The 1,153,433-nt window shown below is 35.7% G+C and overlaps 1 protein-coding gene, 2 long non-coding RNA genes, 1 other non-coding gene and 1 pseudogene across 5 annotated transcripts; 2 read left to right on the forward strand and 3 right to left on the reverse strand.

Annotated features, from left to right (window-relative positions):
- Positions 1-47,094: 47,094 nt before the first annotated feature.
- On the reverse strand, positions 47,095-910,808 carry MDGA2 (MAM domain containing glycosylphosphatidylinositol anchor 2). Its single transcript, XM_032344142.1, has 17 exons — positions 909,296-910,808; positions 558,422-558,561; positions 469,824-469,998; positions 382,371-382,567; positions 365,076-365,208; positions 343,859-344,128; positions 302,403-302,732; positions 276,667-276,960; positions 177,441-177,710; positions 143,952-144,100; positions 96,193-96,370; positions 88,357-88,377; positions 79,908-80,063; positions 79,257-79,415; positions 62,912-63,042; positions 49,936-50,041; positions 47,095-47,499 (listed from the first exon to the last, which is right to left on the reverse strand). Exons 1-17 carry the CDS (start codon positions 909,573-909,575, stop codon positions 47,411-47,413), a joined length of 3,078 nt encoding a protein of 1,025 aa, XP_032200033.1. The 5' UTR covers positions 909,576-910,808; the 3' UTR covers positions 47,095-47,410.
- On the reverse strand, positions 487,432-487,620 carry LOC116592069 (annotated as a pseudogene).
- LOC116592120 lies at positions 572,597-572,702 on the forward strand. Its single transcript, XR_004286312.1, has one exon. It is a non-coding gene; the product is annotated as a U6 spliceosomal RNA (small nuclear RNA).
- Positions 910,809-910,860: 52 nt separating the features above from the next.
- Positions 910,861-957,655, forward strand: LOC116591343. The gene is made up of 6 exons (XR_004285968.1): positions 910,861-911,130; positions 924,137-924,230; positions 948,528-948,607; positions 953,029-953,189; positions 955,378-955,559; positions 957,573-957,655. It is a non-coding gene; the product is annotated as an uncharacterized LOC116591343 (long non-coding RNA).
- A 30,917-nt stretch (positions 957,656-988,572) lies between these two features.
- Positions 988,573-1,050,600, reverse strand: LOC116591342. Of its 2 annotated transcripts, XR_004285967.1 has the most exons (5): positions 1,050,540-1,050,600; positions 1,049,351-1,049,485; positions 1,005,638-1,005,713; positions 1,004,331-1,004,377; positions 988,573-989,370 (listed from the first exon to the last, which is right to left on the reverse strand). It is a non-coding gene; the product is annotated as an uncharacterized LOC116591342 (long non-coding RNA). The 2 variants fall into 2 exon arrangements; XR_004285966.1 differs by lacking the exons at positions 988,573-989,370; positions 1,004,331-1,004,377; positions 1,005,638-1,005,713 and adding an exon at positions 1,046,209-1,046,428.
- Between the last annotated feature and the right edge of the window lie 102,833 nt (positions 1,050,601-1,153,433).

The following is a 1,153,433-nucleotide window of genomic DNA, read 5'->3' on the forward strand; positions in this document are numbered from 1 at the left end:
GAGTTTCACATAAAACAAAAGTTTTCATTGAAACAAGGAAAGCAATATTTGTTCTGCAACCATAAAATGTATGGAACTGTGTTGGAGTTTTACTAGAATTACACTATTTTTATAGCATGTTACCCACAAGTATACATTTCTTGCATTTTGTTTCTCTATGAATCTTAGAGAATCCAAAAGGTATTACACTGCTCTCTAGATACAAAGTTAAAAAAAAAAACTTAATAAATGTCTCTTAGAAACATACCTGTCTTCCACATAAACACCAAGGAGATAAAAAGACCTGGACAGGTAGCTTAATAAACCAAAACTCTACTTGATAAACGTACCCTATAATGTACTTCCTTCACGTTTTTCTAGAAAACTATTCTTCATGAGCCCCTCCCTGATATTCCTAACTTAAAACTGCAACCCTACCACCTTTCCATCTCCTATCAAGATTCCTTCTTCTTCTTCCTCTGTTCTTCTTCTTCTTTTTCCTTTTTTGGGAGCACTTATCACTTTATAAGCTACTAAATAATTTATTTATTTAACATCTTAAGTCTCCATTTTCTCTTACTAAAGTGTAAGCTCCTGTGGACAAGGATTTTTAATTTCTCTTCTTTTTAGTTGATATATACCCTGAAAATAGTGAAAACAATACCAGGTTTTTAGTAGCATTCAATAAACATGAGTGATTGAAGGCATCCAATAAACAGCAGTTAAAACAATTCATGGTAATTCAGTTTTTCGCTTTCTAGTTCTTGATTCTCAGGCTTAGGCATAGATTTGGTATAACTACCAATGTACCTGTTATTAAATGTACAGGTACATTTAGTGGAGGACAGAATGTACCTGTTACTAAAATGATTTGCATGTAAATGAGAGTAATGTCAGAATGGAGTCATTTCTAGAAATCCTACAGACATTAAAAAGATAATAAAAATATTTAGGATCTGTCCATGTTATTAATGAGAAATCTTCAAAAAAAATTGATGGATATGTTGAACAAAGTGTTAAAATCATTGTTTTATGCTTATAATTTACTAAGTAATGATAGCCATGTATATATACTTATATTTAAAAATGGGCCCAGCCTCAAACACTTTCTTTACAAAAAAAGATATTAACTTTCTGGTAGAAATTCAAGAGATGTGCATTAAATAAAACTAAATTTCGAATATTTGATTCTCAAATATTAAAAGGAGTAATAATATCTAGTATTGTAAGGGGTTTTATAAAATGGATACTCTAATAATTTTCTATCAACTAATGCATATTGACATATTCGGGGAGGAAAAACCTAAAATATGTACAAAAATTTTCAATGTGAATATCCTTCTACTGAGCAACTCTACCTGTAAAAATTTATGCAAGAGACCAACAGAATATGAGTACAAAAACACATATTCAAGGGGCGCCTGTGTGGCTCAGGTTGTGATCTCAGGGTTCTGGGATCAAGTCCCACACCTGCTCTCTGCTCAACAGGGAGCCTGTTTCCCTTCCTCTCTCTCTGCCTGCCTCTCTGTCTACTTTTGATCTCTCTGTCATATAAATAAATAAAATATTTTTTAAAAAAACATATATTCAAATATGTAGAGTAAGCATGATTCTTAACAGAGGGACATATTTGTTAAAGATTATTTTAAAAAAATTATATTAGAGTGAAATACTTTCAAGTGTTCAAAAGTCATCAGGATTGTATTTATTATGTGTTATTAAGAGGGAGCAGATTACACATATATACACTATTCTTGGTAAGAAGGGTACTAAGAATCACTGCTTTGCACAGTCCAGAAGCACCATTTACATACAGTATGATGTGAAAGGCATCCCAGGGTACCTCTATTGTCCAGGGTAAAGGGCAACGGCTCTGGGTCCAGACTTCCTGGGTTCATTTATTTCCTATCCCTTGTCTCCACATCTAGGTTGTATAAACTTAAGCAAGTTATTTTTACCTCATGGGGTTGATGTGGAGATTGAGCTAATTCAAGCAAATGCACCTCAAATCTTGTTCTTGACATCCATCTGTGTAACAGTTAACTATTATTTTTATTCTGCATTGCAAGTCTCATGTAAATTCTGTTTTACTCTCTATTGTATCCCTGAATATAATTGGTTCTTAAGAATATTTTTGGGGATGCCTGGGTGGCTCAGTTGGTTAAGCTGCGGCCTTCAACTCAGGTCATGATCCCGGGGTCCTGGGATCGAGTCCCACATCGGGCTCCTTGCTCAGCAGGGAGTCTGCTTCTCCCTCTGCCTCAGCCTGCCAGTCTGTCTGCTTGTGCGCTCCCTCGCTCTCTCTCTCTGACAAATAAATAAATAAATAAAATCTTTTAAAAAGAAAATATTTTTGGATGGTAGTGGCTGGGTGGCTCAGATGGTTATGTATCTGCCTTCAGCTCAGGTCATGGTCCCAGGGTCCTGGAATTGAGCCTCAGGTAGGGTTCCCAGCTCAGCAGGGAGTCCACTTCTCTCTCTGCCTCTCTCTCTCCTGCTCATACACTCTCTCTCTCTCTCTCACAAATGAATAAATAAAATCTTTAAGGGCTCAGTGGGTTAAGCCACTGCCTTCGGCTCAGGTCATGATCTCAGGGTCCTGGGATCGAGTCCCGCATCGGGCTCTCTGCTCAGCAGGGAGCTAGCTTCTTCCTCTCTCTCTCTCTGCCTGCCTCTCTGCCTACTTGTGATCTCTCTCTGTCAAAAAAAAAACCACAAAACTATATATATATATTTATATATATATATATATTTATATATATATCTTTGGATGCTTTTTAATTAAAAAGTTAATCCCAGTATTAATGTTAATATATATTTGGAGAAGAAATTCTGAAAGACATATATCAAAATGTTAACAGTGGTTATCACTATACTCACATTTTATGAAGCTTTTTTTTAAATTTCAACATATATTCTATAAAATGTACCATAAAACAGTGAGGTTATACTAAATATTCTCAGCACATACATACCCTTTAGCCCAGCAATTCCATTCATAGTTGTCTACCCAAAGCTAATGGAAACAAATATTCTAAAAAACCTGCAAAACAATGTTCATAGCAGTCTTGTTCCCAACAGGCAAAAATTGGAGGAAGATCAGTTGCCCATCAATAAGAGAATGAAAAAACACTGTGACACATCATCCATACAATGAAATACTACTCATGATAAAAAGAAATGAACTACTGCTACCTGCAATAACATGGATAAATCTTTTTATCTATTTATCATATCATCTATCTACCTGTCTATCATCATTTACCTATCAGCTGTGCCAAACAAGTTACACACACATGTATTGGTATAATATTCTTTACATCAAGGTTTACAACAAAAGAAAAACAATCAAAATGAAAACAAGGATCCATTTATGGAAAGCAGGGCAGGGTGTTATTAGGCAGCGTTTTAAGAGGGAATTTTCTAGAGCTACAGTGAAGTTCTATCTTGATAAACTTATATATTTTACCAGTGTATGACTTTTTTAATGCATGCTTGCAAAAAAGTACACCCATGATTTCTACTTTTCATTGTATGTACATGTGATCTCCCAAGAAAATATGTAAACAAATATTGACTGCAAATTGCTACGCATGTTGAAGTATTTAGCAAAAAGTATACTAATTAATGGAAGGATGAATGGATATGTGATAGATTTTTGAAAAAGTAAATATAGCAAAGTGTTAATGATAGAAACTAGGTAGTGTTTATGATATTCTCTCTTAAATAATTTCAATCTCATATGTTTGGAAAAATGTCACCATAGTGTAATGTTAGGTATAAATGTACAGTAAATTCATTTAAAAAAGAAAGGTAGATCACTGTTTTTCTTTTTTAAGTAGACTCCATGCTGGCTCTGAGCCTAGTGCAGGCCTTGAACTCACAACCCAGCAATCAAGACCTGAGCTGAGCTAAAAGTCCAAGGCTCCAGGCCCCTGGGTGGCCAGCTGACTAAGTGACCCACTCTTGGTTTTGGCTCTGGTTATAATCTCAGCATTTTGAGATCAACACATGCTTCAGGCTCTGAGCTCACTGTGGAGTCTGCTTGAAATTCTCTGTCTCTCTAACCCTCCCACTTGTCCTCTCTCTCTCTCTCCCAAATAAATAAGTCAATCTTTAACAAACTGAGGGTTGCTGGGGGGAGGGGGTTTGGGAGAAGGGGGTGGGATTATGGACATTGGGGAGGGTATGTGCTTTGGTGAGTGCTGTGAAGTGTGTAAACCTGGTGATTCACAGACCTGTACCCCTGGGGATAAAAATATATGTTTATAAAAAAAATAAAAATATATATATTTAAGGAGGAGTTAAGGCAGTTAATTCTTAAAATTTAATGTATATAAAATTATATACAGTAAAAAAGTATTTTTCTTTGCTTCAAATAAGATTTTATTTGTCTAAATGATTTGGTGCTTGTTTCCCTCAGGCACAAAAATATATTTCTATGATTTATTCATAATCAGGTACTTTGGGTTTGAGGGTTATCTCATTTCTAAATAAATATATGCTTCTTTATTAATACAGAGTGACTGGATTTATGGTCTCCAAGGGCATCGAAGAACTGGCAAGTCAGCTTTGGAGAAAATTGCAATGTTATTTCAAGGGCAACTGACACTTAATAGCAAATATGAATTTGGCCTTCATTAACATTACTTATTTCTGGGGTTATTAATTAGTGAATGGTTCTTTGGATAATAATGTAAACTGACATTGTCATCTCACACCTGCAAAGAGTAAACTAAATGCTGTTTAGCTTTCTATATGAATTAGAATGAAGGAGTATCAGTTTTTCTGAAGTGAATTTCTTCACAGGCAATAGAGGCACATGATCACAGGCCAGGAATATACTTCTGAAGGTGGTTAGACAAGCCAGATCTTATAATCATTTTTAAAAGATTAGTTTTGCATTTGGAATTTAATTAAGTTGACCCTTTTTATTTTTATGACTCACAAAGACGACTTGAGTATTCTCAGCATCAGGTGGTCCTTGCTGGAGGAAAGGAGTAAAAGGGTAATTCACTCTTTCCTCAGGGTTCCCCAGTGTAGAGAAGGGCAAAACTCACTAACACAGCTAGGACACTGTATTATCTCATAAAAGCAGGTTTAGTTGATACCTAATCCCAACCACTTTCTTCCTTGATTGCTTTCACTATAAATGTTGGATAATGAAACACCACTTTGTAGTTAGGCTTGACCATGTGACTAGCCTGGATAAAAAGTGAAAAGTTGATGATATTTGGCATAGTTTATGTAAAAATCTATAAAGGGGTGCTTTTGGAGAAGGTATCCTCTCCTCATATAAAACAGCGTTTCAGTGATCTTTTGTTGTGTAAGGAATGAGCTCTGATAATCCTGTTTGTTTTCCATAGTTAAAAGTCCATTTTTTGTTTTCCTCTTTTTTCTCCCTTATTTTCTTTAAAGATTTTATTTATTTATTTGGTAGAGAGAGAACACAAGCAGGGGGATCAGGAGAGGGAGAAGCAGACTCCCTTCTCAGCTGGGAGCCTGATGTAGACCTTGATCCCAGGACTAGAGATCATGACCTGAGCTGAAAACAGACAGTTAAATGACTGAAATCCTCCTTTGTTCATTTATTTTGTTTCTTAAATTCCACATATGAGTGAAATCATATGATATTTGTCTTTCTCTGACTGACTTATTTTACTTAGCATTATACCTTCTAGGTCCATCCATATTGTTGCAGATGGTAAGATTTCATGCTTTTTTATGGCTGAGTATTATTCCATTGTATACATGCACCACTTTTCTTTATCCATTCACTTACTGATGGACACTTGGGCTCTTTTCACAATTTAGTGATTGTAAATAATGCTTCAATAAACATAGGGGTACATATATCCTTTCAAAGTAGTGTTTTTGTATTCTTTGGGTACATACATAGTAATGTGTTTCCTGGGTCATAGGATAGTTTTATTTTTAATATTTTTAAGGAGCCTCTATACTGTTTTCCACAGTGGCTGTACCAGTTTGTATCTCCACCAGTGCATGAGAGTTTCTTTTTCTCCACATCCTCACCAACACTTCCTTCTTGTGGTTTTTTTTTTAACCATTCTGACAGGTGTGAAATGATATCTTACAGTAGTTTTGATTTGCATTTCTCTGATGATGAGTGACGTTGAGCATCTTTTCATTTGTCTGTTGGCTATCAGTATGTCATTTTTGGGGAAATGTCTGTTTCTGTCTTCTACTTATTTCTTTTCTTTTTTTTTTTTTTTTATTTCCAGCATAACAGTATTCATTATTTTTGCACCACACCCCGTGCTCCATGCAATCCGTGCCCTCTATAATACCCACCACCTGGTACCCCAACCTCCCACCCCCCGTCCCTTCAAAACCCTCAGATTATTTCTTAATTAGGTTATTTGCTTTTGGGGTAATGAGTTGTATAAGTTCTTTATGATTTTGAATTCTAACCCTTTATGGGCTATGTCATTTGCAAATATCAACTTTCATTTAGTAGGTTGTCTTTTAGTTTTGTTAATTGTTTCCTTTGCTGTACAGAATATTTTCATTTTGATATGGTCCCAGTAGTTTATTTTTGCTTTTATTTCCCTTGCCTCAGGAGGCATGTCTAGAAAAATGTTGCTATAGCAGATGTCAAAGAAATTACTGCCTGTGTTCTCTTCTAGGATTTTTATGGTTTCAGGTCTCACATGTAGGCCCTTAATCCATTTTTAGTTTATTTTTGTGTATGGTATAAGAAAGTGGTCCAGTTTCATTCTTTGCATGTAGCTTTCCAGTTTTCCCAAGACCATTTGTTGAAAAGACTTTTTCCCATTGTATATTCTTGCCTCTTTTGTTGAAGATTAATTGACCCTATTTCTATGGGTTTGTTTCTGGGCTTTCTTTCTTGTTTTATTCATCTATGTGTCTATTTCTGTGCCAGTACCATGCTTTTTTGATTACTACAACTTTGTAGTAAATCTTGAAGTTTGGGATTGTGATGCTGCTAGTTTTGTTTTGTTTTGTTTTGTTTTCAAGATTGCTTTGGTTCCATACATATTTTAGGATTATTTTTTCTAGTTCTATAAATAGCTTGATAAATGATTATTAAACATGAAAAGTAAGATAGTATTTGAAATTAATCTTTTAACAAAATAAATGAGACTGTTATTTTTTCCTAAAAATTTATTATTTGGGTCATAGGTATTGTGCAAGCATGCTTGAAAATTTTTCAAGACTTGGAAGTGGGCAAAAGAGTTTTGAGAGACTATGGACTCTGAAAAACAATCTGAGGGTTTTGAAGGGACGGGGGGTGGGAGGTTGGGGTACCAGGTGGTGGGTATTATAGAGGGCACGGATTGCATGGAGCACGGGGTGTGGTGCAAAAATAATGAATACTGTTATGCTGGAAATAAAAAAAAAATAAAAAATAAAAATAAAAAAAAAAAAAAAAAAAAAAAAAAAAAAAAAATGCAGAAGCATGGAAAAAAAAAAAAAAGAGTTTACCAGGTGTAGTTTCAGTGGAAATCTAGGGATTATGTAATTCTATCATGGTATACAGCTTTGCACAGCTTTATATTAACTAGGCTATCTAACTACTCTGTAGGGTCAAGAGTAGAAATTATAGAAAACTAATTAAAAAATACAAATAGACTTTTAGTTACAGAAACAAAAAGACAAAGAGAAAAAAAACTAATTGTAGTACAAACAACTCCTGTCCATAACACTGAAAAAGAATTTATGTGACAAAGAATAAAAAATCTTAAGTCTCATGTGAGCTAAAAAAATCTTTGATGAGTGTTTATTTTATATTTGAGAGTCGTGATCTCATGTTTTAAAAATTATGATTGAGCAATTGAGACAATACTCAGCATTAATTCTAGTCCTATTTATTTTTATAGATGTAAATAAGAACTTAGTCATTTACATAAAATAAAGCTTTGTTATAGCAATTTCTGTTTTTTTAACTCCTTCAGAGTTATGTGATAAATGCATTTATTTTTAAATTTTAAAATAAATTAAATAAAACAAATTTAAATAAATAAAATAAATAATTTTTTAAATTTTAAAACATCTATTTCTATATTAACCTATTTTTATATTTATAAAATTAATAATTTCATTAATTATTAAATTTGCCACAGTAAAATTAAAAATATGGGCTATTTCTTCATTTGACTGTACTTGCTTCAGAGGGATATAAACCCAGGAAATGATATTTATATAATATGAGAACTTGAAAACAAATTCCCTTCCTCTTATAAGAAAAACTTTTCATATATTTAATAATCAGCAAATATCCATCTTTTCCCCAAGGGATAAGGCTCCTACAAAGGACAATTAAAGGTATAAAATTGCTAGGGACATTGGGGTGAGGGGTAGAAGCAACTATGTGATGACTGTTAGATTAGATACACAAAGAAAAAAAATGGTCAATATCCTCAGACCCTGGCTGATAGTTGAGAGTCAACAAGGTGAGTGGGAACATGTAGTAATTCTATGAAAGATTTTCACAAAATATTTAAGGATTTCAACAGGACTAATAATTTCCTCTCAGGAAAATATTGTGGGAAAAAATTCTGTTCTATCCAAATGTGGGACGGTTTTTTTCTTCTTTCACTTTTAGGTACTCTTTGTTGATAATCATATAAAAATATCTTGAAAGATACTAACAGACTAAGCAGAGTGATAAATATTAGGGAAATCTCTGTACTACTTTGGCAATTCTGTATATATAAAATTAGTTCAAAATGAAAAGGTTGTTTTTTTTTTAAGATTTTATTTATTTATTTGACAAACAGAGATTACAAGTAGGCAGAGAGGCAGTCAGAGAGAGGAGGAAGCAGGCTCCCTGCCAAGCAGAGAGCCTGATGCAGGGCTGGATCCCAGGAGCCTGGGAATCATAACCTGAGCTGAAGGCAGAGGCTTTAACCCACTGAGCCACGCAGTCGCCCCAAAATGAAAAATTTTAAATGGTCTTTGTACTCCCAAGTTTGTGTGTAGTTGCTACCAGACCATACATCCAATACATAGTGAGAAATAAGTGAAAATATGATCTTAATATAAGTTCCCACATACCGGAAGTACACAATAAATGTTTTATAATACTAATATTAAATATCTGTAAGTTATTACACAATTTTGTAGTGTGTCATTATTTTATATTTAAAGTTTTTGTCTAATTTGTATTTTGACTCTTGATGTCAAAAATGTGGAGTTTCCTTTTATATCATAGAATTATTTTGAAACAAATGTCTTATATTTACGTATCTTGTTATTAAACTAAATTTTGCAAATATTATTAAAACTTATTAGAATGGCCAGAGTTACATAAAACATAGATTCTTTCTTTTTTTTTAGTACTCATTCTGATTTCAAATTTATTCACCAAAAGAATTATGAGGACAATTAAAGCAAGTACTCAATGTGCTTATTTTATTTTATTTATTTATTTGAGAGAAAGAGAGTGAATGAGAGAGAGCACAAGCAGGCAGAGGGAGAGGGAGAAGCAGACTCCCCACGGAGCAGGGAATCCGACATGGGGCTCAATCCCACAACCCTGAGCTCATGACCTGAGCCGAGGGCAAACAACCAACTAAACCACACAGGTGCCCCCTGTGCAGGGTTTTAAATAGAAACCCATTTATAAGAATAATGCCTTTCATAACAGGATATGGTCCTAGTGGTGTCTGGGAATCCAGAGAATAGTCAGCACTTGTATTTTTAGTCTACAATGTATCAACTCGGTTTGATTTTCTACTTTCATCTGCCTGCAGAGATTTTTCATGCAAAAACTCAATGCTCTTTCCCCCAAAAGGAAAGTCCTGGACTTTTTGACTCTTAACCTTCCAGCCAACAGTATAGGCTGCTTTTCCCAACATTTCCTTTTCTTCTTTGCCTTATTGCCACCCACTTAGCTACTTTCTTTTGCTTTACTGTATGAGATTCTCCATTTCCTAGTGTTCAGGGTTTTCTTTCATCCCTTGAAGTCTGATAAGAATACTCAGGCTCTAGATCCAGCCATGTCATTGCAGATGGCAAGATTTCAGTTTTTTGATGGCTGCGCAGTATTCATGTGTGTGTGTGTGCGTGAGAGAGAGAGAGAGAGAGAGAGAGAGAGATCTTCTTTGTTCATCCGTAGATGGACATTTGGGGGTATTATGCTAAGTGAAATAAGTCAGTCAGAGAAAGACAGTTATCATATGGTCTCTCTGATATAAGGAACTTTGGAGGCAAGGTGGGGGTCATGGGGGGAAGGGAGGGGAAAATGTAACAAAATGGGACCAGGGAAGGAGAAGAACCATACAAAACTGTTAATCTCAGGAAAGAAACTGAGGATTGCTGGAGTGGAGGGGGGTGGGAGGGATAGGGTGGCTGGTTGATGGACACCGGGGAGGGTATGTGCTATGGTGAGTGCTGTGAGTTGTATAAGACTGATGATTCACAGACCTGTACCCCTGAAACAAATAACACATTATATGTTAATTTTAAAAAAAAATGTTTCAAGGAGCTTATGGTTGGCTCAGTTGGTTAAGTGTCCAAATTTGACCTCAGAGTCATGAGTCTAAGCCTCACATTGGGCTCCATGCTAGGCACGGAGGCTACTTAAATAACTAAGTAAATACAAAATTAAAAACAAAACAAAACAAACAAACAAAAACTTGGGCTCCTAGCTTCACTCTCTGGCAATCTAGGCCAACTTCATCCTTTGCTGTTTTGACCCTACCTATGTTTCTTTCCATAAAATGTGTAGTATAGGATAATACTTTGTCTATCCCCTTTTATAGACTCAAGTGCTATCTTTTACATAAAATCTTGCCTGAAAATTCGAGTGCTGACTATCCTCTGTATTCCCAGACTCCTTATAACTAATACAAAAGGATAAATACTTAATTAGTTATCCTTCTGTATTGTTAATGCTGAAATTTCAAAATTTCAGTTGTCTAACTACAGTCTTTGCTCCCATGGCAGTCTTCCATGATGACAGGAGAGTCACATTATGACAACTCATACAAGAAAAAATTAAGAGAAAGGTATTTAACCACCCAATTAAACTCCATTTTGGTTGGTTTACTATTCCTTTTTTTTAATTTTTAATTTTTTATAAATATAATATATTTTTATTCCCAGGAGTATAGGTCTGTGAATCGCCAGGTTTACACACTTCACAGCACTCACCATAGCACATACCCTTCCCAATGTCCATAACCCCACCACCCTTCTCCCAACCCTCCTCCCCTCAGCAACCCTCAGTTTGTTTTGTGAGATTAAGAGTAATTTATGGTTTGTCTCCCTCCCAATCCCATCTTGTTTCATTTATTCTTCTCCTACACCCTTAACCCCCCATGTTGCATCTCCACTTCCTCATATCAGGGAGATCATATGATAGTTGTCTTTCTCTGGTTGACTTATTTCACTAAGCATGATACCCTCTAGTTCCATCCACATCATCGCAAATGGCAAGATTTCATTTCTTTTGATGGCTGTATAGTATTCCATTGTGTTATATATACCACATCTTCTATCCATTCATCTGTTGATGGACATCTAGGTTCTTTCCATAGTTTGGCTATTGTAGACATTGCTGCTATAAACATTTGGGTGCACGTGCCCCTTTGGATCACTATGTTTGTATCTTTAGGGTAAATACCCAGTAGTGCAATTGCTGGGTCATAGGGTAGCTCTATTTTCAACTTTTTGAGGAACCTCCATGCTGTTTTCCAGAGTGGTAGCACCAGCTTGCATTCCCACCAACAGTGTAGGAGGGTTCCCCTTTCTCCCCATCCTCGCCAGCATCTGTCTTTTCCTGACTTGCTAATTTTAGCCATTCTTACTGATGTGAGGTGATATCTCATTGCGGTTTTGATTTGGATTTCCCTGATGCCGAGTGATATGGAGCACTTTTTCATGTGTCTGTTGGACATCTGGATGTCTTCTTTGCAGAAATGTCTGTTCATGTCTTCTGCCTATTTTTTGATTGGATTATTTGTTCTTTGGGTGTTGAGTTTGCTAAGTTCTTTATAGATTTTGGACACTAGCCTTTTATCTTATATGTTGTTTGCAAATATATTCTCTCATTCTGTCAGTTGTCTTTTGGTTTTGTTAACTGTTTTCTTTGCTGTGCAAAAGCTTTTGATCTTGATGAAATCCCAGTAGTTCATTTTTGCCCTTGCTTCCCTTGCCTTTGGCAATGTTCTTAGGAAGATGTTGCTGCAGCTGAGGTCGAAGAGGTTGCTGCCTGTGTTCTCCTCAAGGATTTTGATGGATTCCTTTCTCACATTGAGGTCCTTCATCCATTTTGAGTCTATTTTTGTGTGCGGTATAAGGAAGTGGTCCAATTTCATTTCTCTGCATGTGGCTGTCCAATTTTCCCAACACCATTTATTGAAGAGGCTGTCTTTTTTCCATTGGACATTCTTTCCTGCTTTGTCAAAGATTAGTTGACCATAGAGTTGAGGGTCTATTTCTGGGCTCTCTATTCTGTTCCATTGATCTATGTGTCTATTTTTGTGCCAGTACCATACTGTCTTGATGATGACAGCATTATAATAGAGCTTGAAGTCCGGAATTGTGATGCCACCAACTTTGGCTTTCTTTTTCAATATTCCTTTGGCTATTCAAGATCTTTTCTAATTCCATATAAATTTTAGGATTATTTGTTCCATTTCTTTGAAAAAAATGGATGGTACTTTGATAGGAATTGCATTAAGTGTGTAGATTGCTTTAGGTAGCATAGACATTTTCACAATATTTATTCTTCCTGTATTGGGAGAATAAATATTGTGAAAATGTCTATAAGAAATATAATAATATTTATGAAATATAAATATAAAATATTTTATAAGAAATGTAATAAGACTCACCTTTGCCTCTGGTTGGAGTTATGACTTTTATTGAAGATGTTTTCTCTTACATATATGAGCTGACAAGGTGTTATTTTCAAATTGATGAAAGTTATTACTTTAATACAAAATAATACAAAAATAAAATTAATGTATGTCAAAAATTTTGTCTTTAATTTTTGAGAGAACCAGTATGAGTTCAAATAAAAATTGAACATGTAGATAAATATACATATATATTCTCTATTGAACATAGTATGTTCACATTAGTATATACTAGAAGCAATTGCATTGCCATCTGATTTCTACAACACAAGTCATTTTATCCCTCAGAACATAAAATAGCCTTGTCAAAAAATTGAAAGATGCACAGTCGTATTTAATCAGATATTCCTCAGAAAGATATGCAACCTAACACCTAACACTCCATTGTTAGGATACCAGGTTTTTTATTGCCTTTACCCATTTTTTGACAGAGTGTAATGAAAGTCTTCAGTCTTATTGTTTCTGAGCAGTTCTTTGATAGTTATTAATCACCTTTTAAGTTCCAGCAGGCGCTCAAGTTGTGAAGATTAGAAGAACAGAAAGAGAGGGAACGTAAGAGAGGAGACAGAGTTCTGTCTGTCCATAAGCAGCTCACTGTCAGATACAGTAGAATGACATGTAAAATAAGTGGTAAAGCAATATGACAAGTAAAAGATAAAGTTGTGAGTATAAGGAATGCCCTTTCAACTTTGCATTATATGGTGTTATGGAAAAATTGTTTTTTTTTTTTTTCCTTAGAGCAAGTGGGAGTGGGATGGGAGTGCAGGCAGGGCAGAGGGAGAGAGAGAATCTTAAGCAGGCTCAATGTTCAGTGCAGAGCCTACATAGGGTTCGATCTTACGACCTTGAGATCTTGACCTGAGCCAAAATTAAGAGTCCCATGCTTAACTGACTGAGTCAACCAGGTGGCCCAAATGTTAAGGAAATCTTAAAATATGTTTGGATATAATGAAATATTGTTTTAAAATATATTCATTTAAGTTAAAAAAAAAAAAAGTGAGTCCAGAGAAAATCATTAACGCATGCTGTGACAATAGTAAGGTCAAAGATGGTCTCAAACACAAGACAGCTAAGTTCCTTCCCATCCAATGTTCTAGATGCTATCCTGAAGCAGATACTTGTGCAACAGATTCCAGAGAAAGGCCATCTGCTCCATCAGCAGTGTAGGCTACCAATCATGCTATAGGGATCCTTGCCTGAAGGAGGCAAGATCAGGGTCAGTCTCAAGTGCTTCTGAGTGAGCTCTAACTGTTCACTAGCTTAAAGAGTTCCACAATTTTATAAGGGATGGCTGTCGCTGGTTCCAACAACGACTGCATCTCTAAAGGGCAGTTGGACCCACATCTCTGTGGTACCTGTCACTGCTGGCATTTTTTATCATTTTATTGTTGCACAAATTAACTATGAAGAATGAAAGGATTCAAAGCTCCCACCTAGTGTTCCTCTTCTTATAAACATGGTAAGATACAGGACATGAATATGAATTACTATCTTAACATGAGTGGAAAAGCACATTTTTAAAATCTTATTTCTAGGAAAAATCATTGATAAAATTTAGCCTTGGACAGAGATGGGAATGAGTACTCAAGAACCATAATCTGTGCTAAGGGGGTTAGCCCGGAGAGAGGTTGCAGGTTACAACATAGCTTTTATTTTTTTCTAATGGATTAATGGCTGTTACATATTTTTAATGAAAAAAAAAAAACCTGTAAAGAGCAAAAAGAAATTTGAAAGCCCATCTTTCAAAATACAAACAATTCGTTTTATAGATTTTATAGATCCCTCATACTTAGGATATTCTTCCTCGAGTCTTCCTGCTTTTAGGCTATAAATCCTATGGAACGTGTCCATTCGAGGTCTCTGGCTTCTGCAACTGTTGAGTACCTTCTACTATTCCTACATCATTTTCGTGAGCCTCTTAAAAAGCCTTAGCACCATTTCTTCCTTTGGTTCTGGTTTGTCTTTGCCATCTCTCCCCTCTCATTATTACTTTCACAAAATTATTATCCTTTAATCTGCATTTGCTGCTCCTTGGGGAAAAGAGCTAAAGATTATGTGGACCCCAGTATGTCTAAAATCTTACATAGGATTTTTTTTTTTTAATAGCTCAAGAAAAGCAATCTTAAGTGTTTGATGTTTTTCAGGGTCCAGCCCTTCTCTGTCTTGCCTGCTTCAAGTCAGAAGAAAACAAAATGGAGACTGGCTATCAGTTTGGGGGTCTTTTTCTTCTACAACAATATTAGGTTACATTATTACGGTCAATTGCTGTCATTTTTTTTCGTCCCCCTGCTCTGTCCTTATATAAAACATACTTAGTAATAAAACAGCACGTTGAAATTAGAAGAGGATCGTGAGAAAGAATGAGGTTTGTTTGCAAGTGCAAAGTCTCAACCTAAGCTATTTTTGATGAAAATATGTCAAGGAGATAGTTTATTGGTACACATAAGAAAATTAAAGGAAAAGCACTGGTGATCAGAACGTCAGATTAAAATGTATTCACCACTCTCTCTCCAACCCTCATTTCTGTATCCATCTGTATTCTGGCTTTATTCTCTTCAACTGTATTTCCTCAAAAAGCTACATGCATTTACTTCTGCAACTCTAGGATCACATACTCACAGCTTTGTGATCAGTGATAAAAGGCCTCTTTTCTCCCAGATACCACTGAACAAAACCATGGCAGTAAGCTTCTTTCCCTGGCTTTAGTTACATGTTTGTATTTTGAGCCACTTTGCCTGCTCAAATGATCATAGGAGTATATTCCTTTATTCTATTAATGTGCATAGGATTAATTGATTTCTGAACTAATTGATTTTTAATCCATTACTGCATAACAAATTGTCCTAGACTTAAATTAAGGTTGCTAAAATAAAATAAAAAAAAATCCTTCCTTTTTATTTCTATGGTTCTAGGGGATGACAGCACAGGTGGGTGTTTTTTGCTCACAGCATTTCATAGGTTTGCAGTCAGATAGTGGCCAGGGCTGGAGTCTTAAAGTCTTCTTCATTCACATGCAAGACAGTTGATGTTGGCTATCAGGTGCGATGTTAGCAGAGGCTTCCTGCTAGAACGTCGACTAGCAATTTCTCTATGGGATCTGTGCTGCCCCACACCAGTGACTGAATTCCAAAAATGATAGTTCTGAGACAGAGCTGGGCAGAAACTGGACTGATCTGTAAAATTTGGCCCAAGAAGCCATGCTGCATCAGTTGTACTACCTCCTATTCATTTAAAACAATTAGCTAATTAATTTCTTATTCAAGGGAAGAGAAATTGTTGCAGGACAGTCAAAAAAAATTGTGGACGTTTTTTAAAACTATCATTGTCATTATTATCCTTTGTAGAAGCACCATGGCTTTTGAGAAAGCTATAGATGAGGACTTCTAGGAAAGTGAGGAAAACCTTTTTAAAAATTGAAGGCAAGTGGATACTTGCAATGGGTGAAAGCATCACAAATGATCCTTAATGAACGGAATGATCTAGCTAGGAAAGTTGCTAGCCTACATGATGAACATGCAACCTGGGTGGTATCTTGGTGCTTACAATGAAATGTAAAAGAAACAATGGAGGGATGGTTACACATGAATGATCAGGAGTTTTATCGCATTGAGAATTGTCAGGCTTTCCAGAAGACAAACAATGGTAAGATTAAGCAGAGGCTGCCAAGAAAAGGTCAAATGCAGGAAGGACACTACAAGGAAATCATTGTCTAAATATGAAAGCAAGGATATAAATGCAATTTATTTATTTATTTATTTATTTTTAGGACATCAGAAATACCAGTGGTGGTGCCTCACACAAAAGGCCCACTGAAGAATTTAATAAATCATCTCACAGATTCTGAAACAAATTGTAGGGTTTTAAAGAAGCTTACAGGCATCAAGGAACTTCTGAGATTTGTTCAGATGGATTTCAGAATTAGTATAGATTGGTGATGTTTTTGGTAGTAATCCTATACCTGTCCTACAATTGTCTTTCAAGTGTGGGTAGACAGCCAGCATGTCTCTTGATATCTTAGGTTACACGTTAGTAGCTATATCCAAGAAATTAAATGGAGAGAGAGGCCTAACCATCTGGATTTGATATAGAAAGCAAGATTATGGATTTTTTGATGACTGTTTTTTTTTTAAATATTCTATTCATTTATTTGACAAGAGAGAGATCACAAGTAGGCAGAGAGAGAGTGGGAATAAGGAGCTCCCCGCCTAGCAGAGAGCCCAATGCGGGGCTTGATCCCAGGACCCTGAGACCATGACTTGAGCCGAAGGCAGAGGCTCAACCCACTGAGCCACCCAGGCACCCTTTTGTAAATTTTATTTTATTTTATTAAAAATAAATTGTGTATTATTATATATTAAAATTTTATTTTAAAATGAAAATTTGTGTTTTTCATGTAAATTATAGAATAACCTTGTCAATTTGTACAAAAAAAATCTCACTGGGATTGTGACTGGGATGCATTAAATCTATAGATCAATTTAGGGACTTTTTAAATCCCCCAAATATTGTTTTCCAATCCCTGAAATTATAAATCTTTCCATTTATTTCAGCCTTTTAGACTTCCTTTACCTGTGTTTTGTACTTTTCAGTATCTAGATATCTTCTCTAAGATTTATAGTGAAGTAATTCATATTTTTGGTGCTATTATAAATCTTATTGTTTTTAAATTTCAATTTCCAGTTTTTCGTTGCAATTATATATGCAATTTTGTATATATATTGATCTCATTAAGCTCACTTAACATTTCTAACAACAATTTTTGTAGATTTTTTTGGGTTCTCTATGTAGATAATAATATTGTCTGTGAATAAAATGTGTTTTACCATAAATAAATAAAATCTTTAAAAAAATGTTTTATATATTTCTCTCTAAACTTATAACTTTATTGTTTTTTCTTGTCTTATTGCACAGGCAAGGATCACCAACACAATGCTGGATAAGAGTAGTGAGATTGGACATCTGGATCTTCCTTGTTCACTGCTTTAGAAGATAAAGACTTTTACTGTTATGTATAAGGTTAGCTAAAAAGTTTTTTTTAGATGTCCTTTATCAGGTTGAGGAATTCCCAAATTACTGATAGTCCCTCGACTAAGATGTATCTCATTAGCATACCAAAGTCACTGTTATTACTCAGGAAATTCCAGGAGTTTTAGGAGCTATGTGCCAGGGACAAAGACCAAACACCTATTTTCTATTTTACCTTAGGCATAGATTTTTTTAAAAGAGTGGTTAGAATGGTTTGTCATATATGATAATTGCTAGGAAGGAAATTTTTATTATATCATAGTGTCAAAAATGAGGAAAAGTTTGAATAATGTGCTTGTCTTTAAAAATTGAATCTATCAGTTTAGGGAAGCAATAAATTTTAAAATAATCCAGTGTTTCTTAAAACAAAGCTGACTCAATTCCTCAAATATCTGTTAACTATTATACTCATATATATTGGGAATAGGATAATTTATAAAATTACTATAAAGTGATATTTTAAATTTTTTTCAAAGTTATTTATTTATTTTTTTAAGTAATCTTTCTGCCTAACATGCAGCTTGAACACATAACCCAGATCAGGAGTTGTATGCTCTACAAACGGAGCCAGCCAGACACCCCCTAAAGGGGTATTTTAAGCTATATGACTTCAGCTTGTTTAATTTAACTTATATTTACTAGTTTGAGTGCGTCTTTTTGAAGAATAGACATTTGAGCTTTATTTTTTAACTTCCAGATAACTAATAATTAATAATAAAATATTTGCTATTAGTAACAAAAATTACCATTAGTAATAATTTATATTTGCATATTGCTATAAAATATTTCCATCAATAGTGTGGTAAGTGGTATTGACTCATATATCTGGTTATGATATTTTAAAACTGATAATGTTTGGATTGATATAATATTTTTATACACCCACTTTTCTCCTTGGATATCTGGAACATTGAAATGCATGGGATAATTTAAGATTGATGATTTTAGCTTGGCAGATGTTGAAGGGACAGTATCAATTCTCTTGGGAGTTGTCTCATTCCTCAGCCACTAGGAAAAGGAAAACAAACAACAAAATAAAACATAAACTTAGGTTCTAATTAGACATCTGAGAAATCACTCATTTTGCCTGCTATTTTAGGTGTTTGAGAAAAGCATGGGAAAGAAAATGACTTTATGAATGTCTGGTGATATTAATATTTCTTTGGAAGCAAGGCTTTGAATATGAACAGCTCTTAAGAGTAGGATGTATATTTGGGTACAGTTTCTATTGCAAGTTTTCCATTCTTTGGCATGTTCTTTAGTTTTTCTAAAGAAATTGGTTTGATAACTTTACCAAATATAATCTGAGATGGTTCATAGGGCAGAAGATAAATTCTTATAGATATATTTGTTAAACACAATCAAAGTAATATCCTAATCATGCTTACTAGTCTAGAAGAAACATCACAGATATGCATAAGGATCTAGAATGCCCAATTTGCCTGAAATGAAAGGGAAGGGAGCCATAAATGCGAGAGATTTGAATATGTGCCTTACTGATCATGGGTGTTGTGTTCAGTCCTCTAAGGAGAGATGGAGCCCCATGCAGTATTGGTAGGATGTCAAGATTGATGACTACACACCAAAAGGATATGAAGAGTTTGATTACTAACGTAATGAGGCTCCCACACATGTCTAAAAATGGTTGGAGGTAGCAAGGAGGGGTGATTAGTCTTGGCTTTTATTGGGCTTAAAGGGGGAGCCAAGGTGAAAGTCCCTTTATGTATGCCAGGGATTGATGTGGCTTGAACTACCTTTCCATGCCAAAGGAAGGAGCACCAAGCTTTCTTATTGGTTTGCCCCAATGTATAGTATTTATACTTCTTTTTTTTAAAAAAAGATTTTATTCATTTCTTTGACAGACAGAGATCACAAGTAGGCAGAGAAGTAGGCAGAGAGAGAGGAGGAAGCAGGCTTCCTGCTGAGCAGAGCCCAATGTGGGGCTCGATCCCAAGACCCTGGGATCATGACCTGAGCCGAAGGCAGAGGCTTTAACCCACTGAGCCATGCAGGCACCCCTATACTTCTCTTTCAATAATATGTATAATCTTCTAATATCCTAGATACTTTACTTTTAAAAAGTCTATTTATTGTTTATTCTCAGTAGTTGTACAATTTCATAAATATTCAAGAAAAAAATATTCAAGGATGTCTGGATATTTCTCTGTTGGGTTCACTGATGTTCTTATACTTTTATACTGATAGTTCTATGTGCCAAGAACAGATTCTGATATATAGTAGACACTCAGTATATATTTGTTGCATGAATAAAGCAGCCAATTCATAACAGAAAGAGACACAGATAGATTCCTAGAGAAATAGACACATGGAACAGTTGAGCCACTGTAAGTGGGGAGCACTATCATGTATACCCTTGAAGTCCTGCTGCCAGGGAGCTTGCCAAAGACCTGGATCCAGAAAGAGTCCTAGTTTCTGGTCACACAAAAATTCCTCTTAGATGTATGTGAAATTCAAGATCTTTAATCCCCACGTATGTCTTTAATCTTATCCTTCACTACCTGAAATATCCTGTGTGAGTCCTTATTTCCTCTGATCAACATTGTCTAGCAAAAACACAAGACTATTTCCTACACTATGAAATGAAGCATTTATAAAATCTATTTTGAAATAATTTTGGGCCTCATTTAATGTATGATGAACTTATATAATTATAACTAAGGAATATTCATGCAAGAGACTTGATTATTAAATATATTCATTGACATTCATCAATTATAACCTCATTTTAAAATAGATTCTCATAAGCATAGCTGGTTGCAGGATTCTGTATCAATAATTCTTTTTTTTTTTTTTAAAGACTTATTTATTATAGAGAGAGGTAGAGAGAGTGTGTGCACACGATGGGAGATAGGGAGAGAGAATCTCCAGCAGACATATGCTGATGCTTGGCTTGATCTCATGACCCTAACCTGAGATCGTGAACTGAGTCAAAATAAGAGCTGATTGCTCAACTGACTGAGCCAACCAGGCGTCTCTCTGTATCAATAATTCTTAGAGTAAACTTATTTTCACTTAGAAAAGCAACTCAGGAGAGATGGTATACACTGTTCTCTTTGAAGCTTAAACTGAAATACAAATTAAAACAAACCAAATTAAAAACCTTCTTAAATATTCAGAATGTAGACTGTATTTGCACTCTCATGTTCTGTATATTTTTATAAAAATTAACTGCTAGATTTATAAGGTCAAATGTATTTTTTGCTTGTTAATTGAATGACCTTGAATGTTTAGCCATCTACTTATGAGATGTTGTTTTCTTATTCCTTTGAGTAACTTCACATTCCAGTGTTTATCACTTGCAGATAAGATTTCAAGATAGTTCTTTGAATCTTTATTATTCATAAAGGCATGACTTTGTTGGCTGTAATTTGTCACATCAAGCTTAATAAATTTAATATTCTAAAAAGAAGCCTTTTAAAAGCTCTGACTTCTCAAGAAAATGCAACTCCTGAATTGCTCATGTTATGGTATATTTTTCTTTTTCATTTCTCAATGGTAATTTTTAACTCCCACAATACTGCTCTTCTTGAATATAGAGATGATCCAAATGGAAATAAAGTGATTGAGTGCTTACCCTTGTGGGGTGCATTAGATCTTTCAGGCCACTTGAGTCCATTTAGTAAATTGCTACTCTAGTGCATTAAGTGGGACTCCAATTGCCTAAAATCGTTAATGCACTTAATAATTTGGCACTTGTAATTGCCAGTGATGGTAGTACATTTGCTTTCAGATTCTCATAGTAATGATTATAAAGAAAGAATGTGTGCTCAAAGAATTACATGGTTAGCCATTAGAATTATGTAGGCTCTCTTAAATTTATAATAAACCCCTTTGTCATGCAATATTAAATAATGGATATTTCACAAGGGTTTGCCAAAGACTTTGGTTCTTCTCAAAATGAAAAGTTTATTCTTCCCTGCAATAAAAGAAACCACATACATATAATCTGGTATTTCATTGCTATATTTTCATTTCCTTCTCATATTTAACCAAATTACCACTTTAAAAACCTCATGAAGTCTTCCAGAACATTGGCACAGTAAAGTGTTTAACAATTTTGGTTAGCAAGGGGTTAATGAGTTATGATTCAATCCACAACGTCAAAGTATGCATCAGTTTTTCTAATCGAAAAACAATGCTTGGTTTCTTACCTGAATTGAAGGCATAATCACATAATTCTAATTTTCTACGTTGTACTAAATGAATGCTCTGTTATCATAAGCAACCACTGGTGCCAAGTAATTAGTTTTAGTCAATGGACTGGCTTTATGGCTCATTTAAAGTTACCCATTATCTCTCACTACAGTTGCGATTCACCTTTGTCAATGTAACAATCTGAGAAGCATCTTTAAGACGCACACTTTCCCAAGTATAAGCAAATGTTACACAAGATTCAATCCATCCTCCACATCCCAATGCTAAAAGCTCAGCAGAATTCAGCATGTGTTTTCAGGCATCCTAATTTCCTGGTATTCACTTCTTAATTAGTCAGTGAGAAGTAAACCAGCCTCTATAATCCTGAGGGGAATTGAGGTAAGCGCTGTGTTCATTCGTAGTTTAGAACCCCTTGGAAACTCCTGTTATCCTTAGAGATATGGTGTCTGTCCGCCATGCTGGTGTCATCGAGGGTAGCCTATATGGATCATGAGTCAGCTTTTAAGCCTGATAATGAAATCACTTCATTTATACTCTGCTTCTGTAAAACTTTTGCTGTGCTCTGTTAAGAGTTTCATCCAAGGTATAAACAGAAAATGGTTTTATTTATAATTGTTTACCATTTTGTTCTATTACCTCCATTTTTGCTAGAAATCAAGTTTACTTTTTGATATCACGGCCTAATTCCAGATGTTGCTTTTCACCTTGGGTTATTAAAACAGTTTGATTCAGTTACTGAGAGTCTATCCTACACATAAGAAAAAAAAAAGGTCTCCAGCAGACTTAAAGCTCTTGCTCTTCCCCTTTGCAGGTTCAGTGAGGCCCTGGTAGCTCATATTGTGGGATGGGTGAATTTGGTCTTTCCTATGTCTTTACCTCCAGGGGATGATGGAAAAAGAAGGAAGAGGGAAAGGAGACTGATTTTGAAGAATTGAGCTGATTCCTTGAACTGTAACACAGGCAGCCACACACTGGAGGTGGTGAGGCTGTGGTGTTTTTTATGATGGTCATCATCTCTCATCTGTCTATTACAGAATTAGTAAGAAAGGCAAAATCCTTACCAAGAAAATACTCACTTAGAAATAGTCTCCCAGGGGCATCTGGGTGGCTCAGTGGGTTGGGCCTCTGCCTTTGGCTTGGGTAGTGGTCTCGGGGTCTTGGGATGGAGCCCCACATCGGGCTCTCTGCTCAGTGGGGAGCCTGCATTCCCCTCCCCTTCTCTCTCTGCCTGCCTCTCTGCCTACTTATGAGCACTCTGTCAAGTAAATAAATACAAATCTTAAAAAAAAAGAAAGAAAGAAAGAAAGAAATAGTCTCCCACTGGTGATTATTTTTGGCTTTAGCCACAATTTCCAGCTGACTTCCATCTAAGGGCTTTACGTTGCATTTTACTATGTGGGCACTCTTTGTGCTATTACAGTAGAGTAGGCAAAGCTGCTCTAGAAATCTCCTCTCCTCTCTATGTTCCAAATCTGGTGCTTTTGAAATAGCAGAGATCTATCTTCCCTATCTTCTAGGAATCTAAACCAGAGAGGCAGTCTCGGGCAGTCAGTCTCTCTTAAGTCATCTGAGCTGAACTGGTACCTCACAGCCCAGGGGATGACTTCTTCTCTGCTTGTCTCTCTTTAAAGTAGTGGGCGGTATCTTCGGTAAGAGTTTGCAAACTGTGATATGCATAAGTTTTACCTGGGGAATCTGTTAAATGTAGATTCCTAAGTTCCATTTTCCTAAATATTTGATTCATTCAGCATGGAGTCTCAAATGCATGTCTTATCAAGCGTTCCATGTGATTCTCATGAAGTTATCTTTGAAGATTTTATTTATTTGAGAGGAAGAGAGAGAGTATAGCAGGGGGAGCAGTAGGCAGAGGGAGAAGTAGGCTCCCCGCTGAGCAGGGAGCCCAATATGAGGCTTGATCCCAAGACCCAGGGATCATGACCTGAGCAGAAAGCAGACACTTTACCAACTGAGCCACCCAGGCGTCCCTGATGAAGTTATCTTTGAATCAGACTTTAAGAGATGCTTAAATGAGGAAATCAGCAATAAATAAAACATGGTTTCTGCCCTCAGGTTTATAATAATACAGTCAGTGAAAAGAATCTGTACTAAATAATTTTATTTTTTTAACTTAGGAAATATTTCAAATAAATTCTTCAGTCAAATTATATTTTATTTATTTACTTCGAGTCATATTTGGAGAAAGAGGGTTATAAAAATAGTAAATCAATGGCTCGCTCATTATTTGCTTGAAAAGAACTTATTAATCAATAGCCTATATAACATTGGATACTATATTTTTGAACAGGAAGAAAAAATCATAATTATGGCTTAACAGGCAGGTATGAGAAACACATCATGCATATTACAGCAACCTTCACACAATTTCACACCAATATATAGCACTATTTGTCAAACAATTAAGTGAGCACTTTTTTCAGCTCAGTGGCTGGGAGAAGTTGAAATCCTCTAAAGGTGCCTCAATTAAAGGATGGTTTATTTTAAGGATACGAGCTGTAATAAGGACAATAAAAAATGATGGAGACACAGACACTGCCCCGAAGGCAGGCTTCCTGAGCACGAGTCATGACTTCAGGATAGCTCAGCAGAATCCACAAGGCTCAATCATCTCTCCAAGTATGTTCCTCTCTCTGGGACACTACAGACTACCTTTTCTTTTCCTTGGTTCTCAATCTTTTCCCAGTTTTATAGCCTTTTTTCTCATTTTTTTCCCCATATTTTTTAAGTGACCTGCCCTATAGTTTTTTTTCCCTTCAAAAGGAAACAATGAAATTTAAACTCAGTCCAATTGGTATTAGACAGAAGGACTCAGGGAACTCTGACTCAGGGTTTTGGGGCTTGTTACCAAGTTAACATTCTTGCCAATTAGATCTTTGTGTTTTAATTCGATAGAATTTAGTTCAACAAACAATTAATTGTTAAAGAGTATATGCTTGGCACTGTTTAAGTTTTGGAGGCCAAATTTGAAAAAGACCAAAATTTGAAAAATCAAGAGGGAAAAAGACATCTAAGGAGATATATAAAACAGTTGAGGTGAATACACTTCATAGTTTGGGATCACTAAGGAAGTTGGAACTAAGCTGAGGAGATGCAACATGGAAAAGGGAAACATGAAATGGGTTTGGCAGAGAAGTTAATTTCGACTTGCTATGTTGGATTTCAACCCTTGCAAGAATACCAACCTTCCCCACTGCCCACTCATGTCAGAGGATGTGTAGAATTCTAAGGCCTCATTTTTACACTGTAGTAAGCCATAGCAGGCCAAGAATTTGCCAAGATTGAAGTCAACTAAAAGCAATATCAAGTTAGAACAGGACAAAATATTATAAACTGTGCTTGTGAATGATGTGAGAACATGGCCAAGTGAACATGATTTCAGTGGGCAACACCTAGTGAAGGACAGCTCCTTGAAAAACTAATAGTTAAGACAAATGTTGAGGTAAAAGTATGCATGAGGCCATTTTGTGCCGAAAGAAAAGAAGATAGAAAGGAAAATGTCATGAACAAAATTATAGAGTCAGAAGAACAAAGGGTATAAAAATCAGTAACATGAAAGGGCGAAAAGAACAATGAATTGGTAGATTTGCTCATTGATTATAGAGAGGTAATGAGTCAAAGAAAAATTGGAGTTTAAATCTCACCAAACTTTTGTATGCTTTATCCGGAAGTATAGATTAGAGAAAAAGTTAGACAAGATGTATATATGTACACACACATTTAGAAGTAATAGTTAAAATTATGACCCTTCTTTCTCACATTCATGTGCCTTGGCAGGGGGCTATATCAAAGAACACTAGTCACACTAAATAAATTTAAAATTTAATTTACATTTGAAGACTTTACTAAGATCTTCAATGTGGCTTTTATTTTTTAAAGGTTTATGTATTTATTTTAGAGAGAGAGTGCGAGCAAGTGAAAGAGAGAGAGAGAGAGGACAAGTGGAAGGAAGCGAGGGAGAGAGAATCTGAAGCGGACTCCATGCTGAGAGGGAGCCCAACGCAGGACTCCGTCTCACGACCAGGAGATCACAACCCGAGCCAAGACGAGAAGCAAGAGTCTGACGCTTAACCAACTGTGCCACCCAAGTGCCCCCAAGTGGTGACTTTCAAGCCATAGTTCATTCTCCACACTTTAATAGAATACTATTGCTGCTGTATAATAAAAATTGGCTTCATGAGATAAAGGGACTTAGAGTCAAAACTTCACCCATTTAAGAGGACCCAGATAGAAGCCCTTTGTTACCTATCAAATAAATCTGTGAAACTGTGGAGAGTAGAATTACCTGCCTGTTCCAGGTAAAATTGTCTACCTATCAAATAAATCTGTGAAACTGTGGAGAGTATCTGCCTGTCCAGGTAGACAATTTTCAGATATTACTAGTAAAAAGAGACAATTTAAGAAGTGCAAAAGTCAAAAAACAAATGATGTACTATATGCTGGCTAATTGAACATAATAATACAAAAAAAATTTCTTTTAATGCAGAAGTCTTCAGAAGTGCAACTCCCCTCCTAGGATGGACATTGTACTTTTAGACCACTGTTTTTCTTAAAACTGTGTATATTATCTACTTTTGTCAGCCAGAGCTCAGTAAAGTGAAGGTCAATAAACGTGATCCGGAAGATGCACAAAGAAGGAACTGGCGCTGGCTTGTCAGGGCGTCAGTTTGTGAAAGAGAAGGATGGAAAAGTGGAAAGAGAATTGTGTGTTGTCTCATGTCCCTTTACTCCAGTCATACCCTTTGAAGGTCAGAATGCTTGTCAGTAATGATGAGTTCTTGCTAATATCTTCCTTTAGACATATCCCATCACAAAACAGTGCCCAAAATGAAATCAAATAGAAATACACAATGGAAAGTATGTTTACACTAATATCAAGCCAGTTCTAGGGCCCAGGGTTCATTTCTAATTAATACCAACAAAGAAAATATGTAAGATTAATTTAATGGATAGTGCTACTTTTTGTTTATTTTTTTCTATTAAAATATTACATCCTTGAATCCATTTTATCAAACAATAATGTAATAAAGGCACAAGCAACTTAAACTGATAAAGCCTCAAATAATCATTTCTCAAAAGATGAGAAACATGTCAAGTAAAATTACAGTTTTAAAATAAAGTTTTGATTTTACAGAGCTTCTGATGACACACCTACAACTGAATGTTTTTTTCTACATCCACAACAACTCAACCAAAATGCAATGTATCACATAGAACTTTGGAAAGATACAAGACTTAAAGGTAAAAGACTTGATTTTGTGTCTTTGTTCAACTGCTTTCTAGCTATGCCTTATTAGTTTCTTTAAGCTTCAGGTCTTTACCTGTGACACTAACTACCGCCACTATAGAGTTAACATATCCTGAATGCTTAATATGTGAATACATTGTTTGGAGAATTTTACATGTTTTAACCTATTTAATTCTCATTTTAGTCATGAGATAGGTACTATCATTATCCCCATTTTATGGATGGGGAAATTAAGGTATACGGAAGTGAACAAATGGATCAGACAGCTATGAATAGTGGAGGTGAGATTCATACCCAGGTTGTTTGACTTTCCTTAACATAATAAATCTATTTTAAATTGGACATAGTAATCATATTTAATTCACAGTGTTATTATTTAATAATAATAATTAAATTGCATAGTAAATAAGGTAAAGTGTGTAAAATATTCATTACCTGTAAAATGTTTCTTAAATATTTACTAGCATTTATTAAAAATGTCTGTTAAATCACTCTCTGTCCAAATCAATGTCCTGAATGAAATCTGATTTTAAACATGATTACTGTATTCAAAATGAAAAACTTTTACACATTTGCATAATGTTTGTAAAAGTGGTTGCATACTTAAATGTATATCCCATTTCAACCCATATGTACAATTGTGACATGTGCCCTGCTCATTATAGGATGGTTTAAAGTCATTAAGAAACACAGCTTTGAATTGGTATGTTACACATAGCTAAGGCAACTAGTTGAGCTATATTTGCAAGTGACTAATGCAGATTTATCACGATACAAACATTTTAAATGCAAGCTAGTGATTTAAACATTAAATGTAATGTATAAACTACTTATAACTAGGCAGGAATTTGATTTTTGTTTTGCTTATTTTCTTCTCTCTAAGTGTGTTTAACGCATCATATGGCTTAAATGTATCTCTGAATTTTCTGTGGCCAAAAAGTGAGAGCTTATTTGAAAATGGCCCTTTTATACAGCTCCTAAAACAAGTGACACACAGCAGAAGGAAGACGTGTATAATCATCATAGGTGCATGTGAGATTACATGTCTGAAGTACAAATTACAATATCAAGACTCTATATTTTAAATTTCTATGTATTAAAAATAAATTCTAGCTTTTTAAAATCATTTGAGAGCTATTTAATTCTAACCTATTTTAGATATTTGAAGTTCTTGGTTTTCATTTTTTCTGCTTCCCCTAGTAAGTTTACCACAAAAACAAATTTTCAGGTAATTTTCATTGTTTGGTGATTTGTTACAGAATGGATTATTTTTTCTCTTTGTTGCTTTATCAATTTATTTCTTAAATCATTCTCAAACATATTAAGAACAAATGATATCATAACATCCTAAAATTCCAACTCTTTCTTCTCTTGTGCTGTGTTTACTTTTTCTGTAGCATTTGCACTGTTTAACATGTAATATAATATAGTTATTTTGTTGTTAATATGTTATTTGTGATGACAGGGTTATATTTCTGCTGCACTATAATATAAGCTCCATAAGAATAGGTATTTTTTAAATATTTTATTTATTTATTTGATGGAGAAAGAACTCGTGAGTGGGGGGAAGGACAGAGGGAGAAAGAGAAAGAGAAGGAAGGAGAGAGAAAAATCCCAAGCAGACTCCCCACTGAGCCTGACACAGAACTCAGTCCCACTAGCCTGAGATCATAAACTGAGCAAAATCAAGAGTCAGAGGCTGAACTCCCTGAGCCACCAAGGTGCCCCAAGAGTAAGGTATTTTTTTGTCTGTCATGTTCTTAGTGAATGCTTGGCTCGTAGAAATCACTCATTTTGTTGTTGTTGTGAAACAATTGGATGGTTAGGTGCATATGTGCATCCATCATCCCAAAGAAGCTTCTCATATTATTTGTGACTAGAAACACTTTATTACATTTTAATAACTGACTAAATGGAAATTAAAGAACTGACTATAATGTCACTATGAAATCTATCACTTCACAAAGTCATTGCAACAGATAGCAATTTTTACAGTTTGCAGAAATACTTGAAACAAAATATAGAATGTCCTCCAAACCCAATGATTTAATTTCTAAGTTATTCTTTCTTTATACTTGCAACTCAATTCTGGAAGGTTGACTTGCAATAGCTAATCAGATAAGCATTACTTTACTTAAGGATAAGGAAAGTCAGGCTAGTAATAGCTTCTTTAGAAATGGACATATTTAACTAATGACTCAGGATAGCTTCTTTCTCGATTGACTACACAGCATCGCAGATTTTATTAAGCTCCTGGTAAGTATATCCCCCCTCTTTTTAAAAATTAAATTAAGTTTCAATTCAGAGCTACTTTTACAAAAAGATAGTTCTCTTATGTTACTACATCTTTAGAATTTTTAATATATTTACTTTTTAACTTTTCCTAGTAAGTTTGCAAAAGATAAGGACTGAGAGAAGAGAGGGCTCTCTGAGCAACTGACCACAGAGTCTCCAGCATCCTGTCTTCAGAGCCAAGGCCTTCCTTTCTTTTGTAATCACCCCATTTTGGCCACTATGGCAGTTTCACAAGATAAAAGGATGCTAGGTTAAATGAGCCCAGTCCTTTGAGCTCTTCTAACCTTTGTCTATGGAAATTGAGTGTTATTCTATCTTCCAATGTGATCCCTACAAGTTTTGCAATGCAAAACAACAGTGGAATCAACAGGAAGAAGTACTAGGTGGGTAGGATATATTTAAAAGATGTTTACTGAGAACTGAATACAGCTGAGAACATTCACATCAATTTTTTTACTGAGGTTTAATACTTTTCCCCACCCAGATGATTGAGACTAGATTGCCTTAAAAAAACAAAAAACAAGAAACAAAGCAGGAGTCCATTGAAATTAGTGATAGTAACTTGAGAAGGGGCAGTGTCATCCACGTTGCTCACCTGCATTCCCAGATCTTAATACTAGGTCTGGCTCATAGCAGCATGTTACAGAGATCTGTTGAATTAATGCATGAGAGCACAAGAATGCATTTTTGCACAAGAATGCACAAGAATGCATTGATGCACAAGAATGAATTGCAAGTGAAAAGGAAGCATAAGAATGGTTATGATCTTAGCTGTAAAACTTATACTCTAGCTAGTAAAGATAATCCATCTGCCTTCCCCTCAACAGTAAAGACCCATGCAACTCACATTTTGAAAGAAAAAAAAATCCAGACGTAAAAAAAATTTTTTTTCTGAGAAATTGAACAAATCAAATTATATTATTAAAACTAATTTTAAAAGATTAAAATATTGCCCTTGTCAGCATACATTCCTTAGAACCAAATTTTCCTTTATGAAAGAGGGGATTACATTTCATATAGGGTACTGCTCTTGTCCTCTCAAGTTGCAAAAAATCAGTATTTTTCTAATCTTATTCTTAAAGAAGAAAATACATTCATTTAAAGGAATAGTAGTAGCTATCTTAGAAAACCCTTCAAAAAGACACAGGACATTCTTCTGAGATTATTAATTATAAACATTTATCTTCCCTAAACTTTTGATTTATTTAAATTCTACCCCTATGAAATTGATCTCTTCTCAATTTCAACATAGAATTAACATTCTAGAAATCCCTTTTTGATATAACTAGGTAGAAATAGCTTTGGGACTTCTCAAGTGTTTTGGGGGATAGAAATTAGAAAAATAGACTTCCTTTCTACTAAGTCATGTCATTTCTTCAGCAACATCAGTGCCCTTGCGTGCACTTAAACCTCTTAGTCACACCAGGTTCTCAGTGTGAATGTGTCAGAAAAAAACATTTCATGTATGTTTTGATATCAGAACATTTCATGTTACCAGCATGGCATTTTCGATTCTTCTGTTGAGACTACATTTAGTGCTAAGGATGAGCGAAGATGACTATTAAAGTTTAAAGACTGTGTCATCCTTGTACAATTTCCAATGGAGTCTCGGTCCAAAATTATAGATTCATAAAGGATCTGAATCTGGTTTGCTCATGTTTAGGCAACTGTACACAGGTAACTCGAAAATAGTGGAACTGGTTGCATTATGTGAACCTTAGTTTATGCTGCTCTGTTACAGATAATTTCATCCTAAAATGAATATGATTAAATTTTGATGAGAATAAAAATCTTTCTCAATTTTGTCTATTTGAACTACTGCATGATATAAGATTAAAGGTTTCTTGTCAAGAGATGGGGATGGCTTCTGAGAGACAGTCACTAGAATCTTTATTCTAAAATCATGAGATAATTATGTGCTTAGAAATTTCAATCAGGGGCGCCTGGGTGGCTCAGTGGGTTAAGCCGCTGCCTTCGGCTCAGGTCATGATCTCAGGGTCCTGGGATCGAGTCCCACATCGGGCTCTCTGCTCAGCGGGGAGCCTGCTTCCTTCTCTCTCTCTCTCTGCCTGCCTCTCCATCTACTTGTGATTTCTCTCTGTCAAATAAATAAATAAAATCTTTAAAAAAAAAAAAAAAAAAAAAAGAAATTTCAATCAGATATGATATATGTATATATGCTGATATATACATATATACACTCAATTGTGTGCATGTGTACATAATTGCAAATAATTAATACATTCAAAATATTGACATTCTTTCTTTTTTGTATTGAAGAGTTTTTTTTTAATCATCCTCTCATTTTTCAGAATATCCAGAAGAATGTATTCTATACATATTTCAAGTTCAGGTGCAACAGAACTTGAAACATTAAATTACATTAATATATTAATTCACTTTATATCTGCAGATAAATAATACTGGGATTAGGAGGTAATACATTAGGGTGACAAAGGTGAAAGGACCCTGATTTTAATTCTGGCTGTGTTACCAGTCATGTAATCTTAAAGAGCAGGTTAGTTATAAAATCTCTGTGTAGCAGTTTCCTGATGTATAGAATGAGCATGTGACTATTTGTTCTATCTCACAAAGCATTTGGGAATATCACATTAATTTTTTATTAGGAAATTTGAAGATAATTAAATCATACAAACATAAATAATATTGTTAAATCATAATAAAACAAATGATACAGCAGAAACAATAAATTCTTTATTCTATACATTCTGATGTACAAATTTCAGTGATTTCTTGAATAATATTCTATATATATACATTTTTGTTAGTTTGGTTTCCTACATATTTAGTTTAATTCAACAAATATTAATTGAGCACCTAGTATATGCCAATCTCAGAAATTGGCATTGCAGGGAACATTAAATTAATAAGAAATAATGCCTGCTCTTAAGGAGCTTACAGTCTCTATTAAAAAGACAAGACAAGGACCCAATGGTTATAATATAAAGCAAAATATCTGTCCCATAAGAGGTGTGAAAATGTGTTATGAATTTCAAGAAGGGTAAAAAGGTAGCAGTTGACATGAATGTTCAAGAATGTGTTGGACTCCCTATCTCTCACCCCCATCCCAAGACCATAAGTCACTTCTGTCAAGTGAAAAAGTAAGATAAAACTCAAAGACTTTAGAGAAGGTGAGTATGTTCTAGGAAAGTTTTGCTTTCCAGTGAAATTGCAGTGTACAGTAATCTGGCAAGATATATTAGATATATTTAAGGAAAGTTGTGGGTATTTAGTTAGGCATTTGTATTTCAGTCAAAATGCAAAAGGTAGACACTGAGAATCCTTGAGCAGGGGACCAATATGTTGGAAGCTCCACATTCTTGTAAGAGAGTAGAACTATATGTAGAAGACCAGTTTGACAGAGTTTTGATTAATTTTGGGAACAGGGGGTATAAGGGTAATGACATCAGTCAGGATGCTATGCCATTGTGTACACAGGAGAAAATTCATATTAATGTCTGTGAAGCAGAGTGGAATTTTTTAAAAAAGTTTAAAAATGACAGAAATGAGGCAAAACTGATTACATTTAGGACACACGGGAAATGGAGGTAAAGATGGTTCAGCAGGTTTTAAACATATTTGAAAATAGTTCACTAGAAAAATGGTAGCATAATGGTAGCTAAATTAATAAGATAAAGAATTCAGGGAAGAATTTGGTTTTTAGGGATGAAGAGGAAATTGATTACTGATTTGGACTATAAAGAGTATTCAGCATAAATCTTAAATCTATATAAAAGATGTAGACCTGGAGAATGAGGTCAGTTCAGACATCATCCATGAAAGGGTAGTTCTTGTAGTGGGTAGGATGGAACTAACAAAAATTAACTTAGACCACTGGAAAAGTTAAAGATAGAAGTAGGGTAGGTGGCAAGTGAGGCAATAGATAGTATCCAAAATAATGAGAAAAAAGCTAGCAAATGTGATAACATATGCCAATATTGGTAGTTTCAGGAAGTTAGTAATTTCAAAAAAGTGTGATAAACAGTATCAAAAATAACATATTGACTGAAGAGAATGAATCCTTGGGAAGGTCTTTAGACTCTTCTACAGGATCAGATGGGGGGGGAAATATAATCATTCTTTGTTGCTTAACAAAAGAGTTGACACACTACTCTGAATCTTTTTTTTTAAATGGTGAACAAAATAAGTATGATTCCTCTGGTTTCCTAGACTTTACAGTGCAGTAAGGGAAACTCATAATTATCAAATACACAAGTATTTAATTAAACATCTGAGGAATGTTCTAAAGAAAATTAGAGGGAACATATAATAGAAGACACTGATTTGATCTAAATGATGAAGAAAAGTCTCCCAGAGGAATACCTCTTTAAGTTGAAATGAGAAAGAAATGGGGCTGCAGGGAAGGAGGGCTTAGAGTGTTTGGAAGAAGGAACAGCAGACACGAAGGTCCCAAGCACGGAGGCAGCATTGGAGAAACGGAAGAAAAGCTCTGTCTCTGAAGCAACATGAGCAAGAAGTGAGAGTGGTAGGAGAGTTTTTCATGCTTCATCTTAATTTGGTAAGTGCCACCTATGGTTATGTAATTATGACAGGTACTGGGGAATGTCAGTACCCAGGGAATAAGATAAGGCTGGATTGGTGAGCAGAAGTCAGATCATGAAGATTTTCTTATGCTACTTTAAGGAATTCGGTCTTCACTCGGCAAGCAATGGGAGTCTACTAAAAGGCTTTAAGAAGGAGAGTAAACTTATATTTGTGTAAGCTTTTAAAGATAATTTTATAAGCTACAGGTAGAGAATGAGGATGACAATACGGAAGACAATGTAGAAGTCTACAGTGAGAAACTAATGCAGAATCCTAGTAAGAGCTCATGGTAACTTTTTCTAGGTAGTGACATCAGGGATGGTGGCAAGGACATAGCTTCCAGGTACACTCAAGAGGCAAAAATCAACAAGACATGCTGATGGATTTGATAAGGGATGAAGACTTGGGAGACATCAAGGTTGATTCTAGGTTTCTGGTTTAGGAGTGTTGCTGCCATCAGAGATAGAATGAATACTGGAGAAGCAGCAGCTATTAATGCACTAAATGTAAAAGAAGGTTTTAAATTTTTCGTTCACTTGTGATCATGAAAACCATCAATTTAGCTACACAATTGTAGTCCTATTTCTGACCACTAACAAGCATTCGTCAGATGTTTGGCTGAGACTATCAGTGTGTGTCCATGGAGTGCATCTCTTTATGAGGAGCTAATTAGGATGGAGTTTGAATCTTCAGGACTGGCTTCATTAGCACGGAACCAAATCAACAGAGCTAACCAGGGCAGAAAAGATGAAAAGAAAAGTGCTCATTGTGATGGAGATTATTCTTATGTGTATTATCTTTCAGAACAAATACAGTTGAGAGACCACAGTTGAGATCAACAAATAATTAGTGTACAGGAAGGAAGAGATAAAAATGGAAAAATAGTCTTGAGGAATATGTACATTATATCGTAAAACAGAAATTCTGCTTATTTCTCCTGGCATGTGAACTCTTCATTGTTCTTCATAATTCAGGAATCATTGTCATTTTCATTAACTTACAAGCAAGATTTTTTTTTTACTTTTCTAATTAATATCTCCCATCAGAACTTTGAATCAAGTATGCCTCTCTAAGTAGAGCTTATTTTAACTTCACAACCTTACCTGATTTCCTCTGTCAGTGGGGCACATTAAGTGAGGTTTTGCCCTTGACAATTATCCTGTTTTCACTATCCCAGCACATCTTTGTGAACTCACCAAGCAGACATGGTTCTCCTTGCTGTCTTATACCACTGTATAAAATGGGTACAGCCCCATTTCCTAGGCCATCCAAATGTAGACGAGATCTATTTCTGAACAATTAAATCCTAAAGAACAATCTTCCTTTACACTGGGTCATTTCTTTTCTCTTCCAGGATTTTTTGTTGTTGTTCAGACTACAAAATTTATATATATTTAATGCCAAAAAAATTAAGGATAAAAAAATAAAAGAAAATGAAATTCTGTTAAACCATACCTACCAGACAGGAGAATGTAGAAGTTTGGGGTATACATATTTTTATAAATATATCAGACTACATGTAATATGGTGTGTTTTTAACCTAACAATATGTAGTAGACATATTTGTATGTTAAAGTTCAAGCCCATTTAAAAAAATAGATTCCTGATTCTATCTTCCGTAAATAAACTATTGCCTTAGTTTGGTTCTCCCAGAAGAGAGAACTTTCTCTTTGAGACAAGGTTTTAATACAGTATCTTCTCTGGAAGGTAATTACTGGAGAATTCTAGTAGAGATGAGGAAGTTAAAGAGAAAAGGAAAGGCAACCAATAAAAAAAATTCTTAATTCAAGGACTCCATGGATAATGAACTTCGTCCTATTTGGGGAACTCTGGGAGTCTTTAAAAACAGGTATCTCACAGTTAGTCTCCTTTGGGGCTAGAAACCTGGGACATTATACATTGGTTGAAGGTTGCTAATGGGGGGGGGGCTGGCTGTAATGCTCTTAATTTCTGGCATTTTTGAGCTATAGTGCATGGGTAGTTCCTGAAGAAATCTCTCACACAATTGGCAGTCTTCAGCCTGCACTGTGTTAAAGCTAGAGCAGATATGGGAAGAGTACTTTAATTAACCATTCCTTTACTGATTGGCATTTATAGTTTCCAATTTTTTTTCACCATTATAAAGTGCCATAGTATCCTAATACATGATTATTTGCTTCCTTGTCTGATTTTCCGTGGCAATTCCTATAAATGGAATTAAAGAAGAATTAAAAAATTAAGGGCAGTAATCTTTGAATATGTTTGAGATGAAGAGAGGCAATTTCCTTGTCTTTATATGAAAGTTTTTATGGGATGCCCAAATATCATGTAAGTAACTTTTAAATGTAATATTCTAAATTTAGATTTAACCTCTAAAGAAGCTAAGTTGTTAGCCCTAATTATTACTTTATTTTATACCTTCCATCATTGCTCTGGGAAAACGCCATTTTGTATTTTGAACTAAAATAAGTACCTAACATTATAATAGGACTTAAAATTTGTCCAACTTTCCATCTTAAGATTAAAACATTGATTATAAAAGAATAAGAGTAAGAAAAGTCTTTAGCATCTTGAGCTACACAAAGAGTTCTTTAGACCTGACACCACAATCATAATCCATAAGTGGGAAAAATAATAAATTAGACCTTCCTCATTAATACTAAAAACTTTTGTTCTGCAAAATACCAAGTGAAGAGGATGATAAGACAAAGTACAGACTGAAAGAAGCTACTTAAAAGCCATATACCCAGCAAGTGATTTAAGGTACAAAATATAAAAAGAGCTCTCAAAACTCACAACCAAACCAAAACCAAACAAAGCAAAAGATCCAATTAGAAAATAGGCAAAAGATATGGCTTGACATTTCACAGATGAGGATATTCAGATGGCAAATGAAAAGGCATTCAATGTCATTAGTCATTAGGAATGAAAATTAAAATCATGTGACATTGCACACCTATCAGAATAGTTAAAATAAAAACAAATACCAACAATAATACCAAATGTTGGTGAGAATGCATAGAAATTGGATCATTCATGCATTGTTAGTAGGAGTGAAAAATGGAACACCCACTCCAGAAAACAATTTGGCAGTTTCTTATAATATTGAACATTTATCTCGGAAATGGAAATTCACATTCACACAACAGTATACACATGAACATTCATAGCAGCTTTATTTGTAATGGCCCCACACTGAAACAGCCCAGATGTCCTTTAATGGGTGAATGGTTACACAAAATGTTACACAATACTACACTCTGCAATAAAAGTTTACAAACTATTGGTTACATGCCACAACTTGGATAAATCTCCAGGGAATTATGTTGTCTGTAAAAAGCCAATCCCTAAAATTTATGTAGCGTATGATACCACATTCTTGGAATGACAATATTGTAGAAAAGAGAAGAGTTTATTTGTTTCCAGGAATATGGGATGGGTTGGAAAAGGGGAGGCAGGAGGGAAATGTGTAAAGTAAAAGACAACACTAAAGGAGTTATTACAGTGATTGAACTGTGTATCTTGACTGTGGTGGTGGATACATGAATCTACAGATGTGATCAAAATACACAGAAATAAATACATACACATACATAACTGTAAGATGTAATTAGTGGGGGAAACCTGGTGAAGTGTATGTAGGATTTCCCTATGTTATCTCTGCAAATGCAGGTGAACTTAGAATCATCTCAAAATAAGTTTATTTTTTAAAAAAATGAGCAGCATATCTGTCTAGGATATAAACACATATGTTACTCTCAAAGGTAATTTTTGAAGAATGCCAAACTTGTGCTTACTTACTAGCATTTTTCTAACTTAATTTTCTATACCCTAAAATAAGCATGGTTATTCAAAAAATAATTTACATCATAAAGTAGTATCAGAGAGCTTATTTCATTTGGGGGCTATTACATTTCATGTCAGATAAATAAGAGCATTAAAATATTTAAATCATTTAAATATCATAGAAAATTTTTCCTTGTCTATCTTCAAGATAAAACAAGGACAAGGAAATAAGGGTTAGCTATTAGAAGAGTTTTAAAAGATATATTACTTTATGAAACCAGTGTATTAAAAATGCCATTTCTCTCTTTGCTAAATGCTTAGTTTGCATTGCCTCATTTAATCTTTGTGACATTACGAGGTGAGTACTGTTGTTACCGTGCCATTTTTACAGGTGAGCAACGACTTATGTGGTGCTTGTTATAGGCCATTAATGTTCTAAGTTTTTTACACATATTAGCTGCTTAATTAGATAACCCAACACCCCCTTTTCTAGCTGAGGGAACTGAGGGAGATGATGTCATGCAATGAAGAACCCTGGCTGTCTGACGCCACATTTTTCCATGGTGTCTCCAGGGGCACTAAGGCACGGAGATTTTAAACCATCTGTGCAAGATCACACATCTCCTAGTGGTAGAAATCAGGATTTGAAATCGAGTTGTTTCCAATACCCCAATCTTCAATAGACTGTGGTTATTTTGACCACACAGATCATGTTTGTTTAAGAGGCTTTTAAAAAATCCTATGCCCTCTCCCTTCCCTCAAAATCAACTGAAACAAAACCACTGGATTCTGGAATCTGTGTTTCCAACAACCATTCTAGATTTTGATTCACATAGAATTGGAGTTCAACTGCATTACACCACGTGAAGCAGATTTCCTATGAAGCTGTCAATTGAGATATCTGGTGTAATTATAAATGATGCTGTATTTCATCAGCCTTAAGATTATTATTATTTTGCAATTTAACATCTCTGAAATAGGACTTTGTTACCATCAACTCATGGTGTCTTACAATCACAATAAAAATGTTTTCTTTTTCCTTAGAGGTATGTAAAATAAGGTTTAGATTTGATAAAGAATGGAGGTTCACTGATAATAAAATACAAAAGCATAAAAAGACAACAGACAAAATAAAATACCAAAGACATTGCTTATTAAAAACATGTTCTTTTCAGTCCTGGCTCACACCGTGGAGGGTGGCCATCCACACGCAGTGAGAGACAGGGTGATGGGAAGAAGACGGGAAAGCATCCATCAAACAAAGATTCAAGTAGTACCATGGTGAGTCACTAACCGTCATGGGCTGGAACAGATGAAATGAAAACAGTTTGAAAATGATAAATTATATAAATAGTGTGTATTTATGAGTGTGTGTGTTTGCGTGGGCATTAAGATTATTACAGGAAGTGGAAATAATTTGAAGATGCTCCTTGCCAAACTGGCACACTCAACCTAAACTAACCTACATACTGTGAATCTACACAAGGAAGAAGAAGATAGACCGAGAAGTCGAAGTGTAACTACGGTCACTGCAAGTAAAGAGAAAGCCAGAAGTGTGTGGGGTAAAATATTTGCATATATATTTATTGTGGTACCTTTTCAAATTTACTTCATCTAAATATTTTATTTTCAGTTTTTAGATTAAGTATCTCTACAAAATGTATTTGGTTATGTGATTTTCCTTTCCTCTCCTTTCTGTGAATGTGAAGGCTCCGGTTTGATTAGTTTTGTTTTTCAATGCATTCTCCTTATCTACTCATATTGTCCTCCTCTAGGGGGTCTCATTGTTTATATTTCTCCCTAGAAGCTTTCTCATTCTGTTCTGTAAGCCTTTACATGTAACTAACTAACATTCCTTTCCTTTGTCTATATTTTATGTACTGGATATGTAATTTGGACCTGTCCTCAGGATAATTGCCAAATGAATACAATCTTCGAAATGCCATACCTCACCTCTTTGCATGCCTCTCCTGGTTCCTTAGTCCCCTCCACTAGGTCAGTGTTTTCTCAGCCAATTTTGCTAGATATTTGAGAACTTTTAGCTAATGAAATGTCACCTGCAAATTTTATAGAACTCTAATATGCTTCCTTAACAGGAGTATTTCTAGTCTGAAGAAAGACTACATGGAGAAAGCAATACTAAGCATGGAGGAAAGGACTGCTGGGTGAGGAATGGCCAGTCCTAGTGGAGGATGTTGATTCAGAATGGCTACCCTTCTGGTATCCTCAAATACCCCTGTATTGGAAAGGCTTTTTGAATACATGCAAAATCCCAGGATTGTACATGACACTGTCAGAAACTAAACCAATGAAAAAGGAAGGATGCATGTTTATTTCATTAAACAATTATAACAGACACTGTACTACTTATAGTTTCACTTACTTAACAATTAGTTACTGTGTAGTGACCGTGTACTAACACTGTACCATCTTTTATTTCAGGCACCTTGGCCTGTTGAATGGTCTTAATATTGGAAATTAAAACATATAATTTAAAACAGAAACAAAATAACAAAAATTAGTTCTCTCTTCAACACAATTCTCAATTTTGAAAATTAATTTACCATTTTTGTTCCATATAAGAATTTATGCTACATAAGATATTTCCAGAACTAAATAAATATTTCCCTATTTTTAGAATTGTGTTTTATAATTTGATTATTATAGAATTCATAAAAATATTTGCTTGTTTAAATATACTTCAAGTTTAGTGGATAATTGGATCTCAAAAAATATATACTATAACAAACTCTAGAAAGGAGCTAAGATTGAATTTAGCTAGAGTTCATGATCTCTCTAATATATAATTAAGCATAATACTCTACAATTAGTACATTTTGGTTGAAAGTAGAGATCCTATGCAGTATTAGTCTCATGTATAGCAATGGCATTTGACATAAAACATGCAGAATTAATTTCATTTTCCTTGGTTTAACCACATAGTAATTTTGTTTGCAAAAACATTGACATTTTCCCTTCCATTAAGAAATATAATCACTTTTTATTAAACTAAGAAATGCCAGGAAATCTTGTTGCAAATGCTTACGCTGGTTTCTCAATTGCATTGTCTTCTCATTTTTTCTCACACGCAGGAGACATCTTCTGTCCGTGAAATTTCATTGATTTTATCACTGAAAGTGACATTGCTGCTTATTTCCTAGGTTCAGTGAATAAGTTCTATTCTAAATATAGCTCTAAATCATGGGTTAATTCAATCACCATTAATTCAATAATCTCTATAGAACCTAGATAAGTTGGAAGTACTTAAACTTGTTAAAAGACACAGTCCTTGCCCTGGGGTAGGTTACAATTTCAGCTGGGAGCAGATATTCAGACAATTAAAGAATACTTTGAAGGAATGTAAGTACTAAAGGAAATCAAAAGATGGGTAAGGTCCTTAATTCAGGTATTAAACTAAATAGCTTATAAAGAATAAATAGCATTTTAATACATAGTTAGGAGTTGATTTTTACACACAATTAATGGGTCTATTAATGATAATTGTATTCACTTTCCTAAAATTTTATGGATGTACTTAGAAATATAATACCAAAGACAGAGAGAAAATTAAGCTATGCAAGTTATTCATTAGGATTCCATTTATACTTTGGTTCACTTGAGTCACTGTTAAGCACTGTTACTTGTTTCCCTCAGAAAACCCACGTGTAGCCTATAGTGTCCCCATGAAATATATTACTGAAGCTATCTTCCTGAAGAACATTAGTGCTGTAATATTTAGTCGATATTTCACATATCATGCAGAAGCCCAGAGTTACTAAACTGAGCCATAATTCTTAATTCACAGTTCATTCAGAAAGATTTTTTGGGCCTACTTGTTTAACATAATCTTCTAAACGATCCCTCACAAAGGATGTAAAAATCAACACATATCTTTAATGGGCTAATTGTGCTTCACTGCAGTGTTGAGTCTATAAAAGCTTTTTAATAGTGAAAGAAATGATGGCATTTTCATCTTAATTTGCAAATATAATTGCCAATCTAAATAGCTTTTTGTTTCTAACTTAAGTGCTTATTGACAGCAGAAATCTCCCCAAAACACTAATAGAGTATTTAACATAATTGCATTTATTGAAAGAAAATCCAAGGGAAAATAACATACAGCTATCTGAAACTATTTAGCAGAAGTAAAATATCAAAATGAAAAGTAAGTTAAATCTAAACTTCGAGATCTAAAATGTAACTAATATTCAATATAAATTCAATACAATGTATATTTGATTAAACTTACACATTTAAATATACTGATGAGATTCAAAAAATAAAAATAATATCCTGGAAATCCAGGACAACAATTAAGAGCCATATGAAAACAAACTGAAACTAACAAGCTAATCCTTATTTCATAGAATTTCCCATCATTTTTATTGAAAAATAAGAATATTTTTTATCTCAACTCATGGAAAATTAGAACAATTGAAATTAAATTCAATCAGTTGTAAATATTCTCTTGAGAAAACTATTCCATTTCTATCCAGAGTTTAACTTCTATCCTGCTCAAAATTTTGAATAATGATCCCTTAATTTCAGTGTACTCAATGTGGGTTCAGGGCAGTGAAATCACTACTCATATTTTATTTTTATTCTAATAATGTCAATAAAGAAGTACATATGGAAATATATGGAATGGTTATTGCTCCCTAACTTTCAGTTGTTTCTAAACAGACATGAACATATGATGGATTGATTCTGAATTGACATATTGCCCATTCAAATTTCAAATCTTTGAGTCGTAATTTTTCTATTAGTAACATATATTTGTAGATATTATGAATACTCAGCAAAGAGCTCTTTAATACCAGTTTTGAAAAAAGTTCTTTCGTGGTAGCTTTTCTGCTAAGTTGAAGTAAAAAAATGTCAGAGACTGCTTTTTAAAAATAAGCACTAAGAAATCTAATTAAGCTGGTTAGACACAAAAGGAACGTTGTAAGAAAGGAAATAGCATGGGCTTGAACCCTATGACTTTATTGTTTTCACAGAAAATGCAATAACTCCTCATTGATATCAACTACCCAGTTGCAAGAAGAGTATATACCTTCTGCTTTGTTGAGATGCAGGCAAAGCAATTTTTAAGTAGTCATCAACCAAAAGGAAATGAATCTGAAGTGAATTTTTTTCCAGTTTAAATACTGTTGTGAGGCCCTGATCTTTGAAAGGCACATAAAAAAAAAAAAAAATTTGTTGTTGTTAAAGAAACGCATTCAAAAAGAATCCTTTGAAAATCACATTAGTCTGTCACCATCTTTCAAATCACTAATCAAAACAAACAAAATAGGTCATGAAAAATACCACAGCCAGTTTCATACAGTCTTAAGTATAGAACTGAATTAATTAATTGTTCTTCAAATTACACACTTCGACAGGTAAGTTTATTATAAAGTCTTAAAGTAAAAATGCATGTTTGGTGAAAGTACAGTTGTCATTCATATTTTGTCATATTTTAAAATATAAAAGAGTGGGATTATTTTTACTATTTGTAACATGATGTAACTGACTAGCTGCTTTGTAATTCTGATTATTATAATGATCATAATTCACTGCCATGCCAAAGTCAATTGTGTGGTATATGTGAAATGAAGTACCATTTGTTTTAGCCTGTTGTACGACATTGTAGTGTATGTACCATGCATCTTTCAGATCTCTTTAAGAAAATTTCATGGCAGGCCAAGCTTCTAACTTACTAAGTACTACGAATCACACAAAACAAGAAAACATCTCAAACCAGGGATACATAGCATATTGTAACTCATGATGGGACGAAAATATAGGTAGCAGAAAGAAAAAAAAAAGAGAGAGAAGGGCTAGACATGTATATAACATCTGTAAGAGAAGATTGAGATTTTTTTAAAAGCACAAAATAAAAAGTTGTTATTTTTAAATAATGCATAGGCAATGAGTATTTAATATAAATCCTACAAATATGACAGGGCATCCTTTTCTCACTTTTGAGATTGTTGAAAAGGAATGGTATTGGGCATGATTTGGCTATTCTGGAGACTTTAGTGAATTTGGTGAATTTCAACATATCTAAGATGCCATCAGTTTTAATATGCACTTTTATTTTATGTATCGCTACACAGAAATGTGACCAATTGTAGTTAAAATAGGCCCAGTTGCAGAGATGTTAAAATATGGAGGAACAAGCATCTTTGAACTACTGAAACAGAGTAGGTTCCTAATTAATCGGATCAGTTACTGACACTAGGAAATTACATGGTTTATTCTTTCTCCCAGAGAATTAAAAGCTCCATTGCCTGATGCCTTCCTATAAAGAACAACAATAACAGAAATGGCATCAATTACACTTAAAATGTCATCAAAAAGAAAAAAGGGAAATATGTTGGTGAGTTCAACTCTTAATAAATACAAAAAATATTAGGAAAAGAAAGGCAGTTGATAAACAGGTAAGTGCTTTAAAGTCATCATTCTTATAACTAATGTTAAACAGGAGATTCCTTAACACAGTTTACATTTCGCTTATCCCAACCTTTTAAAATTTCCCACATTTTGATTCATTTTCTTTCAATTAAAGCAACTGAACATTTGATCTGGAGTGCAAAACATTCTACAATTCAAAGATTGTTGGTTTATATAAATGAACCCACTTGAGATATATATTCTAATTTATTACCTTATCAATAAATCTGATTGTTTTGCAGTTCTTCTCATTGCCCTTTGTACTTGGCACTCATTTACAATTTCTCAAAAATTTAATCAAAATTAATTTTTGAAGTACCAGCCAGTTCTCATGACTTCTGAGGCATGTGTATTCTTATTGTGTGAAAGGTTATAAAGGACTTCAGTATTTTATAAGGATTGAAGCTTTCACTTGCAACAATTTCTTTACGCAGTGTTAATAAGGAGAAAAGAAGACTTGATTATTTTCCTGGAAAGGACGAAGGTATATCCAAATATTCTAAACACACATTTTCTTTTAGTTCTTTGCGAAAGTCTCACTCAAATCAAATTCAAGATAAGGGAAGAAGGCTGCAATGAGCTAAGCCTTTCTTTAGATGAAAACAGTTTTATTAGTATTATCAGCAATGAGTGTGCAGAAAATCAGTTAGGAAGGATGATCCACTAATGTGGGACAGTGGAGGGAAATAGTTAGTTGCCATATAAAATGAAAGTCAAGGTGAATGAGAGTTAGTAAATACTAAGTGCCCCAAATATTGTTTAAACTCTTTGGTTTGGATTTGATAAAACAGATGGTTGACTGTAATTCTGAAAATTTTCAATATGCCTGATGTGTTAAAATAAATTACAAAGCTTATTAGTTAATTCTGTTTAATTTAAAGGAATTGGTTTAGCTCTTTTATCACTACCTAGATATTCCAGCTGGTCCCCTCTTTAACTACGAAAATGAGCATTAAATTCCAAGTTCACATCTGTTTCATATTTTACTTTCACAGGTTTGACTTTTGTTGTTTTTGTTGTTGTTACATGTATGAAAAGTATGGAAGAGTGCATCAGGGGTTCCTATTAAATTCTTTCCTGCAGACATTAAGGTGTATGAAGCCCTGAAGATTTATCCCATGGTAACATAACCAATAAATTATATAACTAATCTCATTTTGGTGACAAGTAAACATTGCTCAACAAACACACATACCGCTTTGCATACCTTACCTGGAAAGAGGCTTTATTGAACATAGCTGTAAAATTATCTTTTAAGTTGAATTATTGAATTTGCACAAACATTTCTACAGAATTTTTTTTTCTTTTAAAAATCAAGCTTTGTCATTTTCCACTACATTTTGTTGTGCTTTTTATATTAATATTTGCAAATGTTATAATTTAATACTTATATCCCAATTACTTGCATAATCAGTTTTTTTTAAATCCTGGGGTGTTGAAAGAACATATAATAATAATAATAATATTCTTCTTTAGACAAAAGTCTTTTTAAATGAAGTTAAAAGCTGAGATAATTTAAGGAAAAAGATCTTCAAATTTTCATAACCAACAGGTTTAAGTGAAATTTACAATGCGTTGGAAAACTGGCTGGTTAAAGGTATGATTTGTCCTCAGGTAGCTCAAAATCATTTTTACAGGTTTTCGTTTTTTTGTAAAAGTGTTTTTAATCTTGGTAAAATAATAAAATAATATTTCACAATTTGCACAGAGTCTGACTAAAGGGCAGAGGCATATTACCTTCAGTGTTTAGAATAAAGCCAGATTTTTCAGGCCCAGTTCCGCTGTAGAGTTTGTGCACACTGCAATCACAAACATTTTCTTGCTCCCTCTAAAGCTAGGGCCAATTTCATTTCAAATGGAGGTTAGAGTAAAAAAAAACCACTCTTGTGTTTTACCACCTTCTGCGCTAAGTATTATCTCAACAACCTTTTGCTCTGGTTGACCCATATAATAACCTGGAAGAAAAAAGTGTTGCTCCCATGTCTGGTCTCAATGGAAGTTATTTTCTAATGGACAATAAGCCGAAAGGCCATGGCTGTCTAGGAGGTCAAACAACAAATATCTCGTCTGCATGGGCTTACGCAGCAGCTCCGGTCCTTTCTTCTTCAGAAGCGGCTTTTGTGGTCTTGCCTGTAATTTGCACATTTAGGCTCTGTAGTTTGTTTATAAAATAGTTTTACACAAACCACTCTTAGCAGTGCAAGCTTCTGAGTTGAAAATTATTCAGGCTTGTTTCATTGAAGGCACTTGGTTTCCATGGCAATTTATAAAAGATGGTGGTTTGGTTTCTTCATTGGAACAGATGACTTAGTTTGGGTGTTCAAGTGGCCGCAAGCAAACTCCGATAAGCCTGTGTAATATGTAAGCCCAGGTTTACCATCCTGGATAGTAATGCATGCAAAAAGAGACAGCATACAGTTATCTAGCTTAGCCATGGGAGGAAAACAAATAATAACAATAAAGATGGGATGGGGACAGGTGGGGAGGAGCACGAATGTTTTAAATAATTCTGAGTTCGGGTTATTTTTAAGGAACGGTAACAACCAAAGGTAAAAGGGCCTACATTTATTTAATTCTCTACGTAAAACCTTCTTGAAAGGAAAATAAATGCCAGCTCTTCACGTACCCTGTTTACAGTGAGGTTTTTGTTGGCAGGCCATTAGGTTTCCATGGTAACAAGCAAACTATTCATTTGAAACAAAACCAGCCATGACTTTGTGCTTTGACAAGGATTTCTATAGCTTTTTTTTTTTTTTTTTTTTCCAGAGTTCAACCAGATGACCAGATGATGCTGTAATCTTTTTAGCCACAAAAGCACCTGAAGGTCTCTTCTCTACTCAGGTCAAGATTATCTTTTATATGTAGTTTGGAATAAGTTATACTTCCATGATGTCTTTTTATCCCCAGTGCTTTAAAAAATTCGTTTTTATTATTTTATTTTTGAGTCAGTAGTCAGTGGAGGAATCTTTGGTAGTTTGTTTTTTCAATGTCCATTTACAAAGACTCTTTCTTCATGCCAGTGCCTGGTGAATCTTTTATAGCCTCTGCCAGGATAAGGTCACCTTCGAGGACTTAAGATAGAGATGAGGACGATGACCGGAAAAAGCCATAGATGTACTAAAATTCCAACAGCACCATCAACAGAATCTAAAGACAAGGAAAATAAATGCCAAGAAACAAACAAAAAAAAAGAATAAATATTCTATGTAGCTACCAATACAACTTTGGTGAACTAATAAAACAACAGTAGTATGTGGAAAATATTTTTGGAAAATACTTTTTTGTTTGTTTTATTAGTCTATTTCCAAGACATGTGAAAAGGAAAATAAAGGTGTTGTTAGAAAAGTAGAAATATATTTAAGTTGATATGATACGCTTGAGAACTTGTCCAGAAGGTATTTGTCTAAGTTTTTGGCTGAACTCAACCTCAGAGTCCTTCTAGCCACATGGAAGTATGCACACATAAGAAATTGTTAGAAATCCTAAGAGGTCTTTTTTTCCCCCAAAGCTTCCAAAAATGATTAAGATTAAAGGCTGAGAGAAAAACTACTTTCTATGAAAACTAGGAAGGGATTGTTAGGGGTAGAAAATCAGCCACCATAAACAGTGGATTATATATGCTTAGGTCAGTCCTGTATCTATAAATTGAGTAAATAATTATCTATTCAATGTGAGTTTTAGAATCAGTCCATTTAAAAAAATCTGTTCCACGATTCTGCCTTAAGATTCCTATCATAATTGGTGTTTCAAATAAAGTTTTATGTCCAAGTGATACGTTGTAGAATATATGCGTTGCCCAGGAGGGCTAACATGAGCAAGTTCCATAATTCAGTCATCTGGCTTAAGTTACAAAATGGCTCTCACCTAGGAGAGAGGTAGATTTTGGACACAACAGACAAGCGCAGCTTTTAATAGTGTGGGCTGTGGTACTGCCTGAGAAGGTTTGGGAACCAGAGCACTCAAGAAGAGGCTTTTGACTGCCAGGCTGGTTTGTACTTAGAAATTAACATTAATTTAATATTCACCAAACAATGTTTGTCACAGTGAGCTTAGCAAATGCTAGTTAAGTAGATACAGGTGTAACAGGATACTTTCTCATACCAAAGAAAATGTTTCTGTTTAATAGGGTTGCTTCTTCTGATTTACAAAGGCTGAATAAAAATACCTCCAATATGTACAGATATATCTTATTTAAAAAGCCACACATTTCTCTGACTTTAGAAGAGAAGATACCTGATTTTGAAAGTGTTGTATTTTTGTAACAGTAAAGTCCGTTGGGGTTTGCATCCTCATTTCACTGTTGCTACTCTTACCACTTCTGTTTTCTCCATGAGGGAGAATGTTCTCTCTTGCTTTCCTCATTTGGAAAGTTTAATTCAATGTTTTGAATTTAATTTATAATAACTTTCGGTGATCAAATTATCCAAATGTATCCAAATTATCCATGGATAATACTGAGGTTATCCAAATTATCCAAGTTTCTATGTAAGATAGTAACCACCTTCAGTTACTAGAATGTTACTGTGACTGATAATATGTTATGAAATTCAAAAGAAATCTCATTCTCCTCCAAGGAGAATGCATGCTTTTCTGTGCATTTTGCAAATCTACTTCATTTGGATACTGCTACTGGTTTTCTAAAGCAAAATTAGCCAGACACAGGGAGAAATTTTTACTGAATCTGTTACTCAGAATGCTAAGTGTAATGACAAGGAGGTGAAGACTATGAGCAAAGTGACTCATTGTTATAAACAATCTTAGTTTTTGTCTTTTTACAATGCTTAAAAATGGAGTCAGTTCAGTTTGTATGAGCAATCACTGGGTAGTTGCAGAAATTTAACTTTCAACATCTAGACTAATATAATTTCTCATTAAATACACTCAAACCAACAAAGACTCTGATTTGCTCTAGACTTAACAAAATGGATTTTCATGCTCCTTTTATACATACTAAATAATTGATGAGTTATTTGTGTAAATTTAGCTTGATCGATATCCCTTTATATAAACACAGAAGTAAAGATTCCAGATGGGCCTATGAAAATACTTCAACTGGAGGAAATTTTAAAAGACATGATTTTAGTTTTTCAACTGTACATGAATAATATGGAGATGAAGATTTTAAGAAGGAGCTCAATACATAATTCTGAAGTTTTTGCATTATTTATAATTTTTTAATTTATGTCTCTGATTCAAAACATTTTTGTGGTGACAAAATAAAATCTGAAGATATTATTAAACTATAATATTCAAACCACAGTAAAAAAATGAAACCAAATTACTAAACAAGATTGTGATGCACATAGAAGAATTATACCAGAATACCAGAAAAAAAAAATGGGCTGAATTATTACATAGACCTAAGCCAAAATTACTTTTGTCTTATCTTAGGTCAAATATACATACCATCAAATTTAATACTTTGTTTTAAAAAAATCTTCAAAATTTTAGTGTCTCACATATAAGGAATTTCTAAATTTACAAACCAAATATAAATGAGTTTTAAAAATTAGACCATTTTAGTTTAATAGTTATTATGTTACTTTAATATCACATCAAACCAGTCCAGGAATAGACACTTACTCTTAGTCGTTAGGTCTTGTTTTGCACATTCTCCTTCTGCAATTGACACATCATCAATGGCAATGTCACCTTCTATGCCAGGACCTCGAATACCTTCAAAAATGAGCTATAAATATGAATGAAACAAACCTAAATGTCTATCTTTGATTTGTAGATGGATTTTATTGAGAAATCGAGGAGCCAAACCTAAAACTGACAGCAATTCTGACATTTATTATCAATGGTCTTTAAAAATGTTACTTACAAAAAACATAAATGTTCTTAACAAAACCAGTGACAGGATATTCCTTGCTTACTATTAGTTTTTCACATCAAAAGCTCTGTGTTGATTTTCAAACGAAACAAAAACTACCACTACTACAAACCCCAGCACTTTTTGTTTTCAGGGGTAAGGAAAAAGGTTTATTTGAACAGTACTTCTCTAAAATAGATGTCCTCCAATTTTGTCTAACACGTAACACTGGTTTTCTAGAAATATTTTCTGGAATGAATCAGTTCTGCGTTCTTTACAACAGTATTATGGTTACTGAAGCTCAGAACAAGGGATTACCATCTTTATGAAATTTGTTTACTCTCTTGCAAAAATGTGAATAACTTTCTCACATTCCTATACGTTATATCTATGATTTCACTTTTGACATTCTACCTTTAAGAACTGAAGATATTTATGGGTTTACCTATGTTGAGTATTTAATGACAGACCTTTGAATTTCAACAGTGATTGACATTGAGGTTTAATACATCAAAGTTGAAAGAATAGCTAGCTGAATGAAATCACTCTCCTATTATTACTAAATTCTGAATACAGTGACAAATAAGGACAATTAGCAAATTTTTATTATTTCATTTTTACAGAAATAAGACTGTTTTAAAATTTTCTCTCTAACCCCACAATTATTCCTTGCTTCTAGCAAAACCTTTTAATCTTTTTGATATGAAAAAGCAACTATGCATTTAGTGATTATATTCACAAACATTTCTACATGCCAAAATGAAATATCTAGTTTGATCTTTCCAAGGAAAAATTAGCTTAATGAAAAGGTGTTTCAACATCAAACTGATGTGTGCATTTTTATACAATTTCTAGCCTTGTTTCGTTGCAACAAATTAGAGGGAAAGTCTATTTTTATCGATGCCAAAATCTTTGGTTTTGTTTTTGCCTTTGAAAGTATCTTGATATGGTTCATTAAAGGCAAGTTTGTGGTGATTTTCAGAAAACTTGGGCTACCTTTGAGAAGTTCATCTGTTGTTCTCTGATGTACTATATTAATTTTATCGACTGAGATTTCTAAGTGATAAGCAGAAGCATTAGTTATCAACTTTTGTACTGAGTCCCTTTTCCACACTCGAATATAATCCACATGAGTAAGAATAATTTTCACGATTTGATAGGAGAAAAAGGTTCAGAGAAATTTTTATTTTTATGTTTAACTTGTGTAGAAAGAGTTTCCTCCTTACCTATGTTGAGATAAATAAGTTAATAAAGAATTGTCCAAAGCTATTTCTTTGAAAAACATCCAAAATGTCATGCATCACTGAAGCCAAAACAAAATGGCAGACCAGAATTAAAATATGGTATAGAACCAAGTTAGTGGTATACAGATTCTCAGTCCTCAGAATCAGCAATGAAGCATTACTTTGGCTGCCTGAAAATAATGACTTGCATTTGACATAGGGTGGTGTTTTTGAAAGTTATCTGGAAAGTGGCTAAAAAAATCCTCAGAGGACTGTTTTAATCACAAGGTCCTCAAAGTGAGAATTAAAAATACCAAAATCAATGGTATAAAAATCCAAAAGCACTGACATCAGAAAGGGGGAAGTCACTTTAGTGACTGTGGAATATTACACATTATGGATATCACATAATTTATTTAACTAGCACCCTACTGATATTGGTAGACATTTAAATTATTTTCGCCTATTCTGGACAAGACTGAGATTAATGCATTCTATTTTTTATTTTATTATTTTTAAGTAGGATCCATGCCCAGTGGCGAGTCCAACATGGGGCTCCAACTCACAAACCTGAGATCAAGACGTGAGCTGAGATCGAGAGTCAGATGTTTAACAGACTGAGCCACCCAGGTGTCCCAGGATGAATGCATTTTAAAAACATTAATATACACACTTTTTAAGAACACACAGCTCTTTAAGGTCATCATAAATTGCCCCTATCAGCACTATTGCCTTTTTCCTACCCATGGGTTTTTTAGTCATTGGGTATTTTTGTTTTGTTTTATTTTGATATGTGCTGCTTACCTGGTCGAGAATCAATGTTAGAGTAAATCAATGGTTATTCCCACCCCCTTCTTAGTTTCAGTCATGTGATGCTGAGTCTTCTCTCCTGAAGATAACAACATGAATGGAGTGTTATCTTGGAGAAAGTCAGAAATCACAGATTCATGATGATATGCATCCATAAAATCCAACATGCTCCACGTTGGCCCCATGGCTAATACTTAACTGAATAAAAGTGGAGTGCTAGCATCTCAATTCTTTGTTTTTTGCAGGTACTAAAAGAATCGAATGGAGTAAATCATAGATTTCTGCCTTCCAGTCAGGTTTTAGGTCTGGACTGAAGCAGGAATGGGAATGTACTAAGAGAATTTTGTTTGGTAAAGAGGAAACCTCTTTGGTCATCAAGAGTTTTAATTTTAAAAGATGGTGTGGGAGGGAAAGGTTGTAAGCACTGCTTGTAGAAGGCAGTAAATTTGGGGTGTGCAATGCAGTCACAGCAAAGAAGGGGACTGAATTTCTTTGTGTGGAAAGTGAGGTGTTGGGGAGAAGACTAATAAGGGTAGGTTAGAATGTTCTGCACCTGCTCACACTTGAAATTCAAACAGATGAAACTGAAGTCATAATCTTTTCATTGGGAAGGATGTTGGAAAAACGGGTTAGGAGTACATGGATTTTCCATCTTAGTTATGTAGAGGTGAATAGGTGATAAAATTATCCACCCAAGTATTTTCTTCTAATTTAAAGCTCACAATTATTCTCACTTAGCAAGTTCTAGTCACCTGGAGGTAGGTGGCAATATAAAAAAGATGGGGCTGTTTTAAAAGTGAAAACTAAAATGTATAATTCATCAAAATCATTTCTGAATTTTTCAAAGTTCCTTGCCCTGGAATAATGCTGCTATTGCTCAAAATACTTCAGAATTTCTTTCAATGACTTTAAAGTATTAATCACTCCTACTTTTCCCATTAACTTCCTTCAACCTCCCTTCCTTCCACCTCCCTGTGCAGGTGAGACCTAGGTTTGTGTTTAAACACAGGTCAGACCTGGGTCGGTGCTAAAAACAGAGTCCTGAAGCAGAGAGGTTGTGAAGGACACTGACACCCTTCTTTTGTGGTAGGACTGAGAGGAAGTGCTGGAGAGCCTTCTGTGGTAAGTGTCAGAGTAGACTGATTGATGCAATTTAATGTGTTTGCTTCCTCCCTACAATATGTTGACTGGTGTAGCTGGCGGAACAACAAAAATACAAATCAACGAAAGTCAAATTTTCATGTGTTCAGAGGACTGCCTAGATCTAGAACATTCTCTTATATGAATACTTCATCCCTTGTGGATCCTGAATGAGTTAAGGAGTAGTAATAATACTTGGCTGATTTGTGAGTCTATTATTTACATTTATCAGCGCAACTATGGATAATATAGTTTGTCACTGAGTAAAGCAACTGAATTACTTTCTGTATAAGCATAGCAGGTGTTTTATTTATCATGTGTGGAAATAAATCAGATGTTTTATATATTGTGTGTGGAAATAAATCAGAACTATATTAGTTACTAGTAGGATAATAAAAATAATTTCTGACAATTAGTCTCTTGGGATGGTTATATAATTAGTGTTTTTAATGTTTATTTGTGATTTTGTGATAATAGGGAATCCAATCCAATGGGCCAGAGGAGTATCGTAGTCCTCCTCAGGGTCCTCTTTGAACAGGAAGAAAAAGATCCTGTGTGGGATATTTGTTTCCTTTTAATTTCCATTGCAGTTTTGCTCTTACAAAGATTTTTTTTTTTTTAAATTCCTACCGACTCTCACAAAGAGATCCTTATTGCATTGTTCTTTTTATGTTCTGAACTCCAACTATATCTTTGAATTATTATAACAACATTTTATAGACTCTAATACTCTCATAAGTGGCTTCTGGACTAAGACTTAGAGAGATACCTTTTCCTGTATATTGTTTTTGATTGTAAAGTAGGTAATTAAAATAAAATGCATACATATTCCATTTAAACAATGTACCTTGGCCAAACTTTCCAGTTTTATATATAAACACTATATATATATATATATATATATATATATATATATATATATATAAACTTTCCAGTGTTTATAAAAATACTTGGTGACAACATTGACATACCACCTTACATCAGTTAGAATGGCCAGAATTAGCAAGATAGGAAACAACGTGTGTTGGAGAGGATGTGGAGAAAGGGGAACCCTTTTACACTGTTGGTGGGAATGCAAGTTGGTGCAGCCACTTTGGAGAACAGTGTGGAGATTCCTCAAGAAATTAAAAATAGAGCTTCCCTATGACCCTGCAATTGTACTACTGGGTATTTACCCCAAAGATTCAGATGTAGTGAAAGAAGGGCCATTTGTACCCCACTGTTTATAGTAGCAATGGCCACAGTCGCCAAACTGTGAAAAGAGCCAAGACGCCCTTCAACGGACGATTGGATAAGGAAGATGTGGCCATATACACTATGGAGTATTATGCCTCCATCAGAAAGGATGAATACCCAACTTTTGTAGCAACATGGACGGAACTGGAAGAGATTATGCTGAGTGAAATAAGTCAAGCAGAGAGAGTCAATTATCATATGATTTCACTTATTTGCGGAGCATAACACATAACATGGAGGACATGGGGAGATGGAGAGGAGAAGGGAGTTGAGGGAAATTGGAAGGGGAGGTGAACCATGAGAGTCTATGGACTCTGAAAAACAATCTGAGGGTTTTGAAGGGGCGGGGGGGGGGTGGGAGGTTGGGGGAGCCAGGTGGTGGGTATTAAGGAGGGCATGTATTGCATAGAGCACTGGGTGTGGTGCAAAAACAATGAATACTGTTACACTGAAAAGAAATTAAAAAAAAAAAAAGAAATGTAGTCCATAGAAAATGTCTAACATGAGCACAAAGTAATCTCAATAAGGAAGTTTATTTTATCACTGTTGGCAATAGGAGAGGGTGTAAATATGATACAGTCTACAGCTGAGGGATGGATAAATTATATTTATAAAATGCTACACTGCCTTGTATTTAAAATAAACTATATAGGGGCACCTGGGTGGCTCAGTGGGTTAAAGCCTCTGCCTTCGTCTTAGGTCATGATCCCAGCGCCCTGGGATCAAGCCTGGCATCAGGCTCTCTGCACAGCAGGGAGCCTGCTTCCCTTCCTCTCTCTCTGCCTGCCTTTCTGCCTACTTGTATATCTGTCAAATGAATAAATAAAATCTTAAAAAAAATTTTAAAAAACTATATAAACTATAAAAAAAATACTTGGTGACAAACATCTTTCAGTCATAAAAAGGGGAAACTATAACAGTTTGTTATGATATTTCTAAACTTGGAAGCTGTAGTCTGTATGCAATGAAAAAAAAAACCCCTGAATTTTATTCATTTAGAAAAGAAATGCTCTCTAGTTTAATAGGTTAAGTTTTGTCATAATTTTATGAAGAACTGCCATGATTCTGATTACTATTACATTAAGGGATAAAACTATGTTCCTTTCCTCTGCAGTACTTCTGAAATGCATCTGGTTTAATTGCCATGAAGAAGAAATTAATGGCATCTAGACACTTGGGAAGAAAATGTTAAAGTTTAGGTTTTCTAAAAAGGGGGAAGGAGGCTCAATTTATGGAAAACCTGTTTTTTACACATTATCGCACTGATATTATTTAAGTGTTTTCCCTTAACTAAAATGACAAGTTTAAAATTCTATATGTTTTCACAGTGTGTGCTTGCAATTCCGCAAACTTAGTATGTAGGAAATACTGCATGATCGGAAAATTAACTGTTGGTGGGTATATTCAAATGGGAAGTTAATAAAATGTGTGTGGATTTGTATTAGTACAATGACACTACAGAAAATTAGTTTAACCCATTGACTGGCAATTTCTTACATATGTTATAGTGATTTAAATCTTATAGACGTCAGTATAGAGATAGAGATGATGCTATAAAACCTGTGTTCTGATATAGATTTCTCAGGAAGGAAGGAAGAGCTCCATGCTATACTAATGAGGGAAAGTAGATGGGGGGAGTCAGAGAATACAGTGCACTTCTGATGTGTCTTCAGCATTAATGATGCCTTCTGTAAATGTTCAGAGCATATTTTCTTCAAGATAAGAGAAATATTGCATCTGATTATTACTGTTAAGGCAAGCAGAGTCTAAGGAGGGAATCTGAAAACTGAGAGAGTACATCACTTGGAAAAAGCTCGGATACAGATAAAGTTGAAAATAGCTATTAACATTGGAAAATGTTTCTAATGGTTACTTTAGGAGCCACTGCCAAGTCTATATAATGGCCCTGGAATTTGGCTTAGAATGCCAGATATATATCTACATGAACATGTGGTATCTAGTAAGGAGGACAATATATTCCAGATTATTATTAATATTAGAGAGACAAGCATGAGGGCGGCATAATGCAATAACAGAACTAAAATCTGTTTCCAACCCTTATTTAATGTTAAGGATTTAGGTGATTTAAGATACTGTCTCAACATCATTTTGAAATCTTTAAATGAGGACATTAGAGAAGATTTCCAGAATTTCTTTCACCTAAAACAAAGAAAACATAAAGACTGTATTTGATATCTCAAAATGTCTCTATATTTTTCCCCTAGAAAGCATTTGGAATATACTACAAAAAGAAATAAAGCAGGGCCCCTGGGTGTCTCAGTCAGGTAAGTGCCTGCCTTCAGTCAAGTCATGATCTCGGGATCCTGGGATCCAGGCCAGCATGGGCTCCCTGCTCAGCAGGGAGTCTGCTTCTCCCTCTTCCTCTCCTTCCGCTTCTGCCCCTGACTCGTGCTTTCTCTCCCTCTCTCAAATAAATAAATAAAATCTTAAAAAATAAAAAAAAAGCATTAAAGAGGATGGTTAAATATTTTTCTTGGTGTAAGGTATGTTATAAGTAACATTCTAAAATAACACTCAATTTTGTTTTTTTGGAAATTTTGCTATAATCTTTCCAAATCCTGTAAAAAATATTTGGATCACAAACAACACTGAACACGCTATATTAATTCTTGACAAAGAGCCCCAAAGGGAATTTCAGTAGGATAAAACTTCTATTTACCCTGAGAAGTACTACACAATTTTATTTTCAGCTAAGCAAACTAATTGGACACACTCAAACAAAGGACTTTGCAAGTGGTTGTGTTTTAAAGGGCTTATAAATCAAAATAATTTAAATGCATGCAACCCCAAACAAATAAAACCACCTAAGTGTCAGTGCAGCAGAGGCTCAAAATCACTTATATCTCATTTAAAATTCCAAGAGGTAGGAGATCTCCTTTCCACTTGAAGTAAAGACATTCTACAATGCCACAAAGCTACATTTGAGTAATATTAAAACTTCTCAAAACCTAATTTATATGCTAATATATTCTGTACAGTTTTTACTGTGCTTTCCTGGTATCACATACCAAAGCAAGCATTTTTGAAAAGCTCGACAGTTTACAAATGATTTTTGACTAAAAAATGCTTTGTCAGAAAAAAGTTCAAAACAACAAAAATCTCAAAACTAAAACAAAATAAAAGCAAAATATGGGGTAGGCTGATGTAGTTGTGTTTCATGTTTCCTTAAAAATCAAGACTTAGGAAATAACAGAAAGTCTTTAGATAACAGACCTAGTGTCAAAGAATAAAAGAACATAGGAATCCAAAGTAAAAATATGACTTTATTTATCTTATTTTTGACAGGTAATTTAAATAGCTTAATTTAAATTAAGCTATTTAAATACTTAATACTATTTAATACTAATACTTATTTAATACTAAATTAATATTAATTTAATACTAAATTAAATACTATTTAATACTAATACTATCTAATACTAAATACTTAAGCTATTTACAATACTTCATTAAAAACTGATACTTTTTAAACAATAAAAAAAAAAAACCCAGAAAACAAAAACCCAAACTGCTCCTCTTCGATTTGCTTCCAACCAAGACAGATTGAACAGGAACCAGATCTATCCTTCCATCTGAAACAACCAAATAACTGGACAAAATATATGAAACAATAAACATCAGGTAATGAAGAACAATGATCAATGAGTGATGGGAATCAGAAAGGTGAGCCCCATGGTGCCCTATACAGAATTGATAGATGATGGTGCAAGCAGAAGATAGAGCTTGGTAGAAAATCTCGGAGGAGTTGGAGTGGAGGAGAGTTTAAGGACTCTGAGGCAGCTAGAGTGTGCAGGGTAGAATACAAGCAAGGACAGAGCTGCAGAGATCATCAGAGGGTCTCCCTAAAGTATTTAGCAACTACTGATCAGGACATGAATGTGCAGTAGTTACTACACAAGAACTGGGAAAAAATCAGAGAGATGCACTAAAGTAAAAGTACCCAGCCCACACGAGGGTTGGAAAGCCTCATAATTCATGGGGCATTGGACAGAGTACTCAGAAGACTCTTGCCTTGGTAGTGAGAAATAATTAGCCCTATATGAAACACTGCTTCTGTCTCTCCTAACAAAGCTTAAAAGCAAGACCAAAAAATGATTAAATTGTCTCCAAATAACTACATCCCAAACAAGTTCAAAAATATTTACAGAAATATAAAAATGACCAGCAAATTTTGCATTTTATAAAACCATAAGAATTTTAGCTATCAAAGTAAAATTCCAAGTGTCTGACACCCAATCAGATTACCAGACATGCAGAGAAGCAGAAAAATAACTTGTAATGAGGAGAAAAAAAAAATCAGTCAAAACCAAGCAAGAAGTGACACAGATGTTAGCATTAGTGGGCAGTGATATTAAAACACCTATTACAGGGGCGCCTGGGTGGCTCAGTGGATTAAAGCCTCTGCCTTTGGCTTGGGTTATGATCCCAGAGTCCTGGGATTGAGCCCCATATCTGGCTCTCTGCTCAGCAGGAAGCCTGCTTCCCCCTCTCTCTCTGCCTGCCTCTCCGCCTACTTGTGATCTCTGTCAAATAAATAAATAAAATCTTTAAAAAATATATTTTAATAAAAAAAAACACCTATTATAACCGGGTTTCATATACTCAAAACATTAACTAGAGACGTGGAAAATATTTTTTCAAAAACTCAAGTTGAACGCACAGGGATGAAAAGTACAATGGTTGAGATACAAAATACACTGAATGTGACTGAAGGCAGATTAGGCATTGCAGAAGAAATGATTAGTGAATGTGAAGACAGAATAGAAACTATACAAAATGAAACACAAGTAAAAATAACACTAAAAAAGCATTAATCAGCTATATAACACCTCATATGCATGCACATGAATAAGGGGTCTTACATACATACTAAGGTGTTGGACTGGAGCCTCAAAGGAGAAGAGGAGGAACTAAAAATATTTGAAGAAACATTAACCAGACAATGCTTAAATTTAATAGAAACTATAAACTCACAGATCCAAGATCAATGAACCACAAGCACATGAAAAATGAAGAAAATGACATAAAAGCTTGTCACAGTTAAACTGCTCAAAACCAATGATAAAGAGAAAATCTTAAAAGCAACTGGTCACATTACATATAGAAGGATAAATATGAGTTTCAGCAGATGTATTCTTAGAAATGATGCAAACAAAAGGACAGGAGAACATCTTTAAAGTTTGAAAGGAAAAACCAGAATACTACACTCAGAGAGAGGAAATAACCCAAAAAAATGAAGGTGAGATAGACTTTTTCAGAAGTACAAAAGGTGAAAAGAATTCATGTTTAGCAGACCCATACTACAATAAATGTTAAAAGAAGTCCTTCGAGCAAAATAAAATTGATACCAGATGGAAATATGCATCTACAAAAAGGAACAAAAAGCACTAGAAATGATAACTACTTTGAGCACCAACTATGCAAACCCAGTCTGATTTCTCAGTTGGAATGAGGGGAAGGATTATAGTGAAGAGAGTTCTCCAAGGTTTGGCCTATTATGAAAAAGCTTTATTTATTTAAACACCATTGAACATCTGCTTTAAACATTCTTACAAATTTATTTTTTGTGAGTTTAATATGTAAGTCCCTGAGGCTACAGAAAATTTGTTGTCATTCGTAGTTGTAAAAATGTTCCACTCTGAATTTACACTGACCACATCCTTCCTGGTAACAAAAGACTAATTCAGGTCCTGAAATCCCTTCTTTAAATCAACACTATTGGTATCAAAACACAGGGGAGTAAGATGGGCCAAATAACAAAGAAAAGCAATTCCTTTCTATAAGATTGTAATCTCAAACTTAGAGCTGACCCACTGCCTCTCATTTCTTTCCTCTATGAAACCCCGTCAATGTTCCCCTTCTGGATTCTCTCTGTTGTGACATCCTGAATGCAGAAACATTCCCTTGCAAGAACAAAACGAACAAAATAAAATTAATGCTTTTTCTATGAAAAAATATAGAATAAAATAACTTTACAGAAATATATTAATTTAATATCTGCTTGTAGGTCATTCTATTAATTGAGTAGTGAATCATTTTTTAAAGATTTTATTTATTTATTTATTTATTTGAGAGAGAGAATGAGAGAGCGCATGAGCAGCAGAGAGAGAAGCAGACTCATGGCTGAGTGGGCGGCCTGACATGGGGCTCGATCCCAGGATTCTGGGATCATGACCTGAGCAGAAGGCAGATGCTTAACCGAATGAGCCACCCAGGTGCAGTGTAGTGAATAATTTTAGTTCAGGTGCTGGTTTCCTAATTTCCTTACTACCTTATGCAAATCTCTCAAGAACAGATACTCTCTGCAATGACCAGCCCACTGGACTCAGCTTGCTTTACTATTTGAGTATTATGGTCTTTAAATTCTGTGGGCACCAAACTTTCCTGATCTCCTTCTCTTTAACACTAAAACATACTGAAAAATACTACTTAGGATTGAGCTCTTTTCCCATAGTTCATATTACTGGTTAGTGTTCTGTATGATTCCATCATTTAATCACTGTTCACAAATGTACACTTTCCTTTGGAAATATCAACCACTTCCACATTTCTAGGTAGCACATACACTCCGATGACTCACGAATGTCCGTGTCCCCAAAGCTTCAGATCAACATATACAACAACCTCCACATTTTTAAAAGGATATTCCATAGGCCTCTTATCAACATGTCCAAAACAGAAGTAATCATATTTATCCCTGAAGTTTGTCTCTTTTCCTCTTTGTTATGTAAGGTAATGTGTACCGCAAGCATTACCCCAGATTCCCTAGTTAGAGACTTTTAAGTAATTTATGGCTGCTTCCCAAATTTCTAACATAACAACAACAAAAAATGTTCTGCTGGTTTTTACACCTAAGGGTATCTTGAAATCATCCTTTTTTCTTTATACCACTTCCTTAGTTTGTCCCTTCAACACATTTTATGTGAACTTTACAGGTCCTAACTGGTTTGTCAATCCAGTTTTACCTCTTTGAGCCAGCAGCATGACCACTGTCCCCTGTCATCCCCAGAGCAAAATCTTCCAATGACCTCCCCCATTACCCAAGCACCATGGGTTCCTTAACCTCAGCTCACTCCAGTCTGATTTCTCTTTATGTACCAAATTGCAGATAAAAGTTTTTCTGTTTCTCAGGCAAATCCTATGTACATCAGTGTCTGTTTACTCTAATCTCTGCTCCAGTATTAATATTAGCTCTTTCTCTGCTTTGCAATCCCCCTCCTTGGCTCTAGTTTCACAAGTTTTACTTGACTTTCTTCTATACTCTTTTCATTGGTTGGGTGTGCTCAGAACCTTGTGTACACCTCTATTACTGCAATGTTTACAGTATGCAATGTAAGTGTTTATGTGTATATTTCTACCAATCTGAAGTAAACAATCATTTTTAGATCTTCAACCTAGCAATGTTCCTGGCACACAGGAGTAGCTCAAAAATTTATTGAACTGTTAATTATGGTAATAAGTGATTGTCTTGAAAGTGCTCAATTATTAAATTGATGTCTATGGCAATAAAGGACTATCCTGAACAGAACAGTAATAGAACTATTGTTTTAAGTACTTATTTTGTGTGTGTGTGTGTGTGTGTGTATGTCTTGAAGTACACTGAAGAAATTGATGGTAGAAAAAAACACCCAACCTGAGTATATAAAATACACATACTATATATAGCTAATAAAATCACTAAAATCACATTATTTTCTCTACTGAAATAGTTTTGTGAAATATTGTCTCAAGCCATACTAGCCATTTTTTAGTCATTAAAATTTCTATTATATATTTGTAACTAACTTTCTTAATTCAGTTTACACTTACTTTTCTATATCAAAACAAAGAAAAAGAACTTTGAAGTTCTCTGACTTTGGTCATCAAAGTGATAAATCACTAAAATGACATTACCTCAGGGAGACACATTTTACTAAAGTATGTAAAATTCCATCAAGTAAAATTAAAACAGATTAATTGAGCTTTGACTATCCAGTTTCCATTATTATAAGAACCTATGTTATTTATCTTCAGTAAACAAAATATTATGTGATTTTACAGAAATGGCTTACATTTTCTCCTAGCAAGTCATTTGGATTTTGAAAGACTATTACTCAAACATATTATTTGATAGATTTTAATCAATAAAGAAAAGGGGAATTTTCTCTTCATAAAACAGCTTTTAAAACTAAAGAAAAACTTAATACTGTCATTTTGTGATGCCCATATCACAGAGTTTCTATACCTCCATATTCTTATGTTTGTTAAAGTTCTGCCTTTAACTTTATGCTCATGTGCAGCAATCATTTCACAAAAATGATTGTTCTTTTCTTACCTGAAATGAAGTGATTGGATATATATTCACATGAGCTTCATTCCACCGCTGTCCTTTATTCCCACTCGAAGACCACAGTGGATTCTCTATTGTTGTCTGCCCTTTCAAACGCAGATAAACATTTAGAACACCTAAAAATAACAATGACATTTTATTTTGTATATTCTTTTTTGTTTTACATTCGTTTCTCCTTGACCTAACACTTTCAAACTGTTAAAAATAAAATTTCTCAGAATGCTAATGTCTCTTTTTTCTCCCACTCTTATTTCTAATTTTGCTTTTATGACATTTAGAAGACCTCCAAAGACAATTGTGTCCTAATCCCTAGAATCTGTGAATGTTATTTTATATGATAGAAGCAGCTTTGCAGATGTGACCAAATTAAGTATCTTGAAATGGGGAGAGAGGCAGATTATTCTAGATTATCGTGGTGGGTCTTAAATGTAACTCCATGTATCTTTATAAAATGGAGGCAGGAGATTTATACAGGAGAGAAGAAGGTCATGTGAAAGAAAAAGAAGAGACTTTGTGGATGGTTTTGAAGATGTAGAAAGAAGCCACAAGCCAAATATAGGTAGCCACTAGAAGCTAGGAATGTATTCTCCTCTAGAGCCTTCAGAAGGACCTAGCCCTGCTGACACCTTTTTAGCCCCTGATACTCATTTTGGATTTCTGTCTTCTAGAACTATAACATAATGCATTTGTGTTGTTTTAAGCCACACAGGCTGTGGTAACTTATCTGTTACAGCAGTGACAGGAAACTAATATAGCCTGTGTGTGTATCGAGAGTCTGACTCTAAATGCCCTGTCCTATATTACCAGTTAGCATTTCCTTTTCAATTTACTTTTTAACCAAGTCTCTTTTCTCTTCTAAAAGAATTATTTGAAGATAAAATGAGAATACGTTTGTCTCATGATTTGATATACCTCTTTTCAACAGTTTCAGTTCTGCACATAGTAAAAATATTAGTCATGTTGATGATGTTAATACAACACGATATATGTTGAACACATACTCCAGATCCTATGAAGCTCTATTATAGAGAAAACTTTAAATGGTTAAGTAATTTGCCCAATTCATACAGTAAGTAAATAGCAGAGGCAAAATTTGAACCCACAGTGTTCCAAAGTCTGATATATTGATCACTAAGCAATCAGTATTTTGATACACTTTAAAATTTTTTTATTTTTATTTATTTTTATTATTATTATTTTTTAAGATTTTATTTATTTATCTGACAGACAGAGATCACAAGTAGGCAGAGAGGCAGGCAGAGAGAGAGAGGAGGAAGCAGGCTCCCTGCTAAGCAGAGAGCCCGATGCGGGGCTTGATCCCAGGACTCTGGGATCATGACGGGAGCCGAAGGCAGAGGCTTTAACCCACTGAGCCATCCAGGCGCCCCTAAAAAAATTTTATTGAGATATAATTTACATGCAATAAAATTATCTAATTTTAAATGTATAGGTCAATAAACTTTTGACTGGTATATACTGCAGGGTAAGCACTACTCAGTCAAGATACAGAACATTTCCATCTTCCCAGAAAGCTCCCTAACTTTCCTTTGTAGTTAATCTTCATACCCTTGTTCCTTTGCCACGCAACTGTTGATAAGACTTTCTTGACTAACCGATGATTTTTGCCTTTTCTAGAATTTCCTATTAATGCAATTATGCAGTAAGTATTTTTTGTGTGTCTGGCTACTTTTCCTCAGCATAATTTCTGTTATATTCATTGACGTATTGTTTTTGTCTTTTTAATTTTAGTATTTAAGTCATAGTTACTGTAGTTTTTTATATGTTTGTAATTAAGTGTACTATCTTTTTTGTTCTCTGCTTGTCCCCTCTGCTTTTTATTCCTTTGTGACTCCTTCCCTTCTTTCTTTTCAGCTGATTTTTTTTTAAGGTTTCATTTCTTGTACTGATTTTTGAATGTCTCTTTTTAATTGTGCTTTAGCAGTTGTTTCAGGGTTAACAAGAGGCACTCATAACTTTTCATAGTCTAATTATAGTCAGTATTTCCTTCTTCATGCTCACAAATCATACAGCATACATGTTTTACTATGACCTCCCTCTTTTCTTTTCAAAGCTGATACTTTATATTCGCTATCTTACTTCATACATGTAATAATCTTACAACAGTATAAATAATTTACCTGTCTTCTTTCTATTTTTAGAAGTAATTGTATCTTTTTACCTTTGCCTAAAATATAATCTCACCTTACAGTGAATAGTCAGATGTATTTTATACATTATAAGATGTATTTTATACATTATAAGAACATACAGTTTTTTAAAATTTTCCACTTATTTACCATTTTTTGATGGTATTCATTTCTACCTGTAGTTCTGAGTTACAATCTAGCACCATGTCCCTTTGGCCTGAAGGACATCCTTTAGCACTTTTTGTAGTGGTGATTTGCTGGAGACAAAGTTTCTCAGATTTGTTTATATAAAAATAACTTCATTTCACTCATGTTTTTGTAAGACTTAAAATTCTTCCAATTTTTCCCTAAGCACTTGAATGTTGTTCTATTTCCTTCTCTATATTACGGTTTCTAATGTGAACTCAGCCATCATTTTATCTTTTTCCCTTCTGTATTTTTTTTTTTTCTTTTCTCCTTCAGGCTGCTTTTGAGCATTTTTCCTTATCTTTGGTTTGCAGTAGTTTGATTATAGTGTGCCTAAATATCTTATGTAGGGTTTGCTGAATCTCTTTTAGCTTTCCTTTTATTTCTGCTTCATCTATTTCTTCTACTTTTACAGACTCCAACCATATATATATATATATATATATATATATATATATATATATATATATAATGCAATTTGATATTCTTTTACCAGAGGTAGTGTTCATTTTTCTCCAACATTTTCCCTTCATTTTTCAGGTTGGAAAATTTTGTCTATCTTCAAGTTTATTATCTATTTTTTTTCCTTCTGCAATATGTTAAGTTCCTCCAGTAAATTCTTCATGTCTTGTCTACTACTTAATGGTACAAATCTTATTTGGTTCTTTTGTAAAATTTCTCTTTCTTTGCTAGACTTCACTATCTGTCCAATTATAAAGACTCTATTTCCTATGATTCTTGCAATATATCTACTCTAATGTCATTGAACATATTTAAAATACCTTTTTAAAAAAATTTTTTTATCTGCTAAGTCTAATGTTTGGTCCTCTTCAGTTTCATTTTTATGGGTTGATTTTTTTTACTCTTTCATTGACTGTGGATCACATTTTCTGTTTCTTTGTCTATCTGGTGATTTTCACTAAATAATGGGCATTGTAGACATTACATTATGGAGATTTAGTTTTATAATCATTCTAAGAAGGCAGTTTTGTTCTAACAGACTATTCCATTACTGACTCATCATATTAAACTTGTATAGATAGGCTTGGCTTTATAGTAATAATGCAGACCTGTGAAAAGGCCAAACTGTCACCCGAATCTCGTTAACTTTGTGGGAATCAACCTCCAAATCTGTCTAGACTGTGGATCTTTTTGGGGCTTAGACTTGGGTTTTTAAAGGAAAGGTCTACAGAGATCAGTTCTTTAGGGTGTCACCCTAAGGGAGAGCCTGTTTTATGTTTTGTTTTGTTTGTTTAATGTTGTCAGAGGCTGTTAGGCTATCTCTTCACTCTAAAATGGCTTCAACTTCAATATTGCCTACTGTTCTTCCCCCAGGAGTCTTTGACCTGCCCATCTCTGTTCTGTTGTCAAGTCCACAAAACAATATGTTGCTATATTGTAAACCTTGGGTTTTTTTTTACTATTACATAACTTAGCCTTTAGGCAAAGACATGTGGAACCCTATAGAAGTTTCTAGAGTCAACTCAGCATACCTCCTTTCTTTTACCCTGATTTACAGATTCTAACTACTTTAGTTGCCCAGTACTGCCATCTCTGCTTCCTGAACTCAGTGGCACCTCCATGTTCTGCTTGAATTCAAGAGCTCTGTGTTAGGGCCAGGAATTATTCTCAGGCAGAGGAAGGCTCCTGTAGACATTACCTCATTTTCACAGATCTCAGTCTTGCCCTGCCTCTTCTATTTTCTGAAAACCATTACTTACTGTCTTTAACCCATTTTAATAGTTGTTTATAGCAGAAGGATTTATCTGGAGCCGGTTAACTACTGTGTGGCTTCAAGACAGTCTTATTTTGATAACTTTTACAGATAATCATGTTATTATTAAAATCTATATCTATCTTCCATATAATATATACATTGGTTTACATGAATATTGCACACAAACATTGCAAAACAGGAAAAACAATATAAAAATCACTATTAAATTGGTCTCTCAAAGGTGGCCTCCTTAATATTTTGGTGTATGTTGCTTTAGTCATTTTTTTAAATGTATATCAAGATATGTACAATTATATGGTATAGAGTAGTTCATCCTTCAGATTTTTAGAGAAATTTTATCTGATTCTTTACACATAAGCACACATATTCATATTAGACACAAACACATAAATATGAATACGTACTTTTTTTTCTTTTAAAGATTTCACTTATTTATTTGACAGAGAGCTCACACAAGCAGGCAGGTAGGGGGGGGGGGAAGCAGAGCAGAGAGCCCGATGTGGGGCTTGATCCCAGGACCCCGAGATCATGACCTGAGCCGAAGGCAGAGGCTTAACCCACTGAGCCACCAGGCGCCCCAAATATGTACTTTTTAAAACAACAACAAAACCCCCTGCATTCCTAACATCACCTGTCACTAGCTGGCTGACTTCGGCTTAGTCTCTTAATCTCTCTGCTTCAATTTCCTCATCACACAAGTGATGATGATAATAATAACTGGCATAAGTTTTTGGTGAAAATTAAAATGAGTTAAAGTATGTAAACTGTACATCATGTTTCATCCTAGTCCTCACTGTGTTTTACTATCATATATCAAGATAGTCCAATAATATTTCTCTATTTCTCTGTTGATGCAGTAGATTGTACTAGTACGCTTCTTAATGTGGAACTAGGATTGTATTCCAGGAACCAATTTTACTTGGTATTGGACTAGTACTCTTTTATTATGTTAATTCCATTTGCTAGTATTGTATTTAGGGATAATACATGCATATGTATACATAATGTTTTCCAGCTTGCTTTCTTTCCTTTTTGTTTTGTTTTGTTTTGTTTTATCTTGTTGCTTGTTCACTTTTGCTTCAGAATCTACTTTCTTGTATTTTTTTCCCCTTCAGTATAAGAAAGAATCTCAGGTTTGTCCTCCATAGTACTGATTTTAATTTCTAGAGTATGGATTTTGTTCTCCTGTTTCTAATGTCATCTTTACTTGGCTATTATTTATGATGCTAGATTCCTGTCTGATCTCATAAAGCTCCCCCTTATTTTAATCTTTTATTCAGGTCCTTTTTTTCAATTCATCAGTTGTATCATTCTTATTTTTTGTTGTTTAATAAAGTTCACATTCTTATGAATTTGTTAGAAACTATAAAGCTTATACAGAATAAATTTTACTTTCACCTGAACTGTAAGTTTTTTTTCAGTAGCATGTGCTTCCTTTACTATGTGCATGTTAGCTCTGCTTTTTTCTATGGAATCCTCAGTAGAGCCTTATTATTTCAATCTCTCTTCCTCTCTTATTTAATCCCTTAAATAATGTGAAGTAATCTTCTGACATTTTCCCCCAAACAATTTTATGGGGCTTCTTTTATATCCACAGAATAGGTGTGGATTTTGTTAGCTTCTCCTATAAGCTCTAAAGCTGAAGAACAGGTTAATGTGAGATTCACTACTATATCAAGATTCAGCAATCTGAGAATAGTGGAAAAACATTCATGTCTTTGAGCCATTTAAGAGTTGAACTTTCTGGGACTTTCCCATTGTGCTCAATGATCCACTATGGTAAGAAGTAGCTTTCTGAATCCATCTTTCTATTTTCTTTTTTAAATATTCAGTGTGGTTTAATTTTTTTTGCCCCGTTGGTCCTGGAATCTTGTACATCAGAAAGGCAAACTTGTGCCAAAAGGAAAGGCCACTGCAAGACATATTTCTGTGTGATGTAACTGCATTCTATTTTGAACATAATCCACAACAGGGAGGGATTCAATGAAATCAAACCCAAGTAAATAACAAATTATATTAAACATTAAATAAAGTTATAATACTTTCTGAATCCCTTAGTTGTCATTGGCTCACAAAGTGGTGTAAGCATACATCTTTCTGACATTATTTGAAGAAACAATCTGTATGTGCATTAGATAGAAAAGGACCTTCTCATCTATTCCATAGCCTGTGTCTGCCACAGCCTATGGCTGTATCAGTGGTAACTTATTGGGTTGTGCTGTGACAGTCTCAACTGATTTATCTAACTGAACTGCCTTACAGAAAGGAAAATATCAGTTATCTTTTTTTTTTTAATTTCTTAAATGTAAGACCTAGCTTCTCTTTCTAGTAGAAGTCCTTCGATATCTTGCATGAAAAGAATGAAGGATGCTCTCTCTAAACTATGAAGGGAGTTCACGTTTTTCCATACTTTAAAAGTTACCAGTAGATGCGAGGTAAATTTAACTGTGAGGTAAATGTAACTGTGAGGTGTTGATGTAAACAGATGGCAGGGAATGAATTATCACCAGTTATTTTAATTGAAGTGACAGGAATCAATCCTGTCATTGAATCAATACATGGAAATTTGTGTCTTTTTAGATTAGTTGTAATTGGGCCAAAAAAGTAGCATATATTATGTCTTTCAGAATTTACTTAAAATAGAAAATAGATACTTTAATAAAATACACATTTATACCTATCTATATCTATCTATATGACTTTCCATTATTATATCAATAATGGTAAGTTATTATATCAGGATCAAATATATTTTTTTCTCAGGGAGTATGCTTTCCCTGTGATCATGCTTATATTTTTAATTAATAATTCTTCTTTTTTTTAAGATTTTATTTATTTATTTATTTAACAGGCAGAGAGGCAGGCAGAGAGAGGTGGAAAATATCTCCCTTCTGAGCAGAGAGCCTGATGCAGGGCTCGATTCCAGAACCCTGGGATCATGACCTTGAGCAGAAGGCAGAGGCTTTAACCCACTGAGCTACCCAGGCACCCCTAATATTTCCTTTTAACATATGTAATAAAAATTCAAACTTGAATTATTTGAATTTATGTTTATTGAATATATACTATGTGAAAAATATTTGTCCTAGGTCTAAAGAAGCTAGGTCTGATTATCCTAGATTTGAATTTGTTTTTGAATAGATTATATGAACTATAGTCAAGTGTGACTGGATTTTATTTTAAAAGGCAAGCATAACTTATTTAAAAAGATACTGAAAGTATAACTGATTGAAATGAATTCCTTAAAATATCTTATAATTTAAAAGTCTTATTCTTATGCACCTAGTATTAATTATACTCCATTATCCATGAATCCAAACTATTGATTCACTGACCTATTTTATGCTGAAAGCAATATTAACAGATAAATGACTTTAGAACCTTTTTAAAGCAAGTTCCCAGCTTTTTAAGTTTGTAAGAGAGAATTCAATGACAACAGTTATATAAACTCATGTTCAGGGCTTTAGGTCAATGAAATTAGAGCTTGTGAAACAGAATAAAGCAATGCAAGAGAAGTTAGATTCAGCAAAGCTGATTCAGCAGATTATTATAGTATTATAGTAAGAAAATTCTAGAGTGAGTATGATGGATTGTGTTCATACCCTTTACAAGTAATTTCAAGTCCTTAGAGGCACTGTGTTTATGCTTGAGTAGGCACCAGGTATCAATAGGTAAGAATTTAATCATCCCCAAGGATTTTCAAATGCTACATAGTCCCATGATACAAGTTTGAAGTTGCTAAGCAAAACTTAACTTTTTCTTCCTTTTGGTTTCCTAATTCACATCTTTTGATCATCTTCTTCTAGAGTCAGGTGCAAGACCTCGAGAGAACTGACCTCATGTTAGGGACCATGGTCAGAAAGGCTAAATGACTGAAGTACTATATTATCTCATGGGCAGTGACCAAAGTTTTGGAGTTATTTATGGCATTATAAAATCACATGATTTCACAGAAATTACTCTATAATACAGTTTGCATCAATATTATTTATAATTATTATTACCTAGTTCTCTTCTCTCACTAAGTCATTAACATAATTTTACTTTTAACTATTTACTATAAATATATATTTTATATAAATAACTCACATATATGTCCTAAAATGTGCATACATATTTCTTACAGATTCTTGAAATTATCAGGCTCATAGAAGTTAATTTGTAATTTGGTTTACTGTAAGGCCTAGGGATTACTTGATCATAAATCACATTTTTATTCTAATCAGTAATACAGACATTAATTTGTATTCCACATTTCATGGAAGAAGAGGATGTGCCCAAATTACCTCGCTTCAGGCAAGAGCTATGTATATTGATAGGTAATTGTTAGCATCCTTTGTTTTATACAGACAGACAAAAATGGAAAATTATAAAATCATTTATTTCTGCTTGAACAGAAATGGCTATGTATATCTGCTGTTATTTTTCAATATATAATTGCAATGATACATTAAATAAAAAGTATCAGTTCACTTTCTCTAGTCATTACCATGCCTTGTATCCTGTTGAATCTCAACATTAGTGTCCAGTGAGTTTTCCTAAAACATAGCCTTCATCAGGCTTTCTATTTCCCTGATATATGTCAGATCCCTTACGTAGACTCTGACACTCTTTGATTCCACCACTTCCCTTTCGCTGCTGTAAGAGCACTATTTTCCATCCTAACATGTGGCTCTTCTCACATTTGTAACCTTTGCTTTCTGCTTAAAAAATACTTGTTCAGATGGTTTGTATTTTTTTCACTTCCACAGAAAACTTATTTTAACTTTGCTGTTTTCAGGGTTCTCTCCCTTGTTCACCTATAGCACAGGATTGTCATTCATTTTGATGACTATTACTTTCTGGTTTTTATTTTATTCAGTAATTTATTATCCTAAATGTGATGACAAATTATTTGGTGGATAGAGACCTTTTACCATAATTCTTTCTTATTTTCTATAGAATCCTATATACCACTAAGCCCACAGCATGTGCAGTTCATTCTGTTGAACAGAAATGAGTAAATTCAAGACCTAAGGCCAAAAATAATCACTATAAATCTATACTTTTAGTAAAGTTAGTTCAAAAAGTTTGGTACATTGGGTGAGAAACAAAAGCAAGTCAACCCATTTGGTTACCATTAATTCAACTGATGAAATAACATTCTTTATTTATTACACTAAGAATTAGACTTGTATGGGGCGCCTGGGTGGCTCAGTGGGTTAAGCCGCTGCCTTCGGCTCAGGTCATGATCTCAGGGTCCTGGGATCGAGGCCCGCATCGGGCTCTCTGCTCAGCAGGGAGCCTGCTTCGCTCTCTCTCTCTCTGCCTGCCTCTCCATCTACTTGTGATTTCTCTCTGTCAAATAAATAAATAAAATCTTTAAAAAAAAAAAAAGAATTAGACTTGTATATTTTGAAATACCAGCCTTTCTCCATCATATCACTAATTTCATTTAAATATCTCAGCTTCTACTATTCATTGTTTGAGTAATAAATAAATAGGAGGAGAGTAAACTTAGGGATTGTTGGTGGTTCAAAACACATACTTAAAAGGTAAGTACACTAGATATTGCATATGGTCTTATTAGAGGGTCTGTGACAAGTATGTGTAATAATACATTTCAATAAGTGGTTGTAAATCATGGCTAGGTTCTATCCACCCCCATTTGAAAAAAAAATATATCTTAATTCAACAAAGCTATTTACTCAATGAATGTCTTCCACACCGATGCTGGCATTATCAGTATTAAATACAAACAGGATTTTATTGAAAAAAGCTCAAACTGTCTTTCCTATAATGTCTAACTCCAAGGGAAAATAATGTGAGCAGATTTCCTATTTGAAGAACATATTTGGGATATAAGCAAGAATCTTTCTTTTTTTACTAAACAGAAGAAATACGGTCTTTAACCAAAATGAGAATAAAAAATCAGACTCCTAGAACTATGTAAAAGCTTATCACCATTGCCTTCTCTATAGCTTATAGAAAAGTCTCCATTTTAAAAATTTTGAATGTCGGCACTGAGAAAGTTTTAATTCACTCTTGCTAAAAAGTAACCTGAGATATTTTATTAAGATAAATTTAATTAGAAGTTAATAACAGATTTCTTAAGTTCTATTTCTGTATTCTGTTAGTCAGTCATAAAGTGACATACCTAGACCATGATACTATAGCTCAAGACATGACCTGTAATGTATTATGGTCAGTCAGTATATAAAATTTTTATTTGATCAAGTTTTATATCTTTCAAAAGTACCAAATGAAGACATTTCCCATTATACTACTAAGGGTACTTTGATAAACATAAATTTCTCTTTGAATTAGTCGTTAAAAAATATGTGACATTTTTGCTTTCCTCTAGGCTTTAGTTGCCAGAACACTTAGACTCAAATACAAATTAAGTCAATGATTAACTTCTATTTTTTTCCCCCAATATATTCTATAAAGTCTTTGTGAAATGACCTTCTGTTTCCAATCAGTACTTTTAACCCCCTTGCTTCGTTTTTCTTCTAGCACACTCAGAAGCTTAAATATCTAGTGTAAATTATTATTATTTTTAATATATTGAGTCTTTATTGTTTCAGAGGATCAAACAGAAAGGATTCATGATTGCTGCTCTCAAGAAGCTTAGAGTCTAGCAGAGGTCTGGGGGACAATTATTATGATAGAGATGTGCACCAGGTGTTATGGGAACAAAAGGAGCAAGAGGATGAGGAAAAATCTCAGCGATGTCCCTGAGTTTGTTTCTGAAAGAAGACTATGAGTTATTTAGATGATTTAAGAGGGGAAGAAACACTTATTCTATCATGTGATTTAAAAAATACTCATTTGCTTAATTAGGATTTATGTAGTGGGTAAATAAATGTTTACATTTGCAGAGCACCATGTGATGGGGAGAGAACTTGTTTCATGTAGTTCAGCAGAACAAAGATAAAGTCTTAAAAAAGGCCCCAGATACAAGTCAGCTCAGTTTGAGGGACTTCATGCATGGCTGGTATAGACTATGCAACTGCCCTATGGAGAAGCCAGAGGGGCGTATATCCTTGAAACCCTTATGTTACTGGTTTTAGACAATGATCTCTACCTCAGAAACAATGGGCCCAAGAGACAGCAAAGAAGTCAGTGAGCAGGGAAATTCAGTAAGACACTCAAGAAGTGATTAGCATTAAAACTGAGTATTATATCCTAAAACACATTTCAAGACACTGAGGACTGATATCCTGATCGCCACATGTTTCAATGACCTCTACATCACTGACCAGTCTCTGCTTCCATTTATTGCTCTCCTGAAACTGTCTACTCTTTGAACACATAAGAGCTGCATTTATTTTACAGAAGGAAAGAGATACAGTTCAAAAATCAACTTCCAAGTCTGCTTGCTATTCTTGCATCTAGGAATGCATCAAAAGCCACATTCCTACTCAATTCTTTTCTTCCCAACTCAGTGGAAATGACATTATTCCCTCTTCAAAGCTAATTCGCCTACTAGAATTCTCAATTTCCATCTCTTCAAGAAACTTGCTTTGCTTTGAGTTTTGTATCTAAAAGCTTCCCATTCTATTATTTTTTCCTCTTAAAATAGGTACTTCTATAACCCCACATCTCTCTACTTGGTCACTTCTCCCCCCCCCCCCCCGAGATTCATGAGAACAGAGCCTATTAATGTACTCCTCTTCTTTGCTTCCCATTTGTTCCACAGTGAAATTAGCTTTCTAGAGCCACAACTTTATTAAACCATACTTATCAAGTTCAATGAATGTATTCATAAGTGCTTTTTGTATTTTTATCTTTAATTTCCTGATATGTTATGATGATGCTTATATCGCACATTCTTTCTAGAAATAAATGAAGTACATTTTTTACTGAATTTAATAAGCTTTTGTCATATCAGTGACCTCATATGAAGTTCAATTCCTCTTAAGAACATTAGAAATCCAACTGACTAATCATGAATCAAAATGCCTGCTAGTAGCTACAGGATTGCTGAAATAATCTTATACTATTATCAGATAGCTATATATTATATCATCTACATATAAATCAATCGTTTAAGAGTGACATAGTGTAGTTTTCATTTATTTTTTCTTCAATTCTGATGAAACATTTAACTAGCAAGAAATTGTACCAATGTGGCAAATAAACGCTAAGATGCCTCCCAATGATTTCTACCTCTTAGCATTAGCACTCTTGTGTAATTTCCTCCCATTACGTGTGGGTTGGAATTATCAGCTGTTATAAGAAATAGAATAAGACAGAAGTTAAAAGCCAGAGGCATGTATTTGCTCTCTCTCTTGGATTGCTTGCTTTGGAGGAAGCCTGCTGCCATGCCAGTCCCAGAGACATCCATATGCCGAGGAACTAACTGAGAGCTGAGAGGAATTCAACAGCCAGCAAGAAATCAATGTCCTTAGTCTGATACCATGATGGAGTGAGGCCTGCCAAAAACCAAGTAAGCAGTCTTAAAAATATATTGTCCCTAAGTCAGGTCTTCAAATTTGAGGGCAGTCATGCCCGACAGCTTATAACCTCCTGGGAGACCTTAAGCTACAGGTCTCTCAGCTCAGCCACACCTATATTCCTGACCCACAGACTCTCAGAGGTCAGTGTTTGTTGTTTCAAACCACACAATTCTGGGGGAACTTTTTACATAGCAATCGATAAGTAATACAACATATTTGACTTTATTTCAAAGAGGAATCTCTTTTCTAAGTAATGCATAACTGATTGCCCGTTTTTTTGTATGAAAAAATTAGAACTCTTCTGAATGATCCATTGAGCACTAGTCATAGTTTAAACAGCAGAGATCATGTAGGATTACTCAAGAAGAACAACTGCAATGAGGCTATTAGAAATTCAGAACGAATCACTTTTGAATCTGGACTTCTAAGAGAATCAATCAAACTGAGAATGTGATTTGTAAAACTAGTAACTATAAATGCACCCAGGTTTCCAGATAAATGAGTGTCTTGGAGTAACATCTGCAAAGAGGGAAGGTTTCAGCTATAGGCAACCTCTCCCTAATGAGGGTGGGGGTCCTCATGGATGAGTCAGTGTCTGGAGCAGGCGTTTTTGCCTGGGTTTTAGTAAGCAGCGTGATCATGCCGTGCCGACAGGGACTCAAGTGACATATATGATACCTGCAAACTTCAACCACCTGATGAAACAGAGAAATGACACAGGCGTCAAAGTGGCAGATGTATGAGAACATGGAAGAAAGGGAGATCTGCTTTCTTCCTGAAACAATCCGGATAAAACTAGCAGAGGTCAGAGGCACATTTGCTGACAATAGAGAGGGTAAGAATAACACGTGTGAAGTTAAAAAGTATAGTAAAATTATCTTGGATCTCAACATAAATATGCAGAAGTTTTGAGAAGGGGCTAGCTTCATAAAAACAGAAACTGCATATTTTACTCATTAAAGTAATTCAAAATATTGACCTTGGAATTATTTATTTAAAAACCAATTTAAGGGGTGTCTGGGTGGCTCAGTGGGTTAAAGCCTCTGCCTTCGACTCAGGTCATGATCCCAGGGTCCTGGGATCGAGCCCCACATCGGGCTCTCTGCTCGGCAGGGAGCCTGCTTCTCTGCCTACTTGTGATCTCCCTCTGTCAAAAAACGAAAAACAAAAAACAAAAACCAAACCTTTAAAAACAAGTTTAAAATAAGCCTTCTTCCAAGGTAATCTGGAAGGAGAGAAAGGAAGTCTAAGAAATATATTCCAAATAAAGAATAAATAAAACATACATCAGCAGCTAATGGGAAAAATTAGAGTAGATCTACCTTTGTAATAAAGTTGACATCTCACACTAAATAAGATGGTTTGGCATTGTGAGATTATGATTTCTTTTCATAGGTTAGGCCACAGTGAACCAACCTATGACCACTGTCCTAACTTTCTAACTGCTTTTCCAGTCTATATTCTTTTTTTCAATGATTTTACCTACTCCTAGAAAATCTGTTTTCCCACATCAAAGATCTCATCATGCACGGTCTGCACAAAAGCTGTCATGTTTCCCCTGACCTCGAAATCAGCTAAACTTTTATGGCATTCCAGTAAGTCTCCCCATAGAGTGGAGAAGCGGGCAAACTGTGTGTCCGCTTCCAGACTGGTATTATGTATGGCTCCTCTATTTATTGGCTGTAACATTATGACAAGTACGGTGAAGTAAAATTCTCTGTATCAGTTTCCCTATCTATGAAATAGGATTATGACTTCAAGGAGCACTACTGTTTATTGTGAAAATTGAAAGAAATAATCCATGACGTGTTAGGAATAGTGACCTGGCCCATAAACATTAGCTATTACTTTACTGTTGTTATTATTGCTGCTATTTGAGATTCAAAGTAGCCTAAGATTATGAGTATCTACCATCTGATAGGAGATTTTATATAGGTTACCTCATTTAACTTGAACTACAAATTTCTGAAATAGACATCATTATTCCCATTTTACAGATGAGGAGGCCACCATCCAGACAATTTAAAGGAATTCTCTAAACTCCTACAATGACTGAGGGCTAACAGCCGAGTTCCTGCCCAGATTTCTGACTTCATGTTAAGGGTAATTTTGACTGCACAAATTTGTCCTTCCAGATTTGTCACCTAGTGCTCCACTGTGAAAAACATTGGTTAATAGTGCAGGCCGTGAGTTTACGCCCCAGCATAACTGATCACTTGCAATTCATACACACACTCTGAGGTTCAGTGTTCTCTACTGTAAAAGATGAACAGTGATGCCCATTTTTATGAACTGATCTAGGGGATTACTTCACTTAAACAGTGCAGTAGAACAGATCATTTGTACCATTTTAGGATTTATATAATCATATATTTATATTTTTAGATTTATTCATTTGTATCAAAACACTTAATGTAATCCTAATGGCCCACATTTTACTTCTTAATTATTACTGCCCTAATCTTCCCTGTGTTTATCTCTGTTTATCAAAAATGCACCCGTCTTTCATAAAGAAATGTTTTCCTCTGTCCCTAAGCATTTCCTTATTCTTCAGCTAGATGCAGATCCACAATCCCTGGTCCAAACTCTGTGAGCTTAGAGGCTTCACCATCAGAATTTAGTCTTATTTTGGATAGGTAAAGGAATATGTATCTTGTATATTATACGATAGTCTCTGGAAGGAACTGGAACAGAACCTCATAATTAAACAGTAATGTTTTTGCTGCAAGTGGTATAAAAGTTCACATGTACTTGGATAAATAAAGACTATAAATAAGTTCATACTAGCTCAGGTCATATATTCTGAGGCACAGAGATTAGGCTGGCATGCACTGTCAGATAAGTAAGTGACAAAATTTTGTGTCCAGGTTTTTTTGATTTTAGAATTGTGCATAAAGAACTGTAGACCCATATGATCTCTCCCCACCTCCCGCAGGAGTTTTGATAAGCTCTTTAAAAAAAAAAAAAAAGATTTTATGTATTTGAGAGAGAGAGAGTGAGTGCACAGGAGAGAGAGAGAGAGAGAGAGAGAGCACAAGTGAGAGCATGAGCGGGGGGAAAGGTAAGAGGCAAAGGGAGAAGACAACTCGCTGCGAGCCCCAGGCGGAGCTGCTTCCAGAACCCTGGGATCTGCCGAAGGCAGATGCTTAACCAAATGAACCACCCAGGTGCCCCTGCTGGGCTCTTTCTAAAGATTATGCGGCATTCTATCCGGCATGATTATGTATTTATGCATCTTGGCTTCCATGACTGTACAAGGGTCTCTACAGGCAAGGAATGTATCTTCATCTTTGCATGCTCTTCAGGACCAAGGATGTTCTTACATCTTACTAGTTGTGTTAGGCATATTTTATAAACAAGAAAATATCATATTAATATTCCAAAATATATATTAGTATTCCATATTTTATAAACATGAAAATATCTTATTAGTATTCCAAAGTGCTGAAAGTATTTGTCTTCCAAAGATGGCAACACTCCTTTTCATGGTCATTAATAAAGAAGCAGCCTAAGTTATACTGGTATTAATTTCCCAATAAGATCAGAAACAATTTAACCCATTGATGATTTGCTGGAATTAAGATTCTAGAAGGGGTAGGTAATACTCCAAAAGTTCACATTCTAATATAACATTTGGAAATTAGGACCTGATAGGGGAACATTCTTAGTATCTTATTTTGCAATTTGCAAGTAAGTCATTTAAAAGTCAATGGTGATAGTCTTTGACTAAAACTGATTTCATGCTGTGTGTTTGTGAACCTTTTTCTTCTTAGTTACGATATACTCTAGAAGAAATATAATAATTCTTGCCGTCTTACCTATATGTTGCCCATACATGTGATAAAAGAAGCTGAAACAATATGCAGTGTTCGTGGGGCCGTAAGGGTTTTTAGGGGCTATGCTGAAAACAGGGCTGAGAAGTCGGGCCTTTTCGCCTTCCAGTCTGGGTCGAGATGTCTCAATGTACATGTAAAAACCTTTAAAAAGACAATATAAAATGTTTAAACACATTATTATTAGGTGACATGAAATTTGAAATCATGAAGAAATTTTAGAGTTTTTATATGAAGTAAAATTATAGAGTCACAGAAGACTTTTGATCTAATTTATTAACTATTTATATATATAATATAAAAGAATAAATAAATGATCTACATAATTAAAAAATTGCTTAAATGTATAAAAACTTTGGACAAAATTGGAATTTTACACTTGAATTATTTAAAAAATTCCAATCTCTCAACTACATGTGTCAGTGAGTTCTGAGAGAAGATTCATGTCTACAAACTTTGGAAGTATTTGAATTATTGGTACTGCACATTAAAAATTTAATGTTTTATCCCATAATCTTCAAATCTATAGCTAAGCATTCTGTTGCATGTCATATTAATGGCATTAATAGCATTAATTTCTGAAAGTCTGAGGCTAGAGTGTGATTGTTATAAACACAACATTTCATACCCTCATACCTTCTTTGGAGCCACTACGATCAGCATTAGGTCCCGTGTTTGGAGTATATTTTGTATTTCTTGTCGCAGTACTTTGCTTTGTCCAGTCAAAATTATCTGTATCATCTTGGGTGAACAAACAAATGTTACCATCTTCAAAGCCACAGTGAAATTCTCCTGTTAATGAATTTTAAAGTAATTAATATTAATTAAACTAATATAAGCACTTTAATATCCTTACAAAAATTTTAAAAACATTATACAGCAATAATAATGCAAGACTGAGATAGTGGCACTGGAGCCATAATAGGGCACATGATTATGAATAAACATAAAACTTTCATTTTTAACAAAAAAGAAAAAATAATCTTGATATATAAGCCAGCCCCTTGGTTTAATAACTTAGACCCAAACCACTTGCCTCTGAAATATTCAAATAACTGAAATTAAAGAATATAATTCACTCATGAATTATGGCTGAACACTTTTCCCAACTTTCATTTTTTGAGTATAGAAATAATCCAAAGAAAACTTTCAAATATAAAATGAGCTTTATTCATTTACCTGACAACACATTAAAGCTGTATACCTTGAGGTTATAATTTTTCACACCATGTCTGGAGATTGTTTCTCATATACCCACTTGCAGAAATGGAAGTTTACTTAGGGGAAGATAATGGCAAACTATTTTAAAAAGTAGTTATCTTTACATTTTTTTCTGAATGTGGATTTGGCAGATGGCTGAAATTCACTAGAAATAATGAAAAACCTTTTATGAAGACTGTGGAAAGACTGGCATTTCTTGTATCCCTGCCACATGCTGAGTTCAGACCCAACAAATAGGTCAGTGAGAACTTTCTTCAACTGTCCTTGTACTGAGGGTAAAAATAATGTTTCTAGGTGTCAAAGGGTTTTCTTACTGGGATGTACCCTGCTTGAAATATAGGCATAAATAAAGAAGATAATGTCAACTAGACACAAAGAAGACATGAACAGACATTTTTCCAAAAACATCCAAATGGCCAACAGACATATAAAAAGATGTTCAACATCACTGATCATCAGGGAAATACAAATTAAAAGCACAATGAGCTATCACACAATGAAATGGCAATTAAAAAAAAAAAAAACAAACATTGCCAAGCATGTGGAAAATTGGAGCTCTTATACACTGTCACAGGAATGTAAAATGGTGCAGGTAGTAAAGAAAACAGTGTGGAGTTCCTCAAAAACTAAAAATAAAACTACAGGGGGCACCTGGGTGGTTCAGTTGGTTCAGTGTCCAACTCTCGATCTCAGCATTGTGAGTTCAAACACCACAATAGGCTACACTAGGTGTGGAGCCTCCTTAAAAAAAAAAAAAAAAAAGAACTATTGTGTAATCCAGCAATCTTATTTCTGGGTATCTATCCAAAAAATTTAAAACCATTTTCTCAAGGAGACAGTTGTACTCCTATGTTCATTGTTCACTGCAGCATATTTCACAATAGCCAAAACATGGAGCAACCTAAGTGCCCATCAGTGGAGGAATGGATAAAGAAGACATACATACAATGGAATAGTATTTAGTCTTAGAGAAGAAGAAAATCTTACCATACATGACAACACTGATGAACCTGGAGGACATTATACTAAGGAAATTATTTTAAACTAGTCCTAGAAGAATTATGCTGTATGATTACACTTATGAGGTATCTAAAATATCCAAATATATAGAAGCAGAAAGTAGAATGGTGGTTTTCAGGGCCTGGTGGAAGATGGAAATGGAGACACATTGGTCAAAAGGTATAAACTTTCAGTTCTGTAAGATGAGTCAGTTCTAGAGATCTGCCATAGAACATTATGTGGAGATAACAATGCTGTATTGCATACTTAAATGTTATTAAGAAGGTAGATCTCATATTAATTTTTTAATCTTTAAATTTTTTTAATTATTTAAAAAATTAAAAATTTAAAGTCCTTCAATTTTTTAAATTAAAAAAAAATTAAATACCAGTTTAAAAAAGGAAGAGAGAAGGAAAGAAGATAGGAAGCAAAGTAGGAAGAAAACCATTGACATATACACATAAAAATAAAACAGAAGTCTTTCCCTTTGAATTTCAGGAATATGTTGTTTTGTTTTTGTTTTCAGATTGAAGACTTGCTATACTTGTGTTTATTTATATTTCATATTATGAATAGGAATACTTACAGGGAATATAAGCATTTAGTGAACTCTAAATTGGTAAAGTTTTATATAAACAACATTCCATATAAAATATTTTTCATTACATATTTATGCCATAAATCTTATACTAAAGAAGACAGGACTGCTTGATACTATCAACTGAGATCTAATGTTGGTGACAACAGTATAACTATATGCATGGATACATTTCTTTAAATACCTTTTAGGCACAATAAGAGATACTTTGAGCTGCTACTTTGGAGTCACGATAAAGCAATGCTTGATTTTAAATGTTTTCAGTTGTTTAATTACATATTGTGTATATACAAAGAAAATACCAAAAAACAAATGTAAAAATTTGGGATTTGTTTATGAATCTGCTGCCAAATCTTACTTTTCATGTCATTTAAAAGTATATATAATGTTTTTTATAAAACCACTTAAACATATGTTTTGTATAATTTAGCCTTGTTTGAAAAAAACTTGCCTACAAAAAACAAACAAGTTCTTAAAACCTGAAAACTGAAGCCTCTCATAGTAAAATTAAGCAAAAAGACAGCTTACGAGAACCTAAGACATGTCTATAATTTTAGATAGACCTAAAATTTTTCATAATTTGATTATTTTACAGATTATGTAAGTTGTTTACAATAAATCTGAAGGAGACTTAAGACTCCAATAACCCCCATTGGACATAGATACATAAGTTATCTCCATAGTTCCTCATAACTTCTGTAGACATTCATCTTTGTAGTGAAGTAACTTATTACTGGTAAGATTTTATAAAGAGTAGGAAGATAAAAGTGGGAAAAACTCACTATTCTGGGCCATAATAATCTTATGATTATCCTGTCATTATATGTAGGGTAATTATGTAAAAGTCTATTCATTTAAAATTTTATTGAAATAAGGAATATCTTGAAAATGCATCTGTCTGTAAAAACTTATCAAAAGTCTATGTAATATTAAATATTAAAAGATCTCATAAAAAAAGAAAGTAATATAGTCCGGAATTTTTCACAAAGACATGCAACTGAAGATTGACTTGATATTGAATTTTTCACTGGTTTTCTAACTATAACCCACTCTTGGTAGTTTCAGGAGGTAGTTGGAAATAAAGAAATATATTTGAAATATTCTGTATTACGTGGTCTGCAAAATTGTGCTTTATTTACCACAATTCTTGTCATGATGGTAAAGAATAAAACTTTGGAATAAGCAGCCTGATGCCCGATAGTCCTCTAGCCCAATGACTCCCTCTTGTAGTCACCTATCCTGTTTCTTTATTTTTTTAGCTTTACTGAAATATAATTGAAAAACAAAAGTTATATATACTTAAGATATATACAATTTGATGTTTGATATACATTTTGAAATAATCACAATGAAGCAAATTAATATATTCATCACTTCACATATGGCATAGTTACCATTATCTTCCTTCCTTCCTTCCTCCCTTCCTCCCTTTCTTTTCTTTCTTTTGGAGGTGAGAACACTAAAGAGCTACCCTTTTAGCAAACTTCAAGTATACAATACAGTCATTAAGTACAGTCACCGTGCTGCACATTAGATCTCCAGAACTCATTCATCTAACATAAGTCAAAGTATATAACATTTGACAAACATCTTCCCATTCCCCCCTCCCTCTTGCTCCTAGAAGCCACCATTCTACACTCAGCTTCTGAATTTGAGTATTTTAGATGTCATGGAAATGAGATTATGCAGCCTCTGTCCTTCTGTGTCTGGCTTATTTCACTTAGCATAATAAACCAAATTCACCAATGTTGTCTCAAATGGCAGGACAGCCTTTTTAAAAGCTGACTAATATTCTGCATTTTCTTTATCAATGAATTCACTGATGGATATATGGATTATTTCCATTATCTTGGTTATCGTGAATAATGCTGCAGTGAACTTGCCCTTGCAGGTATTTCATCAAGATTGAGCTTTATTTCTTTTGGGTATTTACCGAGAAGTGAGACTGCTGGATCATTTGGTAATTCTATCTTTAATTTTTAAAGAACCGTCCATACTGTTTTCTCTAATGGATGTAGCAATTTACATTCCGGCCGACAATGTGTAATGGTTGATTAAAGAGACTATCCTTTCCCTACAGTGTGTACTTGTTACTCTTGCCAAAATCAGTTGACTGTAAATTCATGGATTTATTTGTGAGCTTTCTATTCTGTGTCTCAATGACAGTTTTTATGGCAGTACCACACTCCTTTGATTACTATAGATTTGTGATATGTTTTAAAATCAGGGAGTGTGATGCCTCTAGCTTTATTTTTATATTACAGTAGCTATTTGGGATCTTTTATGGTTCTATGTGAATTTTAAGATTGTTTTTTCTACTTGTGTAAAGAATGTCATTGGCATTTTGATAGGGATTGCACTGAATTAGTAGACTGTTCAGGGGAAGTATGAATATTCTAACTGTATTAATTCTTCTAATCCATGAACCCATGTCTTTCCATTTACCTGTCTTCTCTAATTTCCTTCAGCAACGTGTTATAATTTTTAGTGTAGAAATCTTTTACTTCTTTGGTTAGGTTTATTCCTCCATATTCTGTTCTTTTGTTGTTATTTTTAGTGGGACTGTTTTCTTAATTTCCTTTTCAGATAGCACATTGTGAATGCATAGAAATGTCACTGTTTTTGTACTTTGATTTTGGATGACGTCACTTTAGTTAATTTGTTTATTAGTCCCAACTTTGAGATGCTATTTTAGAAGGGGTTAGTATGGTAAACTTTTTCAGTTTTAAGTTATTTCCTAGAGATAGTGAGAATGTCATGCATATGTATTATTTATTATATTATACATATTAATATTGATTATATATGTATTTCATATATGTATAAACTACCTTGTACTTAATCTAAACCAAAAAAGTCCAAAATTTTTTTCAAAAGCTCTGAATTTTAACAATTTGGACTTCAGAACCTAAATCAGACTAAATATACTTTTCAAAAATTTTAAAACATCTTCACAGAAAATTTTGACTCCATTGCTGAGACACTTGAGAGACCTCAGAATTCATTTCAATATGATTTCAATATTTTTGTTTTCTTTTCAATTAATACAGTCCAGTCACAGACTAAACTTCAGGTTTGGTCCAAGGGTAACATTCCTTAGGAAAACAGCAATGGATGAGAAGGACACTGCTCACACTTAGTGGAGCCTGTAGAATATTCTCTTGACAACTAATCATCCTTCCATTCAGTTCAAAGTTTCAATCCAAAGAGTTTTTAAGAAACTATAAACAAAAGTCCTTCCTCTTTTAAATCTAGTAATTGTTTTGAGTCTAATGAAGAATCATACTCTGACAAAATTTCATGGACTTATTCTATACAAATACATTGGAAGTAGATACTTAGTATAAGTCAATTCACTTAAATACCATATAAGTTGTTAAAATGCAAAAGGATTTAAGAGTAGTTTGATTTGGTGCCAATATATGTCTCATTTCACATGTATTATGTTAAATATAATATAAATTCCTTTATTTTCTAGAAAGAAGATGATTTATAACTAAGCCAACATATATTCAAAATATTTTTAAACTTTATTATGTAGAAAATAATCTTTTATGGAGGAAATATGACTAGATGGTGTTATAAGAATTCATTACACATAATTATAAACAACCTAAGAAGTAAGATATTCATTTTAAGAAATCATTTACAAACATCAGAAATACTTAATGTTTTTAATTTTTTCCTCATTGACTTTTTTCTGAACTGCTTAATTTTCACTTTCTCTTCAACTTTGTTAATATCATTACCAGGAAAAATATGTTTTAATGAAATGTGGGAGTAAATAGTAAGCATATTGTAACTAATTGAATTAATATAGCAAAATTGTAGAAACAAAAAACAAATTTGCCTAAGGTTGCGATAAAACAGGTTTAACTACAAGGGAGCAATACAATACAAAAACTTTATAGAGAACGTGGAACTTGTGATGGTTCCATAACTGAATGAATTGGTCAATACTTCTTACAGAAGTATACATACAAAAAAGCGTTAATTTTACCATATATAAATTATGCTTTGATAATCAATGACAAAATTTAAGACATTATACCATTTAAGAAGATCATGGGTCAAAGTTGTCTAGCTGAGGGGAAGAAAAATAACTTTCCATAGCAAAATCTAAAAGAAAACATGACCTTCTTCTACATGTTGTCCTATTTTCCTCTTATTGAATAATATCTGGCTAATTTATTAAGATCTTGAATGTATAATGAATGTGTACACTTCACAAAATATTTTTCTTTTATGTCTTTGGGACCTGGAGGTTCTTTAACAGGTTTAAAGAAATTAATAAGGGGAAAATGTATGTGACTGTCAATAACATAAAAATAATTACTCGGTAACTTAGAAAAATCACTGATGTTTACTAAAAAGTCTTTATTCTAAACATTATAATCTTTTAGCAGATTGAACACTTAGTAAAAAATTTAAGAAGTACAGTCAATGGAAATCGTTAATATAGAGAGTTATAATGGAAAGTATTTTAAAAGTAGAAAGTTCAATTCATTGACTAACAACAACAAAAAATGCTTGTTGGAGAAGTGGGTAACTATGATCCAAAGGATATGAGCTTTTAAAAGAAGCACTCAAATCCTAATTAATATTGTTCATCTTCACGGAACATTTCTGGCTTCTGTAATGTTTGAATATACACTCTATATACTCTAGATGCACTGAGCTTTGCTCAGTTATTATGCGAACAGGACTTTCCTTTCGATGGCAGCAGGCATGCCCTTCCTCACCTTCTTCCCCTAAGGAACCTTTATTAAGCTTTCAGGACCCAGTTCAAATAACATGTCTTCTAAAAACTTCACTTGCCATAAAATTACTGGTACTTTTCATATTGTATAGAATTCATCTGTTAGCAAACAATACCTCTATTATTTCTTTATATATGCATTTTCCCCAGTAAATTGAAGCTACTAAAAATTTTTCCTTGAGTTGAAATATTACTCAACTTTTTTCAGTATCAAGTTTTAATCTTCCCACAACAACTATTTTTAAACATTTCTACTGAAATTATTGTCAGAGAATTTACCTACAAAAGAACTATAATCAATATAGTAATTAAATAGCAATAGTACCCTGGGTAGAAGCCAGGGAGAACCTGATTTGTGCAGTTAATTCAACTTGAAACTGTTGTATATTTTTTCTTTTAACAAATGATCATTGAACACCTGCTAAATATACGATGCTGTGGCAGGCCAAAAGACAGTGCAATATAGAGAGAAATTAGAAACATATTTAGCTCATAAGTATTTTATGACAAAATAAAAAATAGCTTATAACACAGATGAAGACAAACTGTTTTGGGAAATCTAATGGAGAGAATACTAGTCAAGAAAGAAGCATTTATGCTAAATTTTATAAATGAACCTCAAAGGGTTGAAGACATCCACAGGAAAGGTCACTGGTGAGAACAAAATGAACTGTGCATGAAAGCAAAATGAAAACAGTAAAGATCCATAAGTGTATTCAGTATTATAATTTGGATAAGCAGAAATGGAGTAAAGGAATATCTTTAGTAGAAAATTAGGTAACAACAGGTTATGTAGTTTGGTCTTGGCTTATATAATCAGTGAAAGGCCATTACGAGAAAGGAAACATAATAAAATTAAGAAAAAGACCCACACAGTCTCTTTACTAAGTATAAGTGATGGAGAATATTGGATGGATAGGAGAAGAGTGCAAAGGTGCTTCTCCTTTCTCTTATTAGCCAAGAACAATATATTCATAGGCACAAAAGTGGAAGACAAAAATCAATATTTACTCTAATGTGAAATATTCAAGAAGATGGTGAACAAACTATCTTCTTCATTAACAATGGCGATATAGATTAGTGATGTATGAAAAATCTTGATAAAACCATTCAAATATTAATTTTCTAACTGTAGTCTTTTGTAACTGGAGTACAGAAATAAAAAAAAATTAAAGAAACAATAGTAATAAAAATGATAATGCATTGCCACAAAAGAAAAACTTAATCCCATAGTTAAACAAATAACAAATGTTAAGTGGGAGGAAATGTCTCCATATTTATGAAAACTTATAAAAATCAATGATTAATATTAAATAGTTTGTCTTTATAAGCATATCCATTGAAATTTAAAATTCGCAATTCATTTTTAATGCCAGTTTTACTGTTTCTAAGCCATCCCATTTTAAAGCAAATATGAACAGTTGCTAAATAATCTTTATATGCCTCTGAGTTTTCCACTTTTCTTAACTGTGCAATCTGTACCATTATTAAAATAAAAACATACTTACTCAAATGAGGATTAACAGGAGCTACAAGAAAAGCAAAAAATAATGTTAGCATGTCTTGAATGTCTTTTATAAATAAAAGTCTAATCAGTGTCTCATAGTTCCTTATCAAAAATTAATGATCTCCCCACTGCGACCATGAAGAATTATGTCTGCAATCCATTTTGTTCTAGAGGATTGAATAGAATCTACTTTGGAGCTCAGCATTAACAGTCTCAAAGTACCTAAAAGATCAATGCTAAATAGCATGTGGGATTTGTTCATTTTCCAAGGAACAGAGTTGCGGATCTTTTATATCTTAACCAATGCAAAAACTCCCTGAAATCAAAACTCAGGCTGACAGTAGGCCAATCTATAATCTAGATGTTTTAACAATGAAAGCAATTATCCAACAGAGATTAAACTTTAGATTTTTTGGCTGTTATCTATTTCTGGTGAAAATAACATGATGTATATGAAAATAAAGCACTCCTTATATCATGTTATTACATGCACCCTAAAACAAATAACTACACCAATGCTGCTTTGTTTGATTACACACACACACACACACACACACACACACACACACACACACACACACACAGAGTTTTCAAATAACAAGCAGTACAGTTGTGTTTTTCTGCCCTAGAAGACATATTTATCTAAAAGAAACTGTGTTTACAAGTGACAATTGACTTCTACATGAAGAGGAATGAATACTTTCCATTTTACTGAAACAACAACAAAAATATATCTAATCTAACAGACAAAATGATATCTGTGTATAATGATTACTTACTTATCACTTTGAGAGAAAATTTCATTCTGGATGAAGTAAAGATCGTTGAGGTTTCCCAGGATTATAATAGGCAGTTAATCTAACTTGCAGAAGTTTATTTGCTCTGTTGTTAATTCCTAGTGCTTTCTATTAACCACTTTTGTTAAGCTTGGACTTAACAAATGAAGTATGATAGTAAAAAATGCATACACTGCACAAAGGATGTTCACAGTAATTATTATATTAGTACATTGAATTAACTTTAACAAAGTGAGTTAGTTTCTCAATGAAATATTTTTACTATTTCTTACAGAATATAGAAATTCCTATTACTTTGTTTTCTGATTCTGTTTCCCTATTGTCAATTATGAAATACCTAAGTAGAGAAGGGATATATGTATCTACTAGTTTGACTAAAGTGGAGAAAAAAGAATAAATTTTTCTTGTAAGAGATCAATACATTATAATTTGAAAATTATAAATGATATGAAATGATATGAAAATTTAAAACTGTCCATATATTATCTTACAAGAAGTAAGCATCTTTGAATTCTAATTTTTTTCTAAAAAAATATGTCATACCTAGAGTTAACCTCTATCGTTTCTCGGGCTTTATGGCTAAGATCATGTGTACTACTCATTAGATTCACTGTAAGTAGTGGAAACTTCCTTTCTAAATTCTAAATATTTCAGTGAGCCCATTTTTTTTCTTTTTACAATTGAACTTTTGTGTGTAATTTTTCATAAATATCTAGATACCATTTAAGTAAACCTCACTCAAATCCTTATTGTAAAGAAGATTAATTAAATTTTAATTTCATTAAAATTTAATAAATAAATAAAAATTTTATTAAAATTTAATTTTAATTAAACTGTTTAAGATTTTTAAAAGTATGCCTAAGAATGTAAAGATAATTAAAGCTGAAACTACCATAATATCTATTTTCCAGATCTATTTTCATTTTACTCTGCTACCTCAGAGTTTTGAGTAAAACTACTGAGCTTATAAATTTTTTTTTCCTCTATTTCTCTTTGAGGAAAGTCATATAATCTCTAAACATAGGAAAGCAACATGGATCCTCTTGCTATGAAGGGGTCAATCAGCCCTAGTTCTATTCAGAGTCTGTCATTTCATAGATGTATAAATCTACAGGACACTGAAAACTTTCAGGTCCTAATATCTTCTTCTTTTTTTTTTTTTCCAAGGATTGGATATTCATTGTTTCCAATCCTCATTTGAGTTGTCTACATTTTTATAACTTAGGGGCAGGGAGCATGAAACTTAGATAAGAGGACATAATAATTAATATTTTATAAAACATATAAAACTAAAACTTTAGAAAAAAAATATATTGAGATGCTATCTAATTGTGCGCCCAATGGAATCATAGGGGTAATTACAGAATAACAATTGTTACTGTCATTAAATTTTATTCATTGCTATTAAATAGTAATCTTTATATCATTTAAAAAATGATATAAACCACATTCAAGAAAAGGTGTGCAGTGATTCTAATACTTTTACAAGTGAGTATTTTTAAAGGACCATATTCAAGAAAAAGATAGTTATTCTCATGCTTTTATATCCATGATCTGGTATCAATATTCTAGTCTACACTATATATCATATTTTGGGATGAGAAGAAAGTGAAAATAAGTGATTTCATATGAAAAACAACTCTATTGAACGTTATTAATTTCACTATATCTTTTACTTTTGATAGTATTCAGTTTCCCTTTTAAGTAGGAAAAACATGTTAATGTTAAACTGAATGAAGAACTCAAAGAAGGCGCAAGATGGTGGAGGAGTAGGAGACCCTGTTTCAATGGGTCCCCTGAATTGAGCTAAATAATGACCAGAACACTCTGAACATCCATGAAATCAGCCTGAGATGTAAGATTATATACTTATGGATCTCTGCAGGGGCAGAAGATGCACTTTGCCTGGATCATGGTTGATATATTCAGCTATACATCCCCTCAGCCACTTCTCACCAAAATGACTAGGAGGAGGAACACCCAACAGAGGAAAAATTCAGAGACTGTGACCTCTGCCACAGAACTATTGGATATGGACATAAACAATATGTCAGAAATAGAATTCAGGGTAACAATTATCCAGGCAATGGTTAAGGTGGAGAAGACCATTAGGGCAACATAGAATCTCTAAGCGTGGAAGTGAGAGTTGATCTGGCAGAACTTAAAAATGCTATCAGTGAGATCCAATCTAATCTAAATATTCTAACAGCTAGGGTAAATGAGGCAGAAGATCGAATTAGTGATCTAGAAGACAAACTGATAGAAAAGAAGGATTAGTAGGCAGGTTGGAACAAACAGCTCAGAAGCCATGAACACAGAATTAGGGAAATAAATGATGCCACAAAAGGTTCTACTGTCGAATTATTGGGATCCCTGAGGGGGTGGAGGGAGAGAAAAAGAACTAGAAGATATGGCTGAACAAATCTAGATGAAAATCTCCCTAATTTGGGGAATGGATCAAATGTTCATGTTTTAGAGGCAGAAAGAACACCCCCCAAGATCAACAAGGGTAGAAAGATCTCCAGGCACATTATTGTGAAATTCAGAGGTCTTAAATTCAGAGATGTCTTATGGGTAGCTAGGGGGAAGAGATTCCTTATGTTCAGAGGGAGACCATCAGAATAATGTCAGACCTGTCCACAGAAATATGGCAAGGCAGAATGGGCTGGCAAGACATATTCAGGGCACTAAATGAGAAGAACATGCAGCCAAGAATAGTTTAACCAGCAAGGCTGACATTCAGAGTGGATGGAGAGATAAAGAGCTTCCAAGACTGGCAAGGTTTAAAAGATCATGTGACCACCAAGTCAGCACTACAAGAAATATTAAGGGGGGGTTCTATAAAAGAAGAATCTAAGCTTGACATAGAACAGAAATTCACAACGAGAATCTATAGAAACAAGGACTTGAAAGGAAACATGAAGTCAATAAAAACTTATCTTTCAATAATCACTCTCAATGTGAATGGCCTAAATGCTCTCATAAAATGGCAAAGGGTTGCAGGCTATATAAAATGACAGGACCTGTCCATATGCTGTCTATAAGAGACACATTTTGAACCTAAAGATACATCTAGAATGAAAATGAAGGGATGAAGAACCATCTTTCATGCCAAAGGGCCTCAAAAGAAAGCTGGTATAGCGATTCTCATATAAGATAACTTTGATTTTAAGCTAAAGACTGTAGTCAGAGATACAGAAGGACACTATATCATTCTTAAAGGGTCTATTCACCAAGAAGATCTAACAATTATAAATATTTATGCCTCCAACATGGGAGCAGTCAACTGCATAAGTCAATTGTTAATCAAAATAAAGAATCATATTGATAAGAATATACTAATTATAGGGGATCTTAACATGCCACTCTCAGCAACAGACAGATCATCTAAGCAGAAAATCAACAAAGAAACAAGTGCTTTGAATGACACATAGGACCAGATGGACCTCATAGGTATATACAGAACATTCTACCCTAAAACAACACAATAGTCATTCTTCTTGAGCACACATGGAACTTACTCCAGAATATATCACATATGGATCACAAATCAGGTCTCAACCAATACCAAAAGACTGGGATAATATCCTGCATATTCTCAGACCTCAAGGCTTTGAAACTGGAACTCAAACACAAGAAAAAGTTTGGAAGGAATTCAAACACTTGGAAACTAAAGACCATCTTGCTCAAGAATGTTTGGATCAACCAGGAAATCAAAGAATAACTTAAACAATTCATAGAAACTAATGAGAATGAAGACACATTGGTCCAAAACCTATGGGATATGGCAAAGGCGGTGCTAAGGGGAAAATACATAGCCATCCAAGCCCCACTAAAAAAAAACTGGAAAATCCTGAAAACACCAACTCTCTTTACACATTAAAGAACTGGAAAATTCGGGCGCCTGGGCGGCTCAGTGGGTTAGGCTGCTGCCTTCGGCTCAGGTCATGATCTCAGGCCCCTAGGATCGAGTCCCACGTTGGGCTCTCTGCTCAGCAGGGAGCCTGCTTCCCTCTCTCTCTCTCTGCCTGCCTCTCCGTCTACTTGTGATCTCTTTCTGTCAAATAAATAAATAAAATCTTTTAAAAAAATAAAGAAAGAACTGGAAAATTAACAAATTAAGCCAACTCCATGCACAAGAAGGGAAATAATTAAAATTAGAGCAGAGATCAATGAGTTAGAAACCAGAGATACAGTAGAACACATCAGAAACTAGAAGCTGGTTCTTTGAAAGAATTAATAAGATCGAAAAAACACTGGCCAAGCTAACCCAAAAGAAAAGAGAGAGTACCCAAATTAATAAAATTATGAATGAAAGGGGAGAGATCACAACTAACACCAAGGAAACAGAAACAATCATCGGAAGTTTTTATCAACAGTTATATGCCAAAAAGTTAAGCAACGTAGAAGAAATGGATGCATTTCTGGAAATCTATAAACTTCCAAGACTGAAAAAGGAAGAAATTAACAACCTGAATAGACCAATATTTAGTAACAAGATTGAAACCGTGATCAAAAACCTCCCAAAAAAAAAGTCCAGGACCTGATAGATTCCCTGGGGAATTTACCAAACATTCAAAAAAGAATACCTATTCTCCTGAAGCTGTTTCAAAAAATAGAAACAAAAGGAAAACTTCCAGATTCTTTCTATGAAGCCAGCATTACCTTGATCTCCAAACCAGGCAAACAAAAGCAAAAATGAACTTTGGGGACTTCATCAAGATCAAAAGCTTCTGCACAGTGAAGAAAACAGTCAACAAAACAAAGAGGCAGCCCTTGGAATGGGAGAAGATATTTGCAAATGACACTACAGACAAAGGACTGTTACCCAAGATCTATAAAGAACTCCTCAAACTTAACACCCAAAAGACAGATCATCATTCAAAAAGTGTGCAGAAGACATGAACAGACACTTCTCCAAGGAAGACATATAAATGGCTAACAGAACCAAGAAAAAATGATCGTCGTCATTAGCCATCAGGGAAATTCAAATCAAAACTACACTGAGACACCACCTTACACCACTTAGAATGGCAAAGATTAACAAGACAGTAAACGACAAGTGTTGGAGAGGTTGTGGAGAAAGGGGAATCCTCTTACACTGTTGGTGGGAATGCAAGTTGGTGCAGCCACTTTGGAAAACAGTGTGAAAATTCCTTAAGAAATTAAAAATAGAGCTACCCTATGACCCTGCAATTGCACTACTGAGTATTTACCCCAAAGATACAGATGTAGTGATAAGAAGGGCCATATGTTCACAGCAGCAATGTTCACAATCACCAAACTGTGGAAAGAGCCAAGATACCCTTAAACAGACAAATGGATAAAGAAGATGTGGTCCATATATACAACAGAATATTATTCAGCCATCAGAAAGAATGAATACCCAACTTTTGTATCAACATGGGTGGGACTGGAGGAGATTATGCTGAGTGAAATAAGTCAAGCAGAGAAAATCAATTATCATATGGTTTCACTTACTTGTAAAACCTAAGAAATAACATGGAGGACATTAGGAGAAGGAAAGGAAAAGTGAATTGGGGGAAATCGGAGAGGAAGTCAAACCATGAAAGACTGTGGACTCTGAGCAAATTGAGGGTTTTGGGGGGCGGGTAGAGGGTTGGGTGAGCCTGGTGATGGATATTAAAGAGGGTACTTATTTCATGGAGGACAGGGTGTGACAATGAATTTTGGAACACTGAAAAAATATAAATAAATAAATAAATAAACAAACAACTGAATGGAGAACTCCAACTGTAAAAAACCACATTCTATTATTTTTGAAAATCAAGCCCTGGTGATCAATGATAAAGAGAGTAATAATTCACTAAAGTAATGAAATAAATATGAAATATTTTGCCAATTATTCATTCAACCCTGAAAAATATACTGACAATTCTAGAGGTAGTCATGAATATCATAAATTTCTACTGAAATAATTCTCCATTTTCCTATTTGCTCCATTATTTGTATTATACAACATTCTAGAAAAAGCAAAACAACAGACAATTAAAAGATTAGTGATTGTCAGGTTTGGAGGGGACATGGTTGGATGAGTAAGTAAGGGGATCTTTAGGGCAGTGAAGCTATTCTGTATGACACTGTAATGGTGAATAAATAATACCAACTTACCACAATTCATATAACAGTACAACATAATAATAAACAATGTAAACTACCTGCTTTAATAACAGTATGTCAGTATTCTTTATCTTCTAGTAGTTTAATAGTTTTATGTTTCACATGTAGATCTGTGATCCATTTTCAGTTATATGCCATGAAAAGTATAAAGTTTGTATTTAGATTCAATATTTTGCATGGCATTTTTCTAAAGAAAGATGTTAATAATATAGGAAACTGTTGGAAAGGAAATGCATAGAAGCTCTACTTCCTGCTTGTTTTTTTGTAAATCTAAAAATGCTTTAAAAATCAACTCTATCAATTAAAAAGCAAGTTTTGATAACATTTGCTAACTTTTTTTTTAAAGATTTTATTTATTTTTTTGGCAGAGAGAGAGAGATCATAAGGCAGAGAGGCAGGCAGAGAGAGAAGGGGAAACAGGCTCTCCACTGAGCAGAGAGCCCGATATGGGGCTTGATCCCAGGACCCTAAGATCATGACCTGAGCTGAAGGCAGAGGCTTATCTCACTTAGTCACCCAGGCGCTCCCATTTGCTAACTTCTTAATGATGTAAATTTTAAAGACATTAAGAATTTGAAAAATATGCAGAATTATTGTATCATAGCATGGGATAAAGGATCAAGGGACATTGTTGACATTATCACATTGATTCAATGTTAACTAAAACATCATTCTATATTTCTATATTTATATCAAATATAATTTATAATGATTAAGTTCTCTGGGTTTGTTTGCTTGTTTGCTGGGTGTTTTGTTTTGTTTTATTTTTCTGTCACCTGGCTGATGACCCTGAAAATCAATATTCCAAATGTTAGTTTTTTCTAACTTTAATAGATAACTGCAATATACATATTCCAGACAGTTTAATATGCAAATAAATACTTTAAAAGACTACTTACCGCTATATTTAATGACACGAATTGTTGAATCTCCTTCACCAAATTTGGTGAGAGGAGTTAGCCGGACTTCATAAGCCTCTGGTTTAATTAGCTCTGTCAAGTTATATGTAATTAGTTCTCCTTTTTGAATATTTCCATTTATTTTAATCTCCTGTTCCCACCAACGCTGCTGTCCAGCCTGAAATCAAAAGAAGTATGTAGTAACATCCCCAATATTTTCTTCAGAGATACTTACTGTGTTCTAACAAAATGGGTGAGAAAGCATTCTGAAATTTTATTAAATAAGTACATTACATTATGTGGATATATTTTATTAAAGTTCAAGTTTCTATAATAAGCAACAAATTCTGTAGATGTTTCCATGCAGATGTTTGCAGATAACTACCAAATTATCACAGAGTAGTTTGGCTGATTAAACAGATTTAATATGCTATTTTATTAAGAGTCAGAGGATAAAACAATAGTTTCGATTACCGTCTCAAACTGAAGTTTTGAAGAGATATATGTTTTAACTACTATTTTATTCCTTTTTTAAGTTTTTATTTAAATTCCAGTTAGTTAACATAAAATGTAGTATTAGTTTCAGGTGTACAATACAGTGATTCCGGACTTCCATACATCACCTGGTGCTCATCATGCCAAGTGCCCTCTTTAATCCCCATCGCCTATTTAACCCATCCTCCCACCAACCTCCCCAACTGTAACAGTTTGTTCTCCATAGTTAAGGGTCTGTTTCCTGGTTCACCCCTCTCTTTTTGTCCTTGCTTGTTCATTTTGACTCTTAAATTCCACATATGAGTGAAATCATGTGGTATTTGTCTTTCTCTGACTTATTTCACTTAGCATAATACACTCTAGCTCCATCCCTGTCATTGCAAATGGCAAGATTTTCATTCTCTTTTATGGCTGAATTAACATTCTGAAGATATATATACCATATCTTCTTTATAGTCAAATGATCTTTGATAAAAAAGCCAAGATAATACAGTGGCACAAAATAGTATTTTAGCAACCTGCAATGGAACACTGGGCATCTGCATGCAAAATACTGAATCTAAATCCAAACATTGTACTTTTCATGACATTTAGTTGGAGATGATCACAGACTACATATAAAACATAAAACTACAAACCTACCAGAAGATAACATAGGAGAAAAACTAGATGACTGTGGTTTGGCAATAACTTTGAAGATACAATACCAAAAGTACAATCCATGAAAGAAATAGTTGAGAAGCTGGACTTCTTTGAATTAAAAACTTCTAATCTTCTAATAGTATCAAGAGAATTGGAGGAAAAGCAAAGACTGGGAGAATATATTTGTAAAAGACACATCCAAAATATATAAAGATCTCTCAAAATTCAACAATAAGAAAATAAATAACCCAATTAAAAAAAGGAACATGGATCGTAACAGAAAAGATGCTCCATATTGTATGTTATCATAGAAATACAAATTAAAACAATGAGATGCTACTGTACACCTATTAAAATAGTCAAAATCCCTAACACTGGCAACACCAAATGTTGTTGGGTTTGTAGAGCAAAAGTAACTTTCATTCACTGCTAATGGGAATGCAAAAATGGTATAGCCAATTTGGAGGATAGTTTGGGTTTTGCTTTGTTTTGCTTTTATTCACAAAACTAAACACACCTGTACCATATAATCAAGCAATTGTGTCCCTTGGTATTTACTTAAAGCAGCTGAAAACCTAGGTTTGCACAAAAATCTGCCCATGAATGGATGTCTATACTAGCTTTTTCATAATGGGCAAGACCTAGACTTACAAAATCTAAGACAAAGTCTTGTAAGACAAGACTTACAAAGCTGTCCTTTAGTAGACGAAGAGACAAATAAACAATGCTACAACCAGACAATGGGATTTCACATGTGCTAAAGAGAAATGAGTTATTAAGACATGAAAAGACATAGAGCAAACTTAAATGCTTATACTCATTGAAAGAAACCAATCTGAAAAAGTGGTATAATGTATGGTTCCAACTGCATGACATTCTGAAGAAGGTAAAACTATGGAGATAATAAAAAGATAAGTGGTTGCCAGGAGTGGGGGGAGGAAGAGATATAGAAGCTGAGCACAAACAATTCTGGGGACAGTGAAACTACTCCATATGATGATATCATGGTGGATATAGGTAATTATAAAACTATGTAACATACAACATCAAGAATGAACACTAATGTAAATTATGGACTTTGCTTGATAATAATGGATCAGTGCAGGTTCAACAGTTTAACAAATGTACCTTTGTTGGAGGATCTTGTTACTGCTAGAGGCTACGCAAGTGCTGAGGTTGGGCCACTTCATATTTTCTTTTATTTGTATACATTTTCAGTTTTATTCATATAAGTAGTATAAGTATAGTTGCCTTATATTTTTATATCTGAAGTATCCTTGTTTTGGCACCTTTCTCTGTATTTTTTAATTTTTAACATGTGTGTTGATTACATGACTAAAAATACTATTACTGGGGGTTCTCTGTTACCGAGGGCACAGTTATATTCCTTTAGAGATAGACTTTTGTTTCTGACATGTTCCTAAGCACATCAACAATATGGTTCACTTTTACTTTCATTTCACAGATTAAAGTGGAGATGATCCCTTGTTTTAGGCAGACCTTGGGTTTTGATTTCTGTTTGATCACCACTACCAAACTATAAGACTCCAAGTTTGTCTGGGTTGGTGAGCAGCTGAAGGCAAAAGCAATTTGGGTGGGATATTCCAATGAAAATACTTTGTGTTTCCATTTTTGCCTTCCATTTTTACCTGGTAATATATATACACATATATAGTATATAATTAAATGTACATACATATTTTTCATATATTTATATATTTGCTTATTTTCTGAGGGTGAGTAGGTCTTAATTATAAAGCCTAATCTCTTACAATTCTGGATATGTAAATCTCAAATATATGCAATTACCACAGGATTGAGAAATGATAAATAAAATTATAGAATAAGACAGAAACCCATATCCATATTTGTGGGGTTGTTCACATAGAAGACAGAGAAAGATTTATCATCCAAATGGTTATGTATATGGAAAAAACATAGAAAAAGTCTCAGAAAGGGGCACTTGGGTGGCTCAGTTGGTTAAGCATCTGCCTTCAGCTCAGGTCATGATCCCAGGGTCCTGGGATTGAACCCAACATCAGGCTCCCTGCTCAACTGGGAGTCTTCTTCTCCCTCTCCCTCTGCCCCTTTGCGTGCATACTCTCTCCACCTCTCTCAAATGAATGAATACCATATTTTTTTTTAAAAAGAAAAATCTCATGAATATCAAATAAGACTTAAATTTAATAAAAAGCAAAAATCAAACTACTTAGAAAAAATACAGAAGTATGTCATTATGACTTCAAGTAAGATACTGCTTTCTTAAGCAGATTAGAAAAGCACAATTAGTAAAGGAAAAAGACTGATAAAATAGTCAATCTTAAATTTGACATTAATACTAAATTTAAAATTTTGGTAGAAAAACTTCTTCTCATCAGTGCTCCCCACTAAACAGCAAAAATCAAGGCAGATGTTTGAGGAAGATATTTAGAACATGTACAGCTAACTAGATCATATTAATACTCTCCTAACTCAGTAAGAAAAATAATCCAAGAGAAACATCAGACTCATAGGAATAGGTATTTCATAGCTGCAGAAACCCCAATAACTAATTAAAGAAAAGGTGCAGTCTCACCGTGAACCAAGATAATGGAAATTAAAATCATAATACCATTTCCTATCATCAGATAAACAAAAACTTGTAAAATGACAATATTAAAGTTTGACGTAGAGAGACAACAACGAGAAGTTTTATACATGTCAAGAACAGGGAGGGTGAGAGGAGTGGGAGGTTGGGTAAGACTTGACTCCACTTCAGCTAGGGAGTTAGCTTACAACAGTGCTACAGAGACTAGCAGAAGACCAGAGACAGCTAGGTCAAAGAAATGGACTCAGGGCACAGCATACAGCAGAATCTTGACCTTCACATTGGTTTCCCCTTGTCTCCTCAGTCCTGCATGGGGGACACACAAGGGCCCACATGGATTTTGTACATGCCTTGCGTTTGTACCACAGCTGAGGGATGCTGAGCTTAAAAAAAGCTTAGTATTGGGGCGCCTGGGTAGCTCAGAGGGTTAAAGTCTCTGCCTTTCGCTCGTCGTGACCTCGGGGTCCTGGGATCGAGCTCTGCTCGGGTTCTCTGCTCCATGCGGAACCTGCTTCCCACCTTTCTCTCTCCCTGCCTCTCTGCCTACTTGTGATCTCTGTCTGTCAAATAAATAAATAAAATCTTCAAGAAAAGAAAAGAAAAAAAGCTTAGTATCTCTCTCTCTTTCCCCCTTTGCTCATTTGTTTTGTTTCTTAAATTCCACCTATGAGAGGTATGAGAGATAGAGGGTATTTGGGCTTCTCTGACTGACTTATTTCATTTAGCATAATACTCTTCAGCTTCAAACCAAGAAACCGACTCCAAACTCTAGAGAACAAACTGTTGGTTACCAGAAGGGACAGGGAAGGAGTGTGGGGGATGGGCGGGGAGGCGGAGATGGGTTAACAAAATGATAAGGATTAAGGAGGCACTTGTGATGAGCACTGGGGTTGTATGAAAGTGTGGAACCACTATGTTGTATACCTGAAACTCTCATTCTACTGTGTGTTAACTAACTGGAATTTAAATAAAAACTTAAAAAAAAAAGAAATCTTAGTATTTTATGACTGACAGTAACAAAACCTGCTCAGGCATCACTGAAGAGGGAAACATTTATTATACTGGATGTTAAACAGACTTTCCTTGCTCTAAAGGGAAACAATATCTCTGTTTTCTAAGGATGCTTGCGCTACAAATGACCTTGGGAAGATAGGCTGGAATAAAAAGACAGGGCTTCTGTGTACATGATATGCAAAAAAGGAAGACATCCGTGGGAAATTGTCTTCTAAAAATACAGCCTTGATGAGTATGTAAACTGAAGAGCAATTTGGCAATAAAAAACAATATTACAATGAGAACAGATAAACTCTTGCATTTGTACACATGCAAACAGAAATATTCATGGCATAGAAAGTAGAGAAAATGATCTAAGCCTCAATAAGAGATAAAATAATAAAATGTAATACAAAATAGAGCATGAAAAATGAACCTAAACTATATGTATCATCACGGACGAATTTCACAAAAGTGATATTGAGCTAAACTTAATTTTGAAACAGGCATATTATAAAAATTAAATTCAAAGTATGTATTTTGAAGAGGGATGCATAGATATGCATTGGATATAAAAAATGCAAAACTTAGTAAATACTAAGTTCAAAATACCGGTCGGGTGGGTTAAGAGAGCACCAAAAGAAGATGCAGTTGTGAGGGGTAAACAAAGGACTTCACTCTATTTAGAGTTGATGCTTAACCCACTGAGCCACCCAGGTACACCAGGCAATTCACTTTTTATTTTTACATTTTTTTCGAGAGGGAGAGAAGGATGTGTAGGGACAAAGGGAGAGGGAAAGAGAGAATCTTAAGCAGGTTCCACTCCCAGCACAGAGCCCCATGCTCCTGAGCCAAAATCCAGAGTCAGACACTTACCCTACTGAGCCACCCATGTTCCCTACAAGACCATTGAGATGCGGCTGGTCCTTGAGCTACATTTGGTGAGGCCCAGCTCAGTCTTGTTAGACCACCTCACTGATACTAGTAGCTTCTTCTAACACCTCTACATTGATGACTGTCTAACTTGCATCTTTAAGTTAAAAACATAATAAAAACAAAAACAAAAACAAAACCCCACCATATCTGGTAGTCTTTATATGTACCAAGCACTATGTTAACTCTATTATACTTACTATATTTAATCTAGCACAACCCCTAGTAAGTAGGAACTAATACTAGCCTTGTTTTGCAGATAAGGAAAGTGAGGCAGAGAGAAGTTAACATAACTCTTTTAAGGTGATGTAGCCAAAGAGTAGCAACTGTAAAATTTGTTTATACACACAAAATGACTCTTTCACTCATCACTTTTTCCTTGTTTCTCCAGAATTTATGCCTCCCTTATTTTTTTTTAACCAGAGCCTTTATTTAGTTATAATATACTTAAAGTATATTTTTGCATATAGATTATAAGCCAGAAATAATTTCTTAATAATTTTTATACCTGCAGTGTCTGGTCATTAACGTGATAAAGATGTGATCAGATTAAATTCTAGCATGTAGTGTATTTCTAAATGGCCTTCAAGGAGTGAAGCAGGAAATCCAACTTAACTTAGCAATAACCACATACAATCACTGAATTTACATGTAAGGGTAAAAATGGACAAAACCTCTAATTGCTCAGAAAGCATTTTACTCAGGCTTAGTTGGTACTAGAGACTACAAAGTTCCTATTAGTTCTGGAGGCCAAGTATTCTATAAGTTAATAGAATGTAAGTGACAATTTCCTTCATTGCTTTTAGATTTTTAACTAAAGGCAAAGGACTATTATTTCAGAATATAGATAAAAGTAGTTTAAATTCACAAAAATACATACAGAATGATTTGACATTTAACTATTATCTAAGAACAAGCAAGTTTAATCAAGGTGAACTTTTCTGGATGTTAATATAAGTTCAAAACCACCCAATATTTGTAGTGCATCCGCAGGGAGGATTGTAGGTATTCTGTTGTTATAATGAGATGCTCTCCTCAAGTAATTTTAGTTGGCAGATACAATGATGTTGTTACTTACTACAAACTCTAGAGTACATAACTTCATATGTGTATTAGAAAAGTAATAACTTTGGTTCCAAGTCTTTAATTTTAAAGCTGTAATGAAAGTATCTACTTCAGCAGTTGAAGAATAAGCAATTAAATATTTCATATTATATCTCAGCGAGCTGTGCAAAACATAAAAATGTGAAATTAAATGCAGTGTTTGCACATACACAAAAGAAAATGCAACAACAATCCACTGTTTGGAGGTAATACCACAAAACCCTCACAGAATGTGGTACCCTAATCATAAGTGTACCCCATACACATGTTCATATGAAAGCAATGTGTTAAATTCTTATCAAGTTTTTTTTAACTTTCCATTTAACTTTTACTTTTCCTAGGGGATACATTCCTCTCAAATAATTTAGGGGATGGCCCCAGAAACTAGAAATCCCCTACAGTGAAGCATTTTATTAAAAGCTGTGGTTTAATGTTTTTACCACAGAAGATAGCGAAAATACTATTGTTGAAAAGGTTACAGAAGGAAAAAAAAAAACACATTTTTTTTTTAAGTTTTAAAAGGAATAAAATTAGCTCCTTTAAATAGAAATCTGCAATGAATTCTGAAATGTGGCTAAGGAGGGGAAAGCTGCTCTCTCTTCCTTTTTGACATAAAGCTCTTTCAGCATGATAATGAACTCCAGTGAAAGATACTGTGTAAGTGAGAACCTAAAGGAGAAAAGAGAGTATATCAACTGAATATAAGACATATACATATTTATGCCATTTATTTTGAGGTAACCTGTAAAAAAGATATTGATAGGGATGCCTGGATGACTCAGTTGGTTAAGTGGTTAAGTGTCTGCTCTCAGCTCATGTTGTGATCTCAGTGTCCTAGGATTAAGCCAGGCATCAGGGCTCCCTGCTGGGCAGGGAGTCTGCTTCTCTCTCTGCCCCTCCCCCTTCATGTGCCTGTGCTTTCTCTCTCAAATAAATAAACTAAAAATCTTTTAAAGAAAAGAAAGATACTGATGTACCCATTTTATCGGAAACTTCCATTTGTGTTTACCAGCTACATTACTAGTAAAAATAACAGCTGATTTAAAAACCCAGGTATTACAGTCATTAAATCTTATACTGTATGATCATCCCACAGAATCTAAACTAGCTAAGATAATGTTTTGATGGGTTAAAATCCAGATGCCTTATAGCCTCAATAAAGGTGACCTGGGCTTTAAGATACACTATTATTTTAGTAACACCTTAGGGGTAAAAGGGTTAATAAATACTGTGGCAATAAATGTACCTTATTTCTTTTTTCTACTGAGAATAGTAGTATATATTTATCCTTTAATTACATGTCTTTTCTTCCTTCATTAGTACAAATTTGAGTTTTATTCTTTTCACACTCAGTACAAAATCTCCTGAATTAGAGGCACTTTTCAACACCCTTGAAATATTTGGTTTTTCAAACTTTGCTCAAGATATTAATGCCTTTGGAAGTGACAGTACATTCTTTTAGATACACAGGTGTTTAATAGTTTTTGTCTGTCATTCGTCTTTGGAAGCTAGAGTGATTTTTCTTAACTGAATCATGTTTAGTGAAAGTTAGATAGCTGTGCTTGAAAGCTAGCCTGAAGCTTTCAGCTGACTGATTTGTAAGGGGTCCTTCAACAAACTGCATCAGCATCTGCTGACTGAAGATAATGGGTTGTCTTCTGAGATATGTGGGAAACACCTACTGCTTTTCATTGCATTTCCATTGTTACAAATGGAATCGGTCAATGCCAAGTACATAGTTTTGTCTCTCGGTGTATATCACGCTACAATATTAAAGGCTTTTTAGAAAGTGTGTAGGGATCCTGTTTATTATGTATTTTTTTAGTGTTTCATTTAGAGAATTTATTGTGTTTCAAGAGACTTGTAACACTCACCATCCCATAATTATTGTTAACTTTGTAAATATTGTAAAAACCCCAGTATTAGACTCTTTTTTTTCCTTATTACATTATGTTAGAGATCCGTGTTTAAATCAGAACTCTAAGAATTCTAATAATATAACTGTGGTGGCCATCAAATTGACAGAAATCTACACAGAGCAAGGTCTGTATCTGTATAAACAACGTTGTCTGGTAAATAACTTCTATTGGCTAAATGCTGACAAGTTCATCTTAATAACTACCATATAATGGATTCCAAATATGCAACACTAGAAAAGTGGAGCAGGGAAACAGAATTGAGGGGTTAGAGCAGTATTGTCTTTCAGCACAGATGGCCTTGTACTTCATTGTAATCTTATTTGGTAAAATTCGGTAACAGCCATAGTGGCACTAAAATCTTCTGACTTGAAGATATATTCTCATAACTTAACAAAGTGATGCACATATTCATGTATATTTTAATTTCATATTTATCCATAAATAAAATAACAGATGCTACTTAATAGTGATCTCAGTTAGTAACTGGTTAAGAACTTTTTAGGAAAGTGATTTAAGTAACTATTATTTACCAATATGATGAATGTTCTAATTTTGAAGAGGATGGAAAATCATGAAAAATATCTAACATAATGTAAAGTTAAAGTAGCAGAGTGCAAAATATAAACAAAATGATTGTGGTTGTATAAAATACATAAACCTACTGAAAGGTTATTCAAAATAAGAACAGCTGTTGTAGGCAGTGAGATTCTGCATGATTAAAAAAAAAAAAATTCCTGAGGCATCTGGGTGGCTCAGTGGTTGGGCAACTGCCTTTCACTTCATGATCCAAGTCTCCCATTCAACTCCCTGCTCCGTGGAAAACCTGCTTTTCCCTTTCCAACTCCCCCTGCTTGTGTTCCTTCTTTCACTGTGTATGTGTGTGTCTCTCTCTCTCTGTCAAATAAATAAGTAAATAAATAAAGTTTTAAAAAAAGTTCCTTTGATATTATATTAACTGGTAATAGGACAACTAACCACTATACAATATCTGGGAAATCTGATTCCAAAGGGTGGGGTTCAGAATAATGTTACAGCATATAATTGAGGAGGATTAGAAAGCTACATTCACTAGCAATTAGAGAAAGTGCAGATTTCATAATTTGTTCTAGAAATTGAATATTATTTATATTTCTAAAATTGAATTTTGTTTTACCTCATTCCAATGATGAAAAATTCTTTTTTTTTTTTTTGAAAAACTGATTCTTGAAATTCAAGTTAAACTCATATGTTTTAAGATTTGCACTTGATAAACTCAGATTTCAAACCCAATCACTTAGAATACTGAGTACTACCTGGGGAGGTAATTAAACCCACTCCCTAGTGTAAGTGCCCCTGGCATGGTAGCAGAGAGGATGCCTGTTGTTTAGATTATCCCATCTCCTACTGATCTTCTCTCAGACTTAGTCAAGTTGATTTGGTCTTTCTTGTCCTCTACTAGCATATTTTGCTTATATCTTTGAAACTGCCTTGGTCTCTGGGTCAATATTTCTATGCAGCCTGTGTCATTGGCAAATCACAGGTTCTTTGGGTCTAAGCATTTTCTCTGCCCTTCCTCAGAAGTTTGGTAAATCTTGACTGCTTCTCCAGCACCACAATGAAGCAAAAGACTAGCCAGGCCCCGGGGACCTGAAAATCTGACTCAGTCTGGGCTACTGTGCTACTCCAGGACTCACCCTGCCAGGACCCAGAGCTTCCAGGCCATTCTTTGTGGGCTACACACTGGGAGGCAAGCATAGCCTTAACTACTCCCGTGGGTTATAGGTGCCTTTCTCAGGGAAAGTTTAGATGTAATTACTCTATTGCTCTTCCCTTACTTTTATAAAATACTCCTTGTGCCTGGGGATTCTGTGTATTTGCACTGGAATTTCTTCCATTGTTTTCATCCCTGACATAAAGGCTTTGGACTCAACACTTTTTTTTTTTTAAGATTTTATTTATTTATTTGACAGACAGAGATCACAAGTAGGCAGAGAGGCAGGCAGAGAGAGAGGAGGAAGCAGGCTCCCCACAGAGAAGAGAGCCTGATGTGGGGCTCCATCCCAGGACCCTGGGATCATGACCTGAGCAGAAGGCAGAGGCTTTAACCCACTAAGCCACCCCGGAACCCCATGGACTGAACAATTTTCTCTCTCAACCCACCTTCTGCTTACTTCACTACCACAACTTCCATCTGATTTAAAGCTTAGGCTCTCAAGGCTACTCTTTTTACTCTGATTTTTTTTTAATTTTTTATTTTTTATAAACTATGTTTTTATCCCCAGGGGTACAGGTCTGTGAATCACCAGGTTTACACACTTCACAGCACTCACCAAAGCACATACCCTCCCCAATGTCCATAATCCCACCCCCTTCTCCCAAACCCCCTCCCCCCAGCAACCCTCAGTTTGTTTTGTGAGATTAAGAGTCACTTATGGTTTGTCTCCCTCCCAATCCCATCTTGTTTCATTGATTCTTCTCCTACCCACTTAAGCCCCCATGTTGCATCACCACTTCCTCATATCAGGGAGATCATATGATAGTTGTCTTTCTCTGCTTGATTTTTATCTATGATTTTATCTTAGATTTTAAAATCAATTCAAAACTCATTAGCCATTTTTTAAATTTTGTGCTAGTGGGTTTGTCTTCACATTCTTGGAAAGTATCTTCACATTAATGGACCATATCCTCAACATCCTCTCTTGTAATATTAAATAATAATGGATCAATTGATTTAAAAAAGGATTACAATAATTTTAAAAATGCACTTCTTAATATTTCAAAGTCCCAACTGTCCTTTAGCAATCAAAGTTTTTAACTTACATGATAAACTAATGTCAAGGGAGATTAGAAAGACATGGCATTTAGTTTTGAATGTCTTGATTCCCTACAGGTTTTCTAATATATATTCCTTACCATAATAGTTAACCCGATTACAAAACAAAGAAAAGAACAAAATAACTCTCAGGTAAAGAAAGCACTGAATGGGTCCACAGCTTCAGTAAAGTTTAGTCTTTTAGTTTGCTAAATTCTTATTTCCTTGTCTACCTAATGAACCACTGCTCGTGTGGGATGTAAGCTGGAGATTTGGCAGTCTGGAAAATACGCTGGTGTATAAATGAAAGACACTGTAAATGTATTTCAAGGATGATTAAAAAAATGAGAACTAAACATAAGGCACATAGAAAAAAGTCTTCAGTGATAACCAAATGAAACATTCTTGCTCAATGACCATAGAAATGGAAGAAATAGAAGAAGAAAAATCGAGCCAAAAACTTTCTAACTTTATCAAGGGTTTTATGACTTAAAATTAAAAATGTAGTTCCAGAAAAAATAAAACAACTATTAGACTAGAACTTTGAATAAAAGGTCTTTTAGCTCTCTGAAAAAATTTAGTTTCTGGTGAAGGGTTTGAAACAGAGACTAGCATTTTACACAGCCTTAACTATTTAGTATACATCTTTTGTGTGACTTAACTTTACATTTCCAGTGTAACCTTTTAAAATATATTAGAAGAATTACATGAGAATATTATTAAATATCTAATATTTATGAGTGACTACTATCTGTTTTAAACATTATAGTTATTTAATTTAATCCCAAGTAATTCAATGAGTTAAATTAACTTTCAATTTTAATTAAATGTCAAACCATATTATTCTATTTTCACCTATTCTAGTACCTTGTGTAGATTTACTGTTTCAAAAAATAAAAACTCAAAAAGTAAACTAATAAAAGAGGAGAGAAAAAGAATAAATATGGTATCTCAGAAGATACAGAACAGATTGAATGTTCAAATGAATCTTGCTAGCTTTCTTTTCTCACCCCTTGCAAGAACATTTTGGAGCATTTGTAACATACAAGGTATTTGAAAGGTAACTGCTAATACTTTTTTTAGGGAGTGCTCAAGGAAACATCTTTGTTTTTTTAACTTTGCAGAACACATTTATCTTCAGTTGCATGAATAAAGGTGATGAGGGAGCAGGAGGCTGGCTGAGGACAAAGCAAAAGCTGGCACCTTGCACCCCCTCTTCACCCGCTCCCCTCCATATGTGTAGCATTCCTCAGGCACCCCTGACTGCCATAAAACAATAAATAGTTAACTTGCAGGGATCGCAATCCTGCAGAACAGGAATCTCCCTTGCTCTACAGATGTCCTAGAGATCTAAACAGGGAGGTTACCTTATCAATAGCACAAATTTCCAGAGGCAAATAACTCTCAGTTCCTGAAGCCCTAATGTCTCCCTCCCTCCTCACCATAAACTGGAGGAGACTGAGGTAGAAGGGAATGTAAATGGTAGCCGGATCATAACACCCCACCAAGAATCTCCCAACTATCTTGATGTTAGTGCTTGACCTAAAGACGACATTGATCAGGCCATAAGGGCAAGGCCTCCCCCCAACACCTTGTAGGCCCTCCCTAACATGTGAGAACTCTGTTGAAATCTCCCATCCCTTCACCACCTCCCCCCAACCGCAAGGTATATAACGTGCCTACCCTTACAACCCGGGGCAGCCGCATCTCCGCCTGCCCATGGGCCCTGTCCCCGTGCTCTAATAAATCACCTTTTGCACCAACGACGTCTTAAGAATTCTTTCTTTAGTCGTCGGCTCCAAACCTCCGCACCCTACCGAACCTGACTTAGGTTCTGGGACTTCATCAAAGGTAATGTTTTGTTATGCTCCACAAATAAGTGAAACCATATGATAACTGACTCTCTCTGCTTGACTTATTTCACTCAGCATAATCTCTTCCAGTCCCGTCCATGTTGCTACAAAAGTTGGGTATTCATCCTTTCTGATGGAGGCATAATACTCTATCCCCAGGGGTACAGGTCTGTGAATCACCAGGTTTACACACTTCACAGCACTCACCAAAGCACATACCCTCCCCAATGTCCATAATCCCACCCCCTTCTCCCAAACCCCCTCCCCCCAGCAACCCTCAGTTTGTTTTGTGAGATTAAAAGTTGGAAAAAAAAAAAAAATAAAATAAAATGAATTTAGTTTTCCAACTAAAAATATAAAAAACAAAAAAAAAAAAAAAAAAAAAAAAAAAAAAAAAAGGTAATGTTTTTTCTCTAACCCCAAACAGGAATCGACCCACAAATACAGAGAATAAACTGGTGGTTGCCAGAAGTGGGGGAATGGGCAAAATAGGTGAAGGGGATTGAGATGCACAGGCCTCCAGGTATGGAATGAATAAGTCATAGGAAGGAAAGGTACAGCACAGGAAATATAGTCAATGGTGTTGTAAGAGCACTGTATGGTGACAGATGGGAGACACAATTGTGGTAATAGCATACTGTATAGAGCTTTCCAAATACTATGTTGAACACCTGAAACTAATGTAACATGATATGTCAACTAGTCTTCAGTAAGAAAAAAGAAGGGAAGGGGAGGGGAGGAAAGGGAAGGGAGGAAAGCATTATTTTATGTTTTATGGAGTTATTTAGTAACTCAATAAACTTCATAACTTCATACCTTCAATAAATATTGAATAACAGAGTTTAGACTTGTGATTGGTAGAGTTTAAAAGATTTTATGTAAAATGGATAGAGCATATGAAGGTCAAGTTTAGGTAAATCTTAATGCAACAATTAAATGATCTTTCTTCAGTTTATTAAAAAAGAGTTAGTTTGGTTTAAATAATAGAAGTTATGTATAATTCCAATAACCACAATTTTGTCAAAACAATTTCACCCAAAGCTTTCCCTGATCATTGGGCACTTTTTGATAATGAACCTTTTTCTCTTTATAATATAATTATAATAAAATTTTTAAGGTAAAAATGGAACAAAAGGTGAATGTTTGATAAACTTCCTATGTAGGCTTAAACAAGCACATATGTTATTGTGTAGGGGAACTGAATACAGGTGGTTCTGACTCAGAAAAATTGTTAGTTTGGTCACAGTCAGGCTAACATATCTTTAACGGAGGGGAAATGTCCCATGATGAAAAACATGAATTTTCAAGACATAAGCAGCAAATTTTGTTAAAAATGGAGTATAAACTTCATTTAAGGAACATGAAGTAATATTCACTTTCAAATATAAAAAATGTAGTTACAGTACATTCATATTTCAATACTAAATTAAATTTCTAGGAAGAAACCTGACAACCACAGTGTTCTTTATATAGAAATTAAGAAACTAATTGCAAAGATTAAGGTTATTTAAGGATTCTCTAATGTATTTTTCGCACAAATCATATTAAAATAGGATCCCTCCCATTCACTGTGACCTTGGTCAGTAGGGTGCCTACATGGTAACTTCTGCATAGTATATCCCTTAATTCAACCCCCAGGCACCAAGAAAGCTGATCCTTCCAAAGTGCATTTGATTAATTTTCAACCATTTATGCAATTACAGTTTGGGATGACATTTGGGAATACTCAAAATATTTTTGTCTACCGAGAAAAGTTAAAAAAAAAAAAAAAGCTACCAACTTTTTGAGGACTTTTTGAAGACTCACCATTTCCAGGTATTGCACTGAATATTCTACACGTTAGTTTTCATTTAATTTTTATAAAAGTCCAGTGAGGTTAATATTCTTATCCTTATTTCCTTAGTCAAGGAAACTTAAAGAACTGATACTTTCCCAGGACACATAGCTAGTAAGAAGCAAGAGATGATACAGAAATTCAGTATTGTCCAATTTTAAGGCTACTTTGCTAATCCTAATCACTATTCTCCACTTCCTATTATTATATTATTTATTATGTATTATATTAAATGTGTTGCTTTCACAAATTTTTCTGACCAAAGTCCACTTTATTCACATTCCCTTAGAAAAGGGATAAAGGACTTTTACACTAGGGAGGGCTTAATTATGTTGAATTGCATTACGTAACAATGAATGATAGATTTAAGATAATGAATCTATCTTTAGGAGAATGGTTAGTCATACAGAAAGCTTTTGATTTTGTGAGTCCTGGCAGTTTAAGAGAATGCAGGTTCTGCTTTTGAATTTTGTTCCAGGACTCCAGTAAAAGTATGCCTGGTTGGGCTGAGTTCTGTGATCATAACTGTTATATTAAGTGACAGGGGATTTCATATTGCTTCAGGAAGGGATTTGAGTGTATTACGGGCATAGCGCCTCCACCATGAACTTATTACTTTCATGTGTTAAAACAAAACATCAACATTGAGAACCACCCAAAAGACCATATATGACAGTAAAAATAATCATTCTTTAGCAGGTAATGATAAATTACTACAGAAGAAAAACTGGTTTTCTATCAAGTTTGGAAATAACACAGTCTAATTATTTTCTTGCCATGCTTGGATCAGCAGGTGAAAGGACGCCTCAGCCTAAAGATTAATTCCTTATAAATTTCAAACTAAACAAGAATTAAGCAGCTTAGTCAGCATCTTTCTTCATAAGTTACTGTTTCTAGAATGTACAAATACATCAGTATTTAGGGTTTTGATTCTGGCATTTCATTTTGGCATTTCTTTGATATAAGGGGATCATGGTCACTTCCTTCAATTATTTTTGGGGATAACCTGGTGTGCTGGTTTACATCTATAAGATATTTTACTTCTGCTATGTCCTGAGTTTATTACTAATAGTTTTACATTTTGATCCTATAAATGTTACCTGACTTTCCATATCTCATTAACAACTTCTTTTACCTGCATTCCTTGCTTCTAGTAAGTTCTGAATCCCACCCATCCTACATACTGCCACCAAAGTAATTTAATCTTATTTTCCTGCTTAAATGAGCTAAGTGATTACTCTTTTGTAATATTGTTTAAAATAATAGCTAACATTATTGAGCACACAGTATGTGCTTTTAGTAATTATTTGGTTCAGCTTAGTTGAAATCTATAATATCCCTATGAATATATTCTAAGTTTTCTGAGACTATTTTAGCTTGATACAACTTAAATAGATATCCACTTGGGCAATCAATTTGACACTCTAGGAGAAGCCTCAGGTTAATATGTTTTTAATAAACTTTATATAATAGAAAATAATGATATAAAAATTTAAATGTATTGCTGTTACAGTTTTAATTCAATCATTGGCAATGATAAAAAGTCTTAACCATCAAAATATTCTAAAATTAAAGGCTTAGAAGAAAAAACAGTAAGAAAAGCAATGCTTACATAGATGTATAAATAAAGATTAGCATATCTTACTATATTTTGGATTTTTAAAAAGTCAATAATATTCTCTTTTCATGGGAAACATTATGCAACTTCATTGACTGATACATTTATTTATTCAGTCAAACTCATTAGCACAAAAAACAGTAACAATGAGGAACCTAGCGGAGTAATTTCTTTTTATATTATATCAGTGTTAAATTGAGACTGGAAGGGTGAGTGGACAATAATATCGAAGTATCATATAAAACATATTAAAATAGTTTAAATATAATTTGAACTATAAATTACAATATAAAAAATTATATAATATATAATATAAAAATATTTCAAACTGTGTAGTTTTTTTCTGAGTCAGAGAAAATTTAGATTTAAAATTTTCTTACATATAAAGTCTTATTTTCTAGTGATTTTATGGCCAATGAGACACAATACTTTCCCTGACACTGGAAATGCTACTTTCTAACCCATTTCCAGTCCCCTGGCTCTTTAGCAAGGGAACCCAGCTTTTAGGGGGACTATGTTTCTGAGCCTCCCTATAAACAAGATGTGGTCATGTGACTGAATCCTTGCCAATGAGATCAAGGTAGAAATGCCAGTGGGTGGTTCTGGGAAGACTAGTAAAGAAAGCTTAATCAACTAAGAAGAGCTTTTATTCATTTGTTGTTTTTTTAAGGATTTTAATTTTATATCTTTATCTTTACCTCACTATGGTATGTGATTCAGCCGTGATGTCTCAAACTATAGCAGCTACCCTAGATCATTGGGTAACCTCAAGCATGAAAGTCATGTCCTCTGATAGTGAAAAAAAAAGCTACAACTTTTGTCTCTGATGATACTATGGAGCATGCATCAGCACTGGACTGCCTATGTCCAAACTGATTCTTCCTGAGAGAGAACTAAATATATATCTCATTGAGGCTCCTATTTATTTTGGTCTTTTTAGTTGTATACAGCTAAACATAATCTTAATTACTAGAGATAAGAACAATTTATTATCTATATATCTTAAGGAGAAACAAACAAACAAACAAACCAGACTGTTGAGTTTACTCAATGTAAAACTGTAAAAACTGTGGCATAAAATTTTCTGGACATTTTTAATAAATTAGGGAATGCTTTCGTTAGCACTGCTTTCTATCAAAGATTCACTTTGCAGAATTGCAATTTAAGATCTATCAATATATCAACCTCAAAGAAAAAGTAAAAGTATGTTTGTTTTATCTTGTTATTGAAAAACAATTGTGTAACAAATAGCCAGAAATTCTTTGAAACGATAAGCATTTATTCCTTGCTTGTGCATCTATAGGTTGGTTGGGTTTTAGATTATTCAAGCTTGGCCTAACTGGGCTTGCTTCCAGTCATAGGTTGAATTCAGGTCAGCCCCACATGTCTCTTATCCTTTTTGGATCACCAAAGTACCTAAGGCAGGTTTTTTCATTGTTGAAGTCAGATGGTTTTGAGGGTGAGTAGAAGTTTGCAAGGTCTTTTAATGACTGTGCTTAGAACTAACCTCTATCATTTCTACATATATGAGAAAGGGAAACCACATAACCAAGTTCCACATCTGTGAGTATAGGATATACTATTTCCAAAGACCAGAACTGGGGAGAAATAAACTTCCAATGAGCAATAATCTAACATATTGCAATATTTTATTAGAACTTTGTATCATACATTTCCAGTGACAACATTTTCTTTTTTTTTTTTTTTAAAGATTTTATTTATTTATTTGACAGAGAGATCACAAGTAGGCAGAGAGGCAGGCAGAGAGAGAGAGAGAGAGGAGGAAGCAGGCTCCCTGCTGAGCAGAGAGCCCGATGCGGGACTCGATCCCAGGACCCTGAGATCATGACCTGAGCCGAAGGCAGCGGCCTAACCCACTGAGCCACCCAGGCGCCCAACATTTTCTTATTCAAGTATCAAAATATGTAAGTTCTTAGAACTTAAAAACTAAAGAAGTATCATATTGCCATATAATTGCATCTTTACACTTCTTTTTACATATCACACTTAAAAGGAACATTTTTTAAAGCCAACATGTACCTCATTCAAAAAAAAAATCAACTATAAATGGTTATCTAGATATGTGTTTTCCATAACTGATTCCAATTTTAAAGCTGTATTTATTTATTTATATGATTTCATTTATTTGTCAGAGAAAGAGGGATCGTGAGAGTAAGCAGCACAAGCAGGGGGAGTTGCCCGCAGAGGGAGAAGCAGGCTCCCTGCAGAGTAAGGAGCTGATGAGGGACTTCATGCCAGGACTCCAGGATCACAACCTGAGCTGAAGACAAACACTTAACTGACTGAGCTGCTCAGGCATCCCTGCTTCCAATTTTAGAAAAAAGATAATTACTGGTATTATTCTATAACTGTCCTTAGTAAACACTGACAATTTATCAGCAGTCTTTTGTTTAAAGAAATGCTACTTTAGTGCCCCCCAAATAAACTGACAATTAAAACAATGTTTTATTACATAAGTATATTTAAATGATTTTCCAGAAAATCTGTCATATATTTATCCATATGTGAATTCATATTTTGATTATTACTCATTATTTTATTTGAATTTATTAAGCATAAAATCCAATATCGGTGTCTACTGAAGAACGCCTGTACTTAAATATTGTTTACACTTGACATCATCCTCACATCTATGTCTTGTATTCCTGTCAATTTCCAGAAAAATGTCTTAATCATCAAAATGTTCTTAAAATATTACTTTGAAAACAGTCAAACAATATATTATGCAAAGGTGTATACTGAGGCAATTTGACATTTTGAAACTGCATTGTCTTTCTTTTTTTAAGATTTTATTTGTCAGAGAGAGCGCAAGCGTACAAGCAGGGGAACAGGCAGACAGAGAAGCCGACTCCCCCCTGAGCAACCAAAAATGGCATTTTCCATCAGAAATGCCAATTATATTTTATTTTAATGGAAAATGTTGCACAATATCATTGACTGATTGTCATTCAAAGCTACCTATTGAGAGCCTATTACTCATAAAAAAAAAAAAGGGAGAGAGAGACAGAATCCTTGTCCTTCATAGAGCTTAAAACTGACACTAGTAATGGTCTTATTGAGATGTTGGGGGGATTATAAGAGTTAATAGATGTAAAGCACTCAAAACAATGTTTAACACAAATTAAGCATTACATATGTGTTAGCTAATACAAGAATAATTACATCTGCTAGTCCTCCTACTAGCGTTACTGAGAAGCAAGTGGTATGTATGTAGAAAGGATACAGTGAGAGAGAAATTAATTTAATTGTCACTGAAAAATGTGTGATTATAAGTTTGGGAATCATAACATGATTAACATCCGGATCTGGCCTACTTTGGGGACTGTAATTATCTTTATCTGTTTTCTTTAATTGGAAAATTTACCTACCTAAATTACAGCTAGACCTTAATTTTATTTCTTTTTTTTTTTATTATTGGTTTCAAGTTTTTATTTGAATTCCAGTTAGTTAACATACAGTGTAATACTAGTTTCAAATGTAGAATTTAGTGATTCGCCACATATATACAACACCCAGGACTCATCACAAGCGTCCTCCTTAATCCCTATCACCTATTTAGCCCATCGCCCCACTCACCTCCTTCCAGCAGCCCTCAGTTTGTTCTCTATAGTCAAGAGTCTCTTTCATGATTTGCCTTTCTCTTTTATTGTTTTCCCCTATGTTCCAGTGTTTTGTTTATTAATTTGCAATGACGTGGATAGAGCTAGAGAGTGTTCTGCTAAGTGAAATAAATCAGTCAGAGAAAGAAAAATACCATATGATTTCATGCATATGTGGAATTTAGATCCTAATTATAAAGCAAAAACTGAAACCACAAAAGTATTAGAGGTAAACATTTTAGATGATTTTGTTTAGCTCCTTGACTGTGCTAGGCTTTTCCAAGAACACTTCAAATTCAGAAACCATAAGATGGAAAAATTTAGTTGTATAAAAATTTTAAAAATATGCACAGTAAAAACATTTAAATGTGAATATAAGTACATGGAAGAATACTTCCAAAATGTATGACAGAATTCTTAATATATTTGGAAGGCTTTGGATAATCAAAAAGAAAAAATATTAGCAATTAAAAATATATGGTTATCTATGGAAAACAATTTGGAGGAGGCAAGAGTTTATTCAGCAAAAGGCTCTGGTAATTTTGTTAGCAAGAAATCGGACTTGGTAATCATGGAAGAGTTGTATAATGGTAAAAGGATTTGAGGGATATTCAAGAGATAAAATTGGTGGAAACTGGATGACCCTGGATATGGGAAATGAAATAAAGGTAAGAGTCAAGAACTATTCCCAGTTTCTCTCTGGCCTGGGATGAAGGATGAGACTATTCAATGTAATGGGGACACTATAGGAAGACCAGGCTTCAGACAGAATAGGTCAGGATTTAGAGATGTTATGGCTGAGAGGCCAATGAGGCATCTGAATACAGATTTGTCAAGTGAGTAGGTCTAAGTAGGTAAAACCAAAACTCCAGGAACATTATTCATTGACATGTTCTTTGGTACTTGATAAATAAAGTAAGTAATGGCAATCACATATGGTATAGTGGCTCCTTTAGAGAAAATATATGGAGGTTGAGAAAAAATATTATTAAAAGCAATATTCTTGTAAGAGTGAACGGGGAGGGTAGGGGTTAGGCAAGAAAAAGAATGGTTACATCAAAGTAATCCAAGTAATTGATATAAAGAATGCCAATCAGTTTAATTAGTCAGATAGCATCAACAAAAATATTCGAACATGGTATAAATTTTAGGTCAGATTAACCAAAGGTAGCATTTAGTAGTCAATGATGCTATTCTCCATGGAAAGGAAATTTAACAGGATTTTTGCCTCTTTCCAAACCCAACTCTAGAGAAACCATGAAATAAAGAGATTGATTAATGAATCTAAAAAAACTACAGACCCTAAAGGAAAAAAGGTCATGCCACAAAGAGGAGATAGCTTAGCACTTAATTTGTTTTCTCTCCTGCCCTTTATTATTGTTATGGATTGATCACTATTCAGGCTTTTTCTACCAACAATCCAAAAATTAAACACACCAGGTATAACAGGTTGGGAATGGATAGCAACAGTTGCAGGCATATTGGTAACCGGAATATTTTCTTTCCTCCCTATTCTTTCTTCAAAAAAATAATTATATATGACAAAGCATTTCCAGAATAAGAGTAAAAATGGTTTCACTGAGAGGCAAACGAGTGACTGTATTCCTGCTGAATTCATGGATTATATGAATGTCAATTTCTAGGCTTAGACAATATACCCTATTTGTGTGAGTCTATGGCTTGGCAATGGCCTGGAGGAGTGGTTTATGGACCTACCCTATATGTTTCTGTGTAACATCTCATGAATCTATAATTGTTTCAAAATAAAAGTTTTTTTTTCCCTTAATTTAAAATGACTCCATCTTGAAAAGATTTTGAAATCATTGAAGCTATATATAAGGGTGGGAAAAAGACACACACAAACACACTTTAACTAGTTACAGTAAAACTTAAAAATATCAAAGAAAAAATATTGGAAGCCTCTAGCAAGCAAGGATTATTCAATGATAAAAGATGGAAAATCACATTAACATCATGCTTCTCTATAGCACCAATGCATACAAAAGCCAAGGAAAGCAATATTTTTAAGCTGTAAGGAAAGGAAAAAACAAAACAAAACAAAACCTAGAGTTAATGTCCAGCTAAACTATTGCACAACAATTGTATCCATGTACAATAATTTAGTAATGTACTACAACCATGTGCCATAGTTCTAGGCATTGCGGATAATACAGTGAATAAAATAAATCAAAATCTCTTATTCCATCCTTCTCTACCATTGTAAATGCTATTTCAACAATCTGCAATTGTCTCTAGCTTTCTCAGCCACTCAGGGTGTCATGTTTAGGGACACCTGAGTGGCTCAATAGGTTAAGCCGCTGCCTGAGGGCTCGGGTCAAGATCCCAAGATCCTGGAATCTAGCTCCATATCAGGTTCCCTGCTTAGCAGGGAGCCTACTTCTTCCTCTGCCTACTGCTCCCCTGCCTGTTCTCATGTTCTCTCCCACTTCATCCCTCTTTCTCTCAGGGACAAATAAATAAAATCTTTTTTAAAAAGCCATGTTTACACCTTCCCTTTGATGATCCAGGCTCAGTGCTAGAGCTTAAAAAAAGCCTTTCTCAAGAAACAAGAAAGGTCTCAAAACCACAACCTAACCCTACATCAAAAGGAGCTGGAGAAAGAACAGCAAAGAAAGCCTAAACCAGCAGGAGAAGAGAAATCATAAAGATCAGAGTAGAAACCAAAAGAACAGTAGAACAGATCAATGAAATTAGAAGCTTATTCTTTGAAAGAATTAATAAGATTGATAACCCCCTGGCCAGACTTATCAAAAAGAAAAGAGAAAGGACCCAAATTAATACAATCATGAATGGAAGAGGAGAGATCACAACCAACACCAAAGAAATACAAACAATTGTAAGAACATATTATGAGCAACAATATGCCAGCAAATATGACAATCTGGAAGAAATGGATGCATTCCTAGAGAAGTTTAAACTACCAAAACTGAACCAGGAAGAAATAGATAACCTGAACAGACCCACAACCAGTAAGGAGATTGAAGCAGTCATCAAAAATCTCCCAACAAAACAGAGCCCAGGGCCAGATGGCTTCCCAGGGGAATTCTACCAAACACGAAAGAATTAACACCTCTTCTCCTGAAACTGTTCTAAAATATAGAAAAGGAAAGAAAACTTCCAAACTCATTTTATGAGGCCAGCATTACCTTGATCCCAAAACCAGACAAAGACTCCACCAAAATGGAAAATTATAGACCAATATCCTTGATGAACACAGACGCAAAAATTCTCACCAAAATCATAGCAAATAGGATCCAACAGTACATTAAAAGAATTATTCACAATGACCAAGTGGGATTTATTCCTGGGCTGCAAGGTTGTATACACAAATCAATGTGATACAATACCTTAATAAAGGAGAGAACAAGAACCATATGATACTCTCAATGGATGCTGAAAAAGCATTTAACAAAGTACAGCATTCTTTCTTGATCAAAACTCTTGACAGTGTAGGGATAGAGGGTATATACCTCAATATCATCAAAGCCATCTATGAAAAACCCATAGTGAATATCATTCTCATTGGGGAAAAACTGAGAGCTTTTCCCTTAAGGTCAGGAACACAGCAGGGATGTCCATTATCACCAGTGCTATTCAAGATAGTACTAGAAGTCCTAGCCTCAACAATCAGACAACAAAAAGAAATTAAAGGCATCCAAACTGGCAAAGAAGAAGTCAAACTCTGTCTTTGCAGATAACATGATATTTTATGTGGAAAACCCAAAAGAATCCACTGCAAAACTGTGTGAACTCATACAGGAATTCAGTAAAGTGGCAGAATATAAAAATCAATGCACAGAAATCAGTTACATTTCTATACACCAACAGCAAGACAGAAGAAAGAGATTTAAGAAGTCGAGCCTGTTGAAAATTACACCCCAAACCATAAGATACATGGGAATAAACTTAACCAAAGAGGCAAAGAATCAGTACTCAGAAAACTATAAAGTACTCATAAAAGAAATTGAGGAAGACACAAAAGAAATGGAAATGCTCATGGATTGGAAGAATAAATCCTGTGAAAATGTTTATGCTACCTAAAGCAATCTACACATTTAATGCAATCCCTATCAAAATACGATCCATTTTTTTCAAAGAAATAGAACAAATAATCCTAAAATTTATATGTTGAAAAAGAAAGTCATAGTTGGTGGCATCACAATTCCAGACTTCAAGCTCTATTATCTGTCATCATCAAGACAGATGGTACTGGCACAAACACAGACACATATATTAATGGAATAGAACAGAGAGCCTAGAAATGGACCCTCCACTCTGTAGTCAGCTAATCTTTGACAAAGCAGGAAAGAATGTCCAATGAAAAAAAGACAGTCTCTTCAACAAATGGTATTGGGAAAATTGGAGAGCCACATGCAGAAGAATGAAACTGGACCATTACTTTACACGACACACAAAAATAGCCTCAAAATGGATGAAAGACCTCAATGTGAGACAGGAATCCATCAAAATCCTTGAGAAGAACACAGGCAGCAACCTCTCTGGCCTCAGCCACAGCAACTTCTTTCTAGAAACATCACCAAAAGCAAGGGAAGCAAGGACAAAAATGAACTATTGGGACTTCATCAAAATCAAGAGCTTTTGCACAGCAAAGAAGACAGTCAACAAACCAAAAGACAACTGACAGAATGGGAGAAGATATTTGAAAATGACGTATCAGATAAAGGACTAGTATCCAAAATCTATAAAGAACTTATCAAACTCAACACCCAAAGAAGAATCCAATCAAGAAATGGGCAGAAGACATGAACAGACATTTCTGCAAAGAAGATATTCAAATGGGCAACAGTGACATTAAGAAGTGTTCAACATCAGTCGACATCAGGAAAATAGAAATCAAAACCACAGTGAGATACCTAACGTCACAACAGTCAGAATGGCTAAAATTAACCAGTCAGGAAATGACAGATGTTGGTGAGTATGCAGAGAAAGGGGAACCCTCCTACACTGTTGGTGGGAATGCAAGCTGGTACAGGCACTCTGGAAAACAGTATGGATATTGCTCAAAAAGTTGAAAATAGAGCTACCCTATGATCCAGCAATGGCACTAGTGGGCATTTACCTTAAAGATACAAATGTTGTGAACCAAAGGGACACATGCACCCAAATGTTTATAGCAGCAATGTCCACAATGGCCAAACTATGGAAAGAACCTAGATGTTCCTCAACAGATGAATGGATGAAGAAGATGTGGTATGTGTATATATATATATACATACAGAAAGTGGAATACTATGCAGCCAGCAAAAACACTGAAATCTTGCCATTTGAAACAATGTGGATGGAACTAGAGGGTGTTATGCTAAGCAAAATAAGTCAATCAGAGAAAGACAATTATCATATGATTTCTCTGATATGAAGAATTTGAGAGGCAGGATGGGGGTTTGTGAGGGGTAGGGAGGGAAAAAATGAAACAAGATGGGACTGGGGAGGTAGACAAACCATACAAGACTCTTAATCTTAGGAAACAAACTGACGGTTCCTGGTGAGGTGTAGAGGGAATAGGGTGACTGGGTTATGGACGTTGGGGAGGGTATGCGCTATGGTGAGTGCTGTGAATTGTGTAAGACTGATGATTCACAGACCTGTACCCCTGAAGCAAATAATACATTATATGTTACTTTAAAAAAAAAAAAAATGGAGAACTGAGCCTGTAGCCAAGGCTGGAGCTTTCCTGGCCCATTCTGGCATGGCAATCTTAACTGAAGAACTATGGCTAAGCCTGGAAGTCTGGAAGTAGACTTAAAGAGAAATAGCTCTGGCTTTTGTGCAATGATCTTAATCATTCATCTCCATGAACAATGTTGCCTGGGCTTCTGGAGTGTTTAGTAATAACTTCATAAGGCATACAGTTCCTATTCTGGTCCAAATCCAGAGTTACTGATAAACTTCATTCCTTCATTCCCCTTCTCATGGGGTACATAAGCACAACTTATTATTTTCTCTCTTTCCCCTTGCTTTACAAGAGAGGGTTTTATGTAACACATATGCAAATTTATTAGTAATATAATGTCTTCATATAAAAAGACATTTCTATGAGTCTTAGTTCATTTTTTAAACAGGGTCACCCAGATCTTGATTTTGATAAAGTTTTAATGTTTGAATTATTACTTTTTGCTTTTTACTTCTCAATACCCACATGAGTGATAAATAGTGGAATTTTTTATCATGTGCCATCATTAACTTACTAAAAAAATTAATTGAATGCATACTATCTGTCAGGAACGTAACTAGACTGAGATATAGTGTTCCTCATATAGACACTAGGAATGCCCAATTTAAAAAGTTAATAATAACAACAACAGGACTAAGAATAAAAGAAAAATGCCCAGTTTTCACAAAGCTAAAATTTTGGCTGTGGGCAACAATACTAAAGAATAATGAAATCATAACATACCACAGAGCAATAAGTAAGATAAGAAAAAAAATGAGAAAAGTTGAATAATGAACAAGGAACCTCACAAAAATTATAGTGAAAGAAAAACTCTACCTTATTTAGAATACAGTTCGTTAGTGCCATCAGCTGGATTTTGCATTATGACAGTATACTCCTGACCCCACGTGAACCTTCTAAACTTGTGGAAACACAAAGTGGTTTTTTTTTAATAGTTTTTCTTCTATTTCAAGTAGAACTTTTTGTTGCACTTGCTCTTTTTTATAGTTATTTAAAATAGTAGTTTTTGCTGCTCTAAGTGGTTTACACATATTACTAGAATTTTATCATAAAAAAACAAAGGGCATTACTTGACAAGATTTGTTCATCAGAAATTTAGGAGAGAAAAGGCATCCAATGGAGTTGAAATGTCTTAAAAGCGAAACGCTCCAGGATGGTTAAGGATTGAATACTTAAATCTGGTTATTTGGTTTATATTTCTGTTTTTATATGTATTTGCTATTTGTATTTGGACACAAAGAAGAAATTGAAGGCTATAGCTTCCTCTGCAGTAATAAGGATGGTCTTTGTAATACACTGTAGCAGTAAAACTGCTGAGTATTTGAACATTGTGGAATATCTAATTCTGTACATGACATGCACTATTAACACTACATCTTAATCTACTATTAGCTTTTCCATTCTATTAATGATTGAGCGGGCTGATCATTTTCTGAAAGTTCATGAAAGTCATTAATTAGATGGTATGGCAACAAAACCAAACATCTGAACCACAGAAGCATTTAAATTTAAAAACAGGTTTAAAGCTATGAAAAATAAACTGCCAAAACTACACAGAATACATTAAAAAAATACCCATGTAATAACTGATAAAGTAAATAATGTTTTATCATATTATTCTCAGATCTCTTTAAAAAGAGATGAAACTACAGATTTATGGAACTTGACCTTCTACCTCTTTCCAGATACATTTCCTTCCTCCCTCAATCTGCTTGAAAGAACTATATACAGGATGCACTTTTTTTTTTTTAAATCTTTTCCCTGATACGCTTTAACCTTTTTCCAATATATGTTTGAATACATAGAAGTTATACTGGTTTGGGGAAAAAAACAAGTATCTTCCAAAATACTAGCATTTTTGCTATCCTAAAAGGAATTTTTCTACAAATAAGCTTTGTTTTGTTTTCAAAACAACTGCACTGTGTTCATACATAAAATATATAATACGAGAGTTATAACACTATTTGTCTGTCTTTATTGCTTCATATATGGCCATAATATCCTCATACTATCAACTAATAATGACTAAGAATCTGCTTTATGTTCAAGGTAATATTATCTAGCCTTTTATAGGAGAAAAAATATGCATTTTCTCGAGATTTACAGTACTTTGTATGGTAATACTTCATTTGCTGCAATCTCTGAGGCACTAAGAATCCACAGATCTACTTAAATATACAGATTAATTGGTGCTTCTTTATTTGCTTGTACAACCTTATTATCCCTTTGTAATAGATTTTACCAGAAAATGAAAATTATAGTTTTTTTTAATGTTGAGAAATACACTCTTAGTTTTAGTGTTAGGGCAGAGTTAGCCTAGTGTGGCTTTTACAGACAAAACTGACAGTTGGCTATATTCTTTGACTTGTTACTATTCTAAAACAATAAATTTTATTTTCTTACTTCAGAAGTTATATTTTCTAACCTTTACCAAAATGTCCAGTTTTATAGTTGACCTCAGGAATCTTATTTCTGTTTCCAATCAAAGAAAGTATTTTCTGTCCTCACTTCCATTATAGAGCCACTGTGTGAGATAGTCAACATAATTTACTTATTCTCCAACAAAACCTAGTTGAACTTATTGTTAGTCAATACGTTCTTATTACATTACTTGTATTACATGTCATATTGGAGTGCTTTTCTCACTCCGCTATAGAGAAATCCTGCTTTATCTTGGGTTGTGGCTCTGCTCATTAACTGAACAGAACTTGCTCATTTATTACAATGATCTGGTTTCCAAGCAACAATTTTTTGAAGTTGAAATTATATTAAATACCTCTGTACATAGCAATCTCTTGACTACTAGTTTTTGTGTTTATCTAATTAGAAGTGTCAAATATAGAACACATTATAAAATAATTTTATATTAACTTACAAAGAATTTTATGTTAACTTAAAAGGAAGAATAAGATTTTTAACAATGATGAGTCAATTAGAAACACTTCAAAATATACATTTGTTAAAAAACTGGGAAATTTATAAAAACTATAAAATTTCCTTTGAAATATTTAAAATCTCAGCATCACTATTATTATTGACACTGGCATTATTACTAAAAGTGCTAATTTTTAAAACTTGGGTCTAATCTATAAAAGAACAGGCATCCAGAGTGTCAGTAAGGCAGAGTAAGTCCTCTTCTGAGCCCAAAACAATTCTCAGATGAGCAACCCAAAATGGAAGTATTCATAAGTTTTCAAACACACTAAGAATATTTGAGAAAATTCATATCTGAGCCATTTATTTTCATCAAATCTTTTTGATGTCTTGAATACACATGCTAACATGTTTCAATGTTCATATCAGCATGTTTTCTTTTAAAGAAATAGGGGTATATAAATAAAGAATAGCATATATAGGTCTTAAAAAATTCTTAAGCTCACAGCATGAAACGCCTAGAAGCTTTGGACTCAAGTAAGTTCTCCTTTAATACATCCAACTGCAGAGTCTCCACATCCTTGATTCTTAAAAATTTTACCCTTGCACCTTTGGATGACTACATCCTAGTCTTTGAAGTGGTATTACTAGGGTAATCTATGTGGGACCACTGGAAATAAGTGTGGATCTCTGAAGTTATGGGAAGGCAGAAAGAAGTCGCGGTTTTAATAGAACACTATTAATGAAACATGCAGAAACAGCTTTATGCAAAACAATCAGACACACTTTTAATCTCTCAGAAGACTCTACACCTACATGATTATCCTTCATCTCATTTCATTTTTGTAAGACCATTTCCTATTTCATTATTAGAAGTTAAGTCTTTAACGAAGAGGAAAAGTCCAAAATTTCACCTTCTCTGGAGGACTGACTCACTTTATGCAAAAGACTAATAATGACAGAAAAGATTTCAGATATTCCAAGCAATTCCCAGGGGTGCAGTCTCAAGATTTGAGAAAGCTGTTTTTGAGAAAGTGGGATGTCTAAAATTCCATGTCAAAATACTTAGTACTAATATTTGCAGGAAAACAAATTAAAACCATGTTTTATTTTTTCACTTGGCAAATGTACTCATGTTTCTAAATTCCATCTTACACTTTTATTTATATTCTTTTGAGGTTGCAAGCAAGCTATCTCATTCATGATTAATGACACCAGTTTGTATCATTAGGCATATGCACACTAAACCACACATAAATTGGAAATAGAAGCAAGTGAAAGTAAATTGAAATAGAGAAATGTGAAATACTGCTGAAACATTAATATTTATCAAATTATTATCTGGTTATATCAAAAGGTATTAAAATATATTAAAACCACAATTCCTTTGTTGATAGTTCCTTTTAACAATATAACTGATCAGCCAGTGGCCAAAAAAAAAAAAAAAAAAAGGCAGCATTCATAAGCATGTAGTTCAATTCAATTCATCATGACAACAAGTTAAAAAAAAATGTTGAACTCTTTGAAAATCAGAGAACAAGAACAAAATAAAACAAAGCCCCTCTTTAGCCAGAAACCAGAGTTAAGCTTAGTTGGTGATTATAGAAATAACTGAAGTAGATATAAATCCTTGACAGTCAAGAGTTATATAACGGGCACTGAGAGTATGCATAGATACCATAGATATATAAATAAAATTGGTAAAAAGCCTTATGTTACATTATACAATTCATAAAAATTTTCTTATTTTTAAACAATGGCACATTAAGACCTTTCTGTAAAAGGGGAATAAGTTATTGATTAGTATTGGGCATTTAGTATGGCCACCCTGAGCTAGATATTGCACTACAGCATAGCAGGTGAAAATGTAGTTCAGAAAAGAACATTTTTCTTGCCTTTGAGAACATCTCATTTATTTAATCTGCAGGACAATTTGTTCCCCCAAAATGAGTGCTTATATTCACTTATCTTAATATGAGAGGAGTCTTTCTTTAAAATAATAAGAACTAATATTTACTGCTTACTATGTGCCCCTAAATTTATAATTCTCTGGATATTTCCAAAATGAGGTAATAATTGGGACCAAAGTTAGTCTTCCATTTTGTGAGTTAAAGCAAAAGTTTGATAAATGCTAAATGAATCTGGATATTGATAGAAAAGCTGGGCCTTATTGATGTTTAAAAAACAACAGCAACAGCAAAACAAAACAAAAACCAAAAAAACTTACCATCACCCTTTTTTAGTAAAATAGTGAAAAAGATTATTACATTGTGAATATATGTTCTGTGTAGGATCAGTAAGATTTCACTATTCTAGGTTTGATGTAAGTTATAATATCTGTTTACTTGCCATTTGTTAGCTAGAACTTACTGCTCTTTGCAACTGTCTGACAATGGGTTAGTTTATTCTTTAGAATGCAGCTCCATGAAGGGAAAGGCTTTTCTTTTTTTTCTTTCTTTTTTTTTTTTTTTTTTTTTTTGAGTCACTAATGTTTTCACAGTTCAGACTAATATTTATTGAATTCATGCATAAACATTATTGAGCTGGCTACTCAGTGGGAAGATACATCTTACTTTCAGGATCGGAAGTAAGGCATTTTGCCCATCTTGACAAAATGTTGTGCCATTACTTAGATTTACTGACAGATAGCTAATTAAAAACTCAAGCCCAGCACCTAGATTAATTACCAACTGTCTCTCATTGAGTAATACCAATTACAAACAAAGTTTCGTTCTTTGCTTGTCCTAGTTTCTAGCAAATCCACTGTGGGCTCTGCACTGTCCTGTCCCACATAACCAGTATCTTATCAGTACCCTTATCCTTGCAATATGCAAACATCTGCTACTCATACTTTAATTAGCAGAATGCCCAATTCTTTCCTATAGGCCTTTGTATTATTATAATGATCAGAATCACAATAAAAATCTTTAATTTGGATCTCCACTGTTTCTTGCAATAGAGTACTCTATTTGTCAAATAGACATCTGAAGATCTGGCCCACAAAACTAAATGTTTTATATATAGATATATCTCTCTCTCTATATATATATAATTTCTACATGTTTTTATTTTCCTTTAATATACTTATGAGGTGCTTTAATCTCTTAGCTTAATTATTTTGTGGCTCCCATCTCTTGACCTCATTTATGTCTGTACTGAAATGTTAACTCCTAAAACAGGGGCTCCCCGACCACACTATTTCTTACAGCAAGAGGATCACTATTTATGCCATTGTCTTACTGAATTCCACCACTCTTCCCAATTTTTTTCCTACCTGAAATCATAATAGCTGTTTATTTGTGTATGGATTTCTTCCTTAAGAAAAAGGAAAGTTGCACAGGATAAGGAAATTTTCCTGAGTATGTTGTTAGGGCTGTTTCTGACTTCCCATTAGCTCAGGGTGGGAGGCACATCCTTGTTCTCAGCTGAAAAGTACTAAGTACCTATTTAAAGGGAACAGAAAGAGGTCCAGGCAACATCATATTGCCCTGACATAAGATCTCACAAACAACCCCAGCAATCATCATACTACTCTCAGCAATAAACAAAATATGAAATAAAGCTACACATAGCATTATCCGTTTATTAGCAATAAAATCAGAATGATCCTTAACATTACCATTCAAGGCTTTTATTTAAAAAATATGGGCTAGAAATGCAGAGCACTAAAAACATCACATAATTTCAGAAATGAAAGGCTAAAAAACAAACAAAAAAAAACCCATTCTGCAATACAGAGCCATCTGGAAGGGGCAAACAGCTAAGGCTTTAGTTCTTGATTTCTTAGTGGTAAGCATGCTGCCCTGGGCAACTCTTCCCTTCTCAGTTTTATTTTTTGTCACCTATCTCTTATCAGCTTGACAATCTAGTCAGTTTTTTTGTACCTACTTAGGAACATTCTATTCCAGTTTAAAAACTGTGACTAGGGCGCCTGAGTGGCTCAGTGGGTTAAGCCGCTGCCTTCAGCTCAGGTCATGATCTCGGGGTCCCAGGATCGAGTCCCGCATCGGGCTCTCTGCTCAGCAGGGAGCCTGCTTCCTCCTCTCTCTCTGCCTGCCTCTCTGCCTACTTGTAATCTCTCTCTGTCAAATAAATAAATAAAATCTTTAAAAAAAAAACAAAAAACAAAACAAAGAAAAAACAAAAAACAAAAAAAACTGTGACTATTAGAATACAAAATTCAAAATATGTATTTTTTTTTTCTTTTAGTGAGAGAGACAGCATGCATGAGAAGGGGGGGGGTAGGGGAGGGGTAGAGAGAATCTTAAGCAGGATCCATGCCCAATGCAGAGCCTAACCAGGGCTCCATCTCCCGACTCTGAGATCATGACCTGAGCTGAAATCAAGATCTGAAGCTTAACTGACTGAGCCACCTAAGTGTCCCATAAAATACATATTTAAATAAGCAAGAAAATGCAGTTATAATTGAAGCATTGGGATAATCAATGCCTTTAAAAGCAGGACTTCTTGTCCTTATGATAAGGGCTCTTAGAACCTCATATATTCCTCTTAGTTGGCAATTTGTTCTTAGGCAAGTGCCCTATCTTGCAAATTGTCACTGGTTTTTACAGAGTGACCAGTCACAATATGTCTTCAAAATATATAGATTGGGGCGCCTGGGTGGCTCAGTGTGTTAAAACCTCTGCTTTTGGCTCAGGACATGATCCCAGGGTCCTGGGAGGACCCGCATCAGGCTCTTTGCTCAGCAGGGAGCCTGCTTCCTCCTCTCTCTGCCTGCCTCTCTGCCTACTTGTGATCTTTGTCAAATAAATAAACAAAAATTTAAAATATATATATATATAGATATAGATATAGATAGATAGATAGATTTAAGCTATATCCCAACTCAGATTTATTTCACATCCCTGAATATAATTATGAGTATGGACATAGCCACTGAATTTTGGGGTCATTTACCGTACCTTATAATTAATTTTTAAGAAAAACTTAAATGGCAAATGAATGCAGACATCATTATTGCTTCATTTTAGCTAATGTACTTGATTATTCAAATTTAGACTCTTTCTTTCCTCCAGATTGAACTCTTAAGTCCCTTTCCTATGAGCATGATTTAAAAATTGTCTCAAAATAATGTCATGTGGGAAAAGTAACAAAAAGACTTTTGCTACCTTCTCAGATTTTCAGCAGATTCTCTGAATACAGAATGAATTTTAATGATATCAGTTTTTCCTCTATCTCTGCTTTATTTGCTGCACAGCATGAATCACTTTCCAAAATTTTTCTATATATTCAATTATATATATTTTTGTCTGCCCTCTATCAGAATATGAGCCTCTTGAGCTCATAGATATTTTCTGTCTAGTCCACTTTTTATCCCATGTATATATAACAGCATGTAACATCTAATTACAAAAGAAGAATCAAAGAATATTAAGGGTTTGATGAATTATATACAGGAGCATGTTTCAGATTTTGTTGTTCTTTTATACAGATGATATGCATACAGGGGCATTTATTTCAACAAATTTTATTGACTCAGTCATTTGAAAGACATTTATTGAGCCCCTTTGAATTCTTTACACTTTCATTATTTTGAACTAAAGGGTACAATTTCATAATAAAATCTGTATTCATTCTTTTAATATTTTAGAAATAAACTTGAGAAGTAGATCTCTCCGAGGTTGTATTTCCATCAGAAAATCAATTGGTATTATTAATATATTCAATCAAACACTGTTGACTAGAAAGGTAAATCTGGGTAGTAATTCACGCTTTTCACAAATAATTTCTTTTAATTTGCAGGTACATAAGATAGCACTTATTTGTCCTACTAACTTCAGATCAAGTCATAGGGTTTTCTTTAGTCAAAGAAAAATGAACAGAAGTGATGTATGCCCCTTTCAAGAATAAGATCTAGGAGCTGGTACATGCTTTAACATGCTCCCTTCAAAAAACAATTGATACTGTAAAAATCATTTTATGTTAATATATAGAAACACTTAACCTAGTCTACCAATATCTATGGGGCACTAAGATACTTTCTAAAGAAAGGATAACATAAAATTACAGAAGAGACAGTATAAAGTGAAATATATATATATATATAGTTTTAAGTGTAACTATTCTTCAATTTCTTTTTCTTTTTGAAGACCTATTATTGCAACACCTTATACCATAAGCATAAGCATATATATGTTCAAAATTAGCTTCCCAAAGCAGAGGAGCTGCTTATTAAATATAAGAAAACTTCCCATGAATTTTTTATTGTGTCACTTTGCTAAGATATGAGTCTCTGGGAATAAATTTTAGAGCATTTAAAAAAAAAAGAGTTCCAGGGATATACATTAAAGTTATTTTACATTATAACATGAAACTTCCTTTAGGTTTTGTTTTTAAATTGTACCATTTCCATTTCCTTGAAAACATTACATTAAATATGTGCCTGCATTCATCTCAATAGCAGTTCATTTTCTTCTTAATATAAACAAACATATTTAAGAATATTTTCTTAACCTATTGAAATGAAAAACAAATATTCATTTGTTTTAACATAAAATTTTCAAAAGACAACAAGTACATAAGTACATAAGTACATCTTCTTCATCTCTGCCATTTTGCTTCCTTCCTTCCTGAAATCTACGTTTAATCATCAAATCCTCCTGATGTTGCCACAGCAATTTCTCCCCAATCACCAAGGCAGCAGCACTGGTGTGGGTAGTTATATATCACTTGAAATAAAACAACAGCTTTCATTCCCTTCTGTTCCTTCTGGATTTTGTACCACAGTAATGATCATTTGACTCCTCTATTTTGGCTCTCTCTGTGTCTCCCCACTTCTCTCAAGGTAAGTCTAACTTCTTTGGAACCATTCATATGGCCCTTCATGTCCTTGGTCCCTCATATATCCAGCTTGATCTTTTCCTTTTCTCTTGCACTATGGTCCAGATATGTTGCTTTATTTTCAGTTCTCTAAATTTACCATGCTGACTCTATATCCAGGAATGTGTTAATTCCCTCCATCCCTTGATCTGGGTAACTTCTATTCACCCTTCCCATGTAAGTTTGCTATTATTTCTGTCAGCATTCTTCACCTCCCAAAGTTACCTTAGGTTCCCCTCCAATGTTTTCCTACAGTATCTTATATCCACATCTATCATCATATCTATCAAACTGTATTGTAATTGACTGTTATCTATCCCCTGAGGACAAGAACTATCCTCCTACCTACCCATCTTCAACCCTTTGGCAACTCACAGATATTTGGCAGAGTACTTCATATATTATTTCAGCTTAAGTACACACTTGGTTGATTACATAAAAGAATTCTTCTTTCTTATAAGTGACCTCTTTGTAAATTGACATGAGATATAGAATGTAGACTTAACCATTCATTTACAATAAAGCCTAACCCTATTTTGTCTAGTCTCATTTATTTAAGGTACAGCAAAGATGCTATTCTTGTATTTGTATTTTAATTTATAAACTTAACTGTGTGTGTGCATAGAAGGAGCAGTAAGAGGTGAGGAGACATAGATAGCTTATCATAAGGGAGCTCTGGGCCGCCTAGCCAATCTCCTTTCCAATCAAACCCCATCACTTTACATTCTAATGATTCATAGATGCACACAGAGTTTCACAGCAGTAAAGCACAGACGTTGAGAAAAGAGCCTTCAAAATTAGTTAAACAAGGTTAATATTCCAGTTTCCCAAGTCCTCTCTCTCTGCAGAGTATGGTAATATAGCTTAACATTTGTAAGATTATGTCTGTACCTAAACAAGAGTGATGCTAATTTCAAAGGAATTTTGGTGTTTAGTATTATTATTTTGGCATATTTTAAAATTTATATTTCTGTTTATTCTGAAACCAAACAGTTATTTTATTTCTTCCTCATTTACAATTAAAAAAGCAAAAACAGGTATTCATATCATGTCATAATTGAATAAATTATAAAATAACAAACTGAGGAAGAGATTTCCGAAGTCAGAAAGGTTTGCATAAAATATAGACACTGTAAGTGGAAATGTAGATGTATCCTTAAATATGGAAAAGATTAAAGGAATAAAAATATAATATTCAATTATGTGGGCATAGATATATAAACACAGAAGTATATAATTTGAATTAAAATATGTATAACAACTAAAGTTAATAAAAAGAGGTATTAAATTGCAATAAGAAATTATTACAAGAGAAGTTAGAAAACAAGGTGAAAGTCTACCATTTAAAAATGAAGAAGAAGGAGAAGGAAGAGGAAAGAAGAAAAAGATCAAGAAAAAGACACAAGGCTCAGATAATAATAGTCAGCTGAATTACACTTGTCAGATTCCACGCCAAATGGGTTGCGGTCAAATCTCAGTTTCACCTCTGATTTAACTCTCTGACCTTGTGTGAGTTACTTAACCTTACACTTTCTTCATCCTTAACATAGAATAACAGTAATATTTACCTCATTATGTTGATTAAATAATTAAATATGGCAGTATATATAGGGAACCTAGAATATTATCTGACTGTATGGCCTACATACTTCAAGAACAGCTGATGAGAATAAGTAATGACAAAGCTACTCAAACTACTGCCTTCAAATTCCTACTCAATCTCCTGCTCTATCTCTTCAAAAATGGTTTCCAGGTCTTGGAGTCCCCTAAGGCAACTTAAACACTTTATGATATTTTGCATTCCTTGGTTGGATTTTTTGAAATAGAACAGAAAGTTATAAAAAACCAGGCAAGCCATTATCAAGCAACTGTAAAGCAGTAGATATTATGTAATATTTTAAAAATCTGTCAGGTTCAGCACTTGTTATTCAAAGGTAAATATTGTTTGTTCCAGCCACTTAAATTAAAATATTTTAACTGCTGAAAACTAATCAGGCTTTTGTTATGAAAATGGCATAAAAATATGTATGATTCTGTATTTTCAGACAACTTAAGAAACTAAACTGAAAATGATAAAGCTAAAGTGATGGTAATTTATAATTAAAAATGAAAAAAAGTAATAGAAAATGGGTACCAATTCAAGATGATTTTGACAATCACTCATTCTTGAAATTTGAGGAAATGGTCACTTAGGAGTTGTGTCAGTGTTTCAAGGTGGTCACATTTCTTCATGAAGCACTGAGTTAGTCATTAGGAAACTACCAGATGTAAATTTTAGTTCATACATACCATAATCAAGTAACTTAATACCTCATTGATAGGTTTCTTTAAAAAAAAAAAAACAACAAACTTGAAAATATATACAAATATAAACCTAAGGAACTGTCTATATCTTTCCAGGAAGAAGCAAAGAAAACATTTGCATTTGAGTTCTCAGTCTACCAGGTATATCGTCAAGATCAACTGTGGACTAATATTTTTAATAATCACTGGTGTTAGAGACACAGCAAGCCAGGCATAAGAAGAGGATACAGCTCTGATTGAGACCCACTGTACCCATTATAAGTTACCCATTATAAGATGTACATTTCAAATTCATTTATTCCACAAATGGTGTTGAACAGCATATGCCAAGCTCTGTGCTTGAAAGAGCATTTACCCATTCATTTTATATTGAGATCATACAGGAATCTTAATGATAAGAAAATGCTAAAAGATGAAGATGGAATCTTATCTTAGTCTCTTCAATATAGAAGGGCAATATAAAACAGTGGTTCTCAAAGTATGGCTTTGAAACAGCTTTATCAAGATCACACAGGAGGTTGTTAAAAATACAAACACTTGGGCCATACCCCAGACCCACTAAATCAGAAACTGTGGAGGTGGGGTCCAGCAACTGTTTTCCCAAGCACAAGAAGTGATTCTGATGCAAACTCAAATTTGAAAACCACTGCTGTAACACAGAAAATAGTGTGTTCAGTTTATTAATAGATATAGTAAAGAGAGTACAAATATAGAGCATAAATTCACATACAAATCTGAATTCAAACAACTCACATAGTGTTAAAGCATGAAAAAAAGAAAATGAAGCCCAAGTGTTTCTCAATCGATGAATGGATAAAGAAGAAGTGGTATATATAAAAGGAATATTATTCAGCCATAACAAAGACTGGAATCATGCCATTTGTAACAACATGGATGGAGTTAGAATGCTAAGAGTAATGCTAAGTGAAATAAGTCAGAGAAAGACAGATACCCATATGATTTCACTCATATTTGAAATTTAAGAAACAAACAAACAAAATGAGTAAAGGAAAAGGGAGAGACAAACTAAGAAACAGACTCTTAGTTACAGAGAACATACTGATGGTGACTAGAGGGGAGGAGGGTGGGAGATGGGAAAACTGGAGATAGGGATTAAGGAGTCCACTTGCAATGAGCACTCTGTGTTGTATGGAATTGCTGAAACACTACATTGTACACTTGAAACTAACATAACCTTGTATATTAATTACACTAAAATGAAAATAAAAAGCTTAATTTAAAAAAGTCTCTTAATCCAAAGTCCACTCTCCATTTCAAATTCTGGTATTTTTTTTCCCTTAAAAGTAGGTGAAGGGGTGCCTCAGTGATTCAGTCAGTTAAGCATCTGCTGTTTGATTTCGGCTTGGGTCATGATCTCAGGCTCATGAAATTAAGCCCCATATCAGGCTCTACTGCTTGAGATTCTCTCTCTCCCTCTGCCCCTCCCCACCCTGTGTTTTCGCTCTCTTTCTCTAAAATAAATAAATAAACCTTAAAAAAAAAAGTAGAATAAATGACTGCATTCCACTGAACTTTATAATCCTAGTCATTTAAGACTATGAATATATATATATAATAGCACAGAATATATTATATATATATGTTATACATCTATATAGAATCCATAATAACTATATTTACAGACTGTAGGACATGCAATTTAGACATTTAAGGGCGTTCTTTTATCCAAAGAAAGATATCAATCAGGTTTCTCTTCCTAATAAAGTACTAATTCAAATGGACAACCAGGATAGGCTCAGGGTAATTTAATTTGACTTGTAATCAGTTGACCTTGGAGTAACATTAAACCTACTAGATATTTTTTATTCCATCGCCCCCTTAATTAGCTTAAAAAACCAACACTGGTTTGTCAGTATTTTTTAACTCTAGGCCTTTTTAAACTTTTAAAAGGTATTTGAAAGCACAAATACCACCCTCCCATCACAGTCACACATTCTTTCCTTAGTTTCCCTGACACAGCAGATTTTTCTACCTCATAGTTATTTCTTTTTCACTGGAACCTCTTTCCTTGTTGTGTTCATGCGGTAAATTTGTGTTCTCTACATTTCTGCTGCCTTCAGTTCTTGAGTCTAATGCTTCTGACCCATAAGCTAACATATTGGAAGGGAAGTATTCACTCAAATTCTAGTAGCATGTTCCCAACCAGGCTCCCTTTATTTGGATTATGTTCACTATCATTCAAATTTAACAAGTCCAATTTAAAAATCTGATCATTCTTGCAAACTTTGATTCAATATCTTACTTTTGTCAATAATTTAACACTCTTTCACTCCAAAAGTCTTTTTGAGGTTGCTCATTTTTTTTTCCCACTACATTCAGGATCAAGAAAATTCTCCTGAGCAGTATTACTACACAAAATGAAATCTGTACAAAGGGCCACAGACTCAGAAAAACTCTTCAAAAAGTAGCTGGAATTTTCCAAGACAAAGTACTCCTATTTCATAAAGCCTTTCACATCAAAGGCCCATGGCTCATCAGGGTCTCTCAAATTTATTATATTTATTCCTCCTAGCAAATACTTTGTGAATTTAGCATTTATGGGAATACATGAAGAGTAAATGTGTGGTATCCTTGATTTAGAAAATGGAAATAACCACTTCTTATGAAATGGCTTATGGCTTATTTCTTTTCCAGAGCCAAAGAAACCATTAACAAAATGGCTTCTTTAACTTTCTCCCGCCTGCTCTCTTCTTCCTCTATATATTTGATGATTTCCAGAACATTCACTAAAGAGACTGAAGTAAATGGGAGGGAACGAAGGTCACTGTACTTTTAAAAATCATTTCTCAAAAATTAAATCAATATTCAAGTTCTATTTCAATATTTTCTTAATTCAAATTTTCTATCTTTCCCCTTCACGACTCTTATCTAAATCTTACTCGACCTTACTTCAAAAGTGCCTACTGTCCAAAATCTATAAAGAACTTAGCAAACTCAACACCCAAAGAACAAATAATCCAATCAAGAAAAGGGCAGAGGACATGAACAGACATTTCTGCAAAGAAGACATGCAGATGGCCAACAGACACATGAAAAAGTGCTCCATATCATTAGGCATCAGGGAAATACAAATCAAAACCACAATGAGATATCACCTCACACCAGTCAGAATGGCTAAAATCAACAAGTCAGGAAATGACAGATGCTGGCGAGGATGCGGAGAAAGGGGAACCCTCCTACACTGTTGGTGGGAATGCAAGCTGGTGCAGCCACTCTGGAAAACAGCATGCAGGTTCCTCAAAATGTTGAAAATAGAACTGCCCTATGACCCAGCAATTGCACTACTGGGTATTTACCCTAAAGATACAAATGTAGTGATCCAAAGGGGCACGTGCACCCGAATGTTTATAGCAGCAATGTCCACAATAGCCAAACTATGGAAAGAACCTAGATGTCCATCAACAGATGAATGGATCAAGAAGATGTGGTATATATACACAATGGAATACTATGCAGCCATCAAAAGAAATGAAATCTTGCCATTTGCGACAACATGGATGGAACTAGAGCGTATCATGCTTAGTGAAATAAGTCAAGCAGAGAAAGACAACTATCATATGATCTCCCTGATATGAGGAAGTGGTGATGCAACATGGGGGCTTAAGTGGGTAGGAGAAGAATCAATGAAACAAGATGGGATTGGGAGGGAGACAAACCATAAATGACTCTTAATCGCACAAAACAAACTGAGGGTTGCTGGGGGGAGGGGGGCTGAGAGAAGGGGGGGTGGGGTTATGGACATTTGGGAGGGTATGTGCTTTGGTGAGTGCTGTGAAGTGTGTAAACCTGGCGATTCACAGACCTGTACCCCTGGGGATAAAAATACATGTTTATAAAACAAATAAAATAAATAATTAATTAATTAATTAAAAAAAATAAAAAATTTTAAAAAAGTGCCTAACTTTTTTCTGCCTCTATTGTAGTATCATTTAATATACTATATATGATATGATTAGATTAGTCTACAGAAGATACTGTTTTATTCATGATTTAAGACTATGCAATTAATCCAGATTATCAATTCTCCACAGACTTCCCTAGGCTGACATTAAATGCCCTATGTCAAATAGTTCCTCCAAACATCTCTCTCAACAAAATCTGTCCACCTGGCTTCAGTCAATCATGTCCATTGCTCTAATCTCACTTACTTCAGCATCTGTAGACTGCTAGTACTTTTCCTTATTCAAGTTGCTAAAGCATAAAAAGTCATCCCCCATGACCAACCAATTATACTGCTAGTTCCTTAAAATTTTCTGCTTCTATAAACACATTAAACTAGGTACTCAGCAATATTAATAACCACAATGTCACCCATATAGTCATTTGCATATATAATAAATTTATAAATTTCAATTACTATGATCTACTATAAGGCCTTTACTTTAAAAATTATTTAATAAAATAACAAAAAATGTTTTAAGTGAAAGGAAAAATAAGCTATGTCTCAGTCACCACAGTCACATGTATGAAGACCAAACTGAAATTGATAATAAATTTATCTAATAATTATACTGAAAAGTATACTTGCAATTAGTGATTTCTTGATTAGTCATTATTAGTGATTACTATTTATTAAAAGAAATTGAGTATAAACCTATTAAAAACTAATAAACCAGTCTCTACGTTGGTGATCACATCTCTTAACCCCACTACCTGGCAGTACTAACCATTTCTACAGCTGTTCCTGTGGCATTTTGTACCTATTCCTATGATAGCAATTGCTTTAACAAGACTCAAAGGGCAATGCTTCCTTTTTGAACTCCTGGTAATCACTGTAGGATTAATTTACTTCAAGTTTTATTGACTGACTGTGTGATCAAGTGAGATAATTCTAAGCATTTTAATATGTCATAATTCAAAGAGACAGGAACAGTGGCAATTTTATTTTATTCAATAAAACATCCTACTTTCCAAAGGGGACACTCAAAAAGCCACATTCATTGTGCATCTCTTACGGCAGAGCATAAAAATATATAAAACTCTAAAATTCTTTATTATTAGAAACTACACTTGTGTATGTTTCAAATGTCGCCAAATAATGTTTTTGTTGTTCATGTATATTCAGATGAGTCAGAAACAGTTTTCCTTGTTTCTTAATTCCTTAGATACCAAGGGAAACAGACATTCAAATAACCTTTTCTCTTTGCTGTTAAGCAACAAATGAAGCAAGTAATTAGAGGCTAGTAGCTGTCTAAGGAGATTAAACAATTGTTTAGCTGAGCCTAAAAAGTATAAATTAAGGACATTAAGATTTTGAGAAAACTTTTTTCCACACATTAATATTTTTGACTTCACATGATTTATTTCTTCTCTTTTTAAGTTTCTTAAAACAGTGCTTCCAGAATGCCAGTCTTTTTTTTTTTTTCAAATACACTGCAAAAACTCCTAAGAAAAGTATATAAGCCAACACACAAATCTGAAGACAATTTTCCTCATCATATTTAAATATAGACCAAATAGCTTAATTGAAATAATCAACCAATTTCACCAGAAAGCTGCAGAAATGCTGGGTTCAGTCCACCAACTCCATCCAGCTGAAGCTTTAATAACAAAGCAGTGGTTTTATTTAAGAATAATTTAAGAATAGATAAGAATAATTATCTTAATTTAAGAATAGACTAATTTAAGATTAGATAAAGTTTCTAATAGTTTCTCACTTAAAAACAAAATAGGGATCTCTAGAAATGAATCTGTCATTAATTTTTAAAAAATCAAATTTGTTTTTCAGACTTCATCCAATATAAAAATGTATTACATAATCAAAGACATGTAAAATATAAAAAGGGGAGGTGCTCTGCCCTAGCTAACCTACATATTTTGCAGATAGAAGAAATTATTTAGATATATAGGCTCAAAATAAAAATATAGGCTAAAGTAATAAGTCTTTAAAAACAGGAAATATGTGACATTAATTATTAATAATCCCTTGAAGAAAAGTTGATCTCATAATCAAAGGCATAAATATTAATTACTAGGAAAGAACTTCCATTTTCTAAAACTTATGTTGCTGGGGGTACATTCCTAATGTTTATTTAAATATCATCTAAGTTGATTCAAAAGCTCTTGATTCAGGATTCTGAGATAGCTTGGGAAATTAAAAAAAAGCCATTTGTATGTAATATAAAATCTTCATTACAGTGACCATCAGATCAGAATTCAAGAATTTTTTTTTTAAGTGCTGGTATCTGATTATATCTTTAAAAAAGTTGATACCTAAATGTACATGCCTGAGAAAGGAGACATCTAAATTTTCTAAAATATTATAGAAGAAATAACCTTACTTTACATTAATACTTTTGTTTTCTATTATTAAGCAAGGGGATAGTCTTAAAAAAACTGTATCACTTTCATTGTATCTAGGATGCTTTTGCCCTATCATCCTGAGCTTTGGTGTATAAGGAAATTTTCAAAAGAAATGTTGTCTTTGAGGCTATTTTGCATGTAAAGACTTTTTCATGTAAGGGTTAAGTGTAAAGAACATGGTAGTGGCAAAAACAAGTGGATATACACGTTCTTTCTGTTCTACAAACGACATCTTCCTATTCACATTGGCAGATCTACATGAGGCCATTACTCCTTATTGAGATCTCCCCAAAATATGTATGAAACTTTCTCTCCCATGGCAAGACACAGTATCTGAGTAAAATTACCAATTAAAATGGAGCATCATAAAAAAGCACCATAGGAAGAAATAATACTTATTTCTACACATAAAAGAAAATCCTAAGAATAAAGAAACTCAGAAAGAAGCTTGGCAAGGAAAGAGTTAGCCTCACAAATTGTGTGAGAGACAGGAATTGTTTTCCTGACTAAGGCTTATAACACCAGAAGTATGTTTTCCTCTAGTGGAAGTCATGAATCTAACAAACTTGGAAAGAATAGTATTAGCAGCAGCCTTACTGATCTGATCAAGAAGGCTTTAGACTAAGACTCAAGGTGGAAGAGAAAAATGTGAGTCTGTAAAATGGATATTATGGAGGACAACAGGTTTGAAATGAAAATAAGACACAGGGACAAAATGTCCAGAAATTATTTTGTGAAAATCATGGCTTGGAATAATTCTTAGGCCTAGGATATATGGCATACCAAATAAAACTAAAAAATAGTAGCTGTGTTAAGATCTCAAAATGCAGTTTTTTTGTTTTTGGGGTTTTTTTTTTTTTTTAGTCCTTATACAACTCTGGTGGCTGAGCATAAGAATTGTCACAGATGTTCAGGTAAGGAGTGCCCTGCACAGGGGAAGCTGGCCTGTGGGACAAGTGCAGATATATTCCACTACACATGAAATTGCCCAATAGGTATCATTATTTTCAATTTGCGGGGTAGGAACCTAGGCTTAGGTATGTTCAGAAACTGGCTCAAGGGTATCTAGCTAAAAAATGATGAGGCTAGACTGGCTAGAATTTCAAGCCAAGTATGTCTGGAATTCATAATTTATAAAAACATAGGGAAAATTATACACAAATAGGCACACATATGTAATTTATTCTAAAGTAGCGGGGTATGGGGAAATTATCTAATTTGTTCACAAGGAACAACACAGTGACTGGAAAATGTATGTCACTGCATATCAGGGAGTTATATACTAGTTTTACGATTCAGAAACATAAAGATAGGAATTTATAGGAGATGTTAATGTAGAAAAGGAAAATCTGGAAAGAAGAGAAACTGCCATTGGAAAATAATGTAGTAATCGTAGCGAAACATAGTGCAGAAAGTTATTTATAAGTAATAATAACTCATTTACAAGATGTAAATGAGAAGGACGGACTTCAATTAGCCAGGTCTCTATTAGGAGGAAGTCTAATTCTACTAAAAATGTATTTGGGGGGAAGACCCTTATGGTAACTACTTTTCTGCTGAATTTGATGTAGAAGGTGGAGATGTTAGGAATGAAAATTTTGAGGACCGTGAGAACAAAGGAAGGGAACAATGAGCAGAGTTGGGAAAATTGTGCAGACCAAAAACGGGTTTACAGGGAGCAGTGGGCCATTTCCCAGATACTCCAAGAAAATATACCTAAAGAAAGTGAGAAACCAAAGATGAACTCCCGACTTTATCATTGCAAATAAAACTATAACCAGAAAAAAGGAAAAGACACGTAAGGAAAATAATTTAATTTTACAGATAGCAATTTGGTATTTAGTTCTTAGGTATTTCAAAATAGAGATAATACAAGATGAATGTGCATGACCAAATCAAGTGATAAGGACTTAGAAAATGAGTTGATGTGTCTAAAGTCAAGAATGCTTTAAGAAGTTCCAAATATGAAAGATCTAAAAATGTTAGCTGTGTTCAGTTAAAAAAAAAAAAGAGATAGAGAGAGAGAGAGAAAGAAAAGATAAGAAAAGAAAAAGGAAAAGAAAAAAGATAAGTCCACCAGCTGAAGGAGAAAAAACTGCTAAACTTTCTTGTGTATATTTTCTCTATCAGAGAAGATTATCATCAAATTAGAACAAATAGAACAAACAATTTTGATACCGGTTTAAGATTTACTCCGATATCCTTAGGTACTAAAGTAAATGAGGGATAAAAAGAAAGTTTCTCAATGATCCATTGCTGTCTGCTGTGTCTGCGACCTGTGAATACTTAGACAAGAAAGTGATGATTACCAAATACCGGGATACATTCACTAGAAAAGGTTTTTTTTTCTTTTTCTTTTTGCTTATTAGAAAAGAAGGACAAGAATATTCAACTAACAATTTATCCTAATTGGAATGCTGTATCTTACAAGGTAGAAACTTCTTGAACAAGGTAGAACAACACTAGTTTTATGATAATGCAACTGAGTGGGTTATTGGTGGTTGATCAATCTTCCTCCAAGCAAATTTTGTCCTCTTTACTGTAGAAATTCAAAATGCTATTCTGTGATTTCATTAAGGAAGTGGAAAACAACACTTTCTAAATCTGTGGATAATACAAAGTTGTGAGGGGATCAAATAACTCTTGGAAAACATTTTGTTATACAGAAACAGTCACCCCTGATAATACACTATGTAAATAGGAAACAATGTAAAGACCTACATTTAAATTTCAGAAATATCATTTGCATCAACAAAGGATAACAAGGCTTAAGGACAGTTCATTTGAAAAGATCTATTTTCACAAAACCCGTAATCTTCAGCTACCTTAGGAAAACACTGTACTTGATTGTTTGTGCTAAATTATTTCTATTCTTCAGATACATTAAATTCACTCTTAAAATATCCTCTCTCTATACTTTGAAACCCTTCGATTAAAAATAAGTAAGACTTCTAGGAAATAAGGAAATAAGACAAAGAATTATGCAGCACAGGTAAGAGTGAGCACATCCTAAATGTTTCTTTCATAGCAAGAATCCAATGTTATTTCTATAACATATCTCCCTGTGAAGGATTTCAGAAGGCTCAAAGGATGTTACTTTAAAATGTCTGCTGGCACAGTAGAAAACGTAAGTTAATTCCAAACATTTGTGGATAACTCAGAACAATTCTATGTAAAGCATGATTATCTATCATGTGGGAAAATGCATTCTGGAATATGCAAAATGATTAAAAATTTATAGCAACATATCATAATAACAAGGCCTTCACAGAACCACAAACAGAAAAAACAAAAGACACCAATTAAATTTCTCACCTGCCTGATACCCAACCGGTATGCAACAATCCGATCTACTGCATCAGGATTCATTTGTGTCCACTGTAGACTGTAAGAATAAACACGGTGTCTGTTTTGCCACACAGGATTGTAGGTATCGTAATAGAATTCTGGAGCATAGGCCTTTCCTAAAAATAGAAAGAGTGCTTAAATTTGAAAGATGACATATGACAGTCAAACATGCTTGTTCTTTTTTGGCCCTTTTACCTTATTCTACCATGTATCCCAGGAGTAATTCTTCTATTTGAAAAGTCATTATTAACATCTAACCAATTTTCTGGAGAATTTTGGGAATAGATATAAGAAGATTTCCTGGTTGATTAGATGAACAGTGTGAGAGGAATAGAAGAATCAAGCTCGACCACAAGTGTTTTGGTCTAAGGAACTGAAAGAATGGAGTTTCCATCAACTGAAGTGAAAAACTATGGGAAGGTCAAATTCTAGGGGAGAACTTCAGAAGTTATTATTTTTTTAATTTTTTAATTTTTTTATAAACATATAATGTATTATTCGCCCCAGGGGTACAGGTCTGTGAATCACCAGGTTTACACACTTCATGGCACTCACGATAGCACATACACTCCTCCCCAATGTCCATATGCCCACCATATGGACACCCCTCCCCCGGCAACCCTCAGTTTGTTTTGTGAGATTAAGAGTCTCTTGTGTTTGTCTCCCTCCTGATCTGAATGATCTAAACGGAGACATCAAATGGTATATACTAGTCTAGAATTCCGGAGAGGCCAGAATTAGAGCTATAATCTTATTAACCATAAGCATATAGATAGATTTTAAGTTTAAAGCCATGAGACTGAAGAGATCACCAAGGGACTGTGAGTAGATAGAGAAGAAGACTAAGGCCTGGTGCACTTGGGTGGCTCAGTTGGTTGAGCATCTCAGAGTTCTGGGATCATGCCCTGAGTTGTGCTCCCTGCTCAGTGGGGAATCTCCTTCTCCCTTTCTCTCTGCCCTTTCTCCCCCTTGTACACTCTCTCTTTCTCTCTCAAATAAATAAATAAAATCTTAAAAAAAAAAAAAAAAAAGGCTAAAGCTTGACCACTGGGGCAATCCAAGGTTAAGAGAGGTGAGAGCAGATAACAACCTCAACAAAGCCTGAGATGGAACAAATCAGCGAATGGGAGGAAAATAAAACTTGTGGCATCCTAGAAGTCAAAAGTAGTATATCAGCAAGTGAATAATCAATTCTGTCAAAAAAAAAAAAAGTCAGTGAAAATGATAATTTGTGTTTATATTGTGTTTGGTCAATACATTTGAAAATACCAAAGACTTAATAATGACACGAGTATTTGGACCAATATCAAAGAAGACTTTATTCAGATTTTAAGGATATATGAAATGTCTATCATGTATATGACATATACAAATCCTCTGGTTTTTTTTTTTTTCAGTTATCAAATTGGAAAGTGCACAGACCATTTGGAATTATAGATCCAACTTCTTGATATTCTATAATATAGTTATTTTCATACCTTCCATTTTTTACCTATAAGTATTTATTTATTAAGTTAAATTAACAATATCTAAGGAGAACCTATTAAATGCCATATAATATATTGCCAGTGGGGATACAATGAAGTACAGTCTCTGTCCTTATAGAGATTGCTAACATTTCTTAGATTTTTCAAAAGCTTTGTAGTTCTTACTGAATGATGAGTTAATAAGGTGTACATTTATCACTCCTCTCCTTCAACATCTTTTCTGTTTTTCTTTTATAAAATTAGGTTAAATATTAATGTCCTGAAGGGTTTTTCCTTATGGGTTTCTCTTTGCAGGAAATTCTCTTACCCGGTTTTTCATATTTCTTACTTAGTCATTTATCATCTAGTGGTTGCAGGAGAGCTGGCTCATAAAAATTACTAACAGATAATTAAAGGATGGATTTTGCCCACTAAGAATAGAAGTGATAGTCTCTATTATCCCAGAGATGTTCACCGAGAAAAAAAATAATATCAGATGAACCGAATGTGAATTTTGTTAAGTTTATAAGTGAATTTAAATACATGGAATTAAATATCTGAATTTTAGTAACTTTTGAAAAATTCTCCCACATCAACATTATATGCACTGGAAAAAATGTTCTACGGATATTCATTCAGTTGAATTGAAAATGGATTGAAAGGAGATCTTTTGCATAGAAGGAGATCTCTAGAAAAGAGCCATCACAAGCACTTTATTGTTTCTTTTATCTTTTTATGGTATTTTTCTTTATTACTAAGTGATAGCACAAATTCATGCCCACAAATCTTCAGAGCAAAATCTAGATGAGAGGAAAATAATATTCTGAATAAGGAAATCAATACCTAAAACATCATTGATAACTTGTACTTGAGACCAAATGTTATTGAGGATGTGCATTTAATAGTAGCCTAGATAAAGGAGTAGGGGTTTTGATTATAAGTAAGCATCCAGGGACGCCTAGGTGACTCAGCTGGTTAAGTCTCTGACTCTTGATTTCAGCTCAGGTCATGATGTCAGGGTCCTGAGATTGAGTCCTCTCTGGACTCCATCGTCAGCCAGGATTCTGCTTGGGATTCTCTCTCCCTCTGCTTCTGCCCCTCTCCCCACTGGTATGCCTGCGTAGATGCTCATGCTCTCTCAATTTAGTTCTAAGCATCACTTTGTTCATAAAATGAATGAGGCATTCCAATGGAATGAGTAGAGAGAGTAGAGTCATAACCTGCAGTTTGTTTGGCATTGAAAAGAACAAAAAAGTCTCTCAAAAATAGGCAGATGCAGTTTTCTATGACCTGAAATTTTATCAGAGAAAGAGAACCAGTCAAATTTTAACCAATCTGTGAAATAAGTTGACTACCAGTGGGTGGATATTAAAAGGAAACATATTTAAGAAACTCAATCTCAGGAAACAAACTGAGGGTTGGTGGAGGGGAGGGGGTTGGGAGAGATGGGGTGGCTGGGGGATGGGCATTGGGGAGGGCATGTGCTACGGTGAGCACTATGAACTGTGTAAGACTGATGAATCACAGACCTGTACCTCTGTACCTCTGAAATGAATAATACATTGTATGTTAATTTAAAAAAATCTGATGTTGAAATGTTCTACCAATCCTTTCTGACTGTGTAATGAATGACCTACCTCAGAAGACTGTGATTTTCTTTCATCAGGGGGTTTTCGGTCAATACCTACCAGTCATTTAGCAGGGCTGAGGTGGGTGACTTTCCACAAAGTGGCCTTTAAAGCACCTCTGAGTCTCAAGTCTATAGGGTGCCTACTGTTTATTGTACTACTTTAATTGTACTAAGCATACTAATTTATAAATTCCATTTCGTGTTTCTAATACCTGTAATCTAATCCTATTTTCTTTGTTGACTGCCTGGAGAGTAACTGGCTGCCTGTCATAAATGTAAATTGCCATAATTCAGGATGTTATTGTTTACCTAAATAAATACTTTTAAGGTTATTGAAGCAGTTTAACCTTGAAAGTCAAAAAAATCCTCATGACTCCGTGATTAATATGAATTTGTTTATCAAGATTCTTTTCAAGTTCATCTAATGCTTAAGTATTCCAAATAGATCAAATTTCAATGTAAAATTCCATCATCTTTACATTTAATTGCAGATTATTATGAAGGATTTCCAGTATATTTTTATTTTATTTATTTTTTAAGATTTTTTTCATTTAATTTGTCAGAGAGAAAGAGTGAAAGAAAGTTCATAGAGAAAGTTTTATTTTAGTTGAAGATTTTATTTTATTTCTTTGTTAATTTTTAAATTGTAGTTGAATTGCAACACCTCAGAGTTAGTGGTGAAAAAGTTTTTAGATGGTATGTAAGGAATATTGAGTAGTAAAAAATAATGACTGATAAATAATTTTGAGGTGCCTAAGTGGCTCAGTCAGTTAAGTGTCTGAATTTTGATTTGGGCTCAGTTCACGGTCTCAGATCATGAGATCAAGCTCAGCTCAGCATGGAGTCTGCTTTCCCTCTTCCTATGTCCCTCCCCCTGCTTGCTTTCATGTACTCTCTCTAATCTCTCAAATAAATAAATAAAACCTTAAAAAATAAAGACAAAATCTTGACTAGTTACAGTTAAATATAGATATTATTGCTTATGTCTCAGCAAATCTGTACTAAATCTGTTTTGGATTAACCAGCAAAGAAAAGAGCTTTCTAATTTTATTTAAATAATTTTTAGGGCGCCTGGGTGGCTCCGTGTGTTGAGCCGCTGCCTTCGGCTCAGGTCATGATCTCAGGGTCCTGGGATCGGGTCCCGCATCGGGCTCTCTGCTCAGCAGGGAGCCTGCTTCCCTTCCTCTCTCTCTGCCTGCCTCTCTGCCTACTTGTGATCTCTCTCTGTCAAATTGGGATTGGGAGGGAGACAAACCATAAGTGACTTTTAATCTCACAAAACAAACTGAGGGTTGCTGGGGGGAGGGGGTTTGGGAGAAGGGGGTGGGATTATGGACATTGGGGAGGGTATGTGCTTTGGTGAGTGCTGTGAAGTGTGTAAACCTGGTGATTCACAGACCTGTACCCCTGGGGATAGAGTATTATGCCTCCATCAGAAAGGATGAATACCCAACTTTTGTAGCAACATGGACGGGACTGGAAGAGATTATGCTGAGTGAAATAAGTCAAGCAGAGAGAGTCAATTATCATATGGTTTCACTTATTTGTGGAGCATAACAAATAGCATGGAGGACATGGGGACTTAGAGTGGAGAAGGGAGTTGGGGGAAATTGGAAGGGGAGGTGAACCATGAGAGACTATGGACTCTGAAAAACAATCTGAGGGTTTTGAAGGGACGGGGGGTGGGAGGTTGGGGTACCAGGTGGTGGGTATTATAGAGGGCACGGACTGCATGGAGCACGGGGTGTGGTGCAAAAATAATGAATACTGTTATGCTGGAAATAAAAAAAAAAAAAAAAAGAAATAATTTTTAAAAGTAAAAAACAAAACAAAATAAAACAAAAAATACCCCACAAATACACAAATTTTTCTGATTTCAGAACCAGTCATTTAATATTTATACAACCATTTTGTAAGAAGCATACCGTAATACTAAGGAAACACCCTTATAATAATCATAGGCTTTGACAACCAAACATGACATCTGCTGGCTGAACACAGAAAGAATTCATAATATTTTTTTTTTCCTTTTTATCTTCTGGGCATTTTTCCTCCTTCCAGCAGGCATGCCAAGAGATTTTTTTCTCTTTTATATTCTAGTTTAATTTTTATGCAACGTTGTCCCAGTTTAAATCTTTTCAGACTAAATGACCTAGAACTACATATATTATCTAAACTAGCAGATAATTTTTAGATACATTATATATATATGAATCTTGGTTCTTAAAATATTCTTAAAATATACGTAGGTAAATTATTTAATTGTTCAAAATTTTAAATAGAATTTATATAAAAATACATTTACTCTATTTTGCAAATAACTTTTGAAAAGTAAGTTGAGATTTAAATACAATTTTATGCGTCAGCTAAAAGTTCAAGATACAGTAAGAAGCTATGACATGTCACTTTCCTGGTCTAAAATGTTAAAGTAGAACCGAAATTTTTCTTAGATGCTTCTCTAAGCTTGCAAGCATGAAAGAATTATTCATTGAGGGTCAAAAAGCACAGAACTGAAAACACAGCACTGAATAAGAGTATAGAGAAGAAAGGAGTGTTGTTGGTCATTATACCCTTAGGAGTACAATTTAAGGCCCAGAGGATGAGGTTAATGGGCCAGTGCAAGATGAGAAGGTAGAAAAGAGGCCACCACATATAATCAACATCAGTAAAAATAGCTGTCTCAGACAGAGTCTACTAGAAAAAAATTTTCCCCTCACCAGGATAAGAAGATGACAAAAAAATTTACATTAACAAAAAATCAACCTTGTCCAGTGACACCACTGGAGCACTTGAGTAATTCCAATATCAAGTTATTTTTGAAAGACAGGCTCTCAATTTAGACCACAGAGAATTTCTCTTAATTAAGCCTCAATGAATCTGAATTCAGAATACAACATTATTAATACACAAGAAAATGTTCAACTATGAGTGATTAAGAAAGCCAATGAACAGCTGGATTAGTCTATAGACAACAGAAACATAAAATAGAATTTATAAATAAGTATGCCCAAGACCACTGAAGAATTACAACAGAGAATGATAAATACTATGGGACCTTCTTTGGAAGATTAATTAATACTCTCTATTGGGATCAAAGGTAGGCTTCATAGGGGACATACTGACATCTTTGTAGATCTTAAAGAAGAAATTGTTCATAGACAAGAATAGCTTATGGAGGGATAAAGAAGAGAAGAAACAAAGCATGGCCTTTTGTGGAGAAAAATGAATATATTATAGATAATATTTTAGAATTTCCACAGGACTGATACAACTGTAGCATGTGGTGCCCATCTTTCCTACCAAACCCTGCACTTTTGAAGAACAGATCTCATCAGCTGTTACATAACTGCTAACACACTCATGTGCTTGAATAGGACAGGAATATGTGAGTTCTAACTTATGATGTGTTTTGGTATGATAAAATGTTTGCTACTTACCATATAATTCAATTATTCTCCAATTACTTTAACTGGTACTCACTTAAATAGGAGAAAACCTACTGATATTTACTTCCCAGAATGAACTCAGGGATATCAACAAACTGAATGAAAACTAAACTAATAATCAAAATGTTAATAATCAAGGAATTTTATTAAAACATACTTGCAAAGTATCAAAAATAATAAAACAATTTAAAAATTTTCAAATGTGTATTTATTATCACAGTAAGAGTAGCCACAGAGAACTAAGGAACCTTAAAACACTGATGATGCACTGTTGTTTTTTCTTTTTAAGGCTTCTAAAATCACAAGAATCATAGCTCTGTGCCTGTATGCGTTTTTAGCAGAAACTAACAAACAAAGTCGAGTCACATTGTGTTTAGTCAGAATCATAGCCCAGCTAAGGCAGTAGATTACTCATTGTGATCTATTAGACATAATTTATAGCAAAAATCTATGCAACTGTCATTCCTCCACAGGACAGAAGAAATAATTTGCAATCATTGGAACCATAAATATTTTCTCTTCAAATTAATAAATCTTGAGTCATGTTAAAAAGAAAACAAAAGTTGGGTGAATGGGTGGCTCAGTCAGTTAAGAGTCCCCCTTAGTTTTATCTAAATTTTTAAAAAAGATTTTATTTATTTATTTGACAGACAGAGAGCATAAGTAGGCAGAGATGCAGGCAGAGAGAGAGGGGGAAGCAGGCTCCCTGCTGAGCAGAGATCCTGATGCGGAGCTTCATCCCTGGACCCTGGGATCATGACCTGAGCTAAGGCAGAGGCTTTAACCCACTGAGCCACCCAGGCGCCCCAAGTGTCCCTCTTAATTTTAGCTCAGGTCCTGATCTCAGGGTTTTGGGATCAAGCCCCATGTAGGGCTCTGCACTCAAGAGGGAGTCTGCTGGAGATTTGCTTTTTCTCTGTCCCTCTGCCCCGCCCCCAAATAAGTAAATAAATCTTTAAAAAAGAAAAGAAAGAATTACTTCTATGGAAATGGGGGTTTTTCTAAGTTTTTAATCAGGAGTACGATACAAATCTATTTTACAGTTTTTAACTATAACAGGTGGAAAAGAAGAGAGTGGACTGGATGAGTGAGAAGCCCTGGGCAAGAAACCTGTAATAAGATACTCTTAAAACAAAACAGCAAGGGGCGCCTGGGTGGCTCAGTGGGTGCCTTCGGCTCAAGTCATGATCTCAGGGTCCTGGGATCTAGCCCCTGCCCCTCCCCCACATTGGGCTCTCTGCTCATCAGGGAGCCTGCTTTCTCCTCTCTCTCTGCCTGCTTCTCTGCCTACTTGTAATCTGTCAAATTAATAAATATAATCTTAAAAACAAAACAAAACAACAACAAAACATGATTTGAGAAACAATGAAAGGCTGATTAATTAAAAAATCATTGCAGATAAGCACCCAATTCGCACTTGTCCTGATTGGATACTGTGGTAAACTAAGTTTTCAATCTTCAGACACTTGAATGGACACTAGAGTTTCTAACTGAGATGGAGAATGACTGTATGCATCTCATCCTGGATGAGTGAAGAATTGCATTACCTCTTGGTATCCCATTCTTCTGAAAGCTTAGTGTTTTGATTTTGAACTATGTAAAGATTAGTTAGTATCCTTGAAGTGGAGGCATAAGAAGCATTCAGAGGACCAAATAGATTTAATTCTGTGAAGTCAGAGGAAAATTTTTTAAAAAGAATCAGTACACTCACTTGTGTTTCCTTAATTTAATAGTTAATATTAGGCCTTATCTCGTTAAAAGGAAGTAATAAAGGAATCACTGAATTGATGGATTCTGCCTATTCTTATTTGACTAGAAAGATGGTAAATTAAAATGAAGAGGGAATGAAAAAAAAAAGGAAAATATCTAAGTAATATTGACAAAAGAAACTATTGTATCTGATAAAGAACAATTTATCTTAGAATTAAAGTGAATGTTACAGTAGCAATAACTGAATGTCAAGAGATTTTTCAACAGTGATAACTTGTCAATATGTGTGCAGGGGGTTGGGGGGACAAAAACGTAACAACTAAATTATACAGCTGTGAAGTCAGTGACAACATCTCTCACTTAATGATTTGTTTAAAGTGTGTAAAAAAAAAATTGTGAGACATGTAACAATTTATAACCCAAGCAAATCATTTAACTGAAAAGCCTTTGTACTTGAGACAGAGCAATGTTTATCCATACTTTGTCTTCCTGTTTAGAGACAGTCAATGCATTTCAAATGATCAGTCATTGTTATGACATTATTTTTTCTGTAATATTTTTTAGATTTGAAGTAATGAGTAGTCTTTTATTGAAGTGCAGTTGGCATACAATGTTATACTAGTTTCAGGAGTACAATGTAGCAATTGCACAAGTATATACATTATGCTATTCTCACCACAACTACAGCAACCCTTCTGTCACCATACAACCCTATTACAACACTGTTGACTGTATTCCCTATGCTGTGCCTTGTGTCCCTGTGACTTAATTATTCCATAACTGGAAACCTGTATCTGATGCTCCCCATCACTTAATTTGCCCACCCCCCCACCATATAGTAGGATTCTCAGGATATGCTCATGAAATAACTTCATACAATTCATGTCCTTTATTAAAATATATTAGCATAAAGTACAATAGTTATTAAGTAACTTAAATTATGTAGATTCCAATGTTCTTTTCATAATTAAAAAAGCCAGTGAAGGAAAATGCTTAGACTTATGTGCAAACTTTTAACTTAGTGGGTTTTTTTTTTTAATTTTAAGATTTAATTTATTTATTTGTCAGAGAGAAAGAAAGAGTACACAAGCAGGAAGCAGGGGGAGGGGCAGGCAGAGGGAGAAGCAGGCTCCCCACTGAGCCCCATGTGGGACTTGATCCTGGGCCTGGGACCATGACCTGAGCCTAAGGCAGACACTTAACTGATTGAGCCACCAAGGCATCCCTTAATGTAGTTTTTTAATAGTTTGCTTCAATAATGTAAGTTCATTTGAATATAATATTTTACCATATAATTAAATTTTCCTTTACAGATAGATTTTGAATGATTAAATATATAGAGGAAGTGTGTTTATAGAAATACCAACTTAGAAAATTACTTAACTATAGTGCTCGCTTTGGCAGCACATATACTAGAAAATTACTTAACTATAATGAGTTCAAATTGTCTTAAGTATTTTTACTTCAATATCTGTAAGGTGGAATGAATAAAAGACCTGATTTTATAAATTCTTCTAAAATCATCTTCAAGTATTAATAATTTAGCCTTCTTCTTAATCTCTAGGAAGGCAGAGGCCATTAAAATGACAGCCCAAGAAAATGGCTTCCAGGGATGTTTGCTAAATGAAAATGATGATTGGAGGCAAAGATGACAATTTACTAAGAATCCTGTGATTGGTTATTAGGAAAGAAATCACTCATACTGAAACAGGCAACCAGGTAGGGTTTTCAAAAGTAGTATGGTTGGGTAATTACTTCTTGCAAAAAAGGGTCTGTTTTACAGATCCACTAAATGCTCAAGCCACACATATCCACATCAGTATTTAATGTGATATGCTTTCCATTGTAAAAATCTTCCCCCAATTTTTTTTTAAGATTTTTTTTTTTAAGATTTTTAAATTTATTTGTCAGAGAGAGAGAGGGAGCGAGAGCAAGCACAGGCAGACAGAATGGCAGGCAGAGACAGAGGGAGAAGTGGGCTCCCTGCCGAGCAAGGAGCCCAATGTGGGACTCGATCCCAGGACGCTGGGATCATGACCTGAGCCGAAGGCAGCTGCTTAACTAACTGAGCCACCCAGGCATCCCTTTTTTAAATATTTTATTTATTTCTTTGGCAGAGACAGATCACATGTAGGCAGAGAGGCAGGCAGAGAGAGAGGGGGAAGCAGGCTCCCTGCTAGCAGAGAGCCAGATGTGGAGCTTGATCCCAGGACCCCGAGATCATGACCTGAGCTGAAGGCAGAGGCTTTAACCCACTGAGCCACCCAGGCACCCCAAATCTTCCCCCAATTTAAGTCTCTTCTCAGAGGAGTTCATAATTTCATTTGGGCAGGGATCTGCCATACAAAGTCAAAATTCTTTATTAAAATGATAAAAAATTAACAAACATGGTATAATCAGCAAAGATTACTAATAATAGATCCATTTAGTTACTGCCAAGGACACTTTCAATTAGGTTTTTTGGTTCTCAAAACCAGTAATTATTTTATGAAGTTAGCTGGGTTAGAAAGCTATCTCTGGAGATTCAAGTGGATCTACATACGCAATTTATTCTATTTACAGATTTTATATAGTCTGTATAAAATAGTTATAGCACTGGGGAAATAGATTTAAATAAATATTAATTTTTTTACCATATTCCCTCCCACAAAAAAAAAAAAAAGAACGAAAAGAAAAAAAGAAAGTAAGTAGTAATGGTAGAACCATAGGAAACTGAAGCAATTTTAAAACTCGATTAGACAAATTTAAATGAATGCCCATTGGGGCACCTGGGTGGCTCTGTGGGTTAAAGCCTCTGCCTTCCGCTCAGGTCATGATCCCGGGGTCCTGGGATCGAGCCCCACATCGGGCTCTCTCCTTGGCAGGGAGCCTGCTTCCTCCTCTCTCTCTGCCTGCCTCTCTGCCTACTTGTGATCTCTGTCTGTCAAATAAATAAATAAAATCTTAAAAAAAAAATAAATGAATGCCCATTTACTTTCTTTAAACTTTAATGAATCTATATTTCAACACAATTGAATCACCTCTGACCTAGAAAACAAAATATTTATACAAAGTAGTTATTGGCTTACACACCAAATATATACTGTCTAGGGTAATATAAAATAAATATATGTATTTACCAGATAACATTTCAACTTAAATGAATAACTGCTTTAACTCTAAAACTCTGAATGTACTTTGCTAGAAATTATGCAAAATATGAATAATATGATTATTTTTTTCTGAATAGGTTTCGATTAGGGTCTGGTCCAAACATTTTAAAAGATGACTTGGATTTGATGAAACAATTAGCTTTCGCATCTGGCACATAAATAGGAAATTGCTAAGGGGGCAAAGAAAGTTTGGAAATGAAATATATATCCACTGCTATTTTACAAGGAAATATCTAAGTAAATGTTGTATGTATAAAAACCACATGTTTGGGTCATCTGGGTGGCTCAGTTGGTTAAGCATCTGCTTTTGGCTCAGGTCATGATAACAAAGTCCTAGGATCAAGTCTTGCATTGGGCACCTTGCTCAGCAGGAAGCCTGCTTCTCCCTCTGTCTCTGCCGCTCCCCGGGCTCATGCTCTCTCGCTTTCTCTCTCTTTCTCTCTCTCATATAAGTAAATAAAAATCAAGCTAAACAAAATAAAACAAACAAAAACAAAAACAAAATACATGTTCTAAAGAAAAATAACATGGAGAGGTCCTCCCAAAATAAAGATGGCTGATTATTGGTAGAGGAAAGACATGTATGAAGAGAAAAGAGAAAAGGCTCTGTACTTCACTTACTACTTCTGTATACCATACAGCATACCCACCACCCTCTCCAGTATTTGAGACACCTATGAAAATTATACATCTGGGGCTTAAAAGTTATTCTACTATAATTTACCACTACAACCAAGGACTCTTGGAGCAAGAAAAATCTTAAGGGACAAAAATTTTTCTCAAATTTATACAGGAATTTACAGTTTGCAAAGTACTTTCACAAATATTAACTTATTTTAGTCTTCACTGAGTCTGAGAAGGGCAAATATGCAAAGGGATATTACTTGGCTTGAGCTGCAAATCTGAAAGTTAATATGAACATCATAATTACTTAACTAATGCAGACTACTCTCCTCGCCTGGTTTGCAGATCATCCCTCAAAAAGATCCAAACATTTGGTGAGAAGGAAAAGAGGTTACATCATTCACCTAAATACACAAAGAAAGCTGGCCTTCAAACAGAGAATCTGATTGCTACCTTCTTCAATGTATATTATTTTAAGAACAGTAGGATAAAATGAAATTGTTAGAAATCTCTCTTTTTAGAAACATTGCACAAAATATTCCTAAGACAGAGAGAATATAAAACTATTTTTGCTTTTTTTTTTTTTTACATTAAAAAAATTTCATTGATACATAGTACATGTCAATTGTCAGTGGGTGAGAGAAACACAAGGTCAAGGAGGTATCTGGAGTGCTACATTTGGTTGGGCCACAATAATGGATGCAGGGGTTGATTCTGTGCTGCCTTTTTTTTTTTTTTTTTGGGTAGTAAAGGCCTTTAGACTATCCCTTCAAGAGTTATACCACTTCTGGGCGCCTGGGTGGCTCAGTGGGTTAAGCTGCTGCCTTCGGCTCAGGTCATGATCTCAGGGTCCTGGGATCGAGTCCCGCATCGGGCTCTAGGCTCAGCAGGGAGCCTGCTTCCTCCTCCCTCTCTCTGCCTGCCTCTCTGCCTACTTGTAATCTCTCTCTGTCAAATAAATAAATAAATCTTAAAAAAAAAGAGTTATACCACTTCTTTCATATATTACAATGATGCCTACGAATGAACTAATTCTAGAAGAGTTACTATGTATGGTGGCATAGGGAGCAGGAATATAACTGAGAATGTTGAAGAAATTACTTAGGCATCATTAAATTTAACAACATGAAAGCAGATTTAGAAATAGAAAATGTGCATGATTAAATGTGCATGGTGTCCAATATCCAGGATAAACACAAACTTCCTATTTTGTACTGACTGTACCCTTGTTCTCTAACCAGTTTTATTTCCTTGGCTCATCCTGTCATCCTACACCTAAGAAGTCCGGCGGGAGAGTCAAATTAGTGAAGTATCTAGCAACAATTTATTTAGAAAATCAATTGCTTATTCTTATGTAGTCCAGAAAAGAGACAGAAATGCTATCTACATTCCCCTTCAATACAAGAAGGGCATTTATCTTCAAAATGCAAGAAGAACATCTATAAGCCAATATATGGAAAAGCCAAAAATTTCTGTTTATATACTAAACCCATATTTTTATAATGTTCCAAACTTTTCCCTTGCTTTTTCTGGAAATCCCTAAAAGACTTTTTACATATAATACAAAACCCAATCACTTCAGGCTTTGTGCCATTCCTTTCTTATTCCAGCTTCCAGTTCCCTGAAGATTGTGTACACTGTGGGGAAATTTTACAAGAATCAGAATTATGTAACTGAAAGCATGTGAAGCAAATACCAATGTACAAAATTTGCAATGAAGTATGACTAAAAGGGAAAAAAATCCCACGGATGCTGTGATACTAGGGATCAATTTATTTTTGTTCAGTCTTGTAATTTCAGACCCTGAGGGTTTTTTTTTTTTTTATTCTCTTTATATAACACAAATACTTCTGGATAAATGACCTCTCTTCCTACTTGTAACTTCATACACGTGCTTCTAGTGTTCTTCTACCTAGTCACAGAAAATATTCCAATCATAGCTTCTAAAGTGTTAGAAAAAAGCTTAATCTAGAGAATAAAACTGTTCTTTCTTGGGTTAAGGAAGAATTGATGCTTGATCTCTCCTAGATAAAAATAAGAGTTTATGAGGCATTTCTCTTGCTAGGTTTCACTGTTTGTCACTCACTATGCTAATCAACTTGCACACATTATATTTTTAAAAATGCACAATTCCCTGCAGGATGAAAATATTCTTATCATTTTTACAAAAGATTAAAGTGAAGATTAGAGTTCTTAAACAGCTTGTCCTATAGGAAGCAACTATTCAGCAACAGAGCTACGTTCTGAATTCATGCGATCCAAAGTCCCTTTCTTGTTCCAGCATCCTATGGCCCTGGAAATGGTCGCTCACAACCAAGTGTGTCAGGCTGACAGGGTGAAGGGGCTAAAATTCAGGCTCTATTCCTTTTGCAACTGCTTCTGCAGTGACATAGAAGCCAGTCTGTTCGATAAAGGGGACTTTTACCCTAGTTCATACACAAATACTGTACAAGCTGGTGGATTTCCTGGTAAGATGTCACTTCCACTAATCTCAAAAGTATCCCTGCTTTCCTACTCCATCCACTGTGAGTACAGAAAGTGAAGCTACAATTTACCCCTGATACTCAACCATATTTGCCATGATATATTGTTATCTGAGAGTATTCTCAACTCAGGGCTTCATAAAGATAAGGACTGATGCAATCTCTAGAATTGAGAGCTACCTGTATTTTATTAAATATTTAGCTCAGGAATAATGAATATATAATAAGCTGCAAATAAATGTGTCCATTCCTTCCTAAAGCTATACATTCCTTAAAAACTTAATGGTGTCAAATATCTCAAAGCCTTGAGTTCTTTTAAAGGACCATTGGTTGGGGCGTGTGCACAGAAGGGGCACAGATGGATGAATTGACCCAGTGGCTCTCAGGCTGAGACAGCTGAATGTTCAATGGCGTACTTATAGACCACATTAACTTCTTGGCAAGTGCTGTTGCTGCACATGTGGGTGGTCCATTGCTGAATATGAATGTGCTGAATATCATTTAGGCAGGGAGCAAAAGGTGTTCAAGAGAGTTGGAGAGGAGCCCAGGAGGTACGCTGTTTATCTTCTAGGAACATTTATTTTCTCCAAAACATATAACTTGAATTAATAAAGTGGATTTATATGTGAATAAAGGAAACTGGTTATTGAAACTGAATTACCATGCCTCTCTAAGAATAACTAAAAGATCTGTGAATATGACTCCTAGCACACACACACACAAAAAAGATTCTAACACAAATAACTGTTCTTACCATATTGCTAAGAGGCACTGCTCTGGATCTGACTGCAAAGCGGGTATCTCCCTATGGTCAGATTCTGAAGCTTCTAGCAACTGCCATATTGGAGTTCTTTTAAAATAGACAAAGTTCATAAGAATGATGAAAGAAGGGGCTTTCTTAAGTTATTCTTACTTAAGTAATGTAAAACCGTAAGATTTTGGTTTTATCCTCAGGTCTAAAACCTGAAAAGAATTTGTAAAAAGAAAACCTCTACTGACTTTTTCAATTTAAGGCTCTGTCATAGAATCTCTCTTGAAAAAAGACGATGGATCAGGTGGTGAGCCATCATCTGTGGAATCTCTCTCCTGACCACTTTCAGTCTGGTTTTTGGCATGACTTTGGAACAAGTTTTGCACTGTTCTCATCCATTAATCATCCCTTCAGGGTGATAAACAGAGGCCAGGTGCTTAAATAGACACTTGGAAATTTGGGAATTGGCTTTGATTCCATTGAACTAAAAAGCCCTTTGTTTCTTCCAAAGATTGGTTTTATTACCACCCAATAGCTCCTGAAAAATCCAACCGTACTAAGAACTAAAGAGATCCTTTTTTAAGGGCCTATTATTTTCTTAGGGATAGAAATACTAAACAAATAACATTCATATACATATGTGTCATTTCTACATTTGGGCTTCTTTGTTTTATTCTTTTCTAGTTACTGAAATTATGAGAATTCTTATCTCTCAGGGGAAGCTATCTGTGATTTCAGACTGTTTCTTACCCTCTGCAAACTTGATCTAATGCCTTACTGAAATAATATCAGGAATCTGTGAGAAGTAGTTTTGGAATCTGACAGGCTAACGTTGTTAGGTTATCTCTGTCTTCCCTTCATTCTACCCAACAGTCACAGTTTTGCTTTAACCCTTCACAAATCTAAAAATCTGATTTATACCACTCTCACCTAACTTTTATGTATGACCTTTGTTACCAACATATTAGGTCGTTCTGTATTCTTAATGTAACAGCCGCTATCTCTTAAAGTAAGGGACATAACTGAGAAAAGATGATAGTGGTTATCATGGGGAGGGGAAATCTGTGAAGATAACCAGTTCAGTGTCTCCATCTAAAGAAGAGTAATTTAAAGGTTAGTGGAGGGAAAAGGAACAAAGGATTTTTGAAATACAATCAGTTTTTTTTTTTAAATGACCTTAAATATATTAACATGATATGGATTAGGAAAATTGTATCCATAAAAACATTAAATAGAACAAGCACCTTAATGTTATAAAGTACATCCTAGGTACACCCTACCTTAGTTGGTAAATACCACTTATTTATTTGGTAACACTTAACTGAAGTATAAGTTACATAAAATAAAATGCACACATTTTAAGTAGAGATTTTGATGAGTTTGGAAAAATATGTTATTACTAGGTAATCACCATCCCAGTCAAGATATAGGAAATTTCCATCACTGCAGTAAGTTACCTCCTGCCCCTTTGTAATTAATCATTTCTACTCTGTCTCAGCCAAACAAGAACCTAGTTTCTCTTACTAAAGGTAATTTTGCCTATTTAGGAAATTTGTATAAATGGAATCATAAATAATGCACTTTTTGTGTCAGGTTCTGACAGAAACATATTGAGTGAGTTTTTGAAATCCATCCATCCATCCCTATATTGTGTTTACCAGTAATTTTTAACTATTTTTCCATTTTTATGACTGAGTATAATTCCATTCCATGAGTAGATTGCAAGTTGTCTATCCATTCACTTGTAGGTGGTATTTGAATTGTTTCTAGTTAGAGGCAATTACAAGTATAGCTGCTATTAAAATTTGTGCATAGGGGTGTCTAGGTGGCTCAGTTGGTTAGTTGTCTGCCTCTGGTTCAGGTTGTGGTCCCAGGGTCCTGGGATCAAGGCCCAAATCAGGCTCCCTGCTCAACGGGGAGTCAGTCTGCTTCTCCCTCTCCCCGTTTCCTGGTCATGCTCTTCCTCTCTTTCTTAGATAGATAGATAGATAGATAGATAGATAGATGATAGATAAATAAAATCTTTAAGTTTTCTTTTTTTAAAATTAAGTTTGTGCATAATTTTTATATAGGCATGCCTTCATTTCTGTTGGGTAGTCATCTAGGAATTGAATTGCCAGATTATTTGATAAATGCATGTTTAAATTTGAGAGGCAGATGAACTATTTTCAAAAAAGTCATCTCATTTGACATTCCCAGAAGCAGTGTGTGATAATTTCAGTTACTCTACTACCTCATCAACACTTGGTATTGTTAGTCCTTCTAACTTTAGCCATTATAATGTGTGTGTAGTATTATCTCATTGTGGTTTAAATTTCATTTCCCTGGTAACTAATGATAGCAACCAGTTTTTGTACAGTTATTGGTCAACTATATGCTCCTTTGTGCAGTGTCCATTCAAGTTTTCTTTTTGTTAATTTTTAATTGGACTATTTGTTTTATTATTGAGTTTTAAGAATTACTTATATACTCTGAATACAAATCTTTTGTCACATCATTTCTTCTAGCCTGTGCCTTGCCTTTTGATTTCCTAATGACATCTTTTGAAGAGCAGAAAGTTTTAATGACCTCTGATGTATTATTCTTTAATGACTGGTGCCTTTATTTGTTTATTTTCTAAGAAATCTTTGCCAATCCCAAATTTGCATAGATTTTCTTCTATGTTTTCTTCTAGAATTCTACAGTTTTAGTTTCCTATGTTCACATCTACAGTCTACCTTAAAGTAATCTTGTGGACAATGTAAGGTATTGTTTATGACTTATTTTTTCCAATATGGATATCCAGTTCCAGCACAATTTAGCCAGAAAACTATCAATTCTGCAATGGGTTATGCCAGTGATTTTGAAAAGCTCAGTTGACCTTACATGTATCATATATGCAACCACTGAAGCCTATTTCTTCACTCTCTGTCTTGTCTGATTAATCCTTCCTTGTGTTTATACAAAACCCACACTATCTTGATAATTGTGATTTTACAGTAAGCCTTGAAATCATGTACTGTGAGACCTCTAACTTTATTCTTTTTCCCCAAAAGAGATCTAACTATTGTTGGACCTTGGTTTTCCAACTAAAAACTAGAGTGAGATTTTCAATTTCTACAAAAAAAAAAAAAAAGACCAAAAAAAGAAAATGCTGGGAATTTTGTTGGGATTGCATTGAATATATAGATCAATTTGGATCAAATTTGATCAATAAGCATCAAAATAATATTGATTCTTCCATTCCATGAATGTAGTGTATTTCTCCATTTCCTTAGGTCTTGTTTCAGTTCACTGGGAATTTTTCTTTTTTTCAACGTATATCTTGTGCATATTTTATTAAACATTCATATTTTGATGTCATCAGAAATGGTGTTTTCCCCATTTTCATTTCAAATTCTTATAGCTATTATACAAAAATGATTGATTTTACACTTTATTTTTATACAGAAATATGACTGATTTTGCAACCTATGCTATCACTAAATTATCTTATTAATTTAAGTAGGATTATCCACAAAAATAGCCATGTGATTTGAGAATAAAATTATTTTTACTACTTCTTTTCTGGTTTTTATGCATTTTATTTACTTTTCTTGTGTTAATGCAGTGGTAGAGACCTGCAGTGTAATATTTGTGGAGGATAAGAGTATTTTTTTTAAAGATTTTATTTATTTGAGAGAAAGAGAGAGAGAGTAAGCACAAGGAGTCGGATAGGGGCAGAGGGAGAGGGAGAAGCAGACTTTGCGCTGAGCAGGGAGCCCAACATGGAGCTCAATCCCAGGACCCTGGAATCAAAGACCTGAGCTGAAGGCAGATGCTTTACCAACTGAGCCACCCAGCTGCCCCAAGAGTATTTTTGTCTGACTCCCAATCTTGGAAGGAAAATGTTTAGTCAGCATATTATATAGCTTAGTACTCATTCCCTGTGCACATGAAATAATGTATGGTTTACAACTGAGGGTATAATGACCTATAAATGTTAATTAGTTTAATTTTCTTGATAATATAGCTCAGATCTTCTAAAACATCAGTGATTTTTCTGGGTACATAGTCCATCACTTATTCATAAATAGATGTTAAAATCTTCAGCTGTAATTATGGAACAGTCTATTTCTCCTGGCACTTTTGTATTTATTAATTTTGCAGCTCTATTATTAGACACAAACACATATTTAGAACTGTTACATCTTTCTGTAAATTCCTCTTTTATGATTTTTAAATGTCCTTCTTTAACTCACAACTTTTCTATGTCTTTAAGTCTACTTTGTCTGATAATAATACAATACAAGCTTTCTTGTCTGCTGTTTGCATGTTGCTTGTTGTGTTCCACCATTCTTTCCCTTTCCGCTTCTTTGTGTCTTTGTATGTAACCTGTGCTTCTTGTGGACAGCAGGATAGATCTTATAAATAACTTTTTTTTTTTTAAATCCCGTCCTGTGATTTCTGATAACTAACTGGAGTGTTAAATTCATTTACATTTAATGTAATTATTGGTATCATTGGGTTAAAATCTACAATCCTACTCTTCATTTTATTTGTCCTTTCGATATTTCTATTGTTCACATATTGCTCTTTTCCTATAATATTTTGAGTAAAATCAAGTACATTTTAATTCCTTTGATGTATCCTTTTTAAAAAAACATTTTAGAAGTTTCCGTATGACTAAGACTGTGCAACTTTAACTTATTAATTCAGTTTATAGATTCAGTTTACAGATGTAATTAAAAAATTACACCACTTATATATCACATTTCACATTTCATAATTCTCTGAGTTCCCTATTCACTTCTTACTTCACAAATGTTATAAATTTATAACCATATAATTCAAATTATTCCCATCATTTATGCTATTGTTGTGGTATTTTAGTTCTAAATATATTATAAACCTTAATTTAATAATGTGATTACTTTTGCTTCAAATCAAGGATTGACAGACTTTTCCTTAAAGGGCTAGAGTGTAAATACATTTAGGCTTATGACCTATAGGATTGTTGTTACCACCATGCACTCACCTCTCCTACTGTAGCATGAAAGTAGCCATAGTCAGTATGAACAAGTGTGGAAGGCTATATTCCAATTAATCTTTATTTACAAAAAAACAGTTGGCTGGTCTCCAAGCTATAGTTTTCTAACCATTGTTTGTATGGCTGGTTATTATGGAAATTAAAAGAAAAAAAGAAACATAGTCTTTTATCTTTAACTACTTATTTCCTGGATCTGATCCTCCTCATTTCATTTTTTCCCAGCTTTACTGAGATATAATTGGTCTACAAAAAAACTGCACATGATTAATATATGCAGTTTGGTAATTTTGGACACAGTATACCTTGTGTTACCATCACCACAACCCAGGTAATAAACACCCATCACTTTCAAAAGTTTCTTTGTGTGAGCATGTTTCCGTGAGTATGTGTACAGGTGTTTTAGTGTGTGTGTTAAGAGTCCAGAAATGAACTCACTCACATGTGTCAACTGATCTTTGTCAAGAATACATTATAAGAAGATAGTCTCTTCAATAAATGGTGTTGAGAAAACTGGATATCCACATCCTGAAGAATGAAAATTGAACCTTTGTCTATCACCATACATAATGAACTCAAAATGAATTAAAGATTTAAATGTAAGGTCTGAAGACATAAAATTCCTAGAGGAAACAGGAGGAAAGACTCTATTTCTTTTTATAGATTCTGGTATCCACTGATAACCTTTCCCTTTATTAGGAAGAGCATCCTTTGGCATATTTTGTGGTACAGTTTTGCTAACTACTAATTCTCTAGCTTTCATTGTTCAGAAAAATATAGTTGATGCTAATTTTTAAAGTATGTTTTCACTAGGTATAAAATTATAAACTGACAGTATTTTAAAGATTTTGAAGATTTAGAGATGTTTTTTCATTGTCTTCCAGCCCACACTGTTTCTAATGACAAGGTAACTGCCACGCATATCATCAGAGTATCGTTTTTTATTTTGTCTGCTTTGAAAATTTTCTCTGTCTGGTTTTCTGCAGTTCGATTAGCGTGTACCTAGGTGTGGTTTTCTCTTTATTTTTCTTGCTTTCTGTACCGTGATATGCTTGGATCTGTGGCTTTGAAGAATTTATTTTTTTGTCCTATTCTCATCCTCTTTTTTTAGAACTTCAATCACATCCATTTTAAACCATTTTATATCATCCCCCCAAGTTCTTAATCTCTTTTCTTTAGTCTTCATTTCTTTTTCTATCAGATTGTATCAGCTCTTTCAATTTGTCTTCGATTTCTCTGACCCCTCTGACTTTTCCAGTATGCTGTTAAGCCCATCCAGGTAATTTTTTCGTTTCAATTATTGTACAGTTTTAGTTGCAGAATTTGCATTTAGTTCTTTATTAGAGGGTTTTTTCCCTCCTCTGCTGAAATTTCTTATTCATTTGCTCACAAATATAGCATTTATCTTTAAATCTTAGAACATATTTTCCTTGAATACTTTGAAATTATTAGTAATAGCTAGTTTTTGCTATACCCAATATTTAGGCTACCTCAGAGCTCCTTTTTAATAGACCACTGTTATTCTTAACTCAGAGTAACATTTTCCTATTTTCTTTACATGTCAATAATTTTTATTGTTTATTGGGCATTATAGTAATAAATTGTAATTGTTATTACTACACTATTAGTGATAAATATAACATTACATACTATATAACATTAAATATTACAGATAACTGGACTATGTTCTCTTCCTCTGAAGACTGTTGTGTTTATTCTACTGCGTAATTCAGTTACCTGCCAACCACCTGATACTTTTGTATGCTACCTTTTTATATTTTATTGGGGTGAGATCAGTGGAGAACCTAGAGTGTTTCCCAAGTTAGAATCTTCTAACTTGGTGGGATTCGACTTCTAAATTCTGCCTGCCCAGGAATCTTATCAGGGCTTGGTGTTCAACTTTGCCAGGGAGTATCTAGACGAGGCCCTTCTCAAGCATGACCCTTATTTCCTAAGGCTTAATCCTTCTGATATCTCACCAGGATGTCTGGACTTTTAAGGAGGTGTATATTATTTTGCTGAAATCCTAGCTTCCTCTGGCACTGCTTGAATTCTACTACCACTTTTCTGCTCTAAACCCAAATAGAAAATGCTAAGCCTCATATAGTTTCACCTTGCCTCTGTAACCCAATCCTCAGGTAAAGACTATAGTAAACAGTAAAAAGGCTGATCCTACTCATTTTTACCAGGTCACTTTCAAGAGTTTAGCAAAGCTAAATCACAATGCTCAATGACTTAAAAGATGTGTTATATATATACAAGGCAATATCAATCTTCTATAAAACAGATTAAAATGTCACCTCTGCAACAACATGGATGGACCTAGTGGGGATAAATGAAATAAAATAAATAAAATAAATGAAATAAGTCAGAGAAAGACAAATGCCAAATGATTTCCCTCATATGTAGAATTTAAGAAACTAAACAAAAAAAAGGGATAAACAAAAAACCAGACTCTTAAATATGCAGAACAAACTGGCAGTTGCCAGAGAAGAGGTGGGCAGGGGGATAAGTGAAATATATTAAGAATGCAATAATTGTGATGAGCAATGAGAAATGAACAGAATTGTTGAATCATTAACTGTACACCTGCAACTAATATAACACTATATATTAATTATCCTTCATCTTAGAAAAGTAGGAATTTTTAAAGACATGGGTTGTATAGTGTGTGTATTTTAAAGACATGGTTACTGTAAGGCTAAGTATATGATATTGCTTAAATTAGAAATGAAAGAAAATTAGTATAAAGAAAAGAACTGACAAATATTCTAAAACATATAAACAGAGTCAAAAAGTGGCCCAAAACTTTAAAGTCTAATTTAAATAATGTGTTTAATTTAACCTGGATGAAAATTCATATATGAACTTTAAACTTTAAATATTTTTCTTCTCCTATGATTTCATTCAGTCTTTCCTTCCTTCCTTCCTTCCTTCCTTCCTTCCTTCCTTCCCTCCAAAGTGTTCATTAGTAGTATACACTGTTCTAGGAACTCCTCCAGGTGCTGGGGGGAGGACTTCTATTTATACTTTTGCTTCTCTTCTCCCATCTCTTAAAATTTCACTTTATATTTGTATTCTCTATTGCTGTTTTTTTTTTTTTGTTTGTTTGTTTGTTTGTTTTAGTTTGCCATGTTCTCTGGGCTGATCTCATTCTTTTTTTTAAAATATTTTTTTATTTTTTATAAACATTTAATATATTTTTATCCCCAGGGGTACGGGTCTGTGAATCGCCAGGTTTACACACTTCACAGCACTCACCAAAGCACATACCCTCCCCAATGTCCATAACCCCACCCCCCTCTCCCAACCCCCCTCCGCCCAGCAACCCTCAGTTTTTTTGTGAGATTAAGAGTCACTTATGGTTTGTCTCCCTCCCAAACCCATCTTGTTTCATTTATTCTTCTCCTACCCACTTAAGGCCCCATGTTGCATCACCACCTCCTCATATCAGGGAGATAATGAGATATCACCTCACACCAGTCAGAATGGCTAAAATGAACAAGTCAGGAAATGATAGATGCTGGCAAGGATGCGGAGAAAGGGGAACCCTCCTACACTGTTGGTGGGAATGCAAGCTGGTGCAACCACTCTGGAAAACAGCATGGAGGTTCCTCAAAATGTTGAAAATAGAACTGCCCTATGACCCAGCAATTGCACTACTGGGTATTTACCCTAAAGATATAAACGTAGTGATCCGAAGGGGCACGTGCACCCGAATGTTTATAGCAGCAATGTCCACAATAGCCAAACTATGGAAAGAACCTAGATGTCCATCAACAGATGAATGGATCAAGAAGATGTGGTATATATACACAATGGAATACTATGCAGCCATCAAAAGAAATGAAATCTTGCCATTTGCGACAACGTGGATGGAACTAGAGCGTATCATGCTTAGCGAAATAAGTCAAGTTGGAGAAAGACAACTATCATATGATCTATTGCGGCTTTTTGGGAAGGTTTTTAAAGCAGATATTCCAGCTAACCTACTTATTCTTTGACTGTGTCTATTCTGGATATTTAGGCTAGTCATTTACTTATTTATTTTAACAATTACATTTTTTATATCCATAATAACCAAGTAGTTTTTCTTCACTGCTGGCTTCCTTCTATTTCTTATATCATCCCTGCTTTCTCTGAAGATGTTGTTTTGTGGTATTTAGCATTTTTTCTTACACTTATTTTTGGCATTCAGCATTGTTTCTTATTACTCTCATCATTGCAAAATGAATTATTGTTTTTTTTTTCTTTCATAATAATTTTGTTTTTGATTTTGCATTTTTTTTTCCACAGAAGTCCCCTAACTACTTTGTCTGATATCACCTATAAAGGTGAAATAGCCTAGTTGCTTGTTTGTGTGCCTCCTGGGAGAGTGGAGGTGTGCTTCAGGACAGAGAGATTCTGCTTTCAGCATCAGTCCCATAATTCTCTATCTTTCCGTCCTGATCCTCCTCAGGGAATTTATCTCCCCAGTATATCCAGTTTCCAATAATTCAATTCCAGATACTGTCTCTGGGGAGTCCTCTGTTGAAAAGGTCTGGGGAGGGAAAGAGGGGAAAGAAAAGAAGAAATGCAGAAGCCAGCCATCTTGGCTGACTTCACCATTCTACACTGTCTACCCCTGCCAGGCTCCAGTTCTCTTTCTCAATTTTCCCTCTAGTGTTTCAAGTGAGAGTCTGCTTTTTTGCCCTATGATAATGTCAGGTAATAATCCATCTAAAATAATATACGAAGGAAGAAAAAAATAACACCTTCCCCCCCTAAAATACAAAGTCTTCTCTCAGATTAGCTCCAAAATGTCACTGGCTTCTACTCCAGCTTGATTGTCTTATCACTCAACTGTCTCTTGACTGGAGCTCAGGTGTGTATTGATTACCGACAATATTTCCGCAATCAGTCATCCTTCCTCCCCCACTTTTTTGGGTGGTATTGTCATTGTTATGTTACCAAGATAGAAAGCAGTAAGAGTTTGCTTACCTATGGCTAAATCCAAAAATCCATGTATGTTAAACTTGTTATGATCATACTATTTTGCTTTTAATTCACTGTTGCACTGATTAACTTAATTGGTACTCCTAAAATTATGTTTTATGGGAAGCAGATATTCCATTCTACAGATAAAGGAGCCATGGCCACAGTGAGTTCCATGGCCTACACACAGCTGAACTGTTAGACATTGTTAACATCTGTCAGGCAATGAAGAACTATCTTTATATAGTTACCAATAAGGAAAGACAGTCACACTTACAATATATTATCCAGAAATCTTCATGCAGACCATGAGACTTTATTTTCTTTGCTCCTGGCTATAATCTGATACAGTGATTTCTGACACAGTATGGCATTTATGATTACAGCAGGCTGTCTGCACGGACTACCTGCATGGACCCCATAACAAAATACCACAACATAGATGGCTTACACAACCAGCCATTTATTTTCTCACAGTTATGGTGGATGGTAGTCCAAGATTAAGGCACCAGCACAGCCAGTTCCTGGTGATTGCTCTCTTCCTAACTTATAGATGGTCATCTTCTCAGTGTGTTTGCACATGGCATGAAACAGCAAGGGAGCAAGGTCTCTGGAATCTCTTCTTATGGAGGTACTGTAATACCATTATGAGGACTCTACCTTCATGACCTCATCTAAACCTACTGATTTCCCAAAGTCCTCATCTCCAAATACTATCACACTGGGACAGTGTATATATATATGGGGAAAGGGGAGATGCAACATATGAATTTTTGAAGGAAACAATTCAATCTATAGCTCGTCACCCCTAGTTTGGGTCTTATATCCCACTTCTAATTGCATGTAGATGTTTACCTCTTTCTTTTCTGATTCCAAGATGTGATCAACTTACTCTCTCTAGGTCTGTCTCTCAGCTATGCTTTCCTTCTTTTACCCAGGGCCAAATTTTCTGACTTTGATGTTTAACTCTTTCAAATCTACTTTAATTTTACTAAATTCAGTTAATTTCCATCCTTATCAAATTCTTTACACCCTAAAGAAAACAAAACAAAACAAAACAAATTTAGCTTGAACTTTATCTCTTTGGTCTACTAGACCAGATAGTGTGTTATAGTGAATAATGATATGTGTCATTCAGAAATTAGTGCATCAGATGAGAAGCACAGCTTTCTTAGTTTGTCTACATTTTTTTTTAATTAATTTTTTATTTTTTATAAACATATATTTTTATCCCCAGGGGTACAGGTCTGTGAATCACCAGGTTTACACACTTCACAGCACTCACCAAAGCACATACCCTCCCCAATGTCCATAATCCCACCCCCTTCTCCCAAACCCCCTCCCCCCAGCAACCCTCAGTTTGTTTTGTGAGATTAAGAGTCACTTATGGTTTGTCTCCCTCCCAATCCCATCTTTTTTAGTTTGTCTACATTTTAAACTATCTATGATAAATGAAATGTAAGTGCATGAAATCTATCCTAAATTGCTCTGTTACGTTGCCATGTTTTATTTTTGGGTCCAACAATAGGCTTTGAATCTTTCATTGGAGGAATTACATGATTTTATAATGAAGAAAATGAGTAATGAGAAAATTTAAGAAAGCATCAAACTTCTACATCAAATACAGTAAAAATTTTAATTGAAGCTTTTCCTTAAATATAATGTGAAATATAGACTACTCTTGAAGTGTTTACTAGAGGAAAAAAATAAAATGTGTCTAAAATATTGTGTAAATTAGATCTTAGACTAATTTTGGTACAATTTTTGCTTACTGATGGTGTTGACTTCCTTAATTAGTATTCACATTTTTATTTCTACTTTTTCAGATTCATCATAGACTCACCTACATTTTATCTAGCTTAATTATTAAAAAATTCCCTTAGCAACACTAATAAAAGAGTCACTGAGGTGTGTCAAGAAGAGCTTGAATTTACAATTAGAAGACATACATTTTATTTTTGGCTTCCTGAGCCTTTGTCAGCCAAATCTGTCAAAGGAGGGTGATACCATTGCTTTCACACAATTCGCAAAATTGTTCGAGATGAAAAAGATATAAGTGGAATCAATTTACACACTGTAGAATGCTACACATTAGGAGTTGTTAAAATATATGATGCATTTTCTGCTCTTTAAAAAAATAGCTAAATCTCATAATCTGGCAGAAACATTGGGATCTACTAGTTTATCTATTATGATAAATAAAACTTTAATAAATTTAATAAAATTCTGCCCTGAAAAATAATTGATTTTACATGCAAGTTTTTTGCCTTTTAGAGTTATTACAGGAACTTTTTAAAAAGATTTATTTATTTATTTAAGAGAGAAATATATACAGAGAGACAAAGGGTAAGCACACATGGGCGCAGGGGGAGGAGAGGTGCGGGAAGGAGGAGAGAAATTTCAAGCAGACTAGCACCAAGAAGCCAGAGGTGGGGTTTGGTCTCATGACCCTGGGATCATGACCTGAGCCAAAACCAAGTCAGACACTTAAGTGACTGAGCCTTGCAGGTACCCCAGCTTATCATAGGAAATTGTACTAGATATTTTTCCAATTTCATTTGCTCTTACTTCTGATAGTTGTTAATGATTTATCCATAATCTTATGTTGCTCATTTTTAGATATTCATAAGAAATTAAGTATCTGGCTGAATAAAACAAACATATGCATTGCCAGAGAATAAAATATGTTTTCATTTGGATGGTATATAATTCAATCTGACATTAGGAAACAAGAATAAAATATTTTTATATTTTAATTTGGAGTCACATCTGATTTGGTTGTTATTTCCTTCTCTTCATTCTCTAAAACTAAGCAAAGCTAGAGTCATCCGACAGTATTTTCTCCTGTCTCAGGTAACATTATAGCTCCCGGTCAACCTGAATTTCTTTGTGTTCACTGAGTGATAACATGTACTCCCTTTCACAAAACTGTCTCATCTTTGCTTTATTTGTTTTCTAGAATCAAATTTTAGTTCTGTATCTGATCTGCTGTTGCTGAACATGGATAAAATAGTAGTAGTAATACATAAATCTGAACATTGTAATATATCAAAAGGAAAACTATGCATAATCCTAGTACAAATATTTCCAAACTAGAGGTAAAAATAACAATCACAGGCAAATTTTTGCTTGGTAAAACCCTATTTTCCATGTTTATTGAAAGATATTAAATTGAAGAATTTCTTTAAATATTGCCATAGATAAATCAGTTAGTTACCTTTATATGTAGGCTCTTAAAAAAAAAAATATTCCTTGTGGCAGAAAATGCTGATATTTGTGGCAGAGAGACCCTAAACTAACTTCCAGTGATTCCTACCTCTGGTTTTCATGTCTTTGTGTGTAATTCTTTCCTAATGAAAGTGGGAAGAAACTGATGGGATGTCACTTCAGTAATTATGCTACAATATAAGAATTCCATCTTAGCTGAGCTGAGCTAGAGATTCTTCTTGCTAGCCTGATGATGTAGACATCCATGATGGGAAGCCCACATGATCAAGAACTATGAGTGACCTCTAGGACATGTAGGTATCTTCTAGGACATGAAAGTGGCCTCAGCCAACAATGAGTAAAATACTTGGGTCCTCTATCATGCAACCATAAGGAAATTAATTCTTTCAATAACCTTAATAAGTTTGGACATGATTCAACTTTCTGTCTGAAGATGAGCCTCCAGATAAGAACATTCAGCCAACACTTTGATCACAACCTTGTGAGACCCAGAACAGAGGATCTAGCTAAGCCATGTCCAGACTCCTGGCACAGAAATAGTGAGATTATAAATGTATGCTGTTTCAAGATGCTCAGTTTGTAGTAGTGGGTTAGTCAGCAGTAAGTAACACAATACTCTCAATTCCATTGCTCATCAATAGAATATCTTATGAAGTCTCTGATTACACATATTATTCTTGTTTTTCAAATTATTCTAAGACCCCAATGGCCATGGTTCCTGAAAAGCTGCCTATCAGTAATGGTGTTAAATGTTACAGTGATGAAACCTAGATTTTCCTTGAAAATCTCCATTTAATTTCATTGCAATATTTTCAATTAAGGCAATTTAAAATATGTATGGACAAGTGTGATATAACCTTAGAACAAAATCTGTACCCCACAGCCTTTATTGCAGATGCACCAATAGGACTGAGTTGTCTCCAACAAAATGCAAGCAGAAAAGGTATCTAAAAAATAATACTTTTTAAAGAAGTTTCCTTAAAAAGAGGTAATTCAATGAAATATAGAGGTAAAGCTGGGACTTCAGTAGCCAAAAGGGCTATAAGGTGTGCCATCTATTGATGATGACTGAGCAGTAAGATGGAAGAAACCTGAATCCCTGAAGACTTTGTGGAAGAGACATTATGTTAGTTTCCAAAATGAAACTTCAAGGTTTAACTGGAGCGTAATAATTTTCTATCTTGCTCAAATTATGGTTACTTGGAGTTTTACTGAAACTTTCGGATACCTGAATAATAATAACATACATAATTAATTTGTGAATTATAACATACTATTACAATCTACACATCTCTAGTTGGCTGAGGGGCAAGGTCCAAAATGATCCTAGTAAAGTCATACACAAGGGTCACCATAATCTAGTAGAAGAATACACAAAGGGCTAGTATTTGAGAATAAAGTCGTATGTGAACAAAAGCAGAGTTTTGAAAATATGTAATGATTTGGTGGCAGGCATCATGATCTAATTTGACTAGAGTTTGGAATAATTGTTAGGATTGAAGAAGAGATGATTCTATATATTCTATTTGGGATATTAATGAGTGGTTTGAAAACTCATGACAATGAATTTATATGGCACCTAGAGGCCAGGAAGATCAACATTTTCCATTAAGAGTAAGACACACTTTCCAGGAAAATAAAGTCCCACAGTATGAAAGTATGGACAGTATGGATTGAAAGCAAAAGAGGAGGAATACTCAGATATCAGATAAAAGGTTACTATAATATCCCAGATAAGAGAATATAAGGCTTTACAAGTACAGTAGGGGTAAAAATAAAATGATAGCTTCAAAATACCAAACAGATATAAAACTGATAAGACTTAGAAACATATATGATGGTGAAAGATTTCTGGGAGAGAGTATTTATTGTTCTATTTTCAGTATCCTCCCTAGTGCCCAGCAATAGTTGTTACACAGTAAATAATTGTTAAATATTTTCCTGATTGTAAAACTTTCATCAGTAAGGAGATAATATATACAAGTTGTTTTACGTTCAATTATATTTTGTAGTTATGCAATAAAAATTCTTATAGAGCATATATCCACTGTTACCTGTTAAAGAAGACAACATTCCTTTAGTAAGTTTCATTTAAAAGAATCTAAAATTGTCTCCATTGATCAAATTCTTAAATGGTTTATAAGTCTAAATTTTATATAACTCTGTATATATACTTCCTGGAACTTATAAATACTCTCCATAGAAAAATGCAATAAATGGTGTTTGGGTTCCTACCATTGTTCACAAAGCTTAGTTAAACCATAAAACAAACAAACAAAATTATGCTTATCTTTACCATAAGAATATTAGTAAATAAAAGAAATGAAAATACACCATATTTTGTGGTATTATAGTTACTATTTTCTTACACAGACAGTGCGCTACAAGCTAGGCTATTCACTTCCCAAAATATCTTTGCTTACCTTCTTTTTCCTTTATACAAAAATATTCTCACACCCTGACTTCTCAGTAAACACAACCTCACTCACCTATCCCCATACTCCCACACACACACATGCTATAACTGGGAAAAAAAGTGTGAATTTTTTAGCTTTCCTGGGAGATAAAGTAAATATAAATGTGAGGGCTGCCACTGACTTTTAGTTCAATTCTGTACATTTTGATGCATAATGAGATCAAGTTCACTTCTGGGTAACTGTATAACATTCATGACTAGTGGAAAGTGATCTTGAATTTGGTAAAATATTTATAATAATAAAAAATAAAATTTTCTTAATTTGGCTGTCAGGAAGTAAACAGAATTGTCTTCAAAGTTCTGTTTTGTGGATAAAGAATATATGTCATCTTGAATATATCCTATTACTTAGTTCCCTTCAGTATAGCTTTAAAGGGTTTTGAACTGCAGAAGATTCATAGGATTACTAACTGTGATGTGTTTTTAATAGAAGAAATGTGTTTTTGAAGTTTCTTCCAGACCTCTGATTCTATGGAATCATTGATTTCTTCAAACAATGAACCCTTGAACAACAGAGATTTGAACTTCATGGGTCTACTTACAAATGGAGGTTTCTGTTTTTTGTTTTTGTTTTTTTTTTAATTTTTTGTTTTTATTTTACAGCACAGTACTATAAATGTATTTTCTCTTATGATTTTCTTAATAACATTTTCTTTTCTCTAGCTTAGCTTATTATAAAAATATGGTCTATAAAACATCTCTAGCTTACTTTATTGTAGAAATAAGGTATATAATACATATAACATGCAAAATATGTGTTAAGACTATGTCATCAGTAAGCCTTCTGGTCAACAGTAGGCTATTAGTAAAGTTTTGAGGGAGTTAAAAGCTATATGAAAACTTTTGACTATCTGCGGGGTTGATGCTCCAAACTCCTGTATTGTTCAAGGGTCAAATGTATATTTTCCCGGATTATACAATACTTGGAACACAATTATTTTCTCTTTTCTTCAAAACTATATTAGATTATATGTGGAAATATTGAAACGATGAGGCTGACATGAAGACAGAAAAATACACACTAGAAACAAATCAATTCATGGGGCTATTTCCTCTCCCTTTGTGGGGCAACCCCTAACAGGTTTATTCCTTTCTGGAGCTATCAAAATCTACTTACTACACCCCATGGATTTTGAATGGAAATTAGCTTGTCTTCTAGTTCAGAAAATAGGATTTGGGTCACATAACAGAGAACAAATAAAAATCTTACAGAGGCAGCATGACCTAAACTAAAGTTAGAAAACAATGTCAGGAATAACAAAGAAATTAGAATGAATATAAGTCCCAAAAGTTTGAAGGAAGGGATGTAGTTAATTTTATGGAGTATTTTTGTTTTGGGTGTTAATTAAAAAGAAAAAAGAAAGAAAGAAAAGAAAAGGCCAACTGTTTCTACCAACACGTAGAAAACAACAAGTAGTACGGTCTTAGGGACTTCCGGTTTTGTTTGACTAGTTCACTTTAAGAATCAAAGTAGAAATCTTTAAGTCCGACTGAATGCTAAAAAAAGGGATTGCAAAATCAAGAGATGGTAAGATCCAGCGGAGGGGACATCTTCATATTGGTTCATCCATTACATTTTATCTACCTACTATCACATTTCAAGAAGCCAAAATATCTCAAGGTGATTCATGTTTAGAATATTTTCTTACAAGTAAGAACTTATGAATAAAAATATGTATTACTAATGAACAAGTTTTAATTAAATCTGAAACACTTTAATCATAATATTTACAACTGCTTTTCAGATAATATACAATGTCCAGTTTCTTCTTTTACTAGCATGAACATTCCAACTATTAAAATTAACTTTACCAGAACAAAATAATCCTGAAAAGGAATATATCTTTTTAATGTATGTCTAAACCTGAGCTCAAAAATCACACAAATTTACTTTAGTATATAGATTATAAAACAATTTATATAATTACCTAAGATTTAATACAGACTTAATATTTCTTTTAATATACTCTCATATGATGATATCAAAACATATTGATTGATACTTCTTTCTAATTTAATATATGCCAGATACAACTTTATTGCTTTTCCTTTAAATATTTGTTAACCAAAGGTAAGCCAAGGACAAAATGAGTTCCACCACACATACAGAGGTAGTAAATAAATAGGAAGAAGAAAAATACCCTTTCTACTGTTAAGAATACCAAAGCAGGTATTGGTTAACAAGCACTTTTAGACTTGCAGAAGAAAATATGTATTAATATTTGCAATTTGATCTAAAAAAGCTGGTTAAGATTTGTCACTTTATTAAACACTCAAAATAACCAACCTCTTCACCAAATCTTGAATTCACATAAACTTCTAATTTCATAGGCACATAAACTGCAACTGTTAAAATAAATTTGCCTCTGAAAGAAATGAATAGCTCTAACTATAGTAGACACGTTACTCACAGTATGTTCCATGGATTTGCAAAAACACTTTTATTATATTGACTTAGCCTAAGATCCCTTCATCAAAAATATATACAAGGTGAAATATTTAGAATCTTACCTGTAACAAGGAAGCTGCATCTCCCAGCTCCAGCTTCATTTATGATGCTACAATTATAAACCCCATAGTTCTCATTGGAAAGACTCTTCACTGGGTATTCTGTGTACTCTTGAGAGTCAAACTGACCCGTCCGTAATAATTTATTGCCTAAGCGCCACTCATAGGTCAGTACCCGTATTGGATACGCTCTCAGAACCCGGCAGCTCATAGTAATACTTCGATCTTGTCCTTGCCGGATCTCCAGGAATGCTGGCTCCACAGCAGGAGGATCTGTAGAAGACATGTTAAAACAGATGAAACACGCGGTTTGTCATAAGCCAGGAGCTATTATTATTGTGAGAAGCTATTTTTAAGAGCACATCTAGCAACAGGGAAGGAGTTAGAGGTGGGTGGAGAACAAACCAGGAACTTCAGCTTGGAATGGGAAATGGGAAACATCATTTACGGACTGTGGGCAGTGAATGAAATTCATTGCTTTGAAAAAGCATTTGCAGGTGAAAGTAGCAGAGTTCATTTTTCCTTTCTAGCTACTTCCCAGAACAAAATATTATGACTATGTTTGGTTTATATAGTCAGCAACCAGTTGATGTTCTTGCTGTAAAACAAAGAATCTTCAAACTAGCATAAGACTTTGAAACAGATAAAGCCATGGGTTCAAGTTGGTGAATTCTAATTATTCTTAGTTTGGCTTCTGAGTACCTGTTATTTAACAGAATAGGTAGCACAAATATATAATTTTTTAAAAAATATTTTATTTATTTATTTGATAGAGATCACAAGTAGGCAGAGAGGCAGGCAGAGAGAGAGGGAAGAAGCAGGCTCCCTGCCGAGCAGGGTCCTCGATCCCAGGACCCCGAGATCATGACCTGAGCTGAAGGCAGAGGCTTTAACCCACTGAGCCACCCAGGCGCCCCACAAATATATAATTTATTTTCTAAATTATTTTGTCTGAACTGCTTTGACTTAAAGTCATAATATTCATGTGTCTTAAGCAAACTCTGCAAATTATACCACAGGTGGACATGGTTTCTAACTCACTGCAATGATTCACTTACATGTTTTAATTGTGATTGTTTTCCGTATGATAAAAACTTGCTACATCAGGTACCTAACATTTTTTTATTTGATAGAAAGACTTCTATAAAGTGTTACATACTTCTCTCATTATGTAGAATATGCAAAATATAATCCTTTTCTTAATGACTCCCAGTAGATAAATAACAATTACTTCCTTGACACTAGTGTTGGGGTTCATTTAATCAAATAAGATAGGAAATTACTCAGGATTGCATTGCCCAGCATAACTGCATCCTTGACTAGATGTGTATGACATTCTCTTGAGTTGTGCAGTATAAAAACCATACAAATCTACTTGGCTCCCTTCCATCAAGATGCTGAAAGGTTTTAGGACAGCCACACCAAATGTGCCCTCCAATATTCTTTACATGTTATCTCATCTACTTTCTATACTATTGCTGTCCTTTCTCATTGCCTATCTGTTGACTGGCCCTTCTTGCTTCTTTCAATAAAAATGTTTAAACTATCGTACTAAATTTCATTTTACTCATAAATTCAATTTTTGAGCTCTTCCTTTGTAAGTGTTAAGAATTTTTAAAAAATAAATGAGAAAAAAATTCCTCTCTGCATGTAATTTATGAGGCATGTAATATGCCTAATACAATAGGCAGATATTTAAATTGCTGATTTACAAAACTGAAAGACAAAAAACAATTCCTGGGTAGAAAGTAAAGAAGTGAGTAACACTATGAGGACTAACCACTCAAGGCATCTCAAGGAATGTGATACTTGAGCTTTACCTTCCAGCATATATAGGAAATGGTGAGGTGGGTAAGCAATAAGAGAGAACATCCCAGGTAAGGAGATTAATATGCTCAGAGGGAAAAAGAAGATAGAGAGGAGGGGGCTTTCAGAGAAGTATAAATTAATTAGCATAGCTGGTACACAAGAGGTGCATGAGAGCTCAGGAAGAAATAAAGATGGGAAGAAAGAAACTCTATTCAAGGATTCTTGAATATCACGTCATGGAGTGTGCATTTTATTCTGTTGGTATTGACAATCATTAATTTTTTTCTATTGTATCTCATAATCCCCTTCATTTTATTTCATCCATCCCCTACCCCTTTTTCTGTTACCTCTCTGTTTCCTGCATCCATGAGAAGTCTTTTTCTGTTTTGTCAGATTCCACATGTAAATGAAATCATAGGGTATTTGCCTTTGACTTATTTCACTTAGTGTAATACCCTCTAAGTCCATCTATTTTTTTTTTAATGAAAGCTTTATTGACTAAACCAATCTTTTAGAAAGAATATTGTGGCAGATAGGAGGAGTACAGACCTCAAAGGGAAGAGTCTGGTCACAGAGAAATTGAGAACATCATTGTTAAGAGACCAAATTAAGGCAATGTCAATGAAACCACAAATGATATTTTAGATAGTGAGGTAAATAATGGTGTCAGTGATGAAGATGGGGAGAGGAGGAGAGGTAGTTTAGGGTACAGTGGACGTGTTGAACTTGTGCACCTGCTAGTCACACAGTAGGGATACCTAGTTGGCAAGTGTTTCTTCATTTACAAATATACAGGGTATTTTTTATTATCTCTTCTTTCTGATTTTTTAATTTAATCGTGGTTAGAGAAGAAAATAGACCATATGCTTTCAATCATCTGAAATTTGTTGAAACATGATTTATAGTCCAATATATAATTGATTTTTGTCATATGTATGCTTGCAAAGAAGGAATAGTCTGCGATTTAGGGATGTGATGTGGTGTTGGGGGTCAAGTCTGACAAATGAGTTGTCCAAATCATTTATGCAGTTGTTGGGTTTTTACCCCATTTATGGTGGTTAAACACTTCCAAAAGGGTAGGAGTTTAAAAAAAAATTCTTATATCTCTTTCTTGATTTATATATTTTGAGCTTACACTAGTAAGTACATACAAATTTAAAATTTCTTTATTTTATTGGTAAATTGAAGTTATCATTTTGCAACTTATTATTTAAAACTCGATTTTTTCTGAATTAATATAGTTACCCTGACATTCACTTAGTAGTTGCATTTTATGTCTTTTCCAGCCTTTTAAAGTTCTACTATCCTTATACTTTACAAGCATCTCTTTTAAACAGCATGTGGTTATAATCTACTTTTTTCAAGAAAGTCTGGAAATCTTTTTATTTTACTGAAAGCATTTAATACTTTATTTACATTTACTATGACTATTGATATATTTGAGTAGAAATGTACCTTCCTGTTCTGTACTTTTTATTTTGTTTTGTGATCTTTTTTCTTTGTCTACTTTCAGATTTATGGATTGAATGATTATTCCAACTCTTTTCCTGCTACTAATTTTAATTCTCTTTTCTTCTCTTAAAACCTATTGGGCATTACTATAATGTTATACCTGCACAATTTTTTAGAATTGTCCAGATATATGCCGACTCATTTCCCTTTAAATCCTTCTTTCATTACAGACCATACAAATCCACGATCAATTTTCAAATATTATCTAAAGTACATCATTTAGAATTATCTTTAGTGACCTTTCTGATCTTGATTTTCTGAAAATATATATTTTAACCTTATTCTTAAAAGATGATTTCCTTGTACATAGGATTAGAGGTTGGCAGTTATTTTCTTTCAGTATGTTAGGACACCATTCTACCATCTTTAGATGGCCATTACTGCTGTAGAAAAGTAAGCTCAAATTTTCACACTTTGAAGTCACTGTGCTTTTTTTCTACAGCTACTTTCAAATGTTTTTACCTTTGATGTTCTACAGCTTCAATATAATATTTTTAAGTAGAGATTTCTTTTTACTTAACAGTTTGTGATTTGCTGGATTTTAAGACCTGTTGATTTAAGTATGATGTCCTTCATCTAAGAAATTTCTGGAAAATCTCACCATTAACTCTTAAATAATACCTGTGCTCTTTTCTTTCTGTCCTCACTTGAGCATCTTTTGCATTCTCTACTTTATGCCTCTTATACTCTCCCAACTTTTCCATTTTTACTTTTCCTGTATTGCATTATGAACAAATTCTTCTGAACATGCTAAACCCATCCACTGTGTTTTTAATTACAAGAACAAGGCTTTCATTTATAAGTATTCTGTATAGTTCTTTTGTATACCTGTTATGCCATTACTTTCATACTTTCTCATTACCTGCAAACATAGTAAGGTTTGTCTCTTATTTCTTTAAACAAAGTGATTGTTTTATACTGTCGGATATTTCCAATTATGATTTTAAGGATGTTTTTCTGTTGGCCTTCTCTCAGGGTAATTTCTCTCTGTGTATTCTTGGTTAATTTTGATTATGTGCTATTCATTGGTCTTTAAAAATACTTCTGTTCTTTAAAAATATATTTTTAAAAATAAACACTTTAATGTCTAAGATGATTTTTTTTTTTCTCTAGAGAGATTTGTGTCTACAGGCAGCTACTGACATCAATGTCTAGGATCACATTAATCTAAGTTCCTGGCTTAAGGTTTTACTTTAATCAACGAGGTGATATGAATTTGAGTTAAAAATGCAGATAAAAGGGGGCACCTGGGTGGTTCAGTGGGTTAAAGCCTCTGCCTTCAGCTTAGGTCATGATCCCAGGGTCCTGGGATCAAGCCCCGCATCTGGCTCTCTGCGCCGCAGGGAGCCTGCTTCCTCCTCTCTCTCTCTGCCTACCTGCGATCTCTCTGTCAGATAAATAAATAAAATATTTTAAAAAATCCAGATAAGAGGCAGTTTGTGATTATAATGTAAAGTATGTATTCCCATATCATCCCTACTCTGCTCACTTCAAAGGCAAATTTCTTAGAAGTAGGAATGTGTAGACTGGGTTTTATTTGTACTTTACTCTTCTCCTATGGATACAGTCTTTTGAGTTCCCACGCCTATGGGTAGAATTTTCCCCCAGGAAATACTCTGGGTTTGGAATTTTGTACCCCTTGGCCAGAAATGCCAGCACAACTGAAGCTCAAATTCACCCTTGTCAGCAAATGCTCTCAGGGCAAAATCAGCCTCATTGTCCAGCTTTCTTATAAATTTGACATCGTATTTTTAAAATAAACATTTTAATGCTTTTAATAGTATTTTTAGTAACTTCCTAGCACCTTTGGTTGTTTGCATTGGAAAAGTGATGTAGAATATTTTGTCTAACATATGCCCAGAATCACACCCATCTTTGATAACCAAGTGGAAATACAGATATAAAGCTCAAAATGGAGGGCTGACTGCAGGATACGGTTTTGTTAAGACAGCTCAGAGCGAGTATAAACAAAGACACATAAAATACCAAATTTGGATTTACTCCTGAATATAGTCACTTATGGGGTTAGAGGAAAATAAAAGCTACTACAGGAGAATCAATATAAATAAGCAGAGAGATATGTGGATCCAGAGAGTTTTATTACAAAATTAAAAGATTTGAATGCTTTAAAGAAATGAATTAATAAAATGTGCCAAATGTTAACAATACACAACTTTAGATTGAAAAAAATATATGTATAGACAAGTTTAATACCATAAATGATTATATCAAAAGTATTTTCTGTTTAGTATATACAATGTGTGTTGTAGATTTTTTGGCATATGAAGGGATGGCTGAATAGTAGAGATCAGGAATGATACCTCTTTGTTCAATAATATTGTCTATGATCAGAAAAGAAACTTTTCTATTAACTCTATCTTCAAAATATATCAGGAGTTTATACATTTCTCTCAGTCTCCACTGCCACTATTAACTCTCACATGGACTACTTCGAATGTCCTGCAATAGCCTTCTACCAGGCCAATGTGCTTCTTTTTTTGACCTCCTAGTTCTCAGATACTGGCCACATATTCTCTCACAAGAGAAATAAACTCTTGTTATTCTCCTGTTTAGAATACTTTATTGACTCACCTCCGCTTGTTAATCAGGCCTACAAGCTCCGGCATGTTCTGGCTCTGACCATACTCTCGACCATTCTTATCTTAGTTATTCTGTTTCAGAAGCATAGGCTTTCTTCCTATTTCTGTATGAGAAGCCCTTTCTGGATTCTAGACTTTCTTCCCCAAATGTTCTTTCCTTCACTTTTTCCATGGCTGCATTATTCTCATTGTTTGTATTTTACCTCTTCAGAAAGCCTACCCTGGACTAACAATTAGTAATGCATCTCTCCTACTATTAATAATAATTAATTATTGCTTAGCAACATTATTTGTTCATATCTAGTTCATGTAAGTTCCATTATAAAGGGACTTAAAACTCCCTTCATTGCACATCCTCTGTATTCTCTGTATGTGAGCATTATAGCTGGTATCAGATCATTACTGAATGCATAAAAAAAGAAAAGAACAAATGAATGATGTAAAAGAGTAAATATGTCTAAAATATCTTCAATATTCTTTCCTTCAAGACCTGGATTCTATGTCTACTCTATAGATTCTGTGTTTACTTTGACCAATGAAATAGATCAAAACTAATGCTCTATCATTTTCTAGGCTCCGGCCACAGCAGACTGGGAGTTTCACTTTCTATGTCTTAATATACTTATTCTGGGAGCCTAGACCCATGAAATAAGTCCAATTACCTTACTAAAGAAACCATCTCAAGAGGCCCTGAGATTATACTGAGAAGGAAAGGGCAGAGTTAAGGTCAGCCTTCCAGTCATCCCCACCAAGGTTCCAGACATGTGAGGCCATCTTCAACCTTCCAGACCAGACCAGCTGCCTGCAAAACACCACCAAGCAACCCAGATAATATCACATGAAACAGAGAAAGGGCCCAGGCAGGCTCTCTTCAAATTCTTGACTAGTAGGGAGTAGATAATTAGATATAATGAAGTGTGATTATTTTAATGTCCTAGGTATAAAGAGTAGTTTGCTACACAGTAACAGGTAACTGACACAATACTCTGAGCCTACAAAACTCTGCAGTTTAATATTGAATACATACTTGGTGAGTGAGGCAAAATGAGAAATGGACAGGCAATGGGGAGAACACAGTTTCAGCAACAGAGCCTGGGATCCAAGTTGATTCCAGAAGGAAATACACTTAGAAGGAAACTAATGGGGGAAGACAATCAATGGATTGAATTACTAGGACAATTTAAAAATCTGAAAAGCAAGTACACTGAGAACAACGGAGTCAGGAGACCAGAAAGGTGCAGTTGATAAACAGAATTGGTTGGAATTTAATATTTCAGAGGTAGGGAAATTTGGAATGATTATAAGATCAGAGATATATTCACTGGAATGGAAAGCTGAAGTGAAATGGAAATTAATGGTACTAGAGTCAAATGCAAATATGTTAAGTGAATACACATTTACTCTCATTATATTTGTATTTGTCTAACAATGTTTGCAACTGTTTATCTTTCTTCTTATAAGTTTGTTTTTAAATGGCAAAGGTCAAAATATAATTAATTGCACTTACCAGGGAAATATCCTAAAATCTATATTTACTTTTTGTATGAGTGATTTTCTGTGGGAATTCTTTAAATGTATCTGACCTATTAGATTATTCCAAATAAGGGATTTTTTATACCCTCAGTATATGTGAATTTGTCATTCATCCAAACCTAGAAGATTCAGTCCACTCATTTATTAACAGCCTATAAAAACATTTGATAGTGTTAAGTTAAATCTCTTCAAACACAGTGTATTTTCATAAAGTTCAACAGAGTCTGATTTGGAAAGCATCCTTAAATGAAAGTAATCATTAATGTTATTTAATAGAATGCCGAAACTACCTGGATTTGGGGTGATTCCATAATCTCAAAATAAGTGAGAAAATGTGAAACTGAGCACACTCACTGTAATCCAGTCACATTTGCCTATGGAAAACTTCTGTGATATAAGGTTCACTTTAAGCAAGCTAGATATTATTAACCTCAGCATTTCATTCCTTGGAATACCCAGTGAGAAGAGACCTACACAGTTGGATTAAATGGTGTAGTGCGAAGACTTTAAATATGATGAAAGAAAGCTTCAGGTGTGAAAAAAGTTAAGAGTTCACTATTCTGATGAAATAAAAAGCATGAACATTTAATTTTAAGAAACTATAAGTAAAAATATATATATATATATATATATATATATATATATATATATATATATATATGGTGAGAAAAAAATCCACTTAGATAGGAAAGACTCTTCAGGAGAAATAAATAGGTAATTGTGTTCTGCTCAGTTGAACAAATGATTCTAAAATTATACATTATATTCTAAAAATATACCATTATCGTATACTAAATGTGTTCACTTATGTTAGTAACCTCTGGTTCAACCACCATTTTGTTAAACCATCTCCTTGCATATATACTGAAGGGTGACAGTAATAAAAATAATTATATATGTTGATATTAAATATTTACTGAGTTCTAGGGACTGTGTAAATATATTCACATGATTTATCTTTTTACAGCAAAAACTCATTTTCTAAAAGACAGTGAGGCATAGAGACATTAAGCAAAGTTACCAGGCTAAAAAGTAGCAGAATAAGGATTCAAGCAAGCTGATCTGACTCCAGAGAGCAGGCTCCTAACTATAACCTATGCTTCATTCTTCCCAATTACAATCACTATCAGTTTTTCCTGATTTAGTGCTCTCTCACAATATTTCCTTTGGAAACACTGGTTATTAAGGTTATTAATGAAAATATACATTGGTCTATTCACCCTGTCATTTAGAATGTATAAACTTGAATAGGTCAAAAATGGGAATTATGTTTTATGGAAAGCATAAAAGTATTGTAATAAAACTGCTAGGCTAAAGGAAAAAAGTGTTATTAATGATGGATTTCAAACCAGATTCAAAATGTTGTGTATATAACAAAGTACTTCATAAAAATGAATTTCTGTATTACCCATGTATTAATATATATAATGAGTGCATGTAGAAGATTAGCTATCTGGTGGTAAAGGTCTAACATTTTACAGTTATTAAGGATTTTGATTGGAATAAAATTATTGAGTATAAAGTGCACACAATCAGATTTTTGGTATTTATTATTCTTTTATCTACTGGTTCCAGATGTCTAGCAAATGTTCCAAGTAGGGTATGGCTCTAAATCTTTAAATCCATATACAAATGTCTAACTTATTTGGAAAGAGTAACCTATGAAAACATCCAACTATAGAGAAATGTACATTAGTGTTTATTTCTTAATAAGGAGATCAGAGATGAGTTTATGATTTCTTTTAACACTGCGTATGAATAAAATTTTACCTCTATTTCTTAAAAACAATTTCCAGGTTCTCATGAGCACCAGAACTATAAACAAAGCAATACTTTTGATTTACACAAATAATAAAAGACATTTAAGTCTATAATAAACAAACTTTCAAGCTAATTTTTAAAAATGTTAATATAACCCATTTTTAAGTCTTTAAGGGAGTGCAAGACCATTGATGTTAAATAAGTATAGAACAATCTTCAGTTTAATTATAGTTAAAAGAAGAACTAAATAGTCACCTGTTTGGAGAACTTCCATTTATGTGTGATCTTAGTTATTTAATTCTTAGAGAGGTCGCTGCTAAACATGTACACACTAGGGTCATTTTTTCTAAAGCCATTTCTGCTCAAGCCAAATACCTGTCCAATGAAATACTTGTCTATTCTTTGCTGTTGTTTATGGAGATCTGGGGAAATTGTGCTGTTAATAATAATAATTTTAAAAATCCAGTACTTAGGTGGAAAATCCAGGGGTTTGAGTGTTAAGTTAGTGAATTAAATTCTTCTGTTGTCCAATAAAAATAGTGAGGTTGCTACTTTTATTGTAGGACAACCTCTCCTTCTGTGTCTGTGTGTGTACTTCTCTTAAATCTTTTCATGGTCTTGCAGCAGTTATATCCATCTTATTGGTAAGGACACTAAAATTCAGAAATGATTATGAGTAACCTGTTTATGCAGTGAGAAACACCACGCATATATGAACCTAGGCCAATTTACCTTCAAAATGTTAGCAATTTAGAATTTACCATGTGATTTCGCTAAGTATTATGCTACTAGAAGGATATGGATTCAAAAGATCCTCATTTGTATCAATCAAGCACATAAATAGAGAATTTTTAGGTAATGGTGGGTACATGATGATATATTAGGGGATTAAATGCAAATGAATAAAAAAATGACTCCTGTTAACATGCAATTTACAATCTTAGTATAAAGGGAATATCTTAATATGTGTAAGTAAGCACAATTTAATATGAACAAGGAATGTGTGAGTTTGTATGAGGCAATAGCTGATTAACTGCTGTAGTATAATGGGAAATATATGTTTGATCTTTGTTCTTGATTCCTGGCACAGAGTTCCTAAAACTCTTGGAATTTCCTGAGTGATAAGAGTGCGCTTTGTTACTTATGACAAGCCCCTTTCAACCACACAGAAATTTATGCTAATGAAGTGAACCTCAACCAGCCTCTAGCTAAGGATGTGGAATATGGGCTGGTTTCCAGAAAGATAAAGCCAGGATTTGAAGATTAGAACTTTCCACCCCATCCTCTCACCTCCAGGAAGGGAGGAGAGGCTGGAGATTAGAGACTTAGTTCAAGTACTACTGGGTAATGATTTAATCAATTATGCCTACATAATGAGACATCCATTAAAAACACCTCATCAACGGGGTTAGGGGAGTTTCCAGGTTGGTAAACAAACCTGGTAAACACATGCTCTGGAAGAATGGTGCCTTTGCAAAGAGAAAGGAATCTTTCAACTACCCCTCTTCCTCATCCCACACCTTGCTCTAGGCATCTCTTTCACTTGGTTGTTTCCGAGCTACATCCTTTATAATAAACTGGTACATTTAAGGAAAATGTTTTCCTGAGTTCTATGAGGTGTTCAGCAAATTATCAAACTTGGAAGGGGAGGAGGTCTTGGGAACTCTCAAAATTGCTGCTGGATGGTGAGAAGTATGGCTGGCAATTGGGAATTGTATCTGGTCTGACATACAGCTAATGTTGCAGGACTGAGCCCATCATTAACTCCTGGGATCTTCACTAACTCCAGGCAGTTAGCGTTGGCATTGAATTGAATTTTGGACTCCCAGAGGCTTCAAAGAATCAGAGGATTGGTGTTGGGAAACACACTACTTATTTGACTTATAAGAGAATTGCTCGACCAGGTCTTAAAATAAGCCTGAATTAATTCAGCAGAGAAAGATATGAAAAAGGATAGACTTAGAAAAAGGTACTGGTAATTCTGTAGGGTTTGACTAAGTGTATATTTAAAAATGGAGATTAAAACAACACTTTTAGGATTAATCTACTCTGTGCGGCTGTACAAGCACATTTCACATACTTATGACCTCATTTAATCCTTACAACAATTTTATCTGTCTATCTATCTATCTATCTACAATATTTTTAGAGAGTGAGAGCACATGAGCAGGAGGGGCAGAGGAAGAAGGAGAGAATCTTCAGCAGGCTCCCCACTGAGCATGGAGATGACTCAGTTTTGATCTCAAGGCCCAGAGATTAGGATCTAAGCCAAAATCAAGAGTCCAGTGCTTGATGAAGTGAGCCACTCAGGCAACGCTTCATGGCAACCTTCTACAGTTATATTATGATCTCCATCTTACATATAAGGAAGCTAAATCTGGGAAGTTGCATTCTGGAGCATTCTACACAATACAAGTGACACACTTTAGATCCCAAACTGCTTGAATTCGAAGTCCGTGTTCTTTCCAACACAGCAACTAAAGGAAGCAGTATCAAAAGCAAATTATAGGGCGCCTGGGTGGCTCAGTGGGTTAAGCCGCTGCCTTCGGCTCAGGTCATGATCTCAGGGTCCTGGGATCGAGTCCCGCATCGGGCTCTCTGCTCGGCAGGGAGCCTGCTTCCCTCTCTCTCTCTCTCTCTGCCTGCCTCTCCATCTACTTGTGATTTCTTTCTGTCAAATAAATAAAAATAAAATCTTTAAAAAAAAAATTAAAAAAAAAAAAAAAAAAAAAAAAAAAAAAAAAAAAAGCAAATTATAGTGAAGTGTGTAAACTTGGCGATTCATAGACCTGTACCCCTGGGGCTAATAGTACATTATATGTTAATAAAAAATTAAAAAATCAAATTATAAATGAGTCTTTAGCATAATGTTAGTCTACCTCAGAAGTTGGCAATATAGGGGAATGTAGTTTAAAAACAAAATTGTCTATAACATTTGTGAACCATTGGCAGGAAAGCAACACCAAAGATTTGGTGATACACTTTACAAAATTAGTGTTTACTGTTCACACACATTTTGAGATTGTTGGTAACTATTACCTCACATCCTTAACAGTTTTCTCTGCAAGATAGAATTCTGGAATTATGGTGCATAATTATTAAATTGTTATGCTACTAAAAATGTGTGTATATTTGTATTATCGATACAAGGCATATTCTGAATAATCTATAGAACCACTGCAATTGCTTCCTCATAACAAGAGTGATAGTATACTCAGTACTCCCATTTTAGGGAAACTTTGCTTTATAAGATTAATAGATACTATTTACTATTTAGCCACACTGTTTCTAGGCCTAAAAGAAAGTGAAGAATAAACGAATTCTGGATAATCCAAGGAAGTTTCTGTAATAGAACTGATTTCATTTTGGGGGTATTTTTAATTGATTAAATCAGCCCTAAAATCTACTCTGATTTTTCCTTTATGGCCTTTTAGAACTTAACTGTGTGTCCATATAACTGAACAAAGTGATTTGAAAGCTAAAATACTTCCATAAAAGCTGGAAACTTAACTCAGAGCAACAAAGTCAAATAATATTTGAGATGGAGTTTTTAGTGAAGAAGGAGAAGAAATGCTAAAAACTAAGTCCTCGAAAATTCGACCCTTGCATTAATGAATACAAAGGATATTTCAAAAACATAAGCAATAAAGATCATTTTAATATAACTAGCCTTCTAATTAATTCTAAGTCAACCAGGAAGGCCAGTTAAGCAGAACAACCTTCTCAGAAATTGAAACTGCAATCCACAATTTGTGCTGATGTCTGATTTACAATGCATAGTGAATGACAAAAATAAGTGACTGAGTTTGACAGGTTTTGAATCTGGACTATAGAGTATAATGTCATGTAACTGTCCTGGTGATTTAAAAATTAATATATGTTATAACAGTTCAGTTTCACAATCAGTCCAGTTTAAAATAAAACAACACAAATAGAATCATTTCTTCCACTACTACCTCAGAATAAGTTTTATTACTGAACAAACAAAAAACCCATCTAATGTTCACTTTCATTTAATAGAAGAAGAATCTGCATTCAGAAGCTGCAACAGCTTATGAATTATCACAAAGCCAATTCTCAGAACTTTTGGACAGAAGCTTACATTTTATACATAGTTTTAAGTTCAGGAGGTGAAATTCAGTTAATTGTTTTCCGAAAGGATGCACCATTTTTAATGGAATTAAAGGGAAATGAAGAGATCTATAAAGTATTGGTGCTGACAAGAAAATTAAACTTTGAATAAATTAAAATAAAAATCATTGAATATTGTGGTACTGGTATGAAAATAAGATACTGGGAAAAGGGATGTGGATTTATAGATATGACTTGGGGACTCCTCTAGCACATGCACTGGGGATGTTTAGAAAAGAAGACAGGACATTGGAAACAGGAAAGTGAAGTAAGCAGAAAGCAAGGTAAGAGAGCATGGTTTACACAGATTTTTGGCAACAATAAAGGAAACAAAGGAACAGTTATGGTGCTCAATACAGTAGAAGTCCTGCATTTTTAAGGAAGGAGAAATGGTTATATGATAATAGCACCAATTAAGTAAAACATGAATGAGGTTGGTCTAATAAAAATATATTTAAAATGTTGCATTTTCTATCTGGAAGTTCATTTTATGTAGCTATTTCATATGTTGATTGTTCTTGTTGAATCACTGGATTTTACTTAAAAAAATAGATGTCTACTTTGACAAATGAAATGTAAATTCCTTCACCCTTTATAAATCAGATATATAGATAATATAGATCATTAACCTGATAGTGAACTTAGTATATAAGAAATCTTCAGAAATAAAGAGGGGGATTCAATGAAGAATTATCCTGGAAAATCTTGACATGAAATAATGAAGCTTAATCTAGACCAAAAGTAGATGATATGTTCCTTTAGTCTTGGTAGGAAGGAGCTAAAAAAAATGGTCTCCAACACCAAAAATATTAGTGAGTAGAAGTTGCATGGTTTTCGGTTTTTGCTCTTCGCTTCCTTCAGTGTTTTTATATTTAGTAGATACTTTAGTTATCTTATTTTCTATGAAGGTTAAAGACAGGCTGCATGTACATTCATGTATTTATACACAAAATATTTTCAACAAAAACAACAAACAAATAAGAAAACAAAACCAAAATGAGTATAATTCCAGTGGCTACAAAACTATATTATTAAGTATAGCTGTAGTTCTAATATGCAAATAAGATACATTGTTTTAATTTACTTGTCTGCCTTATAATAACAAAGATAAACACTCTCATGAAAAGATTGTTAAGAACAACCACTTACACCCAGAAAATACTTAAATTAATATATCATTCTAATTTGGGCATCAAAATGGCTTCTTCGTTTATTATAATTTGATGAGAACATTTAGTATACAGTAGGCCCCTCTTTTCGTGGTTTGCATGGTCCTGTTTCAATTACCTGCAGTCAACCACTGTCCTGAAGGATATGAGACATAAGGTCAGATAAAAGGTCAATAGGAGCCTAAGGCTACATCACAATGCCTGTGTCATTCACCTCACTTCATCTCAGTATTGACAGTTTATCATCTCACATCATCACAAGAAGGTGGGTGAGTACAGTATAAGAATATATTTTTTTGAGAGGGAGAAATAGAGAGAACAGAGAAGACACAGAAATCACATTCACATATCTTTTACTAACAGTTTATTGTTACAATTGTTTTATTTTATCATTAGCTGTTAATTTTTCTTACAATTTCTAAATTGAACTTTATCATAGATATCTATATATACAAAAAGCATCATAATATAGGTTTTGGTATCATCTACAGTTTCATCCACTGGGGATCTTGGAATGTATCCCCTGTGGATGAGGAAAGGCTACTGTAGATGCTAATAGTCAAGAAGTACCTTAAAAATCATTTGTGTAGAAATAGGAGATATAGGTAGTGATTTAGACAGCCATGTGTTATGCTACTGACATTAATTACAGGGATTTCCAGTGAATGCTTTCAAGATATACTACATACTTCAAAACAGTTAATGACTACCTAAAAAACCCCTGTACTATTTCGCTATATTTTACACAATGGTAAAGACAGAAGAAGCAAAGTGCTTTTTAATATGCTGTAAATTCTTTTACAGCAAGAAACTCTGTATAGGAAGTTTCAGCTTCTGGGATAATTGTTGGTAACAGAGGAAGAAATGCTTTCATTGCTTCTGCCAAGTCATAGTTGTTGCATTTGCAAACATTGGGAAATGTTACAGAAGCCTTATTAAAAAGTGCTAAATCTTTCCTAAAGAATGATTCAGAGATGTAAGACAGTATTTATATCTCCATTCACACATTTTGGAATGTATGGTAATTGTACATTTATATTAAATCCTGAGTTTGCAAAATCGGTCCTTTCCCAGAGTTTCTGTATATAGATGCATTGACTGAAATGTAAACACATTTGGGTTAGTGGGACTTTGTAAAATGTCTGTATTTCAGATTTTGAAAAGTTCTGACCAGCTCTGATTTTAAAAGCCTTTGTTTATCCTTGAAAAAAAACACATATTTATGTCAATGAATAAATATCTATTGAAAAAAGGAATTACGTGAAGCACGATGTATAACACTTTTCTAACTTAAGAAACTTGGAGTCTGAACTAGAAGACAAGAAATGGAAAATACAAGGTATGTGTACCTTTTAATAACACTATATGCAAATCAGTGTATCAGGCACTGTGAGAAATAAAACAAGTCCCTATCCTCACAGAGTTTCTGGTCTAGCTGGGGAAGACCAGGTATAAATAAATGGATATTTAAATAGTGTAATGGATAAGTTTAAAAGAGCTTGAGAAATGTCCAATGGTGAGTGTGAAATGAATGGTATATAGATTTAATGCTTTAAGTTTTTCACTGGAGAAGAGCATCACTGGGGAATGGGGTAATTTAAGCTTTCATAAGGTAGTTGTTAAACAATCTTTGGAGTACACAAAGAGGAAGGAGCCACAAAAACTGCAGGAAAGTAATGCTTATGGTGGAAAGGTGCTGAGACTGAAAATCCGGGCATTGTACTCTTCTTGAACTTTCAATTAAAATATCTGGGTCTCAGTTAACTCAAAGATTTGGACTGACCATGGAAGTGAATGATTCTTTGAACAAAACTAGAGAGGTGCCAAACCAAAAAGCAATCAAAAAGCTTGACAATAGCCATGGATAAGAGGGTATGATATTTAGTGCGGCATGGTGTCAGAAGTTGAGTAGTATTTAATAGATATCAAGCCAGATTTATACATTCAATCATTCATTCAAAAGTGATTGAACATCACTTAAATATTAAATCTTTTGGACACTGTATTCCAGAGGTATGTCAGACACAAGTCCCACTCTCAAGTCCTGCTTGCAATTTTCCTAAGTAGATAAGATACTTATTAGTGACTATTACATAAGATAGTGTCATGCAAATGCTAGCAGGAAGACAAGTGGGATAACCATGTAATCATGCAATTAGTTTTCCAAATCTTGTATAAGAGGTCCCTAAATTATTAAGTTTATATGAGTTTTGAAATATTTAACCATTGGCTTACAAATTAGTTTTAATATATTGATGGAATGAAAAATTAGTTTCTTTAAAAACTGATTAAAATATTTTTAAAAATTTAGCACATATCCATATGCATTCATAAAGAAATATTTTAAAAATTGTATTACAGGAATATTAAAATAAGCAGAATAATTATTTTGAGTATATAACCATGTACCTTATTTAATTTCTTAATTGAATACTTATGTCATTAGTATTTATCTAATAAATGTATTTATCCCTAAGCCCATATTATTTTGAATTTTTCCACAAAGTTTCCTATAATTTACTTCACAGTATATTTTATGATTAATAAATTTGAATTAAGGTAATATTCAATTGACTTTTCTCCATCAACGAGAATTACTATTAAGAAAATTGTCTTCTTACATATGCTTCCAGAGGATCACCATCAAAATATTCCTACTGAAAGCTAAGATATCCCAAAGTGCTATGGAGATTTAAAAATTAAATGTCTTTCATTTGAGCGCTCATTTAATTTGTTCAATCCCCTTGCTGTGTAGGGATGAATTTCAATATTTTCCCGGTTGCAAGCCTTACTTTCAGCACCGTCCTTGTACTGGACGTTTCCAAAGTTGAAGTTTTTGACACTCCGCACATTGAAAAAAATTAGTTTCAGCTGTATGGTACTTTTCACTAGCATTATATTTGTTATTTATGCCATTCAAAACAGAGAAGAGATGATGAGAGTGTTGATTCTTTCCTTCATCCAGCAAAATGCTACCTTCACAATACCCACTGAAGTGTTCAATAAAACTAGTTTGAATATTGATTTATTATTAATATATAATTAATATCACAATATTAGTAAGTATAAAAATAAGGCTATGATATATTAGTGACAGAACATTATTGTAATAAAGACACATCAAAATATTTTCCATGATTCCAGTGAACATCTCAAATCAAATCTCTGACTTCCAACTCCTGGAAGTCTTCCTAACTAATCCCTACATTCTCAGCCTTGATTCTTTACTTATTTTATCAAAAACAACAAACTATACCCAGTATTTAATTTTCCTAGTGTGAAAATAAGTATCTGACATGCATCTCCATTTCCTCAAACATGCCTTCTAATTCTTGGGGAAATAAAAATCAGGAATGACAATCTCTAGGGAAGTGTTAACAGTCGTAATTTTATTTTTAACTTATTTTTGTGAATTTTTATAAATCATTTCACATGGTTTCCTTAAGATTCTTTGCTCACCTTTAACCAACAATGACCTTCCAAAAATAATGCTGGCCCAGGTTTTGAATTACACTATACGAAAAGGTCTCATTGAGGCTTGTCCATGCATTATGGAGTATTTCATCGCTGATTTTACTCACTTTTTTACATATGTGATCCTTCCTTTAAGAATGTTGAGTTAAAGTGCTATTTATCATACAAATATACAAAATATAATCAAATCACCCATAATATTTCTACATAGAAAAGAAATGATTCCTGCTTACAAATCCATAACCAGCTAATCAATGCCATTATATCCAAATCAAGACCATGGTTTCCAATGGATAGTTGTACCCAATGATCCTCATCACATTCTTCAAGAATCTTTACATAGTCCATCAATCCACCAGCTAAAATCTTACACAGCTGATTTATTACACTACAGTTTCTCCTTAAGTATTGAACTGGATCTGCTCCTGCAACCATATCAAAATATTGCAATAGACAAAATGTTGTGATTGTTAACTTGCCAAAGAGCTAAGAATTATTTTCATATTCCAATTTTCTGTTGACATAAGTACACCATTTACACATAACTGAAGTTTCCACTTTGCTTTTTCATCCCAAATACCAAAGTAACTGGCAAAACTTTAGCAGACTTAATAACAGTCATTCTAAATTACAGTTAATACTAAAATCCCTAAGTAGGTATTTGCTGAGCTTCCCTTCAAATTTTATTTTAAGTAGGAATTGTTCTTTAATACTCATTATCGTAATCCCCTTTCATTTCTCATTCATTTCCCTCCCTTTGGGGCCTACTGAGTATAATTACTATGGAATAAGGGAAGAATCCAGAAGAAACTGGCTGCAGACAAAGAACTGGAAGTGTTTTCCTGTTGCTGAGGCTGATGGGTTCAGGGTGACTGGGACAAAGCCACAGACTTTCCATATTTGTTTTCCTACCCTTTACTCTGAATTTTAAGTCAAGACATTTCCTGTCTTTATTAATGAGTTCTCATGAACATTAAATGAATGAAGAAGTGAAAGTGATTGAAAAGAAATAACAAAAAAATAAAATAAAATAATACTATGGCAGGAAATAATTTATCAACATAATTTCTACTGATTATCTGATTTGTTTGAGAAATCCTTGAATACAAAGTGTTTCTCCTAGAAATTTGTTGAAAAGGGTATATGGCCCTAGAAGGGTATATATTTCTATGTAATTATACATTAAAATTTTAAGGTTTTAGATCCCATGGAATGCTAAATTGATACATCAATACCTCGCATTATTCTGTGTAAATTCCTGCTAATGTTTGACTTTGTTTTAATCTTGGTAAGCATGTTACAGGGATTTATAGCATGGATAGGCCAGATAATTTTTTTGAGAAAGGGCAGCTTTCTTGAGGGAACATTCATCCCCTCTCTGACTTAAAGCTACCCAAAATAACACGTGCTGGCAACAAGGATACTATACACTTACAACAAATGAACAATAATTTTCCAAGACAGAACACAGTGAGTAAATCCACTCTCAATGTCAAGCAAAAGAAACATGGCATCTCTCCTGATAATGGAGCAAACTTCTACTTGAATGGTTCACCCTTGAGCTAATAAAGAACTGGACATCAGTAAATCTGCCTTCAATTTTTCTGGGGTGGTACCATATACAGATCATAAAATAGCACAGGATGAAATCAAGGATCACCTCCTTGAACCTTATATAATGTCAATAATCAGGTATTCAAGTGAAACAGGAGACAGATGATATAAGAATCACAGATCTTATCAACTTATCCTACGCATTAACATTGCTATTTCCACCTTATCAAGTAACCACTTGCTATCTGTAAAGGGGACAATTTTCTAGGAGAAACTAAAACTTCAAGCTTTCTTGGGTTTTAATTCGTCAAGAGACAACACTGTGAATACTATCTTTGCCTGACTGAAAAGCATCACTATGTTATGATAGCTTTGACAACCTGAGGAAGCTTGCTGGAATATCAGGTTCCAAGTGAGTATTAGCACACTGCAGTGCTTGCAAACTATTGTCTTTACCTTATGGTGTTGGCACTTGGCAAAGACACAAAATAACAGATGGCACAAAGATATCAATTGTTTTCCATTCAAGAACAGTGTCACATACAGAACTCAATTATGCAAAAATGGATACAGAAGCCTTTTGTACAAGAAGTTTTATCAGCGACCTCTACATCTGTGCCTTTATTATTTGTATCACCAAACCCCTTTAGGGATTCTCTCTGAGGCTAAGCTACTCCCTTTAATTATAAAGCACCGAGGTGCTTTGCTCAACACTAATGACCACATAAACTGGAAGAACAATATTGAAGGCTGACAACCTGAGCATCTGCCGACACTGATCCCAGAATCTCCTAACCATCTTCCCTGAAGATATTGATGTAAGACTTTCTTTCTGATTCTCATCTACAGGCTGATTAAATTTGTGTCTTTAACTTTGCTAGATACTAGAAAATCTTAAACAAGGTACTGAGGAAAGAAAATTAGAGTCTGTGGACATCATTTACCAAAAGACAATAAGATGTTTAGCATGCTATCTCAGTTTTCTTACAAACACATTGGCAAACTGTCCTAAATCATCAACAGTAAATTATATCTGATTGCCTAGAACCAATTTAATTGTTGAAGTCAGTAGAACTGAGTAACTTATTTTATACTTCTGAGCATAACCTGCCAAGAACGTCTGATCATCTATCAGAAAATTATGGTTAAGAATTCTTTCTGATTTCCCAGGAGCATTCTGGAAGAAGGACTTTATGATTTTTTTAAAATATTTTATTTATTTATTTATTTATTTATTTGACAGAGATCATAAGTAGGCAGAGAGGCAGGCAGAGAGAAAGAGAGTGAAAGAGAGAGATAGAGAGAGGAGGAAATAGGCTCCCTCTGGGCAGAAAAACTGATCTAGGGCCGATCCCAGGACCCTAGGATCATGACCTGAGCCGAAGGCAGAGGCTTTAACCCACTGAGCCACCCAGATGCCCACACTTTATGACTCTTAAAGGTAACTGTTTACATTTACTCAAAGTAGCCTTAATTATTTCAAGCCATTACAGTGATGCTCACAATTCTGTTCCTGTTTATCTATCTCTCTATCTGTAATTGTTCATGACAGTGAGATACTAAAATACCTGTCATAGGATAATCATTGATCTCAACTTATTTTAAGAAAGGTATATAGCAAAAACTTAAATGAAGTATCATTCTCAAATGACAGTTCTCTCAACTAATTGATTAAACTATTGATATGCTCAAGGTGAATTTTTAGGAAAAGGCTGGCAAAGCAACCAAGGCTGGGTTTTTCATTGCTAATCTCTAAGTTATGCGATCTGTCTCATTATCACTGCAGCAATGTCACAAATGATTTTTGTGATCTGTCCTGAAGAAATGTAACTGAGAATTTGACATAAAAATGTCTAAGATAGTTTTATGCATTGTGGCCCAACCAGCAAGAACTTCATCTGACCAAACATCCAAATCAGGTGATTAAATTAAGAATTGTGTCAATGATCAGGAAAAGTTATTACCAATTTTATTACAAGAACATCAATATTAAGGGCAGAGGAGCAAGATGGCAGAGTAGCAGACTGAGATGACATCAGGCCGCAGGAGTTCAGCTAGATAGTTATCAAACCATTCTGAAGACCTAGAAACTCAACAGAAGATAGAAGAGAAGAGCAGCAATTCTAGGAACAGAAAAGCAACCACTTTCTGGAAGGTAGGGCATGTGGAGAAGTGAATCCAAAGCCATGGGAACACAGACCAGGGGAGAGGGGCTGGCTCCCTGCAAGCAGTAGAACAGCAGAGCACACAACTGGAACTTTTAGAAGTCCGCTCCACTGAGGAAAGTTGCTCAAGAGGCTAAGTGGTGGGTGAAGCCCTCATGGGAAAGTGTGGTCTAAGAACCTGAAGGGTCACAAAAAGACGGGGGATGCCTGAGTGTGGAGGAGCCCCCAGGTATTGGAGTGAGGAAGCTGGCTACAGAGATGGAGCAGATGAGTGGGCTTTCAGCTCAGGATTACCTTAAACCATGATCTGAGGCAGTCAGGCCACCAATCTTCAAGCAGGGACCCCACAAGTGGCAGATCTGGGGAGACCCTCTCCTTCCTCCTCTGGGATGAGCAGCGTGAAAGCCTACTACAGCAATCTGCTGGGTTTGGAGACTCCAAATGGGACCATGTGCCAGAGATAGAAACACTCGGTCACAGGCATGGTGAGCATGGAGTGCAGCCGGAAACCAGGGAGATGAGAGGGATTGACTGTTTTTCTCTGAGGGCACACTGAGGAGTGGGGCCCTGAGCTCTCAGCTACTATGGGGGTGGAGATTGGAAGGCCGCCATCTTCATTACCATCCTCCAAAATTCCACAGAAAGCATTCAGGGAACTAAAGCTCCTAAAAGCAAATCTGGAGATTACTTAGCCTGGCCACTTGCAAGGGCGGTGCAATTCTGCCTCAAGCAAAGACATCTGAGAAACACTGCAACAGACCCCTCTCCCAGAAGATTAGCATGAATCCAGCCAAGACCAAGTTCAGCAATCAATGAGAACTGTGGTACTCCACACCTAGAGGAATGCAACACATAGAATTCATGGCTTTTTCCCTATGATACTTTACTTTTTCAAAGTTAAATTTTTTAAATTATATTTTTTCTTATTCTATTTTTAAATTTTTCTTTTTTCCTATTTTAAACTTTTTAAACTATTTTATACTATCAATACATTTAAAAAATTTCTTTTTAATTTTCATTGTCATAGTCATATTCTATCCTTCCATTATATTTAAACTTTTTTTTTGCATACACACAGGTTTTTCATTCTTTAAAATTTTGGGATACAGTTTCTTCTAACAGATCAAAATGTACCCTAAATCTAGCACATGGCTTTGTTCTAGTCTCCAGCCTGATCACATTCTTTCCACTTTTTTCCTTTTTTCAAACAACTTATCAATTCTTTTCTTAAAATATTTTAAAAATTATCATCTTTAAAGTCATATTCCATTGCTTCATCGTGTTTACCCTTATTTTTGTATATATGTAAGTTTTACTTTCTTTAAAATTTTGGGAGGCAGTTTCTTCTAAGAGACCAAAAGACACCCAAAATGAAGTAATCAAGTGTGCAACTTTGTACTATTCAACAGCTTAATCATTCATATATATATATATATATATATATATATATATATACACACACACACACACACACACACACGCACACACACACATACCTTCCCCCACACACACACACTCCCCTTTCTTTCCCCCCCGGTTTGGTTGATGTATATTTTTCTGGTGTCGTTGCTGCCCTTTTGGCATCATGTTCTCTCATTCATCTATTTTTATCTTGATAAAGTGACAAGACAGAAAAACTCACCTCAAAAAAGAACGAGAGGCAGTACCAACAGTTAAGGACCTAATAAATATGGACATTAGTAATGTCAGAACTAGAGTTCAGAATGAAGAATAACAAGGTGCTAGTTGGGCTCAAAAAAGCATGGAAGATACTAAAGAATCCCTTTATGGAGAAATAAAATCCCTTTTTGGAGATATCAAAGAACTAAAATCTAACCAAGTTGAAATTTAAAAAGCTATTAATGAGGTGCAATAAAAAAAATAGAGGCTCTTACTGTTAAGATAAATGGGGCAGAAGAGAGAATAGGTGATACAGAAGACCAAATGATGAAGAATAAAGAAGATGAGAAAAAGAGAGATACACAACTACTGGCACTAAATTCATATGTTTCAAAAGTTACCCTGAATGTAAATGGCCTAAATGCCACAATCAAAAGACACAGGATATCAGAATAGAATATGCTGTGTACAAGAAACTCATTTTACATCCAAAGATACCTCCAGATTTAAAGTGAGGTGGTGGAAAGCCATTTACCATGCTAATGGACAACAAAAGAAAGCTGGGGTGGCAATCCTTATATCAGATAAATTAGATTTTAAGCCAAAGACTATACTGAGAGATGAGGAAGGACACTACAGCATACTTAAAGGGTCTGTACAAGAAGAAGCTCTAACAATTTTTTAAAAAGATTTTATTCATTTATTTGAGAGTGAGAGAGAGCATGAGCAGGAAGAAGGTCAGAGGGAGAAGCAGATTCCCCATGGAGCAGGGAGCCTGATGCGGTACTCAATCCTGGGACTCTGGGATCATGACCTGAGCCAAAGGCAGTCACTTAACCAACTGAGTCAAACATGCAACCCAAGATCTAACAATTTTAAGTATCTATGCCCCGAACACAGGAGCAGCCAATTATATAAACCAATTAACAATAAAATCAAAGAAACACAACAGCAATAATAAATTTTGGTAGTGGACTTTAACACCACCTCAATGAAATGGACAGATCATCTATGCAAAAGATCAATAAGAAAATAAATGACACACTGGGCCGGATGGACATCAGAGATATATTCAGAACATAAAACTAAACAAAGAGGCAAAGAATCTATAATCAGAAAACTATAAAGTACTCATGGAAGAAATTGAGGAAATCACAAAGAAATGGAAAAACATCCCATGCTCATGGATAGGAAGAACAAATATTGTGAGAATGTCTATACTACCTAAATTTAATGCATTTACATTTAATGCAATCCCTACCAAAATGCCGTCCATTTTTTGTTCCAGAGAAATAGAACAAATAATCCTAAAACATCTATGAAACCAGAAAAGTCCCTGAATAGCCAAAAGAATGTTGAAAAAGAAAAGCAAAGTTGGTGGCATCACAATTCCAGACTTCAAGCTCTATTATAAAGCTGTAACCATCAAGACAGTATGGTACTGGCACAAAAAAAGACACATAGATCAATGGAACAGAATAGAGTGCCCAGAAAGAGACCCTCACCTCTACAGTCAACTAATCTTTGACAAAGCAGAAAAGAATATCCAATGGAAGAAAGACAGTCTCTTCAACAAATGGTATTGGGAAAATGGACAGCCACATGCAGAAGAATGAAATGGGACCATTTCCTTACACCATACATAAAAATAGACTCAAAATGGATGAAAGACCTCAATGTGAGACAGGAATCCATTGAAATCCTTGAGAAGAACACAGGCAGCAACCTCTTCGACCTCTCTCTTTGCTTAGAGGACCCCTTTCAATATTTCTTGCAGAGCTGGTTTGGTGTTTGCACATTCTTTCAGTTTTGTTTGTCACATTTCTTTCAGTTTCATCTCTCCTTCTATTTTCAATGAAAGCCTAGCTGGATATACTACTCTTGGCTGCATGTTTTTCTTGTTTCATGTTCTGAATATATCATGCCAGTTCTTTCTGGCCTGCCAGGTCTCTGTGGATAAGTCTGCTGCCAATCTAATATTTTTACCATGGTATGTTACAGATTTCTTTTCCTGTGCTGCTTTTAGGATTTTCTCTTTGTCATTAAGACTTGTAAATTTCGCTATTAGGTGACGAGGTGTGGACCTATTCTTATTGATTTTGAGGGGGTTCTCTGCATCTCCTCGATTTTTATGCTTATTTCCTTTGCCATATTAGGGAAATTCTCTACAATAATTCTCTCCAGTATACCTTCTGCTCCCCTCTCTCTTTCTTCTTCTTCTGGAATCCCAATTATTCTAATTTTATTTCATCTTATGGTGTCACTTATCCCTTGAATTATCTCCTCATGGTCCAGTATTTGTTTGTCTCTCTTTTGCTCAGCTTCTTTATTTTCTATCACTTGGTCTTCTATATCACTAATTCTTTCTTCTTTCTTATTTATCCTAGCAGTAAGAGCCTCCATTTTTTATTGCACCTCATTAATAGCTTTTTTGATTTCAACTTTGTTAGATTTTAGTTCTTTTATTTCTCCAGAAAGGGCTTTTATCTCTCCGGAGAGGGTTTCTCTAATATCTTCTATACCTTTTTTGATCCTGGCTAGAACCTTGAGAATCGTCATTCTGAACTCTAGATCTGACATATTACCAATGACCATATTGATTAGGCTAAAATTAACAAGTCAGGAAATGACAGGTGCTGGCAAGGATGCGGAGAAAGGGGAGCCCTCCTACACTGTTGGTGGGAATGCATGCTGGTGCAACCACTCTGGAGAACAGCATGGAGATTCTTCAAAAAGCTGAAAATAGAGCTACCCTATCATCCAGCAATTGCACTACTGGGTATTTACCCTAAAGACACAAACGCAGTGATCCGAAGGGGCACATGCACCCGAATGTTTATAGCAGCAATGTCCACAATAGCCAAATTATGGAAAGAACCTAGATGTCCATCAACAGATGAATGGATAAAGAAGAGGTGGTATATATACACAATGGAATACTATGCAGCCATCAAAAGAAATGAAATCTTGCCATTTGCGATGACGTAGATGGAACTAGAAGGTATTATGCTTAGCAAAATAAGTCAATCGGAGAAAGACAACTATCATATGATCTCCCTGATATGAGGAAGTAGAGATGCAATGTGAGGGGTTTGGGGGGTAGGAAAAGAATAAATGAAAGAAGATGGGATTGGGAGGGAGACAAACCATAGTGACTCTTAATCTCACAAAACAAACTGAGGGTTGCTGGGGGAGAAGGGTCGGGAGAGGGGGGTGGGGTTATGGACATTGGGGAGCGTATGTGCTCTGCTGAGTGCTGTGAAATGTGTAAACCTGGTGATTCACAGACCTGTACCCCTGGGGATAAAAATACATTATATGTTTATAAACAATTTTTTAAAAAATTAATAAAAAAAAATTCTTGAGAACACAGGCAGCAACCTCTTCAATCTCAGCCCAGCAACTTCTTCCTAGAAACATCACCAAAGGCAAGGGAAGAAAGGGAAAATGTGAACTATTGGGACTTCATCAAGATCAAAAGCTTTTGCACAATAAAGGAAACAGTCAACAAAACCAAAAGACAACAGGCAGAGTGAGAGAAGATATTTGCAAATGACGTATCAGATAAAGGGTTAGTATCCAAAATCTACAAATAACTTATCAAACTCAACACCCAAAGAACAAAGAATCCAATCAAGAAAGGGGCAGAGGACATGAACAGACATTTTTGCAAAGACATCCAGATGGCCAACAGACACATGAAAAAGTGCTCAACGTCACTCAGCATCAGGGAAATCCAAATCAAAACCAGTGAGACACCACCTCACAGTAGTCAGAATGGTTAAAATTAACAAGTCAGTAAATGACAGATGTTGAAGAGGATGTTGAGAAAGGGGAACCCTCCTACACTTGGTGGAAATGCAAGCTGGTGCAGCCACTCTGGAAAACAGTATGGAGGTTACTCAAAAAGTTGAAAGTAGAGCAACCCTATGGCCCAGGAATTGCACTACTGGGTATTTACCCTAAAGATACAATTTTAGTGATCTGAAGGGGCAAGTGCACCCAAATGTTTATAGCAGCAATGTCCATTATAGCCAAACTATGGAAAGAACCTAGATATCCCTCAAGAGATGAACGGATGAAGATGTGAGATATATGTATGTAATGTATGTATGTATGTGTGTGTGTGTGTGTGTGTGTGTGTGTGTGTATACACATACATATATATATCATATATATATATGATGGAATACTATGCAGCCATCAAAAAAGTCTTGTCATTTCCAGTGGCATGGATGGAACTAGAAGATATTACACTAAGATAAATAACTCAAGCAGAGAAAGACAATTATCATATGATCTCTCTGATATGAGGAATACGAGAGGCAGGGCCAGGGGTAGTTTTAGGGGGAAGGGAGGGATAAAATGAAACAAGATGGGATCAGGAAAGACACAATCCATAAGAGACTCTTAATCTCGGGAAATAAACTAAGGGTTGCTGGACTGGAGAGGGGTGGGATGGATGCGGTGGCTGGGTTATGGACACTAAGGAGGGTATGTGCTATGGTCAGTGCTGTTAACTGTGTAAGACTGATTATTCATAGACCAGTACCCCTGAAGCAAATAATACATTATATGTTAATTTTTAAAAATGTCTACAGTAAAAAATGTCATTATCCACCATGCAATTGTGATATCCACAAGACCTATTCTTTATCAGGAACCATGGAGCAGTTTAAGAAAATCTCTCCTAACCCTTGGACACTGTTGGTGGGAATGTAAATTGGTGCACTCTCTGTGGAAAACAGTATGGAGGTTCCTCAAAAAATTAACCATAAAAGTACCATGTGATCCATGGGTATTTACCTAAATAAAGCAAAAGTACTAATTTGAAAAGATTATTGCAGTATTATTTACAACAGCCAAGACATGGATGCAGCCCAAGTGTCAACAGAAAAATGAAAGGATAAAGATGTGGTGTATATATACAGTGGACTATTAGTTGGCCATAAAAATGGATGAGATCTTGCCATTTGCAAAAACATGGATGGATGTAGAGAATATTACAATTAGTGAAATAAACCAAATATAAATACCATATGGTTTCATTTATTTGTGGAATCTAAACAAACAAACAAGTAGTAAATAAACAAAAAGCAAAAACACTCAGAAATACAGAGAACAAACTGTTGGTTGTTAGAGGAAGTGGATGGAGGGAGGGGCAATATAGGTGAAGGGGAGTGGGAGGCATGGGCAATATAGGTGAAGGGGAGTGGGAGGCATGGGCTTCCAGTCATGAAATGAATATATCATGGGGAAAAAAGGTACAACATAAGGATACAGTCAATGGTATATAATTACAACTGTATTGTGTATTATAATACACTTGTGGTGAGCACAGCATAACATATAGGCTTGTTGAATCACTATGCTATATGCCTGAAACTAACACAAAATTGTGTTACAACTATACTTCAATAAAAAAAGCATTGTGAATCAGTAATTATTGAGGAATTATTGAATTATGTGAATTAAAGGAATAGAAAATCTTAGGAAAAAAGAGAGAGAGAGAGAGAGATTGATTCTCTCCTCTTTGCAGCTGGGCATAAGACCTATTTGCTGAGCCTTCTAGAGTGAAAATGCAGCAACATGACACTTGCCATATTGATAAACTGAGAATGAATTTACCTTGGTCATCTCAAAAAAAAAATCATTTTAAAGAGTAACACTAGTGTTTGTGAAAGTTTTTGCTTAATCAATCTCCTAAATATGCATAAAATCCACAGAAAATTTAGAATAATACCTCCTAGGTAATCAAGGGAAATGAGTGCCAATGATATTTACCAAGTTCCTACTATGTACTAGGCATATTAACCTGGACTGAATGAAGTCAATTACAGTAATATAACACCATTAGGGCCTCAAAAGCAGGCATCCTCCATACTGAGAAATCATTGTTTCTTGCAAATGTAAGGGAAATATTTATGACAAAGTGTGCTGAGATAGAATGCTCACATCTCTGTGTATATGCATGTGTGTGTCTGTTATAGATTTCTGTGGTGGTATGGTAGCTATGTTATAGCATATGTTGGTGAAAATAAGATTAAATAATAGTAGTTAAATTAGTATCATAATATCATGTCATATATAAAAATAATAATTGGAGAATATCATTGAGAAGAGAAAGAGTAAAGACCAGAGTAGACAGAAACTAGAAAATTTTAACTATGGTATTATGTGGGAGCTGAGGGCAAGTTATGGAGATGGAGATGGATAAGAGAAGCTTATGGTGAAAGTCTCCATTTTAAAAGTAGAAATCATTCTGAATATGTTCAATAAGCCAAATATTGGATAGATTGAAGAATCTCATAACATTCCAGCCAACTAACTGGAAAAAAAAAATATGAGAATGTACTTTATAGGCCTTCGGCAAAATGCTGTCAACCCAGCATTATGGTCAACAAAATGGTAATTATCAAGAGTTTAAAACAGAGAAGAGGAGAGAAGTAAAGAATAACCACAAAAACAGATCATATTTGTCAAAACAAATTTTGGAAAAAAAAACAGATTACTAAAAGTTTCAAATTATTTCTTCAATATTATATAGAATCCAAAAAAAAAAAAAAAGAAAAAGAAAACAAGAATGAATAAACAGATTAAGAAAAAGCAGAATCAGACCTATAAATATGAGAATAAACTGATGGCTGCCAGAGAGAGGGGGTGGGGAGTATGGCCAAATGGGTGAAAAGGAGTGGGAAATACAGGCTTTAAGTTACGGAATGAATAAATCATGGGAATAAAAGGCACAGCAAAGGAAAATAATCAATGTTATTATAGTAGCATTGTATGGAGAGTAATTGTAGCTACACTTGTGGAGAGCATAGCATAATGCAAAAATTTATTAAATCACTATATTATACACCTGAAACTAATGTAACATTGTGTGTCAACTACACTCAAAAAATATTTTTTAAAAAAGAATTCAGGGGAGAGAGGCAAGATGGCGGAGGAGTAGCCAAGTGAAACAACATCAGATCCCAGGAGTTCATCTAGGTTCCAAACACCTACAAACTCAACAGGAGATAGAAAAGAAGAAGAATAGCAATTCAAGGAACAGAAAATTGACCACTATCTGAAAGCTAAGGTATGTGGAGAAGTGAATCCAAAACAACAGGAAGATAGACAGCATGAGGCAGGGCTGGCTACCAGCAAGCAGCAGAGCAGTGGAGCACAAAATCAGAACTTTTAGAAGTCTGCTCCACTGAGGGACATGACTAAGAGGACATGACAGAGGCTAAGCAAGGGTGGAGCCTTCATAGGGACAGTGTGGTCTCAGGTCCCACGGGGTCACAAAAAGATTGGGGGTGTCAGAGTGTGGCAGAGCTGCTAGGTAATGGTACAGGGAAGCTGGCTGTGGAGACAGAGCCAAAGAGTGAGCTTTCAGCTTGCGGTTACCTTAAACTGTGATTCAAGTCACAGTCAGACCACTGCTCTTTGAGCAGGGACGTCACAACTAGCAGATCCAGGGAGATTCACCTTCCTGCTCTGGGAAAAGCAGTGCGGCAGGAAACTGCTAGGTTTGGAGATTCCAAACAGGGCTGTGAGCCAGAGATAGAAATGCTCGGTCACAGGCCAGGTGAGCTGGGAGCGCTGAAGACCAGGGAGATGGGGGTGACTAACAGCTTTCCTCTGAGGGCGTACTGAGAAGCGGGGGCCCAAGCTCTCAGCTCCTCTGGGCTGGACACTGGGAGGCCGCCATTTTCATTCCTATCCTCCAGAGATCTACGGAAACCATTCAGGGAACAAAACTCTGAGAGCAAACCTGAGCAGATTACTTAGCCTGGTCCCTGGCAAGGGCTGTGCAAGTCCACCTCGGGCAAAGATATTTAAGAACCACTGCAATAGGCCCCTCCCCGGGAAGATCAGCAAGTACATCCAGCCAAGACCAAGCTCACGGATCAAGAAAAAAAAAAAAAAAGAACAGCTGAACTCCAGAGCTAGGGGAATGCAACTCATAAAATTCATGGCTTTTTCCCCATGATCCTTTGGTCCTGCATAGCTAAAATTTTAATTTAATTTTTTTCTTATTCTATTTTTTTAACTTTTACTCTTTACTCTTTTAACATTTTTTAACTAGTTTATCGTAACAATAACTTTCTAAAAAAAAAAAAGACACCTTTTAAACCTTCATTGTAGTAGTCATATTTTCTCTCTTCATTGTATTTAAACTTATTTTTTATATAAATACAGTTTTTTTTTCTAGAAAATTTTGGGATACAATTTCTTCTAATAGATCAAAATATACCCTATATCTATCACAGGGCTTTGTTCTGGTCTCCGGCCTGAGCACATTCCCTCTTATTTTTAGATTTTCTTTTCCTTTTTCCAACCAACTTATCTTTTCAATTCCTTTCTTAGAATTTTTTCTTTAAATTTTCATCTTTACAGTCATATTCCATCCCTTCATCCTGTTTACCCTTATTTTTTTATGTATACAAGTTTTTCTTTCTTTAAAATTTTGGGAGGCAATTTTTCTAAAATAACAATACACCCAAAATTAAGTGGGTGGCTCTGAACTACTTATCAGTCTAACATGCATACATATATAGAGAGAGATATATAGATATATATGTAAATAAATAAATTGTGTGTGTGTGTGTGTGTGTGTGTGTGTGTGTGTGTGTGTATATATATATATTTAATATTTACTTTTTCTCCCTTTCTTCTACCCCCAGTTTTGGATCTCTTATGATTTGGTTAGCATATCTTTTTCTGGGGTCTTTGCCATCCTTTTAGTATTTCTATTCTCTTGTTCACATATTCTTAACTGGATAAAATGACAAAGCAGAAAAACACACCATGAAAAAAAGAAGAGGCAGTACTGACAGCTAGGGACCTAATCAATACAGACAATAGAGTTCAGAATGACAATTCTCAAGGTGCTAGCTGGCCTTGAAAAATGCAAGGAATATATTAGAGTAAATCTGTCTGGAGAAATAAAATCTCTTTCTGGTGAAATAAAAGAACCAAATCTAACCAAGTTGAAATAAAGAAGCTATTAATGAGGTACACTAAAAAATGAAAGCTCTTACTGCTAGGATCAATGAGGTGAAAGAGAGAATCAGTGATATAGAAGACCAAATGACAAAATAAAGCAGCTGAGCAAAATAAAGACAAACAACTACTGGACCATGAAGGGAGAATTCAAGAGATAAGTGTTACCATAAGAAGAAACAGTACTAGAATAATTGGGATTCCAGAAAAAGAAAGTGAGGGGGCTAGAAGGTATAGTGGAGAAAATAATAGTAGAGAATTTCCCTAATATGACAAAGGGAACAAACATCAAAATTCAGGAGACACAGAAAATCCCCCTCAAAATCAATAAAAATATGTCCACACCCCATCATCTAATAGTAAAACTTACAAGTCTTAGAGACAAAGAGAAAATCCTGAAAGCAGCTCAGGACAAAACATCTGTAACATACAGTGGTATAACTATCAGACTGGCAGCAGACTTATCCACAGAGACCTGGCAGGCCAGAAAGAACTGGCATGATATATTCAGAGAACGAAATGAGAAAAACATGCAGCCAAGAATACTATATGTAGCTAGGCTATCATTGAAAACAGGAGGAGAGATAGATTCCAGAACAAACAAAAATTAAAAGAATTTGCAAGCACCAAACAAGCCCTGCAGGAAATGGGCTAAATACCCCAATCAAAAGAAACAGGTATCAGAATGGATAAAAAAACAAAACCCATCAATATGCTGCCTACAAGAAACACATTTTAGACCCAAAGTCACCTCCAGATTTACAGTGAGGGGCTGAAAAATAAATCACCATGCTAATGGACATCAGAAGAAAGCTGGGGTGGCAATCCTTATATCAGATAAACTAGATTGTGAGGCAAAAACTATAAAAGGAGATGAAGAGGATACTATTTCATACTCAAAGGGTCTTTCTAACAAGAAGATCTAACAGTTTTAAATATCTATGCCCCTAACATGGGAGCAGCCAACTATATAAACCAATTAATAAAAAAGTCAAAGAAACACATTGGCAATAATACTATAATAGGAGGCAATTTTAACACCACCCCTCACTGAAATGGACAGATCATCCAAATAAAAGATCAACAAGGAAAAAAGGCCTTAAATCACACACTGGGCCAGAAGGACATCACAGATATATTCAGAACATTCAATACCAAAGCAATACTCCATCCAAAAGAAGAACACATATTCTTCTCTAGTGCACATGGAATATTCTCCAGAATAGAGCACATTCTGGGTCACAAATCAGGTCTCATCCCGTACTAAAAGACTGGGATCATTCCCTGCATATTTTCAGACCACAATGCCTGAAGCTACAATCAATCACAAGAGGAAAGCTGGAAAGAACTCAAATACATGGAGGATAAAGAGCATCCTACTAAAGAATGAATGGATCAACCAGTAAATTAAGGAAGAATTGAAAAAAACTCATGGAAACAATGATACTGAAAACACATTGGTTCAAAATCTGTGTAACGCAGCAAAGGCAGTTCTGAGAGGAAAGTAGAGAGCGAAGCAAGCCTTTCTCAAGAACAAGCTTGGTCTCAAATATACAACCTAACCCTATACTGAAAGAGCTGGAGAAAGAACAGCAAGGAAAGCCTTAACTCAGCAGAAGAGAAATCATAAAGATCAGAGCAGAAATCAATGAAATAGAAACCAAAAGAACAGTAGAACAGATCAATGAAACCAGGAGGTGATTCTTTGAAAGAATTAATAAGATTGATAAACCCCTGGCCAGACTTATCAAAAAGAAAAGAGAAAGGATGAAATTAATAAAATCATGAACAAAAGAGAAGAGATCACAACCAACACCAAAGAAATACAAACAATTATAAGAACGTATTATGAGCAACTATATGCCAGCAAATTTGACAATCTGGAAGAAATGGATGCATTCCTAGAGAAGTTTAAACTACTAAACTGAACCAGGAAGAAATAGATCACCTGAACAGACCCATAACCAGTAAGGAGATTGAAGCAATCATCAAAAATCTCCCAACAAAACAGAGCCCAGGGCAAGACAGCTTCCCAGGGGAATTCTACCAAACACCGAAAGAAGAATTAATACCTCTTCTCCTGAAACTGTTCCAAAACATAGAAATGGAAGGAAAACTTCCAAACTCATTTTATGAGGCCAGCATTACCTTGATCCCAAAACCAGACGAAGACCCCACCAAAATGGAGAATTACAGACCAATATTCTTGATGAACACAGACACAAAAATTCTCACCAAAATCCTAGCCAATAGGATACAACAGTACATTAAAAGTACCATTCACCACAACCACGCGGGATATATTACTGGGCTGCAAGTTTGGTTCAACATCCAGAAACCAATCACTCTGATACAATACATTAATAAATGAAAGAACAAGGACCATATGATGCTCTCAAAAGATGCTGAAAAAGCATCTGACAAAGTACAGCATCCTTTCTTGATCAAAATTCTTCAAAGTGTAGGGATAGAGGGTATATACCTCAATTTCATCAAAGCCTCCTATGAAATGCCAACAGCAGATATCATTCTCAATAGGGAAAAACAGAGCTTTTCACCTAAGGTCAGGAACACAGCACGGATGTCCACTATCACCACTGCTATTCAACATAGTAGGAAAAGTCCTACCTTTGGCCATTAAACAACAAAAAGAAATAAAATGAATCCGAATCGGCAAAGAAGAAGTCACACTCTCATTCTTGGTAGATGATATGATACTTTATGTGGAAAACCCAAAAGAATCCACTCCAAATCTGCTAGAACTCATACAGGAATTCAGTAAAGTGGCAGAATATAAAATCAATGCACAGAAATCAGCTGCATTTCTATACACCAACAGCAAGGCAGAAGAAAGAGAAATTAAGGAGTCAGTCACATTTACAATTTTCACCCCAAACTGTAAGATACCTAGGAATAAACCTAACCGATGAGGCAAAGAATCTATAATCAGAAAACTATAAAGTACTCATGAAAGAAATTGCGGAAGACACAAAGAAACAGAAACACGTTCCATGCTCATGGATTGGAAGAATAAATACAGTGAAAATGTCCATGCTACCTAAAGCAATCTACACATTAATGCAATCCCTATCAAAATCCCATCCATTTTTTTGAAAGAAATAGAAAAAATAATCCTAAAATTTATATGGACCAGAATAGACCCTGAGTAGCCAGAGGAAGGTTGAAAACGAAAGCCACAGTTGGTGGCATCACAATTCCAGACTTCAAGCTCTATTACAAAGCTGTCATCATCAAGACAGTATGGTACTGGCACTAAGATAGACACATAGATCAATGGAACAGAACAGAGTGCTCAGAAATGGACCCTGAACTGTATGGTCAACTTATCTTTGACAAAGCAGGAAAGAATATCCAATGGGAAAAAGTCTCTTCAATAAATGGTATTGGGAAAATTGGACCGCCACAAGCAGAAGAATGAAACTGGACCATTTCCTTACACAACACACAAAAATAGACTCAAATTGGATGAAAGACCTCAATGTGAGACAGGAATCCATCAAAATCCTTGAGGAGAGCACAGGCAACAACCTCTTTGACCTCAGCTGCAGCCACTTCGGCCTAGGAATTGACATCAAAGGAATATCAAGCACTCAAGGATGCAAGCTGAAAATCCCAATACTTCAAATCCATAAGCTCATTTATTTAAACACACTCCCTATCTCCTGACTTGTTCTGTCTTTTATATCCCTTCCTCTAATCACAATGTTAAAAATAGAAGGACAGAAAGGTATATGAAAGAGGACAAACTAAAGAGCTCACTCCCCAAAAGGCATTCTGTTCTCTAATGTGGCCACCATACCCTCCCTCATTCATGTCAACCTACCTCTGTCCATCTTTCCACCATCTTGAATTTCTTCATACCTACTCATCCCACTCATATGTTCAGTTGTTCCATGCATATTTCTTCTTTACTCTTTTTTCCCCTCACAAACCTGAAGTCCAATTCCTCAATGAAATTTGCAATTTCATCATAAAGAGTATTAGCATAAGAGGAAAAGGGAATGTGTAAGCACAGTTCCAAATAAGCATAAAGAGAGTAAATATAATTCTTGAAAATGCCATAAGAAAGTTTTTATTTCATTATAAGGTACATATATTTACCACAGCTCCAATAAACTTTCTCTTCAAAAAATGAGTGCATTTCAAATTCTTACAACATAGTCTCACTATTGTCATAGTGAAGATGGCTTTTTAAGATGGTACTAGCTAGGAAAACCATATGATTATGGGAGAAGACTTATTGTTCTCTTTCCAAAGTACGGTTGATAAATGCGTCATCACATTCATAGTGGGAGAGTTGTGATTAGTCCATAATTTTTGAAAAATAGGACTGAGAAACTGGGTCAAATAAAAAGCAGAATAACTGAGGATTTATATTTACTTTACAGGATAAAAAAAGGAGTTGATATAAAAAATCAAGTAAAGTAGCCATAATTCTAACTCTACAGTTCAGACAGCTGTTTTCATAAAGTCTTATTTGAACATAAGCGACTTAATGGAAACTGAGACATCAGGAAAGTAAAGGTTAGATTCTGACATGTTGGCTGATGGAAAGGTTACTGAGGCTATGTGTGGTGACAGTAGTGTTTCAGCTTTCAGACAATGCAGTGTAGCCGTTTGACACAGGAGTAGGCATAGTATGGACAGGAAAAATCTAATGAGTAGCAGAAGAACTCATAGAAAATTGAATACTAGTGAAGAAAATGGGAAGGTACTGCCTTCAAATGTCCTGACAAGGATATCACCTATAAACTGGAAAAGAGGGATGGATGGAGCTGAGCTTTAAGAGTCTGGGAAGATCTGATTTACCTATCTCTTCTTAAAACTGAAATATGCATTCCTTAATAATTTGCCAGTAGGAAGAACATACATTTCATAACAGATCCTTTTAGAAGAATGATTTTCAACTGTTTTTCCACCATGATACTTGGATCACACTCTCATGAATAACACAATCTCTTGTAGTATCAGCTTCAGGGCAAGAACTAAAAAATGCTATATAATACATGCAGTTCCTGGACGGCTTTTCTTTTCTTTTTTTTTTTAATATTTTATTTATTTATTTGGCAGATGGAGATCACACGTAGGCAGAGACGCAAGCAGAGAGAGAGGGGGACACAGGGTCCCTGCAGAGCAGAGAGCCCGATGTGGGACTCGATTCCAGGACCCTGGGATCATGACCTGAGCTGAATGCAGAGGCTTTAACCCACTGAGCCACCCAGGCGACCCTGAACTGCTTTTCTTAACTCTACCGCTCATTCTAAAGAAAGCATATCCAAGGCATACCCTCAAATTTGCTTTAATTTCTTTTAATTTACATTTAAAAAGCAAACCCAGGTCATAAATTTCAGTGCCTTATACTAACAAGAAATTACTCATCACATGCACCTGTAATTCTCTGCCCAGTTTTACTTTTCTTTTTATCTGTCCCTATAGCTCTCTGAATTCCAATGTCATTATAAACCCTCTATGTTCTGTGACTACATGGTTTGCCCCAATTCTACTAGCAGCTCTTAACAGGGCGTTATATCAATACGGGTTAGGAATATTTGTAGGAAAGTGATGGGAAAAGGGAACTTTCCCTGAAATATCAAGATGGGATAGCTACAGTGAAATAAAAGGACACTTGTGAAGAAAGTAGAATAGATGTACTTGGGAAAAATTATTTCTTACTGGAGAATGAACTAAAGATAAATAAAAATACAAGGTGGAAAGTTTATATTTTTAATCTTGGCAGTTGACGGTATGTGACTAATCTTTTTCAACATGGCTAGAATTACATAATGCTAGTACCAATGGGAGAGACTAAATATAACATCAGCTTAAACAGTCTGTTGGAAGTAGCTACTCAAAACACATCCAGTTAACTCCTGAGTGGCTGTGCTAATAAGAGAGTGACAAATGCAGATAATATGAATAAATGGGCAGCTTTCACTTTCAAAGTAGCTTTCACTTAGATACAGACATTTATACATGCTCTACATGATTAGATACCTAAGACCAAACCAGGTAGCAGAGACCACAAAATGTGATGCACCAAGTGGACCATGAATATTTCAAAAAATCACAGAATGCTCAGATCTTGTAAAAACATTAAAGATTAGCAGTTCAACAACCACAGCTCACTTAATGCCCCAATTCCTGCTACTATGTCCTATTACTCAATTTATCCATATTACAAAATGAAAATTATAGCCCCAAATTTCATATATATGAAAAACATTTGCCTATTCATGTTTCATGGAGGGCAGGCTCTTTTTAAGGATTGGTCCTTAATCTAATACAGTGTGGTTAAAAGCTCTCAGGTTTGAATCCAGACTCTAACACCTGCTAGACATATGACCTTAAAATATGTGAACTTAATTTCTCTTTGGCTTCAATTTTCACACCTGTAAAATGAGGATGATGTTTGTGCTTAACTCATAATTGTATTCTAAAAATTAAATGAGATAGCATATATATGGCACTTAATGGAATTCCTTGTTTCTTCTTTGTGAGTTATTGTACAGGTCCTATAGAGCACTAGTCCTGAGAGACTAGTTTACTAGAACATAAACTCCACAAGAGTGGGACTCGTTCAGGTTTATTTGCTATTGTGATTCAAGTACTCATTAAACATTTTTTTAATAAATAAAAATATATCAAAAAGCTTCATAGTAAACTTTGGAAAATGCCAGAGTTTCTATTCTCTTTTTGGAAATCTATGATATGCTTTAACAAATAAGAGTTGTTGAGAATTACTATAAACCAGTATCAATAACAAAACCTCTCTATTTTTGTTAAATATTTTCCAAAACTGTTAACCTCTCCTTTTATTTTTGAGTTTCTGTTAATGTCCAGAATTGCATGCAATGTACCATGGAAAATGGTGCCTTTGAAATATCATATACAAAAAAGTGAGATCAAAGATTTAAAATAATTTCTACTAAGGAAACTAGATACAGATAAATAAATATAAATTTTAGCTGCAAAATACTTCAAATTTTATGTTGTTATATATAGTAGTATGCTTAACAATTTAAGTGCCAGACAAGGTATAGAAAATCAAGATTACAGTTATTGACTTGTCTTTATATATGGCCTCAAAAATACACAAGACAGAGGCAGAAGATACAGAAGGAGAAGGTTGTTGATCACGTCTGTAAAAGACTATGGGATTATGACTACAAGTATCACAGCACACACACTGAATTTGGCTTTATGCTCAGTAATTTTTCTAGCTACCATCTGGTCTTTCAATATGAATAAGTTGTGTTAATATATTTAACTTGTCTTATTGGGGTCATATAGCCAGACTTTTTTTTTAATTATTATAATGAATATACTTCCTATTCTGTCCCTTAACATATCTATTTCACGTTCTGTGGAAATGTCACATACTTCAATAGAAACTTCAGGATACAGAATAATAATGGGGAAGACATCCTCTTCTTTAGAAAGGTCATTTCCCAAGGATAATTTAAACCTTTAATGAAATATAAAGAAGATCTTATAGCTTTCAGAAAGAAAAACATAGTATTCTCATTTTGATACTTAAAAAACAATCATTTTTGTCAAATTTTGACTTGCTTAGACTATTTGTCAAACAGAACACCTGTCAAATGGCAACCAGCAATCACTCAATAATTTACCTTAATAATCCTTAATTCTTCTTTTTTTCTGTGTCTAAGATTTGAAGCAGCAAAATTTAATAATTTATGGCTTTAATATTTAAATTAGTTGACAATTTTATATGTATTATATGGTACAAACAGAAACAGCAATAATATTTTTTCATGAAAAAATTTAATGATGTCTATGGAGGCAATTGCAAACATACAGCTTACATCAATATCTGATCAGTTTTTCTCCTCAGGTATGAATGCTTCTAACAACAACAAAAGTTAACTTCCTTTATTCACCGAACTAAAAGGCAGTTATTTTCCCTTATGACTTCAAGAACAGAATAGTTAATGAAACTCTGTTTTAGAATAAACTTTTAATATTAAAGGTGAATTTCCAAATATCTTTGTCCATTCAGTACATTAACTTTGCTAGATCACTATCTGCCTTACCATAGAGTTCAGTATCAGACTCTCTTAAATCCCATTCAAAGGTTGAAGTACAAAAACACCCTGTTATACATTGGTTTTTAGCAAGGGACTTAAAAAAACCAATTGTGTCATCTAAATAGGATAATAATTGCTTTCAACTCATGATTCCATGACATGGTGAGAAAAACTAGTCCTAAATATATTCTTCCTGTCTAACAAGTGAAACCAACAGTTGCGATCAGCAATTGAAGTATACACTATGATAACAAAACTCTCCTAGTGACAATGATTTAAAAATTCTTAGTTCAAATTCCTGGGGTGAGCATGAGCAAATAATGGAGACTGATATTCCATGGCAAACTTATGGAATTTGAATAGATTGGAATTTCATATTTGGAAGTGGATGAAAGTTACTGAATGTCCTCTGTGAAATTAAAGCTCTATTTTTTATTAAAAAATAGATGGAATACAGATAAATTCTATTAAAATTACTAAAACAAATTCATGACAATTTTCTATTTAAATAATTACCCAAAATTTTTTAACAAAATTTTAAAATCTCACAATTATTTTCTTCCTAGGAGAAGACAACTGCCTATAGTTTCATGTTTGTTATGGTGAAGTGCTACAGAAAAAATTACTAATAATTTGTATAAAATAGTAGCTGGTGGTAATAACTTATGCCTTAAATTTATTACACATTTACAACAGTGAATTACTTTTATTATTTTTATTTGTATAATGATTTTCACTCGAGAATATTCTGTTATATCATTCTGATCACTTATTGGTCCATTTCTCATAGTAGTTAGAGACCTAGGTTTTCCAGAAACTTTATTTATTTATTTATTTATTTATTTATTTATTTATTTATTTATTTAACGTGGGAGAAAGAAGGGGCACCTGGGGGGTTCTGTGGGTTAAGCCTCTGCTTTAGGCTAGGCTCAGGTCATGATCTCAGGGTCCTGGGATCAAGCCCCGCTGCAGGCTCTCTGCTTGGCAGGAAGCCTGCTTCCCACCCCCTGCCTGCCTCTATGCCTACTTGTGATCTTTCTCTCTCTCTGTCAAATAAATAAAATCTAAAAGAAAAAAAAAATAAGAGGGAGAAAGGGAGAGAAGAGGGGCAGAGGGAGAAGGAGTAGGAGAGGGAGAGGGAGAGAATCTTAAGGAGGCTCCAAGCTCAGGGCACAGCACAATGTGGGGCTCAATCTCACAATCCTGAGGTCATGACCTGAGCTGAAATCAAGAGCTTAGCTGACTGAACCAGCTGTGTGCCCACCAGCAATCTTATACTTATTTGTACTTCACTAAAAGCTACTAGGTACTGGGCATAGCTGTGTAAATGTGTCACTTTTATATGTTTTGAACTTAGCCCTAATAAATGAATTGTGAGACACTGATAGCTTCCAGAATTGTCCTGATGATTCCTGAGCCAAGGTATGCATGAAATTTATTAATGACATAGAAATATACCTTGACTAACCTAATCACTCACATATTTAATATTGATATGTGATATGTGATAATAATGATATGAAAATATTTTCAACCAAATATCCTGAAATTATATATCTTTATCCAATAACTGAATTATTTAACCCCCAGTAATATAGATATATATGTGCATACACACCATATTATCTATCTATCTATCTATATATATTTCTTCTCATACACTAGTAAAGTCCCCTCTGATGAAAAAGGATGTTAACTGGTTATTGGAATAGGAATATTATGCATTTTTATGCATATTTCATTTGTTTATTATGCATATTTTTTCAATTTTATCCCAGTTATCCATAAATGAATCTGAAGTATTCAAAAAACACCTGAAAACAAATTTACCTCCTCTATCAACATTTATTGAAGACATTTCCTTCGCTACCTAGTTAGGTTCTTATCTTCAAATACTTCATATTGAATAATCAATTCCAAATCCTGTGCTCTTAAATCACTGTTAATGAACAGTATTTATAAAGAATTTTACACAATTCTTACTTTTTTTCATAAGTTGTTCTTATTTGTTAAGGATGATTATTTCTAATTAATCCAAGCTTTTTATTTTTCTGCTTTAAGAAGCTATATAGCGAAAGTGAAGAATTTAGCTGTGCTCACAGAGAGGGCTAGATTCTCAGCCTCTGAAAGGTAAGCAATACCATACCTGACAGAAATGTCTTTATACAGAGTGGGAAGGGGTGGCACCAGGCAGCATTGGTTTGGTCGCAACAGAAAGACCATGTGATTTAGAGTGAGATCTTTAGAGTCACACAGTATTTTTTGACCTGGAGACTGAGTTGAAACATGTGGTCAATTACTCAATCAACCAATTGTGCTTACCCAGTGTACCTCAATAAAATCTCTCAACACTGAAGCTTGGATAATTACCCTCGTTAACAATATTCCATGAATATTGTCACACATCAATGCTGGGAGGGTAAAATATGCTGGCTACTTGGGAAAGGCAATGTAAGCTTCACATTTGGAGCCCTGTTTGCCCCTTTCTTTGACTGATTTAATCTGTTTTCCATTTAATAAATTATAACACTGAGTATACTAGCTTTCAATCAGTTCTCTGAGTCCTTCTAGCAAATTGTCCAATATAACAGTGGTTTTGGAGACCGCTGAACCAACCACTGCAGGAAGTGTCAGAAACAAAGATGGTCCAGACAGTCTGCAGAGAAACACACACACCACACGCCAAATACACACACCACACACACACACACACACACACACATCATATATACATATTTTTTTTCTTTTACCCCCTTTCTCCCCCCTGAATTTGGGGTCTCTTCTGATATGGTTAGTGTACATTTTTCTGGAGTCTTTGCCACCCTTTTAGTATTTTTATACTCTCCTTCACATATTCTTATCTGGATAAAATGACAAGGCAGAAAAACACACCAAAAACAAAACAAAAAAACAAAACAAAACAAAAAAAAAAAACAAGAGACAATACCTAAGGCTAGGGACTAATTAATACAGATAAGTGCAATGTGTCAGATTTGGAGTTCAGAATGATGATTCTCAAGATGATAGCTGGGCTCAAAAAAGACATGGGAGATATCAGAGACACCATTTCTGGAGTAATGAAGCCCTTTTTGGAGAAATAAAACAACTAAATTCTAACCAAGCTGGAAAAAAACAAAACAAAACAAAAAACTAATGAAGTGCAAGAAAAAATGGAGGTTCTTACTGCCAGGATAAATGAGGAAGAAGAGAGAATCAGTGATATAGAAGATCAAATGACAGAGAATAAAGAAGCTGAGTAAAAGAGAGACAAACAACTACTGAACCATGAGGGAAGAATTTGAGAGATAAGTGCTACCATAAGACAAAACAACATTAAAATAACTGGGATTCCAGAAGAAGAAGAAAGTGAGAGAGCAGCAGAAGGTATATTGGCATGAATCATAGTGGACAATTTCCCTAATATGGCAAAGGAAACAAACATCAAAATCCAGGAGGCACACAGAATCCCCCACAAAATCAATAAAAATAAGTCCACACCCTGTCATCTAATAGTAAAACGTTCAAGTCTTAGTGACAAAGAGAAAATCTTGAAAGCAGCCTGGGAAAAGAAGTCTGTAACATACAGTGGTAGAACTTTTAGATTGGCAACAGCCTTATTCACAGAGACCTGGCAGGCCAGAAAGAACTGGCATGATATACTCAGAGCACAAAATGAGAAAAACATGCAGCCAAGAATACTATATCCAGCTAGGCTATCAATGAAAATAGAAGGAGAGATAAAAAAAGATTACAAGACAAACAAAAAAATAAAAGAATTTGCAAACACCAAAATAACCCTAGGGGAAATATGGAAAGGGTTCCTCTAAGCAAAAAGAGAGCCTAAAAGGGGTATCCCAGAAAGAAACAGAGACAATATATAGTAATAGTCACCTTATATGCAATACAATGGCATAAATTCATATCTCTCAATAGTTACCCAGAAAGTAAATGGACTAAATGCCCCAAATAAAAAGACACAGGGTATAAGAATGGATAAAAATGCAAAACCCATCAATATGCTGTCAAAAAAAAAAAAACCCTCATTTTAGAAACAAGGACAACTCCAGATTTAAAGTGAGGGGGTGGAAAACCATTTATTATACTAATGGACATCAAAAGAAAGCTGTGTGGGAATCCTATATCAGATAAATTAGATTTTAAGCCAAAGACTCTAAGAGGAGATGAGGAAGGACATTATATCATACTCAAAGGGTCTGTGCAATAAGATGATCTACCAGTTTTAAATAACTATGCACCTAACATGGGAGCAGCCAACCATATAAATCAATTAATAAAAAAGTAAAAGAAACACATTGGCAATAACACTATAATAGTAGGGGATTTTAACACCTCCCCTCACTGAAATGGACAGATCATTCAAAAAAAAGATCAACAAGGAAATAAAGGCCTTAAATGACATATTGAGCCAGAAGGACATCACAGATATATTCAGAACATTCAATACCAAAGCAATACTCCATCCAAAAGAAGAACACATATTCTTATCTAGTGCACATGGAACATTCTCTAGAATAGAGCACATTCTGGGTCACAAATCAGGTCTCAACCCATACTAAAAGATTGGGATCATTCCCTGCATATTTTCAGACCACAATGCCTGAAGCTACAATCAATCACAGGAGGAAAGTTGGAAAGAACTCAAATACATGGAGGATAAAGAGCATCCTACTAAAGAATGAATGGAACATGGGGCGCCTGGGTGGCTCAGTGGGTTAAAGCCTCTGCCTTCGGCTCAGGTCATGATCCCAGGGTCCTGGGATCGAGCCCTGCGTCGGGCTCTCTGCTCAGCAGGGAGCCTGCTTCCTCCTCTCTCTCTACCTGCCTCTCTGCCTACTTGTAATCTCTGTCAAATAAATAAATAAAATCTTGAAAAAAAAAAAAAGAATGAATGGATCAACCAGGAAATTAAGGAAGAATTGAAAAAAACTCATGGAAACAATGATACTGAAAACACATTGGTTCAAAATCTGTGGTACGCAGCAAAGGCAGTTCTGAGAGGAAAGTAGAGAGCGAAGCAAGCCTTTCTCAAGAAACAAGCTTGGTCTCAAATATACAACCTAACCCTATACTGAAAGAGCTGGAGAAAGAACAGCAAGGAAAGCCTTAACTCAGCAGAAGAGAAATCATAAAGATCAGAGTAGAAATCAATGAAATAGAAACCAAAAGAACAGTAGAACAGATCAATGAAACCAGGAGGTGATTCTTTGAAAGAATTAATAAGATTGATAAACCCCTGGCCAGACTTATCAAAAAGAAAAGAGAAAGGATGAAATTAATAAAATCATGAACAAAAGAGGAGAGATCACAAACAACACCAAAGAAATACAAACAATTATAAGAACGTATTATGAGCAACTATATGCCAGCAAATTTGACAATCTGGAAGAAATGGATGCATTCCTAGAGAAGTTTAAACTACTAAAACTGAACCAGGAAGAAATAGATCACCTGAACAGATCCATAACCAGTAAGGAGATTGAAGCAATCATCAAAAATCTCCCAACAAAACAGAGCCCAGGGCAAGACAGCTTCCTAGGGGAATTCTACCAAACACCGAAAGAAGAATTAATACCTCTTCTCCTGAAACTGTTCCAAAACATAGAAATGGAAGGAAAACTTCCAAACTCATTTTATGAGGCCAGCATTACCTTGATCCCAAAACCAGACGAAGACCCCACCAAAATGGAGAATTACAGACCAATATTCTTGATGAACACAGACGCAAAAATTCTCACCAAAATCCTAGCCAATAGGATCCAACAGTACATTAAAAGTACCATTCACCACAACCACACGGGATATATTACTGGGCTGCAAGGTTGGTTCAACATCCAGAAACCAATCACTCTGATACAATACATTAATAAATGAAAGAACAAGGACCATATGATGCTCTCAAAAGATGCTGAAAAAGCATCTGACAAAGTACAGCATCCTTTCTTGATCAAAACTCTTCAAAGTGTAGGGATAGAGGGTATATACCTCAATTTCATCAAAGCCTCCTATGAAATGCCAACAGCAGATATCATTCTCAATGGGGAAAAACAGAGCTTTTCACCTAAGGTCAGGAACACAGCACGGATGTCCACTATCACCACTGCTATTCAACATAGTACGAAAAGTCCTACCTTTGGCCATTAAACAACAAAAAGAAATAAAATGAATCCAAATCGGCAAAGAAGAAGTCACACTCTCTTTCTTGGTAGATGATATGATACTTTATGTGGAAAACCCAAAAGAATCCACTCCAAATATGCTAGAACTCATACAGGAATTCAGTAAAGTGGCAGAATATAAAATCAATGCACAGAAATCAGCTGCATTTCTATACACCAACAGCAAGGCAGAAGAAAGAGAAATTAAGGAGTCAGTCACATTTACAATTTCACCCCAAACCATAAGATACCTAGGAATAAACCTTACCGATGAGGCAAAGAATCTATAATCAGAAAACTATAAAGTACTCATGAAAGAAATTGAGGAAGACACAAAAAAACAGAAACACATTCCATGCTCATGGATTGGAAGAATAAATACGGTGAAAATGTCCATGCTACCTAAAGCAATCTACACATTTAATGCAATCCCTATCAAAATCCCATCCATTTTTTTGAAAGAAATAGAAAAATAATCCTAAAATTTATATGGACCAGAATAGACCCTGAGTAGCCAGAGGAAGGTTGAAAACGAAAGCCACAGTTGGTGGCATCACAATTCCAGACTTCAAGCTCTATTACAAAGCTGTCATCATCAAGACAGTATGGTACTGGCACTAAGATAGACACATAGATCAATGGAACAGAACAGAGTGCTCAGAAATGGACCCTGAACTGTATGGTCAACTTACCTTTGACAAAGCAGGAAAGAATATCCAATGGGAAAAAGTCTCTTCAATAAATGGTGTTGGGAAAATTGGACCGCCACAAGCAGAAGAATGAAACTGGACCATTTCCTTACACCACACACAAAAATAGACTCAAATTGGATGAAAGACCTCAATGTGAGACAGGAATCCATCAAAATCCTTGAGGAAAGCACAGGCAACAACATCTTTGATCTTAGCTACAGCCAATTCTACCTAGGAACATCGCCAAAGGCAAGGGAAGCAAGGGCAAAAATGAACTATTGGGACTTCATCAAGACCAAAAGCTTTTGCACAGCAAAGGAAACAGTCAACAAAACCAAAAGACAACCGACAGAATGGGAGAAGATATTCGCAGATGACATATCAGATAAAGGGCTAGAATCCAAAATCTATAAAGAACTTACAAACATGGGCGCCTGGGTGGCTCAGTGGGTTAAGCCTCTGCCTTCGGCTCCGGTCATGATCTCGGGGTCCTGGGATTGAGTCCTGCATGGGCTCTCTGCTTGGCAGGGAGCCTGCTTCCTCCTCTCTCTCTCTGCCTGCCTCTCTGCCTACTTGTGATCTCTCTCTGTCAAATAAATAAATAAAATCTTAAAAAAAAAAAAAAAAAAGAACTTACAAACTCAACACCTAAGGAACAAAGAATCCAGTCAAGAAAGGGGCAGAGACATGAGCAGACATTTTTGCAAAGAAGATATCCAAATGGCTAATGGACACATGAAAAAGTGCTAAGCATCACTCAGCATCAGGGAAATAGAAATCAAAACCACAATGAGATACCACCTCAAACCAGTCAGAATGGCTAAATTAACAAGTCAGGAAATGACAGATGTTGGAAAGGATTCAGAGAAAGGGGAACTCTCCTCACTGTTGCTGGGAATGCAAGCTGGTGCAGCCACTCTGGAAAACATCATGGTTTCTTCAAAAAGTTGAAAAAAGGAGCAACCCTATGACCCAGCTTTGCACTACTGGGGATTTACCCTAAAGATACAAATGTAGTGATCCAAAGGGGCATGTGCACCTGAATGTTTATAACAGCAATGCCTACAACTATGGGAAATTCAAACTATGACAATGTCAAACTATGGAAAAAACCTAGATGTCCATCAATAGATGAATTAATAAAGATTGTGGTATATATATACAATGTAATACAATGCAGCCATCAAGAGAAATGAAATCTTGCCATTTGCATCAACGTGGATGGAACTAGAGGGTGTTATGCTGAGTGAAGTAAGTCATTCAGAGAAAGACAATTATCCTATGGTCTCCAAGATTGAGTAATATGAGAGGCAGAGTTGGTGGGCGGGGTTGAGGTGTAGGGAAGGAAAAAATGAAACAAGATGGGATCAGGAGGGAGACAAACCATAAGAAACTGTTAATCTCACAAAATAAATTGAGGGTTGCGGGGTGGGGGCGGGTATGGAGAGGTTGTTGGGTTATGGACATTGGGGAGGGTATGTGCTATGGTGAGTGCTGTGAATTGTGTAAGCCTGACGATTCACAGACCTGTACCTCCTGGGGCAAATAAGATATATATGTTAATAAAATTTTAAAAATGAATAAAAATAAATAAATCACACACACACACACACACACACACACACAATTTGAAACAGACATAAAACTTTAAAAATAATAAAGATAGGGACGCCTGGGTGGCTCAGTTGGTTAAGCAGCTGCCTTCGGCTCAGGTCATGATCCCAGCATCCTGGGATCGAGTCCCACGTCAGACTCCTTGCTCAGCAGGAAGCCTGCTTCTCCCTCTCCCTCTGCCTCTGCCGGTCTCTCTCTGCCTGTGCTCACTCTCTCTGACAAATAAATAAATAAAATCTTAAAAAATTCATAATAATAAAGATAAAATGTTAAGAGAAAAAGTAACACAAGGGTACTTCTTTTATTCAGTTCTTTTTAAAAAAGATTTTATTTATTTATTTGAGAGAGAGAGAGAGAGATCACAAGTAGGCAGAGAGGCAGGCAGAGAGAAAGGGAGAAGTAGGCTCACTGCTGATCAGAGAGCCCAAAGCGGGACTTGATAGTAGGACCCTGAGATCATGACCTGAGTCAATGGCAGAGGCTTTGATCTGAGCCACCCAGATGCCCCTAATCAGTTATCTTAAGACATTATTTTCAAACCTTGTCTCATTATAGTAGTATTCTTGTAGGTATATCCACACTTGTCAACACTATTATTAAAAGTATTTGGAATTCTTAATTCCAAATTTAGCTTATGTAGTGCAGAGCAAAACAGTATTTCTTAAGTTTCATCAGAGTAGAATAATGCTTCTCTGGTCAAATAGAGATGGTAGACCATTATATACCAATGAAAATCATTTTATAAGAAGAATCTGGAGCAGTGTTAAATGATGAATTATAATTGATGAATTATCACTGAAATTTTAAAGTAAAATTTTAAAAAATCCATTTATTCTGCTTTCATTTATATTCTACTGCATCATCATCTACTACAGTAATTGATCAAGTCAGTGTCCATTAGAACTAAAGACGTAGTTTTTTGGTACCTAGATTCTAACCTAAAATAATCTGAATTGGCAGAATCCGTATGATCGTGGGTTTCTACATTTTAACAAGCTCCCTAAATGACTGAAATTCAAAGTTTAAGAACAATTGATCAACTAAATTAAAACTTTCTTCAGGACTGGACCTAGAACACTGCTTTGCAATAAATAAGTGTTTGTGGAATTTAAATTAGTTGCATCCTATGAGTTAAAAATGTCAATATTATATTACTTAATTAACAAGGATAGTTTAGTTTTTGTGATTTTTGTCAGGTAAAAATGGGTCTAAATTATTTCTGTGGCAATCGTTTTAAAAGCATCTTTTGCTGAATTCATTATCAGATATAAGTCTGGCTAGTCATTCTGAATGCTTCAATGTTTCATTTGACAATCTTGAAATCATTTTTTTTCAGCAGAAATTTCTTTAAAATAATTTTATTAATATGCAAATTTAGTTCTTTATGTATCTTAAAGGAAGATAGAAATATAAAACATTTTTAATGTAACTGAACATTTATATTTGTTTCATTAATATAAAACTATCCCTTACACTATTCATATGATAATATAATAAGAATCTGAAATAAGAATGAAAGATTAGACCAAGTTAAAGAGCAAGTTTGTTGAATTTTAACATATTTCTTATAAAATTAAAGCATTTGATTCAGTTGAATGGCAAAATGGGCTACCATTTCAGTTTTTCACATGAAAAAAAGAAAAGAAAAGAAAAACTGGTGTATGGCCAGCTCTTCTAAACCAGTGGTCAGTGGCTTAACTATATGTGCCATTGGTCAAGGGGGTGGGAAAATAACTTGTAAAATCCTTAAGTGGTATCTTAAGAGTGATGAGACAGTAGTATTATTTTCATAAGTTTCAGTAAAAGCTTTTTATTTTCTCTGTTCTGCCATTACTTTTCAACATCAAATTTCTGCTTATAGAAAATCATTTTCCGGGCACCTGGGTGGCTCAGTGGGTTAAGCCGCTGCCTTCGGCTCAGGTCATGATCTCAGGGTCCTGGGATCGAGTCCCGCATCGGGCTCTCTGCTCAGCAGGGAGCCTGCTTCCCTCTCTCTCTCTCTGCCTGCCTCTCCAACTGCTTGTGATTTCTCTCTGTCAAATAAATAAATAAAATCTTTAAAAAAAAAAAAAAAAAAAGAAAATCATTTTCCATTTTTGGATTATTGCTTTAAATCTCTATGGGCTCAACACTATTCATATTCAAAAGTGCAGAGGGAATTAAAATGCTTGTTTTCACAAGTATTATGTGTGAAATTCCATGATAATGGAAAAAAAGAAACTTCTAGGTGTGACAAATATCGGTATTGTAAAAAATTGACCCTGCTGCAATGCTCCAAATTCAAAGGTCTATGAAAGTAAATATTTTGAGTATATCTCTTTTTTTATCAGAAAAATAATGGTTTTGTTATTTGCAGATTGTGAATAATCCCTATTGAATGTCATGATAACAAAAATAAGAACCAAGAGTGAGAAATTTAGACAAAGAGAAATAATTGACAGAGAAGAAAAAGTTATTTTAAGAGAGGCTTCAAGTGGGGGAGGGGGAGGAAATGAAGTGAAATACATAAGGTTTCGAAAATCATTTCTCTGGTATGAAGAATAAGGAAACAAAGCCACTTGTAAGAAGTGTGGAACTCATGAAGCTATCTTGGAGACCTGGGGTTATATAAACATCGTTATTAGAGAAAGGTTTAGAAATAGATTGCCGGACAGGTTTAATAGAGCTAAGTAATTGAGTAACCTTAAACAAAGGTTACATAAACTCTATCCACTCTTTAAAACTGCAAGATCAAGCTCTTTTGCATTTCTGAATCCAATAAGAGAACCAGAAGGTGGAAACCAATAGCGGTGAATTAAAGTGAGAAAGCCTCGTAGAAGATCTGATGCTTATGTAATATTCCTTGTAGTATTCTCCGCAAAATAAAATAAATTCAAGCAGTCTTTCAAACTTCTAAGAAGAGTTTGAAATTTATTTAATCAATTGTGAGTAGTAAGCAGACACTATCCACTAACCAGCATTACCAATTAAATAGCTGTATGATATTTCCATGATTTTATTTTTATTATTTTTTTAATATTTCAATGGTTTTAAACTAGGGGGTTGACTTTATATTATTTAAAGGCTTATAAAATGGTCAAGGGTTTGACACCTTCTTTTATAAACTTGATATCCTTTGTCCTGTTTTTCCCATAGAATTTTATGTTTCTTCTACTATAAATTTTTCTACCATGGGACATTCCAGGAACCTAACATTCCCAGTAGGAAGAAGTCTACTGTTTACTAAATTACCTACCAATAAAATAATAAATCAGAGTAGAAGTGCATAATGGATGAATTGAATGAAATATATTATCTCAGGCATATGCTAATTAACACTAAAATCCTTGATTTTTTTGCCAAATTTTAAAAACAGCAACTTGAATTATGATTTAAATATCAAATGCAGAATCAGAGGGCCAAAATTATCATTATCACAGCAAGAAAAGAAAAAAAAGCTGCAATGCAGTCCACCTATTTCGCCTGACAGTGCTAATAAAGGTAATAGCCGATATCTTCCATATAATTTTCTTTTGGTAAATGAAAATATAGACATTAATGTACTTATAGGTAGTTACATAACAGGCTGTTTGATTTTTTTTAGTTTACTTTTTATTTTCAGCATAACAGTATTCATTATTTTTGCACCACACCAGTGCTCCATGCAATCCGTGCCCTCTCTAATACCCACCACCTGCTACCCCAACCTCCCAACCCCCAACACTTCAAACCCTCAGATTGTTTTTCAGAGTCCATAGTCTCTCATGGTTCCCCTCCCCTTCCAATTTCCCCCAACTCCCTTCTCTTCTCTAACTCCCCATGTCTTCCATGCTATTTGTTATGCTCCACAAATAAGTGAAACCGTAAGATAATTGACTCTCTCTGCTTGACTTATTTTACTCAGCATAATCTCTTTTTGTCCCATTTATGTTGCTACAAAAGTTGGGTATTCATCCTTTCTGATGGAGGCATAATACTCCATAGTGTATATGGACCACATCTTCCTTATCCATTTGTCCATCGAAAGGCATCTTGGTTCTTTACACAGTTTGGCGACTGTGGCCATTGCTGCTATAAACATTGGGGTACAGATGGCCCTTCTTTTCACTACATCTTTATCTTTGGGGTAAATACCCAGGAATGCAATTGCAGGGTCATAGGGAAGTTCTATTTTTAATTTCTTGAGTAATCTCCACACTGTTCTCCAAAGAGGCTGCACCAACTTGCATTCCCACCAGCAGTGTAAGAGGGTTCCCCTTTCTCCACATCTCCTCCAACACATGTTGTTTTCTGTCTTGCTAATTTTGGCCATTCTAACTGGTGTAAGGTGATATCTCAATATAGTTTTAATTTGAATCTCCCTGAGGGCTAGTGATAATGAACATTTTTTCATGAGTCTGATAGCCATTTGTATGTCTTCATTGGAGAAGTGTCTGTTCATATCTTCTGCTGCTCTCTCTCTCTCTGCTGCAGATGACATGATTCTTTATATAGAAAACCCCAAAGACTCCACCCCCAAACTACTAGAACTCATACAGCAATTCAGCAATGTGGCAGGATACAAAGAGTTAATGTACAGAAATCAGTGGCTTTCTTATACACTAACAATGAAAATGCAGAAAGGGAAATTAGAGAATTGATTCCATTTACTATAGCACCAAGAACCATAAGATACCTGGGAATAAACCTAACCAAAGAGGTGAAGGATCTGTATTCGAGGAACTACAGAACACTCATGAAAGAAATTGAAGAAGACATAAAAATATGGAAGACCATTCCATGCTCTTGGATCAGAAGAATAAACATCGTTAAAATGTCTATACTGCCTAGAGCAATCTATACTTTTAATGTCATTCTGATCAAAATTCCACTGGTATTCTTCAAAGAGCTGGAGCAAATAATCCAAAAATGTGTATGGAATCAGAAGAGACCCCGAATCGCTAAGGAAATGTTGAAAAACAAAAATAAAACTGGGGGCATCACGCTACCTGATTTCAAGCTTTACTACAAAGCTGGGATCACCAAGACAGCATGGTACTGGCATAAAAACAGACACATAGACCAGCGGGACAGAGTAGAGAGCCCAGAAATGGACCCTTAACTCTATGGGAAAATAATCTTCGACAAAACAGGAAAAAATATACAGTAGAAAAAAGACAGTCTCTTCAATAAATGGTGCTGGGAAAACTGGGCAGCTATAAGTAGAAGAATGAAACTCAACCATTCTCTTACACCATACATAAACTCAAAATGGATAAAAGACCTCAATGTGAGACAGGAATCCATCAGAATCCTAGAGGAGAACATAGGCAGTAATCTCTTCAATATCAGCCACAGCAACTTCTTTCAAGATATGTCTCCAAAGGCAAGGGAAACAAAAGCGAAAATAAACTTTTGGGACTTAATCAAAATCAAAAGCTTCTGCACAGCAAAGGATACAGTCAAGAAAACAAAGAGGCAACCCATGGAATGGGAGAAGATATTTGCAAATGACAGTACAGACAAACGGTTGATATCCAGGATCTATAAAGAACTCCTCAAACTCAACACACACAAAACAGACAATCATATCAAAAAATGGGCAGAAGATATGAACAGACACTTCTCCAATGAAGACATACAAATGGCTGATTTTTTTAAAAACAATCATTATAAGCAAGTGTTTAAAAAGTCTTTTCAAAATTACAGATATCAATATCCCAAACAGGCATAAAATTACCTAGTTCTAACAGTTTTTTATTTATTTTAAATATTTATTTATTTATTTGACAGACAGAGATCACAAGTAAGCAGAGAGGCAGGCAGAGAGAGGGGGAAGCAGAGAGCCTGATGCAGGGCTCGATACCAGGACCCTGGGATCATGACCTGAGCCGAAAGCAGAGGCTTTAACCCATTGAGCCACCAGGGTGCCCCAAAATTACCTAGTTCTAAAGCAACATCTTTAGATGCTCAATCTAAAAAAACAATAGTATGTTTTTTACAGCATAATTGGAATGCATAAAAACTTTTTTTCTTGCTATTCCACTTTGTAAACTATTGATAGTTATATTTACAATGTAATTATAATGTAATTTACAATGATGTAAACTTATTCTCATATAAACAATTTATTGTTATTAAGTCTAACATTATTTAAATACTTAAAAGTTAGCTGTGGGAGAAGGGAGAGGGTTTTGAAGGAAATATGGAAAGTCCTATCTTCCCACTTCAGCCAGCCTGTAAACCACAAAAAATGGCAATCCCCTTGCTCCCTCCCACTCAGATTATTGGTAGATATAAAACCCCTCTTCTCAAATTTGAATCACCATGACAATTTAAATTGGTGAAGAGATAGCCTAAAGGGCACATATATCTTAAAAATTAGGACATGCTAAATCATCTATCTACATGCATTACTAGGTAGTTGGGTTTCATAAGAACGCTATATGCTCATTAGACATAATAAATACTTTTAACATGAAGTATCTGGATTGGAATTTTAGCATTGCTCTTTCTTAGCTGTACAGATTTTACAAGTTTATTTATCCGTTGCAACTTTTCATTTTCCTGCCTAAAAGTAACTGCAATTATAAATATAAGAATAGCAAAATTATTATAGCTAAAACATTACACTAATATTAATGGCTGCCATTTATCTCATACTGTATGTCAGGCATATTTAAATCTTGCAACAACACTGAGTTAGATACTGTGACATTCATCTTATTCACAAGAAAGTTGAAGGGTGGAAAGCCGGACATCAAGCACATAACTGCAATTAAGGATAATAATACCATTTTTGCCAACATTCCAGACAGTTGTGAATATGTAATAAAAAATTGTGCAGGATCTTTGCAAATTAAATTGCTAACTGTGAGATGTTAGCTATTACAGCCTGGAATTTAAATATAAGCTTTTCAAAGGAAGAGCAGTTATTCTAATCCCTAAATTTGTGAAGAAATAATATAGAATAACTACAGAGTTTCAGAATCAGAAATAATACAAAAGTTTTCAAGATCATCTAGGTCTCTATATTCTATAAGTTCAAATGCCATACAAAGTAGTTAAATGAGTTGCCTCATATCATGCAGTAGGTAGTGTTAGATCATGAAAGAGAACTGAATTTCTTAGATTCTTAATTACACATTTTCTTAGCATCCCAAAATAATCCAAGCTCTGAATATCTGACTTTTCATGGATAATCTTCTTTCAAGTATCAACAGGTGGAAAAAATAATAACAATTAAATCCTAAATAATCCTTTGACTATTAAAGGAAGTCTCGTTTGGTTTTAAAACAAGGCACAGGGAGGAGGAGCCAAGATGGCAGAAGAGTACCAGACTGAGATGATATCAGCTCACAGGAGTTCAACTAGATAGTTACCAAACCATTTCAAACACCTCCAAACCCATAGAAGACTAGAGGAGCAGCAATTCTAGAAACAGAAAATCTACCACTTTCTGAAAGGTAGGACCTGTAGAGAAGTGAATCGGAAAGGACAGGAAGATGGACTACATGGGGAGGGGCCAACTCTTGGCAAGTGGCCGAGCAGTGGAGCACAAAATTCAAACTTTTAAAAGTCTGTTCTACTCTCCTACACTGTCGGTGGGAATGCAAGCTGGTGCAACCGCTCTGGAAAACAGCATGGAGGTTCCTCAAAAGTTGAAAATAGAGCTACCCTATGACCCAGCAATTGCACTACTGGGTATTTACCCTAAAGACACAAACGTAGTGATCCGAAGGGGCATGTGCACCTGAATGTTTATAGCAGCAATGTCCACAATACCCAAACTATGGAAAGAACCTAGATGTCCATCAATAGATAAATGGATAAAGATTACATACACACACACACACACACACACACACACACACACACACCATAGAATACTATGCAGCCATCAAAAGAAACGAAGTCTTGCCATTTGCAACGACATGGATGGAACTAGAGGGTATTAGGCTTAGCAAAATAAGTCAGTCAGTGAAAGACAACTATCATATGATTTCCCTGATATGAGGAAGTGGAGATGCAACGTGGGAGTTTTGAGGGGTAGGAAAAGAATAAGTGAAAGAAGATGGGATCGGGAGGGAGACAAACCATAAGAGACTCTTAATGTCACAAAACAAACTGAAGGTGGCCGGGGGTAGAGGGGTAGGGAGAGGGTGGTGGGGTATGGACACTGGGGAGGGTATGTGCTATGGTGAGTGCTGTGAGGTGTGTAAACCTGGCGATTCACAGACCTGTACTCCTTGGGCTAATAATACATTATATGTTTATTAAAAAACTAAAAAATTTTTTCTTAAATAAATAAATAATAAAAGTCTGTTCCACTGAGGGACACAGCTCCAGAGGCTAAGCAGGGGTGAAACCTTCACGGGGACAGTGTGATTTCAGGTCCTGTGGGGTCACAGAACGATTGGGGTGTCTGAGTGCAGCAGAACTCACAGGTATCAGAGTTGGGAAGCCGGCTACAGAGATGGAGCCAAGGAGTGAGCTCTCAGCTTGGAGTTATATTAAACTATGATCTGAGGCACAGTCAGACCACTGCTCTTTGAGCAGGGACCTCACAAAGTGGCAGATCCAGGGAGACTCATCTTTCTCCTCTGGGGGCAGGAATCTGCTGGGTTTGGAGACTCAACAGGACTGTGTGCTAGAGACAGAAATGCTAGGTCACAGGCTGGGTGAGCCTGAGTGCAGCCGGAGATCAGGGAGATAGGAGGGATTGAGCACTTTTCTCCAAGAGTGCATTAAGGAGTGGGGCCCCGAACTCTGGGATCCTCTGGGACGGAGATTAGGAGGCCACCATTTTCATTACCGTCCTCCAGAGCTCTATGGAAAGCAGTCAAAGAACAAAAGCTCCCGAGAGTGAATCTGAGCAGATTACTTAGTCCGGCCTGCAAGAGCTGCCCAATTCGGGCAAAGACATTTGAGAATCACTGCAACAGGCCCCTCTCCCAGAAGATCAGCAAGGACAATCAGCCAAGACCAAGCTCACTGACCAAGGAGAAGAATAGAATTCCAGAGGAGGGTAAAGCAAACATGGAATTCACGCCTTTCTCCCCATTATTCTTTAGTCTTGCAAAGTTAATTAAAATTTTTTAATTTTATTTTTTTCTTATTCTGTTTTTTTAACTTTTCCTCTTTCCTCTTTTAATGGTTTTTAACTAGTTTAAATTAACAATACCTTTCTTTAAAAAAAAAATCTTTTTAAACCTTCATTATTATAGCCATATTTTAACCTTCATTGTGTCTAACTTTATTTTTGATATATATAGAGGGTTTTTTTTTTCTAAAAATTATTTGGCATACAATTTCTTCAAAGAGATCAAAATATACCCTAAATCTAGCATAGGTCTTTGTTCTAGTCTCCAGCCTGAGTAAATTGTCTCCAATTTCTTTTTCTTTCTTTTTCCAACTAACTGATCTTATCAAGTCCCTTTGTAGGATTTTTAAAAATTTTCATCGTGACAGTCATATTCCATCCCTTCATGTTTACTCTTATTTTTGTATATATAAAAGTTTTTCTTTCCTTAAAATTTTGGGAGGTAGTTTCCTCTAAGAGACCAAAATACACCCAAAATCAAGTGGGTGGCTCTATTCTGTTCACCAGTCTTATATATATATATGTATATATATACATATATGTATATATACATATACATATATGTATATGTATATATGTATGTATGTATATGTATATATATGTATGTATGTATATGTATATATTTAAAATTTTATAAACTTCTTTTTACCCCTTTCTTCTCCCCCTGATTTGGGGTCTCTTCTGATCTGGTTAGTGTACATTTTTCTGGGGTCTTTGCCACCATTTTAGTATTTTATTCTCTCATTCATATATTCTTAACTGGATAAAATGACAAGGCAGAAAAACTCACCACAAAAAAAAAGAACAAGAGGCAATACTGAAGGCTAGGAACCTAATCAATTAAGACATTGGTACTATGTCAGATCTAGAGTTCAGTATGATATTCTTAAGGTGTTAGCTGGGCTTGTACAAGGTGTGGAAGATACCAGAATACCTTTCTGGAGAAATAAAAGCCCTTTCTGGAAAAATAAAAGAACTAAAATCTAACCAATCTGAAATCAGAAAAGCTATTAATGAAGTGCAATAAAAAATGGAGGCTTTTACTGCTAGGATAAATGAGGCAGAAGAGAGAATTAGTGATATGGAAGATGAAACAATGGCGAATAAAGAAGCTGAGCAAAAGAGAGACAAACAACTACTGAACCATAAGGGAAGAATTCGAGAGATAAGTGACGCCATAAGACGAAACAATATTAGAATAACTGGGATTCCAGAAGAAGAAGAAAGTGAGAGAGGGGTAGAAGGTATATTGGAACAAATTATAGTAGAAAATTTCCCTAATATGGCAAAGGAAACAAACATCAAAATCCAGGAGGCACAGAGAACTCCCCTCAAAATCAATAAAAATAGGTCCACACCCTGTCATCGAATAGTAAAACTTAGTGACAAAGAGAAAATCCTGAAAGCAGCCTGGGAAAAGAAGTCTGTAACATACAGTGGTAGAACTATCAGATTGGCAGCAGACTTATCCACAGAGACCTGGCAGGCCAGAAAGAACTGGCATGATATATTCAGAGCATGAAATGAGAAAAACATGCAGCCAAGAATACTATATCCAGCTAGGCTTTCATTGAAAATAGAAGGAGAGATAAAAAAGATTACAGGAGAAACAAAAACTAAAAGAATTTGTAAACACCAAACCAGCCCTGTGGGAAATATTGAAAGGGATCCTCTAAGCAGAGAGAGCCTAAAAGAGGTAGACCAGAAAGGAACAGAGACAATATACAGTAACAGTCACCTTACAGGCAATACAATGGCACCAATCTCATATCTTTCTATAGTCACCCTGAATGTAAATGGGCTAAATGCCCCAATCAAAAGACTCAGGGTATCAGGATGGATAAAAACGCAAAACCCATCAATATACTGTCTACAAGAAATTCATTTTAGAACCAAGGACACCTCCAGATTTAAAGTGAGGGAGTGGAAAACCATTTACCATGCTAATGGACATCAAAAGAAAGCTGGGGTGGCAATCCTTATATCAGATAAATTATATTTTAAGCCCAAGACTCTAAGAGGAGATGAGGAAGGACACTATATCATACTCAAAGGGTCTGTCCAACAAGAAGATCTAACAATTTTAAATATCTATACCCCTAACTATATAAACCAATTAAAAATGAAAAAGTTAAAAAGAAAGCATTCTGGGAGAAGATATTTACGAATTACATATCCAAAAAAGGTTAGTATCCAAAATATATAAAGAACTCATATAACTTAAACCAAAAAACACCCCAAATAATCCAATTAAAAAAATGGGTAGACAATGACATAAACAGATAGCTTCTCCAAAGTAGACCTACTGACGGCCAACTGACACACGAAAAGATGCTCAACATCACTTGTCATCAGGGAAATGCAAATCAAAATCACAACGAGATATCACCTCATACCTGTCAGAATGGCTAAAATAAAAATCTCAAGCAGCAAGTTAGTGAGGATGTAGACAAACAGGGAGCCTTATGCGCTCTTGGCATGAATGTAAACTGAAACAATGTGAAAGATTGTATAGAGGTTCCTCAAAACATTAAAAGTATAACTACCCTATGATTCAGTAATCACACTACTGTGTATTTACCCAAAGAATACAAAAACAGTAATTCAAAAGGATATATGACCTCCTATGGAGGACAAACTGAGGATTGCTGGAGGGGAAGTGGGTGGGGGGAATGGGCTACGTGGGTGATGGGCATTAAGGAGGGCACTTGTGATGAGCACTGGGTGTTAGGTGTAAGTGATGAATCACTAAATTCTATTCCTGAAACTAATATTACACTATATATTAACTAGAATTTAAATTAAAAAATGGGAAGAAAAAGAATGAAAAGACAAGCCAGGTATAATGAAACATTTGAACATCTTATATTTGATAAAAGATGTATATCCAGAATATGTTAAGAACTTTCAAAACTCAATAATGAGAAAACTTAATAAAAAATTAGATGAGGGGGCACCTGGGTGGCTCAGTGGGTTGAGTCTCTGCCTTCAGCTCAGGTCATGATCTCAGGGTCCTGGGATCGGGCCCCACATCGGGCTCTCTGCTCAGTGGGGAGACTGCTTCCCCTCCCCTCTCTGCCTGCTTTTCTGCCTACTTGTGATCTCTGACTGTCAAATAAATAAATAAAATTTTAAAAAATTAGATGAAATATGAATAGGCTTTTCAACAAAGAAGATGTATGGATGGTAAATAATCACATGAAAAGAAATCAACATATTACATATTGCAAATTAATGATACATTTTGTTCTGATTCTTAGGTAGGGAGCAAAGGGTGGATTGGAGTTTATTTTATAGTGTATGGAAATCCTGTTGTAATGTGAAATTTGCTGAAAAGATTGTCCTTTTCCCACTTAATTGCCTTTACACAATTTGTCAATAAGAAAGTGTCCTATCATATACATGTGGACTTATCTATATTCTTTTCCACCAAACTATTAATCTATTTTTATATGAATAGCCACTCTGTCTTTATGAGAAACCTCAAAATCAGGTAGTGTTATTTCTCAAACTTGGCTCCATCTCAAAGTTGTTCTGGAGATTGTAGTTATTTTGTATTTCCACATAAATTTTAGAATGAGCTTATTGATTTTTACCAAAAAAATTCTAGAGTTTCATATGAGCTTGTTTGAATCTATAGATCAAACTGGGAAAGTCAAAATCTTAATGGTATTTAATTTCTTATCTATGAGTACCATATATCTTTCCATTTATTTAGGTCTTTAATTCCTCTCAGCAATATTTTATAGTGATGATCTTTCACATCTTTTGTCAAATTTTCCTCCATACAATCATATAGTGCCATATTTTAAAATGTTATTGTAAATAAGATTCTTTTCTAATTTCATCTGTTTATTTATTGATCACGTTTAGAAGTACAATTAGTTTTGTAGATTGGCATTTTACTCCATACCCTTAATAAACTCACTTAGTAGTCTAGTATTTGTTGTAGATTCCATCAGATCCTTTACACAGATGACCACATCATCAGGGAAATAAAGACAATTTTATTTCTTTCTTTCCAAAATAGATACCATTTACTTATTTTCCTAGACTTGCTGCCTTGTACTAGCTAGAATTTCCAGTATGATAATGAATAGACCTAGTAAGAAAGACATCCTTATCATTTTCCTGCCTTACAGAGAAATCATTCACTGTTTTCCTTATAAGCATGATGCTAACTTTAGGTTTTTTCAGTAGACAGTTTTAACAGGTTTGGGAAGTTACCTTCCACTGCTAGTTTTCTAAGAGGTTTCTTGTTTGTTTTGAAAAACTGTTGGATTTTAACAATTGCTTTTTCTTCATTTATTGAAAGGAGCATACGAGTTTTCCTCTTTAGTTTGTTAAGGTGGTGAATTATATTGATTGATTTTTGAGTTTTAAGCAATGGTGCATTCTCAAAATAAACCACCCATCATCATAATGTATTATCATTTTTATATATTACTGGATTCAATTACTAAAATTTTACTTATTTCTGTGTTGATGTTCATGAGGGATATTAGTCTGTAGTTGATTTTTTTTTTTAAGATTTTACTTATTTATTTGAGAGAGAGACAGTGAGAGAGAGCATGAGCAAGGAGAAAGTCAGAGGGAGAAGCAGACTCCCCATGGAGCTGGGAGCCCAATGCGGGACTCGATCCCGGGACTCCGGGATCATGACCTGAGCCGAAGGCAGTTGTCCAACCAACTGAGCCACCCAGGCATCCCGATTTTTTTTTTTAATACTGCTATAGTTTGCCTTTTTTTTTTTTTTTGATATCAGAGTAATGTTGGGATTATAAAATGAGTTGGGAATTATTCCCTACTCTTAAGTTTTCTTAAAGAACTTGAACATAATATAATATAATTTTCAAAAAAATATTTGTACACATACATTTATCTCTTTTTCATCTCTCAATATATATACATACATACCAATTTACTGATATTGACACCAATTGCTGGATATTAAGAATTAGAGTGATTTGTTTATATTTTTATATATTTTTGCATTATATATTTTATAAACAGTATGTGGTATTTTTAAAAATTCTAAAATTATATTCTACAATTAAATACATGGATGGTTGTTGGCACTTATGTTGATTGCTCTAAGATCATGTTTTTCAACATGTTTTCTGAGAAATGGACTATCCAAGGTCCTATAAAGTGCTCACCAGTCAATATGATTGTTTCTGGGAAGTAATAGAAAACCAAAATTTGTCACTTATGTTGATAAGTTTGATATGTAAGATTAGTGAATTGTCAAAAAAATATTATATTAATGTTATTTATATCTTTAAGGGTTGAGCATGCATTGAGAGGACTATTCTGATCAGTCAATCTCAGATATATTTCAGCTATCAGGATGCAATTCATTTCAGCCCAAATTATTTTCAGGATATTTGAGTATTACGGTTTACAATAGTTAAATTTGAAATAACTCCCCAATCTCTATTTCTCTCTCTTTCTCTCTCTCTCTCTCTCTCACACACACACACACACACACCCCAAACAGAACAATGGTGTAAAAGTGGCTCATTATGACATATAGTAAAGATTAATAAATGATATAAGTGCTTACAAACATAATATCATTAGTAACATTAATAGTGAGCATCACTCCAATAGGAATACAAAATGTGAATTTCTGAGTATTCAGTCAAATGTTCTACCACTTTAGAGAATTTAAATGATATAAGTATAGAAAAGGAGAATAAAAATGTTTTAAGTACTCTACTGCCAGCGAAGCTGATGATGTCTCATATTTAGCTCTTTTCCAGAAATGACTTGTTGCTAATTTTTCCTTTTTTAAAAAAGGAATATGCAAACTCATCTTTAAGCAGTGTTCCTGTGTCTGAAAAGAAACACCTGGGTGGCTCATTTTAGCTATGTAGATGTAAAGGAGGAAAATATGCAGTATTCTGGGAAAATAGTATCATATACTGTTATTTGGAATGCAGCAGGCTGGAGACTTAGATAAATTTTTTTGAGGCGGGGTAATTCAGGCAGTGTTCGTTCTTTCTTTCTTTCTTTCTTTCTTTCTTTCTTTCTTTTTTAAAGGCTGGTTTTATTTATTTTTTTTAAGATTTTATTTATTTATTTGACAGAGAGAGATCTCTGAGAGATCTCAGAAACAGATCACAAGCAGGCAGAGAGGCAGGCAGAGAGAGAGGAGGAAGCAGGCTCGCTGCTGAACAGAGAGCCCAACGAGGGGCTTGATCCCCAGACCCTGGGATCATGATCCGAGCCAAAGGCAGAGGCTTTAACCCCCTGAGCTACCCAGGTGCCCCAGGCAGTGTTCTTTCTTAATACACCTATCTGCTTCCATAGATTTATACTGATGCCAAGAAATTTTTAGGAGGCAACATTTCCTTTACATTCTTCACTATTTTGGATAAGTGATGCACTCAGATAACATTTGCTAAGGAAATGATTGAAAGACCAGCAAGAACTTCTTATAGGATTTGTATCACAATGTAATGATAAATGTGGTCTTGTGAGTTAAATCCAAGACCTAAATCAAGATTTTTATGGAAAGGATGGACTAATGCACAGAAGTGTCTTATGATAGAGAACAACATATGTTGATCAAGAGGAACTATAAACATCTAACGCAAATGTTTTGAGAAAAAAGATCTAGTCAAAAATTATTGCTGCCCCTACTATTTTTCAGCTCAATTTTTAATTAACTGAAAGTTGAGATTTTCATTATATTGTGTTTTCATTATGTTATGATGTGCTACAGGATTTGGTAAGTAAAGATGGCAAGAATGAATCTGGTGGCTGGAAAGTGCTTGCCATACATCTACACATAAAGGTTCTTTCAATCAACATTAAGATTACATGGTATCTTGTTACGTGAGAACAATATGGATCACTTAATGGAGATACTTACCGTGAACAGCACCTTGCTACTCTGAGGAGTAAAGCATAAAACTACACAGACAGTTCAGAATGTTACATGGGTGGTTCAGAACGTTACCATCATGACCTTAGAAAGTCTATTGTTATCGCCTCTAAGATGAGACAATGAAAGAAAAGAGGGAGAGAAATGGAATACAGAATAAAAGCACTGATACTTTTCAATGATTTCTCCATCTTGCCAATTGCTCCTCAATTATCTTGTTGATTTAAACTTTTACTGTTATAAATATATACCAGATTGTTTTGTCTATTGTATAAATGATGCTGATTTCAACACTATGAGTTGTTTTCTCTGCTGGAATTATATCAAGTTTAAGTGAATCAACTTCTAAAAATATTCAATTATATTCATTTCTAATTATAATCTAAGGAAGTAAAATAAGCACAGGGTGAATTGTAATATGATGAAAATTATTTTGGAAAGCATCCAATTTCCAAATATGTTTGTTTTATTTGGGACCCTTATTTGTGTCTACAATTCAAATTTCAAGTTTACTTAGCATAAAATGGCAAACGTTAAACAACTACTGTATAATCATGCCTCCATAATGAATAAATGTATTGAGGTCTCATTCTAAACGTAAAAAAGGCAGGGGACCTATGTTTTTAGATATGTGTATGTAAGAGGAACAAAAACAATTCAGAGTTACTCTGGATATATATGAAGGAGAGAATGATTATGAGACCTATTCATACAAAAAAACATACTGTAAATAAAAATTTTAAAGCTGAAGGTGGATCAGAAAATTCCTAACAGGTAGTACTAGAGAATTTGCCAATGTCTCAATGCTCTTTTTCTTGTATTTAACTCATGCAAGCAAATAAATAATGATAACTCTTCTCTATTCAGGGCATATGGACTTAAGTTTTTGACATTAAATAGGCCCTACACCACCTTGCCAGTCAGTCTCCAATTCCTAGAACTGATCTGAGTGTACTCATTCTGTCATGTTCTTTGGGCTCTACAGTTAAAAAGCATGGTATCTTTTATACTTATGCCCAGTACAGATTTACATATTTAAATCTTATACAGAATTTGGCAGCATGAAGTTAAAAATGATACTGGACTAGAAATTCTGGCCCCGGTTCTGCCACTAAGCAGGTATGTGATTGAGTTTAGTCACTTAACCTCTCAAGCTACAATGTCATTATCTATAAAATATCTTCTCTGGAAGTGAGGACAAAATAAAATAATGTACTTGAAGGAGTTTTTAAAAATTAAAACACTACATAACTATAATTGTACATCATCCTATCTGATCTCACAGTGCGCTCAATAAAGTGTGTGTATTCTTACCTTCAATAATATTTATATTATTTAAAAACATCTAAGTTCCTAATTAAGTGTTAATTTATAGGTTTATTTCTCCCTCGGCACATTGTAGCTCTTTAATCATTAAATCTTATTCAGAAAATTAAACTAGTATCTACATATTTCTATTTTTAATCTAATAACATAGAACTATAAGAAAATATTCCCATTCACAACTCATAAATCAAACTTCCTAGCATATATCACCAGGTTAAGTTTACTTAATCAGGCAATGCAATTTAAAGTAACATTCCTTTAATAGATAAATAAAATAAAATATTATAGAATACAAATAGCCCTATAGATCAGTTTACATTAACATAAATAGAGTTGCCACTACAACTGTTTTTTAACTTATGTATTAGATTATTCTGTTTTCTTGAATAAGCACTGGAGCAATAACATATTATGGAAATGTTCAAATAAAATTAGATATCCTAATAAAGTTGGTTATTTTAATACGTTATGTTTTTCTTAAGGTCACTGTTAGAAAAAACATAAAGTTTATCTCAGTTTGACCACTCTTTACACATGTGCCTTTTGGATCATATTACTTGAATCTTTTCTGCCTCCCTTGGTAATTATGGAATCTTTGACTTGTTAACTGTCCTCCCTGGCCTGTTAACAGTCAAAGGGAGGTCCCAATCTTTAACATTTAATCAATATATACTTTTCTTCTGCTAAGTACATATGAGCAGACATTTTAAGTTCTATCAGTATTAACAAGTTAAAGAAAAAAAAAGTCTCTGATAAGTAGGATTTCAGAATTGTTTAGCTATGATCAATGTGATATAAATTAATAGCATTATTTATACAAACATTAAATTGTGATTCTATTTTTTCCTGGTAAGCTGCGCACTTAATTTTCCCTATTGGACATACTTACTGAATCTGATCAGGTGTGGGTGAGAATTGGAGCAGTGGGTGTTATATGTAAACAATGAATCTTGGAACACTACATCAAAAACTAATAATGTACTGTATGGTGTCATGACATAATAAAAATAATAGTAATAATTTTAGAAGACTTTATTTATTTATTTGACAGAGAGATCACAAGTAGGCAGAGAGGCAGGCGGATGGGGAGATAGCAGGCCCCTGCTAAGCAGAGGACCCAATTAGGGACTCGATCCCAGAACACTGAGATCATGACCTGAGCCGAAGGAAGAGGCTTAAGCCACTGAGCCATCCCGGAACCCCAACAATAATAATTTTAAAAAGGTATTTACCAAAAGGTAAAAAAAAAAAAGTCAAACCATTATTTCAGACACCTTAAGCTTACACACTGATGAATGTCAATTGTATGTCAATACAACTGGAATAAAATGGAAGAAAAAGAGTTTATTATAAATATGAATTGAACTATATCCAAATAAAAGGAAAGTAAACTCAAAAAGAAAATCTACATAAAGAAATTTGTCCTAAACATCAGCGAAATAGTAAGTAGAGTCTGTCAGAGCTCCCCCTCTCTCTGCCGTGTGGGGACACAGCAAGAAGGAGGCACCTGCGAGTCAGGAGGAGGGCCCTCTCTGGGAAAAAGAATAAGCCAGCACCTTGATCTTGGACTTCCCAGCTTCCAGAACCATGAGAAATAAATTCCTGCTATATAAGCCCCCCCCCCAAAAAAAAACATTCTGAATTCAGTCTCTCAGGGAGAGAGGACAGCAGTAGGAAGGGAAGAGTTAACCATTTAGCTAAGGCACAAGAGGGAGCATACCATGACTTGACCTCTCATATCTCTCTAGCTATGCCTCTTTGGTCTTTAATTTTCACTCTTGCAATACTGAGTCTACTTCCTGTCCCTCTTATGCAGCACACTGTCCAGTTTCCTGAGCCTTGCTCATGCTGATTTCTCTACCCTTTCTACCCTTCCCAAGCAACTAAGTCCTGGACATTCTTCAAAACCCAGCTTACACTTCACTTTAAGGAAGATTTCTGAGTCCCTCCTTCTACTAGGCAAGACTGAATCTCTGTTAAAGTTCTCCACTAATGATCAAGTCCCTGTAGAACCCATCCCTTCACCAATGAGCCCGCAAATGATCCATGCCTGTTTCTGACCACCCACCCAGACAGGAAATTTTTAAGGACAGGAGTTAGACTTCAAAAACCTTCGTATTCTCAGCACTTAGTCCAATTGCTGACATAGCAAATGCTCGAGATAGACTTTTTGAATAGGTCTAAAGAAATAAGTTAATCAAGTAAGCTTTTGAAATCTTCTTAGGAAGGAAATTAAATAAGATATGAAAAATAATGTAAATTTCTAGACAGTAAAGCTAAATGTATACACTCTGAAGTAGAATATTGAAACACCTATTTGGTTAAAATAAGCGCAGAATTCACCTTTCTGACATATTCTAGTAAGCAAATCAATTTTTTCCCTTTAAATCTGCATGTTGTGGAACTAATTACCTCAATTCATAACTATATCTTAATAATCCAGTTTTGTTGTCCACAGCACTTTGAATATTAGGTGAGGATGAGTAGAGGTAAATATTCATTATGACATGAATATAATGTAAAATCTAAATTTTTCGAGTCATTGAATATAAAGAATTAGATAGAATTGCCTTCATTTAACTCATTCAAATCTTAAAAAGTTGAACTTACTTTTGTTCACCACCTAAATATTGTGTTAATTAAGCTTGGTGTTTTGAAATGAAAGCGTTTCATTACATTGATCAATATAAGTCATGGACATACGATTTAATTTAATCAGATTTATTTCTTACTAATGTTCATGTACACTAAGCAAGTTGAGTTTTATTTTGTTAATTTATAATTTTTACATTTTGTTTATTGTGAGAGAGTATTTGAAGTTGGTGATTGGAAATTTATTTTGAAAGAAAAAGGTAGTAGATAATTTTTTTTTTTTGCCTACTATATATATATATTTTAAGATTTTATTTATTTGACAGACAGAGATCACAGGTAGGTAGAGAGGCAGGCAGTGAGAGAGAGAGAGAAGGAAGCAGGCTCCCTGCTGAGCAGAGAGCCCGACGGGGCTCAATCCCAGGACCCTGAGATCATGACCTGAGCCGAAGGCAGAGGGCAGAGGCTTTAAACCACTGAGCCAGCCAGGCGCTCGGTAGTATATAATTTTTTAGCATGAGAAGGAAAAAAGCAATTTGGAGCTAGACAAAGGTAATCAGAAAGAAGGTAGAAACATGCCAAAAAAAAAAAAAAAAAGAAGAAGAAGAAGAAGAAGACGAAGAAAAGCTTAAACTAGTGCAGAACTGGTGCTCAGGGAGAAAAAGAAAGCATTTACTTTCCACATAATACAAAATTAGAACTAGGACTTTGAAATAACATTGCCCTTGCCATGGTTCATGAACACGATATATAGATATAGATATAGATATAGATATAGATATAGATATAGATGATATAGATATAGATATAGATATAGACTGTCTTCATGTACATACCATTCATCACATTATTTCTTTGAGGACATATTTCTGAAATTTAAATATGGCCTTGTAAATGAACTTTTAGAGGGTAACTTAATAAATCTATATTCTGTTTTTATGTTGAGAAGAGAGTAGAAAATTTTGTTAGGTGGTTCTATTGAACCTACATATTATATATATATTAGGTACATATTATGTACATATTATCTGGCCCATGGACTATTTCATCAAAATGTTTCAAAACACTGTATTGGGAGTTCTAGAGATGAATTTTTCCCAGTATCTACTAACTACATATGTAGAGTCCATTAGTTTTTCACTAGCATAATTTTTAAAATTTCTTTAATGTCATGTTGACAATAATTGTTGGTTGGAAAATGCATGATATTTAAAATAAGTTGCCTCTGCTATATGCAAGTATGTTTTAACAGTGTGTTTTTTTTGAAGACTTTTTAGAAGTCTATTTATTTGAGAGAGAGCATGGGCGGAGTGTGGAAACGTAGGGGCAGAAGGAGAGGGAGAAGCAGACTCCTCACTGAGCAGGGAGCCAGGCATGATGCTTGATCCCAGGATCTCAAGATCTTGACCTGAGCCAAAGGCTTAACCAACTGAGCCACCCAGGTACTCCAACAGTATATTTTTAATACTATATAACAATGATAAAAATCGACATAGAGTTCTGAAAAAGAGTAAAGAATATCAACATCACGGGGCGCCTGGGTGGCTCAGTGGGTTAAGCCGCTGCCTTCGGCTCAGGTCATGATCTCAGGGTCCTGGGATCGAGTCCCGCATCGGGCTCTCTGCTCAGCAGGGAGCCTGCTTCCCTCTCTCTCTCTGCCTGCCTCTCCGACTACTTGTGATTTCTCTCTGTCGAATAAATAAATAAAAATCTTAAAAAAAAAAAAAGAATATCAACATCACATAACTGAATTCTGTTAAGATAATAATAACACTTATTAGTTTTAACAATGACAATTTAATCCTAGGGTAAATCGCAATTAATTATAATTTGCTTTTTTTTCTCAATGGAATATATTTTCAGATCATTTAAAAGTAGAAACAATGAAATAACACAAATTTTCTCAGTTCCATCTTTGCCAATTTTCTCAGTTGACTATATGCTATTTCATATATGTATGTAAATATATATGAATATGAATATATATGAATATATATATTTATTTTTTAATATATTTGTCAGAGAGAGTGCATAAGCAGGGAGAGTGGGAGAGGGAGAATCAGGCTTCTTGCTGAGCAGGGAGCCCAACTCAGGACTCAATCCTAGGACCCTGGGATCATGACCTGAGCCAAGCCAGACGCTTAACAGACTGGGCCACCCAGGCATTCTGAATGTATGCTATTTTCATCAGCACTTTCTTGAATTATATTACATCAGCTTTTTAGTCATTTGCAATTTTGTTTGCTTTTAACATTAAGATACTGATGTTTTATTCAATCTCCGTGTGTGTATATGACTGTGTTAAATTGTGTTGGATGGTAAGATCAGAGAAAAAAATATAAAAGTAAAGTGGTGAAAAATTTAAAAATTGATATAAAGAAGAGATTCATTAAAAATGTCCTGAAAATCTCTTCTCAATATGGTGAGTAGAGCTGTTTGTGAGAACAGGGCACTACATAAAATGAATTGACTTGTCATTAAAATGATCAATTGAATCAACATCCACGATGCAAATGATAAATCAGTCCAAACATACATGGAAGAGTCTGAATTCTCAGGGTGGGTGTCGTTCACTGATTTATACATTAATTTAATCATTTTATATATTTTTTTCAAATACCAATTTACTGCTTAACACTGAAAGGTCTATAGCAGAAAGTACAAAGATGAATCAATCATGGCCCTACTTTTAACAAGCTTTGATTAGCTTAAGGTTTCTAGGTTAGAAAATGGACATAATGGGCTCAAATAAACACACAACCAACTATAAAAATACATGATGTACAGTTGGAGGGTGACTTAAAGACTAAGTGAAATAACGCAAAAAGATCATTTACTACAGTATTTGTAAACTGAGTGTTTCACAAATGCTTGTTTTTATTATTACTTATATTGTTTTCATTGTTAACTTGGTTTAGAGTCAGATCATATTTCAGTGAAGAGGATCGGTAACTAACTTGAAGGAGTTGGCATGTACTTTATCAGGTGCTCTGTTAGGTAAAAGAGCAGAGGAGAGATAAAAATCAAACAATATCTAACAAGAGAAATGGGTGGAAGCATGAAAACAAGAGCATGAAAATGGAGTTGTCCACATATGTGTAGAAAAGTAAAAGCTGAGAAGCTTGAGGCAAACAATATGGGACCAAAAATCCAGGCTAAAGGGTTTATAATTAGTTTATGAGAAAATGAGAAACATGGGACCCCAAGAGTTTGAAATCCCAGAAATTGAAGCAGGACTAAAGCAAGGGTAGAAAAGAGGCAAGGAGGGTCTGAACTTAACACCTGAGATGCAAAGAAAAGAATGTAGCATAAGCTTCAGGGATGAGGAGTCTGAGATGATATTCATAAATCTAGACAGGTATAAGAATGAACTCCCAACATTGAGAATTACGGAAACCTAAGAAATCAGAATTTTTTTGAAAATTAAATAGTTTGGAGATGTAAAAAGGAGTCTCACAGACTAACCACTAATGTAGCACTAGTAAAGCATTAAATGGCCCTGTGTGTCAGTTTGTTTGATGGAGATACAACATTGCTGGTAGGATTTTGACAGAAATCTTTTTTTTTTTTTTTAAAGATTTTATTTATTTATTTGACAGAGAGAGAGGACAAGCAGGCAGAGAGGCAGGCACAGAGAGAGGAGGAAGCAGGCTCCCTGCTGAGCAGAGAGCCCGATGCGGGGCTCGATCCCAGGACCCTGAGATCATGACCTGAACTGAAGGCAGCGACTTAACCCACTGAGCCACTCAGGCGCCCCGCCCCGTTGACAGAAATCCTTTTAAAACTTTAAAGAATTTTCCTAACTTTAACTACTTATTTTAAAAGTATATAGTCAACATATAGTGGAAAGAGTCTAAAAATTGTCCATTTCTTTCAACTGCTTACATTTACTAATTCAGTTAAAACATTTACTTTCTCCAGTTCACAATTCCATAGTCATTACAAAAAAAAAAAAAAAAAAGAAAAAAAGTGAGGTGTGTGTTCCTCACAGGATTGCTCTGAAGAACAGTAGAAAGCCTCCTAATAAACACACAGTCCAAATTATGTTGTTAATAATATCTTAAATATTTTCTTAAATAATATAGACTCCATCATTATGTATCATCCTTAAATCTGCCAGATCCTCAGGGTTCACACAGCGTACTAGGTGAGTTAACTTAATTTTTCTATCATTCAAAATTCATTCTTCACATTTCACTTTGTAAAGTCAACATAGGGTATCATTTTATAGAAAAGTTTCCTAAATATGAAATTAAAATATATGCACTAGAGAAGCTGTGATTGTATGCATTTTAGTGACTCACTCTGACTATATTTTAAAATCCCCATTGGAAAAAGAAAGAGCCTGAAACTCTCATTATTACTCTAATAATTCGGAGTTTGCAATGATACAAACTGAACTGGGCTTTTGGAGTCAGAAAAAGCCTTACCACATAAATTCATAGAGACTATTGCAAGCATGAGTACTTTTTAAATGAAATTTTATCATAATTAATTTTCCTTTAATTATATCTTCTAATTAAAAAATTGAAGAAACCAAAGTAAGAATCTAAACTTCTGACATCTTTGTTAATACACCCAGGATAGGTTCAAAATTAATAGTTATTGAAATTTTATAGAACTCACAGATTAAATGTCTCTGAAAGACTTGCTTAAAACATTGTGAACTTTCCCATTTGTAGTAGTGTTTTTTTTTTTTATTCACATTCTATTTTTTTTTTTTTGGTTGCTCTCTTTTTTAATGTTTACATCTTGCAAAACACCTGCATTTTATATCTAATTGCCTTTCTTATTTAGGAGAAGTAGGAGAAACCACATATCTATTTATGTCTCTATTTCTCCTGTTTTCCATTTGTGTTTATCTAGTCTGATTCACTTTTATCAAGGTACTTTATCCTTGAAATTGACTTTTCAAGCTTATCAAAGGAAAACATTTCCAGACTTCATGCTCTTTTGCTGCCCATAGAGACAGGTTCTATTTTAGATCTAGTTAGGGAAACCTAGTTCCATTAAAGAGCTCTACCCAAAGGGTCAAAAAGAATTAATCTACACTTACACAAAGAAAAGGAATAAAATTTAGATCCAGTTATATATAATGAAGTTACATGAATATTTTTGGCACTATTTTTGAATCACTTCTCAGCCTTTTGGCTAAGATCAAGTGCATTGTTTTTGAGTGAGAAATTTAAAATATTCCACTAATCAGTATTTTAAATCATGAAGGAAAAAATATATAATGAGTAGTAAAATATATTCTAATTCTATATTATGTCCAACTATGCATGAAAGAGATACCAACACAAAAAGAGAGTAAGTGAAGAAACCAGACAAAGAAATACGACACAGCCTCAGAATTTAACCAGACCCTAAAATCAGAGCTTAAACATTTATATCTATACATGCAATCTTCCACATGCAAGGGAAAAAAAGAAAAGATGAGAAAATATTCACATGATTTCTTAAGAAAATAGTTTTAAAATTCCACATAACATTGAAAAAGAAAACTATTAAAAATCTTCTTTTGTTCTCACTTATTAGAGAGACAGTCTGTGTCTCCTTGTTCTGGAGTGCGGGAAGAAGAGGCTCTCAAAAGTTTAAGGGAAGGATTCTACACAAGTGAATTAGCATTACCATTTTGTGTTCCTTTAGATCTGAATATATTGCTTCTAATGACTTTCAAAATATGCGCAAAATAGGACCTACCTGATGTCAAACTGTTTAAGAGGCCACCCAAGAAAAATGTCACCTTTGCTTTTGGTATTACCTTTTTTATCACTGTTGAATTTCAGACTCAACACTTAGGGCATTTATTATTCTCTGTTCTTTTCCCAATGTACTTTACCTACTTTATTTTTGATATGCACTTCTGTAGACATACACACACACACATGCAAACACACACCAGTACACACAAAAAAAATATTTACACAACCACACAGAGGAGGAAAGTAAAAAATGTAGTTTTGAAAGCTAGATTTATAGATCCTGAGAAACATCATATATTTTTGTTGGGAAAATTGGCTTTCTTTTCCCTTTAAAAGAAACACTTTTACTAGTCTTTACTAGGACAGTCTAAAAAAGAGATCATTACCATGAAAAGAAGTAAATTACTATACACTATAAGTAAGATATATATGAGTTGTGCTTTCTATCAGAGGCTCAGGGTTAGAATGTGAAGATGTCACCAAATGGGAATTAGGGAAAGATCTAAACCTATCTGAAAGAAATGTTAACAACTGCTATCTGGAAACACTGACAGTTCATTCTCAGTATCTCCATCTCTAATCGGCTCCTTTCTCCAGTTTTTGGAAAGGTTTAGTTGTCTGTTCTGCCTCTCAGCCTTATTCAATTCTGGCTGCTATGGGGAAATTCTAACCACTCAGTGAAATGACATGTGGGGAAAATTAAAATTTGCTAAGGGAGGGAAGACAGTAGAGTAGATATTAAGCACACAGGAAAAATTCAGAGTGAGATTTACAAAAGAATTGAGGCCCCCCTGAAATATTAGGGAGACAGGCTAGAATGTTCTCTTAGTTAATTGTTGGGCTCCAGCCATTTTATAAAGAAGTTTAAGTTGAGGGGCACCTGGGTGTCTCAGGGGGTTAAGCCTCTGCCTTCAGCTCAGGTAATGATCTCAGGGTCCTGGGATTGAGTCCCACTTCAGGCTCTCTGGTCAGCGGGAAGCCTGCTTCCCCCACTCTCTCTGCCTGCCTCTCTGCCTACTTGTGATCTCTGTCTGTCAAATAAATAAATAAAATATTAAAAAAAATAAGTTTAAGTTGAGAGAACAAAATGAAGTGAGAAGATTGGGGAAAATCTTTGTACACATTCATATCCATATCTGTCAATGCTGGTGAACTCGAATGCAAAACTATGTACCAAACATGCACACTCTCAGGGAAAACCATAATTAGCTACCACCACCATTTCTTCTGTGCTCATGTAGTATATGTTGGGTTACTCATGGAGAAGTTTTTGTCTGGTTCCACATTATATCTAGTGTACAGACTTTCTTTCTTTTTTATTTGAATTTTCCTTTTGCTAGCACAAAAATTTGTAGACTATCAGTAGTTATTGACCGAATTAATTAAAGCATTCCCATTTGAATACTCAGAGTGAAAATAAATAAGTAAATGTGGTGTCCCACCGAGCAGACAACAAAAAGCAACAACAAAAAGCAACTGTTAAAGAAAAAAAAAAAAAGAGTTAATTAACACTACCTCTTAACTAGAATTTAAATTAAAAGTTTAAATAAGGGGCGCCTTGATGGCTCAGTTGTTAAACACCCACCTTCAGCTTAGGTCATGATCCCAGGATCCTGGGATCTAGTCCAGCATCAGGCTCCCTGCAGAGCAGGAACATGCTTCTCCCTCTCTCACTCCCTGCTTGTGTTCCCTCTCTTGCTATGTCTTTCTCGTCAAATTAAAAACTTTAAAAAAATAAAAATAAATGAAAAAGAGGAAAAAAGTACTTGCAATGCATAAATCCAGAAAGTCTTATTCAGTATAGTTAAATTTCATGAACAGACCATTATCTCCTAAATTATAATGCTATACCAACTATTCAAACTTTGCCTATGTCTTTTTCTTCAAAAAAGTATGCTAAACATATACACACACATACTTGAAGCAATTATAGACTTAGTGATGCTGCACAGACTAAAATATACTGACACATATAATGTGCTTTCAAAAAAATAAAAGAAAGAGAGAGAAAAAAAAAAGAAAGGCTCTCTAGAACAACTGACTCCTCAGTGATAAAAGGTGGGAAGAAAGGACAAAGGCCCATAGCCAACAAACACTGCAATGTTGGCAAGCAGCAGAGGTGATCACAGCAATGGGAGAAGGTAGGTCAAATTATGGAGATCATTTGGAGCTATAGGTTAACCACCAAGATGATAATGCATAACTGGTGTCCAACAAGGGAATGAAGTAAAGAAAGAAATGTGGAGAAATAAAAGGTATATTATAAGCACTGTTTTCAGGTGGGATGGCCAGATTCGTATGTGAAAGAGAGAGGCAGAGAGATAGTTTCATTACCTTGGAAAAGAATGACGCATTTAACAATAAGTTAAACACAACTATGCCAAGAATCAAAGCAATGCCAATATTTTGAGCTTATAACGCAGGAAAAATGGTCATTATTTTGACCAGATTAGGAAAAAAAAAAAAAAAAAAGGAAGTATACAAAACAATCATGGTGAGACATGAAAAATATCTACAAGTAGATGAACTTTTGTAATTTGGCTTTAGTTTTTAAGTCAGTTCATCATTTGTTATTGTTATGCTGTTAATGTTTTAACAAAGTGGAAAAGCATTTGTAACAATCAACATTTTTATGGAAAAATGAAGTAAAATTATCATCGATATGGTAAAAGAAATTAAACACTTCAGAAAACCTGTATCATACCTAAACTGAATTTATGTTGCATTACTATTGTTAAAAGGGAAATAATATACATTTCTGTTACTATTAATTTTAGTATATACAGATGAATGTAGAAATTTACTTGAATTTTATGGACAGATTGAACCCAAGATTTCAGGCCCCCATTCAACCTGAAACCTGAAATTTCAAGGCACTACCTTGAGATTGAGTGTCAACAAAATAATATGCATATACAGATTGCCAAACTAATTTTTTTTTTCATTTATGGAAACCTCTCTATCTTAAAATCATAAAAATAAGCACAGTAGTGTTAAGCAATTCTATAAATGAATTCACGAAATATCAAAATATTAGATGAGCCTAGGGTTGGATGTTAAAGTCAGATATGATCCTAAAGAAACACTAGCTTATTTAGTCATCAATGTCAAAACCTAAGCCTTACGGTTAAGCTGCAATATGGGATCAAGTGTACTCAATAGCATCGGATGGCATGGTATTCATCCAAAAAAGGGAAAGTTCAAGAATTTCTCATATAGAATTCTAGAGAAAACCAGTCTGATTGCTGAAAACAGACAAGTGATAAGGCATATTCCATTTTCAAAGAAGGAGCAATAGACTCAAATTATAACTCCCTAAACATGTGTTTATGTGTGTGTGTGTGTGTGTGTGTGTGTGTGTGTGTGTGTGTGTGTGTCTAGGAAGGGAGGGAGAGGACAAGAAAGGAGGAGGAAGAGAGATCTTCTGAAGGTAAGATGGTTCAAAAGCTGCCTCAGAAAATAATCATATTTTCCCAAGACTTCTGAAGGGAACCAAAACACAGACTGTAGGGCTGTCACATCATTTATTAAATGCTACTTTTAATATTGTTCAGGGTCAAATGGCCATTTCAATTAAGATCTTTTTCAATTCCAGATAAATACTAATGTGCATGCTGAACAAACTGGGTTTTCTTACCCAAATGAACTCATCTAATATATTTAAACACTGGAAGCAGAACTTTTTAACAGATTGCTCTGAAGATAAAAAGGCTCAGAAACTTTTTTGAAAAAGCTTCTTGCTAAAGCAAACAGGCAGTCTAATTTTTAAATTAGGCATTTAAGATGAAATGGTGTATGAGAGGAAAGTCCTAATTTCCAAGCTACCATATCTTTCCATTGCTTTGTAAAATTTATTTCCTTTACAGATAAGCTGCAAAGGATATCTACATAGAAACAGACATACAAACAAAAATAAAATAATTTAAGTTGCTTGAACAAGTATTCTTATGGGGTATGTGTGTGCGTGTGTATGTGTGTGTGTGTGTTTTAAGGAAGGAACCAAATAGCAGTATCCTTAATAAGACGGTGGATCCACAGCCTTTAAAAATAAGTAACTGCAGAATAACACATAATTGTATGCATGATATTTGGACCAGTATATGGATTCCGTATTGTACCTACTGATCATTGCTATTTTTTTTTAAAGTGAAGTTCATCAGAAACCAAACAAAGGAAAGATTCAGGTAAAATTCACAAGGACAATCTGTTTAACAAACTTCAAAAATTTTAATTTACAGCACAAAAATCTTGTCATTATCTATACTAAGAATGCTTTTTCCATGATTTCAAATGTATTTTCTCTAGATGGAACAGATATAAAGCAGATATAATTAATGTGTTATTTGTCTTCAGGTTATCTTTTTTTATTTCTTACTCATTTTTCACCTAAAACAGACATTTTAACACTGAGAACTTGTTGCTATGAAATGGCATCAGGCATCTTTTTAATTTAAACAAGCAGTTTCTAGGAGATTCCTGAAATGGCTAATAAAATATGTATTCTCTGTGATATGTGAATTAATTATAAATCAGACACTTGTTGGTAATAGTTTGAAACTGGATGATTAGTTAGAGATCATGGTACTAAATTCTTCACTTGCATAAGGAAATTGGTGGTAGGGACAGAGTTAGCCACATATTAAAAACAGCTAGAATTAGAACCAGTGACAGAATCAGAACCTATCTTACAATTTACAGTCTATTTCTCCCCTAGAGGTGTACCCATATTCATACTTATGGTGAAAACTGTGATGTGGTGTTATATCTTCATTAACAAAACAGCAACTTAAAAACATGTCCAAAGTCAGAAGTACATATTTCAAATAATTCATTAGTTTATGCACTTACTGACCTAGGTCCTTTTGGAAGATGCAATTATGACTCACGAAAGGCAAAGCTTATATTCTTTTATGAGAGAGAGATAAAATAGAGAAAAGAAAACATATCTATATCTCTATATTTAGAAAGATAAAGAGATATATAGATATCTCATATATATAATTTAGGAGTAGAATGCTGAAATTGCTAAGTTCAGAAAAAAGATGTCAATTTAGAGGATAAAAAAATTAAACATAGTTAGAGTTTTTAGAGAGAAATGGTACTTAACTGTTGCCTTAAAAATGGTAAATATTAGGTTTAAGACAGGTGGCTTCAAGCATATTCATGGAGGAAAAATGAAATTATGAACAGCACCAAATTCAAAATACATAGATAATGAATTGTTCACCTTGAGTGGAATATGGTATATTATCTCAGAGATGGGTGGAGGGTCCTGTTTCCAATCTAGGAGTCTGAACTTTGAATTTTGGGTAATGAGTAGCTATGTAGAATTTCTAAACAAAGAGGAAATAATGAATGCTTACAGTCATGCCTTTGCTTTAGAGAATGGTTACCTAAGCCAAGTGAATCGTATCCCACTGGAGTTAATCCTTGGATGACAGGCAAAAAAGAGCACCTTCCCCCCCCCCGCCCCCAACTCAGGTATACCTAGAAATAATGAGAACCACTAATATAAAGCAGACAATGAGAAACTCAAGCTGATGGTTGAGAAGATGTTAATATTTAAGTTCCTGGAACCTACTACAGTTTCTTGTTTGTAGCAGTCAGATAAGGATTTTCTGTCACTTGCAACTGAAAGTGTTCCTGCTCATAAGGGAATGCTCTTCTGACACCAGTATTCTGAGGGGGAAAGGGAGGATCAGCGGTGGGAAAAATAGTAGGAATTTCTTGCAGGACATGAAAGGGTCTAGCTTTGAAAACAACAGTGGAACGGGAGAGGCAGGAATGGATTCTGAGGTTTTGATAAGAGCTAATGATTAGAAAGTACTATCTACGAGTCGAACACTACGTTAAACACCTTTTGGCATCATTTATTTCAGTTCTCAGAAATATGTGTAAGATAATGGATGAAAATAATTCTCAATCATGGGAGATATGGAAAATGAACACTGAGAGAAATTATAGTTTAAGTAGCAAAGCTGGAATTTAAACCAGGTTTCTAATAGAATCCAATATCATGATTTTCAGATGCATGTTGGGGGTAAAAAAAAAGATAGAATGAGGACTTTCCTAACAGAAAGGGGAGAGATCTTTTTAGGTGGGGCAGGGAATTCAAGAGAAGAAAAAAATAATTAAGGAACACTACAAATTTAATTTTGGTTACATTAGATTTTATAAATCAGGAAACAAAGTTGAAATTCACAGAAGCTGGCTGAATTCCTCAGATACAAATGCAGGGAAGATCTGTACAGAGTCATGTTTTAAGACCTTATATTACCAAGCAAGGGAGTGCAGATTAAGAGAACAATGGAACAATGGGAACAAAACCTGATTTGGAGAAAGGAAGAATAAATAGAAATAAAGACATGAGTGGTGGGGTGCCTGGGTGACTCAGTCAGTTAAGCAGTGGACTCTTGATTTCAGCTCAGATCATGATCTCAGGGTTTTGAGATAAGAATTTTATATGGGACTCCGTGCTGAGTATGGAGCCTGCTTAAAATTCTCTCTCCCCCTCTCCTTCTGCTCTCCCCCCTGCTCATGTGCTCTCTCTCTCTAAAACAAACAAACAAAAAAGACATGAGTGGAAAATAAAAACAGAACTAGCACATATGGCACCTTAAAAGGCAAAGAATATATTAATGAGTGTTCCCTCAATAAACATGTAGCTTGCATGAAGTCAACATTGAGACAGACAGATGGATTGATGGAGGGATGGATAGAAAGGAAGATAGGCAGACAGACATGCATCATACACATTTGTATCCCTTATATATATATGCATACATTTGTGCCTTAGGGTTTGAAGTCAGTATTTACAGTGAAAACTTCACATACTCAGATTACTTAAATCTTTTAACTCAGCAATATTATATTTATCATTCTGTGTTGTACACAAAGCATTTAGCTTGTGCTTAAGAACATTTTTCTTCAAATTCTAGAATCACTGGAGAAAATCTTGACACTGACTGACAGTACAACTAAGAATTACTGAAGGAATATCGGAATAATTCGGTCATCTCGTAATTTATTTTAAAGATTTATTTATTTGAGAATGAGAGAGAGTGTGCCTGAGTGGGGGGAGGGGGAGCACGGGAAGAGGGGGAGAAATTCTCAGGCAGACAAGCGGATTTCCTGCTTAGCACAGAGCTCCAAGGTGGGGGAGGGGGCTCAATCCCAGGACCTTGAGATCATAACCTGAGTCAAGTCGGCTGCTTAACTGAAGGAGTCACCCAGGCACCCCTGCCATTTCATACATTTCAATGCAAATAGTTAAAATGCTATGAAATTGCACTTCACTTTTCTTAAGTATTTTTCAATTCCTGCTTAATTTTTAATATGTCCCATGCTTGGTTAATTTTTTTAAAATTTAAACCCTTCTTTGATTGAAAAAAAAAAAAACCCTGCTACTCAAGCTACATAATAATCTTTCTCAAGGAAAATATTTTATTCCATTCAATGAGAAACAGTATTAAAGAACAAAATCCACATATTCACTAATTTTCAAGAAATGTACTCGACTTCTTTCTCTTTGAAAATTGTTTGGAATTAAGAAGAAAGTCATTTCCACATTTAAAGTAAGTCTAATAAGTGTGAAATCAAGAGAGAATTTCTTTCAATTTCTCAATGCATGGTCAACTTAAGTCTCAAAGTTTCCTTTTGAAGAACTTTTGTTTTTTCCTACTAGAATCTTTATGACTTCAAGGAAATACTCATTTGCCAGAAGAAAGGAATTCATAAGAGATCAAATGTCTTGATGGAACAGCATGAAATACAGCTACTTCTTCCCAAACCCAGAGACAAGCCAAAAAACTTACAAAGAAAGAATATAGGCACAGCAGTTCACAGAAGATGAGTCCAAAAAAAAAAAAAAAAGTAAGGTATGTTGGAAACATACTTGCTCAGTACACACAACGGTAATCATGATCAAATGAAGGAAAGTACTAGAGCAAAAGAATGACTAAGAAAGATAAACATGGCAGATGGAGAGTAGATGCATATGAAAGGATGACCTTCTTTTAAAGTTCTGCTCTGCTTTCCTGGTAACTTAACAAGGGAAGAACATCAACTATGATTTTAGGCAATATTTCTGTATTAAATTGAACTTGGATCGAAAGGAATAGGAATAGAGGAATCCTATCTAATAGTATGCCACAGCTTTGAGCTTAGTGTGGTGACTGTAACTTCAGGTACTAGAGGTTGTGTCTATAGGTTTGTTACAAGAGATGTTGGTTTCTGTGGGGCTAGAGGATTCTGCCAGACTCTCCATCCCCAAATATACAGCTCCTTGCTTCTTATATATGAACCATGTAGGTAGTGAGACTTAACCTTGGGTAATTTTGCCCATGAGGGGACATCTGGCAATATTTGAAGACTTCTTGTTGTGGTTGTTGTTGAGAAAAGATGTGTTGGTGGCATCTCAAGATTACAGACCAGGAATGTCTCCCAAAGCCCTAAAATTAATAGGATAACCCCCACTTACAACAAATTATTACATTTTGGGCAGAATACTTCCTTGTTGGGAGTTTGTTCTATGTCTTAGGACATTTAGCAGCATTCCTGGCCTCTATACACCAGATGCCAGGAGCATCCCACCTTCTCCAATCATGACAATCAAACATGCTTTCAGATACTCAAGTGTCCCCAGGAGTGGGGAGTGAGAAGACATGCTGGCAAGCTGTGGTTCCAATCTTATATCTGTAAAGTCCTTTCAATGTCCTATGTGCCTATGTGAGTTTGAATATAATTGAACCTAAGAAGGCCCTCCAGTAGGTTATACAGGAAAGGAGTTTATTTCGGTTAAAAGTTATTAACAGGGGCGCCTGGGTGGCTCAGTGGGTTAAAGCCTCTGCCTTCAGCTCAGGTCATAGTCTCAGGGTCCTGAGATCGAGCCCCGCATCAGGCTCTCTTCTCAGTGGGGAGCCTGCTTCCTCCTCTCTCTCTACCTGCCTCTCTGCCTACTTGTGATCTGTCTGTCAAATAAATAAATAAAATCTTTAAAAAAAAAGTTATTAACACAAGAGAATAGAACCCCAAATAACCTAATGCATGCCAAGACAAAAAAATCTGGGGTGGCATTAAATATCAAACTCTGATACTGGATCAAACAAGTGATAATTACTAAAGATAAAAATTGCTAACAATATATAATATGAATTTCTATATGAATTCTATTTGTTTGCAGGTGGATTGAGTACTGGTTAAATGTAGGTTTTCTGCTGAAGGGACAGGAAGTCTTGCTGTTCTTTCACAATACTAGCCTATGATTTCACACTTCCTGATTGGTTTTATGTATGAAGAATGAAATGCCTTTTGCCATTCAATTTCTAACATTGTTATCTAACTTCTGAAATGCTTAAGCATATTTTTTCTTTTTAAAGATTTTATTTATTTGACAGGCAGAGATCACTAGTAGGCTGAGAGACAGGCAGAGAGAGAGAAGGAGGAAGCAGGCTCCCTGCTGAGCAGAGAGCTCAATGCGGGGCTCGATCCCAGGACCCTGAGATCATGACCTGAGCTGAAGGCAGAGGCTTTAACCCACTGAGCCATCCAGGCGCCCCAGCATATTTTTTCTTAATCAGAGACCCATGTCTTCTGCCTACTTTATATTTTCCTTTGCACTAAGCATTTTATTGGTCATATATTATTTAAAATGAATTGATAAAATCACAGGCATGTTCATGGGTATATTATTGTAAACTTCAATGCATTATTTATTTTAATGGATTATTATTATTATCTTTTTGTTTTCATGGGAGAAGAGCATGGTATTTAGAAAATGTCTAAATTCTGTATTTGGGAAGAATACACTTACTTTTGGATGAGAGGTAAATCTGTTTTTATCTGAGAAAGAGAAAAGAGTCACAGAATTTTTATTGTCACACACACATATTTAAATATGTGTTTATGTTCACTTCTCTTGGATAATATACTTTCATAAAATGAGAAAGGGAGGAGGTGAGGACAAGATCCTAGGAAAAGAGACAGCATAAACTTCCTTCATTCAAAATGCATTTAATTTAATCACAGATCTAAAGATTTTCAACGAAAAAGGTCTTTTCAGATTATGGAAATGCTGTAATCATTCACTTAAATCTATTTCTACAGAGGTGGGAATAAGTACTTAACTGACAACATCAATTAACACGAGATTGGCTGAGTTAAAGTTGGACTACTTTTAATCATTCTACTAAAATTGGCTGGTCCCCATCCTGCTTCTTTGTATAGATACTAAAAACAAAACTTTTAATGGGTAAGTTTTTCTAAATAGTAAACTATGCTTGTATCTACATTAGGATAGCACCAGAGATACAACAAGGAAAATTATGAATTTATTTTCTTTACATGATCTATGTACTGGATAAACCTATTTTCTCTCCAGATAATCTGTACTCGATTACTCAATAAAGACATCACATCTGTGTTGTACACAGAGAAGCTTCTTAGAAAGAGAGTTTCAGTTTTCTCTGACAATTTCCTTCGATGGTTATCTACACTCCTATCTTCTCTGGAAGGGCGGGGAAACAGGGAGCAAGAAGATTGCCTGGGATGGCAGGAGCAGTTCAGTTAAAGTAAATTCATTTTAAAAAAAGGCTTTCTGGGGGCACCTGGGTGGCTCAGTGGGTTAAAGCCTCTGCCTTCAGCTCAGGTCATGATCCTAGGGTCTGGGGATCGAGCCCCGCATGGGGCTCTCTGCTCAGCAAGGAGCCTGCTTCCCCCACTCTCCCTCTGTCTGCCTCTCTGCCTTCTTGTGATCTCTGTCAAATAAAAATTTAAAATCTTAAAAATAAATAAATAAATAAATAATAAAAAGGCTTTCTGCAGAAAAACATACCCATTTGGAAAGTTCAATTTTCAAATATTCAGAAGTAATACAAAAATAACATGTTTAAACAAATCTGTTTTCAAGGTGGTACCATTAAAATTCCTCATTAAATCCACTGGGAAATGAGGTAAGATATATTTATATGACATGCTGACTTGAAGTAGGAATTCGAGAGTTTTATTTTATACAGTTTAAATTGTACACAACCTTGTAAAACTATTGTTTTTTCTTTCCAAAGAAGAGATCTTAACTACCTTGGGGAGAGGAAAGGTAGGATGTGAGAAAATAAAATAAATATTAATGTTTTCATAATATTAACATTACCTTAGGGTTCAGTTGATTAATATTTCTAATAACGGTTGCAAACAACAAAAAGAAGCATAGCCACTTAATTCAAATAAAGGAACACTGTATAATAAATGCTAAGTTCTACTCAAGAATAATTGTTAAAATATGAAAAATAGATGTTTAAATATTATATTCTTTCCCAGTAAGATGATGATAATAATAAGAGTCAATAGACATTTAGTGTTACCAAGTAGAGCTTTAGTGTTAAACTTTTCCCAAGGAAAGAGACACTAGAAATGGATCAGTAATCAAGAATCTACCAATTCGACAAGTGAGTTTTGAGGAAGGCGATGATGAAATAATAGCTAATGCTTTTGAAAAAAGTATATCATCTAACGTATATGTTCAAAACAATGTTTTACTTTGAAGTTCTAAGTTGTCTTGAGCAGACTAAATACATATTCAAAAAACTATCAAGGAGGGCCTTTCTAATGTACCAGGAGACTTTCTAAAGAGGTGAGGCTTAGTCAGGACTTGAATAGTGAAAAGAAGTTGAGGAATTGGTGGGAACAGGAGAAGGGAGGAGTAGGAGCCTAGCTAAAGACTCAAAACAAAATTATCTTGTCTATAAGGCTGAGAAAGTATAAACTGGATAAATATGGAAAACAGGAAATGCACCTGGGTAAGTAGGTTACTAAGCTGGAAACCCCTTTTATTGTTCTTCTAATATGTTAAAATTCTTGTGCATTCACTTATAAATTCCTCTGGATAGCCTTTAATATCTTCTTATGTGAAGGCAATTTGCTCCTTTGTTTCTTTTTTTTTAATCAATAGTTACTTTCCCTTGTATTAGCTTTAATCTCCAGTCACAGTTATTTTCAGAGTAATTTTGCTGTTTAAAAAAATCCAAAAAGTAGTTATAGTCACTGAACATAGTCATTCTATATATCTCAACATTACAGAAAACTACTCAGTAAGTTGTCTAACAATAATAAGCATAGATATTCGAGTATATTCTGATCTGTATTTAACTTTCTTTATAAGGTCCATGATCTTGTAGCTGCCAAGGGCAGGCTAGACCAAGACAGGCTACTTTGGCATGAAGATTGTTTTGAGTTCTTAAAACATAATCCAAACCTAGCAGATTCAGGATAAACTCTTTACCTCCCCCATCAATTGCCTACACAGAATTAGATAGAGAACCTGTTCCAGGAAGAGAGTTATCACCATAAATAACTACATTACGCTATAAAGTAGGCTAGGATAGACAGGGAAGAACCTAGTGAGGCCTGTTTGATGGAAGTCCCCTATGTCCCATTGTTTCCCGGTTACCTAACAAATTTTGGCTTACCAAATATTTACTCTTTCATCTTCCTGTGAATTGCATTCCTTCTCTTTGAAGCCCCAGATCCCTACCCATTTCTTAGTTCCAAATGACAAAGATACCTTATTTTGCCTGACCTTCTCTAGAATTTCCGAGTCTGTGTGGATTCCCTGTATACATGAAATTACATTTGATTTTCTCCAATTAATCTGTATTGTAGGTACAACAAATGTGCAGATATATAATGAAGATTTAATAATAAAAGTGACATTCAGTGCAGTATATATCTTCCCCAACTTATTTCCAAGAAAATGTATTTGAAAATATACATGTTTTACCAAAAGATGTTTAAATATCATACATATACGTAAAAAAGTATACTTATAGGGGCACCTGGGTGGCTCAGTGGGTTAAGTAAGCCTCTGCCTTTAGCTCACGTCATCATCTCAGGGTCCTGGGATCTAGCCCTGAGTCCCGCATCCAGCTCTCTGCTCAGCAGGGAGCCTGCTTCCTCCTCTCTCTCTATCTCTGCCTGTCTCTCTGTCTGTCAAAAAAATTAAAATCTTTTTTAAAAAAGTATACTTACATAATACAAATATAAGAATACACCAAAACATACAAATGGCCAACAGACACATGAAAAAGTGCTCAACATCACTCGGCATCTGGGAAATACAATTCAAAACCATAGTGAGATATCATCTCACACCAGTCAGAATTAACAAGTCAGAAAACAACAGATGTTTGCAAGGATTTGGAGAAAGGGGAACCCTCCTACACTGTTGGTGGGAATGCACGCTGGTGAAGCCACTCTGGAAAACAGCATGGAGGTTCCTCAAAAAGTTGAAAATAGAGCTACCCTATGACCCAGGAGTTGCATTCCTGGGTATTTACCCCAAAGATACAAATGTAGTGATCTGAAGGGGCACGTGCACCTGAATGTTTATAGCAGCAATGTCCACAATAGCCAAACTATGGAAAGAGCCTAAATGTCCATCAACAGATGAATGGATAAAGAAGAGGTGGTATATATACACAATGGAATACTATGCAGCCATCAAAAGAAATGAAATCTTGCCATTTGCAATGTTGTGGATAGAACTAGAGGGTATTATGCTAAACAAAATAAGTCAATCAGAAAAAGACTGTAAAAAAAATATATAACAATAAAGCTTATGTACTTAAAAAAAAGAAAAACAATAATTTCCTTTAGGAAGACAATAGGCATATCTTAGTTCCTTCTTTTAATATATATATTTGAGTATATTCATTGAGTATTTTCTCATTGCGTATTTTCATTTAATCAATATTCAATATTTTCAGTATTCTAATGAATAAATTATGCATTATTTAATTTTTATTACTCTACTACTGTTACTTTGTAGGAAATTGTTCTGGTGTTGCTAAATAAGCTCCATACATACTATGATTTTTAAATGATATGAATTAATTGACATATATAACTATTTTATTCTCAAAGAATCGACTGTAATAGAATAAATCTGCTTCAAATAAAAATGAGCTGGAAAGTTACAAAAAGAACTATTATACAGCTCCAAAAATATGAAGATGAAATTAAGTAATGGCTGAAAGTTTGAAGATCTGTTATAAAAACTTTACATTACACTTTGTAGTTTCATCTGGCAATTTTAAAAAATTTTAGATTAATTAATTAATTTTAGATTAGATTAATTTTAAATCACTATTTTTCAAACTTTTAGAATTATATTTGCAACTACCTGTCCTGGCCCATGTCATTTGCAATAACTGACAATTGTTGAAATTAAAAATAGTATAATTTTGTTTGTTTGTTTGTTTCCAGGAATGAGCACTATGCACAAGAACTTAATAATTTAAACTACTTTATTTTGGTGCTTTAGCTACTCTTAACAGGACATAGAATGGTGTAAAATACTTTGAGTCTTCTGTCACTTGTTAAATCATTCTTTATCTACAGCTATTAAGAAGAAGCACATTAGGGGGAGGAGTTAAGATGGCAGAGAAGTAGCAGGCTGAGACTACTTCAGGTAGCAGGAGATCAGCTAGTTAGCTTATCTAAACATTGCAAACACCTACAAATCCAACGGGAGATTGAAGAGAAGAACAGCAATTCTAGAAACAGAAAATCAAGCACTTTCTGAAAGGTAGGACTGGCAGAGAAGTGAATCCAAAGTGATGGGAAGATAGACCACGGTGGGAGGGGCCGGCAAGTGGCTGAGCAACTGAGCACAAAATCAGGATTTTTAAAAGTCTGTTCCGCTGAGGGACATAGCTCGAGGCTAAACCGGGGTGAAGCCCACGTGGGGTCAGCGTGGCCTCAGGTGCCGCAGGGTCACAGAAGGATCGGGGGTGTCTGAGTGTTGCAGACCTTGCAGGTATTAGAACAGGGAAGCCGGCTACAGAGACAGAGCCGAGGAGTGAGTCCTCAGCTCGGGGTTACCTTGAACCAGTCACAGGCTGGGTGAGCTCCAAGCGCAGCCGGAGGCCAAGGAGATGGGAGTGATTGGGCGCTATTCTCTTAGGACGCACTGAGGAGTGGGGCCCCAAGTCCTCGACTCCTCTGGGCTGGAGACTGGGAGCCGCCATTTTCATTGCCGTCCTCTGGAACTCTACAGAGAGCGTTCAGGGAACAAAGACTCCTGAAAGCAAACCTGAGCGGATTACTCAGCCCCGCCACTGGTAAGGGCGGTACAATTCCACCTGGGGCAAAGGCACTTGAGAATCACTACACCAGGCCCCTCCCCCAGAAGATCAACAAGAAATCCAGCCAGGACCAAGTTCACCTACCAAGGAGTGCAGGTTCAATACCAAGGAGAGCAACGGAATTCCAGAGGAGGAGAAAGCAAAAAGCACAGAACACATGGCTTTCTCCCCACGATTCTTTAGTCTTGCAGTTAATTTAATTTTTTTTTCATTTTTTTTTTCTGCTGCTAAATTATTTTTTAACTCTTACCCTTTTCTTTTTTAATGTTTTTTAACTAGTTTATCTAATATATATATTTTTTCTTTTTTATATTTTTTCTTTGTTTTCCTTTTTTAATTGTTTCTTTTTTTTTTTTTTTCTAAACCTCATTTTATCCCCTTTTCCCCCCATGATTTGGGGACTCTTCTGATTTGGTTAAAGTGTATTTTCCTGGGTCTTTGACACCTTTTTAGTATTTGACTTGCTCCTTCATATACTCTTATCTGGACAAATGCCAAGGCAGAAAAATTCACCACAAAAAAAGAACAAGAGGCAGTACCAAAGGCTAGGGACCTAATCAATACAGACATTGGTAATATGTCAGATCTAGAGTTCAGAATGACGATTCTCGAGGTTCTAGCTGGGCTCGAAACAGGCATCGAAGATATTAGAGAAACCCTCTCGGGAGATATAAAAGCCCTCTCTGGAGGAATAAAAGAACTAAAACCTAACCAAGTTGAAATGAAAAAGCTATTAATGAGGTTCAATCAAAAATGGAGGCTCTCACTGCTAGGATAAATGAGGTAGAAGAAAGAATTAGTGATATAGAAGACCAAATGACAGAGAATAAAGAAACTGAGCAAAAGAGGGACAAACAGCTACTGGTCCATGAGGGGAGAATTCGAGAGATAAGTGACACCATAAGACGAAACAACATTAGAATAATTGGGATTCCAGAAGAAAAAGAAAGAGAGAGCGGGACAGAAGGTATATTGGAGAGAATTATTGGAGAGAATTTCCCCAACATGGCAAAGGGAACAAGCATCAAAATCCAGGAGGTGCAGAGAACCCCCCTCAAAATCAACAAGAATAGGTCTGCACCCCGTCACCTAATAGTAAAATTTACAAGCCTTAGTGATAAAGAGAAAATCCTGAAAGCAGCCCAGGAAAAGAAGTCTGTAACATACCATGGTAAACATATTAGATTGGCAGCAGACTTATCCACAGAGACCTGGCAGGCCAGAAAGAACTGGCATGATATATTCAGAGCATGAAACAAGGAAAACATGCAGCCAGGAATACTATATCCAGCTAGGCTATCATTGAAAATAGAAGGAGAGATAAGAAGCGTCCAGGACAAACAAAAACTGAAAGAATGTGCAAACACCAAACCAGCTCTACAGGAAATATTGAAAGGGGCCCTCTGAGCAAAGAGAGAGCCCAAAAGTAGTAGATCAGAAAAAAACAGAGACAATATACAGTAGCAGTCACCTTACAGGCAATACAATGGCACTAAATTCATATCTCTTAACAGTTACCCTGAATGTTAATGGGCTATATGCCCCAATCAAAAGACACAAGGTATCAGAATGGATAAAAAAACAAAACCCATCAATATGTTGCCTACAAGAAACTCATTTTAGACTGGAAGACACCTCCAGATTTAAAGTGAGGGGGTGGAAAACAATTTACTATGCTAATGGACATCAGAAGAAAGCTGGGGTGGCAATCCTTATATCAGATCAATTAGATTTTAAGCCAAAGACTATAATAAAAGATGAGGAAAGACACTATATCATACTCAAAGGGTCTGTCCAACAAAAAGATCTAACAATTTTAAATATCTATGCCCCTAACGTGGGAGCAGCCAACTATATAAACCAATACCAGTTAATAACAAAAGCAAAGAAACACATCAACAATAATACAATAATAGTAGGGGACTTTAACACTCCCCTCACTGAAATGGACAGATCATCCAAGCAAAAGATCAACAAGGAAATAAAGGCCTTAAATTACACACTGGGCAAAAAGGACATCACAGATATTTTTAGAACATTTCATCCCAAAGTAACAGAATACACATTCTTCTCTAGTGCACATGGAACATTCTCCAGAATAGATCACATCCTCGGTCCTAAATCAGGTCTCAACCGGTATCCAAAGATTGGGATCATTCCCTGCATATTTTCAGACCACAATGCTCTGAAGCTAGAGGAAATCTGGAAAAAACCCAAATACATGGAGACTAAACAGCATCCTTCTAAAGAATGAATGGGTCAACCATGAAATTAAAGAAGAATTGAAAAAATTCATGGAAACAAATGATAATGAAAACACAACAGTTCAAAATCTGGGACACAACAAAGGCAGTCCTGAGAGGAAAATATATAGTGGTACAAGCCTTTCTCAAGAAACAAGGAAGGTCTCAGGTACACAACCTAACCCTACACCTAAAGGAGCTGGAGAAAGAACAAGAAAGAAACCCTAAACCCAGCAGGACAAGAGAATTCATAAAGATCAGAGAAGAAATCAATGAAATAGAAACAAACAAACAAAAAAACAATAGAACAAATCAACGAAACTATGAGCTGGTTCTTTGAAAGAATTAATAAGATTGAGAAACCCCTGACTAGAATTATCAAAAAGAACAGAGAAAAGTCCCAAATAAATAATATCATGAATGAAAGAGGAGAGATCACAACTAACACCAAAGAAATACAGACAATTATAAGAACATACTATGAGTAACTCTACGCCATCAAATTTGACAATCTCGAAGAAATGGATGCGTTCCCAGAGACATATAAACTACCAAAACTGAACCAGGAAGAAATAGAAAACCTGAACAGACCCAGAACCAGTAAGGAGATTGAAATAGTCATCAAAAATCTCCAAACAAACAAAAGCCCAGGGCCAGATGGCTTCCCAGGGGAATTCTACCAAACACTTAAAGAAGAACTAATTCCTATTCTCCTGAAACTGTTCCAAAAAATAGAGATGGAAGGAAAACTTCCAAACTCATTTTATGAGGTCAGTATCACCTTGATCCCAAAACCAGACAAGGATCCCATCAAATAAGAGAACTACAGACCAATATCCTTGAGGAACACAGATGCAGAAATTCTCACCAAAATACTAGCCAATAGGATTCAACAGTACATTAAAAGGATTATTCACCATGACCAAGTGGGTTTTATTCCAGGGCTGCAAGTTTGGTTCAACATCTGCAAATCAATCAATGTGATACAACACATTAACAAAAGAAAGAACAAGAACCATATGATACTCTCAATAGATGCTGAAAAGCATTTGACAAAGTACAGCATCCCTTCCTGATCCAAACTCTTCAAAGTGTAGGGATAGAGGGCACATACCTCAATATCATCAAAGCCATCTAGGAAAAACCCAATGCAAATATTCTCAATGGAGAAAAACTGAAAGCTTTTCCGTTAAGTTCAGGAACACGGCAGGGATGTCCATTATCACCACTGCTATTCAACATAGTACTAGAAGTCCTAGCCTCAGCAATAAGACAACAAAAGGAAACTAAAGGCATCCAAATCCGCTAAGAAGAAGTCAAACTATCACTCTTCACAGATGATATGATACTATATGTGGAAAACCCAAAAGACTCCACTCCAAAACTGCTAGAACTTGTACAGGAATTTAGTAAAGTGTCAGGATATAAAATCAATGCACAGAAATCAGTTGCATTTCTTTACACCAACAACAAGACAGAAGAGAAATTAGAGTCAATCTCACTTACAATTGCACCCAAAACTATAAGATACCTAGGAATAAACCTAAACAAAGAGGCTAAGAATCTATACTCAGAAAACTATAAAGTACTCATGAAAGAAATTGAGGAAGACACAAAGAAATGGAAAAATGTTTCATGCTCCTGGATTGGAAGAAAAAATATTGTGAAAATGTTTATGCTACCTAAAGCAATCTACACATTTAATGCAATTCCTATCAAAATACCATCCATTTTTTTCAAAGAAATGGAACAAATAATCCTAAAATTTATATGGAACCAGAAAAGACCTCAAATAGACAAAAGAATATTGAAAAAGAAAGCCAAAGTTGGTGGCATCACAATTCTGGACTTCAAGCTCTATTACAAAGCTGTCATCATCAAGATAGCATGGTACTGGGACAAAAACTGACACATAGATCAACGGAACAGAATAGAGAGCCCAGAAATAGACCCTCAACTCTATGGTCAACTAATCTTTGACAAAGCAGGAAAGAATGTTCAATGGAAAAAAGACAGCCTCTTCAATAAATAGTGTTGGGAATATTGAACAGCCACATGCAGAAAAATGAAATTGGACCATTTCCTTATTCCACACACAAAAATATACTCAAAATGGATGAAGGACTTCCATTTGAGAAAGGAATCCATCAAAATCCTTGAGAAGAACACAGGCAGCAACCTCTTCGACCTCAACCACAGCAACTTCTTCCTAGGCACATTGCCAAAGCAAGGGAAGCAAGGGCAAAAATGAACTATTGGAATTTCATCAAGATCAAAAGCTTTTGCACAGCAAAGGAAACAGTTAACAAAACTAAAAGACAACTGACAGAATGGGAGAAGATATTTGCAAACGACATATCAGATAAAGGGCTAGTGTCCAAAATCTATAAAGAACTAATCAAACTCAACACCCAAAGAACAAATAATCCAATCAAGAAATGGGCAGAAGACATGAACAGACATTTCTGCAAAGAAGACATCCAGATGGCCAACAGACACATGAAAAAGTGCTCCACATCACTCAGATTCAGGGAAATACAAATCAAAACCACAGTGAGATATCACCTCACACCAGTCAGAATGGCTAAAATTAACAAGTCAGGAAATGACAGGTGCTGGCGTTTACCACGGAATTTCCACTTTTGAACATGGCTAATGTCTCCGCTTACCTGCGGACCTTTACTCCCTGCTTTCCTGCGGATTACCTCGCACGATTCCTTTATTTAGTTCCCGGGTGCCGGCGCCATTTATCGCCCTCACCCCGCAAGGACGACAAGACGCCCTGGTTCGGATGCATCTTCTCTCTCTTCTCTCTCTTTATTTCCACAAGTCTACACACTTATATACGCTTACATGACCAATCAGCGAGCAGGGTACAGGAGGGAGCGAATCAGGCTGTGCACCTAAACAAACAACTTCGCTAGCAACCAATGCTGTTTACTTCCTCTTTGGGCGTTCCGCTTAGTCTCACGAGGCAATCCTAACCTGGCAACTAGCCAGGCGCCATCTTTTAATGGCGGAGGCCACCCTGGCCAGGGGCCTGCCTCCAACAGTGGAGAAAGGGGAACCCTCCTACACTGTTGGTGGGAATGCACGCTGGTGCAACCACTCTGGAAAACAGCATGGAGGTTCCTCAAAAAGTTGAAAATAGAGCTACCCTATGACCCAGCAATTGCACTACTGTGTATTTACCCTAAAGATACAAACGTAGTGATCCGAAGGGGCACGTGCACCTGAATGTGTATAGCAGCAATGTCTACAATAGCCAAACTATGGAAAGAACCTAGATGTCCATCAACAGATGAATGGATAAATAAGATGTGGTATATATACACAATGGAATGCTATGCAGCCATCAAAAGAAATGAAATCTTGCCATTTGCGACGACATGGATGAAACTAGAGGATATCATGCTTACCAAAATAAGTCAATCGGAGAAAGACAACTATCATATGATCTCCCTGATATGAGGAAGTGGAGATGCAACATGGGGGGTTAAGGGGGTAGGAGAAGAATAATAGAAACAAGATGGGATTGGTAGGGAGGGAAACCATAACTGACTCTTAATCTCACAAAAAAAACTGAGGGTTGCTGGGAGGAGGGGGGTTGGGAGAGGGGGGTGGAGTTATGGACATTGGGGAGGTAATGTGCTATGGTGAGTGCTGCGAAGTGTGTAAACCTGGCGATTCACAGACCTGTACCCCTGGGGATAAAAATACCTTATATGTTTATTAAAAAAAAAAAAAAAAAAAGAAGCACCAGCAGCAAATTAACTGGAGATAGTAAATAATTCAGTATGTTTTAATAAAATGATGGCCTTATAATTTTAATCCAACAGTAGGTAACAATAAATCTCATTTGGCAATTTAGGGCATTAAACTAAATGGAGTATTCCATTATTTATAGACTATGGAGAAATATATACTATTTATATTTAGGCACTAGAATCTCATCAAAGTCCTACATACAACAATTTCTGTGCTCCTTTAGTCCTTTTACCTGGTTATTGTTTAACTGGACACAGTAAAATTGAATAAGGAAAAAGTGTGCCTTAGAGATACCAGATTTTTGTTTATCTCTTATTTACCATGAAGATCTCTTTTTCATTCTTTTACATTTCAAATCATAAAATTAAATATATATATATATGTGTGTGTGTGTGTATTATGTATATAAATTAGACTGTCCCAGAATTTGCCAATGTAAGAAACATTTTAAGAAAGGAAATCATAATAAACTAAAGTGTAGAGTTCATGTCCTGAAAAAGGTGTTTCATAAGTGTTAGAATAATCTGACATCTTCATATACTTAAAACACTTTCAGGCCTCACACTCAATGCATCAAGTCCTCAGATACCTCCAAAACCTAAATAATAACAATCAGTCATGTAAGAAGCAAGGAATAGGAGATATATATATATATATATATATATATATATATATACACACACACACACACATATTTTATTTGTTATCAAACTTAAATTTACTCAGCAGGGTAATGAATAGCTGTAATGCAAAATGTATTGTGCTGAGAATACAAAATATAGATAAGGCAAAGCAAAACTAATTGCTGAAGATAATATAAACACATGCACATATATGTATGTAGATGTGTGTGTGGGTACACGTGTGGGAAATAACTTAGTATTTTATATGGATATTTCTCACACATAACATGACTGCAGGTTAAGCACAAATGCCATATTCTTTTCATGCTTTTAAGATGTCACTATAAAAGTTGGAATGTTTATCATTTAAAAACTTTCAAAATTCCTGCATTGTAAGTTTTGCAGGAATAAGCCTTAGTTAGGCATGCAGGTTGGACTTGCTAGCAGGAATTACGTGCCTAGAAAATCAACATTTGATTCACTCAGGAATAATCTGGAGTTGTTACCAGTTATTTGTACCTGGCAAAAGCTCAGGCACATAATCAGATCCTTCAAAAGAACTGGGAATACATGAAAGGGAGCTTCTTGAAAGACATGATGGCATCCTTACCTGAAATTGGCAAGGCTATCGGAACCCAGCTGGCTTCTTCGTAGGCCAAGGAAGCTTGCCTCTGAGAGGAAGTGCTGTTAGATTATATTCCCTGCTCTGTAAAGTCAGTTGGGGATGCAGATCTTTTTATTTACATTAAATGAACTAGAATTTGCCTATGTCTGTTGCTTTCTTTTAGTCAATTACATCCTGTGACACTAGAGACAACCATGCCAGTATTTATTTTCATCTACTACTGCAAGACTAAATTTTTAAATCCTGTGCTGAACTTAATGTTTCCTATGGGACTTATTAAAAAGCAAAATGAAAAAAAGAAAAGAAAATATTCACACACTCACAGAATTCTGAAGGTTTGAATATTCTGTGGAGTTTGGAGACCCTGGTTCTTAAAATTTAATTCAAAATTCCCTAGAATCTAATGGATTCCCTAACTTTTATTTGTATCAGAGCTTCCCCAGAGAAGCTCACAGAGCTTCACATCACATCACAGACATCACATCATATCACAGAGATATGAGTAGAATAACACCAGTAGCCCAATAGCTTTGCGCCTAACTCCAGAAGAAGCACAGAACTCTGATTAACAACAACAATAAAGTATTTCAAACTGTATCAGTTTCCTCTATGGTCACTGGCAAGGTTTTTGTTTTTGTTTTTGTTTTCGAGAATTAAGGAGAAGTTTCTCTTTTTTAAGTCATTTCTTCTTTTTCTGTCTAGAACCTGTCTTCACATGAACCTCCTACCCATGAGCTTATCATAAGTATAAAGACCAGTGAGGAAGAAACAATACTGAATGGCTGAATAAAACTTGCTTTCTAAAAGCTACATTATTTGGGGATGCCTGAGTGGCTCAATCAGTAAGGCATTTGCCTTCAGCTCAGGTCATGATCCCAGGATGCTGGGATCAAGCCCCACATCAGGCTCCTCGCTTGGTGGGGAATCTGTTTCTCTGCCTGCCACTCCCCATGCTTGTGTGCTCTCTCTCTCTCTCTCTCTCCCTCTCTTATTCTCTGACAAATAAATAAATAAAATCTTTAAAAACATAAAAAAAATAAAAATTGCATTATTTGGAAACAAACACACTCATAACCAATTGGAAATCAGCCAAGGCATTTGTCAAATATGCGTATTTACAGGACAAACAGCAAATAGGAATCTGAGTTTCTCTAGAATGGAGACAGGGAATGGTTATGCAATGCCCAGAACTTTGCTCCTCTCCCCACAACTCACATAACTTATATACAAATGAACTTGTTATCAGGTCCAAACATAATCCTTCCATATCTCAATTATTTTTTCCAATTTAAAGTCAGCTAATCCAATCTGCTAACATCCTTAAATCTAATATAAAAAGAGACATTTTTGGACTAAATTCTATTTTCCATTTTCTGAGTTAGAAAGCCATAGAAAGGAAACAACATCATTGCTTATTGAAGTGTATAGTTTCATCTAATGCATTCATATTCTTAAAGATTTTGCTACCACATATTTAACAAATTGTATATCAATTAAAACTTAGAGCAGTAATACTGGAGTTTGAACAGATTATGTTTAGTTTGCTGCTTTTCTTTTGGCATTATCTGTACCACCTGCCTTCCAAGTTACCAGGGCATCCTCTAATAACCCAATGTCAGGGACATCATTAAATATACCTATTTTTTACACTTAGAAATTTATGTACTTTTAATACTAAAGGCAAATTCAAAGGACACAATATCTACATTTTTGGGGGGCGGTTAGAACTATAACAGTGATTTCAACACAAATAGTTAAAAATCAATCATATTTAACTCTCACAGTTAAATCATTTTCAGTTAAGCAAATCAAACAAAAATTCAGGACCTAATATTTGAATGATCTCAATACTAGTAGGTAATTATGTAATCTACTCTTACAACTTCAGATATGCAAACATAGCATTTCAATGATTAGGTCTCCACAATTTAAGCAAAGGGATGCTTTGAAATAGGTTGATAATTTGGGCAAAGGTGCATGCAATTGCCTGAAGTAGAAACAAGAACTCTGAAAACAAGAGTATGGTAATCTGAATTAGCAATTACTTCCCATCTTTACTTTGCCTCATTGAACATGGCCAGTTTTGAACCATTACATTTGTTGATTCTTTGGCATTAACCAATCACACAATCCTGTCAAAATTATCTCTCTCTCCCCACCCACCCCGCCCCTCCCATACTAATACTAGCTAATACTTTTCTATGAGTATTAGCTCAAATAACAAGCAGATTTAGGGAAAATTATAGTTTCAATTGGCTAGTAACAAAGTAGAAACATTTTATCCTAACCCAATTCCAAAATTCACTTCCTTATACTAGAGGAATAATCACATCCTTTTTTCCCTTGTCTTCCCATGGAACACAAAGAAAAAAGAAACTACTTACACTGCACAATGAGCTGCACCAAAGCTTCTCTTGGCTTCACGTTAAATCCATTGTACTGGCTGGTCTGACATCTGTACATTCCTGACATTTCTCTAGATACATTCACAATCCTCAGTGTTCCATCATAACTCTCCATTTGCATTGACCCATCAGGCATTGCAACTTCTTTATCCGCTCTAGACCAGAGGATGATGGGCTTAGGTTTTCCAGTTACTTGACACTGCAGTTCTATTGTGTCCCCTTCTCTGGTGACCAGAGGTGATTTTTCCTGTGGAACAGTCAGATTGGGTGGAACTTGAAATGGGAAAAAGAAAATTTTTCAAGGTTAGTATAAACTGGTAAAGCATATTCAAACACAGAAAATCATAAGGAAACAATTTCTGCTGGTTGAAGAGGTGTGACAATTCAGATGACAAATACAACAGAGACCCTGGCAGTCAGTGGCACATACTCTTACTTAAAAGAATTCTGAATTGTTTTCCTATAACTCTCTCCAATGAGGTCTTCAAACATTAGCAAAATAAATAGAGCATTAAATTGGAACAGGAATGGTCAACACAAGAACAATCTACTCAATGACTTGTCATTATCAGCCATTAACTGGGTTTTTAACATCGCATTTCACAGAAGAGTGAACCTGCTTGCTGAAAGTAGGATTCAGTTTTTCAGTCTTGTTTCCTATGCTGTTGTCTCTTACCCAGGAATGCTAAAAGAAAGGGATAAGAGACATTATCAACTTAGCTGGCACAGTAAATGATAGTAACAGGAAAAGGAAAAAGAGTTCCTCTGATATAAAATCAGAAGATTTGACTCTGGTACAGAAACTGTTGCCAAACTGCTAAGGTTAGGGTTTTGGTTTTTTTCCCTACCGGAAATGGAAATGCAAGGGGAAAACTGACTTACAATGCCACACTCTGAGAATCCACGCACCATATTCCTCTCCTTGGACTTCTAACAATTTTTTTTTAAAACATTTGCACTTCATATAACTTCCTTTTAAGACATTTTAAGGTTACTGTAAGTAGTTTGCCATAATTTGCCTCTATTTCGGTAGAACTGATTCTAGGTGAACTTTCCAAAACATTTATATATATTTTTTATATATATTTTTTATATCAAATAAGAATTGTAATTTTTCAGGTAATGGTAAAATACCTGATTTTACTGAAGATATTTATGAGAGGTTCATTTGACTGGAAAGTATTTTACTAAGCTGGAGTATATTTATGCTAGGGTTTAGTAAAAAGTATGAACCAGTAAGAAGCAAGTGCTACCCAAATTGTTTTGTTACAAATAGTATCACCTGTCGCACTGAAGACTCTTATTTCTTATACAAATGTACACGAAATCCATTGTGTTTGTGCAATAAAACATCTATCAAGAAAAAAAAAAAGTATGGCTAACTTAGAATGCCAGAATAAGACTAACCAGAACTACTTAAATAATTCTATTCTTCTGATAGATGCCACGTGCTCTGTTTGGAGGCAGTACCACATATATGGATAAAAAACAAAGGTTTTACTCTTCCTTCTAGCATTACTATATTCCAGGGCCCAGGAACAAAAGCAAACATAATTTTAAAATTATTTTTCAACTTACGTTGAAGTGTTATTGCTCTTATTACACATAGAAAAAAATATATTTAAGTCCAAAATGACAGGAGAGTTAATTATCTTGCTATTTAAGTACCTTTATGTCTATTTCTTTTCATTTAATTCCTTCATATACTTCTTATTTTCAAAAACTAGTTAAATAATGCATCTTAGAAATTAAAATATATGAAACACTAACCACCACCTTTTTGAAGTAGATACATGCATTCTGGAATTTGGCATTAAATATATCTTCTAAAATTGTTACATTTTAAAAACCTACACAACTAATTTGATTAAATTATTGACTTCTGTAAATATAAAAAAATTAATGATTTCACTAAATAATTTGTTCTTTCTGAAATGAACCACAAGGGAATGATGCAATTCTAAAAAGCAGGATGGGGAAGGAGCCGTAATATTTACTCACCCTCCATGAGAAAGCACACAGAACGACAGCAATAACCTCTGCATTTAACATTAATTATGCCCTACTATGTGCCAGGCATAATTAGAGATTTTAGATTTTCATTCCCTTGATAATCCTAAGGATCAAATATTTAACATTAAAAATTAACAAATGAGAACACTGAGAATAAGAGAGAATAAATGCTTTGCTCTGAACAAAATTCAAATTGAGACTAATTTACAGCAGGTGGCCAATGTTGAGAAATGACTCCTGTCTCAGTCTCCAGAAAACTTTGGCATCTGGAATAAATAACTGGAGTTAGCACTGGGACCTCTCCCACCGCCCAGCTCATTACTGCTGTGTTCCCAGGGACAAATTGGACGAATCTTCCCTGCTTATCTCTTGGTCACTTTATCAGGGACAATAAAAAAGAGCCAAGGTAAAAATTTGAAGAGGTAAATGACACATACTTTTCAGATCATCTGATCTATTTTATATGTTATACATCTATATTTATCTTAAATACCTTTCTATCTATATTAGGATATTTCTTATATATGTCAAAATTGCTTATAAAATACCCCAGCCCAAATATATATCTGAATTCTGACAAATCTTTGTGAAATAAGTGAAAATAAATGATAAATTTAAAGATTATTTAATGGACGGTTATTATTTGAAATCTCTGTTCCTCATCCCTTCCAAAAACAACCCACATGACCCTGGCCAACCCTAATCACTCTGAGTTTTAATTTCTTCATTTTTGAAACTAAGAATTTGTACTTTATGAGCTACAAGGCTATTAATGTTCTGACCATAAACCAAATAGTGGAATGTGAAGGACAGAAGTGGTACTAAAGGAAAGTGTTTATTTCCAGACTTAAAGATGAATATTCAAAGACTTTAATTCATTAGGAGATTTTAATAAAAAAAAAAAGATGGTGGACTAGCTATATAATTTTTTTTAGTTTATCATGCTACATAGTTCAAAAACTCCCTTTGTACATTTATTTAAGTTATTTATTTAAGTAAACTTCTCATACATAATCAAAATTACAGAAATGTAAGCCTGTTTTGATCTACATTAAAATAAAAATAGATTTTTAAAATAAATTAGCCCAGTTTTTGCTGAACAGCAAAGCCAATTAAAATAGAGTTTATTTTCCATCTCTTCCATGAAATTTTTAAAATCTTGGAATCAGAGTTAATCTTTCTTTGCATCTTTCTTGGTGAAGAAAACCTTATAACTTCTCAAAGTTTTGATAGCTTCTCCTTCTCCATATTTGATTTTCCATTCTCTAGAATCCTACAGGCAACTCTCATTAATTATTATACATTTCCCTGTTAAGAGATCTCATATTTTTTTTTCCTCATGGATTTCTCTCTTTTATATGTTGATAATACAAATTCTAACTCCATCCCAAGGCTCTTCCAGTCTATGATTGCAGCCTAATTCTATATCCCAAAAGTCTTTCAAATCCCTAAACCTCAGTGCTGTTTAATTTCTTGACTTAGTTTGGTAGTTAATTATCAACACACCTCATCTGCTAACTGAAAGCCGTAGAGTTTTCTTTGTTTTACCGTCTCCTCTCGTCTACTACTTCCAATCAGCTGCATTAGTTCCTCATTAAAATATCTCTCATAACTGCCTATTTCTTTTCATGGCTATAGGTAGATTGCTTAGTAGAATTCATCATTTTCTCTTTTTGTGACAATATAATAAGTGCTCTTTCTCACCAGTCTAATTCTTTCAGCCTTCCTGCTACCCTGTCAGCAGCTTTATCATTTTAAATACAATTTTGTTCATGTCACTATGAAAACGACAGTTCTCATGGAGAGTGCTCATCACAATACGGCTTTAATTAAAAAAAAACAAACAAAAAACCTGAAAACAGCCTCACAGATTCATTAAATAAATCGTGGTAGAGTCACACAATAAAATATGATACAGCCTTTTAGATGATGGTGTCATAGACCTACATCTGTTGATAAAGATGCTCATATTGTTAAGAAAAGCATCTTAGTGAACAGAATGAATAGCTATAACCACTATGATTAAGTGAGTAAAAGATGTTGCTGAGCAATCCAAACAGTAGTGTCAAGTTTTTATATAAAAAAAAGACATATGCCAATGAATGTTAGCAAGGAGCTTCTTTAAGGAAAGAAAACATAGACTTTATATTGTTAGTAACCAGCACTCTATTTCACACGTGATAGGAACTCAGTAAAACATGTTAAGCTGAATGTACAAATGAAGACAGGGAGGCAACTGTACATTGATTCAGGGAAGAGCAAGAGGCATATATGGGGAAAATCTAGAGGAAAAGAAAATTCAGAAAGAACTATACCCAAACACTAACAGTAGTTCTCTCTCAGTGTGGGATTATTGATGAATTTTACTCTCTTCATATATTTCCCTTCCTCTTTCACTCTTCTACAACATGTGCAATGTGAATGAGAATATTACAGGTTCTAAGAAGTCTAGAGAAACCCAAGATGTTAATGCAATCTATTTTCCAAAGTTCATCTGATAAAAACTCCACTTCTTAATAACAAAAATGTATCACCTGGACATGGTAATCTGGATGACATAGTCTGAGAAATGCTCCCTTCTAGAACATTCATTCTCTTGCAGTTTCACTGACTGGTGAACCTCAGTGCTCTCGAACAAACCCTTCTTTCTTATGGCCAGAATTCCTGGCCCTTGCTGACTTCTAGGAGGCCCTGCCAGCCTCATGTGCTGAGATTCAGTCCAAATATTACCACTTTTGTGATAACTGCCTACTCCCTAGGCTGGATAGGTTGTTCACTCTTCCTGGCCACGTTATTACGCTGGGTACTTGTTTGACCCATACATTTGGCTTTCCTCTCTCTTTCCTCCCACATCTTTATCCCTGACCAGACAGCTTCTTGAAGGCAGACAGTGCCTTCTCCCTCAGAGTGCAGAGAAGGACTCTACCTCTACAGTGCCTGGCTTTCCTGCTTGGCACAAACCAGGAAGTCATGAAATAACTGAAGAAGGAAGGGAGGGAGAGAGGATGAAAAGAGTAAGAAGGTGAGTTAAAAGGCTGAGTATATAATAGAGATAAATATGAGAGACATCAATCATGAAGATATTAAAACCAAAGCAATAAATATGAAATGTAGCTCTTCTATAATTAGTAGCCCATAAAAGTAGCAGAATCTTCTGAAAAATATATTGTTAGTATAGATTTCAGATGTGGTATATCTTGAGATGTATGTGGGTGTGTGAGAAAGTTGAGAGTCAAACAAGGACTCTTCCAGTTTTTCTTGTTTTTCGCCTTTCATTTAAAAATCTGAATAGATAGAACTGAACATAATTTAAAAAATAAATAAATAAGAAGATGTTATTTCCAAGCTCTTCAAAGAAAAATCCAAATAGATAAGCTGTAAATTAAAGGGAACAAAAGGGAAATAAGTAGCTTGAGGACATGCCATCTATCATTTGTTATGACTTTTTTTATATCCTTTCTTTAATCAGCTAAATTATTTTTTCCTGAAATATTGTCTCAGTGAAAGCATCAAACTAAGTAGAAAATTTTGAAATGTCTGCACCTTGTAAGATCCACATTTATCCACAGTGTACTCAGTAGAAAAAATTTCCTCCTGGTGAAAACACAAAGGTACATTTTATGACATACAGATTATACATGCCCCGATTTTTATTTTTCTTATCTGAAATGCTACTGTAGAAGATGCCATAATCAGAGAAACTTGAAGAGCATGATATGACACCAGACTTTCTCATTCTAAATATAAATACATAGACAAGTTATTTAAACTGGTTTTCTGTCAACATTTCCATTGTATCACAGACTGTGAAATAAAACAAATACAGAAAATTCAAATGTTTTCATTTCTTCATTAGAAAGGAAGCTGAGGAAACTTAATTTTTAGTCATTACTAAAAAATGACTGGTCTATTTTCTTCACTAAAAAGAATGCAAGGGAAAGTTAGCCCATCTGAACTGTATGAGAAAATATCATGCTCTCTGAAACAAAGATATCACAATATGCTTATTATGGACTTACTGGCTTAAAACACGTAACTATTTATAATGTACTTTAATAGTAGATATTGAAACAAAAGATATATTTCTTTTAATGTAAGAATTACAATAAAGTAAGTAATAAGTAGAATTTTCTCCAGAAGGACAACCAGACTCCCATTTTTAAGAATCCTAAACTACATATGGTATTAATTTAATTATACATGAATTTTAAAGAGAAACAGTTATAGCACTTATGTGTGTTTTAAATTAAGACATATAATCTATATTTAAAACACAAATAAAAGACTCAAAAAACACATGTTTATGAAAGTGACCCCCTAGAGGTCAGAATTCAGGAATTCTCAAGCTGACCAGATATCTATATATAAAGAAATGTAAAAAAGTAAGACTTGGGGCGCCTGGGTGGTTCAGTAGGTTAAAGCCTCTGCCTTCGGCTCAGGTCATGGTCCCAGGGTCCTGGGATTAAGCCCGACATCGCGCTCTCTGCTCAGCGTGGAGCCTGCTTCCCTGTCTCTCTCTGCCTACAATAAGTAAGCTTATTGTAACTATGCATTTCTCTTCCACTCCAAAAAAGTATATTCAATATTAAGTGAGAATAGCATCATTACTTTAATCCATATTTTAAAAACTTCATGCACTAATATTGGAAATAGTCTAATCTTCATCTCACAGCTGATATTAACACACAACTAAGAGGAGAAAAACTGTCTTAGGACATGCAACATTTAAGAATGTGATGTTCTGTGGCCATTGGGGAATATCTATACAACTATGAAAGGGGAATTTGAAAATTTCCTTCAACCTAAATAAATCCAATCCAAGCCTAGCAAAACAGTTTTAAAACTAATAAGCTTGACTCATTTTCTTGACTGATATGTGTCAATTAAAATATTTAGTAAGGTGGGGTTAAAAGATTTTCAAGGTGACAAATGAAATCCAGCATGCTAAAGGCCTCTCACTTATGAATAACCTGCCAATATTTGCTTCCTTTTAGGGATCGTGACTGGTAACATAAAATGTCTGATGAAAGGCAGCAACACTCTATAGCTCATTTCTCATCAAAGGAATAAAAATCCCCAAATGGATACTATTGGAAATAATTCCTATTTGGCAAAATCACAGATATAGATAATATGGTGAATTATGTGAGTTGTAGCACATAGAATGTTTTCATAGTTGTTTAAAGTATGCCGAACTTCTCTGAGCTATAGGTTAATTAATGTAATGTAATATAATGCAAATATGTCGAATGCCATGCATCCTTCTGGATTATTTTCCCCGTTACAAATGAATTACTATAACATAACTGATTATGTTATTACTATAACATAATGGATTAGTGTCTCCCCTCCTAAAATGTTCTTCCCCTTTCTGCATTAATCTTTAGTAATATATATTTAATAAAGTCCTGTCATATAGTAATAAAGTAATATAGTCATATAGTAATAAAGTAATAAAGTCATATAGTATTAAAGTCCTGTCATTCCACCATTCAAATATCTTCAGTAGTTTCTGGGTTTTTGGATAGAGGTCTAAATCCCATTGCTTGTTTTCCCTCTTACCTGCCAAACTTTATCAAACTACGATGCTGCTGTGAGAAGTTTTCTATTCAATTTAGGCAGGTCTTTGGGTTCTCTTAACATTTTGGCTCACTCCCTTCCTTCCTTCTATCCAGAAATTACTTTACTCCCTTAAATGCCCATCCAATCATCCCCCATTGTTTTAAGGCCCAATTTAAGTTTCTAGTGTCTTTAAGTCTTTTTGAACTCTGTACCTTTTATTTATTTTCCATGTCTCCGATCACAGCATACCTAATTTATTCTATAGATGCCAAGACAAAATGCCCTCTCCTTTCCTTACAAATGTAGCTCAGATGTCCTGAGGTCAGCACCAGGTTTCATCTACTTCCTTGGTAGTTGCCACAGCACGGGACATTTTAAAGTATTTCAGAGGTGCCTGATAAATTCTTGATTGATGGATGGAGCACCAGTTCAGAAATGGGAGGAACTTATTAAGAAAACAAAGCAAGAAAACCACTGATGAATAATCACCTTTTGATTATCAAAGACTTAATTATAGCGTATATGAATTTCAAGACCATTTTTTTTTCACACATGAACACTTTCTATTTTTTAATTAGAAAAACCACAAAAACCCAATTGGTTTCTTTAAAGTTAGCAATTCTACTAGATTTTAATTTGGTCACAGTAATGATACAGGGAGTAAAATATCAGAAGCTTTTGGTAGTATTGAGTAATTTTCCCACGCTATGGCTTTCCTCTATTAGCAGTAAAGAAGAGGCTATTTGGCTCTACAACAGAATGTCCCCAGAGACCCATATTCTAAGACTGGTATTACTTACAGTCTTGTGGGTAAATCATATATGAAACAGGCACTTATTTTTAAACATTTCCTTACACCAGATGGTTAGCCTACTGTTTCTGTCCATGATATGAATGCACATAAATACTTCTCCTATCACACTCTGTAAATAAAAACTGCCTTCCCCCCGCCCTTTTTTTTTAGTTTTGCACTGACATACAATTTTTTTCTTTTACTGATTCACCTATAATAAGTCAGGAGATGCAAATAAAATAAAATTGACCATGATTTTGCATATCTAGCAATAGAAAAGGAAGAAAACATATTAAAAGCCAACCTGAGATTGAAATACCATGGCACCTGCATTTGCAAATTCTTTGGGGAAATGTACACGCGTACAGATACACATATACATTGCTTATTCTTGAAAGACTTGTAAAAAATCTTATTACAATGGCATTGTTAGTCATTTGAAACATATGGGGAGAGGCAGGATCTTGGCGGATAGCAACTCTGGAGGGTTTAGTATTGCAAGATGGGAGACACGCAGTGCCATTCAATCAGGAAAACAACTTTGGCAGGCAACAGTGTGGCTGTTCCAACTTCCCTCTCCCAGCAGGTGTTGCTATGGCACAAGAATAGTCTCTGAGGGATTCAATAGAACACAAAGTGTAAGATGAAAGAACAAAATAGAAAATCATGCTCTAAGTGGCATTCATATTTTCCCTGCTACACAAGCTACAAGGCCAGTTGCAAAGAAACACAGGTTCCATTCTTGCTGTCTCATAAATACTTAAGTGAATGGGAACTTAAGCGAAGGGCTGCTTATGTAGCATTTGGTTAAATGTAGTTTTCAAGTACCTGGCATTGTTAGGCTCGTCATGTAATTTGCTTTTCTGACTTGGGCTTAGAAGGAAATATCTTCTAGAATTATTAAGATAAGTCTATATCAAAAAGATAATTTTCTACTCACCTCTTTGGAGAAAGACATGAAAGCATACCTTCCCCCCCACACACTGTTTTTAATTTCCCTTCCCTGACTTACTGCATGTGTTTCTCAAGCACTGAAATATAGAAATAACTGGCCACAGGTTAAGTATGTAAAGTTTCTCATGTAGAAAACCTTTAAATAAAAACTAAATTAAGGGGAAAAAACCAGGAGCAAGATAGTTCTGCTTGCTAGTCACCCAAATTATTCTAAAATTTTAGCAAGATAGGAGTCTGGACTAGACTGAGAATGTTAAAGAAATTGGGACTGCAAAAGAAGCACTTACTTTTTTTTCTGTAATAACCAGGGAGGTATTATGAGAGTTAAAACATCAAATAAAGTACTAAGTTCTTTATTAAAATATGAGTAGATTATTTGATAAAGAGATAATCAATCTAAAACCATTTCTGGAAGTAGAGGACTAATTCTTCAACTTGACTTTCTATTATTCAAATTCCCTTTCATTTTTGGTAGGTTTTTTTTTTTTTAAATAATGCAGAGCAAAGCTGGAAAACAAGAGTTATTTGGGTATAAGCAATCGATTAAGAATTTCAACTTTAAAAGTTAAATAGAGCATTCTAAACATTTGTTATAGAAACTAAAAATAACAAGCAGGAGAGAGTGTTATAAAATTAACCCAGAGATCACCAATTTCCTGCAGTTCTTATATTCTGTAACATATTTTTGTCCTTGCCTACTTGCTCTTAAAATGGTTTATCCAAATGCATTTATATGTGTGCATTATCCCTTAAATCAATAGCAAACATTCTGGGAATAACAGAAGCAGCACTGCGTGTCTGAAAACTTATGTGTCATTTTAGAGCTAACACCAATTCATTTTAACACACCTTTCAGATCCCCTTCAACAGATAAATATCTTTAAGACTGAGGGCAAGAGATAAATGAAGCCATTTGCTACCTTCAAAAAATGTACTTATGCATTATGGAAATGGATAAATTGGGAGGGCCCTTTCTAACTGGTAATTGTTCAGAATTATTTTTAAATCAGAAGCCCCTTTTCAGCGGGCATGGAGAGTTTGAAAGAGTTGTGAGTATACAATAACAGAAATTTTACTTGAGTTCAACCCAGCCCACTTTCCAGCTGTGCAATTTTAGGTCATCTTAATCTATTCTCTTAATCTGTATAGAGGCCTGATGAAAAGGAGAATTTAATGATAATTTAAGATACAATGGCATAATGGACATTAGAGTATTCCCTGAATCATGAAGTATTTTGAGTTGTGTAATACTCTCATAAAGAATATTACATATTATAATATTACAATATTACAATATTCTTGTAAAGAATTCCAGGTCTGGAAGCCTACATTCAGATCTAACTCTATCATCTAGCAGGTGTATGACTTTGGGAAAGTTCTCTAACCTGTGTCTCCCAGTTTACTCTAAAGAAAGTGACCATAATAGTAGCAACTTCACATTTTTTAGGACTAAACAGTGTAATATACATAAAACACTGAGCACAAGGTCTAGCATATAGTAAACACTCAATATATGTTAATCATTATGTTTTCCTATCATTGCCCTTTATTGGTGTGATATCAATGACTATATTTTACTGTTGTACATATATTTCTATACCGAAGGCAAAGGTCTTAACTTTATTCATACCCATGATGTCTCAAGTATTGGACATGGGTATACACAGGGCCAAAGAAATATTTTATAAGTATATATTATATTATATATATTTACATACGTATAAATAAACCACATTGCCATTGTCATGTGTTTTGGAGATATATATGCATTTCTTTTCTCTTTTCCTGGAAAAGATCAAGACCATTGGATATATATTCATTTCAGATGAAAACAATATTTGAAAAAGACAACAATTTGGAAAGGACAGGAATGAACTTTTAAAAAATCTGAATAGAGGTCTCCCCCACTGCCATTGAAGGAAAGAAGGTTGCAAATTTCTTTCATTAGACACAATAATTTGATCCATGTGTTTGGATATTAACCTAAAATGGCACATAATACAGATATCCCAGCTCTCATTCTGTTTCTATGAAGTAAAGAGGTTTAGACATTCCTAAACACATCTATTCGTCCCTTATGAGGATGACAAAATGTCAGTGCTGTCCATTTTCACAAAGGTCAGGGTGTTGCCATGAAAACCACAGACTGGTAAGTAAAAAGGAACTGTCTGATCATGTTAATTATGTGACTGCTTTCCTGTGGATGAAGGAATTCTAAATTAAAAGGATGATAAGCTATAAATTATATATCAAATGCATTTTATGAAAGCATAGCAAAAGAAAGATGCTTTAAAGCAATCCACAATTTTTTTTACTTTCTAGAGCAGCAACTGTTGCTCACAGTGGTAAACTCTTCAATGCAGAATGGCTAGAAAAATCAATTTGCTTCTATAATAAAAAGGCTATTTGTCTACTTGTAGAATCCATGTGACATTGTTAGGCCCCTTATAAATGTTCACTCTGGACAATGCTCGTGGTTTACAAATTCCCTAATTACACCACTGATTGTGTATCACTGACTATGCCTTATCCTGTGAAAATAGACACTACTGCCATATTAATAAACATTTTGACATAAAATGAAGCTGGCTCTTTCACGCTTTGTCAAGAGCAAAATGAAATAACCAGTGAACACAATGTTCCATCAACAGATCAAGGCCACATGTTCTTTAGGGCAAATGAGGTTTAATGAACAGATCTGTTAGTAGGTAACTAACTGGTCAATTAAAAAATAGGAGGAGGGTTGTTTTTTTTTTTATAATGCCTGAATACTTTATGAACAAATACTCTACCAATGCATGATCACATTTTATGATCCCTTCTGGCAGTCTGCAGAAGTATGGAATGATACAATAAAAATATGAGCTTAATTTTAAAACCACATAAAAACTCATATAATGCCATTGATTAGAATGATACATAACTCATGCTGAGCTAATATGTGAGTGTAAATAGAGTTTAGTACCATTTTATTAATAGAGTTTTACATTGCATTTTATTCCTAAGCAAGGATATTTCTGCTTAAATGTCAACTAAATATATTTTGTTTACGAGTATTATTTAGACAGACTTGGTGAAAGTGGACTACTTATGTTTCATTTATAGTGGACTGTAATTCATATTAAATGCATTTTAGATGCAGATATTTGAACTGCCTGTCCTTTTATTATTGCTACTTCACATATTTAAATTACCAATATATTTCATGTTGTACATCGAAACTTTCTTTAAAGTGTAATGATATGCTTCACATTTCATGTCTTCTTAATCTAGTTATCATTTAAAGAACAGCTCCAAAATTTTGGAAATACTGACGTATTTGCCTGTCAGGCACTTGAGGGCAGCCTGGTGTCCTTTATTCTGCTGTTTCCCTGCAAATCATGGTCACATCCCCTTTTCTAATGCTTTCAGTCCTGATTCTAAGCTGCTACTTAGGCTGACTTTGAACCAACAGGACTTCTTAAGCCCCATTCACTTAGTCAAAGATGTTTATGAAAGGCAGACACAATATGATTTGAGAATTCTGAGAGGAGTTCATTTATGAAAAATTCCTTTGTGACAGTTTATCTCAGGAGCCTGAAATCTCAGCATTCATTCCATTGATAGGCTGTGTGTTTTCTGTAAAGGATCCGGATTCTACAGCCAGAAATAACCTATATTTACTACCTTCTGCACTTCTTAGAAACTCTGAGACCTAGTACAGTTACTTATGCTTTCTAAAGCTCAGGTTTCTCGTCTGTAAAATGAGTATAATCACAGCAGAACCTACTTCAAATGGTGTTCTGAGGATTCAGTGAAGTTCTCATTTTAAAGTGTTTAGCCACGGGGCACCTGTGTGGCTCGGTTGGTCAAGCATGTGTCTTTGTCTCAGGTTATGATCCCGGTGAGGACCCCCACATCAAGCCCTGTGTGAAGCTCCCTACTCTGCGGGGAGTCTGCTTGTTCCTCTCCCTCTGCCCCTCCTCCTGCTCACGCCTCCCCCCGCCACCAATAAATAAATAAAATATTAAAAAAAATAATAAAGGGTTTAGCCCAGCAATTGGAATATAAAAACACTCCAAACTTCTTAGATTATTGTTTGTTTGTTTTTATAAGTAGGTATTCTGTGTTATATGGTCTATAAATTACTTTAAATCTTCAGCATAGAGTAAAGCTTTGTTTCTTAAATCTTGTGTGGTTATATAACATGTGTTGTCACTCCTAGGCTGCATGCTGACATTCATGCATTTTTCCGGGCTTTTGTCATACTGCAATAAAATTAAAAAAAAAATGCTTCACCATAAACAATGTGATCCATGTTTGTGTGCTGTAAGTTTTAATGTATATTCTAGGGTTACCATTAGTGTTTAAATTATGCCACTCAGATCCCAGATGTGGTTAAGTAAAGTAGTATTTTAAAAACCCAAGCCCTGGGCCCACCCTTTTCCAGAAGATAAGATAAGTATAATTATGTTGAGCTACATGAGAGGATTTTTAACCTAGTATAATATTGAAAGAGGTTTTCTTTGGTGGAATGAATACTCTTCAAGCTATGTGCCTTGGTTGGAATAGCATAAGGTCCCACTTGGCTTTTGTGACTGGAATAAGACTAGTAAACGGCACCTAGCATCCTAACACTCTTTGGAGTGGTGTTCTCAAAGTAGGGGAGACGGTTGTGCTCTGTCATCAACAGATGGCACAGGATCCAACTAGAATGTTACCTGAATGCTTCTGGAATATTTTTAGACCTGTCTTTAGTGATCCTTCCATGCAAAGCCCTTATCAAAGAGGGTAACTGAATTCAGAATCCCTGAGAAAGATCCATTTATGATACATAATATTGTACAGTGTGCTGCAAGCTCTTATACTGGATTTTGAATCTGAGATTGTAAACTTAATTCAGAATGTGGCTATAGGAAGTAAGCAAGTACCTAAGCTTTGGGCCCATTTTCCTCTCTATAAAATGAAAGGTATTAGGTAATCAAGAAATGTCTTCAATATTTAAAATCCATGCCAGTAAATGAGACAGTCAGAAATATTTTAAAAATGTCTTACAAAGTGGTGTCTGACGACCTGCCCCAATAATCTTTTATTTTAAAAATAGATATAATTCGGGGCGCCTGGGTGGCTCAGTGGGTTAAAGCCTCTGCCTTCGGCTCAGGTCATGATCCCAGGGTCCGGGGATCGAGCCCTGCATCCGGCTTTCTGCTCAGCGGGGAGCCTGCTTCCTCCTCTCTCTCTGCCTGCCTTTCTGCCTACTTGTGATCTCTGTTTGTCAAATAAATAAATAAAATCTTTAAAAAAATATATAATTCATACATATCCCAAAATTATATCACCAAAATTCCAGTTGTAATGATTTTCTAAATTTATATAATCTCTTTCTTAACTTCATTGATATGCCATAATAAAGGATGAGAAATTAAGACTATGAAAATTAATGAGGTCCTTTTGCTATTAAAATGTATTCATTTGTAAGCATATTCTTTGGGGAAAGTTCTTTGCACTGTGGTAATTCTAATTTTTTGTTATAGAGCTCTTGAAATAAATAGCTTTCATTTAAGACACTCTAAACTCTAAAATGAAACCCACATACTACAAACAAATTAAATCACTAAAATAATTGTTCTAATGCCAAAAGATCTAGGATTCTAGAGCTTCTGCTCCACAAGCAAAATGGTGAACAAACTATGAAATCTAGGAGCCTAGTCTCCATTTCTAGTTCTAGTCACTTCTCTGTCCCTCAGTTGATAATGGTAAATTGGCAGTGTCATCTGCAAACTTAAAATTCTGAAGTGTGATCATAATTACATAAATAGTACATACACTGTTACTTCCCACAAATCTCTTCTCCTATAGGCAAAAGATCCAGAGTGAAGTTTGGACTATAACTTTAAATAATATAACTTAAGTTATATTCCGTTCTTAAATAAAAATTTGATGGAGACATTTATTGTTCATCAGTTAATGAACATATTGTCAGAAGTGTAGTAATAATTTACTCTAGTAAATTATTGATAGTTATTATAGTTTCAAATGCAAATTATGAAACTAACTAATGGTGTTCAGTCCTCATTAGAGAAACCTGTATTGACTGACTTAAAATTCAAATAGTTCCAATGTCCCCATTGCTTGCATTTTAAAAGGATTAAGAGTACAGGAAGCATAAATTGGGTATTCTTTTGTACTTCTCATTGACCTGTTCTTATCTTAATGTAATCCAGGAATTCCAAAAAAATGTTTAACTCTGCCAAATGAAGAAAATATTCAGCACATAGAAAAGTAATTACACAATAGCTAACTAACCACTGTTAAACTATAACCTGTAAGGTAGAAACTTTGTTTTGATATCTGGGGGAAAGAAGTGCATTTTAAGATGAATAACTAGAGAAAAACTATGAATCCAATGTTAATTTCCATAATTACAGAGATTAAGTTTTAAGTGAGAAAATTCTAATTAAAAACATAATTAATGTTTATTTAACAATTATAGAAAACAGGAAATTAATTTAATGTAGCAAATCTTTGCATTTATGCCCTCTCAAAAAAAGTAAGTAGCAAAAACTATGATAAAATCCATACTTCTCAAAACAATTTATAACTTACTAATAAGGCCAACTAAAAACATTTCAAATATTCCCTATTTAAATGGTCTTATTGCAAAGAGAATTAGTGTCAATGTTACTTTCTATAAATCTCTCCCCCTCCGTCCCCCACCCTTCCTCTCTCCCTCCCTCAATTGACAACACTTTCACTTGAAGGAACATGAGAGCTGCTTCCATTATTAAAATCATGCATCATTATTAAGGTATCAAATGTAATCTATTACATGCCTCTTCATGCTGATGAAGAGGTATTAAAGGCCCTAAAGATGCTGTAAGTACATACATTTCCCCCCAGTTCTACACAAACTGAGGAGCTCTTTTTTTCTGTGATTTCCATTGACCACACTTTCTCTCATTTTCTTCATGGTTTTTGCTTTTTTTTCCCACCATTTCCTTGGATATCTTTTATCTTTGCTTCATAATCTCTTCTTGGGTAAGCTCATCCACTTCCCCTCAACCCTCCAACCTATATATTTTTGCAACTGCTTATGAAATCGTGTTTTATTCATGACCTTTCCCATGGTCATCAAACTTGACTTTTTTTAGTCGGTCACCAGAAACACAAAGATGTCTTACCAACCCCTCAGCTATAAATAATCCCAAATGAATCTGTCCTCTCAAACCTCTCCCAAAACCTGGTATCTCTCACTCAGAATGTGGCATTACCATATTCTAAACAACTGGGGTATAACACTTTGGAATCACAAATGCAAAATATAGTTTGGAAAGGCTGGATGATGAACTTATAGAACCAAACAGTTTTCAACTATGTGTGTTTAAACCATTTGCACATGTATATGCCTGTGAATTTCGGTCAGAATCTTTGTCTTAATAGAATCTTACATAGAAGTCCTAATATAAGAGAGATATATGCTTAGTTCTGAATGGAGTTGGGGAAAAGAGGGGGGTGGGGAGGGGTAAATTATCTATGGTTATCTACTGTTCCTCTGCAGTGCCATAGCCATTGAAAATATTTCCCCAAATCCCTAGTTGTCATTGGAACACCATTTAAAAATCAGTTACCCAGTTGATCCCTTTATTCTACCGATGAAAAATTTTGAGGTCCAGACAGAGCTAAGGTCATAAAGCTATTAAGTGGTAAAAATGGGTCTGGCTCTAAGTTCATAAGCTCTGGACATGCTCATGACATACACTGTCTGATGTCAGTCAGACTCTCTTACACTGACTTGAGACCACTGGCCACTGACTAAACTGCCCTTAACGGGACAGGTTATGAGTGCTCCTCAAGGCCTCATCTGATTCCTATCAATCTCTTCAGCTGAATAAACAGTCCTTCCCCCCCAACCCTCCAGTCTGTATATTTTTTTAATGGTTTTTTTTTTTTTTCCATTCTATTTCCTCAAACTTTTCCTTAAAAATATCCCAAAGCTATAACGGAGAGATAAGGAATCTAAGATGCAAAGAGGTTTACAGACATCTCAGATGACCTTCCTGATTGAAGCTCCTGCTTTTTCTATTATCTAAGGCTTCCGGTTTCTTCTCTCAGGACACATCCATAAAGGACTGCCTATCTCCACTGCCTTATCACCTCCTAATAAAATTTTTCTTTGTGTTAGCTCTCTCTCTCTCTAAAAAAAAAAAAATTTCTCTAAAAAAATTTTTAGAGATAAAAACTATCTTTAAAAAAATCTGTTTTACCTCTCCGCCCTTCTTTCTCTATCTCTTTTTGGATCTCTGAAGTCTCATGCAATGAATAGGCCCCCAAACACCAATCTGATCATACTGCCCCTTTGATAAAATTATTTTGTCATTCTTGATTGAGTGAATGGAATTGAATTATATTCATTTTCTTCTAAGATACAGTGACATCTAATCCTTCTTTTTAATTTTTTTTAATTTTTAAGATTTTATTTACCTATTTGACAGAGAGAGAGACAGGGAGGGAGGGAACACAAACAGGGACAGAGAGGGAGAAGCAGGCTTCCCGCCTAGCAGGGAGCCTAATGTGGGGCTTGATCTCAGGACCCTTGGCTCAGGACCTGAGCTGAAGACAGATGCTTAACGACTGAGCCACTCAGGTGCCCCTTTAATCTTTCATCTAGCTCAGAGGCCACCTGCTCCATCAAACTCTTGCTGACCAGATTAAAACATTTCCTTCGACATGTTTCTATATTTCTCTGATAGTCTGTAAAGCAACACTAGACTTCATCTGTTATTAAAGTTTTTCGAGTGTATTTCTACTAGGATATCAAATCAATTATGAATTAGATCCTACCGATTTTTATTTCTACCAGTATCTCCTTTCCTATTGTGGTTGTCAAATAAAACTTTTTTTGGATTGAATGTACACTATGTTTCATGAATTTATCCCAGAATTGCAGGTGACAGCTATACTTAATTTCTCTTTGCCATATTAGAACACGTGGCTTTATTCTTGCTTGCCCTGTCAGTTGACCTTGCCTTTCAAATTTAAATTGCTAAACCTCCACCTTCCTCCACAAAGGACAGTTTCTTTAAAGCTGAGAAACTGTGAAATAAATGTCAGATATACCAGATGGAAGGAAAAAAACGCTTAAGATGTGAGCCATAAATACTGTGCACATTTCTTGTGGTGGCGTTCCTATCTCCATTAAGAAAACTTCAGAAATTTCAGGTTTTTGTAAAGGTCTTTGCCTCAATTTTGTGTAATTTAACAATTTTTATCTTAGGTCATTCATCACATTTTAATAAGGTACTTGGTAAGCCTTATGAAGGTACCTTTACCTTGAAAATATTCAACTAAGGGTTTTTTGCTATTTGCATGGTTGTTATCAAAGACAACACAGAACTGGACGTTAAGTCCAAAACCTAAAATCTCCATTAATGGTGCCTGAAACAAATGACAATAATAATAAAACGGAATGCGAGTAATAATAATATTTGTTGCGGACAACCGATATTTTCTTAAACTTACTTAAGAGTGAGTATAAATATCTTTAGAAAACTTTGCTATTTATACTACTTCTCTTTTATTAGTTTAAACATACAATCTAAATAAAAGCCATAATAATTATACAAACACAGATTCTAGAAAAGTTCCATAGCCACTCCTAACACTTCTAGATTGTTGCATTTACATGTCTCCATTGTAGAAAACCCGCATCAGCCACTGAACAGTGCGAGATTCACCTAAGTAAGCAGAAGAAATAATTCCAAACTATTAAATAATTTTTAAAATAAAAACATTTAATTTAAAGAGTAAAAGTTACTTTCAAATAGGTAGCGCTTCAAATAGGTAAATAAAATACTCTTCTGGGTAAAATTTACTGTATCTAAATATGAATTCGATAACCGTGCCTACCATACAGGCTACCAGTCAAACCATCCCTTACTGAAAGCACAGATGAAAGGAATTAGGTATCTCTATGAGTATGCATAGCCTGATATTTCCTAAGGAACATTCTGTGTATGTGGCAATTAAAAACAATATGTTACAGTTCAGTGTCTCTCTCAGAAATTCACTAGGTACAACAGCAACTTAAGGCTATATATACCACAGTAAAGATATATGCTAGCCACATTTAGTTTCCATCCCAACACTGGAGGAGAAGAGAACAGTCTCTAAGAAGACTGTAGAAGAGCTAATTCACTGTTTTTTGGAGCAACAGTCTCCCTACTGACACACTGCTCGGAATATAGTTCTTCTTTCTGGCCCAAATCAAGGAGAGATATAATACCCTTTCCAATAAGCACAAGAGTCAACTAAGAGGGGAAGCTTCAGCACTGAAAGTAAATTAAGTCTGTAAGAACCAGTCCTGCCTGAGGCCAGTGTGAAAAGTTGCCAATCAGCCATTCACCCCCATAACCAGGAGATTCTGGATGTCTCATTTTTTAAAGTTGTGTTTTAATCACTGTCTCCTTAACCATTCAAAGAAAAAAAATTTTTTTAATGTAGAAACAGATATAAAATAGGTGGAAGAGGCCACAAGCAGAATAGAATGGAAGCAGAAAATCTTATATATTAGGAATGACACTTGAGCAGTTTCAAGTAATTTCAGGAGACCTTGCTGTATAATTCTAGAACTCCGACCACCCTAGCAGACAAGGGACTCAATAAGATATACAGATGAATGAGGAATAAAGAAAGACTGAGATTCTGCCTCAATCTCTAGAAAATATATAGTGATTGTATAGACAAATAACAGTTATTTGTGGGTTTAACTTAGTTTTTTAATATTTCCACCGAGTTCAGTTCGTTATTTATTTCTTAATAGAGTTCCAAAATCTTGGTTAGAGATGAGCACACCATGGCCTGTGGACAAAATATGGCCCACCACCTGATTTTGTAAATAAAGTTGTATTGGAATACAGCCATGCTCATTCATTTTATTGTCTGTGGCAGCTTTCCCACTGTAACAGCGGAGTAGAATAGTAGCAACAGAAACCACATAGCCCACAAACCTAAAGATGTTTACTATCTGGCCCTTTACAGAAAAAAATTGCTGGCCTCTGTTCTTCACCATTAATTTAGAGGTTATGGATTGAACTTCCTAATTTTGGAGTCAAGGAAGAAAATGATTTTTTCTGGGTCCAGTAACTTAGGAAGCAATTACATAACTTTTGACTGCATGAAAGCTTCCTCTGAGCAAAGTACAGTCAGATCTGACATGTGTGGGTATTACTTATGGCGTCTTGTTACATAAAAGGATCTATCATTCATCTATAGTCATTCTACAGGACTTCAGTTTTAATCAGAATTTCATAAGCTGCTCTTCTTCCTTAACTGGAAAAGGGCAAAGAACCTAATCAGTGAACTGGACTTAGTCATGTTTCTTTTGCCTTCTAGCTCATTGATTTTTCTTATTAGTTGTATACCCTATCCCTACATTATCAAGAACTTTTATTCCACCAATATGAATACTTGTACAGACATTTGTTAACTGTCACGATCATACTAACCAGTCAGGTACTCAGCAGCGAAGCTAAAATTTCAAACTGATTTTTTCAATCGGTCACCTCTGTGCACCTATGTTTCTGTTGCTGCCTCTGGTTTAACCCCCTAAATCTAGTTCAATTTTCTGCTATACAAAATGCTCCTGTATTCTAACATGAGAGGGAAAAAAGAATCATCAAATCCGTACTTAGTCTTCTGCTCTATTTGCCCACCAGATGTCTCACATCAGAATTCTACCCAGTCTCGCAGTTTATATTTTCTAGCATGATGCAGATGCTTCTGAGTTTCCTATAAACCTACAGGTCTGTCAGGTCATGCAGATGAGGGCCTGCAAGCTAACAGGCACCTGAGGGCTTCACCACAGAACCACACTGGAGGAAGCAATGGAATATTTTTCAGCAAGCCTTCTGAAAATTAAATATCTATGATAACAATTATATTTTTTCAAATGAATAACAATCAGGTGAGAACAATTTAAGAATTGATTTTTAACTGTTGCCAGAATTTTTGTCTTACATGCACATGCATTTTTCAGCAAGTATGTGGAAGATTTTCATTTTACGAAATTGAATTGTAATGATGGAAAATTTCAGTATATTTATTTTTAACTGACAAGTTACTGAAAATTAATTAATTAGTTCACTTAATTAATTAAGTGAAACTAAATTACTGTGGTAATTCACAATTAGTACAATGTGGTTTTTAAAGTTATCTGCAGCCTACAGGTATGATGTAAGCTTTAGTAATGATAGCAATGAAATCGAAAGAAACCAATATAATTTGCTTATATTAATATCAATTAATACTAATCCTATGGTAAAAGCAGAACATGAAGAATCACACAATATTTCTGGGACTTTTTTCATCCTGTAGATTTTGCCAACTATCCCCTCCCTCCACTGTCACTATTACAATATTACTTCCATTAAAATCTAACTCAAATGCCATTTTTCTCTGAACCTTTCCCGGGCTATACTGAAGAAAGCATTCACCATTCCTACAGAAGTCTGATCAAATTTAAGTAGAGCTTCCTTCCCAGTATAGATTGTGCCTTATTTCTAAGTCATCTGATAACTAAGTAATTTGAAACCTTAGGTAGTAAGGTCCTTAAGAACAAGGCCCATTTGTCCATCAGCATATGATGTAGGGCCAGAAATAGAGCAATCAGTCAGCTGAAGAATCTACCAGAAACATAGATTTTGAACAGACAAAACAACAAATGCTTACAATAAAATAATTTGAATGTTTACAGAGTTAGGGGGAAAAACAGTTAATGTTGAATTAATGTGGGAATAAGATACAATCTATAATCACATATCATAGTTTCTGTTACTCAAATGTATGAGGCAAACTCCAAACTACATGTAGGTTTCCTTTTCAGTTTTTATAAAATCAAATAATTATTTTTTAAATATTAAAAATTCTGTCAACTAGGATTTACCTTTCTGAGATATTTTATATTTTAATTTTAAAAGTCCTCAAAATTGTATCTAGAGATGTGGCTGTCAATGTAAGAGACTCTTAATCTCAGAAAACAAACTGAAGGCTGCTGGAGAGGAGGAGTTGGGAGGGAGGAGGTGACTGGGGGATAGAAACTGAGGAGGGTATGTGCTATGGTGAGTGCTCTGAATTATGTAAGACTGACGAATCACAGACCTGTAAACCCCTGAAACAAATAATACATTATATGTTAATTTTTTAAAAATAGTTTTCTAACTGTATTAAGCAGAAGTGCCTTATGGGGCCTCACCCTCATCTTAATAAATTTCATGTATGTCTCTTGTACACAGTAGCAACCAGGATACAATGTGAGATTTTGTGTGACAAACACCCTAAATAGATTACATTTAACATATAGAAAATGTCTAACACAAGAAAATCACTGACCACCTGGTCAATTCCAAATTCCCTAAAATAGTAATGATACAACTAGCAAAATCCAGAATCTAAGAGCCCCCCCCCCAACATATTTACTTATATCTTAACAGTAGTTTCCTTCTAATTGACTTAACTGGCCCAATCTGTGGGAATTTCCTCTGAATCTTACTGTGTGGTTCATAGAATTAATGGAGTCCAAGATTTTCCTCCATGTTATGGCTTGTTACTCTCACTGTTCAAACTCTACCCCCCAGAATATCTTCAATATCTCTATTTCATATTAAAGCACCACTTTAAGTGTCATCTTCTACTATGTGAGGATAAAAATAATTTTTTTTGATACCAGTTGAATCACACAATCTTAGATCTATAAATCTTTATACTATAATCTGGTATTCCATTCTACTGTAATCAAAACAGAACACCAAAGCCAGTTTGGGCATAAAAATAGAGTATGGGATTGCCTTCAGTGACTCATCCTTTGGGTTAAACCTCTTCTTCAGTCCTCTCTATCAGAATACAGTCCCCTGCACAGGCCAGCCCCATGACCATGACACCTATGCAGACTAACTTGGAAGGGCCCTGTGCTTAATGTTTTGATGTTGCTACTGTGAAATTTTTAGCAAGTTCTGAGCAAGAGGTCTGCTTCATATTTTCAGTGGACACTACAAATGATGGAGCTCTTCTTGCCCCTAAGAGTGATAACATCTTAAATCACAGTATAAATTAGTATGCTGAACAACTTTCCTTAAAGTCAGTGGGGAACAAGAAGATCAGGAAGAGAGAGACCAAATGCCAATCTTTCAGAGTGAAAAGGAGGAAAGAAAACCTAGAAAGCAAATCTATGTGAACAAATGAGCTCATTTCTTATTATTTTCTGATATCTGCAAAGTGCTGTGTATTGTTCCAGATGCAGAGATTACAACAATGAGCAGTACTGACAAAGGCCCAGCCTTCAGGGAGCTTCCACTCCAACCAGGAGACAGATAATAACCAGTCTGTCTGAGATGGGGTGGGGGGGGCAGCAAAGGGGTATATTTTGAAGGAGGACTTCATATATCTCTTTTGTTTCTGGTATTGCTACTTTTGGTAACCAGACAGAATAATAATCATTTAAGAAACGTTACTTATTACAAGTAAACTTTTATAACTAAGAGGCATTTCTCGAATGTTTTCTGCTTTTCTGGTCATCTTTTCGCATTTTTCTTTTAGGATTTTTAGAAAGTTCATGAGTCAATGCAAGTTATCTTCTCTGTCATTTACAGCACATAGTTTGAAGTGGGTAATGTAAGTTGTATATTTAAAAATGCATGTTAGAATTAATCCTGTAGACATTATATAATGCTCCTCCCTTCTGTTCATTCTATGCTCCCTCCTCCATCTCAGTTTAATGAACCATGCTACCATCAGACAAGTCTGTTTTGAAAGCAGCCTGGATTCTTTGGATCTGGGTTTGTGTCACTGGTTCTGAAAACAACAGCGGTAAGTAAACAAAACAGGCAAACAAGCAAACAGAAAAGCAATGCTCATAATTCTGGAAAATCGTCACTCATAAATAAGGACAGAAAATCCTGGATCTTACAAAACTGTTGTCACTCTGACAGGAAATATCACTGTGGGATGTCACCTAGCACACTGATGTATGCGATCAATGGATATTTGTTGACTGAATGAAAAATTCACCGAATGACGATCATGTATTTCAAGAGCTTCCTATTAGATATCCTGAAATGCATCCATCTCCTAGCGCTAGCACGGATTTGGAAATAAAGGTTAGATAATAGTTACTATTCAAATAGTTATTATTATTATTATTATTATATATTCTAGAAAAGGGTATCTGTCCAAACACAAGTAATTCTCATCACTCTAACCTCCTTTTACATTAAAGGTAGCTGATAAAAATGGGTTATCTCCTAGAAATAATGCAGAATGTGAAAAGCAAGCACATTTGGTCAGCCTGAAGAATGGACCTAAATCCCAACAGGAGTAAAATCAATCTAGCGTGTATTGCAATTTAGATCATGAGAAGACACGAAATCATAGGCCAGTCTGTTACCGAGTGAGAGTCAAAATGCCGCCTGACTGGAAAGGAAAAACTGTTTAAATGTTCTCAAAATGGTAGGTCTGCTGGGTACGTGTGCACTCTACGTTTTCAACACATATTATTCACCCTTGAATTATATAAAAATACTAAATTGAAATTCACTCTGGTAACAAGCTGGCAAAACAAATAAAGCTGCTTTGGTGTTGTTGGAGGCACACTGATTACAGTTCACAGAATCACAGGGCTTTCAAACATCTTAATAGGTGAGCTCATGTCTCCTCCCATACCATAATCCTATAATTTACCTCATCTACAGATGTACATTTAATTGGGAGAAAATGGATCACATTTTTCATTTCTAACCTTAAAAGAAGGAATTTCACTCCAATATATTTTTTCTTTACTCAATCTTATTGTGAAGAGATTCTGTCATAACGTTCTTCAGAAAGTCACATCTGATTACAAGTTTAACACATTTATCATTGGTTTTCATTGGCGAAAAAATGTATTTCTTATAAATCTTATATTTGAGTACTTCTAAATTATTTCTCAGTATTTTCTTCTTGGGATTAAACATTTTGTTTGTTTAATGTTTCCAAAATTGTCTTAGCTCTATAGGCATTCATTTTTTAACTTTATTAATTAATATAACTTTAGAGTCTATAGAGGGTTCTTAGTTAATTAAAAAAAGTTATTATTTAATTAAAAAAACCTGGAAGCCTATACCTATCATAGCCAATGCTATTACTTTTATTTGCAGTATTTCTATAAAATCTCATATAAATCTAAATCAAAATAGAAATAGCAATGTCTTTTACATGATATTTATTGGGCATTCAGAATGTTAGATTTTGGTTTTAGGAAACTTAAAGAATAAGAATGGTTTTAGCTTGGCTGAAGACTTGTCTGCTAAATGTAAAGAATTTATTCTTAATGTAAAGAAATTATTCTCAATATGAACACATTTTGCATCACAAATATGCTTCTTACCTGTGCTGCTGGATATATTAACATCAATACTGATATCAGATATTCCTCCTCCCTTCAGAGATGCTACACATGTGTATGTCCCAAAATCCGTGAATTTTAAATCAATGATGTCCAAGTTTGTCGTTCCCGGGGAGACATCCGGATCAGTCTGGGTAATAACCATCCGCTCAGAACTTCTTAATGGACGGCCATTTTTAAACCAACTAAATGTTAACTCCTCAGAAGGAACAGCTTCTACTTGGCAAGATATTTTCACCTCACGCCCAATCTGGATGTTGTCATCTTTGTGATAAGGATCTGGTGTGATCCAAAATCGTCCTTTTTTTAATGCTACAACATAAAAATTCCATAAGTAGTTAGTGTTACTTCCATAATGTTGCAATTCATTTACTTAGGTAGTCATCTCTGAGCTGAAATAAAGTAAAATAAAATAAAATAAAATAAAATAAATGCATAGATGTTTGTTATTTCCAAGCAGCATGCATGTCAATAAGCCTCATTCAAATAACCTGTAAATATCTGAAGACCTAAGTCAATTAGAGACTCTAAACACTGGTTTTTATAAATTGGGTAATATCTTCCAGTGACATAAAAGATGCTTTAAGTCTCTATCATACTTAAACATTATTGCCATTGAAATTTGAACAAGTGATGCAACTTGTTTATATAACATCATTAATATTAGAATTAAAAATAATAATATGGATCATTAAGCCCAATTTGGTATCTATGTTATCCCTTAATTAAGGCACAATTTCCCAGACAACTCAAATATTGCATAAATGTCAGATTAAAGAAAATTCTTGTATGATTTTATCTACATGCTGACCAAAACTAGTTGGGAAGAATTGAGTCAGTTCACATTCATAATGCATTTTCATGGACTGAAATAATCTGAACTGAAAAAGAAAATTGTTTTCAAAACATTTGCTGTGACTGTCCTATTCCACCACAGAGAGATGTTTCCAGTTGAAACAGTTTGCTGGCTCTCTCGTGCAGATGGCCAGAAGAACCTCTCAGCAGATGGTTTGGAAAACATGCTGTGTCTGTATTCCGACAGTAGTGCTTTCTGGGTGCAAGGTCAGTACTGTTCTCACAGCCTGGGTCAGCAATGAAGATGACCAGAGGCTTCTGAAGGGGCTTCTACTGGTCTCCTAAGGGCACCAGTTTTGAACTTTGAATGATAGATACTACAGGACTCAATGAAGAATAGGGTATGTTCCTTTTTCTGGCAGGGATTCTTATATACATATTCTTCTCTCTACTAACATCCTACCTATTTCCCTTTCCCTTAATATCACTTTCTATCCCTCTACGACAATATGTAGCATATGCATAGCAAGGTAATTATCAGAATAAAATATTGTCCATTCACTTTTACCATCAAACCATATATAAATGACACTGGCAGAAATTACATGAATTTAGAAGATCCTCAAAGAGTGGAGGCCTTTTAACTGCATTCCCAAGTTTAACCTGATTTCCCTTAGTTCATCCCATTAATGCTGGAAGTACCATGGAAATCTGAAGAACTATGTAAGAAGAACTAGAGATAATAAGTTTTAATCTTAAAATTTTTCGCTTTTAATTATTTTTTATTCATCAGCCCCAAATACTTTCACCTTCTTTTTTATTTGCATCTTAGTGAGGAGAGATAAATGAGTATCAAAAATGATGCTTATATCTTTCTTTTTATTCAAGAAAAATTTATAGGGCTCCTGATGAGGTATTAGATGAGGCCCTGATTATACATGATGAACAAAGCAGACATAACCCTTACTCTTATGTATTTGTAGAGCAAATTCTGTACTCATAGATTATGCATCCGATTTTTATCCATCTGATATTTATGATACTCTTGTCTAGAAAAACCACACTCTGCATTGATAGTAAATATTAGAAGTTTGAAGGAATATGAATGTCAAAGAATCCTTTAAAATATTGTTTAGAAGGGGTATCTGGCTGGCCCAGTTGGTGGAGTGTGAGACTCATGATCTCAGAGTTGTGAGCTGGAGTCCCACATTGCATGTAAATATTACTTAAAAATCTTAAAAAGTATTAGAAAAGGCACAAGAATTCAATCTTAATGAAAACACCAAAGACAAATATTTAAATCACATTCTCATATCATTGTTTGTTACATTTTTCCACACTAAAATGACACTTATGAACCTTATTTATTCCTAGCCATATCTTTATCAGTACATGAGAGTTGGATGAAATTAGGAGAAATTATGTCATCCTGTTACCCAGTGCCATACTTTTATATTTTTATTGGGATTGAAATAGGACTTTGTATCTATAAATAGAAAAGTGTTGAAAATGCCTATTGGTTACTGTATTTGGTATATAATATTGTACACATATAAAATTCAATGATATATTCAAATGATAATATTGATATCAAATATGAAAATCCAAATGATATTAAATTTCTGTAACACATTGTGCACATATAATTCAAATGCAATGAAAGTTCTTTTTGTTTAAGGTTTTATTTATTTACTTGAGAGAGAGAGAGCACTTGAGAGTGAGCACTAGCTGGGAGGGGTGCAGAGTAAGAGGGAGAAGCAGGCTCCCCATGAGTAGGGAGCCAGAGGCAGGGCTCCAACCCAGGATCCCAGGATCATGACCTGAGCCAAAAGCAGATGATTAACTGACAGAGCCAACCAGGCACCCCAGCAATTAAAGTTTTTTCACACATAGTAAACCGTATCATACTTTCTTTTTCCTTTTTTTAAAAATAATTCTAAAAAAACAGTATTCCAAGGGTCATTCACTTTTGTTAACACCATAATATTCAAATGATTTTCCTTTATTTGGTAAGAATTTTGCTTTTTCTGTTTCTATAGAAAAATGATATGGCTAAATACAAATTTTAAACAGAAAATTCTTAACTTTAAAAGTTTAAATATATATGTTAATTTATTAATAGTTTCATATGGGATACCTTTAAATAAATTTCATTTCAAAATTATGTTGGTGGCCATATACAAACAAAAATTCTGATGTTTCAGTGACTACCATTTATTTACTAGGTAGTTACTGTTGTCTAGCTCTGCTCCCTGCACAGTGTCATATTAAACTGATATTACAATTAAGAGAACTGAAAACTCTTCAGATTAGTTAGACTTAAACAACAAAAACAATCCAAAAGCCATGGATTAAAAATAATAATAATAAAATAAAATCACAATATATATTTTGTGTTACAAACTGTTTTTTCTTTTTAAGTTTTATTTATTTATTTGACAGACAGGGAGAGATCACAAGTAGGCAGAGAGGCAGGCAGAGGGAGAGGGGGAACCAGGCTCCCTACTGAGCAGGGAGCCCCATTCAGGGCTTGATCTCAGGACCCTGAGACCATGACCTGAGCTGAAGGCAGAGGCTTAACCCACTGAGCCACCCAGGCACCCCACAAACTGTTTTATTAATGGAAAATAATTTTTAAAATCCAAAGTAAAAGAAAATTAATGTTTATAAATCTAATAACCCATAAATAAAATTCAATATGATATACAACTATTTTTAATAATAAGCACCATAAGCAAGTGGGCTTTTAAAATGAGCTCATTGCTACAAATAATTGTTTTTCTCAGTATAAGACCACTTATAACTTGGCCAGTGTCAATCGCATTAGTCTTCCAAATGACAGATTCTAAAAAGGAAAAGAAGGACAAGTCAGTGTAGCAAGTATGCTTAAGTTAAGAAACATCAGAATAAGCAGCATGGATCATTAGACTGGAGACTCATCTCACTGAGTTTGTTTTATGTTACCCCATAACAGAATACCTACTTTTGCATATGGAACAGAAGCATTCTAAGAAAAAAGAAATACTCTGTGTGTGTGTGTGTGTGTGTGTGTGTGTGTGTGTACCCATGCACAAGCGTGCATGTCATCATCTCTAGTAAGTTAAATTTAATGGATTTTCTAACTTTGGCTGCTCAGATACCTAAAAGCATGCTCTGTCAACTAAGCACAAGTACATTAATATCTTGAAACCTAAGTCTAGTTTTTCATTTCTATGTGGTCCAATATAGGCAATCTCATTTTTATGGGTCAAGTGCATCATTTATAAAAATAGGAGGTGATAGTGTTAGGCTCCCTCCGAGACCCATTGTGAGAAACAGCTTATTAGCAATAGTGTAGAGCTTTGGAAATATAAAGTGTTTAATATAGTTAATCAACTGGGAAGCAGGTTCCTTCGTTTATAATTAAACACTCTCTTTTTCAGCGAACAATTTCCAATAGTTCATGCAATGTTAATTTAAAGTCATTTCCTGCTAACCAGTTAAGATTTCAAATGCTTAGAATCAATCTGCGATTAGTACCAGAGTATAACAAGGATCCAATAGACATAACAAGACTCTATAGAACTAAAGAAATTCTTTGGAAAAAGAAAGGAGAAATCCCTTTCCTCAAATGCAATTTCTTAGTCAGACTATTGAAAATCCCACAACACCAGCCTGAAAGAACATTAGATTTAGCTTAATGTATCATAAATTGTGATGGATGAACCTCAAAAGGTACTTGTTTAGTCTGCCAGTTCATGTAAAGAATTGGCATCAAGCTGAGCCTCTGTTCTGGGTAATCAGTTTAGAAGCACTGCCATATAACCCATAGCCCCGGTTTTTTAATATTGTGAGAACTGAATACAAACTTGGCCCACATTCACTTCTGACAAGTTACTCATGAGGATAGTCTAGCTGCACTCAAAGGTGCTCTGTGAACAGAATGAAGCTGGTGAATCAGAGTCAGGCCACTGCAAAGACCTGGGTGGCACTTGCTGTGGACCTTCCCCTAGAGGTGAAAGTGTATTTTTGCCTATAAATGTCTACAATTCTGAAGAAGACTTCCATTACTTAAAACTATATGACTTCTTGAGTTTATCTTCGGAAGAGATACTACTGGTTTTGGAAAGGACTACACCTATGGCTTCCAGGAATATAAGCTCAATGCAGAGGAACACAAAGACAAGGCTATGAGATTGTGTCCTGTTTATAACTATAGACTTAAAATTGTTAAATGCACAGATTGTTTGTCAAATATTCTACAATTATATAGCCCACAGTAGTTCCATAATAAAATATGATTTGTAGATAGAACATAAAGTGAATTTCAATTAAATGACATTGAACATGTTTTAAATTTTAATGAGGAAGCATCTCTTTGCAGATACAAAATATCAGGTGTCAGCTTTTTAACCTCTGCTAAGAAGCTCTTTTAGAGAGAGCGTGACCACTGCCCACTCTTCTAAGTAGTTAAATTAGTTAAAAATCTCCAACCACACCAATTCTTATAATATCAGTAGGATTTTGGATCACATGATGATTGACAAAATTTTGCTGAGAGAAATGGATCTATAAGTCATTAATCACATCATCAGACAAACAAAAAATTGATTTTCTATTTATTTTCTATTAAAGACAACACAAATATTTAAGTGGAAAATGTGTATTTGCCAGTCCCACATGATGCCAAATTGAATAAACAGTTGGAAAGAAATTACATAAGCAAAGCAAATTAAGAAATAGTAAATGACTGTATACATAATTTGTCCTATTATAATTAGATGCCAGTCTTTCTCTTCAAGGAGACTGTGAACACCTAGGGAGTTGGGGCCATGCCTTACTCTTCCTTATTGTCCCCAAATTTAAAACTGGTTCCTTGTTAGAGTTGGTATTCAAGATCTTTTGTCAAATTTAATTAAACTTGACAAATTTAATTAAAGCTGACATTTCAAAGCATTAACTTTACAAATTCCAATCATTTCCATTCAGTCTGATATGTCCATGTTAATTCTTTTTGTTTGGTGGTCCTGTGTTCTGAGATGCCTCAGGACAGGAGGAACAGGATAGAAGAAAGAGAAGAGATTTCGTGTCCTCTAAGGTTCAGGTTTTTTGGTTTGTCTTGTTTGTTTTTTTTTGTGGAAACACAACAATACTTGATGAATAAACTATTAATATAGGAATGTATGTAAGGAAGGGGATTCTGTACAGAAAAACTCAGGAGACCTCATTCCATCATGGCCGCCGACTAGCTAGTTATGTATCCTAGTTATATAATGTGTCAGGGACGTCAGCTGTTGAATGTAATATCTGTTACTCATTTTTCCTTTGGCAGAAGCCTGAATTTCATGCAAAAGGGCTTATATGCCTTAGAGCTCAGTTGATAATCATTTCTAAGGAAAGATGAAAGAATGAAGAAAATTGATATCTAAACACAGTTATATTATCTGAAATAGTGTTTGCCAAAACTTACTTCAGAAAAAGGTCAAGAGGGATCATGTTGTTTTTTTTTTTAAAAGATTTTATTTATTTATTTGACAGAGAGAAATCACAAGTAGATGGAGAGGCAGGCAGAGAGAGAGAGAGGGAAGCAGGCTCCCTGCTGAGCAGAGAGCCCGATGCTGGCCTTGATCCCAGGACCCTGAGATCATGACCTGAGCCGAAGGCAGCGGCTTAACCCACTGAGCCACCCAGGCGCCCAAGAGGGATCATGTTAAAAGAAAGCAGAACAAACAAAGTTTGGCGACTGACTATATGAATAAAATTTGCTTTCTTGCAGAACTTCTCAGAGCTTTGAACATGGTGACATGCACACTGCAATATCTCAGAGAGGCGCAGAGTATCTGTTTAAAAAGCTTTATTTATGGAACATTTTCAGGACCAGTATCTCACAGGATAAAATAAGAGAATCTATCAGTTGATGAGAATCACTAGAAAGATTCTAAAATCAGATTCCATTCTTGACGTTTCAAGAATTTCCATTATGAGCATCACAGAATAATTGACAAGATGAGATTCTTTTGTGAAAATAAAATTTATGACTAGAAAACTAAAGGAAAGGGAAATAAGTTTGAGCTCAGATATATCTAAGGGCACAATGAAGTTACAAAACATACTTCAGAGCCATGTCATAAGCCTATCTGCACCAACAACGGTGTGTCGTCTCTTTTCCTTTCCCAGCCAACCAGCATTTTAAAAAATTTAATATATCAGCATGCTCCTATCTTGGAAATGTACATTTTGGAATATACAAATAGCATTTAAAAGGGATTAAGTGTATTAGCTTCTATACAATTTGCAATTATTGATATAAATTAGTAAGGCTTAATTTACTCAGTTGCTTGAGGAAATAATATTTACTTATTTACACCTTATGTTGTTATAAAAAAAGCACTTAAAGTGTTATAAGAAGCAGTAAAGCTTCTAGAGGATAGATAGGAATGGGGAGGTCTTTTTTTTTGGTATATATTATTAGGAATTCGTATACTCATTTTCCTTTATCTAACAACTTCAATTGCCAATCTGTAGTCTGAATGAGAGTTCATTAATAATGCAAGAACAACAACAATAAAATCATTACACCCGTTTCCTGAAAGTACTTTAAAATAGCACCCCTGATCATATGAATGCAGAATTAGATGCTGGAAGGAAGTTGGGGTTCTATTTAATTATGAAGTATCAAGGATCTATTTATTTTATGAATTTACTCAAAGCTAATTTCTTTTTTTTTTTCATTTGTATAATTTTTATTTTTTTTATAAACATATATTTTTATCCCCAGGGGTACAGGTCTGTGTCACCAGGTTTACACACTTCACAGCACTCACCAAAGCACATACCCTCCCCAATGTCTATAATCCCACCCCCTTCTCCCAAACCCCCTCCCCCCAGCAACCCTCAGTTTGTTTTGTGAGATCAAGAGTCACTTATGGTTTGGCTCTCTCCCAATCCCATCTTGTTTCATTTATTCTTCTCCTACCCACTTAAGCCCCCATGTTGCATCACCACTTCCTCATATTAGGGAGATCATATGATAGTTGTCTTTCTCTGCTTGACTTATTTCGGTAAGCCTGATACGCTCTAGTTCCATCCATATTGTCGCAAATGGCAAGATTTCAAAGCTAATTTCTATAGTTAATCATTCAAATTGTTTAAGCAAAGTATAGTTGAATTTTAATTGTCTTTTAAATATCCTTGCTCAGTAAAATAACGCAGGTAAATATTTTGGGTAGGAATTCTAGTAAGAAAGGATCTTTTAGATAGGCACAAATCATGCTTTTTAGTAAAAACCCTACCTTGAGAAAAAGGAAAAGAAGTGGACTCAGAAAATAATATCATCATTATGATTTTGTCATTTTTAACATTTTACCCCTAAATTATCAATTACCAAAGTACCTATATAATGTTGTAAATAAAAACAAACATTTTCATACTACAACTATGACATAAATGGTATTTGACATAGCATGATGTCTTTGCACCAGTTATATGAATAGGAAAATATTAAACAGCAATAACTTATCTCCCTAGGATGTCACAAATTAGCAGATAGTTCGAGTTCACCTTTCCTATCAAATTTGATAATACTCCTTCACTATGAGAAATAAGAATGCATCCAGGATGAATTATATTTTTTATTGGTTTTTAAAGATCAGGACTAGAAACATCTATAAAATGAAATGCAGCTTTGAAAAGCCTGTGCTAAATATAATTCTTTTGAAGTCCTTTTGAAAACAGTACATCCTTAATATTTATGGAATCGATCACATAGCAGTGAAAACTGGATGAAAATAATGAGGCTAACTGAAACTAGAAATTTTTCTTTACTTTTCTTGTTTTCCTCATTTTCTTTCTCAAAGCTAAGGCCTTTTTCTTTTCTAAACTCATTCTGCCCATCTGTCAGCCTCTCTCACTGAACCCGGAGGCCTGGCATTCTTTTGGATATCCTCTTGCCTTTGAAATTTCAACATTTTCTGTTCCATATGCTCTCTTCTCTAAGAGTAGAAAATTATTTAGGTCGGTCACATCTAAACTTAGAACATTTTTCTTAACACTAATATTCCTTCAAAATCCTTGTGGCATGTTTCTTTAAAAAATAAAGTGAAACAACAGTTATCCTCACTATTACATCTGGAACTCGTTCACCTGGCCAGTTCACACACTGGTTTTTATTGGTGTTATTAAAGCACTGAAGACTCAAAGCTGAGCAATAACCTCTTAACCAATTAACACAATGATTTTTTCCACTCCTTTTCCATTTTTATATATTACTTACCTTTTGTACTTCCTATCATTTTACATTATTGACTCTTTCTTCTTGAAAATCTCTTTTTTACTGGTTTCTACAACTGGTAAAATATGAGATAATATTTATGAAAATAAATGTTTGCTTTGCTTACCAACATCACAATTGTCATGACATGGTCTCGAGTTCCTTTTAGTTCATTTGGATTTTGTTATTCATATATAGGTGTGAAGTCAGTTTTTGTTGAAAAGGAAATAATTTTTATAACTTATTTTGTCATAATTGTAGACCACGGATGTTTCCCTTAATCTTCTACCTTTCATTCAGCTGCTCTTGTTTGATAACATGAGGTCACTGTTTTGCTTCTTGATACACAAAATGTTGCGACCAGATCCATGCACATTCCAATTTAAACTAAAACAATGATTACATCATTTACATATATTATTTCACTTTAACATTAAAAATCAAGAAAAATAACCCAGATATATTAAATGAACAAATAAAAAAATACCTGTATTGCCTAGGAATTTATATAAATTTTATCTTTTTAAAAAAAAATTTATTTATTTAAGAGAGACCATGAGAGAGAGGGAGCAAGAGCAGGGGAGAGGAGCAGACGAAGAGGAAGAAGCAGGCTCCCCACTAAGCAGGGAGCTGGACATGGGCCTTGATCCCAGGACCTGGGATCATGACCCAAGCAGAAGGCAGACACCCAAACCACTGAGCTACTTAGATGCCCATAAATTATCTCTATCTTCTTTTGTCTTGTGAGAATCTGAAGACTCAATACCATGGATGAGACTAACGAAACAATCCCCTCAACATGACCAAATATTAGACAGGTTTCTTCCTAAGTCTAGGCCCCTGACCTCCCTTTTCTTGGAGCTAAATTTACTTTTAGAAAACTTAACAATCGTAAATCTTTCTCTGCCCCTTTGAGATGTAAATCTCCTACAAGCCAAAATATCTTTTATTTTTTTTTTAAGATTTTATTTATTTATTTAACAGAGAGAGACACAGCAAGAGAGGGAACACAAGCAGGAAGAGTGGGAGAGGGAGAAGCAATCTTTCTGCAGAGTAGGGAGCCCAATGTGGGGCTTGATCCCAGAACCCTGGGATCATGACTTGAGGTGAAGGCAGACACTTATCGACTGAGCCACCTAGGTGCCTCCAAGCCAGAATATCTTAAGAAATGTCTTTCTTAAGCATTTGGGAACCATCCCTTTAAAAAGTAATGACTGAAGGAGATAGTGCTTCTATTTCCCAGTCTCTATAGGAGAGTGGGAACTTAACTTTGAAAAATGAAAGGACCATTTAGACACACACGTAGGCACACAGATGACTTAGTCCCATTGACTGTCCTTCCTCCAAATACCCATAAGCTTACTCCACCATGTAAAAATCCTCCCACCTTTTATTTCAGTGGAGTTAAGTTTAATCTGTCTCCTCTATTCCAGTAGTCTTCACCCTGTTTAAGTAGTCTTGAATACAATCTTCCTTGTTTTATAACATGTCAGGTGCAATTTTTCTTTCAGACCAATAGATGTAGTTGCAAGAATTACTGAAACAGATGAAAGTAGGATCAATCTAGAAAATTCACTGTTGCAAAGTTTCAAACACCAAGGAAATAATGCTTATGGTTACAACACACACACAAACACATACACACAGACAGTATGTTGTTCAAAGATGAAATGTCACTTGAGTACGAGTGCATGTGACGGTCACAGGTTAATTTAATCCATTTACGAAAGCGTGTTTCCTCTAAAGTGGTAAACCCTGCTTAATCTATAACACCCTGGAGGTCTAGAGTTTCTAATACTAGACTCCAGGACAAATGTCTGGATTTGTGAGTTAACTAACAGATGATAGGACTGCTAAAAGTGTGAAGAGATGGGCTCTCAAACTAAGTAACTTTAATATATATATTATAAAGAGAAATGCATAACATTCACTTTTAAAAAAGTACCTCCTACTTGGTTTAGAAGTTTTTAAAACAGATTTAAGAAATATGTGTTATAGTTTATTCCCTCTTTTTAATGAGAAAATTGTGGCATATACGCAAGTGGTACACTGTCATTGTGATGGGGTAGAGCAAAGTTTTTATACCTCCATTCAGTTGGTGGTTGGGCCATAAACTGATTTTGATCTATACAGGAACAAAAGTAAAGGGGGGATATTAATTTCATATTTCATAGTTTCTGTGAGTTAAAAATACTCCAACTTCTTAAACAAATAAAAAAATGAAAAAAAATTCCTCCTTCAAGATCTGAATGGAATTTATCTTCTGAACTTGTATAAATAAGACACAAAATAAACAGCACTTTAAACCATACCTGTGATGATAATAATAATGTAATTCATAGGACTATTTGTCAATCTGTCCTTCAAGGTGACTTAATTACAGCAATTTTACATATAGGAACCTGAAAAGTATGGTTTAGATGCACAGGTGTTCAGACTAAAGTCAAAAATAAATGCAAAGATTTGTCTTGGTCACGATTCAGCAGCAGTGACTATAAGGTTATATTCTATGAGAATGACTCAGGGAAGCTGTCACTAATGGCTGTGGTTAGGGTGGTGTTATATGTTCAGAGTTATAGAAAACAGATACTTTAAGTGCTAAGTGACATAGAAGTAAGATTCCCATAATCTTAGAAAGGAGAAAAGCTAAATGAGGAGCTAGAGTCTTTGAAGAGGTAGATAGAGGAATACCTGTGGAGAAGGAAAAGAAAAGGAGGGCTACATGTACCAGCATCCAGTGAAAGTACTTTAAGAAGTGAATCACACTGAGCACTTTAAGAAAAAAAAAAAAAAGGTTTCACAATATATCACCATGTTAAATCAACTGTTGCATTGTTCACCAAGTTGTTGGCTATAAACTAGTTCAGAGTTAGAACATATTTATCAGAAACAATAACTTTTGTGTAGAAAATGATGTTCTGAACTCATTCTCAAAGGAAACGATGAGATGATGAGGCTAGTAATCCATGAAAATTATTACAACGATTGAACAGTGAAACTATGACCTCTGTAGTTTAGAACAGTATTTTTCCAAATGTGAACCCTAGACCAGCAACAATAGTATAACATGAGAACCTGTTGGAAATACAAGTTCTAGGGTATGACCTCACATTGAGGTTATACTTCCAGGGGTAGGCTCCACCCCAAGTTAAGTCTACAATTATTGGCATAGACACAGCCATCTCCATGTTAACAAATCCATCGTGTGATTCTTGATATATGTTCAAGTTTAAGAACTACCATCTTAAAAACAAAACAAAATAAAACAAAACAAAAAACAGTTATCTTTCCACCTTCCAAAAATGAAAAGCCAGAAGAGAACAGGGTCATCAGCTCATCCAAAAGGACTGAGGTACTAAAGGAGATGTTTAAAAGTGGCCACAGTGGGGTTTTGTTTTGTTTTGTTTTGTTTTGCTTGCTTTATAAGACCCTCAAGAGAGCATTTATCCTGATTATAACACCAGAAATATTATTAAGGAATGGCTCCTGTGAGTATTAATATAAAATTTAATAAATTGACCTCACACAAATTTACATGTAACTATTCCTTTCAACATAGCTAAAGCCTAAGTAAAGTTTCACAAAACCAGTGATTTACAGATGTCTTCACAAACTGGTAAAGATATTAAGAGTGATTAATGGGAGAAGATATTTGCAAATAACAGTACAGACAAAAGGTTGATATCCAGGATCTATAAAGAACTTCTCAAACTCAACACACACAAAACAGATAATCATATAAAAAAATGGGCAGAAGATATGAACAGACACTTCTCCAATGAAGACATACAAATGGCTATCAGACACATGAAAAAATATTCATCATCACTAGCCATCAGGGAGATTCAAATTAAAACCACATTGAGAAACCACCTTACACCAGTTAGAATGGCCAAAACTAGCAAGACAGGAAACAACATGTGTTGGAGGGAATGTGGAGAAAGGGGAAACCTCTTAAACTGTTGGTGGGAATGCAAGTTGGTGCAGCCACTTTGGAGAACAGTGTGGAGATTCCTCAAGAAGTTAAAAATAGAACTTCCCTATAACCCTGCAATTGCATGCCTGGGTATTTACCCCAAAGATACAGATGTAGTGAAAAGAAGGGCCATCTGTACTGTAATGTTTATAGCAGCAATGGCCACGGTCGCCAAACTATGGAAAGAACCAAGATGCCCTTAACAGAGGAATGGATAAGGAAGATGTGGTCCATATACACTATGGAGTATTATGCCTCCATCAGAAAGGATGAATACCCAACTTTTGTAGCAACATGGACGGGACTGGAAGAGATTATGCTGAGTGAAATAAGTCAAGCAGAGAGAGTCAATTATCATATGGTTTCACTTATTTGTGGAGCTTAACAAATAGCATGGAGGACAAGGGGAGATGGAGAGAAGGGAGTTGAGGGAAATTGGAAGGGGAGGTGAACCATGAGAAACTATGGACTCTGAAAAACAATCTGAGGGTTTTGAAGAGTCGGGGGGTAGGAGTTTGGGGTAACCAGGTGGTGGGTATTGGAGAAGACATGGATTGCATAGAGCACTGGGTGTGGTGCAAAACCAATGAATGCTGTTACGCTGAAAATAAATTTAAAAAAATATATATCTACCTTAAAAAAAATAAGAACAAACTGATAGTTTTAGAGGGGAGAGAGGTGGAAGGATAGGTAAGCCTGGTAGTGGGTATTAAGGAGGGCACGTATTGCATGGAGCACTGGGTGTGGTGCATAAACAATGGATCTTGGAACACTGAAAAAATAAAAAATTTAAAAAAAAAAGAATGAGGGGAAAAAAAAAGAGTGATTAATATTAAGTACCTTAAGGTCAGCATTCTTTGCCCAAGAAATTCTAACTTTCAAAGTATTATGAATCTAACCCTCATTTAGGGAAAATCTGAAAGAATTAATATGTTCATAATTTGGGATTGAGAAATTCTAACCCATCAAATTTCATCTGAGTGTCAATGACTTTTTGGAGAGTCAAAAAAGGTAACAGTGTAGGGGCACCTGGGTGGTTCAGTCTGTTAAGGGTCTGCCTTTGGCTCAGGTCATGATCCCAAGGTCCTGGAATCTAGCCCCATGTTGGGCTCAGGGAGCCTGCTTCTCCCTCTCATACTCCCCCTGCTTGTTCTAAAAGTCTTAAAAAAAAAAAAAAAAAAAGAAAAGGAAAGAAAAGAAAGGTAACAGTGAAGACTAAGTATTCCAGGGTCAGACTGCTTAGGTTCTAATATGACTTCATCACTTATTAAATGTGACCTTATGCAATTAACTCAGTCTCCCAAATCCTAAAAATGGAGATAATAAAATTGAACCATGATGCTCTGAGTATGCTGATGCCAACACAGAGTCAACAAACAGTAGATGCCAGCTGCTACCTGACTCACAATGTATCTCTAACAAGGCTTGCTGTCAAAGGTACAGAGATGGAAAGCCTAGTGGTGGAGAAAAGCATAGAAATAAATTGTATTTATAGTGCAATAAAAACAAGGGTTTAGAGTACTAGCTATTATGGAAGGGAATACTTTAAAACAAACACACACACATATACAACTAGTTACTGTGGAGAAGGCAGGGAAGTCCTGAGAATTAAGGAAGAAGAAGATAGGCTCGAGGATGATGAAAAGTCATTTCAGATAGTAGATTCCATCATGAGTATGTGGAACTGAGGTTTTCACTGTACCATCAATTGTTTCTAATTCATCTTTCACTGATTCAAGCAAATCCCCTCATGAATCCACAAAATGTACTTCAACCCCTCATTTCCATTCCCCTCCAGTCTCTCAGGGCGCAAATTTGGTCCTCCTTTCAAGGTTAACGTCTTAAATTGTGCTCCTGATCTCAGTTCCAGCTCTGCATGGAGTATCGCACACCTCCCACTTTCTCCTCTGTTTTTCTCTTAAATTCTGTCTCACAAGGAGGTTCTTCCCATGCATCTATAAACATGATCATAATCTCCTCATTAATTAAAACAAAGCAACAACAACTAATACAGAAAGCTTTCCCTCAACTTTATATCCTGGAGCTACTTATTATTGACTTCCTTTCCCTCTCTCATTATCAAAACATTAACATATAAGCCACTCACCCTTACCCACTTTCAAATTAGTTTTGAGTCCCACCAGTACCAGAATTTTAACAATTGCCAACAAAGATATGTTCCAAAGGATTGCAGTTCATCCCACCCTCCCTTCAGCATTGGCTATGTCTAACTTGTCCTGATCTTTTGTTTCTAGCTCTCAGACAGACTTTCTCCCTACTTCTCTGTCCTAAATCTGGGCTCTCGTTTTTCTCTTCTCTGTCTACACTATCACTTCACAGCTCGTTCTTACATCCACTGTTTTTGACTCAGCACTGATGCCACCTTAGTATAACCCTCTGGCCCAAACTCTCTGAGTTACTGTTGTTTATTTCCAGTCACCTGGCTAGGTTTCAATGTGATGCAGCATTTCAGAGCCTAAGTCCCTTTTAAACTACTTGTATTCCTGCTTTAAAGAATATCTGGATTCTGCGCCCTCCCCCCATTAATGACACCTTCTTCTATAGAAACCATCTTTTCCCCTTTGTCTTTTGTTGCTTGCAGGCCCCCACAATCTGCCATTACTACTGCATTCCCCTGGTATGGGCATCTTCTCTATGCTGTGTCCAAGTCCAACCCAGTCAACTAAGCCCTGATCCAATGTACTGCTTTCATAATACTTTCCCTGATTCATGCAATTAGATAGAAAAACTGTCATTTTTCCATATCTGTCAGAAAACCCTCTTCCACATAGTTGTTTTCAGACTATTTTGTATTTTGGGGACTTACAAGCTTCTGGAACACAGAGGTATGTGATATTGCTGTCTTCCTGAGCACTCTGTCTTCTACATGTCTTATACTTATGTTAATAGTAGGGAAGAACAGATCAAATAGACAAAGATGTAACATTTTTCAACCACTGGGGACATATCTGGAGCTCTTTCCAAGCAGTTACCATATTGATTGTTATCAGCTAATACTGACTTGAACAAGTGTATTTAGTTTTACCAATTGTTTTTTTTCTTAAGACCTTTGATAAATGAATTTAAAAAGCAACTGATTTATTGTCATTTATACCCACAATTTTAAAATGGGTAGCTAGGGACAACAATGGAGTTTGTGTTTTACATCTCTGGATGCTTCTTCTCGTATTAAACTAAACAGAATTATTATGACCCTTTGAAAATCATAAAAAACAGAAAAATTATTATCATGACCTGAGTTGAAGGCAGATGCTTAACTGACTGAGCCACCCAGAAGCCCCCGTTTTGTTACTTTCTAACAAAAAATCTTTTATCAAAGATGTGCATGGGCTTTATCATACATGTACAGTTGTGTTCTCTCTTTTCATAGTTACATTTTTGTTATTTTTTTTCATTTTCTTTGGTTCTCATTTTTTTGTCATTTTTGGGAGGGCTCTGTATGATTGCTATACATGAGTGATGTCACTTTGTACTGTTTACGTAATAAGACTTAACATAAGTCAGAGGCTGCTGCTCATTTATTTATATCCTGCCATATTCTCAGAAGGATTTAAGAGATTTTCAATATTTGCTGTTAATATATTGTTTCTTGCAGTAAAAACAACAAGAAACAAAGAAGCCAAGTTAAAGTCAAGTTAGGAAAATAAGAAAGCCAGAAGTGAAGCTGATGGGGAAAATAAATACAATAAACTTCTAAATATTTATTTGATAGAAGGAAGCCAGAGATTAAACACTATAGCAGCCAAAAACAATGAGAAAAATTGGCCAGTTGTAAAATTGATAGTATCTTTATAGTAAAAACAAAATAGCTGTACAGGGGAAGTATAACCACCCCTGAGAATGGTCATCACAAAAAGGGTACGGGTTAGAACAATGAGTAATATCGTTGAGCATTTTCTTGAAACAAACAAGGAATAATTTTAGAAGGATATCTATTTTTAAAAAATGGTTGGTACATACCTAAAACATCAGGTCAAGGGGAATTCAGGGAAGGGGGTTTAATATGTGAGGGATGAGGCAATATATGATACATCATTTCAGGGACAGATTTGAGTGTGTTGAGGCCAGTGGCTCCCTACTGAAGGTAAACATCAGAGTCACAAAATCTGAGCACATCCACTTCTGATTCCAAGTAAGTTATAACTTAGGGGGCAGTTTGGGGATGTGCATATCTAGGTTGCAACAAGGATTCTGATTCATGAGAATCAGATAGATGACTACTAATCTAAATAAATAGTTGAGAAACATTCCTTATGTGAATTCCTCCATATATTTGATATTCTGAATTAAGATTCTGAAAGGGATTGAGCAGCAATAACTTTGAGATCATACTGACATGTAACCACAAGGCAACTTATCTATACTGACAGTTAACCACAAAGTCCTACACTTCAACAGTCAGCCAAACAAGAAAACCTCCCAAGAAAACTGTGCAGGTTAAAGTTCACTGATAAGTACAAGTTTACCCTAAATTAGTTTACAGTATTGAAGACACAAACTCCTTATAATGGCAACATATAAAAGAAGACATCCATATTGAATATTTAAAATACAAATCTAATTTAAATGTTAGGACACCACAGCTCACAACCTACATATCCAGGGAAGTTATTAAAGTAAAACCTTAGAGAAGTTCACTCACATATTTTTCCTGGGGTAATAACATAATCTCTTAAAAGTAAATTTTTGAAAAAAATTATACTGATTACTTAGCATGGCAATTATGTGACATTTGTATCTCTACTTCTTAATACACCTATGGCTATTATCATACATTAGTTTGAACTATCCTTCTTATCCAGTCTGGATAATACCTTAAAATCATTTAGGACATAGTTCTTCAGGCAGTCACTAATATTTGATCACCTTTTGATATCCATGAACAGAACTTTCTGACAGTTACCTAATCTTCACTTGACATAAAACTTCCTTAATGAAGGACCCTCCATAATTTGTAGATTGTTTGGATGATTTTTTTTAGCCACTTAAAGAAGAGACAAATAAACAAAATAAATGATGAAAAATTATGTTGGTAAGATATCACTAATATGGTTGAGAGATGAACAAGCTACTAATTCTCCAAACAACTTAGTTTCTGTTTTTTGAATTGAGAAGAATCCAAGCATTGATGAAATTTCATTACTTACTTTAAACTTTTAGATAGCAGAATATATTAACATGGTATTGTTTTTATTAAGTATATTTTTTTCCAAAAATTACTTGAGATAGAAGCTGGCATAAAATAATATTGGAATGCAGGCAAATGATATATGTAAAATATAGATAATTTCTTATAACATTACTTTAATAGTAAAGTTTCATGACAAAGTCAGTCACGTTATCTGTCTCTTTGCACTCAGTTTTACTATAGAAAATATTTACTGAATCCAAATGTCCATAATAATGCAGTTAGTAAGTAGTTTTAGGCTGTGATGACAAAAAAAAAAAAGAAGAAAGAAAAAAAGAGAAATGAATGCTGTCAAATACTGTACAATTTAGGTCAGTTGTTTTTCCTCATAATTTCTACTTGCAGTTCACCTGGAATTCAATAAAACAGAATAAAGGAATTATAGTAAGGTGAAGGTTAACACGTTGTCTAATTCAATTAAATAGATACTTACTATCATTTGCATAATTTAGTTAATAGAGGGACCTGGTCTGTCATCATATACAGAACCATGATTCTAAAACAAAGCTGAATATGCTACAGACTAACAGTAGTAAAAATAGCTTGATTTATATTGCACTTATGTTTAATTCAATGATTTCAGTTGAAGAGATGTCTGTTCTATTTATATAGCCACTAGTTCATTTGGGGACATGGGACCAGATTATTTTTCTTCCACAGAAACTTTGGAAGAGTTTTACTTCAATGAGAAAACCACTTGCGACTATCAATCTAAAATACTCTTCTTATGTTTCACAAATAAGTGAAACCATATTATAATTGACTTTCTCTGCTTGACTTGTTTCATTTAGTATGGAAGACATTAGGAGAAGGAAGGGAATAATGAAGGGGGCGGAAATCAGAGGGGGAGACAAACCATGAGAGACTATGGACTCTGAGAAACAAACTGTTTTAAGGGGGAGAAAGGTTGCGGGATGGGTGATGGGGATTAAGGAGAGCACAGACTGCATGGAGCACTGGGTGTTATATGCAAACAATGAATCATGGAACACTACATCAAAAACTAATGAGGTACCTATGGTGACTAACATAATTTAAAAAGTAAATAAAAAATACTTTTCTATAAATGTGCATTGGAATCTTGAGGGAGCTGCAGCTTATTTTCATATTATTATTTATTTTCCCTCAAGCCTTACTGAATACATATAATTACAATTTGACTTGATTTTTCTGAAAGAAATAGTACAAAACACATTACTTAAAAGGTAGAGAGACTGATCCACTTGGAATTCTGGTCACCAGGCATATCTTGTTATTATGTTGTAAGAATTACAATAACCAATACTTCGGTTAAATTCAATCATTCTAGAAAAATAAGTAGAAGGGCCCCTGGGTGGCTCAGTCGGTTAAGGCCTCTGCTTTCGGCTCGGGTCATGATCCCAGGATCCTGGGATTGAGCCCCACATCGGGCTCTCTGCTCACTGGGGAGTCTGCTTCCCTTCCTCTCTCTCTGCCTGCCTCTCTGCCTACTTGTAATCTCTGTCAAATAAATCAATTAAATCTTAAAAAAAAAAAAAAAGAAAAATAAGTAGAATCAACAAGTACTGCCATGTTATAATGAATAATTAAGGGTTAGTTTTGGATGATATTGTGATTGTTATTAATGAACAGTAATTAAGAATATGGCATTTCTAAAGAACATTGAAAATGTTACAATCTCTGTTGCTTAGCAATGGCTTACGCTCCCACCCTGTCCCATGCTCTTATCTATTCTCCAAAATCTGTTATTACCCTCAACTCCCATCTGAACCCATCTCCCAATCTCAGCAAAAGCTATGGCCTCTTCACTAAGAAAAAGAAATAGCATTCGGTATAAATGACTGAGATGTCTTCCCAACTGAGACAAAGCTTATCCGTGGTTCTACCTCTTCTTACTCTTTCCCATCCCTCTCAGGATGAGGTTCTGCCCTCACTGTGCCAGGATCTGGGCCTGGATCTCTCTTGCTGCAGTGTGCCCTCTGTCCCTTTCTCTCTTCAATTTTCAACATCCCCCTTGCCACTGATTACCTTAGTCAACCTTTCACAAATGCTCATCTCTGTCATTTTAAAAAGAATCTTTCACTCCTACTTCTCATATTCACTGTCAATTTCAATTGGTCCATCTTCACAACCTTTGTTTCTCAAATCCCAGGTACTCCCATAATCTACTGACATCTGGCTTCTGCTCCCCCTCCTCTGTGTTCCAGTATAGCAGTGGTGTCACTACCCAGTTTCCTTCCTTGCTGACCTTCTCACCTAATGCACTTAAGGCTGTTGACCAGGCCCTCACTTGTGTGGTCTGTTTGTTGTTGTTGTTGTTAACATTGTTGTTTTGCTTTTGGAACAATATTTGTTTCTGGTTTACATTTTACCTCACAACTCTCCCAGTTCTTACAAATTGTTGTATCAATGTTCAGAAAAGAATATATTATTCAAGAATAAATAATCTAATCAAATCTCTAATTTGTGCACTTGGGTTTTTCCTGCAGGGTCAGGAAAATCAGAGAATTTGGACACAAAGTGCTTTTGGGAAAAAAGAAAAACAAAACAAAACCCAAAACATTAGAGTCTATTCAGCACAGGACTATCATCATGAACCTATTTTTGGAAATGAGGTGTTCCTGAAATAAAATGATTGAATTACACATAATGCTATACTATAATAACTGGTAACGATGAATGGTTCTTAAATTGTCACTGGAAAAATACATATCTATTAACATATTATTTTCACGGCACAGTGTCTGCAATTAAGACATATCCAATTAGGAAAGAAAGAACTGTGAATTTATTGCTCAATTTAAGTTTTTCATTATTTGCTGATTGAGCCATTTGTCAATTATTATTTCTGTGTTGTTGATCATTATATTATAAAATTATGCTACTGTTAGCATCTTTATCATGTAAATACATCAGATTGCAAATCTTAGTGTATTCTATTACATTTTTTATAATATGTGTAATTCAACCATTTTATTTCAGGAATACCTACCTCATTTTTGCTCCTTAAAAATAAAAAGGAAACAAAAGCTATCTTTAACAGGAGGAACTTAAAGAGCATCCACTTTATGATGGAAAAATCTAAGCTACTTGGCTATTTTCTATTTTACTTGCTCATAATTTTTGAGTTTTCTGCATTCTATCATTATTTTTCAAATGTTTCTCAAATACAAAGTTAGCCTATATTACTATAAATACATTATTATTAAAAGTATATTTGATCAGCTTTCTGTTTTTGACTTTACTGGGGTCACTGTTGGATGATCATCACTCCCATAGGCAAAAATTAGAAAAGACAGTAAGATTTCTTAAAAGTCCTTTTTGAAAGCATCAGATATCAGCTCCAGTAACCTGAACTTGAGGGTTCAAAATCCCAGAGAAGAGAAAAACAAAGAAGGTGAGCTAACATACTATAGCCACTTTTCTTTCAAGTCACTTATCTGTAGTAGGGGGCTGAAGATCCAAGCAAAAAACCCCAGTGAATATCCTAGAGTACTCAGTTGGAAGCTCTGAAAATCCATGCTCTAGAGTGGGGCAAATAGAGGACAGAGCATTATGAGCCCAGCCTTGAATCTGCTCAGTTTCTGACTGAATTGAGGCAATAAAACTAATTTATTTTTTTAAGGAAGAAATATTTCTGAAGAAACATAAAATAATTTTAAGCCAATTCTTAATATAGAATAATTGGCAACCAATAAGAAAATAAGGTTTGTCAAGAGACAGGACAATGTTAAAAAAAAAAAAAAAAACATATCACAGTTGACTAAGACACTGGAGTTCTTAGATAAAAACATAAAATAGTTATGACTGAAATGATCAACAAAATAAGATAAAACAGTGGGGAAAGCTAAATAAAAAGATGGAAAGTTTCACCAGATAACTGGAATCTATAAAACTAAAAACAACATAAATTTTGCAAATGAAAATACAATAAATGGAATGAAGAGCACATTAAGTATGTTTAATAGTAGAGTCAAAACAACAGAATATAGGACTGGTGAGCTAAAAGATAGGAAAATAAAAATTCTGAAACACAGAGGGAGAGAAGAAAAAAGAACAAAGTATAAAAGATACATGAAACTCAGTGAAAGGTCTAACATTAGGTATAAGTGAAACCAATAAAGGAGAGGAGAAAAGGGAAGGGGTAAAGAAAAAAAAAAACTATAAAACCCACAGATTCAGAAAGCTTAGAAAAATTCAAGCAGGATAAACATAGAAAACCTATATCTAAGCACACAGCAGGAAAACTATTTAAATATCTAAAGATTAAAAAAAACCAAAAACAAAGCAAACAAAGTTTTTAGTAAAATAGCCAGGAAGACAAAACAAAACAAAACCACACAAAGAGATATAGTAAAAAAAACACTACAGATTTAATTAAATTAAAATGACTTTAAAGTTGAGTTAGGGGCGCCTGGGTGGCTCAGTGGGTTAAAGCCTCTGCCTTCAGCTCAGGTCATGATCTCAGGGTCCTGGGATCGATCCCCACATCCGGCTCTCTGCTCAGTGGGGAACCTGCTTCCCACCACCCCCTGCCTGCCTCTCTGCCTACTTGTGATCTCTGTCTGTCAAAAAAATAAATAAAGTCTTAAAAAAAAAAAAGTTGAGTTATAGCTAGTGGAAAGAAGAAGGAAAAGTACATCTACTCCATATTCCAGCAAGTAAGAGTTTCTCATGTTCAAATAACCGACAGGGAGGCAGGAATAAAATAAATTAATAAAAAAGAAAAAAAACAGCAAACAGAAAACAAAAGGTAACTGGCCTACTTAAACTTTTAACATTTCAATAATTGCATTCCATGTAAATGGTATAAATACATTCATTAAAACACAGATTGACACAGTGAATTAAAAAAGTAACTCAACTATTTTTTGTCTATGAGAAACCCATTTAAAAATAATGATATAGGTAGATTAAAAGTAAAAAAAATTATCATGCAAACATCAATCAATGATAAACAGGAGAAAGAATGCCAATATCAGATGAAGTAAACTTCACAGCAAAGAAAATTGCCAAATTCAGAGACAGACATTATGAATAGATCAAGCCACCAAGAAGCTAGAGCAGTTCTAAATGTATATACCAACCCCTCCCCAAAACAAAACAACAACTAACAAGAAAAAGAGCAGCCAAATTAGTGAAGTGAAAACTGAAATAGACAAATCCATAATTATAGTGAGGGACTCTGACACCCCTTCCTTAAAATTGGTAAAACTAGTAGATAGCAGATCATCAAGGACAGTGAAGAACTCCAACAACCAAGAAGATCAAAGTGACATTTATAGCAGAGCGGACATTTTCTCAAATGCCCATGGAACATATCAAGGAAGATATATCCTACTTGTAAAACAAATCTAAATATATTTAAAAGAACTGAAGTCATCCAGAATGAGTTCACAAACCATACAGAATCAAACTAGAAATCAGTAACAGAAAGATAACAGGAAAATCTCCAAGGTCCTGGAAACTGGAAAACGTACTTCTAAATAACTCATGGGTCAAGGAGGAAATACCGAGGGAAATGAAAAATACATTGAACTGAATGAAAATAAAAACAAAACATTTCAAAATGTGGTACACAGTTAGAGAAGTGCTGAAGGGATTTGATTCCACTGAGATACATACAACAGAAAAGATAAAGTTTCAAGTTTCAAGTCTCATACAATCATGTATGCTCCCACCTCAGAAATGCAAAAAAAAAAAGGAGCAGCAGAAATGTTCCACATACTGAATCCTAAAATAAAAATAAAAGTAATTAAGAATATGAACTCTGGGGGCACCTGGGTGGCTCAGTGGGTTAAGCCTCTGGCTTCGACTCAAGTCATGATCTCAGGGTCCTGGGATCTAGCCCCACATTGGGCTCTCTGCTCAGCAGGGAACCTACTTCTGCTCTCTGCTTACTTATGATATTTGTCTCTCTCGGTCAAATAAATTAAAAAAAAAAAACAGATTTTCAGTACAACTGTATTTATCAAAGAAATTCAATCTGTAATTGAAAATCTCTGTACAAAGCAATCTATAAGCCTGAGGGCTTCTTCTGAAAATTTTTTTCTAAATAATGAAGGAGAAAGTAACACAGATTTCACATAAACTTAACATAGCAAAAAAAAAAAAATGTTTGCTGACTTGGCTTTTTTATTACCTTTTTTGGTACTGAAGTGTAGTTTATACCTTTCATTTGTTTAGTATCCATTCATATGTAAATATCTATTCAAATATCTCCCTATTTTTAAATATAAGTTTGTTGTTTTATTATTGAATTTCAGGAGTTATTAATATAATCAGGTTATAAATTATTCATATGCTTATGGGATGAGAGTAATTTCTTCTAATTTCTGGCTTATTTTCTTAATGGTGCCTTTTGATAAATAGAAGTTCTTAATATTTTATGAAACTCAATGTCTTATGGTAAGTTTTGTTTTTATAGATTTATTAAGAATATGTCATCAGAGAATAATGACAGTTTCACTTCATTTAAATCTACTGGGTTTTAGTTCTTTTTCTTGTCTTATTTCCCAATGGAAACTGCAGAAGGTATAATGTTGACTAGATGCAGAGAGAATGAACATCATTCCCTTGTTGCCAGTCTTTAGAAGGCAAGTATTTAGAAGGCAAGTATTGAGTATTTTGTTATTGGGAATTATCTTAGCTGTAGGTTTTTGTAGTTGTGTTTCATTACATTGACCATCCCCTTCTATTTCTAAAATTGATGTTAAATTCTACCAATTTTTTCCATATTAATTGAAATATTATTTTTCATTTAAATTTGTTAATGTAGTAATTGTATCAACTGCTATTTGAATATTAAACAAATATGCATTTCTTGGATACAATCCACTAGATAACTCTGTATTATCCTGTTTATATATTGGTGGAATTGATTTGAAAATACTTTGTTCAGATTTTTATATCTGATTATGAAGGCTACTAGCATTTAATTTTCATTTCTTGTAATATATTACTGCCTTCTTTTACTACTAGGGTTATGGTGGCTTGTAATAGGAGTTGGGAAGTGCTTTCTCTTTTTTGACTTTATGAATTTTGTTTGTGTGTATATAGGATTGACATTATTTATTCCTATATATTTAATAGATTTCACTAGTGAAGTCAATAGGCCATGTTTTCTGTTTTAGATAATTTTAAATGATGAATATCTAAAAGATGAATAATGAATATGAATTTTTAAAAAATTCTCACGTTAATTTTGATGAATTATGCTTTTCAATAAACCCATATTGGAAAAAGTTTTTCATTAAACTTCCTCATTGTCTTTTTAAATTTGTAAACTCTACAGTAATGCCACCTCTTTCATTCCTGATGTTAGTAACTTATATTTTATCTATTGTTTTCTTGATCAGTCCTTTTAAGAATTTATCAACTTGTCATCCAGGAATATATTTTTGGCTTTTTTTAGTTTTGTTGCTTTTTTTTAATATTTCATTGACATATGCCCTTTTAAAATTATTTTCTTTCTTCTCCTTTGGGTCTGATTTCTATGTCTCATATATTCTTTGTTTCGCCATTCCTCTTTTCTTGTGTTTATCAGCATGATTCAATTACTTGACAGCATTTAGCACTCATTAAAAATTCTTAGCTAATTATAAATAGAAGAATATAATTAAAATGCCAGCAGTAAATATTATATTTAATGGTAGAGTACTTAAAACTTTCCCCTGGAGACTGGAGAAAATGAGGATACATGATATTCTACTCCTGTTACACATGTAATTTGTATGGCTTTGGCAATAAACCACATAAGGAAACAAATATAAAATATGTAAGGATTAAAGGAAGAAATACATCTTTCATTATCTGAAGCCAACATGATTCTGTATTTAGAAAATTCAAAAGAATCTAAGATGTCATTATAATCAATAAGTGAATTTAGTAAAGTTGAATAATACAAGGTCATTTGCATTACTGTATACCAACATAAGATAAATAGGAAGTGGAATTTTAAAAATGATACTATTTACATTACCAAGAACAATAAAACTATCAAGTACTAAAAATAAGTCTAACAAATGTTTAAGACCATTCCCTGAAAATCACATACTTTTTTGAAAAAAATTAAAGATGAGAAGTAAATGAAGGGATAGATAATGTTGATAGACTGGAATATTTGCATATTATATTCAATCCAAATAAAATTTTCAGCAGTTTTTTCTTTGGTGGCAGGGTGAACATTAATAAGCTGCCCCGAAAACGTGTGTGGAAACACAAATGGCCAAGAATAGCCAAGGCAATCTTGAAAAAGAAGAAAGAAAAGCCAGATTTTTTAAAGTTTAATATAATGTTATAGTAATTAAGGTACAGTAATATTAGTGTAAGTATAAACAAAAACCAATAGAATCAAAATGGGTCCAGAAACAGGGCCACATGTATTAGATAGTTTTATGCATGACAAGGGTGATATTGCAGTGTAATGGGAAGGAACCGTCAATTCAGTAGGTGGTGATGAGTCAACCAGACATGGAAATTGAAAAAAAATTACCTTATGCCCACCTCAAACTACATATTAAAATCATTTCGAAAGGAATTAAGGGTTAAATATTATAAGTAAACAAACTTATAGCAGAAAACAGATGAGTATATCTTTATTAGCTGGGGTTAGAAAAAGGTTTCTTAAGTGGGATACAAAATGCACTAATTTTAAATTTTTTTGATAGTTTAGACTGCATCAAAATGAAGACTTTGATGCATGATAGGACGACATTGATTATGACAAGCCATAAAGTAGGAGGAAATATTTTTCAATAAATATATTCAGTAAGTGATATTTCAGAATATACAAAGAACTCTACAAATAAAGAAGAAAAAAACATAACCCAAAAGGGGTATATGGGACGGGGGAGTGGGAGGTGAAATCGGCCAAAGACTTGAAAAAGTAATAGTCAAAAAGATAATCAAATGGTCAAAAACCATTTGAAGAGTTGCTCAACTCATCCATCATAAGACAAATGTAATTTAAAACACAGTATGATTCCATAGTACCAATAGAGGGGTTAAAATTAATTAATTAATTAATTAATTAAAAAAATACAGACACTATCAAATGTTGACAAAGACGTAGAACAAAAGGAAAGCTTGTAGAAGTGTACATTGGAAAATTTGATATTAGATAGTAACCTTCTTACCCTATAATTCTTAAGTTTATGTCCAATAGAAATGCATTTGTATATTCACTAAAAGATAGGCACAAAAATATTCTGAGTATAACTATCACATAAAGTTATCAAACTGGAAATAAAAGTTCATAAATAGTCAAATAAAATAATTTTGTTATATGTATCCAGGAGAACATTATATTATAATGAAAATAAAAAGGCTCTGGGTATACACAGCAGCATATGAATCTCACAAATACAATATTGGGACAGAAATCTAGACACAAATTCCACTGTATAGTTCCTTTTATATAAAATTTAAAAGAACAAAAGTAGTCTGAGAAGTTCAAGTCAGAATAGAGGTCACATTTCAGTGAAGCTGTGGAGGAAGGGCAGGAGGAAAGCTTGACCGCTATTCTTTGCTTCTCAGTTTGGGTGCTGATGACACACATATGCTCACTCTTTGAAAGTTCATTAAGCTATATACTTATAATTTCCACAATTTGTTACATTTTATAGGTTAAAATTAATTAAATCTTATACTGCATTTTTAATATAGTGATTTAATATTCTCAAATTATATCATCAGCAAGCAGGGGGCATTATATGATAATCAAGTATTAAAACTGATAACGAAATCATGGGGACACTGAGTCTAGACTTCCAAAACTCTGAGAGAAATAAACTACTGAATAAGAACCTTGCTATCTAAGTGAGTATCATCATTTATGTCTCTGAGCACTCCCACCAAATAAACTTCTATATTAATAGACCAACTGCAATCTGTTACATGCCTCCCTTTTGAGTTTTTCTATTTCTGTTAGAAGAAATTGATAGTCACTGTGAAAGGAAATGAAATGTACTACACTAGAAACAATCCTTCAAAACAATTTTCTGTAAAGAAAGTTAGCATTTGACTTGTACTATACAAAGGAGCTATAATATGACATTTTTCATCTACTTTAGATCACACACACACACACACACACACACACACCAGGATAATTAGGAGAAATTTTAGGAAGGAAATTGATAAAGGCAACATAAATACCTATTATTTCATTTTCCATTATGTTGGTTTCACGTCTTAGATAACCTGATGTCTTCTAGTGCTATGAGAAACATGAAGATTTTATAGGAATCGAGAGCGCCATAAATGACAATATTGTGTTCATTGACTCCATGGGGCTCAATGGATGACATGGGGGAGAGAGCATGTTTTAGAAGCCTAAAACAGAGCTCTTATTGTCATAGCAAAAAAACAGGTTTCAACAAGATGGGATTGGGAGGGAGATAAGCCATAAGAGACTCTTAAACTCACAAAACAAACTAAGGGTTGCTGGGGGTGGAGGGGTCAGGAGAGGGTGGTTGGGTTATGAACATTGGGGATGATAAGTGATATGGTGAGTGCTGTGAAATATGTAAGCCTGATGATTCACAGACCTGTACCCCTGGGACAAATAATAATTATATGTTCATAAAAATAATTATTTAAAAAAAAGAAAATTTTCCCATCTAAAAAAAAAATTGGGTTTCAAAAATTAGAAAACACATTGAAAAACTAACAAATCAGGTGAGAAATGTTACCAAAGCGAGTACAGAGCTTCAGAAGAGTCTTAAGAAATGGATTAGGTGAAAAATTGAAACTGAGAGAGAGAGAGATCATTAAAACCCAGAAGATAGGAGCTGATGAAGATGGGCCACAGAGAAGAGGAAGTCCCCAGTAAAGACGGCCCATGCAGCCTTTTTCCAAGATGACTCACAGAGAGAGTCGAATGTCAGGTTAAGAAGTACTGACATCTGAAACGCTGAGATGAATGTCAAAAATCGTTACACTCTGACATTAATATTGTATCAGAATGTACAGTGCTTTTTTGAATTGTGTTTTTTTTTTGTTTTTATTTTGTTGTGTGTGCATGTGAATAGTTTTATGTACCTTTTAAATTGGTTTTGGGTGCCTGGGTGGCTCAGTGGGTTAAGCCGCTGCCTTCGGCTCAGGTCATGATCTCGGGGTCCTGGAATCGAGTCCCGCATCGAGCTCTCTGCTCGGCAGAGGGCCTGCTTCCCTCTCTCTCTCTCTCTGCCTGCCTCTCTGTCTACTTGTGATCTCTCTCTGTCAAATAAATAAATAAAATCTTTTAAAATAAATAAATAAATAAATAAATAAATAAATAAATAAATAGATTGGTTTTAAAGGAAACTTTTATCTAGGCAGAGTTTGTGAACAGCAGCACTGTTTTTGTTTTGTTTGTGGTGGGGAGGGAGGGAGAGAGAGAGAGAGAGAGAGAGAGAGAGAGAAATGGGACAGAGGGAGAAGGAGAGAGAGAATCCCAAGCAGGCTCCACACCCAGCTTGGAGCCTGATATGGGGCTTGAGGCCACAACTCTGAGATCATGATCTGAGCCAAAATCAAGAGTCAGACACCTAACCAAATGAGCCACCCAGGCATCCTTGAAAGGAACACTATTGACATTTTGTACAAGATAATTATTTTTCTGTGGAAGCTGTCAGTGCTCAGCAGCATTTCTGGCTTCTACCTTTTAGATACCCAAAGGTCACTACCACCTCCAGTCAAAACAATCAAGAATGTCTCAATAAACTGCCAAATATCCCTTAAAAGGAAAAACGGCCTCCTGTTGAGAACCACTGACCTAAGCAGGTAAATAAAATGATACCACTCTCTCTCTCCCTCTTTTTTTTTTTTTTTTTTTTGCAATAGGTTTGCCTCATCCATTCTATCATAGCTGAAACTCAAATGTGAATTGTATTATCTCTATGCATGTTAAGTAAATAAAGTTATATGGGGCATAAGTTATAGAAAACATGGAAAGACTAATCCTAATGTTTATACAACTTAAACCTTCTATAATTAAAAAGTAAATGAAAGGTTTTTAAAGTATTTTCCCAATTTTGTGATTCTGAAAATTAATTAAATAGTTTGGGAATACATTTATTGACTTCTCCATGGATAAATTTTCACTTACTAGTCATTAACACTTGAATTAACAGATGAATTCTGGTTAAGAGGAACTTGAATTTCTGGGTTGATTCATTTACAGGCACACACAATTTTCAGATAAGTATATCTGTTGAAGCAAAAGAGTAAAAAAAGAAGAAGAAGAAAAGATTCTTTGAAAGCTAAAATGAAGATATCTTATGGAGTCTGGAGAGAAATAATTTAAGAACTAGGTTTGATTGATTCTATTTAGAAATTTGCTGAAGCATTTAAAGAGAGCACTGGTTTTGGAAGTATTTAAGACAGAATTCAAAGGGAAACAAAAACAAAGTAAACAAAATTTGGCAGGTTGACCAATTCAATTAAAAATTGCATATACAATCTCATGCAAGTCAAGACTGCAAAAAATTAACTTTTAAGCATCATTTTAAAATCATAAAATAAGATGTATAAATTAGTTTCTGAAAATATTCTATTATAAAAGGGGGAAATTAAATATAGATTTTTCTTTAAAAGTTTATCAACAGTTTCTAACATGTCATGAATAAGAAAATAAGAGTAAATTCAAAAAGCTAGTTAACATCACCATTCTGGGCAGCAAAGAAAAGAGACACTCGTTCTAAATATGTAAAGATTCTCATTTTTCAAAGACCACTTTATATGTCACCTTCTTCTGTGGAATTTTCCTGTTTCTCCCGAATCAGAATCAACTGTTTCTTCATCTGAGGTTCCAACAGTTCATGCCCATGCTTCTATTGTGGTTATGGTCTTTCTTAGGATCTATGCCTGATACTTTTCTCCCTGTAAGTGTAAGACTCTGTGGTTTCAGTGACGACACTCGTTCCTCTTCCTGTCCTTCATAGCAACTGACACAGATACAGGTTAGAGCAGAAATTTTCTAAATACCTATGGAAAGCATCGTTCACATTGATCTAGGTTTAATATCCTGTGGTAAGTAACCAAAAAAATATATAGAAAATAGAATTTTGTTTTAAAGTTTAATGGTTCTTTAATGTTTGTGTTAATATGTGTAAATCTGTAGAGCCATGTATTGGTACTCATGCATTTCTGTGGGTAAGTTTGTAAAGAGAAATAAAGAATGATTAAGACAAGAAATGGGTATAGGTTAAGGTGCATTTTGGCAAAATTGAACCATAGATGGTTAGAGCAAAAGTATCTTAGAGTTAATTTACTGCAATTTCTTGGTTGTAGAGAAAAGTAAGCAGAGGTCTGTTTACATACTCATGATCTGATATCTAATTTAAGGGAAGCCAGAACCATATCACAGATCTCTTTCCTTAAATCTTACTGCCTACAGACCATTTAACCCATATGAACTCAGTGAGGTGAATCAGTAGACTTGAGAAATAATACCTGTCATAACAATAGGACAAAACAAAAGTGAATTATTGGGATTTCATCAGGATAGAAAACCTTTGCACAGCAAAGGAAACAATGAACAAAACTAAAAGAAAATCTATGGAGTGGGAGAAGATATTCACAAATAGCATATCAGATAAAGGGCTAGTATCCAAAATCAATATGGAACATATCAAACTCAACACCCAAAAAACCAAAAAATCCAGTCTAGAAATGGGCAGACAACATGAGCAGACACTTCTCCAAAGAAGACACACAAATGTCCAAAAGGCACATGAAAAGATGCAGACCATCACTCATCATCATGGAAATGCAAATCAAAACCACAATGAGATACCACCTCACACTGCTCAGAATAGCTAACATTAACAACTCAACTTCACTCATATGTGCAATTTAAGAAACAAAACAGATGAACATAGGGGAAGGGAAGGAAAAATAAAATGAGATGAAAACAGAGAGGGAGGCAAACTCGAGGAGACTTTTAACTGTAGAAAACAGTTGCTGGAGAGGAGTGAGGTAGGGAGGATGGGGTAACTGGGTGATGGGCATTAAGGAGGACACTGGATGTAATGGGCATTGGTTGTTACATGCAACCAATGAATCATTAAATTCAACCCCTGAAAGAAATACTAAAGTAAATGTTAACTAAGTTGAATTTAAATTAAAAATTTAATTAAGAAAACCCCAAAAACAATAGGATAAAGAAGACTGAATTAGGAGATTTCAAATTAATATCATTGTTTTAGCCCTATTTTACAACTATAGGGTATACAATATAAAACCAAAAACCAAAAAATAAAAAAAAACATAAAATGCCTTCAAAGAAACTGATTAAATAATTTTTAAAATAATGTTAGTTGAATAAGGCACTTATTTTCTGGATATTAGCAAGTATTGACTTTTACAGCACTACTACCAGTTGGCAGATCTCTTTTCGAGTTGAGTTAAATATGACTTCATCTACCAAGGAGGACAATATAAGCTTTAATAAAATAAAACGTATATAACTTAGCTGTCTGTAGATCTTTATGTAAACATAATAATAAGAGCAGGTGGGGCACCTGAGTCACTCGGTCAGTTAAATCATCTGAACTTGGCTCAGGTCATGACCTCAGGGTCTTAGGGATCCAGCCTGAGTCAGGCTCTGCACTTAGCATGGAGTCAGCTTGTCCCTCTGCCCTTTCCCAGACTCATGTACGTGCATGCACGCTCCCTCTCTCTCAAATAAATAAATAAAATCTTTAAAAATACTAAGAGAGGGCGGTATCTAGATAAACTTCTTTTACTTGAAATTATATTTTATGATAATTCCTCATGTTATTTCAATGAACAAATTTAAGTTAGATATATCCTATTTATGAAAAGAAACTGAGCTATCTGTATTCAGATGAGAATTACTGAATTTGATAATTTTCATATTTTGTATAGCCCAGATTAATTTTTTTAAAAATAATAATGAAACCATTTCAGAGCTATAAAACATAATATAATAAAATTCTCTCTGGTGTTTTGGGGAGAGGTAATTACTACAGAATATTAAATTGGGAAAACAGAAATAGAGCATTTAATCTACATGAATAATTGGGACACCTGCACACAGCCAACAGCTTTGCTTTTGGAGAATGTTAAAGATGGTTTTTTATAATTTCAGGTCTTATCGTTATAGTTTTTATTAATGAAAGATCATGGAAGAAAACTGTTGATAAATGGAAATTTAATTTGATTAAAATGCCTGAGAAGTACAATGACCTTGTTATTGAAAATCCACAAATAACATACTTTTAAAAATATACTGAAAGCTAAATTTAATCAATTATTTCTAGAAAATTGTCAATTAATTCTGACTAACTTTCTTTTTTTTAATTTTTTATTTTTTATAACTTTCTGATCAATGGCTTGAGATAGATCTTTTGACAAAAACAATGAACATACTTTTTAAAGTATAGGTTACTTGTTCTATTCCTTGTTTATATTTTATGCTTTATTCGTGCAGTTATTTTGTATCTTTGTCTTCTGTGATTCAATTGGTCTCTTCTAAGTAATAGAAATTCTTAAAATTCTTAGACATTAATTTGTAAAACAGCCAGTGAAAGTAAAGGAGTCATGCTAAGTCCTTCACAATGCAATATCATTTAGAAAATCATAAACTATAAACACTTTGTTGGTTAGAACTTGGAAGTATGCCCACCATTACCACAGGAGAAAGTGCTGACTAACAAAGACAGAATTTCCTCCAGTTAAAAATGATTATATATTTAAGAAAGAATCCCTAGTAAGTCTCTGGCAAGGCAAAAATCACAGGAAATAATAAAGGACATTGGTCAGCTAAGTTTGGGAACTAGGGAGTGGATTGCATATTTTTTAAAACTTGACTAAATTTTGTGAGGCACTATAGTACCCTGGTTAAGCCAGTGGCCCTGGAACCATATTGTCTGGGTTTTGATTCTCAGCTTTGCTGCTTAGACAAGGCTTGTCTGGGGAAAGTTACTTAACTAGTCCTTCATTAGTTTTACTTTTCTTTAAAATGGGAATCATAATATTTTTTACCTCATAAATATTTTGGAATGATTGAAAAGTTAATGTATACAGTGTGCCTGGTAGTTTCGTACATAGTAAATGTCCCATCAGTATTAACTATTACTATTACCTAAGTGGAACTGATATATTCAACTGTTTATATTTTTTTCTCCTAGAATTTTAGAATTATACTTTTTTTGGTAATAAGCCTAAAGATCCTTTAGTAATGTTAGGAGTGATAATATTTGATGTATTTCCAGTAAGTGAGTTCTGAACAAATACATTTGATACCACAATTCAGATTTTTAGAGAGAATTCAGTCATTTCATGTGGATACACGAGAGTTAGTTAAATCAGTACTTTTCAGTACAGGGGGTTATGATGTTCCTGGAGGTTACAGTATATTACTGCAAAGTTAGAGAAGTGTAAATTCATGCCTCACTGAATACATATTGACTTCCTCCATAAAGGTTAAATTTATTTCAATATTGACAACTTTTTTTCTCTTTCCATATTAGAAATCTGAGATAATAGCCAACAAAACAAATGGTCTGAACTATTTCTAAAATTAAAAAAACAGTTTACAGTGTCACTTAGTAGAGGCTATGGGTTCAAGATAGGGGCTGATGAAATTAAGGAGAAAATGGGAACAAAATAAGAGGCATAAGTGAGCTTGAGGCAACATGGGATTTGACGTGAAGAACATGGTTTGTGGAGTACAACACATATTGTGATGCCTTTTAAAAAACATGTCTGTAGATTATTTGACACGCCTCCCTTTGATCCCCTCTGGGAAATAGGACAGCCTTTACCACTCTTAACTATAGGAAATAAACAGAGTTGCTGCAGAGGAGGGGGATGGGGGATGGGGTAATTGAGTGATGGACATTAAGGAGGGCACTGGATGCAATGGGCACTGGGTGTTATATGCAACTAATGAATCATTAAATTCTACCCCTGAGAGAAATAATACAATATATGTTAACTAAATTGAATTTAAATTAAAAATTTAATTAAGAAAACCCCAAAAATAATAGGATAAAGAAGAGTAAATTAGGAGATTTCAAATCAATATCATTATTCTAGCCCTATTTTACAACTATAGGATATACAAAATAAAACCAAAAACCAAAATCTAAACAAATAAACAAACAAAAACCCAAAATACATAAAATGCCTTAAAAAACTGATTAAATAATTTTTAAAATAATGTTAGTTGAATAAGGGGCTTATTTTCTGGATATTAGCAAGTATGGACTTTAAAGCACTACTACCAGTTGGTGCATCTCTTTTTGAGTGGAGTAAATTTGACTTCATCTACCAAGGAGGACAATATAAGCTTTAATAAAATAAACACATATAACTAAGCTGTTTGTACATCTTTATGTAAACATAATAATAAGAGTAGACCGGGCACATGGGTGACTCAGTCAGTCACCTTGAATAGAATGCAGATATGACATTGCATGACCTCAGAGCCCAGGTTAAAAGAATCCACACAGTTCTTTGGGTCTTTGCCCTGAGATCCAGCAGAAGTCTGGCTACTGTGAGCCTGCCGTTTGGAGAAACAATGTAAAGAGACTATTGAGAGTCAATGACAGAGACAGAGACTAACCTAAAGAATTCAGCTGTTTAAACTTTTTAGTTTAGCAACAGATACCTAAATGAAAAGCCTTGAAGATGATTCCAGCCCTACCTGCTTCCTGAGTACAATCATATGAGAACCTGAATTTTTTAGCTAAGACTCTGAACCCCCAGATTTGTGAGCGAAACAACTGACAGCTTCAGTTTTGAGTTACTGTTTGGGGGTGGTTTATTACACACCAGTAAATAATCAGAACAATATGACCTTTCATATTGTTATATCACACAGAAGTTTAGTATGATTTAATATGTATATAAAGTTTCTTAATTTAGCTTAATATCATTTAGTACATAACTAGGATATCAGAGAGAGATAGATGTCTGGAAGGAATGCTTATTATAAGCCAGTAAAGTTGTTAAAGAGATCCATTTACTCAACATGTATTTATTGAGCATCTACTATATGTTGAGTAATGTTCTAAGTTCTAGGGATACATCACTGAATTACATGGATAAATTCTTCATCCCCACAGTCCCCATGCAAGATTCAGACAATAAATAAAGAAATATGTATAAAAGTTCTAAGCAACTATTTTATAGATATAGAATAACGTGTCTAAAGTATAGTAGATAAAGAATAGAGGGACATGAAATGATCAGGAGAAAATTGACTTCCATTTTAGGTGAGATGGAAGCCATGGGAAGAGTTTTCATCAGGAGGATGAGGTCATTTCCATCTGATTTTCAAAGTGATTAAAATGGCTCCTATATGAATGTAACTGACATGGCTACCTGCTGACAAAATCCATACCCTCTTATTCTTGAGCACACAGTAAGAATATGTTTCCCAACTTTCATGTCATTGGTTATGACTGTGTGCCAATGATGACAATTAGGATGTGAGTAAAACTAACACTTATCTGACCCATAAAAGATCTCCTCCGTGTGCTCATTTAAGCTCCTTCCCACTTCCAGCTGACAGGGATGGATGTAACACTCAGAGAAACCTTAGAACCCACAGATGGAAGATGGCTGAGACACCATCAACCTAGGTGTCTGAATGAGTGCATGGAAAAGACTCTCCATACCCACACACACACTGATCACAACACACTGATCACACACACACACACACACACACACACCAATCACACACACAACGCCATCAACAGCATTATCAACTAGGAAACACCTGAACTTTTTCATGAGAAAAATCTAAAGTGTTCTTATTTCACATAATTATATGTATGGTTCTGTTAGCAGCCTAGTCTACCTCTTCTCATAAGTGGATAAAAGAGGGTCTTCTATAAATGGAGCCAGAGCAGAAAGATGAAGGAAAAGACTATTTCAATCAACTACAGGAGATATACTGATAGTTTACACAAAGGTGGTAATAGTGAACTTGGCAAGACATAACCAGATTCAGAGTACAGTTTGAAGACAGACCCAACGTGGATCAAGATGGCAGGAGGGGAGCCTGTCTATTTCATCTCAGTCCTGCTGGGGAGCTTTCTGTGGGACCAGCTGGAGCTCTGAAATATTTTCTTTGAAAATGTACCTGATCTACCTGGGGAAGCCAAAACCTGTGTGGCAACAGGACAGAGGTGACCACACTGGAATTTGTGCACTCTCACACAGTTTCCCAGTAAGCATTTCCACTAAACAGATTAGAGTCACAAGGAAGGAGAGGCTTGTTGTAGGCTCTGTTTAGTTGGCTGCTTGGAGGAAAGAGAGAAGCCTTCAGCAGAAAGGGGAAAGGACACTGCATGACAGTTTGTACTCAGAGAACGTGGCACTTAAAGGGACTCTCGGGAGATGCCATCACTAGGTCTCAATCCTTAATATACGTGGATGCACACTCATCTAGATAGAGGAATCTCCCAAGAGTCCAAAAAGATGCCACATAAAAAAGAAAAATGTTTTATATAGAGAAGATCTCTCTACTTCACCCTAAGCTAGGGCTGTCAGAACCTGGCGATCAGATTATGGATGGAGAGGGTGGGCAGGACAGTGGAGGATCCACAGACCAAGAGAAAGAAGCCAACCATACCACCAACTCTGCTTTCCCACTGCAGGTCTCTAGCCCAGTGTGGACCCAAGCTGGGCAGGAGAGAAACTTTACATTAAATCAGGTGTGGAGTTTTACTACTATGTTGGATCATGTGTCCAAAAACATTGAACTAAATCCATGCTTGTGATTTGAATGTACTGTAAGACTCTCTATTTCTAATAATGAGCATAAATGTCATGGGCTATGCCTGACTTTTCTTCTTGAAACAGGGAAGATTAAGCCACTGGATAAAATTTAAAGAGACCACAGGAAACTAAAATACAATAAAGTCTTGATCACATTATGAACCATGCTTGTTCAGCACAGTGGTTCAATTCATGACAGATGAGAAATGTGGAAATGACATACTGAACAGGAGTTTGGAAAGCACTGAGTCCAGGCCATGCTACTTTTCTCCTGACTTGGGAGAAATATGGCTCAATCACTACAATTTCTTGAAGAATCCTAAGACAAGGCATTGCAGCTCTATTTCTAAATGCCAAACAAAATATTAAAACATACAAGAGTGCTCTTCAGTTTTGAGCTTGCTTTCTACATGAAGTATTGTCTACATTACTTAAAGTGTTTCCTATTTAAAAATATCAAATGACAAATTCAGAAATGTTTGTCTAGAGTTTTATTCCTGTCTGCCCCCTATGTTCTGATTTTTTCGTCCATGAATATTCTCAAATTGTAATGGGAATTCTATGCACAAAATATCCCTGGAGAGAAAACCTGGTCTATGGCTTTCGATTTAATTACAGATAAGAATGGGGGGGGGATAAACCTAGGGTTCTATTTTTACTATATCCATAACACCACTAATCTGAGACGCTATAGAGGTCTACAAATTCAGAAGACTTGAAAATAATTTCTTTGATATAATAAAAAGAGAACCATTTTCTTTAACTGAATCCCTTGGCCTCTGTGGCAGAAATCAGATGCCTCACTTTATAGCAGCAGTTTCTCTCCCCACATGCAATCTAGGACGCGTTAACCAAGGCTATTTCTATATTCAGTAACATTTTATACAAACTCGATTTTATGAATGATGTGAATGCCACTGCTGAGAGGTCTCACTGGTAATATAATACGGTGATGCAAATGTACGCTTCAGCTAAATTAAAGGCATAAAGATAAATTATAAATTGGGGAAATACATTTTTCAGTTATATGATTTTTTTTTTTTAGGTTATTCCTGTCAAAGTTGGAAACTGTCCTTTATAAGAACACAATGAAAACTGCTAGACAGAATGGGAGAGAGCAGATCGCTTCCTGAGCATGTATGGGCTGTGGTTTGTTAGTCCCATATGGAGGGCGCCTGAGCAACACAAGATATTTTATGCTAGATATTCTGCAGGTTGTATAGGAATTCAATGCAATTGCAGATAATCTTCTGGTCAAACGACATTTAAAGCATCACTTTTCTCTAGTGAATTCCTATTCACTATAAAATAATGGAATGAAAGGTTCTCCATTCCATCCATGAGTCTTTAAAATAGTTTGGCAATACTTTAATCTCAATTTTTGTAGCAAGATTTGGTAGAATTATTTCATGGCTATTTGAGAAAGCGTGTGTTTAGAGGTAAACAAATTAAAAGCAGAAATAATAAACATGGGTGATTTGTATGGTTCTGTTCTTTTTTCTTGAAAACTGAGGTGGCAGAAGAACAGAATCTGGTAACTCACTGAGATAAGGCTTAGAGCAGTCCCATTTCACTGATACTGGTATGGAAGTTAGGAAGGTTAAGATACTTCCATTCAGATACCCTGTCTTTTTATTTATTACTATATATTATCCTTTTGTATTCTTATCTTCCTTACAGAATTGTAAACCCCTTTGAGGGTAGGGATTTAGTCACCGATCTTTGTAGTTACCCCAATATATCCCTTACAGATTTGCTGAGTTGTTAGACTATGGTGGTTGTCCAGTAGAAATTTATAAAATCAACTGAAATAAAGATCACATTCCATTAGTTTTAAAATCCTTATTTATGTTCACATTCAAATATCTCTAAAATCAGAATGTACCTTATGGTCAATACCCTTCTATGACTACTACTAGAAGGGCACAGCTGTGGTGATCTGGCTTGGAAGAAAATCAGAGATAATATTTCTCTATAATTATGAATTATAAACATTCTTAATGAGAAAGACATTGGGTAGAAAACCATAGTCATCAAAGACTGGGATTAAAACAGTTGCATTGGTTCTCAGTGTGAAGTTTTAAGAATAATTTAAGTAAGTTATTTTACTTTATTTTCCTTTTTACATTTACTAATGAGTGGTATATGGTTTAAAAGAAAACCCAAGTATAAACAGATCTGAAAGACTTCTTTCAGCAACATTCTATTTCATAAGAAAACACTGTGGTAGCTTAAGTGGTGTTATGTTTTACTTGGTAGTGATACATAAAATAATGGCATATCCTGCAATTACTAAATATTGTATGGCCCATGATTTTGTAGCAGGCAGCCCATTTTCTAGTGTCTAGATTTGTATCTAACACCCTGCAATATTTTGAATAGAGCATGCTTTTGGTTAAGTAGCATATTTCTAAGAATTTGGAGAGTAACAGGTAACAAAAGCACCATAATTCATGTTCACAAAATCACAAAAGTTAATCTCAATATAATCAATTATGTTTTGCTTCCATTATAATCATCCATCATGAGAAACTTTTATTTGCTGTGAGAAGAGTCCTCTTGGGCATATGGATATCTATTTTAAATTTAGAGCCCTTGGTGTCCATCCTCCATCCCTAACCCAGGACCATGCCAGGTGAAGTGAGACATGCAGAAACACAGTCTCCTTACACCCTAACTTACATCCTCCAAACTGGAGGGATAGCATCTCTTTTACAACTTGCAGCAGCCACACTAAAACATCAATCCTACCATTGATTTAGTGACCACATTTATGTAAATTCCTCAAATACACTTTGTTTTTCATGAGCTCTGACTTTTCCATGTCTTTTCCTAATCTCAGTCTGTTAAAACTCTACTCAGTCTAAAGAACCTGATGTAAATGTCATTAGATATTTCCTAAAACCTCAGCTAGAAGATACTGTAATTTTTTATATGTCTATAGCTTTTGTTTATGCCTCTCAAACACTGTATGATAGGGCTATTAATCAAGGTATTTTATTTTCACTGATAGTATAATCCTTGAGTACAAAGCAATGTTTTATAGATTTCTATATAATCCCACAATTTAGAGCTCTGCTTCTAATAGGGATTCAATAAATGTTTATTAAACATCTAACTGATACATTTGCTAAATTCCTAAACTAATACACAATCTGAATAATAAAGTTTAATGCTCTATGCCACATTTGCATTTTCATGATTTTTTTTTTTACTAAGAACATATAAAAACTATTCAATGGAATAGTTTCATAATATCATTAAGAATATGTTACAAAAACTATCCAATGCAAATATAAATTATGGTTATTAAGATTGAGAAATTTTAGTATCCATTAGATATCATTCATCAATTATAAACAATTTCCTATGTATTTTATACATACATGCAATATTTGAGGAAATGTTTTTATATCAAACATTATCTGTTTTGCAGTAGCCTGGTTGATCCAGAAATCAATGTGGTAACACTCTCTAGGCCAACTCACCTCTCACAATGATGTTGGTGGACTTTTTTGCAGGGTTTCCCACATTATTATTGGCGATGCAGCTGTAAGTACCAGCATCTTCTGAGGTGATGGCGGGTATGGTCAATGTTCCTCCATTCAAAACAGTCTTTTCAGGCAGAGTCCCAAAGGACCTGACCCAGGTGAGAGTGGGCGCAGGTTCTCCTCCTGTTGTAACACATACTAATGTTATGGCCTCTCCAGGATTTACAACTATAGGGTCATCCACCAAGAGTTTAATTGACGGAGATGCTAAAAGACATAAACAAACAAACAAACAAAAAATGCACTATTTAGATCTGTTACAACTGGAATTCCACAGCATGCTTTATATTTATTCAAACAATTAAAAAGACATACTCTTTTCCTTTGCCAAAATCTTATTGTATTAATGAAGTTTAAGCCAGATAAAATAGTTACTATATTAATTACATGGTAAAAACCTGTAGAAGTGTATTAAGAATATTACATATATAGAGAGGCATTATAATTTGTGTATTCTGAGATTATTGTTCCGAAATCAGGATGACGAGGAGGATTAAAGTTTTTAAACAAAAATCCCTTTCCCTTTGAATGCTGACAATCACCATTTGCTTCTTTCCTTCCAGGTATAAGTATTGCAGCTGTTTAGTCCTTGTATTTTCATGGTAGGGATTGTCAATTATTTAATTTTTGGATCACTCTGAGGTGAAATGATACACTTCTGTACCTGAACACAATGGAGTAAGAGATAAAGGCATAGATCATTCTAGTCTTTTATTAAGCTATGGGCCTAGTTTTTGATCTTGAAAGGCATAACAAAACTATCTAATTCCAATGCAGTCTCCATACTTCATCTCTCACCTCTCCATTCACAAAAGATCTAGACAGTGGGTTCTCATCACCACTGCTTTAAAACAAATGAGAGCTCAAACATAGTCACCAAACTGTGCCTCCTAACCACTCGAATGTTTAGTTTAAAATAATCTCCCCAGTAAGAATAGTCATTTGCAATCTTTCAGGTTAAAAAATGCAAAGATAAAATATCCATTCAAAAAAATGCTGTGTTAGACTTTTCATCAAACACTCAAAATAGAAACAACCCAAAAAATATATATGTTCACAGACAGCACTTTTCTGCTTACATTGCAGTGCTGGTCTCCAACAATGCATCCCTAAAGAAAAACAGGGGGATGCTGTATGCTGGTATTTAATCTCACATATTCAGAGATATTTTATGCCAAAGTCAAAACTATATTGTATGAAATAAATCCATATGAGAAACGCTTAACCTGTTCAATTGTATTATGTGATTTTTTTTTTCTATTAACTTCAGCTTAGACTTGGAGAGTGTTTTTCTCAGAATAAAAGGTAAATTCTTGTGTGGCCTGATATTCATCTTCCTTGTTAAAACAAAACAAAACAAAACAAAACAAAACAAAACAAAAAAGGAGAGCAAGAAAACAATCCCCTGTTATTATCATGGTTCTGTGGGACAGGCACGGTTTGTCTGGATGACATTTTTAAATATAATTTTTGCATGTTGGTCCTTCCAACATGATTTTAAGTAATATGGAAGTTTTCAAAGTATCTTAATAGCCCTCGTGAGGTGTTGACTTTAAATTATAAAGATTTATGACTAAAATTAGAAAATGTACATAGTGAAAAGAATATGCAAAAGGCACTCATTTAGTAGAAAAGAGCATTCTCTGAAGAGTTAAGGTTGTTAAGCTGACAAGAGATATTACTATTTAAATATTTTGAAAACAGATATTATATTTATTGATATATTGCCACAAAAAAGTAAAAGATCTCCCTATAGCCTAACTGAACCTTATTTATACTATAAACTCTTACAAATGGATTTAGTTAAAATATAATTCTAAAGATTCCAAATTTTATATCATGTTAACCAAGCTCATTTGTTTTACACCATGTTTTAGTAAAATTAAAAGTCCCAAGGCTTAGGCACCATTAAGAACATATGTTTGGACTATAGAAACATACAATGGTGATATTAACTCATGAAATATTTGTCCCTGAAATTGAATTGTACAAGAAGAATTGTTTTTCTATTAGACAGATAATATTTAAAGGAAAAAGCTCAAGAAAATTCCAAAGCTAAAACAATAATACATACATAACAAAACCATTGTTCTACCTCTAATGTACTATGCAGAACTATATTCACAGTCATATTTTTAAAAATCCTCTTTTCCAAAATGGAACTGAAAAAAGAATATTGTCCAACCTTTTTTATTGAAGATGGCATTCATTTTTCTGATTATCGCTGATATTAAAAATACCCCAGGGGCACCTGGGTGGCTTAGTCACTTAAGTGCCTGACTCTATTTTCGTTCAGCTTATGATATCAGGTTCATGAAATCGAGCCCTACATTGGGCTCTGTGCTGGGTATGGAGACCGCTTGAGATTCTCTCCCTCCCTCTGCCCATCCCCCCAACTTGTTCTCTCTAATTCAACATTCTCATAGGGCTTTTCAAAGCTCATGAGCAAAAATTATTACATCTATTTCATCATATACCTTGCAAATGAATGCTATTTTTTCTCAGTGTCCTTAAACTGTCCAACCATCCTGAGTATGCATTATAAGCTTCCTCTTTAGCACTTACATAGGTGTATAGGAAATGAGAATGAGAAATCTCATTGCATTAAATCATATAGGTAGCTGAGTGTTCAGTAAATGCCTATAACATGTGTTGGTCAGATTATTCTATCACTGTATCAGTATAAACATGTAAGACCACAGAGGTCATCAGTTTCCTTCTTAGTATGAGAAAAACACAGTGTCCTAAAACATACTGCAAGATCTAGACACCCATACATTCTTCACAGCAACATGTACGAGAGAGAGATTACTATTCTAAACTCTTTGTTAAGTGATAAAGAAATTAAACACAAATGTTGAAAAGGGGACAAGAGTAACACTGAATGGAGAGAAAGTCCTTAAAAGAATACTGAATGTGGAACCTGTCAAAAGAAACCGCAGTAAACTCTACAACATGCTAAGAGGAGAAGACAGGGATTTCCCAATGTCTTCTAGGATATCCTTCCATGTATCTGCGATCAATAGCTGGTTATGTGAAAATAATGTGATAAGAAGAAAGAAAGAATAAGGAATGAATGGGTGGTGAATGGAGGCAACATTATCCATCGGGAGATAGGCACAAACTGAAATGAATAAAAACACAGTATGAGTTGAAGGAAGGGGGTAAAAATATACATGATTAACTTCCCACTTCTGTTCTATGGCCCCACAATTTTTAAACTAAAAAATATAAAGATGACAGACCAACCAAGTCAAGCTTCTATGTGGTGAGACATAACTTAAGCTATGCTTATAGACTCAAGGAATAGAAAAAAGTTTCTCTCAAAAGAACTACTCACTTCACTGAGATGCAGAAACCACCATCTTTTCACAAATTTCATTGAAATCCATTTTCAATACACATTTCATTGAAATACAGGTTGCAGTGACCACGTCACATAATAAAAATGAGCATATTTTAGAAGTCGATTTGAAGACTGAAAATAATCTATACATTTAGTTGGGATACCATTCAAATATGATCATTGTTGATATATTGATCGATTCTCATGAAGTCCAGGAATGACATCATTTTGAGGAATTCTGTTTAAACAATGCTCCAGGATATGGCAACATTTGAAACAGTATTCATAAATAATCTCTAATTCAGGAGAGAGGCTTTGCTACAGATATCGAAACCAAAATGCATTTTTCATTATGTTAATACTCACACACTGGATATTTCTGGAAATGATTGAGAACACAGAGTAAGTATGCTCCTTCATGGAAATTTACAGAAACGTCTCCTAGAAGAGACTTAGTTGATAATGCCAAACTGGGTTGGCACAACATTTTTTGTTTTATCATTTTTGTTGTTGTTGCTGCTGCTGCTGTTAAGAAGGAATGTTTTTAGGTGTGTTGCTTATTTCCCGAGCAAAACAAATTTCAACACATTCTTTCATTCAATAAGTATTTATTGACCACCTACTATGTATTTAGTCCCTGTGATAGGCGCTTGAGATGTACTGGTGGAAAAAAAAAAAAAAAACAGTCAAAGAATCCCTGCATTCAGAAGCTCACATCCTAGAAGGAAGAGAATCAGCCCTTTTCCCATGACTCCTTAAGTGATTTCATATATTTATATCACCTGCCTATTCTTTGAAGTCATGTGCATTTATGATCCCTGATCAAGATGCTTATGCCACATGAGCAAAATGAGTATAGAAATTTGCCAAAAGATATTCATTATAAAACGAAACATTACAAAATGGAACAAATGTTATTTACATTTGATTCTAATCATTGAACAAGATAAAATGGAAAAATTAGAAATGAAACTTGTTTTCTTTTTTTAGATTCTTTTAAAAATAATTTTTAATTTATTTATTGACAGAGAGAGTGAGAGAGGGAACACAAGCAGGGGGAGTGGGAGAGGGAGAAGCAGGCTTCCCACTCAGCAGAGAGCCAGATAAGGGGCTTAATCCCAGTACCCCGGGATCATGACCTGAGCGGAAGGTAGATGTTTAATGACTGAGCCACCCGGGTTCCCAGGAACTTGTGTTCTAAGGTGAGCAAAAGACAATGAAGTCAAAAGCTTTATTTTAGTCAATAAGCTATGTCAATAGTTGGGATACTAATACTTAATGGCCTGACATGTCTTCATAAACTTTCGGAAACATGATGAAAAAGAACTTTAAAACCACATATATCTCACCCCTTCAGTCAATAAAACCTAACTAATCTTGCCAAAATGTGAAATATTGGGAAATTTGGTCTCATTCAAGTTTAGAAGAATGAGAGCACTCATCTGCTGCTGCAGCCGAATCCCAGAAGGTCGTCACTCATGGAGAGAAATCCAAGCTTAAAAATACTTCCAAGTAAGAAATTTGCTGTCCAAAGAATTTTCTTGTTCCTTATAGAAGATACGAGGTGCTGAAGAGTACTGCCAGTTTGAAAAGTGTCCTCTTCACGAGATCAGTAGAGCATGAATTCACTATACCTGCTGCCTGGAATTCTCTTCCTGTGCTTATGCACCTGGCAAACCAGTGGTCAAGTGCTTTACCATGCTCAAATGTCAGTATCAATTCCTCACTGGACTCCTAGTTTTCTTGTCTAAGCCAGTTGAGTTATTTCCTCTTTGTATGACCATAGTTGTTTATAGTAACCATCCCTCATGCCCCACTATGACAATTAGAGCTATTACCCCTACCCTTCCACTGTGAGATATTTAGGAATAGGATATGAGGGTGAGAAGGGTGATTTTTTTCATGTTTGTATCAACATCAACCAGAAAAGGATCTCATGAAGAATTAAGTGCTCAAGAATGTCTCATTAAATAAAAGAATGTTAAATGTAAAGTTTAGAGAACAAGATGCTCAACATCACTGATTATCAGGTAGCTGCAAATCAAAACCACAATAAAACATCATATCACAGGGTGGCAAAAAAAAAAAAAAAAGAGAGAGAGAGAAAAGGGATAACAAGTGTTTTGGAGGATCTGGAAGAAATGGAGCTCTCACATTACTGTTGGTGGGATTGCAAATTGGTACAGCTCCTATGGAAAACAGTATGGATGTTCCTCAAAAAACTAAAAATAGAAATACTATATGATCCTGTAATCCCCCTATTGGGTATTAACCCACAAAAAGCAAAAACACTAATTTGAAAATGTATATGCACCCCTATGTTGGTTGCATCATTATTTACAATAGCCAAGATAACCTAAGTGTCTATCGTTAGACAACCAGATAAGGAAGTTGTGATATTAATGGAACATTACACAGCCATAAAAAAGATAAGACTGTACCATTTGGGATAACATAGATGTACCTACAGGGTATTATGTGAAGTAAAATAAGTCAGACTGAGAAAGACAAATACCACATGATTTCACTCCTATGTGGAATTTAAAACCAAAACCAAACCAAATGAATAAACAAACAAAAAGGAGAATCAGACTCAAAATACAGAGGGGAAAAAAGTGACTTTTTTTTCCATACAAAGGGAGGTGGGTAGAAGTATGGGCAAAATGGGTAAAGGGAAGTGGAAGATACAGGCTACCAGTTATGGAATGAATAAGTCACAAGAATAAAAGGCACAGAACAAGAAATATAGCCAGTGATATTGTAATAGTGAGGTACGATAACAGATGGTAGCTACATTTGTGGTAACATATAAATCTGTCAAATCATTATGCTGTATACCTGAAACTATGGTAACATTGTGTGTCAACTATATTCAAATAAAAATTACAATGAAAATTAAGATTAGAGAATAGAAACTTCCCTTAAGTCCCAACTATTCATTATAAAATTAACAACAACAACAAAAATAACAATAACATGAAAGAATGCAACATACGACTCGAAATTTCTGAGTCATTCATCAAAAAATACTAGTTATAAAGACCTGCCAGTACTTTCATTGTTCAATCCATCTAAACTAACCATACTTTATATTACTAACAAGGTGATGACAAGGAATTGCACTATCAAAATTTAGTATACCACTCACATAAAATGAATATAGCATATTATTTATACTTTTTTATACTTAACTCTTTGCGCAGCTATGACACATTCACTACTATTAATAAACTATATGATTAAGCCAAATTATATCCCTGAAACTGAAATAAAGGAAGCGTGACCTTTGTCATAAGAGGACAGTATATAGATAATCCAATATGGGCCTAAAAAATCAGTCAGGCTGTAAGCCTTTACTGTGAGAGTGATACAGTGAAGCAGCAGAACAGATAAAGACGTCTCCTCCTAGACCATCTGGTGTGGATCTCACAGCTATACTGCTGAAGCCTCACCAGAGCAGCAAAGCAAACAAAACAATAATTCTGTTCTGGATACCACAGCTGCTGAGATGGGGGAAGCTGGTATTTCTATAACCAGTAATATAACACAGAGGGATTCATGCAAAGAGGCACTCTCTTACTGGTTATTCTCTTGCTGATCTGATAAAGATTAATTCTTTCCTTTTATTATCCAGCCTGAGGACACCATATTATACTGCTCCATTCTGAATCATTTTATGATTCTATAACTTTATCCTATAGTTACTCTGGCTAAGATTGGCTCCTAGCTAATCTTGAAGAATAATGCTGAATAGATTTAACTCTGCCAGACCTCTGTATGCCCCTCCAAATATCCAGGGGATACTCTTAAATAATTCCTACAGGACTGCCGAGACCAAATTTCTATCTAGATTAGGAAAACACCTGGGCATATAGTCTCCTAACCTTATGATACATCTTATTCAGGTTATTCAAATAACTAAATTGGCTCCAAGATACAGCAAAGATTAGATGGACAGAATTACAACCTTTAATATGCGCCAGACCCTCTTAAAAAACCTTTATATATATGACCTATTTAATTATATGAGGTAGGGGGCACCTGGGTGGCTTAGTGAGCCTTCAGCTTAGGTCATGATCCCAGGGTCCTGGGATCAAGCCCCGCATCCGGCTCTCTGCTCTGCAAGCAGCCTGTTTCCTCCTCTCTCTTTGCCTGCCTCTCTGCCTACTTGTGATCTCTGGTCTGTCAAATAAATAAATAAAATTTTAATTGTACGAGGTAGGTACTACTATTATCCATTTTAGTTATTACCAATCTGGGAAATAGTTTAGATAACTTGCGCAAGGTGACACAGGTAGTGAATTGTGGAGCTGGGGTTCTAATTTAGGCAGTCTGGCTTGAGATGAAGATAAATCATTGTAGATAAACTCCAGAGTGAAATGAACAAAGTTGATAATTTCAAAGTTCTAACTGAATTCTTAATGATATTTATGCCAGAAGATGACTTATAGCAGCCTAACAGAAAGAGGAGGTAATATTAGTATCATCCACTACTACATTATAAAAACAAGGGCTGGGCAAAAACAAACGTGATTTGCTAGTCAGACTACCAGAAGTTGTCTACCATTCAGAATATAAGGCAAAAAGGACTTGTGAACCACCTAAGTCATAATTATAAAGCTTAAATTCTGAAGTGTTTTTGGAAAAGGCTCTTGGGCCATTGCTCAGAGTGTGATTATTCCTAACATGTTTATACATAACTAAAATGGAATCAGCAATTTAAATTCTCAGATTTCAAGAGGTTAGGAGAAGGAAGTTAAACACGGAAAGGCTTCTCAAGATGGGAAAACAACAGTGATAGTTGACAATCTACCAGCAAGAAAAGAGAAAGTTTGAAACAAGTGCATTATTCCATGGCATAGTAAGTATGGTCACAAAGATAAACCACGCCTCCATCTATTTCAACTATTTTTCCAAAAATGCCCAAATAGGAAGGTATAATTTTAAAAAGCAAGAAAAGAAGTAATACATCCATATATTTAGATGTTAGCAAGGCGCAGATAGAGAAATATTTTTGCTGATGCTTCTAAAGTTTGCTATGAAATACTACTTCATGAAAGACAAATGTGGTCATATTTTGGCTGAATACAATAGTCGAACAAAATTCAGTAAAAAAATCAAATCATGCAAATCATACATATATTCATACATAACACACTTAAGCATTAAAACAGGTACTTACTTTGAAGATTTTATTTATCCATTTGACAGAGATCACAAGTAGTCAGAGAGACAGGCAGAGAGAGAGAGAGGAAGGGAAGCAGGCTCCCGGCCAAGCAGAGAGCCCGATGTGGGGCTCGATCCCAGGACCCTGAGGTCAAGACCTGAGCGGAAGGCAGAGGCTTAACCCACTGAGCCACCCAGGGGCCCCCAAGTTAATTACTTTGGATTTTTGAAAGTGGTTTTACAAAACAGACTGTCATATCATGATTGCCTGAATTGGGTGACACCCAGATTAGTAGTCTCATGAGTTCCTCAGCTCCTTAGCACGCATCTGTTTCCAACCTTACAGCTGGAATTTCTTTTCCAGCCTTCAATGGACATGTATGCATTTGAAAATGTTGGAATTAGGCATTTTATGCTAGTAGGTGAGGGTGCCTTAATGAATTGAGACCTGCCCTGGGAAACTCTAGAATTGTGCAGATTTTGTTTTATAAAGGGCTAAGAATGTTTTTAGGAGCCGCTGGCTTTCAAGTGCAGATATATTAAGCATTTTTCTTACTATTACATTTCTATTGATATTCATTTCCCAAAGTTCATTAAGTGAAAAAGGAAAAAGGAAGGCTTAACAAGAATCAGAGCATAATCTGTTAAAAATAAGTGTACTGGAGTAGAGAAATTTGATTTCAAATCTTGTGTGTGATTAGGAACCATTTTATTGGACTGAATTACAAAGCCATACAACTGTGGTTTACACTGGAGGAAATGACAGTTTTAAACTACAGGCCTTGTAGGAGGTGTCACTACGGTATCATGTTGACATACTGTAAATAGTAACTGCTGCTTAACACTGTCATTATAGATCTAATTCCAACGAGAGTCAATTCAAGTCTAACCATTAAACTAGCTACACTTCTTATCTTGGGATTTCAGACACTCAGAGAATATTTAAATATATTGCTGCCATGTTCTAGGACAATGCTGCTACACGATAAGGGAGGTATTTATTTTTTGAATAAGATAATACTGTAATGTAGCATGTGTAGAAGAACTAAATAAGCTGCACAAAATGGAATGTTGCTTAAGGAAAGATTAAAAGCCAATAAAACCTTTTTAATACTATTTTAATACGAGAGATAAAACATTGACTGAATCACCTCTGAATTCAATTCCTCTCTATGTATAAGAAATGTACATAGAAATGTCCTGCCAATATTTTATTTCTCAAAGTTACTAGAAATACAGCTTTTACATTTAGATATTTTCACTATAGATTTCACTAAACCTGCATTTTCCCAATCTACATGATTACTAGGCTACTGAAATTATCTTTTCAGAGAATACAAATACCATTTGTATTTGTATACATTGTATTTGTATACATTGTATTTGTACCATTTGTTTTCAATGTTGAATGATTTTTTGATTTTCTTCAAGTTCTTAATATTGATATGTATTGATTTGCCTATTTAATTCTTCAGCAACTTGAAAATTAAATCCATATTAAATTGACTTTGGATCTGTTTATCTATAATAATATTTTCTATACCTATATTCATATTTAACATTTTGCTCAGACACATAAGACAATGTTTAACATGCTGACTACTGTATATTCAGTGAATTTTCAGCTTCCCTGAAAATTAGAATCATATTTCTGTATGGCCCACAGAGTCATAATACTGTATGGTTATCACACCAGATTGCTTTTTACTTACAATTGCAAAAGGAAAAAGACATGAATATTACAATTTTTTATCAGATTGAGCTAAAGGTTAAGTTGAAAGATAAAGTTGAAAGATATGCAATGAGGCAAGACTAGAGTTTTTAAATATTTCTGATCAACATCAAGAGAATTAGAAAGATACAGAGAATTGGAGTTTATCCTCTTTTCCTCCTTTTTGTTCCCTCTAAGCAAGTGTCTTAGTAGATTTAATCCCAGAGAAATTTAACAAGAATCCATCTTACACTGCTCATTTTCCCAGTAGTTTTGTTCATTTATTTCCTGTGGTGCCTATTTTTTTTTCCTCCTCGCTTATGTGACAATCGTTTTGAAGGAATTTCTTACCTATTGTTACCTGTTAAGTCAAACTATCTGGAACTGCCTGCATTTTACCATGTAAGAACTAAAGACTTCTTAGTAAAACAAAGCAAACTTGGGTCACTGGATTTTGCTGGAGAGACAGAACACTCCCTAGAAGTGCTTTCCTTGGCTAACTTAAAATCCCACATCTTGCTAGGTTGAGCACAATGCTGTAATGCCAAACCAAAGTAAAAACGTAAGGAGCAGCTTCATACAACTGGCACATCTTTTTATGCCAAAAACTTTATACCTGGTTTCTTGAAAGCCCCTGTTCTTGTCATATCAGGATATTGGGTGGCATTAAAAAAACAAGAGGCCAAGACCATCAGCAATAAATTCCTATTATACAATGGGTCTATCAGCAATCAATACTGCTGACTTCACGGCACATTCACTGGATTAGTGTGTGACTGAAAGACGCAGTCAATAAAATGCTTGAGTAGTACAGGGTGTGATGCTTTAGAAATAACTGCTACAATAGCAAACCAAAAGTACATGTTATGTCTGGACTTAGAATCAAAAGATTGATGTTAATGCATTTCTGATACTCTGCTTGTCTATCATTTCCCATTTACCAGTCTTCTCTCTGCTTCCAGTCTCTGCAACAATACACTAGACACCCTACTCCTACCGTATAAACTACTACAGCGTCACCATCTTTCTCTGTCTCTTTCTCTCTTCGTCCCCCTCTCTCTCATGTTTCATTAAAATTCTTCAGGAACCAATGGGAACCTTTTAAGTTATGGCCAGTTGTGGCTTCCATGACCCTATGATGGTAAAAGTGACCACAAGGCTACAACTTTTAGCCACAACACAGAGCCTTAAATCGTATGAGTAATGTGGCTAATCTCATTTAAACTTCCCAAAATGTATAACAAGTTAAAAATGAAATTGATGCTTTTAAATGCCTTGGAGTTTGAGGGAAAAGAGTAGCCAGGGATGCATCCTGTCTTGAGGGGCATTAAAGCCTCCCTGCCAGTGATTTTTTTTGTTTTGTACAAGTAATATTAAAAGCACAATATTTGCAAAGATTCCCTCAAAGAGGTGCATTCGGTTCAGAAATTATTAGTTTCACTTTTTCCTGCAGAGTAATGTAAGCCCCACATATGAAAGGACAACAGCACAATGAAGTATTAATATTCTTAAAGCCTTAACCTTTCTTGCCTGGACCTTAGGGCTCAAGAGTACGTGTGTGTGTGGAGGCTGCATTTACTTCTTTGCAGCTACCTCATTTCATCTAAGTTTTTATTGTTGTTGATGTTATCTTGCTTAATAAAAATGAAATTTTAGAGTGAATGGTGTCTTCTCATCTACCTGAAACCCACCTCAGAGACCACTATCATTATGACTGAGCAAAAATGCAAGTTCAAAGAGTCGTCAGAATTGTTCACAGTGGTGCAGAGTGGGGAGGGAAAGCCAGGATCCACCCAGGTCTTCTCACTGAAGTTTCTCTATATAGAGTCGCTTAAACCTCTGCATGCACCAGCATTAACGACTGTCATGAAGACTAGTATCTTGTACGGAGGAAGGCTGTATGCTGAATTAGATCACTGGTTTGCCTGGGTTTATAGGATTTTCCAGGACTGGGACTTCCACTGAGTCTAGGACAAACAGGGATGATTGACAACCTGAAAGGTGACTACCTGATATAACCAATTCAAGACCAAGGTGAATAAATAATAGGATAAGGTACATGCACTAATGGAAATTATTGCATTTTCATCATGACAGCCAGTAATCTATAAATTCAAATGTTTCAGTAAATGATCATGGAGGTATCTGTATCACAAATTCTGTATCACAAATTATGAGTTGCAAACTCAAAAACCATGTAACAAGTCTAAAATGCATTTCTAGCAATTTAATTAATATTTATAATCATGTACTTTTGGGGGGGTTTCACTAGAACAAAAGAATCTTAAGAAGTCCTAAGCCATGGTCCACAAATCCATAATCTAGAATTAAATCTAGAATTAAAATAAAAAATAAAATTAAAAAATTAATTATTCTCAGAGATTTAGGAATCCTCTTACATCATTTTGGCATATCTTCACTCAATTTTCTGAAAGAAATATTATAAAACACATGATTTGAACTTTTGTGGTCTTATAAGTAATTTTAAAATTGTTCAATTTAATTACAGCTTAACAGCCTATGAAGAATAGTAACTACTTATAGTTAGAACAATTTTACCAATGAATTATTCTAGATGTTCGCTAAAACACAAATTATTTGATATGCTCCAAAGTATTTGTGTTAAGTTGTGAGATAACATGTCAATAATTTACATGTCTTTCAATGAATATGACAGCATTTCCTTTCATTTGATTAAAAGTGTTTTTTATTATTCTTCTATTTTTAGACATCTACTGCATCTGGGTTATGAAAGCTTCTGGGAGAGTTGATAGTTGATGAGGGATATTTTATATAAGAACTCGTAGTCCCAGAATAACTCTGGATATAACTAACCTGAAAAATGCATTGCCAGGACAACAAAATACGCAAGTGTAGGGAGATCTCAGCAACATGCAAACTTCCTGTTATTATGGTAATAGGATTTTGGAAAATCTGGGTCACCTTGTTGCTCTGCAAACAGTCTCAGGAGGACCAAAGTTGAAACCCCATAATGACCACTGCTTCTGTCCCCAGATTCAGTGCTTACTTATCACCCATATTTTCACATTTCTAAAGATACATTAATGAGAATAGGGCATATATGTTTGATTACCTTAGGAAAAGATGAGCTCTTGGATTAAGAATCTGCTGTAAATCAACCCAATTGTAAGCTTTTTCAATTTTCCTTACATACCATTATCAATTTTTATTTCTGTTAAACATTTTTGCTAACAGTTTAGACAGACATATACCAGAATATGTGTTCGTTTCTATAGACTTTTCTGAGAAATGTTATTTAATTTATCCACCAGTAAAAGTAATTTTAAGAAGATTATGAACTTATTTCAAGATTAGTCATCAATGGTTGAAGCTGTACGCAATATCCTATCAAAAGTCTAAGATTCTTGTCATCATCTCATCACATTTACTGATGGTGCCACTTTATTCTTTCTTTGTATTAGCTAGGTTAACAACCCTACATTTTATATAGCTACTATATATTATATTTATCATGTTCCAGACACTTATTTTAAAAGTTTTTCATTTTATAGCATTTATAGTCTAAAAAACCAAATAAAGTGGGACTTTGTGTTATCCCCATTTTTAGGAGGGGAAAAATAAGTTTAGAGAAGCTAAATAAATCTCCAAGTTTAGAAAACCAAAAGTTGTATCTGAGGCTTTTGAATTTCAAAATCCATGCTAAAGAGTTATAGGAAAGGTCTCATTCTCTAATGACAGCCCATCAACAACATGTGTGTTCTGTTGGTGTATCTAGTAGTGAATACTGTCATTTAGAAAATCTGTATTATCTAAGATAAAAAAATCTACTAAGGAATTAATGTTCTCAATATATATTTGTGCATGAAATGATGATTCTTGGCTTTTTTAAATTTTTTTTTCCTTCTGTTTTATCTTCTGTAGCACATACTAACTTCTCCATCACAAAAAAAGAATGAGAAAAAAAAATGCATGGGTTCCATCCATGGATGGAACTAGAGCGTATCATGCTTACCGAAATAAGTCAAGCAGAGAAAGACAACTATCATATGATCTCCCTGATATGAGGAAGTGGTGATGCAACATGGGGGCTTAAGTGGGTAGGAGAAGAATAAATGAAACAAGATGGGATTGGGAGGGAGACAAACCATAAGTGACTCTTAATCTCACAAAACAAACTGAGGGTTGCTGGGGGGAGGGGGTTTGGGAGAAGGGGGTGGGGTTTTGGACATTGGGGAGGGTATGGGCTTTGGTGAGTGCTGTGAAGTGTGTAAACCTAGTGATTCACAGACCTGTACCCCTGGGGATAAAAATATATGTTTATAAAAAATAAAAAATTAATTAAAAAAATGCATGGGTTCACTGATGTATCATTTCTGATCCTATTTCAATATTTTGACCATGCTTTAAAAAATTCATGATAATACTATTACAAAAGTGATTTCTGTCCCTACCTAAAGTTTTATTTAACTTTTACTGTTGCTTCTTTATTATTCCTCCAAAGATAAAAATAACAGGTTGACAAAACAGTCTCATTAGAGTTATCTTTTTGACATACTACTAAAGAAAGTCTTTTCTCTCTAAATGGTAGATTCATTTTCTACCATTTCTACCAATCTATTTCTATATTTAACATAGATTATATATATAACATATATAATATAGATTGTATATATATATAACTTAGATTTTATATATATATAACATAGATTATAAACTAATTTCTACCATTTCTACCAACCTACTTCTACATTTAACACAGATTATAAACTTATACCTGAACTTTTATGTTATTTATTTTTTATTTTTTCAAAGATTTTATTTATTTATTTTGAGAGAGAGAGAGGAAATGAGTGATGGGGAGGGGCAGAGGAAGAGGGGAAGGAGTCTCCATGCCAAGCAGGCACCCTGTCTCTGGCTCTATCCCAGGGACCTGGGATCATGACTTGAGCCAAAGGCTGATGCTTAACTGACTGAGCCACCAAGGCACCCTAATACCTGAAATTTTAAAAGAAAATGAATTCCAAATGCAAAGCCCACTTTTCAGTCATTTAAAAGTATTATGGATTGAGAGGTGTGCCCGTAAGATTCTTATGTTCAACACCTAAACCTCAGTGTCACTGTATTTGGAGTTGGGGCCTTTAGGACATAATTCAGGTTAAAGGAGGTCAAAGGTGGGACTGTAATCTGATAGGGCTTGTGTCCTTATGAGAGGAGAAGAGACACTAGAGCTCTTGTTCATTCACTCTCTTGCTCTGTAAACCACAGATGAAAGATTACAGGGGGAAGACGGCATCTACAAGCCAGGAGAGAGGGGCTCACCAAAAATCAACTCTGACAGCACCTTACTCTTAGACTTCTAGCCTCTAGACTATGAAAACATAAATTTCTGCTGTTGAAGCCACCCAGTCTGTGGTGTTCCGTTATTGTAGGCCAAGCAAACTAGTCCAGGAAGTCACTGTATTTGCACTTTATATTTCTCACAAACTTGGTCTTTTCAAGTTATCACTGTTAGTGAAATACCATATCTACATTCTAATAAATGATGCTATTGATTTGGTAGATACTGGGGAGATCACCTAAAGGCAAGGCACTGCTATATCCATGCAGCTAAGAAAAATGCATGAGGTTAACACCCAGATGTACAGCAAAATGTCTACTGCCCCTTCCTTTGCACTTTAAATGACCATGTGACCAAATGTGTATGACAATGCCACTTTACAAAAGGAAGTTTTTATGTATTTTTATTTCATTATCTACAGCTATTCCTACCGAATTTTTATAACTGCAATATTATTTTATTTCTCATAACACCTAGATACACTAGTTTAATTCCCATAAACATAGGAGAAAACTACCACAAATAAATCACAATGTGCAAAAATTTTATATTGAGGTTTATTGCAACTTCTGGGCATTATTATATTACACTTTCGCTGTGGGTTCTATAAAATAAGAAGAATAGATAACAGTAGATATCTAACATAATAAACAGAGATGTCCCCTAACCCTCTACCTATTTTATGGTAATTTATTAACACAGATATAAGGGGAAAAAAATAGAAGGAAGAGAAAGAGGAAGAGGAGACAGGGACATAGGTTTTCCCTATTTATTTGGCCAGTAATACTTTTGCAATGACTTGGTTATTAAATTTAAGGAAGACATCTTAATCAAATAATTTTTATAAATGCTAAGTGTGAGTAGACTGAATCAAAGGACCTATATAATTAAGTAAAATTAGCCCCACCTGTCCAATTTATTTACAGAATGCATTACTCTCTCTCAAGCAATTATGTAATATCTTTTAATCCTAATATAAGTAAACTACTTAATTCTTATTTGCCTTTGAAATCATGAGACATCAACATATATAAGTACTTGAACTATATTAAAATAAATGAAATTTGTTTTATCATAATTTCTAAATTCCCTCAAGTTAGAAATATACATAATCTGAGAAACTTTAATATTGAATATTCAGTTACCATAATTATGATAATTTAAAATATATACCTATATTTAACAATATTCTAAATTTACAAAATATTTTAAAAATTTCCATCTATTTATTTGTCAGAGAGAGAGAGAAAGAGTATAAGCACAAGCAGGGTGAGAAGCAGGCAGAGGGAGAGCAGGGAGCCCAATGTCGGACTCCATCCCGGGATCCTGGGACCATGACCTGAGCCGAAGGCAGACATTTAACTAACTGAGCCACCCAGGTGTCCCTAAATTTACAAATTTTAAAGGTTTGTTTTAATGAACTAAGAAAAATACAGCTACATTGAGAATTTATCAATCAAGAGCTAACATTCTTTTTCTTCCAAATGTGAGTAGGAAAATAACCAAAACAACTTGGACCCTGCTACAACCTTATGACAATGAAGAAATAAACCTAAAGCTTCATGTATTATAAAATCGTTTCAGTTGTCATGATAAGTGCTAAGACAGCTAGGTTAGGTATGATAAATAATGACACTTCTGTGACATGAGATTTTTCACAGCATAACAAGCAATCAACAGGGGCCACCAAATGATTGGTTATTCCATGGCAGATGCAACTACAAGCTCTACTATAATATCAATCCATAGTAAGAAAGTTAAGAAAACATGTTATTGGTAAATCTACAGATGATACTTCATTTTAAAATGACACTAAACATGGCTTCTCTAAGTAGTTGTAAAAAATAGGCTTTTGTTTTAAAGATTATATTTATTTATTTAAGAGAGCAAGAAAGAGACAGAACAGGAACAGAGGGGAGAGGCAGAGGGAGAGGGAAAAGCAGGCTGCCCGCTGAGCAGGGCGCCTGATGCAGGGCTGGATCTCAGGACCCTGGGATCATGACCTGAGCCTAAGGCAGCCACTTAACGGCCAGGCACTTCCAAAATAGACTTATTTTTAACAAAAGTTCCAATTTACAAAGTAGAATGGGTTCACGGAAAACATTTTGATAATATAGACAGTATCTGTTTTCCAAAGTAATCATTTATGCTTATTTAAAGTGTGTACACTGCAGGTTATTCCCAGAAAGTCTAATTTAGCAGGTACAGAAAGAACCCAGAAAACTGTATTCCGTGATGCAATTGTTCTGCTGCAAAAACTTTTACAAAACTTTATTCACAGCAGACACTGTTTCCATCTTTATATGCCATGTCATTGGGCATTGTTCAAATCAGGTCAATAAACTGATTATATTTAAAAATTTTCCTTCACTCTAGAGTTGTGAAAATAAAATTTTGTTTGTAACAAAAATATATTTAATAGTCAATTATTTCATCTCCATTACAAAAATTATCTCCAAAGTTACCTTAAACATATTAATTAACAGATAAGAGTAATCAAACATATTATACTATTTATAATACATTCAACATTTTGCAACCAAGAGTTAAAAATATGGGAACTTTATGCCATTTAAAGATTCACAAGAGTGAAAACATCAAGAGTACCTGTCTCTGAGGCACCTGAGTGGCTCAGTTGGTTAAGCATCGTCTGCCTTTGGCTCAGGTCATGATCCCAGGGCCTGGGATCGAGCCCCATGTTGGGCTGCCTGCTCAGGGGAGAGTCTGCTTCTCCCTCTCCTCTGCCCACCACCCCTCACTCTACCTCCAGCTCTGTCTCTAATAAATAAATAAAATTATAAAAACAAACAAACAAACAAAAAAAACCTCTCACACCGATTATCCCAATGGTGACTCCTGATCTTTTTCCAGTGTTAGAAAGCAATGAACTAGCCTGTATGCACTTGTGTGTTAATAGGCCTGTTTGCAGGAAGATGAAGATGCTGAAAGTTTAAGTTAATCCCGGTGTAATTTGAGAGCTACCTCAATGACTTCACCTATTTGAAATGCACCAACTCTTTTAACCAGATGGGAAAAATGCTGAAGCAAACCAGGTTTGAATATGTAAAGCACCAGTCACATGACAGATTTGATTATAGTAATCGAAAAGTCAGACAAGGTCCTAAGCTTATTATTTTTAATCCAATTATTTACCATAACTCTAATGATCAATTTGCAGTGAACATGAATCTAAAATTTGCATGAGATAATTTATAAAAGAGAATGATAGTTTATTTTCTTGGTTCAGTCTAGGTACACAATACTTTAGCCTGAAAAATAAAGAACGGGACAGAAAGCTGAAAAGTTAAACAAAACATCTGTATTACAGAGTTCTGGTGCTCTCTCCACAGGACAGGGAGTCAAGTCTTTGTTTTCTGAGCTGGCAATTGTCAAAAATCACCTCAGAAACAAAGTCACCCAACTGTTTCATAAGACCTCAGGAACTGGAAACTCTATGACCTCTCATGGTAATCTCCTCCTTTCAGCTTTAGGTTAAGAAATGCTTATTTATTCCTAATAAAACTCTAGCCAAGATTTAGGTTCATTTTCTCTGGCTTCACAAAAATTTTGTGGATAGTAGCTAGTCAGTCTCCTATTTAAAATAATTCTTCACACTTTGGGATAAATTTTGTCTCCACTCGTTAGAAGCTGTGGGACATTGTGAAATAATAAAATATACATTCCTAGAGCAGAAAAAATGTTAAATATGATTTTATGGTACCTCTTAGTCTTTAAAGAATTTTTGTTTTTATTGATTTAGTTCATTCTCAAAACAATCTAATGAGGATACTTTAATCACCAAGGGTTAGTGGGTTATGTGTCAAATGATAAAGACATGATAAAACAAACAAACAAACAAAGAAAAATCCTCCTGTTTATAGCCCAGTAGTTATAAAGATAAACTGAAATAATAAACATGAAATACTTTTAAAAGTAATAAAGTACTGCTCAAGGGTAAGGTCCATAACATATGTAGTAATATACCAACTCCTTTGTTCTGACTCTTACTGTAATATGTTTACTCAACCCATAGGACTTCCATTTTATTTCTAATTTTTCTCCCTGGATCATGTGTATTGTAAAAATATATTAAAGAAACTAAGAAAAACAAAGATAATTATAATAATTCACCAAGTATTTCATGCCAAGAGCAACATAATCACCCCCAGTTCTTACATGCTAATCTCTGATATTTATTTCTCAACAGCTTTTTTCTTCTTTTTTTTTAAATGAAATGAGATTATTAACTTTTATAAGTCTAAGGTTCACTAAGATTTTATTTTTCTGTTATGTTGTTTCCCTCAAGTCTTTCTCATCCTTCTTGATAGAGTTTATTCTCATATCCCACATTCTTCTTTTACCTTCCACTAATGACTTTTACCTGGTGCTTAATAAAGCATTTCTCTAGTTTAAGGCAATTTACATTTTAGCCAATATTCCTAAGCCTATCAGTGCAGACCCATAGTAGGAACCCAGGAAGTCTCTGACGAATACATGAATGAATACATTTTTTAAATTATCTTTCAAAATTTTAACAACTCAGTGGAACCTGGGATGGTGAATCAACAGTTGAGCACACTTTTTTTTTCACCTTCCAATAAAGTCCTAGGTGAAAAGGACTTTAGGTGAAAAGGACTTTAGGTGAAAAGATGATCTTTTCATCAAATGACTAGCTCTTTGTTGGAAAACTGACAAAGCATGTGCCATGTGCTTTACGTATGTTAACTCACTAATTCTTGCCTACAACATTATGAATTTGTGAGGAAATTGAGGCAGAGTGTGAAGCAATTTGTTCAACCAGATCCAAGAGCTAATAAGTGGCAGAATCAAAATGTACACCCAGGCACATCAAACCCACACTATGCAAGGTTTTTGTTAATGAGAAAATTACTTTTAAAAACTATTTTAATAGCATTATTTGAAAGTAAAAAATTTACATTAATTGCTACTGAAAGTTTCTCAAAACCAGTTCAAATTCTATTTTATTAGAGTGATTATTTCCACACAATCATGCAAAAGACAGTCCATTCCCACGCTCTCTCCGTGCTCTTTCATTTAGCAATTCTTCCTTAATATGCTTGCAGTTATTCTGAGGTCTCTATTACTAAACACAGGCTAACTTAAGTCACAAGCTTACTAATGTTTTGACATTTTCTACAAAAATACTTTCCTAAAAACACCTACCTGAAATTACCAATTAATGTTCTTGACTTGAAACAGAGTAAGAGAGAGATTCTTTTTCTTAGCTTGGGAATCACAAAACACTTTTAGCAATTTAGACCATAAATTTTTATGTGAAGAATCTAATATTTCTCAGAATTTCTTTGAACACGTTATGGGTATGATTGTGATATTTATGAATGCACTATTTTAAGGAACTATAATTTTGTATGACATATAAACAAACATTACATGCGAACATATAGCAATTAAACTTTACAGCATGCAGTTACCAATAACTTTTCAGATATCATAGACTTCTCTGAGGGAAAAAGAAAAGGTGTCTTTTTCCTAGATATACTACAGGAATCATTTGGTGTATAAGAAACTTAACCTTTTTAAATATTATCTATGGATAACAGACATAAAACATTGAGAGAAAGCTCCATACCTGTTTTATTGGAAAGTCTAAATGACACCATCTTATCCGGAATATTACATACATTCCTCACTGAAGCAATGCAGCTATAATTAGCATAGTCTTGAGGTCGAAGATTCTTTAGTTTTAAAATCTTGGTTTCACCCTGAAAATGTAGAAATGGTCATTAGAAAAAGTCAATGATAACAAAAATGAATGAATGAATGAATTATGGCATTATGTTGTATTAGATCATATTATCATCAAAATGGCAGATTGTCTTATTTTTTAAGGAAAAATGTCCTAAAAAACCCAAAAACCAAAACAAAAAAACATGCATTTAAAAATAATACTATAATGTGCCTGGAGATAAAAGCTAACAGACTACAATGAAAATTCACAACATTTTCTTAGCAAACTAGCTTCCTAGGGGGAGAAGTCTATTTCTGGTGGTAGTTATGCAAATTATTGTGTAAGGATCAGAATAGTGTACTTAATAATGGAGTTTATTCAACAAATACTGCAATCTACGCAGACTTCAACATGAAATGTTTCGAAAGGAATGGATTCTGAAGAAGAGCTGATAAATGAAACATTGCTGGTAGAACAAAGTTATTGAAGTCAAGCTAATGACAGGCAATTAAATTTATATACATAAATATTTTGTGTATACATATCAATGACAGATGTAAAATGCCTTAAAGAAGCAATCATGAAAAAAATGAAAAAAAAAGGAAAAAATTATTATTGTTTTGCAATTTTATTTTTCAGGAGTTCAAGATCTAGATCTTCCAGGTAAATCTGCAAAACTGTAGATAGACTCAAACCAGGAAAGTAGCCAGGAATATCTTACAAACTCTTGATGATCCAGGAAAGGCCATGTAAAACACTGAAATTGTTGAAAGGGTAAAAGAAGAAACAAACAAACAACAATAAAAATTAAAGAAAAAACTGCCCAGTTCAAAATGTTTTTTTTAAGATTTCCTTACTTTCTAAGGTGATTAATGTACTTTCTTAAAATAGTTCCTCTCATAAGTAACTTAATTATGGAAATGGTAAACAGTATCCCAGTGAAATCATATTTAGTATAGCAATTATCAAAATGTTAATTTTTTTCCAAATAACATCTATATGCAACCATGTGTAATATCACTCAAATCCTAAATAATGCAATACTTTCATACATTCTTCAGAAGGATTGGAATACTTAGTAACAACACAAAGGATTGCTGCTCATTTGCAAAAAAGCTTGCTCACTCACAGGTGTGGATACCTAGTTTTTCAAATGCATCAAATGAATCTCTCCTTCAGGTTGCAAGGGCACTGTGGCCATAATTCCATTCATGCACTGTCAAAATTTGGTCTTAAATCAGTTACTTTCCCCAGTGGACTAAGAAGGAACAATCTTCTATCTTCCAATTTTTTTTTTTAAGATTTTATTTATTTTGACAGACAGAAATCACAGGGAGGCAGAGAGGCAGAGAGAGAGGAAAGGAAGCAGGCTCCCTGCTGAGCAGAGAGCTCGATGCGGGGCTCGATCCCCGGACCCCGGGATCATGACCTGAGCCGAAGGCAGAGGCTTTAACCCACTGAGCCACCCAGGTGCCCCTATCTTCCAATTTTTCTTTAGGAAAGACACTGTATTTTTTCTATACAAACGAAAGCAAAGGCATCCCACATGAATATACATAAGTCAATATGCGTGTTTCTAGAACTTATATTTAAAACATGCTCTCAGTGTGTTACAGAGTTCCCATTTCTATTAACTAAATACAATGGCTAGAAAAGTGTGTGCTTAGTTAGAAATCATGTTTGAAAGAATTAGCATGGTTGAAAGAAAATGTTATACCAGAAACAGATGACTCAGACAATTTTTGAATGAAATGATATATCTTACCCCTTCTACCTTTGTGACTATCATTGGTTAGATTTCTTCACTCTCCTTTCTCCTCTCAACACTTAACTGTTGGCATTCCTGGAGCTGCCTGTCCCACAATTAATTGTGAGTTATAAAATTCCCCTAGGTGATCTTATTCTTACTATTACAAGCCCCACCTTCCTGCCCTCCTCCTCATGTCTACATCTCTATTCCAGAATGTTCCCTTAAGTTTCAGATACATAGACCAAATTTTTACCTCAATATGTCCATTTTAATGCCTCACAGACACCTAAAACTTAACTAACATATCCTACACTGAACTTCAGATTCAGTCCTCTAAATTTCCTCTTCCTTCTTTAGTAACAAGAATCTTGAACTTTCGATTACTTCTTGTTCATATATTCAGTATCTCCCTCTCAGATCCTTTTATTGACTTTGAAAAATGCTCATTCTTGACCACTCTTTTTATTTATTTTTAAATGTAATGCTCTACATCCTACATTCTTTAAGAAATTCCTGATTACAGTTAGTATAGTTTAAAAACACAAGCAAGCGGGGCATCTGGATGGTTTAGTTGGTTAAGCGTATGCCTCTTGGTTTTGGCTCAGGTCATGATTTCAGGGTCTTGAGATCAGCCCTGCAATGGGGCTCCACTGAGCATGGAGCCTACTTAAGATTCTCTCTCTTCGCCTCTCTCTGTGCATCCTCCCCCCGCCCCCAATAAATAAAATCTTGAAAAAAGCAAAGGCAAGCATAACGATCTGTAACCAGAATTTCTTTTTAATATGAAAATCTGATTATGACATTTCTCTGCTTAAATCCTATCAATGACTTAACTATTGTTCTTAAAGTGAACACAATTGCTGTTAACATGATGGTCAACCCTATATGGTCTATTCTCCTTTCCTCCCTAGTCTCATCTCATTCTCTTAGTTCCTTATCCAGCTTCCTTCTACCATAGAACCTTTGCACGTGCTTGGTTCATCATCTCTATGCCTTATCAAATTCATCTCATTCTTAGATATCAATACTCCCTAGTTCCACAGGTAAACCTTGCCTCACCTTCTGGAAGAGGAGAAATCGCTTTTGGTGAAGTGTGCTCTTATTTCTTCATAATACAGTCTCATTTTTCCATTTATTTCAGGAAAGGATTAATTTTCTGCCAGACTCATCCATCCCCTTGCCAGGAAGAACCTAGAGGCCACTAACTATGTCTGTCCTGCTCTCAGTGCTATGTTCCAAGCATCTAGCACAGGACTTAGCACAGGAGATATACTTTGTAAATGAATTGAAAGTGCTATAACTACCTATATTTCACCATTCAAGCATGTGCACATATTTATTTCTCCAGGATTATTATCTGCTTGGTACCCGATATGAATTCAAAGGATGTTAATGTATGTATAGCTAATATTCTAAAAGCAATCATACAGTAATAATGATTCTCAAATACATACAAAGGAGAAACAGTGTCATTTAGGATGTCTATTTAGTGATAAATTCTCTTTATTCACAGTTAATTATATTCTGCCAGTACTTGTTTCTGTTTCCAATGAAAAATTATTTTTAATCCATATTTTTAAAATAATATTTCAACACTCCACTGAAACTGTACCTACTGTCATTAATGATGTTCTTTTGTTATAATTCAGTAAATCTTTCTTTTTTATGCTTCTATACTTTTCTAATTATTTCTAACACTTAGATTGCCTTTGCTACTTTGACAGCCCGTATGTGTAGGTAATTATTGTATCATAATTTAGTTACTTCTTGGTTGCTTTCCCTTTCATTTTCTATCTATTGTACAAATTTTAGTCCATAATCTTCTACTAATATATTTCCAGTGGAATGTGATCCATTATCATAGTTTTTATTAGCATCAATGTATAGGTTCCTGACAAATCTCTAAGCAAAACAACAACAGAAAAAAACACGCTTTAAAAAAATCACCAATAGTAGTATAATTAATAAAATAGAACTTCTCCAATTTTTTTCCTATCCTTTTAACTGCAGTTGTTAGCAATTATAATCTTGCACTTGTATTTTCCCCCCACTCTGGACCTCTTAAGATAATCTGTTTTGGTTTTCTAATTCTTTTTGATCATTCTTTTTTTATGTATTTTTTATATCATTTATTGACTTCTATTTTTCCTGTATTACCCGCCTCCCTTATAAGAAACCACCTTATACTTTGCCAACGAACAAGTTAGGCTTGCCTCTTCTATTTCTATTTTTTAAAAGATTTTATTTTTTTATTTGACAGAGAGAAAGAGATCACAAGTAGGCAGAAAGGCAGGAAGAGAGAAGGAAGCAGGCTCCCCGCTGAGCAGAGAGTCCAATGTGGGACTCCATCCCAGGACCTTGAGATCACGACCTGAGCTGAAGGCAGAGGCTTAACCCACTGAGTCACCCAGGTGCCCCTATTTTTTTTTTTTAAGATTTTATTTACTTATTTGACAGCAAGAGGGAAAGAGAGAGCACCAGCAGGGTCAGGGGCGGCAGGCGGAGGGAAAGGGAGAAACCCACTCTCTGCAGATCCGAGAGCCCAGCCAACGCAAAGCTGGATCCCAGGGCTCTGGGACCATGACCTGAGCAGAAGGCAGATGCTTAACTGACTGAGCCACCCAGGTGTCCCAACCTCTTCTATTTCTAGACTGTATTTCTTTTCCAGTTGGATGGCCCTGGCCTCTCTGTACATGTCCTCTCCTCTCCTTATCATACCTCTGATTTCCTGCCTCATGTCATGTTCTTTGATAACTGTTTGATGGAGATTTTCATCAGTAGGGCATATGAGGTCATATTAAACTCAGAAAGTTCACTATTACGCTCCATTAGAATGGCTGCATTACCTATTTTCTCTGCTGATGTTCTTTTTAACGCAAGCCTCCATCACTCTCCCATAATCCAGACTCAGAAGACATGGCATCATTCATTTTTTACTGTTTCTCATTACCCCACATTCAATGACATTAAGCTTTAGATTATTCTTAATTTTCTTTTCACGAAATGACCTTTCCTTTCCAATCATATAGGCACAATATTTGCTTTAGACACGTATCATTGATTTAACCAACATTGCTTGAGTGCTCTTTCTGGCTAAGATAATATATGGTCTACTATGAAGAACTGCAGCTCTCTTTTATTATAATCATTCTGATGCTGCCACCAGACATGCCTCGTGCCATGTCCATGCTAGAAAACTCTACCCATGTCCATGCTAGAAAACTCTACCCAGCTTTCTTCTAAGACACCATTTCAAAAACTTTAGTTTGTCATTTGAGATCCTATGCAGTCTAAGCAAAATTACTTTTTCCTTATTCCTCAAACTCCTCATTCCCATCAATTAAGTTTCATCACTATTTTGAACTGTCTTTTTATAATATTCAATTCTGTCATCTTTAAAGAAAACACTCCCAGGGTGCCTGGATGGCACAGTCAGTAAGCATCTGACTCTTGATTTTGGCTCAGGTCATAATCTCAGGATCCTGAGATGGAGCCCTGCATTGGGCTCTCTGCTTGGCGGGAAGTCTTCTTGAAAGTCTCTCTCTCTCTCTCTCCTCCCCCTCTGCTCCTCCCCCACTAAAATAAATAAATAATTATTTAGGAAAAAGAAGAAAGAAAACACTCCCTACCCCCTGATATGCATCTTTTTCTGTTCCCAGCTTAACTGAGGTGCAGTTCAAAAAGATTTGTACATATTCTCCACTCTTTTCTGACCTTCTCAATTAGAAGTAAATTTTTAACTTTCTTTGGAACTTTCATTGCATTTTTATACTAAGACATCTATTAATTAATTAATTAATTAATTTTACATTTTTATTAGCCAACATACAGTACATCATTAGTTTCAGAGGTAGTGTTCAATAATTCATCAGTTGCGTATCACACTCAGTGCTCATCACATCACATGCCCTCTGTTCATAAGTCACTATTTAGTGCTTACTTGTGAGTTACCATTCAGTGGTTGCCTTAAGTTCTTTAAATGAATCGTAAGGCCCCTGGGATAGAGGTATCCTCTTTCTCTCACAATACATAGTAAGAAATTTTCCTATCCATTGCTTAATAAATTATTTGCTGATTAAGAATGCACTAAAATTCAGTCTTTTCCACCCATTATATCCTTCAAGAAGAAATGAAGGCATAATATATAATCAAAATAACTTTTAAAATAAAAGGTAAAAACATAAAATCTATAAAAATTAGACTTTATCCTTCACTAAGCACTTGGTCCTTTGCTTATGTTGCTATATTTCTTGTATTATCCTTATTACTTTCTCATTTCTCTACCCTTTCTATTAAACTTGTCACATTAATAATCAGATACTGATTTTTTCTCTGTAATTTTTCTACATTTGAATATTTTCAAGTGGATTATTAGAATGAACACATGGCCAACTCTCCTGCTCCTCCCTGTTCTTGGTAAAAAATAAAAATTGTATGAGAAACAGCCAAATCCTTTAAATGTTATGTTAGTCATGCACTTCCTGTCTGTTATATATTAAGAAATAGCCAGTTTCTTGACTTAAAATTAACTACAACCATAGAGGGAATGATGTGCTTGGAAATTCTGTTCCTTGACCTTACACTGCTAAGAGAGAGTGATCTTTGATAAACTCATCCTAAGTTGAAAATACTGTAAGTTGAAAATGCATGTAATAAGACAAACCATAAGTGACTCTTAATCTCACAAAACAAACTGAGGGTTGCTGGGGGGAGGGGGGTTGGGAGAAGGGGGGTGGGGTTATGGACATTGGGGAGGGTATGTGCTTTGGTGAGTGCTGTGAAGTGTGTAAACCTGGCGATTCACAGACCTGTACCCCTGGGGATAAAAATATATGTTTATAAAAAATAAAAGAATAAAAAAAAAGAAAATGCATTTAATATAACTAATATACCAAATGTCATAGATTAGCCCAATTACCCTAAACATGCCCAGAACCCTTATATTTCCCTGCAGGTGGGCAAAATCACCTGGCATAAAGACCATTTATAATAAAGTGTTGACTATCTCAGATAATTAATTGAATATGATACTGTAAGTAAAAACAGAATGGCTATATGGGTATTGGTTGTGATCAGTTGGGTATCACTCTTGTTGTGATCACGTGGCTGACTGGGCACTCTGGCTCATTTACGCTGCCCAGCATCACAAGAACAGTATCGAACTGTATATCACTAGCCCTGAGAAGACCAAAATTCAAAATCTGAAGTATGGTTTCTCTTGAATTTGTATCACTTTCACACCATTGTAAAGTCAAAAAAAGCGTAAATTGAACCATCACAAACTGGGGACTATCTGTATATGTTTTCTGTCATTTGCTTTGTATATTTTTTCACTTTTATTTTGCTTTTTTTTTGAATTAGGTATTTGTATCGATCTGGCTTTTCCATTATATGAGATAACTTCACCTGACATTCCACCCCTGTCATTTGTGGAGTGTATGCTGTCAATTCAGTCAAGATTGCTGACTAGAAAAAAATAGATACCCAATCACTGCCTTGCACATAAGCTTTCAGTCAACATTGCTTAACCATATTGACTCAAGTAGTAATAGGAATAAAAAATTCTTAACATTAGGTGAGGCTGAAATGTAGATTTATAAAGCTGAGTTAGGGGCCATCCACAGAATTATAGTCAGTTATGAATTAGAAAATGTAAATGGGAAATAAGTCACAAGGGAAGGAAATATACAAAACAATCAGATACATCTGAACCAACAGCAATGATGCTCTGGCCATTAAAATACAGAGGTCACTACTGTAGTAGATGTATTCCTGAAATGTTTTGTGTACCTATGTTTTTGTGATCAGGAATGTGCCTGGTGTTTATATTACTCAAAAGTAAGAATACATATTGTTAAGCCTTAAAAAGAGGACTCATGTCACCCTTCTAGATAACTCCCACAACAAGTATGGCCCAATAAATATAATGGTTTGCACACAGCATATTCTAGTTAATTCCTATGCAGAATGGAGCAGGAAAATAGGCACATGAGAAGAAAAGACAAAAAAAAAAAAAAAGAATAACTTTTACTGTGAACTCTAGATCCATGATAGTTGGGTTATTCAGCTATCATGGGATTGGAGAATTATTCTGGGTGACCTAAGAAATTTATATCTAGTATTCAGAAAACAAGGTACCAAGATATGTGAACCTACTGGATAGCCATCTAAGTGAATATGTAAGATTAGGCAGCATGCCAAAGAGTGAGAGGGGCTAATACAGACAAAGCCTATTGAAGGAATACAGAAAACAACATGGTGAGTTATGGGAAAATTTGAACCTTACCTACTTAATTAATTTACTACATCCTGGAAATGATGAAGACATTCAGGATTACCTTGTTCCCCTCAATAAACATTTCCCAAAGTTCATTATATTAAAAAGATATATATATAGCATATTGCATAACAAAAGATATCAATATATGTGTGCATACATATATATGCTATCAAATGGCATGTATGTATACATTTGAATATATATTTATACCGATTAGACTTTACTACTTATAACTGGTTTTATCACATAAAATTGATTTTATTCTTTTGCTCATATACATTTAATATTCTGTGATGATAGAAGGCTTTTTCCATGTGAATTTCCATGATTTGTAAAAAGGAATTTTCAGTTGATTATTGTCTAATTGTATAATTAGTCTAATTAGCCTAATTATAACTAATTATGTAATTGATGTAAATATGTTCGGTCTTGTAATTAGATGATATAATTACAATACACAAGATGATGTCATGAAAATCTTTATGAAAGTTCTAGAAAAATAGCAAAAATGTGTGCAGTTTATAAAATTTAAGTACATTTTCTTTAATATTGACCAAATTATTTGCAATACCTATAGTTTTAAGCTCTTAAAACTACTTTTTGTAAATAAAATTTAAAAAGGAAGATATTCTATATATTAGTCAGTAGGCCTTACCACTGTTGACATTGTGTAGTAAAATACTCCTATAGCACTATTTCCAAAATTCTCATAAAACGAATTAGAAATTTATAATTATTTATTTTCCAATATCAGTAAAAAAATTAAAACCTTTTAATTCACAATCATTTTTCTATTTCTAATGACTAATTTATTATTAATTTATAAATTGACACTATATATTAGCTTACATCTTCAGTATGAAGAAGTATAAATGCATAATTATTCCTCTTAAATTTATTACATTATGTTCTTATAAATTCCAGCAGACTTAGGAACTCAGGCCAATTTTACCTCAGAAACATGAGTTATATAAAAAAAAGTATAAGTAAGATTTTCTCACTCAACAGGATGGTAAAATAAATATTTGATTCAAATTGATATGATTAATATGAATGGGGAAATTATCCTTAATATAAAACAAGACATCAGTATTAAAGAACAAAACATAACATCCTTAAGAATTTATTTTCTAATGTTAAAAAATAAGCACACTATGATCTGTAATGTGGATTATTCTACAATAGAGTCCTAGTATACTGTCCCAGCTTATAGTCTACTCTTTCCTGCCTACATCAGTTATTGATCCAGCCAACCAGAGAAACACCAGCCAATCCTGGAAGTATTGTCTTCCTTCTGTATTATTACAGATACTATTATTTTCTACCTTGAATGCTTTCTCCATGGCATTACTGTGTGCCTCTATTTTGACAGTGATTTCTACTTTGTATCATAATCATTATTTACCTTAAGTTCTCCCCATACATATCAACAAAGTTAGCAGAGGAGGAGCCGTACCTAGTAACTTCTATATCTCTGGCAGAGAGTTCCCATATCTTAAACATAGTAGATCTCAGTTATTTTAACTGGATCTTATTTACATTAGGAAGCCACAAGGTCATAGGATCTGTTGGGAATAATTTAAAATATTACTAAAGTGCTCCAAAACAAATGATGTTAATATGGAAAGTTTTTCAATCATGAAGTTTACACAGTAGTTAATAGGAAAGAACTATCCAAGAAATCAATAACGCCTAAGAATTTTATATATTCATAAATACACACATAAAAACACTAGCACAACAAGCAATAAATACCATTCCTATCTCATTATAAATGCCAAAGCCATTATAGGGAGGCAAATATATCTTAGGAAATATTTCAAGGATACAACACAGAATTAATTTCAAATCTAGAGCAAATTTGATATGTAGACTAAACAAATAATGCCTTTAAATCAATAACACAATTCTGGATAGTCGCTTAGAAAAGTGTGGGTTTATATTCCACCGTAGAGAAAAAGAATAGATATGATAACATTTTAAATTAGAATATATATATATATAATTAGAATATATATAATATATATAATATATATATTATATATACATATATATATATATACACACACATATACATATATATATATATATATATACATACATATAACCAGATTAGTCTCAGTGAAAATCTGTATTTGTGTTTCCTGCACAAAAGTAAACTGATTGTGCCCATTGAAAACGAAACCTTGGGATTTCCATGTAGCTGTCTACACCTGTCTGCCTTACCCCTGAGATGCAATTTCTTTATAAGAAACTCTTGAGAATTTCTTAAGTCAATAACCAGGTTCCTATGCACTTATGATAAATATACATATAGACAAAGAGACTCAAAACTTATATCTTAAAAGTTGATGACTCTAAGTAAATTGGCCAGAAAATTTTACATATGCCCTCAGATTGTTCATAAAGCAGTATTATACATGATAAAGCACTAAAATCAAAATGAGGGAGATTGAGTTTTTCTTTGCTTGATTATAATACACTGCCAGTATCCGTCATCTTGGTTCAATAGCAAGCAATCTTCTCAAACTGATCTATAGATTCCACATGACTGTATTCAAAATCTTAACAGAATTTTAGTAGAAACTGGCAAAATGATCCTAAAATTTAGGTGCAAATACAAGGACAAAACATTAAAATAAGTTCTGAAAAGAATGAATATACTTGGAAGATTTACTCTTCTGATTTCAAGACTTATTATAAAGCCACAGTAGTTAAGACAGTGTGGCATATTAGCATAAAGACAGACATATAAATCAATGAAGCAGAATAAATAGTTCAGAAATAGACCCTAATATACAGGGCCAACTGATTTTCAATTTAAGTGCCAAAGAAATTTAGTGGTGAATGATCTTTTTAATAAATGGTGGGAGAACACATGTATATTTATCTCTAAAAAATGAACCTCAACCATTCCTTCACACCATAAACAAAAACTAACTCAAAATGGAAAAAAAAAAAACTTTCTAAATATAAATGAATATTTTTTTAGAGCACAAAATGATATTATCTTGCTGATTTTAAAACAAAGTTAAAACACTAGACAAAAATAACATAAAATACAAAAGGGGTACATATTGTTAACGTATGTTAAGTTCCTATCATTACTGAAGAAGTGATAAAGTAATAATCAAGGAGGCAAGGTGTAATTTTTAAGGTAACCAATAAAATATACTATGATAACTTAAGACTCTTACATAGAGGAGTAAATGGAATAATTAAAAATATTTGCTAAATCCAAAAGAAAGCAAGAATAGACAAGTAAAATAAAATAGGTGGGTCACGTACAAGAAAACAAAACAAAACCAAAGGGTCACATATGCTAAAAACTAAGACCTGTCCCACCAGAATAAAACAACAAAATCTAAATACTGATTAAAAGTGACATATCATAAAGACACCTAAATTTTGAAAGTAAAAGGTGAATATTTTCCATTTTACCCAACCCCCAAAATAAGCCAAAGACTAACCAAAAGAGAGGCTCATCAACAAACGGACTCAACTATAGAGAACATACTCATGGTTACCGGAAGGGTGGTGCGTTGGAGGGATGGGTGCAACAGGTGATGGGGATCAAGGATGTCACTTGTCATGACCACAGGGCATTGTGTGGAAGTGCTGGACCACTACAGTGAACACCTGAAACTAACTGGAATTCAAATAAAAACGTAAAAACCTGTATATCTTCTTAAATTAGTGACCGACAAACAGTCTTTACGGCAAGAAGCATTTTTTCAGAGGTACAAATGGACACTCTTAATGATAATCTACCAGGAAGATAAAATATCTTAGATAATCTATAAGGAAGCATATTATCAAGAAGATAATATGCTTAGGAAGATAACATACTTAGGTAAACTATCAGGAAATTATAATAATTCTATATCCATATGTACTAATAATATGCCTTCAATATATATAAGGCAAGAATTGATAAAAATAAAGATGAAACAAATAGACAGCAATATTAATAGACATTAACTTCTGTAAATAGTTTTTTAAAACAGCAGACACAAAAATCAGAAAATACAAAGGAAATCTGAACAACACAGTAACAAATGTGACCTATCTGACACAAAACAAATGTGAAGCGCACATTCTTGAGGCTGCACATAGACCATATATGAAAACAGATCATAGGCTTAGCATAATGCAAATCTCGACAAATTTCTAAAGATTACAACTGTTCAGAGTGTGCTTTCTGACATAGTGAAATTAGACTAGAAATCAATTAAAAACTAACTAGAAAATCACTAGCAGTTTAGAAACTAAATACATTAAGATGGAACCAATTATAACATCATTCTCATTCACACTTCACTGAGACTTCTTCAGAGAATCAAGAGGGATGGAATTACAGAGAGTGACTCATGAGTTACTAGTAACTTGAACTCAGTTTTATCTGTACCATAGCTCAAAATCCAGACTTCTCCATGGAAGTGCTGGCCTAACATTTAACATATATTTACTGAGAATCTTCCATGTGTTGGGCACTGTTTGAGCTATTGAAAGGATAAAGTCTCTATAATTAGTGAGTTTATGTCCAAACACACAAATGAGATAATTTGATGGATTCAGCGCTATGGGAAAAATAAAATACAACTTCCACATTTACAATGTGGAAAGCAAGGAATATTACTTCAGAGATATGTGTAACGGAAGCCTTTCTAAGGTGATGTCTTCAGTGTTAAGAAGACTCCTGCCAGGTGCTTCGGTGTCTCAGTCTGTTAAAAGTGGCTTTCAGCTCTGCTCATGATCCCAGGGTCCAGGGATTAAGGCAAGTGTTGGGCCCTCTATTCAGCAGGGAGTCTGCTTCTCCCGCTCCCTGCCACTCCCACTGCTTGCACATGTGCTCTCTCTCTATCATGTAAATAAATAAAATTTAAAAAAAAAGAAGAAGAAGAAGAAGAAGAAGAAGAAGGCCCCTGGCATATTATCTAAGCAAACATGAAGAAGAATTAATAACATGGAGACCCCAGGCATAGACATGGTTGGCTACTAGAAATCGTATGAGTGAAGTATGGATTAAGAAAGAGAGAGCAGGGACGCCTGGGTGGCTCAGTTGGTTAAGCAACTGCCTTTGGCTCAGGTCATGATCCCAGCGTCCTGGGATCGAGTCCCACATCGGGCTCCTTGCTCGGCAGGGAGCCTGCTTCTCCCTTTGCCTCTTCCTGCCATTCTATCTGCCTGTGCTCACTCTCTCCCCCACTCTCTCTCTGATAAATAAATAAAATATTAAAAAAAAAAGAAAGAGAGAGCAAGGAAGAGCAAAGTCAAACATGATCTAGGTAGCAATACATTATTTGGATTTATCCTAAATATTTGAAAGCCACTGGAGGGATTAAAGCAGAAAAAAGATTTTATTAGATTTACATTTTTATTTATTTGGGTTTTTGTTTATTTTTTGAGAGAGAAAGATAGCATGCATGTATACTTACATGAGAGTGTGTGGGAGAGGGCAGAGAGAGAGGGGAGAGGGAGACAGAGATTCCCAAGCAGGCTCCATGCTCAGTGGGGAGCCCAGTGCAGGGCTCGACCTCATGACCCTGAGGATCATGACCTGAGCTGAAACCAAGAGTCAGAAGCTTAACACACTGGGCCACCCAAGTACCCCAGATTTTTATTTTTAAATGATCAGACAGATGTTTGGGGTAATAGAGCATGGCAGCCCGTTATTCCACTACTATAAATGTCCATGGAGAGATAATGAAAGTTTTGTGATACAGTTGTACTTGTGTATATCAGGTCTATATGCAGTATATCACCTGTGATATGACGTAAAACCACTGATAGTATTTTATTTATGAGAAAACCAACATTCTCTATGGCTGTAAGAACTAAATTGTTCATGTGCTGCTATTTGAGTTTCTATTAGTTTGGTCTGCAAAACACATTTGATATTAACAAATTAAGTACATTCATGACATAGAATTATGGAAGCATTCCTTGCTGCTACATGAATTTTTAGGACAGATACAAATACAAAGTAGCTATTTCAGGGGGAGAGATAAGCAACACAGGAACTAAAAGCAGGAAAGACATCTTTTAAAAGGAGCTAAACTGCATGTTATTTGGTAATTTTCAACTACAGCAGGTGAATCCAGAACACAGAATTTTGCAAGAAAGTCTGATTGTTCCTTAAATACTTTTTAAGAGAATGGATTCAGATGGTCTAAGCAGCAGAGTTATGAGCCCAACCACCACAGAGAAAGCTTGTCTTATAAAGAACAATAAAGGCTGATATTCTGTTCTGAAATGTTCAAATTAAAAAGTTGTTTTCTCATAAAAGAATGAAGAAAGAAGAGGAAGAAAAAATAAAATTTATTTTTACAAGGCAGAATGTGATACAGCTATTAGTTTGAGAGTTCTCATAAGATGGTTTTTTAGAGAAGCTAACATAGAAACTAGAAACAGATTCAAAAGAATGAATGGGATGTTTCATTGTGCTTGTTTAATAAACAAATGCCTAATAATTTTTACAGTATAATTGTTCTCCCAAATTTAGACAGAGCCCATGTATACATGTCCAAGGGATCAGACCTACCTATAGGTAAGAAATGGCTATACAGTGTTAACTTAGTATCTGTAAAAGTTATAATGTTTCACAAGATTCTAGAGGAAAACACGTTTTCTAAATTTTAACAATATACATGAAATAAGAGAAGATATTTGCAAATGACATATCTGATAAAGGGTTAGTATCAAAAACATATAAAGAACTTATAAAACTCAACATCCAAAAAACAAAAAGTCCAATTTAAAAATGGGCAGAAAACAGACATTTCTCCAAAGAAGACACACAGATCACCAACAGACACATGAAGAGATGCTCATCATCATCTAACATCAGGGAAATGCAAATGAAAACCACAATGTGTTATCATCTCACATCCACCATAATGGCTAAATTAAACAAACAAACAAACAAACAAACAAAAACCAAAGAAAAAACAAGAAACAATAGGTGTTGGAGAGTATGTAGAGAAAAAGGAACACTCATGCACTGTTGGTGGAAATGCAAATGGATGTAGTCAAGGTGGAAAAAAGTCTTATAGAGGTTTCTCAGAAAGTTAAAAACAGAACTACTTTATGACTTGGCAATTGCTCTACTGGCAATTTACCCAAATATAAGAACACTACCACAAAGGGATACATGTACCCCTGTGTTAACTGCAGCATTATTTATGATAGCCAAGATATAGAAGCAGTTCAAGTGTCCATCAACTAATGAATGGATGAATAAGATGTGGTACATATACACAATGGAATATTACTCAGCTATAAAAAAGGATGAAATCTTGCCACTTGCCAAGACATGAAGAGAACTACAGAGTATGCTAAGTGAAATGTCAGTGAGAAAAAGACAAATACTGTATGATTTCATTCATATGTGGAATTTAAGAAAAAAAAACAAATAATAGGGAAAAAAATAAAAGAGAGAAATCAAGAAAGAGACTCTTCATCATAGAGAACAGATGGTTACCAGAAGGAGGAGAGAGAGGTAAGTGGGGGGATGGCTTAAAAAGGTGATGGTCATTAAGGAGGGCACTTGTGATGAGCACCAAATGATATATGAAAGTGTTGAATTACTATATTGTACACCTAAAACTAATATTACACTGTATGTTAACTAACTGGAATTAAATAAAAACTTAGAAGAAACAACATATATATTCTTTAAAAACATTGACAATAGAAAAAAGGGGGTAGGTGATCATTTATCTTATTTCTAAACCTTAGAGGCACTCGTGCAACTAAATACTACTAACAAATATTCTGTTCATTTTCTAAATAAATATTTCTAAATAAATAAATATTAGTAAAAACTAAAGAATGAATTATAGTGTTGCAGAATGTGTGAAACTGTGATCTTCTCTGTTGACAGAAAGCAGCTGATGCTATATTGACCTGAGTCAGGAGAGGGTCAGATCAAAACAGGCTGTCATGGTAGTCTCAGTATCCAAGAATGATTTTTAGAGATTTATATCTTGGTAAGTCCTAGCTGTTCTACACCCTCAAATGGCAGTGTAAGTATATATGATGTGTTCAGATTTTTTTTGTATATCATGCATTCTTCCACAGTAAGTATCTAAACATTGGCAATTATATTAATTGAAAGGGGTGAGGACTCAGACATTATAAGTAAATGGTTTACTACATAAGAAAATATATTTAATGGTACAAAAGGAGATGTGGAGAAATTTTAAAAAATTCACAATGACCTTCTGTTATTACAGAGTTGAGAGTTGAGGAGTAAAACATAATATTTATCTTTAATGTTTTGCAGTAGAATATTCATAATATATAAAATTTAGTTGTAAATTGTCCTATGATAGTCACATATTTCAAAGCTACAGATAATGAGGCCAAATCCCTGTTTATTTTATTATCTATATATTTTTTGTTATTCATGGTCACAATTATTTTGATAATTTTCCATAGACTTTTTTAAAATTAAAATATTTTTCTTTGTTAATAAGGTTTGCTTCCTTTCCAGTCACCAAAAAAGCTTTATAGTAATGGCACTCAAATATTCCCATAAAGTGTCTTTCTTAAGAATTACTAATTCTCCACTCTTGATATATATTACAGAAGAATATTCCATATCACATTCACTCCATGTAAAATTAATTCAATTTTTTATTAAATAAGTTAATGATGCATTAGATAATTTAGTTTTTACATAATTAAGGCTCTATTATTAACCTAAGTGAAAACCCAAAATGAACAAAAGAAATCAGAGACTTTTTCCTAAAACCAAAGCTAAATGGATTTCAAGTAGATTTCTTCATTCCTTTAAAATGTATTTGCCATTGCAAATAGGAAACTCAAAATCTCTCCCTTCAAGAACTATGTACCACAAAAAATAAAGCAGTCAGCGAAAGTTAAATTATGCACTTTATAGTGAAACCTAGGTAAACCTATAAAGAAATACAAGTTAGGATACATTAACTTATTTTTTTTCAAATGTTAACATTTTAAATTTAATGAGCACATAAAAAATTAACAAATTGTCTCTTACTATTTGAGTTATCTTCCAGTCAAGAATATACTGATTTTTAAAAGGTCAGAGCTGGAGAGACTTTTCAAATAGACATAATATTGCATGCTACCTGAATTAGAAACATATTCTAGCAGAATGGGGTGTAAATACCTTAATTCCTACCTGGGTAAAGAAGGGCTCATAAATCTCAACTCCTTTATCAGATCCTTGTAGTAATACCTCCTGACCACGTCTCCAGCTGTACCGAACAGGTGGATTTGAATTGGCCACACACCGGAGGAACACTGTTCTCTCATAGTAAAATTGTTCTTTAGCTTCACCTATACTTTGATGAACAGTTACTACTGGGTCATCCAAATCTAAAAAAAAAAAAAAAAAAAAAAAAAAAAAATTAAAAACAACCAAATTACACTGTTATGCGTTACAACGATATTACACATATAAAATCTAACCAAAGGTGCATTTTCATATTTGATTTTATTGCACTTCACTAGACTCATTTTTTTAAAATTTGGTTTACTGAACATGTTTAGAGAAAGTTCCAATCATAGACAATAAAGATGAACAATAGTTGCTTCCTAAGATCTCTGCTTATTGAGATAGTACAAATGACTGTATATTTCCAACAGAGCTCCACGAGAGAGATCAGAATCCAAGACCCTCCAATTCACAGATGAACCAAAACAATGAAACATAGTGACAGAGAAATAAATACCAAGTAGCTCAACTGACTCCCTTAACATACTTCTTCAAACATTTATAATCGGAATATTTAAAGCAATCAAAGAATTATGTTTATAAATTATTATCTTTATAGGAAGAAAATATGATCTTATACTGGGTTAAGTTTTTCCTTCATCTCAGATTTTATTTCCCAGAATATATTTGCTATTTTGAAATGTGGTACTAGAAGATAGTGTTAAAAGGCATTAATATTTCTACCGCTGGATATGAGGACTAAATTTTTGCCATCTTACATGCATTCTCAAGAAGGGGCATACACCATAGTGTTTAGTAAATATTTCCTGGGGGGGGGGGAACAATACATAAATATCTTGGGGCTTTGTATGAACTTGGGTTCAGAGAGTCTTCCTCTCAACTACCTAAGCCTACCAATATAGTGTAAAAGCAGTCAAAGGCAGTAAGTAAATGAATGGATGCTGAATGTTGCTGAGTCCCAGTAAGACTATTTACAAATGCAGATGCCACAGCCAGATTTGCCTCGTGGGTCATAGTCTGGCATAGATTGCCAATCCCTGATTTACCATATTCCAGATTCTTTCATTACATGGGGACTTAGAGTGGAGAAGGGAGTTGGGGGAAATTGGAAGGGGAGGTGAACCATGAGAGACTATGGACTCTGAAAAACAATCTGAGGGTTTTGAAGGGACGGGGGGTGGGAGGTTGGGGTACCAGGTGGTGGGTATTATAGAGGGCACGGATTGCATGGAGCACGGGGTGTGGTGCAAAAATAATGAATACTGTTATGCTGGAAATAAAAAAAAAAAAAAAAAAAAAAAAAAAAAAAGAGAAAAAGAAATTAAGAAGTGAACTTGCCTTAAAACAACAACTGTATTGTATATTTGAAAGTTGCTAAGAGAGTAAATCTTAAAAGCTGTCAGTACAGGAAAAAGCAAACACACACAAAAAATCAGTACCTATGCATGATGATAGATGTAACTGAACTTATTGTGCTGATCATTTTGCAATATGTACAAATATCAAATCATCATGTTGTACACCTGAAACTAATATAATACAATTATAGCTCAGCAAAAAAAGTGGGAAAAACTAAAACAACAAGCTCTTGGTTCCATGTGCTAATATAAACTTAGTATATAGTTACCAAGTGTGATGTAAACATTTATTGTATTTAAATATTAATGTCACCCCATTTTGCCCCCTTTGGCTTTGTAACTGAAAGATTACATAACTTCAATGGTCTTTAATTTCCTTAACGATAAATTGGGAATATTAACGTACCCTACTATTAAGGCTGTTAGAGAATTAAATGAGCTAGTCCTTAAAGCCTTAGGCACATAGTAAGTGTTAATAAAAGTTAGCTATTATTATTATTACTATTATCATTATTGGGGTTTCATTTAGACTTCCATTAATTCCACATTGTTTTCTTACCTTCATCTCACCAATTCATAAGGCATTCAACTCTCATTTTAAATGGATAAAAGTGTCATTTGTCATCTGTTCAGGCTAGCAGTTTTTTCTATAGGACCAATACTTTTATGTGAACACTGAAGAGAAGCTACAATACTATACAAACGTAAGAATAGTGGGGTGTGTGAGCATATGCTACCCTGAATATTTAAAAGGCACTGTTCTTTTAGAAAAGATTCTTTGTGATGCCTTAAAATAATAAAAAGCCAACAAAAGTTGTGAAGTAATAGCTGCCCTAAGGAATCAAAGAACAGAATCCCAAATGTCCCTGGTTTTAAAAAAGGTTTTTCCAAATGTGAATTGCCTGACAGCCTTGTTTAAATTTCTAGTTTTGCAGCATTCTGAGGTTTTTTTCCCCAACATCAGAATCTTTTCACAGCTACCTCAAAGGCCTCTAATTACAGTAGTATAAATTTGCAGAACTGCTCCTTTTTTGGTAAAGTTTAAGGAAACTTCAGTTTCAATTCATTCTATTAGCTATGCAGGGATATATACTATCTGGTTTTAATAGTCAGTGTACTTAGAGATACCAGTATCATTATCATGAAACATTTAGAGGTCTTTAAAATCTACCAAACATTCGCTTACTTGGTGATTAGTCCTTCACATACAAATCAAATCCTAAAGAAGTTTGATTAACTGAATTCAACCTTAAAGACTTGAGAAAAAAGGTATTGTGAGTTGACGGTATTTTTTTTTTCTTATTCAAAACATAATTTCTTTTAGTCATAGTCTCATTTTTAAAAGATATGAGCTATATTATTTTATAAAAACAAAATTCTGAAGCCAGTTAGTTTAGGAACAAAACAGAATTGGATGATGGTCAACATAACAATGATGATTCTTCTTGGATTCCAAATAGCTAATATTATTGTCCTTAAAACATCCATTTATTGACATATACCTAGCTCTCTCCTTGTTAGGTGGTGGTGTCACCAGGCTCAGTCAGGAACAGACCAAACCTGAACAAACACTTAAACATGCTTTTCTTGGATCTGTGTAAGCTTTGGGTCACTGGCCTTCTGAAAAACCAATCCTGTGACAATGGCTTACTGAAAATTTTATTGGCAGAATTATCTGTTGGATTCACCCATGTTTAGGAATTTCTACTTCACACAGCCCCTAAATGATACTTCTTTGGACTTAAAAACAAACATGACTTTCTCTGCTTGACTTATTTCGCTAAGCATGCAACATGGGGGCTTAAGTGGGTAGGAGAAGAATAAATGAAACAAGATGGGATTGGGAGGGAGACAAACCATAAGTGACTCTTAATCTCACAAAACAAACTGAGGGTTGCTGGGGGGAGGGGGTTTGGGAGAAGGGGGTGGGATTATGAACACTGGGGAGGGTATGTGCTTTGGTGAGTGCTGTGAAGTGTGTAAACCTGGTGATTCACAGACCTGTACCCCTGGGGATAAAAACATATGTTTATATAAAATAAAAAATTAAAAAAAAAAAAACAAAAAACAAAAACAAACATGACAAGGACAAGATATCTTCTAGAAAAGTCAAATAATGGCATGTCTAAAAAATGTATTTTATGTGTGTGGGGGTGTACACACACACACACACACACACACACATATATAGTTCAATATGCATACATATATATCACTTAAAACAGGATATATGTTTAACACAAACTCTATATAGTATTACTGAATGTATTCTGAATATGTGTATTTACCATAGGTCAGGTTTCTTGGAAAAGAGAAACTGTCTTAAAGAGTTATGTGTGCAGGAAGTACACTGGGAAGTACCTTCTAGAACAACACTTCTAGCAAAAGACATGATTGTTGAGGAGGAGAGTTGAGCTGCACCTTAGTTGCAACAAAGGTCTCCTTCACTCTAGAGAAGTGATGGAGCTATAGTATCTCCTCAGAACTGTCTTGCCCTAAGGCAAGAGAACTAAGCCTTAGACACCACCCCAACCTAGGGGCATGACCTTGGGAGAAATAGCTCCATTTGGTTTAGGGTAATTTCTAAAGAAGGATTTAGCTGTTAGCCATGGGTGGCTAAAACACTCACCAGTGGGAGGAATGAGTCCTTCAGTACCCAGGAAGGGATCTGGCTAGTGCTCTATAGCATCAGCTTAAATCCATTTTTTTAGGTATGGTAATTCATTCTATGGGGTAGGGGAGGGGGAGCTACTCCAGGATGCTGGTTAATCACCTTTCCTGGGAGATATTCCTCACCTCTTTCTATTATTACGATTCTAAGTTGCTCTCATCCTGGGCTAGTACATCTATTAGCATAAGTAGTTTACCTAGTAAAGTTGCCATACCTTTGTCACTGAGGATTTTGAGCCCCAAGTCACCAGGTTCTTCTTGAGCCATGACTGATGCACTTAGCTGTTTGCCCCCAAATTGATCAGGAGAATATCAAGAAATGATTCAGTGGATCGTCTGGGTATTAACATATTATATACTGTCTCACTGTGTAACAACAGACCTACCTCCCGCTGATCAGATGCGCCAATTAACCCCCTCCAGGCTGGTGATTCCTCTTATCTCCTATTTCCTAACTCAGGAAGCCTCAAGTAAATGAGTAGCAGCCATGGCTTAAAGATTAATGAGGCTCTTGCAGTATCACTTAAAAGAAGCATTTTCCTCTTCTGAGAACTAGAACTTCTAACCTGGCAGGGCCCAGAGTGGCAGAAAGGGAAACACAGATTCCCCAAGTGGGCCACTGAATGTGATGGTAGAAGTGGGGTCACTCCTTGGTTTCGAACCTATGTATTCTACAGGAAAAAAAAAAAAAAAAAAAGAAAATCATATAATAATGGTCACTGATTTAGAATATACTTTATCTCAGAGCATAGCACTCCTTCCTTCCCAGTCATTACTTGTCTGAGTCTCAGAGAGACACCTTGCTACCAGGGGACTGGCTGGAATTTTGCAGGATGGTACTTTACGTGTCAAGTGTTAGCCTCTGTTGCTGCCAGGTTAGATATTCAGTGGTGGCAGTAGATACAACAATCTTCATCCGAGAGGACCCATGGTTCAAACTCATGCATAACCTCTGGCCCTACCATTATGGCAATTCTATTCATGACCCTGTTGTGCTGTTTATGAGTAGCCAATGACAGAAGCTGGTTGTTATCAACTGATTGTACTACTCTGTCTACTTCATTGTTCTGTGCTTCTATGGAAGGTACTTTCTGGTCCTCAAGAATATGCACTTCCAGGGGTGCCTGGGTGGCTCAGTGGGTTGGGCCTCTGCCTTCAGCTCAGGTCGTGATCCCAGGGTCCTGGGATCGAGCCCCACGTCGGGCTCTCTGCTCAGTGGGGAGCCTGCTTCCTCCCCTCTCTCTGTCTGCCTCTCTGCCTACTCGTGATCTCTCTCCCTCTGTCAAATGAATGGATGGAATCTTTAAAAAAGAAAAAAAAAAAAAAAAAGAGAATATGCACTTCCATTGGTCCATTAACATAGTCAAACAGATCTCTTTTTCCACAAAGTAGTTGACCAGGGATACCACCCAAACCAAAGTTCTGCCCACTGGAAAGACGTTCCCTCATTTTTTTCAGGGACATCCCAGGGCGGTGGGGATCTCTAGTGAAGTAGCAGTCCAGCTTTTGGCTTGCATACATACAGTGAGCTGACCCATCATAAAATAAGCTTCACCTTTTATCTTCACCATCAACTTATAAGTGATCCACTCTGTGGCCAGACATGATCTGAGAAAAAGGAACTGGTAAAACATTCACAGACGTCATGAGGATCTGGGCACCTCCTTGTACAATTTACTTGGGTCCTTGGGCCCTGGCTATACCTTATCCTGAACTTAACACTTCCATTGTATGATGAACTACTGATGGATCTGACCTATTTCATGGCTGGATGTTGTAAATACAAAAAAACCCAACGTCTGATCAGTGGTTCAGACCACATGGTCATTTGATGTTCCATATTCAGATACTTCATCCCTACCAATGCCCAGTAGCATACTAAGAGCTATTTTATGAAAAAGCATAATTCCTGACAGTAGAAAGTATGGTTTTAGTAATAGTCCTAGAAATTTAGTTTGCAAATCTTCTATTAGCATTGCTGTAAACCACACACCTTTCCCAGAACTGATGGGTTATGTGACTGAAGCACCAGGGTCACTTACATCACAGCACAGATATATGAGAAAACCACTTTTTACTTTGAGACACAGTTGAAGTCGATAGTTCAAGCCTTCAGAATCACCAGATTAATGGCTTGACATGGTATTTCTATGTGTGGAATGTGCTCTGGAACCCAAAGAGACTGTGTTGTGGCACTGTGTTTTCCTCTGAAGGATAGGAATTATGAGATACAATAATCTGTGCTTTGCTTTGGAGGGGATATCCTGGTAAGATACATACAATAGAATTTAAAATTTTACTAATACTGTGGGTGCCTAAATCTTCATAGGCTTATTCCAATCCTCTGGATTATACGTGCCTTACCAAGATATCTAGCTCTTGTCTATCTGGACTGATGAACATGATCTCATTGATACAGTGGACCAATAACAAGTTCAACAGAATGTCCAGATGGTCCATATATCTTTGGACTATGTTATGAAAAGGAGTGTGAGAGTTAATTTAGCTTTAAGGCAAGACTTCAAATACATGCTATCACATGTGTCAAGTGAATGCAAATTATTTATGATCTTCTTTCCTAACAGAAATGAAAACGAACACATTAAGTATATTACTGGACCCATAGTATGTATCTGAGGCCATGTTATTCCACTCTAGCAAAAGTAGCTGATCTGGTATAGGATACAATGACAGCACTGCTTGGATGAGTTTGTGATATTCCATTATCTTCCTCTAGGATCTGTCTGGTTTCATCAGGAAACAACACGATCAATAGCTGGAATATAATATGGACTGCCACCAGCATTCTTTTAGGGTTTTAAGGGTGGCATTAATCTCTGCTATTCCCCCTAGGATATAATACTGTATTTAATAAATCTGAAAGTGGGGAAGTTCCAGAAGCTTCAATTTGGCCTTCTCACTAGGATAGCTCTTACCCCAAAAGCCAAGGAATCAATATGAAGGTTCTAACAACTAGCAAATTTGTCCATTCCAATGACATAACTGGAGACAAGATAAATGATGAAAGGGTGGAACTGTGGATTGGTAGATCCAATGTGACCAGCCATAGGTCACGATTCCATTTATTACCTGGCACCTATATGCCCAGCTCTAATAATATAAGGGCATGATAATTTTGGAGACTCTTAGGTATCAAGATCAACTTAAGATTCTTTATACCACAGTCCTCAAAATGTTTCACAAATTTGTTTTTCTGAGAAAATGGTTACTTAAGTGGATATGGGTTCTTTAAACAAAGAATTTGGAGAATCATTACCATATATTCCTGCTGAGGTGTTGCAGGGTTCTTTCTAGTGACTCAGTCTCCCTTTTAAAGAGTTCAAGGTATGAAAATTACCTTAAGTGCAGCAATTGGGTGAGGAATCATGAGTTTTTAACATCATATGACCATATTCAGCCTCCTGATCATCCATTTGATTTCTTTAATAATGTAGACTGGATAATACCTTGTTGACTGTCCACTTATTTTGCCCTGTGGGATGCTATGTTTTATTGTCCATCTTCAGAGCTGTGAGTCTAGAGCCCTGGTTGCTGCTCATTAGGATACCTGTGTGTAACCTTGCTTGTGAAAAGTAAGACTGTCACCTAGATTCTATGATTTTGAGATCTTGGCATTCCCACTCCTATCGGGGACCTCAATTCTGTATTAGCATCTCCTACCATCAATATTTGCCTACAGAGAATAGTCACCTCTGAGCTTCCCACCAAGGCTTGATCTCAGTCATCAGAACATTTTTATTGCTTTAGGGGTGTCCTCAAAACTTTTACAGAGAAGATAATGAATGACTTTTCTGGACTCTAACTGGTATATTCACTTTAACATGTTCACATATCTGAGTCTCTTGACACCTTTTTCTACTGTATGCACAGCAGCTCTGGCATTGGTACTTTTTTTAGTGGAAATATTGTTTTCTTCAAGGTTCCAACAGCTATCTAGTAGCAGCAACTTTCTCCTACTATCCTTGCCAAGATGTTACATTTTGTAACATGGGAGATTACTACCATATCAAAAACCCTTATTCTCTATCCCCATTTGATCTTATTCCCCACCCCATCTTATTCAATCTTATTCTTCATCCCATTGATCCAACAGCCTTAGGATTCAATTCCATACATACTTTTACAACTCCTGCCAGTAAATATTGTTAGCAACTGCCTCTCATTTAAAGCATAGTCCCGTTCCAAAATTAGAGACACAGCATTTCTGTGGCCATCTGATGTCATCTATTGACCCTATATATTGAGCTGGAGGCCAGGAATAGAGGTGAGGGTATATCCTCAGAGGGGTATTACCATAAAAGGAAGAAGTTTCTGAATCACCTTTAGGCAAGATGGACATGACAACTCTTAACTGGGAGGAACAGATCACTTGTGCAGGATGAGAAGGTCTATGGAGAACTAGGTTTCAAGATACCTGAGATTATTAACCCAAATGTACTCCAACCTCTCAAGTCAGAGTTCCATTTATTCTCAACCAAGGTTCAGAAATTGGCTTAGCTGATTTGTCAGGACTAAGGATTCAAATTTCTATAAAGCTCCGCTATGCTTTTAAATAAATCCTAAGCCTTATTATCAGCTTTAATGACCTCTGGCTAAAGAAGATGAGAATTTCTTTATATGCTGTGAAAGAGACCTCCTATTCTCACATTTACCCTTTACCTCATGATTATTCACACTCATCCTTTCATTCTTTTTCTCTACTGCATGAATAGAACCCAGCAAAAACTGATTCAACTGTCCTTATAATTATTGATTTTCCCTGAATTCTTCAAAAGCCGAAGATAATGAACTCACAGTGCACTACCTTCTACTAGTACCTAATTTTGTTCACCATCAGTGAAGGTTTTAACAACATCACCACCACAGCATTTGAGAGGTATCAGTAGTCCACCTACTACTAGAAATGGGGTCCTCTTTCTCAGCCAATTAGTGGACTGATGGGGTGATCTAATTGTAACATTCTGTCTTAGAGCCTATTTCTGAGACCATGTAGAAATATTTCTTGAAAATATGATTCTTTGATGAAGACATGCATTCAGGAAACTTATGGAAGAGTGCCCTCAAGATTAATTCTTGTGTGGTTTGGAAAGAGAAAAAAAAAAAAAAAGTAGAAAAGATCAGGCAGTGGAGGAGTTAAACTGTGATGGTCACTACAAAGTCTCCAGATGATCCAGAAGAAGATCTAGGATTGGGATGGACTTTTAGAGTTGTCCTGCAGAGTTTTTCTATAAAGGACACTGATCAGTCACTGGGCTAGTGCTTCCCTATTGGAAAGGCTTGACCTTGGGTAGTTCTTTCCAGCTGAAGATAATTTCATGAGAGGGATTCACTTGAAAGTCAACATCTTTCAATATGCCCAGAATTTAGACAGAGTACTTGCTACACAGTTTTATCCAAGGACCTTGAGGTTATCATTTCTAATTTTCTTCAGTCTTTATATATATAGTTCAAGTGATATAAGATCTCTCAAATATTTATTTAATATTCAGTTTTCATACTAAATGGCTTTGATAATATTACTGTACTACTTTCTGTTATTGTTGAAACTTATCTCAATTATTTCTTCTCTTTAAAATAAATTTCTTTTAGTTTATAAGCTGAATATATGAAATTCAAATACATAGAGATAATATTAATTGACAAATACAAAATATTCTTTGAAGTAAAAAGAATTATTTTTATTATTTAAGAGAGGATTAAACTATGCATTTATGAAATAAATCACATATATAATTGGATATATAAATATTTGCTTTGAATACATCTTACTGACATAGCATGGTTTTCTACAAAATATATCTATGTGTATATAAGATCCATATCTTAATCATGTTTGTATTCCTACAACCTGATATAATGGACATAAGTACTCAATAATGATCTAATGTGTTAATGAAAAGAAGACTGATCTGTGGCTAATATGATCAATGTCAATTTTCAACAAGGCTACTCACACATACAATAAAGTTATCGAAGGAAAATTAGTTTCTTCCCATATATGGAACCACTACTCCTAACTGAAATAATTTGCTAGAAATTTTCTCTTTGGCTGATTAAACATGTCATGAATTGCCTAATTAAAGTCATATATATTTCTATATTTATGATGATATATACTACCTTTGTTAATCCTAGAAACTTACATGAACTGAACGGGTGACTGATTAGATACAGGGCTGAGTAAAAAGAGGGAGTTTAGGAAGGATGTGGCTTGGGCAGAGGGGTGGACAGTGCATTAATAGAAATATGAAAAGTAAAATAAACCTGTTCTTGACCAGAGGAGGCACAGGAGATTATGAAAGGTGGGTGAGCCTAGTGGTGGGTATTATGGAGGGCACATATTACATGGAGCACTGGTCGTGGCACATAAACAATGAATCCTGGAACACTGAAAAGTAAAATAAAATAAAATAAAATAAATAAAAATTAATAAAATAATAAAATAAAATAAAACAAAGGTGGAGATGTTGTTCTTGTTTAAATCATGCTAAATTTAAATCATGCTAAAACATATTGGGCAGAATAAGAAGTCTGGGCTACAGATACAGTTTTGTGAGTCATCATTATACTGTGTGAGGGAAGACACCATTCAAAAAGTGTGCAGAACTAAGAGATGGAAGGTCCAAGGAGAGAGCCCCGGGTAACACCAAGTGGAAGAAAATAGAAGAGAAACATAAGGAAAAAACTGAAGAAAAAATGATGAGAAAGGTAGAAACAAAACAGATCAATGGGAAACAAAATAAAAAGTATCTCCACTGCCATAGAGGAGTTGAAACCAGAATAAATGGCAAAAAGAAATCAAGGTAAGAATAGAACTGAAAAGTGACTTTAAGTTTGGCAAGAAATAGGTGGTGGCATTCACCATAGTTCTTTCAGAGGAGTAGAAGAACCAAAAGTCATTTTGCTGTACCTTAAAGCAATGAAAGCCAGTAAAAATATGAAGAGATTCATAGATATATCCTTTAGGAAATTTGGCTCTGGCAAGAAAGAGAGAAGAAGCTAGAGAATAGCATGCAGTCATGAGTCCTGCTCTGTTTTCATTGTTTGGTTTTCCTCTAAGCTGAGAGATATATACTTAAATCCAAATAAAGAAGAACCAAGAATTTATAAGGAAAAACATAGGACAATAGGGGACTTTATGAAAATGGTCAATATCTGAACTAGCTATTTTAATAGTATAATTACATGGAATTTTTTTTCATATTACATGGATTTTTTTAAAAAGATTTTATTTATTTATTTATTTGAGATAGGAGAGAGAGAGCAATGAGGGGGGTTAGAAGTAGAGGGAGAGGGAGAAGCAGACTCCCCACTGAGCACAGAGCCCTATGTGGGCCTCAGTCCCAGGACCTTCGGATCATGACCTGAAATGAAGGCAGACGCTTAACCAAGTCATCCAGGTGTCCCTAGTTACATGAATTCTTATAACTCGAATCATTTAAGACTATCAGTAGCATATTCCTGTTTTTTATGAAGTATCCTCCCAAGCTTCCGATCTTTTAGATTAAAAACTTAGAATTATTTTTGCCTCCTCTGTATTTTTTAACCATCTTTAATTTTTTATTTTTTATAAACATATATTTTTATCCCCAGGGGTACAGGTCTGTGAGGGTTGCTAGGGGGAGGGGGGTTGGGAGAAGGGGGGTGGGGTTATGGATATTGGGGAGGGTATGTGCTTTGGTGAGTCCTCTGTATTTTTTAATAAAGGCATAGATTTTCTACCTTAAAAAAATCTAAAAGTAGTGCTTATATATTCGATAGTCCTGTTTGAAATAAGTTACATTAAATCATGGGAGCATTTGTTTAGTCTACTCTGAACTTAAACTGGGACACTCTAGTGACATAAAAGAGTTAAATCCTCTCCCAGCATGCACGGGCACAATTAATCTACGTGCTTATGGTTAATCAGTTATTAACTGCAACTGAAGTCATGGGGTGTACTTACAAGTTAAAGAATCAATTAATCCCAAAAATAATCACAGCAGAAGCATGTTTTCCACAGGGCTTTAGTCTACCATTTGGTCCAATTTTTCTGTCTTTAATCTTTGAATTAAACCAAACGAATCTGAAAACCCAGATGGCAAAGACACACTAAATACCATACTGAATGTCATTTTCCCCTCTGGGAAGTTCTAGAAATCTTAAGAATCCTATGCAAAACAAAACAAAACAAAACAAACAAAAAACCTTACTATGTTTCCTTAAGGAATATAACCACTCAATACTCTTGCAGGCACTAAAGCTAATCAAGTATATTATTTCTCACTTTATGGGTAAGAATTTCTGTTACTATTATAACTACAGGATGAATGTACAGAAAAATAAATAATGTTAACTAACTTGAATAAAATTAAGTTGCCTTGAAGCTATACAAAAAAGAAACTTACTAAATAATTGTTAGACATATCAATAATCAAGAAAAAGTAATTCATTATAAACAAAGCATCAATGTCAATGATTTGCAGCATTTTCTACAGATATCAATACAAAACACCATTTTCTTAGATAAATCTATGAGAAATTTTGTGCAAGTATTGATGACAAGAAAGGTTTCATATCTTTTCCTACATAGCGTTTTCTGTATATCCTTTCTTACATAGTGTTTTCTGTACAATGACTAATTTTATCTGACAACCTATAAAAGAAAACAGACAAAAAACTGAGTACTTGACACCACAGTCTCAAAATGGGACATTTATAAGAGTGAAGATATCTATAATATTTAGCCTCATATTTATTTATTTATTTATTTATTTATTTATTTATTTGACACAGAGAGAGAGAGAGAGAGATCACAAGCAGGCAGACAGGGAGAGAGGGGGAAGCAGGCTCCCCGCCGAGCAGAGAGCCCGATGTGGGGCTCAATCCCAGGATCCTGAGATCATGACCTGAGCCGAAGGCAGAGGCTTAACCCACTGAGCCACCCAGGCGTCCCTAGCCTCATTCTTGTCTGAGATGCTGTTCTTACAGATCTACCTACACAGATTATATTGCTTCTTCTATAATTTTTAAATTTTATTGTTTATAATTTTAATTTCAGTATAGTTAATAAACCGTGCTATATTAGTTTCAGGTGTGCAATGTAATGATTCAGTAATTCTAGACATTGCTCAATGCTCATCATAATTAAGTGTATGCACTCTTTAATCCCCTTAACCTATTCCATCCCATTTCTCCACCCCACTTTCCCTCAATAATCACCAGTTTGTTCCCTACAGTTAAATATCTGTTTCTTGATTTGTCTCTCTTTTTTTTAATTTATTAATTTGTTCTGTTTCTTAAATTCCACATATGAGTGAGACCATATTTGTCTTTCCTTGCCTGACTTATTTCACTTAGCATTATACTGTCTAACTCCACCCATGTTGTTGCAAATGGCACAATTTCATTCTTTTTTATGACTAATATTCCTGTGTGTGTGTGTGTGTGTGTGTGTGTGTGTGTGTGTGTGTGTGTGTAACCTCTTCTTTATCCATTCATCTATGGATGGACACATGTGCTGGCTCCATAATTTGGCTATGTAAATAGTGCTGTAATAAACATAGGGGTGCATGTCTCCTTTTGAATTCGTGTTTTTGGGGTAGTTCTATTTTTATACTTCTGAGGAATCTCCACACTGTTTTTCACAGTGACTGTACCAGTCATGAGGTGCATCAACAGTGCATGAGGGTTCCTTTTTCTCCACAACCCTGCCAACATTTGTTGTAGTTTGTGTTTTGTTTTGTTTTCTTTTTTAATTTTAGCCATTCTAATGGGTATGAGGTGATATCTCATTATAGTTTTAACATTTCTGTGATAAGTGATGGTGAGCATCTTTTCATGCGTCTTTTGGCCATCCATATTTCTTCTTTGAACAAATGTCCACTCATGTCTTCTCGTTCTTAATTGGATTATTTCTTTTTTGGGATGCTGAGTTGTATCACTTCTTTATATATTTGGATACTAACTCTTTATCACATATATCATTTACAAATATCACCTCACAATCAGTAGGCTGCCTTTTAGTTTTGTTGATTGTTTCCTTCACTGTGTAGAAACTTCTCATTTTGATGTAGTCCCAATAGTTTATTTTTGCTTTTCTTTCTCTTGCTTCAGCAGACATATATACAGAAAAATGTTGCTATAGCCAATGTCAGAGAAATTACTGCCTGTCCTTTCTTCTGGGATTTTTATGGTTCCAAATCTCACATTTAGATCTCTAATACATTTTATTTTTTGCATATGTTATATAGAAAGTGGTCCAGTTTCATTCTTTTGCATGTAGCTGTCCAGTTTTCCCAATACCATTTATTGAAGATACAGTTTTTCCAATTGCATATTCTTATCTCTTTTGTCAAAGATTAACTGACCATATAATTGTAGGTTTGCTTCTGGGCTTCCTATCTGTTCCATTGATCTATGTGTCTGTTTTTCTGCCAATACCATATTGTTTTTATTACTACAGCTTTGTATTATAACTTGAAATCTGGAATTTTTATACCTCCAGTTTTCTTTCTTTTTCAAGAATGTTTTGGCTATTTGGGAACTTCTGTGGTTCCACACAAATTTTTGGACTATTTGTTCCAGTTCTGTGAAAAATGATATTGGTATTTTGATAGAGATTGCATTAAATTTGTAGATTACTTTGGCTAGTATAGACATTTTAACAATATTTGTTCTTCCAATTCATGAGCAATGGTTATCTTCCCATAAATTTTTCCATCAATGTTTTATAGTTTTCAGTTTACACGTCTTTCAGTTCCTTGGTTAAGTTTATTCTTGGGTATTTTATTATTTTTTGTGAAATTGTAAATGTCTTTGCTTTCTTAATATCTCTGTTGCTTCATTATTAGTGTATAAAAATGTGGTGGATTTCTGTACACTGATTTTCTTATCCTGTGACCTTACTGAATTCATTTAACAGTTCTGGGGTGTGTGTGTGTGTGTGTGTGTGTGTGTGTGTAGTCTTCAGGGTTTTCTATATATAGTGTTATTTCATCTGCAAATAGTAGAAGTTTTACTTCTTCCTTACCAATCTGGATGTCTTTTATTCCTTTTTCTTATCTAATTGTTGTGGCTAGGACTTACAGTACTATGCTGAATAGAACTGGTAAGAGTGGGCTATCTTGTCTTGTTCCTGATCTCAGGGAGAAAGCATTCAGCTTTTCACCATAGAATATAGTGTTAGCGGTGTATTTTTAAAAAAAAAAAAAAAAAAAAAAAAGAATATAGTGTTAGCTATATGTTTTTCATATATGGCCTTTATTTTATTGACATATGTTCCCTCTAAACCTATTTTGTTGAAGATTTTTATCATTAATGGATGTTGTATCTGTCAAATGTTTTTTTTTTTCCCCCTGCATCTACTGATATGATCAGATGGTTCCTATCCTTTCTCTTTTCAAAGTGATGTATCACTTTGATTAATATGAAAATATTGAACCACCCTTACATCCCAGTTATAAATCCCACTTGATTGTGGCAAATGATTTTTTTCATGTATTTTTGGATTTGGTCTGCTAATATTTTACTGAGGATTTTTGCATCTATGTTCATCAGAGATACTGACCTGTAGTAGTTCTTTTTGTTTTGTCTTTTTTCTGGATTTGGTATCAGGGTAATGCATGCAGTAGATTTTGGAAGTTCTCCTTCCTCTTCTGTTTTTTGTAATAGTTTGAGAAAAACAGGTACCAACTCTTATTTAAATGAGAATGCACCTGTGAAGCCATCTGCTCCTGGACTTCTGATTGTTGGGAGTTTTTGATTACTGATTCAATTTCACTATTGGTAATTGGTTCAATCAAATTTTCTATTTCCTCCTGATTCAATTTTGGGAAGTTATCTGTTTCTAGGAATTTATCCATTTCTTTTAAGTTTTCTAATTTGTTGCCATATAATTTTTCATAATATTCTTTATAATCCTTTATATTTTTGTGGGGCCAATTTTATTTCTTCTCTTTCATTTCTGGCTTTATTTGAGTCCTTTTTTTTTTATGATTTCAGCTAAAGGTTTATCAATTTTGTTGATATTTTCAAAGAACCAGCTCCTGGGTTTACTTTTCTGTTCCTCTGGTTTTGTTTTGTTGTTGTTTTTGCTGGGTTTTCTGGTTTGTTTGTTTGTTTTAGTTTCTATATCATTTATTTCCACTCTAATCTTTATTATTTCCTTTCTTCTACTAGTTTGGGTTTTTTTGCTGTTGTTTATTTCTAGCTCCATTACATGTAAGGTTGCAGAATTTCTTTGAGATTTTTCTTGCTTCTTGAGGTAAGCTTATATTGCTATAAACTTCCCTCTTAGAACAGCTCTTGCAGCATCCCAAAGATTTTCAACAGTTTTGTTTTCATTTTCATTTGTCTCAATCTATTTTTGGACTTCCTCTTTGATTTCTTGGTTGACTCACTCATTGTTCAGTGGTATGTTATTTACTTTCCATGTATTTGTGTTCCCTCCAAATTTTGTGTTTGATTTCTAGTATCATAGTGTTGTAGTGAGAGAAGATGCATGGAATGACTTCAATCTTTTTAAAATTTGTTTTGTTGCCTAATATTTGATCTATTTTGAAGAATGTTCCCTGTGTACCTGTGTTCTGCTGTTTTAGGATGGAATGTTCTGAATATATCTGTTAAATATATCTGGTCCAATGTGTCATTCAAAGCCACTGTTTCCTTGTCAGTTTTCTGTTTGGATGATCTACCTACTGATGTGAGTGGGGTGTTAAAGTCCCCTACAATTATCGTATTATGGATCACTTCCTTTATAATTGTTATTAACTTTCAAGTATTTGGTTACTCTCATGTTGGATGCATAAATATTTATAATTGTTATATTTTCTCATTCAATTGTGCCTTCATGATACATACTGCCTTCTTTGTCTCTTGTTACAGTCTTTCTTTTAAAGTCTACTTTGTCCCATATAAATATTGCTATTGTGGCTTTCTTTTCACATCCATTTGCATGATAAATGCTTTTCTAACCCCTTATTTTCAATCTGCTTGTGTCTTTAGGTCTGAAATGAGTCTCTTGTAAGGAGTATATAGATGGGTCTTATTTTTTTCATCCATTTGTCACCCTGTGTCTTTTGACTGGAGTGTTTAGTCCATTTATATTCAAAGTAATTATTGATAGGTATTATTTATTGCCATTTTGTTATTTGTTTCATGGTTGTTCCTGGTTTCTCTATTCCTTTCTTCTCTTGTTCTCTTCTCTCACAATTCATTGGCTTTCTTTAGTGATATGCATGGATTCCTTTCTCATTATTTTCTGCATATCTATTACCAGTTTTTGGTTTGGGATTACCATTCAATTTCTATGTAAAATCTTCTGTGTACAGTTTATGTGAAATTGATGGTTGCTTAAGTTTTGAACCCATTTGTTACTCCTCTCCCTACATTTTAGATATATGCTGTCATATTTTATATCCTTTTATTTTGTGAGTCTTTTCACTGATTTTTATAGATATACTTAGTTTTATTGTTTTCCTGCTTCCTATGTTCCCTACTCTTGCTTATGGTCTTTTCTTTCCACTCAGTCCTGTTTAACATTTCTTACAGGGCTGGTTTAGTAGTTATGAATTCCCTTAATTTTATCTTGGAAACTATCTATCCTTCTACCCTGAATAATAACCTTGATGGACAGAATATTCTTGGTCACATATTGTTTCCTTTCAGCACTTTGAATTTATCACTCCCCTCCAGCCTGAAAAGTTTCTGCTGAAAAATTAACTGACAGTCTTATGGGGTTTTCCTTGTATGTAAATACTTTTTTTCTCCTTCTGCTTTTAAAATTCTCTATCACTATATCTTGCCATCTTCATTATTATGTGTTTCAATGTAGACCTACTTGTTTTAATTTTTTTTGGAGAATCTCTGTGTCCCCAGATTTGGATTTGTTTCTTCCCTGGATCAAGCAAGTTTACTATTATTTCTTCAAATACATTTTCAACCCCATTGTCTTTCCAAATATTCTAGAACTTTTTCCTAGTCCATAAATACATAATATTTGTATTTTAAGATATTTTCTGTCTTATAATTTATCTGCAAAATTATTTTTTACTTTTTTAAGTTTACATCAATAACTTTATTTTCTTAGAACATTTCCTAGAAACTGAAAACAATAAAATAGCAAACATTCATATTTAGGTCCTAATTTTAACTGAAATTATTTTAGTTTTCTCTTCTTCTCATTTAGGCTAAATTAAAATTGAACATTCTCCATTTGAGTAGTTTCTTTTCTACTTCTTATTTAGAGATTTGCTTTAAAATTTGGAAGGGCTGTAAAAAGGTATTAAATGCTTTTTAAAACACATATTGGTAATATATTTATACATTTGTAGATAATAAGACACCTTTGTAATCCCTTAATAGATGTTTTTTGGTAATATATGTTGCATTTTTATTCTACTGGTTAATTTATTTGTTAGATTTTATCCAAAATTTTTGCATTCACTGCCACAATTATTCATCTATAATTTTTTCTTTTGTTCATTGGAGCAAAAGAAATCTAGATTGGATACCTAATTAATATCATATTATAAAAAAGAAAATCTCTACTTAATGATATGATTTTGTATTCTAAATGTGTTTTTCAATAAGTTGTACTATCTATGCCAACAAAATCATTAATGCTAATATACATCTAATGTCTTTGAAAACAAAATCCTAGTTCACAGAATCATATAATTCTTTTATTTTTCTCCATTATTTAGCTTTTCAAGAATTGAATCTGAAAATGTACACTTTAATAATAAATTAAATTTTAATTATAATTAGTGAATTATGTGGAAAATTTCATAAATATATTTTCCATATCACAATATATTTTGCATAAATTAACAAGATAAATAGGCCAGGTAGCATTCTTGTCCCCAAATACAGGTATTCAGATATTTATAAGAAATATTAATGAAGAAGTACCTTAATTCACTAAGCCTACATAAAGGGGACAAGTGTGTCCTAGTTGGATTTTATACTCTTCTGGTAAAAAAAAGTGTTCACAAATAATAATGAATATTTATGAACTCTTGCTTTGAATACATTTCCCCCCTTAACAGCTATCATACATAATAGAAAAATAAAGAAAAGTACAAGAAAGGAAATAAAAATAAATCCATAAATAAATCCAGTTTTAGTTAATCTGTATATATTTCCTTTCAGTCCAAAAATCATATTGCATATAGCTTATATCATAAGCATTTTCTTATGGTATCATATACTTTTCTTAAACATTCACTCTATCTCTCCCTCATTCATTCATTCATTCAACTGCAATTTAATCAACATCTAATATGTTCCAGGCACTCCTCTAGGCACTCTGAATTTTCAACAGAAGTGAAGGAAGGAAGGAGGGAAGGAGGAAAGGAGGGAAGAAAGAGAGAGGGAGAAAAAGACCAACATTATTCACTTCGCCCTTGGGAAGCTTATATTCTAGTGAAATAAACAAACATTGGCCTAATATAGTTGAACTTCATTCTTTGTAATGAAAACAGAGGCTCTATAAATGACAAATACACAAATATACAAATCCTAACAGGAGGACTGAGTTGAGACTACAAGCAGGACAGAATAGGGCACAATTTTGAGTAGTCAAAGACCTCAGAAATTGGGTTTCTTATATTATGCTCCCCGATTTGGGATCTTTAAATATTTGCAAAAACAGGTAAAGTGTTAGGTCTCATCAAGTATGGGGGCTAACATTTAAACTTACATTTGGTGTATTTCCTATCTCCCACCCAAAAAGAAAAAAAAAAGCAATCCTAGATACTTTCTCTCCCAATCTCCTTGTAGCCAGAGTGTGGGCATATGAGACTGCGTCATCTAACTAGATGCATTCTCCAGAAGCTATGAATTGGGAGTTATTAATGCAAAGATTAGGAACCATGGAAGATCCATTCCAGGGTAGGTGGTAGAGGAAGCAGCAACAAGCTTGGGTTTCCTGGGTGGGAGGGGTAACTGTGCTAATGAAAGCATCCCATGTTGAATGAGCAACAGCAGGACATGTTATAAAATTCATTGATTACAGAAATGGCAGCCCTGTTTTGTGAAGGAATTGGGGGTTGGACTCCTCCATGTCATTTAGCCTTATTGGTCCCTGATTACTTCTTAAATTTCATTCTGGAGACTGAAAACAAATCCACTATTTAATTTTATTAGTTTTTTTAGATAGTTAAAATTAGCCAGAGTTGAACTCTTCTGCTTGTATGCAATGGTTTGTTGAAATAGCAGTGTGTTACAGGAGGCAAGTATAAATCAACTTTGTTCTTTCTTCCACTGGCCCTTAAAGCCTGTGTGATAGTCTACTGCTTTTTCTGCTCCTTAATGAGATTTGGGGCACATTTCACAGTTTTTCCAGTTCTCCGTAGTAATTCACAAGCACAGTCCCATTTCTGTAATTAAAATGTCCAGTTCAATAATTAAAAAAAAAAACAAACTTGTGAATGCTCTAATTTAGACCTTCTCCATTCTCTTCAGTTGTGTAATAGTTCAGGGTTGATATCCTGAAAGCCTGAGGAGTGGGGGGAATAGTGAAGGGCTTACTTAGCCCCCTTTCTCCCTTCACCTACTTTGTGCTTTGCCTCCTCCCTTCTACTCTCATAGTCACAGGGGCTCATCTTTACAGGGTTAAAGACATGATGATGATGACTGAAGGACAAGTGGTAAGAGAAAATGAAGCCCTGTCTTTTGTAGATGGAAAGAATCTGCAGATCTTCAGGCAGAACTACCTAAATCCCCTCACTTGGCTAGAGGAAAGAAAGAAGCATAACCTTCTTAACCACCTGCGGGAACAATGAAGCGCAAGCAATTAAAAAAAAAAATGTCTTCCATCCCTAGCTTCCAATCTCAACTGCTTATACCACTGGGGTGGGGAGTAGTCTCCACTGTCAGCATAGATGGTCTACCAATTCACTTTGCCAGAACTATCTGGCAACATCTAAGTTGTTATCAGCCTTTAGGTCTCTGCCAAAACTGATAGGCAAAGAGACAATGCAAAGCAGCATTCTATTACTTTTGCAACTATGAGCCCTCACACAGAGTTTTTGGCCTTCTAATAAACTTCTTCCTAAACCAAGCCCCTTATTTACTGATAGGCACAATAAAAACACACATTTTTATCCTACTTAATTTTAATCTAAGAGTAGGGTTGGTGGCTAAATATTAAGACGGCTCCATTTTTGTAGGTCAGTATACACCCTCTGCTCTAAGTTTTTATTTCTCCAGTTTTATAAGCAGCCTTATTTACTCTTTTAATCTTTAATCTATCGTTTGAAACTTTTTAGAAAGATGTAATCCCAATGATAGCTAACACATACATAGTATACTTAGCTCATCATTCCAAAACTATGTATTTCTAGATATCTAATTATTCATTTATCCAACTTCTCATAGGAAATACAATGTGCATTTTCCTTTTTTTTTAACACTAGTTTAACACTAGTTATTTCATCTGTAATACAAGCATCAGCATCTTCTGATATTGGGCAAGATAGCTTTAGTAGCACACTGTAAAATAATGGGTCATTAGGACAGAAGAAAGATACCTCAAAATGAGAAACAACTGAGAGAAACCTGTCCTGTTCTAGATGACAAAGCCTGCAGGAAAAACACTTGAAACAAATCATTATTAAAAAAAAAAAAGAAGAAGAAGAAAAATTATGAACAAGCTTGAGAAAAACCTCACCTGAGCCAAAGAATGTTTTAAACACAAGTCCAGTGCTGGCCTGGCAGTACAAAAGATAAATAAATAAATAAACAAACAAACTAACTAACCAGCTTTGTACCTCCCACTGATACCAACTGCTCCTCATTTTAATTATTAATTTAAAAACTAACCAACAGGGGCTCCACATAGGCAGACAAGACAATTTGTGTCTAGAATATATCAGGCAATCAAGCCAGTCTCCAGCATACTTGATTCTGCTTTTAGCTGTCAAATCCTAACGGTCTGGATTTAGCTTTCCAAAAATTGGGAGAAATGAGCATCCTCTCAAATGTAGACCCTGACCCGTGAATACTGGCATGCTCTACTTGTGAGAAGCCACCCACTAGTATTTCTGAAGTTGATACCTGTTTAAAAAGTAACTGAATGAAACCAATTCTAATTAAAGTTGAATAAGAACCAATTTAACTTACTCATCACAAAGAGAACTGGGTAGTCCCCGAGATCTCTGGTCTGGTCTATACTAATATTATTACAGTTTAAGGCAAGTTACTTAACCTTTCCCTGCACCCAAGTCTTCTTTTTATATGTGCTCTGCTGTGGGAACCACCTTTCAGTCAGCTGACTGTGAAAAGCAGGAAGGACTTTTTGGCTGAGAAGGGAAGGAGCAGAGCACTGGAGGTTTACCAGGAGAATATCCATAGCCGTGGGCATTCTTCTCACAAGAGACAAAGTAGTAGAAACCCAAAAGGGGCAATCTCCCAAAAGGTATTTACAAGCGACAGACAGTGCTCTGATTAAGTCACACATCTCTGGGACATCAGATTAGAGGTGTTAAAACATTTTCTAACCACACATCGAAGAATCTCAGAGAGTTATTAGAAATATTTAGGAAGACGTATCCTAGAAATAGATTTAGATTTCCTGCTTAACTAATGAGTGGTATATATGGAAAAAATGGGAGCTTACTCTAAATGCAATTATTTTATTTATATTCAAAATCCATTAAAACCTTATAATCTTGGTAAACAAGTTTTGGAACAATGGGTAACTGCTGGCTTTGTAATGTCTCAAGGGAATGATTTAATTTATTTCCAGTATGGTTGAATCTATTTTTATTGCATTTTTCAAATAGACAAAATATACAATTCCTGTGTGTTGTTTACAAATAAGTACCTCTACTATTTCTCTATTCTCGACTGATCATCCTCAATATATTAGACATCCGTAAGACCTGTGTATTTGTAACTTGCTTGGATGCTATGGGATTAGCTACACATTTCTTTAATTGACATTTGTCTTTCTTTGCCATTTTGGTTTGCTTTTATGGGATTTCTAAAATAATTTTTTTAAAGCCTAAGAGCAACCCCTTGCCACTCAAATAAGAGAGATACAGTAATATCCCTCAAAATTATGCAAATTTCAGCAAGAATATCATAAATATCAGAGATGTAACCAGATTGAATGTGACTTCACAATGCCCATGTCCTGCTTCATGCCATATCCATTGTTTTATCTGTTGTGTAGTTTTCTATGGATCCACCATTCACATTTCCCAAAACATACAAGAAAAGGAAGTCAGATATGTTCTCCTGTTGGAAATGATAAAAGAATCTGCATTTGGTGATCATGAGGGCTCAAATAATTAAATCTGGTCATATTGTTTCTACCAAACTGGAGGTTGTCAATCAAAATGATTGATGGTCACTTATTTATGAATTAGTGAGAAGGGGCTGCATCTCTCCATACTAATTTATAAATAAACCCTAGCAAGAAAATAATAACAAAGTTGGCTACTAGCAGGACTTCGGGTCACTGGAAAAATTCTGAAAATTAAAATTTTCACTTTTAACACCGAGTAATATCATCAGATATAGAAGGATAGCATGAAGTTACCAAAAAATTGAGGGTTTTCTTCTTTATTTGTTTATCTAAGGAAAGCAATCACATTTATTTTTTCCTTTTCTAAAAATATTTCCCAATATTGCTTTGGACTAGAAATCAAAGCCATGATTTTGCTTACAAAGGCAAAGAGGACAAAGGGTGTGAGAATGAAACTGTCAGGCTTGTGTATGCATCCGTGTGTGAGGGATGCTCCAGGTATGTGAAGAAAGTCTTACAGTCTATCCGTTACTTATGTTAGAAAAAAATGTCATTATAAAAGCTTAACATCTTGACCATAATTAAGTTTCCATTTAATGTTTAATAACTTCTCTACTCCATATGCTTTTTCACCCTTTATCATAATTGGAGTGAAATGCTGCCAAATTAATATACAACTTTTTAGATCCTTTTAAGTTGAGAATGCCACTCAACTGGCATGAACCGTGTTTTTCTTTTGCTTGACTTCTTTTCCCAAAACTACATGTATTCTTATTTGGTAATTAATAAAAAATTATTAATTAAAATTTCTACTAAAAGAACTTATAAAATAACATTACATAGTTCTGAATATACTGCAACTAAGGAGCATGTACTGAATTCTAGAAAAGAATATAAGTTTAATAAATGTATGTGCTAAATTTTATAGTCTAGTATTAAGCTATCAACCAAGTTCAATTTTAAGGAACTGCCTCAAACTCAAATTAATTCCCCTTAAATTATATTTATACATTAAATTTAAGAAGGTGGAATTTCACAGTAAAGTAATAAAATGCTAATGAAGCTAATGGAAGAAATTCTGCCTTCAAGACACTAATTCAATGAAAGTTACATGTACCTAAGAACAGTTTCCCTTTGACTGAGAACTGATTCACCTAAAGTATTTCGGTCTGTTAAACCTCAGCAATATTAAGATGTTTATGGATATAAGTAAAATATCATGAGACTTAAACTTATCTTTTACTGTCTTTTTAGTTATAAAATTAATTGGTCTGATTTTTAGCTTATTCAGAGGCATACAAAAGGACAATTACTTGATTTTATGTATTTATTTAATCTGTCTATCCTAGTTATTAAAATTCTCCTTCCAAATGGGCATAGTAGGATGACAGGAAACAATTTAAAAGCTAGTTTCCCAGCTAAATAAATAGATAAAGCTAGTTTGCTTTATTTACATATTTTAAAATAGTCATGCGGAATATTGAAACCTAGCTTACAAATTCAACAATATGACCAAGAATAACTCATAACAACTTAAATTTAACAACTAGTTTCCTTTCAGAACATTTTCTTCCACTTTTTGCTCCTAAAACATCCATAGATTTATATAGTTACAATCAAAGTGCATCTACAATTTTAAAAATGTATTCTGTTGCCTTCATTTGCCCATAAATATTAATGAAAAGATTCACATTCATTGGTAATCAACAGTTTTTGTTAAGGATTTCTAAAGATTACTAACGTTCAGATAAACTATTACCTAGATAAATAAACAAAATGTTTATTACTAAGATGTGAACCCATGTATTTAATTAGGAAAAAATAAGCAATATATGTTTCAAGAACTAATATACCTTATATTTAGTAGTAAAACAAAATGAGTCTTTCACTTGACAGTTAGGATTAAATAGAAATAATTATAATAGACAAGATTTTCTAGTTATTGAATAAAAACATTTCTACAGCTTTGCCCCTCAACTTAAGTAGATTATTTCTTGATTAAAGAACTCTTAAGGGACGCCTGGGTGGCTCAGTTGGTTGGACGACTGCCTTCGGCTCAGGTCATGATCCCGGAGTCCCGGGATCGAGTCCCGCATCGGGCTCCCAGCTCCACGGGGAGTCTGCTTCTCTCTCTGACCTTCTCCTCGCTCATGTTCTCTCTCACTGTCTCTCTCTCAAATAAATAAATAAAATCTTTAAAAAAAAAAAAAAAGAACTCTTAAATGATAATTTTTCCAAAATGTTAATAATTATAAATCAAACATATTAAGTGATAAAGTCATCTAGAAATTAAAAGAAATAAATTATGTACATTACAGAACTCCCCTCCCTTCTTCCCCCCATTCCCAATGTTCCTGTCAGGTCAAGGCAATGTAGTATATTATCAAATAAATATCAAATGGTAGATGAATAAAATAATACTTCAATTATCTTGAATTAATTTGTCTGTATTGCCAAACACCAGAACAAACTCTAGTGTGCATACATAAAGACAAAGTCATTTGACCAAACAAAAAGAAATGCATACCCTTTACTCATGGGGTACAACACCTTTATTTTGTCCTCCAACTCAACTCCCAAGCTTTTAGATAAAATCATAATTGCTTCTTGGCTTATTTGCTAAATCCTCAATTAACCAGAAGTACATTAGAAGAAGAAAAATAACAACAATGGCAGCAAGAAATGGTATTTAAAAAGGCTGACGGTGAAGAAAGAAATCATAAACCATAAAAAATAATACTCAATTATTTGCTATAATTTATCAGAACATACTATGTGCCAAGCGCTGTATAGGCATTTGATATTCACCCAGTTTTTACAAGAGTACTTCAAGGGAGCCACAACCATTGCCAGTTTCTTAGAGATGTTGGGAAACTACCCACTTACAGTTTCTTAGAGATGTTGAGTGACTTGACAAAGATGGCAGAGCAATGATTCAAGAAAAAGTCTACTGAACTTGAAAGTTCTTTTTTGCAAGAACGAAAAATTAGAACACTATGTATACTTTGTTTAGAGGGAAAAACCCTGGATACTTTATACTTCATTAGAATTTCAATGATTATGAATTTGTACAATACTACTGGATACAGTTATCACATTTTTAAGATGGCAGATAGATAAAACATTCTATACAGTTTTTTAAAAAATTTCTGACAAGTCTATATAAAATGCATATTTCTATAGATTAATTTCAAAATAAATTTTTTCTGTTGATTTTTATCCTTCTAGAAGAAAGGTGAATAAAAGGATGTGATTTTTAAATTGTAATGACCCTATAAGTGTTTTACTTTAAGATTCTTCATGTATCTTTAAATTAAAATATCAAAAGAAGTGATGGTTTGACACATTATATATTGGCTTAATATATGTAGCTAAATTTAAATCTTCATATAAGAATCTAAAGTCATATACTACTCATAAGCCATTGGCTCACAACCCCTGAATAGTTAATTAAGGCAATTTCTTAGGCGATCATAACTTATTAGAGAATTTCACATTTTTATAAAAAATACGGTTTTTGTAATTTTAAAACTCATGGTCTCTTAAGAGATTGTGAAAATGTACTAGAGGTTTAAATATGAAATGTGCACTAAAAGACCTCTAAGAGTACAAAAACATTTTTTTCTTGACTTCAGTAATACTATGGCCCAAAGCATAATGACTATGTTATAAATCCTTTTAATTTAATACACTAGAAAAATAAGTGAAAACGAAATAATAAATTACATCAAGTAATATAACATTGCTTTCATTGAAATGATTGAGAAAATCCTTGGGTTTCACAGGAAAAAAATTAAGTGGTTATCTTTTGTTCTCTCTTGGCCTAAGGCAAAGGTCAGTTTACATGGAAGGTATTACTACCTCTCTAGAATTTTCTTTCGGTGTTCATTATTGACAAGTAATACAGAAAAAAGTAGGTGATTTCCTATTGTTTAAAAGGATATAATTTCTTCAGTGACAATATTTATTGCAGATAGGTACTGTGATTATTTCAGAATCTATTTTCCTTCTGAAATGTTATGTCAACTTATGACATATGAACGTATTTTTAAGACTTTTTAAAAAAATTTTATTTATTTATTTGAGAGAGTGAGTGGGAGAGAGAGATGAGCAAGGGTAGGGGTAAAGGGAAAAACAGACTGAGCGGAGAACCTGATGCAGGGCTGGATCCCAGGACTATGGAATCATGACCTGAGCCAAAGCAGACACTTCACTTCACGGACTGAACCACCCCGTGTCCTTTTTAAGACCTTCTTTACTGATTTTCTGTTTGTGAATTGTTATTAAGAAGAGTTAATAGAAATGCTTAGCAGATTAACTATAAAAGTACTTACTAAAATTTATCATAATCAATTCTGTCCCATAGCTAATAGTATCACAAAGAACCTCTTGGAAAGAATCTCGGAGATAAAACACTTAAGAAACATATTGAGGGGAGTGGGTGTTACAGACTCTGTAATCTAAAAACAGCCTTGGGGGCACCTGGGTGGCTCAGGTCCTAATCCCAGAGTCCTGGGATCCAGCCCTGCATTCGGCTCCCTGTTCAGTGGGAGGCCAGATTCCCCCTCTCCCGCTCTCCCTAATTGTGTTCCCTCTTTCTCAGTCTCTCGTCTCTCTGTCAAATAAATAAATAAGGACTTTATAAAAACAATAAAGAAGTAAGTAAGTAAATAAATAAATAAAAGCCCTCTGAATAGCTCCAGTTTGATTGAAGAAATCTTTAAAAAATATATTAAATTGTATTAAAATTCATTACAAAACCGTTATAGTATTTTAAAGTAACAAACAAGACAGTGCCATTTTTGCTCTAACATAGGAAATGCACATTTGGCAACCCATCAAATTTTGAGGTGTTCTTTAGAGCTATTATTTCCTTTCATAAATAAAGACCATTCAAAATAATCTCTACTTGGTTGGGAGCCACAAGACTGACACCAGACTTTTTTCACTATGCACAGTGAATATTTAAACCTGGGACAATGCCAGTAAAGCTTTGACTATATTGTCTTCTATTTCTAACTTTGGGATCTTGGACAATATCTTCTCCCTATTCTCAAAGAAATTTTACAAAATGCACTGTTCAGTTAATTCATTTACTCTATAAAATTGTTTCATGTCTACCATTTGTATACTAGATATTGAGCTCAGTACAGAAATATAAAATAAGAAACATTCTATCTTGGAAGGGCTCACAATTCAGTGAAGCAGAAAATATAGAAAAACAAACATTTTCATGTGGTGAGTGGTACTGAAACTCTTGGGAACAGTTATATTATAAATCTGTAATTACACAACCTACCCAAACTTATGCAGGGACCCAGGTAGAAACAGCAATAAATCCTCCCTGAACAGGGAATACAGAGAAGGAGTTTGAGCTGAGGTTAGAAAAGTGAATAGAAGCTAACCTTTTCCAAGCAGAGTAAACAGCAACCACTTGAAGGTATAAGAGAACATGGTACATTTAGCAAACTACAAGTTCAAAGTTATTAAAGTTACACGTAGGAGTACTGGTCTTGTAAGCAATGAAGATCCACCAATGCCTTGGGTAAATGATGAATACATGTCTATATGTTATAATGTTAACTTGCTTTATAACCAATTTTAATATAGCATCTACTGTGCCTGGATTTTTGCTAGACTGTGGAGAAACAATTATGACCAAGTAGAGTGACTGTTCTCCTGAGGAAGATGAATATTAAACAAATAATTATAAGTAATTAATAATTACAGGTGCACAATGTTATGGGGGAGTAGCCAAATCAACAGGAGGCCTTAAGTTTTAGGCCTTAAAGTTTTCTAATTTGAAACATCAATATTTCCATTTATGGTCCATTTCATGTACTGCCATCACTTGAAATTTTTACTATTTTTCATCCGTTTACATCTGTACTGTAGCTTAACAATATCTGAAGCCAAACATTCTCATTGTTTTCATGAAACTTTCTTTATTATTATTATTATTATTATTATTATGTTATGTTAGCCACCATACAGTACACCATTAGTTTTTGATGTGGTGTTCCATGATTCATTGTTTGCATGTAACACTCAGTGCTCCATGCAATGCATGCCCTCCTTAATACCCATCACTCATTATTCCAAATAAACTACTGTCTATTTATGAAAAGTGGAAATCTCCAAACTATGCAGACATTCAAACCATGTTAATAATACATATCTATATTAATTCAAGTCCCACTTACATATCATTATAGGTTTGGAATTTTCTTTACAAAATCACATGTGTGGGGCACCTAGGTGGCCCATGGGTTTAGCTCAGGTCATGATCTCAGGGTCCTGGGATGGAGCCCGCATTGAGCTCCCTGCTCAGTGGGGAGACTGCTTCTCCCTCTCTCTCTGCCTGCCTCTTTGCCTACTTGTGATCTCTCTCTCTGCCCTCATATGTATTTTTTATTTGATATTCTATCAGGCTACTGTAGATATATAGCATCTTTAAAAGCCAATTAAAGTACAACAATATAGGGGTGCCTGGGAGGCTCAGTGGGTTAAAGCCTCTGCCTTCAGCTCAGGTCATGATTCCAGGATCCTGGGATCAAGCCCTGCATCAGGCTCTCTGCTCAGCAGGGAGCCTACTTCCCTTCCTCTCTCTCTGCCTGCCTCTCTGCCTACCTGTGATCTCTGTCTTTCAAATAAATAAATAAAAATCTTAAAAAAAAAAAGTACAACAATACAGGTTCTATGGGAACACAAAGACAGGTGAAGAATTTTAAACTAATAGTTATGAAAAAAAGTTTAGTGTCCAAAAAATATTTTAAATATTGGGGAGGAGTCAAGATGGCGGAGAATTAGCAGGCTGAGACTGCTTCAGCTAGCCGGAGATCAGCTAGATAGCTTATCTAAAGATTGCAAACACCTGAAAATCCATCGGCAGATCGAAGAGAAGAAGAACAGCAATTCTGGAAACAGAAAAACAACCACTTTCTGAAAGGTAGGACCGGCGGAGAAAGTGAATCCAAAGCGACGGGAAGATAGACCCCGGGGGGAGGGGCCGGCTCCCGGCAAGCGGCGGAGCAACGGCGCACAAAATCAGGACTTTTAAAAGTCTGTTCCGCTGAGGGACATCGCTCCAGAGGCTAAACCGGGGCGAAGCCCACGCGGGTTCAGCGTGGCCTCAGGTCCCGCAGGGTCACAGAAGGATCAGGGGTGTCTGAGTGTCGCAGACCTTGCGGGTATTGGAACGGGAAAGCCGGCTACAGAGGCAGAGCCGACAGTAAGCTCACAGCTCGGTGTTACCTTGAACTGGTCGCAGGCTCGGAGAGCTCGGAGCGCGGCCGGAGGTCAGGCAGACGGGAGTAACTGGGCGCTGTTCTCTGAGGGCGCACTGAGGAGTGCGGCCCTGGGCTCTCGGCTCCTCCGGGCCGGAGACCAGGAGGCCACCATTTGTATTCCCATCCTCCAGAACTCTACGGAAAGCGCTCAGGGAACAAAAGCTCCTGAAAGCAAACCCGAGCGGATTACTCACCCCGGCCCCGGGTAAGGGCGGTGTAATTCCGCCTGGGGCAAAGACACTTGAGAATCACTACACCAGGCCCCTCCCCCAGAAGATCAACAAGAAATCCAGCCAAGACCAAGTTCACCTACCAAGGAGTGCGGTTTCAATACCAAGGAGAGCAGCAGAATTCCAGAGGAGGAGAAAGCCAAGCACGGAACTCATGGCTTTTTCCCTGTGATTTTTTTTTTAGTCTTGCAGTTAATTCAATTTTTTTCTTTTTCATTTTTTTGTTTTTTTCTTTTCTCGCCTTTGGGCAAATTTTTTTTTTTAACTGTTACCTTTTTCTTTTTTAACGATTTTTTACTAGTTTATCTAATATATATATTTTTTCATTTTTACATTTTTCTCAGGTGTTTTCCTTTTTTTTTTTAAATTCTTTTCTTTTCTTTTTTCTTTCTTTTTTCTTTCTTTTTTCTTTTTTTTTTCTTTCTTCCTTTTTGAACCTCTTTTTATCCCCTTTCTCCCCCCTCACGATTTTGGATCTCTTCTAATTTGGTTAAAGCATTTTTTCCTGGGGTTGTTGCCACCCTTTTAGTATTTTACTTGCCCCTTCATATACTCTTATCTGGACAAAATGACAAGACGGAAAAATTCAACACAAAAAAAAGAACAAGAGGCAGTACCGAAGGCTAGGGACCTAATCAATACAGACATTGGTAATATGTCAGATCTAGAGTTCAGAATGACAATTCTCAAGGTTCTAGCCGGGCTTGAAAAAGGCATGGAAGATATTAGAGAAACCCTCTCGAGAGATATAAAAGCCCTTTCTGGAGAAATAAAAGAACTAAAATCTAACCAAGTTGAAATCAAAAAAGCTATTAATGAAGTGCAATCAAAAATGGAGGCTCTCACTGCTAGGATAAATGAGGCAGAAGAAAGAATTAGTGATATAGAAGACCAAATGACAGAGAATAAAGAAGCTGAGCAAAAGAGGGACAAACAGCTACTGGACCACGAGGGGAGAATTCGAGAGATAAGTGACACCATAAGACGAAACAATATTAGAATAATTGGGATTCCAGAAGAAGAAGAAAGAGAGAGGGGAACAGAAGGTATACTGGAGAGAATTATTGGGGAGAATTTCCCCAATATGGCAAAGGGAACGAGCATCAAAATTCAGGAGGTTCAGAGAACGCGCCTCAAAATCAATAGGAATAGGCCCACACCCCGTCACCTAATAGTAAAATTTACAAGTCTCAGTGACAAAGAGAAAATCCTGAAAGCAGCCCGGGAAAAGAAGTCTGTAACATACAATGGTAAAAATATTAGATTGGCAGCTGACTTATCCACAGAGACCTGGCAGGCCAGAAAGAGCTGGCATGATATTTTCAGAGCACTAAACGAGAAAAACATGCAGCCAAGAATACTATATCCAGCTAGGCTATCATTGAAAATAGAAGGAGAGATTAAAAGCTTCCAGGACAAACAAAAACTGAAAGAATTTGCAAATACCAAACCAGCTCTACAGGAAATATTGAAAGGGGTCCTCTAAGCAAAGAGAGAGCCTACAAGTGGTAGATCAGAAAGTAACAGAGACCATATACAGTAACAGTCAACTTACAGGCAATACAATGGCACTAAATTCATATCTCTCAATAGTTACCCTGAATGTTAATGGGCTAAATGCCCCTGTCAAAAGACACAGGCTATCAGAATGGATAAAAAAACAAAACCCATCTATATGTTGCCTCCAAGAAACTCATTTTAAGCCCGAAGACACCTCCAGATTTAAAGTGAGGGGGTGGAAAAGAATTTACCATGCTAATGGACATCAGAAGAAAGCAGGAGTGGCAATCCTTATATCAGATCAATTAGATTTTAAGCCAAAGACTATAATAAGAGATGAGGAAGGACACTATATCATACTCAAAGGGTCTGTCCAACAAGAAGATTTAACAATTTTAAATATCTATGCCCCCAACGTGGGAGCAGCCAACTATATAAACCAATTAATAACAAAATCAAAGAAACACATCAACAATAATACAATAATAGTAGGGGACTTTAACACTCCCCTCACTGAAATGGACAGATCATCCAAGCAAAAGATCAGCAAGGAAATAAAGGCCTTAAACGACACACTGGACCAGATGGACATCACAGATATATTCAGAATATTTCATCCCAAAGCAACAGAATACACATTCTTCTCTAGTGCACATGGAACATTCTCCAGAATAGATCACATCCTCGGTCCTAAATCAGGACTCAACCGGTATCAAAAGATTGGGATCATTCCCTGCATATTTTCAGACCACAATGCTCTAAAGCTAGAACTCAACCACAAAAGGAAGTTTGGAAAGAACCCAAATACATGGAGACTAAACAGCATCCTTCTAAAGAATGAATGGGTCAACCGGGAAATTAAAGAAGAATTGAAAAAAATCATGGAAACAAATGATAATGAAAATACAACGGTTCAAAATCTGTGGGACACAACAAAGGCAGTCCTGAGAGGAAAATATATAGCGGTACAAGCCTTTCTCAAGAAACAAGAAAGGTCTCAGGTACACAACCTAACCCTACACTTAAAGGAGCTGGAGAAAGAACAAGAAAGAAACCCTAAGCCCAGCAGGAGAAGAGAAATCATAAAGATCAGAGCAGAAATCAATGAAATAGAAACCAAAAAAACAATAGAACAAATCAACGAAACTAGGAGCTGGTTCTTTGAAAGAATTAATAAAATTGATAAACCCCTGGCCCGACTCATCAAAAAGAAAAGAGAAAGGACCCAAATAAATAAAATCATGAATGAAAGAGGAGAGATCACAACTAACACCAAAGAAATACAAACTATTATAAGAACATACTATGAGCAACTCTACGCCAATAAATTTGACAATCTGGAAGAAATGGATGCATTCCTAGAAACATATAAACTACCACAACTGAACCAGGAAGAAATAGAAAGCCTGAACAGACCCATAACCAGTAAGGAGATTGAAACAGTCATTAAAAATCTCCAAACAAACAAAAGCCCAGGGCCAGACGGCTTCCCGGGGGAATTCTACCAAACGTTTAAAGAAGAACTAATTCCTATTCTCCTGAAACTGTTCCAAAAAATAGAAATGGAAGGAAAACTTCCAAACTCATTTTATGAGGCCAGCATCACCTTGATCCTAAAACCAGACAAGGATCCCACCAAAAAAGAGAGCTATAGACCGATATCCTTGATGAACACAGATGCGAAAATACTCAACAAAATACTAGCCAATAGGATTCAACAGTACATTAAAAAGATTATTCACCACGACCAAGTGGGATTTATTCCAGGGCTGCAAGGTTGGTTCAACATCCGCAAATCAGTCAATGTGATACAACACATCAATAAAAGAAAGAACAAGAACCATATGATACTCTCAATAGATGCTGAAAAAGCATTTGATAAAGTACAGCATCCCTTCCTGATCAAAACTCTTCAAAGTGTAGGGATAGAGGGCACATACCTCAATATCATCAAAGCCATCTATGAAAAACCCACCGCAAATATCATTCTCAATGGAGAAAACCTGAAAGCTTTTCCGCTAAGGTCAGGAACACGGCAGGGATGTCCATTATCACCACTGCTATTCAACATAGTACTAGAGGTCCTAGCCTCAGCAATCAGACAACAAAAGGAAATTAAAGGCATCCAAATCGGCAAAGAAGAAGTCAAATTATCACTCTTCGCAGATGATATGATACTATATGTGGAAAACCCAAAAGACTCCACTCCAAAACTGCTAGAACTTATACAGGAATTCAGTAAAGTGTCAGGATATAAAATCAATGCACAGAAATCAGTTGCATTTCTCTACACCAACAGCAAGACAGAAGAAAGAGAAATTAAGGAGTCAATCCCGTTTACAATTGCACCCAAAACCATAAGATACCTAGGAATAAACCTAACCAAAGAGACACAGAATCTATACTCAGAAAACTATAAAGTACTCATGAAAGAAATTGAGGAAGACACAAAGAAATGGAAAAATGTTCCATGCTCCTGGATTGGAAGAATAAATATTGTGAAAATGTCTATGCTACCTAAAGCAATCTACACATTTAATGCAATTCCTATCAAAGTACCATCCATCTTTTTCAAAGAAATGGAACAAATAATGCTAAAATTTATATGGAACCAGAAAAGACCTCGAATAGCCAAAGGGATATTGAAAAAGAAAGCCAACGTTGGTGGCATCACAATTCCGGACTTCAAGCTCTATTACAAAGCTGTCGTCATCAAGACAGCATGGTACTGGCACAAAAACAGACACATAGATCAATGGAACAGAATAGAGAGCCCAGAAATAGACCCTCAACACTATGGTCAACTAATCTTCGACAAAGCAGGAAAGAATGTCCAATGGCAAAAAGACAGCCTCTTCAATAAATGGTGCTGGGAAAATTGGACAGCCACATGCAGAAAAATGAAATTGGACCATTTCCTTACACCACACACAAAAATAGACTCAAAATGGATGAAGGACCTCAATGTGCGAAAGGAATCCATCAAAATCCTTGAGGAGAACACGGGCAGCAACCTCTTTGACCTCAACCGCAGCAACATCTTCCTAGGAACAACGCAAAAGGCAAGGGAAACAAGGGCAAAAATGAACTATTGGGATTTCATCAAGATCAAAAGCTTTTGCACAGCAAAGGAAACAGTTAACAAAATCAAAAGACAACTGACAGAATGGGAGAAGATATTTGCAAACGACATATCAGATAAAGGACTAGTGTCCAGAATCTATAAAGAACTTAGCAAACTCAACACCCAAAGAACAAATAATCCAATCAAGAAATGGGCAGAGTTGGGCGCCTGGGTGGCTCAGTGGGTTAAGCCGCTGCCTTCGGCTCAGGTCATGATCTCAGGGTCCTGGGATCGAGTCCCGCATCGGGCTCTCTGCTCAGCAGGGAGCCTGCTTCCTCCTCTCTCTCTCTGCCTGCCTCTCTGCCTACTTGTGATCTCTCTCTGTCAAATAAATAAATAAAATCTTTAAAAAAAAAAAAAAAAAAGAAATGGGCAGAGGACATGAACAGACATTTCTGCAAAGAAGACATCCAGATGGCCAACAGACACATGAAAAAGTGCTCCATATCACTCGGCATCAGGGAAATACAAATCAAAACCACAATGAGATATCACCTCACACCAGTCAGAATGGCTAAAATAAACAAGTCAGGAAATGACAGATGCTGGCGAGGATGCGGAGAAAGGGGAACCCTCCTACACTGTTGGTGGTAATGCAAGCTGGTGCAGCCACTCTGGAAAACAGCATGGAGGTTCCTCAAAATGTTGAAAATAGAACTGCCCTATGACCCAGCAATTGCACTATTGGGTATTTACCCTAAGGATACAAACGTAGTGATCCAAAGGGGCACATGCACCCGAATGTTTATAGCAGCAATGTCCACAATAGCCAAACTATGGAAAGAACCTAGATGTCCATCAACAGATGAATGGATCAAGAAGATGTGGTATATATACACAATGGAATACTATGCAGCCATCAAAAGAAATGAAATCTTGCCATTTGCGACAACATGGATGGAACTAGAGCGTATCATGCTTAGCGAAATAAGTCAAGCAGAGAAAGACAACTATCATATGATCTCCCTGATATGAGGAAGTGGTGATGCAACATGGGGGCTTAAGTGGGTAGGAGAAGAATCAATGAAACAAGATGGGATTGGGAGGGAGACAAACCATAAGTGACTTTTAATCTCACAAAACAAACTGAGGGTTGCTGGGGGGAGGGGGTTTGGGAGAAGGGGGTGGGATTATGGACATTGGGGAGGGTATGTGCTTTGGTGAGTGCTGTGAAGTGTGTAAACCTGGTGATTCACAGACCTGTACCCCTGGGGATAGAGTATTATGCCTCCATCAGAAAGGATGAATACCCAACTTTTGTAGCAACATGGACGGGACTGGAAGAGATTATGCTGAGTGAAATAAGTCAAGCAGAGAGAGTCAACTATCATATGGTTTCACTTATTTGTGGAGCATAACAAATAGCATGGAGGACATGGGGACTTAGAGTGGAGAAGGGAGTTGGGGGAAATTGGAAGGGGAGGTGAACCATGAGAGACTATGGACTCTGAAAAACAATCTGAGGGTTTTGAAGGGACGGGGGGTGGGAGGTTGGGGTACCAGGTGGTGGGTATTATAGAGGGCACGGATTGCATGGAGCACGGGGTGTGGTGCAAAAATAATGAATACTGTTATGCTGGAAATAAAAATAAATAAAATAAAAAAAAATATTTTAAATATTTATTTAAATAAAAACAAACTAGTCATCTCTCTTTATTTATGATATGATTATCTTATTCTATTCATTCCTAAAACTTAGTTCACTTGGTTTTTTATTTAATCATAAATATATAAAGATCATCTTGACTTGTGGTTTTCATAAACGGTAGCTTATTACTTTTTCATTTCAGATTCATTTCAGATTCATGAATAAAAATTCACTTGAGTTGAAACTCTAATTTTGTTTTTTCAATTATTTAATTTTCTTTCTTATTTATTAAGTGAATATCACTTCCCTTTGTCTTTTCTTTCTTTTCTCCCATTTTCTATCTTTATACTTTGCTTTGCAAATCATCTGATACATTCTCATTATATATCATGAATAGGTGTCGATGAAACAAAAATTATAAGGACTAAGTTCCAGACCCATTTTTTTCTCTATTAAATAACTATGATGTAAAAAGCATCTAGCCTGTCTGAATTTTAATTTCACCATATTTGTAATAAAAATTTGCAACTACCTCATTTGTTAGTCCTATTATATAAACTTCTCATTGTCTACATTCCTACATTTATTTTGGGGGGAACTGATCAATGTCACTTTTTCATTCAACATTCCTTCAAAACAATAATTTATCACCTTAATCTATGCCAGGAATTAGACCAAGTATATGTCATGGGGAAGAGGCACTTCTCATAATATTTTGATTCTTCTGTTTATCTGTGACATCAGAATAGTTCTTACATCTTTAGTGTTCTCTTCAAGGAGAGATGATTTTCTTATGATTATTTTTTTTAATTGAAGCTATTTTCATCATACAGCTTATTCAAATTTTCAAGTTATTCTGATACTGTAACTATTATGAACTGAATTGTGTTTCCCCAAAATGCATATGCTGAAGCCCTCATCTTCAATGTGACAGTATTTGGATATAGAGCCTTCAAGGATATTATTAAGGTTAAATTAGGTCATTAATTAAGGTTAAACTAGGTCATTAAAGTAGGTTCCTAATCCAAAAGGACTGTTGCCTTTGTAAGTAGAGGAAAGACTATTTGGGGACACAGTGAGAAAGCGGCCATCTGCAGGACAAGAAGAAAGGCCCCACCAGAAACCAACCTTCCCGGCTGCTTGAGAATTTCAAATTCCAGACTATGAGATGATAAAATTCTATTGTTTAAGTCACCTCGCCTGTGGTATTTTGTTATGACGACCCATATTATGATGACTAAGATATTAACCAAAGATGTACACTTTAACATGAAATTAAGAGAATGGTTTTAATCATAGAAGGTGTTTCCAATTAGTTGAAAATGACACCCATTTTACAAGAACTGGAACTCACACCGGTATTCCTCTTACCTAATGAAATTCAAAGAAAAGTCTGCACTTTCTCAAATAAGTCAGACCACTTTTTGGGGACATTTTTGTGAGCTCTCCTTATTTCATCTGATATTTAAACGTGGGTGGATGTTCCCTAGGTATGTTCTCACCCTTTATAGTATCTCAATTTAATTTAACTCATTCCTTGACTTTGATTTTAACATAAACGTTAATTATTTTTAATGCTTTATCTTCAGCTAATGTATCTCTAGAACTGAAATCCAGTTCAGCAAAACACTTGCTAGACATATGCTTTTTACTGTTCTCTGAGCATCTGCACCTATACATGTACAAAACCAGACTCATTTTCCCCATTCCCATGACCTAGTTCTGTGTTTGTCATTCCTGGGAACAAATCTTTATATATCTAATTTATCACATTTGAGATCTCTTCATCATCCTTGATTCATCTCTCTTCAACTGCTGAATTTAATAAATTTCTAGGCCCAATAAGTTCTAAGTATATTTCAGATTTTATCTTATCAATCTCCACTGCACCTACCATATTTAGGCAAACATCAACTCTAACTTATGTTATAAATGTGTCTCCCTCCAGTTTCACTCCTCATGTCCCTGGTTCCATTCTTCGTATAGCAAGGGAAAGTCTTCTATATTCCAAATTGGACAATTACTTCAATAGCTCCTTTTTGCCCCAAAATAATGCTTAAATATTTTTTTGGTTCTTTTTTAAAGATTTATTTGTCAGAGAGAGAGCACAAGTAGGGGGAGTAGCAGGCAGAGGAAGAAGCAGGTCCCTGCTGATCAGGGAGCCCAATGCAGGGCTGGATCACAGGGCCCTGAGATCATGACCTGAACTGAAGGCAAATGCTTAACCGACTGAGCCACCCAGGCACTCCCATGTTTCAATGTTTTGATGAGGTTCATAAAATGGGTCATAATCTGCCCCAGATTACCTCTTTCCCTTATCCTAATTCTTACTATTCTTTTTAGGCATGCTCAAGTTTGTTTTTTGTTTGTTTGTTTGTTTGTTTTGTTTTGTTTTGTTTTGTTTTTATTTAAATACTTCTAGTGTCTTAAAAATAATAATAATTCTAGGGGTGCCTGGGTGGCTCAGTGGGTTAAGGTCTCTGCCTTTGGCTCAGGTCGTGATCCCAGGGTCCTGGGATCGAGCCCCACATCGGGCTCTCTGCTCAGTGGTGAGCCTGCTTCCTCCTCTCTCTCTGCCTGCCTCTTTGCCTACTTGTGATCTCTGTCTGTCAAATAAATAAATAAAATCTTTAAAAAATAATAATAATAATTCTAATGTCTTAAATGAGCAATGGTAATAGCTATAGAAAACTTTGTAATAATAATGATATAACAATAATAACCGATAGCTTATTTATCGATCACTTACTTTGGGCTAGTAATGCGCAAAAAGCATATGTACATAAGTATATCAAATCTCCAAAACATAATATTGATATAGACAATATTATCATTGGAATTTACCAGAGTCTTTAAACTTAAATAAACTCTCCAAACTAGTTCAGCATTAGAATTCTAATCTAAGCCTACCAGACACTGATGTATGAGGCTATACTGACCGCTATGCATTTTCCTGCCTCTATGCCTTATATGGTTCCCTCTACCCACAAATCTCTATCACCTTTTTGCATCCCTACCTATCACTTGATTTTTTAAGGTCTCAGATATCAACTGCATGAACAAACCTTCCAAGATAATGCCCCTCTCCAAGAAATAATTATTTAAATCCTATTTGATTTAGGGCAAAGACACTATATTTATTACACATTCATTATACATATCCTACAGAAATAAATCTTTAATTATATGCATATATATACAGGTATGTTTTATATATAGACATGCATATATATTTATAAATGTGAAACAGAAACATTAATAGGTTTTAGAATTGCTTACTGTTGAGATTTCACCGTTTTAACATTGTTTATTTTGTTAATTTAAATTCTTCTGCTTCAATATTCCTTAATTAAAATGTATTAGTGGTCAATATTTCCTTGAAAGCTAGTCAAGAAGTCTTTATTCATGCATAATTGCTTTGCAGATAATAGTAGGGAAAAACAATCAAACAGCTGCAAATTAGACCTCTATTGGGATATTTTAGAACATTTTTTGTCCATGTCATTAATTAGAAATCAGCCCATATAATGGTTTAAATTTGGGTTACTTTATTAAATAGCTATGTGGTGCAGATGAAGCTCTTTATTCATTTCCCCCCTCTTTCTCGCTTTCCCTCTGCCTCTGCTTCTGCCCATCCCTCTTTTTCTCTCCCTTCTTTTTTCTCCTTCCCTCCCTCCTTCACAAGTTGGTGCAATTTTTCTTATAAGACTAGCAAAATTTGCGATTTGAAAAGAAGTTTAGTTAATTAATAGCAATATCAGCTTTGCAGAACAAAGATCATTCGATGACAGTATCATCCTACTTCTTTAAAAATACCATTAATTAGACCAGACTCAGGGTAAAAGACATGTTTTATGAAAACTAGAGCATGATGTTCTCTGTTTAATTCTCAGTACTAACAACACTATATAAAAGTTTAAAATTATATCAATGGACTTGTAGCATGTAGATCGAACTGCAGATTTTGAGATATCTAAAACCCATGCATTATGAAAAGAACAGAGATACTGATTAATGTTTAATGTAGAAGGTTAAATATGTATGTCAAAATTTAGGTTTAGCCATTAAAATATAAAAATAGAACTGTGATTTTAAAATACACTAAAAGAATAAGTAAAAATGAGAACAATCAGATATAAATTATGAAAAAATAAAATGAAGCAAACTATAAAACAGAAATTAATGATGTTAGAAATATGTCACATATAAGTTAACCAAACTCATGTAACTTGACAATAAAAGATAAGCATATATCTTTCAAAATACCTAATGACACCCTCTTTACAGAGACATACATAAACACATTAACATAATGCTACAAGGTATTTGAGTAAAAAGATGAAAGAGAGAAGGTAATCATTAACCAGATTATGGCAGCACTATTAATAACAAAAAATTAGGCAAAGACTTCAAAAAAGTGTGTCAGTACTCTATAATACAGGATAATTTTTTCAGGAGAACAATCTAGAATGCTAGTTAGCATTCTTAAACACATTACATTAATTATCCTAACTAATCCACAAAATACTCTATGATTTGGGTATTATTAATATTCCCATTTTGCAGATAATGAAGCTGAAGGAAAGAAAAGTTAAATTATGATTATGCACCACTGCGTGATGGGAGAGTCTCTCTCTCTTCCTCTCTCTCAATATTTATCTAAAAACATTGGGATCAGGATTTCAAAAAGATGTTAGGACTTCCAAGTTCAGTACAGTATTATTCACAATAGCCAAGATATGCATACAACTTAAACTCCATCAGCAGATGAATAAAGAAAATATGGTACATGCATATCATTGAATATCATTCAGCCATAGGAAAAAAAGAAAATCTTGCCATATGCAACAACATGGATGAACACTGAGGATATATGCTAAGTGAAATAAGCCAGTCACAGAAGGACAAATATGCAGAATTTCACTTATGTGGGGGTTTGTAAGATAATCAAGTAGTATCAGAAAGTGGAATGGCAGCGGCCAGGGGCTAAGAGGAAATCATAGTTGCTAATCAAACGGCATAAAGTCTTGGGGTGCATGGGTTGCTCAGTTACTTAAGCATCCAACTCTTTTTTTTTTTTTAAAGATTTTATTTATTTTTGAGAGAGAGAGAAAGAGCACAAGCAGAGAGAGCTGCAAGCAGATGGAGAAGCAGGCTCCTCTGGCTGAGCAAGGAGCCCAACACCAAAATCCATCCCAGGACCCTGGGATCATGACCTGAGCTGAAGGAAGAAGCTTAATGGACTGAGCCACCCAGGCGTCCCAAACATCCAACTCTTGATCTCAGCTCAGGTCTTGATCAGGGTCATGCGTTCAAGCCCCTCACTAAAAAAGGGGGGTGGTTTGAATAAAGTCTCAGGGATAAGCTATACAACATTGTCCTTACAGTTAACAATACTATATTATACACTTAAACATTAAGTGGATAGATCTCATGTGAAGAGCTCTTAGCACAATAAAATAAAATAAATCCTATAATTCTTCTTGAAACACTGTGAACCTGTCCACGTTGTTCAGGATTATGTAAAATGATAATTTTCATCTGGTTTAACTGGTCACACAACTTGACTAAGATACCATGCATGTATCTTGATTGCTGCATAATCTGAAGAAAAGTACATCCTATGCAACCAAGAATTACCTTGGGGAGGGGGCACACCTGACTATTTTCAATCTCTTTATGGTAAGCTGTGCATCTTTATACTATTGTGTCATATTTTCTACAATTATTAAAACACTGTAGAAACTTGTGAATCCCTTTAATTATGTGACTCTTAAGCAATCACTACAAAACTTCACCTGACATCATACAAAATGCAGGTACTTAATATTAAAGCCTTAAGAATAAATTTTTTTTAAAAGATTTTATTTATTTATTTATTTGACAGAGAGAGAGAGATCACAAGTAGGCAGAGAGACAGGCAGAGAGAGAGAGAGGAGGAAGCAGGCTCCCTGCTGAGCAGAGAGCCCGATGCGGGACTCGATCCCGGACGCTGAGATCATGACCTGAGCCGAAGGCAGCGGCTTAACCCACTGAGCCACCCAGATGCCCAAGAATAAAAAAAATTTAAAGCCTTCAGAAAATATACAGAATAATATTTTATAAGGTCAGGGTAGAGGAAAATATCTTTTAAGTGAGTATAAAATTCACAGACTCTAAAAAAATGATGGGTCAAGTTAACTTCATGAAAATATTTTAAATCTATAAATCCAAAGACAGGAGAGTAAAGGTCACAGACTGAGAAAAGATACTTGTAATGTATATAAAATAAGTAAAGTCAAGAGAATAGTAGGTGCTCTTGAACAACAACAACAAACAGCCTGAAAAAATAACTGGGAAATTGTAGGGAAGGCAGACTTACAGAAAAAGTCTGTTTATAAGACTGTTGTTAATAAAGAAAGAATATTTATTTATTTATATAAAGTATTATTTATATAATATAAACTATTATGTAAATATATAATATAATGTAATATATAATATATATTATATTATATTATTATATTATTATTATAAATAAATAATATTTATTATTTAATAATAAAATAAAATAATAAATAATAAATATTTATTATTTAATAATAAAATAAATATTATTTATTTATTTATTACTGAATAAAGACTGGCTGTTAATAAGTATGAAAAAATATGTGTTTTTAAAGTAATTAAAAATACCAAATAAAAATTATAAGTTGCCACTTTGGGTTTTTTAATCTTTTGATTGACAAAAATAAGAAAATTGGCAAAAAAACACAGATTTTTCTGATTGGCAAAAATACCATCTGTTGATAAAGACATGGGAAACAAAAACTCTAATAGACTTCTTATCAGAATAAGATTCGACACAGCCACTGTGAAGAGCATTTTGGCAATACTGAAGCTGAAGAAGGACTTCAAGAGTGAATCCAAGTAATTCTGCTTCCAAATGAATACATTAAGAAAAACATTAGATGTACACACAGACATGTACATATAGATTCCATTATTTCCTAGTAGAAAATTAGGTAAAATGTTCTAGTGTCATTATTCATTCACTAGACTATTATACTGCAGGTCAATGAATGAGCTAAATCTTCATGTATTAACTTGGACAACTTCAAAATGTTTATGTGGAATCAAAAAAAAAGTTGCAAAAAGATATATATAGTTTCATAATATTTCTGTAACTATTAAAATACAAAAATATATATGATTTGTGTGCACAAAAATATGTAACACATGCGTCAAACCACAGATAACAAAAGCAAAAATTTTCTCTCATTGATAGTCTGTCAAATGTCATTTGACTAATGCAATAAATTTTAATAAAATTGTTTAATTATAATTATTAATTAGAAGTTTAATTCTTTTTTTTAAGATTGTATTTATTTATTTGGCAGAGAGAGACACAGCAAGAGAGGGAACACAAGCGGGGGGGGAGTGGGAGAGGGAGAAGCAGGCTTCCAGCTGAGCAGGGAGCCCTGGCTTGATCCCAGGGTCCTCTGATCATGAACCAAGCGGAAGGCAGACGTTTAATGACTGAGCCACCCAGGCACCCCAGAAATTTAATTCTAATATCACTAGATATTGTAGATACATAGGTACTGATATCCAAGATGGGTGGAGTATGGATTTTTACAGAAATAAAACTATTTGCTTTAAAACCAATATATAAACTACTTTCCAGTAATTGGAAAATCTCAGATTCTTGACCTCTAACTAATAATAAAAGCTAACATTTATAGAATACTTACTATTAGCTAATTAATTTTCTGTAGCTTTATAAATACTAACTCACTAAATATTGAAAGAAATACTATGAGGCCTACAAGGACTGTAAGTGAGAGAACAGACCTGGAGAATTTGGGAAATTTCTCCAGATTGCATAACTATTAAGTGACTGAGCTGATTTTCAAATCCAGACAGTCTAGCTCATGTTATTAACCATATACTCTACTGAATCTAATGTGCCTTAAACACAAGTTGACTTTTAATTGTCATTGGGACCTCTAGTCACTCAAATAACTCAGAATTTATAATTCAACAAATAGAAATAAATCCTCTCAAAAAGAAATGTATCTACTGGATAGCTTAGATTTTCTCCGATTATTATGTATTGTTGATTATCATTATTACTGCCTTCTTTGGTTAATTTGTTCTCTTGTTTTGCTATGAGTTTATAATCATTTGTTTTATCCCACTCTGGATGTGGCTCTGTTTCTCTGATGAGGCTGGGCCAATATCCCCACTTATTTTTGCTGCCAATAACGAAGAGTTAGAAAGATCCTATTTACGCGTGTTATTATTTTCAATGTAAATAGTTAGCCACAGCTGCTGCAATTTTCCCAATTGTAAGACAGGAAAATGAGGCTGGGAGAGGAAGGCACAAATACATCCATCAACTCTCTAGGCATTCACAATAAAATCCGAAAAACAACCAAATAAGAATAATTTGCTTCCAGAGCACCAAACTTCAAATTGAATGGACCTACATAACTCCCAACAATACCTAACATATACAATAAGCATCATAAGACAGGCTTGTAATTAGTAATTTTTAAATGTTTACCCTTGCATGTGATTTTTTAGAAATGTTCTGTTTAATTACCCCATATAACCAGTTGGTAGACTAAAGAACATAAGGTATCAGATAACATCATTTATTTAGTCAACTAATAAAAAGCTTCTTTATACACATTTTAAACAAGTAACTTAGAGTAATACTGCATGACTTAAAAATTAGTTGGGAGAAAATATATATGATTAAAAATACTGCATCTTCAACTTAAAACTTGTGAGATGAGTCCATGGTAACGCATGACTTTTGTTCATCCGTTTTCACTGTGTATAACAGTTAATTTTATGACTATACAGCAATTTTTATGTCCCTCCTACTATTGATGAATATATAGGTGCTTCCTTTTCTTTTTTGTTTTGCTGTTATAAATAATGCTCTTTCCAACAACTTTTAACATATGTTCTCAGAAGCATATGAATATACAGAACAGAGGTACTATTTGTAGGAGTTTTTAAAAAAAGCAAAATGATAATATATTATTAAAATGCATATCTATATATAGTAAAAATACAAACACGTATTTTGAAAATTAAAATATCAAAGTGAAAATAAAATATAATAAAACATCAACGTCAGGGCAGCAATTATCTCTAGGAAAGAAACGGTTCAGAGAGGGATTTTGACTATACCGGCCTTGTTTATGTTAGTAAAACAGGATGTAGATAAGTATGTGCTTGTTCTCCTATATCTCTGCATTTTTTTATATTTCTAAATACTCCATCAAATTATAAAAAGTTGATCCCTGATGTGAAAATTTAAAGGTAAAAATAATCTGAAGGACAAAATCATTTTTCCACTTGAGATTTTATAAAAATGACTTAGTAAATGTTCGTTCTTCTTTCATTAAAACCGTGGGTTACATGTCACCCTTTGTGGTAAACGGCTTCTAAAATGAACCCCCACGATTCCCTCCCTTTGAGTGTAAACGTCTCCCTTTAAGTGTGGGCTAGACCTAATGACTCACTTCTAACAAACAGAATGTAGCCTAAATAATAGGATTTCACCTCCAAGATTAGGCTACAAGGATTCTGCAGCTTTCTTTTTGGGTGCTCGCTCTTGTTCTCTTGCTTGCTTGCTCTAAGGGAAGCTGGTTATCATCTTGTGAGCTGCCATGCGGAAGGGACTTCTGTCTCTAGAGACCAGCCAGTGTGTATGTGAAGCCTGCCAGTAACCATGACTAAGCTCTTCAGAGAACTTTCCCCCAGTCATCCCTGGAGATGACTGCAGTCCTGGATGACTACTTGGTGACAGGCAGAGACCCTGAGGCACGATGACCTGGCTGAGCCACGCTGGTATTCCTGACAAACAAAAACTGTGAAATAATAAATGTTATTTTGGATGCCTGGGTATCTCAGTTGGTTAGGCATCTGCCTTCGGCTCAGGTCCTGATCTCAGGGTGCTGGGATGGAGCCCCAGGTCAGGTTCCATGCTCAGCAGGGAGTATGCTTCTCCTGTACTCACCCTGCTCATGCTTGCTGGCTCTCTATCTCTCAAACAAATAAATAAAATCTTTAAAAATAATAATAATAAATAACTGTTATTTTAAGCTTCTGGGTTTGGGGGTAATTTATTATTCAGTAATAAGTAACACCCTATTCTTAGGAAAACATAGACTATGAAATTCAAAAATATTCCTATCAGTAAAGTTAAAAAGAACAAAAATGAAATAAAATGAAATGAAGTAAAGATGATTAGCAGAGATACTTTCTAGCATGACAGAGTAAGGAGATCAACAAGTGCACAACTCCTCTCCCCAGAAAGCAACAAACATTTCAAAATGCCAATTCCAAAACTGATCTAGGTTATAGCACAAACTGAGAAAGATTTATTCACAAAAATTACTGAACTTCAGATAAGAATAGCATAAATCTGTGGTGTTGATGCTTGTGGCTACTCCCCTATCCCAACCAGGTTCCATCTTCATGGAAATCTGCATAAGCCTTAGAAACACACTGTACAGCTGCTGCTAGAGAGAGCTCACTTGCCTGACATGTTTTCAGTTAAAGGCAAGCCCACAGGAGGGCCAGCAGCGCTGAGTTCACACCCCCAAACTTACTCTGTCCTGTGGTACACATTCTCTGTCTCTGTCTTCCTCTGTGTCTCTGTCTCTCTCTTTCTCTCTCTCACACACACACACAAACATACACTCACAAGTACACATTATAATTTATCAATTGATGATCAGGTGTGCTATTATAACCCCACAGGGAACAGGGGCAGTTTAAAGCCATCATATTGCTCCTTTGTAAAAATATTCTCCGTGAAAATGACTGACAAGAAAGCATTGGTTGATATTGTCCCCAGAGTCATGGAATATAGCTGGCTCAACTACCTCTCCATGGCTGTCCAGAATCACGAGAATAGTCAAAAATATTATTTCTGGCAACCACAGCTGCTGACATTGAGTCAGCTGTCATTTCTATTCTTCCTAGTATAACAAAGAGTCTGATACCATCCACTTTTCCTCCTCCCAATCACCTCTTTAACAAAAATGCCATTACTGATTTGCAGGTTTAACCATGACTGAAAACATGCCTGTACCATTGGGCAAACAAGCATCATTTAATTTTAAGCCCAGAATGATTTCCTAAATCACAAAAACAGGTACTGCATTTCAATTTGTATTTAAACCCCTTAATGTGAGAGGCAGAGCTCAGACACATGGTTCTTGAAGAGTTACAGACTTAAGCCTTCAATCATCATGTCAGGTAGGAGATGGACTTAGTGTGTCTGGGATCATTTCTGGTGGTCTTTCTCACTCACACGGTAATAGCTGACACCTAAAACCCACCTCAGTATAGCAAGAAAAAGAAATGATGAGGCTGTGCTCTAACACCCTAGTAAAATGTCACTCTTTCGATGACTTCTCCAGGATTTCCCTTGTCTGCCAACTCCCATTGTTACTCTCATTTATCTGTTGCTTTTGCTCTAGGGTGCTGGCAACATCTAACAGTAGGGCTTGGGTTTTTGGCTTCCGTATTTACTAGGGCCCTGATAAATTCAAATCAGTTTGACCTATCACAACATCCAAAATGAGGCTAGAGTTGATCCTGTGCAAATTGAAATGCACAGCATCTTTCTGTTTCTGTGTAATGTCTGGAAATGACCACTTTGCTGATCTAGAAGTCAGAACCTAATGACCCTTTGCAACACTGCTGTGGCAAAATAGCATGAATGTGTAATGAGTCTCACTGACAGCAGTAGACACAGCTTCCCAGGACAACAAGCCAGGTCCAAATCAATTACATAGGTGGAAAGGCCTGCCTGTCCCTCTGCACTGAAATATTAGGCAGTCAAGACATGTTGTACTCTATTAACACATGTGCTTTCAAGGCATGTGTTCTTTGGAATTTCTCTCATACTCTCTAGTGGAAAAACAAAAATATCAGCAAATTCAATAAACTGCTTTACAGATCAACTTGAATGTAAGGTCAAAGTTCTCGGAAATGACACAGTCCTTAAAATATTATCTTTGGAGATATATATATATATAGATATAGATATGTATATATATAACGCATCTCTACAAGATCTTTACAAGATTGCCATAACTGTATGACATTATGTAACATTTAGTCTTGTAATGTTCAGAAGATCATGATGGCATATAAACTATTGAGTATTTTTTGAGTATTTTTCTTTTCTTCCCCCTTAACGAAAGGCATTTTATCAACAGAAATCTTTCCAGTGGGGGAGGGGGAGGGAATGGTTGAGTACAGAACTATCTAAATCAATTTTCTCTCCACATTCTCAGTAGAATACAGCTATGACGCGCTGGAGTCATATAGTGGAAAATCCAATGTAGGAGACTTGTACGTGCACTGGAGTTTTAAATCTTATTACATTACTTGGTTTGAAACAATATAGTTATGGGGTCAGTTAGTATGGTCATTTTCCCCCCTTTACAACCTCAGCTTTTCAGGAGGTCCTCATTCACACAACTGTTTTAAAATGCCTCAGGTTGAGACCTGCCCTACAAGCTGTTGTATTAGATTTAGGGAAGGTGGATAGTTTTTCCACTGAAATGTTAAAAACTTTTTTTTAAAGTTTAAAATTATTTATAGTATCTGCAACTGAATTATTTGTAGTATTTAGATTTAGTTAATGTATTTAGTTAATTAAAATGTGTGTGTGTGTGTGTGTGTGTGTGTGTGCATGTTCCTCCCCAAGACTTGAATTTTATGTATATTAGCACTTCACAAATTTGAAAACAAAATGAAGACCTTAAAAACCTACCATAAGGGGCCCTGGGTGGCTCAGTGGGTTAAAGCCTCTGCCTTTGGCTCAGGTCATGATCTCAGGGTCCTGGGATCCAGCCCCGCATGGGGCTCTCTGCTCAGCGGGGAGCCTGCTTCCTCCTCTCTCTCTGCCTGCCTCTCTGTCTACTTGTGATCTCTGTCTTTCAAATAAATAAATAAATAAAATCTTAAAAAAAAAAAAACCTACCATAATGTTCCTTCTTATATGTCTCTAATGAAAATATTTTTTTTAAATTTTTTAAAAGATTTTATTTGAGAGAGAGTGTGCACGCGAGTGCATGAGTGGAGTTTGCAGAGTGTGTGTGTTGGGGGGAGGGATGTGCAGGGGTAAGGGGCAGAAGGAGAAGGAGAAGCAGACTTCTCACTGATGAGGGAGCCTGAGGCGGAGCCTGAGGCGAAGCCTGGGGCTTGATCCCAGGATCCTAAAATCATGACCTAAGCCAAAGGCAGGGGCTTAATCCACTCAAACACCCAGGTGCCCCTCTTTTATAAAAGTATTTTAAAGTATCCTTTACAGATCTCTCAAAGGATAAACTAGTACCATTTATTTCACTTTAAGAAGAACAAAAATTGCTTTCTATTCAAATAAAATCATTAGTGTCTGAATCTTAAAAAAAAATATTTTTGAGAAAATACTAGAAACTTTATCCACCAATTCTGATTATAGTATCCATTATTAGAAAAGGCTATCTTAGGGCCATCTCTGTCTTTTCAGAATTTTTGGTTATCATATCTGTAATTTAACATCTTCATTTGATTAAGGTATCTATAAACTGATGCTATTTCATTCAAAACTCTTCATAGAAAATGACTCTATGCCCATGAAAACAATCGATTACCAAATTAAATAATAATGCTTTCTGAATTTTCTCACTGATAATGAGTTGCTACTTCTCTACTTGTTTTCTCATCTACGGGTCAACCTTTGTAATTAATGAATACACTTTGGTTAAATGATAAATCTGATTGATGTATTGCAACTAGAAATGCTTAGCAAGGCCACACACGCAGTTAGCTTTCCTTCTGAAAGTCGGGACACAGTAGAAAACCTACCTGCAGAGCACATGGTGAGTGAACAGGAAAGCAGAGAAACCTAGATTCTAATAAAAGGTGCAGAACACGGGGAGGAATCAAGATGGTGGAGAAGTAGCAGGCTGAGACTACTTCAGCTAGCCGGAGATCAGCTAGATAGCTTATCTAAAGATTGCAAACACCTGAAAATCCATCGGCAGATGGAAGAGAAGAAGAGCAGCAATTCTGGAAACAGAAAAACAACCACTTTCTGAAAGGTAGGACCGGCGGAGAAGTGAATCCAAAGCGACGGGAAGATAGACCCCGGGGGGAGGGGCCGGCTCCCGGCAAGCGGCAAGCGGCGGAGCAACCGCGCACAAACTCAGGACTTTTAAAAGTCTGTTCCGCTGAGGGACATCGCTCCAGAGGCTAAACCGGGGCGAAGCCCACGCGGGGTCAGTGTGGCCTCAGGTCCCGCAGGGTCACAGAAGGATCGGGGGTGTCTGAGTGTCGCAGAGCTTGCGGGTATTGGAACGGGAAAGCCGGCTACAGAGACAGAGCCGACAGTAAGCTCACAGCTCGGTGTTACCTTGAACCGGTCGCAGGCTCGGTGAGCTCGGAGCGTGGCCGGAGGTCAGGCAGATGGGAGTAACTGGGCACTGTTCTCTGAGGGCGCACTGAGGAGTGGGGCCCCGGGCTCTCGGCTCCTCCGGGCCGGAGACCAGGAGGCCGCCATTTGTATTCCCGTCCTCCGGAACTCTACGGAAAGCGCTCAGGGAACAAAGGTCCTGAAAGCAAACCCGAGCGGATTACTCACCCCGGCCCCTGATAAGGGCGGTGCAATTCCCCCTGGGGCAAAAACACTTGAGAATCACTACAACAGGCCCCTCCCCCAGAAGATCATCAAGAAATCCAGCCGAGACCAAGTTCACCTACCAAGGACTGCGGTTTCAATACCAAGGAGAGCAGCAGAATTCCAGAGGAGGAGAAAGCAAAGCACGGAACTCATGGCTTTTTCCCTGTGATTTTTTTTAGTCTTGCAGTTAATTTAATTTTTTTCTTTTTCATTTTTTGTTTTTTTCCTCACCTTCTGGTAAAATTTTTTTTAACTTTTACCTTTTTCTTTTTTAACGTTTTTTAACGAGTTTATCTAATATAAATATTTTTTCTTTTTTATATTTTTCTTATTTTTTTAATTCTTTTCTTTTTTTTTTCTCTCTTTTTTCTTTTTTTTTCTTTCTTCCTTTTTGAACCTCTTTTTATCCCCTTTCTCCCCCCTCACAATTAGGGATCTCTTCTAATTGGGTTAAAGCATATTTTTCTGGGGTTGTTGCCACCCTTTTAGTATTTTCCTTGCTCCTTCATATACTCTTATCTGGACAAAATGACAAGAAGGAAAAATTCAACACAAAAAAAAGAACAAGAGGCAGTACCGAAGGCTAGGGACCTAATCAATACAGACATTGGTAATATGTCAGATCTAGAGTTCAGAATGACAATTCTCAAGGTTCTAGCCGGGCTTGAAAAAGGCATGGAAGATATTAAAGAAACCCTCTCGAGAGATATAAAAGCCCTTTCTGGAGAAATAAAAGAACTAAAATCTAACCAAATTGAAATCAAAAAAGCTATTAATGAGGTACAATCAAAAATGGAGGCACTCACTGCTAGGATAAGTGAGGCAGAAGAAAGAATTAGTGATATAGAAGACCAAATGACAGAGAATAAAGAAGCTGAGCAAAAGAGGGACAAACAGCTACTGGACCACGAGGGGAGAATTCGAGAGATAAGTGACACCATAAGACGAAACAACATTAGAATAATTGGGATTCCAGAAGAAGAAGAAAGAGAGAGGGGAACAGAAGGTATACTGGAGAGAATTATTGGGGAGAATTTCCCCAATATGGCAAAGGGAACGAGCATCAAAATTCAGGAGGTTCAGAGAACGCCCCTCAAAATCAATAAGAATAGGCCCACACCCTGTCACCTAATAGTAAAATTTACAAGTCTCAGTGACAAAGAGAAAATCCTGAAAGCAGCCCGGGAAAAGAAGTCTGTAACATACAATGGTAAAAATATTAGATTGGCAGCTGACTTATCCACAGAGACCTGGCAGGCCAGAAAGAGCTGGCATGATATTTTCAGAGCACTAAACGAGAAAAACATGCAGCCAAGAATACTATATCCAGCCAGGCTATCATTGAAAATAGAAGGAGAGATTAAAAGCTTCCAGGACAAACAAAAACTGAAAGAATTTGCAAACACCAAACCAGCTCTACAGGAAATATTGAAAGGGGTCCTCTAAGCAAAGAGAGAGCCTACAAGTGGTAGATCAGAAAGGAACAGAGACCATATACAGTAACAGTCACCTTACAGGCAATACAATGGCACTAAATACATATCTCTCAATAGTTACCCTGAATGTTAATGGGCTAAATGCCCCTGTCAAAAGACACAGGCTATCAGAATGGATAAAAAAACAAAACCCATCTATATGTTGCCTCCAAGAAACTCATTTCAAGCCCGAAGACACCTCCAGATTTAAAGTGAGGGGGTGGAAAAGAATTTACCATGCTAATGGACATCAGAAGAAAGCAGGAGTGGCAATCCTTATATCAGATCAATTAGATTTTAAGACAAAGTCTATAATAAGAGATAAGGAAGGACACTATATCATACTCAAAGGGTCTGTCCAACAGGAAGATCTAACAATTTTAAATATCTATGCCCCCAACGTGGGAGCAGCCAACTATATAAACCAATTAATAACAAAATCAAAGAAACACATCAACAATAATACAATAATAGTAGGGGACTTTAACACTCCCCTCACTGAAATGGACAGGTCATCCAAGCAAAAGATCAGCAAGGAAATAAAGGCCTTAAACGACACACTGGACCAGATGGACATCACAGATATATTCAGAACATTTCATCCCAAAGCAACAGAATACACATTCTTCTCTAGTGCACATGGAACATTCTCCAGAATAGATCACATCCTTGGTCCTAAATCAGGACTCAACCGGTATCAAAAGATTGGGATCATTCCCTGCATATTTTCAGACCACAATGCTCTAAAGCTAGAACTCAAACACAAAAGGAAGTTTGGAAAGAACCCAAATACATGGAGACTAAACAGCATCCTTCTAAAGAATGAATGGGTCAACCGGGAAATTAAAGAAGAATTGAAAAAAATCATGGAAACAAATGATAATGAAAATACAACGGTTCAAAATCTGTGGGACACAACAAAGGCAGTCCTGAGAGGAAAATATATAGCGGTACAAGCCTTTCTCAAGAAACAAGAAAGGTCTCAGGTACACAACCTAACCCTACACCTAAAGGAGCTGGAGAAAGAACAAGAAAGAAACCCTAAGCCCAGCAGGAGAAGAGAAATCATAAAGATCAGAGCAGAAATCAATGAAATAGAAACCAAAAAAACAATAGAACAAATCAATGAAACTAGGAGCTGGTTCTTTGAAAGAATTAATAAAATTGATAAACCCCTGGCCCGACTTATCAAAAAGAAAAGAGAAAGGACCCATATAATAATTCATGAATGAAAGAGGAGAGATCACAACTAACACCAAAGAAATACAAACTATTATAAGAACATACTATGAGCAACTCTACGCCAATAAATTTGACAATCTGGAAGAAATGGATGCATTCCTAGAAACATATAAACTACCACAACTGAACCAGGAAGAAATAGAAAGCCTGAACAGACCCATAACCAGTAAGGAGATTGAAACAGTCATTAAAAATCTCCAAACAAACAAAAGCCCAGGGTGAGACGGCTTCCCGGGGGAATTCTACCAAACATTTAAAGAAGAACTAATTCCTATTCTCCTGAAACTGTTCCAAAAAATAGAAATGGAAGGAAAACTTCCAAACTCATTTTATGAGGCCAGCATCACCTGGATTCCAAAACCAGACAAGGATCCCATCAAAAAAGAGAGCTATAGACCAATATCCTTGATGAACACAGATGCGAAAATACTCAACAAAATACTAGCCAATAGGATTCAACAGTACATTAAAAGGATTATTCACCACGACCAAGTGGGATTTATTCCAGGGCTGCAAGGTTGGTTCAACATCCGCAAATCAGTCAATGTGATACAACACATCAATAAAAGAAAGAACAAGAACCATATGATCCTCTCAATAGATGCTGAAAAAGCATTTGACAAAGTACAGCATCCCTTCCTGATCAAAACTCTTCAAAGTGTAGGGATAGAGGGCACATACCTCAATATCATCAAAGCCATCTATGAAAAACCCACCGCAAATATCATTCTCAATGGAGAAAAACTGAAAGCTTTTCTGCTAAGGTCACCACTGCTATTCAACATAGTACTAGAGGTCCTAGCCTCAGCAATCAGACAACAAAAGGAAATTAAAGGCATCCAAATCGGCAAAGAAGAAGTCAAATTATCACTCTTCGCAGATGATATGATACTATATGTGGAAAACCCAAAAGACTCCACTCCAAAACTGCTAGAACTTATACAGGAATTCAGTAAAGTGTCAGGATATAAAATCAATGCACAGAAATCAGTTGCATTTCTCTACACCAACAGCAAGACAGAAGAAAGAGAAATTAAGGAGTCAATCCCATTTACAATTGCACCCCAAACCATAAGATACCTGGGAATAAACCTAACCAAAGAGGCACAGAATCTATACTCAGAAAACTATAAAGTACTCATGAAAGAAATTGAGGAAGACACAAAGAAATGGAAAATGTTCCATGCTCCTGGATTGGAAGAATAAATATTGTGAAAATGTCTATGCTACCTAAAGCAATCTACAAATTTAATGCAATTCCTATCAAAGTACCATCCATCTTTTTCAAAGAAATGGAACAAATAATTCTAAAATTTATATGGAACCAGAAAAGACCTCGAATAGCCAAAGGGATATTGAAAAAGAAAGCCAACATTGGTGGCATCACAATTCCGGACTTCAAGCTCTATTACAAAGCTGTCATCATCAAGACAGCATGGTACTGGCACAAAAACAGACCCATAGATCAATGGAACAGAATAGAGAGCCCAGAAATAGACCCTCAACTCTACAGTCAACTAATCTTCGACAAAGCAGGAAAGAATGTCCAATGGAAAAAAGACAGCCTCTTCAATAAATGGTGCTGGGAAAATTGGACAGCCACATGCAGAAAAATGAAATTGGACCATTTCCTTACACCACACACAAAAATAGACTCAAAATGGATAAAGGACCTCAATGTGCGAAAGGAATCCATCAAAATCTTTGAGGAGAACACAGGCAGCAACCTCTTCGACCTCAGTCGCAGCAATATCTTCCTAGGAACAACGCCAAAGGCAAGGGAAGCAAGGGCAAAAATGAACTATTGGGATTTCATCAAGATCAAAAGCTTTTGCACAGCAAAGGAAACAGTGAACAAAATCAAAAGACAACTGACAGAATGGGAGAAGATATTTGCAAATGACATATCAGATAAAGGACTAGTGTCCAGAATCTATAAAGAACTTAGCAAACTCAACACCCAAAGAACAAATAATCCAATCAAGAAATGGGCAGAGGACATGAACAGACATTTCTGCAAAGAAGACATCCAGATGGCCAACAGACACATGAAAAAGTGCTCCATATCACTCGGCATCAGGGAAATACAAATCAAAACCACAATGAGATATCACCTCACACCCTTCAGAATGGCTAAAATCAACAAGTCAGGAAATGATAGATGCTGGCGAGGATGTGGAGAAAGGGGAACTCTCCTACACTGTTGGTGGGAATGCAAGCTGGTGCAGCCACTCTGGAAAACAGCATGGAGGTTCCTCAAAATGTTGAAAATAGAACTGCCCTATGACCCAGCAATTGCACTATTGGGTATTTACCCTAAAGATACAAACGTAGTGATCCAAAGGGGCACGTGCACCCGAATGTTTATAGCAGCAATGTCCACAATAGCCAAACTATGGAAAGAACCTAGATGTCCATCAACAGATGAATGGATCAAGAAGATGTGGTATATATACACAATGGAATACTATGCAGCCATCAAAAGAAATGAAATCTTGCCATTTGCGACAACATGGATGGAACTAGAGCGTATCATGCTTAGCGAAATAAGTCAAGCAGAGAAAGACAACTATCATATGATCTCCCTGATATGAGGAAGTGGTGATTCAACATGGGGGCTTAAGTGGGTAGGAGAAGAATAAATGAAACAAGATGGGATTGGGAGGGAGACAAACCATAAGTGACTCTTAATCTCACAAAACAAACTGAGGGTTGCTGGGGGGAGGGGGTTTGGGAGAAGGGGGTGGGATTATGGACACTGGGGAGGGTATGTGCTTTGGTGAATGCTGTGAAGTGTGTAAACCTGGTGATTCACAGACCTGTACTCCTGGGGATAAAAACATATGTTTATAAAAAATAAAAAATTAAAAAAAATAAAATAAAATAAAACATATTAAAAAAAAGGTGCAGAACACTAAGGTTCAGAGAAATGAAAATTTAAACTCTAGATAATGAGTTACTGACTGCATCTTATTGAGCAGATTAGAGAAAGCAACAACTAGCTCTGCAATAAAGGAGGGGTCTTCATCTAATATTTAAACTGCACAAATGCAGATGTAGAGAACTTCTTGCAAATCATAGTTAATAATAATAAGGCAAGGCAATGGCAATGCCAGTGCAGATAAGTATGAGACAGACTAAGAGAAATTGTGTCAGAACAGAAAAGAAACACTTGCTTTGCTACTTCTTTGGGAAAGGGTATTTTAATATTAGTAGATCTCTGGCATATATTGTTCACAGTTCACTGTATACAACTATTTATTCTATCTGTAACAGCCAAGTGCATACTAATTACTTCAAAAGATATATTCAATTATTTTGTTAGCTACTAACTGTTTCAGTTAAAGAAGCCAACCATGTATTACTGATTTTAAGCAATGGTGTCCTCCAACTAGCCACCTGCAAAAACAGATTGATAATCACTGCTGCAGACAAACACTTTCCCCTGGACTCCCAGCAGTCCCATGGGTTCAAACTCGGGTGCCATCAATATTATTTACATGTAAATCTCCTGTTAGGTCTACCTGAAGCCTATCATCACGTTGCTTAAAGATTCCAACTTTAAGGGGACACCTCGTAACTCAGTCGGTTAAATGTCTGACTCACGGTTTCAGCTCAGGTCATAATCTCAGGGTCATGGGATGGAGCCCCACATTGGGTTCTGTGCTCAACTCAGAATCTGCTTGGGATTTTCTTTCCCCCTCTCCCTCTGCTCCTCCTCCTGCCCTCCTGTGCTCTTTCTTTCTAGCTCTTGCTCTCACTCCCTCAAATAAGTAAGCAAAGTAAAACAAACAAACAAACAAACAAATAAATAAATAAATAAATAAAATCATTGAAAAAATCCCAACTTTAGGGACTATTATTTAGGGACTCTTAAATTATTTGGTGACATTCTTATTCATACTTCAAGACTTAGCTCAAGTATTATCCTTCTTAGAAAGCTCCCGAGGCATCTTGACAGTTAAAATTTCAGCATTAATGTACCCTTGTTTATATTCCATAATAACCAGGACGGTGACAGTAGCCATCATAGTAGTCACAGCAGAAATAGCTAAAATCATTGGACACTGAAGATCACTTTTTATATTATCATACTGATTCTAACTTGTTACCACTCATACCACTAACAATGATTTTAATATCTGAAATCTTAATTATTGTCCCACAGCTAGTTAGGGTGAAATTAAGATTTGGACCCATTTATCTAGAGTCAGAAATCTTAACCATGTGACTGCATCTACTTTCTCATTATTATTATATCCCATCAGCTTTTTGAGGCTAGAGAATTTGTCTCCTTGCTGACCTTTGATTTCTCAATGCGTAAGGTAAAAAGAAAACGTGGTGGTTATCGTAGTACCTTCTTCATAGGTAACTGTATTAAATGAGATAATGCATGTGAAGGGCTTACTTAGGATACTGGATCTCCAATATAAGCATACAAAAACCTACTGGTAAGTGCTATGAAACAAAGAATGACAGAATGATTTAATGTGCCCAGTGTTCACAGAATACCTAGAGCTCAGAGAATGAGAATATAACTGTGTGCCTTCTTTTTGGTGCATCTTGGTTGCTCCTTCAGATAGCCCCTGAAAATGGCATTTTAATACCGTGTCACATTTTTTTTTTTTTTACAAAATCACTTTAGACATACTACAAAAATAGGAGACTACACTAAGAAGATAGGCTTCTAAATAGTAGACTTCCTTTTATTTAGTGTTGGGGTATATTTATCAAATAGTCATTTTAGCTGCAATATCTTGCTCATTAGCCTCTGACATGAAGATCAGAAAAATTTAAGTTTCTTCAGAATAAGTAACTCAACAATCGCTTGCCCAGAACACTGTACTTCAAAGGAATGTACAAGAATTTTTTCCAGATAATTATCATATTTGTGTTTGTATTTACTATATAGTATCCTGGACAAAAAAATCATATTTTGGTAACAGAGCCAAAAATTTTTTTTAAAGATTTTATTTATTTATTTGACAGAGAGAGATCACAAGTAGACAGAGAGGCAGGCAGAGAGAGAGAGGAAAGCAGGCTCCCCACTGAGCAGAAAGCCTGATGCGGGACTCGGTCCCAGGACCCTGAGATCATGACCTGAGCCGAAGGCAGCGGCTTAACCCACTGAGCCACCTAGGTGCCCCAATAGAGCCAAAATTTAACTGAGAGATAATTTCTAGACACAATGCTTTTAAATTTTTGAAGTACAGGCTGATATAATAAAATAATGGATTCGGAAAATCCAGGTTCAAGTTCATTCAGAAGAATGTGGATTATTAATTTTCCATTTTTCTTTGGCTGAATAACCAGAAATAAAAGATCTTACAAAAAGTGTTTTCAAACCCGCCTTCCTTTATATGTATATATTGGATACGTAAAATTTATTCAGTTGTTTTTTGATGCAGAATTTCAGTTAATTTATCCAATTTGGTCTTGTTTTTGCCTTTTTACAGTATTCAGGCATGAAAGTTTCTGTGCCTTTTAAAAATATTCTGGGATCACCCCCTTTTCTAGGAGAGAGTACTAAAGAGTTCTCATTGGACTAGGTTACCTAAAGCCTTCCCTAGGAAGCAGTTTCAAAGATAAGTAGTTGAGTATGAAGAAATAAAGTGATTAGCTCATAATAAAACCAAGAAACTACCCACCCACCCACCCACTCACACACCCCCATGGTACTGGACTGAAGATTCAGATAAAGGGACAACATGTAGATAAAGATGGTTTTAAGTTGCACTAGGATTGCAATTAGGTAATTAGATGAATCTTGGTCTCACTATCTCTATCTCTCTTTGTGAAAACTGTACAAGATTATAACCATTATTCTTTTTATAGCAATAAAAAACCCGAGTTTAGAGACACTCTCCCATAGTCATTTAGCTATTAAACATTGAGACAGGACCAATGAATGCATTGCTTGTGTTTTCTTTTACAAAATAAAACTTTCTTACTTGTTTTATATATTCTGGAATGATTGTGATATGGATGTGTTTGATAGAAGACACAGGCTCTCACTTTTACTCTCCTATGCATTAAAGTACAATTCCTACATTTCAGCACAGACTTCAGTGTATTTGTTAAACAAAGATAGTATGCATTCTATTTAAAACCAGTGGGGTGAAAATTTTCATTCTTTCAATTTCAAAGGGCACTCTTTTCTTACACATATTATTTGTAATTTGAGTTCCAATGATTGTATTTAATTTTTTCTATCAATGTTGGCAATAGTGTTTACATTTATTGAACTACCATGAAAAGCATCTACCTTTGACAAAATTATGGCCTAAGAGTCCAAAGATAATAATATTACCATCTAACTAGGGAAATATTCTTATGTCCCCCTAGGAATATATTTAAAATTTTTTAATTAATTTAAAATACCAGTCTTTGGAAATATCTATTACTGAAACATGAAGACATTAAGGCAGAATCTATACTAGATCTCACTGTGGGGTATGTTTGATAAATGGTTTTATTGTGCCGTGTGCAAATAATTAACAGGAAATTATATTTATACAGATTAACTACCATCATATTAAGGTTTCATTTAATATTCAGATAAGGAAATACACTGCTGACTTAAGAAATCAATAATATTTAAGAATGAGAAGTTCTATATCTCAGATGGGATTTTAAAATGTTCTATATCTTTTGTTCTATATCTCAGATAGGATTTTAAAATGCTATTGCAACAAAGATTTAAAGCTTGCTTTAGTCTGTAACAGACAACTGGGATTCAAGAAGACAGTTAAGGAACTTTTAAGTAAATTGTATATTCTCTTCAGTCTGTGGATGACATCTTAGATGCAGGAGACCTACAGAAATTAGCTATAGACAGTCATCTTAAAATTATGCCTAGCAATGGAAAATAATAAAAACTCCATTTACGATAAACTTAAAACCTATACAAACAGAAAAATCAGCAAATTATGAATTATTGAGCATTCTATATCAAGACTAATATTAATTTAATGACAGTTTTCTTCTTATACATCCTACTTGGGGACATTTCAGATATACATACTTTTTAACTACAACTATTTTATATATAGTTTTATATTTATAGTCATATAATTATATTTGTGATGCAAGTTAAATATTATGCTTATAAGGAAGATTTTAAAATAAGATCTTTATATAACAATTTTGTGAGCTATTTAATTTCTAAGAGTAATGTATTCATAAAAAGAAAATATGTTTTCTGCTTTTCATTAATCCTCTTCAGGGAAGGATTACTAAATTAATTTTCTCCTGAGTTTAGAAATTTATATAAAACACTAAGCACGTCATATGAATCATTCACTATTCATTAAGTATATTACAACAAACATAGTAAATAGTTGTAGTAGTAATAGTATAATAGCAGTATAAGCAGAAACAGCAATAATAGTAGTTTTTTTTTTTTAATCTACTCAGCTCAGAGAGAGATAACTGTGCCTTAGTACTACAGCATAGCATTAAATGATCACCTACTATAGCTTAACACATCAGGTCAAGATTTGGTTTGCATTTTGTTATTTAATGCTCATAACAAACTTGAGATCTAGAAATCATTATTTTAATTTACTATGTAAGAGAACTGGTGTTCAGAGGTTTTAAATATTTAAGATTAAATAGCTTCTAAATGTTGGAGCCAGAATTTCAAAACACATTATCTGTTGCCCAAGTTTATATTTTTTGCTACTACTTTGCTCTGCATAACTTTAGATAGTCTAACATACGAGATACATTATAGGCACAAATAATGTGGCATAACATTAAAAACTAGAGACACTAAATACAGTAGCATTTATAAGACTTTCGCATCTAAAACAATTAAAAATTATGTTTATTACTTAAAAGTATCCTTTCAACTTTGGATTTGTGTATCATAATCCACAACTTGAGGATTTCTACAATACATATTTAAAAGGACTCACGACTGCTATTGACTGAATGTTTATGCTCCATCTCCCAATTCTTTTTTTTTATTTTATTTTTATTTTTTTATTTATTCGACAGACAGAGATCACAAGTAGGCAGAGAGGCAGGCAGAGAGGGAAGGGGAAGCAGGCTCCCCGCTGAGCAGAGAGCCTGATGGGGCTCTATCCCAGCACCCTGGGATCATGACCTGAGCTGAAGACAGAAGCTTTAACCCACTGAGCCATCCAGGCGCCCCTCCATCCCCCAATTCTTAATTTAATTCTGAAATACAAACCCCCAACCTGAGGGTATAGGAGCTGAGGGTCTTTGGAAGGTAATTAGGTAGAGGCCTCATAAAAGGAATTGATGCCCTTATCAGGAAAGACAGCAGAACTTGCTCTCACTCTCCGATCTCTGCCATGTGATGGTAGAAAAAGGTGGATTTGACATAGTGCTGTTCTTTCAATCTGACGAAGCATTATGGCAAAGTTACAGTAAGCATCTCTGGCAGAAATATAATAAGTGCTGTCGAAAATATTCACTTCCTACTTTTTAAAAAAAATTTCAATCATTTGTTGTCTCAAAACTATGCATTTTCACTGGCTGCAATAGCATGCTAGTACTAGATCAGACCTGAGAATATTAGGATATTTCTTTCAATTCTTCATTTCACAGTGACTGCTAATCTAAGGTCACAGAGACAATGACATAGCTGGATGAGGCCTAGCTTCCTGATTCCCAGTAGAGTGCTCTATTGATATCATACAGATTAAAGATGAACAATCATATATTACGCCAAACACATAACAGGCATGCACGTATCTGTTAAATGATTTAAGTAGGGCTATGTAAGAACAGTTTCTTCCTTCACTGCCTTCTCAACTTGCTGATAATGTTTCAGATCCATTTGCTAAAAATAGAGAGATGAATTTGTAATTCAGAAGATTCAGAAGAACAAAATGTATAACAAATTAGTCATAGCAAAATCTGGATTATCAATAATAAAAACATTCTTTGATAAATTTAAAATATAAAACCATATCATGATCTTAGTAGTATAAAAATGCAAATAATATTTATAATATTAAAATTAGCTCTAATATGTAGACCAAATAAAGTGAAGGGTAAAGGAGAGAAAAAATTAGGAAATTAAAAAACAAACAAAAAAGAGTGAAATGTGAAAAGTGGAGAAATAAAAGAGAACAGATGTTTAATATATGTCTATAATATGTAACATGATACCTATACTTATATAAAATATAGAATATAGTTATATCTGTAATACATAACATGATACATATACTTATAAAATATAAAATATAGAATATAAAACAGATTTGGCTTACTGAAAGTTCTTTTTTTTTTTTTAAGATTTTATTTATTTATTTGTCAGAGAGAGAGCGAGAGCGAGCACAGGCAGACAGAGTGGAAGGCAGAGTCAGAGGGAGAAGCAGGCTCCCTGCGGAGCAAGGAGCCCGATGTGGGACTCGATCCCAGGACGCTGGGATCATGACCTGAGCCGAAGGCAGCTGCTTAACCAACTGAGCCACCCAGGCGTCCCAGCTTACTGAAAGTTCTAAAGTAATAATTGAATACCATAATTCATGTACCAAACTGTTTTTCCCTAAGATTTTATTTATTTATTTGACAGATAGATCACAAGTAGGCAGAGAGGCAGACAGAGGGAGAGGGGGAAGCAGGCTCCCCACTGAGCAGAGAGCCCGCTGCTGGGCTCCATCCCAGGACCCTGAGATCATGACCTGAGCCGAAGGCAGAGGCTTAACCTATTGAGCCACCCAGGCACCCCAACTAAACTAGTTTTTAAATACTCATATATGCAGTTTCTCCTCTCTTCTCTGCTTGTTACATCGTCACCTGTCCATTCCATCAACTTCTCGAAGACCTTTTTTTGCACCTAGTAAACAACCTCATCTGCCATCATGACTCCTGCCATCCAACGCATTGTGTTCAATACCCACATCAATACTGAATCCACCTTCACTAGCTCGATATTCAATATTCCCCAATTACCCTCTCCTGAAAGCAGGGTAACTTTCACTTCAGCTCAGGTACCCTCTCACCAGATTCTTACCTAGATCGTCAAATCCCACAAAGGCATTTATCTCTGTTATTGTAAATGCAGATGTTTCCTATTCTTTTCTTTTCCCTGTTGCCTATGCACCTGCAGGTTAAACTAAATGAACCTTTCGTGCTGCTTTACAAGCCTCTCCTCCAAATAAATGAGCTTTCCTGTTCCCCACAACTGCTCCAAAAATGCAGAATTTTCTTCAGACCTCTAACCAAGCCCCTGCCCACATTCTCAGCAAATGTTACCTTGTATTTTAACAGATCAAACAGATAGGCACTCCTTCAGCTTCCCAGCCACTGCCAGCCTACTATATCTGGATCTTTTTCTTTCTCCTTCTTGCCTGCCTTGGGATTACAAAGCAAGAAAGTTGGTTTTAACTCAAATTATCTGAGATTTTTGAATTGACTCCCTCAGAATCTCAATTCCCACAAATAATACTGCTTTCTTGCATCATTTGTCTTTCCTCATACTCAGTTTCAGTGTCTGTGAGATGGAACGTGTGCACCATGTAATGAATGTAACACATGAAGTATTGACCTAGAGAATGGTACCTACAAAGTTCTATGAAATGTTATACTTTATCAGTTAGTTAAGTAGGGATAGCATTAATAGTGATACAATTATTTCTGTATGCCGGATGTAGTCTTTTTAACCTACACATAAATAAAATCAATAGGATACATCCCACTACCTCTTCTTCCCACATTTCTCTTCTAGACATCCTTTACTGAATTCTTGACCCATCAATCACCATTCTAAACTTTGCAGCTGTAAAAATTATATAACAGAATCCCTACCATGGCTTAACACTTTACCAAGTTAAAAGTAGACACTTGATTAAGGTTCGGAAACATAGTTATGATCATTAGGTAATGACAGCACCTATCTGGATTAGATATCTGTTAGATGCCACCATTATTAGTCCTTTAGAAAGGAGCTAAGCAATTGCCCAAGACCATAAAGCCAGTACAGGTGGAGATGGACCCTTGTGATTAGATTAATTCATTGACTCTATTTCACTTAATTCCTACCCTTGAAGGCCATAATGCTAACTTCCTGATTTTTTTTTAATTATCTCCTTTCAGACTTCCATCCATATAAAATTTACAATTTTTTTAAAGATTTTATTTATTCTTTTGAGAGAGAGAGATCACAAGTCAGCAAAGAGACAGGAGGAGAGAGAAAAGGGAAGCAGGCTCCCCACTGAGTAGAGAGCCTGATGTAGGGCTCGATCCGAGGACCCTGAGATCATGACCTGAGCTGAAGGCAGAGGCTTAATCCAATGAGCCACCCAGGCACCCCTAAAATTTACAATTCTGACAATGATGACCATCCTTCTTGAAACTACTCCATATTCCCCCATACCCCTAGCATACTGCCCGTCAGTAGCAGTCAGGAGATGACCTTCCTGAACTCTGACTTGCATCAGCCACTTACCCAGAAACTTTACATGCTTCAGCTAATTTTATCCATACAACCACTGTATAATTCTGGTATTATTATCACCTCCATTTTTTTTTTTTTAAGGAGCAAAATTAGTTGCATGAGGTTCAGAGAGTAAAACTGTACAGATTATATGGTTACAGAAATTATAGAACGACATCCTGGATTGCATGTGTGTACTCATAAGGATGACACTTTGCTGACCTTACTGTCCCGATTAGTGGCACATAACTGATTTCCAATACACAATAGAGGGCGCCTGAGTGGCTGAGTCAGTTAAGTGTCTGCCTTCAGCTCAGGTAAGGATCTCAGGACCCTGAGATGAGTTCTGCATCAGGCTCCTTGCTCAGCAGGGAGTCTGCTAGTCCCTCTCCCTCTGCTCCTCCCCTTCACTCATTCTGGTGTGTGATTTCTCTCAAATAGATAAAACCTTAAAAAAAAAAAAAAAGTTAAGAGAAATCTTTGAAATACTGGAAAACAATTTTCTTTCTCGTTCTGGTTTGTTAAATATCTGAAAAGAGTTTTCAGTTGTCATGTGTGATTTGAAACTGAAACTTTGCCTCTAGAGTCTTAATGCATACCTATACTCATTTAAAAAAAGGTGTAAGCGAACAGACTCAGTCATGGATACTGCCTAGGCACTATGCAGTTACAGATATCCACATACTTCTTATGTAACTATAATAAGGTAGAGACAGTTTATTAATCTAATATCTGAGAATTGTTCCCCAAGAAGATCACTCTTTGAAAACCTCCATTTGTGAGTGTTCAAGGGAAGTGAAACTAGAAGAGGCAGAAGGAGATCCTATTAGGCTTCAGAAGATGGTGATGTTATTTTTCATGATAGAGGACTTGGTGGCATATGGGAGAGACACTGTTGTACTGTTCCTGAAAGGAAGAAGGCGAGAAAGGAATGTAGAAAAGGCACCAGGAATATACAGAACGTCTGGTTGCCCCCAAAGGGGCACAAGAAACTAAGATCAGTAATTCCATTGGGTCCAGGTAAGGCTGGCTGTTTGTATTGCTGTATGCAAATCAGCCTCTCCCACATCTGGACAAGTTTCAATAAGGTCTACTGTGCTCATGGACTGTTGGTGATTGCAGTTTCCCATGAAATCGATAGACTATGCTTCTTAATTAGGTGAAATGGGATTGCACAGCAACAGAGACAGAAAAGGAGAAAAGCCCAGGAGGCAGAGGGCTTTATACACCAAAGCAATTTTCAGAAATCCTGAGAGAGAGCTTTGGACATTGAGGGAGTATGAAAGTGGCATGAAGTTGAGGCATATGCTTCGTTTTGAATTAGGAGTAATGTCTTGGACCAAGGACCTGTAATTTTTTTGGGTGTCCACAAGAGATGACGATATAGGGGCACCTGGGTGGCTCAGTGGGTTAAAGCCTCTGCCTTCGGCTCGGGTCATGATCTCAGGGTCCTGGGATCGAGCCCCGCATCGGGCTTTCTGCTCAGCAGGGAGCCTGCTTCCTCCTCTCTCTCTCCACCTACTTGCGATCTCTGTCTGTCAAATAAATAAATAAAATCTTTAAAAAAAAATAGATGATGATATATAACCACAGATAAGAACCACACTGTTGCTTTAGGGCTGTGAGAAAGAAGTTTCTATATCACTTCTCAAGGATACACTCTGGTTGCAAAGGAGCAGATAAATATATTTGGGGCTTTTAAGCAAGGTTACAGGGAGGGTGAGTCCTGAGAGGTGCCAACAAGAAAAATTAGAGTTGGCACATAGTCTAACACATAGAAAAGAAAAGTATGGGGATATTTAATAAAAAGAGAGAAAATTAGAAATGAGTACATACATAGCAAACATTTTCAAAGGACTATGCAATCTTTATTGAAAACCTTACTAATTAATAACATTTTATGCATATTAAGTGTGTTCATTCCACCTCATTTTTTCTATCACTTGTAGTCAGAATTGCCAATTACAGTGATTCACTCCTGTTTTAGCACAACTCCTCATGCTTACCTTGCAAGAAGAAAGTGTAGAGAAGACAAAGCTAAACGGTTACGAATAAGGAGTGAGAAAATTCAGCAGCAAAGACTGATTAAAATTGACCTTCATTTAGAAGTTATACAGGGGCACCTGGGTGGCTCAGTGGGTTAAAGCCTCTGCCTTCAGCTCAGGTCATGATCCCAGGGTCCTGGGATAGAGGCCCACATTGGGCTCTCTGCTCAGTGGGGAGCCTGCTTCCTCTTCTCTCTCTCTCTGCCTGCCTTTCTGCCTACTTGTGATCTCCGTCTGTCAAATGAATAAATAAAATCTTAAAAAAAAAAAAGTTATACAGAGGATGTGTGGTGTGTGTCTACATGGCCTTCAGTTAAAAGAGGGAAAGGAAACTGAATCAGAAAAAGAAAACAATTAAACTGTATCTTCTCATGTACTCATGCCACACCATGTAATAATGTTACTTCATTTCATGTAGGTTTTGCTTTCTCTTCCAAACTGCACTGAAGATGAAATTTGTCTTCTTTCAGATATACTTTCTCGTTCTTCTTTATAATTTCTATTATTTGCAATACCCTCCCCATATTTAGTATTGTTCCAAAAGGAGAAGGACAAGCTTATTGATAATTGTTCTAACAGCTCAGGCCCACAGTGTTTTGCCGAGTTTATGAAAAATAGCACACTGACGAGGAAAACTTCCCAGTTTCTTTACTACCAGCATTATTTGATTCCAAGACAATTTCATTGTGATACCATGGGCACTCAGTTAAAAGATTTCCTTTCTAATCCCTACTATGCCACCAATACTGTGAAGACTTAAATAAGCTATTTAAAATAAGAGTGATCTAAGTCACAAGGAAAAAAAAAAAAACTTCTGCCTTAATGCTTTCCTTCTTCATTGTTCATATTTCTATCAGCCTTTTTTTTTTTCACATTATAAAGTGTATATATATTTGTTTAGCAATTCTACCACATTCCTCATTGCCCAGACCATGATATATACACTATTTACCTTGGCATTTCAGGACACTGCCTAAATATTCAGAGAACACTTGCCCTGTAACCCTTACCAAAATCAGTCTCTCCTGCTAATGAACTAGAATCCTGCTCCCCTAAGAATATCATACATAATTCCATACCCACACCTAGCCAGTCCCACTCTTCCAATCAGAAATATTCTCCCTCTCTCATCTTGACTGGTCTGAGTCTACTCTTTATTGCTTCAAGCCATTCCTCCAATCATGCCAATCTTTCCAGACTTTTCCCCTAAATATCTATAATACACCTTTGTATTTATGATTTTTGCATCTATTCTTACTTCCAAAAGAGGTTATCATGAAAAGGTTGTTAATGGGTGGATAATGTGCTTTATATATTTTAAATATCCCCAAGCCAATGAGATGTTCAGAAAATGTTTACTGACAGATCATATAATTTTTCAAACCAGTTCTTAGAAAAGTAAGTATCTGTATATTAGAGGTTTTTTTTCCCTTTTCTCTTCCAGGCCCTAGCACACACTCAAAATCTTCACTCCGGATGTGATTTTGTTTCATTTAAAGCATCCTTTCAATAAAAAAGAAATTCAGAATCAAAGAATCTAAATATTTTCATGGTAATTAAGGATGCTTTAGTTCAATCTATTCATTTAGAAAGAAAAAAGAAAATCCAGAAACACTGCCTCTTTACTGAAGTCATAATTTAGCAAGTCTTAGGGATAACATAAGAAGAAACAGAACCATGATGCCTCAATCTTAGCTCAGTATTTCAGCTACCACAGCAAATATCTTAACTCTGCTGCTTTGCTCTGGATCACACTCTCTCTGATGATATGAACTGTGTTGGTTTTGTTTTAACACTCTGTTCTCAACACTGAGTCACACAGAATCTGCCACACAGAAGTCATTTGAGAATTGTTTGTTGAATGAATACTGAATGGTTGACTATATACAACATCATATGAAGTAGAATTTCACTCCCACAGAGGGCACTATTCAAAAGGATTGTTTTCCAGATGTCAGCTTCTCATTGAAAACATTGCTCCATGCACACAGAGATAGAGAGGGGGGAAAAAAAAAGGAAAGAAATAGTAAATTTCTAACTCAGAGTTTTCCAACTATAGCATTCTGCCCTCTCAGGGAGTTGCTGTTAAGAAACTACTCATTTCTCTTTTACCCAGTAGAAATATGGACACATGCCATCATTTCTTTGCCTAAATCTTTGCTTTGAGGAAATTTATAGGCTATTTCTAAGAATGCAGAGGTCGTAAAAGAGAGGCCACAAGTATAAGAAGGATGAATTCAGATACACATTCTGAAAGAATGAAGATCAAGTGGTTTGATTCTACCTCCAGGTATCCTTAAGTAATTAATCTATCCCTCTACAAACACCTGTTTCCTATACCCTACCATAAGTTTGGCACAGAGCTGGTCATTTGAACAGGACCATATTAAATTATGACATAAGGTGATCCCTGCTTTCCTGGAGTTTGCAAGACTTTTAGAAAAACAAAATTTATAGGTATGAATCATTATATAATACCTGTCAACATACACAATAACTATTAGCATAGGTACACAGTGCCTTATATACAATTCCACAATTTCTTATACATTATTTTGAAGTCCATAAAGCTTTCAATAAAGAAAGTTTTCTGTAAGCCATTTGAAAGCAAAAGCTGACATGACCTGAGCTCTTTTGATGACAGACGCTGCCTTCGAATGATTTGAGGCTATTTATAAAGTTCATGTATCCTAGCTCATGATTGACATGACTCAGGATATAGAGAGAACTACAGAATAGTAATGTTTTTCATCATAAAGTGCTCCATGTCTCACTGGTAATGTTACAAAAAATATTTTATGTTCACAATAAACCTTCTAAAATCTGAAAAACTCTGAGTCTTAAAATGGCCTCAAGTCTTCACAACATATGTTGTGGACATGTGAAATAAACAGGTGAATAACCACACTACATTCTTGAGGCATAAAATTAAAAAAAAAAAAAATGTTACAATTCCCAGGAGAGGAGATGAAGCAAGAGCTAAAGCGGTCAGCAAAGAATCTTGAAGGAGGAGCAAGACAGGGTAACTGGACACAACAGAGGAGCTCGGGATGTGGTAGAAGATACAACAGGACAGTATGGAGGTGGAAGTAAGCCAGAGAGGGTCAGGCCAGCTAGAGTACTGGCAGGGGGCGGGGTGAGAGGGCAGGAGGAAGAGGGGAGATGGGATGAGGAAAACTTTGCTTTGAGAGGTGAGGGATTAAATTTCCACAAAATAGAAAAAAAAAAAAAAAGCACAGAAAATTGGATTTTAATTGGTAAAAAAAAGTACACAATGAATGTGAAATTTATTGACAAGAACTGGGAAGAGACCGTATCTCAGATATTGACCTGGAAATGACACGCAGAATAAATTCCAGGAGAGTACTATTACTGAAGAAGAGGTCAGCTGGGAGGCGCTTGGTAGGAGCCAGGTAGGAGGTGAGGAGGGACTGGAATAATAGAGTGGAAGGTGGGCTTACAAAATGGCATCTGTTATTCTAATTTAGCTCAGTCTGAAAACTAGAAAGGATTTCTAGAAGCCTCTCTTTACATGTTCACTCCACATTTTGAGTATGACACTTAGGGATGGACTCCTGAAAATGTTTGAAAAGGAACAAACCCTTCATTTACTTTATTCACAGCCATCTGGATGTCCTTAATGCAGGTCATAGGTATCTCATGACGCATGGATTTTTATATTCCAAGCCTGAAGACAGACTCAAGTGGCCACGAACAAAAAATTTTTAAAACAAATAAACAACAACAACAACTGCACTGTTCTCAATTGGAGTTTAGATGTTTTCACTTCACTTTCAACCCAAGAACTTTAAAGTCTTGAAAGTCGGCTACTTTAAGATACTTCAGTATTTCGCATCTGGTCATGCAAATACAGTTCAGAAGCTAAAGAAATGTTAATTAAATTTTTTTCTCTATTAAAAGAACAGAGCTAAGATTTTGAAAATATAAAGTACCAAGACAAGGCCAGATGTCTTCTCTGATATCCTCTGCCAGACTGACAAGAACCATTTCCTTCAGTTGTCAAGGGGAAAAATAAAAAACTGTTCCTGAAACATGGATGTAGAAATCATTATAATTTTGAAGAGCTTCTCATCTTGTATACGTCTAATGGCTTTCTTTACTCTCTGAGAATCTTTCCACACTGTCCTTATAAAGGTAGTCAAGAACTGATACTTCAAATTATTTCATCTAACTCATGGTACAGACAGAATGGCAGAAGCAAAGTTTACTAAGTTTTCTTGGGCCTGTTATAAATTTCAATTAGAAAGTATGATGCATCCTGAATACATTCAGAGGAAGTATTAGTCACTTGATGGCCTCAAGTGCTAAATATATGTGAGCACTAATTTGCTATTCAAACTTTTACTTTATCCTTTCAGTGAGACTCAGAATTGGCTGGATTTAAAAACATGTGAAATCAATCTAATTAAACATCCTCTTACCTATTTTTAAGATCCAAATCATTTTATTAACTCACTGTATTTGTACAAATTATACCATTCTCCCAACTGTGTTTTTTTTTTTTAATGAAGTATGTATGTAATACAGAGTTGACAATAGGAGACTTTGCTCTTAAAGAAAAAACTAGACTCAGACACTTCATGAACTGACTAGAAATCACAACAGTGAATGCCAACTCCAATTCTCTGGCTGACTCAGCAGAGGCATCTGACTGTCATTAATCTCACAGAGCCAATAAATCTGTTTCTTCAAGGGACTTTTACTTGGTTTAATCAATGGATTTACTACTTTACTATGACAGATAAAAATTTTAAGTAATTTTTATCTCTTTTAAGATTTTATTTACTTATTTGAGAGAGAGAGAGAGAGAGCATGAGCATCCACAAGCAGTGGGGAGGAGCAGAGGGAGGGGGGAAGCAGGCTCCCCATTTGAGCAAGGAGCCCAAAGTGAGACAGGATCGCAGGACTCTGGGATCATGACCTGAGCCGAAGGCAGACGCTTAACCAACTGAGTCACCCAGGTGACCTTGTAAGTAATCTGTAGATATGAGGGATAACGTTTATTGAAATTGGATGCAAACTTTCCTTGCCTAAACAGTCATCAACTTTTGTGAAAAAATGTTACTTTTCAGTTAAGAAGTTTGCTCAAGAATTGATAGTTTTTATAAAATTAACAACCTAGAAATTAAATGCATGTTGATATAGTAGTTATATCTATTTTCTTGACTGCTTTAATATATTTAGTGGGAGTATTTTCTAATTAATGTCATATTTTGATTCACTTTTGTTTTAGTATTTTTAATACTCATACTAATTTTACTCACCAGTTTACTTCTTATTTCTATATCTATTCTTGTTTCTATTTTGATTTCTATTTCTTACGTCTACTTTTAAAAATCTCCAACTAATTATAAACTTCTTTAGGGCAAAGGCCTTGTAATTTTGTTTTATTTCTCAGCATAGTTTCTAGCAGAATCTTTTGCAATAGTGAGTCCTCCAATTAACATTGCAAACTGACAGACTCTAATTGGAAATGGCCTTCTGGGACCTCCAATCCAGAAGGCCAACAGAACATTTGCAATTTTCAGAATCAGACTGAATAAGCACAACAACCTAAAGGCAGTAGGAACAGGTGCAGAGCAACTGAAAGAAAACTGCTGGTAGCTATTCTGATTGTGTGCCTGTGGAATGAGGGAAGGATTCCAGTAGGTCCTCCATGAGTATCTCTTGAAAGGATATGTTCAATCAGTGGCGAATAGTTAATAAGCAGCTCGATAAAGACAGAACTGCATTGATTTAAAACCAACTCTTCCATTATGTTCACTGAACACATCAGTGACCAGATATGAAATAGGTAATGTTTATGGGGAGCTAAGAAAAGCTAAGTCTTCTACAGACCCAAGGACATGCTTCAGAAACTCACTGTGAGAAGAGAATAAAAAATGAATTCAAGACTTGCTCTTCTCCAGAGATGAAATAAAATTTACCTTGAAATTTATGTTGAAATTATTGTTTAAAAGATGCTTTGTGATTATATAGAAAATCATATTAAAAATTAGTAAGTCAGCCAAAATATGTGGTAATCAATATTTTAATACTTACTCAGTGCAAAGTAACTTCTGATAAATGTTCTAAAAATACAAATAAGTCAGAGAGCTGTGTTGCTAAAATCCACCTAAAATCTAAAAGCTAAAATCCACCTGCACATTCTAAAATAATGTATCATTATAACAAGCTAAACACCCTTTCTTTATTGATGTGCTTTCTGACTCTCCCCCAAGGCAAACTCTGAGACAAACACTCAAGTGCAAGCAGTGCATTTGACAGTGTTCCCAGAAACACCAGTAGGTTATTGGAAAAGTGAGGGAAATAAACTTAAGGAGTGCATTATTAAGCTAGTAACAACCACAAGGAATTAGAATTTAATTTTCCTGAGGAATTCTGGGATGGTGAAACAGCCTCTCTGAGTCATCCCATCCAAGGAGCAATAGAGCTGGGGTATTTATATACCAACTATCACGAACAATATACGTGTGTGTATGTGTGTGTGTATTATGTAGTGTATATATATGATAAGTATATATTAAGTATATATGTATATATATAATATATATCAATTATATATCTATATTTATAAGTATATATAATATATAGAGTATATATTCATATATAATATATATAAAGTATATATAAGTGTATATATAATATATAGTATATATTTATCTATGTGTATATATACTACATATAGTATGTATATACTTATATTAATATATATATTAAGTGTGTGTGTGTGTATACATATTTTCTCTCTCTCCCTTTCTCTCTATGCCCCATCCCCACTGCTCACATGGTTACATGCTCTATCTCTATCTCTAAAAAAATACCCACAATTTTTAGGGATAGAGATAGAGCATGCAACCATGTGAGCAGTGGGGGTGGGGCATAGAGAGAAAGGGAGAGAGAGAATATCTAGCAGACTTCTTGCTAAGTGCAGAGACCCTTGTGGGGCTCAATCTCATGACCCTGAGATCATGACCTGAGTGGAAACCAAGAGCCAGACTCAACTGACTGAGCCACTCAGGTGCACTAAACTGGCTTTCTTAAGTAAACAATAACTACTTCTTTATACTCCAGTTGTAGCAACTGTAGACAAATAAAAATTGGATAATTTTTTTTAAGGACCGAATTTGAGTGAGGTACTATAAATACTGAGAATTCATCACAGAAACAAATTAACATCCTAGTGTTATATTCTTCCACTGAGACACAGTCCTACCGCACATTTCACAAAAGAAGGGGAGAACTGAGAAACGAGAAAATGGATCAGCCTCAAAATGCATTAACATAGAGTTCCGGCGGGGAGAGGTCTCAGACCAGGAGTATCTCCTAGACTGGGGGTAGGGATAGTAAAATTAAGATCTAAGAAATCAGTGATTTTCCTACTGTATCCATTTCATGAATATATTCAAAAAATGTATTTCTTCTCTTTCACAACTTTCACAAGTTGAAGTGTACTTACTTCTAAGTCATTCAGATGTGCTGAAAAAAAAATATGGACTGACACATTTTCTGACATGCTCTATAACTTCATAAATACATTGTAGAAATGGAGAATGAATAGAAATAGTAAAAAAGAAGACCGCAATTAGGACAAGTATAACAAATATCCCTAAAACCTCAGTGGCTTAACCCAAAACAAAACAATTTCCTTTCATAAAAATTCCAGTTCAATTGTTCCTACACTAATTGGTCTCCTGGGTAGCCGTCCTCTAAGGTGACCCTGAGATTCAACATTCTTCCATCCTGTGGCTCCAAAAACCACAGGATCCTTAGACACATTACTGGAGCCTGTATATGCAAAGATTCATAAATCAAGACAATGTGTGAAGAACTACATGAGATGTTTCAGGCACTCAGCCTGAATGTGACATATATCACTTCTTCTCTTACACCACTGACCAAAATTAGTCTCATGACCACAACTAGATGAACCAAGACTGAGAAACAGAGTTCATCTGTGTATTAAGGAAACAAACATTGGAAGAAAGAGTCTACTACAGGTCATGATTAATAGCCTGAAATTTAGGGATGTGTTTGTAGTATATTAAAGTGGTTTGATATTGGTGTTGCTCCCAGAGAATATGTTTAGCAATGAATTAAGTGAAAAATAAGAAACAATAATATTTTTAAGTGAAATAGAAAAATACCAAGGAAAAAAAGAAATGAAAAACTAGGAAATGAAGTTCTATAATAAATATATTTTAAAATCTTAAAATATGTATGCACAGATGAAAAAAACTGAAATTAAACAGTAATAAATATATGATTCTACCTTTAGCATTACAATATGATCAGTTGTACAAATAATGTTAACAGAATGTCAATTTTCAAGTATGTTTTAAAAAGATTTAACCACAAGATAGAGTCAAGAGAGTAAAATATTACTGTTTTAAATTTTTTAAGAAACCAAAACTAACAATTTTATTAGTAAAAATTCACATTTCTTGATTATAAGGATAATACCTCCAATTTACACTACATGGATCAGCTCATATCTATAGTAAAACTATGAATCAGCATTACTAAAGTTTTTGGAAAAATACTGACAAAATTTAAAAGCATGTTAAAAGAGTACACTAGAAGATAAAATGTTTGGAAATACCACATGCAAAGGATAATAAATTAAGTGGAAATAATGAATCTGTGAAAAAAAAACAACAACCACCACCTTAGGGCATTAAAATGCCTCAGTTTGAATATTCAAAATGGTCACAAGAAAGACAGAGTAGACCTATGTTTGCATACTAAAAGTTATAAGAGCCAATGCTATTTTGAAAAAAAATCTACAAACAAGTGTTGCAGAAAAAAATTGAAGCACTTTAAAAAGAGCTAAATTCTTGTTAAAATAAATACATTAACATATTAACAATAAGTTAACAATAAAACTAACATATTAGCAATAAATTAACAATAAATCAGACCCTCTCAGCATGATGTTGACATGGTCCTTGCCTTGGTAGGAGTCTCTACATGCTTACCTCTTATTTTTAATGAAGGATATATTTTATAAGTTCTTTTATTAGTAACTCTAACACTGTTCGAAATGTGATTGGTCATGTGCTCCATGAGCATATAACTCTGATAAGTAAGTATTCTTCATCTGCAGCATACACAATGTTGCAAAATTCTGTCTTGAAATTATTAATAGGTAATTATCACGACAGTAACCCATTTTTAATAAGCATTGTAATTACCACATCAAACACTATTAAGACTTTCCAAATCTGAGACTGAGGTTTTGGGAGGAGGGGTGGAAAATAAGAAAGCAATGCTTGATGAGACTGACTTCAGGCATTAGTTTTCTTGCAGGGCTTGCCTTCGTACCAGAATTCATATTTGTTATTCTAGCCCTTTTCTAAACTTTGTTATCCAGAAATCATGCTGATGGGTCTAATAAAAATAAACCGAAACAATTCACTGTCAATAATTTTTAACAGTATAGTTTATAATTTTTCTTTCTAACACAGGTAAATTGTATTTGGGGAATAAATCAGTAACATGTCATCCTAATTTCCCACTAATTTATCAGGTAAAAATGTAATAAGTAAATCTAACAGACAAGGATTAAAAAAAAAAAATCACTGCTTGGTCTGAATGTAATGAAATGCAGCAATCGACTAAGTGAAATTAAAGTAGGGAATATGTTTCAGAAATAAGAAGGCTTACAAAATGTTTAATGGATATTGAAAAAGATTTGTCTCATGTGTGAACAGTGTCTGCACACATGAAAACTTATTAAGCTAATGCCTCTGAATCTAATTTCTTTTTGAATTAAAAATCATCTTTAATCAAACCCTAACCTTTAAAGTTGTATGACCTCTATTACCCTGTGAGCAATATAGTCATGGCTAAGAATAAGTGAAAGAATTAGGAGAACACATTCTCAGAAAACTGTTTAAATGCCCTCAGGAATCTCAAGGTAACAAATATATTTCAGTATGAAAACTTCAAACTTCCATGAGCCTGCTTTATATTTATTTATATATATACATTTATGTATATATTTATATCTATATCATATTTATATATTTATATGTGTAATATTTATATTTTATTTAGATATATAATTTGTATATTTATATTCACATAAATATATATCAAATAATTCATATAATTTTTAAAGGAGTGTAATCCTTTATATAAATTGTGTATATGTACTATATATCATATATATTGCATATCTATTTATACACATATAAATTTCTATAAATATAAATTATTATACTCCTCCAAAAGTGAATCTTGGGGCTCTCAATGAATAGTTGCTGCTTCTTAGGACAAATGAAGCAGTGTAAGTATTAGGAGATTGCTGACTCTCATTAGTGATTCTGAAGTTTTAATTTTTTTAGATCTTAGCATCCATGGCAGAGAATCATTCATTTGGTCTGAAAACGCTGGCAGCAGGATTTCAACACAATCTGGCATGCCATCTTTCAAATTAAGCTCTCATTCCTCCTCTAATCCCCCCATTTTAGTCAGTATCCTTCCCCCCGCCTGACCCCCCACCCTCCGGCCCAGGTCCAAATACAGTTCATTTAATCCTCTTCTATGCCTTTAATCAAAATGCCCACTCACTGTGGATTACCTCTGGCCTTCCCCTCTACTTACGTAAACTGTGTCAAACTCTTTTAAGAATTTGGTATTTTCCCTATTTTCCTGGCTAACATGTTAGCCTGTCACCATTTCATGGATGCTTGCGGAAGACCTGAGACTTCTGGGTCAGAGACAAAGGACGCTATTACTCAGATCTCCAACGGATATATAAGCCTTATGTTTTCATAGGTTCTCCTCCTCCCTCAATTTCGAGGGGGACGATTCGGGGCAGCCCAGATGAATGCTGCACATACAGTTTGTGACACAGCTAAGGAATCCTGAGCCTAGGAAACTTCCAATCTTAAAAGTTCTGCTAGCAAACCTGCCCAGTCTTGGCTCCTGAGATAGACATTACCTTTATTATCCTGGTCAGGAAACAAATTGCTCTCTGCCCTGGAGACAGACACTATCTCTAATATTAGAGGCCGTTTGCTATACAAACACCCTTGAAAAGAGAGTTCAGAACAAAAACTGCCAAAAGACATGTAGAAATGTCATGAGGAATATTCTCTGAAATCTCATCCTTCAAACTACAATGTAAACTCTACTGCTTTTATGGTAAGAGTCCACAGGACCCTCTCATACCCAGCACTATACTTTCTGTGGCATTTGACACATCATTCATGTTGTGTAGTAAAATTTATGTTATTTATCCAATTGCTTAACATTTGTATTCCATTTAAATGAATTATTTATTTCGTGTTGTCTCTTTAAACGGTTTAAACTCAATGAAACTACAAGTTATGTGATAATTCTTTTGTAGCCTCATAAAATTTAAGGGGATTATATTTTGAATAGCCACTTAGATATTTCTTGAATGAATGAAGAGTCAAAACTTATTAAATTTCATCCTAAACAATGTGCAAATAAATGTAGGGGAGAGTAACCTCAGTTTAATCCTGTCATGTTCTGGGGTAAAATTAGTTAGAATGTCCCTTGTTATTGCCTATCTTTTACTTGTAAGATATCTTTTCAGCCAACTTTATTTGGTGTCAGATATCAAGGAATATCAATTCTTACGAAGAATTCAAGAAAAATGTGAATATAAATCTAGTCTTAAGTTTTAGAAGACAATAATCTTCTGATACAATTTGGAGTGAAGTCAGTTTTGACATATTATAAGGGCTTCATAACAAGGTCCTCCAAGGCAAAATCTTCAAATCTATATTTTATGAATTAAAAAAATAACAAATTATACATGCACATAGTTTAGAAAGCCAAATAATTATACAAAACACAACCTCAAGTATTTCCAGTACCCAGAGGCAACCTTTTCTAATTCATTTCTTAATCAGTCTTGGTTTTGCCTTCATATTTCTAACTGCTACTTATAGGCTGTTTTTCTTTTCATTTTCATATTGTCTTATTGATTTTTTCCTGTTCAAGAGTAGCCTTTACAACTATACTAACCATTCTATACCAATCCTCTCTCTCCCATCTTTCTTATATCATATTTTTGGTTAAGTCAAGAGCTCTTGTTATCGATGGCTATGTAAGTATTCTGAACAGTTGAACCTTGTAATATATTTCAATTACATTTCATTTCATACAACTTCTTCTTTGCCTTCTGTCAGTAACATCTGTACTTCAAGTCCTCAATTGTGAATGCTTCTATCATCACCCCATTATTAAGCATTCTGTGAAAAGCATGAAAGTTCCTCTCTAAAACCAGGCAGCTGATCAGATGCATCTGCTTCATGAAAACACCCTTCACAGAGTCTCTTCCAGCTTCAGTGTGTCTCGGTTGTCCTCGAGACTCAATGCACAGCTATTGTCATGGTGTCTTGCTTCAATATCATCCTGGGATTCCCTTCTATATTCTCCTATACACAATCTCCTATTTTATTGTTATTATTATTACATCTCTTCCTCTTTTTTGATTTGATTTCTAGTTTTGGTGCAACATATATAAAAGTAGAGTCCTGAAAAAGGAAACAAGGCAGGAAAAAAATGGAAATTTTATAGGTCTAGAAATGTCTTCTTCTAAAAAGGATCTTCTTTGATATTTGGAAAAAAAGGAAAACACAGTGACTGGCTGTGTGAAAAATTCTAGGTTGGAAATAATTTTCCCTCCAAATTTCGAAAGCTTTACTCAGTTGTTTTCTTCCTGATTCCTATTGAGAAGACCTGTGCGTTTTAATTCCTAATTCATTACATGTGACCATATTGGGAAAAAATGAAAAACTTTTTGGAAATTTTTCAGATCACTTTTTCCTAGTGTTCTGAATTGCATATTGATGTGTTTTGGTGTGTATCTTGTTTATTGCATTATACTAGACACAAAGTTATTGAAAACTCATGTCCCACTATGATAGGAAATTTTCTTAATTATTTAAAAAACAATTCCTCCACCTCTATTTTATCTGTTTGGAATTTTTATTCAAATGTTAGATCAGCTGGGCTAATTATTTCATTTTCTTATCTTCTCTTTCTTGGTCTATCCCTTTTATAAATTTTGCTTTACTCTCTGTAAGATTTCAAAGTTATCTTTCATACTTTCTGTTGATTTTTATCTTATCATTTTTATTATTCCAAGAGTTCTTTTTTGTTTTCTGAAAATTCCTTGTTTTTAGTTTTCCTGTTTTTGTTACATACATGCAATATTTTCTTTTTTTTTCTGAATACTAATTAAAACAATCAATGAATTGTGTTTTATTTCGTATTTTGGCCCCTGAATTATCCTTGTTTCCTGATTTCTTTTTCTTATTTCTTTTTCTGGGTATATTTCTTTTGTTTGAAGACTGTCTCAAATGTGGGGGTATAGGATATATTCATGTTAAATAGTTATTATGAAAGAGCATATTGATAGTTCTGTTGATCAATAGGAGGCTCTATTGTAAGTGTATTAGTTGAATTATTGTCGCCAAGTTCCATACTTGTCAAGATCCGTAGACTTTCCTCCAGTTTATAGGTTTTCCTGGACAGGAATTCTCTAATATTCTGCCAGGAAGGCATTTTCAGAATCAAATGTGAGAAGAGACCATGTTGAATATGTAAAGTTTGACTTAATAACTGATTTATCTACAGTATGTTGCCTCCTGTTTCTGATGAATCCAAGTTTCTTAGTTCAAAATCTCTCCAATTCAACATCTCATATTAAAAAAAAAATTTTAAATAAAAATAAATTTTAAAAATTCTGGTTTTCTGTGGGGATTGACTAGGAAGCTGGCAGGGAAAAGGAGGTGGTTAGGCATAGAACTGTTAGAGATGTGGCCGGAGATCTGGATATGTAACTCTAATATAGACTTTCAGCCACTTCTCCTGTTTTAAAACTAAATTACATCTCACTCAAGAACTTAATGGCGTCTCCAGTTACTGAGCTTTTTAAGGATTCTACAGCATTACAGCATAGGTACGCTAGTTCTGTCCTTTACATTGATGCCTTTGATTCAAGCATTCTTGAGTATGCTAAACAGTGGCCATTGCCTGATCTGATTCTTTTCCTTCAAAATTGTTTTTCCTTCATCTCCTCTCCCATTCTTTCTATCCTGTGTTTGTTATTGTTGTTTTATTCCTTTACTAGTGTTTCAGCATGGGTCTAGGGAGAAGACATGAAGAGTGCATTAAGTAGAACTAATTCTACATGTTTCTGTCAAACATACAACTATTAATTTTCAGACTCTCAGAAACCATATCCCAGCAAATGAAAAGTTGCAATCAATTATCTTTTGATCAGAAATATTGTATAAATGACTAGGTCAGATTTTAGAAAAAAAAAAAGTAAATCACTATGTGGTCATGAAATTTGCCTAGTTATAAAATATGCTTTTACTAAGAAATTATAGCTCATAAAACCCTTGGAATGCTTTTAAAATTCTTTAAAAAGAAATCATAGGTCATACAAGGTAAGGAACATAGTTCTAGTTTTCTCAAAATAGTAACAGAGGAAACAGCATTCTGGATTGAAATAGTAAGCAATAAGTAAAACAACATTTTGTAGTTGTTTTATAAAACCTATATGGTCCGGGGGTCCCTGGGTGGCTCAGTGGGTTACGCCTCTGCCTTCACTCAGGTCATGATCTCAGGGTACTGGGATCGAGCCCCACGTCGGGCTCTCTGCTCAGCAGGGAGCCTGCTTCCCCCTCTCTCTCTATGCCTGTCTCTCTGCCTATCTATGATCTCTGTCTGTCAAATAAATAAATAAAATATTTTAAAAAAAAAAACCTCTATGGTCCAATTCTTCTACTACATAAAATTTTAGAAAATTTTGTGGGAAGAAATTGCTAATTTGAATTAATCTTCCCAAATTCATCAAAATGTTAACATAGTGTCACAAATATTTCAAAATATCTATCTAACAAAAACCACCTCATTCTATATCAGTCAGCATTGTGGCAAGTTTCTCTTGTGAAACAATATTTCCTCATCAAAATAATGATGGCCTATCACTAAATTTTATCTTACGTAGGACTTAGCTCTAAATGATTAGATTAATGAGAGGTCTACTTTTTCACTTTATGAAAACTCTCCATAAAAATGGTGACCTTAAAATTAATACTTCGGGGGCACATTTTAGAGACAGTCTAATACAGGGGTTCAAAGTTAAATTCTGATAATATTTGTTAGAATTTTTGTTAAATTCAAGACATCATCTGCCTCTGTTATTGTTCCAGATATAAGCTTCATCTGCAGATTTTTCTGTTTTTTGTATTCTATGCCCATCTTATCTTTCAAGTTCTACCGATGTTGATGACAGTTCCACTCGGGAACCAGCTATGAAAAGAAATAGAAATCTACAGTTTAGATGATGATTCTAAAACCGTGGCTCCAAACAGGAAAACTGGTGCTATTATTTTAGTGTTTTCTAAAAATAGTTAAAGTACCTGAAATAAAGTTGCTTGTTTATTTATAGTTTATAAAAATTAGTATTTATTCAATCACGTAGTCCAACATTAAATAAAAATCCAAGAACAGATGAATCTTAAGACTATAATCCAACTTTAGACAATGGGGTTGCCAAATTTAAATGCAGCATTTATTTGCTACTCATGTTCTTATTAACAATGACAGAACAAGTTTTAAGTTATAAAGATTCATGTAGAGAACACACACTTGAGCCAGAAAACTATAGTCTTCAATCAAGATTATATGTGGAATGATGGATTCCTCAAGTAAGTATCCATGTCTCTACTATGAAGTATTCTCATTAGTTGAAACATTTAACAATTTACTATCTGGAGGAATTTATTTATCCAAACTTTCAAGAATAGGCATAACCACTTAAAACATATGTCTAGATCCCAATAAGAAATTTCTTTCCTGAAAGTAAGGCATTACATGGAAAATTTAGGTTAGAGAAATCTCACATTTATTCATAGGGTTCATAATTTAATACATGTTATTTTCTCAAATAGTATAATTTAGACAGCTTTCTAATAAATCTTGGATACAAAGAAAAGAACTGAAAATAGCACTTCACTATGATATGTATCACAGTGATATTTCGCTTAAAAATCATAAAATAAGATGTTTGTCAAGTCCTGGTTGTAAGGGGAAAATCCCAAAGGAAGTCAAAGAAGAAGGAAACAAGTTAAGTGCCTTCAGTCCTGGCTGCTTGAAATGTGACCCAAGTCTTAATAGGCTAATCAGGCTTTGAAGCGCTGGAGGGAGGAGTGCTATCATTTCTACCAAAGTGTGCAACATAAACTAAATGAGGTACAACTGTGTCTGGACAGCAAGGACATGAATAGATTGAAAAAGGTGGGCATATGGGGCCCCTGGGTGGTTCAGTGGGTTAAACCTCTGCCTTCAGCTCAGGTCATGATCTCAAGGTCCTGGGATGGAGCCCAGCATCGGGCTCTCTGCTCAGCAAGGAGCCTGCTTCTCCCTCTCTCTCTGCCTGCCTCTCTGCCTACTTGTGATCTCTGTCTGTCAAATAAATAAATAAAATCTTTAAAAAAAAATAAAGAAGAAGAAAAAGGTGGTATAATGCAGACTAGTACTGAAATGGCTTCATAGTAAGAGGAGAAGAAAAAAAGTATTAAGTCCTTAAAAATGTCATTGCCCCCTTTCTATTTGATTTTTAACCCAGTAATATAATTGTTTAATTATTATTATTATTATGTATATAAATTATTATCAAACCTCTTGGGGTGGCAGTGAAAGTCACAATCTCTTATTCAAAACCTTTCGGGAATGTTTTTTAGACTATTTCAGATTTTCAAAAGACAATATAATATATATACCATGCATCACATAACATCCAGCAGGCTCTGTGGCAATACTGTGTAATCAGATACATTATTTCCTGAGCAAAACACATGATTATTCAAACAAAGTAGGGTAAATAAAGAGCATAAAGTCTTTTCTATTTTTCTATTTGAGTAATTTTAAATCAGATGTTGCCACCAAACTAGTTCATATCAGGTTTTGCTGAAAAAAATTACCAATAAAGTCCAACAAAGCAAGTAGCAAATACACTCATTCAATTTTTAGAACTTTTTAGATTTTAGAATTGTGTTGAAGGTACTGAAGTTGTGTGTTTTAAAACTTCATAACCAAGGAGTACCTGGGTGGCTCACTTAACTGTCTGCCTTTGGCTCAGGTCATGATCTAAGGTCCTGGGATTGAGTCCCACATTGGATTCCCCGTTCAGGGGGAATCCTGCTTCTCCCTCTCCCTCCGACCCTCCCCACTGTTTGTGCTCTTTCTCTCTTTAAAAAAAAAAAAAAAAAAAAAAATTCTTTAAGATTTAATGACCAAATCTGTAATAACAAAAAAGTACAAGTATGTATTCTAGAAAGTTATATTATACAAGTGTGTAACTCATTTAAATTAAATTTAGTTTAAAAAAAAAATTATGATATGAACAGCCATACTGTTTCCCAGAGTGACTATTCTCGGAGAAACTTTTAATGAAATCTTGCCATTTGCAATAACATGGCTGAAACTAGAGAGTATTATGCTAATGAAATAAGTCAGTCAGAGAAAGACAAATACCATATGTGGAATTTAAGAAAGAAAACAAATGAGCAAATGGAAAAAGAGAGAGAGAGGTAAACCAAGAAACAGACACTTAACAATAGAGACAAACTGATGGTTACCAGAAAAGAGGCAGATGAGGGGATTAAATTGGCGATGGGGATTAAAGAGGGCATGTATTGCATGGAGCAGTGGGTGTTACACACAAACAAGGACCCATGGAACACTACAACGAAAACTAATGATGTACTGTATGGTGACTAATATAACATTAAAAAAAAAAACCAGGAAAGAAAAAAGAAAAAAAAGAGGGCACTTGTGATGAGCACCTGGTATTGTATGGAAGTGTTGAAATGCTATGTCATATATCTGAAATCAGTATGGCACTGTATGTTAACTAACTGGAATTTAAATAAAAACTTAAAAAAAATTATATATGGGGGCACCTGGGTGGCTCAGGCAGCTAAACACCTGCCTTTGGCTCAGGTCATGATCCCAGGATTCTGGGATCAAGCCCCACATTGGGCTCCCTGCTCAGCTGGGAGTCTGTTTCTCCCTCTCTGTCTGCATTTTCCCCCTTGCTTGTACATACTCTCTGTCAAATAAATAAATAAAATCTTTTTTAAAAAAATAAATAATTAAAATAATTACATATGAACAAAACTAGTAAAAACAGTGTTGTTGTTGTTGTTTAAGTATACGTAACTGGAAATATTTGATCAGGAGAAGGGCCAGTGGCTATACTGTGGTGAGATGGTGTATGGGTGTGACTGACCTGTGTGTGCTGAGAGTAGCACGCAGGATACAGGTGCCTGAGTTACGCCAGGGGATGACTAAGGGGTTAGAAGGTGTTAGAATGAATGGGACAAGTCTTCTCTCTCATTCTTTCCAGGAAGGGAACAAGCATCCAAGTGCATGATAAATCACAAAGGCAGCCCTGCCATTCACTTCCCAGTCACCTGAATAACTGAATGAGATGGTGCAACAAATTGCAACAAATGTTACAGTAAGTAAATCATGTGTAATTCCAGTCACCTTCCTAAATATACAATGCTTGTCCCACACTGCAAAACAAAGAAAAGGGACACAATGAAAGATAAATAGAAAAACAGGAACTAAAACAGGAACTGCTCACTTGTTACTTATGTCTGAATTACTTTGAGAAGAGCAAAAAAAAAAAAAAAATTTATTCTAAAAGTGGAGAGTTAAAAAAAAAAATGCAAGTTCTCATCAAAAGGCAGTGGAACGATGGATTAAACCTGTGCAAAAGAACAAACTGAATGTAGGCCCCTGATTTTTTTTGGTGGGGAAGAAGTTAAGGAGACCAAGAAAATTTTAAGTATATTTGCTAACAGCAAAAAGTGGAAAAATGAGACTAAGGACCAAAATAAATCAACAAACACTTCCCAGGTGGCACAGCATTGCCCAAGGTACTGATTGCCTTCAACACAGGTGGATCAAAAACAGAGTCTACCTAGAGATTTTGGTCATTCACAAGCCAATTCAAATAGTACCTTGTACATGGTGTGCCTTTACAAAAACAAGAACAGCTAAATTCATACAAAGGTAAAGTTAACAAAACAAGTTACAGTATGAATTGTTTATTTTCCTTATGCAGTTATAAAAATGCATTTATATACTTCTATATAAAGGTAGGAAGTATATACATTCAAACCTAATGACCATTGATGGGATCATCAGTAATATTTATTGACTTCTTGTTACTCTGGTTCTTAAATATTCTATAATGAAAATGTATTACTTTCACATAAATATTATGAAAATTCCTAATGGAGACTCTTTCTTCAGTAAGTATATAGTAAATGAGCTTTTGTTATCTTACATACTTTTTATCCTCAACTAAACAGAATCCTATGCTTTGGAATAAATCATAGGTTTTCTCAATAGATAGAAAAAATGGATCTCAAGCTGTAGGACAGAAAGCCATAGTAGACTTAATTATAGTTTTCTGGGAAAGTTACTTACAGTATACATCCACTCTGATTGACTTTATCGCTGGGGACCCCAAGCCATTCTCTGCTTTACAGTAATACCGGCCTCCTTGGTGACGCTGAATATTTGTAATCCTCAAAGTCTCATTGAAGACACTTGAGTCTTGGAATCTGTCAGAGGCACTTCCTGCTGTTTTGGTCCACCTGATCTGAGCAAGCATCAACAGAGATTGTTACTTTAGGTTGGTTTTCTCAAAGAAAAATCAAATAGCCATTACTCATTCGAAGAGTCTGCTTTTGGAGATGCTATATGCCATTCCTGGCAAGTTATTGGGAAAAATTTTAAATTTGTATGCACAATTGAATTAAAAAAATTTGACTGCAAGGTCACTGTTGTATAGCGTATGTAACTCTAATTCAATTGCAAGGAATTCATGAATAACTGAATCAGTGTGAGGGGCAATATAAATACAACATAAAGGGAATTGGAATTAAACATATGTAATATGTTGGAAATATGGATTAGTTTCTCTTTTTGTTGAAAATTTAAATTTTTCTATTTTTCAAACCCTCCTAAGATACTTTTTATTTATTTAGTACAAGTAGATTCTTAATGACTTTTCAGACATGTTATGTTATTCTATTTTAAATTTCCTACTTGATTTGGATAATTTGAGCAGATTAGTCTAATGGCTTATTGAGATTATGTATAATTATATATACCTGGCTGTTACAAGTGGTTCTTTTTTTTTTTAATGGCTTTGGTCTAATAAGTCTACAAATGACTTGTCTGTTCAGATAATTAGTATTCACTTTATATCAATAATTATTTTCAAAAAATGTGTAAACTTTTCCAAAGAGAGAATTTCTATTTAACTGCCAAAACACTTTGAATATCTAAAACATTTCATTATAAACAATAACATTCTCTTAAACACAGCTGTGTACAACAGACTTAGTTTTGGCTAGCAATAAAGACTGGCATTCAACTCCAATTTTATGTATCTTAGTTTATAAAACCTGAACGAAAGCCACATAATGGTACTATAAAGTGATACAAAGTGGTAAGTAAAGAGGATTTGGTTTTACTTCTCTCCTTGTCCCTCCTGGATAAGATATTTATTTTTATTTGTTATTTTTAGGTTGATAAATGGTTGATAGAAATCCTTGGTCAAACATATAAGAAGAAACATTGAGAAATGCATCTAAAGACTGAGTCTTCAAAGGTGAAATCCTATAATACTGCCATTATCTATGCTATTTTCACGTAATGTTAAAATCTATAATCAAATGACATAAAAAGTATCTTTTAAAAGTTCTCCAATCATTAAAACATCAGTATGAATATAATCATGTCTGTCCTTAATTGTGAATGAAATGAAAATTTTACTTATTTATAAAAACTGGGTAATTCATAAAAATAAATATTTATTCAACATCTTCTATGTGTATGGAATACACACAAAAATAAATGGCAAGACTCCTGACTTCAAGCAATTTATAAGCTAGTTACTAATACGGTCATAAAAAGACAACATGTAACAAAGGCACTGATTTTTTGTTCTTCTTTAGACAGATGATAATTCTACAATAATTGTTATTTCTAGGATATAATCTGAGATAAATAAAGCACAATTCCAATTAAGATACCAAGTTTTTTGACTATCATAATATAATATATAATCATATAATATAAAATTGATTTTAAAATAATATATATTTCAGATAATAAAAAGGAAGTTCAAGATAAAAACAATTCTGGAAATGGCCTAGCCCTTCCAGATACTAAAAATGTTATTAAGCTGCAGTGATTAATTAGGGTTATACTGGTACAGTACTAGAAATCATTCAGAAATAGGGGACAGAGAAAGCAAGAGTGAGTGTGTGTGTGTGTGTGTGTGTGTATGTGACAGAAACACAGAGAAGACAGAGGCAGAAACAGAGAGAAAAACAGGGAGAGAAAAAACTATGATGAAAACCAGCAGTTATCAACATTGTTGGTCTTCAAATGCCTTTATATTAAAAAATTATAAGGGATTCTAAATAATTTCCATTTATTTAAAATGATTATATCCATTCACAATTATTGTATTAGAAATTGAAGCTGAGGCAATGTTAAACTATGTATTATTAACTCATTTAAAATTATATTCATAAATCGATGACATCTTAACACAAGGAAGATTTTTAGTCAGAAAACTATTTTCCAAAACAAAAAGTAACTGAGTAAAAAGAACGGAATTGTTTTATAGTTCTGCAAATCTCTTTCATATCTGGTTTAGTGAAAAAGAGCTAACTAGATAATCAGATCAGCTTCTACATGCAATCTGTTGCAACAAATTGCTTTGTTTCAAATATATGAAGAAAATCTGACCTCCCTTTGGAAAGGGAGGAGTATTACAATAGCTTTTTTACATAAACATGGATAGTCCTTCTTTGATACTACACTAAAACTTCTCAATGATAGTTTCCTAATGTTTGTCTGTAAAGTAAACTCTAAAACCATATCAGTGAACTTTCTGTATTCTGTAACATTAAAATTCACTGGTTTATCTTGCACTTTGAATGATCTTTTACTCATACATGATTTTGTAACATTATGCATTAGTCATTTGAAAATATGAATTCACTGAGTTATGTAGATCTTCCAAATATTCACAGATTTCATCACATAATACTAAAAGAAGAGCAAATTTATGAATCTCACTGCTGATCTCTTCAGAAGAGTCTTTACATTTTGGGAAGCCATCACACTTATGTGGGAAGATTTTGCAAAATTCTAATTTTTCTCTTAAAACTGAATTATATCTTTAGCAACAAATATGGCTAAGGTGTTTTCTTTGGAAATGCACATTCACTTCATTGATTTTTTTTTCAATCAATAAATATATATATATTTTTATTTCCAGCATAACAGTATTCATTATTTTTGCACCACACCCCGTGCTCCATGCAATCCGTGCCCTCTATAATACCCACCACCTGGTACCCCAACCTCCCACCCCCCGTCCCTTCAAAACCCTCAGATTGTTTTTCAGAGTCCATAGTCTCTCATGGTTCACCTCCCCTTCCAATTTCCCCCAACTCCCTTCTCCACTCTAAGTCCCCATGTCCTCCATGCTATTTGTTATGCTCCACAAATAAGTGAAACCATATGATAATTGACTCTCTCTGCTTGACTTATACCTGTACCCCTGGGGATAGAGTATTATGCCTCCATCAGAAAGGATGAACACTTCATTGATTTTTAAGAAAAGGTTTGCCAAATACCCAATCTGAATAACCATAATTTGTGAAATAGTCATCCTTTTATGCTCTACGAAAAACAGTGGCAAGTTCATTACAAAACTCAATCACACAAGTCCTTTACCTTGAGACAAACTCTGTACTTTAGGAAGTAGCAGAAATGCTTTACAGGACTTCTTCTTCTTGACCCATGAAATATTAAAAATAGAGTACTCAAGTGTGAAGATGTTCAAATGATGATTTGTACTGGTTTATTAAAGATATTCTTAATGATATTGTTTCTGTTTGTTTTCCACTGTGAGTGCAAGTTAGTGAAGAAAGTAGGGAGAAGTATAGACAGCACAATTCGGTGCCACAGCTTTGTTTTGTGCTAAGGTGTTGCCTGTTTTATCCACCAGTGCTTTGCACGATCACTGCAAATGCAAGAGTGAAAAAAAAAAAATGTTTTCTTCATAAGCTTCCTATAAAGATCACAAGGTCCCATTAGAGATCCAGCAGACACATTTCAAGAAACAGTGATTGTTAATATAGGAAACAGCCCTACCTATGTCTGTATCTATCTCTAGCCATTTACTGTTTAATCAGTGGTGTTGGGGCCACTGACTCTATATCCATAATAATAATAAAAGATAGTAGACTCTCCAACCCACCCTTCAATTAGCAATAATCGTGCCTCGGATAAAACTCATTGGCTACAATACTGCCACTGTGCAAAACTTCCAAACCACCCTTCACATCGAAATAAATTTTTGGTGCAATAGTCACAAATATTGAAACTACCTGTAATGTTGAGATTTCATAGCAGGACTGGAAGGATAAATTGGTAGAAGCTCCCTTTCTAAAAGAAAACTTTGTCAAAAAAAAATGGAAACACATTCACACTTTCACTTAGCAATTATCTGGTTAGTGTTTATCTTACTATCATTTGCAGAAGAATGCAGCAAATGAATGTATAATAGTTTAACAATGAGAACAATATAAATATCAAATGAAAGTAAGTAGTTACACATTAACTGATTCTAAAACTAAATTGAATGTAGCCATTAAAAGAACCGGCGTCCTGGGATCGAGTCCCACATTGGGCTCCTTGCTCCGCAGGGAGCCTGCTTCTCCCTCTGCCTCTGCCTGCCATTCTGTCTACCTGTGCTCACTCTCTCTCCCTCTCTCTCTCTCTGACAAATAAATAAAATCTTTAAAAAAAAAAAAAAAGAACCAAAATACAAAGTATATTATTAAATGAAAAAAGGAAGAGAAGAAAATATTCCCATCTGTATAGAAAGAGTATGTGTGTGTGTGTGTGTCCATATGTACTATGTTAGAATTACACAAAAAAACACACAAAACTTAACATTGATTAACTATGAGTGGGATTGGAAAAAAAGAAGATAGTGAAAATGTATTCTTTTTATAAAATTTTTATTTAAAATTCTTACTTACATAATTTATTTTACCATAAACAAATACTGTTTATCATAAGTTTTTTTTTAAAAAGAAATATAATTCAGTATTGAAATACAGGAAACTAAAAAGAAATAGAGAAAAACAAAAATAACCACATGACAATTTTCTTTCCTTTTTCAAAACTTTAAAAAACTAAATACTAAAAGGAAATATTATTAAGCCATAGAAAGACATGTCTACTCATTGAGAGGGCTGACCACGTTGTCCACCTCACTGATGAGAAAAGAAACCTCCAGATAGACTTTCATTAAAGCTGTGCCTTCAAAGTCTGTAAGCTTCCAGTTAGAAGGAATAAACTGTCATAATTTGTCAGAGCCTGCTCACTTCCTAATGCTGCCTCTCCTTCTTCCATAGTAATTGAACCCCAAATTATTAATCAGGCACACGACTGCCCAGGACAAAAATAACATTTCCCAGCTATCTACATCTACTTTCTTGCCAGTGTGTTTTGAGCAGAAATGTCCTCCTAGAGAAGCAGTCCTGCATTTTGCTAATTTCTGCACGTTCCACTGGCTCCTATCTTGGATGATGAGCTGATCTGAAATGAAAGTGCGGCCCAGAGGAGCAATCAAATGGAAGAAATCTGAATGTCTGACATCATGGAGTTGCATCTACCTGTCCTAAACTATATTTATAGCTCTGAGCTTCTACATGGGAGAGAAATAAAATTTAACTTGTTTCTGTCATTTTGGGGGGTAATTTCTGGAACTAACAGCCAAATTTAGCTCCAACTGATAAGCCTGGGGTGGTACAGAAGGTCAGCTTGTCCTCAGGAATCTCATTTCCAACGCAGACAGCTTGAAAACAGTGAAAGAGCATCAGAATTTACAGAAAAAAGGTGGTGGAAGGGTCTCTATCACTGTATGGAAGAGTCGAGATCTCATTCATCTAGTGTGAACGAAAAATATTCAGTGATATGAAAACATGCAGAACCTCAGGGTTCTAATAATCCCACCTGACAAAAATGCTTGAGACAATCCTATAATCACCCAATGAATAAACTGAATCTGAGGGTTTGGTTTTGGACAAGATGAAGAAAAGCATCTGGTAGTGAGTGGGTTAACCCATGTCCATTTAATGGCTAAGTATCGTTTTTTCTGGGTAATAAACAATTTAAGTATCAAATAAAATTTCTTAAAGCCTAAAGAACATAGGATAAGGGGATTTATAATATCTTAGCAAAATCTTGGAGTTTGAGGTGGGTGTAGGACACAAATGGGAGGTAAAACTTAATGACTTATGGAGATGGAAGGAAAGGAGAGGGGAGAAATAAGTTATACTAAAGTCTTAAATTTTAGGAGAGTTGGAAGGGGAAAGAGCATGCCTTTATGGAAGATAAGTATTTTGTTTACAAATAATAGAATCATAAATGTATGACTAAAATAACAGAAAAATACACAAAAATACACAACCCTATTAATGGTAGGGGAAAAAGGGGAATTGAATGTGAGAATAGAAATTAGATAACATGAGCAAAAAGAGCAAAAGGAAAAGAGAAATATATAATTCTAAGTAAATAAAAAACATAGGGTAAGACGGAAACAATTGCATCAGTCATAGACTAAATATGAACAGACTGAATTTATCCATTAAAAGGATCTGTTAGACTAGATTTAAAGGTAACAAGTTTATATGATATATATGTATCAGTATATACACACACACACACACACATCATATATCCATATATATATATGATATATATTATGCTATATATCAAAGTTTGTGTGTGTATATATAGCATAATATATATCATATATATATGGATATATGATGTGTGTGTGTGTGTGTGTGTGTGTGTATGTACATGCAGATAAACTGACCATAAAAGATTGGTAACCAAGACTGTGGAAACCAAGACTGTAAAAGAAGGACACGGTCTTGGAAAGTGGTAACAAGAATATGTAAACTAAAATCAATCAATCAACCAGTCAATCAAGAGTGACAATATATACTATAAGATTAAATTAATAAGAACAAATTAACACTTTAAAGCACTAACTGGAAAAGAAGGTGATTACCTTCGATAACATTAAAAGTCATAACTGGTGGCAAGAATATATTGTCATGGGGCACCTGGGTGGATCAACTGGTTAAGCATCTGCCTTCAGCTCAGGTCATAATCCCAGGGTCCTGGGATCAAGCACCACATCCAGCTCCCTGTTTGGTGAGGAGTCTGCTTCTCCTTCTCCCTCTGTCCCCCGACTTGTGCTCTCTTTCTTACTCTCTCTCTCAAATGAATAAAACCTTTAGGGTGCCTGGATGCCTCAGTTATGTAAGTGTCTGCCTTTGGCTCAGGTCATGATCCCAGAGTCCTGGGATCCAGCCCGGCCTCAGGGTCCCTCCCTCTCCTTCTGTCCTTCCCCTCACTGCTTGTGCTCTCTCTTTCCAATAAATAGATAAAATCTTAAAAAAAAAAAAAGGAAAAACTTTAAAAAGTGTGTTGTCTTTCATTGATACACAGTAAAGAGTAGCTAAAGATGTAATACAAACAAAATTAGAAGTGGAATTTGAGAAATAGGGAGTGGGCAGTGGGAAATTCCAATACAACTCTCTGAAAACGAGACAGTTCTAGATAATACAATTTTTTCTATTAACGTAAAAAATAACAAAGACAAGGAAGAACTGAAAAATATAATCAACATGTATGATATAACTAATAAAATATTAAAAAATCTTTCATACATAGACTCCATTAAATATTTACAAAAATTGATCATGTAGTTGGAAGCTGAAAAAAATGTTAATTAAAAAAGCAAAGAGTGCAGGCGACATCTTTAGTCTTAATTGAGTATAGTTATAAATAAGTTATCAAAAGATGACTACTACATGGAAATCTCGTCATTGTCAAAGAGAAAATTAAAAGGAAATTTGCTAGCAATCTAGAAGTCAATGAACAGAAATCATCTCACAGTAAAATCTGTGAATGCAGTGAACAGAGTACATAGAGGAAAATATAAACTATAAGCACCTTCTATATTAAGGAATGAATGCATGAGTAGATAAATAATAAATAAAACAAGGATTCATCTAATTTATTTTAATTTAATGTAGGTTGCTGGGCTCTACTCTAACCTACTGCTTGTTAAGCCATACAAGTAGAATGAATTCATCTTCATTTTTAGTTTCTTCTCCCAGAGATTCTCATGAGCTAGCCTAGCACAGATGTGCCGAAAGTCACTGGAGAAACAATAAAATAGGAAGTACCACAGGAAGACTTTCTGGATAATTCAACTCTGCATCCTCAGCAATTAGTTCAATAGATAATCTATACAGATTAGTACTAGTACTATAGTACTACCACTAATACACATATGTTGAATGAAAATATGGAACTTGAGTTTGAACTTGAAAAGTTGGTGGATATGATGGTGAGGATTAGGTTCGGCCATAAGACTGACCAATTAACAGTGATTTATATACGACAGAAGTTAAATTCTATTATGTAAAAGAAATCCGGAATGAGGCAGGCCGGTGCAGATTTAATAGCTCTCTCTGGGACTCAGACTCTTTAGAAGCCCTCCCTCCCATGTGCTGCTTGAGCTCAAGGTCCAAAATCACAGCTATAGATCGAGTTTTCACATCCCATTCCCAGCCCAAGGAAGGAAGAAAAGGACAAGAAGTGCCTGCTAGCTCTCTTTTACAAAAGTTTCCAGGATGCTGCCTAATGACACTTCTGCTAATGCCGTATAGATATATCCCATCCCAAGCTATAGGAAAGGCTGGGAAATGTGTACTCTACCTCACACAGCACCTCTCTCCCAAGGCTCTGCTAAAAAATCTGATGATTCAATAACTCTGGAAAAGAGGAAGAATATTTGAGGCTACTGCTGCTGCCACAGTGGGAATAAAACATGTCTAATTTTCAGATATGTTGCATTATTAAGTATGATGGTATTTAAATCCTGTTACAATAATATTACACAATCCTTTCTGTAAAAAAAAAAAAAATGAATAGAAAGAGAAAGTTACTACAATTTAGGAAATGTCTACCTAATCTGAACAAACAATATGGGGATCCTCTCAGGTTGTAGAACATAACAGTTAGCTTAGGGCTATCCAACTCCCAACAAAGAATTTTCTACTTTGTTTTTCCATAGAATGCTATTTCTGAAACATCATTGCTTTTATGTAGTCTTAAATCAGTGTGAACTGAGATAACTCAAGAAAATGTTAAGAACCTGAAGCACAGGTTGAAGATAGACCTGTATAAACTTTAAAAAGTATATTACATAGATGTTATGAACTCAATAAGGACTTAGTCCTGACAATGCTAAGAATTTTAGCCCCCACCCCCTTTAATTAATGTCTAGTGAATGAGGATTTGTGAACTGAAGCTACTTTCTCTCAGCTGTCAATGAGTTAGGGCATTTATATGTAAGTCATTCTGTAGAGTTCTGAGCTTTGTCCCAGCCTTATTTGTATTCTGACAGATGATCCCTCATCAATAAAAGAAAGTCAAAGAAAAAGTAAGATAAAGATCATCTAGGGGCCCCTGGTTGGCTCAGTTGGTTAAGCATCTGCCTTCAGCTCAGGTCATAATCTCAGGGCCCTGGGATCAAGTTCCACATTGGGCTCTAAGCTTAGCAGGGAGTCTGCTTCTCCCTCCGTCTCTCTCTCTCCTCCTCTCAAATAAATAAGTAAATCTCGAAAAGAAAAAAAAAAAAACTCTAAAGAAAAAAGATCATCTGATCTTCTACAATTATCGGTGACGTGCTTTGGGAGCTAAACAACTAGTTACAGGGTATCAGCCTGAAGGGCTGTATCCCCAAAGGGATATATCTATGGTAGGTGAGTATGAGCAGACAGTGTTCATTACAGTTTTGAAAATAAAGGTTATCCTCTTATCTCACATTAATATCAGGGAAAATTACAGAGGAAACAGTTCTCTTTAAATTACTAAATATAATAAATAGAATTCTGAGAGGCACAGACTCCAGATCATACAGGTTCAATTTTTAATAAGTCATAACCGTCTACTATAAATTAGAGCAAAATGTCACACTTGCTTCTAAATTCAATTTTATAAAAAGAACCACAACTGTCTGACAAAGCAACAAAAATATAACCTGAAAACCTCTATACTCTATGCATAAAACATCACATTTTTCTGTATGCTCAGAATACTGGAGATCACTACTACTACCAACATGACTACTACTACTTTGCTAATAACAACATAATAGACATTTTTACAAGATTTCTATACATTAGAGTTACTGATATCTGTCCAGAGTGAGAAAAGAAAGAATTTCTCAGTGTAAGTATCACAAACATGCTCAGAGAAGCAATAAGGAAATGTGAGTCTGAACATCAATGAGGGATCTTCTCCCCCACAGAGGATAGGATGGTGGGAAGGTAAACATGGTAAACACACTGGGCATGGAGGGAAAGCCACAGATGAAGACACGGGGGTTTCTGAAAACTAGGTATGCCTTAAAGCAGGGAAAACTTAGATTTTCTGATACTCTTTTTCGCTGTGGCTTTTCTTTGGACTTACACCTTCAACAACTTACTCCTAGGTGACTAAACTGTGAGAGAAACTGAATAAATGCAGTGCTAACCCTTGACAATGCCAGGTTTCCTAAACATAATTAGGAGACCACAACAGAGCCTGGAAGCATCATTTCAAACCAAGGGTGATAGAGAGCATAGTATGTCTTGGTGCAAACAAATACATACTTATAAATACAGACAGCTGGGGATTAGTGTAGACTGCTTCACGGAAGGGTTTTATTTTGTAGCATAACCAAACATTAACCATGCACTCCAAAATTTTACTTCTTTAAAATTTATGGGGGCACCTGACTGACTCAGTTGGTAGAGCAGGTGACTCTTGATCTTGGGGTCATATTTTGAGCCCTATGTTGGGTGTACACATTACTTAAAAGTAAAAACTAAAAAAAAAAAAAAAAAAAAAAAAAAGTCACAAAATGCTTTTATATTCCATCATCTGATTTTAATCCCATGACAGGCTCTAAAAGGTAGGTAAATGTTTTCCCCACATTTTACAGCTTCAGCTCTTCTGAGACCATGTGGCTCTGTGCCTTGGTACCCTGGGCTCCTTTTGACCTGAGAGTTCTTTGCCCTGTTCTTATTAATTTCATTAACTCCCTCTGATTATCCCAAAATCATTTTATTAGAGAGCCTTCCCTTTCCCATAAAGCTCTATTATAACTGTTGTCTATGGCCATAGCACCTTGCAATCCCCTCTACAAAAGTACTCATCACAAGCTAAGAAATTAGATATATATATGTTGTCACAGATAACTGTTCTGCCTGATGCTCTCAGAGCCCCTTTATGCTCCTATCTGGGCCTCTCTAGGATTCTCTGGTTTTAATTCAAGAAGGTCCTCGGGCTATGAAGCCACTCTGCTCTTAGAATCTTAGAAATGCTTCAGAGTTTACCTTCACCCCGTGGCTCTAAGCAATGAAACAAAAGAGCAGATATGAAAGCCCAGCACACCCACCTCCAGTTAGGATGGATTCAGAAGCACATTTTGCCCTCCAGAGTTCCTTGGCAGGATCCAGCCAAGCCTAATCTCCTAAAATCACACCTCTGCCTTCCTTTTTCCTTTTCCCTTCCAGCTTTCTTGCCCCATTAGCAGTTAGCCCTAAGACCATTTCCTTAATAAATCACTTGCAAGGAAAGGCTTATCTTAAACCCTGCTTCCAAAAAACCAGATCTAAGACACAATTCTTTTGCCTTTAACAAACTGTAAACCATTGTTCTTGATGTTGATGTCTCCAGCCCAAAGCACAGAGCCTGGGACAAAACAGTCATTAACAAAATTGCTGTTGCTTAAATGAATTCCCAAGCACTCCAATTCTGCTGACAAGGCAAACTTTAATTAGACAAAATCCCACTCCACAATGCACTTAACAGTGTAGTAAGTTTCAGGTGTTGATTTTTTATTATATACTCAAATATAAGTTGAGTTTACTCATCCACTTTCAGTTTGAAATATCACAAAAGGATTTTTATTTAAGTTCTATAATTCTAATGAATTTATATCAATTCATCTAAATATTTTTGCCCATTACTCTTTATAAGCATAGGATTTTCTTTAGAACATGGGTGGCTGAAGTTAGAGGAAAATATTAAATGATACCTTTTTAGTGTCAAATTAGTGTTTGAGCTGTTATTGAATAAGCAATTAGTGATATTAAACAGGGCAAAAATCAACTATGAGAGATGAAAAAGTAGAATTTATAAAGATAAATTTTTTTAAGAAAACCAGCAATATTGGAGCAAAACCACATAAAAATTAAACAACAACAACAAAAAAAACAGATGACATGAGTTATGAAACAGTTTATTATAAAACCACCCCCAAGTTTTAGAATACACAGAGACTACAAGGTGCCTCGTTAGCGCAGTAGGTAGCGTGTCAGTCTCATAGAATACACAGAGACTACAAAGTGGACCAGCAGTATATACAGCTGGTATAATATTGAGCACTTTGCTATATATACTCAAATATGATTGAAATGTAAAGTTTTGACTTCATTTTTTACTATCATCCAAATGTTTAAAGATTATGACATGCCATACAAGCTGTAGAAAAATAGGAAAGAATATAAGATATTCTCCAAGTTCTCCACAAGGTGGATGAAAAGAGATTTGTTTAGCTGCTTCCTCCCTGGCCACTCCTTCTTGGGCTTTTCCAGCAGTTCCTACTCATGTTCCTGACCACTGAATTGCTGCGTGCCTTAAAACATGGTCTTTTTCTATTTGTACTCACTTCTGGGCCATCTTCTCCAACACTTTAAGTATCATGTACATGATGCTAACTCCTAAGCTGGTGTTAGTAGCTCAGCCAGTCTCCTGGCACCACCATCTATCCTCCGTCGACACTGTAATATATCGAAAATGAGCTCTAGCTCTCCCCTCCAAACCAGCCCTCCCAGCCTTTCCCACTTCAGTGAATAGCAAGTTCCTCTTTCCAGTCATTCAGACCCAAACTTTGTAGTTACCTTGATGAAAAGAGAATGTGAATAAAAACACAAAATCGTGGGGCACCTGGGTGGCTCAGTGGGTTAAGCCTCTGCCTTCAGCTCAGGTCGTGATCTCAGGGTCCTTGGATCGAGCCCCACATCGGGCTCTCTGCTCAGCAGGGAGCCTGCTTCCCTCTCTCTCTCTCTGCCTGCCTCTCTGCCTACTTGTGATCTCTCTCTGTCAAATAAATAAATTAAATCTTTAAAAAAAAAAAACACAAAATCATATTATTAACTTTAGTTCAAAAATACCAGATCTGTGATAGTCTTTAAAATATGGTTTATACCTGGAGAAACTGCAAAATAATCACTTACTGAATTCTCATTTTGTCTGGGGTCCCCAAGACCACAATGAGCCTCGATGATTCAAAGGGGACTTACAAGACTCATTACACGGTCACAGTCATGATTATGATACCTTGCAGTAAAAGGATACAAAGCAAAATTAACAAAGGGGAAAGATAGAAGGGGACAAGCTTAGAGAAAAACAGGCACAAGCTTCTAAGAGTCCGCTCTCCATGGAGTCACACAGGAGGCACTTAATTGCCCCAGGATTAAATTATGACAACACATGTGAAATGTCTACCACAAGTTCATTAGAGCCTCAGTTTTTCCTGAAGTTCACCCAGGCACCTCTGCCTAGCATACAACAAAATATAGACTCTGAGAGTAAAGCAGGTGTTGAGCATTCATCATACGATTTGGATAACAATTTAGGCACAGTAAGCCTCTCTAATCAGAGAATGGTGGCACCCTTCTGGAAATCCTAGTTCCCAGATGCCAAGCAAGGTCCAACCTTGCAAGCATGTCTTTCTGAGGATGGTGTTCTCAGGTCTGCTAGGTTAAGTCCTTCCATATACTTATATGCCTTGTGGCAGAAGTGTTGTGTGGGCCTTCTAAAAAAGTTCCTTAAAAGTACAGAACATACGCTCATTTTTTTTTTTCTCCTTTTCTTCCATCTTTCCTCAGATTCCAATATGGTAGCTGGGGATTCATAGGTGGCCACCACCCAGAGAGAAGTCATGGGTGAAGGATGGGTCCCTATGACACCCTGACACCATCCTACCATCTCAGTATTCTCAACATCTAGATTTAGCTTCTAGACAGAACTGATGTTTATCTTACTTAAGCTATTATTTCTGCATTCAGCAATTAGCAGCCAAAGACATTTTGCCATGAAAAAAAATTACATTAAGCAAAATATAAGAAATCCATCTGTAACATCTGCAGACTCTATAAATAAAATATCTCTGTCTTTCAAATGTGAAATAATGAAAGTAATACCCTTGAAGAAACAACTAGAAGTATTCAAATAAATAAACTGCATGCATTGGGAATGCCATATTTAAAGCATAAAGATCTGAGTGACAACTCGTGAGAGAAAGAATATACTATCAGTTAAAAAAATAAGAAAATCATTAAACTGGGCCTTTATAACTTAATCATCCATGCATCATTTTTATGAAGGGGGAGATGCTGTAATGACATACAGTATACTCCAAATACACTTGCTTTTTATAGTAAGTGAATAGTTAAGGTAGTTAAGTTTTTCTGTTTCTTCTAGGACTTTAAAAGTGTTCTCTGATTTAAATTTAGCACATTTATACTTAATAATCAATATTTATTTTACCATAAATTTTCTAATTAAGGATTATTTTAAATTGTTGCCACTGAATAGCTTCGCACCTTCTTCCTTATGGGCTTCTTATGAGAAATTTTTTCACTATCATCCTCAGTCTTATTGAAAGGGAAGCAGTAATTTCCCTAATGATTTTTTATAATAAAATATAATCTAAATTAACAGTATTACAGACACTGCAAAGTATTCGAAGTCTAATAAAAAATAAATTGCTCTGTTCTACTCTCTCCAAGATAGCGCTCTACTGAAGCAGTAGCTAAATTTATTCATAAGATAACCAATTGAACTTTGCCATTTAAAACATTAAAAAAACACCCACACACTTAAAGAAAAATGAAAATGTCTTTGGCATATAGACTTGACACGATGTTTTCAATGATGGTATCCTAGATTCTCCTAACAGATAAATTCAGCCAGATCTGCCAAATAAGAAATTCAGTGTGATTCGATTTCATGTTTTCTAATAATTCATCTAAAATACCCCAAGAAGTTACATTTAATCAGCTCAAGAAAATATTTTCAAGTGAATTATCTGTCCCTCTGCATTTTTCTAGGCACCTGGAACTGGAAAGAGAAATTAACACCTCCAATTCCTATGAGTACATTTTCAATTTTAGGGAAAAATCTTACCTCACACTTTTTCCCTAAAATATTTGAGGAACTTCCAGAAAACAGACAAGAACAAGAACAAGAACACATTTTACGGACACCTTGCAACATTCAGAGGTATGAATGTCCTTTACTCATAGGTGCCTATTTGGAACTTAAACTCAATCAACAGCTAGGTGGTTGAAAGTTATCAACAAAAAGGCACATAGAACTAAACCAAGGCATCAAAAATAATGCCTATGAGAAGGGACTGTTGTAAATGTTCATGCAAGGGCCTAACTGCAGGATTCACAGGTCAGTTAATCTTGTACGCATCTGAAACATTTTAGCCCTCTAGATTATTGTTGGGGTTAAATATCGCAAGAATTTAAATTTAACTTGTTTCAATTTTGAATAAAGATTTGAAAGGGAAGAAATGGAAAGTAATATTGCCTTGGGTTCCGTAAGTAGGCACTTCTGCATTACTGTCTTTCTAACAACCCTACATGTAAATACAGTTATCCTCAATATTCAGATAACTGAGATTCAAAAATGTTAACTAACTTTCCTAAGACCATCCAATTAGTAACGGTAGTCCCAGGATCTTAACAAGCATCTGGATGACTATTTCTACTAAAAATAACTAATATCTCTTAAGGGCTTACTCTGCCAAATGCTTTATTAAGGTATCTCATTTAATCCTTCCAACTATATCAGATGAGAAAATTTACAGTGAACACAGTAAAACGATTTGCCCAAGATCCCCCAGCTAATACTTGGGAGGACCTACGACAGGGGTTCCCCTCTTTCTGAAGGCAGAGTCTGTTTTTAGTCTGACTCTGATATATGAATAGAAAACAGCTCCGGTGGCTTTAGTTCAGTCAAATTGAGAAACTTTTCTCCAAGAACATGTGAAACTAGACAGTTGCTCTAATTCTTAGCAAAGAGAGCACACATTATGTGACTTTACCGACCCACTGTAACATTTTCTGTACATATTTATATTTCTACCAGAATACATTTCCTAATTGAAATGGAGGTGAAGAACAAAGCAGAAAATCACCCTGCATGGTATTACCTGGATTTGGGGGACTGAATGTTCCTGGGACATGAAAAGAAATAAGAAAAGGAACTTGAATCTGCTTGCCGTACAAAGAAGGGGAAAGATTAAGAATTTTAAAGTTAAAAGAGAAAGGTCTACAGAGAAGCCTGTCCTAAAACAGAGTGGTTTCCACAAATAACAGGGAATTGATAGGATATAATCATCAGCATTTTAATAGCTTCAAGGTAGGTCTTCAATAGGAAGTTAGATATTTTGACTTTCATCCAAATATAGTAAAAATCAAATGGGTATGGGAATAGGTGGGTGGGAAACTGCCCCAAATGACTGCCCCATATGACCACAGGATACAGTTCACTGGTCTCCTACCACCTCTTCCAACTTTTGACTTGGATGTGTCCTTACATTTCGGAGGACAGAAAGCTAAAAGATTCTCTTGCACTAAGGTTGTGGACAGAATTGGGGCTTTATCAATAAAAAACTGTGAAAACCAAATGAAGTGGGAAGAGAGCACTCTCACAAAAGAATCAATTTTTGCAGGTGTGAATCACAGTAGACATGGTTATAAAACAGTCAATAGTTCCAGAGTAGATATCTCAATCCCTTGATCATAACTAAGGTATGTGTCTCTTGAAGCTAATGGCTGGGAGAGCTACACTGTGATTCCCACAGAGGAAGCAGGGCTGTTGGTGGACAGACGCCATGGTGTTATTCTACAATTCACTGCTACGGGTCCAGCTTAATGTCCTTCATCTGCAACCCTTATAATTAGTTTTGAAAGGAATTAAATATCTAGATTAATTCATTTATGCTTCAACTAGCTAGAATAGAATCTGTTACCTGCAACTGAACCCTGGCCAATGCACCCCTCTTCTCACTGTCGCCTGCCCTCGATCAGGTTCACAATCCAAGCCAGGCCTAGTGGATTAAAGTACGATGGCAGCACTACATCTCCTCAGGGGCCTCTCTATCCATCAGATGAATTCTCTTCTCCTTAGTATTACCTGGGTAGCATCTGCTAGAGACGTCAACATTTCATAGACCTAATAAGCACCACAGAATCTAAGTACCCAGGGGAATTAATATATTGACACAAACTCTTGGCTGCCCAAGTATTATCCATTTGCAAGCTTAAATGATGTCTCCAATCCTCTAGTTTTAATGAGTGAGAGGGCAGTGAAGGAGAATAGGCGGGTGCTGGTAACTGAAGGGGAAGGTGGCATCTGCAACAGAGCATAAGCAGTCAGAAGTCACATTCTGCTAAACAGAAACCGTCCTAGGGGCTGCATGGAATGTACAGAAGCTACTCTGCATGATTCATGAAGACTTTGGTGTGTCTTCAAGGGAAGGTAAGCACTATTATAAAAGAGCTCCACCATCAGTGTTTAAAGTATCATTGCATTGGCATTTCCATAAATTATTTTAGGAAGTTTAAAAATAAATGTTTGCTGTTTGATAGTAAATCATGTTACAAGTTCATTTACCCATATAAAGTCAACACCAATATCTACACAAAAACAACTCAGGAATGCTTAGTCACATCCTGACATAAATGAAGATTTATTTCACAATATCTGGAATCAGCTGCACATGAAAAGCTAAACTGTATTTTAGGTAAAACGGAAATAGAATACTTAAGACAAAGTTAATACGGCACGACGTTGGTCAAAAATACAATGCCTACAATGAAGGTTTGTTCACCCCTCTCCCCAACAAACTTGGTTTTCAAGCCAGGAAATATATTTAATTCCCATCAGTGTACTGTCCTTAATTTTCAATTAGCAATAATCACGCCTCGGATAAACCTCATTGGTTACGATACTGCCACTGCGCAAAGCTTACTGTCCTTAATTTTAAAGACATAAAGGCAGCCTTCACACTTTCAGGCCTCACTCGCCACTCTGTTAAATCTATGTCAGGGTTTGAATACCGTCCATGTGATACGTGATAGGAGAGTACGTGGGTGTTGGGTGTGAGGGGAGACATTACAGAATCATGGTAGGTGAAGAAAACACATGAAGGACCACTGATCGTCGAAACAAGAAGCTGTTCTACAAAATGTGGTGCAAAGCACCAGAAAACTCTATTTTTTAAAAGTCTATTTAGAAATGATGCAGTGTTCCTTACCTAAAAGACAGAGTACTGACCTAACAGCATACATGACTTTTAATTCAGACTCACATTGAGAAATCTCTGAGAACATTTCACTTCCACCCTGAGGGTCAGGGAGAGCTCGAACCTTCCTGAAGTCATGAAATAGAGTCCCTACTTCCACAGAATGTCACCTGTAGCCCAAACTTTGAATTCGGGTCCTTTAGGAAAATAGGTGATGCAAATGAAACTAGTTCAGCCTATGGTCTCCTGAGTTGTTAAGGATAACCCCTAAAATGTTTTCTTTTCTCCTACCTTGCCAGTTCAAATTAAAACCAGCACACATGGCACTATAAAATATCTTATTTCAATATCTGTTTATTTTTATTAACTTCATTTGTACATTTTTAATTCATTTTATACATCTAGATACAAAACTAAATTCATATAGTAAGTGACAGAGATACAATAACCAGCTTCCCCATAATTAGTAAGTATTGCTGCAATAATACATGGTATAAACATATTCAATATAAACATATGTATTTATATTTCATGTCATATATACACATATATAGGCACACATATATGCATATGTATAAAACTACAATTATAGATCCTCTAGTATAATAGTGAAAATATACAAAATAACATGAGATCAATTACAGACACCATTTATCAACTATCAATTATGGTTTAGATGGTTTTCATATATTGTATTAAGTATATAAAATTAGAAATACCTAAGATCTCGTTATTTAAAGGTACAAATGTACATCTACCAATGTTACATTGGTACATTGGTACTCTGCCTGAAGCCGTGATGCCAGTAGGAATAGAATATTGTTATTCTGGCAATAGTACATGGTAAAGATACAAATCCAAAAGGAGAAAAATGTATGTTGAACTTATCCGGTAACAGAAAATGACATACATTCCAAGATACTACCATGACACTTCATGAAAAAGATTTTTGCCTCTTCTAATACATTTATACATTCACAATTTCAGTTTTACTGCAATCTTGTTAAAAGGCTCACTGAAAAATGAATACAACTCAAATCAAACTTCTAATAAATAAGAAAAGTCCACTGAAAGGTTTTTTCAAAAGCTACATGTTTTCATTTTTCCTTAACATTTTGATAGAAGTATTTATTTGATTTTATCACTCTAGTCGATGACTGTATATTTACATAGTTAGTGTAATTGTCTTTAATTAAGAAATCAGTGTTCATATGTGTAACCATTTGAACATGTAATTATAATATCTAATTAAATAATTACAGAGTATCCTGAAATGATCCAAATCTTTCTTATTGATTTTAAGACTGCACGCTTTTTATTAAATACCTAAAAGAGAAAAGGTTTGAGAATCACCTATAGTACTGTCTTTCCAACCACTTACTTTCCAAAGTTAACAAGATTTAAGAGGGAAATTAAAAGAAGATAATGATATAAATCTCACGTGTATATATAATAGCCACAGAATAATTTTTGTGTTATTACATACTACGACATGCCAAAATGCCTATTAGTGAAATCTCACCATCCTTCGATTCACTCAAGGTCTTCATGTATGACACATTGATCATTTGTATTATAAGTCTGACTAGGGAGAAATTAAAAATAAGAAAATTCTCAGAATAATCCAGGAGGCGGGGGGCAAGGTTTCTATGTCTTCTGAAAGAAAAATTTTTGTTTTTTGTTTGTTTGTTTTACGAACTAATTAGGGAAAGAATAGTTGAACGACAGCAGTTCCAGGAGTCTAAGCAGAAACGGACTTTATAGTCCTTTCTCTTCTCCACAATCTTTGCTCAATGTAGGTGAATAATACCATCTATCTTGACCTGGTTCTTCAAAGATCAGAGCCTTAGATAGGGATTTGGGTGTTGACAGTTTCTTTTCGAGGTTCAAGTCCAGTGAAATGAAGATGAGGGGGAAAAAGGGAGTGGGGTAGCTGAGGCAAGGAGAGACAGGAAGTAATGCAAAGGATTTGTTGCTCGGGATGTGCCGTTTTTCTGCATGGAGGATGATCTGGAAGATCTGCAAAGAGGAAACAGACTTTCACTGCAGTTCTTTAAGGGGAAAAACTAAGAGAAATTTAATCTGTCTTATTACCACCTGTGTCTTGCTTCCTATTTGTCTAGATTCATGCCCAGAAGAACTAACAAGTCTGAGCTTCATTACTTGGCTCCAGGGGCTCTTGAGGAAGCCAGATCTAAAGACCTAGAAATGGCGTTGGGAATCAAGGACTTGGTCACTGCCAATGCCTGGGCCCAAGGGTCAAGAAAAAACAGTGGAGAATCAATGGTGTAGCCAGAGAAAACAGGATCATAAGAGAAGATTCCATTGTGAGGAGACAATGGTTTATTATGAGAAAGGTGTTCCAAAGAACAAAGCTGAAGGATACAATTAACTTTAGTAGAAAAGGTTTAGAAGCAGTAAGTGCTTGAGAAAAGTCATAAGTGGATAATACTGATGAAGGAGATTGAGAGTGGCATGCTCTTTCCGGGATAGAGAAGTGCTAAGTAGTCAGTATGCTTTTCCCCACAGGTTTGTAAAAACGCAGTGACTTTGGTAATGATGTCCTCTCAAATACCTCCCCAGCTGCTGGGTAAGGATTGATGCTGCAATGATGGCTGGCATCTCACAGCACCCCTCAGAGAGAGTTAAATTGAATGAAGGGCCTCTTCAGTGACTTCAGAAAGGGGATAAAGGGAGATGGTGGCTTTTTCCATAGTAGTGGAACCTATCTGTTTTAAAAATAGTTAATACAAGTTAACATGTAATACTGAAAGGAAGGAAGGGAGGAAGAAAGGGAAGAAAGGAGGGAGAAGAAAAGGAGGGAGGAATGGAGAGAGGGAGGGAAGGGGGAAAAAAGCTAGTATTTCAAGAAACTTTTTCCTCAGCCAGGCCATAAAATATAAAGGACAGCCTCCGCGAAAAGGGACTCTTCAACTTTGCTTGCAAAATAAGCCAAGCTGTTAGAAAAACTTACAGGGCACCAATTTAATATTTCTCTCTGACCCACTTCTTAGAAATTTGTTATCAAGTTACCTATTAATATAACTAACTCGTGCAAACACCCTAAAAATGCAGTACTTACAATATTCAGGTTCCTGTAAAAATAGCTATTGCCTCCCCTAGAGTAAGGCAAGCTTTCCCTTTCCCACAACCTAAATCTAATTTAGACACGCTTATTATTAATTCAGAATGCCAGAGAATCTGGTGCATAAAAAGGAGAGCTTTGCAAAGAAAGAAGTCACTTACTCCCTGGATCTGATCCAATAAAGTAAGATCCTTAGATCTAAAACACCTTAGTTCCCTGATAAAGCCACATTAAGGAAATTTAAGAAACCTAATTTCTGACATGATCAATGGATCTGCCACACTTACTGCGTAGGTTTCACACCCAGGTCTCCTAGGCTTTACCTCTAATGTAAGCTCTTCTTTCTACCTCCAAACTCACCTGAGACAAGATAGTAGAAATGATTCTGAATGAAGAGTAGGTCTTATAAACCTGATTTTATAGGTAAAAATTATCTATTTCTCCTCAGTCATTAAAACTGGAGGCGGAACTGTGGGGGTAGGACGCCTGGGGTAGCACAGCTGGTGAAGCTTCCTACTGCTGGTTTCGGCTCAGGTCCTGATCTCAGGGTCCCGAGATTGAGCTCTCTGTGGGGCTCCAAGCTCCGTGGGGAGTCTGCTTGTCCCTCTCCCTCTGCCCCACCCCCTGCCTGCATGCTCGCTCTCTCTCTCTCTCTCTCTCTCTCTAAAATAAATAATAAAATCTTTAAGAATAAAATCTTGGACTGAAATGGACAAAAGACAAAATAATCTTTCTGGAATGAGTCACAGAGTATTACTTTATAAACAGAAGTATTAGAAAACTCAAATTTGCTATGCAAGTATCTCTGTTGATAATGGATATAGATGCCCTTGAAGTTTACTATCAAAAAATTAGTAAATCAAAACTCCTTATCTGTATGTATGGCACTTACCACTCAGACTAAAATTCTTAAATCATCTTTTTTTTTTAAGTTTTTTTTTTTAATTTATTTATTTGACAGAAAGAAATCACAAGTAGGTAGAGAGGCAGGCAGAGAGAGAGGGGGAGGCAGGCTCCCTGCTGAGCAGAGAGCCCAATGCGGGGCTCGATCCCAGGACCCTGAGATCATGACCTGAGCTGAAGGCTTTAACCCACTGAGCCACCCAGGCGCCCCTTAAATCATCTTTGACTGCTCTCCTCTCACTCTCATATCCAATCCTCCACAAAAACCTCTCACAATATATTTGATCTACTACTTTCTGTCACTACCTCCAACATGAACCCCATTGCCAATGTCACCATCATTTCTCTCTGAACAGAGCACCCAGCTTCCACTCTCAATCTCTCTAATCTATTCCCCAAGTTGCTGCCACACTCATCCTGTGAAAACACAAGTCACAAGGTATTAGCTTCTATTAAACCCTTCTCTGGCTTCCCAAAATGGGTGCGAGTAGGTTGGCACCCAATTCTTTTTCATCAGGCCACATACCCTTCTTCATCTCCAACGGCCCCTCTGTCACTGCGCTGCAGTCATTCTGAACTCCCTCCTCAAACACATCCATATTCCTCTTGTTTCAGGGCTTTTGCCTTTGTTTTCCTCTTTCCTCTTACTCAAGACTCTGCTTAAAAGTGCTTTCTTCACTGTAGCCTTCCCTGACCATCCTATATAAAAATAGTGGTTTGTTCCATAAGAGACTCTTAATCTCACAAACAAACTGAGGGTGGCCAAGGGGAGGGAGGTCGGGAGAGGGGGGTGGGGTTATAGACATTGGGGAGGGTATGTGCTATGGGGAGTGCTGTGAAGTGTGTAAACCTGGCGATTCACAGACCTGTACCGCTGGGGCTAATAATACATTGTATGTTAATAAAAAATTTTTTTAAAAATTTTAATTAAAAGAAAATAGTGGTTTGTTATTCTCAGTCATCTTACCTAGTTTAATCTTCTTCGGGATATTAATCAGTACCAGAGATCAGAATACATGCCTTTCTGTTTATTGTCCATTTCCCCCTAGAAACTATAACCTCCATGAAGGCTAGGATTTGGTAGGTTTTGTTCACTGCTATATCGCCAAGCTACAATAGTGCCTCACACTTAGTAGATACTTAATGCCCACCTCCTTCCATAAGGCATCCAGCTGCCTTTCTTTACAACTCCCTGGGTAAGCATTAGAAAGTATAAATGACCTCATTAATGCCTCATGTAATTCTGAGAGAATTGTGCACTCTGTTTAAGAAACTCAACTTTATAAAGGCTCTCAAGAAAAGGGGGTTACCCATTCAGCAATAATAAAAGCATCAACATTATTAATTAAAATGTTTGTGGTTTAAGTTACTCTACAGACCTCTCCAAATAAATGTAGAAACACCGTGTTCCCAGAAGGGTATTTTATTCACAGAAGAAGTTTTATGAAAAGACTTTAAAGCTCAGCAATTTTAGGAAGAAAATGATGTGAAAGCTCAGAAACAAAAAAAAGAAATGTATTCCAGTAACTTCTCCACAAACAATGATGTAAAAACAAAAACAAAAACAAAAAAAAGAAAAGAAAAAAAAAACTGAACAAAACAGCAACAATGACAACAAGTTTTTTAGCCAAATATGATCAGGGGACCCTAAATAATACAGAATAACTTAGAAGAATGGCTTTAAATTAATAAAAAGATGAGTTAAGAGGTAGAAAGTCCAAAATTAATAAGAATATCACATATTTTTATGTAAATTAATCTGACTAGCTCTGCAATTAACTGTTTATTCTTTACCAAACATTCCATTATGAGCATCTATGCAGCAGGGCTGAACTTCTCTCAGAATGCTACCAAAGAATTATCTGCCACATATTTGAGTGTTATTAACTATTGCCATCACTCAAAGTTTTAGTGAAAACCTAATATGAGCGTCACACTGGCTTGGGGAAACAAGCATCTTCTGTGATCCTGAGGACTAACAGCCATAAGAAAGCCTAGATTTATGAGGAAAGGGTTCTGATAAGTGCTCAGTTAAATTACAGACAAGCTGTGACATACAGCATTAGTTTCATGGGCTAGTAATCCTGAGTTAAGGAAAAGTATCATTATTTTATTCATAAATATTTCAGAATAGGCTTCTACCTCAACATGTCCAATGTGAATCGCTTTCATTATATAAAATGATTTATAAAGTGTCGTATGGATGAGAAAATCAGCCTTCTCAAAAAGATGTGTTTGCTTAGAAAAAGGCAGGCAATATGCTTTGATCAATTTGATGTGAAACATAAAAGGCTTCTTTCATATTAAAAAGGTACCAGGCATACAAATTTAATTGAGGACAATTTTTGTTAATTTTTAACATTTCAAGGGAACACATACCAAAAAGAGCCATAATAAGTCAAATGGCTATTTTATTATTACCTTTGCAATATATTGAAATTGTATCTTCTTGGGGCAACTGGGTGCCTCAGTAGGTTAAAGCCTCTGCCTTCTGCTCAGGTCATGATCTCAGGATCCTGGAATCAAGCCCTGCATCAGGCTCTCTGCTCAGAGGGAAGCCTGCTTCACCCGGCCCCACCCCTCTGCCTGCCTCTCTGCCTACTTGTGATCTCTGTCTGTCAAATAAATAAAATCTTTAATAAAAAAAAAAGAAATTGTATCTTCTTTAGGGAAAATAGGCTTCAATTCTTGACAAATCAGATCACTCTAAGTTTAATTATCTGCCTAAAAAGTCACTATTTTAATAGACATTCTTTAGGGTTTTTTTTCCTCCACATATACAATTATACTACATCCTCAGTTTTTTTAACAGTGGGATTTCATATCAAAATTTTATATCACCTTTTTTTTTTGGGGGTGTACAATTTTTTTTTCTGAAGTATAGTAGCAAAATTTTTCTCTAAATATTTCAGTCCTTGAAACATTTTGGGCACATTCAGTTGCCCTAACCTTGTCATTCAAATATCAGATAAAACACAAAGTGATCTCACCAAAAATAATGGGAGCATGGACACTATTCTTAATAAGAAACACTTTTCAAGAGGAGTAATGTGCTGATAATGTTTTGTTTCTCAAATCAGGTTGTAGGAGTATATTCAGTTAGTGAACATTCAATAAAATAACCATCACAATAATCAAGAGTCACTAGATAATTAGAAGGATTTAAGAAGCATAATGCATTGGCAATATAAGGAAAGAAACATCAAATGTGACTGTCTCTGTGGAAATGCCATGTGGAAGGGAGGCACAAATTGAAAATGAGAATGCGCACAGTACTATAATGGGAAAAAAAGGAAATATTTGAAAATAAATTATGGAAATCACAGACAGAAGAATGAACTGTTAATGCTACGGAGGTAGTACATGTTTCGGATGATACACAACTAAGATGTTTTGGATAAAACCACTCTACCCGGAAGGGACAATATAGACAGTGTAGAACACAAGCATCCAGCCCAATCACAGTTGCTCTCTCCTGATTCACCAATTGGTGAGCACTTAGCCACACCTCTTGAAAGCAACTGTCACTAAGGAGGTTGGTGTCAGTTAATTATTCATACTGTACTGCCAATTGCTTTAATCAGATGCTTTCATTAGAACATTCACTGACTTAGCTGATTTTAAGTAATTTTATACAGAGAGAGAGTGTGAAAAGGTGTGTGTATGAGTGTGTGTGTATGTGATTTTGGAAAAATGGGTTATTTGGAGGAAGCCTGGCCTAGCTACATTTGTTGAAATCAATGAGGGTTTTCATATTCTACTTACCTAGTGCTTAGGCATCCGCCCAATCCAGGAGATGGGCATTCAGAGTAATTTGATGTTTTAAGATTAAGCATTTAAAATGCTACTTTAATACTTCCTAAAAACAGGTGTACCTCAACTCTTAGGACCCTAATTGTGTCTTAGAGGTAGGGTAGTGCATGAATTATAATAAAAAACCAAGTACATTGGGCAAAATAGTAAAGATACTGCTCACATTCAGCCTCCCATCTATTTTTTTGATACACACCAAACATCTTCATACTGTCTCAGTCTATCGTCTTGGGGGCACTCCCACCTGGCTTCAGAAAAATCTATCTTCTCCATTAAAATGTCAATTCCTTTTGAGGTTAAAAGAAAGAAAATGATTTTTTCAAGTATTAATTTTTGTTAATGATGGAGGAGGTCTTAGTTGCTTGTCTTTAGCAAGCGTGTTTCCTTTCATTGAAGATCAGTTCTTGATCAGTTTTTGCACTGAAAGACTAGGTCTCCTGTGAATTATTTGTGGCCCAAAGAGTTTGTATGAATTCCCACAAGGAGAAAAATATAAAGATTTGTCCGAACCTTACATCCTCCAACTTCCTTTTCTCTAATTGTCCCACTGTTCAGAATATTTCATTGTATAACACCCTACAGCATACATTCTAAGATTTTTCCATTGGGGTTACAATTGTGTAGTATCCAAATTAACAAAGTTATGTATACCTACAAATGTTTTTTAGGCAAGGGAACAACCAAAACAAAATAAAACATTGCTAATATTGTGACATGCTACATTGAAATCCCTCATCTACCATGAAATTGCTTTGTGATCCTGGGAAAGTTACTCTTTTTTTTTTTAGAATTTCACATTCCATACCAGTAAAATGGAGACAATTATATTTGACTCATAGGGCTACTGTGAAGAAAAAAATTAAATGGGGTATGGAAAATGAGAATAAGGAATATTTTTGTTCATTTTAGTGTCTCTACTGCTTCCCTGGCACTTTGTAAAACCTATGCTTTCTTCTAATAATCTATTACTACTGCTAACATTTCATTTAGAATAATTGTTCATTCCAAATGTAACCCCTTGCCACACATACTTGCCATTGTTTTTCAATAATTATGTAATTATCAAATGGCTTGATAAGATATTGCCTTGCATACAGGATATTAAATTCCTGTAGAGCCAAACATTGCAACCACTGCAAGTGGTGACTGGAGACCACCTCACAGCAGTATCAGAACACACATGAGATTGTTTTGCTTCTGTCTGTAGCTTTATTTTCTGTGGGTTTCATTTCACTGGTCTGTAAAAAATTAGATGACCACAGCAGGCTCTTTATAATTCTATAATTCCATAGGCTAATTCTATAACTTTTATAATTCTAAAACTTAAGGTCCATAAAGAATCCATTCCCATTCTGATAACTTTCCCTCAATGGCATTTACCACAATCTGATCATTGTTTCTTTATTTGTGTCTCCCTTGTAATTCTGCATTTGCTGGAAGAAACTTAACCTCATCCTTAATTATATTTTATCCTTAGCAGCTAGCAAGACTGTCTGAAACACAGTAGGCTCTTAAAAACTACCTGTAGAACCATAATGAAATAGTTCGATGGATGAACAAACATCCAACATATTAGAGAAGATAATACAAGTCCATTAATTTCAATGTTGTTATTTCTTCTACTTGCCCTAATACAATGTATTTTCAGAAGTCATATATCTCCTGGAATAAAATAAGTGAAACTACATATGTGATTTTATACTCTTGTAATTTATATATCATCTTTCTTACTAGACTTTCTTAGCTCTGAGGAGGCCTGTCTCTGGCTGCCAGTGTCTAATATTTAAGTTTTGGCCACACATAATAAAAGTTCAACAAAAAATCGTATTTACATCTTTGCAAATGTAATTACAGTAATTCCTTAAACCATTTTCCTTCTATCCTTTGGACTTGATTCTTGTACCTATATCAATGCTGATTTTCCAAAGCTGCTACAAAATATAGAGTCAAGTCTTTCTGGCCAAAGTGGTGTCTAGTTTGCAGCACAAAGACCAACTGATATTCTTCAATGACATGACATCTTGACTAAAAGTATAGAAGATGCTATTTTGTAAAAAAGTAATTGAAAAGGTGGGCTGTGTCTATATATTTTGATATACACTTCCCAAACAGTCTTTGGTTCCCTTGGTCTCTTAAAAATAATACTGTAAAATAATAAAAACAGACTAAGCACAAATGGTCTCTTCATCATCAAGGGGAAGAATGGGGAACAGAGGAAAAATGACTGCAGGATAAAGATCACTCTTTTGTAAGTAAATTTTATAAAGATTTACCAGTGGCAGTCTCACTTTTAAACATATGCTGGCAGGTAAACTAGTACCACATCGAAGCGGGGTTTCTCCTATGCGTTATAAAAATATATTTGAGTTTCTCAACCTCACTTCCTAAAGAAATTAGTTCTGGGACCAAGAGTGGTGAAGGTGATATAGAATTCTTGCAATTTTTACTTGTGGCATTTTCCTGAACTTCCTGAATAGAACAGCAGAAAATGAAGGCCCTTTTTTATAAGTAAAAACAATTTTTGAAGGATCCTCCCCCTACTTTGTTCTTACAATCTAGTTATGAGGAATCTGCAAGTATTATAAAGTTGAAGAAAGCCAATTACTTCCCCGCTATAATTCTGTGTGTGTGTATATATATATATATATATATGGTATATATATATATATATATATATATATATATATGTGTATGTGTGCGTGTGTGTATGTATGTAATTTAATACCAAATAATTTTTACAATATTTGTTTTTAAAATTGAAATACCATCCAAAACCCTGTAAACTACTTCCTGCTTACCATAGGGAATAACTTCAAACTCTTTCAGCATACTTTTGTGATATTTACTTCCATAAATCTAAATAACATATCTATATTGCCTCTTCTCTGTTCTTCTGTTTGGAGAATTCTGTGTTGGCTTTCCATTACAGACTTTGGGGACTTAGCTCTCCTGGCCAGCCTCACCCACTTGCACCACAAAGATGCACAGATGTACGAACACATAACATACTTCTTACCTGCCCCTCATGTTCCCAAACATAGTTATATCATAATTTTAATCACTACTCGGAATTTGTAGTACTATGACTGGGTGATGATAGTCACTGCTGAGCCATATAGTATATAATGAAATAGTTCCTTTCTTGCACCACTTCTTGTTTTCCCTTGAAGTAATTAACTGTGATTTTTGTCTGATCCTTTTTTTTTAAAAATATAGTCACCATTAATTCACTCTCAACTCTCATCAGAGACCTTATCTGTCTTGGTATATACAACTACATTAAGTATTTCATTCACTTATTTTTGTGAAATAAATCCCTGCCAAGAGATTCTATGTCTGATCTGGACAAGCTGCTTTCTGAATCTGCTTAGCAGCTGTAATCTCAGACATCCCTTCCCCATTATCAGTTTTAGCTCACTTCTTTCCTAGGTTCTCTCCTTATGTTCTGGGAAGGTCTCTTGCTTTTTTACTTTTTTATCATCACTTCTCCATTTTTGTTCTTATCTTTTTTTTTTCCGAGATTCATGTTATTCAAATGAGATGGACCTCTTAAGAAAAATTTTCTAATTTTTTTGTCTCCTAATTTCCATTTCATTATCTGCTCTACTTTCTGAGAGATTTCTTTAATTTCCAAACCTCCTAGTGAGACTTCCCTCGCAACTATTTGATCTTTAATTGCTAAGAACTCATTTATGTTTGATAACTATTTTTAATAGCAAACTGTTCTTGTTTGCATGGATGTGATAGCATGTTTGATCACTCTAAGATTACTAATGAAAAACTTTTGAGGATATCTTCACTCCCTTTTCAGTGTCTTTTTTCCACATGGTTTTCTGGGTTTTACAGTGGTAGAGGGGGCGCGGATTGTGGGTTTTTGGCTTCCACTTCTCATCTCAGATGTCTTCCATAAATATGAGTGATCTATACTTTTCTGCTCAATTAAGAACAGAACACCAAAAGTTGATTGGAAATTTCATGCCCATGAGTGAAACTTAATATGGTCTTCATTATAGGGTGATTTCCTGGGTCACTTGCTTGGGGATCTCTGATATCCTTCAGCATATTTAGGATTCTCTCCCCCACTCAACCCAGACTCCCCATAAAAGTATCTTCCATTTTTAAAAACTGGAGGATATAGACCGCTGGTTGTGAAGTGGCAGGGGGACAGGGTAAGGTACCAGGTATCGCAAATTCATCACCTCAATAGTCACTCACTGCCCCTGTTTTAATTTAGTGCCCCCTGCATTTACCTAGAAAGAGACTTTTACCTTTTCCAGAATAGAATACCTTCATCTTCTGTCAGAGCATGAGAAGAGTGATCACTCAAATAACAGAGTCAAGGAGAGAGAATAAAAGTCCAATTGCTTTTCAAACAGATTTTGGGCCAATTCTCCCAGTTTTGTAGCCTTGCCATCTCCTCCACATCCACGAGTACCTGGTACTGCACGTTCATAAGCTTTTGATGGTATGAAGGAGGGATGTTGTAGTGTAGGCACATTTCTTCTGTTTTAACACTGCTGGCTCAGAATTCAGCTCTGTCGCCCCCTTCCTGCTGACAAGCTGCTATTTATATTCCAATGGTTGGTTTGCTGAAATCTCCCTCCCCAACCTGACTGTCATTTTTACAACCTTATAATGCAACAGTCTTAATGCACGTGTTTAATCCATTACTTTTAACTGGACTTTAAAAGATTATATTGTTCCACATTAACTTTTGCTACTGCTCTGTGTGCAATATTTCAGGTGATTACAAAGGCCTCGGCTTCTTGATCCACTACAAAGAACTCAGGGTATTATGAATAATAACAGCTATTTTCTCTTCTTTGGGAGGGGCTGGGGACTCACTCTAAACAACAACAAAAGAACCATATGCTGACTGTGGCACATTGAATAAAATTGCCAACTGCATATTGCAATGCAAAATCAGAAACACTGCGGTTCCTTCAAGAAGTACAATCAATCCACGATATAGGGAGAGAAGGGTAAAATAAATTATCTCAAAGTTCCTTCCAAACTCTAAACTGCTATGAAAGTAGAGACAATTTTATATGTCTGGACACGGAAAAATGTCGAAGACATATTTTAAGTGGGAAAAAAATAAAACAAGTTGTAAAACTGTAGGTACAGAGGAGTGATATTTTTGGTAAATACATAGGATTTTACATTTATCCTGACTTCCCGTATAAAATACTTCTGTGAAACATTAAAATAGCTCATCACCTAGCCAACAGTTCCCTCAAGTATTCTAATGCCCTGCCCTTACTTGCAATCATTTCCTTAAAGAGAATAATAATGACAGTCACTCATGAAGCTTTGACTCCGGGAGAGAGTGCTTTTTAAGGAGCTTTATACTATTAACTCATCTAGGACTCAGAGCAACACGGTGGAGTGGAGTAGTTGTCATTATGACCTCTATTTTGCAGGTGGCAAACCTGAGGTAAGGGGAGATCAAGTGTCTTGCGGAGTGTCTTATGAATCAAGTGTCCAGTGGAGGTCACGTGGATCTCAACTGAGTGGAGATGGGCTTTAACTGGAGGCAATTTGGCTCTGAGGCCACAGTTCTTCAAGCTCACCCACGACCCCACGATGCTATACAGTCTCTCCAGCCCATTCAGAACATGAATTTGGTGCTTAGGCTGACTGGCAATTTGATTTTATGTTAACACTCTGCACATTTATTTTACAAATATACACTGAGCACAAATTATGTACAAAGCACTGCCTGACATTCTCTGCTTCCAGTAACTGATGAGTCCAGTTTTCAGCTTGCTCCCTTTAAAGCTAGAAAAGTGATTATAAAAAAGAAAGAAAAAAGGCCAAAAAGAAGATTACACTTAAAAAAGATACATGACAAATCCCTAATGTCTTGTTGGCTATACAGTTTTATAGTAACAAAATGAGTCTAGTGGCTAGAAAACGAAATAGTTGGCTTAAGAGCAACACAATATCAGACTTATCAAATAAAAATCTTGTTTTTATTTTTCTAACAGCTAGTAAATAATTTTAACTACTACTCTTAGAATAACCATAATTAACACTGCTACAAGAACTTAGAAAAAAAATGGTAAAAATAGTATATTTGATGTTAATAATCTTGTCTGAAACTCAAGCTAAATTTATGCTTCAATTAATCTTTTCTACCAACATTCTTATGTTCCCTCTACTTTCTTCAGAGTCTGTTGTTAAGAAAAAGATTAATTATAATAGGTGATCTTTTTATTTATTTTTTGAAGAGAAACAGATTCAGATATTCCTGTAAAAACAGGACAGGAATGAGCTCAAGGGCTGAAGAATAAGACATCCACTTATTGAAAAAAAAATTTTTTTAAACTGATCTTTATATTTCCTTTTGTGTAGCAGATTCTGTTCTTGAAGAATTGCTAATGAGACAAGGTACTGCAAGACATTCACCTATAACCTGGCACTTCTCTAGCAGGGAAACAGACTTTCACACTGTGAGAGCTGTAAGAGAACACTCAAAGTCTAATATGGTCATATGAGGAGGGTCTAAGAAGTGTCTTTAAACTTCTCAGGAAAATGTGTCAGAGATACAGGGCTACGAAGGAATATTCTGGGGTGGAAGGGGAGTGTCTCAGTCACTGTGAACTCTATCTGTATCTGTAGTACCCCAATGCTTTATAATATATTTGACAGCAAGTCAATGGGTCCCTACCTAGAATGTAACAAAGAATGCAAAGCTTGTATGGACCTTTCCAAGAGAACATGTTATTGCTGAGGCCAAGACAAGTCTCTAGACTTTTGGGGAGCAGAATAGTCAACATCTGTTACAGATAACATGGGGCACGCCATGAGGGATTCAGGGAGCAGGACTTCTGTTGGTGAATTCTGGAGGACACTGTATTATTATTTACCTACATACCTACTTTTAATAAATTAAAAACCAATCCACACACATATAGGTATACTGTAAAAAAAAATAGGATTTAAGATGTTATGACAATTGTATAACATCATCACAAATTCCTAGGCCTTTCTTCCATTGAAAGATGAGGTCTACATCCTCACCATTTGAATATGGGCAGGCTTGTGATTGCTTTGAATAACAGCAAAAGGGCAAAAGCGATGCCAAGAGACATCCAAAGGTAGGCCACAGAAGGCAATTTAATTTCCACTTTGTCCTCTGAAATACTCATTCTTGGAGTCCTGAGTCATCTTGCAGGGTGGTCATTATGGGAGAGGGTCTGCATCATAAGGACTAGGGGCTATCTTTCCCAGCATGCTCAGCCTTTCAGCTGATGAGGCAACGCCCAAATGAATTAAGCCATACCGGACAATCTAAAATAGCCTAACTTGTAATAAGTACCACCAAGCGACTTCCATCAAAATCACAAAGACAGAAGAAGCACTCAGCTGAGTCCTAACAAAATTCCTGACCCACAAAATCACAAGCTACGACAAAATGATCACTTTAAACCACTACGTTTAGGGCTGGTTTGTTATACTATGACAAACAAAAGGAATACATAAAAGATGGATGATATATGGATATATAAAATATTGTGGGATAAAATAATATAAATCAGAAGCAAGACAGAAAAGAAAAGTAAATGGCATGGGATAGGTCATGCTAAACCTCTCGTGTTCCTTTTCCATGTCATGCCTTCTCTCTACTCTACATTGTTCCACAAGCTCTTCCTTCTGTCTTGAACCACTACTATCACCAAGACCTTTTCATTCTTAAGTTCCTCAACCCTAATGTCTCAGCTTTAATATCATCTCCCAAGAGTGCGTTTCCTGAACCTAGGTCTCCCCTACTCTCTTTACTCTCATTTGTAACATAAACTCTTCAGGATTATTAACGGATATCAAGATCCATGCAGGAGCTACAACTTAACCCTATTTGCAAGCTGATAAGCTGAACTAGTCTGCCACGTTTTAAAAAATGCTGGCAGAAGACAAGGCCTCCTGGATAAGAGACAAAAGACTTTATTACTCTTGGGTGAGAGACAAAGAAATGCATTACCAATATTGCTATTATGGCCTTAGCTGTCATCAGGATGTGCACATTTGCTCCAGTTCCCTGAGTCTCTTTATTCCCACAGGGCAACAGCAAGAGGAGGTCCAGATCAGGCAACCCAGGTTTGGGCATTTTTTTGTTCTTTTTTTCTTTTCAGTTTAGAATGAAATGTTTTTTATTTTCTGTGTTGAGGCAGTGATCCAGCCGGCACAGTGAGGCAAACCACTGGTTTATCCGTCAGTTTAGCCAGTGTTTCTGCTGCTGTCTGTGAGGAGTCCCATGGAGAAGACAGCTGGTGGAGTGGCCACTGGTGGAGAGGCTGCCTCTCAGAGCACTTGTGGTTTGGGCACACATAAATGTTCTCAGGCAAAAACCACATTTCCCCCAGGTTTCACCCAAATGGTGAGGAACAGGTCACTGAGAATTTGGGGAGGAAATTCCCTGATCATCTGCATGATTCCTGCATTAAGGAACCCCGATTTTTTTTTATACTAGATAGTAAGCATGCCTGTCTACTGTTCCAGACAGACGCTATTTCCAATTTTCAAGGCTATTTGCTATACAAAAACCTTTGAAAAAATAGTCTGGAACAAAGCAAGCTTTTTTTTTTTTTTAAAGGTTTATTTACTTATTTGAGAGAGAGAGAGAGAAAGAGAACAAACACTGGGGGTGAGGGGTGGCAGAGATTGAGAGGGAGACAGAATCCTTAAGCAGAATCCCTGCTGAACATGGAGCCTGACCTGGGTATGGATCCCATGACCCTGAGAGCATGACCTGAGCTGAAATCAACAGTCAGCTGCTTAAACATCTGAGCCACCCAGGCATCCCGCCTCTGCTTTTGATACAGGCAAGAACATGAGAAACCCCTGTAGAAATATATCCAAACAATGGTCTGATTCTTCTATTCCTTGATTGACTCCAAGCTCCTTGAGTGTCCTAGTCATGTCCAACTTATTTACTACTATATCCTCAACATTTAATACAATGTCTCCATATAATACCTATTTAATATATACTTTTTGACAGAATGAATGCATTGATTAAAGACAAGTAAGTCCTTAAAAATAGCTTTAAAACGTTTTCTTGGGGCACCTGGGTGGCTCAGTCACTTAAGTATCTGACTCTTGATTTGGCTCAGGTCATGATCTCAGGGTTGTAGATGGAGCCCTCTGAGGGGTTCCACACTTAGTGTCGTGTATGCATGAGATTCTCCCTCTGCTTCTACTCCCTATCCCACTCACAGGCTTTCTCTACCCCTCTCAAAAATAAATAAATATATGGTCAAATAATCTTCAACAAAGCAGGAAAAAATATCCAGTGGAAAAAGACAGTCTCTTCAATAAATCGTACTGGGAAAATTGGACCACTATGTATAGAAGAATGAAACTTGACCATTCTCTTACACCATACACAGAGATAAACACGAAATGCATAAAAGACCTCAACGTAGGGTAAGAATCTATCAAAATCCTAGAGGAGACAATAAGCAGTAACCTCTTTGACATTGGCCACAGCAGCTTCTTTTAAAACATGTCTCCAAAGGCAAAGGAAACAAAAGTGAAAATTAACTTTTGGGACTTCATCAAGATCAAAAGCTTCTGCACAGCAAAGGAAACAGTCAACAAAACAAAGAGGCAACCCACGGAATGGGAGAAGATATTTGCAAATGACAGTACAGACAAAGGGCTGATATCCAAGATCTATAAATAACTTCTCAAACCCAACACTCAAATAACAGATAATCATGTCAAAAAAATGTCTTCTCCAAAGAAGACATATAAATGGCTAACAGACACATGAAATAATGTTCATCATCATTTGCCATCAGGGAAATTCAAATCAGAACCACAATGAGATACCACCTTACACCAGTTAGAATGGCCAAAATTAACAAGTCAGTAAACAACAAGTATTGGAGAGGATGTGGAGAAAAGGGAACCCTCTTACAATGTTGGTAGGAATGCAAGTTGGTGCAGCCACTTTGGAAAACAGTGCAGAGGTTCCTTAAGAAATTAAAAATAAGAGCTACCCTATGACCCTGCAATTGCACTACTGGGTATTTACCCCAAAGATACAGATGTAGTGAAAAGAAGGGCCATCTGTACCCCAATGTTCATAGCAGCAATGGCCACAGTCGCCAAACTGTGGAAAGAGTCGAGATGCCCTTCAACAGATGAATGGATAAAGATGTGGTCCATATATACAACGGAATATTATGCCTCCATCAGAAAGGAAGAATACCCAGCTTTTGTATCAATATAGACAGGACTGGAGGAGATTATGCTGAGTGAAATAAGTCAAGCAGAGAGAGTCAATTATCATACGGTTTCACTTACTTGTGGAACATAAGGAATAACATGGAAGACACTGGGAGATGGAGAAGATAATTGAGTTGGGGGAAATCAGAGAGGGAGACAAACCATGAGAGACTGTGGACTCTGAGAAAGAATCTGAAGGTTTTGGAAGGGGTGAGGGTGGGGGGTAGGTAAGCCTGCTGGTAGGTATTATGGAGGGCACATATTGTATGGAGCACTGGGTGTAGTACATATAAAATGAATCTTGGAACACTGAAAATATTAAATTAAAAATAAATAAATAAAATCTTCAAATTGTTTTTGAGAGGCAGAGGGTACACACAAATGGGTTAGGGGAGCAGGAGAGGGAGAAGCAGGTTTCCCATTGAGCAGGGAGCCTGATGTGGGACTTGATTCCAGGATCCTCAGATCATGACCTGAGCCAAAGGCAAATGTTCAACCAACTGAGCCACCCAATTGCCCATAAATAAATAAAATCTTAGGGGAAAAAAAGTTTTATCGTGCAGCTTTTGATAAATATATTGGATGGTGACAAGGAGCAGTGAATTCAATTTTATTCCCTGTCAAAGGTCCAAGTATACATCTATTTAATGGTGCAAATTTAGTATGATCCTATATGGTTTAATGTATATCCTTCAACATCTACGAGAAGCCAACAGATTGTTTGACATTCTCTAAGGAAAACTATCGAGTATAGCCATGTTTATGTCTCAAAAAAAGCAAACCACCTCTACCAGAAAGTTAACAGAGAACTCTATGGACAGGGCCAAGATTCACCTTCTGAATTTGCTTTAATGCCCAAATGAATAAGTGATTAAAACCCCAAAGTTCTACTTCACTGATAAGATTATAAATTATTTTGGGGCGCCTGGGTGGCTCAGTGGATTAAGCCGCTGCCTTCGGCTCAGGTCATGATCTCAGTGTCCTGGGATCGAGCCCCGCATCGGGCTCTTTGCTCAGCGGGAGCCTGCTTCTCTCTCTCTCTCTGCCTGACTCTCTGCCTACTTGTGATCTCTCTCTCTGTCAAATAAATAAATAAAATCTTTAAAAAAAAAAAAGATTATAAATTATTTTGAGGATCACTGGTAAGATATTCATAAACCACCAGGATCAAAAAGTATTTACATCTTCAACAGAGTTCTCTGATTGGCCTTAGTTGGATGTAAGTCTGTTTTCCAATTGGGCTCTGGATCCAAAAGAATGCACAGAAAGTAAATTGCTTCCTTCAGGTTATAATTCTCAAATGTTTTGGCCATTTTTACTATTTTCTTTCAATTTCTCGGTGGATTAAAAATGATAATGAATTTTGATTAAAATGTTTGACTGCCCACTGTGCAGTTTATCACTGCATTGCTCTGCAATACAAGGTAATAGCCATAACAATAATGATATTATTAATTACAATAAAATTCTTAACACTTAACGTCTGACATATGGAGAGGGCTGAATGTACATGAAAAATTTATTGAGCACCAAATATATACTGTCAACTGTATGTATTTTCACATATATTAGTTCATTTCATCATTATTACAATTCTGTGTACTATCAGTTCCCTCACTTTGTACTTGGGAAAACTAATATTTAAAAAAAGTTAAATGAGGGGTATATGGCTGGCTCAGTAGGTAGAGCATGTCTCTTGAGTTCAAGCCCCACACGTGGTGGGGGGGGAGCAGGGGAGTGGAGGAGGGAACGGGGTTAAATGACTTTTTCAAGGTCACAATAAACAAAGTTGTAATGGCTAGGTTGGAAACTGAGATCTTTTAAAATGCCCAGCCTTGCTGGCAATTTTATTTAATGGGCCAAAACCCACTTAAGTACAAAATCATAGGAATCATTGTTGATGCTTTTCTTGAATCTCTCAGAAATCTTTGTTCATTTGGCTTCCAAAACATATCCCAGTCTCACCATTTTGCAACGTCTCAGTTGATATCTAAGCCATTATTACGATCTTATCTGAAATGGATTAATTGCCTGTCAGCAGGTTGCACTGCTTTAATTCTTTGACCCTATGTCCCATTCTTCACACAAGAAAGAAAAATAACATTTAAACACACATATTGAGATGCATTGATTATAATCCTCCTTACTCCCACCTGTTACGGAGACTTCAAGTGCTTATAGCACCCTTTGTTTTCATACATATTTGCTTTTCTGTTACTAGAATTCTTCATGCTGTTCCCTGCTCACGGCCTTTCTGTCTACTAGTTCATCTACCTAGAAAGTCTCCTTTCAACCTCTTGTCTCACATACTCCACCAAGATCTTCACATAAATCAGCAATTTCTCTTCATTTAGATCTCAGCAAGGTATCACTATCTCTGAAAGCCTTCTCTGGCCATTCCATCCGGAGTAGTATCGCAGTCCAGTACCCAATCTGTCTCTACCTCATTTTCCTGCTTTTTCACTCTATCCCACTTAACACCATTACAAGTTATCATTTATTGTATTTGTTCACTATCCATGGTCTCCTCCACTAAAATATAAGCTTCTGTGCACTATTATATTCCCAAAGGTTAGAACAGCCCCCTTACATTATAGGCAAGTCAATAATATTGATTACGTGAATAAAAGGATATAGGGTTGTGTCTACTACGACTCACTAGCCCTGAAACATACATGCCATACCTTGGGCACTGTTATTCTGAAGATGAATAAACTATCATGTAAATCTCTGTCTGTAAAAACATGGTGACTATAAGTAAACATCACCTGTTCATTGTTTTCACACAAAGCACCCCAAGATGTTTAGGTTACCAAATGAATCATTAAGACTTTCACATTTGCATGGAAACCAGTTTGAAGACGTTTGGAAATAAAGGATACCACTCAAGACAAAGAAACATTTACTTATAAAACAAAACAAAACACAACTTCAGGCTAACAAACACAAAGAACACACAAAAAAGGCTACCTGGGTCATCTCCATTTGTTAGTACAAGGTCCCAAACAAGAACTTTAACCTCTTTTTGAGTTAGTTCTATCTAAAAAAACAGGAAAAATAACAATACTTGACTCATAGAACAGGGTGGTCTCTCTTGTTGCTGTTGTTGTCATTGATGATGATGATAATTATTTTAGTTTGTCGTGGTTGGGAGGGAAGGGGCTAGTGGAAATAAGGGAAATGACAACAGTTCCCCAGAGCCACCCTATATCACCATTACTGCCTTTCCCCCACACCTCATCTATTCTATCTACTTCCTCCATTGCCATGACCACATGACTTCAGTCCCAATCTAGATTTGTAAAATGGTAAAAAAGATATCAGTTTTTACTGAATCAGGCCCTTTCACACACAGAGAGGAAGAGGGGAGGGGAGCATGTGTTGATGAAAAGTAAAGATAAAGATTAGAAAAATCTAGAATCCTAAATATAAGAATCTCATGTAGTACAAAAACACTGTTAAAAATAAAATAGTCTATGGGGTCCCTGAGTGGCTCAGTCTGTTAAAACAGTGCCTGCCTTCGGCTTGGGTCCTGATCCCAGAGTCCTGAGATCAAGCCCCACATAGGGCTCCCTGCTCAGCAAGAAGCCGGCTTCTCCCTCTCCCACTCCCCCTGCTTGTGTTCCCTCTCTTGCCGTCTCTCTCTCTCTCTCTCTGTCAAAAAAATAAATAGAATCTTAAAAAAAAAAATGAGATAGTCTCATAAAAAATAACAAATAAAATTTCAAACTTATTCAGGCAGACCACTTTCAGAACAGAAAAGGTTTGGATATATTTAAATGTGGAAGGCATCCATATTTTCACATAAAATACAATGATGGCACGCATACCCAGGTCCTGTCTCAAAAAGGGACAAAAATATTTAGTCCTAGTTTTGCACATTTCTATTATTATGGGATAGATAGTTATGTTTTCATAATCTAGTAAGCTAGTGATAGCTCTAAAGGTTTAAAATTATTTATGGAAAAAACACATAGAATTAAGAAAATTTAATCTGTTGACATTCTGTGTTTTTGCTGCATATTGAGACACACAGCATTATTCCATTTTGGTGATAAAATCAGAGTGTTAACAGGAGCACAGTTTGGGAGTGACAACTTCAATCAAAAGCTTGATGCCTACCAACACACTAAATACATCTGTCTGTTAGAAAATATCAAAAATTACCAAAAGGGTGGTGAGAAGGACAAGGTGAGAGTGATGTCTCAGTAAAAAAAGAAAACAATATTTATGTGTGACATGCTGCATACAATAATTTTGCAAGAAAACAAAAAGCCACTTTCTAACAGGAATCTCTTATGAAAAATAGAAATGACTGAAACAGGAAATATCAGACATAAGGACAATATGCCAGTTAATACTTCTTTGGCAGCTTTTCTTTATGAAATTGAGAAAATAACTTGCTAGTGAAGCTCAGCCCATGAAAATCAACATTAGGTCTTTCCTACTTACAAACCAATTAATGGAAAGCAAACCCATACTGGCACTTCAGGGTCTGCTGTCCAAGGAACGTGATGTCTGAGTACTGTAAAGTGGTTTCATTGTGTTGTGTCTGGTTCCCCATCCCCCCCCTTTTTTAAAGCTGGGTTGAGGGGCACCTGGGTGGCTCAGTCAGTTAACCATCTGACTCTTGGTTTTGACTCAGGTCATGATCTCAGGGTCCTGGGCTCTGCGCTCTGTAGGCAGGCTGCATGAGACTCTCTCTCCCTCCCCCTTTGCCCTTCTCTCTGCTCTAGTGCGTGCCCTCTTTCTCCAATAAATAAATAAATAAATCTTTAAAAAGAAAATCTGGGTTGAAATTGATGGCAAATGGTTGATGATTCTATTCTTTACTCGTTCACTGAATCATCAAGATATGTCAGGCATGGGTTATGGGTGGAGATGCAAGGGGAAATACGACTTGGATTCTGTCTTCAAGGAGCATACCTTCTTGGGAGAAATACAACAGGTGAAGAGGAAATTATTATTATTATTAGACACTGGGATAGTTGCTAATAAAGATTGGAAGGAATTCTCAAAGGCATTAGGAAAAAGGGTAAGAAGTCTCGATAAAAGAAAAGAAATCAATTTTTTTTCGGTGACTTATTTTTTTAAGACTTTTTAAACCATTTTTAATTATACAGTTCAATGCTGTTAAATATAATCACATTGTTGTGCAACAGATATATAGAATCTTTTCATGTGGCAAAACTAAAGTTGCATACCCATTAAACAACTCCTGGTTCCTCCCTGCTCCTAGCCCCCGGCAACCACCATTCTATTTTATGTTTCTAGGATTCTGATTACACAGAGAAGTGGAATCATACAGTATTCATCTTTTTGTGACTGGTTTATTTCATTTAATAAAATGTCTTGAAGCTTCATTCATATTGTAGCATGTGGCAAGTTTTCCTTCCTTCTATAGGACTGAATAGTATTCCGCTGTATATACATTTTATCTATTCATCTGATGCTGGACACTTGGATTCTTCCATTTCTTGGCCATTGTGAATAATCCTGCTATGAATATGGGTGTACAAATACATATTTGAGATCCTGTCTTCACTATTATGGACATATACTCAGAAGTAGGATTGTTGGATCAGACAGAATTTCATTTTTTTGAGTAATCTCCATACTGTTTTCCATAGAGGCTACATCATTTTATATTTCTATCAACAAGGCACAAGGGTTCCAATTTCTCTATAACCACATTAATGACTATTATTTTCTGCTTTTTAGATAGTAGCCATTCAAAAGATTGTGAGTTTTAATTGTTTGTTTTTATTTTTGTTTTCTTAGTTTCAAGTTTTTAGTTAAATTCAGTTAACTAAGTTAAATTTAGTTAAATTTAGTAAAATAGAGTGTAATATTAGCCAGGTATAGAATTTAGTAATTCATTACTTGTATGTGACACCCAGTGCTCATCCCAACAGGTGCCCTCCTTAATACCCATCACCCATTTAACCTATCCCCTCACCCACTTCCCTCCATCAGCCTTCAGTTTGTTCTCTATAGTTAAGAGTCTGTTTTATGGTTTGCATCTCTCTTTTTTCCTTCCCCTTTCTCGTTTCTTAAATTCCACATATGAGTGAAACCATATGGCATTTGTTTCTCTGATTTATTTTGCCTAGCATTATATTCTAGCCCCACCCATATCATTGCAAGTGGTAAGATTTCATTCTTTTTTAGTAGCTAAGTAATATTCCTGTGCATGTGAGTGTGTATGTGTGTGTGTGTACCACTTCCTCTTTATCCACTCATCAGTCAGTGAACATTTGCATTCTTTCCATAATTTGACTATTGTTGATAATGCTGCTATAAACTTCAGGGTGCATGTGTTCCTTCCAATAAGTATTTTTGTATCCTTTGGGTAAATACCTAGTAGTGCAATTGCTGGGTAAAAGGGTAGTTCTACTTTTAACATTTTGAGGAAGCGCCATACTATTTTCCAGAGTGGTTGCACCAGCTTGCATTCCCACCAACAGTGTAGGAGGGTTCCTCTTTCTCCATACCCTTGCCAACATCTGTTGTTTCCTGAGTTGTTAATTTTAGTCATTTTGACAGGTGTGAGATGATATTTCATTGTGGTTTTGATTTGACTTTCTCTAATCATTGAAGGTATAAGGCATTTTTCATTTATTTGTTGGTCATTCATATGTCATCTTTGAAAAATGGTGATTCGGTAAGTTTAAGAAAACAAACATTTATTTAGTAGGCACTATTTTCTCAGCACTGTTGTAGCTGATCCTCAAATGCATTATCTCATTTAATTATCTCAACATTATATAAAACTAAATTAGCTACTGTGAGATGGATGGGGTGTGATTAGGTAAGCTGAGGGATTCATAGGGTTGAATAACTTGATGTAGGTCTTCAGCTAGGAAGTGGTAGAGGAAAAGTTTAACACAAATATTGTGACCCTTCCAAATTATTAAATTATTGGTTTCCAAATTATGAAACATCCAAAGATTTCAAAATATTGAAATACCTAAAGTATTAAAGATACTAGAGATTAACAAAGAACATGTTCCAAATCTTAGCCAAAATATAGCAGTGCGAAGGAAAACTGTATGTCAGAGAAGAGCCTGACAATGGGTTGATTGGAACGTAGCATACCACAGAATCGTGAGGGATGGAGGAAGTGTTGTCAACAAAAGCCAGAACACGTTTCCACAGGTGATGTTATGCAAGGGGATAACATGAGCAGATTGGTGTTTTTTGAGTGTGGATAGGTGTCTACGTCCAGGTTGTTAGTGTTTAGCTTTGTCCATCTGGCCTATATCTGCATCAGCTACAGGAACTTTTCAAAAATGTATTTGCAGTACCTTCTCCTCGAGGAATTTTTCCAGACTCTACCCCGTTTCTCCTCTTTTCAATGTTCACTTTTGGTTGACTTACTCAATTTTCACAAGAAAAGATGTCACTGAAACTGGACTTTTCTTTCCCTTGTTACTTAAAAATGGCAATTCGGTTTCATAGTTGCACGGCTTTCATTTTGGCATCTGCTAGTTATAGCCTCTTGTACCACATTTCTTGGTCTCATTCAATGTGCTTTTAACAACAGTCAATTTCCCAGTACACTATTCTTCTGTCTGAGCATTACCCTCATGTTAATCCTGCTTGTCCGGTAAACGAAACTGGAGAGTAGGTGTTACTGGAAGCAAGGGCTATTTGTACATGTAGCCTAGATGCTAGCTGAGGTCATTCTGCCCACTGAGAGTTTTCCATAAAATTAAATTGACCCTCCCCCATCTACGTTTAATGGGACATTTGAATCGCACTTCCAGATTTCCACAAATTCAAGGCTTGGGTTATTTCAGTTTTCTGTTTTTGTAAATTCAAATTTCTAGGTTTTTCTGAACCTCTGATCTCACTTATATCACATTCCCATGGCTATTTTTCTTCTCCATGCTCCACATCAACCTATAATACATTCCCTTTCACTTGGTGTTAAGATGATTCATCTAGAGCATGTGTAGGAGACTACTGAATTTTGGAATAACTGGGAGGAGAGGTGGGGGTTACATTGTAGGATTACCAGGAAAACTGCTGAAAATACAATATTAAATACTTGCACCTCCCAAAATCTTTCATCTACTTTCCCTCCCTTCCAATCAGGAGTTTATCAGTAGCTGACACTTTAACAAACAGTCCCCTCCCCTCCCATGACGCTCAGTGACCCTTCTCTCTCTCTAACTTCTTTCTCCTTCTGCCTCACCCTCTAACTCCCCTCCTCCCCTTCTCTGGTTTCCCTTACTAGCAAATTTCAGAGCATTTCTCTAGTAGAACAATTTATATCTATTTGTTTCTTCCTTTCCAACCAAACCAGGCATTCAAGTGCTCATCTTATACACTTAAAGAAGATAATATGCTACCCAAAGATCATTTCTCTAGAAGGAAATTCTGACACTCCATTAAGGGAAGAAGTGATTCTACTTAATCATGATGTTAAATAGCATATATATTTTTTTCTCTATTATATTTGATTAGGTTCAAGGTCATTGGCTGTTTAATTTGGGAGAAAAATGACACAACATTTTTATTAAATGTAATAAATTTAAAAAATATTTAGTTATATATTGACAGAGGTGTGAAAAAGGGAAAGAGAAAAAAAGGGCAGGGGAACAAATAGAAAAATAAAGGAGACAGGAGTGGGATAGAAAGGTATAGACAGGGAGAGAAAAGGATATATGTAGAGATAGTGTCAGGTTAAGAAAGTCCAGGTTTAAAATAAATTTAGTTATAATTTACACTGTGGCTGGCAGCATGTATACTCCTCTGCTCAAAACACTCCAAACAACTTCAGCTGAGAATAAAAAGCAGCGTTCTTTCAACAGTCAACACGACCCTGTGCTTCTGCCCTCCTTGTCTCTCAGATCTCATCTCTTAGGCTCTTATAGCTCACACTAGTCCAGGCACTCTGACCTTTTCCTCATTAACAATTGGTATGATCTCATCTCAGGGATATTGTCCTTGTTATGTCCTCTTCCGAAAATGTTTTGCCATACCCCGATACCTCCTTCAAGTACTTGCTCAAATATCAGCTTTTCACTGAAGCTTTCCCTGAACATTTTATTGAAACTTGAAATAAACCACTTTCAGCTCTCCACAACTCCTACTCTTTTTTTTCAAACGCATTTTTAAATTTTTTTTTTTTTTTTTTACTGCTAATTGAACAACAAACTTTATTTGGATTTCGCTAGTTTTTACATACCCTCATTTTCCTCCCTGTGTTGTTCTATGGAATTTTTTTTTAATTAATTAATTTATTTATTTATTTATTATTATTTTCTTTTATTTCCAGCGTAACAGTATTCATTACTTTTAATCTCATAAATTTTTTTTATTAACATATAACGCATTATTTGTTAAGGGGGTTCAGGTCTGTGATTCATCAGTCTTACACAATTCACAGTGCTCCTACTCTTATATTTTACTTATATAGTCGTGCATTGTCTTTGTCCCCTTATCAGTATATTCTTTTTTTTTTTTTTTTTTTAAGATTTTATTTGTGATTTGACAGAGAGAGACACAGTGAGGAAGGGAACACCAGCAGGGGGAGTGGGAGAGGGAGAAGCAGGCTTTCAGCGGAGCAGAGAGCCCCATGTGGGACTTGATCTGAGTACCCTGTGATCATGACTTGAGCTGAACGCAGACACTTAACAACTGAGACACCCAGGCACCCCAAAAACAGGGACACGTGTCATTTCATTCACTGATAGTTTGTCCAGCACCTAGAATTGTGCCTGATACATAGTGTTGCTCGGTAAGATTTTTGTAATGGTTGAACCCTAAATCTATCACCTATTATCTAAACTGCATAATCAATCCATTTCATAGTTTTTCAGGAGCTCTATCAAGAAACAGCCACTTAGCCTGAAAAAATGGGAAGGACATGGGAAAATAAGAACCAGAACAAGAATCTGGAGTCCGAGATCAATGTTTCCCAAAGAATCTTATGTAGAGTTGTGTCCTTCAAACATTTTTGCCCACATATCTCCTAAAAGACTAACTGCTAAAATCCAAGTATACCTCACATATTTTCAGGTTAGCCTCTAACATTATTCTCTTAACTTTAGTTGCAAAGATGTAAGGTAACTATTGAGATTTGAAAATAATATGATTATATCATTCACTTAATAGGATCCATGGATTGTGAAGATATTAAAACCCCTGAATTGTTACATGTTAAAAGGGTGAATTTTATGGTATGTGGATTATATATTAATTTCAAATTGTTTAACAATAAAAAAAGAACTTTGGCCTGCCTCCAAAGTTAAAATCTGCCAAAGTTCTGACTTTGAGATTAACTAAATCCACCTATAACTAAAAGAGAACATTTATGTTTTCCTTATTTTCCTTTTTAGCAACCACTTTTAACAATAACATCTTTGATGTTGTACATTTAGCAAAACCTATCCTTTCAAAGATGGGATGAAAAAAGTTTTGTCACTTTTTGCTCAATAAACAGCCATAACTTATTGAAAATAAAAGAAGGGGTATGCGCAATATCATCTGTTAAAATATGAAAACATGGTCTTTGTAATAGACATTTTACATCATTTTTTTCCTCCTGGAATCATGTTTCATTTCACTTTTCCCCAGAGTATTTTATCTTGAGGTAATATGTTTATATGCTTGAAAGTCATTTACTGATTAATGTTTCATATTACCTGTGGGAGAAATGGAGTGTATTTTTGAGGTTGAGATTAAAGTACTTTGAGTCACCACTAAAATCATATTAGTACGTAATTGATCTAAAAATATAAATATGTTATATTTTTTGAAAAGTATTTATTGAAAATGTATCTCTTAATCCAATGAATAAAGCTACTTTTTTTTCAAATTAATTCATGTATACTAAACAATCATTATGGCTAGAATGAAACTAAGGGTTCAACATCCTTCTTTTTCTATTTTTCATTCTCCTAATGAAAATCTGAGAGAAGTGCTCATATATATAAGAATAAAAGAATTTTACTTCTTTGAAATTCCAGCTTTGGGAAAAACAACATACAGTGCCATCCCACATCATCGAAAATTATTTCCAGTAACCTATTTAGTAATAACTTCATTAAGAAGTTGTCTTCATTAAGAACTTCATCTTCAATTCTGTTGAAAGCAAAAAGAATTGGAAACTATCTTAGCTGTGGGAAAAATCTGTTACCCAAACAGAAGTCACTTACCTTTTCAACTCCAAAACTAGTTTCCATTTGTTTGGTGTCATGAAGTTTTTTGTTTTTGTTTTTGTTTTCCTCACCCTGAGGTAATACACCAAAAATAAGATTAAGGCTGTTAACTCTAAGTGTTGATGTTGTATTGTTGTTGTATTTTTTTTGTATAAAAGCCTAACAGTGATTATCATGGATGGTGGGGTGACAACTTAAAACCCCCCAAATCCTCTCTAAAGCATATCAATTTTAAAGAAATTGAAAATACTATCGTTAATTCCCTTAAAACTATTCCTCTACTCACAGACACTTGTTTGAAGATTGCTGCTAAGGCATAAAGAAAAAAAAGAGAGAGAGAGAGGAAAGAAAGGAAGGGAGGAAGGAAGGAAGAGAAAGGTAACACAATCTCACAAATAAGCGTTCTAAAACTTTCATGAGGTAGACATGTTTCAGAAATGCTTTTGTTCTTTCCTTCTTAAGAGATTCATAATATTCACTGTTCTCTGGTGGATATTCACTGTTCACGGTTCTCTGTTTGCCTTGTTTAAATTCAGCCCTTCTAAATAATTTTTGAACACAGAACCCTTTTCCCTTGTAAGATTATTTGACAACCCAGAGAATTAATAGTCCATTGGTACATGTTTAACACTATTCTAGATGTAGCTACTGAAAGACTTGGGCGCATACGTGTGTGTGTGTGTGTGTGTGTGTGTGTGTGTGTGTGGTAAAGTAGGAACTTAGAAAAAAATAGAGTTTTAGAAAATAAGGGCTTGCTGTCATTGGAAAGTGAATTCTGGTGAAAAGGAATCTGAGAGAGTAGATGGGAACCCAGGAGCAAAACAGGATATTGCATATTCAGAACAGAAAAGGGGCTAGTTCAAGAAATATGGGGGAAGGGAGAAGACTCAATGTCACCACCAAATTATTATATAAGAGACTGACAAGACTGTCCAACATCTAGGATGCTTCATACATATTCAACAGATAAGCTGCGGCTGATAACAGAGTGTTCTTTCTTCTGGAAGCTGGGGGTGGGAGCCTAGACAGAAAATAACTCTGCATCTCCAGAGATCGAGGGAGAAAATTCATTCAGCCTCAAACTGGTGCTAGGTGGAAAAAAGAAATGCTAATTTCAGGGGTAAAAAAAGGATAGCAGAGCCCAAAATATAATGCTATGTGTGAACTACCTGGAAAGATTACACAGTTAGGATGAGAGTAATGAGTTATTTAAATTAACACAACATAAATTAATACCTAGTCAGCTTGCTCTCAGAGATTGCCTGGAACTATAATAAAATTTCATGTGCTCAATGCAGTGCACATATTTTTGGGAAAAGAGTGACACAAGAGAAGTGAAAGAGGACAGTCAGGCTTGAAGACAGAGGTGAAGTCTGTACAAAGCCCCTAGATAGGAGGAAGAAGGCCCCTAAAACAAGCATAGGTGGTATCTAGCAGTCATCTCTAAAAGGCTTCCTTGAACGTGCCTCTCTCTTCTCAGCATTCAGGCTGTAATTAACCTTTATTATTTTATTACTTTAAAGATTTATTTTTATTTAGAGAGAGAGAGAGAATGTGAGCAGGGCGGCAGGGGTGGGGGTGAACAGAGGGAGAGAGAGTCTTAAGCAGATTCACGCTGAGCGCCGATCCTTTTGTAGGGCTTGATTTCAGGACCCTGAGATCACAACCCTGAGATCATGACCTGAGCTAAAACCGGCTGTGCCATCCAGGCACCCCTTCTCAGAGTTTTAAAAGCAATTTAGGAACATTATAGAAATCATCACACCGGTAAGTAAAAGAGTAAACCTGCACGGAAAATACCCACAGTGAATAGCAACAATGTAGAAAAGTAAAACTTTTGTCTATATAACCCTTGTAATGTTTAGATGAGCATCTTTTTTCGGGGTCTCTGAACATATATCTGACGGAACTGGACTGATCTGAACAAATCATAAACTAAGGGCTGAAAACCAGATGTGACTGAATCAACTCCTACTTCAAACCTAAATGTTCAAGGCCCCCCCTCTGTACAAAGTCCTATCATCAGTCCATCAAGTTCCTAAAGTATGCAAATTCCAGCAACGGTTTAAATGTGAAATCCAAGAGACAGACTTATATTTAGCTTTAATATCAGTTACTATGACAACCAATGGGCTATTTAAAGTTATTAGCATTCTAGCCCACTGAGTTAATAATACGGACAAGAATGGCATAAAAGTTAAGCAAAAGCAAATCACTTCGATGTCATATCACATAGCAATGACAGCGAAAGCCATGGAGGCATAAGAGGGTTTGGAGAAATATAGTTAAAAGGACCAATCAATCATCGGCTCTTGAAACCTGTAGCACATTATTGATGTCTTCTATCTACCATATTCTTCAAGCTCATTAAAATACTAAGTTCAGGATTTAAACAAAACAAAGTGAAACCATCAAATTGGAATGGACAAAATGATACTTAGCTAAAACATTTTACAACGATATGGTCTCTACCTTACTAAATATCCCTTGTTTTCATCTCAACGCAAGGTGGTGAAGAGTGGAATACAGCGTTAGCTCTGGGATATCCACAGGATTTTAACAACGAAAAAGGTGATGCAATAAGGAGGAAAGGATTAAGTTTCATGAACTGTTGTTTGGAAGATTCATCTGCTAAAAGCGGCAAAGAATGATATAAGATGTTAAAAACAGATGGCCTAAGTCACAGTGCTATATCACATAAGTATGGAGAGAACTAAAATAGCCCAAGTAATATTTTTATTAACAAGATGCCAAGTACAGCAGCAAAAATACCTTTAGGAAGAATCTCACTTCAGAAAAAGGTTTTCCCCCCTTACACTTGATGCTATTTTCTGAATTACTCTTGGTCTGTTGCATATGTTCAAGCATCTGGGTACTTGCCATGCTCAGATGAAAGAAACTAACCTCTCTCCTTGAATGAGGCTTCCTTGTCTTATGAGCCTACCTGTGTGATGGAGATAATGAGAGTAAACTAAACACACAACTTATGAGGAAAGTGCTATCCTTCATACTCTTGTGGAGAATTTTTTTTTTCCACATTAAACAAGCTGACTGGAGAATTCTCTGGTATTTGAATTAGTTATGAAGAAAGAAACATTCATTAAATCTGGTGACAGTAAATGTTTTTGGAGTGACCTTGGGATTATTAAAGGTGATGCCAGAAAACCACTTTAAGAACATGGACACCCTTGGGGATGGGTGTGAGCAGTGAGCTGTGATTACCCACAGGCATTTTGCTTATAAGACCGACATACAACAAGCAGATCAGGGCATGGGAGATGCAGAGAGATATGAGAAAAATCTCCCAAACCAGAAAGAAGAGTCTGAGGTTTATAAAATGGTTCACTTGTACGGTACCATCAATAAATAGTATTCGCTAACATATATGGATTCATTCATCTATAAATTATACCTAGGGATTACTTTGGAAAAGTGGTGTGGTGTAATGGTTAAGAGCATAGAATATGAAGCCAGACAACCTGGATTTGAATCTCAGCTCCTCTATTCTGGACAAATCAGGTGACTACTCTGGGCTTTATCCGTATGTCCTCTCACAAAGCTATTCTAAAGATCTAATGAACTAATGAACTTAAAGCCCTTAGAACAGTGACCAATATATACTTTTCACTATATACCATTTATATAATCATTATATATTATGTAAATAATGAAGATAAGCACAAATGGAAATTCTAATATTTTCCTTGCTTGCCCAGTGCATTTGCTGGCACAACCTCACCACTGACCAACAATCTAAGGGAAAGAAGTTGAACAGAGAAACAAAGTATCATCAAAAGATGCAGATGGTCGTCCCTGTTCAAGCAATGACCAGGAAAGATAGGACAAAAAGGTGCTAACATCTGTCCTGACAGTATTTGGTATCTTGGACTTTACTCGCACACATGAACAGAATAGATTTTTTGAAACCTAATGCCATTTTAAGTTAAATGTGGCTTGGTAAAAATTTGGCTTTCCTTAGAGCTTTCTAACCATGTAATAATATTCCAGTCAAAGAATGAAACTACCTCCTTAGCCATTGCATTTCTCATAATAAATAAACATGGAAACCAATAAACTTAAAATTATCGTGGTTTTAGTTGGCATGAGTCAACCTCTCAAGTTCACTGAAAAATTTGATTCTAGAGCCTACCAGGCAGTCTGTGGGGTAACCTTGGATAGAGGCAAATTCGCCAGGGTATTCCCTCCCTGTGTAGCTCTTGCCTGGCCACCATCCAGGCTATATCCTCCTGGTCACATCCCAGCTACTCAGTTCCTTCCCCTGCCTTAAATCTAGGTAAGTAGAATCACAGAGATCTGACTCTCCATAACCTCAAATCTTAGAACTTAAAGAATCGAGATTTGCTTAGTTATGTAGATTCAAATTACAAAGTGTAATTTCCTACCTTCAGTCTTATAATCTCATTTTGGTATGCAATAAAGAAAAATACTAAGGCAGGTATGGTTAAATCGTGGTATGGAACAGCATTTTTCAAGCCCCTCCCAAAACATATTTGATTTATACTTCCTTGTGAGCAGTCATCCTTTGTATTAGAAAGATCTCTGATCTACTATTGGTTTTTCGCGTTTCAGTGAGGTACTCATTTAAAAAACTCCTACAGTAGAATGACTGATGATGTCCTATATTTAGGACTAACATGAATGTCATCACAGGCAAAGGAGCTAGAAAGCTACAACAAATTCACTGCAACGGTATCATACCCTCATAGGCCAACTCCCAGACCTCATGTCATTGCAGGGATCACAACAGCACAGCAAAACCATTCACATTTGCCTTGTGATTGACGGAATATCCACTCACAGCCTATGTTGTAAGCCATCCTTATACTACAACTGACAATGATTCACCTTATCCTAAGTTTTATGATGTCATTGGTCATGATGTCTCTTTTTCTCTTTCACGAGGAAAAATAACAAAATGACCCTGAGTTCAAAAACCCCAATAAGCACTAACTTATGACTAAGCCAGCCTGCCTCTGTGGTGTTACATAAGCTCTCCAAGTCATGTCCCATTTTGTCACAGATTTATCTAAAGTTGTGATACTCAAAGTACTCTTTTATTTCATAGAATTTACCATTTTCACCATTCCCTGAACCCAGGAAGAAAATCAAAAAGCAAGCTCTTTAAGTCAAGATGTCCTTGGAGAATAATTTAATAGCCACAAATGTTTCCAAGGAGCAGAGAGGTCCTATTTCTGAGCCCCTCTCCTATATTTGTACTTCTGAGCCTCATCTCTACAGCACTCACTAAAAACTCATGTCTTGCTGAAAATTACTTGGCGAAGAAATCTTCACTTCTCTGCTTTCAAATCATTGCAGATTTTCATGTCTTTATAGATATCACCATCAAGGTGGTAAACAAAAGGTAGTAAACAAAAACCAATAAACAACTATTATTAAAATTCATAATTCTTTCTTCCAAGTAGGTAAAAAAAATGGCATAACAACTAAGTTTTCTACATTCATAACAACTAAGTTTTCTACATTCCAAGTTTTACCTTCTAAGGAAGCACCAAAGAATTTTTAAATGTTTTCTTCCTGATTAGTGCTTTTCCTTGTTTTGTTCCTTGTCAATATCTTTCAGATTATATCTTCAAGTGGTTACCTTTGTTCAGCAGTGTGCTAGCAAATGTTTAACAACCCATTCTCCAACAAAACACAAAGCCTTGACACTTACCATTTGCCAATTTCTGTGGTGTAAATGCTTCCAGAAGAGCTGATATCAAATTACCAATATAAAGACACTGAATGCAAAGTTAGAAAGAGATATCTCTACCATAGAGATAGAACAGAAATAAATAATAACATCAAGAATATTGATAATAAGGGCGCCTGGGTGGCTCAGTGGGTTAAGCCGCTGCCTTCGGCTCAGGTCATGATCTCAGGGTCCTGGGATCGAGTCCCACATAGGGCTCTCTGCTCAGCAGGGAGCCTGCTTCCTTCTCTCTCTCTCTGCCTGCCTCTCTGCCTACTTGTGATCTCTGTCTGTCAAATAAATAAATAAAATCTTTAAAAAAAAAAGAATATTGATAATAAGACATAGTAAAATAATTAAGAAGTGATTAGTTTTGAAGATTTATTACCTTCGGTTTTAATATATTTATTTAATCATAAGATCATATTTAATGTTTAATAACATGTGTATTTAACAATCACCTTTCACAAGCCATTAAGTGCTGGCTCAAGTATACCACAGCTTCTGTTATGACAGCTAATCAAGATTTAAGCTTATATCTATCTTCAGGATAGTAAAATCCATATTTTAAACATCATCTAAATACACTATATACTTTTTTTTATTGGTTGCTATATTTCTACTCATGGTAGTTGAAATATGTTACTATCTTCTTTTAAGTTCATGGAAAGACTAAATGCAGGGCATGAACTTGATATTACTGTGCCAGTGTTTGCTTTTGTTTGGGGAATTATATCTTCTTTAAACTGGATGATTTATGATATGATAAGTTGTTCAAAAAAAAAAAAAAGAAAAAAATTGCTGGGCAAATCTCTGAAAAGTCCTAGAAAAATTGCAATGCTGGGGTGCTTGGGGGGCTCACTCGGTTAAGCAGCTGCCTTCAGCTCAGGTCGTGATCCAAGGGTCCTGGGATCGAGTCCCCCATCAGGTTCCCTGCTCAGTGGAAAGCCTGCTTCCCCCTTTCCCCTGCCTACTGATCTGCCTACTTGAGCTCTCTCTCTCTCTAGCTCTCTGTCAAATAAATAAATAAATCTTTAAAAAAAAAATCACAATGCTACTGTGAGGATCAGTGGTGTCAGTATAATCTTTTCTCACTTCAGAGGCCTTCCATGTTAATACAGACTATAACTAATGAGCCCAAGTTCCTAACAGCACAGAAGTTCAGTACCTTCTAATCGCATAGTTTCCAAGCCTTTAAAGAGAAAGCCACAAATCCTAATACCTTCCACATAAAGTATACAGAAACCATAATCTTTAGCCTCTAAAAACCTTTACTGATATTATTGCAACTAACCTGATTAGTATCAACCACTATTGCTAAGCACTGATCTGGTTGGCATATATAGTACCTCATATAACCCTCACAATCACATGGGGGAAGTACTTCTGTTATTCTCATTTTATTTATTTATTTGATATAGAGCAAGTAGGGGAGAGAGAATCTCAAGCAGACTCCACACTGAGTGATGAGACAAGGTGGGTCGGACACAGAGCCTGACACAGGGCCCAATCTCTCGTCCCTGATGTCATGATCTGAGCCAAAATCGAGTCTGATGCTCAAGTGACTGAGCCACCCAGGTGCCCCCTATTATCCTCATTTTAAAGGTGAGCACACTGGTGGGGTTTACATAAGACTAAATAACTAGCCCAAATAACGCTGGGGATAAAGCAGAAACCCAAACCCACACCTACCGAACTCATAAGCCTGTTCTTAATTCCACTATGTTTGTTAGACCTGGGATCTCTATCTCACTTGTACTCTATCCACCCAGTGTTTAAACCTGAAGCCCTAAGTGTATTTGATGTTGAGCAGTACACTTACTTGATCACTAAAACTACTAGGTTATACTTCAAAATAGGTTTCAAATTTGTTCATCTCTATTGCCACTATCCTATTCTAGGTTACCATCATCTCTGGCCTAGGAGAATCTCCTGCTTGATTTCCATTCCTTCCATCTCGCCACAATCCCCTGTATCGCCATGCTTAATCATTCTTCACCATGAAGCTAGAATAATCTTTCAAAAATTAAAGTCTGCTTCTGTCAATATCTTCATTAAAATATTTCAGTGAGGACTGGAATGAAGACCAAAGTCCTTAAAAAGGATTTCCCCAAGCTCTTCATGATTTGCTCTTCAGGCTCTGACACTGCCATGTCCCCTTCTATAGTGACCAACTTCTGCTTCTCAGAAGGTGCCATGCTTTTACCCACTGACTTTTGAACAGGCACCTTCTTCTGCCTTAGGGGCTAAGCTTCTGCTCCTACCCTTCCCTGACACTCCCATTCTAATCTGGTTAATTATCCAAATCTCAACTTAAAAATTTCTAGTGCCTAGAACTACATATAGTAGGATTTCATGGACTCTTAGAGGAACATTTTCTCCACGTAGGTTATGTCATGTATTTGTTCTTGTAGGGGAGAAGCTATAGGCCATTTGAAATGATCCATTATCATCATTAACCATAGTCACTAGTATCACCCGGCAAGTAAAGAATACAGAGATAGTTAACTTCCCAGGGGCCAGTTTCCTTATCCAAAAAATGAACAGAATAGACCACATAGTTTTTACGAATGAATGTATAAAGAACACTTCTAAGTTAAAGGACTTTGTATCCTTCATTGAGATAATTTTGGGGTCCAGAATACAAGAAGCATTAGGAATACCTCTAAGCAGCAAGGAGCATTTTTTTTATGAATATCGAAGCAGTTTTTGGAAGAAGTCAGATAACTGCAAGATACAGAATATAAATATTTTATTGATGTCTGTTTCATTAAAATACCAGTTAAATATGTGAGGGACTTGAGAATTAGGAAGGCTCTGGCTCTTGCTCAGAGGACACTTTTCAGGTTTCAACATAAAATTCCCAAATATGTGAGTTTTCATGAGTCCACAGATGGAAAAAAAAAAAAAAAATCACCAGGATTATGCAAGTGATAGAGCTTTATTTGTGTAAGCATTTTGAGGGGCTGTTTTTACCTATAAGCCTAGATTCTTTCAAAAAACAACAAAAAGACAGATGGAATAAGGTCTGGAAAATCAACAATATTTTTTCGCCTTGCAACCTATTACATCAGGAAGCATTTCCCTGTAGTTGTGATTATTACATTATGACTTGATTACTAACTATTACCGCCACAGTTGGAAAAGTAAAAGCCCAGCATGGGGCCATCTCCATTAAAAGAATATGAAATTCCCTAGCAAGCTCTGAGGCTGCATGTCTGCTGTGGGGTCGAACTCAGAAGTACATAAGTATCTACTTAAGATGCTGTTTCAAGGAGCACCCTAAGTTACATCATTATTTCATTTAGTTTGAACCGTACCATGGATTTTTCCATTAAGCAATATTAGACACTTAAACACTATTCTGAGGTTATTCGTGCTCTAAAAAAAGGCAGTGCAATTTTTTTTCTACTCTCTTGCCACAGGATGAGAATTTTCTATCACATGTATATGCAATCCTGATTTTGCCTAATAGAACAGACTAAGTGGTTACATAAACTAGAGAACACCAGTCACGTTAAAGAGACATAACTGAGCAGAGAAGCATTAATATTCATGTTGGTAATATGGGCATATGCCATTTAGGAAACCAGAGGGAAAGGAGCTTTAGTTGCTATAATTTAACAAGCCCAGAAAGTACCAAAAAAAAAAAAAAAAGTCAAATATATTCAAAGCATATAGATTAATGTTAATGGGGAAAGGGAATTATAATACAATTTTATATCTATTCTTCTTTTATGTGTCACTCAAATGACAAGATGGGCCAGGATGAGAAGTGAGATCTGACGAAGTTTTTTGACAGTGTTTTTAGGACAAAACCTAGTGATGGAAAAACACCAAACTACTTAGATATTTTATAGTATATATTTTAAATATATATATATATATATTTATACAGTATATATTTTAAATATATGCATATTTAAAATGACACGTTAATAAATTAGCATATATCTAATTATCTGTGGGACAGATAGCATATATGTGGGTATGTGAGTAGTGTGTGTGTGAATGTACACTCAAAATAATAAGAGATACCTACGGAAGATACGTTACTTGATTAGATTTTCAAAACCATGGAGGTTTGTTTACTCAAGTAACTTCGGCTACCATAATCGTGTGGAGAAAATCTATACTTAGAGGATTAAAGCTTTTCTGAGATAAAGAGGAGGTAATTCCTCCTCCTCTGTAATTCTTGGCCATTTTCTTTCCTGTGTGGGATTCCTCACTTTAGAAGTGAAGGCATATCTCTGACAGGAGCCAGTCCAAGTTTGGATATCCTCACTATCTGAGAGAGGAACTTAAAATGGTTCCAAATCTCAATATGGACAGGACTAACCTCCCTTCCCCCAAAGGTTTGGCTCTGCCTCTCCTTCAATCCTCACTCCACCAATAGCAGCAAAGATATCACCTCTGAATTCCTTCCTTCCTTTTATTTTTAATCTTCTAAATGCACTTAGAAATAACCAATGTAATTCTGTCCTCCCCAGCCTCCTCACCACCAATTTTGAGAAGAAAATCCCTACAAAAGCACAGGAAATTGTGTGAACAAGTCTGTGAGCTCACGATCAAAAAACTTGTGTCATTATAAAAGAAAATAATGGATGAAATTTGAAAGTCTAAAATGTGGTTCTAGGTATTTTGGGAAGGAGTTTCTCTAAAGAAAAGGATGAGAAATGAGTACCCGGAGAACCTGGTAAAATACAGAGCCTGCAATTTGAAAAGACCCTGGGAGCACCGCCCTGTAAACAGGCACCAGGTAGCAGCAGGAATGATAAAGTCAGAATTCCCATCCCCAGCCCCATGACTGGCTCTACAACCTCCTGATTCTGGATAAATCACAGAGGCTGAAGACACCATTACTGTCCCCCTCTAGAAGGAGCAACACCACTAATGTTAGAAGATAATTCTTTGCAACTTATTAAAATTGCAAATCTCTTCTCTATTCCTGAATTTGCCTGCTCTGGACATTTTCTTTAAATGGAACCATACAATTTATGATGCTTTGCGTCTGGCTTCTTTAGCTCAACACTGTATTTCCAAGGTTCATCCATGTGGCACCATGTATCTGCACTTCGTTCCTTTTTCCAAACAAATTTTTCTGTATAGATACACAACATTTCATTTATTTATCAGATGATGGACTTCTATGTTGTTTCTACGTTTTGGTTATTGTGAATAATGCTGCTGTGAACATCCGTGGACAAGTTTTTATGGGGACATATGTTTCAGTTGGTTCAATTGGTGACTTCATGTTTAACCTGCTGCCGATTGTTTCCCAAAGTTGTTGCAACATTCTGTATTCTTACCATCAGTGTATGACACCCCATTTCTCCATGTCTTTGCCAACAATTATCTTTTTATTTTAGCCACTCTAGTGGGTGTGAAGTGGTATCCCATTGTAGTTTTCATTTCCTTGATGCCTAATGATGTGGTGGTTGGCTATTTGTGCATTTTCTTTGAAGAAATGTCTATTCAGATCCTTTGCTCACTTTTTTCTTAAATTGAGCCACTTAGTTTTTTTAAAATTATTGATTTGTAACTGTTTTCATATATTCTAGCTACAAGTCCTTTATCAAATATATCATTTGCAAATATTATCAGAAAAAAAAAAATAAAATAAAATAAAATTGCTCTTCCCTTTTGCCACCATCGCTAAAGTGCGAGCAGCCAAAACAAAGCTCAGTCCCTTTGGGACTTCTGACAGAAACAAGAACTATAAAAGGCATTTCAACGCACCTTCCCACATGTGCAGTAAGATTATGTCTTCCCCTCTTTACAAACAGTGGAGAGAGAGGAAACATTTGATTCATGCCCATCCCAAAGGAGGCTATAGTACAGGTTCTGTGAGGACACTACAAAGGTCAGCAAATTGGCAAGGTCATCCGGGTTCATAGGAAGAAATTGTCCTCTACATGGAACAAAGAGCGTGTGAGCAGGAGGATGGCACCACTGACTATGTGGGCATTCACTCTAGCAAGGGGGGTGGGGGTATCCCTAGACTAAAACTGGACAAAGACCACAAAAAGATCCTTGATTTGTAAAACCCAAATCTCCTCAAGAAGGAAAGGGAAAAGGCAAACATAAGGAAGAAACAATCGAGGAGATGCAGGAATAAAGTAAAATAAAAGCTGTTAAAATGAAAAAAAAAAAAGAAATTATAAATAACATAACTATTAGTAAAATTTTACTTATAAATAACTCCCCCCAAGCAACTATTTGTTCCTTATTTTCCCTTGAATTTCTGAAATAATTTTCTTTCCCCATTAAGAGTGACAGACTCCTACAAACACTGTTTAATCTAGGACCTCACACTTAGTGAGAGTCACAGTATACTGAAAATCACTGTTGGTTAATTTGTGTTGATATTTTGCTACTTTGTGCTCTCCCGGTTTTTATAATCTAGACATTCATGAGTAACGATGTTTTGTTCTTCTTTTATAAATTATGCACACGATTGTGTGTTTTTCTCTTTACAAATAAAAAACCCACCCAAACCAAAACATGGAAAAGTCTAATGAAAATGCCTCACATTCTTTTCTTCAGTAAGTATAAAGTATATAAGAAATATAAGAAATGTTAAAGTGAAATTTAAGGAAGAAAGGGAAGAAAAAAAGAAAGGAAATGGTTTAGTAGAAGCCGAACCTTTACTAGTCAAAGAACCCTAACTACAAGCCATATACTGTGCTAGGTGTTTTCCACAGACTGTATGACATAGCCCTCACACAGCCCCAGGAGGAAGGTGACACGATTATAAATTTCTTAGACAAGAAAACTACAGAAAACTAAAAGTCTTGTTGAAGATTCCATTGTGGGTGAATGGCAGACCTATCCAGATAACCAAATATGTGATCCAGAAGAGAAAAGAGAGAGAGAAAGAGAGACAGAGATATTGGGATGGAGATGAAGTGGTGGATGGACACTGTTCGCTCCCTTCCCTACTCCCAAAGTCATATTCAACTTATAGGCAATTCCCATGACAGCTGTTAACTCTGCTTCTTTCTCTGTCCTCCAGTTAGGGCTTTCAGAGAAGGAAAGCAAAAGGAATAAAAATAACTTTAATAGAAATAACTTTGAATTTTCTTTTTTTTTCAAGTGAACCATTTGCAAAAGTTGGCACTTTAAATATTGCTAGTAACAAATTACATGCAACCCATTTCACAGCTGTTTTCATCACACCAGTGTGTTATCATAGAAGTACCTATTAACATCTTTCTATTAAAAAGTCTATATAAAACAATACACATATGACGTGGGTTCCAGTGTTTGCTAATCAGTTAGCAAAATGCCATTAACTTGGCTTAGTTCAAGGTAATTGGTTACTATAAAAAATATAATTCCCCAGGTGCAGGGAGATGCCTAGACCTACTTTTCAGCTAACTAAGGCAGTGATTTTTACCCTAAGGAGCCATAAGCAATCTTTGGAGGTGCCCTGGGGGACAACTGTGGCTAGAGGTTGGGTCTCTTGACCCTCTTTTTCAACTTCTAATTAGCAGAGCATCTCTATTCTTACATGATTTATATACTGGATTTTGAAAAGATTTTGGCTAAGAATTCAGTTCAGGGGTGCCTGGGTGGCTCAGTGGGTTAAGCCTCTGCCTTCTGCTCAGGTCATGATCCCAGGGTCCTGGCATCAAGCCCTGCGTTGGGCTCTCTGCTCAGCAGGGAACGTGCTTCCCCCCTCTCTCTCTACCTGCCTCTCTGCCTACTTGTGATCTCTGTCTGTCAAAAAAATAAATAAAATCTTAAAAAAAAAAAGAAAAAAATCTTGAAAATCACTGAGATAAAGGATTTTTGTTTTTTCCAAACAGAATTTTGAATATAAAACCAATTAATAATTGTTACTTAAAGCTGTCTTCAAATACCCCATCAAATAATATTCTGGGGTTATTAATGAAACTTGGATGACAATGAAGTCTTTAGTAAAATCATATAATAATATTAGAGTAGCAGAGTTTAGTGGTTCAACCTGTTTTTCATTGAAGTGCAATGAGACAAGGAAAAGTCAGAGCAAATTAACAGCGTTTGAAAAGCTTAATGGTTCTTTAACAAAAGATAAAATAATCATAAGGTTTTTTTAAATTTATAAGGTGTGTATGAGAAGAAAGTAAAATTTATGTAAATTTATGAGAAGAAAGTAAAAATGAGTCTGATCTGATTTGTCCTTCATAAAGTCATTTTAATGGCCCAGTATATGCTGGCTATGAAATAGCCTCAAAAGAATGTAAGAAATAATACAGTTAAGCTCAGTTGTTTGCTTCCTATACATGAAAAACTATGCTAGACACTAGCAACATAACAATAGTAGAAGGAAGAGAAGGAGGGGATGAAGAGGAAGAAGAAGAGAATTCATTTCTAAGGAATTTAGTTCAGTGATAAAGCCAGCCATATGAAGAATTTTAATGCAATATGACTATTAACATAAATATATGCTCCAGAAACACAAAAAAAGATAATGAGCTCAAATTGAGGTTTTGGAAAATCTTTTTCTTTTTTTTTTAAGATTTCAAGTAATTATATTATATATTACATATTATATATTTATGTGTATATTTATTTTATAATATATTATTTATTTTAATTGCATTTTACTTATTTAATTTTATTTATTTTATTATTATATATTTATTTATAATATATATTTATATCTTAATACTATATTTTAAGTAATCTCTATGCCCAATGTGGGGCTTGAACCCACAACCCTGAGATCAAGAGTCCCATGCTTCACTGACCAAGCTAGCCAGGTGCCTCTGAGGAAATCTTTTTCTAGAGGATACCTTTAATTCAGGGGTTTTTGTTTGTTTGTTTGTTTTGTTTAGAGCTGTATTAAGCGTTATTGAGGTATCATTCACATAGTATACCATCCATTCATTTAAAAGTTACAATTCAATGTTTAATGTATTCGCTTGGCTATGTAGCCATCACCAAAATCAAATTTTAGAACATTTTTGTCCCTCTAAAAGAAACCCAATAGCCACTGGCTGACACTGACACGTGTCTTCTTCCCCTGCACCACCACCTTCCACTCCCACCCCACCACCCCTGAGCACCCCACTAATCTGCCTTCAGTCTCTATGGATCTGCTATTGCATGTAAATGAAAGTATACACTATGTGGTCTTTTGTGACTGAGTTCTCTACTTCCCACAGTGTTTTTAAGGTTCATCCTGTTATAGTACGGAGTATTTTATTCCTATTTTATTGCTGAATAACCTTCCATTGTATGGATATACTGTATTTTCTTTAAACATTCATCTGTTAAGGAAATTTGGGGTGTTTCCATTTGGGGGATGTGATAAGTAATGCTTTAAGAACGTCTGTGTCAGCGTGTCTAGGTGGCACAGTCAACTCAGTGGTGTACTCTTGATCTCAGGGTCCTGGGATTGAGCCCCGCATGGGATCATGACCTGAGCCAAAACCAAGAGTCAGACGCTTAACTGACTGAGCCCCCAGGAGCCCCTAGCACCTGTATATACTCTGTATGCAAGTTCCTTATCAGGCATACGATTTGTAAAAATTTTCTCCCACTCCGTGTGTGATTATTTCACTTTCTTGATCTTATTTGCAACACAGATGTTTCTAATTTTGATGTTGTCCCATTTGTCTGTTTTGTTGTTGTTGTTGTTCTTGCCTGTGCTTTTGGTGTCATAGCTAAGAAGACGTCTGAGATTAGGCCTTGCACAATGAGTAAGAAAGAACCAAATTAAGAACAGTAGCTCATTCCAGGCGGAGGTAACAGGACAAGCATTGGCACGGAAGCAGGATACACTGTGAAATCCTCTTCCACGGGTGTATTGCAGGGGAGACTCCCGCAGAACCGTACCTAGCAACTTGGCCACAGAATCCTAGCAATTTTAGGATGGACAGTGTAGTTCCCAGAAGGGTATTACTGACATTACCCTATTGCTAGCTGCAGGTTAAGCTCAATTAAAGGAGTACATGTGCTGAAAGGAGGTCCACATAATGTAAACATTTGAAAAATATCTCTATTCCTTCAAAAAATTAAAAGATTTGTGTCCTCTAATTTGGAGGCCCTGAGGCAAAGTCCAGTTTACATATCCTAGTTTTCATTCTGGATTCTACCTGTATCTGAGAGACTGCTAAGAATACCTTAAAAGCTTTTTAAAAATATTATCATTATATTAAAAAAATGATAGGTAAGAAAAGACACCTGTTCTTCCTCGGAACCCACTATTTATTTGTACTCCTCTCACAGCTTTGATCTCGCTCTTCCTTATCCTAACCTCTGTTTAGACTCTAAGCTCCTTGATATTCCCTAGCAGGTCTATTTTCCTTTCATTTATCTAACAAATATTTACCAGGTTTAGATCACTGTGTGCAGGGAACACAGTTAGACTGGAAGCCACAAGGGCCAGGAAAATGGAGTTTAAACTTACATGCAGAGCTCCCCTTCAGAGTTAGGGTGAAGACACCCACTAAACTGGCTTTGCCTAACATCATGGCTGGTGTTGCTTCCTTCTCTTCCCACCTTTGTTTACCCTTCTTTCCTATCACCACTTTCTTAACAGATCACTTACACACCAAACCTCACCGCAGGAATTCCTTTTAGGGAACCTGAACTAAGAGCCTATGATAGAAGAAAAATAGTGAAAATGATATGCAGTGAGGACACACAATGAACAAGATGGATTTATATTTTTCAAGGAAGCTAGACTTAGATAACTATTTGCACAGTGAGACCATCTTTATCACCTTGCTTTGACTAGCTAGTAGATGCTCCATAAATACATGTGGGGTGAAAAATTATGAACAATTATAAAACACATTATACTCAACAACTAATTCCTGTGCATTTGATTGGGCAATACTGATCAGAGAGGGATTCCAGAGAAGAAATCTATTTAACTTCAGAAAACAGGATTAATATTAATTTGTGGAAATTAAGAGTTGTCAATTATGGCAAAGTATATAGATTACTTGGACCTAATCTTCCAGAACAATGACATGTTTCTTCAATGCGAATGAGAGGAGCAAGAAACACAGTGGGAACCAGACGAAGATGAATTCAAAGCTTAAGAAGGCTGAACTGCTCATGCACCATTCTTGAATGTTTTGTCACCAAGAATTAGATAGCGCTGAGCGTGCTCACAATCTTATCACCCCACTTTTCTTGGAAACACTGATAACTGTAATCCTCAACCTAAGTAATTTCTCTGTATTGGTCCTGCTGCTGTGTGAAAAAATGAGAAGTTGCCCAGGACTGGCCCAAAGATGAAGTGAAGAGGACGTAAAAGAAGCAGGGGGATTGCAGGCAGTAGCTAGCTAAGGGGGCAGCAGAGATGGAGAACACTCAAAGCTATAGAAGGCGGTGAAGGATAGAGAAGGGAAAGAAAACCAGCTCAGGTTTAAAATCTACATAGCTAGAATAATCAACATGGAAAACCAGGGAAGTAGCTACAATAACAGGGAGCGAATTTAATATGCAAAATAATAGTAGTTATAATGAAAATACGACTCTTGGAGGATATTTTCTTTCATGAGGCCAGAACTGACACTGTAAGCCTGGCAGTCGTGTTAGGAAACACTGCCCCCTAGAGGTCCTCTCTCTACTCACAGAGACCACTTTCCCTCACAAATAGACAGAAGCCTAGTGACAGACTCACTTGCCAAGCATCCTGAATCCCCAGTGAAATCTCAAACCAGGCCCCAAATTTTGGTCCAATCATCTAAAGAATGTACTAGGTAGTGAGCTTACTGAATGAGGCCATATTAGAATAATACTTTTTTTCTTTTTCTAATCCCAGCCACCCCCGCTAGGGATACTACCTGTTTTTAAGTCACAATATAGTCAATATATGCATATGTACACAATTCAAAAGAAACAAGAAACAGATACAGTTAAAAATAAAGACTCTTTCCTGCATCCTATGTCTCTCACCTCTCCTGCTTAAGAAACAGTACATATTGTTTTAGTTTTGTCTTTCAGGGCTATCTCATGAATTTTTCAAACGAATGTTAGCACTGTTTTCCCACTCGTCTGACGATCCTCCTCCCCACAACCTATTTAACAATATATCTTGGGACTGTTTGAAATCAAAACATATAGGAGGGTCTTATTCTTTTTAATAACTGCATAGTATTCCATTGTATACTTGTTTGGTGTTGTGGATTTATCTATCTAGGTCTCTACTATTGTACACTAAAGTTGTTTCCATGTTTTTACTACTACAAAAATGTGGCAGTGTAAATTCTTGATAGACATATATATGTAATATGTAACATCAGAAACACATGTGTTTTTCTGTAGATGAATGCACTGAAATGAGGTAACTATCAAAATCTAGGTGTATTATTTTTAATTATACTTCCAAATTGGCCACAAATTTAATAATTTATGCTCTTACCAGCAATATAAGAGACTGTTCACTCCCTTACATAGTACAGATACTGCATTATCAACTGCATTTTACCTTTGTCAACAGATTCGAGTCTCCCTTTTCAATTTTCATCAACCTTTTTATATAAATGTCAGAGTAAGCTAATTTTGGTCTGTTTAAGGGACATTTGTCTTTCTTTTCCTTTTTTTTTTTTTTTTTTGCATATTCACATTCTTTGACTATGCTTGTCTTCATTTGTAGTACTTTTCCTTAAATAAGTTCTGCTTTCTTTTGTTGAAACATTACTTTTATATATATATATAAATTGACATTTGCCTTTAATTTAATTTATGATCGTCCCCCAAACTTACTTTGCTTATTGTTACCATCATCATTTTCATTATTTAGTGTACTCAAATATAATGGTCTCTTATTTATGGCTTCAGGCTTTAATGTTATCAATGTTTAACCTACATGAGATTTAGGGGAAAAAATCCATTTCCTCTACTATTTTTGTTGCATTTTCTAAGTTTAACTTTTAGATACCTCCAGAATACACACAGAGACAGACAGACAGTCAAATACACACACACACACACACACACACACACACACACACTCTCTCTCTCTCTCTCTCTCTCTTTTTTTAAATACAGATGAAATGGTTTATCTTGACCCTAGATATGCTTTACCAGAAAGCTCTTCCTGCTATTTAAAATGGACTAGAGAATAAGTCCAAAGTCCTAATTCCTTTTTATTTTTTTAAAGAGTCTTTTTGTCAGAGAGTGAGAGTACAAAAAGGGCAGTGGAAGGCAGAGGGAGAAGCAAGCTCCCCACTTAGCAAAGAGCCCCATGTGGGACTTGATCCCAGGACGCTGGGATCATGACCTGAGCTGAAGGCAGATGCTTAATAGACTGAACCACTTAGGTGTCCCTTTATTTTTTATTTATTTATTTGCATAAAATAATAGTTGAATGCATTCATATAAGATAGGCAAAAAATAACCTTTGTCAGGCACTCTAGAAAGCTCTTCACATGCCCCTTCCCAATCCCAATCTCCTTCTCCCTAAAAGTAACTACCAACCTTTATGACAATGAATCACAAACTTACACCTCTGAAACAATACATTATATGTTAATTCAAAAATAATAAATAAAGCAAGGAAATCATTGTTCTATTTTCTTTTTAAAAGGTATTTTCAGACATTCACCTATCTAGCTAACAACAACAACAACAAAAAAAACCCACGTCAATTCTTGTGTATGACTTACTAAATACTGTATAATTCATTTTGTGATAAATGTAACAGGAAGTCATCATGTTTAAAGTTATAATTTTTACTGAGATTAAAAATAACATTTTCCAAACAGGATATCAAAAATTATTTCTGCACTCCCATGTTTACTGCAGCATTACTCACCAAAGCCAAGATAGGGAAACCTAAGTGTTTATCAACAGAAGAGTGTGTGTGTTTGTGTGTGTGTGTGTGTGTGTGTGTGTGTGTGTGTGTGTATGTGTGTGTTATTCATCCATGAGAAAGAAGGAAATCCTGCCATTTGGGATATCACAGATGAACCTTGAGGGCATTAAGCTAAGTGAGATAGACTAGACAAAGAAAGAAAGACAAAAACTTTATGGTATCACTAATGGGAGGAATCTAAAAAACAAACTCATGGAAACAGACAGTGGGTAGAGGAACTGGGAAGATATTAGTAAAGGGTACAAACCTGCAACTAGATGATAAATAAGTTCTACAGATCTAATATACAGCATAGTGATTGTAGTTAATAATACCGTATTATATACTTCAGGGTTGCTAAGAAACTAGATCTTTAGTATTCTCACCACAAAAAAATGATAATCACGTGATGTGATAAAGGTGTTGGCTAACACTGTGGATGAAATCATATTACAATACATAAGTGTGTGAAATCAACATGCTCTATGTCTTAAGTATACACAATGTTATATGCCAATTACATCACAATTAAAAAAAAATGTTTTAAATATTATCTGCTTTAAAATGTCTTCCAGGCTAAAACTCTGATTGCCAAGCTCTGAGATACAAGACCGCAGGCTACAATCTGGTCACCTGTGTGCTAGAATGAATCCAATATTACTTTTTATGTTTATCATCATATCCTGGAAAATTTTAAACCTTCAATATAGTAAAGAGAATGATTTAATTAGTATGTACCCATCATGCAGCTTCAACAAGCAATAGTTGCCATTTAGTTTCTCCTATCCTTCCTCTCATTAAAAAAAAAAAAAAAAATCACTTATCTTTATTTTTTTAAAGTGTTTGAGCAAATTCCAGGCCTTGGTTCATATCCTTTGTAAATACATCATATTATCTCTATCAGAGAGCACATTAAAAAATGCAACCATAATACCATTTATTACACCTTGTAATTTTAACAAAAACTCCTTTAAAGAATACAAAATAACCAGGTTGTACTCAGTATTCCTTGACTGACTTAAAACGTCATATTAAATATGTATTTTTTCAGAGTCTGAAAAAAGTCTATCCATTGCATAAGAATGACATGACCTTTAGGTATCTCAATCTGTAACATTTCCTCCTCTCCCTCTACCCCATATTGTCTACTTGAAGATCTGTCCTGTACATTTTCCTACATTCTGTATTTAGGTGACTGTATCCTGGTGTCAATTAGCATTGTTCTCTAACCCTGTTTTCTAGAAATTGCTAGTTAGTTCTAGAAGCTTCCTTATATATAGGTTCATTTGTAATTTATTTGGAAATGGAGCAAGAATAATTAATGCGTGGCACTGTGTATGTCCTAGTGCTTCTCATCAAGAAGCATACAATATCTGGTTGTCCTATTTTTGGTTAGGCTAAGACTGATCAGAGGATCCAGATGATGTCATACTGAGCCATCCACTTTAAATTTCCTCAACATATTTCACCTAATGATTTCAGTCATTATAAATGACTCCTGCCTACGTCATTATTTTTTGAGGGGGTTGCAAATTTAAATTCTGTCAATTTTTTCAGCATGTATATACTGAAATTCATCTCTAAAGAAGATAGTGTCTTCAACAAGTATTTGTTTACTTTGAAATACAGTTTGTATAGAAAAGCAAGATAAATTCTCAACTATTATCAATTTAAAAAAAATGCTTATGTGTCTTAGCAAATTCTAAATATGTTCATTAAGTTTTTGTTGGTTTAATTGTTTCATTTTTTTGTTGATTTGTTTTAGCATGTTATTATTACATACTCAAAGATTTTTTTTTCCTTTGACATTAATACAATCACCCCAAGATTCATATTATTTCTTATTTGACCAGTCGAAGCCCTTTCCGGTTGAGTGTGTTCTTTGGAAGTGACCTCAGTCCTCTTTGATTGTTTCTTTCTTTCTTCCTTTCTTTCTTTTTTTTATGGCTGGAATAAAAACCTAAAGCTCACTTTACATATTCCCTGCCCCAGGACAGAAATTGACCATTTTTCCAAGGAGATCTGGTCCCATTTACTGGAAAATCCTATTTAGAGATAAAAATCCAGGTGCTTGTTACATTATTTCTATAATTTTTCATTAGATTGATCTAGGAACTGCATACGTTTTAAAAATAAAAAATAAATTATGAGTTCATATGGACATTGCCAACTAAAATTAAAACCCCAAAGTTTTCATTTAAATGTCTGGGTATATACTTACATATATCTTTAATTATCTTCTTTAGCCTACTGTATTAGTTTCCTATTGCTGCTATAACAAAATGGTATAAACTTGGAGGCTAAAAAACACACAAATTTATTATCTTACACCACTAGGAGGAAAAAAAAAAAAAAATGAGCTCCCAAAGCTGAATTTCTTTGAAGTTCCCAGAGGAGAATCTGGTGTTTTTGTGTTCATTTTGTTTGTTTTGCTTGTTGCTTTGTCCAGCTTCCTGAAACTGCTTATGTCATTTAAATAGAGGCTACCTTCCTCCATCTTCAAAGCCAGCAGTATACATTTTCTCTTTTTTACTGACCTACTGCTTCTTTCTTTTAAGGACTCTTAGGATCATATGGAGCCCATCCAGATAATCTCCCATCTCAAGACCCTTAACTTAATGACATCTGCAAAGCTCCCTTTGCCATATAAAGTGACATTGACAGGTTCCAGAAATTAGGACATGGATATCCTTAGGAGCTATTATTCAGCATACTATAACTAAGATATAGATATATTTAATATTTAACATATATATTAAATAGATTCAAAGCAATTTTTTTAAAATAACAATAATATTATTACTAAAAGAACAACTACCAAATGCAGCTTAGTCTGTTTTTCAGTTCTCCCTCCCTGCCTCCATTTAGGATATATCCCACTAAGATATAACCAAAAGACCAAATTTTTTTTAAATTTATTTTTTATTTATTTTCAGCATAACAGTATTCATTATTTTTGCACCACACCCAGTGCTCCATGCAATCTGTTCCCTCTATAATAAATCACTTGATATAATTCTTGTGGGCTGATTCTATCAACTTGATATGGACTTGTGTTAGTTTGCTTCCATTTGTATTCAAATTTTAAGAATTTAAAAATAACTTACTTTGTTTGGAGCTATGTAAATATGCATGGCTTTTATATAAAAAATACAACTCAAAAAAACATATAAAATTACTCATTGTGGTTTTGATTTGCATTTCCTTGATGATTAGTGATTTTGAGCTTCTTTTTATGTGTCTGTGGCCATCTGCATACCTTATTTGGAAAAATGTCTATTCATGTGTTCTTTGCATTTTTAATTAGATTATTATTATTTTGGTATTGAGTTGCGTAAGTTCTTTATATATTTTGGATATAAACCCCTTACTTAATAGCTCATTTGCAAATAAATATCCCATTCAGTGGTTTTGGAAGGAAATCATTGATGGTTTCCTTCACTGTCAACATCACACATAGAACATATATTAGAATATATATTAGCCTATTATTCAGTCATAAAAAGCAATGAGATCTTGCCATTTGCAGCTACATGGATAGGTCTAGAGGACAGAATACTATGTGAAGTAAGTCAATCAGAGAAAGACAAATACCATATGAGTTCACTCATTTGTGGAATTTAAGAAACAAAACAAATGAACAAAGGAAAAAAGAGACAAACCAAAATAAACAAGACTCTCGACTATAGAGAACAAACTGTGATTACGAGAGAAAAAGTGGATGGGGGAGATTGAGTGAAATAGATGAAGGGGATTAAGAGTATACTTATTGTGATGAGCACTGAATAATGTACAGAATTTTTAAATTATTGTATTGTAGACCTAAAATTAATACAACACTATGCATTAATTATAGTTGAATTAAATAAGTAAGAATTTAAAAATAAGATAATTCAAAGATATATAGCTTAATCTCTACCCTTTCAATCCTGTTCTCTTCCATTTCCTAAAGGTAACAATCTTCATTAGTTTTTATGTTATTTTTTTCTAAAAATATCAAAAAACTTATATAGACATAAATAAATTCAGAGAGATGATAGATTGATTGATAGCTAGATCTCAACCACAGAGATCATTCTGTTGTAATATATGGAGATCTTCCTTATTTCTTTCACAGATGCCCAGAGTTCCACTGAATGGATGGTCCCTATTTAATCTGATAGTGTGAAATTTGAGGTAAAGATTCAAATGTATTTTGCTTTAGAAAGTTAGCATTTTGTGTCAAAACTACTAATGAAATAATGTAACTTTCCTCTAATGGTATGAAATACTGCCTTTATTTTCCATTGTTAGTGTATAAGGTTCTTTTCCAGCATTTTATAATCTGCTTATCAGTCTGTCTATTCATGCAACAATACTATGTTATTTTATTTATTATTATTATTACGTGGTATTTGCATGGCATTTAATCATTACTATTTACATGGTTTTAAAAAAGTGGTAGGGCAAATCTTCCCAAGTTAACTTTCTTTTTTAGAAGTGTTTAGCTATTGTTGCTTTCTTATTTATTTCTGTACACATTTTAGAATAAACCTGCTTATTAAAAAAAAAACCCTGTTGATATTTTTATTGAGATCATAATAAATGTACCAGAGAATAGCTGCTTGAGGCGACATGACTGGGGACAAGAAGAAAGAAAAAAAAAAAAAATCTCTGTGTTTTAGCTGGAAAAGAAGGCATAGGTGTCCAACACAGCAGTAGTTTCGGGGAGCAATATGCTCTCTGTGTAGTATCAGTAATATTGGCAGTAATGACATTAGCATCTACACTGGTGCCTAACACTTGCTAGTCATTATGCTGAAATCTCCTACACACATTATGTAATTTAATCCTCATATAAACCTTTTAAGAGGCAAAGTAAAAACTAGAACCTCAATCTATCTTTTCTTACAGGCTCTAATGAACCACTACATTCTGAAATGTCCAAGGAAGTAAGTCTGAAACCATCTATTAAGCATCATCCTGCATTGACCATGTTCTGGAAGAGAACTGCCTCTAAAGGACCGATGAGTGTAGTCAGCAGGAGAACCTCTTGAAAGTGTTGGTCTCCAACAGTGGGAGGACTGTCCCTGACTGCTGGAGAACGGCCTGTCTGTGGAAATGAAACCATGCACCCAGTGACTATGCTGTAACTCTTAGAAGGTAAGTAAATATCTAGGATCCACATTCACCTGGAGTCAAGGGATATTCTGGTAACATATATGAGCATCTCTGAGGATATTCTCGAATGCATCACTATATAAATCCACTAAATGAATGACCTTCAACTTTAACGTGCATCAGAATCATTCAAAGACTTATTAAAATATAAACTGCTGAGACAGCTGGGTGGCTCAGTCAGTTAAGCATCTGCCTTCAGTTCAGGATCAAGTGCCGCATCGGGCTTCTTGATCAGCAGGGAGCCTGCTTCTCCATCTGCATGCCGCTGCCCCTGCTTGTGTGCATCCTCTCTCTCTCTCTCTGGCAAATAAAGAAATAAAATCTTTTTAAAAAATAAAATATAATATAAAATAAAATATATATTGCTGTGCCCCACTGCTAGAGTTTCTGATTCAGTAAATCTGGGTGAGGCCCAAGATTGTACTTGTAACAAGTTCCCAGGTGATGTTGATACACTTGTTTCATGGACCACAATTTAAGTTGGATGGGCCATCCCTATAATGCGTAGCAATAATAAAATGTGATCAAAGTAATGATCAAGTAAGATCACGTTCTGGCCACCAGGCTGAAAAATGTGTAATTCCTAAAAAGGGGAGAAATTGGTACAAATGTTTCAAAAACACAGATGAGTAGAAAGGAGTACAAAGTTAGCAGTTTGGGAGCCACCTATTAATCTAGTCCCTGTCCCCAAAGTCTAAGGGGCCTGAGCTTAGTCACTCAACTTCTCTAGCCTAGTGTGAGGAACTGCAGAAGAAAGGATAAGCTGTACTCAAAGTTTCATCAGAGTTTTAGGATTCTAACAAAATATAATAAGGTGCACCCATTCTAAAGAAATTAGAAATATAGGAAATAAGACTGTCCTTGGGGAATGCAATTATAATTAATTAACCACAGCTATTCAGAATAGAGATGTGCAAAGTCAGCATAATGAAGGCAAATTGTTAACACATCTCTAGGAATTGACTATAATGTGACTGAATGTATTAATACTAATAAACCTAAAGAAAGAACGTGCCAATCAAAACAGGAATTGGTCAGCCTTAGGAATGGAAAAATAAGCATTCAGGAGAACAAACTGGCAAGTAGAATCTATTCGGGAACTGTCCAAAAAGGGGAATTCTTTACTAGTGGACTCAAACCTTATGAGTTTCTCCTCCAATAATGGATCTGATGGCCTTCAGCGACCTCAGTTGAATGCCCTCGCTCACCAATATGATTTTTATTGGCTTCTTCATTGGTTTGCCTACTGGGAGAGTGAACCCGGTAGACAAGAGCAATGTCCAATCGATTTGCCATTGCAAGTCTAAAAATGGGCACTCTGATCGTAATTTAGCTCTCTGTAGCTCACCTACACTGATTTATAAGTGGGACAATCTGCTAGGACCTGCAAATGCATTTCTCATTAGAAATGTCTAACCCAATTTTTGCATTGTTTGTACACGTATGAGTCTTTATGAGTTTAGAAAATGCAAAGTCATCCCTAATCTGCTTTGATTATACTAACACAAACAGGCTTATGAACATGCAAAATGAGTATTAGAACCTGAATGACCTTATTTACCAAGGCAAAAATGTGTCTCTTCGGAGGACTACCTAGAAAGCAAGCCAGAATTCCCCAGGTGGTATTCTCTGCACTGTTGTGAGGGCTGGCTGTGGGCAGTTTGCCCATAAACTCTTGTTTTAAAATTTTAAACCTTCATCTGCTCTGCTCTGCATCATTGGGAGGGACTAAACCCTTGCAGACTATGTTTCCCAGACTCTCACTGGTTTAGCTAATGGCTTGAGAGTGGTATGAGACCAAATTACAGAAGAAAAAGGAAAGCCAAGTACGTCTCCCTCTTCTCAGTCTCTTCTATCCCCAGTGTAACCCATTACCTACATTAAATTTCTTCAGTTCTCAACTCAGGGTTTTAAATAATCAGAATGGTTTCTGTTTCCCTTGTCCAAACCTAAGTGATCACCATTTGACATAAGAACCTAGTAGTAACTATAACCATCTGTTCAAGAAGTAATAGGTGTGTGTTCATGGACACGCACAAACACACATACACACAGATCCACTTATAAAATCACATAAGTCAGGGGCACCTGGGTGGCTCAGTCATTAAACATCTGCCTTCGGTTTGGGTCATGATCCCAGAGTTCTGGGATTGAGCACCACATCAGGCTCCTGCTTGACAGGAAGCCTGCTTCTCCCCCTGCTTGTGTCCCCTCTCTCACTGTGTCTCTCTCTGTCAAACAAATAAATAAAAATCTTTAAAAATAAATAAATAAGTACATATCATATAAATCAATAAAAATTCTGGTTTGTAATTTTTGGCAAATATACCAGACAACCACACTAAGTAGTCATAAACCGAGTGTGTGACTCATGGTGATGATCAATGAACAATCAGAGGGAATCAAAATCTCAAGTAGACAAATGGTTGTGGGGGCAGACTTAGATGATGTCTATGTCTAATAACAAATGAAATATTTGTTTACGGTTTAATCTGTAAACATCATATCCTGAGAGAGCTGGTTTAGAATGCTTAGCAATACTCAGACTGATAAACATGGTGTTAGATAAGATGTGATCACAATATTTACCACTTTGGTTAACTATTACATTGGCCAAGGAGCTTACCTGGTTTCCAGGAAGGGGATCCAAAGGTATGTGAGAAAAAATATCTCTAGATCACCCATCTTAATTCATGCACCCAAATTCCCTGTGCTTATGAAGTAACTAACTCTACCATTGGGTTTTCTGTTTAGACTCCAATGAACAACAGAAGCTATGCTCCTTCAAAAGCTTCTGGGGTGCCTGGGTGGCTCAGCTGGTTAAGCATCTTACTCTTGATTTCAGCCCAGACCGTGATCTCAGGGTCATGAGATGGAGTCCCACACTGGGGTCCATGCTAGGTATGGAGCCTACTTGCTTATTTTCTCCTTCCCTCTCCCCTTCTGTGCCCCCCATCATGCAAAAAGCTTCTAGCAAAATTAACTAGGACTAGTTGTAAAAGCAAAGTTGAACATATCTTAGCATACACCTTTTCAAACTCTGTTCTACTTTCTACTGATACTGATTTTCCCCTTTTCTGATAAAAACCAGGATCCATCATCTATATTTTATTTAAAGATAGGGTTTCAACTCTGTAGTTTGGTTTTAAGCAGTGAATTCCAAGCAATGAATTACCAGGCTTTTGTCTGATACTTTGTGCATATGCTCCAGTCATGTGAGATCCCAATGCTGCACTATAACATCTGTAATTAAACATGCACACCACTGTCAAAAGTGGCATGGAGTGTTTAAACTTAGAGTCTTCTCTGACTGAAGGACTTTAATAGCTTCATATTATTGAGTCCCATTTCCCAAGTGTCTTTAAATCCTTGCTTGATAGTAAAGTAAGAACACACATTAAGTCTTCGAGACCACCAAGGGAGTGCTTAATGCATTCCTGCAGGCATTGAGGTATATGGTTTCCAACAGTGTCTACACAAGTCAATCTGAAGGTTTCCTTAAATGACTAATTCTAAGAGGTAAAAGGCATAGGCACAGGCAAACACAATTTCATATTTTTTAAAGAGAAGAGAATTAATTAAAATATTGAACAATTAGCCTAAAGTGATAATGCCTGCCACATTCCCTCATTCGATAAATAATTGAGATCCTCTATGTGTAAAGCTTTTATGTTTATGGTCCCATACATTTTATTCTCCACAAGAGGACATTTTTAGGGATTGTAAGAGGCTGATACAAATAAGTGAATCAGCACAATAGCCATCAACTAGCACCATCCCAGGAAAATCATAACATATGTTCACTCTAAAGTGATAGAAAATGGGAATGCAAGACTCACTCATTCATTTCTAGGAGTCCACAAAGTGATACAGAAAGCAGAAAAACAATACAATTATTCTATTTTATTATTTCTATCATCCTTATCATTATTTAAAATTTTCTGAAGTCTTTCCTTCTGTGATTTTATTTGAAATAGCAAGAAGCTTACTATATCATTACTACTACTGTTGTCATTTTATACATGACAAAAACAAATGAAAGAGGGGCTAACTATTACTTCCATTTACAGGGCTAGAAAGTGGAGAAAGTGGCATTCAAAACCATGCAGTTTTGAGTTCAGAGCCTAAAATCTCGCTCAACCCTCAAAGCAGCATCCTGTGTTGCATTCATCATGTTAAGAAATGGCCAGGTATCTTGGACCAATAGAAATGACATTTAAGCTAGCCTCTTAGACCAAGCGAGGGTTTCAGGAAGAGGTGACAAACAAGTCATTTATTCTATTAGTCAAAAGGCAGGGGTGCAGATAAGTAGAAGAACAACAAATATAAAATCTGTAGGCAAAGCACTACAACTTTCTTTGAGATTAATGGTACACAGCAGTCATCATATATGATAATGTGCCCTTTAAAGGCAACCCCAGAACATGCCCAGTGAAGGTAGGAGCTATCTAATTTAAACGAACAGGGCCTATATCTTATGAATTGAATCATGTGCCCCCAAAAAGATATGTCGAGGTCTTAACACCCAGTAACTCAGAATGTGACCTTATTTGTGAACAGGGTTGTTGAAGATGTAATTACTTAAGATGAGGTCACACTGGAGTGGGTGGGCTTGTAATCCAATATGACTAGTGTCTTTATTAAAAGACAAAGACACACTCACACACACACACACACACACACACACACACACACACACACACACGATGGCAGAGGCACAGACTGGAATGATGCAGGTGATGCACCACCTAAAGCTAGAAGCAAGGAAGGATTCTGTGCAGAATCGCAGAGGGAGTATGGCCTGGAGGACACTTTGATTTTAGAATTCTAGCCTTCAAGCTGTAAGAGAATAAATTTTGGGGGCCTTAAGCCACCAGCTTGTGATAGTCTGTTTGGCAGCCCTAGAAAACTAGTAAGATACACAACACAATCATGAAATTCAGACACTAGTACAATTTTGCAATTAGGGATCGCTTAGGCTAATCTTAGACATTAGCTGATGTAGAATTTATATATCTCATAAAATGTGTTTACATGTGTTTTATACAATAACCCATGTTGTGCTCCTGTGCTCTTTCAGAAAACTCCTTCCAAATGATTGGCTATAATTGATCTTCCTGACAGCACTGTATTCAAAATGGTCAGTTGTTCTAATTATACATGATATCAATGCAAATAATCACTATGCTGCTGACCTGGATGCCTAAAAGTTAATCTTAAAAACCACAGACACCCGACAGAAATGACACTAATTAAATAAGGATTTTGCTCTGCTCAAGCATATCCAACATCATTTAATGATTTCTGCCAAAGGCAAGCAAGAAAACAAGAAGGTGCCAGGTACTACGGGATAATGTCTCCTCATGTACCATGAGAAGCAGAAAAAGGAAGAAATCAATGTTTGCTGATGGAAAAAGATAAAACTGTCAGGAAAATAAATGTTATTTTTAGGTTTTTGTTAAGACTCTGGCACTCAGAGAAAATCAAAATAAAAGATTAATAATTCCTAAAAAAGGAATTGATTGAGTCATTCCTAATAACTGTTTTCTTATTTTTCAGTCCTGGAAATACTCACATTGTACAAGCACTTTCCCTGTGTAGTTTAAGTTAACTTTTTTCAGATCACAGAAAGGTTTTTATTCCTTATTGATTTTTTTGGAGGCGCCTCTGAGCATTTCAGGGAAAGGCAGTGATGAGCCTAATTCAGAACAAATATGTCATGTTTACAACCAGCACTGATATAGATTATTAATTACCGCTGATAAGATATTCTTTAGCATGGAATAGATGGGGGGTAGTGGGGCTTTCTATTATTGTACTGAAATTATTAAATTTAAATTTGAAACCTCAACGTATTAAAATCAATTTAAGGAATGATCCATTAGATTGGAGTTTTAAAATTTAGGTAAATCCAATTCTCTTAATGGGTATCTTTATGTCCTAGCCATAAATGCAGAGAATAAATTTCACTCAGTAGGATTATAAGCAGACAACTGCTATATTTATTGACATGCTGCCTTTTGAAAGTGGTAGGGGTGGATATAACTATAAATGACCATTTACATCATGTTGAACATGCCCAAACGACTCATACTTTGTAAATTTATCTTTGTGCATATATGTACAATGCATATATGTACAATGCAGTAAGTGTGTGTATGGATATATACATATATATCCAAAGTCACAACACATATATAATATACATATATAATATAGACTCAAAAATAGGTCAACTAATTTGACTATCACTCCACCATGAAAAAAAATTCACTTCAGATTATGTTAAGGTTTGTGAATTTAGATTTGTTGACACTCCATAACTACTCGGAAAAAAGATTTTAAAATCTGAGGGGGGGAAAAAAACATGTGTTTTTTTTTGGGATCTCTACCATTTGGCAATCACCCTAGTTAAATAAGACATACCTGAAAACATGCCAATAGGAGTGTTATGCTAATAATGAAAAATACAAAATCCAGTTCATCAATGTCCATATAAGTATTCAAAACTTCTACAATAAAAGAACTGCAACTTTTACCTTAAAATGATACATTTCAACTATAAACAACACAACCAACAGATTCTCAATTATATGTTAATAGGCAGTATTGATTTCCATCTATCTCCTGGAAATGCCCTGATAATTTTAAAGTATTTATTTTATGTCAACTACCATAATAAAATAATGGTTATGATCTTAGCACTCCTATTTGTAATACTTTTCATTAGAATATGTAGATTTCAAAAGAAGATATCTAATTTCACACTTTTTTTAATAAAGATTTTATTTATTTGACACAGAGAAAGAGAGAGAACACAAGCAGGGAGGAGCTGCAGGCAGAAGGAGAGGGAGAAGAAAGCTTCCCACTGAGCAGAGAGCTGGGCTACTGGACTACGTGGGGCTCAATCCCAGGACTCTGGGATCATGACCTGAGGCAAAGTCAGATGTTCAATCAACTGAGCCACCCAAGTGCCCATAATTTCAGACTTCCACATGATTGTATAACTACAATTTTGACTCTGTTTTGAGACCAATTTTCTGATCTGAGGATGAAATTTTGACCATGACAGGTAAAGCTGTCATAATCAAACAAACAAATCCTCAGTCTGTGTGTGTAATCAATCACCATCACATGAAATTCCTTGTGCATGGACTTGCAAACTTTCACTGCTTAGATTTAATCCAAGTACAAGATATATTTTTTTAAAGGTTTAGGAGAATAAATTATGAATATATAGTCTATACCATGCTAATTATGTTAATAAGTGTCCTAAGAAATAAAATTTGATTGAACATCATACCTTTGCTAATGACTTGTAACTTTCTCTTAAAGACTTCAGGAAAAGTAGAAGTATAATAATTCTGAATCACAATGAAGCAACACAAGGTCAGCAGCAAGGATTAAGAATCTAGGGTTAAATGTATAAATGTATTCCTCTTTAGGTTTGAGTCCAGGAAATGGATACTGTCTTATAGAACTGCCCTGGGGAAAGAAAGCCCGAGATAAGAGATTACAAGTAAATAGTTTGTTTTTGTAATTAATCCTGGGGAAACAGAGTAGGGAATTGTGAAGAGTGTTATAGAGAAGGAAGAAAAAAAAAAACCATACAAAAAACTGTTGATGTGCTAGTCTTTGCTGAGAGTGACTGGGGCTCCATTCTACTGCGACTCTCAGAGGAACCATGCAGAATGTGTTTCAGAACGGCCTGATCAAGGGTGCACATATCAACTGGATCCTACTCCCTAGAGACTGAAGAACCACTTTTCAAACAGCAGTCAGTACTCTGCTATAAAAAGTTTAGTCCTGTTCCAGAATCTAAAGTTGTGTGCTGTGACCCTCTTCTTAGGACTTAAGAATCCACAAATCTGCTACCATTGTAGGATTGCCTGAGCCACAAAGGAGTTTACACTAGAACCTGGACTTGCTGCAGAGCTCTCTCTTGTTCTGACACTGATAATTTTTAAAGTCGTGCAATAAAGTCACTTGGAACAATATTTCCAAATGTAATGTATGTAGCCTCTAGAATCCAAAAAAAAAAAAAAAAAAGTCTACCATATGTGGGGCCTCTTTCTTAGAGGTATGGCTGTGAGAAGCAAGATCTTTTTTATAACCTTAAATGGAATGATCCCAGCACGCCTCATTGGGCTCCAAAAAATCTTTACCTATTTGACAGACCAGTAACATCTGGAAGACTTTCTCACCCTCTGGCATGTTTATATCTTACTAGGGCATCCAAAGTACTTGTTACTTCCTTTTCAGAAGGTCAAAATGACATGATGTAATCAATATAATGTTTTGTAGATTACTGAGACAATCGAGCTCCCTGTGCACTGTAACATTACAGAGAGGGAGAGAGTTAATTTGACCAGGGCAGAGTAGTACATATGAACTACTGTCCATCCCACATGAAAGCAAACTTTAAAAATCTTCTGGATGAGAACTGAAAAGCATCCATGTGTCAGATGACTAGCTGCTTACCAGCTAATCTGCTCCATTGAAGATATACCTGACAGAAGCAGCATTGATTTGATTGTTTACCATAGTCTAGCATCATCTGCCATACTCCATCTGGCTTTTTAGGCATCTTACACGTGAAAGAAATTGGAACACAATAGAGATTACCACTCCTTCACTGTCAAAGTTTGGATGGTCGTACCTAACCTCTGAAATTTCTTCTGGGAAGGAGTACTACTTCTTATTTAATGTCTTGGTTTGGGAAGGAAAATTTTACAGGATTTCACTGGTCCTTCCTATAATATTGACTTTGACTTACTTCATGCATCAGATAACCAATGTGGGGACCCTGCCCGTTATTAAAGATGTTCCTTCCAAATATGCATTTGGGAGTCTGGAGAAATAACCATGAACCCACTTCTTGGATCCAGGACTCTGTTTATCATCTGGCTGCTTAAGCCTTCACTCTATGTTAGTATTACAAATCCATTGATTTCAGGGCCAATTGAATCCCTCTCTTGAAAAGCCCTCAAAAAGTCTTGGTATTTCTCTTTCTTCAATGTAAATTACTATGACAAATGGCCACAGGTCCCTTTGGAGACAGATACTATTCTTGGTGTAAGCTTGTAGTGATACTGGTAGATCTTTCCTCAAAGAAACCTGGCTTCCTTTTCAAACAATGAGTGTTTGCTCTGTGAATTAGCTTAGATTTGGAAACCAAATGAGTGATCGTGATTTTTTACTATAGTGGAAAATGTCAACTTCCCTCTTACCTCCTTTTTTTATTAATATGAATCAAGTACCACTATAGTCAGCTACCCGTTTGATCCTGAAAGCCACCATAATCTATCTTCCATCACAAAGCCCTACAGATGAAGGCAACCTGGTTGCTACTCCAACCTTGATGCTCATTACACTATTTATGTTCACATTGAGTCTGTTGGTGAAGTGTTACCACCCAATCACTGCCATTTTAGAATCCTATCATCCTGCTGATTTTAGAGATCCTGCTTCTATGGCAGCATCTCCTACTGGTCTCCCAAGGACAGCCACCCCTGAGCTTCTCTAAGATCCAGCACCCATCTGACCAGATAACAAGAGTATCCCTTGGGAACTCTCTAAAAACAAGTATCATATACTAAATCTGTGCTAACATTCCTACCTTCTCAAGCTTTCATTAAATACATTAACATCTTTTGAGTCCTTATCTGGAATAGATGATAAATGTTTCTTATATGCATAAAGACTGCCCATGGAATTAAACAAAAATGAACTCTGAGATAACTGTAGACAAATTCAGATCGGCTAAGGAGCAAAAAATGACTCTCTGTTTATAATGTAGTCCTCATGTAATGAGGGTTTTCATTAAATTTTTCCGTTAGATTTTTTTAAAAAAATTCTTTGGTTAATGATGATATCCTGGGAATATAAAAGTATAAGCAGTTTTGGAAAGTGTTCAACCAAAAAAGACTTCCCATGTTTTGTATAAAAATCAATGGAAACAAAACTACTCGAAGGTATGACTTCAACCATCAGAAACACTGTAAGCGCTTCCTCCTAAATGAGCTATGGTGAGTACATTTACCCATGTAACCATGAACTTAAAGAAGATACAGATCCCCAGGAGAAAAGAGTAGGTCTGTGCATATGTGTGTGGGAGGACAGACTGGGAAGTAGTTACTGACATGGAATCTGTGATTAATATATGTTTGAATACAATAAATCCTAAAGCCTTTCCCACAACCTATCCAAAGAGGCATTGAAAAAATATTAGATGTTTTAGTTGGAGAATCTATTACATGATGTAGCAGACAGATCCAATCTAGATAGATTCATCATAGATGAAAAAAGTACATTGTATTGAATTCTATAGACCATGAAAAGGAGTAGATGTAATATTTGATGATCTCTGCTTAGATGATTGATTCTAATTCTGCTCATTAATTTGAACATAAATTCAAAAATCAAATACATCACTTTTTCATGTGCATGTGTTAATATTATTGTAAGAAATCTAACAGACTGACTCAAAAAAATATGGAAATATGAACCAAGATGTACAAAATATTTGCAAAGAACAACACACAGATAGTGGTAATGGTTTCAAACTGAAAAACCTGTTAGGAAGGTTTGCAAGGATTTTCATTATGGTAAGTTTATCACTTTAAAATCTGCATATGAAATTAACAAGGATAAAAACATCAATAACTAAGCAACAGGCTTGGCAGTCAAGAATACATTAACATAGCAATCAAATGACTGATATGATCCCATTTTAAAATTGAGAAATGGTCTTAACCCCTTTTTTTTTTTAATTTAAAAAACAAACAATCCCTAAGGATGGGCTGTAATAAACTAGCAGGCAATTTTAATGCTTCTTAGGGTAGTATTTTGGATATACATAATTATTTTTTAAAGAATGGTTTTCAAAAATATTTTAGTGATGAAAAATAATATTCAAAAGAAATCTCATCTAGAAAGCCAGCATATAAAACACATAAATGTAGAGCTATTTTGGTTTGATGATCATTTTCATCTTTGTTTTGTTTTGTCTTTGAAAACAAAAAGAAAGCCTCCCAAATATACATACCCATGTTTGTTATTAAAACAAATTAAAAAACCTTTCCATTATACTGATTACAACAGAACTGTCTTCCTGTTTGAGAAGTTTGAAATATTCAAAGTGTCCTACTGAGAAGTCCTTTGTAAAAGTTTCCCACATGGGAAGTTGACCACATGGCTTCATGGCAAGAGAAATGCAATGTAATTCAAATTTCAACATTTATTTGGGTGGGAGACATGAAAAGCTCATTTTCAACTTCAAAGAAAGGGAAACATGTTTGAGGCCAACCAAAGAAACACTGAAAAACAACAAAGGAGTGAATTGCTTTCCTATATAGCAAAGCATAAAGTAAAACTACAGAAATTAAAATAGCATGGCATGGTATAAGAAGAAGTAACTAGAATGACAGAATAAAATAATACAGTTTTGTTCATGATAAAGATAGCACTTTAAGAACTTTTAAAAATGCTTTAATGTTTAACATTAAACATTATATAATGTTAAAATGTTTTTAAAAGTTCTCATCACAAGAAAAATTTTTATAACCATACATTAATTAGACCATATGTTAACCATCTGTTAATTAGACTTAACTGTGGTGATCATTTCTCAATGCTTACAAATATCAAATCATTACATTTTACATGTGAAACCAATATAATGTTAATATATATGTTATAATGTTGATACAAGGTTAATGTAATGTTAATATAATATAAAATATAATGTTAATATTATAATAATGTGTTAATATGTTATACCTGAAACTAATATAATGTTCTTTGTCAACTGTACCTCAATTTTCTTTAAAAAGAGAAAAAAAAAAAAAAAACAATTTAAAGCTATAGGGTGGAACGTTAACTATCCTGTCTGGATTAGGACAGAGGGAAGAAGAGAGAGAACACTAGACTAATATTCACGCTATGGACAAATTGTTTCCTAATGATTAAATCATTAAGTATATAAGCAGCTATATAAGCTGTTATTTTAAAAGAACACATACAATGTACAAGATACTGATATGAAAGAGATCTACTAAACTAGGGACAAAATTCAGAAACCAAAGATGAAAAGATTTAAATGATTCATCTTTTTAAAAACAAAAATCTCTGGGTAGAAGTAACATAAACAATATTAAAAGAGAAATGTGCCCTGGTAGATAAAATTTGCAATGTATTTTGTAGACACTTAAATTATTTTTATGGTGAATAAAAAGTCCCCAGAGGTCCACCAGAAGACAACCGGCTAACCAATAAAAAAAGAGAAGTAGATAAGAACAATCAATAGATGAGAAAGAGGAAGAAATGATTGATACATGTGTGGGAATATGTTCAAATTGACTAGTAATTAAGAAAATGAAAATTTAAACATCACTGGAGTATAATTTACCCTCTTACATCAAATCGGCAAAAATATTAAAGATCCACTTATGCTAAGGAAACAAGAGTCACCTTTAACTTTAACTGGCTAAATTCCATTTTGAAGAAGGAAACTATCCCACAACGATGTTGGCATACATGTAATAAAGATGTTCATAAATACATACACATTCCAGAAGTGTTCCCTAAATTATTATTTGTAACAGTAAAAAATCTATAAGTAATTCAATTTTGAACAAAATAGCAGCAATTACATGTGTCTAATGCACTCATAGAGAGTACGATTCATCCTTTGTGAAGATAATGCTCTAAGTCAGTGGTTCTCAAATTTTAGTGTACATTAGAATCATCAGAGGGCTTATGACAGTGCAGATCCCTGACCCCCACAAAGGAAAGAGCTCCTGATGTCACAGGCATAAGAACTTTCATTTCTCACCAGTTCTCTCCAGGGATCACCCACTGAGAACCACCGGGCTGGATCTATACTTGCTGATTTGGACACAGGGCCAAGTAAAAAATTCTAGTCACAGGATAATACTTTTCATTGTCTAATTTAAAAAAATGAAAATAAAGCATTAACCTATATAATCCTATTTATGGAGATGCACTAAAAAAGGACTGCAAGACAATACATCCAACTATTTGATGTTAACCTCTGGGAGGTGGGTGGCAGAGAGACAGGGAACACTGAAGTTAAATATCTCATTGTTTAAATCATTTACAATAGAACTATATTCACAGTTCATTTGGTACTGATGTGACAATATTGAGAGACTAGAGAGGAAGCAAAGAAGGAATAGGAGAAGGCAGAATGGGAAGGCAGAAAAAGAAAAGAAGGAAGAGAAAGAGAGTAGGTAGCTGAATCCTGAAATTATGGGCATCTAGAGGTAATATCAGGTTGGTAGGTTGACCAACAAATCTTTACCTTCCTTCTTTCTTAGCTCTCCATCTATCTTTATAATAAATCCTCATTAAATAAAGTAATCTGAACATAGTTCTAGTCCTTGCAAGCTTAAAAAAAAATAATTAGCAAGATGTAAAGTCTCTAAAGAGTATTAAAACACAAAAAGACTGAAATTTATTTAAATGCATCTAATTTAAAGTAGACTATAAGCTAAGAACCATTTTCATACTTACATATTCAATACTAGACCTTAGAGTCTTAGTATAAATTACTTAGAAATTATAAAATTATAAAAATCTCACATATGTTTTATTATGTGTTGGCATAATGCTTATTACATGCCAAGTACATATATACATGTGTGTGTATATACATAATACATGTACCTGTATATTTACAATATACATTTAACTCTCAAAAGGAGTCTACGATTTAGGCATAATGGTTACTGTCACCCCTTTTATATCACTCCTTTTATATAGGTAAGAAACCCGAGGCACAGAGAACAGAGAGGTTGAGGAACTTTCCAAAAGTCACTCCAGCAGGCGCGGTGGATCCTGGGTTCTACCCAGGCAGTCTAAGTCCCACGCCATGCTATGGAACACAGCATAGTACTGTTTTCTCCTTCCTTTGGGTACAACAGTACTCAGGCTATCATGCATTGCCAGATGATATATTTTTGAAGATTTTTTTTTTAATCTAGAAAAAAATGCTGCTTTTGAATACTTCTGGAAATGGAGACCTTTACGATTCTCGTTGCCAACAGAAAAGGCAACAGATTGAGAAATCTCCTGAAGAGTGCAGTGAGGAGCTTCTCCCTCCCCCTGCATTTCCAACTATCATCATATTCAGATTAAACACCACAAGAAGGGCATTCCAGTTTCATGATCCCAGGCAAGAAGAACCATCCTCAGGACCAGCTGCCACCAGCATGCCCTTCAGTGTTTGGCTGGGATGCCAAGGCCCAGCTGTTCTGTCAGCTTTCTTTATACAGTTTGTTGACAAAGAAGAGGCCCAGTTAATTTTTCAAACAGGCAATATAAACTGAAACTGATTCACCTGCAAATACCTGAAATACCTCTGGGAATGAAGAAATAACAATACTGGAGTAAATTTTTCGTAGGGTCAGAACACACTGAAATGGTTCCAGCCATGGAATTACTTAGAAAAAAAAAATAAATAAAGTAATAATCTACTCCTTTGTTCCAGAACTTATTTTGGATTGGCCGGACATCAGAGATTACAGTCCAGATTGTAAATCATTACAGAGAAAATAAGAAATTCCTAGTATTAAGGGAATATAAAGATGGAGATGAGGGAGAGCAGAACAGCGGGGATGACTTTTAAAAAAGATAAGAAGTTTTATTTTTAAGCAAAATTTGTAGTTTAGAAGGTGCTAAATTTGGCCCATTCGGTACAGGAATAATGAAAGCATTAATGACTTTTCTCCTGCCATAAACCAACCTCTTACACGGCAGGTTGTGGGTTCTTTCAGGTTTGTATGGACACTCCTATTTTGACCCCAACTTTTTGATTCTGGAATTTTTATTCTATGTGTATCAATAGAAAAATTAGAACCAAATCCTCACAACACTAAATTTTCTTTGAGATAATATTTTTGAGTTACTGCTATCATTTTTTATTATTTTCACTGGACTCCATTGCTTCCTGTATAAATATTAAAATAAAAATCTTGACATATCAGTTTGTCTATATAAAATTTTAATAACTATTATTTCTTTTTATGTTTAGCTTTAAAATCATTTTTTTTCCTACCAAGTCTAATCATAATGGGCCAAATTTTGTAGAACTCAATTTTATTAAGACAATTTTATTCATCAATCAATTTTCAGTTAAAAGTAAATGTTATAATTTACAATTTAAGCCACTGTGAGTTTTAATTTTTAATATTATTACTAATAATTAATAACTATTGTAACAACTATTTTTCTAAGATTATTTTGCTAACAGCATATCATTAAATTTTATTAAACATATTTTACCATTTTAGTTCTAGTCACGGTCCTATCTATCAACCTATTGTTTCATTCTGTAAAGTTCACATGATTATTTTTATTTGTTTCTCAGGTCAAAATGGTAAGGTTCAACATCTTTGAGTACTATGAGGTAAGGATGGTGGGAGCAAAAGACAAGATTAAAATGATGAACTCATAAAATCTCCACATCGCTCTTTACTTTGTTCTATGTAGTGGTGTTAGCTGGATTTTCTTTTTCTTCCTGCAACACTAATACTTAAAATATATAACTCTACTACCAGATGAGACTTCTTTTCCATTGTAATGTCTTTGTTGACTACCGGTGAATATTTTGAACAAGTCAGGTTAAATATATGACAATAAGAATTGGCAGAAATTCAGGGCGCCTGGGTGGCTCAGTGGGTTAAGCCGCTGCCTTCGGCTCAGGTCATGATCTCAGGGTCCTGGGATCGAGTCCCACATCGGGCTCTCTGCTCAGCAGGAGCCTGCTTCCTCCTCTCTCTCTCTGCCTGCCTCTCTGCCTACTCGTGATCTCTCTTTGTCAAATAAATAAATAAAATCTTTAAAAAAAAAAAAAAGAATTGGCAGAAATTCAGAAATTCATAAATATTCAGAAATCCTGAATATTCTGCATTGTATCATAATTTAATTTTTTCATCATAAAAATCACAGTTCATCCCAGCCTAACTATATTACCTTCTTCCTAGCCCTTTCTTTCATGCCTACAAACTTTTTTTCTGTTCATTATTCATAATTTTAATGTCTTTGAAACTCTCAATTTCTGTTCCTGCTACTAAAATACCTTATGAAAGCTGTAGCAGATGACCCTGAACAACGAAATGCATACACCTGCAAACATTTGTTTTTAAAGTTTTCTATGGATATAATGACTAGGAGTAAGGAAAGTACATGTGACCTCGTGCACCACATTCTTCAGAACAAATGCTTCCTCGGCTGCAATTATGTCATCATGAAATCATGCTCCACATTCTAAAATAAACTCATTGCCATATGAATTGTTATCTGACTGAGATATTTTTGTAGTTGTCTTTTAACAGCTTCCTTAGAAGTGTCTTCCAAATTTCTCACAATACCAAAACAAAAATTTCTTTCTTCCTTCATCTTACCTGAGTATGTCAAGCATGAATGTTCAGCAATCACCCTTGTCCTGCATTCCACACACACAGTTACTTAAATTTCACACACACACACACACACACACACACACACACACAGGGCTGTTTTGTTTTGTTTTTTTCCTAGCTAAATCTTCAAAATACACAGTTTTGACTTCCAAGAAAGATCAAAGATCTTTTTCCTCAATGTCACGGTTCGGGACTCACCTGTGGACGTGGATGTCCTGTGACCAGACAGGTCAGTTCTAGGGTTTCTCCTTCCCGTATGGTGTAGACCCTTTCTGAGTAGCGCTCCTCCTCAATGTTACAGGCCAAGCCTGAATGCACAATACGAACCGTTGGGGGAGCTGTTGAGTCAGGAAGAAGGGAGACAAGATACATTAAAAAAAATAAGTCAACTGTCCTCCCATGAATCATCCTGGTTGTAAGAGCAATTCTTATTAGACTTTAACACAGTCAGATCCATCAGTCTGAACACTTTGAGCAATCCCAAGGGATTAAAGATATTGATGGACAGAAAGCTTCAAATTTATCTAACAGTCACCAAGACATTCTGAAAATGGTAAAGGGGAGCAGGATGATGGGAGAACACCTGTGACTTAGGAAATCACCATCATTATAAGACTACATGATAAAATCTGACTGCTAAAATGTAAGAGATCCCTTCCTTTCTGAAACCCAAAATTTAATATAGTAAAGGATGATGTCCAAAATTCAGGTAGTGCAAACTCAAAAGACCATTAGAAAAAAGACAAACTCAAAAGACATTAAAAAAAAAAAAATGTGAATGAAAGCTACTGGCATTTTTCTATTAATTTAATAAGCCTCATGGTGCAAATAGGGAGCCAACAAATGAGAAGATTTGGTTATGAGGAACTGAAACCAACTTGGTTTTTAATATTTATAGACTCCTCTGTTGATATGAGCAGAAGATGATCCCTGAATTAAGCCACTGACGAAGGCAATGAATCATTAATGCCCAAATATTAAATTCTGATTCAAGAGACATAGTTCTCATGAAGTTATCCAAATTCCTAAGTGTAATTTTCACCTTTTTCAATACCACACAAGTTTTTCAATAAAACCTGACGAGCATTCACTGACTTACAAATCATTGGAAATCCACTATATGCAAAGTGGATTAAATAAGATATGCTTCCTGTCACCAAGGAGATGACTGTCAATCACGTGGATTAAATAAGAGAAACACGTGGATTAAATAAGATATGCTTCCTGTCACCAAGGAGATGACTGTCAATCACTAATTTCAAATTGGAGATCACCCCTTTCGTGAATCCAGGATTTTTGTTTGAAATAAATACATTTGGGAGAGGAAGTGTTTTTTTTTAAATTATTATTATTATGTTCAGCTAGCCAACATACAGTTATTTTAAATAAAGGCAAGTGGGAGGGCTCAATCTACAGGTAAAGGACAATAATCTCTAGAATTTCCTGTAGCAATCTCAACCTACACAACAGTATTGCCGGCAGAGGCTATGGTTTCTTAAAAATTAATCAGGACATACTTGGAATTTTTTATTTAACATTAAAAAGGATCATGAATGTTACAGAATTTGGATAAACTTGGTGATTCTATGGACACAATAAAATGAATATAAGTCTAAATTATGGGAAAATTCCTTCTGGAAATAACCTGTGTTTTGAAAGTAACACAAAAGAAAGTTTCCAATATCTATGCTTTGTTTTATAGAACCATATGTATACAGCACTCTTAGTATTTAACAATTGAAAAGAACATATTAAGGTTCTCAATTTCAAGCAGAAACTGAAGGATAGAAAAGCCTATTTATAGATAATAATGAAACTGGGTATTTCAAGATTTTTCTGGATATCCAAGCCGAGTCCTGTTCTTCAACTTTCAAATTCAGAATTCCATTCTCCAATAATCTGCATCAAATGAAAGGCAAAAATTTCCAAAAGCAGGATAAGAAGATGAGAATTTAGTGGTTCTTATAATCACTATGCAGAAAAAGCTCCCCAGAAACTTTCTTAAAATACAAATTTCAGGGGTGACTGGATAGCTTGGTGGGTAAAGCCTCTGCCTTTGGTTCAGGTGGTGATCTCAGTGTCTCAGGATTGAGCCCAACATCAGGCTCTCTGCTCAGAGCCTGCTTCCCCCTTCTCTCTCTACCTGCCTCTCTGTCGATTTGTGATCTCTCTCTCTATCAAATAAATAAATACAATCTTTAAAAAAAAATACAGATTTCAGAGGTATGGCCAGAAACCTGTTGTGTATGCAGAAAAACCTAGGAATCTGCATTTTTACCAAACACCCAAATGATAGCAATGCCAGTGCTACTTAGACCAGATGACTAGGAATAATTTTCTAAAACTTACTAGTGTGTGCTGACTAAAGGAAAATACTCCAAAGGATAAAATATCCTTCTCCTTTTAATATTTTCAAGTAACTAAACTTCATGCTGTGCATTATTTCACTGGTTTGGAAAATTAAATGATGCTCAAACAAATCAAATGTTTTGTCTGGTCTATAAAACCAATTTATCAAAAAAATTTTAAACCATGTCGTTGGACACTGTCTAGACATTATAATAATTTGTTTAGTTTTATAACATTAGAAATTCTTATCTGCAGTGTTTTTCTGGGTGTTCTGATATATTTCACACAATGTTTCCTATAAATCATTTCCTACGGTGATCAAATTTTAACTTCAATTTAGATAAGTAATACTAGAGAGCTACTTATTTTTAAACATCTATCATACAAAGTATATGCATATTATAGAGGTTGACAAACTGATGACAATCAATAAAAATCGGCAAAATATAAATAGAAAATACAGATTCATTACTTTGAAATATATTTCCATGCCAAATTTAGCTTAAGTGCTAGCACATGTCTACTAGTACATCTACATATAGAGTAGCAGGACATTTTTCCAGCTTAATTTTGTTTTAACTTCAAATCAATGAATAGCATTGTTAATTTTAAGCTATATCTTTCCAAAGCAGCATAATGGAAACAAGTAGCTTTATTTAAACCATTTAAATTATACAGGAAGCACATTGTGTTCATTTACAAGGGTTAATTTTCTGCTATTTTCTTCTATATTTTAACACACTCTTGGAAACGGTAATTGCCTATATGAACCTCCCGTCTCTCTTATGGGAGGGTGGAATACTCTGCCAAATTTTAAGAGTGGAAGATGTATTTTTCCTAGTATGCATTAAAATATGTACAGAGTACTTTTGCTGCTCAATGATAAGATGAATATTTTGAAAGCATCCAAGAAGCTTTGGTCTACAGAAAGCTCAACTGAAAAGGTCTTAGCTCATCCAGGTCACCGCTCTTATTTCCAGATTGAGGACATCCAGTGACCTGCTCACAGGCTTGGAGCTACTTGTGGCCTACATGAGAGCAGAACCAACGGTCCCTTGTTTTTTTCTCTACTTCATGCTATTAAAATGATGTCTGACACAGATAAATTAGGATTCTAAATAAGTCCTTAACTAGATGTACACTAGACTAGGAGAATAAAAAAGAAGAAGAAGAAAAAAAAAAGATTGAGAAACTGCTCATGAAGTTGTTAGAGCACCATAAGCAGATGAGCAATGTGAGTACTATAATTGCTACAAACAACGATTGTAATGTTTCAATTCACCATTCTGCCTCCAGTTACTGCCAAACCCAGGAAATCTCACAACTGCCAAAATAGTATTTTATAATTCCTATTTTCATCATGTGCTCTTCCTGCCTAGGGATTCACGATGCCAATCCATGACCCTTCACAGAGTTCTAATGCCTGCAGGTGCTCTGAAAAGGTCCTCATACTGATTATAAAACCTGAAATCCTACTTCTCTGTAACATCAGCCCAACATCGGTGGGAAGGTAAAAATCACCTACATTTTTTTTTTAAAGATTTTATTTATTTACTTGACAGACAGAGATTACAAGTAGGCAGAGAGGCAGGCAGAGAGAGAAGAGGAAGCAGGCTCCTTGCTGAGCAGAGAGCCCGATGTGGGGCTCGATCCCAGGACCCTGGGATCATGACCTGAGCCAAAAGCAGAGGCTTTAACCCACTGAGCCACCCAGGCGCCCCAAAAATCACCTACATTTTAAGCCTTTGATCTCACACACAGACTTTCAAGCATATATTCTTTGAGCAACTACTATATATCCCATGTGACAGCCTTTGCTCACCATATCCTCCCATCTAGAATTCCCAGACTGATAGATCAACGTTCCTGAAATCTTCTTGAGTTATTTAGCAATGATTCTCTTTTCTTGGCTTCAGGAGAGAGGTACTGTCCAGTGGTTCTCCCTGTTCTTAACATGCTGACTTTATATTAAGCACTTCGTTGCCAAGTACCATTTTAGACATATGCCCCACACCACATGATTCAGAGCACAGACTATGTTTATATTTAATAATTTATTTTATTTTAATAATTAACTTGTAATTTGTTTTAGTAAATACCAATATAATGACACCAACATCCTAGTTTAGCAAAAATATCAACTATTTTGGCACTGAATTTATTTACTCTAAATATAAACGCAATTTGCAGTACTATCAGTGAAGCAAGTCGCCTTTTATCCTCTGCCTTGTTGAAAAAAGCCTCAATTCATCATCCTGAAATTGGACTAAGGGTTATGAGTCCCTTTGCCCTGTAGAGTCAGCAATGAATTAAAATGTTAAAATATTGCCTGAGACTCATATTCATCCAAATTTGTTTGAAGTAAACCAAATCACATTACGTAAAATCTTTCCTAACACTAATCACATCAACTCCCTTAATTCGAGTAAATTGGCCTTGGGTTCAAAAGGTCAGCCTAAAAGGGCAAAAGAGAGACATGCTTTTATCTTGTTAGAGTATACTTTTGAAAGTTAAACCAAATTCTCTCTGTATTCTGTTGGAGAAAGAACACAAATAAATTATTCTCCAATGGCAACAACCAGGAGCATTTGTAAGCTTTCCTTCTCATACACAGGCTTTCAAGCTTGTATTTACTGAACAACGGCTATAGATCAGGCATTAGGCTATGTTCTGGGGATATAAAACGTAATGCCATGAGTTGTATCTTTTAGCAGCTTACAGCCTATTGGGTCCATCCACTTTAGAAGGAAGGAAGGAAGGAGGGAGGGAGGGAAAAGAGGAGGGAAAAGAGGAGGGGAGGAGAGGGGGAAGGAAGGGGGAGGAAAGAACAATTATGGTTGAATAGGATAGGTCCTCTAACAGAAGACAATGAAGAGTAGTGGAAGAGGACAAAGCAGAAGATGCCTAAATCTGCCTTGAGGGTTCCATTGTGTTTTACAGAGTCAATGACATGTAACCTAGGTCTGCAAAAATGCATGTGAAGAGAACAAAGGGAAAGGACATTTCCAGAGATAGGAAGCAGTGTGTTCAAAGACATGTCTGTAAGAGACTGCCTACAGTGTTTAGGAAATAACTCCATTAAAATGTGGTCCACGTAGTTTATAACTTACTTTGAATTTTGACAGTGGCGCCACTCTCTCAAGTTGCCATTATGTGTCCAGACGCAGCAGAGACACTGTATAGCTCTAGGAATGGAAATGAGGCCAGAGACCTACTTCAGAGGTTTTGTTAGACAGAAGCTGAAGATTAACTGAATGTGGAGTGAAAGAGGAGGAGTAAAGATGACACTGGAGTTTATACCTCGATTAACTAGGTAAAAGGTGATTTAAAAAAAAAAATATATATATATATATTTATTTGAGAGAGAGAGAGAGAAGGGGACAGGAGTAGAGGGAGAGAGCTACAAGCAGACTCTGCACTAAACAAGTAGCCTAAGGCAGGGCTCGATCTCACAACTCTGAGATCATGACTCTGAGATCATGACCTGAGCTGAAACCAAGGGTGAGATGCTTAACTGATTGAGCCACCCACGTGCCCTAAAAGATCATGGTTTTAATAGAAAATGCTCCCTTGAGCACCTTCCTAGCTCAGTTGGTAGCGTATGTAACTCTTGATCTCAGGCTCATGGGTTGGAGCCCCATGTTAGGTCTAGACCCAAGAAGGCAGGAAGGAAGGGAGGGAGGGAGGGATGAAGGAAGGAAAGAAGAAAAGAAAGACAGAAGGAGATGAAGGAAGGAAGGAAGGGAAGAAAGAAGGAAATAAATGCTTTCTTGATCGCTAGGGACTCCACATTATTCACTCATGGGAGAGATTTGAGATGAGGAGTTCTGAGCCCAAATCATGGAGGACTTTGTTAGACTAAGGACTTAGCTGCAAAGCGTTTTCGAAAGACACACTTTTGCCCGCAGCTGTCCGGTAGCAGGCACCATTCCTGAAGGACTCATTGTTTTTAGCCAGTAAATAGGTTTGGTATTTGGAGTTTTCTCTCATCTTAAGATCACCAAGTAAGAGCTCTGCACTCTGGTAAATCCCTCAAATCCCTGACGCAACGATTCTCTGGGAATTCAAGTTGCCAATATAATCTTGATGCTTTTCAACACCAGGTCAAGACAGCTTATTTTTGACATAGACCACAGATATTGGAATAGGCAGAGAGGGGGATGCTCAGTGGCCCCCTCTTAGAAGCCCTGGGGAAGACATCAGTGAGCCACCCTGCACCAGCATGCCTCACACTTCTACCAAGAGACAGAGGTCCAGAGACACAGAGACAGAGACAGAGAGAACATCTCACATTACTGCTCTCATACATCAAGAGATAATACAGTTGACACTTATTTAACACCATTCTTAGCAAGCATTCAGTTTTGCTTTTAAAGAAATGTAACAATAACCAAATTTATTTCCATTTTTCTATTAAGTGATTACATTCTTTCGTAAAACACTTCTTAGTCTTCTACAACATCTTGCATTTAGCTAACTGACATTAACAACAATTGGACTCTTCTGCTTATTTCACAATCTCCAATATAGCACATTTGAGTAGTAATTCTAAAAATAAAAATAAAAAATGGTGCCTTCCTTTCTTATTTTCTGTCTTTCCTACCCAAGTCACTAGTTTAAGATAGTAGGTGAGTGTTATTCCCCTTCCTTTTCTTTTTTTAAAGATTTTATTTATTCATTTGACAGACAGAGATCACAAGTAGGCAGAGGGACAGGCAGAGAGAGAGGAGGAAGCAGGATCCCCGCTGAGCAGAGAGCCCGATGCGGGGCTCAATCCCAGGACACTGGGATCATGACCTGAGCCCTCCCCTTCCTTTTTTAACAATGATCTCCCAACTCAAATTCTCAATTAAGTACTGTATCTATAGGCATGGTCCATAATTATCCCTCTTGTTTACAACCTTTTGCCTAATATCTTTCTGCTTAGGGTCACTACATTACATATTCTGGTATCACAGACACAGACAGGGAAGAAGAGAATAGGAAGATCTGGGAAAGGAGATGAAGAACTCAGTTTCAGATGCTGATAATGAGCTGACCAATAGCTGAAAAGTCATAACTGGACACAAAAACCTACTGCTTCTAAATAGTAGTGTGTTGTTGACAAAAGAATAGGTGAAATCTCTGAAACAGAGAATTTTTAGAATGAGAAGTTAGGAGGATAATGACAGAATTGAGTAGAATGAATTCTTAATACAGAGAGGCCAAGGAAAAAGACTTACTATGTTTCTAAAGTCAGAGAAATAGAAGAAAATGTGGTGCTTTAAAAGTGACATAAAGAGATGCTGAAGCATAGAGAACTGTCCAAAACTGTCACTTACAACAGAGTTGTAAATTAGGAGGATCACAGACAAAAGGTCATTGCTTATGACAGCTAGGATGGCATTGGTGAATTTTGAGTGAGATACGGTGGCAGAGTAATGGGGGTCAAAAGCTGAATGAGATAAGGTTTGATTGAGAAGGAGAGGTCTTAGTAGGTCAAACTGAGCTTAGGGCAAAGAGCAAAACTGCAGTTGAGGTTTACCCATGTGTAAAAAAGAACGGTATGTATAAAATGGAATACTTTAACAATATTGTGCCAACATCTCAGGATTGCAGAGACTAATTATTTATGTTACAAGAAACAAACCATAATGTTTTATTTCCAACATAACCATTTTTTTTTTGGCAATACCTGACTATTTTCCACTACTCATCATTCTTTTAAAATTAACTTCTCTAAAATCCCGTCTTTTTTCTTTTCCTTTCTTTTTCTGTTTACTCTTTTCTTTAAAAAGATTTAATTTTTTTATTTGACAGAGAAAGAGAGGGAGCGAGCACAAGCAGGGGGAGAAGTAGAGAGGGAAGGAGGCTCCCTGCTGAACAAGAAGCCTGATATGGGACTCAATCCCAGGATCCTGGAATCATGACCTGAGCCAAAGGCAGACGCTTAACTGACTGAGCCACCCAGGCATCCTTTTATTTACTCTTTTACAAGTTCAACTTTGCCAACCTTTGTACCACATATGCAGAAATCTCTCAAAACTACCTAATCTCTTCTGTAAAAATAAAATCAAAGTTAATCCCCACACCACATAAATATCCTTACATGAATTCATATTTTAAAACCAGAGATAAAACAACAGTATTCATTCTCCCATCAAGGCCTCCTCTTGTGTTTCCATTACATTTTAGTGATTAGAAATAATGGTGCACCTTTAATTTAAGCCATCCTTCTGCCCTGCTTTGCAGTCCTCAGATCACAGCAGCCTGGCTTCTCCCTATTGCTTGTATTTGTAAAAGAATAAGGCAGGAAGGGTCGCCTGGGGTGGCTCAGTGGGTTAAAGCCTCTGCCTTCAGGCTCAGGTCATGATCTCAGGGTCCTGGGATAGAGCCCCACATCAGGCTCTCTGCTCAGCAGGGAGTCTGCTTCCTCCTCTCTCTGCCTGCCTCTCTGCCTACTTGTGATCTCTGTTTGTCAAATAAATAAATAAAATCTTAAAAATTAAAAAAAAAGATAAGGCAGGAAAATAGAAGGTGGTAAGCTGCTAATTTTGTTATTATTTTGATCTTCTACTTCTCCTTCAGTCTTAGTTTATATGCCTTTGCTTCCGTGAAACTATGAAGACCTTTATGAAATCACACCTTACTGTACATTTCAAAACAATACAGACTTATTACATCCTATTCAGTATATAATAGGCATTGGTGAATTTTATATGCCTTTGCTTCCGTGAAACTATGAAGACCTTTATGAAATCACACCTTACTGTACATTTCAAAACAATACAGACTTATTACATCCTATTCAGTATATAATAGGCATTGGTGAATTGAATATAAATTCATGAATATAAACATATCAAACATGCACATAAACAGAACATTCAATTTGTATATGTATTCTAACAATAGTTAAAATCCTTCTGTCATTACCATTTAAGTAATCCTAAATAAAGCAATATTCTGACACAAAAAAGCATACAGTTTATTTTAAATAAGCTTTGAGCTCAATAAAAAATAAATAAATAAGCTTTTAGCTTATTTGAGTTGTCTGATTCATTGATTCATTTAATTACTACTATTTCTGCATATATATGAACTTATTTCCCTACACCTTTCCCATCAACCCTTATATTTTGTTAACACAATATTCCCATTCCACTAGAGAGAAATACTTTTTCATCTTTAATTTGATGACCTATAAAATAAGTGCAAGATCCTATTGATTATTCCAGATTTAATCAAAAGAAGGTCATATATAGGGATGCTTGGGTGGTTGGTTAAGCAGCTGACTTTAGCTCAGGTCATGGTCTCAGGATCCTGGGATCAATCCCAAATCAGGCTCCAAGTGGAGAGTCTGGGATATTCTCTCTCTCTCCCTCTCCCTCTGCCCCTCCCCCTGCTCATGTATGCATGTGTGCTTTCTCTTTCTTTCTCAAATAAATGATTAAAATCTTAAAAAAAAAAAAGATCATATCTACCTCAAATGATTTTGTTGATGGACTCTTAACATGAAAGGTTCTGAATATTTTGCATATTATGTCTCTTCAGTATATCCTGAGAAGCACTGTTATAAATTAATTGAACTTCCCTGAGAGACTCTCCAAAGCCCAAGATAAGGTAAAAAAATTAAGCCCTGAAGCCTCTAGTTTTACAAAGGAGCTATTAATGTTTTCTAAATAACAGATTTTGATATGACTTTTTAGATTAATATTAGCCAAGAATTTAAAGCAGAGTTTAAATTAAAAATTAAAACTTACCTGTTTATATGCAATAAATACTATTTAAGATGGAATAAAATTCATCATCAAAGAAAATAACTTTCAATAACAACTTAATTATGTGCATGAAATATCTCTGATGAACACTGATGAAAAACTCCTCAACAACATCCATTCATGATAAAGAAACAAAGTATGTTTAGAGAAAACATACCTCAACATAATAAAGGTTATCTATGAAAACATAGTTAATATCATACTCAATGGTGAAAAACTTAAGAGTTTTTTCTTCTAATATTGGCAACAAGACAAGAATGGTCACTCTTACCACTTTTGTTCAAAACAGCACTGGAAGTCCTAGCCACAGAAAATGGACAAGGAAAAACAAAAGGCATCTAAATTAGTAAGGAAGACATAAAACTTTCACTATCTGCAGATGACATGATAATCTACATAGAAAACCCTAAAAAATACACCAAAAAACCTACTAGAACTGATAAATGAATTTAGTAAAGTTGCAGAATATAAAATTTATAGAAATCTGTTGCATGTCTATTTATTAACAGTGAAGTAGCAGAAAGAGAAATTAAAAAAACAGTCTCATTTACAAATGCACCAAAAATAATAAAATCACTAGAAATAAACTTAACCAAGGAGGTAAAAGACCTGAATTCTGAAAAATTTTAAAACACTGATGAAAGAAATTGAAGATGACACAAACAAATGGAAAGATATTCCATGTTCTAGATTGGAAAAGCCAATATTGTTAAAATATTCGTACTACACAAAGCAATCTACAGATTTAATGTAATCCCTATAAATACTAACAAAATTTTTCATAGAACTAAAACACATACTACTGAAATTTGTATTGAACCACAAAAGACTCTGCATAGCCAAAGTAATCTTATGAAAGAAGAATAAAGTTAGGGGTGCCTGGAGGGGTCAGCTGGTTAAGTGTCCCAACTCCTGATTTTAGCTCTGATCATAATCAAAGGGTTGTGGGATCAAGCCTCATGTCTAGCTTTGTGCTCAGCAGGAGTCTGCTTGAGATCCACTCTCTCCCTTTCCCTCTCTGCCCCTCACTCCCCAACTCTATAAATAAATAAATAAATAAATAAGTAAATCTTTTTAAAAAGGAAAAATAGAAGAAAGTTGGAGTTATCACAATTTCAGATTTCAAGAATATAGTTCAAAGTTAATCTAAATAGTACCTTAGCACAAAAAAAAGTCACACAGATAAATGGAATAGAATAAAGAACACAAAAATGAACTCGTGTTTTTATGGTCAATTAATCTACAACAAAGGAGGTAAGAATATATAATGGGGAAAAAACAATCTCTTCAACAAATAGTACTGGGAAAACTGGACAGCTACATGTAAAAGAATGAAATGGGGCCACATTTTTATACCAGACACAAAGAGACAATAAATATATGAAAAGATGCTCAATATCACTAGTCATCAGGGAAATGCAGCTCAAAATCACAATAAGATATCAACTTATACCTATCGGAATGGCTAAAATCAAAAGCTCAAGAAATAACATGTGTTGGCAAGGGTATGGAGAAAAAGCAACACTTGTGCTATCCTGAGAGGAATGCAAATAGGTGCAGCCACTATGGAAGACAATATGAAGGTTCCTCAAAAATTTAAAATAAAATTACCATATGATCCACTGACTCCACTACTTGGTACTTACACCCAAGGAAAATAAAAACACTACTTTGAAAAGATATATGTAACCTAACATTAATTGCAGCATTTACAATAGTGAAAAGATGGAAGCAGCCCAAGTGTTCATCTGTAGATAAATGGAATACTACTCAGCCATAAAAAGGAGTAAGATCTTGCCATTTGCAATAACATGAATGGACCTAGAGAGTATTATGCTAAGTAAAATAAGTCAGTCAGAGAAAGACGAATACCATATGATTTCACTCATATGTGGAATTTAAGAAACAAAACAAATGGACAAACAAAAAAAGAAAGACAAAAAACACTCTTAAACACAGAGAACAAATTGCTGCGTACCAGAAGAGGTGTGTGGGAAAACAGTGAAACACAAAAAGAATAGAAAATAATAAATAAAGAATAAAAAGAGAATAGAAAGAATAAAAAATAGAATAAAAAAGAATAGAAAAGGAAATGACGTTCAAAAATAATGTAATTATGTACATGAAATTTTGATGTTAAACATCAAAAGCAATAATGCAATTTAAATTGTAATGTTAAAACAATAAAAGCAATATTTTTCTGGAAAAGAACTATCATGTAATGTCATTCTCCAAGCAGGCTACTAACTTTATGGAAAATTGAACCCATAACTGCAAAATATTAATCTAAAATATTTTCCACAAAATGACATTTTTGAGTCTTATTTTTCTTAAGTGAAACAGTATAAAAATTTTAAATTTTAGGGGCACCTGGGTGGCTCAGTGGGTTAAGCCTCTGCCTTCGGCTCAGGTCATGATCCCGGGGTCCTGGGATCAAGCCCCGCATCGGGCTCTCTGCTCAGCGGGGAGCCTGCTTCCTCCTCTCTCTCTCTGCCTGCCTCTCTGCCTACTGTGATCTCTCTCTGTCAAATAAATAAATAAAATCTTTAAAAAAAATTTTTTTAAATTTTATTACATGAAGGTTTCTACATTTGCAACTTGAGATTTCATCAGAAATATCTTTCTTTGTTTTTACCTAGAAGCATAACCTATTAATATCTATGGCTAAAACTTCAAAGACTCTTCCATGTTTTATAGAAGAAAAAAATACACATTTCACTGAGTCTACGGTTTAAAACATATTTTTCAAATAGAGCATTTGACAAGCTCTAATGTGTGTGCCAGAGAAGAACAAGTCGGAGTCTGGCACCAGTCATGTATGCCCTCCGGTCTCTACATGGACATTCTCACCCCAAGTCCTCATGATGTACTTCCCGGTATTTCTCAAGGGAAAACAGCTGACCTACATCTTGAGGATGTCTGAAAGTCCATCAAATATTTCATTAGTCTCCTATTTTGCTCACAGAGAATTTGCATAAACTAAGCTGGATATCCCAACTTGAAATATTAAGGGAAACTTCACACTCCCTCTCCTCGGTAGGAATGTGATACACTATATGCAAGTTCTTGGTTTTCTATTGGATCCTATAGTGAGTTCTAAATTGTTTCCAACTAAGAATTGAATCATGTCTCTAATTAATAAATTTTAGAAAATTAAAAAATAACTATGCCAGAAACTTTGGGGGCTAGGCCATAGACTTTCAACAACAAAATGCTGAGATAAATCCACTCTTGCTTTGATGGCCCTATTCTCTCTCTTTTTTTTTTCCTTTTTAATTTAAATTCAACTGGTCAACTTAGTACCTCATTAGTTTCAGATGTAGATGGCACTGTTCTTTATGTGCCTTGAGTCAGTGTGGGGGCATAGTGAAGAAGACAGAGAAACGATTAACACACTGCAAGGGAAGGCAGCATTTAATCCTTAAAACCTTTGATTAGGACTTCTCCCTCTAAATCAAACTTATGAAATGGCTTCCTCCTAATAATGTCAGAAGCCATGTGTCATATGGTCAGTGAACCCTCCAAGGTTCTTTGAACCACATCTTCCTTGCTTCTTATGAATTATCACCACATCTTATGAGATCAAGACTCCCCAAACCACAGACACTGATTACATCTTTTTTTTTTTTTTCCTTTTTTTACGCCTACGGACTGAAATGTATACCTAAATACACTCCTCTCTCTGAAATTAAGAGCTTTTTAGCTTTCTTGGAAAGAACTTACAAAGCTACAGCAAATACTAACTAAAATGAAATTAGTCTCATCATTGTGCTGCAACCTTAATCACAAATTGGGTATTTATTTCTTCCAGTCTAGCTCATCAAGAAAACAAATGAGATTTACTACAGAATATGCCAAAAATGAAAACTTCAATTTGCTTCTCCAAGAGCGGCAATGGCAGGCAGGGAAATTTTAAGATCTGGCCTGCCAATTTCCCCATTGTTTCTCTCCAATGAGAAATCCCTGCCGCTGCTTGTGACTAATCCCAAGAAGGGAGAGGTCCTCAGCATGTCAGAAAAATGCCTCTTAGACCCCAGAATACAGGAATCAGTGTGACAATGACCCACACCCAAAGTCCCTTTCTGAACAGAGCAGAAGAGTGATTATCACTAAGCAAGAATGAGTCAGACATCACAGGACAATGCTCTCATGGACTGAGAATTTAGCAAACACCATGTAACACATGTGAGTTTTGGCAATCTCTAATTTTCTCTAAATCCTGATGTATACCTTTAATTTCCATTTAAGAAAATGAGACACACTTGTGCTCGCTTCAGCAGCACAGAACTAAAATTAGAACAATACAGAGAAGATTAGCATGGCCCCTGCGCAAGGATGACACACAAATTCGTGAAGTGTTCCGTATTTTTGACCACTTTCTGGAAGGTAGGATGTGCAGAGACGTGAATCTGAGGCAATAAACGGGAAAACAGACCGGAGAAGGAGAGGCCGGCGCCCAGCAAGTGAGAGAGCAACAGAGCACAAAATCAGAACTTTAGAAGTCGGCTCCACTGAGGGACGTCACTCCAGTAGCCAAGCAGAGGCTGGAACACTCGCTGGGACAGCGTGGCCGCAGGACCCTCCGGGGTCACAGACGGACCTGGGGTCTCTGAGTGTGGCAGAGCAGCCAGGTATCGGAGCGGGGAAGCCGACTACAGAAAGGGAGCTGAGGAGGGGGCTCTCAGGTCGCGGTTACCTTAAACCATGACCGAAGGCACAGTCGGGCAACTACTCTTCGAGCCAGGACACGACAAGTAGCAGATCCAGGGAGATCCTCCACTGGGTGGAGTGGCGGGGAGCACGCTGCAGAAAATCTGCTGGGTTTGGAGACTCCAAATGGGGCCATACACCAGAGATAGAAATGCTTGATCACAGACTGGGTGAGCTCAGAGTGTGACCCAAGACCAGGGAGACAGGAGGGATTGACTGGTTTTCACTAAGGGGGAGGAGTGGGCACCCTGAGCTCCAGCTCCTACAGGCCGGAAACTGGGAGGCCTCTGTTTTCATTCTCCTCCTCTAAAGCTGTACGGAAAGCATTCAGGGAACAAAAGCTACCAAGAGCTTAACCATTTAGATTACTTGGCCTGACCCCTGGCAAGGGCGGTGCATTTCTGCCTCAGGCAAAGACGTCTGAGAATCACTGCAAAAGGCCCCTGCCCCAGAAGATCAGCAAGAACTCATCATCCCACCGAGACCAAGTTTACCAATCAGTGAGGACCACAAAACACCTGTGGTAGGGTAATACAGCACATAGAATTCATGGCTTTTCCCCATGATTCTTTAGTCTAGCAAAGTTAAATTTTTAAAGTTTTCATTACTTTTTCTGTTTTTTTTAAATTTTTTCTCTTTCCTGTTTTAACCTATTTTATCTTACTAATACCATTTGAAAAATCTTTTTTAATTTTCATTTTTTAGTCCTATTCAATCTTTTCACTGTATTTAAACTTATTTTTTGAATAGATGTAAGTTTTTATTTCTTTAAAATTTTGGGATACAGTTTCTTCTAACAGACCAAAATACATCCTAAATCTAGCATATAGCCTTGTTCCAGTCTCCAGCCTGATCACTTTCTCTTTTTTTTTTCTTTTCTCTTTTTCTCAACCAACTGCTTATGTTACCAATTCCTTTCTTAAAATCTTTCGAAATTTTCAGCTTTACAGTCATATTCCATCACTTCATCATGTTTACCCATATTTTTATATATACATAAGTTTTTCTTCCTTTAAAATTTTGGGAGGCTGTTTCTTCTAAAAGACCAAAATATACCCATAATCAAGTGTGTACCTCTGTTCTATTCAGCAGCTCAATTATTCATATATATATATATATATATATGTATATATATATATATATTCCCCCCACCTTTCTTCTCTCCTCCGGTTTTGGGTCTCTTCTGCTTTGGTTAGTGTATATTTTTCTGGGGTCACTGTTACCCTTTTAGCATTGTGTTGTCTCATTCACCTATTTTTCTCTGGACAAAATGACAAGGTAGAAAAACTCACCACAGAAAAAGAACAAGAGTAGAACCAACTGCTCAGGACCTAATCAAAACAGACATAAGTAAGATGTCAGAAATAGAGTTAAGAATGACGATTATAAAGATGCTAGCTGGGCTTCAAAAAAAGCATAGAAGATACTAGAGAATCATTTTCTGGAGAAATAAAAGAACTGAAATCTAACCAAGTTGAAATTTAAAAAAGCCATTAATGAGGTGCAATAAAAAATGGAGGCTCTTACTGCTAGGATAAATGATGCAGAAGAGAGAGTTAGTGATATAGAAGACCAAATGATGGAGAATAAAGAAGCTGAGAAAAAGACAAACAACTACTGGATCACAAGGGGAGAATTTGAGAGATAAGTGATACCGTAAGATGAAACCATATTAGAATAATCGGTGTCCGAGAAGAAGAAGAAAGGGAAAGAGGGGAAGAAGGTATATGGGATCAACTTATACAAGAGAATTTCCTTAATTTGGGGAAGGAAAAAAGCATTAAAATCAAGGAGGTAGAGAAAACCCCCTCTCAAAATCAATAAAAATAAGTCAACACCCAGTCACCTAATAGTAAAACTTACAAGACCCAGAGACAAAGAGAAAATCCTGAAAGCAGCTCAGAACAAGAGGTCTGTACATACAAAGGTAGAAATATTATATTGGCAGCAGAACGATCCACAGAGACATGGCAGGCCAGAAAGGACTGGCATAATATATTCAGACCACTAAATGAGAAAAATATGCAGCAAAGAATACTCTATCCAGCTAGGCTGTCAATGAAAATAGAAGGGGAGATAAAAAGCTTCCACAACAACAACAACAACAACAAAAACTAAAACAATTTGCAAACACCAAACCAGCCCCACAGGAAATATTGAAAGGGGTCCTCTAAGCAAAGAGAGAGGCTTAAAGTAACAGACCAGAAAGGAACAGAGACAATATACAGTAACAGTCACCTTACAGGCAATACAGTAACACTAAATTCATATATTTTAATAGTTATCCTGAATGTAAATGGTCTAAATGCCCCAATCAAAAGACACAGGGTATCAGAATGGATTTTTTTTTAAATATTTTATTTATTTTATTTGACAGATAGAGATCACAAGTAGGCAGAGAGGCAGACAGAGAGAGGGGGAAGAGGAAGCAGGCTCCCTGCTGAGCAGAGAGCCCGATGTAGGGCTCAATCCCAGGACCCTGGGATCATGACCTGAGCCAAAAGCAGAGGCTTTAACCCACTGAGCCACCCAGGCGTCCCTCAGAATGGATTATTTAAAAAAAAAAAAAATCGATATGCTGTCTGCAAGAAACTCATTTTAGATGCAAAGACACCTCCAGATTTAAAGTGAGGGGGTGGAAAACCATTTACCATGCTAATGGACAACAAAAGAAAGCTGGGGTGGCAATCCTTATATCAGATCAATTAGATTTTAAGCCAAAGACTATAATTAGAGATGAGGAAGGACACTATATCATACTCAAAGGGTCTGTCCGACAAGAAGACCTAACAATTTTAAATATCTATGCCCCGAACATGGGAGCAGCCAACTATATAAGCCAATTAATAACAAAATCAAAGAAACACATTGACAATAATATAATAATAGTAGGGGACTTTAACATCCCCCTCACTGAAATGGACAGGTCATCCAAGCAAAAGATCAACAAGGAAATAAAGGCTTTAAATAACACACTGGACCAGATGGACATCACAGATATATTCAGAACATTCCATCCCAAAGCAACAGAATACACATTCTTCTCTAGTGCACATGGAACATTCTCTGGAATAGATCACATCCTGGGTCATCAATCAGGTCTCAACTGGTACCAAAAGATTGGGATCATTCCCTGCATATTTTCAGACCACAATGCTCTGAAGCTAGAACTCAATCATAAGACGAAAGTTGCAAAGAACTCAAATACATGGAGGCTAAATAGCACACTACTAAAAAATAAATGGGTCAACCAGGAAATTAAAGAAGAATTAAAAAAATATTCATGGAAACAAATGAACATGAAAACACAACTATTCAAAATCTTTGGGATACAGCAAAGGTGGTCCTGAGAGGAAAGTATATAGCAATACAGGCCTTTATCAAGAAACAAGAAAGGTCTCAAGTACACAACCTAACACTACACCTAAAAGAGCTGGAGAATGAACAGCAAAGAAAGCGTAAACCCAGCAGGAGAAGAGAAATAAAGATCACAGCAGAAATAAATGAAATAGAAACCAAAAGAACAGTAGAACAGATCAACGAAACTAGGAGGTGGGTCTTTGAAAAAATTAATAAGATTGATAAACCCCTGGCCAGACTTATCAAAAAGAAAAGAGAAAGGACCCAAATAAATAAAATCATGAATGAAAGAGGAGAGATCACCACCAACACCAAACACAAACAATTATAAGAACATTCTATGAGCAAATTTGTATTTGCTCATATGCCACCAAATTTGATAATCTGGAAGAAATGGATGTATTTCTAGGAATGTATAAACTACCAAAACTGAACCAGGAAAAAATAAAAATCCTGAACAGACCCGTAACCAGTAAGGAGATTGAAGCAGTCTTCAAAAATCTCTCAACAAACAAGAGTCTTAGGCCAGAAGGTTTCCCAGAGGAATTCTACCAAACATTTAAAAATGAATTAATACCTATTCTCTTGAAACTGTTCCAAAAAATAGAAAAGGAAGAAAAACTTCCAAACTCATTTTATGAAGCCACCATTACCTTGATCCCCAAACCAGACACCCTCAAATACCCAGAGGAATTTTAAAAAAGAAAACCAAAGTTGTTGGCATCACAATTCCAGACTTTAAGCTCAATTACAAAACTGTAATCATCAAGACAGTATGGTACTGGCACAAAAACAGACACATAGAGCAGCGAAACAAATAAGAGAGCCCAGAAATAGACCCTCAATTCTATGGTCAACTAATCTTCTACAAATCAGGAAAGAATGTCCAGTGGAAAACAGTTTCTTCAACAGATGGTGTTGGGAAAATTGTACATCCACATGCAGAAGAATGAAACTATACCACACACAAAAATAGACTCAAAATGTATGAAAGACCTCAATGTGAGACAGGAATCCATCAAAATCTTGGGAAGAACACGGGCTGCAACATCTTTGACCTCAGCCATAGCTACTTCTTCCTAGAAACATCGCCAAAGACAAGGGAAGCAAGGGCAAAAATGAACTATTGGAACTTCATCAGATAAAAAGCTTTTGTACAGAAAAGGAAACAGTCTACAAATCCAAAAGGAAGCCAACAAAATGGGAGAAGATATTTGCAAACAACATATCAGATAAAGGGCTAGTATCCATAATCTATAAAGACACTGCAAACTCAACACCCAAAGAACAAATAATCCAATCAAGAAACAGGCAGAAGACATGAACAGACATTTTTGCAAAGAAAACATCCAAATGGCCAACAGACACATGAAAATGTGTTGAACCTCACTTGACATCAGAAAAATACAAATCAAAACCACAAGGAGACAAGATTTCACACCAGTCAGAATGGCTAAAATTAACAAGTCAGGAAATGACAGATACTGGGGAGGATGTGGAGAACGGTGAACCCTCCTACATTGTTGGTAGGAATGCAAGCTGGTGCAGCCACTTTGGAAAACAGTATGGAGGTTCCTCAAAAAGTTGAAAATAGAGCTTCTCTACAACCTAGCAATCGCACTACTGGGTATTTATCATAAAGATAGAAATGTAGTGATCTAAAGGGGCACGTGCACCCGAATGTTTATAGTAGCAATGTCCACAATAGCCAAACTACAGAAAGAACCTAGATGTCCATCAACAGATGAATGGATAATGAAGACGTGGGGTGTGTGTGTGTGTGTGTGTGTGTGTGTGTGTGTGTTATATAAAATGGAATACTATGCAAACATTAAAACCCCCAAAATCTTGCCATTTGCAACAATGTGGATGGAACCAGAGGATAATATGCTAAGCAAAATAAATCAATCAGAGAAAGACAATTATCATATGATCTCACTGATATGAGGAATTTGAGAAATAAGACAGGGTTATAGGGGAAGAGAGGAAAAAAATGAAACAAGATGAAACCAGAGAGGGAGACAAACTGTAAGAGACTCAATCTCAGGAAACAAACTGAGGGTTGCTGGAGGAGAGGGTGGTAGGAGGGATGGGGTGGCTGGGGGATGGACACTGGGGAGGGTCTGTACTATGGGGAGTGCTGTGAATTACATAAAACTGATGAATCACAGATATATACCCCTGAAACAAATGATACATTATATGTTAATTAAAAAAGAAAAAAAGAAAAAGAAAGTGAGACACCTTCAGTGAAACTTAGTAAATTTCAAAGTTTAGTTTTAAATACATTTCTGCCTTTACTCTAAAAAACAAATTTTATTGTGTTTCATTTTGCCATGTTGCATCTTCATTTTTAAGAGGTCAGACCTTCCTTTATATCTTTGAAATTTAGGGGTAAAAAACAGAATACAGAAAGAAAATGATCACTTATATACTGATAGGCAAAAAGCATTTTTATTAAATTAGTTCGTGCCATAAGAGCAAGAATAAAAATGTCTGTTTAAGTCATGCAATGTGAAACATAAGCAATTATTAGTAAATATTATCATCCACCTATTTTTTTTTTAATCTTAAGCTTTAGCAATTTCAAATATATGTAAACTTGGCTTCCACTTCACAATTGTACTAATTCTCTTAATCTCAGTGGATAAAGGTGACACTTTTCTGTCTGGATCCACTAGTTTTTTCCCCATGAAATTAGAGTCATTTAAAAAAATTGATTAGTCTTCTGATTTTCATTAAATCATGTTTCTGGACTTCAAATATCCCACCTTCTTCCTTGCTCTGCCAAGTTTTTCTGATAGATAAAATCCAATGAATGACTAAGCTCATTATGATTCAGGTCACCAGCTCTGTCTACCTTTCCAGGTCCCCTGTAAGGAACCATCACTCAGATATCATCTTACACTCCCACTTTTACTGGTCCACTCTCCCAGGGACCTACCTCACCAACACCAACATTACAATTTTACATAATCAACATAAGTTAAACCAATAACTAAAACAGTCAAAACTTTAAGCAAAAAGATGTTATTTATTCTTTCAAGAGGAACATTTTGCCATAAGTAATTTTCTCCCACACTTGCTTTATGTTATTCGTACATAATGAACAATGAGTATCTATGTATTCCTCTAATTCAAAAAATTTCTAGGGGTGCCTGGGTGGCTCAGTCGGTTAAGAGGCTGCTTCCTGCTCAGGTCATGATCTTGGGATCCTGGGATCGAGACCCATGTGGGGCTACCTGCTGACTGGGGATTCTGCTTCTCCTTTTCCATCTGCCCCTTCCCCCCCACTTGCGCTCACTCTATCGCTCTCTCAAATAAATAAATAAAATACTTACAAAAAAAGTTTCTAGTGATAAAAGAGTTTAATATTTCTAACATTTTTAATTTAAAGTATTGGGTTTGGGGTCGCCTGGGTGGCTCAGTCAGTTAAGTGTCTGACTCTTGATTTCAGCTTAGGTCATGATATCCGCAGTCGGGAGATCAAACCAAAAGTCAGGCTCCATGGTCAACATGGAGTCTGCTTAAGATTCTCTCCCCCCCTTCCTCTGCCCCTCCCCTCTGTTCCTGCATGTGTGTGTACATGCTCTCTCTCATAAATAAAGAAATAAACATAAACAAATAAATACAGGACACCTGGGTGGATTAGTAGGTAAAGCATTGGATGCTTTGATTTCAGCTCAAGTCATGATCACAGGATTCTGAGATCAAGCCCTGCACTGGGCTTGGGCCTATGCCTGGAGTCTCCTTAAGCTTCTCCCTCTCTCTTCCCTCCCCCATATGTGAGGGTATGCATGCTCTCTTTCATTGTCTGTCTCTCTTAATAAAGTAATACAGAAAATCTTTTAAATAAATAAGGAAGGAAATAAATAGATAAATAAAGTCCTGGGTTTGAAGTTGAGTTTCCTGGGTCAGAAATACTAGCATAAAATCTTGGATAGTCTCACCTTCCTCATATATCAAATAGGGATGATAAAACTTTTTACCTCACACTGCTTCAGCCATCTCATTTGACAATGTATATCTGAAGCTTACATCAGTGTCTGGCTCACAGCACTAAGCATTCAATGTTTTAGTCATTGACAGCCTGAAATCTCCACGTATGGAGCAAACATTGAAAAAATAATATTACTGCTGATTAGTGAAATCACTACATTTTCTTCCCAATAATTTACATGAGACAAAATGAAAAAAATGTTTAAAAATGACATCAACTTTATATAAACTGTCCATATGATGACATGATCAAATTTGTTGACAAATATAAACTTCTCTTTTTGAGGCCCATTGATCAATTAAATAAATGAAAATTGTTGCTGAAAATTTTGACTGAAACTGATGCTTTTCAAGGATAAATTACTATCATAAACCATTTTAAAACATAAAAAATAAGAAAACACTTAGTGAAGAACAAGTAGGTACATCTACAGAAGAATAAGTACATACTTCTATAGAGAAGTATTTCAGATATGCTTTTATTTAATTAATCACATAATCAGCATTCTTAGAAATATATTTTAATACTCCAAGTGCAAAGCATGTATTTGATTCCCTACCATAATCTCAAAAAAAAAAAAATCAAACATTTGTAAAAATCTCAAAGACATATCCAAACAATTACAAAATTACACTTTCAATACTGAAGTTTCAAAAACTAAAGTGAATAATGGAGGAATGACACAAGCCAGGAATGTTATTATGCAGATGAAGCCTCCATTTTAATTAAGGATTGAGGACGAGAGACCTGAAGGTCTAAATCCAGAGCTATTTTGACATATATCAAATGTTCCTTAATTTCCAATTAAAGGCCATTTTGACAGGTTCTCATGTCGATATGTTCCTATTAGCTACCAGTACCTTTAAGTGGTGTTTTGTCACTGACCTACATTAGTATATCAAATATGACAGCAAATTAATGGCTTCACACAATAATAATTCAGATTACAGTTTCTAGCCAAATATTTAGAAGAGCACCTCAATAGCAATGAAACATGAAGAGCCTCTGTTTCAACTTTATTTGAGGAGACACTAGAGAAAAATTAAATAGGATGATAAATAGCTTTAGAGAGGTTGAAAATCTTTTTTTTAAACTTAGCATTTAGTACAGAAGCTATATAATTTAATTATGGAAATAAACTTCCTCTTTAAATAAATAAAACAAAAAAATTATTGATTTTGAGAACTCTGACTACAAAGTGTTTTGTATGGGCTATGTATATGCCCATGAGAACACCTCAAACAAAAAACATAATTAATGCTAACATGATACTTGTCCCTATCTTTTTTTTTTTTTTCATCTAAGGTAACAGGTTAAAAATTTTAACAGATCACACAGATATGTGACCTTTTATCAAGTGGAGACTGCTGAACAGTGTGCTGTGGAATTAAGGGCTTTTATACTTTCTGGAAGAGTTTGTCTAAAGCTTCCAATTACATTTTCTCAAGAAAAGCTTCCTGTGCACTGAAGAAGTCTTCCCTTGGAACAACCTCATTTTCCATATGTCATTTACATGGGGGAAGGGTCTCATTCTGGTTATCTAGGAAAAGGTGTCAAACCCTGTAAGGCTGTTTCCAGTGTTACTCCAGGCTTTTCTGATCCATTCTCATTCTAGAGTACACAAGCATTAAGCTATGGTTTGGCCCAGGTGCCATCTATATAATGGCTCACAAGTTCATACCGCCAACACAGACCTTGGTCCTGCCCTCCAGGTCTCTGTACCCTCCTGTCTACTTGACAGTTTCTCTCGAATGTCTTAATATAGTCTAATATACCCCAAATATATAATATGCATCCTGTATTATATACACATAATTCAACACCTCCATAATATATAATATATATAACATATCCATAACATCTCTCTCTCCTCAAAAAGATGTCTTCTTTCAGCCTTTTCTGTGTCATCAAATGGCAAGACCATCAGAAAAACTGCCTGCAGTTACCTAGATCTCATTCTTGACACCATTACCAAGAGCTGTTGCCTTTACCTTCTTAACTGGCTCATTCCCTCCATTTTCAGCACAAGCATGCCATCTCAAGCCACTATCATCTCTCACTCAGACTACTACAAAATCATTCTAGCTGATGACCCCTTTCCAACTGCATCTCCACACAGCACACCAGTGATTTTTTGAAATGACCATATCAATCCCTTACTAATGCTTTTATTTTCTTTTTCAGATTTTATTTATTTATTTGTCTGAAAGAGAGAGAGACAGAGATCACAAGTAAGCAGAGAGGCAGGCAGAGGGAGGAGGGGAAGCAGGCTCCACACTGAGCAGAAAGCCCGATGCGGGGCTTGATCCCAGGACCCTGAGACCATGACCTGAGCTGAAGGCAGAGGCTTAACCCACTGAGCTACCCAGGTGCCCCAAGAACCTAATGCATTTAAAATAAAACTGCTATTATTAGGATTTTGGAAACTCTGAATGTTCTTCCCCTGCTTCCACATGGAACTCAAACTGTCCCCATTCACCCTTCCAGTCCCTCTAACTTGCTGGATTTCACTCTGGTCCAAGGACTTTGAACATGTTGTTCTCTCTGGTCCAAAGTCTTTTCCTCTCACCTTGTTATCGCTGACTCACAACGCCCTCCATTGTTTTCACCACAGGCACACACTCCCTGGCTCCTCTGGTCAAATCAAATCCATTATTTATGGGCACTCAGAGCAACATGGGCCTCTTCTTCATACCGATACCGCTTAGCATAGATACAAGTTTACACACACTTCGTGGTTATGAAAGTCAGTCTCCTCCAGTTAGAAGTAAACGTCAGAAAAGCAGGAATGTTTATTGTTTTATTCAGCATTATATCCTAAGTGCCTACCAATGTGTCCAGCATATATTTCATTAAATGTTTACTGAAAAAATGTATGGATACGGTAAAAAACAATAGCCTATATAGGCATTTAGTACAAAATAGGCAGGAAAGGGAAGAAGGAAAGAGGGCTGTAGGAAAAAAAAAAAAAGCTATGCATAATTCCTGACTGGACTAGAAGTGTAGTTTTACAGATTATGTGCACGTCTATTTTCAAAAGTTTCCTAACTGATTGTCGTTCCAGCAAATGGGACTAATCTAGAGCCCTGTCTCTTTTGGTAAAATAATTGACATCATAACTTTCCTTAGCCTGAGGACACAGCCTTTTGCTGTTTTTCCTATAGTCTGTTTATTATGTGGCAATGTCTACATATAAAATGTCTTAGAATGTGCTGCTTAAAATGTATATTGTAATTTATAATATAATATCTTCACTAAGTGTCATATTATAATATCCTTCTTTCTGGTTGGTGGATCTTCAGTCATCTGTAATTCTGGACTGGAACAACAAACTATCTACTTTAGGCAGGAGAAGCACAGATACTGACATTTATAAATAATATCCTTAAGCTTAACAAAATTCAGACAAACTATCTCTTCCCAATCAGTTTTTACAATTGTACATTTCTAACTTGCAGACAAACTGCAAAACATACATTATAATCTGCAAAATTCTATTTGTCTTTCAAAAATGAAATGGATTCTATCCATAATTGTACATTTATTGGTCTGTTAAACTTAAGTTGCTCCTTCTAGTGCATGGGTACCTTTAAACTAAAAGATTGAAAGCACACTGTTTTCAATCAGTATATGCTACTGAACTCCAATTTTCAGCAAGAGGGTGTCAGAGATATTTCATCTCTTCAGGTTCATCTCCACATTTTCTGTTGACTTGCTAAAAACTAACAGAGGTTCATTTGCAATGATAGAAATTCCCACTGATAGAGACATATCTTACCTACTGATTTTGCGGGGAGGGAGGGATAGGGCAACATTATACTTCTACTACCTTGAATTATGATGGTTTGTGACAGCAGTAAGAGAACCATACTCCACATGCTTTAAGTTTTTGTACTACAACAAAAAAGATATATTATTTGTTATAGACTAAATTTGAACCCCCAAACTATATTGGATTTCTGAAACCCAATACCTCAGAATGTGACCTTATTTAGAGATAGAAATTAACAGAGGTAATCAAGTTGAAATGAAGTCATTAGAGTGAGCCCTGATTCATGTAACTGATGTCCTTGTAAAAAGGACAGGAAAGCACCATGTGAATATGAAGGCAGATATTGGGGTGATGCACCCAGCAAACCCATGAAGCACCAGAGATGACCAGCAAACCATCAGAAATTAGGGGAAAATCATGGGACAGATTCTTCTCAGCCCTCAGAAGGAACGAATCCTGCCAAAACCTTTACCTCAAACTTTTAGCCTTCAGACCTGTGACACAACACAATTCTTATTGTTTACCCAGTTTGTACTACTTCGTTAAGGCAGCACTAAGAAACTCAACAACTGGACAACTAGTGAGACTACTGAACTAGAGATACAACTAGAGATACCACTGATCAATTAGTGAGACTACTGAACTAGAGATACGACTAGAGATACTACTGAGCAACTAGTGAGAAAGATGAGGGGTTCACACCTTGACATGTCCCCTGATGATACAGTCACCAAAACGGATAGGTGATAGCAACACATCCATTCATCTTTCCTCCCTTCCTACCCCCTTCTTTTCCCTCTCTTTTCCATTTTTCTTTCCCTCCTTTGCTATTTTTTTCTCTCTGCCCTCTCTCCTTCTTTCCTTCCTTTGGATAGCATGATGAATGTCACAGAATCTCCAATTAACACTGTTAAAAAGAAACTTGAGTTTTCTGAGTGGAGAAGTCCATTATTTTGTACTTAAATACAGTAAGAATAAAGAAGAGATGGTTATCAAATCTAAAATTTTTATCAAAAACATAAATTCCCCTGTATTTTTCCTGGAGGAGAATAGTGTGGATATAAGAGCCTTAAGACTGTCTTGAGTATCTGTATTTGTACTAAAGTTAGGAGAAAGCCATCTATCTCTGCCATTTACCCATCGAATACTGTTAACCATATAAAAGTAAACTAAAACTTATAAGAGTTAATGGCCAAAGGGGACATGAGCATGGACTTCACAGGCTGAAGTGTTCCAAGAACACCCTATTGAATACTATGGAAAGAATGACACATTTCCAGGAACAATATAAATCATATATGTGCCTGAAAATGGTATATTTGAAGGGGAAAGAAGGCAGAGTAGATTGTGATTCTGAGGAGTTAGCTAGCTGTTCTTTTTTATCTTGAAAGTAGAAACACACACACACACACACACACACACACACACACACACACCAAAGTGACTTTTCAATCAGTTTTGAGTAATCTTTATACACTGGCTGTTGAGCTTCCATCTTGTGTGTTAGGCAGGCCTCACCAAGATCATAGCAGTAAGGAAACAGTCTGTTGTTATTTTTACTTTCTTTCAATTAATTGCTTTTTGACATACCTTGTATTCAATATAGTGTTAAGATCACATGTAATCATTACGAGAAAGAAAGGAAAAGTGAATTGGGGTAAATTGGAGGGGGAGATGAACCACGAGAAACTTGGACTCAGAAACAAACGGAGGGTGTTGGAGGGGACGGTGGTGGTGGGCTGGGTAAGCCTGGTGGTGGGTATCAAGGAGGGGACGAATCGCATAGAGCACTGGCTGTGGTGCATGAACAATGAATCTTGGAACACTGAAAAAATAAAATAAAATTAGGATGTTAAAAAAAAAAGCTCACATATAATAGTAACTGCAAATTTTATTTATCAAAGGAAATGCCTTGACTAGAAGATGCATTCCACTGCTAGCTGCCATATGTTGGTTGCCTTAAAGTCTGTCGACTGAAACCCAACATCTAGCTGCTAGGCTTGCCAGAGTTCAATGCCGGTTGTCCTCAATCTGGGGATGAGGTTATCTTTTCCTGTGCTGTGGTTTCTTCTGTACTATAAACAGATCTTGCAAGAATTACTAAAGCTAAGTAGCAGTCGTCTAGTACCCTATGGTACTCAACTTACTACAGTTTTATCTGATCCCGAGAAAAAAGAAAAAGTATCCTACCACTGTAATGAGGAACAGTGTAGCTATACAAGTTAAAGGCACTTCAAAAAAGGACATGATGATCTTTATAAGGAGGGGCTCACCCTGCATTACCAAAACAAGCTTCCACAATCACAAAGTCATATGTCCTTTGTTCATCTTCTCTGCCATTAAAAACTATTGATCACATATATTCGGAAAGAGACTACCAATTATTTAATAATTTGCTCTGTAATAATTTAACAAGGTCCCTTTCAGTTCTGGAAGTTACAATTTTATAACTGCATGCTGCTTTCTATTTAGACAGAAATAGCTAGGCTGTTTGTTATTAAAATGCTAAAAAGGACTTTTTTTCAAAATACTGAACTTCACATGTAGTAGCAAACTGAGTGAAAAAAGAGAGAGAGAGATTCCGAGATATTCTATATAAAGAAAAAAAAATTTTATTCACAATATTCTATTTAGATTGATTCCCTATCACCAGAGACACACAGGAGCCCATATGTCACAGAGCATATGTTTTTAAAAATTTAGGCAGCAGAAATTGCTAAAAATGGCAGACTAACTAGTTGTAAGGGAATAGGGGAAGTCAAGGGGTCCTACATGTAAAATAATGTTTTCTCTCCTTTAGTAGGTATTCTGCTGACAAGTTTTGAAGTGTCAAAATTAGGTCACCCTCTGGCAGCATTCTTGGGGAATAGGTTTGCAAAGTAATTTGCTTACTGCTTTATTATTACTATTATTATTATTAGTCATTATTTTACTATTAGTGATCTCTAGAAAGAAAATAACAGACTGAAAAATAAAGATTGCTGCTCAAATTTAATGAAGTCAAGCAACCTGACAAGGAGACGTGGATCCTGGAGAAACAGAATTCAATCTGATTTTATCCTTCAGGAACAGGCCTAGAATACAGAATATAGGACTTTTAATGCAACACTACCTAAAACATGACTTGCATATAAAAAAAGTAATTTCAGTGTCAAATCCACATCTCAGATAATTGTATTTGTCATCTGTGAGTATTCAGAGTCTCCATTTGGACTGACAGAGTACAATAATTCTAGATTTTATGAAGAGTAGATTAGTATTTTTTTTAAATAAAGATTTTATTTATTTATTTGACAGATCACAAGTAGGCAGAGAGAGAAAGAGAGAGAGAGAGAGGGAAGCAGGCTCCCCGCTGAGTAGAGAACCCTATGCGAGACTTGATCCCAGGACCCTGAGATCTTGACCTGAGCCAAAGGCAGAGGCTTTAACCCACTGAGCCACCCAGGTGCCCCACTAGTATTGTTTTTTAAATTATGCTTATTTACCTAAAATCTGAACTTTTTTCCAGTACCATGAGCCATGATGCAAATAAATGAAATATTTTGCCCACACTGATTTATGTCAGCTAATGTATAACTGCCCCTTCCCCTCCTCGCAACCAGGATTTCTAGCTCCACCGCCACCTGCTCTCACAAACACATACATTGCTCTCCCTCAAGAAACTGCTTCGTATTAATAGAAAGCTTGCAGTTACCTCAAATGATAAATAGAAAGTCTTAAGGCTGTGTCAGAGAAGCAATGGCACAAATTCCAGAGTGGTAGAAGATTCCTCCCTTCATTTAAAGATGAACTCGAACCACTGTCCAGGAATGAACTTTGTTAAGTCATGTATATAGTATACCATATATACTTCCAAATGAGACTTTTGAGTGACTTTATGCAAAGATTCAAAATTAAAGGGCTCAACCACAGTTATTCTTAAAATGACTTGTGGCTAGACTTGATTAATAGGTATGATAAAATTAACAGCTCATTTCCTAAACAGGAGAAAAAAAATAAAGAAAATAAAGTTGACTACACTACTGTAAGAGAGCTCCTTAACATTCTCAACTGGAATGGCATCCTCATTGAGAATTAGTTTGCAATGCAACTTCGAAAGTAGAGGTTGGCATAGCGATGTAAGAGTGCCAAGTGGGAGGAACGTAAAATTAACTAGAAAGGAATATAGCAAGAATAAAAGCATGAAATAGCATGAAAGAAATAAGTATAAGAAAAACTCAGTGTCGAATAATACCATTCAATTCAATATGGGACATATTTAATTGGGTAGATACTTTGTACAAAATGTATTAAGATCTGTAAGACAAAAATGTATAAAACACTCTTTCTTTCTTGCAGAAGCTCAAAGTATAATTAGAAAAGTCAAATGCATTAGTGTTGTCCATGGGCCAGCTGTATCATAATCACTGGAAATGCATGTTAAAAATGAGATTCTATTAACGACTCGAAAAGTGTCAAAGTTACCTTTCATCTAGAGAAAGTCAGAATATTTTCTTTCTTCATTACAGATTAGTCCAGATTCTGGAATTCTCTGCTGACTTTTCTGGCCAACAACCACTGAACCAAATCATTGTTTTATCAAAAGTATCTTAAGATAATCTTTTCATGATTTTTTTTCCTTCCTGGTTTGCTTGAAAAAGATGATGAACATGCAAAGAAAACAAATGCATTCACATTTATTTTCTGACCATGAACCTCTGTCTCCATATTTTAGATTCAAATGTAAGTTGTTTAAATTGTTAATTTTTGTAAGTTGTTTGAAATATTTAAAATGTGAAGGGTTTTGTCTTGATTTCTGTTCAATGGTTATCTAGGTAAGAAAGGAAAGGATGCAACGTGCTATAAATGTTGTTCAGCATTCTATGAAGAAGCTAAGGAGAGAGAGAGGAGGAGGAGAGGGAAATTAGGCAACCTTCAGAGTAATTAAATAAAAAAGATGCAGGCTCCATATATGACATGGGAAACTTTGTGAAGATAGAGCAAGGACAAATAGGCACATGCATCTTTTTTTTTTTTTTAAGATTTTATTTATTTATTTGACAGACAGAGATCACAAATAGGCAGGGAGGCAGGCAGACAGAGAGAGGAAGGGAAGCAGGCTCCCTGCTCAATCCCAGGACCCTGGGATCATGACCTGAGCCAAAGGCAGGGGTTTTAACCCACTGAGCCACCCAGGCGCCCCTAGGCACATGCATCTTAACAAAAAGCAGAACAGTACTATTACAAAAGCAAGTAACAGGGCATGACTACTGTGTCACAGCATGGTTTTGGAAGTAAAAGCCAGCCTAAGCAGCAGAGGGAATGAGAAATAGAATGTGTTAAGAATGAGATCAGGAATCACATGGAAGATAAGGGTATGACTGGTTGCAGATTCTGATTTGGGGGCTGGACATTCAGGATCTGACTTATTTCTCAAATTACCCTAAACTAAGAAACTGAATCAAGGAATTCAGCAATGTTCAGTCATAAATCAACTGACACTGGGATGATTGCATCCATCCGCTCACCCAGGGGAGCAGACATCTCAATCACTGAAATCATGGATTCATGCCAGGAAAAGGAGCTGTTTGGGCTGGGTGACAGGTGACAGGAAGGGTCAATCCTTTTTCTCTTCGACCATTTATCGTTCTAAGATAAGCATCTGCATTAAAACCTGCAGGCCTAAAGAATCTGAATCTTTTGGATCGGGTGATCCAAGAAGTTGTATTAATGACTGATACTCAAAATAAAATCTGGGAACTTATTTTCTAATACAAGAATACTTTGAAAAGTACTATAGCATGGCAAAGGAAAGGAAGGAAGGAGAGACAGAGTGAACAGAGGAGGAATTCTGAAGGTTATCTCTCTGAGAAACTGGGACCGAGCTGACCTTTGCAGGTTAAGTGGAGCTTCATTGGGCACACGTAGGAAAGAAGGATCTATCTCAGATATAGGGGTAAGCTATAAGAAAGACTCAGAGGCAAAATAAATCAAAACTCTAAAGGATATGTAAATATCTGATGATGGAATAGAATGAGAAAATCAAACATTATGACAGGCCAAATTAGTGGGGGCTGTGAATTCTAGATTCTATAGTCAGGAGCTAAGACCATATACTCTGGAAAAAAACAGAGAGCCACAAAAGGTTTCTGAGGACACATAAGAGTAAATCAGATTAAGTTACAAGGAGGCCAATTTAGGTGACAAACTGCAAGAAAGATGTCCTTGGCCACTGAGGGGACTCCACTGGGGATAAAGAGATCAATTAAGACACCAGTCAAGTAGAAGATCACTCAAATGCACTCGGAATTCTAGATGAAGGAATGTGAGTTTTATCTAGCTGTATTTTGAACATGAGGATGGCAGCAAGACACAGTAATATAAGATGGCAACAATTTAAGTCTGAAGAAAAAAAAATTATGTGGAATTAACAGAAAAACTTAAAAGATCTGAAATTTCTGCTCAATTACCTATTTCAGGGAATGCCACCAAAAAATCACATACTCCACCAAATTGTATTATCTGCAAGTGACCCCAGACATGTTAGGTCCACCCATATCCTGCATCCATAAAGATATGACTAGTAAAATTGTAAGTGGATGCTAGAGGCTGCCACGTGCCAGGAATTGTTCTCTGTACATTAAACATACCAATTTAAACCTTACAGTTCTCTGATACAGGTACTATTTTCCCCAATTTGCAGATTGAGGAAAATATAGAGACTCGAAAAGGTAAAAAAAGAGAAAAAAAAAGAGAGAGACAGAGAGACTCAGAAAGGTAAGAGAACTTGCCTGGGGTCACAGAGCTGGTGAGAAGCTAACCACTATGCGATTCTACCCCCTAAATAATTTCTAAATTATTACTTTCCAGTACATTTCCTCCCACTGACCTAGTCAAATTTACTCTTATCTCTTACCTAAACTACGCAACAGTCTCTGAATAACTTTCTGCCTTCAGTTTTATCCCTTCTCAAGCCACTCTCCATTATGCCGTTACACCAGCTGTTCTGAAATGCAAAACACAGCATTGCTCTGCCCTTAGGCGCACACAATAGTATACACATACACACAGTTGTAGCATTTTTATAAACTCTTAATCACAGAGAGAGAGAAATTCAAGCAAATCGGTTACGGCTTGTCTTGGCTTTAGAAATAGAGATATTAAGTGTTATTGATCCCTGGGGTAGAATAATATATTATTCCTTTCTCTCTACAGAGAAATCATTAAGTTTGTTTCATTGAGGACATTTTTATCAGTCAAGGTCCTGTCGGGAATCATATGCCACTTTCAAAAGGCATGATTAAAGAGATATTAATGAAGGGACTGTTTACCAAGGAAAGGACAGAGATAAGGAAAAAGCAAGGAAGTGAAAGACTCTGGGACTAGTAAGAGGGGGAAGCCACTCCCCAGCCAGGGTCTGAAGGGACAAGAAGTGTGGACCTGGACAGACTAGTGGCCAGACAGGGCCACCAGACAAGAGCCATCACTAAGCCAGAGGAATGGAGCCACTTGCACACTGCAGTCTTCTCAGAGAGTAAGCGAAGAGAAGAAATTCTCAACCTCTTCTTCTACAAACCCATCTCACCCTTTTGGTCTTACTGGTCTCATGCAATTAGAAGCTAGAAGACAAGGGAGTCCACTGGTGTCAGCCCATGTAGGGTGGAGAGTGAAAATGGAAGAATAAGTGGGGAATATCCAAGCATTTGTTTCCTGATATTTACCAGTCTTGTTCTTGACACAAAATTATGTAAATTAAGGTCTATGTGAACATAAGAAACAAGCATGTCATCTGACACTCATCAACAGAAAGGCCTGCTGAGCTTCCATTTCCCATTGCCTTCCTGCTAGACTCGTCTTGCCTCTCACCTACAGCAGAATCAAGGATTTTTGGCAGGCAGAGACATGTGTAAATGCTTATTGCCAACAAATAAATCCTAATGCAGAGCAAGACCAGATTAGTATACTCCTATTCCAGAAATAATCAGTTTCTTTACTCCTCATGGTTCTTAGAATTGCTTACCATAATAATTTATTCATTCACAGTGTATAATGTAAACTACTACACAAAACGTAAATAAAACTATACACATATACACACATATACACATGTGCATGTGAATGTTTTCAAGTTTTTAAATATACCTGGCTCTCTATTACATATTTCACATTAAATTACTCATTGACAGTTCATTAAACCTGGATAGTATATATCATCTACAGTTAGCATAGAAGAATCCCAAAGCTTGAAGAAGGGAAGTAAATTACAAAAGTTCACAGGTTCAGGAAGAGATGGAAGCCAGAGTTCAAACCACAGGAATCTAATGCAAAGTTACACTCTTAGTTACAATGTTTTCCCATCTACAACTGCTGAATCACATAATGGACTATTATACATTTCTTTATGAGACAACAAACAAACAAAAATATGGCTTACCCTATGATAACACAAACAAAGTCAGCCTCCTCTTAAAGCGCTTTCATTTTCAAAGGATTGAGGTGATTATTTAAACATCACTTTACATGTATACAATTTTTTGGTCTGAGCCCTCCACGGTAACAAAAGAAGATAAAGCAAATCACCATCTGGAAGACAATGTACATTTGGACAGAAATTCCTGAGGAAATATAAAGAGAAAGATGTTCTCCACACAGTGTTTGTCATCCACTATGAAATCCTATATTTCCACCAACCAGGGGAAACTTGAAAGATCAGCTGAGGCAGTATGCAAAAGTGTGGAGAGGAAAACTACATGTTATAGGAACTATTGTTCTTCTTCTAGAGCATACAACCAAAATATATGCTAATATCATGCTGCACTTTTAAGATTTTAAGTAATACAAGCCTATTTTTACAATGCACACATTTTATGCACTACTGGAAGAGCCTTTGTTCACACTGTGCATTCTCACTGCCTATCCTCCTGGAACAAACTGGCAAGTGTGAATGCATTGGTCTGTCTGAAAGAACCCTATTCCTGATGTGTATGTATCCAGCTGGTTTTGATTTTTTTAATTTATTTTTGTTTTTATTCTTCCAGGTATCAGATGTGATAGATAACAAGCAATCATCAAAGAAAAAGCTTTGCACAAAATATATTAGAGCCATTTCCCTTTATAAATATAAGACAAAAAAACCCCCAAAAAAACAAAAAAACAAGCAAACAATCCCAGTGTTTTTGAAATAGAATTTATGGATTCTTTTTAGGATCTGCTCTCATTAATTAACTAGGATTGTGAAGAAAGGAAAGGTTTTGAAGGGTACTGCATCCTCCCCAAAAGAAGATAAGAATTACAGCAACATTTGACAACTCTCATGTTTTGGATCAAGTGAACAGAGGACATGTTAACAAAATTCTTAATTTATTTTTGGTTTTGCTCTTAATTGCTTATTTGATAAATACCATATATGTGATAGCCCACTAAACCAATCCATAATTTTTTAAATAAAAATACATATAAATGTATATGATTTAAACTAGGAGGCAAAATTCACAGGCCCAGGGGGACAGATCAGGTGTCATCTGCAAGAGATCAGGAGTTGGGAACAAAAGAGAGAGAGAGAGAGATGGGTTCTATTGAGAACCACAAAGGATAAGGCCCACGAAGTATGGAACCCAGGGGATAAGGGCAGGGGGCTTATTCTATTCCAGCTATAGTTGCCATTGTTAATACAACTTTTTTTTTTTTTTTAAGAGAAGAGGAAGATGTATGCATATTTTTGGGAAACTTCCCATTTTAATGTTGGCAACTGATGCAAAAATGTTTGAGACACTGTATCTGCAAGCATTCTGTCCTCTAAGCCACATCCATATGTAGGTGGGCCACAGCCAACAGGCCCCCAGTGGTGCCCTCAGTTATACATAAAAGGCATCATTCTTATGTCTGCAACTGTCTTCTCTATCATTCCGTTGTTCTGATTTTGTTGGCTTTGCTGGTTCTTAAGGTAACTTTCTAGGTTTCAGATTATCATCCAGCAACAAACTCCCACAATATATTGTGGGTTGGTTGGTTGGTTTTCGCTCTGAATTAACAAATTATGTAACTGGATCGACTCAATTTTCCCATAATTTACAGCCTGAGCAAGCAAAATTCTGCTTTGTTATAGGATTCAAGGAGACTAAGTTACCATTATTTTTTGTACTCTTTATTCTATTTTAGACTTTCTAAAGCCAAGTTGCTTAGCAGAGTTTGTTAGGCTGACACTTGCATGCTATGGGGGGTTATTTTCTTAAACAGACTTATTTTGAAAGAAAGGATGGAAGGGGGGAGGGATGGAAGCAGGAAGAGATGAAAGAGAAAAACAGAGCAGAAAGGAGAACACGAGCAATAGGAGAGGATGTCAGTCGGCTAGAAGAGGATTCAAGTGAACCTTCCACACGTAGTTCTTGGCATAGAAAAATAGGTGCCTCTGTCCAAGCTGCTCAAGAGGGATGGTGTTCAAAAGTTTCTCACTTCCCAGTAATGAACTCAGTACTTGTACTGTAAGATTCAAGGGTGGTTTCTTTCCTTCCAAATACAAAAGTAGAGGTGTCTGTAATCACTTCATAGGTTTTTTTTCTCCTTTATCTTGTGACCTCTACGAGTTTTTAAAACTATATAAATCATGAATACTGGCTTGTAAATTCTCAAATTGTCACAGTAAAAATGGTAGGTGTTGACAGTTATGAACGAATTGTTGTTAGTGAATACGTACCATCGATATCAAGAGAGAGGCAGAAGCAAACATAAAATCAAGACTCACAGAAGTCTATCATTGCATAATGAGAAAACCGAAGCAAAGAAAAATTAAGTGATTTGGACAAAGTCAGTCCTTTGGACTTGAGAGTATAGACTTTAAAAGTTAGTTCAAGATACCAAGTAGGAGGTGAAAAAATTCCTCTATATTTACAAGGAGAGGAAGAAAGGAAATACTTTCAATGCACAAATCAAATGTTTCAATACTATTCAAACTGCCATTTTTCTTTTTTATTTTCTTGAAATAGCTGCCAGGAAACCACTCGGGCTAGAAATATTAAGGCATAGCAATTTGAAAGGAAGAATAGTAAAATCAATGTATCCACATCTACATTTATATTTCATTAATAACAATTTTGAATGGTTTCAATTTCTCTCATTTTTATGAGTGAGTTACAGGTGACCTAGCAAAAATTTTAATTTAGGATAGGTATCCTGTATGTCAATTTGATTTACTTCTATAAACCTAGATCTAAAATTTTTATACACTTTGGGCATGACTATTAGTCTTCCATCGTTTGTGATACATTAGCCTACAATATAATTTCTACTAGAGGCATTAACTGCCATAGTTTGGGGTATGTGACTATGCTTTAAATAACTGGAATATACAATGAAATACAGAGAAAAATGTATGTATCTTTCAAACAGTATTTAATGACATGTCTCATAATTCAATGCAACATCAAAGGGAATAATCCACAAACATTTGGTAAATTTTAAATTGGAAAAGCAGAATTCTGATCATAAAGTGAAGTTATAGCTTTAAAAAGAGAGACCTAGGGTGCCTGGGTGGCTCAGTGGGTTAAAGCCTCTGCCTTCTGCTCAGGTCATGATCCCATGGTTCTGGGATTGAGCCCCGCATCAGGTTCCCTGCTTGGCGGGAAGCCTGCTTCTCCCTTCCCTGCTCCCCCCGCTTGTACTCGCTTGCATGCTCTCCCTCTCTCTCTCTCTCCCTCTCTCAGTGTCTCTCTCTCTCTGTCAAATAAATAAATAAATAAAAATATTAAAAAAGAAAGAAGGGAAGGAGGAAAGAAAGAAAGAAAGAAAGAAAGAAGAAAGGAAGAAAGAAAGAAAGAAAGAGGAGACCTAGATGTACCATGTGTATTTCTTCCCCTATGACAAGGTATAATCAGAATAACTTGTATTACCAAGTCAATTTCAGTCATGACATTAGGAGAGAACCACATCATAAAGCTTCATATTTCTCTGTGGCTACCAGAACAAAAAAAAAATTCAAAGATATGAGATACTTAGATCTAAAACCTATGTAAATGAGTTCTCAAATAATTCCACAGAGTATATTTCCTTTGTGACAACATATTTGAGTGAAATGTGGAAATAATTATAACAGTTCTACTGGGCAACATTTTTCAGATTTCCTTCCTATCTAAATCCCCATGTTTCAAAAAGCAAAGAAAGATGGAAAACCGGATTTTATGAAAGAATTATGTATGTCTGGACTATATAATCCCTTCTGCATGTTTTCGTGAGGTGTAGAGAAGTAGGATTTACCCATTACTACTGAACTTCAGACTGGGTTAACTTTAGAGGATTTTTTTAAATAAGTTTACTGAGGTATAGTTGATATACAAAGAAGTGCACACATTTAATGTGTACAATTTGATGTATTTGGACATATGCAAATATCCATGATATTATCACTATGATTCAGAGAATTAGTCATATCCAACACCTCCCAGACTTTCTTTGTGTTCTTTTGTTTTTGTGAGTGCATGTGGTTTGACCACTTAATATCTGATGTCTTCTAATAACATTATGAAGTGTACAATACTGTACTGTTAACTACAGTGCAGCAGAACTAGAGCTTATTCATATAGCAGAAATGACACTTTACATACACCAAACAAAGGCTCTCCATTTCCCCGTATATACTACCGTATCATCTGGCCTTCTGCCTTCTGGATATATATCCAAAAGAACTAAAATCAAGATCTCAAAGAGATATCTGCACACCCATGTTCACTGCAGCAATCTTCACAATAGCCAAGATGTGGAAACAACCAAAGTGTCCATCAACAAATGAAATACAATTCAGCCTTTAAAAAAAAAAAAAAAAAAGCACATGGATATACCCGGAGGACATTATGCTGAGTGAAATAAGCCAATCACAGAAGGACAAATACAGTGTGATTTCACTTACATGGGAGATCTAAAAACAGTCAAATTCACAGAAGCAGAAAATACGACAGTGGTTGCCAGGGGCAGGCAGGCAGGGGTAAGAGGGTGTCGAAAATGCACCAACCTTGCTTTTAATCAGTGTTTAAAAATCTAATTCTTCTTAACGCAAGGTAAGTTTACTAATCAGAAGGTTTTTATTATGATGAAAATTTTGTCAACTGCAGCACCAGTTCATGAGACATTTCATTAAAGATCAATGAAAAAATGTCATGGTATTTTAAAGATATATGCGTATACAGCATAACATATAATATAAATTTTTTTTAAAAAATTAAAAAGCAACTGTTTTCAACATTAGAGCAAAATGTATTTTATGAAAAAACACTCTTCTTATAAGATGACATAATTCTTCAATCAAATGCTCAGATTAGAAAGAAAATATAATTTTCTGTATTTAGCCCTGAGCAGTTTGGTGTGAAGCAGGAAAGAAAAATCAACAGAAAAATTACTATATATGTCATTATGCCAAGAAATAAGAAGGTGCTAAAATAAAATTTATACTGCAGAAACTAGAATTTAATCTACCCATATACAGTTTATTTTAGAAACAGAGACATCTAAAAAAAGTTCTCTTTCACAAAAATGCTCCTCTTGATAAAAAAAAAAACTTATAAAACTCTCTCACTTTCTCATAGCATATCTCATGCAAACATATTTTCTTGCTTTTTCTCAAATCACTTGGTTTTATTCTGGGTTATTTTAATAATTTTTTGGAAATCTACTTAACAATGCTGATTTTTGCTAAGAAATTAGTTTATTGGGATGATAGAAGGGAGATGTTTATTAGATTATTTGATAATAGGATTAATAAAGACCATTAATAAATGCCTTATTTTGTATATACTTAATAACTTAACTAGATCCATGACACCTTTTCCATTAATGATTAAATCTGTCTATTAGTGAACTCTAATTTCCAACTCTCATTTAGTATCTAGAGATATTTTGGGCATAAAGAAGACAAACAATTTAACTAGGGAGACACGGATAATGGAATAAGAGGAAGAAAATCCAGTTGTTCTCATGTCTCATCATAAAATCTTCTACATGTCCATACACATAATAACAATATTAAGTTTGACTCCAGGCCCATTTCGTTCATCCCATAAATCCTAGAGTTAAATCAAAACACCTCCATTAACTCTCTGTGTGATTCTCTACAAGCTACTTATATTCATTACGCCCCAGTTTACTCATTTGGAAAACAAGTATAGATAATTCTGAAGTCTCCCATAAACTCTCAAATTCAGTTAATCAGTGATTGGTTTGCATTCAGAAATTGGCTAAGTAACCACACAAGCCTTATTGCACTCAATTTTGGCAACTACATGTAAGGACACATTAGCAAAATTCAGACATGCTGCTGAATCCAAACAACATCAAAACAATTATAACCCAAATAATGTAAATAGTCAATTTAAGTTACTACAAAAAACTATAACCCTGTCAAGAAAAAGCAGATTGCATGGTGCACTGGGTATTATATGCAAACAATGAATCAAGGAACGTTACATCAAAAACTGATGATGTACTACTATACGGTGACTAAGATAACATAGTAATAAAAAAAGAGAAAGACATATTATTGAGGGGTGCCTGGGTGGCTCAGTCAGTTAAGTGTCTGCCATTGGTTCAGGTCATGACCCCACAATCCTGGGATCGAGTCCTGAGTCAGGCACCCCGCTCAGTAGGGAATTTGCTTCTCCTTCTCCCTCTCTCTCTGACCCCTCTCCCTGCTCATGCTCTCTCTCAAATAAATAAATAAAATCTTTAAAAAGAAAAAAAAAAAAAAAAAGCACCAGAACGTGTCTTCCAATGTGGAGGAGAGAGAAGTCTGGTCCTTACCGAGTTTTATGGAAAGAAAAAGGTGGAATGTACTTTAAAAGAATTCAAGACTGAGTACAAAGCCAGTTCAATACTAGTGTAAAATTTCTTTCAAAAAACAGTGCTAGGGGGCCTGGCTGGCTCAGTTGGTAAAACATGTAACTCTTGAACTTGGGGTTGTAAATTCAAACCCCATGTTGGTTGTAGAGATTATTTAAAAAAAAAAAAGAAAAAGAAAAAGAAAAGAAAATCATTACTAGTCTTAAATTTAAAAATCAAAATTAAATGAAAAACTATTTTAAGAAGATGAAGTTCTAAAATCAATAAAGAACTTATCAGACTCAACATCCAAAAAACAAGTAATCCAGTTAGGAAATGGGCAGAAGACATGGACAGACATTTTTCCAAAGAATACATACAGATGGCTAACAGACACATGAGAAGATGCTCAACATCACTCACCATCAGGGAAACACAAAACAAAAATACATGAGGTATCACCTCATACCTTACAGAATGACTAAAATTAACAAGTCAGGAAACAAAAGATGTTGGCAAGGGTGTGGAGAAAGGGGAACCCTCCTACACTGTTGGTGGGAATGCAAACTGGTGCAGCTTCTCTGGAAAACAGTATGGAGGTTCCCCAAAAGTTAAAATAGAATTCCCCTTCAACCCAGCAATTGTGCTACAGGTATTTGTCCAAAAGATACAAAAATCCTGATTTGAAGGTACACATGCGCCCTGATGTTTATAGCAGCATTAACAACACTAGCCAAATTATGGAAAGAGTCCAAATGTCCATCAACTGATGAATGCATAATGAAGACGTGTTATGTGTGTATACACACACACACACACACAAAAACACACAATGGAATATTACTTAGCCACCACGTGGGTGGAGCTAGACTGTAAGTGAAATAAGTCAGTCAGAGAAAGACAAATACTATATGATATCACTCATATGTGGAATTTAGGGGAAAAAACAAGTGAGCAAAGGGAAAGGGGGAAAAGAAAAGAGAGGGAGGCAGGGATGTCTGGGTGGCTCAGTCAGACACTTGATTTTGGCTCAGGTCATGATCTCGTCAGGCTTAGGCTAAGCATGGAGCCTGCTTAAGATTCTCTCTCTCTCTCTTCCTCTGCCCCACTTACCCCACCGGAAAAAAAAAAAAAAAAGAGAGAGAGAGAGAGAGAGAGAGAGGCAAACCAGGAAAGACTCTTAATAACAGAGAACAAACTGAGGGTTTGATGGAGGGGAGGTGGGTGGAGAATGGATTAAATGAGTAATGGGTATTAAGGCAGTCACTTGTGCTGAGCACATGTAAGTGATGAATCACTAAATCCTACTCCTGAAACCAGTAATACAATCTATGTTAACTAACCAAAATTTATATAAAAACCTGAAACAAACAAACAATAAAGTATCACAACAGTAAAGAATTCATTTTTTTTTTTTTAAAGATTTTATTTATTTATTTGACAGACAGAGATCACAAGTAGGCAGAGAGGCAGGCAGAGAGAGAGGAAGAAGCAGGCTCCCTGCCGAGCAGAGAGCCCGATGTGGGGCTCGATCCCAGGACCCTGAGATCATGACCTGAGCTGAAGGCAGCGGCTTAACCCACTGAGCCACCCAGGCGCCCCAAGAATTCATTTTTTACAGTAATTTTAAATTTAGTTACATTCTAATAGATAGAGAAGATAAGTTGAACAGAATACGATTTACGCTTTGTTTCAAAGTTACAGTAAATATCAAACAGCCTCTGCTTTGGCTATGATATCATGATCAGTATAGTCCATTAATCTAACAATTCTTATTTGTTTCAACAATATGAATTTTTGTCTTAGTACAATAGCACTTATAGTATTAATTTTTAAGAGTTACTGAATTTAACCATAGTTTTTCTATCAGTGATAGACCAACAACAAAAATAAGTCTTCGTCCCTCATTTCTCCCAATTTCTACCCTCAAACTTGATGTTCACACATACACGAATTCAATTCACTATCTTAGAAAATAAAATGATTTCACAAATATAATTATTTTGAATCTATTTTTAGAAGGGAGTTGGGGGAAATTGGAAGGGGAGGTGAACCATGAGAGACTATGGACTCTGAAAAACAATCTGAGGGTTTTGAAGGGACGGGGGGTGGGAGGTTGGGGTATCAGGTGGTGGGTATTATAGAGGGCACGGATTGCATGGAGCACGGGGTGTGGTGCAAAAATAATGAATACTGTTATGCTGGAAATTAAAAAAAAAAAAAGAAGCAAAATGTGTTAATATTCAATTCTGTTTTGATCTGACAAATGAATGAGAAAAGTATCCTAAGCCCACACTTAAAAATACTCATCATATTAGTTGTAGTATTTTGTATGTGAAAGGACTTCTTAGTTCCAGGTGACAAATAATTAAGATTTCTGGATCCCTATGTATTTTAGGTTATGGTTAAGATATTCCCTCTAGCAATATGCTGGTGTTCAGAATTTGAGGGAATCACAGCTCTCAACGGGGATGATAATAAGAAACTAAAAATAAGTCCATAATGGAGTTGTGACTCATCACACTCAAAAGGTGATAGATAGAAGTGTTTGGAATTTTCAAGTGACATATAAAAAAAAGCAAAAATCTTCCTGGTTTTTTTGAGGGAAAGCTCTACAGTACAAACTCACTGGAGAACAAATAAAAATATAAAAATCGTCTAGATTTAAGATATAGTAAGCCTGTTTTCATCTTTAGGTCACATTGAATTTGGCTCATTCAGGATGAAACACTAATTATACATATATGCATTTTAAAAATCCTTTTAGTAGGAGATTTGCATCTTAAAGTGTACTGAATCTGTTTTGTTTAGTATCATTTTTAAAATGCAAGGAGTAAGGTAGCATGGTTGTAAGTTCAAATTTTATTTACTACTTAAATGATCACAGGAAAGTCACTGAGTATCATTTTCTTGCCTTTAGCGGGGAGATAATGATACCTTATGGAATCTGTAAGAGGATTAATGAGATAATCCCTGTAAACTGCATGCCATGAATAGTGGTTATATTTAAAATTTTACTTAAATATATTACTCAGTACTTTTCATTTTTTCAATGTTAAAAAACAAATAAAAATTAGGTTATCTTAATTATTTACATTTTGCTGACAATTCTATAAGCAAATAAACATCTTACTAGTGTCTTTCACACCACATTTCGAGTGTCAGAAAAACTCAGGCTGCGGCATGATTAATAATTCAAGTAGAATCAAACGCAAGGGATTCTGAGTGCTCAGGAAGCTAGTCTGATGTGGTGAAAGGGTCTCTATGGGGAGAGGTCAAGAACAGATCTGTCTGCACTTGAATGAGCAATATCTGTTAAATAAGCACTTCAAATCTTTAACACTTGGTTTTCCCACACAGAGGAATATTAGGGATGTTGGACACCATAATTGCTGAAAACAGATCACATTTAGCTTTAAAACTGGATTTTTTTTTTTAAGATTTTATTTATTTATCTGAGAGACAGAGAGAGCAAGAGATGGGAGAAGGTCAGAGGGAGAAGTAGACTCTCCATGGAGCTGGGAGCCCAATGTGGGACTCGATCCTAGGACTCCAGGATCATGACCTGAGCTGAAGGCAATCGCTTAACCAACTGAGCCACCCAGGCGCCCTAAAGCTGGATTTTTTAAAGAAAGTATTAAATAATTAGTATGTATTATTATATATTATTATAGTTACCATAAACCAAAGAGCATACCCTTTATGTATATTGCCTTATTTAAAGTAATTAATTCAAAGCTATTACTGAACACCTACAATGTGCTAACTCTTTTACAAAGCTGAGGTTCAGCAGTGGAAAGGCAGACAATATCCTTGCCCTCATAACTCCTACATTGTAGAGGCTGTGACAGTTATTTTAAATAAATAAATAATAAAATATATGCTATATTATTTGGTGATCAATACTGTGAGAGGCAAAAAATAAAAAGGTATAGGGTGAAAAAGGATTTCCAGAGGTTTGGGGATTGCAATTTTAAATAGAGTCATCATAGAAGACTTTCCTGAAGAGAAGATATTTGAGGTCAGTCTTGATGTAGATGAGAGAGTACACCATATGGGTATTGTTATGCAGGGGAAGAGCCTTCCAGGTTGCAAAAACAGCCATGGGAAAACCCTAAAGTAGAGAGTATTTACAGAGTGGGACAGACTGAGGAGAGTAATGGCAAATGAAGACAATAATTATGGAAGACCAGGTCATGTAGGACTTTTTGTTAATTGCATTTACTCTGAGCACAATGGGAAACCATCCTTCATTAAATACAGTGGAATGACACATGCATGTAATACACACATTATACATATGCCATAACATATAAACCATATGACACACACATAAGATCCCTCTGGCTGCAGGGTTGAAAACAGATTAAAGGGGGACAAACCCTGAGGCAGGAAGACCAACTCTCACCCACTCTCATCTCTGCAAGAGATGAGAGTGGGTGAGAGTTGAATATACAGCGTAAGCAAGAGGAGCAGGACAGCTATTTGTGGGGCTCAGTGAAAAATGAAAATGTAAGGTCTTTGTTGAAAAAAAAAATTAAGCATTTTTACACAGTGATAGTAGAACATTAGCCCAAGCACAGAGACTTTCTGAGTGTGGAGTCCTGCATGACTGCATAGGTTGCCGTCTCAGAAAGCTGGTCCTAGAGAGAATTCAGGGATGACTCCAACCAAGGTTTCTATCTAAGCAATGAAGTCATGGAGCTTCCATTAATACTGATAAGAAAAAGTGTAAGAGAGGAAGGTTCAGGGCCAGGGAAAGTGTCAGTTTTAATACACATCAGCAGTTGCATGATGTGTTTTAAAGATTTTATTTATTTATTTGACAGATAGAGATCACAAGTAGGCAGAGAGGCAGGCAGAGAGAGGAAGGGAAGCAGGCTCCTTGCTGAGCAGAGCGTCCAATCCGGGGCTCCATCCCAGGACCCTGAGATCATGACCTGAGCTGAAGGCAGAGACTTAACCCACTGAGCCAACCAGGTGCCCTGCATGATGTGTTTTAGAGTTCACAAAGAGACGCCAAGGAAGTAGCTAGGTCTGTGGTTTGGGGTTTCCAAGGGAAGTCTGAACTGCAGATATGTGTTTAGGTGTTTGTTAGTCAGATATCAGCTCTCTTGAGGTCTGAAGTGCATGCAGACGGAAGAGGGAAGAGGTGAGAGGATGGCGTCCTGGGTAGACGAGGGGGCCTATATTTGAAGAAGGAAGGGAAGAATGAAGGAGGGAGAGAAGGAGGTAAGAAAGAACAACTAAAGAAGACAGAAGTGAAAAAATAATAATACTGAGTAAACACAGAACTGAGGAAACACAGACTCCGTGGCATCTGGAGATCAAGTGGACCAGAACCACAGAGAAGGGAAAGATTGACTTGATGATGTTAGGTGATTCTCACAGATTAATAAGATGATGACTAAAAATTCACCTTTACATATCACATAGAAGTCATTATTGAGCTCAACAGGACACTAAGAGAAAGTTAGTGGAAAGGGATGACGTCTGGCTGCACTGGTTTTGAGAAAGAATGGCGTGAGAGAAATTAACATCAGCAACTACGGAGCTGCTCAAGAGTAGAGAAACAGAAAATGGAGAGTGGGAGCAAGCATATGGTAAAGAGGCATATCTCTGAGAGAAAGAAATAAAGGCATCCTCATAAAAATCCTTTGAAGTTGACATTATTTTTCCTATTTGATAAACCTTAAGTAACTGGGCCTAAATCACAAAACCAGCAAGTTGCAATTGTATGTAACCACAAAATTATTTCAATTAAAATGCCACTTTGAGGGGCACGTGGGTGGCTCCACCAGTTAAGCGTGGACTCTCGGTTTCAGCTCAGGTCATGATCTCAGGGTCGTGAGATTGAACCCCAAGTCGGACACCACACTCACTGTGGAGACTGCTTGAGATTCTTTTTCACCCTCTGCCCCCTTCCCCCACCCTTCAAAATAAATAAATAAATAAAATCTTTAAAAAATAAAAATAAAAAAAATAAAGTACCAGTTTGAGTCACTGCCTTAGGTCAATTATTTAGGGTCTTAACATGTCAGGGTATGAGGACAGAGATTAAATGTTTATGCAGTGGCTTAAAAATGGTAGGTGCTTAAAATCTCAGCTTAAACATCACCCCCTCAAAGAAGAGTAGGCCCCCTCAACACTCTGCCACATTATGGGGTATACCATATCATAGAATATGCTTCTATAGGAGTACTGGATAAAATGTATGGCTATTTCACTTATTTATTTGTTTATTGTCCCAAATATAAGTGAATTCAAGAATCTTCTCAGACGTGCTCATTTTTTTTTAACAGTACTGAGCACAGTGCTCAGACTAGTATCTGCTCAATAAACTTTCATTGAATGAATATCTACCTTTCCTTTATTCACCCTAATCACAGTCATGCCAATACAGAGAAGAGAAATACATATCTATCTTCTTGATATTATTCTCTTTAGCATTAGAAAAACTACAAATTTTCATTAGTTCTGTGCTCAAATCTAGTTTCATTTATATTTCAAACACTCATAGTGACATAGTTGTGAATGTGACATTGCACTAAATTATGGTGATAATGTGTTTATATCAATTATATTATTCACTCAGCTTCTCATAAAAATAACCAGTGAAATACAGTAAAAAATTGAAGAAATGAAAAATGTGTCAACAGAATGTGTTAAATTAGGAAATGTAGACATTGAAATTAGTTCATTTTTCTAGAACTTCAGTAATGGTAACGCTTGAAACTGTATTACAGATACAGCCACAATAAGTATCATTCACAGATATTACTCTTGAAGTATCTGCTCAAAGGACTGTATTAGTTCCAAATAATTCATTTTACTGTTCAGCATTCTCTTGCCCACATTCTCTACTTACAGTGTTTGCAACATAGAGAGCCTTTGGTTAGAACACGGTTTGGGTTCTACTGACACACCAAAAACCTTCAGGCTCACTTCACGAGAAAAAGAAGAAAAGTAAGTACTAATTTGCCTTATTGGCCATATTTCTTTTTGATCAATGCTGACATAAATCTGCTTATAAACTAAAGTTTCCATCTATCAAAGTTGAGAAGTATAACAAACTCTCATGCCAATTAAATTAAGTGAGAAAAGAGATAGAAAAAAAAAAGATGGAAGGAAAAAATGGGAAAGAGGAGAGGTACTTATAAATTTTTCTATATATGAATACTAGCAACTGATAATAACAATACTATTTACTAGGGAAGGAGTTGCAAAAATAAAATTGAGAGAAATTTTAAAAAAATCTTTGATAAGGTAGGAGGAAACAATGACAAAAAGGAAAGAGGGGCAAGAAACAACAGGTGTTGGTGAGGCTATGGAGAAAAGGAACCCTCGTGCACTGTTGGTGGGAATGCAAACTGGTGGAGCCAGTTTGTGGAAAACAGTATGGACTTTCCTCAGAAAATTAGGAATAGAACTACCCTATGATCCAGTAATTGCACTACTGGGTATTTACTCAAAGAATATAAGAACACTGATTCAAAAGGATACATACCCCCTTATGTCTGTAGCAGCATTAGTTACAATTGCAAAGATACGAAGGCAGCCCGAGTGTCCACTGACTGATGAATGAATAAAAAGATGTGATATACATATACGATGGAATCTTATTTGGTCATAAAAAAAGAATGAAATCCTGCCATTTGCAACTACACGGCTGGAGCTAGAGAGTGTAATGTTAAGAGAAATGAGTCAGAGAAAGGCAGTTACCATATGATTTCACTTACATGTAGAGTTTAAGAAACAAATGAACAAGGGGGGGAAAGAGACAAACCAAAAAACAGACTCTTAACTATAGAGAACAAACATATGGTTACCAGAGGGGAGATAGGTGAAGGGATGGATTAAATAAGCGATAGGCATTAAGGAAGACACTTATGATGAGCGCCGGGGTGATGTATGGAAATTACTGAATCAATATATTGTACACCTGAAACTAATATAACACTGTATGTTAACTATACTGAAATTAAAATTTAAAAATAAATGATAAAAAAAAGAAGATTAGGAAATAGTAAAACAAGAGGAGGGGGAAATAAATTGTTCATATGGTAGCCATTGCCTAGGTTCCATTGATAATTTTTCCCCCTAATAAAATCTATGATATTAAATCCTATAAATTAAGGATTGCAGAGTATTCAATAGCACATGATAAAATTTCACATATTATTTTATGATTATATTGTGGGAGATATCAAGAAATATGTCACTAAGCTCTGCACTTTATTTGAAATAAGCTGATGTCTAAATACTCATTTATAAAATGTCTCAGACCCCATGATACAATTTTTTTTTAAATGACATAAACACCCAGAACACTACACTGTAGTTTCTATTACACAGTCTGTTTTTTCCTTTAAGAATTGCTTAAATAATTGTATGGTATAACAGAACAATTTTGTTCTCAAAGTATCTTAAAATAATCTCTGTATTTAATTTACTCTTTCAAATAATCTAGGAGAGACAAGTCGGGTTTTCAGTAACTGTTTTACCCTAATTGTGTATTTGTTCTTCTTAATTAGCATGTCATCAAACTAGATCATGAGGATTAGAGTAAATGAGATTTTATTGCATTTCATACAGTCCACTTTAAACAGTTTGTGTAAGTGTATGGAAATCGCTTTGTTGTTTGGATAGAATATACCGAATACTGAAGAACCCCATTAAGAACTAGATAGCATCAGAGGAAGGAACACATTGCTGAAAAGACAAAAGGTATATCTGAATAGACTCACTAGTGATATATGTGTGAGTGGACTACAATATCTGCATGTGTGCGTTCCTAACATTCAATCCTAACCCAAAAGAATGATCATATCCTCACTGATTTATGCAAATTTATAGTGCAATTAAGTAAGAATAAAATTTGTTAAGTGCTTCAGAGCTTGTAAAGCTTTCAAGCACGGCAAGAGAGATGGATTTGACATATTTATTAGATTTTGGTTTTAAAAGACAATAGTGAAAATCTTGCCTATGTCCTAAACAGCTTATGCAAGCCTACAGGCTCTGATACTAATGATGTTAGCTATTATTCAGAAGTTCATTGACTCATGCTCAAAGCTGAGAGTGAAGAGGTGTCCTCTTAGATTGGCTTTCCTCTATGTATGTAGTATAGCATGATACACCAAAGCCCCACTTTTTTCTTTTCTGAGAGTCATACGTGCTTGCCTCTATCTCTTAAAAGGCGCATTATTAACCCAGTTGTATGTTGGAATTACAACACAGGGTTAACCCAGTTGTATGTTGGAATTACAACATAGGGCAGCGGTCACATAACACCTAAACAAAGAGCCACTTCTAAGAAATGTTCAAACCAGTTGGTCAACAGGGGTGACCATTTTAGTCAATCCATCAAGAGTCCTGCGGAGATATAGTTGCAATTCATGCATACTTCACAATCCTACCTACAACAGGTCAGTTTCTTTGCGCAGAAACCAAAGATATCTATTGACTCAAATAAGGGCATTTCATAGAAGTATTGTAATTATTTGAAAGACATAGGTTTTTTGATATATAGTATAGTATGATTTACTTCCTCAACTCTGAAACACATACAGACATTTACAAATATATGAAGCCCCAAAGTAAGCATTTTTGTTCCTGAAACTTGGTTTTAGGTGATATGAAGTGTTTGTACTATTGTTCATACGATGTTCTAACTGATTCACAAAATTCTAATTTAATTTAAAAAGTGCAATTAGCCATCACATTCACTAGGAGTTGCACATTTTGAAAATTTCTAAAAGCCTATTAGCCATTTCAGAAGGAAAAAAATCACGATCATGTCTACTTTATACTGGTTGAAATTAATCACTGGTAATTAACATACCTTATATAGGGACAGTCCATTTAAAAGGGCTATAATGGCTTCATTTGTCATCATCCAGTCTTAAAAGTTCATGGGTATATATATAGCATCTTTAGGGGTTGTAACAGAATGAGGGAACTGACGTGAATAGTGAGAAAATGAAACAATACTTGGGGAATAGTTATATTTAATTTTAGTATTTTTTTTACTAGATATTAAATAAGTTAATATTATTAAAGAAGGGGTGCCTGGGTGGCTCAGTGGGCTAAAGCCTCTGCCTTCAGCTCAGGTCCTGGGATCGAGCCCCACATCGGGCTCTCTGCTCAGCAGGGAGCCTGCTTCCTCCTCTCTCTGTCTGCCTCTTTGCCTACTTGTGATCACTCTCTCTGTCAAATAAATAAATAAAATCTTAAAAAAATTTTTTTAAATATTATTAAAGAAAATTTCATGTTTCTCATAAAGAGGGGACATAAGTTAATAAAAGTTTGGAAGCAGTATATCTTAAAACTTTAATAACTGAAAAAGCAAGGTTATAAAGCTAACTTACATGGTCATTTGTATATGTATATAAATAATATTGTATACACATGCTTTTCCTACTGATGTCTACTATATAAGTCAAATACCATGTCTTACATAGTAATACCAGAATTTATCAAACATGTGTCTTTTAAATATGGCTATACAGTTAATTAATTGCTTTTGATTTTAGAATTTTATTAGGAGAAAATAAAGATATTGCAATGATAACTGGCTGGCCACTTCGGGAGGCCGTGCAGAGACAATCAGGACTGGATACTCCAGAGTTTAGGGTCCTCAGTTTCACAGACCATCATAATTTTGTCACCCAACCAGAGATCACAGCAAGCTATACTCAACTGGGAGGATTCTCAAGACACTAATGCCAATGTATAAACAGATTTCCTAACTACTAATGCATTACAAAAAATATGAGTGCCAAACGAAATACTTATATATTCTTGATCTCTATGTTCTTTCCCATTGACTAAAACAATATGGGGAATAAAAAATATCCAGAGTACTGACTTTAATCATGATTTCAGGAGCCAAGGTAATTAGGGGAGATGACATCAGTCATTAGTACCATGTACTTATGCCATTTTGTGGAATCCACCTCAATCACAGGGATGTAACTTCCAGGGGAATTCAGATAGTCATGGCACTCTCATTTTTTAGCACTAGAATCAAACCAACAATTCATTTCAAAATTGTCTTAAAAAAATCTTACTGATCTCCTAGAGTATGTGACCATAACGTTTATCACACAGAGTACCAAGGGGCTAAGCAAAGGGTTTGCGGCCACTCCTTGATGCTATAGTATAGCAGACGTTAATTACAGCCTTCTTTTCTGATAAATCTGGACTTAGTCTTAGATTCTATGACAGTAACAAGCAATCTAGGCAGTCACTATAATTTGATTAAAATTGTCATTTTTAATGAAATTTATTTGTCATCCCAGAGTTAGAATTACTATTCAGATGCATGATGTATTCAAACATTCAAAATTCAATGCCACAGAACTCTCCCAGCTTATAGTATGCTGTTTCTGTGATTTCAGACCCAGCATTCACAAAATGTTGATTCAGGTGGGTTTCTTATACAGACAGTTGATCTCACCCTCTATATTTAATACTCTGTTAACTTCATTTTGAATGAATGTCTTATTTTCAAATTTGGGGGAGCCGCTGACTGCTGCTTTCTATGTACTTCGTCCCATCTGCCATCACATAATCTTGCGCTTCCTCCCACGCTGATCTTATTCTAAATTTTCCTGGTAAGGAACATTGCAATTTAATGATCTGCAAAGGAACAGTTGACTTCTGAATAATAGGCTGGATTGGGAAACTATTTTTTAGGAAATACAAGTGAAATTAATAGTATCTACCCTAATAAAAACCCAAGGCTTCTGGGCTTTTTGATACAATGGTATATGGCCAGATAAACCCTTTTGATAGCTGTCATGGAGTGAAGTGACTAAGGCTATATTTTTTTTTTTCAACACTGATGATCATTAAATGGAAAATAAATCATATTGAAGGTAAAAGAAGTATCTACTCCTTGGTATGTGATTTCCTACTTTGGGGTAAGTTGTAAGTCAAGTTTTTGTTTGTTTTGTTGTTTTGGGGAGGTTTGTTTTAGTTTTGTTTCCTTGTTGGTTTGGCAACACAAAAATGCAGCAACCATACTCAATTCTCCAAGGAAGTATGAAAACAGGGAAGTTACCTCAATGTAAATAAGGCGACTTTTGATAATACATATCTCATTATCTAAGGATATATCTGACAAATCAGCCTTACCTCAAGAGCCTTAAAAATTTATCTCAGCAAGCTTTGATGTTTCCTTGGGGAGAAGTGTCGATTTGTTTCTCTTTCCCCAGAAGTAACTGACTACATATAGTTATTCTTTGCATTTGCAGAAGATGGAGAGCTCAAGTGGACAGAATAGCAGGGAGACCTTGTGGGAGAGGCTATGACTAGGCTCACATGAAGCCCGGTTTATTTAGAGATGCATAAGCTGTTCTGCAAGTTCCAGCCTAGTGATTTTATTTGTTTAAATTTGCTAACAGCTCATGAGAATGTATGCCTAGCTCAGACAAAATGTTTTCTATGTATACTCCATATGTAACGAATACTAATTGATATCATTCTACAGATGAGGAAACAGAGACTCAAAGCTACTGAGTAGTGAAGCTGAATACAAACCTTTGTATTTATCAACAGCTCAAGTTCTTACATTCTCTGCTGCTTCTTCCTGAATAACTCAGAAGTAGAGAGGTATACTTCTTTCAGATTTCTGTTTTGTTTTATTTGAAGATGAAGTTGGTGATGGTTTCCTCTCAAGAGAGCAGTCACATATTTTACTAGGAGGAACTGTATTGAAGGACAGAGCATGTGGAGTCTTGTGGAAGCATTCCATGGGGAAAGGGAGAAATGTTTTTTAGGAGGGTCACTTGAAAATGGTCACTTGATGGAGGGTGTTCCCCTTAGAGGAGGTAAATGTTCCTAAACTTAGGCATGAAGCAGCTTATGAGCAGAGCAAAAGATGGCTTAAGGGACTTTGTGAAAAACGGCTTCAGATTCAGATGGCCAGAAAGAAGCCACTCATAATAGTACTAGTAAGGTTTTTTCCATTTCGAACTTCTATTATCCAAAAAAAGACTTCCTTAAAGATTTAAAAGCTAAGTTCTGCTGGCGGTGGGGAGGGGGGAAGAAGGGCTTATTTCATACTTGAAAGAGCCTAGTGAAAACCATATCCTTTCCTCTGTAGTCAGAGTAGTGGGAGCAAGAAAAGCTTTGTCTGAAAAACACTACCTCGGGGAGCCTCCCACAGAGGGAAAAGCAGGCAGCGGCTAAGAGGCCAGGGACAGATCTGAAGAGATTCTTTCCTACCTGAACAGGAAGGCCACATCTTGGGGGACAGGTGTTCAAGGTATTATTGATGGATTAATGAAAATGCTGAGGTTATTCTGACAAGAACTAATTTCTGATAATCCTTGTGGTAAAGTCTTAAGCTATTAAAAGGAGACATGGTCTAATTCTTAAGGGACAGACTATTGAATCCTGGGCACGGCATTACATCAGGAAGGCAATGTCACCTAAATTATGAGTAGTAAAGAGACAGGTTGAATTTGTGATGAAATGAATGCTCTCCCACAGTTCAAAGGAGGGCATCACCTAGAGCGAAAAGTCTTAACTCTGAATCCCAAATAAATACTTTCATTCTATCAACATCACTGAATTTCACTTATCAGTTTCATCCAGATACAACCACTCTTATTCTTTCCAAGCCTTTGTGTCATTTTGCCCCTAATGTTTTCAAGATGATTTCTTTTTAGTTTTGTCTTGAATTGATAAGACGTAATTAACTGCCACAGAATAAAAATACTTTCTCTAATAAAGAAGGCAGACCCTAAGGAACAAAAATGCCATTTTCACTCATTATTTAAATATAATAACACAACAGGAAAGTTATTTCTGCTCCTAGAAAAATAAAAAGTTTTGCATCTAGGTTATGATAATTTCATTGTATTACTAATTGATTTGTTAAATCTTTCTCTAGTGCTCTGAGCCTTTATTTTTTTTTCTTTTTTCCCCCTGCATCACACAATTATATAGCTTGCATGCATTTTAAAATGCGTTAAAAATGGTTATGGTAATATGCAATAATTTTAAATAAAGCATTCAGATGTATCTAAAAACTCAAAAAACTTTTTCAGTATTCAATTAAATAATGAGTTCCACCACTTCACAGCCTATTCATTTACCCTAACTCTTGGAGAAACGGAAGAGTGTATACCTCTGCACTTCTAGAAATAACTAAACTGCCCCTGCCAGCCCCCCTGAGTGCCAACAGCTGGTCATTGTTTACCTCAAAATCATGCTCCACTACAACGGTTTCCCTCCTTTTCTTCCCAATTTCCTTCTGCCTTCTTTATCCTTGGCACCTATCAAAAATATTGCTTCTGAGGAGTAAAAGATTTCTTTATTTTATAAAGAGGAAAGCATTTTCAGTTTTGGCAAGAGCACAAGCCAAGTATTTTTCACAATGCCAGGCTGTCAGGACCAATGTTTTGTCTCTCATCCTATTGTTAAAGATTAGCCAGGGTGGGGTCTATGACATTCTTTATGTGCAAAGAACCTCTCCTCAATAATACAAGAACAAATAGTCTTGATGCAATGTTTTGTCGGGCAAAACCAGAGCCAATTATGAAATAAACAGTAGTTTGCTCTCCTAGAAAGATGATAAAGAGTGAGCCACTCTCTCTTTTAGTCTGTTTTTCAAAGCCCTAGTCAATATCAGGGAACATTTTACAAGGTATATGATGGCTAATAACAAAAACTACATAGTCTGGTATGGGGTAGATTCTAAAAAAGGAAAACACAAATATTTTGTAGTTCTCTACCACTTTTTTTTTATTTAAGAAAATGTGGCATTACTCTTCTCTCTCTTTTCTCTCTCGATCTCTTTTTATTTTTAAGATTTTATTTATTTATTTGACAGAGACACAGCGAGAGAGGCAGCACAAGCATGGGGAGTGGGAGAGGGAGAAGCAAGCTTCCCCCTGAGCAGGGAGTTGGATGCTGGCTCAATCCCAGGATGCTGGGATCATGACCCAAGCAGAGCCAAAGTCAGACACTGAAGGACTGAGCCACCTGGGCGCTCCCATTTTCTTTTCTTTCTTTCTTTCTTTTTTTTTTTTTTAAACAAATTGTCCCCTTGGCTCCTTGAGAGCAGGTAATTTCTACAAAACCTCATAATTTTTCTGCATCATGTAAGATTATTAATCTGCACAGAAGCTTAATATCTATTAACCTATATAAAATGTGTTAATTCAGTTTGTCTCTTACTTTTGTATGTAACTTCCCATCTGGTGGGATACTTTTATTAATAAAGCACTATTTAATGTCTGAAGGGGTCTATGTAAGCTACATGGTAAAGACACTGAACTAACGGTCATGAGTTAAATACGAAAATTGCATTCCCCAAAGCCAGCAAAAGAGTGCATAATTTGAAATTTTTATTATATTACTATAGAATTGCAACTTAATTTTAAGACTATGGAAAAGATATGTGTGCTTGAGCGGGAGGGGAGTTGTGTGATATATGCAACATCAATGAATTGGTAATCATTATTTCATGACAACTTATAAAAAAAAAAACTCACAGGAGAAATAAAGAAATGGAAGTAGAAATGTTTTGATGTATTTGATCTTAAATTTCAACCTAATATTTTGCAAACAAAATGAAAAATTAAATGTTTACATTTCTTTCCCTTGGGAATTTACAACCTTTTCTAAAAGAGTTCAAAACCAATGAAAAAAAGGAAACAAGTTCTATTTAATATTTATTTTTAGCTAGGACTTGGCCAAACCAGATGCCAGGAGTAGTTTTACCGTTCTGAATACTAAATATTCAACAGATGGCTCCCCTTTGATTTCATCCAATCTGGAAATGCCCCAACAGGAAACAAAGATGGTCTTCAGACTGTCCCTTCTCTATTAAAATATACTTCCTACACATGTTATGACTAGAAGGTAAGAATTACAATCTCAGTCTGTAAAACAATAAGTTTAAGGATTGTATCAATAGTCCTTATGCAAATAAATATCTCCCAAACAACAGTTTACAATATCCCTTTGCAAGTGAAGTATTACAAGAATAAAAAATGAAGGGGGGGGGAACAAAACCTCAAAGATGTTTTTGAATTTCTGCTTCTAGTAACTTCTGGATGATAACTCTCAGCTGTATAGTCCCTTTACAACTTGAAAATGTATATCCATCCCACCCATCCACCACCACATCCCAACTCTCAAATAGAGTTACTTGGTTAAACTATAAAACCATAGAGAGCTGGCAATTTCCCCAGCATGAGAATTCTTTCACTGTAAGACTACACATGAATTACAATGAGGCTCAAAGAATAGTCATAAATTAGCTAACCCAAATACTAGATGTTTTATATTCTGCAGAAGTCAAGTGTGTGTTGTCTGTTTTCCTTTCATTATAAACACACACATTTGCATATGGTATCTAACTGAGTTGAAAAAGTCATTCTGTTCAAACAGTTAAGCTGTTATCTATTAGAGAATAACTAGCAGGTAACAAAGCAAGCATTCGATAAATGGTAACTATTACTCTTGTTTTAATGCTACTACTAGTAACCAGCTGGCCATACTAGTTTTGTGCATCATATAAACCTGTATAATGGAACAATGTATGCAAACTTTGTCCTTTCAGAATTTCAGCAAAAGCACCACTGAACCAGAAGTCAGGAGTTGTATTTCTTTTCCTTTTTTAATCTATTTCTTTTTGACCTTAAGCAAGTTTCTCCCATCCAGAGAGCTGTTTTTAAAGAATGCATGATATATGTACATAAAACACTTTGCATACTATATATTAAATGTTCCTTTTATTTGTACTTTTATTAAAAATATAGCTTATTTTTATTAATTCATTCAATAAATATTTATTAAGTATTTATTGTGTCTGGTACTGTTCTAAGCCCTGGGAATTTAATGGTTAATGAAATGACATACTTTCCACCCTCACAAGGCTTATAATCCATAAAGAATATGACTCAAATACGATAAAAACAAAAAACTGGCAATTATAAAGCAGCACTGCTATGTCTTTGAGCAGTTTTCTGTGTCTTAGAACCCAAGGGAGGCTGCGAAGAAATCAGTGTTTAATCTGAGAATGGAAAGATGAGCCTGGTGGAGGGAGAAGTAGGTTGCAGAAGTGCACACAGGCCGAGACAACAGTCCATGTAGAAGGCCCAGAGTCAACACGAGGCTATATACTCGGGGAACCGAAACCTCTGCATGGCAGGTTCCGAAGCAAATAGAGAAGGAAATGAGGAGTGATCAGACGTAAGCAGGGAACCACTGAAAACAGAGCAGTGGCCATTATAAGAAGTTTGGACTTTGTTTTAAAAGTAACGAATTTTATGGTTCTAAGTGAAACAGTTAGATTTTCAGGTTTAAGACTCATTCTGAGAGCAATTGTGGGTAATAACTTAAGCAAGTAAGAATGAAGGTCAGGATACTGTTTAGGAGACTCTGGCAACTGGGGCACTTGTCTGGCTCAGTCAGTAGATCATGTGATTCCTGATTTCAGGGTTGTAAGTTTGACCCCAAGTTGGATATAGAGATTACATAAAAATAAAATTTAAAAAGAGAGAGAGAGAGAGAAAATAAATAAATAAAATTTAAAAAAAAAAAAAGGGAGAGAGAGAGAAGGAGAGACTATGGCAGTATTTCGAATAAGAAATGAGGGTAGTAGCTTTTAGAAAAAAAGTAGAAAAAGCAATGAGAATTCATAAAAGTGGTAACATGAGCAGATGTTTAAATGATGATGGAACTAAAGAAGTTACATGATTATTTATTATGAGTGGTATCAGACATAGGGATGGAAGAATCGGTTATGAGTTAAACGGACAAATGATCCCAGGGTGTCTGATTTAGCCTCTTAGGTGGATGGTGTTGTCATTCATTCAGAGCTAGAGAACAAAAGAGGAAATACAGATTGGGTGAAGACTGTGCTTTTAAGATTGAACATCATGCATTTAAGATGCATATAGTACCTCAACATGAGGCATAGGTTAGGGATCTGGGCTGAAGATAGTGAAAATCTTCAGTGTACAGTAGAAATTAGTCATGGGAGTTTAATGAATAGTTCATTGAATGTATATGCAGCAGAGGAGAAAGGTGTTAAGAACGTCATTACGAATAGCATCAACACTAAAGAATGGGCAGAGGAAAGAGTCCACAAAATGAGAAGAAATGTTTTTTTTTTTTTTTTATTTCCAGCATAACAGTATTCATTATTTTTGCACCACACCCCGTGTCAAAAAAAAAAAAAAAATGAGAAGAAATGGTCTGATATATAGTATATAATGAGGAAAGTATGTTGTTATAGAATCAAGATATAAGAAAATGTTCAACAGAATGAAATGCTAGAAAGAGATCAAGTGAAATCAGAATTGAGAAAGGTCCCTCAGAAGAAGTCAAGAGTGGAGATTTCAGTAAAGAGATAAACTGAGCACCTGGGTGGCTCAGTGGGTTAAGCCTCTGCCTTCGGCTCAGGTCATGATCTCAGGGTCCTGGGATCGAGCCCCGCATTGGGCTCTCTGCTCGGCAGGAAGCCTGCTTCCTCCCCTCTCTGTCTGCTGCTCTGCCTACTTGTAATCTCTTTTTCTCTGTTAAATAAATTAATTAAATCTTTTTAAAAAAAGAGAGAGATAAACTGATGAAGATTGTGTAGCGACTCTAAGGTAAGGAAATAAAGTTAGAACACAAGCATCTTCTCAGCAAGTCTGGCTATAAAGGGAGAAAAAAAACTACAGGTCTAATAGTTGTAGGAATATTTGGGGTCTTTTAAAGACATTTTATTGCTGTTTGTGTGGTTGTGTGTGTTTAAGACAGGACTAACCTTAGCATGTTTAAATGATAATTTGGGACGTAAGGAGAATGAAAGGTCAAAGATAATTACTTGAGAGAGTTCCCTTGAGAAGGTGAGAAAGGATAAAATACACAGTACAATGGAGGGATTTGATTTAGAAAGTAATAGAACACTTCCTCAACTCTCACAGAGAAAGAGGAGGTAGGAAGAGAGGGAGGAAAAAGTGATTGCAGAAGCAAAATCCTTTTGGATATGGTGGCAAGAACTTACAGAACTAATTCAATGGCTGCTATTCATCTGAAAAGTGAAGCCAAAGTTATTTGCTGAAGTTATTGATAGAGGAGGAAGCTAGTTTGCAAGCAAAGGTGAAGAACTTTGAAATAGCTCCAAAGAAGAAAGAAAGAAAACCACTGAGAAATACAGAAGAATTCTCATGTATTGAGAATCTGGTTGAGACACAAAGGGTAGAGAAAATAAACTCATAGTGAAATCAATTGTTTTATTTATTAGACTTTGAGTGGTTTTGTACAGAATTCATGGTGTAGGAGTGAATAAAGTAAGTTCTTGAATTGATCTAGGGTTTGGGTATTGACAGGCAGCTCTGACAGAAGAACCCTTAACATGTTTGAATGTTTGCCATGGGAAATGGAGCTGCACATGTTCCCAAGAGCCTACCTGAAGTGACAGACCAAGACATCTAGACATGACCGGGAGAGAAGAAGTAACAGGAAAAGGCCACAGGAACACAGTAGAGTGTATTGACACTGGATTGACCTAGACATGAATTCAGAGCCTCCTTGTCACCTTTCAATTGTTTGACCTGCAAGAGCGGGTTAACATTTCTGAAATTCTCTGGTGTGAAATGTGGGATGAATAATTCTTAACTAATAAGGTGGTTATGAGATTAAGTGAGATAACATATGTAATTTATGAGAAAAATGCCCCTTCAGTTTTGCAGCACAGGGACTAGGTAAGAGTTATGTGCTTGACCTATAATAAACACTCAACAAAGATTAGCATCATTATTGCTACTGCCAAAGTCAATGCCATCATAAATTTCGAAACGAAACGCAAGTGTTTAATGGAAACCATGTAATAAATATCTCCAAATGCTAAGTAGTTAAGTGAACATAAACTTTCTTCCTTAGAAAAATATATATAACTATTCAGTGTAAGTTTGCTATGTCCTCAGAATAATAGACTTTTCTTGCTTTGGCTTCAACATTATTTCAGAAGAATGTCAGGACTTTGTTGTTGTTATTGTTATTTGTTTTGTTTTTTTTTTTAATAAGATGAATTGCAGAATAAAATGTACTGACTTTAGTCAGTTGAGAGAGGTGGGAGCATAATGATAAAATTGCAATGTCTTCACTCTGAGAGAAAGGAAGAAGCACTAATATTAAGCTACATTCTCATCACTGGTCATGCCAGAGGGTAGGGAGCAAGGAAAGAATTTCAGCACAAATATGTTTGTACAGACTAAATTGCAATCTAATACTTACAAAAGCTATCCCCCTTGGAGGACAAATACAACGCATTTTTTCATTGCATTTGTGAAAATGCAGCTATAGAAGGCCAAGCCAATTACTCAGAGCTACTGTAGCTGGGTTGGAGACCAGATGTTGCAAAGGTTGGAGGGAAGCCTTCTTTCAAAACCAGTAAAATCAGAGAAGAATATTAGACTTTTCTCAGAACAGAAGCAGAGGTCTCTCAATAACCATCTTCTAATGGTTGAAAAGGGATGCCTTCCAAACCTAGGAAACCCAAGGTAAAGAAATCTTCTTTTATTTTCAGTAATTACAGAAAGCAAGTCAAGTGTGTTCAGCTTTGATTACATGAAGAACCAGTTCAGGATTTATGGTACCAAAGGTTTATAAAATATAAGAGCCCCTTTTATCAAAATATATAAAAATACAAATCACATCTGGTACATGGTATTTAAAAAGACTAAAGCAAGTGAGAAGATCTGTATTAAATCTCCTCAGCATCAAAGTAAGACCCTCTCTGTCAACTTATCTAATTATGAAGATCAGATGATCTATACAAAAACATTTGGCAAGAGAAATTTGTCTATACAGAGTCATGAATTTAACTCAGGAAACAGTACAAATCTGGCCTATGACATGTTGTCTACCTAGTCAGAAGTAATTTTTTTTTAAGATTTTATTTATTTATTTGATAGAAAGAGATCACAAGTAGTCAGAGAGGCAGGCAGAGGGAGAGGGGGAAGCAGACTCCTTGCTGAGTGGAGAGCCCGATGCCGGGCTCAATCCCAGGACCCTGAGATCATGACCTGAGCCAAAGGCAGAGGCTTTAACACACTGAGCCACCCAGGCACCCCAAGTCAGAAGTATTTTTTTTTTTTAAAGATTTTATTTATTTGTCAGAGAGAGAGAGGGAGAGAGAGTGAACACAGGCAGATGCAGAGGGAGAAGCAGACTCCCTGCCGAGCAAGGAGCCCGATATGGGACTCGATCCCAGGACGCTGGGATCATGACCTGAGCCGAAGGCAGCTGCTTAACCAACTGAGCCACCCAGGCGTCCCAGGAAGTAATTTTTAACAAACATTTTAATAGCAGAGTTCTGAGGAAGCACTCACGCAAAAAACTGTGCAAGTAACCCATGTAGTGTAATTTGAGACCACAGAATGTCACTATCTCCAGATATTTCCCGTTTCTAGGAGGGATGGTATATGAAATCTTAACATTACAGGCTCAGCCTTAATCAGATGTCATCTCACTGCTGAAGTGATGGAATCGCTGCTTTACAACACTCCCTGTGAAGTAGTCTCAGCAAATTATAAACCTAAATCTGTTCATGGCTAGAGACCTAAATTAAATGTTTACAGGAAATACAGGGGATAGAGGAACATGCTAAATTTCACACGCATGCAATATACAAAATCTGGAACAGGGGAAATCTAAGGATACCTTACCCAAGTCCTCCAACAAATATTTAAAAGAGAGAGAGAGAAGGGGCTTTGATCATAAGAGACTTAAGTGAAATGTCAGCTGATGTAACATGTGGTCTTTGTTTGCATCCTGATTCTTATAAACCAACTGCAATCCAGGAAACAATCCAGAACATCTGATCATTAATTCTGATGATATTAAGAAAATGTTAAATTTTAGGTGACTAATGGGATTGGGGGAAAGAGATGTCTTATCATCTAAAGATAAATTATTAACTACTTACAGATTAAAAAAAAAAACCATAACAAGTAACATAATCAGTTCTTTGTGGTTTTTCCTGAGTTATAAACTATTGACCTCTCTGTGCCCATTCTATCCCCTTCTCACGCTGTGCTGTATTCCCAGAAGGCTAATCTTTTAGGTCATGCCCTCAACCTGACTCTCCCTTGTCCTCTGCCTTCTAGTCCTGCTCAGCCCGTGGGAAGCAGCAGCAGGAAATGGGAGGGCAGAAGAAAATGCAAACTTGGGTACTGATTCCCCTAGCTTCCTCTCTACTGGCTGCAGTTTCTCTACCAAAACCTAGAACTCCTGTTAGATGGCACTCCCCTCCAGCTAGGCACTCACAGAGTTGCAGGAAACACTTCTTTCTCTCATCCTGTTAAGGTCAGCTATCTTTCACCCTCTTTATTTTAACTTGTTTTATTTTTTTTAAGATTTTATTTATTTATTTGACAGAGATAGAGAGAGAGAGCCAGAGAGGGAACACAAGCAGGGGGGAGGGGGGGTGGGGGATGGAGAAGCAGGCTTCCCACCAAGCAGAAAGCCAGACCCGGGGGCTCAATCCCAGGACCCTGGGATCATGACCTACAGGAGCCGGTGGCAGACACTTAATGACTGAGCCACCCAGGTGCCCCCAACTCTTTTTATTAAAGTTTTTTATTGTTGTTTTTTGTTTTTTTATTACCTTATTTGCTCCATCTGTTTCTTGCTGGGACTTTTATCAATACATAATCCTCTGTTCTTTAGATATAGTAAATAATCAACAAAAGAGGTAACAGTTAATTTATTATGGGATAACTGAGTTATGACCTATGATCTGAGAAGTACAGACTATCAGAACATTGTAAAAGCACTAAAAGATGGGACAGGCACTAGAGAATAAACTCTGCCAGGACCCTATGCTATATAAGGGTCGCTTTATCCATTTAGATTTAGGGAACTCATTAGGTCACATCTGAAAGTATGCAAAATATGCTGACCTTTTAACTAGACCTTATTAAACGTTAACCATTTTCTGGCTATTTTGGTGAAAAAAGAAGTAGAATTTAATGAGAAATTCTATTCAACAGATGTGGCTAGAACACATAATTCGTTAAGATTTATTTTCCAAAGATGTCAATTTGTAGGGCTCTTTAGTATCCCTCTTCCAAGAGCTTCTCCTATTTATGACCATCCCCTCCCAGCAGAAGATCTTAGAAGTGAGTTATTTGATTTCCTGCTTTCATAAAACTCTATTGTCCAGTTATAGATACTTGATCTCTGGTGACAAATTCAGTATGTTTCAAGCTTTGAGACTAGTTTTTTCCTACCTGGGAAAATTTAAAAAACCTACATCAGTAAGCCAAATGACTCAACCTGGTTGAGATAAGGTTAGCCTTATCTTAGTTCTAGAAGGGTGATTTCTATTTTATTCATGTGACCAGCTGCCAATTAATCTCAATATTTCTTATTCTTTTTTTCCTTCAGTTTTTAATGTATTTTTTACCTTGCCACAGAAATGCAGGAGTAGATATTACAAAAGATTCCATCTCTCTATCTCCCTTCCAACTAACTGTAGTCCTATAACTAAGGTTTGTCCAATGGGATATAAGTAAGAGTTACAAATATAGCTTCCAAGAACGTCTTTAAAGGGAGGAAGCAAGCCTTTCTTCATGATTTCCTGATGACTGAGAGGCAATAAGGATGAGCATTCCCACAGCTACCTTGGATCATAAGTGGCTTTGAGAATAGAAGAAATAATCCTTGGTCTCTGACATCATGGAGAACTACGTTAATCCTCAAGGGACTTCCACTTCTTTTAAACAGTCATTTGTCACTGCTCCTCCAACCCATGATTTGCAACCCTGTTTATATGGAGATCCGTCCACTCAAGCCACCAGTGAATTTTCTGGTCCAGTAAAAAAGAAAGAATTCTATCTGTTGGTCCTCCTTTTCTGACAGAAGTTAATAGTAAGGTCAAAGAAGGCAGGGCATTTTCAAGATAGTAGAGCTGTCCAGTTAGGCTGAAGAATAGTCAGGGATTTGGAAATGACAGGGGAAAGATTGGGACTCTACGTAGGAGCCAGAATATTGATGGAATATTGGAATTATCCAAAGTTATGTATTTAAACATAATGTCATATGTCAAATTCTAAATATACAAAATAGAGCATTTTTTAACATGCTTTTGTAAGAGACATTCCTCTGCATATATAGTTATGTGTATAAAGTTATGCCTATATATAATAGTTATGTATATAAAGCTTTCATTCAAAAAAATTTTCAAAGAATGTCTGAATTTTCTAATCCCACTGCAAGAATATGTCTTTGAGACAGAGATATAAACCCTATCATTTTAATGAATTTCCATTTCAGTAGCTATCAAGTTCCTGAGTGGTTTCAGTTGGTTGCTGGGTCTGGGGAGTAGAAAGAAATGTCAATGAAAGGTTTCGATAGAAGATAAGGGAATTCTCACAGTGTTGTGGGAAAACCATTGTGAGAGAAATAAGAGTGGCATCCTGTGCGTGTAGATTTCTATTATATGATTAGGTATCCCTGAATTTCATAACCTGTACCTAGTTGACAGGTGCCAAAAAACAGTCTGTCATAATGACCGGATAAAATTCTAGTTCTTTTTCCCTTAGTGAACTGTAAACTTCCCAAGGGCAAGGATTCAATATCTTTAAGAATATAACCTTGCTTGTTAATGCTCAAAAACAGTTTTAAATGAGATACGAGGGTCTGAATATCAACTGTCTAGATGTTTAGGCAATCTTTAAATCAATGAATTTCTTGTATAATCACCACCCCTTCTTATTTCTGAAAATACTGCATTATGTCATTTCATCATAGGTCTTATATTAAGAATATGTTCCTTTAATTATGATGAATTGCCAACTAACTTAGAAAGGAAATAGCTTCATAGTTGATTTTAGGGAAATTATAAGATATTTCCAAAATACTTAAAGTTACAAATGACAACAATAACTGGTAAGCCTTGTCACGTCCAAACTAAACATTTTATTATAGAACTTCTCAATTTCAAATGTCCTTAAAACAAATATATAATTCCATAGGACTTACAATGAAGGTATGACATTTTAGGGAAGTTATTTGTTTTTTATCCTGAGTTTTTTTTTTTTTTAAAGTTTACTTATTTATTCAAGTGATCTCCACCCCCAACATGGGTCTCAAACTCAGGACCCAGAAATCAAGACTCACATGCTTTCTAAGTGAGCCAGCCAGGCTCCCCAGTCTTGGTTTATTTTGATGTGGGGTGGAGATATGGAGTTAAAAGGATTAATTGATACAACATTTATAAAATGCCCAGCATAATGCCCAACACACGGTAGTTTCAAAAAATAAATATCATATGTTCTTATATATATTGTAATTTAGCTTATGTATCCCATAGGATTATTATATGGAATAGGTGAGATTATACATGTAAAAGCTCTCTGTAGATTATAAATTACTAAACAGGTATTAATGAGCATTTTTAGTACAGTAACTATATTATTCTCTAAAATTTAATTTTGCCTATATTGTCATTAATATTTAATACTGAGTGAGAGAGGGCGCACAGGAGCTGGGCGAAGGGAGGGCTAAAGAGGGGAAGCCAACTTCCCGCTGAGCAGAGAGGCTGACTAGGGACTAGATCTTTGGACTCTGAGGTCTTGGCCTAAGCCAAAACCAGGATTCGGTCACTCAACCTATGAGCCACACAGGCATCCTTCTCTGGCAAGGTTTTCACCAGAATACAGGAAAACTAGACAAAAATAAGAATATTGCAAGGTGTTTTTTAAAAGGCTAGTTATATAGTTTGAAGCACTTTCTTTATTCTGATATATTATACTTCTGTTTATTTAAAACAAATTTTTCAGGCGCCTGCATGGCTCAGTTGTTTAAGCGACTGTCTTTGGCTCAGGTCATGATCCTGGGATTCAGTTCCACATCGGGCTCCCGGCTCAAGAGGGAATCTGCTTCTCCCTCTGACCTTCCCCCTTTCATGCTCTCTCTCTCTCATTCTCAAATAAATAAATAAATAAATAAAATCTTAAAAAACTTTTTTTTTTTTTAATAAAATGTGTCCTTTCTTTGAAAGAACATCTTAGTTGGGTTTGTTCTTGTTTTTGTTTTTAACACCATACTTAGCAAAATAGAAAGTCTGAAACCTCAGATTAGATAGAATATTTATCTACCATTACATTCAATAGTCCTTAAACCTGAACCAGAAGCCTGATTTGGCCTTCTGCCCCAGGTGGTGTTGGATTTAATGCATGCTCATACAAATATATTTGCATCACTAATTTGAATCTCATAAAGGGAGTACTAACATCTCCTTGAATTTTGAAACAGCCTTATTTTCCCTTTCCTTCAAGCAAACTCCTTTCCATATATGTGTTTAAGTGAAATTATAAATAAGCAGACTTTTAAAATAATAAAAATCAAATAATTTTGAAGATGTTTACTATGTATGCACACAATGACATAACTCATTCCTTTTTCAATTAATCTAATCATTGATTATATCATGTTTATTATCTTTACAGTCCATGGATTAGCTATACTAAGTATACTATAAGAAATAACATTTTGAATATTGATATTCTTAATATGCTTAATACAACCTAGCTATTGATTGAATTGGGTGTATTTACTTTTCACTTTTCTTGTTCTGCCTATGTAGATTTTTCCCTCCCTTGTATTTTTCTTCTAACAAGATTTTTCTGACTCTATAGATTACAAAATTGTTGGGTAAAGTGAAAGTCATCAGCTGCTAGGTCTTCCCAAAACTTCATTATATTTAGCAAAACTATGTTCCATATTTGCTATCTCCTCTCAATATGACATTGTGTATGTTATTATAATATTCAAGATGGAAGCTTTCTCAAAAGTTTTTTTTCAAGTTTCAAAAATAGATATTATTTTATTTTACTTATCCTAAATTACTTCAAAATAAATGCATCATACACTCTAGTACTAATGGATTGGATACTGTTAACAACTAGCATTCCTACATTCTGTAAGAGCACTTAGGACTAAAATTGTCTGTTTTTATTTTGAATTGAATATTTGCATCAGATGCAAAAGCAATTAGCAAAGCTTTTGAAAATACTTAAAAATTTGATCAGAATGCATAACTTTATATGCTCACAAAACCAGCCTCCTTTTCTCTCCCTTAGGAAAAACTCTGTAGAAGCTAAAGATATGAGAGTCTTTTTATCATCTTGGTGATGGGATAAGCTGTGCAAGAATGCCTTCTTCCACTTGTATATACTTTATTTTCATATATTTTTATATACACTTTCAGATTTTCACTTTTATTAAAAATGCCTCTGTATCTGGGCTTTATTGAATTTGTATGCTTTAATAAATATTGACTACAGATCCAAGTTTCAAAGTTCCTGCTTATTAAATTAATACAGAAACTCAATTAAACCCAATCAAATTATTTTATAAACAGGGGCTAGAAGAAGAAAGATAACAAAGGAAGAGAAGCAGAAGGAGGAGGAGGGGAAGGAAGAAAAGAAAGAAGGAAAGAAGGAAGGATCGAAATGTGTTCATATATTTCAAAACAGTAGCTGCCTGAACAAAAATGAATTTCTTGGAAATTCTGAGTTAAAGGGGAAAAAAAAGAAAGAAAGAAAGATCACCTATCCAAATCCCCTGATTAAAGATGAACCTCAAATAGAATCCAGGCATTCCCAAGTGTTTGACTTTGTCATCTTTATTTCACATAATCATTGTGGAGATTCTGAGTTTTATCAATTCTGTTCCAACAATATGTATGCATCAACTCTAAAGAGTAGGTATATAAGTAATCCTAAATCCCCTAATACTGAATCCACTAATCTGCTATTCCTGAATTATATTAGAAGAGTATAATTCTCTAACTGAGTGACAACCAAATGAGATCCTCTCTTAAAGCAAATGGGACTGATGCTAACCTGTGTTGCACAGATCTTCACTGAGCAGACTGGCCCTCCAGAGAAATGTCCTCCTTGAATTCTAAGTTGGGTCTTAGAGTTCATCTTCTTATATAAATGGTGTGAGAAAAGTTGCCTAGTAAAGTCAAAATGGAATTAGTAGTAGTTTGTAGGTAAAATGGGATTTCATAGCTTTGCCTAAAATTGAATTAGCAAGTATAACACGGCTCTCATGACATAATATGCATGAATTCTAAGAAACAACTAAGAAAATCTGAACAAAACCTGTAAACACAACAGAGTTCCTCTGGGGAAACCTGTACTTTGTTTTCTACACTATTCAGTGTGATCTCAACTAAACAGGTGCTCAAGTATATTATCATAGAAATCAAATAAAATTTAATTCCTTCACCTCCATCCATTTCTCAGTATTGTATTATTTCTGAAAGACATAGGATGGATCTTGCCCCCCCCCCACTCCTTCTGGATTAGAAGGAAGACATGCCTTCCTGAGCACGGCTGGATAATGTGCCTCTTGGTGTCCCACCCCTGCCTTTCCCGTCTGTTCAGGTTTGCCCCTGGAAGCTGTAGTTGGCAGCATGTACAGCTGCTGAGGGAGAGATAGCTTTGCCCATAATGAATGAGTGGGGCTCTTCACCCCTGTGGAACATGAAAAGCTGAGGTGATACTGCTGACAGCATGACCCGCCGCCACTGCTAAGCTGCTTAGCACTGTGACCAGCACGGGTAGACAGAAACTTGGGAAAGGTCAAGAAAGCTCAGAAACACCACACAGCATTTCTACTTAAATAATAATTCCCTCAGTTTTATTCTTTTTCTCCCATGGTAAGCAAGAGAAGGTAGTTCTTCTAGATAGCAAATGGTCACTTACTCTGTTTCCAAGTGTGTAGAGAGAAGACCCAGAAGGAAGGGCATTAAATATGGCCTTAACCTTTTCTTTCTTGCATAACATATTGCTTCACTGGCTCACTGTAAAGAAGTTTCCCTCCTTCTTCTGTTTACAAATATTTATAGCCATAGTATGCCACCACATCCTAATTTGATGCCAAGCCAAAACATATTCATTCTTTTAATCTTTCCTTATAAATCAATACTTCCAACTCTTTCATCATTTTTGTGGCTGTTCTCGGAAGCTCTTTTAATTTATCTAAATCTTTTTTAGAGCGGAGGTGCCAAAACCTCAATCACAAAGGCAATCTCAATAACCATGCCGGCAAGAGAAAAGAAGAAGGGGGAAAAAAAATCTAGCTCCAAACCTGTCTTGTAAGTCATACTTCCGATAGCTGCATTCCTTGCAACACAACCTATTCTTGCTACAGCAGCTGGAGCAGTCGAGGGTCCCTTCACTTAGCGGAGAACTTCCCCCACTGAAGGCTTTGGGGGTTTAGGAGGGAGGTCAGGAAACCCACTGAAGAGTGCTGGATTGGAGAGTCCCAAGCACCAATCCCTTCTAGGTAAGAGTGTCTTTTCTGCATAAAGGGTAGAGAGAATTGTTAAATGTTAATGCCCCCAAGGAATTTGGGTCTGATTTTTTAGTCCACAAGAGAGCCAAGATAAAAGGGATCTGTTCTAGAATTTTCCTAGAGAGAGTGGTTCCTTCTAATCCCAGGATTAGCCAGAACAAACCCATTATCCATGGTATGTCCTAGTAGAAGTCTAACGTTAACAGTCAAATAGATATCCCTTCCTAATTCTCTTCATCTTTCACCTGGTTACTTATACATTGAGAGTTATACTGTAATAAGCTGCCTATTAAATGGTCAATAAAATGGTCAATATAACATATTCATCTGTTACAAATAATATGTAATATATATTTTGAAGTATATATAATTAATTAAATTTTAGACCTCTGGCTAACTTATCATTAATCAGTACAGACCAGGTTCTTCACTTTGTTATTATTATTATTATTACTACTTTTTTATCATTATTTGCCTTTGCACAAGTAAACATATTATTTCATCAGAGTTTTAAAAAATGTTATATATACTTCAATCCATATAACAATACTTCTATCTAAGCAGATCTGAACTCCTTAAAGAATATGTGTGATATGTGTTTTGCCAAAATTTAGACATATTGCAATCATTTTCAGTTTGATGTTGGTCCACCAGTTTTGCTTCTAGCAGAAGAAAAAAAGAAAAAGAAAGAAAACAAATATGTGTGTAGAAGTAAAAACTGATGAACAGAAACTTTATACGGTTAGGACAGTGACAAATAGTTGAGTTCCATAGTCTAATCATCAAATGAAAGACTGACAGTTGTAAATAAGAACTCAGTTGGAGTTTATTAGCTAATTACTATTAACATGCACAGAGGAATACAAACATAACTGGGCTATCTTTGCTGTTCTTCACTTTATAGTATGGAGATAAAACATGGTGGGATTGATTCACCCCTTAACTCTCATAAGTAATTTCACAGAAACTTGCATTTTGTGTCTTTGCAATAATACCCATCAATCTTTATTTCAGTGAATGATAAGGCCTAGAGTTTTCAAAATCATTTATATCTTTCCTACACATGTAGGTCTCTTAAAATGTCTTCAAGCCAGTAATATTTTATTCACTGGTACTCCATTTGCAACCCACCTAATCTGAATCATAAATCATCTGCTTTTGACTTCCATTTAATTTAGATACACAGATGTCAAATGCTAGAGCAATTTTTATCTCACTTTTTTAAATAGGAGTAGTTACTACTCAATATAAATTCCTAAAATAACTTCCAACTTCAACAACATTCAGAAAGAGGGGAGAAGCATTTTAAGTTTCTTATCCTGGAAAAACAGACTGGCTTTTGAATTAAGTTTAAGAGATGAAACAAAACTAAACAAAAATCTTCATGAAATCCACCATTTAGAACCATATAGAAGACAGACATTAAAATGCTCTTAAAGGACTAATGTGTAGTAAACTCTTCACTAGTCAGGAAAACCCTTACATTAAGATATCATTAGTTTCTATTTTCATATAGAATTAATTTGACATTACTACCAAAAATACCCTTCCCGGGTAACTAAATGTGGATTTTCTAGTTGTGAGTAACACCTTTGCAAAGTAAAAGTACAGAATAATAGCTCATTAACTAACTACCAGATTACTATGGTGGAACCATTCCAAAAAATAATATTACTCTTTTTCTTCTGCAGTTGGTTAACACCAAAACAAATCTAATTTAAACAAGAGCAACAATTACAAGCATGCACATTTTGACCTCTTAATCCCCTTCTGAAATTTAGTTTTCTTTGTTTTAGTTAATTCCCTTACTTGGCCAGTGTTCCTTTTTGGCATTTTTCCAAACCTGACCTCAGAGTAAGTGACTGTAAATAAGACTGTCAATTACTAAGGTGATGTTCTTATTATCTGGGAAAGTAAAAATATATCTTTGCAAAGGTAAAGTGGTCTTAAATATAAGATTTATTATTTTTCCCCTGAGTTTCAGTGTAAATTACCCTATGGTAGCCACACTCTTAAAAAAAAGAAAAAGGAAGATATGCCACATTAATCTGGAGTTGAATTGAATAAGTGATGCTACAGACATAGCAAACACGACTTTAACAAAACGCATTTACAAGTAAAATATTTCTTCCATCTAGATTAGATCACTGATCTCTGGGTGAATATTTTATTGGTCTATTTATTATTTGTGTAACTATAAATGTGTTTAAGATTCTGTGTACAGATATTTATAAAGAAATTCATATACAAGTTACCATATTAATATCATTAAATATTCTCAATAAATTTAAATAATGTGCTGTTCACCAAAATAGTTTTTATTTATATTGTATTATTCAAACTAATTCAAGTCATTGAAATATTCACTGTTGCTAAATTCATAAAGCTCCAACAGGAATTCTGCAAACTATTATTCTCAAATATCCTACCTACCCCAACTTCTAAGCATAGCAGCTAACCATTTTTGCTTTTCTTCTTTTCCTCTGGCAATGACCAGTGTATAAGCCATCCCTTATGTACACACTAATGAAAATCATACACTTGTTTTAAGTTTCCAGTGAAACTTAAACCTCAAAACTCAAATGGTATATTTTTCTGTATTTCTGTATTTCCATTTTACAAAGTTGATTTTATACTATCTAAATGCTTATAAAATCTTGTCTCCTGTTTTTCCGGTTAATACTTTCCTGAGGGTACATTTTATATCTCTAACCTTATAACAAATTCATCCAGAGTTAGGGATATAACCTATATCTAGTAGACAGCAAAAAAGGAATTTAAAAATACCTCTTGACTTGAAATAGTCCTTAAAAGACACCAAAATAAAATAGGAGGCAAAAAGGAGTCACATAAAATAAAAATAATTCTACAATTTGAAATAAACTTGGGAAGTAAGGAGACACTTTTACTCTTCTCTCAAATAAAATTGTAAGGCAAAAGTCAGTGGTATGACACTGGATTTTTCCTACAGGAAGTTTAGTTTAAGGAATCATATTAGTAGCGTAACAATTATGACCTTTTAAAAGTTATGCATGACCCTTTTTCAAATACTGACCTTTCTAATTCAATGAAATAATTACTAAAATTTAGTATAAAATTATAAAATCTAAAGTTAGTACATAAAGTCTCAAATACATACCCAAGTTCCTTATTTAGAAGTATCAATCTCTCTTAGTCATCTAAATTAATGTACTGACTCTTTCCAACCATGAATTGTATTCCAGACAGGATTTAATATATTTTCTCATAAAATATTAACATTATAGTAATTAATCATTTTGGCCCCAGGCACATTTTTATATTCTGAATAGAACCCAGAGAAGCACAGAAACAGATAAATAGCTTGAAGATAATAATGCAAAAAGTGTTTCCTCGATGATAATATTCCTGTAATCCCCTCAACCCCAAAATGTGCTAATCAAGAGGTCTCATATGAATTTTAAGTTTTCCATAGCCTTAAGGGTTTTTCAACTCTAAGAACAATGGATTCTCATTTTCATTGCATAGGTACCAGAAAATAGTATATACTAAGGTGATTTCTAGGTCTATAATTTAAAATTTTATATTATAGCATCAAAGGAATCAGTATGTCTCCTTTTTGGATAAAAATATCTTTTTTTTCCATTTCATGTTTGTTAATATTTTAAGTAGCCTGACTTTTTTGAATTAAACATTTATAATATATACTGAAATTTTTCATTATTCATTTGAATCATAATATACATAAAATATATAATTTCACTTTATAAAATATTCTAAGATTTTATAAAGCATTCAGTATTTAGAAAAAGACTCATGAAGAAAATGGTGGATTTTACATGAACTCTAATTACTGAATACCTTAGAAACATTATGTCCTTTGCTTAAACATAATATTAGCTGAAATGCGTTAAAAAAAAGTATGAAAATATTTCTATCACTAATGGGTAGAAGAAACCTTCTTGATCAAACTACAATGACTGAAAGGAAAAATAAAATAGATATATTTTGAGTATATTAAGACTTATATGTGAAAGATAATAAAAACAAATTCAAAAAAATGATAAAATATTTGCAACACAAATGATAAGCAAATGTTACTATCCCTAATATATAAAGAGTTCTAGTAAGTTGTAATAAGAAAGGAAACAAACTTGATTTAAAAAAAGGGCAAACGAAAAGAATTAGCAATTCACAAAAGAAGACATTTCAATTGCTAATCAATGTATGGGAAGATGAAAAAAAACAGAAGAAAAAAAACGTTTCCTCTCATTTGTAGTCAGAGAAATGTAGATTGTCAACAATGAAATACATATAAAATTGGCAAACATAAAAACATTTACTATATCCAGTGTTGTAGAGATGCTGTGAAACAGTTACTTGCATGAATTATTGGTTGGAAGTATGAATTGTTTCATTCTTTATATTAATTTAACTACATGCATTACAAATAAGGATGACTATTGATTCGTTAACCCTATTCTAAGGAATCTAGCCTATTGAAATTAATATATTCTTATAAAGAACATATGTACAAGGGTGATGGCTGTAGTTTTGCTTATAGTTACAAAAAATTAAAAGGTGAAATAACTATATTTGACTATCAAATGTTTATGTAAATTTTGTTATACCACTTTAGGGAATATTGTGTCATTATTAGAAGAATGAGTTATGACATTTTTTGTCATATTTACATTTTTCATGGTAAGTTTTTAAACAAGAAAATCAATTTGCATTGCAGAGTAATTCAAACACCAGTATTAGCCCATTCTAAATCTGTCATGCAATTAACTCCTCATATGTGTGCATAAATTAATTTGTATTTTTAAAAGTTTGTATATATGTTTTATATAAGTATTTGAGAACAGCATAGGATAGACTTCAGTAGGCAATTACCTTTGCTTATTTGGAGGGTGTGATGGAAAGAAAGACTAAGGAGGATTATTTTTTCTTCATAGATATCAACAGTAGTTCATTTAATTAATTTGGAAAATATTTTGACACCTTTTAAAATTATGACCGTTAAAAGGTAAAGTATGTAAGTTCCAGGATATTAGTCCAAATATGTCTGTGATCCTAGGGATATATCCAAGAGAAATGAAAGTACCCATCCATATGAAAATTTGTAAACATTCATAAAATCATTATCTGTAACAGTCAAACTTCTATCAACTTGACAAATGAATAAACTACAGCATAGCCATAAAATGGAATATTATTTAGCAATGATAAACAATAAAGTTTAATACATGCTTCAACATGGATGAACCTTGAAAACATTATGCTAAGTGAAATAAGCCTGTCACAAAAATTCACATGATATTTCATCCCATTTATGTGAACTGCCCAGCAAAGACATGTCTACAGAGGCAGGAAGTAGATTTATTGTTGAGCTAGGGCTGAGAAGTCTCATAAGAGGAGGATGTTCAGTTGTCTGCTAACAGAGGGTTTCTTTTGATGAGGATAAAAATGTTCTAAATTTAGATTGTGGTGATGGTTGTACAACCCTGTGAATATATAAAAAACATTCAAATGCACACTCTAAGATTTTATTTATTTATTTCTTTGACAGAGATCACAAGTAGGCAGAGAGACAGGCAGAGAGGGGGGCGGGGGGAAGTAGGCCCCTTGCTGAGCAGAGAGCCATATGACAGGGGCTTGATCCCAGGAGCCTGAGATCATGACCTGAGCTGAAGGTAGAGGCTTAACCCACTGAACCACTCAGGTGCCCCCAAATGCACACTTTAATGGGTGAACCGTATGACGTACAAAAGATAGCTCAAAGAAGCTGAAAAAATAATGAGTATTTTTTGAACATGTAAAATGTTTCCTAACAAATTGAGTTTTATATGTAAATGCTCATTAAACCACATAGCCTATAATCTGACATTAAACAAGAAAAAAATACTCCATATAAGTAAAATTTCCTGTTGATTGAAAATTTCCACGTGAATTATCAATATTTTCTCTTCAATGTTAGATTAGGAAAATGTATTTATTATTATTTTATTATTATTTAGTTATTATTTATTTAAGCTGGGAATTTTTGATACTTTGTTATATAAAGCTACTTGACTTCTCAAACAGTGCCTAATAAAAATATATCATACTTTTCTTGAAATTACAAACATCACCTTTAACATTATGATATAATCTAAGTGCAATATTAATGTAAATCAAGGTTACAACAGGAGTTCTCTTAAGATTTCCCACTAATTTTCTTTGAAAGCAGAGCTCATTAAATATACTTCTTAATAAGAGTAAAAGAAGAAATTTCATTTAAGAGAAAACCTGAGTTTCCACAAATGTTGTACCTGACCTTAAATATATAACATATTGTGAGATCAGTTTGGATTATTCAAATGTCATTTTCCTCAATTTTTGGTTCTTCTCTGCTTTGTGTAAGTAAGATTGCCAGATGATGAGACAAATGGGATATAATATCCCAATTTTCAATCTGGACAAGACTCCTGATATTCCTTGGTATTCAAATTACTAAGATACTCATTATCTATTTTTACTTCATGGGGGATTAAAATTACTGCATGGATACTGACTTTCAGACTGCAGTTTTCCAAACGTGGTTTTCAGCAATGAATTCAGCCACTAACATTTCCAAACTAAATATCAAAATGGTTTCAAAATCTGTGACAGATCAATTTAGGGGTGTTACACGCAAGCAAGAAAAAGTCGCAGGTGCTGGGGAAAAACACACACTGGATTTCCTTCTTCAGTTTTCTGCACATTTCTTCCTCAAGTGTTAAAAGTGATTATTTAGAATTCGATGTACATGATCCTTTATGTTCCAATTTTGTATTTGAAATGGTATGTCTTCTAAAATTTATACACATACCTATATATTTATTAGATGCCAGATATATTAAATATAAAGCCTATTACTTGCTCAAGTGTGCCCCCTCCCGGGAACAGTCATCTTCAATTCAATTTTCTTTTAACCTGACCTTATCCCATAACTGATCATTTATCAACATTTCCAAATATTTTTTTTTCGAGTGTGTTCTAGTGGTTAAGAACTTGAATTTTGAAGTCCGATAGAGTTTATCTTGAATTCTAGCTCAGCTATTCTCTAAGCATTTACTTGGTCGCTTACTTAATGTTCCCTAATGTAGGGGTGCCTGGGTGGCTCACTGGGTTCAAGTCTCTGATTTCCGCTCAGGTCATGGTCCCAGGTCCTAGGATAGAGCCCCACATCGGGCTCTCTGCTCAGCAGGGAGCCTGCTTCCCTCTCCCTCTGCCCTCCTCTCTGACTACTTGTAATCTCTGTCTGTCAAATAAATAAAATCTTAAAAAAAAAAAAAATGTTCCCAAATGTATTTCCTCACTTATAAAAATGGGGAAGATACGACAGCAGTCTTTCCCTGCCCACAGTTTGACTTTGCTACCTGGGGTCAACTGCTGTCCAGAAGCAGGTGATCCTCCCTCGGACATGTTGGCAGGTAGTAGAAACCTAATACCATGTCACAGTTCCTACGTCATTCATCTTGCTTCATCTCACTATGTAAGCACTTCATCTTACATCTTATCACATCATCACAAGTGGAAGAATGAGTATTTTATAATGAAATTTGAGAGACCACATTCACATAACTTTTATTACAGTATATTGATACAACTCTTCTATTTTATTATTAGTTATTGTTGTTCATTTCTAACTGCTTAATTTATAAATTAAACTTTACCACAGGAATGCATGTGTAGGAATGGCCACAATATATATGGGGATCAGTACTATCATCGGTTTTAGGCATCTTCTGGGGATCTTGGAATATATCCCCTATGGATAAGCAGAGACTACTATATCTACTCTGTAGTTCTGCAAAGGGGTTAAATTAGTCATCATTTAAAAAAAAAAAAAAAGTCTAATACAGTGCCTCTTCCCCAGAAAAACCACTCAAAAGTTGTTAATTCTCTTTTTCTTAACTTCTTAGCCTACGATTTCCATCTTAATCAAAGCTCTTACACCTAACTTAATCCTCACTCTATACCACATACTACTGCAAGTTTTATCTTTCTAAAATATAATTCGTCTTCACTGCTCAAAATCTCTAGTGCCAGGTTATGGGATTATCTTGCCAAATAAACTCAAAATGCTTTAGCTTGACCTTTAAGATCCTTCTTAATCTGGCTTCATCTTCCTTCCATTTCAGTAAAACTGATATATATTCGAAATAATTCGTTCTTCCTAAATCTGCCATTTTCTTCATGTCAGTCCTTAGGGGGAAAAAAAAAAAAGGAATACTAACTTTTAATTTGTTTATCACCAAATCTGTGATTACATACATTTTATAATTTCCGTTTCCTTTTACACGATATGGAATTTTGCTTGTCCCAATCATCACAATTATCCAGATCTCAATTTTTACCTACTTTGTAAAAATTTTCCTAATTATTCTAAGTAGAAGCCATAGCTAACCTCTAAAATGATAGTTTTTAGAGTTCATAAGGTAATTAATTTTGTATTTTTACTAAGTGTTTGGAAGCTACTTCCCAACGTTTCTCTTCACTTTTGTGTGTCTTATGTGTGCTTTTTATACACACACAAAAAGCACAACATACACAGAAAAAGTACCTTGTGCTCAGTGGTTAGTCCATGGCCAACTGGAAAACTTGATTTGCTTTTCCTTTGTCTTTTTCCTTTCAGTTCAATTTGCCAGATGAGTTCTATCTATATTTTTAAGACTGTTCAAGGTAATGCATGTTTCTGATCATTAAGAGAATAAAATTTCATTGTATTCACTTTATAAAACAGAAAAGATTCTGCTAAACATCTTTAAAACAATGAAAAGGAATTATACAGCATTTCACTTAAACAGTAAATGCCTTAATCTCAAAGGATATCCATCAATTTTATGTTAATTGTGTTTTAATTAGTTTTGGGGTTTTGATCATTTGTCTGTGAATACCTATGTGCATAACACCAAGAGTTAAACTGCAAAAACAAACAAACAAACAATAAAAAAAAAAAATGATTCTGGCGCTCACCTCCTACAAAGAGGCCAAATATTTCACACAACCTCATTCCACACTTGTTTTCCTAGTAAACAGCATTATCATCTATATTTATATGTCTGTTGTATATAAAAGCCAACATAGCTAACAAAAAGAAAAAATAAAGCTACAGCTGTGTAACCCAACTATTATTGGGTCAAACTCAGACCTAGGTTTATTCTCTTTTGCAAGTTGAAAAGAAATTACAAACACAAATTTCTTATAAGCACAAATTTATTTTTCAGAACAACTTTTCTTTAATGCTAACTTTCAAAATCCTATCTTCTTTTACTTTAATTTTCTCCTCAAATAGGAATATTAAAATTTGGGAAATAGTTGCTGATTTTCTTTGGCCCCTTCGTTTTTGTGCAACTGCTCTTGCACTAGATTTCCATGTCACTATGCCACACATATCATGCTATTCCCACAAAACATGTAATTAGTTCCAGAGCAAGAGGATTGAGCAGTCACTCTATACAGGGAACTGAATTGGGGACCATAGAAGGATGCAGAAAAAATAAAAATGCATAGTCTTAAAGAGCTTCAAATTCAGTTGGAGTGAAAAAAATAAACAAATGTGAATTTTCATAAAGATTAATTACAAGCAATTGAAAAAAACATGTTACAAGCTAGAGTAACAATAAGAATTGACAATCTCTCCCTGATCAAATTAGTCAGGCTGCTCTGAATTCTCTTTTCCACTATGTCCTGACATTTTAGCTTCCATATTTGGCTCCGCATTGTCCAACTTTAGCAAAAATCCTGCTGAGTCAGTTCAACCAGAATCTCCACCTGCGATGTCTGATCACCCTTGATATCTGACCAAGCTTCTTATTCTTTACTATTTCCCAAGTGATGTCAGATCTTCCCGGCCTGCTTTTATGAAGAATTCTGTTAGGTTATTTGGCCAGAATTCACCCCACTTTTTACCCTTAACGTTTCCTCTTAGTGATTTTCCATCCACTGACCCCCACCTTGCTTTTTGGCTATAAATCCTCACTTATTCTTGTATTTGGAGTTGAGCCCAATCTCTGTCCTCCAACACAAAACTCCATGTAGTAGGTTCCTTGGATGAAGTCTTACTGTCTTTTAACAAGTGTCATAAATATTTTTTTTTCTTTAAAAGCATTAGTGAAATATGACCCAAAGAAATTACAGAAAGGGTTAGTGTTTCTGGATTTAAAGAGGCAAATTTTAGAGCAGTGAGCCCTGGATAGAATGAGATAAATTAACATAACAAAAAGCTGTGGTTTTCTGTGGAGGGAAGAGAGAGATGGCTATTCAGAGGGAGAAGGGCTAGAAAAAGCAGAGAGGAGGAATATGGAAACTGAAATTTAAGGCATAACACATGGAGTTAGTGGAAGCAGAAAGTTCAGAAGATCAAAGATGATAAAATTGGGGGCGCCTGGGTGGCTCAGTGGGTTAAAGCCTCTGCCTTCGGCTCAGGTCATGATCTCAGGGTCCTGGGATCGAGCCCCACATCGGGCTCTCTGCTCTGCAAGGAGCATGCTTCCTCCTCTCTCTCTCTCTCTGCCTGCCTCTCTGCCTACTTATGATCTCTGTCTGTCAAATAAATAAATAAAATCTTAAAAAAAGAAGAAGATGATAAAATTGAAGATGAACAGACTTGGTTAATTCGTGGTATATGCTTATCTGATAAGGTCTAGGAATTAACTAACCACTGTATGCAATTTGTGCTTATGTAAGGAAACAATTAATAAAATTCTATTTTAGTGGTTGACCAAAAACACATCCTTCTTCTGAACACAGATTCCCAAGAACCTCTTATACACAGGTCACTCTAATGGGGTAAATGCCTCAGACAGAATGCTTCCCTCTATGGACTGCCCAGTGCTTAATGGCAGCCTAGAGCATCAAGCTTCTGTGTGTGGTATTCATACACAGATAGATATAGCATGACGGTGTGCTCTATTGGTTAGTGACTAGTTCATCAAACAGTCTCTCAGATATTTGAATAGGCAAACATGCCTAGAGGCTTACAAAGTACTGTAAAATAGAAACTGCTAATCCTATAGACCTAACAGCAAAGTTCAGAATGCAGTGAAGAAAGTAAGAGATCTCAGATTCAGTATCACTAACAGAGGCAGAAGGACTGAATCAAGAGGACGGAATATTATGAGGGTTGCTGCCAAGCTAGGAAAGGGGCTCTAGTATCCAGACAAATCTGAAGTTGGGCTAAAACTAGGCTGTACTGGGAAGCCTGGGTGGCTCAGTGGGTTAAAGCCTCTGCCTTCGGCTCAGGTCATGATCCCAGGGTCCCTAGGATCAAGTCCCGCATCAGGTTCTCTGCTCAGCAGGGAGCCTGCTGCCTCCTCTCTCTCTGCCTGCCTCTCTGCCTACTTGTGATCTCTGTCTGTCAAATAAATAAATAAAAATCTTTAAAAAAATAAAATAAAATAAAATAAAACTAGGCTGTACCAAAGCTAAGTAAGGTCCCTACACTTTTATACATTTTTAATGCTTTTTTATACTTTTATACTTTTTATATGTAATATAGAATATTATATATACTTTATATTAATTTACTGCAAACTCACAGTAATCTTAAACTCCATAGTCTCAAAACCTAGAAAAAGTCAAAGGTACAAATTCTATTTTATTTTTCTTCAAGATTAACTTTCTAGGATCATTTCTCATAGAGCGATCACATTGTATTGCTCTTCCTTTCCTCGCCTGCTCTTCTGACTTCTCCCTGGTATGGTAGTGATGCCACTTGGAACTACTAATCAGGTTTACCATTATTTGCATCCTTTCCTCTCCAGTCTAGAATACTTCATATTTTTATGTTCTGCAGTATGGCTGAGAGAACAATTTTACCACCTACTGCCTTCAAAATCACTGCTCTTGATTGCTGGGGTGGGTGCCACGGTACTTCCACACGGCTCCCAGTGGCTCCATCCCACCTGATATACCCACTTAGAGACTCCCCAGTGCAGAAGAAAACATTGCAAAACAAATTGAAAGTCACTGAACAAATGCGGGTGTTAAGCCCAGTGGGGTGGACCAGATGAACAGAACACTGCAGAGCTAATCAGGAAACTATGCAACCTGGGAACACAAAGACAGCTGAGCCTTTAACAATGGAGTAGCCTTACAATGAACACTTCTGATGCCTTTAGCTATTTCAAATCTGTCTTACCAGGGTTTCCTAAAAGGGAATAAATGCTGTTCTTGATGTGAACCGACATGATTTAACATCCTAGCTATATTACTAGCTATTTGTGTACCCTTGGGCAAAGCAACTGAACAATCACAGAGTCCCAGGGGGTGATAAGATGGACCCATCTCACATACACAATGCACTTGTAACAATATGTGTGACCCAATTAGAATTATAAAATAATACTTTTTTATTTCTAAGAGTTTTTTATACAAATTGTTAATAAACAAGATTTTAACCATAGAGATATAAATATCTATAGTGTTCCTGGTAGTTTCTGGATCCAAACAAAATGCACTGAGAATGGTCCTGTACACCAAGATTAGGAACTGACATTCATTCTTATAGATAGGAAAATGTTTTTAGTAAAAATTGACAAGGAATTCCTAAATAAGTGATAAGAATAATTTATTGTGAGTAATATTAGACACCATACTTTTGCATATGAAAGTACTTATAAGATGAAAAATTCAAACACAGTCAGAGATATTTTCAAGAGGGGTGCCTGGCAGGCTCTGCTGGTGGAGTGTGTGACTCTTGGTCACAGGGTTGTGGGTTCAAGCCCCACAATGGGTGAGAGAATACTTAAAAATAAAATCTTTAAGAAAAATTAAGAAAAAAATATTTTCAAGAATGGCCTATAGGTCATTGTTTCAAAGATGGAGCCATAATATATGGTTATTTAAGGAGCAAATAATGATAATTAAAAAGCTATTTTTTTTCTTTCCAATGTTTTAGATAATGCGAAAGAAAGGCAAGTGACCATTAATGATTCCTCCTTCATGTATCCCCCTCACTCACCCATTGGCAATGCCTTCCTGTCTCTAAATACTATGAGCAGACAAATTATACACTTGTCTTCTTTTGAAGAAGGAAGGAATGGAGAGATACAGAGCATTTGTGTGACCACAATGAAAAAATTAATTGCTAAGATGTTCTAAAGAAAGTCAGTGATGATTACAATGGAGACAGCTGCCTCATCTTTATAATGTCAGTAAATCCCAGGGCTGTATCCATCCATTCACATTCATGACAGAGGGAAAAATAATAAATGCAGATTATCATTCAGAGCAGTATAATGAAATAAGGGTACCCATATTATATTCATCAGTCACTTTTTTAATTTAAAAAAGTATAGATTTCATTTATAATCTTTTCAATGATTCTGATTTCATAGGAACTGATTATAGTGGATTCTATCAAAGGAAAAAACACAACCATTGATTGATAACATGTAGTTAATGAAGAGATAATCATTACCATTAGATTCACAATAAAATGGCCACCATTCCTCAAAGATGTGAACATGGTAATCATCCCAGAAAAAAAAGTAACAAAAGTAACAATTACAAGGTGAAAGAGTCCTTAGGAAATGACAATATAAAATGGGAACCTTGCTGAAAGGTACTGATTAGCTACAGAGCAGACTGAAAACACGTAAAGAGAAAAGAGACAAATGAACAGTCAAGTACCAACACTATCAATACCTGTTGAGGTTATCCACAACTACGACTTCTGGATCATTCAGAGATTATACTTGAGACATGGAATGGCTCAGTGTAAAGGAGTGGCACTAAGGATGAACTCACAAGGAAGTCTGCCTGGCTTCAAATCCCACTCCACAATTCATTAGCTGTGTGATCTTGGAAAGTGTCTTACTTTCCTCATATGCAAAATAAGGGCATTAGTACCTACTTCACTGGGCTTTAAATGAGGATTAAATGACAGAAAGTATATATGACACATGAAAAGCACTCAGTAAGTGACATCTCTTAGCATATTAAAAACAATAACAATGAATTCAAAACAATAACAAAACATTATGGCCAGATTATTCAACCCCGTAAGTTCTATTCTTCAAAGTCATCTTCCAAGGGCATGATTGTCATTTTTGATGCTATTTTTAGAATTTCTTTTTAGGAGCTCATTACTATACAACCTCAGAAAACATTAAGGATTTCTATAACAGGTATTTCAGAATTTTGTAGGCCAAATTGATTCTGTAGTTGGTTTTCTTTCTTTAATTCATGAACAGATACTTTGAGACCAAGGCAGAGTAAAGTGGGTTGCTTTGGCCACCCCCACCATTTTCATCACTCCATGCCACCATTTGGGGAGGAAAGATCAGAGGTTGGAGGTGGGAACTAATAATATTTTGACTCTATTATTCATATGTCATCAATACTTCAGAATAGCTCACTTTTTCTCCCTATCTCTCATCACTATCTACCAGTTACATCTTTTTTTTTTTTTTAAGATTTTATTTATTTATTTGACAGACAGAGATCACAAGTAGGCAGAGAGTCAGGCAGAGAAAGAGGAAGGGAAGCAGGTTCCCCACTGAGCAGAGAGTCCAATGCAGGGCTCTATCCCAGGACCTTAGGATCATGACCTGAGCCAAGGACAGAGGCCTTAACCCACTGAGCCATCCAGACGCCTCTACAGTTACATCTTATGTTCACCAAACCGTTCTCTGTATTACTTTGATATTTTCTTTTTCTTTCTTTCTTTCTTTTTTTTTTTAAGATCTTATTTATTTGAGAGAGAGAGAGAGAGAGAGAGAGCACGAGAATGGGGAGGGTCAGAGGGAGAAGTAAACTCCTTGCCAAGCAGAGAGCCTAATACAGGACTCAGTCTTGGCCAGGATCATGACCTGAGCCACAGGCAGTTGCTTAAACAACTGAGATACTCAGGCACCCCTCTTTTACATTTTCTTGATGTAATTATAGCCAGATAAAATTTTAAAAAGAAAATACTAGAAGTTGCTCTAGATTGTGTTTAGTAAACCCATCTAAGTGTTCAATTATTTTAAAAACTTTTGCAACAGAAAACATGTCTTTATTCAAAAGTCATCATGTGGGGGGCACCTAGGTGGCTAAGTCATTAAGCATCTGCCTTCGCCTCAGGTCATGATCTCAGGGTCCTGGGATCAAGCCCTGCGTTGGGCTCCCTGCTCGGCAGGAAGTCTGCTTCACCTTCTCCTACTCCCCTGCTTGTATTCCCTCTCTCAGTATCTCTGTCTCTGTCAAATAAATAAATAAAATTTTTTAAAAAGTCATCATGTGGGCATAATTTTGATAAACATATTTGTACATTAAATATCTTTGAGTCAGGGTAAACACATCCTGTACTCTTAATGTAGAATACTCCAGGCCCTCTGTAGAATGGATATGCCATCTCTGAAAGTCATTGATGTTACTATCTTTCTGGATTGAGGGTATATTTATAAATAAGAAGATCCCTTGTCTATTTCCAAACCCATCTGCATTCAGGGTTGGCCCAGATATAGTATTGCCTCTACTACCAGGGAAAATGACAGATATCATGTGGGTGGGACATGCCTTTTGGTCAACAAGCCACACTTTTGAACATTCATCAGATACACTGTTTGTGTCCCCTATTCTCAATATCTGGTTATTGACAGACCACAAACTGGAATAAGTAATAGCATATTTTCCTTTCTTATCCTGAGAACTCATCATTAGATGCTTTGAGAGTCTGTTGTTTTCATTTGTTTTTTGTTACCTTTCTTCCATTAGGTATTCCCATAATGCTAGTTGAAATTGTACTAGAGATGGAGATGTGTAATAAGTGGTATTACAAATGATTCCTTAGTTAGAATTTCTTCTCTAAATCTAGTTTGAAATTAAATACTGCCCACTATTTTCCATGCTAATAGTAGCAAATTAAATTGAATCCTCAGGTAATTCCTTATTAACACTAAATCAACTGTTTCAAACTTTGTTCCAATTCCTCCTAAAAATGTATAGGTATGTGATTTTGAAATTGTATCAGTGACAGAAAAATGGAAGTTATACAAACCAGTAGACAAATAAGCAGTACAAAGGGGGTGGGGAACCCAAGAGACTAAAAATTTATTAGAGAAATCTAAGATACTTGAGAATGAAGACTATGGAAGGTAGAGATAGGTAGACAAAATTTTCAAATATTTGCCTCCTCTAACTTAAAATAAAAAGTCTATTATTCCCTATTTCTTTCCTTTCACTGTCAAGCATGTAAAACCATTGATTTATACTTGCTGCCTTCATTCTTCACATCCATTCCTTATTTTAACCCCTTGAAACCTGGTTTCTGAACAAATCAATCTCCTGATTCTACTCTCCCAAAGGTCACTATTAGCCTCCTTATTGCCAAATGCAATGGCCTTTACTCTAATCTCATTTTCTTCATCTTTTTGCCGCATTGGACATACATTCTCCCCCTCCTTGAATTGCTTCCTCCCACCTTTTTCTGTGATGTTTCAAATCCTGGTTTTCCATTGACATTTTGACAGATTTTTTTGTTGTTGCTGTTAAGATTTGTGTCCTCTTTTCCTATAACCATGCACATTCCTCGCGGCTGATCCTAGATCCTTTATTCCTCTTGCTCTGCATGCACTTACTCATACTGTATATTTTATTTCTCTTCATGATTTCAACCCTCTTCTCTATGCTGCTGACTCTCGACTATATTGAATGATCAGGCTCTATCAACTGACAGGAAGAACCTGGCTTTTCATCCCTTTACTTTTCCTTCTCCAGCCAAGAAAACCATGAGACAATGATTCATTCATGACATAAGGAGTGTCTCTTGCTCTTGACAGAGACCATTTTAAAGGCTTATGGACCAAACTTCTCATATGGGTTACTGATCTTAGTAACTAGAAGTCCCTTATTTTCACACATTGACTGGACTGATTTATTGAGTCCAGTTTTATCTTTCAAGTCTTTTTAATCTGCTGGAACCTTGACTTAGATCCTGTTTTGTTTTCATACCCAGGAGAACTCAATTCCTTCCCACAGCCCAGTCTCTAAACTTGGACTCAACACAATCCAGTATCTTCTGCTATTAAATGGGGCAAAAGGGCCATGTTATGAGGCCCTCGAGAGAGGCAATGAAGGAGAGGATTTGTACCACGCTGTTCCTTAATGGTCTTTGTTATTTGTCTCTCAACTTGGAACACTGTCAGATTCCACAGCTTTTCAATAAGATATTCTTCTGTAAGAGACACGCACCCTCCATAGAAAGGCATACTGGATTTTGCCATGTGATTTTCCCTCTCACATACCAATAAATGCTCCTCCTGCTTGTGTGCACTCCCACAACTTCCATCTCCACCAGAATTCTCTGTCATTTGCCTACCTCACTCCTTTTCTAGGAGATGCTTTAGTGGCATCTGATGTGGGAAATAAAGGTGAGAGAAAAATTATGAAGTCTCCTTACTACTCACAGCCCACTGACAAGTCCTTGACATAGGTAGAGTGAATTCCTCTAGGGACTCAACTGCCTCCTTGATGTTGATACTTTGCTAAGGACAAAAGGCAATCTTAGCTCAACCCCCACCCCCCCCCCAGGATGCTGCAAGTCTACTGTAACATATAAAATTCCTTTGGAAACCTCCTTTATCTTTACTGCCCAAGACACATGTTGGCAAACATCCCCCAAGGAAATGACCCACCAGTATACATCTTAATGGTCTCATGACCGAGTTTTTACTAAAAGTAATAAATGACCTTTCCTAACAATAACTAGCCCCCTCTGGATCCTGGAAATCTTTTTTCCAAAATATCTGGGAGTCTTCCGCTACCCCTAATCCCCTACCCGCTTGAAAGTATATAATGAGCCACTCCTCATGACTCCAGAGCAGCTCTTTCTGCTTACGGGTGCTGTCCTTGTGCTTTAATAAAACACCTCTCCACACCAAAGATGTCTCAAGAATTATTTCTTGGCAGTTGGCTTCGAACCCTAAAGTCTTTCCTACATCAGCATCTACCCAATCTGGCTGCCCTTTTGACCTTGCTGGTCAAGTCACACCCACTTTGTCTTAGGATACTGAGATTAGGAGGGGTAAAATGCCAGTCAGGATTTGGTAGGCACTTAAACTGAGGACACAAAAACTCAGGATGGGGTATGAGTTGTAATCTGCCATCACGTTCAGAAAAGTAAACAAAATAGATTCCAGGAAAAAGAGAAAGTGGAAGAGGTGTTCCTAAAAAAGTCTAGGTAGAGGAATAGGTGGCCCCAGAGCAAAAGAGGGCAGAGCAGAGCTGTTTTGGTTCTTAGCACTTAATGCCTTATCATCACTTGTGATCACATAATGATGACCTAGTCTGCCTTCTCTCAGTACTGGCTGCTTTCTGCCCAAGACAGCTGAGTGAATTTGTTAGTTATAAATATGGGTCCTAACACAGGCATTGACTATCAAACTAAAGGTCATAGTTGACCATCTGTGTCAAGTTTCCTGGATTGTTGCTTATTGATTCCTCTGTCTTGGGAATTCCATTCCAAAAGAGATTTTGAGTCACAAAAGCCCGTACTATGCACTGTCTATGACCATTAGGCACATTTCACCACCAAGATTGTAAGCTTTTGTGACCAATATCAAGTCTTTACTTTTCCCTGTTTCCCAATATACACAGCGTGGTACTAGCAAATAGTTGATGTTTCATAATAGCTTTTAATAAACATTGTGTACATTTTGATTGATGAAATAAAAACATAAATGTTATATGAATTCTGGATAGAAAAACTTATGTGTAAACATATAAATATGTTGACTCTTAAAAGAAAGGAGGTATTATCCAAATATTTTTTTTTAAGTCTCCAAGCTAACATATAATGACTAGGAAAGTATCTAATAATACATTGCTTATGTTTCTTCAGCTGACCTTACCAATTTTTGTGATTTTAAAAGGCATACAGAAATACTTGTTTCAACCAATATAGATTATTTTATTGCTGTTAATGCTGTAATGTGGGCTTTAAGAAACTGCTCTCTAGGAATGTATTTGGTCAACAGAATAAATGAAAAATAAAATGCTGTGTGAACAATTACAGAGGACTTGAAGATTTCTCTTCTGGGGGAAAAAAAAGCCTTCAGACAGAAAAGCAGCCTTACTCACCCCCTGCAGCTGTGGAAATGAGAAGTAAGAACTCTGCCCTACTTTGCAGTCCCTGGGCCTCAGGGTAAAAAAAAAGGGGGGGGGGTGGATAATTTCCCAGAGAGCTGTGAATAAAAATTGTTGCCACAGTCAAGTACTTCAAAATGCCTAAGGGTAGAGGATTCCAACATAAATCCCTCAAATACAAACAACATTTTAAGAATTAATCCGAATGTCTTTTAAAAGATAGTTTAAGAAAAAAAAAAAAAAAGAGGCCATTTACTTATTTAGTAGTAAGTTTCTTTTTTTTTAATTTTTTATTTTTTATAAACATATAATGTATTTTTATCCCCAGGGGTACAGTCTGTGAATCGCCAGATTTACACACTTCACAGCACTCACCATAGCACATACCCTCCCCAATGTCCATAACCCCACCCCCCCGTTTTCCAGACCCCCCTCCCCCCAGCAACCCTCAGTTTGTTTTGTGAGATTAAGAGTCACTTATGGTTTGTCTCCCTCCCAATCCCATCTTATTTCATTTATTCTTCTCCTACCTCCTTAACCCCCCATGTTGCATCACCACTTGGCACACACAGTTCATCCTAAATTCACTTGGCAATTGAAGTGACCCTATGTTTAACTATTTGGCTTTATCCAAAGGAAAAATAATTAGATCTTTATGACAGGAGGGAGTTTTGGTACTAGGCATCTGCCAAGGTTAGGCTTCTGTCTGCCCAGAGACTAGGAGATAGGGGTGCTATGTCCTTGATGATTACATTTCAAGGCTTTGATTCCCAGGTCCTAGAGGAAGACATTACTGGGTTGTAAAGCTGACAAGAGGCTAATCTAGCTTTAAAAAAGAGTTACAGGGCCACCTGGGTGGCTCTGTGTGTTGGAGTCTCTTCCTGAGTTTTGTAAGAGCACACTGAAGGAACCAGGCTGCATTGTTTTCTCTGAGAAAACTCATGGAAGCAGACCGGCCCCTTTTAAACTGGAAATAGGACGTTCTCTGCATGTCTCTATTGCCCCTCTCCATTTTTAAAAATCCTGTACATGAGTCAAAGGTAGCTGATCAACTGAATACACTTCCCTGACATAAAGACAAATATAAGCTAAGAGTTTAATTCTCCCTATTGAATACAAGGGAAGAGACAGCTTCGCACTCCATATTCTTAAAATATTTTCTTTAGAAAACTTGTATTTTATGTTTGGTCTCTTTGAAATGTATGTAACTCTTTTTCATTTTTTATTTTTTTATTTTTTTTTAATTTTATTTACTTATTTGACAGGCAGAGCTCAGAAGTAGGCAGAGAGGCAGGAAGAGAGAAAGAAGGAAGCAGGCTCCCCGCTGAGCAGAGAGCCTCCCACAGGGCTCGATCCCAGGAACCTGGGATCATGACCTGAACCTAAGGAAGAGGCTCCAACACACTGAGCCACCCAGGCGGCCCTGTAACTCTTTTTTAAAGCTAGATTAGCCTCTTGTCAGCTTTACAACCCAGTAATGTCTTCCTCTAGGACCTGGGAATCAAAGCCTTGAAATGTAATCATTAAGGACATAGCACCCCTATCTCCTAGTCTTTGGGCAAACAGAAGTCTAACCTTGGCAGATGCCTAACACCAAAACTCCCTCCTGTCATAAAGATCTAATTATTTTTCCTTTGCATAAAGCCAAATAGTTAAACATAGGGTCACTTCAATTGCCAAGTGAATTTAGGATGAACTGTGTGTGCCAAGTGGGGTTGTCAAGTTTTCTTACTGAAGGACTAGTTATTGTTTATCTTGACAGAGTACATGCAAGGGCCATCTCAAAGTACGTGACCTCCTTCTGTCTTTGAAGTCTCTTAGCAGATTGCCTGTGATGTACATCACATTCTGGTTTCATGCTTATTCAATACTAAAGCCATTTTCTTTCCTTGGTACCTTTGTGATGTTAAAGTAATTAAAAAAGGAGATTATTAGACTGAAGTGGCTCTCGTGCCTTGATAGCAACTAACACCCAAGCCAGAGTCAATGCCCTGGAATCTGAGACAATGACATTGAAGAGCAACCAGTCACAACAGTCAGCGAGGCTTTCCCAAATAAAGCAACCCCTTTAACCTACAGCCAGTCAAATAATTCCCATGCTTTGCTTCCCTAGCTTCTCTGTAAAAACCTCTCCCCAAGCTCCCACAGAGCTCCTGTAGAGCTTCTAACCACTTTTGGTTTGCTCTGCTGACTCAAATGGATGTGTGCTCAAATAAACTCTTGGAAATTTTAATGCACCTCAGTTTATCTTTTAAGAGTTCAGAGGTTTTCTGGGTTAGGAGAAGATTTTGTTTTCAGTTATATTTCCCCAAAACCAGCTCTTAACTTCTGGGACACCAACTTCTGGAATTTTTCCTACTTCTCTCTGCCTGTTCATTCTCTTGTCTCCTTAGTTGAATTCTCTTTCTTGCCATAGAATGGACCAAATTTTTCAAGGTCTGGCTCTTTTCGACCTTTTTAAACCTAGCACTTGCCATTTCTAGCCCTCTCAACTACTACCCAGCCAGCAGAAGACTTTCCTTGCAGACTTTATGATCCAAGGTATGACTACAGACACAGCATCTAGTTTTGATTCTAGCCTTTAAGATGCTGTTTGTTCTGGTTGGATCATCTTGTCCTCTGGTATGATTTCCTCTGTTGAGTTTTCCTAACAAGACTTTGGAAACAGTTAACTCACCGCAATCTCCACTCTGATGTCATTCCCCCCTCCAAGGAATCTTCTCATTGTACCTGCATGTAGTATAGATTTGCTAAAGGGAGAAAATGCACCAGTCTGCTCTAGAAATCAAATTCACATGATAGTGATCTCACATTATAAAATTGGCTGACATTGTATTGTCATAATTTTTATGAATCAGTTTGAGTAGGTGAGTGCGAAACTGCCTCTGAGAAGAATGATTTATTCATAGTATTTCTGAATTTTTGAGGCAGTGAAGGTCAGACCCAAGAAAATGGCAGCCTTTGGGACTCTGTGGATACCATCTAGTGGGGTTTGTCTGGTTATAGGACAATCTCACTGCACTTTGAACATCTATTTAAATTGCACTTGTTCTAGCCACAGGTATGCATATAAATATAGCACACTAACTTAATGACTGAGACAAGGCATTTCTCTGATCTTGGTTTTGCCAATTAGAAAATGTTAGGTGTGACCTTGATTATCTCTAAAAGCCACTCCCACAGTAAATTACTGAATCTGAAAATGTTCTCCTAATTTTCAATGTCAACATCAGTAAATACTAGAAACCCTTAGGCATATATGATTAGTGTCAGACACCCAATCTTCTCCTTGGTGGGCTGCTGTGACTGTAAGTCCCCTTCAGCATACACATCTCAAAGATCTGATATAAGCAACTGAGGAGCATTAAGTAAAGGTTATTTTTTCCATTCATTTTTTTTTCCCCAAGAACAGTTTCTGGGTCATTCTCATTATTAAAAAAAAATAAAGATTATTTACTAACTTATTTTCTATTAATATTCTTTCCTTTGTTTGGTACTTATATTTATATGCATCCCTCAAAAGGCCAGAAAGTCAACAAGATGCCAAGGTTGCTCATGGTATACTTGTGAGCCAAAATTGTGCAAATCACCTGTAAGAGGGAGACGTTAAACTAAGTTCTCTTCGATCTTATCAAACTTCCAGAATGTCAGTCTTTTGATCTTGAGATCTCCCAAGGAGAGCATCAAACAGGTGTGTGTAAATGAGTGAGTGAATGAATGGATAAATAAATAAATAATTACATAATTAGTATAGGGTGAAGTTGAGGAAAGGGAAAAGACAGTTTATTATAGTTCATTAGAGTCAAAGGTGAAGAAGTGGTGAAGCTTAGAAATGATTAATTTTTTTCATTTCATGAAGCTAGTGATCCAACCTTAATAATGGGAAATTCTAGTCATATATATTATGAGGCAAGACCTGATTTTTGCTGATACTTCCTGCTGGCACAACAGAATGTTCCTTATAATACGGAATCATGCAACTGGTCCTTCGAATACTGACTTCAACGAAAAGCTTTGTTCTTTCAATAAACATCTTTGAGTGAAAGATCTAATGATGAACAAAATAATGTAGACCCTGCCTTCAAGAAGCAGGTGGATTTTCAGGGCAAAAAGTCCAGAGAGGCCTTCTGAGCTGCATATACCCTGCAATTCCTCTTGGGACGCAAGAAGAACGGCCAGAATGAAGCTCTGTGAGCATCTCATTGGAAGAGAGAAAGAGGAGCCATGCATGGTGATCTGGGCTCAGTTTATATTTCCACTTAAACCTGCTGTCCAGGGGTAGGCATATTTTTTTGACAAACAAGAAACACTTAAGAAAAAAATACTTGAGGGGTGCCTGCGTGGCTCAGTGGGTTAAAGCCTCTGCCTTCGGCTCAGGTGGTGATCTTAGGGTCCTGGGATCGAGTCCCACATCAGGCTCTCTGCTCACCAGGGAGCCTGCTTCCCCATCTCTCTCTCTGCCTGCCTCTCTGCCTACTTGTGATATCTGTCTGTCAAATAAATAAATAAAAATCTTTTAAAAAAAATTTTTTTAAAAAGAAAAAATGCAGAAAGAAAAAAAAAAAAGAAAAAGTAAAAACTACCTGATGAATGAGATTTCTGAATTTAAGAAAAAGCACATAAGTCCATTCCTGTGTGAATGAAATTAGAGAGATGAAGTCTCAGGAGTGTGGAAATAATGTGTGTTTGGGGGTCTCACTACTCATTTCTTCATCATCAACCAAGAAAATTCTGGAAAGAAACATCAGATTAGCCCAGTGTTTCCCAAGAAGCCTTTGTGGCAAATGAGAACTTGTTCTTCCAAAGTCTCAAAAACATGAGTGTTTGTTAGATAAACCCTAAGTTGTTACTAGCTAAATAGACCAGACAATAAAAAAAGAATTGCAAGAAGGTATATAAATAGCTAGCTGTTTTCTAGCAGCTAGCTTTGTTTTCTAAGACTGAGAAGCTTAGGGGGGAAAAGCAACTTCAGAGTTGCTTTGATGCAAAATATAAAGCCTTCATTCCTTTTACATCCTTAAGAATCTATGTATGTGCTGCTGCAATGTAATCTACTTCTAAATCATACTGCTGTAACCTCCAGACCTGAAACTCTTAGTTTATTGTTTCAGAAGTTTCTCTTTTTTTAATTTTTAAAAAGTTTTTAAATTATGCTTCTTTGATTTTTTAAATAAAATATAATTACATATTTAATGCATGAATGTTTCCCATTTAAAAATTTAAAACCCACAAATAATAGCTATTTCCTTTAAATTCTGCATATATGGAGGAAGGAAAAAGGTGGATTTATCAATAGAAGCAATCTGCCCATGAAGCTTAAGCTTAAGATCCCTCATTTGTATGGGTCCTTATGCTATTTCTGTACAAACATTTTCCTCTCAACCTCAAAATTGTGCAAGCTTCAGGGAACAATAAAATCTGAATGTGATGTCTATAATGAATTAACATTCTACCTATATGATCCTCAACTACTTGTCTGTCTTTCAATAGTGAGAGCATCATGTAATTTATGCCTGACAGGAAGTAAACAAATGTGTCCACAGCCTAACTAATCCTACTGATTTCCCAAGGACTAAGAGTTTTCTTTTGGAAAAAGAGACATTCAGTGCTAAAACTAGGCCAGTTGGTCACTGGACCTTCAGTTTGGGCAGTGGTTTAGGAAACAGAAGGAGGAAAACTAAACATTTTCTCCAAAGACAAAATTGCCTTTCTCTGGCCCTCTATTTCCCCCTGTGAAAATGAAAACCACAACTTCTTCCACTGAAAAGATAGTTAACATCACAAGAAAAATAATATTTTTTATGTAATAAACATGCTGTATATTTGTTAGCTTCTGACACTGCTTTTTTTTCTAATTGCTTTTGCATCTGTTCATTAATTTGAGCTTTGAAACAATCTATCAAGGTAGGAACAATATATTGTACTTGTTTTTAGTATTAAGGCAACTATGTTACTAAGGCTTTGAATGACCAACTGAAGGATGATAGTTCATCTTGGACTAGAGTCAAAAGCTTCTTGAACACAATAGATTAGCAAAAAGGCATTTGATATATCTTGGAAAATGTCCCAAACTCCAAATATTTACCAGTCAAAAATCATTGTGAAATTAATCTCAACCATGCTGGCAATTTAACCATACCAGAAAGTATCTTGCATAGAATGGCTATTTCATTACAACTGAAAACATAAATCAATCTCAAACCAGAGAAACTCTATGTTGCCATTTGAGTGGATCCATCTGATACAGATGCAAAGAATTTGTATTATTTCCCTTAATATATTCTAATACCCATGCTTTTCCATTTCTATTCAGTGGTTCTTTTCAAAATTTTAACAGTTCAACTTGAGAATTTAATAACCATGTAACTATTAAAATGTGTGGATTTATTCACATGATTAAAATATAAATTAGAACAAAATATATTATGATCGTAAATTATGCTGAAAACCACAATGGATCAAAAGTTTAAAATGAGGGGCGCCTGGGTGGCTCAGTGGGTTAAGCCGCTGCCTTCGGCTCAGGTCATGATCTCAGGGTCCTGGGATCGAGTCCCGCATCGGGCTCTCTGCTCAGCGGGGAGCCTGCTTCCTCCTCTCTCTCTCTCTGCCTGCCTCTCTGCCTACTTGTGATCTCTCTCTGTCAAATAAATAAAATCTTTAAAAAAAAAAAGATTAAAATGAAACATTACTGACTACAAATGTAAAGTTATGTATTAGCGACTTGAAAACAACTTCTGATATGCCTAGATATTAATATATTGAAACTTAAATCTCAAACTTACACAAGTTAGGTCCCTAATGAAATTAGTTTGATACAGAATAAAAAGATTTTTTTAAATTATTTATACCAGTTTTGAAAATAAATTCCCAAAGTGGAGTTAACTCAAAGTAGAGATGTACATGTATTTCTCTGAAGTGTTCTGCACAGAACCAAAAAACATTATGAGTCACATGACAGTATATATTTACATATAACATTTTGTCTGTAATACACTTAAATTTCTTATTTTATGGCTCTTACCAAACACAACATTAAATGTGCTGGTAAGCAATAATTTTTAATGTGTTAGCCTAACGTAAATAGCAAGTTACTGGAAAATGATATTATTCCACATGAATATGATTCTTAGAAGCTACGAAGAAAACTATAGGCCAATTTAAAAATGTATGGAATGAAAGCAAAATAAACATGACCAAATTATGAACAATTAAAATATTAATAACTCACTTTTATAAATTATGGGGTGAGAAATATCAATTGAGTAGATTTTACTTGATAAAGCATGAGAGTTAAAAATCAGTTCACACACTATCATAAGTTTTAAATCATGTTCATGTATGAAAACAGTATAGTCCGGTGTGCCTGGGTGGCTCCGTGGGTTAAACCTCTGCCTTCAGCTCAGGTCATGATCTCAGGGTCCTGGGATCTAGTCCTGCATCGGGCTCTCTGCTCAGCAGGGAGCCTGTTTCCCCCTCTCTCTCTGCCTGCCTCTCTGCCTGCTTATGATCTCTGTCTGTCAAATAAATAAACAGAATCTTAAAAAAAAAAAAAACAGTATTGTCACCCATTTTAGTTTTAAGTTCATTATAATAATCAGAATGTTTAAATCAGAATGTTTAATCGTATAAAAGACATTTTCTCCTAACTGGAAAGTAACTAGCAATTTCTGCCACTAGTCGCCATATTTACTTTTGTGTATAATAAGTAGGGAGGGAAGAAACTAAACCCAAAGTTTGAATATCTTCTGACTAAGATGGTAACTTACATATTTCATAAGTGTTAGGTTAGATAAAATTGAGATGAGATAGTAAACTATGTGTTAATATTCATAAGAGGAGTGCACAAATCAATTTCCAGTAGCAAACACAGCCTATAACTTGAAATAAATATACAAAATTTTCTTAATAAGCACATCAAGAATTTCATTTTAATGTTATATTACATCATTTATTTAGGCCTCCTTAAACACTTTAAAATTTTTTCTGGTAAACAAAGTTAAGATACCTTTAAAGGTTTTTTTTTTTTTTCCTATTAGTATTTTACATATTTCAGAAGGCTTTTAGTTTGTAGTCCAATTCATACTCACAGACTTTTATATGTACTCTGTAATGAAACTAAGACCTAATGTTGAATTCCAATGGGAACAGTACCTAGACATTCTTCAAAAACCAAAATAAAATAGAGTGTAGGCATATCAAGAGCTTCTTTTCTCTATAGACCAGTAAATATCCCCAATGTTGTATAATTTTGTTCTAGAAGCAACAAGGTAGCATTGGGGGCTGGTTGAAGAGACCCAGGTTAGGAAGGTATAATACAAGGAATGTAGAATTCTCATTATCAGTTATGTGTATTTGTCTCAACTGTTCGATGCTTCAGTGATCAGCAGTGTCTAGTAGCTAACACTACCCCACCGAGCACTGTTCCAAGCATTTTGATTTAGTCTCCCTTTAATCTTAAGCACCCTCGTGACAAGTGTATTACTAATATCCTAATTTTACAGAAGAAGACCTGACACACCAGAAATTCATTTTGTTTTAAGATTTTATATATGTATTTGAGACAGAGCGTGAGAGAGAAAGAGCATGTCAGAGGGAGAAACAGACTCCCCAGGAAGCTGGGAGCCTGATGCTTGGACTTGATTCCGGGACTCCGAGATCACGACCTGAGCCAAAGGCAGTCACATAACTAACTGAGCCACCCAGGCGCCAGCACCAGAAATGTAAACAGCATGACTGAGGTCCATGATAAGGAATCAAACCCATGAGTGGTTTCTCTTCAAAGTCCATGCGCTCTACCATTATGCTATATCGTCCCTCAATTAACTGTCTAAGCCCAAATTTTTCATGATCTAGAACTTAAATATAGTCTATCCAGTTTACTCATAACTCAGAAACTAGTGAAGTATAGAAATTGAAGTTATACTGAGATGCACTTTTATCTGCATTGATTTCTCCTGACAGTCTCATATGAGGCACAATCCAACCAGGCAGACGTGGTTGTCCAACTACGTGTATTAACCTTCTTCAGCCTCATTTTACTATTTTATACTATATCAGAAAAATGCATTCTTAGAAGGGTTGTTATGGAGATGAGGGAAAGTATATACACATTTTTCTGGTACATAACAAAGTACTTTATAAACGATAGCTATTATTAAACTGTCATTATTATTCCATTTATAGATGAGAAAAATCAAGGATCAGGGTATGTATAAGGGATTTCCCTAAGAGCACACAGCTATTAAGTAGTAGTGATGGGTCTGGAATCCAGGTTCTCTGATGCTATATTCCATGCAATTTGTAGGGCACCGCATTGCTTTAAACACTCCTTCAGTGCAAAGCATACACTTCATCTTTTCCATTCTCTCCCCTAGTTATTTAATTTTCCACCCCTTTTTCTAGATTTTGAATATGTCTGTAATACACAGTTTATAAGTTATCATTTAGGACTTAGGTATTTCTAGCTTTGTATGGTGTTGCTTCTGCAATAAAACCACAAATTTCCTGAGGGAAAAATAAACGGTATCTATACACAACAGCGCCTGTGTACTCAACAAGTAACTTTACTATATTTCATTATAGAACAAAGTTTCAGCAACTAGTGTGGGTCTACTTGAATTGATCTGCCTGGCCCTCTGTGTCTCCAGACATTTTTTTTTTTTCCTTTCCAGCCAAGAAGGAATACTTGGTTACACCAGGAATCCTGTGACTGAAAATATTTCGGATGTCAAGGGTGACACAAAAGGGAAATTTTCAGTCAGACATGTTAAAGATGAGTGTCAAAAATAAGACAAAAGAGAGAAAGCAGCATCGATCTTAAAGAACAGCATAAAGGACCACAACGAAGAAGGACGAAGGAAGAGAAGGGAACAGGAGGAGGAACAGGTATTACTTGGAATTTCATTGTATACAACCATGTGGGGATAAGAAGATGAAAGAACAATAGAGTTTACAGAATGGGAAATTCTGGTAAAGAAACTCGGGATTGGTAATGTCTATCTGCCTAACAAGAAAAGGGAGAATGGGGAGTAATAAATAGTCTGATACCTGCCTTTTTGTTCTCAAAATAAGTAACCACTTCTCCATTACCTTAGAAGTAGATCTATTTCCATCTGTTTTGAGACCTTAGAAAACTCCTAATATGATAAACTCTACTTCTGAAACACTGGGAACACTACAGCTGGACACCACCACAGTGTCCAGCCCTAAGGGAAATGCCTCTCTCTCCCCTATGGCACACAGAGCACATTAATGAGGGGCTAGAGGAGGTTGACGGAGTGCGTAATACTGAGAAGTGCCTAGCAAAGCCCAGATATTCAATAAATGTCTCTTTACATCCACAAAAGAGTTTACATAAACTTCAGGAAACAAATTACGTCTGATTTAGAAGAAAAACAATGCTGTATAACGCTATATGCAAGTATCACATTAGGGATGTAAAAATAGCAAGCTTTAGGATTTCAGAGGAAAGGAAAATCACCATGGGTCAGCTGATGTGGTCAAAGAATGCATCCATAAGGAGGTGGGTCTGGTCACCATCCAAGTCTCTTAGTGTGGTACCAAGAATATATAATTAAGCCGTGACACCTAAAAGCCTGACCCATGGTACAAGAATAGCATGTATCTCCAATTTACTTCCTTTTTCCCCCTGACAGTGTTCTGCCAGTTTGAATGCATAATGTTCTGGTAAAAATAATCTTGTTGACAGAACAATCGTATACAGGGGGAAAAGTCAAAGTCTAGAGCATTTAAAAATGCATGTTTATCATGAAAAAATCTATTGAAATACTCATATTCTTATAGTATGCTTTTTTCCCTGCTTCTTTCACAATTTAATGTTAAAAATCTTACTTGCCTGCATATATACTCCTGGCCCCAAGCTACCACAGTTACCATTTAATCAGAATTCTCCCCGAAACTCATCCAACTTTATACTCAATGTTTAAATTCTCTGCTTTTATGACTGTATTTTTTAAAATTACTTTCTGTAACTCCTATTTCATCACTTGCCATTTATGCAGAGTAGACTTTTAGACTGCTTTGTCTACTCTGCTACATTTCTACATTTATATTTGGCTCTGTCTGGAAAACTACCAGTGATATTTGTTTAGCCAGTAATAAAATACACTTTATAGAGTTTATATTGGTGACTACCAACAATGGACAGAACATTAGAAAGAAAACAACAAACAAATCAGTTTTAAAATCCTGGATAGCAAGGCAAATATTTTCCCCTCTATGTTCCCAGTAAGTTTTGCTCTAGGTGTCTTTCTTGCCTAATTAATAGTAGAATCTCACTAAAAACATGTCAAGTAAGTGAATAAATTACCAAATGCCATAACAAAACAATTGTTCATTTTTTGCCTCATCTATTCAGATACTCATTAATTCTTACATCCATTTATCCCAACAGGACTATTGGGATGAAAAGACAGAATGGAATTCCAGCCTCTTGAAGCAGTGAAAGTCTATTACACAAGATGCCAGGAATATGTATATTAAAACTGAAAGCTTAGGGTACCATAATATTAAGAGCCATAAGATAAATGGGAGTTAAGGGGAGAGAGAGTCAGCAAAGCAAGTTTTATTCTCCTTGCCAGAGAAAGGCAATAAGGCAGCCCAATTATCTACAAACAGCATGATTAATCTTAGTGTTTGGTACTCATTAAAATGCTTGGATTTTTAACAGTAAGTTCCTGTAGTTTGACTATGTTTACATGTCAGCATCAAGTGGTTAAATGGAATATCACTGAATTTGGAGCATGATCATGTTAGGTATCAGGCTACCCGGCAGCAAAGGAACATAACCCACAGGCCATAACCCACAAGTGCTGAGCGGCCTTCTCTACGTACTCAATCAGATCAATTCACTCAGAAGCCTGATGTCCATCTTCGTAAGCCACATCTCCAGCACCGTCCCCTGAGAGATCTTTTTCAGAAACCCACGACAGTCTATGTCAGGTCTGGCTGGACCACTGATTACATATTTTTCTCTGATTTAATTAAGCGATAAATTATGATGTCTGCTGTGAAGTAAGATTCCTTTACTGTAACGCAGACTTAACGCAATGAATCTCTAAGGAGTGACACTTGAGAGATAGTAAATAAACACTACTCAAATGCCTCATAACAAGTGACAGGCTGACTTTAGGACATGGCCTAAAGGTATGAAAATCACTGGCCAACACATTCTGTTTTGTGGTCAAAAGTTAATCACAGTATGTACTTTATCAATGCCTCTTTTAAACAGACCAGCAGTAGTACTTAAGCCTTTCTCATGGTTTGTTTCTTATTCAGCAAATCAAACTTTGTTTCTATACCCAGATTCACAGATCTGCCCCAGGTAGCCTCAGCGTATTTTTAAAAGTCATTAAAGACAAGAGTTCCAGATCTCAAGGAGCCTCTAGCATTGTTGCAAGAACAGGAGAAAGTTAAATCACACCTAAGTGGTATTGTTGCCTCTAAGTTTCCACAAACCTGATTTTGAATTCCACATACCCAAAAATAAATAACTGACTTACACTAAGACATAAGCCTCACAGAAAAAAGGAGAAGAAGAAAAAAAAGGCATGCTACCCTAACAGACCCTTTTTATTTGCTGCAAGCAGAGGTGTAAACTTGTCTTCAGGTGCCACATTTCCATCTCACCAAAGAGTACATTATCCCTCCAATGCAATTCTGTAAATGATAAGAAGCTCTCTCTCTCTTTGGCTACAAAACATGTTTATTCCATAATACTTCTAGAACAACGTGGAAAAAGGAAGTGGCAGGGGAGACTAAAAAATGAAAGAACAAACAGAATGAGAAGAAAGAATATGAACTGTTTTCCTTTAAAAAGGGTATTCTGCATTCATACAGCATTATATAATTCATACAATATGATATACACACATTTCATTTTGCCTTAAAAACTGAATGCAATGTGGAAATTACAAATGAGGAGACTGAAACACAGGGGTCATTAAAACTGTGTCCATTAAGAATGACAGCTAATTTCAAAACACAGTCTCTTCTGTTCTATTAAAAGAAAAAAAAAAGAGTTCCTAATCCTGTGGATTAATATTCTGCACCTTTTCATCTTTCCAGGTACTCGGCACCATCATTTAATTCTCTTCCATATGTATTTTTTCCCTCTTGAGTTGTCTTTTCTCCTCAACACAGAATCATCTTATTGGGGCGCCTGGGTGGCTCAGTGGGTTAAAGCCTCTGCCTTTAGCTCAGGTTGTGATCCCAGTGTCCTGGGATCGAGCCCCGCATGGGGCTCTCTTCTCGACAGGGAGCCTGCTTTCTCCTCTCTCTCTCTGCCTGCCTCTCTGCCTACTTGTGATTTCTGTCTGTCAAATAAATAAATAAAATCTTAAAAAAAAAAAAATCATCCTAGAGCTCGTTCTAAAGCTTGCTAAAAAACAATAGCCATCTGGGTGCCTGGATGGCTCGGTGGGTTAAAGCCTCTGCCTTCAGCTCAGGTCATGATCTCAGAGTCCTGGGATTGAGATCTGCATCAGGTTCTCTGCTCAGCAGAGAGCATACCCCACCCCACTCCCCCAGCCCCCACCCCACCCCCCGCCTGCCTCTCTGCCTACTTGTGATCTCTGTCCGTCAAATAAATAAATAAAATCTTAAAAACAAAACAACAACAATAGCCATCCTCTGAACTCTCTCTGGTTACCATGCTGTGTGCTCCCTTCTAGCCTTCATAACTGTTTGCGATTCACCTCCAGTCACCATCCTCTGACCCTGGAACATATTCACCCGCAACTCCATTTCATCCTTCCCAAATCTATGAAACCACTCTAGTTAAATCCAAAGCTTCCCTAACTGCTCATTCAATTTGGCATGTTCATTTCTTATCCAAGTTGATTGTCCTACTCTGGTTAACACTGTCCTCCTCCTCTAATTCTTCTTCATTTGCCATCCTGGAATCTGGAAACCCCACTCTTCCTCTTTTCCCCAGGGATACTCCTTATCAATCTCTTTTGCAAACTCCCATACCTCTGCTTTCTAGAGGAACCATTGTCAATCACAATCACAGTCACATTCCCTCTTCCTTTCCCCACTGCAACCCACTGAGCACCAGGGACTATCCATTCTACCAGTAATCACTTCAAATTCCGATGTGCCCTATTTCCACTACCATTGCCATAGCTCAACCGATCACCCTCTACCACTTGGACCACCACAAGGTTTGCTAACAGTTCTTCCTGCTTTTTTTCAACCATTTCTACCACCAGAAATACCACCACCAACCATCAAATCTACTCATTTAACCTCTGTGCAGATCCAAATAAAATTACTAGTTTCCAACATTACATGCTAATTAAGATGTTAACTTTCAAAACAGCAAAAGAATTTTCTAAGGTCTTATTCCTTTCTACTGTTTTTAGTATCCTCCATCATAAATCTCCAGCATGGATTCTTAGGCTAGCTCACCCAGATGTCTTGCTCCCCTGTGAGATCCTGCTACTCTTTCATGCCTTCAATCCTAGAAATACCCTCTCCACGACTGGTGTTCAGAGGCCATATCCTTATCAAAGCGTTCCCCAAACTCCTTCAATTGAATTTGAATTTGGGTTATTTAAAAGGCTTTCCAACTTGCCATTAAAAAATAAAAACTATTATGGGGCGCCTGGGTGGCTCAGTGGATTAAGCCGCTGCCTTCAGCTCAGGTCATGATCTCAGGGTCCTGGGATTGAGCCCTGCATCAGGCTCTCTGCTCAGCAGGGAGCCTGCTTCCCCCTCTGTCTCTGCCTGCCTCTCTGCCTACTTGTGATCTCGCTCTCTGTCAAATAAAATAAATAAAATCTTTTTAAAAATAAATAAATAAATAAATAAATGAAAAAGAACGATTATGGAATTGTTGTTTTATTTAATTTCCCCATAGATTTTAACAAAAGAAAATCATGATACATATCTTTTAAGGATTTTAAGCAAACTTCTTTTTTTTTTTTTTTTACTTTATTTATTTATTTTATTTTATTTTTTTTTATTTCCAGCATAACAGTATTCATTATTTTTGCACCACACCCCGTGCTCCATGCAATCCGTGCCCTCTATAATACCCACCACCTGGTACCCCAACCTCCCACCCCCCGTCCCTTCAAAACCCTCAGATTGTTTTTCAGAGTCCATAGTCTCTCATGGTTCACCTCCCCTTCCAATTTCCCCCAACTCCCTTCTCCACTCTAAGTCCCCATGTCCTCCATGCTATTTGTTATGCTCCACAAATAAGTGAAACCATATGATAGTTGACTCTCTCTGCTTGACTTATTTCACTCAGCATAATCTCTTCCAGTCCCGTCCATGTTGCTACAAAAGTTGGGTATTCATCCTTTCTGATGGAGGCATAATACTCTATCCCCAGGGGTACAGGTCTGTGAATCACCAGGTTTACACACTTCACAGCACTCACCAAAGCACATACCCTCCCCAATGTCCATAATCCCACCCCCTTCTCCCAAACCCCCTCCCCCCAGCAACCCTCAGTTTGAAACAAGATGGGATTGGGAGGGAGACAAACCATAAGTGATTCACAGACCTGTACCCCTGGGGATAGAGTATTATGCCTCCATCAGAAAGGATGAATACCCAACTTTTGTAGCAACATGGACGGGACTGGAAGAGATTATGCTGAGTGAAATAAGTCAAGCAGAGAGAGTCAATTATCATAAGTGACTTTTAATCTTAAGCAAACTTCTTATCTTACCCCAAAATGAATCTTAGGTAATCTGTTTGTGTAATAAAACCTTGAACCCAGACAGCAATAACAGGAAAAAAAAAAAAAAACTTCAGCTCAGTTTCTGTACACATTAAAAATAATTCTGAAATTTTGGAGTCTGAAGCAATGAATGATGTTTTTACAGCATTCATTAAACAGTGCTTTTAAACACTATCTCAAAAAAAAAACACAACATTTTATCTATTTCTTCTCCGATGTATACATGTATTGTGTTTATGTAAAAATGATTAATAACAAGTGTGCTTCGATGCAGCTTTGTCAAGGGCACAAAGTAATTAATTAAACTGCCTTTTAAATCAAGGAACTGTAACACATCCTTCATCTTACAGTTTTTAACTGAATTCCTACATAAAATTTAAGTCATATCCTCATCTTGTGTTTTCCACTTGGCTCTCTCCTGATGAATATGAACTCTGACGCATTACTGCTAGAGTGTAATATTCTGTCATATCTATAAATTTCACAAAGTCTTAAGCCATGAAAAAGATGGTTACATGCTGTTTCTTAAAAAATGTTTGAGAATTAATCATTTATTTCCCTTTCCTGACATTTCTTTTATGCTTTGCATGTTTTTCAAAGATAAGGAGAGTAGTAATGTTAGGCAATATTGCTATCCTCACCAGTGGAAGAAAATGGAACTATCAAACCCCAAACAAAGCTACACACTTGACTTTGAAGGTGCAATAGTTTGTCCAATTTCAGAGTCTCTTCCAAGCACCTTTCCTGAATTATGAACTGCAAAATCACTTTGACAGTTACAAATTCTATTTTTAGAATCTATACCTTTTGTCACATCATTTTGCATAATCTTCCAAGCACTTGGAGCATGAAGACAATGAGAGGGAGATTTAAAATGCTTGAATTGCGAGAGTATAAATGACACAGGAAGCAATCACATAAACTCAGTCAAAAGATTTACTTTCATAAATGATCTTTCTTAAAATTACCAAGGAACATTCATGACTCAACTTTAACAGCACCTATACAGTCAATATTTGAATAAAGGAAAAGTAATTAAGAACTTCAAACTTGGGCATAGATTTCCAACAGTTTTAAGTACAACTAACAGCTCCCTATAAAGTATAAATTTCCAAACGTAGATTATGTGGTCCACAGAAACTGAAATACATTGATCTCTTTATGAGGAAATTCTATGCAAAGTAGTTTAACCCAAGACAAGGCCCAGAGCAAGAAAGGAATTCATCATAATTATAAGAATTAACACAAATCTAAGAAAGTGACATTCTCACACTGCTAGAGGAGTGAAAGTTAGTGTTTCATTTTAGAGAAATTTGGAAATAATTTTCAATAAACCTAATAAATTTTACCCAATTAAGAAATATGTCCTAACAAAATAATCAGAAACTCACATGTAAATTAAAATAAAATTCATTGCTGCATCCTTTGACATGGCTGACAATACAGTATCTACTTAATTGTGGCGCAAATCTAGAATGCCTTCTTAGGTGACCACTAAAATGGCAGCAAGTATAGATACAGAAAATGCAAGTCTGAGGAACAGAATTTACCTGAAAAGGCTGGACCAAAGAAAAACATGACATTTTCTAGTCTTCACATCTTATTCCATTTCTATTTCCTCCTCTTCTCTGCATCCGTTATGAAGAAGGTATAGAAATAGCTACAACTTATTTCAAGTAATAATTGGGTTGTTTCCTCTTCATTTCTGTCTATTCTTAGTACTTAGCCGATGAAACACATGTGGTTAAATGAATAAAACTCCCATTCTATGTTGAAGATAATATGTATTCTCTTTCAATATTTTAAATAATTTCCCCCTGAATATTAAGGTAATACAGTCGAATGAAGAGAATTACAAAGTCTCATAATGGTATAAAGAACATAAATATCATTCACAATCTTTCTACCTGGGGAAGGTCACAGACTGTTTGACATTTTGATGTTTTTCCCTTGCTATGTCTGATATACAAATATAGGAACATATACTATATTATATACACACTCTTAATTCTACACTTTTTTCATTTAACATTATATTGTGCACATTTTCTCAAGTCATGTAAAATTACTGTATTATTTGTAATATGCTATTCATTCACTTATCAGAACATGATATTGGTTGATTCTAATTTCTTGGAACACTGAAATAAATACATCTGCATATTAATTTTGGTTCAAGTTTCTGTTGCATTAGGTATGTTTCCTCCATTGTGCATTACAGGCTACACTTAGGAGTGATTTGAAAGTTCATAGCATATTCTTTTTTTTTTTTTTTGCTTTGTAGAATATAAGAAGTTATACTCTTACTTGTTATATATTCATGGCACTGTAACCAGCATTTAGGGTAACCATTTATAAGTTGGTTACTACTTTTGATACTTGAACTCTTTTGTTTTTTAATCATTTAATTAATGCAGTTAATCATTTATTTTTTATTAGATATCTTTTTATTCTCTGATTGTTTATTCTTATGTTGCCTTTTTCAACTGTAATTTTTGTTCTTTACAGATTATGGTGATATCTTCAAATGTTACCAAAAGATAGTGTTTTTTACCCCTAAAACAAGGTTTTTGGTAGGTGTTTTGGCTTTTAGTAGATTTTCCAATATTAATCTTTCTTAGAGAAAAGTATGAGAATGCATTTATGTAATCAGATTCTAACCAAGGACATATATTCATAGCAAGGTTAAATGTTCTATACACTAATTAAAATTTTCTTGTCACCATTAATCTGAGTCATCATTAAGCAACTGCAAAACAACTTACTATTATATTGAAAATGATAGTTATTTTTCATGCATGCATGCAATGATATTTATTGAGCAACTACCAGGGGAAAGGCCCGCTTTGAAGCACCCTGAGTACATCAATATACAAAACAGATGGAGATTCTTGTCTGCATGAGTTTTTGCATTCATTCTAGAGACAGTCAGCAACCAATATTGTGTGGTAGGTAGAAAAACAGCTTTCAGAGATGTCTGTACCCAAATCCCCAAAGCCTGTGAATATGTTAGTTTGTATGGCAAAACGGACATTGCCGATAAAATTCAGTTCATGAACCTTAAAACAGGGAATTTATTTTTATTTATCTTGCAGACCCAGATGATCCCTTAAGAAAGAACTGTTTTCTGGCTGGGAGTGGAAGACAGATGAGGCAGAAGGAAAGTCAGAGATATTCCATGCCTTAGAAGTATTTGATAAGAAATTTCTGGCTCTGAGATGCAGGGGACAACATGTGAGAACTGGAGAAAGAATTCTAGGGGCTAAGGGTGGCCCCAAGTTGGCAGCCAGCAAGGTCAATGAGACCTCAGTTCCACTAAACACATGGCACTTGATTCTGCCAAGACCTAAGCTTGGAAGTCTATTCTGCCCAGAGCCATCTGAGAAATGCTCAGGTGATGAACAATTTGATTTCAGCTTCATGAAATCCAGAGCACAGAAACCAGCATGCCAATCTGGACCTCTGACCTACAAAACGGCAAGATAATAAATTTGTATCATTTGAAGCCACCGCTTTATCTGTGGTAATTTTCCTGACAGCAATAGGAAACTAATACAAAATGTGTAATAAGTAAGTAAATTAGGTAATATATTAGAAGGCATCAAATGCTCTAGGAAGAATTAAAATTAACGCAAGGTCAGAGGGATCAGGAATGCTTGTGTGAGGAGACTGGGCAGATGGAGCTTTAAATAGGTAGCCAGGCCGGGCCTCACAATAGGTAAGATTTGAGAAAAGGATGGAAGGACATTGGCCAAGTGGACATATGAGAGAAGTCTTCCCAAGCAGAGGAATTTGCTAGAGGTAAGACTTTAACACAGACCGGGTGTCTTTCAACAACAGCAAGGGGCCTTTTGTGGCTGAAGTAGGGTGGGGTAGGGCTTGAGAAGGAGTGGAGTGGAGAGGAGGTCTGAGAAGTATGGGCAAAGGTAGCATGTGCCATCTTAGTCCTGGGAAACTCAGCTTTTACTCTGAGTGAAATAGGAAGCCAGTGAAAGGTTCTGAGTGGATCAGTGATATGATCTAATATAAATGTTTCTAGAAAAACCCGGCTGCTGTACGGGGGATAGGCTATTAGAGGAGCAGGGACAAAAGCCAGGAGATTTGTTCAGAGATTACGTCATTAATCTACACAAAGGATGATAATGGCAGAAACTAAGGCAGTGAAAATCGAGATGAGAAGGGATCCCATTCAGGAAATAATAATTTTTCAATTTACATATAACATTTAAGGGGTTCTTCTTCCAGGAAGCTTCCATGACACCTCTACACAGTTTGACTTATTGTAACACATCACACTATTATTAGCACATATCACACTGGTCAAAAATTACATGTGTATTCTTTCTCAACTTCATACTAGACCCTTAAAAAGTCAACTGCGTATTTTCAAGTGAGTTTAATAAAAAGCTGCATGTGGCCATCCCTACCTCAAATCAGTACTATAGGTACAGCTCAGGCCTTTGAGAAGAGTGACCTTCTATGATGCCAGAGGTCCTCCAGACCTCTTCTCTCACAAGCTCTATCATGTCAAACAACTTAGATGGCACTTAGAAGTCAAAACAGGGTTCATACATAAGAGACTCTTATGTATGGGTTGCTGGGGGGAGGGGGTGGTAGGGAGAGGGGGGTGGGTTTATGGACATTGGGGAAGGTATGTGCTATGGTGAGTGCTGTGAAGTGTGTAAACCTGGTGATTCACAGACCTGTACCCCTGGAACTAATAATACATTATATGTTTATAAAAAATTTTTTTTAATTATTTTTAAAAAACGGGTTCATATTATTTTGATTTGTTTTTAGAATGAAGAAACCTCAAGATGAGTATAATCATCAATAGAGAGTCTAAATGGAAAACTGCTTCTTTGATTTTAATTCACCATTTTCCCCTTTTTGGATTGAAGCATTCAGAAGAAAAAGCACAGAACAATCCAATCAAAAAAAAAAAAAAAAGTAGGCAGTCTTTGTAAACAATGTTTACATATCTCGGAGGAGTCAAGAATAAAAAATGTCTAAAGTCTGTGAAGTATGCATAACTGATTACTGCTCAATCATAAGCAACATAGTCTATGAGTTTCATTCTGTTTAACAAACTTCTTTTTTCTGCCAATAATCTAACAGTAACAAAGCCAACTAATTTATGTTATCTTCAAAAAGGAAGCTTGTCAGGATGTGAATAAGGACCATTTTGCATTCTACTCACTGGTTATAAGACATACCTATAAATTAGTGTCTGGCACTAACAGCTTTAACCATTTAGTACCCAGAGAAGCATTTATTCCAGAGTAAGCCTTGTTTTTTATAGCTTACTTAATAGGAAGATGAAATATGGAAAGAAAGAAAGAAGGGCAGAGGCAGGGGGAGAGTGAGAGAGAGAGAAGAAAAGAAAGATAAGCAAATTATCACTACTTTGAATTTTTAGAAACAAGAATGTTAAAAGTCATTCAAAGAGACCAAGAGATCATCTATACCCTTTCCTTTCATTTTTGTGGTACTAATTTGATACTGGAATTTACTAGTTTTCCTTTTGTTTTTATATGTCTGTACCTCAACTCCTTCTTTCTAAACTTATAAGTAGTGATTTCAAACAACAAATAACATACCAACTATAATCATTGGTATAAAAGAGATCTGATATATACATATATTTTTTAACATGTATGTAATGAATCTATAAATGGATGAAGAGAGAAAGTATTGCATTTCAGAGAGCAAAAACTTTCAAAAGCATTCTATCGTAAAATATTTGTGATGTGTTTCCATTCCTGATTTTTCTATATAATAAACATCACTTTTACCACAAGTTCTCCCTAATGTAAAATTGATAGTATTTTATGTTAGATAAAGTTGGGCTAATATTGAACTTACTTTTTTCATTGAACTAACAAGTATTTATACAATGGCTACTATTCACCAAGCTATGCCAATCATTAAAAATAAAATATAAGATACAGGCCTTGCCTTTGATGATTTCACAGTTTTCTAGTTCAACATTAGTCTGTAAATAAGCTTTCAACTCTGGGTGAAATCTATGTCTTTTTTGACTTGAATGTTGATCATAATATATTTGGCAGATCATTGACTAACTTGGTGTAGGGCTCCTTCGTATGTGGGATATCAGTATGTTTCCTGTAGACAGAGATATTATCAGTTTATGGGGGAGAAAAGGCTAATCTCTTCTAGGAGTAGGAGTAATCAGAAAAGAAATATTTGTCCTTGCCAATTTGGATGCCTTTTATTTCTTTTTGTTGTCTGACTGCTGAGGCTAAGACTTCCGATACTATGTTAAAAAGTAATGGTGGCAGTGGACATCCCTGTCTTGTTCCTGTCCATAGAGGAAAAGCTCTCAGTTTTTCCCCACAGAGGATGATATTAGCTGGGGTCCTGTCGTATATGGCCTTTATGATGTTGAGGTATGCTCCCACTAACCCTACTTGGTTGAGGGCTTTTACCAAGAATGGTTACTGTACTTTGCCAAATGCTATCCTCTATTAAGAGGATAGTATGTTTTTTATCCTTTCTTTTATTATTGTGCTGTTTCACGGTGATTGATTTGCAAATACTGAACCACCCCTTCATCCCAGGAATAAATGTCATTTGATTGTGGTAATAATTTAATGTACTATTGGATTCGATTTGCTAGTATGTTGTTCAGAATTTTTGCATTCATGTTCATCAGAGATATTGGTCTGTAATTCTCCTTTTTAGTGGGTTCTTTGTCTGATCTTGGAATCAAGATAATGCCGGCTTTGGAGAAGGAGTCTGCAAGTTTTCCTTCCATTTCTATTTTCTGAAACAATTGGAGAAGAATAGGTATTAACTCTTTAAATGTCTGGTAGAATTTCCCTGGAAGTCATCTGGCCCTGGACTTTTATTTGTTGGGATATTTTGATAACTAATTCCATTTCTTTGCTGGTTAGGGGTCTGTTCAAATTTTCTATTTCTTCCTGTTTCAGCTTTGGTAGTTTGTATGTTTCTAGGAATTTGTCCAATTCTTCCGGATTGTCCAGTTTGTTGACATAGAATTTTTCATATATTCTCTTATAATTGTTTATATTTCTGTGGTATTGGTTGTGATCTCTCCTGTTTGATTTGTGATTTTATTTATTTGGGTCCTTTATTATATGCTTGGCTAGGGTTTTATCAATTTTATTAATTCTTTCCAAGAACCAGCTCTTGGGATGCTTGGATGGCTCAATCGGCTAAGCGGCCACCTTGCTCAGTGGGAGCCTGTTTCTCCCTCTTCTTGTGCTCCCCCCCCATCTCTCTGACAAATAAATAAATAAAATCTTTTTTCTTAAGAAAACATCTGTTAGTATTGTTGATCTGTTCTATTGGTTTTTTTTGTTTGTTTGTTTCTGTATCATTTATTTCCACTCTAATCTTTATTATTTCCTTTCTTCTGTTGGCTTTAGGCTTTACTTGCTGTTCCTTTTCTAGCTCCTTTGTAAGCTTAGGTTGTATATTTGAGGGTTTTTGTTTTTTGTGTTTGTTTGTTTGTTTGTTTGTTTGTTTTTGGTTGAAACATAGCTGGTTATGTATCCAAAATTTATGAAGAACTTACCAAACTCAACACCCAAAAAACAAATAATCCAGTTAAGAAATGGACAGAAGACATAAATAGACATTTTTCCAAAGAAGACATCCAGATGGCTAATAGACACATAAAAAGATGCTCAATATCACTCATCATCATGGAAATACAAATCAAAACCATAATGAGATATCACCTCACACCTGTCAGACTAGCTAAAATTAACAACACAAGAAACAACAGGTGTTGGCAAGGTGTGGAGAAAGGGGAACCATCTTGTCAGAATGGTCAAAAAGTATTCTTAAGCCTTGAAAGTACACTACAGAATACAGCATTTTTAGGAAAAAGAAAACAAAGGTATGTATAAGAGGGGCATGTGCACTTGGACTGGAACAATCTAGAATGCCCTGGAAATCTGGATAAAATAATCATGGAGAGAATTAAGGCCCCTTACTTCTAAGTTTGGGTAGGAAGATTGTAGCCAAATCTTGCATGCCCTAAAATGATTAAGTATAAGCTTACCCAAACTTTTGATTGCCATTATTTAAATTTCATTTCATTTGTGGGACCATAAAAGTTGGTCTCAGGAAATAAGAAACAACAGCTGAAAAGGCAAATTCATAGGAGACCAGAAGACGGGAAAAAAACCATGTGAAAATGGAAAATATTAACTGGCAGTAGGCTCATGAAGGCACAGATAAGAAAAATGTCAGCAGTAATCTATGTGGAAAGCAGGAAGATCACAGCCATCTGCTCTATTGTTCCTTCCAATTCATACATTCTGCTTATCAATGCATATTCTAAGATGGATCCTCAAACATAGGCTCTTATCTGTGAACCAGAGCCCTGGCTACGTCAGGGCATTTGATAAAATCCTAAAGGTCTGGCATGTTGCCTGTGGGATATGGCTACGTGCCAGGCACTGTTGCACATAATAAATCACACTAAGAAGTAGGTACCCTTATTAGCAGTACTCCTGTTATCAGTATTACCATTTTGCAGATTGGGAAACTGAAATTCAAAGCTAAATTAAGAACCTTTCCTAAAGTCCCACATCTAGTAATCCAATACAATCTAGTTCCTGTTAGTTTGCTAATATTTTCTGGAAGGAAGAAGGAAAATGCAACCATCAAAGCACTCACTCACAACAGTCTTCAGTTTGTCTGATATAACGTGTCTGTCAATCTTCATGGGAAATGAGTAGGATGAATAATGTGAGGCAGGGAAAGCCTGAGACAGGAAGCTCTACAATTATTCAGAAGAAAAACGAAATAGAAATGGAAATATTTCAAGGTGCAAAAATACTTTTGAAATGTTGTAGATTGCTGATAATGTATAAATTATGCAGCAAAATAAATTATTTTGACAGGAGATTTGTTTAGGGAAAGACAGGCTGGAATGACAGTAGTGCTCTAGGCTGTCATCAACATCAGGATTCCTGGACTTCCCTGGGAAAGAGGCCCCAAGGTTTTCAGATGCTGCTCATGTGTACACACAAACCAAACCACATGTTGCTCACACAATTTCAAGGTGAGATTTGCAAAACAGCTTTGGGCTAAACAGTTTTGCATTCCTCCTTAATCACAAGTCAAAGAGTTTCATCCATGTGTTCTTTCAAAGCTGAATATATTAAAAATAAAGGAAACTGATCTCTCAGAGATTCATTAATGTGCCTTTGAAGACTATCAACATCTCATCAAAATTTCATTTGATTTTTTTCAGACCTATTTTTGTGTTAGTCTAGAAAATCCATGTGAGTAATATTCCATTAGACTGATTATACATTTGAATCATATTTCAGGTTTTAAGGTGCTGTTAAACCTGGTCTGTCAATATTAAATATCTATCAAACAACCAAAGTTTTCACGAAACTGCAAAATATTTGACTGGAAGTAAACAAGAGACATCAAGGAAAGCACATTCTTTTTTTTTTTTTTTTTTTTTTTTTAAAGATTTTATTTATTTGTCAGAGAGAGCAAGCGAGAGTGAGCACAGGCAGACAGAGTGGAAGGCAGAGTCAGAGGGAGAAGCAGTCTCCCTGCGGAACAAGGAGCCCGATGTGGGACTCAATCCCAGGACGCTGGGATCATGACCTGAGCCAAAGGCAGCTGCTTAACCAACTGAGCCACCCAGGCGTCCCAAGGAAGGCACATTCTTAAACTCTTGGTACTTCGGCTAGAGCCTGTATCTGCCAAATTTCTGAGGCTGTGAACATGTCCTTGAACAAAGTTAGGCTCAGAAAGTCATTACAAAGCCCCTCCTGCATTTTATGCATGGTATTAGTCATTAGAGTTTCTAAAGATGTCTGTCATCTCTGCTTTTAAGGGGGAGGGTAGTAGTAACAAGAGAAGTTCCATGGAAAGAGGGAATGAAAAAAATCCCTAAAGCCATTGCCTATATCCTCAATGAGTCTATGAATTAAAGAGCACAAAATGCCCACAAAGTAATTGGAAGAATTCAAACACTTACAAGAAAGTCACAAACACTTACACGGTAACACAGACTGGTCAGCTTGCTTGATGGTCTATTCATTACCAGCAATAGTCAATAAGAAATAAAAATTGAAAAGACTAAAAATGAAAATTGAAAAAGCAAAGCATCTTATTAATTCATTGAGGCTGAACCAAAAATAAAATTACCTGCTCAGAGAAACCTATGTTGCAAAAGGACATTAAGCAAACAAGAGAACACAGTGGGAAGCAAGTGAATCAGTTGTAGTAACAGCAAAGTTAGACAGGTGTTAGAATTTGGGGAAAAGAGAGAATTTAAGTTTCATTTTCGTCCTCAGTGTCACTAACAATACACAGGGTTTATGTCCCAGACTCTTTTAAGTTCCAAGGAGAGAAGAAGAAATGATGCAGACTCTCCAGGACTTAGAAGTATTCAGGAGATGGCATTTATAAAATGTTAAGTAGCATTTCTTAAAGGCCAAAAGGTGAAAATGATAAGCATTAATTCCTATAGGAATTAAGTGTGAAATCCCAGTGGATAAGGTAGTGTGGACTTGTGCTGTGAAATGAAATTATGGTCCTAGGATAATACTGAGCTGCTTATCCTGAATCTAACTTCTTCATCTCCATAAGTTTTATGAGCTTGGCAGTCAAAACCACTCACAAACAACAAACATCTTGTTAATAACTCAAGATCCGTCCCTTATGAGTTCTGTGTTCTTAGTCATATAATGTATCCTTTCTAAGACTAATTATCTTCAACATAGTATGAGAATAATCAGACATATACACCGTAGGTTAATTTTTAGAATTAAATTATATAATTCAAAAAATGATCCCTGTATATACTACTATACTTAATAACTGATAGCTACTAATAGCAAGGATAATGTTCTTTGTCAAATTACAAATCAGTGCCTAGAAATAAATTTCTTGATATATATACAGAGACAGAAGAAAATGGAAATAAATAGAACCAGATTAAATACTTGCTGATTCGCTAATTTATGTAAAAACTGAAAAAAATAGTATTAAGTTGCTAGAGCTCTACAAAAATGCTAATGCACATTTGTAGTTGTGACTATAAACCCTGTCGAGATTTGGGTTTTCAAAATTACTTTCTTAGATTCATATTTCATTGTGTGCATCACTATGTTGAACATTTGACCATTATTAAGATTTATGAAGTTCTATCCTGATTTAAATTCATACCATGTAACCAAGGACCCAACAAAAATTTAGATGCAACAAAACAGATATTGAAAAAGAGATAAAAGCAAGTCAAAAGAATAATCATTAAGATTAATGCAATCATTATTTTTACTAAGGTTGTAAGGATTCAAATCTAATTTTATGGCAAATAAAAAAAAAAACCCATAAAAGAAGAACTCATTTTTGTTCAAAGAATCCTTGGCTAAAATGTAAATGTTTGTATATAGTTACATATAATCTTGGGTATTTTAATTAGCATGACTTGCTTTTAAGTTCATGCATTCCCTTTAAAATTAATGTCACAATTCTGACATGATGAAACCTATTCTGGAAAATCTTGTTTGGTTAAACCCAAGTGGATCCAAGTGCAGAGCAATCTATAGGCCAATAACCTTTTTAAGGCATATATGATTTTGGTTTTTTGCATATAAAGAAGAAATGTGGATTAATCAGTAGAGTTGTTTCTGAGTGACAAACTGAGTCATTTGTCTTTGCTTCATTGTCACAGACAGCAAACTCTTTCATATGTTCTATATTTGGCCAATTTTAGTCATTCTACCTAGCTTAAAATGAGTTGTGTATCTATATTATATAAAAGTTAGATAACTACATATATACACACATATTCGTATGTGTAAATTAAACAGTAAATTAAATTAAACAGTAAATTAAAATGTTTCCTTCTTCAGGATTTATTTTCAACTTTCCTTCTAAACCCATAAGACCCTTCTTTCATTACAGATGTGCCAATCCTGCTAACCCTGTAAGAATTATTGTATAAATCTAAACAGAATACACACAAGGCATTGTGCAAAATGAACTTCCTTCATAAACTGCGAAGTCCCCCAATGTACCATGCACAAATGAAATAAGCAGTCACCACCCTGGTTGAATTTGAGAAAAAATGGGAGAATTTCCAGGATGAAAGATTCATTTAATCAAACTATCTTCTTGTACAGTTAATCAGACTATCTGACATTTCACCAGTAGAGATTTATCCCCCGTAATTATACAGCCCAGATTCTATCTGACTTATTAAAAGTAAAACAAACATAACTTTAGTAGGAAAAACATATTCAGACATCATTTATTAACATCTTATTGCAATTTACTTTCTTACCTCACTTTCCATGCATTATATGTAGCTGGTATGAGAGCAACAGAAACTAGGTCTAAGAGAACAGGAAGATATTAGATCAGAAAAGGTGTCAAGGAAATTGATTCATTGGAGAGGGTTCATTTGTCCCATAAACATTTTGCTACTATACTCTAAGCACCCTATGTCTGGTGACAAAAAGTAGTGCAATATTCATTTTCTGCCATATACAGAGATTGCAGATGTAAAAAGGATTAAAGAGATATTAAAGGGAAATTAAAGAGAGATTTGGGCACATAACTAAGTAATTCCAATTTATTTTTAAGAAACACAGCTTTAAGCAAGTCATTCACTTTATATGGGTATATCAGTTATCCATCGGCCAATGTTAGAATTGGTTTTTATGTTGATACTCACATGTTATGAAAGACTACTGGGATTGTCAAAGGTATATCAGTAAGGGAAAGACGATTCCAAATTGAAGTGGTATTAAATGCAAAGACACAGGACCATAAATAAAAACCAGTGTTCCTATGTTATCAGTATTGCTCACTTGAGAGAAGAATTTAGGAAAATGGAGTTCTCTCTTGGTTCTATCAAGGATTTAGATATTGAAATACCAACACAGTGGAAAGAAAGTAAGATGGTTAAGTTTCCAGTAATCATGAGAAAAATGTATAAAATATCCCTTTATAGTAGCCTCTTCTAAATAACACACCTGAGTACAGAAGGATGAGTTCGATTGGTTTTAGTGCTCTTATATTCTCATACCCACTAGTCATGGCCTTCCCTTACCCACTCCTTACACAGATTCACTGCTCATTTACATATGCTTAGTATGAGTCCAGCATCAAGTGAATTCAATTAGATTTTTTAAAACGTGTAAAGAAAATATACCATACCACTCAATACGCTTAGGAAAGATCAAATCCATTATTCAACAAAATATAACAAATATTCAAATTTAAATTTTAAATTGATAGTTATAGAATTAATTTAATAATTCATTAAAGCATAAGAAATATTTTTCCATAAGGACCATTTCTTTGGGATGCGGGGACCTTTCTATGGAGCTAGGCATACATACTAAAGCCTGAATCTCTGTAAGGGAACATGGCATCCAAATACAAAGAAGGATAATCCAAAAATTATACCAAGGTAATAAGAAATAAGCCTTCTAAGTGTGAATAAAAGCTAGGAGTAAGGAATAATCCAAGTATTAAAAGGATGACAAAGCTCTGATTATAAGGAAGATAACAAGACAAGATTATGTAAGTGTGGGGTTTGGACAGAAGGAAGAAGAACAAAACAGTTGCCAGATATGTAATCAGAGAATCCAAAGGTTGCCCATATGTATGTGGAATAGCACTGGCATACGATATGTATGGTAACAATATTTAAAACAGAATTTTTAAAATTACTTCCAGAATAATTATTTTAAATTGAAAGTCACATAAGCAATTCAAGTTTGATAACTAGTAAGTTATCCATTCACATAAATCATTTCAAAAAATAAATCTTGTCCACGTAACAAGATAAATATGGATGATAAAAAGTTCAAATATGAAGAGAAAGAAACAGACTAGGTCTAAGATAGCTCCTTGCTCCTACTAATATTCTATGGTATTTTAAGCATGACAAAATCTATTGTGATTCCAAAAAATTCTACATTTTGGAAAAAGATCACGTAATGAAATAATATGAAAAGTGCCTTAGGTCTTTTAATGAGCCTAGGATAGCAGAAAAGAGAAAAAACAAAAACAAAAACAAAAAACAAGGTACTAAAATTTACAGCAGATGAAAAAATAAAGCTTGTAGCCAGAAGGGCTCAAAGACTATGAGCGTTTAAGAAACCTTTTTCACTGTATTTCTTTTTTCATGGAGTTGGCAGGGATTATAGGCTTTGAGAGTTGAAAAAGGCCCTTACTTTTAATATCAGGCACAAATTTTATAAGGACTCCATTTTCCTTAGATGTAAAAGCAATGTCTAGAAACAAACAAGAAGTAAATAAAAAAATTTTAAAGCCACAATAGCACAAACTCTATTTCTTCTATCAGAAAGAAGAAATGTGTGTGGAGCATCATCCTGAAGACCGTTTTGATCATCTCCATTGCAAACACCAGATTACTCAGAAACACCTTTAATTTTTTCAAATATTTCAGAGTGTGTGGTTTGTTTTGTGTTTGCTTTGGTGTTAAATTGTCTGCAAATTGTGTTGACTTTATAATTCATCTTTTCGAGTTAAAAGAAATCATGTACCAGACAATTTTGGAGGTGTGATGACTGTAATAAAGCATTTTACAACTTCTACAATATCCTTTGAAGTTGTAGTGTCACTAAACAGAATACTGATCTCCTTATAAAACATAGGAGTTGCTCTCCATGTGCTACGGCATAGATAGTCACGTTCTCTCTTCTGTTTACTAAATTTTCGGGCCTGAGTATTTTCTGATTTTTATCCCTAAACTCAAATTTTCTGCTCTTTCAGCAAGCATTCTCAACATCTGATAGCAATGAGTTAAGTAGTTGAGTTTACTCAAGAGCAAAGTCTCTGTTAAATAAAGAGGAAATATGAGTGCTGATGTTGACCTTCCAATGCTTTTCTTAACAGTGAAATCTAGGTTTTCCATTGATCTTGATTAGCAAGGCAAATGTGGAAGACCTTTGTGGTCTCTCAGTCACCCCCACTACTCTCCTCCAGATTGCAGGTTAACAAAGGTAAAATGTAATCTGGTTAAATTTTACCAGATTCCAGGTAAAAAGGTAAAATGAGTTAGTCAAATACATCTCCCCAAAAATGAGAAAACTGCCATGATATTTCTGAAGTACATTTTAAAGACTTTAAAATGTAAGGTTCAAACGAAAAAAAAAAAGTAGCTGGAGTTTTGTTTCCCTCATTCAATACTAGGTCTGAAGTTTTCTAACTTTTTATAATTTCTATGATGTACACTTTTTGTATCTCTCTGTCTCTACCCCATTCATATTCCCAGGTATCCTTTCAGCATTCACATAAAATTTAGAGGTGTTTAGCTAAAATTCTGCATGAAAAACAAGTTTGATCCTTTCTTCCAAATGCCACCACCATGAAAGCCACAATTCATGCCTCTTCTTTTGTTCAGCCATTTATAAGGACTGAATTACAATGGAAGGGGAAATGGTCAAGGAGGCAGAATCCACACTAGCCCAATCAACATAAATGGCTGTATTTCTATTCCCCCCCTATCTCTGTGCTGAGCCCAGTAAACATTCCTGCCATCCTCAGGAAACCCTATGGTTACTTGTGAAAAATACAGTTTAGACAATAAATATAAAGATCCAGATTGGCCCACTTGGAATAAATGTTGCCTTCTCTTTGACTTATGTGAAATAGTCTAAAATTAGTAAAAGAAACATTTTTTTTTAAAGATTTTATTCATTTATTTGACAGACAGAGATCACAAGTAGGCAGAGAGGCAGGCAGAGGGGGGGGTGGGGAAGCAGGCTTCCCGCGGAGCAGAGAGCCCGATGCGGGGCTCGATCCCAGGACCCTGAGATCATGACCTGAGCCGAAGGCAGCAGCCCAAACCACTGAGCCACCCAGGCGCCCCAGTAAAAGAAACATTTGATGAATGCATAAACCATATGCTAATATTCCAATTGAAAAGTCCATTGGAAAGCAATGAGTTCAAAAGACAGCGTTTCATAAAGCTTTACAAAGAATCACAGATGTATCAGATGCAGTGTTTATAGTCTGGTTTTGAGGCAAATTAAAGGATAACAATGAAATCCCCAGTAGCACAAGACACCTACAACTGGCAAATTACTGTAAGGTGTTTAACTCACATTTTCAAGACTGTCTGTATCTGAATACTGTGGTGACAGTTGAACTTTGGTCGAAACTGAAAATATCACAAAAAAATGGAGCCATTTGGCAAGAAAAATAAACATCATCTATTCAATAATTGACAGGTTTTTCTTTTGTGGGGGAGGGTAGAACAGAGGGAGAAGGAGAGAGAAAATCTTAAGCAGGCTCCACACACCGCACGGAGCCCGGCGCTTGGCTCAGTCTTGTGACCCTGGTATCATGACCCAAGCTGAAGTCCAGAATTGGACTCTTAACCGACTGGGCCACCCAGGAGCCCCATGGACAGGTTGTTCTTACATGATTATTTTCTAAAATTGGAGAACTTAACAGTAATCTCACAGCTAAAGCTCTTATTTTTTTTACCAGCAAAGTGACTTTTGTGTATCATGATTCCTCTTCAGATACCAAAGGCCTTTTATTTATCTTTTAACAGATACATTTACTTTACCTTTACTTAGCAGTGATACAAAATTAACTTGAAAATAATAATCATGGATGCTGATGCTAACTTTAGATCTATCCACCATGACTCTCCGACACCTGCCAAGCTTCAGCAATGCCTGATAATTGTATCATTGACCGTATCTTGGGCTAAGCTCTGTGAAACTTCAACACATTCCTGAATTAGCACATGCATTTGTTTTCTGCACAACTAGATGAGATACTTAAATAGCAGAGACTGCTCTGTCTGCTCTGAATAACAAAATGATGATTTCATTTTTCTCAGTGTGCTTACCATTCAAGTCTACAGCTTTATGCCATTTTCATGGAATAACAATGTAAATGGCAGCATTGGTCCCACAACACTTCAATTCCCTGATGTCCTGGAACCAGAATTTCTAATTTCCCTACTGAATAGGTTTCCAAATGTCTCTTCAGTCCTAAGTTAGGTTTTTCTGTTTTGTTTTGTTTTTTAAAGATTTTATTTATTTATTTGACAGAGAGAGAGCACAAGTAGGCAGAGCAGCAGGCAGAGAGAGAGAGGGGGAAGCAGGCTCCCTGCTAAGCAGAGAGCCCGATGTGGGGCTCGATCCCAGGACCCTGAGATCATGACCCAAGCCAAAGGCAGAGGCTTAAACCAATTGACCCAGCCAGGTGCCCCCTGAGTTAGGTTTTATAAAACTTTAAGGAGTATCTTCATTAAGCTATCAGGTTACTTACTTCAAAATTGGACATTGTCATGTTGATTATTTTGTAGGTTATAAATATTTTTCAAAGTAATTCTAAATTATTTCAGTTTTCTTATCTTCTCAATTTTCTTATGCATTTAGTTGAAGTAATCAAACTCTCTAAAAAATTCAATCAGGTGGAATGCTGCTTGCTTTCTCAATCAGTACCTAGTGTTTCCAGAAGACAGTCCTGGCTCAGAAACCAACTGGTATACAGAGGTGCCTCTGTTTCTCAGAAGGGCATCTCTGTTGGTTTTAAGATTTCTATGTCTAATATTATCAAAGTGCTTTTTAATGAAAAACTGTTGTCACTGTGACCACTTTTTAATTACCCAAATTAATATCTCTCCTCAAATACTTGTGCTTTACAAATTCCTTTGCCCTGTTTATACCCTGCCCTTTCCCTTTTGAAAAAGCAATTATGTCTGTAATCACTAGCTTAGTACATGTCTTCCTCATATAACCATGAGAACAGTTCCCTAAGAGCATGGGAAATGGTTCATTTCTCTTCATCTCTATATCCCAGTATCTGGCCCCACTCTGGAACATGATAGGTACTCAAAAAATATGGAAGAAATGCATGACTGAAAATCTATTGATAATTGGCTCTTGATCTGCAAACAATCTCCATAATAATCATTAAATCTTTAAAATTCCTATTTGCATTTACCTAGGTCATCTGACAAAATAAAATAAGGGTAATAGTTTTAAAATAAAGCTTCTAAAATGTCTTCTTTTAAAAATCCATTGTTTGGAATATGATTTATTTAAACTGCTACATATATGAGTCATATCGAGACTGAAAGGGCAATTTTCAAAGTATTCACATTAAGAATTTTCTTTCTCTTCAAGTTTCTCAGCTGGAACAGCATTCTTTTTTTTTTTTTTTTTTTCCAGAAAGACACAGAGAGTATCAGGTAGTTCATAAGGCCTCTGTTCATATAAGTGAAAATGGAATTACACTGGTGGACTGAGATCCTATCATTCTTTTGGCATGTACTTTCCACCAGACACACTGTGGAGAAATCCCTTCCTCCTCTAATGGAGATACAGTGGGAGCCAGAAAGTGTACATGAAATCACTTGAATATACAGATTCTGATTCCAAGAGCTTATAAATCTAATTTGGCAGAAATATATGAGACAACATAATAGAAGACATTTCAACTGCTAGACAAAATTTAAGCAGAACTGTGACCTAACATAGAAGGGTGAGATTTCCTCAATCATCACAAATGGGAAGTTAATTCAAGTATAACTTTTTAGTTATATTTTAAAGTTTATACTTTAAAACTTTAAAGTTATACTTTAAAAGTTATAGTTCAAAACTTTAAAGATTAAATAGATTTTTACTTTGTGTCATAGATTTTTAATAATTTTCTTTTACCACAAAATCATGAAGTTAAAATGTCCATATGAAACCCCATTACGCCACAAAATCTTTTTTAAAAAGTCAGAGATAGAAATCTGCACAGACACCCAGAGACTAGCCAAACTATTTATAGAGTATATAGACCTAATGGACATTCTCTTTCAAGAGCTGGTCACTTATGTTAATCTTCACTGGATAAAAATGTTGACATAAATAATTTACTAGCTACATTTACATCTCCCTAACTTTGTCCCTTGAAGTAGTAATGCCTCAGGAGGGTAACAGGGTTATTTGAAATAGAGGAATTTAGTCAAATATGTTGTAGAATATTTGCCTATTTTGCCTACATTAGGCAAATTTAAGGAGGGTGCTCTTCTGCAGGGACTTTTCAATTTTAATTGTCATTAAAAAAAAAAAACAGAATGTAAACAAATCCCAAATTTTCAGTTATTAATTCTCTACTTATTTTTACTTTCTTTGTTTTTACTATTGTTTCAAAAATTTATATGGTAAGTCATAGCTTATTTTTTGTAATAATATGATATTATTACTCTAGAAATCCTCACTTATGCAGAGTAAAAAGAAGAGCACCTCAGGGAAGTTCTGAAACATGATCAGATTTTTTTTTTTTTAAGATTTTCTTTATTTATTTGAGAGAGAGACAGAGAGTAAGAGCTAGGGGAGAGACAGGGGCAGAGGAGGACCTTGAGATCATGACCTGAGCCTAAGGCAGACACTTAACTACCAAAACCACCCCGGTGTCCCCAGGATCAGATATATTTAAGAGATAATTAGTGTGGGCGCCTGGGTGGCTCAGTGGATTGAGCATCTGCCTTTGGCTCTGGTCATGATCCAGGGTCCTGGGATTTCCCCTATCTGGTTCCCTGCTCAGTGGGGAACCTGCTTCTTCCCCTCCTCTCCACTTGTGTTCTCACTATCTCTCTCTCAAATAAATAAACAAGATCTTAAAAAAGAGAGAGAGAGAGAGAGATAATTATTACTAAAGCCAGGAGTTGGACTTACCTCTAGTGTTATGCTTTTTCCATTATAACAACAACAAAAACATAGTATATAATGGATTTTATGTGCTAGACACCAGGACTCACACTTTATGTATCACCACAAAAAATTCTCATAATATTCATATGATATGGGTACTATAACTCTATGTTTATGTTGACTGAGAAGATAAATATCCATAAATGTCTTTTAAGCAGGGTTATTACTAAATTTAGAAAATTTTGTATGATAACTTTATTCCCCTTCCTTAAACCAAATGATTAAAACTTACATTACACCACTTCAGCTCAATTTTGCTGTGAACCTGAGATTGCTCTTAAAAAAAAAAAAAAAAGCTTCCACTGTGAAGCAGTACCCAAGATTAAGTGAGTTGCCATTGCCTATGGTGGTGTTTGTAATCTCTGTTTAACTGTTTCATGATTATCTATTCACACTAGAGTTTGCACACATGCGTGCACATGTGTTTGTGTGTACACAGACGGTTCCAAATGAAAACGGATAATAATATAAAAACAATAAAAGCAATAGCAAATGCTTGATGAGTTCCTATTCCATGAATAATTATAAGCCCTTCACATGTGTGCTCTCATTCAATCTTGAAATGAACCCTATGAGATAGATAACACTTTACACTTGATGAAAGTGAAACAGAATGAAATGATGTCTCCAAGGCAGAACAGCTTGAACGGTGGTACTAGGAATTGAATTTAGGTAATCTCACACTTGATCACCTTGTGCACTGCCACCTTTTGAATGAACAGGATACCGGCATTTGAATAGGACTTTAAATTTCAATAAGAAGTTTAAATAAACTCACACTGTTTATTTGATATAGGATCTCACATGTTTAAACAGAAATGAGTTTTGAGTAGCTCTATTATGTAGTTTGGAGCAGGAATCATGATTCCCTTAAATAATGATACTCCTTTTACTTTCTCCTCCATAGAGAAGAAATTTTTTTTATTTAGATATTTAAAATTTCCAACACCAATAAAAGTGTTTCTTTCCACTCAAATTTACTAAATATGCACTTCTTTCAGTCTAGCATAAGGAATACAGATCATGGCAAAGAGATCATATGCCAGATAAGACAAATATGGTCATAGAACACTATTTGGCTAAGGACAGAAATGGAAGATTTTTTACTGTCTTCACCGTCTCAATAAATGACACTTCAATCTACTCATTTGGTCAAGAGAAACATAAATAAATAAATTTTATTCCTTTCTTACTTTATGAATGCTGATCAATTATTCAGCATGTTTTAATAGTTCTACTTCCAAATATATTCTGAATCACTCTGTATCTCTGAATTATTTCCTAAACTACTTCCACAATCTCCTGCTTCTCCCTGTATAACAGTCTTTTACAAATATATCACAGATCATGTAATTGCTCTGCTTAAAAAAGTATGCTCAATACTTTTAGAATCAAATCCAAACTCTTTTGAAGAGCCAACAAAGGGCATAGGATCTGTACCTTGCCTATCTCTCTGACTTTTACTCCGTTCTCCCCTTACTCGCTACATGCTAGTTATACTGTCCTTATTGCTTTCCTACCTCAGGGACGTTGTCCTTGCTTTTCCTTCTAGAATGCTCTTTCTTGTCATTAACATCCAGGTCACCTTTTCAACCAATTACATTATACTGTGGTATACCCGCCCTTCATTTCCCACTTAGACACTAAGTCTATTACATTATTTTATATTCTTCTTAGGATTCATTATTACATGAAATTATTTGCTAATGCTGCCCATCTTTCCCACTGGATAGAAATATTTTTTTCTCTTCTTCACTGATTTATCCTCAGTATGAAGAATGATGCTGAGGACATTGAGAAGCCCTATAAAAATTCTTACAATGAATGAATACACCATTATGTGGGTAGTAAATGAAACTACCATTATTAATTTTGTCTGGAAAATCAAGTCTACACAAATTAATTTATAAAGACTGTACTAAAGTGAATTTTGAGCATTTGATAATCCATAATGCACAGACGCAGATGATGGTGTAAGTTTTATAACAAGAGTAAGAACATTCCAGAACACAATACTATAAGATGAGAATATCCTAGGAGGGAATTCTGCACATAAATAAAGGAGAAGCCCAGAGGATGCATGACCATTATTTGACATACAATTGCAAAGAATGCTTATAATTTCCTTAGTGAGAAAGAATTAGAACTAAATATCAAAGACTTCTATATTATCTTTTTGTATTATCTCACCATTATCTGAAACCAATACATAAATACAGAGATTTTTGTATATGTATAAGTGTATATGTAAAAATATGTGCATTATGTATACATCTATTCTTTTATTTTATACCTATATGATTTCCTCAATTTTATTGTATAGTAACATATGGATGGTCCTATTGTCAGTTTGTGATTTGAACTATGTTCAAAAAGCCCTTATTACTTTGTATAAATCATTATTTCATGTAACATTTTACAAAAATGTTATTAAGGTTAATAACTTGGTGGGGGGGAGAAGAAGAATAAGAGAAAGCTCCATATATGAAGAACAGCTCCATGTATATAAAGATTTCTATGTAAGAGAAGAATAACAGGGAAAAACACCACTTAGAGAAGGCTATCTCAGCAAGATCTATTATTTGGGTTTGAATGATAATAAGATATTAGACTACAAAACAGGTATGTATGAAAGTTCTAGATGCAGATTCTTGAGAACTGTATTCTTTTTTAAGGTGATATTTTTCATTTTGAAATAAACACATTCCAAATATTAAAAAGCAAATATAAACTTGATTCTGAAAATTAGTCTTTATATAGGCTAAAGAGAATGTCTTTATTTTGTGGTGAGAATGCATAATAACTCATCATGAAAATTATTGTACTTCTCAAATATAAGGAGAAAAGGCCTCATTGAAACCTTCAAACAATCCGTAACAATAATTTCTGTGAAACACAATTAAACTTCAGAACTGTACATTAATCTTTTCAACTATGAGAACAACTGGATAATACTGATATGGTATTCTCCTGATTAATTATCCTAACTCATAAGTAATAACAAACAACAAAGTGGAAAAAAAAAAAGCTCTTTAGATTTTTCTCTTCAATTTCCAATTAAGTATTGTTTGAACTGGCACACAAAATAGAATGATATATTTTCAATGCAACACATCCCTAGAAAAGCTTCTCTGTGATCTGATCATCAAATTAAAATAGCAATTCAAAAAAAGGAAAGAAAAATCTGGCAAGATCAATAAACGTGCTTTAGTGAAATCAAAGAATAATTTATCTTTCTTAGAAGTTTAGCACTAGTTTCTTTCTTCCTTAGGTGCAGCTAATCCATAGATCTAGACTAACTGCATGATAAATTTTAATCTTGGCATGTTTCAACGATAGATCTCTCAATAATGAGAAGAACATCTCTCACACAATCTGCACTGAATCAGATGATTAGCAGAACCATGTGATGTTGCCCCTAACTCACTGCTCATTGACACTTTCTAGGGGAAAGAATTGCTAGACAATTGAAACAAATTCAGCACTTGAGCAAGTACCTGGAATCACATTATGTCCCGGGAAAGAGAAAAACGGTTCAGCTTTTCTGACCCTGTCTTGAATCCCACCACTGACTTTAGAGACAATGACTCAGTTGCAGTTAAGTTTTACTTCAAATGAGAACATTGAAAAAAAAAAATGGAGAGGACTGCAGAGAATGAGGAGATGGTGTGTTTGCAATTTATGTTTGGAAGAATAATAACAAAGTGACAAGGAGAACATGGTCCAAACACTTCTTTTTTCCTTATTACAGGAATCAAATTGGTGAGAGCTAGGAGTATTTAGAATAGTGTTGCAAAAAGTATCTGTAAACCCTAACCCTCAGAGATCACAGTATTTCCTCTTCTCCCTCTACCTACCCTGCCCTCAGCTCTTTCTTCCTATTATAACCAAAAATGTCATTTTCTTTAAATTTTTCTCTGTATTCCCATCAGTCTCAGCCTTTTCTAGGAGAAATAGTAGATATTACATTCTTTTTGCCTTCAGAGAACACATCTGAGACATTTTGTAAAAGTACAAAAAGGTAACGGCTTTTCATAACATTTTACTATATTGACAATGGTGGCATGATGGCAGTTTATGGGAAGTTTATTTGTTAAGAGCAGATTTATTGAAACAGTGCCAATCTAAAAACAATCAAATTCATAACATTTTTATTTAAATTATCCAACAGTTTAAAGAGCACCTGACATTCACCAGCCATGGTCTACTATTATTACTTTGGTATATTTACTTCGAAAAATTTTTTTTCTAAGGCAACTCATGATAACTTGCAAAGCAACCAGAGCTTGCTATTCTTCCCCAAGCAATATATAAAGAATGTCCTTCCTCCTCTATAAAAATGGATCTTTATCATACTTAAGGCTACATATATCAAACACTATAAGTTAATTTGAGATTTTTCACAACATTTACATGGAGAAAGGGAGAGACAGAGAGATACTATTCCAAAGAATTATTTTTCCAAAATATTAACCTATTGTCTTTATAGAAAATAATTTTAGGTTCTATTTTTTAAGTCTAGAAACTTTCATTTTTTAGCAACTTCACAGTTGAAAGGGTCACTGTAATTCTATTAAAAGGACCTCATACCTAGATGATATTGTGATACCAAAGAGTAACAAAATGGTCAAAGGAAAAAAAAAAGTACTGAAAAGATAAAGTAGGGGAATATCAAAATGGCACAGAAGCCAACCTGAAATATATCCCACTGGCCAAATTTGGAACAACTCCATCAAGAAAATAAATAATGATGGTTTTAGATTGCAACCCAAAGAATAAAATAAATATCCATGATTCTCTATTTATGTCAATAAAAAGCTGAAGACATAAATGGAAATGGCAATTATTTCTTAAATAAAATTTCAATCAGTAAAATATAGATGAAATGGGAGAATTCAAAAATCATCATCATATCACCAGTTTGTAACAAGTGCCATAGGCCTGATCTTTTGAGGGAAGTTAGTGAGCAAAAAATTTAGTGAGCAGGACATCACCTAAAAATACTGTGTGCAGTAAGCAGAATAGGTCCCTGCAAAGATGTCCACATTCTTTTTTTTTTTTTTTTAAAGATTTTTATTTATTTATTTGACAGACAGAAATCACAAGTAGGCAGAGAGAGAGATTGGAGGAAGCAGACTCCCTGCCAAGCAGAGAGCCGGATGCGGGGCTCGATCCCAAGGGTCATGGGATCATGACCAGAGCCGAAGGCAGAGGCTTTAACCCACTGAGCCACCCAGGTACCCCAGATGTCCACATTCTAATCATAAAGCCTGTGAATGTTATTCTTCACGACAAAGAGCAATTAAGGCTGCAGATGAAATCAAAGTTGCTAATCAGCTGACCTTAAAACTTATTTTGAATTATCTGGGTGTGCCCCAGTGGAATCATGAGTGTCCTTGAAGATGGAAGAGGTCAGAACGCTGCAGTGTGAAAGAGACTAGATCCACCCTTACTGGCTCTGAAGATGAAGGTTAGGGGCCACAGACCAGGGAATACGGGTGGCTTATAGGAGCTAGAAAAGGCAAGAAAAAGATTTTCTTCTAGGGCCCGCAAAAAAGAACACAATCCTATAGATACCTTGATTGTATTCAAGTGAGGCATGTGTCTAATAATAAAAAAGCTATAAGATGATAATGTATGTTGCTTTAAGTTGTTTTGTGGTAATCTGTTATGGCAGTGATTTAAAAAAAAAAAGATACACTAATTACTAAAAGAAAAAAAATTTAAAAAAAAAAAGTTTAGAATGGAGGACCTTGGCAAATTAGCTCCTGATCAAGATTAACATTGTCATTAATGTACATCACCACCCTCCCCCCCACCCCACCCCCCAAATATGAGGTAATGAAAAGGACATATCATCTCTCTGGTATTCTTCAAATAATATGCAGCCATAAATCTAACCATGAGAAAGCATGAGCCACACCCAAATTGATAGATATTTACAAAATAAATGACAGTACTCTGAAAGCATCAATGCTATGAAAGACAAGGAACCATCATCGCAGATGGAGGAGACAAAGGAGGCATGACAACTAAATTCAATGTGCGATGCTAGATTGTATCCTAGGACACAAAAAGGGCATTAATTAAATAAAAAAAAAAGTGAAATCTTTAAAAGTTGTATAATTTTGTTAATTTAGTACTGGTATTGTGTAACAGTTAATTTCTTACTTTTGATAAATGTTCTGTGGCTATGTACAATATCAGCATAAGGGGAAGCTGGGTAGAGGGCATATGGGAGTGCTACACTATTTCTTAACTCTTCTAGAAGTCTAACATGTCAAAATTTATATATATATACATATACACATATATATCCACACACATATACATATAGAGAGGCTCAGAATCGTATGTCATAATTACACTAAAATGAACTTTTTTTCCTTAAATTCTCTGAAGAAAATGGGCTTTTAAATTATACCTTTGTGAAAAATATCTTAACACCAAAAATATCTTCAACATCCCTATACAGAAAACAATTTTGTTTCCTGTTCCTGGAAGTTTCCAGCCTCCGTGATATTTCTACATGTTTATTTAATATTTCCTTTACTCCTAGACATTTTATTGACATAAAATTGACTAGTTCTCAACACTTTCCACTAGACAGTGTTCTCAGGATTTGATAATGATAGACACTATCATTTTGTCCTTCTAGGTGACTTCTTCAACATTTATTTCCTACTGATATTAAGTGAAAGTTTATTTACCTAGTTTCATTTTATTGTCTAAGTGGATGTGTGCACTATTATTTGAGACCAGTTTTGTCAGGTAGTATGAAAAATGCTATCCCAAATCTGAAGTTTGTGATGTGAATGTCAGTGTTGGTGCAGCCTCTCCCAATAAGACATTAACATTGAACCATATTTTTCAAGGACATGGATTTTGCAAATTCACAGAAATACACAAGGGATTAAGAGACTTATCAGATAAGCTAAATTTAAATCGTCTGATAACTTTAAATGAGAATTTCTGTTTGAAGATCTACCTTGGGAGCTGCTGCAATTCCCATCACACTTGGGCTACTTCTTTTCCCTAACTTTCTATATTCTTATACCCCCCACCTCTTTCTCCACACTCCAGGTTGGTTTCTCCTGTAACTTACCAACACATGATGCCTTTTCATCATGTTTCCTTTAGTTAGAAAAACTAAAACTATGAGATTACTGGATTATAGATAGCTGGGCAATGAACAGACAGGTAGAGGATGTGAGCTCTCACGTCAGCCTGAAATCATGAAATTAATTAAATTAATTTATGAAAACAGAAACAAAAAGAGACCAGTTACCCAAACTACACAGATATGCATTGCTTCTGTGTAAGAATCCGTTAGGTCTGCACTGCACTGACCATACACTGTACAATCCACTGTAGAGTCCATGTGGCATCTAGAATTCCGCTATTTGCTTAAGAAATCATCGGAATCACCATGACCACAATTTAAAGGCTTAGGAGTGACATAATTCTAATTTCTAACATACATAATCATATTGTTGAAGTGATGATAAAGTCCTGATGCCCATGGGAAGATGGGTAGAAAGAGTACTTAAGTCAAGAGTCTGGTCCAAATGCCCATCTATGTCCTTTACATATTCAGTGATCTCTGGAAAACTGGATAATCTTTCTGGACTTCAAAAATATTCTCTTTTAAAATTAAATAAGGATTAAATTGATGAAAGGAGATAAACTGAATGTTCTCAGAACACTGTGTGTGTTTGTGTGCGCGTGTGTATACACACAGGTACACATATACACCCATATCTTTTGGCTTTAACAATCTCAGTTGCTGAAAAAATTCAGTAGAGGGCGCCTGGGTGGCTCAGTGGGTTAAGCCGCTGCCTTCGGCTCAGGTCATGATCTCAGGGTCCTGGGATCGAGTCCCGCATTGGGCTCTCTGCTCAGCAGGGAGCCTGCTTCCTTCTCTCTCTCTCTGCCTGACTCTCTGCCTACTTGTAATCTCTCTCTGTCAAATAAATAAATAAATCTTAAAAATTAAAAAAAAAATTCAGTAGAAAAACGATATATTGAGTTCTACCATATGACTTTTCAAAAACTACATAAGAAAATAAAGCACCTTAATATACAAAGAATAGATCCTTAATTTTCAGCTTCCATGTAATCTCCATATTAAAGTTGAGCAGTACAGAGAGAAAGACAAAAAAGCACACATACATGTACACAGTGAGGAGGGAAAGAGAGGGAGAGAGACTAAGGAAGAGGGAGAGGAAGGGAGAGGCAGAGAAGGAGGAAGACAGAGGGAGAAATATGAGTTCGAATCAGGGCTCTGCAAACTAGTAGCTGTGTTACCCAGGGCAAATCACTTAACAATTCTGAGCTTCATTTTCCTCACCTGCCATTTCCTACACCTATCCATGTAAAGGGCTTAGCAGACTATGTGGTACATGGATACTATCATTAATTCATGTTACTTTCCCAGTCGTTACTAATAGATATTGAATATACTTATATCAGTATGGAGAAGAGAGAAAAAGGACTCACAGAAAAGAGTTATTTAGGGATTTAAAGCATTCTGCTAATGTTTTTGACCTTTTCCCTTATTTTTCTAAACACTAGTAAGTAAAAAATTATTAATTTCAAATTTAGTTCATAGTTCTATCAATGGGGATAAAATTTGTTTAATATATAAATATAGATCAATGTATGCATTATACAAATGGGAGTCATTTGGAAGGGAAAAAAAGTAGAGAAAATGGAATCTATATATCTTAGTACTGGAAATTGCCTAATCATAAAAGCATACTCCCTATATATCAAAGAGGGGACTAGCTACTAAATTACGGGTGGTAAAGAGAAGACAAGGCAATTAGCTGGTATAATTACAAGTAAAATCTATCTATCTACCTACCTACCTACCTACCTATCACACACACACCCAGGTAAGTATTTGAAGAGCAACATCTGAGTGTGGGTTATATAAATTTTGGTATGATTACTCTGGGTCCCAATACTTCAATACCCAGTAAGAAAAAAAATGCAGTGCTTTAATTAAAACCAATCCTGCAAAATAAAATTGTACTTTATGACAGCAATCCACTCAGTTATTATACTTAGCTCTAGTGGGAGTGTCACACACAAAGAAGAGTGGCTGCACCTTCCTAAAAATATCAGATTTGCTCAATTTTAGCAAAGCCAAGATTTCCTTTGTGTATTGCCAGACATTTCTTGAATGCACTTCTGAAATGCAAATATATTTTCCCCCAGACCTTCCATCATCTCTTAAATTGGGAACTGGGCATATTTTCACCTTAGTAGACCCACACATTATTTTAAGTTTGGGCTCTTAAGTGTAGACCAGCATGTCTTAGCATGCCTGGAAATCAGCTTTCTTGAGCATCAAGTTATTTTCGGTGACAAAACCCTTTACCCATAGTTTAGCCACCTGGCTTAGCATTTTCTGTGACCCATGAAGCACAGCTCCCATTGCCTTCATAGTGTTTAACTTACTTTGTAAAACTGTCTAGGGTCACCATAAGTTGCTATTTGCATTTACGGTAACAACTGGCAAATACCCAAGGCTTATTTAGGCCTCTAGAATCTTTCCTCTACTAGGGAGGACATGACTTTATGTTTCTGTCACCAGCGCTGTAATAAAAGACCACATTCCTTCATGACCAGGTTACTAAAATAGCCTCCCTGAGCTCTGTGCTTTTGGACTCAGCCCTCTCATATTCATTCTTTATGAACTTGGCAGGACATGGCCCATAAAACAGTATTTGTATCATTCAGTTGTCTTCTACAAAGTCAACATTGTTCCCACCTGACTTATCAAAAACCTTCAGCCTTTTTCTAAGACCCTTCCTTCTTTCTCAGTCCCTAAAGCTGGTTCCTTTCTTTCACACAGCCTGTCCTCCTCAGGAAAGGCCTCCTCAAGCTCGACTGCATTCTGTGCACCCAATACTTCAACAGTTAAGATCTTAGCTTATGGTTCTCTTTAAACTGGGTCATCTCACAGAAAAGCTGATCATGAATATATCTCTAATATCCAAAGCTTTCTCTTCTCTCTATTCAAGAGGATGCTCCTCTCATAAAGATAAATTGAAAAATAAGAGATTCTGGTTTTAAAAAATGGCTGGAGGTTTTAGTCCTGGATTAATACATTAGGCACTCTAGTGGAATGGGAGTTAGAAAGAAAGATGTCTAATGTTGCTATATATAGTCCATGCTTATGTATGAACTATAGCCCATTTCTAGTAGTCCAGAGTAGATGGCATTTTCTTTTTTATCTATAGTATACATAATATTACCTATAATATACAATATCTTACTACATATAATATATACTGTATTATGTAACCATATACATGTATAACTATATGTACAGATAAATAGATATCTAATTCTATATACATTTATATATAATAACCCAAAATGGATTTCATAGGTAGAGTAGGAAGAAAAAAGTCAGGAAACTGGGCATAATCGTCAGCTACAGTAGACTACACTTTATGGGTCAACCTACCACATCTCCTTGTAATATCTCAGGTTTCCAGGGAAACCATACAAAGTATTCCACAGACAGAGCCTTTCTTAAATAAAGCATTGGCTCTGATCTGAGTTTTCCATCCGAGCTCACTGATCCACACCCGCTGGAGGGAGAACAGGATCTACTCTGGGTTTTGCATGCCCTCTGTGTGTTCCTCAGAGTCACACACACATACACAGACCATGACATCTCTCATGCTGCAATGTTGACTACAGAGTGTAATGTTGGTCGATTTGTCTGTCTTCACCACCATGTGGAAAGCTGCTGAAAGAGTTTTCACATGAATCATTTTTCTACCTTTGGTGCCTAGAACTCTGCCTTTTTCTAATTTCTTTAAACTCACCTCTATGTGAAGTAATCCTCTCCTTTCCAAAGTAGTTAAATAGGGGCATAAACACTGACTAATGGAAAATTATAAGGGCTAGCTTTTTTGGAATCTTTTTTAAAAGATATTATTTGAGAGAAAGAGAGAATGAGTGGGGGGGAAGAGCAGATGGAAAGGGAGAAGCAGACTCCCCACTTGAGATCACGACCCTGAGAGATCATGACCTGAGCTGAAGGCGGATGCTTAACCGACTGAGCCACTCAGACACCCCTGGAATTTTAAAGCAAGATATTTTACCTCTTTGTACCTCAGATATCTCAACTGAACTGAGAAAACTAAATGTGGTAATGCACCCAACTGTAAATCTCAGTAAATATTAGCTATCATTTGTATTCTATTTTATAGCTTTGTATTCTATTTTATATCTTTGATAGGCTTCTAATTATTCAAACCATATTATATATTTCTCCTTTATATGCAAAGTGTGTGTGAATATATACATGTATATATATACATATAAATGATGCCATTCTAGAAATACCGCAAGTTGCTAGAAGACAATAACTATGTCTGCATTTCTTTAGCGGCCATAGTATTTCCTCATGCTTTGGACTCAAATACACCCACAGTTTGTACATAGAATGGGTTCACCAAATTTCAAATGGAGTACAGGGCAGAGTGGAAGCTACAAATGACAGGAATGCACTGAGTGAAACAAATCAGCCTTTAAATGTGATCAGGGAACTGGGGCCATTCTCATAATTTAAGAATATGATCAGAATTTCTTTTGCAGCTGATCTTTTAAATTAAACAAACAAGCACAGCTGGAAAAACACATGCAAATTTTGGTATTTCGGTCCAGCAATATGCAAGCATATCCACAGTAGAAGTAATTTACTGAAGAAGCCTCATTAATGAGCTCTAGCACTGGTTTATTCTGAGCAGTCATGCTATACTCTAATAAAGGCAACATTTTCCTGAGTACTACATAAGGTCATAAGTGTCTCTCCCCACAAAATGCCAGTCTTCTTCATCAAGAATCTTTTCCCATTATAGATAGCTTGTCATATACACATGGGGCCATGTCTCAACACCTCATCCTGAAGTACCTCTAGACTGAATTGTCACATTCTAGTCCACACTGGAACACAATTCAGATGTACCAATGGATGGATGTATTCAACCTATCCATTTATTAACCGTACTGTTTTTAGCTGTTTGTGCACTGATTTAACTTCCTACTACATTTACACACTTAAAGCCTAAAAGAATAATCTAAATGCAAAATATTTTAGCTCCCCTCCAAGATAAGGTGTGTTTTTGCAGTGCTGCAAATAGGGATAGCCAAGAACATACAAAGAACAAATGTCCCACTCCAGAAAGAAAAGTTGGCACCTTTGTACTTGAACCTTCAGGTGTACCCCATAACCTTGAAAAAAATACCACTGGATGGAACCCAGGAGGGTGACACTGTGTTCTGACCTTACAGCCCAGCACACTGCATTTCTGCAAAGGATTTCAAATATTCCTTATCAAGCTCTAAACAGCCTCCACTCCTGAGCTATGTAAGCCAGGACAGTTACTTCACTCCTCTAGCTCCATGATGCCATTTTCAAGAGGCAGGAGTCGAGAATATGCTGCATCTCTATTCCTGCAGCTGCGATTCGCAAGCTGGAAGGAGGAAATGTCAGCAATGCAAAAAGCAAAAGAAGAACCAGACCAATTGGTACTGCTAGCGCCTGATTCATTACCATGGGCCAGGGGTTATTTTCCAGTGTAGAGAAAAGCTGGCACAAATGCTTGGCAATGTGCTCCAAGCTCTATCAGGGAAAGGAATTGATCATTTGGGTAAGTTAAAAAAAAAAAAAAAAGTCTCTCGCTGCCTCACTGTCTCTTATGTGTGGTGCTACTGTACTGCTTTAGGAACAAGCATAGTGTGTCTATTTTTAGGGCAAATGTGCCTACTCTATCTTCGCCAACTAAATCTTTCTACATGACTAATTTGCAAGTTGAATTATCTTGGTAAATAGGCTGACTCACTAGCAAATAATCTGCAGAATTTAACTATGCATTAGGTTTCTGTAGTGAATTAGGTCCTTTTGTCTTGCTCAGGATGCTTAGATGAACTGCCGTAGCGCTCTGGTTAATAAAAAATAAAATAAAATAAGGAGAAAAGTTATTCCAAAGGCAAGAAGAGTCTTTCTTTAGAAGAGTTTGGTATGATGGAGATAAATATAGCAGGCTATATTGGGAGACAGGGCGTTGAGTTAAGTCAAATAAGGAAATGAACCACAGTTCAGATAGAAATGTGCATAATTAGTATACATACATATGTTGTGTGTGTGTGTTTCCTATACATATGTATGCAATAATTTATACTTACATAATCATTTAACACAAAATGTGCACAGCAATCACCCAGCAGTTATTCAAGAAACATTCGTGAAATGGATGAATTGAAATGTGAGGTTAGCATTCCCACATAGTCAATAGGTCCTCCCTCTCTGCTGCCCCAACTCCCTCTATGCCTATGATGATTCAGTAGTGGGAGGACACATTTTACTTCATAGATACAGAAGAATATTTTCTTTTTCGTGATGTGGTTTAAAAGAACACCAAATAATTTGTAACTATAGGGATAATGACTGACATTTATAAAAAGATGCATTTTTATCTAAATATTTTTTAAACATGGCAGGATTCAAATTTGATATACCTGAGTACCTAACAGTGGAGGATGTGTGTTGGGGGGCGGGGGGCGGGTGGAGGTCGGGGGCTGGAGGGAGGGAGGGGGGTTGGAAGTAGTTTATCAGCCTAAGTATTAGGAACTGGTGGTGCATGGTGATTAAAAAAAAAAAAAAGCAGATCTACTTTTAGCCAGTTTTATTTTATTTTTGTTTGTGGATCCTTGACAGACATCACACCTCCTTATCGCCTGTGCTGCCTTATTAGAGTGCACTGCTATCAGCTCTCCCCACTGGGCCAGGATTCTCTGCACAAACCTATAGCAGGAATATAGGCTTGTTGTTTCAGACAATGCGCCTGCTCTATCTACAATGCTTCTGATTCTTTTAACCGTCCTCTGCACTGGCTCCAACATGCTTTCACCCCCAATAGCAAGCACCTGTGGTTCTCTAGAGAAGGGATGCCCTCAAGCTCTGGACTTGGTTTTGCCTGCACATAGGAAGAGATGAACCCTTGGAGGCAGATCTCAGTGAGAACATATAGATACCATGTCCTGAAAGAACAGCTCTGAAAGTGTGATCCCCACTATCTCCAGAACCCCCTTAGGGATAAGTCCTAGGTACTTTCCATGGGACTTTGTTTGATCTCACGTCCTTACTTGTTGACCTTCCTTTCCCCGTGCCATTTCTCACTCCTGAGAATGCTTTCCAATAAAGCACTTTTTCATGAAACCTTATCTTAGGGTCCGCCTCTGGTGAGAGTTAGGGCAACCTCAGATACACATGTGTGCTATATCTAGACCTGGAAGAACTGAGAATCACTAGACAACTTTATCTTCTTCTAGAAGAGAGTGAAAGAGAACAGACTCCTCTAGTTTGTATCTTGGTAGCTCCAAGTTCATAAAAGAAAAGCTGGTTGGGGCGCCTGGGTGGCTCAGTGGTTTAAGCCGCTGCCTTCGGCTCAGGTCATGATCTCAGGGTCCTGGGATCGGGTCCCACATCGGGCTCTCTGCTCGGCAGAGAGCCTGCTTCCCTCTCTCTCTCTCTGCCTGCCTCTCCATCTACTTGTGATTTCTCTCTGTCAAATAAATAAATAAAATCTTTAAAAAAAAAAAAAAAAAATAAAGAAAAGCTGGTTTACTGAGCAGAACTGTAACCTTGTTCTAGGTTTCCAGAGATACCCTGGGAAGAAAAGTGTCAAAAAATAGAAAACAAAAAGACCCTCCTCTAAGAGTGCCCTTTGCCTCCACAGTTATGCATAGATGAGGGAAAGATATGATTGTTTTCCCTGGACTCCAAGGCATTATTTTATAGAAATTCATCATTTTTCCTATCTCAGGCCCTTATCTCTTCCAAAGGAAGAATTAAATTCAAGGTCACAGCTAATAACTGAATATGGCAAGTCCTGATTCCATTTGGGGACTGCACATTCACATTCAACAGCATTTCCTACCTTCAGTAGTACAGTATAATAGGAAAGACAGATTTGTGCACAGAGACTATAAAGCAGGGAAGAAAATACACACCTCACAGAGAAACACAAACAAAGGCTTATGGGAGCTGAAAGGTGAGATGGATGACCTCTGAACTGGGTAGTCAGGCAAAGCAGCATGCCCAAGACGGCTGTTGCCGTCCTCTAACATAAGAGATCTGGTAAAGTTGAGTCAAGGAAGAGGACGTCCAAGGTGAAAACAACATGACAAGATGTGGTGCATGGAGACTGGGCAGCAGGTGGGGGAAGGCAAACATGGAGAGCAGAGACAGAATGGGTCATGTGGGTAGCATTAGCTTAAAATGTTTAAGCAAGACTGGAGTTGGGGGTGGCGGTGGGGTGCAGGGTAGGTAGTAAGTTTTCAGGAATGCCTTGAAGACGTCACTGGCTGAATTCACTGTGACTGAATGCCACTGACCTGAGGTCCTTACAAATGCAAATTTGCAAAGAAGGGGAATTTTAGCACAGTTGTGATTTTTATCTTAGAGTGAATGGTTTCTGAAATATTTATGAATCACAGCTGGCTTTGATAGAGAAAGGGAAGGTAAGATGAAATTACTACTTTCCTAGGGCAGAGTAGGTCAGTGAACAAAGAGTAAGGGGAAATCTAAAGCACACTTTTTACGTTGAAAACTTTGGAAATTTCAGCAGGCATTTGCAATAGCCATAAACCATAACTGAATAACAGAGCAAAACTTACACCTAAAATACTCTTTCCCACAAAGAAGGAAAGAGGGACAGTAATCATTAGCAATGCATATTAATAAATTCTTTTCATGAAAAACTTTTGGATCTAACACGATAATTAATCAGTTATAAATTGTGGAATTTTAAACAATAAAAATTTAATGAGAAGTTATAATTAGAAACCACAGTCCTTTGATAACTAATCTAAACATGAGAAAATAAAGTTGCATAAACCTCATAAAATCACTTAATAACACAAATTTCTTAGAAAGTCAATAAGCAACAGAAGCAAGCCATTTTTAAAATTTTTTTGGCTACACTGAAGGACGTGTTAGAAAGATTAAGATAAGGGATAATATAATTTTAGCTACCACAATAAGCATGTAAATAAATACTTTCTCAGCAAGCGTTATATTAAACACCTATAATATAAGTATGAGGGTTGGACTGTTGAGGTAGACAGACTCCTTTCCTCACGGCATTTACAATTTTTTGAAAATCAGGTTGATGGTAGGTACAAGATGTGACAACTAGCAGAGTAGCAAAATCAGTAATTGGTGGAAAACTGTGTATGTGCATACAGGTTATTACGCCAAAAGGCAGAATAGCCTTAACAGAAATATAAACCAATACCCGAAATTTAAAAGAAACTTATCATGGAGACACAATACCACAAGTGCAAAGTTAAGAATGATGGAAAACAGCTGCCACAGTCTATCCCGGGATAGGCTCACAATGTCAGATGCACACATTCTGTGCAGCAGAATAAATATTTTTCTATTTGATTTTAGAAAATAGATAAAACCAGTCAAATATATTGATTTTAGCTCTCACTTAGGGGAAAAAAAAAAAAAAAAAACCTGTAGTAGAGAAAAGATAAACAGGACTGTGTATAGAAACTTTTGAGAACCAAACATAGGATTCATCCTATGATTTATCATAGGTTGGCATCAATTTGTAATAATCATACTGGTAATAAAGGTAATGGATAACATAATTTGAGTTCTTATTATATGACAAGCAGTCAGTTCAGGGATACATAAACATGTATTCATTTGTTCCTTTATTCACTGAAATGATGCTTACTGAATATCTTTTTAGTGCCCGGCACTACCACAGATGTTTCACATATAATGATGCATGAACAGCCAAAGTTCCTGTCCTTTTGGAGCTTACTTTCTAGTGGTGGAGAGATAGTGATAAGTTCTTAAAAGAGGAAGAATGTAATCTAATTCCAATGACAGGTGCACTTAAAGTAAAATCAAGAAGGTAAGAGAATAATGAGCCAATCATTACTAAGGAGCCCAAGAAAGGCCTCTAATGATTTGAAGAGCAACCTAAATGAGAGCATAAGGAAGGCAGCTGTCTGGAGGCTCAGCATTCCTGACAGAGGGAAAAGAAAAGGGACAGTCAGGAGTAAGGGACACACTTACCCAGATCGGAGACCAACGTGGAGGCCTGTGCCCAGGGGTACTGTGAGCAAAAAGAGTGGCCCATGAGGCTTAAAGAAGGCAGGAGCTGAGGATTAACTTATTTATCCTTGGGGCACCTGGGTGGCTCAGTAGGTTAAGCCTCTGCCCTCGGCTCAGGTCATGATCTCAGGGTCCTGGGATGGAGCCCCACATTGGGCTCTCTGCTCCGCAGGAAGCCTGCTTATCCCTCTCTCTCTGCCTACTGGTGATTTCTCATTCTCTGTTAAGTAAATAAATCTTTAAAAAAAAAAAAAGACATATTTATCTCACAATGATTTTATTATTATACTGCATATTTCCATTTGGACAAATAAAAGCATAAAGATATGGACTCAATGGGCACAGTGAGTGACATGCAGAATGTGTGCCCTACCCCCCACAATTACTACCTCCTTGCAGATACCACGTGTTTGTATAAAGCATTAAGAAATTTCTAGATTCAAAACAGACTGGGAAATAAAAATAGTGTTATTAGGCTCATAAAATGAAAAGAATTACATTTCTCTCTCTGCCTATCTCTGTTTCTATCTCTGTATTTCAGTACTGAGATTTCACTACATGAAATTTCACTATTTCATGCTTTGGCAATTCTATAGAAACTATCAACTTTGTACAACAATGTTTCAATGAAGAATAAATCCAGAGTTAAAGCTGAGATGCCAGTAAATTATCCCCAGCAAGGAAAAACACCTTTCACCTGCAACTGACTAGGGGTGCCCTGATGAGGGGGTCTCCAGCACAGAAAGGAGACCCAAATTGCTGGAATTCAGATATCCACATAGTGTGTGAGAAGGTCCAAGACCTTCTGCTATGGACACACCCAGGGACACTCTTCAATCCTAGGACTTCCCTGGCAGTCTTACTTTTCTATCCTATATAGGTTCTAGGGTTACCGTTTTTGCTCCATTTCTATTATATATCTACTGGATCATAACCTCACTGTGTAGGTTTTTTCACCCCATAGCACAGGCTCTAGCAAGAGACATCAAAGAAATACCTGTTTAAATGAGAGATCATCTTACTCTTTTTTTTTTTTTCTTTTTTGAGACTTATTTATTTATTTGGTGGGAGGAAGGCAGAGGGAGAGCGAGAAGCTCAAGCAGACTCCACACTAAGCATGGAGCATGACGTGGGTTTCAATCTCATGGCCCTGAGATCCTGACCTGAGCCAAAAATCAAGAGTGGACGCTTAACCAACTAAGCCACCCAGTTGCTCCAAGAAATCATCTTATTTTTGATGGTGATTCCCCTTCCTGGAAGCTCCTTGCTGAAGAGGAAAACTTCTTAGTTTAGTGCCTATAAAGCTTGTATGGGAGCTTTCCAGAATCACCTGGTATTGGAGCTTAGGTTATTTACCAAACTTGTTAGACAAAAGGAAGGACAAACTTGGTAACAGCAGGTTTTAAATAAGTTGAGCACTTAGCATTATAGTTTTCACTTGTAACAGCAGAGCAATAGTTCTCTGAAGGAGGGATCAAACACCTTTCTCAGATTTAAAGTAGCAGTTATACATCGAAATCATTATATATCACAATTTCACTGAGTATTGTCATAATATCTACTTTGCCTCCCAGAAGATGAATATTTCAAAGAATAATACAGTCTTCACAGTATTTGCTCCTCAGGGAGTATCTAGTCTAGAGGATAGGCATGGAAAAAGAAAAGAGGGAAAGACAGGTAAGTGCTGAATCTGGGGTTCTGATGAACAAAATTGAGGGGAGGAAGTGTAACTGTTTGCCTCGTCAATCTGTTGCTATGCCTTTCCCTTTTAGAGGACAAGTGAAGTTCAGGACGGGGCCATTTGGTACTCACAGCCAAGCTCCATACTGATGTTTTGTATGATGAAAAAGAAAGATGGGAGAAATAAAACACTGGAAACAGCAGCAAGGTCATGAAAGAGAATCTGTCCTTGGCCACCTCTGTCATTTTACTGTAACTGCCTATGCGATGTATGCAAGTCATTCAAGGAATAAAATTCTGTATGTCCAGAAAGCAGAGGTTTTTTTCCCTCATATTTCCCCCCTGAATGTGAAAGAATAACAAGTGCAACGATTAGGGCTTCAAGTCACACCTAGTGTATTCTAATTCCATTTACAGCATAACTGGAGTGTTTTCTCTTTTTAATTAGTTAAGTTCATTTTCACCAACTTCATTTTTTTTTTAATTATTATTAGATGGCAAGGAAAGACTCATGGAAAAGTATTATTAAAAAACAGAACTTTAATTTCTCAGTTTGCATGCTTACCCATTCTTTCTCAACCTTTGTGATCATGAAACATAATAAGACAAAATTAAAAAAAAATTCCAGAGGGAGATGGTAATAAGAAAGAAAATAAGAAATTGAAGAAGTTATTGGGGGATGAGAGAGAGGAGGGGAGGGGAAAGAGCAAAAGTGCCGCACATCAGCTTCAGTGGAAGCCACGTGGCTCCTTTGTAAATGGTCTGGGACAATGATAAGCACAAACAGGAAAAGCAAAGCAATGAGTCAGAAATGGAATTCAATTTCTCGATACCACAATAGTAGAGGGTATGATGGCTGACAAACAGAAAAGAAAGGAATACAATGGAACAAAATATAATTTATTTCCATAAATCTCTTAAGGACACAGAAAGCAATGTGGGTCAACACTGTTCGTGTGACAAGTGCATAGCTTTGTGGTTTTAGAATGAAATATCACTTTTTTTTTTCCCAAGAAGCTCTCACAATACTACCATTCCCCAGGCTTTATCTCTATGTGCCAACAGAAGGGAAAGTAATTATTTATGACTTAGTAGTAGTAATAATACATAAAAATCACTGGCCAGTTTTATACTTACTGCCAAGAAAGAAAGAAAGAAAATAAGAAAGAAAGAAACAAACAAACAAAAAAAACTAATTAACTAACTAACTTGTACCACAGAGTTTTCCCAGTGTGGAACTTTGAAGAGAAATGGGTTGCCAACACAAAATTTCCATGAAGATGTGTATGAGCACTGGGTTTGCTGTAACAAAGGAAAACTTCTTGTGATGATGGGTGAGCAGATTATACAGGAAATGAGTGGAAAATTATCCAGTCAGTGGGCTACTGGCAAAAATCATGTGTTTGTGATCCATAATTTATACAGGTTCCTTAAAACAACATGGAAAGAAAACTGCAGCTTACACTGAAAAACTGTGAAATTCCCCTCCCTTTGGGGTGCGGCTCATTGTAACAGGAGTGGAAACAGAAACATTTTGATTGGAGCTTCTCCCAAATGATAAATCTTTGTAAAAAGGAAAGTAGAGAGTGCGGTTAGGGGCTAGGAAAAAAAGTGAAAGAACGTTCTCCCTTCATGAAGACTTGCAAGACTGTAGTGAAACGTATAAACCTTCCAAAAAACCTTCACCACTTGTCAGTGAGACCATCCACTCTCTTCTTTGACATCTCCTTAGCTTTGTCTCAGTATTAAGTTAAATTAAAAAAGCCTGAACCAGGATATGTGGTATACAAAATAGAGAAGTAAAAACAAAGTGGGGGGTGTCAGATTGAAGGAGAGCCACATTCCAAAGTGAAATTTAAGTATGTGATGTTAATATCGGTCACATTTCTATCATCCCCCTCTATTGTAGACTTACGTGTGGAAGACTAGAATTCTACTTACACACTGTGAATGAATTTCATGCATCTTTGTAGTCACTTTAATCATTATAGTGAATGGGCGGAACTCCATGGAATAGAATCAGAAAACAATTTACTTTTTTAACCCACACCGTTCTCTTAAACCTGAACCACGGACTCATGCTTCTCTAACCCTTACATGAAATATTTTCCTTTTATTTCCAGATAATACAGTATTTTCACATTACTCTCACATGCTAAATATCACCATTTTAGTAAAAAAAAAAAAAAAAAAAAAAAAAAAAAAACTGTCCGGTCCAGGGAACTCCTAATTTCTCCCAACAAAACTTAAGGCTTTCCCACAGTCTCTACCTCGGCTCAGCTTAGTACTTCTTAGCCTTTTTCACTGAGGACAAAGAATAGGTCAGAATCTTCTCTCATGCCTACCCCCATTATCTCCCTCTGTTCCCTGAATCCATTTAGGGAGTTATACGAAAGGATGGAAAAGGCTAAGGGAGGGGAGATACCACCTGGCTTCCGGGCTCCCTTCCATGGTACTTGCAAGGCAAGGAAAAGGTAATACTTTTATCTTGTTGGATGCTTATAAGGGCCACATGGAAAAGCTGCACTGTGACTGGAGATATGGCAATGCATTTTTCTAGTTGGCCACTTCTCCTGTTAATCCTCAAGACTGGAACCAGGTATACCTCCCAGAAACTCTACCCCCAGGCAGCAGTCCTAGCAAAATCCCCTTTAAATTCAACTTGGGCTGACTTCCTCCCCAGTTTTCCACTATGGTTCATAAAGAAGGAGGAGTTTTGCTCCTACCATTAGCAGGAAGTGATTTCATTCTTATGCAATAAGTAACCTTCTTCGGCAGGCAGTCAAGCCAGCACCTACAGTCAGAGCCGACTGCCTACGGATTGCTCAGGCAGAAACAGAATATCCCAGCTTTGGGCTCTTCTAAACCCCAGGTGACCTCCTGCAAGATGGAAGAAGGATATCTTAAAAACCCTCTCATGTGACTTGGGGTAAGAAGGAAACATCTCCCCAATTCGTTCCAGGGGATCTTAACTCCCTTTGATTCTTCATCTTCTTGTATACCTTGGAAGAAGATGAGCAACTAAGACTCACGAAACTGGTATTTTGCCACTGCCTTTGCCTGTCCAGAAATAGTCCAGTACGGTTCTTAACAACGTGGAGGTACTCGAAACTTGTTTAGTTCTTTATATTTAGAACCTCACTCCTATTTATATCCGAAAGAGTCTATCTATTAGACCAAAGAAAGAGTGTTTCATATTTTACGTTCGTATTTTAAATGACATGGTCTTAAGCAGGAGTTCATGAGATCTTTGCTACAGAAATACAGTTAAATTCATCCCTATTACAAATTAGTTTATGACAATCTCTAAACCAATTTTTGTGCCTAGCAAAGTTTTTTCATAAAGTAGGGACAAATGAGGAGGGACCCATCGTGGGTGTGTTGTTCCAAAGAGCATCATTTTTTGTTTGAAAATAGAAATGAACTTAGCAATCAGTTTGTTTACCTTCTCTAATAATATAGATTTAGCTAAGAACGTGAAAACACTTGAAAGATCACTAGCATTATTTAGTCATTAACAATCACACAGCCAAAAGATAATAAGAAGGATGGAAAAAAGTTTTTTTTTAAGCTTCAGAATTTCTAAATATACATAACAGCAGAGTAGAAGCAGAGTTTCTGGCTGATACTGACACCAACTCCTTTCATTTTTCTGAAAAAGATCCCAATCAGAACTTCCTATAAATGTGTTCTTTTTCTTTTCTTAAATTCAAGTATAATCAGCATGCCGTGTTATAGTTGTTTCAGATGAACAATATAGTGATTTGACAATTCTATACATTTGTCAGGGCTCCTCACCATTTCACCTACCCACTTTCTCTCTGGGAACCACCATGTTGTTCTCTGTTAAATGTGTTTTTTCGTATGCAAAATCGTCATCATTATCATCATCATAGTCATAATCAAAAAACAATTACTATCTAAAAATGTGAAGAACTATTTACTCACTCTAAACAGGACTTCATAAATTCAAATCACCTCATACTCCTTTTGCAGTCCTCATGGATAGAAAGACAAGGAATATGCTCTTAATTCATATCTTCCTGCTAAGATCTGAAAATAAATAGCTCTTCATTTTTTTTTTCTTTTTGAGATTTACTCTCACCTTACTGAAGTATGAGCTTCTTAATATTTGGTAGTAAATATTAACTTCTCAATGTATTTAAACACAGCTTTGTGGTTCTGTCACTTTTCTCTTTTTACTTTCTCTGAGCAAAGTCCTTGGAAACACACTGCCTTCAAGCCAATGCAAGCAGAGAAAAGGTTGATCCCACAGATTGGACTTAAAGGAACATCACGTATTTCCAGCCTTAAGTAAGCTGCAGAGGGGAGCTGCTGGGTCAGAAATTGGGAAGTAGATTCCCAGCAGTGTTACATTTACACTGACGTCATTTGTCACCATCAAAGCCACTGAGGAGAATCTCCAGAATAAATATAAGGGTGAAATTTTAAAATACCAAGGTCAAATAATGCAATCTGTTTTTTTATTACCTGTTATTTAGGATTTTTCTCATTTCATCTACCGGTGCTTATTAAGACATTTTTGAGAAGAGACTCCAGAGTGATACATTAGAAAATTCAGAGTAGTTACTTATAGCTTTTATGACAATGGAAGAAATGTTGCATTAGTGAATATGAATAAAGACTGCTTATTTTCAACATGAAGGAAGTGCAATTGTTGCACAAAATTGTGAGTAGTATAATTTTTTTCAAGTGATTGCTATTGGAATTTATAATAATGGTTAATGGAATAGAGAACCTAAGGAGTTGCTTTTCAAATAAACTTAAAAATTCAAATTCAAAATTCATAGTTAGCTGGGGCAGTACTGAATTAACATTTGTATAGGGCAGGTGCTCTCTCAACTTCTTTTACTTCTTTTACTTCCTAACTCATCAGAGGAACCTGAGAGAGATAGGTATCTATCTTACCACAGAGGGATCTAAAATGGTAGCCACTCTAGGAAAGTACCTCAGAAGATTCTTCACCACATTTCTCCATTATTACACCCCTCCAAACCCCAAAGTCCCCTTCCAAAAATACTGCCATAATGCTTATCATCTGCAGAATCAAAAGGCTAGCTAGAACTGCACATTTTTAAATCTGTTTAATTTAAATTCAATTAGCCAATGTATAGTACATCATTAGTTTTTGATATAATGTTCAACGATTCATTAGTTGCATATAACACCCAGTGCTCATCACATCACGTGCCTTCCTTAATGCCCATCACCCAATTATCCCATCCCTCGACCCACCTCCCCTTTCACAACCCTCAGTTTGTTTCTGGGATTCAAGAATCACATACGGTTTGTCTCCCTCTCTGATTTCTTCCCATTCAGTTTTCCCTCCCTTCCCCTTTTGTCCTCTGCACTATTCCGTATGTTCTACAGATGAGTGAAACCATATAATTGTCTTTCTCTGATTAACTTACTTCACTTAGCATAATTCCCTCCAGTTCCATCCATGTCAAAGTAAAAGGTAAATATTCATCCTTTCTGATGGCTGAGTAATAGTCCATTGTATATATGAACACTTTAAAATCTTAAGCCCAAACTCTCCTACCCCAGAAGGGATTTCCCTGATTTGGACCAAGCCCATCAAAAATTCTTTAAGAACACACAAAGGAGACACCTGTAATAAAGGGAGAAACTGCGGTGGTTTTATGAGCGGAATAAAGGGACATATGATTCCAAACTGGGATGTGTGTGTGTGTGTGTGTGTGTGTGTGTGTGTGTTCTGATTTGGTTTGGTTTGGTTTCTGCTTCTTTATTTTCCTGATCACTCTGCTAATTTCCATTCTATGTACCTGGTGTTACAACATAGACTGAGAATATGTCCCCCTGTATTACTCTGCCTTTGGAAGTCACAGAAATAGCAAAGTATGGTTCTGGGGAAAGGCAATGTGGAACTTTTCATTGAAACCTCCTTCTAATCTTAACCTAAAGAACCTATGAAGCTAACATATATGTCACTCAGGCTATGAAGAAGGGAAATGGATGCAGATGATGGGCTAAAAACCTAGGGTAATGAAGAGTTTAGTCACAGATTTCATTGTGAATCTATTCTTTGTTAACTACATAGAGATGACATTGATACATTAGGCAGTTCACTGCTCAATGTAATGAAATTTTGGTCCTGGCCAATAGATTTATCCTTTCCTATGTAAATGAATCCTGAATAACATAAGAAATTGTTTGCCATTTTCACACTGACACAAAACCAAAACAAATGGAGATATATGGTCATAGTATAAGATCTTGGAAAGACTGCCCAAGGCTCAGAGGAGAATGGGGAAGATAGTCAGAGGATATACCATGCTGAAGGTTGAAGTCACACAGAGATAGAATTTCTCTGGGAATATCTGAAGAATGCCAAATGAAGAAGTAGTAGATTTGCTCAATATGGTGTGCAATTAAGGGCCTAAGACTTCAAGAAGACAGGCCTTCTGGCCACTTAAAAAAACTTTCTAGTAAGAGTCTTTAAGGATGGAAAAAACAGGGATGCCCCGGTGGGTCTTTCAGTTAAGCATGTGACTGTTGATTTCAGCTCAGGTTATGATCTTGGGGTCCTGAGAACGAGCCCCACATCAGGCTCCGTGCTCAGCAGGGAGTCTGCTTGGTATTCTCTCTCTCTCTCTCTGCCCCTCCACTATCCCATTAAATAAATGAATAAACCTTAAAAAAAAAGATGGAAAACGTAGTCTGGAGGGTTAATAAGTAGACTAAAAGTTTCTCAGCATTTCTCCTCACCACACACATATATACGGATGATATTTGCAAAATGTTCACAACCTTCCCCAGACTTTGATGAAGGGAACCAATGTACAGATTAGACAGCCTATAAATTATGTAGACTCTCCACCATCTGACTTGAACAATGAAAGAACATGAACAAATACAAGTGAAGGTAACCATAAATCCACCCACCCATCTTATAACAGAAGTAAATTCCTTGAAAACTTCAGTACTTTACTATTTTTTACTTACATCACTGATTTCGACTTATCTCCTAACTGGTAAATGTACACCCATATGTTCTGTTCCACAGAGAACCTGTGAGCTAGGTGACCACTTTATTGAATTTCATGAAAAGACTCAAGTATCTGACGTACAGTTGTATTAGATGAGTTTTAGTATCCCTCCTAAAACAGATTTTATCAAACTGCCACCGGTGATGACCAGTGGTCTTTTAAAGATTTAGCATTTCTTTCTAAAAACTGTAACTGTTGCTCCAAAGAACCAGCCCAACCTAGTGTACTTCCCAGTCCCACTGCACTACATGGGATCATATAACTAATTTTCTCTAATGGAATGTTAACCGAAGTGACATATGCCATTTCTAAAATGAAAGGATAAGAAATTGGAATTCCTTCTCCACGCATTGATTTCTTGTCCTCTGCCTAGAAGGCCAAACTCCACCATCGTGAGGGATGGTAGAGACATAAGAGACATAAGACTGAAAGCATTTAAGTCCATGAATCACACTGTGGAAGTCCACCAACTTTACAAGCATATTATACTAACTGTTACATTAATGAAAACTATATTTCTGGGGACACCTGGGTGGCTCAGCTGGTTAAGCATCTGCTTTAGGCTCAGGTCATGATCCCAGGGTCCTGGGGTCAACACCCCCATCAGGCTCCTTGCCTGCTGTTCCAACTGCTTTGCTTAATCTCTCTCTGACAAATAAATAAATAAAATCTTTAAAAAAATACATATTTCTGTTATGTTATGTCACTCATATTTTGGGGTTAATTTGTTATAACAGTCCACCTTGAGTAATAGAAATAAAAAAAAATTCCTTTCTTTAGTGAAGTTTAACGTATTTCACAGAGTCTTGCTCTACAGCCATACTGCAGTATACTGGGTGCTCTATTATGTGCACAATAATGGCAACAGAAGAAATGTCAAAACAGTAATTTTAAGTAAAAGCTACCTAACCTCTTCAAGTATGGTCAACCGTTGACCAGGCCACGGTTTAGCTTTTGCTTATTCTAGTTCTTACATCTTAACTTTCCTTTTCTTTCCCTTCTTATTTTTAAATATAAAATTTTTCTTTACAAAGGGATTTTGTAGAATTTCAATACATATTATGTCTTTTGTTTTTAACAAATTCAAGATGTGAATTGCAGAATCCTAGAAAACAACAAATATGTGTTATTGTTAAATTGCTAAATATGAGGTGATTTGTTACTCGGTAAAAGATAAGAAACAAGTTTCACAGCATCTTCCTCATGTAGTAAACATTGAGTTGAGTATTTAATTTAAATCTTAAATGTTCTAAAAGTTTTTTGGTTGGTTTTTTTTTTTGCTTGTTTTTGTGTTTTTACTCAGATTTCTCACCATATGGACGTACATAGTACTCTCTTCCCTCCCTGTTGAAGATTCATCTACCTCTCAGTCTCATCTATGACCAAATTGAAAATCTATGGGCCAAATTGAAAAATGCAAGGTTTGAGGTCCCATACAATTTCAAGCCAAAAGAATATTAGTTAACTAAATTTTAAAAGAGTCATTCTGGTAAGAATTATTTTAGTCATGTAATTATAGTATGTTTGAAACACTTCTGTTTTGAAACCACTAAATAGTTGCCTAACCCATAACCAATGTATTAAAGGACCTAAAGAGCTAGAATGAGCTGGAAATGTCTGACAAGACCTGACTGTGGGTGAGAGCTGACACCCAACAGGTGCAGTCATCTCTATAAACAGGTGCTATTAGCTGATGGCAGAGGAAGGGCTCGCTCTGCTTCTGCCTTTGAATCCCATGGAAAATTCAAGCCACATAGATGAACATTTAAAAAGATGAGGGAACAGATGCTAAATGTCATGCTGAAATTATGGTATACAGTATTTGAAAATCTTTGATTTGTCATATTATAGGCTATACACTCCTTCTGCTACTAGAATTGTGAAATGGGCCCCAATGGGGAGGTTTAGCTTAATAAATGTAGCTGCTTTGTTCCTCAGACTACTGATCCATGTGATGGATGGAAGCTTCTATTTCATCCGGGGAGGTGGGAGAGTGTTTTAGGCAGCAGACTCTGTAATTTTTGATGTCTGACAGAGCAAAAGAAATTCATGTGACAGACTTTATTTTCCCCTCCAAACTGCATCAACATTTATTTATGATGAAGGAGAAGTTCGGTGGGAAAAAAAGCAGTACTGTTTATCATAAATCATGAAGTTTTACATTCTGCTCTTTAGAAAGAGGAATGACTGGTCTGTGGCATATTTATAATGTCAGTATTTCTTTAATACTTTAAATATATAAATGTAGAACCAAACTATCCAAAAGCTAACTCTATAATACTTAATGTCCTTAAGGAATCAGTAAAAATTATTATTCACTCTCCCACTTTTTTAACTGCGTATATAGTTTTCATGCCCAGTAAGAATATAATTTTACATATATGCCTTATTCTCTGAGCTATATAATCGTTTCTTGTTCCAGTGGTGCTGTCTAGATAAAAGGATTCCAACTGAGAGGCTGGCTTGAGGGCACCTATTATGAAGCCTAGAATTAGGGGACTTTGAAAGGGTGTTGAATGACTGTCTGAAGTAAAGAATGAGAAAAAATGCTATCTTTCAGGGTCTCATCAGATCTGAACTTCACTCTTCTGAGTAAGATCATTTTGGACTCCTCCAATCAAGATTATTTCAAGGGAAAATAAATTTGAAGAATCAGGAGACATTAACACCTGGAAATGGGGAATGCTGGGAGGTAGTGCTAACAAATGAACACCAAAAACGACACTGGGGAAGTCCACAAAATAATATGATTGAAGAAGCATGTATACATTTCATTCAGCTTTATTCAACAGTCTAAAGAGATGAGGAAACAATATCATGTAAGGCCTTTTAAAACTATGAACATTAGACTATACAAAGCATGCGCATTATGTAAAAACAAAAATGGTAACATGAGATGTAACATTTCTGTCGTATAAAATAATGAACTGAAATGAATATGAAGGTATTTATGGATACACAGTCTCTAGATTTTAAGAATTCATAGAAGTAGAACTATGTTAAAAAGACATGCAGTATATTAAAGAAGTGGGAGGAAATACTATAAATATAACAAACAATATAAAATTACATACTGAAGAATTCTGATGCACCAAGTTAGGATCTTGAAGACGAGCCACAGAAACAGGGTATTTTTTGTTTTGTGTTTTACTTTTATGGTTAAATAGTAGGATATGAATGAGAATGGGCTGTGGTAAATAAAATATGAAGTTGCTTGAATGGGTTTGTATCCAATACTGTAACTGAAAGAAAGGTGAGGAGGGAAGGAGAAGCCTTCAAACTCTAATGTCTATTATAAGGTTTTAGAGGGTATGACATTTTAGAATATTAAGAGATCACAGAAAAGTTTTCAAGAACAGATTATAACGCTTCTACTAAAATAGACAATTGAGTCAGCGTTAGCAAGAAAGTTGTATACATTTTTAAAGAGTTAGAGAGATGTGAAACCATAGGGTGAAGGATGAATCAGAAGACAAATGGCAAGTTAGAATGTCCCTGTGTGAGAGATAAATAAATGCAAATGATTAAATGGAGTAACCTCTTTTAGGAAAGAAATATGATGCCTGAAAATTTTCAAGGACATCCTATCGCTAATGTTTTATACAGGAGCAATAGAAATTTGATGACTCTCAGCTTGTGAATGTATTTGGTTTGAAACAGCACCAGGCCTTACCGAATAAGTTTACTTAAGAAAAGCTTAAAACATACTAAAAAATGTCATGCTATACGTAGACTCTGGATAAAAATATGTCAGCACTGCAGATGTTCTAGATCAGCCAGCATGGGGAAATATTTTGAACCAATGCTGATATATTGCAACAACTGCCTGAATCCAATTGCTGGAGGGACGAGTGAGGGAATGTTCTGGTTAAGCACATAGGAATTAACAAAGTAGTGTATGGTCAAAGGATTGGGTTACGTGATGAAGTTAGATAAATGGCACTAACTGTAAATGTTTTAACATGTATTTTACCAGTTCAGACTGAAAAAATTTAGTATTCCTTGTTGGTATGTGGTTTTCCAGAAAAGAAAGTATGAACCGTATATTAGCAAATGACATGCATTTCAGAAGACAAGCTTTCAGCAAACATCTAATAAATACAGTGAGGACTACACCAACACAAACTCATTACCTCCCATAAATTAATTAATACATGAATTGAATTAATACATGAAAATAAACAATTCCAATTCAAGCTGCCATGGAGTAAGTGGTTTGGGAATGCTATAAATAGTAACTGAGGGGAAAAAATTGGACAGGGAGAAGATAATGTTTTTCTCTGAAGAAGACTGAGAAGCTGCTACCGGTATTCCTCTGGATTACTTACTTGATTTTTCTGCTCTGTTAACTCTGCTGTTCATTGTCCCATGTTTGGAGTTAGTTATGCTATTTTATTTTAATTTTGCTGCTATTTTAAAAAGTTAGCTTTCTTTTTTTTTTTTTAATCTGAGCTTGAACCAGGCCATGCTTTTTTAAAATATAATTTTAATCTTTTATTATAGCTACCTATTCTTGGGGCACATGGTCATTTTTGTTGCTTTATTTTGCTTTTTATTTGAATTTTGTTGTTTGGTTTTTTTAAATGGCATTAGAAGATATTTTCTAAAATCATCCACTGTTACTATAAGAAATTTACTGTACTATTATTTTCATAAGAGCATTCATTTTTCAAGTGATTAGGAAGATATTACTGACTTTTATGCAGTTAACTTTTTAATTTTTCTATCTTTTCCACAAGATCCTACCATGCCACTTTTGTTATACTACTCTGACATCCTGGGTTAGTGATATTCAGAAAGTCTTTTCACAGAAGGAGAGGACGTTATGAATCAGTATCTGCACATCCATTATCTCCTGGGACTGTAAGAATATTCTACTGCTTGGCAGGGTTGATATGCAGAGCTTCCAGTTCAATTTCCAGTAATGGCCTAAAATTCAACTAGTATAGTTTTGTGGAAAGAAGGTATATTTTTCTCTGCCCTCCAGTGGTTTTGTAACTAGGAAGAGATATATTAATGTCCTAGTGAATTTGAGGCTGTCTATATTCTTCGACCAAAAAAAATCTCTAAATTATCATGGCTCAGCCTGTTTCTACTGTTCTGCAGAATATTACGTGCTGGAGATATACCTCCAGGAGGCAAAGTGATGCCATCAACTCCCCCTTTATTACACTCTGTAATATCTCTGAATTGTTCATTCATTGACAGTGAGTAAAGGGGACATTTCTCTGACTTGCCCAAGAAGAATTACTTAAAGTGGTAGCACTAGGCTGTACCATTTTATTATTTTATTTTATTTTATTTTATTTTATTTTATTTTATTTTATTTTATTTTTAAGATTCTATTTATTTACTTGAGAGAGAGATAGCACACAAGGTGGGGGCTAGAGGAAAAGGTAGAAGCAGACTCTCCACTGAACAGGGAGCCCATGTGGGCCTCAATCCCAGGACCCCAAGATCATGACCTGAGCCAAAGGTGGAAGCTTAACCGACTGAGCCACCCAGGCACCTGTAGACTGTACCATTTTAAAAGGTGAAGAACTCCTCTTTAATTATTTCACTGTATACTATGGCACTGTGCAATGGTTAATTTCATTTGTTTTCCAGAATTATGACATAGATCTTTCAATCACCTTCCTTCCTCTCTTTAATCTTTCCTTCCTTTTCTTTCCTGTTTTTTTTTTTTTCCTTTTTTTGTGTATGTGTGTGTTTCTCAATGGGAGAAACTTGGAGAAAGAATATATCAAAGTCTTAAACTGAAATAATACCTTGAAAGGAAAATGCCAAGTAATCTAAATGTATTTTATTTCATAATTTTATAAGTCTCAAACTCTCTTGATCTTATCAAAAATTTTATGAGAGTTCATTAATACCAAAATGAACTAATTTAAATCTTATGGTAGCTACTTTTGCCAAGTTTTGTTAAAGATGCTAAGAAGGAGAATTATTTTCAGAGTAGTGGGAAAAGATAGGAAAATAGTGTGTTCATAATCTGCAAACCAGGGTAATTTATATTCTATGGATCCAGAGTAGATTTTTCAGTACAGTAAAAGCTGTATACATTAATTTGAATATCTTATTGTGAAGTTCAGAATTACAAAATGAAATATTTTCACCTGATCTGATTCCTTTTTTGGAAAAAAGGTAATACCATTTTTTTCATTCTCACCCATACTCAGTATTAAATTTGACTCCTAAGAGACTTAATGTTCTTTTTTAGCTATGTCTAATACAGAACATATTCTGAGGGGATCTCATTCCTGTTTCAGGTGTTATAACCTGTGATTCTTTAAGTGATCTTGAATCATATGCAATAATACATTTACTGCTCTGCATGCAAATATGAATACATAAGGAAAAGAAAAGGTAATGTAGAGCTTGGAAATGATTTTGAAATAGTTTGAAAAGAAAATAGGAGCAAAGTAAAATGTGTTAAAGTTGAAAGAAAAATACATAAAAAAGTAAGCATTGTATTGCAATGTTTAATATCTCATCCCATGAGAAGAAGAGGTATCAGCTAATGTCATGCCATGGTGCACTGAAGGCAGAAGTCAGGAAGCCCCTCGTTCTACGTGGGGACTAGTCACATGGACCAGAACAAAGGATAACATGAGTATTCTTGGTCCATATCTGCTCACCTAGGAACACCTCCCAAGCTAACTATGGTGGTCCACAAGTCCCATCAGTAGAAATTCAGACAGCCCAAGAAAGTGAGTTTTATTCGCTTACTTGGACTGAGGGTGTATATTTATTACCTACCCAGTTGTGTAAACATTAATTATAAACATTCAAATAAGAAGTGTGCATACAATGTCATTCCTTCCACACAGCTTCACATTCTACCAAGGAACTGCCTCAAATCTGACTTAAAAAACAAACAAAAAAAGGAAACCTTCCAAAGCTGAGGGAATAAACTCTGGTCGTGCAAGAATAAAACCGCTTATCAGTTACACCTCAGCTTGAAGAGCTCCCCCTACACAGGTGGCTATGCTACAGCGATTTCCAGCTAAGGAGCTGAAGGGAGGAGTCTAAGCATGAAGTCCAATCAGAAAAACCCCAAGTTTCTGAATTATTTCATTAAAGAGTCAAAATTAAGTACTTTCAGAGTTCCTTGCACCTTAAGTTAAAAAATATCTACACTGTGAAATGGAAACAGAAAGCCAGCAGGGTCTAGACAGCTGCGCCAGGAAGAACATTTGGTCAAACGTCTTATTCAAAATAGAAATAAGAAAGAGAATGGTAATCTTAGAACAGAGGGAATTCAGACCTGGAAATAACAACGGAGAGCATGTCTTAGTTTTATAAACAGAATAGCACTGTAAAAAAAAAATATATATATATATATATAGAAGCAATTTAAATTTCCTGTGGTACATTTATTTCTCAGGAAAGTGGCTTCCCACTGTGAGCATTCGCTCCTTCCCAGACTCTGTGCTCAGAGGCTCAAACATATTCAAGCCCCACAAATACCTGTAATGATTGCAGACTACAGACTGAACCACAATAAGGCATCAAAAAAGAAAAAGAAAAAAAAAAGGGAAAGAAGACCAAAGGTAGATACTTAATGAAAAAGATTTGAATACCATATGATCCTGGTTTTCTTATTTTTATGGGAAGTGAATGATACTACTGAAGTTCAAAGCCATTTGCTTTTCCTGAAACCCAATTTCAAGTAATTTCAAAGAAGAGCACTTTAAAAGGACAGAAATAAGAATAAAATAAATTCATAGGTGAGTAATGTGTTTTCGGGAACAGTCTCCAAATTCAAATCTGTCGGTTCCCTATACTGTTTGATGGAGGACAGTAAATTTTTCTAATTAAAAATATTTTATAAGTGATGAGACAATTCACCAGCTAACAGCACTCGTAGGTCTTTGCCATAAAAAGAAGTTTAATAAACTCTAACCACTCTGCCACCTTTAAATTCATCCCACCAGCGATGTTCCCAATAAAGCCAGTGATTGTGGTAGGTAATGTCTACAAGGATTTTTAAGTAGGAATGAAGGAAGCAGACAAGAAGGATAATGGCTTTATACAGATGTTTTCTAAACTTCCTGAATGATAAGATTTGCCTGAGGTAATTTTTAAGAATATGAAATCCTGCCACAATAGAAATTATGGTTAAAAATATAAATTCTTGATGAAACTGCAACCTCTACCTAAGAGAGACACTGACTCAGAATCCTCCAAGTAGGGACAGGAAGCTGAATGCTCAGTGTCCCAAACAAGTATCATCAACATGGAAGTTTTGGAAATACTTACTTGATACCAAGAATAGAGTGTTTTAAAAACGGAAATAATTGACTAATGTAAGTTACAATTTGGCTTAGAAGATTTCTAGGCTAAACAATTATTTTGGCTTCTCCCCTTCCTATCTCTCACACTAAAATGAGTGAACACATTAGCAACACATCATAGATGCTCAGAGCACATAAAGTTTCAAAACTGGATTTTACTAGCAAAACTGAAGCATTTATGTAGAGCTGTGGTTTGCTACAAAAAATTCTATATAAGTTAACGATAGTTTTAGAGACGAAATCTCTAATATATATTTGTATGTGTGTGTATATGTGTGTATTGAGGAAATAAGGTAAACTCTAAGCTGTGGAAAAGAACAGGAATAATTCAGTAAGTTTATAATTCCTGAAAACTTAGTATAGACCTAGTGATGAAAATAAATACTATGTCATAGACAACAGTTTTCAACAAATTTGTATATTAAACTGAATTTCTATTAAAATTACTCTATTTCCTGTCCCACTTTACTGAATTCTTGAGAGTTATTTATGTACAATACCTAAAAGAAATCACATGAATGCTTGTTCCAAGCAAGGAGTGCAATGGTAGACACAGTACGCATTTTAAATTTAAGCTCTTATTTTCGGGGTGTTCATAATTTAGGTGGAGAAAGAGGAGGCGCAGACATCCAAACACTAAAATAATATATAAGAGTCCAGTTATATGTGATACAATAGGAAGGCACTGAGTGTCATCCTAATGAAAAGTGAAATGAAAGGGGATTGCATGTATGTGAGCCTTACTGATCAGCTAAATCTTCACATAGGATATAGTGATAAGGTAACTTTGAAAAACGGGGAAATTCATATACACAAAGAGATGAACATGGGGTGTTCTGGAATTAAGAGTTCTTTTAAAAAATACATTCATTAATTAATAATTAATTAATTTGGGTGGGGAGGGACAAGGAAAAAGGGAGAGAAAGAAAACCCTCAAGCAGATTCCCCCCTGAGCAGAACCAGATGTGGGGCTCAATCCCAGGACCCTGAGATCATGACCTGAGATGAAATCAAGAGCCAGATGCTTAACCAACCGAACCATCCAAGTGCCCCTGGACTTAAAAGTTCTTCGACATTAAGAAACTTCTAAAGAGAGCAATATATACATACAGTATTGTTAAAATAATAGCTATACTTTTCGGATCACCAGTTATATGCCATCCATTATGCCAAGTAATTTTCATTTCATTTAATACTCCTATTACTATTTTGACTCCTTTCCTGCAATAGCATAGAAACTCTAGTGTTTTTCTGATTACTCCTTATTTAATGATATTCCTTTAGCTTATAATGGGTATGACTTAGAGTATAATATTGTACCTAATAGCTCAATTTAATGGCCAAATGCTTGAAGAGAGAACCACATTTAAGACAGATCACCAATGTGCCTAATCTTAGAATCTTATAACAGTACTTACAAATTCTCCCTAGAACAATTACTACAGGTAAGCTGGGAAGTTTAGTTTTAAAACTTATTTCTAACTTACTAGGCACATGCACCCAAATGGCTTATGTTGCTTTGTTGTTGACAGAAGACATGAATCACAGTTGATTGGACTGTTAATGGGCCAGAGGTGAACATAACATCCAAGAAGAAACAACCCAGAGGTTAGGAAAAATCAGTCCAATTCTCTCTCTTCCAAGTATTTTAATTGATACTCATACTTAGATTACTCAGAGATTCCCAGAGACTAAAGGTGGAAAACAAAGACTAAAGATGGAGAAAGATGAGACGGACAGGTGGATGACAGAGAGAGAAAGCAAGTGAGTGCTGGTGTTATCCTTGACAGGTAGAAAAACGAGTCAGCTTCCCTGATTTTCCAATGTTGGTTTCAGTCTTTCTGTACGAAGACTGTGCCTCACTTATGGGACTTGGATGTCTGTAAGATAACTGGCTGTCCTCTTTCACCTTACATTAGAAAGAGTGGGTTCCTATTCCTTGAATAACAGAGATACCTTTCAGGCGGAATGTTTTTTCTAAGTGAAGTCCTCAAAATCTTCCTCTGATATATGGTAGTCTGTACACATAAATGTGATGTATTAGATACATAAATAATACATTACTAATGAATATTAGTAATACTGTAATATTATGTAGCTCTACACACACACACACACACACATTCCTTCATTCTATAGGTCTCTCCAATTTCACTTTCTAAAGCTTGTTGTTTTTACTGTGAACAGTGTAAGTAATGGAGGGGATTGCAAAGAAGTAGGAAGGGCAACTGAATCACGTCTAGGAGGAACGAAGCCAAGTGTTTGAGACACATCAGCAACTCAGAGTGTGTGAATTGGAGCAATTAATACTAAAGACAGATAGAGAAGATGCCACTAAGGACGTAATTCTATTCTTTAAAATGGCACCATGATCATAAATTCCTACTTTCTCAACAAAAAGGCACAAAGATTTATGACAAATACTTGCCAAAACAGTAAAAAGGAAAAGCCAAAATAAGGCTGGCAGTTGGAGACGGGGAAAAAAAACGAAGCCTCTTAGTATGTGAGAAAGGTTTCCTTTACCCTCCTCAAAGACTAAGCATTAGTATATATCAGTGGCTGACTATTGGTAGCTGAATGATCAAAATAATGACATACAAAATACATGTGTTATAGAAATGCAAAAGTAACACAATCAAGTTCCAAGCAATAGGGAATCTAGGAGTGCGGAGACATGAATCTTGCAGCATGACATACAATAAAGTTTCCGGATAAGGGCTCTAGGGAAGGAGACTGTCCCTTTACGTCCTCCCCCTTCCATCAAAGTGCCCTGCAATGTCTTCAATGAGGGCATCACTTAAAGGTTTTGATAGCCTGGCATAGGTTTGAATCCAGAAGTAGCTAAGGAAGCTGCATAATGCAGTGGGTAAATGGATAGTGTCTTAGAGCCATACTGCTGGTATGAACCCTCACTCTCCCACTTACGAGCTGCTTGACCCTGGGCAAGGCATTTGGTCCTCTGTGCCTCAGTTTTTTTTAATCTGCGAAATGAGGAATAAGTGCGGTTGTTCTAATGATCAAATAAGTGTGTGTGTTTTTAGAACAGAACCTAATACATAATAAACACCATATATATCATTTACTATTTTAACATTAACTCTTCTTATTCATAATCTTTATAAAATAAACTTTGGCTCCGCACTTCAAAGATGATTAAAGGGAAAACTCTGACACACTCTCTCTCATATAATAACATGTTTATGTCATGATGGAGCCCAGAAGTCTAAGGAACTGGGTCACTAACAGGCTAAGGAAAGTGGACCTACTTTCATAATAACGTGTATCCATGAAGGGCAGAAGCTTACAGTGGTGGCACAGTGAACACTTTTTGCACTGCCATCAGAGGCGTACAGAAGAGCAAAGAGCTGAGGAGTGAGAGCCATCAGGAGAATGTTGCAGAAGCCCCCAGTGCAAGCACTTTGGGGGGCAGTGACTGTGACAAAAGCAGTCTTGGGATGGCCTCAAACTAACCTCATGAGACCTAGTCCAATTTTTTTATGGCCTTGTCTACCTGTGATCTTCAAATGGTGTCTAAAGGAAGTAGACACAGAGATGAGTAGATTTGTTCTTAATGGAAATTACAAAGTGAATACAATTATGTCAGCTTCAAAGCAGATGGACCCTCATACGGATTTTGTTGCCCCTTGATCTTATCTCTAACCTGAAAAGCTTGACACCAATTATTTGTCCCTATATGCTAGAAAACTCTTAATCACAGCTAATTGGAATAAGTAGTTTTTCTTTCTGCCTCTTCCAGGAACCATGAATGTGGACAGCAACTCCGACTGTGAGGAGGGTTGGGAGCTGAGGCCAAAATTAATCTGGTTCTAAATGATTCCTAATAAATCAGGTAAAACAAAGGTAGATTGGAGTCCTTAGCCATGCCCAGCAGAGGCTCTCCTGACCTCAAAAATCGAATTTCTTGGGGTTAATTTTTCCTTTAACTAAGGAGTTTAAATATCATAATCTAGTGTAAACCAATGGGGAAATTTCTAAAAGTATGTTTTAGTTAAACCTGGCACCTCTGTTGGATATAAATGCCAGGTGCATTGCTTTTCAAATGACTTCAGCTCATTGCAAAGTGTTGGAGCATATAGGGCATCTTGAGAATTTACTATGCAAATAATAATCACTTAAAATTGCCTTTGAAATGTCAAATCTGTTTCACACTGAGGACTGGAAATTTGAAAAAAGAATTTTTTTCAGGTTTTACATCCATTGGAGAGCTCTGGAAATAAATACAATTCTATTCTATTTGATTGCTATATATATAAAATACCCCAGAGAAATATGAAAATCGCATACAATGACCTACATGAAAGCATGATACAAATACTTAGAAATTGCTATCTCAACAGGCTTATTTAACATAATTCTGAATTAGATTTGGGAAGAAATTAGCATCTTCTTGTTATCTTCGAAGGGCAACCTAAAAGTTAATGTCTATGAAGACAGTTCAGGTATTTCCTCCTCCTCTGTATGACATTACAATAGCCAGTGACACAACAGCCAGGCTCACTGTGAAGGTTCAGCTCTGTCACAGTGTCAACTGGCAGATTTTATAAGACTTCCTATGGGACTGGTTTCTCCAGGTTATTGGGACATCCACTAAAGGATTACCCACAATGTGTGTCAAGAGTAATAATGAAAAATTCTCCCAGGAGTAGCTCTTTTGAGTGGCCATACTGGCATCAATTAATGAAAGCATGAAAATGAAGCTGAATTTATACTCAGCTAACAGAAATCAATTTCTTCCAAAAGTTTACAGTAGAAATTTTCATGGAGTGAATTCCTGTGTTAGATTTACCAGCAACAGTGGATGTGTTTACAGTAGGTCTCATCTCAAAGTTGGTAGGAGAGAGTAAGGGAAGATTACTGTCCTTCTCTACTTGGGGTGGTGTTAAGGACGTGGTTCAAGATCACCCTTACCACTGTTTTAGTATCCCAAAATATTATGGGGTGGAGAGTGCAAGAAACAGGTGAGCTGCCCTTGTTGTTGTTGTTGTTTTTATATTACCGGGTAAAAGCCAGATGGCTCTCAGAATAGAATCTACAGGGGAAGGAGAGATGTTCCTTTCTTTACTTTTCTTTCTTTCTTTCTTCCTTTCTTTCTTTCTTTCGTTTTTTTTAGATTTATCTATTTGAGAGAGAGCTCCTACAAGCGCATGCTAGCAGTGGAAATGGCAGGGGGAGAAGGAGAGAGAGAGAATCTCAAGCAGGCTCCCTCTCAGTGCAGAGCTCAATGCAGGGCTCAGTTTCATCACCCTGAAATCATGACCTGAGCCAAAATTAAGAGTCAGCTGCTTAACAGACTGAGCCACCTGGGCGCCCCAAGGAGAGTGATTTTCTTGAGCATTCTTTTATTTCCTGTGACTAATGGCATTGATGGAAGGGCTTTTTGTTCGTTTGTTTAGTAACAGACCCTGGATGACGTCACATTTCCATTTTAACACCATTTATGCTAATGCAGAAAGTTGTAAATCTGTCTTCACATTTAAAATGTATCAACTTATTTCTACTCTAGATTAAACTAGTTAAACATATTTTAAAATTAACTAAAGCAAAATGAGGAGGAAAATTATCATGTTAACAAGTCCAAGAAATAGAATTTAGCAAAACATTTATTTATTTAAGAAAGTTATATCACGGTAGCTTTTCTCCCTTTTCAGAATAATCTTCTCTGGCAAAATGTTTTCCACTTTTCATTTAGAAACACCTAATCTGGGGCATCTGGGTAGCTCAGTGGGTTAAGCCTCTGACTTGGGCTCAGGTCATGATATGAGGGTCCTGGAATGGAGCTGCCACATATGGCTCTCTGCTCAGCAGGGAGCCTGCTGCCCCCTGCTCTCTACTTGTGATCCTTCTCTCTGTCAAAGAAAGAAATAAAATCTTTTTTTTTTTTAAAAGAAAGAAATACCTACTCTTGTTTAAATTGATTTATTCAAATTTAAATAAAATATCTAATATTAGATAATTTTGCTCAGTTAATGTTCATATAATTCCAAATTTTAAAATTGCCTCAAATCTTTTTAGTGGCATATTTACTCTTTGGGAACTAACCGAGTAATAAACTCTGTGAATGGAGAAAACCTTAAAGACTTGGCAAGTACAATAATTCTTGTGTTCCATGAGTTCCAATCTTGTGTCAGAAAATAATTTACTTAATTGGAAGATGATAGCTAAAAAATCACTTATATCTCTTTTCAAATAACTTATAGCCTGTCATAGGCCAGACTTTTGTAAGTAAAATATCTATAGTGTTATTATATTGAATTTAAGTTTATTCATTTTATTCAAGATAGTCTAGGAAGCTATATTGGGGAAAAGGAAATAAATAAAAAACAACAATGTGATTTTCCCCCCTTAAATCATAAAAGTAACATATCAAAACTAATGATAATCCAGAAAAAGGGGGAAAAATAATCCCAATATACCAGCACAATGATTTATTATGGCTTATTAGGTTTTCAGCTATGCCTATATGTATATTTTAGCTGCAAAATATGTAGCCACAATAATAGTATATATACAAATTTAGAGTTTGTATTTTTTTTCACTTAACATTTATTTCATATGCTTTTCTATGTTCTAATGCCATTAATAATGACTACATGCTACTCTGTGAAATAACTAGTCTATAACTTTTTAACTAAAATATCTGAGATTGTTTAAAAGTGAAATGATAACTTAGTGAAGTATTTATACAACTGTAGTTCCTTGATATGTTCCATAATATGTTACCGTTCACATTTTTGTGGCTGTCAGAGTTGCTCAGATTTTTATTCTTTTTTTTCCTGGTGTGTATACTATGTTTGCTTAACTTACGGACATTAAAATCACAGAGTTTAAACACTGTATTATGTCTACCAGGAAATAAAGGTAGGTCTCAATTTTAGAACATAGAATGCTTAATTCTTATCATTGTATATTTGTCATTTCTGTAATACAGTTATGAAGTGATTACTTTTTTTTTTTAATGTAAACTTTATACCCAACATGGGGCTTGAACTCATTATTCTGATATCAAGAATCACATGCTCCACCAACTGAGCCAGCCAGGAGCCCACAAAGTGCTTCCTTTGTATGACTTACTGTGCTATTCAGCCAACGATAAAATAATTTGTAATAAGATAATTTGTGTAATTTATAAGACACATACAAAAGTTCTTGAAGACACATACAAAATTGATTATCCAAAAGTGAGTGAATAGACTATTAGTTCTGCAGCCATAACAGACAGGTTACCTTCAGTTAATGCCAGTTGTGGTTAAGGTCGAGATGTTTAAAGTGGATTTGGTATGTTAACTAGGCATGACCTAGAAACAGTGGCAGTAAAGGTAAGGGAAGGTTTAGGTAAACCTGATCCTCATGCAGGTTAAGTATACAGAGAAGGGGTAAAGATGTTCAGGCCGAGACGCTGGGGAAAAGACTCCTTCTCTCACCAGCTAGGCAACTTTAAAAGCCCTAAGTCTCCATTTCCTCAGCTGTGGAATGGCAATAATTTTAAAATACCTACTCCATTGAATGATTGGGAGACTGAAGAAGTTTATTCATAAAGAGTGCTTACCAGAGTCTTTAGCATGTTTCAAACAAAAACAAAAAAATAAAAAGTGTTCATCATTGTTTTGGTGGAATTCTTCAGTCAATTAAAGAACCACGTCTAGGGCTTTATGACTGAGCATGAGAACCCAGGAGGTTCATTTCTGAAAATGTGAGCAGAAGCAAATGCATGCTCCCAGGGCAGAAAAGCCACTCATATTAGAGGGTACCTAGAAGTAAGGTATACCTTGAGCTTAACAGAATAAATGGAAGGCTATGACAAAGCATTTATAAACAAGGAGGGACACTGATCAGGTAAAGGCCCACCAGCTCTGCCAGCTGGTAGCCCCGTTGGGCACTCCCAATTCTGTTCATCTGAGTTAAGACATCACACAATAAACCATAGATGTAACAACTCTCCCATTCTGTAGACATTTTTTTAAAAGTTAGATTTAGGAGTGCCTGGGTGGCTGAGATGTTAAGCATCTGCCTTTAGCTCAGGTCCTGGAATGGAGCCCCACATGAGGCTCCCAGATCAGTGGGGAGTCTGCTTCTCCCTTTCCCTCTGCCTCCCTCCCTACTTGAGCTCTCTTTGTCTCATTCCATCTCAAATGAATAAATAAAATCTTTTAAAAAATAAAAGATAAAAGTTCAATTTATAATAGTCTTACCAGTACCTAATAAAATGCACATATACTTTGAACAATTTTTGAGAGAACAAGTCTTTTTCATATTTTAAAATAAAACTCTTTGAAACCAAAGCCAGAAATTCAAGGAAAAGCCTCAATAGACTTGACTACATTAATATTGACCTCCTTTAAAAGGAGAAAAGGCATTATGAGGAAAATTAGAAGGCCTAAGGACAAATGGGAGGGGCGGGGACTAGAATATAAAGTATAAAAGGGTTAACATTTTTACATGTTAAAAAAAACAACAAAAACTTACAAAGCAAATTCTGAAACGAATACTCCAGTAGAACACTGGACAAGCTCCAGAGAAAAGGGAACGCTCTTACATTGTTGGTGGGAATGCAAATTGGTGCAGACACTCTGGAAAACACTATGGAGGTTCCTCAAAAAGTTAAAAATAGAATTACCCTATGATTCAGCAATTGCACTACTAGGTATTCAACAAAGGATACAAAAGTACTGATTTGAAGGGAGACATGCACTCCGATGTTTGTAACAAAAGCCAAATTATGTAAAGAGCCCAAATGTCTATCAACTGATTAATGGATAAAGAAGACATTGTATGGGGGCGCCTGGGTGGCTCAGTGGGTTAAAGCCTCTGCCTTCGGCTCAGGTCATGATCCCAGGGTCCTGGGATCGAGCCCCACGTCGGGCTCTCTGCTCTGCAGGGAGCCTGCTTCGTCCCCTCTCTCTGCCTGCCTCTCTGTCTACTTGTGATTTCTCTCTTTCTGTCAAATAATAAAATCTTAAAAAAAAAAAAGAAGAAGACATTTTATGTATATATATGTGTGTATACACACACACACATATATATACATACCATAGAATATTACTCTGCCATAAAAAAGAATGAAATCTTGCCATTTGTAACAACGTAGAGGGAACTAGAGAGTATTATGGTAAGCAAAATAAATCAATCAGATAAAGACAAATACTGTAATAGAGAACCAACTGAGGGTTACTGGAAGGGAAGTGAGTGGGGGCTGCCTAAGTGGGTGATGGGTGTTAAGGAGGGCACTTACTGTGATGAGCACTAGGTGTTATGTGGAAGTGATGGATCACTAAATCTGACATGTGAAACTAATATTATACTGCATGTTAACTTACTGAAATCTAAATTAAAAATTGGAAAAAAAAAGAAAAATGAAGGAAAAAAAAGAAAAATGGACAAGCTTCAAGGACAAAATTTATTTTTTAAAAACTAACTAACTAAAGCATTGACAAAAATATTCAACCTGAGTAACAGTGGAAGGTCATAAAAACTTGCATATTATCAAAAATATATAAATATGTACATGCATAAAAATCTCATGTTGGACAAGAGAAAAGAGGCAGTCATAGCTAGCACAATTTGACAAAATGTAACAAAGCTCTGGGAAGTATCCATACAACTTTATCTAGTATATCCTAGACAATAAAATTAGGATGATCCTAAAGGTTTATATACAAAGGTAATATACTTAGAACTTTAAATATTAGAAAAGTTTGAGGATATTATAAATTCTTACTGTTAGGGATTAATTAATAACACAGCAAATAAAAGAAAAAATGACATAGGAAATACATTTGTTGAATGTGAATTCATGAATTCTTATTGACATAAAAAATAGATATTTTCAAGTAAAGAAAAGAAATAGAAAGCACATAGCAGTAGCATTTGTTTTTTCATGGGTGAATTATATATGTGTGCCTAGAAAAGATATGAAAGACATCATCAGCATGAGATTACATATTTTTCAATTAGCTTTCTTTTCCTTAATCATGTTTTAAATAGTTCCAGTAACAAATGTGGACATATGTATAGATATTTATAATAGACAAAGTATTATTGAAGGTGTAATAGCATGATCTTTGAAGACAGTCAGATGAGGCACTGAGAGCCAGTTCTTCCATCAGCAACATTCTTAATCTATTTAAAGATAAGTTTTTTTAGGTAATTTTTTATTTTTTTATAAACATATAATGTATTATTAGGTCCAGGGGTACAGGTCTGTGAATCTCCAGGTTTACACACTTCACAGCACTCACTATAGCCCATACCCTCCCCAATGTCCATAACCCAACCACACACCCCACCCCACCACCGCACCACCCCCCATCCCCACAACCCTCAGTTTGTTTTGTGAGATTAAGAGTTTCTTATGGTTTATCTGCCTCCCAATCCCATCATTTGCAAACTACATATTAGATAAAGGGCAAGTATCAAAAATCTATAAAGAGCTTATCAAACTTAACAGCCAAAAACCAAATAATCCAATCAAGAAATGGGCAGAGGACATGAACAGATATTTCTGCAAAGAAGGCATGCAGATGACCAACAGACACATGAAAAAGTGCTCCACATCTCTCCGGATCAGGGAAATACAAATCAAAACCACAATGAGATACCACCTCACACCAGTCAGAATGGCGAAAATTAACAAGTCAGGAAATGACATATGCTGGCGAGGATGCGGAGAAAGGGGAACCCTCCTACACTGTTGGTGGGAATGCAAGCTGGTGCAGCCACTCCGGAAAACAGCATGGAGGTTTCTCAAAAAGTTGAAAATAGAGCTACCCTATGACCCAGCAATTGCACTACTGGGTATTTACTCTAAAAATACAAACGTAGTGATCCAAAGGAGCATGTGCACCGAATATTTATAGCAGCAATGTCCACAATAGGCAAACTATGGAAAAAACCTAGATGTCCATCAACAGATGAATGGATAAAGAAGAGGTGGTATAGATACATACAATGGAATAATATGCAGCCATCAAAAGAAATGAAATCTTGCCATTTGCGACGATGTGGATGGAACTAGAGGGTATTATTGCTTAGTGAAATAAGTCAATCAGAGAAAGACAACTATCATATGATCTCCCTGATATGAGGAAGTGGAGATGCAACGTGGGGGGTGGGGGGGTAGGAAAAGAATAAAGATCAGTTTTTAAAAATACACTAATAGCCTCTGTATTAGAGAGTCATATATATATTAGATGCAACAGTACAGGTAAAATGTTTAAGATAATTACTGACATGAATGTTCGATAAATATCTGATTGTTCAATTTTTAGACATCTGATTGTAAGAGCTTAAGTTTTAGATGTTAGGAAACATGTTAATTTTAAATTGCTGGAACCTAAAGTAATGTGAAATACAAATTAACTCCTTGTTAAATGGAAGAAAAAATGAATATGTGATATGGAAATTATGTTCCTGGAGCATATAACATCTTAACCTAAGTCCACAGCCTGATTCTTCTTACCAAATTTTCCTGTGTGATTCTATAGGTTTTTTGTTTCACAGGGCTTTTCTTTACTTAATGTAAGTAATTACTGGCTTTCAACTTTGATTTCCACCTTGGAGCTAGTTTTTGTTTGCTGAATTATATGTGATATTTGACTTATGTCCCTCCATCATAGCAACTTTTGTTTTTCTGTGCAAATCCTCTGAGATGTAAGACTGATATTCACTCATTTTTAGGTAAAGAGAGAGAAATCCTAATAGACTTCGTGTGTTAGAAGGCTCTTTTCCAGCTCTAGCCAAGAAAAAAAATTCATTATTTCATAAATATGAAACACACATGTAGGGCTAAGAATCTTGATAGGCCATCCAGCACAACCTATTTCTTCCACAGAAAAGGGAACTTTGCCCCTAAAGTTTAAGGTATCCTATCCATGGTTAAACAGCTAATTAGTAAGAGAACTGAGTTCAGCTGTTCTTATTCCCAGGCCATTTCTCTTCCCCCAATAGCTTGTTGCTTTATTTTTCCTTGCTTTTTTTTTTTTTTTTTTAAGATTTTATATTTTTATTTGACAGATAGAGATCACAAGGAGGCAGAGAGAGAGAGAACGGAGCAGGTTCCCTGCCGAGCAGACACCCCGACATGGGGCTCGATTCCAGGACACTGGGATCATGACCTGAGCCGAAGGCAGAGGCTTTAACCCACTGAGCCACCCAGGCGTCCCCCTTGCTGCTTTTAAGCTACTTAAGAATAACCCAGTATAGCTCAAACTCATTGCTTTTGTTTTTAAAATGGACAAGACTTCTGGTATTCTAGTTCACAATGTCTAAGGCAAAACCCTACATATTTTTTCTGAAGAAAATAAAACTTAGTTCAGCTATAAAAAGCTGCAGTTTACTTGGTAGAAATTTTGTCCTTCATATGTTAGATCAACCGAAATTCATTGCTGAACTTTCCTGTGGGAAGTTTATCTTTCAAGATGCAGATATAATGCATATATTCTAGAGGGACCCATTGATGGCCAAAGCAAAGACAGTTATGCAATATCGAAAATTGTATTTAGTGATACTTTTACTGAAATCTCATTGTATTTACAAATATTATTTTATATATCTTCACATCCAAGAGCAGTACCTCTCAAGCAACAATCAACTCAAATTGATACTTTTCTGATAGAGAATACATTGAGAAAAACCTCTTATGAATTAGGAATTCAGCAGAGAATGTTTCACAGGTGAATGACAGATCATGCTAAATAGATGGGGAAAAGACATGGCTTTGAAGTGTTGGAGATCTTTGGACATCCTGAAGGCTTTGAAATGGCAGCTAACTTCTAGAGAGCCTCACCTTTGGCTCCTTATAGGCAAGTCAGATTTGGCAGTAGTTTCCTATACACTCCTTCATCTAAAGGAAATATTACACATGGCTCACTTTAAAACAATTATTTTTTGAGAGTAAGAGTAGTAGCCTCTTTATAGTAGCAAACCTATAAACATGATAATTTTTTAACCAATTAAACTGAATTGCAAGGTGCTCTGCACAGAAACAGTAATTCCCTACTTAATTATAAATCAAATAGATGAATACAAGATCATTTTTTAGAACTTAACATAAACTAAGATATATCTTAAAATTAATAGCATCTTCCCCTTTGAGATATAGAATGGAATGATGGTAATTTAAACAGTAATTTACAACACTAAATGTAAAAGTTTCAAATGAAGCTCTAATCAATTCAAAAGCTAGCTCTAGCTTTTTCTTGGTAAGAAAACACTTCGACAACACTTTCCATGCTATAGTCTTAGTAAACCCGAAGGTGCAAACTGTCCAACTGAATGAAGGACCTCTGCCTCCTCTTGGTATCTAATTTTAATTACAGGCATATTTTGTAGAAGGAATTATTGTCCAAAACATACAACATAAAAACCTACTCTCATAAACATTATCTTTGGTGAAATGTTTTTCTAAATAACCACTGGTGAACATTCACTATCTTACAAGTATGGAAAAAATTTCACATAGCTTAAGAAAAAAGTTATTCCAAATACTAATTGTTTATAACATGCCCTCAAGTCCTTCCCCCAGTGATGGTATCATGCTCCCAGTTAACCACATGGAAACTTCAGAATCCTCCCTATACTACAAGTTTATGCTTCCCAGTGCCTACCATATCTCTGAAATCAAATCACGTCTGGTCCATTTCTATCACCCTTGCTACTGTTAAGGTTCACATTTCATCTTCCAAAGGTTATGCAATTACATTCTTTCTGTTCTCTCTCCATACAGGTTCATCCCTTTCAAATTGTTATGTTCAACTGGGCATAAAAAATTGTAAATAATGTGGTCCATTTACAGAAGAAAAGGTTCAAGTGTTTTCTTTATTTAAAAATTATACTACATGTAGTGCATTCCCTCTTTAATATTTATTTGAAAACTTCTAATGGACAGCTCCTCAAAAATTAGCCATACTTTAGCACATGTAAAATCAATTCACAAACACACACATACAGCCAAACATTTCCAGGAAAAACAACCTAAAGTATTAGGGTTTAGAGTCGAACTAAGAAAAGCATAATTTCAGGTAAAATAGCCTCCAGTAGTATTTTTTTTAAAAGATTTTGTTTATCTATTTGACAGAAAGACACAACGAGAGAGGGAACACAAGCAGGGGGAGGGGAGAGGGAGAAGCAGGCTTCCCACCAAGCAGGGAGCCCTATGTGGGGCTGGATCCCAGAACCCTGGAATCATGACCTGAGCTGAAGGCAGATGCTGAACAACTGAGCCACCCAGGTGCCCCAGCCTCTAACAGTATTTAAACTAAGCATTGGATGACTGTTTTAATATATAAAATAATTAACATTCCTGGCACATCTTTTCAGCCTAAGTAGCAATAGTTCTAGAAAAGTAATACCTACAATGTAGCTGCAATAAATGATTTTTGCCAGCAGCATTAACATTTAGTCCCCAATTTCTGTTATCAGTTAGTAAAATGGTAGGAATTAACATTTCAAGCAACAAGTACTAATTATCCAATTTTAAAATCAAAACTACAGTTTGGATTGTTTACTATGATATTTATATTATGAGAAAAAAAGAATACTGTTTTCTCACTTTTTTTTTTCAAAAGTGCTAAAGATGCAGTTCATTTCTTAACTATCATTCACAAGACAGGAAGAAATAGATAAACTTATTGGTCCACCAAAACTGGTCCCCTCTGTACCTTCTAAAAAGTGGGTTTGTTTGTTTGTTTGTTTGTTTGTTTTAAGATTTTACTTATTTATTTGACAGAGAGAAAGAGACTGCGAGAGAGGGAACTCAAGCATGGGGAGTGGGAGAGGGAAGAGTAAGCTTCCCGCCGAATAAGGAGCCCAATGAGGGGATCCATCCCAGGACCCTGGGACCCTGGGATCATGCATGACCCAGGCCCAAGGCAGATGTTTAACAAATGAGCCACCCACAGGTGCCCGTGAAAAGTAGTTTCAAGACAAACTAAGGAAAGACTTTTTTTCTTTTTTTTTTTTTTTGCTCTAATAGGAATCTTTAAGAAGAATGAGATATTATAAATTCTACTGTAGTAATTAGGGCAATGTGTTATTGTAAAAATTCTCAAACTATAGGATGATTATATGATTCACTTTTACTCTGATAGGCAGAAGCACCCCAGAGAATTGTTCCAATAGCAATAATTATCTTGCTATTTTAATGATAATCTCATATTGTATGAGAGTAGCAATGGATAAAAGAAGGAGGGAGCACAAGAAATTAGAAGTCTTTATATAAGAATACCTAACACTTGAGAACTAGTAATATCCCTAAAAGGTACATAAGTAATGACACTGCCATTGCAAATGTGAGTTAAGTAGGTCCAATCCCTTGCCTAAGTTAATGTGATGCTAAGAAAAGATACCAGCCTTATTCTTCCTACTCTTTTACTCCCTGTGCCACATATAAAGTGATAAGCGTAGGAGGAAATCTGACATGGCAAAGAACCAGTACTATTTCCAGGGTGCAGAAAACAGATTCAACTTAGAAATTTTAAAAACAACATCTAGCTGAGCAGACTATCAGAGTTCTGTTTGACAGTGTTTACATGATGCACTAGTTTATAGGAAATGAAATTTGCAAATTATATGGCTAACCATACCGTAAAATAAGGATTACAGATGCAAGGTATCTGTCCAACACATTAATAGCCAAGGGGAATGAGTTCAAACAGATACTAATATCCTGAACTGCTAGTATGTTTCCTTTGTGCCTTGACACAGTACAAAGCAGTTCTGCTTTTAAAATACCACTCTTTACCTACAGACAAAAGTAATGAAATTATCCTCAAGTTACATAATCACTTGCCAGGCCAAATGGCTTAAGTCTTTTTTATTATAAGATAAATTAAATTTTGCTTAATTCATCCATTTTAAGTAGACAGTCTTCAAAGACAGAGAAACATTTATGGTTCAGAAATGATTTGTATTTGACTTAGAAGTTTTGTAATAAAAATATTGCATCACATATTTTCATCGATGAAAATTAAAACATCACAGAAAACACAGAATTTTTACTAAAAGTACCATAGATTATTTCTGAAAAATATAAAGATAAAATACCCAACAGGTACTATATATGAAGGACTACATAAATTGTTGGAAATAAGCAGTTAAAATCTTACAGTGATAATATTGTTAACCCACATTTTCACAATGTTATAGATACGCATGATCTGTAATATAGAAGTAGGCCTTATATGACATAATTTTAGTAAAGTATTATCATTCATGAACCAGTTCTATAGGATGAACCTAGATTTTCCAGCTAGAATTCATCACGGGCTTGCAACAGTGAGTGTGGCTCCACAGCTGGTTCTTAAAGGCATTATCATTTCTAGGTGAAAGGCAAAAAAGAAGTCTTTGGCTCTGGAAGTTTTGACTTCCAGGTATGGAGAAAAATTTTATGGTCTCAGGAATGACACACATTTAGGAAGAGAGGAATAGACCAAAGTTTCCCTACGACAAAAAAATAAAAAATTAAAAAATGTTACATAAAGGATTATACATTTCTACAATAGAACCATTTACATGTGTCTGTTAACCATTTCTAAGTCTTCTTTGGAAAAGTATCTGTACATGTCTTCTGCCCATTTCTTGACTGGATTATTTGTTTTTTGGGTGTTGACTTTAATAAGTTCTTTATCCATCTCGGATACCAGCCATTTATTAAGGGGGGTGGGGAGGACTGGGGTAACTGGGTGATGGCTATTAAGGAAGGCATGTGTTGTGATGAGCACTGGGTTTTATACACAAGTAATGAATCATTGAATACTACATTAAAAACTACTGATATACTAAATGTTGGTTAAATGAAATAATAATTTTTAAAAAAGGACCATTTACAAAACAGTATTTTGCATGACATAGGACACCAATCAATTTCTTACCAACCATTTTCATTTGTACACTGGGATTGGTATTATATTTTGGAAGGAGCACGTGGACTGGAAATTAGTTCCAGGTATAAATAAAACTATGGCACAGCACATAATATCTACACCTTTTTTACTGGGCATCAGCTTCCTCATTTAGCACGGAGAGAATAGGACTAGAATTCATTCCAACCTTGAAAAATCTAGAAATCTCTAATTTATTTTTTTTAAGATTTTTAATTTATTTATTTGACAGAGAGAGAGATCACAAGAAGATAGAGAGGCAGGAAGAGAGAGAGGGAAAAGCAGGCTCCCCACTGAGCAGAGAGCCCCATGTGGGGCTCAATCCCAGGACCCTGAGATCATGACCCCAGCCAAAAGCAGAAGCTTAACCCACTGAGCCACTCAGGTGCTCCTCTATTTCTTAAATGTAAAGTAACAGTAATTTGTTTGACAAAACTTAATTTGAAACTAAATTTTACATTGTGGGGGTGCCTGGGTGACTCAGTCAGTTAAACATCTGCCTTCAGCTCAGGTCATAATCCTAAAGTCCTGGGATCAAACCCCACACTGGTCTCACTGCTGAGTAGGGAGCCTGTTTCTCCCTCTCCCTTTTCCCCTCCCCCTGTTCATGCTTCCTCTCTCTCTAATACGTAAATAAAATCTTTAAAAAAATAAATTTTACATTGTGAAACAAAAGAAAGATAACAAAGACATCACATCATGATACCATTTTCTTCATTTTCCATTCATTCACCCATTCAGTAGTATTGACCACTGATCATTCTAACTTTTATGTTGACAGACTATAAGGAGCACCATGGGGGGACACCTGGGTGGCTCAGTCAGTTAGTCGTCTGCCTTCAACTCAGGTCATGATCCCAGGGTCCTGGGATGGAGTCCTGTCTCTGGCTCCTTGCTCAGCACGGAGCTTGCTTCTGTCTCTGGCTGGCACTCTCCCTGCTTGTGTTCTCAATCTCTCTCTCTCTCTCTCTGACAAATAAATAAATACAATCTTAAAAAAAGAAGAAGAAGAAAAATAAGAAGAAGCACAATGAAATCAGGGAGACTTATTAGAGACCATATATTGTGCAACGATATCGTGTACGAGGATGTTAGTAGTAGAGGCGGTGAGAGAGTGGTCAGCTTCTCCATATAATCCGAAGATACATACAGCCAACAAGATTTGCTGAAGGACCGAATGTGGGGGAAAGGAAGGAAGGAAATTACAGGAGTGTCCCTTTCTACAGTCCCAACCCTTCCCCTTCTATAGACACATTTATTTTTCCTTTTCAAGTTTACAAATCAATGACAGTATTTTTTTTTTTTCCAATACCGAACTGAGGTTCATGGCATACTTTCAAGTCTTAAAAAATTAACATTTCAGAAAGCTTTTCACTTACATTTTTTAGATCATGGTGATCATAAGGATAAGAACATCATTTTCAGAGTCCCAAGTGCTCACCATCACATGAAGGAATCCCAGAGAACGCTGTTTTAAGGGCCTTTATTGACCCTCTCTTTCCCTTTCCACAATTCTCAAACACGTGTCAATTTTTTTTAATGTACTTGTACTACAGATATTCCATGTTGTATTTATTTTCAATGACCACATATGGACTCCACGTTCCATGTTGTTCTCACTCTTCCCTTTATACCAACTGGCCTGCCTTTGTCAAACCCTCAATCAGAAACCCTGAGGAGCAAGAGCCTGCCTCCAGCCCCCCCCACCCACAATCATCATAATCATGACCACTGCAGCTGTTTTGTTCCTCTCCCTCAACTCTTCCTGCCCCATCATTCTCGCGTCCAAAGCGGACCATCAATTTGGAGAGCCTTCAATTTGAAGAATTATTCTAATTATCTGAGACACCACATTTCAAACATTTGCAACACAGAGCTGCTGTAAATCTTGTTTCACAGAGCACTGAGGTCTACCATGTATGTACCGAGAAGTACAGATGGTGACAGACAAAGCTGAAAACTCGTGAGTACATCACAGAAGTCAAAATAACAGTGGCTTTCCATCTGCTAACATATTCATATTTACCTCATTTTCCCACAAGTACTCCTCCTTACTTTCCACTCACACTGGCAGATCTCAGCAGGCAGCGAGTGGCTGGCATCTATTTTCATCATGTAGTAGTTCTTGAGTCTCCACTTTTTAAACAGCGTGATATTACAAAGACAAGCGCCAAGGACATATTCTAGCCCCCAAGAAGGAGTCGAGTATTCCCACTCCTCAGCAATTTTTTTTTTGTTTAACTGTTTGGAATTGGTGACAAGTGTACACGTCTGTTGGTGTCAAAACCCTTGAGTACAAATTCTAACCAGCAGTTGTCTCACCCACATTTCACAGTTTTTAAAAAGAAACGTTATCTCGTTATTTTAATAATGTAAGTTCAAGGGCCAATGAATGCGAGAAACCCCAAGATGAAGAATAAGTACATGGCTACATACCTTTATCACCTTATAATATTTTTTGTGTTAGCAATTGTTTTTAACGTTTCGGCTTTATCATACCAAGCCATACCGCAAGCATGATACAAAACTTATGGGTCAGGTATTTATATTTTTCCAAAGAATTTCCTTCCAAAGAGACAATGAGATGTGAAAGAATGCATGTTGGTTTTCAGTTTTCATTCATTTATAGGTGTATACTGTACATGGCTGAAAAATAAAGTACAACATTTGAGTCCATTCAGTAGAGCAGCTTTTGATGGAAACTGGTTAGTAAAAATGAATGATTCATAAATTAGTGCTTTATAAGAAGAGGACAGATTTGTCAAAAACCTGTAGAGATGCTTATTTATTTAAAAGAGGGTTTAATAACAAAGTTTTCTTCAAATTGCCAATGGATACAGTACTATCTGTTAATTTTGCTTTCCTGTTTGATGTTAAATTCATGGAGATTTCTGCAGTCTAAGATAGCTCTTCAAAACTGACACAAAAATACCAAATTAACACTACATTTTTTTTCCTTTATCACTCTCATGTGTAAATGTGTTTGAGAAAGTTTATGCATTCATCATCAACTCACAAATTAGAAACACAAAAAATCTGTTTATGATATGCTATGAAAAATAACTGCTCAGTTTGAATGATTGCTAATTTCATCTCAATCATGCCTTCCTCAGGCAAACCTAGAGAAAACAGTGTCACAGAGTCTGTTCAAAACAAGGGACATAAATAAGTACCTTATGAAACACTGCTTTGCTCAAATCCTCCTGATAGATGTTCAGGCATAGCAACATTACTGTGGATGATCGCAAGAGAGGTACAGTACATCACATTCAATCAGACACAAGGCTAGAACCATTAAGTTCTGACTTTCAAGAGATTCAGCATTTTTTTTTTCATAAAAAGAACGTGGGCAATATATTATCAAAACTTACAGGGGCACCTGGGTGGTTCAGTAGTTTGAGCCTCTGTCTTCGGCTCAGGTCATTATCTCAGGGTCCTGGGATGGAGCCCCTCATCGGGCTCTCTGCTCAGCGGGGAGCCTGCTTTCTCCTCTCTCTCTCTGCCTACTTGTGATCTCTGTCTGTCAAATACATAAATAAAGTCTTAAAAAAAAAAACTTACAACTAGGGTCGTTTACTAAATATTTCTCAGTTAGTTTCCTCGTGTATGAAACAAAATTATAAAAATAATCAACATAGTTGTATGGGTTGAATGAATTAAGCTAAGTAGAACATGGGGGGCGCCTGGGTGGCTCAGTGGGTTAAAGCCTCTGCCTTCAGCTCAGGCCATGATCTCAGGGTCCTGGGATCGAGTCCCGCATCGGGCTCTCTGCTTGTCAGGGAGCCTGCTTCCTCCTCTCTCTGCCTTCCTCTCTGCCTACTTCTGATCTGTCTCTGTCAAAGGAATAAATAAAATCTTAAAAAAAAAAAAAAAAAAAAAAAAAGAACATGGGGCATAGAAAGGACTCACAGTTGGGGCACCTGGGTGGCTCAGTGGGTTAAGCCTCTGCCCTCGGCTCAGGACATGATCCCAGGGTCCTGGGATGGAGCCCTGTATCGGACTCTCTGCTCAGCAGGGAGCCTGCCTCCCCCCCCACCGCCAACCCCCACCTCTCTGTCTACTTGTGATTTCTGTCTGTCAAATAAATAAATAAAAACTTTAAAAAAAAAAAAAGACAGAGTAAATGAAAACTTTTATTATCACTTTTACTTAAATATTCATGGTTGTTAATATTCACAGATTCATAGCACTGTGTCTCCATTATTACATCATCTAAATTTCCTCTTAACAGAATGGAAGAATGGAAAAGAACATCACAAAATTAGTTGGTCCTAATAATGTTTAATGCTACTTTTTAAATGTATTGATGGCTTATTTCTAAATTTAGAAGCAGTACCATAAACAGAAAATGTTTATGGGGCACCTGGTTGGCTCAGTGGGTTAAAGCCTCTGTCTTCGGCTCAGGTCATGATCCCAGGGTCCTGGGATCGAGCCCCGCATGGGGCTCTCTGCTCAGTGGGGAGCCTGCTTTCTCCTCTCTCTGCCTGTCTCTCTGCCTACTTGTGATCTCTGTCAAATAAATAAATAAAATCTTTAACAAAAATAAAGAAAGAAAGAAAGAAAGAAAGAAAGAAAGAAAGAAAGAAAGAAAGAAAGAAAGAAAGAAAATGTTTAACCCTTTACTAGCTGTTTCATAAATCTGGACTGACAACTAACCACTCTTCCTCACTTTACTAAAATTCTTCTTTTACGTAATATTGGCAATACCTCAAAAATGTCCATTATAAAAGTCTAATTTTCACTGCTTTTTGGTGAATGAATGAGATTTTAAATTACCACATATTTTCATATATCATGCAAGGATTTTATTACTCATGGAGCATTGATTGCTACAGTAGGAAAATAAAATTATTGGTAGGTTGGGAATATCTGTTTGAATACAGGCTGTCTATATCACCTGGTAGGAATTATTTAATGCTATTGAGCCCTGGGGGCTCTCCGGGCTATCTCCATGTTCCAAGCCACTCATTCTCTAGCCTAGTTAGACCCTCGTATATTCTAAGTATAAATGCATATTTTAGTGAATTCAGTAGGTCACTGTGTGAGCTATCTTGTCAGTCAGATGCATGAGTTGACATGTGAGATTTCAAGCTAAGAGTACACTAAGGCCAGAGAAGAAATAGACCCCTTGAATTTCAAAACTACAGTAAGTAAAATTTCTTTGCAAAGCCAACTTTTGCAAAGCATGGGACATAAACTGAATAACTCTTTCTCCCGATGAAGCATCTGGCCAGTGCATTTTGTTCATAGATCAAATTCAAAGAATTTATTATGCTCTTGACATCCTGCCTCCTATAATTCTACTGTTTTACATGTGTGCTTTGCAACCAGTTTGAAAACTTCCTATGATTAAAGTACCATGAAAAGTCATGCTACTCCTTTTATAAAGTTAAAAACAATTCACATAAGTAGACTTCTAATGCATTTATATTAATAAATTTAAAACTATATGAAAAAGAACAAGAGAAAAACATACGGAAGGAATGAGAAGATGGAGGACCACATAACTACCAGTAGGTCACAGTCAAGTTCCTAGTTTTCATTTGAAGTATGGTTAGTGAGCACTAATTAAAGATTTATAAGTAAATAAGAAGGTTAATAAACAATAAATAAGTCGATACAAGTGGTGCATAGAAAAATCCTGAAAATACGTAATGAACCAAGGATGATAATTAATCCACTTCCACAGAATACAAGTTGATTAGGAAAAGATTTAAAAATGTGCCATGTTTATGCCACATAGCATAATATGATTATGCCACATAGCATAATCAGCTGAACGAGAGAAATGATTGTGGTACTCCTCATGAACTATTAAGAGGTGTCCCTCCTATAGAGGACAGGAAAAAGTTATAATCTGATAATTGACCACACAATATAATTATGAAATGTGGTTCTTCTTGTGCACTATTCTAAGTAGTTTCCATTATGCTTATCAACCCTAGTATTTATTCTGATATAGGTTTAACTAAAATTATATCTAGAGCTATGGACAATGGAAGTTCCTTGTTATGCTAAAACAATTTCAAGGACGGATGGGATTTAACCATATAAATATTTAAAGAGAAACTAGCACTACTGTGACACTAGAAAAATTTAGGATGATGACTTTAAGAAGGGGTACTATTTAGAAAACCAAAACAAAACATATCTTAAATGTTTTATTCTCAGATTTATAAATGGTCTTCATTAAATTGTTATACAATGAATTCATTTTTTTTTGGGGGGGTGTATCTTTAAGGATTCACCTATTTACAAAGGGAACAAGTCTTTCACTTTTTGCTTTGTCCCTGAGTGCTTAACCAAAAAACTAATAGCTAAGTAAATTAGTTGATAAAAATAGACAAGACATTTCACAAATGCTATAGCCTTTTTGGTTACCATTTTTACTCTCTGCGCCCTATCTATTTGGCAGAGGTCCCAGTGATTGGTGAAATGCCTACACCATCAGAAGAGAGGCAAATGAGACTGATAATCCACACAGTATTTTGCATATGTAATTCTGGAATAATATAATTTTAAAATTTTCTAGGTTTTTTTTTTTTTTAATATTGTTTTCCACTAAAAGGTCTATAAGCATTCAGGACAGTTATGATTTCCATCTTATAAACAGAAAACTGAGGCAGCAGATGCTGTGCTGCCTAAGTCACACAAGCACTCAATGAAAGAGCTGGGTAGCACTTGTTCTCTGCACATCTTAGCAAGTCTCAGTAAGTTTTCAGCATTCTTTTAATCACTGGGATGGATTTTACATAGCTCAAGCTCATCATCAGTATTCTTTTACAACTTAATGGGTTATATCTGAAAACTATACAACTTTCAAGATTAGAAACTACTCAGCAGTCTTCACATTCCTATACACTTTTGCAGAAGGTTGCTTTCTAACAAAGAATGATTATGTGCACCTACTTTTAATTTGGAAGATGAAAATGAGACAGTGATAGTGGCTTTAATGAGAAGTAGTATTGTCAACAGTAAAATCTATTCCCCCTAACAAAGGCCTACAACAATGAGAGTAGGGAGCCTTTTTTGTCCATAAACTATGGATAAATTATAACTCCTGGGGTTAGCTACTATGACATGTTTTTGAATTCTAGTTTTTTGTGTTTGTTAAAATTATTTATACAAAATCACGCCCCCATTTGCAGAAAGGTTGAATTATAACTGACTACTGTAACAATAGTGTATGTATACCCAGAGGAATTATCTTCCATGATTTAAAAACATTTTATTTAAAGAAATACTATCAGGGAAACTAAAGAAATCAAAGAGCTGCAAAAAAAAAAAAAAAAAAAAAAAAAAAAAAAAAAACAACAACAACAACAACAACTCTTACTCTGAATACATTTCAAGAAAATAAGCCGCTGTTCAATAACTGGTGACTGACGGCATCATATAATACCTCTTTGAGGACTAAATGAAGATTCATTTTGAAACCAAATCAGATGGTGTAGTCTGTCTCTTCTATGCAGATCACATTAACTCAACAACTGCCAGATCTCATTTTCACAATGTGAGGTGTACTTGTGGGAATAAGAAAGAGTTGCTAAAAGGTGATAATAGAAGCAACATGGGAGGTGTTAGATTGCAGAATTTTAAGCAAAAGGAAATATAGAATAAGAGCTTAGAAAAGAAAAAAATTTTTGAAAATCTAAAAACATGAGTTAAGTGGCAATGAAGAAAGTCAGATTAGATGTAATAAGCAAAATATCACCTTGTCACAGGAGACTGGAGAGAATTCTCTGCCACTGGTAGAATGCTTCCCCTTCTAGGAATCAGATAGTTAGGTCTAGTGCAGGTGCAGACATAAACTGCTTATATGCAATCAGAGAGTAGAACATTTCACAGGGTCTGTGACAAGATTCCTGTTGAAAATCTTCTTTCTTTAGAAACTAGTTAATTTCACGTTTTTTGTTTGTTAAAAAACTGGGAGAACTGGCCCTTGATATTTTGACAATAGTTTAAGCTACAGATGGATGGAGAGCTAGATAAATAAATCCCTTTCTAAAGAAAGCTTGATTTTTAGGAAATAATTCTAGCAGGACACTGATGCAATTTTTTTGTTATCCTAGAATTATGAAGAAAAATGAAATTTTTAGCTAAAAATAAAATTCATTAATTAGCCTTCATTCTAAAGAGATGTGCATAAACTCAGAGTCAGGACCAAACACCATACAGAGTTTACTGCACAGCTGACCCTACAACTACTAAACACCAAGGCATCAAATTTTCCTCAGTTTTTTTTGAGGGTCTTACGAGGAATACGGATTTCTCAATGAGAAAGATTCTCTTTTCACTCTGGGAAGAAAGAGAGATAGAAACTTTTCCCTACATAAAGCTAAGTGAGAAAGGGCACCAATGTATCAACCATGAAGATGAAGGATGCTTACAGAAAGGAGAGATAAACCTTTCATCTTCCAGAACCTCTACTTAAGCAAGAGATCTGCTTCATAGCTTAACTCAGCAGACTTCATGATGGCAAATATGGAGATCAACTCAAATAAAGGCCTAAGAAGATGTAGCTGTTTTCATGTTTTTTTTTTTTTTTTAAAGATGAACTGGTGACCTGGATGTATAGCCATGATAAGGGAACAATGATCTATTTTCTCCCCAGGAATTCTACCAAGATGATAAATATATTTTGCCAATAAATAGTAACTTTGGACAATTATTATTTTATGTGTGTACCACAGTCACTATGTAACACATCTAAGACCTTAAAACCATTATTAATTTTCAAGGTATATAGTAGTTTTTCTTCAAAAGATCTAACAAAGAGTTACCACATTAGACCACAGAATGATGATAGTATTTTCACATATTCCTGGTAATAACCATTTTTCTTTCAACAAATAAATAAGTTGTTCTATTTATGGCAATGACATTGGAAGCTACATTAGACCAGCTAGTGGAATTGTCTGCAGTCTCCAGCAATCTATGACCGTTCAAGAACACGTAGCCTTTTTGAACCAGGTATTACAAAAATAAAAATTCCTTCCATTGTTTCTTCATACCAAGAACGTCCAAATGAGTCTGCGTAATTTTACCCTTGTCTCAAACTTTCATTAATCTTTAGTTTTCCAGTATTAATATACTGATAATCTGGGATGCCTGGGTGGCTCAGTCTGTTAAGTGTCTGCCTTCAGCTCAGGTCATGATTCCAGGGTCCTGGGATTAAGCTCCGCATCAGGCTCCCTGCTTGATGGAGAGCCTACTTCTCCCTCTCCTTCTGCCTGCTGTTCTGTCTACTTAGGCTCTCTATCTCTCTCTGTAAACAAACAAATAAATAAATAATCTTTAAAAAATAGATTGATAATGTTGATTTTATTATAATAAACCAAAGATGCCAATTAAATGTGCTGTTGTTTCTGATCTCAAAGCTATCAGAGTAGAGATGAACTGAAGATGGAAATAGTTTATTCATTCCTTCGGCTATTTTTAAAATTTTATTAATTTTCTATCTCTGAAATATTATGGTTTATAAGAAATATACATTTGGTCTTCATCTGCAGTTCTTGGCTCACAGATTCCAAATACCCTTGGAATTTCCTGACTGATGAGAGCAGTATGAACATCTTTGTCCTTAGTTCCTAAAACTGTCCCAGAGGCATAAAGATGAAATGACTGTCTTGTTATTCATAACAAGATCCTTTCCACCACAAGCAGGTTAATGTCAATGAGGTAACTTTAGGGAAGTATCTAAGGATGGGGGCTGGTTTCCAGGGGAACTAACCATGAATAGAGAGATAAAATCTTCAGTCCCACCCCTTGATTTCTGGGAAATGGAGAGGGGCTATGATTGAACCAATGAGTTAATCAATTATGCCCATAAAATGAAGTTCCATAAAGACCTAAAAAGATGGGAGTTTGGAGAGCACGGTTGGTGAATGCAGAGAGATTTAAGCAAGAATGGCATTCTCAGAGACAGTACACTCAGAGAGAGCTCATACTTGTCCTATGTTTGTCTTCCATCTGCCTGTTCCTGAGTTACATCCTTTTTTAATAAACTAGTTATCTAGTAGGTAAAATATTGCTCTGAGTTCTATGAGCTACTCTAGCAAATTAATCAAACCCAAGTCAGGGGTCATGGGAATCTCTGATTTATAGCCATTTGGTCAACATACAGGTAACAACCAGGACTTTTGACTGCCATCTGAAACCCAAAGAGCAGCTCATGGGAACCTACAATTTATAGCCAGTTGATCCTATAGAAGCACAAGTAACAACCAGGGGTTGCAACTTACCATTTAATGTAGAGGACAGTCTTGTAGGACCCCTTAACCTGTGGGATCTAACACCATCTCCAGTTAGTGTAGGACACCCAACTGATGTTGAAGAATTTCTTGCTTTGTTGTATGGAAACCTTCTCCTGACTCCACACTTTGGAATAGTGTACCCCCTTAATCACATTTAAGCACAACATTCAAGCTTAGTTCTTCGTACAATACAAGCATTAAGCAGATAAGAAATCACACCCTCAACAAACTTACAATATGAGTGGTCACAATATGTATGTACAAAGTTATGACTCAGGACAGAAAATGAAAAAGTAACAACAGAGATTCAAAGAAAATGTCTGTTACTTCAATGGAAGGAAATATCATTTCTGGCTAGTTGGCTTTATTCATTCATTTCACTAAAGCTTAGCTTTAAAGGGATTTTTTTGATCACTATAGATAAGTTAAAATATGGTTGATTTGTAATAAGCATAGAATAAAAACCCTTCTATGAGTAGTGCTATCAAAAACATAAGGGAAACTTTAAAAAGATATTCTGAACCCCCTGTAAAACCCTACTGAATTTTACCAGTAGTAACAGAAATATCATTTCCATGATACTGGACTTATATAATACATTTAGAGTCTTTTAGTTTATAATTCAAGGTGAGTCAGCTATATCTTAAAATAAACTGAAAACTTACACAGTACTTACTTTACATGAGTCTAGAGAAATTGTGTTTCACTTTATTTTCTCCCAAACTGCAGACATTTACCATTTAACTGTTTTTTTAAACTTTTGAAAACACTATACCTCTTTTAATAATATTTTACCACCAGAATCATAATACAATAATAGCTCTCATGAATGTGGCTTTCTAACACTTGTTAATTCTACATTTTAATCTATCTATGAAACATTTAATATAATTACCTCAATATTTCCAGGTAAGACTTCTATTAGGAAGCCAAATATAGAGTACTTACAATTTAACCAATTATTTCCCCATCTCAGAAAGATTTCAATATATATGTACAATATTTTAATATTAAAATGTGTCTGGAACACTGATATATCAAAATCAAGTAAAATAGATCTCAAGTATCTGTTTGTTTAAAATTAAATATCTCAAAAAGTAACTCTCAAATATTTTTAAAATTCTACCTTGGAATATTTTCCTATTCCACCAATAGTTAATAACACTTAAATTACTGTTCTTTTTGCCATTACCAATAGATATGATATATCCAACAGAACTTATGATTTAAACATTTTAAAAATAAACTGCAAGTCTTCAAAAAGAAGGCATCAAGCTGCCATTCAAGAGGAAGATAGAGATATGGTTCACTCTGAAACATATGTAATTGAGTTTTATAGAAATCCATGTAAGGGGTGTAATATATACTGAATTTCCCTAAAATTCATCCCCTAATGACCACGGCTGGGTAACTACCCTACTGTTTTGAAACTATTGCTGATGGCCAAAGCTATATTATTTCAGAGGATCATGAACAAAATTTTAAGAAAGACATTTGGTAACATTGCTCTGGTAAATTAGGTACCATGCTGTTTTGATTTTACCTGTAAGTCCTCCACAGATAATTGCCTAGTAAGCCATATCAACCACATATGACCGTATTTTCATATCATGTGTGCCCTATTTATCATCTTCATAGTTTTGAACAATTTTGCTTACTCTTCATGGCCTCAGTTTTCTATCCTCAAAATGGAACAGAACTATCTTTATTATCATAAAATGGCATTTGTGGTGATTAAGTGTTATTTTATGTGTAATGTAGCAGAGTAACTAGTCAAGTAGTGTTTGCTTATTTTTACAGAACAATTGATGAGGATGGTGATCATTCAATAGGATATAGAAATTATCATTACTTCACCTCCATATTTCCAGATTGTTTTTCAAAAAAGGAAACAAATTTGCATTCTCAGTAATGGTGTATACAAATGTCCATTCCACTGTTCTTTCAAAATCACTGAGTTACATCATTTTTTTAAAAGATTATTTGTTTGAATAAAATCTTAAAAAAAAAGATTATTTCTTTGAGAGAGAGAACACACACTAGTATGCACTTGCACAACAGGAAGGGATAGAGGGAGAGGAGAAGCAGACACCTTGCTCAGCAAAGAGACCCACATAAGGCTGCAGGCAGGGCTCTACATGGGCTCCCCAAGGGGCTCAATCAAAGCACACTGAGATCATAACCAGGGTACAAACCAAGAGTCCCATGCTCAATCGACTGAGCCACCCAGGTGCCCCTGAGTTTCATCATTTTTAAAACTTGTGTTAATTTGGCCATTGAAAAATTACTTAAAATTTTCATTTTAACCTCTTTGAAAAATTAGTGAGATGTCATATTTTTTCAAAAGTTTATTTGACATTTGTATTTTGCGATAAATTGTTTCTTCATATACTTGGTACATTTACTAATTGGAATATAATTTTAGTACTTATATACTAACTATATTAATAATTTGTGTTTTTATCTTTCTTGAGTAAAAAATTTTTCTTTCAAATGAATGAATGCTTGTAAGGAATCATTTTTAGGATCATGAGAAGGTGGAACAAATAGTATCCTACGGCCTATTTATTTTTTATAAAATTCTAACTTTTAGCTTTGAAAAAGTAAGATAAGAAATTTATGTAAGACCATTTTCAAAGGAAGACATTTGATTTGCATTCTAATTAGAAATTAAATACACTCACATAACCTCTTTAATTAAGTATAATAATCTCAGTAACATGAAAAGCTTGAAGTCTGCATCAATTATTTTTCCACAGGTCACTTTTGTTTCACAAATTTATCAATCCTGAAAACCGTTTGTTGAGAATGAGATCTGACTAATTTTGAAATTTTAAATATCAAGCATCTCAATACAGAAATTCAGTTAAAAACAAGTCCCTCATTACCACTCATTGGCTTGGAGAGGGATTTTGGATAATTGATTGACTCTGAGCTTCAATTTAATGGAGGGCTTAAAATTTGACTTTATATACTATGAATAGGATATGTTCTAATTAAAACAACAGCATAGTAAAACTCTAATTTAAAAATAAAGAAATTAGTGTACAATTACTAGTGTTATTAGAATATTTTTTTCTTGTATGATTACTTTATGAGAACATTCTCCTTAAATTGATTATCTATTATCTAAGAACTATCTGTTACCACTGATTTCTGATATTAGCAAATCTCGGAAAGCTATAAAAATACAGGGTCAGAGCCTCTTGAAACTGAGAATAAATTACAAATACTAACAAATAGGTCTGAACTATTGGTGGAGATCAATAGAAAAATACAAGATAATTTGCCGTACTGCATTTTGTATATTATTTTTCTGGTAAAAATTCCCTTAAGAATCAGTTATAATTTTCTCTTTGGGGTGCTCTTTCCAAAAGTTAAGTAATTATCCAATAAGCTCCACTGGGAGAAAAGAGCAAACGGCAGAAGCACAGATGAAAAAGGGCAAGGACCAAGATGACTGATATAGCAATTGTACATCTCTGAATTTCCTAGCAACATCTGGATACCAGCATCTCCTTTATGTACCTTCTTTTGCCTCATATCCATGGAATATTTGGAGGCAATTACTTCCTCTTATCAATTCTATGTGTTGCTGACATGTTCACTTACTAATATTCCTACTACAAAATGCTGAGCGAAAGGCAAACAAAAGCTTTTTAACATGAAGCTGTTATTGGAACAATACAGATATAGAAGATGCTGAATTCTTTACTCACATCTGTACTATTAGGAAGAAATTCTCATTCTTATACTCTAGTGTTAGAAAATACATGTGCTCACAATGCCTTTCCCACCATGGTAGATACAACTGAAACATTGTTTCATAAAGGAACAGAAGATGACTTCCCTTCAGGAACTCACCAACAAAGTACCTGTTTAAGATACAGTCTTAAGTCAGAAAAAAATAATGGCATTATTTAAATTATTATTAAATGCACTAGAACTAGTATTTCCGCAGTAACAAATGGCATATGAAAATAAAGGTACCTAATGCTTAGCATAATAAAAATATTAAGAAATAAACATGTCAAGACTTGCACTGAAAGCTGGGAAAATGATGGGGCGCCTGCGTGGGTGGCTCAGTCAGTTAAGCATCTGCCTTTGGCAAAGGTCATGATCCTAGGGTCCTAGATTGAACCCCGTGTCAGCTCTCTGCTCAATGGTGAGTCTGTTTCTCCCAAGGGCCCCTTTGCTTGTTTGTGGTCGCTCTCTCTCTTAAATAAATAAGTAAAATCAAGAAAGAAAGGAAGAAAGAAAGAGAAGGAGAAAGAGGAAGGAAGAGAGGAAGGAAGGGAGGAAGGAAGAAAGGAGGAAGATGTTGTTATAAAGAGAAGGATTCCAGCACAGCAGTTTTTGGCATACAAATATCCTGTGTATCATAAATATTTTTGTCTGAAAACTTAAAAAAAGAGAGAGAGAGAGAAGAGAAAAGAAAAAAGTTTTCTTACTCATTGTCATGACATCACCATTCACAGTTTATGAAACCACAATTTATGAATCATATAACAGGGAAGGAGTCAGCCAGGATTTTAATATTTAACAATTCGGCACTTTTTCTCTTGGGTGGGATTTCTTTTCATTGTATCATGCGCTACTATGTTCGTATTTCTCCAGGATAACTAATCCTAGTTCATTTTTTAAACCAAAGGTGTATGTTCATTATTTAGGCATATTTCTTCCTAATCATTCCAGCTGGAGCTGGTCCATAATATAATGGAATAAAGTTGCATAAAAGTGCTGGCTCTCTTCCCACTGGTTGTTGGTCTTTGTTAGATTGAGATATCTTGGACCCAGAGCAAATCCTAGAGTACTGGAGATATCAAGGGGAGCTTTGTCCTTTATTTTTAAAAATTTTTTAGCTTTGTCCTTTATATATAGATCTTGCATATCTTTATTTACTTTTGGAAAAGTTATCGAAAAATTATTTTATATTTCTGGTCCAATATGAAAAACAGTTTTGCCTTCTCTAATTCATGCAGAATTATAACCAATCAATCAGATTAATGCCCTTCTACTTATAGCCACAGTATCCTCTCTATTCTTCTAGACCAAGAAAGTGTTTTACAAATGGGGAGCAGATAATTAATCAATTTTAATGTGCACTGCTAGAATCTTAACAGTGCTGTTGTACCAAAGCTCCCTACCACCATCAGCCTATATTCCTATAGCTTCCAACAACAAAGATGAGCAGATATTGGCTATTCCAAAGATAATGAGAGGAATAAAAGCCCCAATGGGAGCAGAACCTACAGTTATCTTTTGATGAGTTTTTGCACTTACTAAATCAGGACAGCCAGGAACTGCCTTCTGAGAAGAAACAGTTCATGGGCACTGTAATTCCAGGCTTCAGAATTTACAAATAGATTTTCTTTTTCAATCAGATCTAATTTAGTCTATGAAAACTGTGCATTATCTAGTTTTGTGTTCTGGCATTTATCTTTGCCCAGATAACCATAGGGAAATACGCACCTATATTTAACTCAAAGATGAAAGAAAATGTGAAATTTAGAGGTAAACAGTGTTGGAAAATACACCAATATCAAAGTATTTAAAGTTGCTTTGTTTTTCTTTTTCATCTTCAAGTCTAGTCTACCAAAAAATCATTTGCAGATGGTCATAAAACATGGGACAATATACATGAAAGCATGTACAATTACACATAAGTCTTAGGCTCATACCACTTTAAATTTAGGGCAAAACCCATGTGATATAAATTTCCCCATATTCTCCCAATGACTGAACTACTTGGTTATGCTATAAGTTCTTTCAAAAGTTAAATTAATCCTGTGACTGAAGGAACATTTAAAGGCCTAATCCAGTAACAGGAAATCCCTCCCAATTTAGATTATTTTGAATGTTACAAATGTGACTAGGAGTCTTCTCTATTTGTTGAGATTAAAAAAAAATTAAAACCACAATCGAAGATAGATAAAAACTGGTAGTTAAGAATATATACTCATTTAGATATTTAGATTAGATATGTGAGCTAGAAAGTCTGAAATAGGACTTCATTAAAAATCAAAATTCAACCCCTAGTACCAAGGTTGTGTTAACTAAATACTAATTCCATTAAAGAAACTGGGGTTTCCTGAAGAAATAACTGAACAGGATACATAAAAGATGAGCCTAGGACATGTGTTGGCAAATACGGAAGTTGCCAGAACCAAGCCAAAAGGGCTGCAACTGATTCAAGATGGGATAATTTTAGCATCCAAAGGAATCATGACTACAACTGATCAAACCCATCAAATATTTAAAAATTCATATATTCACAATGATACTAACAAAAGTTAGGACCAACTAAATACAATTCAAGTTAGTTACGATCAACTTATCATCCTGCAAGTTGGTAAGTAAAGGGAATATACCATAATTAAAATAATCTGGATAATGAGAGAGTTCTTCATTAAAGATTCCACATAAATTATTAAAAGCAATATTATCAGAAGAATGCTATTCTATAACTCTAATGAAATAATAGATCTGGGTAGTAATCATCAGAGAATTTATTAGATTAAACATTGATGGTGAATTTATAATGGAGAAATGAGGGTAACAACCTCTGAAACTACTGATAAATTTTAGCATCACCAAAAGTGGGCCTTTAATAGAAGGAATATAAAAAATCTGAACTTGAATATGATCAGTCTTCTGGATATAACTACTGGTTTATAGGTAATTGGTGAGAGCAGAATAGGTTCCATGCCATGAGAAATTACTAAGTCAAATCCAAAATGCAGAACATTCTACAGGACAAATGAATCATTCTGAGAAGTCAATGGCATTTATAAAAAGAGATGAATACAGCCCATTATACAATAAAAAAAGAAAAATCACAAGTTAGTGTACTGTATGAATATATGTTTGGCTCCTGATTTGAACAAGTTAATTCTACAAAGTTACTTTAGAGTTAAACAAGGAAACTTGAATAGGAACCGGGGTATTAGACATTATTAAGGATTTTATTAGTGTAATAACATGTTAAATGAATTACTCCTCATTATGGTTGAATTGTGCCCCTCCCAAAATGGTAAGTTGGACTCCAAATCTCCCATCAATATCTCAGACTATAATTTTATTTGGAGAGAGTCTTCACAAAGGTAATCAAGTTAAAATGAAATCATTAAGGTGGGCCCTGATCCAATAAGAATGATGTCATGAAGGGGAAACTTGGGACACAGAGACTGACACACAAAGAGATAAGATGATGTAAAAAGACACCAGGGAAGATGGCCATCTGCAACCCAGGAGAGAGGCGCAGAACAGCTCCTTCCCTGGTGCCTTCAGAAGGAACATGGCCTGCTAAGATCTTGAGTTCAGACTTCGAGCAACCGGAGCTGTGAGAAAATAACTTTCTATTGTTTACATCTCCAATTTGTTGTATTTTTTGTTATGGCAGCCCTACTAAACTAATATACCACTTAAATTTCCTTATTAATTAGAAATCCATTATCAAGTATTTACACATGAAATGGTGTGATATGTGAGATTTCAATTAAAAATCTGGCAAACATGAGCACAACTGGGTGACTCAGTTGGTTAAACATCCGACTCTTGATTTAGGCTCAGGTCATGGTTTCAGGGTCCTGAGATGGAGAGCCCTGAGTTGGGCTCTGCACTCAGCAGGGAATCTGCTTGGGATTCTCTCCCTCTCCTCTCCCTCAGCCTCCCCTATTCTCTCTTTCTCTCTCTCTAAAATAACTAAATCACTATATATATATATATATATGTGTATATATATATATATATATACACATATATATATATATATATATATGGCAAATGTGTGCTGGGAGAAGAAATGAAATTAGAAAACTCTTCTTAATTATTGAAGCTGAGTTATGGGTACATAGGGTTAATTATATTACATTGCTTCATTTGATGAGACTTAAAAGATCCATAAGAAATGCTTAAAAAGAAGGGAAGAAAAGGGAACGGAAGAGAAGGGAAGGGAGAAGAAAAGAGAAAAAAGAAATGAAAAGAAAAGAAAAAAGAAAATCAGTACTTAGGCCATGAACATATAGCTGAAATTAAGGCTGCCTTCCCAAACTCCATTTGGATTCATGCATATAGGATCAAAGCATGAAACTTCTGGCTAGAAGAATCTAGCCAGAAAAATGCCATTCATTAAGTTCTATGATGACAAATCCATTCCTTTTATAATATTGTTACGCTGACCTTAGCAAGTCACATTCTGAAAAAGGTTTTATGCATATTATGAAAAAATTAGATATTTTATGAATCATCTCAAAATATTAAATACAAAATACATTTTCCTAATTATAAGTAATTTTAAGAAGAACATACCTGGGTGCTTCATAGAAACTAAAAACCTTTTTTAAATATGGTATTTTAAATACCTTTATTTAAAAAAAAACCTTTTTTTAAATAAAGGTTTTAAAAACCTTTTTTAAATCTGCAAAACAATACTGAGTGATCTGACAATTCTTCACTGCAGTTACAGGCTATACTGAAAAGAGGTAGATCATTCTCTTTTTTTAAATATATGAAATATAAAGCTGTTTAAAGTTTTATTGATAATCAATATAGTGGATAGGTGACTTCCATGTTCAGAATTAGTTTCAGGAACAACCAAAGGGTCAAAGAGAAAAAAATGCCTCAGATACCATTTTCTACAAGCCACATTTAAGTGACTTTGTATAAACAGTCTTATATAAGGAATATGATTAATAAAATGAATTGATTCGCTACTTTCCCACTACACTACTCTCTACTACCTCAAACTCATCCCAGGTTCTCAGCTCCCCCCACCTTTTTTTTTTTTTGGTCCCTTTCTGGCTGCCAATACTGATACTTGTTCTCTGGAATATGTCTGAGTAGTACGAACATTGAATGCCCTGCTTACCACTTTCTTTTGCATTACTTACCTGTGACTCTCTTTTAGAATGTGGTTAGCCTGTGTTCAGTGTGTGAATACTAAGTTCTAGGTTTTGTATTGAAATAAGATTTCCCATGCTTTATAGCGCCTGTTGCTAAGAAGAGATGCATAAAATGTGTAAACCTAAGATATTTTTAATATTATAGTGTACATGACAACTTTATGATGATCTTTAATGTTTATTCTATACTAAAACCAATATATCTGAGGTTAAGGGAGGCCAAGAACCTCTCTTAACTCCCTTAAGTCATTCTTAAAAAAAAAAATCTAAACCAACTCTTTCAAGATTTTGGTGCTTTAACCGGTTTAGTGATTTCATTTTTTCACTATTTCATTCTGAAAATTTTCTTTTTAGTAGATGGTCCCAAAATTATTCTTTGGACATGGAAATCATTTTTGAGTACTGGATTATAAACTAAGAAACTGCTACACTCACTGGTTCTGATAATATTCATAACAGGTGGGAAAATACAGATATATGTATCTCCAATGCTCATCTTCTCTATTCTCCCCATATTATATTATATCATATTATAATCTGAGAAGGAGAATTTGAGGATGGCATCTGACTTATTCATGCTACATCTCCACACCTAGAAAAATGCCTATTCCAGCATCAAGCACTCAATAACTATTTGTTGAATGAATAAATAAACCTCAAGTGAATAATCTAGGTTATTATAATCCATTCTAGTAAAAAAAAATGCTAGGGATTTTTTATGCCATTATTTGCAAAATGCAGACTAATCTGCCCTTATTTCAACTAAACTCCAAATTCCAACTTATATACAGTCTTTTGTGACATTAATTCAAAATTAATGTTTGAATATAATTGGAATTGGAATGCAGAGTCATTTATTTACAGAATACTTTCCAATCTCTAGAAAAGCTTTCACTTACTCTGTATATTTCCATTATGTGTCTTGTTTACTATTTTTTTCTTTTGTTGAACCCAAGTTTAAAAAAAAATAGTCATCTTACTCATGTATTCAACTGAATGAATATTAAGCAGAAATGATACACAAAGCACATTCTTTTCAGTGGTTGGTAGAAAATTATTACTAGGACAAAGGATATATCATCTTTGAACTAAAAGCTTATAGAAAAAGTAAGACAGGCAGATAAATAACTAATAAAATGTGGAAGGTTTTAGTGGGAGAAAGTACAGATAAAGAACCAGAGCAGTTCAATGGATTACTATTGGCTGCAATGGTCACCATATTCTTTGTGGGGAAAGTGGAACTCATTTGGAAGTGCTTGGACAAATGGAGTCTGGATGTTAGAGACCACATTCAAGTAGACTGACCACAATGACCAAAAGCATAGAACTGGAGCTGATGCATAAAATAAACAATAAAAGAAATATGGTAAATAGAAATGATGAAGGACATAGCACACAGCAAACTGTCTCCTCAAAAATCTATTTTTCCCTTGACCACTCATCTAAAAACTGTATTTCCTGACTTGCAGCTGGACGTGGCCATGTGACCAACTTCTTGTCATGGCACACAAAAACAAATGTTGTGTGCAAATCCCCTTTTTGTTCCTTTATTTTTTTTCTTTAAGATTTTATTTATTCATTTGACAGAGAGAGATCACAAGTAGGCGGAGAGGCAGGCAGAGAGAGAAGAGGAAGCAGGCTCCTAGCCAAGCAGAGAGCCAGATGCGGGGCTTAATCCCAGGACCTGGAATCATGACCTGAGCTGAAGGCAGAGGCTTTAACCCACTGAGCCACCCAGGTGCCCCTTTTTGTTCCTTTAAATGTACTTCTTGCCCTAAGTTTTATTTCTCTCACTTTCTGTTTCCCATAGGCTGGAAGTTTCTGGCATTTGATTAGGTTCAGGAACACATGTGAGAAAAATGCACTAAAATATGGAGCCAAGGGAAGAGTACCGTCAAGATCCCTAGATGATTTCCTGGAGCAGAGCCAGGCTAGACCTCTAACATCCAGACTTCATGTTGTGGCTTTGGATGGCAGGCTGTTCAGACCTTGTTTCCCTACAGTCTGTAGTAGACAGAGGAAGAAGAAATAACAAAGCAGTTAATTCTTAACAAAGCAGTTAATGCCCCTACCATGTGCTATCACATGTGTTTCCAAGTATTCCATTATAATTTGACAAACAATGGTTGGCAGGTGTGCATTTAATGAGGTGAAGTAAGGACAGATACAAGATCAAATCAGTTAATATCACAAAGGAGAGTGTGTAAGAGGGAAGAGAGTGGGAAACTAGAGAATTCAGAATTGCGGTTACAACAGATGATTAATCTAGCTGTAATTTTAGCCTAGGAGGTAACAGAGACTAGGTTACTTTCAAACTAGGTAACATAAAATACAGAAAAGGACTTAGAAGAGGGAATTACTAATATAGCTCATGAAAAAAATTCAGTGAGTTAAAAAATCAGAAGAGTAACTTGCAAGAAAGTAGGACTGAAAAGTCAGTTTAGAATCCCTTTGCCTGGGTGCCTGGGTGGCTCAGTGGGTTAAGCCGCTGCCTTCGGCTCAGGTCATGATCTCAGGGTCCTGGGATCGAGTCCCGCATCGGGCTCTCTGCTCGTCAGGGAGCCTGCTTCCCTCTCTCTCTCTCTCTGCCTGCCTCTCCATCTATTTGTGATTTCTCTCTGTCAAATAAATAAATAAAATCTTTAAAAAAAAAAAAAAAAGAATCCCTTTGCCTAGAAATAACTTTAGAAAATAAGCTCAGTATAAAACCAAATATAAACAACATTCAAGCCAGGCCAGATCTGAATAAGGAAGAAGAGAGGATTTCACTTATCCATGTCTGATCCTAACTAAAAAGCAGCTGATAAACCTCTCACTTTAAGTTCCTTTCAAGTAGCTGTAACATGTTAGCTATAGATTATCAGACAGTAGAGGAAAGGTGCTGAATAGTGATTTCAACTTTTCCCTAGTGATAAAGGTAATGCATTATTCCCTCGGTGTTCTTTATACCTAAAGGATTCTTTCCAGCTAATACTCAGATAGGTCTTATCTTCATTGTCAGAACTGCCTAAATAATTCATACAAAAATTTTGTGGCTGCCAAGACTATGTCGGTGACTGATGAAATTAAATTTTGGCTTAAAGTTTATTGCCTAGGTTGCTCTTTACTCCATCCCAACACAGAATCATAACTGAAATGGTGATTGAAACAGTGACTGGAAATCTAATGTTGTCCAACTCACCCTCATGCTTGAATCCTTGATAAGGATTTGCCTCTGCCTAAACATCACCAGATACTTCCTGACATCAGTGAAAAAGAATCCTAGTTTTGAATGGCTCTATTTGTTAGGAAGTCTTCCTGATAGAGTAGTGTGATCATTTCAATCCTCTAAAGAAGGCTCCCCATTGAAAGTTCATTCTTTTTCAACATGACTACAATCCAAATATTCAAAGACAGTTATATCTCCGATAAGTCTGCTTTTCAGACTAAAAGGTAAATGATACTGATAATTGATATTGATAAATGATAAAGTGATAGATGATATTGATAAATGATTGATAATTGATCATTCATTTCAGAGCATGGATCTTTATTCTGCAGACCTCTAGAAGGCGCTACAAAATTAAAAGAGAGTTTGATCAGTGAAGAATAGTTAGGAACCATTACTTTATCTATTATGATCAAAGCGTTATGCTAAAACCAGTACAATCTTTTGCTACCCTTAAAGCTTTTCCTGTATAACAACAAATAACACAAGAAAATTACTCATTTTAAATTATTAGGTTTAAAAAATATGCTGTTCTTTGTATATTTAAAATTAAACTTTTAGCAAAGGAAAAACACTTTATATTAATTTTTATTCAATTTTACCTTTGTTGACTCATTCTTATGACTCCAAACTATTGAGAAAAATAGGTGCATCCCAATCTTGTACGCAGATTATTCATTATTGCTTTATCTGCAGATTTTACCAAGATGCTAGCAATCTTCCTTTAAAAATAATAAACAAGAATTGTAAACAACAAAATTGAAAATTAAACCCATTAGAATGGTACAGAAGACCTCCCTCTGGGATGATATATGTTCATTCATAAGATCTCATTACAGGCATTCAAGCTACTTATGAAATTATCCTAATGTATTTTGTCATCCACATATTATTTCTCCATATTGTCATTTTTTTCAAAAGTCATTTTGTCACATAATGTGCTTAAATATACATGTACCGCAGAGAACAGAATGCTAGAAGCAGCTTTGTAGGATAGGATGGGGTTGACTGTGGATTTATCCAATAAAACCCCAGGAATACTTTCCCTGAAACTAAAGAGAACAAGTTAAAGATATCAGTTTGGGGATTATAAGCATAGCTATGATCCATTAGAGTGGATCAGATCATTCAAAGAAAGCAGTGTATTGCACAGAAGAGGGAGGTTTAGAGAGTTCCTATATTTCAAAAGTGGGGAGGCAATGAAATATGGAAGAGAGGCAAATAGTGAAAAAGACAGAAGAGGCAGAGTTCTCCCTGTTAACTTGTTGCTCTAAATAAGACTCAAAATAAGCCCTTTGGGGGAGCATCTGGGTGACTCAAATGGTTAAGCATCTGCCTTCAGCTCAGGTAATGACCTCAGGGTCCTGGGATGGAGTCCCACATTGGGCTCCCTGCTCAGTGGGGAGTCTGGTTTTCCCTCTGCCTCCTGCTCTCCCAGCTTTTGTGCGTTTGCTGCCTCACTCTCTCTCTCTGATAAATAAATAAAATCTTTAAAAAAAAAGAAGCCCTTTTTGATAACAATTTTATAAGCCTCAACTTATTTTGTTCTTCAGAAGCCTTTCTGATATTAGCTTGAGAGTTCTATACAATTTTCTTTATTTTTCTTTATTTTTATTTTTTCAGTGTTCCAAGATAATTTTATTTATTTTCTACCTCACTGTCTCTTTTAAAAATCTGACATAATCAGCACTGCCTCAAATAATCTTGTTTTCTTTAGTTATTCCTCTCACCCACTTTTCTTTTTGGAACTGAAGACTGATGTCATCCAAGTGATGTAAGGACAAACGGGAAGCCCTCCAATGACTCCCCATTGTTATTGCAATAAACTCCAAACTCCTTGTGGTTGTCCGTAAGTCTTTACATTATCTGGCTCCTGCCTTTCTGACCTCATCACATTTTACCTTCCATCAAATATGCCTTCCTTCTGTCCCTGGTATTCTCCAACGAATTCCTGCCTGTGAATGTGAGCGCTTTGTTCCCTTAGTTTGGATCTCAGCTCAGATGTTATCTTCTTGGTACAAACAGTCTTAGTTAAAGCTGACTGCCCATACAAGTTGTCCCTCTCTACTCTACTGTCCCATCTTAGTATCTTTATGGCAGATATCACCATCAACTACAGTTTTCTTACTTTTATTGGTTTGATTTGTGTCTACCAATCTACCTATACATGTTAACTCCATGAAATTGAGGACTCTGTTTTACTTGTTAGTATATTTCCAAACCTTGGAATAGTACTGAACAGGCAGAAAGCTGTTTGTAAACAAATCATGTTAAAATGAGTTAAAACAAATGAAGCCAACTTGTAACTGTGGCCCAATGGAAATCTCATTACTGGTGAAAAGGAAGCTAAATTTTGAAAGGCTATACCATAAAGTGAGTATCAAATATGTCTACGGAAAAATGTAACAATTTATAATACAGAGATCATCTATTAAAATTAAATCTATTAAATATTTAATTATTTAATTTTATTTTTAAAGATTTTATTTATTTATTATTTATTATTTTTTAAGTTTTTATTTATTTATTTATTTACAGAGAGAGAGAGATCACAAGTAGGCAGAGAGGCAGGCAGAGAGATAGGGGGAAGCAGGTTCCCCACTGAGCAGAGCGCCCCGGACCCTGAGATCATGACCTGAGCCGAAGGCAGAGGCTTAACCCACTGAGCCACCCAAGCACCACAATATTTAAATATTTTAAATATTTATTATTTATTTGATGTGCAAACAGTTAACATGTAGGAGAGTTTTGGTTTTGTTTTCATTTGCCCTTTCTTGTTTCAACAGAGCTAATATGATATAGACTTTCCTGAAAATAAAAATGTTTCCACGATTTTTTAAAAATTTATAACTGTTGGATATGGCAAACACAGAAGAGAGAGAGCAATGGAAAAGCTTACATACTCCAAACTGTTCTAGCCATCTTGAGTACATGAGGACAAAAACCCACAAATAATAAAACCTGAGTTTAGTAAAATCCTGGCCAAGAACAGAATTGGTATATATTACTGTTTCATGGGACACCATGGGAACTACTAACAACTGCCCAGTGAACACAGCATATCAATTGATTTAATATTTCCTTTTTAAGTTCGTGTAACATACTTAGACACATAAAAGTATTAAAGTGTAAAATATTTACTGTTTGTGTCTGACTTTGACTTCCAACAATAAATCAAAACTGAATTATGTCTTGGCTTGGAAAAAAATGGCAGATTTATTTCTTGAAAAACTTTTCTCCTAATTTTCTACATTAGAAACATCACTAAAAATTTTGGTATAATAGTAATTCACTGGATATAAACATTTAATAAGATCTCAATCCAGCTATAGTTCAAAATTGCTCATAAAGATTCAAAGAGATCCCAAAATTAGAGGACTACAAAATCATAAATCAAATTATCCACTTTACTTACTGAAATGGTATCAACCTTTCAAGTGCCAAAGATTTGAATGACTTATGAAGAGATGCCTTGTTCTATCGACATCATAAATCTATCGTAGTCTATGCCAAGGTCCATAGTTAACAGTACTTCAACTGTGAAATGCTAATTTAAATCCACAGTTCAATGATTTTCTTAAGAGATGACAGCATAATGTTGAAATTATTGATGTCAGTCTCTTATACAGCAGACTCCCTGTACAGCCACTCAAAATCCATGGCTTTCTCTTACTGTGAGGGTGTCGCCATCTTTGAGTTGAATGAACGAATGGGGAGAAAACATCCCATGTTATCATACCTTCTTTTCTGAAGCTCATCACAGTTCAGAGCTGACCTTTGAAACTCTGCTTTGTTTCTATACAAAAGCATAAAAAATTAGCTAAATGTCATCACAAAGAAAATTTTAATAATATTATGTATTACAAAACTTAGTTGTTACATAATTTATGTCATGTACACTTTGGTTAGAATGTATTATCTTGTCCTGTTGTATCCATTCATTCAGTGTCTTTAGTATACACATATCTTTCAAACAAATCTAATATACTGTAAGAATTGTACAAAAACAGTGTATCGTAGACAGCTGTGCTACTGAAGTAAAATCTGTGATGAGAGATTGTGCTAGCTAATTGAAAGTAGGAAATTCAACAAATTATGTAAGAGAACCAGCCTCCCGAATTCTTCAGATATTTTTAGAGAACTTTCTATACGCCCAATACAGCAGTGAACAAAACAGTAATAGTATAGTTTCTGTCCTAATGGAGCTTTCAAGAAAGAAAATATTCTAAAACAACTATTATAATAATATCATGGGATAAATTAATATTTTTGTTTTATGGCTCCTGATATAAAAAATGTTGAAATAGTATGTTCTTTCCTACTTAGTATTTTTAGTGATCACTTTTCTAACCACAAAGAGAAACAGAGTGATAATTTAGGGGTCTAAAATATATTAATGGGTAAATGAGCATTTCATCAGTAATAGAATCAATTACAGTGTAAACATTCCCTAGCGTGTATGCTCTAATATGTATTGTCCCTAAGGCTAATAACCATACATGAATGATAGTTGCAGAATGTTTTCAATTCAAAGGACTAAAAAGTACATTAAGTTAGCATTCCCTATGTCCTCAGTTATGAATTAACTGACCTCTGTTTCTAATGCTTTAAAAATTAATATTATATGGTTTGTACAAATTAAAACAGTCAGAAACTCACAAATCAATTCAACATACATTTATTATGTTTTTTCCTTTTTAAGTACCTGGATGCTATTGGAATATACTGAGATAATATGTAATATCTGAAATATAGCAAATGCTCAACAAATTTGTTGATTTTATAGAAACAGCCTATTGGTCTAAAATACCATGTAAAATCCAATGACACTGACAACAAAGCAACCAACAGCACAATTAATAAGGAGTTCTGACTTCAGCTGGGGCAGCTTAACAGTCTTTTAGGAAGTTTTCACTTTATTTTGTTTTTCAGAAAGATGGAAGGGTACTTGCTATCATTACTACCTACAGGGTAAGAAACTCCACCTGACACATTCACCCCCATCCTTTTAACATGCCTCTTCCCCCAAAGTCTAAAAGACAGATGGGGAATGTCCCCAGATTCCTCAGGAAGGTGATGTGTGCAAGGCAGCCTTGGTTTGTGAGCTTCTAGTGGGTTTAGAAAGCAAGCAAAATTTGGTCAAAAAACCCTTCCAAGCTAAAACTAACTTCTGGAATTCTATCTTCCTTCTGAGTTTTCCAGGATGATTGGAGAAGAAGGAAGTTATGGATGTCTCTGATCTTTGTGTTGTAGATGACAACAGTGAAAACTCATGAGATGTTCCCCAAAAATCACAAACGTATTAACACCAGTACTGGGAATTAAACAATATCTTGAAATTCTATCCTAAGTATCCTGCATTCTATCCCCTGCCTTGCAGCACATTTCATATAGTTGGTACTTAATTTCACCTGCATAAGGTAAATTATCCCTTAAGATTGAATGATCATCTATGAATAATAGTCCCAATGAAAGGTTCTCCGTCTCCCTCTCCTTATTTCAGCTCTCCTCTCCATTTATTTCTCTGCAACTTTAAGATAAACCTTTTATCAGGCCAAGCTAGAGATTACAAGGACTCAAAACAGTGTGAAAAATTCTCCCCAAGTTCTTCCTTTTTTCTCACCTCTCTAGTTATTCTGATGCCCCAGGAAACCAGTGGTTTCATCCCATCTCCTCTGATGAAATGCTCTAGATATAACCTAAGTCTGGTTATTTCTGAGATACAGACTGACTATACTTTGTCTCTTCATAGATGCAAAGGTAAATGCACTCATTTTGTATTTACTTCTAGAAGTTTCTTGCATGAACAGGTTAGTTAAAGAACAGGGAGTACAAAACATGGTACTGCCAGTCAGAGTTTGAAAGTAATGATAAGGGGCACTTGGGTGGCTCAGATGGTTGGGCGTCTGTCTGCCTTTGGCTCAGGTCATGATCTCCAGGTCCTGGGATCGGGCCCCTTGTCAGGCTCTTGGCTCTCCAGGGAGTCTGCTTCTCCCTCTCCCTCCGCCTCTCCCCCTGCTTGTTCTCTCTCTGTCTCTCTCTCTCTCAAATGAACAAATAAAATATTTTTAAAAAAAGAAAAAAAGTAATGATGAAGAGCTTAGGAAGAAAAGGAATTTAGGGTGGCTCACAGACTTGTGTAGAAATCTAAAGAATTAGACCTGGGTTGCAGGGCTTGGTAGTTGGTTTTACAGAAAGGTAATGCCACAGGAATGCTATTGAGGAGGGAGCCACTAGCATCATCACAGTAACTTCCAGCAGTACTGCTGGATTCTCAAGTTGGTTACCACTAACAGGGATCACTTGTGAACAGCCTGCACACATCACGATATAAAATTCACATTGGATCGGGGGAGGGTGGGCAGCTTCACATGAGGGCCCTTCAGCAGACAGAAAGCAGGAAAATGAAGTATCTGCTGCCTTCATCCGCACAGAGGTCAGCGGGGCATGGCTTTCTAACTCTCTTGTAATCCACACAGACGCACCAAAAATAGAATGGGTAGTCAGTAATTAGGTGCCAAATATCAATAAATGATTAAGATAAGTAGGAGAGTCTCCTGTTTGGGGGGGGGGTTAATTTCAAGTCTTAGAACAGCATGCTTCAGCACAATGAAGAGATAAATAAGCATCACAGGCAAGTCTGGAAATATGAATCATCAAGTACCACATTTTTATTTATTTTTTTATTTTTTTTTAAGGAGAAAAGTGCACCAAGTTTGAAGGACAGTCATGCAGCTGATTCAGAGTACAGACTGCATAGGTATAAATACTGTTTCTGCAACTGAATAGCTCTGTGACCCTGGGCAAATTCACTAAGTTTTCTGAACCTTAGTCTTCGCATCTGAAAATAGTACAGAATCAATAACCACATGCTCACTACAAGGAGTGGAGTAAAATATAAATATATAAAAATATAAAATATAAATAAAAAATATAAATATATTTATAAAAAAATATATTTTGTTACCACAATCAAATGCTAAGTGGAGGACGCCTGAATTTCACTGTTAGGAACTTAAAGAGAATTCTCTGAAATCCAGATAAAGACCCTTTATTGCTAGAGTCAATAGAAAATAAGTATAGTTCAATCATCAACCCCAATTCAAAAGACTAAGGACATTTTCTTATGCACCGACTGCATTTATGTATAGTTTACTGGAAATGAGACTCATTCTCTACAGGATGCTTATATCTATAGTATGCCTCCATTCAAGTATTCCTTACTTCTTTTTTTTTTTTTTTAAGATTTTTATTTATTTATTTGACAGAGAGAGAGAGAAAGACAACGAGAGAGGGAATACAATCAGGAGTAGTGGGAAAGGGAGAAGCACGCTTCCTGCCAAGCAGGAGCCCAATGTGGGACTCAATCCCAGGACCTGGGATCATGACCTGAGCCCAAGATGGTTAAGGACTGAGCCACCCAGGCGTCCCTATGTATTCGCTAATTCTTAATAAAACCTGTACTGGAAGCCTATCCTCCCTCTGTAAAACCATTAGCACATTAATGATTACTTTTCACAAGGAGTATTGTACATAAACCTGTAGAAGACAACTGGGCTGGCCACCTCCTCAATATCTAATCCCCATTTCTCTTACCAACAACCCCAGACTTTCCACTGGCAACTCCCCTTGACCTTATCTCCAGCCATTGAAGTCACAGGTTCAGGAGGCCACACTGCTTAAACCAGGTAGTAAATTCTATACGCTGAGCTATAAACTTTGGTTCAGAAATAGTTATTAAGCCAATGAACCATAAAGGAGGCATTTGCTGGGGCTCCGAGAAAAGCAATTTCCCTCTCTCTTTTTCAGGGGAGATTTCTCTGAACTTCATCGTGTGAAGTTATAAAGTCTGACCCTCTGTGCCACCATGTGGGAAGCTGACCTGGGTATTAAGCCAAAATACAGGGCGTGCACAGCTAGCGAATTGCGGGAAATGAAGCCAAAATCTGGATGACACTGAGAACATTTAAATCAAACTGAGTCAAAGTCCATAAAATCACTTATTTTGTGGGTACATAAGTCAAAATCATTTGTTATTATTTAAGCCAATTTGTGTTGTTTCCTACCACATGCAACTGGAATGTTCCTAAATCAAGAGCAAAAATAGAAAGTTATTAGAAAACATATTCTTACACAGAAGAACAAAAATTGAACATTTTATTTACTAAAATAATTATCTAATGCAATGCATCTATCAGACAAACAATCAGAAGTTGAATCAGAAGGAATTGCAGATTGAAACTCAGAGTAGTTGTGATATTAACAAATAGTTTACAAACATCAACAAATGTCTTCACATATGACTATTTATCCTCCTTTTAGACGGAAAATGACAGATAAAAGGCATCTTAAACTGAATTTTTTTACAAATACATGGGGAAAAAAACCATGCTTGCCAAAAATGCTTACACCTGACTTTTACAGTTTAGCTCTGACTGCAAGTGGGAGTCTTTCAATGACTAAAATCAAGACAAGTCAAGCTTAAAACACCCTAGAACTCTGAAGGGAAATTATGATGTCAAAATATATCCTTCAGCAAAAGTTAATGCACCGATGTTAGTGTGCCACTATGTGTACACTTATCCTAAGAATACAAGAAGGGAGAAGAAAGCAGAATATTTACAGTAAAATATTTAGAAGCTAGGTTATAACTTCCAAAAATATTAACTTTGCTTAACTTCATTTTTAAAAAGTAACGTATAAGTCAGAGAGAAAATTAAAAAATCACATATATGTTAAACTGGTATCACATGCAAAATATTATGTTAGATGATTCAGTATAAAATTAGACCATTACAGACAGACAGAGATAATGAATTCTAATTTAGATTCTGCCATGCAATCAGCTCAGTGAACTCAAGTAGTACATAGACACCTGACCTTCAGTTACCCCACACATTTATATATAAAGCCACTGAGTAGCATCATATTATTCAAATATCATGAAGAATAACTTAAATTTGGATGCATAAAAATTACAAAATGCCTAATAACCTATTTTATGAGTTCATCAATCCCCTATTTATGATCTTACGGAATATTACTTCCTAACCAGAAAACTGGAATATTTTGGTATAAAGAAAAAACATCTCAAGGTACCTGGGTAGCATAGTCAGTTCAGCATCTGACTCTTGGTTTTGGCTCATGTTGTGATCTCCAGGTCATTATATTGAGCCCAAGGTGGGGCTCACACTCACACAGAGTCTGCTTGAGTTCTCTCTCTGCCTCTCCCTCTTTCCCTCTCCATCCCCACTCACCCTCGAGCTCTTTCTCTTTCTCTCCCAAAATAAATAAATAAATCTAAAAAAAAAAAAACCAACTCCAATGTAATGTGTGTTTTAAATTTCCTCATTTTTTTTGTTTTTCTTTCTTTTTTTTATTATTATTACCTTTGAAATCCAACAGTATGGAAAATTAAGATATAAATGCCCATGATGAGAAGGAATATATGTATGCACACTTGTGTGTGTAAGAAGAGTGGTTATGTGTATTGGAGGGAAGGGGAATTATATAGATGAGCTAAGGAGAGCATGACTTTACAGGTGGTTAGACCAGTAAACAGTGAGGAAATACTGTTATGCTGATACAAGTGAACATACGTATATATATTATCAAGAAATAATTCTCGATCAAAGAAATAATTCTTCCCCAGCACTGACGGATGGTATTCCAGAATTCTAGAAGCAGAATATTCTACCCACAAAAACATATCAAATTTGTTGGGGTGGGGAAGTGCAGGTGATGGTAAGGTCAACAATCTTTACAGATGATAAGGTAAAAAAGATTTGGCAAATTTCCTTTGAACAAGAGGAAAACAATAGTAACGATTTTGTAACATATCTACCTAACGATTTCTGGAGAAAAGACCTGCTGAAATTTTATATATATGCATAGATGTATGTTTATATAGGTATAAAAATTGGTATAAATTTTTACCTGACACTAAATAATTGTTTAGTACAAAACAAAACACCATTTTATGACTTTTTAGACTTTCCATTATTGATCTACACATTACACCTTAAAATGGATAGGAATGTATACATAATTTGCAACAGTGTATTTGCCAGGAAAACATAATTGTTATTTTACAACACTCTATATGCTTTTCCTATCTGATATTCTGTAACATTTGATATCCCTACAGAGAAGGTTTCTTTTAAAAAAAGAAAGAAAGAAAGAAAGACACAGAACACGTTAAAAACACTTACAGGAATTTGACAAATAGTTACTTAAAACCACTGAGCCACCTACAGCAGCAATCTGCTTTATGTAAGGTCTGGTGACATGGGAAGCTTGTCAAACACACATTTAGGAGAGACACAAAACTAACTGCTCAGCCATCACCGTTTTTACTGTTTACACTTTCTGCGGCTTGTTCTGGTGGCCACATGTCCTTTTTTAATTGAAAACCTTGCTATTAGACCCAACCAAATGTTTTAGTGCTATTTTGCTTCCTATTTTAGCAAGCACTGGTGAGTATCTTACAGAATATTCATTTCTGTTTTATGTAGAATGTTAAAAAACATAGAACATGATTACTATAGTAGTTTTAAAATTTCTTCAAGTGAAAAAAAAAACATTTTATTCAATTTTATTTTTAGTTCTTAACCTATTTTGCATTTCACACATGGCTACATTCTAATTTAAGGAGCTGATTTCGTTTTTTGATTCAGTCTTTTCCACAGGTTTTCGTCAAATGGGAGATGTACATGCCTTAGGCCACCTGTTTCGTTTTCTCATACAATTCTTCTAAATTGTAACTTTATATATGACATATGAAAAATTCTGAACAATTAAATTCCATCTTAAGAGAAAGAATTTGAATTTATATGTAATGCTTAATTGAAATAGTTGATTTTTTTCTTTGAATAAAATGGGTTATAACAGTACAGAAATGGCAAAGGTTAAGTTCTCCCAAGGTTTCATTTGACTTTTTTAACTTCCTTTCTTGTCGGAAGACCAGAGGAGATATTGTATCTCTCATTACTCCTTCTGATTACTTTCTAAAGCCCTTTGTCTGGGCCTTCTAGAGTCAGCCTATCAGCTAGAAAGAAATTATGAATTTATACCATACATAGGCCTTCTTACATTTGTGTATCTAAATAGCTATAATGTTTGTGAGAAAATGATTTCCAACTCAGTAAGAATTATTTTTTTCCTCTTTTCTGGAATTAAACCAATAAAGAAGTCCAATAGTTTCCCCCCTATCTCTCTAATATTTATTCCAGGTAAAACACTGCTTTAAGTTGGAAGGTCATGACTCTTGTTGATAATAAACTCTCTCTCTCTCTATGAAGCCAGATACTAAACCAGTTGAGCTCACTGCTTGAGAACAAAGAGAACTATACCAGAACTAATAATTTTTTTAAAAAAATTTGTTTCTGATTTGGCAAAACGTACGTCCATGTCTATGCACTTGGCTTTGTAGATAAGCTGATTCAAGATCTATGAAGGGCCGACAGGTAAGCCAACCTCCTTGTGAGGCACCACTCCAATAAATCACCCTATTTCACTTATTCTCAGCACTAAGAATTCTTTAAGGATTCGCTGAGGACTACTCTCTCTTTAATGATGTTTTCCTTTCTTTTTTTAAGTTACGTAAGTTTTGGACTCAGTAAGTTTGCCCTTCCAGAAACCTGCCAAACACAATGTACCCAAGGATATCTGAAAATCAATCAATCAATCAATCTAAAATCTTAAATCACTGAAAATAATTGTCCAAAACCATACTGGCTATTAGCACACTGCAGGCAACTCATGGGATTAATTTCCCGGAAGAGGCTGATGTCAATGATAAGTAAAACTGCATATTATGAACCCATGTGAACTTTGTAATGTAAAAATCTATAAGATGGACATTAAAGTGCAAGTAGTTTGCAAGCCCTGAGAAATTGTATTAATCATTTTTCTCTATGACAGATCACAAGTAAGTGTAGTCAGAAAATAGATACAGAACACGGAACAGGAGAAAGTTGACATTTTATTAACAACTCCATTAAAATAAATGAGTTCACAGCCAAGCAAAAATCAAGAATCAATAAGTGTTTTAAATTAACCGCTTGACACATTGGAAATGAGTGCATACTTCAGAACACTGAAGGAATCAGTGACCATTCCTTCAAATATGATTCCGAACTATTGGACTCATTACATGAAAGGCACAAATAAATTTTCTTCAAATTAAAGATGAGTCCAAATTAAAGGATCAACCATTCCTGATGTATAGGAATTGTGTCATCCAGAAGTGAGGAAAAATAATTTGTAAAACAATTTTAAAACAGAATGAATTTTAATTCACATCAGAATTTTATTTCTTTTCTAATGTTTATTGAAAAGCATTGATAGTTTGTCCTTGACTTAAATTCAAGAATAGGATAACCTGCCATGGATATAATAATTAATAAACTTCCACTCTGCAAACACACATACACAGAAACTAAAATTGATTTCCCACTTCCCTCAAATCTAGTTTTAATATTCTCATGAAAAGACTTGCTTCCTTCTTCCAGAATATCTTAATGATTGGTTCAATGACTATTATTCTTAATATTCAATTATTGGATGAGACAATAGAAACTGGATTTGGAGAATTATTTCTTGGAAGCTCACACACGTTATCTTTTCTGCCTTACTCGCTCTACTTTGCAAAGTTCCCTGACTCATCATTCATGCATTCACAGCACTTATAAGAAGAACAGTTACCAGTTACAGTGCTAAGTTCTTTACACATACTGCAGTAAATCCTGATCTTGTCACTACAGTCTCTCTTGCAAAAAACAGGAAAACCACACACACACACACACACACACACACACACACACACACTAGCACTGTGAATAGTCTTTATAAGTAAGAAAAATGAGGCTTAAAGATTCTGATAATTTGACTAAAGCAGCAAAGACAGTAATGAGGGGAGCTCAAGATTGGAAGGGGATCTTATACACTCCAAAATGCTACAACCATTCTCAGAATACCTTCATATTTAAGAAAATCAAGGGGTGCCTAGCTGGCTCAGTCAGACGAGTATATGACTACTGATCTCGTGGTTGTGGGTTTGAGCCCCACATTGGGTGATTACTTAAAAATAAAATCTGAAGGGCGCCTGGGTGGCTCAGTGGGTTAAAGCCTCTGCCTTCGGCTCAGGTCATGATCCCAGGGGTCTTGGGATCGAGCCCCGCATCGGGCTCTCTGCTCAGCAAGGAGCCTGCTTCCCCCTCTCTCACCAGATGCCTCTCTCCCTACTTGTGATCTCTCTCTCTCTGTGTCAAATAAATAAATTAAATATTTTTTAAAAAAATAAATAAAATAAAATCTGAAAAAGTATTGATAAACCTCTCCTTCCACTTCTTAATATCGTAGACCCTGAATAAATCTTCAGTGGGAACATACTCCTCCTTTCCATTCCCTTCTTATCCTAAATACTGTTCTGAATAAAAATAAACTCATGGTCAGAAGACTCTGCATTTCCATTTCTTTCTACAGAGAAGCAAATGATTTTCTTTTATGGTATAAATGTTTGCATTTAATATGTTAAATAGGTTAATAAAAAGCACAATGTTGTCTTCCCATATTTGAATACCCAAAATATGTTAATATTTGTGTTATATGTGTACATATAAATAAATATGTGTGTGTATACACAATTAAATGTAACTAGAAATGCTATATTCAGTTGGATATGTTCACTAAAGAAATTGTCTTTTCTTTCTGTTTTAATTTTAAATGTGTAATTTTGAGCAATGTCCCTGACATATGATCAGGGATAATCTTTAAAATCATAAAGTTCAGACAGTTCAGAAGAAGTGAATGAGGTAACAAATAATTAGTGAGATGCTAATCCTAAATTTCGTATTTTATCAATTAGAAGGTGTAAGATCTACAATAATGCCACAGATATTTCCTCCAAGGGAGATAAAATCGATACTTATTGTAACTATTATGTTCAGAAATTTATCCCTGGTTTATAGTATTTCAAAAACCCATTATTCTTATACAGTACTTCCATAACTAGGTTGTATTCATTAAGATGCCAGAATTTCAATTTCCCAAAGAGATTGACACTTTCGGGCAATCTTCACAATTTCAGAGGCAATTCAATCTATTTTGATTTAAAATTGATTAGCATCTTTGGAAATAATGTGTAGCGAATTGCTGAGCTAATCAAGGTAAATGGAGCCATGCATTAAACATTCAAGAATGTTATTCAATCACAAAATAACCCACATTTTCAAGCTCCAAATCAACAAATTAAAGCTGCCCTTTGAAAAGCTTAATTTCATTGGCTCATCAGTATTGTTGTGTACATTTATATAGTTATCAAACACTACCAACACGCTTCTGAAATAGGCAACAGCCCATCCTCCCTATCTGGGCATGCCAATTAAGCAAAGGCCAAGGAGGACCAAAAAAAAAAAAAAAAAAAAGATGAAAATACAATCAAGTCCATTTATTTTGCTCATTGAGTTTTCAAATGACAAAGTAAGTACATAAGTACATAATCTTATTAATGTAAAACCTACATTAAAGAATCAACAAAATAGTTTTGGGCATACAGTAAGGGTTTACACAAACAGGGATGGTTGAATATAATTTCATTGATACTGACCCTAAATTATTAGCTATTAATTTTTTAAATATTTGAAGTATTAGAGAAGGCCCTTAGGTTAGTACACTTGTTAGTATATTCTCCTATTTGCAGCAGAAAACAGAGATGATAGAGATTAAATGGGAACACACAGGGGTTACCTCTGTAATCAGTCCACAGAATTGTCAGATTCTCTGAAGTCAAGTTCACGTGAACTATAGGAAAGGCCCATTCAGAGAGAAGGGAAAGACCCTAAGGGCCCTTGGCCTTGATTTCCAGACACCCCATCCCACAGGAATTCCCAGCTCGGGTACCTCCCACACACAGGCATGTAGCTGGACCACACATAGGTTCATTAAGTCTTCAGCACATGATCCCAACGAAGGGACATCTCCATTTTTATTTTGCTATCCATCATTTTGGAGGTTGCCTTTGCCTTAGTTTGTGACTGAAACAAAATATCCCTATTTTTTCCTTCAGCAGCTTACAAGTTGAAAGGTGTATCAAATGGGAACACAATGTCACAGTTGAAACATTTATTTTCCCCAGAAAACAATCTTCAGGCAGTGGAACTGGCAATATTTTTCAGTAATGTTTGAGGGCAAATCAAGGACAGATAAAAAACGCCCGAAGCAAGTGGTATTTCCTACCTTTTTTTCCCCCTCCAGTTAAAAAGGTGCTCTTAAAATGTAAAATATATTGTCTACTACAAAGATAGTTTTAAAAACAGCAACTTGACATGAAAAGTAAGTTTTTAAAGATACGCCTTGTTCTCCTTTCAGACTACAGTATAAACCAACCTCAGCCTGGGTTATTAAAATGATAGGATCAAAGATCCTCAATCCCATTAGATTTAGGAGAAAATATTTGGGGTAGAAAATAATTGCAGTGTCTTGATTTAATGGCACAGAAAGTGCATTTAAAAATTACTATTAATAACTCTTTCTTCTGCCATTACATAAGGACACATTTGATCACTCCATGACAGAATTGGTTACGTTAACAGCCGACAGGTTACATTAACAGCCGACACAGAAACTAGGGATTGTTGAAGACATACAGATGCTTCAATGCCGCTGAGGCTCCAAGCATGCCTTCTAGAACACTGAGGCAATAGTATGCTAAGATCATCTGGTGCCCTGAAAAGGGTTATATTTATAGCAGTTGTGTTCAATTTGACAAACAGCATGTAATCGCCTCTGTAAAAAGGAATAAAATACCCATTTAGTGGAGATGAATTATTCTTTTACACTATTCAGCTCCATTTTAATAATATATGTCCTGTCTTCCCTTGTACTAAGTTATATTATAGTGACCTGAATAAGTTATAAACTCTCCAGAACTGGCTTTTTTCAAGTGCACAATCTAAATGATGCCAGGAACCGTGTCTTATGTCTCTTGGTAGCTCCCCTGTCTGTGATGGGACCTTACATGAAGTGGGTATTCAATAATATTTGCTGAGTTAATGATTAAATAAACAGCTTCTTAAATCAGTCGCAGTCAGGAAAACACAACCATCACTCACTGGAATGCACATTACAGAATTATTTAACCTTGGCGTTACAAAGAGTCTTACAGAAGAGCTCATTAAACTCACACTCAATTTAAGAATACCTTCTTCTGGGGTGCCTGGGTGGCTCAGTGGCTTAAGGGCCCTAATCTCAGGTCCAGGGATGGAGCCCCCCGCATCAGGCGCTCTGCTTGGCAGGGAGCCTGCTTCCCCCCCAACCCTGTCTCTGCTTGCCTCTCTGCCAAATAGATAAATAAAATCTAAAAAAAACCAAAACAAAACAAGAAAACCTTCTTTGTCTCTGAAGTTTGGTCATCTAAACCTCAGTTTAAAAATCTCAATGATTGGGAGTTCACTGTTACATTGTCATTTAGATCTATTTATTACTCTCCTCTGTTGAGTCACAGACTGCTGCTTTTTTTTAAGGTTTTATTTATTTATTTGAGAGAGAGCATGAGTGAAGGAGCAAGGAGGGGCAGAGAGGGAGAAGCAGACTCCCCTCTGAGTGGGGAGCCCAACGTGGGTGATCCCAGGAGCCTGAGATAATGACCTGAGCCTAAGGCAGACGTTTAACTAACTGAGCCACCCAGGCACCCCACAAACCCCTTCATTTCAACTTGTATTCTACTTCTGTCCCTTGGATAACAATGACCTAGTAAATTGCCCTTTCATCCTGACAACACTGCAAATTTTTTAAGACTACCAAAATTGTCTCTCTTACTCCTTTCTGGTTTAACATTCCGACCTCCCTCACCTTTTTATTACTTTTTGGTCCCCAGAGCCAGTCTCTAAGTCTTTCATGATTTCTGGACATTTTCCATATCCACTTGGCCCTGGATACACTCTAGTTTTTCAATCACCTTCTATAAATGTGGAACTCAAAAATGAACACAATTAAAACATAGTTTCACTTCTTTTAAGGAGTTCTCTTCTTCGTTTGCAGTTTTACAATAATTGACTTAGATGTGGTTTTTCATTATATTTACCTCCTTGGAGTCTGAGGATTTTTGGATCTGTGTCTTAATCGCCAGTTTTTGAAGATTTTCATTGATTCTGTCTCTATTGCTCTTCACTTCCTAGAACCCTCAATTATATGTATGCTAGGCACACACTGATGAGGGAAACAAAGGCAAGAGAAATGTAGCTTAAATTAAATTTCCTTACAGCTTCAGCCCACTGATGGATACCTGAAACATACAAAGTGACCTTCCTCAAGGAACTCACTGGCTGCCTTAATGCCTTAATGTTTATGTTTTATTAAAGACTAAAAGTAACCTTATCTTAACAGCAGTCAGCCTCTCAAGGTCCTGAAAACTTTGCTTCCAAATTCCTTAGAGACTAAAACTATCCCTAACCCCTGCTAATTAAAAAGTGTATAATCACTCACTCCTCACAAACCCTGTTTAGCTCCTCTGCCTATGGGCCCTGTCCCCATGCTATAATAAAATCACTTTTTGCACCAAAAGCAACTCAAGAATTCTTTCTTGGCCATTTACTTGGTAACTCAAAAACTTCCAGTTTCATCATATATCACATATTCTTTTAAAATTCTTCCTCATTTCCCCCTCTGGGATTTTAGGTAGATTTTTTTTTTTTTTTTTTTTTTTTTTTTTTGTGTGTGTGTGCAAAATGGTGGTTTATTAAAGCATGGGGACAGGACCTGTGGGCAGGAAGAGCTGCTGCCCTGGGTTGTGAGGCTTGGCACGTTATGTACCATGGGGGTGGGGGAATTAAGGAAAAGGGAGGTTTCAACAGAACTTTCATATGCTAAAGAGGACCAACAAGAGACTGGATACCAGAGGCTTTGCCATCACCAAGGTCCTTCTGTCCTTTTTAGCAAGCTATTAAGATAGCTGGGATATTCCTTTTTTTTTCCCCCCAATTTATTTATTTTCAGAAAAACCTCACCACACCCAGTGCTCCATGCAATCCATGCCCTCTCTAATACCCACCACCTGGTATCCCAACCTCCCACACCCCTGCCACTTTAATCCCCTCAGATTGTTTTTCAGAGTCCATAGTCTCTCGTGATTCACCTCCCCTTCCAATTTACCCCAACTCCCTTCTCCTCTATAACACCCCTTGTCCTCCATGATATTTGTTATGCTCCACAAATAAGTGAAACCTTATGATAATTGACTCTCTCTGCTTGACTTATTTCACTCAGCACAATCTCTTCCAGTCCCGTCCATGTTGATACAAAAGTTGGGTATTCATCCTTTCTGATGGAGGCATAATACTCCATAGTGTATATGGACCACATCTTCCTTATCCATTCGTCCGTTGAAGGGCATCTTGGTTCTTTCCACAGTTTGGCGACCGTAGCCATTGCTGCTATAAACACTGGGGTACAGATGGCCCTTCTTTTCACGACATTTGTATCTTTGGGATAAATACCCACGAGTGCAATTGCAGGGTCATAGGGAAGTTCTATTTTTAATTTCTTGAGGAATCTCCACACTGTTCTCCAAAGAGGCTGTACCAACTTGCATTCCCACCAACAGTGTAAGAGGGTTCCCCTTTCTCCACATCCTCTCCAACACATGTTGTTTCCTGTTTTGTTAATTTTGGCCATTCTAACTGGTGTAAGGTGATATCTCAATGTGGTTTTAATTTCAATCTCCCTGAGGGCTAATAATGATGAACATTTTTTCATGTGTCTGATAGCCATTTGTATTGTCTTGATTGGAGAAGTGTCTGTTCATATCTTCTTCCCATTTTTTGATATGTTTGCCTGTTTCGTGTGAGTTGAGTTTCAGGAGTTCATTATAGATCCTGGATATCAACCTTTTGTCTGTACTGTCATTTGCAAATATCTTCTCCCATTCCGTGGGTTGCCTCTTTGTTTTTTTGACTGTTTCCTTTGCTGTGCAGAAGCTTTTGATTTTGATGAAGTCCCAAAAGTTTATTTTCGCTTTTGTTTCCTTTGCCTTTGGAGACATATCTTGAAAGAAGTTGCTGTGGCTGATATCGAAGAGATTACTGCCTATGTTCTCCTCTAGGATTCTGATGGATTCCTGTCTCACATTGAGGTCTTTTATCCATTTTGAGTTTATCTTTGTGTACGGTGTAAGAGAATGGTCGAGTTTCATTCTTCTACATATAGCTGTCCAGTTTTCCCAGCACCATTTAATGATAGGTAGATATTTTAAATCATTTATCTTCCAGTTCACCAATCTCCTCTTCTACTATGTCAAATCTGCTATTAACCCAACCACCAAATCTTTACTTCTCACTAACTACATCTTTTGGATTCTGGGACTCTGGGAAAAGTCACATTTTTCCCCCTTTATTTTCTTAAAAACTATTGATCATAGTGACTTAGAGCTTCCTATATGATATCTCCAATATCTGAATCATCCTCCGGGTCTCTGTCTATAGACATTTGTTTTCATTTTCAGTAATTTGGACTTGTTTTTGCACATGCCAGCCCATTTTAAATGCCTAGTAAATATTATATATAAAATATTGTAAAGGCTCTGGTTGATGTGAATTCCATAGAGAATTTTATTCAAAAAGGCAGATGTGGGTTTGGGGTTTTGTTAGGGTTGACCTTTTCTCCAGTTTGTCCTCATTCTTAGGTCATAGTACTTCTGGGACCAAGACAGTAAGCCTGTGGAATTTACAAGGGCCACACCACTTTCATCAGCCCTAACTTCTAACTGTTCTCTCCCCAAGACCACCAGGTTGCTATCTCTATGAAGCTCTCTGGTCTCCTGGGAAAGGTTCCTCCTTGATTTCTAGGAACTTCACTCTACACATATGTAGCCTAAAAGCTGGCAAATGCTTTCAGAGGAAACCACATTCCTCATTTGTAGTTCCCGTCTCAGAGATCTCTTCCTTGTGTCAAGTCCTGATCTACCCAGTAGCCCAGAATGCTAAATTCTCTATCTAGTGCCCAAATCTGTTACAAGCCTCTAGCTGGGCTTGCTCCTAGGCCTCTCTCCTCCTTGCTGAATACTGACAGATTCTGTGAGGGAAAAGTAGAATGATTATTAGGATCACCACGGTGGTCTCTCTTCTCCAGGATATTGGCCCACATCCTGCCTGCTTTGGGTTTTCACCCATGTCTTCAAGATTTTAATGTTATTTTAATTGTGCAGCATGGAATGAGTTGTCATACTTCAAAAATGTTCACCGAATATTTGCTAAACCCTAAACATTGCACCGAACAATCTACAAAGATGATTACAATGTGGAACCCACACATTCTTCCTTTTGTTTAACACAGAGAGTTAGGGTTAAGTGTGCGAGGTGATTCCTGGTGAGTCAAGGAAAGCATTCATTCTTGAGCAGATTCCCTTTTTTGTTTGTTTCTAATTAGAAGTAATTTTAGTTTTTCCTTCTGATTAAAACGGTTATTCATATTCACTGTGAAAATATCAGAAAATGAATAAAACGAGGAAGAAGAAAGTAGAGACTACCTCTTGATTCCCACCAGGAGACAGCCACTACTTTATAGTCTATGTACCAAGACTTTTATAGATAGATGCATGGAAAGAACAAAGGAGGGACAGAAAGAAGAGAGAAAGAAAGGACAGGAGGTGTGAAAGTAAGGAAAAGGGAGCCATCGGCACATAGGATGGGTTGAAAACACTAAGAGTGGAAGGATTATCTATGAAGCATAAGTACATGAGAAACGCTGCAGGCAGAAAACTCAGGAGAGAAGCTTCGGGAAAGCTGGGGAGAGGGGAGGGTGGAGTAGATAGAAAGGAGGGCACTATGAGGATCTTGGTGAGCAAGAGAACAGCATTTCAGGAAAGAAGACATGAGCAGAAGACTCCAGTAGTATCCACAATGGCTGACAAATACCTTCTGTATCTGACCCTTATAATGCCAACACTGCAGGCTGAAATGGAAATATTCTGAGCAGGGCAGTGGTGGCGGAGTGAGACGGCAGAAGGTAGGAGGAAATGAGACAGGAGAAACGAAAGACATCAACTGTCAGTGATTCTCCTTCATAATTTGGACATGAGATAAAGGAAAGAGATCAAAGCAGTGGGTAAAAGCCCAAACAGTTCTTTACTTCTAACTCTTGAGAGACTTGAGCACCTTAAAAGACTGAAAAGAGGAACAATCAGAAGGCAGGAACTGAAAATGAATGAGAGAACACAAAGCTCACCAAATAAGATCCTTTCATTGGATGTCATAATAGAGAACACGATTATCCCTGACTTTTTGTTTTCTTTTGTTTTCAGAGCAGGAGAACATCAGACTTAACACCACATTTTTTGGAGAAGAACTGCTACTAAGTCAGGCCTTTCCCCATTTGTCTGTGCCCAAGTGGGTTCATATTCTTTCTCTTGTACCAAGACACAGCACTGCTAAATTCCATGTCTACCATCTAGTATTTTCATTCAAGAAAATATTTAATTAGTGCCTCCTGCAAGCAGAGCATGATGGTTAGCATATAGAATGCAGTAGTGGACAAAACAGACACATCCCTGCCCTGCTAAGTGTTCACACTCTAGCTGCTTACAGAATGGTGTATTCTTCCATCAGACCACCATATTGATGAGGGTCGAAAACGTGGAAGCTCTTCAGTCATTGGCTGTAGAAACCTGTGGCACTTCCCATCTTCTATTTAAAGAAAGAAGTCATGGTCTCTTGTCATTGCCTAATAGGTTTCCAGCAGATTTTTAAGTACTAAGACTGGAAAAATAAATACTCTCTAAAAAAAATTCAGTGAACAAATAAATGCCTAAAAAGTTACATTTACAGATTTTTTAAAATGATCTTTATAATAGAAATGATCAACTGGGTTAACATTTAGTTTCTCTCAAATACATTAGTTTTTAGACTGAACTGGTCAAATCAAATAATGCTCTTATAATTTTACCTAGTCTAAAATAAAATGTTCTTTTTTCATCTAATGGGGAAGCACTTCCTGACGGGAAGAATTACCAATAGATTTTATTTTGTAAAACAACCCTCGCTACTGTGCCAGGAAAATAATCTATCTAAACATCCATTTTAAGGTCAGACTCTTTGGGTTCCATGAAAAAGTTTTAGAAAGAATCCTGGGCAAGGGGCAGGTAGCATTATCTCCTATCGTATCAGTGATAACAAACTATATCTGAAACACAGCTAGCACTGTATAGCCATACTGAGTTCCCTTGCAGCTAACCATCCCCCAAAAAAACTACAAATCAGACACACACGTTAACTCCATTCTTTCTTGGAAAATCTGCCATGAATATTTATTATTTGTACTTTTTACAGAGATTTCATTAATAAAAAATATTTTTATAAATGTAAAACAGAAAATGTTACTCCCCTTTTTCATTATTTCTATACTCTTAGTAACCTTCAACAAAGACCTCTATTTCAGCATTCTGAACTCCTAACCTGAACTTTCTGATTTCTTTTCTTTCATGAAAAATGTTGTAAATGGTCAACAAGAGCTACACTTAGAAGGACAGTCTTTTTTGATGGGTAGGAGTAAATTTATACATTCATCTAACTAAGTGTTATTATACGTGTCACAGCTGGATACTTCCCTAATTTGGAAATCTTGTCATTAAAAACAATTGTACAGTTGCTCAGAAGTTATAGGGTATGTATAACTATGACAGTTATACAATTTATACATTTTCTGTACATGTTACATGAATCATATTTTCCTTAGTTTGAATATCTGTTGCTTGCAAACATGACAGAGCGGCAGTCAGAATGATAGATAAAATAAAACAGGGAATCACTTCTTGTAGCATTCACCTTAAAGGCTTCCTTATCCAAATTATGTTAATTAACTCATGTAATACATATTCCATTAAGTTTCCAGGATAAAATTAGTATTGCAAAGGAGGTTAAAAAATGCCCAGGAAATGAACACTGAGTTCTAGGGCAGAAGATGCCACTCTTCGGCATTTGGTACCTGTCTTTCAGCCAACTTCAAATGTGATCACTTTCAAAATGAGGATTCAAGATGTATAATCACAAAATGTGCATGTGTTACATTGTCCTTCAAAAGCCAGCACTAATAAAAACCCCTATTAGAAGGGAAAAGGAAGGCGTCTGGGTGGCTCAGTGGGTTAAGCCTCTGCCTTCGGCTCAGGTCATGATCCCAGGGTCCTGGGATCTAGCCCCGCATCGGACTCTCTGCTCAGCAGGAAGCCGGCTTCCTCCTCTCTCTCTGCCTGCCTCTCTGTCAAATAAATACAAATCTTAAAAAAAAAAAAAGAAAAGAAAAGAAAAGAAAAGAAGGGAAAGAGAAGTATCTGAACTATTTCAGACCAGCACTGGATAAATACAATATTATGAGGTGTATGACTTAACCTATCTGGGCTTCAATCCCTTGCTTATAAAAAGGGGATTATAATATACCTCACAGAATGGTTATGAGTATTAAATAAACTAATGCATAGAGAGTATTCACGACAGTGCTGGGGACACAGTGTATCTACTGTTGTTACTTGAAGGCATTAAACTAAGCAGTATTGCTTAGTTTAGTCATCTTACTCAGTCACTGGGGAGTCCTCCTTACACATAAAACATGTTGGTAAAGTTCTGTCCAATGCTGATGGCAACACAATACTTTTAGCCTCTGAAATTGAGGAAATAATGGTTTCCTATCTGTGGTACTTCTCTCCATCTAGGTAAAACCCCTCTAAGTTTGAAGTTAAATAACCTAAGTGGCTCAGGGAATTGTGTGCATACATATTCACTAGTCTGAAAGATCAAGGGAGATAGATCCTGAAAATGATTTGATGAAGACAAGGCCAACACATATATTTCTATGATCAAAATAAATGTTGTAGAAAATTGACCACCTTGAGGGTCATTCAATACAAATCACCATTTCTGGAATAAGCAGCACAAGGGGGAGGGGAAGAGAGCTGGCAGCTTTGAGGCTGTGAAGCCTTTCACTTAATTTGAAGCTAACAGTGCACAGTGAGTGGGGAAGAGCTATAGAAGCCGATAGCTGTGCCTCAAACAGCAGCCTCTGACCCCTACATACTTAGGATTGACTACAAACCCCTCTGCACTGATTTAAAGGTGGAGACGATCTTCCAGTTTTTATCCTCCAAGCCAATTACCATGATAGTTGTAGCTTTAAAGAAATGCACCAGGTCTATTCCTTTTAACTGGCATTATGAATGTTCAGTTTTACCAGGAAATAAAACGTCCTCCCTCAGATTTTATAACCTGGACAGTTCCTGACCTTGTCTTCTTTCCCTCTTTCTTAGGGTCTCCATGGTCTTCTCACACGCCGGGTTTGCCTTGGCACTGAAGTTTCTTCTTTAAGTCCACTGCATTTTACCATGTTCATTTTCTGTGAGCTCATCTCTAATGAATTTAAGCATCACTCTCATTGTTGCCCACAAATCCGATTCTCTAGCCCTCCCATCATCCCTACTCCAGTCCTATGTTTCCAGGAACTGACAGGGAAAATCTGCTTTAGTACGCTTCCACCAGATCATACTTGTCTCCCTGCACCTCCCCATTAAAATTAATCTGTGCTTGCCAGGGTGCTTTCTTCTTCTCCTTTCCTGATATTGAGCCTTCCCCTACTATTTATACCTCTGAATATATTTTCTTTGTGTCAGTTAAGACTTTTTACATTGCAAGTAAAGTAGAACCAATCCAAACTCATTTTACTCAGGGAATTCACTGGCTCAAATTAAAATCCAGATTTAGTTTTGATTTGATTTGGTCTGAGTTTTTATCGAGTGGCTCAAGCAATGTTATCAAGGATCTGATTTCAGAACTTCCCTGTTTTATCTTCCAGAGAATGAGTTATATCTGAGCCTTCATACTGTGGCTGCTTAAACAACATCATGCCCTTCCTCATGGTAGCAAAGTGGCTGCATTAGCTCTATGTCCCCAACTCCCATATCACAGTCCCCATAGCAGAATTTTGCACCTTTTTTTTTGACAGCCTCCACACAAATCCTGGAATTATTTCTCCCTTGTTCTAATTTAGGTCACATGTACATCCCTAAGTCAATCACTGAGATCAGAGACAGGTCTACCAAGTCAGAGGTAGCTTCAAGTTTTCCCATAACCCAGGCTTAGAATGGAAGCAGAATTCTTCAAAGGAAAATCAATTAACTTTACTATGTTGAGAGAAAGGGAACTAGTCGCTGAGACATGTACCAATCAGATTACAGACTCTGAACACAGGTCATGGATAAATCCTAATCCTAATCTTCCCTCCCACAAAATTCTCCTCCATTCCCACAATATTAAACACTGCAGAAGATCCATTAGTTGATTCTTAATACATATGCTGGGAGTTATTGGTTTGATCAATATCCAACCTACAGATATATTTGGAGCAAATGGTTTATATAAATCCATCTAGGACTAGGTCAGATGCTTGGAGGATCAAGGGAATAGAAGAGTGTGTGTCTGTCTACCCATCTTTTCCACCTTCACAAACACAGGAAGGATACTTAAAGCAATTGGGCATCTGGCATGTAAATGAAAACAGCACATACTTACATGGCTGTGTTCTAATTTGAAACTTGGAGAATTATGACCTCATTACAATGCCGATGCCCTGATATCCATCCTATCACTTCCATATATTTTAAATAAATATGTTTCCTTTGTACATGTGTTCTTAGTAGACAGTATACATATTCAGAAGAATAAATCATGTGTTATTGATCATTTTATTAGTTCCAAAGTTCAGCAAGACATGATGCATAATCAGTCCCAAATATCTATTTGTTAAATAATAGTTATTATTATTCTGTTCTTCAATTCGTAAAGACCAAAGGCAAAGAGTACCATTTGACATTGCATTAATCACAGTATATACAGCTAAAGGTGTCAAATATCTCAATCACTGGGAGATATTCTTTGTATTTCACAGGAGGTCCTAGTTTAAGCAGACTAAATCTTACACCATAATAATCAAATGGGTGGGAATATGCCCAGGGAGCATCACAGAACTGAGAAAATTGGGAAAATATACCATGTGGGTGAGATGTGAGGCTCCAAAGAAGTTCAAGGGCAGTGAGATAGTGCTGATGAGTTCGGAGTGCTCTAAACTAGGAAAACATCCCATCGCTGTGATTGATCTATAGTCCACTCTTCATGAATTCACACATAAATCCCAAAGTGCAGGTGCGGGTGACTGGGAGGCTGGTGGCTTCAATAAAAAAGCAAGTAACAATGAAAAGGGCTGGCTTTGGGTTCGACAGCTTTGGCAAGAACCAATACAGCCGCTTCCTGGGCACAGGTTGTCTTGGTGAGGACCCTGGCTCTGTGAACCAGGTCTGTGGACTTTTAGAGAATTTACTGGGCACCAACAGCAGGAAAGGCAGAAAATGTCAGACAACATATGAGAGATTAGAGGACGGCACTGAAGCACGTAATGCAGAATCTCCCCAGGAACTCCCGAACTATCTGCAGAGAAACTGAAGGGCCTGGATGTCTCGCAGATGACTCTGGAGAAAGCTCAAGAAAACAATGTTGCTGCTCTTATCTGCTCAGTATTGCAGCCCTTTGTGAATGCCACTCGGGGAAGGCCTAGGGAAACACAGATTGTGTCTCCAAATTAGAAATGCCGTTATGAAAAGTTACGTGCCAGAAAACCATATTAATATGACAACGTGTTTTTCAGTTTTGTTTCTTCAGAATCGATTGGTCATCATCAGAATTGCCAGTGTTGGTTATTGATTCAGCCTATATTTTAAGCTCTGTCAAGCAAAATGAAAAAAATTTAAAAAGTCAGATAAATTCCATTTATATCACTTACACAATTTCTTTCATGTAACAGGATATGCTAAAACTAGACCTTCTTATTTCTGAAGATTTGACAACTAGCATATCGTGTGTGTATGTGTGTGTGTGTTCTTTTTTCTCTCTATATATTATATTTTCACATCTTTAAAAATCTTTCTGGCTGGAGAGAGAATGACCCTCCCTGGACTAGCCATTTCTTAGAGACAGCAAAGGCTCAGCCAGAAGCATGCCTTTCATATGCAAACTAATTCAGAGCTCTATCTCCTCTATCTGGCCACCACAACTCAAGAGAAAATATTCCTCTGCCTTAATCATCCCAGGGCCATGAACCAGACAACATAGGACAGGGTGACGAATTAGGGCCTATAATTTAATCTACAACAAACAAACAAACAAAAAACCACGGTCAAACGAATGAAAACTACCGAGTGAAATACGGACAAATGCATTACAAAAAACAGACTTAAACATTGCTACAGACTAAATGTGTTTCCCCCACCCCTCCCAAACTCGTTTGTTGAAACCTAATCCCCAATGTACAGTATTTGGAGGTGAGGCCTTTGGGAGGTGATTAAGTCACGAGGGGGTAGGTCCCATAAATGAGTTTAGTGTTCTGATAAAAGACACCCAAATGGCTCCCTTGCCCCTTTTGTGAGGACACAGCCAAAGGCAGCCATTTATAAACCAGAAAGTCACCTTCACCAGACCAAAATCTGCAGGCACATAGATCTTTACTTCCCAGCCTCCACAACTGTGAAAATAAATTTCTATTGTTTTAAATTCACCCAATCTTTCATATTTTGTCAAAGTAGCCCCAAAAGAGCTAAGACATAAGCTTCCCCTCCAGCAGGCAGTCCAATCTTTTAGAGCACATCTGTAACCATGGGTGTTAGGTGTACACATATAACATATACATCAGACACACAAAGTAATAATTGTCTTACATATGCCTACTGTGAAGTATGAAGGTTCTTGTGAGTCTCATGTTGCTAGAACAGGTGAGAGTTTCCAAGTGTTCTATTACTTAGAATGAGAGTTCACAAGTACTCCGTTGACTGATCACACAAGTCAATGATCACACCAGTTCAAACACTGGAGTAGAATAAATAGCAGAATATATTTATACCATTGTGAGACATAATTGAAAGCTTGTAACAAAGTGAAAATCTTCCAGTAGACAAGTGAAAACTACTAATAACTTTTTTATAGGAAGTAAAAGGTTTTTCTTTAAATCACCAACAATACTGACAGCTCAGTCTGATATTCCCTATAGGTTGGCCATCATGGTACTTCAGTAGTCTAATTTCCCTAAATATATGATCTTGCCCCAAAGTTAGTCACTGAGCAAAATAAGTAGACACCTTCTGGATCTTGCTATTTATTCTATGGCACTAAACCTAAACATGTAATGAAAAGCTTATAGACCACTACGAAAGAATGTCAGACTTAATCGGTTAATCCACAAAGAAAAAAGACTGAAAAGAAGTCAAGTGACTGAAATAATTTAAGGACTGCAGAATCTAGGAATGGAAGTTTCTTCAAACATGTAACTGTAACAAATTGCACCAGCTGCTGACATGGAAAAGGGATGCCACCATGCAATTCAAGAATTACTCTCAAGAAGAAACCTGGGACCTATTATCCCATTGATACCTTCTCTCTATAAAAAAACAAATTAAAAATAAGCAAAAGCTTGTTACAGTACTGAAATATGTCACATCACTGTTTAAATTCATCAGAGACAGATGGCTGATTTGACTAAACCAACCTTTGTTTACAGTGGAACAGATCCATTGATCCTGTGCCAAAGAATTGTGGTTTAAACTTCCCCCTATTTTGGCTACCACATTAATTCTAGGGTTCGCTGAGTCTCAAAAGAACAGAATTAAGATTTCAACATACTCCTTAAGGATTAAAACAACTCGATGAGTTCATACCAATAAATACTTAGGAACCAGACCTCCCAAGGACAACATAATGAATAATAACCACGTACAGCACAGGTGGGCAGTTTTATATCCTAATGTATTATTTATATGATAGGAAAAAGTATTGTTAAATGAAAAGCACTGTTACCAGCACTGATGTTTAAGACAATACAGATTCAGATAAATAGGTCCTCTGTGTTTTTCTATTTGCAATTTAAATTACAATGTTAGACTGTTTTATGTCCTAATTATTTAAAAGAGGCAGTAGTTAAATAAAGATATGATATTTTGAATCTATGCTAGCACATTTTAACCATATGCAAATATATGCCTTGGATATACATGGCTTATTGATGAAACAAAATTACGGGAAGTTTCTCCTGAACTAACATTTCATTCAAGTTTGACTGCTGGTTTGGCATGGTATTTCAAATTTGTAAATCAATTTTTTTCTCTAATCAACAGAACCCGGACAGTAAATTATTCTGTGTGTGTTGAGTAGCATCTAAGAAGTTGACTTCTTATTCAACTACCAGGTGATTCAATAAATTATTGTTCTAGAATAGAGGGTGGTAAATCAATGGATCCCAGTCTTGTAAGTGGACTCTGAAATTATCTTTCTCATTGAGGTTTAGTGTTCTACCATGTAAAGATAACAGTGCAGTATGTCTAGATTAGGGTCCTTAATGGAAGGGTTGCTCACACTCAAAAACATCTCTAAGTCTCAGGACAGGAACACTTGACCTTTCTATTACATTTCTACTTGTCACCTCCATCATCATCTTATCACATCATGATGTGATTGATGTGTGTGTGTGTGTGTGTGTGTGTGTATTTCTCTCCCCCACACACAGGACTCTATGTTATTTGAAAGGTAAAAAGTCCCTATCTACCTTGTGTGATTATCAGAGCAATTAGCCAGCATTAATCCAATGCCAGCACTTACTTGATGCTCAATGAATATATACAGTTGATCTTGAACAATAACAAGGGTTAGGGACCCTGATGTTTTCACGCAATCAAAATTCCACATATAACTGATTCCACAAAACTTTACCAATAGCCTACTGTTGACCAGAAGCCTTCCTAAATACTATAAACAATAGACTGATACATACTTTGTTATATGTATTACATACTGTACTCTTAAAATAGAATGTTATTAAGAAAACATAAGGAATAGAAGAAAATACATTTATAGTATGTAATATAAAAAAAAGTCACATATGAGAAGATCCACATAGTTCAAGCATCAAATGCATTTTGAATAAATGGACTGCTATAAGTTTCAAAGCAAGTGGCACAGTTGCTTTGCATGTAAAAAATTGTTCAATAAATGTGCATGGTCATGAATTAAACCACCTCTTTTTATCCCTTGTTAAGTGCACAACACTTTGCTAGTCAAGAATGCTTTACATTTACGTCAGTTGCCTCTTACTCCACCTGTCATGCTAGTCCTACTCTTGACTTCTCTGATAACTGCAACTCAAACAACACTGTGGCTGAGTTTTTCAACCTGATGCATCCTTGAGAATACTGAAAAAAAAAAAAATGTGTCTGTAAGTTCTAGACTTCTTTGATCTTACCACCTGTATCGTTCAGGGTCTAATCAGGATTTAGAAAATGCATGATTTGAACTAACAAAGTGTAAAAGAATTACTAAGTATAGCAAAGAAAAATGAAATAATTTTTCAATTATCAAATGACAAAAAATTATTTAATATAAATTATAAAGGTATCATAAAAACTCAAGAAAAAACTCTAAAGCTGAGGATGTGTACCCAAAGACGGCACAATCTGCCCAGGTGGGGAGAACTCCCCATGTCTGGAATTCATATCTCAGTGGAGAAAGTATGGCTGCAGCCACTGGACAGTGAAGTTTGCTGTGCTGTCCACACCAGAGCTGGTCTACAGTTGCTAGGGAAGAACATGCCTTGGGGTGCAGACAGGTGGGCATACAGATAGAGTCAGAGTACTAGAAGCCTGCTTACTGTCAGATCAGCAGGAAACCTACTGTATATGGAATCCCACAGGGAGAGCCACAGCTAAGTGGTACACCAGACCACACGCTCTGGGTATGTTGTTGAAGCAGAGTATGACTGCACATTCCTAAACTGGCATTCTTGCAACAGAAGCAGCAGCAAAAACAGATTTGCAACAGAACCAGAAGGGAAACACTCTTCCTTCCACAATTTTGCTTTAGTGCCCTCTACTGACAAAACTCAATTCTGACATCACTGCAAAAGAAAAAAATTGCTTATAGGGTCTAACTCCACTAGAGCAGAGCAGGTAATTAAGGGTGGATTTGCAACTCAGAGGCAATGAATCAATAATTGGAACATCACTCAGCAAAAGAGGAATTTATCCTCAACAAAACCTCATATTAGCACCCAATCATTCTGATACTTTTATCTTTTGGACCTACCCACATTCTCTCTTCCAACCAATCTGCTGCAGTGGCATATCTAGGTAGTTCAAAGGGCCTAAGTTACCTTTACTTGTATTTGAAAGACCTAGGGGTATTTAGATAAGGTAAGTCATGTACAGCTTCATGGTGTAGCTTCCAGCAGGTCTGGCATACACTCACTTCCTTTAGGACCCAGTATTTATGGTCATACAGGTCGTACTCAGAATGAAAGCTGGGATACTATCAATCATCTATACAGCATTCCAGCTCCAAACCCTTGCTACTCTCCCACTGGTTGATTCCATGCCCTGCCTATCCCACCCCCAGGACTGTCCCCATACAGGTTCCTTTAACACACTAAGAAATCCATTCAGGGCAACTGCACTCGGTACTTCCCTCTGCCTGAAAAATCCCTCTCTCCAAGAGGTACAGTGGTTCTTCACTCACTTTCTTCTTCAGGTTCTTAGCAATGTCACCTTCTTGATAAGACTCTTTAAATACCCTACTTAAAATAACAACCCACAGATAGATACCTCCTGTCCCCTCTTCTGCTCCATTTTTCTCCTTGGCATTTATCACCAACACACTATATATTTTAGTTGATTATTTTGGTAATTGCCTGCCACCCACATTAGAATATAAACTCCGAGAAGGAACTTTTCTGGTGTCTTCACTACACTGTGTTTTAGGTACCAGAACAGTATCTAACACACGCTTGGTGATCAATAAATATATGTGGAATGACTTCCATTCTACAATCTAGGCACAGATTATTATTGTTCATGCCTTGATTTAGAGGTTAAAAAATCCAATGAGTACAGATGTCAGGCAGGTAATATAAACGGCCGAGCTGGCTGACATGAGTAGCTGGGTAAAGGGAATATGGTGTGCCCTGTATGAAGGGAGCAGCTATTCATCATCTCTCTCTCGGGAACTATAGCCACACAAGAATTAGAGCCAAGCCTTGCCATGTTCAGACTTCAAAAGGGACAGGAAATAAGAATTTTCAGGCATAATCACTTAGTTTGTAAATACAGGTGCTAATTCATTTTAAGAACAGGAGCCCCTGATTGCCTCGGTCAGTTAAGCCTCTGCCTTCGGCTCAGGTCATGATCTCAGCGTTCTGGGATGGACCTGGCATAAAGCTCCCTGCTCGGTGAGGAGTCTGCTTCTGGTTCTCAGGCTCTCTTCGCCCCTCTCCTTCGTCCTACTCCTGCTCTCTCTGTTTCTCTCAAATAAATAAAAGCAAAATCTTTTCTAAAAATTTGTTCTAAGAACCAAAGAAGTCAAAAATAAAATGTAAACACTTTAAAAATAAGCAAAATATAAACAAAATATACACAGCCACAGCAGTCAGGAGGCCACATGCTTCTCCTTCACTGGTAGATAATGGAATTTGTTGATTTCAAAATTCATTGTTTCTGTACTTGTGCTCGAACTCATAATGTTTCAACCCTCTCTCTTTGCCACCATAAAGATATCATTTCTCCCTCTGCCCTCTGTATATCCTTGATTCTTTCAGTATTGTCTACCAGTAGTGACCCTTAGTAAATTTTCAGAAGAAACATCAATTTGGAATTTAAAAAAAAAAACAAAAAACAAAAAACTGAATTACAGCTCTACTTCTTGATTGCTATGAGAAATTGAATACATTTCTACACGTCCAGTGTTTAATTTCCTCACAGTATTTGAACTCCCTTGGAAACCTTGCCACTTCATTCTTAAGCCTTTCCATCACTTCCCAATATAATCCTTTAGTTGTTCCCCCAGGCCACTGGCTGCTCTTCCCTTGAGGAGCCTAAGTCCATTTCTCCTCAATAAGGAGAATCACGGAAGGTTTGTCCTCTTATAAAAGTCAAATACCTGGCACCATAACTCCATTCCGCCACCTAACATTGAAAGTTATTGAACTATTCTCTCAATTCATTATCATCTTCTTTCCTCAGCACCCAACACAAGAGAACTAGACAGAAATAGAGATAGAAAAGAGATGGGGCAGGGAAAAAGAAATAGGTAATTATTTTCTTACAAAGTAGCTCCTTTTAAAGACAAAAGAATGGATTCCATAGTCTTAAAGCACTACTTGTGCTCCATGGTTCTGTGAACAAATGGTCATAATAACTAGTTAAGAGGAGGGGTGCCTGGGTGGCTCAGTGGGGTAAGCCTCTGCCTGTGGCTCAGGTCAGGATCTCAGGGTCCTGGGATGGAGTTCAGCATCGGGCTCTCTGCTCAGCAGGGAGCCTGCTTCCCTCTCACTCTCTGCCTGCCTCTCTGCCTACTTGTGATCTCTGCCAAATAAATAAATAAATAAAATCTTAAAAAAAAAAATACCAACCCGAGAGGAAAGAGTATTTTATAGAGCCAAAATATTTATTTTTTTAAAAAAGTAGTTGTTTCTCCTTTAGAGTCCATGAAAAGGGTATTCTACTCACAATATCTTTTCTTATGCCTTTAACAGACACTTAAAAACTCGTGTTTATTTCCAAAAAGATGTGTAAGTAGCAAACTCTCCACAGGTTTTGTAAAAACCTCTGAGAAGCAAATTTGATTAGAACGCTAACACACAAGGGAAGTCAGAGGTTGATTACAACAGGTCTAGTTGATGTTCTTTTAGCTTTGCTTTCACCTTGGAGATATTTCATGTTATTGCCGCTAAATTCAGAACCAACCACTTATTACAGCCTTTGACTGTAGTATAGCTTAAAGAAAGACACGATTTAAGATCATGCCTAGCCTGAAGACATAATGACATCATTTAGGGTTTCTTAACAACAGTAAATATGGGTTGATTAAAAAAATTTAAGAAAAATTGTCATCTATTTCTAAGTCATATTAGATTAAAATATTTTTTGAGACAGAATTTCCAAAATGTTGCTATAAAAAATGTTCTTATATTGTTATGTTATCAACTTCTGGATATTGACAACTGATAACACAAAGATGTAGCATGCTTTGTGTTGAATTAGAAAATAGATTTGTAAGAGCATTTTGATTTTCAAGTAACAAAAGTGATGCGTCACACTTTTTAAAAACATGGGAAGTAAAAAAACATTGAAAAGATGCAGAAAAGAACATAATTAATAATTCAATTACAAAAGTATAACAAAGCCCCTCAGGTAACAAAGCTATGTCATGAAAAACACTTTACTGCCTTAAGGAGGTCAAGCAGAGTGTAAGCACTAACTCGGAGACAAGGAGAAAGTTGGTAAAGATGTTAATACCCCGATTTAAGACAGTTAAGGACATAGGTCTGGTCCAAAACAGTAAATGGAATATACTTTCTGAGCAGGTGACACCATTAATTTTTCAGTTTTTCCCCATGGTTAATAAGTTAATGACCCTTATTCTGGCCACTTCCAATGAATTTACTCAGATAATTCAAAAGTATCTTGAGTTCTCTCATCCAGACTGTTAGAGTTATAGTCATAAATCATGTAATCTAGCTACCAGACCCCATAAAAAATCTATAACTCATCAAGAGAGATGTGTTTGAAAGATGCTTTGTAAGATATTAAGCACTGAATATCATTCAGCAAAGTGAGTATCACAGAATAGTCCAGTGAGATTTTCTTTAAAAAAAAAAAAAAAAAAAAAAGGTAGGGAGTCAGGGGCAGCTTATAAACCCTGCAAGAGTCTCCAAGTACATTAACATAAAAAGGCTCTGAGAAAATGTTATAAACTTCATTTAATCCAGTACATTTTCCAATATATTTATCATGAAACATTTAACCAAACTCATTCACTACTCCTCAGGAATATGTTGAAGGTTTGAAATTGGCTCATATAAAGTTCTAATGATAAATATATTCAAATGAACTAAAGATAATGCTCAAATATTTAAAAGATAGAGAGAATAGAAAATATATCAGAGACTAAATGCTGGGGTTAATATCACCAGTGAGAAAATAACAGTAATCAAAAATCTTTTAATTGTCTTTAGGCTTAACCAGTTATAAGACAAAGTGTTTAGGCACCTTTGATTTTTACAAAGGCATTAGAAGGTTAGAATGGCCTTTACAGGGGCACCTGGGTGGCTCAGTTGATTAAGCATCTGCCTTTGGCTCAGGTCATGATCTCGGGATCCCAAACAGAGCCCTGCGTTGGTGGTGGCGGGCGGTGGGGGGGGGGGGGTGCTCAGCAAGGGGTCTGCTGCTCCCTCTGTCCCTGCCCCTGCTAGTGCTCTCAATCTTTCTCTCTCACACATATTTTCTCTCTCTCAAATAAAATGTTTAAAAAATTAATTCATTAGCTAATTAATTAATTAAATAAAAAAGAATGGCCTGTATTTATTAACCTGCTTTCCAGATGTAAAATGCATGATTTGCCTATTTCAAACACATAATCATGGGCCAACAACTGTAATACGTGCCTCCTAAATTTCCCATGTTTTTTCAGTGCCAAAAAACTAATGTGAAATAATCACAGCCACTTCAAATCCAATTCCAAATGAATGGGTACATTGGATATGTCCATCATAAGTCGGCAAAGCCTAATATCTCCCACCAACTAAGGTGCCTCCTAGTACATCTACTGCTGAGCTTTTTGCTTCTTTGTGTTTGCTTTGTTGTTAATTTGTTGGTTTGTCTGTTCTATAGAGAGATGGTCACACTCCCTCCAGAGGTGTGTGCTAAATCGCAAATCAGCAGGCTAATAACTTCTCGGTATTAGACTATAAGCCCTCTTTCTTCCCACCAGAGGGAAGAAGCTAATTAGCATAACTAATCAGACGTGTTCTTCCAGCCAATCTGTATTGGAGAATACAAAGATTATCTAATGGAATCAAACCTGTATAATAAAATAAAGATGACCTGAGAGTCATATCACAGAACCAGTATGAAAGAAGTGATTCCTGTAACTACTTTAGAGCACCAGAGATATGCAGGTACAGGATAGGTTTATTTTTAAAGGTAAACCAACTTTTTTCTAGATTTAAATTAATTCACCAACAAAATGGTATTAAGAGAAGTGCATAGAAAAGATCTACATGATCTCTGCCACCTAAAACTGATTTTTTTTTCCCCAGAAATAGATCATTTCCATTATTCAACTATGCAACACTAAGTTCAATATTTAAATGAAAAATTCTGGCCTTGTGTTGATATTGTGAAAATCTGTCAAATTCTGTGACAAATGGGTTTCATATCCATGAATTAATTCTAAGTCACTGTTGGCTGTGTTTAATAATATTTGTGCAAATAAAAGAACATAATAAAAGTCTGATACCACTAAAAGCTGATGGCTAAGCTCTAAATGTATTTAAGTGTCCATATTAATGGCTGGGAAGCAGTTTAAACTGCACACTATAAAATCCATCAACACACACTTTTATTGAAAGAGGAAATCTCCATTTTGTGGTCAGCTAAACTCAATATTTGGTTTGAAAACATCTCATGTTTTTACAGATTAGAAAAGATTAGAGAGGGGGCAGAGATCCTGTGCTAGATAACACTTTATTTTTCAAAAAGGAATAGGTTCATGATTTGGTATACACTGTAAACAAGAATGAAAGCCATAGATTAAAGTTCTGTATATACCAAAAGCCAATGAAAACTGTGCAGGGTGTTACTTATGATATATTATTTACACAGGTGACTTTCTGCCAACAAGGCTTTCTTCCTCAAAATACAGTTCAAATCCACAGTGTCAATCAATGACATTTAACAATTCTGTCATGGTCAAAAGGGGGGAGGGGGGAAACCTGCTTAGATCCTTACAATGCATCTTTAAAAGTGAGAATAAGAAAAACCAGCAGCAGTCTCAGGTGTAACAGTATGTTACAAACAGAAATAAAGGGGAGAGTCGGGGTTGGGGGGAGGTGGGGAGACTTGAAAGTGGACTGTGAATGATTTCAGAATAGTGTGAGGTTACTGAGATGTTTTTCTAGGTTTATGAAAAGGCTGTGTTTCAGGTGTTCACCTAAGCATGCAATGCTGTGCTAGGCACTTTGAAGATATTTTAGATGTTTAAAACACAACCCCTGCCTTTTATATGACTGGTATGATGATGAAATGGAGAAGAACGTACTGAGTCTAGGAGAAAAACAAAACTATTAATCAAATGGAATATGAGCATCACTGAAATAAATACAAACAGAAGTCTATAAATCTTCAGAAGAAAAGAGGTTTTAGAGGGGGGAGGGAAATACTTTCTGTAGAAGGTTCCTTTCAATATGAACTTGGAAAACACAGTTCATGCAAGATGACATGGTTTAATTAACAAGGAAGACAATCTAGCAAAGGCAAGAAATGGAAACTAACAAGGCACAGTGTGAGAGCAGCATGTAATCATGTATGCTGGGAAGAGTCCTAGTAGAGAGCACCAAAGAATGTCAGGTGGTTGCAATGGGGAAGGCATAGAACACGCAATTATTCATCAACCAATAATATGGACTGATGTGATGGGCAATTTTCTTCTGAGCATATGATCCCAAGACAATGTAAAAGTACATACACACACACAACTCACTTGAGTCTGTGTCTGTGTGTGTGTTTACACATACATATACCCACACACAGAGCTCTTCATACACAAAATCTGAAGTGTTATAGCATTGTTGAAGTGGGCTACAATATTCACTGAATATTGAATATGAAGACAGCCATTACATTCCTATGCGAAAACAAATTCAAGCCCCTTATTTGGACCATCAAGCATTTATTCCATACCAGTGAAGACCTCTTCCTCTGCCTCCAACTCTATCTGAAGAACATCAGAAATGGAAACTCTCTAAAGTAAGGCACATAGAAAATGCCTCTGGTTTTGACAGGGGACTTGGACAATCTAGAGAAGGGGTGGAGGAGAGCTCTAGGATTAGGGTTAAGTGTCTGGGGCTTCTATTACTTCAAAACTTTAAGTGTTTCTTGGTCCCTCTAGTTCCCACTTTCTTCAGTGGACCCCCCCAAAAGTCAGAGACTTTAATTTGATCACTTTAAGGTTGAGTACTTAGTCCTTCAAATGAGATAATAACGTACTGCCAATGTTATGCCCTCACTCCCTTGAATAACAATGTCTTGAGTTTCAAAGGAACAAGGTAATTTCTCAATTATTAAAAAAATTATTCTATACTTTTTAAAATTGTGTCAAACGTAATTCTTTCAAGAAGCTAAATGTAAAGACAACTTCTATAATCAGTGGTGTCCTTTAAAATCAACTATTGCTACAACCATGCTAATAATGAACACGATTTTCATGTGCAGAATGAGAAACGAGTCTTAATACATTTGGGTCCCACTGTCATATAGTATTTCTTTAAAAAAATGTCTGAACTTGCTCATCTATCTGAATAATTTAAGCATTAAATGTGTGGACAAGAAGTAAAATGTGAATAACTCAATAATTTTAGTGCCATAAAATCTAGATACACTTTTCCTAAAAGAAGAAAAAGGAATACATAATCACAATTTTCTAAAGATTTTTTAAAAATCTATTTAATTTAGGGAGAGACAGGGAGAACACAAAAGGGAGAAGGAGAAGCAGACTCCTCGCTGAGCAGGGAGCCCAAAGCAGGGCTTCATCCCAGGACCCTGAGATCATGACCGGAGCCAAACTCAGACACTTAATCTACTGAGCCACTCAGGTGCCCCATAATCACAATTTTAATGTATTTTTTTAAAGATTTTTATTTATTTATTTGATAGACAGAGAGAGATCACAAGTAGGCAGAGAGGCAGGCAGAGAGAGAGGGGGAAGCAGATTCCCCTCTGAGCAGAGAGCCTGATGTGAGGCTCGATCCCAGGACCCTGAGATCCTAACCTGATCTGAAGGCAGAGGCTTAAACCACTGAGCCACCCAGGCGCCCCCAATTTTAACGTATTTTTAATGCATTCACTTTAGGGGTGTTGGTAAAGCTGGGAAGAAGGAGGATTGAGAAAAATACTTTGTTTTAATGAAAGCAAAGATGAAAACTGCAGTGCATAATCATGATTATGAATGAAGGCCCTGGAACCTGGTTGTCTGCATGTCTCTGAATGCTCCTTTACCTCCCAGGTCTTCTGTGTCTCATTTGATAATGGGGTGGCTATAATGATTTTCTGACTTAACAAGGAAAGAAAAATGCCCAGAATGTTGCCTGGCACGTATAAATTAACTCCTATTTCTTCTAATGTTTTCATTTTAAATCTATGTAGTCTCTTTAGATTTGGGAGGAACAATTTTTCTTAATTATTCATTATCATTAAACATGGGCAAAACAGAAACTACACCACTCTGGAAATCTTCACAAGCAAACCAAACATATTGGTTGAGATATATTATTTGTAAATCTGCCATGATACTCCGGAAACAGTTAATGAACTCATTAGGTCAAAACTTACTTGTTTTTAAAGTAGATGCCAGTCATTCCTTTAAGAATAAAAGTTGAATATAAAAAAAAAAAAAAAAAAAGAAGAAAAAAAAAAAAAGAATAAAAGTTGATTTACTTATTGATGTATTTGCCCACATTTTCTCCATTCTAAAGAGGTAGGCACTGCAATATCTGAAGGTTTTTGTTTATGATTTCTATATTGCCTTTTGTGTTTGAGAACGAGAGCACAAATCGGGAGTGGCAGAGGGAGAGAATCTTTAAGCAGATACCCTACTGAGCATGGAGCCCAGTGCTATTGTGGGGGAGGGGGTTGATATGGGGCTTTATCTCAGGACCTGAGCTGAAACCAAGAATCTGACACAACCAATCAAGCCACCTAGACGTCCCATATGACTTCTATATTGCCTTTTTAAAGAGATTTTTGAAAGGGATTTTTTTTTTTTTTTTAGCCAACTTACTTGGTTTTAAAAGAACACAGTAACTTTCCATTTTTAATATATAGAAAGATATATAGACATACAATCATGGCATCTATCCTGCAAGATGTAACCACAGGATTGCATTTCCACACTGCATGGATATGCTTCCAGTTTAAACAATTGATCTTGATTCCTTAGGTACTCTGAGTAGCCTGATGATAGGTAAATATAGGCTTCCATTAGTCCTTTGACATACTGAAAATACAGCTAGTTATGAACCTCTAAATAATATTTTCTTGGATTTCAAAGAATTTTGAGTTTGGAGATACCAGGGAATAGAACATACAAAAGTCAAATGCTCTAATAAGGTAACAAATATTTAATATATTTTTTGCCTAGAATTACAAAAAAATAACAGCCTTGGGATGTTTTAAAGCCAATAATCAAACTGTTGTAAGCAGATGAATGACATTCACAAATTCCTATTTTCAACATTTGATAACCACTCAGCAAAGGGTAAAGAACTAGCATGTGCTGATAAATGAGAAAACCATGAAGACTTTAGCCAGACATGGCCACGTCTCATGGCTCAGAGGGTCAAGGTTAAAAAGACTCTTTCCAATTTCCTATTCACAGCATTAGCATAGACCTAACTCACCAGTCTGGCTGGGGTTAGATGTCATGCAGACTTTGGGGAAAGAAAAGCACTGAACATAAATTAGATAGTTAGATCATTTTAATTTGATAACAATAGCAATCAATTATAGTTAGAAGCAACTTGTTGGTATTAAAGAAAGTTGTGATTTTTTTCAGATGAAATAAAATGATCAAATTATACTACCACATTTACAGTTTCCATTATTCTCTTAGTTTCTTTCCTTCTGTCTACAAACATTTCAGTCTCCACAGAACTTATCAAGGATTCTTTTTCTCCATTAAACGTTACTGTCCTCTTTCTTCTTTGTTTACAGAGAAAGTTCTTAAAAGGGTAATAGTATATTTTATTATGGTTCAATCTCAACCTCTCTGCAATTTTCCTTTTCTCTTTACCACTCTTCTAGCAAAAAGTCTAATGATGATATTTCTAACTAAAAGACTTTAAGATATAATTTACATATCATAAAATTTACTCTTTTATATTGTACAACTAAATGTTTAGTGTTTTATAGAATTGTGTTAACATCATCAAAATCTGATTTTAGAATATTTCATGACCCCCCAAAACAAATCCAATACCCACTCACAGTCACTCCCCACATTACTTCCCTCCCATAACTCCTGACAATCACTAATATAATTTCTTTCTCTATGGATTTTTATATTCAGTACATTTCACATAAGTGGAAACTAAAGCATGTGGTTTTCTGTGACTGCCTTCATTCACTCAGGATAGTATTTGTATATTCATCTATGGTATAACAGGCATCAGTACTCTATTCCCTTTTTTGCTAAATATATTCCATTGTATGGATATACTATATATTATTTACCAGTTCACCAGTTAATAGTTATTTAGGCTATTCCCAATTTTTGGCTGTTATGAATACTAGTGCTATGAACATCTGTGTATAAGTTTTTATGGGGACATACATTTTAACTTTTCTGAGGTATATTCATAGGAATGGAATTTGTAGGTCATGTGGTCAATAAATAATATTTTGAGGAATTTCCAAAATTTTTCCATAGTGGCTACAACATCTTATACTCCAACTCACAATTTACGAGGATTTGAGTTTCTTCCACATTCTCACAACACTTTATTATTTTCTATTTTCTATTTTTTTTTAAGATTTTATTTATTTATTTGACAGGCAGAGATCACAAGTAGGCGGAAAGGCAGGCAGAGAGAGAGGAGGAAGCAGGCTCCTTGCTGAGCAGAGAGCCTGATGTGGGGCTTGATCCCACGACCCTGGGATCATGACCTGAGCAGAAAGCAGAGGCTTTAACCCACTAAGCCACCCAAGTGCCTTTTGTTTTCTATTTTTTGTTTTATTTTTAATTTTTAAGCCATTCTAGCAGTTGTGAAGAGGTATCTCATTATGATTTTCATTTGAATTTCCCTGAAAACTTAATTATTTGGCATATTTTCAGAGATTTATTAATCATATATGTATTTTCTTGGAGAAGTATCTATTTAAATCCTTTGTCAATTTAAAAATTGTATTATTTCTCTTTTTACTGTTGAATTGCAATGAATATATTTTTTCCTAGATAAAGTCCCTTGTAAGATATATGATTTGCAAAAATGTTCTCCCATTCTATGGGTTTTTTTCTTTTTGATGGTGTCCTTAGAACACACAAAAAAATTCAATTTAATTAAACATCAAATGTACTTACTAATAAGCTGGTTATGCTTTTGGTGTCATATACAAGAAACTAATGTCTAACTCAAAGTCCGAGAGTATCTCTTTCTTTAATAGCTTTATGGTTTTAGTTTTTAAGTCTATGATCCACTTTGAAAACATTTTAGTATATGGTGTCAAATAAGGGTCCAACCCCCTCTTTAGCATGTAGATACCTAGAGGTCTCAGCATCATTTTTTTAAAAAAGATTATTCTTTCCCCCAAGGAATGGTCTTGGCATCTTTGCTGAGAAGTAACTGACCATAAAGGTAGGAATTAATTTCTGAACTCTCAATACTATCCCATTGACCTATATTCCACTGATTTTGTACCCTACAATCTTGTTAAACTGACTTACTAGTTCTAAATTTTAAGCACCCTGAGACTTTTCCATAAATGAGATCAAGTTCTCTGCAGAGATAGCTTTACTTCCTCTTTTCCAATATGAATGTATTTCATTTCTTTTTCTTGCTTAACTGCCCTGCCTAGAAGCTGTAGTACTATGTTGAATAGAGGGGATGAAAGCAGACATTCTTGTTTCTGATCATACAGGAAAAGTGGTCACTCTTTGATGATTAAGTATAATGTTAGTTCTGGTTTTTTTTTTGTTTGTTTGTTTTTTGTAGATTCTCTTTATCAGGTTGAAGAAGTTCACGTCTATTCCTGGATTGCTCAATGTAGCTATTGAAATGATCACATAATTTTTGTTGTTTACTAATACTGATTGATTTTCAGAAATAGAATCAACCTTGAGTTCCTGTGATAAGTCCCACTTGGTCATGCTGAGTGATCTTTCATAAATGTTTCTAGATTTGGTTTGCTAGCATTTTGTTGGTGTTTTTTCATCTGTATTCATAAAGGATATTGGCCCCAGTTCTCTTGTGATATCTACATGGTTTCAGTAACCAGTAATACTGACCTCATAGAATGAGTTGGGAAGTATTTCCTACTCTTTCTGGGGGATGAAAAAATTTGTGAAGGAATATAATTAATTCTCAATTAAAAGTATGGTAGATCACCAGTGAAGCTATGTGTACCCAGGCTTTCCTTTGTGGGAATTTTAAAAATTATTCCCACAAATAAAAATCTATTTGTTATATAACTATTCAGGTTTTTCTTTTTTTTTTTTTTTTTAAAGATTTTATTTCTTTATTTGAGAGAGAGACAGTGGGAGAGAACATGAGCGAGGAGAAGGTCAGAGAGAGAAGCAGACTCCCCGTGGAGCTGGGAGCCCGATGCGGGACTCGATCCCGGGACTCCGGGACCATGACCTGAGCCGAAGGCAGTCGTCCAACCAACTGAGCCACCCAGGCGTCCCTATTCAGGTTTTTCTATTTCTTCTAAAGTCAGTTTGTAGATTCTGTATGTCTAGGGATTTGTCAGTTTCATCTAGATTACCTAATTTGTTGGCATACAGTTGTTTATATAATTGGTAAGCAGAATAACGGTCCTTTAAAGATGTTCATGTCCTAATCCCTGGAACCTATGAATATTTTACCTTTCATGGTAAAGACGGTTAAGGTAGCAGATGGAATTAAGGTTGGTAATTATCTGACCTTAAAATTAGGGAAGGTATCCTGGATTACCTGGGTGAGGCCACATTTTTTAAATGTGGAAAAGGAAGGCAGAAGAAGAAGTCAGAATGATGTGATATGACAATTTCCCCTGCTGTTGCCGTCTTTCAAGATGGAAGAAGAGGGCCACAAGCAAAGAAATGTGGGTATTCTATAAAAGGTGGAAAGAGCAAGGAAACTAGTTCTCCTTAAGATTGCCAGAAAAAAATGCGACCTGACAGATACTTTGATTTTAACCAAGAGACACTCATTGTAGACTTCTGAACTACAGAACTGTAAGATGGTAAATTTATTTGTTCTGTGGCCACTAAATTTGTGATAATTTGAGACAGCAATCAAAGATACCCAAGGCACTAGCATGCTCTTATAATACTTTTAATTTCTATAAAGTTGATAGTGATCTCTCTTTTTCTTCATTTCCTGCTTTAGTAATTTGAGATTCCTTTTTTGTTTGTTTGTTTGTTTTTTGTTTCCTTGGTTAGTCTAGCTAAAGGTTTGCCAATTTTGTTGATCTTTCTTTCAAAGAAAACACTTTTGGTTTTGTTGATGCCCTCTAGTCTTTTTCCATTCTCTGTTTTATTTCTATTTTAATCTTTTTTTGTTTGTTTCTCCTTCATTCTGCTTGCTCTCCTTTTACTTTGCTTTCTTTACCTGGTTTCTTAAGGTGAAAGGTTACTGACTTAAGAATATTTTCTTTTTTTAATAGAGGTATTCACAACTAAAAACCTATAGCTTTCCTGTAAGTTCAGCATCCAGTGTAGCAGCATCCAGTGCAGTCTGGTATTCTCCATCTTCATTTCATTCATCTCATGCTATTTTTTCTAATCTCCTTTGTAGTATAATTTTTTATTTTTAATTTTGATTGGAATCTTTAATTAATTTACATTCAACGCAATTACCAATAAGTTCGAAGTTATACCTGTCATCATGTTACTTGTTTTTACACATCTTAGATGACATCTTAGATGGTTTTTTTTCTTCCTCAATTCTTCCATTATCATCTTCTTTTGTGTTAAATGGATATTAGCAAGGACACTATTGTCATTTCCTTGATGTTATTTGTATTTTTTTAATATTTTTCTCAAAGGTTACCTTGGGGTTTACAATTAATGTCTTAACTTAAAACCATCTAGTCAGTATTAGTACCAACCGAATTTTACAGGATGCAAAAACTCTCCTCCAATATATCTATCTGTTTTTTCTTGGGCTTTGTGCTATTATTGTCATACAAATTATAACTTACTGTATTATAAAGCCATCAACACAGTTTTAAAACTATTGTTTTATACATCTGTCTTTTAGGTCAAACAGAGGAGTTACAAACAAAAATATTATCATACTGTTTTTTATATGCATGTATGTAGTTACCTTTATTCTGTGCTCTTTATTTTTTCATGAGAGTCTGGGTTACTGCCTCGTGTTCTTTCATTTTATCTTAAGGGGCTTTATTCTGTATTTCTTATAGGGGATGTCTACTCTTGATAAATTCTCTCAATTTGTTTCTCTGTAAATTTCTTAATTTCAGCTTATTTTTTTTATAAGATTTAATTTATTTATTTGACAGAGGAGATCACAAGTAGGCAGAGAGGCAGGCAGAGAAAGAGGAGGAAGCAGGCTCACTGCAGAGTAGAGAGCCCGATGCGGGGCTCAGTCCCAGGATCCTGGGACCATGACCTGAGCCAAAGACAGAGGCTTTAACCCACTGAGCCACCCAGGTGCCCCTTCACCTTACTTTTAAAGGATATTTGGCTGGATACAGAATTCATGACTGATCATTCCACTCTCTTTTGGCCTCTATGGCTCCTGATTAAGGTACCTAAAAGTCTTATTGAGCATCCCTGTGTGTGTTATAAGATGCTTTCTCTTGGAGTGTTTGAGATTTTCTATTTGTCTCTGGATTTTGACAGTTTATTTATGATATGCATAGGTTTGAATTTCTTTGAGTTTATGCTACTTGGAGTTGGTGTTTAGAATAATATTTTTTAATCAAATTTGGGGAGTTTTGGGCCATCATTTCTTCAAATATTCATTCTACCCTTTTCCCCTCTCCTTTAAGACTCTCATTATGTGTATCTTGGAACACTTAACAGTGTCTCACAGGTTTCTGAGGCTCTGTTCATTTTTCTGTCTTCTTTCTAGTCCTCAAACTGAATAACCTCAATTCACCTACCTTTTGCATTTACACATTATTTCTTCTGTCAGCACAAATCTGCTGTTAAGGCAACCACTACCACCACCCCCTACCCAATGAATTTTTAATTCTAGTTGATTACATTTTCAAATCCAGAATTTCTAATTAACTATTCTTTTTAAGTTTGATCTCTTTGCTGATATTCTCTATTCAGTGAAACATCATTCTCATACTTTAGTTTACTAGACTTGATTTCCTTTATTTGGTAAACTTATTTACTTTTTATTATTTTTTAAATTTTCTTTTAAAAGATTTTTATTTATTTGACAGAGAGAAAAACAGCAAGAGAGAGAAAACAAGCAGGGGGAGTGGGAGAGGGAGAAAAAATCTTCTCACTGAGCAGAGAACCCAGTGCAGGGCTTGATCCCAGGACCCGGGGACCATGACCTGAGCCAAAGGCAGACGCTTAACATCTGATCCACCCCAAACATATTTATTATAATAACTGGTTTAAAGTCTCTTTCTAGTGAGCCTATCATCTGAGATCCCTCAGGGACAGTTTCTTTTCTTTTATTTTTTTTAAATTTTTTTATTTTTTTTGGTACTAATTGTTAAGCCAACATGGAGCTTGAACTCATAACCCTGAGATCAAGGGCCCATTCTCTACTGACTATGCCAGCCAGGCACCACAGGGGCTATTCGTTTCAACTTTTTTTTTTTTTTTTAACCTATATATGAGTCACACTTTCCCTCTTGCTTCTATATGTCATATTTTTGGTTTTTTTCTGCTGAAACTATGCAACTTAATAAATCAGATCCCTTATGCCCATAGTTTATTGTTGCTGTTTGTTTAATGAATCTCCTGGACTCATTATGGAAGTCTGTATTCTTCATCATGTGTAGCCACTGAAGTATCAACTCAGTGTACAGAGATTTCTTTAAATGCCTTGAACCAATAAAGTTTCGAAACCTTTGAAGAGAAGCTCTGTATGTACATGGGATGCATGCCTTTAAAACCACCGCAGTTTGGGGGGTGCCTGACTGGCTCAATCAGTTAAGCATCTGCCTTCAGCTCAGGTCATGATCTCAGGGGTTCTGGGATCGATCCCTGCATGGGGCTCCCTGCTCAGCAGGAAGCCTGCTTCTCCCGCTCCCTCTCTTTCTGCCCCTCCCCTTGAAAACTTTCTCTTTCTCTCTGAAATAAACAAATCAAATCTTAAAACAAACAAACAACAAAAAAAGAAACTACAGCAGTTTTAAACTCTTAGACTTTAAATATTTGTTTAAACCCTAAAGGTCAGCCAGAGGTAAGAAGTTAAGTTCTTCTGAATGACTTACTTGGTATGCATACAACCATGTGTATGGTTGTGAGCTTCTAGTTTTCCAGGAGTATGGAAGAGAGTTTCATATTCCCTATGGACTCCTTATTCCTCAGATTTTCTTTTTAGATTTTGGTTAGTCTCTTATTTTGCCCAACTGGTGTCACCATCTCAATAGTTAACAATGGTAGTTAAATTTTTTTTTCAACTGACCCCCTTGATGATAAGGTTTTTATCACTGAGGAACATTTAAATGAGGTCAAATAAAGACGGGCCCTATTGGGGCACCTGGGTGGCTCAGTCAGTAAAGCATCACACTTTTGGTTTAGGCTCAGTTCATGATCTCATGGATTCTGAGATCCAACCCCACGTTAAGCCCTGCATTGGGCTATGTGCTCAGCAGGGAGTCTGCTTAAAAATTCTCTCCCTCTGTCCCTCCCCCTACTCATGCACACACCCTCCCTCTCTAAACTAAATAATTCTTGGAAAAAAAAAATTTAAAAAGACAGGCATCATTAATGGACTTTTTCCAGGAATCTACCAAATAGGTCAGATAGTGGCAATTCAGTGGAGATGAAGCTTTTAAAACAAAACAAAACAAAAACATTATTTTTTTAGAGCAGTTTGGGTTCACAGTAAAATTGAGAGGAAGGTATAGAAATTTCACTTATACCCCTTGCTCTCACACATGCATTCCCTCCTCCTATTATCAACATTCCCCACAAAAATGATATATTTGTTACAACTGATGGTGTCAACATTAACATGCACAACCACCCAAAATCCACAGTTTACCTTAAGATTCACTCCTGGTGTTATACATTCTGTAGATTTGGACAAATGTATAATGACATATAACCAGCATTAGAGTATCATGAAGAATATTTTCACTGCCCTAAAAATCCCCTGGGCTCCATCTATTCATCCTTCTCTCCCTACTCCTCCCCAACCCCTGGCAACCACTGAAATTTTTATTGTCACCATAGTTTTGTCTTTTCCAGAATGTCATGTATTTGGAATTATATAGTATATAGCCTTTTCAGATTGGTTTTTTAAACCTAGTAATATACTTTTAAGGTCTTTTCATGGCTTGATAGCTCATTTCTTTTTAGTACTGAATAACATTCTGTTGTCTGGATGTATCAATGTTTATTTATCTGTTCATCTACTGAAGGACATGTTAGTGCTTCCAAATGTTGGCAGTTATGAATGAAGCTGCTATAAACACTGATGTGAAGGTTTGTGTGTAGACATAAGTTTTCAACTCCTTTGGATAAATACCAAGGAGCATGATTGCTGGATCATATGGTAAGAGTATATTTAATTTTGTTGGAAACCACCAAAATGTTTTCCAAACTAGCTGTACCATTTTGCATTCCCACCAGCAATATATGAGAGCTCCCATTACACTAGATCCTCACCAGTACTTGGTGTCGTCAGTGTTCTGGATTTTGGCCACCCTAATAGGTGCATAGTAGTATCCCACTGTTGTTTTAAGGGACAGAGATATTTGAGGGGCTCCAAAATGGTCTTCCCCTTCCTGTGGTTAATAGGCTGCTAGTTCTCATTGCTATTGCATTTGGGAGGCTGATGGTTTTCATAGTTGCTGTGGAGCTAGAGAGAGGTAGATGAATACAGAGAAGGTAAAAAAATGCCACAAAACTCTGTTCTTAGAGAGATTCAATGCTCCTTCTTGAATAAATATGCTTAGGTTATTGCAGCTTTTTGATATGCAGAGTTCTGAAAAAGTTCAGATTGACAGTTTTTGCCAATAGTCATTCTCTCTCTCTGTATTCCTCTCTCTTGCTCTTTCTCTCTCTTTCTTTTCTCTCTCTCTCCCTTAACTGAATAGCAGGAACATGGGGAGGGAAGGGTAGTCTTATTTGCCATTCTAGAAGTGCTTCCTTCATGATACATTTTAATACCTAGAGTCAATGGCTTTCTTTAGTCCTCATTATTCTTGAATACCAGACTTTTCCTTCAGGTCTTTATACATAAAGCATTAGTGATTCCACTTACTCCCTGGTTTTGGCTACTGTTATGGATTGAACTGAGTTCCCTCGAGGTTCATATATTGAAGCCCTAACTCCCATTGTAACTGTATTAGGAGACAGGGACCCTAAGGATGTACCCAAGGTTAAATGAAGACATAAGGGTGGGATTCTGATCTAACAGGATTAGTGTCCTAATAAGAAGGAACACCAGAGAGAGCTCTCTCCACACACAAACACACAAACACACGTACACATGAAAAAAGGCCATGTGAGCACAACTGTGAGAAGTCAGTCATCTACAAGCTAGGGATAGAACTCTCACCAGAAACTGACCCTGTCACCACCCTGATGTCAGATTTCCAGCCTCCAGAACTGTGAGGAAATAAGCTACCTAGTCTGTGGTAGTTCTTTATGGCAGCCCAACCTGATGAATATAACTATCTCCCAAATCTATTTCTCATGTCCTAAACTCACTTGTAAATTATCAGCATACATATATTTAAAGATTTGGTTTATTTATTTGAGAGAGAGAGTATGAGAGGGGAGAAGGTCAGAGGGAGAAGCAGACTCCCCATGGAGCTTGGAACCCCATGGGGGACTTGATCCTGGGACTCTGGGATCATGACCTGAGCAGAGGGCAGTCAGGTGCCCTATCAGCATATATTTTTAACTTCCTTCTAGATATCATTTCTTTGATGTCCTTCTGGGCTCATAATCTCAGCATGTTCCAACTAGACCTCATAACTATACATCAGCAATCTGCTTGCCTTTCCTAATTTTACTAATGATTCCCACTCCCAGCTAACTGGACTCATACTCTAGCAGAGGTGATTTTATAAAAATGCTTTCCAAAGCTATTTAGTGTCCATTTCTAAAGGTTACATAGTACTTTTTTTTTTTCTCTTGTGACTTCTTAGTAAAGAAAATGATCACACTCTTCCCCATGTATGTGGCTATGGCTATAAGATACAGTATGGTGTGTTTGGCAACGTAAGTCAACATTTTAACACTTCAGAATCAGTATCATCAAGCATAGAGAGGCAAAATTGCTATCACCATCACTGATAATGCATATGTGGACTTAATATTAAATATGTATCTTTTCACCTCCAAACAACCTACCGGTAAAATTGACAATGGTGAAGAATAAACAAAACCACAATAATCCTTAGTAAGTCAACACATGATTCATTCACTGATTCTCCTTTTCAACTTTCAACTCACTGTTCTGAGTGAGTTGAACATAAAATAACCAAATTCCTGCCTCACCCATAGTCTTCATAAGACTGTTTATAAATAGACACCTTCTCTGCATTTAGCAGAAGGCACAATGGTTTTTCTCTGCTACAAGTTACATCCAATTCTGCCTAGCATAATCTCATTTTCAATGACCAGTAACATATCAAGAAACACTCCCTCATTAAATTTAAAGCTCAGATATTGGCTCAAGGTACACACTGAAAGAGTAGTAGTCTCTCTCTGAGGATCCTTTCCCTTTACAAGTCAAGTCTTGGCCACCCACAATGTCCCAATGAAGCACCAAGGAGGAAAGCCAATCCAGTCTTGTTAAAGCAGAGTCTCTTTCATTCTTCGCTTTTGGAACACTTCCATAGCTTGAAGTGTTTTTAAAAATTTATTTAAATTCAATTATCCAAGGTATAGTACATTATTAGTTTTTGATATAATGTTCAATGAAGTATTTTTAATGAAAGATGCATTTTATTTAATTATATATTATTAAAATATATATTTTATTAAATATATTTTTATTTTATTAAAAATATTTTAAAATTTTCTGGGGCGCCTGGGGGCTCAGTGGGTTAAAGCCTCTGCCTTTGGCTCAGGTCATGATCCCAAAGTCCTGGGATCGAGCCCTGCATCGGGCTCTCTACTCCATTGGAAGCCTGCTTCCCTTCCTCTCCCTCTGCCTGCCTGTCTACTTGTGATCTCTGTCTTTCAAATAAATAAATAAAATTTTTAAAATATATACATATATATTTTTAAATTTTCAGTAATGATACAAAGTTAAGTTTATAAATCACAATATAACATCTTCTAATTAATAATTATTCAAATATAACTCAGAGGAGACTATTTGTGTTTGATTCAAAAAATATTTCAAACGATACATACTTCTAAACTCTGCCTCCAGATAGGTAGATGGTTTTCATTTTGCTTTTTATCACAGACTAGCCTTTAATCTAGTAGAGTGATTTCTGATTACCAGCTCAGAAATCACTAAGCCTGCTCTTTGCCTGGGGATACACATTTTTGCTTTCTATGTTTTTCTGTTCTATTAAAAATTTCTACTGCATGCGGCTACAGTTCAGGCTGAATACTATGATGTTCTCACTTCTTCACACTCCAGCTAAGTACATACATATAGCTCCTCTGAGTCTCCATGAAATCCCTTGGTGGCATTTTATTTAAGTAAAATTTTTACACCTTGGTAAAAATTCCAACCATTTCCCAATCTGATTTTTACTAATCTCCAATGAGGAGGTTTCTACATTATCAAATGTTTTCTGTATTTACAAATCTAGTATCGCCCAAGAATTAAGACACAAAAATAGAAAATAATAGAAATAGACTCAACATCAAGTCTCCCAAGACCTTAATATTACATGTTCACATCTCTTCCTTGACATAGTGGAAAACAAAACTTCAAAAGGAGCTATAAGCATATTTTTCAAATTTTTTATGTTTTTATGGAAAGCTTATTAGGTAAAAAAAAATCAACTATCTTCTGCCCTTTCCCAGTATAGTCTATCTTTGTTATTACTGGAGCAATAAAAGGAAATTATTATATGTATAGAGGAAAGGGAGAAGCAACAGTAGAAATAACATCCACAACAATAATTATGAAAAGATTCTAGTTATTTTTCTGTTTTCCAACATTACTAAAAGATTTATGGTCATTTGGGTTTTAGTTTTAAAGTAGTTTAAAAATAATATTTCAGTGGGGCGCCTGGGTGGCTCAGTGGGTTAAAGCCTCTGCCTTCGGCTCAGGTCATAATCCCAGGGTCCTGGGATCAAGTGCCGCATCGGGCTCTCTGCTCACTGGGGAGCCTGCTTCCTCCTCTCTGTGCTTACTTGTGATCTCTGTCAAGTAAATAAATAAAATCTTTAAAATAATAATAATGGTAATATCTTGACATTTCAACTCTCCTCATTTTCTTCCTTCCTCTCTAGCCCTCCCATCTTAATCTCCTTTGCTTTTCGTCTCATTTCAGTGACCCTATATATTACAGCGCTTCCATAAACAGCCCTTGACCTTCTTTCCTATTAGATAAGCACTCAACTCGAAGATCTCAAGTAGATGCAAAGCCTTAAATACCATCGCTAACTAACCTCTCCCAAATGGATTTCTCCTCCCTGGACCTCTCCCCTGAATTCCAGACTTGACTATCCAAACTATCTACTTACTCATATGATCTGGATGTTATATATGCATTTCCAAATCAATATGTCTACAACTGAGTTCCAGATTTATCCCAATGAAGAAGAGAAAAAAGAAGAAGGAGGAAGGCAGGGAGAGAAGGAGGGAAGAAGGGAGGGATGGAGGGAGGAAGGGAGAGGGGAAGGGGAGAGAGAAGAGAAGGGAAGGGAAGGGAAGGGAAGGGAAGGGAAGGGAAGGGAGGGGAGAAGAGGGGAGTAGAGAGGAGAAGAGCAGAGAGGGTCTCCAGCAGTCTCACTGGCCTCTGGAAATTATAAGTACATCCTCTCTTTTGTTCCAATCACACATAAGGGCAATCCCCGATTCCCTTCCTTCTCTCATTTCACAATATCCAATCCCTTCAGCAAATACTATAGGTCACACCAAAACATATTCAGAATCTGATCACATCTGATAATTCCCAGTCCTTCCACACTGGCCCAGGCCCCCAAATCACCACCCCATTCCCTACTACACAACTATCATAGCCTCCTAACTGATCTTTATCTTTCTATCCTTTAAAGAATAAGAAAAAGAAAAGAGGGGGAAAGGCAGATGATGTCATTTCTCTGCTCAAAGTCCACCAATGGCTTACTATACTCAGAGTAATGGTTAAATTCTTTACAGTGGCTTAGGAAACACTATACAGTCTTACCACTCTCAGTGTAGTCTTGTTCACTCTGCATTTGGCTTCTTTCCATACCTCAAACACCCTAAGAAACCTCCTGCCTCAGAATCTTTGCACTTTCCTTCCTTGTGGATTTCTTCTCCCTCAGCTATCTGCTGGCTGGCTCCCTCAAACAATTCAGATCTTTATTCAAATATTACCCTCTCAGTGAGACCTTCCCTTATCACCTAATTTTAAAATGCAGCCCTGACCTCTTTTGTGGCACTCTCTGTGCCACTGTATTGTTTTATTTTGTCTATATATTTATCAACTGATGTGTCTTTTGTGTACGTGTTATCATTACATAACTTTCCCCATTAGAATGTGAAGTTTTTGATGGCAAAAGACTTTGTCTATTTTGCTAGTTATATTGTTGCTTCCTAGAAAAAAAGAAAAGTGGTTGACAAATATGGTGATAAGGCATGGAGATGTCCAGAAGTCAACGAGTATATTATGGTCAGCCACTTGGAACTGCTGCTAGATATTCAATAATTTGTATCATTATGTGATAGAAACAAATAATTAACTAATTAAGTAATATGTGAAATGCATAAAACATTTCATTATTTGTTTAATTTTTTAAATGCTATTGTTGGGCTGGGGGGCACCTGGGTGGCTCAGTCCATTGAACGCTGGCTCTTACTTTCACTTGGGTTATGATCTCAGGGTGGGGTTGAGCCCCAAGTTGAGCTCTGCATTTAGTGGGGAGTCTGCTTGCGATTATCTTCCTCTCCCTTTGCCCCTCTTCCTACTCACATGTACTCACACATGAGAGCTCGCTCTCTCTCTCAAAATAAATAAAATCTTTTAAAAAATGTATAAGGGGCACCTGGGTAGCACAGTGGGGCTAAGCCTCTGCCTTTGGCTAGGTCATGATCTCAGGGTCCTGGGATCAAGCCCCACATCAGACTCTCTGCTCAGTGGGGAGCCTGTTTCCCCTTCTCCCTCTGCCTGCCTCTCTGCCTATTTGTGATTTCTGTCAAAAAAAAATCTTTAAAAAGATTTTAAAATCTTTAAAAAAAATTTTAAATGTATAAATAGCTCCTCTTCACAAATAAGTGTGTGATTAGAAAGTTTTTACAAAATTCCAAAAGATAAAAAGATAATGTCATCTCTTAATGTTATTGCTATTTTGAAATATTTGTTATTTCTCATACACACACACACACACACACACACACACACACACCCATATATGTGAATATTTGTCAATACTGTAAGATATAATTCATAACATAATAAGAAAAATACACTGAATTTTAAACACTTTATCAGGTCATTAACAATTTGTCCAGAACATTTTAATAGGGGTTCCTGGGAACTCAGTGGGTTAAGCGGCTAAACTTGATTTCAGCTCAGGTCATGATCTCAGGGGTCTTGGTATCAAGCCCCATGTCAGGTTCTGTATCTCAGTGGAGAGTCTGCTTGAGGACTCTCTCTCTCTCTCTTCCCTGCCCTTCCCCACTCTCTCTCTTTCTAAAATAAATAAATCTTTAAAAAAATTTTTTAATAGTGCCACCATAGGCCACTGAATGTCCATAATTTATTTAGACAATCCCATATTATTGAAATTTAGGTTATCTGAAAGACCATTTCTGAAACACTATTTCTGAAAGACCAGTTCAAGTCCAGTTATCATTCATCAGAGATTTCCCAGAATTGTAATTTACCTATTTATAGCATATGAAGATATAAGCTTTCTTACACTTTTTTACATCTCTAGAAATTTCCAATGGTTTCTACATATAAGTGTTCAATAAACATTATTAGTAATAAATAAAATATGCAAATACCCTACACTTTCTTAATACCAGAATCACAGATAAAATGAAGTCAAGCAATCTGTTGACTTTCCTGTGGGGATACGGCAGTTCTATACACTTTAGTTTGGGTCTTGCTGTTTTAACCCTTCTTCCTATTTTTTTTTTCTTTTTTTCTGTTATCATTTAAGAAATCCATTTACTTTCAATGAGTGTTCAGTTGCTGAAATCACTCTCCATTATGGAAGAGCATTTGATTCCCTGGATGCCTGTGTCCTGGGTTTCAGCGTGGGAGTTCCATTACAGGTGTTATTGATTTAGGCTGAGTTCCTTTCTCTGAGTCAGACTCTACATTTGCCATCTGACTGTGTGACGAGTATATTGCACACCTAGCAGTTTGTCTGTATTTTATTTCACAGGAAAACAGAGATATGGATGGAAATTTTGCTGCTAGGAAAAAGTAACTTTGAACACTCCTTATTTTTGAAGTGTATGTTTTTGACTATATTTGCACAAAAGGACAGAAAAATAAACTCAAAAGAATGAAAAAAAATTTGAAAAATCATCTTGACTTCACAGACCACCCAGCAACATTAGAACTAAACTCTCCCAGATGGATGAAGACATGCATATACAGGTATGCTAGATGGCCAATAAGTTAGTAATACTTCTTTGGAAAATTTTCCAAGGAGCAGGTTATTTTTATTACCAGTATTTTCAATAAATTTGTGTTTCCCTAGGTGTATTCACAATAAAGAATTTTTTTAACTGGCAGGTGTTTTAATGATCCTATCTTCTAATTTTAAAATAAATTCATTTTTCATTTTACCCGAGTCAATGACTACACTTGGACTCTTTCTATCCTAAACCACTACCCTCAGGACGCTTTTGTTATATTCAAATACAGAATCTTAGAGGTTTATACTTGGAAGTGGCCTTGAGCATCCATTACCTCCTTTAGGCCCTCTCTTTTACTGATAAGAAAACTTCAGCCAAAGGTTATTTCCACAGGCTTCCATGGCACTATTTTACCTGTACTTTCCTTATTCTCATATTTCTCTTTCCTAATTTCCCTCAGTAGAATAAAGTCAAATATACATAAATAAAGAAGTTCAGCTCAGCCAAAGCAATATTCTGAATGCTAAGTTATGTCCTATAGATGTTATGGGAAGAAGATTATTGGAGCAAGACTGTTGGTCTTGTCCAAGTGCAGGCTGGCAACAAGAGACAGCCTTAATACTGCGTGCGTTCTCACTCATGGTGGCGGGGAGTGATGTGGAGTGTGAAGGATTGCCAGTGCCTCCTCTGGCTTAAACTGGCAAACTGAAGGCAAATATTTTTAGCCAAGGCCATACAGCTAGCCAGCACTAGCACTAGAATTCGAACCAAGAAACCATGACTTGCCGTTGCTGTCCCTTCATCAATATTGCAACATTACCAGTCACGGGGGTCTCATACTCATGAAAACTGTGGGTGTGATGTTGTGGAGAACTTGTGAGTTATATTTAAGAGAGGCTGATGATATCAGGCATGAAATGGAGCTAAGAATCCATACTCCTAACTCCAGGAAAGACAGCATTTTTATTCTGACCAATATGTGTGCTAGCGACACTTGACTACATCTTTAGGAGGAAGACTCAGAAGTGGGAGTATAATAGTCCATTACAGTGATTTTTAAAGAAGTTCTAAAAATTATGATCTCTACATTGAAAGGTACCTCTTTTTCTTTTTCCTCAAAAAGAAAACAGAGCAATAGGAAGCCCACAAAAATGAGAGTCACTATCTCTTCTCTACCTCCCAAAATAACTCAGTTGGCCAAAACTTTGCTATATTCCTTTTAAAATTGCTTCTTCTAACTTCAATGTCTTCTACCCATCTCGTAACCTATGGTTCCGTTAATTTTTCCACAAATGCAACTCTGTCATGTATCCTCTTTTCCATGTCTGTCCCATTTCTAAACCCCAGAATCCTTCCATTCCCCCAGCCATAACTGAGAGCAATCTGTGACTCTGCAAACAGGCTGCAACCTAATAAAATCACTGCCTGAGCTTGAAGATTTCCTTTGCTTTGCATCTTCACATCCCTGAATTTATTTATTTTTAATTTATTTATTTGACAGAGAGAGAACAAGCACAAGGAGGCAGAGCAACAGACAGAGGGAGAGGGAGAGGCAGGCTCCCTGCCAAGCAGGAAGCCCCCATGCGGGCCTCCATCCTAGGACCCTGAGATCATGACCTGAGCCAAAGGCAGAAGCTTAACCCACTGAGCCACACAGGCACCCTATATTTTTTTAATTTAGAGTCTCCTTTTGGCTTGGGTTCTTTCAATTACCCTTGCTGAATGACTTCCATCCAGATACCTGCTCTCTGACTCCTGGGTCTATTTTCACCACAGCAGCATTCAAGTGGGCAGGCTCACTGGTGTCTCTCAGAATCAGTTGTTAGATTCTACATTACCTTTGGCCCTAAACTTGGTTCTGTTATTGCAAATACCACAAAGCATAGCATATAGGACCATGTTGCTCATTAAATCAAACACAAATTCCATTCACTAACATTTAAGACTCTACAATCTGACCTAACCCCACTATCAAAACCTATAACTCATTTCCTCCCCACTTCTCACCAGACAACTGTATCAGTGATTCCAAACCCTACCCAAGGCTTTCCCACTCTGAAGCTTCCCTCATACAATTCCGATTTGAGAAAACCCTTCTCAGAATTCCATCTCCACTGTTAGAATTCTATACATTTTCAAGGCTGGACGGCAAAGAGCCAATTTTTCAGAGTACAGCCAGAAGTAAACTCTCATTTTCCAAAACCTTTCCACCTTGCGCAAAACAGCAGTAACTACACTACCTGTGTTTGAATCCCTGCTTCTCCACTAGAACACCAGCTGGAACACACTGGTCAAGTTATTTGAGCTATTTTAGCCTCTATATTCTGATCTGCAGAGTAGGGACAGTAACAGTCCCAGCTTCATAGAGTTTTGGGAATGATAATCTGAGTTTAAAATAAAAATGCCTAGCATATAATACCTGCCCAATAAATACTTACTGTTATTAACATTAAATCTCAAAGATACTTTTTATTATATGAAAAGTAAAACATTTATGGTTATACAATACTTCTGTCCTTTTCTAAGCTTTTCTAGGACGTTTAGTACCTTTAGGTGGTATTTTACAGCTTGTTAAAATTTCCCCATTCAAAAAAAGTTTTATCCACACACTAACTGTGATCTGCGAGTTAACCCATTTCACCAATAAGGAAAACAAAGATCCTGAGAGATCAAGTAGCTGATGCAAAGACACACATAGTTAAATAAATGCTACCTGCCCTGACAGCGATCTCCATAAACTCTGCCCCATGTCACAGCTTCCTTGGAAGGAAAAGCCCACGTTTTCTAGATGTTTCTACTCCCCAGAGTACACAGCTCATTGTTTTGTCTGAAGTAAGTACAAAATACACATTTCATGAATTACTTAATACTCAGTGATAAAATAGGAACAAAAAGAGCATCATGATGGAAGTAAGATTTACAAATCAAAATGGAGGTAAAATTCACAAAAACTTGATGGACAAAAGTTAGTATATTATCGATTATAAACATGTAAAATAAAGTCAATAGGTTTGGTTTTAGTGACTCTCATCTGGAATCTTAGGTCTGTAAAATTTCCTGATAGTCCAGTATCAAAAATCATCTGTGAGCAAAGACTCTTATACAGTAGGCCTTTAAGAACCAGAGAATGAGACAGTTCTATTTCCAGCTCCTAGGCAGGCTGGGGTGGGGAAGCAGAGGAGGATGGGAAGATATAATGCTAGGTAGCGTGAATCATCTTTCAAAATTTCAAATCAGGGGTGTCTGGGTGGCTCAGTTGGTTAAACATCTGCCTTAGGCTCAGGTCATGATCCCAGGGTCTTGGGATTGAGCCCCACAATGTGCTCCCTGCTCATGGAGGAGCCTGCTTCTCCCTCTCCCTCTACCTGCAGTTCCCCTGCTTGTGCTTGTTCTCTAAAAAATAAATAAAATCTTTTTAAAAATTTCAAATCAAGAGACAATTCTTTATAAATGTCACATTGTGTCCAACTAAGTCCATTTGTTAATTTATTCATTCATTCAATAAACTTACACTAAGTACCTATCATGTGCCATGTTCTCTATCAGACACTATGGCTATAATGATGAACAAAAGATCTGTCTGTTAGCAAGCACTATGCTTTACCCCGAGTCTACAACTGAGGGGTGTGTGTGTGTGTGTGTGTGTGTGAGAGAGAGAGAGAGAGAGAGATTGAGACTGGTGATTGATCTTTGGCTCCACTTCTTAGCTCATACATGCAAAACCCACCTCTCCACACTGTCAAACAAAAGAATTACAAACAGATCCGTAAGCTAAGTAAATTTATTTTTGGATTGTCCACAACGAGACCATGACTCCAAAAACTCTTCTAGGGTCATTCTAAGCAAGATTTATAATTGGGTGAGGATTCTGACTATTGTCATCTATGCCTGTGGATAACAGTATAATGCTTTCTAAAAGTGACATTATTCTTGAAATAACTTCCAATCTGGTTTAAAAAGATCTGCAGTATGGGTGGCCACAGGTAGGGACAAAATAAGTCCACTCTGATATCCTTGAATTTTAGGTCTAGTGTGGTATAATGTCAGTTTTGATTTTAACCCAGCTTCTATCTGACGGAAATTGTATTTTCAATAGAAAAGTGATGTTTATTGCAAATGACTAACTCACCATGCAGTTCCCTGGGGGAGTGCATTATTTGTACCTAAACAAAATGAAGAACAACTGTCAAGATTCCAAAAATAATGAGTAAACATCTCTGGATTTCAGGAATAAATGATGTGAACTGACAAAAGAAAACAGGCCCTTAAGTAGTGAATTTTATAATTAGCCTCTGTCTTCAGGGACAACATATATATATGCACATCATTGTCCATTTCGATGAGTTTTCTGCCCTTGTTACTATGTGTTGCCTGCCAGTCAGTGGTGATACGCTTGCATTTTTATAAGTGCATATAAATTTACTCTTTCCCTTAGGGCAGATCTGGAATATACATTACATAATGACAGTTATAATAAAACCTAGTGGTGAATTTATGCTGATAAATGATTATTTTTAATAATAGAACTTTTCATGGGCCCTGATTAGAGAATTCTTGCTTAGACATATTATGCTTTGTAAGGGAGTAAAATAGGCAGCTATAATATGTAAAATTGACCTCGTGTTCTTAAAAATTATATAAAATTACTTCATTTTCTTAAAAATTTTCATAAAAGTGTATACATATGGTTTGCAAAAAAAAGAAAAAAGTTCTGCATGAAATTGTCCAAGTTTTGTGGACAAGTCTCAAATAATTGAGCATTTTTAAATGTTAAAAATGAGTAAGATAATAGACAAAAGGTTAAAATAAAACACTACTTAAAAGTATTTAAAAAGATAATTCAGACACCCATCATATACGAGCATTTGCAATGTACTCTTATGTTAGAATCTGTCCAACACCAGTGTCTGCAGTAGAATGAAGTGGTAAGCTTTACTTATAACTAGCTAAAATGAGGTACACATCAACTGAGAGGCAAACAGTTATCATATATTGTCACAGAGACAGTAAATGGTGAAACTCTAGCAACCACTCAACATTTGCTTACCCAAGCAACAATACTTCTAATTGAAAAGTGAAATTTCAACGACTTTCTGTGTCCATGCCAACCACTACAGGAGGTGCCTTTACGGTCAATACTCATGGGTAAGGTGAAATTAAGAGTCTTGTTTTATGCTGTCTGGTGCTCATAGCATTAGCCCTGGTGGGAGAGTTGAGCGTCACACACCCGCTTGAGGCAGCTGCTACCATCTGCATCTGCTTGACCCAAAAAATTCCTAGGATTCTGACTTCATCTTCCCTAACACCCATTTCTAGCTGGGCCAGGAGGCCTGATCCTAGAACAGCCCACTTAACTTGACACGGTATCTCTGTCTTTGTTGTGTTTATGTGTTTGTGTGTGTGTGTACATATTTAGATTTTAATTATAGATAATATATAACATATTTAATTATATAAATATATTTACTGTTTACTTAATCATATACATAAACAAATGAAATCATGTCCCTTTTGTTGGTGAGATGTATTTTATTTGCTGCACTCCCACGTCTGACTGGAACTCTGCTATAAGTTGTCAAATTCACTAAAAGCTCCTGTCCCTCTGCCTGCTGGCATGCACCAAAAAACTGGCTACTATGGACTTTCCTGGCTGCTCCCACGTGGAACCAGCCCTACAGTTTTCCTGGGCTCATTCCCACATTTCCAAAGGATCCTGGTTCCCTTGCTTTCTTCACTAGCCAGTACTGCTGGGGCCCTAACAGTATGGATTATGTTCTGGCCTGCCTGAGTTATGACACAAGGAGGGTCATTAAAGTTAAAAGTGTTAAAATCACATGTGGATTTTATGGCCCTCATGCTGTCTATATAGACTAAAGTCATCAACCAACTGCTGTTCTGGGGAATTTTACTCCAGTACTACAAGTCAGAGAACGAAGGGTGTTCGGCTTACTTTATTCCTACACACTTAAAGCATTCACCATCAGTCTTTTTTTTTTTAATTATTTTAAAATAAAAGCTAAAACTGAATGAATTATTCCAATGTAACAAATGCAATTATTTGTAAATTCTTTTTGTGAAAACCATGTCTAAATAATGAATATGAGAGTATGAGATGTAGACTAACCATCAATTTTTAACAGAAAAAGAAAAGTCACCACACACACACACACATACACACACACAAACACACACACACACACACACACACACACACACACACACACACAAAAGAACATTCTCTTCATGGTAAAGGAACACTCTAAAACATGTCTTTGGAGAAGGTACATAGGTGATTCACCACTGGAATATTCACCACATACTGATATGGTCATTTATTCCAATTTCCATATCATAAAAACTACCCCCCAAAACTATTGAACTTGTTTTCTTTGGGGAAAATAAAGAAGAGCATTTAGATAATCATTGTTAAGAAACCATTGTAGACTAGTAAAATTGTCTTTCTGTCAATGAGTGTAGTATGTAATAAAAAAAGCCTGGCATATTTGAAATTGTTGCTGGAGTCAAAATAATGCAGAATTTTCATATGATCGATTTTAGATGGCACTTGTTTTGCTGGTTATAAAACATACACCTTTTAAGATAGCACTGATGCTCATGAACTAAGTCAGTATTTGGAGATTATTACTTCTTTTTGCTACATAAGTTTCTTCTCTCACATTTAGCTAAAACTTAAAACTACTGCCATTCCTGATAAAAGCTTGGCTAAATATTGAAATAAATAATAAAACCTAACCTTGTGCTCCTTGTGTTGTTAGTTCTTATATTTGCCTTTAAAAATAATTCTGTCTCATGATCAAAGATCCTATATCAGATTAACTTTAATAAAATTATTTAAAATGCATATATGTAGTGTTTTGGGTCCAAAATCTGATCATTGTTTTCCTCTTTCAATCCATAATTTTGTTCAGATATTCTCCCCATCACTACCTCCAGGAAAAGGATCTTGATTACTCTGAGGTAGCCAGTATATGGCATTAAACATGGCAACTACTTTTTAATCTGGCCCAGTTACATAAAAGAGAGGATTTACGTTTCATAATTGGGGAATAGATTCTCTATCTCTCACACAACAACAACAACAACAATGAAAAAAAAAAAAAAGGCAACAAAACATGCACACAGTACTAGTTCACACTCTCAGCCCACTTGCAACCACAATGAGAGACAGCCTAGGAACAAGATGGCAGGGCAAAGAGCCTGAAAGGCCCAGTGATTTGGTTCAGTCAAAATAAATTCTTAAGCACTGACAAATTCTGGAGATAAGAAATATCCTTATTTCTTAGACCATTTTTTTAAAAGATTTTTTATTTATTTATTTGACAGACAGAGATCACAAGTAGGCAGAGAAGCTGGCAGAGAGAGAGGAGGAAGCAGGCTCCCCACTGAGCAGAGAGCCCGATGCGGGGCTCCATCCCAGGACCCTGGGATCATGACCTGAGCTGAAGGCAGAGGCTTTAACCCACTGAGCCACCCAGGTGCCCCTCTTAGGCCATTTTTTGCCAGATTTCCACTACTTACAGTTCACAGCATCATAGCTAATTCAATATACTTCAGTAATAACCCAGTTGAGACCTCAAACTTAATTTTACTGCAGATACTGATCTTTCTTTTGGGGTCTTATATTCCACAAGTAATGGAAAAGTAATACTTCTTAATGTCTTAATTTCAAAAAGATAAATTTTTTTTTTAAAGATTTTATTTACTTATCAGAGAGACAGAGGGGGAGAGAGCGAGCACAGGCAGACAGAATGGCAGGCAGAGGCAGAGGGAGAAGCAGGCTCCCTGCTGAGCAAGGAGCCCGATGCGGGACTCGATCCCAGGACACTGGGACCATGACCTGAGCCGAAGGCAGCTGCCTAACCAACTGAGCCACCCAGGCATCGCCAAAAAGATAAATTTTGAGGAAAGATTTATTTTAAGCATGGGAACTGGAGGTGCTTTTAAAGATTTATGGTTAAATTTTCAAAGCAAGAATTTTAGTGAAGTGTTAAGTGAAATGTTTAGGCCAAACAAATCACATTGTTGATGAAGATGAAAAAAATCTCTAAAATGAAATTAAAAGTTTAACTCTGTATGCTAACCAAATTTAATGAAAACAGGAGGTGTGTTTCATTTAAATATATTATTAGAAAGTATCAGCTAAGGGGTGCCAGGGTGGCTCAGTCAATTGAGGTTCCAACTCTTGATTTCAGCTCATGTCACAAAATTACGGTCCTGGGATCCTGCTGGGCTGCAGGCTTCATGGTCAGCAGGGCATCGGCTTGAGGTTCTCTCTCTCTTCCTCTCCCTCTCTTTCTGTCCCTCACCCCACTTGTGCACTCACTCACTCTCAAATAAAATTAAAAAAAAAAAAAAAGGGTATCCAGTTAAGTTGCTTTAAAATAAAAATCTTAAAAATTCTCTGTCCTTTATGCCATAGGATTAATGGGAAACTTAAAAGAGGAACACTTTCCTATGTTAAGGAAACAAGATATACTAGTTCATACTTAGTCTTCTGAATATACTATCCCTAAGTATAAACTCTACCTAACATAAGCTCCTAAAATGGAATCTGAGTAAACACAGATCCTGGAGTTAGACATGTATGTTCACCTTAGGAAAGTTCCTTCACCCACGAACTCAGCACACTCATGTGTCAGACAAGGATTATGCCATCTCTTCCATAGAGTTTTGTTAGAAGATTAAATGATACTTTATGGGACAAAATGTGTTTTTCCACATTTATATTTCAAACTTTCAACTGAAAACACATCTTCTCTTAAAAATGTACAGCATGGGGCGCCTGGGTGGCTCAGTGGGTTAAGCCGCTGCCTTCGGCTCAGGTCATGATCTCAGGGTCCTGGGATCGAGTCCTGCATCAGGCTCTCTGCTCAGCAGGGAGCCTGCTTCCTCCTCTCTCTCTCTGCCTCTCTGCCTACTTGTAATCTCTCTCTGTCAAATAAATAAATAAAATCTTTAAAAAAAAAATGTACAGCATGTATGAACACACACACCAGAATATACCAGCATAGTACATTTTTATCCATACATATACACACTTTCCTCAGATGTCAAATCTAAAAAGTAACGGAATAATAATACAGAATCTGGTTTTTGGGCTCCATGATTTACTTTCAATATTCTCTCTGCATAGCACACCTTTCACTTTTGTTCTACTTTAGAAAGTTTCAAACTGAATCCTAGGCTAGCCAATCCCTTGCTCCTCCAAATTCCTGCAGTGCATCTAATATTTATGATTTCTGGCCTCGCTAATTTCCTTCTCTAAAAAATACAAGGTATGTGTATGCACAGTGAGCCATGAGCAATGATTCTGACCTCTATATGCCACTCATTACAAAAAATCAAAACCCGATATAAACTTTAAGATGTATGAACCGTGAGCCATATTTTATGCACTGAAATCCTCATAATGCCTAGCCATATAATATCTTGCTTAAATTAGAAAATCTGTAATGTTATTAATTATAGTGATCACTTGAAAATGATTCAAGCTTTAGTAGGACAATTCTTTAAAACTCCGACCTGATTAAAACATTAGACTTATTCACTAAATTGTTCACCTGATAAGCCAATAGTATTCCCCAGTTAATACACAGCTTCTTCCTGAGGTGGTTTACAAAAGACCAAGTAACTTATCCTTCAGGTATAAGTTCCACCAAAACCTATAACAGTCAGTATTTCATTTTTTTAAGTCTCTTGGTGGGGAGATCTCACTACCACCATACTCAGAACAGCCAACCTACCTCCTGGGAAGATGCTTAGCTGGAGGTGGGGATACAGGCTACAGAAACAGAATTTTTTTTTCTCAGTGAAAATTAATCTGTCCATATAAATATGGAACTGGAAATTTGGCCTCAGCAGCACTATTCAACTGTGTAAACCAACCAGACCAACAGGCTCATTTAAATTTCATTTAACAAATAAATTTAGTCAAAAAGAAAAAAACAAATTTACTCAACTTTGATTAGCATTTTGATACACATGTTCTTTATCTTTTGATATTTTCATATTGTCTCCAGTGCAAAGCTGTAATTAAAGACAGAAACAGTGCTAAGAATCAAAAATTTAATTCATTTACCATAATCTTATATTTCCTTGAACAGGTCCCTTGAAACAATGACCAATGACCGATCCCTCTACAATTGATTATTTCTCTCATTTAACACATAATTCTGTAACTAAATATATCCATCAAGGAACATGCTTCTCTGCCTATTTTATACCTCTGGCAACATTTATAGACATCAATTCCATCAAATTATCAATGAAAATATGAAATACTGTGAGACTTAATTAAGATAACAACACTGAAGAAATGAGCATTATTCTTCTGGGGAGTGTTTTCCAAGCAGTTAAGCATGAACAGTTGGGTAGAGAATCCAACATAATAGACATAGACTATTTCTAGCCCTGGAGAAGTAGCATGTTATTAATCACATTATAATCCTTAGATAAAGCAGAAGACATATTATTACACTTCTCATTGCCAGAGCCCCAAGGACTTGCCATCTCAGTAGACACCACATTTTTTTCACAAACCAAATGTTCAGCTTACACGCATCTTCATTTAACTATTAGAATCTAGTACAAAACAAATCTTTCTCATGCTCAGTTTCCTTATCTGTGAAATGGGGGGAAAGTAATAATTACCTAATGTGCCCGGGTGTTCTGTGGTTTAACTAATTAAAGGTTGTAAAGCCTGATAATACACTAAGTGGTATTAAATATCTATATAGCATGCATTTACTGGCCAACTTGTGCTCCAGCTGCTTCAACACAGCTGCTCCTAATAAGCAGTAGGAAATCCACTAAAAGCATGTGAAGAGCTGATTGGAGGAAATGACATGGAAGGAGTGTTTACAACTCGTTAATTTGTTAACATTGTTTTAAAAATTAAGAAGTGTTTTCATTGTAGGATGTTGCTATCTTTAAAATTCCCAGAAAAGTGAAACCTTACCACCTTGTAGAGGATAAAATTTAACACTGTGGGAAGAAAATATCTGGGATTCCATGGACTATACCAAAAGCGCTTTTGAACCCAAACTGACGTGGTTTGCCTTTTTTCACTGCTCTCTCTTCTCTTTGCTCTGCTAATAAAATCCAGATGATATATATACAGGTATAAGCAAAGACACTAGGTAAATTCCTAGGGAGGGAAAGATGGGTTGTGTGCAGAGGCTTTTTAGCAAACTGGAGGCAGACCAAGAAGAGAGTGGATTATATGCAAGCATATATTAGGATCTCAGGATGCTAAAGACTGGCATCTGTGGCCCTACCCATATCATGAGCCTAAATTGTGATAATTCCCTACTCCTTCATACTCCCAGGTTCCTTGCTAAGATCCCCACGCCCAAATCCTGTGCATAAGCCAGCTTCAGAAGTGCCTTTCTGCTCCCCTGGGTTCTTATCCTTGGTTGGGCAACAGGACTTGCAACGTTTTCCCCTGACTTCTCAGCCTACTTCATCCACCCCTACAGCCCAGCTCTGTATTTCTGACTCCACTTTGATGGCCTGATTACAATTTACAATTATTCCTTTTATTAAACAATTTACTTTGATTTTCTTAATCATGAACTATAACCCAATTCTAGTTTATCTGTCCATGACAGCGCAATTGTACTGTCTGAACTCTTTCCTTAAAATAAGGAATGTTCCTTGCCTCTATTTCTAGTACTACTACTAATGTAAACAGCTGCTGACTTTTCCATTCCAAGTCATTTTTCTGAGTAAGTAGATGAAGATAATTTCTAATCACCATGTCCATTTTACAAAAGGCCATCAAAATATTAATTTTGCAGAGGACACTGCTGTAGTATATGAAAGGATAGAGAAACACTTCATTAGGTAGCTGAAAAAAAATAGTAAAAATTGCCACCGTGAAGAGTAAGACCCTTTTGAATACTGCAATGCTTTGTATTCTCATAATGGATATCTTCCAAATAAAGTAGCAAAAAACAAGAACCTGGTCCTGAGGCCTAAGTACTCAAAGAAAAAAGAGCTCAACATGAATTCATCAAAAGCAAAAAGCATTATTTTCAGCAAATAGCTAAAATCATTTGGTCTCTGTTAAACATCACATAGACTCGCAGAGAAAGTGCACCAGGCCACTTGGAACCACTGAACAAACTGGCTGAACAATGGTGACTGTTAATATCAACTTTCAAGTATTTCCAGGCAAAAATTACTTCTGTCACATCAGCATCATAGGTTTTGATCAGAAAATAAAACCTTGGATGCTCTGCCATCCATTAACCTAGGATGAGAAGTCACATTTAAGAAAAAAAGATATAAGCCATCTGTTCCTCAGTACTTTACGTTTTATTAGAGATCAAAATTAGCTCCTGTAAGAATATGTATTTAACTTAGATCAGTTATGCCCCTCACAAAATCTACCTTCCTGAAACACATTTTAATATTGTGCCAACAGCTTTTGAGTAGCATATAAAACATATATGAAATTCAATATTGAATATTATGTAAAAATATAATTTAGGACTCCATTATATAAATTCATATCCAAGCACATTAGAAACCCACATGTTGCATTTTGGAATTCAGTGCTAAAGAAATCTGTGCTTCCTCTGAAGAACTGGTATATATATTCCTGTTCAGTATCATAAACCACATAATTATACCATGTTTGCTTTTTCCTAAAACCCAACTCCAGCTTCCTGGAAGCTAAGAACCAAATCTGAGTGTCACTCAGAGACAGTATATGTATGCTTCTAATTTGGCATCTTTATATTTGAAATAGATTTTTTTTAATTAGAAGATTTTATTTATTTGTCAGAGAGATAGAGAGTAAAGCACAAGTAGGCAGAGCGGCAGACGAGGGGAGTGGGAGAAGCAGGCTCCCCGCCAAGCAGAGAGCCTGATGTGGGGCTCGATCCCAGCACCCTGGGATCATGACCTGAGCCAAAGGCCGACACTTAACGACTGAGCCACCCAGGAGCCCCTGAAATGGATTTTTTAATTCAACTTCTCTTTTATTATTTTATTTCTGATTCCTACTTTTTTAAACCAGCCTCAGAGCTTTAATGAAACAGTAGGCCCTAAACATAAATAAACAAATGCAAACATAAGCTTACCCTAAAAATAATCTATCTTTCTAGAGTACAGATCAATATTTTAAAAACTGCTGTTCTATTGTAGTCTTAATGTGAATAATTGGTATGATCTTAAGAACAACTAAAAATAGAGGGATTCTTCTTCTTTGTAACTTTGGCTCTTCGTCTCCCTATTTATACTTACCACAAAATCAAATTATGCTTGATGGTACAATAGGAGTATTGTATAAAATGAGTATAAAAATCAAATGAGTATAAAATGAGTATTTCAATGAGTATAAAAATCAAAGAGCCATAGTTCCAGTATGTTATACCCCAAAGTAAACCAGGCAGTTTGGAAAGAATGCAAGCCAAATGGAGCCAGTGGGGAGCAAACATGAGAACAGAGCCTTGCATAAATATACCGGGGGGATATTGTGGGGAGAAAATAAAATATTAGTACAGATGATAAAAATAGCAATACTCATTTAACTAATCACCTCTTATCAGTCTACCCCAAAGAATGCAAGATTATGTTTGCTAATTCTCTTCTCTCCATCAGTATGTTTCACCTTTCCTCTTTTCAGCTTTGTAGTCTTAAAAAAAAATACCCGTCATGTCACAGAGATTCTGCCCCACCCACAATCTATCGAGGCAAACAAAGCTGGGGAAACACTATGAAATCCAGTGGGAAAAGGAGGTAAGATTTAATAAGGTCAGGAAGAAACCTCAGCACACTAATGTAACTTGGAAATATTTCCCAATATTCCTTTGTTTCAAATCATCACATTTACAGTCTTTTCTTTCTTTATAAATGAAATTCCACAAATGCATTCCCAACACCACAGCCAGATCAGTGCTTTTGTAAACTTATGGTTTTCCTGGAGTGCAGACTATAGAAATGCTAACACAAACCCATGACCTGCTTGCTATACCTTTTCCAAATAAAAATAGAAGGGGGAAAAATGCCCCAAAACATCTGTCATAGTAACCTAGTTATTGCTTGTCTTCATTCCCACTTATTTGAACTTTATCACAGATGACGTATGCCCACAGAGCTGCTACATCCAGCTCAACAGCTTCAGTAACTTAACAGTTATTACTTAACAGTAGTAATAAGATGGTTCCTTGTAAAGATGTCACACTGGCGTGTGTCTGTGTGTGTGTGCGTGTGTGCCTGTGAATATGTGTATGTTTCATAAGGCCAAACCGACTAGTATGTTATGGGACACAAAACTGGGAATTAAAACCCAATCAAAGTTCATTCTTCTTTCCCCAGTGGCCCATTCTACAACCTTGGACTAGTCAAAGTCATTGCACATTTTCTAGGTTTTGTCATTATTATAAAAGATGGCAACCAATTTAACACTTAATTGTGTAAGTGTCCTCAACCTTAGAGAACAGTCTCTGCTTTTCACAGTATGGAGTAGTGCACGGTATATAGACCATGTGTAGAAATGTTAGACTAGTATTAGAATTTTGGTACAGGAACTTAACAGCAGTGTGATATTGAAAATGTAACATTTAGGGGCCTGAAATTTATCATCTATTAAAAATATGGGTGAAAATATATATTTTAGAAATTTTAGTGAAAATCACTATAGGAATAGACAGAATTTTCATCCTTATGACTGGCATATTTCAGGCACTAAAGAAATCTCAGTTTTCTTCAGTCACTTCCCTTGTCTCAAGATGTATTGTTTGTATCACACCAGGTTTATTCTCAGAAGCATTTAACTTTATTCTCATATATGAACTGGGAAAACAGCTCTGCCTTCAAAAAACTTACAACCTAACTAGGAAAGGGAAAAAACAGGCAAGAATACACCATTGAGCATCAAATGAAACTCTTTAGTTTCTCAAATTTAGAACAAATGTGCTGGCCTTCTTTGAAAGCCCATACACTTTCCTGCCTACCCAGAGTATTCTTTTTTTTTTTTTTTAAGATTTTACTTTATTTATTAGACAGACAGAGATCACAAGTAGGCAGAGAGCCAGGCAGGGCAGGGGGAAGCAGGCTCCCTGCTGAGCAGAGAGCCCGATGTGGGGCTCCATCCCAGGACCCTGGGATCATACCCAAGACAAAGGCAGAGGCTTTAACTCACTGAGCCACCCAGGCACCCCTACCCAGAGTATTCTTGAAGAAAGTTTGCAAAATAGCTCAAGCTATTGTGCATATCTCTTGGAAGAAGGAAGTTAAATGAGACAGGAGATAGAAGTGGAGAGTAGAAATAACCGATTTATCCAAAATGACTTCATAATGTCCCATAAACATGATGAAGTTCTACTTTGTGGACGTTTTCAAAATCTGAGTTCACCTCCACAGCCAAGCAAAGAGAGTAAGACATGATTAAGAGCAGAATTAAGCTTAGCCAATTTTGATAATTTGCTTTCTGTTTTGTAATTGAAGGACAACACACATGGTTAATGTTTTTCTTTTTAGTCCATCTATAATCATTAAGTATATATTAACATACTGTTGTTTTTATTTAGCATCATAAATATTTTTCTAAATTTCCATGGTCTACATAATTATCATTATTAGAGGCTACATGATGTACTATCCTGTTGGTGAACCATAATTTATTAAAGCATTTTATATGTTATACATTTAGCTTGTTTCCATTTGGTGCCGTAGTGAATTTCTTCTTCCATGGGTTGAAATATTTTCTCAGGACAAATATCTGGGGGACAACATTATCAAAGTATATAAATATCTTTTTTTAGAGGTGGGGGAAGGTGAGGAGGGTAGGGCAGAGGGAGAAGGACAGAAAAAAAAAAAAAAAACGTCTTAAGCAGGCTCCTGACACAGTACTCAATCTCGAAATCCTGAGATCATGACCTGAGCTGAAATCCAGGGTTAGGACTCTTAACAAACTAAGTCACCCAGGCATCCCGAAGTATATGACTATCTTACCCATATCGTGCCAGGAAAATTAGTCATCACCATTTACCATCCGCATCTAATTTTTTAATATATATTTTTAAGTTTTATGAATAATTTATGTTAGTATAAGAAAATAGTGAAAAACTTTAGTATAGTTTATGACAAGAATTTAAATATATCAATCTCTTAAGTGAATTTTGGGATATAAATATTGAAAAAGATAAACTTTTATCAAAATGGAATGGATCAGGTTTTTGTAGTAAAGTATTATATGATTAAATGCTTCCAGTTGAATGACTAATGAAGTGAGAATGTCATATATATTTGTGTCCTTAAAAATGCATTATTCGTACTCTTATTCTTGATTTGGAGAAAATTTATCTAGAATATCATAATCTGAAGATTCATGTGCTGAGATCTCACATAAAAAATTTCAGCAACATCATTAAAGTCTATTGTGTTCTTTTCATTCATCTTCTGATTCATTTAATAATTGTGAAACATCTTCCCTTTTAATTTTGTATTTTTAAGTCTTTTTTGGAATTGTTGAGAATACAAGATGAATACTGAAATAATTCCTAGGATGATGAAATAGCAAAATGTTTCAAGGTATGGAAAAAATAGTATCACTAAAATCCCACAAGATATCTTAGAGGGTTCAATGGATTCATATGATAATTACAAGAGAGGATGAGTTTTACTCTAATTAAAAAATGTAAATGGTCTCTTTTTCCTCTGGAAGACCTCTAAGAAACCATAAAAGTCATGGTATATCAATCTTTATAAAGAGTTAGAATAGCTCTCAAAAGACACTAAAAGCTAAAATTGGATCCAATGGACCCTAATGGACAGAGGGTAGATAGTTCTTTCTGTATGTCCATTTTCTAGTTAAAAGTTTTTTTTTTTAAAGAGACAGAAATTAGACACCTAATACTATATAGAGAGTATTATGCTATTATTTAATTTATAAGGTAGGTCCAAGAGGGAGAAATTATAATCTTCATATATTACAGCTGGGGAAACAGATCCAAAGAAATTCCTTTTTTCTGCTAAATTCACATCACAATTAAATGATAGAATAATTATTTGAACACATCTCTATTTTATTTGTACTTTTATTTTATTCTATTTTATTTATTGTATTTTACTCTATTATATATTTATTTTATTTTATCCTAATTTATTTTTTTTTATATTTCCAAAATTCAAGTTTTACAAGTGAGTTAGTTTTCACAAAATGTAACCATAGAAATAGAATTTCACTCCACACACTGTTTTAAACCATATCAAGAAACAATATGAGGGGCGCCTGGGTGGCTCAGTGGGTTAAGCCGCTGCCTTCGGCTCGGGTCATGATCTCAGGGTCCTGGGATCGAGTCCCGCATCGGGCTCTCTGCTCAGCAGGGAGCCTGCTTCCTTCTCTCTCTCTCTGCCTGCCTCTCAGTGTACTTGTAATTTCTCTCTGTCAAATAAATAAATAAAATATTAAAAAAAAAGAAACAATATGAAATTGTGGAAAAGGAATATAAAGAGAAAATATTCACCTGCCAGTAATCTCTGAAAAGAGTAGAATCCATATGGGTTTTCTACATATTTAAAAGCACAAAGAAAAAAATGCCAGTATTTCCCTTGGAAGTCATTCTTTTTCTTTGAAACAATATGGGTTTATATTTTCCTGAGGTTTTAAGTCAGAACAAGGCACTGGTTTTCTTACCCCATGGTTTGCAATTATGAGGAATAATGCTTCTGCCACATAACATGCTGCCTGTTGCCTCTCAGCCAACTTAGTGACAATGGCCCTCACCACAGGGCCCACATCAAAGAGGCACATCAACAGTTGCCTGGCTTACCAGCCTTCTCTAACACACATTGTTTTAGAAAAGAAAAATGACTGCTAATAAATTTAAAGCCACGAAGGCTCAGTAACTGGGTAAAGCAAGACATTAATTATCTAAAATCAGGAAGTATTCACAAGTTATCATAATGCCTCACATTTCTTCAGCAATTTGCTCTTCTATAAGATTTGTCCCCCAATTCAGCTTTCAAGCTAATGGAAGTCCTAACTGTGTATCTCCACGAACATATAAGGGAAAAAAAAAAAAAAAAAAAAAAAAAAAAAACCTCAACTCAGTCTCCAAACTACCCTATGTTACTTTCTTCATGGGGGCCTACTTTCTGAATAGAGAAAAGCAGTATTTTTAGGAAAGCAGTTCTCAACAAGATTTGAGGGTAGGAGTAGGATGAGGAGGCTGCATTTCCAAAGCACCTCTGCCTGCTGACTTCGCTCAATCTTTAAATTTCTAATAACCCAGCTCTTGGTTGAGGACCACTATTTTGATTACCTGAGGAGATGAGAATTGAGGATTGTGACTAATCAAGTTTTTATGAGAATATGTTCAAATAGAGTCTTTTAAAAGGAATAAGAAGGTTGATGGAATCCATAGATTTGGAAATCATGGGGAGAAGAAAGAAGGTTCTGCCATATGAAAATATATACAGGACATCAGCCTAGTCACAATTCTCACTCTGTGGGAGAAGGCCACTTTCTTGCCTTATTAATGTTGGCCTTGGTCACGTGACTTGTTTGATCATTTGAATCTGAACAGAAGTGACAGTTTGTCTATTTCTAGCATAGGCTACAGTTAGCACAAAATTCTTTTGCTCTTTTTTTCCTCCATAGGAAGAGTATGCCCCAGCAGCTACCAGTTCCAGAATGAAAATACACGGAGTGACTTGAACCTATGGGGAAAATAAATGTTTTTGTTTTTACAGTCTCTGAAATTTTGAAGTTGTCAATTAAGGTCCATTATTACAGAAACCCAACTAATACACGTCTTTCAAGAATTATTCTCCATATTCATTCCCCTCATTCTGTCCTGAACTACCTTCACTACAGGAAGCAAAACAATAGCAGTTAAGCATGCAAGCTCTGAAATAAGATGGACCTTCTGTAAGCTAACTTCTGCAAACCTAGTTATTCAGTAGTAAAATTGGCATAACAATACTACCTATCTCATTATTATCATTATTACCATGAAGACCATGTAAGATAATAGACTTAAAATCGTTAGTATAATGGTTGGTATACAGGAAGCATCTAGCAAATATTAGGTATGATATTATTATTTTTCGCATTATCTGTGTCTTAATTACTGACAATATTAACATGACAGAGCCTGCATGAGGGCCTGGGTAGGAAATACGAAATGAAAGTAGGAGGAAAGAAGGGCTGGGGCATCCTTCCAGTGGTCAGTCTTCCATGGCCATGCAATGAAAATTGACCTCAACACTTTATTCAAGATTTTCCAAGAACAATGCAACAGCAAAAAGGGAACCAAAATAAATTAGCGCTTTTAAGATGTGATATTGAGAACAAATGACTTTTACATGTGATCAAATATGAACTGTTTCACACTGAAAGTATTAATCCTTTTGAGAGAAGTGTTTCTAAATTATATGCTAAACACCTTTCCTCTGTATAAGAATTTATTTTTAACCATTTTTCATGACTCTATGTCTTGATTTCTTATCTATTTTTTAAAATATTATAATAATTTATACTTTTAATATAAATTTGCGATATCAATGCTGATTATAGAATAAATACTATAACTTACATTTACTCTAAATGCAATCTATGTAATATTTGTTCTTTGGTTTACTTTAAATAAAAGTTGAGCACAGTATGCATGGTTATTAGGCTAGTTCTCCATGACCATCTTTCAACCCAAAACAAATTAATGACCAAAGGATAAATCAGTATTCTTAGAAGTTCTTTCGTATTATTAATAAAAATATTTTATCAGTACCATTTGATATTATAGCATTATTCAAAATATTTCTCGTGGGACGCCTGGGTGACTCAGTGGGTTAAAAAGCCTCTGCCTTCGGCTCAGGTCATGATCCCAGGGTCCTGGGATCGAGTCCCGCATCGGGCTCTCTGCTCTGCGGGGAGCCTGCTTTCTCCTCACTCTGCCTGCCTCTCTGCCTACTTGTGATCTCTGTCTGTCAAATAAATAAATAAATAAAAGCTTTTAAAAAATATTTCTCTTTTTAAGATTTTTATTTATTCATTTGAGAAAGATACAGAGGAGAGAGAGAGAGAGAGAGCTCAAGCAGGGGGAGAGGCAGAGAGAGAGGAAGCAGTAGACTCCCCACTGAGCAGGAATTTTTTTTTTTTTCCCCAAATAGGACTGGACCCCAGGACCTGGAGATCAGGACCTGAGTTGAAGGCAGATGCTTAACCATCTGAGCCACCCAGGCACCCCTCAAAATATTTCTCATAATTCAGAATTAGTCATCACTTCAACTGCTTTGCCATATTCAACTCGGTTTATAAACTTCTAACCACGGCAACAGAGCATCTTATTGTGCTTGCCACAGCACTCTTTGGTGGGTAAATAACACCACCTTGTGAAAACTGAAGATATTTATTCTAAAGACAATAGAACCAAATTGTGAGTTTTTATTCCTATCTCATTAACTCAATAAACTTTTACCAAGAACCCACAATGCACTGTGTTTTGAGCAACGGAGAGAGAGAGGTAAGCAAGACAGACAAGGTCTCCAGTATCACAGAGCTTAAGGGGAAATAGATAATGCGCAAGTAAATAAATGAATAAATGTAGTGTGATGTAGAGACTTAAGACAGAGTGCTGTGATAGAGAGCCGCTCGATTAGATTAGATGGCCGAGGAAAACATCTCTCTCAGAGGTGAGATTTACACTGAGCTCTGAATGACAAGCAGCAGCAATCCAGTGGCAACAGAGAGAGATTTATAACTCCTAGCTTAAATGTGAACTGGAGCCTTTCACTCGTCTTGACAATTCTCTTTAAAACTATGTAATTGTGCTCTAATTTATTTTTGGAGATTTTAGTGTACCAGACTTTGGGTGTTGAATAATCAAAATTTTATTGAAACATATTTGTATTCCAAATACATATGCTGAATCCTACCTTGAAAAACTGATGAAAAGTCTAGGTCCCAGGAACAAAATTGTCTGCTTTTAACTCTCAGAAGGATAGAGAAAATGGTAGATTTTAAATATATGTGTTTATTAATGACTACCTACGCCTTATTTAAATCCCTATGTTTGGATCTTGGATTAAGATAATATAAAAATGCATCTGTTTTCAAGCCAAAATAAGATCACCAGATAACAGGTGATTACTTTCTAAGATGAATTCTTTATTAGTCGACTTTAGAAGTTGAAATGATTACCTTGTATGTAAACAGCATTTTCTCTGAAGAGCTTAGTCATCCATTCAGACTTTTTTTTAATTACTTTAAACCCAAATAATCCTCAACACATCTTAGTAATGTAGAGAGAAAACAATCTTATCCCAACTATTCTAATGAGTAAACTGAGGCAATGGGCAATTAAATTACTTAATCTTGATTAGCCTGTTGTCTGTATTTTCATAGTTTCAGAGTATCTAGATAAAATGTAACCATCTTTAGATAGTTACCTTCCTGATGACAAGAAACATATAGATGTTTCTTTAAGTAATGAAATAATCCATTTTTATAAAACTTTTCAGTTCTTTTAAAGTCAGCAATTCCATGAAATTTGTTCATCTGTGCTTCACTGAACAAGCATGTACTGTGCACATTCTATTATCCAGAAATAATGTTAAGCAGTGATGACACAAATGTGACCAAGTGTGGTCTCTCCTACTGTTGTAATTTTTTTTGATGTAATGTTATACAATGTAAAACATGATCACACCGATGAATAACCATCTACTTATTACAGATTAAACTTTAACCTGGCACGTGATGGTTGTTCAATCAGTACTTGCTTACTGATAATATTATGCTATGTAGAGATAATCTTAAGATTGGAACCATAGGGGTGCCTGGGTGGCTCAGTGGGTTAAAGCCTCTGACTTCGGCTCAGGTCATGATCCCAGGGTCCTGGGATGGAGCCCCACATCGGGCTCTCTGCTCAGCAGGGAGCCTGCTTTCTCCTCTCTCTCTGCCTGTCTCTCTGCCTACTTGTGATCTCTCTGTCTGTCAAATAAATAAATAAAAATCTTTAAAAAAAAAAAAAGATTGGAACCATAAATCAGATACAGCTTTACTTTTAAGTATTATACAGAGGAAAGCACTGTTTTATTGCAGTACAGATAACCAAATTTCATATTTCAGAAAAAAAAAACACAACTAAATTCCTCACCTCGGGGGCTCAGTGAGTTGAGCATCTGCCTTCAGCTCAGGTCATGATCTCCAGGTCCTGAGATCAAGTCCAACATCCAGCTCCCTGCTTAGCGGGGAGTCTCCTTCTCCCTCTCTCCCTGCCTGCTGCTACCCCTGCTTGTGCGTGCTCTCTCTCTCTCTCTCTTTCTCTTTATATGTCAAATAAATAAATAAGATCTTTAAAAAAAAAATTCTTCAACATCTCCATCTATTCCTCTCCATCTATTTGCCTCTTTTTCCCCTCTCCTACAACACTGATTCAGAAACTCAAGAGTCTCGTGTCTCGACTGTCACAAAGTCTTCTAAATGATTTCTTCATCTCCGGTCCTCCTTAAGTGAAAATCACCTTCCATTTTTAAGTTTATCTTTGCATTTCATCTTTGTGAATACAAATTTTTAATGGTTCCTTCTTTTCTACTGGATAGAATTCAAACTTCCTAGAATTACATGGAAGTTCTTCTATGAATTAATCATTGCCTACATCCCATCAATACCCCAGAACTCAGCCAAGCTGACTCCTTACACTTCCCATAATGTGAATTCTGTTTTATGGCTTCATGTTTTTGCCACTTACTTTCTTTCCTTGGAATGTCTTCCTCTTCACCTTGATAGCACAGATTTATTCACATCAAGACTCCATTCTGTAAAGCTTTTTCTGAATCCTACTTCCCTCCTCAAGTGAAAACTTATTTCTTCCTGAATGCTCCTTATAACCATTAATATGGACTTAAATCACAATGCTCAGACTCTAACACACTTCTAAAAATGTATACGTATACAGATATATCCCTTCCTGGTTGAATAAAATCTGTTGAAGTCAGAATCTTTTTTCTACATAGGTAATTTGGCATTTAATGACAATACATTGAAGAATAAATGACTATGTGAAAGACAGAATACAGGTATGGTAGAGAACAAAAATATGTATGAACTGTGATGGCTGCCTCCTGAGAGACTTCTCCTCAGGAGAAACTCCTGAGAGTTTCTCCAACTCTCCAGCTACAGGTTTGCCAACATTCTCTCTGAGGCATTAGCACCACTTAGCTTCCAGAACAATGCTGGGTTATGAAAGAACTTGAACTTATGTTTAAGACCCTGATTCCACAACTAACAACTACCTAAGCTTGAGCAAACTACTTGTCTCTAAACCTCAGTCTTTTTATCAATAAAATGGCGAATACAACAATACATATCTTACAAAGCTGCTGTAAGGATTAAATGAAAATATATACATAGTACGGAAAACACAGTCTGACACAGAGAAAGTGCTTAGGAAAAAACAGCTATTTAATAGTTATGACACTCAGTTGTAATTCATAGACCCAACATAAATCAACGAAAGCCAAAACGAAGTGATTGACTAGGAAGTACAGTGTCTAATAGATTGCCATAATTCATTAATTTTCTTCCATTTTCAGAATCAATTTCCCTCTCCCTACTTCTCTCTGTCTTGCTCTCTTCATTATGCCCCTTTGTATATAGTTCCAATTCTTTTGCATTGTATATGGCTTTCATCAGTCCCATAGCTCAAAGCTTACATCATTCAATTTTGGCAAACCATTTAGCAAAATAAGAGGCAAGAAACATGCACTTTCTTAGCCTCAGTTTATATAATGTGAGGTTTTTAACTGGTCAGTGCTACAGGCTGACTGTGTACCCCACAATGACTGTGTACTCCACATCCCCACAATGATGGTGTTTGGGGGTAGGGCCTTTGGAAGGTGATTAGGTTATTAAAGCTGGGCCCTCATAAAATGAGATTAACATCCTTAATAAAATACACTCCGGAAAGCTCCTTTTCCCTTTCTGCCATATGAGGACACAGTGAAAAGACAGCCATTGATGAACCAGGAAGTAAAGCTTCATCATACACCAAATCTGCCAGCACCACGTTGTAGACTTCCCAACCTCCTCAACTGTGAAAAGTAAACTTCTGTTGTTTATAAACCATCCCAGTTTATGGCGTTTTGTTATAGCAACCTGAATGGACCAAGATGGGCAGCTTGGAACCAATCACTATAGATGGAAGGAGAAGCTACTAGAACTGGTCCAATCTAGATCATGGTAATTCTTGAGTTCTAGAGGGCCAGTGAAGTCTTTACCAGAATGGGGAAGGAGAGAGACTGGATAGACAGAAACCAGAGCTTTTATATTATCCTTCTTAATAATATTTCCATTTTCTACCTGACTTTAGCTAAAGTAAGATTGTTTTTTCTTTCAATTGATTATGCCCTAAAGAAGTGGTGCGCAGCATTAACCGTTGGCATCAGACTGTCCTTAGTACTACTTTTGCCACAACCCTAAGAACACAATGTCTTCATGCTCTACCCTAGCCACTTAAGCGAGTCAGTGAGATTTAGTTTATCACCCATTTTGCTCCCTAATATCCTAACTCATAGTCCTTGCCTTGGTGGTATCTGAAATGATTTTTCCAGATGCCAACCCAAATATAAGGATGAGTCTGAGTTTTTTGTAAGATGATCCTAGGAAGAATCAGTATGAAACAGAAAAACAAGACAAGAAACAGAAGAAAACCAATGTGGTATGCATTAAAGAATAGGTTAATTTTTTTTTAAGATTTTATAATTTATTTATTTATTTGATAGACAGAGATCACAAATAGGCAGAGAGGCAGGTGGAGGCGGGGGCGGTTGGGTCGGGGGGAAGCAGGCTTCCCACGGAGCAGGGAGCTCGATGCAGTACCTCGATACCAGGACCCTGGGATCATGACCCAAGCCAAAAGCAGAGGCTTTAGCCCACTGAGCCACCCAGAATCCCCAAGAATAGGTTATTTCTGCAAAAATCAGGGACTCAGCTCCACTGGGCACCTCTAGATAATGGTATGGGATACTTCTCTGGGTTGCCCCTTCCAAGGAATGAGGCATTTGGAATATTTATCATTCAATTTCCATTTGTTAGCTGCTGAGGGCAGCTCCAGGGTATGTCCATCCTCAAGCATTTCTTATTATTCCATGGGAGCTAAAAGAACATTCTTCAAGCAAAAAGTCATAGGAGCCTATGGAGGATATCAATATGAGGACAATGAGTGCCAAGGGGACCTGGGCTGTTCATTGCAGAGTCTTCTTTAGAAGTGGCTTCCCATGTATTTTTTATGACTGAGACCTCCTTTGCTCTGTCCAGTAATCCATTCTCAATGAACATCCAGTCCCTGACTAGTAGTCATGTTCAAACTTTCTTGATAGCCACAGCTATACTCCACTGTCTTTCTCTTGGCGCTCAATACCTTAATCCTGACTACAGATAGCTGGATTCCTTACTTCTAGCCATATAGCTGAATCTACTCCTATGACATATAGCCAGTACTGTTGGCTTGACTATGTGTCCTATTGTCCTATTCCCTTCAACTACTACCTTATCTACTATCTTATCTGATACAGCATCTCACAGTCCTTGCCATAAGGGGGTTCACAGATTTCAAGAGAATACAATATGAATAAGCAAATTACTTTGTCAAAAATATAAGGGTTTATTACTGGAGTCTATCCCACTGGTCTATACTAATAGATCATACCACATTGTATTGTTTAGTGTAGCTTTGTAGTGAGTTTTGATATCAAGTAGACTGAGTCCTCCAATTTTGTTCCCTTTTTTTCAAGATTGTTTTAGTTACTCTGGTTCCTTTGAATTTCCATGTGAGTTTCTGAATCAGCTTGTCAATTTCTGCAAAAAAGGCAATGTAGGTTTTGAGATGGATTGTACTGAATCAGTAGATCAGCTTAGAGATCATCATAATATTAACTAACAGTAAATCTTCTAATCCATGAACATGACACATTTTCCAGCTATTTAGGTTTTCTTTAATTTATTCAATATTGTTTAATAATTTTCAGTGGTTAATTGTGCATTTCTTCTATTAGATTTATTACTAAACAGCTCACTCTTTTGATGGCATCATAAATGAAATTGCTTTCTTAAATTTCATTTTCAGATTGGTCATTGCCAGTTTATAGAAATGCAAGTAGTTTTTGTATGCTGACCTTGTATCTTGCAACCTTGCTGAATTCTTTTATAAGTTCTAATAGTTTTTATGCATCTATTGCTTAGGGTTTTCTATAAGCAAACTCCAGTCATTTGCAAATAGAGATAGTTTCACTTCTCCATTTCCAAATTGGATGCTTTTTATTTACTTTTCTTGTCTAATTGCTCTAGTTAGGCCCTAATGTTGAAGAGAAATTGTGAAAGCAGGTATCATCCTTTAATTTAATAGGATATTAAATTACCTACCTTTCCCATCACAATATAAACTCAGCAGTGCCCTAGTTCATGGTATGGTTAGTATCTGATGTTCAGTACAAATAAATGAAAAGCAGAATCTGATAAATGTCAAAAGAAAATGCAAATAACTGAAGTTTCAGGACATGTAGTGACCACTTGTTAGTACGAATAAAAGAATATGGATGGATCTTAAGAGATGAGTTGGATTTTGACAAGATAAAATACATTCTAGGCAGAAGGAAAAGTATAAGCAAAAATATTTAGGGAGAAAGGTATAGGGCAGGACTATGAACAACACTAGGTATATCTGAATTTTTTAAAGAACAGAGAAAAAGAAGGGCTGACCTCATTATGGTAAATTCAGTTATTAAAATACCAAGAAGATAATTCAGATTAGTTAAACAAAGAAATTTTCATATGCAGTATCTTGAGACAACTATACTAATACTGCAATATTCATAATGTGCTCACAACATCCACAGTTAGAACAAGGAAATTCTTCCATTGACTCCACAAAGTAATATTTTGGAAATACGATGATTAACCAACAAATAATGATGAACTGTTGGAGAAAATTTAACCCAATTACAGACTAATTTTGGAACAGGACAGGACATTTCATCTTTATACTTAGAATGAATAGAACTTTCATATGTCGTAAGAAATTACTCTTTCCTATAGAATCTTATAAAATTTTAGTACCAATTTTACAAAAGAAAATTTCTTTCTCTGCTCATCCTTATGGCAAAGGAAAACTGATAATCTTTGATGTGAAAATTCCTAGGTTTAACTGCTAGGATTGGACATCCTCCATTCATGCTTTCAGACTTATTTGCTAAGTTTGACACCAACCGAAACAATCTGAAAAACTCAGCCCCATGTAAAGGCAGCAGTTTATTTAAAACCCTGAACTAAATTCTACTCCTGAAGCCAGTATTATACTATATATTAACTAGATTTTATTTATTTTTTTTCTAAAGATTTTATTTATTTATTTGACAGACAGAGATCACAAGTAGGCAGAGAGGCAGGCAGAGAGAGAGGAGGAAGCAGGCTCCCTGCTGAGCAGAGAGCCTGATGTGGGGCTCGATCCCAGGATCCTGGGATCATGGGATCATGACCTGAGCTGAAGACAGAGGCTTTAACCCACTGAGCCACCCAGGCGCCCCTATTAACTAGATTTTAAATTTAAAAAGATCTGAAAAACAAAAAGACCCTGCTTGATTATTTGTGTTTAGTAACACCAGATAGTTTCAAGAAGAGAGATTTTTATTATTAACATACACTTTCTAAATGACATTTAAAATATAATTAAACTAAAAACAGTAGTGAAATTACGTAAGTGCCAGAGTCTTTTTAGAATGAAACTTACATATTTTTCAAAATAAATTAATCAGTATACTTTTCTCACTCAGTAAAAAATTCAGATTCAGTGTGTATTGGAAACAATAGTTCTTGTACAAAGTAAATTAAATTGCAAATTAAGGCTTGCTTCCTTTCAAGGAATCTATGGTTTTGTCTAGGATAAACATTAAATTAAGTGGCCATACTTTTTAAAGGGCAAGTTTGTTGGGACATGCTAAAGACACAGATATGGATATTCTCCATTTTACCTTATACTCTCTCATACCTCTATAATAGCTTACTGTTTCTGATGACTGATTTTGTTCTGATTTTTTTTTTCTTCTTAATGTGTTAGAAAGTAGGATGTCTTGAGAGGGGCACCTAGGTGGCTCAATTAACCAAGAGTATCTGACTCTTTATCTTAGCTCAGGTCTTGATCTCAGGGTCCTAGATTCAAGCCCCATGTTGGGCTCCATGCTGGGTGTGGAGAGCACTTAAAAAAGAGAAAGTCTTGAAAGCTTGTAAATAAATTCAGCTTTCCCATTAACGATAAATTCTTCTACAGATTCCTCTGAAGAACCCATGAAGTTATTTCAGTATTAAAGTATATAGTAACAGAAACATCAAGTTTCAGGTTGAACAAACTGGGTCTCTTGTCAATTTTTTGAAATGGAGTTTTTAGGTTTAATGTTCCTCAGAGCTTAGAGGGGAGTGCTGCCTCCTACCTGGTCTTCATAGACTCAGGAGTCATATGCAATTCTGTTCATTACTTAAACAAGAATTTGGTCTAGGTTCTTAACTGTGCAGGCACAAGAGAAATAGAACTACTCCCCACTAGGCCCAGTGCCTGACATGAAATTTCATGCACCTCTTCATTTCTTCAACCAGTATTTATTGAGTATCTCCTACATACCTAGCACTGTGCTAAATGCTGCAAATAGGGGCTCCTGGGTGGCTCAGTAAGTTAAGTGTCTGTCTTCAGCTCAGATCTTGACCCCACGATCCTGGGATCAAGTCCCACTTCAGGCTCCTTGCTCAGCGGGAAGCCTGCTTCTCCCTCTGCCTGCTGCTCCCCCCCGCCCCCGTGCTCTCTCTCTCTGACAAATAAATAAATAAAACCTTAAAAAAATAAAAAATAAAAAGTAAATAAATGCTACAAATAGAGTAGAGGAAGAAAGCATCTCTGTTCTCAAGTTACTTCCAGTGTAATGGATAAAACAGATGATATGGTATATATCACTATTAATCTGTCTTACCAATTTCCTCCATATCCTTCCAACTTTTTAGCCTTTATCAATACTTTTCACCCCTCATCTGAGAATGTCTTCTCACTCATCACAATTAAAACATTACCAATTTTCAAGGTCTAAATAAATACCTAACTTTTTTCATAAACCCCACTCCAATGTATATACATGCTTTTCTAGAGCAAGGCTTATAACTTAAGCTTCTCTCATATCCCAAAGTGTCTAACAAAATATTATGCATACTTTAGAGTGCTGATTATTTTGGACACAACCAAGCATGATAACTGGGATTTTCAAAAGATGATCCAATAGACATTTTCTTTGCTTATCCCCAGCACTAAAGGAAAATATAAACACTGATATACTCTAAGGAATAAAAAAAGAGAAGCAACCCACAAAAACTCATCCTACCATGTTTCCAGTTGAATCCAAGAGAAGAATTCACTCAAAGACATGACAACATAATGGAGGGCGAGGCATTAATTATACTCTGAAGAAGCCACTTTCAAGCATGCATCTTAAATGTTCGTCACCTGGAATGAGTCACCAAGGCCATACCCACACTACACAGAATCATGTAGGCATATAGTAATCTCTGTCCCTTAACTCAATTTTCCTACACAATTCATTAGTTTTCAAAGACCTAACTAAAAAAAAAAAAAATGAGTTTGGGTGACAAGGTCTTTTTTTTTTTTTTTTTTTGAAGATTCTCTTTATTTATTTGAGAAAGAGAGTGAGAGAGAGCATGAGAGGAAAGAAGTTCAGAGGGGAAGCAGACTCCCCATGGAGCTGGGCACCCAACACAGGACTCGAGCCCAGGACTCCAGGATCATGACCTGAGCTGAAGACAGTCACTTAACCAACTGAGCCACCCAGGTACCCGACAATGCCTTCTTTTATAGGAACAAATCTCATTTTAAATGCGACCCCTATGCTGAATGAAATAAGCCAAATATGAGCATATTCTATATGATTCCATTTATATAAAATTATAGAACAACAACAACTAACCAACGCTAGTCTATAATTCCAAAAAGTAGGCCAGGTATTGCCTGAGGCTATGGTAGGGTGGGGACTGGCTACAAAGGAAAACCAGATGTTTGGGGGGAGTGATGTTAGTATTCTTCTATATCTTAATTGTAGAAGTGGTTACAGAGGTATATACATTGCCAATACTCCCTCACCTGTACATGTAAGAGAGCTGCATTTAAGATTTATTTGTTTATTTTAGAGAGAAAGACAGTATGGAGGGAGGAGCAGAGGGAGAGGGTGAGAGAGAGTCTAAAGCAAGCATGGGGCCTGATCTCCCAACCCTAAGATCATGACCTGAGCCACCCAGGTGCCCCAAAAGAAGGCTGCATTTAATTGTACACTAATTATACTTCAATAAAATTTGTTTTAAAGTTGAAAAAAAAATAAAATAAAAGGCCTCCAGTTCTGTCCTAGTAATTCTATGGTCAAGAAGCAGGACTTGATGAGAACTAATGAAATTCATGCAACGGATTCATTCTAAGACCTGAAACCTAAGAACAGGCGACTCTTTCTTCATCATCTCCAGAAAGCATTTCTGATTCATTCTGGAAAGTCATTTTCTGTGGTGTTTTTTCTTATTTATGGTTTTTAGTGTTTCATACATTTAGGTTCATGGTGAAATTATGAGCCAGGTGAAGTTTGCCATTGCGCACCATCCAGCTCCACCTCCGGCATCACTTTCTACCCTGCCTCCTCCCAGGAAATCCATTGTCTTCCATCTTGTCTGTGGGGCTCCATCTAGAATTAAGGAATAGCAAATGCCTAGAAACTGCACTTGTCTCTTCTCTTTATACCCCTACCAAACTTATTACTAATATCACTAGCTAGCTAATACTGCCTCAACATGTATTTCCCACACATTCTGCTACTTGGATTCATTTATTTAGTCTTCAATATATCCCTCCAAAGTCAGTATTTTGTTATGTCCATTTTTAAAGATAAAGAAACTAGTCGTGTAGTAATTAGGCAACTTTCTTAACTTCTAAAAATTAGTTAGTTAAGGAGTCTTGATTCAAGTCCAAATCAAGAGCCTGTATCCATAATCAAAATGTTCTGGTGCCTAAGCACATTCTATAAGAACTCTGCTCTGCATTAAGGGGTACCTACACCAAATGAGGCCTTCATGTTAATGTGTTAGTGTCTCATTGTGTAACCCACTGAGGCCAGACATTTAAAATTCTACTCTTCTAAAGAAAATGAAAATGTTTTATAAGAGATACATGTGCTCAAGTAGTCAAGAGACCCTGTCACTATTGAAACTGAGGTCGTGAAAATTTTCCCTGTAAGGGTAAATTATCTAGGTAGTCAGTTAAGAAAAATCTAAAGTAATCATCAAAATAAATCACTAAGGCTATATCTTAAAAATTTTTCCAGATTGTCTGTTTCCATTACCAAGAAATGATATCTATGTACTTGTCTGCCCATTTTTTAAACAGAATGAATATTTTAATTAAATATTTTCCTTCAGTAAAACTCAAATCAATAAGAAAAAATATCATAGATGAGACTCTCTCACATTCTTTTTTTCTTCTAACAAATTCATCAACAGTCTTTTCCAACATGAACTAAAAATAATAATGTTGGTAAAATATTCCAACTATTATATGAGTGCCTTCACCTTGTATTTTTGTATCTCAAAAACTGAAAACTTGGAAAATAATTTTGTAAGGCCTCCCTTCCAAAGAGATACTTTATAAACATAAATGTGACACACTAATTATCATTTGACTCAAAATGATCTTTGCTTAATACTCTTCTTGCTAAACATCATTACTATAAAAACTTCAAGATGTTTTCATTATCTTTGGCTGGATTCCAGGGCTGCTACAATGGCTTCCTTTAAGAAAATATAGTTGGGGTGTCTGGGTGACTCCATTGGTGAAGTGTCTGCCTTCGGCTCAGTTCCTGGGTGAAGCTCCATGTCAGACTCCAATGTAGTAGATTAGAGTCAATGAGAAAGTTAAATATATGGAAGCTTCCTTAAAAAAAAAAAAAAAAAATCACAGGAGTCTGGACTTGTGAGATAGAACTGTCCAAGCCCAAGGAAAGGATAGATATTGATTGAATAAGACATGAAGAGTATATATAAATTTTATCAAGTAATATATCTATAAGATATAAAGACAAAGTATGCTTTATTATATGTGCTACAAAAGAAAGGTTTTATAAGCACATGAAAAGGCACTCAACATCATTAGTCATTAGGGAAACATAAATCAAAGCCAATGAGATACCACTCCACATCTACTAGGAAGGCTATTAAAAGAAGATGTGATCCATATGTACTATAGAGTATTATGCCTCCATCAGAAAGGATGAATACCCAACTTTTATATCAACATGGACAGGACTAGAGGAGATTATGCTGAGTGAAATAAGTCAAGCAGAGAGAGTCAATTATTATATGGTTTTGCTTATTTGTGGAGCATAAGGAATAACACAGAGGACATGGGGAGATGGAGAGAAGGGAGTTGGGGGAAATTGGAGGGGGAGATGAACCATGAGAGACTGTGGGCTCTGACGAACTAACTAAGGGTTTGGGAGGGGAGCGGGGTGGGAGTTTGGGTGAGCCTGGTCGTGGGTACTGTGGAGGGCACATATTGCATGGAGCACTGGGTGTGGTGCATAAAAAATGAATTCTGGAACACAAAAGAAATTTAAAAAATAAATAAATATTCCAAAAAATGAAATAGAAACAACAAAGCTAAAAAAAAAACAAAAACAGAAAATATCAAGTGTTGTCAAGGATGTTGAGAAAATGCAAATCTCATATAGTGTTGATAGAAATGTAAACTTGGTACAGCCCCTGTAAAAAACAGTTTGGTATTTCTTTAAAAAAGTTGAACCAGAACTACTATCTATCCCAGAAATTCAACTCCTCGGTGTATCTACAAAACAACTGAAAGCAGGAACTCAGATATTTGTACACTGATGTGCTTAGCAGCATTATTCACTCTAGACAAAAGGTGGAAACAACCCAAGAGTCAGTCCACAGATGAATGTTTAAATAAAATATGGTGTATATATACGTATATACACACACACAAAGTGGAGTATTTTTGCCCCCAAAAGGAACAAAATTTTGATACATATTGTAAAATGGATGAATCTTAAAAACATGTTTAGTGAAATAAGCCAGACACAAAAGGGAAAATATTGCAGGATTCCACTTATATGAAGAACCTAAATAGACAAATTCATAGAGACAGAAAGTAAAGGTTTCCAGAGGTTGGGGGAAGAGTGGGGAGGAGTTAATGTTTAGTAGTACAGAGTTTATGTTGGGGACAATTAAGTTTTTAGTATACATACTGGTGATGGTTAGACAACCCTGAGAATGTATTTAATGCCACTGAATTTGCACACTTATGAATGGTTAAAATGATAACTACTATGCTATGTATATTTTACCAAAATCATATTAATTTTGAAAAAGAAAGCTTGTAATCAGCTCCAGACTCTTCCCCACACAAATGTGGTTCAGTTCTCCACAGACACAGTCAACTCAGAATGAGCTGTCATCAGATATAAGAAAGGGTTATTTTTAATAGCTGGACAAAATGCAGGTTAAGAGAAGGAATGTCAGCTCAAATTACAGAACTGAGGTGCTACACCAGCAGTGTCTCAGCCTCTGTTTCCCACCCGTCTGTTTCATCTGCTATAGAAACTACGATCGTTTTGGGAAGACATCATGTCTGTCCTCTGCTAGTGTGCTTCACAACATCATTATGCACAAGAAGGATATTCCATAATTGAGTCAATGATTTTAACTTAAAAGGAATCTGTCAAGTCATTCCATCTGAAACATAACTAGACAGAAAATCTGCTAGCAGGAAAGAATGAAGTCAGTTGGAAACTAAGACAAGTGCTGGTTTCTTCCATTTTATTCAAATGGCAGCAAATCAAATTAAGATAATTACGGATGTATACTTAGGCACAAAAAGAAAAGGCAGTACACGGAACTCAAAGCACTTACACACAGCTGAGGCTGAGTATTTTACTGCATTCAATATTTCTTCCAAGAAGTAGTAGAAAGTGGCATGTGCTTGGAATAAGGAGTCATGAGTTTTTCATTCAACTCCATCAATGAGTTTTACTCCATATCACCAAAAAAATAAATAAATAAATAAAATAAAGGCTTTAAATAAGTAACAGATCTTTGTCTGCCTCAGTTTCCCCATCTGGAAAATACAATACCTCCTTCATGCACTTTACAAGGTTGTGTTTCTAAATTATATTGATTTATAATTAGAATTGATTCTTAGAGATAAGCCTGCTCCCACCCCATCCTTTCTCAAGCCAGAAGAGGTTTAATTACTTACTCAATATCACCCAGCTAGATAAGAAGAGTGCCAGGTTAGGTATCAAGTCTACTGAGGAATTATTTTGTGTCATTATAAACTCACCTCATTGTGCTTTGAAATGAAGAATACATCTGTTTGAAATGTATAAAATATATTCAACTAAAAGTAAAAATTTAATATAGATTTAGGTGGATAACCTATTGTATGTTCTGAATATCTTGTGTAAGTAATATTACTACCACAAAGGGAAAACAATAGATTTAGTTTTTAGCTTATACTACACAGAATAAAGAACTATAATTCAAATTTACAAGGAAATGAAATATATTTGATTTGTGGCCATATTGGCTACATGACTATCGTGGGTTTCCTCTTTAATATTGGATATAGTTTCCCAGGAGAATAGCTTAATACTTTACCTAACTCTTACTGAATTAATGATGACATGGTTGCTTTTGGATGTAACGGGAATCAGACCCACACCTTCTCTAGGGCTCTCAATAGTGTTGACTCATTAAAGTCTCAGACTGCTGGGACAAAAGAAATAAATCAAAACCCATCGGTGGAGATGCGCAGCCTCCATCATTCTCTTCCTTGTAAGCCACATTAACTATGTATGTCTGTTTATCAGATCACAGAAAAGAGCAGGAAAGACCGTACTTAAATTGGTATAAATCCATCACTCCTGCTAAAAAATATCTTTAAATTATCTTGAAATGTCTTTCTGATGAGTGAATCAAAGCCATTTAACAAAAAAAAAAAAAAAAAAATCACGCTATCCAGTAAGTCTTCCATGATTTAATGGGTAACCTTAACAAGAAATTTTAGTTTAGTGATAGAAAAATAACATGCTATTATTACCAGCATCTTCTTAAGACATTTGGAGCTATGTTCCACAAAATGCCTATTGTCTGTAAGACTGCATGGCTATAGAGAGTAATAGTTTAAGTCTGCCTTCACAGGATTTTCAAAGAAAGTGCACGCTGACACATATTTCACATCAACTCAAATAGCCACACTAAGCATTTAACATTTATTTTTGAGCAACAAATATGCTCTATGTCCTTTTACTCTACAGAGTAAGAACTAGTTGATGCCATCAGCTAGATATGAGGAGTCAGACAGAAGACATAAAGAAAATACTGAAGGCGTCTCATAGTTGCAGAGTGTTCTAGGTGCCAATGTCTGGAACAGCTTTGGTTTGGTTACTGAGCAAGATCAAGGACTCAAGGAGGCCCTGTATCTACTATGCTAGAAATCAACACTTGTGACTTTCCCAACAATAAGTCTGCATCCTGGATACAGAAGAAAAAATAAATGTATTGATCCAGGGCAGCTGTTTTCCAGGAAGATCATAAAAGTTCAGAGAGCAAGAGTTTAAGGGATGGCTCTGAAACCATAAAGGGTCCTTACATATAAATCTATTTTCTATTACTAGTCTACTTGTCTAGAATAAAGTAGCTATATTCATTTCCTTGTCCATTATTTAACATTGAAACTTAATGCCTTTATGAAAAAAAAAATCTTTCTTTTAAATAAGAAAGACAGTACTCCATCAGAATTACATGCATAGCTGAGAGGAAGCTCAAATTTTGTTCTTAAAAAGTGTGGGTAAAAGATTTTTTGTTCCAGTTTCAGTGGTATCTGAGACAAGGTTAAAGGTCATGATCCAGTGACATCAATGACCAGTGCTTGAATGTGTCAGCCCAGTGCATATGTAGTTCTGGGAATAAAAGAAAGCCTGTGTATGTCTGAGCCCATACTAAAAAATAGTCTTTAATAATATTTGAACTTGAAATCTCTTCAATTCATGCCAGTACAAAAATTATATTCTCTCCTGTGACTTTGGAGTTTTGGTTTACAATTATTTTCCTGGAGTCATCATGTACTGTTTCAGGTCTGACCACTATAGGAAATTCACTCATTTAGAAAGAACACAACCTATGTTAACATACTTAATGTAAGAAAGCTCCTCTCTGGACTGTGGAAACCTGTGACTAATTTAAATCTAAATAGAAACGACTTTTTTAAATTAGTGGCATGTGTTTTGCTTCTATCTTGTACCAACAACTTCATGTTTTTACTCAAAGACCATGTTAAACAACTAGTCAACTGACAGGCCCAATCACAAAGGTGTTTTGTGAGTACCAGCTTTTCCAAAAAGGATTGTGGGGACCAAGAAGCCTAGTACAGAGGGAATGCAGCGGAAGCATGGATTATTGCCTGCTTTTAGATCAGACAGTACCAAGAGGGATGAGCTTTCATTTTGATCACATGAGTTGCTCATTAAAACAGTAGAACAATTCCACTTTAATTTTTTGAGGGTGTTTACAGAACTCAGAAGTACTATAAAATATAAACAATTATAATTCCTCTAAAAGCTAGAAAAAAAGGAGACCACCAAACTTCCTCTCTTACTAGGTTAAAATTTGTGTATGTTTAGTTTCCTACCATGTCTCTACGGAAAACTCTTTCCAGTAAAGAAGACTTTGAACAGGAATTTCTTTTTGTCCCTTTGGGGAATAAAAGTGACAGAGAAAGTTCTTGGACTTTTGTCTTGTGGCTTCCAATGGCTGAAAAACTTACCAACAGTTTATCTGTGGTATGCAAAACGGATGAAAAGATAGACCTTGGGGAGTAAAACCAACCCAACAACCATGCTTCCCAGGTGCAGAGTTCCAGGACTGTGAAATATGTTATTCTAGAGAGAAGAGGCCCCAGAGTGCAGAAAGTGAGGTTGAATGCTGCATAGCACTTTCGAACTTGGTTCTCTGGAGTCCAAGTGAAGTACTTGGTAAGTCTGAAAGCTTAAAGAAAAAGAAAGGAGAAAGAAAAATTGTAAGTCATATGTAAACTAGAATCTACATATGACTTCCATCCAATTATTGCCCACACAAAACCATAGGAGCCTGTTTATCTTCTCAAGTTCAGCTGCTCAATTTAAGAGTTTAGATTAATGAGTCTATTATATAATCGACCCTAACGAGGATGAGGACCACTGCACTAGAAGCAACAATATAGTCTGTCTGCCAAGATGCAAAGAGAGACTTGCAATAATATTTACTCTTCCACCTTCAGTGATTTAAATAGAGGGATCCTAATTTTTCCTCTGTCCCACTACTAATTGATTTTGCTTTTACAGTCCTTTACCAGACATTAATGAAACTATCAGATTTCATCTGAATGCTTTATTAAACTAGTACATCAGTCAGCACCAGTTCCACGGAGTGATGCATTAGTCCAAAGCATCAGAGCATATCCTCAAATTATGTATAGCAGACAAAAATCAGCACTGTTCAAAGAAAAGCTACTTCAAACAGGGGTACTATTTGATGTCACATTGGGAAGTGTTCCTGTGCCACGTTGCTCCTCTGAACAAGAGATCTGTATTCTGTAGTATATTGCCTAGCAAATGCATTTTGTCCAATGACTGAGCTAAAATTAGATGTGGGTTCATTTCCAGTTCCCCTACTCATCCCTCAGTAACTCTGTCCCTCTGTCTCTTTCTCTGCCCACTCCCCCACTTTCTCATTTCCTGTTTCCGTTCCAGGCCCACTGTCTCCAAACCCTTGGAAGACTTTGAACAGACATGAAATTGAGCCAAATCAGGATAAGACATGGAAGGAATACTTGCAACTTCTGCTTTGGTATTTCAAATGTCACTTTTCTCACTTCCTTCCCATCTCCTCCTTCCCTCTTTTCTCCCCACCTCACACCATTCACCCCCGTTCCTCCTTCTTTAATCATGATCTCACTCTAGCTCTCTTAGATTAAAAAGTTTGGTGATCCTTCCCTCAAGAAGGGGAGTCTACCTGCCACCCTTTGGATCTGGACCAGCCCTGTGATTTTCATGGAAATGATATCCTGCCGTTTCCAGGAAGGTCTCATTCTCATCCTCTCACAGCCCTGAGATCATTATGCTTTGAAAAAGTTGGTCTGGCTTCCTAGAGGCTGAAAGACCACATGCAGAGAGGCCCCCCCATCCCAGCAGACTTGCCTGCTGAAGCATGTGCATAACAGAATCCAGTAAGAGCAGCAGCAGAACCATCACACCAACCACAAAGTCACCAGTGGTCATTGTTTTCAGGCCACTGCACTGGGGAATAGTCTGTTACAAAGCAACATACAACTACTGTGCTCTGATTTCTGTCTTGTTTTCTTTCACTATTCCTCTCTTTTTCTCCCTCTATGATATAAATTGTCTTGTGCTACAATGCTATTGACATGTGTCAGTTACAGGAGTGTCCTTGGGTAAGTAAGTTTTTAATAAGTAGCACAGCACTTAACCATACACCCATCAATTCATTTAACTTCAGTGAGACAGAATGAAGGCAATCACGACTTATACTTAGCAGATAAGATGCAAAATAATTAAGTGGCAAAACATGTATGTTTGAGTCTGTGTATACATGTGTGCGCACACACACACACACACACACACACACACTTTTAATCATAGCTATAAGAAATTTAAGTAAAATATAGGAAGTCCTAACTATAAGAGGGGTATATGGACATACAGGGTTTTATGAGTCACTTGATAGATAGAAAAGATACTAGATAGATACTGTTGTATCCTTACTCTTTTTCTATAAGATATTACAGATAGAACACCATGAACAAGAATGGGGAAAATTACATCAAATCAACGCAGCAAAAACTCAAAGAAACAAAATTAAGATAATATGCAACATCCCCAGAGTCCTATAGGTAAGCTTTATAATGGTTACAATGAATAAATTTTAGGATTCCCAAAATTAACTTTAACATGGGTTCTGAGGGAAGTGATTCCCCTAGATTCCTTCTCACAAACTGAAGATTAAGTATCCCCCATAAAAAGAGAAACAGGTTTTACAGTAGGTACCCACAATTTACACTGCTATTGATTATAAGGTACATGTGTATTCCATTAATATCATGTCTTAAGGAAGCTAGCTAGCTCCTTCCCCATATTTCCTCCTGTCCCTCAACTCTCCCCTTCTTTTTCATGGCCTTGGTCTTTCTCAAATATGCTTGGCCCCCTCACACCGTTGTCTCCTGGTGATCCTCCGAGTACCCTTCATGCTGCTTTCTCAGGGAGGCCGGCTCCCAATGCCCTAGCTAATGGTGACCCCTTCCCGCCCAAGTTAGTGTTTCACATATTAATCTGGTTATAAGATTTCACATTTCACAAATGACTCACTGAAGTCATCTTACATTTTTATTTGTATTTTATTTCTTTATTTTCAACTAAATGATAGAGTTTATGAAATCAGGGACCTTCCTTTTCTTGCTCCTTACTATGTCCTTACCACCCAGAATACACAAATTTATTGAATGAATGGTAAATGAACTAGACAGGAAGTACACAGTTGGCTGCGTAACCAGACTAAAATCAATCCCATGTAGTTTCTACCACAGAACACCCTTTGGAATCATTTCCCTTTTCTATCAAACCACCACTTGGAAAAGAAAGCCAAATTTCGATATGGCCATCAAACTATTTTTAATATTACCCACTAAAAAAAAAGATATAATTTAGGGGCGCCTAGGTGGCTCAGTGGGTTAGGCCTCTGCCTTCGGCTTGGGTCATAGTCTCGAGGTCCTGGGATCAAGCCCTGCATGGAGCTCTCTGCTCAGCGGGGAGCCTGCTTCCCCCAACCCCCGCTCTCTCCGCCTGCCTCTCTGCCTACTTGTGATCTCTGTCAAATAAATAAATAAAATCTTAAAAAAAAAAAAAAGATATACTTTAATCCAAAAGCTAAATATACATCTCATATATTTGAAATGTATTTTAGTAATCATGGTGTCAGGGCATAAGACACCTGCCGTCTCCATCAGGAGAGGTAACTGAGACCTAACTGCACACAGTAAGGCCAGAATCACGGCCTCCAGCTCAAAACTCACATCTGAGGCTAAATACTCAAGGTACTATTGCCTTATTCAGCAGACCCACCCACATCACTGTGAACAGACACCACCCTTCCCTTTAGCACGCAAGACACTTATAAAGATGTAGGATATGATTTGTTCCCCACTGGGAAGAAATGGTTTGTAGGACAAAAAGAACTGCTGTGAATGAGTCAGAAAGCACATATCTCGTGCCAATCTAAAATGCCTCTCTCCATGAGCCACAGAGAATTAGTTTTTTGTTTTGTTTTTTTATTAAATAATTCACCAGTTTTGCCTACTTCTTAAACTTCAGCATTTTATTAGCAGTTTAATGAATAAGACGAATGTCATGTGTTAGTAAAGGTTATAACACAAGGAAGCTTAAATAAACACAACAAAACCCATGCACTAGTATGAACAAATTATCCTAACATGTAATTGGCCCAAGAATAGTAGAGCAATTTAATTTTGGTTGTTTGGCCAACCACATACAAAAGAAGATTCCAAAGTGAAGGAAGCATTGCTACAAGATTCATTCAAAGTAGGGGCTAGGAAGATACTGAGGAAGACCCATGCACATTGCCTGTTTCCATTTTTATAACGTCCTGGACTTCTGACTTTTGCCAACTGCACCTCTGACCACCTTCTGGAACACATCTTTGTACTCTGGACTGAAACAGAGATAATGTAACATCTATTAGCTAGATAGCCAAATGTGTGTTAGTCAGTTTAGCTCTGTTGGCACCAATCATAATTCCTGCAAAGCAAATTATGTAATCTAGTGGTTTTTGCCTCTATAAGCCTGCACTCTCCACTTGCCATTTGAGCACATTTTCAATTTTCAGCCACTCTGTATCTCCCAGATTGCAATCCCTAAAGCCCTAAATAAACACCTTTGGTTGTTTTACAGTCTCTTCTTCTTGGTCAGCAAACCCAACATAGCACATAAAAAAGGCTAGTTCTCAGCAATCCTGGGGAGCAAGCAGTGTCAGCTGTGTGAATAGTACTTATTCAGTGAAGAGAGATTCACCATAGCCTATTACTTCCTGAAAGTAGAAGCCCGTGTTTCACAAGACATTGATAGCACAGAACAAACAATATTAAAAATTATTTGGGTATCTTCATAGCATTTAGTGGGGAAAAACTCTGGTATCTTATGTGGAAATATTTCCCAAGTTCGAAATGAATGCTTAATCCAAGGAAAGTATGTCCCCTAATCTGCACCCTAATACTATTTTTGCACTGCACTCACCACATACTATTTTATATTTTTTTTAAGACTTTATTTACTTATTTGTGATAGAGTGAGCACGAACAGAGGGCAGATGGAGAGGGAAAAGCAATCCAGGCTCCCCATTGAGCAGGGACCCCAACACGGGGCCTTGATTCCAGGACCCTGAGATCCTAAGCTGGGCCAAAGGCAGACGCTTAACTGACTGAGCCACGCAGGCATCCCTCTATTTTATATTTTAAATATATGTTTATGTACCTGTTTTATGTGTTTTATTAATTGTCAGACTCTGGAATTCAGTATAACATCTAGTAAGAACAGGATCTTATTGCACAGAATTCATATAAGGAATTTAGAAGGTTACACACACTTAGAGAAAGACCAAAGGTATAAAAGAACAATTTATGTTAGAAATACTTTAAAATGGAAACAGTCATAAGTTTTAGCAACAACAAAAAATTAGGTTCTATAACTTTTGTAAGCTGTTCAGATGCCCAAGGTTGTAACTGCGCATGTGAATTTTAAATTTTATTAAAACCAAAGAGTATACTGTCTTTAAGCTTTTTGAACTACATTTACTATTTTTTTCACCACTGTCTATGCATAACTATTTAAGTGTGCTTCTACTTATGAAGCATTAAATCTTCTCCAAGTAATTTCCCACTTTTTATGCTCTTTAAGCACTACCTGTGTTGTATTTTTTTTCTTTGAAAATTAAGAAAGGGAAACTTCACTATAGTAGAGTCCCAAGGCTAGAAGGGCCATAGCACTCAATGTCAATTACGGAAGAACTGTCAGTTACAGAACACAACAGAAGAATGGTCTGCTGGAAAGGATCATCAATTACAAGTCACAACAGGAAAAGATATACATTGCATCTCCTACAAGAAATCGATGACCCCTGTGACTCTCCATCATTACCCTGAAAGCTTGATTTTCTCCAATGGACTTTCCTTCAAAGCAAACCTTTCCCAACTTTCTCCTCCTCCATAAAATAGCATTCCTGTCCTTTGCTGGACTTGCCTAGAATTTTGCCATAACTGTCTTGTCCAGAATTACCATTCTCTGTTCTCAAATAAACCCATTTTTGCAGGTAACAGAATGGAGAGTTTTATTTTTAAGGTTAACATTTCCAAACAAAGTGTTGAAATAACATTTCTGGCTCAGAAAATATGTTATATACAGAAGGTAAAGTGTAGTTTAAACATAATCTATTTCCACAGGTAAAAAAGTATGAAGATTCTTCTAGTTTGGGGCTTAGGTTACATATTAGACTCACATCTAATATGGGGCTGGTTTATGACTTGTTAGGCAAATGGGTTCTTGAAAATCTGTCTGAACAACTTAAAAGTAGACCAAATTTGACTATAGGATTTCTCCTTCCAGAGCCTTGAGGACATTTCCTCCTGAGCATCCCCTGGAAACCTACGGATACCATGTTTTCTTTCCCTTACTACCTAGTTTTGACACAAAGTCAGGGAAGAATTTCAGACCATTCACAGTGAGTTTTAAGGACCAACCATATACCAGCTATGGTGATAACTGTTATAGGTTTCTCATTTCTTTTTCACACCAATTCTGAATAACTACTTTACTTTATTTCCCTAAAGGAAAATTAAAAGCCTTATAGAAAAAATAACTTCCCTATGGACAGTCATCTGGCAAGGTCAGTCCTGCTCTGTCTGACCCTAATGGCCTTGTTTTCATTAGATAGCAAACTGCCTAAGGCATCTCCTAACAAATGAGTTTTGCACATTAACCAATTAACAAATTCTTAAAGAAGCTGTGTGGTGGAATGTCAAACAATCACCAAGAGAGGAGAATACATATTTTGGGAGAAAGGCTCTGAATTCACACTTTGCTGGCAACTTTTTATTACACATGCATGCAAGTGTGCACATACATTAAACAGACATACACAATGAAAAGCAAATCCTGAACTCGCTACAGTACCATTTATCACAAAAGAGGGACTGATTTCATATTGTTAGGGCCAATATCATCTAAGCATTCTAGAATATGGATTTACAGTTGACCCTTGAACAACATGGGTTTGAAATATGCAGGTCCACTTATACATAATTTTTTTTCAATAAATAACAGTACAGTACTGTAAATGTATTTTCTCTTCCTTATAACTTTCTTAATAACATTTTCTTTTCTCTAGTTTACTTTATTGTAAGAATAGAGTATATAATACATATAACATACAAAATACATGTTAGTTAACTGTTTATGTTATCAGTAAGCCTCTGGTCAACAGTAGACCACTACTAGTAGTTAAGTTTTGGGAGAGTCAAAAGTTATATGTCAATTTTCCACTGTGCAGGGAGATTAGTGCCTTTAACCCCAATGTTGTTCATGGGTCAACTATATATGTTTTCTGCACCTACATTTACATATAGCTTTCCTAATTTTCTTTGTGAATAATACACATCTGTCAGGCCAATATTCTTCACACAAGTTGATAATATCATTTTCTTTACTAACAAAACATCTCAGACTCATATGATTAACTTCTCACATCACACTAAAAATAAAACTTCATGCACTATTAGGATTATTTAACTTATACTTTTATATGAAATATTTTAAATTTCCCTCATCAGATATGGACACATCTAAAGCATTTTTGCTATATTTGGAGTTGTGTTAAATGGAGCTTCTATAACTTTACTGGAGCAACTGAGAACATAATTTGTGCCATTCTAGAAGAAATTTATATATATATATATATATATATATATATATGTTATTTAAAAGTGTATAAACTTGTTAATATAGTATAAAGTACATAAACAAAGTTGATAAACTGTGACCCACAAAAAACTCTTTTTCCCATAATAAAATTTTGGTTAAGTTTGGCCAGAAACTGGTTATTCAATTTTTAAATTAATGTTTTCCCTCAGATGCATTCCATTCAGTTTCCCAGAGCAGAAAGCATACTTGAGGCCAATACTGGCTTTGTTATGCATATTTGTGTTATTTATGTTCATATTCATTGTGCTAACCAATGGAGCAATTACAGGTAAATTCTAATATAATATTTTTTAATGAACCCATATTAATTAGAAGCGTCCACCATTAAGCAATCTTCAGAAATGGTTGCAGGTGGAAAACAATGTCAGGCTTCCTAATTTAGAACCTTCCAGTAGAGCAAGTATCTAAAACACGACCAAGTCAGATCAAATCTCTACTGGCTTATAATTTTAACTGGGTAAATGAAAAGGAAAGTGTACATAAGAAGGGTAGCAGTTTTTGTAATATATCTCAAATATCAATTAATCCATTCAGAACACTTGGAAGACATTAACATCCATGCATTTAAGGTTTAGTAGTGAAACAGTTCCTCCATTTCTCTTCCATAAAACTGTCCCAATAATAGTACTCAATTAAAGTGGGGTTGGGAGTTTTAAAAGATTGTATCTATAAGTTTTAGCTCTACATCTGGTTACACAGTAGGTGTTCCCTGAGTTAAATATTATTGTCAGCATCATCATTATTTGGTAGTTATAAAGTGGACTCTCCTCCAATTAATTGGTAGGTTAGCTAAAAAGTTATTTATTAAAAACTCATTTAGAAAAAAAAAGTATATACATTAAAAAAATAGTCTATAGTAAGGTTGACCCATCTTTCTGGTGTGTTATTTCTTGTTTTATTTTATTTTTTAGTTCTCTTTTATATCCTCATGGTCATCAGAAATGACAAGTACATGTATTTTATTTGTCTTGACCTTCTCAGGAATAGAACCTGAATATGAAATGATACACTTAAGAATATAAAAAAAAAAAATAACACTTGACTTAGAAGTGCCTTTAATTCCTATCAAAATAATGATTTAACCATTCTATGATAATGTATAGTTATTTAAAATAAATGTAGCATTTGAAAAACATGAACATTTTAAATAATTCTGGTTACCCAGATCAACAGCTCCCTCAAATACTGAGGGGCTTCCCAGGTAAACCTAACATGTTTGACAAGCCCAAGCCAATTAGACAGGATGTTTGATAGTAGAGTAGCCTGGTGCAGTATGAATTGTGGGGTGTGCAAATAAACTCTAAGCAAAACTGTCACTGGGTCTTTCCAACATCTAGGCCAGCCTGCAATGGGGGCAGGTACCGGGGCTGAGGTGGAGTGAGGTTAATTGTGAGAGGACAGAAGGAAGACGACAAATGCACTTTGAAAAAGCAACTCCAGTGATTTTAATGGACAACCTCCAACCCTCAACTGCATTCCTCCCCAGAACAGGTGAGAACCACTGGATTTCAAAGGAGTCTAGAAAATATCCTATCTTCCTCACCTGACTTATGAATTGGGAAATAAGACCAAACTTCACATTTACTATTGATAAAACTGAAATTGAAAGACATAGCTGAGATGTGCTAGCAACTGGGCTTCCCGAGGCTGACCCCAGACCTGACGGATTAACCATCTCCACACTGAGAGCAAAGGAAGAGTCTGAGCGTCCACCGTTTGATTTGGGTTTTGACGTTAGAGTGGAGGACCTGAGAACATTAAAGAGTAAAACCATGTTTCTCCTTCAAACCTCACCAAGAAGAAAAGTCATTCCACCTCTCCTAGGAGGAATGATCAGGACACTAAAATCTCAGCCTATGACCAATAAGCACTATGCATTGAAATGTTATCACAAAAATACATTTGATTCTGACTTTTGAAGCAGAAAATAAAATATGATGGGGCATTACTGTCAAATTTGACAGAAGAATCAAAGCGAACGTCTGTGCACTGTCTGCTCCTCCTCTGATGCACTGCTAAAACTCCCAGATTACCTTGTTCCCGGCAGTAAACTCTGAATTAGCTATTTAGAAGGTTTATTTTAATAGTATCTGCTAATGCACTTATGTTATTTTATAAAATTTCTGAGACAGGCAATTTATTACTTATCTAGACACTGGACTAACCTGACCAAAAAAAAAAAAAATCTAATATTATAATGCTTTTAAACTCTTGTTCCCTCTTCCCCACCTGCCAGTGTTGTTTCAAGGCTAGAACCGCTTTCACTGAGGAAACTTTTTACTCGAGGCATGCTTGAATTTCCAAACACTCTTTTCTATGTTTCTCCTGCTAATTATAATTACTGAGTCTGCTTTAAGTACAAGATAATGGGCTAAGCAGTGACTTCTGTTACTTTGGAAGTTGTCACACAAATGGGTAACTGAAACCCCACTGGTATTCTAAAATTTTCATCTAAGTAACCATAACATAAGAAACACAGCAATGTTAAGAGAATGTACTGCAAGTTTCCTCATTTGTACACACATTTGTCCAAAGCCTTATAAATATGACCTTATCTATCACTTAAAGCTATACACTGTCCACTAGGTAGTCACGAATGACATACAACTTCTTAAATTTAAATTAATTAAAAGTAAATAAAGTTTAAAAGTCACATTTAAAGTACTCAAAAGTCAAATGTGGTTTGCAACTGTCCTATTGGACAGTAAATATATAGAACATATTCATCATCAAAGTAAGTTCTAGCCCACACCACTGATTTTAAAGCATCACTGCTGAAATAACCTAATTGTTAAATGACAGACCTGAATGAGTTCAACTCATATGCCTCCAAATGATTTAACATTCTTACATATAGAGAAGAGTGGATATAATCTGACAAGCTAGGTGAATAATAAAGCATTTCTAATTTAAATTTTATTAGTCTATTTTAAAGGAGGAAATAGTGAACTTGCATGCTGCTATCAGCAGTCACCACAGACACTACATACATACATATATATATATATATAGAGAGAGAGAGAGAGAGGGAGAAAGAGGCTGAGTCTTTGTTGACTCCTAAGACAATTTCTTTATGGGTAAAACTGTAAAAATATGTTACTAGATTGTGTGGTACAAAAATAACTTACAGTTATTGCCAATTTCTTAGGTCAGATGCATATTATTCACATATTTGCATGCAACATGCATGAGTGTATTAAATACTATACATAGATAGAAATGGAGCTAGAAACATGTTGAAGAACAATTAACTGGAGAGTGGCAGGTCATTTCATATTCATTGTACACAAATGAGTGGATTAATGCAAATTTTACATCAGAACTATGATGCCACTATTGGGGAAGAGCCCGAAGAACATTAAATGCAAAAAAATTCTAGTACCAGCTGATATTCATGTATGTTTGGATATCAATCAAGATGTTTCCATCAATCACTTCCCTGAAAGTGATGCATCCTTTCTCAATAGTCTAAAGCTCTCCCTTTGTACCTCTCTTGATATAACATGTGCTCTATCAAAGATTCACAGTCTGTTGTAAGTAAGCACTCTAGCTTGCTCATCTTTGCAATCTTTCTAAATGCTGAGTACATGTTCTAACGACTTTGGGTTTCTTCTTTTCATTGCTTTGGTACAAGAGCTGGTCCAGTACTTTTAACCAGCCATAAAAACAAAGAGTATTAAACTCAGAGCACAAACAAAGAGTTTCAAAACAAAACAAAATAACAAAATCAGCCATGTTAAGGCAAAATAATGCAGCTTTGAACTTGGGCTGAAGCTGAAATTCCAGTACCACAACTTCTACAGGTTTTGAAGCTTCCAAACTTCCAAACTTCCCACTGACAGCATTCATAGAGAAGGACCGTGTTTGTGCTTTACAAACACAAATAAGGAATAAAACAGCCATTCCTGGTGGTCACATAAGACCCATCCAGGGGCTCTCGCTTCTCGCTAGGTCTCTCTATGCATGTCAAAAGGCCCAAAAATCCTGGCACAAAGACAGGAATGGAAATCTCTGGGTTAGATATATTAATATAATCTCTGAGACTCAGTGTCTGAATTTTAAATATATATAGCAAGACTTTCTCTGTGAACCCACTGAGATGGCTGAAAAGTATATATGTAAAACACCTAGCATTTGTTAGACTAAGTAGCCACTCATAAATAGTACCTAATAATTTTAGTACCTAATAATAATAATATTCAAAACACAAGTCACGTGAATAAAAACAGTACTCTTCATGGAATAGTGATCACCTGTATTGTCATCAGTATGAAGTAGGCTGCTAATAGAGGGCAGGCTGATTGATTTTTTTGAATAAGTAAGCAAAGAGAGTGAAGTACTTTAAAGCTAATAGTAATAATTTCATAGGTAAATCAAAGGCTTTTCTAAAACCACATATCAGGTGAAGGGCAAAAATAGCCATGAATCAGGGCTCTGTATTCAATCAGAATATGCATAAGGAGGTAGACAGAGAACCCAGTGAAACAGTGCTCAACTTTATGTTGGCAGAGACAGAATCTGAGAATGACTGGAAATTTCAGCTCTCAAGAGACCACACAGCACAACTCACAGATGAGTAGGTACTTCCTTCTACTCAGATGGAGCATAAGGGACCACACTGCCCTTTTCAAGCCTGGTACTGACATTTAAAAAGGCTGTCGATTTTATGTTTTGTTTCTTTTGACAAACTCAACCATCTGATTGGACACTTTTCCCCACACAGTCAATATCTGAACAGGCTTTCAACACGGATACTAAATGTGATTGCAATTTCACTTATTACTTTGTCAGCCACAGATGCTCTGCTCTCCACAGTGGAACATGATTGATCCACAGATTGATCTGTTGCTGTCCTCATCACAGCATACGGCCATCCACTTGATTCTGCTGGCCCAAACCTTCACATCTTGGCCATGAAAGAGGCCCCTACAAAGTGTTCTCAGGAAACTCTGGGATGGATGTACACACCATCCTTGGCTTAATGCTGATGCTTGAGATCTAGAGATAAATACTGGAGAATGGAATGAATTAGGATCTAACAGTGCCTGTATCATGACAACCAAGGCACCAAATAAATGCCAGCTTTTAGAAATAAGTGAATTATTAAGAAATTAATATCAATGTTTTATCAAACTACCAACCACTGTTTTGGATTGAAGAGGTAAGTATTAATTGCTCTGACTTTCTGAATTAGAGCTATATTAGTTAAGATACTGTGGCCTGTGAGGCACCTGGGTGGCTTAGTGGGTTAAAGCCTCTGCCTTCGGCTCAGGTCATGATCCCAGGGTCCTGAGATCAAGCCCCGCATCGGGCTCTCTGCTCAGCAGAGAGCCTGCTTCCTCCTCTCTCTCTGCCTGCCTCTCTGCCTACTTGTGATCTGTCAAATAAATAATAAATCTTAAAAAAAAAAAAAAGATACTGTGGCCTATTCAAGGACGGGGGAACAGTATGATATATAGTGTACCATATAAAATAATGTTGTTAACACATGCAAAGACAAATGCAAATTAAATTATTCCATGCAGTTAAAGCCTCTACATTTTAAAGGTAACACACTGAGTTCTCCTTTTCCTAATGTATCATGCTAAATCAATACAATATATACTCTTTTCTCAAAAGAAATGGAAAGATTACTGATTCTAAATGAATAGTAACAATTTTTTAAAATTTTCTAAATTTGCCTTCTAAATTTGTAAATCATAAAGATCCACCTAAATGTAAGTACATTTCAGGTAATAGGTATATTTTACATGCTTACAACCACTCTGCCTCCTTCTGCAAGTAACGATGAGAGAGCTGAAAAACTTAAGTGCTTTCTGCCTACAGGGCCATATGCTTTGCCTTACAATTTTTGTATATAGTTATTTAAAATTGATACGATTAGCAAATACATTTGGCTCTTAAGTGTCAAAAGCAATCTGAAAGAAAATAAGAGTCAAATCCCACCTTATGGCTTGCATGTAGGATAAAGTTTGGGGAGAGAATGAAACAATCAAAGGCAGTAGCTTTCAAGGCTTTTGGAGCAGAGAACTGAATTCCCCCAGCAGTTCACTGTTGGGTATTCGTGTTCACTCTGTGTGGTCAAACTGCCTGAGTTGTATCATCATTCTAATCAAGGCACTGTAAACTATGGGTGGGCAAATGCACACATTCATCACCTAAAGTTTAAATATAACTATCATCACTGAACATCCCCAATGCTGAAAATTAGGTTCAGTCACTTACTTCCAGCATACTTTAATAGGATAAATATTTGAAGATTCGTTAAATGGAACAAATCATTTGAAATTCTGGTCACCCCCTAGGACTTGCCAAATTCAATAATCTTGATGTCTGAATCCATACATTTAACATGACTTACCACGTGGTCTCATGAACTCCCAACCCCCTTTCCCACCACTCAGACCTTCAAGTTCATTATTTGAACTTCATTTCGCCATCCTCAACCCCTTCACAGATCCCTAAACTCTTTATTAAATACATGTAAGATGTAGTCCTTAACAATCATTCTTCTCCATTCTTCCATCTTACTTTTCTTAATACTCAGGCACCCAAAGGATCCCGCCCACCCAATATTAATCACAAATTCTTTCCACTTCTCATGTAATTTTCTTGACTTTGTCCCCTTCGCAAACAGCATTTTTTTTTAAAGATTTTATTTATTTATTTGACAGACAGAGATCACAAGCAGGCAGAGAGAAAGGAGAAAGCAGGCTCTCCGCAGAGCAGAGAGCCCCATGTGGGGTTCGATCCCAGGACCCTGGGATCATGACCCGAGCCAAAGGCAGAGGTTTTAACGCACTGAGCCACCCAGGTGCCCCAACAGCATTTATTTATACATACAACACACCAAAGCACAGGTATCAGACTTGGCCAAATGACTTGCCTTAGCCAGTGAACTGTGAGCACAAGAAAGGCATGTCCCAAATAGGGGCTGCTCCTTCTGATTAGTTCCCAAAGTAAAGAGAACATAGGGCAGAATCACAGTCAAACTTCAGCCAACATGTACTGGAGAAATAAACTTGTGTTGTTGTAAACTGCTGAAATTTGGGGATTATCTGTTAGTACAGCATAATTTAGAGAAAACTAGTACATTATTGCCCAGGTTTATGGCGATAACTAAATGAGAGAATGTAAATGGAGATAAGCATTATGATGATGACACAGGAAATATTCAATCAGTGTGAGTTACTGTCAAGTTGGCAACCTTCCAGAGGTATCTGTTTTATATTTCCACATTCTTCAAAGAGAACTATGTAGTCTAAATAGTAATTCCTGATATGCTTAGAAGACTGACCGGCACTTAATAAATATGTATTAAATAAAGTCGAAGGAGAAACAAATAAAAAGTAACCTGACCAGAGCCACAGTAGGAAGAACAGTAACATTTAGAGGCAGGAGGGAAGAAAGAATGAGGACATCACTTTTTTACTCAATAAACATTTGTTGAACACTAACCACGAGTCAAACACAGTGATGTGCATTAAGGAGACAACTGTGAATGGGGCAATCACACCTTCATTGAGATGAGTAACTAATAAAAAGTAAGCAGCAATTATAGCGAAATAAGTCAATCAGAGAAAGACAATTATTATATGATCTCCCGGATATGAGGAAGTTGAGAGGCAACATGGGGGGTTTGGGGGGTAGGAAAGGAATAAATGAAACAAGATGGGATCAGGAGGGAGACAAACCATAAGTGACTCTTAATCTCACAAAACAAACTGAGGGTTGCTGAAGGGAGGGAGGGAGGGAGAGGGTGGCGGGGTTATGGACATTGGGGAAGGTATGTGCTATGGTGAGTGCTGTGAAGTATGTGAGCCTGATGATTCATAGACCTGTACCCCTGGGGCTAATAATACATTATATGTTAATAAAAAATTAAAAAAAATTTAAAAGTGACAAAACATAAAAAAAAGTAAGCAGCAATTATTTGCATCTTTCTGTATGGAAAAGTAGCGACTTAGAAACCCACTTAGAAGGAGCCAAGGAAGTTTTCTTCAGGTTGTAGTCTCAAGAATAAATGGGAGATAGGTAGATGAAGGAGAGAAAATATAGCTATGGAAAGAATGTTCCATGAAGAGCTAAGAGCTAATGGTTATTATTTCCCAGAGAAAACAGTTAAAACCATCTGTTTTAAAAAGGTGGAGGACATAAACCTGATCCTCAGGAAGTTACATAAGGCCTGATGTCACCATTACAGAGAGCAAGAGAGGAAGTTGACTGAGGACTGAGAAGTCTTCAAGGCACTATTGCCAGTTTATTGGAAAGCAGAGCATGAGAGTGGCACTGGTCTACGGAGTGGTATGATTTTCAAAAGCGACACTCAGACTGGTTTTAGTCACAGACAAGCAGGCAGGTGGCTTGTGCCAGACTCGCTTCTGATGCCAGATGGTTGCACGGAAGCCAACAAGGAACTGGAATTGTTGAGACTGGCAAGGACGCGGCTACTGCTGCTGACCATGACGTTTAAGTCAGGAAACTGAAGAAGGTGCTTTACTCCCAGATACGGCAAAGGAGAGGTATCAAGGAACTGGAGGTCTCAGTGAAGCTGAAGCATTTTTAAATTTTTTTTTTTAATTTTTTAATTTAGGTTTTGTATCCTATCCTATCTGACAAGAGTGGCTGTCTACAAGTATCATTAGGATGTATCAGACACTGCTCTCCGCAACCACCAAACACAGGCATGACTTAAGTGATCTAAGAGATTATCACTACTTTATTTATTTAGCACTTCCCTTTATTTCAAGTGCTTTCACATTCATTGCAAATACCTCATTTTACTGTCATTACAATGTTGTGAGTAACAGAGGAGCAATATTAGTATCTCCCTTTTGTAGTTGGAAAAAACTAAGGTTTAGGCAAATTTTTAAACTTGCCCAAGGTCCCAAGGTGTGTTTGTGATCGATTATAGGTAGAACCCAGTGTATTACTCTTTCATATATGCCTCCTAAGCAGAAATCTATGAAGAAAAATCAGAGGATGATTCACACGACAAAATCCTAGTATAAAGAGAAATTGCCCATGACCTCAAACATGTCCCAAACCAGAAGCCAATGGCTGACTTCTGGTCACTCCTGAGAGAACTGTGTTCATAGGCATTGTATATTCAGTAAATTATTAGTCTATGTCAGTTTTAACACCCTTTTTGAGGTACTGATTTTGCCTTAACATCTTCTGAGACAAATATTGCTTTAATTTAATCATTATAAACATTTTTTTTTAAGATTTTATTTCTTTATTTGAGGGAGAGAGCACAAGAGAAAGCAAGTATGAGCAGGGGAGAAGGAAAGAGGGAGATGGAGAAGCAGGCTCCCTGCTGAGCAAGGAACCCCATTCAGGGCTCAATCCCAGGACCATGGATCATGACCTAAGCCGAAGCAGACACTTAAACTGACTAAGCCACCAGGCACCCCTAACTATTATAAACTTTAAAAAACTTTGTTCCTTTTGTTTGAGAGATCTTTTTATTCACCCTTAAGAAAAAAACAATCTATACATTTTATCAAATTATAAGGATATAAATAGAACCAAGGGGTTGGTTCCAAGACCTGAAAATAAATGAATATTCTTATAACCAATCAGTTGAAAAAAGCTCCAGGCTATGAAATAGATGGTAAACAACTTTCCTATGTGCTTCTAATTTTAAATTAAAATTGAGGTCACACTGAACTGGTAGAAGTCAAAACCCAATTTAGTTCCTTTAATCTCAAACTGGGAAATATACACTTCAGTTTATCTTCTTTACACCTAATAAATGCTTTTCAGATAAAACAAAGACTATACCACAGAGAAACAAGTAGACAATATGGCAGGCATCATATAAAACTGTTTTCAAATACAGGGCAAGTTGGCTTTGTACAGATTCATTTTACCTTTGCCCATATAGGCATTTCTATTAGAGTCATAATTAAATGGACCCTCATTTAGGCCTGTTTCGACCATTACCTTAGCATGTGAAATTAAACAAATCACTCAAACTCTAATTTTTCTTGTTTCCTTGCTTGTGCAGTTGAGTGTAATTTACTTGCTCTGACCAACTCATAAGTCCCCCAAATTAGATTATTTCCCAAGATTTTGCTTCTAGTTATAGTTAAAAACCTTTAAGCTATGTCTCTTGAAATTTATGTTTCCTTTCTCAACAACAGGTTACAGTATAATTATACTGTAATTTCCTGAGATCAGTTTTTGTACATCTTGAAATTATTTATTTTGAAGCACTGTAGTTGTCTCTATTAAAATTTGGTCAAAACTTCTTATATTTGCATCAAGAGTAGAGTCATAGAACACAGATACCTAAACAATGTGTAAGTTAAAAAAAATTCATTTAACGTCTGGATGCAAGATTCTTTATTGCACTAAAAGATTTGTATAACAATGTCTCACTTAGTCTCCTATTAAAACTGATATTAGACTGTATCTTCTAATAACATACCAATGGTGATATTCATAATATCACCAAAAGCAATGAGCAATGTTATACAATATTTAATATTTATTTTCAGGTCTTAAATAGGGTCACTGTAGTTTCTATCAAAGTTGTTCAATGACTTTTGACTCTTAAATAAAACTGATAATTGAAAAGAGATGAGGGGCGCCTGGGTGGCTCAGTGGGTTAAAGCCTCTCCCTTCAGCTCAGGTCATGATCCCAGGGTCCTGGGATCGAGTCCCATGTCCAGCTTTCTGCTTGGTGGGGAGCCTGCTTCCTCCTCTCTCTCTCTCTTTCTGCCTGCCTCTGTGCCTACTTGTGATCGCTCTCTGTCAAATAAATAAACAAAATCTTAAAAAAAAAAAAAGAGAGATGAATAATATGAGAAGAGACATACATACATTTATACTTAATATTTCTAAGTTCCATTCCTCCTTCTTTAGTTTCAGTGCCTTAAAATAAGCCACCTTCACTTATTATCTGGATTACTGAAATGTCTAACTATCCCCCTTTCTCCAATCTTACCCCACATGTTATCAGAGTTATCTGTCTAATAGGCTTATTAGACTCATTTTTCTGCTTTTCAGCCTTCATTACTGCTTGATAACTTGCAGAATAAAGGAAAAATCCCTCAGTGTCTATTTCTAAGTCCCTAGGACTTAGCCCCTCCCTTTCTTCAACCCCAGGCTCCGCTGCTAGCCTTATACAGCTAGTCACAGGAACCCAGGACCTGAGACAGAGTTTTAAGTCTCTATAAATTCCAATACACTGTTCCAATTCCTCACTCTAGGATCCTTTCTTGTTCCTCATTGGTACAACTGAGTTCACCACACTTAAAGCTTTGTTCAAGTGTACTTTGCCTCTCAGTCTGAGGGCTGAGTCTGCATGGCAGCTAGGGTGTTGGTATAAAAGAATGCAAACCTAATCACATTATTTTTTTTTTTTTAAGGAGGGTCCACACCCAATGGGGGTTTCAACTCACCACCCCAGGATCAAGTCACGTGTTCTACAAACAGAGCCAGCCGGAGCCCCCCCCACCCCAAACTGATCACATTACTAAAGAGAGAGTCCAGAGTCACCCTCTGAATTCTGGAGAGCCTCCATGGGCCCTACCTGAGCTTGTCCAGGCCAGGTCTCCAGCCTTACCTACCTGGCAAATGTGTTCTTCTTGCCCACTATGCCACCTGCCATTGTGGGGGGGAGGAAACCTGAACTCTTCCTCAGCTTTTACATACTCTCTTCCCTCTGTCTCAAGAGCTCCTCTTCACCCATGTGCCTTCATTCATCCCCAGATCTTTTATGATACTTCCTCAGAAAGTCATTCACCTTACCCATTTTTTAAGAAAATTCACCTCTCATCCCCTCACATATTTTGCTTTACTTTCATAGTACTTACCAAAATTTATAGTTATTTTTACTTACTTACATGACTATTGTCTCTACAACTTCTATAAGTTCCATGAGCTCCAAGACTATGTTGGTTTTGCTCATCACTCTAGACTTAGTGATACACAGTGCAGGCTCAGAGATATTTGTTAAAGGAGCTGAAAGACTCCTACTAAGCATCACTGTTCTGGAGGATTCATGATTTTATTTGAATTTCTAAGGATAAAGAATTATACAGTGCAGAACTGCCTATAGTGGGTTCTCACTAAATATTAGACAAATCAATGGGCAGTTTTTAAAGACGAATCAAAAATCCTAATATTTAAACTATGCAGACCAACATTAACCTTCCTTTGATTCTCTACAGATAGTGAAGAACCTCATATTACTTTAGACTTCCATCTTAAAGAGAAAAATGACCATGAAGTGATATACCACCCCATCTCCCCTTCTTCAGGAATGAAGACTTATCCCCCAATCTGGTGGGAATGTTGCAAGAAGACCCTCCTTTGTGAGCTCACTTTAGGGGGATCACCTCTGCTGAAGGAAGCCACTGTTTCAGGTCCAACTTCTTTCCTGGGACATCCTGCATTTGGGTGTCTAAAGGCCCAACCCCTTTATCCCACCTTGAGACAATGCTGAAAAGCCATCCAACCTCCGGAGCTCTCCATGGGGTCCTCAGAGGCTGACAGAGGGACAGGATCATCATTCAGCCTCTCCCTCTACCCACTCATACTTTTCATCCCTTCCCTGTTTAAAGCACTGATCCTAACAGCCAGTCTTTTTTTTTTTTTTTTTTTTTTTTAGATTTTATTTATTTATTTGAAAGACAGATATCTCTACAGATAGAGATCCTACCTACAGGTAGGCAGAGTGGCAGGCAGAGAGAGAGAGGAGGAAGCAGGCCCCCTGCTGAGCAGAGAGCACGATGTGGGGCTCGATCCCAAGACCCTGGGATCATGACCTGAGCCAAAGGCAGAGGCTTTAACCCACTGAGCCACCCAGGCGCCCCCTAATAGCCAGTCTTAACAGACATCCTGCATGCTCAACTCCATTTCAGGGTTTGTTTCATAGCAAACTCATCTGTGACAAGAAAAAACATTAGTGTTTTATGTGGATAAAAATGGTAGATAAAGAACATGTGACATGTCAGTGTTGTGAAGATGTACAGATTATTACTAAAGAAATTTTAAAGCTCTTAGCAGGGTACCAGAAGTTTCTTTCAAAAGCATTATACCAATAGCAATTCTGATTAATTTGAGCTGACTGGATGTTTATAGATATGTTGACAATATTGTCCAGGTTTCTTTAATATTAAGCATTGTCGTCTGTATTTGCCTGAAGAGAACAAATACATTTTTGAAGATGGTTTTATGTCAAGGGAGGAAATAATAGAGAGTAAATATGCCATATGTGTACCACACCACAGTGATTTGTTTACCTTTCTAGAAAATGAAAGGTCACCTTTATAAAGGCATAAATGTTGTGGGATAAAGATATAACTAGTTCCAGAAGAAGAAGGGATACCTTATACAAAAGAAAAAAAGGTATAAATGTTTATTATTATAATAAAAGAATTATCTAGCTGACTTTGGCAGTTGTTTTTCAGCAAGCTAGCTGAGCTAAAATTTAACTCTTATTACTTTCTGTTTTGTGCCTTAATTATGCATATTTTGTAGTTAAGCAATTAAAATTAAGCACATACTCTTCTAAAGGAATATATACTCTTCTTCCTCTGCAGCTCATTAGAAAATGTCTACCTGGGAAGAACAAGTTTCCCTTGAGGCATCTGGGCTGCTCAAACTTTATTGTGCACACAAATCACCCAAAGGATCTCATTAAAATGCAGATTCAAAGTCAGAGGGTCTGGGTGAGACCTGAGAGCCTGCATTTCTTACAAGCACCCTGATCCTGACAGTCTCTGGACCATAATCTGAGAAGCCAGGGTATAAAAAAATATAAGAACATGTGACTAGGAATCACAGAATATGATCCAGATAGAAAGCAATATTTCTGACATACTGCTCAGTGGGGAAAAAAGGATATATGCCATTTTTTGAAGTAAAAAGTTACACATACACAACAAGCATATTTTTTTAAAAAGTCACTTAGCCACTTAACTGTAATTTATAAAATGCATATACCAGAAACCTAGTCAACCTTAATGAGTAGTGGGAAGTAAATGAAAACCACTTCTCTAATGTAAACCTCAAAGTTTTACGCTTTTAGAAGTATAAATTACATGGGGCAATGAATAGCTTCCATAATTTATTTTCACACTGCAGAAACTATTTTCAGGAGGAAATGTAGATATATATTATGATGTGTGTGTGTATGTGTGTCAAATTTTGTATACCAAATGTTATATGACAAATGACAAATAATACAAGTTGGCTGCTCACAAACTATTCTTTTTTCATGACTCTTTAGTAAAAATCTCATTTTTTTCCTATGGCTATGGAATTATCTATACAACACAGACTTTCTAAGAAGAAAGCTAGACTTTCAGGTGTCAGAATATTAAGAACAAAGCCAAACATCAAAATAAGCCATACATACGTGTGTTGTTGAAGTCTTAAATGATTAGGACAGTACTAAAGGAAACAGGAGCATCCAGAATTCATTCCCTTCACTCCAGAGAACGTCCTGAGTACATGAAAGAGCCAGGTACTAGAAAGGAAACACATTTCTGAGATTCTTTTCTACTTGTATACAAAGAAGAACAGAACCAATATTCATGAGGATTTACTGTGTTGCTTTTATCCATTTACTCACCCATTCCTTAAGGCAACCATGCCAAATAGGTCCCATTATCCCACTCAACAAATCAAACAGAAACATTAAGTAACTGCTCTTGGTCACAGAGCAAGGTCACTCTGTTGTCTTTTGTAAAGAAATGGAAAAATTCTCTTTCTAGATCTCAATGGAATCTCCAAGAGAGATTTTTAAAAATACAATTCCTGGGGGCAGCTGGGTGGTTCGGTTGGTTAAGCCTTGAACTCTTGACCTCGGGGTCAGTCCTGAGTTCTGACCCTGCATAGGGTCCTACCTGGGTGTGGGGCTTACTTAAAAATAGTAATAATTCTTGGATCCAACCTTACAGGGATTCCAACATCAACAGCCTTGGTGTTTGATGTTCACACACAGAATGCACAAGTTTCTCTGGTGATTCTAACCTGTGTCAAAACTGGGAACCAGCGTCCTAGAGCATCTGAATAACTCAGTTTTGCTCTACTCACTTCTCGGTATAAGCATGGCTCATTCATTTTTCATTTCACTAGGAAAGTAGAAGCCATCAAATAGGCACTTCCTAAACTTGTCACCATTCTAACCTAGATCCTTAACTTATCCAGTTCCTCTTTACTTCTACCATGACTGTTTTCATTCTCACCTTCCCTGCCTCCTCCCCATTCCTTTCCCTCTTCTCTCCCTCCTTCTCTCTCTCTCCCCCCCACCTTCCTTCCCCCCCATTCTCTTTTTCTGCTTCCCCAAACTCTTTTCCCTTCTGGATAACACTGCACTGAGCTTTCAGATGTTAATTCAACAGGAGGTGATTATACTTTGGACTCTCATTTCTTACCATGTGAACCCCTCTAATTCATGGTCACCTTATCTTTAAAATGAGAATAACAGATATATTCATCTTACAGACCTGTGTAAATATGAAATGAAAGCAAGCTTGTAAAGTGCTTGGCACACTGCCTGGCACATATTGTCAATAAATATTATTAATCCATGTGCTCCTGAGAAGCTACAATTATTTCTGGTCAGTATCCTAAGTGTTCTCACCATGGCCTCTCCTGCACCTGTCACTGTCTCCATTACACAGAATGACAAAGTCTTTTATCTTTTGGGTCATCTCCCACTTATATGGAAGCTCTTTGGGGGTTAGGACCATGTCCATTTTATTTAATGTTGAATTCCTGACATCTGGCACACAGATGAGCCTGTAACAGTACTTATTAAACAGTAGTTCAGTAAAAAAGCAAGGGCTACAGAATTAAAAAGAAACTTAACAACTGCAAGGGCTGTGCACTTTTCAAAGCAACATGCTGCTTACCAAAGGGATGATAACCATTGTGTGTGTGTGTGTGTGTGTGTGTGTGTGTGTGTATAAATTAAACCATTCAGGAATAATCTTAAATGTTAAATTTTATTCTTAATTTGGTATGCTACTTTATGTTGTACACATTTTAGCAAATGTAAAATCTCAATCAATTCATTGATAAACCTTTGCCAAGACACTCAATAAGCATATGTAAAAAACCATGAAATTTTAATTTGAAGAAGAGAATTCTGATACATTTTGAAATACTGGTGTCATATCAGTAATTTCTACAGTGAACTACCCTGCACATTGAGGGAAATTTGCAGAATTCTACTAACATTGTTTCCATAAAGACACTACAGTTTCTAGTTTGTAATTCACCTTAAACATAAAGCAGATCTTTTTTCCTAGATTTTTTCTTACCCAAATCACCTGCAAGAATGTTCCCCACAGGTTAGGGACAACCTGAGCTTTTATAATTTGAGGGATAATGCAAACTACATTAACTGGGTAAGAGTTTCAGATAAGAAACTCTATCTTGATATACATACCATGAAGGCGAAAGGTTTGAAAAACAGACTGTCCTTTTTTTAAGATGAAATACAGAGCACTGTGTACCTAACCAGCAAATGGATTCTTTAAGAAAGAACATAAGGTTCAGGTCTTTCGAGAAGCATTTGTATAGTTGGACCTAGTCCTCCTGCCTCTGTAAATTCACATTAGAACAACAAAAGAGCCAAATGCATCAAGAAGTTTACTGTGATATTTCTTAAAATAGGGGAAAACTAGAAACTGTACTCAAAATGAAGAAACTGTTTAGTATTATGACAGATGATACATAGCCCTTAAAATTAAAATTATGTCTATATTGTAAGCATTATGTTGCTATATAGTATGAAATCGAGAGCCTATTTTAAGTATATCAATCTCAGTTATGTGAAAATGATATATTCACATTGAGGAATAAATGAGAATATGGATAGCAATAATTTATTAGAGGTGTATAACTGAATAGTCATTTGTAATAAATTCTGTAAAATATGCATGTTTGTTAAAATAATCTATTTTTTAGTTTCCCCAAATATAAAAATTAGTCCCAGATGATTATTTTGAAAGAAATTTCTGTAAGTCTGGTCTCCAGAAAAAAAGAAAAAAAGTTATTTTAGCTTTGATAAACCATATTTTCTAAAATAAAAATGCTCACCTCTATATTTCATGTCTAAATCATAGACTTTGGCTAGAAAGGCTCATTTCAATATCAGTTCATTTAACTTTGTGAGTTATTGAGCCACAGTTTACACAGCATGAAAACTATTTTTGTTTTTTGTGAAAATGAACAATATGTAGGATGCTAGGGAAAAGGCATACCGTTGTTTACAAAGTCTTCTATCAAAATCATTATTATGCACTGGTCCTTTAACTGAATCATTTTCAGAAGAAGCCATTAACAGGAAAGAAAACTGAACTTAAGAATAGGCTCAGAGGGGTACCTGGGTGGCTCAGTTGGTTAAATGGCTGACTTCTGCTTAGGTCATAATCTTGGGGTCCTGGGATGGAACCTCTGCTTTGGGCTCTGCGCTCAACGAGGAGTCTATTTTCCCTGCCCATCCTCCTCCCCTCTTAGATCCCCCACTCACATACTCTCTCTCTCAAATAAACAAAATCTTTTAAAAAGACAAAAAAAAAAAAAAAAAGACAGGTTCTGAAATCAGATCACAGCTACTTATTAAACTGTATGACCTTAGGCAAGTTACTTAATATCTCTGTGCTTCAAATTGCTCAATTGCTCATTTAGGTTATTATTACGGGTAATAATAATGCCTACCCAATAGTTTATAGCTGGCAAGCACTTAGAACAGTAACAGGCACTAGGTTTTATAAATTTTTTTTCTTGATTGAAGTACTCTACAGGGTCGCCTGGGTGGCTTAGTTGGTTAAGCGTTTGTCTTTGGCTCAGGTCACGATCTTAAGGTCCTAGGACCTTGATCCCTGTGGAGCTCCCTACTCAGCAGGGAGTCTGCTCCTCCCTCTCCCTCTGCCCCTCCCCACCCAGGGGCTCACTTGCTTGCAGGTGCATGCACTCTCTCTCTCAAATAAATAAATAAAATCTTTAAAAATAAATAAATGAATAAAGAACTCTACAACGTCCATGGCAAAAAACAAACTTGATGCTATTTTCCTAAAAGAAAGCCCCAGTTTTTTCTTTATCTCAAAGTTGACCTTAAGCAGGTCATTGCTCTAAGAATCAGTTTCCTCATTAACCGAATGGGATAAATACCTACATCATAAGTTTCAGACAGTATTAAATAAGACCTATAAAGCAGAAATCAACGCAATGTAACCAGTCTGTTCTTCCTTAAATCTTATATGGCCTGGCATATCATCTAAAGAACATCAGATGGCTTGCAAGTAATAATTTTTTTAAAGATTTTATTTATTTATTTGACAGAGACACAGTGAGAGAGGGAACAGAGCAGAGGGAGTGGGAGAGGGAGAAGCAGGCTTCCTGCTGAGCAGGGAGCCCAACACTGGGCTCCATCCCAGGACCCTGAGATCATGACCTGAGCAGAAGGCAGCCTTTTAAGGACTGAGCCACCCAGGCGCCCATGCAAACGATAATTTTTAAAAGGAGGTAAAATTGTGCAAAAACATAGTTTACCAAGAGAACATGAATGTAATTCATTTTGAAGTCAAATGTCTTTAAGTTGTCACTATCTCTTAGGTATTAAATGTACTCGGATGCCAGAATATGAACACCTTCCTATAAGAATATGAAAAATATCATTGCAGTGATAGAGAGGACTGTGGTCATTTTCTGATTTGAATCTATCTTCACAGAAGACAATCAACCCTCAAAATTCAATGGTCCTTGAAATCACTAGTGGCAGTTTCTATAGCCTGGCAACTCAAATTTTCAGGAACAACAAGGGCCTTCAGTGCTGATTTTCCATCATAAAAAATATCCATGCTTTGCTGTTAACCTTCCAGAGAGAAGACGTTTCATCCAAAGCAGTGTATATGATATCCAAGAAAATTGTGGAAAGGTATCATTTTAGAGAAGGTAAAAACAGACACACCTCAATACACAATCTAAAGGAATGGAAGTCAGAGATTAAACCCTATTGACAAAAAAACATAGGCGAGCAAATCTTCATTCAGAAAGTTGCCTGCTTTAAAACTCTCCATGAGCAACTAAAAGAAAGCAAGGAACATTTTTCAAATATTTGCCGAGGGAATAACGCTTCTCAGTAAAGGACAATAATTTCTTATAACATGATTATCTTATTACTACATCTGATCTTTTCATGGTAATATAGTACTTTCAAGTACTTTGTTTCTCCCAGACTCAACAACTCCTAAAACGATAGCCTCCAGAAGGCATAACTTGAACTTAAACAAAAAGATAACAGAGAATATTAATCTTACTATTAAAAGCAACAACTTCTAAGTACAACTGCAAAGAAAATATATGAAACCACAATGTAGCCTAATCTGCTTTCACTGAATACAAATGAAGGAGAGAACTTTTGCTGGTTTCTAGATCTGAATAAATCATCAGAGCAAAATCTACCAAAAATTACTTTAAGACTAGAGACAGCTACATAAATTGAAGATATGAGTGTCCACAAACCAGCATTAACAAATGATTCTGTACATTTATATACCCAACAACTTCAAACAACCAAAGAAATTCCTAAGTACTTGTGCTAAGCATGATGGTATGACTATATACGTATTTTCTGGATTCAGTCTACAAGGCTACATTATAAAATCTAGTATTCTATTCACATTTTATATGTAAGGAAAAAGTCTCATAAAATATACACATACACAGAGAAGAGAATACAGAGTTGAATGACTTCCCCAAGATCACCAAGCTGGCTAAAAGTACAAAGAGGATTCAAATCCAATAAGATAACCCAGAACTTCTAATTCTATCCATCACGCAATGCCGGTTTTGTCTGTGGTTAAGATGCTCACAGTTAAAAATTCAGTATAAACAATTTTAATTTAGGGATACACTTTTTAACTTTGGACACTAAATTATTTAAGATCACTGACAGGCAGACGCCTGGGTGGCTCAGTGGGTTAAGCCTCTGCCTTCAACGCAGGTCATAATCTTAGGGTCCTGGGATTGAGTTCCGCATCGGGCTCCCTGCTCAGCAGAAAGCCTGCTTCCTCCTCTCTCTCTCCCTCTGCCTGCCTCTCTGCCTACTTGTGATCTCTGCTAAATAAATAAATAAAATCTTAAAAAAAAAAAAAAAAAGATAACTGACTGGCATAGTTGTCAATAAAGAAAATGAATAAGAGAGACATAGCAAAATACCTTGAGAGAAAATGACCTCTCTTCTATGGTTTAGTCCCTTCTGGAATAACAGAGCCAAATGAACACTTAAAATAACTAGTATAAATTATAATTTTACTTTTCTAAGACTAATATCCCTATAAAGACTTTAAGGAAAGAACTTTTTTTTTTAATTTATTTATTTGACAGAGAGAGATCACAAGTAGGCAGAGAGACAGGCAGAGAGAGAAAGGGAAGCAGGCTCCCCGCTGAGCAGACAGCCCGATGCGGGACTCGATCCCAGGACCCTGAGATCATGACCCGAGCCGAAGGCAGCAGCTTAACCCACTGAGCCACCCAGGCGCCCAAGGAAAGAACTTATAAAACTTAAAAAATGCCCAAGAAACGTCACACCGCTCTTACCTCTAAGAAATCAAAATACTGTTATTTTAAATGTGCCGTTCTGTATAAAAATGCCCTTATGTAGTATATTATATGAAATACAAATCAGTATAAAGTCACCATAGAAAATGTTATTCAAATTTTGACTGCAAGATAGTTTTAGATCGGGCAAATGTCAGATTTCAGATGTGATATATATAATCCTAAATGCTAGCTGGTCTCCTTTCATTGTTCTTTTTGAATGAACTATCATACTAATTACATAGTTCTGTTCCCACACTGCCTTTGGCGCAGCAAACAGCAACACGGTCAGATTAAATGTCTGTGCGGTTACCCAAGGAGATGAAATGACACAACTCTGATTCTTTGGCTTACTGTCTCCTTTGTCATCATCATTCTCAATCAAATCCTGCCAGGCTTTGAACATGTGATTATGGTCTTCAAAGCTACAACAGAGTCAAAGAAGCTGGCCTAATGATGCCTAACACAAAGAATTTAGATGAAGCCCCTGACATCCAGAGGCAGAAATACTCAGTAGTAAAGAAATTAGTGCCAATAACTCTGTGCGCATCCACAAATTATGCCTGTGCATACAGATGTGTATGTAGATGCAATTTTTAGATATCAATGTAAAACCCATTTTGCAGTTGAAATCATTCGAAATAAATATAATCTGAGCAATAGGAATGAGGGGAAGAGAGAATTCACAGGATGATAGTTTAGAAATCCAGTTCTGCTATGAGAGTGATTCTTAGCACCTTAAACAGAACTTTCTCTTCTGTGCTTCCTTGAAGATGGAACTGAGTCTAAGGCAAACATTCATCAAAAGCGTACCAAGTGTGAGGTTCTCTAGTTCCTGCAATCCCCGATCCTCCGTAAAAGAGTAGGAATCACAGATCTCCCAAATTATTTCACCCTCAGATTTAGTCAGCTTACTTCTACATAAGTTGAAGCGAGGCTTCTCCATAGATTTTCCGAGCCACAGTTCCTACTGAGTCTGGTTCCTTCACCCTGAATGTCTTTGAACATTTAAGACACAACATGTTCAAAAATAAGTCATGTATTTCCCCATCTCTTCTTCTTTCATCCTTAGTATTAAGCTCAAATGGCCCCTTGTTCTATGTACAAGATCTTGAGAAATGGAATCCACACATACCAAGGACTAGAAAATCACTTTTCCTCTCTCACCAGGCATATCCAGTTTCCAGCTTCTATAGGCCCTTTCTTCAGAGTGCCTCTTCAGTGAGTCCTCCCTCCTTTAATATTGACACAAATATGTCCATTCATGGCCTTATTACTTATGTTAAGAACTACCATGCTGGTTCCTCTGCCTGCAATACACTCTCCCCACTCAACTCTACTGGTGCTTTTATAAACACTCGCTCAAATATCATTTTTTCTAAAAGTTTTCCTGTCTTGGGGCACTTGGGCACTTTAGTCAGTTAGGTGTCTGACTCTTGATTTTGGCTCAGTCATGATCCCAGGGTTATGAGATGTAGCTCCTCCCACACTGCAGAGTCTGCTGGAGATTCTCTCTCTCTCTTTCTCTCTCTCTCTCTCATTCAAATAAATAAATAAATAAAATATTTTAAAAAACCCAAAGACTTCCTGTATTCTGCTATCATCAATTCTTTTGTGCATTTCCTTTATTGCACATACCACATAAAATCACAGCCTATGTACAACAGAAGCAGGAGCACCACCTCTCTGGTTTACAACTACATATACAGAGCTTAGTAGGACTTGCACCTCTTAAGTATATTATCAGGGACACCTAGGTGGCTCAGATGGTTAACCGTCTGCCTTCGGCTCACGTCATGGTCTCCAGGTCCTGGGATGGAGTCCCATGTCAGGCTCCCAGCTCAGCGGGAGTCTGTTTCTCCCTCTCCCTCTCCTACTCCCCCTGCTTGTGCTCTCTCTCTCTGTCTCTGTATCTCTCTCAAATAAATAAACTCTTTTAAAAACTATATATATTATCAAACATTTCTTGAGTAAACTAATTTGCAATTTTTTAAAAATTTTTCTGCCTTTCCTACTATAACTTCTCAAGGCAAGATATTCATTTCATTATTCCCAGTGAATGAAACAAGCAGGCATTCTATTTTTTTTTCTTTTATTCATTCAACTAAGAAATTGCAAAAGTAGATGAATGCACCTATACACATGTATGCATCTAATGCAAATTAAATATGTGTAATCTTGATATACTTGAAGTCAAGCCAAGAACTCCATAGTATAATCACGGATACAGATCACTACCTTGATGCCAATATTACCATGCCTGGTGCAAAGAATAAAATAGGTCCCTTTGTCAAGTATATAGAAGTCTGATTCCCAAAGCATGATCGATTGTTTCCTCACCTACATTATCCATTCTGCCTATCTGGGAGCATAATCCCTGAGTCAGTGAATGTTTCTAAAGATGTCTCACCCTTTCTACTTAATTAATTCTAAGGGTGAATGTGACTATAAAAGGTAAATTATTGAAAATGTTATAATGAGGGGATCAAGTATTAGAGAAAAAGGGAAATGAGAGAGAAACTCTAAAGTAAGAAAGTGATACTAAAAGAAAGCAGTATTTGACTAGAGAGCTGAATGATGACTAAGAGTTCAAAAGTCCAGGTCACACTTAATAAGGGATCAATGGAAAGACTGATGAGCAACTGGCTGTCCTCTAACTAGCTATTCGTCATCATAAGAATTTAACCCTCCTCCTACATATCAATTTGGCTTGGTATTATGATAACCCCATAAACCTGATACAGAATAATTAGAAAGTTTTACTTCATTCTCATGTAACAACATATTAATACTTCATTCCCATGTTACAACTTGAGCTAAGCTTCTTATGTACCTAACATAAAATGCCACTACAGAACTACTGTATACAAATTCACTTACCCGTACCTTAGTTTAACTTTCTTGAAAGAGAAAAGGGGAGGCAAAGACAGGAGAAAAGGGAGAAGAGAAGAGAGAAAAGAAGCCGTAGCATTCGTGCATGAGAATAAAAGCTAGAAGCCAAGGAAGGGGTGAAGAGTGAGGGGAGAGTGCCATAGTGTTTAATTATCTCATTCCAGTTGTGACAGGGAAGTAGGAAAAAGTGAGAACTGGGCTGAAATCAGAAGGTGAAAGGCTCCTCTCCCAAGAGGAATTTGTTCTCACAGATTTGGACTACTTTGTTTATAAAGAGAGGACGAACTCTGGAGACAGGCTGCCTAGATTCAAATCCTGGATCAGCCATTTACGATCTTGGCAACCTTGGGCAGTTCTTTTTATTTCTCCCTACTCAGTCTCCTTGCCAGTAAATGGGGGATTATTGTGGTACTTACCTCGCTGGATTGTTATGAGAATTAAATAAATTAATATTCCCAAGACAATGAGAATAGCCCTGGTACATAATGAGCACGATACACCTATGTGTGTTCAATAAACATGTATGCATTTTAAGATAACAAAATGAGCTCAAAAACATGACTTTCCAACAGACCAAAAATAGTCAAGAACCTACATCCAGCAGCCTTTCCACAGGAGGACTGAGAGATTCAGTTCCCACTCATTATCCATCAGATACAGCTGAATCAAAAATCAACATCTTCTCAACCTCATACACATAGCTAGGGAAAAAACAACTTCATATCCTCCCTTCCAGTTCCTACCCCCTCCCCCACCACGAGAAGGCTTGGAGCCCTCCCTGCTCCTCACAGCTCCTGACATTACGCCATAGACATTGTAAGTACTCTAACCTCCACTAACTAAAAAAAAGTTAACTTTGTAAATAACAATCCGAATATTTCTTGTATATTCATTGGAATTACTATTTAACAATACTTTTAAAAATACCATAACAATTTCTTTTGTGATGAATTCAGACTTTTGAGACAGATTGGGTTCAAACCCTACCTGTTGTTTACTAGTTATGGACCTCGACTTAACCTGTCTTTGCCTCATTTTCTCATATATCAAATGAGGATATCGACAACGTATGTATGTATATAAAACACTTGGAATATTATGTATATATAGCACTTGGAATATTCTTTTTTAAAGATTTTATTTATTTATTTGACAGACAGAGATCACAGGTAGGCAGAGAGGCAGGCAGAGAGAGATGAGGAAGCAGGCTTCTTGCTGAGCAGAGAGCCCGATGCGGGGCTTGATCCCAGGACCATGGGATCATGACCTGAGTCAAAGGCAGAGGCTTTAACCCACTGAGCCACCCAGGTGACCCAGCACTTGGAATATTACCTGGCAAATAGCAAGTGCTAAGTGAGCTTTTGTTATTAACATGATTGTTATTCTGGATAAAGCACAATGACTATACTCCTTCCCTTTGCTGATGAGAAATCATATTCTACTCGTAAAAAAAAAAAAAAAGCCAAATATATAATGAATTCTGTGCATGTTCCTTTATTTTAAATTCTGTTCATGAAGCAAAAGGAAAATATTTTAAAGTACTACATTATACCATTTTAATAAAATGCCTATCGAGTTGAAAGATATTTAATGAGCAGACTATTTAAGCATCTCTGGTACTTCTTGTCAATCATTAAAAACGATGCAGAAATCACTAACATTCACCATTTTTGTACATGCATATGCAAATCACTGATTTCTCTAAGCCCATCAGGTTTAGTGTAGGGAAGCTAATGATGTAAATATGAAATGGCAATTTCTTCCCAATAATTTCTCAATATTCGTCTCTCAGAAGTAGTTTAATATGCAAGGGAATAGCATCCCAGTTATTGGAATATAACCTTGCATCTTTTTATCACCAGCCATTCAAAATATGGGAATTAAGCAGGTACCAACTGTTAACAATACTTGATGAAAACTCTTAATCTTTCCTTAAAAGCTCTGCTGTATACCTAAAATATCAAGAAGTCATAATTTGACTGGTAGTTTCTTTATATAATAATGATCTTTTACTAGAATAACAAAATGTTAACTTTTTTGTTTTACTCAAAAAGAAAATCCTGTGCTAAAATAAAAATGGAATGGTTGATTCTTCATTCCTCTTTATTTAAACAGGAAAAAAAAAATTTGAGGGAAACTGATTAAATGGGTCTTTTTTTTTTTTAATGCAGTAATCACTAAAAGCTTATTACCAAGCACTCTCCTTGTTGGGTATAATTTACATAGTGAAAAGGAGGAAATGAGCCATTAAAAGGTCATTCAGTAGATCAGAGTGTGGAGCAGGTGAGTTTTCTCACGGCTAATTTTAAATTACTTTATTAGAGCACCTATACACATGTAATAAGAATTATAAAGATATGTTTTTATATGAAAACAATCATTTAGTCTATATTTTGGTATCTGGATGTGGTAGAAAGAATAAAGTCCCCCAAAGATGTCTACATCCTAACACTGGAAACCTGTAAATATTTTGGTTTATGTAGCGAAAGGGACTCTGATGATGTAATTAATGTGAAGATTATCCTGGACTATCTTCCAATGGAAGGATTCCACAGAGTCACAAGGATTCCTATTAAGAGTTAGGCAGGAATATCAGAGCAGGAAAAAGATTTTAAGATGCTACTATTCTCCCTTTGAAGAGGGAGGAAGGAGACTTAACACAAAGAATGAGGGCAGCCTCTAGAAGCTGGGTGAGGAGGGGCGCCTGCGTGGGTTAAAGCCTCTGCCTTTGGCTCAGGCCATGATCTCAGGGTCTTGGGATCTAGACCCGCATTGGGCTCTCTGTTCAGTAGGGAGCCTGCTTCTCGCATTCTCTCTCTGCCTGCCTCTCTGCCTACTTGTGATCTCTGTCAAATGAACAAATAATATCTTTAAAAAAAAAAAAAAAGCAACAGCAGCTGGGGTGAGGAGGGGGAAGCAAGGACACAGATTCTCCCCTAGAGGCCCCAGAAAAAAGAGTCCCACAGATACACTGATTTTAACCCTGTAAAATCCGTCTCACTTTCTGACCTCCAGAACTGTGACATAACAAATCTGAGCTGCTTTAAGCCACTAAGTTTACAGCCATTTGTTCTAACAGTAATAGGGAAGTAATGCACTGTGTTTACAAAAACAGCAGAGCCTGCATCTTAACACTATCTTATAGCTATCCTTATAGCTCTATTTCTTAGAACTATTTCACTCTCAAAAAACTGCTTTTGCCTCTTTCCTATCTGCAAGAGTTTCTGCATCATCACCTTCATTTTTCTCCCAAAAGTAAAAATTTTAAACAGAAAAAAAATTGCTTTCAAGGACTTAATTTCAGGTAGACATGTATGTTTTATTATTGCACAATTTTTTTAAGTTCTCATAAATCTAGTACCAGCACTAACAAAAAAGTCTTCACTGATCAAAATAAGATTCAATCAAAATGTAACTCCCAATGTTTCAAAAAAGATTTACAACACAAAAAGAGAAAAATTTCTAGTTTTATCATCTTTTTTTAAAGATTTTATTTTTATTTATTTGAGAGGGAATGAGAGACAGGGAATCTGGAGGGGGGCAGAAGGAGAGGGAGAAGCAAACTCTCTGCTGAGCAGGGAGAGGATGTGGGGCTGGATGCAAAAACCCTGAGATCATAACCTGAGAGGAAGGCAGACGCTTAACCAACTGAGCCACACAAGGGCCCCCAGTTTTACCATCGTGAATGCAAAAACTTTCATTTCTCAAAGAGTCAATGTTAAATACCAAGATATAAATACACACAATATACCGATATTTTTACCTGCTAAAGATGTATTGAGGACGGATTATCAAACTAGTTTTCTTAAAGCATACTTCAGGAATCTACACATTCAGCTTTTTTTAAGGTTTTTATGTATGTAAAACCAGCTTTAAGCTCTATATGCATGTATATACCTATATACAAATATATATACGTGTGTGTATATGTATGTATATAGCCATATAAATATTTGCTAGTTGGATGAACGTTCATCCTGCCTATTATATATTTTTTTAAAGATTTTATTTATTTATTCGACAGACAGAGATCACAAGTCCGCAGAGAGAGAGGGAGAGGCAGGCTCCCCGCTGAGCAGAGAACCCGATTCGGAGCTCCAGTTTCATTTATTCATTTTATTTAAATGAAACTGTTCAGGGGCACCTGGGTGGCTCAGTCAGTTAAGCACCTGACTTCAGCTCCAGTTAAGGTCCCAGGATTCTGGGATCCAGTCCCACACGGGGCTTCCCAGCTTAATGGGGAGTCTGCTTCTCCGTCTTCCCTCTGCCCCTCCCCCTGTTCTCTCTCAGGCTCTCTCAAATAAATCAGAAAAATAAAATAAAATAAAACAAAATTGCTCATGAATCTGAAATTCGAAGCTAGAATCTACTAGTTCCTTATGTCCACATTATCTAATGTGTATACAACTGATGAACAGTATTTGAATTCCATGCTTCCATGGAACTAAGTTTAACTCAAGTATTTAGAAGCACTCTACTACACTGCAATTTACATAGATATCTAAATCAGAGGTAGTTCACTAATGAAACACACTGTCCTCTCACAGGAAGTTTGGTTGCTGATGGAAAATGCTGTTTGGATGAATCTCTACCTCTAGTATCACATATGGCGTTCTAATATCTCAAATGAATATACGTTTCATCCACTTGCCAAAATGTATGCCACTCATAAACTAGGAAGATTAAAAAGTCTATAATTGCGTATGTCTATTTTGAGTCTGCACATATATTTTAAAGCCTCACCTTATGAAATCTGTCTCAAAGTTTTCTTATTAATTTCAGTGCATGATATTAGATGATCAGTAGTAACATGTGGACTTTTTCATGGAATTATTTGTTTTATTGAACTGCCTGCATCTTTGTAATGCCATCTTTGGGAAGGCTCTTCCCTGTAATCATGTGATATAACATCAGATACAAGCTAATAAGGTAAAAAAAAAATCATTATTTCTTTCAATTCCACTCTACCATTTGACTTAGGGAGTGGATATCTTAAGATATCTTATCTTGGATAAGTAAAACTGAACTTCAGAAACAAAACTTGGCCTTTTACAAACACTGCAGACAATATGATCTCCTTTTGTAGACAAAAGTAGTCATATCACCCATTTTGACAATTATAGTATTCTAGGCAGAGAATAATATTATGATAGGGTGGCTTGCCTCTGTTATACTACCATAAAATAACATAGAAATTTAATATCCATATGTCCCAAATATATCTTTTATAAATGTTTTAAGAGTTCTGGAGCATTAAACATGAAATATATTGAAATGGAGAATCAGCTATATGCATTGTAGCATCTTTGTCCTCCTTCTGTTATCTTTTCAACTCTTTCAAGTAATCATGATTAATACAGATGCTTTTTTTTAAAAAAAGATTTCATTTATTTATTTGACAGACAGGGATCATAAGTAGGCAGAAAGGCAGGCAGAGAGAGAGGAGGAAGCAGGCTCCCCGCTGAGCAGAGAGTCCAATGTGAGGCTTGTTCCCAGTACCCTGGGATCATGACCTGAACCGAAGGAAGAGGCTTTAACCCACTGAGCCACCCAGGTGCCCCAATACAGATGCATTTTTAAAAGCCTAGAAAATATACTATGACTACCATGTCAGATTGTGTCCTCAAATACCCACTCACATACACACAATTTCTTTTTTTTTTTTCATACACACAATTTCAAAGTATGTTTCATGTGACTCCTCTGATTCTCTGCCTATGTCATGATGTGCTATTTCACACTGTTAAGAGACAGGAATACAGATTGTAGAGTTAGACATTCTGGCTTCTAATCTGGGCTTTGGCACTTATTAGCTACATAACTTTTCACAAATTACACAATCTGAGACTCAGCTTCTTCCTCTGAATTCTGGGGTACTATTAAACAAGTATTTTGAGAAATCATGAAATAAAGTTTCTACCACATAGTTCATTTTGCAATGAATAGTATTATAATGGGCATGATTATAAACTTCTTTGTCTCTTCAACATGAGTATATGTTCTTTGAGGACAAAGATCATTATCATAATTCTTAGAATGTTTTCCTGGATGTCTGGAAAGTAACATACTATGTCTAATTATTATTTACTCAATGAATAATTGTAACCAGAAATAGAGAACAATTAAGTACTAAACCATAAGGTACTGAAAAACAAGTACAAGAAAAGTTCAAAGGATAGGATCTGAGTGGGCTGGTGTAGTCAAGGAAGTATCAATGGTAGGCAGAACCAGAATTGGAAAGTGGAAGCTTTTCCAGATAGAATAAGACTGGATAAATAAAATTACACAATGGTCTCCACAGAACATATTTCAGAAGGATATTTCAACCTAAATGAAGTTTTCATATAATAGTCTACCTAATTTTCTGCTCTTTTCAAGTGTCTTCAATACTACTTTATTAAACCATATTTAAACCATTCTTTGGAATGTAAACAGAAATGGAAGAAAGATCATGTATTTTAACCTAAAATTATACCAGTAACAATTGTTGTATCTAGAGCCACCAAGTTAACAGTGATGGTTTATCTATGTCTTCCAACCTCATGTCTTATAGCTAGAACAGTTATTTCTTTAGAAATGTCAATACACTAGAAAATTTCTAAAATCAATTCCATAAAATATTTCTGTATTCACTGGATTAATTCATTATTACTTCTATGGTCCTAGTAATTCATAGTAACTTTTACCAAAAGATCCATGTGGTAATTTGTTCTTCTTAAGGAATAAGGGGGAAAATGGTTAACATAGGAAGAACTTTCCTATTGCTTATTATCCTGAGACTTTAATGAACATTATCTATGACAAATTTAGAGATCATTCATAAATCTTTCCATTCATTATCCAGCCCCTAATAAAATAACTGTTATGTCAGGCAAACTACAAACTGCTCTATGTAGCATAAATAGTGAACAAGTCAGAGCAGACCTTGTCCTTCTGGGTCATCCGATTTAGTGGGGGAGATACATATCAAACTTATTTCACAGATAAATACAGAATAATAAATCATAAAAACCACTCATAGATAAAATATACAAAGCTATGACAGCTTAATAGTGGACTTAAACTTAAATCAAGTAGATGGTCATGGAGGGCTGCTCTCTTTAATCTGAGAATTGAAAAATCAGAATAAATTAAGCAGAGAGGACTGGGAGGGGTAAGGGAAATGTAACGGTTAATTTTATGTGTAAATGTGATCAGGTGGCCAGTTATTTGATAAAACACTGTTGGGTATTTCTGTGAAATTGACATTTAAATCAATAAAATGAGTAAAGCAACTGGTTCATTCCAATGTTGGTGGGCCATATCTAATCAGTTGAAGGATTAACTAAAACAAAAAGCTGACCCTCCCCCAAATAAGAGGGAACTACTCCTGTCTGATTGCCTTTCTGCTGGGACATCAGTTTTTCTTGCCTTCAGATACAAACTGAAACACTGGTTGCTTCTGGGTCTCAAGGCTCCTGGCCCAAAGACTGCAAGTATACCATCTGCTCTCTTAAGTCTGCAGCTTGCCAAGTGCAGATCTTAGGACTTGTCAACCTCTATAATCACATGAGTCAACTTCTTATAATACATCTCTCACATTGTAGATATAGATAAAAATATAGATATAGATACAGATGTAGATACAGACATCCTACTGGTACTGCTTCTCTAAAGAACCCTGACTAATACAGGGGAGAAAATGTAAGAGGAAGAGATAAGCATGCGCAATGACTATGAAGCAAGAAAGAGCTAATGCTTTTACAGGATAAAATAAAAACAATTATGTCTCCATCACTATGCATAGAGAAAGAAGCAATTCAAGATGAGGCTAGAGGTAGACACATCTTGAATGTGTAAGGATAAGAGTAGAGTTTCAAATTTATCTTCACAATGAAAAACTACAGAATGATTTTTAAAGTAGTGATATCATCTGATTTATGTTTTCAAAAATCATGGAGGCTTTATGTATGGATGTGTGTATGGAGGTAAATGAAGTAGGGAGGGGGTTCTCCACAGAGGTTAGGGAAGACCAGTTAAGAAACCAGGGCATCTACAGAGACAAAGTATTAAAATGGCATTGATCAGTATGGTGCCACAGGCCTGATCCACAACAAAGGTAAGAGACTGGTTACAGGGGCATAAAGGAGAGGCCAGGTCAAAAGCATGACATCCAGGTGGATGATATAATACACTATAGAAATGTACAGACATGGGTGACCTTTAATGAGAAGGGGTAGGCTGAGGAAAAAGATGTAGGCAAAGATCAAGACTCCAACTTCTGACATATTAATTTTGATGCCTTCAAGCAACCTAAATATAAATGTGAATGTGGCAATTACCTCTATTGGTCTGGAGCCCAGAACAAAGATCTGATATGGAGCACAAGTTTGAAAGTCATTAGACAGAGATGGTATTTAAAATGCCCAAAGCAACAGGGTGCAGAGTGAGGAGAAAAGACAAGGACAAGGACAGAACTCTGAGGATCTATAATATCTTGCAATTAAGAAGAGGAAGAACTAGTGAAGGATACAGGGAAACATTATCTATGAAAGATTTTTTGTTGTTGTTAGAAAGTATTATTTTCCTTTCCTATAAAGTACTATTAGGACATCTCACATTCTTTTGGAATATGGAAAGTTATTTACAAAAAACTTAAATATGGCTGATATTCTTCTCATCTATTATTCCTGAGAACAAGAGTTCTATTAGACATAATAAATTATTCACAGAGAAACCTGAACTTTCATTATATATTCCTAACAACCAATGAAAGTATCAGATGACACATAAATGTTTTTAGGGGCGCCTGGGTGGCTCAGTGGGTTAAGCCGCTGCTTTCGGCTCAGGTCATGATCTCAGGGTCCTGGGATCGAGTCCCTCATCGGGCTCTCTGCTCAGCAGGGAGCCTGCTTCCTTCTCTCTCTCTCTCTCTGTCTGCCTCTCAGTGTACTTGTAATTTCTCTCTGTCATATAAATAAATAAAATCTTTAAAAAAAAAATAAAAAATAAATGTTTTTAAATTATATATAAAGAAGACTAGCCCCAAAGGTGGGAAATTTAGTGAGTAATTTTCTTTTATCTTCAAATATTAATTTATTCAACATTTATAGTATACATATGTTCTCAAATAGAATTAGACTTTGACTTATATGTGTAAAGCTTATAAAGTTGACATTAAAATTGTTTCAAATTCATATAATTATTTCTTTTTTTTTTTTTTTTAATGTCCTGTATCAAAGACTTCATTCTAGCTTCAGCACATCAGTTTTGACTTGGGACCTTTCCCTATTCTTTTTTTTTTTTTTTTAATTTATTTGACAGACGGAGATCACAAGTAGTCAGAGAGAGAGAGGAGGAAGCAGCTCCCTGCTGAGCAGAGAGCCCGATGTGGGGCTCGATCCCAGGACCCCAGGATCATGACCCAAGCTGAAGGCAGAGGCTTAACCCACTGAGCCACCCAGGCGCCCCCATATAATTATTTCTTGAGGGAAAACAAGTCCTGCCAAATACCAACAAAACAGGAAAATGGTGGTTGTGTAAGAAAATAGTATCTTATAATTTTTTAATAACTTTAAAAATCGCAAAGATCTTTCTGGCATCATACACACACACACTTCTCCAGAAATTAAAAATTGATAGTGGAAAGGAAATATATCACTTTTATTTTTTTCAAAAAAGTTAAAATGAATAAGGACTAAGACTCAAACTCAGAAATAAGGATCTCAAAAATCCCTAAAGAATTGGCAGGCATGGCCAACAAATTACCAAACCACGAGAGTAGCTGAAAGTCTGAGTCAGATTCAGGCTAAGAAAAAGATATTGTCTGACAGACCATCTTCTTTGCATTTTCATCTCCCTAACTTCTAATAAACAATTCATGGAGCTACAGGTGGTAATGAATGCTATACTGGCAGATTATTACTATCTAATAAGAATCACGATGGACCAAAAAAAAAAAAAAAAAAGTTCTTATCATAAAAGCTGAAATTGCTACAGTTAAGCTTTTTTAGAATTAAAAAATTCATTTTCTATAGAACACAAAAACTATAAATAAGAGAGTAGTTAACAAATTTCCCAGAAGAATAAAATTCATTTATCAAGGTGAATACTGTGGAGACAATAGCTTTTTGCTGAGATTTGCTGAGATCTATAAAAGACTGCCTGAGCTCCGTGCAATTTTATCTATGTCTTACCTAGCTGAACTGAAATGATATACCAAAGGAATGTGTACAATGTCTCAGGTACTTGAGAGGTTAGGGTAAGTAGTTAGTTACCAGAAGTACAGAAATAGATGTTTATTTCCAGGAACTACCCATTCACTTGAGAAAGACAATAGGAAGCTGACATTAATTTTTTTATTATGCTTGGCAGAAAACTGCCTCTCCCCAAAGATGTCCACTTCCTAATGCCCAGAAAATGTGACTGTATCAGGTTGCATGTCAAAAAGAAATTATGGTTGCAGATGTAATTAAGGTTGCTAATTAGCTGATCTTAAAAGAGAATATCCTGGATTATCAGGGTTAGACCAATGTAATCAGAGCGAGATATGACTATGGAAGAAAGGAACAGAAAGATTCAACAGTATTAACTTTAGAAATTAAAGAATGAGCCATGAGCCAAGATATAAGGGCAGCCTCTAAAAGGTGGTAAGGACAAGGAAGTGGATTCTCATTTAGACCCTCTAGAAGTCAACACAACTCTGCTGACCCCTAGATTTTAGCCCAGGGAGACCCATATCAGACTTCTGACCTATAGATCTACAAGAAAACTGTATTGTATTGAAGGACTAAGTTTCTGATTATTTGTTATAACAACAATAGAAAACAGATACAATCATCAGTTTAAAGTGAAATGTGAACACCAAAGAGCCTCCTTGTCAGTAAATGAAAGCAATCTCATTTCCTACAGAGGGTAAAAGAATCCTGAGGATCATGTCCAGAACTTAATTATAAGGTTAGGAGCTCTGGATACAGTTAAATTCATTTGAAAAGGCCGCTACATCAAAATAAAGGGTTTAACTGGAAAGCTGTGGATATTCAGGAAATGAACATCATGTCTGATACACTCAACAGTCTCAATCATTGGGCCCCCCTGGACTCTGTGTGCCTACAGAAGTGGTATACATACTCCTTCCTGCCCAAGGCTAGTGCTTCCTGTTTCCTCCCTGAAGACAATTCAGAAGACAATTCTCTGCAAGAGGACATAAGCCCCTCTTAGGATTTACCACTATGTTCTCTCCCTCCTAAAGGCCAATAACTAGGAGTAAGTCATAACTGGCTGGGCACATGCTGAGCCTACAAAGCGAGGAAAGGAGCAATCAGTGGCTGACAAGAGCCACAGGACCTAGTGAACACTGCCCACAAAGTCAGTAGAGTAACTTTGGGACTGAGTCTGTGGATGCTGGGTCAATAGGGAATGGAACATAAAGTTGGATAACCAGAACCAGTACAGGGCAAACCGCAGTAAACTACCATGCTGACTCAATTTTAAGTTTTTCATCCTCTGTCATAATATCTTCTGAAAGTATCTGAACTTACTGAATACTGTGTAAAATATTACATTACTCCATTATATCTATAGCATTCAATTAAGTGAGTTAGATAAGCAAAAAGTGGCAACTACTTTGGTAGTTGGTCAGACATCCTTGTTAAGACATCCTTCTATCGGAGGATAGAAAACAAACACCTTATCAGAGAAAGTTTTAGGATCTAAGGCCTCACTAACACAAGGACAACTCTTCCAAAGAACAACTTATTGTATCTCACATCATGCATCAATAAGAAGGAAGCAAAATCCCTAAGAGGACTCTTGATTCAGGAGCGACATATCCCTGGCCAGAAATACTACTCTCACCCACTTACCATACACCCCAGAAGGATGCTGGTTTGGAATACAGACTAAGCAAATCAAAGACTTTACAGAGGAACAAACTGTACTGAAGAAATCCTGAAGCTTGGGCCATATGACCTTACAAATTCCATATCAGAAGTATTTTTGGTGGGAGCAGTCACCATGCAGAGTTCATGGTGAGCCCCCAAAAGAGAATCACAACATAGACACCTAAGGTTTTTGAGCAAGCCCATGCCATTTGCAATAGAGAATTATAAACCATTTGAAAATTCTGCCTTGTTTAGGCAGAATGCCTGACCATAGGCTATTAAAAGACCTTATAACCAAAAATGTCTATGAGAAGGTAGATTTTGTCAGTTAAATCATACAAGATAAAGCAGGTCCAGTAGCAATCCATTATTAGATGAAAATGGTCCATCTGAGGCTCAGCACCTGAGTAGACAGAGAATGCACAAGTACGTTAGACCCCTGCATCTACTGCACCTACCCTGGGTAAAAAGCACTGGCTCATTACCCTCAACTCATACCCATGACTTCATGGAAAGTCCCATATAACCACCAAGTCCAATGATGCTCCACGGGTGGGTTGGTTTGGTATGCAGTGCAAATTAAAAAGGTACTGCACTGGCCCTGAAGCTCCACTAAGGGATGCCTTCAAGCCAGCAAAAAAAGGGAAATCCACTCAATAGGCACAGCTTCAGTAATCACACACTTTGTGTGGAAAGAAAAGTGGCTGGAGAACACACACACACACACACACACAGACACACACACACGCGGACATGCACTTTGATGGTAGTACATACATTGGCTGGCTAGTGAGATGGAGGACTGGAAAGAGAAATAACAAGTATCAGCAACATTAACTAAGGAGAAGAGACATGCAAATGTACCTACGCAAGTAGGCATAAAGTCCACAGTTCTTTAAAAAAAAAAAATTATTTATTTATTTGAGAGAGAGAGTGAAAGCAAAAAGAGAAATCACAGAGGGAGAGGGAAAAGCACACTCACCCCTGAGTGGAAGCCCAATGCAGGGCTTGTCCCCAGGACCCAGGGATCATGATGCAGATGCTTAACTGACTGAGCCACCCAAGTACCCCAAGTCCACAGATCTTCGTCTTGCATGTTACTGCCCCCAACAGTGTATCCACCATGAATGAGGCATGTGGCAGACAGCACTTTCTAAAGAAGCCTGCAACAGTTTCTCTAACCCCAGAAAAGAAGCCTTCTTCTAATGTGAACGGGACACTATTCCCATCAAGTAGTAGGATCTGTATTCCCTTCCTTTCAACCTATGTGGAATTTTGTCTCTGCCTCCAACAACAGAATACCACAGAATTGACACATGTGACTTCTCAGACAAGACCAAGAGACCACTTCTACCTTCCTGGGATACATGCTCATAAAATTCAGCCCCCATGCTTGTAACGAAGTCCAAAACATGAGAAAGCCCAGATGGAGAGGTCACTTTCAGGTATTCCATCTGCCAACCCAGCTGAGGTCCCAGCTGTCAGCCAGAATCAACCACCTTGCATGGGAGTGATATCTCCAGATGGTTCCAGTCTCCAGATGTCAAGTCATCCTCTGCTTTCAAGTCTTCCCAGGAAAGGGCCCAGAAACTATGGGGCAAAAATAAGCCATTCTGGCTGTCCTTTATATGAATTCCTGGCCCATACCATCCATGAACATAACAAAATGTCTATTTTATACCATTAAATTGGGATGGTGTTTTACAGAGCAACAGTAATTAGAGGAAGGTAATAAGCAGCCTAATAGACAGAATGACTTGGCCAGTCGACATCAGTCGGCTTGCTGTCAGTCACCACAGTATTGGTTCAATAGATGCCCAGAAGGAAGCAGCCATAGAGAAACATACAGCAATATGCATGTACCAAGCCACAGAAGCTCCCATTCATCAAGGCTTATCCAGCTACTGCTGCTGCTAAGTGTCCAACTGACCAGTAAGATGGACCCTGATATATGCCGTTCCTGAAGGAGAATAACCAGTCTTTTGGTGTTAATTGACTACATTGGATCCTGCTCATCCATGAGAGAGCAGAGTCATCCTCATTAGGGCCGACACATATTCCAGTTCTGGGTTTATCTCTACTGTCTAACAGTCTCTGCAAGCACCTCAGCTCGAGATCTTTCAGTATATGCCACCTACCCAAACAGGAGCCCTCATAAAATTGCACTAAACAAAGGGATCCACTGGAGAGGATAAAAAGGTGTAAAGATGAATGTGATCATAAAATTCACTGGTCCTGTCACATCATGTGCCACTCAAAAGCTACGGGCTGGACAGAATAATAGAACAGCCTTTTGAAGGAGCAGCTGATATAGCAGCTTGAAGACAATGCCCTGAGTAGACTGGGCACCACACGTCCAGGATCTGGGATAACCCTAGGTTAATGACCATTATGTGGAGCTGCGTCCCTAATAAGCAGAATACACAAGTCCAAGAGCCCCATTTAACTTCATTCCTAGTAACCTACATGGGGTACCTGGACTTTCAGTCTCCACAATTCTAAATTCTGCGTGGCTAAGATGTCCTTGGTCCCCAGAGGGGGAACACTTCCCCCAGGACAAAAGCCAGAACTCTGAACTCCTGTGAATATTGCCAACTAGCCACTGTGGGCTAAAGATAAATAGGCCAAGAAAGGAGACAACTTTCACACAGAGACAATTAACCCTGATTGCTAAGAAAAGGCAAGACTGCTGTAACACAATGTAAGGATGGAAAATGACATCTGGTAGCCAGGGACCCACTTAAATATCTGTTTATGCTCCCCTACTGATTCTGAAAGCAAAATGACTGATGCAGTATCTGTAGAAGCAGTCTGAGATGAGAAGTGTGACCAGAATTCACAGACCCTTCCTGGTCACTTCAGAGTTACTAGCGGTGGGTGGGGCGGAACCTCTAAAAAGGGTGGTAGAAAAGAGCGTGATAAATGTCAGAAATTGTTTTGAGATCCGGCATAGTAGCAGGGGCTTAAGTTAAGTCCACTAACTTTTTTCTTATGTTTCCTTAAGAAAAGAAAACTTGCTTCAGAGGACCAGTTCCCCAATGGAATGAACTCTCATAAACAACCGAGTACAATCACCATAAAGACTGACATCTAGAAAATGTGATGCATCATTCAGAATCCTTCTGCATGAAGACACCAATTCTCCCAGCTCCTTAGAGCGTTACCGACTGATTGCTTCCCATTGAGTTCCTCCCAGGTTTTGCCTTCAACCAAAGGGAGCCACCTCACCCAGAAGCAGCATACATCCAATGACTGCTAGAAAAGTGGGTACAAAGGACCTTTCCTCTATCTGTGACATCTCTCATGTCCATCCCAACTTCAGAGCACCCATCAGCTCAGCTTAGAACTCTGTTGCAACTGAATCACCCTCTACTCAATCTAGGCTCCCTTCCTCCCTTACAGGTACTGTTCCCAAGAGTACTCCCTAATGAACCCTCTGCATGTAAGTCGTCTTCTCAGTGTTCACTTCCTAGGGAACCCAAACTCTGACATGTAGACACCTCATTCTGCCTGGATCCATCCTACTAGTTCCCATTACATATCTCCTATAACAACCATAACTATCTCCTACAACAGTAAATCTATTCCAGTGCATTCTGCCTATTTCTAGGCCAATACTATGACCAGGCTAACATACCTGTTCTTCCCCATGCCACCTGAAATCTAATCTCCCGAACCAGCATGCAGTAGTATGTCAGAAGTCTGCTTTAATGGTTTTTATTTATTTGATTTATCAGTTACTTCCCATTTAGAGAAATCCTGAATCTTTTATTAATAATGAGCAAACCTCTGCAATACCATGATAATTGCTGGGAGGATGACACCTACATACAGTGAACGAGAAGCCATCAATAGTAAGCCACCAGAAAATACTCTTAGAGCAATCCGAGAATAACCTTTGAAAATATCTAGACTTTAACTTTTCTAACAAGTGAAGATATTTAAATGGCATTTTCAGATTCACAAGGTACTTCAGCCTTTATTTTGTTTAAGGATCTTTATTTCAGCTTTTATAGACATTCATTTGAATGAGTATTAATTGCCAGTATTATATAATATTAAAATAAATGATAAACTGTAACATACAGATGTACTTACATCTTAGGTATATAATTGTATAGCTCAATCATCAAGACACTATGCACCTTCATCCAAATTAAACTATGCATCTAAGGGATCACAAAGTTTAAAAACCTAAAGTGGAGAAAGAGAAAAATAGGGTGTAAAATCTACTGTAAATACTCCCAAATATACTTCTAAATGTGTGAGGTAGTAAAAACATAAAATCTAAGGTTAAACTCTTTTGAACTGTGATTTGATTCATCTTTGACTCTATTCCTTCACAGAGGCTTACAGTTTAATTTGAGATTCTTAGATAACAAAACACATGGGGTACCTAGCTGGGTCAGCGGGGAGAGCATGTGGCTTTGATTTCAGAGTTGTGAGTTCAAGCCCCATGTTGTGGGTAGAGTTAACTTAAAAACAAACCAACCAACCACCAAAAACAAACAAAAAAACCACAAACTTTAGGGGGAAAAAAAGATTTAAAAACACATGATGGCCCACTCCATTTTGAGAATACTATCACAATTTTCAGTATGCTAAAAAGTTGTACTATCTCAAGAGTTTCAAGTATCTGGTTCAGGTATGAAGGAATCATTGTTTAGAGAAAAATTCACTAAATTTATACTTCTCCATGTTCTTAAAGAGGTTTGACTTGAAAATACAACAGAAGCAACAGAGTCATACTCCAGAATGAATTAATGAAATGTGAATGTATAATGAACTCCAGGACATTGCTCTCTGCAGCCAGACTGAATTAAGAGTTAAAGTTCTAAAGGCTCAATTGCCTCTGAAAATTTAGGGGGTGGTTATCAGTTAAAGAAAACATCAGCTGCTTAGAAATGCATGGCACTACAGCCGAATATAATACCTTTCCTGTTCTCTCTTGAAATGGTTTCCTATCGAAGCAGTTTCTGTATCAATCACACAATAGCCAGAATGGTACAGGGTTATACTATACGACACAATCACTGCATTCAAAAAGTATCAGAAAAAATGGCTTTTATGGCAGCAAATGCTGTAGCTAAAAGCCTAAAACAAATCACTAAACTGCACTAATTTGTAAGCTTTGAGGGTTGAGGAACTCACTGGCAGCTAAGAGAAGGACAGAGCTTGCAATCAACTGTCCTCTTGAGCACAACAAGATTTTTAAGAAAAGGAACCCGCTGATATAGTCCCCTCAATTAACTCTGTGCAAAAAATGCCCAAGCAATACCCCCAGGGAACTCAAGGCAAAATCAGGCCAAATATGACATTTAACTATCAATCTTACCAAGGCCAGTGATTGTTAATCAGCCTGGGGAAAAATAAAGTAGTACACTTGACAGTGGTTATTTTTTATAAGCACATGCCTACTATTTTACATGGAAGAAAAGAACTACTTCTGCAGAATATCTAGTAGAGTCATGTCTTCACTTTTACAGGTCACTAATTATGAATAAGCTTAAAATATCCTATCAGTCCAAAAATAAATTATACCAGGGAGAGCCCTCAGTATGGGCATTTTGGTTCTAAAAAGAAAGGGAAAAAAACCCCAAAATTATAAATCCTAACCCTCTTTTCTAAGAAAGAAAACTGCATGATATAAAATGCTGACATTAACTACCTATATATTTTCCTCAGGCAAAAAGCTAGAATTTATCCAATTTGCATTTCAAACATACACTGTTTGAGGTAAGTTTCATGCATGGAACATGAGCTAGCTACCTTGCATGTTTTAATCATAGTTATAAACATCCACATACACGAATGTAACTTAACAGTACACATAAGTATACACATATTTATTTTTACATATACTTCAAATCTGATTCGAAATTTAGTCAACAGTAACTATCCAATGGTTATTTAATTTCTCATCATCTCATTCCAAGATTAAAGGATTGCACAACAGACATAAAACTCCTAGTACAAGGTATGGCAATAGTAGACAATTAATAAATGGCAATTATTTTATGGAAAAAATACTATATCCTATTTTTTAATTATTTTTCAATAATAGAAGGAAAAAGAAGGTAGATAATCCAAGTTACTTAAATTTAGTTTATGGATTTATTTTACTGTCCTCATTTGAATACAGAGAAAAGGAAGAAAGACCTACTATAAAGAACTGGCTAACAGACAAGAGGGATGGTCTTCTCAGCATACCAGTAACACTGGGCTTCAAGTGTATTCCTCACTGTTCTGCAAGTAAAAGAGACTGCATGTGTAGTGCTATTATGCAGCTAAGAAACATTTCTCTCCTATCAATTGCAAAAAAAAAAAAAAAATAGATGGGAAGAGAAGGGATGAGCTTCTAGAGGTAATATTTTAAACTGGTGAACAATTAAGAACATGTAAGTATCACAAAATGGTATTTAAAAACCAAATGAAAGTTAGGTAAGAGATTGCGTGTTCTGCCATCAACACTGAATCAGAGTCTCCTTGGCAAGGAAAGCTGGAAAGCCACTCGATTCCTCCTGCTTAATCCAAAGTATAGCTACTAACCCACGACACCCACTCTACAGATATACAAACACACTCACACATAACACACATACTTAAATACAGTTAATATATGTGAATATATTTTTAGAGCATATACACATATACTCTACATATAAATAAATATTTGTAGTGTGTGTATATCTATTTATATCTAGACAGACACTGATTGATAGAGAAGATTCTTTAACCTTTCTCTGAAACTGGAGAGGTGGTAGAGCATAAACGTTTCAAAGTACATCTTTGCATAAGTAAGCTTGAAGATCTGAGGCATTAACAAGCGGAGTTTTTAATGATGACAGAAAACTAAAAACTTACATGCTTTTTGAAATGGTAACCCAAATCACATATAATTAGAATAGAGTTCAATGGTAAAATTACAAAATCACAGTGAGCAGAAAGAAGGCCACTTTCAACCCCAGCTGCTGCCACTGGAGGGATGTTTGCAGAGAAGCACAGGAAATAATCAGAGAATAAGTAGCCTCTGAATAAAAGGCTGCAGCCCATTGGGAGATATTCTTGTCTTAGGTAAAGAATAGGAAATTTATAAAACTCAGTCTTCACAATGATGATGTCATCATGTAGCTTACAATATTGCAGGGAATGGTTATAATGGAAGAGAGTTGCATCTCCTTATGCAATTATACGAAGATCAATCTATGCGCGACAAAGTGAGAACAAAATTAGCCAAAGGCTGAGCTTTGATTAATTGTGAAGTAAGACTGAAAACTTTAAACTTAATATAACAGCTCTGTACAGGGAAAGGGTACAGGTGAATAGTCCAGTATGAACAATGAACCAGATGATAAATATGTGAATAAAAGAACAAGGGGAGAATCACAACAGCAGTGTAGAATAACTACAAAAAACAAAGGGCACGTTCAAAACCAGGACAAAAATAGCACTCTACGACTTCTTAATAAGAACTTGACTAATTCTAAAAGACTAAAGTAAGACTGAGAACTCCAAAACTACACGTCAGTTAAATCTGTGCACACTACAGAATCTACCGTATGTCAACGCTTATAGTGACTTCCTTCACAAAGCCAGTATTGTTCATTCCACATAATAGGGAAAATTATTCTCAACTAATAATTTTGTTGTCTATTTAAAGTCTCGAGAAAATATGACCTTTTGGATTTGTAGCAGATATTTCTAACTAATATATCTAACTAATATCCTGACACTCAAATGACTAGCCTATTTAATTTTTCCTATCTTATTAGCTATATGAATAGGGATTATGGACATAAACTACCTATCACCCTCAAAAACACAGTGTTTGCCAAGTATACTTAAAATTCATTATGTAGGGGTGCCCGAGTGGCTCAGTGGGTTAAGGCTTCTGCCTTTGGCTCAGGTCATGATCTCAGGGTCCTGGGATAGAGCCCCGGGTCAGGCTCTCTGCTCAGCAGGGAGCTTGCTTCCTCCTCTCTCTCTGCCTGCCTCTCTGCCTACTTGTGTTCTCTGTCTGTCAAATAAATAAATAAACTCTTTAAAAAAAAATCATTAAGTAGAAAAATATTTTCTTTATATATATAGCTATCACAGTTTAATGTTAAAAAGATCCTTGCCTTTTCAGTTAAATCTAAAAGTTTTTGTTTTTGTTTTTTAAAGATTAGTTGAGTAGGTGAAAAACAGCAATTTGGGTCACTTTTGGGTCAAGATTAGATGCTACACAATAAATATGGGATAGCCTCTTTAGTAATATACTCTCATTTTCCGTTTTTATTTTTACACTCTCAAATATTTATATTTTTACAAATAATTTCTACTTTTTTCCCACTTGAAAATTAATATTTATAGACTACCAATTTTCACTTAGTCTCAAAAATGACACAACATTAGGAATATTCTTGCTTCTTGGTACTAAAGCAAGGTTTATATATACATTTGAATATAAATACGTAAATAAACTCATAAAGTTTAGGTAATACTAATATCGAGTGGAGCTCTTAAATGAGGGGGCATAGGAGTTTCCCCCACCACCCCACCAGTAAGAAGCAAAAGGAGAAATTCCAGGGTTACGCTGATGGGAGAGAAGGGGTTAGCCTGAAGAGCAGTGTCAGCTATACATGTATATGAGATGCAATATCAAGTAGCATTTGCATGCACAGATTAATGTTAGATATACTGTTTTAAAATAGACCACTTATTTTCTGTTAGGCTGACACACTGGAATATTTTTTCCAGAAAAAATTACTTGCTCTCTGATACTTTCTAGCCCTTTACGTGGTTCTAAGAACCAAATGGCCGTCCTGTTAGGAGGTCCAATTGCTAGAGCACCTGTGTGTGCTTTCTTAAGAAGATGGGGAACACTTTCCATGCACTCTCCGTCTATTCCAGGTATAAAAAAGCAACCATACATTTTCACTCTTCCCATCCTTTATGCAACATCTCTCTTTCCTAAGAGTTTACTAGATGTGGAAACTAATGGAGAGAAGATTAAGATTTTTGTCTATGGTCACCCAATAAAGTAATAGCTGAACAAGGAGCAAGTCCAAGTTCCCTGGTTTCTACCACATTGTGCTGCTTTGCACAAGGATAAAAAACAATAATGAAAACACATACCTCTCTTTTTATAAGGGCAATGCATTCATCTCCCAGGCTATACATTTGTAAAAATCAACATGATATTTCAAGTCATTCTAGACCCATGGTTCGCTGCTTCTAAGTAGTAGGCACTCTAAAAAGGCTTTGAAAAGTCTTTTGACTTTAACTCCAAGAGGAGCTGCTGTGTAGGTTCAAAGCTTCCTACGGTTGCCTACTGGAAGGGCACAGTATTTCCCAGGAACGTTATTTACCTATTTATTTATTTATTTATTTAACAGACAGAGATCTCAAGTAGGCAGAGAGGCAGGCAGAGAGAGAGGGGAAAGCAGGCTCTCCGCTGAGCAGAGAGCCTGATGCGGGGCTTGATCCCAGGACCCTGGGATCATGACCTGAGCTGAAGGCAGAGGCATTAGCTCCCTGAGCCACCCAGGCGCCCCTCCCAGGAACTTTAAACACAACTGTCTTATCATCTAATGAGCACTCAGTTAGCTCCCAACTGAACAAAACCCAAATCTTGGTGACCTAAATATCTCAGGAAGTTCTAGAGTATCACACAATGAAATTTATTTTGCAGACTTACAGACTTCTGTGGGGGATGGGAGAGGTTAAATGACAGATAACATCTTTCTAGTTGGGGCATACTTTGGAGGAATAGCTTAGGTTTTCTTAGATATGCATTCTAGAGTTATTTTTCTTTCTGCACCACTATTCCCACAGCTAGGATCCACGCTGTAGCAATTTCTTTTCCTTCTTTGTTACCTATATTGTGCCAACCCACTTTCAAGACTCAACGTATGGTGTATCGGCTTTTTTTAGTTTCCTCCAACCATGACACCAAAAGTAATTGCTCTCTTTTGTTTAGGCACAAACTCATATGTTTCTCATAGTCTCATTTCATATTCCATTTAGTTTTATCTCTTCTATTAACTTGTAAACTCTCTGCGTTCACAGCCCTTCACGCAACCACATGTGTTACCCACAGCAGTAATACATTAATTTGTTGACTGAATTACCAGAACTTCCCCTACATCCTCCCAGAATCTGTGCAGAATCCCCACTGGCCATAGTTTCCCAAAAGCTGCATATCTTCCTCAGATTTTTCTATCCTTCTCAGGATACTTACAGGAGCCTCGTCTTCTTCAGGAGAAAATCTACCTGAGGCAAGGTATAGACTCAGTACACAGTTCTACTCAAAATAATAGATAGAATGTCTTGATGTTTAATCTGTTCCTGTCTCTCCTTATGTACCTGAGTCATACAATTAATTAGCAGGCATGATAATCTGGTCCACAGGGACCACAGGCTCTATTTAAGAGTTCCTCATCTTTCCCTTTCAGATCAGAAAATTCTCCCTGAAGATGTTCTTCAGTCAGATGGCAACCATTTTATTTCTTCTGTTTGACACACATGAATAAAGTTCTGATTACTTTAGAAAAAAATGATTTTGCTTTTACCATTACTTAAGGTGCAGATACATTTTCCTAACAGCATTTTCCAGGCTGACATCCTATTTTCTACTTACCTCTTTGAGATCTCAGCTGCCTTTAGTGCTGTCCTTTAGGACTCTAGAAGGCCTGGCTATGAACCAACCTTTCCTCTTTCAGACAGACATGTTTTCCTATCCGCAGGATCACTCAATTATTTTTATCCCTCCCATTCTCATTACAAAAAAAAATAAGACAAAAAATATGCCACTTGTAAATACGGTAACATGTCACATACTTGACCTTATCTGTCTAGCACACAGCAACCTCTGGTATAATTTCGAGTGGAAAGAGTAAGAAACTGATGTCTCCTATTTTTATGAAAAGTTATAAAGGTTACACACTAAAAGACAAAAATAAGTTACATCATAATTTCCAGTATCCTTGTTCCTACCTAATAATATGTCTTCAATTAATATACTTACAGTAAATGTGTAATAGACCAAAAGTATGCTCCTAATATTTGAAATCATTTTCTGTGATTATAAACTTGTGGGGAATGTATGATTTGGATTATAAAGTGAAAATCTTCTTCTTACTGAATTCAGTCAATGATATTAACAGAAAAGGAACTGAAGTGTTTTAAAACCAAGATTAGAAAAGGCATAGTGTCTTGGAAAAGTAGAAAGAAACCAACATAAAAAGAGATTAACTGGCATCAGTGCAAGGTGGTAGAGTTAAGAAAGAAATGGAACTGTACTAGCATAAAATGGAAAATAAGTGCATGCCCCAATAATGGAACATGAGGGGCTCTATTAGTAAGTTGAAAAAAAAAATATCCATCCAATCGATGTGCCTGGATTCTGAAAGAGTTGTGAAATTTCTTTCTGTAAACAAATCTCACAAACAACCCAAGACCACTATTTGACTGACATATTCTATCTTAAATTAGTGTAAAGACTCAATAATATCTTAAAGTCTCTGCTCACTTACAACTTTATGATTATAGAAGCCCAGAAGTTTATTAACTGGATTCAAAAATAAAAATAGGACACAGTTTTCTATAAATGTCATCATTCCTGTCTGCTGTAAACTGTGTATTTACACTGACACTGAGACAAAGAAATGAAATTTCATTTTGTGGGACTATTCAGTTAACAGCAATTACAATGAAGCTGAAAATGTTCACCCTATTCATACCTGAAATGCGCTCAATACAATACGCTGCTTATCTTTCCAAAATAGCCTAAAAGGAGAGTAAGACATGCTCCAATTCAGCTCCCAGCTGAGAGCCCATACCCTCAGTTTACTGCAGCTGCTAAACAACACCAGCATCAACATCAGAACCAGGTGGGTATGTTTGCTATTTGTGCCTCCACCTTTGTAGGTAACAAGCCTTAAAACCAGCTCTCTCAAGACCTTCCCAAAGCACGAGGACCAGACCAAAGAATGTGAATGACGAATCACCTCTACAGCTGGAAAACAACCCAGGACCACAGTTCCTAACACTGTCTTAAAAAGACATAAACTCAACTCATAGGGTTCATGCTGGTAAGTCCCATCTCAATATGTGCTACCACAATCACATCAAAACTAATTTTTCAAAGAATACAAAGCATGTTCTCTCAGAAAACTTTGCTTGTATCCTGTTTCTCAAAGAAGACTTCAGGGGGTTCACCTTATAACACACACACACACACACACACACCCCAAAATAATTCTACAGTATCAATAAGAAGTGTCAGAACAAGGGACAATAAAATTAAGCTAAGAAATCAAGATCATGAAAAAAAAAATTCCTTCCTTGGATTTCTTTTGTGACATTTATTCACCAGAACTTCATTTCTAAGTTTACCTCTGATTCTTAATTATCTGAACCCTGGAATCCTTTCTGACTTATTCTCTAGAAAATGATTCCTTAAGTTTGACATACACCTGCTCAATCCAAGTACTTAATAGTCCACTTAAGGATTTTCCTAGGGATTTATAAGACATGAGCAAGTAATACTACATAAAATAATCTGCCTATTTTACTTGTGAATTCTCAGTAACGTGACCAGCAAGGACGACTCTGAATGAACAAAAATAATCCTGGTTACAAAGGACAGGTCACTTTTCCTTGTGATGGTGGCCAAGGTGGTGATGTGATGATATTAGTCTGTGAATGTGTATGAGCAGTGGGGTAAGGAGTGGAAAGACAGAAAAAGCTGACTACATGTGACAGAGCTTCAGACCAATTTTTTTTTTCAGCAACACTTATTAAAGTCGTATCTGCCTCTCCTCCCACAGGCTGACATCCTATATATGTGTTTAGCCAAAAGCAGCATATAATATAATAAGATCTACAAACTCGAACTGGACAAAAATCACAATTCTGTGCACTTGGAACAAATTTGCCATGAGGATGGCAATATCCTGGGACTGGATGTAATGGTTAACAGACGTTCCAGAGCACCTAACCTTTTGGGCCAATCTATCCATTCAGATTCAATCCCTTGACAGTCTGAAATACCTTCCAGACCCTTCCAATCCACCTTATCCCCTGATTCTCAATCCCACCAAGTCTTTTCTATATAGCTACTGCCTGGGATGTTATTCCTAAATTATATATTAACTGACATTACTGGAATTGAGTGAATATAGCTCGCTATAATTGATATTACTGGAATTGAGTGACTATAGTATGTTTGATAAGCTTACTCTGTTTATTGCTTCCTGCACATCCTGGGAGCTATTTATAGAGGGTGCATTAACCATTTCAAGATACCCAGTCATTGGCTGATTTGGCTCCCATTAAAAACTACTCAGACTGAGACTTTAATTCTGTTTTTCATTTGTAGATTTGTCTTGTGCTAATGCATTTATAATCTTTTATGAGCCTCCTTGGAAATTAAGGACCTGATAGGTCAGAGGTAAAAATACAGTGTGTGGCAATCGAGCTATTTTTATCTTTAGCAAAACAACTGAGAAGTTTACCAGGAGATACGATTCTCAGTATGCTGCCTTACCAAGAGGATCTCTAGAAAACACAGTTAGGGAGTGCCTGGGTGGCTCAGTAGGTTAAGCATCTGACTCATGTCAGGATCTCAGGGTAGTGAGGTAGAGTCTCACGTCCCTCTCCGTGCTCAGCACGAAGTCTGCTTGAGATTCTCTCCCCTTCTCTCCTACTGCTTCTCTTCCCCCACTCTGCTAAATAAACAAATAAATAAATAAAATCTTAAAAAGAAAAAGAAAAGGAAACATAGCTAAACAGCCCAAACAATTTACGACACAGAATAACTTACAAAGAAAACTTTCAAAACTGGAAAAATGCTTTGGATCACTTGGTTCTAGGTACTTCAGTTAAATAGACACATAGCTGGGATTTACTATGACCTCTGATCCTATGTTTAATTAGTTATCCTCAACCTCATACAAGGGAAGTCCAACAAAATAATGCTGGCAATGGATACCATTTCATTATTCATTTAATGACTTGGTTTTCGGTGTAAGGAAAATTAAAACACTAAAATTCGAAGACTATTTTGAGGAAAAAAATTTTTGAATGCAAATAACTATCTAAAATTCAAGAAAGTCAAATCTGTAACTCAAGAAAATGGATTTTAAAAACTACACAAATACAGATATCTCCAAATGACCATTATCCATCAGAATAGTTAACAGTTATTTCAGGAAGTCCACATCGACTCTTCTGATGCAGCTCTATTATAAAAAATTATTTTTTTGCGATCTTCCCTTCAGAAGTGTTTTCAAACAATTTATATCACTGCAATGCCATGACTGATACAGAGTATTTAAGAAATAAACAGGGAAAATGTCAGTTTTTTTCATGTCCTTTTTAAATGACATCAAAATTACTGGTAGAGGGGAGGAGATCGGTGGAAGTGAAGGATAATTTCCCTTACCCAAATGCCACACATATGCAAATCTCAGCTAGCGTGCAGTTAGTTTGCTGAGCAATATCCCAAGATAAATGACAATCAGTTCTAGGTCTACAGCATAAACTTTCACACATAAGTACTGCACATGGTGTCAAGTTGATTGAACATAAGAGAAAGAAGATTATAGTAACTCAAGATAATATCATCTGTGCCTTAAAACAAATATACTGTTTAAAAAAAAAACCTGAATTACTAAATCAAGAAGTTAATTTGAGCTGCAAAGAAATAATTTCGCTTGATTTGCACATAATTTTTACTTCTTAAAGCTGGCTACTAGAAAACAAAATTAAGAAATAATACTTTGTGTGTTACATGAATGGTTTTTCATTAGCAAACACAGACAAAAGGATAAAGCGATATAGATTTTTATGGTAGCAAAGTTCCTATGTAGGTCTTAAAGTCTGTTTATAATTGCCCATTTAAAAAAAAAAAAAGATTTTATTTATTTATTTGACAGAAATGACAAGGAGGCAGACAGGCAGAAAGAGAGAGAAGGAAGAGGCTCCCCGCTGAGCAGAAAACCTGACGTTGGGCTAGATCCCAGGACCCTGGGATCATGACTTGAGCCGAAGGCAGAGGCTTTAGCCCACTGAGCCACCCAGGTGCCCCTATAATTGCCCTTTTTTATTCATTCATTTTCAAGGCTTTTCATGTAAAATGTTCAAAACACATCTATAATCTACTAACTCTTCTGTGTCCTTTTCACAATTGATCAATATTTTATACCTAAATTAAAAAAAAAACCTGTTCTCTTCATTATACACACGTTCACTAATAAAATTCAAACTACTTTAGATTAAGAAAGGTCATGATTTACAAAGTCAACGCAATGAAATTTTAAGTCCATGTTGGTGGTTCTCAAACTTCAGCAAGCATCACAGTCATCATGGCCTGAGGTCATGAACACAGACTGCTGGGTTCCACATCCAGAATTTCTGATTTAGAAAAGAGGGGGGCCTGAGAATTTGCCTTTCTAACAAGTTCCCAGGTGATGCTGATGCTGAAGGTTAGGGATTCCCACTGTAAGAACCTAACGTGTGCTAAGACATACTTAAAAAGTAACACATAAATATATTTGTTCACCCACCTAATAGCTGTGGCATTCATAAGGACCAGGGTTGCTGACTAATTTTCATACAAAACTCATTCTATTCCAAGTCAGATGCCCAATACCCACATCAATATTAAAAGAAAACAAGCAAAACAAGACCACCACTTTCATCGCAAAGATCAGTTCAGTAGCAGAACTGCCTCCCCCTTTTTTGTTAAACACCATTGGCATTATTTCCATGTAATTATTTCCTACTTATCTCCACTCCTAGATCTTACCCTTTTCCACTGCCCAACATGAAACTTGCCAGGACAATAATATGAATGACAAAAAGTGACAGGAAAAATGGTACCGTGCCTTTCTAATCCAGAGAGTTCTCGCACGTCCTGTCCCCGCAATCTTTCTAACTTTTCATTATCTCCTACACACACACACACACACACACACACACACCATACACATAAACAGTTTTGTTTTGTTTTGTTTTGTTTTTAATCCGTTTAGCTGGGATGATCCTAACAAATGGAAGAGAAATAAATGACTTAGTCTTGAGATAAAAGGAATCCAGGCTCCCTCATGCTAAGGAACAGCTCCTTCAGAAGCCTCTACTTTCAGCGTTCCTCCATCCCTAGAATCTCAGCCACTCTCATCTCAGGGACACCAGAGACCAGCAGACGTCAAAAGAGCACTCAATTCATTCCTGCCTTCCCCAGTGCCTCACCTCCTGCTGTCAGCCCAAGCAGTAAGATCTGCCTGGAGTCTCAACATCTCCTTTATACACACACAAACACCACCACCACCACCACCTCTGTCAAGCAAGTTCTCTTTCATTTGGTAATGAGGGGATGGGTAGAGAAAAGAAATTAAGATGTCTTTAAGTGGGAGAAAGTGAAAATTTCCCGGCCCAAGCCTAAAAGGGAACTAGGAAGACAGGAAAGGGGAGTGGCAGATGGAGTTCCGTGGCTCCAGAAGCCCCTCTGGACAAACCCCTCCCACTGCTCAGACCAGGAAGAACACAGTGGAGACAGTAAAGGCTACTATGGGATCTCCCACATCCCTTCCCCAGCATCCACCCAGGCGCACACCACATTCCCAGAGAGTTTGAGTATTCAAGGTCCCCTTGCACCCATGCCCTCTCTGCAGTAAGTTCTGGGGTCTGCAGGGAGAGCTCTGACATTTCCACAAACACTCATGCCCTTTGCTCCAGAACAGCCATTGACCTAGCACTGCAGTGCTGGGGTCCAACCCCCCCCCCCCAGCACTTTGATAGATAACAAAGGTAGTAGGTTGATTTCCAGCACGCAGGGACCCTAGGGGAGCTCTGGGAGAGTTTTGGCCTGCTGTACCCTCAAGAGCTATTCTCCTAACCGCTCTACCATATCTTTGAGATAAAAGTTATGTTCCCCTTGTGGCACTGCCTGCTTGTCCCAGGAAAAGACGCACATTTCAACCAGAGCCTGGGTATGTGTATGTGAGTCTAGCTCTCAGTCCCGAAACCCAAGGGTGCCAACTGCTGACAGGCAAAGGAACCTGGATTTGCTCCTGAGGACTTAAAAATCTCCAAATTAACAAGCTTGCCTTGGTCCTAACCCGCCCAGACCTGGGTTTTCCAGAAAACTGAGGTTGTGTTCCTGTTGCAGCGAGCTGGTGTCCTGCCCCGGAGCCCAGACGCGCAGACTTGGCCAACCGTTCATTCATGCATTTTGCTCATCCATTCACATAAACATGTCCCTTAATTGTGTCTGGCATCGAGAGTCTTGCCTGCTATTTTCCCCTCCCCAAGTCAGTATTCATGGCAACGCTGGTGCAGAACGCAACTCAACTGTCACCCCACTTCCTGAGCCAGAAAATCCAGTCATAGAGGCATTCACCAAAAAAAAAAAAAAAAAAAAAAAAAAAGAGAGAGAAAGAAAAGAAAAGGTGGAGAGAAGGAAAAGGCGGGAGACAGAGAGGGATGGGAAGCTCACTAGGGTCACATTCGAAGCTTCCCTTCAAGGGAAACCGCGGCACCGACACCGCGGCAATGCAAGGAGCCAAATGATTATTAAATCAAAGACTGCTAGAGCTCGGGGCCCTAGCGGGGATAAACCAAGCGCAAAGCCACTCATTCGCAAGAGTGCAATGTTGCCGGCTCGACCCAACTCCCAGCCCCAGCCGAGGCGCCGGGGGAGCGGCTCGCAGCCCAATCCGCAGCACGCTCGCTGCCTCCTCACCGCTCCCAATAACGTGATGAAGTGTAAATCAAACACCACGCCGGGAGGGGCCCCGCAACGGTGCGAGTCGTGCATTTTCGCTCGCCAGCCCATCTTGCCTAAGAATCACAAGGTCACGATAGCGTCGCTATTCCACTCACCGTATACTCCTTGGCCAGAGATCCCCTCCAGGAGGACTGTCAGCAGCCACACGAGACCGTACACTAAATCCATCTTCACGTGAACATGAACATATCCAGCCCAGGGGGTACGCAGCGGGACCTTCCGGAGGCCGGCGGCTAGCCGAGCGCGCTCCACTCGCGCCCGGGCCGAGCCGAGGTGCCCGGGAACCGCTCGCCGAAGAAGAAAGCGCCGTCTGTCCGTCCTTCCCCGGCAGCGTCCGTGAGCGGAGCGCAGGAGCCCCGCACACCCCACACTCATACACACACACACATACACACACACACAACACAATACCCTGACACACACTCACACGCACGCCGCACTCACACCGGGCGCCTGGGAAAATCGCAGACGCCGGGGAGGAGCAGGGGGCGTGATGGGAAGGGGGCCGTGAGGCGAAGTGTTCTTCAGGGTAGCGGGCTCGAGTCTCCGCAGCTACGGCGGCGGCGGCGCGCTGGGCTGGCAGCGGGCGCGGGCCGGGGTCCGGGGGTGCCGAGCGGTGCGAGCCTGACGCGGGCAGCCACGGAGCAGGAAGTGGCCTCTGACTCGGGGCACCGAGCAGGGGCGTCCTCGCCTGGGTTCGCCTTTACAAAGTAACTCGCGAAGGTCCCCGGAGCAGCGTCAAGCGGCGGCAGCGGCCCGCCCGCCCGCAGTCCGGAGCCCCCAGCCCTGCTGTCTTGCCTTCCCCCATTCCATCAGTTGCCATTGCAACGCCAATCCTGTTACACGATACAGGCTCGCATCGCCGAGCAGGGAGAGGAGGAAGAGGAGGAGGAAGAGGAGGAGTGGGGCTAGGGGGACGGGGGTGGGGAGGAAGGGATGGGAGGAGGGGGAGGAAGGAGGACAGGGACCGACGCGGAGCAGAGTGTGCGTCTGGAGCTCTCTCGGGCACCAGCCTCAGCCGCCACCGCCGCTGCCGCCACCGCCGCCGCCGCCACCACCACCGTTCTCCAAAATAGCCGTTAGCGCCCTGCCAGCGAAGAAGGGGCTCCGGGCGGCCGCACCAATTCCGGGAGCCGAAAGCAGAGTCCAGGCACCGCCACTTGCGAAAGAGGGAGAATGCCAAGCAGAGACCGGATCCGCACACACGTCTACCGTGCCCACCGGCACCGCGCGCGTCCTCTTGGCTTCCGCGCCGCCCCCGCCAGGTGGAGGGGTGGGGGCGGTCGGGACAGGCGGGAGTTTAGAGGAGGGAGCCGCAGAAGGGGTTCCCCGCCTGGGCTAACGTAGTGCTGGCATCCAGAGCTGAACGCGGGAGCGGCCGCCCGAGGAGGACACCCAGCTGCGTGGCCGCGGGTCGGGCCCCAGCTGCGGCAGAGGTGCCGGGCCGGGCGGCGGAGCGCCCAGGGCTCGACGCCGGCCGGAATCCCTGGGTGTGCGCGGGGGTGCGCGCCGCGGAGGCGAGAGGAGGAGGTGGAAGAGGAAGGCGAAGCCGAAAGCAGGCGGACGGGCTGCCGGGCTGCCCGAGAGGGAGGCTGTGTGTGGTCACGTTGCGCGCTACGTGCTGAGAGCGCGAGCTGCTAGCCGCAGCTGGGCGACGTCAAAGCCGGGTGCGCGGCTCAGCCGCCTGCCTCCGCGCCTCCTCTGCCTCCTCTGCTCCGCCTTCGCTCTGCCTGCCTGTGTCAGCCGAGGAGCTCATCAGTATGGACAGCGCCGAGAGGCTCCGCGAGGCCGGCCACATCCGGCCTCCAGCTTTCCCCGCCGAGGCCCTCCCCGGACTCTGAGAGCTCCGCGGCGGCAGCCCGCCGTTGCAATGCCTGATGCCGCTGTTTTCGCTTGCACGCGGAAGGGCCGGCTACCAGCCTAGATCAGGGTAATTACAACACACTACCTCCTCCTCCCCGCCGCCCAAGGTCTTCCAGGACCCGTTCTGCTTGACTAGAGGGCAGAACAGGCCAGCAGCCACTTGGAAGTGCCTTCGTTTCTTCTCCATTTCCATCCTTTTAAATGGAAATGTGGTCATCGTGGCGATGAGGTGTCTACTCTCTAGGGGAGAAACACTAGGAGTTCAGAGCTTAGTTTATTTAATATGCAACGTCTCCTACTAAAGTTAGCTGCTTTGAAAATCTTTCCTCTTTTGTGAAAGACAGACTCTCATTGGGAGCAGAGCTAGCTAGTTCTGACACTGAGTTTAAGAAATTCGTATTTAGAAAAGGATTAGAAAATTGGAGGCATCTTTAATTTACATTGGAGCGGGTGTAGGAATACTTAACCAAATTTTGATAGGGAAAACTGGGACTATAGAAGTGGTTTGTGAGTTGTTTTTATAATTACAATAATTAGTGCTTCCTGCGTGCAATTCACTTTCTTGAATATATTCTTCACAATTCAAACGGCATATGGATAAGGAAGTGATTAAAATAGCTAAAAACGTGCATTTATACATGGGTAACAAAAGTAATTGCTATGGAGAATCTGGAGCATAGTATTCATTTATCTGCTCCCATAATAAATTAACATAACATACTGCAGTTCCCTCTCCCCCTGCTACTTCTGCTGTGGGGAGGGAACTCCAAACACATGAAAATGAATAGTCCCCATTGTCTCCAATGTCTCCAATGAGGTCCTTTAACTCAATTAAGTGAATTGTGTATTTTATCTTTTTAGGGTGTGATCTAGTGCTTACCCTCTGGCTTTTCAAGATAGGAGGAACCAAGAATGTTGAGAGGGTCCCAATGGATGACTCACATGTTGTTGGGGACCCCTTCTTTTGAAATGCCACTTTCAAGGATGGAATTAAGTATCATTTTAGAAGTAAAACTCAATGTATGGCATTTCTCAAGAGAATGAAGTTCACTAGTCATTTGTGTAGGGAAGGTGGGCGGTAGGAATTGTCTTAAGTTTCTGAAGATCTGTCTTTTAAAAGTAAATCATTCTTGCGTAGTACAGCACAGCAGCTTCAAGGGACTGTAAACTGCAACTCTCAGATGGCAGCTCACGGTATGTCCACGAGGTACTTCCAGATTTTAGCTGCTCGTGTTCTGCAAATAGTACTTCACCTGCATACCAGCACTGTCCTTTTGTGGGGGGGGGGGTGTATTTATGGAATCCTAGGCCCTTTGACTGTTTGCAGAACTCTAGATTTAAATATCTTATTATCACAGAATCTCAGTGTATATCCCATTTACAAAGGAATCCAGACTAAGTGACTATCCCTAATGGAGAATTTTTTCCTTAACCTTGAACATTAGAGCATAAGCTTTGGGAACTCACAGGGCCTTTATTTTCCACATAGTGCACATCTCAGCCGTGGAAACCTCAGCAGTTCCTGAATGAACTCTTTGGAGCTTGGAGAGAACTTAGAGAACCTGGACATTGCAGAATTTATTTCAGTTGAGGAAACAGCCAGATGTATGTACTCTGGGCCAGGCCTAATTCTAGATCTTAAACATACAAAAATATATAAGACAGAATCCCTTCCTTTAAAGAAACACACATAGTGGACAGGGTGTGTTGGTCAACACATGCACCACTACTATGGGTATTATATAAATAAAGTCCCAAGGCACTAGGAGGCAAATTTTACATGCAACCATTAACTGAGTAACATGACAATGAGGATAAAAATTGCACTGGATTTAATATTTTTTTTTGTTGTTGTTCCTATGAAAATATTGGATAGATAACTCTTGGAAACAAATGGCGAGTTCAACCAATCAAGTTTTCTTGTTTGTTTTTTGTTTTTTTTTTTTTTTGTTTTCTGCTTGAAATTCAACATTTTTTTAATCTGCCCTGACCAACCCGGTGTGTTGTATTCAGCCACACCTAGCACTAGCGACTAAAGGCCTCCAGGTGGTGAGCCTGAGCTGAGGCTTAATGACTGGCAGGGAGAAGATTTATCAGAAAGGAAAGGAGTTTTAGAAGACAGGTCCAAAGGCTGCAATGAAATCAGACCCAGGACACTCTGCAGCCCAATTAGTGTAGTTTGCTGTAGGAGCAGTGTAAATAACTTTATGGATTACCAGCTTCTTGGATTTTGCCTTGTGAGTATGGATGCTGCAATGACCCCAAAGGAATCCCACGTTGCATCTGCTAAGGCTCACTGAAGAGTATTCTTGTAATAAGAACAGCAGTGAACACTTAATCTTTTCTGATTACAGGACCATGAAAATTTAGGGGCTCTCCTCTGACAACCTTTATTACCTTAATAACCTGTTATAGTTTTATTAACTATGGTTTCTTTTTAATTTCTATCTCCATCTTCCAGCATGAGCGTGACATTCCAACCTAGATAACGTGGGAGAGGCAATGTCACGGAGGGAATCAGGGCTTAGTACAAGATACACCCCAGATAGTGGGACGGAAAGAAGAAAAGCTAGTAATTCAGGAGATACTGCCGAGTAGGGCAAAGTCAGAATATTAGTAGCAAATCTGTCCTTTCTTTCTAACCTAGCCTCTTCCCATAAAGCAAATACCAGGTCTTGTGTATTTTCACGGTTACTCCCTGTTTCCACCAGTGGTCCTTTAAATCACATATACACTATTCCATGTCTGGTTTATAAAACTAAGCAAGAATGTAGAAATCATCATGGATATATAAGTTATCTCTCAGAAACTACACACCCTAATCTGTTGCCCCACACTTCCTTGTGCTTGCCTTATTCTTCTTGATCACAGATTCCTGGTTTATATCACAGCTTATTTGGACTATAACTCACCCTGAATCATACCTCAGTTATCTGTGTATGCAGACCTCTGGCCTCATCCTTTTATCCTGAAGCTAAATCTACTTCTGATATTTCCAAAATCTGAATGCAAACTCCATTTTTTCTGTGGCTCGGATATGAATCTGAGACCCGAAACTATCCCTTCCTCAACCTCTGCCCAATGGACCAGTTCTCTTTAAAGCTAACTCAGATTATAATGAAGTCTAATTAAACCCTACAATTGAACCATTCCTGTAGGTTACAAAATATTCTGTTCTGATAAGTTTTCTCTAACCAAATGACTGTCCACCTAGTTTCATTTTCTCCCACTTGGTAATAGCTTCACCGCATCCAAGCTTAGAAAAAACCTAAGCAGCATCACCTAGAATTGAGTGTTTCAGATGACAGCAAGACATGATTTACTATCAGTGAGACAAAGCATAGTATTGGGGGTCTGGTCATCTCCAGAAGACAGGCAGGGGGCACTTGTTCATAAACAGCAGAACTCAGACAATGGTGTTAAGTAGGAGAAAGGATTTCATTTGGGAAACAGGATTGTCCCTCAACAGGGCTTTAGTGAGAACAAAAAGGGGAGTGAGAAAGGCAACTGCTAAATTAGAAATAAAGAAGCACATCAAATCCCCATTGTATGGACTGAAAGAAATCAAGGAGAGATATATGGCTTGAGGAAGTAACAAAATACCCAAAGGATAATCCCCAGAGGTAGCAAATCCAGGGTCTAAATGAAAAAGGAGGTACCTAGGAAAGGCTGATTATAAGGATACTGTTTTGAGAGGATGCCAAGGTAATTTGTTACCAGATGATGGGGCTAAGGTCTCAGATATATTGTGGCTGCTGGTGAGGAGTACCTCACAAACACAGGAAAGTAGAGGCAGAGGTAGAAAACATGAGCAAGGTCTTTATAGTCTTGATACTCTATCTTCAGCTTAAAAATAGCAAATCTCCGAGATTTAGTAAAGAACGTTCTCTCTCATATGCCCTCCTTCTTTAAGACAGACATGCTAGTCTATAGTTCTAGACCTCCAGGATTTTGTGAACCACTCATGTTTTCTATAGTTTGTATCTTGAACCCATAATAATTTTTTTTTAAAGCCTACCCTCATATACCATAGCCTTGACAATTTTAGTAGCCCTGCCCTAGATCTATTCTTATTCTGGCACGTCTCCCTTGATTCTGACACTATTTCAGGAACAGAAAAAAAATGCAGATTTGTTCCAGAGTAGAAGATGTTCAGTTCAGGGCAGTGTAACATAGTAGGTAAATGTCTGAGCTTTGACATCAGACTGCCTTGAGCTTGAATATCTGACGTCAGTTTGACCTTGACGTTTCCCTTATTTCATAAAACAAAAAGAGCAAGAGGTTATTAAAAATTTTAAGTAAAGTAGTACACATAAGATACATAGCTCAGCACCTGACACATAGTACTCTAATAATATATTATTACTCCTAATATTTTTATTGATAATATTTGTTAGTTGTCAAAGAGCATTAGTATATGTGACCACGACTTGAATCACTTCCATTTTGAGGTTAGCTAACAGCTCAGAATCTTTAGTTTTATAAGCATGATGAAGTAAGTGTTTTCTCTAAAAGGCATGACTTTACTTGCTTTCATTCAAAGTTCATCTGTCCCATTTCTGTCCAGTTACATTGAATTCTGAAGTCTTCCTACAGTTTATCTGTAATGGTTTGGCATTTTAGTACTTAGGAAAAGCTTAATATTGTCTGAAAACTTGAAAATTTGAGAGTACAATTCTACTTCAAGATTATTTTTGAAAGTGCCACATCCCTGGATGTACCCTTGGAAAACTCCACAGCTTAAATATTAACACAGAGAAGTTTCCACTTATCATTTTTCTTGGTTTACTATCTTTTAAAAACAGATTGGTATGAAGTAATGTTTACACTTCTAGGTCACCAGTAGACTAGATTAAAGATCAACATCAAAGTTGGATTAGCAATTTTGTGGTGGAAATGTAAAGAAGCCCACTGTTTCTGACAAGAAAGTGATTTGATTAAGCCACAGATAAGATATAAAGGATTAGAAGAGAGTTGAACTAAAACGTTCCCCATGATTCTATATTTGGAGTAATTTATATTTGTGCATGTAACAGGAAATAAAGGAAAGAAAATTTGGGTCAGGTACTGGTTTCAAAATTTAGCATCACAACACCAATACAATTAATATAATATGCCATAACATAACATAGACTTTAAACATTGTAATTGAACTTGACCTCTTGACAAGCTACTCACATCAGCTAATGGTTGGGAAAACTCAAGGAAGCACAGCCTCTTCTTGATTTAAAATTTATCATATTTTGGGTTGCCTGGGTAGTTCAGTAAGGTGAGTGTCCAACTCTTGGTTTCAGCTCAGGTCATGAACTCAGGATTGGGGGATCCAGCCCCACACTGAACTCTGTGCTGGGTGTGGACACTGCTTGGGATTATCTACCCACCCCCCCCCTTACCTCTCCCCCACTGGGCTTGCGCAGGAACTCTCTCTCTCTAGACCATTTTTTTTTTTTTTATTTAGCACCTTTTTTCTAATTACCTAGTTTTTCAGGGTTTCTCTCATGTGCCCTTCACTTTGTTCTCATTCCACAAATGGTTGGTTCATGCTTTGTCCTTATATTAGAGAGAGGTGTGTTCTTTCACCCAACATCGTTAGACTTCGATTTGATTTCTGAGTGTCTGCCACTTACCCCATGGCACCCATGGCTCACATCTTCACCCAGTGTCTTTCAGTGATAAGGACACAGCTATTACCTTCTTCTGACCTCAGGCTTCTCCCAGACTTCTTGACATTGAAGAATTTTCTCATTCTTCTCTGGGGCCATCAGGAAAGTCTGGATCTCCTCCACACCACACACCTTGGAAACCATATGGTATTATTCTTCATTCTTTCTTTACCTGACTATGCCATGTTGATCTTTATATTCCTTTGTAGTTTCCCTGATTTACACTCTGAGATATTTTCATCCAAAAGTTAAGGCAAGATTGAAAAAATAAGCTTTCTATATCATGGAATACCTAACGTATACGAAGGTCACTACTACCTTTCAGGCATAAGAGAGGACAGGGAAGTCCCCCTCAGAAATATGTATATCCCTTGGGCGCCTGGGTGGCTCAGTGGGTTAAGCCGCTGCCTTCGGCTCAGGTCATGATCTCAGAGTCCTGGGATCGAGCCCCACATCGGGCTCCCTGCTCAGCAGAGAGCCTGCTTCCCTCTCTCTCTCTCTGCCTGCCTCTGTGCCTACTTGTGATCTCTCTCTGTCAAATAAATAAATAAAATCTTTAAAAAAAAAAAAGAAAAAGAAAAAGAAATATGTATATCCCTATCCTCCAACTCTACATCTCATTTTCCTTCCTCTCTCTATGCTCTTCTATTCTTCCTGGCCATAAAACTCCCACCAGGCCAGAGGGAAGTTGACCATCCTTGCAAAGGGAAAAATGAAAGTCATTTGAATCTTGCATTCTCCTTACTCTCTGCTTTATAGAAAAACTGCTGTGGTCTGAATTCTCCAAGCTAGAGCTTAATAATTTAAAGCCTAGATCTTCCCAAAAAAAAAAAAAAAAAAACCTTTTTTTCTTTCAAATGCCTGACGCTTCTTTTTCCCTTGGTTTTTGCCCTTTCCCTGAAGGTGTGCTCAGCTTCGATAAGTGTAGAACCTTAGAGAAGAAGAATTACAGGAAATCAGAAACAAATTGAATATAAGATAATATTTCAAAATATTAGCTAGAGTTGTACATCCCGATCCTCTATAAATAAGTCAGTAAGGGAATAGGACTGGGTTCTGTCTATTATGGGTGGCTCAAGGAAGCAAAACATTATTATCCAAGTTCAAACTTCAGGAGCAGATCCAAAGAAGTGGAGGGTAGGGGGTTTCCAGGGGAAATTCGTAACAGATTCATCGAAGGAGGGAGAAAGAAAAACAAAACAAAACTATCGATAGGAAAGTAGTAATTAGGAGATTGAATAAGCCCAGTGTGCCACCAAATTGGCAAAGAAAATAAGACAAGCCTAACATGTGGCTAAGTAGTCTGAAGGTTAACCAGGAAGAATACAACAAGATAGAGATGAGAAGAGGGAAGGGGGTGCAGGGAGCTGTACCGGGTTAGTGTCCCCCCAAATTCTTGTCTTCTCAGAATCCCAGACCTGGACCCCATTTGGAAGTAGGGTTTTAACAGATGCTATTAGTTAAAATGAGGTCATCATGAAGTAGGGTGGCCCTTCACCCAATATGACCAATGTCCTTAGAAGAGAAGAAGGCACAGAAACAGACACACACAGAGAATATCGTGCAGCAACAGAGGCAGAGACTGGAGTGATGCATCTGTAAGTTGAGGAAGGTGGAGGACTGCTGGCAATACCAAGAGCTAAGAAAAAGATAAGGAGCACATTCCTTCCTGGCACCTTCAGAGAGAGCATGGCCCTGCCGACACCATGATTTTGGACTTCTAGCTTCAAGAAGTGTTAAGAGAATAAATTTCTGTTGTCATAAGCCACCCAGTTTGGGGTGCTTTGTTCCAGCAGCCAGAAGAAACAAAGACAGGAGCTCCCACGTGTCTCTTGGGCAAGAGTCTACACAAAAACTGTTTGGCCAAGCCCTCTGGAGCCTGCTATCCAGACCCTTGCCTTTAGGAATTTTTCTTCGAAATCTTTATGGAATCACACTTTCCTAGCTTGGACAAATCAACCTACCTCAGCTTTACTTGTGTTACTCAGGAGAGTAATCATGAGAGCTAAATGGAATAGTTCTTGTTTAAAACAGAGGGGATCATTCCCTTCCTAGGGAATCGAAAGGAGAACCAAAACTAGATGTGAAGTTCTCCTATTTCAAGTTCACTTGGATGCAGTTACTCCCATATAAAACAGTGAGAAGCCTGGGATCTCATGGAAAAGAATAGAAGCAGAGGTAGCTCTGACCTCTGTTCTCCATGTATCTGACAAACCCCTCTACTCAGCAAAAGCCATGGATAAAGGAGACCTCTCATATTTCTCTTTCCCCCTCTTTTTCTTACACTCCTATAACCAGAAAAGGGGAATTTTCTTATTTTTCCCATCTACCCCCCCCCAAGTAAAACTCATTTATAGCAGCCATTTCCAAACTTTCTTTTCTTGCCATTTACTTACCTCCATTACACCGTAATAAATATATTTTTATCCTGACTCAGTACACATACACACATCCAAAACACATTTTTATTCATAATATTACACTTTGCACCAAAGTATTTTGATATGTTCCGTTCTGTTCTATTTAGTTCCTTTATCTTCTGTATTACTATACTTTTAAAAAAAATATGGTCTGACCATACTACACTTAGTTCTCTAAGTCCTTAATGTGTAATGCAGCATATTTAGTACAAATGCCCATTTTTTTGACAAGTTGAAATGTTGCTAAAAAATGTTGCTAAAATGTTAATAAAATTTTTTTCTTCCTAATGAAAAATTCTGAAAAGAGCATATACCCTAACTCTCATGTTCTGAAACAATAAATTTCTTGGTTAGGATTTGGAAAAGGGAAAATTGTTACAGATACATATTTTGAATGATATATTTCTTTACCTGTTTGTATCCTTTCTTTTTCTTCTATATAGAGTGACATCTTTCCTTGGCAATAAGTGATCATCTTTAGAAGCACTTTTTAAAAAGACTTTACTTATTTGTTTGTTTGTTTGTTTGTTTAATTACGAGAGGAAGAGAGAGAGCAGGAGAGTGAATGAGGGGAGTGGCAGAAGGGGAAAGGTAAGGAGAGAGAGACTCTCACACAGACTCCACCTTGAGCACAGAGCCCCACATGGGGCCCGATCCCAGGACCCTGAGATCATGACCTAAGCTAAAATAAAGAGTCAGATGCTTAATTTACAGAGCTACCCAGAAGCCCCTTTAGCAGCATTCTTAATGACTGAACAACAATCCCAGTGTGTGTGTGCAATGGAATCGCCTAACCAAGCTCCCTTTGTTGAGCATTTGGTTTCTTTCAAAAGCTTACATTCTAATGGAATGAAACAGATAATAGCCAATAATCAGACAAACAAACTATAAGGATAATTGCAGATTGCAATAAATACTTTTTAAAAAGTGGGATATAATAGAGTATGAAAACATTGAGGATTATATTAGATAGTATCATCAGGAAATGGATTTTGAGATAGACCTGAAAAACAAAAGGCCACATATAGATGTGAGAAGAGATGTACAGACACATGGCAAAACATTGGTTCTTGGAGTCTATTGCATTGAAGGAACAGGAAGATAGCTTTCTAGAAAGTCATTAGGGACCAACTCATGAAGAACTCCATAGACCAGTATGAAAAGAAGATTTTATTCTCCACGCAGGGGAAACCTCTAGACAATTCAGAGAGATACAAAGAGAAATAGAGAGAAAGAGATTGAGAGAAAGAGAAAGAAAGACTATCCCAAGAAGGAAAAGGGTCTATAGTCAACAAGTATATTGGGTATGGTTACAAACAAATGAATCAGTTTCGGTACTAGTCATATAAAATTTACAGTCAACTTCAGAGTTTATTTACTTTTTCAGTTTCTTTTTTTAATGTTTCCAATTTTTATTTAAATTCTAGTTACTTAACATATAATGTAATATTATATGTTAATATGTAATAATATGTAATACTATTTCAGGAGTAGAATTTTGTGATTCATCACTTGTACATGCAACACCCAGTGCACATAACAAGTTCCCTCCTTAATCCCCACTGCCCATTTAGCCCATCCCTTGCCTACCTCCGCTCCAGCAACCCTGTTTATTCTCTAAAGTTAAGGGTCTCTTATGGTTTACCCCCCTCTCACTCTTTTTTTTTCTTTCCCCTATGTTCATCTGTTTTGTTTCTTAAATTCTACTTATGAGTGAAATCATATGGTATCTGGTTTTCTCTGACTGACTTATTTTGCTTAGCATAATGCACTCTAGCTCCAGCCATGTCATTGCAAATGGCAAGATTTCATTTTTTTTTAAAGATTTTATTTATTTATTTGACATACAGAGATCACAAGTAGGCAGAGAGGCAGGCAGAGAGAGAGGAGGAAGCAGGCTCCCTGCTGAGCAGAGAGCCTTATGCGGGACTCGATCCCAGGACTCCGGGATCATGACCTAAGCCGAAGGCAGAGGCTTTAACCCACTGAGCCACCCAGGCGCCCCAAGATTTCATTATTTTTAATGGTTGAAAAATATTCCATTGTGATGGACTATATATACATACATACATACATATACACATACTACCTATCTTTACCCATTCATCAGTTGTTGGACATTTAGGCTCTTTCCATAATTTGGCTGTTGTTGATAATGTTGCAATAAACATCAGGGTGCATGTGCCCCTTTAAATCAGTTTTTTTGCATCCTTTGGGTAAATACCTGGTAATGCAAATGCTGAGTAATACAGCAGTTCTATGCCCTATTAGGCATAGAAGCTCCATACTTTTTTCAGAGTGGCTGCACCACTTTGCCTACCTCAACAGTTTAAGAGAGTTCCCCTTTCTCTGTATCCCTGCCAACATCCATTGCTTCCTGTGTTGTTTATGCTAGTCATTCTGACAGTCATTGAGGTGGGATCTCAATGTAGTTTTGATTTGAACAAACAATTTTCATACACCTAGGAACATGGATTGTTTCTGAATTCATTTAGCCTTTTTAAAGATTGTGATACTATGTTGTAGTTTTGTTTATGCATGCCTTATATATTTTGGAAATTTAAACCTTATTGTTATTAACGAGAAATTTTTAAAATTATATTTTCTAAGTTGTTATTGTTGGTAGGTAAGAGAGTTATTTCATTTTTGTATATTCATTTGATAACCAGCTGAAATCGCTTCTTAGGTCTGTTTTTCTTCTTCTTCAGTTGTCTTAAGTTTATCAGATAGCAAAACAATCATATAATCTGCCAATAGTGATAGTTTCTATTGATTTTTCTTTAGGAGTCATGAGTCCCCACTCCTCCTTTTTTGTGAGATTTCTGTCATAAACTTCTGTCAGTAGTTTATGGCAGTAACTTCTGTCATAAAACTGAAAAATATTAGTGATAATGTATTTCAGATTTTAATTGGAATGCTTCCAATGTTTCACAGTTCAGGATGCCATTGAGTGTTAGTTTCAAATGGATATACAATTCCTAGTTTATTAAAAGGTTTTGTGCTATTGTTTCTGGTTGTCGGTTTGTTTTTCCTAGCCATACACCCCTTCACATACACACACCTAACTCACCCAGTATGCATGACTAATGAATTTAACCAAATGCCTTTATGGTATAAGTTATAGTTATTTTATGGTAATTTTAAACTTGGGTTTCTTGTGAAGATCTGTTAGTCAGGATTCTCCTGAGAAATACCACCAGTGGATACATATAAATAAAATATCTAAGCCATTTAAACTTAATACATTCATCTTTGAAATCACAGTATAAGGTAAGAATTTCTCATTAATTTCAGTTCATAGATGAAGAAACTGAGGCACAGAGGGCTTATTATGTTGAAATAGCTTTGTAGGGGCACTTGGGTGGCTCAGTGGGTTAAGCCGCTGCCTTCGGCTCAGGTCATGATCTCAGGGTCTTGGGATCGAGTCCCACATCGGGCTCTCTGCTCAGCGGGGAGCCTGCTTCCTCCTCCCTCTCTGCCTGCCTCTCTGCCTGCCTCTCTGCCTACTTGTGATCTCTCTCTGTCAAATAAATAAATAAAATCTTAAAAAAAAAAAAAAGAAAGAAATAGCTTTGTGGATCAGGAAAAAAAAAAACAAAAACAAAAAACCATACTTGTAATACTGTATTAAGATTTCAATAGGGGCTCCTGGGTAGTTAATCAGTTAAGGGTCTGCCTTTGGTTCAGGTCACTGTCCCAGGGTTCTGGGATTGAGTCCCGCATCTGACTCCCTGCTGAACAGGGAGTTTGCTTCTCCCTCTCCCACTCTCCTCCTGCTATCTCTCTCTTTCACTCTCTTTCTCTCTCTCTGAAAAATAAATAAATAAATAAAATCTTAAAAAAAAAACCCTCAATGAAATACTAGAGTTACTAATAATTTTAGTTAGAATTTTCTCATATTTATATTCTTCTCTGAAACTTGTCTGAAATTTCTTTTTTTTAGGTTAGCTGGGAAGTTTATGATTTTTATGAGTTCCAGAGTATCATAGAAATTATTATACAAAGGTTCAAAAGAGCTCACCTGCTCGTCATCGGGACCCACGTGTTTTTGAAGGGTCTTCCCTGTTAGTCTATAAAATTTGTGGCATCATAGTAAGTCATGCATTTCTGAATGTTTACTAAAATATAATTTCATGAGTAGCACAGTCTTAAAATTGAATAAATAGCTCCTCTAAATCTATGCTTACATCACTTTTTTTCATTCTCAAAACTTGTACTTTTATTTTCTTTGTGTGTATGTGTATTCATATATATGTTTTGTGAATTCTTGAGTTTTCATCTTTTTTGTCCCTTCAATCTACTAGCTTTCAGATTTGTCAATTATACCATTGTATGCTTTATAATTAATCAAGTTGTGCGTTAGTTTTCATCTTTCCTTATTCCTATCTCTCTCTTAGATTAATTGGGATAATTTTGGCATAACAGTTTTAGCTTCTTAGACTGAATAATTAGTTTATTTATGTTTATTCTTACCTATTGACTGATGAAACTATTTAGATTTATACATCTTGTCCTGAGTATAGAATTCACTGTTTCATTCTATTTTTGACATAACATGTTATCTCTTTTGTTAGTTTCAATGTAGATTGCAATAATTATAGTCTTGAATTATTGCTTAACTAAGGAGCTGCCACGGAAAAATCGCTGCCTGTGATTAATTATCTGCTATGCTAATTATTGCATAAAAAATGTAGACTGTACAACTTCTTTTTTATGTTTGTTGAAATTTTCCTTGTGGCCAGTTAGAAGATCTTTTCTAGGTAAATATTTATTGACTCGGAAAGTAACTGTGAATCCTAAATGTGAGATACGAAGTTTTATATATAAATATATAAAACCAACCTTCTTAATTAGATTACTTACATTTCTATATTTTAATAATATTTAGTGCCCGTTACACCAATGTATTTTATCATTCATTACTACAGAGGACAGGTTTGTGGCAAGTTTGAATTTTTATTCACTATAGACATTTGCTTTTTCTCCTTAGGTGGTTTCAGTGTTTTTACTTCATGTTGGTGATTCACATATTTTATCAGGATTTGCCTGGATAAGGATTTTTCAGGAATTATACCTTATATGTGGTAAGTCCTTTTTCACCCCTGATACCCTGAAATGTTTTCTCTTATTTATATCTTCTCTGTTTAGACTGCTTATACTCTTTGGGGATTTAACTACTCTTGACTTTATCTTTACTCTTTTTTTCCTCTCTCTCTGCATACATTCATTTTGATATATATAAGATGTGAGTATTCACTTTCTTTCATCAAATCTGTCATTTTTCTCTGTGTTCTGGGAAAACTTCCCATGCTTCTGGTCCACATCACTGCTTTGATTTTTCCACAGCAGTGGATATCCACACCAGGGTCAAATGGAAATTTTATCTTTATCACTAATTTAAAATTGTCCTTAAAGCCCTTGGACAACTCATTTATTGCTTTCTTTTCTTCATCCCATTTTCTTATGTCTTTACCTGACACTGGCAAGGCCTTAAGCCTTTTCAAATAAGTAATTGTAATTTTCTTCTGGATCTTGCAATAAATTATTGTCAGAGATGTACTCGTCTTTGTGCTAGTCTCTTTCTCTTCTGTGGCAGTAATTTTTTTACTAGCCCAATGCTGATTATTTTTCTTAAAGAGAGTTTAGAGCTATCAGGATGTAATTTTCTTAACAGAATATATGGATTGTCTTGGGTCCCACTCCCTTTCCACTTGAGTAATGGAGAAATGCTCTTCTGAGAGTCATCGTAATGGGCAGACTACTGGAGCCTTAAGGAGCAGGCCGTGCAATTCTCGATTACTCCAGGGGATTTTTCTACTACTTGCCTTATCTGCTTTTCTGATTCTAAACCAAAAAAAATAGGTAAATATATAAGTCCCAGCATGCAGCAACAGAATTTCTTTCTTTCTTTTGTGTGTGTGTATGTGTGTCTGTCCTCTCTTCAGTGCTCCCTTGTAGTGAGCTATACTTTCCAGAATGCATGTATTGTGGTGCTTCCTCTGCAAATAGCTCCTGAAATGTGCCATTTAGTTGGGGAACAGATAAAGCGTCTTTCTTAGTTCTTTTTTTTCTTTCAGTAAGGCTCTTGACTTGAGTGAAGAATTAAATTCACAGTAGGTTTCTTCCTTTCTTTCTTTTTTCCCCCTCAACTACTATTTATATTTAAAATATGCCAGTTTCTCCCAGATTCTAGCCTAAGGTTAAGTGTCTGTTTTACTTACTTATTAATTTTTATCTTTTCCTGAATGTTTTCCCATAGGAATGAGGCTGCATTAGTGCCTATTAGCCACATGTTATTTAAATGGGAATTATCACATTGAATTTTCTAATCTTATTTCACTTTAAGTTATTTTCTGTACTTCTAATACATAGGCAACCCTAGAATGAGTTGTAAACCTCTTCATAGTATTATTTGCTAGGGTGCCTGAGTGGCTCAGTGGGTTAAGCCTCTGCCTTTGGCTCAGGCAGGACCCTGGGATCAAACCCTGCATTGGGCTCTCTGCTCAGCAGGGAGCCTGCTTCCCCACCCCTGCACCTCTGCCTACTTGTGATCTCTGTCTGTCAAGTAAATAAATAAAATCTCTTAAAAAAGTAATGTTACTTGGTAAGCATAATGGATTTCCATGGTCTATATTCCCTAGGTTATTTTGAATTCTGTTAATTAAACTGTCCTTATTACAAGAGACCTATAAATAGAATGATGGAATCATAAGTGAAATCTTTTAGAATACAAATCTCACTCTAGAACAACAGAGTTGAAATGGAGGTGGATTCAGTGCATGTCATCAGCTCTGAAAGTGGGAGAATTCTTATTTCAAAATCTTGGAGAAAATACTCAGAACCATGAAAGTATACAAAATCCCTGTACTCCATATGTTCTAAATTTCTATTTTATTTTTTATCAACTTTGTATTAAAGAAAAGGAATCAAACCACAAAACCCAAATTAAAAGTTATTAGATGGGTAGTGATATTAATTCATTCCAATTTTTTTTTTTTTATTAAACCTATACATAAGAAAGTGTTTTATCTGTATAAGGGTCTGGCCTTGGTCTCTTGGTTCATCTTGCAGGTCACCTGCTGTTTAATGAAGAAGTCATTGAATGAATGAATGGCTTCCTACCTCAACACCTGGGTCTGAAGGCTTTCTGTTGCTGTAGAAACACATTAGTTCTGCCAAGAAGCAGGTCAGAAATGCAAAGGAGCTTATGCCCACAAAAACAAAACAATAAGGGACATTTGTTGGTAGATAAATAACCTCAATTTCTTCACTCCTTGGTAGGAAAATTCTCTCAAGTTATAGTCAGGGAGTCTGAGCCCCAGTTGTTCACAGCAGTGCCCATTCATGAATGCATCTTTTATTGACTTTCTTCCCCTTCTGACCCCACTTTCCTGTGCTTCCTGTGCTTTTAAGGGAAGCCCACCTAAAAAAGGAGGAAAATCCCAGACGTATATGTGATCGCAAACAAGTACTAGGGAGAGGCATCAGTCAAGGAATATGGTGTTTCATGAAATGTTTGTTCCAGACCATTTTTTTTAAGTGTTTTCTTTTTTTCCCCCCAAGCCATTGTTTTACACAAATATAATAGTGTTTATTTTCTGCGCAAAATCTTCATGTCAGGAAGTCAACAATGGTTTCTGAATCAGCTATCTGCCTGGTGTCATTTAAAAATTTTTATTTGGGGGCACCTGGGAGACTCAATAGTTAAGCCTCCAACTCTTGATTACAGCTGAGGTCTTGACCTCAGGGTCAGAAGTTCCAACCCCTCTTTGGGCTCCATGCTGGATGTGAAGCCTACTTAAAGTTTTAATTAATTAATTAATTAAAATAAAATTTGTTTTTATTTAGAAAATTCTACAATGCTTAGAATTCTAAATGTAGAACATAAATACATTTTCTGTCATCCAATTCCTTTTTTAGTCTTTACCATATTTTTAAAAATAATTATATTTACTTAAGATGTACAAAATGATGATTCCTTATACATATACATAATGAAATGATAGCTACATTCAAACTAACAACATATCATCTCCTCACAGTTATCATTATTTTTGGTGATGAGAGCACCTAAAACTACTTTCTTAGCAAACTTAAAGTATTCAATACAGTTTTATTAACTGTAGTCATCATGCTATATGTTGGCTCTCTAGACTTACTCATTTTACATAATAGCTGAAACTTTATACCCTTTAACAAACATCACCCGATTTCTCCTCCCCACCTTCAGCCCCTACTGAACACTGTTCTTTTCTCTGCTTTCACATATTCAACTTTTTTAGATTACACATATAAGTGAAATCATGCCGTTTATTTTTTTTTCTTTTGGTGTCTGGCTTATTTCACTTTGCATAGTGTCCTCCAGATTCATCCATGTTGTTGTAAGAGGGAGCATCTCCTTTTTGTTAAGACTGAATAATATTTCATTATATAGATAATATTTTATCTATTCATCTGTTGATAAACATTTAGGTTCTGACATTTTTGTCTATTGCAAATAATGCTGCAACTGTGGCCCAGTTTCAATAAATACCAGTATTTGCCATGCTTGATTTATATATCTTACTTGTTTTTTTAAAATGTTCATGGAATTTCAGTATACATACAGAAAACTGCACGTTATTGTAAATATGTAGCAAAATGAGTTTTCTCAAACTGAACACATTTGTGGAAACAGCATCCAGATAAAACAAATAGAATTAGCACTCCCCGATTCTCCCACAACATACACACTCACTTTGATTTACTACTCAGACTAACAAAAATAAACACTATTCTACCTTGTATGCGTCTTTTAAGCAAATAGCACACATCCTATCATTTTACTCATACTGCCCCTGCTTTGTTGTATATTATTAAGTCTAATCTAAAGATGAACCTGCTCCCCAATATGTTTCCACCATATGTTACATGGAAACATAATACAATTTTTCCAAACATTTTGTTGGAGAATACTTTCCTCAATTAGAAATGGACTAAAACTTGGATTTAATGAATTGAAGAGAGATATATAAGTGATTAAAAAATATTATTTTCACTATATGAGTTTGAACTAAGTGGGGAAGTAGTATCTTATATTCAAAGACCATCTAAGAAATACACTGATTTTTTAAGAGACTTTACCACTTCCCACCTGGAACTGGATTATTTTACTAAGAAACCCAGTAATCCCATTAATAATTTCTAATATTGAAGTATTACATTCTAACTTTAATTTAGGTTTGCAAGTAATTGTTTTATTTGGATTTAAGTCGTAATCTATGTTGACAGTTTTATTTTAGGAAGACTAGAGGCATTTCAGAATGATAATTTCCTTTTTATTAGGATACATCTGTTAATTAAAAAACTAGTTTTGAATTTATAAAGTGCTCAAAGTAATTAATTTTAACAGTGACATAATGCAGTGTATTTCTGGAGCAGTCATTCTCTGCAGTACAAAGTATTTCCATATTCACCAGATACTTCCTTATGGAGAAAAGTCAAAGGAGACAGGTATTGCAGCATCTGACTCAGTGCATGATCTTTTCAGATAAAATGTAGCCTTCTCATTAATACAGATATGAAGAACTGATATTAAACTTTATCAAGCTACTTATTGGCATTTCAGAATACTGTCTGGATTTTATGTTCCTTTTACATCTTGAATTAGTAAATTTTTAAAAGAAAAATTAAATTGTAAATAGGAAATTGGTAAAGCATATCTGACTAATCATTACCCTTTGAGAAACTCTAGGCCCATAATAAAATTTTCATGTTTTTCTTCCTTTGATTGTATGGAACAAATATATCTTCTGGCTATTCAAATAATATCATTATCATTTTTAGTTACTAAAACATTCAAGTAAACACGAAATATTGATTTCTTACCCATTGTTAAAAATTAATAAGTACAAAATAAATTACACACAGATCCTTAATTATTGAAGATAATTTATAGTAACTATTATTTTAACCTCAGTTTTCAATCTAAAGACCTCATTCTCAGAAACAGACTTCCAGCATACAGAATTGAAAATTCTCTCATTTACTTTGTTTATTCTGCAGATAACATATATTTGACATTTTTTTTAGTTTATCAAGTATCTAAACTATACACATTTCTCTACCAAATTCATTTACTCAGAGCTATCTAATCTATCCATCTAAATCAACCAATGAAGAAAATATTTGAGGATACATTTCTAGGGATGTTGTTTAAAAAAAAAAACAATATGGTAAAACTTCCTAGCATTAATTTTCTAGCTCTCAAATAATTATTTTAACACTGAAGTTATATATAAATGAAAAAATAAAACTAATTTTTAAATCTATTTTTCCTTTCTTGTCATTTTTATATGTCTAGTTTGAGCCTATTAAGTGATAAGGGTGGAAATTTGTTCCTAGGGATGGCATTGTAGGTAATCTCAATCATTTCTTTCACTGACAGCATAATTAGGAAGTTGAAATGTGACTTTATACATATCTGTGCCTTTATATGTATCTATTTGTCTGTCTATATAGACAACAGAGAACAAACAGTTCAGTGAGAAGTGTAAGGCTAAGTGCTAAGAAAAGATGGAAACACAGTATAATCCAGCATTTGTGTCCACTTTTGCTGAAGAACAATAAACATATTCCCAAAGAAGTAGATGAGAAACTGAAAAGCTAAGCAAAATTTTCAACAAATTCAAGGACCAAGAGGGGCAGAATTTTGGTCACCAAAAATAAAGTCTGAGACAAAGCATGAGAGACTGTGAACACTGAGAAACAAACTGTGGATTTTGGAGGGGAAATGGGTGGGGGGTTGAGTGAGCCTGTGGTGGGTATTAAGGAGGGCACATATTACATGGAGCACTGTGTGTGGTGCATAAACAGTGAATCTTGGAACACCGAAAAAAATAATAAAATAAAAAAACAAATAAAGAAATTGAAATTTCAAACATGATTTCAAACTTGGAAATCACCTCTAAAAACAAAACAAAACAAAAAACAAACAAAAAAAACTGCTTTGAATTGGAACCCCAGGACTGCAGGTTAGGAGTAAAGATGAAATTGAAATAGACCTGCCCTCACTGAATCACAGCTTTGAATCAACTCCAGCACATACTGGATTAAGGTTATCTAGAATTTTTAATGTATAGGCCAGATGCCAGAGACAACTATAAATCCTCTGGAGAAAGGCACTGTCACCTTAAGTTTCAGTAAGTCCTACAAAGATATAAAGAAATAAGACAAAGTGATAATTAGAGGTGGAATTGTTTCCCTGTGAATTCATATGTTGAAGTCCTAACCCCTAAAACATCAGAATATAACTGTTAATAGAGACAGTCTGGTCTGTAAAGAGGTAATTAAGATAAAATTTATGTTATGGATAGGCCCTAAAGTAATATAATTTATGTCCTTATGAGAAAGGGAGTTTAGGACATAAACACATACAAAGGAAAGACCATGTGAAGATGTCAGAGGAAGATGGTCATCTACCCACCAAGAAGAGAGGCTTCAGAAAGAACTAAACCTGCTGACCTTGATCTTGGATGTCTAGCCTGCATGACTATGAGATAATATATTTCTGTTCTGTAAGCCATCCAGTCTGTGATGCTTTCTTGTGACAGCCGTAGCACACCCTAACACACCTTTACAATGATCTAAGTCTAAGAGACACAACAGAAAACAGAAATACCTATAGTATTTACAGGGAATCTAGATAGTAGACCTAAAAAAAAAAAAAATCCAAAGAAATAAAATGAGAAACTATTAGACTAAGCCAACTAAAAAAATCAGAAGCTGATACTAAGAATTCACAGATGAGTTTAATAATATATTTGATATAGACGAAGAGAGAATATTGAACTGATGAAAGTTCAGAAAAAAAATTGTAGAATGAAGCATGAAAATGTAAAAAAGATGGAGAATAGAGAAGAAAGCATATGAAACAAGTGAGTAAGAAGAAAAAAAGTCTATGCCAAAATAACTAGATCCAAGGGGGGGGGGAAGAGAAATAGTAAATAGGATAGAATAGCTGATAATCTTTAAAAAACAATAATTGTATAAAGTCTCAGGTTAAAAAGAAGTGAATAATGTGTACCTACACATAACAAGGTAAAAGTGCTAAAAACAACAAAAAGACAAACAGAAATGATAAAAGCATCCTGGAAAAAAGAAAAATTACTGACAAAAGAGTCACAATAGGATTGAAGCCAGATCCCTGAAACAGAAAAACAAAATTGAAACCATATCATAATGAAATAAAATCTTCAAAGTATTCAAAGAAGTTAAACATACCATATTTTAGTATATTTAACTTTTGGGTAAAATATTCTTCAAAAGTTAAAAAAAAATGAAGAGATCTTGATAGTAGAAAAAAAATGTTTATGCTTACAATAATGCAAGATAATGCATTTTATCTTACAAAATGCAAGATAAAACTGCACAAAAATATCTTATGTATCATAATGCCAAACACTGAAGTTTGAAAATGTTGTTAGCAAGACTTGGAGAACAGATACTAGCATGTGGTACAAAAATCACTTAAAAACATGGAAGGAAATTAAGTAATTTGGCAAAATTACATATTCTGTTTTCCTTTATCAAAAAATTCTTTTTTTAGAAATCCATCTGAAATACCGACTGAAAAGATATATAAAAAGACGTATGTACAAGAAACTCTATAGCAGTAATATTTGTCATAGTAGAAGAGAATAAAACCAAAATATCCATTAACAGGGGTAGATTGTATAAAGTATTGTATGATATTTAGCTGAGGAGATTTTCATGCTAAGTGTTGAAAATGTAGCCTAGTTTATTCTAACTGCTTATAGTAAAATTTGAGAGAATAAATGTAAGTCGAGAATATTGTTAAAACTGAGAAGTGACAACTTGGAAAACTACTGGTCCTCCCAAATAACAAAGGAAGTCAAAATTAAGAAATTCACTATCAGGAAATACTCTACAGAAAATACTGATGATGTGACCCTAAAGTCCTCCCTTGAAACATCAGAGAGATCAAAAGATCAGAATATTTAGTCACACGATGTGACTCTGAGAGAGAAGGGGTAATAACTCAAAGATCCCCTCCATTACACTGTGGCCTCTAGGAAACCTGAGGGCAATGTCCCTCAGCTATATTGGGAGAAGCAAAAATTGAGAAGGGATTATTTAGGTAAGATCTCTGGGAGGAATCCTTACACAGTTTATAAGTGAATCAAATCATCACATCGTACACTTTAAAAATTATAAAATTTTGTCAGTTAAACCTCAATAAAGCTGAAAAATATCTCTTGATTAGCCTCTTAGATAATGGAGTTAATTCCTCTGACATAATACAAGAGACAGAAAGTTCTTAAATTTTTTATAGCAGCAGAACTACTGCCAGTCTAATCAAGAGAAAAACAGTAAATTCTAACAGAGGGGCATCCTGTGAAATAACTGACTTTTACTTCTCAAAACTGTCAAGGTCATCAAAAATAAGGAAAGACAAAATGTTACAGCCAAGAGATGCCTAAAGAAGCGTGACAACTAAATGTAGCATGGTATCCTTAATGGGATCATGGAATAGAAAAGATACATTAGGCAAAAACTAAGGAAATCTGAATAATTTATGGACTTAATAATAGTGCATCAGTATCATTTCTTAATTGTAACAAATGTGTTATAATAGTGCAGGATGTTAATAATAGGAGAAACCAGGTGTGGGGTAAACCAGAACCCTTTGTAGTATCTTCTTTTTTTCTATAATGTAAAATTGCTTTTAAAAAGTCTATTTAAAATTATATAAGGATATGTAAAGAAGAAATAACACCATCATGATTATGTTGATATATTTGTATATATTGAAAAAACTGTCTTCAATTTGTTTCACTTTTTTCTTGAGATAAAATTCACATAGCATTTTTAATAGTAAAGTATACAATTCACTGGTTTTTAGTATGTTCATCATGTTCTGCAACCACCAACAGTACCTAATTCTGTAATGCTTTCATCACCCCCAGAAGAAATCTCATACACATTGAGCAGTCATTCCCTATTTCTTCTTTTCCCCAGTCTCTGGAAATCAGTAATACTTTTTGTTTCTACAGATTTGTCTGTTCTGGACATATCATATAAATTGTATCTTACAATATGTGGCCTTTTTGTTTTACTTTAAGATAGCATCATGTTTTTAAGGTTTATTCATGTTGTTGCATGCAACAATGCTTAATTTCTTTTTTTTTTCCAGTGTCTTTATTTATTTGAAAGATAGAGACAGAGAGAGTGGAAAGAGGTCGAGGGAGACAAGCAGACTCCCCACTGAGTGAGGAGCCCAAAGCAGGCTTGATTCCAGGACCCTGAGATGATGACCTGAGCTGAAATCAAGAGTTGGTGCTTAACCGACTGAGCCACCCATGCACTGCATTACTTTATTTCTTTTTAATGACTGAATAGTATTCCATTGTATAGCTATACTGTATTTGTAATATAAATTTATCAGTTGATGGATGCTTTGGTAGTTTCCACTTTGGACTATTATGAAAGGTGTTTTATGGACATCCATGTCCATGTTTCCGTAGATGTGTGTTTCTAATTCTATTAGGAGTGGAATTGCTGTATCCTATAGTAACTATGTTTAACTCATTGAAAAGCTACCAAAATTCTTCCAAAAGCTATCCACAGAACCTACAACATTTTACATTCCAATCACCAATATTTGAGGGTCCAATTTCTCCATATCCTGACGAATATTTGTTATTTTCCTTTAAAAAAAATATAGCTATCCTACCAGCTATAAATTGGCATACTATTATGATTTTGATTTGAATTCTCCTGATGTCTAATGATGTTGAGCATATTTTCATGGGCTTATTGATCATTGGTATATATTGGAGAAATGTCTGTTCAGAACCTTTGCCCACCTTTTCTTTTATTTATTTATTTTTTTAAGATTTTATATATTTGACAGAGAGATCACAAGTAGGCAGAGAGAAGAGGAAGCAGGCTCCCTGCTGATCCTGATGTGGGCCTCGATCCCAGGACCCTGAGATCATGACCTGAGCCAAAGGCAAGAGACTTAACCCACTGAGCCACCCAGACGACCCTTTTGCCCACCTTTTCAGTGGGTTGTTCAACTTTCGTAGAGTTGTAAGAATTCTTTATTCTGTATAATAAACACCTGTGATTCACAAATATTTTCTCTCACTCTCTGTGTTGTCTTTTCACTTTCTTGATAGTGTCTTTCAATACACAAAGTTTTAATTTTAATGAAGTCTCCTTTATCTTTTTTTTCTTCCCCTGACACTTGTGCTTTTGGTCTCATATTTAAGAAACCGTTGACTAATCCAAGGTCATAAGGATTTCACTTTTGTTTCCTTCTAGGTTTTTTTTAGTTTGACCTCTTACATTTAATTCTTTATACTGAGTTAATTTTTTGTATGTGATGTTAGATAAGGATCCATATTAATTCTTTTGCACATTGATATCCAGTTGTTTCTTCATCATTTGCTGAAGAGTATTATTTCTAGATTGAGTGGTCTTTGCATCCTTCTTGAAAATCAATTAACCAAATAAGTATAGATTTATCTCTATACTCTTAATTCTATTCAATTCTATTCCTTTATATATCTATCATTGTACCAGAATCTCCATCTTTTTATTACTGTAGCTTTTTGTAAATTTTGAAATTGCAAGTGTGAATCTTTGTTCTTCGTTTCAAGTGTGCTTTAGCTGCCTAGTGTCCCTTTAAATTTCCCATGCATTCTAGGATCAGTGTGTTCACTTCTTCAAAAAAAATCAATTGGGATTTTGGTAGGTGTTTCATTGAATCTGGAGATCAATTTGGGAAAATATTGTCAACTTACAGTATTAGCTTTCAATCCAGGAATGTGGGATATCTTTCCACTTGAACTTTTTTCTTTAATTTCTTCCCATATTGTTTTGTAGTTTTTGGTGTGTAAGTCTTGTATTTTCTTGGTCAATTATTTTCTCAAGCATTTTATTCTTCAGATGCTATTATAAATGGAATAATAATTAATTCATTTCAGATTAATATTAATTAATTAATAATTAATAATTAATTTAATTAATTAATTTCATTTTTAGATTGTGAAAATGTGAAATTTTCAGTGAAATTGTGTAGATATATAACTGACTTTTGTATTTTGATCCTGTGTCTTGGCACTTGGCTGAACTCATTTGTTAGCTCTAATTTTTGTGTGTATGTATGCGTGTGTGTGTGTGTGTGTGTCTGAATTCTTTTTTTTTTAAGATTTTTATTTATTTATTTGATAGACAGAGAGAGATCACAAGTAGGCAGAGAGGCAGGCAGAGAGAGAGGGGGAAGCAGGCTCCCCGCTGAGCAGAGAGCCTGATGTGGGGCTCCATCCCAGGACCCTGAGATCATGACCTGAGCCGAAGGCAGAGGCTTAAACCACTGAGCCACCCAGGCGCCCCATGTGTCTGAATTCTTAAGGGTTTTCAATGCACAAGATCATGTTTAGTGCAAGTCAGGATGGTTTTTCCTTCCCTTTTCATCTGGGTGTCTTTTATTCTATTTACTTACCTAATTTCTCTAGCTAGAACTTTTAGTACAATGTTACTGGAAGTGACAATAGCAGACATCCGTGTCTTGTCCTCATCTTAGGAAGAAAGCTTTTAATTTTTCACTGTGAAGTGTGATGTTAGTAATATGTTCTTGAATGCCTTTTGTTCATGTAAGCATCATCCTACTACAGTCCCTAGTTTGTTTGGTAGGATATTGGATTTTTTAAAACACTTTTTTTGCATCTATTGAAATGTCCATGTGGATTTGCCCTTCGTGCTGTTAATATGGTTTTTACATTGATTGATTTTCATATATGTGAATGACTCTTGCATTCCTGAGATAAATCCAGCTTGGTCGTGTTGTATAGTCCTTTTAATATATTGTTATATTTAGCTTGCTAGTATTTTATTGATTATTTTTGGATTATCATCATAATGGGTATTGGTCTGTAGTTTTTTCCCTTGTGTTGTCTTCATCTGCCTTTGGTATTAGGGTAATGACAGCTTGATAGAATGAATTAGAAAGTGTTCTCTTATTTTTTTGGAAGAGTTTGAGAAAGTTTGTTATAAATTCATTAATCTTTATTCTTTCCCACCCTTCTGCATGTTTTAAGTTTAGTCTTTCATTTTTCTAGTTTTTCAGGTAGAAGATTAGGTTATTAATATGAGAACTTTTTCAACACACATATTCCCTTTTTTTTTTTTTAAGATTTTTATTTATTTATTTGACAGACAGAGATCACAAGTAGGCAGAGAGGCAGGCAGAGAGAGAGAGGAAGAAGCAGGCTCCCTGCCAAGGAGAGAGCCCAATGCGGGGCTTGATCCCAGGACCCTGAGATTGTGACCTGAGCCAAAAGCAGAGGCTTTAACCCACTGAGCCACCCAGGACCCCCCACATATTCCTTTTATAAATTTCCCTCTGAGTACTCACCTTAAAGAATCCCACATGCTTTGGTTTGTTGTGTTTTGTTTTCTTTCATATAAAAGAATTTTCTAATTTTCCTTTTGATTTTTTTTTTGAAGCATTGATTTTTAGGAGTATGTTTCCACATATTTGTGAATTTTTAAAAATTTATTTGCTATTAATGTTTATCACAATCCTCAGTTCAATTACTAAACAAAATAACTAAGAATAGTAAGAAGAATGACAAGGAAATTAAAATAGTCCACCAGAATATATTTAGCCAAAAGAAAGCAGTAAAAGTGAAATTGAAAAAATAAAAAAATATAAAACTTATAGAAAACAAATAGCAAAATGGCAGAAATAAGACTTTGTTTATCAGTAATTAGGTTAATGTCTAGTAAACTATTCTAGTAGCTATTCTTTCTTTCTAAAATCTATTATTAGAGATATAGTCACATACTTCACTCAATTAATGTCATCTTGTGCCAGTTATTTACTTATTATTTCTCAGCTTCAAATTCACCTTTCTTTGCTTTGCTTTGTGATCCCGAAGTGGACCTTCTAGACTTTTCTCCTTTACCAGTTGACTTGATGTTAGATTTTGCCAATATAGGGCACTGGAAGGCCATTGCAAGATCCCTACAGGAGGAAGGGATCTCTTTTTCTTTACCAGTGTGCTCTATTCAACATGGCAGCCCCTGAACTCACATGCAGGATCCTGGGATAATTCATTACAGCACCAGCTCTCATGGATTATAAGTCCATGACTTCTGGGAAATTTTCTCTGTCCCAAAGCAGCAAACTTCATTGCTTCTTTGAAGCTAGCACTCTCCAGGAAATTTTTCCTCCACTCTAAATACTGCTGTGACTCACCAGTCAAACCAGAAGTTCATGGTAGTTAGGGGAAACCTGAAGTCTTAGCCCAAGTTTAACTACAGCAAACATCTAGATGGTTAGAATATGGATCCCATAGCAATTTATCTAGTTCTTGAATATATAATTGGCCTGTGCAAAAGTTGGATAGATCTTGGAGAATGAATTTGGTGACTCTGTTTGTAACCAATATTACAGCCTCCTTTGGCTGGCAGAAATTGACACAGCCTTTAGGAACTGGTTTGCAGATGTTGACCTGGTCAATCCATTTTTCTCCATACAAAAAATTGCAAGGACTGCTAGATAGTTTCTTTTTTTGACAGGACTAACAGTACCTGCTCATGGTCATACTTCAGAGTTATGTCTACTCTCTTGTTGTTGTTGTTGTTGTTGTTTTTTCCCCAATAACATAGTCTGCAAAGATCTTAATCATGCTGTCATTTCACAAAACATCTCATTGTTTCTATAAATTGATATTATTCTGATTGGTCTAGATGAGCTGTAAGTTGTAGATAATTTAGATTCCTTAATAAGACAAATCTGAGCCAAAGAATCATAGATAATGCCACAAAATTTCAGAAGTTTGTCACCTCGAGGCAGTTTCTGGAAGTCCAATGTTCTGTAGCACAAGATATATCCTTCAAGGTGAAACAGTTTATTTCATACAACCTACCACAGACACATACACAAAAGAAGCATGATGTTTGGAATTTGAAAATGGCCTATACTACATTTGTGTGTTCTACTTTAACCTATATACAAATTTCCTGCTAATTTGCTCTATTAGCACAAAAGAAGGCTTTGAAACAAGTCAGGTTTCAGTGTAATCTGCTTTTCCCCTCAGACCTTATAATCCGGGAGATCCAATGATACTCACATTATCTGTGGCAAATAAGAATGCTGTATGGAAAATCTGGCAAGAATTTGGAGGATAATTGTAACACAATCCTTAAGGATTTGGGACGTAACTATGCCTTTAAGGAGATAGCTATTCTCCTTATGAGAAGCAGCTTCTGACTTGTTACTTGGCTTTGATAAAGCATTAATGCTAACTATGGGATATCAGGTAACTGTGAAGTCTGAGTTTTCAGTCATCAACTAGTTGTTTTCTGATCTATCAAACTAAATGTTGGGCATGAACAAATACAATACATTATCAAGTGGAAAGAGTATATAAGAGACTGGACTAAGGTAGATTCCAAAGATACAAATGAGTTATATGAGTCAGTGGTTCAGATTTACTTGAAAACAACTCTTACTACAATCCACTCTCTCAATCCACATTTCTGGCCTAATGGAGAGTTCTTATGATTCATAAATTCAGAGGAAAAAAGGAAATTTTATGCTGTTGTACATGATTCTGGACAGTATGCTCATGTCACCTGTAAGTGAACACTTCATATTTACAGTCTCCATAATGATGGCTCTAAGAGACTATAGTGAAGTACAACATTCCACTAGACAGAATTCCAAACAGTATATTTTACTTTGGATAGACTGAGAGATAAGAAGAATGATGGATTACATTGTTCATATAATAGTTGTTAATGGTTGTTGATGAGTCATCTGGATAAATACAAACTTGGAAGAACAAAAATGGAAGATTGGTGAAAAGGAGCTCTTGGGTCAAGAGGTAGGTGTATGGACCTCTCTGAATGGGCATAGACTGTGAAGATATTTTATTTGACTTGTGGATGTCTACCCAAAGGCAGACACTCAAAATAATAAGATGGACAAATTACTCACTCTACAGTTTTCAATAACGTCTTTCCCAGCCAACACAATGCCTACTCAATGGGCCCATGAGCAAAGAGGTCATGGCAGTAGGTATGAAATATGGACTTTAATAATACAGGCCGCCTTTAACCAAGGTTAACCTTGAGAATGCTAATGCTGAGTGCCCAATCTGCCAGTTACATTGGCCAACATTGAGTTTTCTGTATGTCACCACTCACATAGGGAATCCACAACTTGAAAACAGATTGATTACATTGCACCCTCACCATGAAAAAGCAGGTAAAGATTTAACTTTACTGGAATAGAAATATCTTCTGAATATCAATTTGCCTTCAATGCCCATGATGCTTCTAGCACCACCACCTGCAGACTCACAGAGTACTTTAATCACTGTCATGAAATTTTATAAAGCATCGATTCTGATGAAGAAACCAATTTCTCAGCATGAGCTACAAAAGTATTGTGGCATTAATTGGTCTTACTACCTACTCTCTCACCCAGACAGAGCTCACCTAATACAAAGTATGAAATGGCTTACTTAGGAGTCATTTATAGTGGCAGTTGTAAGTCATCAGCTTAAAGTGATGTTGTTTCATAGGATGTAGTATATACCTTGAATTAAACAAAATATGGTTATGTCTCCCCCACAGCCAGAATACATGGCTCCAAGAATCAAAGGTAGGAAGGAACTCCTTTCACTATTTTACCAGTCACAGAATGTTTGCATCCTATCCTGAAAACCTTGAAGTGTTCTGGACTAGAGATATTAGTTCCCAAGGAGAGGATATTTCCATCAAGAAACATAATAATACTTCCATTCACTTTGAAGAGAAGACTGCACATTTTAACTTTTTGCATATCACTGGTGGAGTGATTGGATTGATCCTAATTATTAAAGAGAGATCGGTTTGCTGCCACACAATAAAGGAGTCTCTGAGGTGCCTTTTAATGCTTCCACGATCACTGGTGAATGTAAATGGAAAACGACAGCAATGACTACAACAACAAAAAGTCAAAACCACTAAGGACTCAGATACTTCAGAAATGATGGTTTGATGTACTTTACCAGGTAAAACATCAAAACCACCTGAGGTTGGAAAGGAAATTTAAGAAATAATATTGGGAGAAGGAAGTCACAGATACTTCTTCATGACCAATTACAGAAATAATATGATATATAATATATATTTTAAAGACTTACAAAGTTAACCTCAACAAACTCATATAGAATGATAAAGAAAAGAAAGAGAAAATGCATATAGGTAGGTAGATAGGTATGTAGATAGTAGACATTTAGATATCTATCTTTATATATCCTTAAAGTAAGTCCAATAGGCCTTGAATGAATTTGAGAATTAATTAATATAATCAATGATAGATAACTCCAGTCAAGACTCATAGATAATTCTCAAAAAATGGAAAGATACTAAGCAGCTTCCCAAATACTGAAATGTCTGCTATGCACTCAATATGTTTATTTTGGAAAAATTTTACAGAAATACTGAAAAAAATCTATTCAAATCTCTAAGGTAAGGCCTTATTAGTCAAATAACAAAGTATGAAAAAATCTTTAGCCACACTTGTTACTAACATGAGTGTAGACTAATTACTGCATAATATGGTTCCAGGATACATGTTCTGACTACCAAAGAGAGTAATTAGATAACAGTCATTTGAGTAATATAATCCTGAATGATTTAAGGTAATATATTTTAATACATTTTGTTTTTAGTGATACTGGATGAATCAACATAATTTTTTTGTAGACAGTATAAAATGGTGATTTGTACATCTCTTCCTTTTGACATATGTGACTATTTACCTGTTGTTGCCAATATGATATGTATTAGTATTGGAAATAATCAGAAGAGATAATGTTGTATCAGATTAAATATCACAATAGTAATAAGAGATTCTACTATTCACTTATTGCAATGAGAATGTTTCCTATGAAGCATGCTTTCTAACTTACGTCCTGCTCTTCTCACTTTAAAATTTAAGAATTAAGGAGAAAAAGGTCCTTGGAGAAAACAGCTACTTTGTGAAACCTGAAGAAAATATTGACTTGGTGGGGGAAGGTTAAAAGCATTAACTGAAATACATGCACTGTGCACAGCTTTAGCAGGGCTTGGAGGGGTAGAAGGTCATCTCTACTGATCACAAGACAACAGGTTCATACACTACATATGTCTCTCTACAAATAACAACTCTTGCCATATGATAAGTACAGAAACAGGCTTTCCAACAGAAAAGATACTGAAATAACAGTTATTAGGGACTCAGGTCAAAATCAGGAATCAAATATTCTTTAAACAGTAATAGGGAATTTATAACATTCACACAACCTCCAACCACTCACCACTTTATTATTTCATCCATTAACTAATCATTTATTGAACATGTCCTATTTAAGAGTGAAAAAAAATGTAAGAGCAAAATGTTACTTTTCTCACCTATGTTATAGTCAAGCTGAGACAAAATGAAAACAAATTGAGTAAACAACCGTAGAAGTAAAAATTATACACATGTAAGTAACCAAGGATTGCTCAAAAGTTACCATGTGGTTGTAATAGTTGCTTATTTATTTTAATGCTGCTTACAAGATGTGATCACTTTGTGATAATTCAATGACCTAAATATTTATGACCAGTGTACTTTTCAATAAAACTTAAAAGATAAATATAAGTAATGATCACAATTAAAATAATATTTTGGCTTTTGAAGGGAAAGGATTAGTTCTTTGTTTTCTAGAAATTTCTACTAATTTAGTAATTAATTTCCTGAATATCTAAACAAAGAAATTTTTCTCATTATTGTTTTTGAGTTTGTGTGACTTGCCAAAGGTTAACTTGTTTTTAAAATCTTGTTGCTGATCACTAGTTCATAATAACTATTGAGGTCTTTTCATCTAAAGACACTTTAAAATAAATAAAATCAATGAGATTCTGTAAAAAAAAAAAAAAAAAAAAAAAAAAGCCACACTCACACACACACACACAAACTTCACCACAGTTTAGCAATGGCTCTACTGGTACAATAGAGGACCTGTCAGAGAACGTATTAATAATATTTGGAGAATCATGTGTTGCTATTAAAGGAAACATCTTGGATATACTCTGGTTTTGTATTAACACATAAAATTGGGTTAAACTGTGATTAAGCATGTGTATTAGTTAGGCTTCCTGGTTGTAAGCTAAGAAAACATATCCTTAGTAACCCAAGCAGAAAATCAGTTGAAAAATAATTGGGTTGTTCAGAAAAACTGAAAAAGAACTTAGGAAGTTCAGAAATTAGGTAGAGCCCAGTGGAGACGGGTAGCAGAGGTCATGCTTAAGGCCTTGTAATAGAAATCATTTGGTTAGGACATTGCTACTGCAATATACCATTCAACTCTTCATGTTGCTCCTTGAAGTGTCACCGAAATGGCTACCATCACCCTGAGACACTGGTTCAGAATTTCAAGATTCAAACTCCCAGATGGAAACATCTGATCGGTTAGAGTACTTGCTTCTCATGAACACTCATGTAAAATACAGCATCAAGATGTTGCTTAACTTAAAAAAAAATCAACAGACTCACATTACAAGAAAAAAGAAAAGCAACTGCTCTGATGTATTTATTATTTATTTTCTTTTTTTAGTAGGCTTTACTACCAGTGCAGGGCTTGAACTCACAACCCCTAGAACAAAAGTTGCATATTCTCCTGAGCCAGCCAGGTTCCCGTTAGGTTTATTTTTAATACCTGTGGACTGTGTTCTCCAGGATTCTAGTTAAATGAGAAACTAGTGGACAGCAATTAAAGTGATTATCATTAAGCCGTAATGTAAAACAGAGAGCATGATCACAAATATGACTTTCTCTAAAACTCAGTGGATTGAATTTGGGGGTTAGCTCTCTTTGCAGTTTGTAACTGCAAAGAGAGCTAACCCACATATATTTCCTCTTAAATGAAGTCTAAGCAAAGTAGAAGCTATATATACTACTTCCCTTCCTCTTCAATCTAAGCTGTCCTTTGAATTGGTTGTGGAATTGAATGAGATGGAAGTGACACTGTGTCAGTTCTGGACCTAGCTTTCTTTTTTTTTTTTTAATTTTTTTTTTTATAGACATATATTTTTATCCCCAGGGGTGCAGGTCTGTGAATCTCCAGGTTTACACACTTCACAGCACTCACCAAAGCACATACCCTCCCCAATGTCCATAACCCCACCCCCCTTCTCACAATCCCCCTCTCCCCAGCAACCCTCAGTTTGTTTTGTGAGATTAAGAGTCACTTATGGTTTGTCTCCCTTCCAATTCCATCTTGTTTCATTGATTCTTCTCCTACCCACTTAAGCCCCCATGTTGCATCACCACTTCCTCATATCAGGGAGATCATATGATAGTTGTCTTTCTCTGCTTGACTTATTTCGCTAAGCATGATGCGCTCTAGTTCCATTCATGTTGTCGCAAATGGCAAGATTTCATTTCTTTTGATGGCTGCATAGTATTCCATTGTGTATATATACCACATCTTCTTGATCCATTCATCTGTTGGACCTAGCTTTTAAAGTATTGGTTGCTTCAGTTTCTGTAGTCTTGGAAGCCAACTACCATGTGAGAAGTCTGGTATTACCATACTGTCAGGAAGCCTAAGCTAGACATGTGAATAGTCCAAGTGGGGAGAGAAAAATGATGGGTCAGTTGCAAACTGTGATTCTTTGAGTTGAGGCACGAAGCTTGAGAATGAAGAAGGCTTCTTTTGTGATCCCACACCTTGAGGTCCATGTAGAACAGACTAGCTGCACAGAAGAATTTAGGTCAGATTGAAGAATTATGAGAAATAATAAATTGTGCTTTTTAAAAATGAACTAAGTTTTGGGTTTGTTCATCCAGCAGTAAAAAACTGGGATGGAATGGTACCTAGAAGTAGGATATTGTCATGACAAAAACCTAAAACATATAGTGTTAGTTTCAGTCTAAAAGGCGGCAAAGAGACTGTAGAGATTAGAAGGGAAGGCATTACTGAAATTACTGGAACATAAGAAACCTATGTTAGGTATTATTGAAACACCTGGTGAGACTGTCATCTCCAATAATATAGAAAATAAAAATTGGACTTGGTGAAATTGTAGATCTGGATGCATATATTTCTAGGCAGAACTTTGCCACTGAATTTGGTGACATTTAACTGCCTATGATTGTATATTACAGGAGAAAAATGACGTAAAGAAGGAATACTTCAGGGGTGCCTGGGTGGCTCAGTGGGTTAAAGTCTCTGCCTTCCACTGGGATCATGATCCCTGGATACTAGGATCAAGCCCTGCATGGGCTTTCTGCTCAGCAGGGAGCCTGCTTCTCCATGCCCCCCTGCCCCTGCCCCGCCTCCTTTCCGCCTACTTGTGATCTCTGACTGTCAAATAAATAAATAAAATCTTAAAAAAAAAAAAAAAAGAATACTTCAGTAGTCAAGGACACTAAGCAAGAATTTTCGACTTAACATTATCTCCAGACAGCAAGACTTTCAAAGCAAGAATGACCTCAGAACAAAGACCCACTCCAAGGTACTGCTAGTAAATCATGAACTTAGAGTCAGTTCCAAATTGAGAGTTAAGATCTCAGAAAAGTTTAAGGCAGTGTTTAGAATGAAATTCTTTTATCTAGAGAAAGGTATTTCTAACCACCTTAAGGTTGTAAATCTTGAAAGCATAGTTCACAGCACCAAATCTCACAAAATGAAGTATAAGAGGTCTTGCCTTAACAAGATCTGTGAGTGTAGTTTTGATTAAATAAAATAAAGCCCATGAAAACTCATAGAAAATCCACAATGTTTTCAAGAGAATTTTATTGGTAAAATGTGATTTGGTTAAAGTGAAACTTTCTATGTTAGCAAAAATCCCATAGTATATCTGCCTCAGTAAGATTGATTAGATCTATTGGCCATGTTTTTACTATTACTTAGATTTTAACTGATCTTCAACTGTTCTTTTTTTTTTTTTTCATTTTCTTTGTCCAAGATTGCATGCTAGGATTTTATAGATTAACACCATAAAGTATCATTATATAATATATAGCACATTAAGAATTTAAACTCTTGAAGATAGAATCAGTAATACAGAAAGATGTTTCCCTCTCTAGACTCAATAATCTTGACTAATATTCAGGTAGGGTTCACTTGGCCCAAATATTTAGATAGAAAAATAGATCTGTTGATGGATAGATGGGTAGAAAGAAAAATAGGTGATAGATAGATAGATAGATAGATAGGCAGAAAACCTATTAGATGGATAAGCATTCATACAAGGCCTTGTTAACTTGGGACTTTGTTGTACAAAGGCAAAAGAACATGTTGACCTTCATCAAACCCAAAGTCTAAAATAAGCAATTTTTATCATTCACCATGAACTGTGAATGCTACAATGTGATTATAGTCATCAAGTCGTTTTTTATTTATTCTTGAATGATATGACCAAGAGAATTGTTCTTGTTTTGTCTGTAGAAGTTATTTATTGCTATGTAACAAATTCCTCAAAACTTAGCAGCTTAACATATTTATTATCCAATATAGCTTCTGAAGTTGCAGTATCCGAGAGCAATTTAGCTGAGAGAGTCTAGTGTAGGGTCTCTTATGAGAGTAGAGTCAAACTGTCAACTAGATCTGCATTCATCTCCAGACTTGACAAGGGTTGAGGGATCAGCTTTCAAACTCATTCACATGGTTATTGACAGGCCTCAATTTGCTGAAACTGTCAGCGGTATTGCCATCATTAACATAATGGAAATTATGTTTGAATATGTAATAGGAAAACTATAATCATAGAATAAAGGAGGGGTGCCTGGGTGGCTCAGTGGGTTAAAGCCTCTGCCTTCGGCTCAGGTCATGATCCCAGGGTCCTGGGATCAAGTCCAGCATCGGGCTCTCTGCTCAGCGGGGAGCCTGCTTCCCTCTCTCTCTCTGCCTGCCTCTCTGCCTACTTGTGATCTGTCTCTCTGTTAAATAAATAAAATCTTTTTAAAAAATCATAGAATAAAGGAAAATCTCTCCTGATAAAGAATTGTCAAATTTAAAGAGATATAAAAGAATATATGCTAAACATCTAAAACCTCTGTTGCAGACAGGTTAACAGATAGCATTTTATTTTGTATTACAGCACATTGCCTATCTTCAGGGATATTATAGTATACCATGGATAAGTCTGTGAAGTCTTTGAAGGGAAAAAGAAATTCTACCATTTTTTGAAAGTGGTAAATTATGAAGATTCTCATGGGTGTCTAATGTATATTAACTACTTACATTAAAAGAACTATTTTTGTTTTGCTTGTGGGTGATGTGCCCTTCAAATCCGTGATGTATTGTTGCTCTTCTGTATTTGCATGTGCTCCGTTCTGCTTGAAAATCTGTGATAGTTTTAAACCTCTTAGGGGAAAAAGAGTGTCTTTTTGGCTTCTGAATGTTTTCTCTTGTTCTTTCATTTGCCCTTAAAAGAAATTTCAATGATGGTGCAGAGGCCATGGTGTCAAGTCATTCTGTGATGATAGCTTGAAAATTTGGAAAGTATTTCATGGATAATAAGTGCCAGGGAGAGTATCAGCAATAGTATTACACACCGTTCGTAGGCAACCAAGCCTTCAAATTCTGAATAGTTTGCACTGAGAATATACTGTGTGACAATTTTTGCAGAAAGATAGAATAAATTCTTATATTACTGATGATGAAAGAGTATACACAAAACTAAATGAATTTCTTGCTAGCAAAACTATCCAAAATTATGGCAAGAGGCATTTTTTACTTTTTAGTTTTTGGCATGATATTGATCTGACAATGGAAACTAACAATTGTTTTGTGGGCAATATACTCATAATTAGAGCTTCATGGAAAATTTTTACATCATCGGTGAAATTATTGCTGAAATTTTTCATTTTTTGCCCAGGGCCTTTTTCGTTAATTTAATCATATATAAAAATAGCTTTTGTGTAAGAACAATTTTCTGTATTCTCTATTCTAAAATTATCATCTACTTTTCCCTGGGAAGGAATATAGAAAGCTTGTATGTGAAGTGGAGAGAAAAATCAATCAATGTAAAAAGTTATCACAGTTAATTCACATTTAATTAGTCAAGATTTTTGCACAGAGAAACAAACTTGGGTCATTCAGGGAAATTTTTAGCTCTCTTTGAGAGAAAACTCAATTAAGCATGGCTTAAAAGGGGGATCTGAGGGGTTCAGTCAGCTAACCGCCTGTCTTCAACTCAGGTCATGATCTCAGGGTCCTGGGATCAAGCCTCATGTCTGGCTTCCCACTCAGAGGAGAGTCTGCTTCTCCTTCTTCCTCTCCATCTGCCACTAACCTCGCTCATGCTTGCTCTCTCTCCCTCTCTCAAATAAATAAATAAAATCTTAAAAAAAAAAAAGAAATGTGACAAAAAATAAGGACAATTAATTTAATAATTATAACAAGAACTGCTAATGCCTGTTGTTTGGGAGTTGTTGAATTCAGCACCTCTGAGAAGCTCTTGGCTTTACTGTCATGGTGACAATTGACAAGATCAATGGTTCTTGTCATCAAGACGCTGCTCCAAGCATCTTGGCTTTCCATATCAGTGACCAAGGTAGGCAAGAAGAAAGGGCGTGGGTTCTCTCTAATTTACTATCTGTTGATTAGTGCAAAGGGTTTATTGAAGGTGAATAGCAAAGACCTGTCCTCTAGGGGGATCATCCCTTGGTCCATTCCAATTCAGTGAAAGAGCCCGAGATTAGTTACCTTCTTAAGTATATGTCCAAAGTCAACTCCTCTACCTGACAGTTACAGTCAGGTTGGATTAGGGCTTACCCTACTAGCTTCATTTTAACTTAATTCTTTATAAAATAAGACACAAGAGAAAACACTTGACTTTTTTTGTTTATTCAGATTTCCAATAAAAGATAATTTTAATATATTTTAACCCTGGACATTTTTAATAATCCGGTTAACATAACGTAACATAACTACCTTATAAGGAGTGTGTGAGTGTGTGTGTGTGTGTGTGTGTGTGTGTGTGTGTGTAGAGAGAGAGAGAGACAACACTGAATTAGATCATGCATATAAAACTTCAAGAATATTATCTCACAGAGTAAATCTTCAACACGTCTAAGTTACATAAAGGTTGTTGCTGCTGCTGCTGAAGATGATGATGATTCAATCTGTTGTACCCTTGGCTCTGTACCAGTGCTACATATGTGCCAAATGAACCACATGTGCATAATCATATGTTGGCATGAGATAGTGGAATATTTAGCATTCTGTTTAATTTATATCCTTTTTCACTGTCATTCATTGAATATTCATAGTTTTCTAGCCATTGCACAAGCCCTTTCCTTAACTTCTTTCCTTAATTTCCAATCATTATTTACTTTACAGAAGAGGAAATGGCTTCAGAAAGATTAACAAACTCTTCCAAATCACAGCCAGGATGTGGTGGGACAAGGATTCAGGCACAGGTCAGTTTTGTTCCTGGTTGCTGCTTTTAACCACTGCAGGAGTTTTCTTTTCTCTCCCAGTGCTTTCAGGAAAAATTTTTTTTTTATGGAACCCATCTATATAATTAAGTTCTGAACTATAAATGCTGCCCTTGGGTTTAGACCCTTAGAGTTTTGTTTTCACTTTCTCCTTTGCTTGGTATTCTTCATTCTTCACAATTTCTCTCAGGATTACTCACTTAATATACTTGTAAGAGGTTCTTAGGAGAACTGCCACAAACTGTTAACTGGTTTCCTTCCACACACACTGGCATTTGAACAAAGTTTTTTACTTTTTCTCATTAAAATTCATGGTATTTATTGAATTTCCTCTCTGTTAAAATAGTTTAGATTTCTTGTAGAATATGCCTGTATATTGACCAGAGAGGAATGAAATTATATGCATAAGGAAGTCAGCATTTGCTTCTCATATTATAATCATAAATTTTGAGTGGATGGTATAAACGTTGATCGTTCACGTTATGGGCTGAATTGTGTTCTCCTAAAACTTACTACATTGCAGCCCTAAACCTCAGTATCTCAGAATGTGAGTGTAATTGGAGATGGGGCCTGTAAAGAAAGAATTAAGTTAAAATGAAGGTAGTAGGGTAAGCCCTAATCCAACCTGACTGGTGGTATAAGAGGAAGAAATTTTGATACCCAAAGGAACACCAGTGACATGTGCACAGGAAACAGACCACATCAGACATGGCAAGAAGGCTGCCATCTATAAACCAAGGAAAGAGGTCTCCAGAAGAAATTAAACCTGCCAACACCTTGATCTGGGACATCTGGCCTCTAGAACTGTGAGAAAATAAATTTCTCTTGCTTAGTCTGTGTATTTTATTATGATGTACCTAGTAAACTGACAGAGGTTATTTATTTATTCCAAAAATACTTACTGCAGATGTCCATTCTACTCCAGCTATGTTCCTAGAGCCACAAGATGGTATGTTTCAAAAAGCAGGGCATCCTAAAATATTTGTGAAATGTTGGTACCATGGGTGAAAGAACAGTATAAGCCTGAAAGCTTATTTTTCTCATTGATGTTTTTGTAGAGGATGATCAAAATCATGATTATGGCATTGTACCATGAAAATAATTTCCTGGTGAATCCTTGAGAAAGATAAATACTTTCTTTCCTAAGAGGTTATGAAATTGAATATACAACAACGCAGGCCTTGTTAAGTTGATAACACTCATTTGTCAATAATTTTCTGCACATCATAGCAACTAAGTTCTTTTGTGCTGGGTTGTTTAATGTGAAGAATGGTTTATAGAAATAGGTAATGACTTGCTCTCACCTGTCCTCTCAACACCTAGAGTGTGTTTACTCCTGATTTACATGGAAGTTGAAATGCCTCATAGGAAAGTGGTATGTGTAGACTTATCAGGTAAATAGATTGAGACCTAAGAGTGGAGGTGGGCGGCGGGATTGTGAGTTTTCAGAGAGAATTCTACCTTGGGACGTGTGAGGTGCTGTATGATAAGGCAGATTTAACAACACAGCCTGAGGCAGTCTTCACCTAGACTTTTTGGAAGCAGGCATATGCCACGGGGATAATCTGCTGTGTGAATTCTGGAAGAGCATGTCCCTAAAGTCTGTATTAATTTGAGGCTGTCCTGTACAGAAGCACAATAAAAATAAGGAAGACATTTCACTGTCCTTTTCATACAACAGAGATGATGCCATTGTCTGGGGCAATTCCATTAAAACCTGAGCATTAGCCTGAATGGTACTCTGATAGTCACCTGAGTGGGAAACAGAAGGAGACAGAGGAGTGGGCTCGGCAGAGTATGAAGGACAACTCAGTGGAGCTAAACTTGGCCTTGATGATTCTGTGATTCACTGGGTCTATAATCCAGTGGTCGACAGATTTTAGAAGGGAAAGTCTCCTAGAAAGGAGCTGAAGTTCTGTATTTATGAAGGTACAAAATATGGGACCAATGGCAAGCCTGATTTACTTTGTATTCAAGGAGGATGAGATCTTGGGATCAAAGTTGATGGCACTGAAACACATCCTCCAAATCTAGAGTGAGCTGATCAGACTGGCTATGGAGAATCTTTATTGGAAATCTTCATAACCTGTGGGCCTTGAAGCCAAAACATAATTCTCATATTGGATATTTTTGTTTTTGCTGTATTTTAGAATTTCTCAGGCCACTTGGGTGGCTCAGTCTGTTAACCCATCAGACTATTGGTTTTGGCTCAGATCTTGATTTCTGGGTTGTGAGATCGAGCCCCACACTCACAGAGCCCATTTAAGATTCTCTCTTTCTCTTTCCCTCTGACCTTCACCCCCACTCACACGTGTATGCTTGCTCTCTCACTCTCTCTCTCTCTAAAAAAAGAAATTAGAGTTTCCTAAAAATTGCTTTAGCACATGACTTTGTAGGAATCCATGCTTCACAGCTAATCTTTGTCATACTTAGTGTTTTACAATTCAGAGCAAAACTTCAATTTTATAATTAAATTATAATTTTCAAAATTTGACTTCTTTTAGGAATTAGGGGAAAAAAAGAACTTTAGTAAAAACTATTCTATTCTTAGTTCCTTTACTGGATTTCTTTTTTTAAAAAATTTTTAAAGATTTTATTTATTTATTTGTTTGACACAGAGAGAGGGAGATCACAAGTAGTCAGAAGTGTGGGGGGGGAGCAGGCCCCCTGCTCAGCACAGAGCCTGATGGAGGGGGCTCGATCCCAGGACCCTGAGATCATGACCTAAGCCAAAGACAGAGGTTTAACCCACTGAGCCACCCAGGCACCCCTCCTTTACTGAATTTCTAAATGACTTAATTTTGCTGAGTCATCTTCCCCAGTTTTACAAACAGAAAACAAAAACAAGAAAGGACCAATGGTGAATATACTAAGATGACAATTCTTTTATAGCTCACATTCTCTAACATGAAATATATATAATCAATTAACATTACACAAACATAAAATGCCTTATACAAATATATAAATTATAAAAAGCATTATTTGATTCACCACAATTCGTAAGAATTATTACCTGGCTTTTTTTTTTTTTTTTTGAGGTGTTATCCAGTTTGCTTTGAGGCAGACTGTTTCTGAATGCAACTTTTTGCTCTCTTTCTATACAAGGCATGTTTTTCATTTCTCGATCTTTTATATACTCTAAATTTAAAAGTTGAAAAGAGTTTTTTACAGTGCCATTTGCTTTTTTAAAATGAAGAACTCAAGTCATCCTATGTTTATGAGCCTCTTGTGTCTGCCAACTATTACTTCAACTACAGCATGTTATTAGTCGATTTCTGAAAGGAGGTTAAACAGGTCAGTTACCTTTCACCTCTCCTGCCAATTCACATATACATAAAAGCCACCTTTTTAATTTTTAATCTACCCTATTTATCTAAATCAAGTGACTTTAAAACCATTTCCCCAATTGCTCTGTTTTATGAAACCTTGAATATCTGCTAGCAGCTCTTTCTATACTCACTCAAAACATAGGTCGTCATAAGTAAAATGAACTTTGGGATGTTAAAAATTATAAAAGGATATTTTAAGGTTGCTCCTTTAGGAGTACAGCATTGATGCTGGGCAGTGGCTAGATGAAAGGATGGGCTCACATCTGAATGTGCGAAATAAAACACTGACTACATTTACCAGTTGTGAGATGCTAGTAGGTAGGACAAACATAAACATTCACATTTCTTATTAACTGAAAGAACTATGATTAAATACCTTATTATTTTGGGAAAACTGTCATAAAGTCAACCTATGTAGTACTGTCATTAAGATTATATAATACATTTTGTTCTTTCATAGCTTAAATTGTTGTAGTTTTTCATCAATCATATAAATTTTAGAATATTCTCAGAGCTTAACTAGGGAGGTGAGATAATTCCTTCCTTTTGTGTCTGGTGGTAAACAAACCTTTGAGAATCATTAAAATTCTTAAAGTATACGGGTGGATAGCCTATTGGCTATTAAAAGCTTGGAGCCGTGGATTTTCAAATTTTTATTTCCTTAATAAAATATCAGATTCCTTCAGCTGAGCCTATTAAAATTCTGATTCATGGAACCTGAAATGGGCCACAAAATAATGGTGTGTGTGTGTGTATGTGTGTGTGTGTGTGTGTGTGTGTGTGTGTGTGTTGGGGGGGTAGGTAGTGGTGATGGAGGGAGGGAAGGGAAGAATACATATTAAGTAATACATAAAAATGATCTTAAATATTCCCTTTGGTTTAAAAGAAAGTACCTGTAAAATACCCAGCAGTTGTGAAAGCAGGTAGAAGTGTGTATCGGTTGTTTCTTCAGAGAACTTTGCCAGCATGGATGTGTTTGATGGTACTCTGCTGGCTGGGAAGTTCAGAAGTGAAATAGCCCCAGAATATGGCCATCCCTCTTATCCACAGTTTTACTTTCTGTCGTTTCAGTTACTTCCAAGCAATTGATGGTCTAGAGGCAGATGATTCCCCTTCCGATGTATTGTCAGAAGGTAAAAAACAGACTAACACTACATCACAATGGCTATGTCATTTACCTCATTCCAACTCATCATGTAGATAGTTTATCATCTCCCATCCTAACAGGAGAGGTAAGTATTGTACAGTAAGGTTTGAAGAGAGAGAGAGACCACATTCACATAACTTACCCTACAGAATATTGTTACCTATCTATTTTATCATTAGCTATTGATGTTAATCTCTCAGTGTGCCTAATTTATAAGTTAAACTTTATCATAGGAATATATGTGTAGGGAAAAGCATAGCAACAGTTGGGTTCAGTACTATCCGCAGCTTCAAGCATCCACTGGGGGATTTTGTAAGGTATCCTCCACAGATAAGGGGAGGAAGTGTACAAGAAATAAAGCACCATGGTGGTTTGGCTCTGCCTCACTTTCAGGGAAAAGAATGCGGTTTAGACTTCGCAAAGAAGACGTTTGTCCAGTTGTTGCCCTCTGCCCCTTCAGATTCCACCCCTAACCGTTGTAAATATTCAGTCAATCACATTTTATTGTGGCATAGAAATAAATTCATCATACAGGCTTTAGAAATGCTATGAAATTCTTCCCCCAACCCAAACCATATTATCAATTGATTTGCTTAATGCTAATAATTTGCTTAAAGCTAATAATCAATGATATCACAAAAACTAGAAATAATATCAATAAAAAAGACCACTTTCTTGCTTAATATTTTTTGGCAAATAATAGCTTTCTTAAAAATAGTGAGAAAGTTATTATTCATTAAGTGGAATTAAAAGTTTATATTTTACTATAAAAGGCCAGAAAGTAAGTGCAACAAGAAAATAGATCATGAGCCCTAATTCAGGTTACTGCTTCTGTAGATATTTGGATAGACTATAAAATGTGGATTGTCTGTAAGGAAGGGAGACATGGCTGGCTTACTGCTTCAATAACTCATTTTCTTGTCTCTAGTAAAACTGCCTTATGATATTTTGTCCCTGACCAAAGACATTTAGACATTTAGGTCCTATCTTCTCTTTGTAGGCACCGTTTTAGAAATGTAGGGTACACTTCACGTTGTATTCCTTAGGAAGTGTTCAGCCATCCTGTAAAGATTTCTGTCAATGAACTTGATCTTGACAAGCGAAATCAATGATGTATAAATAATAGAAGTAAATAAAAATAAATTACCTTTCAGAAACAGAATATTCTAGTAAGGTCATAGAACATCAAAGTGCATAGTCACAACATTTTCATGCCCTGATGTCTTCTTTTTAGCTTATGGAAAGCAGATTCTAATTTTATGGATCATAGAAGCATAGATTTAAAAAATGATTAATATCTTTTGTTAGTAGTGGGTTTCTAACAATTAAAAGCTATTAGGATTATTATCTTCTTTAAGATGGTCTCAATTTTATTTTAGTTTGGTAGGCCAGATTTTATTCGTTTATTGTTGTTAGTCACTTGCTATGTCACTTTTCCTTAGTGTTTACTTAAAAGTTTCTTTCTTGATCACTTGTTTTTGAGCCACACTTAAGGACTTGTGAATTTTTATGAGACAATGAGATTTATAAATACATAGTTCTCTGCAGCTTATTTAGGCACGAGCTCATACAAGATGCTCACAAAAAGAACTTAAGATCTGCAATGCAAAAGGAACTTCTTTGAATAAGGAAGGCTTTGAGAGACACATTTATTTTTCTTTCATCTGATGAATCTGAGAAACACCAAGCTAAGAGGGATGAAGAGAAACCAAGCCTGGTTTAAGGCCAAACCAAAGTCTATGTACAAATATTGTGCTTTCAAACCTGAGCTCTACTGCTAATCTGTTACGAAATTCTGGTCATATACCTAACTTATGTTGTATATACATGGTATCCTAAAAAGAGATTAAAGATGACCAAAAGTCTTATAACTTTATCTTCTGCTTATCTAGATATAAAAACAATTTGATTAAGTTTCAAGGAACCTATCATTACTTTTTGTTACAGTGAATAATGAAATGTACTTAATATTAAGTATACTGTACAATGAGAATGTCATCTATATCGGATATAATAAAACTTTAGATCACTTTCATCTGGGACCATTAAATCAGGCTTCAATACTTATCAAAATACTACTAAATTAGAGGCATGAAAGAAAGCAACATGGCCAAGTTTCAGATAGAGATTTTCATTACATAAGCAATAAACAAATAAATGCAAGAAGAACTAATTACAAAATGGGATGCCTCGTCATATGGAGGTTCTTTAGGTTGCCATGATGGAGAATAATCATGTAAGGGAGATGTTATCCTTTAAATATGTCTTTGCAGGGGTGATACAGAAGCTGTGCTGAAGGATAAGATTGACTCAGTCGTGGCAGAAGTATGTGGGCAAAGAGCTTGAAGCATTGGAGGATCTGCACAAAGGCCTGAGCAACTCAATAACAACGAACAGCTGAAGGATGCTAAAAATGGGAGAAGCTGGTAAACAATGCAGAGCATTGAAACTCATGGTAAGGTGCTTGTACACCATACTTTAAACAGTTTGATTTCCCAGAAGATGCCATGTTTTCCATTGTCATGCTTTTTTTTTTTTTTTTTTAACAAATGTGCTGTTCCTTTCAACACTTTACCTTTTTTGAATTTTTTTTTTTTTTGCCTCAGTTGTGGCATTTGTCACACTATCTTGTAAATCACATACTTGTCTGTATCCATAGGCTATGGTTTTGGGGGTTCAGGGGTATTTCATTTTAACCTTTCTATCTCCAAACACCTAGAACAATGGATAGCACATAGCAAATGCCTGGCAAATATTTGTAGAACAAATGTGTTCATTTCCTACTGTCCGCTCTGCCTCAATGCATTTCATTCAATGCTAAGCTTGTTCTGCTCTTGAGATGTCAATCATCCCCAGAGCCAGGCGGCAGTGTTAGACATGGTGATTGCTCTCCTAAGTGCCTTCACTTCCAGCTGGGATTCTGGACCTGGCACTGAAGCCAAGCTACAAATGACCTAATTAGTCTTTTGGTTATTTCCAAAAATTTTGAGAATAATCATGAATTGAGATGGCCAAAAACTGGGACATGCGGAGTCTGATGAAAGCTGAAATGTTTAGGGTGCCAGATGCAAGTCTTTTAGACAGCATCAATAGTTTCCAAAACAAAGTAGTTTGCATTTTAATTGTTTTCTGGAACTTTTATCAACAAAATATGTTCATTGACTAATCAGATCTTTGTACCAGATTAGAAATTAACAGTGTGTTGGCCGCAAAAATAAGATACAGAATCTTTCTTTTTGGCCCTGGTCTGAAAGAATTTCTGATAGAATTCAGCCAGATGCCATGTATCTCTTTCTAGAGTACAATTTTGGGGCTAACTAACAGTGAGCTGCCTTTGGATCCTATGCTTCTAATCAATGTCAGAGAGTGGATGCTAAGAAGGCAGCCCTCCCAGAGGAGTCAGTACTTAATGGAATTTTGACAGGCTTTTAATGCTCTTTTCGAAAGGCCCATCTCTTGTTTGCGAGTCACAGTTTGTTGGTGAGTTTAATGGCTGATGTCACAAATAAATGTACTAATACCCTATTGGTATACTCCAGGGAAAAGCCAGCAACAAGACATTTTTTGACTAAGACAACATTCAGGGAGTGACTGATGAATTTAAAGTTTAGCACCATGTATTTAACATAATGAGTGACTGTGACTTAGAAACTATACTCAAATCTTTCGAATGCCCCACAGAAGGCTATGCCATAATACCGTGTAAGAATATCTCACATGGGCACCTGGGTGGTTCAGTGAGTTAAAGCCTCTGCCTTCGGCTCAGGTCATGATTTAAGGGTCCTGGGATTGAGTCTAAGCAGAGAGCCCACTTCTCCCTCTCTCTCTGCCTACTTGTGATCTCTCTCTGTCAAATAAATAAATAAATAAAATCTTAAAAAAAAAAAAAGAGTATCTCACATGTTATTCTGAAGCATTGAAGAGGCTATTGAAACTCAAAGCATTCCTTCACTTGGACAGAACACAAAAGTCTGTGTACAAATATATAATTGAATAAAATATATTATTTGTTTACTTTTATAGATTCTGTAATATTCGATTCTGTCAATGACTAATAAACACTGCCTAGTTTTTAGGACAATTGAACGAAGACATAGCTTGAGAATCCAAAAAAATTACTGAACAATACTAGCACTATAATAGTTTAAGGACATGTATGCTGATTTTTAAAATGTAGCTGACATAGAAGAAAGCCAGATCTTCTTCTTTTGATTACTTGTACGAAAAGAAAGCTAATAGTTGTACCCACTAATGAGAACTTTTCGGTTTTTAAACACTGGGTACCTAAACCTCTGCCTGGAGCCTATGCTTATTGATGTTCACGTTGTCATTACAGAATTGGCTAATACTAGGTGGACAGGATGAAAAGGGAGCCTAGAAAATTAAAGGCAAATGTCTAGGGTAATCCTGCTTTAAGTTGTGCATTTTTAACTTCTGCAGTCCTTAAATTAGTTCTTTTCTGTCACAGTTTAAACACTCCAGTAGAGACCTAATGATTCATTCTGCTTAAGTGAAAATGCCGTTTTGTAAAATGACTCTCTAGTAATATAGGTAAGTAATTCTTTACTGTATCTGTAAGTTCTCTGTACACATTAACTGATGATTTAAATATTGTGCATTGATCTTCAAGATTAGAGTTTAACTGTATCCATCTAAAGGTCTGGAATCACTTCAGCCAGAAGATGAACACATGTTTTGGATGAACACCCCCATTTCTTTTGTACATGACTATCTATAAAAACGTTCCCCCTTTTCTTTTATTATATTCTTTTATTCATCTTCTAGGAGAAGATTAAGGGTTTGGAGGGCTTGAAGCTCAGATATTTTTAGGGGAGCCATAAAAGAAAAAGAATACAGCTTTACAAAATAAAATGGGTGAAAGAATATTTATTTTAAAATAAAAAAGTCATGGGCCACCTGGGTGGCTCAGTGGGTTAAAGCCTCTGCCTTCGGCTTAGGTCATAATCCTGGGGTCCGGGGCTCTCTGCTCAGCAGGGAGCCTGCTTCCTTTCCTCTCTCTCTGACTCTCTGCCTCCCTGTGATTTCTGTCTGTCAAAATAAATAAAATCTTTAAAAAATAAATAAATAAAATAAAATAAAATAAAATAAAAAGTCATAACACATGACAAATTTTAAAAAGTTGAAAAATACTACCAGTATCACGTAACCTAGAAAAATTCTGGTATTGTTATTTAACTTTCATAGAACCCTCTGATAACATTAGCAGTCATGTCTCCTTCGTCCTCATTAATCTGGAACAATTCATCCGTCTTTGTCTTTTATAACCTTAGCCTTTTTAAAGATTCTAAGTCAGTGGTTCTGTAAACCCTCAACCTGGTTTGCCTGATAATTTCTTTAAATGAAGAAATGCTTTCTGATTGGTGACATTCCTAACATCTAGTTTATAAATGTCTTTGTTTCATCCCACCCCGTTTGTATGGCTACAGTATTTGAGGTAGGAATGCAAACACACAGAACATGGCACAAGGATGTTAGAACAGTACTTCTCCCCATTGCTATCCTTCTTCTCTGTGTTGCTAAATTTCTTTGACAGTTAACAAATTTTGTTCAGTTTGGCTACTTCCAGGGAAATTGTTGTTGCTGAAGTCAGCTTTGTTACCTTCTGGAAGTCTAGGCTCAGAAGCAGTGTTTTCATACTTGAACATTTTGCAAACAAAGTCTTCACTGTGTCCACAGGGCTTTCATCCTCTGAAAAATACATGTGGTCAGTATCTTACAACATGTTAACTCCTTTTGGCATTTATCCCCTGTTTTTTTCTGTGAATGTCTCAAGTGGTCTTGCCTTGATTGCATTATCTGCCCCTCATTTTCTTGCAGCATGCTCTGTTGCAAACGGAAGGCTTGTGCCCTTGATCATTTGTTGAAAGCCTAATCACAAGTGTGATTACATTAGGAAGTGAGGCCTTTGGAGGGTAATTAGGTTTAGATAAGATCCTGTAGGTGGAGCCCCATCATGGGATTAGTGCCCTTATAAGAAGAGAAAGAGACCCTAGAATTTCCTCCCTTTGCCCTGTGCGGATACACGAGAACGCAGCTTTCTACAAGCCAGGAAGAGGGTCTTTACCAAGAACTGAATTTGCTAGCACCATGATTTTGGACTTTCCAGCCTCCAAAATTGTGAGAAATGAATGTCTGCCATTTAAGTCACCTAATCTGTAGTATTTTGTTAGAGCAGTCTGAGCTAAGACATGTTCTAAATATTTTCAATTATTATTCATTTTATGTGCTGCATCTCCCACCATTTAATCTAATATGTAGAAATAGAGCTTTTATTCTTATCTCCACCTGTTTTTTCTGCACTTTTTCTGATGGTGTATATCTTCCTGACCAGCAGTCTGGGAATCTCTTTTTGTTGTTCCTGTATATGCCCTACATTGATGTCTCTCTTCTTGGTGATCTGATATCAATATTTCTTTTACTTTCTCCATCACCTAAACTCCTATCCAAATATTATATTCATGACTGCAATGCTTGCCATGTTCCCAATGCAGAGCCATTCTTCTCAACTTATTTCATATATTTCAGCCCATGTGAATTTGTCCACATCTGCTTTTTTTTGTTTCTTTTTTTTTGCCCTCAATGAGCTTTATTTTTTTTTATCATTATGTTATGTTAGTCACCACAGAGTGCATCATTAGTATTTGATGTAGTGTTCCATAATTCATTGTTTGCATGTAACACCCAGTGCTCTGTGCAATACCTACCATCCTTAATACCCATCACTGGGCTAGCCCATCTCCCCCACCCCTCCCTTCTGTAATCCTCAGTTTGTCTCCTAGAGTCCATAGTCTCCCATGGTTCATTTCCCCCTCTGATTCCCCCCTTTTCTCCCCTCCCTTCTCCTAATATCCTCCATGCTATTTATGTTCCACAAATAAGTGAAACCATATGATAACTGTCCTTCTCTGCTTGACTTATTTCACTCAGCATAATCTCCTCCAGTTGCGTCCATGTTGATACAAAAGTTGGATATTTATCCTTTCTGATGGCTGAGTAATATTCCATTATATAAATTGCACTACTGGGTATATAACACATCTGATTTTAATGCATACTGAGAACTACTTTTTAAAAGACTTATTTACTTATTTGAGAGAGAGAGAGATAGCATGGGGGGGCAGACAGAGGGGAGAATCTCAAGCAGACTCCCCACTGAGAGGGGAGCCCAACAGGGCCTCAATCTCACCATTCTGAGATCAGGACCTGGGCCAAAATCAACAGTTGTATGCTTAACCAACTGAGCCACCCAGGCACCCCATGCATACTGAGCACTTTTGGTTGAGAATGTACTTTATAAGGATAAAAAGACCCTCCAGAGACAATAATTATTTGGGTAAGATGGTATTTTTGGATTAGACTAGCTGCTGATCTGCTTCTCCACTCTTAACATGCATGTGTATATCTGTTTTTTTTTTTTGCATGTGTATATCTTTAACTTTTTCTGAAATGACCTATTTTTGCATTATGCCTAGTTATTTTAATACTCTCTTGTTCCAAAAATATGTAAAGGAAATCGATAATTTATAATAATACAGAAAATACACCACATAACATACGTATATAACACATACAACATAATTTAGAAATGTGTGAGACAGGAAAAATATGAAAAAACAAAGGAAGGAACAGAAAATGAAACCAAAATGAAGCTAATAGGAAAAAGAATCATAGGGGTGCCTGGGTGGCTCAGTGGGTTAAAGTCTCTGCCTTCGGCTCAGCTCATGATCTCAGGGTCCTGGGATCGAGCCCCACATCGGGCTCTCTGCTCTGCAGGGAGCCTTCTTCCACCTCTCTCTCTTTGCCTGCCTCTCTGCCTACATGTGACCTCTGTCTGTCAAATAAATAAATAAAAATCTTTAAAAAAAATCATAAAGCATGCCACCTCATAATCTAAATATAATGTTCTAGATGATTACAGTTCTTCCTGTTTATGGTAACTTAAATGGTCCTTAGGTTTCTTTTTGGAGGAATATTCTTTTCATTAAACCACTTATTCATGCTGTAAGTGTGACACATGTGGCTGGCTGCTTTCACTTTTCAAGTGATTTACACAAGTATTTCCTTGTTGACCGTATGACTGAAGGAGAACAAACTCATTGAGAGGATATTCCTGAGATTCATGTCCCATTTCCCTGGCAGAGAGTAGGTGCTTAATGAACATGTGTAGTGAGATGATATACTATAATACTCGCGAATGTACTTTTCTTTTTCTGTGTAATCAAAGACACTTACATCATCTGTAGGAGAATAAAATTTTTAGGGCAAGAACATGAAGAGAAAGATCCAGTCAATATTTTGATTTAGAATTCCAAAGTAAGGGACGCCTGTGGGTTAAAGCCTTTGCCTTCAGCTCAGGTCATGATCCCAGGGTCCTGGGATCGAGCCCCACATCGGGCTCTCTGCTCGGCAGGGAGCCTGCTTCCTCCTCTCACTCTGCCTGCCTCTCTGCCTACTTGTGATCTCTGTCTGTCAAATAAAAAAGTCTTTAGAATTCCAAAGTGAGTTCCAAAAGCCACATCAGTACAATCATTCTAAAAGTCAAAACTATTCATTTAAAAAAACAAGTATTTGGAGGCACCTGGGTGGCTCAGTCAGTTAAGTGTCTAACTCTTGGTTTCAGCTCAGGTCATGATCTCAGGGTTGTGAGATCAAGCCCTGAGTCGGGCTCTGCACTGGGTGTGGAGCCTGCTTAAGATTCTCAGTCTCCCTCTCCCTTTGCCCCTCCTCCCTCATTGCTCGCAAATGTGAGCTTGCTCTCTCGCTCTCTTTCTCTCTCTCAAAAACAGAACAAAACAAAACCACAAGGATTCAAATATAGGAAAAATAATGCCCTTGAAAATAAAAAAGTCAAATTATCTGAGAGATTTGAAATTAGTGTAGAGTAGTAAGATAAATACCACATTGACCTCAGGGAGAGTAGGTAAGCATCATCTAGCCTGGGATGGGGCAAGGACTGTATGGTCAGTGGGGCTGGCAGTAAAGGGACTGAATCTGATCGGCCATTGAAGCAGACGAAGTCAGCAAGGAGAACTTTCTCTACATTGCCTTGCTCGGTATCAGGAAGTCAAGCAAAATGAAATATCCGTAAGACCTCTGTAGACTGTCTAGTGTTATGGACACTAGTGCTATATTTTGCTTGTTCTGAGGAGTCATGATAGCTGTGCTGGTTGTGCCCAGAGATAGCCATCATCAACAACTGCCTGAATGTTGCTTACAGATTTTTCATCAGAAGAAATACCTGCCTGAATTTTAAGAATTGCTGAGAACCATTTGAATCACCCTATGTGCATATCTCATTTAGAATGGCTCAAGAAATATATAAATCTACAAAACATAGAACTATGTATTTGGTTCATAGAGAGGAGTAAAGGGAAGCCACCGGGTTCCGTGGGAAGGAATTATGCTGTAAGCTTTACTGTGTGTACAGCTCTGTTTCAAAGAGAGAGAAAGAGAGGATCTATTTCATGTTAGTACACAATTCTAGAGGCTGTGAGGACTAATACAAAGTAGTTTCATGGTGTCTGTCTATAATTTATATAAAAAAATGATTTTGGGCAATGTTGGGGATTTGTTGCTCAGATAAACACCAGAGGATGTCTCTGGCCTTGTGGAGCTCACAGTCTCATGAAGGAAGGCACACATTAAACCTACAGTCACATTGTTAAATGTATAATTCACACTTGCCCAAGTGTTTGAGAGGAAAGTTATGTTGCCTTCTGAAAATGTGTGCTCAAGTATTCAGTGTAGAATGGGGGAGGCTCAAGGAATATTTTTTCTTATGCCAGAGTTTACAGAGGACTGAGAGTGAATTGGGAGTAGAAGCATGGAGGGGACAACGGTGGGCCTGGGGAAGGGGAGAGTGTTCTGAGCGGAAGAGGAAACCTAAGCAAGGGTCTTAACAATAGAGAGAAAGTGTTGAATCTCAGGCTCTGAAAGAAAGCCACAGTGTCTGGAGCAAGCAGATAATGAGGAAATATTGATAAATCTTAAAAACTTGTCAGGGCCCAGACAATGCAAGGCCATCACATGCCGAGTTAAAGATTTTGGTCTTTATCCAAAAAATGGCATGAAGCTGCTGTTGGGTTTTAAATATCAGGGTGATATGATTACACTTGAATTTTGAAAGCGTCATCCTATATCTTACAATTTGTAAAAAAGAAATTGGTCATAGGGGGAGGGCAGATGAATTAGGAGCCTGGAGAAAGATTCTTGATAAGAGATGCTTGCTATTAGGTTGGACTAAAGAGGTAGTCATGAAGACAGACCAAAAGGCAATGAGGGAGTTTGCCATGGATGAAAATGATAGAGGCACCAAAAGTGACTGGTAGATTTGTAGCATGAAGTGCAGGAAATACGGTGACATCAGTAATTGAAGGAAGAAACATTGGAAAATGGCTTTCTTCAAGGTATGGGAAGGATCTTAATTATTCCACATACCATTTTATGATACTTTTTAGGTATCTGAAATATAGATATTTGGCTTTATGGGTCTGAAGCCCAGAGGAGAGGTCTGGGATGAAGATATGAATTTTAAAGTCATAGGACAGATAGAAAATAGGGCAGGGATATACGGAGGCATTTCCCTATGGAAAGAGTGAAGAGGAAAAAAGGGGACACCAGAGCCTTAGGAACTCTAATATTAAGTGAAAACATTGTCTGTTTTGGAGAAATATATCAGATAATACATGAAATGGCACCATTCATTGATGCTTTATTTCTTATGGGCTTTTAACAAATTCTTTCCTATGTACTGTAAGCTAATATTGCTTTTATGTTATTATCCAAACACTTCATTTTTAACATTATTTGTTGTCTATTATATACTAGTCTTCCCCTGACTTCCATTTACTTATGTGAAGTGAGGGAGTATATCTATAACTATATATCTTTATCTCCTCTGTGGAATGGTGCTCAATACCTTAAATCTTCTGGATGTGAACTTTTAATTTCCCTTTAGCACCTACCATTTTATTCCTCTGTCATGCCAACATTCTGTAGTGATATGTTTGGTTCCCAGTGATGTAAACAAACAGCTACTCTTGCCAGAGCCCAAGGGTGATGCCATCACTGATTCTTCTCCCCTCTTGCTGTCTGTCTATAACGGAGGCTTGTTCTTGGCTATTTCGGACACAGTTCTTTTACAGTAAGTTCTATCAATATCCCCAATTCCTCTCAGAAGGTTCTGGGCGCTTGCACCCATTTTTTGTTGCATACTTTGCTTTTTCAGTATCAGAGTGAAAAGGTTTTACCTGTGGTTTTGTGTTTGTTTTTAGAGAGAAAGAGTGTGCACTTTGCTCAAGAATGGGGGGTAGGGGATGGAGAGGGGCAGAGGGAGAGAGAGAGAGAGAATCTCTAGCAGGCTGCACACCCAACCCAGTGCAGAGCCCAATGTGGGGTTTGATCCCAGGACCCTGAGTTCATAACCTGAGCTGAAATTAAGAATTTCAGAATCGACTGAGCCACCCACGTGCCCCTACCTGTGTTTTTACTGCAGACTTTTTGCCCTAAGACTCAAGCAAGAATACCCCAGTACTGGCCACTACTTACCTTGTAGGATGTTGTACAAATTGAATTCATGTTATCATAGAATGACTCCTTTTCAGGTAAGTTTCTCAGACTCTTATGTAAATGGACTCCCAGGAAAGCTTTCCTTATAAGTTTTTTAAAAATGACTGAATCTGAGGACTATTCAGGTTATGATCCAGCTAAGTCAGCAGTTAACTCACTTACTTGAGATAGATTTTCTTTCTCTTTACTTTTCTACAACTATCCAGTGTTAAAAAAATTCAGCAGATGGTAGTTTCTCCCAAAAACTGCACATAAAGAATAAATGCTAACTTCCATATCCCTCAGAACCAAAGGCAGCCGTTTTTTCCATAGATGTCATAGTATAGAATTTGTGATTTTTTTTATATCTAATGTTATTCCCTCTCTACTCTAGCCCCAGTGTTATGAGGTGAGTTTGTATCCTTGTGTACCCTTATTAACTTTAAATGGAAAACTTAATACACGCTGAGGGTAAGCAACTCCAATGTGGCTCTCAAGACCAGAATTTGCATGTAAACACGTCTTGATCTCATTGGAGATTGCCCACTGATGGAGATATTAGCATGTCCAGAGAGTGAATACTAACTGCAAACACAGAGGCCTGCTACGATACAGAATAGGAGTTATTTACTGTGCTCTAAAGAGTGCAAAAATTCTGAGATACACAGGGGCTGCAACAGAACCAGGTCAGGAATCTGGGAATCTAGATTCCTCCTAGCTGCATCAAGAGTGGTGTTGCTCTCTCCTGTTTTGCATGGAGTTCCATATAAGATGCTTTCCCCTCTTCTTTTTCTTCCTCCCTTTCTTTATGTCTCCTTCCATTGCTCTGCACGCTTCTTCCGCTCTCCCTCTCTTCTTTAATTCCTTCTGTCCTCCGTTTCTCACTCCCTCTCCTCTCTCTTATTCCTTCTCTTCCTGAGCTTGGAGAAAAAAACTGTAGAACAATAGAATGTCAAATGCCAGTCCGTCCTCTTCTCCGCATTTAGAATAATTGATCTTTAACATACTTTCCAATTTCTTTTTGAAAGGAGTATGTCATCATGGCTGACGTTCTAGACCCCTTTGCTGTTATGCCCTTGAGTCACCTCAACACACTCTTATTCGCAGAAAAGGAACTGCCATTTATGAGTTGACATAAACTCTGGGAGCTCTTTTATTGGATGTAAAAGAAAAATATGCACAGTCTGTTAAAAAAACATTTAACAGGTCAAAAATCATCCAGTGAAAATGAATCTTCCTTCTATCCCTTTCTTACAACTCTTTCTCCTTAATAACTTCTGTGTCTTCTTAGAAGCATTCTGTGCACTTAGATATATCTGTATGCTCATATTTTCAGTTGAATAGAGTTGTGATACACACATTCTTAGGCACTCTGCTTTCTCACTTATTGTGTCTCAAGGATCTTTCTATGTCACCATATATAGATCTATAACATTGTTTCAAGAAATGTCTTGGTTTCTGTTATAATGATGTTACATAATTTATTTACTAATTCCCCAAAGATAAATGTTTCGGTTACTCTTACTCTTTTGCTGTTATAAGGAAGGTATAATCAATAACTTTTCTTTGTTATTGTTTTCTATGAAATTAAGTTCTAATAATGGACTTTCTAGTTGATGTTTTTATACATGTTCATTATTAATAAGTGTTTTGAATATACCCACCAAAAGGTCACGCTAGTTTATACACTGCACATACACACACATAAATATATACATGTTAAGAGCTATGTTTTCCTCTCAAACATTATATATTACAAAGCTGTTAGAATAAGATTTCATTTGAAAAGAAATGAGTGTTTATTCTAAAGCATACTAGAAAGCAACTGGCATAATAAGAAATGTCAATAACAAACAAACAAACAAACAAACAAAAAGGTGGGGGGCACCTGGCTGGCTCAGTGGGTTAAGCCTCTGCCTTTGGCTCAGGTCATGATCTCAGGGTCCTGGGATCAAGCCCCGCATCGGGCTCTCTGCTCAGCAGGAAACCTGCTTCCCCCTGTCTCTCTCTCTGACTGCCTTTCTGCCTACTTGTGATCTCTCTCTCTCTGTCAAATAAAGAAATAAAATCTTTAAAAAAGACTGGATTAAGTAAGCTGCCAAAACAAAATAAAACAAAACAACAAAAACAAAAACAAAAAAACATTGAATTAAGCGACAGCAGACAGCTGTAAAATATTAAGGGAGAAACTATCATGATGCCAAAGGCCTTTTTTTTCTGGATTAGCAAATATATTTTCACCTAAAATACATGGCTTGGGATAGGTTTTAAGTTAAAAGGTTTCAGGGGCACCTGGGTGGCACAGTGGGTTAAGCCTCTGACTTCAGGCCAGGTCATGATCTCAGGGTCCTGGGATCGAGCCCCACATCAGGCTCTCTGCTTAGCGGGGAGCCTGCTTCCCCCACTCTCTCTGCCTGGCTCTGTGCCTATCTCTGTCAAATTAAAAAAAAAAAAAAGTCAATAAATTAGAAGCAGCAGACCTATGACCCAGGCCAGATATTACCATGTTTTAACAGTGTGATCCTGGGCAAACTACTTAATCTACCAGAGTTTCTTTTTTTTTTTTTTTTTTGCATATATGAAGGGCTTTTTTGTTTGTTCTTTCTTGTGTTATTAACATATAGAAAAATGCACAGAACTTAAGTATATGTTTTATTAAGTTTTGACAGGTGTGAAGGTCATGCAATGATCATGTTGAGCAATATTAGAATATTTTCATCACGCCAGAAACTTCTCTGATGACGCTTTTTTTGTGAGTCTCAATCACCTGATACCTCTTTCTATCAAACAGACTAGTTGCTCTTTTTTTAAAAAAAAGATTTATTTGAAAGAAAGAGAGAAAGAAAGGGAACATGAGTGGGTGGGGAGGGGCAGAGGGAGAAGGAGAGTGAATCTCAAGTTGACTGCATTGAGCTCAGAGTCCTATGTGGGCTTTATCCCAGGACCCTGAGATCACGACCTGAGCTGACATCAAGAGTTGAATGCTCAACCGACTGAGCTGCCCAGGTGCCCTAGTGTGCTTTTTTTTTTTTTTTTTTTTAATTTTATTTATTTATTTGACAGACAGAGATCACAAGTAGGCAGAGAGGCAGGCAGAGAGAGAGGAGGAAGCAGGCTTCCTGCTGAGCAGAGAGCCCGAAGCAGGGCTCAATCCCAGGACCCTGAGACTATGACCTGAGCTGAAGGCAGAAGCTTAACCCACTGAGCCACCCAGATGCCCCTAGTTTGCTTTTTTAAAAAAAAAAAAAAAAAGAAAACTTTATATATTGGGCACCTGGGTGGCTCAGTGGGTTAAGCCTCTGCCTTCGACTCAGGTCATGATCTCAGAGTCCTGGGATCGAGTCCCACATTGGGCTCTGCTCTGCAGAAAGCCTGCTTCCTCCTCTCTCTCTCTCTGTCTGCCTCTCTGACTACTTGTGATCTCTCTGTCAAATAAATAAATAAATTCTTTAAAAAAATTTAAAAAAGAACCTTATATAAATGAAATCATACAATATTTACATAGTCAATATATGGCTTCTTTCACTCAAGGTGTTTGAAATTTATAGGTCATGTGATTAGCAGTTTGTTTCTTTTCTTTATGTTTCATTGTACAAATATATAATAATTTGTTAATTAATTTTCCTGCAGTGATGGACATTTTCAGTTTGGACACATTATGAAAAAAACTTCCACAAGCATTCTTTCACAAACCTTTTTATTTTGGAAGGCATTTGCACTCATTTCTCTTGGATATATATCTAGAAACAGAATTGCTGGGTCACAGGGTAGGTGTAGGAAATAGCTAAGAAATTGCCAAACACTTTGTAAAAGTGGTTAGTTATACCATTGTACTTTCTCACCAACAACGTATGAGAATTTAAGGTGACCTACATTCCCAGAAATGTTTGGTGTTTTTAATCGTAGAAAGTTAATCAGAGTATGTGTAAAATGGTATCTAATGTTTTTAAATTTACATTTTCTTGACTACTGATGATGTCAACTATCTTTTCATGTGCTTGTTAGTCATTTGTTCATCTTTTATTGTGAAGTTTCTGTTAAAAGCTTTTGCCCACTTTTAAGTGGGGGTTGTTTTTCTTTGGAGGGTATCAATCATATTGACTATGTTATAGATAAAAGTCCTTTGACATACCTATGTATTGAATTTTCCTCTCAGTGTGTGGCTCCATTATTTATTTTCTTAGTGGTATCTCTTGATGGGCAGAAGATTTCATATTGAATATATCCAATTTACCCCTTTTCTTTTTGTGATAACCCCTTCGTGACCTAAGGAATCATTACCTACTCAAGTTGTAAAGACATCGTTCACTTTTTTTTTTTTTCTTAGAAGATATATTGTTTAAACTTTTATGTTAGGTCAATGGTCCATTTCAAATTATTATTTAGGTATGGTGTGGTGTGAAATAGGAATTGAGAATTTTTTCCTATAATTCTATCCCACTATTCATGTTTTGGTGTGTATAGAAAAGACTTTCCTTTACCTGTTGACTTCCTTTGGTGACTTTGTGCAAAATCAATTGAACAAATATCTGTGGATTCCTTTTTCTACTCTTTCTTTCTGATTGATCTATTTTTCTTACAGTGTTACCACATTGTCTTTATTATTGTTGTTGTTGTTGTTATTGTTATTATTGTTGTTATTGTTATTGTTATTATGTTATGTTAGTCATCATACTGTACATCATTAGTTTTTTGATGTAGTGTTCCATGATTCATTGTTTGCATATAACACCCAGTGCTCCATGCAATCTGTGCTTTCCTTAATACCCATCACTGAGCCAACACATCCCCCCACCCTCTCCCCTCTAAAACTCTCAGTTTGTTTCTCAGAGTCCACAGTCTGTGATGGTTCTTCTCCCCCTTCAATTCCCCTCCTTCATTTTCCCCTTCCTTCTTCTAATGTCTTCCATGCTATTCCTTATGTTCTACAAGTAAGTGAAACCATATGATAATTTACTTTCTCTGCTTTACTTATTTTGATTAGCGTAACTTAAAACAAACTTTGAAATCAGGTCGGGTACCTCCTCCATCTTTCTTTAAACAGGATTTTAAAAATACTCTGTTATTTCATGGATTGAAGGAAATAAGCTAATTAATTTTTAAACATAGTTATTTATTTGAGAGAGAGAGACTACACAAGTGGTGGTGGAGGAGCAGAGGGAGAGGAAGAATCAGACTCCCCACTGAGCAGGGAGCCTGATGTGGGGCTCAATCCCAGAACCCCTAGATTAAGACCTGAGCCAAAGATAGGTGCTTACCTGACAGAGTCACCCAGGCACCCCTGAAATAAGCTAAAAACTTCAATCTCTCACAGAGAAATATACAAATGTCAGATGTGAGAGTTAAGTGAACTATGATATAGAATAGTGAAGACCATATGCTTATGTATTTTTTTTTAATGAACAAAGTCAGATTATCTGAGATGAGCTGAGTTTGCATCCTGTATCTTTTGCTTGCTAACTGAGGATGTTACTTTGAAGATGTTTCATCTATGTGACTTTGTTTCAGCGTATGTTTGGGATAATAACTGCATCTATCTCAAAGGGGGAGTTTAAAAGATTAAATCACTTCAAAAGATGCTAAACACTTAGAAAAATGCCCGGCACATTAGAAGTGCTAAATAAATATTTCTTACTGCATTACTTATCTGCTGAATTTAACAACTTGCCCCAAACTTACTGGCTTAAAACTCATTTATTACCTCACAGTTTCTGTGGGTCAGGATTCTCAGCGGAGCTAGATTGGTCCTCTGCTTCTCTCACAAAGCTGCATTCAATATGTAATCTAGGGTGGCGGTCTTACATAAAGGAGCTATGACTAGGCAAGGAGTTACTTCCCATGCTACTTGTGTTGTTGTTGGTATGAATCAGCTCCTCAAGGGTTGATGGACTGACGTTCTCTGTTTATTGCTGCTTGTTGGGCTGGGACTGACATGGACCTCTTGAGCACAGCATCTTGCTTCATCAAACTGTATAAGCCAAGAAGACATTAGAGAGAGAGCATGTGCTAGCAAGATGGAAGTCACAATCTTTTGTAACTTAATCACGGAGGTGACATTCCATTGCTTTTGCTGTACTCCATTGGTTAAATTCAAGTCACTGGGTCCAGGTCCACACGTATAGAGGGACCTGAATAATGAGGCAGGAGTCCTTGGGAACCATGGAACCATCTTAAAAGACTGTTTACTACACTTATCTATACTAAGCACCTAAGAAATATTTAAACTTGTTCTTTTCTATAATAATGTTAATGCATAAAAGAGAAACTAAATAATCTTATTTAATGTCCTTAAAAAAATATTACCATATATGTTTAAAAGTTTCAATATGTATGGTGGAGAGATATATATAGCTGTTAAAGACATTTTTAGGAATTGTAGTGCTAAGATAGAGACTATGGCCCTTAAGTTAACTATTTATTTCCCCAGTTTGGGTTTAGTTGCTTATTTTAGCTTTGTGTTGTAGCTTTCACTTCATATTTAATCTATGACTTTCTATAATGCAAGGTTAATTATTTTTTTCATCTTTTCACTAAGAAATTATAAAATTTCTTTTGATTTTTAAAAGGCTAACTTTCCTTTCTTTATTCATTGTTGTTTTGAACTCTTTCACATATATGTTGTAGTTTTGAGATGGCTTACATGTTAGTTTTCACCTATTGAGGCCAGTGTTTTTTGTGCCTTCATAAGAAACGTAATAGTTTATTCCTGGGTAATTACACTCACTTATGTATTTTATTACTACTTTATTTTTTCTTTCAGTTACCTTGTGATTTTTATTGAGGGAAAAGGGACTAGCAATTATAAATCCTACTGGTCCATAATTCCGTCATCTTTAAAGTTCCAAAACAGGGGTGCCTGGGTGGCTCAGTCATTAAGCAGCTGCCTTTGGCTCTGGTCATGATCTCAGGGTCCTGGGATCAAGCCCCACATTGGGCTCCCTGCTCTGTGGGAGGCCTGCTTTTCCCTCTCACACTCCCCCTGCTTGTGTGCCCTCTCTTGCTGTGTCTATCTCTGTCAAATAAATAAATAAAATCTTTTTTAAAAAAATTAAGTTCCAAAACAAAGTTAGACAACTTTGAGTGCTTCTAGAAAATTATTGTTTTAGTATTAATTATCTTTTGTAAAGATAAAGGTTTGTACTTTAGAACCTTCAGAACTCTCAGATATATGCCACCATGTGCCACAGATTTATTATACTTTTGTTCTCAACTTGTCATTCTAGCATTTCTGTTTTTGATAACTTAGATAGATTTCATTTATCTTATCTATAAAAAATAAACAAACCCAAGGATATTTTTTACTGCTAGAATAAACTGTAGTGAACTTTTTTCTAAGAGGTTTTTTTTTTTTTTCCAGTACATGGAAAGATAGATAATATGTGGTGATCTAGTTATTATCTCAAAAATTTTAAGCAGAATATTTATTTCCTATACTGGAATAAATGTTTTGCATGGAAAGCAAGCATCATAGTCCAGTATTATATGTCTCAACAAGCATGCAAACCAGCAAGCATCTGTCTAATGGTAATATGTTCTGGCTCAATTTTATAGATAAAGGATTTGTGATTCATGGTAAGACTGAAATAAACAGAAATTTTTATTGCAAAATGGCTGCACTGAGTTTGTAATTTAAGGGCACATTCCCAGAATATGGGGATATACTGTGAATGTGGGAATAGCGGTGTTTGTTCATTGCAGTAGGGACAGTGAGGGTGTTTCTTGACAGTAACAGCCAGAATTCATAAGAGTAAAATCATATCTATTTGATAAGTCATGCACTCAGCATTAAGATACTATTTAAAATAGACCAAGGAAACATCATTACACAAAAAGAAAAAAATAATGTGCCTGACTTTATGACAGATACATTGTATTTGGAAGAGAGAGTCAATGAATAAATACGTAAAAAAGCAAACAAAACTGTAATATAGAAGCTGATTGGCATTGTTGAAAAAAATAGAGCATTGATGAAGGTATATGGACTCCTGAGGATGAAGGATAAAGTTACAATTTCATATCAAGTAATCAAGGAAGAATTATTGTGGTGATGAAAAGCCTTGAATAAAGTGAAAGAGTGAGCCTGTGCATAGCTTTTAAGCTACAAGGAATAGCCAGTTCAAAGGCCCTGAGCTGGCAACTTGCCGGATGGGTTTGAGGAGTCATATAGAACAGAAAAAGCAAAGTAAGGAGTAGTTGGAGTTGAAATCAGGACCAAAGAGATAGACGGTGGTTAGAATATGTGCAGCCCTGAAAATTAGTATAAGGACTTTGACAAGAACATATTCACACTGTTCCTAACCTTCCTGGGAGAGACTGGTAAATGTCTTCCTTTGCAAACTTAGGTGGAATTTGTTTCTGCCACAAGTGAGAAAGTACATTTTGGGATGAGATCAGGGCGTGAGTATGTGAGGGGATGGAGTTGGGGTGAATTATCTGGCATGGCTATATATTCTTCAACCACATGAGCTTCCATTAGCAGTGTCTGAGAAATATATTTTTTCTCCCCTGCATTTAAGCGTCTTAGACTTCTTTCTTTCTTTCTTTCTTTTTGATTTGACAGAGATCACAAGCAGTCAGAGAGGCAGGCAGAGAGAGAGGGGGAAGCAGGCTCCCTGCTGAGCAGGGACCCTGAGATCATGACCTGAGCCAAAGGCAGAGGCTTAACCGACTGAGCCACCCAGGTGCCCGAGTGTCTTAGATTTCTGGAATATTCTATGCTTTATAGTAAGCCAGTACGTTAACTACATAAACATTTACTTAATCATTTTCCTTTCAGTGAACTCTTTGATTGTTTCCAGGTTTTGCTAAGACAAACCAGACCTCCGTGAACATCTATGTGAGATCTCTATATGTGCAAGAGTTTCTCAAGCTTTATTTCAGAAGTTGAATATTGGTGTCATGGGATATGCACATCTTTTATTTCTACCAGATAATGTCAAATAATTTTCCAAAGTTATTTTGTCAAATTACAGTTTACCAATATTTGTTCCTCATGCTCACATTTAATATTGCCAGACTTTTAAATATTTTCTGTCTGGTGGGTGCAAAATTGTATTATGTAGTGGCTGTAAGAGGTATTTTACAAAGACTAATTAGGCTGAGTATCCTTTCATGTGTTTATTGGAACAGACATATTTTCTTTTTCATGAAATGCTTTTTTTCATTTTCTATTGAATTATTTGTATTTAATATGTAAAAATTATCTGTAGTCTCTGGGTACCAATATTTGTTGGCTGTTATTTTTAAAATACTTGTTTCTTCAATTTATATTTTGTCTAATACTGACTTATGATAGACAGATATCATTATTTCCTACCTCATGTTTCCTTCTAAACGTTTTAATTTTGCTATATATTTGGTCTTCATGAAGATGATTTTGTATAGGATGAGAGACAGGAATCCCAATTAGTTTTTAAAATAACATCAACTAATTTTGCTAGCATATTTTTAATAGTCTATAATTTTCCTATTGATTGATAGTGATAGTTCTATAATATATCAATTTGGCTTATATATGTAAGTTTGGGTACTGCAGTCTGTTCCACTTACCATAACTTGATCTTAATTTATACACACACACACACACACGCATATACACTCAAGTCTCAACATAGAGCAATTTTGTAATTCTGTTCTAGGTGTGACTTGGACCTAGATCTTCCATATAAATTTTAGAGTTGTTAAAACAAACAAAATGACAAAAAGAGGATATAATGATGATTGAAGTTGCATTGATCCTGCATGTCAATTTAGAGAAATTTTACATATTGGTAATACTGAGTCTAATCTTGCTGTAATTTGATATTCATTCAGGTATTCTTTAATGTCTTATGATAAAGTTTCACAATTTTAGTTTTAGTCCTATTATTTTAGTGCTTTGGCATCTTCCATAGTTATCCATTTTTATTAAAGTTTTAAATTCTATTTTAGTACTTAATTTCTGATTGATCATTTATATTAAAACTTAATTTATTTTTGTATAGCGGCTTTATTTTTTTTTAAGATTTTATTTATTTATTTGACAGAGAGAGAGATCACAAGTAGGCAGAGAGAAAGGCAGAGAGAGAGGGGGAAGCAGGCTCCCCGCTGAGCACAGACCCCCCCCCTCCCAATGTGGGCTCGATCCCAGGACCCTGGGTTCATGACCTGAGCTGAAAGCAGAGGCTCTAACCCATGGAGCCACCCCGGTGCCCCTCTATAGTGACTAAATCTAGTTCCACATCTAGCAAACTTCCTCATCTCTCTTATTAACTCCACCTGTCATTTTCTACTGGTTCTAGGCCCACACTGGCCTTCCTGTACTCTCTCTCTACCATTGGAGCTAGGTGCTTTAAAAATGTATTTCCCAGTGAGAGCTCAAGTATGATTAGCTTCTGCCAAAGGCAACACTGTCAAAAAGGGAGAGAGAAGGATGCTGGAGTAAAATAGAAGCCATAGGCTTCCACAGGCAACTCTGGGCTTTCCTAATGGTAACAACCAAAGGAGCAATTACTTCAGGAAACTGAGGATTCTAACAAAGGTGGTGCTGGTAACTAGAAGCACATTCTGGCTCTGTCGTGAGTAGGTAGTAACTTGGCGCAGAGGCACTTGGGCTCAGAAGAATGTAGGCTTTGGCAAGGCTGGAGTCTTTTAAAGGAATGCCTGACACTGGGGTAGATCACCAGATCTCCTTCTGGAGTAGGCATTGCTTCTCATGGTCCCTGATCTCCTTCCCTGTCCTCCCTGGTCTCTCCATGATACCAGGTAAACTCCATTTCTTCTCCATTCTACCCAACAGTTTAGTAACTTAAATCCCTCTTGTCATTTTTGCTCTCCTTATGATAACTTGAATTGTAGGGAGGAGAGGGGCAAAATGCTAGAGAAGTAGGAGACCCTGTTTCAACCGGTCTCCTGAAGCGAGCAAAATATCTACCAGAACACTCTGAATACCTATGGAATCAGCCTGAGATGTAGGATTATACACTTCTGTATCTCTAAGCAGGCAGAAGACACCAACTGTATATTAATTATAATTATTTATCTATAGATTTTTGGTTTCTTATTCAAAGTATCATCATGTGCCCATTTAAAAATATTTGTTTCTTCTTTTTCAGTTCTTGCATACTATTTCTTTATCTTCTCTTACTCTGACTAGAACCTTCTATAAAAGATGGATACAGTTGTTCACAGTGGATATACATAGTCAGGATTTATAATGTCTGGAATAAATTATTTTAATATATTTCATGTATAAGTTTAGGGTAAGTATTCTTTATCATATTTTGAGAAAGTTTCCTTTTTTTCCTTATGTTAAGGGACTTAACATGAAAGAATATAGATTTGTATTTTACATTTTTCTCTCTGCATTTATCCAAATGATTATTTGGATTTTTTTCCTTTAGTGTCTTAATGTAGTGAATTACATTAACAAACTCTTTGTGTTAAACCAACCCTGAAATTCTGGGTTAACCTCAAATTCTTCATAATGCTCTCTATTGTTTGCTGATTTTCCTTTTGGATTTTTGTGTTTCTATTCAAGAATGAGATTGATCTGAAAATTTTTCTCCCATCCTATCCTGATCTGGTTTGGTATTAATGTTACACTAATCCCATAAATGAGTTGTGACTTATTTCCCCTCTTCTTCTTTGTGGCACAGATCATCATTTATTTTTTCATACTTAGTAGGATTCACCAATAAAGCCAAGTAAGTCTAGTGCATTTTTGTGGGAAGACATAATCTGATGAATTAATTTTGTTAATAGGTATAGGCTATGCAAATTATCTATTTGTTTTTGAAGTGGTTTCTTAACTGAACTTTTTCTAGGAGTTTGTTAATTGCACCTAACTTTTAAAATGTTTGGCATAATGTTTTTCAGCTTTCTTAGATTATTTGCCATAAATCTACCTCACTCACTAGAAGCTGTTGATGGCTGGTAACTGCTACATGTGTTCATTCCTGTTTTGTCTAAAGTCTGCTTTGATAACATTGACAGCCACTCTAAGAATGTTGTCTACTATGTCTTGCAAAATATAAAAGCCTACGACACTATAAAGAATATTGAAATACTGAGTTCTCAATCTGCCAAAGACACATTTTTGCATACACAAGGACAACTCCTTTCTCTTTTTTCTCACACACATTGTCACCAAAATATTGAAGCACTGATTCCTAAGCTTGTGTTTCTGAGCCCCTCGAGGCCATAGTAGTCTCAGACACAGCATTCAGGTTCTCTCACCTTAAGGTTCCTATAGAGGTGAGGGATGGCCGGGAAACTGTCTTCAAAACAGACCCAGCTCTTCTCCAGTGACTACTTTTTCTTCCCAGGCTTAGATATTATAAACATTAATTCAGCTAGTGGATCTGATCTATAAATCAACTTTTAGAAGCTGCACCAACCAGTTACGAGATGAGATGTGTCTAGACATGCTGATCAATGACTATAACAATTTTATTATGCGTCTCTTTTGGGTTGGGCCCTGTTCTAGCTTTGGGGACACAGGAGAAGACAAGACTGTGTGTTGCCTGCTTTCTTAGAACTTCTAGTCTCATTACGGGAAATGCAAAAATAGTATTCATGAAACAAATAGTAAACCAGAAAATGACTTTAGACTCAGAATTATTGTGGATATTGATAATTACTATGAAAACTTAAGAGTGATTGGTGGTGATTTGGGGTAAAGGTGACATTTGGAATTTCTAGGTTAAATTGGATTGTCAAAAAAAGCCAAGGGAGGTAACAATGAGGCTAGATCCAAATTTCTAAGATGAAGCTACTAATGGTGATAGGAACAAAGTGGCCCAGTTAGACAAAAGAACACAGCCCCATGATGAGTATGAGTTAGAGTTACCCCAGGAATGGAGTGGTCCGGTGAGACAAGCAACATTTATATCTATTAAAACTATTGTATAATCTTTATTTATGTTTTTCATATTAACTTTAAATTTTTCTTCATAGAGATCTTGCCGTTTTTTAATTTTTTTTCTCAAGTTCTTATAATTTTAATTTCTAATATAAATGCATTTTTAATTCTTCCTATAGAACTTAAGGAACTCTATTTCCTTTTAATTTTAATGAAAATGTCTTAAAATTTTTGCCATTACATACAATCTTAATTACTTGTCTTAAATGTTATTCCTTAACATATTATGGAAGTACCTTCCACTTCAAGTTGGTTAAGAGATTTATGAGGAATAGATGATAAATTTAATCAAACTTAATTTTTAGGATTTAAAAATGTATAATTACTTTCACTGTAGATATGATCAATAGCATTAATAAATTCATTCAACTTCAATAATGAACCCTAATTGATAAAGTTATCTTAATGTTTTAAGTTATTATTGAGTTAAATTTGTTAGTATTTAATTTGTAACTATTATTAATAGCTTTGGTTTTCTAACCATGATTTAAATGTTGTTTAGAGAATATTTAAAACTTTCTATGTAGCAGAATCTTGTTATTAATTTTCACATAGAATTTCTGTTTTTGTTGTTGTAGTTACAGATTTTTATCTGAACAGACTTTCTACATTTGAAATTTCATAAAGGCATTGCAAGTTCTTGAAAAAAAATCTAGTCTCTTTTGATTACAATATTTGACAAATCATTATCTTTCTACTAGTTAATGCATTTTGATGTTTGGTAATCGTATTGACCATTTATTAATATAACTTATCACAAGCTGAGGGATGTGTTAAAAGCTATCTTTACTGCTATGCTTTTAATATATGTATATATTTCTATCAATTTTTACATTTTACATAGGTTATGTTGTTAGGTACCTAAGGTTCTCTCTTTTTTAAAATTTTTTATTTAATTTTTTATTTTTTATAAACATATATTTTTATCCCCAGGGGTACAGGTTCTCTTAAATTTACTATTTATCAGTTAAAGTTACCCTATTTGCCTCACACAATGCTTTTGCCTTGAACTTTCCTGTGGAGCACATAGGGGAAGATGATCCAGAAGCAGTTAAAATAATGATCTGGAATTACAAAGCATGGGTTAGAGCAGAGATTAGAATGGACATCACATACATAAAGATGCTATATGAAGCCTTGGGAGTAAATGGAAATGTTTGGGGCAAGAGTAGAAAGAGGCAAAGGTCCTAAAGGACATAATTTTAGAACCACCAATATTGAAAGTACTGAAAGGAAGACTTACCAAAGGAGACTAAGATCAAGTAGGGAGAAAAGAAGAACCATGAATGGGACTTGGCAAAGAAGTAAAAAGAGAGACTCTATTTGTGGAGCATAACAAATAGCATGGAGGACATGGGGACTTAGAGTGGAGAAGGGAGTTGGGGGAAATTGGAAGGGGAGGTGAACCATGAGAGACTATGGACTCTGAAAAACAATCTGAGGGTTTTGAAGGGACGGGGGGTGGGAGGTTGGGGTACCAGGTGATGGGTATTATAGAGGGCACGGATTGCATGGAGCACGGGGTGTGGTGCAAAAATAATGAATACTGTTATGCTGGAAATTAAATAAATAAATAAATAAATAAATAAATAAATAAAAAGAAGGTGGAATTGTCAACAGCATTAAAATATTTATTGTGTACAAGGAAGGTGACATCCACTTCCTGCCCATTTATTCAAACATGCATGCTAGAATGTAAGAATGAGAACAGGAATATTTTCAAATGTTTCATTCACTGAGGTATCTCCAGTTCCCAGAATGTTGCCTAAGACATAGCAGATAGTGATAAGATTTGTTGAATGATTTTAAAATATAATCTTCTTGATTATTAAGATAAAAACAATTAACACAATAATATATGATCTCAAGACAAGTAGACTTTACAATTTAAATGTTTGCCTATGTCCCATTATATAGTAACTTAGAGAGTTAAAAAATACAGACCACAAAGTACAGCAGCTTGAAGTACTTTGGTTATAAAATAGTTTGCTTGCAACTACTGCATAAAAATATCAAATATTCATGTCATAACATTTTTTTCCTTCATCCACCCCATTTTCATGGAGACACACATTTATTAATAACACTCAATTTATCTGCCCTAATGTTAATAGCCCATCAGAATAAAATAGCCAGTTCTTATAAAATGGAATATATAATGAAATGCCACATGAATAATTACTATGTTGAAACTTTATTTTGTGGATTATTAAAAAATAAAATTGAAAATAAAATCTTTTCAGTTGTAGTTAAAAAATAGATTATTAAAAACTAATTTTACAGAAGTCCATTAAAATAGTTAATTCCATTTCAGGAATTATTTAAATAAAGGAAGATAAACAGTTATTGAAGTTACATAATTTTTAAATGGCATAAACTCTTTTTCTAATTTCTTAATATAAGAGCAAGTGAATTACTTACAATATAAATTCATCCATATAATAAGAAAAAAGAGGAAATCCATATTAATTCAGCCATAAAGATTGTCTCTTTATGGTGTTTACTATTTCTAAGTTGTATTTAAAGAAATTAATATACTTTCATGAAATAATACTAATGATTCTTTTAGCATCTTAACTTTTATTTTTTTCAGTGTTCCAAGATTCATTGTTTATGCACCATACCCAGTGCTCCATGCAATACGTGCCCTCGTTAATAACCACCACCAGGCTCACCCATCTCCCCCTTCCAAAACCCTCAGTTTGTTTCTCAGAGTCCATAGTCTCTCATGCTTTGTCTCCTCCTCTGATTTCCCCCAATTTACTTTTCACTTTCTTTCTTCTAATGTCCTCCATGTTATTCCTTATGCCCCACAAGTGAAACCATATGATAATTGACTTTCTCTGCTTGACTTATTTCACTCAGCATAATCTCTTCCAGTCCCACCATGTTGATACAAAAGTTGGGTATTCATCCTTTCTGATGGCTGCATAATAGTCCATTGTATATGTGGACCACATCTTCTTTATCCATTTGTCTGTTGAAGGTCATATTGGCTCTTTCCACAGCAGCCATTGCTGCTATGAACATTGGGGTACATATAGCCTTTCTTTTCACTATATCTGCATCTTTGGGGTAAACACCCAGTAGTGCAATTGCAGGGACATAGGGTAGCTCTATTTTTAGAGCTACCCTATGATAGGAATCTCCACACAGTTTTCCAAAGTGGCTGCACCAACTTGCATTCCCACCAACAATCTAAGAGGGTTCTCTTTTTTCCACATCCTCTAAATACTTGTTGTTTCCTGTCCTGTTGATTTTGGCCATTCTAACTGGTGTAAGGTGGTCTATGAATAAATTTTCCAGAAGCTTGTTTCATTAAAAACTGTTTTTCAAGGTATCATGCACTTTGAGAGACTGCTCACTTCTTCAAAATATGTCACTCCTGGGTTTAAAGATTTTTGGAAAAGGAAAAAAGAATAAATTAAATATGTATTTATACATAAATATATTTAAAGAATGCTGTTGATCTAACCATTTTAAATGTTTTTTTTGAAATTATATTCAGAACCTTTGACTTTTTTTAAAAAGCAGACTCAAAGATGGTAAAGTTTTATCATTCTGAATTTTAAAAATAATAGTTTCTACATACTAAGCTTGATTGACATTTTGATCTTTTGAAATGAATTATGCATAAAGATCATCATTAATGCAGAGGAAATAAACTCCATTGGCTTCACTTGTGATTTTAAAGTATATATACTTTTGGGCATCAGACATCTTCAATTTCTCTTCCTGGATTTTGACATACATTTTTGCATAAGACCAGACACCTATATTTCCATCCTGACAACTATTTTCTTTAAAAATGCTTTGCTTTACTCCCCTTAGAAGAAGAAAATGAATGTTTATCACTCAAAATATGAAGTATGATGTTCTGTGGAAATATTCTACATGTTCATGATGTTTTCAGAACTAGTCTATTTATCTAAATTCAAATGACTGACCATCGCTCTCACAGCATATTATCTTACTCAGTCATTGAGATCCAACATTTCCAGTATTTTCATCAGCACTAGAGTTAACTTGATGGTTGTTTTGTACCTATTGACCATCCTCTATAATTTCTAATCCTGTAGCAATGGTAAAAACTTTCATTCTTGAAATTATATTATAGACATCTTTTTAACAAGGCAATTGTCTCACTTGAAGCTTTTATTATAAATATAGAAACTGAAAAATTATTCCTTTATATCATAAATATATCCCTTTCTCATCATAACTATTAATATAAGAATAAATGGTTGAATTTGAATGTTGTGCTATAATACAAAATATGCAAGTACCATCACCCAGTGATCATGCCTCAGATTCTATAGATGTCAAAAGTTCAACCTCCTTGCTTTTTATATATAAAAAATGTACTGACTCTGCGGGAGTCAAAGATATGAATATTTAACAAATGGTTAGTAGATTTTACTTGGGCTGACCTTTCCTTTTGTCATCATCAACAATCATAGAACAAGTAGAGAAAGGCACAACAAATTTAATACATGAACATTTTTAAAATCGACTTATGAATATGTCTTTTTTTGTCCTTAATGCATAAGATGAAGAAATAAAAGCTGAATGCTTATAGTAGCTTTGGATGGCTGAAATAACTGAGTTCAACCACATTCAACGACTATTTATTGTCATCCTGGACAAAGGTTGCCAAGCTTTGCATTTACATCTGTCTTTACACTTTTATTTTATTATTATTTTATTTTAGTTTTTTTAGATTTTTAAAATTTATTTGACAGACAGATCACAAGTAGGCAGAGAGGTAGACAGAGAGAAAGGGTGGGGGAGAAGCAGGCTCCCTGCTGAACAGAGAGCCAGATGTGGGGCTTGATCCCAGGACCCTGAGATCATGACCTGAGCCTAAGGCAGAGGCTTAACCCACTGAGCCACCCAGGTGCCCCACATCTATCTTTACACTTTTTTTTTTTTTTAAGATTTTATTTATTTATTTGTCAGAGAGAGAGAGCAAGCACAGGCAGACAGAGTGGCAGGCAGAGTCAGAGGGAGAAGCAGGCTCCTGCCAAGCAAGGAGCCTGATGTGGGACTCGATCCCACGACGCTGGGATCATGACCTGAACTGAAGGCAGCTGCTTAACCAACTGAGCCATCCAGGCGTCCCTATCTTTACACTTTTAATCAATATTAGGATAAATAGTTCTTCATACTTATTATCTTTGACAGATTTTTTAAAACAAAATCAAGTAGATTTAGGTCAAAATTAAAAAATAACCTGCCTATTCAGGATAAGGTAGCTGAATTTTAGCAACACTCTGTATAAAAAAAAAGTCTTGGGACTTTTCATTGGCAGAAACCTCAAAATTACTCAATAATGGTATATGATTTTTAAAATGGATAAAAATTTACACTATATTTTGAGAATAAGAGAGGACATAGTCTTATTATACTTTATCATATAATAACCTGGGTGTTATAGTGACAACAATAAGATAAATAAAACAAAAAATGTTGATAGGTTTAGGGACATTTACAAATGTGTATGAAGAGTGTTCCTTAAGATTGGGAAATTTTATCTTTGAAAAATAGACTGGGGGGAAAACTAACTTTTGTTTACAAACATTTGAGAATGATCACTGGAGGGACATGTAGACTTGCCCTTTGTGGGCCTAAATTATTGAGCCACCATCGTGAAGAGGAAGAGTCTGAGAAGCAGATTTTTTTTCCCACCACATGAAAAAGCCTTCTAATACTGGTAGCTATTCAAATAAGGAAAGGACTAGCTTAAAAAACAGTGAGTGTTATACTGCTGTGAAAATATATTAAAAAGCAGTGATTTTCAAGTTTAGAAGATACTATAGAACCAAGGAGGCAAATTAGTAGGACAAGGGATCTCCATCCCTAACTCAATAAAAACAATCCCACATTTATATACTTTATATATCCAGCCTTTGTAAGATTAATTACAAAAGGAAAAAAAACTATGGTTCAATTTACAAGTACTGAATTACATAACCATCTGGCCGTAATGCTATAAAGAAAATTTAAACACTTAAGGGAGTATTTGAATTAGGTGGCCCTTAAACACCTTCAAACACTGTTTTAATAAGAATTGTAATGAAATTATAATGTTGCCTACAAATAAAGTATCTCAGAAGTTTACAAACTCTCATCCTCACCACAGCCCTGAAAGCAAGCATGATTTTTGCACATGAGTGTGCAGAAGATAGAAAATTTAGCAGATTTAACAAGGGACTATGGTATGTGGAGAAAGCTGGGTTTATAAACTTGGTTACACTTTCACCATTCCATAATATTATAGAATCATCAAATTCAGATTTATCTTAAAGATCATATCCCAAACTATTCTAGCCCTTAGATTTTAAGACTCACATATAGCATTACCATTTAGTACTTGGTTAGTCTATACTTTAATATCTTCAGTTTTACCCACTTGTTCTTGAATGATCTTATTCCATTTGGAGTAGATCAGCCATTAAAATGTGCCTTCTTATGTGGTCTGGAATCTGCTTTTTCATATGACCCAATCCAAAACATGTGCTTTTTCATATCTATCTACGATGGTCTCTTTCTTAAAAGTGTTTGTATTTGGGAAAGTACAATGTGGAGACAAAACATTGCAGTATAGGAAGAGTTTCTGCAATGGGATTATACTTCCCAAAAAAAAAGAAGTCTCCTTTTCCATAATAAATTATATTTAAAACAGAAGGGCTAACATAAACATTTGTTATCATTGGGTCTGTTTTGGCTAACATCTTCATAAGATAAAAGACTGTAATGACAAGCATGGTGATAGTTAAGCAATTTACACTCAGTCTGCAACTAAAGGAAAGCTATAGAATAGAAGTCTCTAAAAACTAGTCTAGAGAGAATTTTTACCTTCTCGGTAGTTAATTAGCAAAAGTAATATGAATATCACACAGAATCGGGAGCTTTTTTCTGTGGGGAGAGAATCATTAACTCTGGGTGGAATCTCAGCTGTTATAGTTTGTCAGTCAATCAGTAGGCCATAAAATGGCCATAGAAAAGCCACAGAAAGGCATATGTTAAAGCAAGAGAGATTTTCGGGGCACCTGGGTGGCTCAGTGGGTTGGGCCTCTGCCTTCGGCACAGGTCATGGTCTCAGGGTCCTGGGATTGAGCCCTGAATCAGGCTCTCTGCTCAACGGGGAGCCTGCTATCCCCACCCCCACCTCACCAGCCTTTCTGCCTACTTGTGATCTCTGTCAAAGAAATAAATAAAATCTTAAAAAGAGAGAGAGAGAGAGATTTTCGACAGGTACTGGGATACACATTCATGGAAATTTGTACTTTCAAAACAGTATGTAGTTCCTGGAGTCAAGGCAAGACCTCACTGTCTGGTACCACTCAGAAACAAAGCAGACATGGGCAGGTAAGAGGTATCTGATCAGTGGATTGCATTTCATTTAAATATACAGGTCAACTGCTTAAGCTGGGTAGAAAATTTTAAAGCAATTTTAGAGTTACCAAGTTAAGAAACTAAATTTGAAACTCACATATGGATTCTATCTACCTATCTATCCATTTATTTAGCAATCATCTATGTATCTATATATCTACATCAAACTCATTTATCTACCTTATTAATCTTAAAGGTTGTTTTAATTGTTCTCCTTTATTTTATAGTAGTTATTTGCTATCATGCAGAAGACAAATTTTAGGGGGGGGCAAGATGGCAGGGAAGTAGGATGAGGCGCCTTTTCAACTTGTACCCTAAGTGAGCTGATTACCCACCACAGAACTCCGATCACCCATGATATCAGCCTGAGATCAGAATTATACATGTCTGGATCTCTACAAACAGGATCCAACAGCACATTAAAAAGATTATCCACCATGACCAGGTGGGATTCATCCCTGGACTACAAGGATGGTTCAACATTTGCAAATCAATCAATGTAATAGAACAAATTAATATGAGAAGAGAGAAGAACCTCATGGTCCTCTCAATTGATGCAGAAAAAGCATATGACAAAATCCAGCATCCGTTCCTGATTAAAATGCTTCAAAGTATAGGGATAGAGCGAACATTCCTGAACTTCATAAAATCTATCTATGAAAGACCCACAGCAAATAATATCCTCAATGGGATGTATCACTTTCACCACTCTTATTCAACATAGTATTAGAAGTCCTAGCAACAGCAATCAGAGAACAAAGAGAAAAAAAGGTATCCAAATTGGCAATGAAGAAGTCAAACTCTCTCTCTTCGCAGATGACATGATTCTTTATATGGAAAACCCAAAAGACTCCACCCCCAAACTACTAGAACTCATACAGCAATTCAGCAACATGGCAGGATACAAAGTCATTGTACAGAAATCTGTGGCTTTCTTATACACTAACAATGAAAACACAGAAAGGGAAATTAGAGAATTGATTCCATTTACTATAGCATTAAGAACCATAAGATACCGGTGAATAAACCTAACTAAAGAGGTAAAGGATCTGTACTCAAGGAACTACAGAACACTCATCAAAGAAATTGAAGAAGACACAAAAAGATGGAAGACCATTCCATGCTCTTGAATCAGAAGAATAAACATTGTTAAAATGTCTATACTGCCTAGAGCAATCTATACTTTTAATGCCATTCCTATCAAAATTCCACCGATATTCTTCAAAGAGCTGGAGCAAATAATCCAAAAATTTGTATGGAATCAGAGGAGACCTCGAATTGCTAAGGAAATTTTGAAAAACAAGAATAAAACTGGGGGCATCACATTACCTGATTTCAAGCTTTATTACAAAGCTGTGATCACCAAGACAGCATGGTACTGGCATAAAAACAGACACATAGACCAGTGGAACAGAGTAGAGAGCCCAGATATGGACCCTCAACTCTATGGTCAATTAATCTTCAACAAAACAGGAAAAATATACAGTGGAAAAAAGACAGTCTCTTCAATAAATGGTACTGGGAAAACTGAGCAGCTATATGTAGAAGAATGAAACTCGACCATTCTCTTACACCGTACACAAAGATAAACTCAAAACAGATAAAAGACCTCAACGTGAGACAGGAATCCATCAGAATACTAGAGGAGAACATAGGCAGTAATCTCTTCGATATCAGCCACAGCATATCTTCTTTCAAGATATGTCTCCAAAGGCAAAGGAAACAAAAGCGAAAATAAACTTCTGGGACTTCATCAAAATCAAAAGCTTCTGCACAGCAAAGGAAATAGTCAAAAAAACAAAGAGGCAACACATGGAATGGGAGAAGATATTTGCAAATGACAGTAGAGACAAAAGGTTGACATCCAGGATCTATAGTGAAAAACTCCTCAAAGTCAACACACACAAAACAGACAATCATATCAAAAAATGGGAAGAAGATATGAACAGACACTTCTCCAATGAAGACATACAAATGGCTATCAGACACATGGAAAAATGTTTATCATCACTAGCCATCAGGGAGATTCAAATTAAAACCACACTGAGATATCACTTTACACCAGTTAGAATGGCCAAAATTAACAAGACAGGAAACAACATGTGCTGGAGATGTGGAGAAAGGGGAACCCTCTAATACTGTTGGTGGGAATGCAAGTTGGTGCAGCCTCTTTTGGAGAACAGTGTGGAGATTCCTCAAGAAATTAAAAATAGAACTTCCCTATGACCCTGCCATTGCACTCCTGGGTATTTACCCCAAAGATACAGATGTAGTGAAAAGAAGGGCCATCTGTACCCCAATGTTTGTAGCAGGAATGGTCACAGTCACCAAACTGTGGAAAGAACCAAGATGCCCTTCAACGGACAAATAGATAAGGAAGATGTGGTCCATATACAATATGGAGTATTATGCCTCCATCAGAAAGGATGAATACCCAACTTTTGTAGCAACATGGACGGGACTGGAAGAGATTATGCTGAGTGAAATAAGTCAAGCAGAGAGAGTCAATTATCATATGGTTTCACTTTTTTGTGGAGCATAACAAATAGCATGGAGGACATGGGGAGTTAGAGAGGAGAAGGGAGTTGGGGGAAACTGGAAGGGGAGGTGAACCATGAGAGACTATGGACTCTGAAAAACAATCTGAAGGGTTTGAAGTGGTGAAGTGGCGGGGGGGGGTGGGAGGTTGGGGTACCAGGGGGTGGGTATTATAGAGGGCACGGATTGCATGGAGCACTGGGTGTGGTGAAAAAATAATGAATACTGTTATGCTGAAAATAAATAAAAAATAAATTAAAAAAAAAAGACGACAAATTTTAGGTTTTTTTTTTTTTTTTTAAGAAAGGTGTCTCCATGCCTGTGGTCTCAAATGGCAATTAATCCAGTTACCTATGTGTAAAAGTGTTCACAACATTTATGAGTTGCTCTGTGTACAAAGGGCGTTCTATGATCTGAAATACAATAATAATCACTGAGCTATACTTCATGTCCAGATACGGCTAGTATTTTTTATACTACCATTGGAGCATCAGTAAACCCAGAAATATGATTTCCATTTAGCTATAGAATATTACTGAAGACAATAAGAGTTGAATACAAGTAAAGTAACATTTTAGGTCAAATTATGGTATTTATTTACTCAAAAGAACATAATGAATCTTTAGCAAACATAACTATGATTGCCAAAGCTGAGATACACTACACATATAGGACTTCAAAAGATCGAAATGAGAACTGCTGTTTCATCACTGATATTATGTGATGCTGTTATAGGCAATAAAGAGGAGCTAAATGTGGTTCTCCTCATTTCTTTTTCAGTTTTTCTAGTCTCCAATTTTATGAGTTCCTAGCAAACTGTAGAGTCTTCTGGGAAAATACTGCTTCATTTTAATGGAAATATGGAAATGAAAAGAAAGCAAAGTTATAAACAATTTTATACATCACATGCACAGAGAGAGAGAGAGAGAGAGAGAAACTGAGAGAGAGATATATATATAAATACCTCATAATTTACCATTTTCCAGCAATCAGTTTTAGACTGCTTTTCTTTTGTCTTAAGATTTCAGATCTAGGTCCTCAAAGAAACTGTTTTCAACTTTTATATTTATTATTTGCTTAAAACAATAATAAGACAACTTTATCTTTGCATTTTTATATCTTAGGGGAAAAGTAAAGAATGGTGTATATTCCGCCCTCTGTCGCATAATAAAGAAACATGCTAAGTAACAATAACACTGGAAGGAACTATTGGGAGTGTTGGAGAGCTCAGATGAAGTTGATAAGGGGAGCCATGGAAAGCACTGAAAAGCTGTCCTTGTTCACTAATATATTCTGCAATGATGGCTTAAAAGCAACTAAGTTTTTTCTCCTTAAATCATATTTCCATGTCATTCGTGATATATCATTTTAGCTACCCTCTGTCATGGTGCTTATTCTATTATGATTGAATTTTATTTGCTTTCATTTTATGAACATGACAGCACTAGGAAAAAAAAATACTGAGAATTCTAACAGAGTACCAATAATGAACAAACAGAAGAAAGAAATTAGTACTTCAACTCCATTTTGTCCTGACTCTCATATTTTGGAAATAGTTTCCTGCTACTAGCAAGCAGTTGTGCTGCGGGGCAGAATCAACTCACATCCTAAATCATATTTAGTTCTTAGCCTTCCCTCTTAGTTTGGGTGGGTGATACATGATGTCGGCATGAGCTCTCTTTCTGAACTTAAATTTTCCAGAGGGAAAAAAACCCACATAATCTGCTTTCCCATCCTCTGTGATTAATTTCTGGAATACGATACGTGAGTGAATCTGAGTGATACAGTTCCTATGAAGCTGGAGTGGACATCTGCTTCAGAAAAATTAGTGACGTTGCAACCAGCTCTCTGTAGGTGTCACCTGTTTGCAGTGGTGCAGAGGGAAAATATGGGGAAGACGAAAAGGAAACGATTAATGTAGTTTGTGTTTCAGATTCCATGCCAATTTAGTAATGTGTATTAATGACACATTTTGGCAATAAAGCTATGTAATAATCATTAAACAGAATTGCCATTCCCCATTAACAGCAGACTGTGTTATAACACATTGGCTAATTCCTCGTTAAATTCAACATAAATTAAATAACAGATTTTATGTGTATAGCCAAAAAGAAAGACCCTTTGATTTTATTTTCCTAAGAAAATAAACATCCTTAGGGAAAAATTGGCCAAACCTTCATGTTATGATTAGAGAACAAAACAGAAAGTCTCTTTTTCCTGCCTTCCTTCCTTCCTTCCTTCCATTTTCTTTCTTTCTTTCTTTCTTTCTTTCTCTCTCTCTTTCTTTCTTATTTCATGTTTGAAATTATCATTCAAAGATAGTTAAAGAAAATGAAGTTTACTTCTCTGTGGTGAATTTCTCTGTGGTATTTCTCTGTGGTCTTTTAGGAAAATGCTTATTAACTGTAAGCTCCAAATTTGCAACTTATAAATGTATTTGCTTTCAGGGTTATTAAAGATGCTCCAAGAGACTGAAATTTTGAGATTGGCATGAGTAGAGGGAGATGGGCAGTGGAGAAGAGGACACTGATTCTGTTGCCTGCTCCTCTCCACCATTGCCTGGGCATGGTTTAGACATGTTTTCTGTAGATGGTGTTTGGTGACTTTGGTCTTGCCATGTGAAGTGTGGATGCATTTATCTTCTGTCTCTGCATCTGTGAAGGTCATAAGACTTCTGGACTAGAAAATGGACACTCTCTTGTATCCCAGTAGAGGTTCAAATATACTATATTTGATATTTAGAATTGTAATGACATGCGTAAGAAAACCCAAAAGGCCTATCAGAAGAAAATTACTATAAAGAAGACAGGACATTTTAGCTAGACTTAGTACTAAGGTCAAGTTATTTGAAAGTAGTTTGGCTCTGAACAGAGTATATATATTTACATATATATTTCAAAAATATATATAATTGTGAAATTTTGTGAAAATTTTGGGTGAAATTTTGGGTGATTTTAACATTATTCCTTATATTTATGTATTTAAATTTTTCCCTTATATTTTTCAATATTGTTTGGATTTCCATATGGTTATTTCTTAAAAGATTTATTTATTTATTTTAGAGAGAGAGAGAGAAAATGGGGGAGAAGCACAAAGAGAGAGGGAGAGAGAATCTTAAGCAAACTCCCTGCTGAGTGTGGAGCCCTACTCAGGGCTTGATCTCAAAATCCTGAGATCCTGACCTGAATTGAAACCAAGAATTGGATGTCTAACCTACTGAGCCACACAGGTATGCTACCATATGGCTATTTTTTAATGAGTAAAATATGTTGGGGAAAAGGAATATAGTTGAAATGATTACATGGGATATAAAGAAAAATGAAAGACAGTAAATTTAATGGCATGAAAAATGTTGAATATTTGCTACATGAAGAGTTTAGCTAGAATGGATCAATCACACTATAGAGCTTTCTTAACATTTAATAAGGAATAATTGTAATGATTATCAAATAATTAAGCAGATGAAGGGTTTTTTCCCGGATGAGCTGATCAGCTCAGTTTGTTTGAATGAAAATAACATTTTATTTCTAAAGTGTGTCTAAGTAAGATTGAAACATAATCTCAATGGTTATGTGGACCTGTAATTAGTGTCATATTTGTAATTTTGAATATTCCTAGCTGAAAATAATCTTATGATGCCAATATGAAGGAAATGTTACAATACCTTGTAAATTACTAATAGAATTGAACTACTCTGTAATTTTGTAAATAACATAGTTTAAATAACCAAAAGGTAAGTAACTTCTCAGAATTACCCATTTTCCCCCCTTTAACTCTTATTAGGAAATGAGAAATCTTACTGATCATTTAAAAATTCTATGTTTTTCTAAATATTCTAAAACCCATTTTTTTTTGTCAGCCCTTCCACATTTACCTGTCTTGCTTTCCCCAAAATTTTCTCAAAGCAACCCGACATGGATATTCCTAAATTTCTACAGAGTTATTAAATTAATAGTGCTCAGGGATTAATAATGTTAATATATTGGCTTTTCTCTACTGTCCCTCTTCCAAACTTATTAAGACACATGTTTAAGTGGGATTTCCTGAGTTATAGTGGTGTAATTCACATTTACTAGAGCTTCCATTAGAGAATCATATTTCAGTATAAATGAATCAAACAGTATGTTATATACCTTAAACTTACATAATGTATGAAAAATATATCTCAATTTTTAAAAAGATCAAGTTTTGCTATACATAGAAAACCCTAAAGACTCCCAAAAAACTGCCAGAATACAAAATCAAGGTACCGGTGCAACAGATTTCAACCATTCCTATGCAACAGATTTCACTAATAATTTCACTAATAATGAAGTAGAAGAAAGTGAAATTAAGAGAACAATCCCATTTAAAATTTCAGCAAAAATAATAAAATATCTAGGGCTAAACTTAACCAAAGAGGTGAAAGACCTGTGAGGTGTAAGACTCTAAAATATGTGAAACATTAATGAAAGAAATTGAAGACAACACAAAGAAATGGTAAGAACATTCCATGCTCATGGATTAGAAGAACAAATACTGTTAAAATGTCTATACTGCCCAAAGCAATCTACACATTTAATACAATCCCTATGAACATAGCAACAGCATTTTTCATAGAACTAGAACAAACAATTATAAATTTGTATGGAAACACAAAAGATCCTGAAGAGCCACAGCAATCTTGAAAAAGAAAAACAAAAGTGGAGGGATCACAGTTCCAGATTTCAAGTTATATTACAAAGCTGTGGTAATCAAAACAGTCTGGCACTGGCATAAAAATAGACATGCAGAGGGGTGCCTGGGTGGCTCAGTGGGTTAAGCCTCTGCCTTCGACTCAGGTCATGATCTCAGGGTCCTGGGATTGACCCCTCCACTGGGTTTTCTGCTCAGTGGGGAGCCTGCTTCCCCCTTTCTCTGCCTTCCCCCTGCCTATTTGTGATCTCTCTCTCTGTGTATCATATAAATAAATAAAATCTTTTTTAAAAAAATAGACATAGAGAACAATGGTGCAGAATAGAAAACCCAGAAATAAACCTACATTTATACAGTTAATTCATCTTTACCAAAGAAGGAAAGATTATACAATGGGAAAAAGACAGTCTTTCCAACAAATGGTTTTGGGAAATTGAAATAGCCACATGCAAAAGAATGAAACCAGACCACTTTATTACACCCTACACAAAAATATACTCAAAATGGTTGGAAGTCCTAAGTATGAGACCTAAAGCCATAAAAATCCTAGAGGAGAGGGGCACCTGGGTGGCTCAGTGGGTTAAGCCGCTGCCTTCGGCTCAGGTCATGATCTCAGGGTCCTGGGATCGAGTCCCGCATCGGGCTCCTTGCTCAGCAGGGAGCCTGCTTCCCTCTCTCTCTCTCTGCCTGCCTCTCCGACTACTTGTGATTTCTCTCTGTCAAATAAATAAATAAAATCTTAAAAAAAAAAAATCCTAGAGGAGAGCACAGTCAGTCATTTTTCTAATATCAGCCATAGCAAGATTTTTCTAGATATTCTCCAGAGGCAAGGGAAATAAAACCAAAAATATATTATTGGGACTACATCAGAATAAAAACTTCTGAACAGTGAAGGCTACAATCAATAAAACTAAAAGGCAACCCACGGAGTGGGAGAAGATATTTGAAATGAAGTGTTCAATCAAGGGTTAGTATACAAAATATAGGTAGAACTTATATAAATCAACACCCAAAAAACAAATAAACCAATTACAAAATGGGCAGAAGACATGAATTGAAATTTCTCCAAAGAAGACACACAGATGGCCAACAGGTATATGAAAAGATGCTCAACATCATCATTAGGGAAATGCAAATCAAAACTATAATGAGATATCAGCTCACACCTATCAGAAAGGCTAGAATCAACATGAGAAACGCCAGGTGTTGGCAAGAAAGTGGAGAATGCAAGCTAGTGCAACCACTGTGAAAAACAGTATAGAGGATCCTCAAAAAGTTAAAAATAGAACTACCTTATGATCCAGTAATTACACTATAGGGTATTTACCCCCCAAATACAAAAACACTAATTCAAAGGGATACATGTGCCCTTATGGTTATTGTAGCATTATTTACGATAGCCAAATCATGGAAGCAGCCCAAGCGTGCACTGATAGATGAATGGATAAAGAAGAGGTGATACATACACACACTGGAATATTATTCATCCATAAAAAATGAATTCTTGCCATTTGCAACAACATGGATGGAACTAGAGAGCATAATGCTAAGCAAAATAAGTCAGTCAGAGAAAGACAAATACTATATGATTTCATTCAATGTGGAATTTAAGTAACAAACCAACAAAGAAAAAAAAGAGACAAACAAAAAAAAATAGACTCTTACCTAGAGAGAACAAACTGGTTGTTACCAGAGGGGAGGTAGGTGCAGGGATGGGTGAAATAGATGATGGGGATTAAAGAGTACACCCATTGTGATGAAGCACTGAGCAATGTATAGAATTGTTGAGTCATTATATTGTACACCTGAAACTAACAAAAGATATGTTAATTATACTGGAATTAAAAAATAAAAAAACTTGATTAAAAAAATAAATCTTAACTACAAATATGTGTATTTGATATATATTGATTATACCTTAATTAAAATTGAAGGAAAAATTGAAGCCTTTTAATTCTAAAAATGCATATATTGTACTCACATATAAATCCATTTTGATCATATAAAAATGACTGGAGTTTGACCTGGATTTTTTGTTGGGGGTGGTGGTGGTCTATTTCCTTAGTGATTGGACTCTTTTCTGACTTTAATAATTTTGATTCCTTTCCTCTAAACTACAGTTCCCCTGTTCATTCAAAAATATTTTATACCAGGACATTTTAAGCCCATAGAGAACCTCCAATTTTAGAATACCTACCTGATTTAGTCTAAATCCTTGAGTAACAATAGGTTGCTTATTCTAACTCATTGCTTCTTACTGCTAATCTGAGGATTAGGACTAACCAAAAATTAGATGTATCACCTGGAAAGGTTCTTAAAAGTATCATTACTTGATCCACCTCCTTGTAAATACTAATTCCTGTCGGGGTGGGGATTCTTTTAATTTTCTAAAAGCTTTCCTGGGCTGATACTTAATGTGTGGCCAGTCTTAGGAACCATTGGTCATTTTTGAACTTTAGAACTTCTTTAGAAGCAGTGAGTAAGACTAGAAAAAATCTTGAAAAGTAAATTTGCATCAATTTATGGGATCAAGGATATGCTTTCTTCAAAGGAGAGCCACAACTATGATTAACAATTTAGATAAGATAACCTCTCAAACCTGGTAAAAAGATCTAAGCCTCCTTAGCTACAGAAAGAAAAGGGGAAAATAGAAACTTGGCTAGGATCCCTGGGCAAGTATAAAATGAAGTGGAGAAAAGTTAAGTGCTTCTTTAACTTATACCCTGATAGAAGGAAATGAAATATAACTATAGACTATGATTATATAGACTATAACTATATAATTAGAGGGTATAACTATAAAAAATATGACTATAGAATATAACTGTAGAAATTTAGGGTGATGAAATCATTTTTTCCCCTATGCCATTACTTCCTAAAAATAGATAGTATTCTGAAATAAATATATAATATATGTAAAACATACTTAGGTTTTATTTTGGTGTGAATTGTTTAGATAATCACTGCAATGCTCTACTTCATTTAGCTTGAAGTTAAGTATGGTTTCAATCTTAGGTTAAACATTAGGGAAATACTTTGCAGCCAAAACAGATTTTGTCCATCCCCTCTCAATTTCCCCCCAAAACAAAATTATTTCATGGGTAGTATTAGGATTTTTGTATCCAAAATGCCTTCCCTATCAACTGAAGAGTGATTAGAATTTAGTGACAAATAGACTAATGTCTCTTTCCTCAATTTCCACACTACCATCAAGCAGGAGGACCAGGGTTTTCCATTTTGCTAACGTATTGGACTAGAGGTATTGAATATCTTCCTATTGTAAAATACCTAAAATACTGAATAAAAATACTGGGAAACAAATCTTGTACATGTATAGCTGACCTTTTAGTAAAGAAAATCTCTATGGTTCAGACTGATGATGGGATAAAATATTAGAGTGGTAAACTTATAGGCCAATGTTGCAGCTTTACTGTCAGGGAACAAAGGAACTTTACGTAGTATCTTGGTTCCAATGTCCACATCAGAATAGATTAAGTAGGGATGATGGTAGTGGAAATGCAGCCAGGCCTGCCATGTAAAGCTGGGATCCACAAAGTGCTAAACCTTCAATGAAATGATGGAATTGAAAAACAATCTTCTACCTAACAGAGTAAGATAATCCAAAAACTTTTAAAATCATGACTTATGGAGAGAAAAAATACTCCCCTTAGAATCTGAGACCATATATATAGCAGATGCTATTGAGGCTCTCTATCTCATGCTCTGGGCCCATCTGCAATCTCACCTTCAGCTGTGTTATTCAGTTTCCATGCATTTAGCAGATTTTCCATCTCGTATTACTGCCCCCCACCCCCTGTTTTTCTCTGAAGTCCCTAACACATGTTGGGCCACCCTCAATCAATGGAAGATGGAGAGCCAGGAAAAACATTTCTCAACTCCTTCTCTTCTAAGGAAGATTCTGAGGAACATTGTTTCTTAGAAGACAACCCCCACCCCAGGAAGATATATCACATCCTGCCCAGCTTTATTGTATTTACTTCCTCAATCTAACTTCCTGGGATCACCTCCCAGATATGACACCAATACACAAGTTATTGTATTGTAAGTAATGCTTTCAGAGAAATAAAAATTAAAACAATGGATTTTTACCTCATGTACATTTGGGGCTCGAATTTATGTAATTCAGTGAATTCTCAAGCTGAAAGTATCAATGTCAAGTTATACTCAGGTCATTCATTCACCTGACAGAAACAAATGCAAAACACTCTGGTGGTATATACCCTCAAACCAAGACACCTAGGGTCATTTCAGATAAAGCCCCTCAAAAATGAGTTCCAAATACAAAATTACAAAGCATGAGAAGAAATAATCTATTCAAAGCAATATGAAGAGCTAAGGATTATATTCTTTAACTGTTGCTGAGTAGCCTTAAATAATGCTATCATATTATCTCACAGTTTCTATGGGTCACAAACACAGTGAGGAGGGGATAATTTGTTTCTGTTTCCACGATTTTTTGTGATATTAGCTGGAAAACTTAAGGGCTGACTAGCTAGAACTACCTGAAGACTTGCTTCGTCTGTTTGCGCTGTTACAACAAAAGTTGTAGACTTTTGTAGACTGAGTGGTATATAAAAATAGAAATTTATTTTTCACAGTTTGGGGCTGGAAGTCTGAGATGTTGGTGCTGGTATAGTCAGTGTTTCATGAGGACCCACTACACTGCAACTTCTCCCTGTATCCTTACTAGGTCGAAGTAATCCCATTTGTGAGTGTTCCATTGTCATTACCCGATTACTTTCCAATTACTTTACCAAATTACTTTCCATATGTCATCACTTTGGACTTTAAGTGTTTAACATATGAATTTTGGGAGGACACAAACCCTCACTATGACAGCAACTTAATGGGGGCTAGAGGAGCCGCTTCCAAGATGGCTCCCTTACACAGCTAGCAAATGGGTGCTTCTGTTGACAGGAGACTTTAGCTCTTCTCCAAATGGTCTTTGCTATAGGGCCACTTGAGCATCCTCATGATATGGTAGCTAGCTGTCCCAAGAAGGATCAGTCTAAGAGACAAGACCAAGGAGGAGGCTGTAATGTATTTAATGAGCTAACCTCAGAAATCATACACTGTGACTTATGCAGTACCTTTTTTTGTCACATAGGTCAGTCCTATTAAATGTGGGAGGAGATTTCACAGGGGTGTGAATGCCGGGCGGCAATGATTCTTGGGGAAACCCAGAGACTGTGATAGCTTTGTATTATGCCAAATTACGTTCAAAAAAATATTTTCCCCAGACTCCCCGTCCTAGCATAGTTCTGTGTGAATGAGGACCAGGAAAGAGATATTGTTTGAGATTTGGAAGGATGAAATGAAGCAGGAGCTGTATTCCCTTTATTCTCAGAAATCAGGGAGGCAATGTTGCCGTTCAAGTGGGTCATCATTTACATGCTGTCTTATCCGGTTGAATTGGAATGGTAGCTGGACCCACAGTAAGGCCACACCTGCCAGATTCCCCCTTGAAACTTCTCTGACTTCTGAATGAGACATGTTTGAACTGGTATCAGTGCCTCCTGTGGTGCACCCCAACTTTGAGGCTGAAGACTTCGAAGCAATGAAAGACTAAACTGGCCTCGGTCTGTCCTGATGGTTTCTGGTTTATTCCTGCAGGTACCTGGTTGTCCCTGCTCCCTCATTTCATACCCATCTTTTCTCCCTCACTGCATGTCCTGATGACTTCAGGCTTAGCACAAGACACAGAAATAATAGCTTCACCAAGATTGTTTAACCAACTCCCACAAATATATGAAGGCAAATCCTTATGATAAATCCCTTATTATACCCAAATCTGGTGGTTCTGCTTTTCAGATCAAACTCTGACTGACACAGAGACTATAAAATAAGTAGCTTTAAATTGAATGAAGCAGGAAAGAAGAAATCAATTACTATAAGAGATAAGATGGCATAAAAAGGCAAATACTTTGAAAAGGGGCCAAATGCAAGTTATAAAAATGAAAAATATATTAAATAAAGAGCAACCTTCTAATATATGGGTTTAATAGTTAGATATAGACTTGGAACATGATATAGGAAACTATAACAAATAAACGGTTATTCAAATAAGATCAATATTTATTTCTCTCATAAATGCCAGCAATTCAGGGCTCCTGTGGCTGATCCTGTGGCTGATAACACATCTCCACATTGCCAAACAAACCAGATTTCTTTGTGTAACATCTCCGTTAAGCTTTTACATCTGTGTCCTGCAAGGCTGCTTCACATCCTGCCATCACATCTGCACCCGACTGAACCAGAGTGATAGAAAAAAATAGGAGAGGCCGGTTCCTTTCCTTTTAAGGCTGTGATCCAAAAGTTACACATATCAGTTTTACTTATTTCCCATTGATCTAGCCATAAATAGTTGCCATGGAGCCTCGCAAATGTCTTAAGGTAGGTGTTCAATTATTCGTATACAAATTGCGTTACTGCAAATGAGAATGTGAATATTGTGTCTCTGACACAATGGTTAAAAAGCAGGTAAGACACTTCGAAAGAGATCATTAGTACACAGCAGAGAATTTTACACAGACTAAAGCAGGGAAAGACACGAAGAAAAGTAATAGATTAAAATACAATAGATACAAGAGGGGAAAGGAAAAGATTAGGATTTTTTTTCAAAATATATAAGTCACATGAATCTTAAGCTTTGAGAGGTATACTGAATCTGGAGCAAAATAAAATAAAATTACACATAAATATCATGCAGAAAAACCAAAACACCCAAGACAAAGAGAAGATATTTAGAATCAACAAAAATAACCCATGAGGAATACTTTTTAAAAAATTCTTTCTACTTAACTTTTAATAAATGAGAAGAAAAACAGTAGTCTGTCTCATAAAGAACATTTATAATACATAACAATCCAGAAAGCCTCCTGGTGAGGTAGGAACAGCTTTGGAAAACAACAACTCACGGTCATAAAACGTACAAAAAGTTAGGTAAAATGTTGCAGCACTAAAGGACATTTTATATGCATCTGCATTGAATGAGATGATAATTGCATTTAAGTGTGCCACATCTGGCCCAAAGGACAGGCTATGGTCTACACAAAACAACACAACATGGAAGTTTCATAAAGAATCACACAATACATTGATATACTTCATTGTGCTCTTTCAAGGCAGGACCATAACATGGCAATTTGTATCTTTTTCTATATAGTTACATAGTAATTGTATGTTACTTTCCCTTCAGCATCTTTTTTTTTTTTTAATATTTTATTTATTTATTTGACAGAGATCACAAGTAGGCAGAGAGGCAGGCAGAAAGAGAGGAGAAAGCAGGCTCCCTGCTGAGCAGAGAGCCTGATGCAGGGCTTGATTCCAGGACCCCAGGTTCATGACCTGAGCCGAAGGCAGAGGCTTTAACCCACTGAGCCACCCAGGCACCCCTCCCTTCAGCATCTTTTTGCCAAAGACACTGGACCACAAAATTTTTGGTTTAAAAGTTTAAACTGAATGACATACAAAAGGCTCTTGTGCCAGTGAAAATGACTGCTAAATGTTCCAGAGCTTGTTGGTAAAACAAAATAGCATTGCCAAATAATATTGGTGGAACTACATCAAAATAGTGCTATTACAATTCCCATTTCAGATGGCCAAACCCTGTATTTGACAGTTTTCCATTTAAAAAACAACAAAAAACCTCCACTTTCCCAAGAGTTGGAACACTGATTTATGCCTTAACTGAAACTCCATTAAAATCAATATTTCTATATTGTAGAATTATTCTCCGTATTTGTATATGTGTGAACATCTTAGACAGCAGGTAAATGACATATCATTCAAATGATATCTGCTTATAAACAACAAAAGAATCTTCTAATCACAGGAACTTTGAGATAATAAGTGTTCATTGTTCTCAGCCAGTGGTTATGCAGCAATAGATAATGAACACAATCCGACTCCAGGCATTTTATCCATTGTACCTAAAGAAAAAGGATTCTGTGTTGGTGATACAGTTTTAAGCACAGTGGTTAACACAAGCTCTGGGGGCGCCTGGGTGGCTCAGTCTTTTTTTTTGGTTGGGGGGGGGATTCTAGCTTTTTAAATTTTTCCCCTTTTACACAAAACGAAGTTGAAGAAATAATACAAGATTAAAACTGCAAAAGTAGTTAATTGGTAGATCACATATACACAAAAAAAATCCAGAGAGCAAGACAGGCTTATCTACAGTGAGGAAACACATGTAAAAATTAAGGTAGTTTGTAGTTTTCATATGAAACATTTAAATAAAAAACAAATCAAACATATGCTACAATGGGTGCTACTGTTTACAGTCAGATTGAAGGGAAGAAAACACTTATTTAGGGAGAGATATACCACAAGGTCCAGCATCAGTGCAATAAATTCACATTCTAGATTCTTCATAAAATCTACATTTCAATGCATTGCTGTGCTTACATGGAAATAAGTAAATCTCTAAAATTAGATAACCTAATAAACATACAAAAAATGATCTGAATCCTGAGAAAGAATCAGTAGTGAACTGCCTTTAAGACATAAAAGGGAAATTTAGAGTCAGCCTGAGACTAAAGTTGTTATCAACATCATGTTCTAGACTAAGTCTGAAGGAACCTGGCATTACTTTAGTAAGCTGGGACCAGGTCTCCAGAAGAAATCATTTCTAATAATCCCTGGAGAAAAAGTTGATCCTACAATACCCAAAGATTGAGATTAAATAAATTAAGCCAAAGTGGGTGAAACATCAGAAACAACAAACACCTAATTTAGATTCCGAAGGGTTTCAGATATTGGGATGATCACAAATGGAACATAAAATGACGACGTATTAACTGTCTAAACAATGGGTGAAATCACAAAATAATTAAATGACAAAATATTATCAAGAATGAGAAGATACAGAATACTTTTCTAGTTGTGATGTGTAACAATTTTCCCAACACTATATATATCTAGAAAACATGTAAAATGTGTGAGTCAAGCACTTTCAGAAACAAGACAATAAGCAACATAAAACTGTGGTCCAAGGGAAAAGGAAACAAACAAAGTGAGCCCTAGGATCTGCCTGGAAGCATTTTCCAAACCATGGTGCAAGAGTATATTCCCCAGCCTGAACTCACTGACCTGCAGAGACAGAGATCAGAATAAAGGAATGCTAAAGTACCTAGAATGAGAAATGTGTAAGACAGATAACCAAAGAAGGAAAATATCTGAAGGAGAAACTCTAGGACCACACACAGGGTCCCCTTGAGTATGTTGCTGAATATTAAGTTGCACTTCTATTGGGGAAACTCAGTAAGCTGGGAGCTTTAAGGCGTACAGTCCTAGAGCTCAAACAGGTTATAGAAGTTCTGACTGATAAAGATAAAATCCATTGACTCCAGGACCCTACAGGAATGCCAAGGAACTTAAGTTATGTCTTCTTCTCGGGCAATTTTTTTCTTCAAGGGGCCAGATGAGAATTTCCCAAACTGATAAGGCTAATTGATCTGAACATCAGGAAAAGGTAATACTGCTGTGTAATAAGAGAAGAGCACGTGTAATAATACATCTGCCATGGCCTGAGAAGATACTGTAACCAGGACTACAGATCCCTCATGGGGGAAGGTCTAAGTCATCTGGAGTTCTGCCATCTGGACCACCCCAGGTTCTGTTTAAGATGGAAGGGAATGCAAATGGAGAGTTGAGGAGTATCTGTCAGTTTAGGCTGCTATAATAAAATACCCTAGACTGGGTGGCTTAAACAACAGATACTTATTTCTAACAACTCTGGAGGCCAGAAGTTCAAGGTCAAGGTGCTGGCAGGTTTGGCAAGGTGCTGATGGTGACAGTCCTGTTCCTGGTTTGCAGACAGCTACCTTCCTGCTAGGTTCTCACATGATCAGGGAAGAAAGAGAACATGACCAAAAGAGAAAAGAGAGAGAGAATGCCAGTGAGCTCTGGTCTTTTCTTCTTCTTCTATTATAAGGGCACTAACCCCTTCATGGGGCCCTACCCTCATTATTCTGGTTTTGGATTATAGGTGAGCTTCAGTGGGTTGGAGTCCAGAGCCAGTGACCAAGTAATAATTCTTGAGGCATCTTTGGTGCAAAATGGTGGTTTATTAAAGCATGGGGACAGGACCCATGGGCAGAAAGAGCTGCTGCCCTGGAGTGGTAAAGCGTGGATGATTATGTACTATGGGATTGGTAGAGGTAAGGAAAAAAGGGAGGTTTCAAGAAAGTACTTTCGTATGTTAAATGGACCTACAAGATACCAGAGGCCTTGCAATGATCAAGTTACGGTTGTTTACCCCTCTAGCAATGCATTAACATGAAGACAGTTGGGAGAGTCGCTGGAAGAACTTGACACTCTGCCCACTTGAAATATCTGCAGATGGGCGGCAAGTTATAAAGACATGTAATTGTATTTGCATTCCCTTCTGGAAGCTACTGCTAAGGCTTTTGTAAGTAAACTTGGGGAGATTCCTGTCTTGCAGGAATCTTGTGATCTCCACAAGTTGACTATTTGTTTATCCTTTAGGGCAGCCAGGAGAGCCTGAGGAATGTCACATATATTCGATTGTGGGGTTGGGGGTGGTTCAGCTTCCGCTTTGTCCTCAGTTTGCCTTCTGTTCCCTCATCAACCTTATCTAAACCCAATTATCTCCCAAAGGCCCCACCTACAAATGCGATCAGACTGGGACTAGGGTGTCAACGTATGAATTTGGGGGAGACGCTAACATTCAGTCCATAACAAGGAGGGAGATGTGGAGTATCAGTTGTAGCCTCTGACTCTGCAGCTAAGTTGACGGTTGTGGTACATTTCGCTCCTGAATTTGTGTGGAAAAAAAAAAAAAACAACCATAAACGGGGGCACCTGGATGGCTCCTGGATTCTGCTCAGGTCATGATATCTGGGTCCTGAGATCAAGCCTCCATAGGGCTCTAGGTCAGCATGGAATCTGCTGGAGATTCTTTCCCTCTCCCTCCCTTCTGCCCACCCCCTCAATGTATGTGTGGTCTCTTTCTCAAATAGATGAATAAATGTTTAAAAACAAACAAACAAACAAAAAGCACACCCCAACCATGGAAACGCTGCTCCTTATGAAGTGGGAGAGCGAGAGTCTTGTCTTGGGGAGTGGAAGAATGAATCTTGCAAAGGGGAGTGAGTAAAGCAATAGAGTTTTATTAAGTGAGGATATAGGAAAAGCTCTCAGGAGTGAGAGGGGTCCCAAGAGGGTTGCCACTGAGGGTTTTAAGGGTTGGTTTTTTATTCAGTGCTAACCAGGGGACTTAAATCCTTTTAACATCTCTATTGATAGCACCATTGAGTAAGGACTGGTGATAACTCCTTTAATGGCTTACTTCCTTTTTAGGGTCTTGTAATTCTTTGTTGGTCCAAAGTAGCTATTATAACAAGAGCCCACCTCTGACACCTAGAATGGGGCGGACTGGTTTGTCACTTATCTCTGATTTCCTTACATCTCTGCATTTTTTTTATTTTTGTGAGCCTGAACCAGTAGCCTCCTACCTCTCTCTCCCTACCTAGCCCAGCCTGCCCCTTATTCGCTTCCAATGTACATGCGGAAGTAGATTAGAGCAGAATAAATTCTGAAAGTGGACATTCTGGGAGGCCTGGGTGGCTCAGTCTTTTAAGCGTCTGCCTCTGGTTCAGGTTATGATTTTGGTGTCCTGGGATCGAGCCCCACCTTGGGATCCCTGCTCAGTGTGGAGTCTGCTTTTCCCTCTCCCTCTGCCTCTACCCCCTGCTTATGTGCACTCTTTCTCTCAAATAAAAAATAATGTCTTTTAAAAAAATAAAAATGGACATTCTAAATTCTAAAGTTGATATTGTACTTCACCACATGTCTACCAAAAAATTACTACTCCATGAGCTGCTAGATCACTGCTGCCTGGTAGAGTGCCTTGCTAGTAGTCTTTTCTACTTCCCAGGAGCACACTGCATCCAACATTTGTGGAAAGCAGGCTATAAAGTCCTGGCTCAGTCTTAATAACTCAGAAGAACTCTAAAAGCCATCCAGAACTCTCTGTGGGATTAGCTGAAGCCTTTGCCATGGAAGAAGCAGAAGGCGACTTCTTTGTCTTTCTATCTTTTCCCTTCCCCTGCAGCTGGTAATTCTAAGAGCACGCCGCCATCAACCTCCTGTGCTAAATCTCACCTGGATGTAGTCTGCTTCCCAGGGAGCATGACCTGCAACATTAAAACCTGAAAATAGACACACAAAAGTGAGACTCAACAAAGCAACAAATCCTTTCCTTGAAATGATTAAAGTGGTAAAAGAGATTTATTTACTTGACAGAGAGAGAGAGATCATAAGTTGGCAGAGAGGCAGCAGAGAAAGAGAGGGAAGTAGTCTCCCTGCTGAGCAGAGAGCCTGATGCAGGACTCCCTCCCAGGACCCTGAGACCATGACCTGAGCTGAAGGCAGAAGCTTAACCCACTGAGCCACCCAGGCTCCCCAGGAATAAATAATTTAAATTGTCTACAAAATTCCAGAAGAGAGAAAATGATTGAACGTTTTCTGTAGGGAAGGAAAACTTTTCCCTTCTTCTCTTTAGACCCCCAGGCAGGCAAATGAGGCATTTCTGGCACCCTAAGGGGAAGCTGGTGGACCGATGTCTGGGACCTCAAAGGGGAGGAAAACAACTTATAGGAAGATGGGAGAAGAAATGATGGAGAGAAGTCTTTCTGGGTTCCAAAAAAAAAAATTGATCTTTAGTAATAATAGCTCTCTTCCTGGTACAGGCCCTCCATCTCATTTCTTTTAGGCAATTAAAGGGGAGGTAAAGGCTCTTCTTGGAGTCTGATGGGCCTTGATTGTCTTCAGCTGGAAATAATCTGCATGCCAAAGTAGAATTTATCAGGGCAGCCTGCCCTGACCCCATCATTACCAACTCCTATTGCGTACAGTGTAACATTGATACAGATATCAGATGCGGTATGAGAAAAGAAAATAACAAGTTGATTAGAAGGATACATCCTAAATAAAACACAGGGAAATTTAATCAGCATAATTCAAAAACAATGACAGGATAGTTAATATTACAAGACCAATTATTGTAATTTATATTATAAAACAGAGAAATACCACTTAGTAGCCATATGAAAAGCAATTGATAAAATTTTGCAATTGTCTGATGAAAACTTTTAGCTAAATAAGAGGAAGCTTCCTTAACCTGACATACAGTAACTAACAATATCCTGCAGTAATAATGATTCCTAATGGGGAAGTGTTAGAAACATTTCTTTAATATTGTGAATATGGTAAAAATACAGTAAGTGTACCTCAAATCAATAAGGTAATAGGGTTCCTAATCACTGTAGAAGTACAATAAAAAGGAATAAAAAACCAAAAGGTTGAAGAGAAAGAAAACATGAATCACACATTATAAAATTCTCTCTGTATATTTGTTGTATAATTGTCACAAATTATGTAATTGCTTAGTCCCATTCCGTTACCTTTACCTCTGTGGATCTGGAAACCTGTGTGTGAGCAGCTGGGCCTTGATCAGGGTGAGGCACAGGAGGCTCTCAACTTGCCCTAAAATGCACAGGGACACCAAAAAAATTAGCAATTAGAGAAATAATATTTTAAGGCAGCATTTTACAAATAAACATTAATGCAAAAATCTCTGGTGGACACATTATAAATAAAGATGGGCTATTGCTTGTTTCAGCACCCTGTGTTATGGAGGAGGAATAGTTGTTTCTAATGAGCGCCCCCCCCCCCCCGTTCCAACGAGAGCTGCAGATCTGTCACATGATCTGAGGTGGGCTAATGAGGGTTGACAATAGCACAGGACCACACTGGGCAATGTAGGGCTTTGTATCTAATTATAATTTTTTTTTTAAATTGTAGAGCTTTCATTTACTTTTTCTTACTGGTTTAACAAGTGGGATCTGGTACTATTTTGGATAAGCGTGTATCAGGGAGCACATTTTTTCTTTTGCCTGTCAAGCACAGGTATGTCTCAGCATGACACAAACAAAGAGTTAAATTCTTCTTGTCCCTGGGTTTTCCCAGTCCTGGTCTACTTCCATGGTCTGTTCTTTAAACCACAATGACTGAAATTGATGAGACTTCATTCCCTCCCCGCACTGTCACTCGGCAGTAGCTGCTGGGGTCTCCTTTCCCCAAACTTCTAAGTACAAAAAGGCTAACACTAGGGGATTATGAACTAGGCTAAGATGTTTTATAGTACTTCAGATTCGTATTTATATCACTTTACTTCCTAATTATGCCCCTTTCCCACCCATAGATACTCATGTTTTCATGGTACTTTTCCCTTTTCACATCTTTAAATATTGAGGAAATTCGTGGAATGCACTCATTCATTCTGACATATAAATAGTCGATATCAGCTAAGTGGGTTTTACATATTCTGTACAGAAAGAGTCTCTATTTTATAAACATCAAAGTTTTGCTAGCAAAACTAAAACACTAAATATTAAATCTGGAGTATCAGCCAGTAGGTGAACAATTAAACCCTTAATAAATTCCTATAGCGTCTTAAAATTTTGTAACAGCTACCTTCTCTTGAACTCTGCATAAAGTTAATTTGAGAAAATAACAAACTAAAAACACACAATGGCTTTTCCCAGAAGGCTGTAGAGGAGGAAACCATTCTTCTCCCTTCTACCCAGTTAGGATCTCTGGTGAGGGTCTCAGAAACTGATTAACAAGTGAAAAACAAACACAAGTGTATTAGTGTGTGCATCCTGCTTACACGTGAGAACAGCCAGAGTTGAGTCACTCGAAGGGATGGAGAACTGGGTCTCCACAGCATTTTAACAAAAGAATAATACATTTTTAGAGAAGGGAGAAGACAAAAGAAAAGGACTTTAAGTTTCTAGGGATTCAAATTGTGAGAAGGCAAATGTATAAGGAAAACCAGTGCTAGGTAAAGGCTCATTTTAGGAAGATTTGTGATGGAGATTCCTCTGGTGCAGCCTTCAGGTGGATAAGGAGAGAGAGTTGTCTCTACCAGGGGTGTGGGGCTGACTTGGCCAGGAGAGCATGCAACTTTGGGCCTAGAGATTAGAAAGAAGAAAAGGAAGAAAGAGGGAAGAAGAGAGGAAGGAAGGAAGGAGAGGCTAAATAAATAAATAAATAACTTCTGGTTAATTCGTTTCTTCAGAAATGATACAGTTGCCTCTGATAATTCTGTCTTTCCTGGGAGAGAGGGGGAATGGAGGGCACCTTTGCAAGCTTATGTCCTGCCTTTGGGTATATAGTGGGAGAGCAGAAAGCTTCACTTGTATGTACTTCCTCTCCGTTGCCTTGTGCTCAGAATAAGACTTATGCCAGTGTGGTGTACTCTGGGGTGGCATATTCGGCTACCCTACAAAGCCAAGTGTTTTATTTATAAAAATAATGTATTTGGAGTGGACATTAAGGAGACTACTTCTAAGAAAATTACATTTTTGAAGTTTTAATTAAATCCAAAATAGGCAATGTGTGCCAATACTACAAAAGACTTCAAAAATCTCTTCATATGCCAAATGTTTCCCAGTTTGAACACAAAATTTATTCCCTCGTGAACGTCATGTTATACTCCCTAAAACCTGAACAACTGTCATTGAAAACTAGAAGGAACACAGAATGCTAGGTATTATCCCCACATTTTATGAACAGCATAACAGAAAAGACTTAAGCGAACAAAATGAACATTTTTCCAGTGACCAAATCCCAAGAATTAGAATGACTGGATTTATAATTTAGCTAAGTCAGTTTCTTACTTGGTGACTTGCTGAAGGGACTTCGGGCAGAGATAATGGCTAGCATTTTTTAAGCACTCCCCTTGTTCCAGGTATGATTCTAGGCTGTTAACAGGGGTTATCTCATTTACTCCTCACAAAAGTCCTGCTTAATCTCCTTTTGCATATTTTTTGTATGAGGAAACCGAGAGATAACATAAAGATTATGGAACTTGCCCAAGTTCACAGAGCTAGTGTGTGGAGGGAAGCCAGTGAGATATGTACATTCAGCTGGGGAAGGGCTTGACACACCAGTCCTAACATACTAAAAAATCCTTTACTCACCATCACCAGCTCATAGTTAACAATTATTCTCTCCCAATTCATCAATATTTCATGACCTAGAAAGCAGAATTTTTATGTCGCACATAGTAATCTGTATCCCTTTAAAAATATTCAATATATGTCACAAACATCAGTAAAATGAGTACCTGAAATAATTATACAGACCTACTGCTCAGTCCCAAGGGATTCTATATTCCTTCCCTGTTCCAGCTTGGATGCTTTATCAGGCTACTTAAGTGTGAAGAAAAACCACCTGCTCCTCTTTTCAACAAACAGAACAAATAATAGGTAAAAAGCAAAGACAAAAACAAAACAGCTCATTAAGGCAACAACAACTGAACAAATAATAATATGCAATTTAAAACCGAAATTTTTTTTCAGTTCTTCCTTTTACTTTTGCAAAAATATTCACTCAAACATCACGCTTCCTCACACAGGGCCAATTTTGTAAAATGCATTAAATAACGTGAACATTGTCCATCATAATGAAATGAAACAAGCATCAAAGGCACAATATTCATAAAACACTGAGAATCTCGAGCCCATTGAAATTCAGGCTTCTGGCCAAACACAACAGCCTCACACATCAGGCAGCTTAAGGTGTATGATTTGAAACAGATAATGCATAATTTCCAAAGAGCTCTAGATAGGTAAACAGTGATGATGCAATGAGTTATTTGTGCCGAGTATTTATTTCTTTGCTGTCTGATTGCTCCAGCTCCCCAGAGGTTAGGAGTCTCTCACCTGCTGTTGCTCAGCTGCTAAGATCAGAGTCTGTAACACAGACAGAGCGCCTGTGTTCCCAGGGCCGCTGCCTCAGAGAGATAAGGCTGCACTGGAGAAGTGCTTAGATTTGCCTCCCTTGGAAAGAGCCTGAATGGCTATCAATAATAAATGTTACTTCTCAACTGTTATGTCAGACAACACTGCCTTGCATACACAGGTGAAATTTGATAAAAGGGAGTTATTTAAAATCACTTAAAATGGCTATAGCTTCATTATTTCTGGTCTTTGTGTTATTGTTCTTTTCTTCTTTCCCTCTCTCCCCAATCTCCTGCCGAAATGCAATGATTTAAGAGCCCAGTGGAGATATTGGATCACATTTCTTCACTAGCTGCTCGTCTTGAAGGTTTTTGGTGAGCTATTCCTGAGCCACCTTTGTCATTCTGCTGTCATTCAGGGCCTTACATCTCTACGTATGAGAACACTGCAAAAATCTACTACACCCATTCAGAAACATGTATTATGCCTGGTTATGACCTTGCAATTAAAACGTCAACTTCCAGAAGTCCAAGAAAGATAGCTGTAATCCCTCGCATCGTAGAAATTTATACAGTTCTTAATTTTATCAAAAGACAAAGATCATTTTCCCTGAAAGCTCCCAAAATTGCAAATGCAAATTCCTCAACCTTATTCCTGCCACTGGAGAGTGGGAGAGTCAGATTGTGCCACTAAATAGTACTTCATATAATTTACCAGTTTGATCAGATGTCATTATAAACTCTGTGCATGTGTGTAACCCATAGAATGCACTTACAATCAGAGATCAATTATTGCTGAATGTTCCCAATGTATTCTCAATTCTTTGTCTCCTTATGGTTCCTTGAGTACTATGTTCAGGGCCTATTTTTTTTTCCCCACTCAGTCAAGGTACTGGGGATTCTTGGGTAATAAGTTGATAGATGACTTTCATCTGTATGCTTCTGTACTTTTGCATTTTATTAGGCACACTGGGCACAAATATACCTTACTATATAGAAATACTACTCAGAAATACATTGTCACAGGATTTTTATTTTTATTTTTTAAAAGATTTTGTTTATATATTTGACAGAGAGAGAAATCACAAGTAGGCAGAGAGGCAGGCAGAGAGAGAGCGGGAGGCAGGCTCCCTGCTGAGCAGAAAGCCTGATGCAGGGCTCAATCCCAGGACCCTGAGATCATGTCCTGAGCCAAGGGCAGAGGCTTTAACCCACTGAGCTACCCAGGTGCCCCTGTCACAGGATTTTTAAACAATGAACTTGTTAGGGGCTCCTGGGCGGCTCAGTTGATTAAGCATCTGCCTTTGGCTCAGGTCATGATCCCAAAGACCTGGCACTGAAGCCCTATGTCAGGCTCCCTGCTAAGCAGGGAGCCTGCTTCTCCCTCTCCCTCTGCTGCTCCCCCCTGCTTGTGCTCACTTTCTCACTCTCTCTCTCAAATAAATAAAATCTTTAAAACAAAACAACAACAAAAACAATGAACTGATTAAATATGCATTGCCCGAGTTAATATTACATTTTTAAAATTTACATACTTTAATAAGTATTTCTCCCATTATTTCCTTAACTTCTCTTACAATGGTAAAGCCCTATCTTTTATTGTTGACATAGCATTTTGATTCCCCCGTAAAGCCCAAAGTAAATTGGTTCTTACTAAAAACCAATCATTGCAGAAACAGTCAAATAGGATCCACAAAAGACTACTTTACATGTTTACATTCTGTCACACAAGTGAGGTAATTTAAAGGGAACTTAGTTCACTTTTGTTTTTTTTTTTTAGTTAAGCTTATATTGACTTTCCTAGACTTTTAAGGTTCTCTGCCAAATGTAAATTGCAGCTCATATTGTTACTTAAATATTATTACTAGTTTATTAGAATTATTTTTAAACATCTGTATACTCATATAGGTGTATATATATAAATTTTAAACTTTGGCTTAATTATAAGGTGTGAAGTGCTTTGTAATTCTTAGGAGAAAATTATTTTCCAGATGAATGCATTTCTAATTTTATATGAAATCCAATTAGAAAATAGCACTAAAGGGCTCTTTTAAGAGACCACATCTTCTATTAAAAATTTAAATGTTAGGCTACAATCTCAAGTTTTGGTGATTTTCTACAATTCTTCCAACCCCGGGCTTACTGGAGGGTCAAGCTTTCCACTGTGAAGCAATATTTCATAGCGCAGATCTACCTTTAGCCTTTTCCCCAGATGTTCATTGTTTTACACTTTGGGATGATGGACATCAGCAGGTTCCTCCAGTCTACCATGTCTCTCTAGCTTGTCATCCTCCTGGGGGATGCCCCAGTCAATAAATACCAGCAGCACAAGTTACAGCTATAGTTGCCAGCAGGATCCTCTCTGACCCAGTGTTTCCTCTTTTCTCCAGGAACTGGTACCTTTGGGAACAACACTCTAAGAGAATCCTTTTACCTCCTATGATCTCTTGGTAGCTGGACATCTCAATACAGTATGTATGTATGTGTGTATGTATGTATAGAGAGAGGGAGAAAGGGGTAGAGGCTGGGAGAGAGAGAGAATCTTAAGCAGGCTCCACACCCAGCACGGAGCACCCACAGGGGGCTTAATCTCATAACCCCGAGACCAGGACCTGAGCTGAAATCAAGAGTTGAACACTTAACTCACTGACCCACCTAGGGACTCTTCATTATTACTTTTTTAACATCATGTTAAGGATCTATGTTAGCCATGAATTTTCATGCATTGAAAGTCCTATAGTACAATGTCATTAAAGGCAGTACTTGTAAGGGGGGAATATGTGAAATATTTCCTGTGAAGCTAGGAAGCATAGTCCACAAGACTGTCCTTACTCAATACCAATCACAAGTTTGGGGTTTCTTAAAACCACACTTAGGTTTACTAAACTACTAGAAGGACCCATAGAACTTACTGAAAGCTATATACACAGTTATTCCAGAGAAAGAATATAGAGTAAAATCAGCCAAGGTGGGGCCCCCAGGTGGTTCAGTCAGTTAAGCAACTGCCTTCGTCTCAGATCATGATCCCAGAGCTCTGGGATTGAGCCCTACATGAGGCTCCCTGCTCAGCAAGGAGCCTGCTTCTCCCTCTGCCACTCCCCCTGCTTCCCCTGCTTGTGCTCTCTCTCTGTCAAATAAATAAATAAAATCTTAAAAAAAAAAACCTAAAATAAAATGAAATAAAATAATAAAATAAAATCAGCCACGGGAAGAGAAAGATAGGACAGAGTCAAGGAGGGCTCCAAACACGAAGGTTTCATTTTCTTTAGGATATACTACCCTCCTGGCATCAAAATGCAATAGCATAAGCAGAATATTGCCAACCAGGTTAGCTCATGCGAGCCATAGTATCCAGTTTTTACTGAAGCTCCTGTAACTGAACTGAACTGAACTGAAGTTTGACTTCCCACTTAGTCTCAAGCTCCTTGGGTCAGAGTGGATACCATAAGGCCCAAAGTCCTTAGCATAATTGACATTGTTAGATGTCTAGTGCCAAAGCTCTCCAAGTAAATAAAGATACTTTTATTGGGGAGGACATTCTAAGGGTCTGGAGATCAGCTTCTACTGACTAATAGCTAAAGGTGGAGGTCAGACCTCTATTTGGTTAAGGTCAAATCTTTTGTTACACACATTTCAAATACAATCTGTAAGATAGTTTTAAGAAAATGAACTTTTAGATCTTTGAGTTTACTTAACCACAAAAATGTATTGTTTGACAGTCTTCAGGACATCAAATAAAAGTGACTACTTTTAGGCAAACCATAAGAGACTCTTAGCTATAGAAAACAAACTGAGGGTTGATGGAGAGAGGTGCGCAGGGGATGGGCTAGATGGGTGATGGGTATTGAGGAGGGTACTTGCGATGAGCACTGGGTGTTCTGCGTAAGTGATGAATCACTGCATTCCACTCCTGAACCAATGTTGCACTACATGTCAACTAACTAGAATTTAGATAAAAACTCGATACCAAAAAAATGACTACTTTTAATGATTTAATTAATGCACCCCAAACCCACAGGGCTTACTGTCTTCTTCTATCATAAATATGTCTTTTAAGAATGAAGTATGTGAAGCATACAAAACATGCTCATTGCAAGGGGACATTTGACCTCTTATACAATGTAATGGATCTGATATATGGCAGAATGGGATGGTTTGTATGATGACAAATTTCCTTTAATAACATCACCTCTTCCAACCCTTGGCTACTAGTAAGGAATTCATCATACTTAAGGGAGAGTTCTGTGAGCCCAAGAAAAGACAAAGAAATTACTGAATGCTACCACTATCTTTGATCCTCTCTGATCCTAGGTTTTTAATCATAAGCAATTTTTAATAAGCTATTCTCAGTACTCTTCCTCATAATGAAAGCATTTTCAAACTGTAGAATCAACGTAAATGTATCTGAGATGTTGTATAACAAATTTTTCAAGGTATAAGTTTTAATATAAAATGTGTGTGTGTGAGAGAGAGATTTCTGATTTGTAGTTTCTGCTTATTTAATAAGGAAGTTAAAACCCATTTTATTAAATCATATCAATAGCTATATCTCCAATCACAACCAACTCTCATCTTATTAACACTTATAAAAGATTTAATTTTTTTACCTCTAATTTGCAAAAATTAAATTGTATTCTGACTATCAGATCTATTGGTTTTAATAATAGATCATTGTTTCTTTCGTTAAATAAATGAGAAAATTTGGTAATGATTATAACAAACTAAATGGATTTGTTTCTGATTTTTTTTCTTGATGCTTATTTAGTCATTCTAAAAGCCCTAAATAAATAAATAAATAAATAAAAGCCAATAATATATGTACCCACACAAGTTTATCAAAGGAAATTATTTATTTTATCATGTTCTTAACTTTGTAAATGACTAATTTTGGCTATATACATTGCATAACCTTATTTCAAATTTAATACTGTATGCATTTAATAATGTTTGCAGTTCCAATATATCTTGACAAAAGTATCTTTAAAGTTCAAGAACATTTTAAAATACTAAGTTAGTAAAATTGTAACATAATTAAAATATCTTCATTTCTTCAACTCTGTATCGATAACTCAAGATCTCAAAAGATGACATGGAATTTAGAGTTTTTGAGGATCGTTGATTCACAAAGGGACTAATTAAAGGGGAGCACTGGAGTTACAGAGGAACTGCGGGAGTAAAATGGGAACTAGGGACAGGCAGCAGTGAAGCTGTCACCAGCACTTAACCAAAGGGACAAAAGAAGAGAGAGCTTATTGGAACCTGGAAGGAGAGTTAATCTTGTAGACAAGGCCCTTTGGAAATGAGCATTGACCTTTGGCTAGGGACACAGTCTGGGCAGCCTTGAAGGGAAGGATCCTGGAGAATAAACACCCTGACTTCACTCACTTTTCTCTTTTAGATAATTTGCTAGGGCTTCCTATTAACCGAAGCAGAGAGAAATTAGCAGGCACGAAAGCCCACCAAATACGTGATACAACGGAGCAGAGAGCAGAGCAAAGGCGAGGGAATAAATTCAGAGGGGCACACAGAAGTTACCCAATATAAAGGAGCCCTTTCTTAGCATGTCAGGTTAAACAGGATGCATCGAAGGGAAATAATAACAAGTACGGTAAATTGCCTTTGCAAAATCTGGATAAAGCATCTTTGGGTTTCCCTCCTGTGTTAGTGAGGGTTCCTCAGAGAAACAACTGGTAGGATATCTATATGTTCAGAGAAATATAGTACAGAGAAATAGAAATGAGACAGTTTTATTATAAGGAATTGACTCACATGACTGGAGTCTGAGAAGTCTCAGATTCTGTTGTCAACATGAGGGAGGCCTGCCATAGCTGGTGGATAGTTCCACTCTAAGAGTTGAAGTCTGAGAATCAGGGAGCCAATGGTGTAAGTCCCAGACCAAGACTGAGGCCCAAGGCCAGGAGCACCCAATATGAGGTCAGGAGAAGATGGATGTCCCTGCTGGAGCAGAGGACGAATTTACCCTTTCTCTGACTTTTTTGTGCTATTCAGGTCCTCAGTGAATTGGATGATGCCCAACTGATTGGTGAGAGTAATCTTCTTTACTTGGTCTATTGATTCAAATGCTAATCACTTTATTTGATAACCAGCTGAAATTGGTTATTAGGTCTATTTTTCTTTCTTAATTCCTTTTTTTTTAATGGTCTTAAATTTATCAGCAAGTGAGGAATCATATAGCTTGCAATGATAATAATTTTGATTGCTTCTTTCCAGTATTAATGCCTCTCCACTTTTTTCTTTTTGTGAGATTCCACTGGCAGGAACTTCCGTTACAAAACTGAGAAATGTTAGTGATAACATGTTTCAGATTCTAACTGGAATGCTTCTAGTGTTTCATAGTTCAAAATTCCATTAAGTGTTGGATTCAAATGGATATACAATTCCTAATGTAATAAAAGGTTTGTTTATGTTATTGTTTCTGGTTGTCAGTGTCTTTTGCTGGTTATTCCCCCACCTAACTCACCCAATGTGCATGGTTAAAGAATTTAACCAAGTGCATAAATTCTAATCATTTTATGATGATTTTTTTAAAAACATTATTTATTAGAAAGGAGGGGTTGCAGGGTGGGGGAGAGGGAGAGAGAATCTTAAGCAGACCCTATACTGAGCATGAAGCCCAACGTGCGCTCCATGTCAGGATCTTGATATCACAACCTGGGCTGAAACCAAGTCAGATTCCCAACTGACCGAGTCACTCATGTTCCCCTCATTTTAGGATGGTTTTCAGTGCAGGTTTTTTTAGTAATGGTGTATTGTCAGGGTTCGCCGGAAAAGCATAGTCAATAATTTATACATAGATATATGTAAAAGATTAATCATAGACATTGGCTTACATGATCATGGAGGCTGAGAAGCCCACTATCTGCCATCAACAAGCTAGAGACCCAGGAAAGCCTGTGATGTAATTCAGTCAGAGTCTGAAGGCCCAAGAACCAGGGAACTGTAGTGTAAGTCCCAGTCCAAGTCTCATGGCCCCAGAACCTGAAAAGCTGTACCTGAGGGCAGGAGATGTTATGTTTCAGCTCCAGCAAAGAGAGCAAATTTTCTCTTCCTCTGCCTTTTTGTTCTATTCATGAAGGTCCTCAGAATTGGATGATCCCTACCTGGGATGTTGAGGGCAATCTTTACTCTGTTTACCAGTTCAAAGGCTAATCTCTTCTGAAAAACACCTCAAAGATACCCAGAATGTTTTATCAGCTATCTGGGCATCCCTTAACTGAGTCAAGCTGACACCTAAAATTAAGCATCAAATTTCCCCCAGATCAAAACAAGGAATGATACTAATACCTGTTTAAAAGAGGGAAAAAAAAGCCAAAAAAGGTTGTTTCATGTTCTTTGCTTTCCACAAATCAGATGTATTAACTAATCCATTTGCCAACTGATTTATAATTAATAATAATTTTGATTATACACTATTTTATTTTGGCATGTAATTCTTAAGAGTTCAGAGAATGAGGTGACGTTGTTAAACATTTTTCATTTTAATCAACATACATATCAATGTTTCTTTATTATTTCAGATAATAAAATGAAAAGTATCAGTAAGATTGATTGCAAACTGTCATATTCTAGCAATAATTCATAGGTATCCATGGTTAAGTTCAGTAATTAAAAATAGCTTTATTAATCTCATTAAAATATGCATTCTAAAAATATTTAATTTCATGTGAAAATTGCTTTTAGATTTGTAATGTTTTTACTAAGATAAATTATGTACTAATAACAATTGTAACACAACTTAATCCAAAAGAAATATGGTTTAGCAAAGGTTTCTATAATAAAATGTAAAATTTTAGAGCATATACATATTTTGTGACAGAATTAAGAAGGGGGTGCAATAAAAAAAATCTTTAATCATAAAATGATATCATATTAGCTTGCAATTTAGTGCTGGAAGTAAAACGGAAATATGGGTTCAAGATGAAAAAAGCAGAACGATTTCTAAATATTAAAGAAGAGTTTCCTCCCTTTCTTCCACCCTTCCTGCCTTTCTCTCTCTCTTTCTTTCTTCTCTTTTTCTCCTTGTTTTTTTTTATTTTTTTTATTTTTAAAAGATTTTATTTATTTGACAGAGATCACAAGTAGGCAGAGAGGCAGGCAGAGAGAGAAGAGGAAGCAGGCTCCCTGCTGAGCAGAGAGCCCGATGCGGGGCTTGATCCCAGGGCCCTGAGATCATGACCTGAGCTGAAGGCAGAGGCTTTAACCCACTGAGCCACCCAGGCACCCCTCTTCTCCTTCTCTCCTGTCACTATTCCCCCACCATGGGCAACTGTTATCCTCACTTCTAACACCAAATACTCATTTTGCCAGATAATTTGATATGTATTTTAAAGGGCTGATGAAAATTTCAAATTATCATGCTCTAGGAAAGGAAAAAAGCTGTGAGATGTCTCCTGTAAGGATTAATCCTGAGGTTTCTTACAGAGGTCTGAGGGTCTGGTAATTTATAGCTTTTCACTGTATTCTCTTTGCTGTCTCTGATCATCTACGCTTAGGAAAAACTTCCATCAGAATATTTGGCATACATTCCTCTAAAAATTTACCTGTGTTTTGTTTGTATTTCCGAAATGTGTAGTGTTTATTACTTTAATACATTTTTTGGTTATGGTATGAGGAACAGATATAAAAGATTTTATTCCCTGAATTTGTACTTGCCTATTCCAACACTATTTTATGAACAAATATCATTACCTTCAATGCTTCATCAAATCCTACATTTTCTTATGAGTTTGTTTCTGTACTTTTCGTTTTGTTCCTTTGTCTGGTGCTGGGACTGAACATTTCATTTATGATATCTTTACAGACTACTTTTAAATTTAACAGGTAAGGCAAATAGCCCATTATGATTTTTCTTTAGAACATATATATTTACTCTTTCCAGATTAACTTTAGGAGCATTCTTTTTTTTCAACTTAAAAAATTAACTTGGGATTGCCACTGGCATTATGTTAAACTTACTAGGTTGGCTTGGCTCACAGCAGAACTACCACCTACTATTGAAAAAAAGATCTATGGCTTCTCAACATAGAGTGAACAGTAGCTATATCTCAAGTTATTACATGGAATATGAACTCGTTGGATTTGTGGTTTTCAGTGTTCTGTGGGGGCTGGGGGAGGAATGGTCGTTATAATAGAAATCATGGCTCATTTTGTATAACTATGATCTGTTAATGCATATCTTTTGAAATTGGCAGTTTTGTGAAGTTTTCTGTTGCTTCTCAGATCAGTTATTGAAGTCTACCCAGGACCTCCCAATTAAATTTTAGGAACTCTGTAAAGCTTATATTTTAGGGAAAGCCATAAATCCAGTTTTTATTGGATGATAAAAAACTTAATTGTAGGTGGGGTTATGGACACTGGGGAGGGTATGTGCTATGGTGAGTGCTGTGAAGTATGTAAACATGGGGATTCACAGACCTGTACCCCTGGGGCTAATAATACATTATATGTTTATAAAAAAATTTTTTTTAATTAAAAAAAATTGATGTGAATGCAAATTAAAATCATTAAAGCAAAATCACAAAAACAAAAACAAAAAAAAACTTAATTGTACTGTATTTATATAGATTTGAAGATTAGTGAAATCTTTTCCACACTACTATTTTTTTTTTTTTTTTAGGAACGTGATCTCTCTCTATTCAAGATCGTGTTTTATGTTTTAAAGTAAAGATTTATTATTTCTTCGTAAAAGTGTTGCATCTCAATGTGCAGTTTGTTTTACTCTTATTTATTTGTGTTGTAAGTAAAATACTTCTGTATGAGCTTTATAAAAACTGGTTATTTCTCATAATATTATTGACCTTTGGTATAGAGCAAGGACACAGTGTAGAGTATGGTGTATTTTGTCTTGCATCTTTCTGACTTTGCTCGTAAATTTGACTACTCTGTGCTAATCAAACTCTTTGTTTGTTGCAGTGTTTAGAATTTTATTTCAAGCTTGAGTTTGGTGCACAAAATAAAGCTGGAGACCAAGAGATATTTAGGTTGTAAATATTAGATTTATAGCCAGGTACTGGCTGACAGTTCTGGTTCTTGAGATGGAACTCAATACCAGATTAGCAGAATGTTCTTGGCTGCTTCTTGTGCTCCCAAGGGTCTCTGGAAGCATGAGTATGCAGTGTACAAGTTTATGCCCTTAGAAATTGTGAGAAAGACACCCGGAAAAACAAGCATCATCCCCAAGATGATACTATAACCTATAATATACTTCTATTTATTATTAAGGATAATAACAATAATCATTTTTATTAACTTTCCATCATTTAGATGACTAAATTCTTTAATTTTCATACTATATTTATTAGAAGAATAATGTGAAAAATAATTGATGACTTGAGGCATTACTTGTTCACTCTTAAGGGGTTTCCTATTGATTCATAATACTCTTTTTTTTTTTTTAAAAGATTTTATTTATTTATTTGACAGAGATCACAAGTAGACAGAGAGGCAGGCAGAGAGAGAGGAGGGGAAGCAGGCTCCCTGGGGAGCAGAGAGCCCAAAATGGGGCTCTGTCCCAGGACCCTGAGACCATGACCTGGGCCAAAGACAGAGGCTTTAACCCACTGAACCACCCAGGTGCCCTGATTCATAATATTCTTAAAGGTATTTTTCTCTTATTTTTAGTTTGTTATAAGATTGTTTTTTAAAAATCAAGAATGCATGCTGATGGTTTCAAATTCTCCTGTAACATCTAAAGATATATTTAATATTTTTATCTTTTGACCTAGTAATATAGTAAATTAGGCTAATAGATGTTTACTTCTAAAACATTCTTGGCTTTTATCCCTAAATAAGATTTCACTTTCACTTTTGTGTATCTCTTCTTAAAATTTGATTTGATACATTGTTATTATTACTTCCAAAATGAAATGTTTATTGGTCATTCTTTCTTATTTTCTCATAACATTTAAGACTTCTAATTTTCTTCTGAAAAATTTCAGCCTTATCATGTAGTATTTTTGCATGTTACACTCCCAGTTTCGTTCAATTCTAATAGTTTACAATATGGTTTGATTTCTTATTTAACTTAAGCAATATTTAGGAACTGCAAAAAAAGTTATTTTCTTTCTTTTTAAAAAATTTTCTCTTCCATTTTCTAATACCACTTTCCAAAACTGAATATGTGTGCTGAGTATTTTTATTCTTGGCTTTATTATGCCATTGAATTTTTAAAAGCAGCTGAAGAACATTCACCTTATCTGGTCTTAAGTTCCACTGTAATTATATATATATATATATATATATAGAGAGAGAGAGAGAGAGAGAGAAAGAGAGAGTGAGCAGAAGCAGGAGGCAGGGAGAGGGAGAAGCAGACTCTGCTGAGCAGGGAGCAGGGAGCCAGATGCATGAGCAGGACCCTGAGATCATGACCTGAGCCAAAGGTGGATAGATGCTTAACCGACTGAGCCACCCAGGCACCGCAAGTTCCACCTTCATGTTTAACAGGACACACAAAACACCGGATTATAATGGCAAAAGCTGTGGTTTACTTAGCGAATATTATTCTCCAAAATTACCTATTAACAAAGCTCTAATTTTGTTTTGACTCCAGTGTCTAATAGGATTAACTCTCACTGGTCTTGCTCAAACAGGCCCCTCATTCTCTGGACAGATCTTTGCTCTGCCAGCTGTCCTTGCAGTTACAGATGAGCATGTGACCTCGTTCAGTCCAAATGAGTTGCAATCGGAGGTCTGCTGAGGGGGCACTGGGAAAGGATAATGGATACCTCTGCCCCCCTTAGAGAACAGAGGGAGAGGTACACGAAGATAGCTCTTCCCTCTCCAGCCTCCTGCCATTGCATGATGGCAGTGCCCAAGTGAAATCTTGTGCATATGTGTGCCTCTGGAACAATCATTTACTATCTCAGGAAAAACACGAAAAATGCTGAAATATTGTAGTAGGAACCGCTATTCGACCCTTTTCTTTATAACAGATTTTCTGAATTTTAGTTGTGCTCGTGGCTGCTTGGAATAAAGCCTCTATCAACTTTTCTTGATGCTTGTCACTGTCACACCATTGAACTCTGATGAAAGATCGGCCACTTTTGATTATTTTTTTTTGCCCTCTTTTTTCCTATTGTTGTCTAGAATGCAGATTATATGGTTCCAGCCAAAACTGGGAATGAAAGCCAAATAGAAATGGCACAAACAAGACAGGAGGAGGCTAGATGTCCCAATTCCATAAGCACTTTTCTGGCAAGAGATCATGTGCCTGAGCTTTTATGTCATAAAGATTTTCCATATTTTTAACCTCATTTTAATTTTGGGTTTCCTGTCCTTTAAATCCAAACGAATCTTAGCTAATACTGATGCCGACTCAGATTTCTGATACTTTTGTTACATCATGGAAAGAGTAACTGTGATAGTGATGTGGTATTGGAAAAAACACCTGTGCAGTACACGTGACTGAGCCCAGTCAGGGCCTCTTTATAAGCTTTTAAGATTTGGAGGACAGGTGTGGGAATTCAGTCATCTTGCTGCAGCTCAGGACAAGCCTTGTGTGTAAGTCCCTTTTGCTGTTATTAAAATTGCCACCTAGCAACATGGAGTGAGTGGCTTGTCTCTTTCTTTAGGCTCTCCTTGCCCTCAGCATGTGGGGCCTGTTTTCAGACTATGCCAGGAAATCTCCAGGAAGGGTTGTAAACATTCACAGGAAAATTTCCTTTCTATTTGGTCCTTGACTTCATATATGCATATGTGTATTTATCTATATGCTTGAATTCTGATATACAAAATTCCACTTCCAATCATTTATGCCTTTTGTCCTATGATATAGGCCAGATAAAAAGCTCCTAATTTTTTTTCAAACATCTACATTTTAATGGCATAAATAAAATCTGTGATCTAAATGTAGAGCATTCTTCTAAGCTTTTACGGATTATGAAGATAATGACTAGTGAACTGAGTTTAGAAAGTTAATATGCATAAAGTTAATTTTTAATTAATTTCATAAAGACTGTTCAGGGAGCAATAAGTAGCAGGAGGAAGACAGTTATTCAGAAAAATAAAAGGTCGTTTTCTTTTCCAGGTGATTTGTATTTCAGGATCATTCTGTGTCTTTAAATTGCTAGCCTTACTACTACTCGGATATCTTGGAGCTGTGTATATGAACAGAGTGAACTCTTCCATTGCCTTGAGCATCGCTGGAGGATATTTAAGCTATTTGCTGATTTTCTAGCTCTGTTTTAACCAAACTTTATTTTATAAAGAGTCCCTAGACTCTACGAAGAGGCATTTTTATGCCTCTTTTTGATGGATGCTTCTGGCCGTAACCCTCAGTGATTTGGTGATATTTTAAATCCTGCCCAAGTTGTTTCACTATTAGATAACCAGTGCGTAGAGCTGCCGCAACATTTGTATTCCTTTCTCTGTGGCCAAAAATTGATTTAATGGTTCCTGAGAGAATTTTATTGTTTGAAGGCTTTCCCCATTCTGATATCTGCTTTCCCTGCTTTCACAGAAACGTCCTGTCTTTGAAGTTTAGGCCTTCTCTGCTGCTCCTTCTGATACTATCACCTCCACTTTCTTTTTCTCAGGACATGGAATTAAAAGTGGATAGCCCTTGATTTTGAAACTAAGCCCCGTTTGTCTTTAACTTGAGCCAGGATATTGGCTTCTGAGCCCCAAGTTCTATAAAATGCGCAATAGGATTAGTACATCGAGCTCTGATGTGACTGTGCCAGGCACAGTGTACATGCCTTAAGTAGAGTTCAGTATTTTTTTTAAAGATCTTTTTTATTTATTTGAGAGAGAGCAAGCATGAGTAGGGGGACGGGTAGAGGGAGAGGGAGAAGCAGGCTCCCCACAGGACCCCGGGATTATGACCTGAGCCAAAGGCAGACCCTTAACCGCCCGAGCCACCCAGGTGTTCCAAATTCAGTATTTTTTTACTTTCCTTTTACTCATATTGCAGTTATAATTAGTCCTTTTATACTGAAGGACTCATTCATCAGGGATTTTTAATAATAAATGCAATTTTTGGTTACCATTTACTGTATATTTATCTGCATATTGAATCAAGTATTTGTTTCTTCTCTTTGTTTTTGGATTACCTGGTTGTTACTTCGTTAACTCAGAACTTTCCTGATTAATTGGACAGTTATGCATCTTTAAAACTAGAAATGCATTGTTGAAATACAGCAATATCAATTTGTCATTATATTAGGATGATTACATGCATTTTGAAATTTATTTAATAATATTTATTTTGATGACCAAATAATTTATTAGCATTTTTTTTTAACAACTTGAAGCTTTCAAGCTTATATTCAAGGTGACTGTATCTGAAAATGCAGGCAATATTTTATATTCAGGTTATGTCAAGCATATTGTCTTGCTTCCCTTAAGCTTTACACATCGCTTTATATAAGGTCTAAGAAATGGGCCCTTTATTATTTCAATGAATTGCAGTAGTTTTCTATTATTCTAGGATTAGACTTAAGCAATAAATCTTTGTATTCAACAAGACTTTTAATGTCTCTGCAATTACCTTAATCTCACCTGAACTTTTGTACTTACACTTCAGAATTCATAATCTTCTCGTAGTTCCATAACAATATTGTTCTAGCTTTACATACAGGGAAATACCCCTCGTAAAGATTCTCTTAGCAGTTAGCCATGTGTGCTACTCAGCCACTGTATATTGGATTTATGATTTAAGGCTTCATAAACCCAGGACCTAGAAATTGTATATCTTTCTGAGAAATTCCAAATGGTGGGCATCTCAATAATATTGTCAGAGAAATTAAAAGTGATAAACTTCTAGGAGTTAGATAAATTAATTGCAAATATTTAAATTTAAAACATCTTTTATTTATCATTGTTCAAAGATATTTTTGAAGAAATTAGTCCATTAAAAAATAGCAAATGACGGGGGCACATGGGTGGCTCAGTTGTTTAAGCGTCAGCCTTTGGCTCAGGTCTTGGCCCAGGGTCCTGGGATAGACCTGCATGTTGGGCTCCCTGCTCAGTGGGGAGTCTGTTTCTCTCTCTCCCTCTGTCCCTCCCCCTGCTCATCTGCTCCCTACCCTCTCAAATAGGTCTTAAACAAATAGGTCTTAAACAAAACAGGAAAAAACCCCAAAATAAATGAAGATTTCTGCTTCCACGTGGGATACATAGAGTTGCAAGAGAATGTCCCTCCACCCTAGCAATAAGAACCTTAAAGTCCTAGTTTCTTAAGCTCTTGAGAGAGATGAATTATAACCCATTAAGTGGTTAGCCTGTCCTAGAAGAGAAGTGATCCATGGCTGCTTTAAGTCTTGTGAAACAAAGGGGGGAGGAAGAAGCCATCAGAGCTATGACTAAAGGGAAAACAGTTATACTTATAATAAGTTGTTAAAGACTGATAATGGGCTGGTATGACAGTTTAGAATCCCAGGGAGGCAGAGACAAAGAAAATCTGCAACTACCTGCCAAGTCTTTTGCACAAGCTTCACCAAGCACTCCTGGGAAACACTGTGAACAGCACAGGAGAGCTGAGACTGATTTCACGGAAGAGTCAGGTGTGTAGAGGCTGCTGAAGTCTGAGGGGAGGATGACTGAACTGCGAGAAACCCCCAGGCACTTCAGGTACTCCCTGGGCAGTGGTGGGAAGGTCCGGCTAAAATGTGAGGGCTGGGTAAGCATAACAGAGAGAGAGCCCCCAGCCCCTCCGCGCCTCATACCCAGCCAGGCTAAGCATCTGTCTCTGCCTGGAGGAGGGCTGGAGTAACTTTCAAGGTGCAGGTGCACAGAGATTTCTCCCTGCTGAACAATAGAGGGCATCTCTACAAACCCTCTTGGTTTTAGGATGCGCATGAGGCAGAAGTCCTGTGTGAGTGCATGCGGGAAAGAGAGGAGATAGAACTCCCCAGGGTGCATAAGCATGGGGCCTGCTGAAGTCTGAGGACAGGAGAACAGAGAAATAGCACAAGATACTCTGATTCCACGTCTAGTAAAGGAAAGGTTCTGAACTCAATGTGAAATCATTTAAAATGCCAGTGAACTAAATCTAACTAAAGCAACGGATTCTACATCAACCTCATCTACAGATAAAATCGACTCAAAAGCGGGAAAGTATTCTTCCATAGGTGTAAATATTGTTTTTCCATATTTTTTTCCAAAAATTGTCTGACATTTAAGAAATACTTATTAGACATGGGGTGCTTGGATGGCTCAGTTGGTTAAGTGTCTGACTCCTGATCTCTGCTCCAGTCTTCATCGCAGGGTTATGAGTTCAAGCCCAGCATGGGGCTCCATGCCAGGTATGGAGCCTGCTTAAGAAACAGAATAAAACAAACTCATTCCCTTTAGGCAGATCTTCCCTCTTTCTGGCCATAGGTCCTATCCTTTTCTTACAATAAAAACACTTTAAAAAAAAACCCAAAATATTTATTAGACAGATTAAGAAGAAAGAGAAGAGGCCCATAACCAACAAAGAAGCAGTCAAAAGATTATGGGATTATCTATCAGCAATTTATTATTATTATTATAATTATTATTATTATTATTTAAAGATTTTATTTATTTGACAGAGAGAGATCACAAGTAGTCAGAGAGAAGGGGAAGCAGGCTCCCCTGCTGAGCAGAGAGCCCGATGTGGAGTTCGATCCCAGGACCCTGAGATCATGACCTGAGTTAAAGGCAGAGGCTTTAACACAATGAGCCACCCAGGCACCCCATCTATCAGCAATTTAAAAGTTACTTAATAAAAATGGTAAAGGGTCTCATGGAAAAGGCCAACTATACTAAAGTAACTCTGATAAATATATTAAAGGATCTAGACCAAAGGCAGATGACAAGCATGAACAAATGGGGTATATCGTCAGAGGGATAGATATTATAAAATTGACTCAAAAATAAAAATTAGAAATGAAAAATACAGTAACAGAAACAAACAATTCATATGATGAGCTTATCAGCAGAAAAGAGTCCATGAATCAGGGTCTTTAAATATAGGTCAGTAGAAAGAGCTTGCAAGTTTTATGGGACTATAAAGTGGTCAAACACCTCTATTTGGAGCCCAAGCAGGAGAAAAGAATGCATAAAAAAAAGATTTAAAGAGATGATAGCAAATTTTTTCTTGGAAAAATGGACATGGCCTCAATTCAGAAGTTAAGCATAATGTATATGACAAAACTGCACATAGGCATATCCCAGTCAAAGTACTTAAATCCAAAAGAAAAGAAAAAAAAATAGTAAAAACACCTAGAGAAAAAAAAAAGGCATTATGGAGGAACAACATAAGAGTGTTGCTGATTTCTTACTAGAAATGATTAAAAAGAGATGTTGAAATGGCATCCTTTCACTGTCAGAAAAATGAATATTATGCACAGAGATTTCTGCATGCAGAGATAATATCCTTTTGAAATAGAGGTAAAATAAAGACTTGTTCAGATAAACAAAAGCTCAGAGAGTTTATCACTTCCATATCTTCACTACAAGGAAAGTTAAAAGAAGTTCTTCAGGCTGTAGGAAACAATAAAGAACACCAGAAAAAGAAAATAAATAAGTAAATATCAAAAACATAGATTTAAAGCTATTTCTAAATATCTACACTTCACTTATGTCCAGGTCTTTGTATTAATCTATGTCTATCTATAATGTATCTGATCTAATCCATCTCTTTCAGTATCTTTAAGGCACCACTTTTTAAAGTAAAAGAACAATAGATTGTGAGATATATAGCATATGTAGAGTTAAATGTATGATGAAGTCCCAAAGCCCAGGAGGGTGGTGATTTGAAGTATACTTCCGTAAGATTCTTGGTTTCTTTATAGAATAGTAGATAATACATTTTTTAAAAGATTTTATTTATTTATTTCTATTAGAGAGAGAAAGAGAAAGAGAGAGCACAAGCAGGGGGAGAGGAACAGGGAGAGAGAGAAGCAGGCTCCCCTCTGAGCTGGGGGCCCGACATGGGGCTCGACTCCAGGACCGGAACTGAAGGCAGACGCTTAACCATCTGAGCCACACAGGTGCCCCAGTAGTAGATTATATTTGAAGGTGGACTTGATAAATTAAAAATGCATAAGAGAGACTACAAAATAAATAACACAAAAAGATGTGACTAAAAAGTCAACAGTATAAATTGGGATACTAAAAATATCCATTCACTCTAGAGATGGCAGGAAAAGATGAACAGAATAAGAAAGAGCAGACAGGCGGATAGAAAACAAATACCAGTTGGTAGACTTAAACACAAACATATCAATTATTACATTAGAAGCAAATGTCATTTGGTTCCTCCAGGAAATTTACTCAAGACAGAGTTAGAAGCTCAAAATATTTACCCACAGTAATACCTGTGAATAATGAAAGGGAGAGTCATTAGGAATAAGCACCAGAAGACTTCATGTTGCCAAAGTTTGTTGAATACCAGTAAAACTAGAAATAAAAGGAAAATTATTTGAGTAAAAAGAGCTTCCAATTGTGAGGTATCATTTATATCACATCACAACAATGGCGCATGCAACATGACTTAGTATTGATGATATTGACCTTCATTAAAATAGTGTTTGGCAGGTTTTTCCACTAGAAAGGTACTCTCTCCTCTTCCATACTCTGCTTTTTTTGAAAGCGAGTGAGTGTTTTGTCCAACCTACATTCAAGGAGTTAAGTTCCACCTTCTTGAGGGAAGAATATCTACATAAATTATTTAGAATTCTTAGGTTGAGTAGATTTATCTCTTATCCTCCCTTCATTAAATAACTTATTTATATCGATATGGACTCACTGATACTTACCTTCTACTTTGTGTTATCACAAATCTAACTGAAGTACTAAGCTTTTATTTTGTTGCTCTGGCCACTGGGTGCTCCTTCAGGTTGGTGACTGTGTCCCTGGGCATTTACTAATCCTATTGGTTTTCTGCTCATTTCCTTACTTTCCAGTACTATGAGAGGTTCCAGGTTCATTTTGTATATTTCCAACCCCATCCCTAGATTAAGCCATTTCTCTGAGGAGTCTGAAATACATTTTATTAGAGAATGGTTTTAGAAAGCAAGACCTGGAAGTCAGATGTTCTGGGGTGGTTCAATTTTCAAATTTTCAAATAGAGGTGCTTCTAGGCCTCTCACCTGTCATAATTAAAAAACCCATGTATGTATTCTAACTCCTGTATACACAAATATAAACAATTATTTTTCTGTACTTTGGTATATATATTAAGCTAAGCATGGGTTCATGTTAGTCTCTGACTAGTCCATTACATCATGGTTCATTCTAGTCACCTATCTCCTTGCTTATATGTAACTTTGCTCTCTAATTAAACTATTAAAAGTTGACATCCAGCATCTATTATTTATACAGATATACTTTTTTCAGAATAGTTAACCCATGTCCCTGAGAGAAACCACTGGAGTATAACATTTATGTATAGGTCTTTTATTCTTAAGTCCTACAGTTTCCAATCAAACACTATTTTCCAAAGTTACTGAGATCAGCTCCTTTTCTGCCCATCCACTTTACTAAGGATATGCATACATTTGTAATACGGTTAAAATCTTTTGTAAGGGTATTTATTGCATTAGATTTAATCTTCTGGCCAATTTTTAAAAAGTTTGCATATATTAGTTTACTTTTGTGCTGTAATGTTCTATGGAGTTTGACAAATGCATACCATCATATACTCTGAAATGAAAAAGAAATACCATTTACAAAAGTACAAATAATGAGGTGCTCAGATGTAAATCTAACAAAATGTGTCAATATAAGTTACAAAGAACAGAAATAAACACAGTATGTTCTCTGACCACATGGGAATTAAAATAGAAGTCTGTAACAGAAAGATATTTTGAAAAACTACAACTTTGGGGAACTTAGATGGAACCCTCTAAATGACCCATGTGCTATATGAAAGAAAAATCACACGGGAATTTAGAAAATATTTAGATAGGAGTAGCATATTTAGATGTGAATAGATATGAATAATATAAACATCAAAATTTGTGGAATGTGGCTAAGATAGTCATTACAGGGTAATTTAAAGCTCTAAATAATTGTGTTTAAAAATTAAAAATAGGGGCATCTGGGTGGTTCAGTGGGTTAAGCCTCTGCCTTCTGCTCTCTGCTTACCAGGGAGCCTGCTTCCTCCTCCTCTCTCTCTGCCTGCTTCTCTGCCTGCTTGTGATATCTTTCTCTGTCAAATAAAAAAATAAAATCTTAAAAAAAATTAAGAATATGTAAAATTTATGTACTGTACTTATCAGCTGGAAATTTATTAGCTGGAAAAATATGAGCTGGAAAAAATAAAGGTAAAAGTAGAAGTAACTGAAACTAAAAATGAATAAACAGTAGAGAAGTGAAAAGCTGATCCTAAAAAAAAATTAATAAAATTTGAAGTCCTTTAGATAGCAAGAAGCCATAAATTACAAAGATAAGGAATGAAACTATGGATCCCAGCACAAATTCTGTGTATACTAACAGGATAATAAGAAAATGTAGTAAACAATTTTGCATGAATAAATTCAAGTGGATGAAATAGAATAATTCTTAAAAGACATAATTGCTATAGGAAAAAACTGAAATTCTCAATAGCATTACATATATTAAAGAAATCGAATTTTTAATTATGAAAGTTTCCTGCTAATATAACTCTAGGCCATTAGGCTTCATTAATGAATTTCAAACATTTAAGGAAACAATAATAATAACATGTAAATAATTTTAGAAAATAGAAGAAAAAGAGTGTTTCGAATTTATTATCAGATTATTTGTTTTCAAAACCAGACAAGGCTGTTCAACAGAGAAAATTACAGACAAATAGCCCTCCTGAAGATGGAGCAAACATTCTTTTTCATTTTTTAAGGATCCAATGTTTTAAAAAATTAGCAAATTGAGTGTAATAAGACACATTATACATGAAAAGATATATTATTAGAAAATATGGTTTAGCTCAAGAATGTAAGATTCATCTTAAGTATTCAAAAGTATTCAAGCATAATTGAATGTAACATCACATTAATTAAAAAAAAGAAAAATGTCATGTAGTTACTGAAATTGATTAAAAATATGACAAAACTCAATATCTGATCATGGAAAATGTCTCACCAAACTATAAATATGAGGAGATATCCTTAAATGAAGTGTTTAAAAACTTTTGGAACTAATACCCTCCTTGATATAAAATTGTAAATGCTTTCCTCCTGAAATTGGAAACGTAGCAAAGAATTTTTTTTTTTAAGATTATTTATTTATTTATTTGACAGAGAGAAATCACAAGTAGACTGAGAGGCAGGCAGAGAGAGAGGGAAGCAGGCTCCCTGCTGAGCAGAGAGCCCAATGCAGGACTTGATCCCAGGACCCTGAGATCATGACCTGAGCCAAAGGCAGTGGCTTAACCCACTGAGCCATCCAGGCACCCCATATAGCAAAGAATTTTTCTTTCGATTTTAAATTCAACACTGTAAGGAAATACTGGCTAGTATAAGTCAAGAAAAAAAATGAGATATAGAGATTAGAAAGAAACAATAAATTGCCTTTATTACATGACCTATTATTATATATGTAGGAAATCTTGAGAACTCTAAAAATAACAAAAATACTTAGAAGAATTAAAAGTGAATTTATCAGTGTTTCAGGTCACAGTATGAATACATAAAATTGAATTCTACATAAAATTTAATTCTATTCCTTAATGCAAGCAATTAATTGGAAAATAAAGAAATCTACGAAATACCTACTAGAAGTAGTAAGTGAATTCAGCAGCAACTCAGGCCAACAATTCCATATCCAAAAATAAATTAAATTTCTATATATTAGTAATGATTAATTAAAAAGCAAAAAACTAAGTATCATTTATAATATCATTCAAAAACATAAAATACTTCATTGTAAATTTAATGAAATATATGCAAGACCTATTCCCTGAAAACTCATTGTTTACACTCTAATAAGACATTTTAGGGATGGAAGAGAAATGAAAAAAGACTTAATAAAATAGATATACCATGTACATGGATGAAAGGATTTATATTTTAACATTTTGATTTTCTCCAAATTGCTATATAAATTTAGCATTTCAATCAATATCTTAGTAAACACATTTGAAGATATTGACTTACTGTTTCCAAAATTTATATAGGAAAGGGCAAATTAGTTTTGAGAAAAGGCAGATTTAAAGACTTACTTTAATTGATTTCAGGATTGACTATAAAAGTAGACTAATCATGATAGTGTGAAACTTGTGAAGGAATAGATGAATAAATGAACAGAAGAAAAAGTAAAAGAAAAGAGGCTTCTGCATACCTTCAAATAAAATAGTATCTAAAACAGATAAGTCAATGTAGAAACAAATCTCTTTTTGACAAATTGTGCCAGAACAACTATGAATCCACCAATATTTTAAAAATAGAACCTTGACTTCTACCTTACTACACACTCAAAAATGAATAGAAATTGAATAACCTAACCCAAGAGCTAATAGTAAAAGCCTGAGGGGGGGGGGAAATACATTGATAACATTATTTGTGGAAGCTCAGAATGTTGCTTTCCTAAACCAAATACCTCATTGTTTTATAAAATAGAAACATGGTAACAGAAGAGCGGTCCTTCCAGGGCAATAGATCCCAAAAGACACAAATTGTTCAAAACCATGTCTAAAATACAGTTGTAGGAAATGGTTTAAAAATAAACATGGAGCTCATTTAATGAAAGAAACTATGAATACTGATTTGAAAATATATAGGTATGATATATAAAAGTATGCACTGAAGTATAACTTTAGAAGTTAATAGTGACTTTAATTAAAATTGAACCTCTGAAGATATGCACACAATTTTGGTTTATTAACAGAATACATTTCTGATAGTTACATGAATGAAGTCCTAGTGAAGCAAAAGGATGGTAAATTGAAGTTTTATTATCAAAATTAACAAAATTAAGAATAAAAATACTGAAATTAGTTCAGATAGAATTATCATTGGAAAAAATAAGCAATATTATTTAAACAATTTTATCTGGATACACATAATAAAATAACAATGTTTCTAAACTATTGATAAATTTTCAAATGTTAAGTCAAACCCAATGAATCAAAAAATCAAAAATGAGGAAATATTTCAAAATCTGTGTAAAGACTCTGTTTTGGTGTACTATGAATGGCAAAGGGCATGAAATACTGCTCGGATATCAAAGAGCTCCTATTCTAACTGAGGAGGTAAAGAACAAATCAGAAGAAAGGATTTATTTATAAGTAGCAATATTTTTTGAACTATGATGTCAAATATTTTTGAACCAGGATGTCTTAGAGATTACTAATTAGAAATAAGAAGAATAGTATGGGTAAAAATTCACAGGCTTCTTATTTCTTTCTGTGTGCTAAGCTTAGGAGCAAAGCTTACTAGAATGGCATTCTTAATTTGTTACCATTCCCAGCAAGGCCTCAGACTGCCAAATTGTGTCCCTGAAACAGATCCAGGGAGCAGCATATGTGTCCAGATATTTACTCTAAACCATGGCAATAAACTGAGTTCTTAAGATCCATTCCAACAAAGTAATCCAGGAAGCCAACAAGCCCAAATTTGTCTCATTACACAAAGATATTTTTCTGAGAGATTATAATGGAAATATAGGCTTTGTTTAATATAGATGTAATTGATATATTCTTATCGTGGATTGCTTTTTTTACTCTCCTCAATTTGCAATAGATTCATGAAAACTGTGCTGGAAAAGAAGACAGAAGATAATGTTCTCTCTCTCATTAACTAGTTGTTTGAATTTCTAAAAGCCACTTAACCTCAGTGAGACTTACTTTATTTTTCTAAAAAACAAAGTATCTCCGGGTATTATAACTCAAATCTAAACAAGATAAACACATGAAAATGAGCATATATTTGGAATGCCTGGTTTATCTAAAAAAAAATGCTTCATGACTGCAATTTGATTGAGGTAACTTTGAGGTTACATCAAGTTTGTGTTGTCATCTTGTTTGTTGCATCTCGAATACAAACAAAATTGATGTGTGTTTGCTTGGCAGATTCTTTTCACCTGTATAAATATATATGCAGTGCTGTTTTATTGGAATAATCTTTAATATATTGTGTATCAATAATATCTACTTGTAAAAATTATTGATATCAGTAATACAGTTGCCATTTAAAAGTAAAACTATAGGGGGCGCCTGGGTGGCTCAGTGGGTTGGGCCGCTGCCTTCAGCTCAGGTCGTGATCTCAGGGTCCTGGGATCGAGTCCCACATCGGGCTCTCTGCTCAGCAGGGAGCCTGCTTCCTCCTCTCTCTCTGCCTGCCTCTCTGCCTACTTGTGATCTCTGTCTGTCAAATAAATAAATAAAATCTTAAAAAAAAAAAAAAAAAGTAAAACTATAGGGACTCCTGGGTGGCTCAGTGTGTTAAGCCACTGCCTTTGCCTCAGGTCATGATCCCAGGGTCCTGAAATTGAGTCCCACATCTGGCTCCTTGCTCAGCAGGGAGCCTACTTCTCTCCCTGCCTCTGCCTGCTTGTGTTCTTTCTCTCTCTCTCTCTCTGACAAATAAATAAATAAATAAATAAAATCTTAAAAAAAAAAGTAAAACTATAACGTTCCTGTATTTAGTACCAAGTTATTAGGGCAGATAATATTTCAATTTATTGTAATATTTACTATATCTAAGTAAAAGTTTCTATTTGTGATAACCTTAGCCAGACCAATATTGGGAGCTGGTATTTCCTAGAGAGAGGCATTTCTTTTTTTTTTTTTTTTAAAGGTTTTATTTATTTTATTTGACAGACAGAGTAGGCAGAGAGAGAGGAAGGGAAGCAGGTTCCCTGCTGAGCAGAGAGCCTGATGTGGGGCTCCATCCCAGGATCCTGGGATCATGACCCGAGCCGAAGGCAGAGGCTTTAACCCATTGAGCCACTCAGGCGCCCCGAGAGAGGCATTTCTATAAATCATATGAGGAATGTATGTAGAATGGAGAATTGACATTATGGTGATGTTAGCTCTGTCATTAGCAGCATTATCTCTAAATATACAGAATTAAAAAAAAAAGTTGAAGATACATCTTTCATTTCATATAGCATCTCACACAAAAATCTGAAGCAAACTTCACACAAAATAGAAAACAATAAAGTGGGTAATGGATTTCATTTTGCTGTGCAGGGCTGTGCTATCCATGCATGTAAAATCAAGGTTGAATTTTCCTGGTTTGAAACACCCCATCACCGATTTTCATACATTACACTAAGCCACCATAAGTCAAAACCTGCATTTGCAAGTCCAATGATTCTATGATTCTGCCAGCAGTGAACAATGCTGATTAAGGAACCATGTGTCATTTAGCGATTATTTCATGACACAATGATCATTTCAAAGTTGTTAATGCAACAAAAGAAGGATTTTCATACGAAGAATACCCTTAAATACTGTTTTATTCTCCAGACGAATGTCCATTTAGTGCCCCCCCCCCACCGTACCTCCCAAATCCCATGGAATATGTCAATATGTAAATAAACCATTAGCCAAAGGGAAAGGGAAATAAAAAATCGCCATACTCGGCATTAATAACATTTCAAATGGGCTCCTAGTAATAAGCATACCAAACTGATAGATATGTTTTCTACTTCCTCCAGGGAGTTTCCAGCTGACCTATTTGCTACATTGTTGAGTATGTTTCCTACATAGGAGTCTTAAAAAAATGTTAAGGGAGATTTGGGAAGCTTTGTGATTTCTAAATGTATTAGAAGAGAAGTGAAATAACTCAAATTGAAGAGGGTCAGTCAAAATAAAAGATTGGTTTTATGAGATTGGGAAAAAAAAAAAAACTAGTAAAACCTTTGATATGGTAATTTAACTTCCTATCAACAACATACCATGCAAATGGCATATATATATATATATATATATATATTCATTCATTCTTTCTCAGGAATCCAAAGCATGAAGAAAAACTGGAAGATAGATAAAATAGAGGAGAAACAGAAAAATATTTATCTCCAGAGCTATCCAGCTGCGAAGGCCACTTGCAATCAAGGCCCTTCTTGAAATGACACCCAGCAGGTAAGAGATGTGAGCTAGAGGAACAAGAGGGGTAGATTCCTCAGGCCAGACAATGCAGAAGTGATTGCTTTCCCAGAATGTTTCCGAGCCCTATTGCACTACAAACATGCAGCACAGCCCAGGGCGGTGCCACATTCTGTTGACAAAGTCATTCGACATTAAACTCCTCCAGTACACAGCAGATTTTCAAGAGACAACACACTGCCATCCAGAACCTCCACACTCTTATACAAAAAACAAACAAACAAACAAAAAAAAACCCCAAAGCAAAACAAAACAAAGAAAAAAACAAAAAGGAAAAAAAATATGTGATGAGTGCTTTTGCCTTTCAATGATCCCATTTGAAATAGGAGATGTGTTTTGTGGAAGTGAAATTTAAGACTCTTTAGAATAATGTGAGAATTTAAATAGCTCTGGAGGTGAAGTTGCTAGTTTTTGTAATATATGGAGTATGTGACATGTATGGCTCATTGAAAATTGTCATAGGGGCCCCTGAGCCTGGGTGGCTAAGTGGGTTAAAGCCCCTGCCTTTGGCTCAGGTCATCGTCCCAGGGTCCAGGGATCGAGCCCCGCCTCAGGCTCCGTGCTCAGTGGGGAGGCTGCTTCCTCCTCTCTCTCTCTGCCTGCCTCTCTGCCTACTTGTAATCTGTCAAACAAATAAAAAAAAAGAAAAAGAAGGAAAGATAATCGTCATAAATGGGAAAATGGGAAAGACAAAAATGACTTGGACACACTTTGTTGTAAAGCAGGTCTCGGGCAGGTCACAGATCAATGGCAAACAGTGAAAGAAATTTGTTGGACAACACAGAAAATGATTCAAGACTACAGATATGCTCAATAGGATTTTTTTCAGTTACCTCTCAATTCTCAAAAAGCACTCCTGCTTAGCTCAACCCTCTCTCCCACTTGAAATCCAGAGGTTTATAGTTTTGCTTGACTGAGATCTTGAGGTTATGCTGAATAATGAAAGCCAGAGGATATCATGTATATCTTTCTAATTAATGTGTTGAAATTGCTTGTCAAGTAAAATATTGATTGATTTGTTTATAAAGCTACCCTTTTTGAATCCTACTATGGGCTAGGTACCATATTAAACTCATAAGTCAGACAGTGATTAATTTTTGTAAAACCTTTGGCCACACTGAATTTTTTTATTAACATATAATGTATTATTTGTTTCAAGGGTACAGGTCTGTGCATCATCAGTCTTACACAATTCACAGTCATCACCATAACACGTACCCTCCCCAATGTCCATCACACAGCCATCCTAACCCTCCCACCTCCCTCCACTCCAGCAACCCCCAGTTTGTTTCCTGAGATTAAGAATCTCTTATGGTTTGTCTCCCTCTCTACTTTCATCTTGTTTCATTTTTCCCTCCCCTCCCCCATGACCCTCTGTCTTGTTTTTCAAATACTCATATCAGTGATATCATATGACAATTGTCTTTCTCTGATTGACTTATTGCACTTAGCATAATACCCTCTAGTTCCATCCATGTAGTTGCAAATGGCAAGATTTCGTTTTTGATGGCTACATAATATTCCATTGTGTATATATACCACATCTTTATCCACTTATCTGTTGATGGACATCTAGGCTCTTTCCATAGTTTGGGTATTGTGGACATTGCTGCTATAAACATTGGGGTGCATGTGCCTCTTCGGATCACTACATTTGTATTTTTAGGGTAAATACCCAGTAGTGCAATTGCTGGGTCATAGGGTAGCTCTATTTTCAACTTTTTGAGGAATCTCCATACTGTTCTCCAAAGTGGCTGCACCAGCTTGCATGCCCACCAACAGTGTAGGAGTGTTCCCCTTTCTTCATAACCTTGCCAACACCTGTCATTTCCTGACTCGTTAATTTTAGCCGTTCTGACTGGTATGAGGTGGTATCTCACTGTGGTTTTGATTTGTATTTCCCTGATGCCAAGTGATATTGAACACTTCCTCATGTATCTGTTGGCCATTTGGATGTTGTCTTTGTGGAAATGTCTGTTCACATATTTTGCCCATTTCTTGATTGGATTCTTTGTTCTTTGGGTGTTGAATTTGGTAAGTTCTTTATAGATTTTGGATACTAGCCCTTTATCTGATATGTCATTTGCAAATATCTTCTCCCATTCTGTAGGTTGTCTTTTGGTTTTGTTGACTGTTTCCTTTGCTGTGCAAAAGCTTTTGATCTTGATGAAGTTCTAATAGTTCAATTTTGCCCTTGCTTCCCTTGCCTTTGGCTATGTTTCTAAGAAGTTGCTATGACTGAGCCACATTAAATATTTAATCACCAATATGTAATAATCTAATTATAAAAGTCTGAAATTTTAAAATATTGAGTAGAGTGTCATGAAAAAATTAATATTATCTCGAACTTTTAAGGAAAAGAGAATAGAAAAGCAGGAAGTAAAACAGTGATTTTTTACAACACATAAATTATGAATTATCAAAGAGTATCTTGGTGGAAGAATCAAGGTGTGTTAGTAATACTATACTTCCTATTTATTTAGTAAGCATATGATAACTACCCATTCTTATTACATGCTAGATACTGTGCCAAGTGCTTTCCTAGTGTACTTCACTCAATCCAAAGAACAGCTGTATGGAAACAGACTTAATATCCCTGGTTTCCAAATGAGCAAAGTGAGGTTGCAGACATTTCATAACTGGTTCATGTTCACATGGCCAAGGCCAATATGTGGTGACATGAATATTTAAATCCAGATGTCCTGACTTCCAAACTTACTCTTCTATCTACTCAGCTATACTTCTCTTCAATATCCTAAGTCATCTTCAGACTCAAGAAGTATGTACCTCTTAGGCTGTTGTTCCCAGAGGGCCTATTAAGTAGTGAGAATATTAAAGTAATATTAATTTAAACCCTTAATTTATGTCTAATCCTAGCTTTAACTCCTTGGAAATACCAGTGATCTCAATAAAGCCCTTCTCTTTCACTCTGAGAGGAGAGGACAGGATTTTCTGGTTGGAGGGGCTCAGGAAGTATTGTGTATCCACATATACATTCAGACTCTCAGGGGTCTGGAGACCCCACAATTTCAGTGTGTCGATACCACATTGAATTTTCTCTGAGGACACATGATCCTAATGGATCTTCAAGGGGCTGTGCTTCACAGCCACTCAGAGATCATCCAGAATGCATGGTCTCCTTGGTTACTCATTTATTTTTATTGACATCAATTTTGTAGGTTCACACAAAATTTCTTTTTTTTTTTTGCTCTGATAATATAGACAGTTTAACTTGTGATGTCTATGGCAATATTGTGCTAGCATACTTTATAAACATTATTTAGAGTTATATAGAAAATAATTCATTTAAATAATCTAAATAAATTTTATCTTAAGTTTTGTTAATTTTATAGGGTATGATGTTATCTCACTGTTTAAATGTACATGTGTTTACTTGTGATATTGAACATATAGATCTTGGTTATTTTAGTGATATTGAATCTTTTTCTGTTAGTTTTTAATGAAGTTAGACATTTTGAATATATTGCATATGTTTGGTTTTTCAAGCACATTTCTTTCCAGAAATCACTGTAATGAGGTATTCCTTAACAGAAAGATGTATGTTTTCTCTGTTTCACAGAAATCAATGAAAACTACAGGGGGTCTGAATGCAAGGATTGGGGGAAATGATTTAGTAAAAGGTGTATTTGTGGAGAATCTGTTCTGGAATGTTTATTTTCCTACAGTCCTTTTCTTAGGAACAGCCTTTTGTTTGCAGTATAAGATCTTTTAAAATTGCTTTCAGTTATTATTTTTAATTTTGCCAAAGCAAGTATCCCAATGTATGTGTTTGCAAACGTAAAATGAATTGACACTTAAGGTCTTTTTTCTTTTGGAATATTTACACTTGTACAATGTATATAACTTTTTTTTTCCTTTATTCTTGCTTTAGTTCCTTACATTAGATTTTAATTATAAAAATGAGTATAATTTTAAGAATTTTATACCTATTTTCTGCTATATAACTTAAATGAGACTCTTTGATCCTATTAAAGAATTTGATATTATACCTCACTTATAAATTCAGTAATCTGATTTTCTCCTTTTTTAACCAGGCTAATTGCTTTGTGTTATGGCCAAAATAGGCTGTATTAATTTCCTTCCTATTAGTTTTTCCTCTTATCTTTAAAAGTCATAGAAATTGCCTTTTCCCCTACACTTTTTACCTGTCACATCACTTCTTTCATCAGCCAATTCCACATAAACCAAAATATACACACAGCATCCAATTTATAAGTATTTATTTTTATGGTAGAAAATAATAGAAGCTGTTTTGAAGTTTTACCAGTATACCATTAATTAATTTCTTAATAAAAATCAAACACTTATGGACTATCCATTGAATGAAAGAACTTTATATAGATGTAAAGAATCAACAAAAAGCAGTTATCTAGCCTCATGATGTTCAGATGCACAAATAGAATTTTAAAGCGTATCAATACTAAGATTGAGGAAAAGACAATTTTATGCAGCTTTCTTCCCTTAATATTAAGAAGCTTTTTTTCCCCCCACGATGGATTTGAGAGACTGGTGAAATGTTGAAATTGTGGAAGAAAGGAAAATGAGATACCAGAGAGCATGATAATGAAGATAATCAGTTATCTTGAAGACAATCTTTTTAATATTCTTAAGATTTTATTTTTTCTTAAGTAATCTCTATACTCAACGTGGGGCTCAATTTTACAATCCCGAGATCAAGAGTCACATGCTCCACCAACAGAGCCAGCCAGGCACCACTTGAAGACAATCTCAAACTCTGACATACAGCAGGTATTTACCCTAGCATGCCCAGGCCAGGAATATTTTATCTCCCTCCATCCCCGCCCCAGAAATGGGTCTAGCTCTACCTGCTTAAAGGATAAGAATTTTGTCTAGGCATAGAATGTGGAGCATTTTAAGTCCTAGAGAACCCATAGTGGAATCAGAGGGAGGATTTGTTAATTATTCTGTGACACTGGAAAATTACTCTGTGGTGCAAAATTTAAAGGAAGATGATGGGGATAGAAGCTGTGAGAAGGAACACTGACTGGACCAATTAGCAAAGTAAAGCAGTGAGAGAAATTGGTAAATCTTTGCCGAAGCAAGCACATAAAAATGTTAGTTTATAGGGGGACTAATGAATAACCTGGCTGGGCGGAGACTGTCCCTGCAAAGGCAAGAAGAAATGCCGCCACAGTAAGTGAGGGGTGAAAGCCCGAGTGAGCACAGGAAGATGAGAAGTAGCCTTCCAAATTATCCCATCATAAATGTTCCTGTCGATGAGACTAATGTGGATGGAATGGACAATTTATGGGTATTCAAAAGTAACTATGGCTATAGGCAGGATCTCAGGAGAAAAAAAAAATATTGAGAAGCAATAGTCTAAAAAAGAGTAAACAGATTTAATTGACATGCATAGCTGTGATGAGCCTTCAGAAAGGGGATTTTGGGGTGCCTGGGTGGCTTAGTTGGTGAAGCCACTGCTTTTGGCTCAGGTCATGGTCCTGGAGTTGCAGGATCGAGTCCTGCATCGGGCTCCAGGCTCCGGGGAGTCTGCTTCTTTTTCTGACCTTCTCCCCTCTCATGTTCTCTCTCACTCTCTCTCAAATAAATAAATCTTTTTTTTTTTTTTTTAAAGGGGATACAGTCCTAATTATGAAATCATTGAGATCTTTAAAATCCTTCCATTGTTGTACAACTTTTTTTTTTTTTTAAAGATTTTATTTATTTGACAGAGAGAGATCACAAGTAGGCAGAGAGGCAGGCAGAGAGAGAGAGAGGAGGAAGCAGGCTCCCCGCTGAGCAGAGAGCCCGATGCGGGACTCGATCCCAGGACCCCGAGATCATGACCTGAGCCGAAGGCAGCGGCTTAACCCACTGAGCAACCCAGGTGCCCCTGTTGTACAACTTTTAAATTTACCTTTTAAGGGAAAATCAATATTTACATGTAAATATAAAACACAGTAATCTTAGCTTTGTCTTCAAAATCCATATTGCTAATCCAGAGACTATACCAAACATATTTTAGGGGATATATACATATATCGCTTATTCTATAACCTCAGTGTTCATTGTATCAAAGAGGACATGATTAAGGATAGCTGGATGCTTCAGCAGGGGCCACCTTGAATGAAAGGACAGTAAGTAAAGGGGCAGAATGTTCAAATCATCATCATCATCACCACCACCAAATATACTAAAACACCACTTCCAAAATTATTTTGATATTCTGGGAAAAAAGAATTGTAATATTATAAGTATAAGGGGCCCTTTTAAAAGGAAAATTTGGAACACTTCCTGGGCATTCAAGATGGAGGACAGAATGGTAGAGGAGAAAGACTGAACTAAACTGGATTTTTCACTATGCCTTCATCACTCTAATTTAACTCCTGAGACTTTTTCCCCCCATTTAAAAAAAATGTCAACTTGGGATTATTGTAAGAATTAAGGAAGTATTTTAATATTTTTGCCAATATGAGGTACACATTAAATGTTAGTCTTCCTTCCTCTGTTTGCAGCAAAGACATAAATATTTCTTGCAGAAGCACATCTGTGATTCCTTTTTATATGTGTATCATAGAGGAAAGCTGTGTCGATTTTTCTTATGTTAAAATGCATAGTGGTCACTGTAAAATTTGCTAAAAATTGTTCTTTGTCTAAAAGATATATAAAGATGAGTCTATGTATTTTGTAGTATAGTATAAAAATATGAAGTTGGCATTACAGATTTCATGTAAGACATGCAAGAAAATTCATTTTCATGAACTTGTTCTAAGTATCCCAGCAACAGGGGCACCTGGGTGGCTCAGTCCATTAAGCATCTGCCTTTGGCTCAGGTCATAATCCCAGTGCCTGGGATGGAGCCCCACATCGTGCCCTGCATCCAGCAACCCCCTGAGGTTCAGTAGGGAGTCTGCTTCTCCCTTTCCCTCTGCTGCTCCCCCTGTTCTGCTCTCTTGCTCATGTTCTCTCTTAAATAAATAAAACCTTAAAAAAAAAGTTCCCCCATACCTTTTTGTGACAAACCACAAAGTCTCTTTCAAATGCTAATTTTTAAATAACCCCTGCTTTTATGAAAGGGATTGAGATTTAGCAAAGATTACTCAATAAATTTAAAAGGACACTGGGGTGTCTGGGTTGATCAGTTGGTTAGGCATCTGCCTTTGGCTCAGGTCGTGATCTCAGAGTCCTGGGATTGAGCCCCATGTCAGGGCTCTCTGCTCATGGCAGAGCCTGCTTCTCCCTCTGCCTCTGCTTACCACTCCCCCTGCTTGTGCTCTCTCTCTGTCTGACAAACAAACAAATGAATGAATAAATAAATACACTAAATAGCAGGTGGAAGACATGGTTTGCAACAGTTTGCATATGGGTAGCAGATTTCACTGTTCTATTGCTTAGTGCTCTCTTTGGGAGAAGCACAACCCTTGTGGTCATTTTGGAAACTTATTGGAGGCATTTTTTCCTTTTTTCTCTTCTCTTCTCTTATTTTATATTTTAAGATTTTATTAATTTATTTGACAAAGCACAAGTAAAGGGACTGGGAGAGGGAGAAGCAGGCATTTCTTTCATTGTTAAATTATTAGGAGGTGCTGCTGCTTTAGTAGGTAGAAACCAAGAATGTTATGCATGCTATAAAGCATAGAGAAGTCCTGCATAATAAAAAAATTTCAATCTGAAGACACATTTCGAATGTCTCTCATTGTCTAAAACCTAACTCAATTATATGTATACACAAAATATTTTCCATGGTTTTATATATACCAAAAGTTTCTGGAATTCATTTATAAATTAAAGGGAACATTATCCATTGTTCTGATCAAATTTTGCCAGAGGTTGCTTTCTGTTTTGGAAGATTAGGTTACAATGACAATGTTGCTTGTGATATTTGAGTCACCAATGTAAAAATACTTGTGTTAATTTGCATTTAAAATTATTACATTTATGGAAATTATATAACTGTATTTTTAAAAATCCCTATTTTAGGGGTGCCAGGGTGGCTTAGTCATTAAGCGTCTGCCTTTGTCTTGGGTCATTATCCCAGGTTCTTGGGGTCAAGACCCACGTCAGGCTACTTGCTCCGTGCGGAGCCTGCTTCTCCCTCTTCCATTCCCCCTGCTTGTGTTCCCTCTCTCACTGTATAGCTCTCTGTCAAATAAACAACATCTTTTTTTATTTAAAGATTTTATTTGTTTATTTGACAGCCAGAGATCACAAGTAGGCAGAGAGGAAGGCAGAGAGAGGAGGAAGCAGGCTCCCTGCTGAGCAGAGATTCCTGATGCGGGGCTCAATCCCAGGACCCCGAGATCATGACCCGAGCCTAAGGCAGAGGCTCTAACCCACTGAGCCACCTAGCCTCCCCAAATAAACAAAATCTTAAAAAAAATAAATAAAAATTTTAAAATATCCTTATTTTAAAATGTCAATATAAAGGAAATATATCAATGGTATTCGGTTGATTATTTAACATTGGGTTTTATAGTCTGTCTGATAACTGAACAATTTCTCATCTTTCTAATATAACAACACATTTTACTTATTTATTTTTAAAAATATTTCATTTGCGAGAGAGCATGAAGGGGGTTGGGGGAAGAGGGAGAGGGCAATAGAGAAGCAGGCTCTCCACTGAACAAGGAGCCTGATGAGGGCTTGATCCTAGGACCCTGGAATCATGACCTGCACAGAGGGCACTTAATCAACTGACCCACCCAGGCAGACCAATAACTTTAATATTAAAAACACATTTTTAAAGGAAACCTTTAAATCACTGAAATGTAGTGCAAATTTCATGAACACACTGACTCAATTAGCAAGGACCTGTCATCTTACTGAAATTTATAGGAAAAGTTTGAAAATGGTCTTATTATGACCAGACTGTTTTAAATATACCCTAATCAGAGAAAGAAAGTTCTCCTTATTTCTTACAGAATAGTACAATGCATTATAAAATATGTAAAATAAAAAAATATTAAAGAAAATCTTTATAGCTGATTGAGAAGCTATATTTACTTATAGGAAGAAGCTCAAATGGGAAAAATTTTTGTGTTTCACTGAGCAATGATATTTTATCAAGAAGGCTTGATGAGATTGTGAAAGGTGTATAAAATCAGCTGTGGAATGCATGGCAGTTGGGCAAATTTTCATACAATGCATAGAAGTATTATATGTGAAAATGAATCATTACTGCTTATATATATGTAGGGGTTGTAAAGAGTAAAAAATCATGATGAGAATGGAACTTTCAAAATTATTGAGAATGAATATGTAGAGATTGTCAACTAAAAAGCCCTTAAAAATAGTTCAGGTGAAAACATCAGCTTTCCAAATATCACTGCTTCAATAGCAGCTGTGATGGGTGTATAATGGGAGTTTCAAGTTGACATTAATGGCTGTAGGTGCTTTCATAATTCATTATGTTTTTTGTTGATATCAGGGATGCTGAAGAAATACTTCAAAGTTAGTAAATGTATTCAGTGTTAATAATAAAATTAGGAGTCAGCTGCAATGATACTAGAGTTTATACTAGGAAGTAAGGTGAGTTTTCAGTGTACACTGTTAATTTTTTTCTTATTTAAAATAATTTTTGATTTATTAAACAAAAAATCGGGCATTACAATTCACATATCTCAAAATGATGACTTTTCTTGCAGATGTATTTATATGTTTGTAAAGTTAAATGGGATATTTTATGGGATCCTAGAATTTAAGATCAATTTCAGAGTGTACAGAATTATCATAAGATTTGTCAACAAACATGTATTATTTAAAACTATTTTCTGCACCAAACATTTTACAGCTTTTATCTTGCAGAAGCTAGATAGATGCAAGTAAGTTGCTTTCATTCGAATGGCTACTAAAGAGAGGGTGATTAGATTTTTTAAGAATTTTGGTTTAATTTATAAAACTAGATTGAGTAGTTAATCCATGTGAAGCAGATGAAGAACATGTTAGCCAAAATTTTTAGAATTTTTTAACTGAACTGAAATCTAATGTTGGGGCCAAAGGACTCTAATCAATCTACTTAGGAAAACTTATGGATGTTGCTAAGACTCATATACACTTCTTTGGAAGCAAATTACTCTAGATTTCCAATAACATTTTGACAGCTGACAGGTCTGTAGTGTAATTTTGGATAAATTCTGGCAAAAGTGTTACCACCAATGTGTCTATAGAACAGAGGAAACATGAGATTCCTTTTAACATACTTTGTACTTCAATAAGTATAGATAAAATTCAAGGTTCTCACTGAATTTCATTAATAAAGATTGTTTTAAAATTATATATATGTAATTTAATTTTTATAATGCAGAAATAAATTTAGGTAGTAGAAATTAATTATTGAAATATTGTGTCTTGGTTATAGAGATTACATGTTGAAACAAATTAGGAAGTTTCCTAACTGTTCATTTTATCCTGCTACTACCCTCAAGGGTTTACCATTCAGTTTGTATAGCAGCACTGTGCCATAGAAATATAATGCAAGCCACAAATGTGAGCAATATAGATTTAAAAGGTTTTAGTGACCATATTTTAAGAAGTTAAAAAAAAAAAACCAAAAAACGGGGATTCTAATTTTAATTACATATTTAACATATAATATCTCCCAATTATTATTTCAACCCATAATCAATGTAAACATTATGGAGGTACTTAATGCTGATTTAGCTTTTCGCATAAATCTAATTTAAATAAATTTAATTTAAATAAATAACATTAAAATTCAGTTCTTCAGTAGCACCGACCCATATTTCAAGGGCTCCATAGCCATTCAGGGCTATTGGTTACCATATTGGACATCACTGGTCTGTAGTTTTAGTTATTATTATTATTTATTTTCTTACCAACAAAGAGCAACTATTAGTCAGCCTAACAAAGTCCTTATTTTAGTGTCCACACACATCCATGTTCTTCTATTTCCCTGCATTAATTGTGCTGTAAGGAGGTACAAAAATGTAAGTACTTCATTAATAGCCAACATCGTAGCCAATTACTTTACTGAACATCAGGTTTTCTTTCCTTTACAGTTAAAGCATTACTTTGATTCTCCTGAATCAATATAACGTACGATTTTGCATCAATAACATGTGACTTTGGAATTATTCTAGTGAGTGGTTTTAGGTTATATTTTCTATGAATGTCTTTTGGCAATAAAAGAATTTAGAAAATAGTTGTTATATAGTTTAGAGCCACTGATCTACATCAGGCAATAATGGTGGTTTTCTTCTGTATGTGGCAGGAAGAGCAAGACATGTTTTATTGGGTTTTTAATGAGAGAATTGCACTGATTGATTTCTAGACTTGTTGAACTACTACATCAGTGCAAATCTGAACACAACAAAAACCTTAACAGCTCTTACACTGATGTTCTTTATTCACTTCTCTCTCTCTCCTCTTGTCATCATTTCTGACCATCTCATGTTTTTTTCTGAGCACATCAGCTATGTCTTCTAATTAAGTGGTCTAAAACATGAAGTGAGAAAAACTTCAAATACTAAGAAAAAGCACAAGAAAATGGATTAATGATAGCACTGAAAATGAAAAGAGAAGAAAAACTATATTCAAGAGCTTACCACATCTGAGTTAGTCTGTTAAGGGCTTAACATTTATTAGTTGACATATGGCAAAGCACTCTTGAGTAAAGTACATTGTTTCTCTCCTTTTACAACTGGGGAAGTTGATACTTGTCTTAGGTCAGATCAGTAGTAAGTAGCTAAGTGGAGAATTGCACTCAGACCTTTAGTTCCTAAATTCTTTCATCCTAAGCACTGATACACCACTTCACAAAGAAATAGAAATGGGCTTTTAACCTATGGATGGATGCTCCACACTAACACTTCTGTGTAGGGTCGAAGGGAAGATTATTACAATCCCATGTTGTGTAGTTTCTACTCTAGCCCTTTATTGTTAATCTAATAAACAATTGCTGGCTGCACTCAAATGAACTTATCTAACAAGCGCCCCATGACCAAAAGATCATGTGCTGTTTCACTGTCTATCTGGGTTGTACAATATTAGGTTCGTGTTAGTCATACAGCTGTTGCTAAATAGAGACTCCCTAGAACTGTCCAAGTCAATATTAGCTCCAATTATTCTACTGCCCTGTGGAGTACTAGAGCATGACAGGGCTGCAGTTACATCTCAAAGGGAAAGGGCCTCACTGTTTTCAGATCACACACACCAGTTACACTGGTCCTACAAAACTTGCCATTCTTGTGTCCCTTTGCTCTTACTTTGCTTTTATTATATGGAGCCATTTGCCTGTTAGGCTTTATGACTTGCTTGTAAATTTCTGAGTTAAATTTTTTTTTCTCTTTAGATCACCTGGGTCAGTTTCATTGACAGAAGTAAAAGTGTTAGTGGCATTAATTTCCTTAAAATATTTTCTTTACAGCAGAGAACATTCATGTTCTTGAAGGAACTAATTTTTCTAGGCTGTTTTGTTGTTTTTTATTTTAAAAAGATAGTCATTGCAGAGTATTATGCTAAGTGAAATAAGTCAATCAGAGAAAGAATTATCATATAATCTCACTGATATGAAGAATTTGAGATGTGGAAGGGGGTGTCGTGGGGGAAGGGTGGGAAAATTGAACCAGGACGGAACCAGAGAGGGAGACAAAATAAACTGAGGGTTGCTGGAGGGGTAGGGAGGGGAGGATAGGGTGGCTGGGTGATGGACATTGGGGAGGGTATGTGCTATGGTGAGCGCTGTGAATTGTGTAAGACTGATGATTTATAGACCTGTACCCAGGTCCATAATACATTATATGTTAAAAAATGTATTATAGACCTTATAAATAATAATACATTATATGTTAAAAAAAAGATAGCCATTGTATTATTATGTTGAAGGATTTTTCTAAGAACTTCTTTGATAGAAATTTTAGGATATATTTTACCCATTATCACCTTGACACATGTGGAGTACTGATGTTTAGGAAGTGGCTGAAATAGCTAGTTTTCAAGTGGTGAGGGGAATATAATATTAACAGTTTTAAAATCTTTAAATGTTTTCAATTTTATCTATTAAACATATTAAGAGCATATTTGATTCAAGTAGTAAACAAACTTTGTTTACTAACATTTTTTAGCAAAAAATTTAACCTCAGTCTTCCTATCTCTGAAAAAGGAATGATTATTAAAATAAGAATGTCTCAGCATTGTAATAACAGATCAAAAAAAATAGGAAATTTAGCTTATATGTGAAATTTGTATATATTTTATTTCATAAATATTTTTGATGATTGGCATAAGTAATATGAGTTCTAGATAAAAACTGTTTTTGGTAATATTCATCCCAGTAAACAACAAATCCCCCTATAAATTTACTGCTATTAGTTCAGATATTTTTCTATTTGTGAAGACACTTATAGTTGGTCTTCAAACTAACAAAAAGGAGATACTCTGCACAAGCAAGAAAAATTTGTGCAAGGTTAGAAAATATATTGTCAGTTGTGCTAAAATCTTACTCTCATTTTTACTTATGAAAAGTTATTTTCTAATTATTTCTCTCACAGTGATTTTAACATCAGCTCCTTACCCAAATACATTATGTTAATTTTATAAAGTAGATGAGTCATAACAATGTATTATGGTGAGAAATGAAATTATTTAATTGAAATACTGATGTGCTTCAGTCAGCTATTATTACAGTAATGCTAAATAACAAACTACTCCATGGTTTAAAGATAGAAAAAATAATTTTCACATGCATGAGTCATGGATTGACAACATTGTGTCTGGGTAGGGCTATATACCAGAAGCTAGGCTTCAGGATCCCAACTCCAGACAGACTGGGTTCAGGTCTGTTCCTCATCATGTTCAATCTTCTGGCTCCAGCAATTACCCAGTGCATGTGGCTATCACTGTGTATCCTGTTCTGTGACCTGCTTGAAAGAAAATGGGTTGCTAAAGGCATTTTCTTCATGGTTCATCACCAGTGTTAGGAAGGTAGCCAAACTCCACAACCACGTTTCAAGTCTCTAGTTATATATCTTCTACTAACATCCCATTGACCAAAGAAATTCCAGCTCAAGTCCAATGTCAAGATGAAGGCAAGTAAACTTTACCCATAAGGAAGCTATATCAAGGCCATGGTGGCATAATTGTATTAGAGAAAAATGAAGAATTGAAAACACTCTGTCATTAAGATAAATATCATCTAAGGTAAGTTAAGACATTTATTGAATGAGATGTAAACATTAGGGTATAAGCAAAAGATATGTTTTCCCCTCACTCTAGGTCTTCTGATTTCCACATGTAGAAACCTTTCTCCTGGCTCTGGTTGAAGTATCAGATATATCCCACACTTCTTTTGGTTAACATGAGCAAACTTAACTCTTTATATAATTGAAATCTTCTCCTTCCTTAGTAGAGAAACCTCACCTTGAACTTAGAAGTCTGCAATATAAGGAGTTGGTTTGACATCTCTCTTTCTTGCCCAGTTTCTCTTACTTGCTAACTACCTTTGTTTGTTTGTTTGTTTGTTGGAGTTAAGGGCTCTTTCAGGATTGAAGGAAGCTGTGGAGAGGGAAGAGGCCAGAAAACATTTAAAAATAACCAATATGGTAGTAATATGGCATCAGATTCTTTAGTGAGGCAAATGCAGATTTTCCTGCTCATTTTATTGTGAAGATTTTAGTGGATTTTTTGGGGGAGGGGGCAGTAAGTTATTTCCTTATGACTTTCTGTATTTCTTTGGTTCCAGCTGGCAACAGCCCCCTCTTTGATAGATATTTTAGGTTGGTTGGTTCAGTACCATTCCCCTGCTTTCTAGTATGTGGAGGGAGAAAAAAAAAAAAAGCTAAAATGACTTTAGCTCAGCTCTCTTGCTTCTCATGCTCTGAACATGATTCAGGTTCCAGCAATCAGAAGTGTCATTGAAAAAAATGAATAGAATGACATGTCTAATGACATTCATTTTAATAACGTGGCTTCTGACAGAGGCTATTGAACAGAATTTTCTGATAGAAGGTGACTATGTGTTCCTCAGATTCTTTGTGTTATGCTATGTTATTGAAGTCAGGGCAACATTCAGAGACAAGAGGAAATTATACGTTAAGGCCTTCCAAGAACACCTGGCAAACTGAGCCCATGAGAAAGAAGGTGGGGTGAACAGTATGTTCAGGGAGAGAGTGCCACCTATTGGTGTTTGCTGCACCAGACTGTATTAGTGTACTTGGCCTTCAGATGTTATTTGGTATGAAAGATTAATAAACTGGGAAAAATACTTATAAACCAATGCAATGTTTATACTATACTTTTCTTATTACCTAATTTAAACTCACATATAAGCTAATTTGTGTAATGGAAACGCACTTCATAGCAGAGGGTATATTATGGCCGCTTTCCAGTTTGACAGGCAGCCACCTGATCTTGGCTAGAGTAGCATTTGGAGGTCTAATTCTTTGAGGTGGCTTTTAGCTCACTCCTACCAGCTCAGACTCAGTTCTCATCAGCCCTTCCAAAAATGTTCTAAGCCACTTAATACCCTGCAATAAATCCCTTTTTGTTTAAATAGCTTAGAATGGATCTTCTTTCTTGTACTAAAGCAGACTCATAGAGTAAACATTACCTGGAGATGTTGGAGGTCAGAAAGTCTCAAGAAAATAGAGGGCTGAGATGGCTAAACCAATCTGATAGGGCTTTGCAATAGTAAATATCCTTCTAGATTCTGGAATTTAAGATCAGAGAGTGATGCAATGGTTGTTTATGGTACACAGCTATGAATGACTTACTTATATTACTGGTTGGAATCATCTTGAATTAAGAGTTTAAGTAATATGAAGACTGTGTGTTGGATAGGCTGGATACTTTTAGCTCCTTTAGAAGACTTAGGAAAAAAAATGACAAGCTTAAAGCTTTAAAAATTTCTTCTCATTGAATTATCAAGATGAGAAATTTTCTATCCCCGGTGATAGAATCTTACCCTTGAAAGCTTATGTTAACATGAAGCACCAGAAACAAGAGTCTAATCCTCTGGGTTGCTGAATTCCAAAGGAAGTTGAATTCATAGCCTCCTTAAATGTCTTATTTAAGTTTAGGGTGTCTATGGACAAAGAGCAGGACTGTACGAAGTGAACTGAGAAGGTTCAGTGGATTCACAGCCTTTCTTGCCAACAGAGGCAACTGCTCCCTGTCTGATGAAGTTGCTTCTGCCTTATTGGGAATTGTCACTTGAGGCAGCTGACACACAAAGGGATATCACACAGTTCGTTAATATATCTGTCATATTACTCAAGATAATATTTTTGAGAATCATCTATATTGCTGCATGAAGTAGTAATTTGCCACCTTTATTATCTATTAAATGTATACGCTACAATTTACTTATCCGTTCTCCTGTTGACATTTATTTGGTCGCTTTCAGTTAGCAGAAATGTGAATAAGGCTGCTGTTAACATCCTTTTGAGGTCTTCTGACTCATGCGTTCTTTTCTCTTGTATAAGTATCCGGGAGTGAAGCTGCTTGGTCATATAATAGATGTTTAGCTGCTGAAGTTTTACAAAGTTGTATGGATTATAGTGGTTTAAAAGTCTGGTTGCTCCAAATCCTTGCCAACAGTTGGTGTTGTCAATCTTTTAAATTTTATTCATTTTACTAGAACTGAAGTAACATCTCTTTGTGTTTTAATTGATTTCCCTGATTTCTAATGATGTTGCACGTACTTCATGTGCTTACTGGATATTTTTATATATTCTTTTTTGAAAAATCCATTAAAGATTTTGCCCCATGTATTTTGATTGGATTTGTCTCTTTATTAGAGAAATGCAAGAATTCTTTATATACTCTGAATATAAAAATTCCTAATATACTCTTTTTACTTTAATGATTCATGATTTTTGTGGCCTGTAAGAAAATTGTTACAGTTTACAAAAGTGAAGGTCCCAAAAGTTTCTCCACTGTTTATTTACAGAAGCTTTATATTTAAGGATTCTTTATATTATAGGTCTTTTTATGATGGTTTAATAGTAAAACTTCTACCTTTGACTTCCTTTGGTTCATTTCTCCTTGCATGTCTTCCTCCATTCTTTTAGTATCAAGATTTTTTAAAAAAGATTTATTTATGTTAAAGAGAGGGGGAGAGAGAGAGAGAGAGAGAGAGAGACCGAGCACGCACGAATGCATGTGGGGGAGGGGCAGAGAGCAAGCATCCCAGACAGACTCCCTGAAGAGTGTGGAGCTCAAAGTAGGACTCCATCCCAGGACCCATGAGATTACGACCTGAGCCTAAACCAAGAGTCAGAGCCTACCCTATAGAAGTCAGAGGCCTTCTCTATATACCTAGCATGAATTTATTTTATTTTCTGATTGCTCATTCTCTATCCCAATATCCAAAACCACACATTTGGTATTATTTTGCGTTTAGGTATGTGTTCTTTTGAATATTTTTTGTTTACTGTATATAGATAGTAGTCAGTTCAGTAAGTTAATTACTCATCCTTACATACCATTTATGTATTAAAATCCTCTTAGATTTATTTCTGTCCCTCATGACTATTTCCTCCATGTAGAATTTCAAGTATGTTCTTTTATTTTAAAAACTTGAGACTGTGTTAGAAAACATTTTTATTTTCTGTGTTTCTTTAAATGAGAATTTGCTAGTATAAAATTATGGCATTAATTTATTTGAGTTATTTGTCTCCAGTAATTTGAAAATAATATAACACTGTTTTCTTGCTGACAGTGTCAATTATTTGCTATGTCAATCTGATGGTTGTTTTAAGGCACATCCACTCTCTCTGGGAACCTGGAGAACTGTCATGTTACTTTAGATATTTCTGAATTTCATTATAATTTATTTAGATTTGTGAATGTGTATGAGAATCTTTTTGAAGTTTAAATCTTTCTTTAGTTCTTAGAAATTACCAGTTTTTATTATTTCAAATATTTTCTCTTTTATGTTTTTTCTTCTTATACTTCTACCATTTATATCCTTAACCCTTTTTAAAATATTATTTATCTTTAACTATTTCTGATAGTCACTAGAATTTCTTGACCCTATCTTTAACTTAGTAACTTGCTTTTTCTGCTACCAAATTCATATTTGATATTTACATTTCAGCTATTATGTGTTTTATATATAATACTTTATCCCTTTTTACAAAGATCTGACCTTGTTTCATGTTGTTATAACTTTTCTGATCTCTTTGAGGATATTTTGTTTACTTATTTTAACTTCGTATTTTTACTCGTTCATTGATTTTCTTCACCTTTCGTTTTTGCTCAGTTTGTTGTCTTTCTTCTGTAGATGTTTTATTCTTCAGAGGTCTCAGTTTTTCTGGTTAGATTATATTCCTTTGAGCAAAGGAGCAAAGATGAGTTAAAGTTTGATCTCTGGTTGGTGTATTTCTGCATAAGTTTGGAACTGAAGATGGTGAATGAGGAAAGGATATTAGGTGGGGAGAGTCTGGAAGAGAATGGTATACTTCCATTTTTGGTAATTCATGTGACACTGTCTTTAATGGAATTTCCTCATTGATCTTCTCTGAAACTTCTTTCCTGTAAGGCTTTTACCACAGCATTTTAGTATCTCAGATTATAGAGTCTGGAGGAGAATGTGGAAGGTCGATCAAAGGCAACTGGGTCTGCCTGCATCATTTTATCCATTTTCCATCCCAACAAAACTTGATTGCAATCTTGATATTAGGCCACTGCATCAAGTCAGAGTTCTCCAGAAAAACAGAATGAATAGGATATATCCCTATAACTCTCCATCTGCCTCTGTCTAGTCAGTGCTCTCTTTACCACTGGGAGCATAGTCATTAGTACCTTTCAGTTTAATCAGAATGAGAACCAGTTTCAGAATTCACAGAACAAATTAGGAAAAATTCATTTATAAAATTCTGTTCTTCTAGAAACACTGCTCTTGGGAGCAAATTCTGTATCAGTCAGGGTACTCCAGAATTACAGAATCACTAGGTGTCACACACAGATGTGCAGAGACACAGACACAGACGTAGACATACAAACACAGAGGGAGAAAGAGAATTGGCTATATAATTGTGGGGTTGTGAGGGGTGGAGGCTGGCCAGTCCAATGTGTAGAGGCATTTGGGCAGGCTGGAAACTAAGGCAGGAACTGATAGAACAGTACTGAGGAAGAATCTCTTCTTCTCAAAGAAACCTCAATTTTTAAGACTTGCAACTGATTGGGTGAAGCTTTTCTGCATTATTGAGGGTAATCTCTTCTACTAATGTTGACTGATTGTAGATGTTAACCAAATCTACAAAATGTCTTCACAGCAACACCTAGATAGTGTTTGACTAAATGATTGGGTACTGTTAGCCTAGCCACATTGACACATAAAATTAACCATCACAGCAACCAGCCCATTTTTTAAAAAAGCAGTGACCTACTTAGCAAATGTAGAGAAAATCAACTAAAAGATCCACCCAAGTATTTTTTATCTGGGATAAATAGCCAACTTTTCTGTGCTGCCCATTTTTATACACATTGAAAAACATTTTATTCTTTTATCTATCAATGTCTTCTTATTTATATTGGATATTTAGAGCTCATATGAAGGACCCAAAAGCCTACATTAGTTTTCTGTAATCTCTAAAAAGAAAAGACTCAAAAGGAATTTAGATGCTCAAAAGGGGTGTTGTGATTCCTCCCAACTTATCTGGGCCTACTTTTTGTAATGGTGCTGCTTTTAAGGAGACTTTACTTTTGGTAGATATAGAGAGATGGTGAACTATCAGGAGGTCTCTTATTACCAGACTTTGTTATAAATTGTTTTCATTTGCAGTGATTGTTCTCTGGTACAAATGTTAAGTAGGCATAGAGTAACTTTTTATTTTGGAGGTAGGTTTCCATAGTTAAAATTCAGGACCACTGATAGGCTGTTTGGTGCTCTGAATCCTAGGTCTTTTAAAATAACACCAAAACATCACTGAATGGCCTGATGTTGCAGTAAAATAAATACACACGAATTATTGTGAACTGTATTTTTTCATGAGGTTCATCTCCAAATCTATTTAGTGGTTCTGTTATGTGTTCCGAAGCCTTCTAAAATTATTTTAGGACAAATGGATAAAATTGGAGCTCCTTGGCATGCTTAAGAAAGAGGCTTAGACCTTAGGAAACTCTAAAGTAATGGTTCTCAAACATTGATGTTTATGTATGACTGTTACCTGTACTCTAGGCAATTTTGAAGGAGATAGTCTCTATTAAAATACACTTTGTATATGACACTCTACTATTACCAGGCTTTCTTTGTGATTTTTCAGATGGAAGCACTGTCTGGAATCAGAAGCCATCTTCATGGCAAATTCAGTCCCCTAAATCAGTCCCTTACAACCCTAGCATGGTTGTAAGAATTCTAGAGACCTTGAAACTCTTACATAGTTCAGTAAATGATATGAATCACTGCCTCTCAAGTCCTCCTTCCACAATCTTTTATGTATAAGAAACCCTTTTCACTTATCACTCTATCCTTAACTCAGCACCCCATGACAAAAAATTTTTCAGTCCATAATGTCAGTAGTGTCAGTATTGAGAAACTCTGATTTAAAGTGATATTTATGGATGAAAATAACTCTATTGATTTTCAAACTAACGGTGCAGTCTAAACTATAATACATTACAAAAATCATCCTTTAATCAATATATGATATTTTTAACAAACTATCATAATTAAATTTGATCTTTTAAAACTGAAATCCTATGTTTTTCCACAGGAAAAATTTTGAGTGTTATAAGTAGTAAATTTGAAACAAAGAATCTATCAGTTATCTGTATAGATGGGGACCAGTAATAGTAGAAATATTAAGCTCACTAATAGAAAATATGGCTTATATTATGGAATCTATTCCATAATATTCCTGAATATTAATAAATAAAAATGTGGGCAAAATAACATGTAATTTCTTTCTTTCTAATTGTTTTAAGCATTAGCTAATATTTTTCTTTTTCTCTCTCTCTTTTTTAAAGATTTTATTTATTCATTTGCTAGAGGAAGCATGAGCAGGGGGAGGGGAGGGTAAGAGGGAGAAGCCGACTTCCTGCAGAGGAGGGAGCATGACAAAGCTGGCTTGATCCCAGGACGCTGGAATCATGACCTGAGCCTAAGGCAGTCCCTTAACTGGCTGAGCCACACAGGTGACCCTAGCTAATGTTTTTCTACAAAGTAAAGTAGTGTCACTAAATTTTGAGTCCAAGAGATAGTGTAATTCTTTATTAAGGATTAGGGTTTTTTTTTCCTTTTTAAAGAAACAAAGAAAACTTGTGTTGTATCTTCCTTACCTTTTAGTCTGTTATAAAAACAAAATTTGGTGGGAAGCATAATTTGGTAACGAAATAAGTCAAGCAGAGAAAGACAACTATCATATGATCTCCCTGATATGAGGAAGTGGTGATGCAACATGGGGGCTTAAGTGGGTAGGAGAAGAATAAATGAAACAAGATGGGATTGGGAGGGAGACAAACCATAAGTGACTCTTAATCTCACAAAACAAACTGAGGGTTGCTGGGGGGAGGGGGTTTGGAAGAAGGGGGTGGGATTATGGACATTGGGGAGGGTATGTGCTTTGGTGAGTGCTGTGAAGTGTGTAAACCTGGTGATTCACAGACCTGTACCCCTGGGGATAAAAATATATGTTTATAAAAAATAAAAAATTAAAAAAAATTATTCAGATATGATCACCATTAATATTTTGGTATTTATCTTTATTGTTTTCCTTATTATAAAACATATAATATTTACATTCCTAGCTCTCTACATATTGAGCTATCTGTAGTATCTAGAAATATGTTGATATATATTATAGTTAAACTCTTTCTACATAGCATAATATATAACAGGATTTTTTTTTTAACTCATTATATTTTGGGCATTTTCCTATAAATGTACATCTACTTCAATGACATGATTTTAATCAGTATATCTTATGGTGATATAATTCAATGAATTCCTTTTTATTAGATATTAGATATTTTATCAGATTTTCATTTACACTTGTTTCATAGTGATATAATTCTGTATTGGGGCACTGGGTAGCTCAGTTGGTTAAATTTCTGACTTCAGTTCAGTCATGATCCCAGCGTCATTTGATGGAGACCGATGTGGAGCCCTGTTTCCTGCTCCCTGCTCAGCAGGGAGTCTGCTTCTGATCTTCTCTCTCTCTCTCTCCCTGATCCTCCCCTTACCCCGACTTGTGCCTGCTTGCTCTCTCTCTCTCTGTGTCTCTCAAATAAATAAATAAATAAAATCTTAAAAAAAAAACAACTCTGTAGTGTTCAGGTTTGCCTCTTAAATAATGTGTGCAACTTGAGTATTAAGATCAATCTGAGAGCTTTTCTTTTTAAAAAGGACATATTTACATTCATTGGTGTAACTGTTCTTGGTCTTCTATCATTTTGTTTCAAGTATTTGACTTTTTAATTTTCTTGCATTTCCTAAGTATTAACTTCCTTTTCTATTTTATCCTCTCTTGATTTGTAAGATATGTTATTAGTGGCCACATTATGCTATTTTTAAACATCATTATTGAACTTTTTTCTAATTTTCTCTCTTAAAAATCAAATCATATATTACTTTTTCCTTCCTAGCTTATTTCTAGAAAGTGACATCACATAAGTCTCATACATTAGACAAACTTATACAAGGACATTTTGAAAAAGTTGAATTAATAGATGGATTTTCCCAGAATACTTATATTAGGATATAGAAATAAACACTTACCCCTGAAAAATGCCATATTGAAGATCTCTCCTTTATGTAATAATATGATCCCTTTAAAGAGTCAAAGAATTTTAGTGAGCTAAATTATGTATGTTTATAAAATTCTTTTATATATAGCCTAGTGTCCTAAAATATGTCACTGGGGAATGAGAAATACAAAATATGAAGTATTTTTTTGTTTTGTTTTTGTTTACTGGTTTTCAGAAATCACTTTATTTTTAGGTTTTTAATTAGGTATGGATGTTTATATGATGTGTAAGATTCTGAAGAAAATTATAGGTTTTACTGTAAGTTATATTAATCTTTTTTAGGAAAACTATTCTTTTTTTATGTCTACATACAATTTTTATTTTCCATTTTCCACTCTCACATTCCTATAAATTTGAGAATGATGAATGAAAATCAGTGTAAAAATTATTGTTCTTTCATTTCTATCATTTAAGCAAACATATCCCTTTTGGTGGGTAGAAACCTTTGCTTTGATCTTTCTTTTCAAATGAGGGACTGCTTTTTGACTCAAGTGATCATTTGAGACATGTTACTTTCATCTGTTTTAATATCTGCAATTAAATTTGATAATGGTGATAATAGTAAAATATTATTACAACTATTTTTTCTTTTTTTTTAATTTATTTTCAGTGTTCCAGAATTGATTATTTATTTTTATTTTTTAAAGATTTTAATTTATTTGACAGACAAAGATCACAGAGAAGCAGGCAGAGAGAGAGGAGGAAGCAGGCTCCCCACTGAGCAGAGAGCTCGAAGCGGGGCTCGATCCCAGGACCCTGGGATCATTACCTGAGCCGAAGGCAGAGGCTTTAACCCACTGAGCCACCCAGGCGCCCCCAATTCATTGTTTATGCACCACACCCAGTGTTCCATGCAATATGTGAGCTACATAATACCCACCACCAGGCTCACCCAACCCCCCACCACCCTTCCCTCCAAAACCCTCAGTTTGTTTCTCAGAGTCCACAGTCTCTCATGGTTCATGTCCCCCTCACCAGTTTTCCCCAACTCACTACTCCTCTCCATTTCCCCATGTCTTCCATGTTATTCCTTATGCTCCACAAATAAGCAAAACCATATGATAATTGACTCTCTCTGCTTGACTTATTTCACTTAGCGTAATCTCTTCTAGTCCTGTCCATGTTGATACAAAAGTTGGGTATTCATCCTTTCTGATGTAGGCATAATACTCTATAGTATATATGGACCGTATCTTTATCCATTCATCCGTTGAAGAGCATCTTGGTTCTTTCCACAGTTTGGTGACCGTGGCCATTGTTGCTATGAACATTGGGGTACAGATGGCTCTTCTTTTCACTACATCTGTATTTTTTTAAGAAATAAGGGTTTGAATTCTAAACTTTATTTGAACAATAACTCAATTGAATAGTCAGACTTTTAAGAATAAGAAGTTAAGGGACTAAGGAGTAGGCAAAATAGATAAAGGGGATTAAGAAGTACAAACTTATTATTATAAAATAAATCATGGAGACAAAAAGTACAGTATAGGAGCACTGGGTGGCTCTATCAGTTAAACATCTGCCTTGGCTTAGGTCATGATCTCGGGGTCCTGGGATAGAGCCCCACATTGGGCTCCCTGCGCAGCAGTCTGTTTCTCTCTTCCTCTGTCTCTCCCACTACTTGCACTCTCTCTTACTCACTCTCTCTCTCAAACAAATAAATAAAATCTTTTTAAAAAGTACAGTATAGGGAATATAGTCAATAATATTGTAATAACATGGTATGGTGGCAGATGGTAACTACACTTGTGATGAACACTGAGTAGTGGATGGAATTGTTGAATCACTATGTTGCACACATGAAACTGATATAACATTGTATGTAAAACTTAATCCATGGATTAAAAATAAATAAAAAAGTAATAACTGGAAGAAAAAATAAGAAGTTAAGTATTTACAAAATTATGGAAAATATCCTCCATCTATTTCCATAATAAAGGGAAGTTAAATACTCTTGGTATTATGAACAACTAATTAAAATAAGTTACTTAAAAAAGAAACCATAGTATGCATTCATCATAAATTTAATTTATATGTTATATTCTTTTTTTGTTATTGTTGTTAAAACTATGGTTTTTCACCATATTTATTTCCAAACTGATCATAAACCAACTATCTCTAATGAATAAACAGCTGCATACATCATATTACTATGAATATAAAGAAACTAGAACAAATTTTCCATAAACATTAAAATTCTGGATGATTTTAAACATTTGCATAGGAAAATAAACAATAACACTACAGCTTGGTGGGTTTTTTTCTTAAAGTAGGTTTTTAAGCTCCCGAAGCATACTCCCCTCCTTAGAAATAAAAACTTGTCTGAATGCCAAGAAAGCACTTGTTTGTTAACCATACTAAAGACTATTTTTATCTGCTCTCTGTGTTTTAAGGATTGTGGGGTTTGCTCTTATCGGAGCATCTTAGTAAGACTTGCCTAGAGCCAGACTTCACCTCCTTATCTGCTGGTATCATGAGAACCCCAACTCCTTCAGAGCTGGAAGATGATGGGTGTCCAGAAAAATAACTTTAGATAGGTGTTGGGAGCAGACATCCAGTACTGAAGCCCGTATTGGGGCTCCTGCAAGGTATGTGGACTCAGGGTCACAACCCTTGTCAAGAAGTGAGGGGTTGGGGTGCTGGGGTGCCTGGGTAGCTCAGTCCTTTAAGTGGCTGCCTTCAGCTCAGGTCATGATCCCAGGGTCCTGGGATCAACCCCCTCATCGAACTCCCTGCTGGGTGGGAAGCCTGCTTCTCCCTCTCCCTCTGCCTGCTGCTCTCCCTACTTGTGCTCTCACTTTCTGTCAAATAAATAAATAAAATCTTGAAAAAAAAAAAGAAAGAAAGAAAAAATAAATAAATGAGGCGGTTGTCCTGCAGAAATACTGAGAGTCTGAATGGCAACAGCCAAGCTGCTGAGCTCAAGTGCCCGAGGGCGAGTCGGTACTCATGAATTCATAGGTCCTCCTACAGCATCATCTTTGCCTCACTTCAGGGAGCTCTTCAGTGCTTGGGTCAAGTCCATTACAGTCATCCTTTGTAATACCTGCCCCTTTACTTGAAACTTTTTTATTCCCAGAACTCGGCTCTCTATTTATTCGGCTTTCCTTCATTCTTGCCTTAATAAATACAAACTAATTACTCATCAAGGTTCTCCAGTGAAAAGGAGAAAGTCATCTAGTCAAATAATCAACTTCTTCATTGAGAGGGAATTTGCTGGCCTATTCCATACAGTCCCTAGGCGCTCTTTGAACAGGCCATATCAATGTTTCTTACACATTTCCCCTACTTTACATTCACAAAGACATTATAAGAATTCAAGAGCTTATTGCGGCTTTCTCACTGGTCTCTCTGCTGCTAGTTTTCTCCTGTCCTCAATTTATTCCACACACTGATGATGTTACACATTTTTCTAAAGCAGAAACTCTCAGTTTTTCAACTGGAAACCTAACAAGGTTTCAACAAGGAAACCTAACCTCCTTGGCTAGCATTCAAGAATCTAGGTGGTTTGTCACCACACTGTGGTTCATGGCTTACTTTCCGCTGCTCCACTTAGTACACCGTAATCCCGGAAGAAGGGGAGTTGGGTTAGGCTGAATGTGCCCTTAATGTCCTTGTAATTAAGCTGTTTTGTCTACTTCATCCCCATGCTCTCTCCTTTTGAAATCTTTTAAAACTTCAAAACACAGCTCACATGACGGGTGCCTGGTAGCTCAGTCTGACTCTTATGTCTGATTCTTGATTTCGACTCAGGTCATGATCTCAGAGTCCTAATTAGCAAAATATCTGGCACATGACAGGCCTTTAATAAATACTTATTTTCATTAAAGATTATAATGATATAAATCTTTGTGTATTAATATTAAATTAATTATATTTTAAGGAAAGAGTTATTTTCTAAGAGCAAGTATTCCTTCATGTCTAAAATGTCAAGTTGTTTTCACTTAAGAAAAACATAAGAAGTAACATTATTAAGACAAATATAGCACTAATCAACATAGGAAGTAGAAGGATTATACTTTTGAATTAATAACATGCTGAGTATGTACTATAAACATATGCTATTATTTGATAATTATATCTTATTTAAACAAAGTCCAATAAAAATTCAATGATAGTCCTTATTTCAAAACAGTAAGATATTAGATTGAATTTTGGAATTGTGTCTAAAATCACATTATGGTGTTTAATATTTTGAAATGGTAAGAAGTGCTCTGCATTTGGAGATTTCTCTCAATATTTTTCTCTAAGATGCTTGAATTAACTCAATAACTATCTCTTTTTTTCTGTACCAGCATCATTTAAGGTTATATGATTTTTGTTTTGTTTATGTTCAAGCTCCATCACTAAAACATGAACTTACAATTTTTTTTTTTTTTTAAGATTTATTTATTTGACAGACAGAGATCACAAGTAGGCAGGGAGGCAGGCAGAGAGAGAGGAGGAAGCACGCTCCCTATGAGCAGAGAGCCTGATGCGGGGCTCGATCCCAGGAATCAGGACCTGAGTTGAAGGCAGAGGCTTTAACCCACTGAGCCGCCCAGGTGCCCCTGAACTTAAAATTCTTAATCTTGCTTCTATTCTTTGCTGCACTGTTCATGTATGAATACATTCATGTCAACTGATTTTTTAGAAGGCAAGATAATCTAGAATTTAGTCAAGAAATTTTTATACCACACAACTATTAACTCTGAGGGTTTCTGGAAACAAAAAAGGTATTTTTATTTATTTTTTTGGCCATAAATGGAGGAACAGAGTGATACTAAAGACACTCAGAGAGAAATTAGACTTCAGAACAACTGGCTCAGAAGTCAGTGATATCATCAAGTTGGTAAGGGACAAAGCTCTTTCCTGAATTGTCTCCCCTTTAGGTGGAGAACAAGGAACAACTCTTCATGGATAGCACTGAGAGAATCCTAGAACCTGGGGATGAGGCTGAAGCACCTTCCTGGTACATAGAAACCAAGGCAGATTATATTAGAAAGGTGTGGGGGGGGTGGGGGGTTCCTGGGTGGCTCAGGCAGTTCAGCATCTGACTTTGGCCCAGGTCATGATCTCAGGGTCATGAGATTGAACCCTATGTTGCCTCTGGTACCCCCGGGGTCACTCTGTACTGCCCCATTATCAGGGTCCCCGCTCAGCAGGGAGTTTGCTTGTCCCTCTCCTTCTGCCCCCATCCCTGCTTATGCTGTCTCTCTCAAATAAATAAAGTCTTTTTAAAAAAGAAAAAAAAAAAGGTAAGAGGAGTAGTTACACTTGACCACATTGCCCCTTCCCCAGGCTGAGGTCTTCTCTAAGCTTACAGGTACTCTAGTGGGTAAAGAGAGCCAAGGGTAAACATTCAGCTTCCTCAGTGTTGTGGGTTACTTGTTGGGAGTTCTGATTCCACTCTCATCCCACAGGAATCCCAGGGGAATCTCTGGGGTGGGGATTGGTAAAGGGGTTGCTATAACCAGCACTCTGATCTCAGTGGAATTACTGGATCCATAGAGGATATAGATGGAATAAAATAGACCATGTTAAGAGAAATTACTTTGAAGCTTAACTCACAAGTGAAATTCTGGTTTGCCCACTTATTAGAGATACATTCTTTGGCAAGTGACTTAGTATCTCTGTTCCTCTGTTTCTCTATTGTTAGAGATAATAATAGAAGCCACCTCATCAGGTTATAGTATTAAAACACTTATTTTATGTTAAACACTGAGAACTTACCTGTTCTATATAAATGGTAGTTGTAATTATATCAGAAGCACTTCAGATACCCAGGAATACTAATAATACCCAACACTTTGTGTAGACCTTACTCCGTGCCAGGTACTCATTTAATCCATTCAATTACTTTCTGAGTGCTAAAAGGAATGTAATGGCATATTCAAAACAGGTAATATAAGGATAGTTGTATCTACCTCATGAAGGGGTGTTGATCCTAGCTAGCACAGCAGGGGCTCTGATCCAGCTCTAGGTCTGAACGGGCAAATGGAATTACTTGGACCTAGTATGTGTAACTATACAAAAAGTGTTGCCAACCAGGAGCTGTGGTCTTTGATTGGTGACTGTAGCCAATCTACAGTAACCTGGCAAGAAGAGATAAATGCCCTACATCACACCCCACCATCTCTATCTCTGCTCTAAGGGAGAAGGCAAGAGGGTGCAATGATTTGGTTCATATGAGTAGGCCTCTCTAAGCACAGAGTAGACTTGGGATAAGTGATGAGAGGAACCTTGTGGGCAAACATAAGATAGATATACAGCACAAAACTTTATGGAAGAAGAGTTATTGTTATGCTCAGGTACAGAGAAAAAACAGACTCCAGAAGATTGCACAGTTTCTAGCACCAACTTGCTAAGCAAAGGATGGAATCAAAGTTTGAACCCAGACAATCTAGCTCCCAAGACAATGGTCTTAAACAATATGCCCTACCACACATAGGTGTCTACTGGAACTTACATTTAGGAAAAGCAGAAATCAAATGACTCATCTTTCTGAGAAAAGTTGTCTTAGAAAATAGGGGAAGTCATGAGAATGATATTGCTTTTATAATTTACTTTATTAATAAAGGATAATTGATTGAGGAAGTAGAAGTGTAGAAACGGGAAATTCATAAAAATCATTAATGGAATATACAGGAGAGTTTTTTTTTTTTTAATTTGATTGAGACATTTAAAAGTGCCAGTCAGGAAAACAACCTCATATTTCTATTTTGGATGTAGTACAAGAAGAAAACAGAGGGAAATTTCTGTGGCATAGGCTATCCACATAGTACATTGTTTGAGAATAAGGTCCCATTTTTCTTTCAACTTCTCCATTAACTGATAGTTTGAAACTAATCATGGTAACAGGGACATTAATCCCAAGACATACAAGGAGATTGTTCAAGAGCACTGAGCCAGATCAAAGGAGCTTAAGTCACTAACTAGCTCTAGATAAATTAACTTTGAAAGGACAATTCTGCAGTCTTAACCTTTTTCCCACTCCTAGTGCCAGACTCTTTTGTTCAATGTGTTGGTACTTCAAATTCAACCTGTAAAAATAGTTCATTCTCCACCCCCAAACTTACTCCTACGTTTCCATTTTTTCTTAAGCTTAGTCTCTTCATTCATTTGATTCTCCTAGTTACACGTTCCGGAAGCTTTAAAATCAACCGTTTTTCCTGTTTGATGAGGTTTTATAGCCAACTGATTTTTCAGGTGCCGCTTGGCAAACAGTCTACCATTTCTTAAATCTCAGATTCTTTGCAGTTCTAGTTCAGTCTTTAATTACATTAATGCAAGAACTGTTGTATTGATTGTGTACAGGGAAATACAAGGCTGAGTAATGTGCTGCTTATGGTATGAACGATCTCATGACTTAGTCTGTCTCCCTCCTGGACTACTTTGTCACCTCTTTTCTGGCTCTCCTTTCCCCATCTTCACACAGGGTAGTTTATCCTGAGGACTGCCAAGAGTGCCAGCCCCCCAACATAGATCTAATCATGTCGCAACACAATAATTTTCACATATGCCTTTCCTGAATTACCAAAATTCCATTATGGATGAATAAATAGTATAGAAGTTGTTCTTATTTTCTCCGCTGGAAGGGCTGTGGGCTGGGTGGTGAGTAAAGAAAAACAGAAGTACTTTCTCATATAGGAAAATCTCTGCGCTTGATTACCCAATGTTGATGTCTTAAAAGAAAAGCTAAACCCTAAGGAGCTCTTCATAAGGTTAGCATTTAGTTTATGAATTTGGAAAAACATGTCTTTTTGTGCTTATTTTAAGGTACTATATTCTAAAAGTTTTACAGTAGAAAGTGGAATATAACCTTCAAAAATTAGGGGTGCCTGGGTGGCTCAGTGGGTTAAGCCTCTGCCTTCAGCTCAGATCATGATCTCAGAGTCCTGGGATTGAGACCCACATTGGGCTCTCTGCTCATCGGGGAGCCTGCTTCCTCCTCCTCTCTCTCTCTCTCTCTCTCTCTGCTTGCCTCTCTGTCTACTTGTGATCTCTCTGTCAAATAAATAAATAAAATCTTTAAAAAATTTTAATTATGCAACTATTTAATAGGATTTTTTATGCTCACTTGTCTTTTAAGAATACCACATAAAACGGAGAGAAAATAAAAAAGAAAATTGCTGTATTATAGGCTAAACTATAAAAGGAATAAAGACTTAAGTATTTTCTTTTCTAGCATTCCTAAAAATCTATTTTAAATTCTGTAATAAAATTATCATTCTAAAAATTTAAATATTCTAATGATAATGATATCAGATTCAGTCACTTCCATCATTTTTATTTAAACTTTCCTAATTTTAAGAAACATGAGGGAAGATGAAGTCTACAGTGATGGATAACACTGTACTGATTTGAAGGAATATTATATTTCCTCAAGAATAGGTATTTCTCTTCCAAGCAGTGCCCAGATAGGGCATCTCTAATTATTTCAATTTACTAGACTTAATAATTTTACTCACAACAGAATGAGACAGTTAAAATGTCATTTCACAGATAAAGAAATTGAGGCACATGGAGTTGAAATAATTTGCCCAGGGTCACATTGCTGTTAAGAGCTGGAGCTGGAATTTAAGCCCCAGTTTTTGGGGTCATATTGTACATTCCTAGGGCTTTCCGTTTTGCACCATTCTTCCAATCAATATTTTTAGTAGAGTATTTATCACTGCAAATATTCCAAATCCAATTACAGATGTACTCAGGGGTGAGTCAAATTTTCGCCTCCAAATGCTGCTCACTGGGACTGTGGTAATGGTCCCTCAAGAACCTAGTCCTGATTTATCTCTAGTCTTTCCTCTTGGCTTGCTTCAGAGGGCTTAAATACTGCTTCCACAAATATCTCACTATTATCACTATTATCACCACTATTTCTAAGGTTTTCTTCCACGTGCATCATAGTCCTCCAGATTCATTTTTTCCTGATTTCCACCTCTTCTGCACTCTCTCTCTTAAAGGTTGCTCTCTTGTTCTTTCATATAACTTATGATTCATTTTTCTTTCCTTGCTTTTCTGTTCCACAGTCATTCACTCCCACTATAACTTCGCTTCCTGTAATGGTATTTTATCTTCTGTTTCTAGTCCTCTTGTAAAGGATCTTTTCTTTTCCTTTAAAAACCTCGATATTTAGAAGGAAACATTTTATTCTTGAGTGAGCCCAGCGAGGAAAACAAATTCTCTCAAAAACAGTGCAACTGTCCTCATGTGGCTTTTTTCCTCTTCAAATTTAAACCACCTTCTGTTCCAAGAACATTTACATAAGGAGTTGAAAGGTTGTTAGACAGAAATGCCAGCATGGTGAATTGGTGAATTTTCCTTTTAATCTTCTGTTATCCACCTGCATTTACATCTGTTCACCTTTCATACATAAGACCATGTGACTATTCATGATACCAATTATCTGTCCTACTTTGTTAATGATGGTTGAAAAATAACACAAAGCTTTCAACAATTTTTTTCAATAACTTACACCCACGGAAGTCTTTACTAGTACAACCAGGAATAATCTATAAATCACTGGACTTCTTAACCTGAGTGCTTCAGTGATTTGAATTACTAGCTCTTTCATTTCCTTTCCCCGCTCTCTCTGCAAAGACATAAAAAATAGGTATTATTTGATAAAAACTCCCTAAATATTAAAAAAATTCTCTCATCAATACAAACTATACTTGGTAAAATCTGACCCATATGCCTTTTTATAAATTTTGAAAATACATGCCAGATAAAATAAGGGTCATCAAAAAAACAGTAGGAATTCTAAATGCTTTTCACGGAGTCCAAATTTTTGGATAAGCAAGTCTTGCTAAATAAGCACTCAAAAAAAGTACAGTGTACCTTAGGTAATATCATAGTGGATTTGGAGTCAGAGTCATATGATTTTTCCAATTTCCTTTGCAAGAACAAGGTGATTAGGCATATATTATTTGGAGTTTTCATGTTATCAGCTTTCTGTCAGTTTTGGAAGGCAGATACAAGTGCCCTGGAAAAATTCTGAATCACAAATAATTAAAAGGTGGGTTCTTTAGATTATAGATTTCAACTGATTCCTACCAAGGCCACAAGATGCACAGTGTTAGGATAGGAATTAGAGTGCCTGGTGGATTTTTATTGCCAACTATAGTCAATCTTTCTCAAAGTGAATCTTACTCATCTACAATATATACAACAGGTATCAGTACAGTGGTAAGGTCAGCCACCCTGAGTACCATAGTCACTGAAATCCTCCCACAGTACAAAGGATACACAGCTCATCTGGTGGGAGTGGAAAGGGCAGGAAGATATGTTTAGCTTAACCAAAGGGAAGTTAGCAGGTAAAACAGGTTATCTAAGCTAGAGGTTGGATCTACATGACGGGAAGGTGTGGTCAGGCACTCAGGCACATAGAGATGAAGTGTGAAATTAGGCAAGTTGGATGCAGAAATCAAATGCCTGTGGGAAACCTGGGTGAACCAACATTCCCGGTTTAGTCAAAAGTCACAGTCTGAGCAGTCAGCCATTTACAGGCAGGCATGGAGCATATATTATTACTGCATAGTAAAAATAGCTGACATTCAGATATCTGTATCTATATATCATTTCATATACCACTAAATGTGTTCAAAGACACCACACATTGTGATAATTTTATCATCCATTATTTAAAACCATCCAAGGAAGATGTTATTCTTACACTGAGGAGAGAAGCAAGAATTCAGAACAAGAATGGAGCTTGACATTTGACTGTGTGTTCTGAGGCAAAAGCTTACGTGTCTTATGCTCATCACTGGAATTGAGTTAATGCCTGAACTCACACAGGAAGCTCAGGAACATTTGCGGGACAGGAAACCACACAATTCCAACCCTGTAATTTGTTTCTATTCCCAAGCAGAATAGATGTGCTCTTCTTATATTTGGCTGCTCTAGGTCTGATGAGGCAGAAAATTATATGGGGATCCTGGGAATGGCCATGTTGTGATAAGAACTTTTGTTTAAAAACTAGGCAAACTGGGCTCCATACAGACTGGATTTTAAAAGGAAAAATAATGTTTTTGACCAGAAATTACTAAACACTGGTGCTGGGACTAATCTTAGTTTTGTGCGTGTGTGTGTGTGCATTAACATATATACACTTGTTTCTGTAAATATGTACTTAATATTTTGTGTGAAATGAGATAATAAGGAAATACACTCAGTTTTCACTACATTTATTAATATAAGAATTATTCTTTAGTTTTAGATAATGAATTTCCTATATTTTAAGAAAAATAAATTACTTTTATAAAATGGTAGTAAAAAATTAAGTAGTGGAAATAGCTGGTTTTTTTTGTTTTTGTTTTTGTTTTTGTTTGTTTCATTTTGTCTTAAATAGTAAAGACTACGTGCCAGGCACTGTTCTTAGCTTTTTATAAATGCTAACTGGAGGTGGATACCTTAAAAATGGCCACATACTATTTGTTGCCTCTCTTTTTAAGATGTGGAGTTTACTCTCTTCCCTTCCAATCCTTGTGATTTGCTATAACCAACAGAAAGTGGCAGAAGTAACATTTTTGTTACTTTTCAGCCTCAGCCTTACATAGGTTCCACTCTCTATCATTTGAAATGCTGCTTACCTCAATGTCAGAAACTCCAGTGGTCCACTAGAGATGTGAGTAGGGTCATCTTGAACTACTCACCTCTGCAACCTGTGAGTGATGACATGATGAACTTCATGAATGATCCCCAAAGACAGCAGCAGAAGAAATATTTTTGCTAATCCAGCCCATATTGCAGGATCCTGAGCAAACCGAATGGTTACTCTTTGAAGCCACTTAGTATGGGCTTGTTTTGTTATGCAACAAGGGCTGTATAATACATTCATGATTTCCTGTGCCCACTAGAGCAGTTCTCCCTTGTCTGTGGATTTGCTTTCTGCAGTTTCATTGACCCATGGCCAACAGTGATCTGGAAGCAGGTGATCCTCCTCTGACCTTATCCTCAGAAGGTAGCATAACTCTCCGTCATGACACCTAAGACATGGACCTCACATCATCTCATCCCGTGGGCATTTTATCACCTCACATTGTCACAGGAAGGTTGAGTACAGTACAATAAGATATTTTAAGAGGCAGCTATCACATTCACATAACATTGATTACAGTATATTGTTATAATTGTTCTTTTTTATTAGTTATTATTGTTAATCTCTTGCTGTGCCTAATTCATAAGTTAAACCTTATACTTGGTATTATAGAGGATTCAGTACTATCTGTAGTTTCAGACATCCCGTGGCGGTTCTGGGACATAGGCCTTGTGGATAAGGGGGGACTACTGTGGTATAACTTTCTATTACTCCCCCCATTTTACGAATTAAGGAAACAGAGGCTCAGAGACATTAACAACTTGCCAAAGTCACACCTCTAGCAAATGGCATTTCTTAGATTCATGTGTAGGCAAAATTTCAGAGCCTAGGATATTAAGCAGATATTTATTTTCAATATTCATACCTGTTAAAAAATGTTGACAATGCTATATTAGGCCTTAACTTGAAAAAATTACCATTCAGTGAAATTTTAAAAAAAATGCCTTAGAAACAACTTTCAGAATATTTGTCATACAATAAAGCACAATATAATTATATTTAATAAGATATCTCTATATGTCTATTGCTCTATGTCCTGTCTGCAAATCCTGAAAGCTATAACTGAGGGAAAGTTGAGTACATAGCTTTTTTGGAAAATGATCCCAGGGAGTGGAAGTTAAAGAAGCAACAAAACAAAACAGGGGAATGGGGAAACCATCCAAGGATGCAATACTAAGTTGGTATTTACTCCTGGCCACGTGAACTCTATCCAGGTAGACCTCCTCCAGAATCTTATGACATTAGCTCAGGACTCCCTACAGCTGGAAGGAAAGGAGAATAATTTATCCTCATTAAGTAGAGTGGATCATGGATGTTAAATCCTCATGGTTCTAGGTAACCTGTGCATCCTTGAGGAGGACAGAAGAAATATAGGGCAATAGTATGAAGCAAGGGGCTTGCCAGTATATCTTCACAAAGCTGGTCAGAGCCTGTGAAGAAATGGTAAGCAGGAATAGGCTGGAGAAAGGGCTGGGACCAGGAGAATTTGAAGGGGCGATGAGAGTCTGTATGTATATGTATATGTATATGTATATGTATATGTATATGTATATGTATATATGTATACATATATTTAAATATATTTCTCTAGAAGGCACAGCAAGAATACTGCTCTGTGTAAATTCTTGGTAAGGTTAAATAACCTTAGATTGAACACACTGAGACCAAAATTAGAAAGATTAGTACAGGGAAGAGAGCATAAGCACTTTCTTTTATGACGTCTGACTTCTAAAGTTGCTTCCTGCCCAATGTCAAGTGCAAACTAAGAGAGACATTAAACTGCATGTGGTATTTGCCCTTGTCTGAACTTTCACTGTTTTGCACCCCTGCCCCCACTTTCTTTTTTGCTTCTGAAAGCCAAGCATTAGTAATATATCCATGCAAGTAGAATGCTAAAATTCCTTTAATGAGCTACCCTTGCATTCAGTTATATAAGGTCAAAAAGGAAAGTGCACTTTATATTTGAGCCAAGCCAACTACTCATAGCAATGTCAGTGTAAGAGAACCAATTTGAACTTAACATTAATTAGCTTTTTAGTGGGCTGTAAAACTTGCTCGATGTATGAAATACTTCATAATTATGGGAGATTATGGTCATATTCTGAAGAACTGAGGCAGAAAGACCCCCCAAAAAAGCAAATTGCATTTAGGGCTGAATTATAAGAAACTTCAATCTTTGAGACTGTTTTGAGATGATTTGAAGTTTGAAGAAATGCTAAATAACTATGTTAGGCATGTAATGGCAAAGGTACAAATTAATATTTACAGTGCATAATAAGTGACATGAAATAAGATTTCTTATTACCTGGCACTAAGTTTTTCAAAGAAGTCAGTCTACTCGCTACAGTAATAGTATGGTCATCTGAACACATGTCAAGGGCATGCTGTCACGTCTATAACCAAGTGTAATAATCTATGTTCCCTTATTTGGAAGGGGCTAATGCTTTGCTCTCATGATACAACAAACTTAGCTTTGCTGTGACTGAGACCTTTAAACATCCATATATACATATAAATATTAAGTGTTACCTCCAGACCATTAAAAACATTTTGTATTGTTGTTTTCCTTTTTTTTTTACTACTTATTTCAAATTCATTTCAAAGTTACAGAAAAATAATTAAAGAACAGTAAAATATATATATAATAAATATATATACAATTTACCTGTAATTCAGATAAAATTCAAATTCTAAAATTTTCCCAATAATATACTTTACTTATTGAGCTATACAATTGTTTACAATTATAACTATTGTATATACTTCATTGTTAATTATAGCTTTTTATTCATCTAGAAACAAAAGGTACATCGAAGAGATCATGAAATTAAAACCTCAAAATGAAAAAAATATTTCCTAAAGATAAAGGGCAGATGCCAAATAAACCGTGAAAAGATATCCAATTTTATGCATACTAAAAATGTCTGTTAACATTTACTGGAGTGACAAAATTTTTCAAATTTGAGAATATTCAATAATGTGAGGACTTAATTTTCCTCATATTGATTGTTGAATGTAAAACAAAATATTAGAATTGAAAGCTGATTTGGAAATAGCTATGGGCAGTTGCTATTAGATTTGTGAGAATTTTTTCTTTGCATTTTTTTTCCTTCTAGTTTTCATTCTGATTATGGTATCCTAGCTAATATAGATATCTTTACTTCAGTGTAATCAAATCATCAGGCTTTTTCTTATGTTTTATTTTTTTTTGTTTTAATTTATGGGTTAATTATAAAAAACATTTTCTTGTATTCAATATTTTTCAATTATAAAAATATATTCAAAATTTAAAAACTTGAAACATTGTACATTGTGATTCAGTGCATAAGAGGCTGATATAATTGGAGAGGCTGATGAAGACTTTAGAGGAATTTAAAGATTATGGTATATGAAAGTAGATACACAATGCCCAAACCATTATTGAAATTTAAAGAAATTTTGTAAAATAGTTTTGGAATGAAATATTTTTGAATTCTACTGAAGGATGTAACATAGATGTTCAAATGTCATTCACAAGTCTATTTTACTAATATTAGTTTAATTTATATTTTCCAACAAATATGAAGAAAAGGTAGAGCCCACTATTTCCTTTGTTTTCTAAGAAATTGTACATGGTAGGATGTGAGTGAATGTAGATTATAGAGAAGATTGCCCCCTAATTACTGAAAGACATTGATGTGGGATTATGTAACAAAATAACCATCAGTTTGGAAATTAACATTCATAGCTTCATTGACTATTTATGAGATAAGCTCTAAAGATTCAATCCAGGAACCTTTCAAATCCCCAAATCTGCTCAATAGTTCTTTAGTGATTAAGCATAGATTTAAGCAGCATCCATCTTAAGTCTGCGGGGGGAAAAAGTAGTGAACTGGACATGAGCAGTGATAGTCAAATGTCAAAAATTCACATGTGATATTTACTTAAGATCTAAATAGGATACCCATGTTACAGAATATTCAATGGCTTATTGACCCTTCAACTTGAGGTACGAATTCATGCCAAATCTTTTAGAGTCAAAAGCTATGTTACCTTTCTTGAATCCTTTATTACTATTGTTAGTGCATCTCTAAGTAGTAGAATCTGGTGTCACATTTTATATCCTTATTATCAGCAACACAGCACCGTAGCCTCAAGGAAAAGTAATTACCATCATCTCAATGTTATCTTTGGCTTCTAAATGAGACCCTTTTCTCCTATGACCTTTACTTACTTATGAGTACAAAAGACCTCTTTTACACACATAAAAGTATATAAAATAAATGTCTTTTATGAAAATATACAGTAATTTCTTCTGAGAGGAAAAGATACATACTGAATTTACAAATAAATATAAAGAGAACATGTTTAAAAATATAAATCACTAAGAGTTTAGGTCTATTTAGTTTCATAAACAGGAAATGGGCAGTAGATACTGAAGACAAATATTAGTATGACAAAATTTCAAAATTAGAAGACCCCAAAGTTTATGGATTCATAAGTTTTTATGTAATATCCTCAGTAACTTATCACACAGTACCCATGAAATTACTAATGAAGAAGGTATGCCACTTTTCCAAATATTTTGGGATAGCCTAATTTTTAGAAATGTTCTCCCTAAAAACACAACTCTGCTACCACTAAACAGCTAGCTTTTGAAATAGTCGTGGAAACCATGGAGATTGGCAAATGCTACAAATCAGCCTCTCCTCACCCCGTCTTAGAGAGCAATTATTAAACTTTTACCAATATAGTACTCTGTTTTCCATTCATGCATATTGTTTTTATTAATACTACATTTCTTTTTAATGCTGAGTAATATTCCAGTTGGTGAATATGCTTTCTTTATTTCAGAGCTTCTCAAATGAGGTAATTTCCCATTAGGGTATGTGTGGCAATGTCTGAAGATATTTTTGATTGTCACTAATAGCGGGGTTACTAATGACACCTAATGGATAAAAGGCCAAGGGTGCTGCTAAACATCCTACAATACACAAGATAGTTTCTACAACATAGAATTATTTGGTCTAAAATGTCAACATTGCTACTCTTGAGAAATTCTAGTCCTCTTTGGGTGGGTATTTGGCTTGCTTCATGTTCATGTTAATTATAAAGAAAGTAGTTTGAACATTTTTTAGATCTCTTTTGGGAGACATATGTATTTGTATTTATTGGGTAAATGGGTATGGGAATGCTAGGTTATAAGGTCTGTGTATGTTCAGTTTCAGTAGATATTAGCAAGGAATACATCAAAGTGGTTGTTTGGTTAACATTCTCATCAGCAATGTATAGAAGTAGAGCTTTTCACCTTCTTCACCAACACCTGAACTTTTGATATGTTTTTTTTTTCTTTTTGAGGGAAAGTTTATGTGTTAACTTTGAGTGATAATGCATATTTAATTGTATAATTTGATGCTATTTGAGAAATGTTACAATATAGAATATTTCTCTCATCCCAGGAAGTTTCCTTTTTGTCTCCACAAATTAATCTCAACTTCTATGAGCAATCACACTCTGATTCTATTAAAATACATGAATTTTGCCAATTCTCAGAATTTGTATAATGTAATCATGCTGTATATACTTTTTTGTATCAAGCTTCTATGTTCGACATAATATTAATCCAATGTTAAGATGCACACCTGCATAATTCAGCAGATCATTTTTTTCTGAATATTTCATTTTGTGAACATATCAGGATTTGTCTATCCATTCTCTTGTTGATTGACATTTGTTTTTTTTTGGCAATTAATAATAAAGCTAGTAGAATATTTTATGTGCAACTATTTTACTTATGTATATTTTATTTTTTGGGGGGGGTTAACCCAACAAGTGGGATCTCTGGGTCATAAGGTAAATACATGTTTAACTTAATTTAAAAATCACCAGTTTTCGAAAGTAACCTTAGAATTTTACATTGCTTCAGCAACATACAAATGCTCCAATTGCTCCTCAATTTTGCCAGTTTGGGTGTTGACATTCAATTTTAATTCTTCTTGTAGGTGTGAAGTTGTATGTCATTATATTTTTAATGTCCTTTCACTGATGACTGAAGATGTAGAACTCCTTTTCTATACTTATTTCCCATTTAAATATATTTCTTTGTGAAATATATTTTCAATTATTTTGCCCAAATTTATGTGGATTTTTTAAATGATTTGTTGAGGTTCTTTACATATGTAGGATGAAAGTATTTTGTCATTTATAAGCATCATAAATATTTCTCTCAGTTTGTGACTTATTTTTTATAATTTCCTTAATACTGACTTTTGATGAACAGTTTATGACCTTGCATTTATGCAGATGGTTCAGCAACATTTGTTGAACAGGGTTTCTTTCCCCGCTGCATTGCATTGGAGTCTGTCAAAATCTACTTACCTTATGTACATAGGTTTGTTTAGGGGCTCTCTGTTCTGTTTAATTTATCTATCTATCCTTTCATCAATATCACACTGTCTTGAATTTTGTAGCTTTAATTAAATTTTTAGAATGAGATAAGGTAGGGACGTCTGAGTGGCTCAGGCAGTTAAGCATCTACCTTTGGCTCAGGTGATGATTCCTGAGTCCCAGGTTAGAGGGATCGAGTCTTGCATCCGGCTCCCAGCTCAGCAGGGAATCTGCTTCTCCCTCTAACCCTCTCACCCATGCCCCACCCCCCACCGCCCTGCTCTTGCTCTCTTTCTCTCTCTCAAAAAATAAAAATCTTTAAAAAGTGAAATAGTGTAAGTCTTTCAACATTTTTACTTGGTAAGTTTATTTTGGTTATTCTAGGTCCTTCTCACTGCCATATACATTTTAGAATTGGTTTGTCTATAGATATGCCTATTGATATTTTAATCAAGATTGTATTGAAACTATAGATCAATTTGCAGAAAATTTACATATTAGTGACTGAGTCTTCCAATTTATGAACAAAGTAAAACTTTCCATTCATTTACATGTTCTTTAATTTCCCTTAGCGAAGTAAGTTTTTTCAGTTTGGGGCTCACATGCCTGTTAAACTCATTCCATTATATCTTTCTGATGTTATTTAAGTGCCATTTTCCCCTTAAATATCGTATTTCAGTTTTTCAACTCGTATAGAAACAGTCATCGCGTATATTGTGATCTTTCTAAATTCATACCTAGTGGTAGAGGTTTTTTTTTTTTTTTTTGGTGGTAGCTTCCTTGTGATTATTTGGTTAATCAAGACACTAACTATTTCTAATTCTGCATGTCTTTTGTTTCCTCTAGCATCTTTCCTGCTAGCATCTTCAGTACAAAGCAGAATAGAAATAGTACAAACAGACATCCATGCCTTGCTTTTTGAGGAGGTGTTTGATTATGAACCCCAAACTTTTTATTAATATGAGCTATTCAGATTTTTGGATTTTTCTTGAAGCATCATAGTAAATTTGTGTCTTCCAAGAAATTTGTCCAAATCACCAAAGATTCAAAATTTATCAGTATAAAGTTGTTTATAGTATTAACAAATTATTACTTGATGTCTATAGAAACTATAGGGACGTATTCATTTTCCAACTTGAGAATTAGTTAAAAGTCTTTTCTCTATTTTTCCTTTTATTCAAGGTAAGTTTTAATCTTTTTACAATTTCATCTTACCTATGTTTAGGAAGTTGAGTCTTTTCCAACATTCATCCATGTTAATATTCAAACTCAATAAACATCAATAATTTCAGATCTGCTATAATATTCTCTTGAGAAGTACAAGCTTCACTGTGACTCCAGAATATAAGAAGTGGAGTAAGTGTGGGCTGTCATGTTTTGTCCTATAGAAAGGATGATTCATGTTTGTCTTAGAACAGGTACTCCATCTTGAACAGAATTGGTGCCACTGAATTTTTTTTTTTTCCCGAGGAAAATTCAAAACATATATTGAGAAGATATGATTGCAGTTTTAGGAAAAGCTGTGTGGGGAAGTAGTAGTTAAGCTGGTTAGAAGAGAAATGATTTAATGAAATGGCGTGTTGTCCCAAGGAGTTCACAAGGATCATGCTGAGAAAACTGCAGACTCCCAACTTAGCTTGTGACTGTTCCTATGAATCAAGGCCTACTCTCTGAACTGTGTAACTAACAAAGTTGGCATTATTATTGACTTCTAACATTCTAAAGAAAACAAAGTCCTTAAAAAAAAGGGAGCAAAACTACATAGAAAAATTGAGTATACATTAAATTGAATTTTTTATTTCCCTCACTCTATATACTTTAAAATAACAGTCTTATTAGTTATTAAAACAGTAGTCTTTTCTTTACTTTTTCTTTTTGGTTCATGTGTGTAGTAGTTTATCCAAAGACATATATTTTGTCATCATTTCTTTTCTGGACTTTTCACATTTTTAATGTATTATGAATTCTAAGTTGGCTATATGAGCTCTAGCTCTAAGGGGAAATAAAAGAAAGAAATTAACCCATAATGAGGCTTAGAGTTGGGCTATTTAATAAATTAGGTGTCTTTAAACCTTATCTTTAATTTTTCAATCCTCAAAAACACTCCAAACTTGATGATATAAAACCATAACCATTATATTATGCTCACAAATTCTCTGGAATAAGAATTCAGGGCACGGATGTGGGCTTGTCTCAGTTGGACTCAGTGTCTGTCTACTTGAGCAGCAGCAGTGGTTTTAACTGCTGGGGCAAATCACCCGGGGACTTCATTCAACTATCTGGCTCCTGGGCTAGGGTGAGTCGAAGTCTGGGGTAGTTGGGGTTCTCTACTAAAGAGCCCAAGTGTGGTCTCTTCATGAGACAGGCTTCTAACAAGCCTGCAACCAGCATTCCAAGGAACCCAGACAGAAGCTGTAAGCCTCTCTCTGACCCAGTCTAAAGAGTCTTATAGCATCACCTCTGTTGCAAGATTTGGTTATCTGCAAGTCATGAGGACCGGCCAATATTCAACGGGAGAGGGATGCATCTCCACCTACCTCCTGAAGGGGGAGCTGGCAAAATCACAATGCAAAAGAGCACATGCCAGGCGAGGTTCTGTTGTAACCACATTTGGAAAGTAAAATTTACTAAATATCATGATTTTAATTGTTACAAATGAATGAAAAGAGCTACTGAGCAGAGGACTTGGGACTGCCAGCACTGCTTCTTTCATCCCAAAGCCATGTGATTTTATTTTCTTAGATGCTTAATTTGTGTTATGCAGGCAGACTTATTTCCATATGATTTTCAGTGTTATGACTTGGGTCACACGTTTTGTGGAATAGATTATTTCTTCACTTGGCATTAATTGATTTATTGTGGATACTTAGGTTCAACCTTTTTTTTTTTTTTTAAATTGCCTTATTTTCTCAATAAAGATAAAACCAGAGTGCTAGGAGTTCAGTTTAATTGACAGAATACCTTATTTTCAGAATTGTTAGCCTCTGGGATCCTTAATGGCAGCTGGGTCCAGGGAATATTAGATCTGCACTGAAAAAGAAAGTTATGGTAAGATAAGGAAGATTTCTACTTTATTCCTATATCATCTTTCATCCCCTGTGCTCCAATTTCAACAGGAGCCTAACAATTCATATAATGTACATCTGTCTTATAATTTGTATGACACGACTACTTTCATGTTACACTATAGCACATAACACCAGAGGTTTGTAGGCCATTTCTTTAATCCTTTGTCTCCCCTGACCCCTTTATAGCACCACCATTATAGCATTCCCTTGTCTCTTCCTCTTACCTCTTAGTCCATTGGTTTGAGGGTAATAAGGAATAGCATTAGTGCTTTGAATGTGATATTTCTTCTCCCATGTTGCAATGAGTAGACAGTAAAGTAAGTGCCTGGATCTGATGAAAGATACCCAAGAGTCTCAAACTGGTACAATATTTTTGGTTCTGGTGCTTTATAGCATATTGGAACATTGGCTTCGGTGTCAAACCTGGAATTGCATAAATACATTTAAGTACTCCTGGAGCAAACAATAGGTAAAGGGTCAATGGTACCTACTTGCCAGTTATGTGCTTGATGTTTACCCCTGTGAATGGGTTCTATGGTGAGCTGCGGATTCTGCCTTTGTTGTTAGAAAGTAGGGCAAGTTTTATTAAACTTTTGAGATTCAGAGGAGCCAGCAATATATATCACTTTTACTTTTTACATAATTGTGTATTTAATGTTTCTGTTTTCCCTAGGCAGCATATAGATGGGCCGTACTTTTTTATCTGATCTGATCATATCTGCTTTTTAAATATGATGAGTTGATAGTTTTTCCTTTAAAGTAACTATATAAAGTAAATACATAGTCTTATTACTTGTTTTCTATTCATCTTATAGATTGTTTCCTTTTTTTCTGGATCAATTGAATATGTTTTATGGTTCCGTTTACCTCCTTTTTTGGCTTATAAACTATAACTCTTGTTTTGCTATTTTTGTGGTTGCTTTAAGGTATACCTTATGTATCTTTAACTTACTGCAGTCAACCTTCAAATTATATTATCCAACCTTATATATATATTAGAAAGTCTTAAGACAGTATACTTCTCTTTTTTCTCTCCCAGCTCTTTTTGCTCTTGTTATGCATTTTAGTTCTTTCTATGCTTATCTCCCATGATATATTGTTAATTTTTTTGCTAAATAATCATCTTAAAACATATATATATATGTATGTATATATATATACATGTGTATACACATGTATATATATATACATACATATATATATATATAATACTTCCACCTCGGGATGGGGTCTCCATTGTTATCATTTTCAGTGCTCTTCATTGTTGTGTGTTAATCTATATTTTTATCTGATATAACTTTCTTTCTGCTTAGAGAACTTCCTTTATTATTTCTTATAGTGGATCCCTGCTAGAGATTAATTCCTTTAGTTTTGAATATCTAAAAGTGTACCTTAGTTCAGCTTTGTTCTCAAAAGATATTTTCTTTGGATATAGAATTCTAGGTTTATGGGAATTTTTTCACTATTTAAAAAATGCTGCTTTACAGTCTTCTCAATTTTAGTGTTTCCTACAAGAAATCAGCTACTACTCTTATCTTTGTTTTTAATGTATGAACTTTATGTTTTTTCTCTCTTCCTGCCTTAAGATTTTTCTCAGCATCACCATTTTTGATTAATTTGATTAGGATGTGCCTTGGTATAGTTTTCTTTCTATTTGTTGTGCTTGGGGTTTTTTGGATTTTTTAGATCTCTAAATTTATAATTTTCTTCATATTAAAAAGATTATTCATATATTTTCCTCTCTGACATCTCTCTCCCCCTACTTTGTCCCTTAGGGATTCCAATTCCATAATTTTTAGGCCACTTTTTAGGCCAATTTATCCCAGAACTCACAAATGTTGTGTTTATTAACTTTTTTCAGTGTTTTTTTTTTTTTCTATCTGTTTCATTTTGGATTACTATGTCCTCAGATTAATTCCTTTCTTCTGCAATGTCTAATCTATTAATCCCATTTAGGTGTTTTTTTTTAAATAACAGACATTGAAATTTTCATCTTTGTAAGCTTAGTTTTTAAAAATATCTTCCATGGGGGTGCCGAGGTGGCTCAGCCAGTTGTGTCTGACTCTGGGTTTCACCTCAGGTCATGATCTCAGGGTTGTAAGATGAAGCTCTGAGTCTTCCTTGCTCAGTGGGGAGTTTGCTTCCTCTGTCCCTCTGCTCCTCCTCATGCTCATGTTCTAGCTCTGTCTCTAAAATAAATACAAAATCTTAAAAAAAAAAAAAAACCCTTCCATATTCTGCTAAATTTCTGAAAATATGGAAAAGATTTATTATAACTGTTTTAATGTCCTTTGTTAATATTTAACATGTAAAATCAAATATGAGTCAGTTAATTTCAGTTGATTTGTTTTGGGGTTGTGGCATGTGCATGTAAGTTCAGAATTTAAGTATAGAACATATATAACCATGAAGCAAATTTAATATACCAAAAGGCATCATTTTTTCCATGTTGAAGAGAGGATTGAGGTTGCCTTGGTTCCTTTTAGCAGATAGACATTATGGGGGGGGATCTTTCCTCTTTTACAAGGTTTAGCAATCTATAATATTTATCTATCTTTCTATATTCTTATCTTATGTAATAATCTGGTGTGTGTGTATATATATGTGTGTATAGACATGTTTTTATATCTCAGCACTAGCACAGTGTCAGGTATATGGGTCTCAATTAACAATTTGTTCAATAAATGAATATATACATGACTAGACGAATGAATGAAATGGAGAGGGCTTGGTATATCCATTCAATGCATAAAAGTTCAGGGAAAAAATCCTTTCTTAGATGCTGGTTGAGGAAACTAAGTTGAATAATCAGATTATAGAGTATACTTTTAAAAAATGTGTATTAACCTCTATAAAAAGAACTGATTAAAAATATTGTATTGTTTAATAAAGGAACTCTACTAACAGAAATCCATATGAACTCTGGTGTTTTAGGGGACTCTTTTGTCTTTATAATTCATAAGAAACTATGTTTTATGTGAATTGAACCTCATCTTGAATAAATGGACCTTGAAAATGTATTCTGTTCAACACATTCTGAAAATCAATCATACATGAAATTGGTGCTCAGGCAATATCCATGACAATACAATCATATATGATTCGTGGTCAACAAAATCTTATTATTTTATATATATACTTTGAGATTAGAAGTGTTTATATCATCATTCAGAATTCTTATATTAATAAAATATTACCTCATGAATAATTTCTCAGAAAATATTCTTAAAAATCCTATTTTCTGAAGAGTAACTCAGTATCTACTGGGACATATATTAGTAATATCTTTTATGACTCTTCTATTTTCTTATATAAGGCTTCATGTAAATTGTGACTTTTCCTCAGTGTCATTTACCACTTGGATCAAGATAATTTTATTCAGAATTTTAAACTACAAAATTTATGAAAAATTATTCTAAAATATACTAGATTCTCAAATGTTTTAACTCTCATGACATACATGTATATTTATGTGACTATAAAATTTAAAAAGTATAAGGAATAATTTTGTAGTTTCCATTTCATTGTCATCCATTCTCAAATAGAATGAGAAATTGGACTGTGTATCCATTTTTGTCGTTTTATTAGACCATGTGGACTTCCAATTCAGCTCACCCAAAAGGAGGAAAACAAGCTAAAAATAAATGTTTGGAAACTAAATTATTCAAATTGGTTGTCAGGATGGTTTATTCTCAATGTTGTCCTGCCTTTATTTACTGTGCAGACACTCATCATTATTAGGTTCATGTCCAATATTGGGGTGCCTAGGGCCAGAGTACACATAGAAGTTCACATACTGTATTTATCAATATTTGAAAGTTATGAATTAAAGCAACAATTTATAATATAAAATATATTTTATCCTTCTACTTTGATAAATATATTGATAAAAACCTGGAAGTTCTCACTTGAATTTATACTGCTTGGGACTCTTCAGGATTCCATGCCAAAGTGTGATGCTAAAGAACTGCTTCCAAATTCTTCTGAACTTCTGGTATGCCCCCACTATTTTTATACTCCCAAGGCTTTACTCCTCATGCCCAATTCCCCTCTGCCCATCAAGAGGTGGCTACTCCCTAGCTACTCTCAGGTTCAGAAATATACCCTCCTTTGCAGTAGTCAGAGTGTGCTGACAACAGTCCTTCGGACAGGAAACCAGGTTTCTGGATATCCAAAGAGTGCATTTAAAATGGGGCCAGGATTTCAGGTGGGAGAATCATCTCCTTGGTACTTAAATTTTTTTATACTGTAGAGAGGGGCATGGTAAGAGTCATGGGTGAAGTAATGTTACATCTAGACCTTCTAGAACACTGGACCCAGGGCAGCTGGGTGCCTGTCTTCCCTGGGCCTAATATATAGTCTGGAGGCCCTGACTATAATAAGCCTGAGCATCTTAGACTTAATATTGTCAAATCACCTTCAATCTAGTGATTATGTTTGTTCTACTTCCATATTATAACTACTTAACTATAGGAAAAAATTTTTTTTAACTTTCACACTGAATAATTAATATCATTAGCTAAATATGTGCATTTACATAGAAATACATCTAATATCAAAGCTTTGTCAACTATAATAAGCAAGTATCCAAGAAACTTACAAAATGACATGAGTTGTAATAGGACATTTTTAGTTTGCCAAGTATGTGGTACTTTCAAGGAAAATTGCAATATACTTTTCAAACAACCTAAGTTTGCAAAGCTACCTGATCCAGAAATTGATGACATAGTTCTAAACATGATGACATATTTCTAAACCACTATTTATTAACTGTGCAATTTTGTTTACATATGAGAATGAACTATGTTTTTATATAAAACATTGTATTAATACATTTTCTGATTTAATTTTACATTGATGGAGAATTGTTTTGGGGTGCCTAGCTGGCTCATTTGGTAGAGCATGCAACTCTTGATCTCAGTATTGTGAGTTTGAGCACCACATTGGGTGTAGAGATTACTTTTAAAAAATTATTTAAAAAAAAAGAATTATTTTCTGTGCTAAACATGATGACATATTTCTAAACCACTATTTATTAACTGTGCAATTTTGTTTACATATGAGAATGAACTATGTTTTTATATAAAACATTGTATTAATACATTTTCTGATTTAATTTTACATTGATGGAGAATTGTTTTGGGGTGCCTAGCTGGCTCATTTGGTAGAGCATGCAACTCTTGATCTCAGTATTGTGAGTTTGAGCACCACATTGGGTGTAGAGATTACTTTTAAAAAATTATTTAAAAAAAAAGAATTATTTTCTTTTTCATGTTTCTAGTTTCAAAAGATATCAGAGAAATTCTCTCAAAAATGTCCTTTTCTTATGTACTTTATTTCTTATTTGGATTTGCTTAAGTATTAGCTTAAGATTTTCGGTACAGCTACTTGAAAAATGAGGAAAATAAATTTTGTTCAAAAAACAACTTAGAATAACAGTTTATTCCAATGATGTATGAAACCTATTATCATGTCGTGCACATTAAATTCAGTTGAAAAATAAGTATAGCACAAAAATGATTCATATGCCCTATGTGTAAGCTATAATACAGAATTAATAGCAAATAGGCTTTATGAAAGATTTTCAGATCCATTAGAAAAGTACTTTCAGCATATCACAGCTAGCAGAGTAGAATCTTCCTTGAGAGCAGTTCTATAGCTACAGCATACTTCCAGAACGTATGTGTGTGTGTGTGTGTGTAACCACTATTATACTAACACTTGGCATAGGCCAGTCATTTGCCTCTGAATGTGAATTAGTACTGTACTATATTTACCTCTGAATGTGTATCTCTAACCCACACATCTCCATGCCCACTTTCCCAAGAAACAAAGTTGATTTTCTTACCATATAATTTTCTTTGGATGTGTCTTAGGGTTTGTGAGGTAAATCATGGAGATCTAGAGATAACAGCTGGAAAAAGAATCCCAGGCCCTCATTAAGTCTGTTTCACACAGAGATGTTCACTTTTATCTGTTAAATATTTTGAAGTATTGCTATGATTTTATTTGAAAAAATGTATTCTATGTCTTAAAAATATTTGGCAACACCTGGATGAAACTCATTAACTTGGATTTCATCAATTGTTGCATAATTATGAACCAATATTATCATAAGATTATATGCATTGTTATTCAAATACAGTTAAATATAACCAGCATTTCTTCTCTTTGGTAATTTAAAGTAGAAACAACTACCTGGAAAAAATAAATATAAATTCATATAAATCTTATTTCTAAAAGAGAAAAATAAAGACCTAGCCTTATCATTAATAAAACATATCTTTGATGGGTATTAATGAGGGCACATATTGCATGGAGCATGGAGTGTTATATACAAACAATGAATCATGGAATGCTACATCAAAAACTAATGATATACTGTATGGTGATTAACATAAGTAAAAAATTATATAAAAATAAAATAAAATATCTTTAAGAAGACAGATGGTGAAAGAGATAGTAGGAAAGGTATAAATTAAACAAAATTGTTTGATTGATAAACCTAATGAATATTGATTGAGGGTTACCTGAAGTTTTCAGAGGAAACTGACAATGCCTTAATCACTAAACACATCCCTTCTCTAAATCTAGAGGAGAGTCCTCTCCTTTGTTTAGAGTTCTTTTTGAGTCTTTCTATGAAATGAGCTGTAGAATTTTTTATTCACAATTAGCAAATAGGCAAATATTTTGGATCAACTGAACAATCATTTTGAACTAGTTGTGCTATTCATAAATGGAACTCAAAAAAAGAGTCAGCTTCATATTCAGAAATAAGTACAAATGAGTAAGAGTAAAGACTTGTCATAAAATGGCTTAAATGGCTTACCACAATTTATAATTGTATTCTGACTTATTTTATTAAGTATTTGTTAGCGAAGAAAACATTAACATAGATTAATAATATTGATTATGATCTCTTCTAATATTAATTATTACTTCTATACATAACTTTTACAAGCAATGGTAGAGTTCTGCTTTAGGAAAAACCATTATCACATAACACTTAAGGTTGTTTCATATTTTTCATATTACTGTGCTTGAAAAATTAATTCATAGTACCTACCTATGAGGATTATTAGCAGGATTGACAGCATGCTGAAGAACAGAAAACTAAGAATAATAAAAAAAATAGTAGACTGTCAAGTTGAAGGAAGATTATATTAACATTAGCTTTATTAATGGTCTAGAAAGTGATACAAATAGAAACTAATGAAATCTTCAAGTAATAAGTGATTAATGACATAAAATAGGGAAAAGCATATGCCTTGAAAGTAAAAGAGAAAGAAAAAGAAAGGAAGAAGAAAGAAAAAAGAAAGAAAGAAAGAAAGAAAGAAAGAAAGAAAGAAAGAAAGATTACTGAAGAAGATCCTATAGATTGGTTATTGGGTATATACTCAGATAATACTTTCCTGAATGATGTATAGGAAGTAATATAATTTCTAGACAGATAACTTTTTCTTAGTAATGTGATATTCTTTTTAAACAATAAGAAATATTCCTAATAGAGAATAACTGTTATCATATAATGAAATATTTATATACACTTCAAGTATGTTCTATTTTCTTAAAATGTCATGGAAGATATGCACTAAAAATGTGGCAATATGCAACTCACTACCATTTCCTTCTATGATTATCATTTTTAGAATTGCATATCTGTATTAATGAGAAATTAGAAAAACTTTTTACAATGGATGAAAACATGGACTTTATTAGAAATTCCACATACAGAGCAAGACTGTAATTATTTAATTATTGAATAACTTACATTTAAAAAAATTTAATTATTTTTTAAATGTATTACATATTATTTGCCACAGAGATTCAGGACTGTGAATCATCAACCTTATGCCTTTCACAGCACTCACCATAGCATATCCCCTCCCCAATGTCCATAACCCAACCATCCTACCCCTACCCTTCCAACCCCCAACAACCCTCAGTTGTTTTGTAAGATTAAGAGTCTCTTATGGACTATCTACCTCCCGATCCCATCTTGTTTCATTTTTTTCCTTCTCTACTTCCCCAACTCCCTGCCCTACCTCTCAAATTACTCATATCAGAGAGATCATATGATAATTGTTGTTCTCTGATTGACTTATTTTGCTTAGCTTAATACCCTCTGGTTCCATCCACGTTGTTGGAAATGGCAAGATTTCATTTCTTTTGATGGCTGCATAGTATTCCATTCTATATATATATATATACACACACCACATCTTTATCCAATCATCTGTTGATGGACTTCTAGGTTCTTTCCATAGTTTGGCTATTGTGGACATTGTTGCTATAGACATTTGGGTGCATGTGCATCTTCAGATCACTACATATGTATCTTTGGGGTAAATACCCAGTAGTGTAATTGCTGGGTCATTGGGTAGCTCTATTTTCAACTTTTTGAGGAACCTCCATACTGTTTTCCAGAGTGGCTGCACCAGCTTGAATTCCCATCAATAGTGTAGGAGGGTTCCCCTTTCTCCACATCCTCTCCAACATCTGTCGTTTCCTGACTTGTGAATTTTAGCTATTCTGACTAGTGTGAATTGGTATCTCATTGTGGTTTTGATTTGTATTTCCCTGATGCTGAGTGATGTTGAGCACTTTTTAATGTGTTCTTTGGCTATCTGGATGTCTTCTTTGCAGAAATATCTGTTCATGTCCTCTGCCTATTTCTTGATTGGATTATTGTTCTTTGGGTGTTGAGTTTGCTAAGTTCTTTAATAGAATGTGGACACTAGTCCTTTATCTGATATGTCGTTTACAAATATCTTCTCCCATTCTGTCAGTTGTCTTTTGATTTTGTTGACTGTTTCCTTTGCTGTGCAAAAGTTTTGATCTTGATGAAATCCCAATAGTTCATTTTTGCCGTTGCTTCCCTTGCCTTTGGCGATGTTCCTAGAAAGATGTTGCTGCGGCTGAGGTCGAAGAGGTTGCTGCCTGTGTTCTCCTCAAGGATTTTGATGGATTCCTGTCTCACATTGAGGTCTTTCATCCATTTTAAGTCTATTTTTTGTGTGTGATATAAGAAAATGGTCCAGTTTCATTCTTCTGCACGTGGCTGTCCAATTTTCCCAACACCATCAGTTGAAGAGACTGTCTTTTTTCCATTGGTCATTCTTTCCTGCTTTGTTGAAGATTAGTTGACTGTAGAGTTGAGGGTCCATTTTTGAGCTCTCTATTCTGTTCCATTGATCTATGTGTCTGTTTTTGTGCCAGTACCATACTGTCTTGATGATGACAGCTTTGTAATAGAGCTTGAAGTCTGGAATTGTGATGCCACCAACTTTGGCTTTCTTTTTCAACATTTCTGTGGCCATATGGGGTCTTTTCTGGTTCCATATAATTTTAGGATTATTTGTTCCATTTCTTCAAAAAAATGATGGTATTTTGATAGGGATTGCATTAAATGTGCAGAAATGTCTATTTTCACATTTTCACATTATTTCTTCTTCCAATCCATGAGCATGGAACATTCTTCCATTTCTTTGTGTCTTCCTCCATTTCTTTCATGAGTACTTTATAGTCTTCTGAGTACAGATTCTTTGCTTCTTTGGTTAGGTTTATTCCTAGGTATCTTATGGTTTTGGGTGCAATTGTAAATGGGATTGACTCCTTAATTTCTTTTTCTTCTGTCTTGCTGTTGGTGTATAGAAATGCAACTGATTTCTGTGCATTGATTTTACTTCCTGACACTTTACTGAATTCCTGTACAAGTTCTAGCAGTTTTGGAGTGGAGTCTTCTGGGTTTTCCACATAAAGTATCATATCATCTGCAAAAAGTAAGAGTTTGACTTCTTCGTTGCCATTTTGGATGTTATTTATTTCTTTTTGTTGTCTGATTGCCGAGGCTAGGACTTCTAGTACTATGTTAAATACCAGTGGTGATAGTGGACATTCCTGCCATGTTCCTGACCTTAGAGGAAAAGCTCTCAGTTTTTCTCCATTGAGAATGAAATTCGCAGTGGGTTTTTCATAGATGGCTTTGATGATATTGAGGTATGTACCCTCTATCCCTATACTTTGAAGAGTTTTGATCAAGAAAGAATGCTGTACTTTCTCAAACACTTTTTCAGCATCTATGGAGAGTATCATATGGTTTTTGTTCTTTCTTTTATTAATGTATTGTATCATGTTAATTGATTCGTGGATGTCGAACCAACTTTGCAGCCCAGGAATAAATCCCCCTTGGTTGCGATGGATAATCCTTTGAATGTACTGTTGGATCCTATTGGCTAGTATTTTAGTGAGAATGTTCACCTCCGTGTTCATCAAGGATGTTGGTCTGTAATTCTCCTTTTTGATGGGATCTTTGTCTGGTTTTGGGATCAAGGTAATGCTGGCCTCATAACATGAGTTTGGAAGTTTTTCTTCCATTTCTACTTTTTGGAACAGTTTCAGGAGAATAGGAATTAATTCTTTAATGTTTGATAGAATTCCCCTGGGAAGCCACCTGGTCCTGGGCTCTTGTTTGTTTGGAGATTTTTAATGACTGCTTCTATCTCCTTATTGGTTCTGGGTCTGTTCCGATTTTCTATTTCTTCCTGGTTCAGTTGTGGTAGTTTATATGTCTCTAGGAATGCATCCATTTCTTCCAGATTGTCAAATTTGCTGGTGTATAGTTGCTCATAATATGTTCTTATAATTGTTTGTATTTCTTTGGTGTTGGTTGTGATCTCTCCTCTTTTGTTCATAATTTTATTAATTTGGGCCCTTTCTCTTTTCTTTTTGATAAGTCTGGCCAGAGGTTTATCAACCTTATTAATTCTTTCAAAGAACCAGCTCCTAGTTTCGTTGATTTGTTCTATTGTTTATTTTTGGTTTCTATTTCATTGATTTCTGTTCTGATCTTTATGATTTCTCTTCTGCTGGGTTTAGGCTTTCTTTGCTGTTCTTTCTCCAGCTCCTTTAAGTGTAGGGTTAGGTTGTGTATTTGGGACCTTTCTTGTTTCTTGAGAAAGCCTTGTATTGCTATATATTTTCCTCTCAGGACTGCCTTTGCTATGTCCCACAGATTTTGAACCATTGTGTTTTCATTATCATGTGTTTCCATGAATTTTTTCAATTCTTCTTTCATTTTCTGGTTGACCCGTTCATTCTTTAGAAGGATGCTCTTAGCCTCCGTGTATTTGGGTTCTTTCCAAATTTCCTCCTGTGATTGAGTTCTAGCTTCAGAGCCTTGTGGTCTGAAAATATGTAGGGAATGATCTCAATCTTTTGGTACCAGTTGAGATCTGATTTGTGACCCATGATGTTATCCATTCTGGAGAATGTTCCATGTCAACTATAGAAGAATGTATATTCTGTTGCTTTGGGTTGGAATGTTCTGAATATATCTGTGATGTCCATCTGGTCCAGTGTGTCATTTAAGGCCTTTATTTCCTTCTTGATCTTTTGCTTGGCTGATCTGTCCATTTCAATTAGGGGAGTGTTAAAGTCCCCTACTATTACTGTATTATTGTCAATCTGTTTCTTTGATTTTGTTATTAATTGGTTTATATTATTGGCTGTTCCCAAGTTAGGGGCATAGATATTTAAAATTGTTAGATCTTCTTGTTGGACAGATCCTTTGAGTATGATATAGTGTCCTTCCTCATCTCTTATTTTAGTCTTTGGGTTAAAATCTAATTGATCTGATATAAGGATTGCCCACCTCCCCAGCTTTCTTTTGATGTCCATTAGCATGGGAAATGGTTTTCCACCCCCTCACTTTAAATCTGGAGGTGTCTTTGGGTCTAAAATGAGTTTCTTGTAGGTAGCATATTGATGGGTTTTGTTTTTTTAATCCATTTTGACACCCTGTGTCTTTTGATTGGGACATTTAGCCCATTTACATTCAGGGTAGTTATTGAGAGATATGAATTTAGTGCCATTGTATTGCCTGTAAGGTAACTGTTGCTGTATATTGTGTCTGTTCCTTTCTGTCCTTCTACTTTTAGGCACCCTCTTTGCTTAGAGCATTCCTTTCAATATTTCCTGTAGAGTTGGCTTGGTGTTTACAAATTCTTTTAGTTTTTGTTTGTCTTGGAAGCTTTTTATCTCTCCTTCTATTTTCAATGATAGCCTAGCTGGATATAGTACTCTTGGCTGCATGTTTTTCTCATTTAGTGCTCTGAATATATCATGCCAGATTTTTCTGGCCTTCCAGGTCTCTGTGGATAAGTCTGCTGCCAGTATAATATTTTTACCATGGTATGTTACAGACTTCTTTTCCTGGGCTGCTTTCAGAATTTTCTCTGTCAGTAAGGCATGTAAGTTTTATTATTCGATGGCGGTGGACCTATTCTTATTGATTTTGAGGAGGGTTCTCTGTGCCTCCTGGGTTTTGTTGTTGTTCCCTTTTCCATATTAGGGAAATTCTCTACAATGATTTGCTCCAATATACCTTCTGCCCCCCTCTCCCCTTCTTCCTTTGGAATCCCAATTATTCTAATATTGTTTTGTCTTATGGTATCACTTATCTTTCAAATTCTGGACCAGTAGTTGTTTGTCTCTCTTTTGCTCAGCTTCTTTATTCTCTGTCATTTGGTCTTCTATATCACTAATTCTCTCTTATGCCTCACTTATCCTAGCAGTAAGAGCCTCCATTTTTGATTACACCTCATTAATAGCTTTTTTTCTTTTTTCAAAGATTTTATCCATTTATTTGACAAAAAGAAAGAGAGATCACAAGTAGGCAGTGAGGCAGGCAGAGAGTGGGGGGAAGCAGGCTCCTTGCTGAGCAGAGAGCTCGATGCGAGGCTCGATCCCAGGACCCTGAGACCTGACCTGAGCCGAAGGCAGAGGCTTAATCCACTGAGCCACCCAGGTGCCCCTCATTAATAGCTTTTTTGATTTCAGCTTGGTTAGATTTTAGTTCTTTTATTTCTCCAGAAAGGGATTTTATTTTTCAGACGGGGTTTCTCTAGTATCTTCCATGCCGTTTTTGAGCCCAGCTACCACCTTGAGAATCATCATTCTGAACACTAGATCTGATATATTCCCAATGTCCATATTGATGATGTCCCTAGACTTTGGTCCTTCCTCTTGTTCTGTTTTTTTTTTTTTTGTGGTGAGTTTTTCTGCCTTGTCATTTTATTCAGATAAGAATGTATGAATGAGAAAATAAAATACTTGAAAGAGTGGGAAAATCAGAGGGAGAAGAATGGGGTAAAAAGAAGCTTTTTAAAAGAATTTAAAAAAATTAACTATATATACACATATATATGTATATGTGTGTGTGTGTGCGTGTGTGTGTGTGTGTGTGTGTGTGTGTGTATTAGACTAGTGAATAGAATAGAGTCACTCACTTGATTTTGGGTGTATTTTGGTATCTTGGAAGAAATTATCTCCCAGAATTTTAGAGAAAGAAAAATATGATCAAGGGATGGAATATGACTGTAGACATGAAAATTTAAAAAATTTAAAAAATTTAAAAATTTAAAAAATTCTAAAAAAGGAATTGATAAGATAAGTTTGTTGGAAAAGAAAGAAAAAGATAGTGGAGAGAATTTTCTCAGGCTGGAGACTAGAACAAAGTCCTTTGCTAGATTTAGGGTATATTTTGATCTATTAGAAGAAGTTGTATCCCAAAATATTTTAGAAGAAAAACCCTATATGTATGCAAAAAATAAAGTTAGATACAATGAAGTAGAAGATATGAGTATAATAATGAAAGTTTAAAAATTTTTTTAAGAAAGGTATTGTTAAGATAAACTAGTTAATGTTAAAAGAGAAAAGAGGAAAAGTTTAAAAACTTAGAATAAGAAAAGAAAGAAAGAGGAATAGTTAAAAAAATAAGAATAAGAATAAAATAAAATGAAAGAGATTTAATTAACCTTGCAGGATTAAAGAATCATGTGGAGAAAGCCATGAATTCTGTGCTTTGCATTCCCCTCCTCTAGAGTTCCACTATTCTCCTTTATCAGTAAGCTTGGTCTTGGCTGTATGTTCTTGCTGATCTTCTGGTGGGGGGGCCTATTGTAGTGGTTCTCAAATGTCTTTGCCTGAGATGGAGTTGCCCACCCTTGCCAGGGGCCAGTCTAAGTAATCTGCTTGAGTTTACTCTCAGGAGCTTTTGTTCCCTGAACACTTTCTGTAGAGCTCTGGAGGGTGGGAATGAAAATGGGGGGGGTGTCTCTCAATCTCTGGCTGGTGGAGCTGAGAGCTCAGAGCACCACTTCTTAGTGCACCCTTGGAGAAAAGCACTCAATCACTCCTGTCTCCCTGGTCTCTGGCTGCACTCTGAGCTCAGCCAGCCTGTGACGGAGCGTTTCTGTCTCTGGCACATAGCCCTGTTAGAAGTATCCAAACCCAGCAGATTCCTGTCACTCTGCTCTTCCAGTGGCTCTCCCTGGATCTGCCACTTGTGGGGTACCTGCTCAAAGAGCACTGCTCTGATTGTGCCATGGATCACAGTTTAAGGTAATCCTGAGCTAAGAGCTCACTCCTCAACTCTGCCATTATAGCCTGCTTCCCTACTCTAATACTTGTGAGCTCTGCTACACTCAGACACTCCCAATCCTTCTGTGATCCTGCAGGACCTGAGGCAATACTGTCCCTGCGAGGGCTCCACTCCCACTTAGCCTCTGGAATCATGTCCCTCAGTGGAGCAGACTTTTAAAAGTTCGAATTTTGTACTTTGTTGTTCCACTACTTGCTGGGAGCTGGCCCCTCCTCCTGCGGTCTATCTTCCCATTACTTCGGATTCACTTCTCCGCATGTCATACCTTTCAGAAAGTGGTCAGTTTTCTGTTTCTAGAATTGCTGCTCTTATTCTCTTCGATCTCTTGTTGGGTTTTTAGGTGTTTGGAATGGTTTGATAACTATCTAACTGAACTCCTGCGACCTGATGTCATCTCAGTCTGCTACACCTCCACCAACTTAACTCTTCCTGTCAACTTTTTCTTTCAATCAAAAACTAGACAGGATTAAGCTTAGTGAGGAAGGCATGTTCAAACCCAAATTAAGCCAACAGCTAACACTCTTGTGCCAGTTAGCCAAGTTGTGAAAGCAAAGGAAAAATTCTTGAGGACAATTAAAATGTCCAGTGAATACACAAATTATAAGAAAATGAAAAAAGCCTTTTTGCTTGTTACAGAGAAAGTTAGAGTGGTCTGAATAGAAAATCAAGCCTGCCACAAATTTCCTTAAGCCAAAGCTTAATCCAGAGCAAGGCCCCAACTCTCTTGAATTCTATGAAGACTGAAAGAAGTGAGAAAGCTGAAGAAGAAAAATTTGAAGCTATCAGAGGTTGGTTCATGACATTTAAGAAGCTGTCTATATAATGTAACAGTTAATGGTAGAGTAATATGTGCTGATGTACAAACTGCAGCAAATTATTTAAAAGATCTTGCTGAGATAATTAAGGAATGTGACTACACTAAGAAAATTTTCGGTCTAATTTTGCTGAATATCTTTAAGCACATGGTTGAGACAATGACTAGCTTTATTGTGATATTCACTTTATTGTAGTGGTCTGAAACTGAGTTAAAGATATCTCTGATGTATTCTTGGATATAAATTTTTCTTGGTTCTTTAGTATTTTCTGTTTGTCTATGGTTTTAGCAGTTTTAGTCTGATGCATATTATAGTAGTTTTCCTTATCTTTATCTTTCTTGGGATTTTCAGAATTTCTTCAATCTGTGTCTTCATGTCTTTCATGATTTCTGGAACATTTTTCAAACATTTTCTCTGCATAATTTCTGCTGATCCACTTTCTTTTGTTTCTCCTTCTATACATATAAATAGAAATTTTAATTTCTATCCTGCAAGATTCTTATAAGTTTTCTATTGATTCTATTCTTTTTCCTGCTTTCACTGCTGTTTCCATATTTTCTGTCATTCTGATTTCTAGTTTTTAAGTGTGCTACAGTTGACCCCTGAACAACTGAGTGGGTTAGGGACAGTGAACTCTATGCAGTCAGAAATTGCCATGCAGAATTTGATTCTCATTTAACTAATTAGCTGTTATTAGACTGTTGACCAGAAGCCATGCTGACAACATAAATAGCTGATTGACACATTTTTTGTAAGTTATATATATTATATTCTGTATTCTATAATAAATTAAGCTCAAGAAAAGGAAATGTAGGGGCGCCTGGGTGGCTCAGTGGTTTAAGCCGCTGCCTTCGGTTCAGGTCATGATCTCGGGGTCCTGGGATCGAGTCCCACATCGGGCTCTCTGCTCAGCAGGGAGCCTGCTTCCCTCTCACTCTCTCTGCCTGCCTCTCTGCCTACCTGTGATCTCTGTCAAATAAATAAATAAAATCTTAAAAAAAAAGAAAAGGAAATGTAATCAAGAAAATCATAAGGAATGGAAAATACATTTGCAATATATAACATTTACAGTATAAATACACTACAATAGAGAAATGTATTTATTGAAAAAAAAAATCCACATATAAGAAGACCCATGTGGGTCAAACTTCTGTCATTCAAGGGTCAACTGTACTTCTCTCTATTTAATTTGATATTCTTTCTATCTGCTAAGTTCCTAATTCAAAACATATTGTCTTTAGTTCTAACACATTCACTTGACTATAGTTTATTAATTGCAATTCTTTGGTGAAATTGGATGCCTAATGAGACTCAAGACTTTCGGTGCCAATACTAAGAGATAAAAAAGCATAAGAATCTGGGCAGGGGCCAGGGACACACAAAAGTCTCAAGACATTACTACTGTTTATAGTGGTTTACAGATCCAGGGAGAGTTTGTCTCATGCTGAGTAGAAGTTCTTGAGTTCTTTATAGATTTTTGAACAGAAACAAATGGTTTGATGAAAGCAAAACACTTAGCACTGTGCTTAACACATGTTTCAAAACTTGATAAATGTTACTAGTGTTACTATAACTGGACTTTGCTGATACAAGATCCTTGCTTTCACTTCTATGTTTTCTGTTGCTATAGCTGCTGTATTTTGTGTCTTGAGCACATGATTAGAATTACTTAACTGTGACTTCTGTTTTCAGCCAAGGTAGAGAAACAAGGCTTATCTACCTGCTTATGTGATTCTACTTGTGCTGCTACAGCAAAACATCACAATCTGTGTGGCTTAAGCAACAGAGACTAATTTTTCACAATTCTGAAGGTCAGAAAAGTTCATGTTGCCACAAGACTTTGTTTCTGATGAGGGCTCTCTTTCTGTCTTGTAGACAGCTACCTTTTCACTGTGTCATCATATGGCCTTTCCTTTGTACACCTGTGAAAGGAGAGAGAGAGAAAGAAAGAGAGAGGGGGGGCTCTGGTATTTCTTCTTTTTTAAAAAATTTTTTTAAAGATTTTTTTTTTATTTGAGTGAGAGAGAGAGAGAGAGAGAGAGCGAGCATGAGAAAGGGGAGGAGCCAAAGGAGAGGGACGAGAAGATTCCCTGCTGAGAGTGGAACCACAGGGCTTGATCTCATGACCCCAATATCATGATCCTGAGATCATGACCTAAGCCAAAGCCAAGAGTCAGATGCTTAACTTACTGAGCCACACAGTCATCCCTGATTTTTTTTTTTTCTTCTAAAGACATGAATCCTATCAGACTGGGACTCTGCTCTTAGGGCCTCATTTAACCTTAACTACTTCCTTAGAGCCCAGATCCTGATATCGCCACACTGAGGTTTAGGACTTCAATATATGAATTTTAGGGACACATTCAATCAATAGAACTGTCTAAAACAAATTAAAAAACAATAAAAATATATGAAAGAGTTTCTCAAGACATTGAACATAGGCAACAAAACCATAGTCTCTTAGAGATGAAAAACAAATGAGGTGAGTTTTTAGGATTAGCCCTATAGCCATTTTAATTTCCCTGGTTTACTACCTAAAGAGAGATAGCAGATGTTGGTACAGCAAGTAAATAAGATGGGGCCTTCTAGTCTCCTTGGGTGTGAGAGATGGAACTGGGATTTTGGGAAGGCCAAGATGGCTTCAGTTTGCAGGCTGCAGTACTAAAAGAGAACAGTTGCACAGAGAAAGAAATGCAGAGATGTCAGTATCCCATGAGTATTCGATTGAGCACTGATCAAGGCATGCTTGTGAGAAAGCTAACTAAAGTTGGGAGTTAATTGCCTAAAACAATTCAAGGAAATAATCTCCAGAGTTCACACATGGCCAGAAATAGTGCCTTTTCCCACAAGTCAGGGTGGAAAACATAATTCCTGGGGCATATTCTATAGTACTTAGTAGTAGGAAAAAAATGAGATCTCGAGTATTTGCTGCTATGGTCTTACCCCAAAAGTGTTTAAAAACAAGGCCCCATTAGATTATATTGTTTCCAAGTAAGAAACTTAAGTATATCCCAGAATAAATCTCAAAAACATTCAAAGGAATACAAAAATATCCAGTACTTAACAAGGCCAAATTTACAGTGTCTATCATCCAAAGAAAAGCTACAGGAATGCAAAAAACAGAGCAAAAAAAAAAAATTTAATCCTCACATGGTGAAATTTCTGCCAAAACTGATAACAATGAAATTTCTGCTAAAACTGATAACAATGGTAGAAAAGGTTTTTGAAACAGTATGACTATATTTTATATGTTCAGGAAGGTTGGGGAGTAATTGAATAGGTTAAGTAGAGAAGCAGAAGATTAAATTGAATTTTTAAAGATAAAAACTGGGGTACCTGGGTGGCTCAGTCGATTAAACATCTGGCTTTGGCTCAGGTCATGATCTTAGGGTCCTGGGCTGAATCCCAGCAATGGGCTTTGCACTCAGCAGAGAGTCTGCTTCTCCCTCTCTCTCTGCCTCTCCCCACACTCCTGCTCTTTCTCATAGAAATAAATAAAATCTTTTTTTTTTTTTAAAGAGAAAAACTACAATGGGTAAAATGAAATATATACTGCATGCAATTAATGGCAAATTGGACATTGTAGAAGAAAAGGCTGGTGAAGTTGGAAACAGCAGTAGACCTATCTAAAATGAAAAACACAGAGAAATAAGACTTAATAGAAACCCAGAACATCAGTGAGCTGTGGGACAAACCGAAAACAGTCTTCCAAGGTAAAGCTCTGGGAGATGGTGCTTCAAGGAAAGGAGGCAGTTTGGACAAATCTAAAAAGTCTAAAAAGTTTGTAGTATATAAGTCTGGTGTATTTGTTGATGACATGATTGAGTTATAAGCAAGAATCGCAAGCTAACATTCATGCTGCTCTTCTGTTTTTTTCTGTGGTTACCCGATGTATGTTGTTCCTACTTCTCATGTGCAGACAACTTCCAATTTCTCATATTCTTTTCATTTCAAATTCCACAAATCACCATTTCATTTGGTGATTTTCATATATTTATCATAAATTTTCAGAATTTTCATGTATTTTTCATCATATTGTGAAGCCATTAGCACAGTGTTTATCATATGCTTAAATATTTGATGAATGCTATTTTATATTTTTTAGTATTATCCTTCTGAAAATAGTCAAGTTGTTAGATATATTGTATTCCAATACAATAATTTACAACTAATGGTTTGAACTAGTGTTTTATTCATGCAAGGGTAAACATGTGTTCGGCAGACTTCTTCAGTTAAACCAGGTGGAGTCATAACCAATGGAACTGTTTCAGATGAGCAAGGGCATTTGAATTCCACCTGAGTGGGACATTGGATGAAACTGTAACCTATTATTTTTTATATACAGATAGACAAAATAAGCATTTAAAATCGTAGTTTCTTTTGTCTCTAGAGGTAGATACTTCAGTTTATATCTGGGGCAGGGTGCTCCCTCATTTTGGGCAAATTAGCTGAATAGCCTTTGGATGGATACAGGTAACCAGAAGTTAATGTGTACACCAGAAGAAGGTGTAGATGGGCTGGAGTTATGTGTCTCAGGAAATTTGCATTATTCTTACGTGGAGTGGAGTGGGAAAGTAGGAGAAATACATCTTTGTGTATACTGCAGTGGAGAGATTTTACTTCTATAGTGGGTGGCTGATTTTTATTCACGAGTGGTTTTTGTTGTTGATTTTTACTTTGAGAGATACTTGCAAAAGACGAGAAGCTGAGAGAAGAGGCAGAAAAACTCACTTTCAGGAGAAATTTTTTGAGATTTTGTACACAAATATTGTGGTTTGGGACATGTACAAGTAATCTCAGTTCAGAGTTGAGAAGATAGCCATTTTCTCTGCCTCTTTTCAGAAACTGGCACACTCATATCACAGAGAGTGGGAAGTTTGGGGTATCAGGAGACACACCTCTGGCTAGGACATTCCTTATTACTGGATTCAGAATCTAGAATGTTCACCTTTATAGCACAGGCCTGCCAATTATTTCCTAAGAAACTCCATTGGCAGTTAGGACAAATCTATCACTTAGAGTGATTTAAGGAACAGTAGGCAATGGGAAGGAAGGGCTGGATCAGAATAAAGGAAGATGCTGAGTTGCAGTTATTGGGAACCCATTACATTATAAGAACAAATGACATTCTCCTTTGTAGATACCCAGTAATAATGAGAGAGTATTCTGTTTTGCTGAGAAGTTTGAGATGCCACAATTATGAGAGAAGAACAAGCTGTTATAATACAGAAACATGACTTTATATTTCTTCACAGGTTCATAAGGCTGAACATTTGGGCTGTTCATGAACTGCATCTCATAGTAGGAAAAGAACTAGGATCAACAAGCACTTTCACATTCTTGATGTGTGTGATCAATTGATAACCCTAAATAAATAAGGATTATTCAGGTGAGCCCAAACACAAACATTTACAACTCAGTTATTTGCCAATTGTCTTGTTAAAGGCAATCATGTTTTGATGAAGCCTGGTTAATATCAATATATTTTTAAAGATTTTTATTTACTTATTTTATTTACTTATTTGACAGAGAGAGGTCACAAGTGGGCAGAGAAGCAGGTAGAGAGAGAAGGGGAAGCAGGCTCCCTGCTGAGCAGAGAGCCAGATGCAGGGCTTGATCCTAGGACCCTGAGATCCTGACCTGGCCACCCAGGGGCCCCATGGTTAATATCAATATTAATAAACAACTGGCTAAAGAGCAAAAATAATATTAAAAACTTACTGATAGTGGATATCATCCTAAATATAGCCCATTAGTATATGACATACACAAATGTCCAAAAAGAGGAGAAAATAGCAAAATGGGCTGCAGTTTGGATTTCATCCTTAAAATTACATCATTCTATTGTACACCTGAAACCAATATCATACTCTATGTTAGCTGAAATTTAAATAACAAAATTAAAAAAAACCCCTAAAAACGATTACATCCTGCTTACTAAATGCTAAACACTTCTTGAAACATTACAACATTGGGACACCTGGGTGGCTCAGTTGGCATCTACCTTTGGCTTGGGTCATAATCTTGGAGTCCTGGGATCCAGGCCCACATCGGGCTCCCTGTGCAGTGGGGAGCCTGCTTCCCGCTCTCCCTCTGCCTGCCATTCTGTCTACTAGTGCTCTCTATCTCTTCCTCTGTCAATAAATAGATATAATCTTTAAAAAAAAATGAAACATTATAGCATTTTAGATCTTAAGGAAAGAAAAATATAAGAAAATAAAGTAACAATGGGTTTGAAAAATAAGAAGGACTATCCTAACCATAGATTGACTAACCAGTTAATATGAATGAACATGGGTTTTAAATTTAATTTTTTTTTTTTAAAGATTTTATTTATTTGACAGAGAGAGATCACAAGTAGACAGAGAGGCAGTCAGAGAGAGAGAGAGGAGGAAGCAGGCTCCCCGCTGAGCAGAGAGCCTGATGCAGGCCTCGATCCCAGGACCCTGAGATCATGACCTGAGCCGAAGGCAGCGGCTTAACCCACTGAGCCACCCAGGCGCCCATAAATTTAAATTTTTTTTAACTAGGAAATGATCTTGTAAGCAAAATCTTGAGAATTAATGGACATTTAATTGAATTTCTGCAGTAATAGGAAAATGGAACTTTCCAATAATTCCACATTTCTCACTGATAGAAATGTTGCACTGGGCTTTTTTTTTTTTTAAATTTAAATTCAGTTAGCTAACATATAGTACATCTCCAGTTTTAATGTAGTGTTCAATGATTCATCAGCTGCATACAACACCCAGGGCTCATCACATCACATGCCCTCCTTAATGCCCATCACCCAGTGAGGCACTGGGCATTTTAAGCATTTTTCAAAATGTTACGTAGAGGATACAGTTTGCAATGCCAGTTTCCTTTTACACCTGGAGTTAGTTGGCATTACAGATCACCACTGTGCTTCTGACAGAGGCTCTCGCATCTTGCTTTTGACGTCACTTAACTTGGGTGACAATCTAAAAGGCTTTTCTAAAAAGAGAATTTTAAAAACATAAGATAGTAAACACATTTCCTTGACAGAGTTTGACCTCTCGTTATTTGGAGTTAGTCCCCATTACTTTCCCAAGTGGTTCATTTAAAGGAGTCAATTGGTACTTTGCACTGCCTTTCAGATAAATACACAAGGGCTAGAAGCACATTTAAGAATCTGGATTTTTTTGTGAAGCTTTAAAAAAAAAATACAATAGGATAAAATATGGCCATCACAGAGAGCTGTAATAGGCCCTTGTGATCTAAAAATATTTAAGATTTAATGTGACTTGTTTTTAGCCAGAATTTCCTGAAGAGAGGTAGCTTATAAAATTATTTGCTTCAATTCAATTTAAATTAGGAAACTATCTCAGTGTTAGTTGTGGCCCACAGTATTTATTGGATGTAGATAAAGAGGTGGGAGTACAGTTTTCTTTTTTAGTGCAAATTAGATATGTTTTATCTTAAGGAGTGTAGAATGTGTGTGTCTTATCCTGGAAACAAATGTGTCACCTGAGTATATCCTGGGATCAAGTTCTGCATTGGGCTCTCTGCTCAGCAGGGAGCCTGCTTCCTCCCCTCTCTCTCTCTCTCTGCCTCCCTCTCTACCTACTTGTGATCTCTGTCTGTCAAATACATAAATAAAATCTTTTTAAAATCCCTGCTAATTTCATTAAGAAACTGAATAAACCCTTGTTTCTTCCTCTGCTAGAAATAATCTTCAAATCAAATCATTGAAAATATATTCAGTTTCCAAAACAATTTTTTTTTCTTAAAATGTTATGTCCATGTTAAGAACCAGTTTGGACTGTGAGCACCAAGTTTTCAGAGTGTTAAAATAATTGAAGAGCTAACTATTAAACAACAATGAATGAAGGAGTCCTGAATTTTCAGAATGCCTTCACTTCCGAGTTATTATTCAACTCTTTAAAAAATGATTCAAAAGAATGCTAGGTAATTGGGTATATTTATGTGCTTAGATGTAAATGTATTCTCAATATTGTTTTTTTTCAAAATGTATTATTTGTTTATCCTTTTCTTTTTATGTCCCTCTAAGATTATTTTCTGAGATCCTCAGAGAGCTTTATCATCATATCAATCTCTCAGTCTATCTACAGAATCCCCAGGGATACAAATCCCCGGGTGGCAAGCAGAGATTCTAATAAGTTGAGCTGAATTTAAAGCTGATTTACTCAACTGAAAAAGCTTTGACAGAAGGGCAAAAATACAATGTTATTCTTGTTTCATATCTTTTTGTTCAAAGAAATTAATATGTATAAAAATAATCATTGTTAACCAAAAAGATAATAATAATGCTCCCTATATGTATTTTAAAGTATTTGGCACAGTTTTTGAATAATCAACAAAAATGAGTTTGGTGTAGATTACATGAAAAATTTAAAAAATTATTTTACTCTAAAGAGGGCTCTCAATGTGATCCTTTTATCTCTTGTGACCTTTTTTTCCTCAGTAGTAGTGCATGGCTATTATAGTTTCAAAATCCAAAGCAGAATGTGTGTGTTATTTTCAGGTGTATACAAATGGGATGAACTACTGATTTGAAAATTAAGGAATGGGGAGCAGCCCAACACGGCAGTATAGGAAGACTCTGAACTCACCTGCTAGCCTGTACACACCAAATTTAAGGCTAGATATAGAATGACTCCCTTTGAAAAAGACCTGAAAAGTAGCTGAACAGCTCCTTTACCACAAATGGTGAAAGGGCCTCACTGAGATGAGTAGAAGAGGCAGAGACATGTCATTCCCACAGTTCAAGTCCTGGCCCAGTAACCCACAATTAGGAAGAATCCCCCAGATCCAGAGCTTCTCCCAGAGCCTCTTCCAGAGAAGCAAGGGGTTGAAGTGCTCCACAAGAGACACCCCAGCTTTGGGGATCTGCAACAGAGAGGTGAACTTCCAAAACATTTGACTTTGAAAACCACTGAGCTCATATCTAGATCTGAAGAGTTGTAAGGAACTGAGAAACATCTCTTAAAGAGCTTGCAGGTGGACTCACATGCCCTGAGGACCAGTGAAAAAGCAACAGATTGTAATGCACTTAGCCTATATATGAAGGAGATTCATTTGCTAATCTTGAAGCGTCTGCCTGGGATGCAGGGACTGTTGGGACTCTCTCTGTGGGTGAGGGCACTGGCATGTGTCATTTTTGTACTCCTTCCTTTTTAATTTAATTTAATTTAATTTAATTTAATTTATTTATTTGACAGAGAGAAGGAGATCACAAGTAGGCAGAGAGGCAGGCAGAGAAGGGGGGAAGCAGTCTCCCTGCTGAGCAGAGAGCCCAATGAGGGACTCAATCCCAAGACACTGGATCATGACCTAAGCCAAAGGCAGAGGCTTAACCCATTGAGCCACCCAGGTGCCCCAACTCTTCCTCTATCTTGATAGTAACTTTTACTATCTTTTTTTTTTAAAGATTATTTATTAATTTATTTGAAAAAGAGCGGGGCAGAGAGAGAAAAAGAGAGAGAAAGCAGAGGGGAAGGAGCAGAAGGAGAGGAAGAAGCAGATGCTCTGCTGAGCAGGGAGCCTGATGTGGGGCTGGATCCCAGGATGCTGAGATCATGACCCAAGTCAGACGCTTAACCGACTGAGCCTCCAGGTGCCCTGTAACTTCCTTTATCCTGATTCCTTCGTGTTTACCCACTGTCCTGCAAAAGCCTTTGGACATGCCATGACTCTATGTTCTCTCATTGCCATGCTAAAGCTAGCAGCTGTGTGTCATCCACACAGGGGAACTACTTGACCACCTGGTGCTGGTGGCCAGGGGAGCTTATGTTCTTGGGTCCCATGGGACTGTAACAACTGGAGAGACAGTTCTTGGTGGGCTACCCACCCCACAGCTCTACATAGACAGCAGGGCACCACCAGTCTTTCTATGAAAAAGACCTATTTAATTGTCCTGGGGCTTTACCCTGAGGGACAGACTTCAGGTTTGCCACACATCTAGAAGATATGAACGTGCTTGCAGGGAACATATTCTAGAGAATAACAAATCAATAAAGAAAACTTTAGCCTTAAATGATACATTAAAACAGATGGATTTAATAGGTATATATAAAACTTCCCATCTCAAAACAGCAGAATACACATTCTTCTCAAGTGCAACATGGCACATTCTCCAGGATAGATCATATCTTAGGCCACAAAAAATTCTCAATCAATTTAAGAAAACTGAAATCATATCAGACATCTTTTTCAACCTAATGATATAAAGCTAGAAATCAATTACAAGAAGGGAATTGGAAAAAATCACAAATATGTGGAGGTTAACCAACATGATACCAACAACCAATTGACCAATGAAGAAATCAAAGGTGAAACAAAATATCTTGGAAATGAAATATGTCAGAAAATTAAAAACGGAAATAGCATATGTAATTCCACAAAAAGGTATTTACCCAAAGAATAATAAAATACTAATTTGAGAAGATATATGCACCCATATATTTATTGTAGCACTATTTATAATAACTGAAATATGGAAGCAACCCAAGTGTCTTTCCATAGATGAATGGCTAGAAAATATGTGGTGTGTATATATATATATACATATATATATATAATGACTTTCATAGTCTTGAATTCCTATTATGGTAGATGTAAATTTAGATCTTTGGCAGTGTTATTTTTTTGCCTTTTTTCTCCCATCATTCTACTGTGATCATATTGTTCTTGTTAAATCAATAATGAATGCTTATATTATTATGCCTACTTAAATATTATTCATAGCTAAACATTTTAGTGTGCTGTGATATAATTCTTGATTACTTTCTTGTTGGTTTAACTAGTTATTCCCTTAATTCATAATTTATTCAATTTTCTTTATAGTCACAGCTAACTTTTTTTTTAACAACTTTCAATATTTTCTTAAAAAATTTCTCCTACATCTTCTATTCCACTTATGTAATTTATGGATGTATTAGTTTCCTGAAGCCATAGCAACTTAACACAAACTGAGTGGCTTAAAACATAAATTTCTTGCCTTATAGTTTTGGTGTCTAGAAGTCCAAAATCAAGGTGTCAGCAGATCCAATGTCCCCTCTGAAACCTGTAGGGGAGAATCTTCCTTGCCTCCTCCTACCTTTAGGTAGTTTGTTGGTAATCTTTGGCTTCTTGTTTTGCTTCTACAGCACTTCGGTCTCTACCTCCTTTCTCACATGGCTTTCTCTTCCCAATGAGAACATCAAAAATGCTTATATAATATATATATGATATATATGCATGTATACATATGGCAGTGTATATTTCCTAGTTGAGAATGAGAATTCTTCAAAGAAGAAGAAAAACATCAAATAAAAATTCTATAAAAATTTTTTTTAAAAAGTCATACTAAGAGACTGTAATATATATCAGAAATTATAAAAAGTGATAAAAATGACAAAAAAATTAATATATGGGGGAAATGAGTTACCTATTAAAAAAATTGATCTGACAGTAGATACAGAATTCTGTGCCCCAAAGTACATACAGAATGTATATCCTTTTTCAAAAGCACATGTGATAGTTTTAAAAAATGGCTATAAATTAGATCACAAAGTTAACATCAATAAATATCAAGTGAGCTTGAGTAATATAGGTCATATAGTTTTAGAATTCAAGGTTTAATATTTTAGCTCTATTATTCTATTAGAGTAACAAAAAAGAGATTGCTAGTTTAAATTTTGTGAAAATTTTAGTTGTCTATAAATATATCTTTTGTTCTCAAAACGAATATTCTGATCATATTTCTGTAAGTACCAATTAATGTACTCTATTTACTGTTATTTTTGAAAAATCTGATTCTATCATTTTTTGTTTGCTATGCAATAGTCACTATTGTTCATTATTATTTTAATTTATGTATTACATGGCTAGTACAAGTCACCATTTTCTAAGCTTATTATTTTTTGTCTTTTAAAGTGTTTTTATATTATTTTGTATAGATATTTTTAATACTTATTTGGCAAATATAAAATGTTAATATATCTTTATTTTCCTAGTATATATTATTTTTGATATAAATTATATTTTAGCTTTATAATTTATTTTATTCCTCCTAAACTTATAACTTAATCCTTCCTATTTAATGACTATTTAATCCAGTTGCCTTTAATTTTTTTCTGTGGCTTTCTGGATAAAGACTATTATAAAATATCTAATATATGGGTGTTTAAGTTGATATTTTTAAAAATATTAAATACAAAGATATTAATGAAAATATCTGCAATTTAAAATGGATTATTCCTTTAAAATTCTCTTATACTAATGTTTATTTCTTGTTCATGGGTTTTGTTCAATTAATCTCTCATTTTTGTTAAATTACTACACTAATTCTTTTATTGTGGCTTATGACATTCTCAATTTTGTAAGTAAAGAATGTGGTTTGACAGATTCTTGAATTGCACAACTTGGATTTATTGAGTTTTTATATTCATCTTTATTAATTTTATCCTGAATATGCGCATAAGGTATTTTGGATAAGAGACATATTAGTTATTATAATTATATATGCAACAATAATTCTGTTGATTCCCCTTGTTCTGGTGCTTACCTCTAAGGTGACATGATGAAAGCCAAATGGAATAATTACCTTGATGAGTGAGAGTCACTCCATAGGTGAAAAAGGGAGAAACATGGATTTTATCTATTTGCATGTAATATACAGGGGGAGAGACAGTTGCCTCCTCCTCCCCTTTTGTCTTTGGAGATAGGTTGGGAAGGATCCTAGGTTTCCACTTTAACATTCTAGAATGTAAACATACCCTGCCAAGGTCCTGATAAGCTCTAGTGTCTCTGACTTTTATGACCTAGAGATATTTCCAAGGTCTTGGATCTCATTCTTCCTTGAAATGTAAATATCTAAGGAAATAGAGCACTCATGTTTGTGACCCCTTAAGAGATTAGTTTAAGGGTCAAGACTAGGCTGTAACCATTTGGACTTCTTGGGGGAGATAACAGAAATTTTATTACATTTTTTAAAAAGATTTATTTATTTTAAGGAGGGAGAGAGAAAGAGAGAGAATGAGCAGGGTGCAGGGCAGAAGGAAAGGGAGAAAGAGACTCTCAAACAGACTCCCTGCTGAGCATAGAACCTGATGCAGGGCTCCATCTCACAACCCTGAAAGCATGACCTGAACCAAAATCAAGAATGAGACGCTCAATTAACTGAGCCACCCAGGAGCCCCATTTTACTACATTTTTGATCAGCATAATGAGCTAAACAAAAGCCTACAGATCTAATCTGCATAGTATGTAAAGAATAAAATACTTCTAGTGGAAGCATAGGCAAATGTTTTCTATTCATATATATCTCAGTATCTCAATAGGCTAGAGCTTTTTACAGAAGCACTGAGAAACCCAGGCAAGATTTGGTTCTACACAGGTTTGAAGCCTAGCTTTACTTTTTCTTTGGACATTGGGCAAGTTTTCTCTGAGCCTCAGTTAGCTCTTATTAAAAAAAGAGAATGATTGTAGCAGTACCTATCTGATAAAGATTAAATATTGATTGTGTTACAGTTTATTATCTAAGCTGTGACAGCTTGACATTGTCTGGGGGCACTATTATTCTTATGCTGGAGGAACATGTATAAGCCAGGAGTGTCCCTGGCACACTAGACATAAGCCATACTAATCGAAATAAGCTATCTCATTAACAGTGTCTGGTACCTGGTAATTACTCAAATTTTTAACTTTTATGGTTTACTTGCTTGCTTTTTAAAAAAATTTTATTAATACTTTGTTACATTGGTTGTTTATTTGAGGTCTTTTTGTCCTGTTCAAGTGAAGTATTTTAAACTCTTTATTGGAATTTAACACCAATTTGAAGTCCTGCTTTTAAAATATCTATGAAATACTGTAGAAATAACTGAATCCCTTGTGTATACAGCAACACATCCTGTTATCATATGAATGCAAGGATGCTTATATTTGTCGAGTACTAGAAATTAGTATTATGCAAAGTATGCCCAGATCTTTCAAAAATAATTTTTAAAAACTTGCTTCCAAATTTGAGTTTGAGTTGCAGAACTGAACCTAAGCTATGTATGACATCCCCATCTATTCTGTAAACATTAGTCAGAGCATCTTTCATTTGCCCTTGCTTTATGGGTAATCACAAGTCCATGCTAATGCATAATAAAATTGGGCGTAACTTAATTTGGGCTTAACTTCTCATTCTTTTTTATATACGTGGCTGAGAAGTGAGGAAAGTTCCCCTTTCCCATTGGGCATAGATATAACATTTTTAGAAATAAGTTTATGGGTTTTATGGGTCATAGTTATTATTGCACTCTTTCAACTGCTTGTGAAATTCCAATTTAATCAATAGGAAATGAAATTATATTAATTAGGTAAATAAGGAGAACATTTTAAACATCACTTTCTAAACACATAATTGAAATAGCTTCCTCTGTGGGACTCATCTACACATTATCTATTTCTTTATTTTTTGGTATTCTTTGTTTTCTTCTTAGTGTTTGGCATATTTGCAAGCATTTTGTTTATTACAATTGCCACTTATACTGTTCCATTGATAGTTTTTATTGGTAATTGCTTAAATAATCTGTTCTATTGATCTATCAATTCTTACCCAGCACTCATAGCCTCTTTATCATTGCAAATTTATAGCATTTTTATAGACCTGTAGGGTTTTTTTCATTTATTTATTTTCAGCATAACAGTATCATTATTTTTTCACCACACCCAGTGCTTCATGCAATCCGTCCCCTCTATAATACCCATCACCTGGTACCCCGACCTCCCCCCCACCCCGCCACTTCAAACCCCTCAGATTGTTTTTCAGAGTCCATAGTCTCTCATGATTCACCTCCCCTTCCAATTTACCCCAACCCCCTTCTCTCTAACTCCCCATGTCCTCCGTGCAGTTTGCTTTCCTCTAAACCTACAAAAATCATCAAAAGCGGTCAAGGCGAGAAAGAAAAAACAAAAGTGAACAAATATAAAAAACCTCCAGAGAACAAAAGCCTGAAAAAATAGACCTGTAGGTTTTATGAGTGTTAGCAAGTTAGGAAAGTGGACTAAATGAGTAACCATATGCCTTGTTCTCTTCAAACCTATATACACATTAAAACATACAAGTTTTTGAAGGTAGTAAGGGTCTCTAGCTTGTTTCTTTGGTGGTATATTTGCTTTTCTCCAGAACAGTGTTCACACACATACTAGATGTTCAATAAATAGCTGTTGAATGAATGATTGAGTCTTCTTATAAACAGAAGTTCATATAGAAATAAAATACTTCATTTTGAGATATGCAGCTCAATATTTTCACATTTTTTGTCATGTAAGAATTTCATTTATAATCTCTTTATCTCAGTCTAGCCCTAAAAATACTACTGGAAGATGATATTTGTCATCCCTGTGATAGCCTACATAGAGTCCTTATTAAAAAAAAATAGAAATATATTTTTTAAAAAAGCTTTAAAACAAAACTTTCTTGATCGTTTATCCTCATACACCTAATGTTACCTTTAAATCAAAAGACATATCAGGGTTGTGCACAAATGCCTTCTTAGGAGCTTCAATCTCCATGACCACTTCAACACATTCTACTCTCTATTAAAGCATCTTTTTTTTTTCTTTCATTGAGGAATATAAAGTCAAGAACATCTCCATGTTACCAACTCCAATGGTTCTTCTGATCTCATCTTACTCAACGCTGAAGGAATATTTGACACATCTGTGCATTCCTTTGTGCTTGAAGTCTTTTCTTCTCTTACTTTCTGGAACTAATTCATTCTAATTTTGCTTCTGGCTAACTGCTTCTTAATCTCTTTTTTAATCCCCAGTAGCCTCTGAAAGGAATATATAAAGTCTTGCTTGTGGATCCTATTTTCTACTTTAATTTTCCTTCTGTAGGTACTATCACCCATTCCCATGTATTTAAGTGCTAGTTATATATGAAGTAGTTCAACTTAATATCTTGAGCCTTGAAGTCTCCTTCAAAGTACAGACTTGATGCACTCTTGCCTACTTGAACTCCAATCTCTCATCTCACAAATATTTTAAAGTTAATGAGCCCAGGTTGAAACTCTTGAGATTCCTTTCCCTCACCTCCAAAGCTAGACTCTCCCCAAGATTCCATAACTCAATTAATGGAACCATCTCCTATCTAGTATTAAAGTGAAAAAACAAATGTGTTTCCTCAAATGCATTTACAAATTCTTACATTCATTTTGCTCCCCATGGATACCATTGAACTTCAAGCAGCCATCATCTCTTGACCAAGAATTTTTGGTCTCCTCACCTCTATTCTTCTACCTCACCATTGCCATCATTCTTCATTCATTTGTCAGAGTCTACAAATACATTTGTGCCATATTTTGCTTAAATTCATTCCTTCTTTATTATTCAAAATAAATTCTCAATTCCTTGCTTCCATGATCTGAAGTTCCTGTACTTTTCCAATCTCATCTCCTATCACTCTCCCATTTGCTTTGATTTTTTTTGTACCCAGAAATGTATTAAGCTGTTTAATATTACATCATTTTTCTGAATGACAGGTTTATTCATTCTTCAAATTTCTGTTTAAAATTCACTTCTGTGGAGAAGCAACCACATATCCTCATCATTCTCAGTTTATGGCCCAATATTTACTTCTTTCCTTCAGGTCATCACAACCTATATTTATGTTACAGATATAGTTTTAGTATTGGTGGAATCACATAATATCTAAAATATTTTTCTATTTTTAAAGTTTATTTCCACATTTTATTAATGTACATTAAAAAGAGTTCAAACATTAAACAAATAAAATTCAATGCAGTGTTTGACACAGAAAACACTTGGTCCTTTAAAAAGACATGATTCATTATCTTTAGCTCTGGAAAAGAACATCTTTTCTTTCTGTAGAATTGGTAAGTTTTGCCTTCTAATAATATAAAATATATAATCAGTTTGGGTTTCCATTTTACATTAGCTAACAAAATTCTGAGCTAAAACTGTTTATATCTCTAAATTTTATAACTATGTAATTATTTTATCTTTCTACTTTAAAACATTTCTATGTAATTAAATAAGATCTAGTTGAATGATAACATATCATTTTAATCTATTTTGGCTTGCTAATATATATTTTGTATTGTATATATATCTTCACTTCTGAAAATGAAGAAGAAATTTTTCCTTAGGGTTTTGCGTCATTTTTTCTGTGTAGTCTTTGTCATTAGGAATATTTTATTTTATTATTTTTTAAAGATTTTATTTACTTATTTGAGAGAGAGAGAGATAGCAGAGAGAAAGACCGAGAGAGAGAAAAGCAGACTCCCCACTGAGCAGAGAGCCCAATGCAGGGCTCAATCCCAGGACCCTGAGATCATGACTTGAGCCAATGGCAGATGATTAACCACCTGAGCCACCCATGTGCTCTATTATGAATATTTTATAAAATGAAAGACATATGTAAGTGAGTTCTTACCTCTTATTTAAGAGCACTTAGACTATATTTTAATTGCTTATTTCCTTTTTATGTATTTTCAACCAGGTCTAAAACTAGGTGACCCTAAAGTGAAATTTTAGAAATTAACAACATTGCAAGAGAAATGAAAAATTCTTTCAACAGGCTCACATGTAGACTTAAAATGAATAAGAAAAGAATTTGTGAACTTGAAGATAAGCCAATAGAACTTTTTAACTGGAATATAAGGGAAAAAAAATGAAAGAAAGGGAACATGCAAGAATTGTAGGGCTCTTTCAAAATGTGTAATAGATATATAATCAGAATGTCAGAAAGAAAAAAGATCATAGCAGAAGAAATATTTGAAGTAGTAAAGGTAAAGTGTTTGCAAAATCAATAAAACTGCGAATCTAGGAAGACCATAGAAGACCAAGCAGGGTAAATATCCAAGACCCCACATCCAGGGTCATATTTAAACAAAAAAATCTTGCAAGAGGCCAGAAAGGAAAATAAAGGGGGAATATTACCAATAGAAGAACAAGAAGAATACTAACAACAGGCTTCTCATGAGAATGCAAGCAGGAATAACATGAAGTAACATATGTAACAACTTTTTGAAGACAAATTTAGAATTCCATGGCTGGAAAAGTTAAAAATTATCTTCGTATGAAACAGATAAATATATATTTTCTCAGATAAACAAAAACAGGAAATTTATGATCAACAAAATTTCCCTGAAAGGAATGTAAAGAGAATTTTTAGGTAGAAGGAAATGATATAGGTTAGAAATTTAGATCTGTAATAAGAGGAAATACACTGGTGAAGGCATAAATAAAAGAAAAATAAAACCTTGAATTTTCTTTATTCTTTATCTACAAGATAACTGTTTAATATAATGATAGTAACAATTTATTGGGTGATCATAGCATATGGATAAGTGAAAGGAGTGTAAATAATATTACAAGTGATAGTGACAGAAACTGTGAAAGCTCTGTTATAAGGTACCTATATCGCACTGAAGTGCTATAATGTTAGTTGAAAGTGGACTTCGATTAGATTATCTAATTAATTAGATAATTAATTAGATTAGAAAAATGTGTGTTGTAAACCATATGAAACCAATTGTTTACAAAAGGCAATTTAATATGATCAAATAGGAGAAAAAGGGCACCATTTAAGTACTCCTAAAACCAGAGATAGCAAAAAGAGGAGAAAGAAACAAAAAATTCCCAAAAGAAACAAATAGCAAAGAGTAACAAATATAATATGTATTAATTAAAATATATATATCATCAATCATTTTAAATGAGAATAATACAAGCACACAAATTGAAAGACAGAGATGATCAAAGTAGACAAAAAAGACCCAATTATATGTTACCTATAAGACACCCAATTTAAATAATAAAACAGAGATAAGTTAAAAGTAAAGGGATGAAGAAAGATATAGTATGTTAATACTAATCAAAAGAAAGTCAGATTAGCTATATTAATTTCAAACAAAGTAGACAACACAGAATATTATCTAGGATAGTCATAAAGGGATCAATTCTCAAAAAAAAATAACAACCCTTAATGTGTTAGAATATAATTATGCAAAAAAATATATGAAGCAAAATTGACAGACCTGAAAGGAGAAATAAGCAAATAAATTATAGCTGGAGATTCCAACATTCTTATCAGTAATTGGTAGATCAAGCAGGAAGAAAATTAGTAAGGATACAGATGGCATTAACAGCATTATCAATTAGTCTGATCTAAATGACATTTATAGAATACTTCATCAAATAAGACCATAGTACGTTTTATTCTTAAGGTAACTTGAAACATTCACCATAATAGACTACATTCTGGGCTATAACACCAGTATACATTTAAAATAATAAAAGTTGTAGAGTGACTGGGTAGCTCAGTCGGTTAAGCATCTGACTCTTGATTTCAACTCAGGTTGTGATCTCAGTATCATGAGGTCGAACCCTGCTTGAGATTCTGTCCCAATGCCCCTGCCCCTCACTGAAGCTCTTTCTTTCTCTCTGTATCTGTCTAAAATTTTTTAAAAAGTAAAATCTTAAAAAAAAATAACTGTGCAGAATATGTCCTTAGACCACAATGGAATTAAACTAAAAATCAATTACAATGAGATAGCTGGAAAATCCTCAAATATGTGGAAATTAATAACATACTTCTAAACCACCTATGAATCAAAGAGGGGCTGGCTCTCAAGGGAAATTTGAAAAAAGATTTTGAATGGTATCAATATGAAAATACAACTTATTAAAGTCCCTGTAGTGCAACAAAGTAGTATTTAGAGGGAAATTTATAGCATTAAATGAATATATTAGAAAGAGAAGGATATAAAGCAAATAACCCAAACTTTCTTCTTAGGAAACTAGAAAAAGGAGAGAACTTAAAGCGTGAATCATGCAGAAGTAGGAAATAATACCAATTTGAAAAAAAAAATTAGTGAAATTTATAGCAGAGACATGAGAACATCAACAAACCCAGTACCAATAGCTGATGTTTGAAAAGATCAATAAAATTCATAGACTTATAGATAGATTAAGACAAAAAAGAAAGGAGACTCAAATTGCCAATACCATAAATGAAAGAGAAGTCACCACTAGTGATTCCATGGATTAAAAGGATAATAAAGGAATAGAATGGATGCCTCTATGTCCACAAATTTGATAACTCAGATTTAATAGGCCAATTTCTTGAAAGAAACAAAGAATCTAAACTAAACAAAGAAAAAATAGATAAATTGCCTTATTAGTAGTAAATAAATTGAATCAATAATTAATAACCTTCCAAAAAGGAATGGTCTAGGTCCACATGCTTTCACTTATGTATCTTTCCAACATTTAACGAAAAAAATATACCGGCTCTCCACAGTCTCTTTCGAAAACAGAAGCTAGCAGATCACTTCCTAGCTCATTCTATGAGGTCAGCATTATAACATCAAAACCAGATAAAGACATTGCAAGAAAGGAAAACTATAAAACTATAAATCAGTATCCTGATATTTCATGACCATAGATTCAACAATCCTCAACAAAATATTACCAAATTGAATCCAACAATGTTATAAAAAATTACAACACAAATAAGTGGTTATAATTAAGGGATAATTCCATGTATGCAAATCTGGAATTTTAACATTTGAAAATTTAATCAATGTAATTTGCCATTTACACAGACTAAAGAAGAAAATCATATTGTTATATCAAATGGTAGTGAAAAATAATTTGAGGGGTGCCTTGGTGGCTCAGTTGGTTAAGTTCTGGCTCTAGATAATCAGCTCCCGTCATGATTTCAGGGTCCTGGAATCAAGCTCTGCCAATATGCTCTGTGCTCAGCAAGGAGTTTATTCTAGGATTATCTCTCCCTCTATCCCTCTCCTTGCTCATGTGCTGTCTCTCTAAAGCAAATAAATAAATTTTTAAAAAATAATTTGAGGGGTGCTTGGGTCGCTCAGTTGGTAAAGTGCTCCTTCGGCTCAGGTCATGATCCTGGGGTCCTGGATTGAGTCCCACATCGGGCTCCCTGCTCAGCAGGGAGTCTGCTTCTCCCTCTGAACCTCTCCCCTCTCATGCTCTCTCACTTTCTCTCAAGTAAAGAAATTAAATAAATAAATAAATAAATAAATAAATTGATAAAAGGTAACATGATTTCATGTTTCAGAAAACCTCTCAGATACTAAGAAAAGAAGAAATTCCTCATTTTGAAAAAGAAAAAGTAAAAAAAAAAAAAAACTACAGCTAATATAAAATTTAATGGTGAGAGGCTGGCTTCTTTCCCCAAAGATTAAGAACAGGGTCAGCATGAGCTCTTCCACCACTCCTATTAAAACCTTTGTTGAAAGTCCTCGCTAGTGCACAAAGATAAGAAAGATAAATAAAATGTATGCAGATTGAAACAGGAGAAATAAAACTATTCATTGTCTATCTGGAAATATCTAAGTATATAAAAAAACTCTTGGAACTAATAAGGATAGCCAGATTGAAAGACACAAAGATAATATACAAAAGTCAGTTGCTTTCCTATAGATCAACACTGATGATTATACTTTAAAATTACATTTAAAAAAGCAATACCACTTATAATAGTACCAAAAAAGGAAAAAAGGGAAATACTAAGGTGTAAATCTAACAAAATATGTGCAGGGCCTGGATACCTGAATTGGAAAACTACAAAATACTGATGATAGAAATCAAAGAATATTCAATAAATAATACTGATTTTTGAGAAGATTCAGTATCATTAATATTGTTAATATTCTTCCCAATTTAATCTATAGATTCAATATAATTCCCATTAAAATCCTATAAAATGATTTTGTAGACAATAACAAACTGATTCTTAAGTCCTTATGGAGGGACACCGGGTGGCTCAGCTCATTAAGCATCTGCCTATAGAGATACAGAAGGGGTCAATGATTGCCAGAGGTTCCAAGTGTATGTGTATGATGGGAAGGTGGGAAGGTGGTTTGGAAAGGTTGTTGAATATGTGAAGGAAAGGGCAGTAAAACCTGATGATGAAGGGAAATGGCAGAAATATTAGATATTAAATTTCTTAGCATTTTGGAAATCTCTACTCTTTAGAATTGGAAATTAATTTGATGTAAGAAACAGATAAAATTAATATAGCATAAAATCTGAGGGTTTTTTGGCTACACACATATATCCAGTGGTCGACTAAATATCTATTTCTGGATGTCTCAGAGAAGCTACCCCTAAAGCAACATTTTCAAAATTGAGCTTGTGATCTTTCTTCTAATTTTATTCTCCTTTAATGTTCCCTATTTCACAAAATATTTCCATGACCCATCCAATTATTGAAGCCATAAATATGGTAGTCTGTTTCAATACCTTCTCTCACCATACTTTTCCAAAGTTGGGTTAGTTTTGCCTCAAGATATGTGTACTTCAAGACACATATATCTTGAACTGATCTTTTCTCTCCATTTCCATCAATACCCTTCTAATATTTCCTGTATGATCTGCTTTAAGTACTTTTTAAAAAGCCAATCTGCATTTTATCCATTTAAGCTCTACACTGTGGCCAAAATGATCTTTACAAATTCAAGTCTGTTTATATCACCTCTGCATTAAAAATACTCAATGATTTGCTGTTCCTCTTAGTATCAAGTGTTAGGACCTGAACATGCTATGTGAGTGAGTTGACAAAATGCTACATTGCCCAACACAGTTCCAGGTTCTATCTGTTACTCTGGAAGTATAATTGTTTTATTCACACCTCTTTTTATACAGAGATGTACATAATTTGGACAATAAATTATATGCTTACCCTGATTGTAAGGTTCTTTATTATCTGGCCTCTCCCTTCCTATGTCTTAAGCCTCATCCTGAAACTTGCTCCTTCTTACCCTCATAGCCCCAATTTTTTTCATTCCTTGGTACCTGCTATTCTCTCCTCCCACAATGTACTTGCTTGTATGCTGTTTGCTATGTCTGAGACTTCACTATCCTGACCTCCCCATCTCTCCTTTTTTTTTTTTCCTAACCAATTTCTACTTATTCTTCAGACCACTACTTGATTGTCAAGGGTTCCCTGGACTTCCCAAATGTTTAAATTCCCCTATTATATGATTTAATAGGAACATGTACATTTCCTTTGTACTATTTATTACCATAGTAACTTTACATTTTGTGTTTGATTATCTTGTTAATATCTGCTTCTCCTATTAGAAACTTACTAGTATGGGGCGCCTGGGTGGCTCAGTGGGTTAAGCCGCTGCCTTCGGCTCAGGTCATGATCTCAGGGTCCTGGGATCGAGTCTCGCATCGGGCTCTCTGCTCAGCAGGGAGCCTGTTTCCTCCTCTCTCTCTCTCTGCCTGCCTCTCTGCCTACTTGTGATCTCTCTCTGTCAAATAAATAAATAAAATCTTTAAAAAAAAAGAAACTTACTAGTATATTAATACCATGACAATGCTTAAATAAATTAAATTTCTCAAGCTTAACCTTTGATATAAAAGCTGAGCAAAAATGAATTATCCCCATCATCACACACAACTTAGGTCCCATGGTTCATCATAATAATCAGTTCCTTGCACAATCAATCATTGGCATTCTTGACTTTTTCTTCCTGTTTTGTAGGTACATGGCAGAAGAGAAAACCAAATACCAATTACCGGGCCTTTAGTGGCACCAGATAATTTTACTCCCTTCTTCCCTTGTCCTTTTAGAAAACTATCTCATATCATATCCTCTGTTTTTGAGTCTTTAACTTATCCTCCACCATTGTTACCCTCAGTTAATCATTTTTCTTTCTGTTCCACTGAGAACTTGCAACTCCCCTAAGTATGTTAACACATATTAGACATCTGCTGATTCTCATGATCTTATACTCTGTCTTTCCTCCTATTAATATGAATGCTTCTGTGTTTTTATTTAATGCAATATTCTAGTAGTTTACCAGCCTCTAGCCCCATCTCACCTCTGGAAGGCAATCTTTCGCTTTAATCTCCACATCAATTTGTCCTCTCTACAAAAGCATTTTTTTTTTATTAGCAACTAACCATGGTTCAGGTTTTTATGGAAAATCTCTTTCTTAATACCTCACACTTCCCTTCAGTTATTGACACATTATGATCTACCACTTTATAGCAAAAACTCCTCTAAAGGGTTGCCTATACTTTCTTTCTCACCAAGTATTTCAGGCTTTTAAGTCCACCATTCTATGGAAAACATACTTCTCAAAATCACTAATGATTTCCATGTTGTTAAGTCTAATGGTGATTCTTTTTTTTAAGATTGTATTTATTTATTTATTTGAAATAAAGTTGGGAGGAGGGGTGGGGGGCGAGGAAGAGGGATAAGCAGACTTGTTGGTGAGTGCTGAGCCTAATGCAGGGCTCAATCTTCTGATCCTGAGAAACTGACCTGAGCCTAAATCAAGAGATAGACATCCAACCAACTGAGCCATCCAGTGGCCCTCTAATGGTGGTTTTAATCTTTATTTTTCTTGACCTATCAGGAGGAATTAAAAGAGTCACTCTTTCCTTTTTGAAACATGATCCTCACTTGTATTCTGAGACTCTTACTTCTTTGGCTGTCTCTTCTCAGTCTCCTTTACTGGTTTTCCCCATTCCCCAACCTCCTAATATTTGCATGACCCAGCACTCAATCCTCCTAACTCTTACATCTCTATATTAACCCTCAGCAATTTCATTTGGTTTCATGGCCTCTGATGCCTCTGTACTCTGATGACTCTTTAATTTATATCTTCATATAGGCACTCTCATCTGAATTTTAAATTCTCATATCCAAAAGCACACATAAAACTCTACTGGAGATTTAATAGTTGTCTCAAAATTAACATGTTCAAAATAGAACTCTCTACTTTTTCCCCAAATCTGTCCCTCCCACAATCTTTCTATTCTTAGTTATTGTCAAATTCATCTTTCTAATTTGTTCATGCTAGCAACATCTTTGATTTCTCTTTATTTTGTACTTAACATCTATTCTAGTTGCAAGTCCTATTGACCCAACTTTCAAGCTTTATCCACACTTTAAATACTTTACCTCATTTCTACCATTGCAAATGATACAAGCCACTGCATTGTCTAAATGGAAGTTTTGCAATAAATTTTAACTGACTAAAAATGAATTGTCTCCATCATTACACACAACTTAGGTCCCATGGTTCATCATAATAATCACTTCCTTGCACAATCAATAATTGGATAATTGGAATTCCTTGCCCTTTTCTTCCTATTTATATGTGCATCTTATTTTTTAAATTTTTCTCTACATAGAATCTAGAGTGGTCCTTTAAAAAGCATATCATATTAAAAATATTCTGTTTAAAATTCCCATAACTTCTCATCTCACTCAAAAGAAAAACCAATGGCCCCATAATGGCCTACAGGATCCTGCATAATCTATCCTCTCTGTTTCCCTCTGATGGTGCCTTTTATTACTCTCTTCCTTGTTCAAACTGCTCTAGACTCACTAGTCTTCATGATATACCTGAACACACTCAAGTACCCACAACTTGTTTTACTGACCAAGATATTTTTTCCCAGTTTAATAACATCACTTTTCCCTTTCATCTACCATTTAAGGTAAGCACTCCTTACCCCTTCCTTCCTGTTTTATGTTTTCCCCAAAACAGTTATTACAACTTGTAGGCTATATGTTTGACTTATGCATATATATATCATCTGTTTCCTTCCACCATAAAATTAGGGATTCCCCCCCTCTTTATTTTGTCTTCTTGCTCTGTTCCTCAAACTTAGAAAAGTGATTGACAAATAATAAAACTCAGCATACTGACCAAATGAGTGAATGAATAATTAATTAATTAAACTTATATAGAGGCTTAGGTCCACTATTGATATGGTAGGCTTAATTGGTCTCAACCCATTTCTTGTAGCTGATATAAATTTTCCAAATGTCAGGCATGTGTTTTAACTCAGGCAATTGGAGAGGCAGGTGACTTGATTCCTGGAGGCATAGGAATAGGATCATGCTATTTAAATAGCATTTGTCTCCAGGGGAATGATGAGACCGAGGATAAATTTGGAAGCAAAGACAGAAGGGAGATAGTGTTAGGTGGTGCTGCGTAGTAGGTCACAAAGGATAAATGCTTAAACTCATTATATAACTGACAAATTGCTTATTTTGCATTGTAGACACAGAATGGAACGTTATTTCATGGAATTATTGGAGATACTTACCCAGATTTCAGTTTGTGATTTAGAACCTGCCATTTTCTGAAAATGATGTGGGAGTTGAGGAATGGGCTGACACAGATAAAGTTATATGCAGGATCCAGGGAAATGAGGGGGTGGCTGGTTTGACAAGTACTGTATTTAATGTGCTTAAAACTCTGGCCTTAAACTGTGGGCAGAATGCTGGGCAGGGGGCTTTTAAGTTCTTTTAAGACCTTCATGTCTGATATGTAATAGCTTATTGCAAATATGCAAGTCTGAAAGAGCATGATTGCTAAGAGCAATCCAGAAAGGTTTAATTTGGAGAATTTATAATGCTTGCTAGAATAGTTTGCAATGGTATTTTGACTTTATAAATAAAGTATTCTACCATGAATGAGATGTAAGCTATATGCAGAACTTACCATTCAATAAGTAGCTGTATATCACTAGAGCATTTAGTACTGGTTTAAAAGGTTTATTACTAGTGTGCAATTATTTTAAACATTTCCTAAATATATGAGTCCTATGAGGCATATATTCTCCCCATAATAGAAGTTAAAAAAAATCAATTGTCATGCCATAAGTATGTTAACTGTAATCACATCTTAAAGTGTGCAGTTAATACTTAGGTTTACATTTTTAAAAAAATATCCCTTTGTTCCATATAAAGGAGATAGAGTAACAAATATCGGTGGATGCAGGGACGTATACGGAATTAGAAGATTATTCCAATAGTCCAGATGAGAGATTAGGGGTACTTATATGGAGATGGAGTTATGGGTACAATTAAATAGCTTTGAGAGATATCAAAGAGTAGAACTGATTAGACTTTGTACTGGTTGTCTTAGGCATGGTGAAGACAGCGGGAGATGTTGTGAATGGCAGTCTTCTGATTTAAGCAATTGAATCAATTCTGGTGCCATTCACTAAGGAAGGAAACTGATGAGGTCAGCTTTGTGTGTTGTGTTTGTGATTATAAATTCAGTTTTGAGCCTGAGTTTGAGACATTCCATTAGAACTAGAAAATATGTAGCTATATATAAAAATGTGAAACTCTGAGGTGTTACCTAGACCAAAGATATAAATTTGGAAGTCATCCTGTTTATAGATACAAATTGAAGACAGGGTAGTTAATGTGATGTCTTATAAAAATGACTAGAAATTGACATGGATAGAATTGGAGGGTATTATGCTAAGTGAAATAAGTCAATCAGAAACACAATTATATGGTTTCATTCATATGTGGAACATAAGGAATAGTGCAGAGGACAATAGGGGTGTGGGGTGAAAACTGAATGGGAAGATATCAGAGGAGGAGAAAATTCATATGAGACTCTTGACTCCAGGACATAAACTGAGGGATGCAGAAAGGGAGGTGGCTGGGGGATGGGGTAACTGGGTGATGAGCATTAAAGAGAGCACGTGATATGATAAGTACCGGGTGATACACTCAACTAATGAATCGTTGGACATTATATCAAAAACTAATGATGTACTATAATTTGGCTAATGGAATTTAGATTAAAAAATGATTATGAAAATACCAGGAAATAATCTAAGGTCCAATACCTAGGACTGGGGTAAACTTTTTTTTCCCCTATGAAGGGTTATGTATATAGTAAATATTTTAGGCTCTCAGGGCTATGTGGTTTCTGCCACAATTATACATCTTAGCACAGTTGTTTTTATTTGGCCATAGACAATATATACATGAATGAAACTGGCTTTGTTCCAGTAAAACTTTATTTACAGGGGTGCCTTGGTGAAGCATCTGCCTTTGGCTCATGTTAGAATCCTAGGGTCCTGGGATGGAGCACTGCGATGGGCTTCTTGCTCAGCAGGGAGCTTGCTTCTCCCTCTCCTCCCTACTTATTGCCCCCTGCCTTCACAAATGATTGAAATCTAAAAAACAAACAAACAAAAAAAAAACACAAAACCTTTTTTACAAAATCAGAAAGTAAGTTGAATTTGACTCATGAGCCATAGTTTGCTGACCCATGACCTAGAATCCTGAATTTAAATACTGTATCAGGTAAATGAAAATGGATTGGCAAGGCAGAAATAGAAGTGAGAGGTGGTAGAAAAAAAATTAATTGAGGGTTGTGTCAGAAAAGTAGATGGAAAAGAGAATTCCAAAAAAAGAAAAAAACTTACGTGTTAAAAAAAATTCCATTGGGGGCCCCTGGGTGGCTCAGTGGGTTAAAGCCTCTGCCTTCGGCTCAGGTCATGATCCCAGGATCCTGGGATGGAGCCCTGCATCCAGCTCTCTGCTCAGTGGGGAGCCTGCTTCCTCCTTTCTCTCTGCCTGCTTCTCTGCCTACTTGTGATCTCTGTCTGTCAAATAAATAAATAAAATCTTAAAAAAAAATTCCATTGGATTTAGCCACATGGTAATCATTGATCACCTAGTTAAAACATATTCTAAAGGTGGGAAGGAGAAAAATTGTAGTGGGTTAAAGAAAAGAGGGAAATGGACACTGTAAATACAGATAGCCCTTACATGAAATTAGATGTGGAGGATGGAGGTAAAATATACCCGGAAAGGGAAGAGTTTTCGTAAGTGGATATTAAAGGGATATAGAATAGAAAACCAGCCATCTCATTTTTGTTATGATCTATATATTCACGTTTGGATCCCCAGTTCAGGCTCCCTACTTTGTTTTGTGCTCACTAGTTTAAGCTAGAGACTTTGGCACTTAGTGCTGCAGCATCAGCAGATACTGAGATTCAAGAAAACTCTGGTTTCCAAGCTCTACCTATTTTCAGGGAGGTAAGGGCCATTTTAGGAGTACGCACGCTTCTTTAGGACATGTGTATATGGGGAAGCCTTGCTTTCAGTGCTCTATACAGTAACAGTGGCAGTGCTGCATAACAAAACAACAGAAGTAAATGAATTTTACTAAATCTACTAAATTACTAAATCTGAAAGTGTTATGTTAATTTGTTAATAAACCAATTGTACGCTGGTACCCCCTTGTGATCCAAAAATCTAGTTAAGCATGGTTTGTAATGTTTGAGAATCTTGAGGTCTCCCTGCAAATTCTGGAAAATTGCCTATAGTTAATATGCCTACGTAGTCCTCTGTCACCACTCTGCTCTCTACCGGCATATGGGAAGTAAGCAGATGCTTCACTATTTTCCATAAAAGATTCCCTGCACCAATAAGTTTTGTGAATGTAATAGTATTATGGGAATAATGATCTTCCATTTTACTTTCTCTCCTTATTCACCCTTAGTATATTCCCTCTTTTTATTCACAGACTCCCTGGGTCTCTGGGGGTAACAAGTCCACTTTTCCAATGGTCTCAAGACAAGAGTGCTTTTTGAAAGCTCTTCCCACAAATGTAGGTTTGTTATCTCTAAGAGGGAGGCTGTACCAACTATGAAGTATAAAAGTTTCTGTATCATGTGTGTCCTAGAAAGGACTGGGCACAGGACTTACGATAAGGGCCTTTCTCATAGCCAGATTTTGACTTTATTTAAAACACAGTCCAAATTTCTGCTTAAATTCATCTCTTCCAATTAAAAATGTACATTAAGTAAAGACTTAAGTATAAACCTATATACCTGAGCTTCTCTCTTATACAATCTAATTTAAAGAACAAATGCAGAATTTAACATTTCTGTGATATCTTCAAGTTGTAGATTTAGATAAACATTATCTTTCATATATGTGCACTGCACTTTATTATTATTTAGCGAGAGGTATTAAAAATGTACCCAGTTGTTTAGTTAATAACCTGTAACTTTATTCTAGCATTAGAGACTGATGACTATATGGAGTTCTATTTTATTCTAAAACAGTAACTCAGTATTTTAGACAAATTCATACTAATGGGATCAAACTCAGAAAGCTTCTTTGTTCATATGTGATATAAAACCATTTTACTTCCCATTGATAAATGCATTCAAAACTTTAACTGTATAATAATTATTATAGAATTTCATTTTGTTATATGATGATGTTGTATTTGTTTCCAACCCTTTGTACAGAATGGCTACAAATTGGATATGTCATGCAAGTCAGGACTAACAAAAAAAATATTTCAATTCCAGAATCATAATTAGGAAAGTAAGGTAACTATATGTTATTAGGAAAAGCAATGGATACAGGAAAAAAAAAAGTTGTAGTACCTTTTTTTATATTCTCAATACTTTTGAGAAAACAAGTCAAGGACTCAAGAATCCTTTGCCTAGCAATATTTTGGAAAACAACAGACCTCTAATGATTGATGGTGAAAGAATAGCAGATGGCTTTAATGGTATTTTTCCCCCTTATTACTGAGCCAACAAACTAAATCAAAACCATAGATATCTACCAGTCAGTTTTATTGTATTTTTAGAGAATACACAATCTATTAGTATTTCCAGGATAAGGATGACCATAAATGAAGGTGAGGCATAGGGGGTGCCCATGAAACTGGGAAAACAGATTAGCAGCAACCATTGTTCTTACCCAAAGTCCAAATGGAAAGGAGTTTTAGAGCACATTAGCCTCACCTGGGGAGCTCTCAAAAATTGATATGAACCCTGCTCTCAAATCGATTAAGTCAGAATCTCTGGGAGTGGGACCCAAGTATGGTTATATTCTTAAAGTCCTCAGATAATTCTGATATCAGACTCAGCTTATGAATTGCAAATTTAAAGACTGAGGCAGAAAAATGTTATAGGCATCAGTGACAAGGGTATTTGCTATTGTACCTATTATTTGCTCATTTGATCAGTCTTTGTGTGTTTTATTTTATAGATAGAGTCAATCTTTAAAGACCCAATATGTGCAGAAAAGATCAGTGAAATGTATTAAAAGTATTTGATTGAAGTAAGAAATACAAAATTGGGCCAGAGGAGATAACTTTTAGAATAAATAGAGTTAGTCAATATATAAGACAGACACCATTGTATCTATGTGTACCTAGGTATTCATATTCCTTTAAATTTTGCTCTAAATTTGAATATCAAATACATAAATCTAAAATAATAATGGTTTTGTTTAGTTACTGCATTAAAAATTAAACAATGGAAAAACATGCAGATGACTTCTTTGCTAATTAATATCATCAAGGCTTGTTATTGCGATCAAAATATTATAGCCAAGATCTTGAATCAAATCTGCCTATTCCAGTTTTTTAGTGTGGTTTATAGTTCACATGAATTGGAATAACACTCTATTAAAGGCGAACATTACTGACCACTACCTCAGATATACAGAATAGTAATTGCTGGGTGATAGGCTTTGTAACTTAAATGTATTCACAAGATTTCAGGAGATTTTGTTACACACTAATTTTTTAAAGTAATTGTTTTACTTCCTTCTAATTTAAAACTCAAATTTATAAATGTCTGTATGCCATAGTAGGCCAGGAGAGGGCAGCAGAAAGCTGGAATTTATGGGAAAGAAGTAAGGACTTGAGGGATCTGGAAGTCACCTAGGAGTTGGGAAAACCTACATCTAGATAGTTGGATGAGAGTTTGTAACTCCAACTAAGAAGTGAATCTGTTGGTCTATTCCGTTAGGTACTAAAAAAGAGCTTGTGGAGGCTGGAGGAGTTAATTCAAAACCATATGTCAAAATGGAAAGCAAGTCTACTGGAAAGCATTCATTCCCCAGAAACAGATTTTTAGAGGGTCCCTAAGCCCAAAATAAAGAAGAGAGACACCAGGTAAAGAAGAGAAGCAATGGCATCTATAATGTTTTATAGCATACCTTTGTAGAACATATTTATGAAGGCTGTCAGTACTGAAATATTTTCCCAATAACAACAATCCAGTTCAAGTCGGTGGTGTTTCAGCTGACTTTGATGAGAAGGAAAAGAAGTTCCTACCCCAACTCACCTCAAACCTTCTACCAGTAATTGAATGTTTCAGATATTTGTTCTTGCCAAGGGACAATGACTAGCCAAGTTTGCTGTAGCACATTGTCCATTATAATTTATGCTGTCACATTTTTATTCATATGCATAATATTAAATATCCTGTAGACATATTAGATACATATTACTTGTTATTCCATTTCATATACTTAATTCTTTTAAACTAGTGAAAACTAGTTTAGCCTAATATTGCCAAATACAGAAATGCAAAAGTAAGTATGTGCATTTAGAGAACTGAAACATCTATAAATAGATACCTTTGAATTATAAAAACACAACAAAGGAAAATAGCACTTCAGTGTGTGTCCAGTGTTTGTTATAGAGTGATAATATATGATCAAAAGATAACATCTACTTTTGGAAGCAGTTTAAGAAAAGACTGTTGTTTCTGATTAAAAGATAGACTACTTTCTATAGAATAGCTGACACCAAACACTTAATTGGAAAATTTCAAAACTGTTAGAAATATTCTGCTTTGAGGATACTTAGAAAGAAAGCCAAAGTAATGATAATTTTTATCAGAAAGAATTTATAGGCAATTAGTGATAGGTTGGAGGAAAAGTTACTTGAGAGAAACATTTATGTATGATCTCAGAAAAATGATATACAAGGGAAAAGTAAGTACTGAATTGACATAGTATATAATACAAATATAACATAGTCTAGAGATAGAAAAACTATTCCCTGTAAGTGAAATACTTCTACTAAGGAAAAAAAAAAAAGTTGGGGGGGGTACCTCAGAAGAAAAATGGAAAAAGGAACTTATTTTTAATTGAGAATTATGAATAATTTAGAAGAATGTAGGATGATGTAACTAAACTATATCAAGCAAATAGTCAAAATACCCGCCCGAAACACTCTCATATGTATAAGTGCAGTGTGCAAACACAGAACCAAGAATGCAGGGTAAGGAAAGAAAGGCTGATGGCCTAGTGCTCACTGTGTTTCCAATGCATTTCCAATAGACTAAACACTTAGGGAACGAGCGGAATTAAACAGGGTTGGCCACATTCTGTTCTTCAAAAAAATTGTTAAAAGTTGTAATTCTTAAATGTAACAGTAATATTACATCAAAAGGTGATATCTGTAACTCTGTAGGCCTTATTGTCATAAGCAGTAAGCTTTTAGCAGCAAATACATTAATATAACTTTATAATTAAGAAGCTGACACATGTGTGAGATATTTGAAAGGGGAAAGAGATGATACTGTAAAGCACCAAAGGGACAAAAGGGGGTAAAAAAAAAATAAATGGACTCTATCTTAATTTATCCATCAATCTATTGATTCATCCATCCATCCATCCTTCTATAATCCATAATCCATTTCAGAATATCCATTAAAGATGAGGCACTGGGCATTGAAAAAAGCAGTCAAGGCTCTTTGGAGATTTTTATACAGGGAAGGCTGTGGGGTGTGAGTGATGGATCACAGAGAAACCACCTACAATAAAGTACTCATTTGAGATTTCTACTCTAAAATATCCTATCTCAGTTTACTTTGGAAGCCATATTACTTAAGCAACAAAATAATGAAAGAAGAGCACAGGAAATATTTTCAGCATTTTCAGATGGGCATGCTGACAAAGTAAAGACTTATAAAGAAATAAACAAGTAGAATAAAGTAATTTTTACAAGGAATTTGCTCAGTTGTTATTTGTTTTTGGCTTATATTGATGACTAAAGCAGAAATGACCCAATTTCAACAGTAGTAAGAAACTTTGAGTGAAAATAGGAAAATTAATTTTCGTGGCTTTGTAAGGTGCTCTGTAAATCGTTCTGGATTTCAAATGAATGTTCATTTAAGCTACTTGTTCGTTTGTGTAACTCTAGTGTGTTGTATAAGGGGTAATTGGTCAGGCTGGGCAAGAGCGAATGTTGTTTGTTTGTTTTCCTGTATGCATATGGTCAGCATCTCAGGATGCTGAGGGGACAAGGGCATGTACTGGGCTGGATTGTCTGTTTGTTGCCTATTTGGTACAATGATCATGTGCAAGGTTGGAAATATTTCACTAGCATCTTCTTCCATATATGGATCCAAGGTAAAGTTTACCAATAAAAGGAACTTTCTCATAATTTGGAAAGTGGAGGCCATCCTTTGAAAAAGATCATGGTTATCAGACCTGGAAACTTAAACAGATATAATGGCTTCCTGTGCACATGGTGACCTCATGGCCTGCTCCGTGAGTTACATATCACACACATGGGGGCTATGTAAACATCTGCTAGCTCTAACTTCATGATATCAGTTTGGTGCCTAAATATATTTTTTCCAAAACCAGTGGTAGCTTTTTGAAAAATTTTTAAGACTTTATTTTTTAAAGCAGTTTTAGGTTCACAGCAACATCGAGCAGAAGGAAAATTTTTTTCTTATATCTTCTGTCCCCATACATGCCTAACCTCTCCCATTGTCAACATTCCCACCAGAGTAGTAATTTGTTACAATTAATAAATCATTATTATCTGGAGCCCATAGTTTATATAATGATTCACTCTTGATATTGTATACTCTATAAATTTGGATAAATATATAATTGCATGTATTCACCCTTAAAGTATCAGAGTATTTTCACTGTCCTTAAAATCCTCTGTACTTTACTTATTCATCTCCTCCCACCACCATCCCCCAACCTCTGCTGACTACTGATCATTTTGCCATCTCCATAGTTTTGCCTTCTCCAGAACAACATCTAGTCAGAATCATATAGTATGTAGCTAATTCAGATTGGTTTCTTTCTTGTAGTAATATACATTTAAAAATTCTTCTATGTGTTTTCATGGCTTGATAGCTCATTTCTTTTAGTGTTGAATACTATTCCATTGTCTGAATGTACTACAGTTTATTTATCCATTCACCTACTAAAGGATGTCTTAGTTGCTTCCAAGATTTGGCAATTATATATAAAGTAGGTATAAATATCCACATGCCGATTTTTGTGTGGACATGTTTCAAACTCCTCTGGGTAACTGACAAGGAGTATGATTGCTGGAGCATATGACAAGAGTGGGTTTATCTTGTAAAACCAAACTACACTGATTTTCAAAGTGAGTGAACCAGTTTACACTCCCATAGCAATGAAAGAGACTTGCTGCTGTTTTCCATCTCTTGCCAGCATTGGTTGTCATTGGTTGTGGATTTTGGCAATCCTAATAGATGTGTAGTGGTATTTTATTGTTTTATTTTTTATTTATTTATTTTTTAAAAGATTTTATTTATTTATTTGACAGAGAGAGATCACAAGTAGACGGAGAGGCAGGCAGAGAGAGAGAGGAGGAAGCAGGCTCCCTGCTGAGCAGAGAGCCCGATGTGGGACTCGATCCCAGGACCCTGAGATCATGACCTGAGCCGAAGGCAGCGACTTAACCCACTGAGCCACCCAGGTGCCCCATATTTTATTGTTTTAAATTACATTTTCCTGATGACATATGATGTGGCGTATCTTTTCATATGCTTATTTGCCATCTATATATCTTCTTTGCTGAGGTGTCAAGGCCTTTGGCACATTTTTTAATCTGGTTGTTTGATTTCTTCTAATTGAGTTCTAAGAGTTCTCTGTATTTTGGGTAACAGTTCTTTATCAGATAAATTTTTTGCGAGTATTTTCTCTCTGTCAGAGATTTGTCTTCTCTTTCACTTGCCAGAGTCTTTTGCAGAGCAGAAAATTTTACTTTATTTTATTTTTTAGAAATTTTAATTTCAGTAAAGTCTAGCTTATCAGTTTCTTTTTTCATGGATCATGCTTTTGGTGTTGTATCTAAAAAGTCATTGCCAAACCCAAGGTCATTTAGATTTTTTTTCCTGGGTTATTTTCCAGGAATTTCTTAGTTTTACATTCTACGCTTATGTCTGTGATTCATTTTGGGTTAATTTTTATGAAGGACATAATGTGTATGTTTAATTTCATTTTTTGCATATGAATATCCAATTGTTCCACTGCCTTTTGTTGAAGAGACTGTCTTTGCTCAGTTGTATTGCCTTTACTTCTTTGTCAATGATCAGTTGCCTATATTAATGTGGGTTTATTTCTGGGCTCTTTATTTTGTTGCATTGATCTATTTATTGATTCTTTCACCAGTACTAAACTTTCTTCACCACCGGTTCTTACTGTAGCTTTATACTAAGTCTTGAAGTCAGGTGCTGTCAGTTCTCTGACTTTGTTCACCTTCAATATTGTGTTACTGTTCAGGATCTTTTGTCTGTTCATATAAACTATTTACAGGGAGAAGCAGTAATAGTGCGTTTTCACTAGCAAATCCTATTGTAATAGCTCTTATTTCATAGGTCATGGAGCCAGTAAAGGGATTCTTCTAGTTATAAATATGTATATTGCTTTCTAGACGTGAGGAAATAACCACAGATGCATTTAGAAACACACTGACCCTAACATGAGATGGACCTAAGCCAAAACTTCATTAATAAACTGGCTCCTACTTGGAATCTCAAACCAAAATGGCATTTTGGTTTCCAAAGGATTAATGTCAGTTCTCAATAATTAATGTCAATTCCTAGTAATTTCTGAAAAATCCAGGAATTTTCCTTTTCCTAATGCATAGTCACCCTCCTTTGACTCCCTCTTGTGGTGATTCAAGTCCTTGGTTTGGAAAAACAAAACAAAACAAAACAAATGCCCCTGTAAAGGTTTTTGTCATTTACAGTTTAAGTAAAATGTTGGAGGACTGCTCATCTATTTCCACCCTAAGGGTGTCAGCCATTGAATACTGTTCTTACCCTTCTGCTCATTATAATGCCCACAACCATCTTTTCTGATTTGTTTTCATGGATAGGCCAAACCTGGCAGGATTTCCAACTAATTTCACCAGGACCTCTTCGGGTGGAAGATTCTAGACGCTAATCCCCATCTCAACCTGATGAGACTACTACATTCTCTGCTTTGCTTCCCAGAGCCTATTTAGTTTTTTATCTTCACACTCGATGCACCTCTACTTTTCAGCAGATATTGAGGGGAAAATAAGCTTAGCAATGGCTCAACTCTTCCTCCTTCCTTCTCATTAGGCTAAATTCTCATTCCTCTCTTTGTCACCTCTCAAGACTTTTTAGTTCTCTGAGTGACAAAACATTCTATTCCATCTCTGCTTCCCAACAGTGAGCTCTGCCCAGGCAGAATCCAGATTTTTGAACAGTTGCCTGGTGTCCAGAGCCAGAAAATACCCCAAGGGAAAAAGGCTACAGAATTTCAGTTCATCTTTCATAAATCTTCTCTGTGGGGGATTTTGTCTCCTCTATTCCAGGTTGATTCATTAGCTCTCCAGTGTCTATCAAAATATATATTTGAATATTTTTCCCATTATAGTTGCTCTCAAAAGGAGCATTGGTATGCCACAAACTTCTTCATCATACCTGGAAGTAAATGTTACACTTATTATTTGAAAACAAATAAAATAGTTGTTATTGCTTGATAAAATCTTTTTTTTTTTTTTTTAAGATTTTATTTATTTGACAGACAGAGATCACAGAGAAGCAGGCAGAGTGGGGGAAGCAGGCTCCCTGCTGAGCAGAGAGCCGGATGCGGGGCTTGATTCCAGAACCCTGGGATCATGACCTGAGTGGAAGGCAGAGGCTTTAACCCACTGAGCCACCCAGGCACCCCGTGGTTGATAAAATCTTAACTGGAGTGTTTTTGAAAGAGGGAGAGAGATTGAGAGAGTGTGCATGGGCAGGGGGGAGAGGCAGAGGGAGAAGGAGAGAAAGTATATTAAGCAGGCTCTACACCCAGCATGAGCTTGACTCAGGGTTCAATCGCAGGACCCTGAGATCATGACCTGAGCTGAAATTAGGAGTTGGACGCTCAACCAACTGAGCCGCCTAGATGCCCCAGGGAGTGTTTTTAGATTAACAAATCATATACCCCAATTTTATCCCCTATGGCCTTATAAAAAGTAATTTTACACATAAAAATAAGACCACCCTGATTTATTTTCTAGTTAGATGCTTGCAGATTTTTTTTCATCTTTGTAATTCACAAGTTTTTAGTTTTTATTTCTTAAAAGTCCTTAATCTAGCAACCACTAATCCCCTCTTAATACAACACATTCAGGTCTCTAGTTTCAGATGTTTTAGAAGCTTTTACTTTTAGTTTTCCATCATTTTTTCTTTGGCTTATTTTTAGACAGAATTGCTCAACTTTTAATTTCCCTTATGTGTCCCCTGTATCTACCTTCTACTTTAAAAAAAACCAAAAAAAAAAAAAAAAACATTTTCATTTCTCTGTTCCTTCACTTTAACTCTTAAAAAAATTTCTTAATTTTTCTTTCATGCCAGTAACATACTTAACTAAAAGTTGAATTCTGCAGTTGGAATTTAATTTTCTTAAAACATTTTTCAATTTGAAAAATATATTTGCCATATATATGTATATTTAAACATTAGCTCACCTTTTGCTATAATTTTGATTATCTTTCATTGACCTCATGTTGTCTCCATGTTAAGAATTTCAAAGAGTTTTTGAAAAGATCTTTTTTTAATTCACTGTTTTTTCTCAGTTGAGATCTTCCTTTGAGAGTTAGAAGGCCATTTCATTTTCCATGCCCTTTAGCAAGTTTTCAACAATGAAATCTTTTTTTTTTTTCTTCTACTTAATTATTCTCTATTGAAAATAGATTTATTCAAACCAGGGGTATGCCAATAGGTGATTTGCCTTGCTTATTTTCCATTTTCAATTTAGATAAAAAAATCCTTATCACAGCTAGGATTAGTGTAGAGTGGTATTTCAATATTCTATCCAATGTCTCAGGCCTTGCAGGCATTCGGCTGGTAGAGCTTACCAGAGCTGAAGTGGGCTATTCCTTAACCTTCATTTTAGATTTTAGGACACTAAGCTGGTAGGACATACAAAAATGACAGTTGTTAACATGAATGCTGCCAAGGCTCTTCCTGTTTTTGTCCTATATTGAGTGCTTAATTTATGTGAACTAAAAATGCCTCATACAGTAAGTTAGTAATAGTAATTCACCCTCTCTCTAGTTTTCCTCCATATCAGTCATTGCCCCCACCCACTGTGGCATACGTACATACTTAGCATATAATTCAGTTGTTTTCCAGGAATATTCTAAAAATATCTATAGAAAGGGTCATATTGATCACCTCAAAAACCATTCTTAAATAAAATGCACATACTTAGCTATCTAGCTTTTTGTTTGTTATATAAATGGTTCTCTGAACAAAGGTTCAAACAGCAGAGAAAAGAAGAAAAATGTCTTCCATTTCTTCTCTCTGGCAGATTGAATTTTAGATTGAAGAGTATATCAGCAATTAGATTGTAATTTTTCACTCTATTCCATTGTTCTTGCTGGTATGATTTCCTCCAGCTATGATTCTCAGTATATTTTAAAATTTCTTCTGTATCTTGAAAACTTTGTTATTTGGAACTTGATACAAGAAATGCTAGATATGATTTAAATGAGAAGATATTTCTACAATGTTAAGTTATAAATATTGTGCCCACATTTTTATTCTTAGTATTTTACTCTTAGAAAGGCTATTTCAGAATTTTATAAAGCCAGAATAACCATTTGAGAAAGTAAATGTCTTGTTTTTCTCAGCTCTAGACTCTATACAAGGAAAAGAAAAACATTGCCCCCCCATTTCCTATTTCTTTTCTTATTAATTACATATCTTCCTTTACTAGAATAAACTCAATGAGTGAACACTTTTGTGGTTCAACATGATATTTACAATGTTTGAAACAGTTCTTGATACCTGTAAATCCACAAAAAGAAATTTTTGAATCAATTATAATCTTTCTTTCCTCATTCAAGTCCATAAATCTGAGACCACGGGATGAGTTGCCATTTAAGAATAAAACAATAAATTCCATTAGTATAGTTGGGCATCAAGGAGACTTCTATTTTTTTTTTATTTTTTATAAACATATAATATATTTTTATACCCTGGGATACAGGTACGTGAATCGCCAGGTTTACACACTTCACAACACTCACCATAGCACATACCCTCCCCAATGTCCATAACCCTACCCCCCTTCTTTCAACCTCCCTCCCCCCAGCAACCCTCAGTTTGTTTTGTGAGATTAAGAGTCACTTATGGTTTGTCTCCCTCCCAATCCCATCTTGTTTCATTTTATTCTTCTCTTACCCCCTTAACAAGGAGACTTCTTTTATGTGTCTAAATTCACTGAGGAGATTAAATTGACTTTTTCTTAGGGAGAATGGGAATAACCAATTGCTTTGAGATTTAGGAGGAGGGAGATTGTCCTGTTTACTCACAGTTTCCTTGAATTCCAATGCTATTTGTGAGAGAGGTAATAAACAGTGATATGGGCAAGGTAAGAATTATAGGTTGCATCTTTAGTTAGTACAGATTCTCATTCCTCTTGGAAGCTTTACTCAAAGTCCTGAGAACCAAGTTTTATGAAAAAGCAAAGTGGAACTAATGGAAAGGATAACAACCTCTTGAGAACATGTGGGCATATGGAAGGAACAATAACAGTGTTACTAAGAATTAAGGGTTAGAGTCTCCTTTGTTCCTGGTTTACATGAGTTTTGTTATTCTTTTGTTGTCAAAAAGAAGAGAACACTTGGATTCCTCTAGCAGTTCCCCAGGTGTTTGACAATTAGGGCTTTATGCTTTTTAATTATTCACTTTTATGAACTGAGCATCTCTGTGCATTAAATTTTGCAGGGGTATTTATATTTATTTTCTTAGGCTAGTTGTTCAGATTTTGAATCACTGGGTAAAAGGAACAAATGGTATTAAGGCTCTTTATTCACAGTTCCAAATAACTTCCTCCAAAATTGTTCAATTTTCACTACCATAAACTATATTTAACAAATATTTAAACATGACATTTATGTTTTGTCACTGAAATGTCAAAATAGGTCATTTGTGAATATTATTTTTGTTATTTGCTTAAAGGTCAGGTTGACAAATTTAATATATAAACCAGCTTTAACACAAAATGATTTCATCTTTTATGTCATGTTTATATCATTTGAACACATATGTATATTGGGAAATTAGCACTTAATGATTTATGAGGGAATTTTATTTATGGACTATTTTATTATCCTTTTGCCTTTGACGGGTTCTTATAAATATTACTTTTTAAAGAAAAAAATATTGTTGGTAAGCCTTTGAATGCATATTTATTGCTCTCTATTTTACTTGTATTTAGAGTATTCGTTACCCTTAATTTTTTCTTAATTGTATTGAAAATGTTGGACATTTTCCTCTTAAATTTGATCCTAGTTTGTAATAGGAGACAAAAATACATTAATATGTTAAACAAATAATTGGAAAATTTGAAGTTTGAAATAAGCTTGTTTTTACTGTTGACTGCTGTATTCAAGCAAAGAATAGCCATTTTAACTTACTAAAGGAAAAATACTCATCCTTATTTCACATTAAGGAGATGATTATAAAATATCTACGGATTTTAGATATTGTATGACTTAAAAACTGTGTCCACATTTAGTTTTAAATATTGCAAGATATATCTTCTAAATTAGAATATACTAACTCAAAGCAGTAGCAGATAAAGATTTTTCTACTTTTCTTAAAGATGATTTCTACATTAAATTTCCTTACTTGTAAAACAGGGAAAATAAAATAATGCAATGGATATGTGTATACATCTACGCATATTTGTGTGTATAAAATTAAGTATACATCATGAGACACATGACTGAAAAGGTCATGAGAAAGGCAACATTTCTAGATTTTATACTTGAGTTAGCAATTTTTTTTTTCTATTTTGCTATAGTACAATAAATTTCTAAAGCTTTCTAAAAATAAGCATTTCTTTTTTTTTTTTTTTAAAGATTTTATTTATTTATTTGACAGAGAGAGATCACAAGTAGGCAGAGAGGCAGGCAGAGAGTGAGAGAGGGAAGCAGGCTCCCCACTGAGCAGAGAGCCCGATGCAGGACTCGATCCCAGGACCCTGAGATCATGACCTGAGCCGAAGGCAGTGGCTTAACCCACTGAGCCACCCAGGTGCCCCTAAAAATAAGCATTTCTTATATATGATTTATTTCACTCTCCATAACTAAATATGTAAAAGAGCATTTTTGTTTAACCCTTTGGACAGGATGCTATGACAAACTAGTTGATTCTGGGGGCAGCTGGGTGACTCAGTGGGTTAAAGCCTCTGCCTTCAGCTCAGGTCATGATCCCAGGGTCCTGGGATCAAGCCCCTCATCGGGCTCTCTGCTCAGCGGGGAGCCTGCTTCCTCCTCTCTGTCTCTGCCTGCCTCTCTGTCTACTTGTCTGTCAAATAAGTAAATAAAATCTTTAAACAAACAAACAAACAAACCAAAACTAGTTGATTCTGTAATAAGTGAACATAATAATGCTTTGTTTCTCTCTTGCCTGCTCAAATGAGTGTTTATAGCATAAATTAGTCCACATATATTTATGTATCATTATTATTCCACAGTATCTCCACATAACATATAATTAAAAAAAAATCACTTTGAAACAAACTCAGAACTGAGATTTTTACATATATTTATTTAAATATACCAGATCAGAACTGGATTTTTAAATATATTCTGCTATTTCTTTATAGAAATTTGGTTAATGGCTTTATTTCAAAAAAAGTTATAAAAATGCTCAGATGTTAATTAATTAATTTTTAGAGTGAGAGAGAAAGTGTGCATTATTTGGGGGAGGGGGTAGAAGAAGAGAGAGAATTCTAAGCAAGCCCCAGCCCAGCATGGAGCCAACACTGGGCTCAATCTCAAGACCCTGAGATTATGACCTGAGCTGAAAATAAGAGTCAGACGCTTAACCAACTGAGCTACCCAGGCACCCATATATTTATCTTTTTTTATTGAAGTATAGTTGATGCACCATGATACATAAGTTTCAGGGGTATGACATAATGATTCAAGTTCTCAATACGTTATGCTATGCTCACCACAAATGTAGCTTCCATCTGTCACCATACAATATTGTGTATGGTTGTTGACCATATTCCCTTTGCTATACATTTTATTCTCATGACTTATTCATTCCATAATTGGAAGCTTATAGCTCCCACTCACCGTCTCTCATTTTGCCCATCTCCCCACCCTTCTTCCCTCTGGCAGCTATCCGTTTGTTCTCTGTATTTATGGGTCACGCATTTAAATTTTTAAAGGACTGAGGCATAAACAGCTAAGTGCTGTTTTTTTCAATTTGTAACACAAATTCCTAACCTCTATTGAACATTGGCATTAAAGTCATATCTTGTGGATATTACATGTTCAGTTCCACACCAGTGCAATAAAGTAAATATCACAATAAAATAAGTAAAATATTTTGGTTTCCCAGTGTATTTAAAATTTATGTTTACACTATAATGCAGTCTATTAAGTGTAGAATAGCATCAAGTCTAAAAAATAATATACATGCCTTCATTTAAAAATATTTTATTGCTGGGGCACCTGAGTGGCAGAGTTGTTTACGTGTCTGACTCAGTTTCAGCTCAGGTCATGACCTCAGGATGGTGAGATTGAACCCAGTGTAGCACTCTACATTCAATGGGGAGTTTTCTTGAGATTCTCTACCTCTTCCTCTGTCCTTCCCCCACTTACTAACTCATGTGCTCACTCTCTCTCTCTCTAAAATGATTAAATAAATCTTTAAAAATACTATATCATTAAAATTTGCTATCATTTGAGCTTTCAATGAGTTTTAACCTGTTGGCTGGTGGAGGGTCTTACCTCAATGTTGGTGTCTGCTCACTAATTGGGGTGTAGTTAATGAAGGTTGGGGTAACTGTGCATTTCTTTTTTCTAGAGAGAGATTGAGGGGATCAGGGAAGAGGGAGATGGAAAGAGAGAATCTTAAACAGGCTCCACGCTCAGCACTGAGCCCAATGCAGGGTTTGATCTCATGATATGAGCTGAAATCAAGAGTCAGACACTTAACTGACTGAGCTACCCGGTCACCCCTGGCTGCAGCATTTTAAGAAAACAAGACAAAAATGACATTTGCCACATCCATTGACTCTTCTTTTCACAAAGGTTTCTTGGTAGTACATAATGCTGTTTAATTACATTTTACCTTCAGTTGAATGCCTTTCAAAAGTGGAATCAACCCAGTCAAACCCTGCCACTGCTTTATTAACTAGTTTATGTAATATTCTACTTCCTTTTATGTCATTTGCATCATCTTCACAGTATCCTCATCAGGGGTAGTTTTCATCTCAAGAAATCATTTTGTTTGTTCATTCATAAGAATCAAATCAGCCATTCAAGTTTTTCCATGAGATTGTAGCAGTTTATTATATCTTCAGGTTCCACTTCTAATTCTATTTCTACCACATCTACAGTTACTTATTTCCCTGAAATAATATTTCACTGAAGCCTTGAACCCCTCAGAAAATAACTTTGCCCAGATCTATCAGAGGAATCACTATGGCAGCTATAGCCTTACAAAATGTGTTTCTTAAATAATAAAACTTAAAAGTCAAAATGACTCTTTGACCCAGGGACTGCAGAATGTGTTAGCAGGCATGAAAACAACATTACTCTCATTGTACATCTCCAACAGAGCTCTTGAGTGACAGGGTGCATTGTCAATTAGCAGTAATATTTTGAAAGGAATCTCTTTTTTCAGAGCAGTAGGTCTCAACTTTGGGCTTAAAATATTCAATAAACCATGTTGTGAACAGATGTGCTGTCATCCAGGCTTTGTTATTCCATTTATAGAGCATAGGCAGAGTAGATTTAGTATAATTTTTAAGGATTTTAGGATGATTATGGAATGATCAATGAGCATTGGCTTCAACTTAAAGTCACCAGCTGCATTAACCTCTAACAAAGGAGTCAGCCTGTCCTTTGAAGTTTTGAGGCCAAGTATCAACTTCTCTTCTCAGCTATGAAACTCCTAGATGACGTCTTCAGAAGGCTGTTTGTCTATGTTGGAAGTCTGTTGTTTTATGCAGCTACCTTCATTAATTTTCTTAGCTAGATCTTCTAGAAAATTTGTTGTAGCTTCTACATCATCACTTGCTGCATCACCTTGCAGTTTTATATGATGGAAATGGCTTCCTTCCTTAAACTTCATAAACCAGCCTCTGCTAGCTTCAAACTTTTTTCTGTACCTTCCTCACTTCTCTCAGGTCTTACTCTGGATCAGCCTTTGGCTTAAGGGAATGTTGTAGCTGATTTGATCTGTCCAGACCACTAAAACTTTCTCCATATCAGCAACAAGGCTATTTCACTTATCATTCATGTGTTCACTGAAGTAGCACTTTTAATTTCCTCAAGAACCTTTCCTTTGGATTCACAAAGGAAAAGCACTTGGCTAAGTGCTTGGCTCAAGAGACCTAGCTTTCAATCTACCTTGGTTTTTGAACATACCTTCTTCATTGAGCTTAATAATTTCTAGCTTTTGATTTAAAATGAGAGATGTGTGACTTATCCTTTTACTTGACCACTATCAGGGCATTGTAGGGTAATTAACTAGCATCAGTTCAAAACTATTATTTCTCAGGCATAGAGGCCCAAGGAGAAAGAGAGAATGAGAGAATAGCCAGTCAACGGAGCTGTCAGAAGATATACATTTGTGGATTAACTTCATCATCTTATATGGGTGAGGTTTTTATGGCACCTCAAAACAATTACAACAGCAACAGCAAAAATAACTGATCAGCACAATAAATATAATAATGATGATGAAAATTTTGAAATATTACACAAATTGCCAAAATGTGACAAAGAAACACAAAGTCAGCAAATGCTGTTGGAAAGATGGTGCTATTAGACTTGCTCCATGCAAGGTTCCTACAAACCTTCAATTAAAACAAAATGCAATAAAACATAGTATGCCTGTATATAAAATTAATTTTCTCCTCCAGTTTTTTATTGGTTACCTTATTTAGTAATGCTGTAGACTATTGAATAGTTTCATATTTATTATTTTAAATGCTTTTTGATCCTCCTATCCCTCACTACTAAAACTTATAATGTATTGCAGTGTGATGATCTCTATTATCTTAGAAATTTGGTTAATTTGGAAATTAAGTGTGTCTTTACTGGATCTTCTGTAATGTCATGTACTTTTGAGTTAGTCATTTTATCACATAAACTGTGAGCTAAAGCCATTCTACTTGCATATTTAAAATAATTGAGTATAATATCTGAGATTGGAAACTTGTTTATGAGTCTTAGTAGAGATAAATGCTATGGATCATATTCACATGTGGCCTTGCTGACCAAGTTAGTAGAAGTGAAGTCATGCCTCAAAGAATTAATCATATTTTGACCATATTAACATCATTCCATTCTATAAAGGGAAATACTGTACCTCTTCCTTAACCTGGTTTCATGCACCAACTCTGAAAGCCCAAATCATTTATTCCCAATGCAGCCATAGTGATAACAACAGTCGAAAGAAATAATGTAATTTTAACAGCTTCTTCTCTAACCCGATCTATTCATGAGAGATAATCCTCTTATAAGCATCAAAGTCTTTGGGATATGAAAAACAGATGATTAAAACGATCTGAAAGTATCTCTTAGCCATCTGGGAGTGTGCAGATTGGCAAAGCCTCCACTGACCTAAGTATGAAAGAAACTCCTTAAAGATACTTTGATTTGACAGAAAGGGCAGGGGGTAGTTCTGGGTATATTAGGGAAAGAAGAGGGGAGAGAATGGCAGAATGTACATGCCAACCAATGTCAGGGACCAGGAACCAAGAGAGGACCCAAGATTAAGAATGACATAGAAAGGGAGTTGGGGGAAATTGGAAGGGGAGGTGAACCATGAGAGACTATGGACTCTGAAAAACAATCTGAGGGTTTTGAAGGGACGGGGGGTGGGAGGTTGGGGTACCAGGTGGTGGGTATTATAGAGGGCACGGATTGCATGGAGCACGGGGTGTGGTGCAAAAATAATGAATACTGTTATGCTGGAAATAAAAAAAAATAAATAAATTAAATATTAAAAAAAAAAAAAGAATGACATAGAAAGAAAAGTTAAAATTTTAAAAATTTTGAATTAAAAAAATTAAAAATTAAAAAAAAATTAAATGGCACAGAAAATACAGGAAGCTGCATGGCATTGAGCTTATATCATAGGTTCACTAAATTTATTCCCCAGAAATAGTAACTAGGTTAAGAAAAGTCACATAAATTTTTTAAATTTTTAAACATTTTTTAATTTTCAAAAAGATTTCATTTATTTATTTGAGAGAGAGAGAAAGAGAGAGAGAGAGAGAGAGAGAACATGAGCAGTGAAAGGGCAAGCAAGAGGGAGAGGCGGACTCCCCACTGAGTGAGAACCCAAAGTAGGGTTGGATCCCAGGACCTTGAGATCCTGACTTGAGCTGAAGACAGATGCTTAAACTGACTGAGCCACTGAGGCTCCCTGAGAAGTTAATTTAAAACAATCAAGTTAATAATCATGGTCCTGCTATTTCATTGACCCCTGTTGATCATCAGAATTGAAAAAAGTCAAGGGTAACTCCAATTGACAAATAAGATATTTGATACACAACATACTGTCAGAACAAAGATTGTGAAGTGTTGAGTCAGGATTAATGTCTAGGGTTTTTTTTTTTTTTTTTTAAATAAGTCACTTGTGAAAATCCAATCAGGGAATTTTTTTTTAAGATTTTTTATTTATTTACTTGACAGACAGAGATCACAAGTAGGCAGAGAGACAGGCAGAGAGAGAGGGGGAAGCAGGCTCCTCACTGAGCAGAGATCCTGATGTGGGGCTCCATCCCAGGACCCTGGGATCATGACCTGAGCCAAAGGCAGAGGCTTTAACCCACTGAGCCACCCAGGTGCCCCCAACCAAAAAAATTTTTAAGGGTGATTAGTATGATTGAGATTTGGAGTTCAAAACAACTGGATTCAAATCATGTTTTCCAGCATTATTAGCTGTATGACCTTAGTTAAATTACTTATTCTCTGAACCTTAGCTCCCTCATTTAATATATAGGAGCACAATATATACCTCATAGGCTTACAAGGGTTAAATGAAATAGGGTCTCCATAGTACTTGGCATAGTTACTGTCACATAGAGGAATATTATATTAATGTAATATAATATAATAATATTGTCACAATTATTATCAACATATAATTATGATGATATCTAGTTATAGGCAACATCTTCCAGATCTTGAACATAAAGGGACTGTAGTTTCAGAGTCGAGCAAGGAGCAATACACAGAAACCCAATTTTTCAAATTGCAGGAATGTTATCATAGGGAGCTATGCAGATTACCATATTGTGGGTTGGAATTTTGGAAGACTTTCATAATAGGTTTACTCATCTCTCCTGAAAATGCTAGTATTTCTTACCTACCACCTTACTGGCAGGTTTTTTTTTTTGTTGTTGTTTTTAAATTTTTGCTAGTACAGGTAAGATCCATGTATATTGGTTTATCTTTCAGTCTTTCTATGAACTTTTAGAGAAGTGTCAAGAGACAATAATACCTAATATTTGATAAAATTTAGATTTAGTCTTAAATTTCATAAATGGTAAGAAATTATACAATTGAGATTAGACATAAGCTGCTGTTTTAAATAAATTTAAATGTTGGTGCTATAGGTCTGGAAGAGAGAACCTCATTCAATGCATGAGGATAGGGAGATACTAGTACCACATATATAAAATGAATGTAGAAGCGAGCTTTGGAAGGAGTGACAAAAGAGAGCTCCAAGACCATGGCTGTCAGAACATTTTGGGTATATTAACTTTTTTCAAAGTTTTTATTACTGTGTTGCTATTTATTGTGTTGCTATTCCTGTTTGTTTCCCTATAGTAGTAACTGGCAAAGTTATTAAAATGCAAAGGATTCATATGTTTGTATTCAGTTTTACCAAAGAGGAGGTTAGAAAACATGTGTCCCATTTTGTAGCCAGTCTTTAAGAAACATCTGTAAGGAATGGAATAGTCAGTGCTAGCTACGTAGTGGACAAGCAGCCCAAATCATTCACACATACAATAGAAAAAAGAGAATAATGAGAAGAAATGATTTGATTTCAAGAAAATTCCCCATTTGATTTTAAGAATTTTAATCCTTAATTAATTAAATATAATTAATTAAATTAATTATAAATAAATATTTTATAGAAAACTTTTATATATTTTAATATATAAATAAATAAAATAAAATGAATCAATTAAATTAAAATTTAATTAGTTAATTAATTTCTTTAATCTTTCCTTTTTCCAAATTAGAGCAGAAGATAAATTGAAAATGTTTGATATAGTAGAATAAGAATGTGACCCCCTGGCAAGACAGTATCCTGGGTCAACATCAAATGCTTCATGGTATCTCACATAAAATAGGAACATAATGGGTCACAGTTTTGGAGTTAAGCAAGAGACAATATGCAGAAGTCTGATCTATTAGCCTTTTTCAGAAAATGTGGCTGTAGCTACAAAGTGAACAAAAGGGAATTAAATAAAGAATAAATCCTTACAGGGGCGCCTGGAAGGCTCAGTGGGTTAAAGCCTCTGCCTTCAGCTCAGGTCATGATCCTAGGGTCCTGGGATCGAGCCCCGCATCAGGCTCTCTGCTCAGCGGGGAGCCTGCTTCCTCCTCCCTCTCTCTGTCTGCCTCTCTGCCTACTTGTGATCTCTGTCTGTCAAATAAATAAATAAAATCTTCTAAAAAAAGATTTTAAAAAAAGAATAAATCCTTACATGCACAGAAAGGAAGGGGAGGGGTTTTTATATGAGCACTTTATGCACAAATAAATACAGTGCGGGCTAAGGACAGTGTGGGGAGAAGATTAGTATATAAGATCTTACAGCAGGGAACCAGTAATATAAGATATGCTCGAACAGTCAAATAAGATATGATTTTGAATGTACTCCAAGTGCAGCTAAGATTAGAAGTTTTCATAAATAAGAACCTTGAAAGCTATTGAAATTATGAAAAGTTGAAAATCTTCGTCTACTTGTTCAGGTATATCATAAGTAGGCTGTCTTCTTCCTTGAACTTTGGGTGAAAATCACTTGTAAAAAATTATACAGCCTTTATTTATATTGTTCATGTGCTATAGGAATATTAACTGGTACAAGACCTTGTCATCTTCTGGAACTCTGGAAACAACTGTTGCAAAGCTTTCTAAGAGAGAGATTTTCATAGCTAAGAGCACATGGCTTTCCTTAAAAAAAAAAAAAAAAAAAGTGTATATATTTATCCCATGCTGAAGATAAGCTCAAAAAGAGAATTATAATGTATAAAAAGAAATACATCACTAAAAAAAAAGTCTCTTGTCAAAACAAAATAATTAGGAATACAGATAATAGAACCCTCTAAAAGACACTTTAGAGAGCCCATTAAAAAAAGAATATGTATTTGGAATCCAGTTTCTGCTTTACAAGTTCAAAGTAACACTGTGCTTCAAAGTCATTTTTCTTGAGAAGGAAGAATTCAACCTAATGATGACACCTAATGTGCTTCTAAGAATTTAATAATGATGGACAGTTTAGATATGAATATTCTATGTGATGACCTTGTAGGTGTAAAAAGACCTGACTGGTAAACAGCTGGCCCACCAAGACAAGTCTTGTAGATGTGAAGTGTGTGGACATTTAAAAAAAAAAATGTTTTATTCATTTATTTGAGAAAGAGAGTGAGAGATTGAGAGAATGAGTAGGGGGAAGGGCAGAGGGAGAAGCAGATCCAGAGCAGGGATCCCGGCGGGGGACACGATTTCAGGACCCTGGAACCATGACCTGAGCTGAAGGCAGATGCCCAACCTACCAAGCCACCCAGGCACCCATGTGTGGATATTTTGAAGAGCTAGAAACTAATTTCTACAAATGTAAAAATTTGCTCTTGCTAGGAAGTAAAAACCTAAGTGCCCCATGCCCAAATTTTATTGGGAAGATATTAAGTTCAATGTCATTACATTGACCGAAACCAAGAAGAATAATATAGGCTTAATTGAAGGCAGAATTGCAAGTAAATTTTATTTTAGGCTGCTGCAGTTTCACCACTATATAAAAGAAATGAAGGATGTCCTAAAGATTGCAGGCAGTCAGAGAAATATTACTGAATTAAGAAACAGAAGTAGAAGGGCACCTGGGTGGCTCAGTGTGTTAAAGCCTCTGCCTTCAGCTCAGGTCATAATCTCAGGATCCTGGGATCAAGTCCCGCATCGGGCTCTCTGCTCAGCGGGGAGCCTGCTTCCCCCTCTCTCTCTGCCTACTTGTGATTTGTCTGCCAAATAAATAAATAAAATCCTAAAAAAAGAAAAACCAGAAGTACTAAAATATGCTGTTGTGTCATAGAACAGAAAGAAATCTGCCATTTCTATTTTTTATAATAGGATAGCTTATAGATAGTAGTTCATAAATAGTTCATAAATAATTTATAATAGTAATCTATTTTAAAAAGAATAATATATTAAGAAAAAACAAGTAAATGAGAAAAATAGCAGAATTTCTGGAGAAAAATAAACATTTAAATGAATGTGAAGAATACTAGACATTGTTGAAGAGAAAGTTACTTATTTAAAATACCTGAAACAGAGATAAAAGGATGAGAAATCCTCAAGAAAGTTGAAGGCAAATGGAAGACACAATGAGTATCAACATATGTCTGATTGGAAGGATTTGACTGTATTTTCTCTAAGAAATTAAACACAGTGAAAGAGGGAGAGAGAGGGGGCAGGTCTACAGAGCATTTATTCTTTCCCAGTGGAGAGTGTGCAGGGGTCCAAGTGGACCAAGGGGAGTGGCCCCCTACATGTACCAAATGAAGCCACAGATGGCGTGGACAATCTCCTCATTTGTGCAAGGCCCAAATATTTATTAATATGCTGTTTATTGTTTATTTATTTATTTAGATACATAATGTATATTTTATATATTAATAATAATAAATAATAATTAAATATGTACTTTATATATAAATATATAATGTACAATTTATAAATTTATATATAATATGTATTATATATAAATAATAATAAATATATATTTTATATATAAGAATATAAATAATATTTATTAATATTAAACATTATGTATTTAAGTTAAAACAAGATAGATGGAATAAATATTCTTTACTAGTATTTATAAATCGCCATAAATATTTCCAGAAGCACAAAGGAATTTATAGATCTCCCATAATTAAATTGTATCATTGGTAAAGAAATGAACCCTCCAAAATGTTTACAGATTAAAAAAAAATACCTAAATCATAGAGAACACAAAACGTCTTTCATATAGATATTATTCCAGAGAATAGAAGAAAACATGAAAGCCCAGGATAGACCATCTCACTCACATTAGGGAAATAATAATACTTCAGGTTTATATTTGAGATCTTTCAGGTCAGTTATGTTTTAGGATTTACCATTTGCTTTATTTTTAGAGAGATACTGAGTATATATTCACATATTATAAAATATTATCAATGATATCTATATACTACTCTATTAATAAGCAACCTATTCATATGAATAAACATTTTTGTTTCCCCCCCAAAATGCATGACTATTAAGTTAATAAAGACTATTATATATGTTATATTCATTCACGTTTTGTATTTTGCTACATTGATAAATGAAATAATGGGATAAATATAGACCTCAGATACTAGAACACTTATTCTTAAGAATTATATGTTCAGTACAAGTTTTAATATACAAAGATCCAAAACACATTATATCTGTTCATATTAATGCATTATGCATTTATTACAATTATTTAAAGATATTGGAGATGAAGTATAATTATTATCATTGTCATCAAACTGGTGTTGGACATCTCATGATAATGATGGAACAGGAGTTTAGGGATAAAATAGCACTACAAGAGTGATTTAAAAAGCATTGTCTTTTGATCCAGTACCATGGTTTTCCAGGTAATGTCTCTCTAGTTGAATGGATACCCAGGAATGTCTTACTGATAAATTCAGGCTGTTCAAAAGATCTACTCACAGAATATACATTTTCACTGTATCTCCAATAATGAACTTATCACCTGCATTTACAATACCATCATTAATATCTTCACTAGGACCTGACACTTTTGTGTATTTCACTACAGTAGAATAATTTCCCCCATCATACAAGAAAACACAATAAACATATCATTATGAATGTTTATCATTTTTTTTTCTGTCAACCTCTCACTTATTTATGCTTTTGTCTGGCAAGCATTTGGAATCTGTAACATGTTTAATATTCATTCTCATTAATGAGTTTCCATTTTAGACATTGTTTTAAGGTAAATTTTTCACTAAGCATGTGTTCATATCAGTTTATTACCATTAGCATTTATTTATTATAAGTTACTATACATGAGTATCTTTATACTAAATTATTTCAGGAAATAATGATTCCTCATGTTTATTAACTACAGGGAATATTTATAATATTATTTCATAAGTTTTTTTTGGCATTTTTGTTGTCTTATATTTTACTTATACATATGTTATAAACTACATTAGGTGTTAATATTTCTGCTTAGTCAACTTTATTTTTAAAAGACTTAATTAGTGGGGCGCCTGGGTGGCTCAGTGGGTTAAAGCCTCTGCCTTCGGCTCGGGTCATGATCCCAGCGTCCTGGGATTGAGCCCCACATCAGGCTCTCTGCTCAGCAGGGAGCCTGCTTCCTCCTCTCTCTCTGCCTGCCTCTCTGCTTACTTGTTGTCTCTGTCTGTCAAATAAATAAATAAAATCTTTAAAAAAATAAAAAAATAAAAGACTTAATTAGTAACAAGGCTACCCTATAAATTTACTATTATAGTTATCCTTGTTTGTGCTTTTATTTCATTATGGAGATCTCATATTTTAGTCGGCTCTCATTTCATTCTGCCTGAAAGACTAGCATGTTTTGTAATACTGGTTGGTAGATGATGATTTCTTTCAACTTTTGTATGTCTGAAAAAGTCTATTTTGCCTCAAATTTTTGAAAGTTATTTTCTCTAGATATGGAATCTCAAACTTCTTTCTTTTTTAAAAGATTTTATTTACTTATTTGAAAGAGAGAAAGCATTAGTGAGGTTAAGAGGCAGAGGAAGAGGGAGAAGCTTACTCCCTGCTGAGCAAAGAGCCTGAAGTGAGGCTCTTTCCCAGAACCCTGAGATCATGACTTGAGCTGAAGGCAGATGTTTAATTGAGCAACCCAGATACCCAGCCCCCAAATTAAATTTCTTTGCAATACTTAAAGATAAGGCTCTTTGTCTTCTGATTTACATTGTTTCCAATGAGAAATCTGATGTCCTCTATACCTTTATTCCTTTGTAAATGAAGTGTCTCTTGCCACTTTATAGCTTTTCTGCAGTAAATGGCTTGAACAATTTGACTGTGATTTATGTGTCTCATGATTAATTTTTGCTTAGCTTGGGTTTATACCTTTATCAAATTTGGGCAATTTTCATCCTTTCTTTCTTTAAATAGCTTGTTCCCTCTTTCATATATTAGGATATTTTAAATTGGTCCACAATTCACTAATGTTTATTTCATTTAAAAAATTCTCTTGGCATTTAATTTTTTCTTGTTTGTATTGCTGATTTTAAAGCTACTAATCTTTTATCCAGTAATGTCTAATTGAAATTAATCTCATCCAGTATGTTCTCTATTTCAGACATTGTATTTTCAACTATAAAAGTTTGATACATTGATACATTGATGTATACATTTGTTTATATCTTTACCTAACTTTCTGTGTGTATGGAATTTAGTTCTAATCTTTTAAGTGTCCTTGTTTTATAAATTTAATATTTGTGTCAATTCTCATCAATGTCATAAATTAATTTTCTCCTCACTTTGGGATATATTGTTCAAATCTTTGATGTGGTCCAGACATTGTGAATTTTACATTATTGTAGACTCGTTACTTTTGCATTCTTATAAACATTCTTGGACTTTATTCTGGGACACAATTTAGTATTTGGAAACAGTATGACAGTTTTGTTTACTTATTTGTAAACAGCTGTGATGTTCTTAAAATTTGTAAAGCAATTTCAATCCAAGGTTAAACATTCATCACCACTGACTCTTTTCAGTACTCTATCCAACCCTATCCATTTTTAGATTTTCTATACTGGCTACAGGTAATAGATACGATTCTCATCCCTGTTTGCTCTCTTGAGTTCTGTTTTCACTGATTCTTTCAGATAATTCTCTCCCTGGCTTTGAGTAATTTCTTCACATTCATATACTGATAAATGCCGAGTAATCAAGAGATTCCCTCAGCAGGTAGCAGATTCTGTGTGAACTTCTATGCTCTCCAATGTTCTATATTTTCATTCTGGCTACCCTGGTCTATGAAAACTCTAGTGTCCTTCCCCTCAACTTAAGGAGTGAGCTGGGCTCTACCTTGGTTCCCCTTCTCTGTGCCAGGACCTGTAAACTTTTCAAGTCAGGAATCTGGGCCATGCCTAGGGCTAACCCATTTGTTCTTTGTCTCAATGATCACTGTCCTTTGTTGCCTGCTGTCCAATGTCTTGAAAATCATTTTTCTTTTTTCTTTCTGTTTCAGATATGTGTCTGAAATTCTACTTCAATAAAAAAGATATTTTTATTAAATAAAAGATAACTGAGTTTAATAGGATGCTCCATTAAGAACAAAATATTGGGATTATAAATTGATTTCAAGCAATTACATGCTCAGAATTAACTAAACAGCTGCAGCAAATCTATATTATAGAGACACAAAAATATGCAATATGAGAAAGTTTGTAAGTTACTAATATAAGTTGACTACATTTAAATTGTCAGCTCCAGAAACTATTGAAATTATCCCATCAACCCCACTGTGATCAAAATTACCCATTTTTTACACTTAGATTATATCACTGTATTTCACAGTACTGTAACTTCATTTTTCAGATTAAGCTAGAAGTTCCAAAGAATTCACTCAGGCACTAAGAAATAGAATTGCCCAAGAGCTGGAATAACACAATAATTTCTTTTCTATTATGGAGATCAGTTCAAATTTAGAGAGAAAGAGAGGGATAGGTCGGGAGAGGGTCCTAGAAAAATTTGCCGTTTATATTATCTTTTAGATAATTAAGATTTTATATGGCAATTTTAGTTTAACTTTTAACATTACCATTTTAATAGCATCTGGTATACAAAGTACCTAGAAATTAGTTTAAAGAAAACGTGTAAGAAAAAAGTATTGAGAGAGATAAAGAAGACCAAAATAAATGGAGAGATACAGCATGTTCACATATTAGAATTTTTAATCTCCCCAAATTCCAATTCTCCATAATATAATTACAGATATATTAGAGCACTCTTCAAAATCCCAACATATTTTTGTGGCATTGTCTAGCCAATTCTAAAATTCATGTGGACTACATAAAAAACTAATGACGTGCTATGTGGTGACTAACTTAACATAATAAAAAAATTAAAAATAAATAAAATTTTTTAAAAATAAAATTCATATGGAAATGCAATGGACAAAAAATACCAAGTCAGCCATAAAGAAGAACAAAGAATACTTACATGATCAGATATAGAACTAAAGATATAATTATAGTAATGAAGCCACCATCGTTCTGTAAGAGGACAAAGAGACTGAACGTTTATAATAGCTCAGAAATAGATCCACACATACACAGACAACTGAAATATGATGAGGAGTCACTGTAAACCAGTGGGGCCAAGATAGCATTTTAATAATAATTAAAAAAAAGGATCTAAGTAGATATCCATACAGAAAAAAATGAAATTGTTCCCTTACCTCATGCAAATTTAAATCACTTCTAGTATAGTTGAATTTCAGTCTTGAATGTGATACCCAAAACTGTACATATTTCTAGCATGTACTATAGAATGTTGTCTCCAATATTTTGTGACAAAGAAAGCCTTGGGAAAGAAGGTGTAAAAAGCACTAAATCTAAATACAAATTAAAATAATAACAAGACATAATAAAAATGTGAAAGGCCAAAAGACACTTTGTAAAAAGAAAAAACAAGATTCCAAGTGGAAAAAATATATTTGTTACATACACAATAAACAATGAACTAGTCTGCAGAATGGATAAAAAATGCTTCCATCAATGAGAAAAAGAGAGGTAACCAGTATTAGAATAAGTACCTCACAAGTGAAGAAATGCAAACAGATGATAAACACATGAAAAGATTTTTGGTACTTGATAATAAAGAAAATGGAAATTAAAAAGACAGTATTTTACCACTACTCACTAATCATTAAAGTGTGGTGATAACTATTGGCATGGCTATAGGCATAGGATCTTCATATTCTATAACTAAGAATGTATATTGCTCCAACCACCTTAGAATTAATTGTTAGATGTTAATGAACAAATTCTGAGGCGCACATGCTCTGTCATTTAGTAATTTTCCTCCTAAGCATATATGCAAATATTCTGTACACGTTTCTCAAGATATATGAAGAAGAGTTTTCTTTGTATATTTGTTTTTAATCAAGTTGGATAATAACTCATGTATTTCATCAGTAAAATGGATTAATACAATATGGTATATTCATTTAATGCAAAGTAACCCCCCAAAACTAATAAGAAATGCAGGCTGAAGTAGAGTTGAATTTCAGAAACTTAACAATTCTTGAAGAAAAAATACACAAAAGAATTCATGTGATTATATTCATGCAAATGTACAAGTAGGGAAGAATAACTGCAGAAGATAAAAGATGTGCATAATCTAATGCTTTCTTGATTTTGTATTACTACATCCATCGCTCTTCACATTAAAAGCTAGGACAGACAGGAATCCAAGTTCATGGAAGGTTTGAGAAACCAGACTATAGAAAACTCTAGAAAACATTCAGCCTGATTAACCTATTAGAAGCAAAATATTGATTATAGGAAGAGGAGTCAAGATGGCTAAGGAGTAGCAGGCTGAGATGACATCAGGTAGCAGGAGATCAGCTAGATAGTTATCAAACCATTTCAAATCCAACCATCAAACCACCTACAAATCCAACAGGAGATCAAAGAGAAGAAGAGCAACAATTCTAGAAACAGAAAATCGACCACTTTCTGAAAGGTAGGACATGTGGAGAAGTGAATCTGAAGTGATGGGAAGATAGACTGTGGAGGGAGGGGCCGGACCTGGCAAGCAGTGGAGCAATGGATCACAAAATCAGAACTTTTAAAAGTCTGTTCCACTGAGGCACATTGCTCCTGAGGCTAAGTGGAGGTGGAACCCTCTTGGGGACAGCATTATCTCAGGTCCTGTGGGGTCACAGAAGGATCAGGGGTGTCTGAGTGTCACAGAGATCACAGGTATTAGAGTGGGGAAGCTGGCTACAGGGACAGAACAGAGGAGTGAGCTCTCAGCTTGGGGTTACCTTAAACTATGATCTGTGGCACAATCGGGCCACTACTCTTTGAGCAGAGACACAACAAGTGGCAGATCCAGGGAGACCCCCCTTGGAAGAATAGCAGGGATCTGCTGGGTTTGGCGACTCTGAACGGGGCTGTGTGCCAGAGACAGAAATGCTTGGTCACAGGCCGTGTGAGCAGGGAGTGTGGCTGGAGACCAGGGAAATGGGAGTGATTGAGGGCTTTTTTCTGATGGCACCCTGAAATGGGGCCCTAAGTTTTTGACCGCCTTGGGCTGGAGATGGGGAGGCCCCCATTTTCATTCCCCTCCTCCAGAGTTCTATGGAAAATGTTCAGGGAATAAAAGTTCCCGAGTGAACCTGAGCATATTACTTAGCCTGGCCCCAGGCAAGGGAGGTGCAATTCCACCTTGGGCAAAGACATTTGCCAACCACTACAACAGGCCCCTCCCCAGAAGATCAGCAAGAACATCTAGCCAAGACCAAGCACACTGATCAAGGAGAACAGCAGAATTCCAGAGGAGGAGAAAGCAAAGCATGGAATTCATGGCTTTTTCACCAGGATTCTTTAGTCCTCCAAAGTTAATTAAATTTTTTTAATTTTATTTTTTTCTTATTCTAATTTTTGTAACTTTTACTCTTCCCTCTTTAGCGCTTCTAACTAGTTTATCTTAACAATACCTTTCTTTAAAAAAGTCTTTTTAAAGCCTTTATTATTGTAGTCATATATTATCCTTCATGGTATCTAACTTTATTTTTTGAATACACATAGGGTTTTTTCTTCTAAAAAATTTTGGAATACAACTTCTTCTAATAGATCAAAATATACCCTAAACCTAGCATGGGGCTTTGTTCTAGTGTCCAGCCTGAGTAAATTCTCTCCACTTTCTTTTTCTTTCTTTTCCCAACCAACATATCTTATCAACTCCTTTTTTTAGAAATTTTATTTTATTTTCATCTTTAAAGTCATATCCCATACCTTCATTGTGTTTACCCTTATTTTTTATGTGTTTATATGGTTTTTTTTTTTTTTTTTTGCCTTTAAAATTTGGGGAGGTAGTTTCTTCTAAGAGACCAAAATACTCCCAAAATCAAGTGGGTGGCTCTGATTCTCTCACTAATATATTCTATTCTGGGTAAAATGACAAGGTGGAAAAACTCACCACAAAAAAAATAAAATAAAATAAAGAACAACAAGAGACAGTACTGAAGGCTAGGGACCTAATCAATACAGACATTGGTAATATGTCAGATCTAGAGTTCAGAATGACAATTTAGAAGGTGCTAGCTGGGCTCAAAAAAGGCATGAAA

This window comes from Mustela erminea, chromosome 5 (assembly GCF_009829155.1).
Source record: "Mustela erminea isolate mMusErm1 chromosome 5, mMusErm1.Pri, whole genome shotgun sequence".
NCBI classification, from domain to species: Eukaryota; Metazoa; Chordata; class Mammalia; order Carnivora; family Mustelidae; genus Mustela; species Mustela erminea.

Coding starts and splice junctions, on each gene's coding strand:
- MDGA2 (XM_032344142.1), bottom strand. CDS start 909,575: ATGAGTGTGGGGTGTGCGGGGCTCCTGCGCTCCGCTCACGGACGCTGC. Junction 144,101..177,440: donor ATGCAGCTTCCTTGTTACAG/GTAAGATTCTAA, acceptor TTCTATTTTTAG/GAAAGGCCTATGCTCCAGAA. Junction 50,042..62,911: donor ATCCAATCACTTCATTTCAG/GTAAGAAAAGAA, acceptor TCATATTTATAG/CTCATTTTTGAAGGTATTCG.